Genomic DNA, 949,458 nt, shown 5'->3' with positions numbered 1-949,458 from the left:
GATGTTAACTAATTTTTTTACCACTTTTGAAAATTGTATATTTTAATAGCTATAACGATATCAGTAAACACTACTGCAGTTTTCTGTCATATTCTGCTTGATACCCAAATTGCTGCTTTTTTAAAAATTTAAAGCCAGCACTTACTGCTCATCCTATGTTGTTCTTCAAAAGGTCGTGATAAGCTGCTGTCCTGAACCACAACTGAAGATAATCCCACAGTGCTGTTGGGGAGAAAATTCCAAGATTTAGATCTAGCAATAATGAAAGAGTGACAATATATTTTCACATCACTTCTCTGCTTCAGAATCAGGTTTAATATCACTGACCACTGCCATATGTTGTGAAATTTGATGTTTTGCGGCAGCTGTACATTGCAATACATAATTTTAAAGACTATATAATAGCAAATATATATTTACAAGTAAAATAAATAATTTATTATTAAATGATTAAATAAATACAGCAAACAGTGAGAAAAAAAAGGTACAGGTAGTGTACATGGATTTATTATAAATTCAGATATCTGATGGCGGAGGAGAAAAAGCTCTTCCCAAAACATTGAGTGAGTGTCTTCAGGCTCTTGTACCACCTCCTTGCTCGTAAGAATGAGAAGAGGGCATGACCTGGATGATGGGAGTCCTTAATGATGGATGCCACCTTTTTGTGGCATCACCTTTTGATACCAGAGAGGCTAGTGCCCATGATGGAGCTGGCTGGGTTTGCAATTTTCTGCAGCCTTTTCCAAACCCATGCATTGGCCCCTCCATTCCATGTACTGCAAGTTCCATTCCAAAGGAGGCACAGCATCATCTCTACCTTCTTAAAAGTTTGAACAGATTCAGCATGTCTTCTAAACTTATGTAGTTGCACAGTGGCATGACTGGTTGTATCACCCAAAGCCCAAGAATGGAACAGCTTACTATAAGAACTAGATACAGCCCAGTCCATCAGAGGCAAAGCCTACCACGCCATAGAGCACATTTACAAAGTGCGCTACCCCAAGAAAGCAGTATCTATCGTCATGGACCCTCACCAACTAGGCCATGCTCTCTTCTCACTGCTGCCATCAGGAAGGTGGTGCAAGAGCCTTAGGTCCCACAGCACCAGTTTCAGGAACAATAATACTCTTTAGCAATTAGGCTCAAAGTTCAGAATAAATTTTATTATCAAAGTGCATATATGTCACCATATATAATCTTGAGATTCATTTTCTTGCAAGCATATGCTTTAAATCTGGAATAATAACTATAACAGTGAAAGTCTGCCCAACTAGGGTATTCAACCAGAATGCAAAAGTTAACAAATTGTGCAAATATAAAAAGAAGTAATATGATAATAAGTAAATGAGCAATAATTATTGAGACATGAGATGAATCCCTGAAATGAATCCATTGGCTGAAGGAACATTACAATGATGGGGCAAATGAAGTAATCCCCATTGGTCCAAGAGCCTAATGGTTGAGGGGTAGCAACTGTTTTTGTACCCAGTGGTGTAAGACCATAAGATACAGGAGCAGGAGTAGGCCATTCAGCCCATTGAGTCTGCTCCACCATTCAATCATGGACTGATCTAATTCTTTCAGTCATTCCCACTCCCCTGCCTTCTCCCCATACCCTTTGATACCCTGGCTAATCAAGAACCTATCTAACTCTGCCTTAAATGCATCCAATAACTTGGCCTCCAAAGTGGCTCATGGCAACAAATTCCACAGATTTACAACCCTCTGACTAAGGTAATTTCTCTGCATCTCTGTTCTAAATGGACGTCCTTCAATCCTGAAGTCATGCCCTCTTGTCTTGGACTCCCCTATCATGGGAAATAACTTATCCATATCTGATCTGTTCAGGTCTTTTAACATTCAGAATATTACTATGTGTGAGTCCTGAGGCTCCTATACCACCTTCCTGATGACGGCAGTGAGAAGAGAACATGTCGTAGCTGGTGGGGGTTCCTGATGATGGATGCTGCTTTCCTGCAACAATGTTTTGCATAGATATGCTTAATGGTTGGGAGGGCTTTACCTGTGATGGACTGGGCTGTATCCAATTCTTTTTGTAGGATTTTTCATTCAAAGGCTTTCGTGTTTCCACACCAGGCTGTGATGCAGCAAGTCAATATACTCCCCACTGCACATCAATAGAAGTTTGTCAAAGTTTGAGATATCATGTTGAATCTCCACAAACACTTAAGGAAGTTTTGAAGGGATGATGGTATTGAATACTGAGCTGTAGTTGATAAAGAGCATCCTGATGTATGCATCTTACTGTCCAGATGTTCCATAGTTGACAGAAGAGCCAATGAGCTTGCATCTGCGGTAGACCTGTTGGTCCACTATGCAATTTGTAACTTCTCAGGCAGGAGTTAATATATTTCATCACCAACCTCTCAAAAAACTTCATCACTGTGGGTGTAAGTGCTATTGAGTGGTAGCCATTGAGGAGGTCACCATGCTCTTCTAGTGCATCAGTATGAATGAAGCAGCTGGGTGCCACACACTGCTGAAGCAAGAAACTAAAAATCTCAGTGAACACTCCAGCTGGCTGATCAGTACAGGTTTTTAGTACTTTGCCACGTATCCCATCTGGACTGGATGTTTTTCATGGATTCATTCTCCTGATGGCTGCTCGCACATTGGCTTCAGAAACTGAAGGCATAAGATAATTGGGGGATATGGGAGTTTGTGATGGTACCTCCATGTTTTGATGGTCAGAGCAAATATAGAAGGTGTTGAGCTCATCTGGAAGCAAAGCCCTGCTGTCTTCTATGTCACTTGATTTAACATTATTAGAGGTGATAGTATTCAAGCCCTGCCACATCTGTGAACATCTTTCATTGATACAAGTTTGGTCATGTTATCAGTATTATTTACTTACTAGTTTTTTATTGATTCTATTGTATTTCTTGGATCTTCAGTGAATGCCTTCAAGAAAATAAATTTCAGGGTAGTATATGGTATACTTTGATAATAAATTTACTTTGAACTTTTAGCTTGAACTTTAAGTTTATCAGCCAAACTTTACTTTTTGTTCTATATTTGTTACTCATTTTTGGGCACAGCAACTAGATGATAGTTTATCCACATCATATTCTCCTGCAGTCTCCAAAGAAATTCAACAATGTGTTGCTAAATGTATCTTTTAAAAGTTCGATTACAACTTACTCAACAAAGCATAACATTTGCAATGACTCTGCTATCAGAATAATGTGCAACAATTTGTTCATGCAGATGTCCCAAACCTTTGATTGCAACATCACAAAGAACATAACTTCTTTGACAACAACTTCTGGAGTTCTGTATTAAACCATACATGTGGATACCAGAGATTATATAATTGCAGAGTAATGACATCAATTACTACTGGCTCTGTTGTCATTGCAACTAAATCTCTGGGGCAACATGCTAGAGAAGTGATCAGAAACTGCAAGCATTTTATACATCATTATAATAGTCAGTGGAGAGATCTCCACCTGAGAGAGGGGTCTGAGAGACATCAGTGAGTGTATTGATCTCCCCCTGAGAAAGAGGGATCGAGAGACACTGCTCAGTGTACAGATCTACCCCTGATGGGGGGGGGGGGTTGAGTGACACTCATTAGAGTACAGGTCTCCCCTTGTGAGGGAGGGACTGTGAGGTACTGGTCAGTTACAGATCTCACCTTGAGAGGGAGGGAATGAGAGACACTGGTCGGTGTACAGATCTCCCCTTAAGAGCAAGAGACTGAGAGAAACTGGTCAGTGTTCAGACAACTCCATGAGAGAAAGGGACAGTGAGACACTGGTCAGTGTGCAGTTCTCCCCCTGAGAGAGAGAGAGAGAGAGACACCAGTTAGTGTACAGATCTCCCCCTGAGAGAGAGCAACTGAGAGACACCAGTTAGTGTACATATCTCTTCCTGAGAGCAAGAGACTAAGAGACACCAGTCAGTGTACAGAACTCTCCCTGAGAGACAGGGACTATGAGACACCGGATCGTGTGTAGGTCTCCCCTGAGAGAGCGACTGAGAGTCACCCATTAGTGTAAATATCTCCCCGAGAGAGAGGGATTGAGAGACACCGGTCAGAGTACAGATCACCCCCTGAGAGAAGGGGTCTATGAGACACCAGACAGTGTACAGATCTCCACAGGAGTGGGAGGAACTGAGAGATACTGTTCAATGTACAGGTCTCCCCCACCCCCCAAGAGAGAGGGGATAGAAAGACACTCGTCAGTGAACAGATCACTCTCTGTAAAAGAAGAACTGAGAGACACTAGTCAGTGTCCAGATCTCCCCCTGAGAAAGAGGGATTGAGAGACACTGGTCTGTGTACAGATCTCCCCCTGAGAGAGAGGGACTGTGAGACTCCAGTCAGAGTACAGATCTCCCCCTGCAAGAGAGGGACTGGGAGACACTGGTCAGTGTACAGATCTCCCCCTGAGAGAGATGGATAGAGAGACTCCGGTCAGTGGACAGGTCTTTCCCTGAGAGAGGGGGAGTGAGAGACAATGGTTTGTATACATACCTCCAACTGAGAGAGAGGGTCTGAGGGACACCATTCAATGTGTAAGTAGGTACAGAGGGGATGTCGGGTAAGTTTTTTTAATGCAGTGTGGTGAGTGCGTGCAATGGGTTTCTGTGACGGTGGTCGAGGTGGAAACAATAAGGTCTATTAAGAGGCTTCTAGATAGGTACATGGAGCTTAGAAAAACAGAGGGCTATGGGTAACCCTAGGTAATTTCTAAAGTAAGTACATGTTCAGCACAGTATTGTGGGCCGAAGGGCCTGTATTATGCTGTAGGTTTTCTATGTTTCTATGTCATAAGAAGGGAAAAGATTAAATATGAGGACAAACTAACCAATAATATAAAGCAGATACTAAAAGTTCTTTCAGTTATATAAAGAGTAAAAGGGAGTTGAGAGTTAATATTGGACTACTGGAACTAGATGATGGTGAGATAGTAATAGGGGACAAAGAAATGGCAGATGAACTTAATAAGTACTTTGTATCAGTCTTCACTAGCAGTGTGCAGAGGTCAATGAGTGTCAGGGAGCAGGAGTGAGTGCTATTGCTTACAATGGAAAAAGTGCTAGGCAAACTGAAAGATCTTAAGTTGGATAAGCCAACTGGACTAGATGGACTACATCCCAGAGTTCTGAAAGAGGATGTTGAAGAAATAGCAGATGCATTGGTCATGATCTTTCAAGAATCACTTGATTCTGGTGTAGTCCAAGAGGATTGGAAGTTTGCAGTTGTCACTCCACTCTTTAAGAAGGGAGGAAGGAAAAAGAAAGGTAATTATAGGCCAGTTAGCTGAACCTGAGTGGTTGGGAAACTTGGACTCCATTATTAAGTTTGAGTTTTCGGGGTAATTGGAGACTAATGATAAAATAAGTCTAAGTCAGCATGGTTTCAGTAAAGGGAAATCTTGCTTGACATATCTGTTAGAGTTCTTCAAGGAAGTAACAAGTTTGGTAGACAAAAGAGAGGCAGTGGATGTCATCTTGAATTTTCAGAAAGCATTTGATAAGGTACCACACATGAGGCTGCATAACAAGATAAAATCCCATGGCATTACGGGAAAGATTGGCATGGATAGAGGAATGGTGGACAGTCAGGAGGCAGCAAGTGGGAATAAGGGTGGCCCTTACTGGTTGGCTGCCAATGACTAGTGGTGTTCCTCAGGGAGCACTGTTTTTCACATTGTTTTGTCAGTGATTTAGATAATGTAATTGATGACTTTGTGGCAAAGTTTGCAGATGATATGAAGATAGATGGAGGGGTAAAGCAATGCAATTGCAGAGGATTTAGACAAATTGGAAGAATGGGCAAAAAAGTGGCAGATGGAATACAGTGCTGGGAAATGTATGAAAATGCATTTTGGTGAAAGGAACAAATGTGCAGACTATTATCTAATTGGGAAGAAAATTCAAACATCAGAGGCACACAGGGACTTCAGAGTCATCATGCAAGACTCCCAGAAGGTTAATTTACAGGTTGAGTTTGTGGTTTAAAAAAAGGCAAATGCACTGTTGACATTCATTTCAAGGGGAATAGATTATAAAAACAAGGAGATAATGCTGAGGTCAGGTTGCATTTGGAGTATTGTCAACAGTTTTGGGCCCCATATCTCAGAAAGGATGTGTTGTCATTAGAGAGAGTCCAGAGGAGTTACACAAGGATGATTCTGGGAGTAAAGGGGTTAACATATGAGGAGCATTTGGCAGTTTTGGGCCTGTACTCACTGGAATTTAGAAGAATGTAGGGGAATCTCATTGAAGCCTACCGAATGTTGAAAGGACTTGATAAGGTGGATATGGAAAGGATGATTTCTATGGTGGGGTGTCCAGAACTAGAGGACATAGCCTTGAAATTGAGGGGTGAGCCTTTAGAACAGAGGTAAGGAGGCATTTTTTAGCCAGGGAGTAGTGAATTTGTGTAATGCTCTGCCACAGACAGCTTCAGAAGCCAAGAGCATGGGTATATTTAAAGCGAAAATTGATAGTTTCCTGATTGTTCAGGGCATCAAAGGTTATGACGAGAAAGCAGGTGTATGGGGTTGAAAGAGAGCCTGGATCAACCATGATGAAATAATGGAGCAGACTTAATGGGCTGAATGGCCTAATTCTGCTCTTATTTCCTATGGTTTTATGTCCATTGATCAATGGATCAAAATTGCATGGGTACACATTCACATAGCAGGAGACCAACACTTTCTAATATTATCTAATTCTGAACAAGAAAACTTTGTTAAGTAAGAGAAGTAGTTTATGCTTTATTCATTTGCAATAAAATTGCTACCATGCATTTGCAAGTTCTGAACTAAATTACTGTTCATTTCTGGTAAATATGGCTTTGTGCCACACTAAGCCTTAGAAAATCAGAAAGATATGGTTGTACTGGACATAGAGAATCATTTCTTTGCTAGGATGGCAAAATTTATATAAGTGCTTTGGCATTGCACAACCTTAAAAGGTGGAGTGACATACAGATTTAATTCATCTCAACTTGTAAAGGATTGGTGCAACAGTAGCCTAGTTTCAGTTAACTGCAACTGCTTGCAGCAATTATATAAATGCTAAAACGTGCCAGATTAACAGTGTAATAGAAAAATCTGAATCTGGAGTGCAGCTGAACCTCTTGGCATTCAAGTCGTTCTTTCAGCAATTGAATGGAACTTATAATCAGAGCACAGTAAAAGTATTGTTGAATCAGATGTTGGCTCCTCAAATGCATCTCATGATTACTCAAACCCATTCTGTATATGAAAGTCATAGTTGATTGCTTCAGTGAAGGAATTTGCTTGATTTCTTCAAGCAAACACATGTATGATTTCACTTATCATTCTCCTCATGCTGTATAATAAAATATTTTAATGTTTTGATCAGAGTAGTTTTAACTTGATACAGCTGTTTTTCTTCATACTGCAAAGTTAATCATGAACCACCAGAAAGAATGGGTTGTCTTTGGATCAAGGCCAGATAGGATGTCAAGAAAAATATTTTTTTCAAGAGGGTCGAGCATAAGAAACAAAAGTCGTTTTCAAAACAAAAATGGTTATGGTGGCCTAAGAAAGAAAATGTTGTGGTTGGATGTCTACAAATGGTGGCAAGGGAGTATCTGGTCAATCTTGGTATATAGAAAATATATCCCATGATACCTATCATGAAATTGTTTGTCATTTACTCCAACTTCATAATTTTTCTCCCTGTTTGTGATGTTTATCCCCCATCTTGTGTAAGAGTAGTTAATTGTGAATGATTTTTCCATAATATGTTCATTGAGGCTAGTAATTGCAATTGCTTGCAGCAACTATGGAAGCACTGCAATAGAATTCGTAGAATTTGTAAATCAGTGTTCAGTCTGACTGTTGTATATACTTTGTAACTTGAATTTTGACAGCATCACCTGAGCCTCTTCAGTTCCACCATTGTTTCAGCAGTTTTCCCTCCATAGCTTGCGTAGCCGATGCCAGCTGTAAATTTCGTTGCCATTTACTGTGTTCTCCAGAGTGCATAGTTATCTGATTCATATGTTCACTGAAATTATATATAGTATGGCTGACTGAACTGGATCCATGATTTGTATAAGCTGAGAGTCACTTCCTAACATTTCTGTTCTATGCCTTTGGCAATACAAGTCGACACTATTTGCTGCCTTTATTTGTTGGATAATACTAATCCCCAAAATACTTTGTCAAATGTAATAATATCATTTAGGGGATTATAAAGAGGTGCAGAGCAAAATAGGCCCAGAGTATAACTTACTGGATTTTCCATGGAATCTGCAATTGTTTTCTGGGGCATATTTATCCAATTTCCTTTTGAAGGCTTCAATTGTATTTCTCCCTTGAGTCCAGAAGGAGACATTCACCCTAGACATTTTCTTATTTTTAGGCAATCCTCTTTGCCTATTATCCATTTTATTCCATGGACTTCAATTTTACTAATAACGTGATATGGGGTAATTTATCAAATGTGTTTTGAAGGTCAATGTAAACTGTACTATCTTTATCCATGCAGTTTACTTCATAATATAAATAAGTAGGTTAGTCAAACACCACTTGCACATAACACATCCTGCAAGAATTTAAGAAGCTGCAGAGAGTAATGTGCTCTGCCCAATACATCATGGACATATCCTTCCCCACCATTAGTAGTATCTACATGAGGCGCTACCTCAAGAATGCAACATCCATTATCAATGATCCCAACTGTCCAGGCCATGCATCTTCTTGAAGCTACCATCAGGCAGGAGATATAGAAACCTGAAGCCCCACACCATCAGATTCAAGAACAGCTACTTCTCTTCAGTCATTTGGATCTTCAACCAACTTGCACAATCATAATCACTACCTCAGTATAGCAACACTATGACCACTTCAAACACTTTGCATCACAAATGGATCTTGGTTTTGTTTTTTGTTCTAATTGTGTTATTTTTGTAAAAATTGTGTGTAATTTATGTTTTCTTGTGAATGTTGAGTATCTGATGCAATGTAAGTAAATCTTCATTTCACCTTTGCATACATGTACTTATGCATATGACAATAACTTTGATTTTGACACCTATGCTTGCTCTCATTTATTGGAACAAGCTTGTTCAAGTGACTGATAATATTTTACAAATGTTGTTTTGAAAATCTTTGCATCACTAATCTTAAATTGACTCACTAGTAACAGCCAAGCTTACCCTTTCTTTTTTGAAAATTCAAATTTGTACATTATAAACACAACAGTCCCAAAGCCTTCTTTTCTGATCCATTTTCCTTTGCTTCATGCAGCTCAGCATATTTTAAATAAATTGCAAAAGCATTTCACCTGTATCAAAATTACAGATTTGGGAACTTTCCTGCTGTGTTGCACTGTATCAAATTGCCTTGGGAAAATCCAAATGATATTCTTTCCCTTTGTGGTGAACTACATATACCTGTCTGGACATGCCCCCCCCCCCCCTGCTGACTGCTCCTGTGGCCCCTCCCACGGACCCCGGTATAAAGGCGATTGGAGCCTGAGCCCTGGCCTCAGTCTCCAGGATGTAGTATGGTGGTCAATTGCTGCTTGTTCTTTCTTCCAGCCAATAAAAGCCTATATCTCGCCTCACGTCTCGGAGAGTTATTGATGGTGCATCACCCTTTCATCTGGCTATCTCCTGAAAGCTTCATATGGCATAATGTCCTTCCCTTTTATGTGCCTGGGAAGATTTGTATTCAGCTGCCCCCAAAACTTGGGCCACAAGTTTCAGCGGAGAAAAATTCTTCTTTAAATTCATACTGCACCTCTGTTGCTCATACGCTTTGGATGTTCTCAAACAAAGGACAATTATAAACATTACAATGCATTGAATGGTGTTCATTCAAAATTAGTGAGTATTTGCTCTTGGTCTTTTCAATTGTTTCTCTTCATTGTAATGAACAAAATTGTCTTCATTGGGGCAGAGAATTGCACACAGCACATATGTCTATGAGGAATCCAACATTGGAGCACATACAGTGAAACCCAGCGCAGAGCAGTCAACTAGCTCTAGCCCATTAGGCCAGGGTATAGGTAAATGCAATCAATAGCCAATACAATAATGCAAAGCATGCAACCAGCTATAAGTTAGGATAGGTCAAAATAATCATTGATTGTTTTAGTCCACTAATATGCTTGAATCAGCCAATTTGATAAGACTCCATTAAAGAAAAGTATGTTAAAAATAAGTTATGAGCTGTTATTCAAGCTAAACAATACCAAATTATAGACTTTCTAATTGAGCTGACCTCAAGACAAGGCTGGAAGTTACAGCAAGAAAAATAATTCATAATTCTGTTCATAAGGATCTGAAAATAGATCAGTTTTTTTAATGCTTTATTTAACTAGAAGCCTGGATAAAATTTCAAGCACAGAGATAATATGTTCTTTCATTGACACAGACAACCAGAGCATAGAGGTAAAGGTTTGGATGATAATTTCAACAGTGAAAAGTTCAATATTAGAAGGGTTGAAATAGGCAGGCTTAATAAAGGCAGAGGTATGAGATGTCAAATTCAACTTGAGGTCAAAATGTCATCTAGCTTGCTTCCATTCTATCAGAAAGTAAATGCTGGCATCATTACATAGATGAAGATCTTGCATATTTTTATTTCCAACAGGTTTTGTGTTAATCAATTCTCAAGTTTGAGAGAATAAGAATTAACATTACAGTCAAATTATTTTTTGTGTAACTAAAGTAGTCAACATTCTCAACAGCAGATCATCACAGAGATAAAACAGTGTAAGTAAAAACACATTAAATCAGAATGTAGTTATTAAGAGCACAAGAGATTCTGCAGGTGCTGGAAATCCAGAGCAACACATACAAAATGCTGGAGGAACTTAATAGATCAGGCAGCATCTATGCAAATGAGTAACCAGTTTACATTTTGGACTGAGACCCTTCATCGGGACTAGAAAGGCAGGGGATAGAAGCCAGAAAAGGGAGGGGAGGGAAGGGAATACAAACTAAAGATAATAGGTAAAACTAGCCCACTTGGCTTCATCTATTACCTCTTAGGTTATGCTTCTTGCCCTCCTCTTATTCTAGCATCTTCTCCCATCCTTTCAAGTCCTGAAGAAGGGGCTCGGCCAGAAACATTGACTGTTTATCTATTTCCGTAGATGCTGCCTAACCTGCTAACCAGTGTTTTGTATGTGTTACTCTGTAGTTATTAGAACATGACAAACTAAGATATCAGGGCTGTAAAAGAAAGCATTACTTATCATTTATTGGGTCCTTAGTTATGAGATAGAGGGAAATAACATGAGAAAAAATATGATTAAAGTTGATTCCTACACAAGCTACAGAGAATATATGAGTAAACAGTGCTTTTGGAACTTAGCGTGAACTGCAATGCAAATCTAAGAGTTAGCTTGATCAAGAAAAGGATTGACTAGGATTGCAAAAAGGGTGGAGAGAGATGCAGAGTTGCCAAGAAAACCATGAAAACTATTTGAATTCACATGAGGAAAACGCACTTGAGTAGCTGCTGAAACCCACTTGATATATGTTTTTTGTTTATTGCTGCCTTATTGACAGTCAGGCAAATCAGTTAGGAAGGGTTGAACAGTCACTAGGAAATTCATCAGTTTTGGACACAACATTGGATCTTCCCACTGTGATGGTGATCATTCTTGGGCTCTGAATTAGTTGGATCTTTACATTAGAACATAGGCTAATATGTCGATATCTATTTGGATGCCTCAGTTGTGGATCAGTTGGTACCTCTCTTAATTATAAGTCAGAAGGAGCCAGGTTTATATTCTACTCCAACATGAGGAAATCTGCAGATGCTGGAAGTTCAAGCAGCACACACAAAATGCTGGTGGAACGCAGCAGGCCAGGCAGCATCTATAGGAAGAAGTACAGTCGACATTTTGGGCCAAGGCCCTTTGTCAGGACTAACTAAGAAAAGATAGTAAGAGATTTGAAAGGGGGGGGGAATCCGAAATGATAGGAGAAAACAAGAGGGGGAGGGATAAAGCTAAGAGTTGGAAAGGTGATTGGCAAAAGGGATACACAGCTGGAGAAAGGAAAAGCTCATGGGACGGGAGGCTGAGGGAGAAAGAAAGGGGGAGGCGAGCACCAAAGGGAGATGGAGAACAGGCAAGGAGTGATCGTGAGAGGGGCAGAGAGAGAGAAAAAAGGGGGGGATAATAAATAAATAAGGGAAGAAAGGGAGTAAGAAGTAAGAAGGCGGCCTTCTATATATTGATGAGAATATACTGTGTCCGATGCAGCCTTCTATATATTGGTGAGACCCGACGCAGACTTGGAAGACCATTTCGCTGAACACCTACGCTCTGTCCACCAGAGAAAGCAGGATCTCCCAGTGGCCACACATTTTAATTCCACGTCCCATTCCCATTCTGATATGTCTATCCATGGCCTCCTCTACTGTCAAGATGAAGCCACACTCAGGATGGAGGAATAACACCTTATATTCCACCTGGGTAGCCTCCAACCTGATGGCATGAACATTGATTTCTCTAACTTCCGTTAATGCCCCTCCTCCCCTTCTTATCCCATCCCTTATTTGTTTATTTATTTGTTATTCTCTCCCCTCCCCCTTTCTTTCTCCCTCAGCCTCCCATCCCATGATCCTTTCCCTTCTCCAGGTGTGTATTCCTTTTGCCAATCAACTTTCCAGCTCATAGCTTTATCCCTCCCACTCCTGTCTTCTCCTATCATTTCGCATTTCCCCCTCCCACTTTCAAATCTCTTACTATCTTTTCGTAGTTAGTCCTTAGTTAGTCTCAGCCCAAAACGTCGACAGTGCTTCTTCCTATAGATGCTGCCTGGCCTACTGCGTTCCACCAACATTTTGTGTGTGTTGTTTATATTCTACTCCAGTTGCTTAGAGCACAAAAACTTAAACTGACACACTTGTGCAGTTCTGAAGGAGTACTGCTTTGTTGGATGTGTAGCCTTTTAGATGTTGTTAATTCAATATTTCCTATGTCCTCTGAGGATAGACATAAAAGATACTTCTGCACTAATTTGAAGAACAGAGGAGTTATCCTTGCTGTTCCAGGCAACTTAGTACCTTGAACGTCTTCACCAGATCAAATGAATATTATTGTGTTGTTTATTTGTGACCTTAAACACAAGAGATTTTTCAGATGCTGGAATTCCAGAGCAAAACACAAAATGATGGAGGCACTCGCAGGTCAAGTAGCACCTATAAAGTAAGAAGATAGGAGGCAATAAGTGGAAGAGGCTACCAGACCGGGCCATTTTGTCGAGCACATTTACTCCATCTGCCACCTATTTTAAATTATGCTTCCCTTTCCCATTCTGACATGTTGGTCTATGGTCTGCTCCACTGCCATGATTTGCCCACTCCAGCCTGGAGGAGCAACACCTTAGATTCACTCTGGGTGGCCTCCAACCTGACAGCATGAATATTGATTTCTCTAATTTCCAGTACTTTCTCCCCCTCCCCCTTCTCTCTTTTTTATTCCCCATCTGGCTTCCCTCTTAGAAAAGATGTGCTGACATTGGAGAAGATCCAGAGAGGTTCATGAGAATGATTCTGGGAATGGGTTAATGTATGAGGAGCATTTGATGGCTTTGAGCTGCACTTGCTGGAGATTAGAAAAATGAGGTGGGATCTTACAAATATTGAAAGGCCTTACGTTTTGTGGATGTGGAGAGGAAATTTCCTACAGTGGGTGAGTCTAGGACTGGAGGGCACAGCCTCAGAATAGAGGGATGTCCATTTTAAAGTAGACATGAGAATAAGAATTTCTTTATCCAGAGGTTAATACATTTGTGTAATTCGTTGCCACAGATGGCTGTGGAGGCTAAGTTATTGAGTATATTTAAAGTGGAGGTGGATAAGTTCTTAATTAGTCAGGGCATCAAAGGCTACAGAGATGAAGGCAGGAGAATGGGGTTGATAAGGATAATAAATCAGCTATGATTGAATAGAGCATACTTGAAGGAACGAATGGCCTAATTACTCTTATGTCTTATGGTCTTACCTTTTCTCTTCTCCTCACCTGTCCATCATGCTCTTCTGCTGCCTCCCTGCCATCCCTTTCTCCCATGGTGCACTCTCCTATCAGGTTCCTTCATCTTCAGCCCTTTATGTTTTCTACTTACCACCTCCCAGATTCTCAGTTCAACGCCTGCACCTGACTTCACCTATCACCCGCCAGCTTGTACTCCTACCCCTACCACCTTCTTATTCTGACTTCTTCTCCCTTTCTTTCCAGTCCTGAAGAAGCTTCTCAGCCAGATTTGTCGACTGTTCATTCCCCTCCATAGATGCTGGCTAATCTGCTGAGTTCCTCCAGCGATTTTTGTGTGCTATTTGAGACCTTGCTATATTTCTTATATTACAACAGTAATTAAAATTTACATGTAATTTCTTGCTTGTAAAACACTTCAGAGCACCATTCAAGTTTGCCATATGAATCCAAGTCTTTTTGTGAACCAGCAACAAGCAATTGTACCTAATTTTCAGTTCTGTTAAGTACAACCGTTCATAAAATGCAGCTGATTTACCTACTGAGTTTTACACTCAGCTGAAAATCTAACCCAACGTTTTCAAAAGTTTTATTTGGAGGAGTTTTTGATAGAGCTGGAGACCCCTAAAATGACTTTGGGTAGCCATATGTACATTTGGATAAAAGATGGCAATAAACAATGATTTGACTATAACTCCACACTACAAGTGGGTTGCAGCTGTTGCTTAAGTGCAAGAAAATAGTTGCTATTGTGCCAAGTGAAATATTGAGTTGTTAATCTGTGATAAATAAAATCTGGAATTAGAGAAGAATAAGGGGTTATATCAACTACATTATGGCTACATTATTAGGCACACCTGTACACCAGCTCGCTAATGCAAATATGTGATATACATATATGCAAATAAGCCAATCATGTGGCAACAACTCAATGCATAAAAACATACAGAGCGAATCAAGAAGTTTAGTTGTTGTTCAAACCAAACATCAGAATAGGAAAAACATGTGATATAAGTGACTTTGACCATGGAATGATCGTTGGTGCCAAACAGGATGATTTGAGTATCTCTAAAACTGTTGACATCCTGGGATTCCCACGCACAACAGTCTCTGGAGTTTACAAAGAATAGTGTGAAAAACAAAAAAACATCCAGTGAGTGGCAGTTCTGTGGGTGAAAATGCCTTGTTAATGAGAGAGGTCAAAAGAGAATGCCGAACTAGTTTAAATTGACAGAAAGGCAACAGTAACTCAAATAACTAAGTGTTACAACTGCGGAGTGCAGAAAAGCAACTCTGAATGCATAACACATCGAACCTTAAAGTGGATGGGCTACAACAGCAGAAGGCCACAAACATACACTCAGTTGCCACTTTATTAGGTACAGGACATACCTAATAAAGTGGCCGTTGAGAGTACATTAGTAAAATGAAGATACCAGGAGATATTTTTGTCAGTACTCTTGTTATTGCCGTTTCCTCAACATGCAAATACTTCTTGGCTTGATAACTGACAAGTCATATTTGTGCTCTGCAAACGTACATGACTCTTAAAAACCCTAGCAACTTTATATTCAACCTAACCAACAGTCTTCAGTCAAGTTACCTTGACTTTGACCAAAGCTTAATATTTCAACCACAAATTATATGGCCATTAGGACAAGTCAAAGACAGGTATTTTGTGTTAATTGTCTCATCTCCTAATTTCTGAAGACCATTTGCCATTTGTGAGTTATATCCGCAGTTTGACAGAATACTGACGTGGATCTGTATGCACACTTGTTCCCTTAATTTTCACTAAATCAATTTGTTTGTGTTTTCTGTCTCATGGCATTATGGATGCACCTTCAATATAGTATGTTGGCACATCAACAACAACACAGGCGGCCTTTTAGTCCATTGAGTTTATGCTGACATTTCGTGTGATCTCAGTCAATAAATGATGGGCAATTATACTGGCCCTATCAACAACACCATAACCTGAAAAGTTATTTGTACATGTAGATGCTCTACCTTTGTAATGAGTTTCAATTGTACTAAATAAACAGATTTTGGCCAACTTTCTCTAGCCTGGAGATAGTGATTTTTCATTTCCAAAAACTACATTTATGGTAGGTTGTACCTGTTGCCAATTAGTGAATTCATTCTCGTTGCCTAATGTGGTGTGCATGATGCCGATCTAAGACATGTCAAAAGGTGAACGTGTTCTTCAGCTTGTGCTCCAGTTCCTCCTTACCCTCAAGTCAACCATCAGCATTCACAAAGAGTCCAGAGATTCAGGGAATCTGCAGATCACCCCACAAACATCTTCATAGATGGCTGCAACATGGATCATGCTTTCTTGGTCACCTTCTCTCTCAACTGATTTTACTATATGATTGTTTTGGCCTAAATGATATTGATTGTTAATTTCACCAGCAGTATTCTGTGTAATTTATAAGATTTTAATGAGCTTTTTACCAAAAGAATAATTATAATTAGTGTACTATCTGATAATAATGGCATGTGATGATAATTAAAATAACACTGTTGCATAATACAAATCTATCCATTCATGGTGATTTGACAGTTTTGATTTTGTCATCAATAGAAAACATGGAAAGAACAGTTAAACGTGTGCACCAATTTGGCAATTGTGTGTGGCCAGATTTAAAGCAGTATACCTGATTAACTGTTCACTCTAGAAGTGTAGATGAAAAGGAAAATATATTATTACAATAAAGTTTGTGTACAAGGTTTAATAAGCAATTCTCAGTTTAGTCTGTCTGTATTGCAAGAAGGAAGATGATTAAAATATCAAAGTAAAGATTTAAGCATTTCCTTTTGAAGACTATATACATCAACAGTATTTAGAATCTTTAAAAAGATTGTTGCAGTTGGAAGGCTCAGTTACGTTTGGAAAACATAAAGAGAACAGTTAAATTCTATCAGTGCCAGATGTTCTTTAACAGCTGGAAGACTAGTGCACAAACACCAAAAGCACTGGATCTGTTTATAATTGCTGTAATATAATATACTGCAAGTAATGATCTCGACCCAAATATATTTTTGTGTAAATTTAAAATCAGTGGTTATGTGCCTTGTGATTTCTTTAGATCTGTAAACCTTTGATTGGGACTTTTATATTACTTTAAAGTCTAAACAGTGTGACTAATGAAGTCTTTCAAATATTGATGGTTTCAGTGCACACTTTCTGATTTAAAACCCTGTAAAGTACTGTTACAGATGCATTGGTTGTTATATTATGGGATGCATACAGATATAGTTTCCATTTTTGGTGCAGTTGGGAAATTGTGCCAAATTATACTAGTTAGGTTACAGCTCAAGTTTCCACAAAATTTTATTTGCATAATGACATACACAATATTTATATGAACCAGAGCAATTCAGGCAATATGACTGAATGTAATTATTTTTTCTACTCTGTTTAAAGGCATTGCTAGATGTTTTTAAAAGTCTTAAGCTAGACATTTATCAAAAAAAAAGTATTTTTCAATGAAAATGTCTTTCCAATAGAATGCCACAGTAGCATTATGGTTAGCATGTTGCTATTGCAGCTCAGGGGTTCCAAAGTTTGGAGTTCAATTCTGGCATCATCTGTAAGGAGTTTGTATATTCTCCTTGTGACAGCATGGGTTTCTTCCAGGTGCTCCAGTTTCCTCCCACAGTCCAGGTTAGTAGATTAATTGGTCATTGTAAATTATCCTGCAATTAGGCTTAGTGTTAAGAGGATTGCTAGGTGGCGCGGCTCATTGGGCCAGAAGTCCCTATTCCACTCTCTATCTCTAAATGATATATAATAATATTGTTAATAGTTAAATAATAGTGTTAAGTCTTCTATAATGAAAACAATTAATTTTAAACATACTGAAAACTGACTTTGGAAGCAAAACTAAACTCAGCATTTAATGCATTCATTGAAGTAATCTTATAAATTTTTAGTTATGTAATATTTGAATAATTATTTTAAAACGTATCTATTCTTGTCTTACACCTAATAAATTTTGGATTTAGAATAAGTTTGTTCAGATAAGCTTTACTTTAACATAACGTTTCTGAAATCTATTTTTAATAAACTGGTAATATTAATATTTTAAGTACAGTTTAAATTGGGTAATCAATATAATGCATTTTAATATCACATGACTTTAGGTCTTTATCTATATAATCCGGATTTCAGTCAATATCATTCAGACCAAACAATCATATAGTAAAATCAGTTGAGAGAGAAGGTGACCAAGAAAGCATAATCCATGTTGTAGCCATCTATGAAGATGTTTGTGGAGTGATCTGCAGATTCCCTGAATCCTTGGGCACTGTGTGAATGTTGATGGTTGACTTGAGGGTAAGGAGGAACTGGAGCACAAGTTGAAGAACATGTGCACCTTTTGACATGTCTTAGATCAGCATCATGCACACCACATTAGGCAACTAGAATGAATTCACTAATTGGCAACAGGTACGACCTACCACAAATGTAGTTTTTGGAAATGAAAAATCACTATCTTCGGGCTAGAAAAAGTTGGCCAAAGTTTGTTTATTTAATACAATCTAAAAGGAAAAACAAAGCGAAATTAGAAAAATATGTTCAAAGTAAAAATTTATCAAGCACAGTGCCCATGTATAAATTCCTCTGCTATTTCTAAACCATATATATTATTCTGGAAGCCATTTCACAATCTTGCTTCCTTCAGTTTCAATCAGTGTGCTGTACTGTCCTTAAAGTTTTGTGTTGTGATACTTGACAAGTGTTTGTTACAGATCTGTTGTTTCATTTAATGGAGTGAGATAACACAAAGCATAAATTGACAACAATCATCTTACTGATGAATGATATTACATGGAATAGCAAAACAATTAGAATGCAGGCTGAACAAGACATGGTGAGTAGAAAGCTATATAGTACATAGGAATGTATTAGAAACATTGCAGGCATAAACTCCTAAGGTGCATCTGGTTAATGTCATTGGTAATTTAGGATTCCAAGTTTGACAGGTTACAATGCTAAACAAGTGAAATTTCAAAACAAGTCTGCCCTTTATTTATCATTAGATCTTTTGATGCCAGGATAGATTTGTTACAATTTTTTTAAATGCTGATTTTTATAGAATTCCAATAGTGGTAAAGAGTTGGGTGCAGGATCATATATGTACTTCCCTGCATTTTGAATTTTACACTTTGCTATTGTGGATGAAAAGTGGGAAAAAACAGCTGGATTACTCCATGTGTTGAGAAAAGGAAATCTAAATAATTATAACCCAGAAACTAGGTCTTGTATTTCCGAAGCTGCATCAGCAGAAGCTGGGGGGAAATGTCTTCGGTCCGAGATTCTGCACTGAGAACAAAGAAGTTAGGATGAGAACTATTTGAGGTCTTCAAAATCATGAAGGATTTTGATGGAGTAAAAAAAAACATAGATGGTCAAAGACCTGAGGACACAGACATGGTAATTGACTAAAAAAAGACAGATGAGCCCCAAATAATCAGTTGTTAGACTGGAAATTTACTGCCTGAAGGAAGTTAAGTGCTAACTTTTTCAAAATATAATTAAGTAACTAATCAAACTGGGAAAAAATACTCTGTTTTGGCGAAAGAGCAAGGGGATGCATCAAGAGCAGAAATGGAACAGATAATTATCATTGAGATATAGAGTCATAGAGAAGTCCAGCACAGAAACAGGCCCTTTGGCCCATCTACTACATGCCAAACCATATGAACAGCCTACTCCCATTGACCAAATTTTGCAGAAACTTCAATAGTTACATAGGAATAGGATTCTACTTATTGCCTTTAGTCATTCTGTAATTAATATTTAGTCTGATAATGAGAGTTTGCCTATAAATAACACCTGTCTCAAAGCAACCAAAGTCAGAATGTTTGCAAAGAGAAGAACAATCAGATATGATACAGAAATGCATGTTGCACTGACCTAACTTGAGAACTTTGCATTTCCCCATTCCTCCTCTGAACATAATGACTACGCTTGAAGCACGTATATTCCCAAACTGATCTTAACTGTCTGTCTCTCCTGTACTGCACATCCTCCTCTATTGTGTTATTGCTTCCAGAACGACGGAGGTTATGTTTAGTTTGTTAATGTAGTCTATTGGATACTCAATGTTTCTCAATCAACTCAATTTTTTAAAAAAAATGGATAACTGCAAAGAACAAAGAATTGATAATTTTGATCTTTTTATTATTTATTCATTTTTTGAAAAGTGGACATCAGTGACATGGCCAGCATTTATTGCTCATCCCTCAATGTAGGATTTACGTTCAGTTGTTCAGATGTTACTCCATGCCACTGGGTCCAGGAACAACCACTGCACCACCATTGTATCAAATGAATGACAAAATGTACTGTTCTATGTTCTATAAAAGAAGGATATGGACATTGTGTAGGCAGAAGGGATTAGTTTAGCTTGCTAGTTGTTTTCTAATTTAATTGATACAGCACGACATTGTGGGCCAAAGAGCCTGTTGCTGTGCTGTACTGTTCTACATTCTAAAATTGAAGGACAATTAAAGAACTAATTTAGACAATAGACAATAGGTGCAGAAGTAGACCATTCGGCCCTTCAAGCCTGCACCGCCATTCTGAGATCATGGCTGATCATCTACTATCAATACACGGTTCCTGCCTTGTCCCCATATCCCTTGATTCCCCTATCCATAAGATACCTATCTAGCTCCTTCTTGAAAGCATCCAGAGAATTGGCCTCCACTGCCTTCTGAGGCAGTGCATTCCAGACCCCCACAACTCTCTGGGAGAAGAAGTTTTTCCTTAACTCTGTCCTAAATGACCTACCCCTTATTCTTAAACCATGCCCTCTGGTACTGGACTCTCCCAGCATCTGGAACATATTTCCTTCCTCTATCTTGTCCAATCCCTTAATAATCTTATATGTTGCAATCAGATCCCCTCTCAATCTCCTTAATTCCAGCGTGTACAAGCCCAGTCTCTCTACCCTCTCTGCGTAAGACAGTCCTGACATCCCAGGAATTAACTTTGTGAATCTACGCTGCACTTCCTCTACAGCCAGGATGTCCTTCCTTAACCCTGGAGACCAAAACTGTACACAATACTCCAGGTGTGGTCTCACCAGGGCCCTGTACAAATGCAAGAGGATTTCCTTGCTCTTGTACTCAATTCCCTTTGTAATAAAGGCCAACGTTCCATTAGCCTTCTTCACTGCCTGCTGCACTTGCTCATTCACCTTCAGTGACTGATGAACAAGGACTCCTAGATCTCTTTGTATTTCTCCCTTACCTAACTTTACACCGTTCAGATAATAATCTGCCTTCCTGTTCTTACTCCCAAAGTGGATAACCTCACACTTATTCACATTAGTCATCTGCCAAGTATTTGCCCACTCACCCAGCCTATCCAAGTCACTCTGAATTCTCCTAACATCCTCATCACATGTCACACTGCCACCCAGCTTAGTATCATTAGCAAACTTGCTGATGTTATTCTCAATGCCTTCATCTAAATCGTTGACGTAAATCGTAAACAGCTGTGGTCCCAATACCGAGCCCTGTGGCACCCCACTAGTCACCACCTGCCATTCCGAGAAACACCCATTCACCGCTACCCTTTGCTTTCTATCTGCCAACCAGTTTTCTATCCATGTCAATTTGTGATGAACAGAAAGTGCCTGAGAAATACAAGTTATAAAGAATCTTGAAAATTTCAAATCCTTGGACAAAATATTTACTGCTATTATTTATAATTTAAAAATATTCTCTGTATAAAGTAAAAGAGATGAGTGAGTCCTCTTTCAACTGATCTGCCAAATGAATCAATAGACATTCTAGGTCAAAATAAAATCTCATTTATACACTAAGATTCACTGATATGTGGCCTCAAAAGACCAATGTATGCATCTTAGATAGAGGAGAATCCAATTATCTGTACAGCACCTTTTAAAAGAGATAAGATTAAGTAATATCCAAGAATCATTGTTAAAGCTACAAGTTTCTAAATAGTATGCTGAATTGGACTTCAACATAGTTACTTCTCTTGCACAAAGCTAGTATGTTATCACTTAATTGAATGTAAACAAGAGTGAAGATTTTAAAGTTGAGGTGATGGTTAACCAAAATGTAATTTTAACCTTGTTTCACCAATGCTTAACCAAGTCAGAGAACGGGTAGATAGATGGTAGCAGATAGATAGATGGGACTTGGTGCTGGTTTGAACATTGCAACAGAGTTTTGAAAAATCTCAACTTGATAAAGATGAAATAATGGAAAGCTTGCCAAACCACTATATTAGAGCAGCTGAAGATGGGAAAAGTATTAGCAACAGTCACCTGAGGAAAAGCATACACTTTTTATTTTATCCTGAGAAAATGCATTGTATCAACTTTGTGCCAATTCTGGAACTTAATGTTTATTTCTATGAAGTTGCATCCAGTTAATCATGGGCTCTAAGGATTATGTTTATTTTCCCTATGAGTTACAACTACAGTACTTCATGAATGTCTAGTAGAAATTGTCACCAAGTATATTGTATCTTTTAGAAATAAGGAAAATGTTAATTTTTATATGATTGAATTGCTTTTCTTATTTGTTAAAAAGTTCTAATCAGTAGATGTGTGAATGAATAATCAAGCATGTGCTTGGTTCTATATGGTTTAATATAATTTAAACAAGTCTATTTTAATGTATTTCATACAATAATAACAATACCATAATTTCCTTTTATGTAGGTCTTTAAATAGTAAAATGTCCTAAAGTGTTTAACAAATGCGTTATCAAACAAACGTTTGCACAGATCTAAATACTAGGTACAGATGACCAATACAGTAGTTTGGTCGGAGAATGAGTTTTAATGTATGTCAAAGGATTTTTTTAAAGTTCAAAAAGTTTAGGGAAAGAATTCCAGAGTTTAGGACAATGCCCCTTGTGATGGAATAGATAAAAATAGAAATCAAGTGGATAGAATTATAGCACAAATAATCTTGATTTGTTGCATAGTGAAAGACATTGTAAAAATTGTGATGGTGGGGGCTTTGTAAATGAGGTTGAGAATTTTCAAGTTGAGTGTTGCTTAACTAGAAAATTATTTTGATATCAAAGCACGGGGCTGATTGGTGAACAGGATGGTGCAAATTAGGACAGCAACAGAGTTTGAGATGTTCTAAATTTGATGTGGGTTAATTAATAGGAAACTGGACTGTTACATGAGTGTGGCGGTGGACGAACCCAAGTGCAGAACACAGGCATGGAGACAAAGTCGGGAGGCATTATTGACGTAGCGAGCATGGAATCAGTATCCAGGAGCGATGCTAGACTTAGAACTGGCAGTCCTAAGAACCATGAAACGAGGTTACTCACACCGGAGTCGACCAACAAACTGGCAGTTCCTTGTTGTGATCACAGGATCTTTATCCTGCATTTTCTGATGGAAAGCAGGTGTGTGTAGTTAGTGGAACCTGGGAATTTTCCTGAGGTAAATAGCAAGGTGGGGGATTGCCAGAAGGGATCATGACAGTATCCCTCCCTCAACAGGAGCCTCCAGGTGATCCTCCAGGCCTGTCCAGATGGTCTCGATGAAAATCCTGGATGAGGGAAAGGTCTAGGATGAAGGAGCAGGGGACCCAGGAATGTTCTTCTGGACCGTACCCTTCCCAATCTACCAGGTATTGAAAACCCCTGCCATTGACTAAACTTCGAACGTTATCTTTTGCCTCTCTTTTGGCTAGACGCTTAATTCTTCTTAGGTGGAGAGATGTTGTCCCACCCACCCATGCTCAATGGCTTAATGATATTATGTTGTGTTTAGACCTTGAAAAAATTCACTACTCACTTCTCAACTCGGACATAAAGTTTCAAAAGGTGTAGGGACCTTTTCTTGAATACTTTCACAACTCCTCTTTAGATTAAGTTTATTTTCTTTAATCCTTTACTTTCAGCTTTTTTCTCTCTGTAAGTTCTGTGGTTTTCTTTTTGTTTGAAACTTCATGTTAATTTTGGTCATCGGCATTATTATTCTTTGTTTTTATTTATATTTACAGTTTTGGGGGTTTGAATGCTTCGTTTAATTTTTTTTACATCTTGTAATGGTCAGCCTGGAGTTTTTTTTTCAGTGGGAGGGAGGGGAGGATACTAACTTTATATGATTTTATTCTGGGTGCTATTTCCTTATTGTTTTGAACTATATAAAATATAGTTATAATTATTATAAAATTATAATTAAAAAACCCCTGCCACTACAACACACATCCAGTAGTCTTCAGATGGTGTATGCCAGATGGTTGTCGATGATATGGGCAGGTGGAGGAGTCTCAGCCAGGGGACACAAGGGGCTGACGGAAACTGGCTTCAACTGGGAAACATGAAAAGTCGGGTGGATGCACATTGATCTTGGCAGTTTTAGGCAGACCGCTGCGGGATTGATAACACTTTCAACCTTGAATGGTCCCAGGAAGCGAGGAGTGAGTATCCCATGTTCGTTCTTGAGCGGGATGTCCTTAGAGCAAAGCCACACCATCTGCCCCAGTTGGTACTCAGGTGTCGGAGTCCGGTGTCAGTCGGCCGTTTTCTTATTGCATTTTGCTGATCTGTGTAGGGCCATGCGTGTCTCCTCCCAAACCTTAAGGCACCAATCAATATGGTCCTGAACCGACAGTACCGCAATCCCCTCTTCTTGCGTGGGGAACAGCAGGGGTTGGTACCCCAGGGAGCACTCGAATGGAGACCTTCCAATGGCAGACCTCACCAGAGAGTTGTGGGCATTCTCAACCCACAGGAGGTGGTCGCTCCAAGGTTAACAGGTTGTTTGCCGTAACACAATGTAGCCTTGCCTCCAGGTCTTGGTTGACCCATTCTGTCTGCCCGTTCGTCTGGGGGTGGAAGCTGGATGACAGGCTGACCAACGCACCTAAGGCTTGACAGAAGGCCTTCCATACCTGTGAGATGAACTGAGGACCTCAATCAGAGATGATGTCTGCGGGGATTCCGTGGAGGTGGAAGACCTGGCAGATGAGAAGATCTGCGGTTTCTTGAGAAGAAGGGAGTTTAGGGATGGCTACGAAGTGCACCGCCTTGGAGAACTGGTCTACCACGGTGAGTACGGTGGTGTTCCCATGTGAAGGGGGTAGACCGGTGATGAATTCTAGGGCGGTGTGCGACCAGGGACAGGTAGAGGACGAAGTGAACCCACAGGTGACCGATGAGAGGCTTTTACATGGGCACAGATGGAGCATGCGGAGACATAGGAACAGGTATCCACCTCCATGGACGGCCACCAAAAGTGTTTTTTCAGGAGCGCTAGGGTCTGATAACTTCCGGGGTAGCAGGTGGACCAAGATGTGTAACCGAGACATGTGCCCCCATTGGAGAACCTGAGACCTGACGGAAACGGGAACATACAGGCGAGCGCTGGGTCCATTACTGGGGTTGGGTTCATCCCGTTGGGCTTCTGTTACTTTGGACTCGATCTGCCAAGTGAGGGTGGCAACCACGAAGGATGGTGGGAGAATAGTCCCTGGGCTGGCAGTGTCCTCCTTGGAGTCATATTAGCTTGAGAGCGTGTCCGGCTTCCCGTCCTTGGATCTTGGACGGTATGTGAGGGAAAACTTGAACCGTCCAAAAAATAACACCCAACTGATGGTTGTTCTGCTCCCTCCAGCCTGTGCCTCCATTCTTCCAATGCTAGTTTGACCACCAGGAGTTCCTGATTCCCCACGTTGTAATTCTGCTCGGTGGGGGACAGTCGGCGAGAATAGAAAGCACAGGGGTGAAGCTTTTTGTCCAAACTTGATCATTGGGACAAGACTGCTCCTATCCCAGAGTCAGAGGCGACCACCTCGACAATGAATTGACGGGCTGGGTCCGGATGGACCAGGATGGGAGCAGTTGTGAAATGCCTCTTCAGGTCGGTGAACGCCAAGTCAGCTTCAGAGTCCCAACAGAAGGGGGTAGTAGGTGAGGTAAGCCGGGTAAGAGACTGTAGTCTCTGATAAATCGGTGGTAGAAGTTTGCAAACCCCAAGAATCATTAAAGCTGTTTGCGGGTCGTGGACCTAGGCCATTCTTCCACTGCCTGGATCTTCTTGGGGTCTGCTCTCATCTGCCCACTCTTGATATAACCCAGGAAGCTGACCGAAGGAACATGGAACTCACATTTCTCCGCCTTCACTAATAATTGGTTTTCCCGCAGTCTCTGGAGGACTTGACGGACATGGTGAACGTGTTCTTGGGGGGTGCTAGAAAATATCAGGATATCATCGAGGTAAACGAATATGAACCGATTAATAAAGTCCCTCAGTACGTCATTAATGAGGGCTGGAAAAACGGTGGGAGCATTGGTGAGGCCAAACGGCATGACCAAATATTCAAAGTGGCCCAGAGGTGTATTAAAGGCCATCTTCCACTCATCCCCCTCCCTCACCCTGACTAGATGGTAGGCGTTACGAAGGTCCAGCTTTGAGAAAATGGTGGCTCCATGCAGTGGTTCAGAAGCCGAACTAATGAGGGGTAAAGGGTACTTATACTTAACCGTTATACTGTTTAGGCCTCTGTAATCAATACAAGGATGAAGCAACCCATCCTTCTTTTCTACAAAGAAGAAACCAGCGCCTATCGTGGAAGATGAAGGTCTGATAATGCCCGCCGCGAGGGACTCACTGATGTACTTCTCCATGGCCTCTCTTTCCGGTCGGGATAGGTTAAAAAGGCGACTGGTGGGTAGCGAGGCTCCGGGGATATGGTCGAAGGCACAATCATATGGGCGGTGCGGAGGCAGGGAAAGGGCCTGTTGTTTACTGAATACCGGTCCCAGTGTCATGGTATTCAGTGGGGACTCGGGACAAATCGTGGGGTTCCGGGACAGGTGGAGTCGTAGTAGCTTCCCTGGGAGATGGGGCTGACCGCAGACAGTTGGTGTGGCAAGGCTGGCTCCATTTGGCTATCCTCCCGGTAGACCAGTCGATGTGGGGATTGTGTTGGGTCAGCCATGGATACCCTAGAACTACCGGGGCTTGAGGTGAACGAATGAGACTCAATCGTACCTCCTCCCGATAGTTGCCAGATAGGATCAAGCCGGATAGGCAGCGTACAATGGGTCACCGGAGCCAGCAGTTTTCCGTCCAGGGCCTGGGCCTCCAGGGGGGTAGTTAGCAGCTCGTGAGTTTTTCCAGCCTGGGAGGTTATGTCTTCATCCAGCAGATTGCCTTCGGCACCGGAATCCACCAAAGTGATTGGGACAGAGACTGTCTGGTAATTCACGGTAGCCGGGAACTGCATCCGAGTTTCCGGGTGAAGGGAGTATCATTCGGCTCACCAGAGCTCCATTTCTCACTGGTGAGCCCTCCCTTTTTGGCTGCTGAGGGCAGGTATCCCTGACATGTCCTGGCTGGCCACAATAGAAACAATCCCCAGCTGTCCACCTCCGAAGTCGTTCGGCCGGGGAGAACCGGTTTCGTCCCAGCTGCATCAGTTCCTCCCCCAGGGTGGTGGGGATGGTTGGAGCAGGAGCTACACTTGGAGTGGCTGGGGAAGGCAGGCTGGCTGGGACTGATAAGGTGGACCGCAGGCTTCCCCGAGGAGCGGGGCGACTGGTTCTTTCTCTCAGCCGCTCTTGAAGTCGATTATCTAATCTAGAGGCTAGCGAGATCAGAGAGTCCATGTCGTCCCTCACTGCCAGTTCACCCTTTATCTTGTCCGAGAGGCCCTGTTGAAACACCTCCCGTAGGGCCTCGTCATTCCACCCTGAATCTGCAGCTAAGGTTCAGAACTCGATGGAATACCTTGCTATGCTTCGCGAACCCTGACAAAGAGTCAGCAAGTGTTTAGCCTCGTCCTTACCACGAATGGGTTGTTCGAAGACCTTCTTCATTTCAGCAACACAGGAGAGGAAGGAGGAACAAACCTCTGGTCATTTATCCCATATCACAGTTGCCCAAGCCAAGGCATCCCCTCGTAACAGCCCCATGATCTATGTAATCTTGGATTTATCTGAAGTGTAGGTACATGGCTGTAGCTCAAAGACCAGAGAGTATTGTAACAGGAAGGCCCAGTACCTCCCTAGGTCCCCAGCGTAGGGTTCGGGCTCGGGCAGTATGGCTCTCGAAGGGACTGTGTTGCTGATCCCAGGGGCAACGTCATCCCGAGCGGTGTGGTTCGGGTAGTCGGGATTCTTGGAGGGGACAGAGAAAGGGAAGCAGAAACTCGGTCCACCTGCTCACTGACCTTCCGTACATTCATGGAAAGTGCCCGAAGGTTTCCCATGACCTCCCTAAGTAGTTGGTGGGCCTGACTGGCGAGGGCCTGTTGGACGGGATCCGTGTCCACGGGGTTCATTATGGCCAGTTCGTTCTGTTACACGAGCATGGCAGTGGATGAACCCAAGAGCAGAACATGTATTGCATTGTACTGCTGCTGCTATTTTACCAAATTTCATAATATATGCTGGTGACATTAAACCTGATTCTGATTGCTAAAGAAACTATTATCAATCCCAGACCCAAAAGAAAACCTCAATAGCTGGTGATACTAGTTCTTCTCTCTAAATTTATTAGGATGTTCAGAATACTTTTCTACTTTATGTTAAAATCCAAGCATGGTATATCAATGGACCTTGTTGATTTCTGGTGTTCACCTGAAAGAACCTTCTTGATTCACTGATGGAATATAGGCAAGGCCAGCATTTATTACCCACTCTTAAGTGCTCTCAAGAAGATGCTGATGAGCCTCTTTTCTGAAGTCTGTTTGGTATTCCCACAATTGGTATTCCCTCTGTAAATTGGTAAATTGATTTTTTATTGTCACTTTGTTTTACATGCCATCTGTTGGAGCCATGTATTCTGTGTTGTGCATTTATTATATTTATTTATAACTAGTCATTTTAGTGGGGACATGATAAAAGCAAAGGGAATAATTTACATATTAATGCTTAATTTTTAGCATTTTGTAGTTCGGGGCCAGCGGAGGTGTTATCTTTGCTGACCACTGAGATAATGCTTAATTGTATGTTTGCTAATTGCCAATAAAGGATCAAAATAAGGAATTCGACTCTTTGGAACAATCATTTTATTGGAGCTATGGGTGTGTCACGCAAGTATAACAGCCCCCTGGCAGACGTAGGCAGACGGCAATTGTCTCACTGCGCTCCATCTGTTATTTCTTCGGCTCTTCAACTTTTTGACCACACGCTCACTCAGACTCGCTATTACAGCCATATATCTTTCCTAGGAGCATGTCTCCGCCGCCAACTGACTCCAGTTGGGTTATCCCTTTTGCCAATCAACTTTCCAGCTCTTAGCTTCAACCCTCCCCCTCCTGTCTTCTCCTATCATTTCGGATCTCCCCTCCCCCTCCTACTTTCAAATCTCTTACTGTCTCTTCTTTCAGTTAGTCTTGACGAAGGGTCTCGGCCCGAAACGTCGACTGTACTTCTTCCTATAGATGCTACCTGGCCTGCTGCATTCCACCAGCATTTTGTGTGTGTTGCTTGAATTCCCAGCATCTGCAGATTTCTTCGTATTTGAGCGATTGTTCTCTTTGATTTTGGATCAGTTTTGCTCCTACACCATCCATACAAATCATTTCATCACATGAAAACATCAGTAACTTGTTAGGTAGGAAATTGCAGTATATACACCCAGCAGTTCTGATGTACCTCCATGATATGAACATGTGTGGGTAAGAGGTGAATCTACAAGTGCTGTTATTACCATGTACCTACTGTCCTCTTTTAAGTGATTGTTATGACACAGGCAACCCATGATGTTAGTTGGAAGGACTATTCATGTTTTGATACAATGACAATGACAATGAAAAATGGGGAAAGATAACTAAACAGAGATGACATGCAAGTTGGAGGGGAATAGGAATTGATTGTGGTCTCATGGTAATGGAACAGTTGGTTTGTTGAAAACCTACACTTTTTTCATAAACCTGAGTCAATTTAGTTATTTTCAGTCACCTCAGTCATTGTGGGTTTATGAAGACACAAGAGAGTTTTCCAGATGCTGGAAATCTGGAACAATACACAAAGGAGCTGACGGAACTGAACAGGTCAGGCAGCACCAATGGATAGAAAATGGAAAGTCAATGTTTCAGGTCCAGACCCTGAGAGACTGTTCACTTACGTCTTATCTAATCAGCACAAATTGAGTAATTAGGTGCCTGTATCTGTCTCTAAGTGCTTTGGAGATTTGGTTTGCAATGAAGGCAAAATGCACCCAACATGTTATGACTGAACACCGAATTTCATTAGATCTTTTTTAGATTGGTTTGAACTGGACTTAATCATGCTGTTATAATTTTGGAAGCTTTCATAATTCATAGGTGTTACAACTTTCAAAATCTATGTAAAATGTCGATTGTGGACAGTTCCACAGCCAATGCAAAGAAATAAGCCAATTTGGTAAAATTTTGGTTCCCCTCACTGTGAACCAAAGCTAGGTTGACTTCATTTGGAAAGAAAGTGTGTCTGTGGATCACTCACTGGTTAAGGTGTCAGATCTGTTTCCCGCACATGCAGTAAAATAAAAACAGCATGTTCAAAAAGTCAAGCAGCACCTGTGGCAAGAGTAGCAAAGTTTATGTCGGTGATCTATTCACTTCTCGGCTTGGTAAATCCTGTCATTAACCAAGTTGGCAGTGAGCATATATTGCACTTATGGAGGCGAATGATAGGGGGAAGTGTTCAGTGTCATATGCTGCTTCCTTTGCTAGGTTTGTTCACGTGAACCTGGTGACATCGGAATTACCCTTGCGTGGGCATCCATGTGTTACCTCTCATCAATATTAGCTGGCCATTTCCCTCCCAAGAAACTGCATCACCTGCTGAGTTTCTCCTGCTCGTTTGAGTGATGCTCCAGATTTCCAGCAGCTGCAGTGTGTTATGTCTGGTGTTGTTATTGGTAATCAGATGCATTTATCAATATAGATACGTAAATCAATATATTTAAAAGTTAACCCAATGCAAATTGCTTGCCAGCATTTTCATTTAAAGTGAAATAGTCCAGAACGATTTTTTTAACACAAACATTTCACATTTACTGTGGCAGCTGACAGGCAAGCTCCAGAAATAATAACCCAGTCCATAGTATTTATTGATGTTACAATCATCCATGAAGTGTATTTTTCTTTCATTTTGTAGAACAGTTCTTTGATGGGCTTGCTTTTATTTAATTTCTGAACAGTGTCTATTTGACCTCCACTGATCTCTAATCTCCCAGGTATTTTCAAAGTGCACTGTTCATTGTTGTACAAAGAATTTCCCCAAGGCCATTCTCAATGCGCTCCTTGAAGGTTGCTTGGGAATTTTCACCTGTCAATGTTAGTGTTAAAATTTATCAGATGAAAACAATGGACAGTAACCAGCACATGTCTTTTTGAAAATTGGATGTAACCCATGAATTGTTCTTGGTTGTCATGATTTGAATATACAAGGTATACTACTTATTTACCTACTGAATATTGTAAGGCCTATATGGAGTGGATATGCAGAAGATGTTTCCAATAGTGGGAGAGTGGAGGTCCAGAGGGCACAGCTTCAGAATAGAAGTACGTTCCTTTGGAACAGAAATGAGGAGGAATTTCTTTGGCCAATGGTTACTGAATCTGTGGAATTTAATGGAGGCCGAGTCATTGAGTATATTTAAAGCAGAGGTTGATAGGTATTTAATTAGTAAGGGTATCAAAGGTTATGGGGATAAGGCGGGAGAATGGGTTTGAGAGGCACAATAAATCATCCATTCTTATGTCTTATGGTCTTAAATATACATGAAAATATCAATAGTTTGATAGTTAAATAGTTCCGTTTAATATCAGAGAATGCTTACAGTATACAACCTGAGATTCTTACTCTTTAGAGACAACCTTGATATTTACAAGTATATCTACAACCATAAGACATAGGAATGGATGATTTATTGTCCCCCTCAAACCCATTCTCCTGCCTTCTTCCCATAACTTTTGGTGCCCTAACTACCTATCAACTTCAGTTTTTAAAAAACCCTGAAGAATGATTAACAGAAAAATGTTAGAGCCCCAAAACTACCCTCACCCCTCCCAAGCACAAACAACAGCAAAGCATCAACCCTCCCCGCCCCCACTTGTTCCAGCAGGAAGCATCAGTGCCCATCACCCACCAAGCAAACAACAACAAAGCCCCCAAAGAGACCATGATCTGCAGTCCAACAAAAACCATTGCTTACTCAACAATTCAACATGCCAAGGGCTATCTCTCTTTCTCTGTCTCTCGCTCTCACTCTCTCACTAACAAGAGACAAAGAGGAGTCCTTCCACGTAAGAGGGGAGACCAACAAACAACTTGCTGTTTCGATGTTACAGTCTGCCACTTAGCTTTGTATTCCAAGTTTCTCTGACTTGAGAATCAACAGCAAACTCACCCTCAACATTGAGAGAGAATGGGTGATTGCTTGAGTGCAGGGGCCTCTGACAACTGCACCCACTGTCTTGATGTTTTGTTCTCCCACAAAGCCTCAGTTGCTGTCACCGGTGAGAAATTTGAGTCCATAGGGCCACATGCTAGGCAACATCCCAGGGCGCCCATCTTCTAAGCCAAATCTGGAGATCTGGAGATATCGAAAACAGTTATTTCTACTGTATTAAGATTCATAATATGAGACAGTTCTATTAAATCACATTTAACATTCTCTACTCTAAAATGACCAATACTAGTTGGACCAATACAATGATGTCCCTCCACATCATTGATTTCATATTAGGGTTCAAAAATGAAGATTGAATATATATCAGCAGAAGTGAGGCCCCACCTACAATGCACCAGCACAGTCTTTGGTCCATTGATAAGATAGTGTTTGAAGAACCAACCCGGCAGATCATGGTCTACTGGGAAGCAATGATCTCTGCTCTCCTGTGTGTTTCTGAGACTTGGACCACCAATAGCAGGTGTCTCAAGACACTGGGAAAACACCTTCCATGTTGCAATGCTCTGCATTCACTGGAAGGGTAAGTGAACTGATATCAGGCTCCTCTTCCAAACACACACCCACAGTATCAGAATCCCATTTATTATCACTGATCTATGTCATGAAATGGTTTGTTTTGTGCCAGCAGTACAATGCAAGACATAAAAATTACTATGTTACAAAATGTGCATAAAACCTAGTGCCAAAGAGGAATAGCAAGGTAGAGTTCATGCACCATTCAGAAATCAGATAATGGAAGGTTCATAGCTGTTGCTAAAATGTTGAGTGTGGATCTTCAGATTCCTGTACCTCTTGCCCCATAGTAGTAAAGAGAAGAGGGCATACCCAAATTGTGAAGGTCCTTAATGATAGATGCTCCCTTCTTGAGGCACCACCTTTGAAATATTCAGTGGACTAAGTTTGGCAAGCCCTGTTCTTCAAATGCTAAAAACACCAGTCTCCTGATACACCATTCTGAACTCTACCTTACAAAGAGAACCCCAGGAGAGCAGAAGAAACTATTCAAGAAGGTATGCAAAGCTTCCTTACTGGAATTCAACGTCTCCATTATCTCTCGGGAATCTCTGGTCCACAATCGCGCAATGGGCTGAAGGAGCATTGGGGGTTGGTTTGAAAACCTCACGGTCACACTGGGGGACAACACAAAGGCCCTATGTCATCAGCAGAAGAAGGGGACCACCTCCCAAACTCAGCCATCCAAGTTGGTCGTCCCCTGTCCCATTTGTGGAGAAGCCTATGGTTCTCACGTTGGCCTCTTTGTCTCAGAACTCACAGAAATGAGGATGAAAGCAAGTCATCCTCGATTGCAAGGGACTGCTGAAAACGGAAAGGAATGTGAACTTAATGCAGCAGCTGACAAAGGTGTTCAATATTTAAGATTTCGTTAAAAATTTCAACATTTAAGAAAAATGCTTTTCTTATTTATGTGGCTCACTCGCGTAGTGGCAGCCGGCCTAAATCTTGGTCCTTGCCCTTCCTTGTCCTCAAACTATTGTAGTTATTGTCTGTTGAAAGACTTAACCAAAGGGGAACTGATTCCTTCCTGACTACTTTAAATGGAGGAGGATTCGTTTTATTTTAACGGTTATATCATAAATAAGACTGCAGCTTCGATTTTATGTTTTAGTGAGGGCAAGTCATACACTGTCGTATATTTAACAATTCCCCCTCAAATGGCTGACGACTTGAGTTGGATGCATTATATCGCCTTGACTTTTCCTTTGCCCTGCACTGTTTCTTTTGCAGTCGACTAAGCTGCTTGTTTCACAAGCGATAATTTTTAAAGGCAGCGTTTTTTCCTTAATTAACTTTGGTAATATTCTCGCCTCCAGACAAGAGATTTGACGTGATCATTTACAACAATTACTCCCAGATTTAAAGCGGATATATTTCCCAATATATCTAAACACCATTTATTTATCATTGAACAAAGGGGGCGAAACTCAGTCACAATACGACCTCAGCTCTAATGAGCAACAGGCGTTGTTTTTGATCCCGGTGGCAAAATAAGCTGAAATGTAAAACGCTTCAGGAGTTACAACTCAGAAAGTGGTCAGTAAAAGACATGGCAAATGGTAACTTATTATTTCAAAGTGTATTAAACCTCAATAACATTTGCCTTAAACAATTCAAGGGTCACCATTCATTTCCATCAGATAGTCGGTTTATCGGTGATATACTCAAATATATGACGTTTACATCTAATATCGCGTATTTCCCATGCTGAAAAAGAATAACTTGCATTTATGTTTCGTCTTTCTCGTCCCGTGGCTTCTCAAAGCCTTTCCAAATGTGCAAAACTACTCTAAAGGTATAGACTGTTCATTGTTGGAATTACCACTGCCAATTGGGCTCAGCAAACAATTAGCAACATCAGATAATCTTTTTTCATATATGTGTGCAATATCTAATCTTGCTAAATATTTATACGTGCACAATAATATATTTATATATGGTAAATATAATATAGAATGTTATATATGCAATAATTAATCAATATTGATGTTCATTTATATATACAATTTTCATAATATTGATTGATGTCTAAATGTCTAAACTGAGACAGTATCCCTGTTCTTCGAACCAAGTTGTCCTGCAAAAGGAATTTCTTTTAAGGACGATATCTAAGGTTATTCGTCCTTGCAGGGATTCAGATTCAACCTGTGTTTTGTTTTCAGCTGCCTCGAGCAGATTAGCCTTCTCATTCAAATACGAGAGCTACTCCACTGTGATGTGCGCAAGAAATGCGACAGTTTCATATCGGGACGGCGAAACACTTTTGAAACAGGTTTACAGTTGTGAACATCGGATCCACGCAGGTTTTGTTGCCATGGGTTACGTTCAGGCGGTGATCATTATACATGGAACAAGTGTGCTTAATTCGGGTATCGAGCGAGCGTTTGGGAATCTGTGCAGATCTGTGAAATAGAGTTGCATAGCAGGGAAACATGCCCTTCAATCCAACTCGTTCATGTCAAACAAGTTGTCTTACTGAACCAGTCCTATTCGCCTGTGTTTACCCATAACCCAAATGTTCCTATCCGTATACCTGTATTTTAAGCGTTATAATTATACGTACTTCTACCACTTCCTCAGGAAGCTCGTTCCACATACTCATTACTATCTGTATGAAAAAGTTGTCCCATCGGATCCTCTTTAATCTTTCCTCTGTCACCTTAAAATATATTCTCTGGATTTAGATTCTCTGGACTGTGATCTTTTCTTGGTCCCTCATGATGTTATGTACCTCAAGAAGGTTATCTGTCTCTCAGGCTCCTGTGCTTCAGGCAAAGTCGTGCTTCCCTATAACAAAAGCCATCCTGTCCTGGTAACATCCTCGTGAATGATTTCTGCACCTTTTTCAACTTAATGACTCCTTCCAAAACTTAAGCGTCCAGAGCTGTACACAAGATTTAAAATGTGGTCCCTCTAGCGCCTTGTACGGTGCCTCATAATTTCTCAACTCAGTGCCCTGTCCAATAAAGTCAAGCATGCCAAAGGCCTTCTTCACCACCCTTTCTTATCTGTATCGCCATTGAACTCCATATTTGCTTGTACCCTACTCTGCTCTACAACTGTCACCGGGGCACTGCCAATTATTGTGTAAAATTCGCCCTGGTTTAACTTCTCAAACGTAATACTTGGCATTTGTCCTAATATTTCTAAAGTGTTTTCGAATGTTGCCTGATCACAATAATGTCAGTGCTCAAGGACCATAACTCAAAACAACTCCTCATCCCGCATCTCAGATTTGAGGACGAGCGGCAGCAGCGGTGCGAGCTAAAGGAAGCAGGCTCACTGGTGATTTGTGAGGAAGTCAGTGCCACCCAGTTTCCAGTTCAAGAAGCAGAGGTCACGTCCAGAGGTTGGGAAGCAAATTTAATTCTTGAAAAGTCGTTTGGATCAACTGCGATTCTGCAGCTGATGTTGATTGGTTAACTCTCGTACTTATTTCTAAACTTAAGATGGAAATAAACAAGAGTTAATGCCCCAGAAATTAAAATGATGTAGTAAAGTATTGGGACAAATGGGCTTGTCGCCGATAGTAATGGTGACGAGCAGTTTAACGTGCTGTTCACTTAAAATCCTTGCGGACAGGGATTAAGCAACCTCTCAAAATTACTTCACTCACAGCTATTAATATGAGTAAGATTCACTTCAGCTTTAACCGTCGCCAGCCTTCTTTACATAAGCTTTGCAGTCTCCCACAATCAAGTTACATACAACGCTACAGTCAGCGCCGAACGGGTTCTCCAATTTCTACATCCCTGGCCAAATGGGAGAGCGATCTTGTAAAACCCTCTTCAAAGGACGAATACTTTGAAAAGATGCGTCACCTTCTTTGACTTCAACCTTCGATTCCTACGAAATCTACTTTTGCGAACACCATATTCGAAGATGAATTAGTTAATAGGATGTGAGACTGATGTACTTTTGGCATTGGCTACTTTTGATCAGAGTCCAATACTCTAGGTTGCACAAACTCAACTTCAATACATTTAAAAGAACTGAACCGACATTTAAACATAAATATAAAGGCCCTGACTTCAAATTTTTCAGAAGGTAAAGCTACTTGCCTAGTCCATAATACTGTATATAGTCACTTCCTTTACCTATGGCACAGTTACACTATTTTAATAAAATTAACAAATCGAACATCAATACACTTATAAATGCCGGAATAGAATATGATCACAGCTAAGATTAATGCGACCAATTGATTAATTACAGAATAAATAAACTAAATTTGTTCCATCCCACAGACACTGTGTGATTGTTAAGGACATTTTGGAGGACTATACTTGAATCTAAATACAGCAATCAGCTCCGAGGTATTCGTCTTTTTCTTGAGTTTTCTCTTGCCTTTATTTCTATGTTTCCTTTTATATTAATTTATGTATTATGGCAATATTTTAGCAATAATACATTCAAAACGAACCCTGTTCTACGAAAGAAACGTGCGGTAAACTGGTTTGGCGAAAAAGGTCCGCAGTTTATTACCACATTTAGAAACATTGGAGGATTTCATGAAATACTAAAATGCACCATGCCAATAGCCTCAAATTACCTTCTAATTTAATCAGGCACATTCTGTATTAAAAATATCGACCAGAATCTCACCACCTCAAGAGAGTGATTAATTGCTTTAAACCGATTCATCACTAAAACTTTGCTTTTACCTCGGCCGCGTAAAGCAAATAACAATCAAAATCATAATAATGAAAGAGAGAAAGTGAGGACGAAATAATCATCAGCAGAAAACTCTGAATGCAAAAATGGCACTTTGGGTATGTAAACTTCGGATTTCTTTTTAAATACCCATTACATTTTCTGGCGGTGGAATTGATAATGAGAACAATCTACCAAAAATGACAAATACTGACGAATCGTAATTGGAAACTCAAAGGTGCAGTTAAAAAGTCCATCCGATTTAAGGTGTTGGGATTTATATAGCCAGTTCATTGCTTTTGTGGTCTTCACTTAGCTCGACTGATCTGAGTTCTCTAAAGTATTATAAAGTTTTAAAAAAACAAAGGGATAGGAACACCTCTCGTTTCTGTGTACCTACATCCAAATGTCCTGAACATTTATCCTCCTTCAGTGTGCTGAAGAAACCGTGGACTCCTCCCGGAGACTTGGTACACTTCGAATAGCAAAATATTACTCACACGTTTAGAATTGTCACTATGCGACTAGAGAAAAATAGCTAATAGTACACAGACTGTATTGTAATGTAGTTCCACGATATTTACAACCAAACATAATAATTTCCCATTAATAATGCAGTCGCGAGATACTGACCTTGACAACCATTAAAACTAGGGTGAAGTCTTCACTTATTTCACGGAGAAGTGTTGTGTAATATTTCCAATACACTAATAAACTCTTGTACAGTTTATGATATTAGCATAGACTTTGCAAGAAGCTAGAAAGATTTAAGCACACGAATTAGTTGTAAAGACACATTTTAATGCAATCGTCGGTAAAGATAACTGATCCTTACGATGGCTCTGCTATTTATTATAGGTTTCATTACACAGGGAGGTGTCATTATTGACATTCTGATCGTTCATTACCGTTGGTCTTCATGCATTTTTCTGGTCTCCTTCAAGGAAATTAAATATTATTTAATATTGAATGACATGTCATTATTATCATAAAGATATGCAACAAACTAAAGAGATCATTAAATAAGGATTTTTTTGTGATTTTGCGGAGAGAAATTAGAGTGTTCTTTACGAACAAATGTATGCTTTCGATACAGAAAGTGGCAACTGTATTCCTAAACAACATTGGGTGGGGGAAGGGCGGGAAAATCAAACCTATTTATATATTCAGGAATTACAGTGGAATAGAAGGTTTCCAATGGGATTATGCATGTTACATTACAGCAATTTTCTTCACTGGCTATGATTTCCGTGTGGTACCTTGTGTTTTTAAAAAGACTCATTAATTTGTATTCGGTAATGTCCCATTTCAAATTGAGCACACCAGTGACATTCTGTATGTGATATAACAGATTTAGTTCTGAGATTGAAATTAGGACTATCCGGATGGAATCTTTAGCCATGGCGTTCAAACTTACAATTGTACAGTTATTTGCCGTTAACCATCTGTTTGCCACGTTGTCTACTGATAAAGCAATTCCAATGAGTTGTCTTCAAATTACAGACGTCAGCTGAAGTATATATGTTTTCTCTGTACAGAACAATAAAGAGAAGGAAAATTAATCTACTGAAGGTTTGTGGTAGTTTTGAGATACGGCATTAAGTTGTTCGTGTGAGAACCTCGGTCTGTGGGTGAATCATCAGTAAAATGTTTGAATGATCCACCCACGTTTATGATATTTAGAGCACCGCTGCCTATTCCGTGGCATCAAAACTGTAAATATTTATGATCATTAACTTTACTTCCTTTAGACACAATGTCGGTGCCTTTTTGACAACTTTGCAACATTGTTATTTCAGCTTCAAAATATATTGAAGCGGTCCATTCACATAATGTATTGCCTGAGGTTGTAACTACCAGAACCTCTCTAAATCGAGGCAATGTCATAAATATTTCAGAAATATGAGCCAACTCTTTTTCCCCGGAATTCACTGCACGCTGTTTTAGGAACTTGTTTATATTTTTATAAAATAATCTTTTGGAAACTATTTACGCCTGTTACTTGCATAGAATTGATTGATTTACTATTGAACTATGTACTTTTCAAAATATTAAATACATGTAAAAATCGCGTTGTTCTACTTATATTAGGTTATGTATGTTGGGGAATATTGCTATTATTTGCATGTATGTTAATACTCTTTATAATGTATATTACTATCATATGAAGATATTAATTTACAATCTATCATCTGAAAATATGTGTCAAATATCTTTGGAATACCATGTGTAAAATTAATATTCTAGTTTGACTATCTTTATATATCACGATGATACATTGCAATCCAACCTTAGTGAATATTATATATTGATTGTACAACGTCTTCTGATTGATATGTTGTATAAAATCAAATGTAGAGAAATAATTACTTTATGCAATTCATTACAACTGTAGCATAATTTATTCTTTTTCTGTTTGACCTCTGGCCGGAGAAAGATTTAGGATGGTAATGATACGATTGAAAAAGTAGATTCTACTTTTCTCTGCCGTTTGAAGTAATGCCTCTGGAGAGGACGAGTGTTCCTGTCTCTTCATTCACAATTTAGAAAATCAAGTGGTGGTTGTAGTAATAATTCTATGGCACGAGAGCGACAAATCAATGCTAAGCGCCTACTTTTGCTTCTTACGTTTACAATGTATGACATGTAATTCTTAAATCTCAGCATACTTCTGAACGTGGCCTCTCTTTTTCACAGCCACGCTGCTTACATTGAAGAGATTTTGCTAATCTTTTTGTCTATGTTTCTATGTCAGTAGAGTTATGTTGTGCTTGTTATTATAGGAACAATACACATACATGTACATACACCCCTGCGGATATGTCTGACTTGCTTACGCTTGAAGGTTATGAGAAGCTTACTCACATTTGTAACACTGGAATGCAGTCAAAGCATGTATTGTAAGTCCTAACATCGCTTTCCACACCGACTACCCTTTCAGGTCCAACACGATTACAAAATGAGTTCAAAGAAATACTGAGACTATTCAGCATTCAGAATAATCGAATATCCCGATATTTCGCACAATGGTCTTGTTAAAAGCCTGCAGCATTGCCACTCCGAAGAAAAAATACTAAAGCTTATTTTTCATAAAAGTTTGCAATCACCCTTACTAAAACGCTAGATGTATAAACGCACAACTGGATTTAAAACGATCCTAACTTCAAAACGGCGTGGACTTGGGGGGTGGGGTGGGGGGGGGGGGGGGGGGGAGGACGCTGCTTTCATAGAAAAGGAACACAGGTGATCCAAGACAAAGACTGCAAGAGCCGTGCTGTTCACAACAAAACTCTCGGACTTAATCTGAGGACTAAAATAAAAATAAACTAGAAAAGAAATGTTGCTTGCCGGCCCAAATGTAGGTGTAGAATAGCCACTTTAAATTTTTTTTAAAAACTTTCAGTTCAAAAATAACCTTTCCGTTCTAGGATAGATATGAGAGAAACTGTTTTAGACAGGGAGGACATGAAAAAAATACTTTTCCTTCCGAAAATATTATCCATAAACCAAGCGTCCATTTGGTGAAAGCGTCTTTCCGAACAACACACAAGTAAGTTTCGGAACGAGGGTCAATGCCAACCATCACAGCCAGTTCAAAATCCTCCGAATCCACTGGAAGGATAAAAGAACCAACGGCAGTATCCTCACCCAAGGCCAACGTCCCCAGCGTCCGTAATCGCCGGTGTATGATAAAAAAATATATATCATTGTCTGAGAATGCATCTTCGCGTCACTCCAAAACTCCGCTTAGCCGCTGCGCAACACAGTCTTCCCAAAGCAACAGGTGTTCCCTAACCACCTGTAGACTTAAACTGACATAAGCTTAAACCTATTTCATATATCTCCCTCTGACTATTCGAATATATTGAATATTTTAACTGGAGAACGCGAGTCATCAAATAGTTAACGCAACGTTATAAAAGTATTGTATACTCTGTAATTTAAACAGCGAACACTACTGTTTTGATTGTACGATAGGAAGTGATTTATGGACAACTTGAACGCTCCAGTGTACAAAGAATCTTTTTGCTCTCCTCAGTTCAAACCAATTATGGTATCATGTCGCCAAAGCCGAATATATTTACATTACAACTTTTTGCAAGAGGTTGTCCCTTAGAGAAAGTTGGTGGTTTTCCATTCACTCCTTTCATGTGAAGCCATCTCAGCATAATTATTCCCAACAGTCCTGGTGCTTATATGAAGTATAGAAACCTAAGTTATTTGGTTGTCATTGCAAAGATCCGATGTATATGAGCACAGAAAGAAAAAGAGTAAAGAAGGGGAAGAGATGGCTCGTATGAATACTAAACAGAATGCAACAGTCGGGCCGATCAGCCTTCTCCTTGTGATGTAAAAGATATAAAAATTGAAGCTAAAATATTTTAGTTTTCTATATTTTAATTATGATCTATTTTAATTTTAATTTTAACCGACCATCTATTTAAATAAGTAATATTGGTAATATTAAACCAATCGATCCCTTAATCAAAATGCACATTATATCAAATTGGGCGCATGTAACTCAGACCACAAGCAGCCCGGGACGCGTTATACTTGAATAACAGTTTTAAACTTTGATTTGCAAACATTACAATCAAACGAGAGAGAGCTTGTACACCAGTTGAAAGTTAATCACAAAGCCACGAACTATCACAAAGCCTCGCAAACAGAGAATACTAATTTGGCATTGGAAGAGGAATATAATGGATATTGTTTATCTTGGAGATGGGACAATGAATTTGGGAGCTGTTTGTCCATGTGTTCACGTTTATGATTTTTTTTCAATGATCTTCGGCCTACAATAGCAAAACTAAGATTTTAAATAAAGGTTCTTTCATTAACCCCAGAATAAAGGTTGGACTGTAAGTGTAAATTGTAAGTGTAAACTCTCCCACGTTATTAAATAGGCCAGTGGAACATTTGTGAATAACGTAACAGGGCAGCTGAAATAAATTTGCATCGCTACAGTTTCCACTGCATTCAGTGTCTTGCCGAATAACCGAGTAGGCATTTAAACCTTGTGTTGTGAGCGGTTGTTAGAAAAGCCTACTGTCTCTCAGTCGCTGACAACTGGAATTAGCATGTACTCACGATGTTATACAGTATATGTTTGAGCCCAGTAGAAGATTTGTGAAAGAAATACATCACTTTCTTTAAAAAAAAGTGCGCAGGCTCAAATGCCCATTAAAGAAACACATCTTCAAGTGACCAGTAAAAGCGTTTTTTTTTACACAGTAACGCCGCCAAGACTGGAATCCGGAATAAGACATTTTTTTTAAATCACCATAATTACGTAGACAAATGCATCTCGGCCCAATAGAAAGTCTTGGGAAAGAGATGAAATGCGTTATTATTCCACAGTTCATTTGTAAACCTCCAAATTACCGTCCTCCTCTTGCTTTAAACCTTATTTAAGAACATTGCATGAATTTTAATTTGCATTTTAGGTAGGCGTTTTGTTTTATTTTTACAACATCCAACTGAAAGAAAAAAAAACAAAAATAAAAGATAAAGGGGGTTTATTTTTATTATTCACATGCTTCCATTTTTCTCACTTGCTGATTGGAAATATAACAGTAAAAAACATTTTATGTACACATTTTGAACGCTCTATTTCGAACAGTAATATGTATCAAACAATTGAATTACATGAGTGCGGTTATTGTCTGTACTTTTTTTTTGTTTTGGTTATTTGTTTATTAATTCATTTATTTTATACAAGTATTCACAGCAAATTCAAGTAACGCGGAGTGGCTTGGCTGACGATTCACTCAATATTCCGCCCGAGGGGTATGTGTTAGGCTGTGCCGCCGCAGGTCACAGTTACGCCGGAACACTTTGCCGCACTGCTCACAGTTGTAGGGCTTGATGTCTGTATGGGTAAGAAGGTGAGTTTTCAGGTTACTTCTTTGATTAAAGGTTCTTCCGCATGTGGGACATTTGTGAGGAGATTCCTGTTCAGATTTGAAGCAAGCAAATAATTAATTCCTCTCTCTTAAAAGAAAGAAAAGAAAACCATTGTGAATTCCTTCTATCTTACATTAGCGGTATAGAGCCACAGAATAATCGTGCATTGTATATTTTAGTTTACTTTTTAAAATTTTTAAGTAGGTAATAAAACTGTTAATTGGAAGATCGTAACGTAAAAAAATACTCCCGAATGGATGAGACATTAATGATAGATTTAATACATTTTCCAAAGCTGAATCGGCCCATTATAAATAACTGGTAGTCGTACGAAGCTTCCACACATCCCTAAAATTATCCGCAATACTTCCCAAAGGATTTGTCAAAGTTTTTTTCTTTAGACTTAAGTTGCTTAAATTGCACGGAAACTTGGTGTTGACCTTACCTGCATATGTAACGTTTTGTGAACTGCTAAGGTCCTTGACTGACAAAATCCTTTCCCACACTCCTGACACTTGAAAGGTTTTTCTTTGGAATGAATATATCTGCAAATCAAGGCAATGGTAATTCTGAGTAAAGCGTCCATAAATATACACACACATACACATGCGCGCGGGTGCGCGCGCACACACAGAGCCTGTGACACCGTGGCCTGTTCATTTACGTGTCTATCAAAATCGCTGTGTTTTGAATTTGCCGATGGCGATTAGTTAATGATTCTTTAGCTTCCTGCACTCCTTGCCCTGACCACCCTCAGGATAAGAGCGGGCTCTTCAAGCGCCGATCTAGCGCCCCCTTCAGCTGGAGAAACGCTACGCTGGTTTCCAACCCACTTGAGATCCGGACGAAGCCGGTGTGGTTTGTGGTGTTGGGGGTGGAGTAGAAGAGAGGCGTGGAGGGAGATGAGGTGGGAAAAATCTCAGAATTATTGCATTTCTGAGATACAGTAAAACTAGGGACTACACAAGTAAAACAAAAAAAAACATTCTCACATTTTATAGTTAAAATGTAGACGAATATTGCTAAATATTTAAATCAATTAAATAACAATTGTTTAAAAAATAAAGCAGGACACAAAAACTCCTCTTCTAAATAAAATCCCATTCACAGGAAACTCATCGGTTTTCCGCGATTCCGCTTGAAACCCCACATACAAAGTCTCGAATAAGCTTCCATTAATAGCTCTACATACCAAGCATGCTAACGCACCAGTTCCCCGCTTATGTCAATTGGACGTCAGTAAATGTATTTACAGATATTCGTTATTTGCCTTTGGAACGGGTGATGGATCTGAATGATGGACGAGCGCTTACCTGTGGTCCCGCAGGTGATCCTGTCTTCTGAATGCCTTGTGGCAGATGTCACAGGTGTAAGGTCTCTCGTCCGTATGGGTCCTCTCGTGTATGAGGAGGTTGTAGGATTTGGTAAAATGTCGACCGCAGAACTTGCAAATGAACTCCTTTTTGGTCTTGGACGGTAACCTTCCCCTAGAAGGCTTTCTGTCCAGGGTTAGTTTCCCCACTTCCCCGTGGGAGCTTCCTATCTCGGGACTCAGTTTGGGAAAGTCTCCAGGCTTTGGCGGATCTTCTTGGGTCGCCGCCAGTGCCAAGTTGGCAAAGTCAAAGCGGGGCCGGTCTTTCTGCAGGGAGGGGATGATATGGGCGACCGTACCTTGCTTCGGATGGAAGACATGTGTACTAAACGGCAGTGCCGGAAACGGAAACCGGCCGTCCATGAACCTCTGAGCTGCGGCCATCTCAGTGAAGGTAGACCTGGCGATTCCGTGGAGCTGAGGGTAACCCAAGGTCCATTGGTTCATATGCATGGTTTGAACTGTACTGAGCCCGTACAAACCCTGCAGGTGGTCCACCGCCGAGGGGAAAGTGTTCACAGCTTGCAAGAAGGAATAGTTGGTCAATTGCAGCGGGGGGTGAAGGGGTATCGGAGCGGGCAACGTTTTGCTTCCCATCTCGGCGGAATGGTAAACACTTGGGGAGTCCACTAGTTGGCCAATTCCTCCCGCCAGCGTCTAGAAAGAACAGAAAGGGAAATAATTTAGTCGTTGAACGAACTGAGCCGAGGGACCAGATTCAACAAGGGACCGTAAGCCACATAAAGTTCAATTCAAGTAGAAAACATTTTGAACTTTCGGTGTTCATATTTCGTGTATCTTTTTTCCCGCTGTGGTTCAAAGCGATCTTGGCCTGAGAACCTCAAGAATGACGGTAGTCCTTTTCGTTCTCTGTATATATAATGCAAATGAATGGGAAATAGTTTGAAATATTCACATGTCTGGAACTACTCACACTCCTCCCCGGGATACATTGCAATGTATTTTAGCAAGGTTGTGCTGCACAGAAGGCCTTGGATATGCGGGTTCCACTTTGGATTGATATTTTGGATTAAAGCGTAGTGTAACTCCCTGAGCATCTAATGGTTTCGCTTCACTTCATGACTAGCAAGTCTACATAAATAAATTACTTTGCAGATGGCAGTGTATTACAGTACATTCTCTGCGCAGTCCTCACGCGGTTTTTTTTTACAATAAGGATGAGATCTAATGCCAGTCACTTTAACTTTACGAGGTGACCGTAGCGGTCAATAACCACCCTACCAGCATAAATAAAATCGAACATTTCGAAACCCAGGAAGGTAAATCAAAGTCACCACCACCTTGGATGCCGATGAGGGGCAGATTCGCGGGGAATGTGAATACGCTCAGTTCTTCCCTGTTACAGTGACCCTTTGAAAACGCCAGCTATATGTCGAAGGGGTTACTTCTCACACTCCCGTCCCTTTCATGGCAGCTTTGATGTTGTGCGGGCTCTTGTTGTTTTCTGTAAGTGCACTTTTGTCACCCCTTCTACCCCACCACCACGGCTAGCGAGAGAATGTAAACGGTGCAAACACACAATGTCACTGCGGAGACAGGACCCCGGGCGGTGGGAGGCGGAGGAATCGAACTGTCGGGATTCGAACAGACTGTTTATTTTTCTTCCTTCAAGAACAACTCGTTCATCAAGATAATTGAAGGGGGGTGGGTGGGTGGGGAAAGCAACACTTTAGCAAATGCCTCGTGCACTAAACAAACCCACTTCTCAGCATTGGTTACCTGCAGAGTGAAACATGTTTGTTTTACTCGAAAGAGAATATCTAACCTTCCGGAACTTAATTTGAAAATGTTCATATACGTTTGATATTCATTAAAATCACTGAACATTAATTGGTTCTGATCCATTTTGTGATCTTCTGCATTATCAGGGCGAGAATTTAAATGATAAAGCATTTCAAACAGGAAGGATTTTCTGAAACAACCATCACTCTGCAGTAGAGGTTCGTGTTTTAGTGACGATATTCGTTCTGTTATTTTATTCAACGGAACAGGAAAGTTCTAAATCTGTTCCCATATGATAGTTCAGGGAAAGACTGAAGAGATTATATACGTGCTTAGTTAAAATGGAATTTCTGGTGCAAACGCAGTTAAACGTTGAAACTGCAAATCCACGCCGTCCCACTTAAGCTGTTTAAAAATATTAAGCAGTTATGACAATTCTCCCAGAGCAGATTCAAGTGTGTGCAAATGTGGGCACCTGTGCTCAAACAGTCGCATCAAAAATTTAAAAAACACACCGTTTTGACAAGTTTTATTACATGAAGCAGGATGCCTCAGGAGAAAAAAAGTGACTTGTTTTGTTATTTAAACTCGTATTTTGGCTGTGATATAAATCTACCCTTTTTGTGGACGCTGTGTGTTCAGTTTGAGCTCAGACCGAGTTCCTCTGCAGTGACCTGAAAGGACCAAGCCGATTATATTGAGCTGCCAACTTTCCCGTTACAGATTACCCTGAATCTTACATACTGCCGAATGGCGAGTGAGTAAGGGGTGAATTGTTTGCGGTCATCTCCTTCCCTTACTGCGCTTATCAACTGCAACACAACAAACACTTTATCAGCTGACCACTGATCGATTTTTCTTATGCAGATCAAATCAGGTTTTGGGAAGGCTAATCTCATTCTTTAATTCCGTTCTAATCAGGCAATTTAGAACTCTGGAAACATGTAAATAATAATTGGAGCAAAATTCATTTCGATATTGTGTATACCGTTTGTCATTTCAGGAGTTACCCTCTTGGCGCGTTTGTTTAACTTTGATAATCATTCCCTATATGGATCCCGACATATTGGCCAGTTTGCATTTATTAAAATAATCGCAATAGCCATCGCGGACACCTTTTTAAACGTTACAATGTTTATCTGAAATACGTCCCCATGGTTAACCCGCTGGCACGTCTATTTTCCTGGTGTTCTTTTTCAATAGTTTAGCCGCAATGTTATCTCCTGGAAGTGAAGGGTTGTGCAGTGTGATAGGGTGATTTAAGTCAATGGGCTCTCCCCATAGTGACATTTCTTGTCAGTCTCTCAGATAGTGAGGTCCACATGTGCGGGGATCTATGTTGGCGGCCTATATATGGCGGGAAGGAATCTGTGTATGTGTATGTTTGCATGTGCGTCTTTTAGTGACAGCGTATGTCGGCGTGTAAAGTGTTTGGTGTTTGTGTGTAGGTTTATGTATGTCTGTTTCGCTGGAGTGGTTTTTGTTGGTGTCTATCAGTCGACATGTGTATGTTGTGCAGATACGTGGTGTATATGTATGTTTGTGTCTATGTGCGTTAATCTGTGTTTTTGTGAGTGTGCGAATGAGAGGGACCTGTGGCGGTTTCACTTTACACAACGAAAAAAAACTATATTTAAAAAGCCTGTTTAAGGACTTCCCCTGGAAGATTCTCGCACAACCCCGGGCTTTCACACGCTTGCAGTTCACAGCTGTCATGGCACCTAGCAAGAAACATACACATCCCCGAAGACACATGCGTTTCGCTTATCCACCGACCTTCACCATAATTGCCTTAGAAGCTATCAATTTGCTTCAAATTCCACTAAACGCCAGTTTTTAACTTGTTCACAAAGCATGTCCATTAAACTCGTGTGTGGGAGAGTCTCTCATAATTAAAAAAATGGTTCCGGGCTTCTGTACGCGAAGGCCAGAGCGATCTAACTAACGTCAACATCCCGACAGTACATCGTGCAGAAACTAAAAATTAGAGTAAATCAGACTTTTGTCCAGTCTCTCACAACGTGTGTGCGTTTGCAGTTCTACCCTTGAAATTACTGTGCGGGATATTATAAACTATGCGGTGCCAGATTCGTATCTCGACAATATTGGCTCAGTCACTGACGAAAAACAACAGGCAGCGCTTATTTATTTTACTTTCTGTTTTATTAAAGTATTTCCATTTTAATGTGAACCGCGTGACTAGGTGCGCTATGCAATATCTGCTTACTACCGTTTTATATATGTATATAACATCAATAAGGATATATATATATTATATATACCTGTTTATAAAGCATTATGTGCGTGTGTGTGCTCGCGCGCGAGTGTGTGTGTGTGTGTGTGTACATGTGTGTGTTGGCAAAATAATGTATTCCAGCCGGGTTTGTTAATTATTGGATGAGCAAAAGAAGTGAAAGAAACAGAGAAGTAATACAGCGCCATTCTCCCGTTACTGGAGTAAATGTCTCATTTTTTCAAATCGCCCAGACGGAGAATACATTGCAGGCCGTACTCTCCAGAGTATGTTCTCTCAGGCAATGTTTTATGCTGTGGGAAATATTGTGTGTAACACAATCCCAAAAACAGCTGTAAAAGAGCGAGGCAGATTCACTGTAAAGTTACATTGAGATTTCGACCCCTGTAAGGTTGTCCTGGTTAATGTATTGAAATCCTGTATTTCACATTCCTGTTCCCTCTTTACAGGGCGTGGAGTTCCCTTTCATACTGAACAGAATTCCCAAAGGTAAGTACTTCTTGGGTGCTGTTCAGGCATTTTTTTAACCAGAACAAGGCCGATACACATTTTGTCAAATCTGTTATAATTAGAACTTTACAAGACATTTAACGGCACAAAATCACTTCGCGCGACATATTTTATTTCCCTTTTAACCATTCCCTTTCCTCCTATTTTACCACCCCATCTAGTTGTCTAACAGCCAGGACCAGTGACTGATCACATTGTTTACCTACCACTCCATAAGTGTTACTATATAAAGGTGCTAACTGGGAACTATACCTCACTATGATACATCGAGTCACGTAAAGCATAAGATATAGATCAACAGCATTTATATTTATTGTTGTAGCTAGTTTAGAAAATGACTAATATGGTTATTATTAATAATCTCTCAATTTTATAATAAATGCAGTGTATGTGGCACTATAATCAAATATCATATCTGACATTCTCCGCAATATTTGGAGTATTGAGCTGGCTACTTTGAAGTATGCGGACTATATTTTGTTTGGACTGGGGTTGTAATAATGCACCAGCATGTTTTCATAATTATGATCGTACAACTCTTAACTTCACGAACAAAACCTGTCACCGGAAAATGATTCTCCTCAACTTTTACGTGCAAAGTGCCATGACATGCTCTTGTTACTTGGTCATCCCCCTAGTGTCTATGAGTTCGACGAAAGCCCCTCTCCAATCTATTAAATAATATTATCCGAACTGAACACGTCAGGGGAGCGGCAAAAGTTCACCAGCGCGCGCGCCACTGACTTTGCCGCGGGAAGGTCTTGCTCTCTGCCACAAATTCAGTCGGATTCGTCTCGAGAGCAAAGTGCCTGGAAGATGGATTCAAGAGGCGAAGGTAACCTCACATAATGGGAGAAAACTGGGAATTTACAACATTCCAATTGTTTAAATAATGATAAGCGCGTTCGCAGTTTGTGGTAATCCAACAGGGACCAGTGGCTGGTACTGTAAAGTAGTTCACATAGATATGGGCATCTTTGCGGAAAGAACATAGGTGACAATTGGAATTCAGACAAGGGAGGAATTGCTAGTTTAATAGCTCTGAGGACTACCGCGATTGTGGAAACACTTTACAGGTGCGGCGTCACTTTTGATCAATGGTTTTCTCAAGCTAACGAAGAAGAAAGTAAGAAAGAACTACACGCTGAGTTTGGAGTACTCAGCGATGCCCAGAGATTGAACAGGATTGTCAGGACTGGTGTTTATACACACACACACACACACAAAGACCATTTTCTTTGGGAGAGCCTCAATTCAGCGTGATAGCAGCGAATGACCAATGAAAGGAACCGAGGCTTCCTCATTTCCTACAGTTCTTGGCTAACACTTGTCGATTGACAGAACCCCCCCCCCTCTCTCTCTCTCTCTCTCTCTCTCTCACACACACACACACACACACACACACACACACACACACACACACACACACACACACACACACACACACACACACACACACACACACACACACACACACACACACACACACACACACACTCCCCGCGCCCGCTACCATTGTGTTGCACAGCTCTATGCAGCTTTCAGGAGGATTGGCTACTTCAGAATGAATCGCCGTCGTACAATGTGGCTCGGTCCCAGTCCACTGCTAGCTTCGGCGCTGTTCAATGCTTGGCCTCAACGAGGAAAACGAAAGAGCAAAGCCTTCGTCTCAGATCTTTGCTTTGCTTTATATACACACACACACACACACACACACACACACACACACACACACACACACACACACACACACACACACACACACACACACACACACACACACACACACACACACACACACACACACACACACACACACACACACACACACACACAGCGTGCGCATAGCCCAACACCAGTTTGGAACTTTGCAACTTAAGTTTTCAACCTGGATAATACCTTGCGTAAAGCACCGTTAATACTTCGAGAAAATCCAACATATTGCACGGTATTCCATGTGACTACTTACACTTTTCATGATGGACTATTTCACACACGTATCAAAACCCTTACCGGTAACGGGGGATCCCAAACTATCCAACAATTCCAGCGATGAGCAAAAGTAACTTCTTAAATAAATACTGTTTAATCCAGAACGTCAAGAGTGAATCATCCAGGCGAATTAGGAAAAGCTTTTCAACTTGTCCCTGGTAGCTGACGGCATGCTCCGCCAGGGAAGGTCTGTTTTTACGGGGGCAGTGGGTGTTGGAAGGTTTCAAGAGCCGTGTTGCAGGCTGCGACCGAGACTGATGGTGAGTCTTTTCTCTCTTCCTCTCGATTTCTCTCTGAACTCAGTCTCCAGGCTCCATCACATTTCACTACAGCCCAGGGCGGGCAGCGCGCTTGCGCACAGCCGGGGGGATGATTAACTCCAGCAGTGACTATTGACATGGGTTCAATGTCTCAGTAATGTGTTTACTTCTGTTTGGGTAGCAACACGTCCTTAAAGGGACGGCAGTCTTTTTTAAAACACGATTTGTCTACGATGTCAAAACGTAGGGCGGGCGACGAGAGGTGTGTGTGTGGGGGGGGGGGGGGCGCTCATTTAATGTTAGTGAAACGAGGAGGGAGGGGGTAGGTAACACCGCGTGCCGAAAAAATCCTACCGAAGCAATAGAGGTGGTTAAAAATTTAACTAAAGAACTTCCATGGAGTAAATTGAAAGCAACAATAGTCTAGTTCGAGGAAACTTGCTAAATAAAAAGCGGGTTGGGACTTTTGTAAGTTCTTAATGTATAAAATTGCTAATATGACAGACTGAAAAGCGAATTCACACGGCAATTACTTCACAGATTATTTCAGAACAGGCAAAGCGCCTGCGGATCTCTATCCAGCAAACACAAACATTCCCTCTTTGTAACCACAATAATATAAATGATATTTTTGTATATATGAAAAGGGACGTCAGCTTGCCCGTAACAATCTGGGCAAAATTTCAATCTTCTTCACTCACCAACGGTACGCTCGGGTTTGGATGGACAATTAACTTTTATGTATCGTCTAATTTTACCTACTTTCCATATCACCGCGTTCATTTGTTGTGCTTCACATGCGTTGGCGTTTGTTTGGCTCTTCAGGAGGGGAGGGGTTGATTTCAATTATTGCATTATGACTGTAACTTAATTTAAAACAAAACTGCTGAGGTTTTTGTTAATATCCTTAAAGATAGGAACGCTGAAGATGCGTGTTCGGGGTTATTGGCTTCGTTAACGAACTTACATCCTTTCGCAAACAATGAATGCTATCAAATTAATCTTTAAAAATAATTATTTTCAATCTCTGTAATCATTTGGATTACACTCCATTGTATTATAAAATACTGAAATAATTTTTATATATTCCGATAATTCTATATATTCTTGAATAAATCCCTGGGTTATATAAAAAGTTATTTTTAGTATTTTATGGAAGTGGTCCATTTTAGCATTGCTTCTTGTAATTTTCACTCAAAATGTTTACCTGAAGACCCGGTAGCTCAGAGGGACACAACAAAAGCATCACCGTGGCTAGGAGTCCATAATTCCCCTCTCGTATTTAATAGAAACGGATTGTTTTATTTAAAGAAATTAAACCCAAATATTGCTCAGCGTCTGGAATTGGAAGAATAACAAGGTTTGAGTTATTTTTAAGGAAAGTAAAATATACTAATGACCTTAAAATAATCCGTTGTATATGCAGCTGTGCAGCTACTTCGGAAATAGACGTGCTTAACATGACACTGCTGAAACTGAGCCGTTCAGAATGAAATCCCAAAAATTCAAAAATGTCTTATTTCGCCTCCTAACCCCACCCCCACCTTCAGATGACCCCTCGTTTCCCAAAAGCGCTGTCAATTCAATTAAGGCCGTGGGTTAATCACTGGCATAATGTTTTCTGGTAGTCTTAACCTTTACCAACCACGGCTGCTGTAGTTGTACGTTAAAACACCGCTGTTTGCTTGAGATTTTGCGTTGTATTGGTATCGAAACTGAATCAAATCCGTCTCACTTTTAAACACAATCCTGTATGGTGACTCAGAATATATATTTTCCCCAAGGAATTTCGCGCCGCAAGGGAGAAATGTTAAGTCTATCGGACTGGACAAAACGAGTATAAGGAACTGGACATGTATTTGACAATTAGATGTTACCAAACCAAGTTTTTGGGAAGTTCCTAAGCAGCGCCAATACGCCAGCACTTGTGCTTTTTTTAAATCAGTAGTTGGGTTTTTGTAGTTATCCTGTCGGGGAAATTAGGAAGCTTGACATCAAGGAATAGGGGCTGTAAATCTGTCTGTTACAATGCGTATTTGTGTATTAGGAAGCGGAACTGCATTACGTGGGCACATATGTTCTTTAATACACTAGAAATACAGTCTCACAGCGAAGAAAACCCGCGTGTTATTTCTAGTTCAATTTCCTCCAAGATATCAGCGAATTTCCTGGTAGCTAGGTAGCAAAGAAATGACTGTCACTGTTTGCACCGTTTTCCTCTCAGTTACAGTCTTGGCGAATTAGACGCTTACGCCGGAAGAAGTGAAGATATTGCAAGTGACAATGCGCACAATTTTAGAGCGACTTTTTGGATCCAAAATCAAAATATCTCCGATGAAGAAGACATAAATATCTGTAGAATTCTACATAATTCAACAATAATTAGGATGCTAAATTGGGCTGATTTGAGCAAGTATTGCGCCAATTTTCCCAAATAAATCTTTCACTCAGCTCCAAACTTGATTTAATTTACTGGAAGAACACAATTGTAAATCAACATCTACAGCTCAAGCAGCATGTCAAATTAGCATCACTTTGCCGCTGGGTCACCCAGCCAGAGTTCTGTGTGGGAGAAGCTTCAGCACAACAACCATAGTTCTAGGATGGCACTTGCCACTTTCTCAGGGACACCTGGGGATCGGTGATCAACGCTAACCTCACTAGCGATCCCTAAAGCCCATAAATGTGTATCAGTAGTCAGCCTTTCACCAAGCAAGCAGCATGATTTTATTTGTTATAATGCTTTTTTTTTCATTTGACATTGTAGGGATTATATAAAAATATATGATTCTGTATATGTGGGAGAGAAACGGTCTTCGAACCATTCAGATTTTAAACAAAAAAATCGAATTTATTATCGCATATTTAAGTACATTAAAAATCAACAATATTCCAGAAGTTGGATATCGGTATAAACTGTTAAGTTATTTAACTGTCAATCTATCTATCTATCTATCTATCTATCTATCTATCTATCTATCTATCTATCTATCTATCTATCTATCTATCTATCCGTTTTCAATAGATGCCGTCTGTTTTGCTTCATGGCGAGTTTATAATCAACCAAATCAGCATCATTTGCCTTACATATTATATCCAATTTCTGATACCGGTTCAGAATACCCAAGTACAATTGCACTTGTCAGCAGGCCCTGTTGATCGGGAAACTGATTACCTTATGAAAAGCAATGTCAGTGATTGCTTATTAATCATTGCCGGAACGTGTGTATGACAAAGGCAATCTGAACAGACTGGAAATCTCCAGAGCCTTCCCTTTAAAATCTAAACGACTTAATTCTATGATTACAATCTGTTCTCTTCCTACCCACGAGGGGTTCATTTCTCCCATTCAGCTATGAGATATAATCTAGAAAATTATCGGCGAAATTTAGTACGAAACAAATTATAATCCATTGCACGTCCAACCCTCAATTTAAATCGCCCATAATTTGTGAATGGTTATCTAATGTGAGAAGTAGATAGAGTAGGTCGGAAGGGTGAGTATATTAAAGCTACACCTAATTAAGTTAATATTTCTAATTAGCCCGAAATTGAAAAGCATTTTCGGACTTTAAATTTAAAGGCGCTGAGATGTAACATACCATGATCTAACAAACTGCCAATAAAATCCGAATGTCCAGGCTAAGGAATCATCTTTATAACTAATACTGAAATGCAAAATCTGACCACCAGATGAATATCTAAACTGATTTGAATACCGATTATACTTTTCTTAAACATACTATATTATTTTGGGGACCACCTTAGAATATCAGCCTTAAATACAACAGCAAAGGATGACTATTAAATAAATTTAGTTTCTCACTAGTTCGCATTTAGTTTCAATTATTTCTCTTTCAAAAATATTTTTAAAGAAAATTCTTTATTCTGCATTTTATTGATAAAAATCAGATGTGATTTTTAAACAAGCCTACAGTGGATTAGCGACGGTTATAAATGGTTTAGGTACTAATGATCAAACTGCATAACAAAATGTAAAACATCAATATGCTAATATTAGTTATTCACAGGAGCAAGTGAAACGGTTAGTTTGTACATTGGATTCTGCAATACTTAGTAGTTATGAAATAATATTCAAAAGAATTCAATTTGCTATGCAATTTCATGACGTCGCAGCTTTTCAGAATGTTATTGATTTAAAAGCTGGATGCTTTGGAAACATTTGGTAAAATGTTTCGAGAACTTCGCAAACTCCCTGAAGTGGCAGCTTGAACAAGCATCTGGGAGCCGGTTACCGGCTTGGAGCGCCGCCCAGCGGCTGCCACGAAGAATGAAGACCAGAGTGAAGGAAACGATAAAGCAGTTCCCTCAAAGCGCACCTAACTTTAATATTTTCCACCCAGCTAATGCATACCAGATTAAGAAAATCAATGATGTAAAAAGAAAACTATGCGCGACAAATGTAAACCAGAGCGAACGTAACATGTGATTTTTTTTGAATGAACACTCAAATTTTGCTTCGGATGTTGGGTACGATGATGAACATTTGTTTCTTAAATGTTGTAACACCGTCAAAATGATGTTGCTTTAAATCGTTTACAGTTTAAAACCAAAAAAACATTGGAACAACAAAATATCTTCACTATATTATATTAGAGAGAATCAAACATGCAAATATATCGCGTAATCTCGCAGTTCCTTTTTTAAAGAATATACCATAGCTCTTACCTCTTGCATTAATAACTGGTTGTTTAACAACAAAAAGAACCAAAGGTTGCTTTACAGGTGAAGTAACCACATACCTTGTTTCATAATAACCATTAAGGAACGTTTTTATGAAGCGGAGTTTAACACAGATGTGAAGAATTTAATCTGCCCTATAAACTTGGTGTTAACGAAGTGTCAAAATGTGATTTGATCCCACACTAGGGAACCAGTTCTACCAAATTGCTGCTATCTGGTAGATTATCCGGATCATCGTTAAGTTACTGATTAGTGAATGGGGCTCAATGGGCACAATAGCGATTTCACAAATTAATTTTACGTACTTTTAAACTCCGATAAACGATAGGACAATCGAGTCTCGCTGACCAACTTTGCATTTAGCAATCACACCTTTGTCAGATATAAAAAAAACAATGAAATATTTGTAACCAAAAGGAAGCTTGTACTTTGCCTCTACATGGTTTTCATGTGAAAATGAAATACGATTTAGGACCATATATGCCTGCCCAACGTTTGGTTAAATAGCAGCAATAGCGTCAGATAGATGTGCAATGGTTTTATTTATGTGCAATGGTTTTAGTCTTTATACTTATCTTTCCCAATCTCTCCTTTTGTGGTTTGGTGTCAGATCTGTTTTATAACACTTCCCTGAACGGTCACAACGGTTAGTGGCGTGGGGCAAAACAGTGTTGTTTTTAATGGACGCAACTTTTCCTCTTTACACCTGTGTGCTCTTTGCCTTTGCGCCGGTCCGTTGTCCCTCTACCGGCATCCATTGAAATAAGGTCAGAACCGCACAAGGAAAACCAAGACCGCAGCAACTCCTGTTGACTAAATGACCCATCTCCAAACTCATTGCCAAAAAAAAGAAACAGATATTTCCACACGGAGTATTTAGTTGTCTTCCTTAAAACACAGAGGAATTGAAATATCTCACGTTCTCGCTTTAGATTTTCACGCCAAACCATGGACTGTCACGTCGCCATTATTTGCAGTTTTGTAAACCAAATAGCGATTTTTGTCAGGAATCAAACTCAAACTTTTTGTATTCCATTTTATCATTTAAAAAGTAACAAATATTTGGCTATTATCTGGCTTATATCACAGGTGACCAACCTGTATTTTAAAGATAATATTTGAGGAAACCGCCGACATCGATCCTCAAACGAGAACAGATTAATTGGCTTCATAATCAATAATGCTGCCTGGTAAATCAGTTATGTTGAAGAGTTATGACCAACACTTAAACCACCTACGAGGAGCCTTGGGTAAATTTTAAGAATTCCATGCATACGCATTTTTGTTATTGTTTTAAGATTAATGTGTATTTTTTCCGCAGATGTTGACTAAACTGCCTTTTCTTTTTAGATTTCAAACATCAGCAAATATTATTGTTTTAGTTCAATTTAGTTCGTTTTCAGAATACGTTTGAGAAGATGTGTGATTTCATATTTCGCCGCAGGTACCATATATCGAGAGCGACTTAATCACAGTCAACCCAAACCATCTTATGGATTTGGCCTCTCTTAGAATCCTTAATTTCAGAGCATTAGAAAAGGTGTTGGCATCATTCCATTCTTGTGCTCTATGCTGTTTAATTTTCATTGTGAGTGCTCACCACCAACGTTAATGAAACTCATTACTTTGAATAAATAAAGTTTTCCAGCTTTGGATATGTGCACGAAATCCTTGTAATACATCAGTTCAAACTATCCCCTTATGTGAAATACTCAATGGGACGTTTGTTTTGGCCAAATACCGTGTCGCAGAATTATATGAATGATGTAATTTCCCTAAGTGTAATATACTTCGCAAAACAATCTGCTTCGAAAGTATCATTCCGTCCCGCGCTTATCGTCAATACATTTAGCCCCTTGGAACAACTTTACCAGATTTTCTCTGAGCAGGGAAACTCGAAGAATTTAATATTCCCACGTGTCCATTACAAATAAAGTTTGAAATATCAAATCAATTCGTTATTAAGATGAGTATACACACCCAACCTTGAATCAAAAGCTGGGATTTACTTTGAGAACTTAGAAGAAATATGGAATTTTTAAAAACCCTCTATGTTAAGGGTTCCGTTTAGGTTCAATTAGAAACAGCTATCCGGAGCGAGACAATTGTATAGTTTGAACCGATTATTAAACTTTCAACCGTATCTATGAAGTGACCTAGGTTTCAAGATGTTTTTAGATTTAGGATCTATTGTGCACGTATTTAAAATGTTATCAGAGAGACACAGAGAATGTGTTCCATTTCCATTTTAGAACGAATAACATTGAGTTAAATTGGGCATCGCCTCTCGGTTCTGTCATTGTACATCCTCCGAGGGTTGTTTTACGGTCAAACAATTCAAACTAAACATCCTGAAAGCGTTGCACATTCAGCGTACATTACAACCAATTGGAAAAAGTAAGCAGTTGATATGTTTTGTTTTTTCCCAAATAAACTTCAAAGTTCATATTAAATTTCACTGGAAACTGTTACGCAGCAATGCCATGACAACATATGAACAAACCAATCAAAAGACAAGGTGGAATTCAGCCCTTCCCTGGTTCGTTGTAACAGCCACTTGCAATGACCTAAGGGGGTGTGCGGCAAAGGCAGACAATAACATACTGCGCAATGACAGAGCCACCAAATATTCATTGAAATGAAGAACTTAGGCGTTTAGTAAAAAGAAACACAAGTGACATGGAGGCAAAAAAGTACCCAAAATTAACAAGAAGTCAGAGACTTGGTTTGATTTGTTAGTTATTCAGAGGCATCGCAATCTCAGAATTGATGAGTAGAAAGGCTGTGCCTTTCAAAATGATAAAGCATTGAGACTCAGGTTAGTTGGAAGAAGCTTAGGAGACAAATGGGACAAATAGGCTGAGCACTATTGATAGTACTTTGGAAGAGCCTCAACCAACCAGTGAGGGACCAATGTACAATTCACCTTGAGTATCATGACCCATGTCAAAAAGTCGTAGCTTCGAATATGAGAATGTACCTATCAGCAGCTCATTTGGATGAAGACTAAAGACAATTTATATAATAGCAATTAATGCCATAGTCACAAGAAACTGGATTAACTGAAGGAGCTTCCATGAAAGTGAAGGAACAGGAGCAAGTTGATGACCTGTCTTATAATATTATGGACAAACTATGTGACATGCTGAACTTATGCCCATGAACTCCCTAATTCATCATTAAATCCCTATGGCCCCAAATTGCATTGAACCTTGGGGGAAGAGAGTGACTGAACAGTGCGATGTAAAATGAGTGATGGGATAATAAAGGCAGACACTCAGGGGAAGAGAGAACAGGTCCTCTATTGCTCAGTGGGGAGATGAAGATATACATGTATTACTGATGAGACTAGACAGTTGAATGATTATATCACCATTATTCACAGCAGATAATACAGACTAGCATGGTAAATGTCAGAGTATGCTGGAGAATCAGCCTTCTTTCTCATTCTTTGAAAACTGATTTTTTAAAATCAAAAACAGGTGCAAAAATGGCAAAAGCAATGTTCACTGGGATTTTTTGAAAACTTGTAAGATATGGTACAAAGAGCACAGCATCAAAATCAACAATGTGAAATTGATGGGCTACATGTGGATAATGAGTGAACTAAACTACAATACCATCCCTTCCAAGTGAAGTAAAGCAAACTTACTTCATGTTTGATTAAGTACAATGCAGCATACTCATGGGCTCATCACGTTTCATTAACCTAGCCGTGAAGAGAAAAACAAATGCCAAAATGAAAAATAGTTTGTAATAGTAACTTCACTGATACACTTCATCAATTCAGGGGGATGTTTTAATTCCTGGAAATTAAGCACTAATGTACACAGAAAATATTGTAGATAAATAAACAAAAATTATGTGCTTCATGTTGGTGAATTGCATTAAAACAAATCAAAGTAAAACAGTATTTATTAAACATTAATTTTGAAGATGTTTAAATATATTTAATTAAATGTCTAAGGTTTAAATAAATAGTTTTCAGAACAAAGTACATTATAGCATTTTGTAAACAGAGTAGGCTGCTTTCTCATTAAGTAAAAGGGCATCACATAGCAGATTTGATCGAGCAGTTTCTCATCAGGCTACCTTCCATCCAGTCAAAGCAGTCCTGAGGTCAGAATGTATCCAGCTAATAAATCATTACGTTAACAGATCATTCAATTAGTAGTCACCACAGCACTAGAACACAGCAGAGGGTTAATTGCATTCAGTTAATTAATCCTACATCATATTCAACAAGAGGAGTCATGGCAGAAGACCTGACTCCAATATTTCAATTCTCTGGTTACAGCAGTGATACTGGAGGTTTGGAGGATGGTTATTGCTGCTTTGAAAGGGAAGAAAGGATAAGCAGAGTCACTTACAAGCCATTAGTTAGACTTCATGGTGTGGGAATTACTGGAATCCATTGAAAGAGTTGAGAGGATAACAAATTTTAGAAAGATTATAGATAGACTGAGTTTATTCTCACTGAAATGTAGGAGTCTGAGTGATTTACATATCCAAAAGTATGTCAAATTATGAAGGCATAGGTAGGATAGATAGTCCTTTTGCAGGCAGTGGAGACAGGTTTATCACAAGGGGGTGATATTTAAATGTGATCTGAGGGGAGAATTTTTCACAGAGAGTGAGGTGGTTATCTGGAACATGCTGCCCTTGGAGGTGGTGGAAGCAAATGCAATTTCAATACTTAAGCATTAAGGGAAGAATTTTTCTCTCATGTTCACCTTAAACATTTCATCATTCACCCTTAACCCATGACGTCTAGTTGCAGTTTCACCCAGTCTCAGTGGAAAAAAGTCTGCTTGCATTTATCCTATCTGTACCACTCATAATTTTGTATACCTCTATCAAATCTCCCCTCAATAGTCTATGTTCTAGGGAATAAAGTTCTATGCTTTTCAATCTTTCCTTATAACTCTGGTTTTCTAGATCCAGCAACATCCTTGTAGGTTCTCTCTGTACTCTTTCAACCCTGTTTATATATTTTCAGTAGGGAGGTGACCAAAACTGCAATACTCCAATATACCAACATCTTATACAACTTCAGCATAACATCCCAGCTCCTGTACTCAGTACTTTGATCTATGAAGGCCAATGTAGCAAAAGCTTCCTTTCCAACCCTACTTGTGACACCACTTTCACTGAATTATTTTCCTGTATTCCCAGAGCCCTTGATTCTACCACACTCCTCAGTGCCCCACTGTGTAAGACCTACCCTGGTTAGTCCTCCCATACTGTAACACTTCACACTTGTCTGCATTAAACTCCATCTGCCATTTTCAGCCTATTTTTCCAGACGGTCCAGATCCTGCTGCAAGCCATGATAGTCCTCCTCGCTGTCCACTACACCCCCAATTTTGGTGTCATCTGCAAACTTGCTGATCCAGTTAACCACATTATCATCCAGGTAATCGATATACACGGCAAACAACAATGGATCCAGCACCGATCCCTGCAGCACTCCACTAGTCACAGGCCTCCAGTCAGAGAGGAACTGTCTACTATCACTCTCTGGCTGCTCCAACACAAAGCCAATATCTCATCTAATTTACTATCTCATCTTGACTGCTGAGCAACTGAACTTGTTTGACCAACCCCCCCCCCCCCCCCATGTAGGGCCGAGTCAAATGCCTTGCTAAAGTCCATGTACCGAGACAAAATCTACTACCTTGCCTTCATCACCTTTCTTGGTAACTTCTTCGCAAAAAAAACTATATGATTGGTTAGACACAACTTACCATGCACAAAGCCATGCTGCCTCTCTCTGATCAGATCCTGTCTATCCAAATACTCATATATCTGGTCCCTTGGAATACCTTCCAATAACTTTCCCACGACTGGTGTCAGGCTCACTGGCCTATAATCTCCTGATTTATATTTAGAGCCTTTCTTAAACAGTAGAACAACTTCAGTTCTCCTCCAACCCTCAAGTAAGTCACCTGTTGCTAAGGATGATTTAAATATCTCTGCTAGGGTCACTGCAATTTCTGCTCCTGCTTTACACAGGGTCCATTAGAATACCTTGTCAGGTCCTGGGGGTTTGTTCATCCTAATTTGTCTCGAGACAGGAAATCCCTCCTCCTCTGTAGAGGGTCCATGACCTCGCTGCTGCTTTGCCTCACTTCTACAGACTCTGGCTCCTGAGTAAACACAGACACAAAAATCTGTTCATAATCTCCCCCATTTTGTTTAGCTCCACACATAGATTACCATTCTGATCTTCCAGAGGATCAATTTTGTCCCTTGCAATTCTTTTGCTCTTAACCTATCTGTAGAAGCCCTTAGGATTCTCCATCACCTTGTCTGCTAGAGCAACCTCAAGCCTTCTTTTAGCCCTCCTAATTTCTTTCTTAAGTGTTCTCATTCAATTCTTATACCGAAGAACCTCATTTGTTCCTACCTGCTATGCACCTAATTTTTTTCATAACCAGGGCCTCAATATCTCTCAAAAACCAAGGTCACCCTCAACCATTTATCCTTACCATTTATTCTGACAGGAACATACAAACTCTGTACTCTCTAAATTTCACTTTTGAAGGCCTCCACTTACCAAGTACTGTATACCTTTGTCAGAAAACAGCCTGTCCAAATCCACACTTGCCAGATCCTTTCTGATACCATCAAAATTGGCTTTTCTCCAATTTGGAATCTCAATCTGAGGACCAGACCTGTCCTTTTTCATAATTACCTTAAAACTAATGGCATCATGATCACGTAGATTTATTAATAGAAAATTGTGTTTGAGTGATTTGATTGTATTGCTTGGGGGAGGGGGAGACAGTGCAGTTGACATTAATCTATTGTACATGAATTTTAGCAATGCTTTTGACTATGTCCCATGTAGCAAGGTTGTCCAAATTGAAAAACACCATGCCCGCCAGAGTGTCAAACCATTATTATGAATATTTTGACATGTAAGCTGTGTAAAATGTAAGTTAATTTAAATTTTTATTAACTCATTTTGTAATGTAATATGCTGCAGCAAAAGCTAATCTTAATGACATTCACACCCTGTGAATGTATTCTATGACAAAAATTTGAACTTGAACTTGAACCTGAATCCTAAACATCTCCGCGCTGATTGGCACTTTTGTTACTGGAGGTTGTTGCCTCTGGGGTTTTACAGGGTTTAGCCCTAAGTCCCATGCTTTTAATTATGTAAATTCTAATGATTCAGACAGAGATGTATGGGACATGATAACGAAACTGGCAGGTAATTTTAAAAACTGGTTAAATTGAAGAGGAGCAATATGGTTTGCAACATAAGCAAAATGCTGGAGGAACTCAGCAGGTTAAGCAGCATCTATTGTCCATTCTGCCCTCCTCTCCGATTCCTTCTTCTCCAGTCCTTTCCCTTGACACCCATCTGGTTTCACCAATCACCTTCTAGCTTGCTCTCCTTCCCCTCATCTCACTTCTTTATTCTGATGTCTTCCCTCTTGCTTTCCAGTCCTGATGAAGGGCCTCAGCCTGGAACGTGACCATTTATTCATTTGCACGGATGCTGCCTGAACTGCTGAGATCCTCCAGCATTTTGTGTGCATTGCTCTAGATTTTTAGCATCTGTGGAATCTCATGATTATAATATAGACTGCAGCCAGCTGGATAGAAAAATGGGAAATTTAATCTAATGCAGAGAACTGTGTGATAATATGTTTATTCAAATTTCAAAGCTCCAAGCAGATTTATTATCAAAGTATGTACGTATATGTTACCATACTTAACTCTGAGATTCATTTTCTTCAAAGTTCAAAGTTTAAAATTTCAAAGTAAATGTATTATCAAAGTACATATATGTCACCATATACAAACCGTGAGATTCGTTTTCTTGCTGGCATACTCAATAAACCCAAAATAGAATAATAACCAGAATAGAATCAGTGAAACACTGCATCAACTTGGGTGTTCAACCTGTGTGCAAAAGACAAAAACTTTACAAAAATCAAGAAGTAATAATAATAATAATAATAAACAATAAATATCGAGAACATGATGAAGAATCCTTGAAAGTGAATCTATTGGTTGTGGAAACATTTCAATGATGAAGTGAAGTTATCCCCTTTGGTTCAAGAGCCTGATGGTAGAGGGGCAATAACTGTTCCTGAACCTGGAGGTGAGTGTCCTGAAGCTTCTGAACCTTCTTCCTGATGGCAGCAGTGAGAAGAGAGGACGTCCTGGATGGTGGGAGTCCCTGATGCCGGATGCTGCTTTCCCGTGACAATGTTCTGTGTCAATATGCTTGATAGTGGGGAGGGCTTTACCCATGATGGACTGGCCTGTATCCACTACTTCTTGTAGGATTTTCCATTCAAGGGCATTGGCGTTTCCGTACCAGGCTGTGATGCAGCCAGTCAATATACTCTCCACTTACATTACATAATTCTTTCAAAATTTTAGATGTCATGCTCATCTTTGCAAGCTCCCAAGGAAGTAGAGGTGCTGCATTGTTTTCTTTGTAATGGCATTTATGTGTTGGGCCCAGGACAGGTCCTTTGAAATAATAACACCAAGGAATTTAAAGTTGCTGACCCTCTCCACCTCTGATCCTCCGATGAGGACTGCCTCTCTGGGTTCCTCCTCCTTCCATCTCCTTGGTCTTGCTGACTTTGAGTAAGAGATTGTTGTTATGGCACCATTCAGCTATTTTTTTTCAATTTCTCTCCTATATGATGATTTGTCACCACCTTTGATTTGGAGCTGTGTTTAGCCACACAGCCGTAAGTGTAAAGTGACTAGCGCAGGTGCGTATTGACAGTATTTCCAATGAGGAAGTCAAGGATCCAGTTGCTGAGGGAAGAATGGAGGTCAGGTTTTTGAAGCTTTCTGATTAGTAGTGAGGGGATGATGATATTGAAAGCTGAACTGATAAACAGCAACTTTATGTATGCATTGTTGCTGTCTAGGTGCTCCAAAAACGAGTAGGGAACCACTGAGATTGCATCTACTGTAGACCTGTTGCGGCAGTAGGCAAAGTGCAGCGAGTCCAGATCCTTGCTCAGGCTGAAGTTAACTCTGGCCATGACCAACCTCTCAAAGTACTTCATCATAGGAGGTATGAGTACTTCTGGGCAATTGTCATTGAGGCAGCTCATGACTGATGCCCTTTTGAAGCAGATGGGAACATCTGACTGCATCAGGGAAAGATTGAAGTTAACCTTGAACACTCCAGCCAGTTGGTCCACACAGATTTTCAGTGCCCTGCCAGGTACACCATTGAGGCCTAATGCCTTGAGAGGGTTCTCCCTCTTGAAGGATGCTCTGATATCAGTCTCTGAGACAAAGATCATAGGGGAATCAGATGCTACAGGGATTTGCAAAGGTGCAGATTTATTCTCCCTTTCAAAAAGGCAATCAGCTCATGGGGGGGGGGCGGGGTGGTGTGAAGCATCACTACCATTTATGCTGTTAGATTTTGGCTTACAGGAAGTAATGGTATGCAAACCCTGTCATATGGATTCTGAAAGTTATTCAGAACTGATTTCACTGAAGCTGGATTTTGGAAAGAGTTGACCCTACCGTTAGTTGCTAATTCACCCATTTTGAATTAGTATACCCTTTTGCATTGCCCTGGGGTATTTAACCCTCTTGTCTATTTTGTAAAGTGCTAAAATAATGTTTCTTTTTGGCAGATATCCACAGTCAGCTTTTGCAATGTCTTCTGCCACTTTGAGGGTTATGCTAGTTATTATTAGTGGTGTTTGCATAACTCAGTTCTTGCTTGTTTTGAATTACTCACAGATCTGTAATGTTATTTTTGCAGTAAATATTTTGAATTATTGCCAAAATCTCAATTAAGTAATATAAATAACACAATAATTGCACAAATTTGTGCTAAAATTTTGATGATTAGTGAGATTAGATAATGTAATTTTGGATTAAGGTGCAGGGATATCGTTGTTTTGGAGTCATGGACTCTGATCACTATGTCACATTAGAATTGTTTTTCTTCCAGTACATCAATTTAGGTCTTTGTACTGCACTGATACCATATAGAACACAACTTTCACATAGTCAAAATCTGATTCTGACATTCTCTGGTACTCAGGTTCGCAAATCGAGTACATAAGGCAACAACTTGTGGCAGGTTGGTGTTCTGAGCAGCGACCAATCGGAAATCCGAAGCATGAGAAGACGTATCTCACCCAGGTTCACAAACTGATTACATAAGCCATCGACTCACATCAGTTTGGTGTTTTGAACAGCAGCCAATCAGGGATCGGGATTGATTAGCAAGAACAAATTAAAGTAAGGCAGGGATAAGCAGAGTAGCCATTCTTGGAGTGGACAGTGTTAGAAGTGGGGATTTTGAGGTTTTAGCTCTTGGAGGCTTCAGTGAGGAGAGGCTTGAGTGAGAGAAAGAAAGAAGCTGTAGGTAGATTATTTTCCTCCCAGTTTATTTATTGTTTTCCCTACTTTATATTTGCTCAGTTGCAACAGTAGGGATGACAGGCAGGGATAGTTGAATGCTCCTCTTGCATAAAAGTGTTGGAAGGCAGGGAGACCTCCAGTGTCCCTGCCAACTACACTTGTGAGAAGTGCATCCAGCTGCAGCTTCTGACACTCCGTGTTAAGGAGTTGGAACAGGAACTGGATGAATTCTGAATCATTCGGGAGGCTGAGGGGGTGATAGATAGGAAATATAGAGAGATGGTTAACCCAAGGTGAAGGACTCTGGAAACTGGGTGACAGTCAAGAAGGGGAAAGGCATTAAACAGCCAGTATGGAGTACCCCTGTGGCAATCCCCCCTCAACACCAGGTATATCACTTTGGAAACTGTTAGGGGGGTGGGGATGACCTAGCAGAGGTAAGTCATAGTGGCTGGATCTTTGGCACCGAGTCTGGCCTCAGAAGGGAAGCAGTTAGGGGGTTCGTTAGTTAGGGGAACAGAAAAGAGGTTCTGTGGACAACAATAAGATTCTCGGACGGTATGTTGCCTCCTGGGTGCCAGGGTTCAGGACATCTCAGATTGAGTCCTCAGCATTCTTAAGTGGGAGGGTGAACAGCCAGAGGTCGTGGTCCACAAAGGTATTGATGACATGGGTAAAGAGAGTGATAGGGTTCTGTAAACTGAGTTCAGGGGGTTAGGTGCTAAGCTAAAGGGCAGAACCTCCAGGGTTGTGATCTCAGGATTTCCTCCCATGCCATGTGCTAGTGAGGCCAGAAGTAGGAAAATTATACAGTATAACACGTGGCTAAGGAGTTGGTGTAGGAGGGAGGGTGTTAGATTTTTGAATTGTTGTCTCTCTTCCAGGGAAAATGGAACCTGCACAGAAGAGAGGATTTGCAACTGAACTGGAGGGGGACTAATAACTTAGCAGGAAGGTTTTCTAGTGCTGCATGGGGATGGTGGGGGGGGGGGTGTGGGGGAAGAGGTTTAAACTCCCTGATGGCAGCAGCAAGAAAAGAGCATGGCCTGGATGGTGAGGATCTTTGATGATGGATGCTGCTTTTCTACAACAATGTTTCGTGTGGATGTGCTCGATGGTTGGAAGGGTTTTACCCATGATGTACTGGGCCAAATCACTACCTTTTGTAGGATTTTCCACTTAAAGACATTGGTGTGCCCATACCAGGCCATAATGCAGCCAGTCAGCACATTTTCCACCACACATCTACAGAAGCTTGCCAAGGTTTTTGATGACATGCCAAACCTCCACTAACTCTGAAGGAAGTAGAAGTTCTGTTGTGTTTTCTTTGCAATAATATATATATGATGGGTCCAGGATGGGTCCTCTGAGGTGGTGGGGTCCCTAAAGGCAGAAAACGTGTTGGTCACATCTGTGGACCACATGCAAGCATTAGAAAATGTTTTTGGCACAGCGGACAGAGTTTATGATGAGGATTAGGCACACATTCCAGCAGAAAGAAGATACGGTCCAAGTTGAGAAGACAAAACACCCTACCAAACCCCTACTAATGAGGGAATGGGATAAATGAGATATACAGGGTCACGTCTCCTCTAGACAGACCTCTGTGTTTCCAATTAGTTTTGCCTGAGAAGTACTGGAGGATTGTACTGAAGTCACTTATTGATGATTCAGGTCATTTGGGGTTTGACAGGACCTATGGATTAGTCATTGGATTGGTTCTATTGGCCCTGAATAAAACCTGAAGAATACTGTAAGTCATGCAGCTGATGAATTCAGAGGAGGACGCTGCCTATGGGAGTTGTTCCCTTATCTCGCTTACAGAGTACAGGACCACTTGATTTAATGTGTATGGATTTCCTCGCAATAGAGCTTGATTCAAGCAATGCTACAAATGTCTTGGTCATAAGGACATAAGAAAGAGGAGCAGGAGTAGGCTATCTGGCCCATCAAACCTGCTCTGCCATTCATTAAGATCATAGCTGATCTGGCCATAGACTCATCTCCACCTACCTGCCTTTTCCCCATTACCCTTAATTCCCCTACTATGCAAAAATCTACCCAACCTTGTCTTAAATATATTTACTGAGATAACCTCCACTGCTTCATTAGGCAGAGAATTCCACAGATTCACCACTCTCTGGGAAAAGCAGTTCCTCCTCATTTCCGTCCTAAATCTACTCCCCCAATTCTTGAGACTATGTCCTCTAGTTCTAGTCTCACCTATCAATGGAAACAACTTTCCTGCCTCTATCTTATCTATCCATTTCATAATTTTATATGTTTCTATAAGATCTCCTTATAGTGGTCATCACTGATCACTATACCAGATATGCTGAAGCTTTCCTCACAAAGGGTCGGAGAGCATCCACAGTTGCCCAGGTGCTATGGGAGAAGTATTTTGTTCATTATGACCTCCCAAGAAGGAAACATAGTGATCAGGGAAGGGATCTTGAGAGTCAGCTCATACATGAATTACTGGGCATGCTTGGAGTTGAGGTCAAGAACCACGCTGTATCACCCTCAGGGTGATCTTGCTAAGCAGCCTTGTGTGTGACACTTGTCAAAGGCCTTCTGAAAATCCAAGTACACCACATCTACTGCATCTCCTATATCTACCCTGCTTGTAATTTCTTCAAAAAATTACTGGTTTGTCAGGCAGAATTTTGCTTTCAGAAAACCATGCTGGCTTAAGCCTATCTTGTCATATGCCTCCAGGTACTCCATAATCTCATCCCTAACAACTGATTCCAATAACTTCCCAACCACTGATGTCAGGCTAACAGGTCTATAGTTTCCTTTTTGCTGTCTCCCACCCTTCTTACATAGCAGAGTAACATTTGCAATTTTCCAGTCATCTGGCACAACGCCAGAATCTATTGATTCTTGAAAGATCATTGTTAATGCCTCCGCAATCTCTCCAGCTATTTCCTTCAGAACCAGAGGGTGCATTCCATCAGGTCCAGGAGACTTATCCACCCCCAGACCATTAAGCTTCCTGAGCACCTTCTCAGTTGTAATTTTCACTGCACATACTTCACTTCCCTGATACTCTTGAATGCCCAGTATACTGCAGATGTCTTCCACTGTGAAGACTGATGCAAAATACGCATTCAGTTCCTCTGCCATCTCTGTGCCTCTCATTACAATATCTCCAGCATCATTTTCTATTGGTCCTATATCTACCCTCAATTCTCTTTTACCCTTTATATGCTTAAAAAAGCTTTTAGTATCTTCTTTGATATTAGTCGCCAGCTTCCTTCCATAATTCATCTTTTCCTTCCTAATGACCTTCTTAGTTCTTTTCTGCAAGTTTTTAAAAATGGTACTATTTTTAACAGGATTTATTAGTAAAAATACACAAAAATAATATCAATGCAAACATATAGATAATATACGTCGTCAATACTAAATCTAAAAGTGCGGGTATAATAATAATCAATAAGAAATAAGCTCTATCGTTGTCTAGGGGATAATGTATTGTCCGACGGAAATATAAAAGTCACTCAGTTCATTCAGGCTGCAGCCTTTGGTTGGAGTCAAGAGAGAGATTTTTAGAAACTTGCCAGCTTTTCCTTTTAATGATTTCGAACCTTCGAGAGTTCCGTTGGTGTGGCCTCTGTTTTAGCCAAAGCCGTTCTTCCGTGGCGAGCCCGCCAATTCCCAGGCAAGGGAAAAGGATGCACGCGAGCCCCACCGGCTGTCGCTATTAAACGCTGTCACGGGATTTCTAGTGTTTCTCCTGGTGCGTCTGAAGGGGTTGTTCCCCAGACCCTCTTTTATCCTTACTCACGGGGTCTCAGATGTCAATCAGGTTGGGATGATGCAATCCCTCAACCAGCCCACTCTGGTCATCCCCTGAGGGCTTCAATGAATAGTACAGTAGTCAATACACAATTCCGTCTCCAAGAGACAATACCCGTTATCAGTGGTTCCGTCTTGCTGAGGCCAGGACACATTCCAAACCCTTGTGGATTCTGCGTGTCTCTCTCTCATTTCCTGGGTCCCAGATCTGAATTAATAGCGATCTTGCGATTCTCAAAAAGGAGGGGGCTACTTTGTACCCTTCGGCCCCTCAGAGTTGTGGCACATTGGTAACACTTCACTTGTCAGCCAGTGTCTTTCTTACATTCAAAAATTTCTTTGTATTTGGAATATATCTGTCTTGAATTTTTCTCAGAATTTTTCGCAGAAACTCCAGCCATTGCTGCTTTGCTGTCCTTCCTGCTAGAGTCCTTTTCCAGTCAACTTTGGCCAATTTCCCTCTCATGCCATTGTAATTTCCTTTATTCCACTAAAATACAGATACATTGGAATTTAGCTTCTCCTTTTCAAGTTTCACAGTGAACTCGATCATATCGTGATCACTGTTCCCTAAGGGTTCTTTACCCTTAACCTCTCTTATCACCTCCGGATCATTGCACAATGCCCAATCTAGCACAACCGATCCCCCAGTGGGCTTAACAACAAGCTGTCCTAAAAAGCCATCCTTTAGATATTCTACAAATTCACTCTCTTGAGGTACAATACTGGCTTGGTTTTCCCAATCTACTTTCATGTTAAAATCCCCAACGATTATAATGGCATTGTCCTTCTGACACGCTTTTTCTATCTCCTGCTGTAATTTGTAATCCACATCCCAGCTGCTGTTTGGAGGCCTGTATACAACTGCCATTAGGGTCCTTTTACTCTTTCCATTTCTTAACATAACCCGTAGAGACCCTACACCTTCCAATCCTATGTTATCCCTTTCTAATAATTTAATATTATTTCTTATACACAGGGCCACAACACCCCCTCTGCCTACTAACCTATCTTTCCGATATACCATATATCCTTGGATGTTCAGTTCCCAATGGCAGCCATCCTTTAGCCAAATTTCAGAGATGGCCAATCTGTAGCTGAATTTCAAAATCATCCATTTTATTTCTTATGCTGTGTGCATTAAAATACAACACTTTCAGTCCAGAATTTGTTGCTTTCTGTACTTACGTAGGACAAACCAGGATAGTCTTACACAGTGAATGTAGGGCATTGAGGTGTGTTGTGGAACAAAAAGGTACCTGTGTATACAGGTCTATAATTTATTGAAAGTGGCATCATAGGTAGATAGGGTCGTAAAGGAAGCTTTGTCATATTGGCCTTCATAAATCAAAGTATTGAGTTCAGGCAATGGGATGTTAAATTGAAGTTGTATAAGATACAGTTAGGCTTGAGTCATTCAGTTGTTCAGTTGATGGTTAAATTTTTGTCCATTTTTTCCAGATGAAAAGTTAGACTTTTAACATAAACATGAGTTTCAACTTACTTAGTTGCAGGATGAAAAATAACCAGATGTCATAAACATGTTGACATTTGGTTCAGTCAATTATTGGAGGCAGATGGATTAAAATTCAGAGTGAACTGTGTGTCCCATTTTAACTATGGAATATTGGCTGTCTTCAGAAGCTGAACAGAATATTTTGTTAAACTGTGATACTATGGACATTTTTACACTTTAAGGTACTTAATGTTAGTGTAAATCCACACTATTCAGTGGAAGAGCATTCTTGTAAGATATGCTTCAGTAAATTTATGATGTATCCAAATAATTGATACATTTTTGCAAAGCTGTTCTATCCAAACCGCATGCTGCATTAATTTGTAAATGATGATAGCACATCCCACAATATAAAGAATGCCATGTTGAAGAGATGATTCCAGAAACCTTTAAATAATCACATATCTGGCTCCATAGCCAAGTTGGGGACTTGTGTTCCTACTTACAGTATATATGAAGTGTGAAGGAAAATTATCACAGTCAATATAAAAAGGCCCAGGACAAATGGAAAACGGATGATTTTTATTCCTCACTACATTGGACTATTTATTAAGACTGGGGACCCGTTCTTCTTACAGAAACATCTGTATGATGCTAAGCTAGAGAAAAGAATTAACCCAAATGTTCCAACATAATTCATAAATCAAACAAAAACTCCTCTGTTTGTAGAGGATATTACATTAAGCAAAATTTGTCAATGGAAATTGGCTACAATCTCTATACACAATTTATTAACTTACTGAATTAGATTCTAGAAGCCTGAACTAATGATCTAGGGACCAGAGGTTAAATCCCACCGTGTCAAAAGAGGAATTTTAATTTGGCTGATGACATAAATCAACTATTTGTATATATAATTGTGAATGTACCTGTAAGAACAAGGTGTATCAAGGGCATACTTTATGATACAAAGCTGTACCAGCCATCGCTGTTATTTTATTGTTAACTGTCTTCAGTAAAGAATGCATTATTGGTGGCATATCCTTCTTGCTTGTCCAATATCATAATAACAAGGGCTTATGGCCACTGTAGGATCTGTAATGGATCAAAACTATTTGACAGTCTTTCAGAAATTATTGGATTCACTAAAGTTCTTCAGGGAAAGAAACCTGCTGCTTTACCTTATTTTACTATGGTTGAAGTATTTAAAAATGTAATGCTCCCTGGCCAGTTAGTTACATTCACCAATAGATAAAATCAAAATCTTCAAATGAAGGGTAAACTTATTTTCTTCAAGCTTGATCAAAAACCTTCCAAAATGTCTTGGATCAAATGCTGGCAACACACATAAAATGCTGGAGGAACTGGGCAAGTCAGGATGTACACACGGAAAAGAGTAAACAGTCGATGTTTTGGGTCAAGACCCTTCTTCAGGACATTCTTTACTTCTAATAGGGAACATCTATTTATGCATTATGAGAAGTGGCATTCTCAGTCGTTCTTGGAACTTATTCATTCCATCATACACACACAGACCAACATAGTGCACAAAGTTGATGCATCCATGCTTTTGTCAGAGCTTTTAAGGAAATACTGTATACCACTGTGTCATGTGTAAAATGAATAAACATGTATCGCAGGCAGAATTCGAGGCACTATTTAAAGGAAGAAAGTTTGTATTTGACTTTAAAAGATTTGAATGAGGATATAAAATTATGACCAGTTTTGATAAGATAAGGGAGTTGGGGGGAGCTGATCCCAACATCACTGGCTCAAGTGACTATAGATACGGATTGCAAGTTGTGACTGGAGATAAAAGGAGACAATGATAGAAAATATTGCCAGTGGATAGTAAAGACATGAAATTCAGTGTTGTGGAGTTGTGGAAAGAGCATCAATCAGAGTGTTCAAAAGCATGTTTGATGGTCATGTGAGAGAAAGTAATTTAAAAGGCTGACCGGGTGATTGCACTGATGAGGGTGCCCTACTAGACACAGTGGGCTTATAGCACCACAACAATTCCTGGATTCTATACATCGATGATTCTCCTGATGTCTTTTAGGAGGTTATTTTATGGCATTGCCCTTAGTGGGAGTTTGCTTTGTTTAAATTTGCTGTTGCATTTTCTTCATTCCAACAATAAATATCTTTAAATGTGCTTCATATCTGCTGAACAAATTGATATGTCCTAGAGTGAGGGAAGCACTTTTTAAAAGTGTTTACCTTCTTACAACAATACCTGTCAGTATAAAAAATGGGGATGCAAGAGATTGCAAATGCTGGAATCTGGAGCAAAAAAAAAACAAGCAGCTGGAAGAACTCAGCAGGTTAACCTGTTTCTGTGGCAGGAAAATGGACAGTTGTCATCTTGGTTCGAGACCTGATCAGCTGAGTCCAAATGAAAGTTTCGACCTCAGATGTTGACAAAAACTTTCCCTCCACAGATGCTGCCTGACTGACTCAGTTCCTCCAGCAGTCCGTTGCAGTGTAGAAAATACCTGGTTGTTTGTGAATTTCATTCAATGGAACTTCAAAACTTGTGACAAAGACAAGTACAGCAGGTTTATAACTTCTCAATTTCCTAAAACTCAGTTGAGGAAAATCTGAAATAGAAATCACTTAAATAGATTTTACCACTTGCTTTTACCAAGTAGGCTTTTTCCCCCTCAGGTTGGGTAAGACTAGAACTAGAGGTCAAAGGATTAAGGTGAAAGGTGAAATATTCAAGGGGAATCTGAGGGAAAACTTCTTCATTCAGAGGGTGGTGTAAGTGTGGAATGAGCTGCCAGTGGATGTGGTAGATGTGGGTTCAAATTTAAGAGAAGTTTAGAAAGGTTAATGGAAGACAGGGTTTTGAAAGAATATGGTCTTGGTGAAGGTAGATGGGACTGGATGGGCTGTGATATACCATTTGTCGAAAAGATCAAAAATCCCCTCGGTTTTATGGTTCAACCAAGACAAAGGAAAGAAAAAAATAATGGGTGAAAAATATAGTATGAGGTTTCAGTGGTAAATTATGTTAATAGAAGTAAAGTGTAATACCCTGGTTCACATCTTTACTGTTATGCTGTAGGTATTTCATTTAGCAGTTCTGTAAGAGCAGTCGGTTCTGCTTTCAGCCCGTCTGGGTTTTGTTGAAGATAAGGAATGATGAGGAATGTGTGCCATCCAATTAGAATGACAGAACTGGGGGGAGGTTTTTTTTAAGTGAGGGACATTAAGGTTGGTCTTGGGTCTTTGGTTCGGTGGGAGATGAAAAGAGAAGACACTAGGGAGAACCAGTCGTAGGATACGACCCGGTGGGAGGCCCAGCTGTTCAAGGTGGATTGTGAGCGACGTTCGGAAGGTGATTTGTGCTTTCATGCTGACCGAGAGCCCAGTGCGTGAGTGACAGAGAAGTTCAAGGTGAGCTCCAACTTGTGCACATTTGACTGCTTAATTAAAATGGGCTCCTTTCTTTTTGTTTTTCTTTACTAACCCTCTAGTCAAGTTAAGATTCATGAATACAATTCTTTTAATTGACTGCAGTGTGCTGTCAGTTATTTTGTGGTACTGAATTGTAACAGGGTAGCAAATTACACAGCATCCACACAAACCGGGGTTTGGGGTGGGAGAGCCGTCTCAATCACACGGGGCTGGCGGGACTGGAGAGTGTCTTCCCTGGACTTTTGCAGCCAAGAAAACCAGGGGGTTTCACTAGGCAAATGAATCCGATTCGCTAACCAGCAATAAAGTAGGATGTTATTGGCACTGGAGTGCTTGCGTTATAAGGGGAGGCTTGATAGGCTGGGACAAACAAGGTTGAGGAGTGACCTGCAGAGGTTTATAAAGTCATGACAAGAGTAGCTAAGGCAGATTATCAGTCTTTCTCTCCCGGCAAGGAAGCCTAAAACTAAAGGGCATATTCTTTAGGTGAGAGGGGAAAATTTTCAAAAGTCTTGAGGATTTTTTTCACACAGAGGATGTGGTGGAGGCTGGTACAATTAAAATGCTAAAAAGAGATTTGGACAGGTATATGGATAAGAAAGGCCAAGAGGGACATGGGCCAAATGCATACCAATGGGACTATCTGAGATGAACATATTGGTTGGCATGAAAGAGTTAGGCCTCAGAGCTTGTTTCTGTGCCACCTAACTCTATGACTCATGATCTTGAACCTTCCTCAATGAGCCAGTGCTGAAGAAATCATATCAATTTAAGATAACAATAAAAAAATCATCGTTGGGTGGATATACTAAACAGGTGATATAGCTGTTGGGTGTGTGTGTTGCACTTTATAAGTGAATTCCACTGAAATCAAGAACTGATAGCTGACACCAGGTGACATGGTAAAAGTAGTACAGCTCTCACCACAGAGATTGTTGGCTTGTGTGGGAAGTGATAAACTCTGTTGCTTTACTGTTGATCTCAAACATTTGAAAAAGATAAAGATTAGCTTTTTTGTGACATGTACATCGAAACATTGAAACACATAGTGAAATGTGTTGTTTTCGTCAAATCAAATAAACGGGGATTGTGTCAAGCAAGTGTGGCACACTTCCGGCAGCAACATAACATGTCCACAACTCATTAATCTTAACTGTACATTTTTGGAATGTGGCCGGAAACCCACAAAGTCATAGTGATAATTTACAAACCCATTACAGACAGCGCCAGATTGAGCCCTGATCTGTAATCGCTGTAGAGTGATATACTGATTGCTACACTACTGTGCCATTGTCCATTGATTTTGTTCACAAAATTCTGGAGGAACCCAGCCGGTCAGGCAGCATCTATGGAAATGAATAAACAGTCAATCTTTTGGACCGAGACCCTTTATCAGTCCAGCATCTAGTGTGTATTGCACAGTCTATCTCTTTATGATCTTGCACTTCATTATTTGACTGCACAGCGCATTCTCTGTAGCTCTCACACTTAGTGATGCTCTGTGTAATGAATTGATCTGCCTATATGAAGAGTATGCAAGACATACTTTTCACTGTAGCTGTGACAATAATAAACCTATTCCAATTCCAGTGAGCCTGTGAGTCTAAAGAGAGCAAGGAATAAACAGCAGTTCAACTTCAAACCTGGCCACAATTCTGCACACTTTCCTGACCTTAAGCCTGGCTGAGCCGAACCCACAGCCCACAGTTCTAACCTCTGATTGGCTGTACTTTGGATCCAAGTTTGATCCACACATCTCATTTGCACTCTGAAACCCAGATCACATTCCAGACAAATGAGCAAGTCAGATGTCAAACCATCACGATTTCTGAACAAGTGAAGTTTATTGGATTACTGGAGTTTTACTACTATTGTTTATCTCTCATGAGCTGTTATTTCTCTCTCTCTTAATATATATATTTAAAATGAGAATTATCAGATGAAAGTAATTAGCTTCCAGGAATGGTAAACAATATCTGCCAAGCTATGTCTAGAATGCACTGCCAGTGTGGTGGTAGAGGCTGGTGCATAAGGTACATTTCAGAGACTCTTAGATGGAAACATGAATGTAAGAACAATAGAGAGTTATGGTCTGTGTGGAGGGGGGTTAGTTTGATCATGTGGTAGATTTATTCTGATTGGCATATCCTGGGCCTGAGGGCCTGGACTGTGCTGTGCTGTGCATGTTCTATGCCTTACTGGACATTAACTCAGAAATATTCTCTCCAGCTACTGTTGTGATGTTCTCCCTATTAGAGACACAGTTCTCCCATCTCTTTTACCCCCAGCTCTATAATGCCTGTAGCATCTGCTACTGCATCAGTCTAATTTTGCAATGTTATGAACCTCTGCACCTCTGCTCCTGAAGAATTGCAGCACGTTTGGAGATCTTCCACAGAGCTTTAGTAACATGCAATTTTAAAAGAGCTACAATGAGATGGCCTGCCATAACACAGCTCACAGACATCTTTCTTGATCCATATTATAGGCACTATAAATAGAGGGTTAGTTGCTGAATCTTCTCTGTACTTGAGGACTGTCCCAGAAATATGCTCATTTTGCCAATCAGTGACCTCCATCATTTAGGTTCCTAATGCAACTTGATGATTGCACTCAACTTTCAGTACATTTTTGCGGCTCACGTACCCCCTTATTCTGCATGCATTTTAATGACTGAATTGTAAGAATTATGAATTATCCCTACATACTTTGATGAAGAAATAAAAAGAGTATTATTTTAATTTTTCAAAGATATGGTTTTCTTTTGTATTTTGTGGGACAAAATAACACCTCTCACATTGAGGAAGGTGGAGACCATTTACAGGAATGTAAAAAAACGGAAAAGTAAACTTAAGTCATTACTAGAATATTAAATACTTTAGGAAAATAGGACCATAAAGTTTAGCTTCTGTTGCAAAGGTTGCCTTCATAGTGAAAAAATGAACAAATATATACATTGTATTTTACAATATATCAAGATAGTCTAGAAACTTCAGACAATTTGACCATAAAAGAGTACAGCATTCGTCCCCACAAGCTTGCTCTACCATTAGTAGAATCTCAGCTCATCCCACTTTGCTCAGCTCCATGTTCCTGTACTTCCCTTGTATTGTCCTTTTCATTATCTGTCTTATCCTTTAAATACAATCAAAGGTTCTTCCCCCACAGATTTCTGCAATAAGGATTTCCAAAGACTTAAAATCCCTCTGAGAGCCAAAATTCTTCCAACTCCCAGTCTTGAAAGGACACCTTCAGCCCAACTCAATCATGTAGATCAAGTTGCTTGTCTGAGCTAGTCCCATGTGCCTGCATTTGACCCATATCCTCTTAAATCTTTCCTATCCATTTATCTATTTGAAAGTCTTTAAAATGTTGTAATTATACCCACTTCTTTCCCTTCCTCTGGCAGCTCATTCCAAATATCAACTACACAAAGAAATTCCTCATTAAGTCTTTCACATCTCACTTTAAACCTTTGCCCTCTAGTTTTAGATTTACCTAACCTGTGAAAAAGACTGGCATTCACCTTATCTCTCCTTCCTATGGTTCTATAAATTGCTATAAGGTCACACCTCTTCCTACTTCACTCCAGAAAAAATGGCTCCAGTCTATCCAGCCTCTCTTCATAAATCCAGCCCTCCAGTTCCATCAACGTCCTTTTCAATTTATTCTGCACTCTCTCTAGCTTATCACACTGTTCCTACCATATGCCTACTAGAACTGTACACAATGTTCCAGGTGCAGTCTCACTATTGAGTGAAACAACTGCAACATGATGCCCTAACCCTTGTACTCAGTGTCCTGTTTGATGAAAGTAAGCAGGCCATATGCCTTCTTTGTATTTCACCACTTTGAGGGAAATACGTACTTGTACCACTCAGTCTCTCTGTTCTACAACACTGTCCAAGACTTTGCCATTCACTGTGTAAACCTGTCTTCATTTAATTTACCAGATTACAACACTTTCCACTTGTCTGAGTTGAATTCCATCTGTCATCGCTTGATCAGATGATCTCTTGTAAACATCCATTTCCTTGCTATTTTGCCCTCATAGTTTATTTCCTCTTGCTTTAATATCTTGGATTATGAATTTATCCTGGTCTTTAGGTCTACCATTTACTTTCACTTTTCTATGCCTTTTCTCTTTCAACTTAATACCCTCCTTAATTTCCATATTTAGCTATGGTTGGTTCATTCCTTCCTTTGAAAATTTTCCTCCATACTGAGGTATATTTTGTTGAGTGTTATATCTCCTTAAATGTTTGCTTTGCTTTTCTCCTGATTAGTTTTAGATTCATAATGTTAGAAAGTGTAGCAGCCCCATAAACAATAATAAATGCAAGATATCAGAATCAGAATTGGATTCATTATCACTATTTCATATGACACAAAATTTGTTGCTTTGTGTAGTACAAAGGTACAAAATTACTATAAATTACAAAATAAATAAATAATGCAAAAAAGGGATAATGAGGTAGTGTTCATGGACAATAACACATCCATTAGAAATCTGATGGTGGAGGGGAAGAAGCTGTTTATGAATCATTGAATGTGGGTCTTCAGCCTCCTGTACTTCCTCCCTGATGCTAGTAATAAGAAGAGAGCATGACATGGATGATGAGGGCCTTTATTGATGGATACTGCCTTCCTGAGGCATTGTCTCTTGAAGATGTCTTTGAAAGTTGTGTCTGTGATGGAGCTAGCTGAGTCTACAACCCTCTGTAGCCTCTTATGATCCTATGCATCGGAGCATCCATACCAGACTGAGATGCAAACAATCAGAATGCTCTACATCATACATCCATAGGAATTTGCAAGGATCTTTGATGCCATCTTAAATCTCCTCCAGCTCCTAATGAGACAGAGCCGCTAGTGTGCCTTCTTCATGATTCCTTTACTGTGCTGGGCCCAGGATAGATCTTTCTGAATGTTGACACCTAGGATATTGAAGTCGCTCAACCTTTCCACCGCTGAGCACTCACTGAGGACCGACGTGTTTTCGGGAATTCCCCTTCCTGAAATTCATGATCGTTTCCTTGGTTTTGCTGATGTTGAGTGCAAGGCTGTTGCTGTGACACTACTCAACTGCCCGATGTACTGTATGACCTGGACCTGACAGAGGAGTCATCAGTGAATTTATCGATAGCATTTGGCATACAGTCGTGAATGAGGAGAGTGGAGCAATGGGTTAAGCACCCAGTCTTGAGGTATGCCTGTGTTGATTGTCAGCGAGGAGGAGATGTTATTACTGATCTGCCTCCCAATGAGGAAGTCAAGGATCCTGATGCAAAGGCCTGTGTTTAGAAGCTTGGTGATTAATACTGAGGGGTGAAAGTATTGAACACTGAGCTGTAATTGATGAAGTAGCCTGATGTATATTTTTCTGTTGTCTGGTGCTGGTGCTTTTGCTGGTACTCCTAAGTGATAATGCATCCAGCTTAGACCTGATGTGACAGTAAGTGAATTGCAGTGGGTGCAGGTCCTTGCTAAGGCAGGAGTTCATTCTAGCCATAAACAACCTCTCAAAGCACTTCATTACGGTAGATGTGAGTGCTACCAAGTGATATTCATTGAGGCAGCTCATTCTGCTCTTCCTGGGAATTGGCATGATTGGCCTTTTGAAGCAGGTAGGAACTTCAGACTTTAGCACTGAGCAGATCAAGATTGGCTTGAACACTCCAGCCAGTTGGTTGGTACAGTTTTTCGGTACCTGGCCAGGTATACAATTGGAACCGCTGAAGTTCTGACATTGGACTCCAAGACAGAGATCACAGAATTGCCAGGTGCTGTAGGAATTTGTACGGGAGTAGTGTTACTCTCTCTTTCAAAGTGTGTACAAATGTCATGGAGCTCAATGGGAAGTGAAGCATCACTGCCAAATATGCTATTAGGTTTTGCCTTATAGGAATAATAGCATGCAAGCCCTGCCACAGCTTTCATGCATCTGATTATGTATCTAATTCCTGACAGAACTGCCTTTTTTGCTCTCATGAAACATAATTTTTTTTGTTTTAACAACACACACAAAATGCTGGTGGAACGCAGCAGGCCAGGCAGCATCTATAAGGAGAATCACTGTCGACGTTTCGGGCCGAGACCCTTCGTCAGGACTAACTGAAAGGAAAGATAGTAAGAGATTTGAAAGTAGTGGGGAGAGGGGGAAATGCAAAATGATAGGAGAAGACTGGAGGGGGTGGGATGCAGCTAAGAGCTGGAAAGGTGATTGGCGAAAGTGATACAGAGCTGGAGAAGGGAAAGGATCATGGGACGGGAGGCCTCGGGAGAAAGAAAGGGGGAGGGGGAAAGCACCAGAGGGAGATGGAGAACAGGCAAACAACTAAATATGTCAGGGATGGGGAAAGAAGGGGAGGAGGGGCATTAACAGAAGTTAGAGAAGTCAATGTTCGTGCCATCAGGTTGTAGGCTACCCAGCCGGTATATAAGGTGTTGTTCCTCCAACCTCAGTTTGGATTCATTTTGGCAGTAGAGGAGGCCATGGATAGACATATCAGAATGGGCATGGGACGTGGAAATAAAATGTGTGGCCACTGGTTGATCCTGCTTTCTCTGGTGGACCGAGCGTAGGTGTTCAGCGAAACGGTCTCCCAGTCTGCGTCGGGTCTCACCAATATATAAAAGGCCACACTGGGAGCACTGGACGCAGTATATCACACCAGCAGACTCACAGGTGAAGTTTCGCCTCACCTGGAAGGACTGTCTGGGGCCCTGAATGGTGGTGAGGGAGGAAGTGTAAGGGCAGGTGTAGCACTTGTTCCGCTTGCAAGGATAAGTGCCAGGAGGGAGATCGGTGGGAAGGGATGGGGGGGACAAGTGGACAAGGGAGTTGCGTAAGGAGTGATCGCTGCGGAAAGCAGAAAGAGGGGGGGAGGGAAAGGTGTGCTTGGTAGTGGTATCCTGTTGGAGGTGGCGGAAGTTACGGAGAATTATACGTTGGACCTGGAGGCTGGTGCGGTGGTAGATGAGGACAAGGGGAACCCTATCCTGAGTGGGGTGGCGGGCAGATGGGGTGAGGGCAGATGTGCGGGAAATGGGAGAGATCAGGTTTTTTTGTTTTAATTAGAGTAGAAGCTTAGTTCCATGTTTTAGTCATGGGCATTTCAAAGAGAAGCTGGGCCAATACCAAAGCAGAAACTAGGTCAACTCTTTATTTAACCATGTATTTGACTGTATGAATTTGTTTCTTTATAGTATGTTGGTTGAAGAATAAATGACAAGTAATCTTGGTAGTACAAGACAGTGCTGTCACATTGCAATGCAATGTGGAGTGATAAGACGTAGCTTCCTGACTATTGTTTTCAATTTTTTGAACCTCTAGTATTTGGATTGCTGCTATATGCTCTACTTAATATTCATTATTTGACAGAACTTGATTTCTTCACCTACAGCATTTGACTTTGCTCCACTGTCTTTCTCCATTACCATGCTGAATACACTTCCAAACTATCTTATCTTCCAATTCACATTTACACCCAATTTCCCCTCCCCTCCTGGTCAAGCATGTTACCATCCCCCAGAATCAATTTAAAATTCAATAATCTCAGAGGATGAGCATTTCCTGAATTTTCTGTGTATATTTCAAATTTTCAGAATCCACATCATTTGCCCTTGATATTTTCAAATAATGATTTAGCGTCAACCATTAATACATCCTCTATAAAATTATTTCTTTGTCACTTAATCCTTTTTGTAATTTAATTCTCTCTAGCCTTCAACCCTAACTTCATATTTTCCTTTTATTTCCACTTCTCAATCTAAAAACTGCTTTTCTAACACTGTTATAGGAGTCAAAATGTGCCAAGTTAAAAATGTTACCAACCTACTGCATATTTATGCTGTTTCAGATACCACATAAGTTCATTTTCCCTGCAATCACATCTTCTACATCTCTCCTACAGATGCAGACCCTTATGATGTTCCATTATTTCCTGCAGTTCCATGACCCTTACACTTGTTGGGCCCTTCCACACACTCCTAGTTTGCTTGAGACTTCTAAAAATAGAACTATCCTGGATGGTGTTGTGACCTGGGGAGAAAAGGGAAAGTAATGGTATTAAAAGAAAATTCTTGAAATGTTGTTTGAATAGTTATTGAAATATCATTCCCGGCAATAAAGGTTGACAAAATCATCCAACCGGGTAGAGATGATCCTATTTCCCTTTATATAATCACATCTTTCTTTTTAGTAATGCTTTAGTAAGACTTTGGTTAGAAAACACACAATTCATTCCTGGTGTTCCACCAGCATTTTGTGTGTGTTTGAATTTCCAGCATCTGCAGATTTCCTGGTGTTTGCAATTCATTCCTGCATTATTTCCTCCAAACCCCAAACAAACCAGGATGAATATGTCACCTAATCATCAGTCACCTTGACATTGCGTAATTGAGTTTCTTTTCTTATTAAGGCTGGAGACTTAGATTAACAAGACACACTCACAAAAGACATTCCTGCATCATTTTCTCCAAACCCCAAACCGTAAATAAACCATAAACATGTCATCTGATCCCAGAATCCTTCATTCCGGTCTGACAGTCCCAATCACGATGATCCTGCTGGGTTGAAATTGATTGACAGGCCACCGTAGCCAAAGAAGTGGCGCAAAGGCAGCTGGTGAGCCAATGGCGTAGAAGGTGGGCGGTCACCGCCGCAGCTGGCCGTGGTGACGTCCGGCAGGCCGGCCCGGGTAGTGACCGTGTGCCGGGAGGACGCGGGTTTGAACGGGGGCCGTAGTTACGGCCGAGTCCAACCGTTTGCCCGATTCAAATCGCTGCAATGGATCCGCCTGCGCCAAAAAGGTAGTGACCTTACCCCCTGGCTGGGGGGCGCGGGGAGAGGGTGCGATCCCTGGCATCTGACGGGTGCTTGTAGGAAGGAAAACTTGCCTAGAATTCCGGCAATCACGGACAAGTTGTGGTTTTGTTTTTGCTCTGCACTTTATTTCCGTCTGGCTTTTTTTTCCACGATTGTTATAGAGACCAGCCTCTGATTTGAATATTGCTTAAAACGCTCATCATTTAAAAGCAATATTCAAATATAAATGATCATTATTTTGAACAAAGCTGAGTTAGACAAAATCAATATTTGAAATATGTAGAAATAACCATTGTTAATGCTAAAATAGAAGCATTTAAAAATAGTCCTTAATTTAAGTAGAAGTGATGTTGTACAGCACAGGTTAGGAACAGACCATTTGGCTAACCACGTCTGTGCTGAACATGATGCCAAATTAAAAACACGAGATTCTGCAGATGCCACCTCCCCTTGGTACCCTCCTCCTTCTCTTTCTCCCATAGTCCACTCTTCTTTCCTATTAGATTTCTTCATCTCCAGCTCTTTACCTTTTCTACCTAATAGCTTCCAGCTCCTTACTGCACCCCTCTCCCTAACCCACCTGGATTCACCTATCATCTTTTAGCTTGTTCTCTACTCCCTCAGCCAACCTTCTTATTGGTATCTTCCCCCTTCCTTTCCAGTCCTGATGAAGTTTCTTAGCCTGAAGTGTCAGCTGTTTATTCATTTCCATAGATGCTACCTGATCTGCTCATTTACACCAAATTTTTGCTAAGTTAAGTCTTTTCTGTCTGCACATGATCCATATCACTCCATCCCTGCATATTTGTGTGTTTTAACAGTTTCTTAATGTCACTGTCACATCTGCTTCCACCACCATCTTGTTCTAGGCACCCGCATCTCCTTTAAACCTTTATTCCCCTCCATTGATACTGTACAACTTTGCTGAGTTCCTCTTGTATTCTGTATGTGTTGCTCCTTCCTGCCTCCTTCACCTTAAATGTACGTCTTCAAACATTTGATACTTCGACCCTGGGGAAAATATTCTGACTGTATACCTATCAATGCCTCTTGTAATTTTTATAAACTTCTAAAAGGTAAAGATAATAATATTCGGTGTTATTCTTAAGTTTTTTTTCTCCACCTCCTGTCTCAGAACAGTGGTGTCAGTAACAATGATAAAAGATACATTATGTTGGAGAAGAGTGGGCTCTTATTGAAGTACAGATGAAGGTAATAAATAGTATGATTCCTCTTTGGCCATTCTGAATGGTCTGACATTCAGTACTGGATAAGGAAACAGTGATCACAAACTCTGAGAGACCAGTCCTTTACACAGGTATTTGTCTCAAACTGAACCAGATTGATTGCAGACTTAGAAACAGAAAACACGGGCAGTACTGAAGGTGGCATTCATGAAGAGAGTCAATGACCTAAGTTAGTGATTGTTCATCAGTAATCTAATGGAAGGCCAGTGACCTGAAATGTTAAATGTTACTTTCTCCACTTATGCTTCAGGACTATGGTATTTTCTATCTTTATTTGAGTTCTAATTTCCATGATTTTTGCTTTTTGATGCCAGACTTGATGGACAGCTACATAGATAGGAAAAGTTGAAGGTATGGGCCAAAAGTGAGCAAATGTGATGAGCTTAATATGGCTGAGTTAGACCGACAGACCTGTTTCCTTGCTGTATTACTTTGTAACGTTTGACATTGTTGTACTTTTGATCTTGTAGCTATCAATCAATGAAACCATTTATTTCAAGCTCTATAGCAGTTGTCTGATTCAGCTCTGCTAGTGAAGCCCTCTGTTAACTCAAACACAAAACTGAAACTCAGTTGATTTCTCTCATTTTTTCTGGAATATAAACACATAATAGACGTAGAAGGCCGAATTGTCTTTCATCCTCATTCTATCAATATGATTATGATCTTAACTTGATAGCACTTCCCTGCAAAATAAACCTACCTCTGTTTTGAAATACTGATGGTTGTGCTGGAAAGCATATTTCCATAACATGAATATAAAGCAATCAATTAATTAGGGAACACTTTGTATTATGGGGACCAAATTGGTTGTAACTTATTTTTGTTTGGGAACGAGAGGGACACATAAGCTGAAATTGACAAGTGAAAGAGTGGGGGAAAGAAAGCAGGAAGAAAAAATAAGTCTGGGCATTGCGGATGAAAGGCTGTTTCCATGTAAACTGAAACCTCTCTGCAGTAATCAGATACCCTTGTCTTTTAAGGAAACAGGCTATTAGTTTCACCACAGGAGGCCAATGGAAATTGACACATAATTGTTTCTATTGATATTTGTGCAAGGAGATTTTATTATACAATGTAACATTTGTCCTTTAATATTTAACAAAACAAACACCTATTATAAACAATCAAAATGTCTCAGCAGGTCAGGCAGCTCTTAGGACCTGATGAAGGGTCTTGGCCTGCTAATTCCGCATCATAGTTGCTGCCTGACTACTGAGTTTTTCAGAATTTTGTGTTTGTTGCTCAGGATTTCCAGTTGCTCAGAATCTCTTGAGTTTATTTAAAAGCTGTGTGGATAATTAACTTTGTTACCGCAAATCTGAAACTCTAAACCTAAACCCCCTTTCTCCTTTAAAAAAAAGGATCTAGTGCTTTTCTGGCATGTACATTGAATAAATGTTTCTCGGGGTTCCAGCCAATGCATGTATCGATTGTAACCAATGTTTCAATGACAAATTCTGTGGTCTTCATCAGGGATGATGCCTGGACATGTCTAGTCCAGTGGTATATTACGTCCTTGCTGATTTGTTAGTCCTCATCCAATCAGGCTTCTGCTTTCCCACCTTGTTTAAAATCGAACTCCAGTTCTTACAGGGAACCGTACTCTCTCCGGTCCTGTTCACCCTGTACACATCAGACTTCCAATATAACTCGGAGTCCTGCCATGTGCAGAAGTTCGCTGATGACACGGCCATAGTGGGGTGTGTCAGGAATGGACAGGAGGAGGAGTATAGGAAACTGATACAGGACTTTGTGATATGGTGCAACTCAAACTACCTGCGTCTCAATATCACCAAGACCAAGGAGATGGTGGTGGACTTTAGGAGATCTAGGCCTCATATGGAGCCAGTGATCATTAATGGAGAATGTGTGGAGCAGGTTAAGACCTACAAGTATCTGGGAGTACAGTTAGACGAGAAGCTAGACTGGACTGCCAACACAGATGCCTTGTGCAGGAAGGCACAGAGTCGACTGTACTTCCTAAGAAGGTTGGCGTCATTCAATGTCTGTAGTGAGATGCTGAAGATGTTCTATAGGTCAGTTGTGGAGAGCGCCCTCTTCTTTGTGGTGGCGTGTTGGGGAGGAAGCATTAAGAAGAGGGACGCCTCACGTCTTAATAAGCTGGTAAGGAAGGCGGGCTCTGTCGTGGGCAAAGTACTGGAGAGTTTAACATCGGTAGCTGAGCGAAGGGCGCTGAGTAGGCTACGGTCAATTATGGATAACTCTGAACATCCTCTACATAGCACCATCCAGAGACAGAGAAGCAGTTTCAGCGACAGGTTACTATCGATACAATGCTCCTCAGACAGGATGAAGAGGTCAATACTCCCCAATGCCATTAGGCTTTACAATTCTACCGCCAGGACTTAAGAACTTTTTAAAAGCTATTATTAATGCTTTTTGAGATAGTGATTTAGATGCATATCATATTTTTTTACTGAGTTAAGTATTGTATGTAATTAGTTTTGCTACAACAAGTGTATGGGACATTGGAAAAAAAGTTGAATTTCCCCATGGGGATGAATAAAGTATCTATCTATCTATCTATCTATCTATCTATCTATCTACTTGGAGTGAGACCTTTGTTTTAAATTTTAACAGAGACAAAGGTCTCGCTCTAAGTAAGAACTGGAATTTGATTGTAAACAAGGTGGGAGAGCAGAAACCTGATTAGTTGAGGACTAACCATCAGAAGGGACTGACTACAGTGGGGGTATAAATACCACTGAACTAGACATGTCCAGGGATCATTCCTGATGAAGATTGCAGAGTTTGTAATTGAAATGCTGATTATAATTGATATCTGTACCCAGCTGGAAACTCAAGAAGGGATTATTCCACCTATGTACGACTGACACATTTGTCTTTATGTTGTGATTTTTTTTACAATGCAATGTTTCTGAGGAATAGAATTATCATAATACAGTAAAACTATCTGTACTTGGTCTCTGAGCCTCCACAGTCTTCTGGATGAAGGATTTCAGATTTCAGATTCAGTTTATTGTCATTTAGAAACCACAAATGCAATGCAGTTAAAAAATGAGACAACGTTCCCCCAGAATGATATCACAAAAGCATATGACAAAACAGACTACACTAGAAAATCCACATAACGTTTGGCAATCCCCAATCCAGAGTCCGGAGAGGCTGCTCCGTATTAATATTGCGCTACCGTCTAGCGCGTTCCCCGGAAAGGAGCTCCAAATCCACCAGACAAACAAGACCAAAAACTAAAGCTACAAGACCTGCACAAAACCACATAATTACAACATATAGTTACAACAGTGCAAACAATAGCATAATTGATAAAAAAACAGACTATGGGCACAGTAAAAATAGTCCAAGATGTTAAAGGACTGTAAGTTCAAAAGAAATCACCACAGTTTCCACAAGTCCACAGGGTCCCGACAGACTCGCCATCCCACGCCAGCGGCAGAAGGGAGTACCCCCACTATGGACTTCCAAGGCGCCGCTCGACTCAGCCTCACAGACACAGCACACAATGGAAGCTCCGTCGAAACCAGCCTCGCAGACGCAGCACACACCGAAAGCGACCTGAGTCTGTCGAACCTCCGAGCTGACGACCATCCCCTCCGGCACAGCTTCTCTGAGCTCCATCCTCTGCCGAGCGTATTAAGACGGCCCCGCCAACGGCCATCAGCAACGCGACCCAGAGGACTGGGGGCCTGTTCTTCCCAGCAGAGACCCGGAACTCACAGCAGCAGCAGCAGCAACGAAGAAGGTCTTCCTGGAATTTCTCGATGTTTCTCCGTGCTTCCACGTCCGTTTTCAATCGATTATGATTGCGCACGGCACCCCACTTCACAAATAACAGATAATCAATTCCACAATCATTTCTCCTAATAAATACAAACATATTCTTTGCTTTCCAAATTGTTTGCTGAAACTGCACATGAACTTTTAGGGATTCATACTCAAGGGCAATCAGACCTTTTGAGATGCCATTTCCTTTCGGTTTCTTTCCATTTATAAAATAATAAGCCTTTTCACTTTTTTGTAACAAAGAGATGATGAGTTATTTCTACCTTAACCATCTGTACTCTGGTGCAATGAAGGCCAAATCTGAGGTATTGATATCTCTGCTGCCAATTATTTAACTTATTCCAAAATCACATTTATAGGCTGCTCTTGTGTTACTGCTGGTCACAGTGGCTCTTGATTAAGCAATACTTTTAGGTTAGAAGTCTCATCCTTAATTGCCAATCTTTTGACCTTTGGTGACAATTGCGCTTCCTGAGTTTAAGTGGTCCACTCTCAATGATTTCCCATCCTACAGTTGCTAAATCTCCATGTTCTTGAACACTACCTCACTTTTTTTTTGCAGTGCTTACTCAGTTTTTTATGTTTCTCATTATATAGTATAGTTTATATTTTGCATTGTCCTGTGACATAACAAATTTCATGACATACGTCAGTGATAATAATTCTGATTCTGAATTCTATCCCTAAGCTCCTTACAACCTACCTCAGAGATTTTAGTTATCTGCCCTAATATCTTGGATGCTTTGTGTGATAATTTTTGCCACTAAATTTTTTTTATAGAAGTTGCAAGAGATATATTTAAAGTTTATGTTTAAAGTATTCTGTTAACAAAAATTATTACTGGTGCTGATGTGATACGGAAGGACTTGCTCACTTTCTGGTGGGTTCTGGGGAGGGGTGGTGGTGTTTGAAGTACAAATGTAATAAATTAACAGAGATATATTCAGGTTTTTCCTGATTTCTGGCAGCTTGATAGGCCAGCATTTGGTAAGCAAGGATAGGACATAAGAGTCTCTTTTTATTCCTTTCCACAGAGCTACCTGACTTTCTGAGTTCTTTGAGCAATCTGTATGTGTTACTTTGGATATAGGGGTTATATTTAAGTTTGATTTGTAACTAGCAGCAATTTGGAAAAGGACATTAAATATCTCAGAAAAAAGGAGAACTTTCTTTTATATTAGTTTTTATATTCAAGCATGTTATTAAATTGTTTACATTCAATAATGGTATCTTTAATGTGTATTCTCTATTCCAGTATCTGAATCTTGAATGAGGGGGCATAATTACAAATTAAGGGGCTAGATTTAGAATGGGGGTGCTGAGAAATTCATTTTTGGAAAAGGTGATGAATCTGGAATTCTTTTACCCAGCCGTTTATAGAGCCTAGATCCTGTGAAGTTTTTAAGATTAATCAGGTTTTGAAAGAATCAACATCTATGGGGAACTGGCAGAGAAAGGAAGTCAGGCCAGTGAGGATCAGCCACAATCATTTTGAATGGTGCAGCAGGCTTGTGGGGCTGGTAGTCAATTCCTGCTCCATTTATCTTTTGTGCATCTAATGAACGAACCTCACAACAAATTTATCTGAACTGAGGAAGCCGGCAATACTGGAGATCCTGTTGCCTGAACATGAAGTGAATCCAAGGTCCCGAATCCCATCTGAGGTTGAGGGGGCATTTCAAAGACTAAGAACATTTATCCTGGGGCAGTTATTTCTCTTTTATCGGTATTATTAAGATAGTTTACCTGGATATTGTTTTGCTTCAGGGACATTAGCTACTGCACAGCCTTTGCCCATCTCAAGTGTTCATGGTTAAAAACTCATACTCATCACTGTCCTTTGGGCAGTAATGACCCTGCCATCTTGTTCCTTTCCAAGACAAGGACCACTGTGGCACTGGCTAGATGGCAATGAGGAGTGCAATAGATTGGCTGGTTGAATGGTGTTGCAAATACAACCTCATACTCAATATCAGCAAGACCAAGGAGTTGATCATGGACTTCAGGAAAGGTCTGAGAAGTGGCAAATGGAGCTCAATTCAGAAAAATGTGAATTGCCACAGTTTGGAAGGTTGCACGATGGCAAAGTACAAAGTCAATAGCAGAATTTTTAGAAGTGTGGAGAAACAGAGGGATCTTGGGGATCATTTCCTTAGCTCCCTCAAAGATGGTGCATGTTAACAGGGTGGTTATGAAGGCATATGATGTAATGACATTCTTTAGTTGGGGGATTGAATTCATGATGTAATGTTGCAGCTTGAAAAATCCTGGTTAGACCACACATGGAGTACAGTGATCATTTCTGGTCACCTCACTATAGGAAGAATGTGGAAGCATTCGAGAGGGTGCAGAGAATAATTATCAGGACACTGCTTGGATTAGAGAATATATCTTATGAGGAAAGGTTGAGGGAGCTGTTTGCAAAGGAGGATGAGAGGCGACTTAATAGAGGTATAAAAGATGATAAGAGGCACAGATAAAGTGGAGATCCAGCTCGTTTTCCTAGGGCAGGTATGACTAATATCAGAGGACAACCTTTTAAGGTGATTGGAGGAAGATTTCGGGGAAATGCCAGAGGTAGATTTTTTTACACTCCAGGGACGGTGGATGAGGCTGATACATTAGGGACATTTAGGAGACTAATTTAAAAGGGACATGGATGAAAGAGAAATGGATGGTTATGAGCTCTGTTGGAGGGAAGGGTTAGATTGATATTGGAGTAGATTAAAAGGTTGGCACAATATTGTGGGTCGTAGTCCTGTAGAGTGCTGTACTGTTCTATACTAGATTGCTGCTTTATTAGGTACCTTCAAGGTTCGATGTGCTGTGCATTCAGAGATGCTCTTCTGCACATCACTGTTGTGGTGTATGGTTAGTTGAGTAACTGTCGCCTTCCTGTCAGCTTAAATCAATCTGATCATTCGCCTCTGACCTATTTTCTTAAAAGTGTGTTTTTGCCCACAGAACTGCTGCTCACTATATGTTCTTTGTTTTTTGCACCATTCTCTTTAAATTCTAGTGGCTGATGTGCATAAATCCCAGGGGATCAGTAGTTTCTAAGATACTTAAATCCCCTTGACTGGCACCGACAATCATTCCATGGTCAAAGTCACTTGGATCACGTTTTCCCCATTGTGATATGTGGTCTGATGGATTGCTCTGGGTGCCAAGCCGACTTAGGAAAAATCAAGAGTGGCTTTGGGCTGGACAGTAAAATCTGTGCCTGGGGCGAGTGCTGGGTGTTGTGGTCTAGGCCCAGAGCCTTTCGCTGCAGCGGTCCCCAGTCCTAGTGTGAGATACGATACGCTGTTTCGACAATTTAAACACCAGCCCCAATAGATTGGAAAGACAGGGTGTCAGGATCGGCAGCAAGAACTGATTTTGCTCACTCTGCCATGACGTTCACTCCTCCCTCCGTGGCGCTAAGGCTATGAAGACTGCCGCGGCTGCTGTGCTCTGTGCCGGCTAATATGATGAACCGAGGCTTTGGGCCTACTCTGGGCTGCTCTGGGTTTCGGATCTAAGACCTCATTTTGGTGTGGAATGTTGTTGCTTGCGTCTACTGCTTGCTTGATTACATGATTTGTGCTTTTTACCCCTTTCTCTCTGCATTGGGTGTTGGTCTTTTTTTTAAAGTTAGGTTCTGTTGGGTCTTTGTTTTGTGGTTGTCTGTAAGCAAACAAATCTCAAGGTTGTATAATTATACATTCTTTAATAATAAATGTACTTTGAAATTGAACCTCTTGATCTTGTCTGCATGCTTCTATGCATTGTTGCTGCTATATGATTACTTGATTAGATATTTGCAGAAACATGCATCTGTCCAAATGTATCTTAAATGTTGAAATCCATCACACTGCTGGCAGCTCGTTCCATACTCTCAGCACTTGCTGAGTGAAGAAATTCCTTCTCGTGTTCTTCCCCTTTAACATTTCACCTTTCACACTTAACCCATGACCTTTAGTTCTGATCTCACCCAACCACAGTGGAAAATCTTGCCTGCATTTACTCTATCTATATCCCTCATAATTTTGTATGCCTCCCCTCATTCTTCTACGTTCCAGGAAATAACTTCCTAACCTATTCAATCTTTCCCTACTACTCAGTCCTCAAGTCCTGACAAAATCCTTGTAAATGTTCTCTGTACTCTTTCAATCTTATTGATCTCTTTCCTGTAGGTAGGTGACAAAACTGCATATAATACTCAAAATTAGACTTCAATGCCGTGTACTTCAACACAGCATCCCAATACCTGTACTCAATACTTTGATTTATGAGGGCCAATGAGTCAAAAGCATCACAGGGAGATATGACCCTATCTCCCTGTGATGCTACTTTTAAGGAACTATGGACCTGTATTCCCAGATCCCTCTGTTTTGCCACACTAATCAGTGCCCATCTGCTCATTGTGTAAGACCTAATCTGGTTTGTCACGCAAAGTGCAACACTTCACACTTGTCTGCATTAAAGTTTAAAAAAAAGTTTATTATCAAACTACATATATGTCACCATATACAACCCTGATATTCATTTTCTTCCATTCAAAATCAATAAACCCAATAACCTTGATAGAATCAATGAAATAGTACACCAACAAGGCAGACAACCAGTGTGCAAAAGATAACAAATTGTGCAAATACTAACAGAAAGAAAAAAATAAATAAATGAGTAAGCAATAAGTATCGAGAACATGTAATGAAGAGTCCTTGAAAGTGAGTCCATATGTTGTGGGAACAGTTTAGTGATGGGGCAAGTGAAGGTGAGTTAAGTTATTCCCCCGGTTCAAGAGCTTGATGGTTGAGGGGTGACAACTATTACTAAGCAACACACAAAATGCTGGAGGAACTTAGCAGGCAGCATCTGTGGAAAAGAGTAAATAGTTGTCATTTTGTGCCAAGACACTTCATCAGGAACTGTGAGTCCTGAGGCTCCTCTACTTTCTTCCTGATAGCAGTAGTGAGAAGAGAGCATGACCAGGGTGGTTGTGTTGGTGGGGTGTCCTTGATGATGGATGCTACTTTTTTTGTGTCACAGCTCCACGTGGAACGAGCTTCCAGTAGAAGTGGTAGAGGCAGGTTCGGTATTGTCATTTAAAGTAAAATTGGATAGGTATATGGACAGGAAAGGATTGCACGGTTATGGGCTGAGTGCGGGCCAGTGGGATTAGGTGGGAGTAAGCGTTCGGCATGGACTAGAAGGGCCGAGATGGCCTGTTTCCATGCTGTAATTGTTATATTGTTATATGGATCTGCTCAGTGATTGGTGAGGACTTTACCTGTGATGGACTGGGCCATATCCACTACTTGTAGGATTTTCTGTTCAAGGGCATTGGTGTTTCCATACCAGGCTCGATGGTTGGCCATGTAGAAAACATCCATTGCCTTATCTTCATCAACTTCCCTTGTAACTTTTTGAAAAATTCTGTATGATCTGTTAGATGTGACCTACCATGCACAAAGCCATGTTGGCAATCCTATGTTGACTTGCTGCTTTAATTTTGGCAGTCTGTAGATCTCATACTGACCCCGGCCATTTGAGAACCCTGGCTGGAGCAGCAACATGGAGACATAAGACTAAATAGAACCCACAGAATGGGAGTCAAAGCCAATTCTCCTCAACCCCAAGAAATTGCCATATAACAAGCACACTTGAAAGTTGCTTTGTTGCCTGTAGTGCTCAAGGCTTCCTGTTAGTATGAAAGGTGCACTGGAAACTTTTAACTTGTATTAATGTTGTTGAGGTTTTTTTTTGAATAATGCAGTGGTATGTTTTGATTATATTTGGAGGTAGGCAAGTCATCATAATGTCTCATTTAGGATCTCCCTTCCACAACTACACTCTGTGTTCTATACTGCTCTATCAGCTTAGAATTTACCTCTCAAATCTCATTAGTTGGATGATCCAGAATAACACTAGAAAATCTAGAAATAGTCATCAAGCATGGCAAATTCTGAGATGGAAGCAAAATCTTTCGTGTTGATGAACTTCCATTAGTGGGAAAGCCTGTTCGCAGCATTTTATATCTGTCAAATGTGTTTAGGGAGCAATTTGAACTGGATCTCATTAAGGGACAAGATTTCACTGATACCTTGTATGTGCAGCAATACAGTTATAACTTTGAAGCAAGGTAAGGACTTGACTGGCAGTGAGGGTAAAGATGATTCCATGTCAGATGTTGCAGAAATATTTGCACCAGTTTGCAGGCTGTGTCCGCAGTTTTGTAGAGGGTTTTGGTGACGTGGTGTGCTCAAAGGGAGTCACTTTTATCACGTTCTCTTACCAGAGCCCAGTAAGTTGATTGCTAGGATTTCAGCCTTTTCTGTGAACAGAGTACTATTGCCTTTGGTCACATTACTTTTTGGTGCTGCTCGTCTTCTCCGCTCTGTACTGAAACCAAAAGTTATTCTGCTTCAGCGGAATATGCAGCAGGTATGTGAACCTTGGCAACAAATCATGTAAGCGAATGCCTGGTGTAAATGATGGCCTCCCTTTTTTCTGACATTTTACTGTGCCAGCTGCATTTGATCCACTGTTTGTTGCCAACACCAGCATAGTTGATGACAGACCTGATGATTACAGCATGCAACCTATACAGGTGTAAGTGAAAGCTACAGTGAAAGTTATCTTGCTGCAAAATCTGAGCTGAAACGACTTTTTCACTGCTTGGACTGATAGTGTGGAAATGATCTGCTACATATCAGATAATTTTGACATCAGTAAGGGACAACACTTAGTACTTGCTACATGTAGAATGGAGGATCCAAAGCAGATGATTGCATTAAGGCTGGACTGTCCTTGCATGGAACTACAATTTCAGTATTCCACTTGGTATGTAATCATTTATTTGTATGTAATCATTAAAAAAAAGTGGTATGCTGCTTTGAACTACTGCAAGCTGTTTGATGAAGGTTCTCCTACATACTCTCATCTTGTGTGTTGGAGATGTTAGAAAAACTTTAAGGATTCCTGAAGTGAAATTCTGTTGAATGAAGGCCTGTTCTACAGAACTTCCCTTTGTAGGGTTGAATTTTCATTCCAGTAATCAATTGAAACATTGTGGCCTCTTTAAGGGAGTTTAATCTTTTTTAGGCAGACAAAACTACATGTAATGTAATAGCACATTAAATCCTGAAGATGAACGGTTACGTGTGTAGACTTGGTGAATAACATAACACTGTAACAGATCCAAGGTGATACACACCAGCTGCCTGCGGGAATATATTGTTGGATAGTGACCAACGTGGAACCCAGATTTAAACCATTTTAAACCCTTTAGATTTTTTGTCCCTCTCTTGAGATTGTATGTTGCTTGGATTGGGTTGATGATCTTTTTCTCTGTTATATTTATGAGCCTTATCTTGCAGTACAGTACTCCCTTTGTACTTCTTTGTGCCAGTATAGATTATGCATTGATATTCTGCAGTGGGGTTTGAAGGCTGAATCTTTTAGTGTGGGAATTACATCTGGAAATTTCTAACAGAGCCTAGGAAGAGTATCATCACTGCAAAGGTAATTCACGCAAGTTTTGACCTTGTATTATTTTTTGCGAAGATTATGGGCCATTTGATTCCAATTATGTTTATAATTGAGTTGCCTTGTGTTTAAGTTCACATATTTTCTGAACATTTTTAAGACAAAGAGATGCAGAAAGCACTATATATGAAGTACAGGACAGAAATTTCTCAATCATTCCACTTAATGACTACTGTTTTTTGCTATATACCTCTTTCTGCTCGATGGAAATCTATCAGCATCTATCTATTATTTCTATCTATTAAAGAGCTCAGAGCACAAAATCTGCAAAGATATAGGGGCAGACTGATGAATGGGCAAAACACACCGTTCAGTGTAGAGAAGCATTAGGCTGTATACTTTAGTAAAAAGAATTTTAAAAAACTGTTAATTACATTCAGCATTAACTGTTGATGTTTAGGGAGATCTGTGTATATGAGACACAAATTTAGCAAACAGGAACAAATAATTACGAAGGCCTGCTGCAATAGGTCAGAATCCAAGTTTAGTATCACTGGCATATATCGTGAAGCTTATTATTTCATAGAACAGTACAGTGCAATATGTAATAAATAAAAACATTACAATAAGAAAGTATATATAAAGTTAACACGAGGAAATCTGCAGATGCTGGAAATTCAAACAACACACACAAAATGCTGGTGGAACGCAGCAGGCCAGGCAGCATCGATAGGGAGAAGCGCTGTCGACGTTTCGGGCCGAGACCCTTCGTCAGGACTAACCGAAAGGAAAGATAGTAAGAGATTTGAAAGTAGTGGGGGGAGGGGGAAATGCGAAATGATAGGAGAAGACCTGAGGGGGTGGGATGAAGCAAAGAGCTGGAAAGGTGATTGGCGAAAGTGATACAGAGCTGGAGAAGGGAAAGGATCATGGGACGGGAGGCCTCGGGAGAAAGAAAGGTGGGGGGAGCACCAGAGGGAGATGGAGAACAGGCAAACAACTAAATATGTCAGGGATGGGGTAAGAAGGGGAGGAGGGGCATTAACGGAAGTTAGAGAAGTCAATGTTGATGCCATCAGGTTGTAGGCTACCCAGCCGGTATATAAGGTGTTGTTCCTCCAACCTGAGTTTGGATTCATTTTGACAATAGAGGAGGCCATGGATAGACATATCAGAATGGGAATGGGATGTGGAATTAAAATGTGTGGCCACTGGGAGATCCTGCTTTTTCTGGCGGACCGAGCGTAGGTGTTCAGCGAAACGGTCTCCCAGTCTGCGTCGGGTCTCACCAATATATAAAAGGCCATACTGGGAGCACCGGACGCAGTATACCACACCAGCCGACTCACAGGTGAAGTGTTGCCTCACCTGGAAGGACTGTCTGGGGCCCTGAATGGTGGTGAGGGAGGAAGTGTAAGTGGCAGGTGTAGCACTTGTTCCGTTTACAAGGATAAGTGCCAGGAGGGAGATTGGTGGGAAGGGATGGGGGGGACGAGTGGACAAGGGAGTCGCAGGGATCCCTGCGAAAAGCAGAAAGGGGGAGGAGGGAAAAATGTGTTTGGTAGTGGGATCCCGTTGGAGGTGGCGGAAGTTATGGATAATTATACGTTGGACCTGGAGGCTGGTGGGGTGGTAGGTAAGGACAAGGGGAACCCTATCCCGAGTGGGGTGGCGGGTGGATGGGGTGAGGGCAGATGTGCAGGAAATGGGAGAGATGTGTTTGAGAGCAGAGTTGATGGTGGATGAAGGGAAGCCCCTTTGTTTAAAAAAAGGAAGACATCTCCTTCGTCCTGGAATGAAAAGCCTCATCCTGAGAGCAGATGCGACGGAGACGGAGGAATTGTGAGAAGGAGATAGCCTTTTTGCAAGGTCCCACCCTGTCTCTTGCAAAAAGGCTATCCCCTTCTCACAATTCCTCCAGCTCTTAGCTTCATCCCACCCCCTCCGGTCTTCCCCTATCATTTTGCATTTCCCCCTCCCCTCACTACTTTCAAATCTCTTACTATCTTTCCTTTCAGTTAGTCCTGATGAAGGGTCTCGGCCAGAAACGTCAACAGCGCTTCTCCCTATAGATGCTGCCTGACTTGCTGTGTTCCACCAGCATTTTGTGTGTGTATATATAAAGTTAAATAAGTAGTGCAGAAAGAGCAAAGAAGTGTGATGGTGTCCATTCAGAAATCGAATGGTGGCATGGAAGAAACTGTTATATACATAGATTGATTGTATGTACATGAAGTGATGCTAGGTGATGTGTATGAAGTGCTGGTGCAGTGGGTAAATGGATGGAGGTGATGATCAACCTGGTCTGGATGCTGAATAGCCTCTTCCCTGAATGGAACTTGATGTAATCACAAAGAAGGCATACCAACAGCTATATTTATTTTCAATTTTGAGAAGATTTGGTGTGTCATCCAAGAGTCTTACAAATTTCTATAGATGTATGGTGGAGAGCATTCTGACTGGATCCATTTCAGCCTGGTTTGGAAGCTCCAGTACACAGGAATACAAGAGGTTGCAGAGGGTTCCAGACTCATCCAGAGGCACAGCACTCCTCACCTTTGAGGATATCTTCAAGAAGCAGTGGCTCAAGAAGGTGGCATTCATTATTTAAGGACCCTCACCAACTGGGTTATGCCCTCTTCTCGTTACTACCCTCAGGGAAACAGTGCAGGAGCCTGAAGATCCACACTAATGATTCAGGAGCAGCTTCTTCCCTTCCATCATCAGATTTCTGAATTGAACATGAATTCATTAACTTTTTTTATTATTATTCCTTTTTTTTGCATTGTTTATTTTGCACTGCTTTACTGCATAGTAACAATTTTTCACAACATATAAGACAGCAATAAACCTGCTTCTGAGGTAGAGAAGTGTAATGGAAAATTAGAGAATGGAATTCTTGCTGAAACTCTTCCAAGTTTAAGACCACAAGTAGTTACAGTGTTAAATTTTGAATTATTTATTTAATGAAGGATATACTGGCTCTTGATATGGTGCAGGAATGCATATTTGGATTGATTCCTGGGAAGAAGGGATTGTCTTGTAAAGAAATATTGGACAGAAATATTGGATGTTGCCTGGATTGAGGAGCATGCTTTATGAGAATAGGTTGAGTGAACTCAACTTTTCTCCTTGGAGCGAAGGAGGATGAGAGGTGACCTAATAATACAGGTGTACAAGATGATGAGAGGCATTGATCATGTGGATAGTCAGAGGCTTTTTCCCAGGGCTGAAATGGCTGCCACAAGAGGGCACAGGTTTAAGGTGCTGAGGAGTAAGTACAGAGGAGACGTCAGGGGTAAGTTTTTTACTCAGAGAGTGGTGAGTGCGTGGAATGGACTGCCAGCGATGGTGGTGGAGGCGGATACTATAGGGTCTTTTAATAGACTTTTGGATAGGTACATGGAGCTTAGAAAAACAGAGAGCTATAGGTAAGCCTAGTTATTTCTAAGGTAGGGACATGTTCGGCACAACTTTATGGGCCGAAGGGCCTGTATTGTGCTGTAGGTTTTCTATGTTTCTATGTTTAGTATGCATCGGTAGCTGAGCGAAGGGCGCTGAGAAGGCTACGGTCAATTATGGATAACTCTGAACATCCTCTACATAGCACCATCCAGAGACGGAGAAGCAGTTTCAGTGACAGGTTACTATCGATGCAATGCTCCTCAGACAGGATGAAGAGGTCAATACTTCCCAATGCCATTAGGCTTTACAATTCTACCGCCAGGACTTAAGAACTTTTTAAAAGCTATTATTAATGCTTTTTGAGATGGTGATTTAGATGCATATCATATTTTTTTACTGAGTTAAGTATTGTATGTAATTAGTTTTGCTACAACAAGTGTATGGGACATTGGAAAAAAAGTTGAATTTCCCCATGGGGATGAATAAAGTATCTATCTATCTATCTATCTATCTATCTATCTATCTATCTATCTATCTATCTATCTATCTATCTATCTATCTATCTATCTATCTATCTATCTATCTATCTATCTATCTATCTATCTATCTATCTATCTATCTATCTATCTATCTATCTATCTATCTATCTATCTATCTATCTATCTATCGAACACAATATTCTGAATGTGTTTAACAGGATAGATGCTGTGAGGATATTTTCCCTGGGATAAAGGAACATAGTCTTAGGATAAATGGTTGAACACTTTTGACTAAGATGAGAAATTTCTTCAGGATCACAGGGCGAGAGATGTTGAACAGAAAGATTGGGTCTGTTAACAAGCTTAGTAAAAGCAAAGTAGGCTCTGAAGGCTGTAGACCAATTCCTACAATCTTCTGTACTTTTTTTTTAAGAGGATCCATGGAGAGGTGGTTCAAGATGTTAATATTGTAAAGTTACATTTCAAAATTATTATGGTATCAAGAACACTTCAGGCTGAAGAGATTTTGTCCAAAATTATCTGGAGGTGTTTTAAACAGTGTCCAGAGGATGCATTCAAGCCTGTCCCCTTTAGATTGGGGAAAAAATGTAAGTTGGGGCAATATCATGGTAGATAGGAAGGTCAGGTGGCAGTAAGTTTTATTATGGACAATGACATTCACAGTGGAATGTGGGAACAGTTGAATCAACACAGGTGTAAAAGTATTGTGATCAATAGAGGTTATAGGCTAAATTGATTGCATTTGCAAGTGATTTATTGGAAATAATTTCTTTAATCAGGGTGTGGACAGAAGAAAATAGAGTTAGAAAGAAGTTGTCTTGAGTGAAGAATATGAACTCTTGTGGATTGTGATGGAAAAGGCTGTACCATAATTGAATCAGTGTACCTTGTGGGTTATATGCTTTTCAAATTTCCAGGATACATTTTTGAAAAAGGTATAACTGAAGACATTATATCTTTTCCTCCTATTTTTTGGTATTTTGCTTCTATTTTTAATTTTGGTTTTAGCATCAGAGACTTAAATGTGGCAGAATTTGTTAGATGAATCTAGGATGGTTTCTTGAAACAGTAGTTCAACCAGGGAATGGGCCATATCACATCTTGGACCCTAGACAAGTGATCAGAGTTCCACTGGGAGAGCAATTTGTGGGCAGTGATTATAATTCTGTAAGCTTTAAGATATTATGGATTAGCATCAGACTGGACCTTGGTGGAATATGCTAAATAGGTGGAAAGCTGACTACAGCAGTATTAAGTAGGAAATGTAGGAGAGTATATTGGGAGCAGCTCTTATTATGCAAGTCCACTTCTGACATATGGAAATCACTCAAAGATATATTCCTGTGAAAGTGAAGGACAAGGATGGCAGGGTTTGGGAACATTGGATGGCATGTCATGTTGCAAATTTGGTCATAAAGAAAGCTTAAATTTGGGAAGCTCAAATTCAACCAGCCCCTGGAGGATTAAAAAGGAATCATGAAAGAACTTAAATAGGGAATCACAAGTGCTAAAAGGGCAAATGAACTGTCCTTGGCGAGTGAGATGAAAGAAAATCAGAAGGCCTTTTTGTACATGTGTTACAAATGAGGGTTACAAGGGAAGGGGTAGGACCACTTGAATACTAAGGAGGGAATATATGCTTGGAGTCAAGTTGCAAATTTGGGTGAGTTTTTAAATGAGTACTTTGTCAATGAAATGAACATGAAGGTAGTGAGATCAAGGAGGGATATACTGCTAATATAGGGCATATTAATTAAAAAAAAAATCATTTATGGGATGTGGACGTCTCCAGTTAAGCCAGCATTTATTGCCTATCCCTAGTTGCTCTTGAGAAGGTGGTGATGAGCTGCCTTCTTGAGGTGTAGGTACAATCACAGTACTGTTAGGGAGGGAATTCCATGATTTTGACCCAGTGACTATGAAGGAACAGTGATATGTTTCAAAGTCCGGATGGTGAGTTTCTTGAAGGGTGATTTCCAAATGGTGGTGTTTCCAGGTATCTGCTGTTCTTCTAGATGGTCGTGGGTCTGGAAGGTGCTGCCTTAGGAACTTTGGTGTGTTGTTGCAGTGCATCTTGTAGATAATACATACTGTTGCAACTGTTCATCGATGGTGGAGGGATTGAATGCTTCTGGAGGGGTACCAATCAAGTGGGCCTTGAACTGTTGTCACTCATCCAGGTGAGTGATGAGTATTCCATTACATTCCTGACTTGTAGATAGTGGACAGGATTTGGGGAGTCAGAAGGTGAGTTACACTGAGCAAGATTCCTAGCCTTTGACCTGCTTTGACATATTGTGTTTGTCTGGCTAGATCAGTTCAATTTCCTATTGATGATAACCCCCAGGATGTTGATAGTAGGGGATTCAGTGATGGTGATGCCACTGAATGTCAAGGGATGATGGTTAGAGCCACTCATGTTGGAGATGGCCATTGCCTGGCACTTGTATAGTTTGAATATTACTTGCCACTTGTCAGCCCAAGCCTGGATATTGTCCAGGTCCTGCTGCATTTGGGTATGAACTGCTTCACTATCTGAGGAGTCACGAATGGTGCAGAACATAGTGCAGTATTCTGCGAAAGTCCCCACTTCTGACCTTCTGAAGGAAGGTCACTGATGAAGCAGCTGAAGATGGTTGGTCTTAGGACACTTTCCTGAGGAACTCCTGCAGTGATGTTTTGAGGATGAGATGATTGACCTCCAACCACCACAACCATCTTCCTTTGTGTCAGCTGTGCTTCCAACCAGTGGAGGGTTCCCCCCTAAATCTCATTGATCCCATTTTAGCTAGGGCACCTTGATGCCATAGTCACAAAAATGCTGCCTCAGTGTTCAGGGCTATCACTCTCACCTCACCTCTGGTATTTACCTCTTCGGTCCATGTTTGGACCAAGGAGATGATGAGGTCAGGAGCTGAGTAGCCTTGATGGAACCCAAACTGGGCATCTGTATGCAGGTTGTTGCCGAGTAGGTGCTACATGATAGCAGTGTTGCTGACCCCTTCCATTACCTTGCTGTCAGGAAATGTCAATAATGTCAGGGAAAAAAGAGGTGTTGATTCTCTTTAAGAATATTAATGGAATACGGCCTCAGGGCCTGATTGGGTCTCTCCAAGGTTATTTATTGAGAGAGTCAAAAGAGAAGGCAGTTGGTACCTTGACAAAGATTTTTGTATCTTCTTTAACCAGAGGCCCCAGAGGACCAATAACCAATGAGAATTATCAATGTTTGGTTGTTTTGGAAGAGAAAGAAATAACATGACAATTTATATGCTTGTGAGCCTTCCATCAGTGATAGGGGAATTATTACTCACATTTAGGAAAACATGGGTTTATTATGGATGGCTTTGTGTAGAAAAGGTCCTGTTTTATGACCTTAATTGAATTCTGTGAGGAGGTGGCAAAGATGATTGATGATGTATTTTCTACATCAACTTTAGAAATCCATTTGAAAAGATCCCTCTTGGCAGGCTGATCCAGAAGATTAAGGCACATGGGATTAATGGTGACTTGGTAAATTAGATTCAAAGTTCATTTGACCATAGAAGACTGAGGATAGTAGTGGAGAACAGCTATTCTGACTAGGGGTGTTCCACAGGGAATCAGTACTGGGATATCTCTTTATGATGTGCTTAAATGATTTGGATAAAAATGTAGGTGGGCTAATCAGTAAGCCTGCAGATGATGCAAAAATTGGAGTTCTAGGCAATTGAGGGGGTTGTCAAGGTAGAGCAATGGGATATAGATCATTTGGAAAATTGGGCAGTGAAATAGAAGGTGCAGTTTAATCTGGACAATTATGAAGTATTGTGTTGACCCACTTTCTGCACAGGCAAACTGGCTCACAAATAGCCAGCGCGCGGGGGGGAGACTTTGGTAATGCACCTCTGACATCATTTCCGCCCAGAGAGGGCGTGCGCTAGGGATTAAATGCCAGCGCCGCAAAATTTGAATAAACTAGTCTCGAAACGACTTACCGACTGTGTGTCGTTACTTCAGCGCTGTGTGTAGCACATCGCTACATGGGTGACCCCGACGGTTCAAACGGGATTTGGACCAAAGATGACCGACTCTTCATCTGTTCATGCAGTTTCGCTAAAACTGCTGACTTTCTGGACGCTGTGACCACGCGTGTGGTTTAGCCAAGCAGAAGCCCAGTTCCAGATTTGGCAGAAATCTTCTGATTCCACGCGTTACTATCACGTGGTGAGCCCCCTTGACCAGGAGACGGCCGCCCAGGTTACGGGTTTCATACAGTCGCCCCTGGAAGAAGGTAAATATGAAGCATTCAAAGTGCTGCTCATTGAGACCTTTGGCCTCTCATGGCGTGAGTGGGGTGCCTGCCTGCTTCACCTGGACGGTTTGGGAGACAGACTGCCGTCAGCATTGATGAACGAGATGCTGGCCCTGGCTGACAGACACAAGCCCTGCCTCATGTTCGAGCAAGCGTTCCTAGAGCAACTACCCAAGGACATACATTTGCTGCTGGCCGACGCAGATTTCAGCGACCCCTGGAAGGTGGCAGCCCGGGCAGACATGCTGTGGAAAGCCAAGAGGGAGAGCGTGGCGTCCGTCGGTCAGATTACCAGGCCACGTGCCCAATAGCGGACCAGACCAGGCCCAGTAGGGGGGCGCACACAACACAGAGGCAGGAGTGAGGAGGCCAGTGAATAGTGGTGTTTCTACCACCAGCGGTGGGGCACAAAAGCCCGCCGTTGTTGCCCGCCCTGCAAGGGCCAGGGCCAGCTGCTGCTAATGACTATGGCGGCTGGCCACCAGGACAGCCCCTTGTACGTCTGGGACAAACAGTCGGGACGCCGCTTCTTGGTCAACACCGGAGCGGAAATCAGCGTCTTGCCCCTGACGGGGTACGACACCCGCAACAGGAAGCCAGGACCCACTCTGAGGGCCACAAACGGCAGCACGATACGGACCTACGGCACCCGCACAGTGCAGCTGCAGTTCGGCACCAGCCGGTTCACGTGGGACTTCACACTGGCCGCAGTGGCCCAACCACTCCTGGGGGCGGACTTCTTGCGAGCTCACAGCCTGCTGGTCGACTTGCAAGGGAAAAGACTGGTACATGCCGAGACTTTCCAGACATTTTCCCTGGGTGAAGCCAAGTTGCCGGCCCCACACCTGGACTCCATCACGCTGTCGGACAACAAATTCACCAGAATCCTGGTGGACTTTCCATCGATTCTGGCACCGCAGTTCATGGCAGCCATGCCCAGACACGGGGTTCAGCACCACATCCCGACCAAGGGACCACCCCTCCATGCCCGCGCACGAAGGCTCCCCCTGGAAAAGCTCCACCTGGTGAAGGAGGAGTTCAAGAGGATGGAGGAATTGGGGATCGTACAGAGCTCCAACAGCCCATGGGGCTCCCCCCTGCACATGGTGCCCAAAGCAGCTGGGGGTTGGAGACCATGCGGCGACTACCGCAGACTGAATGAGGCTACCACTCCAGACCGCTACCCCGTGCCGCACATACAGGACTTTGCAGCAAACCTGCATGGGGCAAGAATATTTTCCAAAGTAGACCTCATCCGGGGGTACCATCAAATCCCGGTGCACCCTGAAGACATCCCCAAAACGGCACTTATCACCCCGTTCAGCCTGTCGAGTTCCTCTGAATGCCGTTCGGCCTGAAGAATGCCGCACAGACGTTCCAGCGGCTAATGGATGCGGTGGGACGCGACCTGGACTTTGTGTTCATCTATTTGGACGACATCCTTATAGCCAGCAGTAGTCGCCAGGAGCATCTGTCCCATCTCCGCCAGCTCTACTCCCGCCTGAGTGATTTCGGCCTCATGATCAACCCAGCCAAATGCCAGTTCGGTCTCGACACCATCAACTTTCTGGACCACAGGATTACCAAAGATGGGGCAACACCTCTGCCCGCCAAGGTAGACGCGATCCACCACTTTGCCCGGCCCAACACGGTCAAAGGCCTGCAGGAGTTCGTTGGTATGGTGAACTTCTACCACCGTTTCCTCCCCTCAGCAGCCTGTATCATGCGCCCTTTGTACACCCTGATGTTGGGTAAAGGCAAGGACATTACTTGGGACGAGGAGGCCGCAGCCGCTTTCGTTAAAGCCAAGGAGGCCTTGGCAAATGCTGCAATGCTGGTGCACCCCAGAATGGACGTTCCGACCGCACTCACGGTGGACGCATCCGACACAGCAGTCGGTAGGGTGCTGGAGTAGCTCATTGAGGGGCGCTGGCAACCCTTGGCGTTCTTCAGCAAGCATCTACGACCACCCGAACTCAAGTACAGTGCTTTCGACCGGGAGCTGTTGGCACTGTATCTGGCAATCCGGCATTTCAGGTACTTCTTAAAAGGCAGGCCGTTCACTGCGTTCATGGACCACAAACCGTTGACCTTCGCGTTCACGAAGGTGTCCGATCCCTGGTCCGCTCGCCAGCAGCGACATCTGTCCTACATCTCGGAGTACACGACGGACATCCAGCACGTCTCGGGAAAGGACAACGTCGTGGCGGACGCACTCTCCAGACCAGCTGTCCAGGCCCTGTCCCTGGGGGTGGACTATGCAGCACTGGCAGAGGTGCAGCAGGCAGACGATGAGATGTCCAGCTACAGGACCGCAGTCTTGGGTTTGCAGCTGCAGGACTTTCTCGTAGGCCCAGGTGAGAGGACCCTCCTGTGCCACGTGGCTACTGGCCAACCTCGCCCCATCATCCTGGCAGCCTGGAGGCGGCGAGTTTTCAACTCCATACACGGTTTGGCGCACCCATCTATCAGGACAACTGTCTGGCTGGTCTCCAGCAAGTTCACGTGGCACGGACTTCGCAAGCAGGTCAGTGAATGGGCCAGAACGTGCGCGTAGTGCCAAACAGCCAAGGTGCAGCGGCACACTAAAGCCCCGCCACAGTAGTTCGAACCCACCCACCGGAGGTTCGACCACATTCATGTGGATATCGTGGGCCCCCTACCAGTATCCCGAGGAGCGCGGTACCTCCTAACTATGGTAGACCGGTTCACGAGGTGGCCAGAGGGGGTTCCGCTCACCGACACATCTGCCGATTCCTGCGCCCGAGCACTGATTGCAACCTGGGTAGCACGCTTCGGGGTACTGGCCCACATTACCTCCGACAGAGGCGCCCAGTTCACCTCCAGCCTGCGGTCGGCTGTGCCAGCCTGTTGGGTACGCAGCTACACCACACAAATGCCTACCACCCACAGTCGAATGGACCAGTGGAACGCTTCCACCGTCACTTGAAGTCGGCTCTCATGGCCCGCCTGAGAGGACCTAACTGGGTGGACGAGCTTCCCTGGGCCCTGCTTGGAATTCGCACAGCGCCCAAAGAGGATCTGCACGCCTTGTCGGCCGAGTTGGTGTATGGCGCACCCCTGGCTGTCCCAGGAGAGTTCATACCAGCCCCAAGGGGGCAAGAGGAAGAACCCACAGCAGTCCTGGACAGACTACGCGAGAGGCTCGGCAACCTGGCCCCCTTGCCGACTTCACAGCATGGACGGATCCTGACCCATGTACCCAAAGACCTGCAGAACTGTAAGTTTGTGTTTGTACGAAGGGGCGGACACCGGGCACCGCTACAGCGGCTGTTCAAGGTGATCAACAACAACGGGTCCACGTACGTTCTGGACATTGGGGGGAAAGAGGAGGTTTTCACGGTGGACCGACTCAAACCAGCCCATGTGGACTTGGCGCAGCCGGTCAAGGTTCAGGCACCGTGGCGCAGAGGCAGACCTCCCAAACAGAGGCTGATCCAGACTGTGGACATTGTGGGGTGTATCACTGGTTCTGGGGGGGGGTTATGTGGTGACCCACTTTTTGCGCAGGCGAACCGGCTCACACATAGCCAGTGCGCAGGGGGAGACTTTGGTAATGCACCTCTGATATCATTTCCGCCCGGAGAGAGCAGGCGCTAGGGGTTAAATGCCAGCGCCGCAAAGTTTGAATAAACTAGTCTCGAAACAACTTACCGACTGCGTGTCGTTATTTCAGTGCTGTGTGTAGCACATCGCTACAGTATTATAATTTAGGAAGTCAAATGTCATATCAAAGTATACAGGAAATCACAGGACTCATGGGACAACTGATTTATAGAGAATACTTAAGATGCTACCTGAAAGTGGCTTCACCAGTGGATTGGGTGGGAAAGGAAGCATAGTGCTTGGCCTTCGTCAGTTAATTCTTCGAGTATAAAAGTTGGGAAGCTAGCTTATAGCTGTGTAGAACGTTGGTTGGGCCATATTTGGAGTAGAGTCATAGAACACTACACAGAAACAGGCTCTTTGGCCCATCTAGTCCTTGTCACACCATTAATCTGCCTCGTCCTATCGACCTATACCCGGGCCATAGCCCTCTATACCCCTCCCTTTCCATGGACCTATTCAAATTTCTCTTGTGTTGAAATTGACCCCACATCCACCATTTGCACTGGCAGCTCATTCCACACTCTCACCACTCTCTGAATGAAAAAGTTTCCCCTTGTCTTCTCTTAAAAGTTTCATCTTTCATCCTTAACCCATGACCTTTATTTGTAGTCCCACCCAACATCAGTTGGAAATACATTTAGTCTATCTATACCCTTCCTAATTTTGTATACCTCTATCAAATATCCTATCAATCTTCCCACATCTTTCTTTTCTACTGTACTCCTCAGTGCCCTATTATTCACTGTGTAAGAGCTACCCTGGTTGGACCTCCTAAAGTGAAACACTTCACACTTGTCTGTATTAAGTTCCAACTGCCATTTTTCAGCTCATTTTCCAGCTGGTCCTTATCCTGCTGCAGACTTTGATAGTCTCCCTTGCTGTCTTAGTGTCATCTGCAAATTTGCTGATATAGTTTACCACATTATCATCCAGATCATTGATATAGCTGACAAACAACAATGGAACCAGCATCGATCCCTGCCACACACCACTACTCACAGGCCTTCAGTCAGAGAGGCAACCATCTATGACCACTCTTTGGCTTCTTCCATAAAGCCTATGTCCAATCCAGTTGATTACCTCATCTTGAATGCCAGGGGACTGAACCTTCTTGACTAAAGTTCCATGTGAGACCTTGTCAAACACCTTGCTAAGGTCATTTAAGCACCATCATTTAAGCCTTGCCTTGATCAACTTTCCTGGTTACTTCTTTGAAAAATCTGTAAGATAGGTTTTCATGACTTAATGCACACAAAGCCATGTTAACTATTGCTGATCAGTCCTTGTCTATCCAAATACTTGTACATGCGGTCCCTTAGAATACCTTCCAATAACTTTCCCACTACTGGGAAAGCTTTTAATTTCCTAGCTTATTCTTAGAGCCTTCTGTAAACAATGGAGCATCACTGGCTATCCTCCAATCTCTGGCACCTCACCTGTGGCTAAGGTTGTTTTAAATATTCTCTGCTAGGGCCGCTGCAATTTCTGGATTAGCCTCCCTTAGGGTCTGAGAGAACAGCTTGTTAGGGCCTGCTGAATTATCAACTCTATTTTACCTCGACAGCAAACACCTGGAAATAACTTGGAAAGTCATGGCGCAAGCAAACGTGAAATACGAGAGAATTCCTAGAAGCATGGTTTTCCACAAATGATTCTATAAACAGATATGTAGACCTCAATCTTACTTCTAAGCCAATACAGGGAAAACTGCAGACAACGCACAGAGTTCTTCATGTAATCTATCAGTGATGAGACCCCCTCTGTACATCACAATTGAGTTTCTGTAATGATGTCCAGTCATTGATAAGTACATAAAAGTCAAGCATTCGGAGGACACACCACAAGTGAACAGTGCACTGATGACATCTCCTCATATGGCGATGAAACATTTGCAAATGCATTGCCAAGATCGGAGAACAACTCAATCCAATGCAGCTAACACGTCCCCCTCTGTAATCTGTATAGGGTTCATGACCATGCTGCTGTATTGCCTCACATCGGGAGACAATGTCCGTTTCTTAAATAAGTACAGATGGAAGAGAAATCCATTTAGGATTTCCCCCATTTCTTTTGGCTCCACACATAGATGAACACACTCATCTTCCAGAGGACCAATTTTGTCCCTTGCTATCATTTTGCTCTTAAATTACATATCTGTAAAAGTCTTTGTGAATCTCCTTAACCTTGTCTGCTAGAGCAACCTTGGCATCTTTTAACCCTCCTGATTTCTTTCTTTGTGTTCTTTGCATTACTTGTACTCCTCAAGTACGGCATTTGTTCCCTGCCTGCCTATACCTGCTAGGCACCTCCTTTTTCTTAACCTGGGCCTCAATATCTCTTGAAAGTAAGGCTTCATAAAACCTGTTATTCTTGCTTTTTATTCTCACAGGAACAGACAAACTCTGTACTCTCAAAATTGCACTTTTGAAGGCTTCCCTTCGAAAGAAGTGGTCATGCCTTTCTTATTCCTCAGTTCTACTCATAAAGCCTCATTAGACAGGCTCTCCATTCTGTCCTGACTGAGCACTTATGTGAATTTTTCTCTGACTATGAATGCCACCCCTCCCCTTTTAATCCCTCCCACTCTAACATGTCTAATACAATGGAACCCTGAAACACTGAGCTGCCAATCCTACCCCTCCTGCAACCAAGTCTCGCTAATGGCTAAAATGCTGTAATTCCACGCGCTGATCCACGCTGTAAACTCATCTGCCTTTCCTACAGTACTACTTGCATTGAAATATGTGCAGCTCAAAACATTAGTCCCACATGTTTGACCTTTTGATTCCTAACTTTTTAGGATTAACAACATATTTCTCCACAACCACACCACTATCTGTTCTGGCTCTTTGGTTCCTATTCCCCTGCAACTTTAGTTTTAAAAAAACCCTTACCTGCAGCATAGCAAACCTTCCCACTTGGATATTAGCCCCCCTCAGGTTCAGGTGAAAACCGTCCCTTCTGTACAGGGCCCTGCTCACTTTAATTCTTTTTCTCCACTCAATGTGGTGTTGCCACAGGAATGTGGCACACAAAATGTATTTTGCATTATTATAAATCATGTATTATCGTATTGTACTCAATATTGCATTATTCAATATTATGTGCAATTCTTAGCACCCCATATGGTACAGATATAGAAACTTTTGAGAGAGAGAGTGCAGATGTGATTCACCAAGAATGAGCCTGGATTAGGAAGTATTAGGTATAAGAAGTCGGGAAAGCTAGAATTGTTTTCTCTGGAGATACTAAGGCTGAGGGGTGACCTGAAAGGAGTTTATAAAATTGAGAGGCATAGATAGGGTAGATAGATAGAGTTACTTTTCTCCAGGGTGGATATGTCAAACACTACAGGACATGGCTTCGAAGCAAGAAGGGAAAAGTTTAAAGGAGAATTTCAAGGCATGTTTTTACACAGAGCATGGTGCCTGGAATATGCTGCCTGGAGTTGTGATGGAAGCAGATATAAGTTAGTATTATAGCAACTTTAAGAGGTATTTAGATTAACACCTGAACAGATAGGAATGAAGGGATATGGACCATGTGCAGGCACATGTGATTAGTTTTACTTACTGTGAATGCAAGTTACTGCTAATGAGGAAAGGTTCAGCAAACTAGGGCTTTCCCCTTTGGAGCGAAGGAATTAGAGGTGATTTGATAGATGATATAGAAACATAGAAAACCTACAGCACAATATGGGCCCTTCAGCCATTTTTGTGACACCAGAGACACAGGCCCTTCAGCCCAGAAAGCTGTGCCGAACATGTCCCTACCTTAGAAATTACCTAGGGTTACCCATAACCCTCTATTTTTCTAAGCTCCATGTACCTATCCAAGAGTCTCTTAAAAGACCCTATCATATCTGCACCACCATTTCAGACAGCCCGTTCCACGCACTCACCACCCTCTGCGTAAAAAAAACAACAACAACAACTTACCCCTGACATCTCCTCCGTGCCTACTTCTAAGTTCCTTAAAACTATGCCTTCTTGTGCTAGCCATTTCAGCCTTGGGAAAAAGCCTCTGACTATCCACATGATCAATGCCTCTCATTATCTTGTACACCTCTATCGGGTCACTTCTCATCCTCTGTCGCTCCAAGGAGAGAAGGCCAGGTTCACTCAACCTATTCTCATAAGGTATGCTCCCCAATCCAGGCAACATCCTTGTAAATTTCCTCTGCACCCTTTCTATGGTTGCCACATTCTTCCGGTAGTGAGGCAACCAGAATTGAGCACAGTACTCCAACTGGGGTCTGACCAGGGTCCTATATAGTTGCAACATTACCTCTCGGCTCTTAAACTCAGTCCCACGGTTGATGAAGGTCAATAAACCATATGCCTTCTTAACCACAGAGTCAATCTGTGCAGTAGCTTTGAGTGTCCTATGGATTCGGACCCCAAGATCCCTCTGATCCTCCACACTGCCAAGAGTCTTACCATTAATGCTATATTCTGCCATCATATTTGATCTACCAAAATGAACCACCTCACTTAACTGGGTTGAACTCCATCTGCCACTTCTCAGCCCAGTTTTGCATCTGATCAAAGTCCTGCTGTAACCTCACACAGCCCTTCACGCTATCCACAACACCCCCAACCTTTGTGTCATTAGCAAATTTACTAATCCATCCCTCCACTTCCTCATCCAAGTCGTTTATAAAAATCACGAAGAGTAGCGGTCCCTGAGGCATACCACTGGTCACTGACCTCCATGCAGAATGTGACCCATCTACAACCACTCTTTGCCTTCTGTAGGCAAGTCAGTTCTGGATCCACAAAGCAATGTCCCCTTGGATCCCATGCCTCCGTATTTTCTCAATAAGCCTTGCATGGGGTGCCTTATCAAATGCCTTGCTGAAATCCATATATACTACATCTTCTGCTCTACCTTCATCAATGTGTTTAGTCACATCCTCAAAAAATTCAATCGGACTCGTAAAGCATGAGCTGGCTTTGACAAAGCCATGCTGATTATTCCTAATCATATTATGCCTCTCCAAATGTTCATTAATCCTGCCTCTCAGGATCTTCTCCATCAACTTACCAACCACTGACATAAGACTCACTGGTCTGTAATTTCCAGGGCTATCTCTACTCCTTTGCTTGAATAAGTGAACAACATCTGCAACCCTCCAATCCTCCAGAACCTGTCCCTTCCCCATTGATGATGCAAAGATCATTGCCAGAGGCTCAGCAATCTCCTCTCACCTCCTACAGTAGCCTGGGCTACATCTCATCTGGTCCTAGTAACTTATCGAACTTATTGCTTTCCAAAAGCTCCAGCACATCCTCTTTCTTAACGTCTCTATGATCAAGCTTTTCAGTCCGCTGTAAGTCATCCCTTCAGTTGCCAAGGTTCTTTTCCATAGTGAATACTGAATCAAAGAATTCATTAAGTACATACTTCATTGGTCCTATTCTGTCACATCTAATCCTCTTGCTCTTCACATACTTGTGGAATGCCTTGGGGTTTTTCTTAATCCTGTTTGCCAAGGTCTTCTCATGGCCCCTTCAGGCTCTAATTTCATTCTTAAGCTCCTTCCTGCTAGCCTTATAACTTTCTAGATCCCTATCATTGGAATGTACCTATGCAGAACCCCACACAAATATCCCCTGAACATTTGCAACATTTCTTCTGTACATCTCCCTGAGAATATCTGTTTACAATTTATGCTTCCAAGTTCCTGCCTGATAGCCTCATATTTCCCCTTACTCCAATTAAAGGTTTCCCTAACTTGTTTGTTCCTGTCCCTCTCCAATGCTATGGTAAAGGAGATAGAATTGTGATCACTATCTCCAAAATGCTCTCCCACTGAGAGACCTGACACCTGACCAGGTTCATTTCCCAATACCAGATCAAGTACAGCCTCTCCTCTTTGTAGGCTTATCTACGTATTCTGTCAAGAAGCCTTCCTGAACACACCTAACAAACTCCACCCCATCGAAACCCCTCACTCTAGGGAGATGCCAATCGATATTTGGGAAATTAAAATCTCCCTCTACAACAACCCTGTTATTATTACACCTTTCCAGAATCTGTCTCCCTATCTGCTCCTCGATGTCCCTGTTACTGTTGGGTGGTCTATGAGATGATAAGCATGGATAAAGTGGACAGCAAGCTCCTTTTCCCACGATGGCAGTAGCTAATACGAGAGGACAAATTTTTAATGGGATTGTAGGAAAATGTCATCGAGATGACAGATAGGATTTTTGCACAGAGAGAGGAAAGTGAATGGTGCACACTACCAAGGGTGGTGGTAGAGGCAGATACATTAAGGATATTTTAAAGATTCTTAGGTAGGCACATGGATAAAAGAGGAAGGACTAATGGAGAGTTATGTGGGAGGGCAGGACTAGATTGAACTTGATGTAGGTTGAAAGATTGGCCTAATGTTGTGGGCTGAAGGGGCCTGGACTGTGCTATAGCAGTCTGTGTTTTAATATTAAAGTGGTGATTATGTAGGTGTCGTAGGTATTTGGAAATCTTGAAATGAGCTAGCGTAATTTGCAGATATGTGCTACTTTTGTTGATTAGACCTTTTCAGTGGATAAAGAGGCAGATATTGTACTTTTTGACAGCTGTTGCATTTTTGAGGAATGTGCTTAATAACTTCAGTTCCAGGCCTCCATAATTGCTTTCATGTTGGTGTGTATATGGATGATGGTGAAAGGATAAGTTGTGTTGGTGTTGGTTTCATGTTGGTTTCACCTATGGTTAAATAAGAGCCAGCAGCAGAAGTTACTGGTTTACTGGCAAAAACCAAATCGTTTTGAATAGTTTTGGAGCATTCATTCACCTTTGGCATACAAATTAAAAGTGGCACTTTAAAGGTTAGCAAGAATTGTAGCAGAAATGGGAATAATCTAATTTTTGAAAGCCTGTTCACAATCAACTATTTATTACCCTTTCTGGCATCAGAATATATTTAAAACATATTTCAAAATTCAGTCAAATGCTTTGAGAGTGTGCAGAGGATATTTAATAGACAGGTACCTGATGTGATGTATTTGAATACTCACAAGAATGGAGATGGCTGTACTTAAAATAGTTGAGAATAAGTAATTTTATTTAAGTGGCTTTTGTTAAAGTAAGGAAAGCTGCTGCTGCCAGGAAGACAAAATCCATTAATATAACTGGCCAAAGTAGAAGGGATGAAATGAGATTTGATTTCTCACACACCATGTAATCTGGATGCATTTTCTGAAAAATTGTGGCTGTATTTTACTTATTGTTTCCAAAATGATATAGTATATATTCATAAAAATGATAAGATTTGGGTTAAATTGGAAAATTCTTTTAAACTTCTGATATTAGCTTGCCTCTTTCTAGGCTGTATGAAGCCTTTTATGTAGGTGGAAATTTTTGTATAAAACTCTCTTTGCTCTACCATGTTTGAATGAGTGTGTTTTTATATTTTGGTCAAGATAACGGATTTGCAAATGAAGTTGGTATTGTTTCATTTGAAATTTGCTCAGTGACCATATGTATTGTGAGAATTATTTAGATGAAATGAGCATTAATAATGAGATGATTATATACAAATGAGTTCTTTGCATTTGCAAAGATGAGATGTATAGAATCTTGAAATGAGCTAGTTTAATTTGCAGATATGTGATGCTTTTGTTGATTAGACCTTTTCAGTGGATAAAGAGACAGATATTGTACTTTTTGACAGCTGTTGCATTTTTAAGGAATGTGCTTAATAATTTCAGTTCCAGGCCTCCATATTTGCTTTCATGTTGGTGTGTATGTGGATGACGATAAAAGGAAAAGTTTTGTATCTACAAACATTATTTGATGGAAACTCTGACTGATTATTTGTAGGGGACAACTTTAATTGAAAGTCAAATGTGCTTGACAAGTCAAGAAGTGAATCTAGTTCTGAATGTGATTATTGTGATACAGATCTACAAGAGAAGCAGGGTCTTCAAGTTGATCACACATCTTGGATACAAAGTTAGTTCAGTCCTATTTATCATTAAAGCTTACAAATTTGTGTGTGTGTGTGTGTGTGTGTGTGTGTGTGTGTGTGTGTGTGTGTGTGTGTGTGTGTGTGTGTGTGTGTGTGTGTGTGTGTGTGTGTGTGTGTGTGTGTGTGTGTGTGTGTGTGTGTGTGTGTTAACCTGTATGGGATGTTGGTCTGCTGTCACAGCAGCAAGTCAAGCTGTCACCTGTCCCCCTTACAAGTTCTGAGCAATTATTGATATTTTTTTGAAATATAATTACTTTTTTAATGTATGGAATGTAGTCTATTTGTACATCAGCTGCTGTATTATAGTGATCAGGAAATCTGCTTTTCTGAATGGAATAGACTTCAGGTGAAGTTATTAACTAAAGTTCATGCTGACCTCTAGCAATAAGGCATTCACTCTGTTCTGCTCAGTAAAGCTGGACTTTATCTGGTGTTCACAATTCCATAGTGGAAATTGAAATAGTAGTGTTCTGATTCAAGGTGACAATGCTGTTTGTCAGAATATCACAGGAGCTTGCTTTCATGTAGTGTAGAAATCTGTATCACTTGTCCTTTAATTTGAAAGGTTCAAGCTGAGGGATGACATCTACAAGAGGTGATGTCTCAGGAAGGTGGAATCCATCATTAGAGATGCTCACCATCTTGGCCATACTTTCTTCTTGATACTGCCATTAGGCAGGAAATACTAGAGGCTGAAGAACTGCACCTTAAGGTTCAACAACACTAGTTTCCCCACTATCTGGTTCCCAACTGGGCCTCATCAGCCACCCAGAATCCATAGAACCAGTGCAAAAATTCATGATTGTCCCTGTGGGACTGCCTAAGAATGAAGAGATGAACGCAATCATGGTTGATGTTTGGAATCAAATTAATTGCTCTCTGTCCGAATTCACTGACTCCCTTGATACCACTTTACATTGCCTCAAGTATTTTTAGAGAAGAGTTGGTATCTGCACAAACAAATACTTTTCCAGTAACAATTTGCAGACCAGGATACCATATTTTTTAAGCTTATACTGTAATTCCCTGGTACAGTCGGCTACCCCCAGAGGCTTGAAGGCAGCCGCCATCATCTTAATGCCCAAGTGAATGATAGTAACTTGCCTCAATGACTATCATCCAGTGGCACTGACCTCAACAATAATTAAATGCTTTGAGCAGCTAGTTATGGATCACATTAAATCCCATTTTCTTGCTACATCAGACCCTTTCCAGTTCGTTATTGCTCAAATCAGTCTACTGATGAAGTCATTGCTTCTGCACTCTACTCTGTCCTGTCCCAACTGGAAAATGGTGCTTCGTACACCAAGATGCTGTTTATCAACCAGGTCTGGTGTGTAAACTGACTTTGTTGGGTCTCAATAGCTCTCTCTAACTGGATTTTGGACTTCTTGGCAGAAAAGCCATTGTCAGTTCCATCATGTTAAACACCAGCACCACCCAGGGTTGTGTACCTAGGGCACCTGACACATTGCTGTACTGGTCGATCCATTTCAAACTGAATCATCATGTTCGCTGATGACACACCTGTGGTTGGCCAGTGATGACAAGGAGTACAGAGAGGAGATAGAGTGGCTGGTAGAATGGTGCAACCTCAATAACTTGCGTATCAACGTGAACAAGACTGAATAGGTGATTGTGGACTTTAGGAATGTGCAGCCTGACTACTCCTCTCTGCACATAAATGGATGCCATGTGGAGAGAGTTAGGGGCACCAAGTTTCTGGGAGTGCACATAATGGATGAGCTCACCTGGTCCCTCAACATCACCTCTTTGGTCAAGAAGGTACAGCAGCATCTCTACTTGAGGAGATTGAGGCAAGCGAGGCTTCTACCATCCCACAGGAGCATCATTGAGTGTGTTCTGACCAGGTGCATTATTGTTTGGTGTGCGAATTGCAAGGCATCTAACCACATCCCTACAAAGGATTGCAAGGAACTCAGTAGGCCAGTCGGCATCCATGGAAAAGAGTACAGTCGACATTTTGGGTTGATACCCTTAATTAGGAATGGAGAAAAAAAGATGAGAAGACAGAATTAGAAGGTGAGAGGAGGGAAGGAAGAAACACAAGGTGATTGGTGAAACTGGGAGTGAGGGGGAGGGATAAAGTAGAGCTGGGAAGTTGATTGGTGGAAGAGATACAGAGATGGAGAAGGGGGATTCTGAAGGGAGAGCGCAGAAGAAATAAAAGGAGGAGGAGCACCAGAAGGAGGAGATAGGGTGAGAGAGGGAAAAGGGTATGTGGCCCTCCTGTATATCAGTGAGACCTGACGTAGATCGGGGGACCACTTCGCCGAGCATCTAGGCTCTGTTCACCAGAAAAAGCGGGATCTCCCATTGGCCATCCATTTTAATTCCATTTCCATTCCCTCTGTCGCGATGAGGCCACACTCAGGTTGGAAGAGCAACACCTTGTATTCTGCCTGGGTGTCCAACCTGATGGCATAAACATTGATTCCTCCAACTTCTGGTAAGGCCTCCCCCCTTCACCATTCCCTATTCCCTTTTCCCTCTCTCACTTTATCTCTTACCTGCCCACCACCTTCCTCTGGTGCCCCCCCCTTTCTTCATCCCCTATAAGATTTTCCCTTCTGCAGCTCTGTATCTCTTTCACCAATCAACTTCCCAGTTCTTTACTTCACCCCTCCCCGCTCTTTCACCTATCATCTTGTGTTTCTTCCTCCCTCCTCTCCACCTTCTAACTCTGACTCCTCATCTTTTTTCTCCACTCCTACTGAAGGGTCTGTGCCTGAAGCATCGACTATGCCATTTTCCATAGATGCTGCCTGGCTTGCTGAATTCCTCCAGCATTTTCTGTGTGTTGCTTGGATTTCCAGCATTTGTAGATTTTCAATTGCTTGTGAAAGGATTGCAAAGACTGCCGAGAGGATCATCGACATCTCTCTTCCTCCTATCAGAGATATCTATCCATAGCATTGTGTATGCAAGGCTGTTAACATTGTCACTGGTTTCTCCCATCCATCCAGCAATCTCTTAGACCTCCTACTATCAGGCAGAAGGTACTGTCGCATTAGTACAAGATCTGTTATGATAGGAAACAGCTTCTTTCCCCAGCCGTAAGGCTATTGAGCTCTCTGCCACCACCCCGGTCTCATCACGTATGAAACGCCATAAATGTTGTGCTATTTACTTTTTAAACTTGTCTCAGAAATGTACCTTAGTGTTTGTTAATTTATTTCTAGTAATATGACTTTTTGCTGTGTTCGTGAGTTATATGTACTGTTGTGCACCTTGGTTCAGAGGAACATTGTTTCATTTGGCAGTGCACATGTGTACAGTTGAATGACAATAAACTAAACTTGAAGTTAATAACTTCATCAAATGTTCGAAGGGACAAATAGATAAATGAATGTTTGTTAATTCAAACAATACAAAAATACAACAGATGCTGGGAGTCTGAAGTAAAATGAGAAAATGTTGAAAACACACATTAGTCAACAGCAGCAACTGTGGCAAATTGATGTTTCAGGTCAAAGACCCTTCATCATGTTTTGACAGAAGGTCTTTGACCTGTAGTGTTGGTTCTTTTTATCTCTATAGATGCTACTGGACAGACCGAGGATTTGCTATAATTTCTGAATATTTGAAAAACTATATATTTCTCTACTTATACAGTTTCTGTGCCGTGGAATTGTAAAGAATGTGAAATATTCTCAGACTTTTGAGAGAAAGTATGATTTCGCTTATTTGGAAATCAAATTGGTGGCAGGTACTAAATAAAATTGAAACATTCACCACAGTATCTGTATGTTGTTTTGTGTTATACAGTGACTACAATCGACATAAGTCCTTTTCATGCAGTTACAATTCAAATTGATATTGATGCTCCTGATTGGCAGAATGGAAGAGGCCACAGTAAAAGAAAATGGTGGCTTGCAGTTTTTAAATATTTGCCTCTGCGGAATAAAGGCCTTGTTGTATTGACATGATAGTGATGAAGGCTGAATTTTAAAAAATTAAACAACAATATGAGAGAATAAAATGAGACATGGGTGTTTTTCATAAAGAAAGCACAGGATATATCTTTGGATAGATGCCCAGATAATTATTTAGTAGATTAATATAATAGATGAAGGCTGCAGAACAGATGGGGTGACATAGTTGAAGTTATGGAAATTCAGAGTTTCCAGATGGATAGAATTTGTCCTCTTAATTTTTCAGGTGATGGCTAATGCAGATCGTTTTGACCTTCGTTTCAATTGCAGTGAGAAGAGAAGCCCAGATAGTTCCAGTAGGTTGCGGTTATTAGTTGGCTACGATTAAAAGAGTACAATTCAGAGGAAGAAACCAAAGAGACAGATGTTTGGTTTGAATTGTGTGGTTTCTGTAATTCCTGTTGTATTAAGTAAAAAGTTATGTGAGTTTGCAATCAAGATGATGATTGTGTTAAGTATCATGTTGCCGTGACCACTTGGTGACCGAAGGCCGGTGGCTCTGATGCAGAGCCGTTTTTTTACAACGACTGATTGTGAAAAAGAACTTACTTTTTTCCGATAGCTCTAGACATTTGAGGAATCAAGGTATTAAAACACCTATAGAAAAGAATTCTAGTACACTTCACATTCAGTGCTTCACATTCCCTGAAGCTGTAGAGGATGAAGCAACTTCTGGCTGATGCCAGGGATTGCTGCCAATCCAGATAGCTGGCAGATGTCAGTTGCTTTTTGTGAGCTAGTTATCATAATTTTATGGAGTTTGTGATAAATTTCTATCAATTGCCATGATCAGGAACGTTTATCTTCTTTCTCTGTGTTTTGTATAGGTACAGTATTGTGTAAGGAATTCTTAATATCTCAGTATGTGCACAGAACTCTTACTCTATGCCAAGGGTACATTGAATTATTTTGCTCAGCAATTGTGTAAATCTAAAACAGGGAGAAATCAGATACTGCCGATTTTTTTGCACAAACAGCTCTGCAAGGCTGTTAGATTTGGCTTGTATTTGTTTTTCATTTTAGAGATTTACTAGTTAGACTAAACTTATGCTCGCAAATTTCACCTGCTTAGCTTTCATAATGTATTAGTTACATGTAGTGGTTTGTGGCAATCCATCATCCCTATATTCATTTTCAGTGTTGCATCAAATTTTATTTGTGTTAAAATGTTTCCACTTAGCATTGTACTTATAGGAACATAGGGCATTTTATAAACATTGATGATTGGTCCAAAAAACCTGTCCCATTTTTAGTAGATCAGTTTTCTTGGCTGATTACCAAATCCCACAGTCTGTTCTTTCTTCAGAAATTTATCTAGTTGTCCCTTGAAACCATTTGTATTTGCTTCAACAACATTCACTGGTAATGTATTCCACATGTTTACTAGGCTTGGTGTGAAACTTCTCTTTGATTCCCTACTTACCCACTGAGTTAAAATTTTCTGCTATATATAGTACCCTTTTATGAATATAAATTGCCTGAGTCAACTCCATTAACTTTCCCCATTTTATTTTCAGAACTTCCCTTGTCACTTTGTCTCATTATAAAGATATTCAGTTTCTTCATGATGGTACCATTTTTGTTGTATTATGCTGCATTTTTCAAGACCAAGTACTGTTTAAATACTAGAACTGCACAACTCCAATATATGTCTTGCACAATAAAGCTGTACTTTGAGGTGAATTATTTTTGCAAGAATATTAAATGTCATGACTTCTTTAGTTTCAGCTATTTCTATGACAATGACTCAATTCCTTCTTTATGAGCACATTTATGTAAATGATATACTTAATCTATATTTATATTTTTGTTCTCTACTTTCTCTTTACATTTGTCTACTATGCACTTGATTGGTTCATTTTCTAAAGTAGAAGAACTTAGTCATAAAGTGTCTTTTAGATCTCTGTTGTTTTCCAAGGTGTTTTCCTACCCATGCATTGCTTAAGATATGTAGTCTCTGTTCTGTGGGTAACAGTAATCGGTCTTTGGGCACATCAAATTCTTCTAAGTAATTGGTTAATCTATTGGTTGAAAGTTAGGCTTGGGGCAATGTATCAATTTTTCTTTAATTACTACCAAGAAATATTTGTGTGTTCATCTGCATAGGGAGACATTGTACCTGGGTATGATCCTAAAGAATTGGTCTAGGCTTATCACTGAAACCCTTTGTTCTGATTTTAGTAAGCGTGTTACAACTGACTATAATTACCTTTTGTGCTTACGTTGATTTGAATTTGTTTTCATCTTTTCTCTGATATTTCTTGTGCCAATGGTTTGTAAACTTAGGAAATTTTGCTTCTAGAACTATCATTAAAGTAATTGCTTAATACATAAAAAGTTCATGGAATCCCCACATTATCTGCTGATAATTCCATTCCACCCATTTATGGTTATCCTGGTTTGCTGTTTTCAGTCAAGTTTTTGTGTACTCCTTTCCACATTGCTTCAAGTTATTAAGCTTTAGCCGAGAAGCTTGACAAAAGGCTTCTTTTTAAAACATAATAACTCAATTTTCATTAGATTTCCTTTACATATTATAACAGGTCTACTGGTTTCTAATTTTGACTTGATCTTTTTAACAATGCAATGGATTCCAGTTAATTGGAACATATTGGGACCAGTACATTTTGGCCCAATTAGCCAAAGTTTTATGGAAATAGTTAAACTATGAAAAAATGTTTAACTTGAGTGACAAATTATGTATTTAAATGAAATATAGACAAATTAGCACACTATCTAAACTACTACTTTATAAAACTGGATTGGTTCCTCATCGATGTTGGAATTCATTTAATTTACACTGTCATGTTTTTTTGATTGACTGTAAATAAACAAAATCAATGCAGATACCTAGTGTAGATAATTGACTGCCTTCATACAGTCCTTAAACGATTGCATCCTCCAAATCTTCATTTTCATTGTAACATTTAGATGACATCAAAGTATACACTTAGAGATTTGTTTGCTTATAGGCAGGCACAAATCAAGAAACGCACAGAACACAATTTTTTAGAAAAGTATCATAACCACTCTGCAGAGAACGAGGGGAAAACATACATCATTGCAAATAATAGATGCAAATAACAACATTTTGAACCAGATTAAATGTTTAGATCAGCTCCCTGGAGCAGCTGGAGTAGTAGGCCCAAGCCTCGATCTCAGTTCATCATATTAGTGGGGCAAAACTCACATGGATGACAGCCACCAGATTGAGGAATGAACATTGAGGCACGGCGAGCAAAATCAGCCTGACCCTCACTTCCACACTTGGGATTTCCAGTCAATCTGAGCCTGCATTTAAATTGTCTTAGCACAGCATTGCTTCAGAACATAGCAATGTGACACGCAAAGGTGTCTTGACTTTAGTGAATTGATTGAAGAGTAATGGCTAACGTGAGAGGGCACAGTTTTAAGGTGCTTGGAAATAAGTACAGAGGAGATGTCGGGGTGGTGAGTAAATGGAATGGGCTGCCGGCGATGGTGGTGGAGGCAGATACAATTGGGTCTTTTAAGAATAGGTACATGGAGCTTAGAAAAAATAGAAAAATAGAAAGCTATCTGTAACCTTAGGTAATTTCTAAAGTAAGTACATGTTTGGCACAGCATTGTTGGTTGAAAGGCCTGTATTGTGCTGTAGGTTTTCTGTGTTTAATAACTTTTGACTACGTCTTTAAAGGTAATTTGCATGCTCTTTTTTTTTTGAAGCAACACATTTCTTCTGGTAAATTTATTTCCACGGTGTTTGTGTAAGTAGTTTGAAGATATTAACTCAGTGAATGACAAAAGTATTTAAATTCCATTGATAACCTGAGACCTCTACCCTCATCAGAGGTTTGGTAAAGCTGATCAAGGGGATTAAAAAGATAATTCTCTGTTGGCTGAAATCCAACCTCGCAGAAAGGCAAATGGTGTAGCTGTTGAGCGGGAGCAGAGCACCAACCATTCATCATAGAAACATAGAAAACCTACAGCACAATACAGGCCCTTCGGTCCACAAAGCTGTGCTGAACCTATCCCTACCTTAGAAATTACTAGGCTTACCCGTAGCCCTGTATTTTTCTAAGCTCCATGTACCTATCCAAAAGTTTCTTAAAAGACCCTATCGTATCCGCCTCCACCACCGTTGCTGGCAGCCCATTCCACGCATTCACCACTCTCTGCGTAAAAAAAAAACAACTTACCCCTGAATTCTCCTCTGTACCTACTCCCCAGCACCTTAAACCTGTGCTCTCTTGTGGCAGCCATTTCAGCCCTGGGAAAAAGCCTCTGATTATCCACACGATCAATGCCTGTCATCATCTTATACACCTCTATCAGGTCATCCTGCGTCGCTCCAAGGAAAAAAGGCCAAGTTCACTCAACCTGTTTTCATAAGGCATGCTCCCCAATCCAGACAATATCCTTGTAAATCCCCTCTGCACCATTTCATTGGTTTCCACATCCTTCCTGTAGTGAGGCAACCAGAACTGAGCACAGTACTCCAAGTGGGGTCTGACCAGGGTTTCATCTGAGAATTTATAAATGGTGTTTGAGCTGTTCTTAGCCACACAGTCATGAATATAGCGAGAGTAGAGCAGTGGGTTTAGCATACATGCTAGAGGTGTGCCTTGTTAAGATCACACTTCAAGAATTGTGTACAGTTTTGGTCTCCTTGTGTAAGAAAGTATGTACTGTCAGAGCGGGAGTCCATGGAAGATTCACCAGACTGGTTCCAGGGATGGCAGGGAATAAGGAAACATTGAGTATGCTAGAATTATATTCTCTAAAGATTAGGAGAATGAGATATCTGCAAATTTCTGAAAAGGCTCGACAGTTATAGTGGGGATATGTGTGACTGAGGAGACCAGTGTCAGGAAATGTAGTTTGAGAACATGCAGCAGGCTGTTAAACTTTTTCCATTGAGAGTATGATGAATCTTTAGAATTTTCTGTCTTTGGAAGGTTGTGGAAACCTGGCCAACAAAATCATTCAAAGTGATAGATCAGTAGGATTTCTGCATATTCAGAATATTGTGATGATGGAAGAAAATGGCACTGAGGTAGAGCATAGAATTGTGCAACACAGGACAGGAACAGGTTCTTTGTCCCAAGATGTTGTTCCAAACTAATATAGATAATGTCTAATTAAACTTATTCCTTCTGCCTACACATTAGATTACAAGATTAGCCATGATTTTGTTAATAGCAAAGTGAGTTTGAAAGACTGGAGAGCCTTTTCTTCCTCCTATTTCTTATATTTATGTGATTAAAGATAGTAAATACTCAGAAGGTCAGGCAACATCTTTGAAGAATGAAATGGAGTCATCATCTTGAAATGTTGCTTCCATAATATTTTGTTGAGACAAGTGAGCTTTATTTGGAGCCTGTAGATTCTAGTTAAAATTGGCTTCAGTTATTAGTTTTGAGGTTGTTGTTTAAAATGCTTCATTTGTTAATTCAACATTGCAATCAACTCTTCCAATAAGTGCATAGCCCTGTTGTGAATTTTTTCTTGACAGTAAGAAAGTTTCATTGACCCAGTTTGGGTTACAAGTGGATAATAACCTCTGAATTTAGAAAGAAAGGATTCCTATTCATGTTTCATTTTTTAGAGGCTAAAAGAATAAAATAAATTATGAGCTATAAATTATCAACAACTCCTTTTTTTTTCTTGGCATTCATACATCGTGATTTTTTTAATTGACACTGTGTTAGTAAAGATAATTAATGTTGTACATGATGGAAAACATTTTGTTTAGTTGAGAATTGATAGTTATGAACTGTTGCAGGAATTTCTATTACATTGGACTTTGGTCCCATGCAAAATTGCCTCTGAATAGAATATTAATATTAACCATTGCCTTAATTACTGCAAATACAGTTTATCTATATATTTTACAGATGGTGCCTCCCACAATCTTCTGGAAAGCTTACGAAACTTCATTTCACTTCTTTTATGTCTTCTAAGTCTGCTTTTCATCTTGAATGTGTTTCTGGAACTGTTGGAGCTTGTGAGTTGCAGTTTGGAGATTGTTTGGGGGGGGTCATTGCTTTGCTAACTCTGAGCGGATTCTGGGAGGCAGAGGCAGCAAGCGCAAACCTCATGGTGAGAAGACTGCAGGACAGGTGCGAGCCAATTGAAGCTTCCATTGTCCGCTGATTAAAGCAACGAGGGAGATTGAAACATTGAGGCAAATGCCGAAATGGAACCGGCTGCCTGTCTTTTGACCGCTGGTGGGATTGCTCTGCTACCGGAGAGGGAGACTGCTTTCTGATCACTGGAGGATCGCTGTACTACCGGAGAGGGAGACTGCTTTCTGATCATCGGTGGGATCGCTGTACTACCGGAGAGGGAGACTGCTTTCTGATCACCGGTGGGATCGCTGTATTACCGGAGAGGGAGACTGCTTTCTGATCATCAGTGGGATCTCTGTATTACCGGAGAGGGAGACTGCTTTCTGATCACCGGTGGGATCGCTGTACTACCGGAGAGGGAGACTGCTTTCTGATCACCGGTGGGATCGCTGTACTACCGGAGAGGGAGACTGCTTTCTGATTGCCGGTGGGATTGCTCTGCTACCGGAGAGGGAGACTGCTTTCTGATCACCGGTGGGATTGCTGTACTACCGGAGAGGGAGACTGCTTTCTGATCACTGGTGGGATTGCTCTGCTACCGGAGAGGGAGACTGCTTTCTGATTGCCGGTGGGATCGCTGTACTACCGGAGAGGGAGACTGCTTTCTGATCACCGGTGGGATTGCTCTGCTACCGGAGAGGGAGACTGCTTTCTGATCACTGGTGGGATTGCTCTGCTACCGGAGAGGGAGACTGCTTTCTGGTCACTGGTGGGATTGCTGTACTACCGGAGAGGGAGACTGCTTTCTGATCACTGGTGGGATGGCTGTACTACCGGAGAGGGAGACTGCTTTCTGATCACCGGTGGGATTGCTGTACTACCGGAGAGGGAGACTGCTTTCTGATCACTGGTGGGATGGCTGTACTACCGGAGAGGGAGACTGCTTTCTGATCACTGGTGGGATGGCTGTACTACCGGAGAGGGAGACTGCTTTCTGATCACCGGTGGGATTGTTGTACTACCGGAGAGGGAGACTGCTTTCTGATCACCGGTGGGATCGCTGTACTACCGGAGAGGGAGACTGCTTTCTGATTGCCGGTGGGATTGCTCTGCTGCTAGAGAAGGAAGCCTGTGTGGCCTGTCACTGTGCCTGGAGAATGTTAGCCAGGTTTTTGTGTTTTGGATATGGACTAATGCGGACAATGAACTTTTAGCCCCCCCCCCCCCCACCCAAGTCTTACAGTTTTTTTTCTATTCTTTGTTTTTTGCCTGATCTTACTTGTTTTCTTTCATGCAGGGGAGGAGTGATTTGGTGGGTTGATGATCCTGTTTGCTTTTTATTCGGTTTTTGGGCAGGAGAGGGGGATTTTGTGGTTGATAATTGTGTTGTCATTCTTTTCTTGGTTTTGTGGCTACCTGGAGAAGAAGAATTTCAGAGTTGTGTACTTTGATATTAAATTAACCTTGGATTCAAAATGACTTGAGTGGGTGTTCATTTGAATATATATGTGTGCCATATGTCATTTGTCAAACTGGAGAAGCCAACGCTCTTGGGCCGCTGTTATACCACCATCAAGAATGCCTGTCGTGTCATCCCATGTCCACACTTTGGAAAATCTGATCACCTGGCTGTACTTCTACTCCCTGAGTATAGGCAGTGACCACTGCACCAGTAGAGTGAACCAAGAAGCTATGGACAAGGTGGAGGAACGCTTAAAGTACTGCTTTGAGTTACTGGACTGGACAGTATTCAGGGATTCATCTTTGAGTCTGAATGGATATACCACAGTTGTCAGTGACTTCATTAATATCTGTGTGGATGAGTATGTTCCTATGAGAGCATACTGTACATACCTGAAACAAAAGCTGTGGATAAACCAGGAGATTTGTAGTCTGCTGAGGGCTCAGTTATGGAGGTCTATCTGAAGAGCAAAAGGACAATTCCAATTGAGGTTAGAGGCGGAATCAGATACATATCAACTCTGGCAGGGTTTGCAGATTGTTACTTCCTACAAAGCGAAACCTAACATCATGAATAGCAGCGATGCATCACTCCCAGATGACCTCAATGCACGCTTTGAAAGGGAGAATAAAAATACAGCTATGAGGATCACTGCACCATCCAGTGACCACGTGATCTCTACCTCAGAAGTTGACGTCAGAATGTCTGTCAGGAGGGTGAACTGGCCCCAGTGGTGTACCTGGCTACACTCTGAAAATCTGTGCCAGCGAAGTGGCGGGTGTGTTCAAAGGCATTTTCAATCTCTCATTGCTACAGTCAGAAGTTCCCACCTGCTCCAAAAAGGCAACAATCATACCAGTGCCCAAGAAGAGCAAAGTGAGCTGGCTCAATGACCATTGCCCAGTTGCACTCACATCTACAGTGATGAAGTACTTTTAAAGTTCATCATGGCTGGAATCAACTCCTACCTAATCAAGGACCTGGAACAACTGCAATTTGCCTATTGCCACAACAGGTCTACATTGGATGGAATCTCATTGGCTCTTCACGTGGCTGTGGATCATCGTGTACAATACTAATACTTGTGTCAGGCTGCTGTTTATTGACTCCAGCTCATTGTTTAACACAATCATTACTACAGTTCAAAAAACTCTGAAACCTGGGCCTTTGTGCCGTACTCTGCAACTGGATCCTCAACTTACTCAATGGAAGACCACAGTCTGTGCAGATCGGAAATAACATCTTCACTTCTCTAATAACTAACAAAAACCTCAACTGCTGTACTCTCTCTACACCGTGACAGTGTGGCTAAGCACAGCTCAAGTGCTGTCTATAAATTTGCTGATGACATAACTATTGTTGGCAGAATTTCAGGTGGTGATGAGAAGATGTACAGGAGTGAGATAAATCAGCTGGTTGAGTGGTATCATAGCAACAACCTTACACTCAATGTCAGTGAGAATTGATTGTGGACTTCAGAAAGGGTAAGACAAGGGAGTGTATACCAGTCTTCAATGAGGCGTCAGAAGTGGAAAAGGTGAACAATTTCAAGTTGTCAAGAGTGTCAACATCTGTGAGGATCTATCCTCAACCTAATGTATCGATTCAGTTACAAAGAAGGCATGACAGCGGCTATATTTCATTAGGAATTTGACGAGATTTGGTAAGTCATCAGAAACACTCAAATTTCTATAGATGTGCCATGAAGAGTATTCTAATTGGCTGCATCACCGTCTAATGTGAGTGAGGGCACTGCACAGGATGGAAATAAGCTGCCGAAAGTTGTAAACTCGGTTAGCTCCATCAACGGCATGAGCCTCCCCAGCATCCAGGACATCTTGGAGGAGTGATGTCAAGAAGGTGGCACCCATCATTAAGGGCCCCCATCTCCCAGGACATGCCCTCTTCTTATTGCTACCATCAAGGAGGAGGTACAGGAGCCTGAAGGCACACATTCAATGATTCAGGAATAGCTGCTGCTTCTCTGCCATCAGTTTTCTGAATAGACATTTGAACCCATGAACACTACCTCACCACTTCTTTTCTCTTTTTGTATTACTAATTTAATTTAACTTTTTAAAAAATATATATAGACTGTAATTTACAGTTTTTTGTATTAAGTATTGCAAAGTACATGTGCTGCATAGAAACAGAAGACCTACAGCACAATACAGGCCCTTTGGCCCACAAATCTGTGCTGAACATGGCCTTACCTTAGAAATTACCCAGTGTTACCCATAGCCCTCTGTTTTTCTAAGCTCCATAACCTGTCCAGGAGTCTCTTAAAAGACCCTATCATACCTGCCTTTGACAAAGCCATGCTGACTATCCCTGATCATATTATGCCTTTCCGAATGTTCATAAATCCTGCCTCTCAGGATCTTCTCCATCAACTTACCAACAACTGAAGTAAGGCTCACTGGTCTATACTTTCCAAGGCTATCTCTCTTTCTTGAATAAGGAAACGCCATCCGCAAACTTCCAATCCTCCAGAACCTCTCCCGTCCCCCATTGATGATGCAAAGATCATTGCCAGAGGCTCAACAATCTCCTCCCTTGCCTCCCACAGTAGCCTGGGGTTTATCTCGTCCAGTTCCGGTGACTTATCCAACTTGATGCTTTCCAAAAGCTCTAGCACATCCTCTTTCTTAATATCTACATGCTCAAGTTTTTCAGTCCACTGTAAGTCATCCCTACAATTACCAAGATCCTTTTCCGTAGTGAATACCGAAGCAAAGTACTCATTAAGTATCTTTGCTATCTCCTCTGGTTCCATACACACTTTTCCACTGTCACACTTGATTGGTCCCATAACAACAAATTTCACGATATTGAATCTGATATTAAACCTGATTCTGATTCTTCTGTATGTATTTATGCTTAGTGAGGTTAGGGTCTTGTTGCTAATTGCTACTACAATCGTATAAGTTAGAATGTGTTCATAACTACAGTTAATCTTGATTAATAATTCCTGATGGGGCTTCAGTAATGTAAGTTCTCCAAGTCTTGAGTACTTGTATTTTTTTCCTCCACTTTGGTACCATAAATCATCTCCAGCTGAGGGGGGGTTAGGCAACTTGATATTTGAGATCTACCAATTACAGTCTGAAACAATCCCCAGGGAGATGTGTGAAAGTAACCTGTGAGAAATGCCTAATAGTGCATTTAGATTTTGTCATTTATTTAGCAAGTGACTGAAAATTGAGATTTAGAACTAAAGCAATGATGTGGATTGCATTCTGCTACTGAAGATTGTAGTGGTGGGAGAAACCTGAAACAGTTAAAGAATTCTATGTAAATAAAAGGATATTGGAGCATATTTTGAAGAGAAATTTCCTTTTTTAAATGAAATATGGCAAATAATATTAAAGGCATGCATTGATAAATACATAATAATTTCTGAAAACATAAAGTGCCTCTTGTATGTAATGGAATTTTCTGAAATAAAATAACTTGTTAAGCAAATAAATTATCAACTATTGATCACCACTTCATCTGTTATATTTGAAGAAAAATATTCAGCCAGAACATCAGGTATTCTTCCTCCCCTTTTCTCTTTGTATGCATCTGATCCCCTCTACAAGGCATGATTAAAACTCAGTGGAATAAATAAACTATGATAACATTATGGAATTATATTTATTACTTGAAAGTCAAAATAACTGCAAATCTAAAATAAAAAGCAAACATGTTGAAATGCTAAGTGGGTCATGCTGTATTTGTAGAAATAGAAGCAGCTAATATTTTGGGTATAAAACCGTTAATCAGGATCATTTTGAAAGGTCTCTCAGCTGAAACGCTAATTTTCTCTTCTCACAGATAGGTGTGAATATTTCCAGCATTTTCACTTTTTTTCTTCTTCAATTTTTCGCAGTGTGGGTAAAGCTGGCATTTATTGCATTCCTAATTCCTCTTGTAAAGTTTGCGCGAGCCATCTTGAAATGCTGTAGTCCTTCTGCCGAAGATATATCTGCACTGATATTTGGTAGGGTGGTGTGCAACCTGAGAGGAACCAACAGATGATGGTGCAGTCATGTGCCTGCTTCCATTGTTCCTCTTGATGGTAAAATTGGAATAGGTTAAGTTTTCTGCAGTGTATTTTGTGGCTAGTAGTACATGTTACAGTTACAGTGAACAGTCCGTAAAGGTAATGAATCTTTATGGTCATAGAGGGAATGCCATTTATGGGCTTGGCCTGTCTTTGATTAGAATCTCATTTCTTGAGTGTTGGACTCCATGGAGAGTGTCATAATCCTGCAATAAATCTTGTAGATGAAAGGAAGTGTGTCACTTTCCACAGGATACCTTCTATTGTAGTTTAAAGTTCAAAGTATGTATGTATACATTATAGAACCTTGAGATTCATCTCCTTACAGGCAGCCACAAAACAAGAAAGTCAAATGAATCCATTACAAAAGACCAACAACTATCCAATGCACAGAGAAATGAGAAAAAACACTTCGGATTGTTGTTTTTTTTTTATTAATGTGTCTATTCTATTTGAGTTTCTGGTCAGTGAATGACCTCCAAGATGTGAAGGACCTAAGAGTATTGACTGTTAGTGGTATGTGATTGGACTCTCATAGAGCTATAGAATACTACAGCACAGAAACTGTGCTTCAGCCCATCTAGTCTAGGTGGAACTATTATTCTGATTAGTCCCACTGACCTGCACCTGGGCCATGGCTCTCCATACTCCTCTCCTCTATGTACCTGTCAAAATTTCTCTTAAATGTTGATATTAAACCTGCATCCACTACTTGCACTGACAGCTCATTCCATATTCTCACCACCCTCTGAGTGAGGAAGTCACCCTTCATGTTCCCCTTAAACATTTCACCTTTCACCCTTAATCCATGACCTCTAGTTCTGGTCTTGCCCAATGTCAGAGGAATAACACTATTGGGGATGGTTGTTGACAGGCACTTCTGTGACATGAATCTGACTTTACACTTATCAACCTTGGCACAGTGTTGTCTTTGTGTTGCTGTGTGTACGATGAACTATTTCATTTTGTGAAGAGCTGTAATTATCAGCAAATGTCCTTTATGACAGAAAGAAGGTCATTGATACAGCAGCTGAAGATGGTTCGGCAGAGGACCCTGCTCTGAAGAATTAATACAGTACTATCACAAGGCTAGGAACTTTGTCTTTTCCTGTATGTAATCTGTTACCCTGACGTTGTAATGTGCCTTCAAGGGGTTGTGTATTCAGGTCTCTGAAGTGGATCTTAAACCCACAACAATAATGGCAGGAAATTCTGAAGATGATGGAAATCAAGAGCAACATACAAAATGCTTAGCAGGTCAAGCAGCAACCATGGAAAGGAATCAATAGTCAACATTTTGAGTTGAGACCATTAGGATTTAATGTTAAACCGTGAATGTTCTCATTCAGTAGTCCTTTTATTATATCAGCCACCAAATAGAAATTAATGATATAGTATGAAAAGGGTTTTTTTAAAATGGTGGTTTTAATTGTAATCAAGACAAATTTTAGTGAGGTTTTGGAAAATCAAAGTCAAATTTAGTAGCATGTGCACAAGTACACGTATACACAAGTTCAATGAAAAGCTTACCTGCAGCAGCTTCACGGGCATATGGCATCAGGTAAGCAGCATTCATAAGAAAAACAGAAATTAAGTATTATACACAAGTTTCAGAAGGAAAGAACACAATTAGTCAAAGAAATTCCATTCTGGTGCAAAGTGACTAAAGTGGTCATAGTGTTGCTAAATTGAAGTAGCTGCTATTCAAAGTTCAAAGTAAACTTATTACCCAGGTACATATATATCACCATATACAACCCTGAGTTTCTTCAGCCTGGTGGTATGGGATTTCAGGCTTCTCTCCCTCTTAGACAATAGACAGTAGGTGCAGGAGTAGGCCATTTGGCCCTTCGAGCCAGCACCACCATTCAATATGATCATGGTTGATCATCCACAATCAGTACCCCGTTCCTGCCTTCTCCCCATATCCCTTGACTCCACTATCTTTAAGAGCTCTATCTAACTCTTTCTTGAAAGCATCCAGAGAATTAGCCTCCACTACCTTCTGAGGCAGAGCATTCCATAGATCCACAACTCTCTGGGCGAAAAAGTTTTTCCTCAACTCTGTTCTAAATGGCCTACCCCTTATTCTTAAACTGTGGCCTCTGGTTCTGGACTCCCCCAACATCGGGAACATGTTTGCTGCCTCTAGCGTGTCCAATCCCTTAATAATCTTATATGTTTCAATCAGATCCCCTCTCATCCTCCTAACCCAGTTGCTCTAATCTTTCAACATATGACAGTCCCGCCATCCCGGGAATCAACCTCGTGAATCTATGCTGCACTCCCTCAATAGCAAGAATGTCCTTCCTCAAATTTGGAGACCAAAACTGAACACAATACACCAGGTGTGGTCTCACCAGGGCTGTGTACAACTGCAGAAGGACCTCTTTGCTCCTATGCTTAACTCCCCTTGTTATGAAAGCCAACATGCCATTAGCTTTCTTCACTGCCTGCTGTACCTGCATGCTTACTTTCAGTGACTGATGTACAAGAACACCTAGATCTCGTTGTACTTCCCCTTTTCCTAACTTGACACCATTCAGATAGTAATCTGCCTTCCTGTTCTTGCCCAATGATAACTGAAAAGATGGCCTGGTTTAGATAATGGGAATCTTTGATGATGGCTACAATGGTAGGAAGGTATACAGTATGTGATACATTGGAGAGGGTCTACAATTGTCTGCAGCTTCTGTTCCTGCACATTTGAATTGCTCCATCATACCATGATGTAACTTGTCATATGTGCAATAGCACTTACTATTTCAATATTCCTTTGATATTTAATTATTGAGACTGTTAATGTTTCCCCATCTGCACAGGACATTGACAGGTCACCTGTTGATATTTTGAATCAGTAAAATAATTTTCTACAGTAGAATTGTTGAGAACATTTTTTGCACAATGTAATTTTTGAAGAAGCTGGAAGGGTAATAAATACTGTTTGGAAGTAATGAGATACTTGTTCAGAATTCAACTTCTGGTGTATTCACTATTTGGAAATCCTGTTGGTGTTTTGTTTTAAATGATCCATCTTGCAGTGATTAGAGCAAATTTATTTTTGTTTGCACAAATTGATTGTATGACTGATTGATAGCTCTATTATTTACAATATAAATAGAGAATGTTAGAAATGCTTGAGTTAGGCAAAGTCTGTGAAGAGCGTTAGCACTTAAGGATTATGATCTTACAGATTTTCAGGTTTTTTGCTATTTAATTGGCTTTATCCAGCTTTAATCCAATTTCCATGCATATGAAAAATGCATTATTGTCCAGTTTGACAAATTTCTATTGATACAGCTTCCACTCAAGAGCAAGGATGGAGTTCCCTTAGTGTCTTTCCTTTATCCCCACCAGCCTCATTACTCAACAGGTTATTCACTACATTTTCCACTGTCTTCAGCATTTACACCACTAGACACATCTTCCCCTTTTCAACTTCAAGCATTTCAAGGGGCTATTCCCTTCACAAGTTCCTGGTCCACTCATCTGTTCTCAACAACCACCCTTTTTGGGTATTTTGCTTTGCAATTGCATAGAGGGACCCAAACAGTCTTATGAAGTGAAACAATGGTTTACTTACAATTTTTCCTATCTGGTGTACTGCACCTGGTATTCACAATGTGATTTTCTCTACAAAAGCAAAACTAAATGCAGATTGGGCGACCACTCTGCATTCAATCTGCAGTAATAACCCTGTGTTTCCTGATGTCTCCCATTTAACTATCAGAATCAGATTAATCGTGAAATTTGTTGTTTTAATGGCAGTACAGTGAAAGGACATAAAAATGATGATAAGTTACAAAAATAAAGCCAGAAGGGAAAGAAGCTGTTCCTAAATCACTGAGTGCGAGTCTTCAGGCTCCTGTATCACCTTCCTGATTGTTGCAATGAGTAAAGGGCATATCTCAGATGGTGAGGACCCTTTGTGATGGATACTACCTCCTTGAAATACTGCCTCGTGAAGATGTCCTCAGTGGTGGGGAGAGTTGTGCCTCACCCTGTGTAGCCTCCTGTACTGATGCAATGAGGCCTAGAGTACTGTTGAATCCAGCACTTTACCTTCCATTTAGGCACACAAAATGGATTTGATGTGACTTAGATTTGGGTCCAAGCCATGTTAAATCTCAGGTGATTTTAATTTGTGTCTTTTGCGAATATTCAGTTGATCCTATTTTCTTGATGCATCTATATTATTCACTTACAAATATAGCAATTCACAATGAAAGAAAAACTGACCTTTATTTTCATTATCACAGAAATATTGGGAAAGAATTATAATTGTTTTAGTCCATTAATATCTAAAGTTTTATGACTTATTTGTGATGGTGTACTCAAGAAAGTAGTATGACATAAGCATGTGACAAAATTTCAGTTTGCGTTTGACAGTCTCAGCAATGTCTGCATTGTTGGTTTCCTTATGTGGTAGATGAGAGAGTGGATGTTCAAGGGTTACAAACATACCTAGCTTGAAACACAAGTCTAATAAAGTGTAAAGAGCTGGGTCTATGTTCTACAGAGAAATACAGATGTGCATGATTTGCTTGATGTTTGTTAGATATCTGTTTTTGGGTGGAAGTTTTCTACTGCAGAAGTTGGGGAATGGCCTCTGTGTTACAGCAGAAGTAAATAAATTTTGTGTTCTTTGGACGAGGGATATGACAGTTTTTATGCCATGGACCCTTACTGAGGGGTCTGTGGACCCCAGGGTTGGAACCCCAATTTAAAGAGATAGTAAATAAATATTAAAAAAGCTCTGAAGAACAGGGGCACAATGGTATGATATCATGGACCTGGCACAGGCAAAGTAGGCCAAGTTGCTGGCTCAAAGTTGGAAATATCTTAGATGCTATAATTGAAAACTTTTCTCAACTGTGAGATCTGAATAAATGCAGTTTGCTTGAGCCAAAATGGAAATGTACTGTTGTGACTATTTTTTATACTGAATAGTATTTTTGTGAGGAAACATCAAATGCAGCAATATTGAGTGCACACAAATAAACAAGTGGTATCATTATTGTGATTTATTATTCAAATCTTAAAATGTGCTTTGCTTTGTAATTTCTCCTTTATCTAGTGGAATATTTACGGTAGTAGGAAGTAATTTGTCTACTGTAGAGTCTTTGAAGAGAATGAAGGCTAATCAATTAGTTGACCTTGTTGGAAAGCTATCTACCTACCCACCTACCAACCCATCCCCTGCCCCCCTCCCCTCCTACCTGGCCCTTAGAGCCCAGCAACTTCCAATTTACCTCTTGCCTAATCATAAGAAAATTTACAGGGATCAGTTAACCTACCAACCAGTATGTCTTTAGACAGAAGGATGAAACTAGAGCACCTGGAGGAAACCCATGCGGTTACGGGGAGAATGTACAAACTCCTTACAGGCAGTGGCGGGTATTGAACCAGGTCGCTGGTACTGTATGTGTTGTGTGTAACTACTATGCTACTGTGTTAGTGGAAATGTGATGAACACATTGACAGTTGAAGATTACAAAGATGTGCTGATAATCTCCATGTTTTGAGGTGTTGACAAACATTATTTTAAAATTTGTCTCTGTAAAGTAATTTTTTTGGGAGTATTTTGAGGCACATTTGTCAATAATAGGAACAAAAATGAAGCTGCAAACCATTTCTATCAGATTTGGCAGCATTAAAATCAGTTGGGAATTTAGGAAATTCCAGGAAAACTACATAGCATGTTCAGAATAGAAGACCTTTTGGTACAGAAACAGTTGGTGCAAATGAAGCCTGGTTTATTTTAAAAAAGGCATCACTAAACACAGGGAGAAAGGAATAGAAGGATATGCTGATGGCCTTAGATGAAAACAGGTCCTTTAGGTTTAGTGGGATATATTTAGCCCAATAAATCTAAACCAGTGTTTATCTTTTATAGTCTTACAATGTGGATAACCTGTGGTTTTAATTGCAGTTTAAAATCATATTTTAGGAACAAGCATGTTGTATTAATAGCAACACATAAAGCTTTGGAGGAAGTCAGTAGTTCGGGCAGTATCTATGGAGGGAAATAGACAGTTGAAGTTTTGGGTCAAAATCCTTCCTCTGGACTGGGAAAAAAAGGGAGTTAGCCAGGAGTAAAGAAAGGCTTGGACAAGAGCTGGCAGTTGATAGGTGGATGCAGGTGAGGTGGTGGTGATAGCAAATGAGGAAGGGGAGAGGGTAAGAATGATGTCAGAAGCTGGCAGCTTATAGGTGGATGCAGGTGAGGAGGTGGTGTTAGCAAATGAGGAAGGGGAGAGTGTAAGAATGATGTCAGAAGCTGGGAGATGATAGGTGGAAGTGACAAGGAGGTGAAGGTGAATCTGCTTTATTACTAATTTGATCTGTATGGCAATAATTGTATGTGGTATTTAGGAGTGGATACAAAAGTGCATATCTTAATCCATAGTGCATTGACTTTTTAAATTTTTTTTTAGCAAGTTGAAGAAACTGAGTGAAGACAGCCTCACAAAACAGCCTGAAGAAGTTTTTGATGTATTGGAAAAGCTTGGTGAAGGGTGAGTGGCATAATGTTTCAGATTTTGTTCAGAGACATGGTATTCTCTGGATCCTTTCCTGCTGTCACAGAAAACTGAAGTTGTTATTCTGCTTTAAAGTAACATGGTTTGAAAATAGTCTGGGTTCACACTGTAAAGTGTCAAGGTTTCTGATACAAATTTTAACCAACATTTAAGTTTCTTTGCCTCCCCTGCAATATGCAAACCAATTCACCAGTATTTTATTCTTGTACTTGAAATAGCTGTAGAATGGTGTTTTATCACTTATTTAATTGATCAAAATTATTGCTAAATGCTTATTTTTATGTAATTAAATATTGCTTTCATAGGTCAATCATATTAATCATTTAAACTGTTTTTCATTACTAATAGTTCTTAATAAGTGAGTGATGTTGTTAGTCAATATAGTTACCTGAGATATAATTGTTTTTAGAAAATTGGATTTGAAGCTTAACTGGTTTGGGAAGTAATTGAATAGAAGTCTTTGGAGTTACCTTGCAGAAACATTATAAAAATTACAGTTGTTTTAAATTGGACAAAGGTCAGAAACCTTCCGCTTTGCATCTGTAACTTATTCCCAAGCTAAATTTATTCTGTCAACTGTGCCGCTTTGGGGAGCTGGTGAACAAAAAGATAGAGAGAATAAAAGCATTGAGATTAATATAGGATTGGTAAAAATTAGCAGTTGGTGATTGGCGTGGGCTGAAGGTGTTCTTTAATCTTTAATATACCAACCTATGAAACTGCTTAAAATCTGTCAGTCCCCCACATCAGCTCTCTTTCTTTTGTCTTGATGTGTGATTTTCTAATGATCCTTTGGCCAATTTTCATTCAGGATACAAGAGAAATGTGGATTAGCTGAATAATTCAAATGAATTTCCTTGTTTTAATTTGCATTGCAATAGTTTAATAAATGTGACTGTGCAAAAGGAAATTGGTATTTGCCTTGTCTGTTATTTCAACAAATGGTAAATGGTTCATGATTGGCATGGGCTGATAGAAATGTTTGGCAATATTTTGAATTTAATTGTATTTACTTCAGCCATTACATGAATAACATTGCTATACTTAAATGCAAATATTTAAGTCCTATATTAACTATTAATTTATTTAGTACATATTAAAAAATCCTTTTCCTTTTCTTTGTCCCAGGTCTTATGGTAGTGTTTTTAAAGCAATACATAAAGAATCAGGACAAGTTGTTGCCATAAAGCAAGTGCCAGTGGAGTCTGATTTACAGGAAATTATTAAGGAAATTTCAATAATGCAACAATGTGACAGGTATGAGTAGTGGAATGTGGCTTTTTACAGATGTTCAACCTTAAGTGTTATAATTTAGTCAAAATGTAAAACCAAAATATTACAGAGATAAACATTTTTCACTATTTTTGGATCAAGACTTTGAGTTGCTGTGATATGGGTTTGTAACATCTGTCCTTGACCTTTTACTTACCTTTGTTCATTCTGTTTCATAGTTCCCATTGAACATGCTTTCAGCTATCATATTTTCATGAATTATTTGTGTTTAAATAAACTATTTTGGTACGGCAATTTAGAGTTTGCTATCATTATCCTGTCCGGTTGCTACTGGTCCAAGACCAACAACTGCAGAATCTTTTAGTAAAAGGCAGAGCCTTGTTTATACTGTTTGGCATCAAAGTGAATTCTTACAGCTCTCCACATGCTTCCATGTGTATACTGAGCTCCACCCATTGTTAAGTTTTATATGGTTTGAGAGTGTTGAAATATTTCAGCCAATTTTGTGCAAATTTCAGAAGTATTTGGAATGATTAGTATTGAATGTGTTTCCTGTGCTTTAATATTCAGCTTACATACAACAGATGTAAGGTAGGGGTGGGTAGGGCTTGTGGGTAGGGGTGGGCTTTTACTGCTGCCTCAAAGTATGTCGTGAATCTGGCAGTGTACATTTAGAAGTTTAACTTAAACCAGGGAGAAGACTTGTATCTCCAAAAGGTACTATAATTATAGTGATCTCTATTTCCTGAAACAGGAAAAAAAATCAGGAGTGAATTGCCACACCATTCAGGTGGTACACTGGGCACTGGTAGAATCCTTAAAGTGATAGGTATTGGATTCTCTCACGTTTATAGGATCTGCTCAACTGCATTGGCTGATTCTGTTCAAATTAAGAGTCATTCATGAAATTATATTTGAGATATAAAAAATAATGATTTTTATGAATATTTTAGAGTTCTTTAAATAGATTTTTAATGTTTTTATCAGAATAGGTAAGAAAAAAAGTTAGCATGGTGTATCTGGACTTATGAAGGCCTGTCAAAAGATTGGGTCACACATTATTGGTGTAATATTCTGGCATGGATTGAAGATTGGTTAACAGACAGAAAATGGAAGTGGTTAATTTAAGTGCTAGAAGGCTATGATTAGTGGAGTGCTGCAGGCTGTACTGCTTGGATGCCAGTTTTTCACAACCTACCTCAATAATTTGGAAGAGAAGATCCATGTTTGCTAATGAACAAGGTTGTGAAGTAGTGTGGCCCGTGAAGAGGATGCAGGGAAGCCTGAGGAAGATATGAGCAGGTTAAGTGAATGAGGAAGGACAAGGTAAATGAGGTGTGCTGTAGGAATATACAAGGCCATCTATTTATTTGGAAGGGAAGATTAATTTTTAATTGTGGGAGATTGAAAGGTATTGCTGTTCAGAGGAATCTCTATGTCTTTGCCCAGCTTTTGGAAAATCAGATCACTCTTAGATCTCCTTTTGCCGACATACAGGCAGAAGCTGAAACAAGAGGCGGCCATAGTTAAAACCATCCACTGTTGGTCCAACTAATCGGCCTCCATTCTGCAGGACTGCTTCGATGACATCGACTGGAATGTCTTGCATGATGAGGATGTCTGTGAGTTCACGTGCTTCATCCGGAAGTGCATCGACGATGTTGTCCACCAGCAGTTGATCCAGAAACCCTGGATCAGTAGTTCCGTGTGAGCAGCACTTACCACACGACACAGAGCTTATGCTGCCGGCAATCAGCAGAAGCTCAAGGAAAGCAGCTATAATCTGTGCAAAGCTATTAGGGCTACAAAACAACAATACAGGGACAAGATTGAGTCAAGATTCACAACGAATAGCACACGTGACTTGTGGCGAGGGTTGCGTACCATCGCAGACTTCAAAGCCAAATGTTGTGGTGCCGCCAACATCGCGGCCTCTCCCAGATGAGCTCAATCGCTTTTACCCTCGGTTTGATGTCGCTAACTCAGAACCTCCGAGGAAAGCCACCGCTACAACCTGCAACCTGGTCATCTGTGAGGCTGAGGGATGCAGATGTTTCCAACGAGTGGAAAGATGCAAAGCTGCGGGACTGGACGGTATCCCAGGGCGAGTACTCAGGATGTGCACAGCACAACTGGCAGGTGTGTTTACTGACATTTTTAATCTCTCCCTCTCCCAGAGTAGAATGCCCTTCTGCTTCAAATTATCCACCATTGTCCCTGTACCAAAGAAGACCAAGGTAACATGCCTGAATGACTGGTGTCCTGTCGCACTCATCTCAATGATAAGCAAATGCTTTGAGGGGCTAGTCAAGGACTAAATCTATACCCTGTTACCCCCCAAACTGGACCCTCTACAGTTCGCCTACCGACACAATCGATCGACAGACGACACAATAGCTGCTGCTCTACACACCATCCTTACACATCTGGAGAAGAAGGATGCTTATCTGAGAATGCTGTTCTTGGACTACAGTTCAGCATTCAACACCATAATTCCAGGCTCGACAGGAAGCTCAGAGACCTCAGCCTTGATCCTGCCTTGTGCATCTGGATCCTGGACTTCCTGTCAATTCGCTGGCAGGCGGTAAGAGTGGGCTTCCTCACCTCCACCCCTCTGACTCTCAACACAGGAGCCCCTCAGGGCTGTGTACTGTCCCCTCCTTTACTCCCTGTATACCCATGACTGTGTCGCCACCCATAACTCTAATCTGCTAATTAAATTTGCCGATGACACTGCATTGGTTGACCTAATCTCAAATAATAACGAAATGGCCTACAGGGAAGAGGTCATCTCTCTGACACAGTGGTGTCAAGAAAACAACCTCTTCCCTCAATGTCGCAAAAACAAAGCAGCTGGTTGTGGATTACAGGAGGAATGGAGACAGGCTAACCCCTATTGACATCAATGGATCTGGGGTTGAGAGGGTAAACAGCTTTAAATTCGTCAGCATAAACATCACCGTGGACCTCACGTAGTCTGTATGTACTGGCTGTGTGATTGAAAAAAGCACAACAGCGTGTCTTTCACCTCAAGACAGTTGAAGAAGTTTGGTATGGGCCCCCAAATCCTAAGAATTTATCTATCCTATGATAAGGTACCCCATGCAAGGCTTATTGAGAAAGTAAGGAGGCATGGGATCCAAGGAGACATTGCTTTGTGGATCCAGAACTGGCTTGCCCACAGAAGGCAAAGCGTGGTTGTAGACGGGTCATATTCTGCATGGACGTCGGTCACCAGTTGAGTGCCTCAGGGATCTGTTCTGGGACCCTTGCTCTTTGATATTTTTATAAATGACCTGGCTGAAATGGTTGCCACAAGAGGACACAGGTTTAAGGTGCTGGGGAGTAGGTACAGAGGAAATGTCAGGGTTAAGTTTTTTTACTTGGGCTGCCAGCAATGGTGGTGGAGGTGGATATCATAGGGTCTTTTAAGAGACTTTTGGATAGGTACATGAAGCTTAGAAAAATAGAGGGCTATAGGTAAGCCTAGTTGCAACCCCTAGACTGTGGAACAGCATTCCCCTCCCTATCAAATCTGCCCCCTCCATTGACTCTTTTAAGTCCAGACTCAAAACTTACCTTTATTCACTAGCATTTGAATCTTCCTGATGTGGCTGATTTTTGGCTTGTGCCTAGGCTTGTGTTGTTTATTTTGTGCCTATAAGCTGAGTGCCTTGTTGTTAATATCTGTGTTTCTTGTATTTGTGATTTTAGCTACCTGTTATGGTTTGTATCGCACTTTGGTCAACCTGGGTTGTTTTTAAGTGTGTTTTATAAATAAATTTGACTTGACTAGTAATTTCTAAGGTAGGGACATGTTTGGCAGAGATTTGTGGGCCGAAGGGCCTGTATTGCGCTGTCGGTTTTCTGTGTTTAACTTTCTACATGGGCACAATTGAGAGTATCCTGATTGGCTGTATCACTGCCTGGTATGGGAACTGTACCTTCCATAATTGCAGGATTCTCTGGAGAGTGGTGATTCAGGACATTTACAAAGACGGTTGTGAAAAAAGTGCCCGAAGGATCACTGTGGACCTGAGTCACCCCAACCATAAACTATTCCAGTTGCTAACATCTGAGAAATGGTACATAGAACATAGAATAGTACAGCACATTACAGGCCCTTCGGCCCACAATGTTGTGCTGACCCTCAAACCCTGCCTCACATATAACCCCCCCACCTTAAATTCCTCCATACACCTGTCTAGTAGTCTCTTAAACTTCACTAGTGTGTCTGCCTCCACCACTGACTCAGGCAATGCATTCCATGCACCAACCACTCGCTGAGTGAAAAACCTGCCTGTAATATCCCTCTTGAACTTCCCTCCCCTTAACTTAAAGCCATGTCCTCTTGTACTGAGCAGTGTTGCCCTGGGGAAGAGGCGCTGGCTGTCCATTCTGTCTATTCCTCTTAATATCTTGTACACCTCTATCATGTCTCCTCTCATCCTCCTTCTCTCCAAAGAGTAAAGCCCTAGCTCCCTTAATCTCTGATCATAATCCATACTCTCTAAACCAGGCAGCATCCTGGTAAATCTCCTCTGTACCCTTTCCAATGCTTCCACATCCTTTCTATAGTGAGGCGACCAGAACTGGACACAGTACTCCAAGTGTGGCCTAATTAGAGTTTTATAGAGCTGCATCATTACATCGCGTCTCTTAAACTCTATCCTTCGACTTATGAAAGCTAACACCCTATAAAATCCATGTAGATTTTAGTAAGAAAATGTAAATGAAGGGAATGCACAATAAATAGTAGAAAATGTTGAGAAACATACTGATATTTTAGTACTTTAGTAGTGCAGCATAACAGCTAGGACCAATAGGCTCCGGGATAGCTTCTTCCACCAGGCCATCAGACTGATGAACTTACGCTGATCTGAGTGTACTCTATATATTGAATGTTCTTTTAATTATAAATTACTATGATTGCACATCGCACATTTAGAGATGTAACGTAAAGATTTTTTACTCTTCATGTATGTGAAGGTTGTAAGAAATAAAGTCAATTTAATTCAATTCAGGACAAACTGGATAACTCATCTAGTGAAGCTTTTTAGGTAGAACTGAGGAATAAGTAAGTTATGACCAAGTTAATAGGATTATATTATAGATCTCCCACAGTGTGTGGGACTTTAGAGGAGCAAATTTGTAGAGAGATGGCAGAACTTTTCAGGAAACATAAGGTAGGTGATTTTAACTTTCCACATATTGATTGGGACTTCGATACTGAATGGGAAAGAGCTTGTCAAATGTGTTCAGGAAAGTTTCTTTAATCAGTATATAGAGTGTGATACCAGATCTCCTATTAAGGGAATGAGACAGGACAGGTGGCAGAAGTTTTGTGTAGGGTAACACTTTGCATCTAATAATCATAATGCCATTAATTTCAAGGTACAGTACTTAAATACCAGTATGTTTCTCAACATTTTCTACTATTTATTGTGCATTCCCTTCATTTACATTTTCTTCCCAAAATCTTTTGTCATATTTCTTTTGATTACTTTATAAATGCCACTTCTCTGTCTGCATGATGAGTCTGTTGATACCTTCCCGAGGTCTGTAGTTAGTTTCTTCCTTACAACCCCTCAGGCCATTTTTGCAATTTCAAGAAGGGCATTGGTTCTACATTTAAGTGTAATTTTTTTGGCATAAAGCACAGAAAATCAAGGGACTTCCCGTGAACCCTGTGAAAGTCCTCTGCAGCAATTTGGCAGTTCAAAATCTGGCACCTGCTAAAATAGACAGGGATTTGTTGTCATGAAATGTCCTAATTTTAGCTTCAAGGTCTAGTCAATTAAACATCTAAAACAATACAATCAGTACCCACAAGTCACTGATTTGGTAGTGCATTTTTAGAAAGAAAAAAATATTTTCTGATATCATAAACTCTCTTCCTCCTGGTGCTTATGTTGTCAGAACTATTTGCTTGAGCTCTTCTACTAAGTTCCACAGTATCAATGGAATGTCCTCCTGGGAAGTGCAAGGAGTGAGGGATCTTCGGTTCATTGAGGATTCATAAGGGAATTTGTGTTCACCTTGTTTATGTTGACATAAGTGTGTTTACAGATACACTTGATCCGCTGTTCTAACGTGTATCTCAGTACAGCAGTAACATATCTGGTGAATTGCAGCCTTAAGCTTGAATGGAGCCCTTCTATCACTCAGTTTTGCTGCTACGTTTTAGTCAATTATCACTTATGAAAATGTCGGATAAACTAACACATTTTTTTACTTAACCTGGACCCACAACACTTCCTCGCTCGTCAAGCAGACACAGCAGCGTCTACACTGTTTTGTGAGGAGGTTGAGAAGTGCAAAGCTCCCTGTCCCCATTCTATCAACCTTTAAGGAGCACCACTGAGAGTATCCTGTCTGGCTGCATCATTGTCTAGTATGGAAGCTGCAAGGCATCAGACTCTAATACCCTACAAAGGATAGTTAAAAGCACTGATATTTGTGACATTTACCGGGAATATTGCAGACAACGGGCCCAAACCATTGTTGAGGATTCCCAACACCCCATCTAATTATCTCTTTGACCCACTACCATTAGGAAGGAGGTACAAAAGCATCAGGACTAGGACTGCCAGACTGTGTAACAACTTACCTTGCACTGTGAGACTAATGTATATCCTGCTACCACCAAGGTTTCGTCACTAGGTCAGCATGCCGTTTACTATATACTCTACTGTTTACTTGTGCTGCATGCATTTTAAATTATATTTTATTCACTTACTTATGGTAATATTTTGGTTCATGCGCTATGTTATGTTTTGTGGGTGTATTGTGGTCCTGAGGAAAATTGTTTTGTTTGGTTGTATATGTACAATCAGATAATAATAAACTTGAACTTGAATTTAATCATTCATTTTTATCACTCTTTTGTATGTAATATGATAGTTGCTTTTTGGTTCAATGCTCCCAATTCCTTCAATCGTGAATGTGTACCTTATGCTTGCTCAAAGAATTTTATAAATGAATTGATCTAACCAATTGCTCACTTTTAACTATTCAAATCCAACTGGTTCTGTTTCTTATTCTTTAAAGTATTATTAACATCAGTAAAGGAACTTGGGCTTATGGATATTTGAAATGAGGAAGTTTAAAACCTTGATGAATGCCAAATGAAATTTTAAGAATTGCTATATATTAGATATTTTCTCAGGTACAGGAGTACATAAATTTACAAAGAATTGCATATTTTAAGTAACTACAGAAGAGAAGTTAGTTGAAAAAGTGTCATTAACCTCTGTATTTCTGTTAGTATAATTTCAGCTCTGCCTTTTCCAATATTATGCAACAAACCATGATAAGTTGGCATTCGTGTTCTGTTGAATTTGTTGGTGTCTTCATTTTTTCTTTCTTTCTGGAATGTAATACTTTGCACATTCAAATCCTTAGTAATATTATTCAGCCATCTGTCTTCATGGTTTATGCAAAGACATGGAATATAATCCACTTGATGCATGCTGCTTTCTTGTAAGTTTGATTATGTATGTATTATGTCATGAAATTTGGCCAATAGTTCCACTGGGATAATGTGGTAAAGGAATTTATGGGTTATCCTATTGTAAAAATGCTGTTTGCATTGTGGTTATTCCTCACATTAAAAAAAAATGCATATTGGTTCCTCTCATTAAAAAAGCAAACTAATTTAACTCTTGCCAGTCAAATGGATGCTTACCAAGTCTATACCCTTTAGGGCAGAGTTTTATTTTTTAAAAAGCTGGTTTTAATTCCTCAGTGGTAACAGGGCAGTAGCTTGTTTTTGTTAAGTGTTTTCAGTAACATCAGATCTGTATTGTGTGAGTTATGGGAATTAACAATTCTACTTAGTCAAGGTATGGGCCTATTTATGTCATGTTGCATGTGCCAATTGTCTTGCAGTACGTCTTCAAAGTGTTAACTAATCTGCTCCTGGGTTTCCTAAATTGTTAAGGAACTGTATGTCTCTAGAGGAGCAAATCATGTGAAAGGATGGGCATTTTTAAAATTAATGCAAAGGAATTACAACATTACAGCACAAGTTTAAATATTAATAATGAATTAACCAAATTGATGAAATGTTTTGAAATTAAATTAGGTTTTCATGTTTCTTTTCACGATAGTATCATTTGCTGGAAGTTTAAGAATCACATCAATAAAATCATTGGATTTCTTAGTGCAGAATAAATAACATCATATGAAATGCTTGAGTAGTTTTCATGTAATGCAGGAAGATAGTGTGTCTGCCTGGTGGGTCTTTAGTATTATGAACAAAGTTGTTGCACAGCTGGAAAGTGGCTTGGAACAGTGCTGGTTGGTTTATCTTTCTTTTGTTTACATTAGAGAAAATCAGACTCTTTTGAGGCTGATAATAGAAAAATTATGATTTTTAATGATTATTTTGTTTTATTTTCAGTGCATATGTAGTGAATTACTATGGCAGCTATTTTAAAAATACGGATCTCTGGATAGTTATGGAATATTGTGGGGCTGGTTCTGTGTCTGATATTATCCGACTACGAAACAAAACAGTAAGTATGTCAAGTTTGTCAACATATGTTTAAAGTAATGTGATTGCATTTTTTCCCTCCTTGCTGAATATTGAAATAAGTATAATGTAGGAATTAATGAGATGATCAATTCTTGTCGAAAGTACAGAAAAATAGTATCTGGTGTGAGTTGAATTGTGCTGTTTAGACAGATCTGGGTGCCTTCACACAAAAAACATAAAGTGAATCTAGAGATGGAATAACTAATTGGAGAAGCAAATTAAATATTGGCTTTTTTATTGCAACAGAAATATTCTCATAAATTGCCCTAGAAGTTGAAGCAGATTGCCCTAGAAGATTGTAATGTGGGCCTTGACAGGGTAGACGCTGGGAGGATGTTTCTGTTGATGGAAAATCTCAAACTGAGCAGGATAATTTCAGCATAAATGAAATTCCTTCCCTGGCAGTCATCATTCTTCGGCATTTTTGAACTCAAGCAACTATAGATGTTCAGTTTTTAAGCATACTGAAAACGGGTAGATTTTTGACTACAGGAACATTAAAGGCCATAGGAAACAGTAAAGTGGAATTGAGGCCAATGATCAGCCGTTAATGGTCACATGCTCTACCTTTGTTCCTATTTCTTAAGAAGAGTGACTTTCTTTAGAAATTTGAGGAAGTTTGCATGTCATTTGAAATGTGGGATTATATTAAATTTCCAAGTTATTGAAATAAAGTGAGCTTTTTGTGATTCATTGTTGAAAGAATTTGCTCACATCAAACAAATGTGCTGGATGATGAGATATTATTACTGGTCAGAATTTGCAGGCATTATGTGATAAAGATGGTTCTGAAAAATTCATTTTCATTGAAAGCTAAGGAAATGTTCAAGATTACACCACCCTCTTCTGATTTAAATTTGCTACTACAAGTTAGTTAAATGTTAGAGGAAAGATGTTTGCTCATAAATTGAAGTTTATTTTCATCAGTATACAGTTTTATAAAGATTTTTTTAGTTGTTACTGTTTGTTAAGTTATCATAAAGGATTTTTACCCTCCAGTGCCTTTGCAGGAAAACATCATTTTATAAATTCTGCTGAAAGTGGTATAGGGAATACTGACTTAATGTCATTCAGCATCCTTCAGTGCCTTGGCTTCAGCTATGTATTTTAATCACTGCCGCCTGCAGTTCATTTGATAGTTTGAATCAGAAGCCTATGGATTCAGATCCTACTCCAGAGAACACAAAAAGTAGTTGGGATGCTGTAAAGTCAGAATCCTCAATCTCTCTGAGGCTAATCTGCTTTCAGCTGGATATTAATGCTGTTGGAGAGTAAGGAAGTTATTCCTGTAATCTTGATCAATTAATTTCAGAAAAACTAATAATGTTATCAGTTTATTGTTGTTTTAGGAGACTTGCTGTATGCAAATTGATCACACAGGATATAATCGATCCTTTTCATAATGGTGTATTTCCTTGTCATTCCAATAAATCTTATCAGTATTCCCTTCTGTTCCTCTGAATTCTATTAAATGCAACTATTTTGGATAATCAGCCTTTCCAGTTCTGACAAAAGGTTAACCTTGTAATCTTAACTCAGTTTTTCTCTTTTAGGGTGTTTCTAGCAGCCATGTTTTTCAGTTTCAGCATAGTTGTTTTAACTTTAGTCCTGTAAGTTCCCTTTTGGATTTCTTTGTTTACGTTGATGGCTTTAGGTTATGCTCTTTTTCATGGAAATGTTTTCTCTGCTTTTATTATGTCATCTCTTAGCTACCTTTTCTCAAGAGCCTTTCCTGATATATTTACCCTTACATCTTTGTGAATCATATTCACAAGCTTTTCATTGTCTGCACTTCCTTTCCATGATAATCAACGTTCTCTCAAAGTGATTGAATCAAGATTTGTTAAGCATGTTAGCTTGGAGTTTTTTTTCCTCCATTTTTAAACAATGGTATACCCTTTAGATTAGAAAGAATGGCTCTAGATAAAGGATTGGAGGTCAGTAGAGATGAGGAAAGACACTTGAAGCAGAGCTTGAGAGAGATCTGTAAACACTTACGATATTTAAAAATGCCTAGATTTTTACCTGAGGAGCTGTGGTCCACAGAGTTATAGAGCAAATGCTGGAAGGTATAATTAGGTTGAATGTTTTTTTATTTTATTGTCATAGTCTTGCTTTGCTAAATGGCCTTTATTTATACTGAACATTATACAAGATTCCATCCCATATTTCAAAATCCAATTGCTCCTTATCCCAATCAGTCTCGCATCTTTCATGTAAAATGTGATCTGTTCTTCCTGCCAGAATATACTGTTGTGTTTACAAAAGTTGATTATTTCTTCTTTTGATCATTCTGCAACCTTTCAAATGTACTCTGGATACTTGTTACGGTCCTCATCCCTTATAATTTTTGATATGAAATTTTAAATTATTAATGGAGATCTGGAATAACAATTGGTCACAACACTGATCCACAATTTGCCTACTGCTGTGAATAGTAATTGTCTTCCACTTCTGTCTGTTTTCTGTCTTGAAACCAGCTCACAATCCATTTTGTGTACCTTGACTCTGCCTTTTCTGATATCATTCACCTTTCATGGAGTCCCTGCAAAAATTTAAATACATATTAAATATATTGCCATTCTTTGATCACTCTTGCCTTTTCAACAGGAGAGGTATTGAGTTAGCCTTTCATTTTGAAATATGTGCTGATTATATTTTGTTTTTAGAGGTTATTATCAGAATCAGGTTTATTATCACTGATATATGCCATAAAATTTATTGTTTTGTGGCAGTAGTACAGTGCAAGGCATAAAATATTACTAAGATACAATAAAAATTAATAAATAGTCCAAAAGAGGAATAGCCTTTAATTTTCTACGTTTGATGGTAAGCTGGCTGGTTCTTAATTTGCTGGAACTGTTCTAACATCCTTCATCAATGTAGTTATTATGTTAGCCATCCACCAGATCTGTGGACTGTTCCATTCTCTAAAAACATTATTAAATATATTTGGGTGTAGTCCTGAGATTATTTTAAAGTGAGTAGATTCAATCCTTTTGGACTGGGGCTTGCATTCTCTTTGAACTTGATTAATTGATTGAACAAAATTTGCATTTTAAATGCATTTTTCTATTACAACTCCTCATTCATTTTCATGTCCTCTTGTTCCATCTCCCTGATAAATATTGAAGTAAAGTACCCATGTTAATATTTCTAGTTATTGATTTTGTCTTGTTTGCCCTTGAATGTACTGTTCCCATTTCAACCTTAAACAAGAGAAAATCTGCAGATCTAGGAAAAGAATACAGTCAACGTTTCGAAACAAGATTTTCTCTTGTTTATGAAAATCTGCAGATGCTGGAAATCCAAGCAACACACACAAAATGCTGGAGGAGTTCAGCAGGCCAGGCAGCATCTTTAGGGAAAAAAAAGTACAGTTGACGACCCTTCAGCAGATCCTGCTGCATCCCTATGGAAACTGCACTGTGACAGACAGGAAGACTCTACGACAGGTAGTCAAAAGTGCCCAATGCATCACCAGCACTAGCCTACTTGCCATTAAGGACATTTATGCAGAAAGCTGCTGGAAATGGGCTAGTAACATCATGAAGGATACCACCCATCCTGCTCATATACATTTTATCCCACTCCATTCATATGTAGTATATACATCAGGACCACCGGACTCAAAAACAGTTCCTTTCCCAAGCATTAAGGCTGATCCACCCACTAATCCACCTCTTCACATCCCCCACAACCATTACATTATTATTTTCTGTGAGAGTCACCCTATGTACAGACATTCCTGTGCCTAGCATTGCTTTATGGACATACAATCAATCAATGTACTAAAGTTGTCTATTGTATTTATATTTATAGCGCTTTTTAAAATTATTGTGTTCTTTATCTTATTGTCTTTTGTTTGTTTTTTTTTGGTGCTGTATTGGATCCAGAGTAACAATTATTATGTTCTCATTTACAATTTTGTACCGGAAATGACATTAAACCATCCTGAATCTTGAATTTTCTTTGTTTTAGTTACTGTTACTCAGATGTTTTCCTACTTTTATGACTACAATCAAGTCTAATTTCTTTTCTCCATTATTAAATTTCTTAAGAAATCTTCTCTTGTTGGACTTTTTATTTATTGGGTTGGAAAGGAAATCTGTCTATGTTGTCAGAACTCCATTCCTGTGTGGAGTGGGAAATTGTGGAGTGAGTTGGAGACAGTTCCTTGTGGACTTTACGTGCCAATTTTAAAAAGCAAGTAGGGCCTGTTGGGACTTGTCTGTTGAATGGGAGATCGCAAATTGAGTTGGAAACAGTCCCTTGCAGAATAATGTGCCTGTTTTAAAAAGCAAATGGGGCCTGTTGGAACTTGTCTGTGGAGTGGGAGATTGCAGAGTGATTAGAGAGTTCCTTGTGGACTTTAAGTGCCAGTTTTACAAACTGAGTGGGGCCTATTGGGCTTATCTGTAGAGCTGGAGATTGCTTGGGAGTAACTTAACAATGGCCAATAAGAAGAAGCAAAGTTTAAACAGGGTGACCGTTGTGCAAGCTGCCAAATGTTGGAGCGAGCCAAGGTTAGAGAAGGGAGGCTTTGGCTCAACAGGCTTTGGCAAGAACAGGTGGAGGCTGAGGGTGCTGAGTTGTTTGGGATCATTTAAAAGTTAGAGCCAAATGTTGAACAAGTGTAGGCAGGAAGGTTGTTAAGGCAGTGGAATCCTCCTCCATTGTAAAATGTGGGATTAGGAACATAGAAACATAGAAAACCTACAGCGCAATAGAGGCCCTTCGACCCTCAATGCTGTGCCAAACATGTACTTTAGAAATTATCTAGGTTTATCCATAGCTCTCTATTTTTCTAAGCTCCATGTACCTATCCAAGAGTCTCTTAAAAAACCTTATTGTAGAATGCCTTGGGGTTTTCCTTAATCCTGCTCACCATGGCCCCTTCTGGCTCTCCTAATTTCATTCTTAAGCTCCTTCCTGTTAGCCTTATAATTATCTACATCTCTATCATTACCTAGTTTTTTGAACCTTTCATAAGCTCTTCTTCTTGACTAGATTTTCTACAGCCTTTGTACACTATGGTTCCTGTATCCTATCATCTTTTCCCTGCCTCATTGGAACGTACCTATGCAGAACGTCATGCAAATATCCCCCTGAACATTTGCTACATTTCTTCCGTACATTTTCCTGAGAACATCTGCTCTCAATTTATACTTCCAAGTTCCTGCCTGATAGCTTCTTATTTCCCCTTACTCCAATTAAACGTTTCCCTAACTTGTCTGTTCCTATCCCTCTCCAATGCTATGGTAAAGAAAATAGAATTGTGATCACTATCTCCAAAATGCTCTCCCACTGAGAAACCTGACACCTGATCAGGTTCATTTCCCAATATAGCCTCTCCTCTTGTCAGCTTATCTACATATTGTCAGAAAGCCTGCCCAAAGCACTGATTGTAACACCGTGGAGAAAACACTTTTTGAGGCCTTGGAAGGACTAACATCCTACAACGAAGAAAACCATCTCCACGCAAACCCATCAAAGACACAAGTTTGTGCATTCCACCTCAGGAACCGTGAAGCCAAATGACAGCTTAAAGTAACCTGGTGTGGAGCAACACTGATGCATTGTGAGCAATATATCTACTTAGGAGTCACCCTTGACAGATGCCTCACTTTCAAGAACCACATCAATAAGACAAAGGCAAAATGAGTGCATGAAACAACATCCTGAATAAGCTCACTAACACAAAATAGGGAGCAAGCTCGAAAACATTGTGAGCCAGTGCACTTGCTCTTTGCTATTCTTCTGCCGAATATGCCTGCCCTGCATGGGAAAGATCTACTCATGCTAAGAAGATGGATACTGGTTCTGAATGCAAGCTGCTGACTTATCACAGGTTGTTTAAACCAAACAAACACCAACAGCTTATATAGATAGATAGATAGATACTTTATTCATCCCCATGGGGAAATTCAACTTTTTTCCAATGTCCCATACATTTGTTGTAGCAAAACTAATTACATACAATACTTAACTCAGTAAAAAAAAATATGATATGCATCTAAATCACCATCTCAAAAAGCATTAATAATAGCTTTAAAAAGTTCTTAAGTCCTGGCGGTAGAATTGTAAAGCCTAATGGCATTGGGGAGTATTGACCTCTTCATCCTGTCTGAGGAGCATTGCATCGATAGTAACCTGTCGCTGAAACTGCTTCTCTGTCTCTGGATGGTGCTATGTAGAGGATGTTGAGAGTTATCCATAATTGACTGTAGCCTACTCAGCGCCCTTCGCTCAGCTACCGATGTTAAACTCTCCAGTACTTTGCCCACGACAGAGCCCGCCTTCCTTACCAGCTTATTAAGACGTGAGGCGTCCCTCTTCTTAATGCTTCCTCCCCAACATGCCACCACAAAGAAGAGGGCGCTCTCCACAACTGACCTATAGAACATCTTCAGCATCTCACTACAGACATTGAATGACGCCAACCTTCTTAGGAAGTACATTCGACTCTGTGCCTTCCTGCACAAGGCATCTGTGTTGGCAGTCCAGTCTAGCTTCTCGTCTAACTGTACTCCCAGATACTTGTAGGTCTTAACCTGCTCCACACATTCTCCATTAATGATCACTGGCTCCATATGAGGCCTAGATCTCCTAAAGTCCACCACCATCTCCTTGGTCTTGGTGATATTGAGACGCAGGTAGTTTGAGTTGCACCATATCACAAAGTCCTGTATCAGTTTCCTATACTCCTCCTCCTGTCCATTCCTGACACACCCCACTATGGCCGTGTCATCAGCGAACTTTCGCTCCCCCTGATATAAGAAGAACGGTAGCCAGCAAGAAAGAACGACTCTGTCAAACATCAGATGAGAGGCACCCTCTACGTGGTCACACACCTACACCCAGCTGCCTAAAGTCAAGGAAGAGCTTCATGAATAGTGTTGTTCCATTACAATCAACCCCATCTGAAGCCCATATTACCTTGTGGAAAGACCGGCTCGCCAGTCTCAAACAACCCCAAATGATGGAAATCCCACCGGATGAAAGCCTTCCCCCAGAAGCTAATTGCAACTGGGCAACCTGGAAGTGCCTTAACAGACTTAGGGCTGGTGGAGGTCGTTCAAAGGTGTCACTAAGCAAATGGGGATACGCAACCAGCCCGACAACTTGTGAATGTGGAACTGAGCCACAAACTATGCAACATCTCCTGCAATGCCCGTCGCTAGAGGAACCCTGTACTGTTGCAGATCTTGCCGAATTCAACAACAAGGCGCAAAAATGTGTCCAGTTCTGGCTGGGCCATGTATAGACTATCTATGGACATGGTAAGAAGAAGTTGGAAAGCCTTCCTGAACATACCTAACAAACTCCAACCCATTTAAACTGCTTGCTGTAGGGAGATGCCAGCAATATTGGGGAAATTAAAATCTCTCATCACGACCCTGTCATTATTGCATCTTTCCAGAATCTGTCCCCCTATCTGCTCCTTGATGACGCTACCACTGTTGGGTGGTCTGTTTCTAACTTCCACCCACAGAGACTCGGTAGACAATCTGTCCATGACTTCCTCCTTTTCTGCAGCCGTGATCAGCTGTGCCACCCCCCCTCCTCTTTTGCCTCCCTCCCTGTCCTTTCTGGAACATCTAAAGCCTGGCACTTGAAGTAACTATTCCTGCCCCTGAGCCATCCAAGTGTCTGTAGTGACCACAACATCATTGTTCCAAGTACTGATCCACGCTCTAAACTCATCTGCTTTGTTCATGATACTCCTTGCATTAAAATAGACACATCTCAAGCCATCAGTCTGAGCGTATCCCTTCTCTATCACCTGCTTATCCTCCCTCTCTCACATGCCTATAAGGTTTCTCTATTTGTGAGCCAATCACCCCTTCCTCCCACACGCCAGCAATTCTAGTTTAAACTCTCCCCAACAGCCTTAGCAAAACTTCCTACCAGGATATTGGTCCGCTTGGATTCAAGAGCAGCCCTTCCTTATTGTACAGGTCATGCCTTCCCCAAAAGAGGACCCAATGATCCAGAAATCTGAATCCCTGACCCCTGCTCCAATCCCTCAGCCATGCATTTATCCTCCACCTCACTCTATTCCTATACTCACTTTCGCGTGGCACAGGCAGCAATCCCAAGATTGCTACCTTCTCAACTTCCTTCCTAAACTCCCTGTAGTCTGTTTTCAGGACTTCCACCCCTTTCCTGCTTATGTCGTTGATACCAATATGTACCATGACCTCTGACTCTTCACCTTCCCACTTCAGGAAATTGTGGTCGCGATCAGAAACATCCTAAACCCTGGCACCTGGGAGGCAAACTACATCCGTGTTTCTTTCCTGCATCCACAGAATCACTTGTTTGACCCACTAACTATAGAGTCTCCTATCACTGCTGCCATCCTTTTCCTTTCCCTATCCTTCTGAGCCACAGGACCAGACTTGGTGCCAGAGGCGTGGCCACTGTTGGTTCCCTTATGTAGGTCGCCCCCCCCAACCATACTCAAACAGGAGTACTTATTGTTAAGGGAGACAGCTAATGGGGTACTCTCTAGTATCTGACTCTTACTCAGGGATTGCAGGGTACCTAATGGGTTCCCTGATGATTACATCTGCAAGAAGTGCACACAACTTCAGCTCCTGACTGACAAGCTTGGTACCAACTGGGAGGCAGAAAACCTCGTAGATGAGTCTTTACTGAGGTGGTTGCACCCAAAGTGCAGACTTCAGATAATAGATGGGTGACCTTCAGGGGAAGTAAGAGGAGTAAGTAGTTAGTGCAGGGTTCCATGTGGCCATTCCCTTCAGCAACAAAAATACCACTTTGGATACTGCTGGTGGGTTTGACTTACCTGGGCACTGCAGCAGCAGCCAGGTCAGTGACACTGTGGCCAGCTGTCAGGCTCAGTAGGGAAGGGTAAAGTCAAAACGTTCGAAATGGGGTACTCGGATAGTTAAGGGGACGATTAGAAGATTCTGTGGCTGTGAAAGAGATGCCAGATTGTTGTGTTGCCTCCCATGTGCAAGGGTCAAGGATGCCTCAGAGCAGCTGCAGAATATTCTCAAAAGGAAGGGTGAGCAGTCAGAGGTCGTGATGCACATGAGCACTAATGGCATAGGTCGGAAGGGTGAAGAGGCCCTGCACAGTGAACATAGGGAATTGGGAAAGAGACTGAAGAGCAGGACCTCCAAAGTAGTAATCTTTGGATTACTCCCAGTGTCATGTGCTAGTCAGGGCAGGGATAGGCTGGTAGTACAGATGAATGTGTGGCTGAGGTTTCTGGGTGAATGGGGCAGAGTTTCAGGTTCTTGGATAATTTGAACCTTTTCTGAGGCAGGGGTGACATCTACAAGAGGGATGTGTTGCAACTCAACTGGAGGGGAACCAATGTCCTGGCCAGAATATTTAGTAGTGCCACTTGGGAGAGTTTAAACTAGTTTTGCGGGGGATGGAAACCAGAACACCAAGTCAGAAAGTGGAGGAGTGGAGGGGTGGAGAGGAGGATGGAGAGGAAGATGGATGTTAGGCAGGAGCAAAGTGATAGATACAATGGGACAGATAGTTTGAAGTGTATGTACTTTAACATTAGGTGTATTAGGATAAAGGTGATGAACTAAGAGCATAGATCAGTACATGGAACTTTGATGTTGTGGCCATCATAGCAATGATTGAGAGAGAGACAGGAATGGGTGTTTACTTTGGGTTTGGATGTTTTAGAAAAGATAGAGAGGGAGGTATAAGAGATGGGGGAGTTACACAGCTAATCGGACAATATCACAGCTGCACTCAGAGGGGAAATAATGGAGGGTTCGTCCACTGAGTCTATATGGGTAGAATTCAAAAATAGGAAGAGTGCAATCACTTTGGGATTCTACCACAGGCCCCCGTCCCCAATAACCACTAGAACATTGAGGAGCAGATATGCAGGCAGATTAGGGAAAGGTGTAAAAACATTAGGGGTGTTGTCACGGGGGCTTCAACTTCCGTAATATAAACTGGGATCTTTTGAGTGTAAGAGGTTTAGTTGGGCCAGAAGTAGTTAGGCGCATGCAGAAGAGCTTGTTAAATTGATATGTAGATAGTCCTACAGGGGGGGGGGCTGCACTGGACCTGGTTTTGGGTACTGAGCCTGTCTAGGTGGCTGACTATTTAGTGAACAGTTAGGGAACAGTGACCACAAATGCTTAAATTTTAAAATAGCTGTCAGTTAGGATAAGTATGGACCTTGTGGGAGAGTATTAAATTGGAGCAGGGCAAGTTACAAGAACATTAAGCAGGAATTAATTTGAATTAATTAGCAACATCTGTTTTTGGGCAAGTTCACATCTGACATGTGGAGGGTATTTAAAGACCAACTGCACAGAGTACAGGACAGGTATGTTCCTGTCAGAAGGACCAAGATGGAAAGGTAAGAGGATCTTGGACATCAAGAGAGCTGGTGAATTTAGTCAAGAAGAAAAAGTAAAATTATGTAAAGCTTAGAAAGCTAAAATTGAACAGAGCTCTTGAGGAATATAAAAAAGCTAGAAGAGAACATGAAGGGTATTAGAAAGCCAGGAGGGGCCATGAAGAGTCATTGGCAAGTAGGATTAAAGAGAATCCCAGGGCATTCTATGCATACATCAAGAGCAAGAGAATGACTAGGGAGAGGGTGGGACCATTCAAGAATAAAGAGAGGAACACTTGCTTGTATGAGAGTAAAGTGCTTAAGTACTTTACACCATTATTTACCAAGGAGAAGGACATGAAAGATAGGGAGATCATTGCTGAGCATATTGATATACTAGGGCATTTTGAAATATGGAGGAGATAGTGTTGGATCTCTTAAAGAACATTAAGGTGACTAAATCCCCAGATCCTGATGGGATGTACCCCAGGTTACTGAGAGAGGGCCTTGACCAACCTCTTCATGTCCTCTCTAGCCACAGGAGAGGCCCTGGAGGACTAGCAGGTAACTAATATTGTTACATTATTCAAGAAGGGAACAAGGGATAATCCTGGAAACTATAAACTGGGGTTTCTCACCAGCAGTATGAAAGTTACTGGAGAAAATTCTTTGGGATAGGATTTATGAGCATTTGGAAAACCGTGGCCTAATTAGTATGAGTCGGTACAGCTTTGTTCAGGGCAAGTCATGTTTTACTAACATGATTGAGTTTTTTGATGAAATGACAAGGGTGATTGAAAAAGGTAGAGTTGAGATGTTGTCTGCTTGGATTTTAGAAAGATATTTGACAAGATCCCTCTTGGAGGCTCATGCTGAAGATTAAGATGCATGGGGTCCATGGTGCATTGGCTGTTTGGATTCAAATCTAGCCTGTTCTTTATCTCCCTCTACTTTTTTTCCAATTAATATTAGGGTAGTTATGATTATTATCACACAAAAAGATAGGAGCAGCTCAACTGGACATCCAGAGTTACCGTGGACCATCACAATCTATAATGGGAATTGGTTTATTATTGTAATGTAATACCTAGATACAGAGAAAATATTAGTTCTGCAAACATCCATACAGATAATTTGAAACTACAAGTACATTGAGGTAGTACAAGGGAAAAGCAAAACAGAATGCAGAAAGCACAGTGCAGGTTAGACAATTAGGTGAAAGAGCCATGGTGAGGTAAGTTGTGTGGTCAAGAGTTCATGTCCAATGTAAGAAGAGTCTGTATGGTTCAACATATCCTTCACTCTATCAATAAAATCAAGCCAGGGAATTGTTTGATGTCAAGGGCACATTTAATGTCAGAGAAATGTATACAATATACATCCTGAAATATATTTATTTGCAACCATCCACGAAAACAGAGGAGTGCCCCAAAGAATGAATGACAGTTAAATGTTACAACTCCAAAGCCTCCCCCAGCTTACCCCTCCCATGCGTGAGCAGCAGCAAAGCAACGGATCCCCTCCCCCACCAGCAAAAAAAAACATTGGCGCCCCCCACCAAGCGCTCAAGTGTGCAGCAAAGCATCAATAAAGACACAGACTTGCAGTACTCCAAAGACTACTTGTTCACCCGGTAATTCCACATACCACAGGCTCTCTCTCTCTCCTTAATAAGGGAAAAAAGATGTCTCTGTTTCACAGTGAGGGGGGCAATATAACAAATAACTCGCTAATTTAGGGTGTTAAAAATCCGTGGCATCGCTTTTTCTGAGCTCTGTGCCCAAAGACCTTATGTCTCTGGGCACACAACCAGCAGCCAGCTTGCTGCTTTCAATCTTCTGTCTCCCATGACACACTGATTTCCTACAGAGGCGCTGAAATCCCGAAACTCCGAAGGTGAGGTAATTAGGCCGCGTCTTGGCATATCAAATAACAGCCAGTCATGGGACCCTGAGAGCGGGTCCCATTCCTGCAAAGAACCAAAGTCAGTGTTTAACTCCAGGAAAATGAAAATAGAGACAGAAATAGAGTTGTTTCCAAATATGTAAGCAAAGGAGTTGCTGTTAGGTGCCATTGTCTCTCTTAAGCTGCTCCTTCTCTTATGAAGTTTGATAAAGCTTTCAAACGTACATGCCAGAAGCGGCATCAGTCATATCTTAAAATGAGGAACTAGCTTAGTGAAACTGTAACATGTATTAAGCAGCAAAAACATGGAATGGACAGAATCCTGTCATTTAATAATCAACAGATCAGCATGAATCTCTGCAGCCCTATTTCAATTAGCTGTAAATGATGGTGGGCAATTATATAACTAACAGCACAAGGAGTATCCAAAGATAATCACTTCCTCAAAATGATGATAAGGCCTTGCATGTGAAACTTCAAGGCAGAGCTACAGCTTGTGCAATCATATTAAATCAGGGTTTCTTCTGAGGTCCCTGCTATCACAGAAGTGAATCTTCAGTCGATTTGTTTTATGTGATGACATGAAATTATTTAAACACCCAAAGACACCCTTGTCCTTTCCCTTTTTTGTTGACTTCCACCACTTTTCCTAGATTCAGTAACTGTTCTAGCACTTTCAAGGATCTTAATCACCAGGCTCTTGAAAATAAAGGCTGCCAAAAAATGTTACAGCATTCTAATTTGTGGGTAAATTTGGAATGTGAACCCAATAGCCTTTAGATCTTCTCATTAGTGAGTTCCTAGCCTGAATTTCATTACCTCTTCTTCATTTGATTTCTGGAGAGTTATTCATTCTCCAGTTAGTCAATTGAGGCTAGTTCCTCAGGGATGATGCCAGGACTAGAGTGCTATAGTTGTAATGGGTAACTGAATAGACTGGGGCTGTTTTTTCTGGAGCATACAAGACTGCAGTTAAAAGGGGCATAGAAAATCATGAACTGCATACATAAGCTTGATTTTTCAGGAGTAGGGGACTATAAACTAGAGGGCACAGGTTAAAACTGAGAGGGAAAGATTTACAGGGGACCTGAGGGACAAGTTATCACAAAGAGAGTGGTGGGTGTATTGAATGAACTGCCAGAGAAGTGATAGAGGAAAGTTATGTTCCCACGTCATTTAAACAGGTACATGAATAGGAAAGGCTTAAAGGGATATGGGCCAAATGCGAGAAAATGGAATCAGGTATCTAGGTAGAAGGTGAACCGAAGGACTTGTATCCATGCTATAAAACTCAATGATATTACGATTCCAGACAAAAGAAGGGCTTTTAAAAAAATCATATCTTAGGTGTGCCTTCTGGAAGCAATTCATATTTTTTTCCACACAATGGTAACATCTTTAAAATTGTTAATTCTCCCAGGGTGCTTCATTGAAGCATTATCAGGCTCACTTTGACATCAGGAACTCTAGAGTTTGGGGCCCAGGCACCACTGTCAATGATGGAGTGATGAAAAGTGAAAATGAGCAGAAGGCCAATTCTTTCAGAACAGTTGTATTTTGGAGCATTGAATGAAGCTGGCGAAAATTGCAAAAATAAGGAGGATCATTGGAAGGAATTTGTGTAGTAACTGTGCGTTTTGAGAATGTGACAAAGTTTAGTGCAGGACACTCAAAATGCTGGAGGAATTCAGCAGGTGAGGCACCATCTATGGAGAGGAATAAACAATTGCCGTTTTAGGCCAAGACATTTCATTAGGACAGGAAAGGAGTGGGCAAGAATCCAAAAAATAAAGGTGGAGGTGGGTAGGAAAGGAATACAAGCTAGAATGTGATAAGTGAACCCAGGTGAGGGGGGAAGGTGGGTGGGTGGGGGCGAGGAGAATGAAGTGAAAAACTGGGAGATGACAGGTGAAAGAGGTAAGGGACTGTAGAAGGAGTCTAATAGGAGAGGAGAATGGTCCCTGGAGAATGGGAAGTAGGAGGGGCACCAGAGTAAGGCCATGGGCAGGTGAGGAGCCAAAATGGGGAATGGAAAAAGAGGGAGGAGGGAAGGGAGGAAAAAGTACTAGCTGTTAGAGAAATTGATGTCCATGCTATCAAGTTGGAGGCTAATCAGATGGAATATAAGGTGCTGTTCTTCTAACCTGGAGTGACCTGATCGTGGCAACAGAGGAGGACATGCACCTGCATATCAAAATGGAAATGGAAAATGGGAAGTAGAATTAAAATGAGTGGTACTGGGAAAGCCTGCCTTTTGTGATGGACGGAGCAAAAGTGCTTGACAAAGCAGTCTCCCAATCTATATTGGGTCTGACCGATGTAGAGGAGGCTGCAGCAGGAGCACCAAGTACAGTAGACACCCCTGACAAACTTTCAGGTGAAGCGTCACCTTACTTGGAAGAATTGTTTGGGTCCTGAATGTGCTGAGGGAGATTGCATAGAGGCAGCTGTAGCTCTTGTCCTGCTTGCAGGTGTAAATGCCAGGTGGAAGATCAGTGAAGAGGGACAATGAGGTTAGTATTATTTAAGTACCCTGTGTTGATTTAAAAAAAACACTTCTCTTTATGATTAAGCTTTTAGAGTATCAAGTACAAGCTGTAGATCATCATGTATTATCCAGGAAACTATATCATCAATGAACGTTAAGAGATTAATGCATTTCAGGATGTTGCTTTTTGAGAATATGAAGCCAAACCATATAATAATCCATAAGGAAAGAATGTCAACAGCCCAGCATTGGCAGCCATAATTTCTTTCAGCTTCAACAATGCAAAAAACTTCTTTTTTGTTAAACATTGTGAACAAAATCATATGAAATGTCTTTTGATCATGGAAATTGGCATCATGCCTCCATGCATACTGTAAACCATTCACTAACAGTGAGCACGGAATCAATTTGTAAATTTTTGCTAAATCCTGCTGATTGAGTGAATAGATAATTCAATAGATAGGACACTGAAGGTATTTTTCTGCCAAATCATTTCAGTATGTTTAAGATTGTGTGTAATTTATAATCAGTGAAGGAATTGCATGATCCACACTTGGTGGAAACTGAGAAATGTGTGGAATGTCAGATCCTATGTTATTCTGTTTGATTGTTGAAACCACTAGAATTATTCAGTGAAGATATACCTGAGGCTGAATTCATCAACCTGACATGCAAAATCCATAAGTTAAAATATTCATTTGTCATTCATCTATTTTCTGAAGTGTGCAGTGGTGTGTCATAGAGATTGTTGCTGGGTTTACTGTCACTTGACATCTGCATTAATGATTTGAATGACAGTGTATTAGCATGGTTAGTAAGTTTGTGGCTGATGCCAGAATTGATGGTATAATCGATGGTGAAGATAACGGAATCCAGATGAACTGAGGAAGTGATCCAATGGCTGGCAGATATAATTTAACTCTGACAAGTGCAAGATTTTGCATTTTGGTCAGTTAAACCAGTGCAGGACTTGAACAGTAAATGGTGGGGTCTTGGGAAAATGTTATGGGACAGAGAGACCAAGTGATACAGGAACTTATTTCTCTGAAAGTTGTAATACAAGTAAACAGAGTATTGAGTAAAATGGTTGGGACATTATGTTACAACAGTGTAAACTACTGGTGAGATCCTACTGGGATATCCTGTGCAGTTCTGGTCACAAATCTGTAGGAAAAGATACAGATGCTGCTGTGATTGGAGTGCTTGAGTTATCATTGCAACATAGGAAGTTGTGGGTGACCTTAGAGGTATATATAAGAGAAGTTTAAGTGGGTGGTCATAGTCTTTTCCCTTGGTTTGGGCATAGATTTAAGATGAGGAGAAAAGATGTAAAAGGAACACGAGGAGCAAATTTTTTCACAGGTCCTATGGATTGAGCTGCAAGAGGAGCATAGAAAAGAAAACAGGCTGGAACATTAAGTAGGACATGTATATGGATAAAACATATATATGGACAATTGTAGGACATGTATATGGATAAAACAGGTAGTGGGGTGGAACTGTGTGTCTACCAAAGGAGGTGTAAGTTACTCCTTCCCTCCACTAGCCTGCAGGTCACCCTTGGGCAAAGTATAGCACCTGCTTAGCCCCTCAGTCAGGGTCACATGAAGTCTTGGGAGCAGGTGGTGGATTATCGTATGAGCTGCTGGTATGTACTATGTCCTGGTTATGTGACCACTGACGTCAGGCAGGTAGTCTCTGAAGAGTATTGATGTTGGCTGGGGTCACCAGTCTTGTAAGGAAGAAAGAAGACAATGACAAACCAATTCTGTAGAAAAATTTGCCAGGAACAATCATGGTCAAAAGACCATGATCACCCACATCATAGGGCACGGCACATAATGATGATGATGATATGGATTACAAAAAGTTGAGAGTGATATGGGTCAAATGCAGGTAAAGGGACTAGCTCAAATGGACATTTAAGCTCATGGAATAGCTGGGTGAAGGACCACTTTTTGTGCTGTGCAACTCTGAATTTATAATGCTATGAGTCAGGGAATCTCAGCAAGTGTGATAGAAGAATGAGTTTTTGTTTCGGAACTTCATTATTTATTGTGAACTTCAAAATAACGTTTTGTATTTTTCACTATGGTACTCTTAAAAGTTTATTAATATATTCTAAACATGAATTTTTTACTGTGGAGACAATACATGAATATTGTTTCAACCATATATCTTCCAAGTGGCCTCAATTTTGGGGTTGTGGAAAATGTTTCACATGTTTTTGACTATAATGCTTTATATTACAATATTAGGGAATGGATTGATGGAAGTCTTGTTAACAAATAGTCTTAACACCCTCCCTACTTAATATAGATTTCTGCAATAATAGTAACTCTATTGCTTGACTTTGGCTCCTGGTTCTCATTTTACATTTTAGTCTCTTTTGCTGAGCAGTTATGGTTATACAAGGAAGGTGTGGCTAATATGTTTCCCTACCATGGTATCTAACAGGAGAAAAGCTCAGAAATCTTCACTTTATTTATGTATTCTGCACTCTTCAAAGTTCAGTGAGAAAGGGAAAATAACTGGTTTCAAGTGGCCATTTCACATTAATCTGCAAGGCCACAGAAAATTCGGTTATCTGCAATGAGGAATGCTGACAAACATCTTGCCTCCTTTAATTTGTAGTATATGGGAGTTCATGCACAATCTGGGATGTAGGGAAAAAAAGATTAGAATGGTAGCAACTTTATTTTTGTACCGGAAATGAAGATTTTCAATTTTGCAGACAAATGTGCATCTTTTTATTTGTGGTTTAACTCAGAAATAGCATTTGTCTTTGCTCTAGTACACAGATACAGCAATTAATTTTAGTATTCTAGATTGTTGAAATATTTGCATTACAATTGCAGCCTATTTTATTTTCTTCTGCATTACTCAAAACGCTTTCCATTTCTGTTAATCACTTTGTACTGCTTTTCATCAAGAGGTTATTACAGTCGCCTAAGAGCTAACAGAAATTACTTTTGTTTAGGGTAAGGAAAACATAAAATGTGCCTTATTTTGGTCATATCGCAGGCTGGTTAATCTTTCGCCAAGTATGCATCTGTGGAAAAAGTTAAGAATTGGAAAAAAAACTTATCATCGTGATTTCAAGATCAAACTTTTGCTGACTGCTTTTCTTGCATAATTCTGGGGACTTTTTAAGTGTTTAATAAATTAAAAAAAAATTGAGGCTGATGCACACTATATTTTTAATGTACCCTTCTATTGATTTTCTTTTGTAGCCATTTCCTAATTTCCAAAAAGACAAGTCTGAAGATCTTGGAGCTCTAGTCTGATGCATGTTGGATCTTTGTTGTGCATAGTCTCTTTTCTCATGCTTTTATATTTCTTAAAACATATAGAATATATGATGTGCTGTAGACCATCATTTAGGTGCTGCCTATTTGGTAAAATGGACCAATGTGGTTTGTTACAGAAACACTAAAAAAATTTAGATCTGTACTTTTATTCAAGTCCAGGTAGACTCTAGGTGCAGTTTAATAACAAATGTAATTGGTTTGGGCAGTTCTCTTTCAATGACCCACAGGGACCAAAAAATGCAGGGAAAAACACCCTTATGTTTTATATGAAACTGACTGTATGTGGGTTGAGTTAGTGCTGTGCAAAAATCACATCAGATGCGGGTGAAACAGGGAGTTAGTGTAGGAGGGTAGTTTTTGGAAAAGGGGTGGTGAAGAAAAATATTAGAAAAAATAGTTTTGGATTTGGTTAAATATCAGAATATAATCATGGGAAATGGTTTAGTTATTTGACACCAAGTTGGCAAAGTTTTATCTAATAACTCAAGTCATTTTTATTGGATATTTTTCAAGTCTTGTTTATCATGTTTTAAATAAAATTTTTCTTTAAAGATACAGCGTGGAGTAGGCCCTTTTGGTTCTTAGAGCTATGCCACCCTAGCAACCCCAACAAACCCGATTAACCATAACCTAATCATGGGACAATTTACAATGACCAATCAACCTACCCGGTGCAACTTTGGACTTTGGGAGGAAACTGGAGCACCCGGAGAAAACCCATGTCCAGAGACATCTTACAAAACTGTGCTGGAATTGAACTCCGAACTCCAGATCACCCCGAGCTGTAATAGTGTTGTGCTAACTGCTTTACAACTGTGGTGCCCAATCTAGGGTCAAGGTTGGTTATTGGAAAATGTATGTCTTTTTGAAATATGTATTTCTAATATTTATTCTCAAAAAATGGTAATCTTGGCAAACAAACATCAGCATCAGTAGATATAAATAATATGTTAAATGGTTAGAATTCTGCAAAATTCATATTTATGGTGATGCATTTTGAAGTGATTAACAGGTAACCAATGATTAAAGCCATGTATGTTAAAACTTAATAGTTTTTAGTAATTTTGATATTTGCAACTAAATTATTTTTCCTATTTTTCCTTCTCAAATTGAAAAAAGGTACATCTCCACAATGTTGTAATATTGTTAGAATATTAAGAATTTTAAAGTAACTTTCCTTTTCTTCTATAGAGTAAGGGTTTCAATTGAAATCCAAATCGATTATTGTAAATACTTAGGAATATGTTTTGAATTTTTTTCTGAGGATTTGTAATCATGTTTCATAAATTCTCAATATAGCTGAATGTGGCATGAGTTCCTTTCTAAAGCTACCTGTAGCAAAATGCATAATAACTGACCAACACTACCATTTACTATATGCTACCTTGAGATTCATTTACTTGCAGGCATTTGCAAGAAAATAAAGAAGTACAATAGAATGTATAAAAAAACTATACGCAAAGACCAAGAAAAAACTGATGTGCAAAAGAAGACAAATAGTGCAAAAAATAATACTGAGAACATGAGTTGTAAAGTCCTTGAAAGTGATTCTTTAGGTTGCAGAAACAGTTTAAAAACTACTAGGTACACATCTTCTACTACATCTCAAGATACTTGTGTGATTATTTGGAGATTATCTTATTGGAGTTTAAAACTGTTGCTTTTGTTTAATGACAGAGATCTGTTGGTGATCAGATGGTTCACGTAAAAGCTCATTTAAAAAAGTCCTTTAAAATGGAGCTTGAAACTCCATATTTTTTTCTGATCAATAAGCAGCCAAATGGGAAATCACTGTTTTCTATAAATGTATTTTATATGTTTGAGAGTTTTTGAAATCCCCTAGCTGCATTATTCCTGGAGTAAATTTGAGATAGTGTACATTTTAAACAACTGATTAGGTACAGAATATTTAATATAAATCTGATTTTCAAAAGCTTTGGAAAAATCTATATCTTGAGTTTGATGTATTTTTCTGGAATATGCAATTGACATCTGACTTGATAATTAGAATGTGTGAATGAATAACATTTTTGAAATATCCTATGGGATTAGAATTTGACTGTTGTGGCAGATTTTCAGTAAACAGCTATAACTATGACCTTCTGCAGTGTAGGCATACTGCAATTAATAAATGGTCTCTACAATGTTTGTTTTTAGAGTGTTATGACAATAAATTATCAAAGAATGGATACAGTTCACACGAACCTCACTGCATGGTATTGTTTATTTCTTCATGTTTCCATTACTCTGTGTGATCATTATGTTCTATAGACTACATTGATGCTGTGTACACAAACATTGGCTCATTTCAAGTAAATTCAAGGCTATCTTTTAAATGTCAGAAACACCTAAATAGCCTCAAAGCACATGTGTTGCATGTTTAAATTCAAAATTGCCTTTTGAAGTGGACTTTATTGATATAACTCATTAATTTAATTGTTTTGTTAAGGCAAACATAATTTTATGATGTTTACTGTGCCATTCAATATCTGATCTGATTGTAACCTCAAATCTTGCACTCTCATACTTATCATGTATTGATCATCTTCTGCCTTGAAGTATTTAAAGGATCTCTTTCCTTTGAGGTAGAGTTAAAAACACTCACATGTTGCTGAAATTTTTTTAAAAAATACTCAAATGTCCTAAATGGGTGACCTCTCAATTTTAAATGTTAGTCTATAGTTCTGGATTCTCTAATTAAAGGACACATTCTCTCAATGTCCACAATATCAGCATCCTTCAGAATTTCGTATGTTTTGAAATGGGTCACGTTTTGCTCTTCCAAACTCAGGCAGATTCAAACCTCACCCGTCCAACATCTCTGCTTCAGGTAACTCACCTTTTCCAGGTATTAGTCTAGTAAAACTTATCTGAAATGCTTCCAACTCATTATCATGCTTCTTTAAACAGGATGTCCTCCAGATGTCATTTTACCAATATTCTATGTTGCCAAAGCATAACCTCTCTTTTGTATTCCATTATCCTAGAATAAACAATAGTGTTGTTATTTCACAGTACTTGCATACCAGCCTTTTGTGAATCATGTTCTGTGAAACTTGTTTTCCTCTGTATCTCAGAATTCTGCAGTCTATAACCATTTATTAATAAATATTCTGCCAATCTTGACACTTTTAATTATTCCCTTTCAAATCCAATTTTCTGCTTTCTCCCAAACTGCTGACATTTTTCTAATTAAGAGTCTTTCAGCCTCCACTTTGAGTTTATCCAATGACTTGGCCAATTAATTCCACAGTTTAGCCATCTGGGTGAAGAAATTCCTCCTCATCTCAGTTCCTTCTCATCCCTTGTGGCTAAAGGGATCAGGGGGTATGGAGAGAAAGCAGGTACAGGGTTTTGAGTTGGATGATCAGCCATGATCATACTGAATGGCGGTGCAGGCTCGAAAGGCCGAATGGCCTACTCCTGCACCTATTTTCTATGTTTCTATGAAAGAACATCCTTTTATTCTGAGGCTGTGCCCTGTAGTCCTAGCCCAGCGCACCTCCCCTTTCCCCACACAACTGAAATGTCCTCTCCATGTCCACACTCTGGAGGCCTTCTAGTTGTGGAGGGTAGGTCATTATTTTATTAATTCAACTGATTGGAAGTGTAAAGTAATTCTACTGATAATTTAAGTGCACTCGAAAAGGGACAAACTTGCAAACTGAAGATACACATTTAGCACAAATATAGGATGATTAGATTAAATGTACAGTGACAGAAGATCAGGAATCATTTATATTCTTGTTATTTATCTAATTCAACAGGGTGAATTTTGAGGGGAAATGCCAGCATTTCCTTGCACAGGTGCCATTGTGTTCAGTATTTCTGTTTATGTGTGAAGTCCCATACTTACTGGCAGTTGTAAGCTGGCGATTGCTAGACTGTGCAGTTCCATTAAACTCCTTATTGAATCCAGCTGTGAGTTGAGTCATTTCCCCAGCACTAGGACTAGAGAATCTGCTTCAGATCAGATCTGATAAATGGAGTTCTCTCCCAGGATTTCAGTGGCAGAAGAATATTATAACGGATCAAGGTGTTTGCTTTTGGAGTTGAATTAAATCTTTTCAAGTATGTTTTGTTTATACCAGCAAGTATGGGACTTAAACATAAATAAAAATCCTGAACTCACTGGCACCTGCACAAGGAAATGCTTGCACTTCCCCTTAAAATCCCACCTTTCTTTTTTTCGGCCCAGAGCATCCATGCTGAGCTTATTGCCGATCTATAATAATTCTCACTTGGGTCTCTGCCTTGTCTATTCAAAAGCTCAACTTCAGAAACTCACACCACTCATACCCTTCTTTACATCAGTGGCACAGCAGTGGGAACTGTGAGCAGTTTCAGACTCCTACAAGTGCGCATCTTGCACAATCTCTCATGGTCCCAGGACACATCCTACACAATCAAAGATCACAACCGCCTCTACTGAAGGCTGAAGAGAGTTGTCTCTGCATATCAATACTCACGACCTTCTACAAATGTGCAGTAGAGAGCATTCTAACATGCTGCATCAATGAATGCATGGTATAGAAACTGCAGTGCAGTCGGTAGACAAAACTGCCCAGTGCATCAGTGTTACTGGCCTACACACCATCAGGTACCAGAAAACAGGTAATCAATATCATGAAGGACCCCATCTTCTCCCCCCCCCGCAGCCTGCTCATGGATTATTTGTCCCATGAGCATCAGGGAGGAGGCTACACAGCATTAATGCCACCAGGACTGCCAGACTTAAAAATAGTTACTTTCTCCAAGCAGTAAGGCTGATCAACATTTCCTTCCACTAACACACCCCACTACACCCCCCACAATCACTACATTATCATTTTCTGTCAGTCAACTGATATACAGACAGTCTTGCCCCTCGCATCACTTTAGGTGCATACAATCTATCTATGCATATAAACTATCTTATGTATTTATACTTATTGTGTTTTTTATATTATATTCTTTATCTTATTGTTTTTTTTGTGTTGCATCGGATCTGAAGTAACAATTATTTCATTCTCCACTTGTATACTGGAAATAAACAATACTGAATCTTGAACTCTGTTTTTAAAAGAGAACTTGCCCCTCTAATCCCTTTGAAATCTCCTTTCTCCCACATTAAACCTATGACTTGTTTTTGATATACCAACCATTAGGAGAAAGCATCTGACTATCTACACTATGCACATCTTTTTATAATTTTATATACCTCCACCAGGTAGCCCCTCTCATCCTACTTTCCTCCGGGGAAAAGAAACCCAGCCTACCTAATCTCTCCTCCATAACTAAGTCCTCTAGTCCAGATAGAATGTTGGTAAACAACCCCTGCGCTTTATCCAGTACAACCACATTCTCCCTGCAGTGTGGTGGTCAGAATTGCATTGTGTTGAAGCTTTGATGTAGCCTCCAAGCAGAAAATTGGGTTAGCATTTAATAAGCAAGCACCAGGAAATCTGCAGATGCTGGAAATTCAAGCAACACACACAAAATGCTGGTGGAACACAGCAGGCCAGGCAGCATCTATAGGGAGAAGCACTGTCGACGTTTTGGGCCGAGGCACAGCGACAACTCTCTGATACCTCCGGTTATTTAGAGTCCTGACGAAGGGTCTCGGCCTGAAACTTTCTGATGTTTGCTGATTTATTGCAAAGCATTTTCTGATGGGCAATAAAGGATTTTTTTTGTGGTTGTCCCTTTGGTATAGTTAATTTTCTTAGGAATATTTTCAATAATCATTCCTTAAACATCCAACTTATTGCCAGAGTTTTCAAAAACTCAACCTATTGAACACACTCTTTTATTCAGCAATTACAAAGGTTCAAAGATTCATTTATTATTAAACTACATATGCAGTATACAGTCCTGAGATTCTTCTCCTCCAGACAGCCAGGAAACAAAGACAAACTATGAAAGCCAGTTCAGAGAGAAACAGTAAACCCACCCTGCACAAAAAAGACTGGCAACGTGATCATCAAACCCCAAACCTCCTTCCTCCCATACAAAATGCAACAAGAACATTGACCCCCAAACCTACCCCCCCATGAAACACAACATCAACTTCTAAATCCCCCTCTCCCCACAACAAAAAAAGTCATTCAAAATAAACCTAAATGAATATAGAATGTACAAATGTACTTAAGTGTTCTGCCTAATGATTAACTACTATTAAATGCTGACAACACACACAAAATGCTGGTGGAACACAGCAGGCCAGGCAGCATCTATAGGGAGAAGCACTGTCGACGTTTCGGGCCAAGACCCTTCATCAGGACTCTAAATAAGCAGAGGTATCAGAGAGTTGTCGCTGTGCCTCGGCCCGAAAATTTAATGATGAAGAGGGATCTGACATATAATGGAACAAACTTAAATGCAGAAAGTAAAGGGAGGAAGGAAGATTAGATCAGGAATAAGAAAAATAAGATAGAAAAGGCAGGAAATATTTTAATGATCTCTAGTAATTGTTTATGTAACTGCAGCAGTGAGTGGACACATTTGAAATTGGGTCTTCGGGTATGGGTGATTCCTCAGGGCGATAAATCTCCTCACAGTCTCTGCATTATGAAATAACAGTCCAAGATAGAACTTAGTGCAAACTCAGCAAAAGTTTGACTGTCATGGAGATAGTGATGGGTTATCATGTTTATGCAAAACTGATTGAGTAGTACACATATTTCAGAACTTGTATTTCAATTAAAGGTATTTTACTCCCTGTTACTTTGTTCATAGAGCCAACCAAGTTGTCTATCTAAGCTAGTCATATTTGTCTCTGTTTGGCTAATATCTCTCTAAATGTTTCCTATCTATATACCTGTTCAAATATCTTCTAAATATTCTAATTGTGCCCACCTCTACAGCTTCCCTTGGGCTCATTTCAGTTACCCATCACCCTCTGTATGAAAAACTTGACCCTTAAGTCCTTTTCAAATCTTTTGCCTCTCCTTTAAACTGTTTCCCTCTAGCTTTAGACTCCCTTAATCTGGGGGAAAAAGCTGTCACTTTAACTCCATCCCTTATAATTTTATAGACCTATTTAAAGTCACCCCTCTGCCTCCTATGCGCCAAGGATAAAAATAGTCTCTCTTTATAATTCAGTCCCTTCAGTCACAGTAACATCCTCGTGAATCTTTCCTGCACCCTTTCCACTTTCTTCCTAAGGCTCCGCAACCAGAACTACACAAATATAGTCGAAATATGGTCTCACCAGTGACTTGTACAGTGTAACATGACATCCCAATCTTTGCATTCAGTTCCCGAAGTGATAAATTCAAAGTGTTCTAAATTATGAAGGCCAGTGTATCAAGTACCTTCTTCACTGCCCTGTCTTCCATGGTCTCCATTTTCAGGGAACCATGTCCCTGTTTCTCTATGTGTTATGTACTGTTTCTGTTCTAAAACACTAAATAAAATGGTATAATTACATTATTTAATTAATGTAAATAAAAATGGTATAAAGAGCAACACACACAAAATGCTGGTAGAACACAGCAGGCCAGGCAGCATCGATAGGGAGAAGCGCTGTTGACGTTTCGGGCTGAGACCCTTCGTCAGGATAGTATAGTCAGGACCCAGGATAGTATATGGGTTACAAATATGTACTTGATAATAAATGTACTTTGAATTTTGAACATAATGGTTTATGCCGACAGGTCTTATTTTTTAGCTGCATTTTAACTTTGTGTGTCTTGAACGTACCATTATGCTACAAATTGAAAAAAAATTCAAACATAACTAATGTTTTTGTATGTTTATATGTTAATATATTTTGCAACAAAACTGTTATTTCCATTAAAGATACACACTTGTGTAATTTAATAGATGTGATGACAGAACATATTGCAAATCTTGTCCTTTTGTATATTTGGCATGTGGTATAGAATGCTATTGGAGAGATTGGATAAATGGTGGTATATTTTGCCTCTCCAGTCTGCTTTTGCTCTAAAGCAGACTTTCAGGATTTCTCTACAGGGAGAAAACAACAGAAGCAGTTTCATTCTGAGTTGCTGTCCTGCTGAGAATTACCTTAGAAGCAGCAAATAGTTCTGGTAAAGGCAGATTTTAAAGCAGTTAGATAGATAGATACTTTATTCATCCCCATGGGGAAATTCAACTTTTTTCCAATGTCCCATACACTTATTGTAGCAAAACTAATTACATACAATACTTAACTCAGTAAAAAATATGATATGTTGGAATCAGCTAAGCTTTGATGAAGACACTATGAGCTGAAATGACAAGATTGTCTAAAAAGTTATTAGGTCCTGAGTAGATGCCTCAGCTTCATTGCCCTACACCTCCATCTTATTGTGCCTGGCATGGTGTTCAGCTGTTCTGCTTCTGTTGTGTTCTCTGTTTCATTGAGGCATGGCATACTCCCACACTCTGGGCACCATGCTTCAGTCCAAGGGGTTCTCAGTCCACCTAATGGCAGAATCAAGAAAGGGCAGAGATAGTGCATCTGCTTCATGATAAAGTCATCGTGATGCTTGGGTGTAGTGGTCTCTGACCAGATCATCTGATCGTTTTACTTCCCGAGAGAATTCTCTGCCGTGATCCTGACCACAGTTTACATACCACAGTTCACACACTGTCAAAGGACGATGTCACTCTAGTAGCACTCGATGCATTGAAGTGTCATGATTTATGAGCAATGCTGTTTGCCCTGATGCTATTCACATCCTTTCTGGGGATTTTAATCAGGCTTGCTTGAAGAAATCACTGCCCAATTACTATCAGCACATCACCTATGGTACCACAGAACCCAACACTCTCAGTCACTGCTAAGCTGCCATCAAGAACACATCTCTCAACCACATTTCAAGAAATCTGACCATTTGGCTGCCTTCCTTTAAGCCGCATGAAGGCAGAGGCTAAATAGCAAAACACTGGAGGTAAGGACTATGTCCCCATAAAATCATTCAGATTCTTCCCCAATCAGAAGCTCTGGATGAATCAAGAGATTCACAATCCACTGAGGGCTAGATCCAGTTAAATACAAGAGGTCCAGGTATCAATTTCTACTGATGGTAAGAGGAGGATAAATTCTAGTACAGTTGTGTAAGAAACAAATGCTGGTAAATTTATATTGAGATTTTTATTAATCACCTGAAGTAGCAGATAAAAACATAAGGGACTTTTGAGAGTAAAACATCCCCTCAATACTCTGTTTTATCATGCTAAATTAGTTCCAGTCCTGGAAGTGGGCTTGAGCCAAAATCTCCTTAATCAAGCTTATGAACATGTGGAAATGAAGTAAAGAAGGCAAAAAAAAAACAGCTGGACCATCATGCCTGCCTATTGTCATGGTATGACTTATATATATGATCAATCCCATCTGTTTGCCCCACCCACTAACTCTGCAATTATCTAGCGAAAGGGAAATGAAAAATAGCTGAGTTTTTGTAAAGTAAATTAGTGAGGGATCTCATCTCTGACCTCCTGAAAGTGATCAAATAAATCCTACGATGTAGTGCCTGTGAGACACATCCACCTACACTTTATTTGCCCATATGCAAGAAAATCCCTAGCTCACAATTAAAATACACTGTGAGTGTTTGGAAGAGGCTTTTTTTAGATCATTCGAATCTTCTGGAAGTTACCCAATTAAGGCTGTATGGCAATGATGCTATACCAGTATGTTGAACTAATAATTGGCTTCTGAACTGGCCCCTCAAGTTACTGTTGTTCAAATTGTGGACTAGTTACAAATTCTGTCCTTGAACCATATACCAAATTGTACCCAAGCAACTTTGATGGGAAAAAAAAACAGAATGATGTTTCCTAAGTTGAGAAAAAAAGCATTTCACTAGTACAACATGATTTAATTGATTGATGAATCTAACAACTTTGAGAACCTTACAACAATAGATATTCTGTAAAATGTAATGGGCCTTTTGATAGATTAAGTTGGCAGTTAAAGCATGCATACCAGAAGGATTATTATGTCAAAGCAAGGATATTTCAAATTTGGAGAAGCAATTAAGCCTACATAGCAGATTCAGAGGCCTTTGGGAAAAGTAAGTTGCTCTTGATGTTGTGAAGTTTAATAATAATCTGACGGTGGATGTGGTTGGGAGAAAAGGAATTTTTGGTGTTAATTAAACCAACTTATTTTCCACTTTCAGAAATAATGATGTGTTCTTTGTTTTTTCCAAATACAAATACCAATTTCTGTTTCTGCTTAGTGAATTTTATGGTAGTATTTCTCCTGTCTGATTATTAGGTATAAGACTATTCAGAGCTCATTTATAATAACACTTGTTTTACACTTCATAGTTGCTTTGATGGCTAGCCAGTAAAAAGCAAAGGATATTACTCTGACTCTGAGTACTGTATTAGGAAATAAAGTGAGCATATCTTTAAAACTGATAACTGATGCCTACAAGTTGGGGTTGACCTCTTTGCTGATGGGCTCTTTGATAAGGTTCATGCAAGACTCATTCAGAAAGTAAGGAGGCATGGGATCCAAGGAGACCTTGCTTTGTGGATCCAGAATTGGCTTGCCACAGAAGGCAAACGGTGGTTACAGAGGGCTCGTATTTTGCATGGAGGTTGGTGACCAGTGGTGTTCCACAGGCATCTGTTCTGGGACCCCCTACTCTTTGTGATTTTTATAAATGACCTGGATGAAGAAGTAGGAGCATAGGTTAGTAAGTTTGCTGATGACACAAAGGTTGTGGGTGTTTTGGATAGTCTGGAGGGTTGTCAGAGGTTACAGTGGGACATTGTTAGGATGCAGAACTGGGCTGAGTATTGGCAGATGGTGTTCAACCAAGATAAATGTAAAGTGGTTCAAATTTGAAGACAGAATATAGTATTAATGGTAAGAGTCTTGACAGTCTGGATGATCAGCAAGATATTCAAGTCTGTGTCCATGGGACACTCAAAGCTGCTGCACAAGTTGACATGTTGTTAAGAAGGTTTATCAGATTAAGTTCAAGAGCCATGAGGTAATGTTACAGCTATACAAGACCTTGGTCAGAACCCACTTGGAGTACTGTATTCATTTCTGGTCACCTCACTACAGGAAGGATGTGGATACTATAGAGAGAGTGCAGAGGAGATTTGCAAGGATGTTGCCTGGACTGGAGAGGGTGCCTAATGAGAATAGGTTGAGTGAACTTGACTTTCTCCTTGGAGTGACGGAGGTGACCTGATACAGGTGTATAAGATGAGGAGAGGCATCGATCGTGTCGAGAGCCAGAGGCTTTTTCCCAGGGCTGAAATGGCTAACACAAGGGGGCATAGTTTTAAGGTGCTTGGAAGTAGGTACAGAGGGGATGTCAGAGGTAAATTTTACACACAGAGAGTGGTGGGTGCATGGAATGCACTGCTGGCTATGGTAGTGGAGGCGGATACAATAGGGTCTTTTAAGAGACTCTTAGATAGGTACATGGAGCTTAGAAAAGTAGAGGGCTATGCAGTAGGATAATTCGAGGCAGTTTCAAGAGTAGGTTACCATGTGCTGTAAATTTCTATGTTCTCATGCACAAATGGGTGATTTGCAAAATAGAAAATGGCTTAAAAAAAGTCAATTCAAGAAATAAGATGATTTTTCATCCTCAATCATGTGTAATAATTTTATCTGCAAGTTTCCCAAACAGTAACTGTTTGTGTACTGCACAGCTGTCATGTCACTGCTGCATTGATAGATGGGAAGTAAGTCAGAAATGAACACACTACATCAACAGCCATAGTGCTGCAGTTACCACTGAGTGAGAGAAAACCCAGGGAAAAGAGTACATGATGACGTCCTATCTGTCTGAATATCAACCACAACCTCCACCCACCATTCCAACTTAAATATTTCTTGAAAAAACAGCTTGGCCAGAGCTATCATGCAGTGTAGCATCTTGCACTGAGGTTTATAATATCGAAGTTCAGCAATCTTTGTCAATGATGCCTGTGTTTAAAAACACAGTACCAAAAAAAGTCTGGCAGAGGATAAAGGTAAAACATTGGTGTGGTGGGAGGATTCTTCAATTTTCATTCCTTTGTTGACTTTTTCTTCTTGTCTTACTGTGAGGGAAAACACAGATCATATATCACACCTTCTACTGTCTACTTGTATTGGCAAGTGACCACTGTGCACTGGATGATGCCATTAAATATGTGTTTGACCATAGACAAATATCATAACAAGTGCTGAGGTGAATCATATCCAGAAGTATCTTTTTGAGGCGACACTTCACCTGTGAGTCGGCTGGTGTGGTATACTGCATCCGGTGCTCCCGGTGTGGCCTTTTATATATTGGTGGGACCTGACGCAGACTGGGAGACCGTTTCGCTGAACACCTATGCTTGGTCTGCCAGAAAAAGCAAGATCTCCCAGTGGCCACACATTTTAATTGTACATCCCATTGCCATTCTGATATGTCTATCCATGGCCTCCTCTATTGTCAAAATGAATCCAAACTCAGATTGGAGGAACAACACCTTATATACTGGCTGGGTAGCCTCCAACCTGAACATTGACTTCTCTAACTTCTGTTAATGCCCCTCCTCCCCTTCTTACCCCATCCCTGACATATTTAGTTGTATGCCTGTTCTTCATCTCCCTCTGGTGCTCCCCCCTCCCCCTTTCTTTCTCCTGAGGCCTCCCATCCCATGATCCTTTCCCTTCTCCAGCTCTGTATCACTTTCGCCAATCACCTTTCCAGCTCTTAGCTTCATCCCGCCCCCTCTGGTCTTCTCCTGTCATTTTGCATTTCCCCCTCCCCCCACTACTTTCAAATCTCTTACTATCTTTCCTTTCGGTTAGTCCTGACGAAGGGTCTCGGCTCGAAACGTCGACAGCGCTTCTCCCTATAGATGCTGCCTGGCCTGTTGTGTTCCACCAGCATTTTGTGTGTGTTGTTGTATCTTTTTGATTATCTAGTTTATTGCTAATAAACCTGGCAATTTTACAAATGTGATTTAACAGATATAAAACATAAAACATTACAGCACAGTACAGGCCGTTGAGCCCACGATGTTGTGTCAGCCTTATAACTTACTCCTAAACCTTCCCTTCCACAATAGCCCTCTGTTTTTCTGTCATGCATGTCTTTGTTTGTGAGCCTCTTAAATGTATCTGTCTCTGCCACCACCTGGCAACATGGCAATGTGTTCCATGTACCCACAACACTCTGACATCTGACGTCCCCTTATATTGTTCCTCCTGTCACATTAAAATTATGCTCCCTCGTATTAGCCATTTCTGTCCTGGTAAAAGTCTCCAGCTATCCATTCGATCTATGCCTCCTATCACCTTGTACTCCTTGATCAAGTTGCCTCTCATCCTCCTATGCTCCAAAGTGAAAAGCCCTAGCTCACTCAACCTGTTCTCAGAAGACATGCCCTCCAATCCTGACAGCGTTCTGGTAAGTTTCCCCTGTACCCTCTCTAAAGTTTCCACGTACCTTCCTCTATTGAGGTGACCAGATCTGGACACAATATTCCAGATGTCTGGTTTTTTATAGAGCTGCAACATTACCACATGGTTCTTGAACTTAATTCCCCATATAATGAAGGGCAATACACCACATGCCTCCTAAGCAACCTTATCAATTTGTGCAGCAACTTTGAGGGATCTATGGATGTGGACCCCAAAATCCCTCTATTCCTCTGCACTTTTAAGAATCCTGTCATTAAGTCTGTATTTTGCCTTCAAATTTGACCTTTTAAATGTATCACTTTGTACTTTTCTGGATTGGATCCCATCTCCCACTTCCTAGCATAGCTTTGCATCCTATTGATGTCCCATTGTAACCCAAAACAACCTTCTGCACTATCCACAGCACCATCATGTCATGTGCATCTATGGAGCCTTTATATGCAAATTTAAGTTTTAAGTGGGAACATATGACTGTTGCTTGATGGTGTTGTCCTCAGAGTCATGAAGTCATACGGCATGGAAACAGGCCCTTCAATCCTCTCATCCATGCTGACTGATTGTAAAACGAGCTCGTCGCACCTGCCACTGTTTGGCCCATAGCCATCTAAACCTTTCCGATTCATGTTCTTATGTAGCATATGTTCCCTCCTCAAACACAATTTCTGGCAGCTTATTCCAAATATGCACCAGCTTTTGCATATGATGTGCAAAGTAGACATATAGCAAGGTGCAGAAGTGAGGAGTACAAGTAATTTTGGCACATTTTTGAAACTGAGACCCAAAACATCTTGTACAAAGAGACAAAGGTAATGTTTTTGCTGTACTTTACAACATTTATCTACATGTGAAAAATCCTTTGATTTGGACTGTCAAATTTAATTCTAGCTTAACAGAGTTTTTTTTTTACTTCTGTTGGTCTTTCCTCTCCCTCCTGTGACTTATTTTTTCTTGTTTGCATAATGCTTACTGCGGCTCATGAAGAAACAGTACAGCAAAGAACAGGTCCTTTAGCCACCAGTGTCTGTGCCTGTCACAATATCAAATTGAACTAATCCCATCTGCCTAAATATGGTCTGTATCTCCCCATTCCCTGCCTGTAAGCCCAAATGCCTTTTAAGCATTTCTGTTGTATCTGTTTCCACCACCTTTCCTGGCAATGTTAAAAGGGCAATGTTATGATAGTCATGGGAGATCTGAGAATGCAAGTCAATTGGGAAAACCAGGTTGGATCCCAAGAGAGTGACTTTGTTGAATGCCTACATGATGGCTTCTTTGAGCAGTTTGTCTTTGAGCCTACTAGGGCATCAGCTGAACTGGATTGAGTGTTATGCAGTGAACCGGAGGTGATTAGGGAGCTTAGGATAAAAGAACCCTTAGGAGGCTGTGAGCACAATATGATTGAGTTCAACTTGGAATTTCATCGGTGAAATGTAAACTCTGACAGCTGTATTTCAGTGGCTTGAAGGAAATTACAGTGTTATGAGAGAGGAGTTGACCAAAGTAAATTGGAAGGAGATGCTGGCAGGGAATGCAGCAGTGGCATGTGTTTCTGGGGAAAAAGAGGAAGGTGCAGGATAGATATATTCCAAAAACAAAGTAACACCCACATGGCAAAATAATACAGCAGTGGCTGACAAGGAAAGTCAAAGCTAATGCAAATACAAAAGAGAGGGCATATGACAAAGCAGACTTGATGGGCTAACTGGACTAATTCTGCTCCTATGCCTTATGCCTTATGTTAATGTCAGTGTGTTCCAGCATCTACCACACTCAGTGTAACAAAAAATGTCCTGAACGTCTCCTATAAATTTTCCCTCTCTCACCTTAAAGTTGTGCCCTTTAGTATTTGACATTTCCATCCTGGGAAAATGAATCATTATATGTACCTATGTAAACCTGTCATCATTTTATATACTTCTGTTAGGTTTCCCTTTAGCTTCTGAAACTCCAGAGAAAACAGTCCAAGTCCTGACGAAGGGAATCGGCCCAAAATGTTAACTGTATTTCTTCCTATAGATGCTGCCTGGCCTGCGTTCCACCAGCATTTTGTGTGTGTTGCTTGAATTTCCAGCATCTGCAGATTTCCTCATGTTTGCAAGTTTGTTCAACTTCTCTTGATACTCTGTAACCCAGGCACCATTCTGGTGAACCTTTTATGTACCCTTTCTAAAACTTCCACATTCTTCCTGTAACGTAATAACCAGAACTGAATACAGTGTTACAGATGTGGCCTAACCGAAGTTCTATACAACTGCAATATAACTTCCCAACTTTTATACTCAGTGCTCTAGCTGACAAAGTTAATCATGCTGTACATCTTCTTTACCATTTTATACATGTGCGTTGTCACTTTCATGGAGCTTTGGACTTGCATTCTAAAATCTAAGCACAGGTGCATCCATGTGCTAAAAATTTCTGCTATTTATATATGCATGTATTTTCCTCTTACATTTGACCTCCCAGATTCCATAATCTTAAACTATCCTGGATTAATTGTCTATGGTAGTAATAATTTCCTGAAAATAGGTAGAAATTGCTTGGCATAGAACTAAGAGTGATGGGAAATTATATATCAGGTTAGCACATAATTACAGATGACAAGTGAAACAATAGAATAAAGTGCCACACACACATATAACTTATTATCTACTTTGTCTATATTCTGTGTTATAAATTGATTTTATAAGCAACCTGATCATGTTATCTTTGAATATTGACTTTCAGTGATTAAAATATACCTCCTACATTCTCATCTGTCATTAATATAAATTGCACTCAGGAAGAGTCCAGCACTAGTCCCTATAGTGCAGCACTTTTTACAAGTTTCCAGTCAGAAAAACACCTACATTATTTACCATAACCCTCTGCTTACTACCCAGCCGATTTTGTATCCAGTTTGCCAGCATACCTCTGATCCCCTATGTCCTAATTTTTTGGATTATCCTACCATGCAGTATCCAGTCAGAAGTCTTGCTGTAAACCATGTCTATGGTTGTGCCTTCATTAATTTTTTAAGTCACCTAATCAAAAACTCAGTTGAATTTCTGAGACATGATCTCTTGATCAAATCTAAGCTGACTTCTAATCATTGTGTGCCCTTCCAAGTGAGCATACATCTTGTCTGTCAGTATCTTCTTTGGCCAGTTCACCACCACTGAAGTAAAGTTCACCAGTCTTTAGTTTCCAGGCTTATTCCAACTGCCCTTTTTGAATAAGAGGCATTAGCTGCCCTCCAGACATCTGGTACCTTTCGTGTGGCTAACAAAGATGTTAAGAGACAGCAATCTCCTCCCTTGCTCCATTTGACATCTCGATGTGCTCTAATTTGTGTATCACTTCCTCCTTCCCAAGGAGCACTTCTTCCCAGATATGCTGCAGAAGATCAGCCTGTATTTCCTTTAACTTCACCAGGGAGAAAGAACATGGAGGCTGAAAAGTTAAGGAAGTACAGGCTGATCTTCTGCAGCATATCTTGGTAGAAGTGCTCCTTGGGAAGTATTTGTTTTGGATCTGACTCCTATTCCTTGGCTTACCTTTTAGGTCCCTGAGCCAAATAGATTACATTTTGGGTTTATGAGGCAATCTATCCATTGCTTAGTGATAGCATGCCCATAGTTCCTTGAAAATGGCAAAACAATGGGTAGGATAGTAAAAGAGGCATTTATTATGCTTGTCTTCATAGGCTGAAACATAAGAATTTGGATGTCATGTTATGGTTTTACAAAACAGTGGTTAGATTGCACTTGGAGTATTTTGTGAAATTCTGGTCATTGCACTTCAGCAAGGATGAGGTGCCAATAGGGATTATAGAAGAAATCTATAATCAGAATGGAGGGTGTGAGTTTATAAGGAGAGAGTGGATAGGATGGGTTTATCTTCATTGGGATGTAGCAGGATGATCTTAATGGAGATTTATAAAATAATGAGGATGGAATATTTTTCCCAGGGCAAGGAGGTTGGGTCTCAAATTAAAGGGCACATGTTTAAGGTGAGAAGGGAAAATTTAATGGAGATCACAGGGTTAGGTTTTTCCATATACTGCAGTTAGTGAAGCAAGCTGGCAGAGGAAGTGGAGGCAAACACAATTATGGTGTTTTAAAGGTGTTTAGATTAGAAGGTTGTTGAGGGAGGTAGATGTAATGCAGGGAAGTGGGATTAGTGCAGATGAGAATCATGGTCAGCATGGATAAGGTTGGCCAAAAAAGAACATTTTCTATCCTGTGTGTTTCTAAAATACTGCAGAATAGAGTAATCAGAGATGTAACAACATCAAACCCCTAATCACCTCTAATTTTCCCCACACACAAATGCACCATCTTACTCATGTGCAGGTGATGTGGACAGAGCAATAAATTAAATTTTCAAATTAATTGAATAAATGTAGGTTCAAAAGTCATAATACAAAATATTAAGCTACTTTACACCAAATGAACGAACAGAACATTTGAGGTCAAGTTCGCAGCTTGTTTGATACAATTTTTTCACATAGATTTATTGTATTTGTTACATGACTTCATATAATTTAATTAGTCATTACTTAATCAAAATTTTATTTCCCCTTGTCCTATATCTCGTAACCATTTCAAAAGCTCTTTGCTGTCTCCTGAACCCACAAATTATCTCCTCATACCTTGTTTCTGGTTTATGTTTGTTCATAGACAAGTTGTTTTGAAGACTTAATCAATAGATGTGAAATTGACAAGGCAGATTAGTTCAAAAGCTTGGAAATCTGAAATTAAAAAAAACATTAAATGCAAGAGATATTCAGCATGTCAGGCAGTACTTAGAGATGGAAGCGAAGTTTATATTCCAAGTTGATGGTCTTCCATTAAGATTCACAAGAACAATCTAATTAATGCTTAGCACATGAATAAGTGACCAAATTCAGATCATAGATCAGTTCAGAGGTGCAAGAGGCTGCAGATGTTGAAATATGGAACAAAAGATACATTTCTGGAGGAACTCAATGGGTCAATTAGCATCTGGAGGGAAATGGGTGATCTATGTTTCGGGTTGAGATCCTTCATCCAGTAAGATGAACGGTCTCAAACTGGAGTGTTGGCTGTTCACTTACCTCTGCAAATGCTTCCTGAGCAGTTGAGTTCCTCGTGCAGTTTGTATTTTTTTGATCGTATGTCAGCTGCCAGCTTCCTAAAATTCATGCAGTTTGCTTGTAACACAAAGTAATTTGTTTCACAAATGAGGAAATCATTTTACATAGCCAGAGGTTAGGGTCTGGAATGTCCTGACACAGATAGGAGTGGAAGAATATGAAATTGATTCATTTAGAAGAGAGCTGGATCAGCATTCCAAAGAAAATAATTTGCAGGGCAAGGGAGAGAACGTTGGCAAATGGGTCTAGCTGAATTTTTCGAGCGTGGAATTCTCTCTTTAAAGAGTCAAAAATTCCCTAAGTTAACTAGATCAGGCTAGTTCTGCTGCTATGATGTTCATATGACAAAAGCATGGAGAAAATGAGCCAGCAAAGAAAGAGTTTAGGAATTTTATGAAGCCGTATTCATATCCTTCCTTAAGCATTAAGTCTTAATTAGCAAATCTCTCAAACTAAGCCATGAAGTAAAGCACTTTTGATGTTTATTAGGTTAGACCTATACAGAGTTATAAATAAGACCATAGGTCATTCAGCCCATTGAGTCTGCTCTGCCATTCCATCATGGCTGATTCTGGATCCTTCTGCCATCTCGCCATATGCTTTGATGCCCTGACTGATCAAAAAACGATCAACTTCCTCCTTAAATAAACCCACAGACTTGGTCTCCACTGCATTTTGGGTCAGAGCATTCCACAGATTTACCACTCTCTGGCTACAAAAATTCCTATTTAATTTGTTCTGAAGTGTCACCCCTCAATTTTGAGGCTATGCTCTCTTGTTCTGGACATTTCCACTATAGGAAACATTCTCTTCACATCCAATCCATCTAATCCTTTCAACATTCGGTAGGTTTCAATGAGGTCCCCCTACATTCTTCTAAATTCCAGTGAGTACAGGCCCAAAGTGGCCAAATGTATCTCATATGTTAACCCCTTCCTTCCCAGAATCATACTTATGAACCTCCTCTGGACTCTCTACAATAACAATGTTTTATTTTGTATCTTGGGACAAATTTGCAAAACAAATGACATTGTTAATTATGAATATTAATCACCATATCAATGGTATTATTAACATACACACATTGTGAAAGCTAGCAAGAGCTTTCAGAGTATAACAAATGCACCCAATCAGTAATTCAGTATAATTACAATATGCATAGAGGAATAAACTCTTCTTGGGCTTCTAGTAGGGTACAGGTATCAATTATAACCAATGCTTCATTGACAAATTCTGTCATCTTCAGATGGCAGAGTTTGTCATCAAAACATTGGTTATAATCAATAAATACCTGTATTTGGCTGGAAGCTCAAGAAGAGTTTATTGGTCGTATACACCAGGAAAGCACTAGATCCTTATCCAATATACATTGAGTTTTTATTCTCATGTTTACCTCCAGTGTTTTTGAATTGGTATAGCCCATGGCAAATGATGGTAATGAAGAATCTGGATTTTTGTATTTTGTCAAAGCCATTTTATGTATCAATTATTACTTCAATTCTGCCTTGTATTACATGATACACTTATTGAGTTCACTATTTTGTCTCCTTTAAATATACCGCAACAAAAAAGAAGCAAACTACGCTATATTCTTAATTGGTGCAGAATAGATGACAATCCTCCTTTGTTTGTAACTTCTAGTGCTGGGTTATCTGAAGTGCCCGATATGAGTGAATCCTAACTTGGAAAACTTTGGGATGCTATATGGATCTAAAGTGAATCTTTTTAAATCTCTTAGTATCTTTCCCTTCAGTTAGTCCTGACGAAGGGTCTCGGCCCGAAACGTCGACAGTGCTTCTCCTTATAGATGCTGTCTGGCCTGCTGTGTTCCACCAGCATTTTGTGTGTGTTGTTTAAAGTAAATCACATGTTCTTTGGCTGAATTTGCATGGTAATTGGTTAAAAGTTCTTATCTTTAATGTTTTGTTATGGGTACAGTTTTGTTGTAATTATCTTGTTAAAATTCTTGACAGTTGAAATGCCCATTTTGCATTTTATAAAACTCAAATCATATTTGTGAGTCTTAACTGCCTTTCTTTTATGATCTATTTCAATTGCAAAAGTTTGTAAAGTTTTACCTGCTGTAAATAATTTATTTGATTAAAAGTTAGGCTTTGTTTTTGAGGCAGTTGATTTTCATTTCTTGGTTGAAGAATTTGAAGTAATATTTCCCATCAATAGTTTCCTCTGCTTTCATTTTAACTATGTGTGATTTAACATGCTTAATCAGGAATGCTGTCCAGATGTTTGTAATAAGCTTATCAGCCTTTGAATTTTTATGCTGTATTGCAGAAATTGATTTATTCTTGATTAGAGGAAGTTTCCTTTATTTTGTTAAGTCAATCCCTTTGCCAATTCTACATTAATGTAGTGTGGCATGGTTATTAATGCTTCTTGCTATGATAATTTCAGTAATCTGATCCTGTTGTTTGCAATGGGTTCCACTTCATACGGAGCAGAGTATTCTTAGTCGTCTATAATCTACTTAAGCACAAACACTAGTCTTACACTGTATTTTAATTGTTGAATGTGTTTACATTTAATTTTTCCTCATAGGTTTGTCATTAATTCTTCTAAATTATTTTTCTCAGCATTTGATTTGCATACTGTTTCAGCTAGGCAAAGAGCTGAATATAAAGAGCTAGGCATATAACATGTTCTTGCACAAAAAAATCTGTTTTTTCAGTTTTTACATTAAGCATTTTGTGCATTTTCCTTCTGAAAATTATAGTTCATTTTGTAAATATTTTAGGGTCTGTAACTGAACTATCACATCCTATTCATTTATATAAATACATGTAGTGTTGTACAAGATTCAACTGCATTACATTGGTAATATATGTCAGTAAGGAATGGGCGTGAAATTTCAAAATAGCTATACAAATTGTGATCTCCAGGCTTCAGAAAGTTAAATGCATTGCACGATTTAACTGGCAGCTTTTATTTTAGTGAAAATATTATCGAAGTATTGCTCCTTTTTTGCCAATCTAGTTCTTCATGCTTTGCAGATGATTAGGCTAGGATGCGTTCTTTATGATCCTAGCAAACTAGTTACATGTGGGCTTTGTTATTATTGCATCTTACTGTGAATCTGATCAATTTTTTCCTCTCCTGCAATTTTGGCTTCCAGTGGTGTTGTACATTCCATTACCACACAATTTGGTATTGTGTGATTACCACATCAAACAACAAATGGTAGCTGTGGTCCCTTGTGTTTAGTTGCCTTTTGGTTGAACTCGAGTGAGTGGGTGTTTTTTTTTTACTGTGCACTGAGAATGAGTAGAGCTGATGCAGGAATAAGTTTTTTTCTGAGTTGATAAGCATAGTTTTTGTGTAGGTTCTTAAGCTGTCGCGCAGTGGTGCATATACTACTAGATATAAGACCATAAGACTATAAGACATAGGAGCAGAATTAGGCCATTTGGCCCATCAAGTCTGCTTCTCTTTAACCACGACTGATTCTTTTTTTCCCCTCCTCAGCTCCATTTCTCCCTGTAACCTTTGGTGTCATGGTCAGTCAAGAACCTATCAATCTCTGTCTTAAAGGCAACCAATGACCTGGCCTCCATAGCTGCCTCTGGTAACAAATTCCACAAATTTACCACCCTCTGGCTAAATAAATTTCTCCACATCTCTGTATTAAATGATGCCCCTCTATCCTGAGGCTCTGTCCTCTTGTCCTAGGCTCTCCCACCATGAGAAACTTCCTTTCCACATCTACTCTGTCTAGGTCTTACAACATTTGAAACGTTTCAGTGTGATCCCTCCCCCCATTATCATCCTAAATAATGGAGATTAGTAAATCTAGAGAGTAGAAAATTTACCTGGCCCTTTCATTCTGATATTTGATGCAAAGACTCTTTTGGGTAGTCATTAAAGTTATTGGTGTTGCCATTCTGACAGATTTAAAAATAAGGCCCCCTACTTATTTCATTGAGCATTGTAGCATATGAGTATACCAAATGATTTAACCTAATGTGTTTGCTGGTCTCCATAGAACCATAGAACACTACAGCACAGTACAGGCACTTCAGCCCTCCATGTTGTGCTGACCCATATAATCCTTTAAAAAGTACTAAATCCACACTACCCCATAACCCTCTATTTTTCTTCATCCATGTGCCTGTCCAAGAGGCTCTTAAAGAGCCTCCACCACCGTCCCTGGCAAGTCATTCCAGGCACTCACAACCCTCTGTGTAAAAAAACTTACCCCTGATGTCTCCCCTAAACTTCTCTCCCTTAATTTCGTACATATGCCCTCTGGTGTTTGCTACTGGTGCCCTGGGAAACAGGTACTGACTATCCACCCTATCTATGCCTCTAATAATCTTGTAGACCTCTATCAATTCCCCTCTCATTCTTCTATGCTTCAAAGGGAAAAGTCCCAGCTCTGCTAACCTTGCTTCATATGACTTGTTCTCAAGTGAAGATTGAATGAAGATTTCTCTCAATGTAGATTGCTGTGCTGGTAGCTGAACCTGATTGTCTCAGTAAACTGCATATGAAGAAACTCATAGATGTTACATCGGCATTGAGTTGGCATTTGGCCTCAACATCTGAGGAAAGATTGCTGGCCCTGGATAGGGTCCAGAGGAGGTTTACAAGAATAATTCATAGGAATTAAAAGCTAAATGTTGTTATAAATAATTTAAAGAATGAACTCATAATTACATTTGAAATTGTGTAACTTCAGTGTGAACTGTATTATTTCATGAAAGTTTTGTAAGTTGCCTGAGACGGTCCTGAATCTCTGCATGTAAGTGCCATTATGAAGAAGGTATGGCAGTGCCTCTATTTTCTTAGAAGTTGGCGAAAATTCAGCATGCCATCTAAAACTTTGACAATCTTCTATAGATGTGCGGTGGAGAATATATTGACTAGTTGCATCAGAGCCTGGTATGAAAACACCAATACCCTTGTTTGGAAAAACCTACAAAAAGTAGTGGATATGGCCCAGTCTATCCCCAGCCAAGAAGCCAAGATGGCACTGGTGAACCATCTGAGGGCTATGTACAGTATTTCTGAGTTTCTTGAACATCTACACTCATCCCATCTTCCCACCTCCTTAACAGTAATAGAGTTCTTCTTGTCTTTACCTGCCACCCTATCAGCCTCCACATCCAACTCATCATACATCATAACTTACAACATCTCTAAAAGGATCTTGCCTCTAAACATTTTTAACACCACTCCGCATTGTGCAGGGATCACTCCCTATGCAATTCCCTTGTCTACTTTTCCATCCCCACTAATCTCCCTCCCAGCACTCATCTCTGCAAGCGACCTAAGTGTTACTCCTGCCAATTCACCTCCTCTCTAACTTCTGTTCAGGGCCCAAAGCAGTCCTTCAAAGTGAGACAACACCTCACCTGTTAATCTACTTGGGATTCTATAGTGTCCTTTGTTCCCAATGTGGTCTCCTCTACATTGGTGAGGTCTGCCATAAATTGGTGGGCCACTTTGTTGAGCACCTCCACTCCATCTGCCACAAGTAGAACTTCACACTGGGCAAACATTTTTATTCTGATACCATTCCATTTACGGCAGATCAGTCCATGACCTCCTTTTGTGCCAAGATGAGGCCACTCTCAGGGTGGAGGAGTATCACCTTGGTAGCCTCCAACCTAATGGCAACAATATCGATTTCACCTTCCAGTAACCAAATTCCCACTCCTCAAGCCAGCAGATATGGCATCTTTAAGTGGACAAAGGTTCGTTGTCATGGCTAGAAGTGAGTTGGAGGTGGGGGCAGAACTCCAAGCCAGGCTGAAACACAGAGGGATGAGGCCTCCTATACCCAGAATCGTGTTAGCAAATGTGCAGTCATTGGAGAACAAAATTGAGGACCTGACGCCAAGACTGCTGTATCAAATGGAAATGAGAAATTATTGTGTTCTGTTTTTCACTGAGATGTGGCTTACTCAGAGTACACCAGATATGACAATTAGCTGAAGGGTTCTTGATAAGTAGAATGGACTGAACTGCTGATTCGGAAAAGGCAAAAGGTGGAAGGGTGTGTATGGCGATACTCTCTTTGTGGTGCTCTGATATGGTGGTTTTATTATACTCTTTATTCTTATAACCATATAACAATTACAGCATGGAAACAGGCCATCTTGGCCCTTCTAGTCCGTCCCGAACGCTTACCCTCACCTAGTCCCACTGGCCCGCACTCAGCCCATAACCCTCCATTCCTTTCCTGTCCATATACCTATCCAATTTTATTTTAAATTACAATACCAAACCTGCCTCTACTACTTCTACTGGAATGTTCCACACAGCTACCACTCTCTGAGTAAAGAAATTCCCCCTCATGTTATCCTTAAACTTTTGCCCCCCTAACTCTCAACTCATGTCCTCTTGTTTGAATCTCCCCTACTGTCAGTGGAAAAAGCCTATCCACGTCAACTTGATCTATCCCCTTCATAATTTTAAATACCTCTATCAAGTCCCCCCTCAACCTTCTACGCTCCAAAGAATAAAGACCTAACTTGTTCAACCTTTCCCTGTTACTTAGGTGCTGAAGCCCAGGTAACATTCTAGTAAATCTTCCCCAGACTTGAACACCTAACAATCAAATACCAACAATTTGATTCACTAAGAGAGTTCTCCCTGATCCTGACCTTAGCTTAGATACCACCATCGGCTGACTGTGATCAGGTATTTGGGATATCACATGAGTACATGCTTTCTTTATGACCCTATCTACATATGACACCACTTTCAATGAATTATGTACCTGTATTCCCAGATCACTTTGTTCTACCACACTCCTCAATGCCCTACTGTTCACTGTGTAAGGTCTATCCTGGTTGGTCCTACCAAAGTGCAACACCTCACACTTGTCTTCATTAAATTGCAACTGTTTAGGATTCTCCCTTGTCTGCTTGGACAACTTCATGGCTTCTTTTAGTCCTCCTGATTTCTTTCTTAACTGTTCTCTTGCACTTCTTATACTCCATAAGTTCCTTATTTGTTCCTACCTGCCTATACCTGCTGTGCACCTCCTTTTTCTTCTTATCCTGGGCCTCAATATCTCTGAAAAACTAATTTCACTTTTGAAGGCCTTCACCTTATCCAAGTACAGCTTTGCCAGAAAGCAACGTATCTCCATCCACACTTGCCAGATTATTTTTAATACCATCAAAATTGGCTTTTCTCCAGTTTAGAATCTCAATCCACAGACCGGACCTATCTTTTTCCACAAACTAATGGCATCATGATCACTAGAAGCAGTGTTCCCCTGCACGAACTTCTGTCACCTGTACTGTCTCATTTCCCTAATAGCGGATCAAGCATCTCACGCTCTTTCATTGGGACTTCTATGTACTGATTAAGGAAACTTTCCTGAACACATTTGACAAAGCCTATCCCATCTAGTCCTTTTACAGTATGTGAGCCCCAGTCAATATGTGGAAAGTTAAAATCACTTGCTATTAACAAATTTGTGTCCTCTCTACAAATTTGTTCCTGTAAATCCCTCAGACTGTTGGATGGTTTGTAATATAGCCCCATTCATGTGAACATACCTCTCTTATTTTTCAGTTCCATCCAGAATGCCTCATTAGATGAGTTCTCTCTATCCTAATTCCCTGCTACTTTAACCCTTCCTGCTCTGTTGCATTGAACCCCAGAATATAGAGTTGCCATTCCTGCCTCTCCTGCAACCAAGTCTCGCTAATTGCTGCAACGTCATAATCCCAGATGTTGATCCATGCCCTGAGCTCATTTGCCTTTCTTACGATACTTTTTGCATTGAAGTATACGTGGCTTAGGACACCAGTTGCACCATACTCAACTTGTTGATTCCTGACTTTGTCCGAGGTCTTACCAACATCTGTCTCTACAACCTTTCCACTAACTGTTCTGGCACTCTGCTTCCCATACTCCTGCAACTCTATTTTTAACCCCACTGTGCAGAGCTAGCAAACCTTCCCACTCTGATATTAATCTCCTTCCAGTTTAGGTGTCTCTTCTGTACAGGCTCAGCTTTCCTGGAAGAGAGTCCAATGATCCAAAAACCTTTTGTTCTCTCTCCTACACCTGCTCCTTCGCCACATGTTAAACTGTATAATCTTCCTATTTCTGGCCTCGCGAGCACGTGGCATGAGTAACAATCCTGAGATCACTAGCCTGGAGGCCGTGCCCCTTAACTTAGCTCCTAACTTCCTGAATGCCCTTTGCAGAACCTCGTCATTCTTCATACATTTGTCATTGGTAACTACATGGACCACGAGATCTGGCTGTTCACCTTGTTAGAGTGATTTTTTTGGTTTAGGTCATTTACATTTAGCAAATGGCTTTAGCTACCAGTCTTCTGTTCCTTGACAATGTATTGTGGATTTAATTTGGAACAATGCATTTCCTCAAAGCTGTGGATCCCAGTCCACAGACGATGCTGGCATCTGTGGGATGGATGTGAACCAGAAGGTGTGAAGTTTGCATGTAGTTTCAAAGAAAACATTGTCTATACTTTGTAAATATGGAATTGTCCTTTATGTTTAGCACGTAAAATACCAAATAAATGTATTGTGAATTCAGTTTGGAACAAAGAATTCCTGAAAGCCCAGTCCATGCACTGCTGGCGCCTGTGGGATGGATGTGAAGCAGAAGGTGTGAAGTTTGCATGTAGTTTCAAAAGAAAGCATTGTCTATACTTTGTAAATATGGAATTGTCCTTTGTGTTTAGCAAATAAATATCGAGCCCCACGTTGGGCCAGCAGACCTTTCCACTGAAAGTGTCTCTCTATGATGCCTGCTGTACCTTGTTTTTGTTGAATAAAGAAGCGGCTTTGTATCTACCAGTAACTCTCTCCGGTGATTTCATTCATGCAACAACACACTTAAGAATGCTGAGGACTTGATCTGAGATGTCCTGGAATTTTGATTAGCTTCTATAGATCTGTAATGGAGTGTTTATTGACTGTCTGCATCACAGCCTGGTATGGAAACACCAAAGTTCTTGTACGTCAGTCCTCCAAAGTGTAGTGAATATGGCGTAGTCCAACATGGGTAAACCTTCCCACCAGTGAGCATATCTACATGGAGTGTTGTTGCACGAAAGCAGCATCCATCATCAGGGATCCCACCACCTAGGTTATGCTTTCTTTTCGCTGCTGCCATCAGAAAGAAGGTTCAGGTACCTAAGACTCCCACCACCAGGTTCAGGAACAGTTACTAGCCATCAACTATCAGGCTCCTGAACCAGAGGGGATGACTTCACTCAATTTCACTTGCCCCATCACTGATGTGTTCTCACAACCTATGGACTCACTTTCAAGGATGATTCATCTTATGTTCTGTATTTATTGCTTATTTATCTATCTATCTATTTATTTATTAATTCTTTCTTTCTTTATGCATTTGCACAGTTTGTTGTCTTTTGAACACTGGCTGAACCTTAGTTGGTGCAGTCATTCATTGATTCTATTATGGTTTTTATTCTATTATGGATTTATTGAGTATGCCCACAAGACATACTTGTTTTTTGATAGTAAATTTATTTTGAACTTCGACTCCAATGCATTTGATGCCAAATCATTGCCAGTGAGCCTAGAGCCACACTTCAGGTAGTACTGGGAACTGCCAAAAGAGTGATGTTTTCCTTCTTACTTATCCCATTACTTCTTTGGAAGATTTTGTCACATCTTAAGCTTTGAACTTTTTCAGATGAAGTGTGGCATTCCAACCTACTTGTATCTCTCTGCTTAGATGTTGGTCTGACCCAAGAGAAATGTCTATGAGTCCACATAACCACATTTGGGTTTTTAACTTTAGCTGCTGCTACCAGAAATGGGGAATATTTAATTATAAAGTAGAAACTAAATTTGTATGAATGTAAAGTATTACTTGCACTACGTGTGTGCAAATAACATTGATTCTTAATGCTGTTATGTGATCTGATTATAGCTAACTGAAGATGAAATAGCAACAATTCTGAAATCCACCTTGAAAGGTCTGGAGTATCTGCACTTCATGAGAAAAATCCACCGAGATATCAAAGCTGGAAATATTCTACTGAATACTGAGGGCCATGCAAAGCTGGCGGATTTTGGTGTTGCAGGTCAGCTGACAGTAAGTAATCAGGAAGAATAAATCTAAATAATTAATACTACTCAGACATTGCTTGAGTTGAAAGACCTTTTCAAGGGAACTAGCCTGGGGTTAAAACTGGCCTTTTCAGTGATAAATCCCAGAGAGAAAAACAAAGCAAAGCAACTCTTACTTTCTTTAGCCTCAGAAATGTAGCTCATTTCATCTTTGAGGTTTACTTTGTGCCCTTTCTCAGCAAATTTGCCAGTAAGAACATTTAGAGGCAGTCTTATGCATCACCCTTCTACTTGATAAGTACATCCAAAATGTCCTTCATTCAGTGAAGCTTTATTTCAACTGACTGGATTCAAGTCACAAACTTATAGCTGAAGCTTGTTGACATGTTAATTTTCTCTGACGTGTTACGAATGGGGATGGATGCTTAAGTCAGATAATGGAAATAAACAGCAGTATGCTCAACATTTTAACAAAAATCCATTAATGTGTAATATCAAAGTAAATGTGTGCACAGCCTCTGTATTATTACTGTAGTTCAGTCAATCTCCACTGAAAGTCTCATGTGCTGCTGAATTATCCTGATGTGTAGCTGTTACAAGATCTGATAGTGATATAGAATAGTGGTTAAATGATTTGACTTGCAGCCATCCATGTGCTCATCAAAGAGTCTCTTAAATGTCCCTATTGAATGGAGAGAAAATTCAAAAATCTGAGGTGCAAAGGGATTTGGGAGACCTTGTACAGGATTCCCTAAAAGGTTAATTTGCTGGTAGAGTCAGAGGTTAGGAAGACAAAAGTGTTGTTAACATTCTTTTCAAGAGGACTAGAATATAAAAGCAAGGATGTAATGTTGAGACTTTATAAAGCAATGGTGAGGCTTCACTTGGAGTATTGTGAGCAGTTTTGGGCCTTTTATCTTAGTAAGAATGTGCTGACATTGCAGAGGGTTCAAAGGAGGTTCATGAAGATGATTCCAGGATTGAACAGCTTGTCATATGAAGAGAGTTTGATGGCTCTGGGGCTGTATTTACTGGAATTCAGAAGAATGAGGGAAGATCTGGTGGAACCCTATCGAATGGTGTAAGACCAGAGGACACAGCCTCAAAAAAAAAATTCCCATTCCATGGCCTCCTTTACTGTTGGGATGAAGGCATACTCATGAGAGAGGAACAGCACCTTGTATTCTGTCTGGGTAGCTTCCAACCTGATGACATGAACATTGATTTCTTGAACTACTGGTAATGGCAGCCCCCCCCCCCCCCCCCCCCACGACCTCTCTTTCACCAGTTCCCATCCCCTTTTCCCTCTTTCACCTTATCTGCTCGCCTGTCCATCACCTTCCTCTGGTGTTCTTTCCCCTTTTCTTTCTTCCATGACATTCTGTCCTCACCTGTCAGACTCCCCCCTTCTCCAGTGCTGTATCTCTTTAACCAATCAACTTCCTAGTTATTTACTTTATCCCTCCCCTAGTTTCACCCATCATCTTATGTTTCTCTCTCCCCTCTCCCACCTTTTAATTCCATTCTTCATCTTTTATTCTCCAGTCCTGCCGAAGAGTCTCAGCCCAAAATGTCAATGGCTTTTTTTTCCATAGATGCTGCCTGACCTGCTGAGTTCCTTCAGCATTTTGTGTATTGCTTGGATTTCCATCATGTGCAGATTTTCACTTTTTTGTGGTCTTATGATATCATTCTCTTTGTCCATCCCAGGCAGAGGCAGAGTGTTCCATGCACCCATCACTCTCTTGGTGAAAACAAAACCTCTTCTGACATCTTTCTTATTATTTCCTCCACTCACTTTAAATAGATGTCCTCTGGTATTGGCCATTGCTGCTTTCGGGAAAACAAGGTGCTGGCTGTCCACTCTATCTATGGCTGTCATAATCTTATACACCCCTCTCGAGTTGCCTCTTAATCATGCTTTGCTCTGAAGAGAAAAGCCCTAGCTTACTCTGCCTTTCCTCAAAAGATAAGATTGGGGAGAGAAGAGTGCGAAGGTTCGAGACAACTGTTGGAGGGAGATAAGCAGGAACACAAAGGGCTACCCGGAATTTTAAATATCAATATGACAGCTGTCATAATGGAATCAATAAAATAGGTAATTTATAAATCTAGTGTTTTTGAAAAAAAGTCTGGAGAGAAAGCTTGCCACTCTTACCAAGATGATCTGGCCAAGATTATCTGAGATGTAGGTAACTTCTTCCTCAATTTCACCTTTCATGTTAGCAACTTACCTTCAGAACTGCGAGGAGAGTGGAGAGCTTACAGTTTGCAAAGCAGAGTTGGGGGTGGAGGTGGTAGCTGGAGTGAGGTGTGAGATAAAAGCCTATGTGAAAAAAGTTTAAAAATCGTATGAGGAGTAAGCAAGATATTTTAACGAAATGGAATGAGAAAAGGACATAAGCAAGATGATGGGAAACAATAAGAGAGCAACTGGTTAGAAAATAAACCAGTTGAGATGCAGAAATTGTTAAGACACAGGCGGCCACTCAGCTGATCGAATTAGTCTTGGCTAAACCATTTGGAGTCATGGTATTCTGTTTGTTTGACTAATTTTTAGAGTGTAAATTCTTGAAGATTTTTAGTCGCTAGTAATATATATTATTTTAATACTATAATAATGGTGTTATCTATTCAGATTTCAGTAGTACAGTAGGTAAATAGTAGTAAAATATGTGCAACTAGTGAGTTTCTGCATCTATTTGATACATATTGATGAATCTGATTTCGTGAATGAATTACAATTGGAAGCAGATGGTTTTGAGGGGATGTGATACAGGTAGGTGATGACAGGACTGTACTGAGCACAGTACATACCAGTAATAAAGAAACAGACGTTCCTTGATTTTGGAATGGAGTTCAAATATATTATATTTCCTTTGGGAGTGGCCAAATTTACATCTTTGTCAGACATATTTCCAAAATTGTTCTTTGCTCTCTCATAAATGACATGTTGAATTGTATCCCCCGAGCCTTTGGTTCATATATTTCTAAAGATTTCTTTTTTTTCCCTCGTACTTGCTTGATTCTACAGTAAACAAATAAAAAAAAAGAAAGAAAAGTGAAAGATACATTAAGGAAAATATGTAATTGGAATAAATTTACTGTGTTTTGTCTTCTGTTATCACATAATATTTTCACATGGACATCATTCATTCTATAAAGATTTTATAAAGCTGCATTATTGTAGGCAATGAATATAACATTTGTAGTACTGGTCATGTTTTTTATGTGTATTTTTGATAAACCCAATCTGAGTTTTGATAGAAGCATATTCAACTTTGTTAATTGACATGAGAAGCAGAACTGAGTTGTTACCAACGATATAGGTAAAAAATGGGATGAGGTCCTACAAGGTGAATTTAGGGAGTTAGGAGATAAACTAAAAAGTAGGACCACAAAGGTAATAATCTCTGGATTATTACCAGTGCCACGTGCTAGTCAGAATAGAAATAGGAGGATATTTCAGATGAATACGTGGCTTGAAAAATGGTGCAAGGGGGAGGGATTCAAATTTCTGGGGCATTGGATCCAGTTCGGGGGGAGGTGGGACTGGTATAAACAGGACGGTCTGCACCTGGGCTGGACTGGAACCAATGTCCTAGGGGGAGTGTTTGCTACTGCTGTTCAGGAAGCTTTAAACTAATGTGGCAGGGGGATGGAAACAAGTGCAGAGAGACAGAGGGGTGTAAAATGAGGGTAGAAGCAAAAAGTAGTCAGGTGAAAAGTAAAAGTGGCAGGCAGGCAAATCCAGGGCAAAAAGCAAAAAGGGCCACTTTTCAACATAATTGTATAAGGACTAAGAGTGTTGTAAAAACAAGCCTGAAGGCTTTGTGTGTCAATGTGAGTAGCATTCATAACAAGGTGGATGAATTGAATGTGCAGATAGTTATTAATGAATATGATATAGCTGGGATCACAGAGACATGGCTCCAGGGTGACCAAGGATGGGAGCTCAACATCCAGGAATATTCAGTATTCAGGAGGGATAGACAGGAAAGAAAAGGAGGTAGGGTAGCATTGCTGGTTAGAGAGGAGATTAACGCAATAGAAAGGAAGGACATTAGCCTGGAGGATGTGGAGTCGATATGGGTAGAGCTGCATAACACTAAAGGGCAGAAAACGCTGGTGGGAGTTGTGTATAGGCCACCTAACAGTAGTAGTGAGGTTGGGGATGCATTAAACAGGAAATTAGAAATGTGTGCAATAAAGGAACAGTAGTTATAATGGGTGACTTCAATCTACATATAGATTGGGTGAACCAAATTGGTAAGGGTGCTGAGGAAGAGGATTTCTTGGAATGTATGCGGGATGGTTTTCTGAACCAACATGTCGAGGAACCAACTAGAGAGCAGGCCATTCTAGATTGGGTATTGAGCAATGAGGAAGGGTTAGTTAGCAATCTTGTCGTGCGAGGCCCCTTGGATAAGAGTGACCATAATAAGGTGGAATTCTTCATTAAGATGGAGAGTGACATAGTTAATTCAGAAACAAAGGTTCTGAACTTAAAGAAGGGTAACTTTGAAGGTATGAGACGTGAATTAGCTAAGATAGACTGGCAAATGGTACTTAAAGGGTTGACGGTGGATATGCAATGGCAAGCATTTAAAGATCGTGTGGATGAACTACAACAATTGTTCATCCCAGTTTGGCAAAAGAATAAACCAGGGAAGGTAGTGCACCTGTGGCTGACAAGGGAAATTAGGGATAGTATCAAGTCCAAAGAAGAAACATATAAATTAGCAAAAAAAAAAGTGGCACACCTGAGGACTGGGAGATATTCAGAGACCAGCAGAGGAAGACAAAGGGCTTAATTAGGAAAGGGGAAAAAGATTATGAGAGAAAGCTGGCAGGGAACATAAAAACTGACTGTAAAAGCTTTTATAGATACGTGAAAAGAAAAAGATTGGTCAAGACAAATGTAGGTCCTTTACAGTCAGAAACAGGTGAATTGATCATAGGGAACAAAGACATGGCAGATCAATTGAATAACTACTTTGGTTCTGTCTTCACTAAAGAGGACATAAATAATCTTCCGGAAATAGTAAGGGGCCGAGGGTCTAGTGAGATGGAGGAACTGAGAGAAATACATGTTAGTAGGGAAGTGGTGTTAGGTAAATTGAAGGGATTAAAGGCAGATAAATCCCCAGGGCCAGATGGTCTGCATCCCAGAGTGCTTAAGGAAGTAGCCCAAGAAATAGTGGATGCATTAGTGATAATTTTTCAAAACTCCTTAGATTCTGGATTAGTTCCTGAGGATTGGAGGGTGGCTAATGTAACCTCACTTTTTAAAAAAGGAGGGAGAGAGAAACCGGGGAAATTATAGACCAGTTAGTCTGACATCAGTGGTGGGGAAAATGCTAGAGTCTGTTATGAAAGATGTGATAACAGCACATTTGGAGAGAGGTGAAATCATCGTACAAAGTCAGCATGGATTTGTGAAAGGAAAATCATGTCTGACGAATCTTATAGAATTTTTTGAAGATGTAACTAGTAGAGTGGATAGGGGAGAGCCAGTGGATGTGGTATATTTAGATTTTCAAAAGGCTTTTGACAAGGTCCCACACAGGAGATTAGTGTGCAAACTTAAAGCACACGGTATTGGGGGTATGGTATTGATGTGGATAGAGAATTGGTTGGCAGACAGGAAGCAAAGAGTGGGAGTAAACGGGACCTTTTCAGAATGGCAGGCAGTGACTAGTGGAGTACCGCAAGGCTCAGTGCTGGGACCCCAGTTGTTTACAATATATATTAATGATTTAGACGAGGGAATTAAATGCAGCATCTCAAAGTTTGCGGATGACACGAAGCTGGGCGGCGGTGTTAGCTGTAAGGAGGATGCTAAGAGGATGCAAGGTGACTTGGATAGGTTAGGTGAGTGGGCAAATTCATGGCAGATGCAAATTAACATGGATAAATGTGAGGTTATCCACTTTGGTTGCAAGAACAGGAAAACAGATTATTATCTGAACAGTGGCCGATTAGGAAAAGGGGAGGTGCAACGAGACCTGGGTGTCATTGTACACCAGTCATTGAAGGTGGGCATGCAGGTACAGCAGGCGGTGAAAAAGGCAAATGGTATGTTGGCATTCATAGCAAAAGGATTTGAGTACAGGAGCAGGGAGATTCTACTGCAGTTGTACAAGGCCTTGGTGAGACCGCACCTAGAGTATTGTGTGCAATTTTGGACCCCTAATCTGAGGAAAGACATTCTTGCCAGATTGATTCCTGGGATAGCAGGACTTTCATATGAAGAAAGACCGGATCGACTAGGCTTATACTCACTGGAATTTAGAAGATTGAGGGGGGATCTTATTGAAACGTATAAAATTCTAAAGGGATTGGACAGGCTAGATGCAGAAAGATTGTTTCCGATGTTGGGGAAGTCCAGAACGAAGGGTCACAGTTTAAGGATAAAGGGGAAGCCTTTTAGGACTGAGATGAGGAAAAACTTCTTCACACAGAGAGTGGTGAATCTGTGGAATTCTCTGCCACAGGAAACAGTTGAGGCCAGTTCTTTGGCTATATTTAAGAGTAAGTTAGATATGGCCCTTGTGGCTAAAGGGATCGGGGGTATGGAGAGAAAGCAGGTACAGGGTTTTGAGTTGGATGATCAGCCATGATCATACTGAATGGTGGTGCAGGCTCGAAGGGCTGAATGGCCTACTCCTGCACCTATTTTCTATGTTTCTATGGTTAGAGGAAGCAAAGACGTGCACTGTAATATCCAATAGTTTGCCACCTTATGACTATCAGAGGGGACTAGAAGGGAAACTATGAGGAGCTAATGTGGATAAGTTGACACTGGATGATGTTGAGCATGTTGTTCTCCCATGTAAAGAAGAATAATTTAGGTCTACCTGTCATGAAACAAAAACCTCTTTTATTTTAAAAAACAAAGTTGTGTTTTCTTAAAAGTTGCATTGCTACAAATCTGTAGAAGCTTGTGACCAAGTTGTTCTGAGGCAGAGCCACTGGAAAGTTCAAAGTAACTTTATTATCAAAATATCTATATGTGTTATATGTGGAAAAACCCATTAGTTTTCTATATTTCATGGTTATCTGGAGAAGACAAATATCAGAGTTGTATTGTACATGCATACTTTGCCAATAACTGGCCAGTGGTATAGTGTCATCACCACCAGATTTCAAAGTGAAAGTTCCTGAGTTTGAATCTGATTGGCTTCTTGCATGCTTTCCATCTGTGCTAGGTTGAGTGTCAAGCTAGCTTCGTAAAACAAAACTGATAAATTCTGCAGATTTGGCAAAAATCTCGCCCCATCTGCGTGAAACACCCTGGTTTCCTTGGTTGTGTAAGTCTAGGGAAGTCATTCTCAAATCCGCCAAAGTCATGAGATTGAGATGGCTTGATCCCACCCCAAACCTCGGTTTGTGCGGTTGCTGTGTAATTTGCTACCCTGTTACAAATTAGTGCCACAAAATAACAGACAGTACACTACATATGATTAAAGGAATTATATTTATGAATCTTAACTAAAGGGTTAGTGAAGAATAACAAAAAGAAAAGTGCCCATTCTAATTAAACATTCAAATGTGCACAAGTTGGAGCTATCTTGACCTTCTTTGTTACTCAAGTGCTGGGTCCTCAGTCAGTGTGAATGCCCACACCACCTTCCGAACGTCGCTTGCAATCCATCTCACTCACCGGATCGTAAGCTGTGACTGGTTCTCCTCAGCATCTTCTCTCTTCATCTCCCGCCAAACAAAAAAAACCCCGAGCCCAACCTTAGTGTCCCTCACCAGAGAAACCTCCCCTTAATTTGACCATCCTAATTGGATGGCGCACATTTCTCCTCATCTCTTATCTTCGACAAGTCAAGTCAAGTCAAGTCACTTTTATTGTCATTTTGACCATAACTGCTGGTACAGTATATAGTAAAAATGAGACAACGTTTTTCAGGACCATGGTGTTACATGACACAGTACAAAAACTAGACTGAACTACGTAAACAAAAACAACACAGAGAAAGCTACACTAGACTACAGACCTACACAGGACTGCATAAAGTGCACAAAAACAGTGCAGGCATTACAATAAATAATAAACAGGACAGTAGGGCCAGGTGTCAGTCCAGGCTTCGGGTATTGAGGAGTCTGATAGCTTGGGGGAAGAAGCTGTTACATAGTCTGGATGTGAGAGCCCGAATGCTTTGGAGCCTTTTCCCAGATGGCAGGAGGGAGAAGAGATTGTATGAGGGGTGCATGGGGTCTTCATAATGCTGTTTCCTTTGCGGATGCAGCGTGTAGTGTAAATGTCCGTAATGGCGGGAAGAGAGACCCCGATAGTCTTCTCAGCTGACCTCACTATCCGCTGCAGGGTCTTGCGATTCGAGTTGGTGCAATTTCCGAACCAGGCAGTGATGCAGCTGCTCAGGATGCTCTCAATACAACCCCTTTAGAATGTGATGAGAATGGGGGGTGGGAGATGGACTTTCCTCAACCTTCGCAGAAAGTAGAGACGCTGCTGGGCTTTCTTTGCTATGGAGCTGGTGTTGAGGGACCAGGTGAGACCTCCATCAGGTGAACACCAAGAAACTTAGTGCCCTTTACGATCTCTACAGAGGAGCCATCGTTGTTCAGCGGGGAGTGGTCGCTCTGTGCCCTCCTGAAGTCAACAACCATCTCTTTTGTTTTGTTCACATTAAGAGACAGGTTGTTGGCTCTGCACCAGTCCGTTAGCCGTTGCACCTCCTCTCTGTAAGCTGACTCATCGTTCTTGCTGATGAGACCCACCACTGTTGTATCATCGGCGAACTTGATGATGTGGTTCAAACTGTGTGTTGCAGTACAGTCGTGGGTCAGCAGAGTGAATAGCAGTGGACTGAGCACACAGCCCTGGGGAGCCCCCGTGCTCAGTGTGATGGTGTTGGAGATGCTGCTCCCGATCTGGACTGACTGAGGTCTCCCAGTCAGGAAGTCTAGGATCTAGTTGCAGAGGGAGGTGTTCAGGCCCAGTAGGCTCAGCTTTCCAATCAGTTTCTGAGGGATGATTGTGTTGAATGCTAAACTGAAATCTATGAACAGCAACCGAACATATGTGTCTTTTTTGTCCAGGTGGATTAGGGCCAGGTGGAGGGTGGTGGCAATGGCGTCATCTGTTGAGCGATTGGGACGGTACACAACCTGCAGGGGGTCCAGTGAGGGGGGCAGCAGGGTCTTGATATGCCTCATGACGAGCCTCTTGAAACACTTCATGATGATGGATAACCCAAACAAGCTGAAAACAAGCTGCTTTTACAGAACTGCCCAAAATGAAATACAAACAGCAGAACAGTAAAAAGTATGAAGCAGGCCATTACATGCAAAAAGGAACAACAATACTTTGACAATAAAATGAACCTTTGACTCTTTACTGAAATATCGTATATTATTTCTCAAATTTCCTGATTTTTATTCTAATTGCTTTCCATGTTAATTAGCTTGCTTTCTACATCTCTATCAAACTTCATAATGGGTCTTTCAAAAATTAACATGAGCAGGTTACTGGTACATCAGACAAAGTCCGATTCCTTACCATAAGAATGTAACCAAGGCAGTATACAAACAGCAGAATGAATGTGATACCACCTCCATAGCCAAAAAAGCCCAGAAACGTCTCTACTTTCTGCAAAGGCTGAGGAAAGTCCATTTCCCACTCCCCATCCTCACCACATTCTACAGAGAATGTATCGAGAGTATCCTGAGCATCTGCATTACTGCCTGGATCGGAAATTGCACCGTCTCAGATCGTAAGGCCCTGCAGCGGATAGTGAGGTCAGCTGAAGGGATCATCGGGGTCTCTCTTCCCGCCTTTACAGACATTTACACCACATGTTGCGCCCACAAAGCTAACAGTATTGTGCAGGATCCCGCGCACCCCTCACACAAACTCTTCTCCCTCCTGCCCTCTGGCAAAAGGTACCGAAGCATTCGGGCTGTCACGACCAGACTGTGCAACAGTTTCTTCCCCCAAGCCATCAGACTCCTCAATCCCCAGAGTCTAGTCTGACACCAACCTACACACACACACACACACAAACCATTTCGCTCCATTTTTGCTCATTTATTTCACAATTCCTGCTAAAACATTGTTTGTATTGTTTACACTTACATCATTTATTATTATATTGTAATTTGCCCTTCACGGTGCCTATTGTCTTCTTTATTAATTATTGTACTGTCTTGCACTGTTTTGTGCACTTTATGTAGTCCCGTGTAGGTCTGAAGTCTAATGTAGTTTTGAGTTGTCTCACATAGTCTAGTGTAGTTTTGTGTTGTTTCATGTAGCACCACGGTCCTGGAGGAACGTTGTTTCGTTTTTACTGTGTACTGTACCAGCAGTTATGGTCGAAATGACAATAACAGTGACTTGACTTGACTTGACCTATGTGGAGGTACCACAAGAATGCAGCTTTCAAAATTAGCATACAATCTTAACTTTAAAGCTAAAAAGGGATTGAAAATAATAGATTGAAGATTTACTTGCAATTAGTTTTCTTTACAGTGTTCACGGAATAGTCTTCAAAACATTAGTAAAATTCTGAAGCAACATTTAATGCAGAATATTTATTTGGTCCTTGTGCAACTTTGGCCCAGACATCCCTCCTTTCAATTTTATTACAATTACTTTTGTTTTAAAATAATTTTCTATTCAGCGCTGAATGAGAAAGTTATGCAAGCCCTGAGATGCTTGTGGTCTATTTTTAGAAAAAATCACGTTATTTGTTTTCACTCTAGATACACTGCAATTGGATCTCTGTTAGTTCTAACATGTGTTGGGTCATCTGAACAAGAACCATATGGAGTTGAAATTCCAGCCATTCCCTCCCCGTAATACGAATGGGATTCTGGTTGAAGTCCAAGGAAAACAGTTGAAATGATAATTTTCACCGTTTTCCAATGAGAGATGCAAGCATATCATCAGGGTTGTCAAATCATTGTTGGAACTCTTAGAATTTTCTCATTATGTAGTAACACAAAATATAATAACTTGTCCATACATTTAAAAGGAGCCAAATTTAATTTTGTTTGCAGAGTGTAAGTAGATGTTAAGCTGACAAACAAAGGCAGGAACCAAAAGTTTGAGCATGTTGGAACTAATGTTCTGCATTGCATCTATTTCAATGCAAGGATTATAGCAGGTAAGGCAGATGAGTTTAGTGTGGATCAGCAAATATAATTATGATATTGTAGCCATGACTGGGGCTTGGTTGTAGGAGGCTCAGGATTGGCAGCTCATTGTTCCAGCGTTCCCTTGTCTTAGGTATGATAGAGGGGGAGATATTAAAGGAGGAGAGGTGGCATACTAATCAGTAAAAATATCAGACAGGACAGACCGGAGGACTCATCTACTGAGGCTATATATGGCTGGATCTGAGGAATAAGAAAGGGATGACCACATTAATGGGATTTTATTAAATTTACAAATTTAAAGGAGCAAATTTGTAGAGAGAGAGATTTGTGATCGGAGGTGATTTCAAAATTCCACAAATTGACAGATTCCCACAGTATAAAATGATTGGATAGAATAGAGTTTATAAAATGTGTTCTTGAAAGTTCCCTTAATCAATTTATAGAGGCCCCAACTAGGGAGAGTGTGATACTGGATCTACTATTAGGGAAAAAGACAGCGCAAGAGACGGAAGTGTTTGTAGGGAAGTACTTTGGAACTAGTTACATTAGTTTCAAGATAACTATGCAGAAGGATAGGACTGGTCCTCAGGATGAGATTTTAAGTTCGAGAAAGGCCAATTTTAATGGCATCAGGAAGGATGTGGCAAGTGTGGATTGGTATAGGTTGTTTTCTGGCATAGGAATGCTTAGTAAGTGGGAAGTCTTCAAAAGTGAAATATTGATAATACAGACTTTGTATGTTAGAGTAAAAGGCAAGGCTTTAGGGTTTAGGGAACCTTGGTTTTCAAGAGGTATTGATGTCCTGGTTAAGAAGGAGTTACATAGCAGGTAAAGGCAGCAAGGAACAGATGAGCCTCTTGTGGAGTATGAGAAATCCAAGAGAACTCTTAAGAGGGATATCAGGAGTATTAAAAGTAAGCATGAGGTTGCTTAGCAGACAAAGTGAAGGAGAATCCCAAGGGCTTCTATAGGTATATTAAGAGCAAAAGCGTAGCAAGGGTCAAAATTAGGGAGAATAATTCTGCAGAACCTGTCAAGGTGTCCTCTCAGACCTTGAGGGAGGCTGGTACTGAAATTGCAGGAACCCTGGCAGAAGTATTTAAAATATCCTTAACCAAGAGCATGATGCCAAAGGACTGGAGAATAGCTAATGCTGTTCCGTTGTTCAGGAAAGGCTCTAAGAATATGCCAGAAAATGATAAGCCTGGTGTCAGTCATGGATAAGATACTGGAAGGTATTCCAAGGAACTGGATAGATACAGCCTGATTAGGGATAGTCAACATGGCTTTGTGTATGATAAGTTGTCTCTAACAAGTCTTAGAGTTTTTGAAGGAGATTACCAGTAAAGTTGATAAAGGAAGGGCATTGGATGTTGTCTACTTGGATTTCAGCAAGGCCCTTGACAAAGCCCTACATGGGAGTTGGTCCAGAAGGTTCAGTCACTTGGCATTCAGGATTTAACACTGGTGTAGTGGGAAAAGCTAGTGAGTGGTAGTAGATGATTGCCTCTCTGGCTGGAGGCTAATGACTAGTGATGTGCTGCAAGGTTAGGTCCACTGTTGTTGATGATTTGGGCGATAATATGGTAAACTGGCTCAGCAAATTTGCAAACAAAGACAAGATTAGGGGCATAGTGGACAGTGAGGAAGGCTATCCAAGCTTTCAGCAGGATCTGGATCGGCTGGTAAAGTGGGCTGAAAAATGACAAATGGAACTTAAAGCAGGTTTAAAGTGTTGCACTTTGGGAGTACAAACCAGGGTAGGATTTACTTAGTGGAATGTAGGGCACTGAAGAGTGCTGTAGAACAAAGGGATCCGGATATACAGATCCATAATTTCTTTTAAGTGGTGTCTCAGGAAGATAGGATTGTAGAGAGGGCTTTTGGCATGTTGGCCTTCATAAATCAGAGTATGAGTACATGAGTGGAGATGTTACCTTGAAGTCGTATAAGATGTTGATGAGGCCAAACTTGGAATATTCTGTGCAGTTCTGGTCATCTATTTACAGGAAAGATATCAATAAGCTTGAAAGAGTGCAGAGAAAATTTAGAAGGATGTTGCTGGTACTTCAGAGCCCAGGTTGTCAGGTAAGGTTGAATAGGTTAAGACTATTTTTTTTCCCCTGGAGTGTAGGAGAGTGAGAAGAGATTTGATAGAGACATACAAAATTATGAGGGGAATAGATATGGTTAATGCAAGCATGCTTTTTTACACTGAGGTTGGGTGAGACTAGAACTAGAGGTCACATGTTAAGAATGAAAGGTGAAATATTTAAGGGGAATCTGAGGGGCAACTTCTTCACTCAGAGGGTGGTGCAAGTGTAGAATGAGCTGCCAGCAGAAGTGGCAGATGTAGTTTTGATTGCAACATTTGAGTGAAGTTTGGATAAGTACATGGATGGAAGGGGTATCGAGGGCTGTGGTACTTCTGCGAGTCGATGGGACTGGGCAGAGTAACAGTTTAGCACAGGTTAGATGAGGGCCAAGGGACTGTTTTGGTGCTGTAGCTCTGTAAGTACTTTTGCACATTATTTCATTTTTTAATTTCCATATTTGTAGAATATTGATGCGGGTCATTCTGTTCATCAAGGATATTAGAAAAGGTCTGATGAATAGTAGTCCACATTTGCTTAGGAAAATGTGTTTATAAATTCAGTGAGACAGTTAATAATGTTAAATAAAATGTGCCTTACAGGACACAATGGCAAAACGCAACACTGTGATAGGAACACCATTTTGGATGGCACCAGAAGTGATCCAAGAAATCGGCTACAATTGTGTTGCAGACATTTGGTCTTTGGGGATCACCGCAATTGAAATGGCTGAAGGCAAGCCGCCCTATGCAGACATTCATCCAATGAGGGTAAGTGTGTAAGATTCATTTTGACAAAGTATTTTAAGTTTAAATTACTTCATCCTGAATGCCAGTTGTTCTAATCATGGGCAACATATGCCATTTTGTCAGGAGACTTTACAAAGATTGCTGTAAATATCAACTGCACATTCTCCCCAGGTTAGGGGCAGGGTTCAATTCCTTTAAACCTTTTCTAACTTGAACAGCTCTTGCGAGTCAGAAATGTGACCACAAACCAGACATCTAGGAGACAAAAATGCTTACAGTCCCACTGTGCAGCCAGCAAATCCATCCTACCTGTATCCCAAATGCTTATTTGGATGAATTCACTGTACATAGTGATGAGTATTTCTAACTTGGGATGGGCTGCTATATGTTTAAAAGTAAGACTATCCATGTATAGAGGTCTTTTCCTTGATTTTGTACTTCCTGAATGTTGAGCTGCTCTAGGTGAGGACCTCACAAAAAAAAAATGCTGATTGAGAGCTTTATTTTATTTGTACGTTGTTAGCTCCATTGAAAAATTCATAACTGCTGTGTGATAATTAAGTCTCAATTATAATCAGATGTAGTTGATTGGGAAGTAGGACTAATATTGCATTCTTTCTGAGTAACGTAGGAAATCTGTGAGGCTGAAGCTGATTTATAAGTTCAGTCACAGCAGCTCATAGCACAAATAAGCCAAGGTCAAAGACAAGAGGAAACTGAATCTGGGGAGATTGAAGGTAGCTTACTGAATGATAGTCTATTTAATGTGTAGATCATATAAACAAATTAACACTGCTGAAAAAAGCACAGGTATTATGTTGAACATGCAGTATTGATTGGAATCAATTAAAAAGGTAAGGAGATAAATGCTTACAAGGTAAAAGCCTTATTTTTGGACATTAATTCAGAACAAAGAAATTGAAAAAACGCTTGGTAGATTTGACAGTTAAAATGTTTGGAGTTAACTTCTGTATTTCAGGGCTTAGAAAACTGATGCAAACATAAAAATTAGATTTTGAAAGTGCAAGTGAAGCCCAATTATGGCTATTTGGGTGATGGAAATTCGTCCTTACAAAATTCACAAGTCACCATACAAAAAGTTAAGGTGTGGAATAAAATTCATTTTTATTGAATTTATGTGGAAAATAAATAAGGAAGCATGAAATGTATTTTTTTGAACCTGATGTATATGCAAATGATGTGGCTTTGTGTAATGGAAAATCATGGTATTGATTGTTTTCTAGGAACTCAACCTCTACCCCTTCCCATAACATTGGGATTGCTGTAATTCTAAATGAGGCATTAGACGTTAAACTTGTATCATTGCATATGAAATGTTTGTATGAAATATCTTGGGAGTAATATTTGTTGAAATGTATAAATGTTAACTAATCCTCTGGGTAAAAATTAAATTAAACAATTAAAGTTGCTGATTTTTTTCCTATTTTGTGTTTTCCATATGCTATTAGAAAATTTAATGTAAATTTTTTTTGCATTTTGCCATTATTAACAGTTATATTTGATGTGTGCCAGCTAGAAAGTCTGTACAAATTTTTGTGCTTTTCCTCAAGGTAGTTAAAGATATGTAGTCTTTAATGCTAGAATTTGTAACAATAGAATGCACATTCGAATTATCTTCTGTTCTAATTTTGCTCTAGACCTGTTGGCATATCACAAAGGAACTAAACTGTCAGTATACTGTCTTCTGAGTAAGGACGCTTATCCTTATGTGGAACCATTATCTCTAAAAGTTTCTCAAGACAGGAAATAGCACATACAGGATAAACAAGCTTAGCTTGTCATCGCTATTATGATAAGATTACCTTTATTTGTCACATGTACATCGAAACATACAGTGAAATGAGTTGTTTGTGTCACTGACCAACTGAGGATCTGCTGGGCTTGTGCCAGCTTGCAACCGTCGCCATGGTTCTGGTGCCCACATAGCATGTCCACAATTTACTAATGCTAATCTGTATGTCTTTGGAATGTGGGAGGAAACTGGAGCACCCGAAGGATACCCACACAGTCATGGGGAGAATGTACAAGCTCCATTTAGACAGCGGCAGAAATTGAATCCCTTACGCTGAGTAAGGGTGTTGTGGACAAGGATAAAGTGGTAACCTCATGATACAAAACCTGCATTCAACACTTTTGAGAACATATTGAAGTATAGAGGAATTAAAAAAAGCAATTTAGAAAGCAATTTTAAAATTGCTTTTTAATTTTAAAATTTGAAGGAAATTTTAAAGAAAGCAATTTTAAAATTTTACAAAGCATTTTGTAACCCCTGGTTACAAAATGATATCTTAAGAATAGAACCAGATGTATGGTGTAAGAATATAATGTGTTTAGCCTCATCAGAGGCTGTAGATATGTTGAGATGGACTTGATCTTTTATCTTGATATAAACCTGTGAGAATTGGCAGGGCAGTGGAATCCAAAGCAGACATGAGGCAGATGGGATGCTGAAAGTTGAGATAGAATTCAATGACAGTAAGGTCAACAGAGGCAGATGCATACCATGAAGCGAGGAAAGACTGCTGGATTAAATTGTGTTTATTTCAATGCAAGATGTCTTGACAGGTAAGACAGATGAACTCAAGGCATGAATAGCTACAGTACTTTGGAATGGGGCATTGTAGTCATTACAGAAACATGTTCCAGGTTACAGGTGGGTTAGAGGGGGTATGGAGTTGCTTTTCAATTTAAGGAGAACATGATGACAGTAGTCCAATATGATTTATCCTGTGAGACTCTTCAGGTGAAACTGAGAAGTAAGAAGGGGGTGATCACCTTGTTGGGATTGTACTGTACTGTGTGCCCCCTAATAGTCAACAAGAATTAGAGAAACAGATATGCAGGGAGATTGCTCAAAGTTGCAAGAATAATAGGAAATTTTAACTTTTCTAATATAGATTGAGACTGCCATAGTTTTAGGGGCTTGGATGAAGTTGAGGCTGTTAAGTATGTACAGGGAGGTTTCATCATGGAATATTATTGAAGGCCTTAGTAGGGAAAGGGCAGAGCTTCACCTGTGCTTTGGAAATGGGGTGGGACAGGTGACTGAAATGTCGGGGGGAGGGGGGGGAGAACTTTAAGACCAGTAATTATAGTTCTATTAGTTTTAAGTTAGTTTTGGAAAGGGACCAATCTGGTCCACAAGTTGAAGTTTTAAACTGGAGCAAAGGAAATTTCACTACTTTAGACAGAAACTTGCAGAACTTGATTGGATTAGGTGGTTTGCAGTGAAAGGGATATCTAGCAAGTGGAAGGCTTTTACAATTGAGATATTGAGAGTTCAAGATTTGCATTTCCTTTTAGAGTTAAAGAGAATGCTGACAGAAATATAGAACTCTTGATGATGAATGATATTGAGGTTTTGGTTAAGAGAAACAAGGAGAAAAAGGTCAGGTATAGTCAGCTGTGATCAAGTGAATCTGCGAGGACTATAAGGTTTGCAGGAGTATTCTCAAGAAGAAATTCTGAAGAATAATAAACTCAAGAAAGAAATCAGTAGGGCAAAAAGGGGGCATGTGATAACTTTGGTGGAGAAGATTAAGGAGATCTTGTAAGTATATTAAGTGAAAAAGAGTAACTAGAGAGACACAATGGCCCCTCGGTGACTAAAGGGAAAATATTTGTCTGCAACACAAAGAAAATGCTGGAGGAATTCAGCAAGTCAGGCTGCATCTATGGTTGGGAATAAACCATTGATGTTTTGAGCCGAGACCTTTCATCTAAGACTGAATGAAGGGTTTTGGCCTGAAATATTAGTTGTTTATTCTCCTGCAAAGATGCTGCCTGACTTGCTGAACTCCTCCAACAGTTACTGATTTATGTTGAATTCCTTAACTTTGCCCATAGAACACAGAGCATAGGAAAAGTCCACCATGTGTGTTCCAGCCATGATACCAGTCTAAATTAATCTCACTTACTTGCGCATAATCTCTCTCTTCCTTGCCTTTTCATGTGTTTGTTTAAATGCTTCTTAAATGATGCTGTTGAATGTGCTTCTAGCTCTTACCCTGGCAGCCCATTCTAAGCATCTACTATGCTTTGATTTTAAAAAATAGCATTAAAAATCTTTTAAACTCTCTTCCCCTCAATTTAAAGTTCAAGTTTAATTTCAACTGTCATTCAACCATACACAGGAATATAGCCAAATGAACAAGGTGCAAGACACAGAACCAACTGTCTAACCTCTTCTTGTAGATAATAATCTGTGATCCTGTCAACATTCTGATGAACCTCTTCTGTGCCCCCTCCATAGCCTCTAGATCCTTCCTGTAATGCAGCAACCTGAGCATGTCAGACATAATCTGAACCATCTTATCTACTTGTTATGCCAATTGTAGGAAACAGTGGAACTGCGCCCCAAAATCTCTCCATTTTCCTGTGCTCCTAAGGATCCTGCCATTTACTGTATACTTTCCTCTTGCATTTGATCTCCAAAATTAAGCTTCTCTCTTTTGTCTGGATTAAACTCCATCAGCCTTTTCTCTGCCTGAACCTCTAGCAGATCCTGCTGTATTCTTGGACAACTTTCCCCACTATTCCACAGTTCCACAAATTTTACGAAGTTTGCAAACTTAATAATTAGTGTGTCTACATATTTTGTTCAAATCATTAATATATACAATTAACAGATGCCCCAGCACTGATCCTTGCGGAACATGATTAACCTGATGCTACAACATTGATCTGGAACCATTACTGAGGACTCTCGGCCTACTTTTGCCTGACAGTGTGCCATTAGCAATGATGGATTTGTCTTGCTGGTGTAGCAGAAGGTACTGAGAGGTTGTCGGTGATGGAATGTGGTACATTATCTGTTAGGTATAAATCTATGAGTACAATTCTATGCGACTTTTGTTTGGACACCAGAAGCCAGATGTTTGTGAGAAGGACTTTGCTGGATCAGCAGGCTGGGTGTAACCTCAGTGCCGAAGTTGATGCCAAGTGGTCCATCCGGTTTTATTCCTCCTTTGTGAGCTTAAAAGTACAATTCTGTGGCTTGTTTGGCAACTACAGAAAGTATTTAAGACTTGTACACTGGGATAGGTCAGGAATACACAGTGTCAAACCGAAGTCTAGTTCAAGTAATGATGTCAGAATCAGAATCAGGTTTATTATCACTGACATGTGTCGTGAAATTTGTTAACTTCACAGCAGCGGTTCAATGCAATACATAATATAGAAGAAAAAAATAAAATAATGATAATAATAAATAAATAAGTTATTTACAGTATACAGTTGGCCTTCCTTATCCGTGGGCTCCACATGCATGGATTCAACCAACCGCACTTTGGGAAAATCCGAAGTTCTCTCTCCAACACTCGTTGTTTGAGCATGTACAGACTATTTTTCTTGTTATTATTCCCTGAACAATACAGTATAACAACTATTTACATAGCAATTATGTTGTATTAGATACTATAAGTAATCTAGAAATGATATTAAGTACAGGCAGTCTTTAAGTCGGATTTGTATGTAAGTTGGAACAGGTACATCCGGTATGTATTATTTAGCGTCAGTTAGTCAAACGTTTGTCTTAGTGTATAGTATATATTTTACCTTTCTATGCATATAAAACACTTAAGAAATGTATGTATTTCAATAATTAAACCACTGTGTTGCTTAGTAATAATTGTAGCTTTCATTGGGGCAGGGCCTTACACATGCTCCATTATTTTCACTTTATCCTTTAAAATTGTTCCAATCGTTGACTGACTGTACCTAACGCTTTTCCAATGATCGTTGGCGTTTCACCTCTTTCCGATCGCTTTATTATTACCACTTTATTTTCAATTGTGATCATTTTCTGTCAACGGAACAGAAACACTGCGGATTCAGCCAGCCACAGGCGGCGGGTCTGGAGCTGCCCTGGGTCCTAAAGTCCACCCGCACTAAGACAGGTTAAATAAAGGACTTGAGCATCCGTGTTTTTTGGCATCTGCAGGAGGCCCTGGAACCAATCCCCCACAGATAAGGAGGGCCAACTGTACCTATATTGAATAGATTAAAAATTGTGCAAAGAAACAGAAATGTTATATATTAAAAAAGTGAGGTAGTGTTCGAGGGTTCAATGTCCATTTAGGAATTGGATGGCAGAGGGGAAGAAGCTGCTCCTGTATTGCTGAGTGTGTGCCTTCAGGCTTCTGTACCGCCTACCTGTTGGTAACAGTGAGAAAAGAGCATGTTGTGGGTGCTGGAGGTCCTTAATAATGGATGCTGCCTTTCTGAGACACTGCTCCTTGAAGATGTCCTGGGTACTTTCAAAGATGGACTAAATTTACAACCCTCTGCAGCTTTTTTCAGTCCTGTGCAATAGCACCCCCCTAATCAGACAGTGATGCAGCCTGTCAGAATGCTCTCCACAATACATCTATAGAAGTTTTTGAGTGTATTTGTTGACATTCCAAATCTCTTCAAACTCCTAATGAAGTATAGTCACTGTCTTACCTTCTTTATAACTGCATCGATTTGTTGGAACCAGGTTAGATCCTCAGAGATCTTGACACCCAGGAACTTGAAACTGTTCACTCTCTCCACTTCTGATCCCTCTATGAGGATTGATATGTGTTCCTTCATCTTACCCTTCCTGAAGTCCACAATCAGCTCTTTCGTCATACTGACGTTGAGTGCCAGGTTGTTGCTGTGGCACCACTTTACTAGTTGGCATATCTTGCTCCTGTATGCCCTCACGTCACCATCTGAGATTCTACCAACAATATTTGTATCATCTGCAAATTTATAGATGGTATTTGAGCTATGCCTCGCCACACAGTCATGGGTATAGAGAGAGTAGAGCAGTGGGCTAAGCACATACCCCTGAGGTGCACCAGTGTTGATCGTCAGCGAGGAGGAGATGTTATCATCAATCCGCACAGATTGTAGTCTTCCGGTTAGGAAGTTGAGGATCCAATTGCAGTGGGAGGTACAGAGGCCCAGGTTCTGTAAGTTCTATGATGTTTGATGTTCCTAGGAGAGGAAGGAATTGTTGATAGCACTATGGAATTCTTGATGGCTTTGGTTCTTTTATGGCTCATACAAAATATCTTAAAATATGGATGCAGTGGAAGTTCAAGAAATGATGACTTAATATTTAGCTGCCTGGATATTTTTATAGATTATGTAACGTGGGGCGTGCATCCCTTAAAGAATTCTACTGTGACCGACTGCTCTCTATTTTTGTTACAGTGTGAGCATTTAACTAGCAGGGACTGGTTGCCTGTTTCAGAGCATACTTGCTGAATAAGAAGTACTCAGTCATCTCCAAGTTCTTCACTTGAATTTTGCAATTTGGTAGTTAATTCACTGGCTTTTCTCTAGAATCTTGGAGAGAAATACTAACACATGGGCTTGTTAATAAAGAAAATATTAAACTGTTGAAAATTTATAAGAAAACCACTGGAGAGGGAAGAATCAAAAATTAAAACCAAAATTGATGTGGAGACTGGAGGACCTGTTTTTTTAAAAATGTCAATCAGTCCTGATGTTCAGTGAAGCAATTATGTCAGGATTGTTAGTAGAGCTCTAAAAATTCAAGTCGGACAATCTGATGTATGAAAATTGTGCCATATTTATTTACATCATTGCACATAAGCATGTACTAATTTACTTAAATCTTTCTGTCATAGATGCTATGTATACTACAGTAAAATAAAGCACAATCATGACACATTATTTTAAGTGTTATCTTGACCTGCTATCTGGGAAATTGAACTGATATGCATGCAATTATCCAAATATCTGTTCCAGATCAGATAGATATGATTGTCATCCCATTGTACAAGTCCATTATAGTGTGAATTATAAGTGTCAGATTGTTAGACCTCTTAAAGGAGTCATTGGCGCCACTGAAGCTGAGATGACAGACTCAACTTCACCAGACTTTAATGTGCTAATAACAGTTCTCACATGACACTAATTATTGCAAGCTGCAGATGGTACAGTTTTATGTGGGTATTGTAGTCAAAATTTGTAACCAAACTTTGACGTGGCTGGCTGTCCTTCTGCCTGCAAACAGGCAGAGGCTAAAGAGCAAGGCTTCAGAGATTAGGACAGCAAAGAGGTGGTCATGGGAGGCAGAGGAGCAGCTACAGGGTTGCTTCAAGTCAGTGTATTAGGCAATGTTCAAGGACTCAGCTGTGGATCTGAGTGAATACACCATGATTGTCATTGACTTTATAAAAACAGTCATAGACGAGTGTGTCCTCACAAAATCATTTAGAGTCTTTTCCAACCAGACGCCCTGGATGAACCACGGGATCCGCAATCCTCTGAGGGCCAGATCAGAGGCATTCAAGTGTATTGATTGGCTGCATCAGAGCCTGGTATAGAAACACCGAAGCCCTTGAGTGGACAATCCTTCAAAATGTAGTGAATATGGTCCAGTCCACCATGGGTAAAGCTGTGACCACCTTTGAGCACCTCCATACAGAGTGCTGTTGCAGGAAAGCAGCATCCGTCATCAGGGACCCTCACCACTCAGTTCATGCACTGCCATCAGGAAGCAGGTACAGGAGATTCAGGACTCGCATCTCCAGTTATTACCTCTCAACCATCAGGCTCTTGAACCAGAGGGGATAACTTCACTCAACATCACTTGCCCCATCACTGAACTGTTGCCACAACCTAAGGACTCACTTTCAATGACTCTTTAACTCATATTCTCAATATTTATTGCTTATTAATTTTTGTGTTTGCACAGTTTTTGTCTTTTGCACACTGGTTGTCCAGCCTGTTGGTGTGGTATTTCATAGATTCTCTTTTGGTTGTTGGATTTATTCAGAATGCCCACAAGAAAATGAGTCTAATGGTGGTATATGGTGACATATTTTTACTTTGATAATAAATTTACTTTACTTTGAACTTTGAAAAGCATTCCAGGATGTGTGTTTTGCTTGCAGAAACAAATAGAGGAACAAGTTATTCATCCCCTCACTGTATTCTGCCATTTAATTGGTTCATGGCCTATCCGTACACTGCTTTTGACCCATGTTATTAGATGTCCAAAGAAAACCTTTCAATCTCACTCTAAAAATTTCAAGTGACCCAATATGCACAGCCTTTTGTGAAGGCAGAATTAAAGATCTTGTATAAAGTACTTCCTTTGATCATTCCTAACAGCATCTGCCCTACTTACCTTTTACTTGCTGAAGAAAGTATTTTCCATCTACCCGATTGAATCTTTTCATTCTTTTCAAGATTAATCAATTTTCTGAAATTAAAAAAAAACAGAAAACGTTGGAACTATTCAGCAGGTCAGGCCACATCTGTGGGAAGAGAAACTGAGTTGGAATTTTGGGTCAAAGACCCTTCATCAGATTTCCAGCATTTGCATTCTCTTTGATTTTCACTCTAAACACATAAAGCAGTGCAGAAAGTAGCAATGTTGCTCCCAGTTTCCTGCCAGAGTGGAGGTAATTGGGTATAAACCAAGAATTTCTGCAGATGCTGGAAATCCAGAGTAACACACTCAAGGAACTCAGCAAACCAGACATCATCAATGGAGAGGAATAAAGGGTTGATGTTTTGTGCTGAGACCCTTCATCAGTGAATCTAGTTGCAAGATGACCCAGACCCATAGACAATATTCTGGATTTGAACTTACCAGGTTCCTATATAATTGGAACTAGACATCTCTGCTGTTATACTCAAACTCTTGAAATGAAGATCAATGTTCATTTGCCTTTCTAATTGCTGCCTTGCATGTTAATTACGTGATTATTTCTTGTTTTCAAATGCCCTTGGGTCTCTCTTAGCCTTTAAGTCTCTGTCATTAAAAATATATTTCTCTTTATTTTTACCAACTAATTATTTTTGGAGGAAACTTTGTTTGCCACCCAAGAAACTGCTGTGATTCCAGGCACATGTCCCAATCTATCTTCAGTTCATTGGCTGGCAATGAACGCTCTGAATAAAAAGAAAATCTTTTGGCTTTGTCTTCAGCATTTCTAGTTTGAACCCTCTTTTAACCCCATAATATTCCATTTGCCATGTCTTTGCATATTCACTTAGCCTGTCTGTATTCCCTTGAAGTCTCCGCACATCATTTCCCTCCATCTCAGAGGAAATCCTCCCACTATCAATTTTGTCCGGACCCCTCATTACTTTATATACTTCTGTTGGATTTCTCCTCAGCTCTTCTTCTCAAAAGAAAACAGTCCCAGCCTCTTTAATCTGCCTTTGTACGTACAGTCCTTCATCAAAGGAAGCTTTCGTATAAATTTTTACTGGATTCTTTCCAATGTTCTCACATGTTTTCTATAATGTGGCAATCAGAATTCAGCCTGAACCAGTGTTTTATAAAGGTACAGCATAACTTCCTTGCTCTTATACACTATGTCTCTCTTAATAAAGCACAAAGTTATGTATGTGTTATTAGCCACATTCTCAACCAGCCCTCCCTTACTTCAAAGATTTGTGCACTCATGTCCAAGGTCTCACTACTCATGCATCCCTTTTAGAACATGATCCTTTATTTTATGTTGTACTTTCCCATTCTTCCTACCAAAATCATCAGCTTAGGTTTCTCTGCTTTAACTTCACCCGCTCATTCCACCATATTTCTGTATCTTGCTACAGTCTGTTACGGTCCTCCTTACTATTCACAATTCTACCAAATCTTATTTAATTGACAATTTTACATGACTAGGTCATTACTACAAAATTTTTAAAAAGAAAGCCAAGGTCCATGGGAGGTGTCTGACTTCACCTGCCTCTTGCCTGAGAAGCAGCCATTCACCATGATATTCTATCAGCAATTACTTAGAACACCTCTTATCCATAGTTGTGCTTCACATGTACTGGAAATGCAATTATTTGCTTTTTCAAAATCCACCTTAAAGTTCATGTACACCACATCATCTATAGTAACCTTGTTGATTCCCTGATATGTCATTCATATATTTTATCAAATTGGTTAAACATAGCTTGCCCAAACTGGGTTTTCTTATGTCATTTTCTTTTATTTGCCCTGTTTCACATCAATGTTTCTAAAAGCTTTCCCATCACCACAGTTGCATTAACTGGATTATACCTTCTGGGTTTATCCTTACTCCCTTTCTCGTACATACTGTGCTGATACTCTTTTGATGTTTAGGAATTTCCATATGAGGATATCTGAATTCTTTTAAGCTCTGAGTTCTTGTCCCTCATTATTGGAGGAAATCATTTTGTCCCTTCTCAAGTTCATAGATACCTTATATGCAAGGAGGTACAAGAGACTGCAGATGCACGAATATAGCGCAACAGGAGCTGGAGGAGCTCTACAGGTCAGACAGCATCTGTGGCAGGGAACAGAATAGTTAACATTTCAGGTCGAAACCCAAAATATTGACGGTTCCTTCCCCTTCCACAGATGCTACATGACCCACTGTGTTCTTCCAGTGGGTTGTTGGCTTACACACTCAGTGGCCACTTTAGTAGATACTTCCTGTACCAAATAAAGTGGCTACTAAGTTTACATTCATGGTCTTCTGCTGCTGTAGCCATCCACTGCAAGGTTTGACATGTTGTGTATTCAGAGGTGCTTTTTTGTGAACTACTATTGTAACGAGTGGTTATTTGAGTTGCTGTCCCCTTCCTGTCAGCTTGAATCAGTCTGGCTATTCTCCATGGACCTCTGTCATTAGCAAGGCATTTTTGTCCTCAGAATTGCCACTCACCAGATGTATTTTGGTTTGTGTACATTCTTTGTGCACTCAAGAGACTGTTATGTGTGAAAATCCCAGGAGATCAGCAGTTTCCAAGATACTCAAAACACCCTGTCTGGCACCAACAATAATTCTATGGTCAAAGTCAGTTAGATCACATTTCTTCTCCATTCTGATGTTTGGTCTGAGCAATAACTGAACCTCTTGACTACGCCTGTATACTTTATGCATTGAGTTGCTGCCACATGATTGGCTGATTAGATATTTGCATTAATGAGCAAGTGTATAGGTGTACCTAATAAAGTGGCACTGAATGTATGCATGTTGAATTTCATCTGCCATACTTTGTCTTGCAATCACACGTGGTGTATTGGTCATGTCCGTACAACTTGACAGGGCTTACTGTTTAGTTCATCCTCAAATCTATTTATTTATTTATCGAGTTACAGCATGGAATAGGCCCTTCCAATCCTTCAAACGGCACTGCTCAGCATTCCTCTGATTTAATCCTAGCCTAATCACAGGACAATGATCAGTTCATGGTCTTATCAATCTGTAGATTGGGGTCTATAACGACCTATTAATTTATCCAAGGTCATGGTACCAAATCCATCGAGCACTCTACTTGCAGCTTCCCACCCATCATATAAGGTTTCTCTTATCCTGTGTTCTACCTGCTGGCTAATTACTAACCCTTATCAGACATTCCATGCACTCTAACTAAATTATCTCTTATGCGGAAGAAATGTCTTCAGGATATTTCCTCAAGTGTTATTCAAAGATTCAAAGTGCATTTATTGTTAAAGAATGTATAACTTGTACAACCCTGAGATGTGTTTGCTTATAGGCGGTGTCAAAATAAGGAACCCAAAAGAACCCAGTTAAAAAAAATAAGACCAACCCCCAGGGCCAGTGAGAAAGAGAAAAAAACAAAAAATCATGCAAACAATAGAAGTAAGCACCAGCAACAGCTTTTCAAACCAAATCAAGTCCTAAGATCCAAATCCCCAGATAGCCTGGCGTAGGCCCAAAGCTTCAATATACAGTTCATCATATTAGTGGGGCAAATCGCTGCAAGGTTCACAGACATGAAGCACAGCAACCAGGGGCAGTCTCACAGCCTTAGCTTCACGGAGAGAGGAGCCCCCAGACTACCTGGGCTAGCGTTTAAATTGTACGAACCTCACACTGGGACCTGTCCCCGTTGTGGAGAATCACTCCAGGCCTAGACTTTGCTGCCGGAGAAGTCGATCCTCAACCTCATTATTTATGTATGTGTTAATGTGTATGTCAGCTAAATTGTAGAAATTCATGCTACTTAGTTTAAGGAAATAGCATCAAACCTAAATGAGCAATTTCAATGTGACTATTGGCATATTACTGTCAAATTTCCCAGAATTTACTGTTCCTTATCAAATGGATAAACTTACTTTGGATACCAAAGTAGAAACTTGCTGAGTCATGTTGGCATGATATTAAAACCCAAGGGGGATTAAGCATGCAGTTGATGGATTTATAAGAAAACTATGCAGAATTCAACAATAAACCAACTAATGCAAACCTTTTAGGATTCAGTTAAAATTTACCACTATTTTATGGATTAAAAGTGCTGATAGGTAGTGAGATGCACAATTATTAAAATAGACAACTCATTCTTAACAATGGGTCGTCCATTTTGTTCTGGCTGCGACTAGTTAGCTGATGCATTTCTGTGGATCATCATGACCTAGTTGATAGGAGAGAGAACTTTATAATTATAACATGTATATGTATAGTCAACTACCATCATCTGGTCTATGTTATTGAGAATAAACTGAATGTCCTGCATTGAATTAGATTAATTGTAATACAAATAGAACCCTGCATAGCTCCAGTCTTATACAGGAAAGGGAGACGATTGGACAGATTGTTCTGTTTGATAAACTGAAACTGAAGATGTAGGAGAATGGTTTCAGTGCATAAATTTTACTTCCTCTTATTTCATTCCTCAGTTTTTTTTTGCCATTTCATGAACATTGCTATGAACTATGTTCCAATGAATTTCTGTGTTCACCAATAAGATTTCTTTTGTTTTCTTTTAAATAAAAGAATCGAATTTTGCTTTTGGTTTGCAAAACCTAGTGCCTCTTGAAACTGATGGGCTTTGTTTGCTTGAAGTTTGGCTCACCTCACCATTTAAGCATGAGACACATTTTTAATGACACTTTAGATGCTATTTTGTTGAATTCAGATAGGCTATATTTATCACAGTTCTTAAAGGGAGGCACCTTCTGTGATCAAAGAGGACAGAGTGGTGCAGGGAACTTTAGCTTCAACTCAGTTATAAAATGAAGTGAGTGAGATGAGTTTGTTCTAGCAGCTCAAGTAAAATGCTTTCAGAAGCAATGTCTATTAGATTTGTTTTTACCTTAGCATGGTTAATACTTTACTGTACTTAATTTCTCAATATTTGTTTTTGTTTACGGGAAAGCTGAAAGTACCTAAATCAGTTGATAAATTTAAAGCTCTTTTGTGGTAGTTTATTGTAACATAATGCAGGATGAACCCAAATTATATGCAAGTATTTTCCTACTATTATTTAGTAGGCTAGCTGTTATTAATTCAGATTTTCCAGAAATGCTTATTATCCCAGGAGGCCTGAAAACAAAGTTATTTTCTGTTCAGGCACAGGGTGAAGCTGTCAGTGCTGGGCCAGTACATAATGCACCTCTTTACTTACTCCTGAGAAGGTAGTGGTAAGCGCTCATCTTGATCAACTGCAGTTCTTAGACTATGGATGTTCCCAAATTGATATTGGATAGGGAGTTGTAAGATTTTGATCAGTGATATATATTTCCTTGTATGTGACTTGGAAAGGATTGTGTGGATAGTAGTGTTCCTACACATAGGGAGTCATTGTCCTTTGATCAAGTTTACAGGTCTGGAAGATGCTTTCAAAATAGTTTTGCGAAGTTGCTGTAATGCGCTTTCTAAGTGTGGCTGCTGCTATGTGCCAGTGTTAGAAGAAGTGGCTATTTATGCTGTTCAAGTGGGCTGATTTGTCCTGTTTCAATAGTAAACATTAGACAATACTATCCCTTTTCTAGTTCTGACTACGTTATTGAGATGAAAACAAGTAGAACTTGTAATTACAGAATATAGTATGTAATGTTGAAATATATTCTATAGAATCATCTATGGCACTGAAAGGATGTTAGTTGCCAAATTGTGTTCTTGCCAAACAAAATTGAACTCATTAATTTTGTCCCTATTTTTACTCTGAGTCCATAGACTTAAAGATTATAGAAACCCTTTCTCATGTTTATATTGACCTTCATTGAAACTCTGTTAGAGAGCAAAGAGAGGGCAGAATATGATTTGAATGAAGAGTTAAATTGCTAGGCATAAGTGCAGGTTTTCTGCAAATTAATTGATTTCTTCAAGCAGGGACCACGTACGAATAACAAATACAGAACACTAAATTGAAAGAGGTTTTGGTGACTTAATCCTTTACTCAGAAGGTGTGTTTGGAGCCCTGGATAACAATTAAAAAGAGAAATAAAAGAACAAGCTTTGATTCTTCTGTTGCATGGGAAAATACAGGAAGAGGGGAGTGGATCTTGCTAAGAGAAGCATGAAGCAGGACATTATGAAGGGAACAGTATCTTCAGAAAATAGAGAAGGGACAGGTAGATGCGCCTGGTAGTTGCATTATACCAAGGGTGACCAATTGTATGTGAGGGCTTGTGAGTTGGAAGGTGAAGAAAAGGATAACTATAACTTGTATTTGCTGGGAGGAAAGTGAGTGAGAGCTGAAGTGCAAGAAATAAGCAGCCATGGCCGAGTGCCCTCTCAGCTATGCTGGAGTGGGACCCATTGCTAAGGATAAAGGAAAGATATGGGAAGCACTGGCACATAAGATGTCGATGTCAGAACAGATATAGTGCAGCCATGGTTACGATGAGAACAGACTGGAATTCTTTTAAGAAATTGCGTGGGATTAGGTGAAGTCACATTAGGTGCAGGAGTCAATACGATTGAATAGATATCTGACATTGTCTCATGAGATGGAGAAGAAAGTGAGGAAGGGATGGAAGGAGCCAGACACTGACATTTGAAAGTGAGAGCATGATGTACTGTAATCGGTAGGAAAGAAGTTGGGATTTTATGTTGCAGTTGTACAAAACGTTGGTGAGGCTGCATTTGGAATATTGTGTTCAGTTTTGATCATTCTGGTATCGGACAGATGCTATTAAGCTAGAAAGAGTGCAGAGGATATTTACAAGGATATTGCTGGTTCTTGAGAAACTGAGTTAAGTAGAGAGGTTGAATATATTGGGACTTTACTCATAGGAGAATGAGTGATGATAACATAGAGGCTTATATAATCACAAGGCTTAAAGAAAGAATGAATGTGCATAGGTTTTCCACCAGAGTTGAGAAACTAAGAACTAGAGGGCATTGGTTTATGTTGAGAGGGGAGAGATTTAATTGGAACCTGGGGGGCATCTTTTCCACCTTGAAGGTGATCGGTATATAGAATGAGCTGCTAGAGGAAGTGTAGTTAAGAAGACAATAAAGTGCAAGGGCATAACAAGATAGATTATAAGATCATTTTATTGCATGAGAAGTCCATTCAATAATCTTATAATACTGGGATAAGAATTCTCCTTAAGCCTGTGGTGTGTGATTTTTCAGCTTTTTAAAAAATCTTCAGTCTGGCAGGAGGGGGGAATATGGATTCTATTAACTGAACCCTTTTTTTCAGAGAAGGTGAATGAAGTTAAAGATTAAGTTGTTCAATATGAGAGTTTAGCTAGGAAATATGTTTGGTGGATGGGTGCTAAGTTGGTCCTCTGTTCAAGGAAGAAGCAGATGGTCCCTTCAGACCAAGTGTTGTAGGATGGAGGTAAAGGGACTAGACTTTAATCCTTTTGGCACAAATATCCATGAGAACTTAACAATAAACTCAACAGTTCCAGAACGTTAGCCTTTCCAGTCAGTAATTTCTAAAATGTATGCATACTAGCAAAACAACATATCCTAATTGCCTTTAGATAATGCCCACCTTCTTGAATTGGTGTACTACTTTCTTGTGGTGGTTGTCTCACAATGCTGATGGGGAAGGAGTTCAGGAGCTGGAACTAGTGATGAAGTAATTTGTGTTTCTCAGTCAAAATGATGTGCAACTTGGGTGGAATCTAGAAGCTGTGGTGTTCACATATGCCTACAGCCCTGATTTTTCTAAGTGGAAGATACTGTTTGCATGATCTAAGCAATTCATGCATTTTATAGTTGCATGACTCTCTCCTGATTTGTGCTTTGCAGCGGGAGAAAGGCTTTGTGATGTCAGGGCATAAATAGCAAGATATCCATCCTCTGAGCTGCTCTTATAGTCCTCATATTTAAGTATCTGGTTCAGGAACTTCTGGTTGCTGGTGACCACCAGAATGTCAATGAAGGAGGCTCAGTGCTGGTAATGCCATTGAATATGGAGAGTAGATGATTAGACACTTGTTTGAGATGGTAATTTTCTAATAATTTGGTGGCATGAAATCTACTCGTCTTTGGTTTTTGGAAGCCTATGTCTAAATGTTGTCTAGGTCCTGTTGGAGACATGCATTTTGTTTGGGCTCATCAAATATTAATGATTTTGATGAAGTAATGTCTCTAGTTATGCAATTGACACAAAGTTGAATGGAGTGATTGGTGTTCGCAGAGAGTCACCAGAGTGATTTGATCTACAAACGTAGTTGAATGACTTGGTTGATGCTATATAATATTAATAAAAAAATAACAGTCAAAGCAGAAAAGCAGATGATAATTTGACTGGAGAAATACTAAGATATGGGGGGGGGTGCAGTGAGACCTGGATGTTCTTGTGCATCTCTCTTTGAAAATAAGCATACAAATATAGTAGATATAATTTTCAGTTCACATAGACTGTGGACTTCTGGTGAGGAAGTTGAGGCAGAGGGAGGTATAGATGCCCAGGTTTTGGAGCTTTTCCAAAAGACCATAAGAATAGGAGCAGAATTAGGCCATTTGGCCCATTGAGTCTGCTCCATTATTTCATCATGGCTGATCCAATTTTGCTCTCAGTCCCAATCTCCTGCCTTCTCCTTGTATCCCTTCATGTCCTGACCAATCAAGAATCTATCAACCTTTGTCTTAAATATACATAAAGACTTGGCCTCCACAGCTACCTGTGACAAAGAATTCCACAGATTCACCACTCTCTGTCTAAAGAAATTCCTCCTCACTTCTGTCCTAAAAGGACATTCCTCTGTTCTGAGGTGATGTCCTCTGATCTTAGAGTCTCCCACCATAGGAAACATCCTCTCCAGATCCAAACTATCAAGGCCTTTTCACCATTCGATAGGTTTCAATGAAGTCATCCCTCATTCTTACGAATTCCAGTGAATTACAAGCCCAAAGCCATCAAACGTTCTTCATATGACAAGACATTCAATCCTGGAATCATTTTTGTGAACCTTCTTTGAACCCTCTCCAGTTACAGTACATCATATTTAAGATAAGGTGCCCAAAACAGCTCTCAATACTCCAAGAGAAGCCTCACCAGTGCTTTATAAAATCTCAATATTACATCCTTACTTTTATATTCTAGTCCTCTTGATATGAATGATAACATCGTATTTGCCTTCCACACCACAGACTCAACTGTAAACTAACCTTTAGGGAATCCTGCACAAAGACTCCCAAGTCCCTTTGTGTCTCAGTTTGTTGTATTTTCTCTCCATTTAGAAAATAGTCAACCCTTTTATTTCTTCTACCAAGTGCATGACTATACACTTCCCGACACTGTATGCAGTCTTTCATTTCTTTGCATATTCTCCTAATCTATTTTAGTCCTTCTGTAGCCTTAGAAATACTGGCCCCTTGACTTACCTTCATATCATCTGCAAACTTTGCAACAAAGCCATCAATTCCATCATCCAAATTTTTGATGTATTACGTAAAAAGAATTGGTCCCATCATAGACCCTTGTGGAACACCACTAGTCACTAGCAGCCAACCAGAAAAGGCTTCCTTAATTCCTGCTCTTTGCCTGCTGCCAATTAGCCACTGCTTTATCCACGCTAGAGTCTTTCGTGTAATACCACGGGCTCGTAGCTTGTTAAGCAGCCTCGTGTAGCACCTAGAGTGCCTATGAGATGGCTTTTTAGAGCAGCCCGTAGTTGAACCCACTAGGGGATCAGTTATTCCCGATTGGGTGTTGTGCAATGAACTGGAATTAATAAGAGAGCTTAAAGCAAAAGAACCCTTAGGGGAAAGTGATCATAATGTGATCGAATTCACCCTGAAATTTGAGAAGGAGAAGCTAATGTCAGATGTATCAGTATTACAGTGAAGTAAAGGGAATTATAGAGACATGAGAGGGGAGTTGCAGGAATTGCTTGGGAAAGAATACTGGCAGGGATGATAGAAGAACAGCAATGTCTGGAATTACTGGAAGCAATTTGGAAGGCACAGGATATATACATCCCAAAGAGAAAGAAGTATCCTAAAGACAAGATAACATAACTGTGGCTAACAAGAGAAGTCAAAGCCAACATAAAAGCCAAAGAGAGGGCATATGATAGAGCAAAAATTAGTGCGAAGTCAGAGAATTGGGGAGCTTTTAAAAACCACCAGAAGGCGACTGAAAAAGTCATTAAGAAGGTAAAGATGGAATACGAAAATAAGCTAGCCAATAATATTAAAGAGGATACCAAAAGTTTCTTCAGCTACATTAAGTGTAAAAGAGAGGCGAGAATAGTATCTGATTGCTGGAAAATGATGCTTTATTTTTATTCTTTATTTTTTATTCTTTGGAGTGTAGAAGGTTGAGGGGGGGACTTGATAAAGGTATTTAAAATTATGAGGGGGATAGATAGAGTTGACGTGGATAGGCTTTTTCCATTGAGAGTAGGGGAGATTCAAACAGGAGGACATTAGTTGAGAATTAGGGGACAAAAGTTTAGGGGTAACACGAGGGGGAACTTCTTTACTCAGAGCGGTAGCTGTGTGGAACGAGCTTCCAGTAGAAGTGGTAGAGGCAGGTTCGATATTGTCATTAAAAAAAAATTGGATAGGTATATGGACAGGAAAGGAATGGAGGGTTATGGGCTGAGTGCAGGTCGGTGGAATTAGGTGAGAGTAAGCATTCGGCACAGATTAGAAGGGCCGAGATGGCCTGTTTCCATGCTGTAATTGTTATATTGTTATATGCTGAAGAAATAGTAATGGGGACAAAGAAATGCTGGATAAAATGCATAAGTATTTTGTATCAGTCTTCAAGACAAATAGCAGTATGGTGGCAGTTCCAGGTGTCAGGGGCCTGAAGTGTGTGAAGTTACCATAAGTAAAGAGAAAATTCTTGGGAAACTGAAGGCCTAAAGTTAGATAAGTCACCTGGATCACCCCAGAGTTCTGAAAGAGGTGGCTGAAGAGATTGTGGAGGCATTAGTAATGATTTGTCAAGAATCACTAGATTCTGGAATAGACTCAAAACTGCAAATGTCACTCCACTCTTCAATGAGGAAGAGAGACAGAAGAACGGAAGCTATAGGCCTTTTAATCTTCCCAACCACAGTGGTTGGGAAGATGTTAGAGTCGATTATTAGGGATGAGGTCTCAAGGTACTTGGAGGCATATGATAAAATTGATTGTAGTCAGCATGGTTTCCTCAAGGAAAATCTTGCCCAACAAATCTGTTGGAATTTTTTGAAGAAATAACAACAGGATAGACAAAAGAGAATCAGTTAGCAGGGGATTTTGATCAGAACTGTAGTAATTATTGTGTTAACCGCTGAGCTGTTGTCAATAAAAAGCAGCTTTTCATGTTTTAGTATTGTCCAGGTGATCCAAGACTGTGCGAAGAGCCAATGAGATCGCATCCTCTGTAGACCTATTGTGGCAATTTATATTTCTATTTCTGAAGGTGGAAGCAAGTTATTTGAATTTGTGGGATTTGACACCAAAACTAGAATTCTGTGGCATACACAGACAGAATATATGTTGTTTCTTGTTCAAAAATAAAAGCTTGCTTTCTTTAAGATGATGAAGTGAGGTATTAAATAATCTAAACTTTAAATATATTTTCTAAGAGGTGTTTATTATTTGCATATTGTGCACTGTGTGCTGTCTGATATTAAGAAATTCTTTGCAACAAGATGATAAATTCTGTGCTGGGAGAACTGACTGTAGAAAGGGATAGATGAAATTCTCATTCACCACTGGTAGCCAGATAAAGTGCTGTGTGTTGTGGATTTGTGTGTGGAGTCTGATTTTATATTTTTGCATGATCACTTTGTTAAGAAGTCGATGAGGGTAAAATTAATTTTAAGTTGCAAAGCAGAGGGGGTAGGGTAGAAAGGACACTGAAGTATTGGGAATTCAAGAGTTAAAGAAGGAGAGGGAAGAAAGAAGACATTGTACATCAATCTTGGATTATAGCTGGATTTACAAGACTGAAACCAAATGACAGTGTTTCGACTCATCAGACAATGATGGAGGCTGGGATGGTCATCAAGGTCCACAGAGGAAGAATATAGAAACAAAAATTTAGAGATCATCCTTTAAACTGAGTCAGTCAGAGGGTTGTGAATCTGGAATTCATTGTCATTTTGTGTATATAACCATATAACAATTACAGCACGGAAACAGGCCATCTCGGCCCTTCTAGTCCGTGCCGAACGCTTACTCTCGCCTAGAGTAAGAGATTAATATGGGTCAGGGATTGATAGATTCTTTTTGTGAAGTGTTCAAAGTGGTCATGGTGTTGCTAAATTTTAGTGATTAGGGTTTTGCTGATTGGTTCAAGAACTGACTGGGAAACTAGCAGTTTCTGAACCTGGTGGTGCAGGACTGAAGGATTCTGTACCTTCTGCCTGATGATAGCTGCGAAAAGATGAACTGTAAATCACGCTGGACAAACTTGCTTGAATTCTTTGAGAATATGAAAGGGAGAATTTATAGAGAGAATCCTGTATAAGTAGTGTATTTTAGATTTCCAAAAAACATTAGGCAAGGTGCCATATAAGAGGCTAGTGCATCAATTAAGTGTGTTCATGTGGATTGAAAACTGGCTGTCTCATTAGAAAACTGTAAATGAGTCTTTTTCGGGTTGGAGAGATGTAACTAGTGGAGTACCACAGTGAGTAGTTTTTGACTCACATTTGTTTATTAGCTGCATTAATGACCTGGATGAAGAAATGAAATGTAGGTTTCAAGTCTGTCCGTGATATGGAAGTGATAGGGCATGTTGCCATGAGGAGATTGTGATCATGCAATGATATTTAGATAGGTTGAGTGTTTCGACAAAAACCCAATAAAATAATTTTGTGGGGAAGTGTGAGGTCATGCACTTTACCAAATGGAATCAAAAGGGAGATTATTAACTAAAGGGAAGTGACTGCAAATAGGTAAAATTCAGAAGGATCTGTGTTGTCTAGTACCCATACTTAACAAGAAGTTAGTAGGCAGATCCTGCTAAGAAGGTAAATGACATTTTGGACTTCACTGCAAAGGGATTAGAGCTAAAGGTTTTGTTGTAGCTGTACAGGGTGTTTGCGAGGCCTCAGCTGGACTACTGACAACAGTTTTGGTTCACTTAGCAAAAATAGGATGTAACATTGGAGACAATCCAAAGGAAATTCACCAGGCTAATTCCTGGGTGAGAGGGTTGTTCCATTAAGAAATACAATGGAGTTTGGGTCTGTATTTCTTGGTTTTGGAGGAAAGACTGTAATTTGATTTAGACATACAGGATGCAGATGGACTGACAAAGTATTCACCTCCCCCCTTGGAAATTTTCATGTTTTATTGGTTTACAACATTGAATCACAATGGATTTAATTTGGCCTTTTTGATACCAGTTAAGAGAAAAAGACTCTTTCATGTTAAAGCAAAATCAGATCTCTACAAAGTCATCTTAAATTAATTACAAATATAAAACACAAAATAAATGATCGCATAAATATTCATCCCCTACAAGTCAGTATTTAGTAAATGCAGTTTTGGTAGCAATTACAGCCTTGAATCTGTGTGGCTAGTCTCTATTCAATAATGCAGTTTGCAAAAAATTGCAAAATACTGCAAAAAAAACTGCAATTTTTCCCTGTTCTTCTTTACAAAACTGCTCAAGATCCGTCAGATTACATGGGGATCATGAGTGAACCTCCCTTTTCAAGTGCAGCCACAAATTCTAAATTGGATTGAGGTCTGGACTCTGACTTGGTCACTCCAGGACATTTGTTGTTTTTAAAACATTCCTGTGTAGCTTTGGTTTTATGCTTGGGGTCATTGTCTTGCTAGAAAACAAATCCTCTCTCAAGTCACAGTTGTCTTGCAGACTGCATCAGATTTTCCTCCAGGATTTCCCAGTATGTTGCTGCATTCATTTTACCCTCTACCTTCACAAGCCTTCCGGGGCCTGCTACAGTGAAGCATCCCCACAGCATGATGCAGTCACTGCCATGCTTCACAGTAGGGATGGTGTGTGCTGATGTGCAGTGTTCGGCTTATACCAAACATAGTGTTTAAGTCTGATGGACAAAAAGCTCAATTTTATTTTCATCAGACCATAGAACCTTCTAGCTGACTTCAGAGTCTCCCACATACCTTCTGACAAACTCTAGTTGAGATTTCATGTGAGATTTTTCAACCGTGGCTTTCTCTTTGCCACTCTCCCATAAAGCTGTGACTGGTGAAGCACCCGGGCAACAGTTGCTGTATGTGCAGTCTCTCCCATCTCAGCCACTGAAGCTTGTAACTTCTCCAGAGCTGTCATAGATCTCTTGGTGGCCTCCCCCACCAGTCCCCTTCTTATACAGTCACTCAGTTTTTGAGGATGGCCTGCTCTGGCCAAATTTACAGCTGTGCCATATTGTTTCCATTTCTTGATTGACTTAAATGTACTCCAAGGGACATCCAGTGACTTGAGAATGTTCTTGCATCCATCATTTGACTTGTGCTTTCCAATAACCTTTTGGTGGAGTTGCTTGGAGTATTATTTTGTCTTCATGGTTTAATTTTATACTGACTCATCAGCAATTGGACCTACCAGATACAGGTGTAGTTTTACTACCATCAATTGAAACATTTTGACTGCGCACAGGTGATCTCCATTTAACTGATTATGTGACTTTTAAAACCAATTGCCTACACCAGTGATGATTTGGTGTATCATATTAAAGGTGGTGAATACTTATGCATCAATTATTTTGTGTTTTATATTTGTAATTAATTTACATCGCTTTGTAAAGATCTGTTTTCACTTTCACATGAAATAGTCTTTTTATGTTGATCAGTGTCAAAAAAGCCAAATTAAATCCCCTATGGTTCAATTGCTACGAGAATCACCCCTTGTAATAATGATCAGTGAGGCACAGAGAATCTGTATTTACCAACAAGTAACTTTTATTGTTTCAACTAAAAGCACGTGGGTTCACAAACTGTCTCTGTGTGCACCCTACTAGAATCCCTGAACTTCCATGAACAGTCAATGAGGAGAAAAGGCATTACCCGGGAAAGGAGTCTACGCTGGCCAGGCGTTCCTCATGGTCCTGATCTCCACATGTCCATAGGGTCCTTCTTATCTTCAGTGGTTGGTCTCTGGCTGCTGGAGAGTTATGGCCCCTGTGTATTTGGAGCTCCTGAGTCTTGTACTGTTCCTCATCAATTGAACCATCGGATCTCCATCCTACTGGCACATGGTCACCTGACCTACCTGGGTCACCTTCTTACTAGTCATTGTACAGGTCGACAGTCAACACTGTTTCATGGTTCTGCCCACTCCAGCCTTGTGTCTCAGTGCCTTTACACTCTTACTGGTCCAAACCAGTTAAATGAGCCAACCCAGACAGAGTCTAACGAGATTACAGCTGACTTCTTTGGTAGGTCTGACATTTTGCATAACAAGTAGCTACTCCTCTGAGAATGATCTCTGAGGCTACGTTCACACTAGACTGGATAATTTTGAAAATGCCAGTTTTGCGTAAAAACGATCAGCGTCCACACCAAGCGTTTTTGAAAATACCTCCATCCACATTAAACGGGTATTTTGGCGAATCTCCTCCTACTGCACATGCGCAAGACACATCTACCGAAAACAAGTGACGTGTGTTGTGTCAAATCTCGCCATGAAAGACTTAGTGCGCATTTGTCCAGTTACAGACTAGAAAAACTTAATTGCCAAATGACGGACAGTTGACGGCTCTCATGCAGGAGGACTTAAAACTAAAAAAAAAAACAGATACTGGAGCGTATGGAGGCAACTGACAGGGTGTTCACGGACAGTATGACCCGGCTGTCAACGAACATTGAAAAACTGAATAACCCTGTTGCATTAATAAAGCACCTTGTTAAATGTATAAAACATGTCTGCATCAGTGTTATCTTGTATTTCCATACAATGTTACATTAGGCTGTTACACATCTATTGTCAGAGAACTACTTGCATAAATAGGTAAACCACTTTCGTACAAGCAAGGACAGAAAACAAGGCAAAGTGAGTGTACTTATTTTTTCGGTAAGTTATGGGTCAAAGTATTTGGTGAGTACATTTCTAACTCTTCTGGCGTCAGTCTCGTTGCTGTCTGTTCTGAAATTGTTAGGTTGCGTTCAAGAAAACAATGAAATGGCGCGCTGCCGTCACCATCTGTCCCGGCACATCATGACAACGTTTTTAGATTTCTCCGGTTTCCCTGTCCACACTGCTCTGTCTAATCTGGCGTTTTCAAATTTATACACTCTGGAGGGCATTTTAGTAAAGCTCCGTTTTCGGGGGAGGAAAACGCAGTTTCAGTGTGGACGGAGGGTCAAAACGAAGAGAAAAAGCTTCAGTTACGAATTTATCCGGTCTAGTCCAGTTAAACGGATAAATCCGTAACTGAAGCTTTTTTGCTTTGTTTTTACCCTTTATCCACACTAAAACGGCGTTTTCATCCCCCGAACCGGAGCTTTTCAGAAAAGCTCTCCAAAGTGTGTATTTTTGAAAACGCTGGATTGGCCGGATCAGTGTGGATGGGGTAACCGGAGACTTCTAAAGACGCTGTCAGATGGCAGCACACTATTTCATTGTTTTCTTGAACGCAACCTAACAATTTCAGAACAGACGGCAACAAGACTGAAGCCAGAAGAGTTAGAAATGTACTCACCAAATACTTGTACTCACCAAGTATACTCACTTAGCCCTGTTTTCTGTCCTTGCTCGTATGAAGGTGATTTACCTATTTATGCAAGTACTTCTCTGACAATAGATGTGTAACAGCCTAATGTAACATTGTGTGGAAATACAAGATAACACTGATGCAGACATGTTTTATACATTTAACAAGGTGCTTTATTAATGCAACAGAGTTAGTCAGTTTTTCAATGTTCGTCATCAGCCAGGTCAATCTGTCTGTGAACTCCCTCTTGGTTGCCTCCGTACACTCCAGTATTTGTTTTTTTTACTTTTAAGTTCTCCTGTGCGAAAGCCAATAGCTGTCCGTCGTTTTAAGTTTTTATAGTCTGTAACTACACAAACGCGCATTTTTACACCGAGATTCGACACCAAATATGTCGCTTGTTTCAGTAGATGTGTCCTGCGCATGCGCAGGAGGAGGAGATTCGCCGAAATCTCCGTTTCAATGTGGATAGAGATATTTTTAAAAATGCATAGTGTGGACGCCTATTGTTTTTATGCGAAACCGGCGTTTTCAAAATTACCCGGTCTAGTGTGGATGTAGCCTGAGAATTGCTCTGATTAGATTGTCCCAGAGTCAAGAATTAGTTCAGAGTCCACGACCTTTACATAACAAATGGCTACTTGTTTGAGAATGGTCTCAGGTTTAGCAGATCATTACCTGAAGCTTCCTGTGTCCACATTACAGTTGCTGAATCAGTTTAGAGTCCACAAAAAGGGGCTTGTCTAGGGTGCTTCCCCTGTTCTTGATTAGGCCGTAGTTACTTCTGGTCAACACAATATTTAAAATAATAAAACATGATGTCTTCCCATGGGGTGAATACTTCTTATAGGCACTGTAGATGTTTGGGTGTTTCAGAAGCAGGACAATCACAAACAGGAGGACATGGCTACAAAGTAAGGGCTCAGTCACTTATAATAGACTTGCTAGACATTTTTACTCTCAAAGAAAGGATAGTTAATCTCTGGAGTTCTCTGAAGGCCAAATCAGTAGATATCTTTAAGGTCGAAATAGATAAATATTTAAATGATTGAGTAATTGAGGTTTGATTGGAACTGGGACTGAAGAGTTGAGACCAGTATAAATCAATCATGATTATACTGAATGGCAAGAAAAGCTCGAACGGGCCAAGAGACCTACTCCTACTCTGATTTTCCTGTATTGAGAGTTTGCATTTCAAACCCATGAACTTTCATCAGAAATATCCTCTCTCCTCGAATGCTGCCAGAGTATTTCTAGCATTTTACATTTTATTTCAGATTCCTACCAGCATTTTGCTTTTCAGTTGTTGATAATATCAACAGCAATTACTTCAGTAAATATATAGTAATTACCTTGTAATCATAAAAAGGAAATCTGGAAATTCATCCAGTAGATATCAGTAGCAGGGTGCTGAAGTTGAAGGCCATAGAAAGTTATTATGGGATTCTTTTTTTGCCTCCTTCGGAACAACTATTTTATGATCTCTTAAAAAATACACATAATATAAATGTTACTTCAGTTCAGAAAAGCCAGGTACTGTTAATGATCTGAATAAGGAATTTAACCTCTTGTATTACTGTAATGCAATAAAGTTAACAATCCCACACTACTGTAATTTAAAACAGTGCAGTGTTACAGATTTATGAGACTCTATATTGTTTTATAGTTACTTTACAAGAACTTTACAACATGCATAAAATTACACATTAATGTTATTTATTTAAATATTATATAAAACTGCAACAGGAGTCGCTTACTTTAAAAATTGTTACAGTAATATACTTTATTTTGATCTTTAACTCACAGTAGACACTAATACTTTATTCCTAGTGCTAGGAACCTCTCAAAAGATAAGCAAATTCTATTGTTCACTCTAGAATCCGGCTTCATTAGCACCTCACTTGAGTCTTCCCTTCTCTTTGAATTGTTGACTGTTTTCATCATGTCATAGCACTAAATGAGCAAATATTTCCTCCAATTAAACAGTGCAGAAAGTGAATTTTTATTTTATGTTTCTTTAAGTTGAAGTAACCTTCTTTATCACTAGATCACTGTAATGAAGATAAAGGTTTGTTGAGTAAAAAAAAGAAAAGATTGCAATAAGAAGGTGAAATATTGTCCATGGATGTGTGTTTTACAAGAGGTTTTGAAAGAGTTCGAGAAGCTGAGGTGGATTTAGCAGTGTTGAAGTTTTAAAGAAGTTTGGAATGGTAAGTTGACTAGGGAAGTGTCAAAACCATGAATGAGGTGATGTGCTGGACCTGGTGAAGTTAATTGAGGTAATTGATATTTGTGGTTGAGATTCTTTGGAGTTAGAGACTCATTGAGAAGATGAATTGACACAGAAGTTGCAAACAAGCTGAGGTGGCCATCTGACATTCGAGTTGGGAGCAGGAGTGCAGTGTCGTGGAAAGTTTGATGTACATTTGAAGTTCCTTTTGCTCTTATTTCATTTTCACTTGAGGTCTCAATATTTATTGTATCAACTCGCACAATATTACTTCCTGAAATTTTCAGCTATTCGACAGTTCACTTGATGGCCCTTAACATTTGCTTCTTGATTTGTAATGTCCTTTTTTTGGTCTTGATGGTTTTCATAAAGGGATGTGACTATTCAAATCTGCTGAAGAATGCTGAATCTCTATTACAATAAAGAAATAATTGTTGAGGTGTACATTTACTAAGATTATGGTACTTTTACAGTTCTAGGTGCGTCAGGTGTTTTCAGTGATGTACAAAGGTTTGTTAGTCCAAAGATACCAGTTTACAGTAGTTAATACATAAGCAAAACCAGTAATTAAATCACTAGCAATTGCAATAGTTGTGAAGAGATTGCTACCAGTATTTAGACCACCCTGCTATCCTTGTTGTCAGTTAAAATTATTCTTTCATGGTTTTAGTAATTTCTCTTTTGGGTGGAAATTTGAAATACTGAGCACTTGTAATTGAGATATCATTTTTTGAGCCATTTGATTGGAAATGATCCTTAAAACACCCAATTGCATAGCCAAAAATACATTCTTTCTATAGAAAAAAAATTAGGTGACAAAGAAGATAAGCTTAGAATTATTTGTGCTGGAGAGGACAGAATATGGGAGTACTGGTTGCTAATTCTTTTCTATTTTGTAAATATTATTAACTTTTAAATAATTTGTATGGAAGCTAGTATAACATTTACACTGCTAAGATAAAAATCTCTGGCTGAGGACTTAAACATGCAATGTTATCTTGCATATCAGACAAGGTATCTCCTTTATGAGTGTGATGACTCTTGGTTTATGACTTGGCCAATAGAAATCTAGCACGTTAACTTTGATATTTAGAATGGATTGCCTTCCTAAATCTCAGTCTCTCCACCTCTCTCCTGCTATAAGCCCTACTTAAAATTTATATACTTGACTTTTAGTTACCTCATGAAATGTTTACTCTTGGTTCAGTTTCAAAGTATATGGAATTCAATTACCAAACTGTAGCAAACATGTTAGCACAGGCTAACATGATCTGGATATTTCTTAAATTATTTTGAGTTAAAATTGATACAAAACTTTCACATATACTTGATCAGAATCCGGTTGAATATCACAGGCATATGTTGTGAAATTTGTTCACTTTGTGGCAACAGTACAAAGCATTACATAAAAATAGAGAAAAAAACTGAATTATAGTGTGTTTTATATTATAGTGTGTATATATATATATATATATATAATTTATTTATAAAATAGTTAAATAAAGTAAGTAGTGCAAAAATAGAAATAAAAAAATCTGCATTAATAAACTCTCAATTAATCTGTCTTTTTTTGCTTGATAGCTTTTACCCACTTTTGTCTTTGACAACAGTAGCAGGTAGGCTGATGCACAAAGCTATGAAATATCTCCAAATTAATTAATTATTAGAAAGTGGAAAACATCAATGGAAAGCTTGTTTTTATTGTATGAGTGACAGATTAACTATTTGTGTGTGAGAAGGATTTATTTGGAACTCTGAATTTGTCTTAGTGTAGTTTTTCTCTAGGTTCGCTATTACATCTTGACTTTTCTGTTTTGTATCTTCTGACATAAAACCAAGCACTTAACAGTTTTTCATGATTTAATTTATTTTTAATTATTTAAGAACCTGAATTCCTAAATCACTTTGAGTATTTTACCATACTTTTTCCCTTTTTTGAAAAATTTCATATTTTAACCATTCTATCATCATTACTGACTTTTGCATGCTTTAATCCTCAGAATTATTCACTGTGCCTCATATTTTAACATGTCCAGCCAAGATGGTCACTATACCTATTAGCTTTGTGTCTAAATTACTGACTCAAAGTTCGAAGTATATTTATTATCAAAGTATTTATAGGAGATACAACCTTGTAATTTGTCTTATTGCAGACTACCACAAGGCAAAGAAACACAATAGAATTCATTTAAAAATCCCCACACAACAAAGACCATTAAACACTCAATGTGCGAAAACAGGAACAAATTGTGCAACAATAAAAAAGTAAGCAAATAACACACTGAACATTAAGCAAAGTTCAAAGTACTTTTATTATGCCGTATACAACCCTGAGATTTATCTTCCCACAGACAGCAACAAACAAAGAAACACCATGGAACCCATTCAAAAAAAACATCAAACATGCAACACGGAAAAGAAACAACAAATCCCTCAAATAGCAAAAAACGAGTGAAAAAACCATAAAAGTAAAACATCAAACCACAGTAAGTCATTGAAACAATCTAGGAATGTTCACTTCAGTTCAGTTCATTTCAAGTTAGTGCTGTGTCATTCGTTGACTGCAGGCCGCAGAGCCAATCCACTCCGATCAAAATCACACAAAAAGCAATAAAAAAAAGAGTAACCAGAAACCATAAAGTCCCTGAAAGTGAGACCACAGCCAAGGAGCCAGCTCAGCACTGAGGCGAGTGCTGATGGTTGCAGGTTGCAGCTGCAGAGTCAGTTCAGTGATGAAGCAGGTAAACCTTGCAGGTAGTGAACTGAGCACCTGTTTGTCCTTTGCTCTAAGCCTTGATCAAATTGCGCAAATAGTAAAAAGAAATAAACAAAAACACATGGACTGTGAACTGCAGAGTCTCTGAAAGTGAGTCCACAGCTGTGGAGCTGTTAAGCACTGAGGCTAGTGAAGCCCATGCAGCAGCCTGATGGCTGCAAGGCAGCAACTCCTCCTGCGCTTGCTGGTGTGGGACCCAAGTTCTGCACCTCCCACCTGACGTTAGTATTGAGAAGAGAGGGAGGCCAGTCAAACACAGGCAGATGGCACTGTTTGTTTTCCCCTCTTGTCCTCGACAATTTCAATCTTGTTGACACTCTATTCAGCATGGAGTATTGGGCCTTAGGCCTTGACGCAGTGTTGATTCCCAGCAATGGCTGCCTCTTCTGTACCTGCACTCTTGTGAGTCTAGTTTGCTGAATCTCCCAGGAGATCACAGAAGCACCAGATCGTTTAGTCAGTTCTAAAGAATATCCTTAAAACCAAAATTACAGGCTGCAGATTGCAGTGATTGCAGTTCAGAAGAAGAATTATATCTACTAGAGTATCTCAGAATCAGGTTTAATATCATTGGCGAATGCCGTGAAATTTGTTAATTTTAAAAATCACCATTAATTACACTATGTTTGTTCCCATTATAGAGATGACAAAATTTACAACTTTTTGCAGCTTATTTCAATCCCAAGCAGTCTCCCCCTCCCCCCATGCCAGACAGTGATGCTGCCAGTTAGAATGCTCTCCACAGTACATCTGTAGAAATTTGTGAGTGTCTTTGGTGACATACCAAATCTCCTCAAACTTCTAATGAAATTTAGCAGCTATCGTGCCTTCTTTGTAGCTGCATCCATGTTTTGGGTCCAGGATGATACTCAGATATTGACACCTGGGACCTTGAAATTGCTCATTCATTCCACTTCTGATTCCTCTGAGGACTGGTATGTGTTCCCTTGTCTTATCGTTTCTGAAGTCCACAATTGCTTCTTTGGTCTTACTCACATTGAGTTCAAGGTCGTTGCTGCGACGCCACTGAACTAGCTGATATATCTGGCTCCTGTAACTTGATTTTTCCCTTTCAGGGTTCTCCTGACCTGGAGTTACACACTGACTTTGGTTCTCTGTGGGAATGGGACCTGTTCTCAGGGTTTCAGGACTGGCTGATGTTCGGCACGCCAAGGGGTAGGCCGTAGTGTTTGGAAACCTAAGGTCTCGGGGCTCTGGAAACGGGCAGATTGACGGTCGGTGTCATGGCAGGAGACTCGTGTGTCGTCGGAAAGGCTGGAAAATCTTTCGCTGTAGGCCGGAAGACCTGAGATCTTTGGGCCCAGAGCTCGTAAAAAGCAACAAAACAGACTTTTTACCGTTGTAAACCAGTGGGTTGTTGTTATGTCTCCCACTAACTGTGAAAATGGAGGCGACCTCCCTCTCCCTTATTAGGGAGAGAGAGAACCTGTGGGTTGTTGAATGCCAGTTGAATTGTGATAGTCTTTGGGGTAACTGCAAGGTCTGTGTCTTTCTATCGTTTAGCTTACGCTTGTGCTCGGTAGCGGGAGCACTTTTTGTTTTGCCGGTGGGGGGAGGGGGATTGTTGCTTGCCGCCGCTTACGCACAGGAGGGGGGGGACTTTGGGGTTCTCATGTTTAACTGTCATTCATTCTCTGGGGCACTTCTCTGTTTTAGTGGGCGTTTTGCGAAGAAAAAGCATTTCAGGATGTATATTGTATACATTTCTCTGACATTAAATTGAATCTTTGAACCTTTGTATGCCTTACTGTCACCATCTGAAATTCTGCCAACAATAGTTGTATTGTCATTTCAGTAGTTGTATCGTCACGTCAGTTGTGTATGGAACCGGAGGAGATAGCAGAGATACTTAATGAGTACTTTGCTTCAGTATTCACTATGGAAAAGATCTTGTTGATTGTAGGGATGACTTACAGTGGACTGAAAGGCTTGAGCATATAGATATTAAGAAAGAGGATGTGCTAGAGCTTTTGGAAAGCATCAAGTTGGATAAGTCACCGGGACTGGATGAAAGATACCCCAGGCTATTGTGGGAGGTGAGGGAGGAGATTGCTGAGCCTCTGGTGATGATCTTTGCGTTATCAATGGGGACGGGAGAGGTTCCCGAGGATTGGAGGGTTGCGGATGTTATTCCATTATGTATTCAAGAAAGGGAGTAGAGATAGCCCAAGAAATTGTAGACTAGTGAATCTTACTTCAGTGGTTAGTAAGTTGATAGCAAAGTTCCTGAGAGGCAGGAACATTTGGAGAGGCATAATATGATTATGAATAGTCAGCATGGCTTTGTGAAAGGCAGGTCGTGCCTTACAAGCCTGATTGAATTTTTTGAGGATGTGACTAAGTATATTGATGAAGGAAGAGCAGTAGATGTAGTGTATATGGATTTCAGCAAGGCATTTGATAAGGTAAATGCAAGGCTTATTGAGAAAGTAAGGAGGCATGGGATCCAAGGGGAAATTGCTTTGTGGATCCAGAACTGGCATGCCCACAGAAGGCAAAGAGTGGTTGTAAACAGGTCATATTCTGCATGGATTTTGGTCACCAGTGGTGGGCCTCAGGGGTCTAATTGACCTGTCTCCTCTTCTTCTTTTCTTTGGCTGTCCATCGATTTCGATGTTGACTGAGGCCTGGGCAAAGTTGTATGGAAGACCGGCAGTTACCCATGCTGCAAGTCTCCCCTCTCCATGCCACCAATGTTGTCCAAGGGAAGGGCACTAGGCCAGTACAGCTTGGCACTGGTTTTGTCGCAGAGCAGTGTGTGGTTAAGTGCCCTGCTCAAGGACACAACACACTGCCTCAGTGTGCACACTGCACTCAGCCGAGGCTCGAACTAGCAACCTTTAGATCACTAGACCAATGCCTTAGCCACTTGGCCATGCACCAAATGACCTGTATCAATTCTTCTGTATGAAGGAGTGGAGAGATGGGTTAGTAAATTTGCTGATGACACAAAGGTTGGAGGTGTTGTGGATAGTGTGGGGGGGCTGTCAGAAGTTACAGCGAGACATCGATGGGATGCAAAACTGGGCTAAGAAGTGGCAGATGGAGTTCAACCCAGATAAGTGTGAGGTGGTTCATTTTGGTAGGTCAAATATGATGGCAGAATATAGTATTAATGGTGAGACTCTTGGCAGTGTGGATCTTGGGGTCAGAGTCTATAGGACACTCAAATCTGCTGCGCAGGTTGACTGTGGTTAAGAAAGCATATAGTGCATTGGCCTTCATCAATCGTGGGATTGAGTTAGGAGCCAAGAGGTAATGTTGCAGCTATATAGGACCCTGGTCAGACCCCACTTGGAGTACTGTGCTCAGTTCTGGTCCCCTCACTGTAGGAAGGATGTGGAAACCATAGATAGGATGCAGAAGATATTTACAAGGATGTTGCCTGGATTGGGGAGCATGCCTTATGAGAATAGGTTGAATGAACTTGGCCTTTTTTCTTTGGAGCGATGGAGGATGAGAGGTGACATGATTGAGGTGTATAAGATGATGAGAGGCATCGATCATGTGGATAGTCAGAGGCTTTTTTCCAGGGCTGGAATGGCTTGCACGAGAGGGCATAGTTTTAAGGTGGTTGGAAGTAGGTACAGAGGAGATATCAGGGGTAAGTGGTGAGTGCATGGAATGGGCTGCCGGCGACGGTGGTGGAGTCGGATACAATAGGGTCTTTTATGGAACTCAGAAAAATAGAGGACTGTGGGTAACCGTAGGTAATTTCTCAGGTAAGGACATGTTCGGCACAGCTTTGTGGGCTGAATGGCCTGTATTGTGCTGTAGGTTTTCTATGTTTCTTTGTTTCTATGTCAGCAAATTTATAGCTCTAGATACAATTTAAAATCTAGTAGTTCTGTGAGCTATCTGCAAAATGTTGCTGTTGGTCGCTGGTGCCATCTTGCCTAAACTTTCACTCGTTAAGTAGATCTGACAGAACACCACCACCCACTTCAAGAAATTATGCTTAATTTTTACATTATTCTTTCTAACTGACTTTTTTAGATTTTCTATTTGATTTTAATCCTCTCTTTCAAATTTAATTTAGCAGTATTTTCTATTTTTATTCTTGAATCTTTTCAGGAATGTTTAAAAGTTTATGACATGACAATAGACAATAGGTGCAGGAGTAGGCCATTCGGCCCTTCTAGCCAGCACCGCCATTCCCTGTGATCATGGCTGATCATACACAATTAGTACCCCGTTCCTGCCCTCTCCCCATATCCCTTGACCCCGCTATCTATAAGAGCTCTATCTAACTCTCTCTTGAATGCATCCAGAGACTTGGCTTCCACTGCCTTCTGGGGCAGAGCATTCCACATATCCACCACTCTGGGTGAAAAAGTTTTTCCGCATCTCTGTTCTAAATGGCCTATCCCTTATTCTTAAACTGTGGCCTCTAGTTCTAGACTCACCCATCAGCGGGAACATGCTTCCTGCCTCCAGTATGTCCAATCCCTTAATAATCTTATATGTTTCAATCAGATCCCCTCTCATCCTTCTAAATTCCAGTGTATACAAGCCCAGTCGCTCCAATCTTACAACATATGACAGTCCCGCCATCCCGGGAATTAACCTTGTGAACCTACGCTGCACTCCCTCAATAGCAAGAATGTCCTTCCTCAAATTTGGAGACCAAAACTGCACACAATACTCCAGGTGGGATCTCACCAGGGCCCTGTACAGCTGCAGAAGGACCTCTTTACTCCTATACTCAATTCCTCTTGTTATAAAGGCCAGCATGTTATAAAGGACATCTACAAATTCAACTACAATCTTGAATGCAAGTTTCTTTCCTGTTATCCTCAGTTAAATCACATTTCATTTTTACTAAAATTGGTCTTGTTGCCATCTAGTTTTCTTGTTGGGGTTTTAAAAATTATGTTTACTGCTCCAAGGTACTCATGCACTTTAAACTAATTTTCTAGTTTATTATGTTACTCAGGTACCAGTGTATAATTATTTCAATGAGCTAGAGCACAATTTTAGGGGAATTAAATTTTTTTTGAAAATAAACAGTTGCATTGGCTGTATATGTAAAGCACTAGTGCTTGGAGTTTGAGGCCAAGAGATGGTGAGGAAAAGTAATGGGAAAAATGTCATGCAGATCTGGAATGCGTATTGATATGGGCTGTGGAGCAGCTGGAAAAATGGGCTGAAAAATGACAGGTGGAAGTTAATACAGACTCCTTCCTTTCTCCTTTGGTCCTCTTGCCTTTCCTTTCAGATTCCTTCCTCTCTAGCCCTTTATCTTTCCTACTCACCTGACTTCACCTATCATCTGCCAGCTATCTTCCTTCCCCTCCCATCACCCTTTTTATTCTGGCATCTTTCCCCTTCCTTTCCTTCCTTTCTCTGCCCAAAACATTGACTGTTCATTTATTTCCATAGATGCTGCCTGACCTGCTGAGTTCCTCCAGCATTTTGTGTGTGTGTGTGTTACCTCATATAATAACCTTTTCAATCCCGGAAAAGTTCTTCCAATGCCAGCACATTTTTTAAAATATATATAAGAAGCCCACAGCTGCTCACAATACGCCAATTGTGGTCTGACCAATGCTTTATAAAGTCTGAGAGTTACATCCTTACTCTTATATTCTTGACCTTCTTGAAATGAGTGCTAACATTGCATTTGTCTTCCTTACAACTGACTCAGCCTTCAATTTAACCTTTAGGGAGTCCAGCATGAGGACCCTTTGCACCTCAGATTTTTGAACTTTCTCCCTGTTTAGATAATAGTCTGTCATTATTTTTTCTACCAAAGTGTATGACTGTATTCTGTTTGCCATTTCTTTGCCCATTCTCCCAATCTGTTTTAAGTCCTACTGCAGGCTCCCTACATCCTCAACACTACCTGTCCCTCCACCTATCTTCCTATCATCTGCAAAGTTGGCCATGAAGCTATCAATTCCATCATCCAAATCATTGACATATAACGTAAAAAGAAATTATCTCAACACCAAACCCTACGGAACACAACAAGTTACTGGCAGCAAACCTGAAAAGGCCCCAAGCCTCATGTGCAACAACTTGTCAAAGACCTCATGAAAATGTAAGTAAACAACATCCAGGAACTATCCTTTGTCTACCCTGCCTGTTATTTTCTCAAAGAATTCTAATGTTTCTATCAAGTAAGATTTCTTCTTAAGGAAACCATGTTGACTTTAGCCTATTCTATCACGTGCCTGCAAGTACCCCAATACCTCATCCTTAATAATTGACTCCAAACATCTTCCCAACCATTGAAGTCAGACTAACTGGCTTATAATTTCCTCTCCTTTGGCTCCCTTCCTTCTTAAAGAGTGGAGCGACATTTGCAATTTTCCAGTCCGATCATCCTGGTGCAGGGTCTTAATGCTGTCGAACCTGCTGAGTTCCTCCAGCACTTGGTTTATTGCTCCTGCTTTCAGCATCTGTAGTCTGTTGACACCTCAATATTATATTTATGTCTAGTTTTTGATGGATCGCTGTTTCCAATGTGTGGGGCAAGTGTTGGGATTATTCATTTTCCCCCATGCTTCCTACTGTGCATAAGTTCTCAGATAAACTCGTCATAGAAAAGGCAAGTAGGATTGTGGCCACATCCCCAATACTACAAATTTAATTATTCCCTTTTTTTTGGGCCATGTTTCATGGACCATCCTTCTGGAATTTACTTGAGAACTACTGCCAGTGATATATAAAATTATTCTGTCTGGTGTGCAAGCTCTCTGTGGAGGCCAAGAGGAACTGTTTATTTAACCTGAAGATGTTATTAAAGCCACCAGCTCAACAACAGGACCTCATTGGTCATCTTTTTTTGCTTACAATTATGTTAAATGTGGTGCAGGCAACTAATTTCTAGACGTACAAAAAGGCTGGATGAACTCAGCAGGTTGGGCAGCATTTGTTAAAAGGAGCAATCAACATTTCGGGCCAAGACCCTTTGTCAGGACTAACGAGGTCAGGGGCTCTATAAAGAAGGTGGGGGGAGGGTGGAATGTGCCAGGTGAAAAAACAATCTGAGGAAAGTTCAAGGGGTGGGGGAGGGGAAGCAGGGAGGGGAGAGGCAGGAGAGGTGAAGAAGGAATCTAAGGGGAAAGCACTATGGGTAGTAGAAGAAGGCCGAATCATGAGAGAGGTGAAGGTGGGATGGGGGAAGGGAGAGGGAGGGAATTACCTGAAGCTGGAGAATTCGATGTTCATACCAAGGGGCTGGAGACTACCCAGACGGTATATGATATGTTGTTCCTCCAACCGAAGTTTGGCCTCATCATGGCAGTAGAGGAGGCCATGTATGGACATATCCAAATGGGAATGTGAAGGAGAGTTGAAGTGAGTGCCAACTGGGAGATCCTGTCTGTTGTGGCGGCCAGAGTGTAGGTGCTCGACGAAGCGGTCCCCCAATCTGCGTTGAGTCTCGCCGATATAGAGGAGGCCGCACCGGGAGCACCAGATGCAATAGATTACCCCAACAGACTCACAAGTGAAGTGTTGCCTCACCTGGAAGGACTGTTTGGGGCATTGAACATCGAATTCTCCAACTTCCGGTAATTCCCTCTCTCTCCCTTCCCTCATCCCACCTTCACTTTGTCTCCTCTTCTAGCTGCCTATCACCTCTCTCATGATTCTGCCTTCTTCTACTACCCATAGTGCTTTCCCCTTACATTCCTTCTTCGCCTTTCTTGCCTATCCCCTCCCTGCTTCCCCTCCCCCACCCCTTGATCTTTCCTCTGATTGGTTTTTCACCTGGCACATTCCACCCTCCCCCACCTTCTTTATAGGGCCCCTGCCCCCTCCTTTAGTCCTGACGAAGGGTCTCGGCCCGAAACGTTGACTGCTTCTTTCAACGGATGCTGCCCGATCTGCTGAGTTCATCCAGCCTTTTTGTACGTCTTGATTTGACCACAGCATCTGCAGTGTACTTTGTGTTAACTAATTTCTACTTACCTCCTGGGGTTGGAGGCCTGCCTGCGTGTGAGTGGGTGGAAAAGGGGCTTGTTTTGTTGTTGTTTTGCTGAACATTATGGGCATGCTGTGTTGATGTAGGAAAGTGTGGCGATACTTGCAGGCTGCCCTCAGTACACCCTTGGGTATGTTAGTTATTAATGCAAATTAGACATTTCAGTGTATATTTTGATTTACATGTGATAAATGAATAAATCATAATTTTAATATATTTAGAGTAATTAAACATTTAAACTGAAAGTAGAAGCTTTCAGTATGACCAGATGTTTAGCTAGAATAAAATTAGATTAATTAACAAAAGAAAGTTCATTCTCATTTTTGAACTTCATATTAATATTACTTTTTGATCTAATGTAAGAAAATTGGTGGAATGCAATTACTATACTCCTTGGCTTTAAATACAGTGACCACTGATAAAATTATTCATAACTAGAACTGGACAACCCCCATTTTGATAAAAATAACCCAGTTTATTGGTACTTGAACTCTGTATAAAAAATATTGTGCCAGGATGTACTTTGAGCAAAAAGGTAGTTTTACACATGCCATATACCAGGGTAATCTTCACTACCTTTGGACTTTAATTGGCCAATGTTTGAAGCTCAAAGTTTGAGGCATGCTAATATAATTATTCTTTATTATCTGATGAGTCTCTATCATAGCTTGAATAGAGCAGAAAAACTACCGTATGAAGTTTACTGTGCTAAATGGCTTCATTGACAATGATTTGCATCATTTTATGAATGATCATATATAATTTGAATGTGACTTAAGTGAACTAGTTACAGTCTAGTGATTATACTCTGTCAAAATGCATGCATCTGAGTTTTATGTTGTCTTTGCACTTTCTTACATACAGTGTAATAAATCCCTCAAAAAACAAGCAGGACGTACATTTGACTAAATGTGCTGGAGCTTGGTATTATAGGTTGGTTCATCTTCCGGGTACGTTCTTGTTGCTCTGATGCTGACAGTTTGAACATGCATGCCTTGTGTTAGAAATGTCACTGGCTTGTATTATATCTTTGGCTAAAGTAGTTTAGATTCTGATGAAGGAGCAGTTTTTTCCTGAAACTTCTGGCAGCTCCAAACTTGCTTATACTTCATTGTTTCCGCTCATGGAAAAAAATCAGTTGTTTCTTAAAGTGCTTGCATGATGGTTGGAAAAGGTAGTAGAGCTTAAACTGCATTGAAGTGATATAATGAGCTTTGTTGACTTGGATGATCTTTGCTCAATAATTTTGTTTTGTGCCTAATTCTTGGAGAAGATTAGAATGTAGGGATAAGTCTATTCTATGATGTTGGAATTCCTGTTTGATAGGTTCAGTTGATTGTAGTTTGGAATTTGTGATAAATACATTGCATAATCAGTATGATAATTCTTAAGTGCTTATACAGCAATGCTTCTCAGTGACTGTTCAGCAATATAATAATGCTGTGGTGCAATACTATTAACAATCTGTCTTGCATTTTCCACAGTTGTTGATAGGAGAGGAAGCTTCTTTCTATAGAATGAGATCAGGGAAGAATTTTATTCAGGCTTCCACCACTGTCTCACTTGCTCAACTCTAAGGATTGGTGAGATCAGGGATTTTGCAATGATTGCATGGTTTCTACACTGGAATCTTTGGATTTATTGATACTTCTCAGTTTTATTTATTTTACTTGCTGAAATTCAAGTTTTGCACTTTATGTTCGTGTAACCTTACATTCTTAAAAAGTGCTTGAAAACTGCATTTAGTAAAAAATGAAAAGTTGATCTGAGCTAGTAACACAATAATTTAAGAACTGCTAAGTAAATTTATAGACAATGGCATTGAATGGCTAATTCCAACAAGGTAGGACAGTTCAAGAAAAGACTTAACTGCCTCTGTAAAAACAAATAAAGCTCCAGTAGGTATTGTATATCTTTTCTTGTATGTTTGTCAAGTTATTTTCAATAATGGTAAGTCCAACTTCATAAATTCTGTAAAGGGAGCTCGACAATGTGTTTCTTTAGTTATACTGATCAAGCTTCTGATTTTGGCATGCAGGCAAGAAAATCAAACAAGGATCTATGTTCTCGCAAACCTTAGCATTATGTCTGGTTTTGCCAGTTTTGAATTAAGTTGTTAATCTGTTGCTAGATGCACATCATCTCATTTATTTCTTGTATCACCAGTTGAAATGCTACTTCTCTGAAAGTCAACTTGTGCTGCCAGGAGTTTCAAAATCATTTATCTTGCCCATTGCACAGTGGATTGTAGACTGACTGGCCCTAGAGAAGGTGGAGATGAGGAAATAATTTGATTATTTTTTCTCTCCTTTCTATAACTGCAGTAAACTCTTGTCAGCCATCCTTCATTATCGCATACATGCCCCGCATGTGGTATTGGACTCAAATGCAGGACAAAAGGAGCTTGGGAGCTTGACAAGTATTTTAATTATTAAAATCTGTTGAAGTTTGAAGAGAGTGCATAGATAATTCAGATCTGCATTGTGCTTCGTGAGTAGTAAACAAGCTCAAAGTGTCCTTGGTACTTTATGGGCTGTTACCCTTCAACCTGTGGTGTCCTCCAATATTGCTTTGAGTGCTAGGAATTGTGTTACCACCTAACGTATTTGAGTACTTCAAAATAGTATTTAGTTTTAGATAGTCTGTTGCATTTCGACACACAGAATCATCTTTTCATGGACTTCGGAAAGGAATATGGCCCATTCTTCCCATTCCTTCCATGTATCCCATGAAGTATAGAAAATGCTAGAATGCCTGCATTGTGCTATTTTATCCAGGCAGAAAGATACTTTAAAATATTGCCATTTTGGTTTTCTTTTGAGGCAGATTTCATCGTAGTGGTCATTGTCAGAGTGGACAAAGTTACAGTGGTGATCTTGAGGCTTGGAGTGGACAGAATCAGAGTGGTGATCTTGAGGCTTTAGCTCTTCACAGCTTCAGTCAGAGAAGGCAAAAGAAAAGAAAAGCTCAAGATAAAGATTTCTTTCCCTTTCCTTCTTTATATCTGCTCAGGACAGTGGAGATGCCAAGCAAGATAGTTGAAATTCAAAGTTCAAAGTAAAATTTATTAGCAAGAGTACATGTGTACCACCACATACAACCCTGAGATTCTTTTTCTGCGGGCATACTTAGCAAATCTATAGAATCGGAGCTGTAAACTGTAAGCAAACTGTGGAAATGCAGATATAAATAAATAACAATACATAATGAGCATGAAATAACAAGATAAGAGAAGTCCTTTTGTTCAAGAGCCTGATGGTTGAGGGGTAGTAACTGTTCTTGAACCTGATGGTGTGAGTCCTGAGGCACTTGTACCTTCTACCTGATGTCAGCAGTGAGAAAAGAGCATGGCCTGGGTGGTGAGGATCTTTGATGATGGATACTGCTTTTCTATGGCAACATTTCATGTAGATGTGCTTTATGTACTGGGTCAAATCTACTTTTTGTAGGATTTTCTGCTCAAAGGCATTGGTGTTCCCATACCAGGCCCTAATGCAGCCAGTCAGCACACTTTCCTCTTGCAGGTTGTGCGAATGCAGGGAGACCTCCAGTGCCCCTGATGAATACAACTGCAAGAAGTGTATCCAGCGGCAGCTTCTGACAATCCACATTAATTTTATATATTCATATATTGAGATGCAGCACTGAATAGGCCCTTCTGGCTCTTCAAACCATGCAGCCCAGCAATCCTCCGATTTAAAATCACAGGACAATTTACAATGACCAATTAGCCTACCAACTGGTGCATCCTTGGACTGTGGGAGAAAACCGGAGCACTTAGAGGAAACCCACATGATCACAGGCAAAACGTGCAAACTCCTTACAGGCAGCAGCGGGAAATTAACCTGGGACACTGGTACTGTAAAGCGTTGTGCCAACCACTGTGCTACCATGTCACCCTAGGACATGGAGCTGGAACTGGATGAACTCCAGATCATTCGGGAGGTTGAAGGGGGTGATAGATAGGACATAGGTAGTTACACCTAAGGTGCAGGACAAAGGAAACTGGGTGACAGTCAGGAGGGGGAAAGAGATTTATCAGCCAGTGCAAGGTACCCCAGTGGCCATCCCCCTCAACAACAGGTTGACAACACTTTTGTGGGGGGGGGGGGGGAATGATCTGACAGAGGAAAGTCACAGTGATTGGATCTCTGGCACTGAGTCTGCTTCTCTGACTCAGAGGGGAGGGGAGGAAAAGAGGCACGCTGTTGTGATAGGGGATTCATTAGGGGAATACCATCTATAAATTTGCTGATGACACAACCATTGTTGGTAGAAGTTCAGGTGGTGACAAGAGGGCGTACAGGAGCCCTCTAGTGGAGTGGTGTTGCAGCAACAACCTGGCATTCATCGTCAGTAAGATGGAAGGGCTGTTTTTGGACTTCCAGAAGGGTAAGACAAAGGAACATATATCATTCCTCATAGAGGGATCAGAAGTGGAGAGAGTGAGCAGTTTCAAGTTCCTGGGTGTCAAGATCTCTGAGGATCTAACCTGGTTGCAACGTATCAATGTAGTTATAAAGAAGGCAAGACAGCGGTTATACTTCATTAGGAGTTTGAAGAGATTTGGCATGTCAACAAATATACTCAAAAATGTCTATAGATGTACTGTGGAGAGCATTCTGATAGGCTGCATTACTGTCTTGTATGGGGAGGGAGGCTACTGCACAGGACCGAAAGAAGCTGCAGAGGGTCGTAAATCTGGTCAGCTCCATCTTGGGCACTAGCCTACAAAGTACCCAGGACATCCTTAGGGAGCGGTATCTCAGAAAGGCAGCATCCATTATTAAGGACCTCCAGCACCCAGAACATGCCCTTTTCTCACTGTTACCATCAGGTAGGAGGTACAGAAGCCTGAAGGCACACACTCAGCGATTCAGGAACAGCTTCCTCCCCTCTGCCATCGACTCCCAAATGGACATTGAAGCTTTGGACACTACCTCACTTTTTTAAAAATATACAGTATTTCTGTTTTTGCATGTTTTTAATCTATTCAATATATGTGTACTGTAATTGATTTACTTATTATTTTTATTTTTTTTCTTCTATATTATGCATTGAATTGAACTGCTGCTGCTAAGTTAACAAATTTCACGTCGCATGCCAGTGATAATAAACCTGATTCTAATTCTGATTCTAAATGGACAAGATGTCCTGTGGGTGAGAACAAGATTCCCAGATGGTATGATGCCTCACAGGTGTCAGGGATTGGGACGTCTCGAATCAAGTCCTCAGCGTTCTTAATTGGGAGTGTGAACAGCCAGAGGTTGTGGTCCATGTAAGTACCAATGATGTGGGTAGGAAGAGTGATGAGGTTCAGCAAAGTGAGTTCAAGGAGTTAGGTGCGCAGTTAAAGGGCAGGACCTCCAGTCTACTGATCTCCGGATTGCTACACATGCCACATGCTAGTGAGGCCAGAACTAGGATGATTAAATAGTTTAGCACATGGCTGAGGAGTTGGTGTAGGAGGGAGGGCGTCAGATTTTTGGACCATTGGGCTCACTTCCAGGGAAGGTGGGACCTGTACAGAAGAGACAGTTTGCACCTGAACTGGAGGGGGACTAATATCTTAGTGGGAAGGTTTATTTATGCTATCTGGTGGGGTTTAAACTAGAGTTGCAGGAGGATGGGAACCAGAATTCCAGAATAGTGGAGAGGTTGTGGAGGCAGATGTTGGTAAGACCTCAGACAAAGTCAGGAATCAAAAGGCTGAGCATGGTGTGACTAATGTACTGAACTGCGTATGTTTCAATGGAAGCAGTATCGTAGAAAAAGCAGATGAGCTCAGGACATGGATCAACCACTGGAATCATGATGTTATAGCCACTAGAGAGACTTGGTTGCTGGAGGGGCTAGACTGGCAGCTCAGTACTTTGGGGTTTTATTGTTTTACGTGTGACAGAGTGGAAAGGATTAAAGGAGGAGGGTTGACGTTACCAATCAGGGAAAATGTCACGGCAGTACTCAATTCAGCGACTAGTGAGGCTTTATGAGTGAAACTGAGAAATAAGAAAGGTATAACCATGTTAATGGGGCTATAGTACTGACCACCAAAGAGTTCCAGGGTTTTTGGGGAACACATTTGTAAAGAGATTGCAGACTGTTGCAAGAAGCATAAGATTGTTATAGTAGGTGATTTTAACCTTTCACATATTAGACCATAAGACATTAGAGCAGAATTAAGCCATTCAGTCCATCGAGTGTGCTTCACCATTTCACTGTGGCTGGTCACAGATCCTATTCAGCCCCATGCATGTGCCCTCTCACCATAGCCCTTGATGTCTGCGACCATTCAGGAATCTGTCAACTTCTGCTTTGAATATACACACAAACTTGGTCCATCACAGTCTGTGGTAGCATTCCGCAGAATCACCAGTCTTTGGCTAAAAATATTCCTCCTTTCTTCTGTTCTTAAACGTCGCCTCTCAATTTTGTGCCCTCTACTTCTGGATACCCCCACCAGAGGAAACATCCTCTCCACATCCACCTTATCTAATCCACTCAACATTTGGTAGGTTTCAATGAAATCCCCCTGCATTCTTCTAAATTCCAGTGAGTACAGGCCCAAAGCTGCCAAACATACCTTATATGTTAACCCCTTCCTTCCTGGAATCATCCTCGTAAACCTCCTCTGGACTCTGTCCAATGACAATACATTGCTTTGTGAGATAAGGGGTCCAAGTGCGGCCTGACTAGTGTCTTATAAAGCTTCAACATTATTTCCTTGTTTTTATATTCTGTTCCCCTCAAAGTAAGTACCAACATTGTATTTGCCCCGTTACTTTAGAGCTGAGTCTCCTGCCATTGTCCAGCTGCAAACTTGCCTGCCCATTGGATTTTAATGGTATCAGAAATTATCTGGCAAGTGTGGATTGGGACAAACACGAGGAAATCTGCAGATGCTGGAAATTCAAGCAACACACACAAAATGCTGGTGGAACGCAGCAGGCCAGGCAGCATCTATAGGGAGAAGCACTGTCGACGTTTCGGGCCGAGATTGTCTCAGCCCGAAACGTCGACATTGCTTCCCCTATAGATGCTGCCTGGCCTGCTGCGTTCCACCAGCATTTTGTGTGTGTTGTGTGGATTGGGACAGGCTGTTTTCTGGCAAAGGTGTACTTGGTAAGTGGGAGGGCTTCAAAAATGAAATTTTGAGAGTACAAAGCTTGTATGTGCCTGTCAGAATAAAAGGTAAAGATAACAAGTGCAGGGAAACGTGGTTTTCAAGAGATATTGAGGCACTGGTTAAGAGAAAAGGGGTGTATAGCAGGTATAGGCAAGTAGGGACAAATGAGGTGCTTATGGTGTAAAAGAAATGTAAGTCAACATATAAGCAAGAAATCAGGAAGGCTAAAAGATGGCATGAAGTTGCTCTAGCAGACAAGTTGAAGGAGAATCCTCAGAGATTCTACAGATATGTTGAGAGCAAAAGGATTGCAAGGGACAAATTTGGTCCTCTGGAAGATCAGAATGGAAATCCATGTGTGGAGCCAAGCCAGATGGTATAGACCTTAAATGAATTCTTTGCATCTTTATTTATTCAGGAGACAGACACAGACTCTATAAAACTGAGGGAAATCAGGGTGGATAAATTTCCTGGGCCTGACAAGGTGTTCCCTCAGATCCTACGGGAGGCAAGTGCAGAAACTGCCAGGGCCCTAGCAGGGATATTTAAATCATCCTTAGTGACAGGAGAGGTACCACAGGATTGGTTGATAGCCAATGTTGTTCTGCTGTTTAAGAAAGACTTTTAACAAAAACCAGGAAATTATAGGCCAGTAAGTCTGACATCAATTGTGACTGGAAGGTATTCTAAGAGACTGACTAAGTAAGTATTTGGATAGACATGGACTGATAAAGTCAAGTCAAGTCACTTTTTATTGTCATTTCGACTATAACTGCTGGTACAGTACACAGTAAAAATGAGACAACGTTTTTCAGGACCATGGTGCTACATGAAACAATACAAAAACTACACGGAACTACGTAAAACAACACAAAAAAACTACACTAGACTACAGACCTACCCAGAACTGCATAAAGTGCATAAAACAGTGCAGGCATTACAATAAATAATAAACAAGACAATAGGCACAGTAGAGGGCAGTAAGTTGGTGTCAGTCCAGACTCTGGGTATTGAGGAGTCTGATGGCTTGGGGGAAGAAACTGTTGCACAGTCTAGTCGTGAGAGCCCAAATGCTTTGGAGCCTTTTCCCAGATGGCAGGAGGGAGAAGAGATTGTATGAGGGATGTGTGGGGTCCTTCATAATGCTGTTTGCTTTGTGGATGCAGCGTGTAGTGTAAATGTCTGTAATGGCGGGAAGAGAGACCCCAATGATCTTCTCAGCTGACCTCACTATCCGCTACAGGGTTTTGTGATCCGAGATGGTGCAATTTCCAAACCAGGCAGTGATGCAGCTGCTCAGGACACTCTCAATACAACCTCTGTAGAATGTGATGAGGATAGGGATGGGAAATGGACTTTCCTCAGCCTTCGCAGAAAGTAGAGACACTGCTGGGCTTTCTTTGCTATGGAGCTGGTGTTGAGGGACCAGGTGAGATTCTCCGCCATGTGAACACCAAGAAATTTGGTTCTCTTAATGATCTCTACCGAGGAGCCGTCAATGTTCAGCAGAGAGTGGTCACTCCGTGCCCTCCTGAAGTCAACAACCACCTCTTCTGTTCTGTTCACATTCAGAGACAGGTTGTTGGCTCTGCACCAGTCCATTAGCTGCTGCATCTCCTCTCTGTATGCTGACTCGTCGTTCTTGCTGATGAGACCCACCACAGTCATGTCATCGGTGAACTTGATGATATGGTTCGAGCTGTGTGTTGCAGCACAGTCGTGGGTCAGCAGAGTGAACAGCAGTGGACTGAGCACACAGCCCTGGGGGGCCCCCGTGCTCAGTGTGATGGCATTAGAGATGCTGCTTCCGATCCGGACTGACTGAGGTCTCCCAGTCAGGAAGTCTAGGATCCAGTTGCAGAGGGAGGTGTTCAGGTCCAGTAGGCTCAGCTTTCCAATCATTTTCTGAGGGATGATTGTGTTGAATGCTGAACTGAAGTCTATGAACAGCATTCAAACATACATGTCTTTTTTGTCCAGGTGGATTAGGCCAGATGGAGGGTGATGGTGATGGCGTGGTCTGTTGAACGGTTGGGACGGTATGCAAACTGCAGGGGGTCCAGTGAGGGGGGCAGCAGGGTCTTGATGTGCCTCATGACGAGCCTGTTGAAACACTTCATGATGATGTGAATGCAACGGGACGGTAGTCATTGAGGCAGGACACTGAAGACTTCTTCGGCACAGGGATGATAGTGGCGGCCTTGAAGCATGTTGGAACGATGGCGCTGCTCAGGTAGATGTTGAAGATGTCAGTGGGAACATCTGCTAGCTGGTCTGCACATCCTCTAAGCACTCTGCCAGGAATATTGTCTGGTCCAGCAGCCTTCTGTAGGTTGACCCTGCACAGGGTTCTCCTCACATCGGCCACGGTGAGACACAGCACCTGGTCATTTGGAGGAGGGGTGGACTTCCTCACCACCACATCATCTTCTGTCTCAAAATGAGCGTAGAAGTTGTTCAGCATATCTGGGAGGGAGGCATCACCTGCACAGTCAGGTGATGTTGTCCTGTAGTTGGTGATGTCCTGAATGCCCTTCCACATGTGCCGTGTGTCACTGCTGTCCTGGAAGTGGCTGTGGATCTGCTGGGTGTGTGCATGCTGTACCTCTCTGATGGCCCGGGACAGTTTGGCCCTCACTGTTGTTAGGGCTGCCTGAGGATAGTCAGCATGGCTTTGTGCGTGTTGGGTCATGTCTGACCAGTCTTGTAGAGTTTTATGAGGCAGTTCCCAGGAAAGTGGATAAAGGCAAGGCAGTGGACGTTACCGACTTGGACTTCAGTAAGGCATTTGACAAAGCCCACATGGGAGGTTGATTGAGAGGGTTCAGTTGCTCGGCATTCTGTATAAGATAGTAAATTGGATTAGATATTGGCTTTGTGGGAGAAGCCAGAGTGTGGTGGTAGATGGCTGCCTCTCTGCATGGAGGCTTGTGACTAGTGGTGTGCCACAGGGATCAGTGCTGTGTCCTTTGTTATTTGTCATCTATATCAGTGATCCTGATGATAACATGGTTAACTTGATCAGCAAATTTGCAGATGACACCAAGATTGGGGGTATAGTGGACAGTAAAGAAGGCTATCATGGCTTGCCGAGAGATCTGCCTTAGCTAGAAAAACAGGCTGAAAAATGGCAGATGGAATTTAATGCAGACAAGTGCAAAATTTTGCACCTCGGTAGGACCAACCAATGTAGATCTTGCACAGGGAACGGTAGGGCACTGAGGAGTGTAGTAGAACAAAGGAATCTGGGAATACAGATCTACAATTTGTTAACACTGGCGCCACAGGTAATGTCATAAAGAAAGGTTTTGTCGCATTGACCTTCATAAATCAATGTATTGAGTACAGGAGATGAGATGTTATGTTGAATTGTATAAGGCATTGGTGAGGCCTAATTTGGAGTATCATGTGCAATTCTGGTCACCTATCTACTTGGAAAGATGTAAGCAAGGTTGAAAGAGTACAGAGAAAATTTACAAGGATCTTGCTGGAATTGGAAGACTGAAGTTATAAGGAAAGATTGAATAGTTTAGGACTTTAATAATTAGAATATAGAAGATTGAGAGGAGATTTGATGGAGGTATACAAAATTATGAGGAATAGATAGAGTAAATGCAAGCAGTTTTTTCCACTGAGGTTGGGTGGGACTACAACCAGAGGTCACGGGTTAAGGGTGAAAGGTCAGAAGTTTAAAGGGTTCATGATGGGAAACCTCTTTACTCAGAGGGTTGTGTGAGTGTGGAATGAGCTGCCAGCTCAAGTGGTGCATGTGAGCTTGATTTCATCGTTTTAAGAGAGGTTTGGATTGGTACATGGATAGTAGGGGTATGGAGGGCTATAGTCCTGGTACAAGTTGATGAGAGTAGGCATTTGGCCTGGACTAGATGGGCTGAAGGACCTGTTCCTGTGCTGTACCTCTTATATGACTCTCTCACAAAGTTTACGTTTATTGTATACTGAGGACCAGAAATATTCTGTGATTTTATTAGTGCAGTTGACAGTCACAACATTTTTTTGCAAGAGTAAATGATTGAAAAATAAACAAGTATTTGCCTCCAGTGATATATATTCTAAATGTGTACACACAAAATGCCAAGCAATCTTAGTATGAACTTGGGTACTGTTTTTGACTGGTTGTAGATCTGGCTTGCACTTGATGATAGAGCATGTTGCAAAGAGTCCATGCAGCTTGCTTTGGGAATAGAGTTAGTGGGATTGATGGAGACGTAGAGGTTGTCATTTACAAACATGTGGCAGTGATGCATGTGAATGAGGAAAATCAAGAGACAAATGTTGAGGCAGTAAACTAGACTCTTTTTTGTACAATATTACCCTATTAAACTTTCAGAATTCAGAACAGTTTAGCCCTTTGGCCCACAATGTTGTGCTCTACCAATTAAATTAGTCATTAAGTGGTCAACTGAACTACCGTAGATGCCGGATTATAAGCCGCTACTTTTCCCCCACGCTTTGAACAGCTTTGAACACTGCGGCCTTTACTACGGTGCGGCTAATGCATGATTTTTTTTCATGTCGCCAAAAACATTTTGCCTCGTAACAGTAGACCAATAAAATTGATGAGTAGTTCACAGAGGTCCAATGAAATTGTACGATAAATCAAGCGCACTTTCACAATTAAATTATTGTAAATCAGTCATTTGTACTCACCCTCATCAACATGGAAAACCCTCGAAGAAAAGCATTGTGCTGCCTTTATGGCAGTTATTTAGTTTATAATATTTTCGCTTAGTAATTCATTTGTTAGTATTTTCTAGTTAAAGTTAGAAGTACTACATCCTGGGATACTATGACGTCACATCCGGTTTCGCCGCGTCTCGTGGGAAATACCGGTTTGCGATAAACGGGAAGGTGGGGGGAGCGGCATTAGACCCGATCGAAAACGCTGCTTTTAAGTTAAAGGCGATCAATAACTTTTCCTGGTAGGCTGCAGTATATATTTTTTTACCAGTCGTTAGGAGATATTGGAATGTTGTTCGTGCACTGTTCAGTAAAAAAGTATACGCAACGTAATTTGTGTGTTACCGATACGTATGTATATTTAAAAGTAGCCGTGTTAGAGGCACGGTTCGAAAAAAAGCATTTGCAATATGTATTTGTTTATGTTACCATATGGATTTAATTAAAAGTTAAAAAATCCTCACGTGTAATATCTTTCTGTGTAAATATCTCATATTACAACGTGGGACACCTGCGGCCTAAAATCCGGTGCGGCTTGTACAAGTACAAAATTGATTTTCTTTCTAAAATTAGAGCCAGCGGCTTTTAATCAGGTGCGCTCTGTAGTGCGAAATCTACGGTAATCCTTTCTGCCTACACTTGTCCATATTCTCTCATTTCCCTCACATTCATGTGCATATCTAAATGTCTCTAAAATCCCAAATATATTCTGCCTCTACCACCACTTAAGCAGTGCATTCCAGGCACCCGCTACCATCTGCATGAAAAATGTGCCCCTCACATCTCCTTTGAATTTACCACCACTCACCTTAAGTGTATGTCCTCAGGTATTAGGTATTTCAACCCTGGGGAAAAGAAGCTGGCTGTCCACTTTATCTATGCCACTCATAATCTGATACCTTTATCCAATCTCTCCCCTGCCTCTGCCACTCCAGAGAAATCAGTCCAAATTCGCCCAACCTCTCGTTATAACACGTGCACTCTAATCCAGGCAGGACCCTGGTAAACCTCTTTTGTACCCTTTCTAGAACCTCAGCATCCTTCCTATAATAGGGCAACCAGAACTGCAAGCAACAGCTCCAGATGTGGCTTAACTAGAGTTTTATAAATCTGAAACATTAACTTCCTGACTTTTGAACTCAGTACCTCGACTCAGGAAAGCAAACATGCCATATGCCTTCTTAACCAGTCTATTAACCTGTGTAGCCACCCCCAAGATCCCTCTGCTCATTAATGCTGTTAAGGTTCTTGCCCTTTATATTTGAGCTATCAAGGTGAAACACCTCACATTTGACCAGGTTAAACTTCATATGCCATTTCTCCACCCGTATTAGCAGCTGATCTATATCTCACTGTATTCTTTGCCACAACACCACCAATCTTTGTATCTTCTGCAAACTTACTAACCCACCCATCTACATTTTCATCCAGGTCATTTATGTACATCACAAGCAGCAGAGGTTCCAGTACAGAGCCCCACAGAACACCACTGTTACGAACCTCGTATCTGGGTCACTTACCAGCAAAGATAGAGAGGTCCGTTGAAGTCTGATGGTACTATTTTTAACAGTATTTATTGGTAAAAATACACAAAAATAATATCAATGCAAACATACAGATACTATACGTCGTCAATACTAGATCTAAAAGTGCGGGTATAATAATAATCAATAAGAAATAGCTCTATCGTTGTCTAGGGGATAATGTATTGTCCAATGGAAATATAAAAGTCATTCAGTTCATACAGGCTTCAGCCTTTGGGGACCGCTGGGTTTTCAATTGTTGGAGAGAGAGAGAGAGGTTTTGAGAATAGAAACTTGCCAGCTTTCCTTTATCTGCTCTCGATCCGTATTCGTCCTTTAGCGAGGCCGTTCCATGGAGGACGTCATCCGGGCAAGGATGGACACACACACAAGCCTCCAGCGGTCTCATACGTTTCTCCTGGTGTGTCTGAAGGGGTTGTTCCCCAGACCCTCTTTTATCCTTACTCACGGGGTCTCAGATGTCAATCAGGTTGGAATGATGCAATCCCTCAACCAGCCCACTCTGGTCACCCCCTGAGGGCTTCAATGAATAGTACAGTACTCAATACACAATTCCGTCTCCAAGAGACAATGGCCGTTATCCGTGGCTTTGTATCCCTGAGGCCAGGACACATTCCAAACCCTGTGTATTCTGGACGTCTCTCTCTCATTTCCTGGGTCCCAGACCCGAATTAATAGCGATCTTGCGATTCTCAAAAAGGAGGGGGCTACTTTGTACCCTTCGGCCCCTCAGAGTTGTGGCATGTTCGTAACACCACTAATCACAGACTTACAGCTAGAATAAGGTCCTTTGACCACCACCCTCTGTCTTCTATCGATAAGCCAGTTCTGAATCCAACTGGCCAATTCTGCTCGATGAGCCTCCCATGGGGGACGTTGTCAAATGCCTACTAAAATCAATGTAGACAACATCCACTGCTCTATATTCATCAATCACCTTCGTCAATGCATCAAAACATTCATTCACTTTAGTAAGGCATGACTTGCCTCGCATTAAGCCATGTTGTCTCTTTTTAATTAGGCCATAGTTTTCCAAATGCTCAAAAATCCTGTCCCAAGGAATTCTCTCCAGTAACCGCCCTACCACTGACAATAGACTCACCAGTCTATAGTTTCCAGTGTTATCCCTGGTTCACTTGTTGAACAATGGAGCAACATTATCTACTTGCCAGTTTTCCAGGACTTTGCCTGTGGCTAGAGAGGACATGAAGTTATTGGTCAAGGCCCCAGCAATCTCATCTCTTGCCTCTCTCAATGACAAGGATTATATCCCATCAGGTCCTGGGTCCTTATCCACCTTAATGCTCTTGAAGAGACCCCAAGCTGCTTCCTGCTTTCTCACAAAATGCCCCAACAATACTGATCTCCCTGTCTCCCTTCTCTTTGGTAAATATTGATGAAAATTACTCATTGAGGACCTCACCCACATCCTCTGCATCAAAGCAATTGTACCTTTCTTTTATTCTTGAGTGGTCCTGTTCTCTCTCTAGTTATCCTCTTGCTCTTGATGTATGTACAGAAAGCCTTGGGATTCTTTTAATACTTTGAATGCCAAAGACTTGTCATGGCCCCTCTTGTCTTTTCTAATTCACTTCTTGAGTTCTTTTCTGGCTTCTTTATTATTGTTGAGTGCTGTGTTTGATTCTAGATTTGTAAGCTTTACATACTTTTACTTTTTCTTCTTGACTAAATTCATCACCTCTCGTCATCCAAGGATCTTTTACCTTTTCTATCCTTGTTCTTCCTTGTTACTGGAAGATACCTGTTCTGTACTCTATGTAGCTGATATTTAAACACCCTCCACATGTTGGATGAGGATTTGCCCTAAAACAGTTTTTCTCAGTTAACTCTCCCTAGTTCCTGCCTAATGCTCTCGTAATTTGCTCTGCTCTAATTTAATACTCTCTCACAAGGTCCATACTTATTCTTATCTATAGCTATCTTAAAACTGATGGAGTAGTGGTCACTTTTCCCTACCTGTTCACCCACTGAAAAATTGGTCACCTGGCCAGGCTCATTATCCAGCACCTGGTCCACTACATCTCCTTCACTTGTTGGACTATCTACATATTAATTTAAGATACCCTCCTGGATGTATCTGACAATTATATCCTATCTAAACCTCTTCCACTAAGGTCCCAGTTTACATTAGGGAAGTTGACGTCCTCCATGATAACAACACTATTGTTTTTACACCTTAATCTGCCTGCATATCTGTTCCTCAGTGTCCTGTGGCTATTGGGGGCAGGGGCTATGGTACAATCCCATCAGAATGATTTCACCCTTCCTGTCTTTGAGTTCTACCCATATAGACTGAAAGGATGAGCCCTCCAGTATTTCCCCTTTGAGCGCAGCTGTGACATTGTTCCTGATTAGTAGTGCATCGCCCCTCCCACTTTTACCTCTTCCTCTATCTTTTCTAAAACATCGCAACCCTGGGATATTAACCCACCAATTTCTGTTGGTTTCTCAACCAAGTTTCTTTAACGGCCACCAACATCATAGCTCCTTTTACTGATCCACGCTTCAAGTTCATCACTTTTACTATAACGTTTCACGCATTAAAGTGCACACACTTCAAGCTATCCATACCATCATAGCTATTACTTTGCTCCTGTTTGCGCCTGTTTGTACTGGCTCAGACAAAAACCTCCTCTCCACCCTCCACTTTCTGACCTGGTGCTCTGGTTCCCATCCCTTGCCAAACTAGTTCTTTTTCCTGATATTTTTCCCTTCATTTCCAGTATCAATTCCCAAGGTTGTGTTAAAACAAAATTAGAGACCTTTCGTTCAAACTTCTTGATGACTGACTAATCCAGACATGAGCATTCATGTTATATTTGATATATGTCCTTCTGACAAAAATTGAGGCTATTTGGCCAATTGAATTTATGCTAGCCTTCAGAGCAATCACATTTTTCTTCATTTTCCTTCTAACTTACTCTGTCACACAAGCCAATGAATTCAGCCCGATTGTCTTGTCATGCCCAAAACAAAAGGGGAATTTTACAGTGGCCAATTGACATGTCAATTACCATGCATTGGGGACGTGGAGGGAAATAAGAGCATCCAGAGGAAATCTATATAGACATAGGCAGAAGGTGCAAATGCTGTGCTACCCACGATAAGGGTCAGGATCAAACCTGGGTTCCTGGAGTAGTGAGGCAGTAATGGTTAATCAATGAGAATGTATGCAATATACAACCTGAAATTCTCACTCTCCACAAGCATCCTCAAAACAGAAGAAAAACCCCCAAAGCACCCTACCCCCTGCCATGCACAAGCAGCATCAAACTTCTCCCTCCCGCTCTTATTCTAGCATAAAGCATCAGCATTCTCACCAACCATCATGCAAGCAAAGAGAGGTCATGATCTACAATACATCAAAAACTAACTGTTCACTCCAACATTTCAGCATCCAACAAGCTCTCTCTCTCATACCCAGAGAGAAAGCAATCGCTCCTTCCACAGCGAGAGATCACTTCTCCAGTTTCTCCCCGTCTATAAAAAGCTGCTTTGTGTTTATTTCTTTATAAGGAAGAATCACATATCCTTGTCCCTTTATTTTATTCACACTAAATTTGACTGTCTCAGTGTTCTTCCTAGTCCTAATGCCATATGATACTGTGAACCTCTCCTTTCATTCTGTCACTGCTCCTCTTCCATCACAAATTCATTAACTCTTTGAAACAGAACGAGGTTTTGCCTAGTAGTCTTTGAAGTGTAAGTTGCCTGTGGTTAATTGGGAAACAACATTACAAGTTATGATGGTAGTCAGGCAATCATCAGCATTTTAGGAAATAATTGCTGATTTGAAAAACATGTATTTTGTTAATGTAAAAATAACCCGTTGGAAAATTTTTAGTCCTTGGCTGGCAAAACAATCAAAGGAAGATACTGATAAAAATGCCAGAAATAACAATAGGCCTGAAGTCTGGGAATATTATACAACTCAGCAAAGGACGACCAAGAATTGATTTAGAAAGGACAGACGGAACAAGAGAGTAAACTGGTTTAAAAAAACAAAAAAAAACTGACTGTAAGAACTTTTAAAGGTATGTAAATTGAGAAATAATATTGTTACAAATGTTTGTAGCCTTACAGACAGAAATAGGAAAAATTATAATGCAGAATAGGAAATACAAGAAAAATTCATTGTGTTCTTAGTTGAGAATGCAACACAAACAATTGCCAGAAATACTAGAGAATTGTGTATCTAGCAAGAACAAGGAGTAAAGGTTGGAATTAGTAAAAAGAAAAATACAGGTAAGACTGGATGCTAAAAAATCCTAAAGGTGTGATGATCCAGATCCCAGACATTTGAGCACTATAGAATACAGTAGATGTATTGGTTTTCATTTTTCAAAATTAGATTCTGAATTGGTTTGTTCCTTTTTGGAGGTAACACATGTGACTCCACTATATACTGTTACGAAAACCCCGTAACCAGGTAACTTACCAGCAAAGATAGATGGATCAGCTGAGTCGGATGCTACTATTTTCAACCGTTTTATTCAACAAGGGCACAAACGTATGGTTAATACAAAACATTCAGATCATCAAAACTCAATCTAAAACACCGGTGTAATAATAATCATTCAAAACACAAGCTCGATCGTCGTCTAGGGGTAATGTAGATTTTATATCGTTCACTGGATATCTAAAAGTCTTTTAGATCACGGCAGTTTCACTTAGTTGCCGGCGGAAGTGTCGCGTTGGTGCACTTTTAGTTAGAAAGACAGAGAACATGAAGCATTTACCCGACAGGTTTTCCAACCTGTAGGAGGTAGTCGGAAGTCTCGTTGGGGGAATGGACTCTCATCTGTGGCTTCCCCTGTAGCTAGGCCGTCTTCCTTGGTGAAGTCGCCAATCCCAGGCAAGGGAAGGACGCACACGAACCCCACCACCGGCTGTAGCTATTAAAACGCTGTCGCAGGATTTCTAGCGTTTCTCCTTCGTGTGTTTCCTTGGTGCATCTGAGGGTCCTCCCCTCAGACCCGCCTTTATACTTCTTCACGGGATCGCAGGTGTCAATCAAGTTGCAGGTAATGCGATCTCTCTCTCAACCAGCCCACTTTGCCCGAGGGCTTTTCAGGTGGTCTCCATGAGACAATAGTCAAAGTCACTTTTATTCTGCTTCTTGGGAGAACGTGGTCTTTCGCACGTCTCTCTCTCTTGGGTCAGTTGACCCCCCTTAACTAGAGTTCTTGCGATTTTCACAAAGGAGGGGGCCAACGGCATAACAATACAAAGAACAGAGAATTCAGGTATTATTTTTTGGAGAAATACTCAAATCTAAAGTGTGAATTGCAGTAGTGGATGCGGTATACTTAGATCTTCAAAAGCCTTTGATCATATCCCATGGAAGGTGTTGGTCAGCAAGCTTAAGGCATGTGAATTTGGAGGGTAGGAACTAATTAGCCCTTTTCAGATTAGCAGGCTGTAACTACTGAATTACCACAAAGATCATTGCATGGCCCCCACCATCTAGATGAAAATATTGGTTAAGGGACCCAAATGCCATACTTGTAAGTTCACTGCTGCTACAAATCTAGATGAAATTTTGAGTAGGAAGGAGGATGAGAAAAGGTTTAATTTGTAAGTAGACAAGCTGAGTAAATGGGCAACAAGTTGGAAATATTGTAGAAAAAATGTGAGGTGATCCATTTTGGTGCACAAAAGTAGGACATCATGTTACGGCTATAAGAGTTGTTGGTGAGACCACCCTTGGTGTTCGTTTCTAGTCATCCACCTATAGGAGGGATGTTATGAAATTGGAAAAGGTACAGAAAATTTTCAGTAAGATTTTAACAGGACTGGAGAGCTTAAGTTACAAAGAGGGGCTGGATAGGTTGGAGCTTTTTTTTCCTTCGAGTGTAGAAGGGTGAGGTGTGGCCTTTTAGAGGTATGTAAAATCATGAGGGGCATAGATAAAGTGAATGGTATGGGCTTTTTCCCCATGGTAGTAGAGTCTGAATATTAACTGAATCAAGGGATAAGATGGTTTGCGCAGAAACATAGCACTGAGCTATATCAACTGTAATTTTGATAAGTAGCGGGGTATAAGTTTGAAGGATCTAAGTGACCAGCTTCTACTCTTGATTCCTATGTTCTTACATGCTGAATTTGTTTGGAATGATTTTTCCTTAATTGCTCAGTTGAATGCTTCATTGACATCCATTATAGTACAATTTCTCTGTCAAACAAGAATCAATTCTTCTTTGCAATCCACGTGTATCTTTAGCCCAGAAGTACAACAGAAATTGGATTGGGCAGCATCTGTGGAGAGAGAAATTGTTAACATTGCAGGTTAGTGTCCTCAATTGAAACTGGGCAAGTGAGAAAATAAGCATGTTTTAAGTTGCAGAGAAGATGGAGCAATTAAATATATTTAAGTTGGAAAATGGTAGACAACTAAACTATTAAGTAGTGAAAGGGTATGGGGGAAAGTGGTGATGAGGTCAAGATGGGATCATCCAAGTTCTTTTAAATAGCAGAGTAGGTTTGAGGGGCCAATTATGACATTGTGTAAAGGGAGTGTTGTGATAAATTGGAGACTGGATTGTCTAGGTGAGATACAACTGGTATTGGTGCCACCTTAGAGAGGGAATTAAATGTTTGTTAGTCATAATTGATCTGCCTGGGGGAGTATGAATGAAAGAAAATGGATAGAGGCAGTAGAGATAAAAAGAAATATCCTTGAGATGCTGGAAATCTGAAATAAAAGATATTCCTAGAACTGGAATGGGTAGCGACTGTGGAAAGATAAAACATAGCTGCTTGTATTAATTCAGTTCTTATGCAGTTCTGGAGACTCTTTGCCACCGCACATTGACCTTAAGGTGGCTGTGCTGGGAATTAAGTTTATCTCAAATTGCTGAGCACTGAGAGTTCCTGTGGTGTTGGGATGTTCATGGGCATTCACACGGTGACAACCATTCTATAAGGATATTATCAACTAAGTGGAAGATGCTTATTGGTCTGCCTGAAACCTACTGGTTTTTGTATCCAAGAAGCTCTCCCCAACCAAATGTTACAGAATGGCACTGTCCAAGGCCCAGTTCTTGGTTGTAAAATGGATATTTCAAGAAATGTACATGAAGGTAAAATAGTGATGATAATGTAATATAAATCTTACAGTATATGGCCTATCACAAAAATGCTGATATAGAAATGTACTGTGTCATATATTTAAGAGTACAGTCGACATATTGGGTCTTGACGAAGGGTCTTGGCCTGAAATGTCAACTGTACTCTTTTTCATAGATGCTGCCTGGCCTGCTGAGTTCCTCCAGCATTTTGTGTATGTTACTTAAATTTTCAGCATCTGCAGATTTTTTCTTGTTTGTGTCATATATTTGCAAGTTTTAATGAGTAAAGTATTATGGTAAATCATATTTCACATTCATATATTTATGTACAAACATATTTATTGTACAATAGAATATTTAAATTGTAGTCCTCTATTTTATTGATGTTAAATAAGTGAAAGACATTGATGAGAAAAGAGTTAAGCTGTCATATTAATTTTCCCTTTGAATCTGTAACATCATCATTGTTGATCATATCTGATTAAACACAAAGTAAAAAAGCATCAGAAAGGGAACCTTTTATATTTTTAGGAAACTTCTTCACTGATAACCTGATATAATTTTGTGAAAAGAATCATGTTTGTGGTGAAACTACTTAACCAAAATTTAAACACTTACAGTGAACTTACAGTGATTTTTTTTACAAATGCTAAATAGAAATTCATATTTTGTACAATCAATCTGTTTTAGAAGTGCAGAAGTACATAATTGTGATATGTATAAATTGATAGAAAGGATGTACTTGGTCTTTTTATTAATTTTGTTAATATGCAAACAGAAACATGATTTTAGTAGGGTTTTAAATTCTTTTGAAAATTAAAATTGTTGTTCATCAAGGGCATGGTCCTCCTTTGTTCGGCATTCTCCATAAATACAACCTGTCTATATTTGAATATTGCAAGCTTACCCATGATTTTTGCTGATGTAGTAATACGCAACTAATAATTTAATATAGGGAACCACAAAATGACCTCACAATCAACAATTCATTAACCAATCCATGTGCTTGTTAATTTAATCTTCCTGTTCTCCTAATATCTTATATTACTAAATCCTCGTTCTCCTGTTCAAATCTTTTCTGTAGTCATAACACTTTTTTATTGCTGAAACCTTGACCAGGCTCACAATTTGCCAAGCACCATAAATTCCCATGATCCTTTGCACCCTCCGACTCTCTTTAGTCCATCAGCATTGGCATTGCCTTCATCTTTAAATCTCTACCTCTCCTCTCATCATCTCTGCCATGAAACCTGCTGCCCTCTTCGAAGAATAAGTCACACTTCCAAAACTCACTTTTTCTAGATTATCTCAATTTTATACAATATTCAGAAAGCTTTAATTGCTAAAAGTGTTAGTTATTATATTGTAGCAGTGAACTAACTATAACTTTGACTTCAGTTTTCTTTCTATTATGTTGTCCTGAGAATTAATTCATGATCACATAGATTAATTATTAAAATGGCTAGAGCTGTTGATATAGGATGACACTGAAGACAATTTTCCAGCCAAAAGTGTACTGGCAGCTTCGTTGCAAATCTTTTTCTCATAGCTTTGATTGGCGGTAATCTCTGAGAAATATGATTTCATGTTTGAAATCTTACTAGATGAGTAAAGTTCATCTCAAATATAGCAAGGAGAGGACAGTGTTCAAAAGAAAATCAGACAAATGTTTTTAATAGTTAAATCTGTAATTTATTGTGTGATACTAAAAAATGTTGGTTGATTTACATGAGGCTGCCATAACTTTGGCAAATTTACAGCAATTTGGACCTCTATTTTTCTTTTGCTCTACAAATCAGTGTTGATTTATGTCACCGAATGTTACCTTCACCACACAACAAAACTGTGTTGATTTATGATAATCATTGTTACCTTCACCCCAAAGATCAAAGTATAGCAGGCAACAACATAGGCTAGATTTTTGTGCATTACATGAACGTGTAATATTGTACTGCCACTGATATAAATCTAGTGACACATTTACATCAGAACACCAAATACACATGGCAACTTTAGAGTTCTGGACTCAAATTAGGAATCTAATATTTATTGGTGTCACACAAGCTGAAGGTTTAGAACTGATGGTTTGTAATGCTTCAGAGACAGCTTGTGTAGTGCTGCAACAGCATTTTCTTGCTGGTAAGAGTTCAATGCTGTTTAATTTTTGCTAACGCATTAAAATTATGATAAATGACTAGGCCACCTTCAGATAGTCACTGTTTTTGAACAGCTCAGTAATAGGATGAATGAATTGGTTCTGTGATGTCAAGAATGACATCACAAGTGGTTTACCACGTCTTAGAAGTCATCTCAAATGAGGGTGTAAAAGTTAATCATTCAAAAATAACTATTTTGACATGGTGTTGAGATGTATCTCTGATAGAAATGCAGATTAAAGCAGGTTTATTTTTTAACTTTATGGCTTATGTACTTTAGCCATGAAGCTTTCTATATGATCTGGTACAAATCCAAATCTAGTTTCTACATTAGATCGGAGCTTACTGGATGACTGACAATATCATGAAACAATTACAAAGAAAAGTTTAGATCAAGAGCAATTCTATCAAGTGATCTTATCTGAAGGCTTTGTTTATTTAGACAACCCAAGCTTTGTGTTTTTACACTCTGCCTTGTAAGTCAGCATAACAGTCCAATTAATAAAGCTCTTTGCACTTCATGTAAAACTGCCCCATTGTTAACTTTCATCAAATAGTTTGCTAACACATTGCAATCTACTGACAGCTTATGATTGACTATAAGTAAGGATTTATCTTGGACAACATTAAAATTCTTTCACCTCAGTCATTTTGCAGATAAGAGTTATTCTTTGAGGTGGAACTTAGGTCATAATGAATCCTCTGCCCTGACTGAGGCACCTATTCTGTTTGAAGAAAGAAGTGCTGACAGTAAAAGTAAATATTGATATCTACCGCGAGGCTCGTGATGGGTTCAGTTTAACAGATAAAATTGCAATGTCTTTTTTCACAGCTGTAACCAATTGTCTTGCATAACCCTGCAGGCAATAAAATGCTGGTATAAAGATTTTATTGAATTTTTAGACTCCTTGTGCAATACAGAAACTAATGGCCAGTGAAAGTTCAAGCATAATTTTTGGAGAAAAATTGCATGTTGCATCAATAATTGAAGGAGGGTTGCTCCACTTATAGTTAAGATCGAATAATAGAGAGCAACAAAGTTTTAAGAAGATGCCAATTTTTTTTCATGCAGCCTTCTTAGTTGAGTAACCTTCTATTTCAAACAAATCAATTGTTTTTCAGGGTCATTCTCCTAAACAAGGTTCCACAAGGCTATCATAAAGACACCTGTGTGACTGTTAGATAGTAAAGAATTGTTCCCCATTCTCCCACTTGCAAGTCAGATCTGAGTTATACTGAAGGACATTGTTTTCTCTGGCAAGGTGAAATGAAAACTAGAGGGAATGAGTTTAAGATGAGAGGTGAAAGATTTCAAAGTGACCCAAGGGGCAATTTCTTCATGCAGAAGATAATCTGCCAGAAGAGGCAATGGTTGAGCTGGGTGCAATAATAACATATTTGGACTTTTGGATAAGTACATGAATAGGAAGGATTTGGAGCGATGTGGCTCAGACATGGACAAATGGGACTAACTTGGTGGACATTGTGATCAGAATGAACATACTGGACTGAAGGGTCTGTTGCTCTTTGAAAGTGATTTATGACTCTATGCTATTGCTTTAAGAGCAGTATTTCTCAATCCTCCTAATTTTTAAGCAATGGAGTACTTTGCAGCATGAGAGACTGTTGTTTCTTAAGAAGCTTCTGAAGCAGCTGTGGGTAGAAGAAACATTGTTGTAACTTGGGTGATTCAGCCACGTTAGAATGCCAGGGAAACCACAAATCCTTTGTGGTTGTATTGTGTTGGGCAAATGGATCATAACATATTCTTATGCTTTTATTATTTCAACCTTGCACATTTTTTATTGAAAGTTAAGGTCCTACTTAAACTACCAGAGTTGAACTTCAAAGAGTTGCAGCTGTAGTTTAGTCAGTTCAGCTCAAAGTAACATTGGCAAGTTGCCTACTCTCTTCTCCCTTTTCTCTCCTTCTGATTTATCCAATTATTCCTGCACCCACTCCAACACCCTCCTCCACTCACACTGTCTTGGTTTCCTCCTATCCCATTGCTCCCATTTGTCTTCCCTACCACCCTTATCTGGTTTCATGCTCTACTTTTCTTTTCTATCAGATTCCATGATCAGCAGCCCTTTAATACTCCTGTCATCTCCAAGCCTCTGTCGCTATTTCCACACTTCCTTCTTCCATCTACCTATAACCTTTCCTCATCTGGATCCATCTATCATCTGCCAGCTTTTGCACCACTTCTCCCCATTGATTTATATGAGCTATCTTCCCTCTAACTCTCACTCTGGAGGTCTTAACCCATAACACTGACTGTCCATTTCGCTCCACAGGTGCTGCTTGACCAACTGATTTCCTCCAGTAGTTTGTTGTTCGGGGTATAAATTAGAATGGAGCCGTGTGGGATATTAACATCATTGTAAGCATTATTCCAATGGTAATTGAAAGGCCTGGAATAATGATTGCAAGGCATGTTCATATGCATCACAGCAGGGAATTTAAATTCAATTAATTAAATAAATCTTGAGTAAAAGTTGTACCATTCATTTTTCCCAAGAAATTCTATAATATTGTAGCGGTGTGCTACACGCAGCGCTAAAATAACGACACGGAGTCGGTAAACTGCAGTCAAAGTTAAAGTTTATTCGAACTTCACAGCTTTGCTTTAATGCCTCCCTCCATCCGCCCTCCCCCGCGCGGATGCTTCGAGAGGCACGTACTGACACCTCCTCAGGCTTTCTCCCTTTGTTGCGGACCTAGCCTTTGTGCCTGCACGCTGGCTAATTGTGAGCCGGTTCGAGTGTGCTAGTAAGTGGGTCGCCACAATATCATACATTTTATTTTATGAAAAAATAGTCCACTTATTTCTAGCACCAAGAGACAAGTCAGTTGTTTCAAAACTTGTAAAAAAGATTACCAAAGTGATTCAAAGTAATTAATCTCCCTCACCTTCACAAGAGCATTTCCGGATGGCAATGTCAACAATGATTCTGTTAATGAACACAAAAATAAAGCAGAGTGCATATACCGATGGATATCCTATGTTGAAAGAATATACAAATATCCTTTGACAATAAAGTGATTATTGGTCACAGACCTGCCATATGTGAAAAATTGTGGTATTGAATGTACATATTTTTATTGTGGTTGGTATTTGTTGAATGCACAGCAAGCTTAATAGCCAAAATCTGTCTGGATCAGGTGGGGAAGTTGCTTTGTTACTTTGACAAGTCAATCTTCCTTTTTCCCACAAATTCACTATGAAGTTAAAGGTGGCAGTATTAGCATGGAGTTTTATTTAATCATTCTCATTGTTTTTGCCAGACACACCAATTAGTTAGTTACATGTGCTTGTCAGAGACTAATGTCTATGGTTCCTTTTGTCACATGTGCTCCCTGGAAAATTGCCAGCTTATTCTGGGTCAGGCTACATATGGCACTGCTTACTGTTTAAGTGGAATCCTATATGTGTTGGTTTATTATTGTCACATTTACCAGTGCACAGTGAAAAGTTTGTCTTGCATACCATTCATACTATCAGTTATTGCAACAGTGCAATATAAATCTACTGTGGCCCTTGGCCCAGGGTGTTGTTTGACATCTTACTTGAATGAACTGGGTAGAGTCATAGAATTGTACAGCATGGAAACAGGCCATTTGGCCCAACTTGTCCACGCTGACCAGTGGACACCCTTGGGTGTTAATCCAATATACAGCACTTGGTCCATAGCCTTCTATTGCTGAAGCAATTTGTAGCGATTACTTGAAAACAAACCAAAACCGCTGAGAGACTAAATCAGGGCTAATCAGCACTGTATAACAAGCTTCCAAATAACAATTTTTCAAATTGAAAAAGTTATGTTCGACCCTTAATTACGAAACCAGCAAAGATGAGCAATCTTGTAGCGTTAACAATATAGTGATTTTAGTGTTCAAATTAGCGTGTTTCAATCAGTGATCGAATAGCGAAGTTAGAGATGTTATTTGCGGAGCTAGTGATCAAATAGCCATATAGCGGTTTAACTTGCCGTCCAATATATCAGCACTCGAATAGCATAACTAAGCATTCTAGTAATGTTCCAGTTAGCGGTTTAGTTGGTGAAATAATGACGTTAGTATAACTAATTAGCATATTTAAGCCGTCTTCCAGCACAAATTTGTTTTTCAATAATCATGGGCATGCAATTAATGCAGTTAAATCAACCTTTGTTTTAATGCATGCAGAGGAAACAGTAGATACAGAATAGTTTCTTCCTGCAGCAGAGCTTCAAATGCTGACATTAGACACACTGTCATTCGATTTAATGACATCCTCTGGGTCGCCTGCTCTATGTGTAGTCAAAACATGCCTTAGAATTGGAGAAAAGTTGTCCGATGGAAGGTGAGACACATATTCACTTGTTTTAACAAATTAACCTTCAATGTAACATGTTTGGTTCACGTTGTTTCACATCCCCTATGAATGCACTTCTATAGCCATCAATGCTCGTCTTTCCTGTTCGACCTTGGGAAGTGATGAGATTAGCATCTGATGTTGCTTAGCAGCAGCTTCACAGAGATTAGTCAAATTCTCGTGATGAGGTTGCAATTGTAAGGCATTTTCTTTAATTTTCATGATCATTAATTGATTTTGTTCACGTGTTTCATGCCCCCTTTGAAGACTCTTGATTGGATTAGCCTCCGTTTTAGGTTTGAATTCTCCCCAACTGCAGGATCGTTGGCACCAATTCCATGCTTTGATACACTCATGTTACTTTCTCTAGTTGCGCGATTCACAATTAACTCTTTGTTTGCCCACAGCTCCAGTAATATTCGATTTAATAAATGTTGTCAACAAACGGTCTGCGCATCCACAGCACAACCAGACAGAACAGACAGCCTTCAGTTCAAATGCCCACACCCAGAATATTTCAGCGTTTCAGTTAAAAAAAAGCGACAAACCCTTGAACATACACCACACGATCGAGCAATGGTCTCCAGTGGACGGGTAGCACAGTGCATTCAAAACTGTGTTCAAACCACAAACACACGGCATGAATCGACAGAAGGTCACAGATAATCCTATCGCAAGTTGTTCCTGTTTCCGATGTGTTATTTTCAGTGTTGTGATTCCAATTTCGCCAATGGCTCCGAGGCAGTCCTTTGCCGCAGACTGGTGTTTGTTTGTTGTAACTTTTTGTTGACAAATGTTACAATTACTTGAAAACAAACCAAAACTGCCGAGAGACTGGATACTATATGACACGCTTCCAAATAACAAATTTCCAAATTGAAAAAGGTCCATTTGATTCTTTGTTACGAAACGAGCAAAGAAGACTGATCTTGTAGCAATTTGTTTAAATTAGTGTAACCAAGCGTTCCAGTTAGCAATGGAATAGTGATGTAACAGTATAACTTGCCATCTAATAGCGATATTTGCATTAGAATAGCATAACTAAGCATTCTAATAACGTTCCAATTAGGGATCTAGTTGGTGAAATAATGAAGATAGCGTAACTAATTGGCGTATTTAAGCGGTCAACAAAAAATATCATTCCCCGTGGCTCAACCTCTCTCCACTAGACTAAATTAAACAACTAAGACAAAGCGTGAGTACATAACTATACTAATTTGCTTCTACAACTCCCCAATCCACATGACAGATTGGCATGATAAATGGAAACCCTCTTCATCAAGATTCTGAACCTTCATGGTGGAATTGAGGTAGCACAGACCTGATCAATTTCCCCCATGTTCCTCCATGATGTGAACCGGCTGGTGGGGTTTAAAAATCCATTTAATTCTTTCTTGAAGAAGGATATCACTGATCCATGAATGATCCCACTTCTTGATGGTTTCTCACAGCTCACACTCAGCTCCAACTAAGTTTGTTGCATTATCAGAGCACAGTTCACCAACCTGTCTTGTCTTGCTATAAAGCATCCAAGTGCATTAACAAAGGAATCTGTGTCTAAAGAAGATGCCACTTCAATGTGAACAGCTTGTTTAGCTAGACAGGTAAATATGAGCCCATATGACCTCATACCTCTTCACAGTACTCCTGCTCTTCACCTCAAAAGGTCAAAGTAGTCCACTCCTACACGTGTAAACAGAGTCAAAGCATGAATACGTATCTATACTCATTTGCTTCTACCATGCCCCAACTGCTTTCTGGATGAAGAAACTTCCCCCCCCCCCCCCCCACACTCATATTTCCTCTAAATCTCTCCCCCATTGTCCTATATCTATGCCCTGTAGTTTTATTTTCCTTTGATATGGGGAAATGTTTCCTGCCGTCTACCTTAACAATATCCCTATAATTTAATTGGTTTAACCATGTCCCAATTTGACCCTCTCTGCTCCAGGGAAAATATGTAGCTTCTTCAATCATTTCTCATAATTGGACTGCTCCATTCCAGGCAACATCTTGGGAATCTCCTCTGCGTCCTGTCCCAACACATTTTTTTATTAGTATAATGACCAGAAATGCATGTTTTACTTCAGCTAAGGTCTGATTAAGGTTTTGTAAAAGTTTGAGCATAACTGCCATACTTATGTATTTATTGCCTCAACTAATGAAGGCCAGTGTTTCATATGAGTTCCTTACCATGTTATCTACCCCAGTTGTCACTTTGAAGGATCTATTGCCTTGTTTTCCACATGTGGTTACAAAAAAAATTACTGGTAACTTTGAAGAATGATGTTTAAACATAGTGATGTAGGTCTGTTATTTATCTTATTCTCCTGCATTTGATGGAGAAATTCATTTTCTTCATTAGTTCTCAGTGCAGTGGATCCATCTCAGTTAGTGAATGTAGATGGATATCACCATGTAATGGGGTGCTGCATTGATTGCAGATGCTGCCTTTCTCAGGTACAGTACTCTTAAACTAAGGCTTCATCTGCTTTCACAGATAGATACAAAATTCTGTCACATAAGACCTTGTAGCACTATTTGGAAAGTAAGCAAAGAAGGTTGCCATTTTTCTGACTTTTTTTAACCCCTTGAAAGGATTTAGACATTCTTGAATAATTGCTTTGAGAACTTTTTAATTTGCTCATGGCATGCAGACATTCTGAGTAATTGCTGACCATCCCCATTTCCCCCTACTAGGTGGAGTGCTGTGATTTTCAAAGAAATGGCTGTAGAAATGGTGCACAGTATGTATTGAGGGTGAACTTGCAGTGACCGCGGGGGCACAAGTTAAAGTCCTAAACTGGGGCAAGACTAATTTTGGTGGCATTTGCAAAGACAGAAACTTGCAAAGGTTGTTTGAGAAAGGCTGTTAGTAGGTTAAAGAGCAGGTGGGAAACTTTTAAAAGGGAGAAAGGACTGCGTTCAGGGACAACTTGTTCCTGTGAGAATGAAGGACAAGTCTGGGGCTGTTTATCCTGGAGCGAAGGAAGCTGAGGGTTGATCAGAGGAAAGAGTGGCCAATCGGAGAGTTCGGAAGGCTGAGAAGACATAGTTCACTCAGGTTCGCTGATCGAGTAGAAAAGGCAGCAACTTGTGGCAGTTTTGAAGCTTTGTGTAGTGGCCAATCAGCGTTTGAGATTGATTAGCAAGAACAAATTAAATTAAGGTAGGGGCAAGTGGAGTGGCCATTGTTGCCATCGTTGGAATGGACAGTTAGAGTGGAGATTTTGAGATTTCACTCTTCAAGGCTTCAGTGAGGAGAGGCTGGAGTGAGAGAAGGAAAAAAACAGCTGTAGGTAGTGTTTTTTCCCCTCCTTTACATTTGCTCAATTAGAACAGTATAGATGGCAAATAGGACAGTGGAATGTTCCTCTTGCAGTATATGGAAAGGCAGGGAGACCTGTAGTGTTCCTGACAACTACACATGCAAGAAGTGTATCCAGCTGAAGCTTCTAACATTCTGCATTTCGGAGTTGGAGCTGGAACTGGGTGAACTCTGGATCATACGAGAGGCTGAAAGTGTGATACATTGTACGTAGAGAGAGGTAGTTACAGCCAAGGTGCAGGACACAGAAAGCTGGGTGACAGTAAGAGGAAAGGGGATAAACAGCTATTACAGAGTATCCCTGTGGCCATTCCCCTCAACAATACTTTGGATACTGTTGGTGGTGGTGGGGGGGAGGGGGAGGTGTGGAACGACCTAGCAGAGGAAAGTCACAATGGTCAGGTGTCTGGCTCTGAGTCCAACTCTGCGATTCAGAAGGGAAGTGGGGAGACGAAACAAGCTCTGGTGCCTGGGGATTTGTTAGTTAGGAGACTAACTAACTTCTGGTCACCTCACTACAGGAAGGATGTGGAAACCATAGAAAGGGTGCAGAGGAGATTTACAAGGATGTTGTCTGGATTAGGGAGCATGCCTTATGAAAACAGGTTGAGTGAACTTGGCCTTTTCTCCTTGGAGTGATGGAGGATGAGAGGCGACCTGCTAGAAGTGTATAAGATGATGACAGGCATTGATCGTGTGGATAGACAGAGGCTTTTTCCCAGGGCTGAAATGGCTGCCACAAGAGGGCACAGGTTTAAGGTGCTTGGGAGTAGGTACAGAGAGATGTCAGGGGTAAGTTTTTTACGCAGAGAGTGGTGAATGTGTGGAATGGGCTGCCAGCACCGGTGGTGGAGGTGGATATGATAGAGTCTTTTAAGAGGCTTTTAGATAGGTACATGGAGCTCAGTAAAATAGAGGGCTATAGCTAAGCCCAGTAATTTCTAAGGTAGGGACATGCTCGGAACAACTTTGTGGGCTGAAGGGCCTGTATTGTGGTGTAGGTTTTCTATGTTTCTGTGTTTTTCTATGAAACACAAAAGGAGGTTCTGTGTATGACAATGAGATTTCTAGATGGTATGTGTCTCCAGGGTGCCGGGGTTCAAGTTATCTTGGATCGTGTCTTCAGCGTTCTTAAGTGGGAACATGAGCAGCCAGAGGTTGTGGTCCATGTAGGTACCAACGACATGAGTAGGAAAAGTGACGAGATACTGCAGAGGGAGTTTGATGCTAAGTTAAAGTCTAGGGTTGTGATCTCAGGATTGCTATCTGTTCCACATGCTATTGAGGCTATAACTAGGAAAATTATACAGTTTAACACATGACTAAGGAATTGTTTTAGGAGGGAGGGCATAAGATTTTTGGATCATTGGGCTCTCTTCCAGGGAAGGTGAGACCTGTACAAAAGAGATGGTTTGCACCTGAACTGGAGGGAGACTAATATTGTAGCAGGAAGGTTTCTTAATGCTGCACAGTGGGGTTTACACTAGAGTTGCAGGGGGATGGGAACTGGAGTGCCAGAACAGTTAGTGGAGAGGTTGTGGAGACAGATGCTGGTAAGACCTCAGACAAAGTCAGGAATCAAAAGGTTGAGTATGGTGCAACTGGTGTCCTGAGCTGCATATATTTCAATGCAAAAAGTATCGTAAGAAAGCGAAATAAGCTCAGGGCATGGATCAACATCTGGGATTATGACATTGCAGCCATTAGCAAGACTTGGTTGCAGGAGAGGCAGGAATGGCAGCTCTATATTCTGGGGTTCAATGCAACAGAGCAGGAAGGGTTAAAGTAGCAGGGGTGGCATTACTAGTCATGAAAACTGTCATGACTATGCTCAGTTAGGATAGAGAGAACTCATCTAATGAGGCATTCTGGATGGAACTGAAAAATAAGAGAGGTATGTTCACGTGAATGGGGCTATATTACAAACCATCCAACAGTCTGAGGGATTTACAGGAACAAATTTGTAGAGAGGACACAAGTTTGTTAATAGCAAGTGATTTTAACTTTCCACATATTGACTGGGGCTCACATACTGTAAAAGGACTAGATGGGATAGGCTTTGTCAAATGTGTTCAGGAAAGTTTCCTTAATCAGTACATAGAAGTCCCAATGAAAGAGTGTGGGATGCTTGATCCGCTATTAGGGAAATGAGACAGTACAGGTGACAGAAGTTCGTGCAGGGCAACACTGCATCTCGTGATCATGATGCCATTTGTGGAAAAAGATAGGTCTGGTCTGTTGGTTGAGATTCTAAACTGGAGAAAAGCCAATTTTGATGGTATTAAAAATAATCTGGCAAGTGTGGATGGAAATAGGTTGCTTTCTGGCAAAGCTGTACTTGGATAAGTTGAAGGCCTTCAAAAGTGAAATTTGTTTTTCAGAGATATTGAGGCCCAGGTTAAGAAGAAAAAGGAGGTGCACAGCAGGTATAGGCAGGTAGGAACAAATAAGGAGCTCATGGAGTATAAGAAGTGCAAGAGAACAGTTAAGAAAGAAATCAGGAGGGCTAAAAGAAGCCATGAAGTTGCCCAAGCAGACAAAGATTGCAAAGTCAGGAATCAAAAGGTTGAGAATAGTGCGACTGGTGTCCTGATCTGCGTATATTTCAAAGCATGAAGTATCATATGAAAGGCGGATGAGCTTGGGGCACGGATCAACACTTGGATTTATGATATTGTAGCCATTAGTGAGAGCTGGTTGCTGGAAGGGTCAGGGCTGAAAGCTCAACATTCCGGGTTTCTATTGTTTTGGATGCAACAGAGCAGGAGGGATTAAAGGTGGAGAGGTGGCACTACTAGTCAGGGAAAATGTCACAGTAGTACTCAGGATAGACTGGAGAACTCATCTATTAAGGTGCTATGGGTGGAACTGAGAAAAAAGAAAGGTATGACCACATTAATGGGGCTATATTACAGACCACCCAACAGTCTGAGGGATTTAGAGGAACAAATTTGTAGAGAAATTGCAGACTGTAGCAAGAAACATAAGATTGTTATAGTAAGTGATTTTTAACTTTTCACATATTGACTGGGAATCCTATACAGTAAAAGGAGTGGATGGGTTAGAGTTTGTCAAATGTGTTCAGGAAGGTTTCATTCATCCGTACAGTCGGCCCTCCATATCCACAGGTTCTGCATCCGCGGATTCAACCAACTGCGGATCGAAAATTTTCGAAAAAAATATTCCTGGAAGTTCCAAAAAGCAAAACTTGAATTTGCCGTGTGCCAAGCACTATGCTGAACCAATGCGAATGAAGTGATGTGTAGGCATACCCTGCTGTAACCTCCGACCATTTCACAGACCCTCAGTCTTTCTCCAGCACTTGTTGTTTGAGCATTGTTCGCCTCGCATCTCGTTCATTTGCTACTTGTGTTGTGAGCGAGAGGAAGGAGTTTAAGGCTGGCTACGTAAAGTGCAACAGCCTCAAGAACTTAAAGCTCAAGTGAGAATCGGGATTGGCTGATGCCGAGGCAGCATCAGCGTCCCCAGAAGAGTTACGATGGTTGTGTCTGTACTGAACATGTACAGACATTTTTTCTTGTCATTATTCCCTATACAATACAGTATAACAATTATTTACATAGTATTTACATTGTATTAGGTATTATAAGTAATCTAGAGATGATTTAAAGTTTATGGAGGATGTGCGTAGGTTATATGCAAATACTATGCCATTTTATATAAGGAACTTGAGCATCCACGGAGTTTGGTATCCACGGGGGATCCTGGAACCAATCCCCCGCGGATACTGACAGACGACTGTACATAGAAGTCCCAACAAGAAACTGCAGAATACTTGATCTGCTATTAGGGAATGAAGCGGTGTAGGTAACAGAAGAGTGTGTAGGGGAACACTTTGCCTTTGGTGATCATAGTGTCATTAATGTCAAAGTAAATATGCAAAAAGATAGGTCTGGTCTGTAGATTGAGATTTTAAATTGGAGAAAGGCCAATTTTAATGGTATCAGAAATGATCTGGCAAGTGTGGATTGGGACACGCTGTTTTCTGGCAAAGGTGTATTTGGTAAGTGGGAAGCCTTCAAAAGTGAAATTTTGAGAATACAAGACCTGTATGTGCCTATCAGAATAAAAAGATAAAAATAACAAGTGTAGGGAATCTTGGTTTTCAAGAGATATGGAGGCACTGGTTAAGAGAAAAAAGGAGGTGCATGGCAGTTTTAGGCAGGTAGGAACAAATGAGGTGCTTGTGGAGTGTAAGAAATGCAAGAGAACACAAAAGAAAGCAATCAGGAGGACTAAAAGAAGACATGAGCTTTCCCTAGTAGACAAGGTGAAGAAGAAACCTCAGGATTCTACAGACCTGTTAAGAGCAAAATGATTGAAAGGGACAATATGGGTCCTCTGGATGATCAGAAAGGTACTCTGTGAGTGGAGCCAAAAGTGATGGGGACAATCTCAAATCTTTGTTTTGCATCTGTATTTACTCAGGAGATGGTCACTGAGTCTATAGAAGTGAGACAAAGCGGCATTAAATTCATGGACTCGAAACAGATTACAGAGAAGAGAAATTCTGCAGATGCTGGAAATCCAAGCAACACGCAAAATGTTGGAGGAACTCAGCAGTCCAGGCAGCATCTGTGTAAAAAAGAACAGTTGACGTTTTAGGCCAAGACCCTTCAGAAGGACTGAAGGAAAAAAGATGAGTAGATTTAAAAGATGGGGGGAGGGGAGAGAGAAATCCAAGGTGATAGGTGAAACTGGGAGGGGGAGGAATGAAGTAAAGAGCTGGGAATTTGATTGGTGAAAGAGATACAGGGCTGGAGAAGGAGGAATCTGATAGGAGAGGACATAAGGCCATGGAAGAAAGAAAAGGGAGAGGAGCACCAGAAGGAGGCAATAGGCAGGCAAGGAGATAAGATGAGAGAGGGAAAAGGGAATGGAGAATGGTGAAGGAGGGGTGTAGGGGCATTACTGGAAGTTCAAGAAATCAATATTCATGCCATCAAGTTGGAGGCTACCCGGATGGAATATAAGGTGTTGTTCCTCTAACCTGAATGTGGTTTCGTTGTGACAGTAAAGGAGGTCATAGATTGACGTATTTGAATGGGATGTGGAATTAAAATGGGTGGCCACTGGGAGATCCCACTTCTTCTGGTGGACAGAGTATAGGTGCTTGATGAAGCGGTCTCCCAATCTATGTTGGGTCTCACTGATATACAGAAGGCCACACTGGGTCACCAGACATAGTATGTGACCCCAACAGACTTGGGGCCCTGGATGGTAGTGAGAGAGGAGGTATAAGGGCAGGTGTAGCACTTGTTCCACTTGCTAGGATAAGTGCCAGGAGGGAGATCACTGGGGAGGGATAATGGACAAGGGAGTCGTATAGGGAATAATCCCTGCGGAAAGCAGAAAGTGGGGGAAGGGAAAGATGTGTTTGGTGGTAGGGTCCCATTGGAGATGGTGGAAGTTCTGGAGCATTATGTGCTGGACGCAGAAGCTGGTGGGGTGTTAGGTGAGGTTGGGTAAGAGCAGATGTGCGTGAAATGGACGAGATGCAGTTGAGGGCAACATTAATGGTGAAGGAAGAGAAGCCCTTTTCTTTGAAATAGGAGGTCATCTCCTTCATTGTAGAATGAAAAGCCTCATAGGAACATAAGAAATAGAAGCAGGAGTAGGCCATCTGGCCCATCAAACCTGCCCCACCATTCAATAAGATCATGGCTGATCTGTCCGAAAGCTCAGCTCCATCTACCTGCTTTTTCCCCGTAACTCTTAATTTCCCTACTATGTAAATATTTATCTAACTATATCTTAAATATATTTAGTGAAGAAGCCTCAACTGCTTCTCTGGGCAGAGAATTCCACAGATTCACCACTCTCTGGGAAAAACAGTTTCTCCTCATTTCTGTCCTAAATCTTCTCCCCTGAATCTTGAGGCAATGTCCCCTAAATCTAGTCTCACCTACTAATGGAAACAACTTTCCTACTTCTAACTTACCTATCCCTTTCAAAATTTTGTATGTTTCTATAAGGTCCCCTCTCATTCTTCTGAATTCCAAAGAGTATAGTCCCAGGCGACTCAATCTCTCCTCATAGGTTAACCCCTTCATCTCTGGAATCAACCTGGTGAACCTCCTCTGCACTACCTCCAAAGACAGTATATCTTTCCTCAAGTATGGAGACCAGAACTGCACACAGTACTTCAGGTGTGGCCTCACCAGTACCCTGTGTAGTTTCAGCATGAACTCCCTGCTCTTGAATTCAATCCCTCTAGCAATGAAAGCCAACATTCTGTTTGCCTTCTTTATAACCTGTTGTACCTGCAATCCAACTTTTTGCGATGTGTGAACAAGCACTCCCAAGTCCCTCTGCACAACAGCATGCTGCAAGCTTTCACCATTTAAATAATAATCTGCTCTTCTATTACTCCTTCCAAAGTGGATGATCTCGCAGTTACCAATGTTGTATTCCATCTTCCAGACCTTGGCCCACTCACTTAACCTATCTATATTGCTCTTCAGACTCTCCACATCCTCTGTACAATTTACTTTTCCACTCAGTTTAGTGTCATCAGCAAATTTTGCTACGCTGCACTCAGTCCCCTCTTCCAAATCATCAATGTAAATGGTAAACAGCTGCGGGCCCAGCACCGACCCCTGCGGCACCCCACTCACCACTGACTGCCAACCGGAGAAACACCCATTTATACCAACTCTCTGCCTTCTATTGGTCAACCAATGCCAGTACACTTCCTCTGATTCCATGCATCCATAACTTATTTATAAGTCTCTTGTGTGGCACCTTATCGAACGCCTACTGGAAATCCAAGTATATGACATTCACCTGTTCCCCTCTATCCACTGCACTCATTATTTCCTCAGAGAACTCCAAAAAGTTTGTCAAACAGGACTTGCCCTTTCTGAAACCATGCTGCGTCTGTCTAATTGAACCACTCCTTTCTAAATGTTTCACTATTTCTTCCTTAATGACAGCTCAAGGATTTTTCCGACTATAGATGTTAAGCTAACTGGCCTATAGTTGCAAACACGAGGAAATCTGCAGATGCTGGAAATTCAAACAACACACACAAAATGCTGGTGGAACACAGCAGGCCAGGCAGCATCTATAGGGAGAAGCGCTGTCCTGACGAAGGGTCTCGGCCCGAAACGTCGACAGCGCTTCTCCCTATAGATGCTGCCTGACCTGCTGTGTTCCACCAGCATTTTGTGTGTGTTGTTGTTTGGCCTATAGTTGCCCGTCTTTTGCCTACATCCTTTTTAAAAAAGTGGCGTGACATTTGCTATCTTCCAATCTGCTGGGACCTGCCCAGAGTCTACAGAGTTTTGGTAAATGATTTCCAATGCGTCTACTATAACCTCTGCCAATTCCCTCAGCACCCTGGGATGCATCCCATTTGAACTAGGGGACTTACCTACCTTCAGATCCTCTAGTTTGCTCATCACTATTTTAGTTCTCATCTCCCATTTCATCCATAACATCAATCCTTGGTATATGATCCTGAGAGCAGAGGAACTATGGGAAGGGGATGGCATTTTTAGAAGTAACAGAGTGGGAAGAGGTATAGTCCAGGTAACTGTGAGAATCTGTGGGTTTATAATAGACATCAATAGATAAGCTGTCTCCAGAGATAGAGACAATGTGATCGAGAAAGGCCACTCATTTTAATTCCACTTCCCATTCCCATTCTGATACGTTAATCCATGGCCACCTCTACGATGAGGCCACAGGTTGGAGGAACAATACCTTATGTTCCATCTGGGTAGCCTCCAACCTGATGGCATGAAGATCGATTTCTTGAACATCTGGTCATGCCACCCCCCCACCCCCCCCCCCACCATTCCGCATCCCCTGTTCCCTCTTTCACCTTAACTGCTTGCTTGCCCATCGCTTTCCTCTGGTGCTCCGCCCCCCTTTTCTTTCTTCCAAGGTCTTCTATCTTCTCCGATAAGATTCCTCCTTCTCCAGCCCTGTATCCCTTTCACCAATCAACTTCCCAGCTCTTTGCTTCATCCCTCTCCTTCCTGATTTCACCTATCACCCTGTGTTTCTCTCAGCCCCTCCCCCCTAAATATACTCATCTTTTTTTCTCCGTCCTGCCGCAGGGTCTCGATGGAAACATCAACTGTACTTTTTTCCATAGATGCAGCCTGGTCTGCTGAGTTCCTCCAGCAGCTTTTATGTGTTGCACAGATTACAGAGGAGGAGGTGTTGGCCATCCTGAGGTAAATCAGGGCAGATATATCCCCAGGGCCTGACAAGATGTTCCCTTGGACCCTGTAGAAGGCCAATGCAGAAATTGCAGCGGCCTGAGCAGAGATATTTAAATCATCCTTAGCAACATCAGAGGTACCAGAGGATTGAAGGATAGCCAATGTTGTTCTACTGTTTAAGAAAGGCTTTTTAACATAAACCAGGAAATTATAGGCTGGTGAGTCTGAGATTACTAGTGGGAAAGTTATTGGAAAATATTCTAAGGGACTGGATAGACATGAACTGATTAAGGTGGCTTCCTGCATGGCAGGTCAAGTCTAACCAATCTTACAGAGTTTTTCGAGTAAGTTATAAGGAAAGTGGATGAAGGCAAGGCAGTGGATGTTGTCTACATGGACTTTAGTATGGCATTTGACAAGGTCCCGCATGGGAGGCTGGTGAAAAACCTTTAGTTGCTCACCATTCAGCATGAGGTAGTAAATTGGATAAAACATTGGATTTGTGGGAAGAGCCAGAGAGTAGTAGCAGAGGGTGGCCTCTACTGAAGGCCTGTGTCTAGTGGAGTAATGCAGGGATCGGTGCTGAGTGCATTGTTGTTTGTCATCTGTATTAATAATCTGCATAACTGGATCAGCAAATTTGCAGATCACACCAAGTTTGGTGGTATAGAGGACAGCAAAGAAGGCTATCATGGCTTGCAGAGGGACCTGAATCAGCTTGAAAAGTGGGTTGAAAAATGGCAAATGGAATTTAATGCAGACAAATATGAGGTGTTGCACCAACCAGGGTAGGTCTTACACAGTGAACAGTAGGGCACTGAGGAGTGTGGTAGAACTAAGGGATCTGGGAATACTGATTCATAATTCTTTGGAAGTCTCATTACAGATAGATGGGGCTGTGACATAAGTTTTTGGCATATTGGCCTTCATAGATTAAAATATTGAGTTCAGGAAATGGGATGTTATGTTGAAGTTGTTCAAGATGTTAGTGAGGCCTAATTTGGAGTATTGTGTGCACTTTTGGTCACCTACCTACAGGAAAGATGTAAATAAGGTTGAAAGAATACAGAAGAAATTTACAAGAATGTTGCTGGTTCTGAGTTATAAGGAAAGATTGAATAGTTTAGGACTTTATTACTTGAAATGTCAAAGATTGATGGGAGGTTTGATAGAAGTGCACAAAATTATCAGGGGTACAGATGGGTTAAATGCAAACATTTTTTTCCCACCGAGTTTGGGTGGGACTACAACCAGAGGTCATGGCTAAGGGTGAAAGGTGAAAAGTTTAAGGGTAACATGAGGCAAAACTTCTTCAGAGGGTCATGAGCGTGTGGAACGAGTTGCCAGTGAAGGTGGTGCATTTCAATTTATAAGAGAAATTTGAACAGATACGTGGATGGTCCTGGTGCAGGTTGATGGGAGAAGGCAGTTGAAATGTTTTTGGCATGGACTAGATGGGCTGAATGGCCTGTTCCTGTGCTGTACTTTTCTATGGCTCTGACTTTATAGGGATTTGTAAAAATCATGAGAGGCATAGATAAGTGAATGGTTGCAGTCTTTTTCCCAGGGTGCAGAAGACTTAAACTCGAGGAATACAAAGTGCTGGAGGAGCTCAGCAAGCCATGCAGCATCTATGGAAAAAAAAGTATAGTAGAGGTTTTGACTTCGAAACTTGATATAGAAACTTCGACTGTACTTTTTTTCCATAGATGCTGCCTGGCCTGTTGAATTCCTCCAGTATTTTGTGTGTGTTGCTTGTATTTCCAATATATGCAAATTTTCTTTTGTTTCTTAAATTAGAGAGCATGGATTTAATGGGAAAGATTTAAAGGGGACTTGAGATCCAAGCTTTTCATACAAGAGGATGGTAGCTATATGAAGCAAACAGCCAGAAAAACTGGTAGAAGTGGGTCCAATTACAAAAAAAAACATTTATACAGGTACAAGGATAAAAATGGTTAAGAGGGATCTCAGCCAAATGCAGGGAAATGGGAATATCTTCACAAGGCACTTTGGATTGCTTATATGAGTTGGGCAGAGACTTGAAACTGCTCACTTTTTCCATTGTTGATCCCTCGATGAGGTCTGGCATGTGTCCCTTTGACTTCCCCTTCCGGAAGTCCACAGTCATTTCCTTGGTCTTACTGACACTGAGTGCAAGGTTGTTGTTGTGACACCACTCAACCAGCTGATCTGTCTCACTCTTGTATACCTCCTTGTCACCATCTTATTTTCACCCAACAATAAGTGTGACATTGGCAAATTTATAAATGTCATTTGAGCTGTGCCTAACCACACAGGCATAGGTGTAGAGAGAGTAAACCTGTGGGTTAAGCACACATCCTTGAGGTGTACCAGTGTTGATTATTAATGAGGAGATCTGACAGAGGTATGCTATTGCTCTCATGGGCTGAAAGGCCTGTTTAGTGGTTTACTGTTCTATTTTCCATGTTAATTAAAGATGCAAACGTTGCAGGTTGGTAACAGAAAATTCTGATGTGCCAATGCAAAGGGATTAAGAAAAAACTCGAAAAGACGTTTCGAAAGACAAAGAGGAAGTACAAAATTAAATGATCAAAGAACGTAAAAGGAACATAAAACATAAAATATTGTTGTCAATAACAAAAGGGTTAAAGAACAGGGTTTTTAAGAGAGAGGATATTGTCTCAAAGTTCAAAGTAAAACATCTACTCCACAGTCTCCATCAGCACAGGAGTACCACGGCGATGTGCGCTGAGCCAGCTGCTCTGTTCACTTTACCCGTATGACTGATAGGCAAAGTACAGCTCCAACACCATATACAAGTTTCCTGATGACACCACTGTTGTGGGCGTATCAAACATGGTGATGAATCAGCATACAGGCGGGAGTCTGAAAATTTGGCTGAGTGGTGTAATAACCACAACCTCTCAATGAATGGCAATAAGACCAAGGAACTGATTGTAGACTTCTGGAGATGGAAACCAGAAGTTCATGAGCCAATACTCATTGGAGGATCAGAAATGGAGAGAGTCAAAAACTTTAAAATTCTTGTTTGTCACTATCTCAGATGACCTGTCCAGGACCTATCATATACAGTGCCTATAAAACGTATTTGTTCTCTTGGAAGTTTTCATGTTTTATTATTTTACAACATTGAATCACAGTGGAAGTTACTTGGTATTTTTGACATTGATCAACAGAAAAAGACTCTTTCGTGTCAAAGTGAAAACAAATCTTTACAAAGTGATCTAAATTAATTACAAATATAAAACACAAAATTTTCATTTTTAAAATCTTTATTGATACATAATTTTCTACGGCTATAAAATGATACAAAACTTCAACAAATTAATATATATGCAATTAATAAAGCTGAAGAAAATAAAGACTGATCGTAATATATATAAATGAAAAAAAATTTATATGTAAGGAAAAGAAGGAAAAAAAAACCCCACTGACTACAAAAAAAGGGGGAAAAAACCCATTGGGAATCAACCCCTGGAGCAATACGTCTTACCATCATCTATATATATATAAAGAAAAAGAATCATCAACTGCCAATTCATGTTTATATAGAATAAGATTGGAAGGAAACCATATCAAATTATTCAAATTAAATGATAATATTTGGCAAAAGAGCCCCATCTTCTCTCAAAATCGAATCGGGGATCAAAAGTTCTACTTCTAATTTTTTACAAACTGAGACATAACATTACTTGAGAAAACCATTCAATTAATGTAGGGACAGAGGTATCTTTCCATTTTAATAAAATAGCCCTTCTTGCCAATAATGTAACAAATGCAATTACATGTTGATCTGAAGATGAAATACCCTGAATATGATGCAGAACTATTCCAAATAGAACAGTAAATCTGTTAGGTTGTAAATTAATTTTCAGAGCTTTAGAAATTGTAGAAAATAAAGATCTCCAAAATGGTTTTAATAAAGAACATGACCAGAACATATGTGACAAAGTAACTACTTCAGTTTTACACCTATTGCTGTAATTGTCTATACTAGGAAATATTTTAGATATTCTCTCCTTTGTTAAATAATAACGATGAACAATTTTAAACTGAATTAAACAGTGATTGGCACATATAGACGAAGAATTTACGTTTTTCAAAACTCGCAACCAATCTTCAATAACAAAGGTCATATTAAGTTCTCTTTCCCAATCTTGTTTAATCTTTAGTGAGAGGTTCTCTTTTTGTAACAAAAATAAATTATAAATTCTGCTAATGGAACCTCTCACTAAAGGATTCAACTTCAAAATGGTTTCCAACAAATCAGATTCTTGCAAATATGGAAACTTTGATAAATATTGTTGTAAAAAATGTCTAACCTGAAGATATTGCAGAAAATGTGTATGAGCGAGAGAATATTTGTTAATTAACTCTTCAAAAGTCATAAATCGACCATCACAAAATAAATCTGTAAAAGAATGGATCCCTTTATTTCTCCATAGGAGAAAAATGGGATCGGTTATTGAAGGTTTAAATAAAAAATTTCAATATAAAAAACTAGACAACTTAAGTTGTTTAAAAGTTTTAAAAATTGCGGAACTGAAACCAAATCCGTAAGGACTGTTTAATAACAGGGTAAAGATTTTAATTTGGAATTTTAGAGAGTTGTAAAGGTAATGGAGCTCCTAATATTGAAGTTAAATGAAATTGTTTAACAGTTTAAACACAAAATAATTGATTGCATAATTACTCACCCCTTAAGTCAGTATTTAGTAGATGCACCTTTGGCAGCAATTACAGCCTTGACTCTGTGTGGGTAGGTCTCTAACAGCTTTGCACATCTGGACACTGCAATTTTTCCCCATTATTCTTTACAAGACTGCTTAGGCTTTGTCAGATTGCATGAGGGTCGTGAGTGAACAATCCTTTCCAAGTCCAGCCACAAATTCTCAATTGGAATGAGGTCTGGACTCTGACTTGGTCACTCCAGGACATTAACTTTGTTGTTTTTAAGCCATTCCTATGTAGCATTTGCTTTAATGCTTGGGGTCATTGTCTAGCTCGAAAACTAATCTTCTCACAAGTCACAGTTCTCTTGCAGACTGCATCAGGTTTTTCTCCAGGATTTCCCTGTATTTTGCTGCATTTATTTTACCCTCTATCTTCACAAGCCTTCCAGGGCCTGCAGCAGTGAAGCATCCCCCAGCATGATGCACCCACCACTGTGCTTCACGGTAGGGATGGTGTGTTTTTGATGATATGCAATGTTTGCCTTATGCTAAACATAGCATTTAGTCTGATGGCCAAGAAGTTCAATTTTGGTTTCATCAGACCATAGAAACTTCTTCCAGCTGACTTCCAGAGTCTCCCACATGCCATCTGGCAAACACTAGCTGAGATTTCACATGAGTGTTTTTCAACCATGGCTTTCTCTTTGTGACTCTGCCATAAAGCTACTGGTGTAACACCCAGGCAATAGTTATTGTATGCGTAGTCTCGCCCATCTCTGCCGCTGAAGCTCTTAACTCCTCCAGAGTTATCATTGGTCTCTTGGTGGCCTCCCTCACTAGTCCCCTTCTTGTGCAGTCACTCAGTTTTTGAAGACAGCTTGCTCTAGGGCAGAAAATCCTTACAAAAGGTAGTAGGTATGGCCCAGTACATCACAGGTCAAACCCTCTCAACCATTGATCACATCTACGTGAAACGTTGTTGTAGAAGAGCATCATCGAAGATCGTCACCACCCAGGCCTTGCTCTTTTCTTGCTGCTGCCATCAGGTAGAAGGTACAAGTGCTTCAGGACTCACACCACCAGGTTCAAGAACAGTTACTACGTCTCAACCATCAGGCTAATGAACAAAAGAGGATAACTACACTTATTTTATTTCTGGTGTTCCCACAACTGATGGTTTCACTTTAACGACTCTATCTTGTTTCATACTTTAATTATTTATTGCTATTTATTTATATTTTCAATTGCACAGTTTGTTTGTGGATCATGTTACAGCTACTGTTCTATAGTTTTGCTAAGTATGCCCTCAGGAAAAAAAATCTCAGGGTTGTTTGTGGTGACGTGTATGTACTCTGATAAGAAAATTTACTTTGAACTTTGAAACCAGAGCATCTGGAGGAAATCACGTGCTCATGGGGAGAATGTACAAACTCTTTACAAAGGTTAGCAAGGATTGAACCCGGTTGCTGACACTGCAAAAGCATTAATCTAACTGTTATGCTACTGTGCCAGTCCAATTAATGTGCATTTAAAATAGAAAAGTGAATATGTAGTGGACATAGTGGCAGAGCCAGCAGATCCATTTGGATATAGATTCAATTCTGATTGTGTGAAATATGTATATTTTCCCTGAAGCTTGATTGCTCTGGTTTCCTGTCTCATCACAATGACATGCAGGTAGGTGGGTTATTTGTCCCCTGTGTGTAGGTAAGTGCTTGAAATTAACAGGAGTTGATGTGAACATAGGGAGAATAGGATTGCAGGAAAGTTAGTGGGAGAATGGGATTGCTTTGTTAGCTGACACAGATTGGGTGGGGTGATGTGGCCTTCTCATATGTTAAAGGAATATGGAAGTATTTTAAAATATTTCAAAACATATAAAACCTATGTTTGTGCCCATTTAAAAGAATATAGAGAAGACCTGTAATAGGCATTACTACACACATTGAGTAATTTGTTCAAAAACATGTAGCCTCAGAAGTGGTAGACAATTAAAAATGGGGATAGAATATGTTCAGTACACTGTAGACTAATCAGCTTAGCATCAATGGTAGAAACAATAATTGAATCCCTTTTACCATTCAAGGCCATGGTAGAACTTTGGGCCCAATTAATTTTATTGTATTCTCATAAAAAATTTCTAACCTCATATCATTGTATATATAGCTGCACAGGAAATGATTTGAATTACTTGTACATCTCCATTTGTTACAGGCAACAATAGTTGAACTTTAGCAGAGATCACAGGGCTCACTTCAGAGGAGCCAATGTATCTTTTCTGTTTAGACATGCCTATTATCACATGTATGTTTTGGTTTAGCAGTCTCTTTGCAATGATGTTGGTTGGGAGTTTTAGTATTTATCTTTCATTGTTTCTAGCCATCTAGAAAAAGACTGCAACCATCTGTCTTACCTATGTTCCTTATGATCGTATACATCTTGTTACGTACCCCGTAACTGGGTCACTTACCAGCAAAGATAGAGAGGTCCGTTGAAGTCTGATGGTACTATTTTTTAAAGTCTTTATTTATAAAGGGGCACAAAAATAAGATTAATACAAACATTCAGATAATATACGTTGTCAATACGCAATCTAAAAGCGCGGGTATAATCATAATCATCAATAAGAAATAGCTCTATTGTTTGTCTAGGGGATACTGTATTGTCCGATGGAAAAATAAAAGTCAATTGTCATTCAAGATGCAGCTTTTTGGGTTGTAGAGAGAGACAGTCTTAAACTTGCCCGTGTCCTTTATGAGGCCAATCCTTTGATTTGGGGGAGTTGGTTCCCCGTTGTTAGTTCAAAAATCGTTTTCCGTGGTACCAGCCACCGGCTCCCAGGCAAGGGAACCGAACGCACGTGGCTTCCTTCAAATGGCTTCCCACTATTACGGGATCGCTAGCGTTTCTTCTGGTGCGTCTGAGGGGGCTGTTCCTACAGCCCCTCTTTTATCCTGACTTGCAGTGTTGTAGATGTCAATCAGGTTGGGGGGATGATGCAATCTCTCCCCTTCACCCAGCCCACTTTGCCCGAGGGCTGTCACGTAGCATAGCATCGCAATCCACAAACGTGTCTCCAAGAGACAATGGCCAATGTCTCGTGACTTTACATCGCCGGGGAACGAGGCAATTTGCACGTCTCTCCCTCATTTCCTGGGTCCCCTGACCCAACCCAAGAGTGCTCTTGCAATTCTCACAAAGGAGGGGGCTGCGGGCATAACAATATGTACAGATTCAGATTTATTTATCACATGTACTTTGAATCATACTGTGAAATATGTCATTTGTGTTAACAATCAGCAGACCCAAGGATGTACGATGCCAACATAGCATGCCCAAAGTGTTTAGCAGATCAATGCAAGCAGCAGCAACAACAGAACAAGAGAACAACAACAACAGCAGAAGCTCCTTTCTCTCTCAAACACCCACCCACCCACATACACCGACAAGCCTCCAACCAGGACAGACCACCTCTGCACCTCCACTCCTTGGCCCTGGACTGTTATATTCTCAGACACCAAGCCTTCAGCTCTGGACTTGCCAGCTTCGGTCTTCGACCTTCAGGCTTTCAATGTCTGGATTTGCTGAGCTCTGGACTATGACCTGCTGTAAACTAATGATGTACATTTATTTAATGTGCATCATTAGTTTACAATAGTCTTTTAACTTGTTGCCATACGCTTTATTTTTTGTGCAACAGATTGCTGCACCAAATGATGAAAATTAGTTTCTAAAGTTCTGTGGTCAAAATGCCACTGTTGATAAGGGTAAAAATTGGAACTTTTTAAACTTTTTGTGGCTAGTCAATTTTTTACAAACATACCTTTGATCCCCAGTGCTTTAGTTGTAATTACTTTTTGAACTGGGGCAAAATAGAGGCTTACTGCAATGGAATATGATGGTAATTTGGGCTATGTCAGTTCAGGGGTAGTGAGCTCTTGGTTATATACTCAGGAACCTCAATGAAAAGCCAGGCACTATTGTGGAAGTTCACTGTCAATCATAGCATACCATGAAATGAAGTTGGATAAATTTATTGTTGAACTTAAAAAAAGCTAACATGAAGGAAGAATGCCAATTTTAAGAAAGAATGTGCACCTGTCATTATGAATTGGATCTATGAACACTTAGTTGCCATAGAAGGTCTTGATTCTCTTTGGCTTTTAATGTTGGTTCTTTAGCCTAGTTCTTTATCCTTTCAAGTATTCTACCTTGGCATAACTTATATTGAGCTTTGTGATTAAAATAGTGCTGAATAAATACTAACTTTTTTGAGTGTTTTGCATCAATTTTTATTCTTCCTGGCACTATCCAGATCTCAATACATATTCAAAGAATCAAAGTACATTCATTCAAAGTACATTTATTATCAAAGTATGTGCACAGAATACAGCTTTGAGATTTGTCCTTCTGCAGGCAGCCACAAAACAAAGAAACACCGTGGAACCCATTCAAGAAAACATTAAACACCCAATGTGTGAAAAAAGAATGGTAAATAGCAAGTGACCAACACATAGAATATCAAACATCAAGAGTCCAGTACTACTGCAGGCTGCAGGCAGAGCTATTCTTCGCTGAAGCACCCCAGTCCTCATCCATTGCCCTGATCAAACTGCTCAAAAACAACAAAGAAAAGAGTAACCAGACTCAAGAAATATATGCACCATGAACTTCAAAGTCTCCCAAAATGAGTTCACAGTCTTGCCAATCAGTCCTTGCAGCATGGAAACCAAGACAATTTCCTCCAACAGCAGCTAGTGAGAGGGAGAGGAAGACCAGCTAAAAGCAGGGAGACAGCGCCAAACACCGGCCTTTCCTCTGCTGTCCTCCTCGTTCACTTCAACCTTGCTTTACACCTCATTTGTAGAGAAGCAATAGAGTGGATCATGGGCTAGCACACCATCTCCAGGCTTCTAGGCCTCCAGGCTGCACATTCTACGCCAAACCTCATTGAACTCCCTCAGAGACAGCAAAGCATTAGATTGCTCAATCAGCCCCAAAACACAGCATCAAAATGTAAATCACAGGTTCTAATTGCACGCAGCTGAGTAGTAGAATCATATTTGAACGAAGTAGTAAAAGAAGTAATTTTGGGAACTGCCCGCAGGACATCGCTGTTGGTGCATATGAAGTAAATTTATTATCAAAGTACAAACAGTATATGTCAGCATATACAACTCTTGAGATTCATTTTCTTGTGGGCATTCACAACAAATGAAGGGTCGAGGCGAGGTAGGTTACCTGTGTAGAATAGAAACAGGAAGTATGTCTGTGAGGCCAGTATTCTGTACTGGGTGTCAAATGAGGGATGTCTGGGCGACTCCTAGTCTCCCAGACGGCCACATCTACGCCAGGTGCGTCGAGTTGCAGCTCCTTAGGGACCGGATTAGAGAACTGGAGATGCAACTCAATGACCTTCGTCTGGTCAGGGAGAGTGAGGAGGTGATAACAATAAGTATTCCCGTTTGAGTACTGTTGGGGGAGATGGCCTACCTGTGGGAAGCAACAGTGGCTGTACCTCTGGCACAGAGTCTGGCCCTGTGGCTCAGAAGGGTAGGGAAAAGAAGAAGGCAGCAGTAACAGGGGACCCTATAGTTAGGGGGTCAGACAGGCGATTCTGTGGACACAGGAAAGAAACACGGATGGTAGTTTGCCTGCCAGCTGCCAGGGTCTGGGATGTTTCTGACCACGTCCATGATATCCTAAAGTGGGAAGGTGAACAGCCAAAGGTCGTGTTACATATTGGTACCAACGATGTAAGTAGGAAAAAGGAGGAGATCCTGAAAACAGACTACAGGGAGTTAGGAAGGAAGTTGAGAAGCATGACCTCAAAGGTAATAATCTTGGGATTATTGCCTGTGCCACATGACAGCGAGTGTAGGAATAGAATGAGGTGGAAGATAAATGCGTGGCTGAGGGATTGGAGCAGGGCGCAGGGATTCAGATTTCTGGATCATTGGGACCTCTTCTGGGACAGGCGAGACCTGTACAAAAAGAACAGGTTGTACTTGAATCCAAGGGGGACCAATATCCTGGCAAGGAGGCTTGCTAAGGCTATTGGGGAGAGTTTAAGTGAGAATTGCTGGGGGGTGGGAACCAAACTGAAGAGACAAAGGAAGGGGTGGTTGGCTAACAAATTGAGAAAGCTTGGAGACAGAGAGAGATGATAGGCAGGTGATAGAGAAGGAATGCTCTCAGATCAATGGTTTGAGATTTGTCTATTTTAATGCAAGAAGCATCATGAACAAAGTGGATGAGCTTAGAGTGTGTATCAATACACACTGTGATGTTGTGGCCATTACAGAGACTTGGATGGCTCAGGGACAGGAATGGTTACTTTGAGTGCCAGGCTTTAGATATTTCAGAAAGGACAGGGAGGAAGACAAAAGAAGTGGAGGCGTGACACTGCTGATTAGAGTTAGTGTCACGGCTGCAGAAAAGGAGGAAGCCATGGGGAGATTGTCTACTGAGTCTTTGTGGGTGGAAGTTAGAAACAGGAAGAGGTCAATAACTCTATTGGGTGTTTTTATAGACCACCCAATAGTAACAGGGACATCAAGGAGCAGATAGGGAGACAGATTCTGGAAAGGTGTAATAATAACAGGGTTGTCATGGTAGGAGATTTTAATTTCCCAAATATCAATTGGCATCTCCCTAGAGCAAGGGGTTTAGATGGGGTGAAGTTTGTTAGGTGTGTTCAGGAAGGTTTCAGGAAGGACACAATATGTAGATAAAGCCTACAAGAGGAGAGTCTGTACTTGATCTGGTGTTAGGAAATAAACCTTGTCAGGTGTCAGGTCTCTCAGTGGGAGAGCATTTAGATAGATAGATAGATAGATACTTTATTCATCCCCATGGGGAAATTCAACTTTTTTCCAATGTCCCATACACTTGTTGTAGCAAAACTAATTACATACAATACTTAACTCAGTAAAAAATATGATATGCATCTAAATCACTATCTCAAGAAGCATTAATAATAGCTTTTAAAAAGTTCTTAAGTCCTGGCGGTTGAATTGTAAAGCCTAATGGCATTGGGGAGTATTGACCTCTTCATCCTGTCTGAGGAGCATTGCATCGATAGTAACCTGTCGCTGAAACTGCTTCTCTGTCTCTGGATGGTGCTATGTAGAGGATGTTCAGAGTTTTCCATAATTGACCGTAGCCTACTCAGTGCCCTTCGCTCAGCTACCGATGTTAAACTCTCCAGTACTTTGCCCACGACAGAGCCCGCCTTCCTTACCAGCTTATTAAGACGTGAGGCGTCCCTCTTCTTAATGCTGCCTCCCCAACACGCCACCACAAAGAAGAGGGCGCTCTCCACAACTGACCTATAGAACATCTTCAGCATCTCACTACAGACATTGAATGACGCCAACCTTCTAAGGAAGTACAGTCGACTCTGTGCCTTCCTGCACAAGGCATCTGTGTTGGCAGTCCAGTCTAGCTTCTCGTCTAACTGTACTCCCAGATACTTGTAGGTCTTAACCTGCTCCACACATTCTCCATTAATGATCACTGGCTCCATATGAGGCCTAAATCTCCTAAAGTCCACCACCATCTCCTTGGTCTTGGTGATATTGAGACGCAGGTAGTTTGAGTTGCACCATATCACAAAGTCCTGTATCAGTTTCCTATACTCCTCCTCCTGTCCATTCCTGACACACCCCACTATGGCCGTGTCATCAGCGAACTTCTGCACATGGCAGGACTCCGAGTTATATTGGAAGTCTGATGTGTACAGGGTGAACAGGACCGGAGAGAGTACGGTTCCCTGCGGCGCTCCTGTGCTGCTGACCACCGTGTCAGACCTACAGTCTCCCAACCGCACATATTGAGGTCTATCTGTCAAGTAGTCCACTATCCAATCCACCATGTGAGAGTCTACTCCCATCTCCGTTTTGGAGATAGTGATCATAATTCTATCTCCCTTACCATAGCATTGGAGAGGGAAAGGAACAGACAAGTTAGGAAAGCGTTTAATTGGAGTAAGGGGAAATATGAAGCTATCAGGCAGGAACTTGGAAGCATAAATTGGGAACAGATGATCGCAAGGAAATGTATGGCAGAAATGTGGCATATGTTCAGGGGATATTTGTGTGGAGTTCTGCATAGATACGTTCCAATGAGACAAGGAAAGGATGGTCAGGCACGGGAACCGTGGTGTACAAAGGCTGTAGAAAATCTAGTCAAGAAGAAAAGAAAAGGTTACGAAAGGTTCGAAAAACTAGGCAATGATAGAGATCTAGAAAATTATAAGGCCAGCAGGAAGGAGCTTAAGAATGATATTAGGAGAGCCAGAAGGGGCCATGAGAAGGCCCTGGTGAGCAGGATTAAGGAAAACCCCAAGGCATTCTACAATTATGTGAAGAGCAAGAGAAGATGTGAGAGAATATGACCAATCAAGTGTGACAGTGGAAAAGTGTGTATGGAACTGGAGGAGATAGCAGAGGGGCTTAATGAATACTTTGCTTCATAATTCACTATGGAAAAGGATCTTGGCGATTGTAGGGACAACTTACAGTGGATTAAAAAGCTTGAGCATTTAGACATTAAGAAAGAGAATATGCCGAAGCTTTTGAACAGCATCAAGTTGGGTAAGTCTCTGGAACCAGCTGGGATGTACCCCAGGCTACTGTGGGAGGCATGGGAGGAGATTGCTGAGCCTCTGGCAATGATCTTTGTATCATCAATGGGAATGGGAGAGGTTTGGAGGATTGGAGGGTTGCGGATGTTGCTCTATTATTCAAGAAAGGGAGTACAGATACCCCTGAAATTATAGACCAGTGAGTCTTACTTCAGTGGTTGGTAAGTTGATGGCAAATATCCTGAGAGGCAGGATTTATGAACACTTGGAGAAACATAATATGATTAGAAATAGCCATATGATATATGTACAATATATGTACAATGTCTGAAATACATTTTCTAGAAATATTTGATGATGAACTTCAATAAAAAAAATTACAGAAAAGAAATAGTCAGCCTGGTTTTGTCAAAAGGAGGTCATACCTTATGAGTCTGACTGAATTTTTTGATGAAGGTAGAGCAGTAGATGTAGTGTATATGGATTTCAGCAGGGCATTTGATAAGGTATCTCATGCAAGGCTTATTGAGAAAGTAAGGAGGTATGGAATCCAAGGGGACATTGCTTTGTTAATTCAGAACTGGCTTGCCCACAGAAGGCAAAGTGTGGTTCGAGACGGGTCATATTCTGCATGGAGGTCGCTGACTAGTGGTAATGCCTCAGGGATCTGTTCTAGGACCTTTTTTTAAAATTAGTTTTTCAAAACATTTTACAAATTAAAAACCCCGAATCCCAATGAGGAACATTAATACAGTGCAAAATTAAGCATACAATGACAATATGCTACAAAGGAAGAGAATTTAACAAAAAAAGCACCTAAATTAAAGACAAGTAAACTTAGTATCCTCCCCAAGCCCCACAACACAAGAAAAAACAACAACAACTCCAGACCAACCACAACACAATATAGAGAGTATAAATCAGGACAGTCAAACTCCCAGACTGTGAATACACTTAGCAACAGAGGATAATAATGCCTACTACCAGAAAAAAAAAGGGAACTGAAAGCAAGGGGCCGAAAAGAAAGGAAAAAAAAACCCTAGTCAGGAGGAAGGTGATGAAAGTACTCGATAAAAGGTCCCCAGACCTTATGGAACTTTAGATCCGAATTAAGAACTGAATAATGAATTTTTTCGAGGTCCAAGCAGGCCATAATGTCGTTAAGCCATTGCGCATGAGTGGGCGGGGCAACATCTGTCCATCTAAGGAGGATCAGGCATCTAGCCAGGAGAGAGGCAAAGGATAATATTTGGCATTTGGTCGGACCCAGACATAAATCTGCCTCGCCCCAAAAACCGAACAGAGCAATTAAGGGGTTTGGTTCTAGGTGCTGATTCAGAATACATGGTAACGTAGTGAAGACATCTTTCCAGAATTTCTCCAAGCTAGGACAGAACCAGTACATATGGATGAGAGAGGCCACGCCCCTCTTGCATTTATCACAGAGCGGACTAATGCTAGGGTAGAATCGAGATAGTTTAGATTTAGACATATGGGTTCTATGAACAATCTTAAACTGTAAAAGGCAATGGCGAGCACAAAGAGAGGTTGAGTTAACCGATTTGAGAACTGAGTCCCAGCTCTCATCGGATAAGGAGATATTTAAATCCTGCTCCCAGGCCATTTTAATTTTATCCACAGGGGCCCGTCGTAAGGCTGCTAGTTTATCTCGGATAATTGATATTAAACCTTTACCTAGTGGATTAATGGAAAGAAATAGGTCCATAGCATTTTTCGCAGGCATTTCAGGAAAGTTAGGAATTAAAGGAGCAATAAAGTGTCTGATTTGGAGGTATCTGAAAAAATGAGCGTTGGGCAGATTGAACTTAACAGAGAGCTGCTGAAAAGAAGCGAAGTGATTATCAATGAAAAGATCTTCAAAATGTCTAATGCCCTTCCTATACCAAACATGGAATGCTGAATCGTACGTAGTAGGTAAAAAAAGGTGATTATGTGCGACAGGGCTGGAAACGGAAAACCCCTGGAAACCATAGCATTTCCTGAACTGAGCCGATATACGCAAAGTGTGTCTAACAAGAGGATTAGCTATTGATCTGGGCAGACTACTAGGGAGTGCAGAGCCAAGAAGTGCAGAGATAGATAATTCTTTAGTGGAGCTCAACTCCATTGCCACCCAATTAGGGCACTTGGGTTGGCTGTGGAAGAAAGACCAAAAGGTAGCACAGCGTATATTAGCTGCCCAATAATATAAACGAAAGTTAGGTAAAGCCATGCCACCCTCTTTTTTAGATTTTTGGAGATGTATTTTTATTAATTCTAGAACGCTTATTCTGCCACAAATATGACAAAATAATAGAGTCTAAGGAATCAAAAAATGATTTAGGAATAAAAATTGGGATAGATTGAAATAAGTATAAAAATTTGAGGAGAACATACATTTTAACAACATTAATACGACCTACCAAAGACATAGATAGAGGTGACCATTGTACCAGACTCTGTTTTATAGTATATGAAAGATTGGCAAAGTTTTCACGAAAGAGATCTTTAAACTTCCTTGTGACTGTAATTCCAAGATAAGTAAATTGATTATGGACTACTTTAAAAGGGAGATCACGAAATGTTAGTTCTTGTGCTTCTTTATTAATTGGGAAAAGTTCACTCTTATGTAAATTAAGTTTATAGCCAGAGACCTGGCTAAACTGATCAAGAAGTGAAAACATTAGAGGTAAGGATGTAGACGGATTTGAGAGAAAGAGTAATAAGTCATCAGCATAAAGAGAAACTTTATGCTCAACACTCCCTCTCCAAATCCCGGTTAATTCAGGACAGTTTCGAAATGCTATCGCCAGAGGTTCTATAGCCAAATCAAAGAGAAAGGGACTTAAGGGGCATCCCTGACGGTTGCCACGTTTGAGATTAAATACTTGGGATTTCTGAAAATTAGTTAAAACAGAAGCAGTAGGACACAGGTACAGCAATTGGATCCAAGAGATGAAACTTTGACCGAGGTCAAATTTTTCAAAGACTGCAAAAAGGTAGTTCCACTCTATACGATCAACTGCTTTCTCCGCATCGAGGGAAGTAACACATTCAGGAATCCCAGTTGGAGGTGAGTATAAGATATTAAATAAACGCCGAATGTTAAAAAAAGGGAGACGGTTTTTAATAAAGCCTGTTTGGTCATCAGAGATAATGGAGGGAATAACGGTTTCTAATCTATGAGCCAAAACTTTAGCTAAGATCTTTACATCAACATTGAGCAAAGAAATCGGCCTATACGAGGAACACTCTGTTGGGTCTTTGCCCTTTTTTAATAGAAGAATAATAGATGCCTCATTGAAAGAGGGTGGCAATTTGCCGTAATTAAGCAAGTCAGATAATACTGAAAGTAACTGAGGAGAAAGAAGTGAAGAGAATGATTTATAAAATTCTACAGGGAACCCATCAGGTCCAGGAGATTTCCCTGAGGACAGTGCAGAAATTGCAAAAGATATTTCTTCTGATGATATAGGCGCATTGAGTTTGGCTTTAAAATCAGATGAAAGTGAAGGGATATTCAGATTCTGTAAAAATTGATCAACAGAGATATTGTCATTCAAAGATTCAGAGGAATAAAGCCGAGAATAAAATTTTTTAAATGCGTCATTAATTTCTAAATGATCCGATGTAAAGTCTCCGTTCTCCTTCCGGATCTTTGTAATATGTTGTTTGGCTTTGGAACGCCTCAGCTGATTGGCTAGGAATTTACCAGACTTATCCCCATGAATGTAAAAGCGACTCTTGCTTTCGAGAAGTTGGCGTTCGACAGGTTGAGTAGACAGAAGGTTAAATTTAGTTTGGAGTTCAATGCGCTTCTTGTATAATTCAGGGTTCTTAGTTTGAGCATATATTTGATCCAATTCTTTAATCTGGTTAATGAGGTCTAATCGATCTGCACAGGATCTTCTGTTGAGATTTGCTGTGTAAGAGATTATTTGACCCCTCAGATATGCTTTCATGGCATCCCAGACAATCTGGGATGGCACTTCAGGTGATGTATTAGTATTAAAATAAAAGGTTATCTGATCCTTAATAAATTTTTAAAAATCATCATCCGATAATAAAGTTGAATCAAACCGCCAGTGTTTATTCCTCTGAGGGAAACCAGGAAAGTTCAGAGAGAGAGTAATTGGGGCATGGTCAGAAATCAGTATACTCTGATAGTCACAAGAGTGGGCAGATGGAATAAGTTGGTTATCGAGTAAGAAATAGTTAATTCTAGTGAAGGTATGGTGAACATGTGAGAAAAAAGAATAATCTCTCTCAGTAGGATGAAGGAAACGCCATATATCAGAGATACCAAAATTAGAGAGAAACGATTGGATAGCTAAGGCAGATTTAGTATGTGATCTGGTAACAGAGGACGATCGATCCAGATTAGGATCCAACCAACAGTTGAAGTCACCACCCAGTATAAGAGAGTATGAGTTTAAGTCTGGTAGTGAGGAAAAAAACCGTTCAAAAAAGTTAACATCATCAAAGTTGGGGGCATACAGGTTTGCTAGTGCAACTTTAGTGTTATATAGTTTACCAGAAACAATAATAAAACGGCCATTTGTATCAGATATTTTATTATGGAGTTCAAAAGGAATATGTGAGTTAATAAGAATGGAGACTCCCCTAGCTTTAGTGGCAAAGGATGAATGAAAATGCTGACCCGCCCACTTTGACAGAAGCCAGGAGTTATCAAAACAACGAATATGAGTTTCTTGAAGGAAAGCAATGTCAGCTTTGAGTTGTTTGATATGTGAGAATACCTTCCTCCTTTTAACAGGGTGATTCAATCCCTTTACATTCCAGCTCACGAATTTAAGTGCACTAGCCATTATCAATTACTAATGCATAAAAGGCAGCAGGCATATAAAAAGTCAAGCAGTACAATAGCAATCTGGGATCAGAGATGTAAACATAGATTCGTAAGGTCAAAACATATACATGTCCTGAGCAATAAAGAAAAATAATAAATACAGTGAGTGATGTTGGATCTGGAAAATTCACCCCACCCACACAACCCAAAACTAGACGGCTACCGAAAGAAGTAGCTAGCTCTACCAAAAAAATTAACCCAAATACAACTTCCAGATCTGTGTCATTAACAGCAGTTCCGTATAAATACTATAGCAAATAGTAACTAGTTTATGCACTAGAAAACATAACTACAGATTAGAACATCTTCTGCAGAAATATAAACCTTAATACAGAGAAAATCGGAAGAAAACCAAAACTAACCTATCCGCGAAAAATTATAGAAGAATAAAGTAAGAGAAAGGGAAAAAAAAAGAAAAAAAACGGGGAGGAAGGGGAAAATTATAAATTCAAGAAGAGTATTTATCAACCATTTACAGAGAGGAGAGAAAAAAATTCAGAGATTAGAAAAAAGGGTGAAGAAAAGAAAAAAATATATAAAAGAAAGGAAAAATAAATCAGCAATTAAACTGTGAACCAACAAACAGGGAGGCCTTCACTAAAGACTTCAAACCTCCAAAACAAGTTAGAGTCAGTTGTAGAACTCTGTAGATAAAGTTATACAAGAATAAAATAGATTACACAAGTAGTATTTAAACGTCCATAGGGAAACATTAAGCACAGAATGTCTATTTAAAAAAGACACACCAAATCCAGGGAGAGATTGTCAACAGCCCTTAGAGTTTCAATGAATAATGTCTGAGTGATTCAAGTAAAGTCTGAGTCCAGAAAAAGTAATTTTACTATGAGAAGTACTTATCCACCATTTTAGGAGGTCCGATCGGGTTCCGAAGATGACTGGATAGCCGGAAGACTTGCCACAAATGCTTCAGCTTCCTTCACTGACTTAAACCACTTGTATTTTCCAGTATTAAGCTTGATTCGTAGATCGGCAGGAGTGCAAAGAGAGGGTTTAAAACCACGATCAAAAAGCACTTTCATTGCGCCTTTAAACTCAACGCGCATCTGTAAGGTCTGGGGTGCAAAATCTTCCACAAAGCGAATGGTTGTATCCTGGAAAGTAAAAGAACCTCTGCGACGTGCCTCCATAATCAGACTGTGTTTTACCTGGTATTGATGGAAGCACAAGATTACTGGTCGCGGGCAGGAGCCCAGAATTCCGGGGGGAACGTAGACCCTGTGTGCCCGTTTGAGCTCAGGCGTGTTCGGAAGCAAATCTTTCCCGAATATCTCACAGAGAAACTCGGTGAAAAACTTCACGGTTGATCCCTGTTCGGTGGCCTCTGGTAATCCAAGAATTTGGAGATTGCAGCGTCTGCTGCGATTTTCGAGATCCACCATTTTGGAAAGGAGTTTGTTACATTTTTCCTCTAAGCTGGAACAGAGAGTCTCCAAGTATCGAACACGACTTTCTAAATCTTCAGAAGTCAAATCGATGCGAGATGTGTTCAGTATGTTTGTCCACTCTATTGTTGATCCGATCCAGTTTGGCTTCCAACTGTTTGAAAGCGGTTTTGAATTCCTTTAAAATTTCGTCCCGGAGTTGTTCGAGCGCAGCCAGGGTCTCAGTCGAGAGAGCCGTAGCTTCCTTTCTCCCGGATTTAGAACTCTTGCTAGACATTGTAAGTTAGATGTGTTCACAGGCAAGTAAGAGATACCGAAAAAGTTCCTAACTAAGGTTTAAAAAATGGAGACATTTAGTGCAAAGATAGCGACAATAACGGACCAAAAGTTCGGAGCAGCTAAGCAATCGCCATCTTACCGGACGTCCTCTAGGACCTCTTTGCTTTGTCATTTTTATAAATAACCTGGATGAGGAAGTGGAGGGATGAGTTAGTAAATTTGCTGATGACACAAATGTTGGGGGTGTTGTGGATGGTGTGGAGAGCTGTCAGAGCTTACAGCGGGACTTTGATAGGATGCAAAACTGGGCTGAGAAGTGGCAGGTAGAGTTCAACCCAGATAAGTGTGAGGTGGTTCATTTTGGTAGGTCAAATATGATGGCAGAATATAGTATTAATGGTAAGACTCTTGGCAGTGTGGAGGATCAGAGGGATCTTGGGGTGCAAGTCCGTAAGATACTCAAAGCTGCTACGCAGGTTGACTCTGGTTAAGAAAGCATACGGTGCATTGGCCTTCATCAATCGTGGGATTGAGTTTAGGAGCTGAGAGGTAATGTTGCAGCTATATAGGACCCTGGAAAGACCCCACCTGGAGTACTGTGCTCAGTTCTGGTCACCTCACTATAGGAAGGATGTGGAAACCATAGAAAGGGTGCAGAGGAGATTTACAAGGATGTTGCCTGGATTGGGGAGCATGCCTTATGAGAATAGGTTGAGTGAACTCAGCCTTTTCTCCTTGGAGCAGCAGAGGATGAGAAGTGAAAGAGGTGTATAAGATGATGAGAGGCATTGATTGTGTGGATAGTCAGAGGCTTTTTCCCAGGACTCAAAAGGCTAGCACGAGAGGGTACAGTTTTAAGGTGCTTGGAAGTAGGTAAAGAGGAGATGTCAGGGATAAGTTTTTTACGCAGAGAGTGGTGAGTGCGTGGAATAGGCTGCTGGCGATGGTGGTGGAGGCGGATATGATAGGGTCTTTTAAGGGACTTCTGGATATGTACATGGTGCTTAGAAAAATAGAGGGCTATGGGTAACCACAGGTAATTTCTAAAGTAAGTAAATGTTTAGCACAGCTTTTTGCACCGAAAGGCCTGTATTGTACTGTAACTTTTCTATGTTTCTAATTTCAAAGAAACAACAAAACTAATAAATAAATAAGCAATAAATGTATGAGGAACATGAGATGAAGTGTCCTTGAAAGTGAGTCCGTAGGTTGTGGGAACAGTTCAGTGTTAGGGTGAGTGAAGTTATCCTCTCCAATTCAAGAACCTGATGGTTGAAGGTTAATAACTGTTCGTGAACCAGGTGGTATGGGTCCTGAGGCTCCTGTACCTCCTTGATGTCAGCAGTGAGAACAGAGCATGGCCTGGAAGGTTGGGGTCTCTATTGCTGGATGCTGCTTTCCTGCGATTGCGCCCCACGTAGATATGCTCAGCGGTGGGGAGGGCTTTAGACTGGGTTTTGTAAGCATTCCCCTTCAAGTGTATTGGTGTTTCCATACCAAGCCATGGTGCAGCTAGTCAATATAATCTCCACTGTTGTGGAGGAAATATCAGCGGTGTTTGGGTTTTCGAAAAGACCCCAATGTATGTTATAAACCTCATCAATATATTATGCTAAGTTTTGGTACTGTATGCAATTCAGAGAACTCTATTACAGAAGCTCATTAATACCATATTGAGCATACAGCATTGTACTAGTGTAATTTACATCATACTTTGAAGATGTTTTATAGAGGAATTTAAAACTGTGTAAATTTGACCTCTCAAGCATTTCTAAATTGTCAGACAATTCTTTGAATATTCAATAATAGATGAGCAAAAATTTCCTTTCATATTAAAGGCATTGTTTTCATTCTCTCCTGCAAACTCTTTCCCTCCTATGGTTAGTTCCTGAGGCTAAATGGGCTATTTGTGCTGGATACGTTTGCTATCATGGTATTGTTAAACCTTCTATTTTCTCCAGCTGACTTTGTCCATACTTAGCTCATCTGCTACTGAAATCCTCTCCATTGTAACTCTTAACATGTGATTATTCTAAGGCATTTGGAGGCCTTCATCTTCCAAAGGTCTCCATACTACTCTCAAGACACATTTACCTCTGTAGTTGCCCTTACTATTTTCTGACTAAACAATGTTATAATTTGAAGTCCTCAAACTATTTTACAATGTCTCTGGATATATCTCTATCTATCTTTGCAATTATGACATATTGAGAATTTATCAATTCCAACTTCTTCATCATCCTCAAATTTGCTTACTCCACCACTTGAGGCCACCAAGCATCTAAGCTTTAGAATTACTTCTCCGGATTTCTGCCTCTTGAAACCATTTCACCTTTGAATATGGTTAAAGATGAATGATAGGGAAGGTAAGGACATGTTCGGCACAACTTTGTTGGCCGAAGGGCCTGTATTGTGCTGCAGGTTTTCTATGTTTCTAACAGTTATGATACTGGACTCTCACCTAGAGGCCTGGGCAGAAAACTAAGAGATTTAATTTTCTGGAAGTTAAATTCAATTAATAATCCCAAGTAAAAAAAAGCGGTTGGCGTAATGCTTTTCAGCACCAGCAATCACGAAATAGGGTTCAATTCCCAGCATTGTCTGTAATGAGTTTATATATTCTCCCCGTGACTGCTCGCTTTTCCTTCCACAATCGAAAGATGCACAGGTTAGAACCATAGAACATTACAGCTCAGAAACAGGCCTTTTGGCCCTTCTTGGCTGTGCTGAACCATTTTTCTGCCTAGTCCCAATGACCTGCAGCTGAGCCATATCCCTCCAAACCCCTCTCATCCATGTACCTGTCCAAGTTTTTCTTAAATGTCAAAAGTGAGCCCGCATTCACCACTTCATCTGGCAGCTCATTCCACACTCTCACCACTCTCTGCATGAAGAAGCCCCCCTAATGTTCCCTTTAAACTTTTCCCCCTTCACCCTTAACCCATGGCCTCTGTTTTTTTTCTCCCCTGGCCTCAGTGGAAAAAGCCTGCTTGCATTCACTCTATCTATACCCATCATAATTTTATACACCTCTGTCAAATCACCCCTCATTCTCCTATGCTCCAGGGAATAAAGTCCTAACCTATTCAACCTTTCTCTGTAACTCAGTTTCTCAAGTCCCGGCAACATCCTTGTAAACCTTCTCTGCACTCTTTCAACCTTATTAATATCCTTCCCGTAATTAGGTGACCAAAACTGCACACAATACTCCAAATTCGGTCTCACCAATGTCTTATACAACCTCACCACTACATTCGAACTCTTTTACTCAATACTTTGATTTATAAAGGCAAATGTACCAACAGCTCTCTTTACGACCCTATCTACTTGTGACGCCACTTTTAGGGAATTATGTATCTGTACTCCCAGATCCCTCTGTTCTACTGCACTCCTCAGTGTCCTACCATTTACCTTGTATGTTCTACCTTGGTTTGACCTTCCGAAGTGCAATACCTCACACTTGTCCACATTAAACTCCATCTGCCATTTTTCAGCCCATTCCTCCAACTGGTCCAAATCCCTCTGCAAGCTTTGAAAACCTTCCTCACTGTCCACTACGCCTCCAATCTTTGTATCATCAGCAAATTTGCTGATCCAATTTGCCACATTATCATCCAGATCATTGATATAGATGACAAATAACAATAGACCCAGCACTCATCCCTGTGGCACACCACTAGTCACAGGCCTCCACTCAGAGTAGCAATCCTCTACTACCATTCTCTGACTTCTTCCATTGAGCCAATGTCTAATCCAATTACTACCTCTCCATGTATACCTAGCGATTGAATCTTCCTAACTAACCTCCCATGCGGGACCTTGTCAAAGGCCTTACTGAAGTCCATGTATACAACATCCACTGCCTTCCCTTCATCCACTTTCCTGGTAACTTCCTCGAAAAACTCTAATAGATTGGTTAAACATGACCTACCACGCACAAAGTCATACTGACTGTTTCTAATAAGTCCCTGTCTATCCAAATACTTGTAGATCCTATCTCTTAGTATTCCTTCCAATAATTTACCTACTACCGATATCAAGCTTACCGGCCTATAATTTCCCAGTTTACTTTTTGAGCCTTTTTTAAACAATGGAACTACATGAGCTATCCTCCAATCCTCCGGCACCTGACCCGTGGATATCGACATTTTAAATATTTCTATCAGGGCCCCTGCAATTTCAACACTAGTCTCCCTCAAGGTCCGAGGGAATACCCTGTCAGATCATGGGGATTTATCTATTCTGATTTGCCTCAAGACAGCAAGCACCTCCTCCTCTTTAATCTGTATAAGTTCCATGACCTCCCTACTTGTTTGCCTTTTTTCCATAGACTCCATTCCAGTTTCCTTAGTAAATACAGATGCAAAAAACCCATTTGATATCTCTCCCATTTCTTTTGGTTCCATACATAGCCGACCACTCTGATCTTCAAGAGGACCAATTTTATCCCTTACTATCCTTTTGTTCTTAACATACCTGTAGAAGGTCTTAGGATTATCCTTCACCCTGACTGCCAAAGCAACCTCATGTCTTCTTATAGCCCTCCTGATTTCATTCTTAAGTATTTTCTTACTCTTTTTATACTCCTCAAGCATCTTATTTCCTCCCTGTTGCCTATACATGTTATACATCTTCTTTATCAGAGTTCCAATATCCCTCAAGAACCAAGGTTCCTTATTCGTATTCGTTTTGCCTTTAACCCTGACAGGAACATACAAACTCTGCACTCTCAAAATTTCTCCTTTGAAGGCCTCCCACTTACCAATCACATCCTTGCCAGAGAACATCCTGTCCCAATCTACGCTTTTTAGATCCTTTCTCATTTCTTCAAATTTGGCCTTTTTCCAGTTTAGAACTTCAACCCGAGGACCAGATCTATCTTTATCCATGATCAAGTTGAAACTAATGATGTTATGATCGCTGGAACTAAAGTGTTCCCCTAAACAAATTTCCGTCTCCTGCCCTTACTCATTTCCTAATAGGAGATCTAATATTGCATCCTCCCTAGTTGGTACATCTATATATTGATTTAGAAAACTTTCCTGAACACATTTCACAAACTCTAATCAATCTGGACCTTTAACAGTATGGGAGTCCCAATCAGTGTGTGGAAAATTAAAATCCCCTACAATCACAACTTTCTGTCTCCTGCAGTTGTTTGTTATCTCTCTGCAGATTTGCTCCTCCAATTCTCGCTGACTATTTGGTGGTCTATAATACAGCACTATTAATGTGGTCATACCTTTCCTGTTTCTCAGCTTCACCCATATGGCCTCCTTAGACAAGCCCTCTAATCTTTCCTGCCGAAGCACTGCTGTAATATTTTCCCTGACTAGCAAAGCCCCTCACCCCCACCCTTCATCCCTCTGCCTCTATCATGCCTGAAACATCGGAACCCTGGAACATTGAGCTGCCAGTCCTGCCCCTCCTGTAGTCAAGTTTCAGTAATGGCTATGATGTCATAATTCCATGTGTCAATTCAGGCCCTCAGCTCATCTGCCTTTCCCACAATACTCCTTGTTAGGTTGAGTAATTTGTGGGCATGCTATGTTGGTGCTGGAAGCATGGTGACACTTGCTGGCTTGCCCCCTAGCACATCCTCAGACTGTGTTGGATGTTGACACAAATGACACATTTCACTGTGTTTCAATGTACATGTGACAAATAAAGTTAATTTTATCTTAATCATTGATAGCTCTTCCATTTGTTCAACTCCCATTTCTTAAAATAAATCCAGAACTGTCAATTGTCAATTCTGGATTCCCCAATTCCCTGCCACTCTTGCTAGGAATGCTACACTGAGTAGAAGAGTTCTGCTGAATGTAATGCAGAAATTCAGTGCCCTCTATATATATCTGACACAGGTTGTTTCCCAGTTTATAGTTGGTCAAATGAAATATCCCTTTTACTGTTTCACTGCATTTCCCTTGTTGGAAATTTGCATACAGTTTTACTGTTCTGTCTCTCTGCTTCAGTGCCGGTAGTACATTCGGAAGATCTTTTATCAGAACTATGAAAGAAACAAGAGAAGCTTGTTAAACTACAAAAAGGGGTGGGGGTGAATGTCACTGATAGGGTGACTGAGAGGAAACACTGTAAACAAGGTTATTTGGTCAATGATTGAATTAGAGGACTTCGAGACTGTGAACGTAAACAAAAGAACATAGCCGTTGCAAAATATAGTAGGAAGACATGACTAGCGCTTTAGATTGAACGTGTCCACAATTACCAGAGAGGAGAAAATGATAACATGAAAGTAAGAGGGGAAAAAGAATAGCGAACAACTGAGTTACTGTCATGCCACAGATGTTTCACTGATAAGGACAGAACTCAGGTAACTTGAATATGTAGAATTTCATTTGATTCCAGAAGGTTGCAGTGTACCCAGGTGGAAGATGAGGTGCTGTTCCTCAAGTTTGCATTGGAGATTATTGTAACATAACAGGAGGCCATAGACTGAAGTTTGAGTAGGATGGAGAATAAAAATGGTAGAAAATGGGATACTCAGGGTCACCCCTGTGGACTGAACTTGGGTGTTTTGTTGCAAAGTGATCCCATGATCTGCATTTGGTTTCTCCAATGTAAAGGAGACTATGATTGAGTGTAGTCCACTAGACTGGAAGAAGTAAAGTGAGTTATTAAAAAATACAAAATGCTGACAGAACTCAGCAGGCCAGACAGCATCTATGGGAGGAGGTAGTGACGACGTTTCGGGCCGAAACCCTTCATCAGGAGTTCATCAGTGACCCTTCATCAGTGAATTATTACTTCACCTGGAAAGGTTGTTTGGTCCCTGGCTGGTGGTAAGAGAACAGGTAAAAGTACAAGAGTTGCATTACTGCCAATGACAAGAAAAATATTGTAAGTAGGGGGTTGTTAGTGGGAATGGAATAATAAACCAGGGACTAGTCCCTGCAAAAAGCTGAAAAGTAAAGAGAAGATGATGTATCAGGCGGTGCAATCTTTCTGATGGTGGTGGGAATTATGGATAATGATCTATTAAATGTATACTTTGGTGGGGTGGAAGGAAATACTCAGGGGAACTCTGTCCTTGTTCTGACCTGGAGGAGAGGTGGTGAGAGTAAAGGCCTGGGAAATAGATGACCTGTGGTCAAGGCCTTTATTAACAAAGGTAGAGAGGAAGCCATGGTTCAAGAATAAGGAAGACATATCAGAGGAATACGTATGGAAAATCAAAGCAAATACAATGGAGGTGGTGGACATAGGAAGCAGTGTGGGGAGAAGTGAGTTTGAGATAACTGAAGGAGTCAGTAAGCATGTAATGGATGTTAGTTGCTAGTCCAGCTCCTGAGAAAGAGACCAAGAGATCCAGAAAAGAGATTGATTAAGTAAGGGTAAGGACGACGGAAATTGGCAGCAAAAGTAATCAAACTATTGAGTTCTGCATGAGTACAGGAAGAAAGCAGTACCAACGCAGTAATCAGTTCCACCAGAAGGAGAATTGAAAGAGTGGACCAGCAAGGGGTTGAAACAAAGACTGTTCCACATATCCAATGATAAAGACAGGTCTTGTTGTCCCAACCTGGTATATCTAATGATTAAGCACCAACTGTTCTACTTACTGAGGGAGTTCTTTGCTGTGATCCTGGCTCAGTTTATATACCGCTAAAGACAGAAGTTAAGCAAACACTCGATGAATTGAGTGTCATGATTAGGAAACAAGGAACAGCCTACCCCAAGCATTTTCAAATCCTTGGTGGGGAGTTCATTTAGGCTAGCTTCAAGAAATCTCTGTCCAATTGTCATCAGCATATCACCTGCCTCATACAGGCAGAGGCTTAAGAGTTAGGCATTAGATGTAGGGACAACTAAGAGGTGGTTGTGGGAGGCAATGGAGTGGCTACGGGATTGCTTCGAGTCAGTGGACTAGGCCATGTTCAAGGACTCATCAGAGGGTTTGAGTGAGTATGCCTAGATTGTCATGGTCTGTAAAGGCACTTGGGGATGAGTGTGTCTCCACAAAATCATTCAGGTCTACCTTATCAGAAGCTCTGGATGAACCAAGAGATCTGCAATCTGTTGAAGGTGAGATCAGTTGTATTCAGTTGTAGAAAGCAATCTCACATGCAAAGTGACAATTTGGACCAAACTTGAATCACAGAAGGATGCTTAACAGCTGTGGCAGGGCTTGAATGCTATCATGTCCTACAAAGTAAAGCCAAGTGACATATATGACAACAAGGGTTTGCTCCCAGATGAGCCCAATGTTTTTTATATTCACTTTGACTGTCAGAACTTGAAGGTAACTTAAGAAACTCCTGGAGCCCCCGAGAACCCTGTGATTTCAGTTCTGAGGTTGATGAGAGAGCATCTTTTGGAGGGTGAACCCACAGAAAGCATCTGGCCCAGGCAGTGTACCTGGCCAAGTACTGAAGACCTGTGCTACTCCACTGGCTGGAGCGTTTACTGCCATCTTTAACCTCTTGGTTCAGCAGTCTCAGGTACCCACCTTCAGTCATACCAGTGCCCAAGAAGAATGTGGTAACCTGTCTCAATGATCAGGAGCATTTGAATCCACTGAGATGAAGTGCTTTGAGAGGTTGGTCATCAAACATATTAACTCCTGCCTAAGGAGTGACTTAGATCCACTTAAATTTGCTTAGTGTTACAACAGATCAACAGCAGATGCCATTTCATTGGTTCGTCATTCACCCTTGGAACATCTGGACACAATCATCCCCTCAAAACTATTCAATAAGCTCCAAGACCTAGACTTTGATACCTCCTTGTGCGACTGGATCCTCAGTTTCCTCACTTGCAGATTCCAATTAATTCAAATTGACACTGACATCTCCTCCACAATCACTATCACACAAAGCAACATGCTTAGCCCCCTGCTCTACTTGCTTTGTATTTATGACTGTGAAGCTAAGTACAGCTCCAGTGCCATATTCAAGTTTGCTGATGACGGCACTGTTGTTGGCCAAATCAGAGTTGATGACGAATTGACATATTGGAGGGAGATTGAAATCTGGTTAAATAGAACCACAGCACCAGCCTCTCACTTGACATTACAAAAACCAAAGAGCTGGCTGTTGACTCTAAGAGGAGGAAACTGGAGGTCTGTGAGCCAGTCGTTATCAAGGGATTGGAGGTGGAGAGGATAAGTAACATTAAACTGTTTGTCATTATCATTGCAGAGATTCGGTCCTGGGACCAGCACAGTAGTGCCATTACAGAGAAGGCATAGCAGCACCTTGATTTTTTATATATATATATAAGTTTGCGGAGATTAAACATGTCATCTAAAACTTCGACAAACCTCTATAGATGTACAGTGGTGAGCATCCTGACTGGTTGCTTCACGGCCTGGTATGGAAACACTAACACCCATGAACAGAAAAGCCTCCAAAACGTAGTGGATACTGCCCTGTTCATCTCAGCAAAAGCCCACCCCACCATTAAGAGTAAGTACAAGGAGTGCTACCACAAGAAAGTAGCATCCATTATTAAGGACCTCCACCATCCAGGCCATGCCCTGTTCTTGCTGTTGCCTTCAGAAAGAAGGTACAGGAGCCTTACCACCAGGTTCAGGAATACCTACGACCTTTCAGCCATCAGAGTACTGAACCGGTGTGATTAACTTCACTTCCTTCAACAATGAACTGATTCCATAACATATGGACTCACTTTCAAGGACTCTACAACTCATATTGGCAAAAAGACTTAATATTTATTTATTTATTTGCTTTCATTTGTAGAATTTGTCTTCTTTTGTGGATCAGTTATTTGTTTTGTTTGTGTATAGTTTTTCATTGATTCCATTGGATCTCTTTGTATCTATTGTGAATGCCTGCAAGAAAATAAATTTCAAGGTAGTATATGGTGACATATAGCTACTTTGATAATAAATTGACTGAACTGTAGCTACATCTATGATCAGGACATTACACCACATCTACTTCCTCTTCCCTTTTCAGCATTTCTCAGACTATTCCTTTTAGAGTTTCCTGGTCAATCCTCCCTTTTCCGGCACTCATTCCTCCTCTTATGGCACTTACCTTTGCATCTACAGGTGATGCATACGTCTCCCTTCACTTCTTTGTTGCCCATTATCCAGGGATCTGAACAGTATTTCCAGGTGAACCCATGATTAATTTGAACTTCTTCCAAACCAGCATACTGCATTCACATTGTGGGCTTGTCTATACTGGAAGCAAACACAAGCAGAGTTTTGCAAAATGCCTGTGAGCTTTGCACTATACCTGTGGTGAATACACAGGCTGAACCTCAGCTTTCTATTGCCAGCTTCTTTAGTTCTCTATCCCACTACCACTCTGACGTGTCAGCCTGTTCTATTACATTAAGGCACATTACAAACTTGAGAAGCTGCACTTCATCTTCTGTTTGGGCATGTTGTAGCCTTCTGGACACAATGTTGAACTTGAGAGTTTCAGGTTACTTGATTGTCATCCATTTGTGATATTGGGTCATTTCTATTGTTGTTCCTTTCTTTCTTTCTACGAGTGGGAGATATATTCAACCTGATCTGTCTTAAAGCACTGTGTTCTCAACTCCCACATTCTTTTATCTATTTTTTTGTCTTCAATCTCACTTTCTAACTGCTTTGATTCACTCATTGATCAGTTAACTTTGTCTACAGCCTATCCAATAGCACCCCAGTTTTACCCTGTCAGAGACATATTCCCTTCCCCCAACCCTCTCTTCAGCTTTGCAACCTTCTTTTGTGTCCCTCCCAATCTGATGGAGTCTTTGACCTGAAACATTAGCTCCATTTCTCTTCCCACTGATATGGCCTGGCCTGATGAGTATTTCCAGCAGTTTTGCTTTTTATTTCAGATTTCCAGCATCTGAAGTGGAATCACTTGTTTATCCCCAATGATTACAGATTTGAGTTAAAATTTTATTTTAAAGAATGCTAATTTCTGCATCTAAGGGATGGACTTTTGCTTTGGTCTTACTGAAGGTAGTGTCCAAATCTTCATATTACACTATAAAATGTATTAGCTTTTAAGGTTGTGCAATTGCACTATTTTTTGTTGGGCATGAAAAGCTGCCAGTAAGTCTTCATATTTTGGCAGCCTCTTGTGGTTCTAATTGGTAATGCTGTGCTATTTTCAACTTCTTTGTACTTTTAGAAAACTGTTAAGATGTGGCATTTTACAAAACCACATAATCCTTCAGTGTGCCCAATTTGGGCTTATTGGGAAATCAATTATGAAATTAAACTTTGATAGTTTTGTAACTTATTCAAGAAGTTTAACACCATAGTCATTATATTGGAAGATCAATGGAGAAACTAAAACTGTTATAGTTTCACACAAACTTTAATGGCAAATGTAAAGCAACCAAGGATTCAAGACTTTTTTCAATAACTATGGAGGAAAATAAATAAAATGAAAGTTTAGACAGATTCTCAGTTCATTTATGGTATTTGTTTACAATTTTCATGGTAAACTCACAGTAATCTGTGATCTCCATAGAATATATTAAGCAAAAGATGAGGATTGATATGGTTTGTAGGAAGAGTCAATTATGATTGAGCTTTGCTGGAGGAGAAAGAAGATAGAAGCAAACCCGAAAGGGAAGCCATAGATCACTGGGAGAGAAACTCAACATAAAGCCCTATTTAATAGCTGATGTGGAGGAAATGCTGCTTGAGGGTCTTTCATAAATGTGAAACTTGATCTATCCATGTCCTTTACTCACTCTCCATATTGGAGTTCACCTTTAAGGCATTGGACTCAAATTACAGGTTAATCAGCAAACAAGGCAGTTTTTATCAATCTTCAGATGTGGATAAGGGCACAGAGGACCTTTAGCTTGGTTTGACCATCTTCACATCCCCTTATTAACCTTGTCCCAAGCTCTTAGTATGGTGAGGTAACTATAGTGAGAATATTTAATATATTGAGTTCACTTTTATGCATCTCAAAATTGTCATCCTGCAGAGGTAAAAATAAATTACAACAATTTGGAGTCAGAATCAAATTTATTATTACTGATAAATTTCACGAAATTTGATATTTTGTGGCGCATTACAGTTCCATACATTAAAAAACTACAAGTTACAATAAGATTCAAAGTACATTTATTATTAAAGTATGTATACAGAATACAGCTCTGAGATTCATCCTCCCACAGGCAGCCACAAAACAAAGAAACAAACACCATGGAACCCATTCCAGAAAACACCAAGCACCCAATGCACGAAAAAAGATCAGATAGTACAAACAGCAAAAAACGAGTGAACAACACATAGGATATCAAACGCCAAACCATGAGTCCAGTAGTATTGTGTTTAGGTCAGTTCAATGCTGTATCACTAACCGACCGCAATGTGCCCAGGTCCACATTCATCAAACTGTTTAAAAACTGCAAAAAAATGAGTAACGAGAATCCAGAAACACATGCAACATGAACCTCAAAGTGCTCCAAAACGAGTCCCCAGCCTCACCGATCAATCCTTGCAATATGGATCCCAAGCCTCCTGCCCTTTCCTTCGAAAGCAGCTAGTGAGAGGGAGAGGACAACTGGTCAAGCGCAGGCAGACAGCGCTGAACACCCCCCCCCCCCCCCCCCCCATCCTCCGCTCTTGTCCTCATTGGCTTCAATCTTGCTTGACGACTAAGTCAGAGAGAAGAAATTGGGTTGATCCTGGGCTCGCACCCTGTCTCCAGGCCACACACTCTCAGAATCAGAATCAGGTTTATTATCACCAGCACGTTTCGTGAAATTTGTTAACTTAACAGCAGCAGTTCAATGCAGTAGATATTATAGAAAAGAGAAAAAGAATAAATAAATCAATTTGCTGTATACATATATTGAATTGATTAAAATTGTGCAAAAAACAAATAATATATATTAAAAAAGTAATGTAATATTCAAGGGAAGCTGTTCCTGAATCACTGAGTGTGTACCTTCAGGCTTCTGTACCTCCTACCTGATGGTAACAATGAGAAAAGGGTATGCCCTGGGTGCTGGAAGTCCTTAATAATGGACGCTGCCTTTCTGAGACACCGTTCCTTGAAGATGTTCTGGATACTTTGTAGGCTAGTGCCCAAGATGGAGCCGATTAAATTTACAACTCCCTGCAGCTTCTTTCAGTTGTGTGCACCCCCCAACCAGACAGTAATGCAGCCTGTCGGAATGCTCTCCACGCTACAGACGTTTTTGGTGTTTTTGTTGACATACCAAATCTCTTACAACTCCTCATGAGTATATTCACTGTCTTGCCTTCTTTGTAGCTGCATCGATATGTTGGAACCAGGTGAGGTCCTCGGAGATCTTGACACCCAGGAACTTGAAACTGCTCACTCGCTCCACTTCTGATCCCTCTGCTCACTCTCTCCATTTCTGATCTCTCTATGAGGATTGGTATGTGTTCTGTCGTCTTACCCTTCCTGAGGTCCACAATCAGCTCTTTGGTCTTACTGATGTTGAGTGCCTGGTTGTTGCTGTAACACCCTCCACTAGTTTGAATATCTTGCTCCTGTACACCCTCACGTTACCATCTGAGATTCTACCAACAATGGTGTATTATCAGCAAATTTAGAGATGGTGTTTTAGCTATGCCTAGCCACACAGTCATGTGTATACAGAGAGTAGAGCAGTGGGCAAAGCACACACCCATGAGGTGCACCAGTGTTGATCGTCAGCAAGGAGGAAATGTTATCACCAATATGCACAGATTGTGTCCTCAGTGTCAAGATCTCTGAGGATCTAACCTAGTTCTGACATATCAATGTAGTCATAAACAATGCAAGACAGCAGCTATACTTTATTAGGAGTTTGAAGAGATTTGGCATGTTAATAAATACACTCAAAACTACTATAGATGTACCGAGGAGAGCATTCTGACAAGCTGCATCATTGTCTGGTATGGAGGGGCTACTGCACAGGACTGAAAGAAGTTGCAGAAGGTTGTAAATCTAGTCAGCTCCATCTTGGCACTAGCCTACAAAGTACCCAGGATGTCTTTAGGGAGCGATGTCTCAGAAAGGCAGCATCTATTATTAAGGACCTCCAGCACCCAGGGCATGCCCTTTTCTCACTGTTATCATCAGGTAGGAGATACAGAAGCCTGAAGGCACAAACTCAGCGATTCAGGAACAGCATCTTCCCCTCTGCCATCCGATTCCTAAATGGACGTTGAAGCTTTGGACACTACCTCACTTTTTTTTTAATGTAGTGTTTCTGTTCTTGCATATTAAAAAAAAAATCTATTCAATATATGTAATTGGTTTACTTGTTTGTTTATTATTATGTTTTATTTCTTTTATTATTTTTTTCTGTCTCTGCTAGAATATGTATTGTATTGAACTGCTGCTGCTAAGTTAACAAATTTCACGTCACATGCCGGTGATAATAAACCTGATTCTGATTCTGATCCAATTGCAGAGGGAGGTATAGAGGCCCAGGTTCTGTAACTTCTCAATCAGGATTATGGGAATGATGGTATTAAATGCTGAACAGTAGTCAATGAACAAAATCCTGACATAGCTGTTTGTGTTGTCCAGGTGGTCTAATGCCGTGTGAAGAGCCATTGATGTTGCATCTGCCGTTGACCTATTGTGGTGATCGGCAAATTGCAGTGGGTCCAGGTCCTTGCTGAGGCAGGAGTTCAGTCTCGTCGTGACCAACCTCTCAAAGCATTTCATCACTGTAGATATGAGTGCTACTGGGCGATAGTCATTAAGGCATCTTACATTATTCTTCTTAGGCACTGGTATAGTTGTTGCCTTTATGAAGCAAGTGGGAATTTCTGCCCGCAGCAACGAGAGGTTGAACCAACAATAAGAAATATCTTAAAAAGAGTGAAAAAGTGAGCAGCGTAGTGACGAAGTGTTTTTGGGTTCATGGACGAGTCAGAAATCTGATAGCGGAGGGGAAGAAACTTTTTAGAATGCTGAGTGTCTGTCTTCACGTACCTGTACCTCCTACCTGATGGTAGTAATGAGAAGAAGGCATGTCTCTGATTGTGTGAGTCCTTAAAGATGAATGCTGCCTTCTTCAGGGACTGCCTTTTGAAGCAACACACACAAAATGCTGGTGGAACGCAGCAGGTCAGGCAGCATCTATAGGGAGAAGCGCTATCGACGTTTCGGGCCGAGACCCTTCATCAGCACCCTTCATCCTGACGAAGGGTCTCGGCCCGAAACGTTGACAGCGCTTCTCCCTATAGATGCTGCCTGACCTGCTGCGTTCCACCAGCATTTTGTGTGTGTTATGTGTGTTGCTTGAATTTCCAGCATCTGCAGATTTCCTCAAGACTGCCTTTTGAAGATGCCTTTGATGGTGGGGAAGGGTTGTGCCCATGATGGAGCTGCTTGAGTCTGCAACCCTTTGCAGCTTCTCTCCTCAAACACCTAATGAAGTATAGCCATTGGCATGCCTTAATCATGTTTCCATCAATATGTTGGGCCCAGGATAGATCCTTAGATACTGATGCCCAGGAACTTGAAGCTGTTCATCTTTTCCACTGCTGACCCCTCAGTGAAGACTGATGTGTATTCTCCCAACTTACCCTTTCTGAAGTCACAATTAATTCATTGGTTGTACTGATGCTGAAAGCAAGATTGTTGTTGAAATCAAAATGGATTATGAATATGTAAGTTCATTGTACTAATGTGTTATTTCCCATAACTTCAATTAAACTCAAATAGTGTGACTTTAAAACGGTTAGCACAAATGAACATGGTTGCAGATATACAGACTAATAGTATGATGATCAGTGAGTGGCCTATTAATATGAGGAAAATTGATCAGAGGTGGCATGGTAACATAGCAGTTACTGTAATCCTATTACAGCACCAGCAACCTGAGTTCATTTCCACCACTGACTGTAAGGAATTTCTATATTCTTCCCGTGACTGTGTGAGTTTCTTCCAGGTGCTCTCGTTTCTTCCCATATTCCAAAGATGTATGAATTAGTACGTAGGTCAATTGGTCACAGGGATGTAATTGAATGGCCAGGAGCACCTTTTACTGTGCTGTATCTCTAAAATAAAAATAAATAAAATAAATTATCCTTCTTTAGGAAATTGAATGGTATATTACAGAAATTATATTACAGAAACTGTGAAAAGCATAACAAACAATAATAAAGCTTATAAGTCAGTTTGTAATTTATTTGGAAGTAGAGATTTGGTTAATTCAACAACTGTATTCTCAAAAAATAAGAATCAATGGGAGTAATTATTAAGGTGGGAAATGACCCTGGCACGAAACAGCACTTTGTTAGTTTTTATCTGTTCAGGAAGGCTCTTTAGTTCTACTAAGCAGGTTAAAAATGGAAAGTTTCTCTGGAGACTGATAAACAATAATAGATAAAAATAAAGCATGAAGTGGTCAATGAAGCTCAGTTTGCACAGAGGAAATTTAATGGGAAATAGTTACATTGGTTGCAGATGGACTTGTTTCCTGAACCTCATTCCTGATAGAAATTCTAGAGCTGTAAAAGGTTTGTACATCAGATTTACTGTAAGATAGAGAAGGTGAATTAAAGGATTTGTTTGTTTGACTGCACTAAAACTCAGATGATGCTGATTTCCGTGTCCAACTGATTTTCCCTTTCCTTTTCTCTTTTAAAATAGGCTATTTTTATGATTCCCACCAACCCACCACCAACATTCCGGAAGCCAGAACTTTGGTCAGATGAGTTCACGGATTTTGTAAAGAAGTGTCTAGTGAAGAATCCAGAGCAAAGAACAACTGCCACACAACTATTACAGGTTTGGTAAAATGTTTCTCAGTAAATCCTTAGTTTTATGTGATGTAATAAATTTCCAGGTCTGAATTATGTACAGTTTAAACAAACATTTCAGCTTTCATCTGAAAGAAGCCTGGCCAATGGATATGGATTGTACATTTGAGCACCTAGATTTTAACATGTTCATTTATAGTATTCTGGATTTTGAGATGGCTGTTCTTGACATTTTACAAAATTGTTCTGGTTGCAAATGAAAGCTCATTAACATTATGGTACATTGTTAAGTTCAGATATATCCCTTAAATTTAGAGAAAAAAAAATCAAAGCACAGAGTCGTCTTTATGAGTAATAATGTTCATTATTTTACTAACATTTCACTGGCTTCCTGATGCATAATCATGATCATTGCTGTGATCTATAAGCCCCTAAAGTGACAAACTACTCAACAACTGAGAGCACCAAAGAACATTAGGTATTAGATCTCAAATTTTTCAATCCATTACAATTTCTGGGCAAGATGAGGAATAGGATTCTATGAATGAGAGACTCTAGATTGTGGATGTGTATATACATACATTTGGATATCCTGGATGCAATCTATTTCATACTTTCACTTAATTACTAACTCAATGATTGAGCTCTACGCCATCTTGCAGTCTTGTCTGCAATCGTTCTTGAGGACTAGGATAGCTTTTCCTTTTGCTGTTATGTCACTTTGGTGTTGAATTATTCAATTCAAAAAGCTGGTTGAATGCCTATATTAATTAGGTATCTGGTGGATTGTTTGCTGTCAGAAATACATTTATAACTTTCCCATTGGGAACTATATAATTAACTGGTGAATAGGTTTCATTCTTTGAGTATCCAGGTTAAAAAATATGGAATACATCTTATCTAGAATGCAGAAATAGATCATTGGTCTATTGGGCCAGGGCCAGTGCTTCCGTTCCAATTTTACTTGTTTTTTTTATCTCCTCCTATTCTTTATCCTTCATGTACTTAGCTACCTTTGCTAAAATAATTATAAGCTCTTTTCTACATGCTGACAGGTAGTGAAAATGCAGCTGAATTTCCTATTGGATTCTTTCTTTCTTTTGTCCTTCAGCAACCCATTGTGATCAAGAATGACTTGCACTCACTCAAGTTTACTGGGTTATGACGTGGCTGGTTAAGCCAGTGTATGAGCCACAGGAATATGGGCTGAATGAACACAGGAAATCATGATTAGCTGGGTGGGCTCTATGGTCAGCATGGACAGGTTGGGCCAAAGGGCCTGTGTCTATGCTATATTGTTCTATGAACTCTTACATAGATAGAGAAGTGATAGCTATTGGGACAAACAGGTGGGTAGGTAATTAGTGAGCTGATACATCCTTTGTGTTGTATGATCTTTTCATTTGGCCTCAAGGTTCTGAATACTGAATGTTTCTTCTCCACTTTGAATGGTTGTAGGCCAGACTCTTGGGAATCTTTTCCCCTGTCCATCTCTTAAACTTCCTCCTATGACAGAGCTTGGAACGATGTTAAAGTTAACACTATTAAAGTTTGGAATTGGGGCTGCAAAAGCAATAGAACTACTTTCCTATTTTAATAATACAGAAGTAAGGACTAAATATTCAGAGAGACAGAACCTCAAGTTTATGTTGCCAAATTGGTTAGTTTATTGCTTATTTGATAAATCCTTCATTTGTTTGCAGACAGATTATAGGCAGATCAGTATAATCATGATAATCTATCTTCACATCCTGATTTGACAACTAAGTAATTCTTAAATATTAACTAAGTTAACTTAAATATTTCTGATTCTAGTCTCCGTGTCTGGAATAAGATATGCAAACTTTGCTAACATGAAGTACAAGGTCTGTGTTTTATAAACTCTCAAGTCCCTTTCAAATGTAGACACAAATTTGGATTTATAGCAACTACCAGCTAAAATAATCCAAGACACGCATTATAGGACTCGACATCAGAATAAGCACTTCCATACTTTTGCACTGAGGCAGACATGGACTAGTTTTTTAAAAATTCTGTAACCATTTGATGTGGCTCTTAAATTCAGTGAAGGTGAATTGCCATTGGCTTAGAATTTGAGGTCAATAGCAAGCTGCCTGCACTAAATTATGTCTTTCAAATGAAGATTAAACTTACCTGGAGTTAACCATACAACAACTTGTGGTAGAGAACTATCAGGATGCTTTGGAACAAAACTTTCTATGATGTGCTGAATTTATGTTGGAGGGAGAATGCCAGGACAAATTTTATTTCTAAAAACAAAATGAAAACATTTTGGCATCTGACTAAACCTTAAATAGTAGTCAAGAAATTGCAAAGGCTTTTTTAAATTTCCAGTGTTCAAAATATTTCTTAAATAAGCTATTGCAACTTATACAATAAAACAAAACATCCAAGGCACTTAAAACATTTTAAAATGTCCATTTAAAGAATGTCTAAGTGAACATACTTGACCCTCCTCTGCAATGTCAGGGAGACGGTATTTGCATTAGCCATTAGTGTAGATTCTCTTGTTAAGCAGTGAGACCACACAACAGAGCACATTCAGCTGAACTGTGGCGAAGTGCTGACTGAAATTCGGGACTTCCATGTTCAAGTGCAAATCCCAGAGTTGCTCAGTTACTAACAAATAATCTCAGTAAGAATGCAGATATTTCCCCACATTGTGGGAATCTTGTGATCACCATGTAAATTGACCTTTGGACAACCTCAGTGTAAATACAATTGAGCTGTATTCCATTTGCTTAATACAGACCTCCTGAATAAGATTACAAGATTACATGGAGTTGACAAGGTAACGGAGCTATGAACTCTTTGGAGAGCAGTGTTGAATGACACAACAATGAAATAATGTTACTCTGTTGCATCACACACAAAATGCTGAAGGAACTCAGCAGGTCAGGCAGCGTCTATGGAGGAAAATGAATAATCAACATTTCAGACTGAGACTCTGATGTTGTCTGATTTGCAGAGTTCCTCCAGCATTTTGTGTGTATTGCTGGGCATGAATCTTGACACCATCCCTTCCATCTTCCTCCACACCTTTTTTGCGAACCCACAGTGTGCAAAGAGGTGAGTCACTGACTCCGCCTCATTGCAGTCCTCCCGTGGGCAGCGGGGTGCAGAGATGACATTCCGGGCATACAGGAAGGATCTGATTGGGAGGGCCCCTCTCACTGCCAGCCAGGCGAGGTCTTGGTGCCTGTTTTATGAGGTCTGGCGATGAGGCAATTTGTCAGATGTACTGGACAGTCTGCTCAGGGAACCACCCCACTGAATCCATCTTGTCCTTCTCCTGCAGCGCCTGCAGGACATTACATGCTGACCACTGTACAATAGCCTTGTGGTCAAAGGCATTGACCTGGAAGGACTTTTCTATGAAGGACAGGTATGGCGGCAATGACCAGCTGACTGGGGCATTGCGTGGGAGTGGGGCCAGACCCATCCTTTGCAGCCAGGGTGACAGGTAGAACCTGGGCACATAGTGGTACTTTGTGCCCACGTATCTGGGATCCACACATAAACTAATGCAGCCACACATGAAGGGACTTGTGCATGATGGCCCGTCTGACTCGCTCCATCCTCGATTTCCAGACGAATTTGAAGATGGCTCTGGTGATTTCCAAGCTGCAGGAGCGGGGAATGGGCCATATCTGCGCCAAGTACAACAGCCCTGAGAGCACCTCACACCTGATGACCAGATTCTTGCCCGTTATCGAAAGGGAGCGCCCTCCCCACAGTCCCAGTTTCTGTTTCACCTTGGCAGTCCGCTCCCGCCAGTTCTTCCTGCACGCCTTGGTCCCTCTGAACCAGATCCCCAACACCATCACGTGGTCGGGCCTGATGGTGAAGGGGACGATGGATCGTTTGGGCCAGTTGCCGAAGACAAGACGCATGCCCAGCAGCTGCGTTACTGAGGACTCCCTGATTTACGAGCTGTTCCCGGGGATGCACATGGAGGCAAACATCCGGTGCTGCTGGCAGATCATCAACTCGGTGAAGGACGCTCTTTGGTCAGCCCGAAACCTGGTGGTCTACCAGCACATGGAGTTATCCGTGGCTGAGTGCTGCCGGCTGGCCCATTCTCACCTGCAGGAATATGTGCTGAGGGATGCACTCAGGCTGGGTGCAGCCACCACGAAGACCCGTTGGGGAAGGACCACAGTTTAAGGTTCATCACCCGTGTGAGTGGGAGGGGTCAGGTGGGAAGAAGATTACCCCTCATCAGCGGTGTGGGTAGATGAGTCAACACGGTGCCCCAGGAGTGGCTGGAAATGTATAGACCATAAAGGAACTTTGGTAAACGAATGAGAATCAACGCCTGGATGTTTATTGTTAATAATTTTTATTTTATTGTAAATAAGTCTTTAATCCTTGCCTAAAGTTTGAGAGTCAATGAATGGTTTATTGTAAACATCTTTATTTTGAATAGGAACAGAGAGCCAACGCATAATTTATTGTAAATAACTTTATTTATTGTATAAGAACTCTGATTTAACGAATGTTTTTTTCTATGTAAATAACTTTATTTTGTAATATTCCTGAATAAAGTATTCTTGGAAAACATTTTTGTGTTTATTGCTCCAGTTTTGCTATATCTGCAGTCTCTTGTGTTTCCTGTTTACTGTCTTGCACACTTTGTCATAAAACAATGCCATGGATTTAGGCCCTTCAGCCCAACAAGTCCACATCAACTATGGTGTCTATCTAGCTAGTCCCAGTTTGCTGCACTCAGCCCATATCCCTCAAAGAAAAGCCCCTCCATGTACCTATCCAAATGCTTCTTAAATGATACTATTGTACCTGTCTCAACTATTTCCTTTGGCAGCTCGTTCCGTATTCTCACCACCCTCTGCACGGGAAAAAGGTGCTTTTTGAATCCTTTTTTGAATCTTTCTCTGTCACCCTTAACCTATGCCCCCTAGCTTTGGATTCCTCTATACTGGGAGAAGCTTGTTACTGTCTTCTGAGGAAAAAAGACCTAGATTGACCAATCTTTCCCTATAACTCAGGCCCTCTGGTTCTCGCAATATCCTTGTAAATACTTTCTGCACACTTTCCATCTTTCCGGTAACAGGATGCCAAATCTCTACTTCCAAGTTGCATCTTCATCAATGACTTATATAAAACTGCAACATAATGTCCCAACTCCAATAGTCAAATGTCCTGACTAAATTGTTTATGAGATCAGTCTGGTCAGTCATTTTAGGCTCTAAGTCAGAATACAAATTTGCTTCATTGTCATTGCGATCACAGTATTAATGTCATTGTAAACTTGGGCAATAATTATAATGAATTTTACTTCATATGGCATGTTCTCATTTCTTAGAAGTATTGTGGATGGCTTACTACATTTCAGAGTACAGTATGCCCTAATGTGACATGAATATTAATTGCCATTATCAGCCCACGGCTGAATGTTGTACATGCAGGGGTGGGCTGCTTTATTTGTTGAGTAGTGATTGGAATTGAAATTGTACATGGGGGAGTTGAGAACAAGAGAGCACAGCCTCAGGATAGAGGGGCATCTATTTAAAACAGAGACTTGGAGCAATTTCTTTAGCTAGGGGATGGTGTATTGGTGGAATTTGTTACCTCAGGCAGCTGTGGAGGCCGGGTCATTGGGTGCATTTAAGTTTGAGATAGATAGGTTCTTGATTGGCACGGCATCAAAGGTTATGGGGAGAAAGCCGAGGAGTGTGGCTGAGGAGGGGAAAAATGATCAGGCATCATTGAATGGTGGAGCAGACTTGATGGGCCTATGTCTTCTGGTCTTGTAATCTCTATTTCCAATCTAATGAAGAAGAGAAGGCTGTTGATGAAGCAACTAAAGATTATTGGGCCCAGAACACACCACAGTCTTGAGGTTGCTATCAAAGGGTCTAGATAATTGGTTCTAACAACTTTGTGTAAGGCATAATTCCAACTACATATTTTTACTTTGATGTCAAAGTGCCTTTGAGCTACACTTGCTCAATGTTCTCTTGATGTTAGAGGCAGTCGTTCTTACTTTTATGACTCTGACTCTGTTCTTTGGTCTACGTATATAGGAGAAGGGATGTTATGTTGAAGTTCTATAAGATATTGGTGAGGCCTAATTTGAAGTATTATGTGCAGCTTTGGTTACCTACCTATTGGAAAGATGTAAATAAGGTTGGAAAGAGTACAGAGAAAACTTACAAGGATGTTGCCAGTCTGGAGTATGTGAGTTATAAGGAAAGATTGAATAGGTTAGGATTTTGTTCCTTGGAACATAGAAAATTGTGAGATTTCATAGTGATATACAAAATTATGAGGGGTATAGATTGGGTAAATGCAAACAGGCTATTTCCACTGAGGTTGGGTTGGACTACAAAGAGAGGTCATGTGAGAAAAGGTGAAAAATTTAAAGGGAACATGAGTGAAACTTCATCTCTCAGAGGGTTCTGAAATTGTGGAATGAACTGCCAGCACAAGTGGTGCACACAAGCTCGATTTCAGTGTTTCAGAGAAGTTTGGATAGGTACATGGACGGTAGGTGTTTAGAAGGCTATTGTCCCATGTAGATTGATGGGAGTAGGCAGTTTAAATTGTTCAGCATGGACTTGATGGGCCGAAGGGCCTGCTTCTGTGCTGTACTTTTCTATGACTCTAAAACTGTATGTAGTAAGGCTGTGATGGTGTCCAGAACTGGGTGGAACTAGGGAAATCCAAACTGGGCATCAGTGAGTAAGTGTCACTTAACAACACTGATGTCACATTCAATCATTTTGCTAATGAATCAAGATAGACTGATGAGGCACTAATTAGTCTAATTTGTATTTGGTGACTAGGATATATGTGGGCTGCTTTTCTCTCTGCTGGATAGATGCCAGTGTTGTAATTGTAAGTGTTGTATATTTATAGTAATTTTATAAATATATTGTTTGATTAAGCATTCTTTGTTGTTTAAATATTTCATTGTGGTTATGTGTACATAGAAACATAGAAAATAGGTGCAGGAGTAGGCCATTCGGCCCTTCGAGCCTGCACCGCCATTCAGTATGATCATGGCTGATCATCCAATGCAGAACCCTGTACCTGCTTTCTCTCCATACCCCCTGATCCCTTTAGCCACAAGGGCCATATCTAACTTCCTCTTAAATATAGCCAATGAACCGGCGTCAACTGTTTCCTGTGGCAGTGAATTCCACAGATTCACCACTCTCTGTGTGAAGAAGTTTTTCCTCATCTCGGTCCTAAAAGGCTTCCCCTTTATCCTTAAACTGTGACCCCTCGTTCTGGACTTCCCCAACATCGGAAACAATCTTCCTGCATCTAGCCTGTCCAATCCCTTTAGAATTTTATACGTTTCAATAAGCTCCCCCCTCAATCTTCTAAATTCCAGTGAGTATAAGCCTAGTCGATCCAGTCTTTCTTCATATGAAAGTCCTGCCATCCCAGGAATCAATCTGGTGAACCTTCTCTGTACTCCCTCTATGGCAAGAATGTCTTTCCTCAGATTAGGGGACCAAAACTGCACACAATATTCTAGGTGAAAGTACAAAGTACATGAATGGCTTATGTCATTGTGTCACCACGTCATACGTGCGTTCCTCGCTAAAAGTGGAAAAACAAATTTAGACTTGAATTCCTGGCTCCCTTGTTTTCCTTTTAATCAGTTTTATGTTTTGGAGTTACAAAACTTGACAGTAGAGATGATGGAGTTATAAACGAGCCTGAGATGACTGAGCTTGAGCCTGAGATGTTGAGGTGCAGCGAGACTTTTGAGATAAGAAAAAGCACAGCAAAAAGCAGTCAGGTAAAAAATAAAGCAGCACAGCGTGTTTCTTTTTCCTTCACCAGAGGAGAAAGTTGATTGAGTTTAAAAAAAGGCAGAAAACAAACTGATTCATGGTTTCATAAACAGTGAGTACCGAGTGATAATAATCATAAATTTAAAAAAAGCAGAAGTGACTGATTATATAGGAAATATAGATGTGTTTGATTGTTCAATGGGTAACCAGTTCATGTATACAGAGCTAATTGAGCAGTATTTAAAAAGCAAATGGAATAGCCAATGGAAACAAGTGCAAATTTTGCTGAGTTCATTGGATTTAAAAGCATACCATTTGATTAGAAGTTTGCTCCAACCAAATCAAGCAAAACTAGCTTTGTTAATATTGTGAGAATAATGCAGGAACATTTAGAAACAAAAGGCTTGTTGATTACAGAGGATTTAGGTTTCATGAACAGAATCAAAAGGAGGGAGAGTCCATTTCAGCATATGTGGCTGAATTGAAGAAATTGTCCAAGCATTGTCAGTTCAGTAATGGGCTTAATGATGCACTGAGAAATCATTTTGTTTGTGAAAGCTTACAAGAAAGCATTCAAAAATAGCTCCTGACTGAAGCACAATTCACATTTAAAAGTGTAAATTGCTGTATCAATGGATCCAGCAGATAGGGATGCAATTGAGTTGCATTCCATAAGACTTCAAGACACAGGAGCAGAATTAGGCCATTCAGTCCATTGAGTCCACTCTACCATTCCATCATGGCTGAACCCAGAACCCACTCAACCTCATACACCTGTCTTCTTGCCATATCCTTTGATGCCTTGACCAATCAGGAAATTATCAACTTCTGCCTTAAATATGTTTCTGGTCTTGGCCTGCAGCACAGTCCGTGGCAGAGCATTCCACAGATTCACTCCTCTCTGGCTAAAAGAAATTCCTCCTTACCTCTGTTCTAAAGCATTGCCCCTCAGTTTTGATGCTGTGCCCTCTAGTTCTGGATACCCCCACCATAGGAAAGATCGTCAACACATCCATCATTTCTTGCCCTTTCAACATTCAGTGGGTTTCAGTGAGATCCCCCCAACATTCTTCTAAATTCCAGTGAATACAGGCCCAAAGCTGCCAAACACTCCATATATGTTAACCCCTTCATTCCCGGAATCATCCTCGTGAATCTCCTCCGGATTCTTTCCAATGACAAGACATCCTTTCCAAGACAACTTTGTGGGCTGAAGGGCCTGTATTGTGCTGTAGGTTTTCTATGTTTCTATCTTTCTATATGGGGCCCCGAAGTGTTAACAACACTCGAAGTGTGGCCTGACTAGTGTCTTATAAAGGCTCAGCATTGTCTCCTTGCTTTTATATTCTGTTCCCCTTGAAGTAAATGTCAACATTACATTTGGCTTCTTTACCACAGACTCAACATATAAATTAACCTTCTGGGAGTCTTGTGCAAGGATTCCTAAAGTCCCTCTGCTTCTCTGATGTTTGGACCTTCTCCGTATTTGGACAATAATCCGCACTATCATTCCTTTTACCAAAATTCATTATCATACATTTCCCAACACTGTATTCCATCTGACACTTTTTTTGCCCATTTTTTCAATTTGTCCAAGTCCTGCTGCAATCGCATTGCTTCCTCAGCGCTACCTCCCCCTCCACCTATCTTCATTTCATCCTCAAACTTTGCCTCAAAGTCATCAATTCCATTATCCAAATTATTAACAAACAATGTGAAAAGTAAACACGAAGTGCACTGCAGATGCTGTGGTCAAATCAAGACGTACAAACAAGCTGGATGAACTCAGCAGGTCGGGCAGCATCTGTTGAAAGAAGCAGTCAACGGATGCTGCCCGATCTCCTGAGTTCATCCAGCTTGTTTGTATGTCTTAATGTGAAAAGTAGCAGTCCCAATACTGACCACAGAGAAAGGCCCCTTTTATTCCCACTTGCTGCCTCTTGCATGTCAGCCATTCCTCTATCCATGCCATCCTAATTTATCTTGTTAAGCAGCCTCATGTGTGACACCTTATCAAATGCCTTCTGATAATCCAAGTAAATGACATTCACTGCCTCTCCTTTGTCCAGCCTGCTTGACAAATTCCTCGAGGAATGCTAACAGATTTGTCAGGCAAGATTTTCCTTCACAGAAGCCAGGCTGACTTTGACTTATTTTATCATTTGTCTCCAAATAAATCTAAATAACAGATTCCAACACTTCCCCAACCACTGAGGTTAGGCTAACAGGTCTATAATTTCCTTCCTTCTTGCCTTCCACTCTTCTTAAAGAGTGGAGTGTCATTTGCAAACTTTCAGTCCTCCAGGACCATGCCAGAATCAAGTGATACTTGAAAGACAATGACAAATGCACCTGTTATCTCTTCAGCAACCTCTCTCAGGACTCTGGGATGTAGTCCAGGTGACTTAGCCACCTTAAGAACTTTGATGTGCACTTTTTCCTTTGTAATAGCAATGGCACTCACTCATTCTCCCTGACACTCACAGAGCTTTGGCACACTGTTAATGTCTTCCACAGTGAAGACATTCGACCTACCCATTAAGTTCATCTAGCATTTATTTGTCCCCCATTACTACCTCAGCAACATCATTTTCTAGTGATCCAGTATCAACTGTCACCTCCCGTTTGCTCTTTATATAACTGAAAAAGATTTTGGTATCCTGTTTTATATTATTGAGTACTCTGTCCTCATATTTCATCTTTTTTCCCTTATAATGTTGCCTTTTGTTGGATTTTTAAAACTTCCCAATCATACAGCTTTCCACTCACTTTTGCAACCTTATATACCCTTTCCTTGGCTTTTATTTGTCCTTTCAACATTTCTTAACTGTCCTTAACTTTCTTTGTCAGCCACAGTTGCCTACCCCTGCCATTTGTTAACTTTCTCCTCTGTGCGACATATCTACCTTGCTCCTTGTGAATCATTCCCAGAAACTTTAGTCATCTCTGTTCTGCAGTCATTCCCACCAGTATCCTCCTCCAATCCACCTGGACAGGCTTCTCTCTCACGCCTCTCTAATGCTCTTTATTCCCTTGCGATATTGATTATGTGACTTATGCTTCTCCCTGTCAAATTGCAGTATGAATTCAATCATGTAATGATCACTGCCTTTTAAGGGTTCCTTTACATTAAGCTCCCTAATAAGACCTGGGTTATTATATAATACCCAATCTAAAATAGCCTTTCCCGGAGTAAGTTCAAGCACAAGGTGCTCTAAAAAGCCATCTCATAGCATTCAACAAATTCTCTCTGTTGCGATCTGACACCAACTTGATTTTCCCAATCCCCTTGCATATTGAAGTACCCCCATTACAATTGTGTCATTACCCTTATTACATGCCTTTTCCAGCTCCCTTTGCAATCTCAACCGCACATCTTGGCTACTATTTGGAGGCCTATATATGATTCTCATAATGGTTTTTTAACCCTTGCAGTTTCTTAAATCCATCCACAAAGATTCACTGTTCTCTGACCCAAGGTCTCCTCGTTCTAAAGATGTAATTCCATCACTTACCAACAGAGCCACACCACTGCCAAAGTCTTCCTGCCTGTCCTTTCGATACAAAATATATACTTTGATGTTAAGTCAGGAATGAAAGTGAGTGTGAACAAAATTGCAATGTCTAAACAGAAACTGGCCAGGCCTATCAAATTGTGTTACCGTTGTGGCAGGGGCTTACGTACACCAAACCCATGCAGGTTTAAAGGTGAAACTTGCAGAAAATGCAACAATGTAGGATACATATAAAGAGTATGTTGGGCAGACAAAAATAATTGTATTTATTTATTGAGATACAGCGCGGAGTAGGCCCTTCTGACCCTTCGAGCCATGCTGCTCAGCAACCCTCAATTTAGCCATGGCCAAAGCAGAGGACAATTTACAATGACCAATTAACCTACCAACCAATATGTCTTTTGGACTGCGGGTGGAAACCAGAGCACCTGAAGGAAACTGACATGATCATGGGGAGAACCACGTACCCCTCACAGGCAGCAGCAGGAATTGAACCTGGTTCATTGGCACTGTGCAGCGTTGTGTTAATCACTACACGGTCGTGCCACAAATGGACTGCACAGGGAATAGCTGCAGTTTCAAAAACAGCATTAATCTGCATGCTGTTGATGAAAAATCTGATAGTGATGAGAGTGGCACAGGTCTGGGTAGCCTTGAGAGTTACACGGTGAAAAATAACCAGAGGCAAGCAATATGGCTTACACCAGAAGTGAACAGCAAATTGATTAAAATGCAATTGGATACTGTCTCGGCCGTTTCAGTCATTCAACAAAATGAGTTTTAATGATACTTCAAAAATACTGAACTGAATCCTGCAGATACCCAATTAAGAACCAGCACTGGAGAAAAGATAACTCCTGTGAGGATGACATTTGTATCAGTGACAGTGAAACACAGCAACCAACAAGCTACATTGGGTTTGTATGAGTAAAATCAGGATGGCCAGCGTTGTTGGGATGTGAGTGGCTGAGACAACTACAACTTGATTGGATGCCATATGCACCATTTGCATGCCATATCCTCTGTAACAGAGTCGATTGAAAGTGAATAAAGAAAAGTACTGGATGAATCCACACTCTCTCCAAGCTGCACACCATGAACCATTACCGAACAGAGGACAAACAGGTGTTGGTGCCAGCCTCTGTGCCTCTAGTTGTAAAGCAAGGAAGGAACCTGCTGCTTGGAAGAATCATGTTAAATGACACATGCAGTGGTCTGAATACAGGTTGGAGGTGTTGTGGATAGTGTGGAGGGCTGTCAGAGGTTACAGCGGGACATTGATAGGATGCAAAACTGGACTGAGAAGTGGCAGATGAAGTTCAACCCAGATAAATGTGTGGTGGTTCATTTTGGTAGGTCAAATATGATGGCAGAATGTAGTATTAATGGTAAGACTGTTGGCAGTGTGGAGGATCAGAGGGATCTTGGGGTCCGAGTCCATAGGACGCTCAAAGCAGCTGCGCAGGTTGACTCTGTGGTTAGGAAGGCATACAGTTTATTGGCCTTCATCAATCATGGAATTGAGTTTAGCAGCCGAGAGGTAATGTTGTAACTATATAGGACCCTAATCTGACCCCACCTGGAGTACTGTGCTCAGTTCTGGTTGCCTCACTACAGGAAGAATGTGGAAGCCATAGAAAGGGTGCAGAGGAGATTTACAAGGATGTTGCTTGGATTGGGGAGCATGCCTTATGAAAACCGGTTGAATGAACTCAGCCTTTTCTCCATGGAGCGACTGAGGATGAGAGGTGACCTGATAGAGGTGTATAAGATGATGAGAGGCATTGATTGTGTGGATAGTCAGAGGCTTTCTCCCAGGGCTGAAATGGTTGGCACAAGAGGACACAGGTTTAAGGTGCTGGGGAGTAGGTACAGAGGAGATGTCAAGGTTAATTTTTTTTACGCAGAGAGTGGTGAGTGTGTGGAATGGGCTGCCGGCAATGGTGGTGAAGGCGGATACGATAGGGTCTTTTAAGAGACTTTTGGATAGGTACATGGAGCTTATAAAAATAGAGCACTATGGGTAAACCTAGTAATTTCTAAGGTAGGGACATGTTTGGTACAACTTTGTGGGCCAAAGGGCCTGTATTGTGCTGTAAGTTTTCTATGTTTCTACAACAGTTGTTTTTGTAGGCAACGTATCTGACAAAGTTTCTGATTTGTTATTCAGACAATTTCTTGAGAAATGTGGCTTGGTTTTAAGCTGAAAGAGAATTTAAGGAGCTTCAGGAAAGTTGCAAGCATTTTGTTTTTGTGAATATAAAGAACCAGAATATACTCCACATATATTAAGGTTATTGCATGAACTTCAAGTGGGAGTCAAAAGGCTGCTTGTAAAAGTAGATGCAAAGACCAAATCCCTTCTGAATGAATAGTAGGCCGAAAAGAAAAGAGTCAATGGAGATACAAATACAAAAATGTTTCCAGATGATGTTGTGGATGAGGAAACCAAGAGGAGAGATCAGACCATAAAGGAAGCAATAGAGGGATTGATAAGAGAATATTCCAGAGAACTGCATACATCTTCCCAAGATCAAGATGTACATCTGAGAAAGAGGAAAAAAGGAAAGAAAGAAGGGGAAGACAAAAGTGCTTTCAAAATGGAAGAGGATGAATGAGGCCTAATTCCTTGAGAAATTGGCAAATTTAGAGATACAAGAAACTAGAAGAAGAAAACAGAAGGTGAGAAAAAGAAGGGCTGGAAGTTGAAAAGGAGAGAAGATACAGAGAGAAAAAATGTGAGCAAGAAAGAGAAAGGCGTGAAAGAGAGAAGGAGTGTGAGAAAGAAAAAGAGTGGGATAAAGAGAGAGAAAGAAGCTGGGACTACAAAAGAAGCAAGGATCAAAGTAGATCAGCTGGTTATGCAACCACTGGCACCTGACAGACAATCTCTAAAGAGTGTCTTGTAAAGACACTGCCCAGAAAAAGGCAATAGCAAACTACTTCAGAAATAAACAGGTTGCCAAGAATAGTCAAGTTCATGGAAAGGCATGGCACATAGCGAACCAATAATACAAGTTGTGATGCATTTTATATTCAGTGGGAGTTCATAGCTAAGTAGGGAGGAGTGTTGTGTATTTCATATATCAGCAACATTTGAGTAATATTGTGAATATACTGTTTGATTAAGCATTGTTTAATTAATTATAGTTCTATGTCTGTAAATGGGATGTTGTAGCGGTGTGCTACACGCAGCACTGAAATAACGACACGTAGTCGATGAGCTGCGGTTGCAAAAGAGATTTATTCGAACTTCGCGGCCTCGCTTTAAAGCCTTCCTGATCCCGCCCTCCCCGGGCGGGAATGCTGTAGGGGGCGCATATTCACAGTCCCGTCCCGCGCGCGGGCTTTTCCCCTTGCTGGTGAAGCAGACTTGGCGCCCTGTTTGGGACTGGCCTCAATGCCGGCGCGCGCCGATTTGTGAGCCGGTTCGAGTGCGCTGGGAAGTGGGTCACCACAATGTCATACATTCATGCCTCACTTAAAGTAAATAACAAAGTTAGACTTGTATTGCCAGTTATCTTGTTTTCCTTTCAATTAGTTTTGTGTTTTAGAGTTACAGACCTTAACAGTAAGGAACAGTTTGGCCAGCGATGCCACTGGTTCTGTGAGAAGGTTTTCACTGATGCACCTGAATGTTGTCTCACCTTATGGTCTTTGCTGCATCCAGAACCCTCATGTCTTCACATAGGGTGAATCAAGTTGATTGGCAGCTGGGGCTTATTAGAAGAGAGAAAATGAATCATCCATTTGCCAGTTCTTGCTCAACACACTATGTTGACCATTTTGTGAGGAATGAAAACTCAGACTAAACCCGAGTGGCAGTGCCTTTGGCAAGTCACCTTGACAAACAGTGGAGAGTAATATTAACTTCAAGTTAAACAAGTGAAAGATCCTTCAAGAAAATGAAAAATGAAGAAGTGGAGAATACAGTCTGTGTATCATGTCCAAATTTAAAACCAGCTTTCGAGGAAAAGTCAGTAGTTTAGCCCACTTTAAACAGAGACTGAACAGATCAGTACAGTGTCCTTTCACACTCACTACTGGTTTTGATGAAAAATCTTTTTCTCTCCTATTGTGAATTAATGCCTTCTGCAGACAGAATGCACTTCTGTTATTAAGGGCTTTATTACAGTTTTGTCACTGAAGGCAATCTTTTAACTGGAGTCACAAGGGGCTGCAAATTAACTCTTTTGATCCAGATGAAGGGCTCAACTGTATGCCAACTTTCCATTTATCTCTACAGATTTTTAAAAATCAAAATATACTTTATTCAAAAATAAAATTATGTACAATAAACCATTCAATGACTCTCAGTCCTTTACAGATGTTTCCATTATGGTCTTTACATTCCCACACTTTTGCCACCCACGTGGCACTCTGTTATTCCATGTTTACATACACTTGTTCAGGGGTATACACCCCGCCCCCCTACCCCTCAGCTCTCGCGGGGGAAGACCCTAGACTGTGGTCCTTCCCCACCGGGCTCTTGCGGTGGCTGCACCAAGTTTGAATGCGTCCCTCAGCACATACTCCTGCAGCCGAGAACCTTTATCTCTATAGATGCTGCGAGACGCATTGAGTTCCTCCAGCAGTTTGTTTTTTGCTCTTGTCTGAAGTGCTGACTATAACCTGGAAGCTGATACACCCTATCCTCGTTATATGCGGGGGATATGTTACTCGCAGTCGATACATAATGTAAAATTGCATAATGTGAATAATTATTTAAATGGAGAAAATAGGGATGCGTTGCAGAGGGCGTCTTAAATATGTTTTATCTGTAATTTATTTACATTTTCATACTAAAATGACACAAAAGCAGTACTCACAAAAGACTCACAGAACCGCAGCAGGAGATAACACCAGTTTGAAGTGGTGAGGGTTGTTTGCTTGGCAGCATTTTGTTTTTCAGCATAAATTTGCTTGTAGGGAAGAAGGGCTGATGGCAGGGAATGACTGAAATGCTGACTCCATTCTAAACTTGGGTCCATGTCCATCGCCATTTGTGCCAACTTCTCCGACTTCCACCAATCCCTCACCGTTGGTAAACTCCAGGGATTTTCAAAATCGTCTGTTGCTTGCAGCATCTGAGATAGTTTGCTGTAAAAAAATACGCCTTGAATGTGGATCACACCTTGGTCGAGTGGTTAAATCAGCGATGTCGTGTTAGGCTGATGGCCCAGGACATGACATTGGATGCTTAGGAGGCACAGTTAAATATTTCAAGCACAAAATCACTATACCATAGGTAAAACCAACAGAAGTTTAAGGGCGCAAGATCGCACATCCAAACCTTGTCAAAACCAATGTGAGACTGGTGGGAGTGAGACCGTGATGCGCGCACACCTGACTTGTATTGGCGGGAAAGCAGTGCTGCTCGCATACCTGTGAATTTTGGATGGATATAAGGAGATATTGGTAGAAATAGGTTCATTGCATAACTCTGAATCCACATAGTCTGAAGACGCTTATAACGAGGATAGGGTGTACTTGGTACTTAAAATGGACAGTTATGTTATGGGAGCAGTAAGTGGGCAAAATCAGGTAACTCAACATTAAAATATTAAGAGAAATTCTAGCAGATCGGGAGATGGGGTGCACTAGTGCGAGGGACACTACATTATATTTACATCTGAAATAGGCACATGTTTAGAATTTCTCAGTGTTGAGTAGTATGGTACAGAGGATTGCAAGCCTAATAACTCACATGAAAGGCATCTTGGTCAGCATGGAAGAGTTGGGCCAAAGGACCTGTTCCATATTAAATGGCTCTATGAAAAGAAACATTTTAGTTGTTGTTTTAAACCAGAGTTATTTAAAAATGATGTGAGAAAATATGAGTCCAGTCCTGCCGAATGGTCTCAGGCTGAAATGTTGATTGTACTTTTGTCCATGGATGCTGCCTGGCATCCATGGACAAAAGTACAATCAACATTAGTTCCTCCAGCATTTTGCGTGAGTTGCTTGGATTTCCAGATTTTGCAGATTTTCTCTTGTTTGTTATTGGAATAGTACACATTGTATCTCTTTCATAGGAATACAGGAAAATATCACAAGTTAAGAAAAAGATTAGGCTCTTTTATAAGTTGAGTTTATTCCAGCATTCAATGAGTTTATATCTGATCTGTGATCTACTACTACTGCCTTTTCTCTACATTACTATCTTTGGTTAAAAAAAAGTCCATCAGTCTTGTAGAATCAGAATCAGGCTATCATCACTAACATTAGTTGTTTTGCAGCAGCAGTACAGTGCAGTAAATTAAAAATGAACTCAAATACGAAATATATAAAAATTAAATAGTGCATAAAGAGAGCAAAATAGTGAAGTAGTGTTCATGGGTTCATGGACTGTTGAGGAATCTGATGGTAGAGGGGAAATTAATAAACAACCTTTACCTGCCTTTTGTATTTGAGAATTCCAGATATAGGAAATGGTTGTGGAAGTGTTCCTTAACTTTGCTCCTGAAAAGTCTGGCATGAGTTTTGAATCTGCCCCATCCCAGATTCTCCAGCCCATAGGATTAGTTTCTATCCACCCTATTGATTCTCCTCAATAGTTTGAAAGCTTCAGATACATCATCTGCAACCATCTTAGTTCAGGAATGCTCATTAAACACAACACGTAGAATCAAATAAAAATGGAAAAGCAGGTCAGGAATCATTAACAGGAAAGAAAACCAGTTAATGTTTCAGGTGAATTGAAGGATTTTGATCTGAAATGATAATCCCATTTCTTTTCAATATATATTGCCTGACCTGCTGAATGCTCCTAGGATTTTTTGCCTTTATTTCAAATTGCCAACGTCTGCAGTCTTGTGATTTTCATCAACAGGTAGGATGAAGGGGATGAAAGTGAGAGAAATTCTTCAAGATAGATGGATTGGTGCAAATGCCTGCAAGGATAGGAGATTGATCTAGTTGTTGTTCATGAGAGGAGTAGATTGCCCATGGTCCATCCTGGTGAAAGATGGAAATTACAGTACCTTGTTTCAGTGGCTAGAAAGATGATTCAGATTCTGGGATATGAAATTGCAAAAGTAGAAGAGGAAAAAAATTAAGTAGGTAGTTATTGGAAAAGGAGAAAAACTTATGGATAGGTACTGAATTATAGACACAAGAAAGTCTGCAGATGCTGTAAATCCAAAGCACATGCATAAAATGCTGGAGGGACTCAGCAAGTCAGGCAGCATGTATGGAAATGAACAGATAGTCAATGTTTCACACTGAAACCTTTCTTCAGGACTGAGAAGGAAGGGGGAAGATGCCAAAATAACCAGGTGGGGGGGAGGGGAAAGAGACTAGCTGGAAAGTGATAGGTAAAGCCAGGTGGTTGGAAAGGTAATGGGCTGGAAAAGAAGGAATCTGATAGGAGAGGAGAATGGAGCATCGGAGGAAGTGAAGGAGGAGGGGATGTAATAGGTAGGTGAGAAGAAGTAAAAAGCCGGAGTGGGATGATAGGGTGGGAACAGTTACAGTTGAGATAACTTTGGGAATAAGTAGGTTTATAAAAGATGTTGGTTGACAGTTTGGCTCTAGAGATGGAGACAGAGATATTGGGAAAGAGGAGGGAAATAGCAGGGATAGACTCAATCCAGTATGTCCCTAATCCTGGCACTCTTGTGGCAATAAACTATCCAGGAATCCTGCTCTCGTCCATAGAGCCTCCTTTCTGTTCCCCTAACCAATGAATCCCACCATCAGTCAGGACATGCCCTGTTCTCCCTACTACCAACGAGGAGGAGTTGCAGGAGCCTGAAGACAGGTATGCACCATTTCACAAACAGCTTCTTCCCCTCTGTCATCAAGTTTCTGAATGGACAATGCGCTCACGAAAACTATCTCACATCTTTTGCTCTCTTTCTGCACTACATAATTTAACTTTTAGATAAATTTCTTATAGTAATTTATAGTTTTAAAAAATTATTATGTGTTGCAATGTATTGCTGTCGGATCAGGAACAAATTTCATGACATATATTAGTGATATTAAACCTGATTCTTACTCTGAATTCTTGTATTCTATCTTGGTAGTCTACAGCAACACACACAAAATACTGGAGGAACTAAAGTGATCAGGCAGCGTCCATGGAAATGAATAGGTAGTTGACATTTGAGGCCAAGACCCTTCTTCAATACTGAGAAGGAAGAGGAAGTTGCCAGAATAAAAAGTCGAGAGGAGGAAAAGGAGACTCGCTATAAAAGGTGATAGGTGAATCAGGTGGGTGGGAAAGGTCAAGGGCTGAAGAAGAAGGAATTGATAGTCTGAAACCTGGTGACATGAACATCAAATTTTCTTGCTTCTGGAAACCACTCTCCTTCTGTCCATTTTCCCCTTTACTCTAGACCGTCTCCTGATTCAACTGGCTCCATTCACTGTATCTCTTTTACCTCTCACCCTCTCCATCTGCACATCATCCACTCACTCCTCCTATCTAAATGTATGTATAAGCCTTTCAGAAATGAAAGTAGGAAGCCCTTTTCGATGTGATAGATTTTTAGAGATCTTTTCTATTACAAGAGTTAGAGACAGATTAATTGCTGAGTATTACAAATAATTTTGGAATATTTGTACTGGTTTATTATTGTCAGAAAAAATAGTTCTACATTCAATTAAGGAAGATGAATCAAAGAATATAAAGGCCTACTGCAGATTATGGTAATTTACCTAAATGGTGGAAAAGTCTTGAGGTGAATAATAGCTTATTTGTAAAAATGCCACTCTGGACCTATTTGATTCAAAACATTTGCATAACATATTGTTAAAGGTGTTCTTTGTACACCTTCATGGGTTCATTGCTGTAATAGACAATTATGGTCTTGATAAGTAGTCGTCACATGATAAAAAAGTAGGTTAGCATTATTCTGCAAATTGTGCTCCATATTGACAAGGATTTATCTGTATTTGCTCTGATAACACAGAATTTCTTCAGCATTGTGTTGAAGTGCCACTCAAAGTTTTGGGTGGAACTCAAACTAACAATAGTGTGTAGCAGAAAAATCAAATACCAAAATAAAACAATTGCTGCTAGCCTGTGACTGCTACATAGTGGGTATACTTACATGATGTGCCCATAGCTCCAAAAGTCAAGTCTTTTATTCGATCCTTTTATTCAATCAGCAAACATGCAGTCTTGAAGTGATGAAACTTGGGTGTACAAGTGTACCCAAATGTAAGCTAAGCGCTATTCAGCAGTCAGCAAACGATGTGACCTCCGCTGGTCCCAACCTATGACTCTTCTGTGAAGTAAGCAAGAATATGTAAATTATTCCCTTTGCTTTTACTGCAACCTCACTCATGTGACTAGTTAACATATAAACCCCGCAACACAGAATATAAAGCAGAGAACAGATATGTATGTGGCTCCTACATTGTATGATACTGAATAAAGCTGTTGGAGAAGTACACTGTGCTTTATAGCTTGTTGTTTTCAACCATTAATCCCATGAGAGTTCAATTTTTTGGTGTACTATAAAATAAATAGAAATTTCGAAATGTTACAGATTTCTTTGCTTAAGTCATGTTTTGTTCCTTGCCAACCAAGTACCCTTTAGTATCTGGAGACATGATTTTTGTACATTTCTCTCAAGAGACAGTGAGAATTCTTGACACCTAATCAAGTCAACCTGAAATTTGCACCTCCACTGTTGATGGATGGAATTTGAAAGCTAATTGCTTAAACCATTACCTCTCATAATATTTGCACAGTTTTTTTCATCTTTATTTGGTTGAAGCTGAGTCTGTCTTTCCCAAAGTACTGTGCGTCCTGTAATTTCGTACAGTCTGTCTCAGCTCTCAGCAACATTTGATACAGTTCCACAGCAGTGCCCTCACTTGATTCAGCTTCAAGCTATCCATGCTTTGCATTCTGAGTTGATAAAGGATTTAATTTGTTTATTCCTGTGATGTGAGTAGCAATGATAATTCCATTGTTTATTCTCCATCCCAAATTATTCCTGAACTAACGAGGCAGTTGAGAATCAGTCATGTGACCAAAAGAAGTAAGGATGGAAGAAGCATTCCAGCTCTGAAGAGCATTAGTGAAGCAGGCAGGTTTTTAACAATTTGTTTCACAATTAACAATACTACCACTGGATTTATTTTACAGCCATCAAAATGCTAAGCAGTGGATTGAAATCTCATTTGCTATTATATTGTAAGCAACTGAAAATTAATTTTTTCGCAAGTTCATGTAGACGAGATGGCGTAAAGGCAATGTTGTTGAGTCTTTGTGAGAATTATTTGAATGACTTGAAATTGTGCTTCTGAATCACCTGAAAAGTCCTGTTTTATAAAATCAGCAACTTTGCTGTAGACTTAGAACTTGAATCAGAACCAGATTTATTATCACTATCTTTAATGACGTGTTGTTTCGCAGCAGCAGAACAGATTTTAAATTGAATTTAAAATGAAAGGACAAAGGAAAAATTACACTATTAAAATTGGTACTTCAAAATACAGTACTTTAGTGGGGGAAAAAGCAGCTATTTTCAAGTACAACATGAATCAGAAAATGAAAACTTTTGAAAATAGTGGAACTCGCTGAATTTTTGCACTGGCTAAGTAACAAAATCAAATGACAATACAATAGGGAAATGTGAAATACATTCTCAATGGGGAAGAGATGGCGGCAGGTGAGTAAGGAAAACCACCAAGGATTCCAACAGAGCAAACCATAAAAATAAACACTTAACTAGAAACAGAAGTAAATAAATAATATTACTGCTCTGTCAGGTTGTGACTAATTTAATGAACCTATGAAATATATAAATATTCAAGTCTCTGATCTTTGATCACTGAAGTGTTTTGTCACCTATGAAGTGTTGATGATTGTCTGTACTGCAGTTATTACTGAAAATATATGGGTGATTAAATCGTGAGTCTTGTCACCATTCATAAAACTCACTATACAGTTAAAAGAAATTAAGTGTTTGGAGAAAGTGGGAAAGTAAAATAAAATTTAATTGGAATTCTCTTCATTAATTGTCACCAGGCACTACATTCCACTGAATGATGGGTCTTTGTCCTAAAAAGTTGACCTTATTTCTCATTCTACGGATGCTACCTCACTTGCTGAGTGTTTCCAGCATTTTTAGTTTTTATGCCAGATTTTCAGTAGCTGACCGTAAGACATAGGAGCAGAATTAGATGATTCAGCCCATCAAGTCAACTCTACTATTCCATCATAGCTGATCCCTGATCCCACTCAACCTCATACACCTGCTTTCTCGCCATATCCTTTGATGCCCTGACCAATCAGAAAACTATCAACTTCTGTTTTAAGTATACCCACAGTCTTGGCCTCCACTGCAGTCTGTGCCAGAGCATTCCACAGATTCATTACTCTCTCTGCTAAAAAAATTCTTCTTGCCTCTGTTCTAAAGGGTCGCTCCTCTATTCTGAGGCTGTACTCTTTAGTTCTGAAAACCCCCATCATAGGAAACATCCTCTCCACATCCTCCCTACTTAATCTTTCAGCTTTCAGTAAGTTTCAATGAGATCCCCCCGCATTCTTCTAAATTCCAGTGAGTACAGGCCCAAAGCTGCCAAGCACATCTCCCAAGTTAACCCTTTCATTCCCAGAATAATCTTTGTGAACTTCCTCTGGACTCTCTCCAATGACAAAATGTCCTTTCTGAAATATGTGCCCAAAAGCATTGATAATGCAGCCTGACTAGTGTCTTATAAAGCCTCAGCATCATCTTTTTTTAAATATTCTTTCCCCCTTGAAATGAATGAAAACATTGCATTTACCTTCTTCACCACAGACTCAAGCTGTAAATTAACCTTTTGGGAGTCTTGCACAAGGACTCCTAAGTCGCTTTGCACCACAGATGTTTGAATTTTCTCTGTATTTAAATCATAATCTGCACTATTGTTCTTTTTTCCAAAATGCATTTATCATATATTTCCCAACATTGTAATCCACCTGCCATTTTTTGCTCAGTCTTCCAATTTGTCTAATTTCTGCTGTAATCACATTTCCTCCTCAGCATTACCTACCCATCCACATATCTTTTTATCATCTGCAAACCTTGCCACAAAGCCATCAATTCCATTATCTACCGTAGATTCTGGATTTTAAGCCGCTACTTTTTTCCCACATTTTGAACAGCTTTGAACTTTGCGGCCTTTAATACGGAGCGGCTAATACATGATTTTTTTCATGCCGCCTCGTAAACATTTTGCCTCATAACAGTAGACCAATAAAATTGATGAGTAGTTCACAGAGGTCCAATGAAATTGTACGATAAATCAAGCGCACTTTCACAATTAAATTATTGTAAATCTGTCATTTGTACTCACCCTCATCAACATGGAAAACACTCGAAGCATTGTGCTGCCTTATGGCAGTTATTTAGTTTATAATATTTTCGCTTAGTAATTCATTTTCTAGTTAAAGTTAGAAGAGTTTTAACTATATTTGTTTTCTGTACTACATCGCGGGATGCTATGACATCACACCCGGTTTCGCGGTGTCTTGTGGGAAAAATGCCGTTTGCGATAAACGGAAAGGAGGGGGTCGAGCGGCGGAGCGGCATTAGACCCGAGCGAAATGCTGCTTTTAAGTTAAAGGCGATCAATAACTTTTCCTGGTAGGCTGCAGTATATATATTTTTTACCAGTCGTTAGGAGATATTGGAATGTTGTTCAGTAAAGAAGTATACGCAACGTATATTTAAAAGTAGCCGCGTTACGGGCATGGTTCGAAAAAAAGCATTTGCAATATGTATTTGTTTTTGTTACCATATGGATTTAATTAAAAGTTAAAAAATCCTCACGTGTAATATCTTTCTGTGTAAATATCTCATATTACAATGTGGGACACCTGCGGCCAAAAATCCGGTGCGGCCTAAAATCCGGTGCGGCCTTTACAATTAAAAAATTGATTTTATTTCTAAAATTAGAGCCAGCGGCTTTTAATCAGGTGCGCTCTGTAGTCCGGAATCTACGGTAAATCACTGACAAACAATGTGAAAAGTAGCAGTCCCAATACTGATCCCTGAGGAACACCACTGCTCACTGGCAGCCAACCAGAAAAGGCCCTCTTTACCCCACTCGCTGCCTCCTGCCTGTCAGCCATTCCTCTATCCATGCCAGTATCTTTCCTGGAAATACCATGGGGTTTTGTTAAGCAGCCTTAGGTGGCACCTTATCAAATGCATTTGAAAACCCAAGTAAATTACATTCACTGCCTTTCCTTTGTTACTTCCTCAAAGAGCTCTAACAGATTTGTCAGGCAAGATTTCCCTTTACATGCTAATGTTTTATTATTTTCGACTCCTCCTTTAACCCATCCTTAAAATCCACTTCTTTGAATAAGTTGTTCCATATTTCTCATCTTATCTCGACTAGTTAGTCAGTATTTTGAAATTAGATTCAACAATATTCTTTTCTGATAAAAGTTTTTCCCATGGAATATGTGGGATGCAGTATCCAGAGACAAGAAACAAGAATAACCCACCAAGTAATGTATATCTACTTAATGCAGGGGTGTCAAACTCATTTTAGGTCACGGGCCAGATTGAGCAAAATGCAGCTTCATGCGGGCTGGATCAGTCGGACGCGTGCGAACGCAGCTTTCGTTGCCTCCGTTTTTTCAGCCTGCTTTCATGTGTCTCAGTCTCTGCTATAACTACAAAGTGTTTCACTTTACAAATTCCGTTTCTTATGAAGAAGACTGCCGAGCAAGACTGCTGAATAAACACTAAAAACCCTGAAAACCTGGTACCTGAATAAACTCAGCATTAGCCATATCATACGCCATAGGTGCTTCGATTACTGGGGCCAGCTTTAATAGTAATTAGATATTATCTCGCGGGCCAAAGATAATACCACCGCGGGCCGGATTTGGCCCGCGGGCCTTGAGTTTGACATATATGATTTAATGTATAGCGTGTGCATTTCTGGATATACTGTAGTAAGAACTGTGTTGCACTGGAGAGTATGTGGAGGATGTTACCAGGGATGGAGCAGTGACTCTAAAGTCTGGGTGGTTTTCCTCAGAATTGAGGTGGTAGCAAAGTTTGCCCCCATATCAGAGGTGTTTAAAACTAGAGGGTATGGGTTTATGTTACAGTGTAATAGTATTTGAAGAGGCAAGTTTTCAATGGGACAGTGGTTAGAATCTGCAAAGCACCCTTTAAAAATGGGTGTTAGAGGTAGATATTCTCACAATATTTCACAAGTATCTGGATGACCACTTGAATTGTCAAAGCATAAAAGGCTAGAAACTAAATGTTGGAAAATGTCATTAATAGAGACAGGCGCTTGATGATTGGCATGGACAGGGTGGACCAAAGGGGCTGATTCTGTGCAGAACTTTCAATATATCTGTACGTTGTAAAGGTATATACTATAATTCTATCTCAAATATTATTTGTGTTGTTCTGTCACATTTTTATGTTCAATTCTTTTGCATGTTAACTTTGCATATCTAATTTATAATGAGAAATAAAGACAAAATTGTGAAAACAGGTCAGGAAGAAGAAGCAGAGTTAATCTTTCAGGTTGTTAACTATGTTGATGTCACCCCAAGTTAACTAGAGCAGTTTGCAAGTTGTAAGTGCAACTGCAAACTACGAGAGAAGCTACCTGCAACCCTGCTGCTGCAGGCAGATTCATCCCACTTACCTGCAAATGCTCATTTGTATGCATGGGCAGACCATAAAGATATGTGTCTTTTTCTAATCTTGCTGAGTGCTTACAGAACTTTATGTTTTTATTTCTGGTTTATTGCATCTAGAGTTATTTTATGATTTTAATTTTACTAAGTTTCTCTCTGCCACACGTGCTGCTTGACCTGCTGAGTCATTTCTGACTTTCAGCTTTACAATTTTGCAGTTTTTCTTCTTTTTAGCTAACCTTACTTTTCCATTGGTTTCCTTTGCCAGAACATACTTGTGCATATTATCTACACGTAAGTGAGTGTCTGTGTTCTTGAAAGGCCTATTTTGTGATGCCCGAGTCAGATCTTAAAATGAGTACCAGAGTTATATGAGTGTATTCTGTTAACTTAATCTAAATAAACTGACCACCTGTGCACCATACTCACCTGAGATAAAAAAAAACAACATTTAGGATTGGTTGTTGTTATTCCTGCTTCTTCTTATGAAGGAGAATTTCAATCTTTTGTAATTCCATTCTTAAATAAGTATTGAAAAGGATATGGTTTCTAGTTGATCAAAAATTGTACCATGTCTAGAAATGAACTGATTGGCTCAGTGCAGGGAGCAGGGATAGGGGGGATGATGTGGTCATCATGATGTGCACCAGTTTTGTGTGAGACTTTGTGTACACAAAGGCCTTGCATTCAGTAGGTCATTTGCTATGGAACTGGTGGAAGAAGTTCATTCAGGCAGTGTTTTATGTAATGGCGAGAGAGACGGAGAGGGAGAGAGAGGGAGGGAGGGAGAGAGAGAGTGTGAGAGAGAGTGTGTGTGTGTATGTGTGTGTGTGTGTGTGTGTGTGTGTGTGTGTGTGTGTGTGTGTGTGTGTGTGTGTGTGTGTGTGTGTGTGAGAGAGAGAGTGAATGAGTGATGGGAAAATGGCTGCAATATAGAGGGAGATTGTGGAGGGCTGGATATTGTCCAGGTACGTAGGTTGTCAATGACAAAGAGATGAGAGACGAGAGAGAGAGGGGTGCGTGGAGAGATTATCCTGTTTAGTCCTTCCACTTCCTTGCTGGTTATGGAGTTGCTTTAAATGTTCAGTTTTCAATCCATGTTCATACAGTAGAAAATTTGAGTTAGGAAATTCATTTTTATTGTAATCGCTTGCAAATTTACTATCAAGCTCCAAATACTTAAGCAAATTTAGTTTATTTGAATATATACTGAAATATAACGCTGGTCTCCTCTGATCCCCATTGTATTCTTTTCTATGTTTCTATATTTGGATACATTTTAGTATGACACAGAAAAATATTGTGATACACAAATTTGTGTAAAATATTATGGAAGCCAACTGGATCAGGACTGTATTGAAGCTGATCCTGCCCTTTTTTGTAATGGTTGCTTGTAGATGCATTGGAGGATGTAAAGCTTAATTATTTGTGGCAAGTTAAGTGCATTGTGGTTAAACTTGGAAAATAAAATAACCATGTATATATTGCTTATCTGCAATTTATGTTGGCATTTGTTAGAATCTTGTGTAATACAACAAAATCAGTTTGCTTTCTTCTTATGATAAAAATCACTGGTCTTGCACATCAGTTATTTATTAAGCTCTTTCATATTATTACCAAATGAATGAATTAAATTTAAGTCTTTTGGTTTCCCTTTTGTACTTTCAATAGGTACACTTAATGTCAGAGAAGTGTATGCAATATACATACTGGGATTCTTTTCTTTGCAGATATCCATGAAAACTGAGAAGTCCCCCAAAGAATGAATGACAGTTAAAGCATTAGAACCCCAAAGCCCCCCCTCGCCAATTCCCTCTCACAAGCAGCAGCAAGGCGATGACCCTGCCCCCCACCAGCAAAAAAGCATCAGCACCTTCCACCAAGCATTCAAGTGTGCAGTGAAGCATCAATAAAGACACAGATTTGCAATACCCAAAAAAACTAATCGTTCACCTGGTAATTCAACATACCACAGGTGTGCGCGTGCGCTCTCTCCCTCTCTCTCTCTCTCTCTCCCCCCCTCTCCCTCTCTCTCCCCCTCCCCCTCTCCCTCTCTCCCCCTCTCACTCTCTCCCCCTCTCCCTCTCTCTCTCCCCCTCCCTCTCACTCTCTCTCTCTCTCTCTCTCCTCCCTCTGCCTCCCCCTCCCCCTCTCCCTCTCTCCCCCTCACTCTATCCCCCTCTCCCTCTCTCTCCCCCTCCCTCTCTCTCTCTCGCTCTCCCTCTCTCCCTCCCTCTCTCCCCCTCTCCCTCCCCCTCTCTCCCCCTCTCTCCCCCTCTCTCCCCCTCTCTCCCCCTCTCTCCCCCTCTCCCTCTCTAATAAGGGAAAAAGAGGTGTCTCTGTTTCAAAGTGAGAGGGAGACGTAACAACCAACTTGCTGATTTATGATGTTAAAAGTCTGTTGCGTCGCTTTTTCCAAGCTCTGTGCCCCGAGAGTCAGCACCAAAAAGGTCCAGCTCTCCGAACACACAACCCCTGGCAGCTGCCCCGCTGCCCCTGATATTCCGTGTTCCACTGTGATGCTTCATTCAGGGACACCAGCCTAGAATCAGAAGGTCCCTAGAGACACAAAAATCTGGAACCCTGAAGGTGCACTTGTCTTCCAGGCTGCGTCCTTGGGATATCAAAAAGCGGCTGGTCATGAGGCCCTGAGAGCGGGTCCCATTCCCATAAAGAACCGAAGTTAGAGCATATCTCCAGGTCAGGGTCTTCAAAAGAACACCCTATAACCAAAAAGGAAAAAATAGAGATATCAAAGATAGAAATAGAGCTGTTCCTGATTATATCTTAACTCAGGATGTTGTTCCCCATTATCTTCCCACCCTAGAAAACTTTCTCCCCTTCTAAAGATGGTGGGATATATGATTAATGCCATTGGCTCTGATAGCATTTCTACTTCACAAAGGAATCATTATCCATGCATACAGCCAACTAGCAACGTTATGTCTATTTCAGTGTCACAGCAAAGGCATTCATGTCCTTTTCAAGCCTTGGTTCAGATACACTTTGAGGAAGAACAAGCAGTGTTTGCTATTTGCACATCTCTGTAGTTGGTGGACGTTAAATCAATTGGAGAATCTAAACTCACACACCAAAAAAGAAGGACCTGTCTCTCTTCAATATGCACACAGAAGGTGGTTGAAAAAGCAACACAAATTGCTTTTTACTCTTCATCTTCCTTTTCTGGAAAATTAAGAATTATAGTTTAGCAAGTTTGATGAATTCCTTTGACTGTTTCCAAGTATTGAGATTGAATTTATTGGTTTCTTTTGTTTCCTTTTCTTGATGCAGCACCCTTTCATTAAAAATGCCAAATCTGTGTCAATTCTGAGAGATTTAATCAGTGAAGCCATGGAAATCAAAGCTAAAAGACATCAAGAGCAGCAAAGGGAACTTGAAGATGATGATGAAAATTCAGTAAGTCTTCTAACCAAAGGATTATTTAATTTTGTTGTAATATATATATATATATTTTCATTAAAGCTCTGATATAAACAAAAATAATAATGTTTTTAAAATTGTTACTATTTCCCAAATGCCAAATTTTTCTTTGTTTTGAATGCCATCCACGGCCAAGAACATCGACAATCACATCATAATTCTACATTAATTCTGTTGATTGATTTCTCAGTATCTTGCTTTGATGTTGTATCAGTCTGATTTGTGTGCATTTTGTATTCAGGTGTAACCAAGTTTTGCATTTTAGTTTGTATGAACTTTTGAAACATTTGACGGTTAAAAATACAGGAACCAGATACTGCATCTGAATTTACAGCTGGTGACCTAAAATGCTCACACTTTGCAAATTGAGCTATGAAATGCCAGCCTAAGTTAAAATTAGAATCAGGTTTTATTATCATTGACTTGTTCGTCATGAAATGTGTTATTTTGTGGCAGCAGATCGGTGCAAAGACATAAAATTACTATGGAAGTAAATAGCTCAAAGAAAGGAAGAAAGTAGTGTTCATTGACCATTGGATGGCAGAGGGGAAGAAGCTGTCCCTAAGGTTTTGAGTGTGAGTCCTCAGGCATCTTTACCTCTTACAATGATGGTAGTAACGTGACAAGGGCATGTCCTTGATGGTGAGAGTCTTTCGTGATGGATGTTGTCTTTTTGGAACACTGCCTCTTGAAGATGCTCTTGATTGTAGGAGGGTTGTGTCCATGAAGGAGCTGGCTGTGTCTACAGTTCTCTGCACCCTCTCGTATTCCTGTGCATTGAAGAGTCCATACCAGGCTGTGATGCAACCAGTCTTCACTGTACATCAATAGCAATTTGTAAGAGGCTTTGGTGACGTACCAAATCTTAGACTCCTAATGAAGTAAAACCACTGACATGCGTTCTTCATGGTTGCATCAGTATATCGGAGCCAGGGTTGACCCTCTAAGATGTTAAAGGAATTTGAAGTTGCTCATCTTTTCCAATGCTGACTCCTCAGAGGGCTGGTATGTGTTTTCCTGACTTCCACTTTCTGTAGCCCACAGTCAGTTTCTTGGTCTTGTTGACATTGAATGTGAAGTTGTTGTTGTGATACCACTCTAGTAAAGGTAAATGCTGAGAGGTTTGTAGATTCTAAAGGATTCTTAATACATAGATAGGTGTAGACCATACTGCTTAGGTAATGTGTCACTAAGTTTAAACAATAAAGTTACACCTTCAAGGATATCCATTGTTTCAGAAAGACAGACAGAGGGGCAGAAAGGGTGGTGTGGCTCTGTCGGTAAAAAATTGAAATCAAATCCTTCGAAAACAGTAACAGTAGAGATGTAGAATCCTTGTGGGTAGAGTTAGAAAACTGCAAGGGTAAAAAGACCCTGATGGGCATAATTTACAGACCTCTGAACAGTAGCCAGGACTCCTAGGTTACGAATTATAACAGGAGCTAGAAAAGGCATGTCAAAAGGGCAATGTTACAATAGTCATGGAGTTTTTCAATATGCAGGTCGATTGGGAAAATCAGGTTGGTGCTGGATCCCAAAAGAGAGAATTTATAGAATGCCAACAACTTGGCTGTTTAGAGCAGCTTGTGGTTGATCAGTTATTCTGGATTGGGTGTTGTTGTAATGAACCCGGTTTGATTAGAGAACTTAAGATAAAGGAACCTTTAGGAGGTAATGATCAGAATATGAAAGAATTCACCCTGCAATTTAAGAGTGAGCAGCTAAAATTAGATGTATCCGATTTACACTGGAGTAAAGGGAATTACAGAGGCTTGAGAGAGGAGTTGGCCAAAGCTGATTGGAAGGGGACACAAGCGGGGAGGGTGACAGATCAGCAATGGCTGGATTTTCTGGAAAAAATTCAGAAGGCGCAGGATAGCTGCATCCCAAGGAAGTAATATTCTAAAGGCAAGATGATGCCTGACAAGGGAAGTCAAAGCCAACTGTTACGTATCCCGTAACTGGATCACTTACCAGCAAAGATAGAGAGGTCCGCTGAAGTCTGATGGTACCATTTTTAAACGTTTTTATTTATAAAGGGGCACAAAAGTAAGGTTAATACAAACATTCAGATAACATACGTCGTCAATACTCAATCTAAAGCGCAGGTATAGTAATAATCAATAAGAAATAAGCTCTATCGTTGTCTAGGGGTAATATATATATTGTCCGCTGTATATCTAAAAGTCTCTTGCGTTCACTGCAGTTCCACCAGCTGCCGTCTTTTGGGGGGGTCACGGTGGTGCACTTTTGTTAGAGAGAGAGAGATAGAGCTTGAATGAAACAGTTACCCGGTGGGTTTTTTCCAACCTTTAGGAGTTCGATCCGTCGGAGTCTCGTTGGGGGGTGGCCGTTCGCACGTGGCCTCTCCTGTAGCTAAAGCCGTTATTTCATGGTGAGGTCGCCAATCCCAGGCAAGGAAAAGACGCACACGAACCTCCTCACCGGCTGTCGCTATTAAACGCTGTCACAGGATTTCTAGCGTGTCTTCTTGTGCGTCTGGGGGGCCGTCTTTACAACCCCTCTTTTATCTGCGCTCACGGGGTCTCAGATGTCAATCAGGTTGGGATGATGCAATCTCTCTCCATCTCTCCACCCACGTTGCCCCGAGGGTATACACGTAGTACAGTTCCCAATTCACAAAGGTGTCTCCATGAGACAATGACCACAGTCGCCAGCTTTTGCCTCGCCGTGAAACGAGGGACACTGCACGTATCTCTCTCTTCTCTTGGGTCATTGACCCCCCCCCCCCCTTCATTAGGGCTCTTGCGATTCTCACAAAGGAGGGGGCTGGGATCACAACACAACATAAAAGCAAAAGTGTGGGGCCATATAATAGACCAAAATTATGGAAAGTTAGAAGATTGGGATTTTTTTTTAAAGATCAACAGAAGACATCAATAAAGCCATAAGAAGGATAAAGATGAAATATGAAGGTATGCTAGCCAACAATGTCAAAGAGGATACCAAAAGTTTTTTTTCAGATATATGGAGTAAAACAGAAGTTAGAGTAGGTATTGGACCACTGGAATATGATGCTGGAGAGGTAGTAATGGGGGACAAGGAAATAGTGGATGAAATGAGTAAGTATTTTGCATCAGACTTCTTTGTGGAAGATAGTAGCAATATGCTGGAAGATTGGGAGTGTCGAGGGCAGAAGTGAGTGTAGTTGCAATGACTGAGGAGAAGATGCTTGAGAAACTGAAGACATCAGCCTGACACAGTGGTACAAAGAAAAAAAACCTCTCAATGTCACAAAGTAGCTGGTTGTGGGCTACTGGAGGAATGGAGGCAGGCTAGCCCCTATTGACATCAGTGGATCTGGGGTTGAGAGGGTGAACAGCTTTAAGTTCCATGGAATAATCATCATTGAGAATCTCATGTGCTCTGTACATAGTGGTTTTATGGTGAAAATGGCACAACAATGCCTCTTTCACCTCAGATGGTTGAAGAAGTTTGGTGTGGGCCCCCCAAATCCTAAGAAATTTCTACAGGAGCACAACTGAGAGCATCCTGACTGACTGCATCACTGCCTGGTATGGGAACTGTACTTCCCTCAATTGCAGGACTCTGCAGAGAGTGGTGCGGACAGCCCAGCACATCTGTAGATGTGAACTTCCCACTCTTCAGGATATTTACAAAGACAGGTGTGTAAACAGGGCCCGAAGGATCACTGGGGACCCAAGTCAGCCCAACCACAAACTGTTCCAGCTGCTATCATCCAGGAAATGGCATCGCAGTATAAAAGCATGGACCAACAGGCTCTGGGACAGCTTCTTCCACCAGGCCATCAGACTGATTAATTAATGTTGACGCAACTGTATTTCTGTTATATTGACTGTCCTATTGTACATCATATTTATTATAAATTGCACATTGCACATTTAAACGGAGGCATAACACAAAGATTTTAACTCCTCGTATATATGAAGGATGTAAGTAATAAAATCAATTCAAAAGTCTGAAGGTAGATAAGTCACCTAGACCAGATGGACTATAGCTCAGGGTTCAGAAAGAGGTACAGTAGCTTAAGAGAGTAGTTGAATGATCTTTCAAGAACCACTAGATTCTGCAATGGTTCCAGAGGACAGGAAAATTGCATATGGTACTCCAGTCTTCAAGAAAGGAGAGAGGCAAAAGAGAGGAAATTATAAATCAGTTAGCCTGACCTCAGTGGTTGAGAAGATTGTGTTGATCATTAAATATGAGGTGTCAGGGTGCTTGCTGGCACATCTAGATAGGTCCTAGTCAGCACGGTTTCCTTCAAGGAAAGTCTTGCCTGACAAATGTGTTGGAATTCTTTGAGGAAATAACAGGCAGGATAGACAAAGGAGAATTGGTGGATGTTGTGTACTTGGATTTTCAGAAGGCCTTTGACAAAATTCCACACATGATGCTGTTTAACAAGATAGGAGCCCATGGTATTATAGGAAAGATAATAGCATGGATAGAGCATTGGCTAATTGGCAGGAGGCAAACAGTGGGATTAAAGGGAGCCTTTTCTAATTGGCTGCCCGTGACTAGAGCTGTTCTGCAGGGGTTGGTATTGGGACTGCTTTTTTATGTTATATGTCAGTGATTTCGATGATGGAATTGATGGCTTTGTGGCCAAGTGTATGGACTGTATGAAGGTAAGTGGAATTGAAGTAACAGGGAGGCTGCGGAAGGACTTGGAGAAATTAGGAGAATGGGCAAAGAACTCCTGACAAATGGAATAAGTGTCAGGAAGGGTATGGTCATGCATTTTGGGAGAAGGAGTAACTGGAGAAAAGATTCAATCTTCCATACGACCATAAGACATAGGGCCAGAATTAAGCTATCTGGCCCATCGAGTCTGCTCTGCCATTCAATCATGGCTGATCCTTTTTTAAAAAATCTCCTCCTCAACCCCAGTTCCCGGCCTTCTCCCCGTAACCTTTGATGCCATGTCCAATCAAGAACTTATCAATCTCTGCCTTAAATACACCCAACGACCTGGCCTCCATAGCTGCCTGTGGCAATAAGTTCCACAAATTCACCACTCTTTGGCTAAAGAAATTTATCCGCATCTCTGAATCCCCCCTCATCCTTCTGTATTCCAACGAGTACAGGCCCAGAGCCATCAAATGTCCCTTGCATGATAACCCTTTCATTCCTGGAATCATCCTTGTGAACCTCCTCTGGACCCACTCCAATGCCAGTACATCTTTTCTAAGATGAGGGGCCCAAAACTGTTTACAATACTCAAGGTGAGGCCTCACCAGTGGCCTTATCAAGCCTCAGCATCACATCTTTGCTCTTCTATTCTAGTCCTCTTGAAATGAATACTACCATGGCATTTTCCTTCCTCAACACTGACTCAATCTGCAAGTTAACTTTTAGGGTGTTCTGCACAAGGAATTCCAAGGTGTAACTGGACTTGGGATTCCTCATGCAGGATTCCCTAAAGGTTAATTTGCAAGTTGAGTCAGTGGTGAGGAAGGAAAATGCAAAGCGAGCATTCATTTCAACAGGACTGGAATGTAAAAGCAAGGATGTAATGCCAAGGCTTTATAAGGCACTGCTGAAGCCTCACTTGGAGCATTGTGAGCATTTTTTGGACCCTTATTTAAAAAAGGATGTGCTGACGTTGGAGAGGGTTCAGAGGAGGTTCGTGAAAATGATTCCAGGAATGAAAGGCTTTTTATTTAACAAACAAGAGAAAATCTGCAGATGTTGAAAATCCAAGCAATACCCACAAAGTGCTGGAGGAACTCAGCAGGCCAGACTGCATCTATGGAAAAAAGTATGGTCAACATTTCAGGCCGAAACCCTTCAGCAGGGCTAGGCTTTTCATTTGAGGAGTGTTTGATGGCTCTGGGCCTTTACTCATTGGAATTTAGAAGAATGAGGGGGGAATGTCATAGAAACCTACTGTATCTAATGTTGAAAGGCCTAGATAGAGAGGGATGTGGAAATGATGTTTGCTGTGGTGGGGAAGGACACAGCCTCAGAATAGAGGGACGTCCACAGAATGGAGATGAGGAATTTCTTTAGCCAAAGAGTGGGGAATTGGTGGAATTTGTTGGCACAGGAGGCCGTGGAGACTAGGTGATTAGGGTGTAATTAAGGTGGAGGTTGATACGTTTTTTTAAATAGTCAGGGTATGAAAGGGTATGGGGAGAAGGAAGGAGAATGGGGTTGAGAGGCAAATGGATCAGCCATGATGGAATAGTGGAGCAGACTCGATGGGCTGAAAAACTCAAAGAGCTTTGTTTCCCTAATATTGATTTTTTGCTTTCAAATACACCAGGTTTGAGATTACTACAAAATGAGCACAAATGTTTTCTTGCATGTTTTTAGCAAGCTGTTTTTCACACAGGAGGGAGATTCTTACATAATGAAAAATAACTTTCATTTAATCACACTGTGGCATCTGCCCAAAAGTGGATTCCATTGAAAGACATCCTCACTGTCTAATTGGGAAGAAATGAATAGATGTATCCTGAAATTATTGTTGCACACATGATGAGTAACTAAGAAGATGAGAGTGTATTCTGACAAAATGGCATGTTTTGATAGCTGCACTCTGCTGCTGTGGTAATTGTACAGGTTGTTTTAATTAAGAAAATTACAAGCAGAGGACTCTACAGAAGGTTAATTCCAATATCAAAGTTTAAATGTTAGTTTAAGCATTACTACACGTGGTTGCTTTTTTTCCCCCAATGTGTTTTTTTTGATGTATGATGTGAATCTAATATTCAGCATGAGCAGCTGCTAAGGAGTGATCCGTTGTTGCCTGGCAGCTTGTAGGAAACATCTCCAAATATTTATATCGTACCCTCAAAAGGGGAGGCTGGTAATTTTTGCTTTATGTGCAAGCAATGTAGTTTCCATGGTTTTACTTTGAATTAGTGCATTGGCTACCATTTACAGTCAGAGTTGCTAAAACAAGCCATGTTCAAATATGGACAATAAGAATTAGTGATCTTTTTTGAAAAATCATACAAATGATAAAAAACAGTCAAGCTTCCTACCTTTAAGCTTCTGCAAGTCAACAGGATTTTATCAGAATGCAATTAAACAAAGATCAAGAGATGCTTTTCAAGCACTGAAGGTCTTGCTGACAGTCTCCGACTGGTATGGAGATTTTCTGTGATTGAAAACAACTGCTGAAGTTATCTGCAATTTTCAATCATTTGATGTTAAAATGTCGTTCAGAAAGCTATTTGAGTTTATTCTAAAAGTAAAGGACATTCAGAAATGTTGTTGAGCACCATTTGTGTTGTTGTCCTCTATCTGTGTAATATCCCAAATAGTTCTCACAACTCTCCACGGGTAAATCAACAGCTTGTATGAGGGTATCACAAAGATCATTGTTTTCCTTTGTAAGTTCTACAGCCTAATTGGGGTTTTTTACTGTTGTAAAGGAGGTTGTTACTACCTTTAGTAGCTAAAACTTATAAAAGCAAAACATTGTGGAAGAAAAATACTGAAAATATTCACACACAAAATGCTGGTGGAACACAGCAGGCCAGGCAGCATCTATAGGGAGAAGTGCTGTCGACGTTTCGGGCCGAGACCCTTCGTCAGGACTAACCGAAAGGAAAGATAGTAAGAGATTTGAAAGTAGTGGAGGGAGGGGGAAATGCGAAATGATAGGAGAAGACCGGAGGGGGTGGGATGAAGCAAAGAGCTGGAAAGGTGATTGGCGAAAGTGATACAGAGCTGGAGAAGGGAAAGGATCATGGGACGGGAGGCCTAGGGAGAAAGAAAGTGGGGGGAGCACCAGTGGGAGATGGAGAAGAGGCAAACAACTAAATATGTCAGGGATGGGGTAAGAAGGGGAGGAGGGGCATTAACGGATGTTAGAGAAGTCAATGTTCATGCCATCAGGTTGTAGGCTACCCAGCCGGTATATAAGGTGGTGTTCCTCCAACCTGAGTTTGGATTCATTTTGACAGTAGAGGAAGCCATGGATAGACATATCAGAATGGGAATGGGACGTGGAATTAAAATGTGTGGCCACTGGGAGATCCTGCTTTCTCTGGCGGACCAAGCGTAGGTGCTCAGCGAAACGGTCTCCCAGTCTGCGTCGGGTCTCGCCAATATATAAAAGGCCACACCGGGAGCACCGGACGCAGTATACCACACCAGCCGACTCACAGGTGAAGTGTCGCCTCACCTGGAAGGACTGTCTGGGGCCCTGAATGGTGGTGAGGGAGGAAGTGTAAGGGCAGGTGTAGCACTTGTTCCGTTTACAAGGATAAGTGCCAGGAGATCGGTGGGAAGGGATGGGGGGACGAGTGGACAAGGGAGTTGTGTAGGGAGCGATCCCTGAGAAAAGCAGAAAGGGGGAGGAGGGAAAAATGTGTTTGGTAGTGGGATCCCGTTGGAGGTGGCGGAAGTTACGGAGAATTATACGTTGGACCTGGAGGCTGGTGGGGTGGTAGGTAAGGACAAGGGGAACCCTATCCCGAGTGGGGTGGCGGGTGGATGGGGTGAGGGCAGATGTGTGGGAAATGGGAGAGATGACGTTTGAGAGCAGAGTTGATGGTGGACGAAGGGAAGCCCCTTTGTTTAAAAAAGGAAGACATCGCCTTCGTCCTGGAATGAAAAGCCTCATCCTGAGACCAGATGCGGCAGAGACGGAGGAATTGTGAGAAGGGGATAGCCTTTTTGCAAGAGATAGGGTGGGAAGAGGAACCTCCCGTCCCATGATCCTTTCCCTTCTCCAGCTCTGTATCACTTTCGCCAATCACCTTTCCAGTTCTTTGCTTCATCCCACCCCCTCCGGTCTTCTCCTATCATTTCGCATTTCCCCCTCCCCCCACTACTTTCAAATCTCTTACTATCTTCCTTTCGGTTAGTCCTGATGAAGGGTCTCGGCCCGAAACGTCGACAGTGCTTCTCCCTATAGATGCTGCCTGGCCTGCTGTGTTCCACCAGCATTTTGTGTATGTTGTTGTTTGAATTTCCAGCATCTGCAGATTTCCTAGTGTTGCTCTGAAAATATTCAGTAGGTCAGATGCTCTCTGTGGAGAAGAATCCAGAGCTGACTTTTGCAACTTATAATCTTTTAATAAAGGTTTTTCTTTCCTCATAATGAAAGCAAGAACCAGGCTACCTAACCCAAGTTGAATGATGCCTTGAATAAGCCTTGGTGGGAGCACATTTGGGAATGTCATGTGTAGTTTTGGTCACCTTGCTGAAGTAAGGATATAATCGCAGTAATGGGACTGTACCAAAGCTTCACTAGACTGATTCCTGAGATTCCTGCTGTGTGTGAAGTATTCACTAGAGTTCAGAAGAAAGAAGGAGAAAGGATCCAGTTGAATCATACAGAATTCTGCCTGGGCTAGACACACTAGATGTTACCCTTGGCTGGAGTGTTTAGAATGGTAAGTCACAATTTGCAGGTCCGAAGATTTATGACTTGTGAGGAGAAGTTTCAGTGATGAATCCATTACCTTGAGGCTAAGTTGTTGAATATATTCAAGAAGAAGGTAGATAAATTTCTAGATGTAAAAGTCATCAAGGTATATGAGGAGAGAGAGTGGGAATATGTAATAAGATTGCTGGTCATCATAGTCACATTGAATATGCAGCTCTATAAAACTCTGGCTGGACCAGCATTTTTTTCAGTACTCATTGTCTCAATATAGGAAGGGTGAAGTTCAGAGAGGACGCAGAGGAGATTTGCCAGGATGCTGCATAGATTAGAGAGCATGTCTTATGAGGAAAGGCTGAACAAGCTAGGACTTTTCTGTATGGAATGAAGGGGGATGAGAGAAGGCTTGATAGAGTTGTAAAAAATAATGAAGCATTATAGAGTGGACTGTCATCACCTTTTTCTCAGTGTGGTAAAAGAGGGCATACTTTTAAGGTGATTGGAGCAAAGTATCAGGGGGAATGTCAAAGGTGAGTTTTTTTTTACACAGTGCATGGAGCACACTGCCGGGGTTGGTGGTACAGGCAGATACATTAGGGACATTTAAGGGACTCTTACATAAGCACGTGGATGAAAGAAAATCGGAGGGCTATGTGGGAGTGAAGGATTAGATTGATCTTGGAGTAGGTTAGAATTTGGTACAGCATTATGGGTTGAAGGGCCTGTATTGTACTGTTCTGTGTACTATGAAGGGCAGAGCAGGCTCAAGGGGCAAATGGTCTATTCGCCATATCATAATCTATGTTCCTCTGAAACTTGATAGTACGTCATTGGCTTGGGTTGGGCTTGTTTTGGCTAAATTCAGTACTTTTATCAGTACTTTGTAAGAGTGATTTGTTTTATACAATATATTTGTATACGTCTGCTGTCCTGATAAATATTAGGAGTTTCATCCTCAAAACAGATTAAGAATGCTATAACTATGACTTTAGTTGAATCGGTATGGAAAAAAGTTTATAGGGTTTGAATTAACAAGGTTTTAATTTTATACCACTACAGACTTTTAGTGCAGACACTCAATTTGTGTATTTTTTCTGGTGAAATTATTCATATTTACATAATTTTAAAAATTATTGCCTTTTTGTTGAAGTTCTAATGCTGGGCGATCTTTAGAATTTATATATATTACACTTTATGAGGGGGGAGAAATGAAATGAATGAGCTATTAATTCAAGCAATAAAGTCCTGTTTTCCCATCCAGAAGAATTTGAATCACATCCTTGACTGGTATATGCAAGTCTTGCCAGTTTTTAACTTTGCTGTTGAATAAGACACTGCAGGGCAGTTTGCTGCTCCATTGGGGTAAAGCTTGCCAAGAATGTCTCATGTGATTTCTAGCAGCTAATGTCATATTGAATCTACCTTACTGAGTTTTTCTCTACAGGTAAAATATAGCTGTGCTCTCCATATTGCATCAGAAAGGTTCCTGATTCTAGATTGATGAATGGGTATTGGTAAACCTGACTGCTGCAACACTGTGAATGTTGTGTTCAGTTCTTTCTACCACAGGAGATATCTATACAAAAAATAAATATATGTCCAGCTGGGAGTATCACTGTATTGAAGATTATTTTTTCACTGTTTAATTTCCTGTAGGTACTTCTGGTGGGTGAATTACCTCATCAGGAAGGAACATAATTGGAAAAATTACCCACTGATGTTGTTCAGTCGCACTCATATCAACTTGTACTATTAACTGCTGGCTTTAGTGTCACACTTGTGCTTTTATGACATCATCAGGTAACAGCTTTAGTGATGGCATTTGTGAATAGCAGATTCTGAATAGCCGGGGAATCCAGCAAAAAAATACTTTTGAAGATGTAGTGGTGTAATTGGAAGCTGGTATTAATTTTGCAACCTTTTTACTTTGACATTTAGTATCATGGAATATTTGAGTAATGCTTTTGAGCTTAAATGAAGTTATAAAGAGTGTATGTGAAGTTGAGTAGCATGGTGATTTGGACTAAGAAGCAAGATGTGCAAATGTCACCGTAGTTTCACTGATAATTTATTGACAAGATGGTTGATTGAAAATTCCAAAAGGAACTTGACAATACAGGTGCCCCCCCCTTTGCAAAGGTAGAGCATTCCTATGAAACCTTTCTTAAGCTGAAATGGTGTAAAGCGAAGAACCATTAATTTATATGGGAAAAATTTTCGTAAAGCGAAAATCCTCTTTGTAGTGTGAAAACAGGTTACTAATGTAGGTCTTTTGTAAAAGCGAAGTGGCATAAAGTGAACATTCATAAAGTGAGGGACACCTGTACTTGGGGATTTATTAATGATGCTTTTACACTATATTAACTGAAAATTTGAACTGAATTGGTTTTCCAATTTGAGTACTAGGGTCTTTCAAGATACAGAACAATTAGTTGCTGACTTCATAACTTTTTGTAATATGATTGCAGCAGCAGAGCATCATTACAGTTGTCAAAAGAACTTTTGAATCCTACAATTGAAACACTGCGAGAATGTCACCTTCAATTCGAAATGACCTTAACTGACCCGTACCCCTTTTCAATATCAGCACTGTCCCATTTTCTAAAGTGCCGTAAAGGAACATACCATAAACCATTAGACATAGGAGCAGAATTAGGCCATTTGGCCCATCGTGTCCACTCCACCACTCCATCAAGGCTGATTTATTATCCCACTCAACCCCATTCTCTTGCCTTCTTCCCTTCACCTTTGACAGCCTGACCAACTAAGAACCTGTCAACCTCTGCTTTATAAAGCTTTATAAGACCGTTGCCTTATAAAGCCTCAGCATCACATCCTTGCTCTTATATTCTAGTCCTCTCGAAGTGAGTCCTGACATTGCATTTGCCTTCCTTACCACAGACTCAACTTGCAGGTTAACCTTTAGAGAGTCCTGCACAAGAACTCCCAAATCCCCTTGCACCTTTGATTGTTGAATTTTCTCCCCATTTAGATAATATTCTACACCTTTAATTCATAATGTATGTCCATACATGTCCATAACCATATTGCATGACCATATACTTCCTTACACTATATATCTGCTACTTCTCTGCCCATTCTCCCAATCTGCCCAAATGATGATCCAGGTGATAAATTTAAACAGTGGATCCTAAAGATAAATTTCTTTGCAAAGTAGGAGCTGTAATGGTGATTGATACAGGAGGCGTTTAGTAGAAGTGAAGCTGCATAGATTTTTGCTTTTAATTGTATAATTTTAAATTGGTAAAATCACAGAAAATATCTTTTTAGGTTTTATCAAAATATTTCAATATCCTATATATGTTAACTGTCAGTATTTCCTTGGCGTGACTTAAATTAGTTTGATATAGGAAAGTTATAGAAGAGTTAATCTGGATGGGGAAGAATTAGCAGTTTGTTTGCGTAATGCACTTTGGTTGCTTTTGAAGTTTTTCCTCCTTCTCTGCTGCCCTCTAGTGCTTAACAAAATTAATGGCCATGGAAATGAAAGGATCTCTATTGGGAGTTACACTTACATGAAAACTAGGCAATGATTAATTACCTTTACATTATTCATTATTGGTTCTAAATCCTTGAACAAAGCTTTGGATCGGATTTGAAAATCGGTATGAGCAGTAACTAAGTAACTACTTTGGGGAACAAATCCCTCCTGAAATACAGTATTTCTAACACAACTACTGCCAGCTTTGTAATGTTTTATTGGTTTGCCAAATTTAGAATGTTCTGTGTTGAGGCATTTATTATTTGTGTGAAACTTCTTAAGTTTATGATATATGAAACTGAAATTCTGTTGTAAAGGTGCGTACAGAAGTGGTAGATGGACATCTTAGTGGTAGATCATCAGCTAAAAAAGTATTAAAAGATTATTAAAAATGAATCTTATTTAAGATATGAGCTCAAAGTAATTGAAGTGTTCGTGGGTTCATAGTTAAATCTTATTTTCTGAAAAGGCTTCAACTGAATATTTGTAATTTGCTTTTGGATGCCCCCAAATGTTGTTGTCTGTCGAACACATGACTTCACTTCCCGAGAAGTATGAAGTATAAAAGTACAGCCATGATATTCATTCTATTTTTATGCTTAATTAGGGTGAATCTCATGAATTCTGTGCAAAGTTCCCAGATGGAACGTTTTACAGACGAATAACATTGTCTTGCTTGTTTTGCTTGATTTGGATCTGATAACTAATCTTGAGAAAATATTGAACTTCAGAACTTGCTGTGTCCTATTATTCAAGAGAGAGTCAGGAAACATTACAGTAATCATGTTTTCAGAAGAAAATAATGAGGAAAAAGTTCAATTAACCATTAACATATGGTTAATATGTTATACTGGGAAATGTGATTGAAACATGAAAGCATCAGTTCAGTTCTTCAATCTATCTTTATTTCACTTACAGATCTAAATTTATAGTAATACACACAAAATGCTCGAGGAACTCACCAAGCCAGGTTTGCACCTATGAAAGAGAATAAACAGTTGATGTTTTGGGCTGAGACCCTTCATCAGGACCTGTTTATTGTCTGTTTTGGTTTTTCAGTTTTAACAAAAGTTCAACAAATGTATATATGTTATGGAATTCTTTCAGGTTAATTTAAGTTCATTCTTTTTACTATTGCTCCATCATAGTTTAATTCACTACTTTTAGCATGTCAGCCTTGAATTTGCCTGTGCCTTATTCAAATGTTTGGGTTCCCCAAATATGTTGCATTGCCTTAAACTGCATTTGAAATGTAACTTCCATTTTGTCAAAAAATATATTATAGTTAAGTAGGGTTGGGTTAAGATTCACACTTAATAAACACCAGGTAGTCCTGGAATCTCCCAACAATGTTTAATACAATTTGAATTAATGTGAATGTTTTACCTTATATATGAAAATGTATCTACTATAGTGATTTCTACAAGATAGATTACACAGGCAGGATTACCAAGTGGTTACCAAAGCAGCTCTAATCAACTGTACAGGAACCAACATAAAAATAACTGCATCAAAAGAAGAGGCTTTGCACAGGACCATTGCATAATTCTGAAAATGACTCAATACCATCCCAGTTGTTGAATCTCTGCCCTAAACATCCCTGAACATCAACTCTGGAGGATGTTAGTTAGTAATGAGTCTGCATGCTAGCATAATAAGCCTTTTAAAAAAAATACTAACTAAAGAAGCAAATTGATTTCAAAGTTCAAAATACATATATGTCACCATATACAAACTTGAGATTCATTTTCTTGTGGGCATACACAGTAAAATCCAAGAAGCAGAATTGAATGAATGACATACTGTACCCAACAGGATGGACAAACAACCAATGTGATTTTTCCCTATTGAAGTATTTGTGAAAGAACCTCCTTATGTAAAATTAAATTGAAATGTAAATTATCCTGTGTTCAAATGGCAACTGTAGAAAACAGAGGTCGCATTTCACTTTTTTGAACATTTGTCAGCATTGAAAATCTTAATGATGTAATGAGCTTCAGAAAAGTACAGAGGTAGGGAATAGGAGAATGTTGATTGGTAGGTGGAGGAAAACAAGAGGACCTCTCCTAATTTAAAGGCAGTAAGAGGATGTTGTTGGAGGATGCTGAGCAAATTGAGGTGATAACTGGATAGAAAAACACAAGATTGATATAGAGGCAGAACCAAAAAATACTGGAATTACTTAGCAGGTCAGGAAATTTCTGTGAGGATCAAATTACTATCTCAGGTCATTCCTCATCAGACAATAAGTTCTCCCTTATTTCCATTGCCTCTATTTTGCATACAATTTTAGGATTCTTTTCCCTACTGTAAAAACCTTCCACAATCCCATCCCACCTCCACAGCCTTAAGCAACCAAAGGTGTCTTCTCACTCTCTTCAGTGATTTGTCAATCTCTTTCTGAAACATTTACATATGACTTTCCATCTGTGACAATGGCTAGTTTTTCAAGCTCTTCCCTTTGCTTCATCCTGTCTTTAATCACTTTACAGAATATCAAAATTTAAGAACATTTCCAACAAACTTAAGTATTTTAGAATTAGAATCACTTTTGCATTATATGAAGTCTGACTTAATACCTCAAGGTCGCCTCTGCTATGCCATACACCCCTTCATATTAAACAGGAAAGCCGTTTTAGAATTTTATCCAAATGTTTTTGTGAACCGTGAACCCATAGCAGTCACCTTCAGAGCCAAGAATGCTACCAGCTGAGCGGTGCTTGAATCTTAAAGACATAAGATACATAGAGCATAATATCAAAAATACGAGCATATGTGGTAAGAGAAACAGCATTAATATTTCAGGGCAATGAATTTTCATATCTAAAATTGATGACCAACATCCTTAGTGTAATTGGAAATTGATTTGTTATTATCACATGCACTGAAATACAGTGAAATTGTTTTGTTTACATACCTTACAGACAGATCATCAATGTAATACAACAGGCAAGAAACAGAATGCAGAATATGATTCAAATGCAGGAAAAGTGCAGTGCAGGTAGACATATAAATCACAAGGGCTATGACAAGGTAGTCTGAGAGATGAAAAGTTCATATTTAGCATTTAAGAAGTCCATTCAGCCAGTTATGACAGCGGGATAGAAGCCCTCCTTGGTGCTACATTCTGGGGAGAAAGGAAAATGACTGAGGTGAGAGGGGTCCCTGAATATATTCAAACTAGAATAATAGAAAATAATAATCACTGGCTTAATAGTAATCATCCCAGAAAATAATGCTGTGCTTATCTACCGACATGTGAATGTATAATGAATGTTCTGTTTGAGATCAACCACCTGCAAACATGAGTTTGTTATATAAGTGATCCAAGTGACTGAAATTCTGAGATGAAACATAAAACCAAGGATATAGAACTTAGTGGTTCAAGTCTCTGTGGATTGTTTGTCAGAACTGTACTCATTTTAATAGCTTCTGATTATGTTTTGGATTTGCCCCTTATTAGGAAACTCGATGGCAACTACATAATAATCTGGTAACACAGAAAAACATCTCTCTGTTATTTATGTGGAGTCTGAATATGAGATATTTGCCTCAGTGTTGCTACTAGTTATGAGAAGAAATGAACTGATAGCAATTCAGAGGGTCATTTTGTAATATCCCCTTATATTCTTTTACATGGGAAAGAAACAGGCTTGCCGATCTGCTGTCAGCTTGTTTAGCTTGCTTGACCTGAATCCTTCTCCTTCACGAAAACTTGGCTGAGTCACGATTGTAATTTCCATTGGTGCATGGCAGACTAATTGACCAGTGGGTCAAAATAGCAGTTGAGGATCAGTAGGGACTTAAGCACCAATTAGAGCATCATGGTGGTTTAGCAGATGTTTGAGTTATTTTCATTTCTGATTTGCAGAGACAGCTCAGTTGGCTATTCTAAGTGACAAGGTTGACATGTCTGAGTTTAAGAGTGTGTGTGAGAGTGGCTCTGCTTTGCTCTTATTTAAGGAGATAACTTTCAATTTAGTTTAAGTTCAGATATTAAACCTGGAGCAGTTTTTCCCCAAAAGAAATTTCCAAGATTGTAGACACATGATTATAATCAACTTGGAGGGAAACTGTATGAAAAATAGTTCTGTTCAGAACTTTTTTTGATGAAAAGAATATATAGAGAATAATATTTCTGTTGTACTACATTTTAATTTAAATATACACATGAATTTTTTGATACTTTTGTTACTTTTTTCTGAATGAAAGAAATTTATAATAGGGCTCCTCATTGTTAATATTAAAATATAGCTATCAACAGCGAGCAAAGCAAAATAGTGACACAAAGCTTCATATATACTGTTTATTATGTAACGTTTCTGAGTAATGAGCTGCTCAGGGCTTTTTACATTTTGGTAACAGGTAAGGACTGAGAGAGCCAGCCATTCCTTTGAAGAATCTCCCACTAATCCCAGTAAAGCCCAGAGATAATTTTGGTAATTTGGAGAGCTTCTATCCCAGTGCTATCAGGCTCTCGCACGGACCTATTGTATGCTAATGATGAATTCTTGATCTCCCAACCTACTTTGTCATGGCCCTTGCACTTTATCCTTTTTTACCTGTGCTGCACTTTCTCAGTAACTGCTACTCTATATTCTGTGCAACGCACACAAAATGCTGGAGGAACTCAGCAAGTTAGGCAGCATCTGTGGAAAGGAATAAACAGGCAAAGTTTCAGGCCAAGTCCCTGCATTAGGACTGGAAAGGAAGGGGGTAGAAGCCTGAATAAGAATGTGGGGGGAAGAGGAGGAGTACAAGCAAGAAGTTCGATGGGGGGGTGTGGTCCGAGGGAAAGCAGTACAAGCTGGCAGGTGATAGGTAAGTCCAGGTTAGTGGGGGTGGAAAGCGGGATGAAGTCAGAAGCTAGGAAGGGATAGATGGAAGAGATAAAGGGCTGAAAAGGAATCTAATGGTATATCCTGTTTTCTTTTTGCTACCTCAGTATACTTATGTATAGCATGATCTGCCCAGACGGCCTGCATACATACGCTAGTCTAGGTGCATGTGACAATAATCAACCAGTAATATTACATGCACCTCTCTGACATCACACTGATCGTGAGTTCAAAATAGTGATCTGTAAGTAAATTTACCAATTATATCACAACTGGAGATTACTTCAAGGGTTTGTTGAATAATCTAGTCAATAATCCATTTGTCATTAGATATCAGGTTAAGTGACTTTAAATTTGAATAAATCTATAATGGAATTAAAGTCAGGTATCTGGAGTATTATCCTTTGAATTTCTATTCCATTAACTGCTATATCATCATTTACTTGGTAAAATTGCCTTTCCTCCTGCTTAATCATCCACAATCCAGAAACTCAGAAATTTGTAATGATGAAAGACCAATAGTTTATTTTCAAGACAGAGTAATGTGTGACGTGGGAGATGATAGGTCTGGGAGAGGCTGTCAGTGAAGCCCGTGTTAGTTGCTGTTGTTCATTTGTAAATGGTTTATCTTGTAGCCATGATACATTGACAGTAGAGGGAGTTATCCTGGTTGGTTTGGAGCTACATCTGGCTAGGCAAGTGGATGGTATATCATTCCATTGCTGGCTTATGTGGTTCATCTATTTCAACTCACAGGCATGACAGAAATGGACTGTTCCTTCACTTTATCCCCATTGGTCTTTTTGTCCATATACACTAATCCCATCTGCTTACATGAGGACCACATTCTTCCATACCTTACCTATTTAAGTGTCTGTCTATATTCTTAAACATTGTAATTGCATTTTATTTCACCACCAACTTTGGAAGTGTATTCCAGATATCAAACACTCTGTGAAAATAAAAACTTGCCCTTAATATCCTCTTTAAACCTCCCACCTCTCACTTTAAACTTGTATCCTCTTGTTTTTGATACCTAGTCATTTCTTTGCTAGTTATAAATAAACCCCTCAGAATATTGAAGGTGGGGAATTCAGCTATCAAAAGGCATAGAATAGGGAAGATTTGACTCCTTCTTGTTGGAGATGGTCATTGCCAGGCAAATTGAGTTTATTATCACATGCATAAATATGTACAGTTACAGTACATTGATAAACTTGTTTGCAGTTGCATCATAGGCATGTAGGTACAGACAACACACAGAATATTAATTATACATACTTATACTATATAGTGAAAAAAGATTTAAAAAAAAGAACAGTGCAAAAACTAAACAAACACACAGTCAGAGACAAGTCAATGGTAGCACAAGAGGTGGTCTGTAGCATTCCATAGCTGAGGTAGGGTTATGGTTGTGCAGGTCAGTTCAATAACTTATTGATTGTAGGAAGTTAACAGTTCGTAAATCCAGTGGTGTGGGACTTCAGGCTTTTGTACCTCTGTTGCCTGACGACCGCAGTGAAAAGACTGCATGGCCCGGATGGTGGGGATCTTTGATGATAGGTGCCACCATCCTGAGGTAGTGCTTCCTGTAGATGCTCTCAGTGATGGGGAGGATTGTGCGCCTGACGGACTGGACTGCGTCCAAACTTTCTGCAGTCTCTTGCGTTCCTGTGCATTGGAATTGCCATACCAGACTGTGATGCAACCAGTCGGGATAGTTTCAACAGTGCTTCTGAAGAAGTTTGTTAGTGTATTTGGTGACATGACAAACTTTCTTAAGCTTCTAAGAATGCCTGGTTTATGTGGCATAAGTTTCACTTGTTACTCATCAGCCCATGCCTGATTATTGTTTAGGTTTGTCTTACACAGATATCATTAAAGAAATTCAAAAGAAAACATTGTGCAGTCATGAGCCAAGATTCCCTTTTCTGAAGCTGCCAGAGAAATTTAGGCCCAGGGCACCAGCCTGAGGAACTTAAACTGACAATTGGATGCACATTGGAAATGGCGACAGGAACTGCCAGTAGCATATCCCTCTCCTGTCAATAATCATACCTATATTAAAGTCATACTGCCTGCTATGTGCATGTGCATATGGTCTGTGTCATTTTAACATGGCCTTTCAAATATGGAGATTTTTAAACTCCTTCATTTGCCCCTGCATGTAGCAGAATCCTTGACCTGAGGTGATTGGCCTCCAGCCATTGCAATTATCTAGATATGACTTAAGCCTGGAAAGTGATTCCCTTGATTCCCACTGATATGAGTTTAATCAGTAATACTTGGCCTAATACAGCTCTTTTGTTGTATGACTACACAGAAGTTTTAAATCATAACATGCAGAAAAATGCAAATATAATTTTAGCACAAGTTTGTCTCCTTATAATAATCTGCTGTGGTACATTCTCTTCACCTTCAGTAAACAGTCTATCAAATGAAAGCTAAGCCTTAAAATAACAAATAATTAACTGATGTAAATTTTTTTCCCTCATGTGGTCAACACCTGTTTCCAAGAAAATAAAGTTTGTAACTTGCGTGTTTAATTATCATTGTTAGCTTTTGGATTTGTTTATTGTCTGTATTTCTTGTCAAACAAAGCGTAACAACTTCACTTGACTTAGCCTTGATCCTGAAATGTTCTGTAACTTAAATGTGAATTTCAAACCTATTTAAAATCCACTACAGAGAATGTGTCAGGAAATAATTGCTGAAAAGGCTGAAAGTTATTGATGAATTTGAAAACTGAGTAAGTTCAGCCAAACCCTTGCCTAAAGATCATAAATACTTCAAAGTGAGACATCATCACAGAAATGAAACTATTTAGAATTGGTTACTTCAATAGAGTCATGCAATCTTTGTCGATCTTTCTAAAGGAGAAGTGAGATACTACACAAGCATTTGGAAAAGCATTTTTAGTAGGTGCCATTTACTGAATCATGCAGTTGATATATTGCAGATTAATTAGAATGTGGTTGTTTCCAACAACTTTCAAATATTTTTGGGATTTGAGTGAAAGATCTAATTTGAAGATTTCTGTCCCAGCCCAAACATTCTATGAAATGTTTTTGTGGGTGGTATTCCTGAGTTTGAATGGCTGATTATTGGAAATGTGCAATTAAAGTAACTATACTATTGTACAAAGAGTAAGTATTTTTGTATAATATTGTACAAAAAGTAGGTAAATAACGATTTGAAAAAAAATTGTACGAATTGTAACAGCTCACAGAATATCTACATTGACTTTTTAACCCTCGCTGAAAAATAAATATTGACACGTTTCAGGTATGGAAGAGCATAAAATAAGACCATAAGATTATAGGGGTAGAATTAGGCCATTCAGCCCATCATCTTCTCCAATATTCAATCATGGCTGTTTTCTCAAACCTATTCTCACCTTTTTCCTTAATTCCTTTACCAAAGAAGAACTGTCCATCTCTACCCGATTGCAGCCATTTACTTGGTTTTTGCAAACCATTGCAGCATGAAATTTCACAGATTCATCACCCCCCCCCCCCCCCCCGTGAAGAAATTCCTCCTAATCTCAATTCTAAAGGGATATCACTTTATTCTGAAGCTGTGCCCTCAATTCCTGGACTCTCCTGCTAATGGAAACATTCACTCCATGTGTACTCTATTCAGCATCTGTTAGGTTTCAGTGAGATCTCCCCAACAGCAACCCCCCCCCCCCCCATTCTTCTGAACTCCTTTGAGTACAGACGCTAAGGTATCAAGTGATCCTCAAATATCTTTCCTTTGTTATGGGGTCCAAAAGTGCTCATTATATTCCAAATGCTGTCTGAATAATGCTTTACAAAGCCTCAACAGTACATCTTTATATTCTAGTCCTGTTGAAATGAATGTTAACATTACATTTGCCTTTCTTACTACTGAATCAAGCCAATCCTGAGATAGCACTCTGTACTCCCTTTGCATTCCTGATTTCTGATTTCCCATTTTGAAAATGTTCACACCTTTATTCTACCTATCAAATTACATAACACCACGCTGTATTGAACATGAACATGGACCATGTTGACACCACTGCCAAGACAGCTGCTCAGGAAGCTAAAGAAATTTGCCAGATCCCTCTGACCCTCACTAATTTTTATTGATGCACCATAGAAAGCATCCTATCTGGATGCACCACAGCTTGGTATGACAACTGCCTGTACATGACTACAAGACACTGCTGAAAGTTGTGGACACAGCTCAACACATCAGACATCTCTTAAGATTGCTCATCATGGACTATCTGCATGTCTTGCTGTTTCAGTCAAACAGCCAGTATAATCAAAGATCACTCCATCCCAGACTTTCTCTCTTCTCCCACCCCCGCCATTGGGCAGAAGATACAAAATCCTGTGATATTGTGTCCAGGCTCAATAATGACTTCTATCCTGCTATTATAAGATCTCTGAATGTTTCCCGAGTACAATAAGTTGGACTTGACCTCACAATCTACCTCATTTTGACCTTGCACCTTATTGTCTACCTGCAATGCACTTTTCAGTACCTGTAAAACTTTATTGTTACTGTTTTCTCTTGTTCTGCCTCAGTGCACCGTGTAATGATTTGATCTGTATAAACAATATTCAAGACAAACTTTTCAATGTATCTGGGCACATGTGACAATAATAAACCAATTCAATTCCAATATTCCATCTGCCACTTTTTTGCCCACTCTCCTAACCTGCGCTGTCCCTTCAGCAGAGTTGCTTCCCCAGGACACTACCTGCCCTCCGAACTATCTTTGTGTCATCTGTAAACTTGGCTACCCTTCATCTAGATCATTAACACATCAGATTAATAGTTGTGGTCCCATTGACCCCTGCAGAACTCCACAAGTCACTGACAGCCATTCTGAAAAGGACTCTCTTCTCACCACACTCTGCTTTCTGTCAGTTAGCCAGTCTTCTATCCATGCTAATATCTTGACTTCATGGGCTCTTAAATTTTTAGCAGCCTCATATGCAGCACCTTGTCAAAGACCTTCTAAATGGAACATATATTGATTCTTCTTTGTCTAATCTACTTGTTACCTCCTCAAGCAAAATCTTCCCTTAATGAAAGCATGCTGACTTTGTCCTATTTTGGCATGAGTAAAGGTAGATCGTACATGAAAGAAAAACAATTCCTGAAGTGCCTGAACAAGCAAATTCAACATGGAATATTGGACCAGGAGTATCCCACATGGACCGTTTTAGCATTTTCTTCTATTCAGGAAGTATTACTATAACTGTGTGGAGTTAGGTGAACCCACACCTGGAAAATTGGATAGGTTTTTTTTTATTTTAGAAAGGATATGTTTGCCAGAGAGGCTGTGCATTGGAGGTTAATTATACTGCTACTGTAGTTAGCAATTGGAGTCCATTTGAATGAGATGGCTAATGGAATTAGCACCAAAAAGGGTCATTATAGGCTCATATATAGTGTTCCTATCATCCCACCACTGTGCCATAAAGGTGGATGATAGGAGTCCTGGCAAAAGCCTTACATTCTTGTTGCTGAGTGCTGCCATGCAGGAAATCTCATTAATCTAGTCGTGTATTGCCCCTAGAACTTGAGCAAGTTTCCTCCAAGTTTTTTTACTGCTGCGAGGACCAACCATTTCTTTGAGCAGGAAATTTTTACGTAATGTGACAACCGCATGGCATTTTGGATATTTTTTATTATTTGGTAAATTTATGGATTACGTTCATTAATACACAATTAATTATAGGGCATTTCACAATTATATTAACATAGATTTCAATATTATATTAACATTATATAAAAGAAAATTCTAATTGCGCGCAACAAAGAGTATGTCCATGGGAGCATTTCAGTCACGGAGTGGCCACACGCCTGTGTAGTTCAGAGGAAACAATGAGCTTGGGTGTAGAGAAGCTGCCTGTAAGGGCTGATGTTGGGCAGCATTGGGATGTGAGCTCAGCACAGTGGCTGGCATTGTGAGTATCAGCAATTTTTGGGGACTGGTAGCAGTGACTCTGTGACAACTGTTATGTTTTGTAAGTCCAAAGCATAAAACTAATCGAAAGAACAACTCAGGCTGGGGATAACTCATGTATGTTCTTCATTTTACTTTAGTAAGGCACTCACAGATGACATATAACATAGAACATGGAAATATACAGGCCCTTTGGCCCATAGTGTTGTGCTGACCATGTAACTTACCCTAGAAACTGCCTAGAATTCCCTACCGTTTAGCCCTCTATTTTCCTAAGCTCCATGTACCTCTCTAAGAGTCTCTTAAAACACTCTATTGTATCCACCTCTACTACCATTGTCAGCAGTGCATTCCATGCACCTACCACTCTCTGTGTGAAAATGTTATCTCTGGCATCTCCCTTGTACCTACTTCCAAGCACCTTAAAACTAAGCCCCTTCATGTTAGCCACTTCAGCCCTGGAAAAAACCCTTTGGCTATCCACACAATCAATGCCTCTCATCATTTTATACACCTCTATCAGGTCACCTCTCATCCTCCGTCACTCCAAGGAGAAAATGCCAAGTTCACTCAACCTGTTTTCATAAAGCACGCTTACCAATCCAGGCAACATCCTCTTCCCACCCTATCTCTTGCAAAAATGCTATCCCCTTCTCACAATTCCTCTGTCTCCGCCGCATCTGCTCTCAGGATAAGGCTTTTCATTCCAGGACGAAGGAGATGTCTTTCTTTTTTAAACAAAGGGGCTTCCCTTCTTCCACCATCAAATCTGCTCTCAAACGCATCTCTCTCATTTCCCGCACACCTGCCCTCACCCCATCCGCCCACCACCCCACTCGGGATAGGATTCCCCTTGTCCTCACCTACCACCCCACCAACCTCCGGATCCAATGTATAACTTCCGTCACCTCCAACGGGATCCCACTACCAATCACATCTTTCCCTCACCCCCCTCTTTCTGCTTTCCACAGGGATCGCTCCCTATGCGACTCTCTTGTCCATTCATCCCCCCATCCCTTCCCACCGATCTCCCTCCTGGCACTTACCCTTGCAAGCGGTACAAGTGCTACACCTGCCCTTACACTTCCTTCCTCACCACCATTCAGGGCCCCAGACAGTCCTTCCAGGTGAGGCGACACTTCACCTGTGAGTTGGCTGGTGTGGTATACTGCGTTCGGTGCTCCCGGTGTGGCCTTTTATATATTGGTGAGACCCGACGCAGACTGGGAGACCGTTTCGCTGAACACCTACGCTCTGTCCGCCAGAAAAAGCAGGATCTCCCAGTGGCCACACATTTTAATTCCACGTCCCATTCCCATTCTGATACATCTATCCATGGCCTTCTCTACTATTAAGATGAAGCCACACTCAGGTTGGAGGAACAACACTTTATATACCGGCTGGGTAGCCTCCAACCTAATGGCATGAACATTGACTTCTCTAACTTCCGTTAATGCCCCTCCTCTTCTTACCCCATCCCTGATATATTTAGTTTTTTTTTCTCTCTCTCTGCTCATCACTCTGCCTGTTCTCCATCTCCCTCTGGTGCTCCCCTCCCCCTTTCTTTCTCCCTAGGCCTCCCGTCCCATGACCCCTTTCCTTCTCTAGCTCTGTATCCCTTTTGCCAATCACCTGTCTCTTAGCTTCATCCCACCCCCTCCGGTCTTCTCCTATCATTTTGCATTTTTCCCTCCCCCTCCTACTTTCAAATCTCTTACTATCTTTCAGTTAGTCCTGACAAAGGGTCTCGGCCCGAAATGTCGACAGCACTTCTCCCTATAGATGCTGCCTGGCCTGCTGCGTTCCACCAGCATTTTGTGTGTGTTGCTTGAACATCCTTGTAAATGTGCTCTGCACTCACTCTATAGTATCCACATCCTTCCTGTGGTGAGGTGATCAGAACTGAACACAGTACTCCAAGTGGGGTCTGACCAACATCTTGTATAGCTGTAACATTACCTCAGGGCTCTTGAATTCAATCCCACAGTTGATGAAGGCAAACACATCATACTCCTTCTTAACGACACTGTCAACCTGAGCAGCAGCTTTGAGTGTGCTATGGATTCGGACCCCAAGATCTCGCTGATCCTCCACATATCCAAGAGTCTTACCATTAATATTATATTCTGTCTTCAAATTTAACCTACCGAAATAAACTATATCACACTTATCTGGGTTGAACTCCATCTGCCACTTCTCAGCCCAGTTTTGCATTCTATCAATGTCCCACTGTAACCTCTGACAACACTTCCAACCTTTGTGTCATCAGCACACTAACCCATCCCTCCACTTCCTCATCCAGGTCATTTATAAAAATCACAAAGAGGAAAGGGCCTAGACTAGATCCCTGCGGAACACTACTGGTCACCGTCCTCCATGCAGAATACGAACCTTCTACAACCACCCTTTGCCTTCAGTGGGCAAGCCATTTCTGGATTCACAAAGCAAGCTCTCCTTGGATTCCATGCCTCATTACTTTCTGAATGAGCCTCACATGGGGAACCTTGTCAAATGCCTTACTGAAATTCATATACACTACAGTCACTGCTCTGCCTTCATCAATGTGTCTTGTTACATCCTCAAAGAATTCAATCAGGTTCATAAGGTGTGACCTGCCATTGACAAAGCCATGCTGACTATCCCTAATCAGATAATGTCTCTTCAAATGCTCATAAATCCTGCCTCTCAGGATCTTCTCCAACAACTTGCCCATCACTGAAGTATGACATATGGTGGTGTAATGACATATGCCAATTCTGTACTTTTACATATAACCCATAATGAATTATGTAAACAACAAAGAATGTTTAAACAATACATTTACACACACACACACACACACACACACACACACACACACACACACACACACACACACACACACACACACACACACACACACACACACACACACACACACACACACACACACACACACACACACACACACACACTATAGACAACCACAACATGGTAAATTTTAAATTGTCCCATTCGGGCCTAAGGATTTAAGATTTAACTACTGTGTAGGAAGTGGTTTTGACTGCTCTAGATGCCTTTCTTTGCTAACAATTGAGTGTGCTCTTCTCAACTAATAGGTTTGTCATCTCCAGATGACATCAAATGGAATCTCCACTGTGTAGGAAAAAGGTCTATTTCTGTCCTTAATCTTAATCTTTCCAAGTACCCACTTTTGGTCACCTCTGTCATCCCTTGCCAGGACTACTTCTCTGGGAATGAAACATCAAATCTCCTTATTTGGGGAGCCTTCAATTTGTCTCAGCTGCTTGTCCTGCGTACTCCTTCTGAGTTTGCTTTTGAGAAGATCCAAGTGAGAGTGCAAGGGTTGACCCATGAACAGCATAGATGGTCAGTTGTTTGTTGTGGAATGTGCTGGATTGCAATATGCAGGAAGGAAATTGCTGAGCTTCTGATTCAGTGTTACTGTGGTGTGATCTGCTGACATTGCTTGTAGTGCATTCTTTGGACTTTGCACAAACGTTTCTGCCAAACCATTTGTAGCTAGGTGGTGTGGTGCGGATGTAATATAGTGACTATCAAAAGTATTCACCACCCCCCCCCCCCCCCCCCCCGGAAGTGTTCATATCTTATTATTTTACAACATTGAATCATAGTAGATTTAATTTAGCCTTTTTGACACCAATCAAAAGAAAAAAAAACATAAAATACAAAATAATTGACTCCGTAAGTATTCATTCCTTTTAATACGACACACCATGCCATCATTTGTGCAGCCAATTGGTTTTAGAAGTCACATAATTAGTTAAATAGAGATATGTTTTTGGAGACCTATGTGCAGTTGAGGTGTTTCAAATGATTGTAGTAAAAATACACCTGTATCCACATAGACTCAAGGCTGTAATTGCTGCCAAAGGTGCATCTACTAAATACTGATTTGAAGGGGTGAGTAATTATGCAATCAGTTATTTTTCATTTAATAATTGTAATAAATTTAGACCGATTTGTAGAAATCTGTTTTCACTTTGACAAAACAATAAAACATGAAAATTTCCAATGAGGGTAAATATTTTTTTATAGGCACTGTACTTGTAAAATAAACCCAGGAAGGGTATGGATTTCTTCTAATGCAGTGAGTTGCAGTAAAAGCTTTACCATCTGGCTGCTGACTAACTACAGAATTCCATTAACTGGCATATTTTTCCAGAAGCCAATTCAAATTCATCCTTCTCTTTCTGGGAAAATTTCTGATTCTCTGCAGCAAACATCCCTTTCCACTTCTATCTGGCATGCATCACACATCCATTATCAGGGCTAGACCATTAGCACATGGACAGAAACAGCAAGAAAGAAATGCGGACAAAAATAACAGTGACTGGAGAAGGATAAAAGTAAAAATAAATTATTGAAGGCATTTGAACCTGGCTCATCGACAATCTGTGATATAAAAGCTTAAAAAGCTCACTTACTGAATTTCTTGGCTTTATTGGAGATGAGCACAGCTATCGAAACATATCATACTCTTCAAAATGCGAAACTAGCCCAGCTGGATGAGGTTTTGCTCATGTGGTTTGATTTGAAACACTCTGATGGTGTACCGATTTCTGGACCAAAGTCTAAGAACGTTTATAAGAAGATCAAGATTACAGATTTCCAAATTTTCAGATGCTTTGTTGCTGAGCTTCAGACTTCTACGTGGCATTTGAAGATTTAATATTTCAGAGCAGAAAAAAAAACTAGCTGGTCAAGAGAGGGCTGAAAAATATTAGATATTCTTTCTAAAATCCGTAGATAAATGTGGTTTGATTTACAGTAATGATAAGACTGGTGTTTGATATTGTTGCTTTCCAGAATCGATATTAGTGGTGATAAGCCAAGAATATAGCATCTGGCTTTGAGCAAAATAGAGGCTATTTTCCTGTATTTACCCCTGCCAATGCAATAGGACTACACACAAAATTGATTTTTAGAAAATTCTGAAGCCAGGAGTTTTCAAGGGAAGCTTGCATCTCGCAGTGGAATATATATAAAGCACAATCTTGTACCTGGATTTACAGGGAAATCTTCTCTCATGGTTTCCAACTTGGGACAAGAAAAATCGATTTCCAAAAGACATTTGATTAGATGCCACATAAGAAGCTGATGTGTGTAAATTAATAGCCAAAGGTATTGGGGCAGTATGTTACCATGGATTCCAAAATTATCATCAAATAGAAAATACAGAGTTGAAACAATTGGATCCTTTTTACACTGGGAAGATGTGACTAGTATAACTAGGGATCAATTGTTGGCTCTCAATTGTTTACTATTTAAATTACTAGCCAGGAAGAGGATCCAAAATGTAAGGTTCCATGTTTGCCAATGATACGAAAATAGGTAGTGATGAGGACATTGTGATTTTTCAATGGGAGACACATGGAGTGATGGAGTGAAACCTGGCAAATGGAGTTTAATGTGGGGAATTGTGGGGTCATGCACTTTGGTAAGAGCAATCAAAAGACTTATTTGCAGCTTCTCTCCATTTGTAACAATGAGTGAAGTTTAGAGGGATCTAGTTGTTTTAGTGTATGATTCACAAAGCGTTCACAGCCACTTACACCAAGCAAGTAAGAAGACAAATGGATTGTTGGCCTATATAACAAAATAGTTGGAGTTTAACGAATAGGGGCTTTTTTTGCAGTTGTATAGATGTTGATAAGGTCACATTTGGAGTTTTAGTCCCTAACTTAAAAAGAAGATGTATTAGCATTTGAGGCTGTTCAAAGGAGGATTAGTAGAATAATTACTGTGACGAGAGAGTTGGACAGTTTGAATCTGAGCTCCTCCAGCATTTTCTTTGTGCTGCTTGGATTTCCAGCATCTGCAGATTTTCTCTTGTTTGTGTATAAAGAAATGTCTTCTCTCAGAGGATGGCAAATCTCTGGAATTCTCTGCTCTGAGGGTTGTTGAGTGCCTGCAGATTTTTTTAATCGTCTTATTTTTATAGTCTTTTTCTCGCTCTTTTCACTCTGTTGTATAATATATATATGATTTATAAATATTATTTTGTCTGTTGTCTATATCTACATTCTGCTACAAGAAAGATTTTCATTGTAAATGTACCTCACTGTGCCAGTGCACATAACAATAAACTTGACTAGAAATACATAAGGTGGAAATACATGTATATTTAAAAGCTTGAGATTGATGGGGAGCAAACACGAGGAAATCTGCAGATGCTGGAAATTCAGACAACACACACAAAATGCTGGTGGAACACAGCAGGCCAGGCAGCATCTATAGGAAGAAGCACAGTCGACGTTTCGGGCCGAGACCCTTCGTCAGGACTCGTCGACAGCGCTTCTTCCGATAGATGCTGCCTGGCCTGCTGTGTTCCACCAGCATTTTGTGTGTGTAGATTGATGGGGAAGCTGGTATAGAAGAATTGAGACCAACATAGATCAGCATTGATCATATTGAACTATGTGGCAAGCTTGAGGGGTCTTGTGTTCGACTCCTGCTCCTATTTTCCTATGTTTTAGTGTAAGGGAATACTTAAAACAAGCAGGAAAGCTGGAAAGCACCACGGTGATTTTTCCTCTTGACAATTTCAGATTCTGAGTTAGAATTTTCACAGTTTTTGTGCCTGCCGACGTGACAGCTGTTAGGCAGCTGATGGATCAAACATTTTTGTTTTGATTTCTTACAAATTATTTGATGATCACAATCACACATCTTCCAGGCCTACTCTGTGTTGAAATTTAAACATATGTTTGAAGTGGATAGACTTGTTAGACTATTTAAAAAGAGCCAGGATTAATATGTTGGCTTAGCATTAATGATTCAGGCAATATGGGTTGTTCGTGTTTTTTTTATACGTCATTGACACACATTCAATGATTATAATTCCCTTTGGTAGGCTTTGTAAATGTACAAATCATTTCAAAATGTATGCTGTAATGTCTAGTTTCAGTAATTTTTTAAGATTTATGAGCAATATTTTTGAAGAAATTATTACAAAAATGTAACTTTTGCTGAATTTATTGACTTAACTGTGTGGCAATACTTTAGTTACATTCAGTCCGACAATGCTAAAAACAGAAATATTTGACAATATCTACAAGCAAAATAATAATAATATAAAACAAGAGCTATTTTAATGGTCCATCCAATTTTAAATGTTGTAAAATGAAAGCACATGTTAGTCTTGTATGAAGATAAGTAAAATAGAATGTAAGGGCTTAAGATTTTATTGGGACAGTAATTCTCCCTACCCCAAGCAAAACTCAAAGTTGATTTGGTAGATCAAATAACATTTTGAATTTCAAGCTCTGTACATTGTCTGATTAAATGCTAATTCGTATGACAGATGTATATTCTAAAATTATACAGCCTGAATCATTGATTGCATATTTAGGACTGCATATTTGCTGTTGCATTTCTTCTTCAGTTCAAGTTCAGTTTATTGTCATTCACCCATACATATGTATACTGCCGAACGAAACAGCGCACCTCTGAACCAAAGTGCACAACACGGTACATATAATTCACACGTGTAACGTATAAACTGATATTGCCACAAATAATAAGGTGCATATGTGATACAAGTTAAAAATTAAACATTATAACACTACTTACACTTCATATGTAAATGAGACCCGGATGGTGGTAGGGAGTTCAGTGGTCTTGTGGCCTGGGGAACAAAGCTGTTTCATTAACAATTCTTGTCTTAATTCTCCAGTACTTCTTGCCTGATGGTAGGGGGTCAAAGAGATTGTTAGATGGATGGGAGGGGTCATTGACAATGCTAAGGCCCTGCGTATGGAGTGTTCCTGATAAATATCTCGAAAGGGTGGAGGAAGGACCCTAATAATCCTCTCAGCAGTCCTTGCACTCCTTTGTGGGGACCTGCAGTCAGGTGCCTATCAATTCCCATACCAGATGGTGATACAGTGAAACAGCTGGTCAGAACATTCTCGACGGCGCTCCTGTAAAAATTGGTTAGAATGCGGGGGGATGAAGGAGCCTTGCTCTCCTCAATCTCCTCAGGAAGTGGAGATACTGCCGTGCTTTCTTGACCAAAGAGGTGGCATTGAGGATCAAGGTAAGATGGTCCTTTATATACTGTACGCTCCCAGAAATTTAGAGCTTCTAACTCTCTCCACAGTGGAGCCATTTACGTGGAGTGAGGAGTCATTAGGCTGCACATTCCTAAAATCCACAATCATCTGTTTGGTCTTGTCCATGTTGAGACTCAAGTTGTTGTGCTCACACCATTCTACCGCCGTCTCATTGTTGTTGATGAGGCCAACCACTGTTTTGTCATCAGTGAACTTGATGAATCCATTTGAACTGAATCTAGCAGTATGGTCATGTGTCAGCAGCATGAACAGCAGCGGGCTGAGCACGCAACCCCGGGGAGCACCGGTGCTCAGGGTGATGGAGCTGGAGATGCTTCTGCCAACACAGACTGACTGTGGCCTTTCTGTCAAGAAGTCTAGGATCTAGTTACAGAGCGAGACCCAACAAAGACAGTTTACCCACCAGCTTCTGAGGAATGATATTATTAAACACTGAGCTGAATTCCATAAATAATGTCCTGACCTATGAGACACCACTTTCCAGGTAGGACAGGAAGGAGTGGAGCTCAGAGGCTATGGCATCATCAGTAGACTGATTTGAGCGATAATCGAACTGGAAAGGGTCCAGTGTAGCAGGAAAATGAGATTTACTAGCTGCTCAGAGCATTTCATTATTATTGAGGTCAGTGCCACTGGATGATAGCTGCTGAGGCAGGTTACTGTCACCCTCATGGGCACTGGGATAATAGTGGCCGCCTTGAAGCCTGAGGGGACAGTGGACTGTTCCAGAGAGATGTTGAAAATCTGTGTTAGAACCTCTGTTTACTGGGTTGCATAGCCCCTCAGCACCCGACCAAGTACATTATCAGGCCTTGCTGCTTTATGTGGGAATGGTCTTCATCACATCAGCTACATCCAGATAGAGTGTCTGCTCCTCAAGGGGATGGTGGAGCCTTTCTTGCCAGCGTGTTGTTCCGTTTATCAAACATTCAATAAAACATTTGGCCTATCAGGAAGAAAAGTGTTACTGACATTGACATGCAGAGTGGACTTGTAGTCCTTAATGGTCTGAATACCCTGCCACATGCAGCTCATGGGGTGGAGGGTGCAGCTTTGTATGCACCAGGGATGTTGGTTTAAACCAGTTCTGAATGTTCTCACTTCTGGTAGCAAAGTCAAAATGCTGATAGAATTTTGGTTGAATTTGCCAGCAAGACTAAAGAAACCACAGGGTTGTGTGGTTTACAAGTCACTGATGGTGTCGTAGAGCTTATGCAGTGTTTCCCAGTGGGGGATGTATACAGCCACAATCACAATAGCAGGTAAATAGAAGGGCCTGCACTTCGCCATTGAGAACTTTACCATAGGCACACAGTGGGTCATTGCTACTAAAGCGTGCACACACCAGTTTTTATTAATGAAGATACATACATCTCCACTGCGGGTTTTGCCAGAGACAGCGGAAATTCTGTCGACCTGAAAAGAGATGAAACCCTCTAGCTCAGGTTCCTAACATGGGATCCATGGACTCTTTGGTTAATGGTATAGGTCAGTGGCATAAAAAAGGTTTGGAAACTCCTGCTCTATCCTGAAGCCACGTTTCAGTCAGAATGAGCACGCAGCTGTCCTTCACTTTATCGCACTCTGATTCATTCTCAGTCACAGGTAATCTAGTTTCTGGAGATCAAACATTTGAAAGCAGAATCGGCAGGAGGATGGTGTGAAGTGTTTTGCCTTCAGTGTCACACGATTACCAGCACACCTTTCTCACTTTGGTATCCTTCTGCACCACCTCTGTAAGACCATAGGATAAAGGAGAAGAATTAAGCCATTTGGCCCGTTGAGTCTGCTCTGCTATTCAATCATCCTTTCTCCCCCTCCACCCCACTCCCCAGCCTTCTCCCCGTAACCTTTGATGCTGTGTCCAAACAAGAAGCTAGCAAGCTCTGCCTTAAATACACCCAACAACCTGGTCTTCATGACATTGGGACAAGTTCAGAGGAGATGCACTATAATGATTCAAAGTCGAAAGGCTTGTCATATGAGGAGCATCTGATGGCTGTGGGCCTCTGGGCTCTGGCCACTTAAGAAGAATGAGGGGTTATCATTGAAACTTGTCATAAGATTGGATGTGGAGAGGATGTTTCCTATGGTGGGACAGTCTAAGACCAGCCTCAGAATAGAGGGATGCCCATTTAGAATGGAGATGAGGGGGGATTTCTTTAGCTAGAGGGTGGTAAATCTGTGGAATTCATTGCCACAGGTAGCTGTGGAAGCCAAGTCATTGGGTATATTTAAGGCAGAGGTTGATAGATTATTCATTAGTCAGGGCATGAAGGGATACAGGGAGAAGGCAGGCGATTGGGGCTGGCTGAGAGGGAAATAGATCAGCCATGATGAAACGGCGAAGAAGGATCGATTTCAATGAGAACGTACAAGGCTGAGTAAGTTTACAAATGACACTACATAGATGGTGTCATTGCCAGTGAAGTTGGTTATCAGAATTTACAGAGGGATCTTGATCAGGTAGGTGCATGAGCAGAAGATTGGCAAATGGCATTGATAGCTGTGAGATGTTACACTTTGGCGAGACAAATGAGGGTACAACTTTCACAGTGAATGGTAGTGCCTTGGAGAGTGGTGTAGAACAGAGGGATCTTGGAGTATAATTACATGGCTCCCTAAAGTGACATAACAGGTAGACAGGGTGGTGAAAAAAGGCTTTTGGTAGGTTGGCCTTTATCAGTCAGGACATTGAGTATAGAAGTTAGGAGGTCATGTTGCAGTTTTACAAGAAGTTGGTGAGACTGTAATTGGACTGTTTTGGGCAGTTTTGGTAACCCTGCTAAAGGAAAGATGTCATTATGCTGAAAAGAGTGGAGAGGAGATTTACAAGGATATTGTCAGGACTTGAAGGACTTAGTTATGGAGAGAGTTTGAGCAGATTGGGACTTTTTTTCATTGTAGTGTGGGACAAGGAGGGGTGATCCAATAGAGGTGTATAAAATAACGGAAAGGCATAAATAGGGTCAATGTGCATAGTCTTTTTCTCAGGATAGGGGAGTCAAGAACTAGAGGGCATATGTTTAAGGTGAGAGGGAAGAGATTTAATAGGAATCTGAGAATTCTTTTTCAGCCAGTTGGTATATGGAACAAGCTGCCCGAAAAAGGGGTTGAGGCAGGTATTTTAACAACATTTAAAAGGTGCTTGAGCAGATGTGGACAGGAACGGTTTAGAGATATATGGACCAAATGCGGGCAGGTAGGACTAGTTTAGATGGGAATCTTGGTCAGCTGGACCAGTTAGGCTGAAAGGGTCTATTTCTGTGCTGTTTGACTCCATAACTCTGTGATTCTTTAACTGTCAAAAAATTGGTGCACTTATCACTCCTACCATTGAGCAAATTGGTGCTCTTACTGATGTATAGGACAGTAGGAGGGCAGCAATTGAAACAACTGTTGAGCTGTACTCATATACAGAATGCAAATAGTGTCAATGAGGACTCCACTTTGGCAACATAAAGCAAAATATGCCGATGTTGAAAATTTGAAAGTGAAACATAAAGTGCTGGACGCACAGTATGTCAGCTACTGGCCATTTCAGATCAGTGAAGTGAAAATGATGCTATGAACAGCTGTCAGTATTCAGAGGCGAAGGTAATCAACTAAATGGGCCTGTGATTTATGAAGAGTAGGAGTAACTCAGTGATTTGAGTGCTGCCAAGTGAAAAGTGATAAGGAGATAAATAAAATCTGGATTCAGAGGTGTTGTGAATTGTTACAGTGGAATAGAAGAGGATGAGAGAACTGGAGAATCTAGCATTCTTGGAAATGTGGCATGTAAAAAAGGCTGTTAAACTCTTGGAATGAAACACAGCAATAATAAATTTCTGCTCTAAGTAGCAGGTACTGTATATTTCCAATACCCATGGTTGTTTGGTCTATTATTAACACGTACTTTCTGAGAAAAAATGTTAGTTGTGATTAAGAATTAAGCATTGCAAAGGGCAAACATGATCATTTTATCAGATCATTCTTTGTTGTGCAAACGAATGTCCAAAAATATCTCCAGTGATTATTAGCAGTTCTCAATTCTCTAATTGGATTGCAAATTTCTGCAAATTCTGCTTGTGGCTTGATGATATACAGCTGAGAGCTGTTGATTTTCATCACTAAATTTAAGGTAGTCCAACTAGGACAGGTCTTTCTGTTCCCATTCAATAACAAGAATAGATCCCATATTACATGTTTGATTAGTCTACTTCTGAATGAATTTTATGATTGTACATTTGACCATTGTCACCCTAGCTTCATTTTTTGCTCTTGTTTCATTGGCCGTAATACCTGTTAGGTTTCGTACAATTTGTTTCTCTAATGTGGTTATTTCCTTTATCCCTGACGATGCTACCCTTTGGCCTTTCAGATGGATTAATATTGAATGCATTCCTGTGGTCCTTCTGATTCCTTTCTTTGTTTGATTTTAATACTTTTTCTATTTCTCTAGTCCATAATATATCATTAGCCTTCTCATTGTACATTTTTTCTCGTGAGGAATTTGGGGTTTTACACAATCTTTTTCTCATGGTCCTAGTTTGCTTATCTTCTTGGTTCTTTCTCATTGCTGTTTTATCAGCCTGATGTCCCATCCAATTATCCTAGTCAATATCTTCTTACGGTAGCTCTTATTGTAAATGTTTGAGTTGTCTGTAATGATCAGTTATAACACTTGTCAAAGACTTTGAGCAAGAAATTTTAAATTTCAAATTATGTTTTATTTTATTGCCTGAGTGCTGTTTAACATTCCTAAGGCAATCTGAAACATCTATTGAGGTATTACCCATAATGTTCAAGAATTCGAATTTTTCTAGCTGTAACATTTTTCTGATACTGCTCCTGATACTATTGCTGTAATATTGCTTTAACTGTGATTTCATTTAATTAGTTATTTAGCAATTAAAAGTAATATTTGAATTTTCATGGTAACTGATATGTCAAAATACCTCCAAATAATTGTTTAAGTAGCAAGTGCACTGTACAAAATGGTTGATATGACATTAATAGAATAGTTTTACTATAACTTCTTGTGAAATCCTTAGAGAACAAAGCTAGCCTCTTCCATATTGTTTTTATCAGATTCAGGGTAGCTTATGGATCCAATATTTGAGGTGCAAACCCATGGACTCATTGATCAAAGGAAGACTTGGCTAAGTTTTTAAAAATTCTTTTTTCACCTTTTCTTTCGTTTTCCTTTTTGCCTGACTCATGTGATTGTCGCACTAGCCAAACTGAAGTGGTTTTGACATTGTTCTACATCGTGACTGAGTCAAAAGCCTTAAAAAGATTAGCAAAATGCAGTTCTTGGAGTTGCTCTAGATGTTTTTTTTATAAGATTTGCCTGATCTCAAAGATCACATTAGCAGTTTATCATTGTGTAACGGTTTCATAAAGGGGGAAGAAGTCAGTACAAAATAATTTTGGCAAGGAATTATTTTGGATTGGTGGATTGGAATAAATGTCACAGCATAGTCAGATTTATTCCCCATCTTGAAGATATTGCTAATCAATAAGAGCTTTCTCTTTCCAGATCTTGTCTATTAGGAGATAGCACCTTGTTCAATTTGGAATAATTCTGCAAGAATACTACTTGGGTTGAGCACCTTGTTTTTCATCAGTTTGATTGCATGATAAAGCTTGTCAAGAGATGAGGCAGTGAGAATGGAGGGCAGGAGAGGAAGAGAGATGCAAGGGTGGAGGGAATGTGGTTGCATCAATTATTTTTGTTTGGTGCAATGCAATGGATTCATTGGTGCTATGAGTTTACATTGGTTCATTGCTTAGAATCATGCATCTTTGACAAGAGACACTGCCCTTGAGGATTTTGTATTGTTTTGCGAGAATAAGGTAATTTGACCATACTTGAAAAAAGGATTGGGTGGTAAGCAAACTTAGTAGAATTGAATCTCCTCATATGATGCCTGGGAAAATCCTGACGGATTTCCCTCATTTTTTATTCCACCTCTTCTTAATTTCTTGAATTTTATTTTGTATATATTTGTTTGTTTTTAGTTTAGTTGGACGCATTGGTGTGTGACAACTAGCGTTATGTTCGTGCTACTCTTACAACGTGTAGATAAAAACATAAAGAAATTAATTCAGATAATTAGTATATCAGTAGTGTTTCCTCCTCTTACTGAATAATTTGTTTTCTCAATATAATTGTTATTAGATGTTCTTAACTATTTAACAAATGTAACTGGTAGCTCCAATTCTGATTATAATGTACAGAAAAATGATATTTTGGCAAAATGGCCAAATTCAATACCATAAAACAGTTTTTAAAAATCTGCCATTTTCAGCATCTTTCCAAATTCTACATTTTGGCTTTGAAAATGTTCAGTCTCTGGTGAATTCTGAAGATAAGTTAATGGATATAATTTCAGTAACAGCAGTTCTGCACTGTTGATAAATTTGCCTTTTGTCCTCATCTGTTTTTGGCTGAAATTCTTGGTGAATAATTTTATAGAATTGTGTTTTTTTGCCTCTTCTATGAATGAAACAACTGTATACTAATGTTCTGTTTCTGTGATACAAAGTGATTAAACATTTTTTAAAATTTATAAAGTAGTTATTCATTTTAAATGTTTTTCGCGGGAAAGGAATGCTGTAACTTTATTCTAGGTAGAGTTTATCCAAAGATTCCTGAATTATAGCTAAAATTTCATTATATTTTAGCAGACCAATGCTATTTTCTAAACAATGGCATAAATCTTAAAATGGACTCATCGTGTGTGGAGCACCAGTTCATAAATTTTTAACTTGTATATGCACCTTATAATTTATTAATTTATTTGGTATAATATTACAAACCCCATTTCCAGAAAAGTTAGGATATTTTCCAAAATGCAATAAAAACAAAAATCTGTGATATGTTAATTCACGTGAACCTTTATTTAATTGACAAAAGTACAAAGAAAAGATTTTCAATAGTTTTACTGACCAACTTAATTGTATTTTGTAAATATACACAAATTTAGAATTTGATGGCTGCAACACATCAAAAGTTGGGACAGAGTTAAAATAAGATTGAAAAGTAACACAGAATATTCAAGTAACACCGGTTTGGAAGACTCCACATTAAGCAGGCTAATTGGTAGCAGGTGAGGTATCATGACTGGGTATAAAAGTAGCATCCGTCGAAGGCTCAGTCTTTGCAAGCAAGGATGGGTCGTGGCTCACTCCTTTGTGCCAAAATTCGTGAGAGAATTGTTAGTCAGTTCAAAAGGAGCATTTCCCAACGCAAGATTGCAGAGAATTTAGGTCTTTCAACATCTACAGTACATAATATTGTGAAAAGATTCAGAGAATTCAGAGACATCTCAGTGCATAAAGGGCAAGGTCAGAAACCACTGTTGAATGCGCGTGATCTTCAAGCCCTCAGGTGGCACTGCCTAAGAAACAGTCATGCTACTGTGACAATTAAAGCCACCTGGGCTAAGGAGTACTTCGGAAAACCATTGTCACTTAACACAGTCCGTCGCTGCATCCAGAAATGCAACTTGAAACTGTATTACGCAAGGAGGAAGCCATGCATCAACTCTATGCAGAAACTCTGGCGAGTTCTCTGGGCCTGAGCTCATCTCAGATGGACCGAAAGACTGTGGAACTGTGTGCTGTGGTCAGATGAGTCCACATTTCAGCTAGTTTTCAGAAAAAACAGGCGTCGAGTTCTCCGTGCCAAAGATGAAAACGACCATCCTGATTGTTATCAGCGAAAGGTGCAAAAGCCAGCATCTGTGATGGTATGGGGGTGCATCAGTGCCCACGGCACGGGTGAGTTGCATGTATGTGAAGGTACCATTGACTCTGAGGCGTATATTAGGATTTTAGAGAGACATATGTTGCCATCAAGGCGACATCTCTTCCCGGGACGTCCATGCTTATATCAGCGGGACAATGCCAGACCACATTCTGCACGGGCTACAACAGTGTGGCTTTGTAGACACAGAGTGCGTGTGCTTGGCTGGCCTGCTGCCAGTCCAGATCTATCTCCTATTGAAAATGTATGGCGCATCATGAAGAGGAGAATCAGACAACGGAGACCACGGACTGTTGAGCAGCTGAAGTCTTATATCAAGCAAGAATGGACAAAATTTCCAATTGCAAATCTGCTACAATTAGTATCCTCAGTTCCAAAATGATTAAAAAGTGTTATTAAAAGGAAAGGTGATGTAACACAATGGTAAACATGCCTCTGTCCCAACTTTTGTTGAGTGTGTTTCAGCCATCAAATTCTAAATTTGTGTATATTTACAAAATACAATTAAGTTGGTCAGTAAAACTATTGAAAATCTTTTCTTTGTACTTTTGTCAGTTAAATAAAGGTTCACGTGAATTAACATATCACAGATTTTTGTTTTTATTGCACTTTGGAAAATATCCCAACTTTTTTGGAAGTGGGGTTTGTATTTTATGTGTTGTGTGTGAGTTCTATGTACTGTGTTGTGCACCTTTGTCTGGAGGAACGTTGCTTTGTTTGGTCGTATGCCTGTGTACAGTTAAATGACAATAAACTGAACTTGAATTCCCCATGTTTTATACATTTGCCAGGATGAAGATGAAGTTGATAACTACACCATGGTGAAAACTAGCCATGCAACCACAAATACAATGAGGGCAACCAGTACCATGAGTGAAGGTGCACAAACAATGATCGAGCACAACAGTACCATGTTGGAATCAGATTTGGGGACCATGGTAATTAACAGTGATGATGAGGATGGAACCATGAAAAGTAAGTAAAATACTATGGTGACCCACTTTCTGCGCAGGCGAACCAGCTCACAAATAGCTTGTGCGCGGGGGGAGACTTTGGTAATGCACCTCTGGCGTCATTTCCGCCTGGAGAGGGCGGGCGCTAGGAATTAAATGCCAGCGCTGCGAAGTTTGAATAAACTAGTCTCGAAACGACTTACCGACTGTGTGTCGTTATTTCAGCGCTGTGTGTAGCACATCGCTACATTGGTGACCCCGACGGTCCAAACGGGATTTGGGCCAAAGATGACTGACTCTTCATCTGTTCACGCAGTTTCGCTCAAACTGCCGACTTTCTGGACGCTGCGACCACGCGTGTGGTTTAGCCAAGCAGAAGCCCAGTTCCAGATTCGGCAGATATCCTCTGATTCCACGCGTTACTACCACGTGGTGAGCGCCCTTGACCAGGAGACGGCCGCCCAGGTTGCGGATTTCATACAGTCGCCCCCGGAAGAACTCAAATATGAAGCATTCAAAGTGCTGCTCATTGGGACCTTTGGCCTCTCACAGTGTGAGCGGGGTGCCTGCCTGCTTCACCTGGACGGTTTGGGAGACAGACTGCCGTCAGCATTGATGAACGAGATGCTGTCCCTGGCTGACAGACACAAGCCCTGCCTCATGTTCGAGCAAGTGTTCCTAGAGCGACTGCCCGAGGACATACATCTGTTGCTGGCCGACACAGATTTCAGCGACCCCCGGAAGGTGGCGGCCCGGGCAGACGTGCTGTGGAAAGCCAAGAGGGAGATTGTGGCGTCCGTCGGTCAGATTACCAGGCCACGCGCCCAATAGCGGACCAGACCAGGCCCGGTAGGGGGGCGCACACAACACAGAGGCAGGAGTGAGGAGGACAGTGAACAGTGGTGTTTCTACCACCAGCGGTGGGGCACAGAAGCCCGCCGTTGTCGCCCGCCCTGCAAGGGCCAGGGCTAGCTGCCACTAATGACTATGGCGGCTGGCCACCAGGACAGCCTCTTGTACGTCTGGGACAAACAGTCGGGACATCACTTCTTGGTCGACACCGGAGCGGAGATCAGTGTCTTGCCCCTGATGGGGTACAACACCCGCAACAGGAAGCCAGGACCCACCCTGAGGGCCACAAACGGCAGCACGATACGGACCTACGGCACCCGCACAGTGCAGCTGCAGTTTGGCGCCAGCCGGTTCACGTGGGACTTCACACTGGCCGCGGTGGCCCAACCACTCCTGGGGGCGGACTTCTTGCGAGCTCACAGCCTGCTGGTCGACTTGCAAGGGAAAAGACTGGTACATGCTGAGACTTTCCAGACGTTCTCCCTGGGTGAAGCCAAGTTGCCGGCCCCACACCTGGACTCCATCACGCTGTCGGACAACGAATTCACCAGAATCCTGGTGGACTTTCCATCGATTCTGGCACCGCAGTTCACGGCAGCCATGCCCAGACACGGGGTACAGCACCACATTCCGACCCAGGGACCACCCTTCCACGCCCGCGCACGAAGGCTCCCTCTGGAAAAGCTCCACCTGGCGAAGGAGGAGTTCAAGAGGATGGAGGAATTGGGGATCGTACGGAGGTCCGACAGCCCATGGGCCTCCTCCCTGCACATGGTGCCCAAAGCAGCTGGGAGTTGGAGACCATGCGGCAACTACCGCAGACTGAACGAGGCTACAACTCCAGACCGCTACCCCGTGCTGCACATACAGGACTTTGCAGCAAACCTGCATGGGGCAAGAATCTTTTCCAAAGTAGACCTCGTCCGGGGATACCATCAAATCCCGGTGCACCCTGAAGACATCCCCAGAACAGCACTTATCACCCCGTTCGGCCTGTTCGAGTTCCTCCGAATGCTGTTCGGCCTGAAGAATGCCACACAGACGTTCCAGCAGCAAATAGATGCGGTGGGATGCGACCTGGACTTTGCGTTCATCTATTTGGACGACATCCTTATAGCCAGCAGTTGTCATCCGGAGCATCTGTCCCACCTCCGCCAGCTCTACTCCCGCCTGAGTGATTTCGGCCTCATGATCAACCCGGCCAAATGCCAGTTCGGTCTCGATACCATCGACTTCCTGGGCCACAGGATTACCAAAGACGGGGCAACGCCTCTGCCCGCCAAGGTAGACACGGTCCACCAGATTGCCCGGCCCAACACGATCAAAGGCCTGCAGGAGTTCGTTGGTATGGTGAACTTCTACCACCGTTTCCTCCCCTCAGCAGCCCGTATCATGCGCCCTTTGTACACCCTGATGTCGGGTAAAGGCAAGGACATTATTTGGGACGAGGAGGCCGTGGCCGTTTTCGTTAAAGCCAAGGAAGTCTTGGCAGATGCCGCGATGCTGGTGCACCCCAGAACGGACGTTCCGACCGCCCTCACGGTGGACACATCCGACACAGCAGTCGGTGGGGTGTTGGAGCAACTCATCGAGGGACGCTGGCAACACCTGGTGTTCTTCATCAAGCACCTACGACCACCCGAACTCAAGTATAGTGCTTTGGACTGGGAGTTGTTGGCACTGTATCTGGCAATCTGGCATCTCAGGTACTTCTTAGCAGGCAGGCCGTTCACCATGTTCACGGACCACAAACCGTTGACCTTCGCATTCACGAAGGTGTCCGATCCCTGGTTGGCTCGCCAGCAGCGACATCTGTCCCACATCTCCGAGTACACGACGGACATCCAGCATGTCTCGGGAAAGGACAACGTCGTGGCGGATGCACACTCCAGACCAGCTGTCTAGGCCCTGTCCCTGGGGGTGGACTATGCAGCACTGGCAGAGGCGCAGCAGGCAGACGACGAGATGCCCAGTTACAGGACCGCAGTCTCGGGTTTGCAGCTGCAGGACTTTCTCGTAGGCCCAGGTGATAGGACCCTCCTGTGCCACGTGGCTACTGGCCAACCTCGCCGCATCGTCCCGGCAGCCTGGAGGCGGCGAGTTTTCAACTCCATACATGGTTTGGCGCACCCATCTATCAGGACAACCGTCCGGCTAGTCTCCAGCAAGTTCGCGTGGCACAGACTTCACAAGCAGGTCAGTGAATGGGCCAGAATGTGCGTGCAGTGCCAAACAGCCAAGGTGCAGCGGCACACTAAAGCCCCACTGCAGCAGTTCAAACCCACCTGCCGGAGGTTCGACCACATTCATGTGGATATCGTGGGCCCCCTACCAGTGTCCCGAGGAGCGCGGTACCTCCTAACTATGGTAGACCAGTTCACGAGATGGCCAGAGGCGGTCCCGCTCGCCGACACATCTGCCGATTCCTGTGCCTGAGCACTGATTGCAACCTGGGTAGCACGCTTCGGGGTACCGGCCCACATTACCTCCGACAGAGGCGCTCAGTTCACCTCCAGCCTGTGGTCGGCTGTTGGGATCACAGCTACACCACACAACTGCCTACCACCCACAGTCGAACGGACTGGTGGAACGCTTCCACCGTCACTTGAAGTCGGCTCTCATGGCCCGCCTGAGAGGACCTAACTGGGTGGATGAGCTTCCCTGAGTCCTGCTTGGAATTCGTACAGTGCCCAAAGAGGATCTGCACGCCTCGTCGGCTGAGTTGGTGTACGGCGCACCCCTGGCCGTCCCGGGAGAGTTCATGCTAGCCCCAAGGGGGCAAGAGGAAGAACCCGCAGCAGTCCTGGACAGGCTACGCGAAAGGCTCGGCAACCTGGCCCCCGTACCAACTTCACAACACGGACGGACCCCGACCCATGTACCCAAAGACCTGCAGAACTGTAAATTTATGTTTGTACAAAGGGGCGGACACTGGGCACCGCTACAGCGGCCGTACGAGGGGCCATTCAAGGTGATCAACAACAATGGGTCCACGTACGTTCTAGACATTGGGGGGAGAGAGGAGGTTTTCACGGTGGACCGACTCAAACCAGCCCATGTGGACTTGGCGCAGCCGGTCGAGGTTCAGGCACCGCGGCGCAGAGGCAGACCTCCCAAACAGAGGCTGATCCAGACTGTGGACATTGGGGGGTGTATCACCGGTTCTTGGGGGGGGGGGGGGGGTTATGTGGCGACCCACTTTCTGCGCAGGCGAACCGGCTCACAAATAGCCAGCGCGCGGGGGGAGACATTGGTAATGCACCTCTGATGTCATTTCCGCCCGGAGAGGGCGGGCGCTAGGGATTAAATGCCAGCGCCGCGAAGTTTGAATAAACTAGTCTCAAAACGACTTACCGACTGCGTGTCGTTATTTCAGTGCTGTGTGTAGCACATCGCTACAATACATTACATTTTAACTTTTTAACACTTCTAAGTGTTGAATACTATGGATTATCATTTTTTGCAATAATGCACGTTTATAATAGTACTTTTACCAATATTACTACGAATTCTAAGCCCTGAATCAAAATGAATGCCAAGTAAAATAAGGGGAACAATTTAGTGAGAAGGGTATAGTGGATGACACAGATGCCATGAATATCCTTTGAACCTTATAGTAGCAAGGGTCTTGATCCGAAACATTAATAATACTCTTTTCCACTGCCTGGCCTGCTGAGTTCCTCCAGTATTTTGTGTGTGTTTCTTGGATTTCCAGCATCTGCAGATTTTCTCTTGTTTGTAGCAAGCATCCTTTGATAGAATTAACATCTATGAGAAAATAATCCTGAAGTTTGCTTATTTCTGAAGTCATCATTGTTATTCATGAAAAGGCAAATGTGTGAGGTAGTGTACAGGATGCAGAGTTCATATGCCAGTGGGATTGGTGGGGGTGGGATCATCTTTGGCAGGCACAGCAGTACAAACTTGTATATTCAAATTGGTCCTGGGTAAGGTTCCAAAAGGCATATGTGACTGGTTTCTTATGGTTCCTTTAGGAATACAGTGGATTCTGGTTAATTGGGCCATTTGTTAATGGGACAGCCAGTTAATTGGGACAACTCTTAAAGAACAAAAACAAATCCAGAACATCCAGATACTATGCCGCTTAATTGGGACAGGAGACTATAGCCGAAAAGTTTCTAACTAGCGTCAGTCCTGTGGCTGTTATGCACTACACCATGCTTAGAATGAAGAGTTTTTAAATAGCATCAGTTGCATGTTTGTGTTAAAAAAAAACAGTGATTTTGTCACTGATAGTTGGTAAAAAAAATAAGCAATAAGACAATTCAGAACTGTGTTGCTTACTGCATTTTCAAGCATTCAGGCTTGGTGATGCTAGAAACAGCCAGGAGTGTAAATGAAGCAATTTCATGACTTCAGGAAGTTAAAAACTATGAAGGATTTGAAGGCATTGACCAGCATCTTGAAGGTTACAATGAAAAATAAGATTTGGAAGATGCAAATGTCGAAAGCATTGAATGGAGGCAGTCCATCATCTACATGGGTGATGGGTTGATTTTGATCATTTACTGTCAAAATCAAAAGAACACTGGATGAATTCCTTCATCAATAACTATCAGGACCTAATGCACAGTTTTATAGTACTGTAGTAGTATTGATAGTGTTCTAATTTGTTCTGTATTTCATTTAAGAACATAATTTGTTATTCAGGTAAATGTAGTTTGTCTTTTTTTTTATACCTTTTTAACTATTTCTGCGAAACTTTGGCTAATTGGGGCAGTGCCAAAATATACTGTTCCTGATGTGTGCCAATGAACTGGAATTCACTGTATTTGTTTAGTTACCTTAAATTATGATATTGTAAATACAGGCAGTCCCCGGGTTACGTACGAGTTCCGTTCCTGAGTCCATCTTTAAGTCGTATTTGTACGTACGTTGGAACAAATACATCCAGTATTATTTAGTGTCAGTCAAATGTTTGTCTTAGTATATAGTATATATTTTACCTTTCTATGCATAAAGAACACTTAAGAAATGTATGTATTCCAATAATTAAACCACTACGTTGCTTAGTAATAATTGTAGCTTTCATCGGGGCAGGGCCTTTCAGATGCTCCATTGTTCTCACTTTATCCTTTCAAATTGTTCTGATCATTGACCGACTGTAGCCTAACGCTTTTCCAATGACTGATGGCGTTTCACCACTTTCCAAATGCTTTATTATTTCCACTATATTTTCAATCGCGATTGCTTCTCGTCAATGGAACAGAAATACTGCGGGCGGCAGATCCCAAATTGCGTTGACTCCCGAGGTCCGCTGGGTCTTAAGAACCACTGCACACTGTCAACAGAACAGAAACACTGCAGGCGGCGGGTCCCAAGCTCCGCCGGCTCCCAAGGTCAGCTGGGTCCTAAGGACTACCGCACTGAGACAGGCCAAATGGGACAAGTGGGGGCTGTGCTGGGTTTGGGTATTTGATCCTCCACAATATTCCGCGTGGGAATTTAAACTGGGGGTGGCTGTGTTTTTTTTAAGCGGTCGAGTTGCGAGCTCGAAATCAACCCGGCACGGATGGTATGGTAGTCACTGGATTGACAACAACCCAGCACGGGAGCGGTCTGTCAATGGATCGAACTCGCAAACCTCCGTTCTCCTGCCTGGCGCTGATCTCACTGCGCCACCAGCCGACTGGAAGGGGGGTGCGGGGTCAGGATCACTCTTACTAAGAACAATTTAAGCCAAATACAAAGTTAAACACTCAACACAGTGTCAACGACAACAACTTAAAATGGCGGACAGCGTCATGATCCGACTTAAAATGGCGGACGGTGTTCTCCTTCCTCGGTTCATAAGTACGAGTTGTCTGTAAGTCGGATGTTTGTAACTTGGGGACTGCCTGTAATACTTACAGACTGTAAATGTCTGTAGCTTCATCAATCAAAGTTGCAATGTCATCCTCTCTGAGCCCTGGGATTGTGTTTGTTACTTTGAAATGAGGCTTTGGTTATTGAAAATCAGAAAGAAATACACATGTTGGAAATCTGGAATAAAAACAGAAAATGTAAGAAATATTTGGCAGATCAAGCAGCTGCTTGAAGGAGAACTATTTTAAGTGGACCTTGCGAAAGATTTTTGACCTGAAATGTTACTATGTTGCTCCTTCCTCAAATGCTGCCCAGCTTGCTGAGAGTTTCCAGTTTTTTCTGTTTCAATTTCAGATTTCCAGAAAAAGTAAAAACATATCATGCTAGATTTGCCTTTTATTGACTCATTTTTTTAATTGTTTGCTTTTTTTGTTACTGATAATTGGTAATGAGGTAGTGACTTTTGCTGGGTTTATTCTGTTCCGTGGCGATACCTCTCAATTTCTGAAAGGCCTGAAGTTTTTGTGTGTTCCTTTCACAACATTGTTCAGTACTTTCTGTGTAGGAAGTTATTTTAATGATCTTGCACTGCCTTGGTTGTAAGCTTTTCCCAAGAAAACCTCACAGGAGGCAGCAGGTGATTAAGGCCTGTCAGCTAATGTTGGTTAGTCAGGCTCTGTACTAGTGTAACAAGTTTGAAGTGAACAAATTCAACTTGAATTTAGTTAAATTGTGATATTCTTGCCAGAACAGTGAAGATCTATAGATATCATGCATCTTCCGTACCATTTGCAGTACACTGCACAAGAGATTGGATTGAATCTGGCTGGATTTTCATCATCACACTTGCATCTTGCTGCTGTTGTGATTCTTTCCTCAAATTGCCTACTGAGTCTACGCTGACCTTATTTACACATGTCAATGCTCTTTGGCTTCCAAGTTGTCAGTTAGGTGGAGTAAGTGATAACACTTAGCAGCTGCTAGGATCAACTGATCCTGTGAAAGTTCCTGACTCTATTCAACAGAGATTTTCAAGACAGAGTTTAAGCACAGAAACAATCTTGTAAGCCACATTATGGTATGCTGAATAATCTAGGTTTTATGTTAAACTCTTGCAGATGTATTCTCTACCTTGCATATTTTCTTTGCAGTGCTTTTCAGGTCTAACAAAAAGGAGCCAGTGTATGTAAGGTTGACCGACAGATATTGAACCAAACCTTTATTTCTGATTAAAGAGTAAGTTTTTATTATGTTGTCCACAAGATCATAATGTTAAAGAGTCTTTCCAAATGTGGGGCTTAATTATCAACAGCTCTCTATCACACCTACCTAATAAGTTCTCCCAGAATTTCTAAAAAAAAGAAACAAGATGTTTTATTTAGCTCTTTTACTATCTTTTTTGTCAGAATCAGAATCAGGTTTAATGTCACTGGCATTTGTCGTCAATTTTGTTGTTTTCAAAGTTCATGGTAAATTTATTATCAAAGTACACATCTGTCACCAGAAACAGCCCCAAGGTTAGTTTTCTTGCGGACATACAAAGTAAATCCAAGAAACATAATAGAATCAATGAAAGGCCACATCCAACAGGACAGACAAACAATCAACGTGCAAAAGACAGCAAGAAAAAAAAAGCAATAAATATTGCGAACGTGAGATGAAAAGTTCTTGAAAGTGAGTCCATAGGTTGTAGGGACAGTTTAGTCTTTAGGCAAGTGAAGTTAAATGAAGTTATGCTCTCTGATTCATGAGCCTGATGGTTGAGAGGGTAGTAACTGTTCCTGAACCTGGTAGTGTAGTTCTGAGGCTCACGGACTTTCCTGATGGTTTGGATGGTGGGGGTCCTTGATGATGGATGCTGCTTTCCTGTGGCAGCACTCCGTATAGACGTGCTCAGTAGTGGGGAGGGCTTTATCTGTGATGGATTGGACCATATCCACTACTTTTTGTAGGATTTTCTATTCAGGGGCATTGGTGTTTCCATATCAGGCCGTGATGCAACCAGTCAATATACTCTCCACTATACATCTATACAAGTTGTCAAAGTTCTAGTTGTCATCCTGAATCTTTGCAAACTTGTAAGGAAGTAGAGGCACTGCCATACTTTCTTCATAATTGCAGTTACATTCTAGGCCCAGGACAGATGCTCTGAAAGGGTAACACCACTGAATTTAAAGTTGCTGATCTTCTCCAACTCTGATCTCCTGATGAGGACTTGCTCATTGACCTCTGGTTTTCTCCTCCTAATAATAATCAATCAATAATCAGCTGCTTGGTTTTGCTGACATTGAGTGAGAAGTTGTTGTAGCACACTCAGCCAGATTTTCAATCTCTCTTCTATATGCTGATTCGTCACCACATTTGATTTGACCAATGACAGTGGTGTTGTCAGCAAGTGTAAATGAGGCATTAGAGCTGTACTTAACCTTACAGACATAAGTATAAAGCAAGTAAAGCAGGGGGCCCAAGTAAACAGCTATCTGGTGCACATGTGCTGATAGAGATTGGTGGAGATGTTGCCAATCTGGACTGACTAGGGTCTGCACATAAAGGAATCGAGGATCCAGTTGAGGCCAAATTCTTGAAGCTTATTGATTAGTTTTGAGGGGATGATAGTATTAAATGTCAAGCTGTAGTTGATAAAGAGCATCCTATTGTATGTATCTTTGTTGTGCAGCTATTGAGTGAAGAACCTATGAAATGGTATCTGCTGTGGACCTGTTGCTTCAGTAGGTGAACTGGAGCTGATCCAAGCCACTTCTCAGGCAGGAGTTGATGTATTTCATCACCAACCTCTCAAAGCACTTTATCACAGTGGATGTAAGTCAGGGGTTCCCAACCTTTTTTATGCCATGGTGCAATACCGGTAAGTCAGGGGTCCATGGACCCCATTCGGAACCCCTGAATTGTAAGTGCAGCTAGAAGATAGTCAATGAAGCAGGTTACCACCTTCTTCTCAGGCACCAGTATAGTTGAACCCTGACTGAAGCAGGTGGAACATCAGGCTGCCAAAGTGAGAGGTTTAAAATATCTGTAAACAGTCCAGCCTGTTAGTTATATGGCTGATTATAGCCGCAGTTCTATAATTATTGCCATATATTATATGCCTATAGTATCCTTTATTCAGCTTGCCTCCCTTCTTGAAGGGTGGAGTGACTTTTGCAATTTTCCAGTCCTATGAACCCATGCCAGAATCTAATGATTCTTGAAAGATCATTACTAATGCCTCCATAATCTGTTCAGTTACCTCTTTCAGAACACTGCAGTGCAGTCCATCTAGTCCAGGTGATTTATCTATCAAGGGTTTCGACCTGAAACATTGACTTCTTCTTTCAGCGGATGCTGCCCGACCTGCTGAGTTCATCCAGCTTTTTTGTACGTCTTGATTATCTTCTGACTTTTTAGCTTTGTAAGCACCTTCTCCCAAGTAATAGCAATTACACTTACTTCTGCTCTCTGGCAGGATTGAACTTCTGGCACAGTGCTAGAGTCTTCCACAGTGAAGACGGATGCAAACTACTTATTTAGCTTGTTCACCAATTCCGTGTCCCCCCATTACTACTTCTCCAGCAATATCTCTTCTTGCCTCTCTTTTACTCTTTATATAGTATATCTGAGAAAAATATTTGTTATCTTAGAGTCATAGAAAACTACTGCATAGAAACACGTCCTTCAGCCCATCTAGTCCATGTCAAACCTTTTAAACTACTGTTGGGCTTTAAATTCTGCCCTGTGTTCGTTTAGGAAGAGAGACAACCAACACCGGAATATTACAAAACTTGGCTTTAATGCAGAAGCGTAACTGGCACAGCGAGGTGACAAGACCCCGCTGGGAAGGCGCGTTCTCCCCTCCCCTTACATTCTTTTCTTATTTATACCCTTTTTCCCTTAGCCCAACCCCCGCTACACATATCTGATAATGCTGAACTTTGTTATACATATTTGGTAATATTGGACACTTTTGCCCTTCTAATTGGTCTGATATCAATTTTTTCACGAATTCCCAGTTTTACTGAATCACGTGACACTTGCAGTTTAGAGACAAAGGATCCCTTGTTTCGCTCCCTCCCTTGTATCTCTGTCTGCTAATATCACGCTGACCTGAACTGGCAGTCGCAAATTAACCCTAACACTACCTAGTCCCATCAACCAGCACCTGGAGCATAGACATCCCTACTTCTCCCATCCATGTATCTATCTAAATTTCCCTTCAATGTTGAAATCAAAATCACACCCATCACTTACGTTGACAGCTCATTCCACACTCTGACCATCTTCTGAGTGAAGAAGTTTCCCCTCATGTTCAGCTTTAAACATTTCACCTTTCACCCTTAACACAAACCTCTAATTGTAGTCTCACCCAACCTCAGTGGAAAAAGCCTGCTTGCATTTACCTTATCTATACCCTTCATAGCTTTGTATACCTCTATGAAATCTCCCTTCAACCTTCTAATTCTAGGGAATAAAATTCTAACCTATTCAATTTCTCCTTATAACTCAGGTCCTCTGGTCCCAGCAACATCCTTGTAAATCTCCTCTGTACTCTTTAAATCTTCCTCACATCTTACCTGTAGGTAGGTGACCAAAACTGCACACAACACTCCAATTAGACCTCACCAACATCTTATAAAACTTCAACATGACATCCCAACTCTTGTACCCAATACTTTGATCTATAAAGGCCAATGTGCCAAAAGCATTCTTTATGACCCTATCTACCTGTGACGCTACTTCCATTGAATTATCAACCTATATTCCTAAATCCTTTTGTTCTACCGCACTCTTCAGTGCCGTACGCTCACTGTGTAAGACCTAACCTGGTTGGTCTTCCCAAAATGTAACACCTCACAGATATCTGCATTAAATTCTATCTTCCATTTCTTAGCCCATTTTTTCCAGCTGATGTAGATCCCACTGCAATCTTTGATGGTCTTCCTTGCAGCCCATTACACCCCTAGTTGGTGGATATGGAGAGGATGCTTCCTGGGGTGGGGGTGTATTGGGGAGTCCCTGAATATTATCCAGTCCACTGACTCAAAGCAGCCCTGTAAGTGCTCCTCTGCCTCCCTTGACCTTGTCTTCAGGGTCCTCACTATTGGTGCTGCAGTCTTTGGTTTCTGTTTATATGCTGGGGAGTAGAAATATAGTCAGGTGATTGGACTTTTCAAAGTATGGGCTTGGGATGGCACGGTGAAGTATATTTGATGGTGGTATAACAGTGGTCAAGTGTATTGGCTGCTCTGGTTCCACAGGTGATGTGTTGGTGGTAGTTGTTCAGAGACTTCTTTAAGTTTGTCCGGTTGAAATTGCCTGCAGTGATCAGGAAGGCATCGGGGTGCATTGTTTTGTGCCTGCTGATTATGGTGCTCAGCTCCTCCAACGCCTGCCTGACATTGGTCTGAGGAGGAATGTATACTGCTGCCAGGATAATAGCGGAAAGCTCACTCGGCAAACAAAATGGATGACATTTTCCTACTAGCTGTTGGGTCTTCTGCGTTTTGAGTCTTTGTGAGCACTGAGGTAGAATTATGGAATCTTGAAGAGGGTATGTGGTCCATCTGTGGAGATAAACCAATGACGTGGCTTCTTCGACTTCCATCTCTCCTTTTAGAATCACCATTACCTGACGTTTTTGACAGTGTGCTGGGAACCTGTTGCAGTACCTTAATATCATACCCTGTTCCTTCAAATGTGGTGTCCTGGCTGTTAATTCTAAACATTGAATACAACTTGAGTTATTGGGCCATATTTGTTTTACAATTACGGCCCATCTCTCAAAACTAATTTATTTGTCCAAACATTGTATAAACCATAAGGAGTCAACATGTCAGGTTGTGGTTATACTTCCCTCTCACCTCCAAATCCATCCTTTTAGGGGATGGAGCATGTGAGTGTGTCTAAAATCAGTTTCCTACTTCCATTCCCCTCTTTCATTCCTCTCACTAAAAATGTTGATCTGGTTATGTGGAAGTGTAATTTATTTTTAAATTTATCCTTGGTTGTGATGGAAAAATTCGCACTGGCACATCAGCATGTTATATCCTGCTTCCAAAATTCGCTCCCATTGGGGCAGAATCCAAAGCACTGATGTTAAAATATATATTGTTTAGTGCAACTGACTGGAGATGGATTTCTAAACATCTGTGTTCTCGTAAGTGTTGTTATTCTCTTTACTTTTTGCTTGAGAAGTGTAAACTGTAAGCTAAGTGCTTGAGTAAATCACATTTCACCACAAACAACTTTCACTTGGGGAGGGTGAGTAGCCAGCTGTCGTGGTGCATGTAGGTACTAATGACATAGGAAGAAAGTGGGATGAGGTCCTTCAAGCTGAATTTAGGGAGCTAGAAGATAAATTAAGGAGTAGGACCTCAAAGGTAATAATCTCAGGATTACGTGCTAGCCAGAGTTGGAATAGCAGGATAACTAGAATGAATATGTGGCTTGAGTGGTGGTGCAGGAGGGAGGATTTCAGATTGTTGGGGCATTGGAACTGCTTTTGGGGGAGATGGGACCAGTACCATCTGGACGGTCTACTATATCTGGGCAGGGCTGGGATCAATGTCCTAGGGAGATTGTTTGCTGGTGCTATTGGGGGAGGTTTTAAACTAATATAGCATGGGGATGGGAACCCACACAGAATAGAAGAGGGAATTGATGCAGAGACCAAAGCCAGAGTTAGTGAAGAAAAAAGTAAGAGTAGAGTGCATAATAGTAAAAAGCAAAAATCGCATAGGTCACTAGATTCTAGAAGGACAATATGCACTTTATCTAAATGCTCGTAGTATTAGAAACAAGTTTAGTGAACTTGTGGCACAGATCAGTACCAAGGGATATGATTTAGTGGCCATTACAGAAACCTGGTTGCAAGGTGGAGATGACTGGGAATTACAAACGTAAATATCCAAGGGTATCAGGTAATACAGAAAGATAGGCAGGAAGGCAAAGGAGGTGGGATGGCGCTCTTAATTAAGGATGAGATCAGGGCGACTATGAGAGACAATCTAAAATCTACGGAGCAGAATGTTGGGTCCATCTTGGTAGAGATTAAGAATAGTAAAGGGAAAAAATCACTGGTGGGTGTTGTCTATAGGCCACATAATAAAAAATATTGCAGTGGCAGAGGCGATTAACCAAGAAATAACTGAGGCTTATAAGAACAGAATGGCAGTTGTCATGGGGGATTTTAACTTCCACATAGATTGGGTGAATCAAGTTGGTCAAGGGAGTCTTGAGGAGGCAGATACAAGTTCGGTGGGGAGGCAGATACAAGTCTTGAGGAGGGCTTCATGGAATGCATCTGTGATGGCTTTCTTGAGCAGCGTGTTAGTGAACCTACAAGGGAAAATACTATCTTAGATCAAGTCCTGTGCAATGAGACAGGTAAGATTAACGATCTTGTAGTCAGGGATCCTCTTGGAAAGAGTGATCACTGTATGATTGAATTTCGCATACAGATGGAGGATGAAATTGTTAGATCTAAAACTAGTGTATTATGCTTGAACAAAGGAGACTACAACAGGATGAAGGAGGAGTTGGCTAATGTGGATTGGGAGCACAGGCTATTTGGCAGGACAGTTGAGGAACAGTGGAATACTTTCAAAAAAGGTTTTTCACAGTGCTCAACAGAAGTATATCCCAGTCAAAAGTAATAACAGTAAGTGTGGGGAGAGCCACACTTACGAAAGAAAGAAATAAAATATATCATGTGTACAAAGTCACAAAAAGTAGTGAGAGACTGGAGGATGGGGAAAACTTTAAAAAGCAACAAAGAACAATGGAACAAGAAATAAGGAAAGGGAAGATAGAGTGTGAAAGTAAATTAGCAAAAAATATAAAAATAGATTGCAAAAGTTTTTATGAATATATAAAGCGAAAGAGGGTGGCTAAAGTCAATGTAGGTCCCTTGGAAGACGAGAAGGGGAAATTGATATTCGGTGATAAGGAAATGGCTGAGGTATTGAACGGTGGTGGAGCCGGATATGTTAGGGTCTTTTAAGAGACTTTTGGATAGGTACATGGAGCTTAGAAAAATAGAGGGCTATGGGTAAGCCTAGTAATTTCTAAGGTAGAGACTTGTTCGGCACAACTTTGTGGGCCGAAGGGCCTGTATTGTGCTGTAGGTTTTCTAAGTTTCTATGACTATTTTGTGTCGGTCTTCAAGGTGGAGGACACGTCTAATATGCCAAAGAATGATGTTATGGACGAAATGGGAGGTGAGGACCTCGATAAAATCACTGTCACTAAAGAGATAGTGATGAACAAACTAAAGGACCTAAAGGTAGATAAGTCCCCTGGTCCTGATGAGATGCATCCCAGGCTGCTGAAGGAATTGGCGGAAGTTATAGTAGATGTGTTGGTAATCATTTACCAAACTTCTCTAGACTCTGGGCAGGTCTCAGCAGATTCGAAGACAGCAAATGTCACGCCACTTTTTAAAAAAGGACGTAGGCAAAAGACGGGCAACTATAGGCCAGTTAGCTTAACATCGGTAGTCGGGAAAATGCTTGAAGCTGTCATTAAGGAAGAAATAGCGAAACATTCAGAAAGAATGGTTCCATTAGACAGATACAGCATGGATTCAGAAAGGGCAAGTTGTGTTTGACAAACTTACTGGAGTTCTTTAAGGACATAATGAGAGCAGTGGATAGAGGGGAACAGTTGGATGTCATATACTTGGATTTCCAGAAGGCGTTCGATAAGGTGCTGCACAAGAGACTTACAAATAAGATATGGATGCATGGAGTCGGAGGAAGTGTATTGGCATAGATAGTGGATTGGTTGACCAATAGAAGGCAGAGAGTTGGTATAAATGGGTGTTTCTCCGGTTGGCAGTCAGTGGTGAGTGGGGTGCTGGGCCCACAGCTGTTTACCATTTACGTTGATGATTTGGAACAGGGGACTGAGTGTAGCGTAGCAAAATTTGCTGTTGACACTAAACTGAGTGGAAAAGCAAATTGTACAGAGGATGCGGAGAGTCTGCAGAGGGATATATATAGGTTAAGTGAATGAGCCAAGGCCTGGAAGATGGAATACAACATTGGTAACTGCGAGATCATCCACTTTGGAAGGAGTAATAGAAGAGCAGATTATTATTTAAATGGTGAAAGATTGCAGCATGCTGTTGTGCAAAGGGACTTGGGAGTGCTTGTGCATGAATCGCAAAAAGTTGGCTTGCAGGTACAACAGGTTATTAAGAAGGCAAATGGAATGTTGGCCTTCATTGCTAGAGGGATTGAATTCAGGCACAGGGAGGTCATGCTGCAACTATACAGGGTACCTGTGAGGCCGCACCTGGAATACTGTGTGCAGTTCTGGTCTCCATACTTGAGGAAAGATATACTGGCTTTGGAGGCAGTGCAGAGGAGGTTCACCAGGTTGATTCCAGAGATGAAGGGGTTGTCCTATGAGGAGAGATTGAGTCATCTGGGACTATACTCTCTGGAATTCAGAAGAATGAGAGGGGATCTTATAGAAACATACAAAATTTTGAAAGGGATAGATAAGATAGAAGTAGGAAAGTTGTTTCCATTGGTAGGTGAGACTAGAACTAGGGGACATTGCCTCAAGATTCAGGGGAGAAAATTTAGGACAGAGATGAGGAGAAACAGTTTTTCTCAGAGAGTGGTGAATATGTGGAATTCTCTGCCCAGGAAAGCAGTTGAGGCTTCTTCATGAAATATAATTAAGATACAGTTAGATAGATTTTTACATAGTAGGGGAATTAAGGGTTATGGAGAAAAGGCAGGTAGATAGAGCTGAGCTTACGGACAGATCAGCCATGAGTGGCGGAGCAGGCTTGATGGGCTGGATGCCTACTCCTGCTCCTATTTCTTATGTTCTTATCTTCAGTCATGCAGTTCTGGTCCTTCGAGCAGCGCCGCCCCAGCAACTTCCAACAACCCCGATTTAACCCCAACCTAATCATGGGATAATTTACAGTGACAGGTTAACCTATCTGGTACGTCTTTGGACTGTGGAAGGAAACTGGAGTACCTGGGGAAACCTACGCATTCCATGGGGAGGACATACAGACTCCTTATAGAGGAAGTTGGAATTGAAGTCCTAACTCCAATATGCTGAGCTGTAAAACATCATGCTAACGGCTACATTTTCCTGCCAGTGAATTAGTGACATTGATAACAGGCACAAGGTGTTCCACAGATGGCAGACTTTAATATAAGGTTGGGAACTTTAACAGGCACATGAAATGTGTACATTTTATGGGTTTCATGATTTGGCTCTGCTTGCCAATGCTGAAGAAGTGTAAAAGTACTGAGCATTGTTTCTTCTTCCTTCTCAACCTTTGTGTTCCTGTGTAGTGAGTTGCAAAGACTTTTGCAGCTATTTTGCACTAGAATCTAGATTAGGTTTATTATTACCGACATATGTCATGAAATTTGTTGTTCTGTGGCAGAAATGCAGTGGATAACAGAAAAATTACTTTAAGTTATAAAATAAATAAAGAGTACAAAAGACAATTAGTGAAGTAGTGTTCATGGACTGTGCAGAAGTCTGATGGTGCAGAGGAAGACACTGTTCTTAAAATTTTGAGTATGATTCTTCAGACTCCTGTACCTCCTCATCAGTGGTAGTAATGAGAAGAGAGTATGTCCAGATGGTGAGGGTCTTTAATGATGGATGCCAGTTTTGTGAGGCACTGCCTCTTGAAGATGTCCTCAGTAGTGAGTTAAGTTGTGTCTGTGATGGAAATGGCTGATTCTACAACCCTCTGCAGACTAATTTCTGTCCCTAGTCTTTTATTTTTTTCTGAGCTCAGATCTGCATTTCCTCCAGTTTTGGCTCTTGAGTATATGGTAAAAACTAAAAGTATGGTATACTCTTATTTAGTTTTAAAGTAGTGTATACACAGTGGTCTAGAAAGTTTTTTGAACCCTGTAGAATTTTCTCTATTTCTGCATAAGTATGACCTAAAATGTGATCAGATCTTAACGCAAGTCCTAAAACTAGATAAAGAGAATTCAATTGAATAAGTAACACAAAAACATTGTACTTGTTCATTTATCGTTGAGAAAAAGATCTAATATTACATGTATTTGTTGGAAAAGCATGTGAACCTTTGCTTTCAGCAACTAGTGTGACTACCCTGTACAGCAATAACTTCGACCAAACATTTCTGTTGATCAGTCCTGCACATTAGTTTGGAGAAACTTTAGGTCATTACTCCTTACAAAACTGCTTCAACTCTAGGATGCAGAGTGAGCTTCCTTGTATGAACTACTTGCTTCAGATCCTTCCACAACATTTCTGTAGGATTAAAATCAGGATTTTGACTCAGCCATTCCAAAACACAAGTTTCCTTCTTTTTAAACCATTCTGTTGTTGATTTACTCTTGCCTTTCGGATAATTGTCTTGTTGCGTTATCCAACTTCTATTAAGCTTTGCTACCATAACATTCTCCTGTAAAATGTCATGATACAAGTTTGAATTCACTGTTCCCTCAATGATTGCAAGCTGTCCAGGCCCTCAGGCAGCAAAGCAGCTCCAAACCATGATGCTCCTCCCACCATGTTTCACAGTTGGGATGAGGTTTTGGTGTTGATATGCAGTGCCCTTTTTTCTTCCAAGTATAGCAATTTGCATTTCTGCCAAAAGATTCAAATTCTGTCTCATCTGTTCACAAAACATTGTTCCAGAAGCGTTGTAGAACATTCAAGTGGCTTTTGCAAATTTGAGATGTGCAACAATTTTTTTTGGGAGAGCAGTGGTTTCTTCTGTGGTGTCCTTCCACAAACACAATTCTTGTTCAGTGTTTTTTCTTATAGTGGATGCATGAACAAAGACTTTAGCAAGTTTAAGAGATTTCTGCAGGTCTTTTGCTGTTACCCTTGGGTTCTTTTCCACCTCCTTCAGCATCACATGCTGTGCTCTTGGTGTGTTCTTTGTAGGATGCCCACTCCTAGGGAGAGTAGCAACTGTACTGAGTTTCTTCCATTTGTAGACAATTTCTCTTAATGTGGACTGAAGACCACTCAGGTCTTTAGAAATGCTTTTGTAGCCTTTTTCAGCTTGAGTCATCTCTACAATCCTTCTTCTAAGGTCCACTGAAAGTTATTCTGATTGAGGCATGGTGCTCATAAACAGATTTTTCTTGAGAAGAGCAGGCTCTGTCAGTAACCTGACTTTGTGTGTATTTTTTATAAAGCACGGCTCCTCTACAACCCACACTTCCAATCTCATCTCATTGATTGGAATACCTGACTCCAAATAGCTTTTGTAGAAGGCATTACCCCAGAGGTTTACATACTTTATCCAACAAATACATGTAATATTGAATCATTTTCCTCAATAAAGAAAAGAACAAGTAGAACATTTCTTGTGTGATTCATTTAATTGGGTTCTCTTTATCTAGTTTTAGGGCTTACATGTAGGTCATACTTTGCAGAAGTAGTAAAAAATTCTACATGTTTCACAAACTTTCTAGTCTAACTGTAATGTCACAATTTAGTCGCCTCATTAATGTATGAGTAGAAATTACTTGAATCACTTTTAAAGTGCAGGCCGTGATTGCTTTAAGCTAATTATGTGGAGGGTAGAGGGATTTGACAAATTTTGCATCTTTGCTAACTATCTAGTGCACACTGCTTGAAAGTAATCTTGTAGTATTCAGATACCAAATGGACTTTATGTCCTATTCCTCTGTGATTGAAGCAGTCTGCCAATATCACATGAATAATGAACATTGACTCATGGAAACAAGAGCTCCCCATCATCCACATGTTCAGAGAAAATGTGTGAAGGAAAGAAACAACCTTATATTTTCCAAGTTATATTTACCCATAGAGGGCTATGGGTAACCCTAGTAATTTCTAAGGTAGGGACATGTTTGGCACAACTTTGTGGGCTGAAGGGCCTGTATTGTGCAGTAGGTTTTCTATGTTTCTTTGTTTCTAAGTGTGTTGAATTGCATTTTGATGTAGAGTCTGTTGTAAAACCTGTCAGCACCTATTTATATATAATAAGCTTTGAAACTGGCTTGTATCTTTCCATGCATACAATGTGCCTGTGCCTGAAACTCCTTGAACCTTAATGGACTGTGTGTTTGTTGTAAAGAAACTGATTATATTTTTGTAGAGTATTGAGTTCTCCTGTTTCATTTCTGCCACTACAATCTTAGGCTTGTTGTCAGAGAAATGGAGAGCCATCGCCCATGACCACTTCAGCTCCGTTTTTCACTTTTTTCCCACGCAGTTGCACAACTCCCGCAGGCAGTTCTATTTGAAGACTTGCTGGCTTAAGTACTTCAACCCATGAGGTCCTACAGTGATTTACGGAACATGTGTGTCAGAATATCTATCACCAAGACAAAATAGTGGAGCTGTTCAGCACAGCAATGTTTTAGTGCCTTTACTAATGTCTGCATGAATTTCTAAGCCCTTAACCTACAATTGAGAATACATGTTACGGTGAGGTGAGGTGAGGGCCTCTGTCAGTCAGAGTTGACCATGGATATTGCGTCCTAGCTGTTTAGCTGTGCAAGCCTGATATGGAGAGGAAGCATTTGCTCACTTAGCAAGCTCCTTCTCTCCATGTATCAGATGAACCCAAAGGAATGGCAGAGACCGATACAGTTTGGTACCAACAGTGCCACGGGTGTTAGCATTGAACTCAATGTAGGACTGCCTTAGGGACTCCAGCTCTGGATTTTTCTCTCTGGGTTTGTTCCCGATGCCTTCCCCATGAGTGGGTTTAGCCACAAGGCAGCGGAGGTTTGAGATCCGAGTTTTCCTTCTCCTAGATGAGCTGCCAACCATGGCTGATAAGCCCCATCTGCCTAAAGCAACTGGTTTTTAAGGTGCTAGTAACCCACCTTTGCCCCTTCTCCTGTCAGTAGAAACTGTTTTGCTGGGCTTAGTAACTAAGCCACACAAATTTTATAGTAATAACTAATTTAAAGACCATAAGACATAGGAGCAGAATTAGGCCATTTGACCCATCGAGTCTGCTCACCATTTAATTATGGCTGATCCTTTTTTTTTCTCCTCCTCAACACCATTTCCCAGCTTTCTCCCCATAACCTTTGATGTCATGTCCAATCAAGAACCTATCAATCTCTGCCTTAATTACACCCAACGACCTGGCCTCCATAGCTGCACGTGGCAACAAGTTCCACAAATACACCATCCTCTGGCTGAAGAAATTTCTCTGCATCTCTGTTTTGAATGGATGTCCCTCTATCCTGAGGCTGTGCCCTCTTGTCCTAGACTCTCCCACCATGGGAACCATTCTTTCCACATCTACTCTGTCTAGGCCTTCAATATTCGAAAAGTTTCAATGAGATCCCCCCTCATCCTTCTAAATTCCAGCAAGTACAGACCCAGAGCCATCAAACATTCCTCATATGATAACCTTTAATTCTTGGAATCATCCTTGTGACCTCCTCTGGACCCTCTCCAATGCCAGTACATCTCTTCTCAGATGAGGAGCCTAAAACTGTACACAGTACTCAAGGTGAGACCTCACCAGTGCCTTATAAAGCCTTAGCATCACATCCCTGCTCTTGTATTCTAGACCTCTTGTAATGAATGCGAACATTGCATTTGCCTTCATCACCACCAACTCAACCTTTAGTGTGTTCTGCACAAGGACTCCCAAGTCCCTTTGCCTCTCAGATTTTTGGATTTTCTCCCCATTTAGAAAATAAGCTGCACAATTATTTCTTCAACCAAAGTGCATGTCCATGCATTTTCCAGTATTATAATTCATTTGCCACTTTCTTGTCCATTCTCCTAATCTGACTAAGTCCTTCTGCATTTTACCTGTTTCCTCAACCCTACCTGCCCTTCCACCAATCTTCGTATCATCTGCAAACTTGGCAACAAAGCCATCAATTTCATCACCTAAATCATTTATATACAGCATAAAAAGAAGTGGTCCCAACACTGACCCCTGTGAAACACCACTAGTCACTGGCAACCAACCAGACAAGGACCCTTTTATTCCCACTCGCTGCCTTCTTCCAATCAGCCAATGTTCTAACCATGTTAGTATCTCTTCTGTAATACCATGGGCTCTTAACTTGGTAAGCAGCCTCATGTGTGGTACCTTGGTAAAAGCCTTCTGAGTCCAAATATACAACATCCACTGCATCCCCTTTACCTATCGTACTTGTAATCTCTTCAAACAATTCCAACAGGTTCATCAGGCAGGATTTTCCCTTAAGGAAACCATGCTGACTTTGTCCTATCTTGTCCTGTGTCACCAAGTACTCCATCACCTCGTCCTTAACAATTGACTCCAATGTCTTCCCAACCACTGAGGTCAGGCTAACTGGTCTATAATTTCCTTTCTTCTGCCTTCCTCCTTTCTTAAAGAGTGGAGTGACATTTTTAATTTTTCAGTCCAATGATTTTTGAAAGATCATTGCTAATGCCGCCACAATCTCTACTGCTACCTCTTTCAGAACCCTAGGGTGCAGTTCATCTGGTTTGGGTGACTTGATGTACTTTTAGATCTTTCAGCTTTTGAGCATCTTCTCCCTTGTAATAGTAACTGCACCCACTTCTTTTCCTTCACATGCTACATCTGGCACACTGCTAGTGTCTTCCACAGTTAAGACTGATGCAGAATACTCATTTAATTTATCTGCCATCTTCTTGTCCCCAGTTATTATTTCTCCTGCCTCTTCTTCTAGCAGTCCTATATCCACTCTCATCTCTCTTTTACTTTTTACATACTTGAAAAAACTTTTACTATCCACTTTGATATTATTTGCTAGCTTGCCTTCATATTTCATCTTTTCGCTTATGTGTTATGTGTTGTTGGAAAGTACGCAATGCAGAAGAAACTGCTTCTCTGTTCTCTGGCTTTCTTCTGTTGCTTTACTCCATTAATCTTCAAAAAAAAGGCACATTATTGTTATTTTATAAATAGAAACATAGAACATAGAATAGTACAGCACAATGCAGGCCCTTTGGCCCACAATGTTGTGCCGAACCTTAAACCCTGCCTCCCATATGTCCCCCCCCCCACCTTAAATTCCTCCATATACCTGTCTAGTAGTCTCTTAAATTTCACTAGTGTATCTGCCTCCACCACTGACTCAGGCAAAAAACACTATGAACTTATTTTAACATCTTGTACCTCTATCATGTCTTCTCTCATCCTCCTTCTCTCCAGAGAGTAAAGCCCTAGCTCCCTTAATCTCTGATCATAATGCATACTCTATAAACCAGGCAGCTTCCTGGTAAATCTCCTCTGTACCCTTTCCAGTGCTTCCACATGTCGTGGATAACTTTCTCGGCATGGACATGGCATTAACTCAGTGACACAGCTTGTCTGCAGACTTTTTTACTATAGTCTTCTCAACACAGATCACAAAGAGGTGAAGTGGGAAAGTGACACACAAATACAAGCTTTTGTTATTGCTTGCCTTTTTGCTGTTTTTATGTGGCTGCTCAAAATACTGTAAGCAACTATGACAAAACAAATTGATGAATGTCGAGCAGTTGATATGGTGTATATGGATTTTTTAAGGTATTTGACAAGGTTTTCCTTGGTAGTCTCATTTAGAAAGTCAGGAGCCATAAGGGCCAAGGAAACATTAATGTGTGGGTTCAGATTTGGCCTGCCTGTAGTAGGCAGAGGGTTTAACATCGGTAGCTGAGCGAAGGGCGCTGAGTAGGCTACGGTCAATTATGGAAAACTCTGAACATCCTCTACATAGCACCATCCAGAGACAGAGAAGCAGTTTCAGCGACAGGTTACTATCGATGCAGTGCTCCTCAGACAGGATGAAGAGGTCAATACTCCCCAATGCCATTAGGCTTTACAATTCAACCGCCAGGACTTAAGAACTTTTTAAAAGCTATTATTAATGCTTTTTGAGATAGTGATTTAGATGCATATCATATTTTTTACTGAGTTAAGTATTGTATGTAATTAGTTTTGATACAACAAGTGTATGGGACATTGGAAAAAAAAGTTGAATTTCCCCATGGGGATGAATAAAGTATCTATCTATCTATCTAATAGATGGAACATTTTCTGCCTGGTGGTCAGTGACCAGTGGTGTTCTGCAGAGATCTGTTCTAGGACACCTGCTGTTTGTGATTTTATAGATAACTTGGATGAAAAAGTGGAAGGGTGGGCTGATATGTTTGAAGATGACATGAAGGTTGGTGATGTGGATAGTGTAAAAGGTTGTTGTAGGTTACAACACGATATTGGTAGAATGCAGAGCTAGGCTAAGATGTGGCGATGGAGTTCAATCCGCAGAAATGTGACACTTTGGAAGGTCAAACTTGATGGCAGAACACAGGGTTAATGGCAGGATTCTTAGCAGTGTGGAGGAACAGAGGGATCTTGTGGTCCATGTCTATAGATCCCTCAAAGTTGTTGCGCAAGTTGATGGGGTAGTAATGTTGCAACTCTGTAAAAGTCTAGTTCAATCACACTTGAAGTATTGTGTTCAGTTCTGATTGCCTCATTTTAGGAAGGATGTGGAAGCTTAAAGAAGGTATAGAGGAGACTTACTGGGTTTTTGTCTGAATTAGAGAGCATTTCTTATGAGGAAAGGTAGAATGGGCTTTTTATCTTTGGAGTGAAGGAGGATAAGAGATGACTTGATAGAGGTGTACAAGATGAAAAGAGGCATAGTAGAATGGATAGCCAGAGACATTTTCCCCAGGGTGGAAATGGCTAATACGAGGAGGCATAATTTTAAGGTGATTGGAGGAAAATAAAGGGGTGATATCAGAGGTATGTTTCTTACATGGATAGTGGTAGAGGCAGATACATGAATGGCATTTCAGAGACTCTTAGGTAGAGGTGGATGAAAGAAAAATGGCAGGCAATGTGAGAGGAAAGAGTTAGATTGTTCTTAAAGTAGATTAAAAGGTTGGCCTAGGGCTAGCATTTGTGGGCCATAGGGTTTGTACTGTGCTGTACTGTTCTATGTTCTAAATATAGAAAATAATAGAAATGGGTCAACCACCACTTCTGGCCAATAAGATATGAGTCTAGGCCCTTGATCAGAATTTTGAAATTGTGTCTATACCTTAAACACACCAAGCTTCTGTACCTTCAGACCTGGCTATGCATGTTTTGTAGCAGATGACCATTGGCTTTGGTTATGTTGGAGAAATAAATGGTTGGAAGAATTTTTCCATGTAATTTTAACAGATGTGATTTGACCACTATTCTGATATCATGGCTTCTGGTTTAATAAGGTGCTACCAAACCCGTGCGACAGGTTACTAGTTCGCTTTTGTTTGAAATCAAAGGAGTTTGATTTGGTAAACTATCACCACAATCAATGAAGAGGCAAGTGAAGGCAAAGTAAATTCATGAGATATGGCCTGCTAGTGTACTGCAAAATCGACACATTTGGAGTTGGAGCTGTGCTGGTTGGAGTGGACAATTCAGAGGGGAGAAGACAGGACAGAAGAGTTCTGATGCCTATTCAGTTGGCCCAGGGGCAGGGTTGGATCGCTCTGAGTGCCAAACCAATTTGGAGAGGTCGAGAACAGCTTCTTTGGCAGCAAAATCCAAGTTCAAAGTGAATCGCTGAGCGGCGTCTTCTAGGTCCAGAGCGATTTGATGCACTGAGGCCTGGGTCCTAATTCAAAGTGCAATCCGCTGTTTGGACAATCTAAACTGGAAGAGCAGGGTGTCGAGAGCTTGGATCGCTCTGGGTGCCGAGCCAATGTGAAGAGGTTGAGAACAGCTTCTTTGGCACAAAATGCAGGCGCAGAGTGATTTGCTGCGGTGGGGCCCAGGTCCTCGTGTGAGGTGTGATCCACTTTTCGGACAACTTAAACGTTGGCCAGATAGTCTGGGGGCTCCTGTGTCTGTGATACTGAGGCTGTGAGACTGCCCCCAACTGCTGTGCGCCGTGTCTGCAAACTTTGTAGTGATTGGCCGTGTTAACATGATGAACTGAATACTGAGGCTTTGAGCCTTCTCTGGGCTGCTCCAAGGATTTGGATCAGAGGTCTCAATTTCGTTCCGAATGCTGTTGTCGATGTTCACTCCTATTGTCTGCATGATTTGTTTTTTTTCCTCTTTCTCTGTGCGCATTGGGGTTTTTTTTTAATTGGGTTCTTTTGGGCTCCCTGCTTTGTAACTGCCTGTAAAGTAAACAATTTCAAGGTTGTATAATTTATAATTTCTTTGATAATAAATGTACTTTGAATGAAGATTGAAAGTAATAATGAATAACCATTTGGACCAGGCTAACATGTGCAATATCTGTGATGGATTTGTTTCATTGTAATAATGCTTCTGTTGTCGGCTTAAATTTACATCTTGGATATGCTCCTGATATATAACTGATAACTGGAAAGATGCATTCATCCAAAATTGGCAATTCTGGTATTCCCCATTCTAACATTTCAGTATAACACATCAGATGTTGAATTTTTGAAGCTTTCTTGCATATAGGAAATGTTTTTTAAATCTTGCAACTGAGTTTGATTCCAGTCTTGGTTATTGTAAGTTTAAATGAATGAAAAGTCATTGGCTAGAAAAGCAACAATTTTATGCACTGTGCAGAAAAGTTTGCATTTTCCTAAATTTGTTCCAGATAAACACTTGTATTTGGAGTCTGCTAGATTGTGCACTGAGTTGTGAAGTGACAAGCGAAACATGTTTTGAAACCTCTCACACAAAACTCATTAGTGCATACAAGATGTATGAATGGTACAGATTGCTTATACAGAAATGGACTGTAATTCAGACAGTTAATATTGAATATAGAACACAGAAGAGTATGGAACAGCCACGAGGTCTGTGCTTACCATGATACTAGTTTAAGTTGCACATGGTTTATATTCTACCATTCCCTGTCCAATTACATGCCAGTCTATGTGCCTCTTAAAACTTGTATCAGATCTGCTACCACCACCTTCCCTATTTCAGGCCTCTACCACTGTCAATGTATAAAGAACTTGCCTCATAAATCTGCTTTAAACTTCCCCCTCTCAGCTTAACAAGTTTGACAATTTGACAATTCTATCCTCAGAAAATGACTCTGTATAATATATACTGCATTACTAACAAGGTAACAGCAACCTTAGTTGGTCCCTGGATGTGCTGTCCGAGACATCAGTCTTTAGTCAGCAAGGTTCTCCTTTGCCTTCTTTGAGCATAGCATGTTATTGTACCCTTCTCATCTTTTGTTTAACATGCTTCTTCAGTCCAGGTGCCATGAAATTTTCTTATCCAGGTTTTCATAACTTTTCTCTGTCTCTGGACTAAGTGATTTCTCATCCCAAGAGATTTCACCTCCATCCCTATTTATTATGCTCACTCATTTCCCATTGCCCTCAATCAACCTGCCCTCTCCATGTGAAGTCCCCTTAAAATATTCATGGATTGGCTCCTGGTGTTGCCAGTTCTTGCAACCTTCAGACCAACTTATCTATGCCAACTAAGATGCTTAGCTGAGCTAGTCCTATTTGCCTGCATTTGGCCTATATCTCTCTAAACCTTTCCTACTTACTTACCTGTCCAAATGTCTTTCCAACATTATAACTATACCTGCCTCTACCACTTCCTTTAGGAGTTGGTTTCACATACCCCTTGTCCTCTGTGTGGAAAAACTTGCCTGCCAGGTCTCCTTTAAATCTTTTAGAATTGCGATTTGTTTATTATTGTCACATTAACCAAGATGCAGTGAACTTGTGTGTTGTTCATGCACCTAAAATTGTTAGACAGTGTATAGAACTAGAACAAGGTAAAACAGAAAAAGAATGCAGAATAAAGGATAATTTAGATCTGAAAGAGCAGAACGATTATAATAGAAGTCATGAGTGTTTCAATCTAGCTCCACCTTGTCCTCCCCTCACTTTAAACCTATGCCCTCTCTCCTGGAAAACTGATGTAACCATCCATGTTATCTATTTCATAGACACCTGTAAGTTCATCCCTCAGCCTTCTATGTTCTAGGGAAAACAGACCCAATCTTGACTCACCATGTAGCTCAAACCCCGTAACATTCTTGTGAATCTTTTTTTGCATCCTTTCCAGTTCAATGACATCTTTCCTCCTGCTAGGCAATCAGAAAATGCCACCTTCATCATGCTGTATACCTGTGTCACCACTTTCAGGTAACCGTGTACTTATACCCTCAGGCTTCTCTTTTCTATAACCCAGGGCCATGCCATTTACTGTATAGGTCCTGTCCTATTTTAACTGAGTAAAATGAAACACCTCATACTGTTCAGAGTTAAATTCTAGATAACTCCTTTCACTGTCACTATACAACCAATTTTGGTGTCATCGACAACTTACCATACCACTTACCATCCATGTCCTTATTGTAGCTGACAAACAACGGGGGATCGAACACTGATGCCTATAGCACACCGCTGGCACGCAGGCCTCCAATCTCAAGACAATTGTCTATTCACCTCCGACTTCTTCCACCAAGCCAATTTTGTATCAATTTGGAAAGATCACTCTGGATCGCATGTGATCTAACCTTCTGGGCCAGCCTACCACATAAGACCTTGTCAAAAGCCATGTTAAAGTTCATGTAGATAATATCTATTATGCTGCCTTCATCAATCCTCTTCACCTCTTAAAAAAGTCTGCAACAGATTTGAGAAATGTGCTTACCCATTCACAAAGTTACATTGACTATCCCTATTCAGTTTTAGTCTTTTCAAATGAACATAGAACCTTTCTCTCAGAACCAGAATGATGTTTATTGTCATTAACCTCTGTTGTGAAATTTTTTTGTGTTGTGGCAGCAGTACAGTGCAAGATATAAAAACTTTTACAAGTTACAAAAATAAATATCACAAAAGACGTGTTAGATAATGTACATGGGTTTATGGACTGTTCAGAAATCCCCTCCAGTAACTTTCCTACCAGTGATACTTGGCTCACTGGCTATAGCTTGTCCTTGGAGCCCTTCTTAAATGAAGGTACAACATAAGCTACCCTTCAGTCTTCTGGTACCTCACCAATAGCTAAATAAGATATCTGTCAAGGCCCTGGCTATTTCTTCCCTTGTATTTCTGTTTTTTTTTTCAGAATCAGAATCAGGTTTATTATCACCGGCATGTGACGTGAAATTTGTTAACTTAGCAGCAGCAGTTCAATGCAATACATAATCTAGCAAAGAGAGAAAAAAACAATAATAATAAATAAAATAAAACATAATAATAAATAAACAAATCAATTATGTATATTGAATAGATTTTAAAAATGTGCAAAAACAGAAATACTGTATATTTTTAAAAAGTGAGGTAGTGTCCAAAGCTTCAAAGTCCATTCAGGAATTGGATGGCAGAGGGGAAGAAGCTGTTCCTGAATTGCTGACTGTGTGCCTTCAGGCTTCTGTATCTCCTACCTGACGGTAACAGTGAGAAAAGGGCATGCCCTGGGTGCTGGAGTTCTTTAATAATGGACGCTGCCTTTCTCAGACACTGTTTCCTGGGTGCTGTGTAGGCTAGTGCCCAACGTGGAGCTAACTAGATTTACAACCTTCTGCAGCTTCTTTTGGTCTTGTGCAGTAGCCCCTCCATACCAGACAGTGATGCAGCCTGTCAGAATGCTGTCCGCGGTACAACTATAGAAGTTTTTGAGTGTATTTGTTGACATGCCAAATCACTTCAAACTCCTAATAAAGTATAGCAGCTGTCCTGCCTTCTTTATGACTACATCAATGTGTGGAGACCAGGTTAGATCCTCAGAGATCTTGACACCCAGGAACTTGAAGCTGCTCACTCTCTCCACTTTTGATCCATCTATGATGATTGGTATGTGTTCCTTTGTCTTACCCTTCCTGAAGTCCACAATCAGCTCTTTCATCTTACTGACATTGAGTGCCAGGTTGTTGCTGCGGCACCATTCCACTAGTTGGCATATCTCACTCCTGTACACCCTTTCTTCACCACCTGAGATTCTACTGACAATAGTTGTATCGTCAGCAAATTTATAGATGGCATTTGAGCTATGCCTAGCCAGACAGTCATGTGTATATAGAGAGTAGAGCAGTGGGCTAAGCACACACCCCTGTGCACATTTTTAAAAATCTATTCAATACATGTAATTGATTTAATTGTTTATTATGTTTTATTTTATTTATTATTATTATTATTATTATTTCTCTCTCTACTATATTATATATTGCATTGAACTGCTGCTGCTAAATTAACAAATGTCACGTCACATGCCGGTGATAATAAACCTGATTTATTCTGATATACTGATTTGTCACCACCTTTAATTCAGCCAACAACAGTGCTGTCATCAGCAGACTTGAATATGGCATTTTAGCTGTACGTAGCCTCACAGTCATAAATAAGTAGAGCAGGGATGTAAGCACACAGCCTTGTGGTGCATCTGTGCTGATGGTGATTGTTAGTGTTGAACAGGTTAGAACTTGTCTGGGAATTTTTCTGTTTAGTAAAGCATTTTATTAGTTTAACTTTCTGTTACTGATACTGATAAATGGCACCTGAAGTACATATGTACGGTAGGTAAGTACCGGAAGGGCATATGTACAAAATTAAGGGAGGGAAGTTTAGGGGAGACATCAGGAGTAAGTTTTTTTACACAGAGGGTTGTGAGTGCCTGGAATGACTTGCCAGGGATGGTGGTGGAGGCTAAAACATTAGGGGTATTTAAGAGCCTCTTGGACAGGCACATGGATGAAGAAAAATCGAGGGTTATGGGGTAGTGTGGGTTTAGTACTTTTTTTTTAGGATTATATTGGTCGGCACAACATGGAGGGCTGAAGGGCCTGTACTGTGCTGTAGTGTTCTATGGTTCTAAGTACTGATTAATCAAACTGTGAAATTTCGACTTCATGTCTAAAAATTAAGGTAAATTGTGGGCAAAGGCTAAGATGCAGTGAGTTGTGTGATTCAAGTGAAATTCTACATCATGGAATAAAGTATAGTCATTAGAACCTTCTGATTTTCATATAAGTTCTCTAGAGGGGTAATAGTGTTGTGTAAACTTTGCACTTTATATTGAGCTGCCTATAACAGGTAAACCAGAACAGATGAAAATAATTATACTACCTCAAAGGAGACCTTAGAGAATGCACCAGATACTTCAGAAGCACATTTCAACCCACCAAGAAATGAAACATCTGAACATTACCAATTGTTTTTTCCCAGTCAGGAGGAGCAAAAATCCTCTTGACATTTTCTTAATGGAGCTAAGGCAATTAACAGGTAATTTCAGTTTTACAGGACTCCCTTGTCAGAGATTGGATTGTTCATGGAATCTGGCAGTCTCGTCTGGGGGACTGACCAAAGTTAACTCTGGAAAAGTGCCTAGTAATTTGCACAGCTGCAGAGCTATCCAAAGCCAGACTAGAACCATTGGACAGTCAACCAAAGGTAATAGGTGCAATGTAAAAGGAAGAACAAATAAAGCACATCCAAGGTGACATAGGAGGTTCAGGTACTGTGGATGGCAACACCAGCAAGGTAAAAAGAAATATCTTGTGTGTATGTGCATTAAAGATCGTGAAGTCGTTTCTTGGTGGTCATGGTTGTGTAGCAGTTAGTATTGGAGTTTGGAGTTCAATTCCAACGTCATCTGTATGGAATTTATAGGTCCTCCCCTCGAATATGTGCGTTTCCTCCAGGTATTCTGGTTTAATCCCGCAGACCAAAGATGTATCTGTTGGTAGGTTAATTGGTCATTGTAAGTTATCCAGTGATTAAACTAGGGTTAAATCAGAGGGTGATTCTGGTCAGAAGGGCCTATTCTGCACAATATCCCTAAATAGATAAATTGAAAGCCAATGGAGAGGTCATCACATATTTTTGTATGATGAGATGAATCATGCAGGGACTGTGTCAAATTCACAGAGTTATTGAGCTCAAGTTCAATTCTATGTTGATACAACAGGAAACAGTGACATCTCAGTTTGATTCAAGATAAGGCTAACAACCTTAAGCAGTGAAGTTAAAATGAATGGGTTTTGATGAAACCCATTCAGTTTAAATTCGTTCAGCCACACAAATCATAGGTGAAAATGTAGATACTTCTCACAGAACAAGTTTAGAAGGTTCCTCAATGAAATTCTGAAGGGAAGTCATTACACTTTAGTAATGTTTTGGCAGATTTGATTAGAACTGGCAGAGTGGGGATAACAGAGAATGTACTACTAACCCTGAAACACAAGGTCCAAATTACTGTAAACTTGTGGGATCAGATCTAGAAGGAAGTTGCATTGATGTTGACCCAAGTGGTATATTTTATAACTCTAATAACTTAAAAGTAATTGAAAGAAAAATGTGGAACTGAGAAATGCTGTGCTTAGTTTTGTTTTACTTTTGGTGAGGCAGGTACTTACTACATGGTGGTGTAATGATGTTTGCCATTCACGTATTTTCACATATAACCAGTAATGAACTATGTAAATACCAAAGTTTGCTTAATCAAGCAATACAGTATATTTACAATATTACTTAAATATTAAGTACACAACACTCCTCCCTGCTTAGCTATAAACTCCAACTCAATATAGAATGCATCTCAGCTTGTATACATCCAGTGCCTATAAAAGTATTCACTGCCACCCCTCCCAGAAGTTTTCTTGTTTTACAAATTGAAGCACTGTGAATTTTTGTTTTTTTAACACTGATCAACAGAAAAAACTCTTTCATGTCAAAGTGAAAACTGAGCTCTACAAAGTGATCTAAATTAATTACAAATATAAAACACAAAATAATTGATTGCATAAGTATTCATCCCCTTCAAGTCAGTATTTAGTAGATGCAGCTTTGGCAGAAATCACGGCCTTGAGTCTGTGTGGATAGGTCTCTATCAGCTTTGCACATCTGGACACTGGAATTTCCCCTCAAATTCTTAATTGGATTGAGGTCTTGATGCACCATCAATAACTCTCTCTGAGACGTGAAGGTGAGATATCAGCTTTTATTGACTGGAAGAAAGAACAAGCAGTGGTTGACCACCATACTACATCCTGGAGACAGAGAGGCCGGGCTCAGACCTCAATCGCCTTTATACCGGGGTCTGTGGGAGGAGCCACAGGAGCAGTCAGCAGGGGGCGTGTCCAGACAGGTATATGTAGTTCACCATAGGTCTGGACACTGACGTGCTCACTCCAGGATATTAACTTTGTTGTTGTTCAGCCTGTGTAGCTTTGGTTTTATGCTTGGGGTCATTGTCTTACTGGAAAAGAAATCTTCTCCCAAGTTGCAGTTCTCTTGCAGACTGCATCAGGTTTTCCTCCAGGATTTCCCTGTATTTTGCTACATTCATTTTAGCTTCTATATTCTTTAGCCTTCCAGGGCCTGCTGCAGTGAGGTATCCCCACAGCATGATGCAGCCACCACCATGGAGATGGTGTGTTTTTGATGATATGTAGTGTTTGGCTTACACCAAACATAGTGTTTAGTCTGATAGCCAAAAAGTTTTGGGTTCATGAGACCATAGAACCTTCTTTCAGCTGACTTCAGAATCTCCCTTATGCCTTCTGGTAAACTCTAGCTGAGATTTTGTGTGAGTTTTTTACAACAGTGGCTTTCTTTTTACCACTGTCCTATAAAGCTGCGACTGGTGAAGCACCCGGCTATCAGTTGTATGCGCAATCTCAGCCACTGAAGCTTGCAACTCTTCCAGAGTTGTCATAGGTCTCTTTGCTGGCCTCCTCACTAGTTCCCTTCTTGCATAGTCATTCAGTTTTTGAGGATGGCCTGCTCTGGGCAGATTTACAGCTGTGGCATTTTCTTTCCATTTCTTGATGATTGACTTAAGTGTACTCCAAGGGATATTCAGTGACTTGGAAATTTTCTTGTATCCATCTCCAGCTTTTTGGTGGAGTTGCTTGAAGTATTCTTTTGTCTTCATGGTGTGGTTTTGGCCAGGATACTGACTCACCAGCAGTTGAACCTTCCAGATACAGATGTATTTTTACTACATTCAATTGAAGCACCGCGACTGCACACAGGTGACATCTAAAACCAATTGGCTGCACCAGTGATGATTTGGTGTGGCATTTTAAAGGGGGGTGAATACTTAAGTAATCAATTATTTTGTGTTTTATATTTGTAATGAATTTAGATAATTTTGTTGAGATCTGTTTTTATTTTGATACGAAAGAGTTTCTTTCTGTTGGTAAGTGCCGTGAAAGCCAAATTAAATCCACTGTGATTCAGTTTTGTAAAACAATAACACATGAAAACTTATAAGGGAGTAAATACTTTTTATGGGGGGGGGTGTGTGTGGGTGTGTGTATATATATACATACACACAAATGTATATATACTATATATCTTATTGTTGTGGGATAATATCTTTCCATGCTTGGCAGATGGGACTTGGACTTGTGGCTGTGAAACAATGTCAGGTTCTGGGGATCCTCTGTGGTGGTTGTAGGAGTTCATTCCTGGACTGCAGGAAGTCATTCTGATAGCTCTGGGTGCCTTTCTTGTGGATGTGTTGGCACCCCAATCATGCATGGCGAGCTGCTTGACCTGCTGATCTATCCCAGGCCACAAGTCAAAACTTTGAGCAAATGCTTTACTTTTGACCACACCTAGGTGACTGGCATGTAGCTCCTCCAACACTTTATGTCTCAGCTTGGATGGTATATAACTTTCAATGCCCACATAAATCAACCTCTGTCAAGGACAAGTTCAGATCAATGCTGGTAAAAATTGAGGAACTGGAATTTATGCTTTACATTCTAGCTACTTTGACTGGGCATGTAAACTTGAGACATTGTGGGATCTTTACTACTTTCCCTTTGGATCATCTGTGCTGTAATACAGAGGCCTCCGATGTACCTTAGGAAGTATACATCAAGAGGAATGTTCTCTTATGTAAATTTTTCAGGAATTTCCTTTTCTGAGAGTAAACAGGACAATCCATCAGCATTTTTATGATTACTTGTTTCCCTGAATACGATCTTGTAGTTGTCCAAGAAGCTGTTGAAGAAACAGAACCCATTCCTCATTCATGCTGCTGCTGTTAGCGGAACACCATTGTTCTGCTAAATCACAGTGGATTTAATTTGGCTTTCACGGCACTTACCAACAAAAAAAAACTCTTTCGTGTCAAAATAAAAACAGATCTCAACAAAATTATCTAAATTCATTACAAATATAAAACACAAAATAATTGATAGCTTAAGTATTCACCCCCCTTTAAAAATAGACTCTAGTGGTTGATCAGTAATGACGGTAAAATCTCCCCCATACAAGTACTGGTAGAAACGTTTTATACCCCAAACCAGAATCAAGGCCTCTCTGTCAATCTGTGCATAACTTTTTCTCTGCAGTGGTAAGGTTATGTTATGCAAAGGCTATGAGGTAAGCTTCAATGGATATTATAGGTTATAATATGCGAGTACAATGTCTGACATCACCATTTCCTTTGCCTTTTGGAAAGTCACCTCTCGCTGCTTTATCCATTCCCATTGCTGTAGTAATGAGTTCAAGGGTTGGAGAACAGTAGACAGGTTTGGGAGGAAGCTCTTACAGTAATTGAGAAATCCTAAAAGAGACCACATCTGTGACATGTCCTTTACCCTTGGGGCATCCACCACTGCTTGAAATTTTCAGCACACTTGTGCAAACATTGTGGAAGTGATGTATGGTTTGAAGAATTCACACTTATTACATTGTATCTGAGTCCATAATCTTCCAATCTTTTTAGCATTGCCTTCAGATCTTGGATATGTTCCTTGTCATCCTTACCGATAACAATGATGTCATCTAAGTAACAATGAGTGCCTGAGGAGCATTGCAGCACCTGGCCCATAGCTTTCTGCCAGAGTGCAGATACAGATGCTACTCATATAGCGTTAAAGCCCTTTGTGAGTGTTTATGATGAGAAGGACTTTGGATTCTTCATCCGTCTTCATCTGTAAGTAGGCTTCAGCAATGTCCACTTTGCTGAAGCGTTTCCTCCAGAAAGGTTTGCAAAGATAGCCTCTATCCTGAACAAAGGGTATTGATCTGGACAATAATACCATAAGATACAGGAGCAGAATTAGGCACTTGGCCCATCGAGTCTGCTCTGCCACTTCATCATTGCTGATCCATTTTCCTTCTCAGCCCCAGTCTCCTGCTTTCCCCCATATCAATGACTTGGGCTCCACAAGATTCATTAGTCTCTGGCGAAAGAAATTCCTCCCATTTCCATTCTAAAAGGCTGCCCCTCTATTCTGAGGCTGTGTCCTAAATCTTAGACTTCCTCAGCATAGGAAATATCCTCCCCACATCCACTCTATCAATGCCTTTCAACATTTGATAGGTTCAAATAAACTCACCCCGTCAAGACGAAGGGTCTCGGCCCGAAACGTCGACAGGGCTTCTCCTTATAGATGCTGCCTGGCTTGCTGTGTTCCACCAGCATTTTGTGTGTGTTGTTTGAATTTCCAACATCTGCAGATTTCCTTGTGTTCACCCTTCATTCTTCTGAATTCCAGTGAGTAGAGCCCAGAGCCATCAAATGCTCCCAATATGACAAGCCTTTCAATCTCAGAATCATTTTTGTGAACCTCCTTTGAATCCTCTCCAATGTCAGCTCATCCCTTCTTAGATTAGGGACCCAAAACTGCTCACAATACTCCAAGTGAGGCCTCACCAGTGCTTTATAAAGTCTCAATATCACACCCTTACTTTTATATTCTAGTCCTCTCAGAATGAATGCCAAGATTGTAGTTGCCTTCCTGAACACCATACTCAACCTGCAAATTAATCTCCAGGAATCCTGCACGAGGACTCCCAAGTCCCTTTGCAACTCAGATTTTTGAATTTTCTTTCCCATTAGAAAATAATCTACACTTTTATTTCTTCTACCAAAGTTCATGTCCATGCACTTCCCCACACTGTATTCCATCTGCCAGTTCTTTACCCACTCTCCTAATCTGTCAAAGTTCCTCTGTAGCCTCTCCATTTCCTCTCCTTACTTGAGGAAGGATATACTGGGTTTGGAGGCAGTGCAGAGGAGGTTCACCAGTTGATTCCAGAGCTGAAGAGAGATTAAGTCACCTGGAACTGTACTTGCTGGAATTCAGGAGAATGAGAGGAGATCTTGTAGAAAAATATAACATTATGAAAGGGATAGATAACATAGAGGCAGGAAAGTTGTTTCCACTGGTAGGTGAGACTAGAACTTTAGGACAGAAATGAGGAGGAACTGGTTTCCCCAGAGGGTGGTGAATCTGTGGAATTCTCTGCCCAATGAAGCAGTGGAGGCTGCCTCAGTAAGTATATTGAAGACAGGGTTGGATAGATTTCTGCATAGTAGGGAAGAAGGTGGAGATCAAGTCAAGTCACTTTTTATTGTCATTTCGACTATAACTGCTGGTACGGTACACAGCGAAAATGAGACAATGTTTTTCAGGACCATGGTGCTACATGAAACAATACAAAAACTACACTGAACTACGTAAAACAACACAGAAACTATACTAGACTACAGACCTACCCAGGACTGCATAACGTGCACAAAACAGTGCAGGCATTACAAGAAATAATAAACAAGACAATAGGCACAGTAGAGGGCAGTAAGTTGGTGTCAGTCCAGATACTGGGTATTGAGGAGTCTGATGACTTGGGGAAAGAAACTGTTACATAGTCTGGTCGTGAGAGCCCGAATACTTTGGTGCCTTTTTCCCAGATGGCAGGAGAGAGAAGAATTTGTATGAGGGATGCATGGGGTCCTTCATAATGCTGTTTGCTTTGCGGATACAGTGTGTGGTGTAAATGACTGTAATGGCAGGAAGAGAAACCCCGATGATCTTCTCAGCTGACCTCACTATCCACTGCGGGGTTTTGTGATCTGAGATGGAGCAATTTCCAAACCAGGCAGTGATGCAGCTGTTCAGGATGCTCTCAATACAACCTCTGTAGAATATGGTGAGGATGGGGGGTGGGAGATGGACTTTCCTCAGCCTTCGCAGAAAGTAGAGACACTGCTGGGCTTTCTTTGCTATGGAGCTGGTGTTGAGGGACCAGGTGAGATTCTCTGCCAGGTGAACACCAAGAAATATGGTGCTCTTAACGATTTCTACCAAGGAGCCGATGATGTTCAGTGGAGAGTGGTCGCTCCATGCCCTCCTGAAGTCAACAACCGTCTCTTTTGTTTTGCTCACATTCAGAGACAGGTTGTTGGCTCTGCACCAGTCTGTTAGCCGCTGCACCCCTCTCTGTAAGCTGACTCGTCGTTCTTGCTGATGAGACCCACCACGGTTGTGTCATCGGTGAACTTGATGATGTGATTGGAGCTGTGTGTTGCAGCACAGTCATGGGTCAGCAGAGTGAACAGCAGTGGACTGAGCACACAGCCCTGGGGGGCCCCCGTGCTCAGTGTGATGGTGTTGGAGATGATGCCTCCAATCCGGACTGACTGAGGTCTCCCAGTCAGGAAGTCTAGGATCCAGTTACAGAGGGGGGTGTTCAGGCCCCGTGGGCTCAGTTTTCCAATCAGTTTCTGAGGAATGATTGTGTTGAATGCTTGTGTTGAGATGAGTCTATGGTCAGATCAGCCATGATGTTATTGAATGGCAGAGCGGTCTTGATGGGCCAGATGGCCTTATCCAGCTCCTATTTTTTATGTTCTTATGTTCTTACAACTACCTGCCCCTCTATCTGTCTTTGTAGCATCTGGAAATTTGGCCAAAGTGCTATGAATTCTGTCATCTAAATCATTGACACATAACAAGTGACGCTAACACAGATGTGTATGTGCCAAATGTCTTTGAGTTGCAGCTCCATTCCTTAATACCTTCTCTGAGGAGCTGCTGCTTGGTGCTCCTGGTGCAGATGTGGCTGGAGGTCTCCCTGAATTCCCACATGACACACAGAAAAAAACACTGCCCCTGGAGCTATTTTCACTGCACTAACTGCACTTCTGAAAAATAAAGAAGAGAAAAAAAACTTGTCAGATACTTACCTCACCCAAGCCTGATCTCGCCTGAGCACAATGAGGCAAAGCCACTCCAAGAGTGGCTGCTCTGCTTGGGCCTGCCTTAATTTTTATTCACCCTCTCTAATGAATCCCACTCAGTGATTGGTTGCAGTTTAACTCCCAAAAACTGCCACAAAGCATGGCCTTTTTTTCTCGAGTGAGAACCTAAGTGAAAATGTAGCTCTCTTGTGCTCCCACTCAGTGATCGGTCACAGTCCAAATCTGAAAAGCTGCTGCAAAGCACTGCCGTTTTAATCTTGAGTGTGAATCTAAGTGAAAGATAGCTCTCTTCTTGTGCTCCCACTCAGTGATTGGTCGCAAAACTGAAACTCCAAAAAACTGCTGCAAAGCCATCCTTGAACTGCATCATCCAGTACCTTTCTTAATTTGCCCCTATTTAACTCTATTGCAGGGGATGCGGCATGCAAATTGTGGAGGGATCGCCCATCAAGTTGTAGCTATCTCAGCTCATCATGTCTCCACAATGCTTGCCCTCCTGTTTTTACCACAGACAAGCCCAATTTGTTTATTTGGCTGTTGTAGTTCGCTGTTACAAATGTCATTCCCACAGGTGTGAAATTTTCCCCAGTTTAAGTTCTCAGTTGGACACCTGCAGTCTTCAATACAGTATCTTTAAAATGTCATTCAAACTGATTTTGTGGAATGACTGAAACAGCTGAGCCAGTACCCAATTCCATTTTAATTAATTTGTCATTAATTTCTGGTGCAAGCCATATTGCTTGTCCCGTGTTAGTTTTCACATTTTAAACCTCAAGGCTACGCAGTCATTTGTCACTCTTATCATATATTTTATCATATGTTTATCATATATTATCATATATTTCATCAACAGCATGCAGATTAGTGCTCTTTATGAAACTGCATTTTGGGTTTTTTTTAGCTCTTTCTCTTCTCTGTGCAATCCATTTACTTTTGTCTGCCTGACATGCTCTTGTTATCTGTCCTGCTTTGATACATTTTTGCAAGTTTCGCCTTTAAATATGCATTGGTTTGGTGTATGCGAGCCCATGCCACAACAGTAACACAATTTGTTCGGCCAGGCTGGTTTCTGATTAGTTGCTGCAATTTTGTTCAGGCTCACTGTAATTCCTGACTGCAACTCAGTTGAGTCTTCTGTTTCCACCGATACGGCAATTTCAACTGCTTTTTTAAATGTGATTTGTGGTTCAGTTCAGAGCCATTTTTGAATGCTTTCTTGTAAGATTTCACAAACTAAATGATCTCTCAGTACATCATCAAGCCTATCATTGAACTGACAATGCTCAGACACTCTCTTTCATTCAGTCACATATGATGAAATGGTCTCCCCTTCCTTTTGATTCTGTTTGTGAAATCTAAAGCATTCTGCAATCAGCAATGGTTTTGGATCTAAGTTTTCCTGCATTACTTTCACAATATCAGCAAAGCTTATTTTGGTTGGCTTGATTGGAACAGTCAAACTTCCAAACAAACTGTATGTTCTTCCACCTATTAAACTCAGCAAAACTAGCTCTTGCTTTGTGTTGGCTATTTCATTTGCTTCTAAATACTGCTCAATTCGTTCAGTACATGGATTCCAGTTATCTCTTATGCAATCAAATGTACCCATCTTTCTGATGTAGCCAGCCGTGTCTGCTTTCTTAAAATTTATGATTATTATTACCCAGCACTCAGTGTTTATGAATCTGTGAATTTTGTCATTTTTCTTTTCTTTAAACTCGAATACCTGTCGGCACTTTTAGGGCTTGTCTCAAGACTACCTGTCACTAGTGTTATGTTTTGTAACTCCAAAGCATGAAACTAATTGAAAAGAAAACAGTGGAGTCAGGAGTTATGTGTTGACTTCCTTTTTAACTTTAGTGATGCATGTACATATGACGTGGTGGCATAATGATGTTTGCCATTCACATACTTTTGCATTCAATCCCTATGAATTATCAACAAAGAAAGCTTAAACAATATATCTCCAAAATTATTCAAATATTGCTGAAATATTTAATACACAACACTAAGAATTTGCCAAAGTACAAATATTTTGTATGATTTTCCTTTTCGTTTCTTAAGAAGGTAACATGTATGGCACAAATTATATTCTTTTATGTGATCAACTACTCTGTATGTATGATTATTACATTATTAGTATCAAACTGTTTGGGACTAAGAAGCACATACTGTAGAGAAAGAAATGCTTTGTCCATTGCTACAAGTTTATTTTTTACTTAATGAAACATTTTGTTATTTTAGTTTACTAGCGGTCCTCCAGCATAAGCTAAATATAATTACTTTTATGAAATGTACCAAGGTTGATCTTTACAAGTATTGGTGTTCAGAGCTATTAGTCGATGCCTATGGAATGTTACCACTGGAAATTTCAGATAACACAATGTAAGCATTGTCAACCTCAAAATGTTCCTTTCTTCTTCAATGCTCAGTGTGGGATTTTTCATCTAAAAGTTCAGAACTTGTATTTTTCAGTTGGACTGTCCAATAACAGCACATTACATATGCATGCAAGAAATAGTGGCAGAAACAAAATGCCCTGTGGTCAACATCAGAGCAAATTTCACTTAACAGAAAATGTGTTGCCTTATAAGAGCTCTCTATGCAGGATACGTGTATATTCAGCAATTCATATAACATTCTGCATTGAAATAAAGAAAACCCTTTTGTTGTTGTCAGTTTAGATGCTTTAATTTCAGTTCATATGTGTTTATTTTGCAAATGTTTCTTGATAATAGTGTAGACATTGAGATATTCTGTAATAGGTTCATCTTTTATCCAGTGATTAATTTCTTTTTAAACCTTTGAATGATTTTATTTCAGAAACGCTTTTTCATGTGCAGCTTGCCTTTGCTTCCATTGCATATAACGTTCTAACTTGTTATTGAGACTGAGAAATAATGCAGATACAACGATGAAAACTGACCACTATATCCTTGGAGTAACTATACCACATAAATTGCAGAAATTCAAGGTGGCATCTCACTGGAAGATCATTGGAGTCTCTCTTCCCGTCATCACGGACATTTACACTACACGCTGCATCCGCAAAGGAAACAGCATTATGAAAGACCCCATGCACCCCTCATACAATCTCTTCTCCCTCCTGCCGAAAGGCTCTGAAGCATTCCGGCTCTTACGACCAGACTATATAACAGTTTCTTCCCCCAAGCTATCAGACTCCTCAATACCCGAAGCCTGGACTGACACCTTGCCCTACTGTCCTGTTTATTATTTATTCTAATGCCTGCACTGTTTTGTGCACTTTATGCAGTCCTGGGTAGGTCTGTAGTCTAATGTAGTTGGTGTGTGTTATTTTTTTTTCTCTCTGTGTTGTTTTTTACGTAGTTCAGTCTAGTTTTTGTATTGTGTCATGTAACACCATGGTCCTGAAAAACGTTGTCTCATTTTTACTTTGTACTGTACCAGCAGTTATGGTCAAAATTACAATAGACTTGACTTGACTGGACTTGAACTGACCTTTGCCTCCTCAAAGGGAACTGTGCAAATGAATGCTGGTCTTTATAAAAATGCCTACAACCTATGAGTTAACAGGAAAAGATGTATAGATTTTTACAGATATTTTAATGAACTTCTCACTGTTTAGTATGATGGAAATGCAGAATCATGTGAACCAACGTAAAGACATACTGCACAGAAGCTCCTTTGGCTCAGGATATTCTTGCCAACCATCAAGTACCTGCCTATACCAAGCCCCCATTTCCAGCATTGGCTCTGTAGCTTACTATGCCTTGGTTGGATGATGCATGGAAATTTGGTAATGGCATATAAATAAGTACTGAAACAGATGAAGTAACAAAATTACTCTGTTTAGAGTGTATAGACTTTGGGATGGATTTTGTTGAGTGGTCCAGCCCCATCCCCCCCCCCCCCCCACACACACACACACACACACACACACACAGAGAAAATGCTATAAAGCTATTTAAACATGATTATGAGAATTTTAAGATGTGAATATTGGGTGTCTAGCTACTAATGTGGGACTACAAACCTATGGTACGTTGATTAAATGTGATGGACAACAGGTTTGGGTGCAAGTGGAAAAAGTTGGTGAACTCCAGTTTGCAGAGCAATGTGGTTGTCCAGAATTGCAAACTTATGTCTGCCTGTGATAACTGGATAAATTGTTTCAACAGCATATGAGAGTGAGTTAGGAGTAGTTTGAATTTGGAGCCATGGTTTTAGTTGATATATTCATGGGATTTACAGCTCAGGAAAAAAGGTATTAAATGGGATGCTAAGGTTTGGAATGATCTAGCTGAAGTTGACTCTATCACCTGTCACTTTCAACCGTGTTCTTGAGACAGAAAGGATTACTTCAGTCTTTACAATTTTTGATAAGAGGAAATTGCAGCTCATCTATGACTGGATATCAGACAACTAGTCTGATAGCACAGACAATGAGCAAATTGAAAATGAGTGGAGAGTTGGATGCTGTCAGAATACTTGTCATGTCTATGCCTGCTTGATATCTTAATAAAAAAAAACCCATAAAACAGGCAAAACACCTATAGTCAGATGTTCTAGATTTAATAAAATAAACATCTAGTTGTGTCATGTGTGTGCAATGTCTTGGTACTGCCGTTCAGTGGCCAATAAAAACAAGTTGGCCAGCTTCATATCATGTGGGACACTTATAACTGGCACTGGCTGCAGAACTAGCGTTAAAATATGCCTTGGAGCAAACAGTCATCTGTTTGCCTTTTAAGTTAAGAAAACTAAATGGAAGTAGGAAACCCAGGAATGTAAAGATGAAATAAAATTTAAAGAGGGCAAATAGTTTTAGCTGTTATACTTCTTGGAATTCAAATTAAATTCAAGTATAGAAAAGCTATCATAAAATAAAAATGCAGTGATTGAAAAGTGTTCATAGCATTCACATTTGGTTTGCATTTGATGTTCAGATGTTTAGTAAGCCACTGGTTTGAGTTAGAACATCAGAGTGTACTTGGCTCATTTAAAAAAAATTGATCATCTATTTTTGCAGTTCAGTTCATGAATCGGAAAGCCATTGATGGTATATGTGAGCCTTGTGATTTTCCAGTGAAGTCTTCATAATATTATTTAATTTATGATCTAGTCCAATAATTAAATAGAATTTAATACAATCATAAAATTTAATAATTGATGTCTTATGGGCTAATAAAGATTGATCTAACCAGATTCTACTTACAGCCCTTAGCATACAGTCCTGAAGATTGTGTCATTTTGAGTGCAGAGCCAATTACTTTTAAATGTACTGAAAGTTTGCCTCCCTACTACCCTTGTAAATGTTCCCATAACTCTAATTCTTAAACCAATGTTTATCTTTTCTTCCATGATTTATCCTCCCCATCCACTCCATGAAAGCAACTCAGTTACATCTCCTCTTCACCTCCCCTCTTCCCAAGAAAGGACTCCCGGTTTTGGAAATAGGAATAGCGTTAATATTTCAGGTTGAAGGGCCTTTTGTCACCCAAGGGTCTTCAACCTGAACTGTTAATTGTTTCTCTTTTCACAGATACTATGTGTTCTGCTGGGCATTGTCTGATTTTATTTCAGATTTATACCATCTGTGCTTTTTAATTTATTTTAATTTCTCATAGCTAAATTTCAGTAATGCCAATATACAATGCTGTATCCATTGCAATTATGTCTTGCTTTCAATGCCTAACGACATCTAAGCCTAACTGTGGAAAAATGTTCATGCTACTGTATTTACGGCATCAGCTGTACTCTACTATCTGACCATTTAATTTTTATTCTTGTGACTTCATGCTCTCCCCAAATGCATAACTTCACACTTCTCTGCATGAAATTTTCTCTGCCCATTTTTTACCCACTTTTCTCTGCCCATATTTTACCCACCTGACAGGTCCAGTATAGTCTGCAGCTTTCTTCATATTATCAACCAGACAGCTACATATTTTTTATTATCAAAAGCATGTGTAATTCTGCTCCCTAAATGTCAGTAGAAAGGAGCCGTCACAGAAGTTGATGGAACTCTAACTGAAATTGTCTTCTGTCTCTGCAGTTTTGTATCTCGTTACTGTCCCACTTGCCTCTTCCCCTTGGATCCCATTGTTCTTACATCATTTACCAGGATACCATGAAACTAACCATACAGAGTCTCTCTATAACAAATCCTTACTAGTGTTTTGGTATGTCACCGAAGACTTAAGAAGGTTTCCACGCGCAAAGAGCATCCTGACTGCTCGTGTCAGTGCCTGGTATGGAGGCTCCAATGCACAGGGTGGAGAAAAGCTGCCCAAGTTTGTAGACTCAGCCAGCTCCATCATGGGTACTAGCTGCCCCACCATCAAGGACATCCTCAAAAGACAATGCCTCAAGAGTATAGCACCATCATTCAGGATCCTCACACTGAGAACCTTTTATCAGACCAATGATAAAATAAGTCAAAGTCAGCATGTTTCTGTAAAGAAAAGTCTTGCCTGACAAATCTGTTTGAATTCTTCGAGGAAGTAACAAGCAAAGGAGAGAACAGTGATTGTCATTTACTTGGATTTTCAGAAGGAATTTGATAAGGTGCCACACATGAGGCTGCTTAACAAGATAAAATCCCATGGTGTTACAGGAAAGATACTGGCATGAATAGAGGAATGGCTGACAGGCAGGAGGCAGTGAGTGGGAATAAAAGGGGCCGTTTCTGGTTGGCTACCAGTGACCAGTGGTGTTCCTCAGGGGTCAATATTGGGATCACTACCTTTCACATTGTTTGTCAGTGATTTGGAAAATGGAATTGATGGCTTTGTGGTGAAGTTTGTGGATAATATGAAGATAGGTGGAGGGGTGGGTAGTGTTGAGGAAGCAATGCGATTGCAGCAGGACTTAGACAAATTGGAAGAATGGGCAAAAAGCGGCAGATGGAATATATTATTGGGAAATGTATGATAATGCATTTTGGAAAAAGGAATAATAGTGCGGACTATTATCTAAATGGGGAGAAGGTTCAAACATAAGATGTGCAGAGGGACTTAGGAGGCCTCGTGCAAGACTCCCAGAAGTTTAATCTACATGTTGAGTCTGTGTTAAAGGCAAATGCAATGTTGGCTTTTATTTCAAGGGGAGTAGAATATAAAAGCCAAGAGATAATGCTGAAGCTTTAATAGACATCAGTCAGGCCGCACATGGTGTATTGTCAACAGTTTTGGGCCCCATATCTCAGAAAGGATGTACTGTCATTGGAGAGGCAAGAGGAGGTTCACGAGGATGATTCCAGGAATGAAAGGGTTAACATTGGAGGAGCATTTGGCAGCTTTGGGCCTGTACTCACTGGAATTTAGAAGATTCTGGGGGTATCTCATTGTATCCTACCCAATGTTGAAAGGACTAGATAAAGTGGATGTGGAGAGGACGTTTTCTATGGTGGGGGTATCCAGAACTAGAGGGCACAGACTCAAAATTGAGGAGTGACCTTTTTAAAACTGAGGTAAGGAGGAATTATTTTACCCACAGAGCAGTGAATCTGTGGAATGCTCTGCCACAGACTGTGGTGGAGGCAAAGTCCATGAGTATATTTAATGCTGAAGTTGATCGTTTCCTGATCGGTCAGGGCATCGAAGGGCAGGTGTATGATGAGTGGGAATGGAATCAGCCATGATGGACTGATGGAGCAGACTCGATGGGCTGAATGGCCTAATTCTGCTCCTATGTACTATTATCTTATGGATGTGTCCTCTTTTCATTACTATTATCAGGGAGGAGGTAAAGATAGATAGATAGATAGATAGATAGATAGATAGATACTTTATTCATCCCCATGGGGAAATTCAACTTTTTTCCAATGTCCCATACACTTGTTGTAGCAAAACTAATAACATACAATACTTAACTCAGTAAAAAATATGATATGCATCTAAATCACTATCTCAAAAAGCATTAATAATAGCTTTTATAAAGTTCTTAAGTCCTGGCGGTTGAATTGTAAAGCCTAATGGCATTGGGGAGTATTGACCTCTTCATCCTGTCTGAGGAGCATTGCATCGATAGTAACCTGTCGCTGAAACTGCTTCTCTGTCTCTGGATGGTGCTATGTAGAGGATGTTCAGAGTTTTCCATAATTGACCGTAGCCTACTCAGCGCCCTTCGCTCAGCTACCGATGTTAAACTCTCCAGTACTTTGCCCACGACAGAGCCCGCCTTCCTTACCAGCTTATTAAGACGTGAGGCGTCCCTCTTCTTAATGCTTCCTCCCCAACACGCCACCACAAAGAAGAGGGCGCTCTCCACAACTGACCTATAGAACTTCTTCAGCATCTCACTACAGACATTGAATGACGCCAACCTTCTAAGGAAGTACAGTCGACTCTGTGCCTTCCTGCACAAGGCATCTGTGTTGGCAGTCCAGTCTAGCTTCTCGTCTAACTGTACTCCCAGATACTTGTAGGTCTTAACCTGCTCCACACATTCTCCATTAATGATCACTGGCTCCATATGAGGCCTAGATCTCCTGAAGTCCGCCACCATCTCCTTGGTCTTGGTGATATTGAGACGCAGGTAGTTTGAGTTGCACCATATCACAAACCTAAAGGTCCACACTCAACATCTTACAAGCAGCTTTTGCCCCTCTGCCATCAGATTTCTGAATGGTCCCTAATCATTACTTCACTATTTTGCTCTCTTTTTGCACTACTTTTATTTTTTTATATATTTCTTATTGTAGTTTATCATAATTTTTGTAACTTTTGGCAGTACACTGCTGCTGCAAAGCAACAAATTTCATGACCTATATCAGTAATAATAAACCTAATTCTGATCCATGCTGCCTTCAATTAATCTGGTGCTTTTCAAATGATGTCTAATATTGCAACCCAGTATTTTTTGATTTATTTATCTAGCACTGACATCGTGCCAAATGACCTGTAATTACTTGGACTATTCTGTTCTCCCTTTTTAAACAGTGGTGCTGAGTTAGTAGTCCTCCAGTAATACACCAGCAATGGAGTATTGAAAAAGGATCTTCAGACTCTGGAGTATGTTTGCCTTGATTCTCTTAACAATCTAGGATATATTTCTGGACAGACAGTTTAATCTACTTACAAATTTGCTAAATAACTTAATATTTCTTCCATCATTTTTATCCTCTTAAAATTTTACCCAGGTCTTTCTTAGGTAAATTATTTAAATGATTCTACTTTTCTAAAGATGTGTGAAGCCATACACAAGTCTTCAGTCTCTATACACGTGATTCTTTTGGTATCAAAAAGGCCCAACTCTTTCCACTGTGATCTGCTTGCTCTTCAGGTACTTATAAAGTATCTTGCTTTTAATTCTTTAATACCTGCTCTATATTTTCAGTTGTGGGCTTCCTATAACATTGAAGTCCAGATATCTTATATATCCTTAGAACAATACAGGCTCTTCGGCCCACAAAGTTGTGCCGAACATGTCCCTACCTCAGAAATTACTAGGCTTACCTACAGCCCTCTTTTACTAAGCTCCATGTACCTATCCAAAAGTCTCGTAAAAGACCCTATCGTATCCACCTCCACCGTCATTGCCAGCAGCCCATTCCACGCACTCACCACTCTCTGAGTAAAAAACTTACCTCTGACATCTCCTCTGTACCTACTCCCCAGCATCTTAAACCTGTGTCTTCTTATGGCAGCCATTTCAGCCCCGGGGAAAAAAGCCTCTGTCTATCCACATGATCAGTGCCTCTCATCATCTTATACACCTCTATCAGGTCATCCAAGGAGAAAAGGCTGAGTTCACTCAACCTATTCTCATAAGGCATGCACCCCAATCCAGGCAACATCCTTGTAAATCTCCTCTGCACCCTTTCTATGGCTTCCACATCCTTCCTGTAGTGAGGTGAGCAGAACCACCTTTTACCTTTGTTCTGCTCCATTCCAGACATTCATAGAATTTAAGATTTAGGGTCTCAACAGATTTGTAATAACATGTTTGCTCTGAATCACTCTTCTGTAGAACCTGAATGTCCATCACAACCCTGACATTGCTTTCTTTCCAACCAGTTCCAGTTTACTTTTCCTAAATCATACGCGACAAAAACTGACATGTACCTAACTGTGATATTTTTTTAAACTCCTGGTTAACATTTCTTTATATTGACTTATTTGTTAGGTTTACAACATGCAGCACCAAATTAGGAAATGAGCTTTGAAGCAAAGTGAATCTTTTCCTTTGTTTCTGACCCTTAAGAATATTAATTCTCATGGGGGTGAATTTCCAGATTTCTGTTTATACAGCACTTTTCTGACCACATGTTATTCTGTTCTGTGTCATTACCGTGACTCAGTATTATTTATTTAGTGATACAGTGCGGAACAGGCCTTTCTGAACCAAAGAGCCACACCTCTGAGCAAGTAGCTCTCCTGCCTCCTAGCTAATGGATTAAATCAAAATACATAAAGGCTGGCACTGTAGTACTGCAGTGAGTACTGCACTGACATCTGCCATTTAAAGTTGATAAGATGAGATGATAATTTGTTTCCCTGGATGGACAATATTTTGAAAAGAGCAGGATAGTTGTTTCTGTTGCTTCACCTGTAATTATTTCTCTCTCTCAACATAACTACAAGAGGTAGGAGGTGGAATAAAGTATATAGCAGCCCCATAGAGCTCTGCCATTTTATAAGATCATGGTTGATAGAACTTTCTTCATCTTCTTTCCCATCCTATACCCATAATGCTTGATTTCCTTACTGATTATAGATCTCCCAGTTTTGAGTATACTCAGTTATTCAGCCTACATTTATTATCCTAAATACTTCCACAACCATGCACTGAAGCATCCTCATAGCAGTTATCCCATCAAGCCACTGAAACCCACATCAACCTGTATTGTTCAATAAGTTTGCCTCTCATTTTTGTGGATTCCAGTCAATACAGATCTTCAGCATAAGACAATCCATTTTTATTCAGGTCCATCCTAGTGAATCTCCTCTGAAATATCTCCTGAGACAACGTTGGTGGTATCTGTCCAGTACTCTGCTGTGCTTTCTGTGAGACTAGCACTCAGAAGTAGATAGGAGGCCAAGGAGCACTGCTGCCTAGATGATCCTAAGTTTTGTTTCAAGTCTGAGGTTCTGATCTTAAAAGATCCTTTTCCTTAATCACCAACAATTATGCCTGAACATTGAGAACAACTATGAAATTAATATTAATGTTGGTCTTCGACAAGAGGTTGCAACCAGGGTACTGGAAGTAGTTTGTGTTTTTTGGGATCTTGCTGTGAACCGTTATTGCCAGAGAGGAATAGAGACTATTACATTCCAGCATAGATAAGTTCAGCAGAAGTTATTGATTGTAGAGCACTTTGATGTATTAAAAAAATGCTTAATAAAGATATTTATCGTTCTTCAGTTTTTAAAATAATAGTTTGCAGGATACAAGCCACTTATCTTTGAAAACTTTGAGGTGTTATGATTTTGCATCATAAATATCTGCAATAGTATTTAAGAAATTGCATATTTTGTGGCTCTTCTGTAACATTTGTTAAATATAGTAAAGGAAGTTTTCATAAACTGATTTATGATTTTGCTCATGTATCAAGTATTACATCACAATGCTATTTTCCTTATAACTCAATACCATCTTCCTGTGCATCTGAAGTGTAAATACATAAGTGTACATTAAAAGCATTTTTAAACATCGGACAAAGTGACAATGTTGACTATCAGTGTAATGATAATTCATGTTTCTCAGCCTCCAATATAGTTCAAGGGCTCTGGGATATCAGAACTACCTTCCAATCTCTGACAACTCCACTACAGTCCCATGCAATAAGACTGAATTATCATCTGTGCAAACTACAAACACCATAATCATTTTCCATAAATATAACTCATGGGGATGCATCATTACCGAATGACAAAGGGAGGTAAAGATTGCTCAGTGTGGTTGGTGACTCCAATAATTGCCTGCCACTGGTGTCTGATAAAAGCATGTCACAGAAATGGCTGTGAATTTTTTTATTGAGATTAATGTGAGCATCGTGCCTGCCACAGACCACAAAATCTGGGCCATTATTTCCATGGTAATTTTATTAATTCAGTTATCAAGATGTACTTATCGCATCTAGCCACAGGTTGGCTCTATACGGACAACTGAATTCTCTCATCAAAAGATGTTGAACAGTGACCAACATTTAGCAAATACCAACATTTTGGGTAACAAGGACAATTTATCAAAGTTATAAAGAGCAGCAACAACCAAAAATTGCTATCAAAATGAAATTGTTACTGGACTTCTAAAGAAGGTGATAAACCATTCCAGCTTTTATCTCTCTAACGTAAGGTGTAACACTCAATTTTTATTGATTCGTATGCTCTCTTGTAATTATGGTTGAAATATCTGTTGCTGTATTTGCCTTAAAGTTATAAAATTTGACCTTGGGGGTTACAGAAGGATGAGATAAAATGGCTGTAAGACCATATTCATCTATATTGTCAATAAACAGAAAAAGATACGTTAGGCAGACTTGAAAATGAAAGAATTAAGTGCAGTGCTTAGTATTTGTTTTAGATTCAGCAGTTTGATGCAAGGATATATCTATCTATTTATCTATCTCTGGGCTTTTGCTATGGGTGAATGGCAACATATTATAAGTTGCCATAGTGATTAAATGTGTACACTGCACAGATATTATTGGCTTTAAAAAAAAGATGCTGCCTTACTGGATGATAAGTCTGAGCTACTAAATTATTAGGAGCTTACTGACGGCCATTTAGTAGAGTTCTGTTTGACTACTGACTGCACACTTCAATCTAAGGTCATCAGTATGTCTAGCTCTGGACAAGCAAAATAAGAACACTGTTCTGAGCTTTACTATGGCAAGATATTTCTAGGAGGACAGAGAAAATTATGCTGCATCCTCACTGACTCACAGGAATTCTTACCCTATGATTGCTCAAAATAGTGAAGGTACTCCCAGGAAGGCATTGAACACCTCCCAGGAGCATACAAAGACTATACACTTAAGTTTCTTTTTTTTTCAATATTTGAAACAAGCACATTATTTTGGTAGCTTTCCATCTGCCTTGCCTGTGCTAAAAATTTGAATGGATGGGTGGGATCATTGATAATGCTAAGGGCCCTGTGCGTGGAACGCTCCTGATGGATAGAAGAAAGACCCCAATGATCCTCTCGGCAGTCCTCAAAATCAGATGCCTTGCAATTCCCATACCAGACAATACTGCAGCTTAGTGGTGCAATAGGGCATACTTAGTGGTGCTCCTGTAACAATTGGTTAGTGTGGGTGGCAGGGGATCTTGCTCACTTCAGTCTTCTCATGAAGTGGAGACACTGCTTTGCTTTCTTGACTAAAGAGGTGGTGTTCAGGGACCAGGTGAGATCATGCATTAGCTGCACTCCCAGAAATTTCGTGCTCCTGATTGCCTCCATAGAGAAGTCACTCCAGCAGTGACGAGAGGACTGTGTTCCTTTCCTTTTTCCTAATCTACAGTTTAAAATCCATTCTTTTAGACGTCTTCTGTTTCCAAGCAAGCAGCATTCCTCTGGGTCCAATTCCGAACACTTTGCTTGAGTAGGCACTGAAAATGTTCACAATCCTTCTCCTGCTTTGTGATTTTGTCAGGCAAACTGATGTAAAAGCTGAGAGAAATTAAGATTGTTGCGTCTCTTCTGACATCTCTGTTAAAGGGAGATACAAGCTGTACTTGGCCAATCTTCTGAAGAATTTTGTAACACTCAGTAAAGATGGTGACTCAACTGATTGTAGATTTCTCCTATGTGTGTTCGTATTAGTAAACATTTATTGCTGGTTAATTACATAATGTTTTTTTAAGTTTTTAGTAAATATTATTTGCTTTGCACTAAAATATAATTTTGTTTGTCATTTTCAAGCATTAATCAGAAACTTAAGCTGACTGTGGGTTCCTGGCTGTGCACTGTGTGTTCTGGCTCATGCCTTTGGCATAATTCACAATTTCAAATGGTAGTTTCATTTAGAGAAGAGTTCAAGTGTTTCCTCTTGAGATTTATGATTTTACAAGATAACTATTGTGAAGCTATGCCTATGATTCAACTTACTTTGCATTCTGTGGCAGAAATTTCACACATTCACCGTTGATGAGGTTTAATGCAGAATTTGAAGATTACGTAAAAATTTGGAACAAACAGATCCTTCTGTTCATCAACATTCCTTATTTCCCTACCACTTACTATATATGCCTGTTTGACTTCCCAAAATCTATTATCTAGCACTTTTGCGTCACGTGTCTCCACTTATCTTGTGCTTGTCAGGATTAAATTCTCTCTGTCAGTACTTTTCTCAACTTTCCATGTGATTTATATCCCACTATAGCCTAAGGTATCTTTTCTTGCTGCTGGCAATATCACCAGTACAGCCCGCATATGGACAACTAGGATTTGTGTAGACAGGCATCGTAGTGGGCATTGACACGTTGTGTTGAAGGGCTTGTTGTTGTACTATGCAAATCTGACTCAATCCAAGTTGTTAGCAAACAACAAGGGTCCATCACTGATCTTTGGATTGCACTGTTAGTCATAGATTTCCACTCAGAAAAGAAACCACTACCTTCTGCCTCCCACATGAAGCCAGTTTTGATTCCAGCTCACTACAGATGCTTGGGGCTCAGTTTTCCCAACCAGCATTGAGTCAGCTACTTTACTGAAGTCCTTATAGACCAGGGATCCCCCATCTGGGCTCCATGGTCCCCTTGCTTAATGGTATTGCTCCATGGCATAGAAGAGGTTGGGAATCCCTAGTTTAGACAATGTTTACCGCCCTACCTTCATCGGTCCTCTTGTCAACCCTCTCAAAAACTCATTCAAATTAGAATTTTCACCACACAGAGCCATGCTGACTACCTTTAATCAGCCCCTGCCAGCCCAAATGTACAAAATTTGTATCCCTTAGGCTTTTCTCCAGTAATTTCCCTACCACTGATGGAAGGCTCACTGTCCTATAGTAATAACAAAAATTAGTTCTGTAGTATAATAATAATGAATTTAAAAAGAATGTTGCCATTAATGTTTTAGTTAAAATTATAATAAACCTACAGCAGTAACAATATCAATTTGAAAAAGAATGTTTTAATGGCTTTACTGAATTAGTTATGATGCCCTGCAAAATAACAGTAAGGTTCTCTTTTAGTGTGTCACATTATTTGTGATTAAAAATGAATTTCAGGGTATAACTTGAAATTCAACTATTTGTGCGAAGGTTTATTTCAACGAAATCTTCACGTGAAGTAGGTGCAATAAGAATTAACTATTTCTGCTTAGTTTTCCATGAAAGCAGAAATGGACGGAAAGGGTGAAAGTAATTGCATTAGAGATGCATTTTCAGATTATAGGATTTCCAAAATGATTTAATTTCATTATTTATCTAGTAATGTAATCAAAGCTGTTTGAATGATATTGGGGAGTTGTAATCAGACTTTCGATACTTCTGCTTCTCTGCTTTATTTGTTTTGCTTTATGCAGTATAGAATGAGCTTTAAAAATAGTATAAAATTGTTTTAAAATTGCAGACATTTAAAAACTGAAATAAAAGCAGAAACATTAATGCTGTTCTGCTTTCTGTGGATGGTGTCTAACCAGCTGAATGCCTGCAACAAATTCTGTTATAATTGTAACCTAGAATGATTCTTTAGACACTTGAAAATAATATATTTTTGTCCTTGTAGGGAATGATGCTTCAGAACAACTGCAAAGACCAGCATTTATGGATTATTTTGACAAGCAGGAGAAAAGTACTAAGCGTTTTGGGAATTGTGACCAAAATCTGCAAGAGCCTTTCCATAAGTCAAGAAATCCTTTCCCTGATAACTGGAAGGTTCCACAAGATGGGGACTTTGATTTTGTAAGTAGAGATTTTTAAATTAGTAATATACATTGTCTCTTTCGCTGACAGGCAACATTTGATGTTGGTGTCTAATGAGTTTGATCATAAAATATTCTGCTAATATGATGAAAATAAATGAGGCCAAAAATAGCAAATGGATTCATATCATTCAAGCCAGGATGTTGTTAATACTATGTGTGGTTTGGCAATTATAGCAGTAAAAAGATGTTGTCTTTAGAATTTTAGTTTTCAAACTAACTTTCTACTGCTTCATTCACGTTTGAATCTCTTTTAACTTAATTTATAGAGTTTGAGTGCCATGATTAGAGAATTAAATCATGCATGTCTCAGGCAACTACTGTATCACTAGAAGGCCAACTAAGTGGGTCTTAATATCTTTAGCTGCAAATTTCTACATTGCTTTCCAATTATATCAGAACTGGCCTTAAAGTTTCATCCAGGAACTGTTCTTTTTGATTAGGAAAGGTGAGAAAGGGAAACCGGGGAATTGTCAAGAGTTAGCCGAACTTCAGTAATTTTATTCTAAATTACAGATTCTAGTAGTTTTTGTAAAACTACCAGAATCTGTAATTAGGGATAGAGTTCTTTGAAATTGTTGTTCAAATTGCCAGAATACTTTTCAAGGGGGATGTCATGCCTGACAAGCCTGACTATAATTTTTAAAAGGTGGTAGAAAGAAGGTGTTCTCTTTATTCGTTCATATGATCTGGGCATTACTGGCAAGGCTGGTATTTAATATCCATTTCTGAGCTTCCTTGAACCAGTGCGTTGGTTTTAGTGAAGAAACCCTTGGCACTGTTGGACAAAGTTCCAGGAATGTGACTGCGCAGTGAAGGATCAGCAACATATTTTTAATTTGGATGATGTAACTCAGAGAGAAACCTGCACCAGCTGTTGCTGTCCTTCTAACTGAGGGGTTCATAAAGTCATAGAGAAGTACAGCACAGAAACAGGCCCTTCAGCTTGTCTAGTCTTTGCCAAAAAATTTAAACAGCCTCCTCCCGTCTACCTGCACCATATCCCTCCATACCCATACTATCCATGTACCTATCCAAACTTCATTTTAAGCATTGAAATCAAGCTTGCATGCATTACTTGCACTGGCAGCACATTCCACACTCTCATGACTGAATGAAGAAGTTTCCCCTTGTGTTCCCCTTAAATTTTTCACCTTTCATGAGGTTAACCCATGACCTCTAGTTGTAGTCCCACCTAACTTCAATGGAAAAAGCATGCTTGCATTGGCCTATCTATACCTCTGTCAAATCTTCCACCATTCTTCTATATTCCAAAGAATAAAGTCCTAACCTATTCAAGCTTTTCTTATAGCTCCGGTCCTGTCAACACTCATGCAAATATTCTCTGTACTCTTTCAACCTTATTTTCATCTTTCCTGTAGATAGGTGACCAAATCTGCACATAATAATTCAGATTAGGCCTCACCAACATCTACAACTTCAACATAACATCTCACCTCCTGTACTCAGTAGTTTGATTTATGAAGGCCATTTTGCCAAAAGCTTTGTTTACAACCCTACCTACCTGTGGTGCCACTTTCAATTAATTATGAATCTGTCTTCCAAGATCCCTTTGATCTACCACACTCCTCAATGTCCTACTGTTCACTGTTTAAGACCTACCCTGACTGGTCCTACTGAAGTGCAACATCTCGTACTTGTCTGTATTTAATTCCATCTGCCATTTTTCATCCAGCTGGTCCCGATCCCATTGAAAACTCTGATAGTCTTCCTTGTTGTCCGCTACACTCCCAATCTTGGTGTCATCCGCAAATTTGTTGATCCAATTAACCACATTATCATCGAGATCATAGATATTGATGACAAACACTGCTCCATGTGACACTCCACTAGTCACAGTTCTCCAGCCAGAGAGGCAACCACCTGTGACTCTTGCTTCTTACACAAACCGATGTCTAATCCAATTTACTACCTCTCCTTGAATGTGGAGTGACTGAAGCTTCTTGACCAACCTCCCATGTGGGACCGTGTCAAATGCCTTGTTGACGTCCATGTAGACAACGTTCACTGCCTTGCCTTCATCTACTTTGCTGGTAACCTTCTCGAAAAGCTCCATAAGATTGGTTAGGTTCGACCTACCACACACAAAACCATGCTGACTATCCCTAATCAGTCCCTGTATATCCAAATACTCATTTATCCAGGTCCCCAGAATATCTTTCAATAACTTTCTCCTTACTGTTAAACAGGCTAACCGGCCTATAATTTCCAGGTTTAATTTTTTTCTTTCTCAAACAGTGGAACATTAGCTATCCTTCAATCCTCCGGTACTTCACTTATTGCAATGGATGAATTAAATATCTCTTCTTGGGTCCCTGCAATTTCTGCACTTGCCTCCCCACAAAGTCTGAGGGAACACCTTATCAGGTCCTGGGGATTTGTTCACCCTAATTTGCCTCAAGACAGCAAACACCTCCTCCTCTCTAATCTGTACTGGGTCCATAAGGTCACTGCTGCTTTGCCTCCCTTCTATAGATTTTGCGTCCATCTGCTGAGTAAAAACAGATACAAGAAATCCACTGAAGATCTCCCCATCTCTTTTGACTCCACACATAGATTACTATTCTGATCTTCCAGAACAGCGATGTTGTCCCTTACAATCCCTTTGCTCTTAACATACCTGTAGAATCCCTTAGGGTTCTCCTTTACCCTGTCTGCTAAGGCAACCACATGCCTTCTTTTAGCCCTTCTGATTTTTCTTAAGTGTTCTCTTTCATTTCTTGTACTCCATAAGTACCTCATTTGTTATGAAGTACTATATCTGCTAGGCACCTCTTTTTATTTCTTAACCAGGGCCTCAATATCCCTTAAAAACCAAGGTTCCCTAAATCAGTAATCTTATAAACAGCCTGTCCCCTCTGCACTTGCCAAATCCTTTCTGATACCTTCAAAATTGGCCTTTCTCCAATTTAGAATTTCAACCTGGGGACCAGACCTATCTTTTTCCATATTTACTTTGAAACTAATTGTACGGTGATCACTAGAGGTAAAGTGTTCCCCTACACAAACAAATGTCACCTGGCCTGTCTCATTCTGTAATAGCCAATCGAGTATTGCACACCTCTGTCATTGGGACTTCTACATACTGATGTGTTCCAGAACACATTTGACAAACTCTATCCCATCTACAACCAAGAGAAAATCTGCAGAAGCTAAAAATCCAAGCAATACACTCAAAATGCTGGAGGAACTCAGCAGCCCAGGCAGCATCTATGGAAAAGAGTACAGTCAACGTTTTGGACTGAGACCCTTCGGCAGGGCTGGAGGAAGAAAGCAGGATCTCCCAGTGGCCACCCATTTTAATTCCACTTCCTAAACCCATTCTGATATGTCTATCCATGGCTTCCTCCACTGTTGTAGTGTGACCACACTTTGGATGAAGGAACAAGACCTTATATTCTGTCTAGTTAGCCTCCAACCTGGTATGAACATTGATCTCTTGAACTTCCTGTAATTCCCCCCCCCCCCCACCCCGCCTCACCATACTCCATCCCCTTGTCACTCTCTCACCTTTTACCCACCAATCGCCTCCCTCTGGTGCTCCTCCCCCCTTTTCTTTCTTCTATGACCTCAGTCCTCTTCTGTCAGACTCCTCCTTCTCCAGCTCTGTATCTCTTTCACCAATTTCCCAGCTCATTAGTTCATCCCAACCCCTTCAGCTTTCACCTATTACCTTGTGTTTCTCTCTCCCCTCCCACAACCATTTAAATCTACTCCTCAGCTTATTTTTTCCATTCCTGCTGATGTGTTTCGGCCCAAAATGTCAACTGTACTCTTTTCCAGAGATGCTGCTTGGCCTGCTGAGTTCCTCCAGCATTTTGTGTGTGTTGTGTGGATTTGCCGCATCTGCAGATTTTCTCTTGTTTGTGATTGGATTACTAGGCTGTCACATCTCTTCCAGGAATGTCTACGCTGAAGAAGTTTAAATCTTCCCTTCGACAGGAATTCAATGAAACCCTCACTCACTGCTCCCCCTCTGTGATCTCTGCTGCCCTCCAACTCTTCGACCACATGCTCACCCAGTCCCGCTACTACAGACAATTATCATTTCTGGGAGCATGTCTTCGCTGCCAGCTTGTACCACATGGTTTCCAGATTCAATTTCAAGCTTCTCGATTTGGACCCTCTGAGGACCCTGGGTACTCACATTCAATTGACTGCTTCCCCCACCACGTTCCACATGCCATGCTTTTCGCCACGAGGTGGTACCCGGTGCTCCTATCCCAGTCACTTCCACAACTTCAGGATTCTCTCTCCGCCGCAGGTAATGGAGCTGTATGCTATTTTATCCTCTGTCGGATCCACGCTTTCAGTCACTGGTTCTTTGACTTTCTAATGTCCTGCAAGGATTGGAAGATCACCCGTCTACAGACCACAGAACCTGCTGTCTCCAACACCAGCAGCCCTGATCTTCTCCAGACGCAATCCTTGCTGCTGACCTCGACAGCTCTAATGACCCAGAGCAGGTTCAAAACCCAGACTCCACTGCCATCAATGCACGTTCCAATGACTTCGCACACCTCCAAAGAGCCAATTTCGCAACCTCCAACCCATCACCCCTTCCCCCACCACCACTCTGTAATCCCACCTCTCTCAGGTCGCACCGCCAGCTCTTGGGAACTCGGAGACCTCACCATCCCTGAACACCTAAACCTCCTTTCCACTTAGACACTACCAACCCCCTACTCCCTCCAACCCCAGCACTCATCCATGCCAGCTCTTCACCATCCCCTCTTTGAGGCAGAACTATCTGTCCTCAGTAAGGGCCTCACCTTTGATCCCCTGCGCCCACACTTCTGTGAGTTCCACGCCTGCCATGATTCTCAGCTCTTCTTCTGTAGCCTCCGTCTCCAAGCCTGTTTCTTTGGCAAGGACTTTCCATCCTGCACCATTGACCCCTTTTCCAGTCTTCAACCCTCCTGATCTTCCTGGACACCCTGCCCTGGTATTCAGCCTGCTCTGGACCTTTTCATTGCCAACTGCTGACAGGATATTAATGGTGGAGACTTCAACACTCCTCTCTCCTATTCCAGTCACACTCCTTCTGAACGCTTGGCTCTCTACTCCCTCTGCACTAACTTCACCATAAAACCCACAGATAAGGGAGGTGCTGTAGTAGTCTGGTGAACTAACCTCTACCTTGCTGAAGCCCAGCGCCAACACTCAGACACCTCCTCACCTCTTCTTACTTACCCCTTGAACAGGACCCCCCCCAAGGAACACCAGCCCATTGTCTCCCATACCATCACCAACCTTATTGACTCTGGGGATCTCCTATCCACGGCCACCAACCAAATAGTTCCTGCACCCTGCACCTCCCATTTCTACTTCCTACCCAAAATCCACATACCTGCTTGTCCAGGTGGACCGATAGCTTCAGCTTGTTCCCACCCCACTCAACTCATATCTGCATTCCTCGACTTTGTTTAATCTTCCTAGTTCAGTCCCTTCCTACCACATCCATGACACTTCACACACTTTGGATCTTTTCAATGATTTCAGGTTCCCTGGCCCCCATCATCTTATTTTTACTATGGATGTCCAGTCCCTATACACCTCCATCCCCCACCAAGAAGACCTTAAAGCTCTCCGTTTCTTCCTCGACACCTGACCCAAACAGTACCTCATTCTAAATAATTTTTCCTTTGGCTTGTCCCACTTCCTTCAAACAAAAGGTGTGACCATGGGCACTCACATGGGTCCCGGCTATGCCTGCCTGTTTGCCGGCTACATGGAACAGTATATGTTCCAAGCCTACGTTGGTGACCATCCCTCACTTTTCCTACGCTACATCAACAACTGCATTGTGCTGCTTCCTGCACCCATGCTGAACTTGTCAACTTCATCCACTTTTCCTCCACCTTCCACCCTGCCCTCAAATTTACCTGGTCTGACACCTCCCTCCCCTTTCTCAATCTCTCTGTTTCTATCTCTGGAGACAGCTTATTGACTGATGTCTATTACAAACCCATCCAAGAATGAGTGTAGTTATCCCCTTTTGTTCTTGAACCTGGTGGTGCAGGTCCTGAGGCACAGTGAGAAAAGAGCATGGCCTGGGTGGTAAGGATTTCTAATGATGCGTGCTGCTTTTCTATGGCAACATTTCATGTAGATGTGCTCAGTGGTTGGGAGGGCTTTACCCGTGATGAACTGGGCCGAATCCATTAAGTTTTGTAGGATTTTCTACTCAAAGGCATTGGTGTTCCCACCCCAGGCTGTAATGCAGTCAGTCTAACAATGGTCACTAGACGAGTTCTCTAGTTTCTCCTGACTGAGCACTTCCATGACGTTTTCCCTGACTAGTAACCACCCCTCCCCCAATTAAGCAAGTGGTCTGTGAACCCCAGATTGGGAACCCCTGTTCTGAGCAGTGTGGGTTCTGGTTTTGAGGGACTAAGAGCTGCCAGTCATCAGATTGTTTTGTCTGGAATGGTGTTGTACTTGAGTGGAGTTTGAGCTGGCACTCACCCAGGCGCATAAAATGTATTTAATCGCACTGCTAGCCTCTGCACAATGGAAAGGCTTTTGGGGATGAATGACTTCTGAGCAGTTGGTTTAAGCAAAGTATTTCCAAGTCTGTTTTAATTCCGGTGACTGGAGATTCCCAGGTAACTGGTATTTGTTCAGACTGAGAAGGCTTTTGTTAAATTCTTTCCATAGTTCCTTTGGCATGATAAAATGGTCATTCCATTTCACACCATTAAGCCCATGCTGGGTCACCAAAGCATTCCCATGCTCTAACTGATTTGCTTGTAAGCTATTCTTCCCCACCCCCATTTCCAACACCACCCTCCATTTTCTACCACTCACCTACATATCTTACAACTTGCCCAATTAACTTACAGCTTACATTGCCCAAGTAACCAACCAGCTTGCACGTCTGTGGAACATGGGAGGAAACCAAAGTATCCAGGAAAATCCCACATGGTCACACTGAGAACATGCAGATTCCCAACAGAAAGCATCTGGGGTCACTGGAAACTGTGAGGAAGCTACTCTGCTACCTGTATTATTTCAGTCTCTCTGCCAACTGTGTCAGGTTATTAGCAAAAGTTGAAGTGTGTAGAAATGAAGAAAAATTACTGACTTGAAGGAAATAGGTTGAACAGAAAAAGAAGGCTCAATGAATTAAGGAATATTGATAGCTATTTATAATAGCACAATGTGACTAATGATGTTTTTAAAACGATTTCAACTATTCAGAATACAATGTAGAGGATGGTTAAGCAAGATTGTCAATAGTTCAAAATTGAAACTAAATTTAATTATCTAAGTACTTATATGTTACTCTATACTACTTTGAGATTGATTTTCTTGCAAGCATTTTACAGGGAAGAAAGAAATACAATAGAATTTTATATTGGTCGTACAGCAATAACTGTAATAGTAATATTAATTGCAATATAGCCATTGAACAGTGAAACCCCCACTTTTATCAGACAATGCACCATTGATTTTTACTCTCTCTTTCTCTACAAAATCAATGATGGATTAATATAAATTATAATATTCTTGAGCAAGATTGTAACTGCAACTGAACATTCACAATATCTTATTTCTGTAAACATAATTACATTATTTTAAATATAAAGAAATTAAATTCTCTTTCATTTATATCTGTTGGAATTACTTTGCTTCATTTATTATCAGCCAACTGTTTGTGAAGAAACAGTTGTCACTTTCCTTCTTCAGATCTGTTTCCTGCTTCCTTCCCAAAGCTGTTAAACTTTGTTCCAGTTTAGTGTTTGCTTTTTTATGAGTGAATCTTTCAGTATTTAGTCTCTATCCAGCTAACTCTGTATCTCTTCCAGTTATTAACACACGTGAACTCATTGCTTAATGTGTTTTCACAATTCAGGCCCATTTCCTTAAAGTCTTAAATCCATACGTTTCTTTGTGAGCACACATAGGGTATAAATGCCATGATGATTAACTGTTTGCAGCAGCAGCATGGTACATTACAATCATGGCAAACAAGCTAACTTAAATTAATTTACCACAAATTTAAATGAATATAAATTATGCATAATTTGCATGACAAAATAAAGATAATAATATTATTTCAAGTTCAAAGAGAGAAAAAGAAATATAGTTTGAGATGGTGTTAGGGTCAGTTTAAGAATCTGATGGCAATGGAGAAAAGCTGGAGTTGAGCATTGAGGTGTAAGTCTTCAAGCTCCTGTACCTGATTGATGTCATATTCTTGCAGCTTCACCTCCTGAATCCAGCTTGCCCCTTTTCTTCATCCTCACTGCAATTGTCCTGTTTGCCTTACAGCAGAAATCAACCATTTCCTGCTTCGTTTTGAATCAAAAATCACTTGTCATTTTTCAGCTACTGGAAATTTAAATTTCCTTTGAGAAAGAGCCGGTATTAAAACTGAGAAATGTTCAAGATGGATATCATCAAATACCTCATTTTAGCTCAAGCACATTTCCACCATTTTATTCAATATTTTTAAAAATTATTCACGAGTGTCGAGTGCATCCAAAAATACCAACAGAGATTGGGATCAGAGTACGAGGGGTGATTGATAAGCTCGTGGCCTAAGGTAGAAGGAGTCAATTTTAGAAAACCTAGCACATTTATTTTTCAACATAGTCCCCTCCTACATTTACACACTTAGTCCAGCGGTCTTGGAGCATACTGTAAAAGCTTTTATAGATACGTGAAAAGAAAAAGATTGGTCAAGACAAATGTCGGTCCTTTACAGTCAGAAACAGGTGAATTGATCATAGGGAGCAAAGACATGGCAGACCAATTGAATAACTACTTTGGTTCTGTCTTCACTAAGGAGGACATAAATAATCTTTTGGAAATAGTAAGGGACCGAGGGTCTAGTGAGATGGAGGAACTGAGGGAAATACATGTTAGTAGGGAAGTGGTGTTAGGTAAATTGAAGGGATTAAAGGCAGATAAATCCCCAGGGCCAGATGGTCTGCATCCCAGAGTGCTTAAGGAAGTAGCCCAAGAAATAGTGGATGCATTAGTGATAATTTTTCAAAACTCCTTAGATTCTGGATTAGTTCCTGAGGATTGGAGGGTGGCTAATGTAACCCCACTTTTTTTTTATATAAAAAGGAGGGAGAGAGAAACCGGGGAATAATAGACCGGTTAGTCTGACATTGGTGGTGGGGAAAATGCTAGAGTCGGTTGTCAAAGATGTGATGACAGCACATTTGGAAAGAGGTGAAATCATCGAACGAAGTCAGCATGGATTTGTGAAAGGAAAATCATGTCTGATGAATCTTATAGAATTTTTTGAAGATGTAACTAGTAGAGTGGATAGGGGAGAGCCAGTGGATGTGGTATATTTAGATTTTCAAAAGGCTTTTGACAAGGTCCCAAGGAGATTAGTGTGCAAACTTAAAGCACATGGTATTGGGGGTATGGTATTGATGTGGTTAGAGAATTGGTTGGCAGACAGGAAGCAAAGAGTGGGAGTAAATGGGACTTTTTCAGAATGGCAGGCAGTGACTAGTGGGGTACCGTGAGGCTCAGTGCTGGGACCCCAGTTGTTTACAATATATATTAATGATTTAGACGAGGGAATTAAATGCAGCATCTCCAAGTTTGCGGATGACATGAAGCTGGGCGGCGGTGTTAGCTATGAGGAGGATGCTAAGAGGATGCAGGGTGACTTGGATAGGTTAGGTGAGTGGGCAAATTCATGGCAGATGCAATTTAATGTGGATAAATGTGAGGTTATCCACTTTGGTTGCAAGAACAGGAAAATAGATTATTATCTGAACGGTGGCTGATTAAGAAAAAGGGAGATGCAACGAGACCTGGTTGTCATTGTACACCAGTCATTGAAGGTGGGCATGCAGGTACAGCAGGCGGTGAAAAAGGCAAATGGTATGTTGGCATTCATAGCAAAAGGATTTGAGTACAGGAGCAGGGAGGTTCTACTGCAGTTGTACAAGGCCTTGATGAGACCGCACGTAGAATATTGTGTGCAGTTTTGGTCCCCTAATCTGAGGAAAGACATTCTTGCCATAGAGGGAGTACAGAGAAGGTTCACCAGATTGATTCCTGGGATGGCAGGACTTTCATATGGAAGACTGGATCGACTAGGCTTATACTCACTGGAATTTAGAAGATTGAGGGGGTATCTTATTGAAACGTATAAAATTCTAAAGGGATTGGACAGGCTAGATGCAGGAAGATTGTTTCCGATGTTGGGGAAGTCCAGAACGAGGGGTCACAGTTTAAGGATAAAGGGGAAGCCTTTTAGGACCGAGATGAGGAAAAACTTCTTCACACAGAGAGTGGTGAATCTGTGGAATTCTCTGCCACAGGAAACAGTTGAGGCCGGTTCATTGGCTATATTTAAGAGGAAGTTAGATATGGCCCTTGTGGCTAAAGGGATCAGGGTGTATGGAGAGAAAGCAGGTACAGGGTTCTGAGTTGGATGATCAGCCATGATCAAACTGAATGGCAGTGCAGGCTCGAAGGGCCGAATGGCCTACTCCTGCACCTATTTTCTATGTATCTAAATGGATTTTGGATCTCCAGAAAGTTTCCACAGCATGGGGTGATTGATAAGTTCATGCCCTAAGGTAGAAGGAGATGAGTTATACAGCTCTCGTTACATGCACATGCAGTTAAACTCTGAGTGATTATGCAGAAAGTTTGAAGTTAATAACTCATTGGGGTAATTGATAAGTTCGTGGCCTAAGGTAGAAGGAGATGAGTTATTAACTTCAAACTTTCTGCATAAACACCCAAAGAGTTGATTTGCATGTGCGTGTGACGAAAGCTGTATAACTCATCTCCTTCTACCTTAGGCCATGAACTTAGCAATCACCCCTTGTAGTCTTCTGGCCCATTATTTGGTTGAAGTAGTTTTATGCTAAGTTTGACTGCATTTGACTATACTTTAAAAAACACTACTAAAGAATGTATCCCACAATACATTTTATAAAACTCTTCCTAGGTTGTTTCTAACAGTACTTTTTTTATGTAAAACATGCCATTTGGACTGAAGGGGTAATGAGTCATGCATGCAAAAGTGTTTGTAAGGCAAAAAGCCCAGAAAATGATGAGTAGTTATTTATCAACCTCGAGGAATGTAACGTGGTTTCGTCTTGGTATTAGTATTAAGACTATTTCAATATAGACCAGAGGATAAGTATTCATCATTGGTCACTAGCTCTAAATGTGTACATAGCGCGCATTGTTTTCAACTTCCAAAATTCTGTGTCAAATTCCAAAAGCAGAGTATAATATGCAGCCACTTTGATATGTGTATGTTTAGTACAAGTGACAAATTTTACACCAAGCTCTCTTTTGCATTAAGCTGAATGATCAGAAAGGTTTGAAAAATTTGTTTTATTTCAATATGCATTTCCTTATCTAATGATTTATTATCCAGATTCACAATATTATCAGCATCATGCGTGAGTTTTGGTAGTTTTGGTTTATTGACATTGAGCTAATATTCTTTATTACTGCATTGATCAAACAAATCATCTGCTAGTTCTCATCAGCACAAACCAGCCAATTTACATCCAAAGCCTCAGAGGTTTATGCTTTTTGCAACCTTTTCCTCCAATTGAGTTTCAGTTCTTTCGATAAGACTCCATAGTCAAATGTTGACATTGAGAGATACTGTCAATTACACTGGTCCAAGAAGATTTTTTATATGTATATAAACGAATAGATATGTTTTAAAAGTGCTTTTATTTCAGGAACTATATTTTTTCTTTCTCAATGAAAGTAATGAATGGTGCCTCCCAGCTCTTTAAAAGCTTTTTACAGATGGAAGATTAGAAAATTCTAGCAAAGAAAACATACTTCTGGCAGTAGTACCAATCTTAGTTGTAGTAACAAAACTGGAGGCAACTCCTCTTTGATTTAACATGTTGATGGAAGGAAGTGATATGATTATGCTTTATTGAGCCAGTTTACCGTATATTCTGGAGTATAAGCCGACCCCCCATTTTCAAGGTTAAAAAAGTGACTTTTTCATGTTACCTTTGTATAAGCCGACCGCTTTTGTAGGGGTTTTTGATTTAACCAGAAAAGATCACAAGATCTCATATACCAGTACTCAGTTTTGCCGGATTCGGAACCGGGAAATTTTGTGAACCTGTACCTGCTAAGAAAACGCATTGTAGAGCGTTATAGGCGAATTCTTAATAAATAGATCAGGGAGGGAAATTTTGGATTAGGTCTCCAATGGTAAAGAAGCCTCTGAAATGTAACCCATGTGAAACCATTTAGCACCCATCGTAATCTCGTTAAAACATAACGTGGGGTGGCGGGATCAGTACGTCTACTCAATATTGAGTTTGCGACCGCAATGTACAAAAGGTTAAAACAAATGTGATATGATGCTGTCTTCAAGCTGAAAGTTGTTGATTTTGCTAAAGGAACGAATAATTCTGGAGCTGCTAAGAAGTTTAGTGTAAATGAGAAACAAGTGAGAGAGTGGAGAAAGGCAGAGGACACGCTAAGGGAAATGCCAAAGCCAAAATGTGCAAACTGCGGGAAAACATGCCAGTGGACAGAACTGGAAGAAAAAGTTTCAGAGTGGGTGAATCACCAGCGATCATCCAGATACATTGTTACCAGAGAAATGATTCGAGTTCAAGCGTTGAAATGGGCCGAAAAACACTGTGAGGTCAGCGAAAATTTCAAAGCTATGTGAAGTTGGTGCACCCGATTTATGAATAGACGTGACCTTGTGTTGAGACAAAAAACAAAGATTGCTCAGAAAATTCCCGCAGGGTGTTGTTGTTTACATTCAAGAATGCTACTGGATGGACAAAGTGGGTTGCTTGAAGTGGGTTAAAGAGGTGTAGCGCCAACATCCCGAAGGTTTCGAGAAAGAAAAGTCGCTACTTGTCTGGGACGTCTTCAAAGCGCACTTGTCAGGTGAGACAAAAGCAGCATTGAAAGCTAAAAATACGGACATTGCAGTCATTCCCGGTGGTTTGATCTCCGTGCTCCAGCCACTGGATGTGAGTTGAAACAAATCATTCAAGAAATTCAAGTGACGACAGTGGAACGAATTTGACTCAAAAACAGCCAATAAATACGACCTGTCTTCCGTGTATTCGTTTTCCCAAAGTTGGCACCCTGTGTATAAGCCGACCCCCTAATTTTAGGACCAAAATTTAGGGCCAAATTCTCAGCTTATACACCAGAATTTACGGTACTGAATCTTGTTTTTGTAATTATGCAAATACATTTTAGTTCAAATCTGCTCAAATATACAATATCCCCTTGTAAAATTGAGATCTGGGTGTTTCAGATATGTAAATTAAAATAACAGTGAATGCTGTTTGAACTGTTTATACTGTTTGAACTTCATGGAAAAGTTAATACAAATATTGGTCCTCTATTTGATCTAAGCTAGTGTTGTATGTCTATTTATGGGATGTTATGAGCACTGACAAGGTCAAAGTTTATTAGTTAAATGTGCTTGCAGTATATACTTTAAGTTTTGAAATTTATCATTTAGAATTGGAATTGGTTTCTTATCACGTGTACTGAGATATAGTGAAAAGATTGTCTTGCATACTTTTGCATACAGATCATTACACAGTGCATTGAGGTAGTACAAGATAAAGTAATAACAATGCAGAATAAAGTAACAGCTACAGAGAAATGCAATGCAGGTAAACAATAAGGTGCAAGATGATAACAAGGTAGGTTGTGAGGTTATCTTACCTGGAAATTATTTAATAGTCTTATAACAGCAGAGTAGAAGCTGTCCTTAAGCTTGCTTTTGTTTTGACTTTTTGCTTCAGAGTTGAACTAATAGTCGATCTATTCTGATAGAAATTCTTTTTTATGTTTTTGGAAAGCATGCATGAGTACTTTGGTTACTGTTCAAGTTGGAGATACTTCTTGATTGCCTATAGGCAAAATATATATTGTATTCCCTCAGATAGAATTCACAGGTTCCAGTCACATTGGTGGGTCCACTTGTTCTACAAAACTAAGATGTATTTACACAACTGTCTTACGATAGCTAAAAGTCTCAAGGCAGTTCACTGGAGTGTTATTGGCACAAGGCGAAAGAACAGGTGACGAAATGCAGGACTGAGCCATTGTGAAGTACTGCCAGTGCAATAGAAATGGTAGTGAGTGAAAAACAGAAAGGCAGCGGTCTGCAGGAGAATGATCAGCTCAGGCATGGAAAAGGAAGGCTGGTCACTACAGGAAGGAAAATAATTGCTGAGCATGATATTCCAGCTTATATAAATTGCACAGTTTTAAAGGGTTTGAAGGAACAGAATGATCTGCATGTATCACTGCAAGTAATCATTGAGAGTGACAGGGCATTCTGAGGGATTTGTACCAAGGCATATAGAATCATGAGATTCATAATTGGAGTGATAGAATATAAAGTATGGAGTTTTTGTTGAACCTTTGCAAAATAACAATTAAGTTATGGTCCAATGATTGTGTCCAATGCCAAGCATCATTTTTAGGAAGGTATTTCAAGTCCAAGCTAAGAAACAGAGAAGATTAACTGGAATAGTTGCAGATAAGAGATTTCAGTTGCAAGTTCAGACTGAAGAATCTACATTGCAGTCTTCAGAACAAAGAAAGTTGTGAACAGATTTGATTCAGTGTACATGATCAAGAAGAATCTGTCAGGGTTTTTTGTAAGAGCATTGTATAGACATTTGAGAAAGGACTTAGACGGCTGTGAGGAAAGGGCAGAGGGAATAAGAGTAATGGGATTGCTCTTTTAAGAGCTGGCAGAGACTGATAGGGTGATAGGTTCATCAGTCCCATAACAATTCTGATCTATGTTTATCTGTAAATGATGGGATCTCTGATGGAATGAAAGTAACTGTGTCTGAACATGGACATATACTTTACATTTTAAAGTAAGGTTAAAAACTAAATGGAATACAGACTATGTTCAGAAGGTTTATTTTGGAATTATCTTTTCAACTAACGGAATCTTTAAATAGTGAAGTACTCTTTCAAAATAGAGTTGTGCACAACTATTTGTTTGTCTGTCTTTTTGGTGGTTCATTATCGCTTCTTGCTCTCAAGCTGTTGATCTCCCCTCTCACTGTGGCAGGAGCGCATGTGGCAAGCCAAATTGTTGGGTGAACTGTGGTTTTTGATGGACTGCAGATCATGGTCCATTTGGAGGCTTTGCTATTGCTTGCCTGATGGGTAATTGGGAGGCTGATGCTTTTTGCTGGAATAAGTGAGGTAGAGGGAGGGTTGATGCTTTGCTATTGCTTGTGCATGGGAAGGGAGGGGGGCTTGGGGTTCTAATCTTTTCCCGTCATTCATTCTTTGGGGTTTTTCTTCTGTAGATATCTACAGAGTAAGAATTTCAGGTACTACTGTATAGTGTATACACTCTCTGATATTAAATAGAACCATTGAACCAACTTTTGTGAGATTTGTATGGTATTTTGCTTCGACTTGGCAGAAACAGCCCTTAAGATTAATGGGTAAGATGTACAAGAGGCTAGTTAAGTCAAGTCATTTTTATTGTCATTTCGACCATAACTGCTGGTACAGTACATAGTAAAAATGAGAGGTGTCAGTCCAGGCTTCGGGTATTGTGGAGTCTGATAGCTTGGGGGAAGAAACCGTTACATAGTCTGGTCGTGAGAGCCTGAATGCTTTGGAACCTTTTCCCAAACGCAGGAGGGAGAAGAGATTGTATGAGGGGTGCATGGGGTCCTTCATAATGCTGTTATACACGTTGCGGATGCAGCGTGTAGTGTAAATGTCTGTGATGGCAGGAAGAGTGACCCCGATGATCTTTTCAGCTGACCTCACTATCCTCTACAGGGTCTTGCGATCCGAGATGGTGCAATTTCCGAACCAGGCAGTGATGCAGCTGCTCAGGATGCTCTCAATACAACCCCTGTAGAATGTGATGAGGATGGGGGGAGGGAAATGGACTTTCCTCAGCCTTTGCAGAAAGTAGAGACGCTGCTGGGCTTTCTTTCTATGGAGCTGGAGGCTCAAAGTATATTCCATTTTATTTTTTTGGTTGTTGAGTCTGATATTTTCAAGGCATCTGCCCTTGCAGCTATACGAGAATAAAACATAATTGCATGGTAATTACAAAGATCCTGACACTGAGCAACATATTTTGCTTTTGCAATAATGCTCTAACCCACCACTTCCCCAAAATTTGTCTTTTAAGGCTGCTCAACTTTTCATTTTAAGTCTTTTATATGGGGTTAAGCTTCATGGAATTCAGGTGGTATGTCCAGACAAAGGGACTTCAACCTGAAACTTTAGATCTGTTTCTTTCCCTACAGATACAGTATGACTGACCTATTGAGCATTTCCGTTTTTTTCCTTTATTTTATATATCCAGTTATTAATTTCCTTTCAAGGTGCATTTTCAGTAACTTGAGTAAATGTGAATGCTGTTTTGGTTATAATTTGACAGTTTTACAACAGGCAGCTAATACGGATGTTCATCAGTTATCTGTCAACACTATACTGTTCTACAAGGTTGGTAAGTGCTTAACACTGCATTTTCTAAAGCATGGTGATCTTCACATTACAGCAAGTCATTTCACAGTTCTAAATTTTTTGACTGCAGTTGGACTTAGAATATTGCTCTTTAAATTTATTTGTTTTTAAAAATTATGCAATATTTATCAGTATACAGTATATTAGCATGTGTCCATTTTGGAATTCATGAAGGGATTGTTTTCTGGAAAATACTCTGTTAAGCAAAATGTTGTAAATCAAAAGTACTGGGCCAAATATATTGCCAGCACTGTATTTATTTTATATTCCCATGGACAGAAAATGGGGCACTCTTTGAAAATATGTGCCCGAAAGAGTAAAAAATAATAAATCAAACTCACATATTACAGTAAGTATCTGTAGTTCGGTCCATGCAAGCTTATGATTGCTTGTCATTTATCTTTTTCTAGTGGTCTATATGAGAAAACCTGTTTAGAGTAAGAATAGCAGGAAATCTCTCCGAGACATCTGCCACATATGGTTTATCTGCTGTTGAAATTTCAATCCCTTAACTTAAAACTTTAAATTATTTAGTTACATGTTTGCTATCTATACTCTTTGTGGATTTGAATATTAGTGTCATATTTAATATTTTGTTCCTTGACACAATGTTCAATTATATAAATTTCTGCAGAAGTTGTAAGTACTGGCTTTCCTTTCAGTCTCTTTGCATCAGTAAGTCTGTTGGAACAGGGTGACAGAGGAGGATGTCAGATGGAATATCATCTTGTTTACCATTAATGTAGCATGAGCGTTGCCATTTCTGTTATCATGATCTCACAACTAATCACTGAATTTGCATCCCATTGAAGATAACTGAGGTAAAAAACTAAAAAAAAACAACAAATAATACAATACAAAGAAAAACATATAAAATGTAAAAACTATCAGAGATGTAAGCACGGAGCATGACAGAAACAGAAAGGTCGCTAGAAGATAAGAGTTGCGGTCACCAAGATGACATAGGTTGCTATGTTTAGAAACATCAGTAGAATTAAAGTGTAATCAACCTTAGCAGTGAGTGAGTCAGAGATGGTACTATTCTCCTTACTGTTCCATCAGCCATCTCTCTCATGAGCAAACAGATGAAAATATTTACAAATAGTCTGTAATTTCTTTGAGGTATTTCTTCCAGACAGTCTAAAACAATTCAATTAAAATTGTGCTTTATGTGTAGGATATCTCCTCATAGTACATGTGCAATGGTGATCAGAATCCTTACAAGATATGAAACTCCCATGAATATTATACTGTATAATTGAAATAAGTGTTTTGATTTTGGGTGTTGTATCTTGTGTTTTCACTAGTATTTTTATTGTTGTTGCCGTTTGCCTGATTTTTTTTTGCACATGGGGAAGGGATGTTTTTAAACAGGTTGGTTCCATAGTTGTTTTGTGGCTGTCTGTGTGGAAGATGAATTTCAGGGTTGTATGCTGCATACATACTTTGAAAATAAATGTACTTTGAATCTTCGAATCATGAAAATAAAATAGTACATTGAACATTTCAAATATTTACTGACCATTAGACTAATTTAGTGTGGAGAGTGAATTAGCTGCTTTGGATATAATACCTAAACCTCAGGGACTGCGGCAGTTCAAGAAGGCAGCTCATCACCACCCTCTCAAGGGCAACTAGGGATGGGCAATAAATGCTGGCTTAGCTGGCGACACCTACATCCTGTAAATGAATAAATAAAAGAAATAAAATATGTGTGGATTTCCCAATGCTTCAGTGTTGACCTCAGTCATGTGGATCCTAGGTTAGACTTTTCTTTCAGTGTACTGCACACTGCTGTTTTATTATCAGCAGTGAAGAAGGATATCAGCGAAACAAGAGATTTTGCAGATGCACACAAAATGCTGGAGGAGCTTTGCAGGTCAGGCAACATCTATGGAAGGGGAAAAAATACAATTTATGTTTCAGGCCGAGACCCTTCATCTGGACTCAAAGTACTTCTATGTCCAAGGTGAAATTCAGCTTTTGATGTGAGAGTAAAAGCTATCATGAGATCCTGAAATGGCATATGAACTTGTAGTTACTATTAGAAAAAGAAACTACTGTTAGAGGCCTCAGCAGAACGACAGACCACATTTACAGTAATTTAACAATACAATTTTGCAAGAAAAATATCGCTATATACTTTTCTCAGATGCAGTGGATTCCTGCTAATTGGGCCATTGGTTAATCAGGGAACTATCAATTTGCCAACAACTCTCAAAGCACAAAAACTAACCGAAAACATTACAGAGATTCCCTTTGTTTAATTGGGACACTATGCCACTTAATTATCAAACAGGTTCTAAAAAGTGTCAGCCACGTGCCCTTGTGTGGTCATTAGATGCTACACCGTGCTTAGAGTGAACTATTTTAAAATAATGTTAGTTGCGTGTGCTTGTGTTCAAAAAGCAATGATTTTTGTCACTGATAATTGGCAAGAAATAAGCAGTAAGGCAGTTCAGAAACTGTTTTTGCTCAGTGCGGTTTCAAGCATTCAGGCTTGGAGATGCCTGAAATGGTTGGAAGTAGAAATGAAATGATTTCACTACTTCAGCAAGTCTTTGAAGGTATTGACAATCATCTTGAATGGTGCAATGAAAATGAGGATTTAGAGAATGCAATTGTGAGAGTATTGCATGAAGGCAGTCCATCATCTGCACTAAGTCTCTTGTGCTGATTTTGTTTATTGCATTAACTGGATGAATTCCTCCATTGATAACTATTAGGAACTGATACATAGTTTTATAGTACAGTACTATTGGCAGTGTTCTGATTTGTTTTATATTTCACTTAAATTCATAATTTGTTACTCAGTTTGTGTTTTTATGCCTTTTTAACTATTTCCATGAAGCCAGCTAATTGGGGCAGCCGCTTAATTGGGCCAAAATGTAACTGATCCTGATGTGTCCCAATTAACTGGAATCCACTGCATTCAGATTGCTAGCTACCATGTTATTCAGCTTAACAATTCATCTGTTGATACGTTAGAACTTAGTACCAATGAAAAGAAGTTTGAATTAAAAGTAATTCATGTAAATGTCATGAATTACAATTTTATATAAAATAGTAGGAAAAGGATATTATACCTCACTGACTGGTAATTGTGATATCGATACACCATTCCGCTGTGGTTCAGTTGGTAGCATTCTCAACTCTGATCAGAAAGTTGTAGGTTCACTACTTAAAAATCTAAAGTAAAAAGCTGATACCAGTTGTATAACATCAGACTTAAGAACAGCTTCTTCCCCACTGCTATAAGACTTCTGAGCAAATCATCAGTTTCACATCTTTTTCCTGGTGACACTGTCACATTCTCAGGCTTTTGACTCTACTTCTCTAGGCTGTTCTGCCATTGTCACTTTTTTTTGTACTACCTCAGATTAGACCACAAACTTTTCGAAGATTCAGAAGTTCATTTTATTGTCAAAGTGTGCATGTACCATACAACTCTGATATTTGTCTACCCCAGATAACCATTGAATACAGAAAGACCAAGGGTGTTAATGAAAGAAAAGGTATTATCTCCCTTCCCACATGAAAAAGTAGCAACAATAACAGTCCCTGACCCCGTCATTCACAGAAAAGAACAGCGACAGTAGCACCATTTACACTATTTTACTGTTTTATGTTCATCATTGTATTTTATTGTTCATGTATAATGTTAATTCTGTGAGCTTCTATGAACAAGGAACCCTAGGGTATTTGACAAACTAATTTAATCTAATCACTGAGTATTGATGAAGGGCGTCGGCCCGATACAGCAACTGTTTACTCTTTTCTATAGATGCTGCCTGGCATGCTGAGTTCCTCCAGAATTTTGTGTGTGTTGCTAATCTAAACACTCTCAGTGAACCAGTGCAAATAAATGGAATTAGTTATTTGCACGTTTCCATGCATATTTTTTTGAAAATTGAATAGTGACCGAAATAACTACAGTAATTAAATGAACAATGCTTTTCCTGTCCAAAGTCAATTACAGTCGGCCCTCCTTATCTGTGGGGGATTGGTTTCAGGACCTCCCCACGGATACCAAATTTCGCAGATGCTCAAGTCCCTTTTCTAACATGTATCAGTACGGTGATCTTTAGGACCCAGTGGAACCCTGGACTTTATTTAACATGTCTCCGTGTGGTGGACATTAGGACCTGGCAGCGCAGCACTGAATGAGCAGTGTTTCTGTTCACAAAATAATCACGATCGCGATTGAAAATAAGGTGGAAGTAATAAAGCGATCGGAAAGAGGTGAAACGCCATCGGTCATTTGAAAAGCGTTAGGCTACAGTCGGTCAACAATCGGAACAATTTTAATGGAGAATGTGAAAGGTCCTGCCCCGATGAAAGCTACAATTATTACGAAGCAATGCTGTGGTTTAATTATTGAAATACGTATGTTTCTTAAGCATCCTCTTTGACTTTCTACCATCAGGCAGGAAACTCCAATGCATAAAAATAAGAACAGTTTCTTCTGTTAGGCCATTTAGCTTCTGAACTCCCTGCCACATCCCATTCGAAGTGACACTGGTTGATCTGATCTGTACCTTACAATATTTAATTTATGCACTCTATGCATAATTCATCTGTAGATTTTATCCTTTTAAAAGTTATTGTCTGTTATGTATACAACTGTGCTTTACACTCTGGTTCAGAGAAATGTCTCATTTGGTGGTGTACATGTACAGTATACAGTCGGCCCTCCTTATCTGCGAATTCCGCATCTGTGAATTCAACCAACCGCGAATCACGAAAACCCGGAAGTGCTCTTCCAGCACTTGTTGTTCAAACATGTGCAGACTTTTTTTCTTGTCATTATGCCCTAAACAATGCAGTATAACAACTACTTTACATAGCATTTACTGTACATTGTAATAGGTATTATAAGTAATTTAGAGATGATTTAAAGTATATGGGAGGATGTGCGTGGGTTATCGTGGATCGGGATAAAAAAATCGGAAGTTCTCTTACTAAGTAGGTTGGAACAGGTACATCCAGTATTATTTAACGTCAGTCAAACGTCTGCAATCGTATATAGTATATATTTTACCTTTCTATGCATATAAAACACTTAAGAACGCATATTTCAGCATTGGGCTTGGGAAGTTCCTGAGTTCGATCTAGTGACAGATCACTATCGAGTGCGCTCTCCACTGTGCCAGGTTGATGTGGAGGATCAAAAACCCAAACCCACCAAACCCAATAATTAAACCACTGCGTTGCTTAGTAATAATTGTAGCTTTCATCGGGGCACAGCCTTTTTCACTTTATCCTTTAAAATTGTTCCGATTGTTGACCAACGAAGCCTAACGCTTTTACAATAACTGATGGTGTTTCACCTCTTTCTGATCACTTTATTATTTCCACTTTATTTTCAATCGTTATCGTGATTATTTTCGTGAACAGAAGCACTGTGGATTCAGATCTCTACCGCTGGGTCCTAATGTCCACCGCACTGAGACAGGTTAAATAAGGTCTTGGGTTCCGCTGGGTCCTAAGATCCACTGCATTAGACAGGTTGAATATGGGACTTGAGCATCCGCAAATTTTTTTATCCGCGAGGGGTCCCGGAACCAATCCCTCGTGGATAAGGAGGGCCGACTGTATAGTTAAATGATAATAAACTTGAATTGAATGCAGGTGTGTGTAAATGAGCTTAACATGCAACAACATGAATTGTTGAATTTTAAATTGGATGAACTGAACTGAAAAACTGAACTTACACAATCTAAAGGAAACTTTAGAGTTGATTTCATTAAATGAGTTAAAATAATGTTCTGAAGCCTATTATCAACATTTAAAGTCAGTTCGTGGAAGTGTACTTGAATTTTATCAATAATACTTTGAATCTGATCTAAAGAGAACTTAAGTATCATTGTACAAGAGTCACAGAAAGTAAACATGAAGGTCTAAAGTTTTTGGGGTATGAAATTAAGAGCTGTGATAGCATCATGCTTTGATTGAGGTATAGATATTTGGTCTTTTTATCTAAGGAAGGATATGTTTGAATTGGAGAGGGTGCAAACAATACAGTTACTAGAGACTGCTAATACTGCAATCTGTAGCAATAAACAAGTTGCTGGAGGGACTCAGCGGGTCAAGCAGCATCTGTGGAGGAGAATGGACAGTCAACATTAGTCATTCTGACTTAAAGATCAAGGGGAGATAGCCAGCAAAAAAGACAATGGGAAAGAGTGAAGCAAGAGCTGGCAAGCAATAGGTTGTTCCAGGTGAGGAGGGAGTGGAAATAACGACGGAGGCCAGAAAGTGATAGGTGGAGAAGAGAAAGGGCTGCAAATGCTGGAATCTGATAGGAAAGGAAGCTGGAGCATGGAAGCATGACATACCCCAGGATGCTGTGCTTAGTGGAGCAGTATATTCAAGATCCTGATCAACAGATTTTAGAGGATTAAAAATTTCAAGGTTATGGGGCTACCTCAGGGTAATTGAGTTGGTGCAACGGTTTAGCCATGGCAATGAACTATGAAGCACATAGGACAAGTAGAATGAACCACTCCTCATAATATTTCCATATTCCCATGTGATATACATTACCCCACTAAGTCCATCATATCTTTGGAAGCTTGCATAACAATCCCATTTCCCATCATTAATTTATGCTGTAACTAATCTCCTAATATTCCTAATTTCCCCAGATTTGCCTCCACCCACTCCAAGTTCTTTCCAGTGTAGAAGTGATGACAACTAGCAAGAAATGCAGTTCAAATCCAGATTTAGATTAGTTAATTGTTAAATACACTGCAGTGCAATGTAATTTAATGCTCATGTGAAGCTCATTGAGTACAGCATACTGTACATGATACTAAATTGGGATTAGCTTGGTGAGCACCATGGTTGGCATGGACAGGTTAGAATAAAGGGACTGTATCCATGCATGTGACAGCTATAGATACAGCAACAGTTAAGTGCAAAACAGCAGGAAGGTGAAAAAATTGTACTGCTAACTGAAGTTGAGTAGAAAGAAATACTAAACTACAATAACAGAATTAAAAGCAGAGGTAGAATTAACAGTCTGAGAACCACTGGGAAGATGATGTGAAGGAGGTGATTAGTTCAGAAGTCTGATAGCAGTGGGGAAGAAGCTGATCTTAAGTCTAGTCATCTGAGCTTTCAAGTTTCTGTATCTTCTTCCAGAATGTAGAAGAGAGAAAAGGGAATGGTCAGGGTAGCAGGCACCATTGACATTAACCTTCCTGAACTAAAGCACCAGGGAGATGGACTGGATGGAAGTGATGAACCTGTGATGAACTGGGCAAATGAAATTGATAGAACTACTCAGCTCTTCTGGCAGCGTCTGTGGAGAGGAAAACAAAGCTTATGTTATAAGAACATAGAACTACAGCACAATCCAGGCCCTTCAACTCATGGTGTTGTGCCAACCTTTGAACCTACTCCAAGATCAATCTTAACCATCCCTACCACATAGTCCTCCATTTCTCTTTCATCCATGTGTCCTCTTAAAGTTCAAAGTAAATTTATTATCAAAGTACTTAGTGTCATCATATACTACACTGAGATTCATTTTCTTCTGGGCATTCACAGTAGATACAAAGAAATATAATAGAATCAATGACGAACTGCATACAAAGACAAACAGCCAATGTGCAAATGAAGACAAAATGGGCAAATAGAAAAAAATAATAAAAAGCAAACAAACAAACAGATAGATAATATTGAGAACATAAGTTGAAGGGTCCTTGAAAGTGAGTGCATAGGTTGTGGCATCAGATCAGTGTTGAGGTGAGCGAATTTATCCACGTTGGTTTAAGAGCCTGATAGATGAAGGGTAATAACAGGTACTGAAGCTGGTGCTAATGCTCCTGCACCTCTTTTCCAGTGCCAGTGTTGAAAAGTGAGCATGGTAGTGGAGGTCCTGTATGATGCATGCTGGTCTCTTGTGGCAGCGTTCCTTGTACATGCGTTCAATGGTGGAGAGGGCTTATCCTGTGATGGATAGACTCTTTGGAAGCACTTACATTCATGGGCATTGATGTTTCTGCACCAGGCCGTGATGCAACTAGTCAGGATACTTTCCACTAAGCGTCTATAGAAATTTGTCAGTGTTTTAGATGACATGCTGAATATGCGCACACTTCTAGAAAGTAGAGGCACTGCTGTGCCTTCTTTGTAATAGCACCTATGTGCTGGTCCCAGGACAAATTTTCTGAAATGATAACGCCAAGGAATTTAAAGTTATTTGATAATTGTAAAATAATCCTATATAGATCAACAACTTTTCATTATCAGCTTTGTTTCTCTTTATCCTGTATGATCTGCTAGGAGCTTTCAGCATGTTGTTTTATTTCAAATCTCTTAGATTTGCACATTCCTCTATACATTTATCTTTGCTTCCTTTAGACCCATCATTGGCAGCTATGTTAATGTCTAGGTCTTAACTTTGAATTTCCCTTCCTAAATTTTCCTGTCTCTCTACCTCTGTCTCCTCCTCAAAGCCCATCACATTCACCTCATGACCAATATTTTATTTGGCTCTTTTAATAATGCCTTTGGCTGAGTGTCAGCATTATCTGATTGCACTCCTGTGAATTGTCTCGAGGAGTTTTTTTTTTGAGGTCCCAAGTTATTTTTCTGGTTTATACATATAAGATGACACTTGATTTTGATTATGTTTGAAATATAATGCCCACTGTAGTTACTTCATAGTATCATCATAAGCTATTCACAAAGCATAATCAAACACTTAGTAGCAAGGAAAATGCTGGATATTGAAATTCCTTGCAAAGGAGAGCAATGTAACAGATCCATGGTATCATTTTGGATCTTTGGGTTAATATTAACCCCTCAATAAACACGGTTAAAACCTGATATTTTTGTGATTTGTTCCTACTTGTGGAATTATTCTGCTTGCAGATTAGCCACCAGTTCCCCTTCATTACTACAAATACCTTGAATTGTTTATTATAATTATAATGAGATCTTGTCAGTATCTCTAGTTTACAGGTTGAAATCCTTCAGTGCTAATCACAGTGAAAAATTGCTGCATTGTTATTGCAAAACCAGCTTACTTACAATAGGCAAGAATAGATTAAAGGCTCTCTTTCTGCTGTATATTAGCTCATCTTAACCTGTATTTGACATCAAAATGGCTCTGTTATCCTCTTCTGACTTTTAGTCATGTTATGATTGCTTTTAGAATTGAGTATGGTTCTTAAGAGTTGCATATTATGTCCTAAAACTAAAAAAAAAAGGCCGAAGCACCTTGGCTTATTTGCCAGTTAATTTCAAGATAATTAATTGTAAATAAAATAAGAATGATATAATGTTCTAAGTATAATCATATATCCGATTCCAGAAATCTAACAAAAGCGAAATGAGAAATGGCATCATGTCCAAAAAACTGCTGACGCATGTACACTGTCACTTGAAAATAAGTAGCTTGTTTCATGGCCGTTTCAAATTAAGTGAAAAATATTTTAGATGCAGTCTTTGAGTTGCATTGGAGGGTAAAGCAGCATTAAGTAGATGAGAGCTGGAGCAAGTCCTTTTGTTTTGCTCCAGATTCCAGCATCTGCAACCTCTTGTGCCCCATTAAATAGCTAAAAGCTGGAGGGATATAACCAAGGGATTAAATGTTAAAAAAGACTTAGATGTTCCAGAAAATATCTGGATATTATCCCCAGAAAAGGACTTTTTATAATTTGTGATATATTCTCAATCAAAATGAAAGCACAATTTGAATTTTCTCCCAAATCACTTCCCCGTTCAAGTCAAGTTCAAACTTACTGTCTTTCAGCTGTGTACATGTATACTGCCAAATGAAACAATGTTCCTCCAGACCAAGGTGTATGTATAACACAGTACATGTAAGGTACACAAGACACATGAAGTAATATTACCACAAATAGATTCATAAATAATTAATATATTGCAGAAGGTTGACATTTAGTATAAAGTGAATTTACAACACACATGAAGACGTATATAGTATAATGGTACTGGCACTTCATACGTGATAAGACCTGGGTGTGGCAGGGAGTTCAGTAGTCTCACGGCCTGGGAGAAGAACCTGTTTCCTATCCTGTGGGTGGGTGGGGGGGCTTGTCAGAGAGCTCATAGGACGAATGGGAGGGATTCTTGTCAATGCTAAGGGCCCAAGGGCCCTGCATTTGCAGTACTCCTGATAACTATTTTGGATGAAAATCTGATCGGTAAAAGATTCCCAAATGGTACTCAAACACGAGGAAATCTGCAGATGCTGGAAATTCAAGCAACACACACAAAATGCTGGTGGAACACAGCAGGCCAGGCAGCTGTGTTCAGGACGAAGGGTCTCGGCCCAAAATGTCGACAGCGCTTCTCCCTATAGATGCTGCCTGGCCTGCTGTGTTCCACCAGCATTTTGTGTGTGTTGTCCATATGATACTCTCAGCAGTCTGCGCAATCCTTTGTAAGGCCTTGCAGACAGATGCCTGCAGTTCATGGACCAGACAGTGATGCAGCTCATCAGGACACTCTCAATGGTTCTCCTATGAATATTGGTTAGAATGGGGGGGGGGGGGGGGGCTCGCTCACTTTATTCTCTTCAGGAAGTGGAGGCACTGCTTTGCCTTCTTGACTGAAGAGGTGGTGTTGGGGGACCGTGTGGAATTGTCTGTAACGTGCACTCCCAGAAACTTGGTGTGCCTAACTCTCTCCACAGAGGAGCCATTGATATGGAGTAAGGAGTGGTCACCCTGCACCTTACTAAAGTCCACAATTATCCCTTTTTCTTGTTCACATTGAGACTCAAGTTGTTGTTCTGCGCCATTCTACAAACCGCTGTACAGATTCTCTGTATGCTGTCTTGTCATCACTGTTGTGTCATCAGCAAACTTGATGACTTGATTTAAACTGGATCTAGCAATACAGTCATGCGTCAGCAGCATGAACAGCAACGGCTGAGCACGTAGCCCTAGGGAGATGCTGGTGCTCAGGATGATGGAGCTAGAGATGTTGCTGCCAATATGGACTTACTGTGGTTTTTCTGTCAAAAAAAACAAGATTTAGTTGAAGAGGGAGGTGTTGACATATAATTCCATGTCAGGAATTCATTTTTCTTTTCCCCTTTTCCCTGCAGACGACTACCTGAATTACAACTAAACAGTTCAATGCTTAGGGCTGTCTAGCTTGCTCCAAGTGAATTGATCACAGTTGCTCCCCATTAAATGGAAGTATGTCAAGATTCAGTGCCATTGATTTCACAACCCAAGGGAAAAGCACCCTTTCTCATTTCTTTCTAAATAATTGCTTTTTGAATAATTCAAAAGTTCACAAACTGACCAATTCTTTCAAAGCACTGGCATAGAAATAGTAGACTATATGGTTGTTTCCTCCACTATAGGATATTAATAAATGACAAAACAAAGTAACCATGTTTATCAGAAAGGTTGCTTGTTGACCCATCATAGTCAAAGATATTCATTCAGCTCGTTATTGAGCTAGTAACTTGCATAAGGGGTCATCACTGTAATATGGCCAATACAGTTTGTTTCTTTCCTGTTTTGCACTGAAACACTCATTAAAGACAGTATAATGTTTTCAGCTACTTTACAGACTCATTATTTCACTGTGTGCTGCTGGGTTATTGTGCTGTCCAACCATTATACACTTCACACTTTAAAGCAACACTTGCTGTGTATGGTGAAATGAATTATGCTAAATATGCTATCGTTTATTAGGATTTGTGATCATTTTTTTCCAGATAAATAGTTCTGTTAATTTAGTTCAGCAAGATGGACTTTCTGGGATGACATGAGCCAGAGGATATGTTTAACTATGTGCTCTAGCCAAGTAAATGTGTCTTGTCAGCCAGAGTTTGAGTTAAGTATACTTTCAGCTGACTTAGCAGTTTATCAAATACTTTATCATTTACCAAACTATGACATCTGCAGGAACATGATAAACTACAATAATTGAAAAACACATCTTTGCCAATTGTAATTTTATAAGTAAACTTTAAGAAGTGATTTCATATGTTGATGATGTGGCAAGGTGTAGTGGGATATGTAGGAAAATAGAGGTTGAGATTTTTTTCACACTGTTATTTTTCTCTTCCTAATAAATTAGAACTTGCACAGAAATTTTAACCCCCTCCCCACTTGGTAGGGCTAAGCACACTGAATAAATGTATGTATGTGAACTATATGGCCAAAATTCACTTCCATTAACTTCACTGGTATAAAATTTTAGAAGGGAAGTACACAATATAATATGTTTAATATTTCTAAGAGGATGAATTTCTAAACAAAAATGTTCGGGAGTTCTCTCAGTCTGACAAGTATTACAATGGGATAATAGAACATGCAACACTTGGTTTGACTTCACAAAGCTTATAGCTTCCTGTGGTTCTGGATCATTATTTTAGGTCATTAATGCAGTCACGAAACTTCTGAACTGTTTGACATCTAACTCTTGCCTCATTTATCATGTCCAAAAACTTAGAATTATTTTAATGAAATTAATTGCTGCCGTTTCAGTGGGAGGAATTTAATTGGTGTCACTGTTCTATCGCATGCCTCTACTACTTAACCTTTTTTTCCCAACTGTCAGTTTGATCATCTTCTGGTTCCAACAACAAGTTCATTTAGCTGTGTGAACGTTGTCTCTATCAATAAGGGACATTTGGAGATACAGACAACGTTTACACTGGTAAATACCTTTTCCTTGCAGTGTTTAGGTCTTAAGTAGAAGTCAAAGGAACTAACAAGTTAGTGGCTTCATTTTGATTAATTATAGTAATCACCTTCTGTTAATTAGTATGTAATAAGAGTCTAACATGATGATTAAGCCTGTACAAGGTTGTAGAATGATTTGGGAATTCTTGTTCAAAATTGTTACATGTTTCCAAACTTTAAGTCATGTCTCAAGTTGCTTACCTTCAGTATTACATGTTCCTTTTTACCCAATTGTACTTGAATGAATCAACACTATGTTTTTCCCCAATATCTTAGAGAACTGATCAATAATTGTGTTTTTCCAGAAATAATGGACTGTATTTTCATCTGATGCTCAGTTGTGGGATGGTGGAGAGGTGGCTGTTATGAGATCAAGAGCCCATAATATTGAGTTTCCTAAGTGTCCTGTAGTATTGGCTTCATTCCTCCTCTCAATAATGTACTGCCAAGTTTTTTTTCAGTGGTTGTGTAATTGACAAGTGGAAGACCCAGGAGTTAGTTTGGTGGTGGATGTAAAGACCTGCTTTACAATGCTGAAATCCTGAGATTAAGAGTAAGAAGTACAGTAGTATAGCATGGGGCCAGGAATGCAGTCCAGTTCTGGAATGTGAGTTGAGTTTGGCATCTGGCACCAATGAGGGCAAACAAAGATGGCTATCTGATTTGGGGTATGGGTTTGGGGTTGGAAGGGATAATAGGAGAGGGTGTCATCTGCAGTTTGCTCAAACTGGAGTGAAAATCTCTGCACTTCTTGGCCACAGGCTGTGTGATAAAGGCACTTCCATTATGGATCCGGCTATTCTGGCTTCTCTTCAGCTTCTGGGTTTTCACTCCAATATGAGTTGAGGATTGGATGATTGTTTAAGTGCAGGTGGACAGCCTTATAATATTTAACCTGCTTCCCATTATCAAATTTTTCTATACTTTCTCTATTAAAACATGTATTGGTTGGGTGTAAAGAAGGTTGAACTTCTGTTTCAGCAACTTTAAGAGTTAAGATTTAGTTTAATGTTTGTTGAACTGGACAAAATGGAACAGCTTGTCATGGCCAAATTAACTACAAATCTAACAAAGAGTGGCACAGTAGCATTGTGGTTAGCACACTTTTACAGGCGACAGTACAGCCGCTTACCTCCTGTAAGGAGTTGGACATTCTCCCTGTAACCGCATGGGTTTCCTTTGGGTGCTTCCTTTTTCTGGAAAAGGGAAAGGGCACTCAATTTATATGATGTTTTACTAATAATTACTGAGAGCGAACTCTGGACATTAATAATTTTGTTATGTTTTAAGTATTATAATAGTGATAGCTCAGGTAATGATGCAATTAAGTTGTGTTTATTCCTGTACTTATTAAAACTATAACATTTTAAAAGCACTATTTGAGTACCAGTAATAATTCTCAATGGTTAACACTATTGTAACATTTGATAATATGCACTCAGAATTACGCTGTAATTCTTATGTGAGTATCTTAATAACTACATTGAACAGTACATTGTAGAATCAGGGAACTTCGCGTGCATATTTTAAACATTTTTGAATGTAGACAATTTAATAGAGATGACCCGAATATATCTGTCTTTTTTTTTCTGATACCTTTGAACTTGCCTAATAAAATTTCAGAAAGTATTTACCTCACTGGTTGTGCTTTAATATGCATTATTTTATCCTTACAGTCGATGAGTAGAAAAAAGAATAATTGTTCATAACATGTAATTGAACATATTTTCTGTTTATGCATTGCAATCCAATATTTTTAATCAGATTACCACTAATCTATTTTGATTAGTGGTAAATTTATTGAACCAGTAAACTAGAAAGTTAATTGTTTCAACATGTAGATTGTGAGGTGAGGTTCATTGTTAATGACCTGTACTTGAAAGCTTTCGTTAAATTTGCTGTCCCTGGGTATGTGTGCAGTCCTGTTTCTTTTTTACCTTCGAAGGATTATTATATTGCTGCCATGGTTGTTTGTTGTGAGCAAATTGGCTGTTGTATTTCTGAAAAATTGTGAATTATGAGTAGAACATCTTCACTGTCAAGCCCAAATAAATCGTCAGCATGTAATGTGGATGTCACTATCAAGGCTAGCATTTATTTATTTTATTTAGTTATTTAACACTATAGCACCGAATGGCCCTTCCAGCCCTGTAAGCAGCGCTGCCCCAGCTGCCCCCAACAGTACCAATTTAACCCTAACCTAACCGCAGGACAGTTTGTAATGAGCAATTAACATAACCGACACCTCTTTGGACTGTGGGAGGAAACATGAGCACCTGAGGAAAGCATGCATTCCAAGGGGAGGACGTACAAACGCTTTACAGAGGATGCCAGGATTGAACACTGAACTCCAACTGTCCCAACCTGTGATAGTGTTGTGCTGACCGCTACACTATCATGACACTTTGTTCTTTATTGCTCGTTCCTGAGGTGAGCGGCTTACTTAGGTACTTCACACTCGGCTGCAGGAGTACGTGCTGAGGGACGCACTCAAACTTGGTGCAGCCACCGCAAGGGCCCGGTGGGAAAGGACCACTGTCCCCCGGGAGTTGAGGGGTAGGGGGATGGGGTGTATACCCCTAAACAAGTGTATGTAAATATGGAATAACAGAGTGCCACGTGGGTGGCAAAAAGTGTGAAAATGTAAAGACAGCAATGGAAACAGTTGTAAGGGATTGAAAGTCATTGAATGGTTTATTGTATATAATTAATTTTTGAATAAAGTATATTTTGTTTTAAAAAAATTACTTATTTTGCCTGCTCCTATGTGCTGATAAACTGCTGGAGAAATCGGAAGTAAAATTTCTTCACAGAATCCTTCTTTATTTTATGTTTCCACCACTCCTTGTGGTAACAAGGATTGTATTCTAAATATTCATTTGATTTTACATGTTACGTTCACTAATGAAGCTCAGAACTATTAATGTAAGTGCTAATCTCTCCTCCCTCCAATTTCTTATTCTGGCTTCTCCCCCTGTCTTTCCCAATCCCGATGAAGGTTCTCGGTCTGAAGCATTGTCTGTTTATTCCTCTCTGTAGGTACTGCTTGACCTGCTGAGTTCTTTCAGCACTTTGTGTGTGTGTTGCTTTGGATTTCCAGCATCTGCAGAATCTCTAGTGCTTAGGTTAGCCATTATTAAAACTCTGATAAAAATATGAACCAATAGCACTAGAAGCTATTAGAAATACAGAAAGGCCATGTCTGAGATACAACGTACAGTATTTTTTCTGAATGTGTCTATAATAAGCATTATAGTTACGAAATGGAGGTAAGTCTCAGACTATTAAACATTCGAGTGTTTTAACTTTGACTGATCTCCCTCTTGACAGAATTTTCAAAGTTTATCATTTGTCTTATTTCCTTTGGAGAATTTGTTATAAAATTCAAGACCATACAATTCTTCTGTTGCAAATCTGAAGACAGAGATGCAAAAAAAATTTCTGAGTGTAACATGTAAAATGAGAGGTGCCTTGCAAATAATGGTTCAGAACTGAGAATTTCTGTTCTGGATGTTCCTTCATTTGGAGTCTGCAAACTGTCAGTCCTGAAAGCATTTATGAGCAAAGATGATGTTCACTTAGCAGCTCTCTCATCTCTAGAACACATTATTTCAAATAAAATTTTAAAATGTTATTCCATTTAATATTTTCCTAAATTATCTGAAGTGCCCCTAGATACCAGGCAATTTTGATGTCTTCATCTTTGATGTGCGAGTTGATGCAGTCAGTGCCAGCAGCCAATTATTATTAACCTCTAATACCTAATCCCAGTTCCATTGTTACTTACACGCAGTTGAATGAATAAATAGCAACAGTTGATATTTCGGGCCGAAACCCTTTATCAGGACCCTGAGTCATGCTGAAGGGTCTCGGCCCAAAATATCGACTATATTCTTTTCCACAGATGCTGCCTGGTCTGCTGAGTTCCTCCAGCATTTTGTGCATGTTACTTGGATTTCCAACATCTGCAAATTTTCTCTTGTTTGAATGAATAAATAGGTAACTTTCATTAAATTCTTAGTTCGTTTTTACTGTCTTCTCAGCTTCAAGTTTCACAGACAATTTCATTGCTTCTGATTCCACCTGGCAGAAATCAGTTAATTCAACACAGACTGATGTTTGACCTCAAGGCTTTCCCATCCTCTTCGTTTCAGCAACACATAACACAACCTGCTTAGTAACAAAGCCATCAACTTATGTGTATGTTAAATGTCTGCAGGGACAGGGTAAATTGAATTTGTCTGTCAGAGTCTTGTGGCCAAGCAGTTCACCAACTAGTGTTGTCTAGTGGGATATTTATGTATTTTTGCTCAGCATTTGTTTTTCATCTACTGCACAGACTTGTGTTTGGCAAACTGTGATCATTTTTGTCTTTGCAAATGCATCTAAAAGCAGTCTGGCTACACATATGAGGCAACATGAGATTTTCCAGATTGACATTTAGTTGGAATTCCAAAGGAACCAGGCATTTTTAGGTCCCATCAAAGGCACCAGATCCTGGAAGTCTGAAATAAAAGCAGAGAATGCTGGAAATACTTAGCATCTTTGGCGAGAGAAACTAAGTTATTGTTTCAGGTTGATGAGATTTCATCAGAACAGAGAATATTTAGAAAATAAGCATGAGAAATGGAGTGGGAGTGTAGAGAGAATAAAAGGAACTCTGTAAAAATTCAAGTATTACTGGAGAGAATGGTGAAGACTTGCTAATCACAGCTGATTTGTCCGGAGGGGATGTTTGTAAAACAACAAAAGACAATAACAAGTAGAAGAAATTATAGGCCATTTAGCCACTCAAGCCTTCTCTGTTGTTCAACAAGATCATGGAAAGACTTCAACTCAACACCATTGATCAATCGTTACACAATTTATGTCTCCATGTAAGACATTGGTGAGGCTCCACTTGAAGTATTGTGTACCATTTTGGTCACCCTTTTATAAGGAAGATGTTATTAAGCTGGAAAGGGTGCAGAAAAAACTACCAGGATATTGCCTGGACTTGGGAGCCTGAGATACAAGGAGAGGTATTGTAGACTAGGGCATTATTCCCTGGAATTTAAGAGATTGAGAGAGTGAACCTGACAGAGGTATATAATATCTTGAGTGGCAAAAAAGGGCAAATAGGGATGGGCAATAAGTGCTGGTTTAGCTGACGGTGCCCACATCCCATAAATGAAAAAAAAGGACATTGTCTCATTCCCAGGGGAGGCACTTAAAAACAAGAGGGTTAAGGTCAAAGGTGAGAGATTTAAAAAGGACCTTGAGGCAGCTTCTTAATGCAATACGTGGTTGTGTTCAGAATGACCTACTAGAAATATTGGTTGAGGCATGTACATATACACAGAGATGTTTAGAGGGCTATTTGTGAAATGTGACCAGATGGGACCAGCTTCCTGGGCAACACAGTTGACGTGGACAAGTTGGACTGTATGACTCTATAACTCATGATCATTGTCTAGACACTGTATATTCTTAGTCTTCTCCAGCATGACCATCAGCATGTGGAGCTGTTTTTGCTCCATTCAGGTATCAGCAAGGAGCAGCTCTGAGCCGCTGACCTCATTGCTGAGTATCCAGCCTGTGTGTCACCAGGCAGCACAGTGGCATTGCCAGTGGGGTTGCTGTCTCATGCTCCAGTGTTCTGGGTCTGTACTATATTGCTGCTGCAAAACAGCAGATTTCCAGTCATATAAATCTGTGATAATAAACTGGATTCTGATTCCATTTCTGAGCTTATATGCTGTCTTTGTGGAGTTTGCTTGTTCTCCCTGTGAGCTTACTTCATATGTTCTTATAGCCCCACCAATGACATGGTCATTAGTAGTTTAGATGGCCACTGCAAATTGCACCTTGTGTAAGTGGAATAGAAATGCGGAGACACTAAGTTAAATCAGCAAGGCAATCAGATTTTTCTCTGAGCAGGTAGTCTCACTGGGCCATATGACAGTCTTCCTTGTTGTGTAGAATATTGGAAAATATGGACTCAAAGCTGGATTCCAGTGTACAGCCATCCAATATTTGTGGGCAATAGGGTGCTGACTAAAGTCATAGAGCACTTCAGCACAGAAACAGGCCCTTCAGTCCATCTAGTACATGCCGAACTGTTATTCTGCCTAGTCCAATGGACCTACATCTGGACCATAGCCCTCTATACCTCTCCCATCCCATATACTTATCCAAACTTTTCTTAAATGTTGCTGTCTAATCCACATCCATCACTTCCGCAGTAAATTAATTTCACACTCACACCACCCTCTAAGTGAAAACATCAAGCAGATTAATGCTTTGAATGAGGATATCCCTTAGAAAATGATTGTATATCACACTCTAGTATTTCATGCATAATCTTTGAAATAAATGGAGCGCCACAGTAATGTAACAGTTGGCACAACATTAGGGGTGTTGGAGTTAGGAATTCAATTCTAACTGTAATGAATTTGGTCTGTAATGAATTTGTATGTTCTCGTGAGCACGTGAGTTTTCTCCGGGTGTTCCAGTTCCTCTCACAGTCCACTGACATAGCGGTTAGTAGGTAAATTAGTCATTGTAAATTGTCCTGTGATTAAGGTAGGGTTAAATAAGTGAGTTGTGGGTGGCTCGGCTCAGTGGGCTAGAAGAGCTTGTTCTGTGTTGATTCTCCAAATAATAAAAACTGCTGAACTATTTATTTTATCACAAAAACACTTCAAGCTTTTCACTTTGTGATTTATGAATTATTTCCTTCTCAATGCACCGTAATAGATCTAAGTTACCACATTGATTAACATACAGATCTAGAGATCCATTTTGTATATACTCCAAATGTAAATGAGAACAGAGGAAATGAGATAAAAATGCGGGAACAATGGGATATAAAACAGTAGAATTAAAAACACTAGATGCTAGAATTCTGAACCAAATTAAAATGTTGAAAGTACACAACAGGACAGACAGTATCTATGAGAAAGAAAATACTGGGGATATCACTGGAAGTTAATAAGCTTTCATCATAACCAGCTTGAGATGCAAACTGGAAATACCAGCAAATATTCTGGAGTTCTGAAATAGTGTTACATTCCTGAATGTGTAGCCTGCTGTACATATTCTTTTTCATTGAGTCAAAAATAATGACTAATGGAGGAAAAGCAAATAATTTCAGATGCTGAAATCCCTGAATGAAACAGAAAATAGTGGAAATACACAGCAGATCTATCAGCATCTGTTTAAAGAGGAACTGATTTAAAGTTTCAGATTAATTATCTTTGATCAAAAATGTTCTAATGAAAGGTCATTGACCTGAAATATGAGCTGCTTTCCCTGAACAGATGCTGTCTGGCCTGCTGTGGATTGCAAACTCTTTCTGCTCAATTTCAGTAGTGAGGATATATGCCAGCCAAATTATGCGTCAAACCCGAATAGCAATTTGAATATGGCCAAAATTTTTTCCTTTCTTAATTTGTTTTATCTGAGGAATAGATGTTTGACCAGGTCTCCTTGGAAAGAGAAACTTTGTAGGGCTTGGCAGAAAGAGCAGGAGAGTGATAGTAATTAAATGGATCTTTCAGATCAGCCGTGGCGTGTGTTTTGTTTTTGCCTCCTTCTGTGAAGTATGAGTTGAATTTTTATGAGTAGTTTTCATCATTTTTACACAATTTTACCTAATTGATTTGATTTGATTATTCATTTTTAGGTGATTTTTATTATCACAATGAAGATTTACCTGAAAGTTTCCTGAAGCTCCTATTTATTTTAAATAATATTATGTACCTTGCTAAAGTTAACTTTATTTTCCGTATTATTGAAATTCAGTGTTGTACAGTCTATAGTTAGTGTCAACCTGGCACTAAAGCTTTCTTGAAAAGTATTATTATCTCCTATTGTTATAATGGGAATGGAGCTGGTTTACAAAAATACGTAAGTTAAGTATTAATTTGATAATTAATACAAGCAAACACAGGGTTGCAAAACACAGGGTTGTTTTGCAAAGCATGAACATATAAAATCCAGATATGTTTCCACATGTTTAATGAACCAGAGGCTTTGTGTAACTTTGTAACTTGATGTAACCAGGAGTGTAATGCAAAGGTATTACCATATCCTTCCATATGTAACTGAGAGAAGAAACAGAATATGATTAAGTATTTGTGAATTTGATGTAACAAAATACAATTGATATCTGAGTAATTCAAGTTGAATAAAAACATGAAATACATTTTGACATTGATAAATTAGAACATACACAGTTTGCATGTTTGAGAGAAAAAACATCTTATACTGAAGCAGAAAATAAGTGTACTTTCAACATCTGTGGCGTAGAATTCCACTTTCACCTTTCCATCTACCTGATGTTTATTATGAAAATGAAAGTTGCTGTAAAATACTATGAGTATAATAGGCTTCATAAACAAGGAAGGTTGTTTGGCAACTCAACCCATCATTTTTGAATGACTTTAAGTCTATCAACTCAACTCAACATAACATATGCATTTGCAGATTGGAGGAACAAATCATCACTTCTGGTGCCTACTTATTATTTGAAAATTGATCATTGGCTTATTATAGCATCCATTTTTCATATGTTGAGTGATTATTAATATCTTTCTCCTTGGGAAACTCTGAGGAAGTTATTGATCCAGTTCTTCTGATTTTTGGCCTTGCGTTGGTTCAATATGTGTGTGGCATCTCTCATTATTATAAAATTGCATTGCATTTCCCAAGTTAGAAATGTCAGAGAGGGTATTTCAAGATGCCAGAGAGAATATCTTGTTCCAATTTTTATTGAGGTATGCAAAGACACACATAGCTCCTCCACCATGTATGGATGCCTGAATTTGGTGGCAAATGTGGACCTGGGAAACTGTTGACATTTTTTTCTGATTTTCCAAGGCAAAATCCACTGAACCTGCACCTGTTAATAAGACCACAAGACATAGGAGCAGAATTATGTCATTCAGCCCATCAAATCTCCTTCTTCGTGGCTGATTTATTTTCCCTTCGAAACACATTCGCCTGGTCTAAGACAGGGACTTCAGAGTGCTTTGACATTGCTCTATATAGTTCAAACGTAATTCTTCTAATATGCCTGGCTGAAGTCCATGTAAGCAACATCCACTGCCTTACCTTCATCAAATTTCCTGGTAACTTCCTCAAAAAACTCTATAAGATTGGTTAAACAGAACCTACCACGCATGAAGCCATGCTGACCATCCTAATCAGACCATATCTATCCAAATATTCATATATCCGGTCCCTTTGAATACTCTCCACTAACTTTCCCACTGCCGATATCAGGCTCACCAGTCTATAATTTCCTAGTTTATTCTTAGAGCCTTTCTTAAACAGTGGAACAATATTAGCTATCCTCCAATCCTCTGGTACCTCAGCTGTCACAAAGAATGATTTAAATATCTCTGCTGAGGCCCCTGCAATTTCTGCACTTGCCTCCTACGGGGTTGAGGGAACACCTTGTCGGGCCCTGGGAATTTATCCACCCTAATTTGCCTCAAGTCAGCAAACACATCCTCCACTGTAATCTGTAAAGGGTCAATGAAGTCAGTGTTGCTTTGCCCACTTCTATAGACTCTGTGTCCATCTCCTGAGTAAATACAGATGCAAAAATAAATTTATTTAAGATCTCCCCCATCCCCTTTGCCTCCACACACAGATTACGGTGATGATCTTCCAGAGAATCAATTTTGTCCTTTGCAATCCTTTTGCTCTTAGCATGTCTGTCAGATTCCTTGGGATTCTCCTTCACCTTGTCTGCTAAGGCAACCTCATGCCTTCTTTTAGCCCTCCTGATTTCTTTCTTAAGTGTCCTCTTACATTTCTTATAATCCACAAGTACCTCATTTGTTCCTGCCTGCCTGTACTGCTATGCACCTCCTTTTTTCTTAACCAGCACCTCAATATCTCTGGAAAACAAAGGTTCCCTAAACCTGTTTTCTTTATCTTTTATTCTGACAGGCACATGCAAGCTTTGTACTCTCAGAATTTCACTTTTGAAGGCCTCCCACTTACCAAGTACCCCTTTGTCAGAAAACAGCCTGTCCCGATCCATATTTGCCAGATCCTTTCAGATACCATCAAAATTGGCCTTTCTCCAATTTGGAATCTCAATTCGTGGAACAGGCCAATCTTTTCCATATTTACTATGAAACTGATGGCATTATGATCACTAGATGCAAAGTGTATCTAACAAACTTTGTGTACCTACACAAACTTCTGTCACCTGTCCTGACTCATTAATAGCAGATCAAGTATTGCACTTCTACGTACTAGTTAAGAAAACTTTCCTGGACATATTTGACAAACTCAATTCCACCTAGTCCTTTTACAGTATGGGACTCCCAGCCAATATGCAGAAAGTTAAACTCACCTCCGATAACAACCTTATGTTCCTTGCAGCAGTCTGTGATCTCTGTACAAATTTGTTCCATGAAATCCTGCGGACTGTTGGATGGGCTGTAATGTATCCCCATTAATGTGGTCATACTTTTCTTATTCCACCTTTCCACTCATAATAGGAATGTGAGATTTAGGAGCAGAATTAGATCATTTGGCCCATCGAACCTGCTCTGCCAGTTCATCATTGCTGATCCATTTCACTCTCAGCCTCAGTCTCTTGCCTTCTCCTTGTATTCCTTCATGCCCTGACTAATCAAGAATATAGCAACCTTTGCCTTAAGTACAGCCAATGGCTTGGCCTCCATAGCTGCCAGTGGCAAAGAATTCTGCAGATTCACCACTCTTCGGCTAAAGAAATTCCTCCTCATCTCAATTCTAAAAGCACGTCCATCTACTCTGATGCTGTATCCTCTGATCTTAGACTCTCCCACATATGAAACATCCTCTCCACATCCACTCTGTCAAAATCCGTCACTATTTGATAGGTTTCAATGAGATCACCTCTCATTCTTCTGAATTCTGGTGAGTTACAGGCCCAGAGCCATCAGACGGCCCTCATATGACAAGCCTTTTAATCCCAGAATCATTATTGTGAACCTCCTGTGAGCATGTCAGCAATCCTTTCTTACATAAGGAGCCCAAAACTGCTCACAGTGCTCCAAATGAGGCCTCACTAGTGCTTTGTAAAGCCTTAAAATTATATCTTTTATAATTCTAGCCCTTTCAAAATGAATGCTAACATTTCAGTTGTCTTCCTTGTAACTGCAAATTAACCTTCGGAGAATTCTGCACGGGGACTCCCAGGACCCTTTGCACCTCAGAATTTTTAAATTTTCTGCACTTAGAAAATAGTCTGTGCTCTTATTTCTTCTACTAAAGTGCATGACCGTATACTTCCCAACACTCTATTCCATCTGTCACTTCTTTGCCCATTCTCCTAATCTGTCCATCCTTCTGTAGCCACTCTACTTCCTCAAAACTACTTGCTCCCCTCCCTATCTTTGTATTGTCCACAAACTTGGCCACAAAGCCATCAATTCTGTCATCCAAATCATTGACGTATAAAGAAGCGGCCCTAACACAAAACCCCTGTAGAACACCACTAGTCACTGGCAGCCAACCAAAAAGACTCCCTTCACTCCCCTCTCTGCCTCCTATCAATCAGGCAATGCTCCATCTATGCTAGTATCGTTTCTGTAATACCATTGACTCTTAACTTGTTAAGCAGTTTTGTGTGTTTTAAACCTTGTCAAAAGCCTTCTGAAAATCCACTGATTCTCCTTTGTTTAACCTGCTTGTATTTTCTTCAAAGAATTCCAACAGATTTGCCAGGCAGGATGTTCCCTTTAGGAAACCATGCTAGCTATGACCTATATTATCACATGCCACCAAGTTCCCCGAAACCACATCCTTAACAATCAACTCCAATGTCTTCCCAGTCACTGAGGTCAGACTAACTGGTCTATATTTCCTTTTCCTCTGCCTCTCTCCCTTCTTGAAGAGTGGAGTGACACTTGCAATTTTCCAGTCCTCTAAAACAATGCAAGAATCAAGTGATCATTACTGCTGCCTTCACAACCTCTTCAGCCACCTCTTTCAGAATCCTGGAGTGTAGACCATCTGCTCCAGCTGACTTATCTCCCTTCAAAACTTTCAGTTTCCCAGGAAACTTCTTCCTAGTAATGGCAACGTCATACACTTCTGGCCCCTGACACCCTCGATCTTTTGGCATATTGCTAGTGTCTTCCAAAGTGAAGAATAATGCAAAATACTTATTCAGTTCATCCTCCATTTCCTTGTCCGCCATTACTACCTCTCCAGCATCATTTTCCAGTGGTCCGATATCTACTCTCATCTCTCTTTTACACTTAATACATCTGAAGAAATCTCTTGTATCCTCTTTAATATTCCTGCATCCCTTTAATCATCCCTGCAAGCGCAAATGCTACACCTGTCCCCACACCTCCCTCCTTACCACCATTCCGGGCCCCAGATAGTCCTTCCAGGTGAGGCAACACTTCACCTGCGAGTCTGCTGGAGTCATCTATTGCATCCGGTGCTCCCGGTGCGGCTTCCTCTACATCTGTGAGACCCGACGCAGATTGGGGGACCGCTTCGTCGAGCACCTATGCTCCGTCCATCACAATAGACAGGACGTCCCGGTTGCCACCCACTTCAACTCTGCCTCTCATTCCCATCTAGATATGTCCATACATGGCCTTCTCTACTGCCATGATGAGGCCAAACTCAGGTTGGAGGAGCAACACCTCATCTACCGTCTGGGTAGCCTCCAGCCTGGTGGTATGAACATTGAATTCTCCAATTTCCGGTAATTCCCTCTTCCTCCCTCTTCCCCTATCCCAGCTCCCTCTCTGCCTCTCTCCCCATCAACTTTCTGCTTCTTTATCTCTACAGTTCTTTCATGCTTATCCCTTACCCCCTTTATTTTTCCTCTGATTGGTTTTCCACCTGGCACCTCTAGGCCATATCCCCTTCCCTATATCTATTTCTGGGCTTCGGCCCTCTCTTCCCCCCCAATTCCTGATGAAGGGTCTCGGTCCGAAACATTGGCTACTCTTTTCTCACAGATGCTGCCTGACCTGCTGAGTTCTTCCAGCGTTGTGTACGTACTCTTTAATATTATTGGCTAGCTTACCTTCATATTCCATCTTTTCCTTCTTTATGACTTTTTTAGTTGCCTTCTGTTGGTTTTTAAAAGCTTTCCAATCCTCAAACTCCCTGCTAGTTTTTGCTGTATTAGGTGCCGCCTTTTTGGCTTTTATGTTGGCTTTGGCTTCTCTTGTCAGCCACAATTGTGTCATCTTGCTTTAGAATACTACTTCTTCTTTGGGATATATGTATCCTGCACCTTCCGAATTGCTCCCAGAAATTACTGTTCTGCCATCATCCCTGCTGGTGTTCCTTTCCAATCAATTTTGGCCAACTCCTTTCTGATGCCACTCTAATTTCCTTTATTCCACTGTAATGCTGATACATCTGAGTTCAGCTGTTCCTTCTCAAATTTCTGGGTGAATTTTATCATATTATGATCATGTACCCCTAAGGATTCCTTTATCTCAAGCTTTCTAATCAATTCTGGTTCATTGCACAGCACCAATCCAGAACAGCTGATCCCCTAGTGGGCTTATCCATAAGCTGGTCTAAAAAGCCTTCTTGTGGGCATTCTAGGAATTCTTCCTCTTGGGATCCAGCACCACCCAGATTTTCCCAATTTATCTGCATATTGAAATCCCCCATGACCATCATAGCATTGCCTTTTTGACATGCAGTTTCTATCTCCCATTGTAACAGGTAGATCACATCTCCACTACCGTTTGGGAGGGGGTGTCTGTATATATCTCCCGTCAGGGTCTTACTCTTGCAGTTCCTTAGGTCTATCCACAGCGATTCTATACCTTCTGATTCTGTGTCACCTCTTTCTAATGATTTGATTTCACTTTTATCAACAGAGCAATGCCACCCCCTCTGCCTTCCTGCCTGTCCTTTTGATACAATGTGTATCCTTTGATGTTAAGCTCCCAGCTATAATCTTCTTTCAGTTGCAATTCAGTGATGCTCGCAACATTGTACATGCTAATTTGTAACTGTGCTACATTTATTTACCCTATTCTGTATACTGTACTGCGCTCATTCAAATATAACACCTTCAGTCCTGTATTCGGCCTTTTCAATTTTTTCTACTTTTTACATTGCAACTCATCTTGTTAACTGTTGTTTTGCCCTATCATCAAGCTCTCCTTGGTAGCAGTCTCACTGCACATTGCCACTGCTTGTAAACCAACTACCCCATCCTCAGCACTATCACTCCAGTCCCCATCCCCTGCCAAATTAGTTTAGACCTTCCAAACAGTTCTAACAAACCTGCTTGCAAGGATATTGATCCTGCTTGGGTTCAGGTGTAACCCGTCCCCTTTGTACAGGTCATACCTTCCCCAGAAGAGATCCCAATGATCCACAAACCCTACCACCTGCACTAGTTCCTCAGCCATGCATTCACCTGCCAAATTATCCTATTCTTACCCTCTCTGGCATGTGGCACAGGCAGCAATCCAGAAATTACGATCTTGGAGGTCCTGTTTTTCAGCTTTTTACTTAGCTCCCTAAAATCTCTCTTCAGGACCTCCTCACCTTGTCTACCTATGTCATTGATGCCAATATGTACCAGGACTTCTAGCAACGACTCCTCCCCTTTTAGAATGCTGTGGACCCAATCTGAGACATCTCTGACCATAGCACCTAGGAGGCAACGTACCATCCGGATGTCTGTATCATGCCCACAGAATCTGTTCTGTATTCCTCTGACTATGGAATCTCATATCAGCAATGCAGTCCTCGTCACCTCTGTTCTCTTCTGAACCATAACACTAGAGTCAGTGCCAGAGACCCGTTCACTGTAGCTCCCCCTCAACAGTATCCAAAGTACTATACTTATTATTGAGGGGTACGGACTCAGGGATATTCTGCACTGGCTGCCCAATTCCTTTCCCTCTCCTGACTGTCACCCAGTTACCTGTCTCCTGCAACCTAGGGGTGACTACCTCCCCGTAGCTCCTGTCTGTCACTTCCTCAGTCTCCTGTATGAGGCAAAGGTCATTGAGCTGCAGCTTCAGTCCCTTAATGCATTCTCAGAGGAGCTGCAACTCTTTGCACCTGGTACAGATGTGGTTATCTGGGAGGCTGGAGGTCTCGCAGAGTTCCCACATCTCACACACACATACGCAACAAAACTCAGCCCCTGGAGCCGTTCTCACTGCACTAACTGTACCTTAACAGACAAGGAATGAAAAAAAGAAGAAGAAAAGGAAACTTACCGGATATTTACCTCACCCAAGACTGATCTCGCCAAAGCCTGATGAGCCAAGGCTACTCTAACACTGGACCACTCACACAATGGCTGCTCCACTCGTGCCTGCCTTATTTTAATCGCCCTTTCTAATGAATCCTGCTCAGTGTTTGGCTGCAGTCCAACTCTGAAAACTGTCTCAAAGCGCTGCCTTTTTTCAACTTTACTGGAAGAATGCATGACCATGTCATGCTATAGGCACCAGATATGTCTCACTAGTTGAGTTTTCCATTCTGTCCTGGCTGAGCACTGTCATGACATTTTTCCTGAGTAGAAACACCACTCCCCCTCCTTTAATCCCTCCCACTCTGTTGCATCTAAGAGAACAGCATCCCAGAATATTGAACTGCCAGTCCTGTCCCTCCTGCAACCAAGTCACACTAATGGCTACAACATCATAATTCCGTATGTTGATCCATGTCCTAAACTCACCTACCTTTCCTACAACACTGCTTGCATTGAAATATCAATAGCTCAGGACATTAGTTGCACCATGCTCAACTTTTTGAATCCTGACTTTGTCTGTGGCCCTAACAACATCTGTCTTCACAATCCTTCCACTGTCTGTTCTGGCAGTCTGGTTCCCATTCCCATTAAACTCTTGTTTAAACCCTCCCAATGCAGCACTAGCAAACTTTCTTGCTAGGATATTAGTCCCCATCCAGTTCGGTGCAAACTGTCTCTTCTATACAGGTCCCATCTTCCATGGAAGAGAGCTCAATGACCCAAAAATCTGTGTCCTCCCTCCTACACCAACTCCTTAGTCACATGTTAAACTGTATAATCTTCCTATTTCTGACCTCACCAGCAGGTGGCATGGGTAACCGTACTGAAACCACAACCCTGGAGATTCTGCCCTTTAATTTCACACCTAACTCACTTTGCAGAGAGCCTTGTCACTCTCTTGTCACTCTTCCTCCACAGTCATTGGTAACTGCACAGACCACAACCTCTGGCTGTTCACCCTTCCACTTAAGTATGCTGAGGACTTGAATGTGTCATGTCCTAGACCCTGGCACCTGAGAAGCAATATATCATCCGGGAATCTTGTTCTTGTCCACAGAGTTTCCTTTCTGTTCTCCGAACTAAGGAATCCCCTATCACTACAGCGCGCCTCTTTTTGCCTCTTCCCGTCTGAGTCACAGAGCTAGAATCAGTGCTAGAGACCTGACCGCTGTTACTTTCCTCTGCTAGGTCATCTCCCCTAATAGAATCCAAAGTACTATACCTGTTGCTGAGGGCAATGGCCATGGAGTGCTCTGTACAGCCTGTTTAATCTCTCTCCCTTTCTTGACTGTCACCCAGTTTCCTGTGTCCTGCACCTTGGGTGTAACTACCTCTCTATTTGTCACTCCCTTGGCATCCCGAATAATCCGGAGTTCATTGAGTTCCAGCTCCAACTCCTTAATGCAGAGTGTTAGAAGCTGCAACTGGCTGCACTTCTCACAGGTGTAGTCATCAGGGATGCTGAAGGTCTTCCCTGCCTTCCCACATCACACAAGAGCAACATTCAGCTATCCTGCCTGGCATCCCTACTTTATACTGAGCAAATATAAAGAAGGAAAAATAATGAATAAATTGTGGGAAAATAAAGAGAGCTTTTTGCTTTCTCACTCACTTAAGCCTCTCCTCACTCAAGCCTCGAAGAGCTAAGGCCTCAAAATCCCCACTCTAGCACTGTCCACTACAACAATGTCTGCTCCACTTGCCCCTGCGTCATTTTAATTTGATCTTGCCAATCAATCCCGATTGCTAATTGGCTGCTGCTCAAAGCACCAAACTGCCCCGAGTCGATGGCGTATGTACTCAGTTGGCAAACTTGAGTGAGCTATGTCATTTCGTGCTTCAGGTTGCCGATCGGCCACTGTTCAAAGCACCTAACTGCTGCAAGTTGATGCCTTGCATACGTGTTCTTGTGCTTGATCTCTCATTGGTCACTTTTCAAAATTTCTGAAGAGTTTTTTATTTATAAAACACATACAGTTGGCATACAGGTACAGAAAATAATGAAGACAGCAAATTACTTTTTGGCACTTTACCAGGCAGTTAGAATTTGAAAATGCTGTAGTGAAGTATTGCTATGATTGTACAGGGGTTTGTTGATAATGTACCAGATGTCACAGTGAGTAACATAATAAGGCTTTCCCTTATTAATATAAAGCACTAATTCATTGGGGTTTTGTCAAGAAAGTATTTTGGATGAGGACATGAAGAAAAGCCTTCAACAACGCACTTTTCCTTCTCATTAATCTTAATCATAACTGCTCAGAATATAATTGACTGAATACTGTACAATACGCTGTTCCATCTAATGCTGTGTAATGATTTCATCAGTCATTATATTCATTTTTTAAAAATGATCACTACAATAAGAAACAAAATGTGAATGTGTAACAGATATGCTAACTCTTCCTTAAAATGAACAAAATGTTTTCTCAACAGGTGGCTCACAATATGATTGAGTTCAACTTGAAATTTGATGGGAAGAAAGTAAAGTCTGACGTAGCAGTATTTCAGTGGAATAAAAGAAATTACATTGGTATGAAAGAGGAGAGGCCAGAGCGGAAAAGGTTTGAGTTTCTGGGGAAATGAGGAAGGTAGAAACATAGAAAACCTACAGCAATACAGGCCCTTCGGTCCACAAACCTGTGCCAAACATGTCCCTACCTTAAAAATTACCTAAGGTTACCCAATAACCCTCTATTTTTCTGAGCTCTATGTACCTGTCCAAGAGTCTCTTAAAAGACCCTATCGTATCTGCCTCCACCACCATTGCTGGCAGCCCATTCCACACACTCACCACTCTCTGCGCTGCGTAAAAAAACTTACCCCTGACATCTCCTCTGTATCTACTTCCAAGCACCTTAAAACTGTGCCCTCTCATGCAAGCCATTCCAGCCCTGGGAAAAAGCCTCTGACCATCCACAAGATCAATGCTTCTCATCATCTTAAACACATCTGTCAGGTCACCTTTCATCCTCCATTGCTCCAAGGAGAAAAGGCTGAGTTCATGCAACCTATTCTCATAAGGCATGCTCCCCAATCCAGGCAACATCCTTGTAAATCTTCTCTGCACCCTTTCTATGGTTTCCACATCCTTCCTATAGTGAGGCGACCAGAACTGAGCACAATACTCCAAGTGGGGTCTGACCAGGGTCGTATCTAGCTGCAACATTACCTCTTGGCTCCTAAATTCAATTCCACGACTGATGAAGGCCAATACACCATACGCCTTCTTAACTACTGAGTCAATCTGAGCAGCTGCTTTGAGCGTCCTATGGACTTGGACCCCAAGATCCCTCTGCTCCTCCACACTGCCAAGAGTCTTACCATTAATACTATACTCTGCCATCATTTTTGACCTACCGAAATGAACCACTTCACACTTATCTGGGTTGAACTCCATCTGCACTTCTCAGCCCAGTTCTGCAGCCTATCAATGTCCCGCTGTAACCTCTGACAGCCCTCCACACTACCCACAACACCCTCAACCTTTGTGTCATCAGCAAATTTATTAACAAATCCCTCCACTTCTTCATCCAGGTCATTTATAAAAATCACAAAGAGCAAGGGTCCCAGAACAGATCCCTGAGGCACACCACTAGTCACCGACCTCCATGCAGAATATGACCCGTCTACAACCACTTTTTGCCTTCTGTGGGCAAGCCCATTCTGGATCCACAAAGCAATGTCCCCTTGGATCCCATGCCTCCTTACTTTCTCAAAAAGCCTTGCATGGGGTACCTTATCAAATGCCTTGCTGAAATCCATATACACTACATCTACTGTTCTACCTTCATCAATGTGTTTAGTCACATCCTTAAAAAATTCAATCAGGCTCGTAAGGTACAACCTGCCTTTGACAAAGCATTGCTGACTACTCTTAATCATATTATACCTCTCCAAATGTTTATGAATCCTGCCTCTCAGGATCTTCTCCTTCAAATTACCAACTACTGAAGTAAGACTCACTGGTCTATAATTTCTTGGGCTATCTCTACTCTCTTTCTTGAATAATGGAACAACATCCACAACCCTCCAATCCTCTGGAACCTCTCCTGTCACCATTGCTGATGCAAAGATCATTGCCAGAGGCTAAGCAATCTCCTCCCTTGCCTCCAACAGTAGCCTGGTGTACATCTCGTCTGGTCACGGTGACTTATCCAACTTGATGCTTTCCAAAAGCTCTAGCACATCCTCTTTCTTAATATCTACGTGCTCAAGCTTTTCAGTCCACTGTAAGTCATCACTACAATCACCAAGATCCTTTTCAATAGTGAATACTGAAGCAAAGTACTCATTAAGTACCTCTGCCATCTCCTCCGGTTTCATACACACTTTTCCACTGTCACACTTGATTGGTTCTATTCTCTCATGTCTTATCCTCTTGCTCTTCACATTCTTGTAGAATGCCTTGGGGTTTTCCTTAATCCTACCCACCAAAGCCTTCTCATGGCTCCTTCTGGCTCTCCTAATTTCATTCTTAAGCTCCTTCCTGCTGGCCTTATAATCTTCTGGATCTCTATCATTACCTAGTCTTTTGAACCTTTTGTTAGCTCTTCTTCTTGACTAGATTTGCTACAGCCTTTGTACACCACAGTTCCTGTACCCTACCATCTTTTCCCTGTCTCATTGGAGCGTACCTGTGCAGAACTCCACACAAATATCCCCTGAACATTTGCCACATTTCTTCCGTACATTTTCCTGAGAACATCTGTTCACATTTATGCTTCCAAGTTCCTGCCTGTTAGCCTCATATTTCCCCTTACTCCAATTAAACACTTTCCTAACTTGTCTGTTCTTATCCCTCTCCAATGCTGTGGTAAAGGAGATAGAATTGTGATTACTATCTCCAAAATGCTCTCCCATTGAGAGATCTGACACGTGATCAGATTCATTTCCCAATACCAGATCAAGTACAGCCTCTACTCTTGTAGGCTTATCTGCATATTGTGTCGAGAAACCTTCTTGAACACACTTAAAAAACTCCACCCCATCTAAACCCCTCGCTCTAGGGACATGCCAATTGATATTTGGGTAATTAAAATCTCCCACCACGACAACCCTGTTATTATTACACCTTTCCAGAATCTATCTCCCTATTTGCTCCTCAATGTCCCTGTTACTATTGCATGATCTATAAAAAACACCCAGTAGAGTTATTGACCCCCTTCCTGTTCCTATTTTCCACCCACAGAGACTCCGTAGACAATCCCTCCATGTCTTTCAACTTTTCTGCAGCCGTGACACTAACTCTGATCAACAGTGCCATGATCCCACCTCTTTTGCCTCCCTCCCTGTCCTTTCTGAAACATCTAAAGCCGGGCACTCGAAGTAGCCATTCCTGCCCCTGACCCATACAAGTCTGTAATGTCCACAACATCAAAGCTCCAAGTACTGATCCATGCTCTAAGCTCATCCGCTTTGTTCATAATACTCATTGAATTAAAATAGACACATCTCAAACCATCGGTCTGAGTGCCTTTCTTCTCTATCACCTACCTATTCTCCCTCTTGCACTGCCTCCAAGCTTTCTCTATTTATGCGCCAAATATTGTCTATTTGTGAGGTACAGGATAATGTATTCCAAAAACCAAGAAATACTCAATGGCAAATTGGTACAACTGTACTACTGGCAAGGGAACTCAAAGCTAACGTAAAAGCAAAGGAAAGGTCATACAACAAAGCTAAAATTAGCGGGAAGTTAGAGGATTGGGAAGCTTTTAAAAACCTACAGAGAGCAACAGAATCATTAAAAAGGAAAAGATGAAATATGAAAGCAAACTAGCAAACAATATCAAAGTGGGTAGTAAAGGCTTTTTCAAGTATATAAAAAATGAAAGAGAGATGAGAGTGGATATAGGACCTCTAGAAAATAAGACAGGAGAAATAATAACAGGGAACAAGGAGATGACAGATGAACTAAATTAATATTTTGCATTAGTTCTCACTGTGGAAGACACTAGCAGTGTGCCAGATTTTGAAGAGTGTGAGGGAAGATAAGTGAGTGCAGTTACTAATACAAGGGAGATGGTGCTCAAAGTTCTATAGGTGCATAAGTCACCCAGACCAGAAGAACTGCACCCTAGGGTTCTGAAAGATGTAGCGGTAGAGATTGTGGAGGCATTAGAAAAGATCTTTCATAAAACATTGGACTCTGGCATGGCACTAGAGGACTGGAAAATTGCAAATGTCACTCCACTCTTTAAGAAAGGAGGAGGGCAGCAGAAAGGAAAATATAGACCAGTTAGCCTGACCTCAGTGGTTGGGAAGATGTTGGAGTCAATTGTTAAGGAAAAGCTTATGGAGTACTTGGTGACACAGGACAAGATAGGGCAAAGTTTGCATTGTTTCCTTACAATAAAATCTTGCCTGACAAATCTTTTGGAATTCTATGAGGAGATTAAGTACAATAGATAAAGGGATGTAGTGGATGTTATATATTTGGACTTCAGAAGCCCTTTGACAAGGTGCCATACATGAGACTGCTCACCAAGTTAAGAGCCCATGGGATTATAGGAAAGTTACTGGCACCTTTAGAGCATTGGCTGATTAGTAGGTGGCAGCGTGTGGGAATAAAAAATTCCTTTTCTGGTTGACTGCCAGATATTATTGATGTTCTGCAGGGCTCAGTGTTGGGACTGCTTCTTTTTATGCTGTATATCAATGATTTAGAGGATGGAATAGATTACTTTGTTGCCAAGTTTGCAGATGATATGAAGATTGGTGGAGGGGTATGTAGTGTTGAAGAAACAGGAAGGCTGCAGAAGGATTTAAACAGATTAGGAGAATGGGCAAGAGAGTAGCAAATTAAATACAGTGTTGGAAAATGCATGGTCATGTACTTTAGTAGTAGAAATAAATGTGCAGACTATTCTCTAAATGGAGAGAAAATCCAAAAATCTGGGATGCAAAGGAACTTGGCCAAACACCCTAAAGGTTAACTTGCAGGTGGAGTCGGTGGTGAGGAAGGCAAATGCAATGTTAGCATTCATTTCAAGAAGTCTAGAATACAAAAGCAGGGATGTAAATCTGAGGCTTTATAAGGCACTGCTGGGGCATCATCTTTGGTGTTGTGAACAGTTTTGGGCTTAGAGAAGATGTACTGGCATTGGAGAGGGTTCAGTGGAGGTTCACAAGGAATGAAAGGGTTATCATATGATGAACGTTTGATGGCTCTAGGTCTGTACTCGCTGGAATTTAGAAGGGTGAGGGGAGAATCTCATTGAAACCTTTTGAATGTTGAAAGGCTTAGACAGAGTAGATGTGGAAAGGATGTTTCCCATGGTGGGGAAGTCTTGGACAAGAGGGCACAGCCTCAAGATAGACGAGCGTCCATTTAATACAGAGCTGTGGAGAAATTTCTTTAGCCAGAAGGTAGTCATTTTGTGGAATTTGTTGCCACAGGCAAATGTGGAGGCCAGTTAATTGGGTGTATTTGATCATATGTATTGATTGGTTCTGGATTGGACACAGCATCAAAGATTACGGGGAGAAGGCCGGATAGTGGAACTGAGGAGGGAAAAAATGATCAGGCATGATTGAATGGTGGAGCAGACTTAATGGGCCAAATGGCCTAACTCTCCTCTTGTGTCTTTTGGTCCAATGGTCTTAATATGATCAGTTTAGTCCATTTTTAGTGAAAACAGATCCTTAACATGAAATTGATAGCACCTCAGGCAGGTTCTCTTTTTATTTGAGGTTTTCAACAAATCTTTTTTTTTGCTTTTAAGATCCACTTTAGGCTAAAGAATGGTGAACAAAAATTATAATTATATCTGAAATATATCTGTTTAAAAATGTCAAACATATAGAGTAGCATTGTTTAGTAATATTTTTATCAATGGTTACACTTTGCATTTTTATTTTGTGCTTTATTATTTAATTGATCTTTCTTGCAAGAGTTAATCTGGTATTTAATAAGAGACTGTCTCAACATGTAATAATTTATTATAAAGGTTCATTATTCAGCTAAATACAGCAAGAAGCAATGACAACCTGAAATACAGTAAATACTGCTAATGGTCAGCATAATGGTAGCATCTGTGAAAAGATAAACATTCAGTATTTCAAATCTGTGACTTTAGTGTTTTTTAGTTTTCTCTCAGGAGGTGTAGATGTAGCTGGCAAGACATTGGGCTGTTGTCTTAAACCATTAATGTATGTGCTAACTGTATTCGCACTGTAAGGAGTTCCAGAATTTTAACCTTTGATGATGAAAATAAGGCTGACAAAGGGTTATCGACTTGTGTGTCTCTGCAAATGCTGCTTGGCCTCCTGACTGTTTCAAGCATTTTCTTTTTAATGATGCTTTTGAATTCCCTGTATGTCTATTAAAAATAGATCTTTAGCTTTCCCATTTCTGACCTCTTTCAAACAGAACCCATTTGAAATACAGGACGTATGATGTATAGCAGCAGTCTTTTCAATAATTCATTGTTCAACTAACTTTGTCCCATTTTGACTATATTTATTAACCTGCTGTTGTGGGAAATTAAGTTTATGGGTTCAGTGAGTGGTGACAGAAGAGACTCACAACCAGTCAGTAGGTTAACTATTTATTTACAAGACAAAACAGATACTAAACATTCAGTAAACCCTTCAAGCTAAACTTGGTTACAAATGCTTATCTAAACTGAGTGCCCAAAATAGCAAGACAAGACAGACACTAAACATATTATACACACGGTGGCAAATACTTACCTAAAGTGTGTGCGCTACAGCACACCCCCACTGTCTGCCATTTCCATGGCACCCTCGTTCATCTACCTGGTCCGTGATGACCCAAGAGGAAAAGAGATTACCTGGTTACCATGAGCTAGATTTAAACCCCACCGTGACATGATGTCATCAGTTAAATGGAAGCTAGTGGGAAGGACTGCCAGTCCCTGCCTCCTGCAGGGATGTAGTTTTCGATAAGCAAGTAAGTTAAGGAACTTCCTGCAACATTCCGCTCCTTGAAAGCCATGATACTGTGACACTTGGCCTGCAGGCTAGTATAACCCCCACGGACGCTCCATTATACTACAATACATAATACAATAATATCTCCCCGGCTTTGTCAACCCACCAGTTACTACCCAGTGTATTACAGTAGCCCACCAGCCTCTCAGTGACCTTAAAGACCACCAACTCCACCCCCCCCCCCCCAGTATAGTAGTTATGGAGCTGGCTCCCTACTTTCCTGATCTTATTTGCTGACTGCTGTATATGATCAGACCAGGTGAATAATGTTCCCAGACTCTTCAGGGATATAGATGCAGCATTCCTGCCATCAGGAAGAAGGTACAGGAGCTTCAGTACTCACACCATTCACTTCAGGAACAGCTATTACCCTTCAACTATCAGACCCTTGAACCAGTGGGGATAACTTCACTCCTGACCAATCACAGCACAAGTGCCACCTTTCTCCACATGTCATTAGTATCTGTTCCCAGAACAGCCTGGCTGTATCATACAGGGGAAAGGCTGTCATCCAGAAAATTTTTACTCTGTAATACGCCTCTTGTGTCGACCCTCGTGTGCAGGGTGCACATCCAGGCTATGAATGCAGTGTATATATGGTACCATGTACCCCAGACAGCAGCAACTGTACCATCTTGCAAGATGTCATGGGTAGGCCCGGGTGCTGCATGTCCAGTAAGCAATGTTTAGCATACATGGACTGCCCATCTTCTTGGAACCATTTGGTGTTGACACAGTCGTCCCAGGATAGTCCTTACGCACACATTCGCTTGTGCCCCACTGACTGGCTGGACCTGTGCCCATCGTACCACTAGCACCAGCACTTCTTCCCCTTCTATGTTTCCCTGTTGGCAGAAGGATTACTCTCTGAGTCAGGACCTTGGGATTCGACAAATTGTGCACTGGGAAGTAAAACACTTACTCCATCGGGCATCACTGATATTTTTGTTGGAAACTGATTGTAACAAACGTATTTCCATATTATTCTGTGTTGTAACTAAATGCAGCTACCTCACTTCTGTTGTCGAACACCTCCAAATAAATTCAGCCAAATGCTTTACTGCTAACTAAAGCCAGTCTTTTGGGGGTAAAACTCTGGACAATTCTTTTTAATATGTGAACGTTTTGAAAGAAATGTCGAATATCAAACTGGCTTTCTTGGTGTCTGGTTCAGAGGTACAAATGAGTAACCAAAAGAACGCCTACTCTGCATGTACAAGTGGTGCCATCCTGGTCAATGCATTAGCATGCATGCAGCTGACGTCTGTTGGAAGTATGCAGAACAGGCAGATTATGATGTCAATCAGCTTGCAGTGCAGAAATGAAGCCATTCTGGAGCTGAATCCATTAGCCAACTCCTTTCCTTAACTTCACATATGAGATCTAAATTCAAATGCTCCTGATAACCATCTGAACTCTTTTTTCTTAATATATAACTGATAAAGCTATTTGTACGAAGAGGAATTTCATGTTTATTAATTGATCATTCTGAAGTTTTATTTTAGCTTCTGCCGTTTAATAATGACCTGAATGATCTACAGAAACTGATGTACAAGTTGTCAGCTGGCTGTGGTACAGAAGCAATGTGGTACAGAAGCTTATTTCTACATTTACAAGTTCGTGATATTACCATCTCTTTTCCTCAAATATAAATTTGAACTGCATTTTCAAGGATTGTAATTAATCACTGCATTCAGTTCAAATAATGAACAAAGGAATTCACTCATCTTGTGGATTTCATCTCTGGAATTTAGTGGCACTAAAAATACTCTGTTGCATTCTGAAGAAGGGCCCAACACATTGATGCAATCATGAAGAGCACACGCTACCAGCTATACTTCATTAGAAATTTGAGGAGATTTGGTATGTTACCAGGGGCTGGCAAGTTTGTACAGATGTGCAATGTAGAGCATTCTGACTGGTTGTATCACAGCCTGGTAGGATGTGCGGGATCGAAAGAGGCTGCAGAGGGTTGTAGACACAGCCAGCTCCATCGTGAGCACCATCAGAAGGTAGTGATTCAAGAAGGCATCACTGAGAACCCTCATCATCCGGGACATGCACTATATTCATTGCTGCTTTGGAGAAGAGTACAGGAGTCCAAAGATACACACTAAACATTTCAGGAGGTTCCTTTCCTTCCACCATTAGATTTCTGAATAGTCCATGGACCTATAAACACTACCTCACTATTCCTTTTTTGCACCATTTATTTATTTACTATGATTTATTGTAACTTTTATGTCTTGCACTGTAGTACTAGCATAGCCATCAAATTTCATGACCTGTGTTGGTGATTCTGATTCTATGTGAACACTAATAACAAAACAGAATCTTTATTCCAAAAAAAATGGCACATTTCATTAAGATTTAACTGCAGCAGAAATCAAAGGAAGAGGAAGCTGTTCTTTAGTCTGTGTTGCACCCGGCTTACTGTTCAATGTCATGGTCCTTTAAGTACTTTGGTGTGATTGGAACAATTGTATGGTCTGTATCTTTTGAAATAGCTACAAGGGAGGCAGATCAGGGAATAAAATGTTCTCCAGCTGTGTTCATTAAAATTTCTTCAAATCATTCCAGTGACACCATTTCAATGAAATGTGCAGTTGGCTTTGAAATATTGATCACTGCCTGGTACAAGCTTTTTTTAAAAATTCATTGTATCAAAAGCAGACACATTGTGTGCAGATGCGAGAAGAACATTGACATTTCATAGAAGGTAGAACAATACAATACAGTACAGGTCTTTCAGTTCATGATGTTGTGCCAGCTTTTTAACCTACTTGAAGGTCAATCTAATGCTTCCTTCCCACATAGACCTACATTTTTCTTTCACCCATATATCTATTTCTTACATATCCCTTCACCTATCACCTTATAGCTTGTTCTCCTTCCCCTCCCCCACCATTTTATTCTGGAGTCTTCTTTCCTTTCCCGTCCTCAAGACAAGTCTCAGCCTAAGATGTTGACTGTTTATTCACTTTCATAGATGCTGCATAACCTGCTGAGTTCCTCAACATTTTGTGTGTATGTGCCTAATGTATCTGACTCGACCACCATCCCTGGCAGTGCGCTCCATACACTTACCATTCTCTGTGTAAAAAAAAAAACTACCTCTGACATCTCCTCTATACTTTAAACACCTTAAAATTATGTCCACAAGAGTTAAAATGGGATGGGAGCCAGGGTGCCAGAACAGATAGTGGAGATATTGTTGAGTCAGACCTCAGACAAAGTCAGGAATTAAAAGGTTGAGCATGGTGCGACTAATCTGCTGAGCTGTGTATATTTCAATAAAGAAGTATTGTAGGAAAGGCAGATGAGTTTGAGCTCAGAGCACCAATCAACACATGGAATTCTGATATTGTAGCCATTAGTAAGTCTTGGTTGTAAGAGGGGCAGGACTGGCAGCTCAGTGTTCCGAGGTTCCATTGTTTTAAATAAGACAAATCATGAGGGATTGAAGGTAGAGGTGTGGTGTTCCTAGTCAGGGAAAATGTAATGACAGTGCTCATTTGGGCCAGACTGGAGAAATTGTCTAGTGAGGCTTTATTGGTGGAACTGAGGAATAAGAAAGATATGACCACGTTAATGGGGCTATATTATAGACTTTACAACAATCCGCAGAATTTGGAGGCACAAGTTTGTAGAGCAATCACAGACTGTTGCAAGAAACATAAGGCTGTCATAGTAGGTGATTTTAACTTTGACTGGGAATCCCATACTGTAAAAAGGCTAGATAGGATTGAGTTTGTCAAGTGTGTTCAGGAAAGTTTCCTTAATCAGTACATAGAAGTCCCATCAAGAAAGTGTGCAATACTTGATTTATTAGGGAATGAGACAGAGCAGGTGACAGGAGCTTGTGTAGGGGAACACTTTCCATCTAGTGATCATAATGCCATTAGTTTCAAAGTAAATATGGCAAAAGATAGGTCTGGTCTGCAGGTTGAGATTCTAGATTGGAGAAAGGCCACTATTGATGGTATCCGAAAAGAACTGGCAAATGTGGATTGGGACAGCCTGTTTTCTGATAAAAGTGCACTTGATAAATGGAAGGCCTTCAAAAGTGAAATTTTGAGAGTACAAAGTCTGTCTGTGACTGTCAGAATAAAAGGGAAAGATAACAAGTTTAGGGACCCTTGGTTTTCAAGAGCTATTGAGGCCCTGGTTAAGAATAAACAGGTGGTGTATATCGGAGATAGGGTCAAATGAGGTACTTATTGAGTATAAGAAATGGAAGAGAACACTTAAGGAAGAAATCATGTGGGCTGAAAGGAAACATGAAGTTGCCCTAACAGACAAAGTGAAGGCAAATCCTAAGGGATTGTACAAAGGATCGCAAAGGACAAAATTGCTGTTCTGGAAGATCAGAATGGTAATCTATGCGTGGAGCCAAAAGAGATGGGGAGATCTTAAATGATTCTTGTTTTTGCATCTGTATTTACTCAGGAGATGGCTACAGAGTCTATAGAAGTGAGACAAAGCAGCAGCGAGGTCATGGACCCTATTTAGATTACAAAGGAGAAGGTGTTTGCTAGCTTGAGGCAGGTTAGGGTGGATAAATCCTCAGGACCTGACAAGGTGTTCCCTTGGACCCTGTGGGAAACTAGTGCAGAAATTGCAGGGCTTTAGCAGAGTACTTAAATCATCCTTTAGTAATAGGTGAGGTATTGGAGGATTGGTGGATAGCTATTGTTGTTTCACTGTTCAAGAGAGGCACTAAAAATAAACCAGGAAATTATAGGGTGGTGAGCCTGACATCAGTAGTGGGAAAGTTATTGAAAGGTGAGAAAGGATCCAGTGCTTCGCATCGTCCGTGAAGAAAATAACGGAGTTTGTCATCAAAACGTTGGTTATAATCGATACCTGTACCTGACTGGAAGCCCAAAAAGTGTTTATTCATTATTAGAAGGTATTCTAAGGGACCAGATATATGAATATTTAGATAGGTAGGAACTGATTAGGGATAGTCAGCATGACTTTGTGTGAGGTAGGTTGCGTCTAACCAGTCTTATAGAGTTACCAGGAAAGTTGATTTAGACAAGGCAGTGGATGTTATCTATATGGACTGTAGCAAGGCATTTGACAAGGTTCCGCACGGGAGGTTGTTGAAGAAGGTTCAATTGCTTGGCATTCAAATGAGGCAATAGATTGGATTAGACATTGGCTTTGTGGGAGAAGTCAGAGTGTGGTAATAGATGGTCGCCTCTTTGACTGGAGACCTGGGAGTACCGGAGTGCTGCAGGGATCAGTGCTGTTTGTCATCTATATCAATGATCTGGATGATACATGGTTAAGTGGATCAGCAAATTTGTGGATGACACCAAGATTGGGGGTGTAGTAAACAGTGAGGAAGAGTTTCTGAGCTTCCAACAGGATCTGGATCAGCTGGAAAAATGGGCTGAAAGATGTCAGATGGAATTTAATGCAGACAAGTGAGTGTTGTTGCACTTCGGTAGGACCAAACTAGGTAGGCCTTACACAGAGGATGGTAGGGCAGTGAGGAGTGCAGTAAAACAAAGGGATCTTGGAATAGAGGTCCATAATGCATTGAAACTGGCATCACAGGTAAATAGGGTTGTGAAGAAAGCTTATTGGCCTTCATAAATTGAGTACAGGAGATGGGATGTTATGTCAAAGTTGTATAAGACTTTGGTGAGGCCTAATTTGGATATTGTGTGCAGTTTTGGTCACCCACCTACAGGAAAGATGTAAATAAGGTTGAAAAAGTACAGAGAAAATTTACAAGGATGTTGCTGGGACTGGAGGACCTGAGTTATAAGGAAAGATTGAATAGGTTAGAACTTTATTCGCTGCAACATAGAGGATTAAGGGGAGATTTGAATGAAGTGTGCAAAACTATGAGGGGTATAGATAGGGTAAATGCAAGCAGACTTTTTCCAGTGAGATTGGGTCATAGGTTAAGGGTGAAAGGTGAAATGTTTAAGGGGGAACATGAAGGGAAGCTTCTTCACTGAGAGAGTTGTGAAAGTTTCGAACGAGCTGCCAGTCCAAGTTGTGCATTGAAGCTCAATTCCAACATTTAAGAGAAGTTTCGATAGGGAGTTAAATGTGAGGGGTATGGAGGGCTATGGTCCACATGTACATCTATGGGACTAGACCACTTAAATAGTTTGGCACAGACTAGATGGGCTGAAGGGCCTGTATCTGTGCTGTACTTTTCTGTGACTCCATGACTCTAAGGAGATTTCTGTCAGTACGCAGATGAATCTGCTATAGAGGTGATGATGTTTGGGTGCTGATGCAGACTAACCATCTGCTTCCACAGAAGCTGGCGCCTATCTAAGAATCTCTTAAATGTCCCTCTACCACCACCATCACTGGCAGTGTGCTCCATGCACTTAGCACGCTCTATGTAAAAAAAATCTCGTTCTCCTGGGAATCCAGAAACTGCAGACAACTGAGCAAGAAACATCAGCAAATACTCAAGTAACTGATGAAATTTGGGTTGTGATTCAGACAAGCCCTCTGCTTCCCCAGATGTTGCCTCACCCACTGCATTTCTTCAGCAACTTGTTTGTTTTTATTTCATATCTCAGCGTCTGCATGTGTCTTGTATCTCAACTGTCCAAAGGCATACTGGTTGGTAGGTTAATTGGTCATTGTAAATTGTCCTGTGATCAGGCCAAGATTAAGTTGGGGGATTGTTGGGCTCCGTGGCTCGAAGGGCCAAAAGGTGTCATGGTAAGAGAGGAACATGAGTGAATGTGATATGGTGATTCTGAACTTTATTTATATTTTTGCTGCATTGTATCTTGCCTTACCTGTCTCTGGATTGATGATTCCTACTGACAGACACACCAACAGTCAGTCCCAGCATAACTTGATTATGTATCTGCTCTTTGTATGTCTGTCTAGAAAGTGTTTGACATAGGCCATTTGACTATGGATACCTTCACTGAAGAACTGCATTTAGTTCATCATACACTTCCCAGTAGAAATAATCACTAGACAGGCAACTCTCAACAGAAAAATTGACCTATTGTATAGCACGCAGGTCAGCAAACAGTATTGCAGTGTTGTAGTGTTTGTTGCACAGTCATGTCATGCTCTTTGGTCTAGCAGACTATCATCAGAAATTGTCCACTCAAATCTCTTTCAATTCTTCTTCATCTCTTCTCAACAATATATTTATTTTATCCTTTGTTTCCTGTAAGTGCTACTCATTCCAATCTTTTCATGCGAGACCTTTTATTGGATTTATTATTGACTATATATTTATAGCTTCTAGTTTAGCCACAATCATTTGAGTTGAGATCATCTTGCTGAGCACACCTACAATGTGATCTGCTTTTCATCTGTAGTTACTTGATAATGCACTACACCTGGGAATGTAGCCAGTCCTTTCTCAGTTTAAGTTGGACACAGAATCTAGCTGCAGTATTGCTGTCATCATCCATCTGAGACTGGCCGCCTCAATAAAAAGCAAGCACTGCAGTAAGAATTTCTCTAATTCATGTACCCCACCACTTTGTGTATAAAGTTACTAGATTATGGATGAGATTCTAAAAACTGACTTTCTGATTGAGATTTCATATGAGACATGGTTTTAAAATAGTAGGACAAAAATAACATGGTTTCTGTAGCGAAAGCACAGCAAAGCAGTTCTCTCATGGGTTCTGTTTCACCAAAGTGGACACTCATCAGTTTTCATGGGAGGGAGTGATTTGCGGAGTTATTGTGGATAAGCTGAATCTTTCCTACACCTATGCCAGCAGTTCACGGAACAGTTGTAGGAATGATCATGTGAGGTTCTTCACATGCTCAAAACTGTACTTTGATCTTGGTGACAGCGGACTCAATGACTTCATCCCCAGCTCATGTAAATGAAATTGATCTGGGTTATGTCCTGAACTGAACCCTCAGAGGGGATTTGTCTGCACTGTGTACTCACAGGAATATTAAGGACTTTGTATTTTAAGAATTTTAGAAGTCAGCAGCCAGAATAAATGTAAAAATTTTAGCATCTAATTTGAAGAATTGTTGCTTCCATTTTTTGAAGGAGGGAGTTAGTGAAGAAATAAACATCATTTAGTGTTTTCTCTTCCTTCTCTATGCTTATGTAATAAAATTAAATATCTATATATGTCACCCCCATGTCCTCCATTAAACTGCAGTTCAAAGAAAAGCTCATCTTGTATTCATGTTTTAAGATGTCAGTACGTTTGTGCCTGTGATTAATTAGGTTATAAATCCACAGAATGCTTTGGTTAAATACTATTCTCTTGGTTAAATACTATATGAGCCCTCTGTACCAGACATTTAAGATTTAAAACAACTTATTTTATGTTTTTTTTTCAGTTACATTTTAAAAATAATGACTTTATTAACCATTTAATATTGATAACCTAGTAAAGAACTATAAAGGTAAAGAATAGAACTACAAAGTAATTTGAAAGATAACTGGGAAATAGCTAAAAGTTTAAGATACTGGGTGAGTGATTGAAATTCAGTATTTTGCATAAGCAGAATTAATTAGCAGCTCCTGAATATGACCTACATATTTTAAGGCTAATTTGAATCAGTGCCTTTTTGATCCTTAATTTGTAAAATCTTAGATAATTACATGATGGCAAAAAGTTGCCTTTTGAACTGAATAGTTGTATTGCTTCAGTACTTAATCTGTGAAATTAATGCATTTGCATTTACTATAAAAAGCGGCTTTTAAATAATAGTGATTTAAAACAACGGGTATGGCATTGTCGGCAATGCTTCTGAGGAAAATGTTGATGTGTACCATGTCATTGTTTAGTTGTGTGCATATTTCTATATTTTGATTTTTTTTTATGTCTAACGTATTCTCATAAAGAACCTGTTTTTTTAACAATAAAATACTTAGGACTGTCTTGATTTAAAAATAAGTCTAAAGTAATCTTTCTGTGTGGATGTTATGCCCTGGTGAGTCATGACAAAATGTAGCTTTCTACAGTAGTGGTGTAAGATAACTAGGTCTCTGAGACATAAGTCAACCATTTTAATCACTTTATATTATAAATATATAATATAAATAGTGAGGTTTTAAAATTGTAATATAGCGCACAAGAAAGAAAGCAATGATTCAGCTACATAAATATTGATTTTTGCCATACTTTTAGCACAGTAGAAAAATATGAAGGCAGAGCCATAGATTCACCAAAATTAGACAGAAGACCACAGAGTTTCCCTGAGATGATGCCAAAGATGGAAAATTATGAAGTGACTTGAGATATTGACACCTTCCAATTGATCAGAATCAGAATCAGGTTTATTATCACCAGCACGTGATGTGAAATTTGTTATCTCAGCAGCAGCAGTTCAATGCAATACATAATCTAGCAGAGAGAGAAGAAAAAAGAAATAATAATAATAATAATAAAATAAAACATAATAATAAACAAGTAAATCAATTAGGAATCGGATGGCAGAGAGGAAGAAGCTGTTCCTGAATCACTGAGTGTGTGCCTTCAAGCTTCTGAACCTCCCACCTGATGGTAACAGTGAGAAAAGGGCATGCCCTGGGTGCTGGAGGTCCTTAATAATTCTACCAACCATGGTTGTATCATCAGCAAATTTATAGATGGTATTCAGGGAAGATTGAAGATATTTAATGGAGTTTTTGATACTATAAGGGGATGTGTTGGAGTAAAAGAAAAGTAGCTAATGGCATTAGGAAGTCAGTGATAAGAAATCAATTTCTAAAAAATTGAAATACAGTAGACTCTGGTTAATTGGACCATTGGTTAATCGGGGTAGCTGCTTATTTGAGACAACTCTTAAAGAATGAAAACTAATGGAGAAAATAGAAAAGATTCCCTTCGTTTATTTGGGACACTATGCCACTTAAGTGGGCCAGGAGACTTACCAAACAGTTTCTAACTAGCATCTGAAGTGTGCAATTGTGTAGCCATTAGACACTATACCATGCATAGAGCAAACATTTTTTAAATAGTGTTGGTTACGTACACTTGTGTTTAAAAAACAGTGATATTTGTCAGTGATAGTTGGTGAGAAATAAGCAGTAAGACAATTCAGAACTGTTTTGCTCACTGCAGTTTCAAGCATTGAGGCTTGCGGATGCCCGAAACAGCCGGGAGTGAAAATGAAACTATTTCACTACTTCAACAAGTTAGGAACTATGAAGAATTTGAAGGTATCAACAATCATCTTGAATGTTGCAATGAAAATGAAGATTTGGAGGATGTAATCATCAATAACATTGTATGAAGGGACTCCAGTATCTTTACTAGGTCTCTGTGCAGATTTTGTTCATTTACAGTCAAGCTAAAGAATGCATACACTGGATGAATTCCTCCACTGATAACTATTAGGAACTAATACAAATTTTTATAGTATTGTAATAGTGTTGATAATGCTCTAATATATTCTGTATTTCACTTAAATAGATAATTTGTTACTTAGTTAAGTGGTTTTTTTTATACCTTTTAACTATTTCCATTTAATTGGGTCAAAATAATTATAATAACATTATTTATAGAGCACTTTTGATACAAATGGTGTGGTTCAAATTCCTTTACAATGAAAATAAAATAATAAATATAAATATAAAAATAAACATCAAAATAGGTACATGGAGCTTAGTAAAACAGAGGGCTATGGGTAAGCCTAGTAATTTCTTAGGTAGGGACATATTTGGCACAACTTTGTGGGCCAAAGGGCCTGTATTGTGTTGTAGGTTTTCTATGTTTCTATAAAAGATAAAAAGTTGTTAATTAAAAACAAGGTTAATAAATAGGTTTGGAGCTGGCATTTAAAAATTTCAGCAGAGTCTACATCCCTTGTAGTTTTAGGTACAGTGTTGAATTCTACAGTTTAGGGGCATGATTCAAAAAACATGACCTGCCAATTATGTTTTGAAGGAGATTGTTTAAACTTAAGAGACCAGAAGAAGAAGACCTTAGAGCTCGAACAGGTTGATAAAACGAAAATGATTCTGTGGTGTAGTCTGGTCCCAGACCTTTTAAGAGCTTTAAAGGCAAGTAAGAGAACTTTAAAATTGATTCTAGAAGATACAGGAAGCCAATGTGGAGTAGCTAGTACGGGAGTGATATGCTCCCTCATCCTGGTTTTAGTTAAAAGTCTAGCAGCAGTGTTCTGAATGAGCTGAAGTTTGGGAATAGATTGCTTTGGAAGACTGGTAAAAAGAGTATTGCACTATTCTAGTCTATTTGATTTAAAGGCATGAATTAATTTTTTCAGCATCAATACATTGCAGAAACAGACGTACCTTTGGAATATTCCTTAAGTGTGAAAATGCTGCTCTTATCACTTTCTGTATATGGGTTTAAGATTCAAATCTAAATCAAGGACACTCAGACCTGTTACTTCTGATTTTACAAGGAGAGCCAAGTTCCTAAGTTTATCAAGTTCATCTCTTTTGGTATTGGAAACAACCAACATTATTTCAGTTTGATCTTCATCTATAGTTTAGGAAATAATTCCTCATCGACTTGTTTATTTGCAGCCATATTAGAAGTCAGAGAAGGTGGGATGTTATCATCAGGCTCAATTTAGATATACAATTGTGTGTCATCTACATAACTGTGGAAATCAAGTTTATGTTTTCTAATGATATTTCATAAGGGGAGCATATATAGGGAGACGAGTGGGGGACCAAGGCAGCTTTCCTGAGCAATGCCAAAAGGGAACATTGTATCTCTTAGAAAATTTAGTCTCCAACAGACAAAATATTTTCTCTCTAAGATATATGAACAGAACCAATTAAGGACACTACCAGAGAGGCCAACCCAATTCTCAAGGTGATCGAGGAGAATGTTGTGTTTAATTGTGTCAAAGGCAGCTCTTAGATCTAGAAGCATTAGAACTGCGACTCTTTTGGCATCAGTACTGAGTCGAACGTCACTAGCAGTTTTGTGCTGTGGTTTCCTCTAAAACCTGACTGAAACTTTTCTAGAAAGTGGTTGAGTTGTTTGAAAAGGACAGTCTCAAGAACTTCGCACAGGATGGAAACATTTGATTTGATAATCGGCCTGTACTTAGTTAGTACCTCACTATCAAGGCTTGGCTTTTTAAGCAGGAGTTTGACAGTCGCAATTTTAAAGGCATCTGGAAAAACTCCAGTTTCAAGGGTTGTGTTAATAATTTTCCTAACAGAATTGAAAACATCATTTAAGGAGTCTTTAAAATGTACTGGCCCTGATTAACCAGAATGCACTGTAATCACAGACTGAGCAAGGACAAAAGTTAGGGTAAGTTTATTTGCTGGGGCATAAGACAGTTTTGCTACTGTGAGTAACTAAAGTGATGAACATTGTATCTTTTAAAAACAATAAAAGTGTTAGATGAAGCAAATATAGTCAATGGGGAGAGACCAGAACAATGGGATTACCGAAGCATAGAACTTAAGAAAATGATGGTGTAGCTTTGTGCTTATGAATGAACAATTCTAAATACCATTTTAAGTGTTCAGGGCGGGTAGCAGAGTGAGAGGGCTTTGGCTCAAATGGGGCTTCGGCGAAGGAGGATCAAGGCGAAGAATTGATTCGCAGAGACTTACAGATAACAGTCTTCGACTTCCCCAGCGGGCTCTTCCCGTTCTCCCGTAGTCCTCTTCCACTACCATCCGTTGCTCTGTCATGGCAGGTGAGTGCAGACCTGTGCCATGCTCCTCCTGTGACATGTGGGAACTCAGGGAGGCTGACAGTGTCCCTTGTTACGTACCCCGTAACTGGGTCACTTACCAGCAAAGATAGAGCAGTCCGTTGAAGTCTGATGGTACTATTTTTAACAGTATTTATTGATAAAAATACACAAAAATAATATCGATGCAAACATACAGATAATATACGTCGTCAATACTAAATCTAAAAGTGCGGGTATAGTAATAATCAATAAGAAATAGCTCTGTCGTTGTCTAGGGGATAATGTATTGTCCGATAGAAATATAAAAGTCACTCAAGTTCATTCAAGCTGCAGGCTGCAGCCTTTGGTTGGAGTCAAGAGAGAGAGTTTAAAACTTGCCCATTCCTTTTATGATGTCAATCCTTCGAGAGTCATTGGGGCTGATTTCTCCTTTGTGTTAGCTAAAGCCATTCTTCTGTGGTAAGGCCCACCAATTCCGAGGCAAATGGAAAAGGACGCACGTGGGCTTTCCACCGGCTTTCGCTATTACGCTGTTACAGGATTTCTAGCGTTTCTTCTGGTGCGTCTCAAAGGGGTTGTTCCCCAGACCCTCTTTTATCCTTACTCACGGGGTCTCAGATGTCAATCAGGTTGGGGAGGATGCCATCCCCCCAACCAGCCCACGTTGCTCCTTCCTTGAGGATGTCAACGAATAGCGCAGTGCTCAATACACAATTCCGTCTCCAAGAGACAATGGCCGGTTCCCGTGGCTTTGAAATCGCTGAGATCCAGGACATTCCAAACATCTCTCTCTCATTTCCTGGGTCTCCTGACATGAATTAATAGCGATCTTGCGATTCTCAAAAAGGAGGGGGCACAGGCGTAACACTCCCTTTCTTCAACGCGTTTTTACCATCGGTAAAAACGAAGTAATACAGAGTCTTACAGGATTTTAGAATCTAACACAATACAAAAGCTTTTTTTCGCTACAGAGTAATACAGTTATACATTCAATTCAGCATCTAAACAGGTAACGATTACATTGTCACTTCCTTTAATATCTTAACACCTTGTACCTTACTAAAGTCTTGTAGCATCAGACTCCAATTTAATAACCACCTATTTTTTTTCTTTCCTTCAGCAAACAAAAACTAAAGAGTTGTGATCTTAGCTTACGTGTATACTACAAAAGTTCATGCAAAATACTAATCTTTCTGTTACTTTCAAACTTAACAGTCAAGCTTCCATGGGGTTGTCTTTATTATTCACATGCTTTGTCAAAATCCCGTAATACCGGCTTCTGCTATTTAAAAATGGCGTCCCATTAACCCTCGCCTCTTTTCCGGTTAATTCCCACGTGGGGAGCTTGTGCACCCTGGCGAAATAGGCTTTCGCCCGCTCCTTTCATAGGAGTTATTTTATCAACAATGTGTTCCAAACTTAGACCATTTTCCGAATTTCCACACAATTCTTTAATTTTATGCAAGGTGCTAGTTTTCTCTTCCAAGAATTTTTAGGCTATTAGGTCTCAATGCCAGCGATCCCTCTTTGTTCAAACAGCATTTCGAATTCTGCGGTTTCACACCACACTCTGGAATAACAATAGCGTGTGGGGCCCCTTTACCTTCCAACTCAACCTGTAATTGATTCACAGGCTTTGTGGTACCACGCCATTGTCTCTGTAGCCTGGTTGCTGCTTCTGATATCAGTCCAGGCTTTAAATTTTCGTCATTCAATTTGGGAACTACACATTTTCCCTTTCCTTCAATAATAATATTCACCTCACCACCTTTGATCTCCTCACTAACTTTTAACACACCTTCGAGCACAAACACCTGGGAACTCTCACTTCCCACTATTGCCAAGGTTAACCCTTTCTTCACTGAACCAAGTCCATCTGACCCACAAGGACTGCATTCCTTTTCAACTGAATCAAATACCTCAGACTTTTTCTGAGCTCCATTACTAGGTTCAGTACCACATGCATCCACATCTTGGACACACTCAAACAGGACATTTGCCTCTTCCAGGCTTTCAATACCCATACCCGGTCCAAATTCTAAATTCCCCTGATCCTCCCAGCTACTCTCTGGGCAACTCCCTTCCGGAGTAAACTCAACCCTGCGGGCTGAAACAACCTCATCTGCCAACCCAGCAGACTTCTTCAAGGTAAGGGCACCCTTTTCATCTAGGACTGCCCTCATTTCATTATCGGGAACACCTTTAGAATTGTCCACTTCTTCAAACAGTTCTGCCAAACCAGACAGATCATCCATGTCCAACCCTGGACCTTTTAACAGCTTTATCTGTTTCTCATCTTTATTTCGTGCCTCTAGAACCTTTCTCCTCGCTAAGGGCAGGTCTACCTCCTCTCCCTTACTCTCTTTCACTTTACTACTCTTAGTTTTACCACCCTCTAAACTCTCGTGGTACAGGGTCGGTAAAAACGTCTCGGCCAACTCGATACTGGCCGGATTTAAACTGCCCTCGTTCTCAGCTGCCTTTCTCGACATGCTGCGAGTGATCGCGCATGCGAGATAGATCTTGGACTCTAAGGGCGGGGCCTCCACCGGCTGTCTCGTCAGCTTCATTGCTGACCAAACCTTACCACCGGCTAAATCATTACCCAGAAGGACGTCCGCGTCAGTTCTCGGGAATTCTGATCGCACCCCCATTTCAACTGGTCCAGAGACTAGCTCACAATTCATAATGATCCTATGCAAGGGCACCATTTCCGTCCCTTTGCCTATTCCTTTCACAGCTACCATTCCCGTCTTGCGACCAAAATCTAGTACCTTACTGCTGATCAATGATAGTTCAGCCCCCGTGTCTCTCCAGATTCGCACGGGAACTGGTGGGTATCCCTCTCTTACAGACACGTTCCGTTTGACATACAAGTCTCAGACCCTTCTCGTACCCTGTCTACCCAGGGCTCTCTTGTCGATTTACTGATTACCATGGCACATCCAATAGGGACTGCTGCTTTCACTTTTCCTGTCTCCTTCCTCGGGGCAAAGCACCTAGATGCAATATGCCCCCCCTTTCCACAATTAAAACAGGTCAAGCCCGGAAATCTCTGGCCGTCTTGCCTCTCCTCCACAATCTTACCACTAGCTCCCGGCGGGACCTCTGCCTCAGCCGGCGGGCTTTCTCTATTGTTCCCACGGTCTCTCTAGGAACTTTTATTCGAGGAAAACTTTGTCTTGTGGGTTAGGGCATATTCATCTGCGAACCTAGCAAATTCGGAGATGGACTTATTTGGCTTCTCATTCAAATACATCCGGATATCCTCCGAAACACCACCTTTAAATTCCTCAATCAGAATTAACTCCCTGAGACACCAGTAATCCTCTTCCACTATCTCTGCTGTGCACCAACGGTCCAAGAGCACACCCTTCTCATAGGCAAACTCGGTATACGTCTGATTCCACCCTTTCTTTAAATTTCTGAACTTTTGTCTATACGCTTCAGGTACCAATTCATAAGTCCGGAGAATGGCCGCTTTTACTTTGTCATAACTCTCCGCCTCTTCCTCCTCCATGGACAACGACGTATATGCCCGTTGTGCCTTCCCTTTTAACACACTTTGTAACAACGCCACCCACTGCTCTTTGGGCCACTTCTGATTCACTGCCACCTTTTCAAAAAGCAGGAAATAACTATCAACATCCATCTCCTCGAACGGAGGTACTAACCTCAACTCCCGACTAACATTAAACCGCTCCTCTTGGTCTGACCCTTGATCTCTTCGCTCTTGCCTTAACTTCTCCATCTCCAAGTCATGTTTCCTCTGTTTCTCTGCCTCCCTCTCCTTTTCAGCTGCTTCCAGCTGTTTTAACTGAATTTCATGCTCCCTTTGTTTCTCAGCCCTGTCCTGCTCCCTTTTCACCTCTAACTCCTTTAGCTGGAGCTCGTGCTCCCTTTTCACCGCTAACTCTTTTAGCTGGAGCTCATGCTCCCTTTATCTCTCGGCCCTTTCTTTCTCTTTCTTTCTCTCGGCTCTTTCTTTCTCTTTCTCTCTCTCTCTCGGCTCTTTCTTTCTCCTTCTCAGCTGCTTCCAGCTGCTTTAACTTAATTGCATGTTCCAACCTTAATTTCTCCAACGCTAACTGAGCCGTCCCACTAGCTGGTACCTTTTCAGGGATATTTTCCAATACCTCAGCTGCAAACACATTCTTCCCAACATAATACTGAGTTATTGCCCTTCGCACCTCCCGCTTTTTCATTGACAACCTCACCTCTGCGAGGTTTAGTCCCTTTGCCATATTTATCAAGTCTGATTTGGTGGCCGCCTCTAGCACCTCCAGAGTCGGGTTTTCTATAAATTCATCTACATCCATCTTTGCTGGTTTCCCGTTTGGCTACCCGCGTAACCAGATCCAAGTTTGGACTTACAAGCCCAATTCACTGGCCTCCCAATTTGGTGTCAAATCTCGAGACGAGAACCCCAATTGTTACATACCCCGTAACTGAGTCACTTACCAGCAAAGATAGAGAGGTCCGTTGAAGTCTGATGGTACTATTTTTAACAGTATTTATTGATAAAAATACACAAAAATAATATCGATGCAAACATACAGATAATATATGTCGTCAATACTAAATCTTAAAGCGCGGGTATAGTAATAATCAATAAGAAATTGCTCTATCATTGTCTAGGGGATAATGTATTGTCCGATGGAAATATAAAAGTCACTCAAGTTCATTCAAGCTGCAGGCTGCAGCCTTTGGTTGGAGCCAAGAGAGAGAGTTTAAAACTTGCCCATTCCTTTTATGATGTCAATCCTTCGAGAGTCATTGGGGCTGATTTCTCCTTTGTGTTAGCTAAAGCCGTTCTTCCGTGGTAAGGCCCACCAATTCCGAGGCAAATGGAAAAGGACGCACGTGGGCTTTCCACCGGCTTTCGCTATTACGCTGTTACAGGATTTCTAGCGTTTCTTCTGGTGCGTCTCAAAGGGGTTGTTCCCCAGACCCTCTTTTATCCTTACTCACGGGGTCTCAGATGTCATTCAGGTTGGGGAGGATGCCATCCCCCCAACCAGCCCACGTTGCTCCTTCCTTGAGGACGTCAATGAATAGTGCAGTGCTCAATACACAATTCCGTCTCCAAGAGATAATGGCCGGTTCCCGTGGCTTTGAAATTGCTAAGAGCCAGGACATTCCAAACGTCTCTCTCTCATTTCCTGGGTCTCCTGACATGAATTAATAGCGATCTTGCGATTCTCAAAAAGGAGGGGGCACAGGCGTAACACCCTGAAGACTACGTGTGCAAGAAGTGTGTCCAGCTGCAGCTCCTGATAGACCGCATGGCGGCACTGGAGCTGCGCGTGGACTCCCTTTGGAACATCTGAGACACTGAGAATGTTGTGGATAGCACATTTAGTGAGTTGGTCACAGTGCAGCTTAAGGATCTAAGGAAAGATGGGGAATGGGTGACCAACAGGAAGAGTAGTAGCAGGAAGGTAGTACAGGAGTCTCCTGCGGTCATCTCCCTCCAAAACAGATGTACCACTTTGGAGTCTGTTGGGGGAGATGGCTCATCAGGTGAAGGCAACAGTAGCCAGGATCATGGCACCGTGGGTGGCTCTGCTGTGCATGAGGGCAAGAAAAAGAGTGGCAGAGCTGTGGTGGTAGAGGATTCCATGGTAAGGGGAATAGAGAGGTGCTTCTGTGGCCGCAAACGGGACTCCCATATGGTGTGATGCCTCCTGGGTGCAAGGGTCAGAGATGTCTCGGAGAGGCTGCAGGGCATTCTGAAAGGGGGGGTGAGCAGCCAGCTGTCGTGGTGCATGTAGGTACTAACGACGTAGGAAGAAAGTGGGATGAGGCCCTACAAGCTGAAATTAGGGTGCTAGGAGATTAAAGAGTAGGACTTCAAAGGTAATCATTTCAGAATTATTACCAGTACCACATGCTAGCCAGAGTTGGAATAGCAGGATAGCTAGAATGAATATGTGGCTTGAGCATTGGTGCAGGAGGGAGGGTTTCAGATTTTTGGGGCATGGGAACCGCTTCTGGGGGAGGTGGGACCAGTACCGTCCGGACGGTCTACATCTGGGCAGGGCCGGGATCAATGTCCCAGGGAGATTATTTGCTAGTGCTGTTGGGGGAGGCTTTAAACTAATATGGCAGGGGGATAGGAACCCACACAAAAAAGAAGAGGGAATTGATGCAGAGACCAAAGCTAGAGTTAGTGAAGAAAAAAGTAAGAGTAGAGTGCATAAAAGTAAAAAGCAAAAATCGCATAGGTCACTAGATTCTAGAAGGACAATATGCACTTTATCTAAATGCCCATAGTATTAGAAACAAGGTTAGTGAACTTGTGGCACAGATCAGTACCGAGGCATATGATTTAGTGGCCATTACAGAAACCTGGTTGCAAGGTGGAGATGACTGGGAATTAAATATCCAAGGGTATCAGGTAATACGGAAAGATAGGCAGGAAGGCAGAGGAGGTGGGATGGTGCTCTTGATTAGGGATGAGATCAGGGCGATTATGAGAGACGATATAAAATCTATGCAGCAGAATGTTGAGTCCATCTGGATAAAGATAAAGAATAGTAAAGGGAAAAAAATCACTGGTGGGTGTTGTCTATAATAAAATAAAATATTGCGTGGCAGAGGCGATTAACCAAGAAATAACTGAGACTTGTAAGAACAGAACAGCAGTTGTCATGGGAGATTTTAACTTCCACATAGATTGGGTGAATCAAGTTGGTCAAGGGAGTCTTGAGGAGGCAGATACAAGTTTGGTGGGGAGGCAGATACAAGTCTTGAGGAGGACTTCATGGAATGCATCTGTGATGGCTTTCTTGAGCAGCATGTTAGTGAACCTACAAGGGAAAATACTATCTTAGATCAAGTCCTGTGCAATGAGACAGGTAAGATTAACGATCTTGTAGTCAGGGATCCTCTTGGAAAGAGTGATCACTGTATGATTGAATTTCGCATACAGCTGGAGGATGAAATAATTAGATCTAAAACTAGTGTATTATGCTTGAACAAGGGAGACAACAACGGGATGAAGGAGGAGTTGGCTAATGTGGATTGGGAGCACAGGCTATTTGGTAGGACAGTTGAGGAACAGTGGAATACTTTCAAAGAGATTTTTCACAGTGCTCAACAAAAGTATATTCCAGTCAAAAGTAAGAACAGTAAGTGTGGGGAGAACCAGCCTTCGATAACTAAGGAAATAAAAGATAGTATCAAATTAAAAGCTCGTGTACAAAGTTGCAAAGAGTAGTGGGAGACTGGAGGATTGGGAAAATTTTAAAAAGCAACAGAAAACAACTAAACAAGAAATAAGGAGGGGGAAGATAGAGTAAGAAAGTAAACTAGCACAAATATAAAAACGGATAGCAAAAGTTTTTATAAATAAATAAAGTGGAATAGGGTGGCTAAAGTCAATATAGGTCCCTTGGAAGAAGAGAAGGGGAAATTGATATTGGGTGATAAGTAAATGGCTGAGGCATTGAACAGCTATTTTGTGTCGGTCTTCACGGTGGAGGACACATTTAATATGCCAAAAGAGGATCTTATGGATGTAATGGGAGGTGAAGACCTCGATAAAATCATTGTCACTAAAGGGATAGTGATGAGCAAACTAGAGGGGCTGCAGGTAGATAAGTCCCCTGGTCCTGATGGGATGCATCCCAGGGTGCTGAAGGAATTGGCGGAGGTTATAGTAGATGTGTTGGTAATCATTTACCAAAATTCTCTAGACTCTGGGCAGGTCCCGGTGGATTGGAAGACAGCAAATGTCACGCCACTTTTTAAAAAAGGATGTAGGCAAAAGACGGGCAACTATAGGCCAGTTAGCTTAACATCGGTAGTCGGGAAAATGCTTGAAGCTGTCATTAAGGAAGAAATAGCGAAACATTCAGAAAGAATGGTTCCATTAGACAGATACAGCATGGATTCAGAAAGGGCAAGTTGTGTTTGACAAACTTACTGGAGTTCTTTAAGGACATAATGAGTGCAGTGGATAGAAGGGAACAGGTGGATGTCATATACTTGGATTTCCAGAAGGCGTTCGATAAGGTGCCGCACAAGAGACTTACAAATAAGATATGGATGCATAGAGTCGGAGGAAGTGTATTGGCATAGATAGTGGATTGGTTGACCAATAGAAGGCAGAGAGTTGGTATAAATGGGTGTTTCTCCGGTTGGCAGTCAGTGGTGAGTGGGGTGCCACAGAGGTCAGTGCTGGGCCCACAGCTGTTTACCATTTACATTGATGATTTGGAAGGGGGGACTGAGTGTAGCGTAGCAAAATTTGCTGATGACACTAAACTGAGTGGAAAAGCAAATTGTACAGAGGATGCGGAGAGTCTGCAGAGGGATATATATAGGTTAAGTGAGTGGGCCAAAGTCTGGAAGATGGAATACAACATTGGTAACTGCGAGATCATCCACTTTGGAAGGAGTAATAGAAGAGCAGATTATTATTTAAATGGTGAAAGATTGCAGCATGCTGTTGTGCAAAGGGACTTGGGAGTGCTTGTGCATGAATCACAAAAAGTTGGCTTGCAGGTACAACAGGTTATTAAGAAGGCAAATGGAATGTTGGCCTTCATTGCTAGAGGGATTGAATTCAGGCACAGGGAGGTCATGCTGCAACTATACAGGGTACCTGTGAGGCCGCACCTGGAATACTGTGTGCAGTTCTGGTCTCCATACTTGAGGAAGGATACAGTATACTGGCTTTGGAGGCAGTGCAGAGGAGGTTCACCAGATTAATTCCAGAGATGAAGGGATTAACCTGAGTAGAGTTTGAATTGCCTGGGACTATACTCTCTGGAGTTCAGAAGAATGAGAGGGAATCTTATAGAAATATACAAAATTTCAAAAGGGATAGTTTAAGATAGAAGTAGGAAAGTTGTTTCCATTGGTAGGTGAGACTAGAACTAGGGGACATTGCCTCAAGATTCAGGGGGAAAGATTTAGAATGGAGATGAGGAGAAACTGTTTTTCCCAGAGATTGGTGAATCCATGGTATTCTCTGCCCAGGGAAGCAATTAAAGCTTCCTGACTAAATATATTTAAGAAACAGTTAAATCGGTTTTTACATAGTAAGGGAATTAAGGGTTATGGGGAAAGGCAGGTAGATGGAGCTGAGTTTACGATCAGATCAGCCATGATCTTATTGAATGTCAGGGCTGACTCGATGGGCCGGTTGGCCTACTCCTGCTCCTATTTCTTATGTTCTTATGTAAGCTTAAAATGTCAAATGGTAGACCACGTAAACATTATTTATTATTTACTATGTAGTTAGCTGATCTATAGAACTAAAGAAAGCACAAATATTGTAAGAAAATATGCAATCAGAGTATGTCATTTGGTCACTTGCATTGGGTTCTTAGAATTGAACAACAATTCTGTGTGGTGTATGACGTTGATCTCACAGTGTGGTGCATATCACTGAAAATGAGTAGATGATCAACACTTTTCCAGCTGGCTGCTGTGAACTATAGAAACATAAGCTTTCATCATTCTTACCAGTCTGACTGCAGTTTCTAAAATGCAGTTATACATTATTTACTGGACAGTCGTCAATCATTTCTTTACCTCCTCAGAAGTTTTATTCAAACTTGGATTTATGATTAAGAAGGAATTGTCACAATTTATACCAATGTGATTTTCTGATAAAGCTGGAGTACTCTAATGTTAGATATGAAGTAATGCATTGTGGCCTTTTGGATAATATCTTGAAATACTATTGCATAATAACAGTATTCATTGCTGCTTCATAATCAGCTGTCAAATAATAGGATGCAGAAATTCTTATTGAGATATGGGAAACTAACACTTCTTACTTTGACCCAATTTCTAATTCTGATTTATGTTAAATATTATAGTTTTCTTGAATTAAAAATGTGATTCATTTAGAATATAAAACCTCATTTCAGTGTGTAAGTAACTTTAAAATAGGTTAGAGTTTAAAATAGTTGTTCATTACCAAAAGGCTACTCTGTGAATGCATAATCTTATTTTTAAATCTCATAATCTTACATTTATGTTTGTTAAAGTCAAGTTTTTATGTGGTTCATAATTGCTTGAAGTGCAAAAGTAAATAGGCCTTTTCGTGGCATACTAAAAGAAATTGGGACTCCTTCAAGTGCAGTGCCAGGGAGTATGGTTTTTAAGCCCCCTTAGTTTTACATTATCAATAGCACTGGAATGAAGAACTGTGTGCAACTAAGGAAATTTGGACTACAGCTTTAATTTTGAGGTTAGTAAATTATTCAAGTCACTTCAATGTCTCGAAGCAATAAAACAATGCCAGCTTTGCCTTTAGTGCATGAATAATCAAGGATCTATATTTTAAACAAGTAACAAATACATGTTTTACTGAAAAGACAGTGTCCCAGTTATTACTCTGAGGATGTTAGGGTTATTTTAATAAATCTTCTGGGACTTAACCTGCAAGTATCTGCTTCTGTGGATTAATATAGAGCATAAATTTCAATGTAAACATATAATTAGATATGAGAATAAGAAGGAACACAGTGGAACCAGCTTAGCCATTCAAACTTTGCTTCACAGGTGCGGACTCAGTAATTTCATGTGTTGATACTGCAGAGATAATTTCACATCATTTTCATTAAAAGTAATTTTCAAAAGAATTTGCATATATTTATAGAAATATACTGACCCTCTCTACCTCTGATCTCTGATGATTACTGGATCATGGGCGTCTGGTTGTAGTCCTGAAGACTACAATCAGTTTCATCTCTCCTGATGAAGGGTTTCGGCCCGAAACGTCGTCACTACCTCCTCCCATAGATGCTGTCGTGCCTGCTGAGTTCTGCCAGCATTTTGTGTTTTTATTTATTTCCAGCATCTGCAGATTCGCTCATGTTGATTACAATCAGTTCTTTGGTTTTATTGACATTACACAGAGGTTGTTGTTATTACACCATTCAGCCAAGTTTTCAATCTTGTTTGATAATGTTGAATAGATTGCCCTGATTTAAGATGTGGAAGAGGAGATCATTGGCGTGGGGTGGGGGAAGGGGGAAGTTGGACCAGGGAAGGGAGTTGTAACACCTGAGGTATTGTCCACAGATTTCAGGATCCCAATATATATACTTATGCATAATAGAAAAAATCTGATTTTGTTACTTAAGATTTGTTTGGGTTCTATACTCAGTATGTGTGCTTAGTTCCCTGCTGTACGTGCTTTACAATTATAACTGTGAGGCTAGGCATAGCTTCAGTGCTATATTTAAGTATGCTGATGACACCACTATTGTTGGCCAAATCAAAGGTGGTGACAAATCAGTATCAGAGGGAAATCTGGCTGAGCAGTGCCACAAAAACAACCTCTCACTCAATGTCAGGAGGACTAAAGTGCTGATTATTGACTACAGGGGAAGGAAACTGCAGGTCCATGAGCCAGTCCTCATTGGAGGATCAGAGGTGGAGAGGGTCAGCAACTTTAAATTCTTCAGTGTTATCATGTGTGAGGATCAGCCCAGGGCCCAGCACACAAGTGCCATTACAAAGAAAGCACGGCACCGCCTTTACTTAGAAGGTTGTGAAGATTCGGCATGTCATCTAGAACTTTGACAAACTTCTTTAGGTGTGTGCTGGAGAGTATATGACTGGTTTCGTCACAGCCTGATACAGAAACACCAATGCCCTTGAATGGAAAATCCTACAAATTGTAATTGATGTAGCCCATTCCATCATAGGTAAAGCCTTTCCCACTATTGAATACATCTACATGGAGCGCTGTTGCAGTAAAGCAACATCCATATCAGGACCCCACCATCCAGGTTGTGTTCTCTTCTCACTGCTGCCATCAGGAAGAAGGTACAGGTTCCACACCACCAGGTTCAGGAGCAGTTATTAGATAGATAGATAGATACTTTATTCATCCCCATGGGGAAATTCAACATTTTTTTCCAATGTCCCATACACTTGTTGTAGCAAAAACTCATTACATACAATACTTAACTCAGTAATAATATGATATGCATCTAAATCACTAACTCAAAAAGCATTAATAATAGCTTTAAAAAAAAAAGTTCTTAAGTCCTGGCAGTTGAATTGTAAAGCCTAATGGCATTGGGGAGTATTGACCTCTTCATCCTGTCTGAGGAGCATTGCATCGACAGTAACCTGTCGCTGAAACTGCTTCTCTGTCTCTGGATGGTGCTATGTAGAGGATGTTCAGGGTTTTCCATAATTGACCGTAGCCTACTCAGCGCCCTTCGCTCAGCTACCGATGTTAAACTCTCCAGTACTTTGCCCACGACAGAGCCCGCCTTCCTTACCAGCTTATTAAGACGTGAGGCGTCCTTCTTCTTAATGCTTCCTCCCCAACACGCCACCACAAAGACCCCATCTACTCTCAACCATCAGTTTCTTGAACCAGAGGGAATAACTTCCCTCAACTTCACTCACCCCAACAATGAACTGTTCTCACAATCTATGGACTCACTTTCAAGGACTCTTCATCTTATGTTCTCAATATTTATTGCTTATTTATTTCTTGTTTTTTTATTTCACTTTTGCACCATTGGTTGTCTTTTGCATAGTGGCTGTTTGTCTTGTGTGTGGTTTTTCATTGATTCTATTAAGTTTCTTTGTATTTACTGTGAATGCCTGCAAGAAAATGAATCTCAGGGTTGTATATAGTGACATGTATGCACTTTGATAATAAATTTACTTGGAACTTTGACAGGATGACTTACAAACAGTATTTGGAGCAGGGAAGGCCTTTCTCATTTAGCTGTAAGTATCACAGCTAAAGGTATTCTAACATTTACACATTGATAATTAGTGTCAAATCTGAATCTGCTATTCAAACAATTTAGCAAAATGTTGAGAAGGTTGCTTCTACAAGTCACCAAGCTATGTGGTCAAGAAACACATACATGAGAAGGGAAGCAATTTTTGAAAGAACATGAGTTAAGAAATGTCATGAACAAAAATATTAAAGCAAATTGCAAGTGTGTTTCTAATTCCCTTAAGGAATAAGATGCTGCTAGTAAGATCACTTGCACAGAACATAGAATCATACGGAACAGGAACAATCCATGTCAGGGCTGTGTAACAAGAGCTACCTTTTAATCAGGAGGGTGATTGAGATTTTAAAGGCAGAGTTTCGCGGCAGTCTCTCTTGAGTTGAGGAGTGATCGATCAGTAAGAGGGATTCATTAGAAAGGGCCAATAAAAATAATTCAAGTGTAAGTGGAGCAGCCATTCTTTTGCAGTGTGTCAGTGTCCAGAGTGGTTTTGGCTCATCGGGCTTTGATGAGATCAGGTTTGAGTGAGGTACATTGTCTTGCAAGTTACTCTCTCTCCGTCCTTATTTGTTCATTCCTCATCTGTTAGGAGTTAATAGATTAGTGAGAATGGCTCCAGTGACAGTGTTTTGTATTCTCATGTGGGATGTGGGAAGTCTGGGAGTCCTCCAGTCTCTCAGATAAACACATCTGTACCAGGTGCACCGAGTTGCAGCTCCTGAGAGAACGTATTAAGGTAATGGAGCAACAGCTTGATGACCTTCAACTCGTGGGAGAATGAGGAAGTGATAGACAAGAACTACAGGGAGGTAGTCACCCCTAAGTTACAGAAGACAGGTAACTGGGTAAGCATAAGGAGAAGGAGGGTAAATGCACAGCCAGTGCAGAGTACACTTGAGGCTGTTCCCTTCAATAATAAGTATACTACTTTAGATACTATTGAGGGGCATGACCTACCGGGGGGAGCCACAGTGACTGGTTCTCTGTCACTGAGTTTTGTGCTGTGGCTCAGAGAGCAGAGAGGGGAAGACGACTGCAGTGTTGATAGGAGATTCCTAAGTCAGAGAAGCATAGATGAGGTTCTGTGGGCACGATAGAGACACCTGGAAGGTATGTTGCTTCCCTAATGCCAGGATCAGGGATGTCTCGATAGTGTCCATGGCATTCTCAAGGGCAAGGGTGAGCAGCCAGAATTCTCGGTGTATATTGGAACCAGTGACATAGGTAGATAAGATGAGGAGGTCCTGAAGAGAGATTTTACAAAGTTAGGTCGAGAGTTGAGAAACAGGGTAGTAATCTCTGGATAGCTGCCTGTGCCATGTGCCAATGAGGGTAAAAATAGAATGATTTAGCATGTGAATGTGTGGCTGAGGAGGTTGTGCAGGGGGTAGAGGTTTAGATTTATGGATCATTGGGATCTCTTTTAGGAAAGATATGACCTTTACAAAAGGGATGGGTTACAACTGAACTGGAGGGGTCCAATATCCTTGTGGGCAGATTGGCTAGAGTTGTTCAAGTGGGTTTAAACTAATTTGGCAGGGGAATGGGAACGGGAGTGACAGTGCGAAAGATGAGGTAATTTGTTTACAAACAGATACAATGTGTAGTGGGACACTTAGCAAGGAGAGGCTTATGACTGGGCAAAATTGCAGGCAACAGGATGAGTTGCAACATTAAGGTGGACAAAATTGAAAAGCATGAATACAGGGCTGAAGATGTTATATTTAATTGCCTGCTGTATATGGAGTAAAGTGGATGAACTTGTAGCACACAGTTACAGATTGTTGAAAGGAGAGGTGGGAAGGCAGAGGGGGCAATGTTGCATGTAGGTAAAAGATGAAATCAAATCATGAGAAGGAAGTGACTTAGAGTCAGAAGGTGTTGAATCAATGTGTATAGAGTTAAGGAACTAGAAGGGTAAAAAGACCCTGATGGGACCTCCACACAGTACTAAGGATGTGGTCTACAAATTACAATGGGAGATAGAAAAGCATGCCAAAAGGGCAATGATACAATAGTCATGGGGGACTCAATATTCAGGTAGATTGTGAAAATCAGGTTGGTGCTGGATTCCAACTGGGGGAACTTTGAAAACGCATACAAGATAGCTTTTTAGAGCAGCTCATGGTTGATCCCACTAGGGAATCAGCTATTCCAGATTGGATGTTGTTACAATGAACCGGAATTGATTAGAGAGCTTCAGGTAAAAGAACCCTTAAGGGAAAATGATCATAATATGATCAAATTCACCCTGAATTTTGAGAAGGACAAGCTAAAGTCAGATGTATCAGTATTACATTTGAGTGAAGGGAATTACATTGGCATGAGAGAGGAGTTGGCCAGAATTAATTGGAAAAGAACACTGGCAGGGATGATGGTAGAGCAGCAATGGCTGGAATTTCGGGAAGCAATTTGGAAGGCCCAGGATATATACATCTCAAAGAGGAAGAAGTATCCTAAAGGGAAGAACCATGGTTGACAAGAGAAGTCAAAACCAACATAAAAGCCAGAGAGGGCATATAATAGAGCAAAAATTAGTGGAAAGTTCATAGTGTAAAATAGAGGTAAGAGTGGATATCGGACCACTGGAAAATGATGCTGGAGAGGTAGTAATGGGGGACAAGGAAATGGCGGATGAACTGACTAAGTATTTTACATTGGTCTTCACTGTGGAAGACACTTGCAGTATGGTGGAAGTTCCAGGTGTCAGGGGGCATGAAGTGTGTGAAGTTACCGTAAGTAGAGAGAAGTTTCTTGGGGAACTGAAAGGTCTGAAGGTAGATAAGTCACCTGGGCTGAAGAGATTGTGGAGGCTTTATTAATGATGTTTCAAGAATTGAAAATGTCACTCCACTCTTCAAGAAGGGAGAGAGGCAGAAGAAAGGAAATTATAGGCTATAGTGGGAGAGTCTAAGACTAGAGGACACAGCCTCAGAATAGAGGGGTGTCCTTTTAGAATGAAGATGAGGAGGAATTTCTTTAGCTAGAGTGGTGAATTTGTGGAATTTGTCTTACGGAACAGGCCCTTTGGCCCATGATGTCTGTGCCAAACATGATACCAAATTAAACTAATCCCTTCTGTATGTACATGGTCCTTATCCCTCCTTTCCCTGAACATTCATGTGCTTACCTAAAAGCCTCTTGAACACCACTATCATATCTCTTTCAACCAGCATCCCGGCAGCGTGCTTAGGTACCCACCATTCTGCAAATAAAAAAAACTTACCTCACACATTCCATTTAAACTTTCCCCCTCTCACCTTAAACCTATGCTCTCCAGTAATCAAAACTTAATATTTCTACTCCATTTGCTAGGATGCCTACAATTTCTACACTAGCTTCCCATATAGTCCAAGGGAACACCTTAGCAGGCCCTGGGATTTATCCATCCTAATTTGCCTCAAAACAGCAAACACCTCCTCCTCTGTAATCTGTATATAGCGCATGATTTTACAGCTTATTTTGCCTCACTTCTATAGATTTTCTTTCTAACTTCCAAGTAAATTGAGATGCAAAAAACCCATATATGATTTCCCTCATCTCTTTTGGCTCCATGCTGATCTTTAGGTGGTATTTAAAATGTCCTTAGCTACAGGTGAGGTGTCAGAGTTCGAGGACAAGCTAATGTTGTTCCTCTGTTTGGTCTAAGAATAAGCTGGGAAATTATTAGCTAGTAAGCCTGATATCAGTAGCAGGTAAGTTATTGGCAGGTATTCCAAGGGACCGCATATATATGTGTAAAGGGGGGGTTTCTTCTTTTTCTTTGTTACTGCGTATGTTAATCGAAATGGCTTCTTTGTTTTGTTAAAAGTAGGAATGCTTCTTTGTTGCAAGAGAGTGCTGGAAGCTTGTTTGGGTTAAAATTTATTGATAACGGGAGTTGTATTCCTTTGTAGACCAATTGGGATTAATGTTGTTCTTTCTACTGGGTCTGTAAGCTGTTGTTGGCGGGCTTTTGTTGTTGCTGATCGGCGCAAGGGGGGTGAGAGAGAGAGGACGTGATGCTGTAAACTGGGTGAGGAACCCAAAACTGGGCCAGGAGGTACCCCGAGGAGAGGAGACGAAGATAGATCTGCTTGGTTGACCACTTCGGGTGGTCCTGAGCTGCGAGTTGAGGAGTTCGGAGGGGATCGAATGGTGGCCAGAAGACTTCAGTAATTGAGCTCCAACGGTTGTGCACGAAGTGGTTTGGGCTTTGATAAGTTTGGCGCCTTTTCTTTATTTTCTTTTCCTTCATATATACTGTATGGTTATTAATCAGTTATAGTAATCTTTATAAATTGTAATCATTTAATCGCATATGGTGTCCTGTTGGTTCTTTGGCGAGGCGGGGACATCACACAGCATCCACACAAGCTGATTACCCAGTTTGGCGGGGCCGATGGTTGCTCCCCCTAGACGAGAACGAGCTGAGCGAGCCTGAGGCGACCCAGGGGGTTATATTGTGGGGGCTCGTCCTGGATCAATGTAATCCCCTGGGTCGCCTCAGGCTCGCTCAGCTGAACTGAAAAATGGCAGATGGAACTTAAAGCAGATAAGTATGAGGTTTCACACTTTGAGAGGACAAACTATGGTAGGACTTATACAGTGAATGGTAGGGCATTGAGGAGTGCAGTAGATCAGAGGGATCTGGGAATACAAATCCATAATTCTTTGAAAGTGGCATCACAGGTAGATAGGTTTGTAAAGAGAGTGTTTGCCACATTTGCCTTTATAAATTAAGGTACTGAGTATTGGAATTGGGATATTATATTGAAGTTGTATAAGATGTTGGTGAGGCCTGATTTGGAGTATTGTGTGCAGTTCTGGTCACCTACCTACAGGAAGTTATCAATAAGACTGAAGAAGTGCAGAGAAAATTTACAAGAATATTACCAGGAATTGAGGACCTGAGTTTTAGGGAAAGTCAATAGACTGTAAGACACAGAACCAGAATTAGGCTGTTTGGCCCATTGAGTCTGCTCTGCCATTCTATCATGACTGATTTATTATTCCGCTCAACCCCATTTCCCTGCCTTCTCCCTGTAATTTTTGATGTCCTTACTAATCAAAAACCTATAAAACTCCTCTTTAAATATACCCAATGACTTGGCCTCCGCAGCTGTCTGTGTTAATTAGCTCCACAGATTCACCACCCTTTGCCTAAAAAAATTCCACCTCATCTCTTTAGTAAAAGAATGTTGAGGTCATGCCCTCTGGTAATAAACTCCCTCACTATAGGAAACATCCTCTCCATGTTCTTTCTATCTAGGCCTTTCAATATTCCATAGGTTTCAATCAGATCTCTCCTCATTCTTCTAAACTCAATCAAGCCATCAAGAACTCCTCATACATTTGCTTTTCTAGTCCTGATATTCTCCTGAACCTTCTCTGGACCCTTTCCCATGCCAGCACATGCTTTCTCAGATAATGAGCCCCAAATTTTTTATAATACTCCAATAACGGTCGGACTAATGCCTTTTTAAGCTTTAGCATTACATCCTTGCTGTTGTATTCCAGTTCTCTTTGAAATTAATGCTAATATTATATTTGCCTTCCTTACCACCGACTCAAACTGCAAGTTAACCTTTAGGGAATCCTGCTTGTGGACTCCTGAGTCCCTTTGCACTCCTCATTTCTGAATTTTCTCTCCATTTAGAAAATAGTGTACACCTTCATTCCTTCTACCAAAGAACATGACTGTTAACTTCCCTGCACTGTATTCCATCTGCCACTTCTTCACCCATTCTCCTAATCTGTCAAAAGTCCTTCTGCAGGATTCCTGCTTTTTCAACACTACCTGCCCCTCCACCTATCTTCACGTCATCTGCAAACCTGGCCATAAAGCCTTCCAAATTATTGACCTATTACAGGAAAAGAAGTGGTCCCAGCATTGACCTCTGCGGAACACGACAAATCACCAGTAGCCAACCAGAGGAGGCATTCAGAGGTGTCCTCCTTCTTGCACCCTTTCTCCACCATTGATGCTGCGCTCACCCGCATCTCCTCTATTTCCTGGACTCCCAACCACCTTGACAGGGATAGAGTTCCTCTTGTCCTCACCTACCACTTACCTTCAGCATCCAACACATCATTCTCTCCAGCTTCTGACTTCTTTAACGAGATCCTACTACCAAACACATATTTATCACCCCCTCGTTTCTCTGCTTTCCACGGGGATTCCTCTGTCTGTGATTCCTTTGTCTATTGGTTCTTCCTCACTAATCTCCCTCCTGGTGCATATCCCTGCAAGCGACAGAAATGCTACATCTGCCCATTCACCTCCTCCCTCACCTCCATTCAGAGCCACAAACAGTCCGTCCAGGTGAGGTAACACTTCACCTGTGAAGCTGCTGGGACCTTCTATAATATCCAGTGCTTCCGATGCAAACTCCTCTACATTAGTGAGACCAAAGTAAATTGTGGGACCACTTTGTTGAGCACCCGTACTCCAGATGCTATAAGTGGAATTTCCCAGTAGCAAACTTTTAAAATTCCTATCCTATTTCTGTTCCAACTTGTCAGTCCATGTCCTTCACTTTTGTCACAATGAGTTGTACACAGGCTGGAGAAGCAACATCTCATATTCCGTATAGGTAGTCTCCAGCCTGATGGCATGAACATTGATTTCTCCTTCTGGTAATTTTTTTTCCCTCCCCCATCCTCCTCCTTCTGTTCCCCACTATGACCTCTTACTACCTCTCCTCACCTGCGTATCACCTCCCCCTGGTGTCCCTGCTTCCCTTTTCCTCTCCTATCAGAATCCTCCTTCTCCAACCCTCTACCTTTTCCACCCACCTGGCTTCACCTTTCACCTTCTAGTTAGTCCTCCTTCCCCTCCCCCCACCTTTTTATTCTGGCACCTTTCTCCTTCCTTTCCTGTCCTGAAGAAAGGTCTTGTCCTGAATCGTCAACTGTTTATTCATTTCCATAGATGCTGCATGACCTGTTGTGTTCCTCCAGCATTTTGTGTGTGTTGAACCTGAAAAGGCAACCTTTATTCTTACTCTTTGCCTCATGCCAGTCAGACAATCTTCTATCCTTCATCCTTTGGTTGCATAGGTTTGAACTTTACTCCCTGGAACATAGGAGAATGAAGGTTGATTTGATGGAGATATACAAAATTATGAGGTGTATAGATAGGGTAAATGCAAGCATGTTTTCTCTATTGAGGTTGTTTGAGAATAGAGCTAGAAGTCATGGATCATGGGTTAAAGGTGGAAAGTTTAAGGGGAACATGACGGGAGACATCTTCACTCAGTGGCAATTGAATGTGTGAAATGAGCTCTCAGTGGAAATGGTGGATGGGGGTTTGATTTCAACATTTAAGGGAAGTTTGGATAAGTATATAGAGGGGTATGGAGAGCTAATGTCCAAGTGCAGGTTAATGATATAGGCAGAATAATAGTTTAGCATGGACTAGATGGGGTGAAAGACCTGTTTTTGTGCTGTAGTGCTCTATGACTATGTGGCTTTGAGGGAAATTTTCAAAGAAGCCTTGATGTGTAATTGCAAAACATTTTGTAAGTAGTATACAGAGCCAGTATTAAGTGTTATATGCACACTCTATTATGTCTTGAATATTGGAGTGCCCACATTCAGTACAATTCCAAAAGGAGTCACTGCAAATGCATAGAAAACCATCAATAAATAGGAAGCTTTGTTAGCACATGAGCAAGTCCAAGAAGTAACATATTATTGTATCCTTGTATTATTTCATTCTTACTATATGGACATCAATGTCAATGCTGGCATTTGTTGTCCATCTGTAATTGCCCCCGAACTGAACAACAAATTAAGAGTTAATCATATCAATGAGTCGGGAGTCACATATACAGTAAGGACCATTGATTCTGTTCTGTGGTCTATGTGTCTTATGGTTGCTGTTGCTTAGTGAGCATTTTTTTAAATCCAGATTTATTTAATTACTTGTATTTTAAGTCCTTGTGTCACTCAAGTGGGATTTAAATTCATATCTCTAGATCAATAGGCTGGAACTCCAGGTGCTTACGAGAGTAATTTAGAAACCTTCATATCACCATTAGCAACTTTTTAAAATTCATAGCTTCTTGAAAAGTTATTCATATCAAATAGTGTATGCATATTCTATTCAAAGATTTTTCAAAGTTCAGTGTAAATTTATTATTGAAGTACATATATGTCACCATATAGTACATTCAGAAAATGAGATTCATTTTCTTACAGGCATATTCAATAAATCCATAATAGTTTAGTAACTATATTAGAATCATTGAAAGACCACACTAACTTAGGCATTTAACCAGTGTGCAAAAGATACAAAATGCAAATACAAAAGGAAAGAAATAATGATAATAAATAAGGAATAAATATAGAAAACACATGATGAAGAGTCCTTGAAAGCGAGTCCATAGGTTGTGGGAACATTTCAATGATGAGGCTAAATAAGTTGAGTGAAGTTAACCTCTTTGGTTCAAGAGCCTGGTGGATAATGGGGTAATAATTATTCCTGAACCTGGTCGCATGAGGGCTCCTGTCCTTCTTCCTGATGGCAGCAGCGAGAAGAGAACGTGTTCTGCATGGTAGGGGTCCCTGATGATAGATGTTGCCTTCCTGAGACATTTTATGTAGATTCACTCAATAGTGGGGAGAGCTTTACCTTTGATGGACTAGGCCACATCCACTATTTTTGTAGGATTTTCTATTCAGCAGCATTGGTGTTTCCATATCAGGTTGTGATGGCATCAGTCAATATACTCTACACTACACATCTATAGAAGTTTGTCGCAGTTTTCCATGTCATGGCAAATGTATGGGCACTGCCATTATTCCTAAATAAGAGAGACCAAAAGCAAAATATTGTAGATGCTGGAAACTTGAAATAAAACAGAAGATGCTGGAAATGCACATCAAGCTTGACAGCATCTGAAGAGATAATATTTCAGGCTGGTGATATCTTGTCAAAACTGGACATTCCTGATGCAGGATTCTGACCTGAAACATTGACAGTTCCCTTCCTTTCAAAGATGCTACTTGACCTGCTAAATTCCTTCTGTGGATTGTTTGTTGCTCCAGATTCCAGCATCTGCAATCTCTCGTGGCTCCACACTTAATAGGAATTATTGTGTAAAATTGCATTCTTTTAAAAATAGTTTTTCCACCATGGCTCTTTTTATTTTGCAGCTGAAAAATCTGAGCTTTGAAGAACTACAGATGCGATTGAGTGCACTGGATCCAATGATGGAGCGAGAAATTGAGGAACTGCGTCAAAGATATCAGGCTAAACGACAGCCCATTCTAGATGCCATGGATGCAAAGAAACGGAGACAGCAGAACTTCTAGTTGAACTTCTTATCCAGCTAAACCTACCCACACTATCCAGGGTAGTATGTCTTTATCTATAAAATGTAGTGTCAGAACAGTAACAGCAAAAGTAATTAAACACTGGTTGAATAACATTAATTATAATCTGCAATCTTTCCTACAGGCAATGAAGCAAACAGTTTTAACAGCAATGTATTGTTCATTTCTTGGCAACTTTTGTTTCATCACAGCTTCATACCATGTAATGAAACTATAATTCAGTTTGAGACATGCTGTGTTGAGTGAGGCAACATTAACAATCTGGAGTGTCCTTAATGTGGTGAAACATCCAAGCAGCTTTGCAGAAATGTTACCCCACTAAATTTAATTCTGAAAAAGAACTTCAGGAGATCCTAGGGCAGAGGACCAAAACCTTGGGGAAGAGGTTGGTTTTAAGGAATGTCTGAAGAGCAGCCATTGAGCAGCCAGGCTTAAGGAAGGAATTCCAGAGCTCAAGACTTTAGCAGTTGAAGGCACAGCCATGGTTAGTGGTGTGAGTAAACTTTGAAATGCTCATTAGTCCAGATTAGAGAAACATGCAGCATCCTGTCCAGAAAATATATCACCATTCTTTCATTGTAACTGGGTCTAAGTTATGACACACATTGGCCGATAGCACAGCAAATGAATGCTTCACAGGGAGGCTTGCAGTGTATCAATAGGCACCTTACCAACTCCACCTCCAGCTGGAGAGCCAGTACGATGGGGAATAAATGATAACAGTGACCACATGTTGTAAGCTCATTTAAAAATAGTTTGGCTCCTCAAATCAAACTATACCCAATGTCTGTCAGGATTTACACTATAATTATTCTTGACAAGGAAATACTGGCCAGTTCTTTTTATACTTCCCCGATGCACAATAAGCTGAAGCAACTGCCACCTTGTTAGTTGCCTTCAAGACTGCCAATGGCAACTCTGAAGTGTCCAAATGTAGAAGTATACTTGTGGCAGTGGACAAGAACTGCAAAGCAACTTTAAAACTTCTGCCTCTAGACATCTGGAAGACTTTCATGGGAAATACCTCACAGCAAAGGCAGACGTCATTAATTGAATTCACCACTGCCTTCAGTGCACAGCAAAGGAAAAGGGCATTTAAAGATCCAGATCACAAACTTTGCCACAAAACCCATGGTCTCCCAGGCAGAAATGATCCTGATATAAGAACCACAAGTCCCTTTTGCATGAGCTATATTCTGGACCCATGCAGGTAAAAATACAATGTGTTGGTATGCATCTTCAGATACAGATGGTATCTGTATGCCTAATGAAGTGATGCTTTTCCTTCAGTGGCCCAGAGGCAAATCATCCTTTAGAAATGGTCCTGAAGATAACTTGTGCCAGTTGATTGTATAAGTACAGAGATTTAGGTCTGCTACTGGCATTTGTATGGTGATAAAATAAACACATTGTTCCTGCTGTAGCTTGGTAGCCCTGTTCTATGGTATAATGATGCACTGGAAAACTTATTTGTGGAATTTGTTTTTGACCACAAATTCTTCAGCACTAATTAATGTACAGAAATTGATTTCATCAAGAACTACCACTGATTTTATACAGGATGAACGTGAATGCTTCATTGCCTGTGAAGGTGTTCATCAGCCAGAATGCCAGAGTGCACATAACCGTGATAAAGATTGTAGTTAATTTATTTCAATGTAAATACTGATTTTATTGATGCATACAAGGATTTAATGGTATCAGCAGGCATCGGTTTTATATTTGCTTCTGTTCTACCATGATGCCAACAGAAAGTGTCTATTTTCTAAATGATTACTTCCATGCTCAACTAAGTGACTATTGTACAGATGCTGCAGGCTGCATGTACTGTAGGTTCATGAAAGAAGCTTCCAGTGTTGCAAATGCCCCAAAGAAACACATTATTTATTGTATTCCAACAAAACTCTCCTGATTTTTCTTGCTAAGTATTTTCATAGATGTTGATGCCCTCATGGTTGGTGGTGACATTTGAAAATGATGTTCTGCAAGGCTTTCTTTTTACCCCAAACTGCCTTACATGAACAAAACATGACTGCATCCCCTACTCACTTAAAATTCTGACTCCCACTTGAGAACTGGACCTTGTTCAGTTAAGCTCATTTATAACTGCTGTAAATTAAAGAGCTCAGAAGTTATTGTGCATCTGTGTTTAATTTGTTATACACGTTATTCATCCAGTCCCAACACAAAGCATCATTTGCTGGGGGTGGGGGGGAGGGCATTGGATATGTAATACCGTAACTCAATTCAGTGTGACTTAATGGACTTTTCATGATATTGAAAATGAAACAATGACTCCTGAGGTACAATACTCTGCTAGGCAGCTACTGTTTATATTGTTCTGTATATGAACCCAAAGCATGATCTTGCTAAAGGAGAAACTTAAGTGACTCTGGTAGATAACAGGGGTGACATTCATTTGTCAGTTGTCAACTTAGATTAATGCTGGAATGTCTTTAAAAATAGCTAAGTTGCCCTCTATACTGTGTTGACATTAGAATCTGTAGTATTTAAAATGTTTTGTACTTACAAGTGAACTTCTGTATGGTAATTTGTTCAATCAAGACACTGATGATAAGCAATTAATTGGAAGGCTCTATGCAAGATGTCTAAACTGACCCAATTACCCCACTCTTATTTCTCTTTTAAAATGGGGAAGTCTTTTGCTAATTGGGTTCATCCTTCCTCCCTACAGAGTAATCACAACGGTCAAAGTCTTCCTTTTCATATTTACCTGTAGCCCTGCAACTTGTTCTCTCTCATGAATCATTTACAGTAGGGGTAGTTTATGCCAGTTAACTTAGCCTTGGGATGCAGCAGGTGATAAGAGAACTAGGGTGGGAAAGTTGGGACCATTCATTCATGGGGAGACCATGCAGACAACACCCACGATCAGGTCAGAAGGAGCTGTGAGGCAGTATGCCAACTGCTGCATTATTGTGTATGGTGAGACAGTTTCACTGAGCAACTGCACCATGCCATACCATACACTTTGATCACTCCTTCACGACTGATTCTTCTTCCACCACATTTAGGGTCTGACAGTGTATTCAAACACTTTTAGCTAAATCTGGAGTAAAAACCTCTCATGTAAGTAGGAGTGTTGTGCCTTGACAGAAAAGGGCTACACAAGTTTCCTGGGATTGGTGTGGACAGTACTGAATGAATTACCAGAAATGGTTGCTTCTATTTGTGCTCAAGGAAAAGTGGAATGTGTATATACTGTCTTATAAGTAATTTATTACTCTAGTAATTAAAAGCAGATTATGGTTTAAATCTTTAAATCTCTATCCATCTAAAAACTTAAATAATGACTGGATTCCAAAAATCACTGCAAGTTGCCAAATTGGAATAGTTTCAGTGCCTTTTAAATATATTCTCTTGATTAATGTGAACATTTCAAGTTAGAATGAGTTGATAAAGTGAGATGCTGCTCAAATTCTTTCTCTTGTAACAGGACATGCACTGAACAAATACGAGTTTATCCTCTATTTCCTTAAGTGAACCTTTGTGTGCATACTCAACAGGAAAAGCCACACTGGAAGAAGTAATGATTCACTGTAATCAGCCCACAGTGGATTATATGGAGATTAAGGCTTAGTTTGCATAAAGCCCTGTCTGCTTTATTTAGCTATGTCTCACAAGGCAATATTAGCAATAACAGGTGACAGTCTTATCCTACAATAATAGTGTTCCAGTGTAGTGGTCTCAATATGTGTTAAACTTGGAGATTTGAAAGATTTTACTCCACATAAACTTTTGAAGACCATTATTAAGCTCTGTTTGCATTCAAAGTAATATTTTCTTCAAGACTGAAGTTTTGCCCATGTGACTGTACTATGGTTTTCTGGCGTTTTTTTTGGAAATGTGCTGCTTTCTTATGAACACCAATAATAAATGAAGATCAGGTGGATGTGTAATCCTTTTAACTATAGTATCATGGTGGGACTTTTAGAGGTAGTGAGGAAGTAACCATGAGCAGTTGACATTGTGTATTGCAGCGTTTAACTGTTGATGTATGCTGAGATTCTTTGCTTAAAGGAGAGTTGACTTAACATGTGCCAAACAAGAATGGTGGGAAAGGAAAACGAAGTAAGGTGTGAAGAGGTTGTGTAGAACGTAACTGCCACTCTGTGCTCTAAATTTAATGTAATTACTTTCATTTCTATAAAACTGATAACCATCTCAATGAAGAATTACGGTAATTGTATCAGTTGTACATTGATGCTAGTCTAAAACTGCCTGATTCTTGGTAAATCCTTGAGAAAATATTAAATTATTAATCAGTAATTCAAACAGCATTTATAGAGCATTATCATCTCAGTAAAACGTCCCAAAAGAGCTTCACAGAAGCATAACCAAAAAGAGTTGTGTTGGCAAGAAACAGAAGCTATGCTGGCAATAAAGCAGCTCTTGTGTTGGCAGCAGCATAACTCCTGTCCACACACACTCTACTTCAGGGCTATCTGTTCCTCAGACTTACAACAGCTGGAGTGTAAACTATAATGGAAGGTAACTTGCATTCCAAATACAGCACCTCAAATGAATGCAGATATTTAGAGGTCCAAATGGGGAGAATATTACTTGTTCCAACATCTGCAGATTTAGAGTTAATTTCTCCCAGTGCTGGTGTGTTTCTCTCAGTGCATGAGAATTTTATAACTCAACTTGCTTTAAACAAATTATGGCTTATTGTCACCACTTTTCAGCAACTCCTACTGACTTGAATTGGTAAGTGTATTTATCAGTGATGTTGTTAATCTTACTTTGACTTGTAGGATTATTTCAAATTTTAATCTTTGGGTATAGCTGGTTGTTGTTAACAAGAAAATCTATATATTTTGAATTTCATATGTTCATTTTCTTAACATGAAACACTAACTTATTTTATGATGTGCCTTTTGCTATATCCCACAATAAAGAAAGTTACTATCTATAGCATTTGGGGTGTTTAGTGATTAATGTTTATGTTTTAAGTGTTTTCCAAATAGCAGCATATGCTTTACAAGTTTGCAATTCTGTGGCTGTGATTCACATCAGTGCCAAGAAACATATCAATTTCCACAAGCCCAGTTTCCATAAATCCAGATGTCTGCAAACATGCATGGGAATAAAACTGAGCTTCAAGTTCCAGGTTAGTATATAATTTGGGAATTTGCTGGTCACTGCCTTTGTGGTGTACAAGATACAGATGGAACCAGAATTTTAATTATTTTGCTTCTCATCTAATTTTACTCAATGTATCCGCCTTTTTCTTCTGCTTGCTACAGTTATTTTAGGTGGTTCAACTATATGCTGTAGTGCTCAATCAGTGCTCAATCAATTACTTCCGGATACTTTTTTTTTAGTTCTCTTGTAATAAGAATTCCAAGGCCAGAGACTGATTAGAGAGAAACTTAGAAAAAAGTGTAGCTGAAAATCATTTATCTGACCATTTAGTAATGGTCAGAATTTAGTAATTCATATCTGGAAACTGATGAACCAAGGTTTTAATTATAAACAGGGTTCTGATCCCAATGTAGCTGAGGTGTACTTCCCCTGCTGTCCTGGGAATGCAATCTCAAAAGGTGCCTTTGGCAGTGTTGAGTGGGTCTTTAGGCTGCTGTACCTCACCAAAACAAGAAGAGGGCATGTGCTGCATGGTGAGGGTCCTTAGTGATGGATGTGCCTTCCTGAGGTGCAACGCCTCTTGAAGATACCCTTTATGTTTGGATGGGTTGTGCCTATGATGGAATTGGCTAAGTCTACAACCCTCTGTAGTCTCCTGCGATCCTATGCATCCTCCATACCAGGCTACAATGCAGCCAGTCAGGGTGCTCTCATGTTCCATCTATAGAAAATTGCAAAATTTTGGTTACATACCAGATCTCCTCAGACTCCTAATGAATATCCTAACAACATGTTTTCCCACTTAACCACAAGAAATTCTGCAGCTGTTTGAAATCTTGAGCAACACACTCAGAATGCTAGAGGAACTCAACAAGTCAGGCAACATCTATGGAGGAGAATTGAATTGAATTGACTTTATTATTTACATCCTTCGTATACAAGAGGAGTAAAAAATTTTACGTTACGTCTCCCTCTAGATGTGCAATGTGCAATTATAGTAATTTATAATAAATATTATGTACAACAGGATAGTCAATATAGCATAGAAATACAGCTGCGTCAGCATGAATTAAGCAGTCTGATAGCTATGTGGAAGAAGCTGTCCAGGATGATAGCAGCTAGAACAGTTATAGTTGGGGTGACTTGGGTCTCCAATGATCCTTCGGGCCCTTTTTACATACCTGTCTTTGTAATTGTCCTGAATAGTGGTAAGTGCACATCTACAGATGCGCTGGGCTGTCCGCACCACACAGAATCCTGCGATTGAGGGAGGTACAGTTCCCATACCAGGCAGTGATGTAGCCAGTCAGGATGCTCTCAATTGTGCCCCTATAGAAAGTTATTAGAATTTGGGGGGCCCATACCAAACATAGAAACATAGAAAATAGGTGCAGGAATAGGCCATTCGGCCCTTTGAGCCTGCACCACCATTTAGTATGATCATGGCTGATCATCCAACTCAAAACCCTGTATGCTTTCTCTCCATACCCCCGATCCCTTAGCCACAAGGGCCATATCTAACTTCCTCTTAAATATAGCCAATGAACCGACCTCAACTGTTCCCTGTGGCAGAGAATTCCACAGATTCACCACTCTCTGTGTGAAGAAGTTTTTCCTCATCTCGGTCCTAAAAGGCTTCCCCTTTATCCTTAAACTGTGACCCCTCGTTCTGGACTTCCCCAACATCAGAAACAATCATCCTGCATCTAGCCTGTCCAATCCCTTTAGAATTTTATACGTTCAAACTTCTTCAGCCATCTGAGATGAAAGAGGCACTGTTGTGCTTTTTTCATCACACAGCCGGTATGTACAGACCACGTGAGATCCTCGGTGATGTTTATCCCAAAGAACTTAAAGCTGTTCACCCTCTCAACCCCAGATCCATTGATGTCAATAGTGGTTAGCCTGCCTCCATTCCTCCTGTAGCCCACAACCAACTCCTTTGTTTTAGCGCCATTGAGGGAGAAGTTGTTTCCTTGCCACCTGATGGCATGAATATCGATTCTTCCAACTTCCAATAGTTTCTCCCCCCTCCTCTCGTTATCTACTACACATTCTGGCTGTCTTCTCACTCTTTCTCCACACCTGTTCATCACTTCTCTCTGGTTTCTTTCCTCCTTCCTTTTCTTCCATGCTCCATTGTCTTCAGTCCTTTACCTCTTCTACCTACCTTCTCACTTCATCCCCCATCCCCAACACACCCATCTACCTCCTCAACTGGTCTCATATATCACCTAATAGCTCGTAAACCTCTCCTTTTCCTCACCGTATTTGGTTTCTATCACCTTTCTTTCCAATCCTCATGAAGGGTCTTGGCCCATGACGTTGACTGTTTATTTCCTCTATAGATGCTGCCTGACTTGCTGAGATCCTCCAGCATTTTGTGTGTGTTGCTCATGTTTTCTCACTTAATTTTGTATCATCAAAAACTTTGTTACAATCCACAGGGATTGTAATGGCTAAGCCATTAATATAGATCCCTGTGGTACACCACTAGTTAACATTTGCCAGCCTGAAAACAAAGCCATCTATCCTGACTATAGTTAGCCAGTCCTCTTTCCATGAAAATTTGATACTCCAATACCCTGAGCTCTTACCATTTGCATGGGGCATCTTATGAAATGATTACAATAAATTCAAATACGTTACATCTCTTGGTTCCCCTTCATCCACACTGTTTATTATAACATTAAAGCATGTTGAGGATCTCAAGTATGATCTTTTTCATAAACCATGGTAAGTCTTCTTGATTCCATTGTTTTTCTAAATGAATTTATTGAATAGCAATTAGACTAAATGGCTTACAATTTCCTGCATTCTGCTTCCCTCCTTTCTTGATAGAGATATAATATTCATGTTTTTCCAATCTGCTGCCAGAGAGACTTTGGAAGAACACAACTAATGCACCAACGATCTCTGCAGTCACTTATAAAATGGAGAATTCCCTTTCAACAAGGGATTTTAAGCCAAAGTATTTTGAACTGAGAAGGTATCACAGGTTTGCCACAGTCATTATAAATGTCTTATGAGTTACTATTGAATTCACTGAACAGCAGAATTCATTGAAATCATTAATAGATACTGACCAACTACAAAGCAAATAAAACTCCCAAAACAATACATGTCAGAAATCTGAAAATTGCTCCCACATTTTCTCTAACGAGAAAATCTGCAGATGCTGAAAATCCAAGCAACACACACAAAAATGCTGGAGGAACTCAGCAGGTCAGGCAGAACCTATGGAAAAGAGTACAGTTGAAATGTCGACTGTCAAACAACACACACAAAATGCTGGTGGAATGCAGCAGGCCAGGCAACATCTATAGGGAGAAGCACTGTCGACGTTTTGGGCCGAGATGTCGACAGTGCTTCTTCCTATAGTTGCTGCCTTTCCTGCTGCGTTCCACCAGCATTTTGTGTGTGTTGCTTGAATTTTCAGCATCTGCAGGTTTCCTCATGTTTGCGAAATGTCAACTGTACTCTTTTCCATATTCCTTAGACGCTGCCTGGCCTCGAGCATTTTGTGTGTGTTGCCTGTATTTTCTCTTTTTGTTCTCATAACAAAGTAGGGTCTTCCTTTCTGTTTTATTTCCCATCGCACAAGATTTCTTTAAATATTTTGTCAAAGTTGCATCCGAGGATTGGAGCAGGTGTGGTGATCTGTTACCTCACACAGTCTTGTTTTGGAATTTACATTCACAAGTGGAACATGAGCATCACCACAGGGGAATCTTTCTCACCTTTTTTTAACATGATGAAAGATGTCTTAGTAGAACCAAGCTTGGACTACAGTTACGTCCTCTGTAACAGCCGAGAAGCTTGACTCTAATGTGAGGATGTGAAAACCGTGAGGAACTGAACTCTCTCATGGGTTTAGGTTGTGGACGTCAGCCATCACTGAATGTGGGCCAGGTTAGATGTAGCGCAGTTTCAATGGCTGCATCCATTCTGATGGAGACAAAATGTAGAGAAGGAGAGAAATTAAGTTTAAGGTAAGTTGCGTTTATTTGATTTAATTGAATTAAATGAATGGAATTGCAATTTTGACATTAAATTTTTAAATGATTTTAGAATTTTAATAGTATGATTAATTTTTAGTAGCTATAGAACATTTGAATGTCAGAGCTACTCACAAACATTTAGATTATTTGATGCCAGGACTCGAGGGACTAAGGAAAGGTCAAACGGGCAAGGACTTCCTTCCTAGGAACACAGGAGATTGAGAGGTGATCCTTGGTGCATAAAATCATGAGTGGCACAGATAGGGAGAGTACACTAAGTCTTTTTCCAGGGAATCAACCACTAGAGGAAGCGGTTGAATTAGGTATAATAACAACCTTTAAAATACAGTTGGATAGGTACTGGGATATAAAAGGTTTAGAAGGTTATGAGGCAAATGCTGACAAATGGGATTACCTTGGATGACGTGGGGAGGCTGTGGATAGACATAGACAGGTTAGAGGAACAACACCTTATATACCGGCTGGGTAGCCTCCAACCTGATGGCATGAACATTGACTTATCTAATTTCCGTTAATGCCCCTCCTCCCCTTCTTACCCCATCCCTGACATATTTAGTTGTTTGTTTTTTTTCTCTCTCTCTGCCCATCACTCTGCCCGTTCTCCATCTCCCTCTGGTGCTTCCCCCCACCACTTCTTTCTCCCGAAGCCTCCCGTCCCATGATCCTTTCCCTTCTCCAGCTCTGTATCACTTACATCAATCACCTTTCCAGCTGTTAGCTTTATCCCACCCCCTCCGGTCTTCTATCATTTCGCATTTCCCCCTCCCCTCACTACTTTCAAATCTCTTACTATCTTTCCTTTCAGTTAGTCCTGACGAAGGGTCTCGGCCTGAAACGTCGACAGTGATTCTCCTTATAGATGCTGCCTGGCCTGCTGTGTTCCACCAGCATTTTGTGTGTGTTGTTTTACCTTGGATGGGGCATCTTTGTGTCAACATGGGTCAGATGGATCGAACGTCCTATTTCCATGCTGTCTGACTCTGTAACTCTGCTATGCCATTAAGCTGCAAAGAGTGCAGAGGACATTCACAAAGATGTTGCCAGGACAGAATTTAACACATTTGACAGCTGGTTAAACCAGGGTGGACATTGGCTGCAGGTCTCAGCTGAGCATCAAAGCTGTTCTGTGAGCAAGACTTCTTTGGGCCCTGTAACATGATGATGATAAGACCATGGTGATCGAAGTATTGTATAAATTCATGGTTGAGTTTGAGAACAGGCTGGAGGTGGCTCCTATAGGAACTGCTCAATCAATACCTCTCACAAAGTTTTTGTAAAGGACTCCATTAGGCTTTAAAAGAGAAAAATATTTCTCAGCAAATTCCGAAATGCCATTCAAGTTTTAAAAAAATGTATTTGAAGTTTAGTCCTTGAGGTAGTGCAGCAATCAATTGACAGTCCTTGCATTCCCAAGGCCAGCAATGAGTATGGACAGATTATCTTTAACAGTGATAATTTGGTGATAAACTTGATTAATATTCTTCCCACTTTCCATTTCTCCCAATCCTACCAACAATTTTAAGATGCCCCAAATTGCCTTATGTAACATGTAACATTCTCAATAAAGAATTTTTGTTTCTATTATACCTATTGAAGTGGGTTGTAATGCTAGTAACATTTTTTACAGGACTTTGGAGCAGTAACAAAAGAACTAAACTTGTATTTATGTTACACTGGAAAACTTAACGCACTTAGACCAGCTTTTTAATCAAAGCTGAAGGAGATGTCAAAAGTTGGCCTAAGAACTGGATGTGTGATTTGAGTACAGATTAAAGTATCTCATTAGTTTTATCTTTTAAGATCTGGGTTTTAAAATTTAAATTTTGTTTACTTTCTTTTACCCTTTATTTTAATCTCCTTAAATTTTGTCAGTATTTTACTCTTTGGCAGGTAAAGTCAATGAATTGGATTATAGAATTGATGGCTTTGTGGCAAGGTTGTAGACGATACGGATATTCTGTAGGTGAAGGAGCAGGTAGTGTTGAGGAAGCAGAGAGTCTGCAGAAGGACTTAGACAGATTAGATGAATGGCCAAAGAAGTGGCCAATGGAATATATGGTAAGGAAGTGCATGGACATGCACTTTGGTGGAAGGAATAAAAGCATAGACTATTTTCTAAATGGGGAGAAAATTCAGAAGTGAGAGTTGCAAAGGGTCTTGGGAGTCCTCTTGCAGGATTCCCTGAAGGTTAACTTATAGGTTGAGTTAATGGAGAGGAAGACAAAGGCAATGTTGACAATCATTTTGAGAGGGCTAGAATATAAAAACAAAGATGTAATGCAGAAGCATTATAAGGCATTGGTCAGACCATACTTGGAGTATTGTTGAGCAATTTGGGGCCTATTATCTAAGAAAGAATGTGTTGGAGAGGGTCTTGAGAATGATCCCAGGAATTAAAATGAGCAGAACGTTTGTGGCTCTGTATTCACTGGAGTTTAGAAGAATGAGGGGATTTCACTGAAACCTAACAAATATTGAAAGAGTCTAGGAGCAGAGGGCACAGCCTCAGAATAGAAGGATGCCCCTTTAGAACAGTCTCACAATATAAAAATGTCCCTTTAGAACAGAGGTGAGTAGCAACACACACTAAATGCTGGAGGAACTCAGCAGGCCAAGCAGCATCTATGGAAAAAAGTAATCAGTTGATGTTTTGGGCCAAGATCCTTCATCAGGACTGGGAAAAGAGTTGAAAAGTTAGAGTAAGAAGGTAGGGGAGGGGAGGAGAGGAAGAAGTTCAAAATGGCGAAACCAGGAGACAGGGAGGGGGAGAAGTAGGGCTGAGAAGTTGTTTGATGAAAGAGATAAAGGGCTGGAGGAGGGAGAATTTGATAGAAGAGGACGGAAGGCCATGGAAGAAAGGGAAGGAGAGGTGATGGGCAGGTAGGGAGATAAGGTGAGGGAGGGAAATGGGAATGGGGAATGGTGAGGAGAGGGCAGTTACCAGCTGTTTGAGATGTTCATGCCATCAGGTTGGAGTCTTCCCAGACGGAAAATAAGATGTTGCTCCTCCAACCTGAGTGTGGCCTTATCACAGCAGTAGAGGAGGCCATGGACTGACATGTCGGAAGGGGAATGGGAAGTAGAATTGAAATGGGTGGCTTCCGGGAGATCCCGCATTTTCTAGTGGACAGAGCCTAGGTGCTCATCGAAGCATTCTCCCAATCCAGGTCAGGTCTCACCGACATACAGGAGGCCACACCAGGAGCACGGGATACAGTAGATGACCACAACAGACTCACAGGTGAAGTGTCACCTTACCTGGAAGGACTGTTTGGGCCCTGAATGGTAGTGAGGGAGGAACTGTAGGGGCAGATGTGGCACCTGTTCTGCTTGCAAGTGTAAGTACCCAGAAGGAGATCAGTGAGGAGGGACAAGTGGACAAGGGAGTCACATAGGGAGCGATTCCTGCAGAAAGCAGCAAAGAGGGAAGAATGTGCTTGGTGGAGAGACCCCGTTGGAGATGGCAGAAGTTACTAAGAATTATGTGCTGGATGTGGAGGTTAGAGGGGTGGTAAATGTGGATAAGAGGAACCCTACCCTGGTGTGGCAGCGGGAGGATGGAGTGAGTCCTGACGTGTGTAAAATGGAAGAGATGCAAGTGTGGTAGCATTGAAGGAAAACCCCTTATTTTGAATTTTGCATTATTTTGTGTTTTTGATTTGGATTTCCAGCACCCACGGATTTTGTCGTGTTAGAGATGAGGAGGGATTTCTTTAGCTAGAAGGTGGTGAATCTGTGGAATTCATTGCCAGACAACCGTGGCCAGGTTACTGGATATATTTAAAATGGAGGGTGATAAGTTCTTGGTTAGTAAAGGTGTCAAAGGTTACAGGGAGAAGGCAGAAGAATGGGGTTGAGAGGGATAATAAATTAGCCGTGATGGAATGGTGGAGCAGGCTTGAAGGGTTGAATGGCCAAATTCTGCTCCTAGGTTTCATGGTATTTTTTTATTGGCAATTCATACATTATTTCAACCAGATATATTGTAAATGAAGGAGAAATGATTGGCCAAATTGCCTGGCTGTAGTTGTTATCTCTGAAGGGGAACCACAGGCATGCAACCACTTAAATGGGAGAAACTCCCAGACTGACCTGTGCATAAATCTGTCACAATGTTCCATCCTGCACTCACCATTGAGTCCAATGAAGTTATTTGACCTTGCTAAGTCTTCCCAGATTTATTCTAGAGCGAACTCCAAAACCCGCGTATTTAAATGAGGATAAGTTTTGCAGATTCGTAGGCTTTTCTGAAACAATATTGCCTTATTTTAGAAGTTCAAAGTTCAAAATTCAAAGTAAAATTTTTTATCGGAGTACATACATGTCACCACGTACAACCCTGAGATTCTTTTTCTGCAGGCATACTTAACAAGTCTATAGAACAGTAACTAAACAGGATCAATGGACAACAAACTGTGCAAATTTAAATATAAATAAATAGCAATAAATAATGAGCGTGAAGTAACAAGATAAGAGTCCTTGAATGAGTTTAGTTATCCTATTTTGTTCAAGAGCCTGCTGATTGAGGGGTAGTAATTGCTCTTGAAACTGGTGGTGTATGTCCTGAGTCTCCTGTACCTTCTACCTATGGCATCATTTTATGTAGATATGCACAATGGATGGGAGGGTTAAACCCATAATATACTGGGCCGAATCCTTTAACTTTTGTAGGATTTTCCACTCAAAGGCATTGGTGTTCTCCTACCAAACCATAATGCAGCCAGTCAGCACACTTTCCACCACACATCTATAGAAGTTTGCTAAGGTTTTTGATGACGTGCTGAATCTCTGCAGACTCCTGAGAAAATAGAGGCACTGTCATGCTTTCTTTGTAAAAATATTTATATGATGGGTCCAGGACAGATCCTCTGAGATAGTGACATCCAGGAATTTAAAGTTACTGACCTATTCCACCTCTGATGGTTCCTGGCTCATGGACCGCTGGTTTTCCTCTCCAAAATTCTACTGTCAGTTCCTTGGCCTTATTGACATTGAGTGAGAGGTTGTTGTTATTACACCACTCAGACAGGTTTTCAATCTCCCTCCTGTATGCTGATTCATCACCACCTTTGATACAACCCATAACAGTGGTGTCATCAGCAAACTTCTATATGGTTAATGAAAATGTTTCTTTTTATTGTTTATATATTTTAATTGACTTGTTTTATATACAATTTCATAATTTAATTATGTATTTCAATTGTAATAGTTTTTATTTGCCTGTACATGTCAACTGTTTAGAGTCTACAACTCTGATCACTTGAACAAAAGGGAATAACTACACTCATTCTTTTTCTGATGTTTCCACAACCAATGGTCTCACTTTATCTTGTTATTTCATGCTTGTTATTTATAAATATTTGCATTTGCACAGTTTGTTGTTCATTGATCCTGTTTACAGTTACTGTTCTGTAGATTTGTTAAGTATGCCCACAGGAAAAAGAATCTCAGGGTTGTTGTATGTACTCTGATATAAATTTTACTTAGAACTTAGAACTTTTTTTTACCTTGAATTTCCTTCATTATCTCCTTGTATTGTTCCAAAAATTATTTACCTTTAAGTCCCTGGAGTAAAGAAGGTTAAGAGGTGACCCGATAGACATATATTAGATTATGATAGGCATAGATAGGGTAGATAGTCCTGAAGAAGGGTCAAGTGCTTGTTCATTTCCATAGATGCTGCCTTACCTACTGAGTTCCTCTAGCATTTTGTGTGTGTGTTGCTTTGGATTTCCAGCATCTGCAGAATGTCTCATGTCTTTCTTTTCCCAATGGTATATTAAAGGAGTAACACACACAAAATGCTGGAGGAGCTCTTCAGATCAGGCTGAAGGCATAAACAGTTGAGCCAAGAAAAGAGCCAAAAAAAAGACTTAAGATGAGAGGAAGGAATTTTAAAAGGGCTCTGAAGGGAACAATTGTTAGGCAGACAGAGACTGATTGATATCTGGAACTTGCTGCCTGAAGAGGTGGTTGAGTCAAATACAATTCCTACATTTAAGAGGTATCTAGATGGACAGAGGTAGGCAAGACATGGAAAAAATTGGTTCTAATGCAGGCAAATGTATGAGTGTAGATTTAACAAGGTGGGCATGGATATGGTGGGTAGAAAAGCCTGTTTCTGAGCTGTACAACTCTACAACTCGAGTATCTCCAGTCTAGATTTTCCACAACCACTCTTCCATCTAGTAAATGGGCCTTACCCCCATTTTAGAGCCTTGGTCCATTTATTTTTGTCATTTTCCATATTTATCCTAAATCTGTGAATTCTAATCACCACCACAAAGTACTTTCTCTGCGCCACTGTTTGCACTGCCTAGCTTCATTCCCTGAAACTAAACCCAGAATTTCCCCCACCTCTCTTGTTGGTCTTGTTACACAAAAATAATCAGAATCAGATTTATTATCACTGGAATGTGTTGTTCAGTGTAGCTGTACAGTGCCAGACATAAAAATGACTATAAGTTACAATAAATAGGTAAATAAATATTGCAAAAAGGACTAGCAAGGTAGTGTTCGTGGATTGTTCAGGAATCCGCATACAGTTTAGGATTTAAGTGCGCACTGAGAGAATCTGGACTGTGCTTTGGGGAGGAGGTTTTTGCTCACAGGGTTGAGGAGGACCATGGTAATGACTTTCCCTGTGGCAGATAGCAGGGAGACTCCACTCTTGTTATCACAGTCAGACCGGTCTCTGAGGATGGTCACAATTACAGTACCCTACCCACCCCAGACATTCTTTCATTTCCCTCCTTCCATCAAGCAGAAGATACAAAAGCCTGAAAGCATGTACCACCAGACTGAAGGACAGCTTCTACTTTACTGTTATAAGATTATTAAATAGTTTCCTCGCATGATAAGTTGGACTCTTGACCAAACAATCTACCTTGTTATGACTGTCCATCTTGCTGTCTACCTGCTCTGCACTTTCTCTTAGCTGTTACACATTTTTCTGCATGGTTATTGTTCTACCTTTCTCTAGCTCAATGATTCAATTTGTATGAACAGAATGCAAGCAAGCTTCTTACTGTATCTCGGTACATGTGACAATTATAAACCAATACCGAGTGGCTTTCTAGTACCTCCTCTTTTTCAAATGTTAGTCTTTTCAGATTCCCAATTACACCATAATTTGCTAAGACTCCCACAGCATCTTACTCCTGCGTGAAGACTAATGTAAGGCACTGGTTTAATATTGTGCCCTCTGCCTCCAAGACTTACTCCTATTGGTCTTTGAATGACTCCACCTTACCAAAGGTACTGGAACTTTTTTGCACTCTCATCATCCAGGACATGGTCTCTTCTCATTGCTACCATCAGGAAGGAGGTACAGGAGTCTTAAGACCCACACCCAATGGTTCAGAAACAACTTCTTCACCTCTACCATTTGATTTCTGAACAGTCCATGAACACTACACGATTTATTTAATCTTGTAATTTATGGTAATTTTATGTATTTGAACTGCACTGCTGCTACAAAACTAGAAATTTCATGTAATCTAAATCGGCGATAATACATCCAATTCTGATATAAAAATGATTACGAGCCAACAAGTTGATGTGATGTATTTGGACTTTCAGAAGGCCTCTGATAAGGTGCCACACAAGGGATTATTAAACAAAATTAATGTGTGGGTGTATGGGTCTATCTGTGAATTTCTGCATGTCTGTTAGATATGTACATCTACCAGACCACTTACAGTGATTTTGTTCTATTGCTCTTTGAAGATTTCCTATGCCTAATAACCCTTCAGTTCAAGAATGGTGTTAAACCTGATTTCTGATTCTCCAATCCCATCTGCAATAGCCTCTGGAATTTTTTGCAGATATTCCATTCAGCAGTTCCTAGGAATCATATTCCACTTGCTTTTTAATAAAGGATGTACTGTGAAATAAATGAAAAACTACAAGGCTTTGCGTGTCATCGCATATCACCACTGCCAATGCTGTATATTTGAAGGCCTGTCATGTATCGCTTAAGATTAAGATAGGAAGCCATTTGTTTATCAGAACTGGTGGAGTTTTCTTCCCAGAGGTGTGAGGATGCTCAGTCACGGTACTGGTTTAAGACTGAAGCCTGGGAAAGTGAAGGTGGTAGAGGATCTGGGATGAACCTGTGCAATGTCAGGCAGACGATTCATTTGTTCCCTTCAGTTTCTTGTTAAGTGAGCTAGGAAAATAAATGGATGAGAGGTGTATGGAGGGATATGGTCCAGGTGCAGGTTAGTGGGATGAGGCAGAAAAATGGTTCAGAACAGCCAAGAAGGGCCAAAAGGCCTGTTTCTGTGCTGTAATGTTTTATGGTTCTATGGTTCTAAACAATCATTGAACAATAATGTGAAATAAGCTTAGCCAATTCAACAGAACTAAGTATATATCGGAATATGCCAACTGAAATAGCTGGATTTATGGATAATTCTTTGTCTTCCTTTGACTCTTGACATTTCTCCCTGCCTCAATAAAGCAGCAATTACTTAAAGTCCCCACCCACCCTGTTCATTCTCCCTTCTCCCGTTAGGCAGAGAATATAGAACCCTGAAAACACATACCACCAGGTTCAAGGACAGCTTCTACCCCATTGTTATAAGATTACTGAATGCACCTCTCGCATGATATGATGGACATTTGACCTCACAATCTATCTCATTCTGGCCTTGAACCTTATTGCCTGCCCGCATTGCACTTCCTCTGTAAGCATAACGCTTTATTCAGCATTGTTAGTGATTAAATGGTCTGTGTGGAGGATATGCAGAACATTATTCTCTGTACCTTAGTACATGCGACAATGATAAATGAATTTACCAAACTGTTAATATGCAAGTTTCTTCTAGTTATCTCACTACATTGGTGTGTTCTATGAATGTAAAATACTTCAACTTTTTTTCATTTGTACAGTTTAAATTTTCCATAGTATATATCTGAAATGTACTTCTCATTCTTATTAAAATCATGAATAAATATAAACTTTCTGCTAGGAAGGCTTAATCCAAATCACACAGCAGGAAAAATAAGCCACACACTAAGATTTCAGTAATTTGTATCCTTTATTCTCATTTGCGTTGTAGAGCAGTTTTTCTCTGCCTTGTGGTGAAGACATGGCCAACTGTTCCAAAAAGAGACTCATCCAAACAGTCCTGGCTTAACATTCAGAGCACAGATGTGTGGAATTTCCAGAAGCAATTCATGCAATTGAAGGGTCAGACTTTGACATGCAGAGGTCCATTTATTTGTTCACTCACCAATATATCAAACAACAAAACAAAAGCTACACTGAATACTCCTCAGGAATTGCTCTGCCTCATTGCGCAGGCTTTACCCATTCCCTGCTTCACATAAAATCTGCATGTATTTGTTTAATAGTACACATTATTTCCATTACATTCGAATACAGTTGTGCACAGAGATAAGTGTTGGCATGGAAGCCATTTTACAGGGCACGTAGAACACTGTACTGTACGTTGATACAGATGGTTCAGAACAGTATTCCAAAGTTCTGTACCAATTTTTTCCTGGGAAGAGTGTAGTAGTGGATTGAGGAAAATGGTCGAGGATGTGCCTGAAGTCTCCTTGAAGAATTGCAGCATCCCTACTGCTAGCTGGGAACCCCTGATCCATGACCAAAGTGGAGAAGGAGCAAGAGTGAGCCACTGAGAACCTTGAAGCCAGGCATCAGGGAAATAGAGAAGCACTGGGTAAGTGGTGGAAGGAGCAGACCTCTCACAAATCACACTGGTTGTTTGTCAGTGCTTAAATGTGGCTTTTCATAAATTCTATTGTATTACTTTATTTTCTGTTAATGCCAGCAAGAAAGTGAATCTCAAGGTGGTGTGACACATACATACTTTCATGATATATTGACTTTGACTAACTACCCACCATCAGACACCAGCTGCCCCCACACCTTCTGTGTGAAAGGGCCTGGCCTCCTCAATCACCAAAGAATTCAGAGAACCAGAGAGGAAACAAGTCATCCTTCATTCGGGGTGTTGACTAAGAAGGAGGAGGAGGAGAAGAAGAAGAAAATTCAAGTCCTGGGAAGTTACATTTTAGGGAAGGGGACGTGTAAAATGACACCACCTCCCTGGTCCTACACACACGTCTGCAGCATCTGAATAACAAAGGCTCCTAGGTCAAACTCCTATTTATTGAGTACAGCCCATACGCAACTCACACCAAAGCAATCTCGAAATTCCTAGACTTGGGACTCAGCACATCCCTTGATGGATTCTTGACTCCCTGACCAACATGCTGCAGTAGGAAGGATAGGCAGCAACATCTCTGCCAAGATTATCCTCAACACTGGTGCTCCACATGGCTGCGCCCTCAGCCCTTTACACCCTATACTCTTATGACTGTGCGACTAGATTTTGCTCTAACTCGATCTAGAAGTCCAGATATAGGAGCAGAAGTAGACTACTCGGCCCTTTGAGTCTGTTCCACCATCCAATCATGGACTGATCCAATTCTTCCAGTCATCCTCACTCCCTTGCTTTTACCCCAAATCCTTCGATGCTCTGGCTAATCAAGAACCTATCTATCTCTGCCTTAAATGAACCCAATGACCTGACCTCCACAGAAGCTCGTGGCAACAAATACCACAGATTTACCACCCTCTGACTAAAGTAATTTCTCCGCATCTCAATTCTAAAAGGACGTCCTTCAATCCTGAAGTTGTGTCCTCTTGTCCTAGAATCCCATACCATGGGAAATAACTTTGCCATATCTAAACTGTTCAGGCCTTTTAACACTCAGAATGTTTCTATGAGATCCCTCCTCATTCTCCTGGACTCCAGGGAATACAGCCCAAGAGCTGCCAGACATTCCTCATCCAGTAACCCTTTCATTCCTGGAATCATTCTCATGGATCTTCTCTGAACCCTTTCCAATGTCAGTATATCCTTTCTAAAATAAGGAGCCCAAAACTGCACTCAATACTCCCAAGTGTGGTTTCACGAGTGCCTTATAGAGCCTCAACAGATGATACCACTATAGCGGGCCAAATTTCAGGCAGTGACGGGATGGAGTACAGGAAGGAGATAACCTAATGACATGATGTCAAAAAACTATTTCAGTTAAAACCAGAAAGCAATAGAGCTGGTCATTAACTAGTGGACCTGTCATCACAAACCGGTCCGGCCATTTAAAGGTAGCAGTTGCTTTCTTGATGGTTATTGATAAGTTTTAACAATTATCTGTTGATTTACTAGTTACCATACTGAGATGTGTTGACAGGGTGGATGTAGATGTTTCTTCCTGGGGGAGAATCTAACAATGAGAAATCCCATCTGCAATTAGCAGTCACCTACTCAGAGATGAGGCAAAATGGTTTCTCTCGGAAGCTTGTGGCTCTCTAGAAGTCTCTTCCCTCAAAGGCTGTGATGGAAGCAGAGTCTTTGAGTATTTTTAAGCAGAGGGATTGGAGATAAGCCAGGGGTGAACAGTTACTTTGGGTAGTTGGGACTGAAGTTTCAGTCATTATTGTGTCAACTGACAGAACAGGCTTGAAGGAGCAAGTAGCCTACTCTTTCTCCTTTATACATTTGTATGTATGTATGTCTTTTCAATAAATCATTTAAATTTAAATTCCCCATTTATCTTGATAGGATTTAATCTAATGTCTCCAGATTTATGTTCTAGCCCTCAGGAAATTAGTCCAGTAATTTAACCACTCTGTTCTCAAGTCCAGGGTAGAAATGACAAATACTAGCTTTATAGTGAGAGAGGGAAAGTGTAAAGGAGATGTGTGAAGCATGTTTGTTTACAGGGAGAGTGATAGGCTGCCAGGAGAAGTGATGGGAGCAGATATGATAGTAATGTTTAAGAGGCATTTGGACAGACATGTGAACTAGAGTTCATAGGTTTAGGGTGAAAAGTGAAATATCTAAAGGGAGACTGAGGGGGGGTCTTCTTCACTCAGAGGGTGGTAAAAGTGCGGAATGAGCTGCCAGCGGAACTAGTGGCTATGCATTCAATGGTAACATTTAGGAGAATTTTGGATAGGTATATGGATGAGAGGGGTATGGAGTGCTATAGTCCAAATGCAGGTAGATGAGACTAAGCAGAAGATCAGGTCAGCACAGACTAGGTGGACTGAAGGGTTTGTTTCTGTGTTGTAGGGTTCCAATAAGCAGGGAATGGAGGGATATGGATTATGTGCAGCAGATCGGTTTAGTTTAATTTGCCATCATGGTAAGAACAGACATTGTTGGGCTGATGGTCCTGTTCTATATCCTATGTTGTATTTCAGATTCTCAGCATTAAAAATATGATATGATGATGAACAATGGGGACTGGAGCACAGATTTAAAGTATAATTGAGGCCATGTGTGCTGGGTATTTAATATTTCAGTTATATCTGAGTAATTTTCATTAGCCCAGTTTTCCCATTCTTACCTGCTGATTCAGAATGTACTTGCCCTTGTCGAGGGAGTTGCCTTATGTGGGGAATAAGAGTTATTGTGCCATCCAAGCTGAGAGCTAAAGTGTTGGAGGTGCTACATACCGATCATCTAGGCACAGTCAAAGTTAAAGTGTCAGCTCGAATCTTTTCCTGGTTGCTTGGGATAGATCCGCAGATATAATTTGAGATGCATTCTATATTAAGTTGGAGTATATAGCTAAGCAGGGAGGAGTGTTGTGTATTTAATATTTCAGTAATACTTGAGTAATATTGTAAATATATTGTTTGATTAAGTATTCTTTGTTTAAATAATTTATTACTGGTTATATGTAAAAGTATGTAAATATGTGCGTGCCTTGCTAAAGTAAAAATGAAACTAAGAGTACACATGCTCCTGGTATCACTGTGTTTTTCTTTCAATTAGTTCTGTTTTGCAGTTACAACACACAGCAACTTGGCCCATCCAGTCTTTAGTGACCCTGTAAAGAGCATTGCAATAGTCCCACACACACTGGCCTTTCATCGTGGCTCTGCAACTTTACCACTTTTGTGATAGGTAAGGGAAATGTCTTTAAAAAAAGGAGGTAAACATGGAGAAAAATCAATGTACCTATGTATGTAACACATGAAGAAAATAAGGTGTCCCTCAGCCACGAAGAACAGCCTGCTGATGCAATGTGACTTACTCCAGAGGGAAAGTGAATCAGGCTCATGACTAACAGCAGAATAAGGAGGGAATATGAGGAGTGAGAGCCAGGATGAATAAAGCTGGTGGCAAAGGGTTGTGTGTGCAAACTCCCCGAGTTGTTTCAGCCAATCGTACTCATGGTGCTCACCACTGAACAGGGCTGTTAGCCTCAGTGCCAGGAACCTGATCTTGCCAATTCTCTTCTAGTGAAGAGAAGCAAATAGAATGAGCTGTTGCCATTCAAAAATGTGTATTTATATCTGAGCCAGACGGTGTAGGAAGGTGAATGGTGAAAGAATCAAAGAGGAGACAACAAAAGGTTAGGGTCTGGAATACAGTGTCTGAGTCATAGAAACAATCCCTCTGGCCCATTACTTCTGTGCCAACCTTTCAGCTCATCTACACCCATCCCACATTAGGACAATACCCTACTATGCCATGCCTACTTAATTAGTTTCATTCACGTATCTTAGAGAGAATTTTTTTGTCTGTCTTGGAGACCAATTTACCAAGAGATACAATGCTGTTGCTGTTGCTCGGGGAAGATGTCTTAGTCCCCTACCCATTGTACATGCTTTTCAGAGCATGAACTTGATTTCCACAGTTATGTAGATGACACACAATTGTACATCTCAGTTGAGCCTGATAACACCCTATCTTCTCTGACATCTGGTATAGCTGCAATAAACAAATGCAATAATTTCTTAAAAGTAAATGAAGATAAAACTACTATACTTTTGGTTGGTCTCAAAGCCAAAAGAGGTAAACTTCTTGATAAACTTAGGAACTTGGCTCTCCTTGTAAAATCAGAAGTAACAGGCCTGGGTGTTATCCTTGATTCAGATTTGAATTTTAAATCCTACATAAAGAAAATGACCAGAGCAGCATTTCTACACCCAAGAAATATTGCAAAGGTATGTCCGTTTCTGTCACGCAATGATGCTGAAAATTAATTTATGCCTTTAAATTGAATAGACTAGGTTACTCCAATATACTGTTTATTTGCTTCCTGGATAAATCCATTGACAAGCTTCAATTCATTCAGAACATCGCTGCTAAACTTTTAGCTAAAGCCAGGATGAGGGAGCATATCACTCCCATCCTGGCTACTCTATATTAGCTTCCTGTATCTTTTAGAATTGATTTTAAATGTCTCATATTTACTTATAAAGCTCTTAATGGTCTGAGACCAGACTACATCACAGAATCATTTTCGTTTTATAATCCTGCTTGAGCTCTCAGATCTTCTTCTGCTGGTCTCTTAAATTTAAATTTAAACAATCTCCCTGAAAAGACAATTGGAAGGTGTGCTTTTATTTTGAACCATTTTCCTAAAGTGTGGAACTTAATCCTTAAAACTATAAGGGATACAGACTCAGCCAACACTATTAAACACCAGCTCAAAACCTTGCCTTTAATTAACATCTTCTTGTCTTTTATTTTTATTTTTTTCATGGCTGTACTTTTATCCCATTGTAAAGCACTTTGAACTGCATCATCTGCTTGAAAAATGCTCTATAAATAGAATATTTTGTGAGTATTACTTTAGTGCCTATCTAACTGCTTCTTCACTGACTCTATCTAACTTCATCTCCTCTAACAACATATTCCAAAGACCAGTACTCTGTGTCAAACTGATCTCATTGCAATCTCACCATGCACCTACGCCCATTTGTTCTTAGTACCCCTGCCATGTGCAGAAGATTCTATCTACCCTTTTTATGCCACTCATCAGGTCGCTCCTTAGCCTTGCTTGCTCCAGGGAAAACAAGCCAGCCTCTACAATTTCTCCCTATATCTAAAGTCTTCTATGGCAGTGAACATCCTGGTGTATCTCCTCCACCCTCTCCCCAGTGCAGTAATGTGCAGGTAGATTTAATTGTGGTGTTAAAAGGGGAATTGTATGGAAAGGATTTACAGGGGTAATGAGGAGAAGTGTAGTGAAGTGGGATTGATTAGATTACTCTTGCATCAAGCTGGCATGAATTAAACAAGTTGGATGTTCTTCCATGCTGTAACCTCTGTAATGTTTATAGCTTTGCCCTTCTCTCTGCACATTAAATTTATTCTTCTACTTCTCAGAATATCATATACCAATTAAATGAGGTCCCCTTTCAGTGTTGTGGCTTCAGTGGTAGGAAAATCTGCGTGACTTATACTTGGGTTTTTTCCACTTTAGGGAGGGTGTTTGCCAAACTTTTAACATGGATAAGCCATGTAGAAACTTGGAACTTGCACGATTCTAACTATGGAATTTATAGACTGGACAGTTCTAATTATTACCACTTTAGTGCACATAAAACATTTTATTATATTTTACAATGAATTATATTTTAGTATGGTCCTAATTATACATTCTATTAGTCTCTGGGTAACAGTTTCTCCAGCCTAAAGTGGTTTGATCGCCTGTAAAAATAAATAGTCTAGTAATTAATAGTTCCTGTGCAAATTAGTGTCAGTTTAAGAACAAGGTTGAACCATTGGATGGTATTCTAAAAAAAAGCCAGTATTTAAAAAGCTCTCCTCTGTGTTCAAAGCATCTATTGTCTCATTGGGATGTAACTTCCTCTTATTCTCCGAGGCTCATCCTTAAATTTGTTGTGATCACCACTGGCAGCAAAGCTTCAGCAGCCTGACCCTGAAGCTCTGGAATTCTCTTCCCAAACTCACCATTTATTTCTTTTCTCTCTCTCTCTCTCCCCCTCCCCCTCCTTTAAAATGTTTCTAAAAATGATTCTTCTTCCATTCTTGTACTGCTCAGGCTCAATTTGCATCAGAATCATGTCGGGAACGTCTTGCAATATTGGAGGTTCATGTGTGGTGAACAAAGTAATGGCTCTTCACTGTGTACATTAACTGGGTTTGAAACACTGGTTGGTGGATAGTTGTTTCCACATGCTTTAGATCCACAATATCTAACAGTTTGGGTTGTGATTATGAGCTATATCATGATGACTACGTTCAGGCTGGATTCAGTGCACTGAATTGTTCATACTGTGCTCGGTGGAGGACCCTCTGCTCATGTTGTTGAGGCTGACCATCAGCGACTTCATCCTGTCTGCATAATAGTCGCGAAGGTTAAGCAGAGGTAATTCAGCCAGACCCTCATCGAACTCGCAGCTCCTCATGGCATTTTCCAGGTTCTTTTGACGCCGGTAGAAGTGGGAGAACTTATTGAAGATGAGTGTGATCGGGAGCACCACCACCAGGATCCCAGCCAGAATGCAGGCAGAGGCCGTTAATTTACCCCCGATGCTGATGGGGACTACATCTCCGTATCCCACCGTGGTCATACTGACAGTGGCCCACCACCAGCAGGAGGGGATGGTGGTCAGCCCGGAGTTCTCCTCCTTCTCGATGGTGTAGGCCACCACGGAGAAAACAGACACCCCGACTGACAGGTAGAGAAGGAGAAGCCCCACCTCCCTGTAGCTGTGTTTCAAGGTGGCCCCCAGCGACCTCAGGCCCGTGGAATGGCGGGCAAGCTTCAGGATGCGGAAGATCCTCATCAGCCTGAGGACCTGCAGCATCCGGCCGAAATTAGGCAGGGTGGGGCTGCTGTCGACGGCTAGGTTCACCAGCAGCGTCAGGTAAAAGGGTAAGATGGACATCAGGTCAATGACATTCAGTGGGAGCCTGAAGAATTGCAGCAGGCTTGGTGAAGCAAACATCCTGGCCAGAAGCTCAAGGGTAAACCAGCCTATGCAGAAATGCTCGACAATCTCAAACCGGGGATCATCTCTGTTGTTTCCCTGTTGATCCACCAGCTGGAACTCAGCCATGCTGTTCAGACACATGGTGGCTATGGATCCCAAAACCATCATTATTGACAGCACACTGTAAATCCTGCTAATGATGTTGTAACCGGGGTTTTCCAGCATTAACCACAGCCGCCGCCGGCAGTTCCCAAAGACCTGGCTGTCATACTTTGATGCATCCTTGAAGAAGGTTAGGACCTCGTCGAGGGATGAGGTGGTGCTGCCTCGATCACTGGCCGTTTCCTCCCCTTCGTCCAGATCAGTTGCCATGCTGTGGCCCTGGTGATCAGGGCTGCAGCAGGGTGGATCAATGAAGAACTCCTCAATGCCCCAGTACTCAATTTCCTGCATGAAGATGCATGCTTTGCCCGTGGTCCTGAGTCTCCCCGTGTGGTAGAAGTTCAGCACTAGAGGGAAGAGGGCAGGGTTTCTGTCAAAGTAAAATTCCTTCTCCTCCTCGTCGTAGTCATCGCACAACTCGAGGACAGATTCTGTGGAGCAGCAGCGTAGAAGTTGGCCCAGCCTGGTCTCCGGGAACCTTGCTAAGGTTCGGTAGCTTAGTTTCTTCTTCAAACCCCCAACATTGATGCTGATCTCCCCATCATACTCAGCCACAAGGGCATTCCCAAGTGGAGCAGCCATTGGTGGAGGGGGGGGTGTGAGAGGGCCTGAAACAAAGCAGGAATGGCATGTTATAGTCTGACAGTCCATAAAACCATAAGGTATAGGAGGAACATTAAACAGTACAGTACAGCCCTTTCAATGCAAACAACTCAGTCAAAATAAACCAATGGAATTTGGTGAATCATCACTTTTGTATCCGGCCAAATAATACTCCAAGGTGTTTATTAAGGCCATCATTTCAGCCAGTGCAGTGTCATAGCAGTTAAACTGCTTGATTGATTCACAGAAGTCTGAGCTGTTGATCTGGCGATTAGTTCATATTCCACCATGACAAGTCGGGAATCAGAATTCTATTTTTTTTAAGTAAATTCTGGAATCAGTAAAGAAGGATCTCAAAGCAAACTCAATGGGCTGAAGGTGCAACTTTGGGAAGGATATGGAATATGGAACATAGAATATTAACAGCACAGTACAGACCCTTTAACCTAATCCAAGATCAATCCAACACTTCCCTCCCACATAGCCCTCCATTATCTTTTCATCCATGTGCCTATCGAAGAGGGTCTTACATGTCCCAAATCTATCTGCCTCTACCACAACCCCTGGCATAATGTTCCATGCAATTACTGCTCTCTGTGTAAAAAATATACCACTGGTGTTCCCCCCCCCCCCCCCCATACTTCCCTCCAATCACCTTAAAGGTATGTCTTCTAGTATAAGCCACTGCCACCCTGGGGAGAAAGGTGCTGGCCGTACACTCTGTCTATGCCTCTTATCATCTTATACATCTCTAGCAAATCTCCTCTCATTCTCCTTTTCTCTAAAGAAAAGCCTTAGATTACTCAACCTTTCCCCATAAAATATTCTCTAATCTAGGATGCCTCTTGGTGAATCTCCTCTGCACAATTCCACATGTTTCCTATAATGAAGTGACCAGAACTAAAAGCAAGAAGAATTAGGCCATTTGGCCCATCATGACTGCTTCACCATTCAATCATGGCTGAAACTCTTTCATCTCTATTCTCCTCATAACCCTTAACCAAATGAAAATCTAACAATCTTTTTCTTAATACACCCACTGACTTGGCCTCCACAGCCTTCTGTGGTAACGAATTCCACAGATTCACACCCTCTGGATGAAGAAGCCTCTTCTTATCTCAGTTCTAAAGGGACATCCCTTGGGTCCTCAACTCTCCTATTGATGGAGACATTCTCTCCATGTCCACTCTATCCATGCTCCTCAGTATTTGGTAGGTTTCACTAAAATCCCCTCTCCTTCTTCTGAACTCCATAGAGTACAGGTCAAGAGGCATCAAATGCTCCTCATATGTTCATCCTTTCATTCTTGTGATCAATTCAGTTCAAGGCTTGGAGATGGTGAGGAGGGGGGAGACTGTGGAAGGAGAAGTAGGGGTTGGTTAACTGGGGACTGGATGGGGCTAGGTTGCAGGTGGGACAGGGTGGTGATGGTAGCTGTGGGAGGGTAGGACAGCAATTTGCAGAAAGTGGGGTTTTATAAAAAAAATTTCAATCAATATCTAACAAACAACTCCAAAAAGCTGGAGGAAATCGCTGGGTCATCTACAGAGGGAAATACCAATGGAACAGTTTTTTTTTTAAATCACCTTCAATTATTAAAATCAAGAAATGGAAGGATTCAAGGAATAAGGGAAAAGAAGTAACTTGCTTTCATGCCCCAGTGAGCTTTCTCTAAGGTGTCAATCCCGGATAGTTCTGTGAAAACACACACACCATCTCTCTCTCTCACTCACTCACTCTCACACACACACACCTACCTGTTAAAATCAACCCAAAATCCACCACTTGTGCTGGTAGCTCATTTCATACTCTCACCACCCTCTGAGTGAAGATGTATCCCTTAAACATTTCACCTTTCACTTTTAACCCATGACCTCCAGTTCTAATCTCACCCTACCTCAGTGGAAAAAGCCTGCTTGGATTTACCAAAACTATACCCCTCATAATTTTGTATACTTCTATCAAGTCACCCCTCAATCTTCTACACTCTAAAACAATGGAACCCAGAACATTGAACTGCCAGTCCTGCCCCTCCTGCAACCAAGTCTCATTAATGCCTACAATGTCATAATTCCTTGTGCTCATCCATGCCCTAAGCTCATCCATCTTTCCTACAATAGTTCTTGCATTGAAGTATACTACTGTACACAGCTCAGCACATTAATCCCACCATGTTGAACCTTTCGATTCCTGACTTCATACGTAGGCTTAACAACATCTTTCTCCACAACCACTCCACTGTCTGTTTTGGCTTTCTGGTTCCCATCCCCCTGCAACTCAAGTTGAAACCCCCTACCCCCATGTAGTACTAGAAAACTTTCAGGTTAGGATATTAGTTCTGCTCCCACCCACCCACCCACCCCCCCCCCCCCCCCGCCACCCCAGTTCAGGAGCAAACCCATCCCTTCTGTACAGGTCCCACCTTCCCTGTAAGAGAGCCCAAAGATTCAAACATCTGAAGCCTTCCCTTGTGCAACAACTCCTTACCCATGTGTTAAACTTTATGACCTTCCCTTTTCTGGTCTCCCACTGGTAGCAATCCTGAGATCACAACCCTGGAGGTTCTGCCCTTTAACTTAGCACCTAACCCCTTAAGCTCACTTTGTAATGTTATTCTTATTAACCATCCTTGGTGTAGTAGTTCTAATAACTTTCCCTTGGTTCTCTGGAGTCTTTAACTGTTCACTAAATTCTCAGTTAAGTTTACTCCAGCCCAATTATCCTTCAAGGACACTGCCTTCCTCCAGTTCTGTCCTTCAACACATCTTGACTTTCTCTGTCACCTTACTGGTAGGTGGATCTTCATGTCCACAGATCCCGCCTTGTTTTCTTCATTCTATTTCAGATTGTACTAAACCAAGTTTTCTTTTTCTGTTTTGATCTGTAATAACTCTTTGTAGCCAATTCCCTAGTTGCTGAGAGGTATTTTCTAAGGTTGATACATCTACAACTTAAAGCAGGATCCAGGACAAGAGTTCTTGCCTTTAGGACTGTGATGAGAAGTGCAGAAAGTTGTAAGTCCTCAGAATTCTCTCTTCCAGCTGTTCAGTCATTAGGCATGCTCAAGCTGAAATCAACAATTTTACTAAATAAAGAAGGGGAATAGAGGAAACAGGTCGAAAATGAGGTAAAGACATAGAATTGGTCAGGATGTTGAGTCTTTTTAAGGGCCAAAGGACTTATGTTCTGCTGCTCCTTAATTCCAGTACAAAGATTCACCTGGTACCATTCATGTCACATATCTAGCACCTTTCCTTTGCTGTTTCCTTCTTCATAGTCATAGAGAGATACAGTACTGAAACAGGTCCTTCAACCAACCAAGTCTGTGCCAACCATTAACTACACACTTACTCTCATCTGAAATTAATCAAATACCATTTTATTCTTCCCACATCCTCATCAACTGCCTCCAGAGCCTACCATCCATCCACACACTGGGAACAATTTGCAGTGGTCAATTGGACTAGATAGAGTCGTTGTGCAGAGGATGTTTCCTATAGTGGGTGAGTCTAGGACCAAAGGGCACAGGCTCAGAATAGAGGGATGTCCATTTAGAATAGAGGTGAGGAAGAATTTCTTTAGCTAGAGGATGATGAATCTGTGGAATTCATTGCCACAGATAGCTGTGGAGACCAGGTCATTAGATATATTTAAAATGGAAGTTGAAAGGTTCTTGATTAATCAGGGCATCAAAGGTTAAGGGGAGAAGCAGGAGAATGGGGTGGGATAATCAATCAGCATTGATGAACTGGGGGAGCAGACTCGATAGGCTGAGCACCCTTATTCTGCTATTATATCCTATGGTCTTATTGCCTTAACCTACCAACGTGCACGGCTGTGGAATGTTGGGAGGAAATTGGAGCAGCTGGGGGTAAGCCACAGAGTCCCAGGGAGAATGTGCAAATTTCACACAGACAACACTGGAGGGCAGGATTGAACAGGGATCTCTGGCACTGTGAGATGGCAGGTATACCAGATGCAGTACTGTGCCTGTTTTGGATAGAAGTGGTGAGGGAAAGACCATCACAGATCCTTCCCACACAAGCAGACTGTCAGTGTTGGATACTGGTCTGTGTACACAGGAATTATAACTGACAGGGAAGGGTGGAAAGTAAAATCCCACAGAATAATTCCATTCTAGTGTCTGTATTCTGGAATTGTAAGTGTACTCTGTACTCTTGAATCATTATGGATAGACAGATATTGACCATGGGACATTAAGACATAGAATAAGGCCATTGAGTCTGCTCCACCATTCCATCATGGCTGATTTTTTTTTTATCCCTCTCAACCCTATTTTTTCACCTTTTTCCTTTAACCTTTCAAGTAACCTTTGACACCCTTAATAATTAAGAACCTATCAACCTCTGCTTGAAATATACCCAATTGCCTCCGCAGCTGTCTGAGGCATTGAATTCCACAGGCTCACCACCCTCTGACTAAAGAAATTCCTCCTCATCTCTGTTCTAAAGGGACATCCTTCTATTCTAAGACTGATCCCTCTGGTGCTAGACTCTCCCACATCCACTCTATCTAGACCTTTCAACATTCAGCAGTTTTCAATGAGATCTCCTCTCGTTCTTCTGAACTCCAAGGAGTACCCTTTCATCCCCGGGCCAATTCTCATGAAATTCTTCTGGACCTTCTCCAATGCCAGCACATTTTTTCCATAGATATGGGGCCCAAAACTGCTCACAACTGCAGTCTGACCAATGCCTTATAAAAATTTAGCATTACAACCTTGCTTTTATATTGTAGTCTTCTCAAAATAAATGCTAACACTGCATTTGTCTTCCTTACCATTGACTCAAACTTCAAGTTAACCTTTAGGGAATCCTGCATGAGGACTCCCAAGTCCCTTTGCACTTCTGATTTCTGAATTTTCTCCCCACTTAAAAATAATCTGTACCCTTATTCATTCTATCAAAGTACATGACTATTTCCCTGCATTATATTCCATCTGTTACTTCTTTGTCCATTTTCCTAATCTGTTTAAGTCCCTCTACAGACTCCCTGTTTCCTCAACACTACCTGCCCCTCCACCTATCTTCATATCATCCACAAACTTGGCCACAAAGCCACCAATTCTATCATTCAAATCATTGACATATAATGTGAAAAGAAGCTGTCCCAATACCAACCCCTGCAAAGACTACTAGTCACTGGCAACTAACCAGAATAGACCCTCTTTATTTCCACTCTTTGCCTCCTGCCAGTTATCCAATCTTCTATCCACGCTAGCATCTTTCCTGTAATATCATGGGCTCTTAGCTCATTTTGCAGCCTCATATGAGGTACCTTGTCAAAGTCCTTCTGAAAATCCAAGTAAACTACATCCACATTGTCTATCATGTCTGTTATTTCTGCAACGAATTCTAACAGATTTGTCAGGCAAATTTTCCCCTCAAGGAGAAAATGCTGACTTTGGCGTATTTTACCATGCACCTCCAAGTACTCTGTAACATCATCCATAATGATGGATTCCAACATCATACGAACCACTGAAATCAGGCTAACTGGCCTATAATTTCCTGTCTTTTGCCTCCCTCCCTTTTTAAAAAGTGGAGTGATATTTGCAATTTTCTAGTCCTCTCGAACCATTCCAGAGATTCTTGAAAGATCATTACTAATGCCTTCACAATCTCTTCAGTTATTTCTTTCAAATGCTGGGCTGTAGTCCATCTGGTCCAGGTGACTTATCTACCATCAGGTCTTTCAGTTTCCCAAGAATTTTCTCCTTAATATAGCAACTACACTCAGTTCTGCCCCCAATTCCCTGAATCCCTTGAACTTCTGGCATACTGCAGGCATCTTCCACAGCAAAGACATGACGCAGAATATTTATTGAGTTTGTTTGCTATTTCTTTGTTCCTATTACTACCTATCCAGCATCATTTTCCAGTGGTCCAATATGAACTCATGCCTCTCTTTTACTCTTCATACATCTGAAAAAAAACATTTAGTATCCTCTTTTATATTCTGGCTCACTTACCTTAATATTTCATGGTTTCTCTCCTCTTGTTTTTAAAAGTTTCCAATCCTCTTGTTTCTGACTAATTTTATACTGTATTGCTTTTATGCTCTCTTTGACTTCCCTTGTCAGCCAGGATGTCTAATCCTCCCTTTAGAATACTTATTCTTCAGGATGTATCCATCCTAAACCTTCCAAATTGCTCCTAAAAACTCCATTTGTTGTGCTGTCATCTCTGCGAGTGCCTCCTTCCAAACAACTTTGGTCAGCTCCCCTCTCATGCCTCTGTAGTTGCCTTTATTCCACTGTGGGAGTAAACAAGACTGCAGATACTGGAATCTGGAGCAAAACCCAAACTGCTGGTGGAACAGTAGTCAGAATCGAATCTTAGTTTCTGACACTGTGCAGTAAGAGCCTGACACATTCTGAAGCTGTGCTGCTCATTTCCTTTCATAACTAGCCATCCTGCTAGATCACTTTCAATATTGTCCACCCAGGTAAAGCCACAAAATTGACACTCCACAGGACATCTCTCAATTGCTTGATAATTACTGCCAATGATCAGTGGACGCTTCAAAGAGCGATGTAGCTGGCCATTTTTATCATCTGAACCATTTCTCTTGGACTTACACCTGCTTGGCAGGGAATACTTTGGGTTTCTACCAAAGCTTTGTAATTTTGTTCTATAGTTTGAAGCTTTCAAGAAATTATGAAAAACAGCATTCACAAAGAAATAGACCATTCAGCTGAACCAATCCACAAAGCTTCCTTTTCTTACCCTCCCCTCCCCCCCGAGGTAGACCCTAAGACCATGATATAAGAGCAGAATTAGGCCATATGACCCATCAAGTTTGCTCTGCCATTTCATCATGGCTGATCCAATTTTCCTCTCAGCCCCAATCTCCTGCCTTCTCCCTGTATCCCTTCATGCCCTGAACAATCAAGAATCTAAACACGAGGAAATCTACAGATGCTGGAAATTCAAGCAACACACACAAAATGCTGGTGGAACACAACAGGCCAGGCAGCATTTATAGGGAGAAGTGCTGTCGACGTTTCAGGCCGAGACCCTTTGTCAGGACTAACTGAAAGGAAAGATAGTAAGAGATTTGAAAGTAGGTGAGGGAAAGGAAAATGCAACATGATAGGAGAAGACTGGAGGGGGTGGGGTGAAGCTGAGAGCCAGACAGGTGATTGGCAAAAGGGATACAGAGCTAGAGAAGGAAAAGGATCATGGGACGGGAGGCCTAGGGAGAAAGAAAGGGGGAGGTGAGCACCAGAGGGAGATGGAGAACAGGCAGAGTGATGGGTAGAGAGAGAAAAAAAACTAAATATATCAGGGATGGGGAAAGAAGGGGAGGAGGGGCATTAACAGAAGTTAGAGAAGTCAATGTTCATGCCATCAGGTTGGAGGCTACCCAGCAGGTTCCTCCAACCCGAGTGTGGCTTCATCTTGACAGTAGAGGAGGCCATGGATAGACATATCAGAATGGGAATGGAATGTGGAATTAAAATGTGTGGCCACTGGGAGATCCTGCTTTCTCTGGCGGACCGAGCGTAGGTGTTCAGCGAAACGGTCTCCCAGTCTGCATCGGGTCTCACCAATATATAAAAGGCCACACTGGGAGCACCGGACGCAGTATACCACACCAGCCGACTCACAGGTGAAGTGTCGCCTCACCTGGAAGGACTGTCTGGGGCCCTGAATGGTGGTGAGGGAGGAAGTGTAAGGGCAGGTGTAGCACTTGGTCCGCTTACAAGGATAAGTGCCTGGAGGGAGATCGGTGGGAAGGGATGGGGGGGATGAATGGACAAGGGAATCGCGTAGGGAGCGATCCCTGTGGAAAGCAGAAAGGGGGGGTAGGGAAAGATGTGCTTGGTAGTGGGATCCCGTTGGAGGTGGCGGAAGTTACGGAGAATTATACGTTGGATCCGGAGGCTGGTGGGGTGGTAGTTGAGGACAAGGGGAACCCTATCCCGAGTGGGGTGGTGGGCGGATGGGGTGAGGGCAGATGTGTGGAAAATGGGAGAGATGTGTTTGAGAGCAGAGTTGATGGTGGAAGAAGGGAAGCCCCTTTGTTTAAAAAAGGAAGACATCTCCTTCGTCCTGGAATGAAAAGCCTCATCCTGAGAGCAGATGCGGCGGAGAAGGAGGAATTGTGAGAAGGGGATAGCATTTTTGCAAGAGACAGGGTGGGAAGAGGAATAGTCCAGGTAGCTGTGAGAGTCTGTAGGCTTATAATAGATATCAGTAGATAGGCCGTCTCCAGAGATGGAGACAGAAAGATCAAGAAAGGGGAGGGAGGTGTCAGAAATAGACCAGGTAAATTTGAGGGCAGGGTGAAAGTTGGAGGCAAAGTTAATGAAGTCAACGAGCTCAGCATACGTGCAGGAGGCAGCACCAATGCAGTCGTTGATGTAGCGAAGGAAAAGGGGGGGGGATGGATACCCGTATAGGCTTGGAATATGGACTGTTCCACAAAGCCAACAAAAAGGCAGGCATAACTGGGACCCATGCGAGTGCCCATGGCTACATCTTTGGTTTGGAGGAAGTGGGAGGAGCCAAAGGAGAAATTATTGAGAATAAGAACTAATTCGGCTAGACGGAGGAGAGTGGTAGTAGAGGGGGAACTGGTTAGGTCCGAAATCCAAAAAGAAGCGGAGAGCTTTGAGACCTTCCTGGTGGGGGATGGAGGTATATAGGGACTGGACGTCCATGGTGAAAATAAGGTGGTGGGGGCCAGGGAACTTAAAATCATTGAAAAAATTCAAAGCGTGAGAAGTGTCACGAACATAGGTGGGAAGGGATTGAACAAGGGGGAATAAAACTGTGTCAAGGTATGCAGAAATGAGTTCGATGGGGCAGGAGCAAGCTGAGACAATAGGTCTACCTGGACAGGCAGGTTTGTGGATCTTGGGTAGGAGGTAGAAACGTGAATTGTGGGGTGTGGGAACTATGAGGTTGGTGGCAGTGGATGGGAGATCCTCAGAGCTGATAAGGTTGGTGATGGTATAGGAGACAGTGGCCTGGTGCTCCTTAGTGGGATTATGATCAAGGGGTAAATAAGAGGAGGTATCAGAGAGTTGTTGCTGTGCCTTGGCCAGGTAGAGGTCAGTATGCCAGACTACAACAGCTGCCCCCTTATCAGCGGGTTTTATAGTAAGGTTGGGATTGGAACACGGTGTAGTGAAGTCAAGATGGTTGATGTCCCTTTGGCAATTAGCAATAAAGAGATCCAGAGCGGGGTGTCCATGAAGAGGAGAAGGGTTGAAGACGGGAGATGGGGTCATCGGTGGGGGTAGGAGAGTCCTTGCCAAAGAAGTAAACTCGGAGACGGAGCCGGTGGAAAAAGAGTTCGGCATCATGGCGTACGCGAAACTCGCTGAGGTGTGGGTGAAGGGGGAGAAAGGTGAGGCCCTTTCTGAGGACAGAGCGCTCTGCCTCAGAGAGTTGAAGGTCGGAGGGAATGGTAAAGACCCGGCACGGATGAGAGATGGGATCAGAGGGGGAGGGAGGCTGATGGTGTCGGTGGAGAGGGGAGGGTTGGGGTGAGAGGAAGATGGAGCCTCAAGAATCTATCAACCTCTGCTTTAAATATACATAAAGACTTGGCCTCCACAGCTGCTTGTGGCAAAGAATTCCACAGATTCACCACTCTCTGGCTAAAAAAGAGATTTCTTCTCATCTCCTTTCTAAAAGGACGCCCCCTCTATTCTGAGGCTGTGTTCTCTGGTCTTAGATCTCTCCAAATCCTTTTCACATCTACTCTATCAAAGGCCTTTCACCATTCAATAGGTTTCAATGATGTCACCTCTCATTCTTCTGAATTTCAACGAATTCAGGCTCAGAGCCATCAAATGCTCTTCATATGACAAGCCATTCAACTTGGAATCATTTTCATATACCTCCTTTGAACCCTCTCCAGTTTCAGTACATGCTTTCTATGATAACTTATCACAATACTCCAAGTGAGGCCTCACCAGTGCTTTATAAAGTCTTAACATTATATCATTGCTTTCATATTTTAGTCCTCTTGAAATGAATGCTAACACTGCATTTGCCTTCCTCACCACAGCCTCAATCTGCAAATTAACTTTAAGGGAATTCTGCACAAGGACTCTCAAGTAGTTATGCACCTCAGTTTTTTGTATTTTCTCCCATTTAGAAAATACTCAACCCTTTCATTTCCTGACACTTTGTGTTCCATCTGCCATTTCTTTGCCAATTCTCCTAATTTGTCTGAGTCCTTCTGTAGCCTCTCTACTTCCTCAAAACTACCAGCCACTCCACCTATCTTCATATTGTCTGCAAAATTTCCAACAAAGCTATCAATTCCATCATCCAAATCATTGACATATAATGTAAAAAGAATCAGTCCCAACACTGACTGCTGTGGAACACCACTTGTCACTGGGAGCCAGCCAGGAAAGGCTCCCTTTATTCCCATTGTTTGCCTCCTGCCAATCAACCACAGCTTTATCCATGCTAGAATCTTACCTGTAATAAAATGGGCTCGCAGCTTGTTGAGCAGCCTCATGTGTGGCACCTTGTCAAAGCCCTTCTGAAAATCCAAGTATACAACATCAACCAATTCTCCATTGTCTATCATGTTTGTTATTTCTTCAAAGGATTCCAACAGATTTGTCGGGCAAGGTTTCCTCCAGAGACAATTTTCTCTGGAGGAAACTTTGCTGACTGCAGCCTGTTTTATCATGTGTCTCCAAGTACCCTGAGACCTCATGCTTAATAATCAACTCCAACATCTTATCAACCACTGAGGTCAGTCTCACTGGCCTATAGTTTCCTCTCTTCTTCCTCTCTCACTTCTTGAAGAGTGGAGTGGCATTTGTAATTTTCCAGTTTTCCAGAAACGTTCCAGAATCTAATGATTCTTGAATGATCATTACTAATGCCTCCACATCTCTTCAGCCACCTCTTTCAGTACTCTGGGGTGTACACTGTCTGGTTTAGGTGAGTTATCTACCTTCAGACCTATCAGTTTCCCAAGAACCTTCTCTCTAGTTATGGTAACTTCATACATTTCATGTACCTGGCAGCTGGAACTTCTACCATACTGCTAGTGTCTTCCACCATGAAGACTGATACAAGATACTTATTCAGTTCACTTGCCATTTCATTGTCCATTACTACCTCTCCAGCATCGTTTTCCAACAGTCTGATATCCAGTCTTGCATCTCTTTTACAATTTTGTATCTGAAAAAAATTTTGGTATTCTCTTTAATATTACTAGCTAGCTTACTTTCATTTTCCACCTTTACATTTTTAATGACTTGTTTAGTTGCCTTATGTTGGTTTTTAAAACCTTCCCAATCCTCTAACTTCCCATTAATTATTGCTCTATTACATCCCCTCTCTTTATGTGGGCTTCGACTTTTTTTGTTAGCCATGTATCTCCCATCTTTCCTTTAGATTCTTCCTCTTTGGGATATATATATATATCCTGTGCCTTCTGAATTGCTTCCAGAAATTCCAGCCATTGCTGCTCTACCACCATCCCTGCCAGTGTTCTTTCCCCATCACTTCTGGCCAATTCCTCTCTCACGGCTCTGTAATTCTCTTTACTCCATTCTAAAACTGATACATCTGACTTTAGCTTCTCCTTCTCAAATTTCAGGGTGAATTCAATCATAATATCATCACTTGCCACAAAGGTCTTTAATCAATTCTGGTTCATTGCACAACACCCAATCCAGAATAGTTGATCCCCTACTATTCTCCCCAACAGAATAGTTGGGCTCAACTGCAAGCTACTCTAAAAAGCCATCTCTTAGGTATTCTAAAAATTCTCTCTCCTGGAGTCCAGAACCAACCTGATTTTCCCAACCTTTCTGGATATTGAAGCCCTTCCATGCCTTTTTGGCATGCATTTTCTATCTCCCACTGTAGTTTGTAGGGCACATCCTTACGACTGGTTTGGGGTCTGTATATAATCCCATTAGGGTCTTTGTACCCTTGCAGTTCCTTAGCTCTATCCACAATAATTCCATACCTCTCTGTCACCTCTTTCTAATGATTTGATTTGATTTCATTTTTGTCCAACAGAGCAATGCTACTCCCTCTGCCTTCCTGCCTGTCCTTTTGATACTACATGCATAGTTGGACATTAAATCTATCAACATTACATTTTGTTCCCTTCTCCCACTTTGAGCTCCACCGATCACTCTGGGAGCTTCTGCCGCATATGAAATTCTCGACTGGACTTCTTGGTAAGAGGGAAACTTATTCTACTTGTTCGCGAGTCAAGGGGGAAAGAATCAGGAACGTCAACTCAAAGTTGAAAACAGACTTTTCAGAAAACCTCTCCAAGCAGCTGGCAATGGAAATTTACAACACTCCTCCACAAACAGGACAGATAGGAATGCTCGAAGAACCAGTCTAGACTCGATGGGCCAAATCTTTTCCTTCTATGTTAAGATACGGAGTATGAAGTTTAAAAATTACAATTAATTCTCGGTCAAGTGTTTATTTTAAATCCAAGAATCACATTTCATTAACCCATGGTATTAAAAGATATGAAGGAAAATTAACATGAGGTTGGGGCACGGAATAGCCATTAAGGTCCTATGTTCCCTAATAGGTTGGATCACTTCAGCTCCTTGAGTGGAAACAAGATACATTGACAGGAACTCCTGAGGGGTAATTGTAGGGTTATGTAATGGAATATGTACACAATGCTGGAAGAACTCAGCAGGTCAGGCATCAGGATGAAGGGTCTCGGCCCGAAACGTTGGCTACTCTTTTCTCACGGATGCTGCCTGACCTGCTGAGTTCTTCCAGAGTTGTGTACGTATTCTTTGATCCACAGCATCTGCAGTTGTATTTTTTGTGTTATGTAATGGAACCTCCCTGTTTAGAGAAGAACAAAAGTAAATAGGAGCAGGAGTAGGCCTTTGCCCCTCAGTCCTGCCTCCTTCATTCAATATATTCAAGGCAGGTCTATCCCAGGCTTCATCTCCTCTTTGTGCTTTCTGTATCCCTCAATTCACCCAATGATCTGGCCTCCACAACAATCTTGTGGAAAGAATTCCAGAGATCCACCACCATCTGTGAGAGGAAGTCCCTATAAACCTCAGCTTCAAGTGACTATCCTCTGAAGTTGTACTATTATTTGATTTCTTTCTAACATTTTCACTATGGTATTGCAATTAAAATAAAGATAATTTTATAAACACTTACAGTAAGTCTTGAAGAAAAATTGTGTTACAGTTCTTGCCGTTGAATGAAGCTAACCCAGTGTGCAGCTGTAACGGGTGCCAATGTTTTTTCCTTGATCAGGGCAGTGACAGGTGACACAAGATCACCACTGCAGTCATCTGCAGATGGGCATCAAGTGCATCCTTGATGGGACAGCACATACCTTGAGGAAGAACATTTCAAAAGGAAGCTTTTACACCTTTGTACAATAAATGCATTTTCATGTTATACCTGTCATGATGCAGCCTCTGAATTCAACTATTTCAGTTATCAGAACTGGCCAACCTTGCTGTTAAGGTCATCCACCTACTTTATTAATTCAGTTGTTCCCTCTTCACACACTTTGCTTGACATGTGAGGCTTTTCCAACATTCTTCCTAAGATTTCAGCTTCTCCTCGCTGACAACCAACACAGATGCACCTTTAGACATTGCTACCATTAGGGAGGAGGTACAGGATCCTAAAGACACATACTCAACGTTTTATGAACAGCTTCTTCCTCTCTGCCATCATCACAATTCTTGTCCTAACAGAGACGATCCCTTCATATTATTCCTCTTCCCTCACCCTATCAGAGACATTCCCTTAGCCCTATCCCACTTTTCTCACCCTAACAGAGACATTCCCTTAGTCCAATCCCACTTTTCTCACCCTATCAGTGACATTCCCTTAGCCCTATCCCACTTTTCTCACCCTAACAGAGACATTCCCTTAGTCCAATCCCACTTCCCTCACCCTATCAGAGACATTCCCTTAGCCCTATCCCACTTTTCTCACCCTAACAGTGACATTCCCTTAGTCCAATCCCACTTCCCTCACCCTATCAGAGACATTCCCTTAGCCCTATCCCACTTTTCTCACCCTATCAGTGACATTCCCTTAACCCTATCCCTTTCCTCTCACCCTATCAGAGACATTCCCTTAGTTTAATTTCACTCACCCTCTCTGCAAATTTAAACTAACTAGGTTTTTTACCACTTTCTTCATTCTGAACAATGGTCTGTGACCTGGAACGTCAACTCTGATTTTCTCCCCACAGAAGTTATCTGGGCTGTTGTGTCTTCCCAGTATTTTCTGTTTTTATTTTGGATTTCCAGTATCTACAGTTCTTTGATTTTCAACTACAACTATTGACAGTCATTGTTATTGTGATGCAAGGAAATTCACCTGAAAAATAGCATTTCTCTCACTGCAGATGCTGTGTTTCTCAGCATTATGACATTTAACGGTCATTTGGACAGGTACGTGTAGGGGACACTGTGCCTGTACCTCTTACCCAATGGAAATAATGGTGAAGAAATCTGATGGCAGAGGGGAAGAAGCTGTTGCTAAAATTCATTGTGTATATGGACCAAACCATTATGAGTAACACCCTCCCTACCACTGAGGACATCTATACGAAGCACTGTTGCAAGAAAGCAGCACCCATCATCAGGGACCCCCTCCATCCAGGGCAGGCTCTCTTTTCACTGCTGCCATCAGGAAGAAGATACAAGAGGCTCTGGACCCACACCACCAACTTCAGAAACAGCTATTACCTCTCATTCATCAGGCTTTTGAACTAAAGTTCATAGTACATTTATTATCAAAGTAGATATACAGTATACAATCTTGAGATGTGTCTCCTAACAGGCAGCCAGTAAACAAACCCAAAAGAACCCATAAAAAAGACTGTCAAACACCCAATGTGCAGAGAGAAAAAACAAATCATGCAAACAATAAACTCAGGCAAATAGTGTTCTGAACTGAAGTCTGCAGAGAGTTCGTCCACAAACCCTTAGTTCAGTGCAGGGCTGAGTAAATATTACGGAGCAGCGAGCTGAACCAGCCCATCCCTCTCCTCGGGCCCCGACACCCCAACCTTTTCAATCTGGTCTGGCACCTAAATACCACCCAAACACTGGGTTCGGTCGCTTGAATACATTCTCATTTCGGCCTGCCGCCTCATTTTGGCCTGTACCTGACTTTTCTGATTCATCGTCCAAACATCGTGTTCAGACCAGAGAAAATAACTTCACTCTCCTCCAGAACTGAACTGTTCCCACGAGCTACAGACTCACCTTCAAGGACTCTCCATCTTATGATCTCAATATTTATTGTTTGTTTGTTTATTTATTTATTATATTTTTCTTCTCTCTTTGTATTTGCACAGTTTGTTGCATGTTTTTGCACATTGTTAACCAACCTGTTGAGACAGGTCTTTCACTGATTCTGTTTATTTTCTTGCATTTACAGTGATTGCCCGTAGGAAAATGAATCTCAGGATTGTAAATATTTAAACTTTGATAATAAATTTACTTTGAACTTCAAACTCTCCACTGTATGCTTTCTCCTCGTTTTCCCCTCTTACACTATTTATTTTTGTAACTTTTAATAACTTTTGTTTTGCACTGTAACTACTGCCACCAAAGGACAAGAATCATGACATACAGTATGCCAGTGATGATAAACCTGACTCTGCTACTCACTCGAATGTCAGCTGAGGTGGGCAGTAAAGAAAGAAGCATGTCAACGTAAAGATGCAGTAAATCAAAGGGAAATTGCACTTGTTTTGATAAGCTGGAACTTACAAGTGGTTCATCCATTGTTGCCGGAAGGAAGACTACAGGAGCTCAAGAGAATAGTTTCTTCCATGTTAAACAGCTTGTTTGTTTCCTTTTCATTAACCTGATCAAAAAGACTAAAATGTTACTGATTTTCACCCAACTGCATTTGGAAGATATGTTGCCCACTTTATTGCACCAAGCAAAACCTTCGTACAGCAACAATTGTAATTAATTTAAACTCTTTGTTACAGCAAACAAAAATCAAATGATTTTGCTAACAGGGAGATCTTAAAAAAATCTAGACTAAAAAGTCAATTATGTTAATGGAGGCCACAGAACTACTGGGAGATAAAAATCCTCTGGTCCTGTTGGGAAGAAAGTTTGTTCTTATTCTGTCTGGTCTACAAATAACAGTGTGGTTGACTGTTGCCTGCCCCTTGGAAAGGGTTAACAATCTAATTAAAAGTAGATAATAAATGCTAACAATGTCCAAATCCTGTGAATGAATGTAAAAAAAGCACACCAACAATCAGAAGTTATTTTAATATATCACTCTTTCAGCAGCTGAATGACACCTGAAATGCTAACACTACTTGCCTCAACACCAATTGTCTTTGAACACTTCAGTAATGCCCACAGTTTTGGTACCCTGTTGCAGGAAAGACATTATGCTGCTGGAAAGAGTGCAAAGAAGTTTATGTGAATATTGCCAGGACTTGAGAGCCTGAGTTATTGAGAATGGTTGGACAGGCTAGGAATTTATTCCCTGCAGCATTGGAGATTTGGAGTAATCTCTAGAGGTGTTGAAAATCATGATTGCCATGGATAAGGGGAATGTACATTGATTTTTTCCTAATGAATGAGAGAGAGAGTGTGAGAGTATTCCTGTGTGAGAGAGTGAGATAGATAAGTAGATATAGATATCTGCAGATGCTGGAAATCCAAAGCAACACACATAAAATGCTGGAGGAACTCAGCAAGCCAAGCAGCATTTATGGAAAAGAGTAAATGGTCAATGTTTTGGCTGAGACCCTTCATCAGGACTTCACCAGTGATAGACTGAATATGTGGTGATCAAGAGACTGGCTATTGATGTGTAAAAGGGGCACAGCACTGGAAGAGTTCACAGAGAGCTGAACGGGCGAATCTGTGCAACAATAAGTAAACCAGAAATTGTTGGCAAACTCCGCATTTCAGTCAGCATCTTTGGAATGCGAAAGAGTTAGCATTTCAAACCCGGAACCCCCCAGGTGTTTGTAGAGTACAGCAATGGTGGTCCAAAGGGAATTTCTGTGACAGTGTAAAATCATCCAACTCTTCAATGGGCAGTTTGCTTTGTAATGTGTGTAAATGTTCTACAGACTGGTTAACTGGGACACTCCCAATAAGCTTGACAATACAAACAAAAAGGAAATGGTGGCAAAAATGATGGTTCTGGTACAGTTAAGACTTAAAATGAAGACTCTGCTTAACCAGAATCCAGAGAAAGGTCAACTATCCAAATCATTAACTTTGCTTTTTTTTGTCTCCTCAGATGCTGCTTGGTCCTACTGAGTTTCAGTTTTTATTTCACTCTTCCTGCATCTGCAGTCTCGACAGTCCTTTGAAAGAGAAATCCATTTAGTCTGCGTGCTCTCCTCTTCTTAAAGCATCCCCTTCCAAGTGCAGATCCTACCACTGCATCTGCCTTTCTGGCAAAGCATGTCAGTTCATAAACATTGTTGCTCACAATATTCTCTTTAATTACGCTAGTCTCTTTAGCAAATCGCCTTCTATAACTTGAGGTCCATTCTGGCAATTTTCCTTTACATCATAAAGATGCAGAAGCGGTTCACCAGGATGTTGCCTAGATTGAAGAGCATTACCTACAAGGAAAGCTTGGATTGCTTTCTCTGGAGCATCAGAGGCTTGATAGAGGTTTATAAAATTATGAGCAGCATAGACATGGTACTTAGAGCCTATTTCCCCGGATGGAAATATCGGATGTGAAAGGGCAAAGGAGAAGGATAAAAGGAGAATTACAAGGCAAGCTTTTATACAACAATAAGTGTGGTAGGTGCCTGGAACTTACTGTCATGGAAACTGAGGGAAGCAGATATGAAAGCAATATTTCAGGGGCTCTAGACAGCCACGTGAACAGGTAGGGAACGAAGGAATGTAGACCATGTGCAGGCAGGTATGCAGTTTAAATTGTCATTATTGTTAGTACAGACATGATGGGCCAAAGGGCCTGCTTCTGTTTATACTGTTCTATGTCCTCTTTTTTAAAAGACACTTCATATCGTTAAACACCTCTGAATTTTCTCTCTTTAAGAACAACTTCAGTTTCTCCAGACGTTTTGTGTAACTGATGCTTCATCCCTAGGACCATTCTTGTGAGTCTGCTTTGTACCACGTGTGAACACTCCAGCTAAGACCTGAACTAATGCATCTCTAGCAGAGTGTGTGCTGAAATTCATCCCGAAGACTAGAGCCTTCTGTACACAAAGACGGCAGAGACTTCGCTGAATGTTAATGGAAATTGAGCGGCACAGATAGTAGAGCCACTGCCCCTCAACATCAGAAACCCAGGTTCAATTATGACTTCAGATGCTGTCTGTGTGGAGTTTGCATGTTCACTTTGTGACCGCATGAGTTCCCCCAGGTGCTCCACTTTTTTCCCACATATTAAAGGCAAATGGTCATTGGGTTAATTGGCTGCTGTAAGATGCTCTGGTGTGTAGCTGAGTGGCAGAACCTGAAGGAGTTGAGAATAAAAGATGGGATTGGTGCAGGATTAGTGTAAATGGGTGGTTGATCATTCTCATGAACTCATTGGAGTGAAGGGCCTAATTTAGTGCTGTATTCCTCCCGGACTCTGAAAAATCATGTCTCAAAAATCACCACCAAATTCCTGCAAGCTGTCCATTGCCATGTTTTTGGAAAGATTTTTTCGATCATTTGACATGCAGGGAGAGATATTGGTCTGTGGTCACCAGCTGTAAACATCTGGAGGTGTTTCGCTGCTGGGTGTATCACCTCCTAACATCTGGCTCTGATAACTTCAGTGGGATGGAATGTCAAGTCCAACATATGACTGGTGACAGACTCCTTGTTTAGCCCTGGTAAACAAAAAATAGTTTTGCCCTGATAACTTTTTAAAATAGGGAAACATCTGCATAGGAAACACAAGGTCACTGAGGCAGCTCCACCAGCAAGGTCAAACTGAAAACAGCTGCAGTGGGAAATGCAACCAATCTGGAATGTCTTCGGGTTGGGGCAAGTTTGAGTTCCAAATTCCAGAGAAAGCTGAATCCCGGAAAATGAGGATAATAATCTGTGGACTAATTAGAATGCTGCACAGAGACCAAACAACTACATGCACAAGTTGCTCAGAAGTTTTCCTTCTGATGTATGCAAGAATTGGAGCAACCATTTAACAATGCAGAACGTATAAGTTACACCTTAATGCAATGTTAATTTCAACGTACATTTCCAATACCTTCTTGATGGGTGATGTTTATTTAATTTTATGTCAAATATTTTCACTCCCTCACTAACTAAAAAATTCCTTTGGAGTTGAGTAAAGCCTGGCATCCATTGTAATCATTTCATTGTAATCATTTATCAGCCAGCTATCTTACACTTAATGGAACTGTAAACATTACAAAGTATAAACACATTGCATAGACAAGGCCTCATCACACACAGCAGAAACATATGTGTCCTTCTGTGTTGTGTTACCAAGAAAATCATGCCCCAAACAAACCCCCAACATAACTGATGAGTTTGCTGATAAAGGAATGAATTTTCACACGTTGTCTCAACAAGTCATGACAGCAGAAATTTTAAGCAGTATCCTATCAAACTAGAGAGATGAGGAGTCATTTTAACTTAATCCACATCTCCAGAAAAGACCTAAAGTTCCATAAGGATGGGAAGATGTTTCAATAATTGTCATGTTAGTGACTGGTATTGATCTAATACACAGAATATTTTGGGATGCAACTCCCTCCAGTGTAAAAATGGTTGTTGAGGTGCATCTAGTGTGGTAGCGTAGTGGGTAGCGCTTGTCATTCTCACTTTCAACTTCCACCGCTGGCTGGCAGTCTTGTGAAAAGGAGAGCTGAATATGTAAGTTTCTCTCTGCCCATACATAGCCTCTCCAACAGCAAGCCTTGTGTAGTGCCTCCTCACTGGCAACACACAGAAACTGAACTCCTTTCAGACTCAGGCTGAACTACCGAGGAAGGGGAGGAGGTCTGGCCCCTCCATATGTAACACGCAGGCCCATCAGCATGTGGACATGCCCTGGTGCTCATGAATCAGATCCCCAGCCATGGGTTAATAGCCCCACTACCTTCGGGAGAGACAAAGGCTCCAGGAGTAAACCCAGACACCAAATCCAGAGTGGAGCCTCTAAAGCAGCTGGGTGTCATTGAACATACTTCTGACGGTTCATGCAGCCAAACGTATTGCCTCATAAGCTTTCAGTTGGACTACACTGGTGAGGTCGAGAGGGGGATCTTGATGACTGGGCTTCTCAGGATCTCCATACCTTCCATCCAGGCTTGTGCTGATGGTGATGATCACCCAATGTCCTTTGGGACAGATGAATGTCAACCACAACAGAACTCAACCACCACTCACTGAATCTTTGTGGTTGGGGGCAATTCCATCATCAGGGCTACGCCATCTTCTCACAGCTATCATTGGGAAGCAAGTACAGAATCCTAAGGTCTCATACCATCAGTTTCAAGGATGTGAAGACTGTGTAGGTCTACCAGGGTGCTACCTGGATTATAGCGCATGATCTATTAGGAAATACTGAATACATCTGGCCTGTTTTCAAACATTTTTAGAGGCTGAAGGTGACCCGGTAGAAGTGTATAAAGTTATGAGTACTATAGATAAACATCTAAAATCTTTTTCCACGGGTAGAACTGTCAAGTTCTAAGGACGTGTATTTAAGGTGAGGTGAGAGGGAAGTTTAAAGGAGATGTGTGGGACAAGTTTGCTTTACATAGAGTGATGGGTGCCTGGTACAGGCTGCCTGGTGTAGTGATGGAGGCAAATATGTTAGTTGTATTTAAAAGTTTGTTAGATACATGAATATGCAGGGAATGGAAGGATATGGATCACCTACAGGCAGAAGAGATTTAATTTAATTCGGCATCATGTTCAGCACAGACATCATGGGCCAAAATGCCTGTTTCTGTGCTGAACTGTTCTATGTTCTGAATCTTTCTCAAGAAATTGTCCTTTTTAAAAAAATCAACGACATTGCATGAGTTTAGTTTGTTGAACTTTATAGAGACTTCTGTTAAATAGATTCTGTAAACTGTTTACTGCTGTGCCCCGTTTAAATAAGTGTTTGTTTAGAAAGTCAATGAATGTCATTATGAAACAGAATGCTGTAAATCCTTGTGTTTGTTTTGTTGAATTTGGACATGGACTTCTCTGGCAAAAGTGGCTAAAAGTCACTGCATCATGGGGATGAGTCACATATAAGCTAACCCGGAGTTAACGCACACAAAATGCTGGAGGAACTCAGCAGGTCAGGCAGCATCTATGGACAGGAATGAACGGTCTTGGCCAAGACCCTTCGGCAGTGCCCTGGGGAAAATAAAATGGGGTAGGGAAGGATTAGTTATTGGTTCAGAGTCAGTGTGTTGAAGAATCCATTTCCGTGCTGTACTCTTTTTGCCATCACCTTTCAACACTTATCTAAGATTCATTCATATTCTTGTCTTGGAGCTGGCAGGGACTTCAGTCAGAGACCAGCACATTCGTGTACATTTCACAGATGAGAGAGCATTTAGGTTGGGATCTCTGGAGGACTGTCCATTCCTGATTTAGCATCTATGCCTCCAGCTCAGCCTACTTCCCTGTATGCAACACTGAGTCAATACCAAAGCATGTATATAATATCGTTACATAGCACCAATTCTCCAAGGTCAGTCCCACTCATGACAGACTTGCATGCAGCAGTACAGATCATTTCATTACATCAGAACACTGAGGCAGTGCAAGGGAAAATGATAACAGAATGCAAAATAAAGTATTACAGCTATAGAAAGGGTGTAGTGCAGGTAGACAATAAGGTGCAAGACCATAATGAGGTAGATTGTCAGGTCAAGTGTCTATCTTATCAAAGCAGAAGACTTCAATAATTTGGTAACAGTGGGGTAGAATCTGTCCTTTAGCCTGGTGTCATGTGCTTTTAGGCTTTTGCATGATGGAAGGGAGAGAAGAGACAATGGCCATGGTGGAGGGGCTCTTTGATTATGTTGGTTGCTTTACAGAGGCAGTGAGAAATATAGAGAGAGTTCATGGAGGGGAGGCTGGTTTCAGTGATGTACAGAGCTGTGTCCTCAATTGGCAGTTTCTTGTGGCCACAGGCAGGGCAGTAGCGTTACTAATTCATGATCTTGGTTGGGTTTGGAGATTCTGACTGGAAAACTTCTGAACATCCATCATGGACTGCAGAACACAGAAATCCAAGGCTTACTAAGTGAGAGAATGAGCTATAATTGTCACAGTGACTCCCCACTGCTATCAGCTGCCACAGACACTTCACTCTACCTAGCTCTGGAGAGAACACATTGCTACTGGCACCAAAAGAAGCTGATATTGAGACCCATGCAAGTTTCCTAGCATAAGTCTAAACCACCAGTGAGATTTTCAAACCATTTCCCGTCAATTGTGGCTGAATCCCCACACCACAAGGGGAAAAAAAGTGAACGTTCAGAGATTTTCAAATTCCCAGAGAAAATCTGTATTGAAATTTCAATGTTTTTAATTGATTTTTGCATGTATTTGTTTCAGTGTTGGATAATAAAAAACATTAAAGATAAAAGGAAACATTTTTAAACAGATATTACTGAGGATACTGGTAATGGGGGCATTTCGGGTGCTTATTGCTTACTGTTTAGTGACTGCAGCTTGCTGCCTACACTGACTCAGGCCCCACTAAAGGTGCTGGGAGCCCTTATCCCAGTGGTAGAGCCCAGCAGGGGTCCAGGCAGGAACAAACAATGCAGCCCAGGAGCCATTTCAGAGCAGTGGCACATTTGGATCAGTCATCAAAAGTACAGCAAATCTTTGGGAAGGCTAACATGGTATCTGTCTTCATTGCAACGGGAACTGTATACAGTAATAGCAATGATATATAGGGCCCATCAGGAGCACTGAATACAGCATTGTTCAGATGGGAGGGGGGAGAAGAGTCACAAAAGGCACTGATAAGTGGCAACTCCTTGGGTACAGCTATGTTGGGAATCATCAACTATTCCTGTTTAGGACTACTACATCTGAAATTCATAGTCATAGCCGTGAGAACTTCAGTAAGCAACATCATTTTTAGGCATTAAAGAAAAATCTGTCAATGCTCAAAATCGGCAGAACCCTGGATGGCAGATTTAGGGCACACGTGTAGTTCCTATTAAAGAAAATGGAAGTGGTAAAGGCACAGAGATCTACAGGTACAATTGAAACACACAAGCCTTAGAACTCTTCACCTCAACACCCATTTCCCGCCCACCCCACCACCACCACTCCCTGACTAACGTACAGTCGCTGGAAAATAAAACTGAAGACCTCAGAGCAAGATTGCAGCACTAGAGGGACATCAGTGACTGCTGTATACTTTATTTCATTGAAACATGGCTCACCTACACCACCTTGGGCGTAGCACTGCAGCCTGATGACGTTACCATACTTCAGAAAGACAGGTCAGTTGAGTCTTTTAAAAGTAGAAGAGGGAGAGTATGCTTTATGATAAACTCATCATTGTGCACAGACAAACATGAAAGTTTTGTCTTGGTCCTGCTTACTTAATTTGGAACACCTAGCAGCCAAGAGTCATCCATTTTATCTACCGAGGGAGTTTTCCGCCATCATCCTGGTAAGCAGTGTACATTCCACTCCAGGCCAGTGTCATGCAGCACTGGAGGAGCTGAGTAACATGATCAGCAGTCACGGAAGTGTTTGAGCAGACTTGGTATGTCACCAAAGATTCTCACAAATTTTTACATATGTACTGTGGAAAACATTCTAACAGGTTGCAAGGAGGAGTCATTTCAACCTGAAGAAAGTTATAAACTCAGCCAGCACTAGCCTCCCTGGAATCAAGAACATCTTCAAAAAGCGATGCCTGAGAATGGTGACATCCATCATTAAAGGCCCACATCACCCAGGACATATCCACTTCTGTGTGCTACCATTGAGGAGGTGCAGAAGCCTGAAGATGCACACTCAGCATTTTAGGAACAGCTTCTTCCCCACCACTGTCAGATTTCTGAATGGACAATGAAGTTATGAACACCACCTCACTATTTTTTTCTTTTTTTGTTCTTTTTGCATGTCAAACTTAATTTAATTTTAAATATCTATTTCTTATTATAATTTATAGTTTTTAATGCATTTCAATGTGCTGCTGCAGCAAAACAGCATACTCCATGACAAATGCCAGAGACATTAAACTTCATTCTGATTCTGACGAGATAATGTCTGGGGTGGGTGGGGTCTTTGATTATGGGGATTGCTTTTCTGAGGCAGTATGAGGTACAGACAAAATCCATAGAAAGGAAGCTGATTTTTGTGATGTCACTGGCAATACCACTGGTTAACTGCTTTTGAACAACCGCAATGGCTGGTCTGGAGTCCTCTCAACGCCTGACAGTTTTAAGGACAGTGGAACTCCCTCCATAAAGCGCATTTGTGTACAGGTGCACTCTTACAACAATCCAGTAAGTTTGAGGTCACCGTGACTAAGAAAGATTTAATTTGAGATTTAGTTATTTAATTGAATTTGAAAAGTTCTTGTCTCTGGATCAATGGGCCAATCTTTGGCTGCAGGTCCAGTCATTTACCCACTACAAAGACACCAGATGCAGAGATCTGGAGTAACAAGCAAACTGCTGGAGGAGCTCAATGGGTTAAGCAGCATCTAAGGGAGGAAAGGAATTCATGAGGCAGGGTTTCAGATCAAATCATCAACAAACCTTTCCTCCAGCAGTTTGTTACACTGGACCACTACAGTTCCTTAAGCCATTTTGCACACAGTTCAAAATGTAGACTGAAGAGCAACATTAGTCTCCAAACTAATCTTCTCCATGTAAGAATGTTAGGAAGAGGCCATTCACTCCCTCAAATCTACTCCATCATTCAAAAGATCATGACTAACCTTCTAGCTGACCCTGATCACTTAGAACACAGTATAGCACAACTTTGGACAGGCTATTTGGCCCAAAATGCCATGCCAATGTTGACGCCAATTTACACAAAATGTCCTCTGCTTGTGTATCCATATCCCTCCAATCTTTCATATTCATGTCAATCAAAAAGCCTCTTAAACTCTACCAAACTGTTTGTTTCCACAACTATCCTGATAAATCATTTCAGGTACCTATCCCACCCTGAATAAAAAAACGTCCCCCATGTGGTCTTAAATATCCCCCTCTAACCTTAAAAGCTTTCCTTTGGAATGTGACATTTCTATCCTGGGCTAAAGGCTCTGACTGTATACCCTATCTATGTCTCCCCTCAGCCTCTGACACTCTAGGGAGAGCAATCCAGGTTTGACCAACCTTTCCTTAGAGCTGATATCCTCTAAACCAGGCAGCATCATGGTGAAACTCTTCTTTACGTATTCCTTGGTTCCCCATGCCCACCATCCCAACATCACTCAATTGTCAATATATATTTGTCAGGTATATTGTGATGAGAATATTCCTGCTGTCTGGATATTTAATGATGGGAAGTCTTGGCAAAGAAACTTTTTCAACTCTAAAAACACCCTTCCTCATCACTCCTTGTAACTTCTCCTCCAAGCAAGAAGCTGCAGAGAGTTTTGGACACAGCTTGGAAACTAGCCTATCTTCCATGGACTAGGTCTATATTTCTCAATGCCTCAGTAAAAAAGCCAGAATATTCAAAGACCTCACCCATGCTGGTCATATTCTCTTATCCCCTCTTATATTAGGCAGAATATACAAAAACCTGGAAGCACATACCACCAGGCTCAAGGAAAGCTTCTACTTCACTGTTGTAAGACTATTAAATGGTTCCCGGGTATGATACAATGAATTCTTGATCTCAGAATCTACTTCATTATGATATTTCATCATATTGTTTACCTGCACTGCACGTTCTCGGTAGCCGTTACACTTTATTCTGCATTCTGTTACTGTTTTACCTTGTTCTACTTTGATGCACTGTAACTATTTGATCAATATGCAAGACAAGCTTTTCACTGTTTCTTGGTAATTGTAACTACAGTTTGCAAAATAAACCAATTCAAATCCCAGATGATACAAAAGCTTGAAAGTACACACCACCAAGCTCAAGGACAACTTCTACACCACTGTTATAAAACCACTGAACAGAACCCTGGTACAATAAGAAAAACTCTTAACCTCACTATCTGTCATGTGTGGCCTTGTACCTTATGGTCTATCTGCACTGCACCTTTCTTGTAGCGGTTGCACTTTATTCTGCATTCTGTTATTGTTTTACCTTGTGCTATGTTATTACACTGCTATAATGAAATGATCTGTCTCAAAAGTACGTAAGAGAAGTTTTTCACTGTACTTCAGTGTATGTAATGATCATAATAAACCAATTACCTTGTCCGCTTCCCAATTGTGGACCAGTTTTGGGCTTTGTACAAGCACCCTATCTCTACCTTTATAGAACATAGAATTCAGTACAGGCCCTTCGGCCCACAATGTTGTGCTGACCCTTAAACACTGCCTCCCATCTAACCCCCCACCTTAAATTTCTCCATATACCTGTCTAGTAGTCTCTTAAATTTCACTAGTGTATCTGTCTCCACCACTGACTCAAGCAGTGCATTCCATGCACCAACCACTCTGAGTAAAAAACCTTCCTCTAATATCCCCCTTTAACTTCCCACCCCTTACCTTAAAGCCATGTCCTCATATATTGAGCAGTGGTGCCCTGGGGAAGAGACGCTGGCTGTCCACTCTATCTATTCTTCTTAATATCTTGTATACCTCTATCATGTCTCCTCTCATCCTCCTTCTCTCCAGAGAGTAAAGCCCTAGCTCCCTTAATCTCTGATCATAATGCATACTCTCTAAATCAGGCAGCATCCTGGTAAATCTCCTCTGTTCCCTTTCCAGTGCTTCCACATCCTTCCTATAGTGAGGCGACCAGAACTGGACACAGTACTCCAAGTGTGGCTTAACCAGAGTTTTATAGAGCTGCATCATTACCTCGCGACTCTTAAACTCTATTCCTCGACTTATGAAAGCTAACACCCTATAAGCTTTCTTAACTACCCTATCTACCAGTGAGACAATTTCCAGGGATCTGTGGACATGTACCCCCAGATCCCTCTACTCCTCCACACTTCCAAGTATCCTGCCATTTACTTTGTACTCTGCATTGGAGTTTGTCCTTCCAAAGTGTACAACCTCACAGTTCTCCGGGTTGAACTCCATCTGCCACTTCTCAGTCCACTCCTGCATCCTATCAATGTCTCTCTGCAATCTTAGACAATCCTCTATACTATCCACAACACCACCAACCTTTGTGTCATCTGCAAACTTGCCAACCCACCTTTCTACCCCCACATCCAGGTCGTTAATAAAAATCACATAAAGTAGGGGTCACAGAACCGATCCTTGTGGGACACCACTAGTAACAACCCTCCAATCCAAATATACTCCCTCCACCACATCCCTCTGCTTTCTACAGGCAAGCCAATTCTGAATTTACCTGGCCAAACTTCCCTGGATCCCATGCCTTCTGACTTTCTGAATAAGCCTACTCTTCTCCCACAACCAGAAGGAAAGAATATGAACCCTGTTGCATTTTAGATGGCACAAATGTAAGGAGAATGACAAAGGGCTGGATGTGAAATGTAGAATGTAATAATGTTGTTGTGACCTTGATTGGTGCTGCAAAAGGACAAATTAATTTTCCAATGGCAAACTGGATAAATAAGAAAAAATGTGCAACAAGTATGTCAATGAAGAAAGAGCTTTGATTAGAGTGGTTCCTTTAAGAAATTTGCACATGGAAATGAAGAGACTAGGTTGTTCTCCTTATAGCTAAAGTAGCTGTGAAGTGATCCTTAAAGATCAAGAGGTGAGCAGAAAGGATAAATTAGGGGGAGTTGTGGACACAGCTCAGCACATGTAGAGCATCAGTCTACCCTCCACGGATTCAGTCTGCGCTTCTCACTGCCTTGGAGAAGCAGCCAACCTCCCACCTTGGACATTTTCTCTTCTCCCCTTTCACATCATGCAGAATATCCAAGAACCAGGCTCAAGGACAACTTTTATTTTGCTGCTCTGAGACTACTAAACAGATCTCTTGTATGATAAAATGGACTCCCGACCTGACAATCTACTTTCTCACGGCCTTGCACCTTATTTGTCTACCTGCACTGCACTTTCTCTACAACTGTAACATTATATTCTGCATTTATTATTGATTTACCCTGCACGATCTTGAAGTACTATATAGTGAAATGAACAAAAAACAATGTTTTTCACTGTAGCTCAGTACATGTGACAGTTATCAGCCAATTACCGAAGGGCTGATTACAACAAATTTAAGGAGAATGGAAGGAGTTTGAACAAACAGCTACTCAGCAAGCAGTGTTCAGGGTAGGTGTCTACTGCCTGAAGGGTGGTGAAAATTGATTCACAGCAGTGTTCAAAGGAGCTATCAGGAAAACCACTGACCATTGGGAACGAGCAGAACTGCCAACCTAACTAAACTGCTCTTTCAAAGGGTGATTGCAGAGAGGATGGGCCAAATGGCCTTATTTTGCTGGACCATTCTATGATTTTGTGATAGTTGCAGATGGGTGAAGTTCCTTACTCAACTCTCATTTACACTCTCAGAAATTACTTATTAATGTTGAATCACGGATCAGCATCTGATCTCTCATCTTTTTATTTGGGGTCCTGTGCCAGAGTTGTTTAATCAATTGTAATTTTCAAAGGCAATAACAAGGCTAATTATGGTCATGAGAGGAATAAGTAACCTTATTCAGCTGTGGGCAATAACAAACTCCCAGCTGAGAAAATTCCACGTCCGACCTCCATAAATAACATTATTGCACCAGGGAGGGAGTTTGATTTGCCTCGTATTTGGCACTCAACCCCCAAAGGAGCAAAGAAGCATCTCTTCTTCAGCAAGCATCCAAACCGCATGAAATTTGGCTTCATGTAACTTGGAAAAAAAATATCAAAAGAAGTTGGATCATTGTTGCCTTAACCTCATAATCCTGCCAAGTGTTCCCATGTGGATATGGAGGGCAGGGATGTGGGAGGAGGGGTGGGGTTGGGGTAAAACAGTGGAATAATATGCCCAAAATTTACAAGGGATGGAATGATTAAGCTTTTGGAGGAGACATTCATCCTGTTTTTTGTCTTTCGGAAAGCCTGTTGCATTAAGTGTGTGGCCATCTGCTGTATAACAGTGCTCTCCCTGACATGAAGTTGGACTGATTTCTGTACAAGTGGACATAATCAAACAACGCTCTAGGATCATTTTAACAATAAATATTTCTTCTTCAGCCTGCAGTTTTATAAGTTTCCTCTTTCTGGGAATATACCGAATACTGAAATTCAAAATGACTCCAAACTCCAAGGCAGAGCTTGGAAATGGAAATAGACAGCTCGGAAAAGTCATCTTGCACAATTTCAGGAGGTCCCAAAGAAAGTATTAAAGCCAATTATTTTGTTGAGACGGTAGCGTGGTGGTTAAGTTACTGGACCAGCAGCCAGAGTTCTGGACCATTGACTTGGAGGCATGAGTTCAAATCCTACCAAGATAGCTGGGGAATTAAAATTCTGGTAATTAAATAAGTCTGGAATAGAATAACATAGAAACATAGAAAACCTACAGCACAATACAGGCCCTTTGGCCCACAATGCTGTGCCGAACATGTACTTCCCTCAGAAATTACCCAGGGTTACCTGTAGCCCTCTATTTTTCTAAGCTCCATGTACCTATCCAGGAGTCTCTTAAAAGACCCTACCATATCCACCACCGCTGCCGGCAGCCCATTTCATGCACTCACCACTCTCTGAGTAAAAAACCTACCCCTGACATCTCCTCTGTTCTACTTCCAAGCACCTTAAAACCCTGTCCTCTTGTGTTAGCCATTCAGCCCTGGGAAAAAGCCTCTGTCTATCCACACGATCAATGCCTCTCATCATCTTATAAACCTCTCACCTCAGGTCACCTCTCCTCCTCCGCCACTCCAAGGAGAAAAGGCCAAGTTCGCTCAACCTATTCTCATTAGGCATGCTCCCCAATCCAGGCAACATCATTGTAAATCTCCTCTACACCCTTTCTATAGTTTCCACATCCTTCCTGTAGTGAGGTGACCAGAACTGAGCACAGTACTCCAAGTGAGGTCTGACCAGGGCTGTAACATTACCTCTCGGCTCTTAAACTCAATCCCATGGTTGATGCAGGCCAATGCACCATATACCTTTTTAACCACAGAGTCAACTTGCGCAGCAGCTTTGAGTGTCCTATGGACTTGGACCCCAAGATCTCTTTGATCCTCCACACTGCCAAGAGTCTTACCATTAATACTATATTCTGCCATCATATTTGACCTACCAAAATGACCCACCTCACACTTATCTGGGTTGAACTCCATCTGCCACTTCTCAGCCCAGTTTTGCATCCTATCGATGTCCCGCTATAAACTTTGACAGCCCTCCACACTATCCACAACACCCCCAACCTTTGTGTCATTAGCAAATTTACTCACCCATCCCTCCATTTTCTCAGCAAGGTCATTTATAAAAATCACAAAGAGTAGGGGTCCCAGATCAGATCCCTGAGGCTCACCACTGGTCACCGACCTCCATGCAGAATATGACCCATCTACAACCACTCTTTGCCTTCTGTAAGCAAGCCAATTCTGGATCCACAAAGCAAGGTCCCCTTGGATCCCATGCCTCCTTACTTTCTCAATAAGCCTTGCATGGGGTACCTTATCAAATGCCTTGATGAAATCCATATACACTACATCTACTGCTCTACCTTCATCAATGTGTTTAGTCACATCCTCAAAAACTTCAATCAGGCTCCTAAGGCACGACCTGCCTTTGACAAAGCCATGCTGACTATTCCTAATCATATTATGCCTTCCCAAATGTTCATAAATCCTGCCTCTCAGGATCTTTTCCATCAACTTACCAACCACAGAAGTAAGACTCACCGGTCTATAATTTTCTGGGCTATCTCTACTCCCTTTTTTGAATAATAATGATAAAGAAAATTTTGAACTGGTAACCATATAACTTTCTGACTGGTGATGAAACTACTACTGTTCAGGGAAAGTAATATGCTGTCTTTATTACTCTGGATGACATGTGAATCCACCAATGTTAATTGGAGTCATTGAGTTATAGAGCACAGAAACAGTTCTTTGACACACTGGCTACCAAATACCGATCTATACTAATCCCATTCACCAGCACATGGTCGGTGGGCTTGATGATTCAAGTGCTTGTCTATGGTTGACTCTTTACTGTCTCCTTAGGGGCTGCTAGGGATGGATAGTAAATCCCAGTGTTTGCACTACATCTAAAGTTCAAAGTAAGTTTATTATCAAAGTACACACATGTCACCATATACAACCCTGAGATTAATTTTCTTGCAGGCATTCACGTTAAGTACAAAGAAACACAATATAATTGACGAAAGACCAGACACAAGATGGATGGACAAATAATGTGAAAAATACAACAAACTCTGCAAATACAAAAAGATAATGATCTTCAGTTCATTTTTGTTCAATTTGCTTTCTAGTAAAAAACTGTGATAATTTACTCTCAAGTTTTGTTTTTTGAGAATGTTGTCTATGTGCTTGTGTTGCTGCTGTAAGTAAACTTTCCATTGCACCTGCACATGCATGTACTCGTGCAAATGATAATGAACTCAACCTTGACTAATAATGATTTAATCGAATTCTCTATCACCCATGTGCAATTTTCCTCTTCTTCTATCAATGTGCCCATCACATAAGTTTTAATTGGATTATTTTTAGTCATCTTCAACTGCTTGCGACATTAATGGATTATCTTTATTTTTCCTCTTGTTCCATTACTTCCACCATATGCACAGTCTGGTATGAGCACTCTTGGGAATTTCAGCAACCAAAATGGCAGATACTAACTTGTCCATGTTTAACTGCTATGTGATATACACGCAAAGGTTCTGTTGCCACTCACAATGTCTCAGCCCCAAATGTCGACAGTGCTTCCCCTTATAGATGCTGCCTGGCCTGCTGTGTTCCACCAGCATTTTGTGTGTTCTGTTGCCACTGTTGCCTTCCAAACAGCGGGTTTTCTTTTAAATTATTCCAACCAAAACACAGCAAGTCTCAGTTGGGTCAAGCTCAGACAACTCATTTTCTTTTTAACTTGTCTAGGAGGACTCAAGGTACAGGAGCAGAACTAGGCCATTTGGCCCAATGAATATGCTCTACCATTTAATCATGGCTGATATTTTAAAATAAACATTCTCTTGCCATAATCCCACAGAAACACTGCACAGAAACAGGCCCTTCAGCTGAATGACTCCATCAACTACCATATTCACAGATGCTGCATTTTCCCATTTTTACTTTTCCCACATCCTCATCAACTTCCCAGAACCCAAATTCAACAATATACCCACACACTAGGGACAACTTACAGTGGCCAATTAACCTGCATGTCTTTGGATTGTGAGAGGAAACAGGATCACTCATGGGGAAACCACACAGTCACAGGGAAAAACGTGCAAACTCCACATAGACAGCTCTGGAATTCAGGATAGAACACTGTCAGACAGTGGTTTCACCAGCTTATCGCAGCACTGTGTCGGTATTGGCAGAGAAGGTGAGAGAGGGACTGTCCACAGCTTAAAGCTTACCCACACTAACACGTTGTCAGTGTTGGATATCGGGCTGTGTACACAGGTATTATAATGGACAGAGCGGATTGGAAAAGTAAAATCCCACAGGATACTTCCATCCCAGTGTATGTAATGGGAGATGGTCTCTGTTTTATAATAGGTATACAGACATAGGAGTCAAGACTAGATGCTGGAATGCAGAGTAATAAGTAGTGTGCTGGAGGAACTCAATGGATCAGGTGGCATCAGTATAGGAAAATGGACAGGTGAGATTTCTGATCAAAGCCTTTTATCTGCACCTAATAAGGATTTTGACCTGGAGTAGCAACTGCCCATTTGTCTCCACAGATGGTGCCTGGGCTGTAGAGTTCCTCCAGCACTTTCTTTTTGTTGCAGACAGCACATAGGGCCCTGGATTCTAAAGGAACAACGAATGCAAGTAGTGAAGCCACTATATTTGTGGATCATCAAGTGGCCAGCTCGGATAGGTCAGGGGTGAAACTAATGGAGAGAAATCTAGCAATAGGAAGAAGAAACCTTTTATTCTCAGTAGTATATGACATCCTCTCTGCATCTCTCTTCCATCTGGGATAATATATAAAAGCCAGAAAGCACATACTACAATGCTCCAGTACAGCTTCCATCCCACAAATCCAGACTCTCGATTGCACCTGTTGTACTATAAAATGGACTCTTGACCTCACAATCCACTTTATTTTCATCTCGTACCTTATTGCTTATCTGCACTACACCTTCTCTGTAGATTTACATTTTATTCTGCATTGTTATTGTTTTACCTTGTTCTACTTCAATACACTATGTAATGAATTAGACCGTAAGACCATAAGACATAGGAGCAGAATTAGGCCATCTGGCCCATCGAGTCTGCTCTGCCATTCAATCATAGCTGATCTTTTTTTCTATCTCTTCCTCAACCCCAGTTCCTGGCCTTCTCCTCGTAACCTTTGATGCCATATCCAAACAAGAACCTATCAATCTCTGCCTTAAATATGCCCAGTGACCTGGCCTCTACAGTTGCATGTGGCAACAAATTCCACAGATTCACTACCCTTTGGCTAAAGAAATTTCTCCCATCTCTGCTTTGAAAGGGCGCCCCTCTATCCTGAGGCTGTGCCCTCTTCTCCTCGACTCTCCCACCATGGGAAACATCCTTTCCACATCTACTCTATCTAGGCCTTTCAACATTTGAAAGGTTTCAGTAAGATCCCCCCTCATCCTTCTGAAGTCCAGTGAGTACAGACCCAGAGCCATTAAATGTTCCTCATATGATAATCCTTTCATTCCTGGAATCATCCTTGTGAACCTCCTCTGGACCCTCTTCAATGCCAGCACATCTTTTCTAAGATGAGAGGCCCAAAACTGTTCACAATACTCAAGGTTATGCCTCAGCAGTGCTTATAAAGCATCACATACTTGCTCTATATTCTAAACCATTTGAAATGAATACTAACATGTCATTTGCCTTCCTCACCACTGACTCAACCTACAAGTTAACCTTTAGGGTGGTCTGCACAAGGACTCCCAAGTCCCTCTGTATCTCAGATTCCTGGATTTTCTCCCCGTTTAGAAAATAGTCTGCACATTTATTTCTACTACCAAAGTGCATGACCATGCATTCTCCAACATTGTATTTCATTTGCCACTTTCTTGTCCATTCTCCTAATCTGTCTAAGTCCTTCTGCATTTCAACCATTTCCTCAACACTACCTGCCCCTCCACCAATCTTCGTATCATCTGAAAACTTAGCAACAAAGCCATTTATTCCATCATCTAAATCATTTATATACAGCATAAAAAAAGTAGTTCCAACCCCGACCCCGCAGAACACCACTAGTCACTGGCAGCCAACCAGAAAAGGACCCTTTTATTCCCACTCGCTGCCTCCTACCAATCAGCCAATGCTTTAACCATGTTAGTAACTCTCCTGTAATACCATGGGCTCTTAACTTGGTAAGCAGCCTCATATATGGCACCTTGTCAAAGGCCTTCTGAAAGTCCAAATATACACCATCTACTACACCCCCTTTATCTATCCTACTTGTAATCTCCTCAAAGAATTCCAACAGGTTTGTCAGGCAGGATTTTCCCTGAAAGAAACCATGCTGACTTTGTACTATCTTGTCCTGTGTCACTAAATACTCCATCACCTCATCCTTAACAATTAACTCTACCTTTAATCTTCCCAACCACTGAGGTCAGGCTAAATGGCCTATAATTTCCTTTCTGCTACCTTTCTCCTTTCTTAAAGAGTGAGTGATTTTGCATTCCCCTGGCACCATGCCAGAGTACAATGATTTTTGAAAGATCATTTCTAATGCAATCACAATCTCTGCCACTACCTCTTTCAGAACCCTAGGGTGCAGTTCCTCTGATCCAGGTGACTTATCTACCTTTAGGTCTTTCTGCTTTTTGAGCACCTTCTCTCTTTTAACAGTAACTGCACCCACTTTTTTTCCTACATACACTACAACATCAGGCATACTGCTAGTGTCTTCCACAGTGAAGACTGACGCAAAATACTCATTTAGTTCATCAGCCATCGCCTTGTTCCCTGTTATTATTTCTCCAGCCTCATTTTCTAGCCGTCCTATATCCACTCTCATTTCTCTTTTATTTTTAAACATACTTTTACTATCCAATTTGACATTATTTATTAGCATGCTTTCATATTTCATCCTTTCCCTTCTAATGATTTTTTTAGTTGCTCTCTGTAGGTTTTTTTTAAACTTCCCAGTCCTCTTATCTTCCCACTAATTTTTGCTTTGTTGTATGCCCTCTCTTTTGCTTTTACAATAGCTTTGACTTCCCCTGATCTGAATGAAGTATGTATTTTGGTTCATGTGACAAAATGAATACCAATACAATGAGCTGTCTCACGCTCCTGCATCCTGTCACTCAACTTTTCTGAGATACCCAGTGCAAACTTATCTTTTTCAAAAGCTGGGCAGTATACCAGAAAGACAATTGACTTCAGCTGCCCTTTAAAGAAGTCAAATAGTTTCACGAGATTGGACTTCAATTTCCTGGAAGCTATGCAGAGAATCCACAATAAGCAGCCCTTCCTCAAAGCTAGCATAAATCAGATCCCAAATAATGCTTTCCAAAGAATTCCCTATAGTACTATAAAACTCACTAGTCTGTAGCTCCCATGGTCCAATACATTCTCCTTCATTAGTATGGAAAATAATATTATAGCTCTTCTAATTCTTTGGAAGCAGCCCAGAGGTCAATGAATTATTGAATCTGTGAATGTTATTTCACAATAACATCCTATATCTCCTTCAGCATATTGTGGTAAACAGCAACACGTTTCAGTGCGGTAACTCTCCCAATTCTTGCTGATAGCTACAATTATTCCCAGCCAAGATTCTTCAGCCACATATCATTTCAGTACATGGCACCATCTCCTTCAGAAGTGAAGGCAACCCCAAATATAGATGAGTCCCAGGTTCACACAGGATCAAAACGTATCTCTTGCTGATTTAGGTTAAATGCACACCACATTTGCTTGTTGGGTTCTGCTTTCAAACTTTGGTTCAATTGAAGTTGTGACAATTAAACTTGGAGTGTAGTTGTTTCTGTACAGTAATTTAAGTTCGGTAGAGTGACTAGCAAAGCTGCTATCTCCAGCGTCCCAGTTTCGATCCTGACTACCAGTGCTCTCTGCATAGATTTTGGATGTGACCGGATGCATTCCCCTGGCAAGCTCCAATTTCCTCTCATGGTCTAAAATATGGGCAGTTGTTGGGTTAATTGGCCACTATGCAATGCTCCAAGTACATAGGGTAGAATTTGGGTCAAACTGATGGGAATGTACGAGGGTAGGGTAGAATTAGTGTTAAAATGGGTGTTAGATGATTTACACAGACTTGGTGGGACAAATGGCCTGTTCCTATGCTATATCTGTGACTCTAAGTACAAGGTAACAAGAGTGATTTTGGATTCTTATGGCATAAACCAAGTCCACTCTGCCCATTGTCTCTGTGCTAGCTCCTGGAAACCCAGTTTAGTTTGTGGTTGGAACCCTTTCCTTGCGGACCTGCTTCCAGCTCCCAGCAGATTCATGATCATAGCTCCCTGAGTAAATAAAATTCTCTTCCCTTGATTTTCGTTTGTCAATTACCTTAAGTGAGTATCCCCAGTCACTGACTCTGCTGCAGGAAAATACCGTATACGCTACCGTTATGTGTGTTTCATTATTGCTTCCTGAATTCTAACGATGCATAGCATTGCAACATCGCCTCTCGAGGGTTTCTACCATCCCTTTATCTAAATGGCTTCAGTTATTTTTTATTTTTATGCTCTCCCCTTTTCTGCACACTTACCAAAGTGCATCATCTATGCATGATGGAATCTTAGATTAATTTATTGCTAAAGCAATGATTTGCCTCATTGACTGGAATTTGATGATACAAATGATAGTCTTCTGAACTGGGAGGCTCATTATCAGATGCTTTAATGGACAGATTGTTCAAATCTCCATGGTAACTGCAGCACATTGCAGCTGTTGAATGTTTTACTCATATGACCAACTTCCATAATCAAAATCCTTTGGACACCTTTGTGCTCTCTAATATCCCCCTCACTAACAGTGACAAATAAGATAGATAGATAGATAATTTATTGATCCCAAAGGAAATTATAGCGTCACAGTAGCATTACATATGCCCAGAAATACAAATACTAGAAGAGACATAAGAAAGAATAAAAGAATTAGTTACCTTGAACAATCTAACAGAAAAGGGTCATCACTTCCACAGCTATAGGTTGACTCATTATAGAATCTAATGGCTGAGGGTAAGAATGACCTCATATAGCACTCTTTGGATCAGCACAGTTGTCTTAGTCTATCACTAAAAGTGCTCTTCCGTTCAGCGAAGGTGGCATGCAAAGGGTGAGAAACATTGTCCAAATTTGCCAGGATTTCCCGGAGGGTCCTTTGTTCTACCACAGTGTGTCCTATTTGACTCCTATAACAGAGAGAGCCTTTCTAATCAGCCTATTGGCATCACCCATGTTGATACCATTGACCTAGCACACTACCACCTAGAAGATTGTACTGCCAACAACAGACTGGTAGAACATGTGAAGGAGAGGCCTACATACTTCAAAAAACCTCAGTGTCCTCAGGAAGTAGATGTGACTCCAGCCCTTCTTGTACACAGCCTCTGTGTTGGTGCTCCACTCAAGTCTGTCATCCAGGTGCACCCCCAGGTACTTGTAGGTCCTCACCACATCCACATCCTCACCTTCAATAGGAACAGGAAGCAATGCAGGCTTATTCTTCCTAAAGTCCATCATCATCTCCTTTGTCTTACTGATGTTGAGCTGCAGATGATACAGCTTGACAAAGTCCTCCACCAGGACCCTATATTTACCCTCCCATCCTCCCTTTACACACCCAACTATTGCTGAGTCAATACAGAATTTCTGCAGATGACATGACTCAGTGTTGTATCTAAAGTCCGAGTTATACGGTGTAAACAGGAAGGGAGCCAATCCATGGTAGCCTAAACCAAATAATGCTGAGCAGAGAGACTGTCAGAATACCCTAGGGTGGATAGGGGAGATAGAATCTTTTTCCCCAAAAGCAAGAAGGCAATGGGTTTAAGAGAGAGGAAAGAGTTTTAAAGGGGATATGTAAAGTGAGTTTTTTTTATATATAGAGAGGGCTCGGATATGTTGGCAGAATCAGATGCCATCACTACACTTCAGGAACTTTTAGACAGATTCTTGAATAGACAAGGCATTGAATACAGACCTAATGAAGGGGAAATGGGCAAAAAGGTCAGCATTGATGTGGCCTGTTGCTGTGCTGTATGACTCTATGACTCTCTACTATTTGGTCTCTTGAGCCTGTCAGTTTCCTTAGTGGCTGAAAATTCAGCATTCCCTTTGATGAGTGTGTGGATTGGAGGGGTTTAGGGGGATGTGGGCTGATCACAGGCAAATGGTTCCAATACAATTGTCAGCAGGAATAAGTTGCGCTGAAGTGCATGTTTCCATTCTATATTAGTCTATGACGCTGATCTGAATTCATAACAAAAGATCTCCAGTTCAAAACCCCAGGGACTGTGTAGCTTTCAAAGTACAGATGTACTTGGATTGTAGATATGGACTTTTGCCAGCCTGTAACAGTGACATTTATGTGTATGTATTGTAATTTTAAAATATTATTTGTATGTAATCACTGAGCTTTTGTGTAAAGACATTGGCATCTTTTCTGGTATGTACAATACATAATCCAACAGCACATAAAAACTGAGTTCATGAACTATTCTGGGAATCAGAAATGTCTAAGCAATTGGGCTTTGGGTGTATTCAGAGAGTTGATATTGAGATTGGATAATTACAATGTTCAAAAGATATCTAGTCAGGCACGTGGATGGAAAAGGTTTAGAGGGATAAAGTTGGCAAATTGCTTTATTATTGTCACATGTACCAAGGCACAGTGAAAAACTGTGTTGCATACAGATCACACATATCATTGCAACACTGCAATGAGGTGTTGCTGCCTGGGGTCAGCTCTGGTGGAAGTCAGGTCAGAGACAGAATAGTTTAGGGGGTTGAGTGGGTTGAAGAGAAGTGCTGGAAAGGGAGAGTGTGGAAGAGCCATTTGCTTTATTTGTTTCAAGTACATCAAAACATACAGTGAAAAGTGTCTACTGTGTCAATGACCAACAAAGCGTGAGGATGTGCTGAGGGCAGCCCACAAGTGCTGTCATTGCACGCCCACAACTTGCTAATCCATACATCTGTGAAATGTGGGAGAAACATAGCGCCTGCAGAACACACATACAGTCACGGGGAGAACGTACAAACTTCTTACAGAGAACGGTGTGAAATGAATCCAAGTTGCTGGTGCTTCACCAACAGCTCTGCTACCATGCTGCACGATGGATACAGTAGGCCACTGTGACAATGAGGATTTGTGGTGAAGTGACAGGATGCATCCTAATCAAACCTTCACCAAACAAAACATGCAATAAAGAGATTGAAAACAAACAAATTGCTTCAGCTGTCCTGCACTACAACATGATCTCATCTTATCCTTCCAGCTGGACCCATGCTTTTGATCCCTTGCTCATTTTGCTCTACGGTTAGTCATGGCAAGTCTGAGTCTAGGAGTGGCTAACAGCTGGACAATGCAAGTGTAAACCCTCTGGACCACATGCTTCGAAACCTGTGCTACTCTAAAATCCTGCAATCATGGAAAAATTTGGTGTTGCTCTAGTTTTAGCCTCTTGTGCATCTGCACTTTCTATTGCTTCAGCCAGCAATGATATCAAACTGGTAGATGACCAAGAAGTAGGGACAAGGATTTGGACTTTAGCCCATAGATGGCAGTGGAGATATGGCAACACCTTGGGGTATTTTTTATACTGATGCAGTGATATACAAGGATTTCTTTTCTTTTTCATGGGGCACAGTTGGTGGCAAGCCCAACATTTATTGCCTGTCCCTTTCCCTGAAGGCTTGCTGAGCCATTCTAGAGAACAAATGAAAATATGAGCAGAGTAGGTCACTTGGTCCCTCAATCCTGCCCCGCCATTCCATACAATAGTGGCTGATACTGGCTTCAACTCCTCTTATATGCCAGTTTCCTGTAACCCTCTATTCCTCAATATTTCCACCTTAACTACTTTTGATATTCCAGCTTCCACAACCCTTTGAAATATACAATTCTAGATATTCATCACACTCTGTGAAAAGCATCCATCTGCATTTTAAGTGGCTGCACCCTTATCTTGTAACTATGTCTTCTATGAAACTCTTACACTCGTGAAAACATCTCAATGTTTACCTCAGAATCTTGTATGTCTTAATGAGGCAATTCCTCATTGCTTATGATCTCAAAGGGAACTAACTCACAAGACTATGGCACTGGAGCCAGATACATCATGGGCACATCACTCCTCACTATCAATGGGGCACTGGCTCAACAGGTTAACATCTATCACCAAAGATTCTCAGCAGGAGAGACAAAAGCCAGAAGTCCCACAACTCCAGGTTCAAGAAAGTTATTTCCTTTCAATCATTCAGTTCTTGAACCAACCTGCACAATCCTAATCACTACCTCAGAATAGCAACGCTATGGCCATTTTGCACTAAACTGGACTTTCTATTTTTGTTCTAATTGTGTTCGTTCTTGTAGAATTTTTGTATAATTTAATTTTAATTTATGTTTTTCTTGTGAATGTTATGCATCTGTTGCCTGCGCATACATATATTCGCACTTATGGCAATACACTCAATTTTGAACTCTGACTTACAAGCCAGACTTCCTGCTAAGCAGGACATTAATTAGCCTTTAGTTTAATAGTCATCAGTACTAATATTCATTCTTTCCAGACCACTAGCCCAGGCCTTTAAATTATCAGTATTCTGCAGTAACATCTCCCGACTGAGTAAGCAAAAGGATTAAACCTATTGATTGATAACCTAGACACCAATTAGGAACCAGACAGCAGAACAAGGGAAAAAATAGAAACCTCAAATATTTATCATTGAACTGTTAGGAATCAATGCACTGAATTTGTTATGAGACAACTTACCAAGCAAAGATCTATGGGGAGCATGTAAAGTCAGATTTACAAAAGACAAGACATATAGCTTCCCCTCCCACTGCATAATGAGGACACCAGAAATGGTTCATTGCCTGCAAATGTTCGGGGACATTCTAAAGGTCATAGTATCCAGACAAATCTGCCTTTTCTCTGTGAGGGGGACTACATAGCAGACATATCTTTGATCTAGGATATCTATTGTGTTTATCAAAATGTTGTTAGGACTGTATTTGTTTATTTTCATGCTCTCAATACTAACATTTTCAAAATTTAATGAAAATGGGAGGATTTCATGAGTTATAGAATTATGTGGAAACAGACCCAACTTATTCAGGCCAAGTGAGCTGCATGTCTAAGCTAGCCCCGTTAACCTGTGTTTGGCTCATACACCTCTAAACCTTTCCCAACCAAGTCTGAATGCCCTTTAAATGTTATTGTACTGGCCTCAACCACTTCCTTTTAAGTCCCAGAGAATAAAGTGGGTGAAGTGTTTGAAAGGTGAGCTCCTGCTGGGAGCTATCGTGGAAGGCTTCTCCAAACAAAACCACTCCTACTTGCCTCTCCAATTGAAGAGTGGAGAGTATCCTAACTGACTGCATCACAGCCTGGTATGGAAATACCAATGCCCAGGTATGGAAAGATCTACAGAAAGAGGTGGCCACAGCTCAGTTCATCAAGGCACCATTGAGCACATTTCCATGGAACGCTGCCACAAAATAGCAACATCCATCATCAATGACTCCCACCATCCAGGCCATGCTCTCTTCTCACTATTACTATTGGGCAGGAGGTACGGAAGCCTGAGGTCCCACACCACCACGTTCAGGGGTATCTTGGTATAAGTGAAAATAATAAATCAAAACAAATCTGTGCCATCAAAAAAATGCATCAGTCTATCTAATTCCACTTTCTAGCACAACTCTGTAATACTTATAGGTCATAGTTCTGTAGCCACATATCCAAGTACAATTTAAACGAGATGAGGGTTTCCACCTCTGCCCTCCTTTCTGAGAGTGAGCTTGAGACCCTACACCATCTGGGTGAAAATACTTTCCTCATCTCTCCTATAATTCTAGCAGTAATTTTAAATCTGTCCCTCCCTGGGTTCTTGACCCTTGTGCTAAGGGAAATAGCTCTTTCCTATTCACTATATAATTGGATATGCTATTCTTATACACTGTACTTAGTAAACCAACTCTCATTTCTGATATTTTTAGAAATTTTCAAATAGAGTATTCAAAGCAAATGAATTGCTGATGCTTAGATATTTTCAGATTTTATAAGACACATTGAACAGGGAATGTGGGGATGGTCCACACCAGTTATATGCTCTGCCATCCTACGCTAGTGCTTTATCACAGGCAAGGCCCCAAATCCCATGTGTAACAGAATCAGCCTAATTCATAGTTATGAAGTTCTACGCACAGAAACAGCCCTTCAGCCCAACTCATCCTTGCTGACCAAGATGACTTTCTAAGCTAACTGTATTTGCCTGTGATTGACCCATATTCCTGTGAACATTTCCTATCCACGTACATGTCCACCCACCTCTATCGCTTCCTTTGGCAGCTCATTCCACGTACACACAATCCTCTGTGTGAATAACTCTTCTCACAGTTACTCTGCAGGCTTTTATTTGTTAACTAATACCCCTGATGACTTTTATTTTGAAATTCAGTTGGACCACAACAAGAAGGCAGCCATTTTTGTTATTAGTAGAGTTTTTCAGTCAGACTGAAGCATATGTACACAATCCTTTCTTTTGTTTGTGCCATCAAGATTATCAACTGTAAGTGTTGTTTTAGTGCATTAAGTAGAACACTATCTGAGCAACTTTTTGCATTAGTATTATGTAAGAGTTTATTCCTGATGATCAGTACAGTATTTGACTAGTCTTTTTAATTTAAATAAATGCTTACATGATATTAATCTTGTGTACATAAAAACTTTGTTTACACGTGAGGTGTATAATTTTTTGACAATTTACATACAAGTCTAGCTTCATATATTCCTAATTTCTTATGAATGCGTGTGACTTAATTGTCATAAGTTTGCTGCATTAAGTACTTATGGTACAAACGTACTTTTCAGTTTCTTTACTCTTGTTCATTTGTACATATGCGAGTTCTGCCCAAGAAAGTACATAGAGCTTGAGTGCTGTATTGGTAGATAAATACTTTATTGATCCCAAAGGAAATTACAGAGTCACTGTAGCATTACATGTGCACAGATATATAAATATTAGAAGAGAAGTATGAAAGAATAAAAAAAGTTACATAAAACAGTTTATCAGGAGGAGGTCATCACCTCCCTGGCTACAAGTTGACTCATTATAGAGCCTAATGTCTGAGTGCATCCTGACTCCTGTGTTCAATTGAGTGGAGTTTGGCTTACTGCTGAATTCTGTACTTCTGACCATGTGCGGATGAACAACTGCACTACCAGATCCAGTCCAAACCAAATCATCGTTTGCTGATGACAGGACAGTGGCTGGCTTCATTAACAATGATGGTGAGGTGCACAGAGAGCAGATAGAGCAGCTGGTAGAATGGTGCGACCACAACAACTTAAGTCTCAACATGGACAAGACCAAAGTGATGATCGTGGACTTTAGGAGGTGTAGGCTGACCCCTCCTCACTGCACATACATGGCTCCTGCATGGAGAGGATTAGGAGCACCAGGTATCTGGGAGTGCACATAGTGGATGATCTCACCTGGCCCATCAACACCATCTCTTCGGTCAAGAAATCACAGCAGTGTCTCCACTTCCCGAGGAGATTGAGGATGAGCGAGGCTCCCTCATCTCCCCCATTCTAATCAGTTTTTACAGGAACGTCATCAAGAGTGTCCTGACAAGCCATTTCACCATCTGGTACGGGAATTACTAGGCAACTGACTGCAGGTCCCTGCAAAACACTGTGAGGACTGCAGAGAGGATCATCAGGGTCTCTCGCACCCATCAGAGATACTTATCGGACTGTCGAGGACAGCTTTGCTTTGTCAATGATCCCTCTCATCCATCCAACAATCTCTTCGAACCCCCACCATCATGAAAAAGGCACTATAGCATTAGGACAAGATTTATAAGGACAGGAAACAGCTTCCTCTCCCAGGCTGTAAGACTACTTAACTCCTTGCCACTACCCAGGTCTTATCACACATGAAACACTAGCAGCGTTACACTGTCTACTTTTTAACTTGTGTTGTAAACATACCTTATTATCTGTTAATTTACCAAAGGTAATATTAGGCTGTGTGTAACAGGGTCTTGTGAAAGTATTCAGCCCTCAACCCCTTGTTCACATAAATGAGTATTACAACCAGGAATTTTTGATCAATTTAACTGAGAAATTTTAAGTCATGAATCACATGCTCCTTTTTCCATAGTAGAGCCCCCTCCCCAAACAAAAGGAAAATTTGTAAAGCATGAAAAACTAAAAATTCAAAAAAACTGAAATGGCAGTTGTTCAAAAGTATTCACCCCCATTGCTCAGAACTATTTTGAATAAGTCTCAGTTAGCTTTGCACAATGTCATGGAGCAGAATTTGCCCATTGTTCCTTGCAAAATTGCTCAAGCTATGCCAGGTTAGTTGGGGAGTGGTGGTAGACAGCAGGGTTAAGGTCTGGACTTCCACTGGCCCACTCAAGGACATCAATTTTCTTCATTTGAAGCCTCTCCATGGTTGTTCTGGCAGTGTGCTTTGGGTCATTCTCCTGCTGAAAGATGAACCTCTTCCCCAGTTGAAGCTTTCTGGCAGAGGCTAGCAGGATTTTGTCCCAGATCTCTCTGTATTTATCAGCATTCATCTTCCTGTCAATCCAAACCAGGTTTCTAGTCCCTGCTGCTCAAAAGTATCCCCATTGCATGATGCTACCTCTACCATAATTTACAGTAAAATTGGTGTTATAAACCTGATGTGCAGTGTTAGAGTTACGCCACACATAATGCTCAGTGTTGAGGTCAAAATATTCCACTTTAGTCTCATCCAATCACAAGACCTTCTTCCATATCTTTGTGGTATCTACTAATTGACATTTATACAGTATGTGCTATACAGTGCCTTATAAAAGCACTCATTAGTTCAACCTTTTGGTCACATGAATGAGTATTACAACCAGGGATTTTAATCAATTTAACCGAGAGTTTTTATTTTACATGCTCATTTTTTCACAGTAGAGCCCAAAAACAGGGAATATTGTAAAGCATGAAAAACCAAAAATTCAAAAACTGAAATGTCAACAGTTCAAAAGTATTCACCCCCTTTGCTCAGTATTTAGTTGAACCACCTCTCACAGCTATTACAGCCAATAGTCTTTTTGGATAACTCTCTATTAGCTTTGCACAACACGATGAAGCAAGATCTTCCCATTCCCCCTTGCGAATTGGCTCAAGCTGTGCCAGGTTAGTTGGGGAGCAGCAGAGGACAACAACCTTGCAGTCATGACAGAGATGTTCGATCGGGATAAGGTCAGGACTCTGACTGAACCACTCTAGGACATCAATTTGCTTCATTTGAAGGCACTCCATGATTGCTCTGGCATTGATCTTTGTGTTGTTGTCTGTTGAAAATTGGACTTACTCCCCATTTGAAGCTTTCTAGCAGAGGCTAGCAGGTTTTTAATCCCACATCACTCTGTATTTATCAGCATTTGTCTTCCCATCAATCCCGACCAGATTTCCGGTCCCTGCTGCTGAAAAGTTTCCCTGTAATATGATGCTACCTTCACCATACTTTACAGTAGGAATGATGTTACCAGGCTGACGCACAGTATAAGATTTATGCTTCACGTACAGCTTAATGCTAAGGCTAAAAATTTCCACTTTAGTCTTATCCAACCACAAAACCGTAAGACATAGGAGCAGAAATAGGCCAATTGGCCCATCGAGTCTGCTCCAGCATTTCATCCCGGCTGATCCAATTTTCCTCTCAGCCCAAATCTTCTGCCTTCTCCCTGTATCTCTTCATGCTCTGACCAATCAAGATTTTGTCAACCTCTTCCTTAAATATACAAAGAGACTTGGTTTCCACAGCTGCCTGTGGCAAAGAATTCCAAAGATTCACCACCCTCTGGTTAAAGAAATTCCTCCTCATCTCCGTTCTAAAAGGACACCCATCTATTCTGAGGAAACATCCTCTCCACATCCACTCTATCAGGGCCCTTTCACCATTCGATAGGTTTCAATGAGGTCACTCCTCATTCTTCTGAAATCCAGTGATGCCCAAAGACATCAGATACTCTTCATATCACAATCCATTCAATCCTGGAATCATTTCTGTGAACCTCCTTTGAATCTTCTCCAGTTTCAGCCCATCCTTTCTAAAATAAGGGACCCAAAACTGGTCACAACACTACAAGTGAGGCCTCACCAAGGCCTGATAAAGTCTCAGCATTACATCCTTGCTTTTATATTCTAGTTCTCTTAGAATGAATGCTAACATTACATTTGCCTTCCTCACCTGCAAAGGACTCCCAAGTCCCTTTCCAACTCAGCTTTTTGTATTATCTCTCCGAGAATAGTCAACCCTTTCATTTCTACTATCATAGTGCATGACCATACACTTCCCAACACTGTATTCCATCTGCCATTTCTTTGCCAAATCTCCAAATCTATCTAGGTCCTTCCGTAGCATCTCTACTTCCTCAAAACTATCTGCCCTTCCACCTGTCTTCATATCGTCTGCAAATTTTCCAACATAGCTATCAATTCCCTCATCCAGATCATTAACATATAATGTAAAAAAGAATCCATCCCAAATCAGAGCCCTGTGGAACACCACTAGTCCTGGCAGTCAGTCAGAAAAGGCTCCCTTTATTCCCACTCTTTGCCTCCTGCCAAATAGCCACTGCTTTGTCCAATCTAGAATCTTGTTAAGCAGCCTAATGTGTGGCACCTTGTCAAAGGCCTTCTGAAAATCCAAGTAGACAACATCAACTGATTCTCCTTTACCTATCCTGATTGTTACATCTTCAAAGAAATCCAACAGGTTTATCAGGCAAGAATTTCCCTTGAGGAAACCATGCTGACTACAACCTATTTTATCATGTGCCTCAAAGTACCCTGAGACCTCATCTCTAATAATCGACTCCAACATCTTCCCAATAACCGAGATCAGACCAACTGGCCTATAGTTTCCTTCCTTCTGCCTCTCTCCCTTCTTGAACAGTGGAGTAACATTTGCAATTTTCTAATCTTCCGGAACCATTCCAGAATCTAGTCATTCTTAAAAGATCATTACTAATGCCTCTGCAATCTCTTCAGCCACCTCTTTCAGTACTCAGGGGTGTACACCATTTGGTCCAGGTGACTTATCTACCTTTAGATCTTTCAATGTCCCAAGAACCTTCTCTTTATTTATGGTAACTTCACACACTTCATGACCCCGACACCTGGAACTTCCACCATACTGCTAGTGTTTTCCACCATGAAGACTGATGCAAAATACTTATTCAGTCCACCTGTCATTTTGTTGCCCATGACCACCTCTCTAACATCATTTTCCAGTGGTCCAATATCCACTCTTGCTTCTCTTTGACACTTCGTGTATCTGAAGAAAGTTTTGGTATCTCCTTATTATTAATGGCTAGTTTACTTTCGTATTTTCTTTACCTTCTTAATGACTTATTTAGTTGCCCTCTGTTGGTTTTTAAAAGCTTTCCAATCCTTTAACTTCCCACTATCTTTGCTCTATTATATGCCCTCTCTATGACTTTTATATTGGCTTTGATTTCTCTAATTAGCCATGGTTGTGACATCTTTTCTTTAGAATACTTTTTCCTCTTTCAGATTTTTTTTATTCTGTGTCTTCCAAATTGCTTCCAGAAATTCCAGCCATTGCTGCTCTACCACCATCCCTGCCAGTGTTCTTTTCCAATCAATTCCAGGAACTCCTCTCTCATGCCTTTGTAATTCCCTTTACTCCACTGTAATACTGAGACATCTAATTTCAGCTTCTCCTTCTCAAATTTCAGAGTGAATGTAATCATATCATGATCACTTTACCCCAAGGATTCTTTTTCCTTAAGCTCTTTAATCAATTCTGGTTCATTGCACAAAATCCAATCTAGAATAGCTGATCCTGTAGTGGGCTTAACCAGGTGCTGCTCTAAAAAGCCATTTTGTAAGCACTCTAGAAACTCCCCATCCTGGAATCCAGCACCAACCTGATTTTCCCCAATTCATCTGCATATTGAAATCCCCTATAACTGTTGTAACATTGCCTTTTTGGCATGCATTTTCTAGCTCACGTTGTAATTTGTAGGCCACATCCTTACTACTGTTTGGGGGGGGGGGGGGTGTCTGGATACAACTCCCATCGAGGTCTTTTTACCTTTGCAGTTCCTTACCTCTATCCACAATGATTTAACACCTACCGAGCCTATGTCACCTGTTTCTAATGACTTGATTTCATTTTTTTTTCAAGCAGGGCAATGCCTGCCCCTCTCACTTCTTGTCTATTTTTTTCGATACAATGTGCATCCTTAGACATTAAACTCCCAGATATAATCTTTCAGCCATGATTCCGTGATGCCTACAACATCATACCCTGCCAATCTGCAACTGTTCATCTACCTTATTCCATATACTGCGTGCATTCAAATACAACACCTTCAGTCCTGCATTCACCCTTTTCGATTTTTTCGCAGAACTTTTTGGTTCTTAACTTTGTGTGAGGGCTTACCAACATATGTCTCCACAACCTCTCCACTCACTGTTTTGGCACTCTGGTTCCCATACCCCAGCTACTCTAGTTTAAACCCCACTGTGCAGCATTAACAAACATTCCCATTAGGATATTAGCCCCCCCCCCCTCCAGTTCAGGTGCAAACCAGCCCTTCTATTCAAGTCCCACCTTTCCTGGAAGAGACCCAATGATCCAAAAATCTTATGCCCTCCCTCCGACACCAACTTATTAGCCTCATATTAAACTGTGTAATCTTCCTAGTTCTAGCCTCATTGGGATGTGGCATGGGTAGCAATTCTGAGTTCGTAACGCTGGATGTCCTGCCCTTTAACTTACATCTAACTCCCTGAATTCCCTGTGCAAAAACCTCGTCACTCATCCTCCTCATGGTACCAACCTGCACCATGACTTCTGGCTGTTCACTCTCCCACTTAAGAATGCTGAGGACTCAATCTGAGATATCTTGGACCCTGGCACCCAGGAGGCAACATATCATCTGGAATCTTGCTCTTGCCCACAGTATCTTCTGTCCAATCCCCTAACTAATGAATTCCCTACCACCACAGCATACCTCTTCTTCCCCCTTCCCTTCTGAGTCACAGAGGCAGACTCAGTGCCAGAGACCCGGCTACGGTGACTTTCTTCTGTTAGGTCATCCTCTCTGACGGAGACCAAAATGATATACCTGTGGAAGACCTTCTTCCACATCTTTACAGTATCATCTAAGTGATGCTTGGCAAAGTCTTTAGGGGCAAGAATATGCATTTCTTTCTAGCCAGATTTCCTTTCTTGCCACTCTTCCATCAATACCCTTTCTGTGCAAGGCCTTCGAGATTGTGGAGCCATGAACTTCATCTCCAGTTGCAGCCACCAACTTCTCCAGCTCACTGAAACTGACTGTTGGCATCACAGTAGCCACTCTTACAAGTGCCTTTCTGCGGTGAATAAGTTTCGAGGGTGGTGTGACTGTGGTTTCATATTTTTTCCACGGTGGACTGCACTAAGCTCCAAGATATGCTCAGTGCCTTTGAGATGATCTTGTACCCTTTCCCAGATTTGTGCTTCTCTATTATCATTTCCCTGACTTGTTTTAAATACTCTTTTGTCTTCATTTTGTGTTGGTCTGTTGAAAATCTACCATACTGTTGGACCCAACAGAGAGAAGGGGTATTTATTCAGGTGATCCTCCAATTTTCTACATCAACAAATTGGGTGAGTTGGTAAGGTAATATACAGTATTGCACCTGAGGAAAGTTAGCGAAGTAATTATTAAGGGGATGAATACTTTTTCAGCCTCATAATTTTGATTTTTAAATTTTACATAAACTCTTGACAGATTTTGGAATTTTTCTTTTGATTTGGCATGATGCACAATATTTTGTAAATTAATAAACTCTTCACGGGTTTCTAGCTGGGTACAGGTATCAATTATAACCAATGTTTTGATGACAAAGTCAGCCATCTTCATCAGGAATGATACCTGGGCATGTCTAGACCGGTGGTATTCATACCCTGCAGTCCATCCCTCCTCAACCAATCAGGTTTCTGGTATCCTACCTTGTTTACAATCAAATTCCAGTTCTTACTCCGAGTGGGACCCTTGGCTTTGTTAAAAGTACTTTCCTAGTTTTATTTCAGTGGCTTCCTTCACCAGGCGGTCCCAGAAGCCATTGGTGTGACACAATAGTTTTGTGCCATCGAAGTCAATCCTGTGGCCATTGTGAATGCAGTGTTCTGCTACTGCCGATTTCTCTAGGCAACCCAAATGGATACACCTCCTGTGCCCCTTAATACGGGTTTCTGCTGTGCATCCCAATCTGGTCGATATAAACTGCTCCACATTCACAGGGAATCCTGTAAACGCCAGCCGATCTGAGTCCCAGGTCATCTTTGACCCACATAAGCTGTGATTTGAGCTTCCTTATGGGTTTGTGGATGGTATTGATCCAGTGTTTCTTCAGGATCCTGGCAATCCTTCCAGAAACCGTGGAAATACCCTTCCAAAAACCTGTGAACGTGGATCAGTGTATATCGGCCAGATGGGACATAGTTGGAAAGCTACATCAAGGTGCACAGGAGGTGTAAACATTTGGGTTACCCTGAGAAATCGATGATTCACAATGGCCATAGGAATGACTTCAATAACACAACACTACTGTGCCATGCCAATGGCTTTTGGCACCCCCTGGTGAAGGAAGCCATTGAAATAAAACTAGAGCAAAAGAATTTTAACAAAGACAAAGGTCTCGTTCTAAGTAAGAACTGGAATTTGATTGAAACCTGATTGATTGAGGACTAACCAATCTGGAGGAATGGACTGCGGGGTATAACACCACCAGACTAGACATGTCCAGGCATCATCCCTGATGAAGATGGCAGAGTCTATCATCAAAACATCACTTATCATCAATACCTGTAGCTGGCTGGAAGCCCAAGAGTTTATTCATCACATATGCTGGGAAAGCACTAGATCCTTTTTTTTGTAGATTAGTTCAAAAGTCTTACTTCAATATATATTAAATTTAGAAAATGAAACAGTAAAATGTGAAAATAGTTATGGGGGCTAAATAGTTTTTCAAGGCACTGTACGTGTGTGAGTTAAAGGTACTGTGTTTTGCACCTTTGTCCGGCGGAAAGCTGTTTTGTTTGGCAGTATATACATATACAGTCAAACGACAATAAAATAAACTTGAACTTCCTACTTCACACGCAAGGAGAGCAGTACAGTAAAACGACAAGAACGCAGCTGGCCATACAGCCACATGAACAGTCAACGGCATCATGGGTGAGAGGTAGTCAAAACAGACACCACCAGAGGAAAGACAAAGCTCGTGAGACACAGTGTCTGCCAACAGTTCTCATCTCAGTTCACTGCGATCATCCCAATCATCAGTGGGTTCTGCAGCAGTGCCAGCCAGAGCAAAGTCTACGTGAGCACGTGTTACATTTGCAGGGAGGGAGATTGCATTGAAATAGACAAAGCTCAGCTGGAGGCTAATTTGGAAGGTCTGCATCTTGAAAAAGAGGCTGCAGCTGCTATTGCCCAGGCTGAGATATTGGAGGGAGCAGCGGAGCAAGAAGGTGAGGAGCTTTACAGTAAAAAAAATGTACCCAGCAATAGTATAGGACACTCACGAGTGGGTGACCGATTATATCAAGGACCAAGCCTAACTTCTAAGCCAACAGTCTCATTCTGTTTGCAGCACAACACAGAATGAGAAGTCACAACACTCCATTCAATTTACCTCTCACATTTTGCATAATCCTCATAAACGACAGCAATCAAAACTCTGTAGCCAATGGTCGCCCTGCAGTAGGTTGCTTACAGCAAAGCTCAGAAACACTTAATCCTTCAAACATGTTACATAACTCTTACTTACCTGTCCAGCACCAAATAAGGAATCCCCTACAGTTGAAGTAAAGGAGATAATGCCAAAATTTGACAGCAATGATCCACATTAACAGCCAAGGTTTAACAAGCCTCAGTACACAGGTAGATTACCAGTAGGCTACCCAGAGTCTTCAGTTATACGGATATGGCAAAGTATGTGGCACGCAAAGAGCTTGTGAGCACTGGCCTATCACATTTTAATGACTGTCCGGAAAGTTATAGAGGATGGAAGTTACCTTTTATTAATACAATCAAAGACCTGGATCTTACTGCTGGTGAGGAGTTGGACTTGCTGTCAAAATGGCTTGGTGAGGAATCCTCAGACTATGTTAGGCACTTTAGAGCAGCTCATAAAAGCAACCCAGCTGCAGCTTTAAGAATGACCTAGGGTAGGCTTGATGGATGTTACAGTGTGCCGGAGGTAATAGAAAGTGCACTTTTGAAGAAGCCGGACAGCTTTCCAAAGATTGCAAATAAGGATAATTATAAGTTAAGAGAACTTGAGGATATGTTATTGGAGCTGCCTTCAGCAGAGGAAGATGGTTATCTGACTGGTTTAGCTTATTTAGACACTGCCCGTGGCATTAGTCCTATTGTTGAAAACCTGCCACATTCTTTGCAAGAGAAATGGATTTCTCGAGGTTCAAAGTTTAAAGAGGAGAATGGAGTCACATCTCCCCCCTTTTTCCTTCTTCAATTATTTCGTCTGCCGTCAAGCTAAAACAGGAAATAACCCCAGCTTCATTGTTTCCAGCCACAGCTCATCTCGGAGTGAGAAGGCTCGTCTAAAGCACACAAACATTAGGACTCCAGTGTCAGCCAATGTCTCCCGACCTACAGCTCAGAATGGAAGGTGACGCAGCAAAAGATTGCCCCATCCATAATACACCTCACCCAATGTGAATGCGTCGTGGCTTTTGGTTAAAAACCATTGAGGAACAAAAGGGATTTCCTCAGATGCTGTTCTTCATCATTACGTCCCAAGAACTGCAAGGCCACATTAAACTGTAATGACAACAGTCCTACATCCTGGTCCTCCTCCATGGGCATCAAATGTTTTAGATTGCACTTCAGAAAACGGCAGGGAGGAAGAGGAAGAAACTTTGCCATCTATGAACTCTTTATGCACAGACATTTGTAACAGCAATCTAGTTACTGAGTACTGTTCCAAGATATGCTTAGTTAAAGTGTACCCTAAAGGGCAATGAGAACACGTTTTCAAGAGGTACGCCATTTTGATACCAGTGCAACAGATCCCTAGCCCAGTTGGACTTCTTTGATCTGCTTGGCATCCATGGTGATAAATCATCCCACATCTCAAAGACCATAAGAAAATAAAGACACAAGCAGAATTAAGTCATTTGGCCCACCTGCTCCACCATTCCATCATGGCTGGTTATTTTATCCCTATCAATCACATTCTCCCACCTTCTAATAATGTTTGATGCCCTGATTAACCAAGAACCTATCAAACTCAGCTGTAAATATACTTAAAGTCTCAGCCACCACAGCCATCTGCAGCAATGAAGTCCACAGATTCAACCACAAGTGACAAGCTGTGCCATTTACCCCAGGAAGGTTTGAAAAATTCTCTACCTGGAATTCCTTGCAAAGAGCACTTGCAACTCTGATTCACATTGAGCGTGCTTTTCAAGTTTACCGCACAGTTTCCTACCAAATGCCAAGGTTGGCATACATGTTTTGAGACCCCACACCGCCAGCGTACTGTCCAAGGCAATGAGCACAATAATCCACTCTGTGCAGGTGGCCACCTTCTCTGATGAATTAGACATTCTTTTTAAGGGAGGAAACCCCTACAGGAACAAGACAGTCACTAAATCCGGGTTTCTCAACCAGGCTTCCTCAGAACCCTAGGGTTCTGTGAGAAGTCGCTTGGGGTTCCGCATGAGGTCATGATTAAAAAATAAACATCATTTTTTTGAACTTCGTGCAACACACAATGCTAGCACTCGCAGTGTTTACTTGGTTGAGACCATTCGCAGTTTTTGACATGAGACGGGGAGGCCGTTGATAATTGCTGAGCGCTATACTGTACAGAGGGGAGGATGGTAGGCTGATGGGGAGCGTGAAGTGTGTTTTCTGAGTTTTGAATGGACTTGGCCAACTTGAGCTGTGGTGTCTGCCTCTCCCCCCCAAATTATCTCCCCCAACTTCCCCATAAATGCTGCTGATGGACTTATAGGAATGAACAAACTCTACTGGTATAGTAGAAAATTGGAGGGAAATTTTTATTCTAAAGAAGGAATTCATATGCACCACGACTCAGCTGCTGGTCTGCCTGCAAAAGGAAATCTTGAATTGTTTCCACTGCTGCTTGGGCTTGAGAGTGAGGAAGGATATCAGAAAGTCCAGAGTCTTATTGAAAACCACCTTGAAGATCTGCAGGACAAAATTGAACAGTATATTTTCTCTCCTTTCAACACAAGTTAATGACTGGGTGAGGGACCCTTTCTCTGAAACTTCTGCTCAGCCTGAGAACCTGACTTTGAAAGAAGAGGAAGAACTTTGTGAGCTGCACTCTGATCATGCACTCAAGATGAGGTTTACTGACCTGCCCCTGGACAAGTTCTGATTTATGTGGGGGGGAAAAAAAGTACCCTGCCATTCATAGGAAAGAAATGAACATTTTGCTGCAGTTTTCAACTTCTTACATGTGTGAGCAAGCTTTTTCTTGTTTAACAAGCATCAAGAGCAAGGATAGAAATAGTCTCATTTCAGTTGAAGGTGGAATCTGTGGTGTCTAGAATTGACCCAGAATTAAGTATTTGTGCTGTAAAAAACAAGCACAAACAAACCTATTTTTCCCCCAAGAAAGGTTGGCTTTATTCATTCTCTACTCAAAAGACCATTGACAATTATTTTTGGATTATTTTACTGTATCTACAATTTACTAATCACATTAATGTACCATAAGCTGTAGATACAATATTTTTTTTAAATACAGGGGTTCCCTGAGACCTGAAAATTATTTCAAGGGTTCCTCAAGGGCAAAAAGGTTGAGAAAGGCTGCACTAAATTGAATCCAACCATGGGCAAATCAGCCTGCTCAGAGTTGGAGAAGATTAAAGCATCCAGATTTGAGCAGCTCAGAGAGGAGCCCCATTATTTTGCCTGACAAGCATCCACATTGCTCACATGCCCCTATCATGATCAGCCGGAGTTTCAGGGACACACATTCATGGAAGGAACCATTAGAGCTGCTGGTATATGACAGATTGGTGGTAAGAAATTCACGAGTAGCATTTTACATGACTGTGTCACTTTGTGCAAGCTGCAGGGTAAAATGGAAAAGCAAGTGATGTCAGAATTGCCAGACATGCTACTAAACACCTCGTCACCCATCACATACACTGGTCTGGATGCTTTTGGTCCTTAGACTACAGTTAGTAGATAAAGGGAGGTCTAACTTAGTGTAAGCAATGGGCGATGATCTTTACATGCCTGAGTACTCAAGTTGTTCACATAGGAGTGACTGAGTTCATGGATACATCTAACTGCACTAATGCACTGAGAAGGTTCTTTGTCTGTGGTCCCTTTAAAAGGCTGTACTCTGACTGTGGTATGAATCTTGTTGGTACTTGCCATTAACCTGAGATCCAGAAAGTGTCATGGAGAATAGATTTTCCAACTTGGGTCCTGGGTCTGTACACTCTCATGGCAGAAGTAATGGCATTTATCAACCTGGGGCCATTGGTTCCAGTCTCTGCAGATGCAGACTCACCTTTGATTCTCACTCCTGCAATGCCTCTCATACAGAAACACAGTGCACCCCCACCCCAAATGGAAACTTTAAAGAAAAGGACCTCCATAAACAATAATGGCGTTGAATGCAGAATTTAGCCGATCAAATCTGGAGGCGATAGAAACAAGAACATCCATAGACACTGCGTGTTCACCACAAACGGCAAGAGTCGTGATCTAATATTGAAGGTGATGTCATGCTTTTGAAAGACAGCAGTGGAACTCAAAATGACTGGCCCATGGCATTAGTAACATGCACCTTTCCAAGTGAAGATGGAAGTGTTTGCAAAGAGGACAAGGCAAAGGTCAAGCAAGAAGCTCTTCAGGCCTGTGTCAGAGATTGTTCTTCCTCTGAAAAAGTAGGACTCAACTTTGTAACTTGTTACATTAACTGTTTGTAATATTTTTCTAGATGTCAGGTGGGGAGTGGTCAAGCTCTTATTTGTTAACTGATAATCCTGCGGATTTTATTTTGAAATTCCATGGACCACAACAGGAAGGTAGCCATTTCTGATTTTAGTAGTGTTTTTCAGTCGACTGAAGGACATGTACACAAACTGGTGCTGCCTTTCTTTTGTTTGTACCATCAAAATCATCATCGGTAAGTGTTGCTTTAGTTCATAAATGAGAACACCATCTGAGCAGTATTTTGTATTAACATTACATAAAAGTTTATTCCTGATTATTAGTATAGTATTTGACCAGCTTTAGTAATTTAAAGAAATGTTTGCATATTAATCCTCTTGCATACTTTAAAACTTTCTTCACTCACATTGCGTATAGTTCTTGGATATTTTACATTAGTTTAGCTTCATATATTCCTAATTTCTTAGGAATGTGTGACTTAATTGTCATAAGTTTGCTGCATTAAATACCTATTGTACTTTTCTGTTTCTCTCTCTGTTTTACTCTTATTCAATTGTATATGTGAGTACTGCCCAATAAAGCACATGGAGCCTGGAGCAATATCCTGACTCCTGTATTCAACTGAGTGGAGTGTGGCTTGCTGCTGAATTATGTACTTCCTACTTCACACACAAGGAGAGCAGTACAGTTCCACTTTAAATCTTTCCCCTCTCAACTTAAATCAATGCTCTCTAGTTTTAGACTCCCCTACTTTGGGGGGGAAAAAGTGTCCACTATCCCATCTATGCTGCTCATTATTTTTTAAAAGTTTATAAGGTCAGCTCTCTGTCCTAATGAAGGATCTCGGCCTGAAACGTTGACTGTTTATTCCCTTCCATAGATGCTGCCTTACCTGTTGATTTCCCACACCATTTTGTGTGTGTGCTCTGGATTTCCAGCATTTGCAGAATCTCTTTGTGTTTCTAATCGATTGCATTCTATTATTGCTTTCTCCTCTTGTATTACCTCAATATACTTATGTATGGAATGATGTATCTGGATAGTGCTCAAAAAGAGAACTTTTCACTGTATCTTGGTGCTTGTGACAATATCATCATGATCTGAGTTTACAATAAATCATGGTTGATCTGATTCTAACCTCAACTCCATGTTTTCATTTATGCTGTAACCTTAGAAAATCTAAACCTTACTGATCTTAAGGATCTCAACTGGTCACTTTTTAACATGAACAATAAAAATTACACACCACTACTTCAAATTACAGCACAAACATCGGCTGTTTGGTGGGACTAATGATCTACTGCGGCCTTGAACTATCCTTCCCCAGCTAACTCTCCTGGCAAACTTGCTCTTCTCTTTGCTCTCATACATGCTCCATTTTCTTCCTAAATACTTCTATGCTTCTCTTTCCAATCTACTGTTGTGAGATCTTAACTCCAGTGGTAGATTTGGAAAGCTGTTCTGCTTGGAGTAAAGGGGTCAAAAATGGTCAGTGGAAATGGACAAGATGATGATGAGTTTAGACAGGGTTGAGGAAGCCATTCTTATTACAGTCATAGTTATAGTCATAGAGCACCACAGAATCAGGCCCTTCTGCCCATCTAGTCTGCACCAACCTGGTTTTCTGCCAAGTCCCATCTACCTGCACCCACACCATAGCCCTTCATACCTCTCCCATCCATGTACTTATCCAAATGTCTCTTAGATGTTGCAATCAAACTCATATCCATCACTTCCACTGGCAGCTTGTTCCACACTTGCACCATCCTCTAAGTGAAGAAGTCTTCCCTTAGATTCTATTTAAATATTTCACTTTCATCCCGAACCTATTAAGTCTAGTTCATACAGCTCAAAAGAAGAGGCTGTGTGTATTTATGCATCTATATACCCCTCATAATATTGTATTCTTCTGTAAGATCTCCCCATGTTCTCCTGTGCTCCAGGGAAGCAAGTCCCAACCTATTCAACCATTTCCTATAACTCAAGTCCTCAATTCCTGGCAAAATCCTTATAAATCTTCTCTATACTCTGTTGAGTTTGGTGAATGGATTATGGACCAGGACATAGATTTAACCATTTGGACAAAAGAAAGAAGAGGAATGTGAGGAAAAAAAGAACTTCTGTTTTAGACTTCATCATCCTGAACTTTCCAAATCACTGCTTGTGATGGAAACCAGATCCACCTGGGCTTTTGAAAGGAAATCCAACATGCACTTGATGTATAAAAAATTGAAGGGGAAGGGCAGGGATTGGCAGGGAAAGATTTTGATGGGCCAAATTGTTTCTAATGTACTTTAACAACTTATGATACAAATTTTGATATTCCCTCAAATGGAGATGGTCAGAGACAGAAGTTGGTGCTTGGTTGAAAAGGCAGTTATCTGTACTCCCCAACATATTGGAGTCCTTTTGGATTAGAATGTGTGGGGTAAGTTAGTCCACAACAAATACCTGAGCACAAGTTTAGCACCAAGGACTGCCAGAAAATCAAAACATTTTCTACACTCAGTACTAACAGTACCTCAACAGTAGAAGCTGCAAGAGGTCACATGACTACTCAAGTGATCCAGGGAAATGGCTCATCAAAAAGAATGGGAACAAGTTACACAATGAAAGCTTGGATATTGAAATTTACTTAACTAGACTTGGGGCTATTGTTGATTTTTAAGTTCATTCACGGGATGTGAATAAATCTAACAAGATATTTATTGTCCATTTCTCACTGCTTTTGTGGGCCCATTTCTGTGTCAACCATATGGTAGGTCTAGAGTCACATAAAAGCCAAAGCTTTCCTGATAGATATGGTTTTATAACTTATTAATTTAACAAAAAACAATATTTAACTAATTACACGAATATTTACCTCCATCTATCCTGGTTGGGTTTGAACTCTCATCCCTGAGCGAGCATGCAAGCATGAAGATATGTCAAGTAACTGAACTATTCAGGTAATATATTCTGACAAAGTGTGTGAAATGTTAACAATATTTCTCTTTCCAGAGATGCTAACTGACTTGATGAGTTTTTCCATTATTTTCCTGTTTATCTAACATGAAAACTTATTGGATTTACCAGCTGAAACAAAAGCTGCCACCCTTACCCAATCTGGTCCATATGTGACAACATACAGCAATGTGCCTGAGACTCAAGAGCAGTTAGAATTGTGCAGTTAATGGTGATTTTGCCATATCTGTGGAGGAATAAAAAAATCTACTTGAGAAGATGGTGAGTCAGTTTGTCTTTTAATTATAAAACTTTTCAAACTAATTTCTACCAGGACCACATTGCAAATTAATTTTCTGTGGATCTTCTTCAGTAAAGCTAGTGCCTTGTACAGTAATATAATTTAAGAATGGGTCAATTAGTTTAATGTTCCACTGTTGAAGTATTATTCAATACTGGGTCTAATTAAACCATTCATAAGGATAAAGAATGAGATTGCCTTATAGTTCAGTCTGAGGGGGAGAGATTCCTCAGGGATGCCCACAATTAAACCCACAATATAAATTAAAATAAATTACTATGATTGCACATTTAGATGGACATGTAACATAAAGATTTTTACTCCTTGTGTATATGAAGAATGTAAGAAATAAAGTCAGTTCAATTCGATTCAATCCAATCAACTTACTGAACAATTTATGATGGCCTTAATCTTTCTTCATTCACTTGGTTTCTCTGGAGAGGAATAACCAAGTAAACTTTAGTGCAAAAGAAGGTTTACAAGGATGTTCAAGCAACACACACAAAATGCTGGTGGAACGCAGCAGGCCAGGCAGCATCTATAGGGAGAAGCACTGTCGACGTTTTGGCCTGAGACCCTTCGTCCGTCCTGACAAAGGGTCTCGGCCCGAAACGTCGACAGTGCTTCTCTCTGTAGATGCTGCCTGGCCTGCTGCGCTCCACCAGCATTTTGTGTGTGTTGCTTGAATTTCCAGCATCTTTAGATTTCCTTGTGTTTGTTTTACAAGGATGTTGCCAGGCTTTGAGCAACTGGGTTAAAGAGAAGGGTTTGGACAGGCTAGAACCTTATCTCTTGGAGCATAGGGGAATGAGACGTGATCTTTGAGAGGTGTATAAAATCATGAGGGGCATAGGTAAGGTGAATGCACACAGTTTGTCCCCCAGGGTTGGGAAAATTAAGAACTACATGGCATAGGTTTAAGGTGAAAGGGGAGAGATTTAATAAGAAGAAGAGGAGAAATCCCATCTGAGGGGGAGGGATAGATATTAGATAGATAAAGTGATATACTTGTTCAACACAATCAAAATGCTCGAGGACCTTGGCAGGTCAGGCAGCATCTATGGATTATGGATTAAAGTTAAAAGATTACTTCTGTTTGTTACATGTACTGTACATCAAAATATTGAAAGGTGTGTCAACAACCAACACATTCTGAGGAGATGCTGGTTGCAGCCACAAGTGTTACCATGTACCCTGCACCAAAATGACATGTCCATAACTTTCTAACCCTCACCCATATGTCCTTGGAACATGGGAGGAAACTAAAGCACTCAGAGGAAATCCACAGGTTCACGGGGAGAACCCGCAAATTCCTGACAGACAGCGGCAGAAATTGAACCCTGGTCGCTGCCTCTGAAAAGCATTATGCTAACTGCTACGCTTTTGTGCCATTCAGGGGAATAAAGATTTGATGCTTTGAGCCGAGACCCTTCACCGGGACCGGAAAGGAAGGAGGCAGAACAAGGAGGTGGGGGGAGGGGGAAGGGAAGGGGGAGGAATACAAGCTGGCAGGTGATAGGTTAGAATAAGTGAGAGGGAAGGTAGGTGGGTGGGGGAGGGGGATGGTGTGAGAAGTTGTGAGGTGATAGGCTGAGGAAGAAGGAATCTGATAGGAGAGCACAGTGGAGAAAAGGGAAGGAAATGGGGAACCGGAGGGAGGTAAAAGGCAGCACGCGCAAAATGCTGGAGAAACTCAGCAAGGCAGGCAGTATCAATGGAGGGGAATAAGTAGTCAACATTTTGGCCTGAGACCCATCATCAGAAGCCACAGCTACAGAACCTCTTGCATTTATGTAGGTGATAGGCAGGTCATGGGATGGAGGAGAAGAGTAAGGGTGAAAGGGTCATAAGCAGGAAAAACACAAAAAGGGTGGGGAGAAAGAAGGGTGATATCCTGTACTGACTGCCTATTTCCTTTACCTATCTGATGGGCATTAAGCTACCTGTATCCTGCTACTTATGTTTGACCACTTCCCTGTAACACCTGTAATTGTACTCTAATCTATGCTGCTTTCTCCTCCAAGAGGACCACAGCCCTGTCGAGGTTTGGAGGCTTGTGTAACTCAGTGACGCAGAGAGCTCTGCTGGGCTGGAGTCAGGGCTTTATGCTTTGGCTCTTGATAGGGTCATCATTGCCAAACAGGTCAAAGGGTAGAGGACAGACTAAGAATGGTCCACTGGTCCTCCAGGTTCGGGGTTATGGAAACAGCAATGAAGAATCCTTCTATATCTGAGTTTGATGGTATTCCTGCGTCTCCACCCAGGACTTGCATGATTGACAGTAGTGAAAACCGAGGGGAAACCTACTGATATGATGAAGGAAGCCATGAACGCTGCCAGAGATGGAGCATCCTCATTGCTGCCCTAAACTCCAGTGCCGTAAGAGGCATTACTTACTGACTATACTGTTTTCTACTTTGATGTAACAGCACTCCGTAAAAGCATTTCTTCACCAGTTGGCACTCTGTTACTGATTCGTTCGCTAATGCGACCAATATGTCAGTACTCTTAACTAAGAAAACTCCCATTGTCTTTACATATGTACATCTGTCTGGATAAATATGGAGAAACCAAATGTTTTGTTTCAACAATAAACAACATGCTTTCTTTATTATCAGAGAAGTAAAAACTAAATTTCGCTCTTTAACGTGAAGTTTCCAACACAAAAGGGTTATATCATGGATATGGAGGCACTGTGTTGAGACATACATCTCAGCAATTTCAAAATAACAAACACAAGAATTTTGATGGGAATTTTGCAGTTTGATGGAAATCGTGAGCAACACATACAAAATGCTGGGGGAAGTCAGCTTATCAGGTAGCATCTATGGAGAGAAATAAACAGTCATAGTTTTGGGCCAAGACTCTTCATCAGGACTGGAAAGGAAGGGGGCAGAAGCCAGAATATGAAGTTGGGGATAGTGGGAGGAGTACAAGCTGGCAGGTGATAGGTGAAACCAGACGAAGGGGGAGAAGTGTATGGGTGGGGATGGGGATGAAGTAAGAAGCTGGGAGGTGATAGGTGGAAGTCCAAAGAGTTGATGAAGGAGGAATCTGTTAGGACAGTACAGTGGATTGTTGAGCCGGGACCTTAGGCCGCAGGAGAATCCAGATTGGGTTCAGAAGAGCTTACCTGGGCACAGTCCGTGCTGCTGCCCATTTCCTGGAGGCATGAAAGTGGCGTGAAGCCGTCTTGGATGTTCCTTTTGCGATCGCAAGACCCTGTTGGACACTGATTCCTGCACACCCGTTTCCCTTGCTTGGTGCAAAGGCAAGCGGCAAGGCAGCAGTGTTGCTTCAGTTGTAGATAGGACTAGGCCTCAGTCCTCGGGCTTGCACTGCAGCATGGGATCAAGGATCAAGGATTGGTGGTGGGTGCCTCTCCCATCGATGCTGCTCTCCAGTAGTGGATCGGTAGAATTACAGGCTCTTCTGCGGGGAACCATCACTTTGCAAGACTTGTTGCTCAGGAACTTCGTCTAAAAATTTGTTTTCTTACGTGACTATGTTCTTCTTTTCCTTTCTCGCTGTTTTGAATGCGTGTGTATGTTTTTGCACCTTGGCCCAGAGGAACGCTGCCTCACTCAGCTGTATCCATGTATGGTTTGAATGGCAATTAAACTTCACTTGATTTGATTTGAAATGGTAGGAGATGAGGCACCAGCAGGAAGGAGGACAGGCAAGTGAGAAGAAGAGAAGGGGTGAGCGGGAACCAGAATAGGGAATGAAAACAAGACAGAAGAGGGGAGGTGACATAAATTACTGCAAGTTACTGTAGAGAAATTAAAGTTCATGTCATCAGGTTGTAGACTACCTAATACGAGGTAGTGTTCCACCAACCTGAGAGTGGTCTCATCGTTTCAGTAGAGGAGGTTATAAACCAAAATGTTGGAATGGGAAGTTGAATTGAGATGGGTGGCCACCAGAAAATCCCACCTTTTGTGGTGAACAGAGCAAATATAATCGATAAGCACTCCCCTAATCCACGTCTGGTCTCACCAATATAGAGGCTGAACCAGATACAATAGATGACTCCGATAGACTCAAGGTAAAGTGTCACCTTACCTGAAAGGACTGTTTAGGGCCCTGAATAGTGGTGAGGGAGGAGTATCTTGGGACAAGTGGTAGCATTTGTCAGGCCTGCAGGGATGTCTCAGGAGGGAGATAAGTGGGGAGGAACAAATGGACTAGGGAGTCACGTAGAGAGCAATCCCTACAGAAGGCAGCGAGTGAGGGGTGGGTGGGAAAATGTGCTTACTGGTCAGATCCCATTGTAAATGGCTGAAGTTATGGAGAATGATGTGTTGGATATGAAGGCTTTTAGGGTGGTAAGTAAGGACAAGGGGAACCTTGTCTCTGTTCTGGTGATGGGAGGGTGGGGTGAAGGCAGATTTATTGGAAATGGAGGAGATGCAGGTTAGGGCGGCTTCAATGGTGGTAAAAGGCAAAATCCCATCTTTGAAAAAGGCCATCTCAGATGATCTAGAATGGAGAGCCTTATCCTGAGAACAGATGCAACAGAGACTTGAGGAACTGAGAAATCAGAAATAGTATTTTTACAAGTGACAGAGTGGGACGAGGTATAATCAAGAAAATCCTGAGAGCTAGTAGGTTTGTAAAAGATACCAGTAGACAGCTCAAGTTCAAGTTTGGGTTTAATTGTCATTCAACCATACATGAATAACGGTGAATTCAACCAAACAAGACAGCGTTACTCCGGGGCCAAGGTGCAAAACACAGAACCAACAGTGACACACAGCACAAGCTGTATACAGTGCCTTGAAAAATGATTCAGCCCCCACAGCTATTTCCACATTTTACTGTATCATTTTCTAAATTTTAAATATATTGAAGTAGGATGTCTTTTCAGGTAATTTACAAAACATTGTGCATCATGTCAAATCTAAAGAAAATTTCCAAAGCATGTCAACAATTTAATAAAAATTAAAAACCAAAATTATGAGGCTGAAAAAGTATTCATCCCCTTTGTAATTAGTATGCTAACATTCCTCTGGTGCAATACTGTATATTACCTTACCAACTCACCTAATCTGAGGTAGAAAATTGGAGGATTACCTGAATAAATACCCCCACTTGCTGTAAAGTCCAACAGTATGGTAGATTTTCAACGGACCAAACCAAACTGAAGACCAAAGAGCATTCAAGACAGGTCAGGGAAATGATCAGAGAAAAGCACAAATCTGGGGAGTGGTACAAGATCATCTCAAAGGCAATGAACATACCGCAGAGCTCCATGCAGCCCACTGTGAAAAAATGGAAAAATGTGAAACCACATGGTCAGGCCCTCTAAAATTAGTCACCGGAGAAGAATGGCACTTGTAAGAGTGGCTACTGTGATGCCAACAGTCAGTTTCAGTGAGCTGCAGAAGTCAGTGGCTGCAACTGGAGATGAAGTACATGGCTCCACAATCTCTAAGGTCTTGCACAATAAGGGTGTTTATAGAAGAGTAGGAAGGAAGAAACCCTGACTAAAAAAGAAAGCATATCCTTGCCTGTAGAAACTTTGCCAGTCACTTAGTAGATACCACAAAGATGTGGAAGAAGGTCTTGTGGTTGGATGAGACTAAAGTGGAACTTTTTGGCCACAGCACTAAGCATAGTGGTGTAAATCTAACACTGCGCATCAGCTAGATAACACCATTCCTACTATAAAATATGGTCGAGGTAGCATCATACAACGAGGATAATTTTCAGCAGCAGGGACTGGAAATCTGGTCTGGATTGATGGGAAGATGAATGTTGAAAAATACAGAAGGATCCTGGATAAAAACCTACTTTTTATCGTCCTTTAACATCTGCCGGATGATGCTGACAATGTTCTACGAGTCTGTGGTGGCCAGTGCTATCATGTTTGCTGTTGTGTGCTGGGGCAGCAGGCTGAGGGTAGCAGACACCAACAGAATCAACAAACTCATTCGTAAGGCCAGTGATGTTGTGGGGGTGGAACTGGACTCTCTGACGGTGGTGTCTGAAAAAAGGATGCTGTCCAAGTTGCATGCCATCTTGGACAATCACTCCCATCCACTCCATAATGTACTGGTTAGGCACAGGAGTACATTCAGCCAGAGACTCATTCCACTGAGCGTCATAGGAAGTCATTCCTGCCTGTGGCCATCAAACTTTACAACTCCTCCCTCGGAGTGTCAGACACCCTGAGCCAATAGGCTGGTCCTGGACTTATTTCCACTTGGCATGATTAACTTATTATTATTTAATTATTTATGGTTTTATATTGCTATATTTCTTCACTATTCTTGTTTAGTGCAGCTTTAACAAAATCCAATTTCCCTCGGGATCAATAAAGTATGTCTGTCTGTACTAGCCTCTGCCAGAAAGCTGCAACTGGGAAGAAAGTTCGTCTTTCAGCAGGACAATGACCCAAAGCACACTACCAGAACAACCATGGAGTGGCTTCAAATGAAGAAAATTGATACCCCTGAGTGTCACAAAGTCCTGACCGAAAGTCTCTAGCAAGACCTCAAGATTGCTGTCCACCACCACTCCCCAACTAACCTGGCACAGCTTGTGCAATTTTGCAAGAGGAATGGGTAAATTTTGCTCCATGACATTGTGCAAAGCTAATAGAGACATCCAAAAAGACTACTGTCTGTAATAGCTGCGAGAGATAGTTCAACTAATTGCTGAACAGTGGGGGTGAATACTTCTCAACTGCTGACATTTCAGTTTTTGAATTTTTGGTTTTTGATGCTTTACAATATTCCCTGTGTAAAAAAAAGAGCAAGTAAAATAAAAACTCTCGGTTAAATTGATCAAAATCCTGGTTGTAATATGCATTTATGTGACCAAAAGGTTGAGTTAATGAGTGCTTTTACAAGGCACTGTATAGCACATACTGTATTAAGAGAGCAAGCACATATAAGATAGCAGCAAAATACAGTCAGACAATAAAAATCCAAATCCCCGAGTCCATGAATGTTGCAGCAGTCTGCAGTTGAAACAATACAGCATCTCTTCTGAGCAAACACTGTTGGGCAGCACTGACTCCAACATGGATTCCGTGCCACACTACCTCTGGCACTCTGGTGCAGTGCCTCTCTCTTAGGAAGCTGTAAACAGGCAACACCCTGGCTTGAAGTCTAGTCCTCGATACAACCGAGGACACGCAGCTCCCGAGCCAGCCACTAATAAACCAGTGAATCAGACTTGCTGCATTCTACATTAATAATATCCAACAAGGCCACTCACTGTTTGACTGCACACCGCCCTCGCGCTCCAACCCCTCCATTGCAGGCAGCAGCTTGATCCACACCAAGCCCTGCTCCTTCAGTCTCTCCGCCAATGAGCTGATGGGGTAGACCTGCAGTACTTTAAATTCTTAAACATCTAGCAGGGTCTTGCGATTGTAGAAAATATGTTTAAATAGGAGAATAACACCGTTGGTTGGCTCCGTAGAGGCCACTGCATCCGAACGCATCACCATCTTACCAGAACTAGACAGTCAGTCTCCAGAGATGGAGGCAGGGAGATTGAGAAAGAAGAGAGAAGTGTCAGAGATGAACCAAGTAAATTTGAAGACAGGGTGGAAGTAGCAGGCAAAGTTGATGAAACTGATGAGCCTGTTTCCACCCATAATGCATTTTGTACACCCTGCCACACTAATTAGTCTTTGTGAAGGCCGTAGTGTTCTGTTTGTTAAGATTTATCACAATTATACCAGGTCCGGGCACCCTTCACATTTGCTCCAAATAGCTTTCTTAGGATTGTAATTCCTCCAAGAAATCATGGTAAATGTTAAGTGTTAGTACCAAGATGAACAAAATTAATAGAAGCAAAGATTTGTTGGTGGACATCAGCAAATTGTCAAATCCTGCAGATTCAGGGCTGCAAATGAACCTTAACAAAATCGAAAAAATAAATATTAGAGCCCAAAATCTTAATCCAGAATATTATTCCTTGTGATAAAGGATAGAGAGGTTATAATGATGAGAAATGAGAAAATTTACAGAGTGTGGGCAGAAAATCAGAATCAGTTGCACATAAACTCGAAAGTTTAATGAGTTTGAAAGGAATACTCAAAAGCCTCTCTCACATTGGTACACTAATCTAACATCGCTGACTGGATCACTACACTGCTTTTCCCAGATTACATCGAGCTCACTTCTTGCAGGATACAGTGTGCGGAATAAACTGCATAATACAACCTTGTTCGTTATTGATGGTCTTCCTGACAACAAATGGGTAGCAACGTTTTACCCTAACACCACTTCAACATTACAACCCATGCAACCAGGCTATGACCAGAACATTTAAAGCTGACTGGCTACAGGTGGAATGAGACACTTCATTTCAAAATCAAGCAATAAAAAACTCACCAGACAGATGGCTAAGATTATCATGATAACTATAGGTTACATCAGTCCTGAAGTAACCTAACCCATGCAACAACGAGTAGTATTTGAAGAGCATGACCAACGTTTGTGCACGACTCCCTTGAGTTTACACACCTGAAAGGATGTTGTCAAGTTGTCAGATGAAGCTCAGTTTGTGAAATAGTGGAAGGGTTAATGGAATTTCATGACCGATAGCTGACAAATGCCAATCACTTACAGCTACAAAGAAACACCTTGCCACGCTGAACAACCATTACCCATCTTCAAAGACAATGATTTTAGACCACAAGACCATACGGTAAGACACAGGAGCAGAATTAGGCCATTTGGCCCATTAAGTCTGTGCTGCCTTTCAATCATGGCTGACTTATTTTCCCTCTCAACCACATTCTTCTACCTTCTTCATGTAACATTTGACACCTTTACTTGTTAAGTACAGTATTTATCAACATCCACTTTAAATGTACCCAATGATTTGGTCTCCACAGGCATCTGTAGCAATGAATTCCATAGATTCACTACCCTCTGGCTGAAGAAATTCCTCCTCATTTCTGTACTAAAGGGCTGTCCTATTCTGAGGTTGTGCCCTCTGATCCGAGGCTCTCCCACTTTATTTAAATAAAGAATGCAGCATTAAATGTGAACACAGGATTTTTATTGATGCACCATAGAAAGAATTCTATCTGGGTGCATTATAACTTGGCATGGCAACTACTCTGCATGTGATCGCACGTAACTGCAGAGTGGTGGACATCAAGAAAACTAGCCTCCGCTGCTTGGACTCTGTCTATACTTCTCACTGCCTCAGTAAAGCAGCCAGCATAATCAGATACCCCATCCTCCCCAGACATTCTCTCTTTTCCCTTCTTCCACCTGGCATACAAAAACCTGAAAGCAGGCCGATTTGGATTTGGGTGCAGGCTGAAACGTGGTGGCTAGGCCCAGGCCCAGAGTGAATCAAAGCGAGAGGGCCCAGGTCCTAGAGCAAGGAACAGCCCGATGTTTGAACGATTTAAACGCCAGACGATTGAAAAGGCAGGGTGTTGGGAACAGAGGTGAGGGTTAAGCTGGTTCTCCTAGTTGTTCCGTGATGTTTACTCAGCTCTGGACTGAACTGAGGCTGAAGTTGTGGCCGGCTCGAGGCTTTCTGTCTCTGGACACGTTTTTGCTTTGAATGCTATTTGCTTACTTTTTATTGCTTGCACGATTTGATTTTTTTCTCTGAACATTGGATGTTTTACAGTCTTTTTTTTTAAATGGGTACTTTTCGGTTTCTTTGTTCTGTGACTGCCTGTAAGGGTATGAATCTCAAGGTTGTATAATGTATATATACTTTGATATAAACGGATTTGAAATTGTCTTTGATCCTAGTGGCACATGCTTTCAGGATTTTGTATCTTCTGCCCAGTGGGAGAGCGGAGAAGATTACAGATAGGCATGGTTGAGCTTTAAGACTATTATAGTCTTACACTCTGATAGGACTATTTAATAGTATGCTAATACAGACTCTACCTCATTATGATCTTGACCCTGGAAAACATGGGTTCTTTCCCAAAACATGGATCTTTTCAGAGCCACCTCTGAGCAAAAGCTTTTATAGAGTTTCACAGCATGGAAGCATGCCCTTCAGCCCATCTCATCCATGCTAACCTGTATCTTCTCCCCTCTCCCATTGGGCCGAAAATATAAAAGCTTGAAAGCCTTCTTATAAGACTATTAAATGGTTCAGTAATATAATAAAATTGACTCTTGACCTTGCAGTCTACATTGTTACAATGTTGCACATTATTGTCTACTTGCATTGCAATTTCACTGCATTCTGTTATTGTTTTACCTTGTTTTAGCTCAATGCACTGTGTACTGATTTGCCGTGTATGAACAGTATGCAAGACAAAGCTTTTCCTCCCTTAACCTAATTATGCATGGCGTGATTTGTTTGGATGACATGCAAAACAGTAGCTTTTCACTGTACTTTAGGAATAATACCAAGGTACAGTGAAAAACATTTACTTCTGATGATAATAATAAACCAATACTGATGTTTTTTCTCAGTATTTACATCTTTTCAAAATAAATTCATAAGCTTTTACATTGAAGTACCACTTAAGAATTCTCATTGAAATCAACATTTTCTGAGAACGCAGCCCTTTAATAAATGGAGAAATGACTGAATAGAGTCAGTGATTTATACAGTTGTGGAAATGGTTTCTTTTTGTGCAGTGAATTCCTTGTAACACTGATGACAATTTGGAGCAGTAGAGCTATGCTTACCTGTTTCATGGGTACTGACGAGCCCAAGCTCAAATGCTCCCGTGCTGGTGGATGCAAAGCAACATGAGTAACGGAATCAAACCTGTCTGTTCCACAAGACAAGGAACAAAGCAGAATGAGTCGGACCTCCTGCTTCCCAAAGCCATAGTGCACATCAATTTATCAGTGCATTTCCAGGTCCCTTTGGATTGTAAATTAGAGAACCAAACCTTCTCCTGTGAATAGTCTTATTTCACTGGAGGTGTTGTTTATTGATTCCTAGAATAATTGAATAAGAAAGCACAGGAGGTAATTCATGATGGAACTCTTTTATACTCTCCGTTTTCCTTGTAATTCCTCTTTCCCCTTGAAAAATGTAATGCTTCACTGCACCTGCTTCACTTGAGACTCTTTTGCCAATTACCATAAATTTACCACTTTGCTTCTGGAAGCATTTCTTGATTAATTATACCATTAAAACTCCTGTGCAACTTTCAATTAAATTCCTTTAGTTTCTTTTTTGTCAACTTTTTCAATCTCCCTATGCAGAGCAAGGTTTGTCATCCAGTCCACATCCTCCCCAAGACCTTTAGTTATTCCTAAAGGGCCCAAAGATGAACTCAATCCTCAAACTGGGGTACAGTCAACGTTTGATGAAGATTTGGGCTAGTTATAAAATCCATTCCTGTTACATGACTAGGATATTCCAACTAAACATGTGATACTTCAACCACCTAGAATAAGCAACTGAGAAACACCAGACTCCTGACCTGGAAAACCTTTAAAAAAAAAGGTTTTCACAGGGTCCAAATCTTTAAACTTCTTATTTGGCAGTGCCCTTGCGTGAACCATAATCTGAAGAATTGTGGCATATCAGGTATTTAGTTTATCACTGCCTTCTCAAAGGTGATTAACTCTCCATTCGAAGTTAAGCACAGTCATGGAGAGATAAAGTTCTGTAACAGATTCTTTCTCTCTCTAAATCACTGCCAACTATTTACTGTCCATTTTTACATTAATCCTATCCTTCACATCTACTCCCCACCGCCCAACCCTCAGATTCTACCATTCACCTACAAACGTTTGTACATAAGGGGCAAGCTACAGTGGCCAATTATCCCACTAATCCACAGGCCTTTGGGATGTCGATGGAAACCAGAAACCTGAAGGAAATCCTCAGTCACAGGAGAACATGCAAACTCCACTCAGACAGCACTGATAGAACTGGAGTGCCTGGAGACTAGGGCAATAGCTCCAACTTTTGGCACCATCCCGTTATACTAAGCCCAGTCACAGGAGAGTGAACAGCTCTTCCATCCTGGCAGACTGATCAAATACACAAACAGCTGGGAGTATACAGCTTAGCCCCTCCTAGCAACATCTCTGAACAGCCTTGGCCTCTCCAATCCAGCCTTGCAGCCCAAATCCTTCATCTTTGGAACCAGTCTTGGAAATTTTATTATACTCTCATTCGTCCTAAGGTGGGGTGACACAATATCCCAAGGTTCCTTATGTTTTACAAAATCCTTTACTACGTTCACTCCCTTTTGTCCAAGTATGTTTGCTTTAAGATGCAAGAATTGGAACCAGCACCAACTATCATGGGAGATGTAGACACAGAGACTTTCTCATTCCTGGTCCTAACACCAACGTGTACAGCTTGACCTACCAACTTTGGAGAGTTGTATGCAGTTCAGGTCACCAAATGAAGACCTGGAGGAACAGGAGAGGGTGCAGTGAAAGTTTACAAGGATTAACACCAGAATTGCAAAGGCAGATACATCAAGGAAAGTAAATTGACTGGGTGGCCTATCTACATTCTGAATAAAACGAAAGGGAGGGATGACCAAAGAAGTCTTTAATACTTTGGATACTGTTGCGGGGGGGAAGGGGGGTGCGAAATGACCTAGCAGAGGATAGTCAGGTCTCTGGCACTGAGTCTGCCTCTGTGACTCAGAAGGTAAGAGGGAGAAGAGACAAGCTGTGATGATAGGGGATTCATTAATTAGGGGAACAGAAAGGAGGTTCTGTGGACAACAATACGATTCCTGGATAGTATGTTGCCTCCCGGGTCCCAAGGTCCAGAACATCTCGGATTGAGTACTCAGCATTCTTAAGTGGGAGGGTGAGCAGCCAGAAGTTGAGGTCCAAGTAGGTACCAATGACAAGGGTGGGAAGAGGGATGAGGTTCTGCAAAGTGAGTTCAGGGTGTTAGGTCCAATCACAGGTGAAAATCTGCAGATACTGGAAATCTGAAATACTGGAGCAACCGGACAGCATCTATGAAAAAGAGGACAGTCAACGTCTCGGCCTGAAACATTGATGGTACTCTTTCCCATAGATACTAGCTGGCCTGCTGAGTTCCTCCAGCATTTTGTCTGTGTTGTCAAGTGTTGGGTGTTAAGGACAGAACCTCCAGGGTTGTGATCTCAAGACTGTGATAACAGGTGATTTTAACTTTACACATATTGACTGGGACTCCCACACTGTAAAAGGATAAGATGGGATAGAGTTTGTCAAATGTGCTCAGGGAAGTTTCCTTGCTCAATATGTAGAAGTCCCAATGAGAGCCTGTGCGATACTTCAACTGCTTATAGGGAATGAGACAGGGCAAGTGCCACAAGTTTGTGTAGGTGGACGCTTTGCATGAAGCGATCATAATGCCATTAGCTTCAATGTAAATATGGAAATGGATAGGTCTGGTCTACAGGTTGAGATGATCAATTTGAGAAAGATCAATTTTGATGGTGTCAGAAAGGAATTGGAAAATGTGGATTTGGACAGGCTGTTTAATGGCAAAGATGTACTTGGCAAATGGGGAGTCTCCAAAGGTGAAATTTTGCGAGTACAAATCTTGTATGTCCCTGCCAGAATAAAAGGTAAAGATAACAGGTTTAGGGAACCTTGGTTTTCGAAAGATATTAAGGCCCTGGTTAAGCAAAAAAATAGGTGGTGTATAAGAATATAATAGGGTCCTTTAAGAGCCTGTTAGATAGGTACATGGAACTTAGAAAAATAGAGGGCTATGAACTAGGGAAGTTCTAGGCAGTCTCTAGAGTAGGTTACATGGTCAGCACAACATTGTGGGCCGAAGGGCCTGTAATGTGCTGTAAATTTCTATGTTCGACGTTCTAAAAGGTGGAGGAGAATCCCAAGGGATTCTACAGATGTATTAAAAGCAAAAGGATTGTAAAGGACATAATTAGTCCTCTGGAAGACCAGAATGGTCATCTATATTTGCAGCCAAAAGAGATGGGGAAGATCTGAAATGGATTTTTTGCAGCTCTATTTATGTATTTGGGAGACAGACACAGAGTCTTTAGACATGAGGCAAAGCAGCAGTGAGGTTATGGACCCTATACAGATTATAGAGTAGGAGGTGTTAGGCGCCTTGAGGAAAATCAGTGTGGGTAAATCCCAAGGGCCGATTAAAGTGTTCCCTCGGGCCCTGTGGCAGGAAAAGGCAGAAATTGCAGAGATAGTTAAATCATCCTTAGCGACAATTGAAGTTACCAGAGGCTTGGATTATAGCCAATGTTGTTCTGTTGTTTAAGATAGGCTCTAAAAATAAGCCAGGAAATTATGGGCCCAAAAAGCCTGACATCAGTAGTGGGAAAGTTATTGGAAGGTATTTTAACTGACTGGATATATGAGTATTTGGATATACATGGACTGATTAGGGATAGTCAGCATGACTTCATGCATGGTAGGTCATATCTAATCAATTTTGTAGATTTCTTAAGACCATAAGATATAGGAGCAGAAGTAGGCCATTCGGCCCATCAAATTTGCTCTGCCATTCAATCATGGGCTGATCCAATTCTTCTAGTCATCCCCACTCTCCTGCCTTCTCCCCATACCCTTTGATACCCTGGCTAATCAAGAACCTATCCATCTCTGTCTTAAATGCACCCAATGACTTGGCCTCCATAGCCACTCATGGCAACAAATTCCACAGATTTACCGCCCTCTGACTAAAGTAATTTCTCTGCATCTCTGTTCTAAATGGATGTTCTTCAATTCTCAGTCGTGTCCTCTTGTCCTAGACTCCTCTACCATGGGAAATAACTTTGCCAAATCTAATCTGTTCAGGCCTTTCTAAAATAAGGAGCCCGAAACTGCACACAATACTCCAAGTGTGATCTCACGAGTGTCTTATAGAGCCTCAATATCACATCCCTGCTCTTGTATAGATACCCTTAGAAATGAATGGCAACACTGCATTTGCTTTCTTCACCACCGATTCAACCTGGAGGTTAACTTTTAGGGTATCTTGAACAAGGACTACCAAGTCCTTTTGCATCTCTCCATTTTGAATTCTCTCCCCATCTAAATAATAGTCTGCCTGTTATTTCTTCCACCAAAGTGCATGACCATACACTTTCCAACGCCTCACGTCTTAATAAGCTGGTAAGGAAGGCGGGCTCTGTCGTGGGCAAAGTACTGGAGAGTTTAACATCGGTAGCTGAGCGAAGGGCGCTGAGTAGGCTACGGTCAATTATGGATAACTCTGAACATCCTCTACATAGCACCATCCAGAGACAGAGAAGCAGTTTCAGCGACAGGTTACTATCGATGCAATGCTCCTCAGACAGGATGAAGAGGTCAATACTCCCCAATGCCATTAGGCTTTACAATTCTACCGCCAGGACTTAAGAGCTTTTTAAAAGCTATTATTAATGCTTTTTGAGAGAGTGATTTAGATGCATATCATATTTTTACTGAGTTAAGTATTGTATGTAATTAGTTTTGCTACAACAAGTGTATGGGACATTGGAAAAAAAGTTGAATTTCCCCATGGGGATGAATAAAGTATCTATCTATCTATCTATTATATTTCATTTGCCACTTCTTTGCCCATTCCCCTCAACTATCTAAGTCTCTCTGTTTCCTCAACAATACCCACACCTGCACCTATCTTTGTATCATCAGCAAATTTAGCCACAAATCCAATTCATTGACTTACATTATAAAAAAAAACAGCAGTCACAACATTGACACCTGTGGAACTCCACTGGTAACCAGCAGCCAGTCAGAATAGGATCCCTTTATTCCCACTTTCTGTTTTCTGCTGATCAGTCAATGCTCCACCCATGATAGTAACTCTCCTGTAATACCATGGGCTCTTATCTTGCTAAGCAGCCTCATGTGCGGCACCTTGTCAAAGGCCTTTTGAAAATTCAAGTACACCACATCTACTGCATCTCCTTTGACTACCCTGCTTGTAATTTCCTCAAAGAATTGCAGTAGGTTAGTCAGGCAGGAATTTCCTTTGAGGGAACCACATTGGCTTTGGCCTATTTTGTTATGTGCCTCCAGGTACTCTGTAATCTCATTGCTAACAATCGATTCCAACAACTTCCCAAGCACTGATGTCAGGCTAACAGGTCTATTGTTTCCTTTCTGCTGCCTCCGACCCTTCTTAAATAGCGGAGTAACATTTGCAATTTTTCAGTCATCCAGTACAATGCCAGAATCTATCAATTCTTGAAAGATCATTGTTAATGCCTCTGCAATCTCTCCAGCTACTTTCTTCAGAACCCGAGGGTGCATTCCATCAGGTCCAGGAGATTTATCCACCCTCAGACCATTAAACTTCCTGAGCACCTTCTCAGTTGTAATTTTCATTGCACATACTTCACTTCCTGAAACTCTTGAATGCCCAGTATACTGCAGCTGTCTTCCACTGTGAAGACTGATGCAAAATACGCGTTCAGTTCCTCTGCCATCTCTGTGCCTCTCATTACAATACCTCCAGCATAATTTTCTATTTGTCCTATATCTACCCTCAAATCTCTTTTACCCTTTATGTACTTAAAAAAGCTTTTAGTAACTTTGATATTAGTCACCAGCTTCCTTTCATAATTCATCTTTTCATTCCTAATGACCTTCTTAGTTTCCTTCTGCAAGTTTTTAAAAGCTCCCCAATCCTCTATCTTCCCACTAGCTATGGCTTCCTTGTATGTCCTCTCTTTTGCTTTTACTTTGGCTCTGATTTTACTTGTCAGCAAAATAAAAGCAAAAGAGAGGGCATACAAAGAAGGAGCCAAGAAAGCTGATGAAGGCAAGGCAGTGGATGTTGTCTACATGGGCTTTAGCAAGGCATCTGACAAGATCCCACATGGGAGGTTGGTCAGGAAAGTGCAGTTGCTCAGTATTCAGGATGAGGTAGTGAATTGGATTAGGCATTGGCTTTGCAGGAGAGCCCAGAGTGTGGTAGTAAAGGGTTGCCTCCCCAGCAGGAGGCCTGTGACTTGTTGAATGCTACCGGGATTGGTTTTGGGTCCATTGTTGTTTGTCATCTATATCAACAATTTGAATGATAAATGGTTAACTGGATCAGAAAATTTGTGGATGACATGACGATTGGGGTTGTAGTGATCATCGAGGAAGACTATCCGAGGTGGGCAGATAGAATTTAATACAGACAAGTGCGAATTATTACACTTCAGTAGGACCAACTAGGGTAGGTCTTATACAGTGAACAGTAGGGCTCTGAGGAATGTGGTAGAACAAAGGGATCTGGGAATACAGGTCCATAATTCATTGAAAGTGGTGTCACAGGTAGAAAGGGTTGGAAAGAAATCTTTTGGCACATTAGCTTTCATAAATCAAAGTATTGAGTACTTTGATTTGATATACTGATGTATTGATGGGATGTTGAGGTTCATTGTCATTGTGATCACAGTATGATTGTCATTGTAAACTCTGGGCAATAATTACAATGGCATTTTACTTCAAATGGCATGTTCTCATTTCTTAGAAGCACTGTGGATGCCTTACTACATTTCAGGTCTTGACCTAATGTGGCATGAATGTTATCAGCCCATGGCCGAATGTTGTCTAGGTCTAGTACATGCAAGGGTGGGCTGCTTTATTTGTTAGTAGTGATTGGAACTGAAATTACACAAGATCTCTGCTTAAAATCTAATAAAGAAAAGGCGGCCATCGATGAAGCAACTGAAGATTAATGGGTCTAGAATACAGTCCTCAGAAGTTGCTATTAAAGGGTTGGGATAATTGATCTATAACAATCTTATGCAAGGCATAATCCCAACTGTATGTTTTTACTCAGATGTCAAAGTGCCTTTATGCCTCACTTGCTCAATGTTGTCTTGATGTTAGAGGCAGTCACTTCCATTTTTTACTCCAGTTCTCTGTTCTTTGGTCTACATGTGTAGGAGATGGAATGTTATGTAGAAGTTGTGTGAACCATTGGTGAGGCCTAATTTGGAGTACTGTGTGCAGTGTTGGCTACCTACCTGCAGGAAAGATGTAAATAAGGTTGAAAGAAATTTACAAGGACGTTGCCAGGACTGGAGGACCCTGAGATAAGGAAAGACTGCATATGTTAGAACTTTATTCCTTGGAACGTAGAAAATTGAGGGGAGATTTGATAGGTGTTATGAGGGGTGTAGATAGGGTAAATGCAAGCAGGCTTTTTCCACTGTTGTTGGGTAGGACTACAAATAGAGATTAAAGGTGAAAGGTGAAAAGTTTAAGGGGAACATGAGGGGAACCTTCTTCACTCAGAGGATTGTGGACTGTGGAACAAGCTGCCAGCGCAAGGGGTAATGTGAGCTTGATGCCAATTTTTAAGAGAAGTTTGGATAGTAGGGATATGGATGGCTATGGTCTGCGCAGATCGATGGAACTAGGTAGTTTAAATGACTCGGCACAGACCAGATGGGCTGAAAGGCCTGTCTCCGTGCTGTGCTTTTCTATGGTTCTTTGACTCTACAACACAATAGCAAAATTTTTCAAAAAGAGGATATGGAGAGAAGTTTTCTTCCTGCCGGGAAAAGAAACAGCAGCCTACAATATAAGGGACTCACCAAGAAATCCTGTTGGTGTTCAGAATAAACTTTTTTTTTAAATTTAAAGACCCAAAATGTGCCAAAGCAAATGTGGAATGAGCACTCACATGGGTGTATTCAAGGGAGATTGGACAAGAACAAGGGGAAAGAAGAGAGTAGAGGGTTGTGCTGATAGATTTAAATGACAAAGAAATGGAAGCAAACAAAATTGGGTATGAGTGCCAGCATGCAGAGTTCAGACCAAATGGTCTACTTCTGTTCTGTATGTTCCACTTACAAACGTCCTTTGAACCAGAGATTGCTCCACAAAATGAATGCCTATTGAATGTGGAGTAACCCAGGGACTGAGCTCCATCCCACATCTCACACAACAGTATTCTTTATGGATTGTTGGCAACAGATTCCTCCCTCTGAGCTCAGACCACGGATGGAGCTTGTTACGATAAAGAAAAAATGTACTTATGCATGTTGCTGCTTGCAACGTTCACAATTAATTCGTGCCCACTGACAATGTTGGTATGTAAAATCAAATTAAAATATGTAAAATACCATCATCAGGAAGACTTTGTTCAATATTCAAATTCCCTGATATAAAAGCACATATTTACTCAAACAAACCTACTGACATACGCGGCCGCACCTAGAAATTCAACAGCTGGCAAGTTTTCAAGTTTACAGGCCTTTACATTTACTTCTTTATGTCAGAGAAACACTTGGACTCAGAGACTGACAGATATTGCAAACATAAAAACACAAGTGAACCAGTTAAAGACATCAAAATAGGTCAGCACTGAGTTACACTGGCCAATACCTTCTACTTCTTGATGGACTTAATTTTGGGATAGTAAACCAGACTTCAAATCCCAGCTGGGAATTTTAAATTCAGTTTATTAGGTAAGTCAGATAGTTTTAAAAAGATAGTTCTGACAATGGTGACCACAAAACCACAGGATAATCATTCTGCCTGGTAAGGAGGTTCCATTGCACAGGATCGCAGGGCTCCCCACCATTGACGACATCTTCAAGAGGTGGTGCCTCAAGAACACGGCATCTGTCACTAAGGACCTCACTATCTGGGACATGTCTTTTCCTCATTGATTCTGCTGTCCTTTACCAGTCTGGCTTTTATGTTCAATATGTGCCCAAACCCATCCCCCGAAATGGCCCAGCAAACTGGGTACATCTGCAAATAAGCAGCAGAACCACCACAGCAGTTGAAGGAACTTCCTACTGCCTTCACGAGGGCAATTAGGGATGGGTACATCCTCACCCCTGTGGGAGTTAGAAATGTAAATGGCCTACATCACATGGGATGGATGGGCATTGCTGGTGTGATCACGTTCCAAGAGAATTTGCAGAGTAGTATAGAATGGAAACAAGTGATTCAGTCCAACTGGTCCATACTGACTAATGTTCTCATCTAAACTAGACCCATTTATCTGTGGTTGTCCTACATCCTGGTGGGAAGGTTTGCTAATGCTGCACAGTGGGGGTTAAACTAGAGTTGCAAGGAGATGGTTACTAGAGTACCAGACAGGTAGTGAAGTGATTATGAAGAATGATGGCATTAAGCCTACATACAAGGTCAGGAATCAAAAGATAGAGCATGCTGAGACCAATCTTCAGACCTGTGCATATTTCAACGCAAGAAGAATTGCAGGTAAATCAGATGAGCTTAGGGCATGGATCAGCAAGTGGAATTATGACATCATAGCCATTAGTGAGACTTGTTGCAGGAGGGCAGGACTGGCTGTTCAGTATTCTGTGGTTCTGTTGTTTTAGTTACGACAGAACGGGAGGGATTAAAGGAGGAGGGTGGCGTTATTAGTCATGGAAAATGTCATGGTAGTGTTCAGTCAGGACAGACTGCACAGCTTGGCTAGTGAGGCTTTATAGGTAGAACTGAGGAATAAGAATAACAATCTGTGATTTAGAGGAGCAGATTTGTAGAGAGATCGCAAACTGTTACAAGAAACGTAAGGTTGTGATAGTAGGTGATTTTAACTTTCCACATATTGACTGGAACTCCCATACTGTAAAACGCCTAGATGGGAGTTTGTCAGGAATGTTTCCTTAATCAGTAAATAGAAGTGCCAACGAGTGAGAATGTGATACTAGATGTGCTATTCCAGAATGAGAAAGACCAGGAGATGGAAGTTTGTGTAGGTGAACACTTTGCATCAGCTGATTATAATGATATTAATTTCAAAGTAATTATGGAAAAGGATAGATCTGTTGCTTGGGTTGAGATTCTAAGATTGGAGAGAAGCCAATTTTGATGGTATCAGAAAGGATCTGGCAAGTGTGGAATGGGACAGTTTGCTTTCTGGCAAAGGTGTTTTTGGTAAATGGGAGGCCTTCAAAAGTGAAGTTTTGAGAATAAAGTGTTTGTATGTCTCTGTCAGAATAAAAGGCAAGGATAACAAGGAAAACCTTGGTTTTCGAGAGATATTGAGGCTGGGGTTAAGAAAAAGGAGATACATAGCAGGTAGAGGCAAGCAGGAACAAATGGGGTACCTGAGGAGTACAAGAAATGTGAAAACACTTATGGAAATCAAGTGGGCTCAAAGAAGACACGGTTGTTCTAGTGGACAAGGTGAAGGAGAATCCCAAGGGATTATACAGATATATTAAAAGCAAAAGGACAGCAAGAGACAAAATTGGTCCTCTGGATGATCACAGTGGTAATCCATGCATGGAGCCAAAAGAGATGGGGAGATGTTAAACTGATTTTTTGCATCTGTGTTTACTCAGGAGATGGACAGAGTCCGTAGATGTGAGGCAAGGAAGCAGCCAGTTCATGGACCCTCCACAGAGGAGGAGATGTTGCTGTCTTGAAGCAAAATAGGGTGGATAAATCTCAGGGCCTGATGAGGTGTTCCCTCGGACCCTGTGGGAGGCTAGTGCAGAAATTACAGGGGCCCTAGCAGAGATATTTAAAACCTCCTTAGCCACGGGTGAGGTGCCGGAGGATTGGAGCATAGCTAATATCATTCTGTTGTTTAAGAACAGCTCTTAAGAATAAGCCAGGAAATTATAGACCAGTGTGGCTGACATCAGTTGTGGGAAAGAGCTATTGGAAGGTATTCAAAGGGACCAGATATACAAGTATTTGGGTAGACACGGACTGATTAGGGATAGTCAACATGGCTTTGTGCATGGTATTTCATGCCTAACTAATCTTGCAGAGTTTTTGGAGGAAGTTAGCAGGAAAGCTGACAAAGGCAAGGCAATGAATGTTGTCTACATGGACTTTAGCAAGGCCTTTGTCAATGTCCCACATGGGAAACTGGTCAAGAAGGTTCAGTCACTTGGCATTCAAGATGAGGCTGTGACTAGTGGTGTGCCAGAAGGATCATTGCTCAGTGCTGAGTTCATTATTGTTTGTCATCTATATCAATGATCTGGATGATAATGTACTAAACTGGGTCAGCAAATTTGCAGTTGGCATCAAGATTGGGGCTGTAGTGGATAATGAGGAAGACCATCAAAGCTTACAGTGGGATTGGAACTAGCTGGAAAAGTGGGCTGGAAAAATGGCAGACAGATTTTAATACAGAAATGTGAGGTGTTGCACTTTGCAAAGTCCAGCCAGGGTAGATCTTACACAGTGAGTGGTAGGGCACTGAAAAGTGCAGTAAAACAGAGGGATCAGAGAATACAGGTTCATAATTCCTTGAAAGCAACATCACAGGTAGATAGTGTCAGAAAGAAAGCTTTTGGCACTTTGGCCTTTATAAATTAATCTATTAGGGACATGAGTTGCAATGTTATGTTGAAATTGTACCTATTTTTGTGAAGCTGAAATTAGAGTATTGTGTGCAATTCTGGTCACCTACTTAGAGGAAAGATGTAAATAAGATTGAAAGAGTGCAGAGAAAATTTACAAGGATGTTGCCCGGACTTTAGGACCTGAGTTATGGGGAAAGGTTGAATAAGTTAGGACTTTGCTCCCTAGAATATAGAAAATTGAAGGGAGATTTAATAGAGGTATACACAATTATGAGGGGTATAAATAGGGTAAATGCAAGCAGGCTTTTTTCCACTGAGGTTGTGTGAAACTACAATTAGACATCATGTTTTAAGGGAAGGGTGTAAGTTGAAAAGTTTAATAGGAAGATGAGGGGGAATTTCTTTACTCAGAAGGTGGTGAGAGTGTTGAACGAGCTGCCAGCACAAGTGGTGGATGCAGGGTCGATTTCAATATTTAAGAGAAATTTGGGTAGGTACATGGATGGGAGGGGTATGGAGGACTATGGTCCGGGTGCAGGTCAACGGGACTAGTCAGATTAATGGTTCAGCACAGACTAAAGGGGCTGAATGACCTACTTCAGTGCTGTAGTGTTTGATGATTTGATGCTTCTATCTGTCTGAACCTTTCCTATCCTTGTACCCATCTGTGTACTGTATGTTTTAACATCGTCAGTGTATCTGCTTCAATCACTTCCTCTGGCTGATTATTCCATAAACAGATCACTCCATATAGATTCTATATGGACCACCTCTGGATGAAAAGCTTGCCTCTGAGGTTCCTATTAAATCTCTCCTCTTTTTGACTAAACCTATGCCCTCTAGTTCTTGATTTCCCACCCCTGGACAAAAGATTTTGCACATTCTACGCCCCTCGTAATTTTGGGCATGTGTTCGACAGGAATCTGCAAAAAGCATCAAGACTGATGAACATTGGGAATTACCTGCAGTCAGTCACATGGTGGAGTGACCGCTCGGTTCAGGGTCACAAGCAGCAAGATTGTCACCCACTTCTTTCCGGTGTTTTCCTGTGATGTAGGTGTGTTTGATGTATAATAAACCTCCCACTCACCCCCTCCCAAGGGGAACCTCTGAAGCTTATCCACCACTTGTTCTGAAACACCAGGGTCACCAAAATGCATGAAAGTGGGGGAGGGGGGATGATTACAGATGAAGAGCTCACCACTTTAGCGTCAGTGGAAAAATTAGACACTACTGTAGTAAGTAAAAACAGACCACGCCAACACACTGCAGGTCGGGCAGCATCTGTGAAGAGGGAAACAGCTAACATTTAAGGTCGATGACCACCAACCACCCCTTCCCCTCCCCTCATCAGCATCAGGGACTTGAGATGCTATTTCCCTGGGTGTGACACAGCTGGTGTCTGCCTCCGTGTTTTCTCAGTTCACTGTGCTGAGCGATTATTAAAATGAAAAATATCTACACCACACAGTTCCACACGAGACTCCTAAATTTGCTACAAATTAACAAATATTGTTGTTTGCAAGGAAACCATTCGCAACGCCTGTTACCATGTGAGGTGCTGCAAAGCTTTGCAGACAGAGCAGCGCAATATTTAATTGAAAAACACATCCTACTCACCGGCACCGAGCAGAGGTGTTGGGGTTTAGCGGAGGGCAGCGGTCTTTCCCCCGTGGTCAGCGATGATTTGTCTGGAGATGCCCGACAGCCGCACCTCATCCATCCCCCGGCTGAGGCGTGCGGGAAGTATTAGGAAGTTTCAGCGGCAGCGGGGCGGTGCGGCGCGGCGCGTTGCTGCCTCGGTCTGTGCGGGAAGTGGAGGTTGAACGGGTATCAGCCCTGCCCACGTTAAATAGAGAGAGAGAGAGCGGATGGCGAGTGCCAGCTCCGGGATCACGCACCGGCCGTTTAGCAATGCCACCCAGCTACAGCTCGCCAAAAGCACCGTGCCTCCTACCTGGAGTGGCTTACACCTTTACCAGGTGAGAGGGCTCCCTCTTTTGCGCGGGTTTTCAACGGGGGAGGACGGGGACGTGTCCCTCTCAGTAGTGGGGCTGCTACAGTTTGGTTGTGATTCTGAATGGGAAGCGTGGGTGGCAAAGACTTGGATGTCAAGCCCACCACCACCCCCCTCGTTTTCTCTGTTTCATCATTGGGGTGTGTTTTAAAATCAGTCTTTAGTTTGGGAGGAGAGGTGGGGCCTCAGATGTTTCCAGGATAACGAGGTACCCCAACCACCATGGGGTCTGTCCCCGAAGAGGTCACCACCCTGATAGGTAGTGGGGTCTAACGTGTTAAAGTGCCCCCCACCCTTCCACAGAGCGGTAGGGCGTTGCCTCTCTGCTGGTGATGTATCAGCTGGTGCCCGGAGTAAACAAAATGTCTGGCTAGGGCTGATTATGTCCCGCTTTGGGAACCTGGGTTGTTTTCCTCTGTGTCTCAAATCTTTTGTGGGTTGAGACTTACTTTGAAAGTGAATTCCTGCCTGATTTTTTTTTCCAGAGATTTTGCTTCTGGTGGTAAAGGTAAAGGTGGTCGGGGGAAAGAGTGGGCTATTCTGTCAGAATCCGGGACCTGCGTCGTGACAGAAACGTTCTGGGATTCTCAGAAGTTACTTGATGCTGTTGAACTCTTGGAGGAGGGTTGGTGAGGGAGAATATTGGATGAAAATCTTTAACAAGGGTGTCCCATGTGGCAGGTGGATTGAGATAAAGCTCTAGGCATCCAAGGAATTAAAATCTGGCTCAGTGTTAAAAAGCAGTGGTTAATGGGGATGGCTATATTGGTGACAGGAGGGCTGTGTGTGGTGGGGTTTTTGCAGGGTCAGTACTTGGCCACTTGCTTTCCGTGGCTTAACTGAATGATTTGGACTTAAATACAATAGTCAAGGAGTTAAACTGCATAGAACTAGGCCCTTCAGCCCATCTCATCCATGCTGGCCAACTTGGCTACCTGAGCCAATATAATTTGCCTGCTTCGGGTCTATATCACTCTCAACCATTCCAGTCCATGTTCTTGTCAAAACATCTTTTAAGTGTTATAATTGTATCCATCTCTAGCACTTCCTCTATCAGCTCGATCCATATACCAACCACTCTCTTTGTGGAAAATGTTGTCCCATAGGTCCCCTTTTAATCGATTGCTCCTCACCTCAAATAGAACATAGCACAGCAACAGGTCCTTCAGCTGACAATGTCTGTGCTGAATATGACACCAAATTAAAATAGTTCTCTTCTGCCTGTACAGTATCCCTAGCCCTCCATTCCCTCCATATCTGTGTGTCTGCCTAACAGCCTCTTAAACACTGCTATTGTATTTGTTTCCAACACCACTGCTGACAGCGTGCTCTGGGTACCCAGGACTCTGTGTGAATAAACATTTACCCTGTACTTCTCTGAGCTTTCCCTCTTTCAACTTGAATGCAGCTCCTCTCGGCTTTGACTTTTCTACCTTGGGAAAAAGATTCTGTTTACCCTGTTTATGTCTGTCATAATTTTATAAACTTCTCTCAGGTCTCTCATCAGCCGCTGAAGATCTGTGACACAGTCCTGTCTTGCGGTGTTACTTCCTGATCAGTTACTTTGCAGCGGTGCCAGTTTAGAGTTGTCCAGGAGGCTCATTTCTCCTCTGGCTCCCAGTCCACCTCATCAGGAAGATGCTTGTCACTCTGATGGTCTCCCTGCCCCTTGGCCAAGGTCTGTCAGGCGTAGGCTATCAGCTCTTGCAGGACTTGCAAATCTCCAGCTGCTTGTTTTGAAGATGGTCAGAGACAGTCAGGAGACTCACTCCCAGTGGCAGAGACGAAAGTTCAGTCCTGACCTCTGACGGGGTTTGCACACTCCCCCTGTGACTGTGTGGGTTTCCTCCCACGTCCCAAAGTCATGCAGAGCAGGAGGTTAGTTGGCTGCTGTAAATTGTCACTAGTGTGTGGGTGAGTGTTAGGATCCGGGGGCGTTGTTGGGAATATGGGGAAAATCAAAAATGGATTTGGTGTAAATAAGTAGTTGAGCGGGGAGGAGATACAGGAGCCTGAAAATGCGCACTCAGCATTTTAAGAACAGCATTTTCCCCTCTGCCATCAGATTTCTGAATGGTCTATGATACTACCTCATTATTAGTCTTTTGCACTATTTATTTATTTTTGTAATTTAAAAATAAATTTTAATTTTTTTTTGTAGAAAATGTTTATAATACAGAACACCACTCCTGCTGGTTTATTATTATTGTCAGGAGTACTGAGATAAAATGCACCCAGACTGAGCATTCCATACAGACATACACTGAGGTAGTAAAAAGCAAACAGAATGCAGAATAGAGTGTTGCAGCCACAGAGAAAGTGAAATGCAGGTAGACAAGTAAATTGCAAGGGCCACAACAGAGTACATTGAGAGATTGAAGGTGGTCTTTATCGTGTGAGAGGTCCATACAAAAGTCTTTTATCAGCGGGATAAAAGCTATCCTTGAGCCTGGGTGTATGAGTTCTCAAAATTGTGTATCTTCTGTGTATGGGAGTGGGGAGAACTGAGAAAGGCCAGGGTTGGAGGGGTTCATGATTATCTTGGCTGTCTTCCTGAGGCAGTGGGAAGTGTAGATTCAGTGGCGTACAGGCTGATTTCTGTGATGGACTGGAACCCATTTGGCCCATTGTGTCAGTGCTAGTCAAAGTAGAATTAGCCCTCCCATCTTCCACACCCAAGTCTATTCCCTTAAAGGGACTGGTTTCTCAGGCACACATCCAAGCGCTGTTTAAATAAGTTCATTTATTGCCTCTCACACATCTCTCCTATGTTCTTTCACACAAGTCAACATCCTGCCATTTATTATGGAGCTTACTGCCTTGTTAAACCTTTCTGGATGTGTGATCATATGACATTTACCAACTAAAAGTGATTTGAGATGTTTCAGGTGGAAGTACATCTTGTGTTGGCTTTTCTCTATCTGATCTCCTCGCCATTCATTAACTCGGTGATCCTCTCCTTACAGCAGGCTTTCACTCTGTTACTTTGACAGCCATCTTGCTTTAGTGCCTTCACAGTGCAGTAACTCCCTTAGCTTTCCCCGATCTCTCTCCCTCTCAAAAACATAAACTTATCTCACCCTTCTCACACCAGAGCTCATTTTTAAAACCTTACAACCATCGGCCCCACAACCTACCAGTGTAAATTCCCTTCAAAAGCTTTTATATCATGGAAATTATGGAAAAATGAATGACTGCTGTAACAAGTTGCAGTCTATCACTCAGCATGAATTCCAACACCTTGACGTATTACACTTAACATCCTGACCTTATGATTCCTGCACCTTGGAATATGACAGGAGTCGAAATAGAGAGATCTTGGGATGGAGGCCAATAGCTCCCTGAAAGTGGTGCACAAGTCATAGTTTGGTTTTTAAAAAAAGCATATTTACCTTTATTAGTTGAGGCACTGAGTTCAAGAGTCAATAAGTTATGTTGTAGCTGTATACAACTCTAGTTAGGCCACATCTGGCCTGGAAGGATGTGAAGGCTTTGAAGAGTGTGTGTAGCAGGTTCACCAGGATTAGAGGGCATTTGCTGTAAGGTGAAGTTAGACAAACCTGGCTATTGTTTGCTCTAGAGAAGCAGAGGCTGAGGGGAGACCTGTCAGAGGTTTATAAAACTATGAGAAGCATTGACAGAACAGGCAGCCTGTATCTTTTTCCCAGTGTTGAAATGTCTGATACGAGAGGACATCAGTTTAAGATGAGGGGGAATACGTTCAAGGGAAATGTGTGTGGCAAGTTTTTGACACAGGGTGGTGGGTACCTGGGACGTGTTGCTGGGAATGCTTGGTGGAGGCAGATACAATCAACTCGCTTAAGAAGCTCTTTAATAAACAAATGAATATGCAGGGATAAGAGGTGTAATACTGTTTCCATCGGCTTAGCAAATCTAGGCAAGACACCCTGCAGCCCTGCCAAATGTGGGAGATTGTAATGCAAGCCCCCCAAATCTCCCTGTGAATGTGGATGCTGTGTGATTCATTGCCCTGTTACAAATAAGTATCACAAAATAACAGACAGTACATCGCATACAAATAAAAGATTTAGCTTTATAATTCTTAATTTGACTAAAGTGTCAGTAAAGAAAAAGCAAAAAGGAGAAAAGGGCCCATTTTAAATGAAACAGTCTGATATGCACAAGTTGGAGCTCACGGTTTCCCCTTTGCCAATCCTTTGATCTACCCAGACTTCATCGAACCCCAGCCCCACTCCGGGTCGACTCCTCTGACCTCTTCTGTCTGGCGTCTCCTCTCTTTTCCTCTCTCAAATGCCTCAATCCCAACCTTAGTGTCGCTCGCCAGAGAAACCTCCCCTGAATCCGTTTATCTCTATCGGATAGCAGACATTTCTCCTCTCTCTTATCTTCAGCAGAAACCCAAGCAAGCAGCTTACACAGAGAGAACAGAACAGCATAACAGAGGAAGAAGTATGAACCATGTGACCCAGGGCATTACAGAGGCATAAGGATCTGTGCTGGCAGAAGAAATCAGATTTAATTAGGGGAGACACTATAGGCCAAAGGACCTGTTCCTGTGTTCTACTATTCTATATATTCTATTCAACATCCACTCTGTCTCTATACCTGTATCTTGAAATATTCCAGTCAACATCAGGACTAGTGAGTTTCCGACTGGCCAAGTGCATCTTTCACTAAGTTGATAACCTTCCAGCGGTATTTGATATCTGTGTGAGTCCCGGGAACATCCCAAGAACACATAGTCCCGTGTTACACAACTAATCAGAGTGAATCTTAACTAAAGCTACTACCCCTCTTTCAGGATCTCCCTTCTCCAAAGTATATTCATGGACCTTCTTGTTGTTGTGTCCCCAGCAAGACCACCCCGAAGGACATCTGATGAGAGAGCCCCTCCATTATTACCCAAGCAAAGTCTTGGTCCTTGCTTGTAAATTCTAGTAAAGAGGGTTTCTGCCAATTGATTTTGTCTGCCTGACACGGACCACCAACTCCCTCAATCATAGTGTGTGCTTAATATTTCAGTAATATTTGAGTAATGCTGTAAATATATTGTTTGATCTTTGTTCATTTAAATAATTTATTACTGGTTATATGTAAAAGTATGTGAGTGGCATGCATCATCATGCTACCATGTCATATGTGCACACCTTGCTTAAAGTAAAAAAACAAAACTAAGACGTGCATTCCTGACATTGTGTTTCCTATCAATTAGTTTTATATTTTGGTGTTACAAAACATAATAGTGCTGATAAGGAAGTTTTAAATTAACCTGAGATGACTATTTACCTGTTGAAGCACAGTGAGATGTTTTGAGTTGTTTTTAAAAAAAGCACAGTGAGAAACAGTCGAGTAAAAAAAAACAGTGCAGCACATGATTTATTTGGAAAAGGAGACGGTGAAGTGAGAAGGGCAGAAAATGGACTAAATTCAGGGATTCATAAACAGTAAGTATCAGGTGATAAGCATAAATAAAAAGATAAAGCTGAAAAGGCTGGCTTCATCGTAAAGATGGGCATGATGGATTGCACAAGAGATAACAGGAAAATCGATACTGAATGAATTGAACAATATTTTGAAGCAAATGAAATAGTCAATGAGAAGCGAGTGCTAGCTTTGTTGAAAGTATTGCATGGAAGAGCATACAGTTTACTTAAGTTTAACTGCTCTAACCAAACCAGCCAAAATGAGCTTTGCTGATGTCACAAAAGTAATACAGGAATATTTTGAACCAAAACCATTGTTGACTGCAGAATGCTTTAGGTTTTATAAGCAGAATCAAAAGGAAGGGGAGTCCATTTCAGCATACGTGGCTGAACTGAAGAAATTGTCTGAGTGTTGTCAGTTCTTTGATGAGCTTAGTGATCTTTTACTTTGTGGAATCTTACATGAAAGTATTCAAAAACGGCTCCTAACTGAAGCACAGTTTACATTAAAAGAGCAGTTGAAATTGCTGTAGCAATGGAAATAGCAGACAAAGATGCAATTGAGTTGCAGTTAGGAATGAAAGTGAGCACAAACAAAATTGTAACATCTAAGCAGGAACTGGAAGGGCAGAGCAAATTGTGTTACCGTTGTGGCAGCGGCTCACGTACAGCAGGCCAATGCAGGTTTAAAGGTGAAATTTGCAGAAAATGCAACAAAATAGTATACATAAGTAAATGGATTGCACAGGGAAGAAAAAAAGATAAAAAATCAAGTTCCAGTTTTAGAAAGAACTCTAATCTGTATGCTGTTGATTAAAAACTTTGATAGTGATGAGAGTGACACAAGACTTGGTACTCTTGAGCTTTATAATGTGAAAACTAACATTAGATAAGCAATATAGCTTACAGCAAAAATAAGTGGCATACTAATTTAACTGGAATTGGACACTGGCTCGGCTCTCTCAGTCATTCCACAAAGAGAGTTCGAACGGCATCTCAAAGATACTGAAGCATGTAGATATCCAACTAAGAACTTATACTGGCAAAAAAGATAACTCCTGTGGAAATGACATTCGTAATAGTGAAATACGACAACCAACAAGTCACAACAGGAGTGCCAGCTTTGTGGGGGCGCAATTGGTTGAGAAATCTACAACTTGAGTGGTGATCCATCCACCATTTTCATGATACATCCTCTGCAATAGAGTCAACAAAACGAATCAAGAAACGTTCTGGATAATGCCACAGCACTGGAAAACTCAAAACATATCAAGGGTAAAATAGTGTAAAATGAAACTGCCACACCCAAATTTTATAAAGCCTGTCGGTCCCTTATACCATCGATGATAAAGTAGCTAATGAGCCAGATAGCATGGAGGCTGAAGGAATTCTTTCCAAGGTTGAGTGGAGCACAAGGGCAATGTCTGTGGTCCCAGTACCAAAGAAGAATGAGTCTGTCAGGATCTGTGGTGATTTTAAAGTCACCATCAACCCAATACTGAAAGTAGATCAATACTCTCTGCCCAGGACAGAGGACATCTTTGCAAACTGTTCTGTATGGAAACACTTCAGCAAAGTGGACATTGCAGAGGCTTACCTACAGATGGAGATGGACGAAGAATCCAAAGTGGTTCTCACCATAAACACCCACAAATAGCTTTATGACCATCTTGGACTTATTTTTTGTATAGCATCTGCACCTGTACTCTGGCAGAAAGTGACAGATCAGGTGTTGCAAGGTACTCACTGTTACCTGGATGACATCATTATTACTAGTAAGAATGACAAGGAACATCTCCAAAATCTCGAGAGTATTAAAAGGATTAGAAGATTATGGGTTCAGAGTATGATGCAACAAGTGCAAATTCTTTACTGTGAATTCTTCACTGACTGTGATCGCACCATCAACGCACAAGGGTTACGCCACTGCTGAGAAGATTCAAGTAGTGGTCGATTCCCCAAGGGCAAAGGACATTTCACAATTGTTGTTCTTTTTAGCATTTGTCAATTACTGTAATAAATTCCTGCCAAACCTGGCTACTGTGCTCCACCCCTTGAACTCATTACTACAGACCAGGGAGAAATGGCACTGCACAAAGCAGTGTGAGGTTGCCTTCCAAAAGACAAAGGGAATGCTGACATCAGACACTGTATTCACACATTATGATCCACTGGTAAAACTAGTGAACCTTGCTTGTAAAATCCTGCCTTATGGTTTAGGTGCAGTCATGTCACAGGTTATGAGTGATGGAAGTATTCGTGTTCCCTTGCCTCAGAGTAAAGTTATGCACAGATTGAAAGGGAGGTCTTGAGTCTGGTTTGGCGTGTAAAACATTTCAACCAGTACTTGTGTGGGAGAGAAATTACCCTCATTACTGATCATCAACCACTAGTGTCCATTTTCAATCCACAGAAGTGTGTTCCACTAACAGCAGCAGCACGAGTACAGAGATGGGCTCTGTTTCTTGGAGGATACAATTACTAGATCAAAGTCAAGAGGATAACTGATTGTGGAAATGTTGATGGATTGTCCCATTTACCTTTGGAAAAGGAAATAACTGAAAATTTACAAAAGAGGACATTCCTCTTGGCATATCCTCTCTAATGCAAATCAAAGATCTTTCTTTTATGGCAGAGATGATCTAAAGGGAAACCAGAAAAGAATCTCACTATCTCAGCTCTTCATGCCATCTCAAAATGGCTGGAATGTGCAGCAGGAACTCTCGCTCCACCCTCCCCATTTTTTTAACCAATGCAGGGATGAACTTGCCTTTGAAAGAAGTTACCTTATGTGGGGATTGAGAGTTGTTGTACCATCGGAACTGAGAGCTATCGTGTTGGAGGAGCTAGATGCTGGTCATTTAGGCATGGTCCAAGTGAAAGTGTTGGCTCAAAGCTTTGTCTGGAGGCCTGGAATAGATCAGCAGATCGAGCAGCTTGTCATGTATTGTTCGAGATGCTAAGACATCTAGAAGAAAGGTGCCCAGAGCTCTCAGAACCACTTCCTGCAGTTGCAGAGTCAACTCCGACAACCACCACAGAGGAGGCCCTAGAACCTGAGATTGTTTCACAGCCACAAGTCTCTCCTGCCAAAAAGAGTAACCCTCCTTGTCAGAAAAGATATTATCCCACAAAAGTAAGACATCCTCTACAGTGATTAAATCTATAGGTCTGAATGGAACAATCTAAAATTTACTCTGTTATGGATGTCTATATACGTAGTAGTTGTATTATATAGTATACTGTGTGTTGTGTTGGCATGTGGCCAAGTGGTTAAGGCATTCATCTAATGATCTGAAGGTCGCTAGTTTGAGCCTTGGCTGAGGCTGCGTGTTGTGTCCTTGAGCAAGGCACTTAACCGCACATTGCTCTGCGACGACAATGGTGCCAAGCTGTATGGATCCTAGTGCCCTTCCCTTGGACAACATCGGGCAACTGCTGGTATTCCATTTCCATTGGAAACTTTCCAAGGCACAAATCCATGCTCTATCGAGACTAACATAGACCTGGGTGTGCGTATAAAATAGTTAAGATGCATTCTATATTGAGGGAGTTCATAGCTAAGCAGGGAAGAGTGTTGTGTATTTAATAATTCAGTAATATTTGAGTAATATTGTAAATGTATTGTTTGGCTATGCATTCTTTAAGGGTTATATGTAAATATACGTGAATGACATACATCATCATGCCACCATGTAATCTGTGCATGTCTCGATTAAAGTAAAAACAAAACTAAGATGAGCATTCCTGGCTCTGTGTTTCCTTTCAGATACTTTTATCTTTCAGAGTTACAAATCATAACACATAGGGTCTCACTGAGCACTCACGTAGGCAACCCTCACCTTTTGATTTCTGGTTGCCCCATTACGGAAGGACATGGACGCTTTGGAGAGTGTGCAGATTCAGGCTATCTGGATTGCACTGTATTATCTATAAAAAGTATGGTATCTGGCCTTTATAAATCAGAGAATTGAGTATAGGAGTTGGGATGGAATGTTAAAATTGTACAAGGCATTGGTAAGGCCAAATCTGAAGTATTGTGTACCGTTCTGGTCACCGAATTATAGGAAAGATGTCAACAAAATAGAGAGATTACAGAGGAGATTTACTAGAATATTTCCTGGGTTTCAGCACCTAAGTTACAGAGAAAGATTGAACAAGTTAGGTCTTTATTCTTTGGAGCCTAGAAGGTTGAGGGTGGACTTGATAGAGGTATTTAAAATTATGAGGGGGATAGATAGAGTTGGCATGGATAGGCTTTTTCTATTGAGAGTAGGGGAGATTCAAACAAGAGAACATGAGTTGAGAGGGGGCAAAAGTTTAGGGGTAACACGAGGGGGAACTTCTTTACTCAGAGAGTGGTAGCTGTGTGGAACGAGCTTCCAGTAGAAGTGGTAGAGGCAGGTTCGATATTGTCATTTAAAAAAAAAATTGGATAGGTATATGGACAGGAAAGGAATGGAGGGTTTTGGGCTGAGTGCAGGTCGGTGGGACTAGGTGAGAGTAAGCGTTTGGCACGGACTAGAAGGGTTGCGATGGCCTGTTTCCATGCTGTAATTGTTATACGGGTAAAAGAGAATGGGCAAACCCTCTGGAGCATCAGAGGCTGAAAGGTGACCTGATAGAATGATATAAAATTGTGAGAATCTTTTTAATTCCCGGGATATAAATGTCAAGCACTAATGATGTGCAGTTAAGGTGAAGGAGGGCAAGTTTTTTTTATTCCTCAGAGAGTGGAGGGTGCCTACAATAGGCTACCAGGAGTAGTAATGAAAGCAAATGACAGTGGCACTTAAGAATCTGGCAGACACATGAATGTGCAGGGAATGGAGGGATATGGATCATGTATCAGCAGAAGTGCTTTAGTTTAATTCAGCATTGTGGCTGCACAACATCAAGGGCTGAATGGCCTGATCTTGTGCTGTACTGTTCTGTATACTATGTATTATGAGACTGATCCTGAAAATGCAAAGGTTGACATATCAGGAGCATTTGGTGGCTTTTGGCCTTTACTTGCTGGAGTTTAGAAGAATGAGGGAAATCCCATTGAAACCTACCGAATGTTGAAAGGCCTAGATAGACTAGACGTGGAGAGAATGTTTCCAATAGTGGGGGAGGTTAGGACCAGAGGGCTCAGCCTCAGAATAGAAGGATAACTCTTTAGGAGAGAGATGAGAAGGAATTTCTTTAGCCAGAGGGTGATGGATCTGTAAAATTTATTGATACAGATAGCTGTGGAGGCCAAGTCATTTGGTATATTTGCAGTGGAAGTTGATGGGTACTTAATTAGTATGGTTGTGAAAGATTATAAATAGAAGGCAAGAGGATGGGGTTGAAGGGGATAATAAATCAGCCATGATTGAATGGTGGATTAGACTTGATGAGCGAACAGCCAAATTCTGCTCCTATGTTTGTCCTATGGTCTTTAACAACTGTTAATATTTCCACCTCACACCAATCAAATCCTGTCATTATGGAGTTCTGTGCTTTGTTGAACCTCCTTAGATGTGTGATCATGTGACATTTGCTAAGTAAACCTGGTTCAGATGTTTGTGGTTGAAGCACAGCTTGCGCAAGTTTTCATGTTGCTGTTTCTGGAAGTGTGTCTCAGTTGCTGTTGTTCCTCAGATATTTCAAAATAGCTCACTGAGAGCAAAGAATCAGCAAGCTGGAGGAACTCAGCTGGCCAGGCACCATCTATGGAGAGAAGTGGACAATGGATTGACCCCCTTACCTACATTGAAAGGTAAAGGGGAGGTAGCCAGCATAAAGAGTTGAGGGAGGAGTTATGGAACAAGAGATGACAGCTGATGGGTGGATCCAGGTAGGAAGGGGTGATAGGCAGATGGAGAAAAGGAGAAGAAGAATAGTGACGGAGGCTGGGAGGTGACAATGCTGCAGATGGTGGAATCTGATAGGAGAGATGGGAAGGGCAGATGGGAATGGTGGGGGAGGGGACACTGCATGATGGGCAGATGGAGTGGAGAAAGAAGGGCAAAAAGTCAGTGATAAGAGGCTGGGGATGGGTTGGTGCAAAAGAGAAAGAGAAAAGAGTCGGGGGAAAAGGTCACCTCAATTTGAGAAATTGAATGTTTATGCAGTTGGGTTATAGCCTGTCCAGGTGGAATACAAAGTGCTGCTCCTCAAGTTTGTGTCTGACTTCACCCTGGCAGTGGAGGAGGCCAAAAACAGATAGGTTGGTGTGGGAACAGAGAGGGAAATTACAATGGCTGGCAACAGGAGTTTTATTCAGCTGCAGTGGATGGAACAGAGGTAGTCAACAACTCACTGAGCAGCAGGTGAAAATGTTCCTCACAGGTGCCGTGGGTGTTGCATGGGTCACATACACTCAGTGGCCACTTTATTAAGTTCAGGAATGGAACCCAGTGTGATTTTGTAACACGTGATTATTTGAGTTACTGTCACCATCTTGTCAGCTTGCACCAGTCTGGTTATTATCCTCTGACTTACTCATTAAAAAGACCTTTTCACCCACAGAACTGGATGTATTTTTTTTTACACTATTCCCTTAAACCCTAGAGACTGTTATGCATGCAAATCCCAGGAGATCAGCAGTTTCTGAGATATTGAAATCACCCAATTAGGCACCAGTAATCATTCCATGGTCAAAGTCAATTAGATCACATTTCTTCCCCATTCTGATGTTTGGTCTGAACACAAAACAGCAGTTGTTGCTACATGATTGGCTGATTAGATACTTGCATCAACAAGCAGGTGTACCTAATAAAGTGGGTACTGAGTGTATAGGTCTTTCAATGTGTAAAGTTTGAATCAGATTCCAGATCATTTCTGGAGTATACATTCTCCATGTGCTTTGTGTAAATCATTATAACATTGGCAATTACTGGGAAGAGAATAGAAATTGAAAATGCCCTTTTCCATATCATTGGTGGGACACCCGTATCCCTGACACGACCAGACAATTAATACCTGTCTTCAGTTTCCCTTGAACTGAACAGCTCATTAGAAGTCAGTTTGGTGTCAGTCACACTTTTTTAGGTCTGAGTTGTGGGTGTAGAGTCACATATAGTCCAAACTGGGTAATGGTGGCAGATTCTTGTGACAAAATGTGTTTGTTAAACAGGTTTTATCTTTGAGGTAACCCCTCATCGTTTACTGGTCCACCATTAATGACACTGCTGTTCCTCATGTGTTTTAATTAATCAAATTTAAATTCCTTAGCTACCTTGTTGGCAGCTTGTCGAACTTGTAACTCTGTGTCTTTAGTCCAGTGTTTTGGATTGGTGGTCTACTGATTTAATATTGGTTAATTTAATCTGAATTAAAAGATCTGCCTCCCTTCAAACCATTCCAGGTCAGGTAATTGGTAACTGGGTTATTGTTGTATGTATTAAGGTACTGTGGAAGACTTTATTTTTCATGCTATCCATATAGATCAGATAGAAGCTCTTTTCCCATTACTATTGTTAAAGAATGGGTACAGGAGCCTGAAGAGAGACACTCAATGTTTTAGGAACAGTTTCCTCCACTCTGCTATCAGATTTCTGAACTTGTCTAGTTTGCTGTTCCTCTGTAACTATTAGCAATTTTTATGTCTTGTGCTGTATTGCTGCCACAAAACAAATTTCAGAACATATGTCAGGGATAATAAACTTAATTCTGATTCATTTCATGGTGTAGTCTACAAATTAAAAATAATAAAAGAATGCAAATGAAGTTTTACAGTTATATAGGAATTGCAGTGCAACCAGACAATAAGGATGAGGTAGATGGTGAAGGCAGAAGTTTAACTTTATTGTACAAGAGGACTATTTAATAAAACAGTGAGTAGAATGTGTCGTTGAGCTAGTCAGTGCATGATTTCAAGCTTTTAACTTTTTCCCCCATCAGTCAGATAGTACAAAAGTAAATTTATTATCAAAGTACATAATGTCACCATGTACAACCCTGATGGTATGCTCAATGAATTTATAGAATAGTAACTATAACAGGATCAGTGAAAGACTTCCCAACTAGGGCACTCAACCAGAGTACAGAGGACAACAAGCTGTGCAAATGGAAATATAAATAAAAAGCAATAAATTACTCAAACATGAGGTGAAGAGTCCATGACTGTGAGCCCTTTGGTTGTGGGAACATTTCAATGATAGAGAAGTGAAGTTAGCCCCTTTTGTTCAAGAGCCTGATGGTTGAGGGGTATAAATGTTTTTAGTAGTGCAAGCCCTGAGGCTCTTGTACCTTCTACCTGAAGGAAGCAGCGAGAAGAGAGCATGACCTGGGTGGTGAGGATCTTTGATGATGGATGCTGCTTTCCTACAATATCATTTCATGTAGATGTGCTTAGTAATTGGGAGGGCTTTACCCATGACGTACTGGGCCAGATCCAATACTTTTGGTAGAATTTTCCATTCGGGGCATTGGTATTTCCATACCCGGCTGTAATGCAGCCAGTCAGTATACACTCCACCACACATCTACAAAAGATTGTCAAAGTTTCAAATGTCATACCAAATCACCACAAACACCTAAGGAAGTAGGTCAAATATAATGGCAGAATATAGTATTAATGGTAAGACTCTTGGCAGTGTGGAGGATCAGAGGGATCTTGGGGTCCGAGTCCATAGGACACTCAAAGCAGCTGCGCAGGTTGACTCTGTGGTTAAGAAGGCCTTCATCAATCATGGGATTCAATTTAGGAGCTGAGAGATAATGTTGCAGCTATATAGGACCCTGGTCAGACCCCATTTGGAGTACTGTACTCAGTTCTGGTTGCCTCACTACAGGAAGGATGTGGAAGCCATAGAGAGGATGCAGAGGAGATTTACAAGGATGTTGCCTGGATTGGGGAGCATGTCTTATGAGAATAGGTTGAGTGAACTAGGCCTTTTCTCCTTGGAGCGAAGGAGGATGAGAGGTGACCTGATAAGAGGTGTATATGATGAGAGGCATTGATTGTGTGGATAGTCAGAGGCTTTTTCCCAGGGCTGAAATGGTTGCCACAAGAGGACACAGGTTTAACGTGCTGGGGAATAGGTACAGAGGAGATGTCAGGGGTAAGTTTTTTACTCAGAGAACGGTGAGTGCGTGGAATGGGCTGCCGGCAACAGTGGTGGAGGCGGATACAATAGGGTCTTTTAAGAGGGTTTTAGGTAGGTACATGGAGCTTAGTAAAATAGAGGGCTATAGGTAAGCCTAGTAATTTCTGAGGTAGGGACATGTTCAGCACAACTTTGTGGGCCGAAGGGCCTGTATTGTGCTGTAGGTTTTCAATGTTTCTATGAAGTTGAGGCATTGCCATGCTTCCTTTCCAGTTGCACTTACAGGTCCTCTCAAATAGTAACACCGTGGAATGTAAAGTCACTGACCCTCTCCACCTAATCCTCTAATGAGGACTGGCTCATGGACCTCCAGTTTCTCTCTCTTGGTCTATAATCAGCTCCTTGGTCTTGCTGACATTGAGCAAGAGGTTGTTGTGACACCACTCAGTCAGATTTTCAATTTTCCTCCTACATGCTGATTCATCATCATCCTTGACTTGGCCAACGACAGTGGTGTCATCAGCAAACTTGAATATGGCATTGGAGCTGTGCTTAGCCATACAGTCATCAGTGTAAGGCAGAAATGGGAAGGGGAGAAGTGAGAATGACTGGGGTGCACGGATCCTTGATTATCTTGGATGGTTTCCTGACGCAGCAGGATGTACAGACAGAGTAAAAGGGAGGGGAGGCTGGTTTCGCTAATGGATTGAGCTGTGTCCACAATTTATAATTTCTTGTGGACAGAGTAGTTCCTGTAGCAAGCTGAAATGCATCTGGATAGATGCTTTCTATGGTGCACTTGTAAAACTTGGTGAGGGTTAATGGTGACATAGTGAATTTCCTGGTGTACGGCTCTGCCTTCAATCAGGAGAAAATGTTGCCCCTCTGTTCCCTTGGCATCTGTGGAGAGATAAATGAACTTAGAGCATGTAAGCTACAAGGATGATATGTGGTTTGAGAAGAAAATGAGGAACTGATATTGAGGACAACATTGGATAATCCATAATCCAGTTGAATGGTGGAGGAGGTTGGAGCAATCCGCTATTGTTCATTTATCTTGTATAACTTGGGAAAATGAGTATGCTTTAAACTGCAGAGAATGGGGAGTGGTGTAGGGCTTGTGATGAGGTGGCAACCACGAGAGACTGAATGATATGATTAATGGTGATGCTGGCTGAGTGAGTGGAGAGTCTTGTTCATTTCAGATGAGTTACAATTGTAATATAATTTAAAAGCTATTTGAAGGGGTACATGGTTAGCAATGGTTTGGAGAGAGATGGGCAAAATGCAGGCAAATGGGACTAGCTTGGATTAACATCTTGGTCACAGGGAGAAGTTGGGCTGAAGGTTCTGTTTTTGTGCTGTTATCCTCTGTGACTTGATGATCTGACAGGAGGAGATGTAAATAGAAGAGATAATTGAGGATAGGAGAGAGATTTGAACACAAAACATGCTGGAACTGACATACGAAATGGAGTAGTTGTTGGGGATAAAAGCCTGCTGGAAAAGTAAGAGTTAAAGGACCAGGTGATGCATCTCCTGTTGTTGAACTTAAGGCTTTGTGCTGAGGACTGTGGTTTGCACAGATGGAAGTTTCAATGCTGTTCCTCAAGCTTACATTGGACCAATGTATGGTAGGTGGGCAAAGACAGAGTGAAGTGGAGAATTAAAGTAGCAGGCAACTGGAAGTGCAGGGTCTGTCTTATAAACTGAGCTGGTAATTGGTCCTGGTTTATTATGAATGCCATTCGGAGACATCACAGCTGCACCAAGGCAGTACAAAAGGAGAACAAAAGTCAATGCAGAATATAGAGTTAGAGTGACAGACAAAGTGCAGTGCAGATGGACAATAAGGAGCAAGGGCCTCAATGAGGTGGACTGAGAGATCAAGAGATAATTTTAAGAGATACATTCAAGTGTCTTATAACAGTGAGATAGAAGCCACCCTTAAGCTGATTGGTGTGTGTTTTCAAGGTTTTGTATCATCTGTCCAGTAGAAGGTGGAAGGAAAGAGAATGACCTGGGTGGGAGAGGTCTATGATTATGTTGACTAATGTCCTGAGGCAGCAGGAAGTGTACAGAGTCCATGGAGGGAAGGCAGGTTTCCGTAATGTACTGAGCTGTGTCCACAACTCTCTGCAATTTCTTGCCATCTTTGGCAGAGAAATTGTCATATCAAACTGTAATGCATCTAGGTAGGTTGCTTTCTATGGTACATCTAGATATTCGGAGAGGCCAGCAGGGGCATACTAGCTTTCATTGGCTTTCTGAGGAAGTAGAGGTTAGTGTCTGTACTGGCACACTGACCATGGGAGCAGTCCCCGCAATGCCTTCTACTTTATTGTTTACCTGCACCACATTTTCAATGTAAATGTAACACTATATTCTGCAACACACACAAAATGCTGGTGGAACACAGCAGGCCAGGTGGCATCTAACACTTATTCATGCAAGTCCACCAATTACCTACTGATTCCATCTCACCTCTCCCCTTCTTCCCTTTATACCACCATCTCCCCTCTCCACCCTCGAGCCCGATGCAGGGTTTTGACCTGAAACATTGAAAGTTCCTTTCCTCCATTACAGGTGTTGCCTAACAGACGAAGATCCCCCAGCAGATTCTTTGTTGCTTAGCTAGTCACACTGTTTCGATTTAATCTTCCCCACATTTCCATCAACTCCCCCAGATTCCACCACTCACCCACACAATTTATTGTGGCTGATTAACGCTTCTGTGTGACATGGAAGGAAACTGGAGCATCTGGGGAGAAAGCCACACAGTCACAGAAAGGACATGCAGCTTGCACACAGGCAATAAAGAGGTCAGGATAGAACTTGGGTCCGCAGAACTGTGGGCGTCTCCGCCTTGGGGTTCCCACTGAGCCTCTTCACCTGAGACCTCTTCCTCCCAACTCATGCAGTGGTCTTGTTTACCATTTATCCCTGGCATATGTTGCATAAAATGATTGTCAGCAATTTAAGCAGTGACTTCCTCGCATACTGAGTAAAGCAATCTGCAATTTCTAAGCTGCAGTCTCTTAAAGCACAGAGAAAATATAACAAATACAGATAAGATCCTTTTTAAACAGTCTTCTGCATGACTCACAATGCACACCTTCTTCACATTGACAAGTGCAAACACTTCCATTGCCAAAACTTAACACTATCAATGATTTAATTAAACTAGAACAGCTGGAACTCAGACTTTCATTCACTGTTTTAAACCAGAGGAATTTTCAACAGCCCCAAAGCACCCACTTAAAAGAGAATTAATCAAGTATTTAAGCACAAATAATATTTTATTAAAAATTAGTAAGAACCAGAGGAAAGATGAGATTCTATGTTGTTCATCGTAATCATTGCTGTGATTTGGGATCTGCTGCCAGGAAGGATAAAGGATGTAAATTCAACAGGAACTTTCAAAGACATGATTGGGAAAGTGTTTTAAAAAAAATGAGATGCTACATTGCCATGGAGACACAACAGACTGCAGATGCTGGAATCTGGAGCAACAAACAAAATGTTAGAGGAACTCGGCAGGTCAGGTATCACCTGTGGGGGGAATATGGAAAGTTAACATTTCTGGTCAAGACCTTCCTTGAGAGTCTGCTCTGAAGAGGTTTCCCTCCACTGCAAACTCAGTGAGATTCATGAGACCCTCTCTCACTGCAGTCCCTCTCCAATTCCCTCTCACCTTCGAACACTTTGGTTTACATGGAAAAATAGGCCACAGGGCATATTTTGCAATCTGTATGACTGTTTTTTAAAAAAAAAACAAGGAGTGATCAGAAACTAGTGAAACAGAGGTTTAAAGTGATTGGAGGATAGATTAGAGAGGGGAAATAAGTAAATTATTTTCACCACAGGGTAGTGGGGATCTGGAAACCTCTGCTTGCAGGAATGGAAGGTGCAGAAGCCCTCACCACAATTGCCAAGTGTCTGGAGGACTGTGGTGAAAGTAGCTGACATTAAGCAGGGTAGGCACAAAGAACTGAATAGTCTCTAACATCTCAGTTTCTATGATCTTATAAGAGGGCGTAGATAATGATCTTTTGTGCCCTGTCATCTTAAAACCACAGAGGTGGTGTAATGGCATCAGCACTAGACTTTGAAGTGAGTGGTCATGGGTTTGAATCCTGTTCCTTTCACTTTTACAGCATTATGTGTGTGTTGAGATGATGGAAGATGGTGATTGCGAGTCGGATATACAGTGAGTCAGACAGCATATTAACAAGCCCTTCGGCCCAACTGTTCCATGCCCACCAATATGCCCCATCCAAACCATTTGCCTGCATTTGGCCCATATCCTTCTGAACCATTCCTAACCATGTATATGACAAGTGCCTTTTAAATGCTTTTTAATGTATCTCCTTCAGATACTTCCTCTGGCAGCTCATTCCATATACAGACTGCACTCTGGGTGAAAAAGTTGTCCCTCAATTCTATTCCTATTCAATTTCTCCCCTAACCTCAAACCTAAGCCCCCAAGTTCTTCATTCCCCAATCCTGGAAACAAGGCTGAGTGTATTCACCTCATTGACACCCCTCATGATTCTACTGTCAGCAGTAATTATTTTTCACAGAAGGGCTTTGAATATTAATAACCAACATTATACTTTGTAAAGCTGTCAAGGTGTTAAAGTAGATTGCTCCAACGTGTAAAGGTGTGGAATTTCATTAATTGCAGATTCTGACAAGCATTTTATATTAAACACTGAAATAAAATCCTTCTGAAAATGTTACATTACAATTCAGAATAAAATATTGCAGGGCATTACTGACCTCCTGGAATTGTTGATAAAAGTGCTGACAGGTTTGGGAACTTCTGGGAGATATGATTCCCCCATCTCTCACCACTCTGACCAATTACACAGCCTCTTATTCTTCAATATTTTAAACTGAGAAATGTAAGCGTTCAAGGAACAATTTCATTTTAATTATTCTTTTTCTCCCAGGAATTCAATGAGGTTAATCTTGCCTCCAAGCCTGTTCAGGGGGAGTCAGTATCCCCACTCCCTCGCTGGTCTCTAATGCTCCAAGAAATGTAGAATCCAGTGAGGTTGTTTGGCGTATTACATCATTTTTAATGATATTGAAAGGAAAAGAAGTTCAAAGTAAATTTATTATCAATATACATATATGGTATATCCCCATATACAACCCTGAGATTTATTTTCTTGTGGGCATTCAGAGTAAATACAAAGAAACACAATAGAATTAAGGAAAAACCACACATAAAAAGACGGACATCAGTGACCACTCCAGCCTGTTGATCAGCACAGGTCTTCTGCACTTGACCAGGTACCCCATCTGGGCCAGATGCTTTCCGTGGCTTCATCCTCCTGAAGGATGCTCTCACGTCAGCCTCAGAGAGTTAAATCACAAGGTCGCTGGGGGAGTTCACGAATGTTCTTCCATGTTTTGCTCCATCACTGAAATTTAAACCAAAACTGGGTTTTATTTTAATTCATCAACAAAGGCAGACAGGTAACATTTCAGGTTCTAAAAAGTTAATCCATTTTTGAATAGCAAAGTGAAATTGAGGACTGTGTTAACTGTGGCAGGGAGCTACTTCAATAGTTCCACTATACCTGGTGTTTACTGTTATTGTAGATCAGAACCAGAAGAGAACTAAAAGATAATGTGTTTCCTCCCTTCCTCCGTTTATCTGAGAATTTGAAAGATTCACTACCTTCTGAAAAAAGACATTTCTTCACATATGGTTTTAAATGACTAACCTCTAATTTTGGACTTTGACTCTTATTTCTAGACTCCAAAGCCAAAGTAAACATTATCTCTGTCATGCACAGTAAAAAATTTGTTCCCTTCAATGAGATCATCTCCCTTTCCAAAGCAAATGGACCCACCCTACTGACTTTCTCTAAGTAAGTTCTTCCTGTGGTAGGGAGATCAGATATGTGCACAATGTTCTGGTGTGTTAGCAGCATGCAGTATAATTGCTCTGAGATCAAGTTCAAGTTTATTGTCATTCAACCATTGAGAATCAGAATCAGGTTTATTATCACCAGCATATGTTGTGAAATTTGTTAACTTTGCGGCAGCAGTACAATGCAATACATGGTAAATATAGAAAAAGAATAAGTCAATCAATTACAGTGCGTATGTATTTTATATATATACAGACATAAAAAAAATAGTTAAAGTAGTGCAAAAACAAATAATAAAAGCAAGGTGGTGGTCATGGGTACAATGTCCATTTAGGAATTGGATGGCAGAAGCTGTTCCTGAATCATTGAGTGTGTGCCTTCAGGCTTCTGTATCTCCTACCTGATGGTAACAATGAGAAGAGGGCATGTCCTGTATATAGTTAAAATAATTTTCCTCGGGACCAAGGTCCAAAACACAATACATATCACGTACAGTGTGTCAAATAATACTAACAATAATATTAACAGATTTTTTTAAAAAAAGCATTCTGTAGATGTACAAGTGAGGTTAAGTGCATATATGACATATAGATAAGTATACAAATGATATATAGCAGTTGTCTTGTACTCAGATCTTGTACTTGACTATGAGATATCGGAGCAGAATTAGCCTGTTCAGTCCATTGAATCTGCTCCACCATCTCAACATTTGTTATCCCTCTCAACCCCAATCTCCTTTTAAACTTTAAATTACCAAATGACTTTTCCTGCATAGACATCTGCAGAAGTGAATTCCAACTCATTCTAACGCATCTCTGTTCTAAGTGGATGTCCCTTTATTCTGAGGCTGTGCTCTCTGGCCCTAGACTCCCTCACTGTAGGAAATATCCTCTCCACATCCACTCTATCTGGGCCTTTTAATATTCGATAAGCTTCAATGAGACCCCTCCTCATTCTTCTAAATTCCTGCAAGTACAGGCACAAAGCCATCGAACAATTCTCATTTGTTAACCCTTTCATTCCCAGAGTCATTCATGTGAACCTCTTCTGGACCTTCTCCAATGCCAACACATCCTTTCCCAGATAAAGAGCCCAAAACTGTTCACAATACTCCTACTGTGATCTGACCATTGCCATATAAAGCCTCAGCATTACATTCTTGCTTTAATGTTTTAGTCCTCTCAAAATAAAAGTTCACTTTGCATTTGCCTTCCTCACCACTGACTCAATATATAAGCTAACCTTTCTGGAATCCTGCATGAGGACTCCTAAGTCCCTTTGTATTTTTCTTCCTGTGTAGAAAATAGTCTACACATTTATTGACATATAACATGAAAAGAATCAGTTCCAACAACATACCCTGCGGAACACCAACATCTTTCCAGCAACCGAAGTCAGTCTAACTGGCCTTTTAATTTCCTTTCTTCTGCCTTCCTCCCTTAAAGAGTAGACTGGCATTTGCAATTTTCCAGTCCTCCAGAACCCATTTCAGAATATAGTGATTCTTGAAAAATAATTACTAATGCAATTGCACTTGAACCCGAGGGGGACCAATGTTCTTGCGGGCAGGTTTGCTAGAGCTCTTTGGGGGTGGGGGGAGCAGGGTTAAACCGATAACCTGCACCTCAAACAAGAGAAAACCTGCAGACGTTGGAAATCCAAGCAACACACACACAATGCTGGAGGAACTCAGCAGGCCAGGCAACATCTATGGAAAAGGGTACAGTCGATGTTTCGGACTGAGACCTTTCGGCAGGACTGGAGGAAAACAAAGGTGAGGAGTCAGAGTTAGAAGGTGTGGGGAAGGGAGGAAGAAGCACAAGGTGGCAGGTGAAACTGGGAGAGGCAGAGAAGGTGAATCAAAGAGTTGGGAAGTTGATTAATGAAAGAGGTACAGGGCTGGAGAAATGGGGAGTATGAAAGAAGAGGACACAAGGGGAAGAAAGAAAAGGGGGAAGAGTACTAGAAGGATGTGATGAGCAGGTAAGGAAATAGGTGAGAGAGGGAATGGGGAATGGTGAGGGAGTTGTGGGGGGGACTTTACTGGAAGTTCAAGAAATCAATGCTCATGCCATCAGATTGGAGGCTACCCAGATGGAGTATAAGCTGTCACTCCTCCAACCTGAGTGTGGCCTCACTCGGATCCACCTGTTACTTGTAAAAACACTGTCCCCTTCTCTCACTTTCTCCATCTCCACTGCATCTGTTCTCAGGATGAGGTTTTTCATTCCAGAATGAAGGGATGTCCTCCTCCTTTAAAGAAAGGGGCTTTTCTTCCTCCACCATCAACGCAGCCCTTAACTCCATCAGTTCACGCATGTCTACCCTCACCCCACCATAGAGCCTCTGCATCCAGCACATAATTCTCCATAAATTCTGCTATCTCCAATGGGATTCCACCACCAAGCACATCTCCCCCCACCCCACCAAACATTCTGCTCACCACTGGGGTCAGTCCCTACGAGACTCCCTTGTCCATTTGTCCCTCCCAACTGGTCCCTCTGGCACCAATCCTTGTTAGTGGAACAAGTGCTGCACCTCCTCCCTCACTACCATTCAGGGCCCCAAACAATCCTTTCAGGTGAAGCAACACTTCATCTGTGAGTCTATTGGGTTCATCTACTGTATCCGGTGCTCCCAGTGTGGCCTCCTGTATATTCGTGAGATCTAATGTAGATTGGGAGACCGTTACGCCAAGCACCTAAGCTCCATCCACCATAAAAAGCTGTATCTCCCAGTAGCCACCCATTTTAAATAGACTTCCCATTTCCCTTTCAACATGTCAGTCCTTGGCCTCTTCTACTGTTGTGATGAGGCCACACTCAGGTTGGAGAAGCAATACCTTATATTGTCTGGTTAGCCTCCAACCTGACAGCATGACCATCGATTTCTCAAACTTCCAGTAATGCCCCCCTCCTCTCTCCTTCACCAGCCCCCATCCCCTTTTCCCTCTCTCACCTTTTCTCCTTACCTGCCCATCACCTCCCTCAGGTGCTCCTCCCCCTTTTCTTCCATGGCTTTCTGTCCTCTCCTGTCATATTCCCCCTTCTCCAGCCCTGTATCTCTTTCACCAATCAACTTCCCAGCTCTACTTCACTCCTCCCCCTCCAGTTTCACCTATCATCTTGTGTTTCTCTCTCCCCTCACCCCCACCTTTTAACTCTGACTCCTCATCATTTTTCTACCGGCCTGATGAAGGGTCTCAACCTGAAACATCAACTATACTCTTTTCCATAGTTGCTGCCTGGCCTGCTGAGTCCCTCCAGCATTTTTTGTGTGTTGCTCTTCTGTCTGATCTCTCCATTACACTAGAACAGGTCTTTTGGCAAGGGGATGGGAACTGGAGTCATACGGCTAAGGATAGGGCGATGGTGTTGAAACTTTGAGGAAGGATAGGCGATGATGGGGCAAAATTGCAGTCAATGGGATGAGTTAAAGTGTAACATGAGAGCAAGATCAAAAAGGATGATGAATACAGGACTGAAGGTGTTGTATTGGAATGCACAATTATCAGAATGAGGTAGATGATCTTTTGGTGCAGTTAGAGATTGGCAGGTATCACTGAGTTGTGGCTGAAAAAAGATCATATTTGGGAGATTAACATCATTGTATTGAAAGGTAAGCAGAGTGATTGGAGTGCTTCTGTTGGCAAAACATCAAATCAAATTCTTAGAAAGAGGTGATGTTAGATTAGAAGATGCCAAATCATCGTGAGTAGAGCTAAGAAACTACAAGGGTAGAAAGACCCTGATGGAAGTTATAAGCAGGGCCCTGAATGGTAGCCAGGATATTGAATATAAACCTCAACAGGAAATAGAAAAGGAATGTGATAAAGGCAATTTTAGAATAGTCATAGGGTTTCAAATAAACAGGTAGATTGGGAATATCTGGTTGGTGCTGGATCTGAAAAGAGGGAATTTGTAGAATGCCTAGGAGATGGCTTTTTAGAGCAGCTTGTGGTTGAGCCCACTAGAGGAAAGGCCAATATGGACTTGATATTGCGTAACAAACCACTTTTGATTAGGGAGCTTAAGGCAAAGGAATCCTTGGGAGGCAGTGTTCATAATGTGATAGAATTCACACTACGGTTTGAGAGGGGGAAGATGAAGTCTGATGTATCAGTATAACAGCAAAGCAAAAGGAATTGTAGGGGCAGGAGCTGGCCAAAGTTGATTAGAAAAGGACACTAACAGGGTTGATAGTAGAACAGGAATGGCTGTAGTTTCTGGGGACAATTCAGAAGGCACAGGATAGGTACATCCCAAAGATGAAAAAGTATTTTAGAGGGAGGAAGAGGCAACCATGGCTGACAAGAGAAGTCAAAGAGAGCATAAAAGCAAAAGTGATGGCATATGATATGGCAAAAATTAGTGGGAAATTAGAGGATTGGGATGCTTTTTAAGGAGAGAAAAAGATGAAATATGAGGGTAAACTAGACAATAATATCAGAGGATACCAAATATTTTTTCAGGTACAGTACTGTGCAGAAGACTTGGGCATCCTGGATATTGGGCTCCAGAAAATGATGCTGGGGAGACCATTAGATATAGGAGCCATACTTGGTCACTTGGCCCATCGAGTCTGCTCCACCATTTCAACATGGCTGATCCATTTCCCTTTCTGCACTGATCTCCTGCCTTCTCCCTATAATCCTTCATGCCTTGAGTAATCAAGAATCTATAAACCTCCGTCTTACATATACCCCATGACTTGACCTCTGTAGCAGCCTGTGGCAATGAATTTCACAAATTCACCACACTCTAGCTAAAGAAATTCCTCCTCATTGCTGTTTTAAATGGACATCCCTCTATTATGAGGCTGCATCCTCTGGTCTTAGACTCCCCCACCACAGTAAACATCCTCTTCACATCCACTCTATTGCAGCCTTTCAACATTCAATTGGTTTCAATGAGAACCCCACTCTCCCATTCTTCTGAATTCCAGAGAGTACAGGCCCAGAGTCACCAAACACTCCTCATATGATTAGCATTTCAATCCTAGAATAATTTTCGTGAACCTTCTTTGAACCCTCTCTAATGTCAGCACATCCTTTTTTCAACAATGAGCCCAAAACTGCTCGCACTACTCCAAGTGAGACCTCAGCAGTACCTTACAAAGCCTCAACATTACATCCTTGCTTTTATATTTTAGTACTGTTGAAATGAGTGCTAATATTGCATTTGCCTTCCTCAAATTAATCTTTAGAGAATTCTGCACGAGGACTCCCAAGTCCCTTTTCACCTCAGATTTTTGAATTTTCGCTCCAATTAGAAAATAGTCTACGTCTTTACTTCTTCAATCAAAATGCCTGCCCATACACTTAAAGACACTATATTCCATCTGCCACTTTTTTGCCCAGTCTACTAATCTGTCTAAATTCTTCTGCAGCCTCTCTACTTCCTCAACACAGCCTGGCCCTCCACCTATATTTGTATCGTACACAGAATTGGCCAGAAAGCCATCAATTCCGTCATCCAAATCATGGACATACAAAGAGGTGGTCCCCACACAGGCAACTTCACTCACTTCTGCTGCCCGACAGTCTCAAACTTCTGATACACCGCAAGTGTCTTCCATGGTGAGGACTGATGCAAAATACTTATTCAGTTTGTCTGCCATTTCCTTGTTCCCATTATTACCTCTCCAGCATCATTTTCCAGTGGTCTAATATCTATTCTCAGCTCTCTCTTACTCTTTATATATTTGAAGAAACTTTTGGTATCCTCTTTAATATTATTGTTTGCTTATCTTTGTATTCGATCTTTTCCTTCTGATGACTTTTTAGTTGCCTTCTGGTGGCTTTTAAAACTTCCCACTAATGTTTTCCCATTATATGCCCTCACTTTGATGTCCCTTCTCAGCCATGATTGTGTCATCCTGACTTTAGAATATTTCTTCTTCTTTGGGATATACAGTATATATAAGCTCTAGCCATTGCTGCTCTACCGTCATCCCTTCTAGTGTGCTCTTCCAATCAACTTTGGCCAGATCCTCTCTTGTCCCTCTGTAATTCCCTTTACTGCTCTGTAATACTGATACATCTGACTTTAGCTTCTCCCTCTAAAACTGCAAGGTGAATTCTATTATATTATGATCACTGCTTCCTCAGAGTTCCTTTACCTTAAGCTCCCTAATCAAATCTGTTTCATTACACAACACCTAGTCCAAAATTGCTTTTTGTCTATTGAGTTAACCACAAGCTGCACTAAAAAGTCATTTTGTAGGCATTCTACAAATTCTGTCTCTTGGAACCCTGCACCAACCTGATTTTCCCAATCTACCTGCATATTGAAATCCCGCATGACTATCGTAACATTGCCCTTTTTTGCATGTCTTTTCTATCTCCTGTTGTAATTTGTACCCCACATCCTGTCTACTGTCGGGGTCCTTCCATCAGGGTCTTTTTACTGTTGTATATTCTTAATTCTACCCACAATGATTTGGCATCTTCTGATCCAATGTCACCTCTTTCTAAGGACTTGATTTGATATTTTTCCAACAGAACCACTCCAATCCCTCTGCTTACCTGCCTGCCCTTTCAATACATTGTGTTTCCTTGGATGTTAAGCTCCCAAATATGATCTTCTTTCAGCCATGACTCAGTGATGCCCACAACATTCTACCTGCCAATTTCTAACTGTGCTACAAGATTGTCTACCTTATTCCATATACTTCTTGCACCTTCATCGCCCTTTTCAATTTTGCTCCCTTGTTACTCCTCCTGCAGACTGCAATTTTGTTCAGTAATTAACCTGTCCTTCCACACAGTCTTAACTGCTCACTATGTCTACTTGTACACTAACTGCCCCAACCTCCATACTATCACTCTGTTTCCCATCTCCCACCAAATTAGTTAATACCCTCCCAACAGCTCTAGCAAACCTGCCTACAAGGATATTGGTCTCCCTCGGTTTCAGGTGTAACTCATCCTTTTTTTACATGTCATACCTTCCCCCGAAGAGATCCCAATGATTCAGAAATATGAAAACCTGCTCCCTGTACCTGTTCCTTAGCCACATATTTATCTGCCAGATCCTCCTATTTTTACCCTCACTGGCATATGGAACAGGCAGCAATCCAGAGATTACTACCCTGGAGTTCCTGCCTTTCACTTTCTACCTAACCCTCTATATTCTCCCATCAGGAAATTCTCCCTTTTCCTGCCTGTGTCATTGATACCAATAGGTACTACAACTTCCATCTGCTCACTCTCCCTCTTTGGAATTCTGTGGGTCCAATCTGAGACATCCCTGACCCTGATACTGGGAGATAACATAGCATCCGGGAGTATCTTTCCCATCCACAAAATCTCCTCTCTGCTCCTTTAACCGTGGAATCCCCTATCACTACTGCACTACCCCCTCCACAACGGTGTTCAAAGTGATATACCTGTCATTGAGGGGAACAGCCACAGGGGTACTCTGCACTGGCTGCTTATTCCTTTTTCCCCCTCTTGACAGTCACCCAGTTATCTGTGTCCTGCACCTTAGGGGCAACTACCTCCCTATATGTCCTGTTAACCAACCCCATAGCCTCCCGAATGATCCAGAGTTCATCCAGTTCCACCTCCAATTCCTTAATGTGGTCTGAAAGAAGCTGCAGATGAATGCACTTGCAGGTATAGTCATCAGGCACACTGGAAGTCTCCCTGCCTTCCCACATCCCGAAAGAAGAGCATTCCTCTATCCTATCTGACAAACTCTAACTAAGAAAGAAAAAAATAAACAAAACATCTAACTACACCTCTCCTAAGCTACAGTGAGCCAAAACCTGAACTCTCCACTATAACACTGGCCCAGTCACATAATGAGTGCTCCTACAATGGTCACTTAAACCAAATCTTTTTTTTTAAATTGGCCCTTGCCAATTGCCTAAACGTGCGCAATCCAAATTCTCCTTGGGAACTCTGGTGTGCAGAATGTCCTAGCTTGCCCCAGTCACTTCTTTTGAACTCTCACTTCCACTATGCAATCCAGCATCTCCTCTAGAACCGTGGCATACATTGAGGACTAATGGAATGGTATGCTGGTCAAGCTGGGGCTGGCTTTATAGGCTGCTGAAGGGAGATTTGATAGAAATTTATAAAATTATGCAAGGCTTCAATAAAATAGACAGCCAGTATCTTTTACCCAGGACTAAAATGTTTGGTTGTAGGGGGTTTGTAAGTAAAATGAGAGGGGGAAGTACAAAGGACATGTGTGAGTCTAGTGTTTTACACAGACAGTGGTGTCGCAATGCCAGGGTTGGTGGTGGAAGCAGGTGGAATAGAAAAATTCAAGAATCTCCTGTACCAGCACATTTGTGCATCAAAAGGGGAGGGATGTAGTCAATGCGCGGGGAAGAGGGGTTAGATTAATTGGGAGTCATTGGTTTAATTAGTTTGGTGCAATGCCATGGATGGCAGGGCCTGCTCTGTGCTATAATGTTCTATGTTTGTGTGTGTTTTGCCTTCCAAGTTACGGCTGTACCTGCCTGTTAACTTTCAATTATTTTCCTAGAAGCACATTCAGGTCCTTCTGAGCACTAACAGCTTTCAGTTTCCTACCATTTAAAAGATATTTCACTTTTCTATTTTTCCTACAGAAGTGCATGACATCACACTTCTCCACATTATTTTCTGTTGGCCTGTCCATGCCCATTCACTTAACCAATCTATATCCCCCTACAGCTCCTCTACCTCTTCCATGCAGCTCACACTGCCAGCTTTGTATTATCATTCAACCTGAGTGTATGACCCTTGGTTCTCTTCATCCTACTGATGGGCAAAGGATGGAAGCAATCCTTACCTCACAGCGTCCCCGCTCAAAAATAAGCTGATTATTCGCACTCTCAGATTCCTGACCATTAACCAATCCTTCGTCTGTGTCAGCACATACAAAATGCTGGAGGAACTTAGCTGAACAGGCAACATCTGGGGAGGGGAATTCACAATCAAGGTTTAGGGCCAAAACCCTTCATCGGGATTGGAAAGGAAGAGAACAGAAGCCAGAATAGAAAGGTGGGGGGGAGAGGAGTATAAGCTGACAGGTGATAGACGAGACCAGGTGGGGTGGGGGAAGGGGATAAATGGGAATGAGGTGAAATGCTGGGAGTTGGGTGGTGGATAAGAAGAGTCAAAGAGGCTAAAGAAGATAATTGTGATTGGAGAGGACAGTGGATCATGGACAAAAGGGAAAGAGGGGAACCAGGAGGCGATGAGCAGACTGTGCGCATGGGTAGTGGAAAGGGAGAGGGATCCGGGCACAGGAATGGAGGGAAACAAAGGGGTAGGGGAATAGAAAACAGTGTTGCTGTTTGTTTATAGTACTAGATTAGTTGTCTGCAGTATATGAATTCACTGCACTGGGATTCAAACTTCATCAGCTTACAAAGAGGTCAGTCACTCGAGGGTATGGATCTAAGTGGATGAATTAGAGGGGACCTGAGTGGGAGAGGTCTGGAGCTCTCAGCCTGGGAGGCTGGTTGAGGGAGAAACCCTCACTATATTTAAAAAGTGACTGGAGGTGTCCTTAATGTGCTGTGACTTGCAGTGTCCAGTGCCAAGAACTGGGAAATGAGAATATTCTAGAACACTTTGGATACCAAGGACTCCAACTATGCATGAATTTCTATGATTATCTGTTTAGTATATGCGGAATGACCCACAAATTATTTATTATGCCGGATTACTTAATTACTAATTAAACAAGTCCCTTCTGCCATATCTCTCCATTCTCTGCAACTGCATGTGCCTACCTAAGAGCTCTTAAATGCTTTGTAGTTGCCTTCACCACCACCTCTGGGAGTGTATTTCAGGCACCAACCGCTCTGTGTGTAAAAGAAAAACTTGCCCTGTATGACTCCTTCAAACTTTCCCTCTCACCTTAAACGCATATCCTCTGGTATTCGACAATTAGACTCAGGAAAACAGATATCCACTGTTTATTCTAACTATGTCTCATAATTTTATAAATTTCTGTCAGGTATCCCCTCAGCTTCCACCTCTCCATCATATTTTTGGCACCTAATTTAAGAAATCCCTACTGCCGGCACCTATGCTGCTGTCGCAACACAACAGATTTCCAGTCTTGTGTCAATGATAATAAATCAGCTTATGATATCCAGATCTCTCTGTTCTCCATGACCTGAACAGGAGTTCCATCACCTACCTCTTCTAATTGCTATGTGTGTAACTGTAAATTGAACGTAAAAGCTGATTGTCTGTGGCTCCTACCATTTTACTGGTGTTGCATTCATCAGGAATATGATTGAGTCATCCTCAATTTACTCAAATCACTCTCGGCTTACTCCAGATACTCTCCATTTACTGCTCCCTGGATTGTGTGAGAGATGACACATAATCAGTGCCAGTCAGTAGAAAGTGGAGCCTGCTAATAATGCTGAAGGCAGAAACTGTGCTAACAGAGTTGCAGGAGTCTGCAGCGAGGAAAACTATTAGGCAGGCATTCCAGGTAGTTCCAGCTCAGGTTTCACTGCTGGGATTTGCAGGAACATGCAATAACTGTCCTGAGCAATTCAACCCTGTTCAACCTGCTCCCACTTCAACTACCAGATCTCGGGTCACTGTGTTTTAAAAAAAAATCTCTTCTCACCCCTCCCACTGGTTTTTCCAACCGTTGTTGTAAATCTGTGCTCTCTGAGAGTTACTGACCTTCCTGGAAGAGCTTGCAAAAAGATGAGAGCAGGAGTACTGAAAAGTCAAGTTTATTGTTGGATGTGCAAGTGCAATGTAAAACGTACCGCAGCAGCCTCAGAATCAGATTTACTTCCACTGACTTAGATGATATTTGTTGTTCTGTGCGGCTGCACAGTGCAAAGACATAAAATTACTACAAATTACAAAAATTACATAGTGCCAAATAAAGGAATAACACGGAGCCATCACAGGCACGTAGATATAGAGGCACAACATTCACATGAAAAACAATTTAAAGATATACAAAATTATACAAGATACTGGCACAATTTTGTGGGCTGAATTGCCTGTACTGAAGAATGCGATTAGAAAGATAAATAAAGTCCATTTTATTGCAGTTGCGGTACTGAGGCAGTGATTAGTGCTGTGCTGGTTGGTTCAAGGATCAAATAGTTGAAGGGAAGTAGCTGTTCCTGAACCTGGGCAGGTGGGATTTCAGGTTTCTGTTCCTCCTGCCCGATGGTGCTTACATCTTTGGAGTAAGTTAAATGAACAACTACCCATCAACGTTGCTCTTCAGCAACAGATAAGCATTTTTGTCATTGGGTGTAAGGTTTTAGAAGGTGCCAAAATAAGATCCAAAAAGAAAATTGTCAGATATTGGGAGGGTAAATATGGGCTTGGCATTGAAAGGGGTGTAGGACATATTGGAGAGTTCTCCCACAGTGCTAGCATTGCCACGTGGGCAGATTGGCCTCCTCTTGTACTACATCTCTTCATAGCTGGCAGTTGGAAATGGGAGGGTGTATAATCAGTATACAGTTAACATCACAGATATACAAAAGGGGGATCTTGATGTCCAAGTCCATGAGTAGAACAAAGCAAGTAAACAGATGGTAAAGAAGGTGTAGTTCATGCTTGCATTCATCACTAGGGACATATAATAAAGGAGGCATGTTGCAGTTTTATAAATCTTTGGTTAGACTGCACTTGAAGTATTATGTGCAGTTCTGGTCACCACATTACAGAAACGATGTAGAGGCTTTGAAGAGATTGCAGAAGAGGTTTACCAGATGCTGCCTGGATTAGAAGTTACCAGCTATAAGGAATGGTTGGACAAACTTTGGTTGTTTTCTTTGGAGTTTTGGAGGCTGGGGGAGATCTAATAAATTAAAATAAGAATATATAAAAATGAATAGTGCAAAAAGAGAGCAAAAATAGTGTTTCTGGTTTCATTGACTATTCTGAAATCTGATGGCAGAGGGGAAGGAGCTGTTCCTAAAATACTGAGTGTGCATCTTCAGGCACTTGTACCTTCTCCTTGATGGTAATAATGAGAAGAGAGCATGTCCTAGATGGTGGCTTCATGAGTTCAAAATAAAGTTATTATCTCAGTACGTAATGTCACTGTATACAACCTTGAGATTTGTTTTCTTGTGGGCATACTCAGTAAATCTAGGGACCATAATAGAATCAGTGAAAGACCACACCTAGCAGGGACAAACAACCAATGTGCAAAAGACAACAAACTGCAAATACAAAAGAGAAAAAAATGGAAACAATAAATATCGAGAACATGAGATGAAGACTGCTTGAAACTGAGTCCATAGGTTGTGGAAAGAGTTCAGTGATGGGGTAAGTGAAGCTGAATGAAGTTATCTCCACTGGTTCAAGAGTCTTGTGACTGAGGGGTAATAACTTCCTGAACCTGGTAGTGAGAGTCCTGAGGCTCCTGTACCTCTTCCTGATGGCAGCAGTGAGAAGAGAGCATGACCTGGCTGGTGGGGAACCCTGGTGGTTTTCCTCCGACAGAGCTCTGTGTAGATGTGCTCAATGGTGGGGAGAGCTTTACCCGTGATAGACTGGACTGTATCCATTACTTTTTGTGAAATTTTCTGTTCAAGTACATTTGGTGTTTCCGTACCAGATTGTGATGTAGGCAGTCAATATATTCTTCACCACACATCAATAGAAGTTTGTCAAAGTTATAGATGTCATGCCGAATCTTCGCAAACGTCTGAGGAAGTAGAGGTTCTGATGTGCTTTCTTCATAATTGCACTTGCATGCTGGACCCAGGACAGGATCTCTGAAATGATAATACCGAGAAATTTGAAGTTGCTGGCTCTCTCCGTCTCTGATCCCCTGATGAGGACTGGCAGGGGCGAAGTACACAGCTTTGTGGTGCACCTGTGCTGATGGAGATTGTGGAGGAGATGTTGTCGCCAATCCGATCTGCTTGGGGTCTGCAAGTGAGGAAATCCAGGATCTAATTGCACAAGGAGGTATTGAGGCCAAAGTCTTGAACTTTTTGATTAGTTTTGAAGGGGTGTTATGAATGCTGTATTGAATGCTGATCTGTAGTTTATAAAGAGCATCCTGATTTATGCATTTTTGCTGTCTAGATGTTCCAGGATTGAGTGAAGAGCCAGTGAAATGGCATCTGCTCTGGACCTGTTGTGCCGGTAGGCAAATTGGAGCAGATCCAAGTCACTTCTCAGGCAGGGAGTAATATGTTTCAACACCAGCCTCTCAAAACACTTCATCGCGTGGATTAAGTGCTACTAGATGACAGTCATTGAGGCATCACCAATTGTCGATGCCTTTGCTAGTGGGGCAGCTACTGCCCATGATGGAGTAGGCTGTGTTTACAACCCTCTGAAATTTTGCTTCTGATCCTGTGCGTTGGAACTGCCATACCAGGTGGTGATGCAAGCACTCAGAATGTTCTCCGTGGTACTGTGGTCATTAAGTATGAAGAAGCTGCCATCATCTTCCTCTTCTTCGCTCAACACCACTAAAGCACTTACTGTGTTGTTTTTGTCATTCTTTTCAACATAAAACAGTACAGCACAAAATCAGGCCCTTCAGTCCACAATGTCTGAACTGAATACAATGCCGAATTGAACTACATCTCTTCTGTCTGCACATGGTCCATATCCCTTTGTTCCCTGCATATTCACGTGCCTGTCCAAGAGCCTTTAAGTACCTCTATTATAACTACCTCCACCACCACCCTGGCAGTGTGTTCCCGGCACCCCCCATTCTCAATTTCAGAAAAGGAAACTTGTTCCGTATATTTCTTTTAAACTTTTCCCCCTCGCACCTTAAATGCATTCTCTCTAGTATTTGATATTTCTACCCTGTGAAAAAGAGACTGACTGTCCACCCTACCTATGCTGATTATAATCACATAAACATCAATCAGGTCTTCCCCTGTTTGTTTTTCTTTCTGAGCAGTGTATTCACCCTTGAAATTGCTTTAGGGAGAGTTTGGACGAACATTGTTTTCTCTGGAGCTGAGGGGAAACCTGACAGAAGTTCATAAAATTATCAGAGGCTTAGACAGGTCTAAAGGCCTATGGCTTTTCCCTGGGATTGAAATGTCTAATACTCGAGGGCATGCATTTAGGGTGAGAGGGGCAAAGTTCAAAGGAGTTGTTCTGGACAGGTTTTTGTCATAGAGCAGTGGATGCCTAGAATGCATTGTCAGGGACGGTGATAGAGGCAGCTGTAATAAAGGAATTTAAGAGGGTGTTAGATAAACCCATAAATGTGCAGAGAATAAAGGAATATGGATATTGTCTAGGTAGAAGGAGTAATTTGGATGTGTTTAATTAATTTGGCACAACACCATGGGCTGAACTGTGCAGTAATGTGCTACGTTCCATATATTCTATGTGATCTCCTTGAAATGTCCTTGGTTTTTTTTTGGGATATGATTAAAAATGATGATGAAAGTTATACGATGTCACTCTTGACATTGAATACAACCAGTGCTTCAGAAACTATCATTCACTACTGGTATGAATTTCCAGTTCTGTTTCGAAGGAATGTTGAAACCTGTTGGGACCTGTATGAAATAATACAGCACAGCATGTCCATGTCAACCTCTTTTCTCATCTACACTAATCCTTTTTATCTGCATTGGAATGGTATTCTTCTATGCCTTGGCATTATAAGGAACTGCATCTCACTCCACCACCTCCCCTGGCTGCTGACCCTCCTGCCTCTGGAAGCAGCCAAGAATAGCGGTTGATGCAGGCACACTGGCAATATTTAGCATCCATCTAGATACCTACATATAAGACGGTTAGAGGATTATGAGCCACATGTGGACAGATGGGACTTGCTTGCAGGGCAATACTGTCAGCATTGACAAACTGGTCTGAAAAGTCTCCATGCTACGTGACTTTATGACTCTGACAGTTCTGCATTCCTTCAGTACTGCAATGAAGTCGGAGCCAAGGCTTTTGTGCCTGAATTGGGACTTGAGCCCAGCACCTCTGACTCAGAGAGAAGGCACTATCCTGTTTAGCTTGAATTAGTGTACAATAGACAGGCTGGCTGGAGGACAGAAGGAGCCGATTAAAGTAAGGGCAGCAGTCTCCGAAACAAATAACGCAACTCTGCCCGAGATGATAAAATTAAAGGGGAGTGAGGACAAGGAGCTGAGCAGGAGGCATTGTGGCCTGTGCCAGTTTGGGACAGCTGGTCTCTCACTCATCCTGGCATCAAACTTGCTGTTAGCCACTGCACAAAGGATCTGTTGTAGTCTGATGAACAATGGGCGTCAGTGCAGAGAGCAGTTAATTCCTTGTGTGAACCATCACCAGTTTGCAGACAGAGGGAGGTTGTGTGAGACCTTCAGCACGTGACCTAGGAGCAGGAACCTCATTCAAGTGTAAGATTCTGCAACAAGAGCTGTCTTCTTCCGCCACTGAATGATGCTTCGACAGTGGATCCTGCCTATCTAAACCAACCCGACAGGACCATGGTGTCAGTGTAGGAATAGGTGTCTTGTTGGATAAAGCAGCGGGTCAGGCTATGCAGTATCAACCCCAATCTTAGTACTATTTTTGGGTCAGGGTGATATACTAGATATAATCGCACCTGTTCTCCGTCCTTGATAGAGTCAGACAGTACAGAAACAGATTGGTCAGCCTAACTGATCCAGGCCAGCTGAGATACCCATCTAAGCCAGTCTCATTTGCCCTGTATGGCCTATATCCCTTTAAACCTTTCTTATTTATGTACCTGTCCAAGTACCTTTTTAAATGTTGTTTATGTACCTAACTTAATCACTGCCTAAGGCAGCTCATTCCATATACTGACCATTATCCAAGTGAAAAGTTGCCCCTCAGGTTCTGGTTAAATCTCTCCCCTCTCACTTTAAACCTATGCTGTTTAGTTCTTGATTCCCCGAACTGGCAAAAGGACTGTGCATTCACCCTGTCTCTGCCCCTCATGATTTTATACACCTGTATAAACTTGCCTCTCATTCTCCTACGCACCATTGAAAAGTGTCCCAACCTGCTCAATCGCAGACCAAGCAACATCTTAGTAAAGGATGATTGTGACATACATGCAATGGCCTGAATCCTCTGTTTACCTTTCATGCAAACACCTCTGTATGGTGTTGCGTCAGGAAAATATCATAATCCTTCTGGTTTAAACTAGAGTTGCAGGGGGTTGGGAACCAGAGTGCCAGAACAGTTAGTGGAGAGATTGTGGAGACAGATGCTGATAAGACCTCAGACAAAGTCAGGAATCAAAAGATTGTGCATGGTACAACAAAAGGAAAAGGGTGAATACAGTGTTGTACTTGAATGTGCACAGTATACAGAATAAGATAGATGAACTTACACAGATTAGCAGGTGTGGTGTTGTAGGCATCATGGACTCATGGGTGAAAGATTATAGCTGGGAGCTTAATGTCCTAGAATACACATTGTATTGAAATGACAGGCAGAAAGGTAGATGGGGCGGTGTTGTGTGTTGGTAAAAAATGAAGTCATATCATTAGAAAGAGGTGATAGAAGGTCGGAGGATGTTAAATCATTGTGGATAGAGGTAAGGAACTGCAAGGGTTAAAAGACCCTGATGGGAGTTGTATACAGACCTCCAAACAGTAGTAAGGATGTGGCCTACAAATTACAATGAGAGATAGAAACTGCATGCCAAAAGGGCAATGTTACAATGGTCATGGGGGATTTCAATATGCAGGTAGATTGGGAAGATCAAGTTGGTGCTGGATTATGGGGGGGGGGGGGGGGTCATGAATTCTCGAATGCCTATAAGATGGCTTTTTAGAGCAGCATGTGGTTGAGCCACTAGGGGATCAGCAGCTATGGATTGGATGTTGTGCAATGAACCAGAAATGATTATAGAGCTTAAGGTAAAAGAACCCTTAGGGCAAGTGATCATAATAGGTTCGAGTTCACCCTGAACTTTGAGGAGAAGTTAAAGTCAGATGCCTCAGTATTACAATGGAGTAAAAGAAATTAGAGGCATGAGAGAGGAGTTGGCCAGAATTGATTGGAGAAGAACACTGGCAGGGATGATGGCAGATGCAGCGATTCAAGAAGGCAGCTCATCACCACCTTCTCAAAGGCAACTAGGAAAGAGCAATAAATGCTGGCTTAGCTGGCGATGCTCACATCCCGTAAGTAAATACATTTTAAAAAAGAGAGCCACAAATGTCTGGAATTTCTGGAAGCAATTCAAAAGACACAAGATATATATATCTCAAAGAGGAAGAAATACAGTATACTGAAGGAAAGTTAATACAACCATGTAGAAGTCAAAGCCAACATAAAAGCCGTAGAGATGCAATACAATACAGCAAAAAATGAGTGGGAAATTAGAGGATTGTGAAGCTTTTAAAAACCAAGTGAAGGCAACTAAAAAAGTAATTAAGAAGGTAAAGATGAAATACGAAAGTAAGTAAGCCAATAATATTAAAGAGGATTCCAAAGGTTTCTTCAGATACATGAAATATAAAAGAGAGGTAAGAGTGGATATGAGACTGCTGGAAAACTATGCTGGCGACATATCAATGGGGGACAACGAAATAGCAGACAAACTGAATAAATATTTTCAAGTCAAGTCACTTTTTATTGTCATTAACATTTTTCAGGACCATGGTGATACATGAAACAGTACAAAAACTACACTGAACTATGTAAAAACAACTCAGAAAAAAACTACACTAGATCAAGGACTGCATAAAGTGCACTAAACAGTGCAGGCATTACAATAACTAATAAACAAGACAATAGGCACAGTAGAGGGCAGTAAGTTGGTGTCAGTCCAGGCTCTGGGTATTGAGGAGTCTGATGGCTTGGGGGAAGAAACTGTTACATAGTCTGGTCGTGAGAGCCTGAATGCTTCAGTACCTTTTCCTAGATTGCAGGAAGAAGAGTTGTATGAGGGGTGCGTGGGGTCCTTCATAACGCTGTCTGATTTGCGGATGCAACGTGTAGTGTAAATGTCTGTAATGGTGGGAAGAGAGACCCCGATGATCTTCTCAGCTGACCTCACTATCCACTGCAGGGTCTTGCGATCCGAGATGGTGCAATTTCCAAACCAGACAGTGATGCAGCTGCTCAGGATACTCTCAATACAACCTCCGTAGAATGTGATGAGGATGGGGGGTGAGAGATGGACTTTGCTCAGCCTTCGCAGGAAGCAGAGAAGCTGTTGTGCTTTCTTTGCTGTGGAGCTGGTGTTGAGGGACCAGGTGAGATTTTCTGCCAGGTGAACACCAAGAAATTTGGTGCTCTTAACGATCTCTACCAAGGAGCCATTGATGTTCAATGGAGAGCATCACTCTTCACTGTGGAAGACACTAGCAGTAAAGTGGAAGTTCCAGACATCATGGGGCATGAAATGTGTGAAGTTACCATAACTAGAGAGAAGGTTCTTAGTAAAACTGTAAGTTCTGAAGGTAGATAAGTCAGCTAGATCAGTTGGTGAACACCCCAACTGAAAGTGGTGGCTGAAGAGACCGCGGAGGCATTAGTAATGATCTTTCAAGAATCATTAGATTCTGGAGTCGTTTCAGAAGACTGGAAAATTGCAAATGTCACTCCACTCTTCAAGGGAGAGAGGCAGAAGAAAGGACACTATAGACCAGTTAGCCTGACCTCAGTGGTTGGAAAGTTATTAGAGTTGATTATTAAGGATGAGGTCTCAGGATACTTGGAGGGGCATGATAAAATAGGCCATAGTCAGTGTGGTTTGCTCAAGTGAAAATCTTGCTTGACAAATCTGTTGAAATTCTTTGAAGAAGTGACAAGCAGGATAGACAAAGGAGAATTGGTTGATGTGTACTTGGATTTTCAAAAGGCCTTTGACAAGGTGCCATACTTGAGGCTGCTTAACAAGCTATGAGCCCATGGTTTTACAGGAAAGATTCTAGAATAGATTAACCAGTAGCAGATTGGCAGGAGGCAAAGAGTGGGAATAAAGGGAGCCTTTTCTTGTTAGATGCCGGTTGTTAGTGTTGTTCCACAGGAGTCTTAGTTGGGTCTGATTCTTTTTACGTTATACGTGAGTGATTTGGATGATGGAATTGATGGCTTTGTTGCAAACTCTACAGACGATATGAAGATAGGTGGTGGTGAAGGTAGTTCTGAAGAAGTGGAGAGGCTACAGAAGGAATTAAACAGATTAGGAGAATGGCATATGGAATAAGTGTCAGGAAATGTATGGTCATGCATAGAAGGGTTGACTATTTTCTAAATGGAGAGAAAATACAAAAAAAACTGAGGTGCAAAGGGTTTGGGAGAACTTGTGCAGGATTTCCTAAAGGTTAATTTCCATGTTGAGACTCTGGTAAGGAAGGCAAATGCAATGTTCGCATTCATTTCAAGAGGTCTAGAATATGAAAGCAAGGATGTAAATTTGAAGCTTTATAAAGCACTGGTAAGGCCTCACTTGGAGTATTGTAAGCAGTTTTGGGTCCCTTATCTTAGAAAGGATGTGCTGAAACTGGAGAGGGTTCAAAGGATGTTCATGAAAATGATTCCATGATTGAATGGCTTCTCATGTGAGGACCATCTGATGACTCTGGGCCTGTATTCACTAGAATTCAGAAGGATGAGGGGTGACCTCATTGAAACCTATCAAATGGTGAAAAGCCTTTATACAGTGGATGTGGAGAGGATGTTTCCTATGGTAGGAGAGTCTAAGACCAGAGGACACAACCTCAGAATGGAAGGGCGTCCTTGCAGAATGGAGATAAGGAGGAATTTCTTTAGTCAGAGAGTGGCAAATCTGTGGAATTCTTTGCCACAGGCAGCTGTGGAGGCCATGTCTTAATGTATATTTAAGGCAGGGGCTGATAGATTCTTAATAGGTCAGGGAATGAAGGGATATGGGGAGAAGGCAGGAGATTGGAGCTGAGAGGAAAATTGGATCAGCCATGATGAAATGCCAGAGCAGGATCGATGGGCAACATGGCTGAATTCTGCTCCTATATCTTTTGGTCTTATGATAGGAATGCTAAATACATTTGTAAATGGTAATTGGCTTATTATTGTCACGTACCAAGATACAGTGAAAAACTTTTTTATGTGGCATCCATACAGATTATTCCATACATAAGTACATTGAAGTTGTACAAAAGAAAAAAAGATTGCAGAATCAGTTACAGTTATGCAAAGTGCCTACAAGCAAATAAAATGCAAGGCCATGACTAGGTAGATTGGGATGTCAAGAGTTTGTCTTTATTGGGTAAAAAGTTGAAACAATAGCCTTATATAACAGTGGGATAAAGCTGTCCTTGAGCCTGGTGATACGTGTTCTCAATATTTTGTATTTTCTGCCTGATGGGAGGGTGAGAAGAGAGAATCACCAGGGTGGGTGGTGCCTTGATTAGTTTGGTTATTTTGCCATGGCAGCAGGAATTGGTAAATTGGTTTATTATTGTCACATTTATTTTATTAATATTTTTAGAGGCCTAGCAGAGTTATAGGCACTTACAGCACAAAAAGCCCCTGCTGCCCAATTATATCCATGTGACCAATTGACCTAATAACCCGTATGTCTTTGAAATGTGGGAGGAAAATATGAGAGTCAAGCTCCTTACAGACAGTGGCGGAATTGAACCCGGATCATTGGTGCTGTAATATACTGCACCACTGTGCTGCCCCATGTAAACGTACCAAGATACAGTGGAAAACATCGTTTTGTGTGCCATCCATACAGGTAGTAAAAGGGGAAATGGTAACAGAATGCAGAATATAGAGTTACAGTTACAGAGATGGTACAGGCAGACGGACAATAAGAGTGCAAGGTAATTACGAGGTAAGTTGGTGCTTAGTGGTCAGGGTGTTCTAGATGGGTTGAAGGGCCTCTTTCTGTACTGTATATGACATTAGTCTTTTGTCACTCACTTACACTATGGGAGACTGACAGCCCCCAATTAACCTACTAGCACATCTGTGGGTGCCTGCAATATGAGGTATCAGTACTAATCTGTTAAGTGATATAAAATTTTTTCAGACGTCATAGAGCCATAGAACACTACTGCTCTGAAACAGGCCCTTCGGCCCATCTAGTCTGTGCCAAACCATTGATCTGCTGAATTCCATAGACCTGCACCCAGATTACAGCCCTAGATACCTCTCTCATCATGATATACCTAACCAAATCTCTCTTAAATGTTCTGGCAGCTTGTTCCACACTCTCACCACCCTCTGAGTGAAAGGGTTTCCCTCCATGTTCCCCTTAAACATTTCACCTTTAGCCCATGACCTCGAGTTACAGTCACCCCAACTTGCTTGCATTTACCCTGTCTATACCCTTCATAATTTGTGTGCCTCTATGAACTCTCCCCTCAATCTTCTATGTTCCAGGGAATAAAGAAATAACGTATTTATCCTTTATTACTCGGGTCCTCAAGTCTCGGCAATATCCTTGGGAATTTTCTCTGTACTCTATCAATCTTATTTACATCTTTCCTGCAGGTTCTGTCGATGACCGAAACTCAACACAATGCTCCAAATGAGGCCCCTTCAACGTATTATACCCTCTCAGTGTAACATACCAACTCCTGGACTCAATACATTGATTTATGAAGGCTTTGATAGCCTTCCTCGTTATCCAGTACACCCCAATTTTGGTGTCATTTGCAAATTTGCTGATCCAGTTTATCACATTAACATCCAGATCATTAATATGGATGACAACCAACAATGGAACCAACTCTGATCACTGCAGCACTCCCCGAGTCACAAGCCTCCAATCAGAGAGGCCACTTCTGCGAAGCCAATGTCTAATCCAATTTACTACCTTATCTTGAGTGCCAAGCGACTGAACCTTGACCAATATCCCAAGCAGGACCTTGTCAACAGCCTTTCTAAAGTCCATGTAAACAACATTAGCTCCCTTATCTTCATCAATTTCCCTGGTAACTTCCTCAAAAAATTCTATAAAATTGGTTAGACATGATTTACCATGCACAAAACCACATTGACAATCCCTCATCTGTCCTTGTCTATCTAAATACTCATAGATTCAGTCCCTTAGAAAACCTTCCAATAACTTTCCCAGTACTAACATCAGTCTCACCGGCCTATAATTTCCTGGTTTATGCACCTTCAAGTTCTGAAGGAAGTAGCTGGAGAGATTGCAGAGGCATTAACAATGATCTTTCAAGAATCAGTAGATTCTGGCATTGTACCGGATGACTGGAAAATTGCAAATGTTACTCTGCTATTTAAGAAGGGTCAGAGGCAGCAGAAAGGAAACTATAGACCTGTTACCCTGATATCAGTGGTTGGGAATTGTTGGAATCAATTGTTAGGGATGAGATTACAGAGTACCTGGAGGCACATGACAAGATAGGCCAAAGCCAGCATGGTTTCCTGAAAGGAAAATCCTGCCCGACTAACCTACTGAAATTTTTTGAGAAAATTACAAGCAGGGTAGACAAAGGAGATGCAGTAGATGTGGTGTACTTGGATTTTCAGAAGGCCTTTGACAAGGTGCCTCACTTGAGGCTGCTTAGCAAGATAAGAGCCCATGGAATTACAGGGGAGTTACTAGCATGGTTGGAGCATTGGCTGATCGGCAGAAAACCGAGAGTGAGCATAAAGGGATCCTATTATGATTTGGACTATGGGATTAATGGATTTGTGGCTAAATTTGCCAAAGATAGGTGGAGGAGTGGGTAGTGTTGAGGAAACAGAGAGCCTGCAGAGAGATTTAGATAGTTTAGAGGAATGGGCAAAGAAGTGGCAATGGAATACAATGTTGGAAAGTATATGGTCATGCACTTCGGTGGAAGAAATAAATGAGCAGACTATTATTTAGGTGGGGAGAGAATTCAAAATGCAGAGATGCAAAGGGTCTTGGGAGTCCTTGTGCAGGATACCCTAAAGATTAACTTCCAAGTTGAGTCAGTGGTGAAGAAGACAAATGCAATGTTGGCATTCATTTCTAGAGGTATAGAATACAAGAGCAGGAATGTGATACTGAGACTCAATAAGGCACTGGTGAGACCACAATTGGAGTATTGTGTGCATTGTTGGGCACCTTATTTTGGAAAGGATATACTGACATTGGAGAGGGTTCAGAGAAGATTCATGAGAATGATTCCAGGAATGGAAAGAGTTACCGTATGAGGAACATCTGACAGCTGTATTCCCTGGAGTTCAGGAGAATGAGGGGGGGGGGGGGATCTCTTAGAAACATTCCAAATGTTAAAAGGCCTGAACAAATTAGATATGGCAAAGTTATTTCCCATGGTAGGAGAGCCTAGGACAAGAGGGTACGACTTCAGGATTGAAGGATGCCCATTTAGAAAGAGCTGTGGAGAAATTACTTTAGTCAGAGAGTGGTAAATCTGTGGAATTTGTTGCCATGACTGGCTGTGGAGGCCAAGTCATTGGGTGCATTTAAGGCAGAGATAGATAGGTTCTTGATTAGCCAGGGCATCAAAGGATATGGGGAGAAGGCAGGGGAGTGGAATGACTGGAAGAATTGGATCAGCCATGATTGAATGGCAGAGCAGACTCAGTGGGCTGAATGGCCTACTTCTGCTCCTGTAATCTACATTAGTTATCCTCCAATCCTCCAGCACCTCATCTGTGGCTAAGGATGATTTAAATATCTTTGTTAGGGCCCCTGCAATTTCTGCATCAGCCTCCCACAGTGTCCAAGGGAACACCTTGTCAGGTCCTGGCAATTTTTCCACCCTAATTTGTCTCAGACAGCAAACACCTGCTCTTCAGTAATCTGCATAGGGAACTCGTTGCTGCTTGCTTTACATCTTTAGACTCTGTGTCATTCTCCTGAGTAAATGTAGGTGCAGAAAGTCTATTTAAGATCTCCCCCCCATCTTTTTTTTAGCTTCACACATATCTTACCACTTTGATCTTCCTGAGGACCGATTTTGTCCTTTGCTATCCTTTAGCTCTTAATACATCTGTAGAAGTAATAGGATTCTCCTTCACCTTGTCTGCTAGAGCAACCTCATGTCTTCTTTTAACCCTCCTGATTTCTTTCGTATGTGTTCTCTTGTATTTCTTATACTCCTCAAGTACCTCATTTCTTTCTGAATGCCTATGCACCTCCTTCTGTTTCTTAATCAGGGCCTCAATATTTCTCAAAAACAAGGTTGCATAAACCTGTTATCCTTGCCTTTTATTCTGACAGGAAAATATGAACTCTGTATTCTCAAAATTTCACTTTTGGAGGCCTCCCACTTAGCAAGTACAGAAAACAGCCTGTCCCAATCCACACTTGGCCGGATCCTTTCTGATACCATCAGAATTTGCTTTTCTCTAATTTAGAATCTGAAACCAAGGACCAGACCTATCCTTTTCTGTAATTACTGTGAAAATAATGGCATTATGATCACTAGATGCAAAGTGTTCCCCTACACAAACTTCAATCATCTGCCCTGTCTCATTCCCTCGCAAGAGATCTAGTATCACACTTTCTCTTGTTGGGACATCTAGGTACCGATGAAGGAAACTTTCCTGAACACATTTGACAGATACTTTCCCATCCAGCCCTTTTGCGCTAAAGGAGTCCCTGTCAATATGTGAAAAGTTAAAATCACCTACTATTACAACCTCATGTTTCTGGTAACAGTCTGTGATCTCTCTACAAATTTGCTACTCTATATCCCATAGACTTGGTGGTCAATAATTTTATCATTAACATGGTCATACCTTTCCTATTCCTCAGTTCTACCTATAAAGTCTCACTAGACAAGCTCTCTAGTCTGACCTGACTGAACCCTGGAACACTGTGCTGCCAGTCCTGCCCCTCTAGCAACCAAGTCTCGCTAATGATGCAATGTCATAATTCCTTGTGCTGATCCATACCCTAATCTCATCTGCCCTTCCTATGATACTCCTTGCATTGAATATGTGTAGTTCAGAACAATAGTCCCACGATGCTCACCCTTTTGATTTGTGACTTTGTTTGTAGATATTACATCGTTCTCCTCAACCACTTCACTAACGGTTCTGGTGTTTTGGTTCCCATCCCCCTGCAACTCTAGTTTACGACCAAACCTTTCCGCTGGGATATTAGTCCCCCTCTGGTTCAGGTGGAAATCATCTCTTCTGTACAGGCCCTTCCTTCCCTGGAAGAGAGCCCAATAATTCAATAATCTGAAGCCTTCACTCCTGCACCAACTCCTTAGCCATATGTTACACTGTATAATCTTCCTATTTCTGGCCTCAGTCATGTAACAAGGGTAGTATCCTGAGATATCCTCCCTGGGCGTCTTGATGTTTAACTTAGTACCTAACTCCCTGTACTCTCTTTGCAGGACCTTGTCACTCATCCTATCCATGTTGTTAGTACCAACGTGGACCATGACCTCTGGCTGTTCACCCTCCTGCTTAAGAATGCTGTGGACCCAATCAAAATGTCCTAGACCCTGGCACCCGAACAGAAATCTAGTTCTTGTCCACAGAACCTCCATTCTGTTTCCCGAACCATCAAATCCCCTGTAACCGTAGCTCAGCTCTTCTCCCCCCTTCTGAGCAACTGAGCCATACGCAGTACCGGAGACCTGCTCACTGTGGCTTCTCCCTGGTAGGTCATTCCCCCCCTCAACAGTTTCCAAAGTGGTATACTTCTTATCAAGGGGAATGACCACAGGAGCTGTTCCTTTTGCAAAGTTAGGAGAAATTTTTCAATGAACCAGACTCTCTGTGTCTCAACATCAGGATGACAGCGATTGTACATTTTTTCAGCTTTCTGTTACCTAATCTTACATTCAGTTCACTAATGCCTTTTTCTTTTACCTTTCTCCAGACAACCATCCTGGGAACAATCTTAGCGATAACTGGAAATATCCTTATCAGCATATCCTTAAATATTCAGGTACTGTAACATTCACTGTCTCAGAATTGCTTTTATTTTCCTGAAATCTGGAAGTCAAATTGGTAAATCTTGTTTATTATTGTCACCTGTACTGAGGTACAGTAAGAAACTTTGTTTTGCATGCCATCCATAAGATCATTGGATCCAAATGAGGTCAAACCAGGGAAGAGCAATAACAGATTGCAGACTAAAATGCTGAAGTTGCAGAGAGATGATAATGTGTAAAACTATGAGGTAGATTGCAAAGTCAAGAGTTCATTTTATTGTAATAGGGCATTGGTTCTCAATGTGGGCAATATGGCTTTTATAGGGGTCACAAGTGAAGAACGAGAAACTGGGGGCCACAGGAGCTTCTGAATGGGCCATGAAAAGTTTACTGTTTGAATGAAATATTACCAAAATATGCAAATATAAAAGAAATGAATATTTCTCTGGAAGAAAGCAGAGTTGTTTTTAATTGGATTTCCCACTTCTTATCTGATTGAATGTGGTTTTAGTCTTGCCCTTCACCTGCTATCAAAAGCTCTTTACCATCTTGATGTTGTTAATAGAAGTTATCTCTGATTATCTTTAACCAAGTTTCAACCAGCTATTCAAAATCCCACTTGTTTGCATCAGTCACACAGATCTCATAGAACACCCAAAGTAACAATATTATGCACTTCTTCTTTGATGGCTGGAAGAATATTATATATATTATATACATTATCAGAGTAGATAAATCCCCAGGACCTGCCAGGGTATTCCCTCGGACCTTGAGATAACTAGTGTTGGAATTGCAGGGGCCCTGGCAGAAATACTTAAAATGTCGATATCCATGGGTCAGGTGCCGGAGAATTGGAGGACAGCTCATGTAGTTCTGTTGTTTAAAAAAAGTTCAAACAGTAAGCTGGGAAATTATAGGCTGATAAGTTTGACATCGGTAGTAGGTAAATTATTGGAAGGAATAGTAAGAGATAGGATCTACAAGTATTTGGATAGACAGGGACTTATTAGAAACAGTCAGCATGGCTTTGTGCATGGTAGGTCATGTTTAACCAATCTATTAGAGTTTTTCGAGGAAGTTACCAGGAAAGTGGATGTAGGGAAGGCAGTGGATGTTGTATACATGGACTTCAGTAAGGCCTTTTGACAAGGTCCCACATGGGAGGTTAGTTAGGAAGATTCAGTCACTAGGTATACATGGAGAGGTAGTAAATTGGATTAGACATTGGCTCAATGGAAGAAGCCAGAGAGTGGTAGTGGAGGATTGCTACTCTGAGTGGAGGCCTGTGATTAGTGGTGTGCCACACGGATCAGCGCTGGGTCCATTGTTATTTGTCATCTATATCAATGATCTGGATGGTAATGTGGCCAATTGGATCAGCAAATTTGCTGATGATACAAAGATTGGAGGTGTGGTGGACAGTGAGGAAGGTTTTCAAAGCTTGCAGAGGGATTTGGACCAGTTGGAGGAATGGGCTGAGAAATGGCAGATGGAGCTTAATGCGGACAAGTATGAAGTATTGCACTTTGGAAGGTCAAACCAAGATAGAACATACAAGGTAAATGATAGGACACTGAGGAGTGCAGTAGAACAGAGGGATCTGGGAGTACAGATATATAATGCCCTAAAATTGGCGTCACAAGTAGATAGGGTTGTAAAGAGAGCTTTTGGTACATTGGCCTTTATAAATCAAAGTATTGAGTATAAGAGTTGGAATGTAATGGTGAGGTTGTATAAGACATTGGTGGGACCGAATTTGGAGTATTGTGTGCAGTTTTGGTCACCTAATTACAGGAAGGATATTAATAAGGTTGAAAGAGTGCAGAGAAGGTTTACAAGGATGTTGCCGGGACTTGAGAAACTGAGTTACAGAGAAAGGTTGAATAGGGTAGGACTTTATTCCCTGGAGCATAGGAGAATGAGAGGTGATTTGATAGAGGTGTATAAAATTATGATGGGTATAGATAGAGTGAATGCAAGCAGGCTTTTTTCCACTGAGGCTAGGGGAGAAAAAAACCAAAGGTCATGGGTTAAGGGTGAAGGGGGAAAAGTTTAAAGGGAACATTGGGGGGGGGCTTCTTCACACAGAGAGTGGTGGGAGTGTGGAATGAGCTGCCAGATGAAGTGGTGAATGCGGGCTCACTTTTGACATTTAAGAAAAACTTTGACAGGTATATGGATGAGAGGGGTTTGGAGGGATATGGCCCAGGTGCAGGTCAGTGGGACTAGGCAGAAAAATGATTTGGCACAGCCAAGAAGGGCCAAAAGGCCTGTTTCTGTGCTGTAATGTTCTATGGCTCTGTAAATAACTTAACCTATTCAGAGCTTTGAAATAGTGTTATCATTCATTTACACCTGTAACATCACATTTAACATATAATACCTATAACCGGTTTAAGCATAATTATTGACTTTATTAGAATAATTAGTACAGTTGACCAATAAAATCTGTAGCAAGTAACTTAGACTATGGAGGGTAGGGACAAAAGAGGTACATGAAAGTCACAAGTGTGCCACAGGCAAAAAATGTTTGAGAACCACGTTACTAGGAATTGTTGGCCGGGAAAAAAACTATGGTCTATTAATCAGTAAATTCAAATGAATCAAGGACAGTGGAAGTATACAGACTCATTGTCTTTGTTCTTGCCTTGAAGTTGAAGGACTGGAGACTGACATTTTATGAAGTTGCTCTGCAATCTCTATTTTGTGAACTGTTTGAGAACGGATTCTTGCTCTGGGATAATCTAATCAGAGCAATTGAATGTGGACCAAGGAGTTTGAGCTGCTAAACCTGAGATCATTCTCAGATAAACTGTGTAATGTGTACCATTGCAGGTCTACAGAAGTAATCTAGTTATAAGACCATAAGACATAGGAGCAGAATTCAGCCATTTGGCCCATCAAGTATCCTCTGCCATTCAATCATGGCTGATCCTTTTATTTCTGCTCCTCAACCTCATTTCTTGGCCTTCTCCTCATAACCTTTTATGCCATGTCCAATCAAGAACCTATCAATCTCTGCCTTAAATACACCCAACGACCTGGCCTCCACAGCTGCACATGTCAACAAATTCCTCAAATTCACCACCCTCTGGCTAGAGAAATTTCTCCGCATCTCTGTTTTGAAAGGGCAGCCCTCTATCCTGAGGCCGTGCCCTCTTATCCTAGACTCTCCCACCATGGGAAACATCCTTTCCACATCTCAGAATCAGGTTTGTTATCATCAGATTTGTTGACTTTGAGGCAGCAGTACAATGCAATACACAATAATAGAGAGAAAAACTAAATTACAGTAAATATACATACAGTATATTAAATAGTTAAATAGAGGCGGATACAATAGGGTCTTTTAAGAGACTCTTAGATAGGTACATGGACCTTAGAAAAATAGAGGGCTATGTGGTAGGGTAATTCTAGACAGTTTCTAGAGTGGGTTACATGGTCAGCACAACATTGTGGGCCGAAGGGCCTGTAATGTGCTGTAAATTTCTATGCTCTATACTCTTTCTAGGCCTTTCAACATTCAAAAGGTTTCATTGAGATCCCACCTCATCTTTCTGTATTCCAGTGAGTACAAACCCAGAGCCGTCAAACATTCCTCATGTGATAACCTTTTCATTTCTGGAATCAACCTTGTGAACATCCTCTGAACCCTCTCCAATGCCAGCACATCTCTTCTAAGATGAGGAGCCCAAAACTGTACAGAATACTCAAGGTGAGGCTTCACCAGTGCCTTATAAACCCTCAGCATCACATCCCTGCTGTTGTATTCTAGACCTCTTGAAGTGACTACTAACATGGCATTTGCCTTCCTCACCATTGACTCTACCTGCAAGTTAACCTTTCGGGTGTACTGCACAAGGTCTCCCAAGTCCCTTTGCATCGCAGATTTTTGGATTTTTCTCCCATTCAGAAAATAGTCCGCACATTTATTTCTGCTACCAAAGTGCATGACCATGCAATTTCCAGCATTATATTCCATTCTCCTAATCTGTCTAAGTCCTTCTGCATCCTGCCTGTTTCCTTAACTCTACCTGCCCCTCTATCAATCTTTGTGTCATCTGCAAAATTGGCAACAAAGCCATCTATTCCATCATCAAAATCATTTATATACAGCATAAAAAGAAGTGGACCCTGCACCGACCCTGCGGAACACCACTAGTCACTGGCAGCCAACTAGACAAGGATCCTTATATTCACACTTGCTACCTTCTTCCAATCAGCCAATGCTGTAACCATGTTAGTAACTTTCCTGTAATATTGTGGGCTCTTAACTTGGTAAGCAGCCTGATGTGTTATGTTGGACTAATGTCTGAGTGGCCTGGTTTAAATGGTTTAAACCAGACTCCTATAGAACAAATGAAGTCAGCTAAAGCATGAAGTTGTATAGCCCTTGGACCAGAGCCAATAAGAAGGTGCCGTAGGTCAGTCAGGTGACTTAGAGCCAATAACACTGAAATGCAACATTTGAACTGGTAAGGAATGAATATAATAGCAAAGGTTTTAAATACAAGGTAACAACAAATTTGAAGCTTAACCATCACAGATACAAGTGGGAGTGACCCTATGTGGAATATGTTGAGGGTGGATCAGGACTATGAGGAACGCTTGGTAATCGTAGATTCTTTTGCTCGAGTGTTCCTTTTTCTATTCTTTGACTAATCAGGAGAGCCAGGGAAAGCTAATGAGTGTGCACACAGGTACTTAGTAGTTTAGACAATAAAGATACTTGTCGGTAATCATAGATTCTTTCTGTGCTTCTCTGATCATTATTACTAAGGGTGATCCTTGTAACGGCGATTCAGTAGAAGGTATCCTTAGGCCTAATGCTGTGCACTTTAAGGCTTTTTTTTTAAAAACACCTGCTCAATAGAAGGGGAAAGAAGAGAGAATACCCAGGGCGGAAGGGAGTCTTTGATTATGTTTGACTATGTCTTCTCTCTTCTGAGCACCCCCCCCCCCCGCCCCCAATCCAACAGGCATAGACGAGAGGCAATTCCTAGCAGAAATATAAACAAGGTTGAAAAATCTGTCTTCACACTCCTTTCGTTGGTTCAATTCCCAGCCAATTGGAAAGAGCACAGATAGTTCTCTGGCCAATTGAATTAAGCTTCAAGAACAATCAAGCAGCTGTTCGCTCTTGAACCTGTTGCCAATATTTTGATACTCAACAAATAAGTGTTCACAGAAATTGAAAGACAATAATGATTTTATTGCCTATTGATTTTTCTCCAGGATTTACTGTGTTTTGGAGTTAATGTTCTATCAGACAAATCCAGAACAGAGCTGAGGAATTTGGCAACTTTACTGATTTGAGGGGACATGTCCTTTTTCATAGAAATCACTGAGTGTCTCAGTCAGACAGAAGAGAAGCAGGCCTCTCACCCTAATTTCATCTATGTCAGCCACACTGTCTATCGGAGCTAGTTGTGTTTGTCCTGTATCTGTCCAGGACTTGTCTCCCCATGCGTCTTTTAAATGTAATTGACTCCACCTCTACAGCTGCTTCCAGCAACTCATTCCATATACCAATCACCAACACTGGATGAAAAGGTTGTCCCCTAGGTCCCTTTTAAATCATCCCCCTCTCATCTTAAACCTATGCTTTCTAGCTTTAGACTCCTGTAAACTGGGGAGAAAAAAACCTATGACCCATATAAAACTCCATAAGGTAAATTAGTTTATTATTGTCACATGTACTGAGATAGAGTGAAAACTTTGTTTTACCCTCCATGCAAGCAGATCATTTAATTATAACAGTGCATTGAGGTAGTACAAGGGAAAACAATAACAGATTGCAGAATGAAGTGTAACAGTTACAGAGAAAATGCTGTGTAAGTAAACAATAAGCTGTGAGATCATAATGAGGCTGAGTCCTTAATTATCAAATTAAGGGGCTATTCACTAGTCTTTTTAATGTGGGATAGAAGCTGTCCTTGAGCCTGGAGGTTGGTTTCTGTGATTTGCTGAGCTGTGTCCACAGCTCTGCAGTTTCTTGTGGTCTTGAGTTACCATACCATACCAAGCCATGGTGCATACAGATGGGATGGTTTCTATGGTGGAGCAAGTAGAGGTGCTGGTGAACTTTGTTGGCTGTGGCAGTTATGGCTGTACAGGACAGGCTAAACGAGCCTCCAATTCTCCAGCTTACCCAGTCCGTTCTTATAGCTCAAGTTCTCCAGTCCTAGGAGCATCTTTGTGACTGTTTCCTGCACCCTTTCCAGCTTAATGTCATCCTTCCTATAGCTGGAGCGCACAGGGAGCATTTGCCATCATGGCCTGGGTTAATATTGCTTTCCCTGGGCTCTGATGTTCAAAGTTTAAATCCTAAGAAAATTTATTACCAAAGTACATACATTTCAGCATATACAATCCTGAGATTTGTTTTCCTGTGGGCATACACAGTATTCAGATGACATCAGGCAGTTTGATCATTTAATTAGAATTCGGATACACAGTAGTGAGAAGCAGGAGCAGATCATTTAACCCCACAAGCTTGTGCTAGAAATCCATACGGTTGCTGATCCTATACATCATCCTGCATGAATCCCCTGGTGTCCAGGAATCCTTTGCTTTGGGTAATGAGCCACCCACAGTGTGGCCTCAGGCAGTGACTGCTATGTTAGTATCCGACAAGGGTGAGGTCCCAGCCCCTGGAACATGCTAATGCTTTTGTTAGGTGTACCTGCAATCATGGATTTATAAAACTGCACAACCCAGGAGGGAAGCATTATTAAGGCACTCAGTAGCAATGGTCTCATTACAGGAGGCCTATATAGAGATATTTCTATATATCTCTATATATAGAAATTCCACACCATCCACCAGGGATCTTCAGCTAATTAAATAACTCCAGAATAAAGAGTGGACCCTGTAACATTTAGAAAAGTCCCTGAGATACCATCTATATCCATAAGAAGGAAATATGTATAGGCACAGTTTTTCTCCCCAAGGTTGGGGCATCAAGAAATAAAGGGTACAGCTTTAAGGTGAGAGGAAAATGATGTAATAGGAACCTGAGGGGCAACCTTCCACCCAGAAGGTGGTTAGTATGTAGAATGAGCTGCCAGAGGGAGTGGTTGAGGCAGGTACACTAACAGCATTTTAAAGTCACTTGGACACATACAGGGGTGGGATAGGGATACAGGCCAAATGTAAGCAAGGGAGACTAATTTTGATGGGCATCTTGGTCATCATGCACCAGTTGGGTTAAAAGGCCTGATGCTATGCAGTGTGACTCCAGGCCCACAGCATGTAGACCCATAACCGAAGTGACTGAGCTGGTCACTCCTTAACTCCCAGCTGTACATAGCTCTGGCAGTTCCAGAGGATAGCTCACCATCACAGACTTGGTTTTGTCAGTGACACACACCTCCCACATTATACCTCAATTACTTAATCCATCAGTTATAATCAGCTTTCCTCTCTCTATCACAGTATGCAGTTGATTTGTTATCTCTGTGTGGTACTTTGGGAATGAGTGTTCCCCGTGATAAAGATTCACTTTGAACTTTGAAACCGTTGTATGTTATTGAATAAACAGCTGAGTGATTTTTCCTGAAGTGATGCAAGATACGTACGATCATTACCAAATATCACTGAAAAATTTGAAACCAGTTTGAGTCCAGACCAATCACTTAATATTAATCGATTTTAAGTTGGAGTGTATTGGTTACAACCTTTCCCACCCTACAGAAACTCCAAGCACTATATCTATCAGTCATCTATTTGTTGGCCACATTTAGAATTTTAGAATTCTTAATCACATTTACAAATCCTACCATGACCTTAGCTTACAGACACCCTCCCCTTCTTGTTCTGATCAAGTTCACTGTGAAAGGTGCTTTTGTGCTTTCCAGCTAATTATATTCAAGTGTGCTCACAATTGCAGTGTAGCAGCTTCCCACCAAGACTGACCTTTTGGGTACACCTGACAGAACAGACAGTTTAACATCTCTTTCAGTACCTCACAGTTCTCTCAACTGCAATGCCAGTTTAGTTATTTTCTACTTGTGTTCTGAAGTGGGTTTTGATCCAACAACCTACTGACTCACAGCAGGCCAGACAGCATCGGTGGAGGCAAATTGACGGTTGATATTCAACATGATAATCTGGAGTTACACTTGCTCTCTAGCAAAAATTGGAATGCTGAGAGAACTGAAATTAAAATGAGGACGTCTGTTTCTGCTCCTAAAAGTGAAGAGGCCCAAAGCCTGCTCAAATCCCTTGCTCTTCTCTATCACACCCCCGTATGTGAAACAACTGATAGTAAGCAAAATACATAACAAGGAGAGCAGCAATTGGTAAACTGGTTTATTATTGTACCGAGGTACAATGAAAAACTTTGTCACGGCATCCACACATATTTCATCACATCTGTACATTGAGGTAGTACAAGGGAAAAACAGTAACAGGATTGACAAATTCATGATAGTTTCAGAGAAAGCGCAGAGCAGGAAGACAACAAGCTACAAGGCAACAACAAAGTGGATTTTGAGTTCAAGTGTCCATTTAATCAGATGAGAGATCCGGCCTTTGAATATGTTGGCTGCTTTCCTGAGGCAGAGATAAGTGTGTAGACAGGGTCCATGGAGGAAAGATTAGTCAGATTGGCTGTGACCCAGGTAATGGTCTCTAATTACTTATCCAACGATGACTCTTTCACCCTGAAATTTGAGAAAGAGAAGCTAAAGTCAGATGTATCACTAATACAGCAGAGTAAAGAGATTTACAGAGGCGTGGGAAAGGAGTTGGCCAGAAATGATTGGAAAAGAACACTGGCAGGGATGATGGCAGAGCACCAATGTCTGAAATTTCTGGAAGTAATTTGGAAGGCACAGAATAGATACATCCCAAAGAGGAAGTATTCTAAAGGAAAGGTGACACAACTGTGGCTAACAAGAGAAGTCAAAGCCAACATAAAGGCCAGAGAGATGGCATGTAATTGAGCAAAAATTAGTGGGAAGTTAAATGATTGGGAAGCTTTTAAAAACCAACAGAAGGCAATTAAAAATGTCATTAAAAAGGTAAAGATGGAATATGAGAGTAAGCTAGCCAATAATATTAAAGATACCAAAAGATTCTTCAGATACATAAGGTGTAAAAGAGAGGCAAAATTTGATATCGGACTGCTGGAAAATAATGCTGGAGAGATAGTAATGGGGAACAATGGAATGGAAGATGAAATGAATAAGAGTTTTGCATCCGTCTTCACAGTTAAAGACGCTAGCAGTATGGTGGAAGTTCCAGCTGTCGGGGGCAAGAGTTGTGTGAAGTTACCATAACTAGAGAGAAGGTTCTTGGGAAACTGAAAGGTCTGAGGGTAGATAAGTCACTGGGCCAGATGGTGTACACCCCAGGGTTCTGAAAGAGGTGGCAGAAAACATTGTGCATGTATTAGTAATGATCCTTCAAGAATCACAAGATTCTGGAGTGGTTTCTGAAGACTGGAAAATTGCAAATGTCACTCAACTCTTCAAGAAGGGAGAGAGGCAGAAGAAAGGAAACAATAGGCCAGTTAGCCTGACCTCAGAGGTTGGGAAAATGTTAGAGTCAATTATTAAGGATGAAGTCTCAGGATATTTGGAGGAACATGATAAAATAGACCGTAGTCAGCATGGTTTCCTCAAGGGAAAACCTTGCCTGACAAATCTGTTATAATTCTTTGAAGAAATAACAAGCAGTATAGATAATGGAGAATCGGTTGATGTTGTATACTTGTATTTTAAGAAAGCCTTTGACAATGTACCACACATGAGGCTGCTTGTCATATGAAGAGCATTCGATGGCACTAGAATTCAGAAGAATGAGGAGTGACTTCATTTTAACCTATCACATGGTGAAAGGCCTTGATAGAGTGGATGTGGAGAGGATGTTTCCTATAGTGGGAGAGTCTAAGACCAGAGGACATGGCCTCAGAATACAGGGGCGTCCTTTTAGAACAGAGATGAGGAAGAATTCATTTAGCTAGAGAGTGGTGAATCTGTAGTATTCTTTGCCTCAGGCAGCTGTGGAGGCCCAGTCTTCATGTATATTTAAGGCAGTGGTTGATAGATTTTTGGTTGGTCAGGGTATGAAGGGATATCGGTGAAGGCAGGAGAGGCAGGTGTGATGATAACCTTTTCCCCTAGAAATAGAATTAGATTTTGTCTATTGTCACATGTACCAAAACACTTGTCTTGCATACTGTTCATACAGATTAAATCATTATGCAGTGTTTTAAAGTGGAACAAGGTAAAATAATAACTGGGTGGAATTCAGTCACCGCTGCCACTTCTGTCAAATCACCACCAACCATCGCCATGACTGAAGGACAACTAGATTGTGCTTGGATTTGATGAGACGTTTTCCTCAGTACCTCAAGTACTGGGCCAGAGCCTGATCTTTATCCAGCCTGATAATTAAATGCCCAGTTCTGTGCTGTCACTTGCAGACAGATCAAGCCAGGAAGCTCTGATAACTAATTTGGCAGAAGCTTTGAAGAAAAGATGGCAGTAACCTTCTTGATTCTCAGCTAAGTGACAAAAGCAAAGTGCTGTCAGTTTCAATTACATTTGTTTTATTTTGATCTTTAATTTCTCTCTTTTTCCTGAACTGTTCATTTAAAAGCCACTCTAACCCTGTTTGAATTGTATAAAATGTTCTGTTTTAGCTTGTAAAACCTACTTCAAACTATAAAAAAAGCTTACTTCACAATCCAGCATGAGGGACGTTTACTAAAAGCTTTCTTTACTTACTGTGATTCTTTGACACTCGTTGGGCACTATATTAGGTACACCTGTTCACTTTGCTTCCTGATTAATTCATTGTGATGCACTGACATGACGATTCTGTCTCAGTCACCTGAAACATCTAGCTGTCAAGTGTCGTCCATTTTATCTGCCCAGAGAGTTTTCCACCAGCATCCTGGTAGCGGTGTACATTCCACCTCAGGTCAATGTCGGACAGGCACTGGAGGAGCTGGTCACCGTGATCAGCAGTCAGAAAACAGTGCTCCCTGATGCCTTCCCTATCATTGCAGGGATTTCAACCAGACCAGCCTGAAGAAATCTCTGAATAACTACCACCAAAGTATCACCTGTAGACAAAGAGGACCCAACACACTTGGCCACTGTTAGACCACCACCAAGAGCACTTACCATGCTATCCCACACCCCAATTTGGAAAGTTTGATCACTTCTATTCCTGGCGTACAGGCAGAGACTAAAGATCGCAGCACCAGTTCTGAGGACCAAGAAGATATAGTCAAGGGAGGTGGAAGGGTGCTTACAGGATTGCTTTGAGTTAGTGGACTGGACAATACACAGGAGTTCATCGTTGAATCTGAATGAATATGCCACAGTTTTCATCGACTTCACCAAGACGAGTGTGTGCCTTCGAAAACATACCAGATAAAATCAAACTAAAAGCCATGGATGAATCAAGAGGTTCATAGTCTGCTGAGGGGTAGATTTGTGGCATTCAAGATGTGTGATCCAGGAAGTCCAAGTGTGACCTACAGAAGGATCTTTTAAGAGAAGGAGAAAAAGCCATTGAGATTGAAGTTAAAGACAGAATCGGATGCACGTCAGCTCTGGCAGAGTTTCAAGATCATTGCTTCCTACACGGTGAAACCTTACATCATGAATGGATGTGATGCTTCCCTCCCAGCTGAGCTCAATGCCTTCGAAAACTGCATCTGTGCGAATCCCTGTAGAATCCGGTCAACGTGCAACCTCTGTCTCGGAGGTCAATGTCAGAACATCTTTCATGATGGTGAAAGCTGCCAGGTGTCTAGTGGTGTACCTGGTAGGCACTGAAAACCTGTGCCAACCAACTGGTGGGGGACATCTTCAATTTCCCACTGCTGCAGTCAGAGGTTTTCACCTGCTTCAAAATGGCAGCAATCATATCAGTGCCCAAGAAGAGCAGGGTGAGCTGCCTCGACGATTGTCTCCCAGCTGCAGATGAGGTACTTTTAAAGGTTGGTCATGGCTAGAATCCTCTCCCACCTCAGCAAGGATCTGGATTTGCTGCAATTTGCCTACTGTCACAACAGATCTCACAATACAGTGGATACAATTTCACTGGCTCTCCATTTGGCCTTGGATCACCTGGACAATAGCAATACGTACGTCAGCTGCTGTTTATTGATTACAGCTCAACGTTCAACACAATCATACCCTCAGTACGAATCAACAAGAAACAAAACCTGGGCCCTTGCATCTTCCTCTCCTTGATGCCTCTTTGGGAGACTACAGTTAGTGCAGATCGAAAGTAACATCTCCTCCTTGTTGACAATCAACACTGCTGCACCTCAGGGATGTGAACTTAGCCCACTGCTCTACTCTCTCTACACCCATGACTGTGTGTCTAGGCACAGCTGAAATGCCAACTATAAATTTGCTGATGCCATAACTATTGTTGACAGAATTTCAGATGGTGGCGAGGAGATAGATCAGCTGGTTGAGTGGTGTTGAAGGAACCTTGCACTCAGTGTCAGTAAGACCAAGGAATTGATTGCAAACAGTCGAGTGAACACACACCAGTAATTATCGAGAGATCAGCAATAGAAAGGGTGAGCAGTTTCAAATTCCTGAGTGTCTACATCTCTATCCTGTGCACAACATATTGATACAATTACAAAGAAGACATGGCAGTGGCTATTTTTCATTCAAAGTTTGAGGCGCCTTGGTATGTCACCAAGGACTCTTGAAGACTTTTATAGGACCACAGAGAGCATTGTAACTGGTTGCATCAGGTGTGGAGGGGCCACTTCACAGAAAAAAGCTTCAGGACTTTGCAAACTCAGTCAGTTCCATCATGGGCACTAGCCTCCAAAGCATCAAGAACATTTTCAAAAGGTGATGCCTCAAAAAGGTGGCATTGATCATTAAGGACCCCCATCACCCAGGACATGCACTCTTCTCATTGCTTCCATTAAGGAGGAGGAGGCCTGAAGATACACCAGCAACATTTAGGAACAACTTCTTCTCCACCACTATCAGATTTCTGAATGGACAAAGAAACCTCATGCACTACCTCACTATTTTTTTCTTTTTGCACACTTCTTTAATTTAATGATACTGTATATGTTTCCTATTGTAATTTATAGTTGTTTATTATGTATTGCAACGTACTAGTGCCACAAAATAACATATTTCATGACATATGCTGGTGAATTTTAACCTGATGCTGATTCTTCCAAAAATCGTTCAGTCCTTTAGTCACTTCATAAAAAAAATCTAAGGAATTCCAGATGGTTGTAACGTAATGGAAGCTGTGTAGCAGGGCAAGTGCTTTGCTGAGAAATAATTGCCACAGAACAGAAATAACTGGGTTTGTTCGAGGAAATTGGTTTGAACCTGTGAGTGGGTGTGTCCATATTTAACCAGTCTGTTCAATTAAAGTGAATGAGCAGGCAGAATAAGTTATATCTGACTCCACCCTTTCACCTGGACTCGCCTAACATTAGAAAATAGTTTCCTTTGAGCATAAGGTAATCTAAACCTGCTGTTGTTTTTCCGATTAGTGTAAGATTCCACCTTCCTTGATCTCCTATTTAAGTATGCAATCACCAAAAGGTTTAAGGTGCCAACCAATCACGATTATGTTGCCATGGGATACCTCCTCATTACATTCAGGTTCAGCAAACAGTTGGAAAGTACTTTGTTGCAAGAGGATTTAAATATGGTAGAGATTCCTTGTTTCTATTATAATGTGAAACTGGAATATTGTGTGCAAATCTGCATTCTATACTGAAGAAAAGATCTACTTAGCATAGAAGGGATGTGGGGAAGGTTCATTAGATTAAGTGCTGGGACATTAGTTTGTTGCTTGAGCTTGAGTGGCATTATGAATGTAAAGAGAGCCATATTTTGTTTTGCACTTGCCTGTATTTCTTATGAATTAAGTTTATAGTTTTGCGGCCTTGATGGGGGAGTGAGAATCTGGGATCTGAACCTTGCAGTGAAGGTCTTCTGTCTGGGGGTGGTTGAGAATAAGTATCTTCATCTAGAGACGATGAATCTTTGGAGTGCCATATTCCGGGAGGTGTACAGGCATAGTTTCTGAGTAGATTACCGAAGGAATCTAGTTAAAGTCATGTTTATTGTCATAGGCATATGCATGTGTAAATTGATTTATTATTGTCATATGTACTGAAGTATTGTGAAAAATGTTGTCTTGCATGCCATCCATACAGACCATTTTGTTACATTAGCACTTTGAAGTAGTGTCAGGCAAAACAATAACAGAACATAGAATGAAGTGTTGCAGTTATTGAGAAGGTGCAGATGGATAATAATATGCAAGAATGTAATTGGCAACACACACAAAATGCTGGAGGAACTCAGCAGACCAGGCAGCACCTGTGGGGGGGAAAAAGTACAGTTGACAGTTCGAGCCGAGACCCTTCGTCAGGACACTGGGGGAAATAAAGATGAGAAGTTAGAGCAAGAAGCTGGGGGGAGGGGAGGAAGGAGTACAAGGTTGTAGGTGAAACCGGGAGAGGGATGAAGTAAAGAGCTGGGAAGCTGATGGGTGAAAGAGATAAAGGGCTGGAGAAGGGGAAATCTGTTAGGAGATGGTAGAAGACCATGGAAGAAAGGGCATAGGAAGGAGCAACAGTGGGGGGTGATGAGCAGGTAATGAGGTGAGAGAGGAGAATGGGAATGGTGAAGGTGGGGGAGAGGGCAGGCAATTACCGGAAGTTCAAGAAATCAATGTTCATGCCATCAGTTTGGGGGCTACCCAAATGGAATACAAGGTGTTTTTCCTCCAAGCTGAGTGTGGCCTCACTGCAGCAGTAGAGGAGGCCATGGACTGACATGTCGGAATGGGAATGGGAAGTGGAATTAAAATGGGTGACCACTGGGAGATCCCGCTTTTTCTGGTGGATGGAGAGTAAGTGCTTGGTGAAGCATCCCCCCAGGTTTCACTGATATACAGGAGGCCACACTGGGAGCACCAGATACAGTAGGTGACCCCAACAGACTCACAGGTGAAATGTCGCCTCACCTGGAAGGGCTGTTTGGGGTCCTGAATAGGAGTGAGGGAGAAAATGTGAGGGCAGGTATAGCACTTGTTCCACTTGCGAGGATAATTACCAGAAGGGAGATCAGTGGGTAGAGATGAATGGAGAAGGGCGTCACCACTAACTCTCTCCTGGTACTTATCCTTATAAGCAGAACTCTTTTAACAGCAGGATAGTTGCTGTCCTTGAGCCTGATGAAACATCTTTTCGGGCTTTTGTATCTTCTGCCTGATGGGAGTGTGGAGCAGTGCAAATGTCTCAGGTGGGAGGAGTGCTTGATTTTACTGGCTGACTTCCCAAAACAGCAAGAAGTCCTGACAGAATGAAAAGCTTATTTGCAGTAGCATCACACTGTTAGAGACATAGTATTCACAAGAAGAGCATAAGTTAATTGTAAATTGTGCCAGAAGTATGTGTTTACTTTCTGACAGTGATGCTACAACAGAGTATCAGCATTGACTTTGTAGAATGGCAGAACAGACTTAAGGGGCAAATGGCCTACTCCTGCTATTAAGTTCTGAAGGGAGAATAAGGCTCTGTTATTGCATTTAGTTGAGGAACAATAGTAAGAGGCAGATTGGAGTCAAAACAAAAGTAAGGACTGGTTGGGCCAAATGGCCCATTTCTACAATGCGTATCTATCACTTTCCAAAGGATTCACTGAATTCACCATCCAGAAAACTAAAATACATGATGACAACTAAAAAGACTAAAAGGCATTTGACAAGGTTCCACACGGTAGGCTTATTCAGAAAGTCAGAAGGCATGGGGTCCAGGGAAGTTTGACCAAGTGGATTCAGAATTGGCTTGCCTGCAGAAAGCAGAAGGTCATGGTGGAGGGAGTACATTCAGACTGGAGGGTTGTGACTAGTGGTGTCCCACAGGGATCTGTTCTGGGACCTCTACTTTTCATGATTTTTATTAACAACCTGGATGTGGAGGTAGAAGGGTGGGTTGGCAAGTTTGCAGATGACACAAAGGTTGGCAGTGTTGTAGATAGTGTAGAAGATTGTCGAAGATTGCAGAGAGACATTGATAGGATGCAGAAGTGGGCTGAGAAGTGGCAGATGGAGTTCAACCCAGAGAAGTGTGAGGTGGTACACTTTGGAAGGACAAACTCCAAGGCAGAGTACAAAGTAAATGGCAGGATATTTGGTAGTGTGGAGGAGCAGAGGGATCTGGGAGTACATGTCCACAGATCCCTGAAAGTTGCCTCACAGGTAGATAGAGTAGTTAAGAAAGCTTATGGGGTGTTAGCTTTCATAAGTCGAGGGATAGAGTTTAAGAGTCGCAATGTAATGATGCAGCTGTATAAAACTCTGGTTAGGCCACACTTGGAGTACTGTGTCCAGTTCTGGTCGCCTCAGTATAGGAAGGATGTGGAAGCATTGGAAAGGGTACAGAGGAGATTCACCAGGATTCTGCCTGGTTTATGTTCAGAGATTAAGGGAGCTAGGGCTTTACTCTCTGGAGAGAAGGAGGATGAGAGGAGACATGATAGAGGTATACAAGATATTAAGAGGAATAGATAGAGTGGACAGCCAGTGCCTCTTTCCCAGGGCACCACTGCTCAATACAGAGGATATGGCTTTAAGGTAAGGGGAGGGAAGTTCAAGGGGGATATTAGAGGAAGGTTTTTTACTCAGAGAGTGGTTGTGTGTGGAATGCACTGCCTGAGTCAGTGGTAGAGGCAGGTACACTAGTGAAATTTAAGAGACTACTAGACAGATATATGGAGGAATTTAAGGTGGGGGGTTATATGGGAGGCAGGGTTTAAGGGTCGACACAACATTGTGGGCCGAAGGGCCTGTACTGTACTATTCTAAGTTCTATATGAAGAGAATGATAGCGTGAATGTTGAGAATTTTCTATCAAGACCATAAGACTATAAAACTTGGGACCAGAATTAGGCCATCAGCCCATAAAGACTTCTCTGAAGTTCGATCATGACTGATTTATTTTTCCTCTCAATCCCATTCTCCTGCCTTCTCCCTGTAACTTATGACTACTAAATTCCACTTTGGCCTCCACCTGTGGCAATGAATTCTACAGATTTACCATCCTCTGGCTAGAGGAATTCCTCCATTTCCGTTCCAAAGGTACATTCTTCTATTCTGAGGCTGTACCTCTGTTCTTAGACTTTTCCACTCCATTATCCTCTCCATCAGGTGGGTGTATCTCAAACAAAGGGAAATAGTTACCGTGGAGATACAAGAGACTCTAGATGCTGGAGTTTAGAGCAATACACATGATGTTGGAGGAACTCAATGGGCAAGACAATACCTATCCAGATGAAGAATCTTGACCTGAAATATTGACCCATTTCAGATGCTACTGGACATAGTTACAAAGTTCGGAGGGTGGTTATTTAAAACTGAGAAGTATTGAAGCTGGTAAATCTCTGGAATTCTCTGCCCTGGGATGTTGTGGAGGCTAGAGCATAGGGAGAATCTGGATCAATGTTGGAAGAAAGAGGGAATTAAGGATGATGAGGAACAGGTACAGAGGTGGAGGTGAGGCCTAGTGAAGGTCAGCTTTGTCATTATTGAATGACAGGACAGGGTTGGAGGAGCTATCCCTGCTGCTATGTCATAGAGTCATGGATCTCTACAGCACAGAAGTAGGCCCTTCAGCCCATCTAACCTGATCTGTCTAGGACCTGGACCTTACCCTCCATGTTTCAGTCTATACCACCCTGGTCTTCTGCCTAGTTCCATATAACTGCACCTAGACCATAGCCCTCCCGTTAATGTACCTATCCGGACTTCTCTTAAATATTACAATTAAACCCACATCTACCACTTCCGCTGGCAACTCATTCCACACTCTCACCATCTTCAGTGAAGAAGCCGCTCTTCAGGTTCCCTGTGAATATTTCACCTTTCACCCTAAACTTATGATCTCTCCCTGACTGAAGGAAAGCGACTGTATCTATTTACCCTATCTATACCCCTCAAAACTTTGTCTACCTCTATAAGATCTTCCCTCATTCTTCTGTGCTCCAGGGATTGAAGTCCTAACCTATTTAGTCTTTCCCTATAACTTGGGTCCTCAAGTCCTGGTAACATCCTTGTAAATATTCTTTGTCCTATTAATACCTTTCCTGTAGGTAGGTGACTGGAAATGTGCACATCCATCAAATTCAGCCTCAAGATCGTTGTGTACACCTTCTGTACTCAATGACGGCCAGTGTGTCTAAAAGCTCTCTTTACAACTTGTAAACTTGTAATTTCTACTTGTGATAACACTTTCAAGGAGTTGTCGATCTGTATTCCCAGGTCCCTTTGTTACAATTGTTTACTTCTGCCTTTATGCATACATGAGTATTCCAAAGTTCTGCATGAGCCTTCAAATTCAAAGTTGAAAAGTTCAAAGTACATTTATTATCACAGTACACATATATCACCATATACAACCCTGAGATTCATTTTCTTGCAGGCATTCTCAATAAATCCAATACTTCGTAACAGAATCAATGAAAGACAGCACCAACTGGGCCTACAACCAGTGTGCAAAAGACTATAAACTGTGTAACTACAAAAATAAAGAAATAGTAATAAATAAGCAATAAATAATAAAAACAGGAGATGAAGAGTTCTTGAAAGTGAGTCCATAGGTTGTGGGAACATTTCAGTGATGGGGCAAGTGAAATTGAGTGAAGTCATCCCCTCTGGTTCAGGAACCTGATGGTTGAGGAGTAATAACTGTTCCAGAACCTGGTGGTGAGTCCTGAGGCTCCTGTATCACCTTCCTGATGGCAGCAGCAAGAAGTGAGCACGGCCTGGGCAGTGAAGGCTCCTGATTTCCTGCAACAATACTCTGTGTGGATGTGCTCAGTGGTGGGGAGGGCTTTACCTGTGATGGACTGGGCTGTATCCAGTACTTTTTGTAGGATTTTCCATTCAAGGGCATTGATGTTTGCATATCAGCCTGTGATGCAGCCAGTCAGGATGCCCTCCACCACACACCTGTTCAGACACTGTAGCACACCTGGTATCACACTGTAACACAACTGCTTCACATCTCCAGAAACTCAGGATTAACCTTGTTCTCCAGTGCTGCCTGTATGGAGTTTTCACATTCTCCCTGTGACATACATGGGCTCCCTGCACGTGCTCCAGTTTCCTTAAACTGTGCAGGTTGGTGAGTTAATTGTCTTTCGCAAGTTGCCCCTCGTGTGCAGGTAAAAAGTATAATCTGGGGATGAGGGAGGAATTGAGAGAAAGGTAGGGAAGTGGATTTCAAGGAAAAAAATTGCGAGGAACAGGAGTAGCATGGACTCACTGGCTGAATTTCTACTTCTTAATCATAGTAAATAGTTTTGTCTGAGGTGAGCCTTGCATGAGGTCCACATCCTGGAGTGCCTAACTCATGCAGGGAAGTCAGGTTATTAGTCAAAGACGCAAGCAATTCTGTAGATACTGGAAATCTTGAGCAACACCTACAAGATGCTGGAGGAACTCAGCAAGTCAGGCAGCATCTATGGAGGGGAATAAACAGTCAATGTTTAAGCCAGAGACCCTGACTTGAAATAACAACTGTTTATCTCTCTCCATAGATGCTGCCTGATCTGCTTGAGTTATTCCATAATTTTGTGCATGTAACACTGTGTCTGGGATTTCACTGAAAGGAAGAAACACATGCATTTCTATAGCGCCTTTCACGTTATTACAAAATGCTTTACAGCTGTTGGATTATGGTGCTTTTAATCCAGGGTTTGCTTAGAAGTCAGGAAAGAGTCACAAAACTTGTTGCTTCATGATCGTTTATTAAGCCTTAATAGAACAAAGAAAATTGAAAAATGGGTAATGATACAGGTCTGTTAAGTGAGGGGAGAGAGAAGCTGAATGATGTCGGAACCTCATGGTTAACTCTTTTCATACTCCATAGCTAAGAAATATTCAATTCAAATTTGAAGATAACAACAAATATCCAATCAGATTCAAATAATACAACACCAGAGAAGCTTCCAGAGCTTTCCAAAATACAAAGAACTGTAACCATTAGGGGACACACTGAACAATGGCAGATACATATTGTGACCACTAGGAAACATACTAAACAATTACGTGTATATACAAACAGACAATTAATTGTTAACCTGCAAAGAAAATAACAAGTAAGCAGTCTAATCCAACAATTCCCCATTGATTCTAAATCACACATTTAGAATCACTACGTCTGAAAATTCAGAGGCAGTAAAACTTGTGGTATCCTCAATAGGTATAAAATAATCAAAAGCTTCTTAAGTTAATATCACAGCCTATATATTCTTCACAGTATTCATGGGGTTATGTAATGGTTAGGCTGATTAGTGGACACAGTTACATGAGTTTGAAGTATTCTACAGTATTAATGATCTCTCATACATGTAAAAAAGTGTAAACTGTGATAAAGCATATTAGTATAAATATTAGTACTCATTTTAAATGGGCAAAAATTGGCAAAAAATAACAACTAATAGTAGAATAAACATAATGTCCAATCGTTGTTCAAAGTCTTCTGGCTGTGTAGGCACTGTGTGAGAGGTTGCTAGCACATTAACCACAGCACTTATTGTCCTGATCTGGTTCCACTTCAGCTCACTTGCAGTGGCTGATGTGCAGCCACTTATTTTTGCTTTCTACTTTCACTGCCAAGTTATTTAAGGGGTAAGGTCCTTCCCATCGAGCTCCCATTGGTTCCTTATACAGTTCTTAATCACCACTCACCAGGAATCAGGTGTGTCCTCCTTCTGTTGGATCATGCCAAGTAGCAGAACCTGTTGAGAAGCATACTGGACAGCTTGAGTTAACTTCACACAATAGTTAACTAAACTATTTGCCATAATGTATATATCAGCCTCTCTGAGATTCATCTCGAATAGATTTAGTTTAGTTTTCTTGTTTAGGGTTGCTGCATGAGACCTTGGGAAGAGCCGTAGGCTATGGTAAACCTTCCTCATAATACTTCGTCGTTGCTTGATGTTACATTCATTCGTTCAACTTATCCTGATGACTCTGGGTGATGTGGACAATGAAATGACCATTCAATGTTCATCAGTCAACTTAATTCCTGACAAACGCTCCCAGTGAAATGTATACCTTGGTCAGAGTTGATATGACACAGCCAGTTGAAGACTTTTGAAGCATTACTCTTGGTGCAAGGAACTCAGTAGTCAATTTCCCCACAGTTATCTCTTTCAGCATTGTGACGTGGCAGAGAATTCGTTTCATTGAGACACAGGGAACAGATGCGGGAGCCTGGAGAAACAAACAGTCTGCTGGAGGAACTCAAGTGGGTCGAGCAGCATCTGCAGAGGGGAAGGGAACTGTCAATTGGTTTAACTAATTAAAGGATCAACCAAGACACAAGAGGGAGCTCCTAGTCAGAAAATTGGGATTGTTTGTACTCACCTGAGATGTCAGAAAAAATCAGCACACCTGAGTATACAGCAGTCCTACAGTCTCGCACTGGACTGTCAGCTTGTACTCAAACCTCAGAATGGGACTTGAACCCACAGCCATCTAACTTAGATGCCAACATGGTACCAACTGAGCAACAGATGAGATGTGGGCAGAGTACACAGTTACTACTTTATGAGCCTAGTTATTCATATCAAAATAAGATGAACAAAATGCTGCATTAACTTGTTAACTACATTCTCAATTCTCATTTGGAAGTTCTTTCTTTACTTAGGAGGTTATGTGAATCACAGTGTGCTGTAACTGGGACACATGCATTCTATCACAAACATACTTAATCTTAGAACCTAGAATGAACAGTACAGCACAGAAACAGTCTCTTGGGCCCACAATATATGTGCTGACCATGACACCCAATTAAATCTCTTCTGCCTGGCCATGTCCTTCCATTCCTTGCCTGTTTGTGTGTTGTCTAAGTGCCTCTTAATCACCACTATCTTATCTGCTTCCACCACCACACCTTGCATCTCATTCCAGGAACTCACCCCTCTGTGTAATGAAAACTTGCCCCCCACACCTCCTTTAACCTTCTCCTGTCCCCTTAAATGCATGTCCTCTGGCATTTGACATTTTTACCCTGGGGAAAAGATACCTTATCTATGCCTCTCAGAATTTTATAAACCTCACTCAGGTCTTCCTTCAATCCCAGAGAAAACAACCTAAGTTTGTCTAAACCCTCTTTTTTAGTTAGTATTCCCTAATCCTGACAGCATCCTAGTGAACCCTTTAGCACCTTCTCCAGAGCCCCCACATCCTTCCTGCAATGGGGTGACCAGAAAAGTGCATGATACTCCAGAGAGCAGATGAAAGCAGTGGTTACGTTCAGGGAATGGAGTGATGTGGAGGGCAGGGACATTGGGAAGGGGAGGGAGATGTGGTTGGGAAGCTGTATTGTGTTTAGTACTCCTGTATCCCATGTGTATTGCTGTTAGAAAAAATCCATAAATTGTGATTACATTTTAAAACACTTTTCTAAAATTTAACGCATAAAGACATAGTTATTGGATGTTTTCACCTGACAGAGTTTTTAATTTGCTGACAGATTTTTGATAGTGTCATTGTGTTTTCTTGCTAGTAACCCCACAATTTTTGTTTCCTCTGCCACAGAAATATACACACGTCCGATTATTATGTCAAGAAAGTCTAACACCTTATTACAAGAGCAAGCTATGGTGGTGTGGAATCTTCCTGATGGGATTGGGTGAACTGGGGAACTTTGCTGCCTATGGTTTTGCGCCGGCTACTCTGGTTGCTCCTTTGGGATGCGTGTCCGTTATCGGTAAGGATGACCTGCTGTCTGAGGAATGACCAGGACAGGGGAATCAGGAACTAGAGTGTAGGAACTGAAGGGCATCCTTGTAAAACCATGAGAGGCATAGGCAGGTAAATACACACAGTTAAAGAAAATATAGAACATTACAGCACAGTACAGGCCATGATGTTATGCCGACCTTCTAACCTACTCTAAAATCAAGCTAACCTTTCCCGCCCATGAAGCCCTCGGTTTTCTATCTAAGAATGTCTTCGATGTCTCTAATGTATATGCCTGTACCCCACCCCTAGCAGTGTATTCCACGCACCCATCCTGCACCGTGTTTAAAAAAAAAATCATACCTTTAGCATTGTGCTTATACTTTACTCCAATCTCCTTAAAGTTATGTCCCTTTGTGTTAGACTTTACAACCCTGGGAAAAAGGTGCTGGCTATCCACTCACTGTATCTCTTCTCATTTTATACACCTCCGTCAAGTCAGCTCTCATCTTCCTTCACTCCTAACGGAAAAGTCCATTTCCCCAGGGTTGGGGAAACAAGAACTATAGGGTGTATTGTAGGTTTAAGGTGAGAGGGGCAGCTTCTCCACACGGGTGGCGGTGGGTATATGGAACAATGGTTGAGGCAGGTACCATATCAGCATTTAAAAGACATTTGGATAAATACAGGAATAGAAAATGTTTACAGGGATTTGGCTCAAATGCAGACGAATGTGACTAGCTTAGACGGGCACCTTGGTTGGTGTGGATGAATTGGGCTGAAGGGCCAGTTTCTGTGTTCTGTGACTTGGTGAATCACCTCAGCTCACTGTTGTACCCTTTTGGAATCAAAGTGTACCCAACCAACTAAGAGCTGGGTTGAGTAGATAGAGGAAAGCTCTTCTCAATAGGTTTTAGAATCAGCGCGTGTTGATTTAAGATTTGAGGACAAAAGTGCAAGGAGAAGGTGAGGAGAAGCTTTATTTTTTTTTGCTCCTTGTTGGAGGGGTGGGCAAAGAGAGAATCATGGTCTCTTCAATAGTGAATTTTGTAGGCAACTGAGAGATTAGTTTGAGGAAAGAGTAGGGGAATGGGCCAGACACGTAGCTCTGCTGTGAGTTGGTATAAGTTCAAAGGAACAAATAGCTTCATAGAATTGTTACAGTGTGGATGGAGGCCATTGAGTCTGCACTAGCCCTGTGTAAGAGCAATTCAGTAATCCCAGAGATCTGTGAATGATGGATTGTCGTTGTGTATCAGAATCGGGTTTATTATCACTGACATAGTCATGAAGTTTGTTGCTTTGTGATGGCATAAAAATGATTAAGTTACAAAAACAGGAGGTGTAAAAAGCAAATAATGTAGTAGTGTTCAAGGGCTCATGGACTGTTCAGAGATCTGATGTCAGAGAGGAAGAAGAGATTCTTGAATATTTGAGTGTGAGTCTTCAGGCTCCTGTAGCCCTCCCCTTTGGTAGCAATTAGGAGAAGTCATGTCCCTGAGGCGAGGGTCCTAACTAATGGATGCTGCCTTCTTGAGGCAGCAACTCCTAAAGATGTCCTCAATGGTGAGGAGGAGGAGGTATAAGCCTGTGATCGTCTGAGATCCTTGAACTGTGGAAGGAGTCCCCACCGTCTGAGTGAAGAAATTTCCTTACTCCTTCTTCTGAAGTTGTGGCCCATCATATTAGCTAGAGAATATTCTCATTAATTATTTAATTTAAAACACACTGGATTTGGAAAGCTGGCCTCAGGAAAAAAAATGACTGAATAGTCATCCGGAATAGCTCTGGTTCACTAAGACCCTGATATTTCCAGTGAGAAGTAGGGCATGGTGGTACAGTTAGTAGAGCCTCTTCCTCAGTTCAAGTGACTTAGGTTCGATTCCAGCCTCTGGTGCTGTCAGTGTGGAGTTTGCATGTTCTCCCTGTGAGAGTGTGGGTTTCCTCGGGGTGCTCTGCTTTCCTCCCAGGTTCCAATCACATAAAGGTTGGTTAGTTATTTGGCTACTGTACCTTATCACTTGAGTGAAGGTGAGTGGTAGAATCAGGGGAGAGTTGATGGGAGTGAGGGGAGAATAAAATGGGATGAATGACTGATTAGTGTAAATGAGTGGTTGATGGTCAGCACGGACTCAGCGGGTTGAAGGGCCTGTTTTTACGCTGTACGACCATAGCAATGAATATACCTGGTGTTCAAAGAGCGCAGGTGCTGATGAGACCGAAACAGACGGACTGGGAGTCATGCCATACAGATGGATTTTAATTGCCCCCAACAACCTTCTACAAGGCAACAACTGCCCCAAAGTCCTTTCTCTCCCCAGTGTGGTAGGTCAGATTAAAAGTAAAAGCTTGTATTTAATGCATGGAAAATGTCCCAACCTTGGAATATTTGTAATCCTCATTTGACTTTGCCAGTTAAAGATGCCTGAAACTGGGACCTAGTGAGTGAAAAAGACCCCACTGTGATATTTCACAAGAGTGTTCCTCCCTGTATCCTGGCAGTACTTTTTCTGTTGGACACTGAATAGCTAGTGGTGGCATTTTGGAGATTGTCAAAGGCACGGAACTGAATTCCCCCCCCCCCCCACTTCCCTCACACGGATAGGCCCCTCCTGGCTATTTACAAACTGTGATTGAAACATGCCACAGCTCTGGTGAAGGTAACTTTCCCCCCTACCCCAGGTCCCCAAGCATTCAAGCCATGGTTTTAATCAGTCCATTGCTTAAAAGACTGTTCCTAACCACTTGCCAAAATTAAATTGAAAAGCAGTTTCCTTTGGTAAGTTGCTATGGTGATGAAGAATTTAGGAGATGAAGCCTACATTTACACAGCAATGCCACATCATTGGCTCCCTAATCTACATTAAATTTTTAATATTTATGTTATTTTTAGGTTTAGGTTATCACAGCAAGTTGGGAATGAGGACTGGGGATGTTTTAGAGATTGTTACTAGTTTCGGTGATATGGGAGAGTCTTCACAGAGAGGGAAGACACTTGGAAAGGAAGACGCCTTTGCATTGTGCTGTACATTTCATGGTCTAAGGATGCTTCAAGATGATTTGGCTGGTAAAGTTGTTTCAAAACAATGAGGAAGTAGACTCTCTTGGTCCCTATCCTGTCATAGACTGTCCTCTTTACCATCCCTCTTCTCCACAAGTTTGACTAGATGAAGGGACTCAGTCTGAAAGATTGACTGTTTATTCCCCTTCATAGATGCTGCCTGGCTTGCTGAGTTCCTCCAGTATTTTGTGTGTGTTGCTCATGATTTGTGGCTACTGCATAATCTTGTGTTTTTATGTTTGATTTCCTTTTGAAAAAACTATTTACCTGAAGTATTTTTTTTTAAAAATTTTAAATTAGTTTTTCAAAACATTTTACAAATTAAAAACCCCAAATCCCAATGAGGAACATTAATACAGTGCAAAATTAAGCATACAATAACAATATGCTACAAAGGAAGAGAATTTGACAAAAAAAAGCACCTAAATTAAAGACAGGTAAGCTTAGTATCCTCCCCAAGCCCCACAACACAAGAAAAAACAACAACAACTCCAGACCAACCACACCACAATATAGAGAGTATAAGTCAGGACAATCATACTCCCAGACTGTGAATACACTTAGCACAGAGGATAATAATGCCTACTACCAGAAAAAAAAGGGAGCTGAAAGCAAAGGACCGAAAAGAAGAAAAAAAAACCCTAGTCAAAAGGAAGGTTATGAAAGTACTCAATAAAAGGTCCCCAGAACTTATGGAACTTTAGATCCGAATTAAGAACTGAATAATGAATTTTTTCGAGGTCCAAGCAAGCCATAATGTCGTTAAGCCATTGCGCATGAGTGGGCGGGGCAACATCTCTCCATCTAAGGAGGATCAAGCGTCTAGCCAGGAGAGAGGCAAAGGATAATATTCGGCATTTGGTCGGACCCAGACATAAATCTGTCTCGCCCCAAAAACCGAACAGAGCAATTAAGGGGTTTGGTTCTAGGTGCTGATTCAGAATACACGATAACGTAGTGAAGACATCTTTCCAGAATTTCTCCAAGCTAGGACAGAACCAGTACATATGGATGAGAGAGGCCAAGCCCCTCTTGCATTTATCACAGAGCGGACTAATGCCAGGGTTACCTGAAGTATTAATACTGTTTCTCTCTGCACACATGCTGCCTGGCCAGCTTTTTCTGTTTAGTTGAGGTTGTTTGTAAGTATTTCACAATGTGCAATGTTGGGTGTAGGAACAGGGATTGGCCATTTAGATCCTGGTTCCAGCTAGGCCTTTCAATAAGGTGGGAGTGGTTCAAGCTAATATAGGAATGGTTTAAACTAATATGGCAGGGGAATAGTTCACAAGAGGCAGGGTAAGTATGTCCCACAGAATAAGTAGTTTTCAAATGGCAGGAGTGGCATCCATGGCTGACAAGGGAAGTTAAGGATTGCATGAAAGACAAAGAGAGGGCACGTAAGGTAGCAAAAGTGAGTGGGAAGATTAGGGATCTTTTAAAATCTAAGAAAGGGCAACTTAAAAGAAGAGAAAAGATGAAATATGAAGCAGACTAGCCAATAATATAAAGCAGGATACCAGAAGTTTTTTTTCATTTATATAAAGAGTAAATGGGAGGTGAGAGTTGATACTGGAAAATGATGCTGGTGCAGTACTAATGGGGGACAAAGAAATGGCAGGTGAACTTAATAGGTAATTTGCATCAGTCTTCACTGTGGAAGACACTAGCAGTGTGCCAGAGATCTGTGAATGTCAGGGAGCAGGAGTGAGGCTGCTTAACAAAATAAAATCCTCTGGTGTTTCAGAAAAGATGCTGTCATGGGTAGAGGAATGGCTGACAGGCAAGAGCAGTGAGTGGAAATAAAGGAGGCCTTTTCTATTTGATTCCCATTGACTTGTGGTGTTCCTCAGGCGTCAGTATTGAGACCACTACTTTTCACATTGTTTGTCAGTGATTTGGATAATAGAATTGATGGCTTTGTGGCAATACAGATGATATGTATAAGATGATGAGAGGCATTGATCGTGTGGATAGTCGGAGGCTTTTTCCCAGGGCTGAAATGGTTGCCACAAAAGGACACAGGTTTAAGGTGCTGGGGAGCAGGTTCAGAGGAGATGTCAGGGGTAAGTTTTTTACTCAGAGAGTGGTTAGTGTGTGGAATGGGCTGCCAGCAACGCTGGTGGAGGCAGATACGATAGGGTCTTTTAAGAGACTTTTGGATGGGTACATGGAGCTTAGAAAATTTAGAGGGCTGTGGGTAAGCCTAGTAATTTCTAAGGTAGGGATGTGTTTGGCATAACATTGTGGACCGAAGCGCCTGTATTGTGCTGTAGGTTTTCTATGTTTCTCTGATACAAAGGTGGAGGGGTAAGTAGTGCTGAGGAAGCAATGCAATTTCAGCAGGATTTGGACAAGTCGTAAGAATGGGTAAAAAAGTGGCAGGTGGAATACAGTGATGGAAAATGCACGATAATGCATTTTGGTAAAAGGAATGATAGTATGGATTATTGTCTAAATGGGGAGAAGATTCAGACATCAGAGGTGCAAAGGATTTTAGGAAACCTCGTGCAAGACTCTGAGAAGGTTAATTTACAGGTTGAATCTGTGGTAAAGAAGGCAAATGCGATGTTAACATTTATTTCAAGGGGAATAGAATATAAAAGCAAGGAGATAATGCTGAGTCTTAATAAGCGCTTGGAGTATTGTCAACAGTTTTGAGCCCCTCATCTCAGAAAGGATGTGTTGTCATTGGAAAGAGCCCAAAGGAGGTTCACAAGGATGATTCTGGGAATGAAGGGGTTAACATATGAGGAGCATTTGGCGGCTTTGTGCCTGTACTCGCTGGAATTGAGAAGAATATGGGATGGGGTGGTGATGTCATTGAACCCTACCAAATGTTGAAAAGATTAGATAATATGGATGTGGAGAGGTGGCTTCCCATGGTGAGAGTATCTAGAACTAGGGAGCATAGCCTCAAAATTGAGGGGCAACCTTTTAGAGCAGAACCATTTTTTAGCCAGAGAGTGGTGAACATGTGGAATGCTCTGCCACAGACTGCGGTGGGAGCCAAATGTGTGAATATATTTAAGGCAAAAGCTGATAGTTTCTTGATTGGTCAGGGCCTCAAAGGATGTGGCAAGAAGGCAGGTGTATGGAGTTGAGTGGGATCTGATGGAATTGTGGAGCAGACTCAATGGGCTGAATGGCCTAATTCTGCTCCTGTGTCTTATGGTCTTAAGATCCAGGCTGATTCTGTGCCTGAGGTCCATGTTCCTGTCCAATGCCTTTATTCTTTCAGTGTCCAGTTACTGAGCAACGCACAAATGCTGGAGGAACTCAACAGGTCAGACAGCATCTCTGGAGGGAAATGAACAGTCGATATTTTGGGCCGAAGGCCTTCACCAGGGCTCAAAAGGAAGAGAACAGACACCATTATGGGAAGGTGGAGGGAGGGGAAGGAGGTCAAGCTGGCAGTTAATAGGTGAGACCAGGTGAGGGGATAGGTGGGGCAGAGGGGTTGATGTGGAAAGCTGGGAGGTGCAAGGTGACAGAGGGCTGAATCTCCCTCTGGTTCCCTACCTCCTTCCCTTTATTCAATGGATAACTGTCCTCTATTAAATCCCATCAACTTCAGCCGTTTGACCTCCTGTGCAGTTCTGTTGCCCCATTAGAAGAAGGTTGTGGAGGCTTTGGAAAGGGTACAGAAAAGCTTTACCAGGATGAAGTCTGAATTAGAGGTCATGAGCTATAAGGAGAGATGGAATAAAGTTGTTTTATTTTTTTCTGTAGTGTCAAGAGACTAAAGGGAGACCTGATAGTAAAATTATGAGAAATATAGGTAGACAGTCAGAATATTTCTCCCAGGGCAGAAGTGGCAAGTATCAGAGGTCATTCATTAAGGAGAGAGGAGGAAGCTTCAAACGAGATGTGCGTGGAAAGTTTTTACAGAGAACATGCTTGGTGCCTAGAATGGGTTGCCAGTGGATGGGTAGAAAGAAGCAGATACAATAGTGGTATTTAACGGGCTGTTAGATAGACACGTGAACACACAGAGAATTGAAGGATATGGATCATGTATGGGCTGAAGAGATTTAGTTTAATTGGGCGTTGTGGTTGGCACACACAGTTTGGGCCAAAGGGCCAGTTCTGTGCTGTACTGTATCATAATGGGACCTTCTGTTTCATCTAGCAAAAAAATCTGTCACTGCAGCATTCCCTCAGTATTGCGCCTGAACATCAGTGTAGTTATTTTGTGCTGGCTTACACTGACTGTTTCATTAGCAATCAAGTTGATCCAACATGATCACAGTGTGAATCTTCAAACAACTCCCTTGTTTCTATGGTTATCTGTGATTAAAAACCATTACTGCTGTGCTGGGCTGGGTTGCTGAATAAATTGCTGATCTGTTCCTGAATAAGTATGAAGGTTCTCACTACTCGGAGTGTGAAACTGGATTCCAAGCTACGCCAAGAGAGACCAGACCAGGTGACCAGTCAAAGAGGGAGGTTGAAAGAAGAGGGAGATTAGGAGAGAACTCAGAGCTTGGCACAGCCATGAACGGTGGATTGATTAAACAAGATGGGGTGCCTTCTATTTGGAATGTCACTCCTTCGTCCTGACTTGGTGCTGCCTGTGGGTGGGAGAGCACTAGGCCTATGAAGGCTGGGAGTTAAACTTTAGGCTGTAGAGGTCTGGCAGTTTTCCACAAAAAGCATCAAAGAACAGCAAGTTACTCCCATGTGTTCAGCGTTCCCATCGCTGCCTGTAAGGAGTTTGTACGTTCTCCCCGTGACCACGTGGGTTTCCTCCAGGTGCTCTGGTTTCTCCCACAGTCGAAAGGCAAACCGGTTAATAGGTAAACTGGTCGTTATAAATAGGCTACGACTAAATCAGGGGTTTGCTGAGCAACGAGGCTTGAAGGACCCAAAGAGCCTACTCTACACTGTATCTCAGTAAATAGATGTAAAATAGATAAATAAAGTACAGGCAACCTCGGAAAATCCCGAGTTTAACTGCTCTGTGGTCCAAAAAGGGAAACAACAGCCCATAATATGGTGACACAGCTGCTGGAACATGAACAATAAACAATCTGCTGGAGGAACTCAGCATGGAGTATTATAACAGAGAAACAACCTTGGCCCAACTCATCCATGTTGACTAAGCTGTCAACCGTGCAGACACTGTGGACTGAAGAGCCTATTCCTGTGCTGTATAATTCCATTTTCTATGTTCTAAGATGGGTAGAGCCTGTCTCATGCAATAGATAGTGGGATAAAATTAGTCCTCGGCCATCTGACATGGGACGTTGAACAGTGCAGCACAAAACAGGCCCTGCGGCTCACTGTGTTCTCATCGACGTGACACCAAATTAAAATAAATCTCTTCCCCTGTTCCTCCATTTATGGTAAATGCTCAATATACCACCAGCTGTGTGCTGTATTCTAAGATTTGGCTTTCTCAAGCCAGTTGAGCTGGATTTCAGCAGTGTACAACACACAGCTAACAAAATATCATCCATTTACTGCGTGACTCTAGTGTACTTTGGCCTCGGTACCTTTAACCATCTGCTTGTGTTTCTGGAGTGAGATTTGAACCCACAGCCCAGGAGGTGGGAAGACTATCACTCCTGATTGTATACTTTCAGGAGAGCCTAACAAGACCTTTACTGCATCTGTTAAATTTCCTTCAGTGGGAGATGGTGATCCTAAATCAGTGAATTGTTGTTCCTTTTGATGTGATAGTGTGGGTACCCTGTACTAATACCAAAAAATATTGTTTTTCATTCAGCTAGTGCAGCAATGTCGGTGGTGTTCCTGAAGGAAAAGCTGTGGTCTTCAGATATCCTGGGTAATTCATATTTTCTATATGAGTCTGTTGTTTAGATGATTACTGAAGACTACCAAAAATATTTCTCATAATGCTTTTACAACATAACAAACCCTCTGGCTCATCAAATCCATGCCTGGTATCAAAGTGGCCCCATCAGTCCCACTTACTTCCCTGTAACCCACATGCCTATCTCCTCCTCCCCTCTCACAGATTTGACTCCAGAAACCAGAAAATTAGGCTACCAGACTTCTCCAGTCTGACCCTGGCTGATCTCTGGAGGGAAATGGACAGTTGATGTTTCAGATTGTGATCCCAGGGCTCTTTGTGTTGCTCTGCATTCTAGCATTGCAGCTTTTTGGTTGATCTATACTGGTACAGAAAACAAGTGAGACAAGTTGTGTCCCATCACCCTTAATTCCTTAATCATTCTGGTGTTTATCTATCCTCTTCTTTAATATATCTAATGATCTAAACCTGGGGCAGAGAATTCCAGCGGTTCCCTACCACGTGGAAGATAATATGTTCTATGCATCTCAGTTTTAAATGACTAGTTTACTATTTTGTAGCTAGAATTGGTAAATTGGTTTATTATTGTCACATGCACCAGGATATGGTGAAAATTTTGTTTTACATGTCAACAAGACAGATCATTTCACTACAGAACAATATTGAGGCAAACAAGAACAGAATGCAGGATAGTGTTACAATTACAGAGAAAGTAGCGGTTAGCACATCGTTTTACAGTTCCAGTGACCCAGGTTGAATTCCTGTCATTGTCTGTAAGGATTTTTTATGTTCCCCTGTTTCCTCCGGCAGTCCAAAGACGCACCCATTAGTCATTGTAAATTGTCCTGTGATTAGGCTAGTGTTAAATAGATGGGTTGGATTAGGCTCATCATGGCATTAGGCTATGGTGTAGTCATACAGCGTGGAAGTAGGCCCTTTGACCCAACTGGCACATCCCATCTAAGATTTCCATTTAAGCTAGTCCCATTTGCTGGCACTTATATCCCTCTCTATTTTTCCTATCCATTTATCTGTCCGAGTGCCTTTTAAATGTTAACAATCCTGCCTCAACCACTTCTTCTGGCTCATTCCATAATGGACCACCCTCTGGGTGAATAGTTACCCCTCAGGTTCCTATTAAATCTCCCCTCCCACCCTAAACCTATGTCCTTTAGTTCTTGATTCCTCAACTGTGAGTGCATTCACCTTTCTAAGCCCCTCTTGATTTTATTCACCTCGATGCGATCACCATTCAACTTCCTGCACTTCAATGAATTCTCAGCTTGCTCAACATCTCCCTTTAACAGTCCAGTGAGATCCTGGAAAATCCTCCACTGTTGTGATGGATGTAGAGGCTCTTTCACTGCCATGCCCTTCCTGCACACTTTGGGGGCATGTTTTCAAAGTTGGGGCATTGCTGATCAGGAGCTGAATGGACCAGTAAGCACAAGCCCAGTTGGACCTCAGGCTCTGTCTGGTTTGACAGATGGGAAAGGTCTGTGCCTTGAAATGTTGGGAGGATTGGAAATGGGCTACCACTTTGAGTTTGAGTCAGCAGTCAGGAGTGGGGTGTGTTCTGACTTAAGGACGGGAAAGGGACGGCAGCAGAGGATTGGAGTTCGGGCTGATGAGCAGCAATGGTAATGAGCAAGGTCTCCGAGAAGGGCTGATGAAACTCAAGGTCAAGTGCAAATGAATGAGTCTCTGTCTTGACTGATCTGGGAATCCAGCCTCAGATTCAGAGAATTGGAGGGACTTAGCAGTGTGGAATTCAGAATTCAAAATAGGTCACAATATACAACTCTGAGATTAATTTTCTTGTGGGCAGACACAGTAAATAAAGAAGTGCAATAGAATCAATGAAAGACCACACACAACAGGACTGACAACCTATGTGCAAAGAACAACAAACTGTGTAAATACAAATACAAAGAAAAATAAATAAATAAACATTAAATATTGAGAGCGTAAGATGAAGAGTTCGTAGGTTGTGGGTACAGTTCAATGAAGGAGTGAGTGAAGTTGAGTGGTTATCATCTTTGGTTCAAGAGCCTGATGGTTGAGGGTAATAACTGTTCCTGAACCTGGTGGTGTGAGTCCTGAGGCTGCTGTACCTCCTTCCTGATTATTTATTTAGGGATACAGCTCGGAACAGGCCCTTAAGGCCCAACAAGCTGCACCACCCAGCAACCACCTATTTAACCCTAGCCTAATCACCGGACAGTTTGCAACGACAGGTTAACCTACTAACTGGTACATCTTTGGACTGTGGATGGCAGCAGTGAGAAGGGAGCGGAACCTGGATGATGGGGGTCTTTGATGTTGAATGCTGCTTTTCTGCATCAGTGCTCCTTGTAGATGTGTTCAATGCTGGAGAGGGCTTTACCTGTGATAGACTTGGTCATATCCACTACTTTTCGTAGGATTTTCCATTCAAGGGCATTGGGGTCATGCAACCAGTCAATATACTCTCCGCTACACGTCCAGAGAAGTTTGTCGAAGTTTTAGATGATATGCCAAATCTTCACAAACTCTAAGAAAGTAGAGGCACTGTGTGCTTTCTTTGTAATGGCACTTACATGCTGGACCCAGGACAGATCTTCTGGAATAACACAGAGGAATTTAAAGTTGTTGATGCTCTGCACCTCTGATCCCCCAATGAGGACTGGCTCATGGACATCTGGTTTCCCCTTCCTGATATCAGCAATCATCTCCTTGGTCTTGCTGACATTGAGTGAGAGGTTGTTGAGGCACCACTCAGCCAGATTTTCAATCACCCTCCTACGTGTTGATTCATCACCACCTTTGATTTGGCCTCTGACAGTGTTGTCATCAGCAAACTTAAATATAGCATTGGAACTGTGCTTGGCCTCATAGTAACAAGTGTAAGGTGTGTAGAGCAGGGGGCTAAGCACACAGCCTTGTGCATCTGTGCTGATGGAAACTGCGAAGGAGATTTTGTTGTCAATCCAAACTCACTGGTGTCTGCAAGTGAGGAAATCCAGGATCCAATTGCACAAGGAGGAACTGAGGCCTAGGACTTGAAGCTTATTGATTAGTTTTGAGAGGATGGTATTATTGAATGCCACGTCAATGAAGAGCTTCCTGATGTATGGATCTTCACTGTCCAGATTTCCAGGGTTGAGTGAAGAGCCAATGAAATAGCTTCTACTGTTGGCCTGTTGTTAAACTGAAGCAGATCCAAGTTGCTTCTCAGGCAGGGGGTGATAGGTTTCATCACCAACCTTGTAAAGTGCTTCATCACAGTGGATGTAAGTGCTACTGGAAAATAGTGATTCGGGCAGGTAACCACATTCCTGGTATAATTCAGCACAATTAAGCCTGCTTCAAGAGCTGTAGGAGTTGATGAAGGTGTTTCTTGTCTTGATGGTTAAAGCAAGCATTAAAGGCAATCAGCTCATCTGGGAGTGAAGCTTTGTTGTTACTTATGTCACTTGGCTTCATTTTCAAACGTTTTGAAGGTACATTTAATGTCAGAAATGTATACGATAAACATCCTGAAATGCATTTTCTTCACAACCATCCATGAGAAACAGAGGAATGCCCCCAAAGAATGAATGACAGTTAAATGTTAGAACCCCAAAGTCCCCCCTGCTCCTCTCCCTCCCGCATGTAAGCGGCAGCAAGCAATGATCCCCCCTCCCCGACTGGCAAAAAAAACATCGGCACCCGCCACCGAGCACTCAAGTGTGAGCAAGGCAGCAGTAAAGACGCAGACTTGCAGAACTCCAAAGACAACTCGTTCACCCAGCATTCGACATACGACAGGTTCTCTCTCTCCCTATTAAGGGAGAAAGCGGTGTCTCCGTTTCACGGCAAGAGGGGAGACATAACAAACAACTTGCAGGTTTACGATATTAGAAGTCCATTGCATCGCTTTTTCCGAGCTCTGTGCCCAAAGGTCTCGGGTCTCTGGGCACACAGCCAGAGATCTTCCATCCCCCCCCCGACACACCGATATCCTGCCTGGACCCCGACCTTTGACCCGCCCATCTCCAGAGCCATGAGATCTTGGCCATCCGAAGGCGAGATGAGCTCTTAGGCCGCACCCTTTGGAATGCCGAATAACGGCCAGTCGTCAAACCCCGAGAGTGGTCCCATTCCCGCACAGGACCGTAGACAGCGTGTAAGAGGTGATAGCATTCAACCCCTGTTGTCGAGCATCCTTCAGTGATTCAAGTTTGGTCCTGAATTGCCACTTAATACTTAGACCTCTTGTATTTAACTTGGTAGCCAGACTTTCTAATCAGTTTATTAAGCCTGTTGGCATCACCCGTGTTGATACCATTGCCCAGCACACCGTCACATAAAAGATTGTACAACAGACTGGTCGAACATGTGAAGGAGAGGCCTGCATACTCCAAAGAACCTCAGTCTCCTCTGGAAGTAGAGGTGACTCCGGCCCTTCTTGTACACAGCCTGTGTTGGTGCTCCACTCAAGTCTGTCATCCAGGTGCACCCCCAGGTACTTGTAGGTCCTCACCCCATCCACATCCTCATCATCAATAGTGACAGGGAGCAATGCAGGCTTAAAATCCATCACCATCTCCTTTGTCTTACTGATGTTGAGCTGCAGATGATACAGCTTGCACCTTTTGACAAAGTTCTCCACCAGGGCCCTGTATTCATACACCCATTTATTGCTGAATGATCAGAGAATTTCTGTAGGTGACATGACCAGGCATGGAACAGTAGGCCCTCCTAATCATTGTGTAACAGTGGTTGAGTGTGTTGGGACCCCTGGCACTGCAGATGATATATTGATAATTGGGAAGAGATTTCTTCAAACAAGCCTGATTGAAGTCCCCAACAATGATTTGAAAGGCATTGGGATAGGCTGTTTCTTGTGTGCTGATCACGGCAATCAGTACCTTGAGTGTCTGCTTAATGATGGCCTTTGATGATATATAAACTGTGATCAGGATCACAGAGGTGAACTCTCTTGGTAAGTAGGGTGGTCTGCACTTAATCATTAGATGTTCCAAGTTGAGGAGCAAGGGTGTGCCAAGACCACTGCATCAGAGCACTGCTAAAAGTTTATCATTGAAACCTTTGCCTTCTCCGAATCAGCAGTCTGGTCCATCCAGTGTATCGAGAAGCCCTCAGGTCTTACCAACATATTCAGCATGTACAGAGTGAGCCATGTCTCCATGAAATAAAAAACGCAGCTATTACTCATTTCTGTCCAAAACAGCAATCTTGCCTTTAGGTCCTCAATCTTGTTCTCCAGCAGTCCATTTGCAGGCCAGATGCTGGATAGAGGGTATTTCAGTCTGGCTAGGAGCCCTCCCCTTCTCCCTCTCTTTTGGCCCTGGCGATATGCCTTCGTTTGCCTAAAGCTGCCATGCCTGCATGCTTTAGAGACAGCTCTGCCGTAGCATTCAGGAGAACGTGAAATCGCTAGTTCATTAAGACAGTTCAAAAGTATGTTACTTAAAAGGAAATTGCAGGCTGCAGATTGGAGTGAGAGTAGTTCAGAAGATTCTTTGGAAGGTTTGTAAGAGAAAGCGGGGTATGGAGAGGATGATTGTGAGGGTAATTGAGTCTTTGGGTGTAGCACAGATGGGTAACCCACAAAGGACCTAAAATGAGTAACAGTCTGGGAAGACGTGGAAGTGTCCGGCAAAATGTTCTTTTCAGGAAAACTTAGTCCAACCTCACACAGAGTGTTGTGAAAGCACCAATGCACAGGGAATTCCAAAGCACACAGACTGCTCGAGGAACTCAGCAAGTCTGCCAGCATCTATGGAGAGACTGAAATAAGTCAATGTTTCAGGCTGAAACCTTTCATCAGGACTGGAAAGGAAGGGGGCAGAAGCCAGAATAAGAAGGTGGGAGGGGGAGGAGTACAAACTGGCAGCTGATAGGTGAGACCAGTTGAGGGGGAAGGTGGGTGGGTGGTGGAGTAGAGGGGGTGAAAGGGAATGATCTGAGAAACTGGGAGGTGATGGGTGGAAAAAGTAAAGGGATGAAGAAGGAGGAATATGATGGGAGAGGATAATGGACCATGGAATAACGGGAATGTATTGGAGAACCGGAAGGATGTGATGGGCGAGTCAAGAGAGTAGGAGAAAGGAAGAGAAAGGGAGAAAGGAAGAGAAAGGGAGAGAGGACCACAAGAAAGAGGGAAACCAAAGGTGGAGGGGAGCAGAGAAGGAGTTCGAGAAATCGATGTTCATGCCATCATGTGGAATGATATCATCCCATGAGAGACTTTCATAGATATGAGGGATGCAAGGGACTGAAAGTGACTGGATGAATTTACAGATTGATCCAATCTCACCTACAATTATACTTGCTGAACTTTACTCTGGGGTAGGTAAACAATTCCCCATTATGTGTTTAACATTGAGCGACGATGTAATACTGATCGGACTTGGTCTATTAAATGTGTTAATGGTGGGTTGTGTTTGTTTTCTCTGCAGGGGGATCACTGGCTGTTCTGGGAACCTACCTTCTTGTGACCTTTGCCATTAATGGACAACAAGAGATCACAGCCATTAAGATCCATAACTATATCGTCAGCTGGGAGTTCTTGCTTTACTTGGTAAGAGACCATGTCATCTACAGTTGCTTCATCTTGTTAAAGCTTGTAATCCAATGACAATTGGATACCATCCCTGAAAAATGAAGTGATTGGACAAAGAGTATGACCTTTGATTGTCTCGTGCTTGAGAGCTCAGAAAGATCCCAAATTCCAGAGGGGAATTGGCTCCTGGTTCCAATGACCTGGGAGGTCAAAGCTGAGTTTGCACAAGTGCAATGAAAAACTCACTTGCATCAGCATCACAGGCACATAGCAGCATTCAGAAGAAAAGCAAATATCAAACATAAATTACACACAATTTTTACAAGAGTGGTCTCTTTCCATGATGCAAGAAGTTGGAAGAGAATACTGATATAAGTGTTGGCTTATTATTGTCATATGTACCAAGCTAAAGTGAAAAGCTTGTATTGCATACTGTTCATTCAGATCAAGACATTACACAGTGCAGTGAGCTAGAACAAGGTAAAACAATAACAATGCAGAATGAAGCATAAAGCCTACTGAAAAAGTGCAGTGGATGTAAATGATAAAGTGCAAGATCATAATGAGGTAGATTGTGAGGCCAAGAATCCATCTTATCATACACGAGGTCTGTTCAAGAGTTTTATAACGGGGTAGAAGCTGCTTTGAGCCCGAGTGATGTGCTTTCAGGATACAAATATATGAGGATGAGAACTAATCTTATTGATGGGGGACTAACTGAACAGATGTTGTCAAGTCATTTCCCCTTGTGGGGTATCCAGAAACCCCTCAAGTTAGTTATGTTTTCAAAAGGCTGAGATGTGTGTATTAATTCCATATGTAGATATCAAAACTCCTAACCCAGAGCATTAAGGATGTGATTGCACTGAAGAGAATGCAGAGGAGATTGGCCAAGAGGCCACACAAATCAACTCGTCATGGACTTGCACCTTACTGTCTACCTGCACTTCACTTCCTCTGTGACTGTGACACTTTCTTCGGGAATCCTGTTGCTGCCTCAGTGCTTTAAAGCACCACCCAAATGGCTACGCTACCACGCCATCTGCCTGTGCCACCATGATACTCTACAACGTTGTGAGCTGGAGGGCCTGTCCTTGTTGTGCTGTTCTTGTTCAATGTTCTCGTAGCGTAACACGAGAACAGGCCCTTCAGCCCACAGTGTCTGCGCTGGCCATTAAACTAATCCCATCTGCCTGCTCATGATCCATCTCCCTCCAAGCCCTGCGTATTCACGTGCCTCTTGAACAGCACTACCATTTCTGCATTCGCCACCTCCCCTGGCAACTCATTGCTGGCACCTACCACGCTGTGTGTGAAACAGAACTTGCCACACACATCTCTTTTAAACCCCTTCCCCACTTGGTACGACTTGCCAATGTCCTTCATTGCCTTTCAGTCCACCAATCATTTGGGCTCTTTCCTCACCACTCCTCCTCTCCTCTTTATACCAGCCACCTCCTCTCTTTGCTCTCAGTCCTGAGGCAGGCTTTTGATCTGACGATGCTGCTCAGCCTGCCGAGTTCCTCCTGCAGATTGTGTGTTGATCCACATTTCAGCATCTCCATCTTGTGTCTCTGTCTAATGACTTCTTTAGGCCTGCCCCTATGCTTCCAATGCTTTCATCTTTTAATCACACACCTGCTAGGCTGAACCATGGATCCAAAGCTCCAGCCAAGCCCTAGGTTTGACGGGCATTTATTTCAGCATGCCACTTAATGCCAGTCAGTCTTGTTTATCTTGGCATAAAGGTGAGTAAACTCTGACTACATGTGTGGAGAGCAAAAAACCATATCCTGTGGGCAGATTTCCAGAGCTCAGAATGAGATTGTAAAAGCAAGATCTCAAAGATGACAATCTAGTATCAGGCGCCAGTGAGTGCATGCAAAGAATCTGTCCCAGGTCAGAGGACCTAATTGTGAACTTAATGGGCAGCAATTGATACCTGTCCTCATCCCAGGACCTGATTTATCTATGGTAGACATCTCAGTGCTCTGTAAAGACACTATCCAATATTGTCTCTGCAAAATTTTCCAAATGTACCAGAACCAACAGAATCAGTGACCTCTCCCAGACCAACACTCCCAGCACAAATGTTAATCTGATACATTATCAGGGATACTCTTTTATCAAGTAGTAATTAGAGAGACATTTAAATGAAAAAATGAAAGGTGAAAAGTTTGTCCTGGGTTTAGCGAGTTTTTGGGCCATTCTTTGAATTGGAATTGGTTTATTACTGTCAAACATACCAGAGAACAGTGAAAAGTTTGTTTTGTGTGCCATCCATACAGAATATTTCATTGAAACAGTACATTGAGGTGCTGTTTCCAAACAATAACAGTATGTGGAATAAAGTGTTACAGTTACAGAGGGAGTGCAGTGCAGATAGACAATAAGGTGCAAAGTCGTAACAAGGTAGATTGTGAGTCCATCTTGTCACACTAGGGGACCATTCAATAGTCTTATCACAGTCGGATAAAAGTTGTCCTTGAGCCTGGTGCTACATGCTTTCAGACTTTTGTATCTAAGACCAAAAGACATAGGAGCAGAATTAGGCCATTTGGCCCATCGAGTCTATTCCGCCGTTCCTTCATGGCCGATTTATTATCCCTCTCAACCCCATCCTCCTGCCTTCTCTCCGGAATCGTTGTCACTCTAAGTAATCAAAACTTACCAACATCCGCTTTAAATATTCCACATGACTTGGCCTCCACAGCCATCTGTGGCAATGAGTTCCACAGATTCACTGCCCTCTGCATAAAGGAACTCCTCCTCATCTCTGTTCTAAATGACCATAGGGCATAGCCTCCAATCTGAGGCAATGCCCTGTGGTCTTAGACTCCTTCACTAGGAGTCAAAAGATAATTAAAGACCTCACCCTCCCTGGACATCCTCACTTCTCCCCTTTTTGCCCGACAGGAGAGGGAGAAGAGAGGATATCCCGGGAATGTAGGGTCTTTGATAATGCTGGCTGCTTTATTAAGACAGTGAGAAGTATCAACAGAGTCTGCGGACGGGAGAATGATTTCCGTGATGTTCTGAGCGTGTTTCTTGTGATCAAGTGCAGGGCAATTGCTATATTGTTGATCAACTCCCGAGCTGAATGCAACGGCGCCTCTCAAAACCCCTACTTTTGCCCCTAAGAAGCACGAGCAGCAGATGCATGAGTGCACCCGCACCTGCAGGTCCGCCTGCCAGTTCCACTTTATTCTGAATTGAATATAATCACAGTTCCTTCATGGTCGCTGGGTCTGAATCCTCGAACTCTGACCCCAGCAGCACTGTGGGAGCTGCACTCGACGTGCTGGAGATGCTCAGCAGGTCAGGTGCCAACTATGGAGGGAACTAGGCTGTTGAGGTTTGGGTTGAGACTCTTTTTAAAAATAAAAGACTGGAAAGGAGATAACCTGCATAAAACAATGGAGGGAAGGGGTGGAGCAAGAACTGGAAAGTGATAGGTAGCTTGAGGTGATGGGGGGGGGGGGGGTGGTGATGGGCAGATGAGGGAGGGGAAGAGTGTGAACAATTCACAGATATCTTCACCAGGAAGGCTGCAATGGATCAAGAAGGATCTTGCCACCAGCTTCTCGATAGCAGTTATTAATAAAAAATAAATTACATAGAGGAGAGTAGCAACAGTGCAGACTCTTCAGCCCATGATTTTGGTGCTAACCCTAAACCATTTACTTCCAAGATCAATTTGCTTCCTTCCTACGAAGCCCACCATATTTCTTTCATCCATGTGCTTTTCTGAGAGCCTCTTGGATGTCCTTACTGTATCTGCCTCTACCACCAACCCCTGGCAGCACCTTTCAGGCACGCACCACTCTTTGTGTTTAAAAAAAATCTACGTCTGACACCCCCTATACTATCCTCCAATCACCTTAAAATTATGCCCTCTTGTACAGCGTTAGCCACTTCTGACCTGGAAGAAAGGTGCTGGCTGTCCAATTGATCTATGCCTCTTATCATCTTGTACACTTCCATCAAATTCCCTCACATCTTCCTTCACTCCAAAGAGAAAAGCCCTCAAGCTTTCTTCATAAACCAAGCTCTCTAATTCAGGCAGCATCCAGTGCTCTAACCAGAGTTTTATAGAGTGTGATTTTACCTCACAGGTCTTGAGCTTAATCCCCCAACTAATGAAGGCCGATACACATACACCACCTTCACCCTATCAACTTGCATGGCAACTTTGAAGGATCCAAGTCCAGAGATCCCACGATTCTACTGTTCCTCTACACTGCTGAGAATCCTGCTATTAACCCTGTACTCTGCCTTCAAGTTTGAACTTCCAAAGTGTGTCTTCACACTTTTCTGGATTGAACTCCATCTGCCTCCTCTCAGCCCAGCTCTATATGCTATCAATATTCCACTGTTAGCTACAGCAACCTTCCACACTATCCACATCACCACCAACCTTCATGGCCAAATTCTGGCCTCAATGTCCACATATCACAAGTGAATGAAAACAAAGAATCACTAATTGTAATGCTAATGTACACTCAGTGACGTGTTCTATTGGCCTCCCAGCTCTCTTCTAATAGATAGATAGATAGATACTTTATTCATCCCCATGGGGAAATTCAACTTTTTTTCCAATGTCCCATACACTTGTTGTAGCAAAACTAATTACATACAATACTTAACTCAGTAAAAAATATGATATGCATCTAAAGCACTATCTCAAAAAGCATTAATAATAGCTTTTAAAAAGTTCTTAAGTCCTGGCGGTAGAATTGTAAAGCCTAATGGCATTGGGGAGTATTGACCTCTTCATCCTGTCTGAGGAGCATTGCATCGATAGTAACCTGTCGCTGAAACTGCTTCTCTGTCTCTGGATGGTGCTATGTAATGCTTAATGATGATCAAATCAGATTTATTATCGCTGATTTAAGCTATGTGAAATTTATTCTTTTGAGACAGCAGTACATGTAAAGAGATTTAAAAAATTGGAAATTACAAAAATAGTGCAGAAAGAAGGAAAAAGGAATAATGATATAGTTTTCAAAGTAAATTTATTATCAAAGCACATGTATATTACCAAATACAATCCTGAGATCATTTTCTTGCGGGTAGTTACAGTAAGTACAAGAAATACAATAGAACCAATTGAAGACTGTATCCAACAAGGTGGATAAACAACTCGCATGCATAGGACAACAAGCTGCAGATGTAAAAAGAAAAAAAGAAATAGTGCTTGTAGTCGTAATAATAATAATAAATTAGCAATGGATATCTATCATGAGATGAAGAGCCCTTGAAAGTAAATCCATAGGTTGATAGTTACCCCTCTGGTTGTAGCGCCTGAAGGTTGAGGGGTAGTAACTGTTCCTGAACCAGCTGATGTTGGCCCTGATTGCAGCAGCGAGAAGAGAGCGTGGCCTGCGTGGTGGAGGTCCTTGATGATGGATGATGCTTCCCTGCAATGTTAAATATGCTCAATGGAGGGGAGGACTTTATCTATGATGGACTGGGCTGTATCCACTGCTTTTTGTAGGACTTTCTGCTCAAGGGCATTGGTCTTTCCATAGCAGGCTGTGATGCAACCTGTTAACTCTTCACCACACATCTATAGAAGTTTGTCAAAGTTTTAGGTGACATGCAGAATCTTCACAAACTTCTAAGAAAGTGGAGGAGCTGCTGACCCTCTCCATCTCTGATCCCCCAGTGGACTATCTCATAGACCTCCGGTTTCATCCTCGTGAAGTCACTAATCTGCTCTCAGCTCCTTAATCTTGCTGTCATCGAGTTACAGGTTGTTGTTGTGCCGCCACTGAGCTAGATTTTCAGTCTCCCTCCTATTTGCTGATTCACCTTTGATTTGGCCTATGACAGTGGTGTCATCAAACATAAATATGCATTGGAGCTCTACAGTCGTAAGTGTAGTGTGAGTAGAGCAGGGGGCTAAGCACACAGCCTTGTGGTGTACCCGTGCTGATGGAGATCGTGGAGGAGATGTTGTTGCCAATCCGAACTGACTGGGGTCTGCAAGAGAGGATTCAGTTGCACAAGGAGGTGTTGATGTCAAATTCCTTGAAGCTTATTGATTAGTTTTGAGGGGATGATGGTATTGAATGCTGAGCTGTAGTCAATGAAGAGGTTCATATAATGGTCTTTAACCTGATATGTTAACTGTATTCTTCCAGGATTTCTGGTTTTGCTGCTGAAATGGTTACTTATTTTATAAACAGCTTCACACACTTAATGTCAAAGTCACATCAAATTGCTTCTGGAGTATTACAGTAATTTCTGGTCATCCAGTTATAGGAGGGATATGGAGGCTTTGGAGAGGGTGCAGAAGAAGTTTACCAGGATGCCTGGATTAGAGGACAGATGCTATGAGGAGAAGTTGGACAAACTTGGGTTGTTTTCTCTGGAGCAGTGGAGAATGGGGAACTTTAATAAACCTGATAAAAGTTTATAAGAATGTGGGTGACATTGATAGAGAGCCAATAATTTTTTCCCCATCATTGAAATACCTAATGCTAGAGTGACGGGGTAAGTTTAAAGGAGATGGTTGGGGCAGCGTTTTTTTAAAAAACACAGAGAGTGGTAGGTCTCTGGTGTGATGGTGGTAAAAGTGGGAGTAGAGGTGAATATGATAGAAACATTTAAGAGGCTCTTGGACAGGCACGTGGCCATGAAAAAAATGGAGGGATATGGACTTTATGTAGATGGAATGAATTAGTGTAGATGAGCATTGTTAGTTTAATTATTTTGTCACAATGTTTTGGGCTGAAGAGCCTATTCATGTGCTATACTCTTCCATGTCCTGTGTTTCTATGCAGTCTCAGTGATAGTTTCAAACCCTGAACCATGTTTCTGGATGATCTTTTTTAATAATGGCGACTCCTTTACAGCTCTATAACCACACAGTTTCCTTTCTGCTTTCCTTGCAGACATTGGAGTTTGTATTGTTCTGTGTTTTGCTGTATCTTAATAAGAGAAGAGGCCTGAACCACATTGTAATCCTACTGCTGCTGTCCTCAATACTTGGTAAGTATTCACAACTCCTCATTAATGAGCTCTCCATGCCTTCTGCATTTCCTGATCCCCAGCCACACTCCAGCCACGATAGGGGAAGTGACACAGGGAGAACATGTAAACTCCACACAGACAGTACTAGAGATCATGATTGTATGCAGTTTCCTGGATTCTACCTTGGACTATACGTATTTCTTTCAACTGCACAAATGCCGTTATGTTTATTTTTATTTATTTTGACATGCAAATCATGTATTTATATGTATAATTTATGTTAATTTAAGTTTGTGGTAACTTACATTTGTCATGACTGTGCCACTGCGGCTGCAAACATCTCATTTTCATGGCATTTATAACCTGGGAATGCATGGCCATAGCAATAAAATTGGATCTCAAAACGAAATAAAACAACAAAAGTATATAAACCTGATATAACAGAGAACTATACCTAAACAGACCAACACTGCCAAAACACCAGTGTGCAAAAGAAGTCAAACTGTACAAATAAAAAAATACCGAGAGCACACATCAAAGTTTCTTGAAGGTGGGTCTTTCGGTCATAGAATCAGTTGTGAGTTGTGGTGAATGATGTCATCCACCCTAGTCTATCCCATGACTTTGTGTGGTTTAGTTTTGCTGCTTCTCATCCAATACCCTTCTGGTTGTGTGTTCCAGCCTCGCTGACAGTGATCTCTGTGAAGGCAGTGGCAGGAATGGTGACCACGTCAATCGAAGGCCAGCTTCAGCTCCAGTACCCCATCTTCTACATAATGATTGTCATTATGATCACGTCTTGCATTTTCCAAGTACAGTAAGTCTGGTCGGAAACATGCCGGGGGCGGGGGGGCTAATCTGAGTCTTTCAATCCAGCCTGTCTCTGTTGCCCTGTCAGTTTGTGGCTTGTGCTCCACAATTAGATAAATGGTGAAATATCGCCATGCCGTGTTGTCCTTGCCGATTACCTGCCCTCTGAAAACTCACACTCATTCCTCAATCATACTTTGTTTTACTTGTGCTCAAGGAGAACAGTATGGCCCCTGTCACCCACACTGTTCTGAAGTCAGAACAGAAAAATTCTACTTTTATACAGAATTGTCTAGCAGTTACAGATGTTGATCATTTGGCAAACTGTGTATGTTTGAATCTTTGACTTGGAAGATGAATCACCATTCACAATACAGGTGTTAAAAGTCAATAGAAACTACAAGCTAACAAACGATGATACTTTGAAATTAGTAAAACAATTGTCCCTCAGTTGATGTGTGTAGTTTGCATCCTTTCGTTACATTCTTATCTCATCTCACATCTACAGTGATGAAATGCTTTGAGAGGTTGCTTATGGCTAGAATCAACTCCTGCCTCAGCAAGGACCTGGACCCACTGCAATTTGCTTATCTCAGTGGCTCTTCATGTCGCCTTAGATCTCCTGGACAAAACAAACACCCATGTCAGGATGCTGTTCTTTGACTATAGTTCAGTGTTTAGCACCATCATTCCCACAATCCTGATTGATAAGCTGCAGATCCTGGGTCCCTGTACCTCCCTCTGCAATTGGATCCTTGACTTGGTAACTGGAAGACCACAGTCTGTGCGGATTGGTGATAATATCTCCTCCTTGCTGACGATCAACACTGGTGTAGCTCAAGGGTGTGTGCTTAGCCCACTGCTCTGCTCTCTCAATACCTGTGACTGTGTGGCTAGGCATAGCTCAAATACCATTGATAAATTTGCTGATGATACAACCATTGTTGGTAGAATGTCAGATGGAGATGAAAGTACATACAGAGCAAGATATACCAGCTAGTAGAGTGATGTCACAGCAATAAACCTGCACTCAATGTCAGTAAGATGAAAGACCTGATTGTAGACTTCAGGAAGAGCAAGCCATGGGAACACAAACCAATCTTCAGAGGGATCAGAAGTGGAGAGAGTAAGCAATTTCAAGTTCCTGGGGTGGGGGGGGGGGGCGGGGAGGTCAAGATCTCTGAGGATCTAACCTAGTCCCAGCATATCGATGTAGCTATAACGAAGACAAGACAGGAGCCACAGTGCCAATAAAAAGTATTCACCCCTCTCCAATTAGAAGTTTTTATGTTTTATTGTTGATACGACATTGATTAACAGTGGATTTACTTTAGCTTTTACAATGCTGATCAACAAAAAAACTCTATGCGCCAAAGTAAAATCAAATTTCTACAAATTGGTTTAAATTTATTACAATTATTGAAAATAATTGATTAGTAGATGTACTGTCAGCAATTACAGCCTCGAGTCTGTGTGGATAGGTCTCTATCAGCTTTGCACATCTGGACTGCAATTTTCCCCCATTCTTCATTACAAAACTGCTCAAGCTTTGTCAGATTGCATGGGGATAGTGAGTGAACAGCGCTTTTCAAGTCTAGCTACAAATTCTCAATTGGATTGAGGTCTGGACTCAGATTTGGCCTCCCCTGGACATAAACTTTGTTGTTTTTAAGCCATTCCTGTGTAGCTTTGGCTTTATACTTGGGGTCATTGTCTTTCTGGAAAACGAATCTTCTCTCAAGTCGCAGATCTCTTGCAGACCGCAACAGGTTTTCCTCAAGGATTTCCCTGTATTTTGGCGTTCATTTTACCCTCTGTCTTCACAAACCGTCCAGGTCCTGCTGCAGTGAAGAATCCCCACATCATGATGTAACCATCACCATCATTCACAGTTGGGATGGTGTGTTTTTGATGATGTGTGGCGTTAAACATAGCATGGAGTCTGATGGCCAAGAAGCTCGATTTTAGTTCCTTCAGAACATAGAACTATCTTCCAGCTGACTTCAGAGTCTCTCATGTGCCTTCTGGCCAACTCTAGCTGAGATTTCATGTGAGTTTTTTTCAATGGTGGCTTTCTCTTTGCCACTCTCCTGTAAAGCTGCAACTGGGGAAACACCTGGGGGGTGCCACTTTTTATAGGCACTGTATATTTCATTAGGAGTTTGAGGAGATTTGGTTTGTCACCTAAAACACTTGAAAAATTCTACAGATGCACTGTGGAGAGTATTCTGACAGGTGGCATCACTGTCTGGTATGGGGGGGGGGGGGGGGGTAATACTGCACGGGGTTGAAAGAAGCTACAGAAAGTTGTTAAATCAGCCAGCTCCATCTTGGATACTCGACTCTGTAGTATCCAAGACATCTTCAAGGAACGGTGCCTCAGAAAAGTGGCTTCCATTATTAAGGACTCCCAACACTCAGGGCATGCCTTCTTCTCACTGTTACCATCAGGAAGGAGGTACAGAAGCCTGATGATAAAAATTAAAAGCAGGAGCAGGCTGAATGATCCTTGATCAACTTTCTGAATGAATTGGAGGTTGGTGTGGCACTTGTTTAACTTCGGTTCCTTCAGAAAGTTGACCTAGTGCCACACTTTCTGATTCGCTGAGTCAAAAAAAATCCACCATTCTTTGATTGTGGTCCTATTCCTGTGCTGTACTCTCCAATGTTTTCTGCTCTAGATATGTTGTGACTGGTCCCTCCTTGATCACTTCAAGGAGCAGGGGAATAGCCAATGGAATTTAATCCTGATAAGTGTGAAGTGATGCATTTTCAGTGTAAGACATGGTAGGACCCCAGAAAGTATGAAGGAACAGAGGGCCCTCGGTGTGTACATCCAAGGATCTCAAAAGGCAGCAGAATGGGTTGAAAATATGATGAAAAAAGCACACGGGATATTAACCTTCAGAAGCTGGGGCACAGAATAGAGCAGAGTGGTTAACATGCAACTTTATTAAAAAAATTTGGTTAGGCCACAGTGGAAAACCGTATGCATTTCTGGTCCTCAACCTATAGGAAGGTTGTAATTACACTAGAGGAGATTTTCCAGGATGTTGCGTGGGATGGAGCAGCTCAGTTTTAAGGGGAGACAGGACAGGCCAGGTGTGAGTGGAGGAGCCTGACAGAGGTGTACAAAATCATGAGGGGCAAAGACAAATAAGGGTTGTAAGAAATTCTCCTTCATGTCAGAGGTATCAAAACCGGAGGATTAAGGATTAGGGTGGATCTGAGCAAGAACTTCCGCCACCCTGAAGATGGTGGAATCTGGAATGCACTGAGCGAGATGGTGGTGGGGGCAGAGACTCTCGCTACCTTTGGCAAGTATCTAAGCAAGAAGTTGAATGACCAGGGTACCGAATTCTATGGATCCAGAGCTGGTGAATGAATTTAGTGCTGATGGGTAATTGATGATTGGCATGAACATAATGGGCTGCAGTCTGTTTCTGTGGGGGTTGACTCCAGGAGATCCTTCTTCAACTCTGTCCTACACCACTGACCCTATTACCATGAAACAATGACCCTTAGTGTGAGATGTTCCAGCCAGAGGAAGCAGCCCCTTGGCAGGAATCCTCCCAGCCATTGTTGTTGTGAATAAGATCAGCTCTCCCTTTTTAAATTGCCTCGGTTACAGGCCCATCCTTATCTATGCCAGGCTTGTGGAGTGAATAAAGCTCTGTACTGATATTCTCCAGGCCACCAAATCTGTGAGCAAAGTGTGGATCTCTCTGCTTAACTAAGACAATGATATTTCCTTGCAGGTTCTTGAACCAAGCCATGCGCCTGTATAATGCAACAGAAGTGGTACCAATCAATTTTGTTTTCTTTACAACCAGTGCTATAATTGCAGGTAGGGTTCTGTCTGTATTTATTTATCTTCCTGCTTAAGAATTGCCTACTATTTAGAAGAGGGTTGTAGCAGATCTATCATCCTATGTGGTCTGCACTTGTCAATTGAAAGTCAGGTTGCTATTTATTTGAGTATATGCAAGGAAGTTGCCCAGATTATAAAATCCAGGGGTGGGTGGGGATTTAGCAATCTCTGATAAGTATTTTCTTAACCCATGTTTAACAGTAAGCTATTATTCTTTGACCAATCTGAGAGTAGACCTCTTACCCTGGTCAGTATCCGATCATAACAAATTGTCTTTCAAACTATCAATGCTGCAGAGAGCACTTGTACATTAAGAGCTATATTTCCTCCACTGCATATTTGTGTCCACAAGCCCATCATCTCTCCCTGAACTCCTAGATTCCCCAGACAATTACTGTTTTAGGAACAGCCTGTGAACCTTCTAATGTCTTTTGCATTCTCTGAACTATTCCACATCCTGCCATGTCTGTAATGGTTGTGGAGTATGAATTTACATTTTGCTGAAATTACTAGAAAGATTTGTTTTGTAAATTTACATCAGTTTTTCATCCACTGTGCATGGCATCCCAGTAGAGTTCAGACTCGTCCAGTTTTGAATTATGAATATTTCTGATGAGAGGATCCTGGTTAGATGACAGAATAATCGGGAGATAATTAGTTTGGTTAATAATTGCCTAAAAAGGATGGCAGATGTTTGGTCGGACATTATGACAGAGGAATTCAAGTCCAAGTTTATTGTTGTCATATGTAGGGTGCATACCGGAAGGAGTGTAGAAACCTGCTGTCACCTGGTGGAACGTACCCAGAATTAAATCATCATACAGCATAAAAATAGGCCCTTCAGCCCATCACGTCCATGTCAACCTCCTTACCTACTACACTACTCCCATTTGCCTGTATTAGGACTGTATCCTTCAATTCCTTGCCTATATAAGCATCTGTCTAACTGCCTCTTAAATGTATCTCCCTCCTCTAGCAGTTGAAACTCCTGCCTGTGGAGATGCTTTATTTCTTATTACCCTCGATATCTCTCTCAGAGCATCCCAAAAGAACCAATGAAGTCCATTGGAGTGGGAAATAAAGGCCAATATGAAGAGCAAATTAAAGTTCATTGTCATAGGCAAATATGTCCTGCGTACAAATGCCATGAAAATTAGCTTTTTACAGCCACAGCAACACTGTGCATTACAAGATGAGGACAAGGATAACTTAAATTTAAATTAACATAAATTATGCATAAATTACACATGTGCAAATTAATAACAACACTGGTGCAGGAATTTCTGTTTGCTAGTGTGGTACTGTGGCACCACCGAAAGCACTGCTGTATCACCGCTCGGGCTTTGATTCTGGTCTCGGCTGCTGTCTGTGGAGAGTTTCTATGTTATCCCTGTGAGCCTGTGGGCTTCTCCAGGTGCTGCAAATACTTCCCACATCCCCAAGGTATGCTGGAAAGTTAATTAACTGCTGTCAGTTGTCCCTGGTGTAGGCAAAGGGCAAGGAGAATCAAAAGGGGAGTTAATGAGCATGTCAGATAAAATAATGTGCAGGGGAGGAAGAGGAATATTGAGAACTCAGGGCTGAATGGTCTCCTTTTTGTAATAGTCAGTAAGCAAACTGGTCCCTATAAGTTAGTGCATCCTGGATTATCAGCAGCTGTCTGTACTGATCTTATCCCAATGGGGTCTGTACCACTGTGCTAAACACAGGCAAATGGGATCTGCATAGGTAGGCACCATGGACAAATTGGACCGAAGGGCCTGTTTACATATTGTATAACGCTATGGCTGAATCAATGGACTGGAATCGAAGCCTCTAGGCTAACAATCAAAAGGTGAAATCCTGCCACAGCTTCAGTAAATTTGGATTTAAATACTTCATCTCAGTAGTAGTGACGATGTAGTAGTAACTAGATTGTCTTGTCATAAAGCCCATAGGCATTTTCCACAGCTCCAAGTCCAGCTTCGTTCAATTGGTCTGGTCTACATCTGACTCCAGGGCATTTGATTCTTAACTGTCTCAGCCTGAAGTTTGACTCAGCTAAAGTGAAATTAGGGGTGCTAACAGGGCCAGAGGAGTCTGTATGTACAGATTTTTTTAAAGGAGGGTGAAGGAATGTAGTCAGCTCAAACGTGCTTTTACTGCTGGTGCTCAGAGGCAAGTTTCAGTGAGGACAGTTTCAGTGGTTGAAAAGGGAAGCCTCGACCATGGCAAAATCTGCCTTTAGCTGTAAGTGAATAAACACTTACTGCAGAATAGACAAGTTAACAGATACATTAATCAAGGTGCTAGTTTTGATAACGTTTGGAGCAACTATTAATGAATGTAGTGGAAAGGGATATTCTCGATGAACCATGGGTCTGCTGGAACTGGTGGATTACTCTCCAAGAAGTTATAACTCGTAACTGGCAATTAGTTTATTATTGCCACATGTACAAGGTACAATGAAGATTTTCAGCCTAATTTCTAACAGCCTGAAGTGCAAATATACTATTTGCTGTGTTAATTACTTTATTGCATCTGTACATTCACATTAATTGGTTTATTAAAGTCACATATGTTGAGATACAGTGAAAAGCTTTGTTTGCATGCTATCAGACAGGTTAGTAGTACAAAAGGAAAAGCAATAACAGAATGCAGAACATAGAGATCAAGAGTTCATCATTATCCTTCAAAACGCCAAGTCAAGAGTCAAATAACAGCAGGAATGAAACTGTTCTTGATGTGTAAAAATATATTTAGAGATTTTTAAAAATCTGTTTAATTGTAGGAGTGATATTTTATCAGGAGTTCTACGGTGCTGCTTTACTCAATATCTTCATGTTCCTGTTTGGGTAAGTGATGAGGCCAACCATGTGCCTCACTTCTTCATTGTGAATTGGGATTTGTGCTGGGGCATAGTTTATGGGTGACTTAACCCCCACCCTGGCATCATGGAGGGGTTGTGTTCCCATTGAACACAAATAGAGTAAGGTTGGGATTGCTAGGATATTTTCCTTGGAGTGTAGGGAACTGAGGAATGACCTTATAGAGGTGTATAAAATTATGAGGGGCATAAGACAGAGGGAATGCACTCAAGGGTTGGAGAATCAAGAACTAGACTGCACAGGATTAAAGTGAGGGGGAGAGGTGTCATAGGAAGTGGAGGGGCAACTTTATTTGCACAGAGGGCCATGCGTGCATGGAATAAGCTGCCAGAGGAAGTGTTTGAGGCCAGTACAATAGCAATATTTAAAAGACAAGTGCGTGGGTGGGAAAAGTTTAGAGGGATATAGGCCAAAAGTGGACAAATTAGCCTAGCTTACATGGGTATTTTCAGCCACTTGGGTTGAAGAGCCTGTTTCTGTGCTATATAATCTTTGTAACAAATCCACATCATCTGTGCATGAATCAAGAAATGAGGGCTGAACATAATTTTTAAAAAATCCATCACAGTAAATTGTTCTGCTGTGTCTCAGATAATTAGTGAACTCCATAAAGCAAATTTCCGTTCCCCGAGCTTCTGTAAAACTGGGGTTGCCTTATATCAGATCGTGGGTTTTGTGAAGTTGCTTTCTGTTGAGTAAATTCTCAGAGTGTGACTGCATCTGTGAACAACCTTTGCAAGCTAGAACCATTGGAGAATTGTGTGAGAAGTCAGAATCCAGATGGAGTGCATGTTTTGTCTTCACTAGTACTGTAATATCTTGTTTGAATATTTCTAGGTGTATGCTGTCATTCCTTGGTGTTTTCCTGATCGCCAAGAACAGGGAGAAGCGGACAGCTGACATTCGATATATTGATTTGGGCACCATTCCAAGTATGAATCTTTTACTATGTTCATCAATTCTGGTTATTTTATAAAATATTGTTGAAGAAGTAAAACAAAATCTAGCAGCAATTAGGTCAGCAGCCTTATAGGACTTAGAAACATGGCAAAGTGTCAAATAAAACTAGACTTTGGTGGCCTTTATTTAGCTTGGGGAGTTGGCAAAAATGGCAGGGATAAAGTTGACAGAGTGCAACTCTTTCTGGACTGTGACGAAGCAGAGTACCTATTCTGCAGTAAGATCTTGCAAAGGTGGGGATGCAAAGAATGAATTACTGGACAACAAATTTTTTCAAAAGTGTTGCTTCTTCAGAATTTTTTTTGTTTATGATAGACTGCTTGAAGATGAACACAAATATAATTTCAGAATACTTGTATCACGTAGGAATTTGGAGAAACAACAAATTAACTTTCATTGAATATAATGTGTTTAATTGTGTAATGGTGCTGATGCTTTGCAATAGTTCAATTAAGTTAAAAATATTTTGCTAATGATTTTCATTTGTACTCGGTGTCTGAGGCTTCTCACTTAAGTGTCCAACAATAATTCGCCAGTATTGATGGATTCCAGTTGCCCTGGTATCTTTTGTCAATGACCACAATGTCCTGGTGAAACCTTTCACCGTGCTCGTCACTAACAGCACCAGGATTTGCAGGGAAGAAGTCTAAATAGGAATGCAGAAAATGAATTTTTAGTGTGGCGTGTTGCATTTCATAGTTTTATATGCTTGAAGCATGCTTTCAACCAGTTGCATGTAGTTTGGCGCTCTGTAGATGCCAAGAAAACTTTCAACAACTTCCTTGAATGTGATTTTCTCCGGTCCCACTAGAACTTCTTCTAATTGCCTGTCATTGATGACCTGTTTGATTTGTGGATCAACAAAAATGCTTTCCTTAATCTTGGCATCAGTTATTCTGGGAAACATCTGTCTCAAATAAAAAAATCCTTCATAAAATTTTTTGTGCCTAGTGATAGCAAATTACATCCTTACAGTCCTGAACCCAATAATTATTACTAAAACCTGTCCTGCCATGCAGCAGCTGTGCTGCCTAAGCATGCCTGGACAAGATAGGAAACTTTCCGGCTTACATTGATGGCAACATTTTAATTGACTTGAATTATGAATTGAAATAATACATGTAACTTTATTTTTAAAAATGGTGCGCGATAGAAAGAATATGCAATAACTGGAGAAAGTTCAAATGAGGTTCAGGAAAAATGATACAAGGATTGAATAGCTTGTCATATGAAGAGCATGTGATGGCTTGGGGCCTGTATACACTAGAATTCAGAAGAATGAGAGGTGGCCTTATTGAAACCTATCAAATGGAGAAAGGCCTTGATAGAGTGGATGAGGGTGTTTCCTATGGTGGGAGAGTCTAAGACCAGGGGGCACAGCCTCAAAATAGAGGGGTGTCCTTTTAGAATGGCAATGAGGAGGTATTTCTTTAGACAAAGAGTGGTGAATCTGTGGAATTATTTGCCACAGGCAGCTGTGGAGGCCAAGTCTTTATGTATATTTAACCTAAAGGTTGATGGATCTTTGATTGGTCTGGCATGAAGGGATACAGGGAGAAGGCAGGAGATTGGGGCTGAGAGGGACATTGGATCAACTATAATGAAATGGCAGAGCAGACTCAATGGGCCAAATGGCCTAACTCTGCTCCTATTCTTATGGCCTTATATCAGACTGCTGGAAAATTATGCTGGAGAGGTAGCAATTGGGGACAAGGCAGACAAACTGAATAAGTATTTTAGACCATAGGAGCAGAATTAGGCCATTTGGCCCATCGAGTCTGCTTTGTCATTCAATCATGGCTGATCCTTTTTTCCCCTCCTCAGGCCCACTCTCTGGCCCTCTCCCCATAATCTTTGATGTCGTGGGCAATCAAAAACCTATAAATACACCCAATGACATGGCCTCCACAGCTGCCTGTGGTAACAAATTCCACAAATTCAGCACCCAATTTGTGGAAATTCCACATATTTGACCACCAAAAAATTGCCCTGCGTGTTTTAAATGGCCGCCTCCTATCCTGAGGCTGTACTCCCTTGTGTTCTAGACTCCTATATCATGGGAAACATCCTTTCCACATGCACTCTATCACATCAGTAGGCCACAACATCATACCAGACAATCTGTAATAGTGCAACAAGATCATCATTGTTTTTATACTCCATGCATTGAGATACAACACTTTGAGTACAGTATTTGCTACCCTTTTTGATTCTGCATCCCTAATGCACTGATACTTACCCTGCTGGCTGCAATTTTGTCCTATCATCTGCCTACCCTTCCTGACAGTCTGACGGCACGCTATCTTTGCTTTTTTTAACCATCATCCTATCCTGAGTTCCTTCACTCTGGTTCACATCCTCCTGCTAAACTTGTTTAAACCCTCCCTAACAGCTCCAATAAACCTGCCTGCGAGAATTTTGGTTCCGCCTTAGGTTCGGGTGCAACACACCATACGTCCACCAGAAGAGATCCCAACCAGAAGCACCTGCCCCTGCACCAGTTCCTCAGCCACGCATTAATCTGCCAAATCATCCTGTTTCTACCCTTCTGGAAAGGAAAGGCTCATCCTGAGTACAGATGTGGCGGAGACAGAGGAACTGAGAAACAGAATGGCATTTTTTTTCAAGTGACCAGTAGGAAGTAGGAAGGAAGAGTCATTGGGCTTGATTTGTTTTACACTGGCGTGTTAGAGAACTGTTACTGAATTGAAATGTAAGCTTGTGGCTGGATTGGTTTATTTGGCCTTGATCCTGCTTGGAGGTTCTTGAACCTGAAATTGGATGATGCCTGTTTTACTTTTCAAGATACAGCACAGTAACCAAGTCTACCAACTCAATGAGCCTGCATTGCACAATTACACCCATTTAACCAATTAACCTAATAACCCGTACCTCTTTGGAAAATGGGACAAAATCCATGCTGTCACAGGGAGAATGCCTTACAGCAGTGGAATTGAATCTGGTTTGCTGGTGTCGTTATAATGTAATGCTAACTGCTACTCTACCAGGGGCATTTGTTGGCTCCCTACGAAAATTTACTTGCAGAAATGCCCAGGAAAGTTATTTTAGAATGAAGCTGAGTGATTCTGTGCTTGGATGTAAAAAAAATAGCTTTCCCTTCTTTCACTGAATGGTGTCATTTGCAAAGAAAGGAGCAAATTAAGATCTGAAGTCTCAGAACAGTACAGCATAGAACAGGCTCTTCAACACAACATGCCTATTTACATTGTGCTTATGTATACTAATCCCATATAACCACATGAGGTCTGTAGTCTTTTGTGATGAACAATATAAGTACTTGTCTAGATGTTTCTTTAATACTCATTGTGTTTGCTTCCACCACCTCTACAGCAATATATTCTAAACTCCAGTCACCCTCTTGTGGAGAAATATTCATCTTCATTTACCCTCATGTGGTAACCCTTTCATTCATCTACCCTTTTTGATTTTACATCTCTCTTACACTGATAGTCACCCTGCTGGCTGCAATTTTGTCCTATCATCTGCCTGCCCTTCCTGACAGTTTGATTGTACGCAATCTTTGCTATTTTTTTGGTTTTGCCTCAGTCTTTACTGTGGTAGGCACTAGCAATATGCCTGAAGTTCGAGAATATCAGTGGGCAGAAGTGAGTAAGGTTGCCATTACCAGGGAGAAAGTGCTGGGAAACTGAAAGGTCTGAAAGTAGATAAATCACCTGGATCAAGTGGTGTACACTACAGGGTTCTGAAAGAGGTGGCTGAAGAGATCGTGGAGGCATTAGTAATGGTCTTTCAAGAATCAATAGATTCTGGCATGGTTGCAGAGGACTGAAAAATTGCAACTGTCAATTTACTCGTCAAGAAAGGAGAGAGGCAGAAGAAAGAAAATTATAGGTTAATTAGTTTGACCTCAGTGGTTGGGAAATTTTTGGAGTTGATTGTTAAGGATGTGGTATGGGGTACTTGGAGATACAGGATAAAATAGGCTGAAGTCAGCATGGTTTCCTTCAGGGAAAATTTTGCCTGACAAATCTGTTGGAATTCTTTGAAGAAATAACAAACAGGATTCGCAAAGGAGAACCAATGTTGTGTACTTGGATTTTCAGAAGGCCTTTGACAAGGTGCAGCACACGAGGCTGCTTAACAGGTTAAGAGCCGATGATATTATAGGAAAGATACTAGCATGGATAGAGTGTTGGCTGGTGGGCAGGAGGCAAGGAGTGGGAATAAATGGACTCTTTTCTGGTTGGCTGCCAGTGACTAGTGGTGTTCTGTAGGGGTCTGTGTTTGGACTGCTCCTTTTTAAGTGACATGTCAATGACTTGGATGACAAAGTTGATGGCTTTGTGGCCAAGTTTGCAGACTATACAAAGATAGGTGGAGTGGCAGATGGTGTTGAAGAAGCAGGGAGGCTGCAGAAAGACTTAAACAGATTAGGAAGAATGGTCAAAGAAGTGACAGATGGAAGGAATACAGTGTTCGGTCATGCACTTTGGTAAAAGAAATAAAAGTGTAAACTATTTTCTAAATAGGGAGAAAATTCAAAAATCTGAGTCATCATGCAGGATTCCTAAAGGTCAACTTGCATGTTGAGTCAGTGGTGATCATGACAAATACAATGTAAGCATTTATTTCAAAAAGATTAGAATATAAAAGCAAAGGTGTAATGCTCAGGCACTGGTAAGGCCTCACTTGGAGTATTGTGAGCAGTTCTGGGCCATCTAAGAAAGGATGTGATGACTTTGGAGAGGGTTCAGAGGAGGTTCAAGGGAATGATTCTGGGAATGAAAGAGTTACCATATGAGGTCTCATTGATGGCTCTGGACCTGAACACTCACTGGAATTAAGAAGAATGAGGAGAGACCTCATTGAGACCTATCGAATGTTAAAATGCCTCGATAGAGTGGATGTGGAGAGGATGTTTCCTGTGGTGGGAGAGTCTAAGACCCGAGGACACAGCCTCAGAATAGGAGTCGTCCATTTAAAATGGCGATGAGGAGGAATTTCTTTAGCCAGGGAGTGGAGAATCTGTGGAATTCATTGCCACAGACCAAGTGGAGGCCAAGTCATTGGGTATATTTAAGGCAGAGGTTGATAGGTCAGGGTATGTAGGGTTACAGGGAAAAGACGAGATTGGGGCTGAGAGGGAAATGGATCGGACTCAATGGGCCAAATGACCTAATTCTGCTCCTGTACCTTATGGTCTCATAATCTTATGCATTTAGGGTCAGAGGAAAAAAGGTTTAAGGAGATGTGTGGTAAAAGGTTTTTTTCACAAACTGTGCTGGGTGCTTGGAACATGCCATTAGGGGTGGTGCTGGAAGCAGATTTGATAGTGACACTTAAAAGGCTTTTCGGCAAGCATATGGATAAACAGGGAATGGAGGCATGCGGATCTGGTCAAGGCAGAAGAGAATTAGTTTAATTTAGCATCACGTTCAGCGCAGCCATTGTGGCAAGAGTGGCCTGCATCTGTATTGGTACTGTTCTATGTTCTAGAAGGTACTGGAATCTCTCAGCAGATAAACAGCATCTGTGGAGAGAGAAACAGGGTTAACATTTCAGGGTGCTGATCTTTCATCAAGAAGGTTGCTGTTTTTATCTCAGTCACTGTTTGGTATGGTATCATTATGCTGGCTGCTTTACTGTGGCAGTGAGATGTGTATATATAGAGTCTACAGATGGAATGTGATGTGCTGAGCTGTGTCCACAACTCTGCAGTTTCTTGTGGTCTTGTGCAGAGCAGTTGTCATACCAAGCAATGGTACATACAGACAGATCTACGGGGCTTTGATAAAAATTGGTGAGAGGATTGGGACATGCCAAATTTCTGTGGCCTTCTGAGGAAGTAGAGGTGTTGGTGAGTTTTTTTAACTGTGACTTCCAACAGGTGACTCAATGTTTCAATTTAGCTTCTAACATATTTGGGTCAAAATAATTTTTGTATCATAAAGAAAGCTTTGTTTATAACATTATGGAAATTATTAGTGATTAATGTGGTGTTACCATACCATTCTCTGTTTCAAGGGTGTCTCGGTCTTGTTAATGGATGACTGTGCTAATAATGTCACTGTCCAAAGAAGGTAGAGCAAAGCCTGTCTCCATTTACTGCTGATCCCGAGAATCGGAGACATCTCCCTCCCCAAACCTCCCTGCACTTTCCTTTGTCTCTCTCCCAGTTCTAAATCTGAAACATTGGCTCCATTTCCCCTCCCACAGATGGGTATTTGGTCATGTGAATTGCCCCTATTGTCGGAAGGTGGTGATATGAAATGGTAATGTGAAAGAGAATAGGTTAACTATAGCTGGGAATCAAAATAATAACGTAACAGATGAGATAAAAAATGAGAGAGCTTATGTTTAAGGTGAGAGGGGCAAGATTTAAAGGGGACCTGAGAGGCAAACTTTTTACACAGAAATTGGTGGTTAGGTGCAAAAAGCTGTCAGAGGAAGTGATAGAAGAAAATACATCGACGACATTTAAAAGACACGTGGGCAGGTACACAGATAGGAAAAGCTTAGATGGATATGGGCCAAAAGTGGGCAAACAGGACAACTGGGCCTTCATGCATGCCTTAATAAAAAAACAAAAGATGAGCCGGAAAGCTCTGGAATGGAACATTGAACAGTTCAGTTCAGTACAGTACAGTCTCTTTGGTTCACAATGTTGTGACAACCTCCCTCCTACACAGTCCACAACCCTCCATATTTCCTAATCCATTTGCCTATCTAAAAGCCTCTTAATGTCCCTTTTGTGCTCGTCACTTCCACCATCCCCAGCAGTGTGTTCCAGGCACATGCCACTCCCTATACCTCTGACATCTGCCCCAAGCTTTCCTCAACTCACCTTAAAAGGAAGGCCACTGGTACTGGCCATTGCCATCCTGGGAAAAGGGCAATTACTGTCCAATATCATTCTATCCAAAAGGAAGAAAACAAACTTCCTTGCAGAATAGAAAACCACTCCACGTACTTAACTGGGCATTAATGAGTTCATTTCCTGTCCATTTCTACACTAAACATAATTAATGTCTTGTTGTTCAGCGGAGTCCAGTCTTGTACATATGTTGCAGTGTGAAGGGAAATTGGCACTGAGTGAGTAATTAATCAAACTGGTGCTTTTGCAGGAGTACTTGGAGAGATAGATTGCTCCATATATATGTCCCTCATCCTCCTTACTCCCTTCACCACCAGCGCTCAAAGTTCAAAGTAAGTTTATTGTTAAAATCCATATATGTCACCATATACAGCCCTGAGATTCATTTTCTTGCAGGCATTCATAGTTAATACAAGAAACAATAGAATCAACGGAAGTTCACATCATCAGGGCAGACAACAACCAATGTGCAAACTAAACAACAAACAATGCAAATACAAAAAGAAAGATAAAAATAAGAAATACTACTAAAAATAAATAAATAATAACTATCGAGAATGAAAGATGAAGAATTCTTGAAACTGTCCAGTTCAGTGATGGGGCAAGTGAAGTTACCTCCTCTGGTTCAAGAGATTGATCGTCGAGGGGTAATAACATTTCCTGAAATGAGTAGTGCAGGTTCTGAGGCTCCTGTACCACCTTCCTGGTGGCAGCAGCGAGAAGAGAGCCTGGCCTGGAAGGTGGGGGTTGTTGATGATGGATCCTGTTTTCCTGTGCCAGGGCTCCATGCAGATACACTCAATGGTGGGGAGGGCTTTAACCGTGATGGACTGGGCTGTATCCACTACTTTTTGTAGAACTTTTCATGCAAGGGCATTGGTATTTCCATTCCAGACCATAATGCAACCAGTGAATATACTCCCCACTACACCTCTATCCTGCTTGGTGGCGCAATAATATCAGTGCCGGACTCCGGAGCAAAGGTTCCCGAGTTCAAATCCAAGTCGGGTCGAGTGTCGAACTAGCAACTCGGCCTTGTGAAACAAGAATAGCTTGCTACGGAAACACACCACCAGGTTGTGGGACAATTATTACCCTAAAACCATCGGGCTCCTAAACCAGCATGGATAATTTCAATCACCACTACTCTGAACTGAGTCTACATACTACAGACTAACTTTAATGAACTCTTTATAAATCATGTTTTTAGTATCTTTTTAGTTTGCGCAGCTTGTCTTCTTTTGCATGTTGGTGGTTTTCAGTCTTTGTTTATAACCATATAACAATTACAGCATGGAAACAGGCCATCTCGGCCCTTCGAGTCTGTGCTGAACGCCTATTCTCACTTTATCTATTATATATAGTTTTTTTGTAATTCCTATTGAATTACTTTTTCCTATAAATGCGTGTAAGAAAATGAATCTCAAGGTAGTACATGGTAACATATTACATATTTTTACTTTGAACTTGGTCTATTATTGTCATATGTAAGTACTGAGGTAAGTGATAACTTCGTTTTGCATTCCATCCATACAGATCATTTAATTACAACAGTGCATAGAAGCAGTACAAAGGAAAACAATAACAGAATGCAGAATAAAATGTCAGAGAAAATGTACTATTGTATCATACTAGGGGACCATTCAATAGATTTATAACAATAGGATAGAATTTTAAAGTAAGTACATGTTCTGCACAGCATTGTGGGCCAAAGAGCCTGTATTGTGTTGTAAATTTTCTATGTTTCTAAGCAGTTCTTTGGCTTGGGGGCTTTTCATTTCAGGCTTTTGTAACCGCTGCTCAAAGGGAGGGGGGAGAAGAGAGAGTGTCTGGGGTAGGATGTGTCTGATTTTGTTGGCTGCTTTACTGGGGCAATGAGAAGTGTAGATAGAGTCAGTGGAAAGGCGATTGGTTTCTGTGATGTTCTAAGCTGTATCCACAATTCTCTACAGTTTCTTGAGGTCTTGGGCAGAGCAAGCCATGATATATTTGTTAAGGTCAGTGATATTAATGCCATATTAAGCAAATAAAAGAAAATACATTAACCATATTTTTCTGTTTATTTTACAGAGCAGAAAAAGTCAGGAAAAATCCAACCGGAACTCAACAGTATCAGTTCTTACGGAACTGTACAGGATGGAGAACAGAACAATGATTCTGTGGGTGAAAACGCAAAGTAACTATCAAACAGCAGATTGAAATGGATTTAATACTTGAACTAAGTATTAACTCAACCTTAACACCTCATCACGTTAGATGTTCTCAGTTTGGATTCTGGATTCATCCCACATTGTACTGTTGACGGGCTGTGGTCTAATCACACTTCATTGTTTACAATGGAAAATATCACTTCATCAGTCATGTGACTTTTAAAAAGTAAATTTATAAAGGGGCATCGTTTTGATTTTGGACTTTGAAATCCACTTGACAAACATATTTATTCCAAGATTTAAGCAGAAAAGCAGGATAATTCTTTCTATAATTTATTTATAGCTTGCATTGTTGGAGGATGCTAACATTGAAGGGTAGAGGGAAAAGTACTAAGTGAGGCAACAGTTCCAGGTTAATGGCAGATTGCCTGAAAAAAAACAAAGAATTTGTATTTATGTAAATTATGTAAATTTGTATTTATGTAAATATAAATTCACATGAATTTGTATTCAAGAGCTCAGGGCTTCCCTACGTGCCTTACTGCAGAAGATACCACTTCTGAACATGGTAATGTTGTAGTATAGAAATTGTGGAATATCTCACAGGACATAAACATTGATTTCTCTAACTACCAGTAGTTTCTCCCCACATCTTCCCTCCTCTCCTTTTCCTTTCCCTGTTCTGGTTCCCCTCATACCCAATTTCTTATCCTCATCTGCCCATTGTCCTTTTCTGGTTTCTCTCTTCCATGGCCAGTCTCCTCTCCTGTCAGATCCCCTCACAGCTTCTTACTCCAACCCTCCTCCCCTACCATCCTTTGTCCACTTGTACCCCTCCCACCTTCTTATTCTGACTTTTGCCCTCATTCCTTTCCAGTCCTGATGAAAGGCCACAACCCAAAATGTCAATTGTTCATTTCCCTGCAAGGATACTACCTGACCTGCTGAGTTCCTCCAGCATTTTGCATGCGTAGACCTCACTGCCGATACGTTTTAGTGATGTTTGTTGTAGGATTTATATTGGCCAGGGGAGGTGAGATATCTGCCTGTCAACAAAGTAATGCGTTAAGGTATTTTACATTCACTGGTGAAAAAGGACTGGACCTTCATCTATCATCTGACCCATGGCACTTCCAACAATGCAGCACTCCTTCAGTAAGGCACTGGAGTGCCAGTGTGGACCGAATGCCTGTGTCTCTGATGTTGAACCCTATAAACCTTAAGTACTGTAATTACAAAGTTTAGCCATTTATATTAATCAGCACAGTAGCATATTTAATTTTAGTTACTTTCCAGTATTTACTTAATATTTGATATTTTCAGGTTAAGTTCTTTTATTATTATGACTAAAATAGTTTCTTGTTTAAAATGTTCAATTAACTTGTGAACAAATGGAATAAAATGTTGTTTCCTGTAACATTTCACATGAATGTTCTCTTGTTTGCTCCTGCTTCTCTCCATAACACTTTCAGAGTCAGAGAGTCATATAGCATGGAAACAGGCCCCTTGTCTGAGACTGGCCCGTGCTGACCAAGATGCTCGTTTCAGCTAGACCCGTTTGCCCACATTTAGCTCACATCTCTAAGCCTTTCCTATCTATGTACCTTTCCAAGTGCCTTTTAAAGGTCTGTGGCTACCTCTTCCTCTGGCAGTTCATTCCTTGTTTAGACCACCCGCTGCTGGGAGAAAATCCCCTCAGGTTCCTATTAAACGACTCCTCTCTCACCTTAAACCTATGCCTTCTAGTTCTTGATTTCCCAATCCTAGGGGAAAAAGGGGCTGTGTATATTAACTATATCTATAATCCTCATGGGGGATGTCAGAGGTAAGATTACTAGGCAGAGTGGTGGGTGTATGGGACAAACTGCCATGGGTGGTCGTAGAAGCTGATACAATAGGGACATTTCAGAGGCTCTTAGATAGGCATATGAATGTAAGAAAAATAGAGGATTATAGGCAGTATAGGAGGGAAGGGTTAGATTGAATGTGAAGTATGTTCATATTGGTCATAACATAGAGGGCTGAAGGGCTTGTACTGTTCTATGTACTTGTTTTCATTCTCCTAATCTCCAATGAATGAAGTTCCAGGTTAATTAGCTTCTCTCCAATACTCAGTCCTTTGAGTCCTCGGACAAATCCTTCAAAATTTCTTTAACTCCATCGTCTTTATCCTTCTGATTCTTTAGTTGCAAGGGGGATGGGAATGGAATAGATTTGGCCGTGGGATGGGGATGGAATGGTTTTGACTGTGGGATGGGGGTGGAATGGTTTTGACCGTGGGATGGGGGTGGAATGGTTTTGACCGTGGGATGGGGATGGAATGGTTTTGACCTTGGGATGGGGATGGAATGGATTTGGTCGTGGGATGGGGAAGAATGGTTTTGGTCGTGGGATGGGGAAGAAAGGTTTTGGTCGTGGAATGGGGAAGAATGGTTTTGATTATGGGATGGGGGTGGAATGGTTTTGATTGTGGGATGGGGAAGAATGGTTTTGACTGTGGGATGGGGAAGAATGGTTTTGACTGTGGGATGGCGAAGAATGGTTTTGACCGTGGGATGGGGAAGAATGGTTTTGATTGTGGGATGGAGGTGGAATGGTTTTGACCGTGGGATGGGGGTGGAATGGTTTTGATTGTGGGATGGGGGTGGAATGGTTTTGATTGTGGGATGGGGGTGGAATGGATTTGATCGTGGGATTGGGGTGGAATGGTTTTGATCGTGGGATGGGGAAGAATGGTTTTGACCGTGGGATGGGGAAGAATGGTTTTGACCGTGGGATGGGGATGGAATGGTTTTGATTATGGGATGGGGATGGAATGGTTTTGATTGTGAGATGGGGATGGAATGGTTTTGATTGTGGGTTGGGGGTGGAATGGTTTTGATCGTGGGATGGGGGTGGAATGGTTTTGATCGTGGGATGGGGGTGGAATGGTTTTGATTATGGGATGGGGATGGAATGGTTTTGATTGTGAGATGGGGATGGAATGGTTTTGACCGTGGGATGGGGGTGGAATGGATTTGATCGCGGGATGGGGAAGAATGGTTTTGACCATGGGATGGGGATGGAATGGTTTTGATCGTGGGATGGGGGTGGAATGGTTTTGATCGTGGGATTGGGCTGGAATGGTTTTGATCGTGGGATGGGGAAGAATGGTTTTGACCGTGGGATGGGAAAGAATGGTTTTGACCGTGGGATGGGGATGGAATGGTTTTGATTATGGGATGGGGATGGAATGGTTTTGATTATGGGATGGGGATGGAATGGTTTTGACCGTGGGATGGGGATGGAATGGATTTGGCCGTGGGATGGGAATGGAATGGTTTTGACCATGGGATGGGGATGGAATGGTTTTGATTATGGGATGGGGGTGGAATGGTTTTGATCGTGGGATGGGGGTGGAATGGTTTTGATCGTGGGATTGGGCTGGAATGGTTTTGATCGTGGGATGGGGAAGAATGGTTTTGACCGTGGGATGGGGAAGAATGGTTTTGACCGTGGGATGGGGATGGAATGGTTTTGATTATGGGATGGGGATGGAATGGTTTTGATTATGGGATGGGGATGGAATGGTTTTGACCGTGGGATGGGGATGGAATGGATTTGGCCGTGGGATGGGAATGGAATAGTTTTGATTGTGGGATGGGGATGGAATGGTTTTGACCGTGGGATGGGGAAGAATGGTTTTGACCGTGGGATGGGGGTGGAATGGTTTTGACCGTGGGATGGGGATGGAATGGTTTTGACCGTGGGATGGGGATGGAATGGTTTTGATTGTGGGATGGGGGTGGAATGGTTTTGACTGTGGGATGGGATAAAATGGTTTTGACTGTGGGATGGGGATGGAATGGTTTTGACAGTGGGATGGGGATGGAATGGTTTGGATTGTGGGATGGGGGTGGAATGGTTTGGATTGTGGGATGGGGGTGGAATGGTTTGGATTGTGGGATGGGGGTGGAATGGTTTGGATTGTGGGATGGGGGTGGAATGGTTTGGATTGTGGGATGGGGATGGAATGGTTTTGACCGTGGGATGGGATAAAATGGTTTTGATTGTGGGATGGGGATGGAATGGTTTTGACCGTGGAATGGGGATGGAATGATTTTGATTGTGGGATGGGGATGGAATGATTTTGACCATGGGATGGGGATGGAATCGGTTTGGGCTGTGGGATGGAGAACAGAATTACTACCACTTTAGGCTTCATTTTTGTTTCAGTCACTGTCTCACAGATGCATCGATTGTGAACTAGGGTGCATACAATGCCCACCAGTGGTTACATTGTTCATCAGCTCGTTTGAGTGGCTGGTACATTTTTGCCCCATGGAACCTTGCACTATGTGGATTCAAGGCCAAAACAAGCAGATTTTTAAGGGAATAAAAGATATCAATGATCAGGTTATTTTCAATATGCTTTTACATGGATTAGGATTTTGCTGTGGTGTGTTGCACAACATGCAACAAAAAAATTCAACAATTATAAAGAATTATGTAAAATAAAGTTAGAAGTATGGATATGGAATAAAATGTACATGAATACATAAATACCAGCATGCATTTGCAATATATACAGCATTATAAGTAGTGGCTTAAAGTGTTTCCGTGCAGTGCAGTGACAAATGTAATAGATAGAAGTGATGTGGGAGTAGTGTGGGATTGTGCTCTTAAGGTGGAGGGACAGCCTTGCTTTTAAATGGCTTTGCAGATTATAAGGGCCTACTATGGTTCCTGGCAGCAAAATAAAATGCTAGCTCATGCACAGTGGGCCAAATGGCTTCAGCTACACCAATTTGAGGTAAGAGAAAGGAAATCAGGAGGCTCAGGGCCACCAGACATATCCACCCTGACCTGTGTAAGGTGAAATGAATCTGCTAGAGTCCAGGAGGTATAATGGAGACCAGAACCAGGTAGGCCATCTGATTTTCTTCTGTATTTTTCAGTTTTTATTAGTATTCAGCAAAATCTGGTCATTTTATTTGCTAAATTAAACCATAAAATAAATCATAGTGTGCAGTGCAATTGAGATGATCATATATACACTTGTATTAATAGTCATATTACTCATTAAAATGTGGCTAGATACACACAAGTGAACTGCACATCCCTTATGCAGACTGCATGGACATTTTGAAAATCACATCCAAATTTCTGAAAGCAAAATGAATGTTTGGCATAGTCAATATTTATTTGCAGTGTAGAGTTTTACAGATGAAATAAAACTTCAAAGCCTTGGGGAGTTGCTTTTTATTGATTAAAACCAGAAATTTCTAGCTCTAGGGTGAAACAGCTCAACAATAATTCAAACTGGAGTATTTCTAAGTATACTTGTGGTATTGTGTTGCCTGTAGGAAATGAATTAAAAGACAATTAAGCAGGGCAAAGATTTAGTTGTGGAACTTTTATCCAAACCACCGATGTGTGTTTACTTAAATTCCAGAGAGTAAGTTAGCCTTCAGAAACCTGAACCCAGTGAACCTCACTCCACTGGAGGCAGAAGCCATGAGGAGTGCCCATACAATGAAAAGTGATTTACAAATAAGCATCTTAATTTGATGCAGGGCAAAACATAATTATAATTGTGTTAATATACATGGGTTCAAATCTTGTCTCTCAGCTCATTAAAGAACTTGAAAGTGATGTAGGAGCTCAGGCTGATAAAATGTAGGAGCTCTACATTTTAAGATTGTTAAGAACAATCTTAAATCTGGGCTGAAAGGTTCCTTGTTGAACTTCAACTTGATTCAGTAGTTGATAAGTAAGCAGACATTTATATAGCACTTGAATCAGAGAAGAGCAATAATAACCAGTGAAGACACAAGAGACACTACAAATGCTGGAAACTGGGGCAACATAAAAAGCACTGGAGAAACTCAATAGATCAGGTAGCATTTCTGGAGGGAAAAGGATAGTTTAACTTTTGGTTCTAGACCCTTCATCTCAGGTGAGCAGTCTCGACCTGAAATGTTGACAGTCATTTCCCTCCAGAGATGCTGCCCGCCCGCTAAGTTCCTCCAGTGTCTTTTGTGTTGCAAATGTAAGGGGGTTCTCCATAATGCTAACTATGCTAACTGCTCAGGCTGATAAAATGGCTTCTCTGTAATGTTAACTGTTGAAGTAATGGGTTTTTCTGTAGCTGCGATGTTTGGGTTATAACTACAGGTAACGGGGAGCTAACCAATGGGGTTATTCTATCTTGTATGTCTGGGAACTGAGCTGGTCCACGGTCTTTCATTGAGGAGAGGAGAAGAGGAAGGACGCGCAAGGAGTGCTCTGGTAGACCACCGGGAGTGGTCCCAGCCGAGGGTCGATGGAGTTCAGAGGAGATCGTTTGGTGGAAAGGAGACCTGGTTCCGTGAGCTCCGACAAATTTACTTGTGCCACAGACTGTTTAAAACCATGGTGTGGGAGGTCAGGGACACTGATGGTGCCCCCGGCTGCTACAGCTGTGGAAAATGTGTCCAGATTCAGCTTCTGAAGGAACATGTTGCAGCACTGAAGAAAGAACTAGATGACCTCAGGTTCATCTGCGAAAACGAGAGTTTTCTGGACAGGACCTACAGTGAGGTTGTTACACCGAGGATACCGGAAGAGAGAAAGGGGGCGACGATGAGGATGGAAAGGATGCTTGAAATGCAGGAGACCCCAGGGGATGTACCTCTCGTAAGCAGGTTCACCCTCTTGGAAGCTGTCAGGACAGAAGATACTGCCAGTCTGAGAGGCGGACAGGTCTGCGAGCCGAAAATTGGTGCAGAAGCAGAGCCGAGGAGTCAGACATCAGGAAGAGCAGTGGTGGTAGGGGACTCCATAGTAAGAGGTACGGAAAGGGGTTTCTGCGGCAACAGGCAAGATTTAAGGATGGTGTGTTGCCTCCCTGGTGCTAGGATCCAGGACGTCACGGACTGATTGCAGGGAATCCTCAAGGGTGAAGGTGAACAGCCGGAAGTGGTAGTGCATGTCGGCACAAATGACATCGGGAAGAAGAGGAAGGACATTCTGCAGCGGGACTTCAGAGAACTCGGAAGAAGGCTGAAAAGCAGGACTTCCAGGGTGGTTATCTCTGGTTTGCTTCCAGTTCCTCGTGCTGGAGAGGGCAGGAACAGGGAGATAATGGATCTGAATGTGTGGCTGAGGAACTGGTGCAAGAAGCAAGGATTTACATTCTTGGACCACTGGGATCTGTTTTGGGGTAGGGATGAATTGTACAAAAGGGACGGGTTGCACCTTAATAGGCGGGGGACCAGCATTCTGGCAGACAGGTTTGTCACTGCAATACGGATGTGTTTAAACTAAGTAGTGGGGGGGAGGGGATGAACTGGAAATATAAGGATGGAGTTAAAGGGAAAGTGAAAAAAGAAAAGTTAAAAAGGACAACAGAATCAATGGAGTAGAAAGCTCAAGAAGAGATCATACAGTATGGCCAAGTAAAATAGGAATTGATATGAAAGGAGAGGGGAGTAACAAATTAAAAGTATTATATATGAATGCACGAAGTATAAGGAATAAAGTAGATGAGCTTGAGGCTCAGTTGGAAATTGGCAAGTATGATGTTGTCGGAATATCTGAGACATGGTTTCAAGCGGATAGGGCCTGGGAAATGAATATTCAAAGATATACATCTTATCGAAAGGACAGACTGACGGGCAGAGGAGGTGGGGTGGCTCTGTTGGTAAGGAATGATATTCAGTCCCTTGCAAGGGGGGACATAGAATCAGGGGATGTAGAGTCAGTATGGATAGAACTGAGAAATTCTAAGGGTAGAAAGACCCTAATGGGAGTTATCTACGGGCCCCCAAACAGCAGTCTGGATGTAGGGTGTAAGTTGAATGAAGAGTTAAAATTGGCATGTCGCAAAGGTAATGATACAGTTGTCATGGGGGATTTCAACATGCAGGTAGACTGGGAGAATCAGAATGGTACTGGACCCCAAGAAAGGGAGTTTGTGGAGTGCCTCCGAGATGGATTCTTAGAACAGCTTGTACTGGAGCCTACCAGGGAGAAGGCAATTCTAGATTTAGTGTTGTGCAATGAGCCGGATTTGATCAGGGACCTCGAGGTAAAGGAACCATTAGGAGGTAGTGACCATAATATGATATGTTTTAACTTACAATTTGAGAAGGAGAAGGGAAAATCGGATGAGTCAGTATTACAGTTGAACAAAGGGAACTATGGATCTATGAGGGAGGAGCTGGCCAAAGTTCAATGGAACAATACCCTAGCAGGGAAGACAGTGGAACAACAATGGCAGGTATTTCTGGGAATAATGCAGAAAGTGCAGGATCGGTTCATTCCAAAGAGGAAGAAAGATCCTAAGGGGAGTAAAGGGCGGCTGTGGCTGACGAGGGAAGTAAAGGGCAGTATAAAAATAAAAGAGAAGAAGTATAACATAGCAAAGATGAGCGGGAAACCAGAGGACTGGGAAGCTTTTAAAGAGCGACAGAAGATAACAAAAAAGGCAATATACCAAGAAAAAATGAGGTACGAAGGTAAACTAGCCAAGAATATAAAGGAGGATAGTAAAATCTTCTTTAGGTATGTGAATAGCAAAAAAATAGTTAAGACCAAAATTGGGCCATTGATGACAGAAATGGGTGAATTTATTATGGGGAACAAGGAAATGGCAGATGAGTTGAACAAGTACTTTGGGTCTGTCTTCACTAGGGAAGACACAAACAATCTCCCAGATGTAATAGTGGTCAAAGGTACTAGGGTAAAGGATGAACTGAAGGAAATTTATATTAGGCAAGAAACGGTGTTGGATAGACTGTTGAGTCTGAAGGCTGATAAGTCCCCGGGACCTGATGGTCTGCATCCCAGGGTACTTAAAGAGGTGGCTCTAGAAATCGTGGAAGCATTGGTAATCATTTTCCAATGTTCTATAGATTCAGGAACAGTTCCTGCTGACTGGAGGGTGGCTAATGTTGTCCCACTTTTCAAGAAAGGAGGGAGAGAGAAAACAGGGAATTATAGACCGGTTAGCCTGACGTCAGTGGTGGGAAAGATGCTGGAGTCAATTATAAAAGAGGAAATTACGACACATTTGGATAGCAGTAGAAGGATCAGTCCGAGTCAGCATGGATTTATGAAGGGAAAATCATGCTTGACTAATCCTCTGGAGTTTTTTGAGGATGTAACTATGAAAATGGACAAGGGAGAGCCAGTGGATGTAGTGTACCTGGACTTCCAGAAAGCTTTTGATAAAGTCCCACATAGGAGATTAGTGGGCAAAATTAGGGCACATGGTATTGGGGGCAGAGTACTGACATGGATTGAAAATTGGCTGGCTGACAGGAAACAAAGAGTAGCGTTTAACGGGTCCCTTTCGGAATGGCAGGCTGTGACCAGTGGGGTACCGCAAGGTTCGGTGCTGGGACCGCAGCTGTTTACAATATACATTAATGATTTAGATGAAGAGATTAAAAGTAACATTAGCAAATTTGCTGATGACACAAAGCTAGGTGGCAGTGTGAAATGTCAGGAAGATGTTATGAGAATGCAGGGTGACTTGGACAGGTTGGGTGAGTGGGCAAATGTATGGCAGATGCAGTTTAATGTGGATAAATGTGAGATTATCCACTTTGGTGGCAAGAATAGGAAGGCAGATTACTATCTAAATGGAGTCAAGTTAGGAAAAGGGGAAGCACAACGAGATCTAGGTGTTCTTGTACATCAGTCAATGAAAGCAAGCATGCAGGTACAGCAGGCAGTGAAGAAAGCTAATGGCATGCTGGCCTTTATAACAAGAGGAATTGAGTATAGGAGTAAAGAGGTCCTTCTGCAGCTGTACAGGGCCCTGGTGAGACCCCACCTGGAGTATTGTGTGCAGCTTTGGTCTCCAAATTTGAGGAAGGACATTCTTGCTATTGAGGGAGTGCAGCGTAGGTTCACAAGGTTAATTCCTGGAATGGCGGGACTGTCATATGTTGAAAGATTGGAGCTACTGGGCTTGTATACACTGGAATTTAGAAGGATGAGAGGGGATCTGATTGAGACATATAAGATTATTAAGGGATTGGACAAGCTGGAGGCAGGAAGCATGTTCCCGCTGATGGGAGAGTCCAGAACTAGAGGCCCAGTTTAAGAATAAAGGGGTAGGCCATTTAGAACTGAGATGCGGAAAAACTTTTTCACGCAGAGAGTGGTGGGTATGTGGAATGCTCTGCCCCAGAAGGCAGTGGAGGCCAAGTCTCTGGATGCATTCAAGAGAGAGTTAGATAGAGCTCTTATAGATAGTGGGGTCAAGGGATATGGGGAGAGGGCAGGAACAGTGTACTGATTGTGTATGATCAGCCATGATCACAGTGAATGGCAGTGCTGGCTAGAAGGGCCAAATGGCCTACTCCTGCAGCTATTGTCTATTGTCTAAATAAAGCGGCACTTTTTTCTTTTATATCTTGTTTCTCTACTAACCACATAGTCACAGTAAGATTTATGAAGTGTAATCATTTAATCGCTTATTGTGTACTGTCTGATTTTGCATTGTGGGTTTGTACGGGGGTACATTACACAGCATCCACACAAACTTGATTACTCAGTTTGGCAGGGCTGAAGGCCGCTTCCCCTAGACGAACACGAGCTGAGCGAGCCTGGGGCTTACACTAACAACTAACAAAGTTCCTTCTCAAGAGCAGTTGCTCCTCTAGAAAAGCAAAATTTCAGTGAATTGAAGGATAAATATTGGCCTGGACTTAAAACTGGGCTCATCTGCACACTTTGGTGTATCTAAGAGTGTGGATGGTTTAACTTCTGATAATGCAGTTCCCTTTCCCCGCACTAGATGTTTGAACGATGGTCTCAGTAAGCCTCAGTTAACTTCTGAAATCCTCATTAACTGGAGACTATCATTTGTCAGGATGCTCAACATAAATTCAAAACTGGAAGCAAGAATCCCATTCATCGTCTCCCAAAGCCCTGCATGATCACATAGCTACAGAAGGGAAAGCCATGACAGAGGCCTAAAAAGCCAAAATAAATAAAAGCACAATGAAATTTGAGAACATCTGTGAATGGTCTATGACAAAATCTTACAATCTGTATAAACATGTTCTTCAATGTGTTACCAATTATTTCATTACATCGAGATCACTATCTTTATAGTTGTCATCATTTGCCAAGTCAAAAAGCTACATGTAGCCAAGATAAGTTGGAACATCGTTCATGTTCTGATGGTTCCATTGTTGCCGATGGCGTTTTAAAAACCTTTAATCGCTGATTCTACAGAAATAGATGGAAAACTCTCCACTGTGTCATGCCTCTTGACTCCCCAAATCTCTCTGGAATGCCCTGCACGTGTGTGGACGGGGTAGTTGGGGTCATTTATCAGAATGGAGGCCTGAGTCTAGCAGTGTGATATGGGATTTGGTGCTAGAGCACTTGTTGCTGTAACTTGTATAAACGACTTGGATGTGAATGTACATACAAGTTATGGTTAGTAAGTTTGTGGAGTCCGTCTTCACATGCTTGGTTAGACGACTCCCTATCTCACCAAGGGTTTGAGACCTGTTGGCTACCCCCACCTGGTTTAGCCGGCCTGTCGAAGCTGTTGCCCGGGGTGTGGCCACTGTGGCATGCAAATAGCTACAGGAAGCCACAGGTGAGAGCTGAGTGCCAGGTGGGGACCAAAGGTGGACAAACCGCCTGAAAAGGATGCGACATGTTCCCCCACCGAGTTGTTCCAGTCTTTTTGGAAGCAAGGATCCAGTCCTCAGGAACTTAAAGATGCATCCATTGTACACCTCTACATGAGGAAGGGCAATCGACAAGTATGCGACAACTACTGAGGAATCTCGCTGCTCTCCATCGCAGGAAAAACCTTTTTTATAAGAGTCCTGCTAAATCGTCTGGTCACTCATCTAGAGCTGGGCCTGCTGCCAGAGTCACAGTGTGGCTTTCACAAAGGGCTCGGGACTATTGACATGATTTTTGCCGCGCTCCAACTTCAGGAGAAGTGGCAGGAGTAGAATCGCGAGCTCTGCACAACTTCTGTTGACCTCACGAAAGCCTTCGACACTGTTTGCCAACAAGGCCTGTGGAGGATCATGTCAAAGTTCCGCTGCCTCACCAACTTCATTCAAATGGTACACCAGTTTCTTGATAGCACGTTGGCCAGAGTGCTGGACGGTGGAGAACCTTCTAAGGCATTCCCAGTCACCAGTGGCGTCAAACAGGGCTGTGTGCTCGCACCCACACTGTTCAGCATGGTGTTTACTGCCATGCTGAATGATGCCTTCCAGGAGAGTGATGCTGGAATCAGCCTCAAGTACAGAGTGGATGGGAAGCTCTTCAACCTGAGGAGACTTCAAGCTATTACCAAAGTGAAGCAGACTGCTCTGAGAGACTTCCTCTTTGCCGATGACTGCACCCTGTATGCTGGCCAGAGATGCAAGTCAATATGGACAAACTCTCCACGGCTTTGGATAACTTCGGACTCACCATCAACATCAAAAAGACCGAAGTCATGCACTAGCCTGCTCCTCATGCATCGTACACAGAACCAAAAATCATAATCACAGGACAGAAACTACAGGCAGTGGACCAATTTACTTACCTTGGCAACACCCTCTCCCGAGCAGTGACTACTGATACAGAAGTTAACTGCAGAACAGCAAAGGCAAGTTCTGCTTTCGGTAGACTGCGCTCCACTGTATGGGAATATCTAGGAATCAGCCCAGCAAAAAACTGAAGGTCTACAGACCTGTGGTACTCACTGCCCTCCTGTATGCCTGTGAAACGTGGACTGTGTATCAAAGGCATGCAAGACAACGTATCAAACACTGACGTTCTCTCTAGAGCAGGTCCACATGCTGCTGATGAGAGCACAGACCCAGTGGGCAGGTTATGTCATCTGTATGCCGGACGAGCGCATACCCAAGCACCTCTTTTTGGGGAACTCTCTGCTGGGAGATGCTCGCATGGAGGGCAGAAGAAATGTTACAAAGACACACTAAAGGCCTCCCTGAAGTCGCTTGACAAAGACACGACCTCCTGGGAAACGCTGGCACAAAATCGCCCTACCTGGCGCAGCCTCATCCATGAGGGCTGTCAAGCTTACGAAGCAAGGCGCGCTGCTGAAGCACAACATAAGCGCGAGCTGCTCAATTCCGGAGCCACCAGCGCAACAACTGCAGTGCCTACACATGTCTGCCCAACATGTGCCAGGACATTTTGTGCCCGCATTGGCCTGACCAGTCATCTTCAGACACACCACATCCAGTCTCAAGGTGACTAATGGTGTCCAGGTCTCCATCGATAAAGATGGATGAACATCGTTATGTTTGTAGATGATGCTAAAATAGGTGTTGTTGCAGACACAATGCTCAAGGAGTTCAACATCACTCAAGGACAAAGCAAGCTAGCTGATTGGCATCCTATCTATTTCCTCCACCACCACTCAAACAAAACCTCCCATTCATTCCTTCCTCTGCCAAGAAGAAGGGAAATATGTGGCAGGAACACCACTACCCATAGGCCTTTCTCCTGTACCTGACAAAGTAGCAAATGAGTGTATGTTCATGGTCTTCTGTAGCTGTGGCTCATTCACTTCAAGATTCGATGTGTTGTACAATTAGAAATGCACACCACTGTTGTAACGCACGGTTATTTGAGTTACAGTCACCTTTCTGTCAGACTGGCCATTCTCCTCTGATCTCTGTCATTGACAAGTCATTTTCACTCCCAGGACTGTTGCTCACAAGATTTTTTGTTATTCGCATCATTCTCTGTAAACTCTTGAGACTGTTGTGCATGAAAATCCCAGGAGTTTCTGAGATACTCAAACCACCCTGTCTGCCACCAACAACCATTCCATGGTCAAAGTCACTTAGAACACATTTCTTCTCTGTTCTGACCTGATAGAGGTGTATAAGATGATGAGGGGCATTGATCATGTGGATAGTCAGAGGCTTTTTCCCAGGACTGAACTGGCTAGTACGAGACGGTACAGGTTTAAGATGTTTGGAAGTAGGTACAGAGGAGATGTCAGGGGTAAGTTTTTTATGCAGAGAGTGGTGAGTGCGTGGAATGGGCTGCCAGTGGCGGTGGTGGAGGCGGAAGCAGTAGGGTCTTTTAAAACACTCCTGGATAGGTACATGGAGCTTAAAAAAAATAGAGGGCTATGGGTAAGCCTAGGTAGTTCTAAGAAAAGGACATGTTCGGCACAGGTTTGTGGGCTGAAGGGCCGTATTGTGCTGTAGGTTTTCTGTATTTTCTAACTTTTTTTTTAATGTATTGCATTGTACTGCAGCCACAAAACAACAAAATTCATGACAGATCAGTGATAATAAATCTGATTTTGATTCTGATTCTGAAATGGAACTAGCTTAGCTGGTTATCTTGGACGAGTGGGCCAAAGGGCCTGGTTCAAACAAATCAGTAACTTGTAGTACAGCTTTTAAATTCTTCCCATTTCTTGACCACTGATTTTCTTTTTGTTTTGTCCAAAGGATATTCTGAAAGTGGCTGTGCCTAACACCATTGCCATAACTATCCATTGTCATGAGGGGTATGGATAAGGTGAATGGTCATAGTCTTTGCCCTAGAGTTAGGGAGTCCAAATCTAGAGGGCACAAAACTGAGAGAGTCCGAAACTAGAGTGGAGAGATTTTGAAAGATACCCGAGAGGTAATTACTTTACCAAATGGTAGAGAGTACCTGGTGTGAGCTGCCAGAGGTAGTGGTGAAGGTGGGTATAAATACAATATTTAAGGGGTATTTTGACAGGGACTTGGAGTGGGGGGGCGGGGGGTTCCTGGAGAGTTATGGGTCGAATGCAAGCAACTGAGACTAGCAGGGAGAAAGGTTGGCATGGAAGGCTGAAAGACCTATTTCCAACCTGTATTTATCTCTGACCATACACTCGCCTCATGATGAGTAATTACCAGTGAGGCTCAGACAGGACGGTGAGCACAGAGGTAACTGAAACATCTGGTTCATTACCAACCCTATACAATCAAACCTTCATAAGTGCCTGAACAATCTATTAAAAAATAATTCTTGTGACTTTACTATCATTATGCTTAAATGCAATATCCAAAAATAGCCATTACATCAAACATAAGGTTATGACAGCACAGTTTTATTTTTTTTCTCTTCTAGTCACTTCACAGTCAGCCGTGATTCAGTAGTACAATCCTGACTCACTGTAGCCAGAAGGATGGGATTCAGTCCTTAGCTAACATTATGCCAGGTTGATAATCAAATCAGACTAATGTCATGTGCACTGAGGTGCAGGTGCAATAAAACTTTTGCTTGCAGCAACAGCACAGACAGATGGAATCAGACAAACCAGATGAGACAGTGAAGAAAAATACTTTGCAAAACAAGACATTAGAGTGGAAACACTATCAGTGACAAATCCGTGCAAGTGCAAGAGGTGGTCCATAGTATTCCATTGCTGAGGTTTCTGCTGGTTGTAGGAAAGTCGTTGACGTCGTGGCTATCCCTCGAGGTCGAGGATGATGGTCTTTGTTCCGTTGATCTATTTATGGGCTCTCAAGTGGCTCTGAAAGTACTTTGGCATTCAGGACAGGTAGTTCCAGATGGCAGATCGGACTTTGGTTGTTGCTGCCTTACTTTACGTTTTCTTCTCTTTTCTTCTAATTCTGCACATCTGTTGGCTTTGAAAGTTCTTGTACCTCCTCGGATGATGGCTTGCCAGAGTTTCCTTTCCTTGGCATTGGTTTCCCAATTGTTGATGTCGATGTTACATTTCTTCACGTTGGCTTTTAAGATGTCTTTGAATCTCTTCTGTAGTCAGCCTCTTTTATGTTTGCCTTCTTTAAGCTGGGAGTAGAAGATTTGTTTTGGCAGACGTTCATCTCTCATCAGAACATGACCGCTCCATCTTAGTTGGTTCTTGATGACGTAGGCTTCAATGCTCGTTGTTTTTGCTTCATTTAACACGCTGACGTTGGTTCTTTTATTTTCCCAGCTGATATTTAAGATGTTTTGAAGAGAGTGTTGATGGAACTTTTCAAGTGCCTGCCTTCAGATGTTGTCGATATGTTGTCAGCGTTTCTGTTGCACACAGGAGTGTTGGGATTACCACTGCTTTGTACACTAACATTTTGGTGTCTGTTCGGATGTCATGATCATGTAAGACTCTTGTTCGGGGATGTCTAAACAGCTGTTCCAGCGCATTTAAGACGATGTTGGATCTCGTCATTAAGGTCAACATTGGAGGAGAGGTGACTTCCAAGGTACAGAAAGTGGTCCACGTTTTCCAGGGTTATTTCGCCAAGTTAAATTGATGGTTCTATCCGATTTGTCTCAGTTGGTGATGGTTGGTAGATGATCTGAGTCTTCTTGGAATTGATGGTAAGTCCAAGTTTTGTGTATGCACGGTTGAAGGCAGTCAGAACCTGTTGTAGGTGGTTTTCTGAAAGAGCTGCAACACTGTTGTCATCTGTGTATTGGAACTCGATCAGGGAACTCGTGGATGTCTTGTTTTTGGACTTGAGATGGGCAAGATTGAAAAGTCTGCCATCTGTTCTGTAGACAATTTCGATTCCTGGGGGTAGGTCGGCCTTGATGATATGGATGATTGTCACAATGAAGATGGTAAACAAAGTTGGGACAATCACACATTCCTGTTTTATTCCTGATCTGACTTGAAAAGGCTCACAGTTACTGTAGCTGACCATGACTGTGGCAAGCATGCCATCGTGGAGGAGTCTCAGTATTCAAATGTACACTTCAGGGCATCCATATGTGTATAGGACATCCCATAGAAGTTCCCTTGATAGCGAGTGAAGTCGATGAATGCCATGTACAAAGGTTGAAATTGTTCACGACATTTTTCTTGTAGTTGTCGTATTGTGAAGATCATGTTGATTGTTCCACATGATGGTCTAAAACGGGGCTTGTGTCTCCAGAAAGATCTTCTTGGCTAAAGACTTGTGCCGGTTGTTCATGATGCAGGTGAGGATCTTTCCTGCTGTTGTTAATAGGGAAATTCCATGATAGTTTCCACATTCGGATCGATCACCTTTCCTTTTGTAGATGGTAACGATTGCTGAGTCTCTAAAGTCTGCTGGTACGTCTTCATTTATCCAGATCTTGATGAGAAGTTGATGCAGTTGGTAATGAAGCAGGTTACCGTGGCCTTGTTTTTCAAGGTTTTGATGGCTTCCTTGAATTCAAGTGTTGGTAGGAAAGTAGTTATTCCTGAATCTGGTGTTGTGGCTTTTGTACTTTCTGCTGAATTGTAACAGTGCAAAGAGAACATGATCCGAACGGTGGGGTTCATCGATGAAAGATGCCATCTTCTTGATGTAGTCCCTCATGTACAAGCTGTGCCCATGATGGAACAGGCTGTGTCCACTACTCTTTGCATTGGTACTGAGAAAACGTGGCATTGCCTTCCCCTGTTGGTCCTTCAGTAAAAGATAACTATCATAGGTGAGTGAATCTGGAGCAACACACACAATGCTGAAGGAACTCAGCAGGGCAGTCTGTATCTTTGGAGGGAAATGTACAGTCGACATTTTGAGCCAGAACACTTAATCAGGACTGGAAAGGAAAGGAGCAGAAGTCAGAATAATAGGGTGGGTTAGGAGGAGCAAGAACTGGCAGGTGATGGGATGTTTCTGATCGTGTCCACGATATCCTGAAATGGGAATGAGAACAGCCAGAGGTCATGGTATATATTGGTACCAACAACATAGGCAGGAAAAGGGAGGAGGTCCTGAAAGCAGACTACAGGGAGTTAGGAAAGAAGTTGAGAGGCAGGACCTTAAAGGTAGTCATCTCAAGATTACTGCCTGTGCTACGCGATAGTGAGTATAGGAATAGAGTGAGGTGGAGGATAAATGCGTGGTTGAGGGATTGGAGCAAGGGGCAAAGATTCAGATTTCTGGATCATTGGGACCTCTTTTGGGGCAGGAACGACCTGTACAAAAAGGACGGGTTGCACTTGAATCCCAGGGGGACCAATATCCTGGTGGGGAGCTTTGCTAAGGCTATTGGGGAGAGTTTAAACTAGGATTCCTGTGGGTGGGAACCCAACTGAAGAGACAGAGGAAGGAGTGGTTGGCTCACAAATTGAGAAAGCTTGGAGACAGTGTGAGAGGGAGGATAGGCAGGTGATCGAGAAGGGACAAACTCAAACCGATGGTTTGAGATGTGTCTATTTTAATGCAAGGAGTATTACGAACAAAGCGGATGAGCTTAGAGTATGGATCAATACTTGGAGTTATGATGTTGTGGCCATTACAAAGACTTGGATGGCTCAGGGGCAGGAATGGTTACTTCGAGTGCCAGGCTTTAGATGTTTCAAAAAGGACAGGGAGGGAGGCATGGCACTGTTGATCAGAGATAGTGTCACAGCCGTAGAAGGAGGAAGACATGGAGGGATTGTCTACGGAGTCTCTGTGGGTGGAAGTTAGGAACAGGAAGGGGTCAGTAACTCTGCTGGGTGTTTTTTATAGACCACCCAATAGTAACAGGGTCATCAAGGAGGTAGGGAGACAGATTCTGGAAAGGTGTAATAATAACAGGGTTGTCGTGTTGGGAGATATTAATTTCCCAAATATTGATGGGTGTGTTCCTAGAGCGAGGGGTTTAGATGGTGCGGGATTTGATAGGTGCGCTCAGGAAGGTTTCTTGACACAATATGTAGATAAGCCTACAAGAGGAGAGGCTGTACTTGATTTGGTATTGGGAAATGAATCTGGTCAGGTGTCAGATCTCTCAGTGGGAGTGCATTTTGGAGGTGGTGATCATTATTCTACTTTCCCATAGCATTGGAGAGGGATAGGAACAGACAAGTTAGGAAAGTGTTTAATTGGAGTAAGGGGAAATAGGAGGCTATCAGGCAGGAACTTGGAAGCATAACTTGGAAACAGATGTTCTCAGGGAAATGTATGGAAAAAATGTTTAGAGGATATTTGAGTGGAGTTCTGCATAGGTATGTTCCAATGAGATAGGGAAAGGATGGTAGGGTACAGGAACCGTGGTGTACAAAAGCTGTTTTAAATCTAGTCAAGAAGGGCTTACGAAAGGTTCAAAAAGCTAGGTAATGACAGAGAGCTAGAAGATTATAAGGCTAGCAGGAAAGATTAAGGAAAACCCCAAGGCATTCTACAAATATGTTAAGAGCAAGAGGATAAGACGTGAGAGAATAGGACCAATCAAGTGTGCCAGTGGAAAAGTGTGTATGGAACCAGAGGAGATAGCAGAGCTTCTTAATGAGTACTTTGCTTCAGTATTCACTACGGAAAAGGATGACTTAGGGATGACGTAGGGATGACTTACAGCAGACTGAAAAGCTTGAGCATATTGATATTAAGAAAGAGGATGTGCTGGAGCTTTTGGAAAGCATCAAATTAGCTAAGTCACCGGTACCGGATGAGATGTACTCCAGGCTACTGAGGGAGGCAAGGGAGGAGATTGTTGAGCCTCTGCCAATGATCTCTGCATCATCAATGGGGACGGGAGAGGTTCCGGAGGATTGGAGGGTTGCGGATGTTGCTCTATTATTCAAGAAAGGGAGTAGAGATAGCCCAGGAAATTATAGACCAGTGAGTCTTACTTCAGTGGTTAGTAAGTTGATGGAGAAGATCCTGAGAGGCAGGATTTATGAACATCTGGAGAAGCATATGATTAGGGGTAGTCAGCATGGCTTTGTGAAAGGCAGGTTATGCCTTATGAGCCTGATTGAATTTTTTGAGGATGTGACTAAACACATTGATGAAGGAAGAGCAGTAGATGTAGTGTATATGGATTTCAGCAAGGCATTTGACAAGGTATCCCATGCAAGACTTATTAAGAAAGTAAGGAGGCACGGCATCCAAGAGGGAATTGCTTTGTGGATCCAGAACTGGCTTGCCCACAGAAGGCAAAGAGTGGTTGTAGATGGGCCATGTTCTGCATCGAGGCCGGTGACCAGTGGTATGGCACAGTGATCAGTCTGGGACTCCCACTCTTCGTGATTTTTATAAATGACCTGGATGAGAAAGTGGAGGGATGGGTTAGTAAATTTGATGATGACACAAAGTTGGTGTAGATAGTGTGGAGGGCTGTCAGAGGTTACAGTGGGACATTGATAGGATGCAAAAATGGGCTGAGAAGTGGCAGATGGAGTTCAAACCAGCTAAGTGTGAGGTAGTTCATTTTGGTAGGTCAAATATGTTGACAGAATGTAGTATTAATGGTAAGACTCTTGGCAGTGTGGAGGATCAGAGGGATCTTGGGGTCCGAGTTCATAGGACACTCAAGGCTGCTGTGCAGGTTGACTCTGTGGTTAAGAAAGCATACAGTGCATTGGCCTTCATCAATTGTGGGATTGAGATTAGGAACCGAGGTAATGTTGCAGCTATATAGGACCCTGGTCAGATCCCACTTGGAGTATTGTGCTCAGTTCTGGTTGCCTCACTATAGGTAGGATGTGGAAACCGTAGAAAGGGTGGAGAGATTTACAAGGATGTTGCCTGAATTGGGAAGTATACCTTATGAGAATAGGTTGAGTGAACTTGCCCTTTTCTCCTTGGAGCAAAGGAAGATGAAAGATGACCTGATAGAGGTGTATAAGATGATGAGAGGCATTGATCATGTGGATAGTGAGAGGCTTTTTCCCAGGGCTTAAATGGCTAGCACAACAGGGCACAATTTTACAGTGCTTGGAAGTACGTACAAAGGAGATTATCAGGGTTAAGTTGTTTTACGCAGAGAGTGGTTAGTGTGTGGAATGGGCTGCCGACAATGGTGGTGGAGGTGGATACGATAGGGTCTTTTAAGAGACTCCTGGACAGGTATATTGAGCTCAGAAAAATAGTGGGCTATGGGTAAACCTAGTTAATTTTTCAGGTAATGACATGTTAGGCACAGCTTTGTGGGCCGAAGGACTTGTATTGTGCTGTAGGTTCTCTATGTTTCTAATGCAGGTAAGAGGATGTAGGTAGGAAGGGGAGAGAGGGGTCGTGGTAGGTCGAAGAGACAGAGTTGAACCAAATGGAATCTGGCAGAAAAGAACCTATAAGACCAACAGAAAAAGACATCTGAGAATCTCACTCCCACCATACTTGCTTTGCACATAAAGAGTAAGAATGGATACTTTAGATGCTATCTTCATAAATAAGGTTCCTCTATGTGAGACTACACGATTTCCTATGTCTGTAAGACTGTGCAAGCAAATGTTTTTCTATTTTAAGTATTCCAAAGAAAATATTTCATTAAAAAGAATTTGCAGTTTGTCATGACTGTTTTGCATATTAAGTTCTAATTTGAAGGAATTCAGCCTCATCATTGCAAAATAAATTAAGTATATTATCCTCAGAGTCTTGGCCAAAATGTACGGCTAAGAGCAACAGATTATCTGCTATCACATTGCAGTTTTTGGGAGATTCTCTTGTGCAAAAAATGGCTACTTTGCTTGTGATGTAACTTAACAGATCACACTTCAAAATTACCTCATTGTCACAAAGTGCATTTCAGCTACTAGCCAAGAAATACATTCAGATACAAAGGTTTGTGGTTTCTGTACCATTACCTCAGAATGGAAAAGATGTGACTTTTAAAGCGATGTTGGAATAAATGACGGGGCAATTTTAAAAAACCTAAGAGCAGATCTCTTTCTAGTCCAGTATGTGTTTCCAAAATGAGGTCATGAAGAAACACCTTTAGATATTTCAAACTGGTGAGTGAAAGTGTATTAGGAGAGTCAACATTTCAACCTGGGACCCGATGAAGAATTTCAGCCTGAAATGTTGACTGTTTATTCCTCTTTATAGATGCTGCCTGACCTGCTGAGATCCTCCAGCATCTGTAGAATTTCTTTAAGATTGCAGAGTAGAGACATAATCTGGCTTTAAAATATCTAATTCTATGAAGTGACATGGTTTGATTGAACATTAAATTAATTTTGTTTTAATTGTTATTTTCAACTTTTGTTCCAATATTCAAATGCCAAGATTTGCCAAAAACAAGCTGCTGAGGAACTCTTTGGGCTGAACATTAATGGAGGTAAGGGACACTGCATCAGAACTTTTTAAATTTCTGCCATTCCACCCCCACCCACCCCCCGCCACCAAGCGTGTCCGCGTGCGCACACAAACCGTAACTGCTTGATCCGAGTTCCTCCTGTAGTTTAATTTTTGCTCCGGATTCTTATATCTGCAGTCTTTTAAGTTATTGGTAGCTATTGACTGTAAATGTTTCCCTGAAGTAACTATTGCTTTGCATATGAAGTGGTAACTTCAAGCAATTCCTCCTCACCATCACAAAGAAAGACAACTGACTTTTCCTCAGCACTTTGGCCAAAATTTGTCCTGTGGCTGTGAAAGGCACACAGTAAGTCTTTTAATTTATCCCGGGAACTGTGGCAAATAGGTAGAGGAAAGTGTTTTCTGAAGCTTTAGTGCCCTCTAAAGGGCTATATTAATAAACCAGCTCAAAATATTTAGAACTTAGTGTATTCAAAAATTTCTATCAACGTCCAGAAACAAATGCAGTGGTACATTCAGAATCACTGACTTACGTAATATGAAATTTGTTATGTTGTACCAGGACAGTGTAAAGACACAGAATCACTATAAATTACAAAAATAAGTAATGCAGTAAATAGAAATAGAGGTTGTGTTCACAGACTGTTAGAAAATCTGATGGCAAAGGGGAAAAAGCTGTTCCTGAATCATTGAGGGTTGGTCGTCAGGCATGTGTACCTCCTTCTTAATGGCGGGGAGGGTTATGCCTGTGGTGGAGCTGGGTGAGTCTACAGTCCTCTGCAAGTTCTTTTGATCCTGCACGTAGGAGACTCCATATTAGGAGGCAATGCAACTAGTCATAATGCCCTCCAACTTGCAACTGTATATCAGAGCAGGACTGGTAGCATTTTGTGTTCCTTCAGCAGTTGTCTCCAATCTTCACACTCCCTCCCCCCCATCTTGCATTGCTCTGATGCACTCTCCCATCTTCTTACGGCACCTTCCCTTGTAACTGAAGAAGCTACACCTGTTCTACCTCTTCCATTCCGCATCCTAAACACATTCCAGCTGAAGCAATGATTTACTTGTACTTCTGTGTTAATAATGTGGGCTCATCACTGAGGATACTTAACGGAGAATAGATCTGTCAGTCACATGTATTATCCAAGACTCCCAATACCTGAAATTTTATTTCAGATTTTTGGTGCTTGTGTATTTTTATTTTTTTCATGTACATAAACTTTAAATTTCCAAAACAAAGTTAACACAGGCATAAAACAAATAACATTTATCCCAGCTGTCTTATACAGTGATATAGTTTTCATAGTGATAAACTCAACTGCACTGATTTACTGTTTAATTTATTCTATATGGGTTTAATCTCTCATAAGTCCTCTGGATTCAAACGCTGATTACAATTAAAACAAACAAGAGTTCAGTTTAATGTCAGTAAAATATATTGCAGTCATAATGAATTTCAACTACATGCAGATCAATGCAAGGCAATCTTGTTAGCACTGCATGGCTGGAAATAGCAAATAAGAAACAAATCTGTTCAGAGAGTTATCTTTGATGAGTCAATTAGCATCAGAATTCAAACTCAGCTTAACGGGATGTACCATTTTAATTGAAGATGAGCTCTGGCCATTGGAGAGAGAATGTAAACAGTGAACTTCAGACAAGCTTTGAGATACCACCTGAAATTTGCACAAGTATCTAGTAGCATCTTTTTAAACTTCAATATTTAATTTTGCGAGGCGATACTGCAGGGAAGCAGAGTTCCTCACAAGTACCAAGCCACGCTTCTCTGCTGGTTGATTTGACAGCATATGCAAGAGTCCTAATAAGCTAACAAATGCCAAGGCTTCCCCACAGCCTACATTCAGTGAAAAATCCCCTTGGCTTACATATCCAATTGCAAGTCTGGAGCAGTGGGACATCACATCCTGTGGCGGATCAGGCCACAAGCCTAGAACTAAATCCTTTTGATAATTTGAAACTGATTTGAAGTCCTGTCCTCCAGAACCACTTTCTTGATCTTTTGACAAAGCCCCTTTCTTTTTCTCCTTCAAGATTTTAATTTGCCGTTTGTAGGGGTCTCTGTGCTTTGGTTCTTGAGGAGCACATCTCTGGGGCCCAGAGGCTACAAACTGGAGGTCTTCCTCAGACGGAATACAAATTGTTGCATTAGCAATGGGACATCCCTTTGTCAATGGCGAGAGTCTGGCCCAGACAAGGAACTGGGGATAGGAGCACACGATGGAATTCACCACATCTGCTGCCATCTGCACTTGCAGAGACCCACTCGAGAGTTTAGCTTGCTGACCACGGCTTGATGTGGGGCGACACCATGCAGACAATTGCTTCAATAATTTTCTGCTCCTAGAGCACAACAGAAACAAAGGTGACTACAATACCCTGCTAACTTCTAGAATCACTTGAGTACAAACATGTTTTAAGTAACACACACAAGGAATGCAGCAGGGCAGGCAGGATCTATAGGAAGAAGTACAGTTGACATTTTGGGCCGAGACCCTTTGTCAGGACTAACTGAAAGAAGAGATAGTAAGAGATTTGACAGGGGGAGGGGGAGATCCGAGATGATAGGAGAAGACAGGAGGGGGAGGGATGAAGCTAAGAGCTGGAAAGTTGATTGGCAAAACGGGATACACAGCTGGAGAAGGGAGAGGATCATAGGACGCATGATATGCAGACCAAGTGATATACAGACCTTAGTACAGAAACATGATCACTTTCTGCTGGAATGTCTTTAGTACTTGAAGTTGTTGGCCCAAGAACAGGATTTTCAGAATCCTCTTCCATTTCGTCCTCAGGCTCAGGAGTTTTCTTGTTACTTGATGACTGCTTAGGCATTTTTCCTTCATCTATACAAACTGGATTCTCCTTGGAGTTCTGCACTTCAGAAGTTAGCTCTGTTTCTTTGCCACAGAGAGTAGGTTTGACACTGTTAGCTTTGCACTTCCCTTCCCATTCCTCTACAAGTTGCTGCCAAGGACAACGAAATGGAGTCATGGTGCCATAGTGGATATAGTTGGGTCTCTTGGCAGGTGGATATCTAAAGAGAAATATGGTTAGACTGCAGAACAAATGGGTAAAACATCAATTTAATGTTATCAAGAGAATAATATACCAGCCTTCTAATACAACTACAATAAACTACGATGAAGCCCAGGCTGGAATCTGGAGCGAAGAACTGCTGGAGGAACTCAGCAGGTCAAACAGGATCTGTGTGGGGAAGGTGGGGGGGGGGTGAAAGAATTGTCAATGCTCCTGATTGCGATTATATATCAGAACTCAAATGTTTTGACTCTTACATTGTGTTCTGATCCTGACGTAGTATCGTAACAAAATATGTCAACGGTCCCTTTCCCTTCACAAAAGACAAAGCCCATGCTCATTTTTCAAAAATCTGCCAGTTTGCAATAAATGACATTAGTTCAGGTAGATTTTTAAATGGCATAAAAACACTCAGTAGCCACTTTATTAGGTACTTCCTAGTACAGGAGATATTTACTAAAGTGGACACTGAGTATATTTCTGTATGTTTGTGGTCTTTTGCTGCTGTGGCCCATCCACATCAAGGTTCAACATGTGTGTTCAGAGATGCTCTTCTGCACACCACTGTTGTAACATTGGACTTACTGTCGCCTTCCTGTCATCTGAACCAGTCTGGCCATTCTCCTCTGACTCCTCTCAATTAACAAACTGTTTTGCTCACAGAACTGACGCTCACCGGATGGTTTTTGTTTTTTGCACCATTCTCTGTACATTCTAGGGACAGTTGCGCATGAAAATCCCAGGAGATCAGCAAGTTCTGAGATTGTCAAACCACCCCATCTGGCACCAACCATCCTTCCATAGTCAGTCACTTAAATCACATTTCTTCCCCATTTTGATGTTTGGTTTAAACAACTAAACCTCTTGACCATGCCTGCCCCTGTTTTTATACACTGAGTTGCTGCCACATGATTGACAGATGAGATATTTGCATTACAGATGTACCTAATAAAGTGGCCACTCAGTATATATGTTGACATATCTCGTTCAGATGCTACATCAGGATCAGAACAAAACGTAAGAGTCAAAACGTTTGAGTCATCCTTTTATTAGGTGATGTTTAGTGAAATTGATTCATTAATGTTTAAAATTAAAAACTTCAAATCTGAATGTTTAAGCTTTAGCTACAAGTGAACCAATAATGTAGTGGCTCAACTCCACAATTAGCAGACAAAAATAAATAATTTCCAATAAGAAGGCAAAGCAGTATAGGGTTAAATTACTATCCAAGTGCCTAGACAAATAACCTGTTAGAAGAGTGTCACATTGGGTAGCACAGTGCTGCAATTACCCTGAACACAGAAAACTGGTGGAATCAAACCAGTTAGACATGGAACCATAATGAGTGCAGCTGTAAAGAAATGCATGATGTAATCTGCATAAAGCTTCTGAAGTCTTAATTAATTCAAATGGAAACAGAATTGTAAATGTAGGAAGTCAAATAAAAACAGTGAAGGCAGATTTGTATGCTGAATGTGTTGGAGAGTTGACAAATACTAAAAATCTCAAGCGGGAATACCTGATAAAGGATTCCATTCATATTTCCACCCAATTACATTAACCCCAATATTGAAGAGTACTTCCAAAGTTATTTTGGCATCAAAAGGTCTCTGATAAAGGATGCAAAAAAATTTTCCCAAAATGTTGACCCAAGTTTAAATGTTGTGATATGATTTAAATGCTATGTACTTGTATTTTTATTGTGTTGTTAAATTCTTAACTCTACTTGTAATAGGATTGCTGTTTACCTCTTGTATTTGTCCATTAGCTCTTTCTCAGTCTCTTCACTGTGCCGCATGCCAGCTGGACAGTCTGGAAAATCATCAGGGAAACGTGGGATTCCCTGATACTGAGAATGCTTAACTCCTTCTTGCAAACCTCCTGCTCGTACACCCCTATAGATCTGACATAATAGTCACAAAATTTCATACATGATTAAAACCTCAAAACATGGACATTTTACTTACTAGAAAGAAGGGAGGAATTCAAACAGAGCAGACAGCATCTTTAACTATTGGGTTAACTGAGGGAGGACGCAAGAGTGGTACAGGTTAAGCAGCTCTGGATAGGAGACTGGAGGTGCCAAAGGAACAGATAGCAGATAAAGTAACAAGTCAGCTTCCCATTACAGCTAAAACAAGCTGCTGGAGGAACTCTGAGTCAGGCAGCATCTGTACAAGGAAATGGACAGTTGTTTTCAGGTCGAGACCCTTCATTTATACCAAAAGAGTACAGCGAAGATAGCTAGTGTAAAAGCTGGCAAAAAATACTAAACATTAGAGGTGGGTAAGATTCCAAAAATGAAAATTAAATGTTCCTCACTTGAAAATATAATTAAAGGCAGTCAGTATAGATTTATACAAGTCATGTCTCGTCTTATGAATTAGAGTTCTTTGAGAAAGTATTTCAGTACATTGAAAAGAGAAAAGCAATCGATAAGATGCTGCCTTGTGCATTAATGGCAAGTTCATAATATGCAGTATTAAAAGTATCAGCACTACAACAAGTAGTTGAAGGTTTTTGGATGACCAAAAACAATACTGACTAATTGACTTTTAATGACTTGAACAATGCTTGCCCCACTGTAAAACACACGGGTGCCGATCTCAAAAGATAACTAAATAATCGGGCCTTGGTTTACAGGATACAATAGAAATATATACAGACAAAGCAAAAAGGCAAGCATGGTTAGCTGCGAGGAAGTCTGCAGACAAGTTAAGAGATTAAGTAGAATTAGAAGAGGTCAAGCAACACACACAAAATGCTAAAAGAACTCAGCAGGCCAGGCAGCATCTGTGGAAAAGAGTACAATTGACGTTTCAGGCCAAGACCCCTTCATAAGGATTGGTTTTTAGAAGCGGTCAAGGCCACTTGGCCCAAGTAATCAGTGTCAGTGTTTGTGATGCAGTGGAGACTCCTCCAATCTTCCATTTAAACACTTCGAAATAATTCCTTCTAGTTTTCACTACGATAATGAATTCTATATCCTGAGCACTCTCAAGGGAAAAGGGCTTACTCGGAATCCACTTCTCATTTCCTTCAAAATAGCTCAAATTGAAAGCATATTTCCCATTACATGAGACACTTCCCTCGTTTCTACTCCACTGAAAGCCTCCATAACTTTGAAAATAATCTGGAGCCACTTTCAAGACACTGGGAAGATGACAAATGAAATTTAATGCTGGGAAATTATAGAGGTTTTGGAACAAGGAACAAGAACATAAATTCAGTAAATGAAAAATCTTTAAAAGCAAGAAAAGCAGACAGATTGAAGGAATCCAGATAAGTCTTTACCAGTGACAAGTTGACAAGGCTGTCTGATAAAGGAAAATAGAACCTAAGTTTTCAAACTGGATTCCAAATAAGGATAGTGCTGAAGTTAATCACTACATTACTGGCTCATGCAAGATTACGAATGCCTGACTTATGTACAACCCTGTACATAATGACAAACATTTGGGAGACCAGGGAGATAATTTGTCAGCTGCTATGGGGCTGCAGGTACTATATCCTCTGCCATATGAGAACTCAGTTTGCACCACTATCATTGCAATTTGCAGAGAAATACAAATGGTCAAGTTCAATACCCTGGCTTAATTACACAACACACAAGGTGCTGGAGGAACTCGGCAGATCAGGCAGCATCTTTGGAGGACAATGAACAGTTGATAGTTTGGGTTGAGGCCCTTCATCTGAACTGATATATTACTCTTGATTGATATAGGTTTGAGTTTAAATACGCATATTGCTGGATAGCCACATTTCAAACTTGTGAATGCACGAAAGCAACAAGAACACCTTTGGCTCCCGAGAAGCTGTCACCTTCCCCACTTTGTTTTCTGTGCTGTGACACAATTCTCAATATGCTCGCCTGTTCCCTACTCCTCAGTGTACTCCAATCTTGTTGACCAACTCCTGTATGGAACCATACAAGAAGTGTCCAGTTAGGATGGCAAACTTGGCAATTGGGGTTTCCTTTACCAGGGCATGGGTCAGACAACCTGACAGAGATGGTCTCTCTGACAAGGATTGTAAACTGGGTAAAGGTGGGACAAATAAAGGCAGGAGGTGAAAAGTCAAAGGAAAAAAGGAGTAGGTACCAGGAATCTGCTGTCAGGGGAGATGGTGGAGGCTGATACAAAACACACATTTAAGCAGCTCTTAGATAGGTGCATGAATATGCAGAGAATGTTGGGATATGGACCATGGGCAGGCAGAAGGGACAATTAGGTGTCATGAGCTTAATTAGTTCAGTACAATAACATGGGCTGAAGGATTGTCCCCGTGTTGGACTGTTCTATGTTCTTGAATGATTTTTGTTGATTGGTGAACTTAACCAGAGCAAATAATAATAATGAATTTATCAATCAAATGAATGAGGTGGAAGAACATACTAAATATAGTAATAGAAAAATACAGCACAGAAACAGGCCTTTCGGCCCATCTAGTCCATGCCAAAACCATTTAAACTGCCTACTCCCATCGACCTGCATGGGACCATTGCCCTTCATACCCCTACTATCCGTGTACCTATCCAAAATTCACTTAAACATTGAAATTGAGCTCATATGCACCACTTGTGCTGGCAGCTCATTCCACACTCTTACGACCCTCTGAGTGAAGTTTCCCCTTATGTTCCCCTTAAAACTTTTCACCTTTCACCCTTAATCCATGATCTCTGCTTGCAGTCCCACCCAACTTCAGTGGAAAAATCCTCCTTGCATTTACCCTATCTATACCCCTCATACTTTTGTATACCTCTATCAAATCTCCTCTCCATCTTCTACGTTCTAAAGAATAAAGTCCTAACCAATCTTTTCCTTATAACTCAGGTCCTCCAAACTCGGCAACATCCTGGTACATTTTCTCTGTACTCTTTTTGCATTTTTCCTGTAGGTATGTGACCAAAACTGCACACAATACTCCATATTAGGCCTCCAACGCCTTACACAACTTCAACATAACATCCCATCTCCTGTACTCATACTTTGATTTATGAAAGCCAATGTGCCAAAGGCTTTCTTTACGACCCTACCAACCTGTGATGTCACTTTCAATGAATTATGGAGCTGTATTTGAGGATCCCTTTGTTCTACCACACTCCTCGGTGCCCTACCGTTCACTGTGCTACCAGAGTACAACATCTTGCATTTATTAGCATTAAATTCCATCTGCCATTTTTCAGCCTATTTCCCAGCTGATCCAGATCCCTTTGCAAACCATGATAGCCTTCCTCAATGTCCACTGCAACCCCAATCTTGGTGTCATCCACAAATTTGCTGATCCAGGTAATCATATTATCATCCAGATCATTGATATAGATGACAAACAACAACCAACTCAACACCGATCCCTGTGGCACACCACTAATCACAGGCCTCCAGTTACAGAGGCGAACATCTACTACCACACTCTGGGTTCCCCCACAAAGCCAATGTCTAATCCAATTTACTACCTCATCTTGAATACCGAGCAACTGAACCTTCCTGATCAACCTCCCCTGCGGGACCTTGTCAAATGCCTTGCAAAAGTCCATGTAGACAACATCAATTGGCTTGCCTTCATCCACTTTCCTGGAACTTCCTTGAGAAAATCTATAAGATTGGTTAGACATGACCAACAACGCACAATTCCATGCTGACTATCCTTTATCAGTCCATGCCTATCCAAATACTTATATATTCGGTCCCTTAGAATATCTTCTAATAATTTTCCCACAACTGATGTCAGCTCACCAGCCTATATCCAATCTTCCACTACCTCACCTACTGCTAAGGATGATATAAATATCTCTGCTAAGGCTCCTGTGATTTCTGTACACCTCCCACAGGGTCAGAGGGAACACCTTGTCAAACCCTGGGAATGTATCCACCCTAATTTGCCTCCAAGACAACAAAGACCTCCTCCTCTGTAATCTACATAGGGTCCACAAATCACTGCAATTGACCCCATGTCCATTTCCTGAGTAAATACAAATGCAAAACATTTATTTAAGGTCGCCCCAGTTTATTTTCGTTCCTCACACAGATTACCATTCTGATCTTCCAGAGGAGGAGAGGACCAATTTTGTCCTTTGCGATCATTTTGCTCTTAACGAATCTGTAGATACCCTTAGGATTCTCCTTTACCTGGTCTGCTAGGGCACGTTCATGCCTTCTTTTAGCCCTCCTGTGTTCTCTTGCATTTCTTATACTCCATAAGCACCTCATTTTTTTCTCTTAACCAGGGCCTCAATATCTCTTGTGAAGTTCCTTACACTTGTTATCTTTACTGTTTATGCTGACAGGCACACACAAACTGTGTACTCTCAAAATTTCATTTCTGAACGCCTCCGTCTTACCAAGCACACCTTTGCCAGAAAACAGCCTGTTCCAATCCACATGCTAGATCATTTCTGATACCATCAAAATTGGCCTTGCTCCAACTTAGAATCTCAACCCATGGACCAGACCTATGTATTTGCATATTTATTTTGAAACTAATGGCATTGTGATTACAGATGTAAAATACTCCCCTAAACAAATTCTGTTACCCGCCCTGTCTCATTCCCTAAAAGCAGATGACACATTCTCTCGTTGGACTTCTGAAACCGACATTATTATTTACATCCTTCACATACACGAGGAGTAAAAATATTTACGTTACATCTCTAATTGTGCAACGTGCAATTTATAGTAATTTGTAATAAATAGTATATACAACTGGACAGTTAATATAACATAGAAATACAATTGTATCAGCACAAATTAATCAGTCTGATGGCCTGGTGGAAGAAGCTGTCCCGGAGCCTATTGGTCCTGGCTTTTATTCTGCGGTACTGTTTCCCAGATGGTATCAGCTGGAGCAGTTTGTCGTTGGGGTGAGTCAGGTCCCCAATGATCCTTCAGGCCTTTTTTTATATAAACACACCTGTCTTTGGTAAGTATCCTGAATAGTGGGAAGTTTATATCTACAGATGCGCTAGGCTGTCCACACCACTCTCTGCAGGGTCCTACGATTGAGGGAATTACAGTTCCCATACCAGGCAGTGACACAGCCAGCCAGGAGCTCTCAACTGTGCCCCTGTAGAAAGTTCTTAGTATTTGGGGGCCCACACCAAACGTCCGCCACCGTCTGAGGTGTAAGAGGTGCTGTTGTGCTTTTTTCCACTGCACAGCCGGTATGTACTGATTAAGGAAATTTTCCTGAACACATTTGACAAATTCTATCCCATTTAATTCTTTTACAGTATGAGAGGCCCAGTCAATATGTGAAAAGTTGAAATCACCTACTATAACAAAATTATGTTTCTTGCAACAGTCTGCCATCTCTCTATAAACTTGTTCCTCTAAATCCCTTGGGCTTTTTGGTGGTCTGTAATATAGTCCCATTAATGTGGTCATACATTTATTATCTCAGTTCCACCCATAACGCCTCACTAGATGAGCTTGCGAATCTATCCTGACCGAGCACTGTTGTGACATTTTCCCTGACTAGTACCATCACCCTTCCTCCTTTAAACCCTCTCACTCTGTCACATCTAAAACAACTACTGAGCTGCCAGTCCTGTCCCTCCTGCAACCGTCTCATTAATAGCTTCAATATCATAATTCCAGGTGTTGATCCATGCCCTGAGCTCATCTGCCTATACATATTTTAAATATCCATATATTACAGATATTTGCTGTGTTCTGGCCATCATCTGTACTTTTGAGAAAACAAAATGGATCTCTATGTAAAAAGCAAAGAATCAAGGAACAAACGATCCAACAGAACCTTTGCAGACAATCATCACAGTGAAGTTGGGCGCCATGATAGTGTAGTGGCTAGTGTGACGCTATTACAGCTTGGGCTGTTGGAGCCTGCAGTTCAATTTGACATCCTTTGTAAGGAGTCTGTCTGTCCTGCCTGTGGAATGCATCAGCTTCCCCGGGTGCGCCCATTTCCTCCTACAGTTCAAAGACATACCAGGTCGGTGAATTATTCATTGGAAAATGTCCTGCGGGTCAAACTGGGGTTGTTAAGAGTTTGCTGCTGAAAGGGCCAGAAGGCCTACTCCGCACTGTACCGTTTAGTAATAAATAACCTCCTGTGTGGCACAGTCCTGCAACTAGCACCATTGGGAAAGGAAAACTCAACCTAAGTTTTGAACTACAACCGAGAACAATACACAATACATGCAGACAGATCTTAAGTTCAATAATACTTTGCACAACATTACCAGAGGAATCCAGAATGCCATTCCCCATCCTTTTGGGAATAGGATATCCCAGCCACTCCCCCAACCGATGTGCTCTTTTCCAGCCACTTTTCCCGGTTGCTGCACCAACAGGATAGGAATCTTAGATTCCTGTTGCCCCAGATTCAGCTGAGATCCAGGGACCAAGAGCTTGCTTTTCATCTGATTTAGCTCCTGGAACACAAGAAAAATAACAGCTTCTTTAACTTCATAACAAGACACGAGTTGAATACCACTTCAGTTTATTCTGGAATAACTATTAAAACATTAAAAACTTTGCTGTAAATACATTTTACTGTAAAAAATTTACAGCAGTTAGAACCTATTTTCTATGTAATTTCATTTTCAGTGTCTTGCTAGAGTAATCCAAGACTAATACCTTAGTCCCACTTTCTGTATTGCCCCTCCCTTTCAATGTTTTCCTGCTGCAAACATTTATTTGCTCTTCTGTTGAGAGATGCAACAGTTTCTGCCTTAGCTGCTCCCTACTAAACACTTCAAACATCGAGAACAGATAAAGGTATTGATCACATTTCCATAGTTCCATACTGCACAGAACTGCTGTATTACAGTACAGGTACGAGATCATTTCTAGTGAGAGACGAGAAGACATTGCTCCTGGTAAATGGGCAGTGAGGAAATGAGGAATACAGAAATCAACGTATAACAGAGATGCAAAGTGTACCAGGTAACAGAAAACAGGCAACTCTTTCCAATAAGACTGTGAGAGACTAGAACTGAAGGTCATAGGTTAAGGATGAAAGATGAAATACTAAGGGGAAACTTCACTCAGAGGGTGGTGTGAGTGTGGAATGAGCTGCTACTGAAGTGGTGGATCCGGGTTTAATTTTAACATTTAAGAGAAGTTTGAATAGGTACATGAATGGGAGGGGTATGGAGGACTATAGCACAGGTATGGGTTGAATGGACTAGGCAGAATAACAGTTCAGCATGGGCTAGATGGGCTGAAGGGCCTGTTTTTGTGCTGTAGTGCTATGACTTTTTAACAGTCGTGGGAGACAATAGAAGACTGATTGGTACCCAGGGATTGGGAATGATTGACCAGTGGTTGAAGCATATCCGGAGGCTGAGTGCCCGAAGGTCAAAACACTTGGGTTGGTATGTCCAGAGGTCGGAGGACTGAGTCCGGGCCAGGGACTGGAGGTTGAAAGCCCAATATCTGTATCTGAGAGCCCAAGGCCAAGGACTGGTGGTTGAAGGCCTGCAAGCAGCCTTTCCTGGGTACGCAGGGCTACCTGTGTGTGAGAGTGGGGAAAAAGAGTTTGTTTGCTGTTGTATCGTTATCCATGTGGGTGAGTGGGAGGGAGGAAAGGGGCTTGTTTTGTTGCTTATTGTGTTCTGTGTTGTTCTGCTGAACATTGTGGGAATACGTGGCGATACTTGTGGACTACCCCCAGCACATCCTTAGGTTGCACTGGTTACTAACGCAAGCACCACAGTATGTTTCGATGTATATGTGATAAATAAATCAATCTGATTTGGTATCACTAGAGCCACTAAATATTTTTGAGTTCAAGGTAAACAGCCACGGGATCTTTTTCAAAGGTAAGAGGGCAGAAAGAACCATATCCAAGACATCTCATCCCCAGCAGCGCAGCGCTTACTCGGCTTTGGAGAGTCAGCCTAGATTCCTGGCTCATCACTCCGCAGTAGGAACTAAACACACAAACCTTCTGATTCAGAGGTAAGTGTGATACCAAAGACAAGCTGAAAGAAGCAGCAAATCCATAAAGCAGGACCAACCAATCATCCAAGAGTTGGAGCAAAGGGAGAACAAAGAGTAAATCAACTCTGTATGATGTTTTCTCTATTGCAAATATTTTGTCCTTTCACTATAGTCAAATTACCTGTTCGGAAATTTTAGTTTCTGTAACAAAACTGCGAATGTTCCGATCCCAGATCTGACTCTGAGCACATTCTGCGGGAAGTCCTTTAAGAGATAACTCCTTTTCTTTTTCCAGATCTACAATGCAAGGGGAAGATCATTACAGTAAACATGTGTTAGTCACATAATCAGAATGCACACAGATCCCACACCTTGTAGATTTACATTATTTTCTAGAATCAAGTAACAAAGCCATGGGGATACAAAACTGAAAGCTGGGGAAAGGAAGAGTGGGAAGCAAAAAAAAGAGTAGCAAGATGATTTGTAGTTGCTTTGTTTCCTAATTAAAGCAGTATAGAGAATGTTGTAACAGGATTATCTAAAATTGTGCTTATCTTGCACTTTGTTTTCTTCCTGGAAACAAAGACGATTTTTAATTTCTTATGAACAACCACAAATACACTTCATCTGCAGCAGAATGAGGGAATTCCTACAGCAGTCATAAAAGAGAACAAAAAAAACAAATCAAAGTTAACAATCTAGGAAGAAATCACAACTCAAAACCACCTAATGTAACAGTTAAACAGGTCCTACAGAAACAATTAGAGTCAGTAAACACACGATTACAGAGGAATCCATAAAGCACTGAGGTCACCTCTGAAAGGAATTCAGAATAGGTGGTTGGAGGCATCTTCATAAATTCAACAGGTACCTGTGTTGTCCACTGAATTCAACCCTTGCTCAGTGCCCCATCTGATAAGTTTTTTTAAATATAGGAAGGATTCTAAAGCAAAGGCTCAAACCCAAAGACCCACAATCTCCTATTCAAGTTTAAGACAAGTGCTTGCTGCTCTGGCAAATGTTTACATCATAATGGTTTAGTTAACATATGGGTACATTTGAAGAGGGTGTTGCCTAATTTTTTTTACTCCCAGGCTTAATGAAGTCAGATAAACCAAACAGAAAGATATCAAATATTGAAAGTATGATTGCTCAGGATTTTGGAGTCAAATGCTAATTATAAATCAAATTGACGTAATTAAACTAGATTTGTTTAATTAAATTAATTAAACTAGTAACTGATTTGTTTACCACAGGCATAACCTGACCTACTCACTGTTTCCAGCATTTTCATTTTTTATATCAAAACCAGTAAATGTGGCATGTTTGACCTTACCTTTTCATAGGTCCTGCACACATCAATGTGAAACAAAATGATAAGAATGAAAACGAGATAGAATTGCACAGCACTAATAAAGCAGAAAATATGTCCAAAACATTTCCTCCAATGACATAGCTGGATAAAATTTGATGACAAACAAAATTCTGATATTAGAAGGGGTGATAAAAAGACTGGTCAAAGATGCATGTTTTAAAGATAACATGAGGAGAGAAGCATAAATCTAGGTTTTCCTTAATATGTTCAAAAGTACTGCATTATCTTCCATGATTATAATGAACATTTCAAAAGCACTCCATCTGAGATAACGGCTGAGGTTATTAGTACAGTGTGTGTGTGTGTGTGTGTGCTGCGCACACAGATGTGCAAAGAAAATGTGAAAAATTCTTTGTGGGTTTCTGCTGCAAAGCTGCCAGAAAAGCTGTGTGTAATGAAAAACACTTTGCAAATATCTACATTTTGCTTTGGTGAAATTTTCCTGTGTTGCTATGGCAGAACCAAAATATCATTCGGTGTATTTAAATTAAGTACTCATTAAGTGATTATTTTAAAGGAAGAGTTGCAAAATATGGAACCAAATAAAAGGTGGAAAAATCAGGGTGAGGATATAAAGGAACATCATGGCAATGACAGCACAACTTCAACAATTAAAATTACTCATGTGTTAAGCAGCTCATCTAGCAAAAAGCAACCAATCAATTGTGGAACACATACACCAAAACTCTGATGTGCAGGGAAGTTCAACATAACATGTCATCTGGATACTCTGATGCCAGTTTAGATCTACGCAACATGTCAATTGCTGCAAATTTCTTGTTGCAAATACTGTTCAGCACCAAGATGGCCTTGCCAGGATTCAAACCTGGAACATCTGTATGAAGAACAGAGGCTCTCGCTGAGCACAAGACCAGTGAAATGTGCCTAAATATTTGCTGTTACTGAGATCATAATAATCTAAGACTCAAGGGCAGAATCAGAAATCAGGTTTATTATCACCAGCATGTAACGTGAAATTTGTTAACTTAGCAGCAGCAGTTCAATGTAATCCATAGTTTAGCAGAGAGACAAAAAAAAGTAAATCAATTACGTATGTTGAATAGATTTTAAAAAGTCCAAAAACATAAATACTGTATATTTAAAAAAAAGGTGAGGTAGTATCCAAAGATTCAATGTCCATTTAGGAATCGCATGGTAGAGGGGAAAAAGCTATTCCTGAATCACTGAGTGTGTGCCTTCAAGTTTCTGTACCTCCTACCTGATGGTAACAGTGAGTAAAGGGTCTGCCCTGGGTGCTGGAGGTCCTTAATAATAGACGCTGCCTTTCTGAGACACCGCTCCTTAAAGATGTCCTGGGTAATTTGTAGGCTAGTGCCCAAGATGGAGCTGACTAGATTTACAAACTTATGCAGCTTCTTTTGGTCCTGTGCAGTAGCCCCTCCATACCAGACAGTGATGCAGCCTGTCAGAATGCTCTCCATGGTACAACTATAGAAGTTTTTGAGTGTATTTGTTGACATGCCAAATCTCTTCAAACTCCTAATAAAGTATTGCTGCTGTCTTGCCTTCTTTATAACTACATTGGTATGTTGGGACCAGGTTAGATCCTCAGAGATCTTGACACCCAGGAGCTTGAAACTGCTCACTCTCCACTTCTGATCCCTCTATATGGATTGGTATGTGTTCCTTCGTCTTACCCTTTCTGAGGTCCACAATCCGCTCTTTTGTCTTACTGACGTTGAGTGTCAGGTTGTTGCTGCAACACCACTCCACTAGTTGGCATATCTCATTCCTGTACACCCTCCCATCACCACCTGAGATTCTACCATCATCAGCAAATTTATAGATGGTATTTGAGCTATGCCTAGCTACACAATCATAAGTATAGAGAGTCGAGCAGTGGGCTAAGCACACACCCCTGAGGTGCACCAGTGTTGATAGTCAGCGAGGAGGATATGTTATTACCAATATGCACAGATTGTGGTCTTCCAGTTAGGAAGTCGAGGATCCAATTGCAGAGGGAGATAGAGGCCCAGGTTCTGCAACTTCTCAATCAGGATTGTGGGAATGATGGAGTTAAATGCTGAGCTACAGTCAATGAACAACATCCTGATATAGGTGTATGTGTTGTCCAGGTGGTCTAAAGCCATGTGGAGAGCCACTGAAATTGCATCTGCCATTGATCTATTGCGGCGATAGGCAAATTGCAATGGGTCCAGGTCCTTGTTGAGGCAGGAGTTCAGTTTAGTCATGAACAACCTCTCAAAGCATTTCATCACTGTAGGTGTGAGTGATACTGGGCGATCATCATTAAGGCAGCCCACATTATCTTTCTTGGACATTGGTATAATTGTTGCCTTTTTGAAGCAAATGGAAACTTCAGCCCATAGCAGTGAGAGGTTGAAAATGTCCTTGAATACTCCTGCTAGTTGGTTGGCACAAGTTTCAGAGCCTTACCAGGTGCTCTATCGAGACTTTCTGCCTTGCAAGGGTTCACTATCTTAAAGACAGCCTAACATCGGCCTCGGAGATGGAGATCACAGGATCATCAGGTGCAGCAGGGATCTTCACAGCTGTAGTTGTGTTCTCCCTTTCAAAGTGGGCATAGAAGGTGTTGAGTTCATCTGGTAGTGAAACATCGCTGCCATTCATGCTATTGGGTTTCACTTTGTAGGAAGTAATGTCTTGCACACCCTGCCAAAGTTGCCATGCATCTGATGTCGCCTCCAAACTCGTTCAAAATTATCTCTTCACCCTTGAAATAGCCCTCCCCCAAATCATACCTGGTTTCCTGGCACAGGCCTGGGTCGCCAGACTTGAATGCCACAGATCTAGCCTTCAGCAGATAATGTATCTCCTGGTTCATCCACGGATTTTGGTTTGGGAATGTACAGCAAGTCTTTGTGGGCACACACTCATCCACACAGGTTTTAGTGAAGTCAGGAACAACTGCAGCAAACGCATCCAGGATTGAAATGAATCCCTGAATATGGTCCAGTACATGATTCAAAGCAGTCCTGTAGGCACTCCTGTGCTTCCCTTGTTGATGGTAGTTGCTTCATGATTTTTCCAGACTGGCCTGGTTAAAATCTACCAAAACGATGGTGATGGTGTTAGGGGTGCGTTGTTTCGTGCATGTTAATCCCATTACACAGGTCATCTAAAGCCTGCTTGACATTGGCCTGAGGCGAAATGTAAACTGCTATCAAAATAACCCCAGAGAACTCCCATGGTGATATTCCAGGTCTGGTGAGCAGAACTGGGACAGCACTGATAGATTTGTGCACCAAGAAGAGTTCATCATGAGGCATACTCCTCCACCTCTGCTTTTGAGAGACTCTATAGATCTATCCTGACACTGTATAGTAAACCCGTTGATCTGGATTGCTGCATGAAGTCCAGAAGGGGTTAACCAGGATTCTATAAAACAAACGACACACATGGTCCTAATGCCCCTCTGATTTAGCCCCCTAGCTCTGAGATCATCAATTTTATTCACCAGAGACTGCACATTCGCCAGCAAGATAGTCGGTATAGGGAGTTAAAAACCCTGTTTCCTTAAACACACTTGTAACCCCAATCTACCTCTGAGGCGCTTCCTCCGTGGTGTCCTCTGTGGGCGCTTCCAACCACAATCGGTGTTGTTTCCGTCAGTTTTAAGCAGTGATAGTTCGTTTAAATGCATTAAGACATCTTTGTTAACTGTACTGACCTTGGAAGCAGACGTGCTTTTTAGCTGTATCAGGCTGAAATGGGAATATTGAATCGTATCCATTGAGAGTACTGCTGCTACTCGAGTGGTGCCTAGGCACCCCGGAAGTAAAAACGTAAGTAACAACACATTTACATAATACTTTTAGGCATTTATCCAAGCAGCAACTTCCCAAACTAATTCCCTACTCTACATACAAGCATATGAACATCACTGGCAGCAACTGACTAGTCCATCCAACCCATCTCAAACAAACCTGGATACCTACCCCTGTACAATGTGAGTTCCACTGTAGCCAGAAACTTCACATTCCCTCTTTAAGGAATATCGTAAAGTATCACTTGTTGCCTGAGCCGGCAGGCAACAGTCTCTGTGAAGTCTGGCTTGGCATCTAACCAAGCTCAGCATTTGTAAAGCATCTAAGCTTGATTCCTGATATTCCTTCAAATATTTTGTTTAAATAGCTGATCTGCAGAAATGTAACCTAATTTCCATTTGTTATAAATCTTGAGCATGTTGCTCCAAGTCTAAGCTCCTCTAAACTTAAAAGAACCTAACTTGCTGACCCTGAGAGGAAATGGTCGTGGATACAATTACAACATTTGAGAGACATTAGTATAGACACATGGAGGTGAGGGGCTTGAAGGATTAAGCACCGAATGCTGACAATTGGGACTAGCAGGGAGGATACTGTAATCGGCATGGATCAGTTCAGCCAGTTCCATTAAGGCTGATTTATACTTGTGCGTAAGGGCCACGCCATAGTGAGCATGTGTTGGTGTGCGCCAAAACGCTAGTTGGCGGTGGGGTTTCTATGCCACTGTGTTGAGTTTCTTTGTGAGAGACATAGACGAGGAAATGCTTTTCAAACATTTTTGCATGTTGGCAGGTAGATTTGATAATTTGGTTCATCTATTTTGCTTCGATATGCAGACATGGCAGAGAAGAAGCAACTGGAAATGCGTCAAAGGAAATGTGATGCTACCAAGTGGACCAATCACAGTTGTTGCAGTCTGCATTGCTGCACCGCGTGAGTTACTTTTTTGGGGAGGTGCAAGTCACCCTATAGCATAGGGTACGCGGTACCTACGGTGTAGATGTGATGCACAAGTATAAATCGGCCATTACTCTTTAATTCCTCCTGGGTCACTAAACAGGGAATTAATCTCATGCCCTGCCATTCACAGAATCATTGACATATTCAGCTTGGAAACAGGTCATTCAACCACACTAACCAGTGGGCAGCCATTGAAAGCTGGAAGTGATCCTATCTTCCAGCATCTAGCTCATACACTTCCATGCACAAATGATAATAAACGTTCGTCTTGTGGCGGCCCGCACATGCCGGACTCGAACCGCCATCGGGAGCCGCGGGCAGGCACGCGGTAGCGCATTTGGAACTACCCACTCGGGGTGGACCTTCTGGGGACAGTCTGACATCACGTCCGCACCGTGGGTCACGGGCCCATGTGAGGGGAGATTTAAGCGCGCGATTTTGAATCAGTAAAGGCATTCTGAGTTCAGCTCTCTCTGCCTCTGTGTGTTCCTTTAGTAGCGCGTTGCGCGCGACTACATTGGTGACCCCGACGTTCCCCGGCAACTCAGCAACCAGCCATGAGTTCGAGCAACTCGCACAGCGCAGTCTCTCTGAAGCTCCTGACTTTCTGGGCCACTCAGCCCCACGTTTGGTTCGAGCAGGCTGAGGCCCAGTTGAATATCAGAGACATTACAACTGACGCCACGTGGGACTACTACGTGGTCAGCATGCTTGACCAGGAGACGGCAGGCCGGATCATCGACTTCCTACGCCAGCCACTAATGGAGGACAGGTAGACTAAGCTTAAGGCGCTCCTGATCCGTACCTTCGGACTCTCCCACCGCGAACGGGCCATGCGGCTCCTCCACATGGACGGCCTGGGCGACCACACGCCATCCGAGCTCATGAACGGCCATAAGCCGTGCCTTTTATTTGAACAATTGTTCCTCAAGCATATACCAGAAGACATTCGCCTCCTCCTTGTGAGTGAGGATTTCAGTGACCCACGCAGGGTCGCGGCTAAAGCAGACATCCTTTGGCAGAGCAAGCAACATGGAGCAGCCTCCATTGGCCTAGCCACGATTACACGCCCCAAAGCCCAGGCCCCGCAACTGAAGCCATTGAGACCCATGGGGAAAAAAGACAAAAGTTCGGAACAATGGTGTTTCCATCACCAAAGATGGGGCTCAGGTGCGCACCGCTGCTGTCCACCATGTGCTTTTCTGGGTAACGCCGGGGCCAGCCATCGCTAATGGCTACGACGGCTGGTCACCGAGACAGCCTCCTGTACCTCTGGGACCGACACTCCGGACGGTGCTTCCTGGTAGACACCAGGGCCAAAGTCAGCATACTCCTCCACTTGATCGTGGACACTCGTAACGTGGTCCCAGGCCCTGAACTCACTGCTGCAAATGGTACCAGTATTCAGACATACGGCCCGCGAACTATCTCACTGCATTTCGGGTCCAGCTGTTTCACTTGGACTTCCACATTGGCAGCGATGTCAGACACTACTAGGGGCAGATTTCCTACGAGCCAACTGCCTCCTGGTCGACCTAAAAGGCCGGCATTTGGTCCACGCCAAGACGTTCCAGACTTTACAGCTTGGAGAAGCCAAGCTACCGGCCCTCCACCTGGATTCCGTGACCCTCTTGGTGTTGGCAGAATCCCCCTCCACGGCCAACCCCAAGCATGGCGTGCAGCACCACATCCCCACGCAAGGACTGCCACTGCACGCCCGAGCTCACAGGCTCCCTTGGGTCCTATTGGGCATCCATACAGCCCCCAAGGAGGACCTGGACACCTCCTACAGTGCCCCCCCCGACGGTCCCAGGCGAGTTCATACCAGAGGCCCGAGGTTCGGAAGAAACTCCAGCAGCGGTGCTAAAGAGGCTGTGGGGCAAGGTAGGGACCCTGGCACCGGTCCCAACCTCCAGGCATGGTCCCACACCATCGTTCACCCCTAAAGACCTCCGAGACTGTGAGTATGTTTTTATTCGCAGGGGCATGCACAGGTCACCTCTACAGCAGCCGTACGAGGGACCCTTCAAGGTGATCCAGCACAACAGATCCACGTGTGTCGTGGAGGTGGGTGGCTGGGAAGAGACTTTTAGTGGACCGCCTCAAACCGGCGCACTTGGACATTGAGCAACCAGTGAGGGTACCCGCACCTCGCCGGTGAGGCCAGCCACCCAGACTGGGGGCTCTACTCCCCCGATGGACGTTTCTGGGGGGGGGGGGGGGGGGGGGGTGGCCTGCACACGTGGGACTCGAACCGCCATCGGGAGCCGCTGACAGACACGTGGTAGCGCGTTTGGAACTACCCACCTGGGGCGGACCTTCCAGGGACACTCTGACATCACGACACGCGATTTTGAATCAGTAAAGGCATTCTGAGTTCAGCTCTCTCTGCCTCCGTGTTTCTTTAGTAGCGCGTTGCACGCGACTACAGTCTAGAGATTTCTTAAATGTTGTCAGTGACCCAACCTTAACCACTCTCTCAGATGATGCATTCCAGGTATTCACACCTCTCTGTGTGTAAAGGGCCCTGTGTAGATTCCATCTAAATCTTTTAACCCTTCCATAAATCCATGTCTTCTAGTTTCATTTCACTTTGATATGGAACATTAAACAATACAGCACAGGATCAGACCCTTGTGCCCACAAATGTTATTCCGAACCAGCTAAAAAGCCAAATAAAAACACCCAAACTCTAATCCCTCCTACCTAAACAATATCCAAAATCCCTCCACCTTCCTCACATTCATGTGCCTATCTGAATATCTCTTAAAAGCTTCTAATGTATTTGCCAGCATTACTCCGAGTAAAAAAAACTTGTCCCTCACATCCCCTTTGAACCTACCCTCTCTCACCTTTAATGCATGCCCTCTGGTATTAGATATTTCCATCCTGGGAAACAGATACCCCGTCTTCCCTATCTATGCCTCTCATAATCTTATAAATCTCTATCCGCTCGCCTCCTCCACTCCAGAGAAATAACCCAAGTTTATCCAGCCTCTCTAAACAGGCAGGATCCTGGTAAACCTCTTCTGCACCCTCTCCACAAAGCCTCAACATCCTTTCTATAATAGGGCAACCAGAACTGTATGCATTACTCCACATATGGCATAACCGGAGTTTTATAAAGTTGCACATAACTCGACTTCTGAACTCAATGCCACGACTAACAAAAGCAAGCATTCCATAAGCCTTCTTAACCACCTTAATGACCTGTGTAGCCACTTTCAAGAAGCTATGAATTTGGATTCCAAGATCTCTCTGCTCAGCAACACTTAAGTCTTGCCCTCAGTGTACTGTCTCCTTGCATTTGCCCTACCAAGGTGCAACACCTCACATTTATTTGGTTTAAGCTCCATCTGCCATTTCTCTCCCTATATCTGCAACAGATCTACATCGTGCTAATTTCTTTGCCAGTCTCTTCCATTATCCACAACTCCACCAAACTTGATATAATCCGCAAAATTACTAACCCATACATCTACATTTTCATCCAGGTAATTTACATACATCACAAATGGGAGAGGTCCCAGCACAGATCCCTGTGGAACACCACTAATTACAGACCTCCAGTATGAACAAGTCCCTTCAACCATTACTCTGTCTTCTGTGTTCAAGCTAGTTCTGAATCCAAACAACCAATCTGCCATGGACCTCAAGCATCTTAATCGTCTGGATTAGTGTCCCATGAGGGACTTCGTCAAATGTCTTAATAAAATCCATGTAAACAACATCCACTGCTCTACCCTCATCAATCTCTCTCATCACGACGTCAAAAAACTCAATCGAGTAGGTAAGACATGACCTGCTCCACACAAAGCCATGCTGGTTCTCCCTAATAAGGCCATGGGTTTTCAAATACTTGTATATCCTATCCCTAAGAATTTTCTCCAGCAATTTCCCTACAACTGACATGAGACTCACTGGTCTATAGTTCCGAGGATTTTCCCTAGTACCCATCTTAAACAGATGCACAAAGTTAGCCACTCACTAGTCCCCGGGTCTTCGCCTGTGCCTAGCGAGAACACAATGATACTAGTCAGGAGCCCAAGAATCTCATCGTTTGCCTCCTTCATTAACGTGGGGTAAATTGCATTAGGCCCTGGAGACTTAACACCTTAATACTCATTAGGAGAGTGAACACTTCCTCCTCCTTGACCTCTGAACACCCTAACTTATTTATACACTCAGCACCGATCTCCTGGTCTTCCATATCCTTTTCCTTGGTAAATACTGATGCAAGTACTCATTAAGTACCTCACACACATTCTCTGCATCCAAGCAAATGTTCCTCACTTTATCTTTCAGTGGTCCTACCCTCTCCCTAGTTATCCTCTTCCTTTTGACGTATGTATAGAATGCCTTGGGATTCACCTTGATCCTAGTTGCCGAGACTTTTTCCTGGCCTCTCCTGGCTTTCCTAACTCCCTTCTTTAGTTCTTTTTTGGGTTCTTTATAGTTCTCATGTGCTTTGTTTGATCCTTACATACTTATCCTTTTCCTTCTTGACTAAATTAATCACCTCTCTGGACATCCAAGGTTCTCTTATCTTTCCATCTCTGAAATTCCTTCTAATAGCAACATACCTTTCCTGCACTCTGTGCAATTGGCTTTTAAATACCCTCCACATAACTGATGTGGACTTGCAAGGAAAAAGGTGTTCCCAATTAACTCCTTAGTTCCTGCCTAATTCCCTCATCATCTGCCCTACTCCAATTTAAAACTATACCTATCCTGAAAGTTAAGGAATTGTGGCCACTGTTCCCTAACTGCTCACCCACTGAAAGATCAGTCACCTGGCCAGGGTCATTACCCAACATTAAGTCCAGTACAGCTCCTCCTCTTATTGGACTGTCCATATATATTGACTTAAGAATCCACACCCCCGGATACAATTAACAGATTTTGCCCCATCTAAACCCATCGCACTAATAAGGCCCCAGTTTATATTAGGGAAGTTGAAATCCGCATGACAATAACCATATTATTTTTACACATTTCCTTCATCTAGAAACATAGAAAATCTACAGCACAATACAGGCCCTTCGGCCCACAATGCTGTGCCGAACACGTACTTTAGAAATTACCTAGGGTTACCCATAGCCCTCTAGTTTTCTAAGCTCCATGTACCTATCCAGGAGTCTCTTAAAAGACCCTATCGTATCCACCTCCACCACCGTTGTTGGCAGCCCATTCCACGCACTCACCTCTCTCTGCATAAAAATCTTACCCTTGACATCTCCTCTTTACCTACTTCCAAACACCTTAAAACTGTGCCCTCTTGTGTTAGCCATACCTGATTGCATATCTGTTCCTCAATGTCCCAGTGGCTATTAGAGGATCTGCAGTACAATCCCACCACTCTTCCTATTCCTGAGTTCCGCCCAAGTGGACTTGGTGTCTGAACCTTCCATTATGTCTCCACTGAGTGCAGTTGTGATATTGTCCCTGATTAGTAGTGCAACTCTCCCCCTCCCTTCCTTTTACCTCCTCCTCTATCTTTTCTAATGCTTCAAAAACCTGGTACATTAATCACCATTCCTGTCCCTCGCTCAGCGTTTCAGTGATAGCCACAAAATCAGAGTTCCACGTACTGATCGAAGATCTGTGCTCTAAGTCCATCACCTTTACCCATAATACTGCTAGCATTAAAATATACACACTTCAAACTATCTGACCCATTATACCTGTTATTTTGATTTTGCCTTTCCAGGCTTGCCTGGCATCTACCTTGCAGTCTGATCCTTCACTTACTGACCTGGTGCTCCAGTTCCCACCCCCTGCAAAACTAGTTTAAACTCTCCTGAGCAGCATTAGCAAAACCTCCTGGCCAGGATATTGGCTCCCCTCCAGTTCAGGTTCAACCCTTGTACAGGGATTCCCCTTCCGGAGAAAAGGTTCTAATGGTCCAAGAACGTGAAACCCTGCCCCTGCACCATCTCCTCAGCCACTTATTCATCTGTGTTATCACCCCTTTCCTACCTGCACTAGCCCATGGTAATGCGAGTAACACGGAGATCACTACCTTGGAAGTCCCTCTCTTCAATCTCTTTCCTAAGTCTATGTACTCACTGCGTAGGAACTCTTCCCCTTTTCTGTCTATGTCATTGATGCCAATATTCACCACGACCTCTGGTCGTTTACCCTCCTCCTTGAGAATATCCTGCAGCAGCTCCAATACATCCTGGACCCTAGCACCCAGGAGGCAACACACCATCCCGGTGTCTCTTTTGTGGCCATAGAATTTCTTTTCTGTCTCCCTAACTATCAAGTCCCCTGTAAGTACTATGGGGAAGTTTCCTGCAGTGTACCCTATCTAACCCTCAGAAATTTTATATACATCAATCGTGTCCCTCTTAACAATCTCCACCCCACACCCCCCTGCCCCAGGAGAACAGAACCAGCATCTCCAGTCTCTCCTTCTAGGTGAGCTGCTCCATCTAAGGAGACATTCTGATGAATTCCTATGTACCGTAGATTCCGGACTACAAAGCGCACCTGATTAAAAGCCGCTGGCTCTAATTTTAGAAATAAAATCTATTTTATAAATGTACAGGCCGCACCGGATTTTAGGCCGCACCGAATTTCTGGCGGAACGGATTTTCGGCGCACTGGATTTCCGGCGGACCGGATTTTCGGCGCACCGGATTTTCGGCGCACCGGATTTTCGGCCGCTTGTAATATGAGATATTTACACAGAAAGATATTACACGTGTTGGGCTTCAAATTCTGCCCTGTGTTCGTTTTGGAAGAGAGACAACCAACACCGGATTACAGTGCAGCGTGGCTTTATTGCAGAACGCGTTTTGCCTTCCCCTTACATTCTGCTCTTATTTATACTCCTTTTTCCCCCAAACCAAACCCTCGCTACACATATTTGGTAAGGCTAAACTTTGTTATACCTACCGGTATTTGGTAACATCGGACACTTGTGTCCTTATTGGCCCGATACCATTCACATACGAGTTTTACTGTTTTTTTGTTTACTGAATCGCTAGCAGTTTCGGTGCAGCGGAATCCTCAGTTTCGCTCCCTCCCTCCCTTGTACTGCTGTCTAATATCACGTGAGCCATTCCTGACCTGAAGCGGCAGTCCCAAATTAAATCTCCACCGTCTCACCATCGATTCATGTATGCCAAGATTACGCGCAGCAGCTCGATTTCCTTGTTCAACCGCCAGATTGATTGCCTTTAACTTAAAAGCTGCATCATACGCTTTTCTTCGAGTGTTTTCCATGTTGATGAGGGTGAGTACAAATGGCTGATTTACAATAATTTGTGAAGTGCGCTTGATTTATCGTACAATTTCATTGGACCTCTGTGAACTACTCATCAATTTTATTGGTCTACTGTTACGAGGCAAAATGTTTTGGCGGCATGGGAAAAAAACTTATATTAGCCGCACCTTATTATAAGCCGCTATGTTCAATGCTGTTCAAAGCATGGGAAAAAAGTAGCGGCTTATAATCCGACATCTACGGTACTCTCTCTAGCACTTTCACATCCTCCACTCCCTGCTCTGAAACCATCCCAAAGCCTCAGAATAATTTTTGCTGAATCTGCCAATATCCATCTATTAAAGATCACTCCTTAAAATAATCTTGTAGAATTATTTTTATTCATTTGTTTGTGATGCTTTTCCATGTTTATAAGATTATGAAAGGCATAGAAAGACAGCTGGTATCTTTCCTTCAGAGTCAAAATGTCTGAGACTAGAGGACATGCATTTAAGGTGTGTTTCAATTAAGTCTCCTCTCACTCCTCTGAAATAGTAGAAATAAGGCTAGCCTGAACAACCTTTCCTCAATAAGTCTAGTAAAACTTTGTTTGTGCTCATATTTACTTGCTGCACATTCATATTAGCCTTCTCACCATTGAGATATTATTATTCTTTATTTCTTCTGCCAAACTGGATAATTTCACATCTTCCTGCATTATATTTAGTTGCTAAATCTTCACCCACTTATTAATATGCTTCCACTCCACCATCAAATTTCTAACAATCCATGAATACTAACTTGTTATTCCTTCTTTATGCGTTATTTATTTTTATAAGTTATGGTAATTTTATGTCTTTGCATTACTGCTGCTATAAATTAACACATTTTACATCATTCACTGTTTGCAGTGATAATAAATCGGATTATCTGTATTCCTTTGTAGCCTCCTACCTTTGTGAAATCAGCTAATTCAACAACTAGAACTGGCAACCCAATTACTTCCATTCTAAACAAAACTAGAGTAGTTGTTGTTGTCATCACTAAACAGCCATGACTTTGTGCAATGAACCGTTGACTTTTCCAAACAAAACTAATATGTGCTTTAGCTAAGGGTGAAAGGGAAGAATTGGATTTTAAAAATTCTGTTAAAAGCATTGATTTATGTCGTGCCAATCAATGGATAAAGCACCTCACAAAACCATTCTTGCAATGGTCTGCATTTCCTTGAAAGAATGAATAGAGAAATTCCATGAAACACACCTCTAAATTAATACAGCAAATATATACTGTATGCAAAATGAGCATGCTCACCACTGATCCTATCACTATAACCATCTATTCCTATCTCTCTAGTATTTACCCAGCTTCCCTCAGATGGATCCATGTAAAAGTCTGATCTATTCCTTGTGGAAATGAATTCCACAGTTGTTATAATGACCGAAAACTGAAAAATATTCTGAATGACTGAGATTTGCTCTGCAGTGTTACCATGGGTGCTACCTTTAAACTTTGATGGGTCAGCCAGTGCTGTGGTTCTTTTCTCGGGTATGTTTAGTCGAGGATCCCTCACAGTAAGTCCAAGTACAGACCCTGTTGAAATTTCTGCTGGTGAAGCAATACCTTAAAAACATAAAAAAAAGCACAAAATGGTGGAAGTACTGGTTACTGACAAGAATCACTTTACAGAATAGTGGCAGGAAAGAAGTTGATGTCCTCAGACGACAAATTTTCAAGGTGACAATCAGATATCCTAAAAGATTTCATGTTCAATTATTCCGACAGATACAAGTCCAAAAAGAGTTAAATCTAAAGATGCCAACAGCTAGGTTCGGTGCCTGTGAGAAGTAGTCACCCCCCCCCCACCCCAGAAGTTTTCAGGTTTTATTGTTTTATAACATTGAGTCACAGTGGATTTAATTTGGCTTTTTTGGCACCAGTCAATAGAAAAATATTCTTTCGTGTCAACGTGAAAACAGATCTCTACAAAGTGATCTAAATCAATCACAAATATAAAACACAAAATAATTGATTGTGTAAGTATTCACTCCCTTTTATTATGATACTAAATCATCACATGAGCAGATAATTGGTTTTAGAATTAGTTAACTTGAGATCTGTTCTTGGAGATCTGTGTGCAGTCAAGATGTTTCAATTGACTGCTGTAAAAATACACCTATATCTGGAAGGTCCAACAGCTGCTAAGTCAGTATCTGGCAAAAACTGCACCATGAAGACAAAAGAACACACCAAGCAACTCTGCAAAAAGGTTATTGAAAAGCACAAGTCAGGAGATGGATACAAGAAAAATTTCAAGTCACTGAATATCCCTTGGAGTAGTTAATTCAATCATCAAGGAAAGGAGATGGCATAACTGTATATCTGTCTAGAACAGTCCATTCTCAAAAATTGGGTGACTGTGCAAGAAGGGGACCAGTGAGGATGGCCTCAAAGAGACCTATGACAACCTCGATGACTTCAGTGGCTGAGATGGGAGAGACTGCACATACAACAACTGTTGCCTGGCTGCTTCACCAGTCACAGCCTTATGGGAGAGTGGCAAAGAGGAAGCCACTGTTGAAAACAACTCACATAAAATCTTGGCCAAACTTTACCAGAAGGCACGTGGGAGACTCTGAACTCAGCTGGAAGAAGGTTCTACAGTCTGACAAAACCAAAATTGTGCTTTTTGGCCATCAGACTAAATGCTACGTTTGGCATAAGCCAAACACCACGCATCATCGAAGCGTAGTGGTGGCTGCATCATGCTGTGGAATGTTTCACTGCAGCAGACCCTGGAATGCCTGTGAAGGTAGAGGGAAAAATGAATGCAGCAAAGTACAGGGAAATCATGAAGGTAAACCTGGCAGTCTGCAAGAGAACTGCAACTTGGGAGAAGATTTGTTTTCCAGCAGGACAATGACCCCAAGTATAAAGCCAAAGCTACACAGGATGGGCTTAAAAACAACAAAGTTAATGTCCTGGAATAGCCAAGTCAGAGTTCAGACCTCAATCCAATAGAGAATTTGTAGCTGTACTTGAAAAGGGCTGTTCATTCATGATTCCCAAGCAATCTAACAGAGCTTGAGCAGTTTTGTAAAGAAGAATGGGGAAAAATTGCAGTGTCCAGATGTGCAAAGCTGATAGAGATGTTCCACACAGACTCAAGGCTGTAAATGCCACCAAAGGTGCATCTACTAAATACTGACGTGAAGGGGGTGAATACTGATGCAATCAATGATCTTGTGTTTTATATTTGTAATTAATTTAGATCACTTTGTAGAGATCTGTTTTTACTTTGACACGAAAGACTTTTTCCATTGATCAGTATCAAAAAAAAAGCCAAATTAAATCCAATGTGATTCAATGCTGTAAAACAATAAAGCATGAAAACTTCCAAAGGGCAGTGAATATTTTTTAGAGGCACTGCATGTAACTATAAATATAATTATTTGCTTCAGTGATGTTATTACCTTGCCTTTTGTTATAAACTAGCCTAACAATTTTTTGATGCAAAGCCTCGAATCATATTCTAATTTTAATGTTAAGTTAGCAAGAAGATGTTCACTAGCAACAAAGACAAACTCAAATCTAAAATTATCATTGCCTAATTCACACAAATGTCATTGGCTTGATGCTAAGTCACCCACCAGAAAGTAACTGAAGGAAATCCCCTTGACGATTATGAAGGGCCACGTCCTCAGATTTCCTGCAATATTGTGACCACCAGCAGGGCAAAGCTCTTGTTTCTGTCGCTTCTGTCACTTCAGAATTCTAAGGACAGTTTCAAGACAAGATCATTTTAGTAAATAGGAACAAAACAGTAACACGAGTATAGCAAACAATGCCAGAAGAACAAACTATTAGAAATACTCCCAAGATAAAATTTCACAATGACAACCATCATGCCCACTTCAAGAAAAATAACATATCTTTTATTGCATTAGCTGCTCTCATTAAATGTTGTAAGGTACCTCTTAAGAACATTACAAAAACAATATTTGACAAGTAACCACAAAATAGTTATTAGAATATGTGCAAAGCAATGTCTTAAAGCAGGGAAAAAAAGGGGGTATGAAAAGGAATTCTGGGGTTGTGTTGCAGTAATTAAATTCATGAACACAAGTAGAAAAAGTGATGAGATCTTGTAAGTTAATTTTTAGTTAAAAAGAGATTAAATAGCACTTTAACAGATAGTGGTGAAAAGGGGATTGAAAAAAGGGTAAATCTTTAAAAATTAAGTTGTTGTTTAACTAGGGAAAGTGCAAGCTAGCAAGTACAAAGGGACAACAGGCAAGAGAGAAGCAAGGACAACAGAATTTTTCCAGCTATCTTCCCTCCAGTATTAATTCTAATGCAAGGGTTTGACTAAAAGCACAAGGGTTTGACCACCACACAAATACTATACAAATGCTGTTCCATCTGCAATTTCTTGTATTTACATACAAATGGAAATTGTCAATGCTCTCACACAATGCAGTGAGGATAGCATTTAATATTAAAGAAAAAGATTATCAAATCTCACAGATAGTGAGAAAACCAAAAGGTTCATGAGGAAATCAGTTTTATACAGCAAGTGCTTAGGATCTGAAATGCTCCTCTCTGATGACACTGGAGCCAGATTCAATTGTACTACTCTAAAGGAAAGTAGGTGAGTAAAAACTAGGCAAGACCACTGGAGAAGGCACCAAGCTGGTGCTGAGTGGAAATGGAAACCAGAGGTCTATGAGCTGGTCCTCACCAGGGGATCAGAGGTGGAGAAAGTCAGCAACTTTAAAATCAGAATCAGGTTTATTATCACTGGCATGTGACGTGAAATTTGTTAACTTAGCACCAGCGGCAGTTCAATGCAATACATAATCTAGCAGAGAAAAAATAATAATAAAATAAAAGCATAATAATAAATAAACAAGTGAATCAATTATGTATATTGAATAGATTTTTAAAAGTGCAAAAACATAAAAAGTGAGCTAGTGTTCAAAGCTTCAATTTCCATTTAGGAATCAGATGGCAGAGGGGAAGAAGCTGTTCCTGAATCGCTGAGTTTGTGCCTTCAGGCTTCTGTACCTCTTACCTGATGGTAACAGTGAGAAAAGGGCATGCCCTGGGTGCTGGAAGTCCTTAATAATGGGCGTTGCCTTTCTAAGACTTTGCAGTACCTGGGTACTTTATAGGCTAATGACCAAGATGGAGCTGACTAGATTTACAACCTTCTGCAGCTTCTTTTGGTCCTGTGCAGTAGTCCCTCCATACCAGAGTGATTCAGGCTGTTAGAATGCTCTCCACAGTACAAATATAAAAGATTCTGAATGTATTTGTTGACATGCCAAATCTCTTCAAACTCCTAATGAAGTATAGCCGCTGTCTTGCCTTCTTTACAACTACATCAATATGTTGGGACCAGGTCAGATCCTCAGAGATCTTGACACCCAGGAACTTGAAGCTGCTCACTCTCTCCACTTCTGATCTCTCCATGAGGATTGATATGTGTTCCTTTGTCTTACCCTTCCTGAGGTCCACAATCAGCTCTTTCGTCTTACTGACGTTGAGTGCCAGGTTGTTGCTGCGGCACCGCTCCACTAGTTGGCATATCTCACTCCTGTACGCCCTCTCTTCACCACCTGAGATTCTACCAACAATGGTTGTATTGTCAGCAAATGTATAGATGGTGTTTGAGCTATGCCTAACCACACAGTCATGTGTACATAGCGAGTACAGCAGTGGGCTAAGTACACCCCCAGGAGGTGCACCAGTGTTGGATCGTCAATGAGGAGGATATGTTATCACCAATCTGCACAGATTGTGGTCTTCTGGTTAGGAAGTTGAGGATCCAATTGCAGAGGGAGGGACAGAGGCCCAGGTTCTGCATCTTCTCAATCAGGATTGTGGGAATGATGGTATTAAATGCTGAGCTATGGTCAATGAACAGCATCCTGACATAGGTGTTTGTGTTATCCAGGTAGTGTAAAGCCACGTGGACAGTCACTGAGATTGCGCCTACCATTGATCTATTGTGGCGTTAGAAAATTGCAATGGGTCCAGGTCCTTGCTGAGGCAGGAGTTCAGTCTCATCATGACCAACCTCTCAAAGTATTTCATCACTGTCCATGTGAGTGCTATCGGACGATAGTCATTAAGGCATTAAATTACTCAGTGTTAGCATTTCAGAGGACCTCTCCTGGGCCCAGTGCATAAGTACAATTACGAAGAGAGGATTCAACATGACGTTTAAAACATTGACAAACTTCTACAGATGATTGGTAGAGAGTATATTAACTGGTTGCATCACTGCCTGATATGGAAACACCATTGCCCTTGAATGGGAAATCCTACAAAAAGTTGTGGATATAGTTAAGTCCATCATGGGAAAAGTCCTCCTCACCATTGAGCATATCTACATGGGAGTGTTGCTGCAGGAAAGCAGAATCCATTATCAGGGACCCTCACCACCCAGATCATGCTCTATTCTCAGTGCTGCCATCAGGAAGGTGTACAGGACCCTCAGGACTCACAGCACCATATTCAGGAAAGGTTAGTAGCCCTCAATCATCAGGCTCCTGAACCAGAGGGGATAAGCGAAGATAACTTCATTTACCTGTAAAGGGTTTCTTATGTTACTGCGTATGTTAATCAAAATGGCTTGTTTGTTTGTTAAAAGTAAGAATGTTTCTTTGTTATGCTAACTGGAGAGAGAGTGCTTTCTCTTGCAGCTTGTTTGGGTTATGATAACTGATAATGGGAATTGTATTCATTTGTTAACCAATTGGGATAGATGTTATTCTCTCCTGTGGGTCTGTGAGCTGTGGTTTCGCGGATTTTTGGGGAGTTGGAGAGGAGATCGCAGGGAAGGTGGATGGTGCTGGAGGCGCTGCTGGTCGATCACAGAGAGTGGTCCCAGGCGCGCGGGTCGTGGAGGTTGGAGAAGATCGAATAGTGGACCGAAAACTTCGATGGTTGAGCTCCAACGATTTGTGCACTAATTGACTGAACCCTGATAAGTTCTGGCACCTTTTCTTTCTCTTCTTTTCCTTCATATATATTGTATCGCTATTAATCACTTAGTTCTAGTAAGATTTATAAAGTGTATTCTGTAAACGTACATGGTGTGCGGTTTGATATTGTGTGCATTTCACAGCATCCACGTATACAGGAGGCGCGGTCTGGCGGGTGGACAAGAATTTCTCCTAGACATACACCAGCCAATTGTGTGAGCATTACATACCCCATCAATGATTTGTTCCCATGACCCATGGACTCACTTTCAAGGATTGTTGGTCATGGTCTCGACATTTATTGCTAATTTATTTATTATTTCTTCTCTCTCTCTCTCTCTCCCCCCCTTCTTTTTGTATTTGCACATCGTTGTCTTTCACTGATTATTGGATTTATTGAGTATGCCCACAAGAAAATGTACTGTATATGGCGATATACATGTACTTTGATAATAAATTTACTTTGAACTTTGAGTGGACTTTGACATGGACCCTCAAAGGACCCTATAACCACCTTCTGAGATGTAACTACTTTGATTCTTAGGACTTGAAATCCTTAAGGTTAATGGTTAAATAATTATGCTAAAATTTGAATGGGCAGAAGTGGGGCTTAATTACAGTATGGCCAGATTAAAAGTCACGGCTAAGGCACAGTGAATTTATTTTTTAGGACAGAATTTTTTGATAATAGTTTGACAGAAATGCCACTGTGTAGCTGTTGGCAATGTTTAGTAAAAAGGTCAGTGCACATTTTTACCAGAGGTTACACCACTGGAAACGATGACTAGAATTCATTACATAATTTTTACTGGTTATGATGTAAATCATCAATGCTAGAAATATAATAAACGCAGAGAATGCTGCTCAGAAAGTCAGGTCAGGTCTGTGAGAAGACCTATAACATTAACTCTTTCTCTTCTCACAATTGCTAGAAGATCAGCTATTGAAACTTGGTTCGAAAAAAGAGGGATGTCTACAATAGATATAGGCAGCATGGAGTAAAGGAATTGCTCGAGGAATATAAAGAATGTAAAAGGAAACTTAAGAAAGAGATTAGAAAAGCTAAAAGAAGTTACGAGTTTGGTTTGGCAAATAAGGTGGAAGTAAATCCGAAAGGCTTCTACAGTTATATTAAAAGCAAGAGGATAGTGAGGGATAAAATTGGTCCCTTAGAGAATCAGGGTGGTCAGCTATGTGTGGAGCCGAGGGAGATGGGAGAGATTTTGAACGATTTCTTCTCTTCGGTATTCACTAAGGAGAAGGATATTGAATGGTGTAAGGTGTGGGAAACAAGTAAGGAAGTTATGGAACCTATGACAATTAAAGAGGTGGAAGTACTGGCGCTTTTAAGAAATTTAAAAGTGGATAAATCTCCGGGTCCTGACCGGATATTCCCCAGGACCTTGAGGGAAGTTTGTGTAGAGATAGCAGGAGCTCTGACGGAGATCTTTCAGATGTCATTAGAAACGGGGATTGTGCCGGAGGATTGGCGTATTGCTCATGTGGTTCCATTGTTTAAAAAGGGTTCTAGAAGTAAGCCTGGCAATTATAGACCTGTCAGTTTGACATGTGGTGGGTAAATTAATGGAAAGTATTCTTAGAGATAGTATTTATAATTATCTGGATAGACAGGATCTGATTAGGAGTAGCCAGCATGGATTTGTGCGTGGAAGGTCATGTTTGACAAACCTTATTGAATTTTTTGAAGTAGTTACGAGGAATGTTGACGAGGGTAAGGCAGTGGATGTAGTCTATATGGACTTCAGCAAGGCCTTTGACAAAGTTCCACATGGAAGGTTAGTTAAGAAGGTTCAGTCGTTAGGTATTAATGCTGGAGTAATAAAATGGATTCAACAGTGGCTAGATGGGAGATGCCAGAGAGTAGTGGTGGATAATTGTTTATCGGGATGGAGGCCGGTGACTAGCGGGGTGCCTCAGGGATCTGTTTTGGGCCCAATGTTGTTTGTAATATACATAAATGATCTGGATGATGGGGTGGTAAATTGGATTAGTAAGTATGCTGATGATACTAAGGTAGGAGGTGTTGTGGATAATGAGGTGGGTTTTCAAAGCTTGCAGGGAGATTTATGCCGGTTAGAAGAATGGGCTGAACGTTGGCAGATGGAGTTTAATGCTGAGAAGTGTGAGGTTCTACATTTTGGCAGGAATAATCCAAATAGAACATACAGGGTAAATGGTAGGGCATTGAGGAATGCAGTGGAACAGAGAGATCTAGGAATAACAGTGCATAGTTCCCTGAAGGTGGAGTCTCATGTAGATAGGGTGGTGAAGAAGGCTTTTGGAACGCTGGCCTTTATAAATCAGAGCATTGAGTACAGAAGTTGGGATGTAATGTTAACATTGTACAAGGCATTGGTAAAGCCAAATTTGGAATATTGTGTACAGTTCTGGTCACCGAATTATAGGAAAGATATCAATAAATTAGAGAGAGTGCAGAGACGATTTACTAGGATGTTACCTGGGTTTCAGCACTTAAGTTACAGAGAAAGGTTGAACAAGTTAGGTCTCTATTCATTGGAGCGTAGAAGGTTGAGGGGGGATTTGATCGAGGTATTTAAAATGTTGAGAGGGATAGATAGAGTTGACGTGAATAGGCTGTTTCCATTGAGAGTAGGGGAGATTCAAACGAGAGGACATGATTTGAGAGTTAGGGGGCAAAAGTTTAAGGGAAACACGAGGGGGTATTTCTTTACTCAGAGAGTGATAGCTGTGTGGAATGAGCTTCCTGTAGAAGTAGTAGAGGCCAGTTCAGTTGTGTCATTTAAGGTAAAATTGGATAGGTATATGGATAGGAAAGGAGTGGAGGGTTATGGGCTGAGTGCGGGTAGGTGGGACTAGGTGAGATTAAGAGTTCGGCACGGACTAGGAGGGCCGGAATGGCCTGTTTCCGTGCTGTGATTGTTATATGGTTATATGGTTAAGTATTTCCAATAATCTTATACTTATGTGAATAATGTTTTGACTTCTTTGGTCAGTGAGTTTCTTTCTTGTGAACACTATTATTACCGAGAGGATGAAAATTAGTCTTTCAAACGCATTGCACAGGAATCGGGCCCTCAGGACAGGACCATCCTCATGGAATACTTCCAAATATTATCTATAAAATAGGGCTACCTTATATTCTACAATTCATAGTATTTAAAATATTCATGAAAATACTTTAAGTAGACATCTCCATTCCACATTTGAGGGACAAGTAAACAGGTGGCTAAAGCTGCAAGGGTGCATTTGCTAATCCCACAGCTATTGCCTATTTTCTAATTACATAGGTGGCTATTCGACCCACTAAACCATATATGTCAAACTCAAGGCCCGCGGTGGAATTATCTTTGGCCCGCGAGATAATATCTAATTACTATTAAAGCTGGCCCCAGTAATCGAAGCGCCTATGGCGTATGATATGGCTAATGCTGAGTTTATTCAGGTACCAGGTTTTCAGGGTTTTTAGTGTTTATTCGGCAGTCTTCTTCATAAGAAACGGAATTTGTAAAGTGAAACACTTTGTAGTTATAGCAGAGACTGAGACACATGTGTTAGGGTTAATGTTAGGGTTAATTCGAGACTGCCACTACAGGTCAGGAGTGGCTCACGTGATATTAGGAGACAGGAATACAAGGGAGAGAGGAAGCGAAACTGGGGATTCCGCTACACCGAAACTGCTAGTGTCACGCGATTCAATAAACAAAAGAAACAGGTAACTCGTGAGTGAATGGCATCGGGCCAATAAGGAGGACACAAGTGCCCGATATTACCTAATATGTACAACAAAGTTCGGCCTTACCAAATATGTGTAGCGAGGGGTTGGAATGGGGAAAAGGGGTATAAATAAGAGTAGAATGTAAGGGGAAGGCAGAACGTGCCTTCTCCAGCGACGCCGTGTACTCGCTGTGCCAGTTACGTTTCTGCAATAAAGCCACGTTTCACTATAATCAGGTGTTGGTTGTCTCTCTTCCAAACGAACACAGGGCAGAATTTGAAGCCCAACACATGAGAGCAGGCTGAAAAAACGGAGGCAACAAATGCTGCGTTCACATGCGTCCGACTGATCCGGCCCGCATGAAGCTGCATTTTGCTCAATCCGGCCCGTGACCTAAAATGAGTTTGACACCCCTGCACTAAACATACACCACCTTTCAAAGCAATCTCATCAACTCACTCACCATCTATTTCCTTGTAATTCTCTCTTACATGTTAATCAACTACCCACTGACTACCCCATCACTCACCTATATTAGGGATAACTTAGAGTAATCAATTAACCTACCAACGAGCAGGTCTTTGGATATGGGAGGAATATGGGGCACCAATGGGGTCAAAGACCATAAGACATAGGAACAGAATCAGGCCATCTGGCCCATCGAGTCTGCTCTGCCATTCGATCGTGGCTGATCGTTTTTTTCTGTCTCCTCCTCAACCCCAGTTCCTGGCCTTCTCCCTATAATCTTTGACGACATGTCCAATCAAGAACCTATCAATCTCTGCCTTAAATACACCCAATGACCTGGCCTTCACAGCTGCATGTGGCAACGAATTCCACAAATTCACCACCCTTTGGCTAAAAAAAATTTTCTGCATCTCTGTTTTGAAAGGGAGACTCTCTATCCTGAGGCTGTACCCTCTTGGCCTAGACTTTCCCACCGTGGGAAACATTCTTTCCACATCTACTCTGATGCAGACAGCACTCGAGGTTAAAGAGGAGGAGGTGCTTGCCGTTTTGAGGCAAACCAGAGTAGATAAATCCCCAGGACCTGACAGGGTATTCCCTCGGACTGTGAAGGAGACTAGTGTTGAAATTGCAGGGGCCCTGGCAGAAATATTTAAAATGTCGATATTCATGGGTCAGGTGCCGGAGGATTGGAGGATAGCTCATGTAGTTCTGTTGTTTAAAAAAGGCTCAAAAAGTAAGCCGGGAAATTATAGGTCGGTAAGTATGACATTGGTAGTAGGTAAATTATTGGAAGGAATAATAAGAGATAGGATCTACAAGTATTTGGATAGACAGGGACTTATTAGAAACAGTCAGCATGGCTTTGTGCGTGGTAGGTCATATTTAACCAATCTATTAGAGTTTTTCGAGGAAGTTACCAGGAAAGTGGATGAAGGGAAGGCAGTGGATGTTGTATACATGGACTTCAGTAAGGCCTTTTGACAAGGTCCCGCATGGGAGGTAAGTTAGGAAGATTCAGTTGCTAGGTATACATGGAGAGGTAGTAATTGGATTAGACATTGGCTCAATGGAAGAAGCCAGAGAATGGTAGTAGAGGATTGCTACTCTGAGTGGAGGCCTGTGACTAGAGGTGTGCCACAGGGATGAGTGCTGGGTTCATTGTTATTTGTCATCTATATCAATTATCTGGATGATAATGTGGCAAATTGGATCAGCAAATTTGCTGATGATACAAAGATTGGAGGTGTAGTGGACAGTGAGGAAGGTTTTCAAAGCTTGCAGAGGGATTTGGACCAGTTGGAGGAATGGGCTGAAAAATGGCAGGTGGAGTTTAATGCGGACAAGTGTGAGGTATTGCACTTCGGAAGGTCAAACCAAGGTAGAACATACAAGGTAAATGGTAGGACACTGAGGAGTGCAGTAGAACAGAGGGATCTGAGAGTACAGATACATAATTCCCTAAAAGTGGCGTCACAAATAGATAGGGTTGTAAAGAGAGCTTTTGGTACATTGGCCTTTATAAATTAAAGTATTAAGTATAAGAATTGGAATGTAATGGTGAGGTTCTATAAGACATTGGTGAGACGGAATTTGGAGTATTGTGTGCAGTTTTGGTCACCTAATTACAGGAAGGATATTAATAAAGGTTGAAAGAGTGCAGAGAAGGTTTACAAGGATGTTGCTGGGACTTGAGAAACTGAGTTACAGAGAAAGGTTGAATAGGTTAGGACTTTATTCCCTGGAGCGTAGGAGAATAAGGGGTGATTTGATAGAGGTATATAAAATTATGATGGGTATAGATAGAGTGAATGCGAACAGGCTTTTGCCACAGAGGCTAGGGGAGAAAAAAACCAAAGGTCATGGGTTAAGGGTGAAGGGGGAAAGTTTAGAGGGAACATTAGGGGGGGGGACTTCTTCATGCAGAGAGTGGTGGGAGTGTGGAATGAGCTGCCAGATGAAATGGTGAATGTGGGCTCACTTTTGACATTTAAGAAAAACTTGGACAGCTATAAGGATGGGAGGGGTTTGGAGGAATATGGCCCAGGTGCAGGTCAGTGGGACTAAGCAGAAAAATGGTTCGGCACAGCCAAGAAGGGCCAAAAGGCCTGTTTCTGTGCTGTAATGTTCTATGGTTCTATGGAGGTCAGCATCGAACACAGGTCACATAACTGTGAGATATCACTCTAACTTGCTGCATTGCTGTGCCACACCCTGGAGCAAGAGGTAGCAATACAAACTGGTTTCTGGGATGAACATCATGAAATGAAAATTAATCTCACAAAATTTAGGTAGTTAATACTTTAAATAATTAATCAACTAAACAAACTACATTTGAGATGATTCGGGACAAGTTATTACCACCCTTAATTTAAATGCACAGATCAGGATACCGGATGCATCTCTTAAAAAAAAATGACAGAGGTAACATAGGAATAAGGTAAGGGGTGGGAAGTTCAGGGGGGATATTAGAGGAAGGTTTCTTTACTCAGAGTGGTTGGTGCATGGAATGCACTGCCTGAGTCACTGGTGGAGGCAGATACACTAGTGAAATTTAAGAGACTACTAGACAGGTATATGGAGGAATTTAAGGTGGGGGTTATATGGGAGGCAGGGTTTAAGGGTTGGCACAACATTGTAGGCCGAAGGGCCTGTGCTGTACTATTCTATGTTCTATGATATCCAAGCCACAAATGAATGGCAATATTCATAGTGAATGATTAATCAGGGAAACGAAGCTACAAATTAAACATGCAAGTATGATGCTCTGCCTTCTTCATATCCTAATGTATCTTTAATGATAAGATAACAAAATGACTCGAAGACTTACTTCCATGACAACAGCAGGTTGCAAAACTTCAGCTATCACAGAATGAGATAGGGGTCCAATCAGTCGATACCTCAGAATTTCCATTGTCAGATCTCTGAAAAATAATCCCGCAGATTCTCCATTAAATTGGACAAATCAGACCAGAATCTTATTTACTCAATTGATATTGATGTTGTAAAGCTCACTTTCCACAATAAAACTCCCATTAATGAGAGAGAAGCAAAGGATAGATAGCTGAGGAAGTCAAGCATCCATATGCCTTTTCACTACCCTCTCTACCCATACAACTGCTTTGAGGGATCTGTGGACTTATATATTCCAAGGACTATTTGGCCATCAACACTCTCAAGGGTCCTGCCCTTATTTGTTCTTCCAAAGTGCAGGAGTAAAAACAAAAACCTTTATGCAGTACTACCTTACTTTTGTTAAAATATTAGAGCCGTTGACAGCATCAAAAGATTCAACTTCCAATTATCAACAGCTCAACAGACTTCTGGCACTAATGACAAACTTTGGGGAACCAAATGGCAAAGTGGATCGATATACTATACAATCAACAAATATTTCTGGATTTCAATATACCTAGGCTGGTTCACTACACTGTCACACATTTGCATTTCTTTAAGTAATCATATTAGGACATTTTTACTCGATGAAACACTAAGCAGGTTTTCATCACTGCATATTGTTTTCATACAACTTTCAACCAATTAAAATGGCAGCCATATAACGATGGACTCATTCAAGAAATAATGGTTTGATCCGACAGAAAAATGCAGTACCAATTTTCAGAGCCTAGCTTTTATTAAAACCACACTAGCACTCCCATGGAAAGTTAATTATCTCATAAGATTTTGAAGTTATCTTATTCTGTTCATTTAAGTTAAGTGAATTAACTGGTTTGGAGTTTCCAGCCTGCTAAACTCAGCAGTGTTATTTTGCTTTTATAAGTATGGCTTGAATTTCTCAGTTTTGATGAACAACCCCACCAAAAAAAATCCCTGAATGCCTCCACAGAAAAGTTTTTTTCTGTGCTGGCAATAAATATCCAGTCATTCAGAATTAACATTTTTTAATAAGCACAATGCCTGCAGTTTTCAAAATTATTGTAGTGACTACTAGATAATTAATTTGTGAAGTGAAAAGCAAAATACTGTAGCTGCTAGAAATCCAAAATTAAAGCACAGTGCTGGAAATACTTATCAGGTTAGGTCTTAAATGAGAAAAGTAAACAAAGAGTAGCTTAAACTGCAGAGAAAAAATGGAAGGGGCAGAATGTACTTTGATTGTATGGAGTCTTTGATGCCCAGGATCACAAGAGGCTGTAGAGGGTGACACAACCCTCCAGCCACAGAGGATGTCTGCCAGAGGTGGTGCCTCAAGAAGATGACATCCATCACTAAGGACTCTCAATATCTAGGACATGCCCTCTTCTCATTTTAACCATCAGGAAAAAAGTACAGGAACTGAAGACTTACACTCAGCTATTCTTAAAGTTTCTTCTGCCACCACCATAATTATTCTGAATAGTTCATTAACTTATGAACACTACCTTGTTACCCTTTTTTGCACTATTTTTGTAATTTATAGTTATTTGTAATTGTTCTATGAGGCTGTGGTGGCCAGTGCTATCATGTTTGCTGTTGTGTGCTGGGGCAGCAGGCTGAGGGTAGGAGACACCAACAGAATCAACAAACTCATTCATAAGGCCAGTGATGTTGTGGGGGTGGAACTGGACTCTCTGACGGTGGTGTGTGAAAAGAGGATGCTGTCCAAGTTGCATGCCATTTTGGACAATGTCTCCCATCCACTCCATAATGTACTGGTTAGGCACAGGAGTACATTCAGCCAGAGACTCATTCCACCGAGATGTAACACTGAGCGTCATAGGAAGTCATTCCTGCCTGTGGCCATCAAACTTTACAACTCCTCCCTTGGAGTGTCAGACACCCTGAGCCAATAGGCTGGTCCTGGACTTATTTCCACTTGGCATAATTTACTTATTATTATTTAAGGTTTTATACTGCTATATTTCTACACTATTCTTGGTTGGTGCGACTGTAACAAAACCCAATTTCCCTCGGGATCAATAAAGTATGTCTGTCTTATAGTAATTTTGTATTTTCAATATACTGCTGCTGAAACACAACAAATTTCACATAATAAACCAGTGAAAATAAATTCATAATCAGAGTTATTAATGCTGAAAATACCCAACTTTGAAATAATTTACTAAAACAAAGGAAAACCCTTCTGAATAACAAAATGATGAATTATAAAAACTACATTCCAACCCTAATTTTAATCACTCCTCAAAAAGTAGGTAAGTAGAAAAAAACAAAGTCACAGTAATTCGAATTAGGGAAGCAGAAAAATAGTACACCTGGCAATAAGTAGTCAGCAGTGGCCAGTTCCGGTAATATCCACGATGCTACCCTTTCACATTTAAGTTAACATAAAGGTTTCTGCACATACTCACTCTATTATAATGCCAGTAGTTAATGATGTCCAAGAAACTGGTGTCAATGGATCTCTGGTACTATTGCCTATTACTTTTTTCTTAGGTATGACCTCCTCTCCAACTTTATCCTGCAGTTTTCTTTTCAAACCAGCTCCTTGCGATGTTGATGTGCTGCTTTCACTAGGACCTGGTTCAGGTAAAGAACCATCTGAACATTGGCAGGCCAACTGAAGCTCAGTTAATATATCCTATTAAAAAAATACAAAATACGTTAAGAAATGCATATCATGGATTCAACAATTATGTTCACATGTAGAATGAGATTTGAGATTCACAAGGATCATTCCTGGTTACAAGGAGAATCAGACAAATCTTTCAGTAGAAAATCAAAACAAAAATGCTGGAAAGCTACTGAATCTGAGAGTCCCCTACCTGAAATGTTGTCTCTGTTTCTCTCCCCACAGACACAGCCTGAACTACTGAATATTTTCAGCACCTTTTTGCTTTAGATTTTCTATCAAGGTCCACACAAGTGAAATACAACAGTCATGCCAGATTGACAACTATTATATCTAATCAACTGCACCGGGGAAATCCTTAAACCACAAGTTTCATCCCTTGCCCCAAGCCCCCGCTCAACTCGCTTTACACCTATGACTGCGTGGCTCAGTACAGCTCCAACATCATATATGAGTTTGCTGATGACACCACTGTTATGGGCTGTATCAAAAGTGGTGATGAACCAGCATATAGGAGGGAGATGGAAAATTTGCCTGACTGGTGTAATAACAACCACCTCTGACTCAATGTCAATGACCAAGGAACTGATAGTAAGACTCCAGAAGGAAGCAAGAGGTTCATAAGCCAGTAAGCATTGGAGGATCATAGGTGGAGAGGATCAGTAACTTTGAATTCCTGCATGTCACTATCTCAAAGAAAGCACAACAGCGCCTCAACTTCCTCAGGAGTCTGTGGAGATTCAGCATGTCACTAAAATCCTTGGCAAACTTCTATAGATGTGTGGTGGAAAGTGCATTACGTCTGGTATAGGAACACCAATGCCTTTGAGTAGAAAATCTTACTAAAGGTAGTGGATTCGGCCTGGTACATCATGGGTTAAACCTTCCCAACTATTGAGTATATTTACATGAAACTTTGTTGTAGAAATGCAGCATCTATCATTAAAGCAAACACGAGGAAATCTGCAGATGCTGGAAATTCAAGCAACACACACAAAATGCTGGTGGAACACAGCAGGCCAGGCAGCATCTATAGGGAGAAGCACTGTCGATGTTTCGAGTCATTCTGCCCTGACTAAGGGTCTCGGCCCGAAACGTTGACAGTGCTTCTCCCTATAGATGCTGCCTGGCCTGCTGCGTTCCACCAGCATTTTGTGCGTGTTGCATCTATCATCAAAGATCCTCACTATCCAGGTCATGTTCTTTTCTCGCTGCTGCCATCAGGTAGAAGGTACAAGTGCCTCAGGTCTCACACCACCAGGTTCAAGAACAGTTGCTACCCCTCAACCATCAGGATCTTGAACAAGGAGATAACTACACTAAGCTAAGGACTCTTATCTTGTTATTTCAGGCTCATTATTTATTGTTATTTATTTATTATCTGCATTTGCACAGTTTGTTTACAGTTCCTGATGTTTACAGATACTGTTTGCAGTTATTGTTCTATAGATTTGCTAAGTATGCCCGTAGAAAAGAATCTCAGGGTATATGTGGTGACATGTATGTACTCTGATAATAAATTTTACTTCAAACTTTAACACTTGGTTCTTTCTACCTGCGTAAATGTTTTTTCCCGTCTTGGCTGATTTGCTCTTGAAAAGACAATGCACCACAGTGATTAACACAGCTCTATTTCATTGATGTAGTGGTTTCCATTATAGAGAATGACTTGAACTTGTGACTTTCCAACTGCATCTACTGAGTCAAGGTGGTATTACACGGCCATTCACAACTTGTACCAGAAATAGTTACAAGTGCTAGTATAAGACAATAAATAACAAGTATTGCCCATTTCGTTCCTCACAATAGCTCCAACATTCATTAAAATCTCAGTTAACCTTTTATCTTAAATGTTATCTTCCTGCATGAATCCCTCATCTTGCATTCTATTAAAATCAATCTCTATTTGTACATATTGAGAATTTAAAACAAAAATCACCAGCTAACAAGGCAAAATTTCTTCTCACATCTGCTCCAAATGTCCAATCCTTTACTTTGAAGGCCATGACATACGTTTGCAGACACTCCAGCATCTGGCCTACTCAATATAGAAGTAGTCAATGGTCTGCACGTTTGACAGGAGTTTGTTTTCAGATGTTTTTGTTGAGCTGACCCCTTGCATACCTACACCTCTTAACTATTTTGCACATCCTTCCATCACATTTTCCTTTAGGTGCTTATCGAGATTCTCCTTAAACACGTGTCTGCAATTTATCTCAACCATACCTTATGTGAAACTAGCTTCACACTGAGGGTTTACATCTCTCTAAGTTTATTGCAAGTCCACATGGATCACTTCCCGGAGATGTGACTTGCTTCCAATGGACAAACATGAGGACGAAAAGAAAGGACTCTTGAACAAAAATTAACTTTAAAAAAGAACTTTAGAACAATGCAGAGGGAATTTTAGTGAGAAACGGCAAGGAGGTGGAAAAGCAGAAAAGGGATTCTCAACTAGTTAAAATTGGTCAAACCCCTGTCAAAAGTGAGCACAAGATCACACACAATCAACAGATTTAAAGCTATGATCTATTCTTACCATTTCCTCTCCTCTTATACAGAATGGCCTGGAGTACATAATGCTCTTCTAAATTATAGCAATTAAGTAAAGTCATGGCTGGTTACAAATTCATTTTAAAACTAATTTTGTTAGAGTCACATGTTGCAAATCTCTACAGTTACCATTTTAAGTACTGGATGTGCCCAAATCCATAGCTGCCTGTTTTCAGAGCGGTTTTCAGGTTCTGCTTTGGGCCGCCATAAGAACGTAATAGGACCCAGTGGCTTCTTGGGGTATTGCTCAGCCTTGTAGAGAACCAATGACCCTTGCCGTTTTCCTGACAAACAGTCCACAGAGGCAAATGTTGTACCTACAGCACCACAAGAATTATCTGGATTAATGTTCATAAGCCCTTTACAGGCATGCATAAATGTGCCGAAGCATTATGTACAATAGAGAAGCAACACAAAAATAAACAAACTTATTTTTTTCATTATCATATGCAATTGTCAAATAACCCTGATCATGTGATATTCTAAATGGCAAATCATAAAAGCACAGTTATTTGGGTAAAACAGGAAATGAGGCACCATTAAGGACCCTCACATTTAGGACGTAGCCCATTCACGTTACTCACATCAGGGAGAAGGTACAAGAACTTGAAGAACCTGAAGACCCATACTCCACAATTAAGGAACAGCTCCTTCCCCTCCCATCAGGTTTCTGAATGTTTCATGAACATTACCTCATTATTCCTTTATCTAGCATTATTTACTTTCTAATTCATAACAATTTTATGTCTTTACACTGTCCTACTGCCACAAGACAAAATTCACATCATATAAAAACAGTGAAATGAGATTCAGCAAACTTGATTCTGATTAATGGAGAGGAGTGGAACTGAAGTCACACAGATGCAGCAAGTTACATGGCCAGGTATAAAACTGAGGTCACAAAGGCATTCAGTACAAGTAAACCCATTAATTTAAGGGCATTACACTTTTTACTTTAAGGCAAATGCTTCTGACCAGGGAGACAGAGCAGTTGAAATGTCGCTCCAAATTTCAGTAAATGATGGTACACACCATTTAACCGCCTCAAGTGTACAAGTGAGGGAGAGACAGAAAATCAAGAAATCAGGCATTGTGACTAGAGGTGCAGCAATTCAAACTATTAATTTCCTTGTAGAGACTTTTTTTCCCCTCATGACGAGACTAGGTCAAAGGCTTCGGGTGAAAGCTGAAATATTTAAGAGTACAGCACAGAACAGGCCCTTTGGCCCACAATGTTGTAATGAACCAACTAAACCATTAATCAAATGGCTAACTAATCTCTTCTGACTACCCAATATCCATATCTTTCCATATTCCTCACATTCATGTGTCTATCTGAATGTCTCTTCTAGTCTCTATTGCTTTTGCCTCTACCACCACCACAGGCAGTGCACTCTATGCCCCTAACACCCTCTTTGAAATTACCTTCCCCCCCCCCCCCCCACCTTAAATTGCATGTCCTCTGGTACTAGACATTTCAACCTTTGGAAACAGACATTACCTGTCTACTCTATCTTTGCATCTCAATCTTATAAACCTCTATCAGATCTCTCTTTAGCCTCCGCTGCTTCAGAGAAAACAACCAAAGATTGTTGAACCTCTTGTTATATCACATGCCCTCTAATCCATTCTGGTAAACCCCTTCTGTATCCTCTCCAAAGCCTTGACATTCTTCCTATAATGGGGTGACCAGAACTGTATGCAACTATAAGGCTACAACATAACTTCCTCACTTTTGAACTCAGTGCCTCAACTAATAAAGGCAAGCATGTCATATGCCTTCTTAACCACATTATCAATCTGTGTGGCCAATTTCAGAGAGCTATGAACTTGGACCCCAAGATCCCTGTGCTCATCACACTGTTAAGGGTCTTAGCCTTAACAGTGTACATTCTCTTTGCATTTGACCTTCCAAGGTGCAACACTTAACATTTGGCCGAGTTAAACTCCAACTGCCATTTCTGCACCCACATCTGCAACCGGTCTATATCTCATTGTATTATTTGCCAGTCTTTCACACTATTCACGAGCCAACCAATCTGCATATTGTCTGCAAACTTACTAATCCATCCATCTACATTTTCATCCAGGTCATTTACATATATCACGTAGAAGACATCCCAGTACAGATCTCTGCGAAGCACTACTACTGACAAACCTCCAGCCAGAAGAAGTCCCTTTCACCACTACCCTCTGTCTTCTATGGACAAACCAGTTCTGAATCCAAATGGCCAATTCACCATGGATCCCATACATCTTAATCTGCTGGATGAGCCTCCCATGAGGGGTCTTGTCAAATGCCTTACTAAACTCAATGCACACATCCACTACTTTACCTTCATCAATCACCCTTTTCAACTTGTCAAAAACTCAATCACATTAGTAAGACATTTCTCACTCGCACAAAGTCATGCTGTCTCCCACTAATTAGGCCATGGTTGTCCAAATGTTCATAAACTACTGATGTGATCTATAGTTTCCAGGATTATCCCTGGTTCCCTTTTTGAATAATGGAACAACATTAACTATTTGCTAGTCCTCCATGACTTTGTTTGTGGCAAGAGAGGACATGAAGATACTGGTCAAAGTCCCAGAAATCTTTTCTATTACCTCTCTCAATAACATGGTGTATATCCCATCAGGGCTTGAGGACTTATCCACCTTAATGCTCTTTAAGAGATCCAACAGTACCTCCTTCTTTACTTCAAAATGCCCCAGCATATCAATGCCCTCAGCACTGACCATCCTTCTCCTTGGGAAATGCTGATGTAAAGAACTTATTAAGGACCTCACACACATCCTCTGCATCCAAGGAAATGTTTCCTTTATCTTTGAGCAGTCCCACCCTCCCCCTAGTTTTCCACTTGCACTACATTATGTATAGAATGTCTTGGGATTCTCTTTAATCCTACTTGCCAAGGACTTTGCACGGTCCTTCCTGGCTTTCCTAGTTATTTTCTGGCTTTTTTATAATCCTCAAGACTTCTAAACTTAGCATAGTTTTCCTTTTTCTTCTTGAATGAATTCATCACTTCTGTAAACATCCAATGTTCTCTTACCTTGTCATCATTGTCCTTTCCTCTGACCGGAAGATACCCTCCTGTACACTGTGCAGTCGGACTTTAAAAACCCTCTACATGTCAGATGTGGCCTTTCCCAAAAGCAGCTAATCCCAATTAACACTCCTTATGCTCTAATAACTTGCCCTGGTCCAATTTAATACTCTCCCACAAAGTCCATAGTGACCCTTATCTATAGCTTTCTTAAAACTTAAGCAGTTGGGCTTACTGTTTCCTAAAGGCTGATTTATACTTGTGTGTACGGGCAACGCCGCAGCCTGCGCCGTAACCCTGATTTTCACTTCTGCGTCGCTGTACGCCATAGTGAGCATGTGCTGGTGTGCACCAAAATACTAGTTGGCAGTGGGGTTTCTATGCTACCGTGTTGAGTTTCTTCGTGAGAGACATGGATGAGGAAATGCATTTTAAACATTTTCACATTTCGGCAGGTAGATTTGACGATTTGGTTCATATATTTCGCATCGGTGTACGCACAGCCTACAGACATGGCGGGGAAGGAGCAACCGGCAATGCGTAGGAAGAAATGCAATGCAACCAAGCGGACCAATCACAGTTGTTCAGGTCCGCATCACCGCGACGTGTGAAGAACTTTTCTGGAGAGGTGCATGTCACCCTACGGAGTAGGACACGGCGTAGAGTACGTGTTACCTACGGCATCGATGCGACGCACAAGTATAAATCAGCTTTAACTGTTCACCCACAGAAAGGATGGTCACCTGGCCAGACTCATTACCCAAACCCAGGTCCAGTACAGCCCCTCCTTGTGTTGGACTATCTACATATTGATTTAAGAAATCCTTCTGGATTCACTGAACAAACTCTGCCCCATCTAAACCACTTGTACAAAGAAGGTCCCAGTTTATATTCAGGAAGTTGAAATTCCCCGTGACAACAAAGCTATTGTTTTAACACTTTTTCCTAATCTGCCTGCATATCTGTTCCTCGATGTCCTGGTGACTAGTGAGTGTTCTGTAATACAATCCCATCAGTGATTGCGCCCTTCCTATTTTTGAGTTCTAACCTTATATTTAAGCCCTCCATTATGTATCATCTGAGTGCAGCTGTGATATTGCCCCTGATTAGTAATGCAGCTCTCCCCCTCACCCTTTTACCCCTCTACCTTTTCTAAAACACCCATCCCTATCCCTCTATCAAGTCTCTGTAATGACAACGTCATAGTTGCATGTACTGATCCATGCTCTAAAAGGTTTAAAGTTTCATTTATTATCAAAGCATGTATCCCTATACAACTCTGAACTCCGTCTTCTCCAGATAGCCACGAAACAAAGAAAGAACATGAAAGTCATTCAGAGAGAAACGTACCCCCCCATACACACACAAACAAAAGACCAAACCCCCGAAATCCCTCCTTTCACACAAAACAGAACAGGAACATCAAACCCTCCCTGCAAAAGAAACCCATATAACATCAACACCCAAATACCCTCTCCTCGCACAACAAAACGGAAAAGGAACGGGTGATAAAAAGCACAACACAAAAACCACAAGCCCGAAAAAGCCCATAATCTAAGTTCATCATCTTAAACCAGAATACTCTCAGCATTAAAGTACACACACTTCAAACTATCTGTCTCTTCCCTGCAGAGTCTCAGGCCTGGCCACAGTGTCATTGGCCTGGCTGCTGCTACTGTGCCTTTATAGGTCATGTCCCCCTAGCTTTATCTAAAAGGGTATAGTTGATGCTGAAGGAAGTGGCCACAGGGGAACCCTGGACTTACTACTTTCTCGCATTACTTCTCCTTCTGTTCACTCACCTACTATCTGAAGCCTGGACTCTGGGTGTGACCACCTCAGTAAATGTCTTGTTTGAGACGTTTTCAGTCTCCTGGTTGGTCCTGAATACATTCAGCTCCAATTCACTGACCTTGTCAGTCAGGAGCCAAAGTTGGATGCACTTCCCAACCTGCGGGAAAACTTCTTTACTCAAAGGTGATACAAATCTTTGGATTTGGTAATTTGGTAGATGATGGATTAGCTGCAACAGTTAGAAGTTTGGATAGGTACAGTACCGGATGGGATAAGTTTAGAAGGATATGGTTAGGGTGCAAGTAAATGGAACTAGGCAGAGAATCAGGTCAGCAAGGACTAAATGTTCTAAAGGTCCTGTTTCTGTGTTGTAATGTTCCATGACTCTATAAGCACCTTAAGCTCACTTTGCTCTGGCATGTGGCAAAAGACACCATTTATTTAAACTGACATTCAATTGTGGCAAAAACAGTATTAACAAGTACAAAAAAAGAAATAATAATAAATTTGTATTATTAATCAAAAACTATGTGGATTCAGTTATGATTGATAGAACTCCTTCACCGTTAACGAGGCACCCAAAGCTACCAGCTGCTACCAATAAACTATGGAGCCTGCCATACATATACCGCAAAGTATATCTACTAACAACTGTGTCAAAAAAAAAAAATCTGAAGGACTGGAGGCATGATGCAAAGCCATCATCACTCAAGAAACTACAGAATGAAAGAAAAAGAATGTCTGAAATTTTAATTTGGATTTAAGAATAATGATAAAAATACCTGCATCTCTGCTGCTCAAAGGTGCCAAAGCCTTCAAGAGATTGTCCTGTGTTCCATTCAATTCCAAACAGCAATAGTAAGACAAATCCTGTAAGACAAATATACAAAATATATGAATATGTTTAAAAAAAAGCAGAATATGCTGATAACACTTAGATCAGAAAACTTCTGTAGAAATAGAACTGAACATTTCAGAACTGGGAGAGAAATTAGTTTTAGATAGTAGAGAGTGGAGCCAAGAAATTTACTCTGATATGTTGAGAAAGAACATAAGAAATAGGAGCAGTGGACCATCTGGCCCATTGAACCTGCTCTGCCATTCAATAAGATCATTGCTGATCTGGCCATGGACTCATCTCCATCTACCTGCCTTTTTCCCATAACCCTTAATTCACCTACTATACAAAAATCTATCCAACCTTGTCTTAAATATATTTACTGAGGTAGCCTCCACAGCTTCATTGGGCAGAAAATTCCACAGATTAACCACTCTCTGGGGAAAAACAGTTCCTCCTCATCTCTGTCCCAAATCTACTCCCCTGAATCTTGAGGCTATGTCCCCTAGTTCTAGTATCACCTTCCAGTGGAAACAACTTTCCTGCCTCCATCTTATCTATCCCTTTCATAATTTTATATGTTTCTATAAGATCTCCTCTCATTCTTCTGAATTCCAGCGAGTACAGTCCCAGGCAACTCAATCTCTCCTCATAGTCTAACACCCTCAACTCTGGGTGTGCTGCCTCCAAAGCCATTATTTCCTTCTTCAAGTAAGCCTGAGACCAGAATTGCACGCAGTACTCCAGGTGCGGCCTCACCAGTACCCTGCCCAGTTGCAGCATAACCTCCCTGCTCTTAAATTCAATCCCTCTAGCAACAAAGGTCAATATTCCATTTGCCTTCTTGACAGCCTGCTGCACCTGTAAACCAACCTTCAGTGATTCATGCTGCAATTTTATACCATTTAAATAATAATCTGCTCTTTCATTTTTGCTTCCAAAGTGGATGGCCTCACATTTACCAACATTGTACTCCATCTGCCAGACCCTTGCCCACTCACTTAACCTATCTATATCTCTCTGCAGACTCCCTGTATCTTCAGCACAATTGCTTTTCCACTCAATTTAGTATCATCAGCAAACTTAGATACACTACACTCATCTCCTCGTCCAGATCGTTAATGTATATCATGAACAGTTGTGGGCCCAGCATTGACCCCTGCAGCACACCACTCACCACTGATTGCCAACCAGAGTTACACCCCATGTATCCCAACTCACTGCTTTCTATTAGTTAACCAATCCTCTATCCATGCTAACACATCACCTCCAACTCTATGCATCCTCATCTTATGGATAAGTCTTTTAGCAGCATCTTATCGAATGCCTTCTGGAAATCCCAGTAAATAACGTCCATCTGTTCCCCTCTATCCACTGCATCTGATTCAAAGGATGACTAATATGGGGATTAAGGGGCAGTTAAGATCAAATTAATCTTCTTTGTGCTCGGTTAATGTTAAGGTTTGGAACATGCACAAGTCAGGCAATACCAAAGGAAAATAATGGACAGGCTGAACCAAATTAATGATAGGCAAAAATGAATAATTCTCATAAAAAGTTATCTAAAGTTGGAGAATTTGATATTGAGTCCTGTAGTCATGTCATGTCTAAGACTTGCATAATACTGTATTTGTCAATGTGGAGCAGAGAGCCAGTTTGTAAATCTGGCAGGAGCAAAGGATGTTTGGAATGGTGAGGATGGAGCACTGCAGGAGGGGTGTGGGACAAGTGGGAGAGAAGGAGTGCCGGGGTGTGAGTGCAGCCACACTCAACCGTGAAACACCAGGCAAGGTAGCTTGATTCCAAACAATTGATTTATTGATCATTACAGAATGTCTCTCAGGTGCTTCCCGCTCCCTCTCCTCTCCCTTTTCCCAACCATGATTCCCTTCTCCCTGCCCCCTTCCAACTCTAATTCTACAATAGAGGCCCATATGAGAATTAGACTAAGACTTTTGCATAGTACTGTTCTTCTGAAGTTAGAAAGAGAATTCCAAGCAATTTAATTAGTGACAAAAACTCCTTCTTAATTGAATCATAGTACAAAATCATAAATCAGCCACATCATCTAAATGGCAACAGCATGATTAAAAAAGAAAATTTACTCTGGTCTCAGACAGTGCATCTTTTTTGGACAAAATAGCAATGAATAATCTCCAAATGCAGTCTCCAATAGAATTAATCAACCATTTTGGAGCAGAATTGAACATGGTTCACAAACCTATCAAAATAGAATAAATGAATTATAACACATTATGTTGTGAGCTATTACTAAATTCATTCATCGCGTGCACTCAGCTTTCTACATTCTAAACGGAATAGCCTTCAAGGCCATTGCTGGATTATACAAGTTATGGAAAAATCACAATGATTAAGAGATTAGGGTCAGTTGAGAAGCAGGAAGAAATAAATTATGACATTGTCCAGACTTTCCAATTACGACATTGAACAGTCAACCATGCAATGCTGGCACTCATTCAAGATTCAGTAAGAATTCTCCAACTCATACATCACTGAGGAGACTTTCCTTTGATTTAAAATGTTCATAGGTGGAAGAAGCTGATGAATAAGCAGGATATTAGAACAGTTAAATAGTATTCATAGTGGAAGTCAAATTTTAAATTATTCATTAAAAAGGACTTTGAAACACATTTGTTGTATACAGTGTAATTCATAACAAAATAATTGAAAGGTACCTGAAGTAGGCACTGGTGTGTCATAGCACGATAGCAGGCTCTATAACTTTTAATAGTTGGTTTATTGGCCAAACAGTATCCCCACTTTTTGACCATATGGAATCTTTTTGCATGCCATATGTGAGTTTCCAGCCAAATGTTTTTTCTTTGTCTTCGGTTAAATTCCAGTAACAAATTCCCATGTCGTCGACGGGCTTTGCGAGACTTGCTCTTTGGTTGTTCTTTTTTCAAGTGGGCAATCTTTTCCATCTGTAGAAAATCACTGGTTAGTAAGTTATTTGATTAGGGTTTTCAGAAAGCATTTTCAAGTTGTCTTAAAAAGTATCTGTATCATCAACATTTGAACAGTTTATTTTAGAGTAATGGTCTCACTGTGGCTTCAAATCAATTACAACCAGTAATACAATGGTGATATAGCACAAAGAGTAATACAGCACAGAAATGGGCCCTTATCCCACCATATCCACAATGACCCTCAAATACCCATCTATATTAATCTCATTTACTCATACTTGGTCGTTTGTCTTTGTCTTGGCAATTAAGTGCTCACCCAGTTACTCCTTTAATATTGTGATAACACCTGCTGTAGCATTTTCCCATATTATGCATTCCAAACTGCAACTATCTTTGAAATATCTCTAACCTTCTTAATTTTCACATTAAACCCATGTTCCCTAGTTTTAGATATTCCCATAATGAGAAGAATTTCTCATTTTCTACCCCATCTACTCCTTTTATAATTTTATATGCCTCTGTCAGTTACCTCCTTACTACTTACTATGCAGCCTCTCCTCATAACTAAAAAGCTCTGTCCCAGGTAACATGCTAAAAATTCTCCTGCCTCAAGCTTTACCCTTGCTCTCATACAATGACCAGAAATACACACAATACTCCGGCGATACCCAAGTGAAGTTTCATGGATTTGAGCTATGACTTTCATGCTCTTATACTCCATACCAGGCTAACAAAGGCCACCACCCCATGCCTTCTTCACAACCTTATCTATTTGGAGTCTATGAATTTGCACAAGGTCCATCTTCTGATCCCTAATACTCCCCGAAGTCCCATGGTGTATCTTCTACCATTAGTAAGAACCTTGGTGGACAAGGGATGTCAAAGTTCATGTAAAAGCAAAAGAGAGGGCATACGACAGAGCAAAAACTAGTGGGAAGACAGAAGACTGGGAAGATCTTAAAACCCTACAGAAAGCAACTAAAAGAATCATTAGGAGGAAAAAGATGAAATATAAAAGCTAGCAAACAATATCAAAGTGGATAGTAAAAGATTTTTCAAATACGCAAAAAATAAAAGAGAGATGTGGATATAGGACCGCTAGAAAATGAGGCCTGAGAAGTAATAACGGGGGACAAGAAGATGGTAGATGAATTAAATGGGTATTTTACATCAGTTTTCACTGTGGAAGACTGTAGCAGTTTGCCAGTTGTTGAAGGGTGCGAGGAAAGAGAAGTGAATGCAGTTACTATTACAAGGGAAAAGGTGCTCAAAATGCTCTAAGACCTAAGGGTACGTAAGTCACCGGACAAGATAAACTGCTGCACCCTATATGGTTCTGAAAGAGGTAGGGATTGTGGAGACATTAGTAATGATTTTTCAAAAATTATTGGACTCTGGCATTGTACAAGAGGACTGGAAAATTGCAAATGTCACTCCATTCTTTAAGGAGGAAGGCAGCAGAAAAAAAATTATAGACCAGTTAGCCTGACCTCAGTGGTTGAGAAGATATTGGAGTCAATTTTAAGGATGAGGTTAGGGAGTACTTGGTAACACAGGAGAAGATAGGACAAAGTCAGCATAGTATACTGACTTATTTCTTCTTAAGGGAAAATCTTGCCTGACAAACCTGTTGGAATTCTTTGAGATTATAAGTATGATAGATAAAAGGGATACCATGGATGCTGTATATTTGGACTTTCAGAAGGCTTTTGACAAGGTGCTACATATGAGGATGCTTACCAAGTTAAGAGCCCATAGCATTGCAGGAAAGTTACTAGCATGGTTAGCGCATTGGCTGATTGGTAGGAGGCAGCGAGTGGGAATAAAAGAATCCTTTTCCGGTTGGCTGCCAGTGACTAGTGGTGCTCCACAGGGGTTGGTACTGGGACTATTTATTTTATGTTGTATATCAATGACTTAGATGATGGAATAGATGGCTTTGTTGTCAAGTTTGCAGATGATATGAGATTGGTGGAGGGGCAGGTAGCGTTGAGGAAACAGGAAGGCTGAAGAAGGACTTAGACAGATTAAGAGAATGGACAAGAGAGTGGCAAATGAAATACAATGCTGGAAAATGCATGGTCATGCACTTTGGAAGTAGAAATAAATGTGCAGACTATTTTCTAAATGGGGAGAAAATCCAAAAATCTGAGTTTCAAAGGGATTTGAGAGTCCTTGAGCCAAACACCCTAAAGGTTAACTTGCAGATAGAGCCGGTGGTGAGGAAGGCAAATACAATGTTAGCATTCATTTCAAGAAGTCTAAAATACAAGAGCAGGGATGTGATGCTGAGACTGTATAAAGCACTGTGGAGGTCTCACCTTGAGAATTGTGAACAGTTTTGGGCTCCTCGTTTAAGAGAAGATGTGCTGGCATTGGAGAGTGTTCACAAGGGTGATCCCATGAATGAAAGGGTTATCATACGAGGAACGTTTGATGGCTCTGGGTCTGTACTCGCTGGAATTTAGAAGGATGGGGGTGGGGGGGGGATCCCATTGAAACCTTTTGAATGTTGAAAGGCCTAGGCTGAGTAGATGTGGAAAGGATGTTTCTCATGGTGGGGGAGTCTTGGACAACAGGGCACAGCCTCAGGATAGAATAACTTCCATTTAAAACAGATGCAGAGAAATTTCTTTAGCCAGAGGTGGTGAATTTGTGTGATTTATTACCACAGGCAGCTGCAGATACCAGGTCATTGTGTGTATTTAATGCAGAGCTTGATAGGTTCCTGATTGAACACGGCATCAAAGGCTACGGGAGAGGGCCAGGCAATGGGGCTGAGGAGGGGAGGAAAGAACCAGCCATGATTGAATGGCAGAGCAGACTCAATGGGCCAAATGGCCTAATTTTTTGTGTCTTATGGCTTTATTATTTGAACTCTAAAGATGTACTACCATGAAGCGATGTGCTACACACAGCGCTGAAATAACGACACGCAGTCGGTAAGTCGTTTTTAGACTAGTTTATTTAAACTTCGCGGTGCTGGTATTTCAATCCCTAGTGCCCGCCCTCTCCGGGCAGAAATGACGTCAGAGGTGCATTACCAAAGTCTCTCCCCGCGCGCTGGCTATTTGTGAGCCGGTTCGCCTGCGTAGAAAGTGGGTTGCCACATAACCCCTCCCCAGAACCGGCGATACACCCCCCAATGTCCTCAGTCTGGGTCGGACTCTGTTTGGGAGGTCTGCCTCTGCGCCGCAGTGCCTGAACCGCGACCGGCTGCGTCAAGTCCACATGGGCTGGTTTGAGTTGGTCCACCGTGAAAACCTCCTCTCTCCCCCCAATGTCCAGAACGTACGTGGACCCGTTGTTGTTGATCACCCTAAACGGCCCCTCGTATGGCCGCTGTAGCGATGCCCGGTGTCCACCCCTTCGTACAAACACAAACTTACAGTTCTGCAGGTCTTTGGGTACATGGGTCGGGGTCCGTCTGTGCTGTGAAGCTGGTATGAACTCTCCCGGTTCGGCTAGGGGTGCGCCGTATACCAACTCGGCCGACGAGGCGTGCAGATCCTCTTTGGGTGCTGTACGAATTCCAAGCAGGACTCAGGGAAGCTTGTCCACCCAGTTAGGTCCTCTCAGGCGGGCCATGAGAGCCGACTTCAAGTGACGGTGGAAGCGCTCCACCAGTCCGTTCGACTGTGGGTGGTAGGTAGTTGTGTGGTGCAGCTGCGTTCCCAATAGGCTGGCCACAGCCGACCACAGGCTGGAGGTGAACTGAGCGCCTCTGTCGGAGGTAATGTGGGCCGGTACCCTGAAGCGTGCTACCCAGGTTGCGATCAGTGCTCGGGCGCAGGAATCGGCAGATGTGTCGGTGAGCAGGACCGCCTCTGGCCACCTCGTGAACTGGTCTACCACCGTTAGGAGGTACTGCGCTCCTCGGGACACTGGTAGGGGGCCCACAATATCCACGTGAATGTGGTCGAACCTCCGGTGGGTGGGTTCAAACTGCTGTGGCGGGTCTTTAGTGTGCCGCTGTACCTTGGCTGTTTGGCACTGCGTGCATGTTCTGGCCCATTCACTGACCTGCTTGCGAAGTCCGTGCCACGCGAACTTGCTGGAGACCAGCCGGACGGTTGTCCTGATAGATGGGTGTGCCAAACCGTGTATGGAGTCGAAAACCCGCCGCCTCCAGGCTGCCGGGATGATGGGGCGGGATTGGCCGGTAGCCACGTCGCACAGGAGGGTCCTATCACCTGGGCCTACGAGAAAGTCCTGCAGCTGCAAACCCGAGACTGCGGTCCTGTAGCTGGGCATCTCGTCGTCTGCCTGCTGCGCCTCCGCCAGTGCTGCATAGTCCACCCCCAGGGACAGGGCCTGGACAGCTGGTCTGGAGAGTGCGTCTGCCACGACGTTGTCCTTTCCCGGGACGTGCTGGATGTCCATCGTGTACTCGGAGATGTGGGACAGATGTCGCTGCTGGCGAGCGGACCAGGGATCAGACACCTTCGTGAAGGCGAAGGTCAACAGTTTGTGTTCCGTGACCGCAGTGAACAGCCTGCCTTCTAAGAAGTACCTGAAATGCCGGATTGCCAGGTATAGCACCAACAGCTCCCGGTCGAAAGCACTGTATTTGAGCTCAGGTGGTCGCAGGTGTTTGCTGAAAAACGCCAGGAGTTGCCAGCGACCCTCGATGAGTTGTTCCAGCACCCCACCGACTGCCGTGTTAGATGCGTCCACTGTGAGGGCGGTAGGGATGTCCATTCTGGGGTGCACTAGCATCGCGGCGTTTGCCAAGGCTTCTTTCGTTTTAATGAAAGCGGCGGCGGACTCCTCGTCCCAGGTAATGTCCTTGCCCTTACCCGACAACAGGGCGAACAGGGGGCGCATGATTCGGGCAGCTGAAGGGAGGAAATGGTGGTAGAAATTTACCATACCCACGAATTCCTGAAGGCCTTTGAGTGTGTTGGGTCAGGGGAAATGGCGGACTGCGTCTACCTTAGCGGGCAGAGGGGTTGCCCTGTCTTTAGTAATCCTGTGGTCCAGGAAGTCTATGGTGTCGAGCCCGAACTGGCATTTGGCCGGGTTGATTGTCAGGCCGTATTCACTCAGTCAGGTGTAGAGTTGATGGAGGTGGGACAGATGCTCCTGACGACTGCTGCTGGCTATGAGGATGTCGTCCAAATAGATGAAAGCGAAGTCCAGGTCGCGTCCCACCGTGTCTATTAACCGCTGAAACTTCTGTGCTGCATTCTTTAGGCCGAACGGCATGCGGAGGAACTCCAAAAGGCCGAAAGGGGTGATGAGTGCCGTTTTGGGGACGTCGTCCGGATGCATCGGGATTTGATGGTATCCCCGGACGAGGTCCACCTTGGAGAAAATCCGTGCGCTGTGCAGGTTTGCTGCAAAATCCTGAATGTGTGGCACTGGGTAGCGGTCCGGTGTCGTAGCCTCGTTCAGCCTGCGGTAGTCGCCGCATGGTCTCCAGCCCCCTGTTGCTTTGGGCACCATGTGCAGGGGGGAGGCCCATGGGCTGTCGGACCGCCGTATGATCCCCAATTTCTCCATCCGCTTGAATTCCTCCTTCGCCAGGCGGAGCTTTTCCGGGGGGAGCCTTCATGCGCGGGCGTGGAGGGATGTGGTCCCTGGGTCAGAATGTGGTGCTGTACCCCGTGTCTGGGCATGGCTGCCGTGAACTGCGGTGTCAGAATCGACGGGAAGCCCGCCAGGAGTCTGGTGAATTCGTTATCCGACAGCGTGATGGAGTCCAGGTATGGGGCCAGCAACTTGGCTTCACCCAGGGAGAACGTCTGGAAAGTCTCGGCATGTACCAGACTTTTCCTTTGCAAGTCGACCAGCAGGCTGTGAGCCTGCAAGAAGTCCGCCCCCAGGAGTGGTTGGGCCACTGCAGCCAGTGTGAAGTCCCACATGAACCGGCTGGCGCCGAACTGCAGCTGCACTGTGCGGGTGCCGTAGGTCCATATCGTGCTGCTGTTTGTGGCCCTCAGGGTGGGTCCTGGCTTCCTGTTGCGGGTGTTGTACCCCGTCGGGGGCAAGACGCTGATCTCCGCTCCAGTGTTGACCAAGAAGCGGCGTCCCGACTGTTTGTCCCAGACGTACAAGAGGCTGTCCTGGTGGCCAGCCGCCATTGTCATTAGTGGCAGCTGGCCCTGGCCCTGGCAGGGCGGATGACAATGGCGGTCTTTTGTGCCCCACCACTGGTGGTAGAAACACCACTGTTCACTGGCCTCCTCACTCCTGTCTCTGTGTTGTGCGCGCCCCCCTGCCGGGCCCGGTCTGGTCCACTGTTGGGCGCGTGGCCTGGTAATCTGACCGACAGACGCCACGCTCTCCCTCTTGGCTTTCCACAGCACGTCTGCCCGGGCCGCCACCTTCCGGGGGTCGCTGAAATCTGCGTCGGCCAGCAGCAGATGTATGTCCTTGGGCAGTTGCTCCAGGAACGCTTGCTCGAAAATGAGGCAGGGCTTGTGTCCGTCAGCCAGGGACAGCATCTTGTTCATCAATGTTGACGGCAATCTGTCTCCCAAACCGTCCAGGTGAAGCAGGCGGGCACCCCGCTCATGCCGTGAGAGGCCAAAGGTCCCAATGAGCAGCACTTTGAATGCTTCATATTTGCGTTCTTCCGGGGGCGACTGTATGAAATCCGCAACCTGGGCGGCCGTCTCCTGGTCAAGGGCGCTCACCACATGGTAGTAACGTGTGGAATCAGAGGATATCTGCCGAATCTGGAACTGGGCTTCTGCTTGGCTAAACCACACGCGTGGTCGGAGCGTCCAGAAAGTCGGCAGTTGTAGCGAAACTGCGTGAACAGATGAAGAGTCGGTCATCTTTGGTCCAAATCCCGTTTGGACCGTCGGGGTCACCAATGTAGCGATGTGCTACACACAGCGCTGAAATAACGACACGCAGTCGGTAAGTCGTTTCGAGACTAGTTTATTCAAACTTCGCGGTGCTGGTATTTCAATCCCTAGTGCCCGCCCTCTCCGGGCGGAAATGACGTCAGAGGTGCATTACCAAAGTCTCTCCCCACGCGCTGGCTATTTGTGAGCCGGTTCGCCTGCGCAGAAAGTGGGTCGCCACAACCTCACATTTATGGACATTAAAATTCCATCTGCAAATGCTCTGCCAAATTTACCAGCTGATCAAAATCACTCTAAAGCCCAGACCAATCTTTTCACTGCCAGCACAGACAATTATAATTTTTTTTAAAAATCAGATTAAAGTAATAATGAATGATAAATTACCAATCTGTGTAGCATGCAAAATATGAAACGTGGTAGCATGGGATCAGTTGCAGAGGTAATGCTAAGAGCTGTTCGGCTCTCAATCGCATCAAGTAAATGGGAATTATATACATGAGGAGCTACAAAAGTCTAATGCAGTGTTGCTATCAAATGTTAAATTTACTGATACAGTAAGATTTTGCAGGCTTGTCAGTGTATTAATTATATAAACAGAATTTATTTTACAGTTGCACTCAACCAAAGTCCTACCATACACATTAAAACAAAAACCACATCTTAGCAAATAACTAACAAAGTAACTTCAGAGGTTTTGTCTTTACTCCAAACTAAAGACCATTTAAGACTATCACAAGATTACTAAACATTACCCTAGTATAAGGTAGCCTCCTGACCTCGTGATCTACTTTGTTATGGCCTTGCACCTTATTATCTGCCTGCACTACACTTTCTCTTTAACCCTAACACCTTATTCTGCATTATTGTTCTCCCTTGTACCACTTTAATGCATTGTGTAATGAAATGATCTGTATGGATGACATGCCAGACAGTTTTTCAGTCTACTTTTATACATCTGATAATAATGAACCAATTTTCCGATTTATAATTTTAAATAGTCATAATTTTGATTCATTTGAAATAAACTTACCTCCTTCTTTGCAATTTCTCTGAGCCTTCGAGGAAGACGTTTAACATTATCACTCATCGCTCTTCTGCGCAAATGTGGTGGTAGGGACTGCAGAAACTGGGAGTTTGATTTGTGTGCTACTGCTTTTAACATGGCACTGATTTCTGCAGCACGGTACTGAGCAAAGTCTTTTGCTGCAAAATAAAAAATAAATGTTAAAGACATAATTTTCCTTTTACCAACTTTATGCTTCCTCCTTGGATATTTACTCGAAGTTGGCAAATGTTGATGTTGATCATTCACATTGACCACCTGCATCAACATTTGAACACAGATTATTTTAATTCTTAACATTGCCCTATGCAATAACTCAAAGACACATTTGTCTGTGGCATTTCCATAATCACTGTATTAAGTCATTACTGCAAATGCATAACATAAAATGGCCCAGCTACCATTGCTTAAGTTGCATGTCCATTATCTCACATAGACTGGAGAATATAAATCACTTTGAAACGCTGTAGGACATCTCTGGATTGCTTCATTTGAATATGGAATTTAAGTAGCTACCCTCTGTACCTCTGTACCTAATCTTCTTGGGAAAGAATAAACTACAGTATCATAGTATGTGAACAGACTACATAGAAAGGATACAAGCAGAGAACATACTGTACATCCTCTGGATAGCTAATTTCCCCAAATGAATAAATAGAAAGTTTAAATAGATATATAAATAGGAAATGCAGTTCAGTAGTTCAGTTCACCCTCATTCATCAGTTGTCTTTAATTTAAAAACCTTTTCTGCTTAAATTAGGAATAACGTTCCATCCGTGGATGAGATTTTTAATTCACAGAAAGTATAATGAATGCAATTTCTGAAAGGTGTTCTGTATATCATCAAGATGGCTTCTGGGTGCTCTAGCTCAATAGATGAAGACGTAAGGCTGAAAAAATTGTTCTGTGGTGATATCTATTGGTTAGTTTATGGAAGATCTAAATGAGGATCAATTGTATTACTTTTCTGTTTCTACCAGTGTTCTATTTATAAATTCTTCATTTTCAACCTACGAATCTCTGTCAGGGATTTGAGGGAGGCTGCGATGGTAGAGTAACCCAAACTTCAATGGACTTCTGTGTATTAAAAGAAATCATGTTATAAACTTTACTCCAATATTGTTATCAATCTGTCAGGAAGTCATGGAGATGATCAGTGTATAATGCAACAGCTATTACACAGAAAAAAAAATTATGAAGCATGAGCATATGAATTAAAATCCTGCTATTCCCTACCTCCAACTTCTTTGAACACTTCTACACTGCAATATTTTAATCCCTTCTTAACTCAATGCTCATTATCTATCCTGATGGCTTCACTATTGTCAGCTGTGCTCAGAGCACAAAGTCTGGAACTCTTTCCTTAAACCTTTCTTTCTCTATTTTAAGAGCACTTTAAAACCTACATTCTGTGCCTTAATATCTCAAGTTGTGATTGATATTGCTCTTGTAACAATACAATAAGCTACTACATTTAGATTTCCATAAAAACAGAGCCTTTTGCTGTCCAGTGCAGATGACTTACTTACCAAATAAGAATTTGGGAACATTTTGAAGATGTTTACGATCAGTTCCTTGGCTTCTGTGGCAATATCCTCCATGTGAACCTCTCTGCTGTTCTCTATAATTGATATCTGAATTGCAAAGTGAAAACCACAAGAGATTGATAAAAAAATAGTTCTTTACAATACGAGGAGCTAATAATTCAAGAATATATCTTTCTGATATAAAGTGCTCTGACACAACATCCCTATATTCTAATTCTCTTTAAGCACACTGTTAAAAACTTACTTACTTTATATACTCAATTGGTGTATCAGAGTCGTACAGTATAAAATCAAGAACTTCAGCCAGCCAAGTCCAAACTCATTCCATTTTATTCTCTGCACATTCCCATCAACTCCCCTCAGATTCTACCACTCAGCTACAAACAGAGGACAAACCAGGGTCTACTTATGCTTTTGAGATGTGAGAGAAAACAAGCATCCAATGGAAACCCATGCAGTCACAGATAGAATGCGCAAACACCACACATATAGCACCAGAGGTTGAAACTGAACCGGGATGCTAAAGCTCCAAGCCACACTTCTGCTAGTTGCTCCATAAGGTATCTTCTCCTATCCCACCCTGACAGGACCCTCGACGCCCTTTGATATTCTGGTGCCTTTCTAGATCTCTGTTATCCTTTAGCTGAAGAGGCAGATAAAACAGAGAATGCTTTTCCTCAACACTTGTTCAGCCAGAACCCTAAGAATTACAAATCCTTCTGATATAAACCAAATAGGAAATTTCCAGCTTATAATTACAGATACTGATCTTGCCACACTAACGACTGCTCTACAGACCTGCAGCACAGCTCTGAGCACTGCATCACAACAGTTAATATCCAATACAAAATAATGAGGCTACTGCAAGTACCAACCAGGAGCAGCTTACCAACGAGTGACCACAACCTCGAATAATATACAGGCAGCAGCATTTTAGATTAGCTCACGTTTGGGGAGACTGGAAAATTAAGGGGGTGGGGTGAATAGCCATGAGACTTTTCCATTTTCAGCAGTAATAACTAATATTCTTAAACCAGGCTCAAGGACAGCTTCTATCCCATTGTTGTACAATAAACTCTTAATCTCACAACTAATCTCCTTGTGGCCCTTGCACTTTATCAGCCTACCTACACTGCACTTTTCCTGTAACTATAACACTATATTCTGCACTCTTATTGTTTTTCCTTCTTTACTACCTCAACATACTTGTGTTTGGAATTGTTACGTATTCCGTAACTGGGTGTCTGACCAGCAGAGAAAGAAGACTCGTCACTCTGGCATGAGTGGACACACACACAAGTCCCCACCGGCCCTGCTGTAACACTGTGAGCTTTACTGACCGATCTCCTGGTTCGGTCTCTGAAGCCCCCACCTTTCTGTGGGTTCCCAATACTCGGTCAGTGTCCACTGGTGTGTCTGAAGGGTGTCTCTCCAGACCTGTCCTTTTATCCCCACTCACGGGGTCTCAGTTATCCATCAACTCTGAATGACTGTGTCCATAAAATCAGGCCACTCCTGCTGTCCCCTGAGGAATGTTAACGAGCAAAGTACAGTCCTTGTAGTAGAAGGAAAATAATCCTTGTAGAAGTCATAATACAGTAAATCAACAGTCTCTCTCCCCCTCTTATCTGTAGCAAATGTTCTTGCCTGGGCTTTATCTTGCTCTCATGAGCAGCATAACGACAGCAATAGTTTGTAGTTCTCAGAAGGGGGGTTGGGAATGGTTAACTCTGCACCCCATTGTCCATCAGGTCTGTTCATCACTCATAACAGAATGAGCTGTCTGGACTGCATGCAAAACAAAGCTTTTCACTGTGTCTCAGGATGCAACAATAAATAACCAATGAACACTGACTGAAAATCAGGCAGCTTAAGTTCAGGCACAACACCTCGACAAGAACAGCAAAGTGAACAGAGCCTTGAACAAGGTATGCTTTACAGAAGTGGAGCAAAGTTTTTACTTTGCACTCTTAGTACAAATATTATCAAACCTCAGATTATTCAAACACTGTAAACCTCCTCAAAGCTCTGTAAAGAAGTTATTGTTTTTAATTACCTGACTGAGATTCAACTGACTCTATTCCAGATCTACCAGCCCCTGGATCATATGAAGAAAAGGTGACATTGCTAGGTTGGTTTCTCATCTTCTTAGCATATTTCTTTTCTTTGCGATTGATTCCAGACATGACTGTTGGAGGAAAAGAATCTCAAAGTCAGTCAAATTTATTGTCGTATGAAACACTTACTTGCAGTAACAGCACAAGCACATATTATCAGATGAGCAATACTCAGGTATTAAATTATACACAAATATAAACAAATTATACACTTTTCCTACAAGAACACAATTAGAACAAAAAAAAATGTTTTGCTGCAAAGTGATCAAAGTAGCCATACTATTTCTATACTATACTGATTATGGTTATGCTCGGTGATTCAAAAACCTTACGAGTGAAATTAATTAGCACGTTCGTGAACCTGGCTGGTGTGAGACTTCAGAATTTTATACCTCCTGCCCAATGGTAGCTGAAGATGACGTGGCCTGGATAGTGAAAATCTTTGATGATGTTATTTAATGAAGCAGCACCTCACGCAGATATTATCAATGAAAGGGAGGAATGTGTCAATGATGTATTTTGCTGAGTCCACCTCCTTCTGCAGCTTCTTACATTCTTGCACATTTGAACTATTGTACCGGGCCATAATGCAACCTCTAGGATATTTTCTACAGTGCATCTGCAGAAGTTTGTTAGAGCATTCAATGATATACTGAACCTCCTAAGAAAGACACACTGGCACACCATCTGTGACTGACTGCATCTATGTGCTGAGCCCAGGTCAGGACACTTAGAATTTACAACAACAAATCAAGTAAAAACTTCAACTGCTGCAAGAGAATACAATAAATAATAAAATCCATCAAACCTGCTCTGCTATTTAATGAACCATAACTACTCTCATCATGGCTTCGACTTCACTTTCTTGATTGGTGTCCATAAACATTAAACTCAGTCAACCTTTAATATAGTTAAGGACTCAGCATCTGCAAGTCTCTGGGGTACTTAATTCCAAAGAGTCATAACACTCAAGACATAAATTCCTTCACTTAAACAGGTGACCTTTTATCCTTAGCTTGACAATCCCCAACCAGCAAAAATATTCTCATACCATCTATCCTTACAAACTGCCTCCACAGATCTGCCTGACACAAGGAATTCCTCCAGCAAAGTGTTTTAGCTCCAGATTCCAGTAACTGCAGTCTTTTGTATATCCATCTATGCTGTAACATCTCTTAGGATCCTACATTATCTCCCATTCTTCAATCCAGAATGTCCTTCCCAAATCTAATCAATTGTTCCTCATGTTGTTCCCCTTTAACTTCAAAATCAATCTCGTGGACCTTTTCCCCACACTGCACCCTAGACAAGTACATTTGTTCAAATGATGGAAAAAAGTACATGATATCGCACGGGCAGAATCGGCAAAGTCCCATACAGTAGTAGCGTGATTTCCCTACTTCTGAACGCTATACTCCTTCATCTGTGATCAATGACCACAATTAAATCACATATGCAGCTATAAGGGGAAAAAAGAATCAGAATCCAATTATTATCACAGTCTTGTGTTATGATATTTGTTGTTTTATGGCAGTAGTACAGTTTGCTATCCATTGCAGTAAAAAAAACTTAAGAGTAAACTTTTTAAGGCACCTCTTGTACCTAATAAAGTGGCCACTGAGTGTATGTTTATCGTCTATTGCCGCTGTGACCCAACCACTTCTTGCTTCAACATGCTGTGCGCTCAGAGATGTGTGGTTATTTGAGTTACCGTCGCCTTCCTATTAGCTTGAACCAGTCTGGCCATTCTCCTCTGATCTCTTTCATTAACAAAGCATTCACTGGAATTTTTTTTGTTTTTTTACACCATCCTCTAAATTCGAGAGACTGTTGTGCATGAAATTTCCAGGAGATCAACAGTTTGAGATACTAAAACCACCCCATCTGGCACTAACCATATAACAAACATTCCTCAGTCAAAGTCACTTAGATTTCATTTCTTCCCCATTCTGATGCTTGGTCTGAACAACTGAACTTCTTGACCACATTGGCATTAGTTGCCTGGCTGATAAAGAATGTGCATTCACCAACAGCTGTACCTATTAAAGTACAGCTGAGTGTAAATTAAAGTGAGTGTAAATAATTAGTGCAAAAGGTAAATAGTGAGGTACTGTTCATGGAGCATTCAGAAGCTAATGGTGGAGGGGAGAAAACATTTGAGTGTGCATCTTGAGGCTCCTGTACCACCTTCCTGTGATAGTAATGAGAAGAGGATATGTTCCAGATGGTGAGGGTCCTTAACGACGGATGCTGTCTTATTGAAACACCCTTATATATAGATGCCTTTGACAACCTAACTTCAGAAGCTTATTATATCTACCAATAGGTATTACTTGAGGTTGGATTAAACCTACCATACTTACCTAGACTTAATTATGTGCCTCCAGGTTCTATACCGAAATCAAAGTTAAAAACGTTGAACATCCAAGAGCCAGAGAGACAAACTGTGACTGTGGAGAGAGAATAAGTTAATATTTCAGGTTGTTCAGCTATCATTATAACCCATCACCAGCTTGTACAGAACCAATAAATGCCTGCTTTGTAAGCAAGACCCACAAACCAAAAAAAGAAAAACAAATCTTGATTCGAAGGCATTTTGGTTCATTAACAAAAAAATTAAACAAATCAAGGATGCTACACAGGATATTAGCAAATCTAATATAGGCTTTTTTCTGAGGATATTCAAGATTCAGGTTTCAAGATTGTTTAATGTAATTTCCAGTACACAATTGTAAAGGGGAATGAAATAATTACTACTCCAGATTCAATGAAGCACAAAATAAAGCACAAGATAAAGAACACAATAATAAAAAACCACAAAAAATAAAAATACAGAAGATAATTTATATATGTAGATGAATTAAATACGCAATACTCCCGGGAGGGCAGGATGAGCAATTCAATAGGACAGACACAACAGCAACGAGAAGGCTCAAGCAAACAATACTGACCAGGGAGCATTCGCTGCAAAATCTGCAAAAAGGTCTCAAGATACACCCACAGAGCTGAAGATCTCTCTGCACCTGAGCCACCCCAGTGCCAAAGGAGTGACCAAGTGAGTGCCCCCTCTGACACCTTAATCCATTAATCAAGAAAGAGGATCAGATGGCCTAGATCATCAGCTAATGTATCTTGGAAGCACTTTGATGATGACCTGGATTGCATCTTGGAAGCTACATTGGCAGGACCTGTCTACAAAGAAATCGACTCCCTCAGTCTTTGTGTTCACCTTAGCTAAAGAATGATTTGGCCCAATTGAGAAGACAGCAACCACACAGGAGAGAAAAGGAAATTTGCCACCTGACAAGTGTTACGAATGTGCCACAACTCTGAGGGGCCGAAGGGTACAAAGTCGCCCCCTCCTTTTTGAGAATCGCAAGATCGCTATTAATTCGGGTCTGGGACCCAGGAAATGAGAGAGAGACACACAGAATCCACAAGGTTTTGGAATGTGTCCTGGCCTCAGCGAGACAAGCCACGGATAACGGCCATTGTCTCTTGGAGACGGAATTGTGTATTGAGTACTGTACTATTCATTGAAGCCCCTCAGGGGATGATCAGAGTGGGCTGGTTGAGGGATTGCATCATCCCAACCTGATTGACATCTGAGACCCCGTGAGTAAGGATAAAAGAGGGTCTGGGGAACAACCCCTTTAGACGCACCAGGAGAAACGCTAGAAATCCCGTGACAGCGTTTAATAGCGACAGCCAGTGGGGCTCGCGTGCGTCCTTTCCCTTTGCCTGGGATTGGCGGCCTTACCACGGAAGAACGGCTTAGCTAAAGAAGAGGCCACCAGTGAACGCCCACACTAATGAAATTCTGACGGATCAAAATCATAAAAAGGAAAGCCGGCAAGTTTCTAAAAATCTCTCTCTCTCTCTCCAACAAAAGGCTGCAGCCTGAATGAACTGAGTGACTTTTATATTTCCATCGGACAATACATTATCCCCTTGACAACGATAGAGCTATTTCTTATTGGTTATTATTATACCCGCACTTTTAGATTTAGTATTGACGACGTATATTATCTGTATGTTTGCATTGATATTATTTTTGTGTATTTTTACTAATAAATACTGTTAAAAATAGTACCATCAGACTTCAACGGACCTCTCTATCTTTGCTGGTAAGTGACCCAGTTATGGGGTTTATAACACAAGCAAGATAAAGACCCTGAACAAACAATTCAAAAACAGTTCATTGGATGGAAAGGGTGTCAAAGGTCTAAAGAGCAAACTGCAGGAGCAGCTGCGCAAGCTTATGGGGATGGAGCAGCTGTGAAAGCGAAGAAGGGAGAAAGAGAGAAGGAGAGCACAGTTTGTTAAAAACCCATTCAAGTTCACCAGGGCTCTTTGCAGACAGAAAAAAATCTGGGATCCTAACTAGATTAAAGCAAGAGGTGGAATCACACAGCGATCCCTGTAAGAATCAGAGACTAGAATTCAATCCAAAAGTCCCCAACCAAGAACCCTAGCAACTGAGCTGAATGTGGCAGAGCCCAGTTGGAAGGAGGTCTAGGATATCATCAAGAGAGCAAAGTCATCTGCTGCCCCAGCACTATGCGGAATGCCCTGCAACGTGTATAAGGAATGCCAAAAATTCCTCCAGAGGTTGTGGAAGATAATAAGGAAGATTTGAAACAAAGGCTCTATCCCCCAAGCTGGAAAAATGCTGAAGGATGCTTTGTTCCCAACGAAGATGATTCCTCCACCATCACCCAGTTTAAGACAATCTCCCTCCTTAGCATAGAGTGCAAGATAGTCTTCTTGGTGATTGTGAGAAGGCTGACCTCTTTACTTAATGGAGAGCCACTTTATCAACTCATCCATCCAGAAAGGTGGCATCCTAGATTTTTCAGGGTGCTTTGAACATACATCAATAATCAGCCAATTGAATTGCAAGGCCAGGCAGAAGCAAAGTGACCTAATAGTTGTCTGGTTAGACACAGCCAACGCCTACAGATCAATTCCATAAGTCCTCATCCAGGTTGGCCTGCATCACTACTATACCCCGCCAATAATGCAAGACATGATCACCAACTATCTAGGAGGATTGAAGCTACGCTTCAAAAGACCTTTGTCAGAAGTTTCATATAAATGGAGTTAGTGTGCAAAATATTTGACTCGGAACAAGAAGGCTGGGGAGAGCACCTAAGGATTTCCAGTGGGAAGACATTTTGAGTTCTCGGGGGAAGAGAGAGGCCAGACTGCGCAGGCGTGTGACATCAGCCAGTTGAGCGCGAACAGTTTAAAAAGAAGGCAGCCATATCCAGCGGGCAGCGTTGGGAGCAGGCAGCAGATTGAAAGGGCTTTGGCGGTAATGGGACAAGGTGAGGCAGTTGTTGATTGTAAAAGAAGGTAGTATATGTGTGAGGCCAGTTTTCTGTGGTTAGTGTCAGATGTGGGAAGTCCTGGAGTCTCCCAGCATCCCGGACGGCCATATCTGCACCCGGTGCATCGAGCTGCAACTCCTAAGGGACCATGTTAGGAAACTGGAGCTGCAGCTCGATGACCTTTGGCTGGTCAGGGAGAGTGAGGAGGTGATAGAGAGGAGTTACAGACAGGTGGTCACTCCGGGGCCACGGGGGACAGAGAAATGGGTCACAGTCAGGAGAGGGAAGGGGAAGAGTCAGGTACTAGAGAGTACCCCTGTGGCTGTACCCCTTGACAATACGTACTCCTGTTTGAGTACTGTTGGGGGGGGGGGGGGGGGAACAGCCTACCCGGGGGAAGCGACAATGGCTGTGCCTCTGGCATAGAGTCTGGCCCTGTGGCTCAGAAGGGTAGGGAAAGGAAGAGGATGGCAGTAGTGATAGGGAACTCTGTAGTCAGGGGTTCAGACAGGCGATTCTGTGGTTGCAGGAAACTCGGATGGTAGTTTTCCTCCCAGGTGCCAGGGTCCGGGATGTTTCTGATCGCATTCAATATATCCTGCGGTGGGAGGGAGAACAGCCGGAGGTCGTGGTACATATTGGTACCAATGACATAGGTAGGAAAAGGGATGAGGTCCTGAAAGAAGACTACAGGGAGTTCGGAAGGAAGTTGAAAAGCAGGACCTCAAAGGTAGTAATCTCTGGATTACTGTCTGTGCCACGCAACAGTGAGAATAGGAATAGAATGAGGTGGAGGATAAATGCGTGGCTGAGGGATTGGAGCAGTGGGCAGGGATTCAGATTTCTGGATCATTGGGACCTCTTTTGGGGCGGGTATGACCTGTACAAAAAGGACGGGTTGCATTTGAATCCCAGGGGGACCAATATCCTGGCGGACAGGTTTGATAGAGCTGTTGAGGAGGGTTTAAACTAGTTTGGCAGGGGGTGGGAATCAGAATGTGAGTGCAGGGATTAAGGTAGAAGGAGAAGGGCATGATGCTAAGAGTTCTGAGTTGATGAGGAAGGACAGAATATAATTGTAGCCAGTTAAAGGGGTTGAAATGTGTCTATTTCAATGCTAGGAGTATTAGGAACAAGGAGGATGAACTTAGAGCATGGATTAGTATGTGGAACTACGAAGTTGTGGCCGTTACTGAAACTTGGTTGGAGGAAGGGCAGGATTGGATGATGCAGGTCCCGGGGTTCAGGTGTTTTAAAAGGAATAGGATGGGAGGTAGAAAGGGGGGGGGGGGGGGGGGGGAGTGGCATTGCTGGTCAGGGATAGTATCACGGCTATAGAAAGGGAGGACGCTGCAGAAGGAGGGTCCACGGAGACAGTCTGGGTGGAAGTCAGAAATAGGAAGGGATCAATCACTGTGCTGGGAGTAGTCTATAGGCCCCTAAATAGCCCTCAGGACACTGAGGAGCAGATAAGCAGGCAGATCTTAGAATGGTGCAGGAAATACAGGGTAGTAGTTATGGGTGATTTCAACTTCCCTCATATTGACTGGCACCTCCTGACTGCAAGGGGGATAGATGGGGCTGAATTTGTCAGGTGTGTTCAAGAAGGATTCCTGACACAGTATGTGGACCAGCCGACGAGAGGAGAGGCTATACTGGATCTAGTTCTGGGTAATGAACCTGGTCAGGTGACAGACCTCTTGGTGGGGGAGCATTTTGGTGAGAGTGACCACAACTCCCTTAGCTTCAGCATAGCCATGGAAAGGGATAAAATCAGAAGAAATGGTAAAGTGCTTAAATGGGGAAGGGCTAACTTTGAATGGATGAGGCAGGAACTAGCGAGAGTAAATTGAAAACAGATGTTCAAAGGGGAAAGCACAGAAGTAATGTGGGAGAAGTTTAGGGACCACTTGCACTGGGTTCAGGATAGGTTTGTCCCACTGAGGAAAGGAAAAAATGGTAGGAAAAGGGAACCGTGGCTGACGAAACATGTGAGGCAACTCGTCAAGAGGAAGGTGGAACCGCTAAAGGATAAAGAGGGCAACATGTGCCTGGAAGCGGAGGAGGTCGGGGAGGTCCTAAATGAATACTTTGCTTCAGTATTCACAAGTGAAAAGGATCTTGATCAGGATGAGGTCGAAGTAGAGCGGGCTTGTGTGCTGGACAATGTGGAGATTAAGGAAGAAGTGCTGGATTTTCTTAAAAACATTAAGATTGATAAATCCCCACGGTCGGATATGTTACACCCCAGGTTGTTGTGAGAATTGAGAGAAGAGATCGTAGAAACATTAGCTATGATCTTGGAATCCTCTTTGGCTGCAGGGGAAGTGTCGGAGGACTGGAGTGTTCCCTTGTTTAAAAAAGGAAACAGGGAGAAACCTGGGAACTATAGACCGGTGAGTCTTATGTTGGTGGTATGCAAACTACTGGAAAGGATTCTTAAGGATAGGATCTACGAGCATTTGTGAATTGAGCATACATGGCTTTGTGAAGGGAAAATCGTGCCTCACGAGCCTAATTGAGTTTTTTGAAGAAGTAACAAAAGAAACTGATGAGAATAGGGCAGTGGATGTGGTTTACATGGACTTTAGCAAGGCATTTGACAAAGTCCCTCATGAGAGACTCATCCAGAAAGTCATGAGGCATGGGATAAGTGGAACCTTGGCTGTTTGGATAAAAAATTGGCTTAAAGGAAGAAAGCAGAGGGCAGTTGTGGAAGGAAAGTATTCTGCCTGGAGGTCGGTGACTAGTGGAGTGCCGCAGGGATCTGTCCTGGGACCCCTGCTATTTGTGATTTTTATAAATTACCTGGATATAGAGGCAGAAGGATGGGTGAGTAAGTTTGCGGATGACACGAAGATTGGAGGAGTTGTGGATGGAGCTGTAGGTTGTTGAAGGTTACAAGAGGATATAGACAGGCTGCAAGAGTTGGGCAGAAAAATGGCAGATGGAGTTCAATCCGGACAAGTGTGAGGTGATGCATTTTGGAAGGACAAACCAGAAGACTGAGTACAGGATTAATGGTCAGTTACTTAAGAGTGTGGATGAACAAAGGGACCTTGGGGTTAAAATCCATACATCCCTCAAGATTGCTGCACAGGTTGATAGGGTAGTTAAGAAGGCCTATGGCATGCTAGGCTTCATTAACAAGGGGATTGAGTTCAAGAGTAGAGAGGTCATGTTGCAACACTACAAATCTCTGGTGAGACCGCACTTAAGAGCATTGTGTCCAATTCTGGTCACCTCATTATAGGAAGGATGTGGAAGTTATGGAGAGGGTGCAGAGGAGATTTACAAGGATGTTGCCTAGTTTGGAGAACAAGTCACATGAAGAAAGGTTAGCAGAGCTGGGACTTTTCTCTTTGGAGTGTAGAAGAATGAGAGGGGACTTGATAGAGGTCTACAAGATTATGAGAGGCATAGATAGGGTGGATAGTCAGTATCTGTTTCCCAGGGCACCAATAGCAAACACCAGAGGGCATATGTACAAAATTAAGGGAGGGAAGTTTAGAGGAGACATCAGGGGTAAGTTTTTTTTTGTTTTTTTTTTTAAACACACAAAGGGTTGTGAGTGCCTGGAATGACTTGCCAAGGATGGAGGGAGGCTAAAACATTAGGGGTATTTAAGAGCCTCTTGGACAGGCACATGGATGAAAGAAAAATGGAGGGTTATGGGGTAGTGTGGGTTTAGTACTTTTTTTAAAAAAAGGATTATATGGGTCGGCACAACATGGAGGGCTGAAGGGCCTGAACTGTGCTGTAGTGTTCTATGGTTCTAAAGCACGAGATTGAGGGCAATATGCTGGCATGGTTCAAAAACTGATTGAAAAAATAAACAATAGGAATATACATGGTGGCAAGCTGTGACTACAGTCGGCCCTCCTTATCCACGAGTTCTGCATGTGCGAATTCAACCAACTGCGAATCGAGAAAACTTAGAAGTGCTCTTCCAGCACTCATTGTTCGTCTTGCATCTTGTTTGTTCGCTACTTTGTTCCTGTGAAAAATGGCTCCTAAAAGCAATTCCTCAAAGGTTAAAGTGCTATCTCTCGCCAAGAAAGTAGAAATATTAGATCTTTTGAAAAGTGGCATGTCGCTTTCCGAAGTGGGTTGTAAGGTCGGTAAGAACGAATCACGCATTCGCACAATAAAGCAGAAAGAAGCTGAAATTCCTGTAAGTGTTAGTGCTGCCCCTACAACGGCAAAAATGGTCTGTCTGGTTCATGATAAAGTGCTTGCAAAGACTGAGGAAGCATTAAGTGTGTGGCTAGAGGACATGTCACAGAAGCATATCTCTGTCGATGGCCAAATTATATGTGAAAAAGCTCTTAGTCTCTATGAGCACTACTGTGATGGGGTTGATGAGAGAGAGAGAGAGAGAGAGAGAAAAGAGCTTAAGGCTAGTAAGGGATGGCTGGCTATGTAAAGTGCTACAACCTCAAGAACGTAAAGATCATGGGAGAATTGGCATCTCATTCGTTCGCTGCTTGTAACATGAGGGAGAGGAACACGTACAGTTTTTTTTTCGTCAATATTCCCTAAACAAGACAGTGTAACAACTATTTACATAGCATTTCCATTGTATTGGGTGTTATAAGCTCTGTAATCTACAGATGATTAACAGTTTTACTCGTTGCTTGATCATTGTTCGCCTTGCGTCTCACTTGTTCACTGCCTGTGAGCAGGAGGAACATGTACAGTTTTTTTTGTCAATGTTCCCTAAACATTACAATATAACAATTATTTACATTATATTAGGTATTATAAGTAATCTAGTGATGATTTAAAGTATACAGGAGGATGTGCGTAGGTTATATGCAAATACTATGCCATTTTATATAAGGGAGTTGAGCCTCCGTGTTTTTTGGTATCCGCGGGGGGTCCCGGATCTGCGGATAAGGAGGGCCGACTATATAAGGGAACTGCAGGGATCAGCACTTCAGCACCAGATATCCATCAATGATTTGGATGAAGGAACGAAATGCAATATCTCCAAGTTTGCTGAGAGTACAAAGCTGGGGAAGATTGAGAGTTGTGACAGCAATGCAGAGGATTAAAGGCTATTCATACATTCATGCATTGGAAATATTGAATCCCAAGATCTGTACCCGCCTGGTAGGAAAATGAGATGCTGTTCCTGAAGCTTAATTTAAAAAAGGGCAAGGATCAGAGTGGGGAGTAGGTGAAAGGTCAAAGCTTAGGACCCCACACTTACTCCAACTCTATCATTTTTGAATGAAGCTTGAAGAACAACATCTCACCTTCCAGCTACTGTCAACTGGAACGGAAGCATTTAGCGAAGCGGTAACCTAATTCACGTCTGGTATGTCAAATGTGAGATTAGATGCAATACACTAACCTGTAAGTGGTACAAGCAAAGCTTTGCTACACCTGGGAGGGATGTTTGGGTTGCTGCTGGGTAAGATGGGAAGAGATAAAAAGGCAAGTGTTGCACCTCTTGTAGTTGCGTGGAAAGGTGCCATGAGGAGAAATCTTTAGATGGAATAGTAAACCAATGAATCATGAAGAGAATGGATTTTTTGGAAAACAAAGAGGTAAGCAAAGGGGGAGATATGCCTCATGTTAGTCTCATATTGAAACATACCGCTCTCCCTCACACCTATTTCTATTTATATGAGCAGATCTGCTGAACTGCAGAAATGTGTAAGCTTCTCAACAATCTGCTGGATATTGTCACTTCAACACTGGAATTTTTGAAAAATCGAGCATGAAAGAATGGCAATTTTGTATCAAGAAATTTATGTCTGTTTAGGAGTTCCAAGTTTCCTTATTTTGGGTAGTATCAGCAGGTCCAACCTGAACCATGAACATTTCAACTAATGAAAATCAATACTGCAGATGCCGGTATTCTGATCTGTAGAATTAAAAGCACAGTTGGCATTTCAGGTTGAAGGCACTTCATCACAACTGATTCCATATAGATGTTGCCCACCTGCCACGCTAAATGTTCTTCTCTCCACAGATGGTGCCAGACCCTGAGTTTTTTTCTGCATTGCCTGGTTTTAATTCTATCAGCCAATATTTAATGGAGACATTTTAAAGTTTAGATCAGCTTATCTTACACCTACTTCAACACATTACGTGGAACTGGATGTGCATCAAGGAGCCTCAAAGCCTTCCCCAAAGTATCTACCACTTACACTGTCACTGACCATTTACCAGATTCACATTGGCCAATGGAACAAAACTGTCATTAGTAAATCTTACCATTAGTATGGGGGAAAACGTCAGCCAACAGTAACTCAGTTAGCCGTCCTGTCCGCAACAGCAAGTGTGCACCCTCCGCAACGGCACAACTACGCATGAGGACCTGCCGGGCTAGGACAACTGCGCATGTGCAACAACTGGATCGGCTCAACTGCGCACGCGTGAGTCGGCTGCCTGCCCCCTTGCTGCGTTCATGGTGTCCTCGTCAATTTACCCTGTGAGGATAATTTACCCCTTCCCAACAAAAGACGCGGTGTTCTGCGTTTTCTTTATAAAATCTAAATAAAACGACTCAGTCAGGGATGCGAACTTACCGATCCTCAGGCGAGGCAGGGCTGCACTCCGAAGTAACGAACCGACCAATTAAATTTGGCTACTTATGGGAGGGTGGAACCACCGCTGCATCCTGGGAGTTGAGATGCCATGAGGGCCAGAAGACTACAACTCCCGGTGTACATCACGAAGGACGGGTTCATGCGCATGTGCACTGTGGAAGTGAGTTGAGTTGATCTTTGCCCGAATGGCTGCATTCATGAGACGAATCATTAGCACCGGCAAGGCACCGGGAGCAATCGGTCCCTACAGGTAAAGTTAGCTTGCTTTGGTGGGAGCGACATTGATTGGAAATAGATCGACGTTATTTAATTCATAATTAAATAGTAACATACTAAGATGTGCCATATCTAGTATCCTACCTGGATGCATCACAACTTGGTATGGTAACTGCTGTCCACATTGCAACACTGACTATGCTTTAAAACTACTTGTCGCCCGTAATAAAACATTAGAGTACCCCGACAACGCAAATGTCTACTTGCACTGTAGCAGGTACACGTTATTCTACATTCTGTTGTTGTGCTAACTTGTACTACCTGTAATGTATTGATCTGTGTGTACAGTATATTAGACATGCTTTTCATTCTATCTCAATACATGTGACAATGATAAACCAATTCCAAAGCATGTTTCTAATACAAGCTATTGGATCCTGAGGAACTGAGGATATAAAAAAATAATTTTGAAGCTATGTAACATCTGGCTAAAAAAGAACACTCTCTCCGCACCAATCCCAACCTTACCATAAAACCCACTGATAGGGGGCGCGTTGTAGTCTGGCGTTCTGACCTCTACCTTGCTGAGGCACAGCGACAACTCGCTGATACCTCCTCTTATTTACCCCTCGATCGTGACCCCACTAAGGAGCACCAGGCCACCGACCTTATCAGCTCTGGAGAATCTCCCATCCACTGCCACCAACCTCACAGTTCCCACACCCCGCACTTCCTGTTTCTACCTCCTACTCAAGATCCACAAACCTGCCTGTCCAGGTAGACCCATGGTCTCAGCTTGCTCCAAACTCATTTCTGCATGCCTTGACACTATTTTATCCCCCCTTGTTCAATCCCTTCCCACCTATGTTCATGACACTTCACACGTTTTGCATTTTTTTCAATGATTTTAAGTTCCCTGGCCCCTACCGCCTTATTTCACCACGGATGTCCAGTCCCTATACACCTTCATCCCCCACCAGGAAGGTCTCAAAGCTCCCGCTTCTTTTTGGATTCCAGACCTAACCAGTTCCCCTCTACCACCACTCTTCCGTCTAGCGGAATTAGCCCTTAAGTCAAGTCAAGTCAAGTCACTTTTATTGTCATTTCGACCATAACTGCTGGTACAGTACATAGTAAAAAATGAGACGTTTTTCAGGAGAATTTCAATAATTTCTCTTTAGGCTCCTCCCACTTCCTCCAAACCAAAGGTGTAGCCATGGGCACTCGCATGGGTCCCAGCTATGCCTGCCTTTTTGTTGGCTTTGTGGAACAGTCCATGTTCCAAGCCTATATGGGTATTTATGGGTATCCATCCCCCACTTTTCCTTCGCTACATCAATGACTGCATTGGTGCTGCCTCCTGCACGCATGCTGAGCTCGTTGACCATTAACTTTGCCTTCAACTTTCACCCTGCCCTCAAATTTACCTGGTCCATTTCTGATACCTCCCTCCCCTTTCTTGATCTTTCTGTCTCCATCTCTGGAGACAGCTTATCTACTGATATCTACTATAAGACTATGGACTCTCACAGCTACCTGGACTATTCCTCTTCCCACCCTGTCTCTTGCAAAAATGCCACCCCCTTCTCACAATTCCTCCGTCTCTGCCGCATCTGCTCTCAGGATGAGGCTTTTTATTCTAGGACAGAGGAGAAGTCTTCCTTTTTTAAAGAAAGGGGCTTCCCTTCCTCCACCATCAACTCTGCTCTCAAACGCATCTCTCCCATTTCACGCACATCTGCTCGCACCCCATCCTCCTGCCACCCCACTTGGGATAGGGTCCCCCTTGTCCTCACCTACCACCCCACCACTCTCTGGGTCCAACATATAATTCTCTGTAACTTCCACCACCTCCAATGGGATCCCACCACCAAGCACATCTTTCCATCTCCCACCTTTCTGCTTTCCACAAGGATCGCTCCCTACGCGACTCCCTTGTCCACTCGTTCCCCATTGCTTCCCACCGATCTCCCTCCTGGAACTTATCCTTGTAGGCCGAACAAGTGCTACACCTGCCCTTACACTTCCTCCCTCACCACCATTCAGGGCCCCAGACAGTCCTTCCAGGTGAGGTGACACCTCACCTGTGAGTCGGCTGGTGTGGTATACTGCTTCCGGTGCTCCTGGTGTGGCCTTTTATATATTGGTGAGACCTGATGCAGACTGGGAGACCATTTCGCTGAACACCTACGCTCGGTCCACCAGAGAAAGCAGGATGTCCCAGTGGCCACACATTTTAGTTCCATGTCCCATTCCCATTCTGATATGTCTATCCATGTCTTCCTCTACTGTCAAGATGAAGCCACACTCAGGTTGGAGGAACAACAGCTTATATTCAGTCTGGGTAGCCTCCAACCTGATGGCATGAACATTGATTTCTCTAATTTCCATTAATGCCCCTCCTTCCCTTCTTACCCTATCCCTTATTTATTTATTATCCCCCCCTTTCTCTCCTTTTTCTCCCCTTTTTTTTCCTCTCTCTGCCCCTCTCACAATCACTCCTTGCCTGTTCTCCATCTCCCTCTGGTGCTCCCCTCCCCCTTTCTTTCTCCCTAGGCCTCCCATCCCATGATCCTTTCCCTTCTCCAGCTGTGTATCCCTTTGCCAATCACCTTTCCAGCTATTAGCTTTATCCCTCCCCCTCCTGTCTTCTCCTATCATTTTGGATTTCTCCCTTCCCCTCCTACTTTCAAATCTCTTACTATCTTTTCTTTCAGTTAGTCCTGATGAAGGGTCTCGACCCGAAACATCAACTGCTTCCTTTAGATGCTGCCTGGCCTGCTGCGTTCCACCAGCATTTTATGTGTGTTGCTCAAAGAATAATTGGGACTGAATATGAGTTTTTGAACTGAAGTAAACTCTGTCTTCAGCAGTTAGCTAAAACTGGCTTATACTATTTCTCCCTTGGTTTGCAGAGAGACATTGAGAGTTTGATAACATCGTACATTGTACCCTCATTTGAATGGGGAAAGGAGGACTCACCGATAAGGACAGGGATGAACATCTGTAATTAAGTCAGGGCCTAGCAAAGGGAATAACTGTTAAGGACTGGACAGCACATCCATCTGTAATTACGCCTTGATTTAGCAGACTCTTATCTGTAACTAAGTTTTGCACCAACAGACGTGGTGGGCGTACCAGTTCAAATGACATTTTGCAACAGTAATGTATGGGGCTTACTATGTGTAAATATATGGCTGTAACCAGAGAGAGTGGGCCCACTTGTCAGCCGGTGGCAGTACTTACATGCCTTCCCGTCGACAACTGGGTCTGAAACTCCTGCAGGAGGGTGCACAATAAGCTGTTGTAATTATAAGAAGCTGTTCTCCCGAGTTTTATTCAGATTCGACTTTAACATCCAATCAACTTCATGCATAGCATTGATAATTGATTTTTTCATTGTTATATACAAAGAAAAATTTTATTTTGCATGCCAGCTGTATAGACCTGTCAGTGCATAAGTACATCGAGGTAATACAAACGAAAAGCATGTAACAGAATGTAGTGTTCAGAATCAGGTTTATTATCATTGATGCATGAAATTTGTTTTATTGAAGTAGTACAGTGCAAGACTTAAATTACTATAAATTCCAGAATAAAATAATGTAAATATAGGAATAGTGAAATGGTATTAATGGGTTCATGGACCATTCAGAAATTTGATGGTGGAGGGGAAGAAACTTATTTTTAAAAGTTGTTCTGTATGGGTCTTCAGACTCCTTAATGGTAGTAATGAGGAGAGAGCATGTTGCAGATGCTGAGGGTCCTCAGTGATGGACGCCATCTTCAGGTGCTGCCTGCTGAAGGTGTCATTGATGGTGGGGAAGGAGCCTGTGATGGAGCCGGCTGTGTCCACAGCCTTCTGCAACCTCCTTTCATCCTGGTCCATAACAGGTTGGGATACAACCAGTCAGATGTACAAAATCTCATCAAACTCCTAACAATGCTTTTTTTGTGAGTGCAATTTTTCTTTGTGAAGGTGCAGTGCAAGTAGGCAAATGAAGTGTAAGGAGCAAGCAAACTGAGAGATCCAAAGTTGATCTTTACCATATAAGTGGTCTGTTCAAGAGTCTATCCTTAAACATACTGCTGTGTGTTTTCAAGCCTTTGTATTTTCTGCCTGATTGAAGAGTATGAAGAGAGAATGACTGAAGTGGTAGGGGCCTTCGATTATGTTGGCTGCTTCACTGAGTCAGCAGGAAGTGTGGGCAGTCAATGGCTGGTGAAAGAAGAGGGAGTTGGGTTTTCGTGATAGATTGGGCTTTGTCCATAACTCTCCTGCACTGTTTGCCGGAAAAATTGTGATACCAAACTGTGATGCATCTGGATAGGATTTTTTTCTATGGTGTCCCTTTAAAAAATTGGCTTTTTACTATTTGCATTCTATATTAATGACTTGGATAATAGAATTGGGTGTGCTGTAAAAGACTGCTGATAATTCAGTTTGTAACTGTGATGAGGGCACAATAGCATGTAAAAAATATTAAATGAGTGAGTAAGAAATTGGTATGTGGAAAGTTTTGAGGTTATCCACTTTGACAGGAGGAATGGGAAAGCAATTTATTTTGTTTAAATGGAGTGCATCTGCAAAGTGTTGTGGTATTCAGTGTTCTGGAGTCCCAGTCCCTGGAACACAAAGGGCTGGCAGTTGATGCAGCAAGTAATTAGGATGGTTGATGGAATTGCAAAGGACTTTAAGTATAGAGGAGGGGAATATGAATGTAAACTAGTGAAGCAGTTGTGAAACTACACATGGATGACTGCATACAGTTTTGCTTACCTTATTTAAGGAGGGAGATAGAAAAGTTTGACAGATGGACATAAAGAGAATCTTATTGACACAAGGGATCCTACAAAAACTGGACATCAGAAAATGCTGGATGAACTCTAAGCCAGGCAGCATCTACAGAGGGGAATAAATAGTCACCATTTTGGGCCAAATTGCCTGACTTGCTGAGTTCCTCCAGCATTTTGAGAGAGTTTTGTTGAAATGCGTAGGATTCTTTGGGGAATGCAAGATGAATGCTGGAGGTTTTTGGGGGGGGGGTGTGGGGAAGCTTCTCCTACTGGGGATACCTGAAACAATCTGCAGATGCTAGAAATCTCCTTCATCAACCAAGGAAGTGTGATGGCCTGGACAGGGTTGTATGGGAGACCAGCAGTTGCCCAAGCTGCAGGCCTCCCCCTCTCTACGCCACCGATGTTGTCCAAGGGAAGGGCACTAGGACCCATGCAGCTTGGCACCGGTGACATCGCAGAGCAATGTGTTGTTAAGTGCCTTGCTCAAGGACACAAACACACTGCCTCAGCTGAGGCTCGAACCAGTGACCTTCAGGTTACTAGTCTGATGCCTTGCTCACTAGGCCACACGCCAACACAAGGAAGTGTATGCAAGAGTTAACCTTATACAGGCATTACAGTTTATCAGTGATAACAGCAAGACAATTTGGAGCAACATGCACAAGACACTTTTGGAACTCAGCAGGTCAGGTAGCATTAATGAAAAAGAGTAAATCAGAATCAGAATCAGACTTTAATCGCCAAGTACCTGTGCACATACAAGGAATTTACTTCCGGCAGATGTTGTCTCTCTGCTCATAACAATAATAATGATAAATATAAATGAAAATATAGATTATACATACAGGTAGTGCAATCCAAGTAATAGTTAGCCGACAGTTAACTGGCAGTTAACTGTTCAGCAAAGTGACCGCAGTAGGGAAAAAACTTCTCCAGTGCCTATTAGTCTTAGTCTGGAGGGATCTGAAGCGCCTACCAGACGGAAGCAGATCAAACAGTCCGTGCGCAGGATGGAAGGAGTCCTTTATGATGTTCCCCGCATTTTGGGCCGACCCTTCTTCAGGATTAAGAAGGAAGGGGCGAAATGCCTGAATTAAAAGGTGGGGGGAAGGAGGGAAAAAGCTAGCTGGAAGATGAAAGGTGAAGCCAGGTGGGTGGGAAAGGTCAAGGGCTGTGGAAGAAAGAATCTGAGAGGAGAGTGGGCAATAGCAGAAAAGGAAGGGGAGGGGACCCCCGCGGGGGAAGTAATAGGTAAGTGATAATAAGTGAAAGCTCTGAGTTGGAAATAGAGGGGGTACGGTTTGTTCACTGGAAGGACAAGTTGATATTCATGCCATCAGGTTGGAGGGAAACCAGGCGGTGGCCTCATCTTGGCACATGGAGGCCATAGATTGACATGTTAGAAAGGGAAAGGGAATGGTAATTAAACTATTTGGCCACCAGGAAGTCCCACTTGTGATCAGAATTAAATGATATCTAGGAGGATATATCCTCAAATATATGTCGCGATTGTCTAGAACTAGGTTCAGAATGAAGAGTCCACTATTTAAGACAGATAGGGAGGCTGTGCCTCTGGAATTCGCTACTCAGAAAAAAAGCATTGAGACAGAATAAGTCATTATATTCAAAGTGGTGATTGACAGGTCTTTAAACATTAACAAAGAAGAGTTCAGGAAAGTATACTGAAGTCAAGTTTGATTCAGTCATGATTATATCGAATGGTACAGCAAGCTATCTTTCCTACTCCTCTAAGTTTTTATAACAGCTGAATCAATCCACATTGATTCCACATGTGTGGAATTGGAGATATAAAGCAAGGACTGGTTTCAGCAAGAGTTTGACATTGCTCCTCAGGAGCACTTCAGATGTTAAAGGTGAATTGCTATTATTGCTGTAAGAAGCAGGGGATAAATAAAATGATTTGGAAACTTTAAAAAAAAATTTCTTTAGGATTACCTTACTGCTGCAGAATTGTTTTATCACCATCATTGTACGTTAGTAACTGTTGCCAATGTTCTTTCAACAAGTATGTTCCAAAGGTCGCACTATTACTTCATGATTAATCAGTCCGAAGAACTGTAGGCAGACGCAAAATCAGCCATGGCTATGACACGAGCTCTCGTTTATTCTCCCAAAGCCCCCATTAGACTTGGAATTTACAGGTATTAAAACCATGAGCTTCTCTAGTGTGCTGGCCATGTTGAGTTATTGGTATATTGGCTGTAACGTTATTAAAAGGGAGGGAGCAGTTTGCACTATTGTTAAAACTTGGTAATTTTGTCTCCTGCTCTGATTTAAACATTGTGGGTTCAGTAACCTATGAAACTAAAGTGCTCTTCAGTTGATAATTGATTGCTACAAAGTTATCTTCAACTTCTGAAAAGTCAAAGTTTTGCAGAACTTTCTGTCATTCTGTAATGTTAGAATAATGTCTGCCTTGAATGAAAGTTTCCTTGCATTGCAGGATTAAGCATTGAAGTATTGAAAAGCTTGGACATGGAGCTGATATTTCCAATAGTGGGGAAATCTAGGACCGGGGCACAGCCTTAAGATAAAAGGATATCTCTTTAGAGCAGAGATAAGGAGGAAATTCTTTAGCCAGAGTGTGGTGAATCTGTGGAATTCATTGCTGCAGACAGTTATGGGGACTGAGCCATTGGGTATATTTAAAGTAGAAGTACATAGGCCCTTGATTATTAAGGACATCAAAGGTTATATGGGGAGAAGGCAGGAGAATGGGGTTGAGATGGGAAATAAATCTGCAATGATTGAATGCTGGAGACTCACTGGTGTGAATAGCCTAATTCTGCTCCTATGTCTTATGGACCTGAGTTTCTTAGAAGAATTGAAGCCTGTGGAGTAAAGGAGTCAGTGTGGATAAAATGTATTTGAGAAGAAATGGAAAGCAAAAAGTGAAACAGGGCAAAATCTACCACTCTTGAAGTTTGTTACATTTGGTGGATTCAGCAAGTGAAATTCACTGTGGAGAAGTCTGAAGTGATGCATTTTGGAAATAGTAAGACAACACACCATAATTGGAAAAATGACATTAAGGGAGAGTGCTGTGGGTATTTCAACTGAAAACCATGGAAGCTAGCAAGAGAAGACAATGTAACAATTAATTAAAAAAATATTGTTATGTTGATTATAAAAGAATGGGGGGGAGATCTCTTTGAAACCTGTTGAATATTAAAAGGCTTAAAGTGGATGTGGAGAGGATGTTCCTATGGGGGGGAGGTGAATCTCGAACCAAAAGGTATAGTCCCAGAACAGAGGGACATCCATTTTGAACAGAGATGAGAAGGAATTTCCTTAACCAGGGGTGATGAATCTGTGGAATTCATTGCCATGGATGGCTGTGGATGCCAAATCATAGAGTGTATTTAAAGCAGAGTTTGATGGGTTTTTGGAAAGTCAGAACATCAAAGGTTGCAGGGAACAAGGCAGGAGAATAGAGTTGAGAGGAATAATAAGTCAGGCATGATGGAATGGCGGAGAAGACTCGAAGAACTGAGTGGCCTAAATCTGCTGCTATGTCTTATATTTATTTATGTAATTTATAGAGTCTGTCATGTGCACTTGTTTGACCTTTAGACATTGCACCATGCTTAGAGTAAACAGTTGTGTATGCTTGTGTTATTTTATCCATTTGGGCTGAAAGACTCTGATTCATGAAAATAATAATTTTTGATAATTTTATTTTTTTATTTTTACTATAAATAAAAATTGAGACCCTTGCCAAGATGCCTCAAAAAGATTTGGCACTACCCGAAAAAATTACCCTACTGGATCAAATTAAAAGCCATCCGCCTAACATCACCGATTGTCAGCTGGCAGAGCCCGAAACGTCAACTGTACTGTTTTCCATATATGTTGCCTGGCCTGCTGAGTTCCTCCAGCATTTTGTGTGTGTTGCAGAGATAACTGGAGTGCTGAAATCTATAATTACACACTTGATACATCTGCAAGAAGAATGGGCATTACACAAGGGACAGTGGGAAACATCCTATAAATGAGAGGATCCAGATGTTGAAGAGACCAAGTGAATGGTTTTCCATTGTAATGGGATGATGTGTGCGTGTCAGTGAACCAATGTTTCAAAAAAAGGTCAGAGGAGCTAGCTAAGAAGCTGTGTCTTGAAAATTTTAAAGCAACAGATGGTTGGTTGTCTTGATGGAAATGTAGGCACCACATTAAATTCAAGAACATACCCGTTGAGAAAAGTAGAGCTGATGCTGTAAGTGCAGAAACATGGAAATCTACTAAACTCCCCAACTTGCTTTTAAAAACTTTATGCAGATGATAACTACAATGCCAATGAAATAATCCTTTTTTATTGTGCCATGCCGGATGGTTCCCTTTGTTACAAACACACAACACAATTAGATTCAAAGAAAGCAATGGATCTCATAACTGCTGTTCAAATTTGTCAGGAACTGATAAAAATAAATAATTGGTTCTTGGGGAAAAACATTAAACCTTAATGCTTTAAGAGGCTAAGAATGAATAGTTTACCAATCAAGTGCCATGCTAATAAAAATGCGTGGATGTCTTTCAAAATTTTAGGGAAATGGCTGATGAGTTGGGATAAACAAAGTTCTTCTGCTTGTTGACAATTGTGCAGCATACCCTGATGTAGAATGTTTGTGAAGCATTCAGATAGAATTTCTGCCTGCCAAAACAACATCCTTGGTGGCACCAGTGGATATGGGAATCATAAAATGTTTAAGGAGAGTTTATTATGGGAAGTTGGTGAACCACATTCTGAAAACAGTTGAAAGCATCTTCTTCATCAGCCAAGGAAGTATACAGTTTGTCAGTGATAGCAGCAAGACAATTCAGAGCAACACACAAAATACTAAAGGAACTCAGTGGGCCAGGTAGCATCTACAATTAACATTTCAGGCTGAAACCCTTTTTCAGAACTGGAAAGGAAGGGGGAAGATGCCAGAATAAAGAGGCAGGGGAGGTGAAGGAGGATATATTGAATGTGATAGATGAAGCCAGGTGGGTGGGAAAGGTAAAGGGCTGGAGAGGAAGGAATCTGATGGGAGAGGAGAATGGACCATGTGAGAATGGTAGGAAGGAGGGGCACCGGGGGGAGGTGATAAATCAGTTGTGGAGAAGATGCAAGAGATCAAACTGGGGAATAGAAGAAGACGGAAGGAAGTGGGGAAAAAAGTTACTGGAAGGAGAAATTGTTCATGCCGTCAGGTTGGAGACTACTTAGACAGAATATGAGATGTTGCTCCTCCACCCTGAGAGGAAGTCATTGACCAACATGTTAGAACAAGAATTGGAATTAAAATGGTTGGTCACCAGGAAATTCTGCATTTCGCGGATAGAGCAGAGGTGCTCGACAAAGCAGTCCCCCAATTTATGTTGGGTCTCACTAATGTAGACGAGCACCAGATACAATAGTTAATAGATTGGTACATGGAGTTTAGAAAAATAGAGGGCTATGGGTAACCCAAGGTAATTTCTGAAGTAAGTACATGCTCAGCACAGCATTGTGGGCTGAAGGGCCCGTATTGTGCTGTAGGTTTTCTATGTCTATGTTTCTATAGCTCTGACAGGTTTGCAGGTGAAGTGGCACCTGGAAGGACTGCTTGTGGCATTATGAATGGAGGTGAAGGACGAGTTGAATATGCAGGCGTAACTTTTCTGACACTGGCAGGGATATGTGCCAGGTGGGAGATTAGTGGGGAGCTACAGATATACAAGTGAATCACGAAGGGAGTGATCCCTGTGGAAAGTGGAGAGTTGGAGTGAGGTAAAGATGGGTTTAGTGGTAGTATCCCATTGAAGTTGGAGGAACAGTGGCAGAGAATGATATGTTAGATGCGGAGGCTCATGGGGTGGTAGGTGAGGACAAGAGGGCCTCTATCCCTGTTAAGGTGGTGAGAAGATGGGGTGAGCGTGGATATCTGGGAGATGGAGGAGATGTGGGTGAGGGCAGCGTCAATGATAGAGAAAAGAAAATCTTTGAAGCGGGAGGACATCTCTCATCTGGAAAGGAAAGCCTCATGCCAGGAATAGATGCAGCACTAATGAACTGAGAAAAGGGAATAGGATTTTTTATAGGAGACATGGTGCGAAGAGGTATAGTCAATATAGCCATGGGTATCGGTAGGCTTATAAAAGATGTCGGTAGACAGTTTGTTTCCAGAGATGGAGACAGAGATCAAGAAACGAGAGAGGAGTCAGAAATGGGCCAAGTGAATTTGGAGAAAGTGGGAGGAACCAAAGGAGAAATTGTTGAGGATGAGGACCAGTTCTGCTAGACAGAGGAGGGTAGTGTTGGAGGGGAACTGGTTGGGTCTTTTTGGAAATGTTTTGCTCACCGTAGTTTCAAACGTTCAGGCTTGGAGATGCTAGAAATGGCTGGAGTGAAAATTAATCGATTTCATTACTTCAATAAATTAGTAACTTTGAAAAATATGAAGAAATGAAGATTTGGAGGAAGGAATCATTGAAAGCATTATATCAAAAACCGGGGGGAGGGGGGAGGATATGATGATGGGGAAAGCAATAGGATCAAAGTACATTTATTATTAAAGAATGTATAATTTATACAACCTTGAGATTTGCAGCTGCAAAGGAAGAAACTCAAAAGAACCCATTTTTTAAAAATAAAGACCGGCACCCAATGTGTAGAGACAGAGGGGAAAAAAAACATATATCATACAAACAATAAAAGTGAACAATAGCTTCCCAAACCAAATTGAGTCATTAGATCCAAATCCCCAGAGTAGGTCTAAAGCCTTGGTCTCAGTTCTGAGTGCAGTGTATTTAATATTTCAGTAACATTATGAGTAATATTGTAAATATATTGTTTGATTAATCATTCTTTGTTTACAAAATTCATTATGGGTTAAACGTAAAAGTAAGTAAATGGCATATATCATTACACCACCATGTCATAAGTGTGCACTGCAGCAAAGTAAAACACATTTTCCTGCGATTTCTGGAGTTACAAAACAGCATTGAGGATAACTCAACTGAACCTGAACTAGTTTCTACACAGGGTGCCAGGAACTTTATTGTTGGATTGCGATACTTCATGCAGGAAGTCAATGAAGGTAGTCCATTATCTGCACTAGGTGCCTGAACAGATTTTGTTTGTTTACAGTCGATCAAATAAATACAATAGCATGCACTTGATGATTTCCTCTGTCGATAACCATTATGAACTAATGCACAGTTTTATAGTACTGTAGTAAAATTGGTAGTGTTCTAGTTTATTCTCTAATTTAAATACATAATTCTTTCACTTAATTTTTGTTTTTGTTATATCTTTTAAAATATTTTCTTGAAACTTCAGCCAATTCGGACAGCTGCTTAATTGGACCAAAAAATACTGATCTCAATGTGTCCCAATTAACCGGAATCCGGTGTATTTCTTGGCTTGTCTTTGCATTTGTTCATTAATTATTAAGTTTAATGAACCTACTGATTTACCACAGAATTGTTAGTAGAGGCCAAAAGTACAAATTTCAAATGTCACTTATACTTAACCATTTACCTTAGTGTGCTCTGTCCAATACATCACAAGCACACCCCACCCCACCCTCCCTCTACCGGTAGAACCACGGGAGGAGCTGCCTTAAGAAGGCAACATCTATCAGCAAAGATCTGCACCATCTGAGCTATGCCACCTTCTTGCATTACCATTGGGAAGGAAGTATATAAACCCAAAGTCCCACACTACCAGGTTAAAGAACAGCTATTTCCCTTCAGCCATTAAGTTCTTGAACCACTGCCACAATCCTGATCACTGCAACAGCATCACCACTTTGATCATCTTGCTGTAAAATAGACTTTGTTTTTATTTTATTTGTTTCAATTTGTGTTTAATTTTATTTTTTGTTGCTTATGGGACAATGGGCCTGTGATGTTGCTGTAAGTACTGTGTCTATGAAAAGTATTCATTCCCTTGGAAGTTTTCATGTTTTATTGTTTTACAACATTGAATCACAGTGGATTTAATTTGGCTTTTTTTTACACTGAACAACAGAAAATAACTCTTTCATGTGAAAGTGAAAACAGATCTCTACAAAGATATCTAAGTTACCTGTTGTGACGAGATCCTAAGGTTTATTCAATATGGACTGTGCCTTTAAAAAGAGAGTGTGTGTACACTGATTCAGAGAGAGAGAGAGAGAGAGAGAGAGAGCACCGAACAGCTCATGAGTCGTCATAGTTACGGAAGAGCAGAGCTATAATATGGACAGCTGGAGTTCAGCATGTTTGAGATATATACAAGGTCAGCTGGCTTTTCAGACCCACGGAAGACACACGAGATATACAGAAGAAGTGGACACTGGATGAGCTTTGAGTGCGCGTGAAAGGGTGGATTTTGCTCGCAGTGTGGAAAAAGGGTTACTGGTGGAAAGCTATTGGTGTGTTTAACCCTTGCCTGGGTTGATAGCTTTACCGCATGAAGACGATACCCTTTTGTGCGGTCACAGTCGGTGAATTTAACAGGACTTCAGAGGACAACGTGGGAAGAATTGATGACATTGGCTTACTTGGAAAACAAATCACTTCTCTCTCTCCTCAATTCTACTCAACTTAATATCACAAACTGAACTGATTTCATTCCTATACCATTGTAAGACTGTCTCATTTTCCACTTAAGCTTGAAGAAGTTTGGGGTTTTATATTTACACACTTATATATGCATAAACTCTGCTGACCTGTTTGATTTATCTGGTTTTATTACTGATTTACATAGATACTAATAAATAGTGTTTTGTTTATAGCAAAACCAGACTCCAGGTGTGTTCCATTTCTGCTGGTTCTTTTAACCCATTACGGGGTACGTAACAAAATTGGCTCCCCGTCGAGGAATTGAACCCCGGTCTCCCACGTGAGAGGTGGGGATACTAACCACTATACTAACTATTTAACTAACTATGACTTCTAATGAGTGATGATTTGGTGTATCATATTAAAGGTGGAGATGGGTACTTATGCTATCCATTATTTTGTGTTTTATATTTGTAATTAATTTAGATCATTTTGTGGAGATCAGTTTTCACTTTCAAATAAAAGAGTCTTTTTGTGTTGTTCAGTGTAAAGAAAAGTCAAATTAAATCCACTGTGATTCAATGTTGTAAAACAATAAAACATGAAAGCTTCCAAGGGAGGTGCGTACTTTTTATAGGCACCTTTTCATTGCACCTGTACGTACATGAACTTGTGCATAAAGACAGTAAACTCAACTTTGACCTACATTCCACTTTTTTTGATGTAATTTTACTCGGTTTTTTTCCCACCCCTGACTTGAGGTTATGAGGTCTTCCATTTATTCTGAGATAAATTTCAGGGTCACATTAGGAAAATGTCTCTTCTCATCTTTTGGCTCAGATTTTGCAGATGGCAGTGAAGGAAATGAATTTGTCATTCATTTTGTTGATGGCTGTCCACAATTTGTTTTCGGGTTCAGAGCAGAAATTCATCTGACACAGTATTTGATTTAGCACAGTCCCTGATACAGGGGAATCATCTGTGCAGCTTCCGACTGGGACAATAAACAATGACACTCTTCAACCAACCAGATTGAAGAGTAATGTTCTAGAGAAGATGTAGTGAAGATTCACCAGAATGTTCTGATAAGAATTTTCAGATCAAAACCTTGCAGTTCCTGAATTCTTTGAGCAGATTAGTTGCCAAACATGGAGCATTACAGTATTAAGGAAAGAATGGATAGGCAGAGTTTGTTTTCCATGCAACAGAGGAGGCTGAGGTGACTTGATAGTTATATAAAATTATGAGATTATAATAAAATTATAGGTATATAGTTGAAGTATTTTTTTCCCATGGTGGGGTGTCAGTGAAAAGGTAAACATGGGTTTAAGTGAGAAGAAAAGATTTAGAGTAAGAATATTTTTCACACAGAGGTTGGTTTCAGAGTGGAATGTGCTGCTTTAAGAGGCAATGGATACAGGTATTCACAACATTTAAGAAACATCCAGACAAGTACTTGAATGACCAAGGCATAGAAACCAACAGACCTAACGTGTAAATGGAGGTAGTATAGGTAGGTACAAGAGGTGGCATGGATGTGATGGGCCGAATGACCTCTTTCTGTACTGTATGACTCTGACTCCAAATCAGGAGTTTTAATGAAATCGCTAACTCTAACTTCCAAAGTAAAGGGTATCCACATTCATTAATTTTTTTTTGAGGGCCAAACAAATCCTGCTATTTCATATTGCAGCATCCCTGCATGCTTGTTAAGAGCCTGATAGACGAGGTTTCTCTAACCTACTTTTACTCTTTCATGCCGGGACTTCATTTCAGTATAACATCTTGTGGCCTTCACAGGATTTTAAGTGGGCAAAATTTTGCCTACTTGGGTCTTAAAGTCTCATAGCATGAAAACAGGCCCTTCGGACCAATTCATCCATGTCGACTGTGTTGCCCAATGAGATAGTCCCAGTCAAAAACTTGGCCAAATATTCAAGTTTTAAGGACCACTTTAAGAGATGAGAGATGTGGAAGGAATTCCGGAGTTGGGGTTGCTGCTGTTTCATCGTGTCCTATTGGCCTATGACACATGTATGCTTTGTAACTGTATTTTGTAGCCAAGCTGTAGTGGTGGACCGAACTATGTACATTTCTGGGCAATTGGGACTAGACCCTGCAACTGGGCAACTTGTACCTGGAGGAACATCACAGGAAGCCAAGCAGGTAATACGTTCATAAAACAAGTGCATTTGATTCTTAGAATGTTAACACTTCTCTCTTCTCACATTCTTTCAACAAATAATGTGACTTTAATTGTTCTTCACTTCTTGATGTTAACCTTGTCTTTCCTCTTGCTTTAACACATCTACATGGTGCCTTTCTCTGTGCTCATAATCTGTGAAGTCTGAGTATTTTACTATTTGAAGTGTAGGGGAATGTAGTCAATACACAGTAATGAATGCAGGCCTTGAATCCTCGCACTCTTTAGCCTTGCCCTCCCTTTCATTCTGTAATCCAAAATTGGCCAAGCTAATTTTGAATGCGATCTGCCAAGTCTCTATTGTTCCCATGTGTCATAATCTTCTAGATCAGTTTACCATGAGGGATCTTGGTGAAAGCTCCAAGTATACACCTACTAGCCTGTCCTCATCAATCATCTTTGTCACCACCTCAAAAATATGACTTCTGCACAAAACCATGTTGACTATCCCTAATAACACCATGCTCTTCCAGATCCAAGTAGTTCCTATCCTTAAGAATCTTCTCCAATCATTTCCCTACCGCTGATGTAAAGTTTAATAGGTGGTAGTATCGTAGTTTGTCCCTTTTGCCCTTCTGAAGCAGAGAGGAATGACGCCGGCTGTTGCCTAGACCTCTATATCTTGGTTATGTATTGTTTTCCCATTGGGGAAGGAGGATCAGTGGAGGCAGTGGGAAGGGTGTGTGAAGTGATTAAGTGTCACATTTGTTTTAATTTACAATGCATGAACTAATTTTTGTAATTATTTTGACAGGCTCTAATCAACATGGGAGAAATCCTCAAAGCTGCAAACTGTGACTATGATAATGGTAAGAGGATTAACTATAGCTTTGTCTTTTCAGTGCACCTACAGTCAATAACAGGGAGGCCTGACGAAGGGTCTCGACCCGAAACGTTGACTGCTCATTTCAAAAGATGCTGCCCGACCTGCTGAGTTCATCCAGCTTGTTTGTACGTCAATAACAGGAGAGCTTTTACTCATGAATTAAGGCAAATGAGAGGAAAAACCCAAAGAAGAATAAAGAAGTTTAATAATCCTTTTAAGGGGAATACTGTCAAAATTTACTTTGGTTAGAATTTGTGAGTTTAAAACAAGAGCAAAATACATTGGATGATGACAATTGGAGATAAGAAATGAAAAACCCAAGGGATAGTTGGATTTATTTTTGGAGAAAATGTAACTTGATGGTTTACCTTGCCAATCTTTTGTTTCTGAATGAGAATGTGTCTGACCTGAAACACAGCAAAAGCCATATATAGGTTAGGTGACCACTTTGTGGACACCTATGATCAGTTTGCAGGGTGACTCTAAATTTTTTATTGTCAACACTTTTATTCACTGTCCTGCTCTCGCGCTGACCTCTCCATCACTGCACTGTTACAACTTGCCCAATATAAGTTTGAGGAACGACACCTTGTCTTCTGCCTGGACACGTTTCAGCCTTTCAAGTTTGACATTGAATTCTCCAACTTTAGCTAACTTTTTTTTTCTTCTGTTTGAATTGGAACTGGCCATTTCTGCCAATGATCATTTGGGTTCAGTTTTTCTTATTCTATTTATATAGTCTAGCCTACTGGAAATGTTCCATAGCCTGTTATACAGACAAAATGCATAATATGCTTTTAACTGTATCAGAGCTATTTCTTTTGTTCTACCCAGACCTGTCTTGGCATATCTTCTACTAAAAACTAACTATGGTTTGCTCTCCTCTATCCGATTCCTTCTGGTCCAGCCCTTTGTCTTTTCTACCCACCTGGCTTCACCATCACCTTTTAGCTATCCTTCTCCTCCCCCTCCCCCCTCACCTTTTTATTTTGATGTCTTCCCCCACCCCCCTTTCCAGTCTTAAAGAAGGGTCCCGACCCAAAACATTGACTGTTAGTTAATTTTCATGTCCTGTCTGACCTGATTAAACCGCCAGAATTTTGTGTGTGTTGCTGAAAACTAACTTGTTTTTCTCTTTACCAGTCTGACGAAGGTTCTTGGACCTGAAAAGTTCACTGATCTTTCCGCAGATGTTGATGATCTGCAAAATGTTTCCAATATTTTCTGTTCTTATCACTGAAGCATGAACTGTTTTCAGATGCTCCTTCACCTTCTGGTATTTAATGTCAGTTTAGTTTTAAAGATAAATTAGTGTATAGAAGGGCTAGCTTTACTTCACAGCATCATGGAGACTTACTTCATGGAACTTAGGATAGATATTTAAAACAAACAACAGAAGATACTTTATTTTTAAATTATTAATGCACTAACCCTTAATAATGCCAGTAGTTTGGAGTTTTCTGTAGTTAATGAGAAATGTATAAATTTATCTTCTAGTTGTAAAAACAACAGTTCTGTTGGCAGACATCAATGACTTCAACTGTGTTAATGAAGTTTACAAGCAATGTAAGTAGAGCTATTATGTTTCTTTTTCTGGCGGGGAATCTGGTGAATAACACGGAATTAAATAGGCATTCACAGTGAATTGTAATATTTCGTGGTTCCCTTTAGCTTCATTAGATTAGCTTTATTTGTCACTTGTACATTGAAACATTCAGTGGAATGCATCGTTGTGTCAATGACCAACACATTCCAAGAATAGTGATGGGGGGGTGGGCGCAGTCTGCCAGTGCTTCTGGCGCCAACATAGCAAGCTTGCAATTTTATTTGGATTATTTCCATTTGTGAATCTTGCCCACAAATGTCAAATGGGATTGGTGGAATTTAGCCTGTCAAATAAAAGCAAGTCTGGGTCTAGAGTACATGCATTGACAAATGCAGAAGTGCTTAACTGACTGAATGATGTGTTTGGCCTTGCAAAGGATCTTTAACCCCAATGGTTTCAGCAAGGTTTGCAGAGCTTTGGAAATAAAGTAACACGGAGGTCAAATGTGCTGGATTATTTCTGCTTGGTTCAATCTTTTACATTTTTGCTTATTACTTTTAAATGTAATCTTTTATCATTTTTAATAGCTTCTCACTTTAAATCGCTAGAGCAATTTGCATTATTGAAAGTCCTCCACATCTTTAACAGCTGGTTAAGCTGGGAGCAGTGTTTTCAAACATAATGAATCTTTATATAATGATTCTGTCCCAAGGCTGAACTTGTGTCCTATTTGAGTGCCAAAAGAGATGTGAAGGCTTCAGAGAGGCAGCAGAGGAGATTTATTTAAATGGCAAATGATAGTTCTATGTGTAGACCAGAGAAGCTATCCTCTCTTTTGAGCAGTGGAGGTTTTAAGATCTGAAATATTTAAAATCATGAAGTGAAATTAGGAGGGAAAGATGAAAAATACTCCACAAGCTGAATGACCTTGCTCCATGCTGTGTTTCTAAAAGGTTATTCCTTTTTCCTGCATTGTACTGCTTCCACAAAGTTAACAAATTTCATGACATGCCGGTGTTATTAAGCATGATTCTGATTCCCATTGGGAAAGGTTGTGTATTGAAGCCTCTTTCCTCCAAAATTCAAACCTAATTGAGGCCTTCAACAAATGAAAGAATTTATTACAGAAGTAGACAAGACATTTATGGGAGAGTTGCCAAATAGAACCTTTAAATACAGTACTGTGCAAAAGTTGTAGGCACCCTAGCTATATGTACACTGTATCTGCCTAAGACTTTTGCACAGATCTGTGGAGGATGGTCATTAATGGATATCATTGGGAATCTGAGTTGAATCCTGTGGATGATTCCAAGGTAAGCAAAGTGAGATACAAGAAGAAGAAAGAAAAAGCAGGATGGTCTTACAGATAAATAGGATGGTTGAAGACCTGGGATTAGCATCAGATTAGGTAGAGACATAAATACTTCTTCTTGTTTTCTCTATTTGATTTAAATTTGTGTTTTCTTCTCAGATTTCAGAAGCAACTTCCCAGCCAGAGCAGCCTATCAGGTTGCAGCATTGCCACGGGTGAGTTGTGTGTGCGCGTGTGTCCCAAGATTTGGACTTCCGTATGCCAAAGGATGCATGTTTCACTGTATGGTTATCCTTCATTGCCCTTAAATGTGGTCCTGAGCCACTGTCTTGAACTGGTGAAGGTATTCCAAGAGTGTAGCTGAGGAGCAGTTTCAAGATTCGGAACAGTGATAGATGGTGTGTAAGTTATAGAGAAGTCTGATGGTGGTGGTGTCCTGTGTTCAGGGAAGAGATCACTGGTAAGGAAGTTGCTGTCAGAGTAACTTGGGCAAGTAATTGCAAAGCATGATTATCAAGGAGACTACTTTGGCTGCTGATCAATTAGTTGTGGCACAGCTCCAGTTTACGCTCTTGTGCTTGGGTGTTTGTGAAAATGTTACAAGATTAACAGACAATGATGTTCCCCCATCTGAATCTGGTGCTTAGTTCGATGCTAGCTAGCCTGGCAGGTTTCAGTGTACTTGTTTTGACGCAATTAGGTAATGTTGGAGTTACTTGTTTGAATTAAGAGTCCAGTGTAGGCCAGGCTGGATAAGAACCATATGTGTTATTCAAGTCCAAGCAGAACGGTTATTCTTTTGGAGTGTGCCATTCTTTAGCGGCTTTGGTGAGGAAGATTTTCTTATAAGTTACTCTCTGTCTCTGTTCCTATTTGTTCATTCCTTTCTTATTAGTGAGAATGTGTGTGGGATGTGGGAAGTCTAGGAGACCTCCAGTCTGCCAGATAGATACATCTGCACTAGGTGCACCGAGCTACAGTTCCTTGGAGAACATATTAAGGAAGTGGAGCTGCAGCTCGATGATCTTTGATTTGTATGGGGAAATGAGGAGGTGATAGACAGAAGCTACAGGGAGGTAGTTATCCTTAGCTTGTAGGAGACAGGTAACTGGGTGACTGTCAGGAGAAACGGGAAATGCACAGCCAGTGCAGAGTACACCTTTGGCCATTCCCATCAATGATAATTATGTAACTTTAGATACTATTGAGGGGGCAGCCTACCAGGGAGCACAGTGACCAGGTCCCTGGCACTGTGTCTGCTGTGGCTTAGAAAAGCAGAGAGGTGAAGAAAACTGTAATGCTGATAGGAGATTCTTTAGTCAGAGGAATAGAGATGAGGTTCCGTGGGTGCGACAGAGACAACTGGATGGTATGTTGCCTCCTTGGTGCCAGGATCAGGGATGTCTCGGATCACGTCCATGGCATTGTTGAGGGGGAGCGTGAGTAGCCAGAAGTCTTGGTAGATATTGGTACCAATGACATAGGTTGACAAGGTGAGGAGGTCCTGAAGAGAGATTTTTGGGAGCTAGGTAGAAAACTGAGAAGCAGGACCTCCAGGGTAGTAATCTCTGGATTGCTGCCTTTGCCACACGCCAGTAAGAGTAAGAATAGGATGATTTGGCAGATGAATGTGTGGCTGAGGAGCTGGTACAGGGGGCAGGGGTGCCGATTTATGGATCTCTTCTGGGGAAGGGGTGGGTTACACCTGAACCTTGTGGGCAGGTTGGCTGGAGATGTTCGGATGGGTTTAATCTAATTTGGCAGGGGATGGGAACTGGAGTGACAGTGCAGAAGATGAGGTAGTTGATTTACAAACAGAGGCAATGTGTACTGGGACTCCTAGCAAGAAGAGGCTGATGATAGGGTGAAATTGCAGTCAACAATATTAGTTGCAGTGTAGAAGATGGACAAAATCAAAAAAGGTGAATACAGGACTAGAGGTCTTATAATTGAATGCACGCAGTTTAAGTCGCTTGGACGAGATGGTTTACACACCCTAGGGTTCTGAAAGAGGTGGCCGAAGAGATTGAAAATTATTTTTCAGGAATCACTAGATTCTGGAATGGTTCCAGAAAACTGGAAAATTGCAAATGTCACTCCACTCCAAGAAGGGAGAGAGACAGAAGAGAGGAAATTGTAGGCCAGTTGGTCTGACCTCAGTTATTGGGGAAATGTTGGAGCCAATTGCAGTTATTGGGAAAATGTCGGAGTCAGTTATTAAGGATGTGGTTTCAGGGTACTTGGATGCACATGATAAAATAGGCCGTAGTCAGCATGGTTTCCTCAAGGGAAAATCTTGGCTGACAAATCTGTTGGAATATTTTGAAGAAATAACAAACAGAGAATCTGTTGATGGTGTGTACTTAGATGTTCAGAAGGCCTTTGACAAGGTGCCATTCAGGCTGTTTAACAAGCTATGAGCCCATGATATTGCAGGAATGATTCTAGCATGGATAAAGCAGTGCCTGATTGGCAGGAGGGAAAGAGTGGGAATAAAGGGAGCCTTTTCTGGTTGTCTGCTGGTGACTAGTGGTGTTCCACAGGGGTCTGTTTTGGGACTGATTCTTTTTACGTTTTGTGTCAATGATCTGGATAATGGAATTGATGGCTTTGTTGCAAAGTTTGCTGACAATACGAAGATAAGTGGAGGGGCAGGTAGTTTTGAGAAAATAGGGAGGCTACAGGAAGACTTGGACAGTTTAGGAGAATTGGCAAAGAAGTGGCAAATGGAATACAGTGTTGGGAAATGAATGTTTATGTACTTTGGTAGGAGAAATGAAAGGATTGACTATGATCTAAATGGAGTAAAAATATAAAAATCTGAGGCGCAAGGGGATTTACGTATTCTTGTGCACAATTTCCCTAAAGGTTAATTTGCAGGTTGAATCGGTGAAGGCAAATGCGATGTTGGCATTCATTTCAAGAGTATAAAAGCAAGGATGTAATGTTGAGACTTTATTAAGCACTGGTGAGGGCTCACTTGGAGTCTTGTGTGGAGTTTTGGGCCCTTTACCTTAGAGGGGATGTGCTGAAACTGGAGAGGGTTCAAAGGAGGTTCATGAAAATGATTCCAGGATTAAATGCCTTGTTATATGAAGAACATTTAGTGGCTCTGGACTTGTATTCACTGGAATTGAGAAGGATGAGATGGGGCCTAATTGACACCTATCAAATGTTGAAAGGCTTTGATGGAGTGGATGTGGAGAGGATGTTTCCTATGGTGGGAAAGTCTCAGACTAGAGGACACAGTCTCAGAATAGAGAGGCTTTCTTTTAGAACAGAGATGAGAAGGATTTTCTTTAGCTAGAGAGTGGTGAATCTGTGGAATTCTTTGCCTCAGGCAGCTGTGGAGGGTAAGCCTGTATGTATATTTAAGGCAGAGATTGATAGATTCTTGATTGGTCATGGCATGATCGGATACGGACCGGAGTGGAAAAACGGATCAGCCTTGATGAAGTGGCGGAACAGACTCAGTAGGCCAAATGGCTTGATTCTGTTCCTCTATCTTATGATCTTGTATCCCTCCCTAAAGGACATCAGTGAATGGGATGGATTTTCATGACCAGTTATCAATGAGTAGGAGCAGTCTTTGTCCTGAAACATCTCACTATAGCTACTGCGTGACTTGCAAAGTATCCCTACCTTCAATTTTTGTTGTTGATTTCCCCCTCTGGGTTTGATAGAGTAGGCAGTATTGTGGAATCCACATAACTAATCACATCTGTTGACCAGACATGTACTTCAGTTGTGTGACTAGGTTTTATCTTCTTTGCAGGGAGGTCGAGTTGAGATTGAAGCCGTGGCTGTTTTGGGACCTATTGTGAATGGGCCCTTGGACCAGAAATTATAAACCAGGATCAATTCTTTGGGGATATAATACACACAACAAAGGAAGACACAGCTTCTTGATTTTATTGTTGCCTTGTAAACACTGTATGGATCAATGGTATAATAAAAAAACAAGAATTCAAATCACTACAATCTTTTTCAGCATCGATGCCATTTTACACATTGTCTTATTTTTCAGAGGCTAATGATTCTTCTAACCTGTGGTTGAAGTGAAATGAGGCAGCTTGGTTGTAGTGTCCTCATCCACAATGCTGTGTCAGCTCATTTTTGAGGGAGCTGTGGGACTCTTGAATGGAACCATAATCCATGTCCCACCTGGGGAGAGCTGAGGGTTTCTCTGAACAGCATCTGAAAACTTGCTCGAGGTGTTCCAACATTCCTTGCCTAGCTACTCAGAGCTAACATATTTCATGTCTGGGTTCAAGTGACTTTGAGTGTGTTCTTGACCATGTAATTCAGCATGGCTCCTTTGACCCTCACCTATTTTATCAATGCACCATAACTGCTCTGCCTGAGACCACGAGAAAACTGAAAAGAGTTGTGAACACAGCACATCATGGAAAAAAGCCTCCTCTCTGTGTCTACACTTCCCACTGCCTTGGTAAAGACCCCATCCACCCTGGATGTTCTCTCTTCTCCTCCTTCCCATTGGGTAGAAAATACCACAGCCTGAAAAATACACAAGACCAACCTCAAGGACAGTTTCTATCCTACTGTTACAAGACTGCCTAACAGTCTCCTTGTACAATAAGGATGGACTCCTGACTTCACAATCTATCTTCTGACCTTGTGCTTTATTGCCTGCCTGCAATGTACTTTCTTTGTAACTGTATTCTGCATTCTTATTGTTTTCCTTTGTACTGCCTCAATGCACTGATGTAATGAAACAGTTTGTGTGGAAGGCATGCAAAACCAAGTTTTCCACTGTACTTTGGTACATGTGACAATATCAATTTACCAATTTATTGAAACTAAAATAAATATAAAGCACTGAAAAGGTCATGCAGAATTTGTAGAAAGAGAAACAGTTAATATTTGAGGTCCCAGGCACCTTGTCAGAACCAAAGCCTTTGTTCAGGTCCAGGACCTAAAGCATCTTTCTATAGATGCTGCCTGACCTACTTGGTGTTCAGAGTATTTTCTGTTTTAATTTCAGATTTCCTGCATTGGTAGTTTTTAATTTCTTTGACTTGGTTGTGGTTGGGTGAACTACTCGGTATCAGATTGTATTTGGTTTTGCCACAAACTGGTGAAGAATGTTTAACCCAGAAAACTGAACTGAACACAATTTCCAGCCCTCACTATCCACCAGAAAGCAGGGTTAAAGCATAGATAAATAAATTTGCAGATGCTGGAATCTAGAGCAAAAGATAATTGGTTTTAAAGATTCACAAAACAAAATCAGAAAGACAATGGGAAGCAAAGGTAACCTGGAGGGGAAAAATATAAATAAAATGTATTCCCCTTTGGAAGTTTTCATGTTTTATTGTTTTACAACTTCCATGAGTACAAACAGTCTTTGTCCCGAAATGTCTCATTACAGCTACTGCCTGACTTGCTAAGTATCCCTGCCTTCTGTTTTTGTTTCTGGGCCAGTTAGACTTTTCAATTTCCCCCTCTGGGTTTGATAGGGTGGGCAGTTTTGTTGGCCGGGTATGTACTTCAGTTGTGTGACCAGGATTAATGGTAACACAGAACTCCTTTATCTGGAGTCTGTTAATATTTCCACCAACTCTGCAATGACTTGCTCAGTCCTAGTGGTGATGAATGCATTTGGTAGCCAAGCTCTCAGCATGTCTGTATACTGGGACTCTTCAAGGTGTTGCACTTCAAGGTACTTGCAATAGTAGGTGAAAGGGAGACAGTTGACTTGTGTAGGCATAGAAGGTACTGCATAGTTAAATGCTGTAGACCCCATGTCAATACTTGAATTTTCTTTCATTTTACTTTCATTTTGCCGATACAGTGCGGGGGTAGGCCCTTCCAGCCTCAGTAGTCCCCAACAAACCCGATTAACCCTAACCTAATCACAGCACAATTTACAAAGACCGATTAACTTTGGACTGTCAGAGGAAACTGGAGCACCCATGCATTCCACAGGGTTGGTATACAGAGACTCCTCACAGATGGTGCCAGAATTGAACTCCAAAACGCCCTGAGCTGTAGAGTGTTGCGCTTATTGTTACACAACTTCATGACAGCAGTTTAAGATGGTGCTGGTGAAACTCAGCGACTACTTGCTGGTGGCAAAGAAAACAACTGAATACTTTATTAAACACATTTTTCCTGGTAAGTGATCACTGCAGGGACTGTAACTTCCCTGTTGGAGTTGATCTTTTAAACTGCCTGTACCACCTGCCATCTTTGTGGTGTGAACTGAAGTCTCAAACGTGCAGCATGGTTGCAGTGAAGTGCCTACAGGCCAAATGGAGACAGCACGGTCTGGGCTGGAGTGGACTTGGAGGCAATTTGATACAGCATATGTGAGGCGAGGCAGAGTCAAGGTGGATCCTGGTACTGAGAACAAGGAAAGACCCGCGGTTTGATCGATCTAAGCACCGAACTGAATTGGAAAGGTCAGATATGGGCCGAATCGGGGTGGCGGGGCTTAGGCCCGAGAATGTATCGAGGTGGCAGGGCCCAGGTTAGAGCAACTTAAGCACCGGACCAGATTGAAAGGATCAGGGTGTCGGGGCCGGAGGTGAAGATGGGCAGTTTCAATTCACTGCTCTGTGAGTTTTACTCGTCTCTGCACTGAACTAAGGTTGTGGCCTGCAAATAATGGGCTTCTGAATCGGCTACAGTGATGGCTCACTTTCATGAACTTTAGTTCTGAATGCTATTTGCTTACTCTTTATTTGCACAATTAGATTGTTTTTCTCTCTGCACAGCGGATGTTCGGTCTTTTGTTTCAATGAGTTCTAATGCCTTTCTCCTCTCATTATGCAGCACAGAAACCAGCTCTTCAGCTCAGCTTGACTGTGCCAACCACAGTGCTTCCCTGAGCTAGTGTAATTTGCTCAAGTTTTGCCCATGTTCCTCTAAACTTCTCTATGTAACTGTCCAAATGCCTTTTAAACATTGTAATTGTCCTCTACCACTTTCTCTGGCAGCTTGTTCTACATACCCACCACCATCTGTCTGGGAAAAGTTACCCTTACAGGTCCTATGAAATATTTCCCCTCTCACCTTAAACTTATGCCCTCTAGGTTTTGACTGCCCAACCCTGGGGAATAAACTGACCATATACCAGATCCCTAAGACATAGGAGTACAATTAGACCATTCAGCCCATCAAGTCTGCTCCACCATTCCATCATGGCTGATCCCAGATCCCACTCAACCCCATACACCTGCCTTCTTGCCATTTACTTTGATGCCCTGACCAATCAGGAAACAATCAACTTTTGCCTTAAATATACCCACAGACTTGGCATCCATCTTATTCTGTGGCAGGGCATGCCACAAATTTACTACTCTTTGGCTAAAAAAATTCCTCTTTACCTCTTCTAAAGAGTTGCTCCTCAATTTTGAGGCTGTGCCCTCTAGTTCTGGATACCCCGACCATGGAAACATCCTCTCCACATCCACCCTGTCTAGTTCTTTCAACATTCAGTAGATTTCAATGAGATAGCCAGCATGCTTCTAAATTCCAGTGAGCGCAGGCCCAAAGCTGCCAAACGCTCCAATTATGTTAACCCCTTCATTCCCAGAATCACCCTCGTGTACCTCCTCTGAACTCTCTCCAAAGACAACACATCCTTTCTGAGATATGGGGCCCCAAACTGATGATAATACTCCAAGTGCAGCCTGACTAGTGTCTTACAAAGGCTCAGCATTATCTCCTTGTTTTTATATTCTATTCTCCTTGAAATAAATGCCAACATTGCTTTTGCCTTCTTTACCACAGACTCAACCTGTAAATTAACCTTCTGGGAGTCTTGCACGATGACTCCTAAGTCCCTCTGTACTGTTGATGTTTTGAACTTGCTCCCCATTTAAATAATATTCTGCTCTATTGTTTCTTTTACCAAAATGCATTATTGTACATTTCCCAACACTGCATTTCATCTAACACTTTTTTGCCCATTCTTCCAATTTGTCTAAGTCCTGCTGCATTGCTTCCTCAGCACTACCTACCCCTCCACCTATCTTCATATCATTTGCAAGCTTGGCCACAAAGCCATCAATTCCATTATCTAAATCATTGACAAACAATATGAAAAGCAGCGGTCCCAATACTAGCCCCTGAGGAACACCATTAGTCACCAGCAGCCAACCAGAAAAGGCCCTCTTTAGTCCCACTTGCTGCCTCCTGCCTGTCAACCATCCTGCTATCAATGCCAGTATCTTTCCTGTAATACCATAGGATTTTATCTTGTTAAGCAGCCTCACATGTGGCACCTTATCAAACACCTGAAAATCCAATTAAATGACATCCAAATCCTCAAAGATTTATCAGGGAAGATTTCCCTTTACAGAAACTATACTGACTTTGACCTATTATATCAATTGTCTCCAAGTACCTCTAAGCCCCATCCTTAATAATACACTCCAACACTTTTCCAACCACTGAGGTTAGGCTAACTAGCCTATAATTTCCTTTCTTTTGCCTTCCTCCCTTAAAGAGTGGAGTTACATTTGCAATCTTTCAGTCCTCCAAAACCATGCCAGAATCAAGTGATTCTTGAAAGATCATGAACATTGCATCCGTTATCTCTTCAGCAACCTCTGTCAGGACTCTGGGATGTAGTCCATCTGGCCCAGGTGACTTAACCACCTTAAGACCTTTGAGTTTGCCTAGCACTTTTTCCTTTGTAATAGCAATGGCACTCACTCCTGTTCCCTGACACTCACGGACCTCTGGCACAATGCATGATTTTGTAAATCCCTCAGCTTCCTGTACTGCAGGGGGGAAAAAGCCCCAGCTTATCCAGTCCCTCCTCAAACACGTCATCCTGTCTCAGCAACATGGTGGGATCAAATCAAGTGACGTGGTTTCAGAATATGAGATTACTTATGGAGCTGAGGAAGAATTTCCAAGAGTTGTGATCTGTTTGGTTTTTTTTTGGAAATTTCTACTTGAAGACTGAGGAAGCCCTCCCTAATTGTTTGAACGTATTCAGTGATGTGACAGTGTTTTAATCCAACAGGCATGTTAAGGGTCACAGGGTGCAGGCAGGTCCAGAGCAGGCTTGAGAGGCCGTAAAGCTTGCAGTTCCCATTGATCACATTCTTGGCTTTGTGCAGAGAGATATTTCTGTTGAAAGCTTCAGTTTCGTTAGAACACCTTGCATTCTTCATTAAACAACCTTAGTAATTTCTGGTAAGTTGGCAGCAAAGCACAGCTGGTCACAGCAACCTCTATGGGACCAACTAGACGTGTTATTGCCTTTATAAACATATTTTTTATAATCGCTAGACCCTGCTGGACTTAAGTATTGCAGGTCTACCCCGTCAGTGAGTTGTTCATTGGTGGAGAACCTGAAGGAGCTCGACTTGGTGCAAATCGTGTTGCTGCCTTTGTCAGAGAGGCATTGGAGGAGTTGGTGCACAGTGATGGTGTGCAGTCTAACAGCAAGTGATTGGCTTAGTCACTTGTGATGGCAAGACCCTATTGGACATTGTTAATATGGAATACTGCAAGTCTGATTCACTGATCTATTGGTGAGTGGTGTGGGAGCTGCACAGCCTTTGTCGTAGCAAGGACAAGGCCTCCAGCCGCCCAGCCTCCCAGGAGAGACGCAATGGAGTCGGTGCGCTCCACTGGAGTGCTGGGGACAGTATGGTACAGTGTCCAAGCTGGAGATGGTGCTGCCCCCCCAGTGTTTGCCCGGCAAAAGACAAGCCATATTGTATTTGACTGCAGACTGCTGCAACATTCATGAACTCAGGGTCTTGGACTAAATTTTTTTTGTGTGCTTAACTTGACTAAAACTTGAATCAATGAAGGATGCTCGACAGCTGTGGCAGGGCTTGAATATTATTACTTCTTGTAAAGTAAAATCAGGTGACATAGGCAACAACATGGCTTTCCTTTCAGATGAGTTCAATGCCTTCTATGCATGATTTGACTATCAAACCATAGAGGAACTCCTGCAGCCCCTGATGATCCTGTGATTTCAGTCCCAGGCTGATGTACGAGCAGTCTTCAGGAGGGTGAACCCACGAAAAGCATCCGGCCCTTATGGGGTGCCTGGCCACATACTAAAGACTTGTGATGATCCACTGGCTAAAAATGGTCACTGAGATCTTTAATCTCTCACTTCAGCAGTCTGGGATATCCACCAGCTTCAAGCAGACTTCACTTTTACCGGTGTCTGAGAAGAATGTAGTGAACTGCCTCAATAACTATTGTCCAGTAGCACTTACATCCACAGTGATGAAGTATTTTAAGAGGTTGGTGAGGAAACATATCAATTCCTGCCTGTGAAATGACTTGGATCCATTCTAGTTTGCCTACTGGAGCACAGCAGATGCCATCTCATTGGCTGTACGCTCAACCCGGAAACTTCTGAACAGCAACGATGCATACATCAGGATGCTCTTTATTGACCACAACTTGGCATTCATTGCCATCAATCCCTCAAAACTAATCAATAATCTTCAAGAGCTTGGCCTCAATACATCCCTGTGCAATTGGATCCTCAATTTCCTCACATACAGTCACTTTGGATTGGCAACAACATTTCCACAATCTCCATCAGCACAGAAGCACCACAAGGCTGTGTGCTTAGTATCCTGCTCTACTTCCTTTATACTTCTGACTGTGTTGCTAAGCACAGCTCCAATGCCAGCTTCAAGTTTGCCGATGACACCACTGTGGTTGAATCTGGTGACAAATCTGTCCGAGTGGTGTCATAACAGCCTCTCACTCAATGTCAACAAGACCAAGGAGTTGATTACTGATTTCAGGAGGAGGAAACCAGAGGTTCATGAGCCAGTCCTCATTGGAGGATCAGAGGTAGAGAGGGTCAGCAACTTTAAATTCTTTGGTGTTGTCATTTCGGAGGACCTGTCTGAGCCCAGGACATAAATGCAATTACAAAGAATGCATGGCAGTGCCTCTACTACTTTAGGACTTTGTGTAGATTTGACATGACATCTAAAACTTTGAGAAACTTCTATAGATGTGTAGTGGACTGTATATTGACTGAGTGCATCACAGCCTGGTTATAGAAATACCAATGCTCTTAAATGAAAAATCCTACAAACAGTAGGATAAGACACAAGAGCCTCAGGACCTACGCCACCAGGTTCAGGAGCAGTTATTACCTCTCAACCATAAAGCTCTTGAACCAAAGGGGATAACTTCACTCCAGTTGTCCCATTGAAATGTTCTCACAATCTATGGACTTGCTTTCAGTGACTTTTCAGCTCATGTTATTGATATTTATTGCTTATTTATTATTATTGATTCTTTTTGTACTTGCACAGTTGGTACAATCTTTCATTGATTCTATTAAGGTTATTATTCTATTGTGGATTTATTGAGTAACTTTGCCATCTTATATGTTCATTATGCTGTGTGTTATTGTTGGTACTGTGTTGTGCATCTTGGCCTCAGAGTAATGCTGTTGCGTATGATTGCGTTCATGGGTATTCATGTATGGTTGAATGTCAATTAAACTTGGTTCCATTTTTTTTAAAAAACACAAGCTGCAGGTGCTGTAATCTGTAGCAACGCACAATCTGCTGAAGGAACTGAGTGGGTAGTGCAGTTTTGGGGGGAGAATGTCCTGATGAAAATATTGGTGGTGCAGGGTTTTGGCAAGAAATGTCAACAGTTTCTTTCCTCCCACTGATGCTGCTCAACCCCCTGAGTTCCTCCAGCAGACTGTGTGTTGCTTGGTTTACTTAATCCTGGATCAAGCGAGAAATTGAAAAATAAAACTAGGTCGAGGTCTTAAACCAGAGATTGGGCCAGAATTAGAACTAGAGATCTCGACCTGATGTGGTCATTAAGTTTTGCCTTGCTCTGCACAGTAACTGCAATTGCTATTTCTTTGGGAAACCATGTGAAGTGTGATCATAATGGAAATGCAAGTTAAGAATAAGCCACATGAAGACTTGTGGTATTTTTGAAAGCTGTTATATATTTCACATCCTTCAACTTAGACACCTAAGCAAATCAAAATACAGGTCATTTTCAGGAAGTATATAGCTCTTGTGATGCATCATCTCCCTTCTCAACATAACAATATGCAGAGATCAGGAAGCATTTCCAGGCTGCTACTTGTTTCAGCTGGTTCTGGGCTCTTCTGCTTCTTAAAAATCCATCTACCTAGCCTAGTCCGTACACCAAATTCATAGTATCTTTGCAAAACAAAAATATCTTATTAAAAATTATATTTGATCTGTTAGAACAAATTTCATACAAACATTTTACATATGTGACCAATCATGAAATGATTTATATTTTTTATCTACATAATGCAGCATTGAACATTAAAATAACCATTTTGGTGGAAAACCTAATCAAGCCATCTTAGCCAAGCCACAGTACCCAGTACTGCAAGCAACCTGGTGGAGCTCTCAAAGTCCATTCTCCAGCAGAATAATTCATACTATGAAGCCTTCTGTAATATTAGTGTTACAAAACAAGGAATGCCTTTATAAAATGATGATTTACTTTCTGTACTGCAGCAGTTGAGGTTACACAATATGACCAGATTGTTACAATCACCTCTTTTTAATTACAAGTTGACTATTCAATGCCGTTTTGTCTCAATTTTTTTCTTTTGTTTAGTTTGCTGGTTTTCTTCTGAATAAATTTAAGAGCAATTTTGTTTTTAAGTTGTGATATTCCAGTCGCATATTAGAAAGATCGGCACGTGTGGAGATTTTGTTGACTTCATGGTGATTGTAGAGTGAAAAGTACCAGCTGCAGAGGAAAAAACTGTCCCTGCCTCTCACCTGTACAGTGATGTGACTGTATTGTCTAAGCAGATCAATAACACACCGAGTTATCCAGCTGAATGTATTGGTTGGCTATAGCTTGGCAAATATGTGTAGAAACACCAGATCAAAAGTTGAGTAAAAAAGCAGCTTCCTCTTTCTTCGGCAGGATGGCTGATACTGACTCTTAAAATCTCTCAAGGAGAGTGATTGCAAGATTTGAAGTTCCAGGTGAGAGGAGAATATTAATGGGAGAGCTTCTCAAAATTGTAGCAAGCAAAGGTTTAATCTTCTTTATTTTTTGTTACTAAAAGAAAGAAAATATTGAAAGTAGGTATTACTTTGGATATCTACACAACATAGACAATAGCAAAATAAAAACAAATTGATTAATTTAAGACGATAGATATAGGAGCTGAATTAGGCCAATTGCTCTGCCATTCAATTACAGTGGATTTCTTTTTCTCAATCCCATTCCCACTGTTTCCCTGTGGCCCTTAACCCAATTATTAGTCTACAACCTGACAAACTCTGCTTTAAATATACCTAATATCTTGGCCTCCATATCCAGCCTTGGCAACAAATTCCACAGATTCTGGCTGAATCGTAACTGGAATTTCTTCAGCCAGCATTCTATGGCCAAAGAAATTCCTCCTCATCTCAGTTCTAAATAGGTATCCATTTATCTGAGGCTGAGCTCTCTTTTTAGATTCTCCTAGTAAGGGAAACACCCTCTCCACAACCATAAACTGTAATATTAGAAGTATTCTATCACATTTTATTTATTAGTAGTTAGATCACATAGCACTGTTTATTTCAGTATTTTGCACTTGGATATTTGTTTACTATTTTTGTTTTACTATTTTACTATTCCTCTGCCACAGGAAACAGTTGAGGCCGGTTCATTGGCTATATTTAAGAGGAAGTTAGATATGGCCCTTGTGGCTAAAGGGATCAGGGGGTATGGAGAGAAAGCAGGTACAGGGTTCTGAGTTGGATGATCAGCCATGATCATACTGAATGGTGGTGCAGGCTCGAAGGGCCAAATGGCCTACTCCTGCACCTATTTTCTATGTTTCTGTGTTTCTATTAGAGTGAAGCTTGGTATCAGCCATTTCTGGTTTACTTCACATTGTACAAGAATTCAACTAGAAACCTTCTGATATGAGGCATGTTTGCACATCACCTGTGAACTCTATCAAATGGCATTGGATAATGCTGAGATTTACTTGGAAGTCAGCATGGAAGCAGATATCTGAGGAGTAAAGCTGTTTGAAAATACTAATACTTGAATAGCCTTGTATGGATTTTTACCAAAATTGATTCTCGAAATTTAATTTACTTATTTCTGAACATAGGACAGAGAGCAGCTCAGGAACAGACTTTTTGGAGCACCATATCTGTGCCAAACATGATGCCAAATTAAACTGAATTTCTTCTGCCAGCACACAATCCATATCCCTCCAACATCTAAAAACTTCTTTAATGCCACTATCGTATTTGCTTCCTCCACTACCCCTGGAGGCAAATTCCAAGCACCTAACGCTCTCTGTGTAAAATAAACAAATAAAATCTTTTTAAAATTGTCCCACATATCTCCTTTAAACTTTCCCCTTTGCAGGTTGTGCATGTCCTCTAGTATTTCAGAAACCTAGAGATTCAGTAGATGCTGAAAATCTGGAGTAATACACACAAAATACTGGAGGAATTCAGCAGGTCAAGTACCATCTATGGAGAGGAATAAATAGTCAATGTTTTCCTTTAGAATTTCCCATTTTGATCCTGAGAAAAAGATTCTGATTGCCTATACTCTCTGTCTCTCATTATTTTATAAACTTCTATCAAGTGTTATGATCCCAGCCCCCTCCTTTGTGAGAATCGCAAGAGCCCTAGTGAAGGGGGGGGGTCAATGACCCAAGAGAAGAGAGAGACGTGCTGAATAGACACAGGAAATGGGAAAGAGAGAGACGTGCTGAATACCGCGTTCCACCGGGATGCAGAATAAGGCGACATTGACTATTGTCTCATGAAGACCACGTGTAAAGCCCTCGGGCAAAGTGGGCTGGTTGAGAGAGAGATTGACACCTGCAACCTGATTGACACCTGCGATCCCGTGAGGAAGTATAAAGGAGGGTCTGGGGGGGACGACCCCTTAAGACGCACCAAGGAGACACGATAGCGATCCCGTCGTAGCGGGAAGCCATTCTGAAGGAAGCCACGTGCGTTAGATTCCGAATCTGGAGTCTGTGGCTGGAATCACGGAAAACCGCTTTTAACTAACAACAGGGAAGCCTGCTCCCCTGATTCCACGGCTTTGCTTCGTAAAGACCCGGGCAAGTGTTCCTTTTCTCAACAATCTCTCTCTCTCTCCAACACAGGAAACCCAGTGGTTCCCAAAAGGCTGAAGCCTGCAGACTTCTGAATGACTTTTATATTTCCAATGGACAATATATTATCCCCTAGACAACGATAGAGCTTATTTCTTATTGATTAGTACTATCCCTGCACTTTAGATTGAGTATTGACGACATATGTTATCTGAATGTTTGTATTAACCTTACTTTTGTGCCCCTTTATAAATAAAAACGTTTAAAAATGGTACCATCAGACTTCAGCGGACCTCTCTATCTTTGCTGGTAAGTGATCCAGTTACGGGATACGTAACACAAGATTCTCCTCAGCCTCCAATGTTCCAGAGAAAACAGCCCAAGTTTGTCCAGTTTACGATATGATGGACTCCTAGCCTCACAATCTACCCTGTTATGATCTTGCACTTTTCAATTGCTTTTCTACATCAATTTTGTTTTACTAGTTTAATGCACTGTGTAATTATTTGATCTGTATAAACAGTATGCAAGACAAGCTGTTCACTGTATCTTTGTACAGTACATGTGTCAAAAATAAACCAATACCATTATCAATACCAGCCTCTCCTTATTAGCACATGCTCTCTAGCTCAACTCAGGTTCTGAAAATTTACTTTACTTGTTAATGGGTAACAAAGACTTGTTATTTAATCCAGTCTCACAGTGGAAAGCATGTTTACAGTGCTGGAAACTACCAAGGGAGTTTAGTGGATATATCTTGGGCCATGGTTATCTAGTTACCAGCTTGCATCTGTGATTCTGTAATCTTGTAGGAGTGTTAGGTTGGAGATGCTGCAAATAGCAGCTATGGGCACAGTTGGATGAAGGTTTTGGTTCAGGGGCCTCAAGACTATAAGAAATTCAAGATGGGCAATAAGATGGTTTCTCCTTGTTAACCTATTGCTCAGCCTGTTTAGTCTGGTGAGGGATTTGCACATTTAATAAACAACTTTATTCCTAACATACTTGGTTCTATCGGCTCAGGAGGCAATAGGTCTTCTGAGGTCTCCAGTTCATTTTCCTTTTCATCATTGGCTTTGATGGCTGTCTTGCACTCCATTTTCTCTCCCGTCTCACCTGGACATGGAAACCATGAAATCTGAGTCAAGTTACCTACCCGGATGAGAACAACATAAGTGAGTAAATCTGAAAATGAGTTACTGGAAGTTGTATGATTTGATACTGAGTCTTCCTCCTGCATTATTTCAGTGCAATCCAATGTACGCTTGAGGAATAATGCCTCTTCTGTCTGGGCACGTTGCAGACTCAATATCAACTTCAACAACTTTAGGTAATTCACATTCTTTGGCTGCAGCAGAACTGTCTGGTTCTTAAGCCAACCATCTGTGATATTGACTCAATTTAGCTCCTTCCACTGGCACATCCTGATACCACTATTGTCACTTACACCACTATGTCACTTAGGGGTTGAGTTCTGCATTATTTCAGATTGCACTGCAATCTTCGTACCATTTCTGTTGTTCGGCGCTTGTATTTATTATTACCATGTATACCGTTTACTCTATGGACTTCATTTCAATTTCATTCCACCATGAAGTATATGACAAATAATCTAATCTAATTCTACTGCTACAATGAGGCCACTCTCAGGTTGGAAGAGCAAAACCTCTTATCCGTCTGGGTAGTCTTCAACCTCACAGTATGAACTTTGATTTCTCTAACTTATCCCCCTGCCCTCTTCTCTCTTTTTTCATCCCATTCTGGCTCCCCTCTATTCCCTTCTCTTCTCCTCACCTGCCCATCATCTTCCCCTGGTACCCCTCCTCCTTTCCTTTCTCCCATAATCTACTGTCCTGTCAGATTCCCCCCTCTTCGGCCCTTAACCTCTTCCACCAATCACCTCCCAGCTTCTCATTTCATCCCCCCTCCTCTACCCACCAACCTTCCCCTTCACCTGGTCTCACCTATCACCTGACAGCTTGTACTCCAACCCCCTTCCCCCCATATTCTTATTCTGACTTCTTTGCCCCTTCCAGTCCAGTCCCGATGAAGGGTCTCAGCCTGAAACATTAACTGTTTATTCCTTTCATAGATACTGCCTGATCTGCTTAGTTACTCCAGCATTTTGTGAGTGCTGCTCTAATCTAGTCCAATTCTTTGATCTATAACTATCTGTTGACTTTAACCCCATCAATCTCTACATATTCCCACAGCCAATCCCAACCTCATCCTAATACACATATACTCTTTTTGTCCTGCCCATCCAACCCCAACCCAATTCTGCTACTAAATAAACTAATTTATGTTTTATCTCTTTCCACATACACTGCCTGACCTGCTTGAACCTTTACAACATTTTCTGCTTTTATGGCAATCTTGGGGATGGTAGTTGAGTAGTGTAGGTGAATAACCAATGCATTTTGCACATGGCATTCACTGCAGTCACTGTGCTGGTGGTGGAGGGGATGAATGTCTTGAGTGATAGATGAGGTGTCAATCAAACAGGCTGCTTTGTTCTGTATAGTGTCAAGTGTTTTGAATATTGTTGGATCTAGATTCATCCAGGTGGGGTGGAGTACAAGGTATTCCAGTCTTAGAATTAATGCTAGACAGGAATCAGTGTTGGAATTCGGGGAAGTCTATGTCACAGAGACAGACCTTTAGCTCATTTGGGAAAATGAAGAGGCAATAGATAGGAGCTACAGGGAGGTAGTCACTCTTAAGTTGCAAGAGGCAGGTAACCAGGTGACTGTCAGGAGAGGGAAAGGAAATGGGCAGCCAGTGCAAGAGTACCCTGTGGTCATTCCTGTTCCTGTATATCACTTTTGATATTGTTGAGGGGGAATGACCACCGGGTGGAACTGCAGCAACTGTGTTGCTGCCATTGAGCCTGGCATTGTGGCTCAAAAGGGAAGGTGTGGGAGCGAAGAGGACTGCAGCGGTGATAGGGGATTCCATAATTAGAGGAGTGGACTCGAGATTCTGTTTACTTGCAAGTGACACCCAGATGTTGCGTTGCCTCGCAGCTGCCAGGGTCAGAGATGTCTCTGATTGGGTCCGTGGCATTCTAAAGGGGGGAGGCGAGCAGACAGAAGTCTTGGTATATATTGGCACCAATGACATGGGTAGGAAAAGGGAGGAAGTCCTGAAGAGAGAATTTAAAGAGTTGGTAGAAAGCTGAAAAACAGGACCTCCGGGGTAGTAATCTCTGGGTTGCTGTCTGTACCACATATTAGTGAGGGTAAGATGGAATCATTTGGCAGATGAATGCATGCCTGAGGAACTGGTGCAGGGGCTGGGATTCAGTATTCTAGATCATTGGGATCTCTTCTGGGGAAGGTATGACTTGTACAATAAAAACAGATTACACCTGAACCCAAGCAGGACCAATATCCTGTGGGCAGGTTTTCTAGAGCTGTTGGGAATGGTTTAAAATAATTTGGCAGGGGAATGGGAACTGGAGCGATGGGTTATTTGCTATACAAGTAGATGCAGTGTGTAGTGAGACTATTGGGAAGGACAGCATATGATAGAGGAAAATTGCAGTCAGTGGGGTGAGTTTAAGTGTAACATGGGGACAAGATCAAAAAAGGTATTGAATGAAGGTGTTATATCTGAATGCACACAATATGTGGAATAAGGTAGATGATCTTATAGCACAGTTAGAGATTGGTGAGTATGACATTGTGGGCATCACTGAGTCGTGACTGAAAGAAGATTATAGTTGGGAGCTAAACATCCAAGGATACACGTTGTATGGAAAGGTCAGGCAGGTAGGCAGAGGGGTTAGCATGGCTCTGTTGGTAAAAATAAAAGAAATCAAATCCTGAGAAAGAGGTGATATAGGATCAGAAGATTTAGAATCCTTGAGGGTAGAAATAAGAAATTACAAGGTAAAAAGACCCTGATGGGAGTTATATACAATCCTCTGAACAGTAGCCAGAATGTGGGCTACAAATTACAACGAGATTTAGAAAAGGCACATAATAAGGGCAATGTTATGATTTCAATATGCAGGAAGATAGGGAAAATCAGTTTGTTGCTGGATCCCAAGAGAGAATTTGTAGAATGCCCATGAAATGGCTTTTTAGAGCAGCTTGTCGTTGAGCCTACTAGCGGAAATGCTATTCTAGATTGGGTGTTGTGTGATGAACCGGATTTGCTTAGGGAGCTTAAAGTATAGGAACCCTTGGGAGGCAGTAATCATAATTTGATAGAATTCACCCTGCAGTTTGAGAGGGAGAAGCTAAAGTAAAATGTATACTATTACAGTGAAGCAAGGAGTATTACAGAGGCATGAGAGAAGAGCTGGCCAAAGTTGATTGGCAGGGAATTCTAACAGGGATGATGGCAGAACAGTAATGGCTGGAGTTTCTGGGACAATTCAGAAGGTGCAGTTTAGATACATCACAATGAAGTAATAGTCTAAAGGCAGGATGGCACAACTGTGGCTGATGAGGGAAGTCAAAGACAACATAAAAGCCAAAGAGAAGTCATATAATATAGCAAAATTTAGTGGGAAGTTAGAGGATTGGGATGTTTTTAAAAACCAACAGAAGGCAACTAAAAAAATCATAAAGATGGAAAAGATGGAATACAAAGGTAAGCTAGCCAATAATATTAAATGGAATACCAAAAGTTTCTTCAGGTATATAAAGTATAAAAGAGAGGCGAGGGTAGATATTGGACAGCTGGAAAATGATGCTGTAGTAATGGTGGACAAGGAAATGGCGGACAAACTGAATTAGTGTTTTGCATCAGTCTTCACTGTGGAAGATATTAGCGGTATGACAGAAGTTCAAGAGAGTCAGGGGGTAGAAGTGAGTACAGTTACTATTACTAGGGAGAAGCCGCTTGGTAAACTGAAAGTCGATAAGTCACCTGGGCCCAGATGAACTACACACTAACGTTCTGAGAGAGACAGCTGAAGAGATCGTGGAGGCACTTCTTTCAAGAATCACTAGATTCTGACATGATTCCGGAGGACTGGAAAATTGCCAAAGTCACTCCACTCTTCAAGAAGGGAGGGCAGTAGAAGAAAGGAAATTATAGGCTGGTTAGTCTATAGTCAGTGGTTGGGAAGATGTTTGAGTTGATTGTTAACAACCAGGATGGACAAAGGAGAATTGATAGATGTTGTGTACTTGGATTTTCAGAAGGCCTTTGACAAGGTGTTGTACCTGAGGCTGCTGAACAGGATTAAGAGCCAATGATATTACAGGAAAGATATTAGCATAGATAGAGGATTTGCTGATTCGCAGGAGGCTATAACTGGGAATAAAGAGAGCATTTTCTGGTTGGCTGCTCGTGACTAGAGGTATTCTGCAGGGGTCAATTTTAGGACCACTTATTTTTACATTATATGTCAAAGCTTTATTTGACAGAATTGATGGCTTTGTGGCCAAGTTTGCAGATAATATGAAGATAGGTGGAAAGGCAGGTAGTGTTGAGGAAACAGGGAGGCTGCAGAAGGACTGAGGAGAATGAGCAAAGAACTGGCAGATGGAATCTAGTGTCAGGAAGTGTATGGTCATGCATTTTGTTAGAAGGTAGACACATTGGTAGACACTATTTTCTAAATGAGGAGAAAATTCAAAAATCCAAGGTGCAGAAGGGCTTGGGAATCCTCATGCAAATTTCTCTAAAGGTTAACTTGCAGGTTGAGTTGGTGGTGAGGAAGGCAAATGCAATGTTAGCATTTATTTTGAAAGGACAAGAATATAAAAGCAAGAATGTAATGCTGAGACTTTATAAGGCACTGCTTAGGCCTCGCTTGGAGTATTGTGAGCAGTGTTCAGAGGAAGTTCACAAAAATGATTACAAGCATGAAAGGGTTATCGTACTCACTGGAATTTAGAATAATGGAGGGGGTGATCTCATTGGAACCAATAGAATGTTGAAAAGCCTAGATGGAGTGGATGCGGAGAGGATGTTTCCTATAAGGGAGAGTCGAGAACCAGAGGGCATAGCCTCTGAATTAGAATGGAGATACGTCTATTTAGAATGGAGATGAGGAAGAATTTTCTAAGCTAAAAAGTGGTGAATCTGTGGAATTCATTGCTACAGATAGCTATGGAGGCCAGCTCATCGGGTGTATTTAAAGCCGAGGTAGATGGGTTCTTGAGTAGTCAGGGCATGAAAAGTTACAGGGAGAAGGCAGGGGAGTGGGGTTAAGAGGAAAAATGGTTCAGCCATGATGAAATGGTGGAGCAGTCTCAATGGGCTGAATGGCCTAATTCTGTTCATATGTCTTATGTGAAACATTTGTGGGCACTTTTACAAGGACAATTACAAAATTACAAGTGTTGTCACTGACTGCAGAATATGGGTCAGTGTTTCAGATCACAACTGATATGTTACCTTCAATCCGGTCCTCCGAAGGAAGAACTTTTTCAATATCATCAGCATCAGAGAGTGCAGTCTCTTCCACTGGAGCTGCTGACGCCGCTCGTTCTTCAGCAGTCACCTCTGCACGAGCTGAGCTGTCTTCGGTATCTGTGGTTAAACGCACCCCATCTTCTGAAGGGCTTGGCTCATTGGTGACAACCTCATCAGGACCAGGGTCGGCTGCCCTGGGTTCCAATAGTTGGGCCTGATCTGAAACTGTTTCCCCTTCATTAGTTATAGGGCCATTTACATCTGGAGCTGCGTTTATTCCACCAGTGAGGATCCCATCAAAAGAGAGGCAAAATGTTTTTGATCAGTAAATCTATTTCCATTAATCATATGCTCTCAACATTAACACAACAATACAGCACACTTAACATGACAAACACCTCCTTAAATCTGTATTTGGTGCTCTCAATGTGGCTTCCTCTACATCATTGAGACCAAGCACAGACTGGATGACTTTTGCAGTGAACCTACTCTCAGTCCATAGTGGCCATCCCAAGCTCCCAGCTGCAAACCATTTCAGCTCCTCTTCCCGCCCCAGAGTGTCTGTTCTTAGCCTTCACCGCTACTAGGATGAGGCCCAACACAAAATACAGGAACAACACCTTGTATTCCGCCTTGGTAGTCTACAATGCCAAGGTATTAACATTGTTTTTCAATTATAGTTTCTTCCTCCTTTGCCTCCCCTCCCATTCTCTCCCCTGCCTCTCTTCTTCCATTTCTGTCCCCCTTTCTCTCAACCACACCCACCCCCAATCACCCATCATCCATCTTTGATCCCTCCCTCTCCTGGTTCCATTCACTCACTAAACACACAGTTCACCCAAGGTTCCCCCCTCCACGATCAGGTTCTGGTTCCATCTACCATTCACCTCTTCCTTAATAGTTCCCATTCTCACCTCCTTTATGTATCAGAGTTCAACGCTGGTGGTTCTTTGTATTCCTGCTTATCTCCCATCAGTCTCTGTCTCCAAGATTCACATTCTCCTCCACCCCCTAACTCACCTCATCACCCTCTCCTCTTTATTTTCCTTCGCTCTATCTAACTCCATCAATGATTCAGCTGCTACAGTCTCCCAACTTCCCTCCCCTCCTCTTCCTGGCACAAACTGTCATCATCTTACACCCCTCCTGTCCACCAATCTCCTCAGATTCCTGTCTTCCCTCCTCCTGTTTATATCAGCCATCTCCCCTCTATAGTCCTGAAGCAGGGTTTCAAACCCAAACAATTATTTTCTTCCCCCAGATGCTGATCAACCCAATGATTTCCTCCAGCATTGCACTATTAATGTGTCAACGACAATCTGAATTATCAGAACAGGTTCTGGAGTTGGTGTCAGAGTTTGCAAATGTTCTCATAAATAGCTGCCCACGATCGTCTCCAACTCGCCAAATGACTGCTCTGCAACACCTGTCCCAGAAGATGCTCCCTCCCTCCTCTGCCTGGATGAGTGCAGCTCCAACAACGCTGATGCCTATGGAGAAAACAAAGCAGTCAGGGCCAGAGAATTGGAAGTTGTTGATGAAGTGGTGGAGGTAGAAAAGGGCTAGACCAGAGGTGACAAGATGGAGTCGATATGAAAAGGTGAGTTGGGTTGGGCGAGAGCAGGCAGAAACCATCCCCCACCAGGGCAGTTTTGTTTGTGAATCTTTGGTAGGAGGTGAAATTGGACAGTGTGGTGTTGGGGAACTATCAGTGAAGAAAGTGGCAGGGGCCAAAGCAGAAGTTGTTGTGGATAAGGACAGGTTCTGTCAGATGGAGGAGCGTGGTGGTGGAAAGGTTGGGTCTGTTTTCTAGAAAGCTCTGAACCCTTCCTGATGGGTGGATAAAGTGGGAGGAATCAAAAGAGAAGTGGTGAAGGTGCAAAAATCAGAGTTGGGGCCTGCTTCTTATTTAAAACGATCATGGAAGATCATCTGCTTGGGTACCCTGTTCCTACTTTCTACCCGTAATTCCTTGATCCCTTTAATGTTAAGAAACATATTTACCTCCTGGAATATATTTAATGGCCTCTTCCACTTCTTCACATGGTAGAGAACTCCATGGGTTCACCAGCATTTGGGTGAACACAGTTTTTCTGACCTTGGTCCTAAATGGACTACCCTCCTGTCCTATGACCTGGGACTGTACTCTCCAGCCAACAGAAGCACCCTCCGTGTGCGGCGTCCAGGTAGAATTTGAGAGGTTTTTTGTAAGATCCTCTTTCATTCTGCTGTTCTCCAATCTGTCTTCATTTAGTAAACCTACCATCCTGGGAAGGAATCTAGTAAACCTCCAGCATTCTGTCCATAGCAAGAACATCCTTGCATAAGGAGACCAAAGCTGCACACAAAACTCCTGACTCTTGTCTGACTGAGACTCTGTAGAAGTGCAGAAAACCACCCTTGTTCCCTTTCTCAGATTATCTTCCTTCCAGTTCCTTGCTGTGCCTGAACACTTCACTCAGTGACTGGTCTACAAGGGCCTGCTGTACCTGCACTTTCCCCACGCTAACACCATCTAAATCAGGGATGGCCAACCTATGGCGTTTGTGCCAAAAGTGGTGCATTGGCTGATTAGAAGTGGGGCATTGCCCCCAGTGATAATAATAAAAAAGTAAGCCTACTCATGCAAAAAGTATTAACCAAAAACCGATTTGTAGAAAAAATACCTATAACAGGAATTCAAGTAGCTTAGAGCTGGAGATGGGTTTTACTGAGAATAAATCTAAAACTTAGCGATTATTTTTAGCGATTTTATTATTTCGTGCACATCTTTTGGCAAATGTTATCTTCTTTCAGATTAATCTGTTTTCAATTTTTAAAAATGTTCAATGAGTCAAACTAGGAAAGAAGGACTTTTGTTCTGCAGTCGTTCCATAACTGTTCAATACATGTTGTTTGAGCCTGGGGCGCCAGGCATCTGCACCAGTGATGCGTTGCAGATTTTTGACAGTCATTTTACAATTGACACTCGTACGCTACGGAGTTGTGCTTTGTTCGTCCTTTGTGAACATTTGCAGTTTTGTACTTTTTGGAAAATTAAGCCTTGTTTTTACATTCAGTTACCCATCACAGTGCAAAAGTAAAGCAGAAAGTGATAGTAAGCGTGAATTCAATGAAAAGTGGGAAAATGAGTTCTTATTTATAGCGGGTCTGTCAGGAAAACCGTTGTGCATTGTTTGTGAAAACACTTTCTCAGATAATAGAAGACATGATCTTAATAGACACTATAAAACACAGCATCAGACTGAAATAGAAGGAAAACTGAAGCTAGTGCTTGGGTCCAAGTTACAGAAAGAATGTGATTAAGAAAAAGGAAGAAATCAAAAGAAGACAAAATATATTTGTTAAAAGAGGTTGTGAAAGTTTGGTGATGACAGAAGCGTCCTACAAAATTGCTTTATTTAGCATTGGCCAAAAAAACAGAAGTCTTTCTCTGATGGAGAAGAAATTGTGAAGCCTTGTCTCCAAATATTTGCAAGATGTCTTGGTGATAAAAATATCGAAAGGAGAGTAGACGAAATTGCTTTGTTAAAGCAAACAGTTATGAGACGCACCAAAGAACTCTCTCGTGATGTATCTGAACAACTGAAAGACCTTGTCCATGTTTCTACTTTCTTTTCTTTGGCTTTGGACGAATCTGCTGACATATGTGCTGTAGCCCAGTTAAGCATTTTTAAAAGAGGAATTGATGATAATTTTAGCGTCTTTGAAGAACTTACCAGTCTTGAGTCGCTTCATGAAAAACAAGAGGAACAGACATATTTGACAAAGTAAAATTATGCCTAGAAAATCTACAGCTAGATTCTAGTGAACTCATCGGTGTTTGTACTGACAGAGCGCCGTCAATGATGGGTAAAGCCGCTGGGACTACAACTTTGCTTGAAAACTTTTTAGGTTGTCCTCTACTAAAATATCACTGAATATGTCCTCTACTAAAATATGCACTGCATCACCAAGAATCACTGTGTGGAAAAACTTTAAATTTGCAGCATGTTATGTTACTGGTTGTGAAATGTGTGAATAAAATTAGAGCAAGAGGATTAAACAGAGGAGAATTCAGAGAATATTGTGAAATGTTAGATTTGGGATATGGTGATATCGTCCTTCACTGTGAGGTGTGCTGGATTTCCAGAGGACAGGTTCTGAGTGGAAACTGAAAAATACTGTTCATAATTTTTTAGAAGAGAAAAACGAGCTGCCTGAGGAAGGAGCCCTTCTATGTGATAACTATAACTAAATGCTCTTTGATTTAGCACTTTTAGTTTTTAGTTTATGTTACGTACTCTCTCTGGTCCTGTTCACCCTGTACACATCAGACTTCCAATATAACTCGGAGTCCTGCCATGTGCAGAAGTTCGCTGATGACACGGCCATAGTGGGGTGTGTCAGGAATGGACAGGAGGAGGAGTATAGGAAACTGATACAGGACTTTGTGATATGGTGCAACTCAAACTACCTGTGTCTCAATATCACCAAGACCAAGGAGATGGTGGTGGACTTTAGGAGATCTAGGCCTCATATGGAGCCAGTGATCATTAATGGAGAATGTGTGGAGCAGGTTAAGACCTACAAGTATCTGGGAGTACAGTTAGACGAGAAGCTAGACTGGACTGCCAACACAGATGCCTTGTGCAGGAAGGCACAGAATCGACTGTTCTTCCTTAGAAGGTTGGCGTCATTCAATGTCTGTAGTGAGATGCTGAAGATGTTCTATAGGTCAGTTGTGGAGAGCGCCCTCTTCTTTGTGGTGGCGTGTTGGGGAGGAAGCATTAAGAAGAGGGATGCCTCACATCTTAATAAGCTGGTAAGGAAGGCGGGCTCTGTCGTGGGCAAAGTACTGGAGAGTTTAACATCGGTAGCTGAGCGAAGGGCGCTGAGTAGGCTACGGTCAATTATGGAAAACTCTGAACATCCTCTACATAGCACCATCCAGAGACAGAGAAGCAGTTTCAGCGACAGGTTACTATCGATGCAATGCTCCTCAGACAGGATGAAGAGGTCAATACTCCCCAATGCCATTAGGCTTTACAATTCAACCGCCAGGACTTAAGAACTTTTTAAAAGCTATTATTAATGCTTTTTGAGATAGTGATTTAGATGCATATCATATTTTTTACTGAGTTAAGTATTGTATGTTATTAGTTTTGCTACAACAAGCGTATGGGACATTGGAAAAAAAGTTGAATTTCCTCATGGGGATGAATAAAGTATCTATCTATCTATCTATCTATCTCAATTATGTAAATTTGAAACTCCAGGGCAAGAACAAATTGCTTCCTAGTTTAGTAAATGGTATCAATGCATTCAAGATTAAGTTAAAACTGTTCACCTCTCAGTTAGAAAATGAGGATTTGAGCCAGTTTCCGCACTTAAAAGAGCAGAGTGATGTGCTGAAGATAATGGCAATTTTACAAAATATATTGAAAAAAAATCAGGTTATTGCAAGAGTCATTTGGAAGTCATTTTCGTGATTTTGCTAAAGAGGAAGACTGCATACTTGCATTTATAAACCCATTTTCACTTAGTGAACAAAAGATCATGAAGATGCCTACCAACATACAAATGGAACTTATTGACTTGAAAACAAATTCATTATTGAACATGAAATTTGATGAACTTCCCACAGTCCCAAATGTTTCTGATATGATTAATTTCTGGCGATCATTACCCTGTGAACATCTTCCAGAACTAAGAAAATTTGCCCAGAGTTATATCTGTCATTTCGGAACAATGTACAGATGTGAACAAGCATTTTCAGCCATGAAATTGATTAAAAACAAAACGAGGTCGCGATTGAATGATTCAAATTTGAAGAATACTCTGCTGCTCTCAGTAACTAATTTAACTCCAAACGTTAAAAGCTTGGCGAAATCAAAACAGACTCAAAAGTCTCATTAAGGTAATTAATGTTTATCTCAGTTTTATATTAAATCAATATATCATGTAAAAATGCTAAATACATCTATATTAATATATTTTTACAAGAATTGAATGGGGGTACAAGAGTTGTATGGTGCATCTGAACTTGTGTATGAAAAAATTGACGCATGGAATGTAAAAGGTTGGCCACCCCTGATCTAGATAATTATCTGATACTGGAATCAGATTTTTAATTATTTTGCTAAGGTATTAGTTGAGTTAATGCAAGACTAAAATTGTAGTTTCCCAACACACAATATGTATTTTTAAAGCGTATATTTTCACAATATGTGGTGTTTGTCTCCACCTGCTGGCAGAAAAGCAGTGTAGCAGTTACATAACAGTTAGTCACATCTTCATTTTTCATTGGCTATGTATTAGCACATGACTCGTGCTGTGACTGTGAATCTTTTGACTGGTCCTTCCTTAGCCAAGGAATTTGTCTTATCTGAGTATAAAAGTGTCAGGCTCTTCAAAAATCATCATCTTTGCTCTTTATTCTTGTCTTTGGCTCCAGTTCACATGCTCTTTATCTGTTCCTTTGCTTAAACTTTAAAACAAAAGACTGTGAAGCAACAAGTTTTCACTCATTTTTGGGCTCATAGAAGAACCTGAGAATTGGAAATTCACTAAATTCCCACACTGCCTTGTTGGTTTTAGAAAAAAATTGGATAGCCTCATATTTATCCAAATTAAATTGAGCAGAAAAGTGACATGTGGACTCCAATACTGGGAAACGGGACTAATGCTATCAGATATCAGACTCTTGAATGGACCTCTTGTATGATAAAATAGTTTCCTGGCCTCACAGTCTACCTTGTTATGATATTCCACTTTATCTTTTACGTCCACTGTACTCTTTCAGTAGCTTTTACACTTTATTCTGCATTGCTCTTGTTTCATCTTTTCTAGCTCAATGCATTGTGTAATGATTTGATATTTATAAACAATGTGAAAGACAAGCTCTTCACTGTATTTTGGTACATATGACAATAATAAAATAACAAAACTAATACTGATATATTTGAGCCACACACATAAAATGCTGGAAGAACTCAATACGCCAGGCAGTATCTATGGAAAAGAGTAAAACAATCAACATTTTGGGCCAAGGCCCTTCATTGGGACTGGAAAAAAGATGAGAAGTCTGAGCAAGAAGGTGATGGGAGGAGTGGAAGAAGAACAAGGGAAATCAGAATGGGAAATGGTGAAGGAGAGGGGAAGGGCCATTGATGGAAGTTTAAGAAATCAATGTTCTTGCCATCAGGTTGGAGTATGAGATGCTGCTCCTCCAACCTGAGTGTGGCCTCACCGTGGCAGTAGAGGAGGCATGGACTGAGATGCTAGAATGAGAAGGGGAAGTAGAAGTAAAATGGGTGACCACTGGGAGATCCCACTTTTTCTCATGGACTGAGCATTGGTGCTTGGCAAGAAGGTCTCCCAATCTACTTCAGGTCCCACCAATGTACAAGAGGCCACACTGGGAACACCAGATACAGTAGATGACCCAACAAACTTACAGGTGAAGTGTTGCCTCCCCTGGAAGGACTGTTTGGGGCCCTGAATGGTAGTGAGGGAGGAGGTGTAGGGGTAGGTGTATCACTTGTTCCACTTGCAAGGATAAATACTAGGAGGGAGATCAATGGGGAGGGACAATTAGACAAGGAATTTGCATAGGGAGCGATAGCAGAAAGTTGGGGGTTGTGGTGAAGATGTGCTTGGTGGTGGGATCCTGTTGGGGATAGCGGAATGAAAGCATGACACATAGAAATTGATGGGAGAAGTAGTCAATTGAAACTGAGTATCCATGTTCCTCAGAGGGTCTGAATCGAGAAGCTTGAAAGCGGATCTGGAAGCCATGTGGCACGAGATGGCAGCAAAGGCAGCGAAGTTCCCAGGAAGGATACATGGCTGAGCCCACCTTCTCCTCCTCCACTACTAAACATGGGGCAGAGCGCCATACCCTCACTACCGACCCACCCATTTATGCCAGGTGCCTCAACCCCAGCCGGCTGGTCATTTCCAGGGCTGAGTTTGATGCCATGGAGCACCTGAGCATTGTCAGGTGGACCAGCAGTCCGTGAGCTTCCCCTCTCCACATCGTATGAAAACTGGGGGGTGAGTGGCATCCATGTGGTGATTACCACCACCTCAGACGCCACGACCCCTGACTGATACCCGATCCCACGCGTCCAGGATTTCACTGCCAACCTGGCAGGAAAAATTATTTTCTCGAAGTTGGACATCATTCATGGTTATCACCAGGTCCCTGTCCACCTGAGTGATGTTCCTGAAACCACTGTTATTATACCGTTTGGTTTGCTTGAGTTCCTTCGAATGCCATTTGGGCTGAAAAAGCAGCCCAGACCTTTCAGTGCCTCATGGACAGTGTTCTCAGCGATTTTCCAGTCCTGTTTGTTAGCCTAGATGACATTTTGGTAGTCAGCTCTTCTAGGGGTGAACATCTCTTACACTTGAGAACTCTTTTCCAACGGCTTAGGCAGCAGGGTCTTATCGTCAACCCAGTGAAGTGCCAGTTTAGACTGCCCATGGTCGATTTCCTCAGACACTATACAAGGTCTCTACAAGGTCTCACTGTAGGGCCTCTACAAGGCCCTTAAGAACAACATGACCAAGCATGTTGTGGGCTGGACAGAGGAAAGGTTCAAGGCATTCTCAGACACTAAGCAGGCATTGTCTAATGCAATGCTGCTGGTGCATTCCCTCCTAGACACACTGATCGCTGTCACCACGGATGTGTCAGATAGTGCGGTCGGCGCGCTGTATAAGCAGTTGGTTAACGGCATTTGGCAGCGTCTCACCTTTTATAGGCATCAGCTTCATCCACACAAGTGCAAGTACAGCACGTTCAACCGTGAGCTTCTTGGCTTGTACTTGGCAGTGCGGCATATTTGTTTTCTCCTAGAGAGCTGTTCATTAATGGCTTTTGTGGATCATAAGCCCCTAACATTCACCATGGCTAAGGTCTCTGAACCTTGGTCTGCTCGACAGGAGCAACATCTTTCTTTTATTTCAGAGTTCACCATGGACATCCAGCATGTCGCGGGGAAGTACAACCTTGTGGATGACTGCCTTTCCAGGTCCTTCAGAGGTGCTGTCCTTTTGGGCATGGATTATGCTCAAATGGCGGCAGACCACCTTTCAGAGCTGAGCACATAGGCGCTGCGTTCAGCAGACAGAGGGTTGAAATTGTTGGACGTTGCTTTCGGTGACAGTGGCGTTTCACGACTGCAGATGATACTAAGATAGGTGGCGTTGTGGATAATGAAGTAGGTTTTCAAAGCTTGCAGAAAGATTTAGGCCAGTTAGAAGAGTGGGCTGAAAGATGGCAGATGGAGTTTAATGCTGATAAGTGTGAGGTGCTACATTTTGGTAGGACTAATCAAAATAGGACATACATGGTAAATGGTAGGGCATTGAAGAGCGCAGTAGAACAGAGTGATCTAGGAATAATGGTGCATAGTTCCCTGAAAGTAAAATCTCATGTGGATGGGGTGGTGAAGAAAGCTTTTGGTATGCTGGCCTTTATAAATCAGAGCATTGAGTATAGGAGTTGGGATGTAATGTTAAAATTGTACAAGGCATTGGTGAGGCCAAATTTGGAGTATTGTGTACAGTTCTGGTCACCGAATTATAGGAAAGATGTCAACAAAATAGAGAGAGTACAGAGGAGATTTACTAGAATGTTACCTGGGTTTCAGCATCTCAGTTACAGAGAAAGGTTGAACAAGTTAGGTCTTTATTCTTTGGAGCATAGAAGGTTGAGGGGGGACTTGATAGAGGTATTTAAAATAATGAGGGGGATAGATAGAGTTGACGTGGATAGGCTTTTCCATTGAGGGTAGGGGAGATTCAAACAAGAGGACATCAGTTGAGAGTTAGGGGACAAAAGTTTAGGGGTAACATGAGGGAGAACTTCTTTACTCAGAGAGTGGTAGCTGTGTGGAATGAGCTTCCAGTAGAAGTGGTAGAGGCAGGTTTGATATTGTCATTGAAAAAAAAATTGGATAGGTATATGGACAGGAAAGGAATGGAGGGTTATGGGCTGAGTGCAAGTCAGTGGGACTAGGTGAGAGTAAGCGCTCGGCACGGATTAGAAGGGCCGAGATGGCCTGTTTCTGTGCTGTAATTGTTATATGGTTATATGTGTCAATGTGGCATCCCAGGCTGGTTGTGATGGGTACCTTGGTCAACATGGACACATTGGGCTGAAGGGTCTTTTCTCATTCTAACACTATGATTCTATAATTCATATTGCCTTAGCTACAAAAGGTACCTAATAAAGTGGCCACTGAGTGTATTTCTATATGTTTGTGGTTTTCTGCTGCTGTAGCCTATCTACTTCAAGGTCCGACATGTTGTCTGTTCAGAGGTGCTCTTCTGCACATCACAGTTGTAACATGGTTATTTGATTTACTCTCGCCTTCCCGTCAGCTTGAACCAGTCTGGCCATTCTGTCCTGACCTCTGTTATTGACAAGGCGTTTTTAGCCACAGAACTGAATGTTCTTGTTTTTCACACCATTCTCTGTCCCAGAAGATCAGCAGACTCTGAGACACTCAAACCACCCAATCTGGCACCAACAATCATTCCATGGTCAAAGTCACATTTTCCCCCATTCTAATGTTTGGTCTTTACAACACTGAACCTACTGACCATGTCTGTATACTTTTATGCATTGAGTTGCTGCCACATGATTGGCTGAATAGGTATTTGCTTTAATGAGCAGGTGTTCCTAATAAAATGGCCACAGTGTACAAAATAATTGTTACTGAGAACATTAGGGGGAAGCACAATGGTTAGGGCAAGGGTAGTGGTTTTAAGGAATAAATAAGTTTAGGAAGGTATTTTCAGACTTTTCCCCTAAAATGCTAAAGGATGATCAACAATGGTGTAATGATTGGGAATATGCCAGAAAGCAGAATTGGAGGACACAGGGACCTCAAAGTTGTAACCATTCTTCAGTATTTAGTCTAGATTATGCAGGTGAATGTGGCAGGATCTGAAACAGAAAGTGCATATTATGTTACATTAAGATAAAGGCTGAGGCGGGGGAAGAGTAGGACAGTAGCGTTTGTGCAAAGACTCCACTGCAAACAGATTCTGCAGAGGCGTCATTATGAAGATCGTATGATCTCTGATCCCTTTGGTTAGGGCAATGGAAGACAAAAATGTCTGATTTTTGTTCATAGGGAATCAGAATTTTCAAATTAAATTACAGCAGTTCTTTGAGAGGGAGAGCGAGAGACTGAATAATTCATTGTGTAATGTGATCTAATGGAAGACCTCCTTTCTGGAATCAGATCCTCTTTATTATAGTTGTAACAAACCAGTAAAGGTCACACATTTGTCAAGAAGCAATGCTCAAAGGTCCATTTTAAAGTGCTTGATTTCACAAAATAAATTAAGAACCCTCACTGAAATTAGGAAACTACCAGATCATCCAATTAATTCTGCTGCCAGATGCAATAGATCGAATTAAAGTGTACTGGTGATTTTTTTAAGATCTTGAAATATACACCAGGTTATTAGAAAGAGACCGGCTAATATTACATGTGTGACTTTCCATCAGGACTCAAACCATAAATTCTTGGCTGTTAAGTTTTGCCCCTCAGTCCAAACAAGAAACGTGTGTGTTTCTGCTGTCTTTTTATACTAAGCCAGGTCCTCCTTCTCTCTTATAAAATCCAAATTAAGACATAAATGTTGAAATACAAATAGGAAATTCACAACAGATTAGGTTGCAGCCTTGCTAAAAGTAGTAATATATCTCAAGGGCATTATTTTGAAGCAGAATAGGGGTAATTCTCTGGAGCCTAGCCAATATTAAACTCTCTATCTATGCAAGCAAAAAGCTTTGACAGTATTATGAAATTTGAGATATATCATTTTTTTGTAGAAAAGTACCTATTTTCAATTAAATGTATTTCATAGTTCTTCGAACAAAAGATGTTACATGATGGGTAAAAAGTGGTATTGGTCTATTATTGGTAATGTCACATGTATTGGTATTGTCACATGCACCAAGATACAGTGAAAAGTTTGTCTTGCATATTGATTATACAGATCAAATTTTTACACAGTGCATTGCGCTAGATTAAGGTAAAACAATAACAAGGCAGAATAAAGTGTAACATCTACTGAAAGAGTGCATCTTTGGTAAACAATAAAGAGCAAGATCATAACTAGATAGATTATGAGGCCCAGAGTCCATTTTATCAGACAAGAGGTCTGTCCAAGAGTCTTGATAACAGTGGGATAGAAACTGTCCTTAAGCCTGGTGCTATGTGCTTTCAGGCTTTTGTATCTTCTTTGATGGAAGAGAGAATGTCCTGTGTGAGTGGGGTCTTCAATTATGCTGGCTGTTTTACTGAAGCAGCAAGAAGTATAGACAGAGTCCATGGAAGAGAGGCTGGTTTCCATTAGGTACTGAGCTGTGTAAATAACTTTCTGCAGTATCTTATGTGCAAAGCAGTTGCCATTATGCACCCAGACAATTTTTTTTACGGTGCATCAATAAAAATTGTTAAGAGTCGATTGGGGCATGTTGAGGTTTTAAGCCTTCTGAGGAAGTAGAGGCGTTGGTAAGCTCTCTTGGCTCTGACATCGATGTAATTCAACTCAGACAGGCTGTTAGTAATGTTCACACCTACATAAGAACTTGAAGCTCTCAACTTTGACACTGCTGATGCAGACAGGAGCATGTGCAACACCCTTTCTGAAGTCAATGGTTTGTTCTTTTGTTGACATTCAGGAAAAGGATGTAGTCATGATAATGTCACTAAGCTCCCAGTATTCTGTCTTCGTCAGTGGTGTAGGCAATGCAGTGAGGCTGCACGTGGACTACTGTGTTTAGTTTTTGTCACTCTGCTGCCATTAAGTTGGAAAGAGTAAAGAAAAAAATTACAAGGTTGTTGCTGGAACTTGAGGGATTGATTTATAGAGAAGGAAAATAAGGAGTGATCTTATAAAGGTGTGTAATTTTGTGAGAGGCAGAAAGGGTGCATGCACTCAGTCTTTTTCCCAGGGTCAGGAAATCAAGATCTTTAGGGAATAGGTTTACGGTCAGAGGGGAGAGACTTAATGGAAACCTGAAGGGCAACTTCATCATGTAGATGGTGCTCAGAATATGGGATCAGCTGCCAGAGGAAGTGGTTGACCAGGTACATTGACATCATTTAAAAGATACATGGACAGGTACGTGAATAGGAAAGGTTTAGAGGGATATGGGCCTAATGCCAGCAAATGGAACCAGCTTAGATTGGCATCTTGGTTGGCATGGACCATTTGAGCTGAATGGCCCATTTCCATACTATATGGCACCCTGACATCAGTAACCAGATATTTGAATCTAAGTCCTAATACACATTAGTCAGTGTGTTAGTATAACTGATTAATCACTGCACATTTCCAAACTGGTAAATATGTCTCCTACTACTGCTTTCCAAGGTTGGCTTCAGATAGCCGGTTGCCCATGGACCTGAACTGCATTGTGATGGTGGTGGAGAAATTGAGGGAGTAATCAGACTAGCACTTTGAATGCTAGATAAATCAGCAATGTTTGGCTGGTGCTGAGTGAGAATGTCAAGGAATTGGATGTGGTTATCACAGTTTTGGGAACTGGAACTTGAGGTGATTGTGGGGTTTAGGATCAGGATCTCATAGGCAAGGCCAGCATTTCTTACACATCACTTAATTGCCCATGCTTTGAGAAAGTGGTGGTGAGACACCTTCTTGAACTGCTTAAGTCTCTGTAGTGAAGATAGCCTTCTGGTGCTGCTAAGAAGAAAGTTCCAGGGTTTCAACCCAGCTATGATGAACGATCAATGATATATTTCCATATCAGGACAATGTGTGACTTGGTGGAACCTATGAGTGATGGTATTCCCATGTCCTGCTTTACAGTAAAAACACACGTTTGGACTATGCTTTTGGAGTCGGGTGGGTGAGTACCTGCAGTATATTTTGTAGTTGGTACATACTGCAGCCATTGTGTGCTGGTGGTAAAGGTTATACAAATGTTTGTATATACTTAAGGTTGGTTACTAGGGTTCTAAATGAGAGGGCCGCTTTGTCCTGGTGTTGAGCTTGTCAAATGTCATTGGAGGAACACTCAACCAGGCCAGTGGATAATATTCCATCATGCTCCTAACTTGTGCCTTGTAGTTGAGGAAATGCTTAGGGCTATCAAGCACTGAGTCACTCACTGCAGAATACCCAGCTTCTGATAGGTCTTGTCACCACAGTATATTTATATGGCTAGTCCAGTTGAGTCTTTGGTCAATGGTTAACTCCACCCCCCACCCCCCCAGGTTGTTGATGGTGGGACAAACAGTGGTGATATTGCTACTTAATGTTAAGTGTTAAGAGTTAAGAATCTCCTTTATGGGAGAAAGCCATTGTTGCTGGTAATCTTATGACTCCAATATTAGTCATAAACTCAAAGTCACACAACACTACAGCACTGAAACAGGTCCTTTGGCCCAACTAGTTCATACCAAATTGTTATTCTGCTTAGTCCCACTGACCTGTACTTGGACCATACCTTTCCCATCCATGCACTTATCCAAATTTCTCCTAATTCGTGCAATTGAACCAGCATCCAGCTCTTCTACTGGCATCTCATTCCACACTTGCACCTCCCTTTGAGTAAAGAAGTTCTCCCTCAGGTTTCCCTTAAACATTTCACATTTCACCTTTAACCTATGATGTCCAATTGTAGTCTCACCAAACCTCAGTGCAAAAAGCCTGCTTGCATTTATCCTATTTATACCCCTCATAATTTTGCATACCTCTATCAAATCTCCCCTCATCCTCCTATGCTCCGTGGGAAAAAGAAGTCCTAACCTATTCAACCTTTCCCTATAACTCAGGTCCTCAAGACCTGACAACATCCTTGTAAATTTTCTTTGTATTCTATCAATCTTATTAAATCTTTCTTGTAGGTAAGTGACTAGAGCTACAAAAAGGCTCCAAATTTGGTGTCACCAACATCTTATACAACTTAAACATAACTTCCCAACTCCTGTACTCAGTACTCTGATTTATGAATGCCAATATGCCAAAGGCTCTCTTTACGACACTCTTCTACCAGTGATGCCTCTTTCAAGGAAGCATGGATTTGTATTCCCAGAACCCATATGTTCTATTGCACTCCTCAGTCCCCAAGCTTAACCATGTATATCCTATCCTGGTTTGTCCTCCCAAAGTACAACATCTCACACTTGTCTGCATTCATTTCCATCTGACATTTTTCTAGCTGGTCCAGATTAAGTTGAAAGCTTTGAGAGCCTTCCTTGCTGTCTACTGTGGACCCAATCTTGTTGCATCAGCAAATTTGCTGATCCAGTTTACCACATTATTATCTAAATCATTGATGTAGATGACAAGCAATAATGGACACAGCACTGACCCCTGTGGCACACTAGTCACATGCCTTCAGTCAGAGAGGCAACAATCTACTACCAGTCTTAGGCTGTTCCCACTAAGCCAACATTGAATCCAACTCACTACTTCATCCTGAAAGTCATGAGATTGAACCTTCCATGCAGGACTTTGTGAAAATCCATGTACATAACATCCTCTGCCTTTCTTTCATCAGCTTTCCTGGTAGCCTCCACGAAAAGTTCTATAAGATTGGTTAACCACTACCTAGCATGCACAAAGGCATGTTGACTATCTTTAATCCTGTCTATGTACTGTATTAGAATCAGGTTTATTATCACCGGCATGTGATGTGAAATTTGTTAACTTAGCAGCAGCAGTTCAATGCAATACGCAATCAAGAAGAGAAAAAAATATAGTGATAAATAAAATAAGAATGATAATAAATAAACAAGTAAATCAATTATGTATATTGAATAGATTTTTAAAAATGTGCCAAAATAGAAATACTGTATTTTTTTTTAAAGTCAGAAAGTGTCCAAAGCTTCAATGTCCATTTAGGAATCGGATGGCAGAGGGGAAGAAGCTGTTCCTGAATCACTGAGTGTGTGCCTTCAGGCTTCTGTATCTCCTACCTGATGGTAACAGTGAGTAAAGGACATGCCCTGGGTGCTGGAGGTCCTTAGTAATGGACACTGCCTTTCTGAAACACCGCTCCTGAAAGATGTCCTGGATACTTTGTAGGCTAGTACCAAAGATGGAGCTGACTAGATTTACAAACTTCTGCAGCTTCTTTTGGTCCTGTGCAGTAGCCCCTCCATACCAGACAGTGATCCAGCCTGTCAGAATGCTCTCCATGGTACAACCATAGAAGTTTTTGAGTGCATTTGTTGACATGCAAATGATGTTGAGTGCCAGGTTGTTGCTGCAGCACCGCTCCACTAGTTAGTATATCTCACTCCTGTATGCCCTCTCATCACCACCTGAGATTCTACCAACAATAGTTGTATTGTCAGCAAACTTATAGATGATATTTGAGCTATGCCTATACACAAATACTTATGTATCTTGTTCCTTAGAATGCTTTCCAATAATTTACCCACTACAGACATCAGGCTCACTGGCCTATAATTTCCCGGCTTATTCTTAGAGCCTTTCTTGAACAACGGACCAACATTTACTATCCTCCAGACCTCTGGAAATTTACCTGTGGTTAAGGACATTTTAATACTTCTGTCAGGGCCCCTGCATTTTCTGCACGAGCCTCTCACAGGGTCTGAGGGGACACCTTATTAGGCCTTGGGGATTTATTTGACTCAAGGCAGCAAGCACCTCCTCTTCTGTGATCTCAGCATGGTCCATGACCTCGGTACCATTTTGCCTCAGTTTTATAGACTCTTTGTCCAGCTCTTAAATAAATACAGATGCAAAAAATCTGTTTACAATCTCCCCCATCTCTTTCAGCTCCATGATTAGATGACTAGGCTGATCTTCCAGTGGTCTAATTTTGTCCCTTACTATCCTTTTGCACTTCATATATTTGTAGAATCCTTTGGGGTTCTCCTTCACCTGTTCACCTACTTGCTACTGACTAACCCATGTACAGGTTGAAATTGGAATTGATTTATTGTCACAAGTACTGAGGTACAGGGAAAACTTTGTTTTGCAAGCCGTTGATACAGATCATTTTAAAACATAAGTACATTGAGATAGTACAAGGGAAGAACAGTAATAGAATGCAGAATATAGTGTTATAATTACGTACCGAGAAAGGGTAGTGCAGATAGACATTGTAGGTGTACCATGATGAGACAGATATATTAGGGACATTTAAAGAACCCTTAGATAGACACATGAATGAGGTGGAGGGGGCTACGTGGAAGGGAAGGTTTAAATTGATCTTGTAGGCTAAAAGGTCAACACAACATTGTGAACATATTCTGTGTTCTACGTTCCAGTAACCCTAAACTGTATCTGAAAATACCAGAGTGCTGTAACATCTAAAACTAGACCTTTGAACAATAGAAGTATGTTGCTAAACATTAATGCCCTGGTACACCGCCTCCATCACAGATGTATATAGTGACATCAGGCAATGTTTTCACTTCCCAATGCTACAAATCTAAGGTCATGGTTCATGTTCAGGAGACATTCACTTAATAAATTCCAAAGATGAGATGTTTGCCTTTATTACGACTGGTTAAAAAAATTAAACCTGCATTCTTTGCAGTTTAGAAGAATAAAGGTGATCTTATTGAAACATAAGATATCCTGAGTAAGCATGACAAGGTCAATGTTGAGACATCTCTACTCACGAAAGAATCTGAACAAGTGGGCATAACTATAGACAAAGGGGCTGGTTATTTAAAACATAGTGTATGGAAATTTTGTTTCACCAACTGTGGGGTATCTCTATAATTCTCTCCCCCTAATGTTTGTGGAGGCTGGATGGGGGTATTTACTGCCAGAAGCAGATAAGATCAGAGAATCAAAGGTTTGGGGGAACTGAAATTGAGGAGCCCCGGGTAGATCAGCAATGATCACATTGAATGGTTGCATGTTTGAGGGAACAGGGAGCCTCCTCACAGAGTTACCCAACATGGAAACGGTCCCTCCAGCTCAACTCAACCATGCTGGTGCTCCCGCTCCTATTTCTTTTTGAAGAGGTCTGAAAGCCAGGCAGTGAATATCAACAGGAGGAAAACAGGCAGAATTTTCTCTGGAAATACTGTCAGTGTGATTTACCTTCATTATTCTTCAGGGCTTAGACAGCTGAAGGCATGGCTGCCAATAATGGAGCAATAAAAAAACTATTACTAAAATATATGCTTCAAGTTTCAGTATATATTAGAGCTGATAAAACTGACTCCCTCTTAATATACAGTTTAAGTGAAGTCATGCTTGAAACTAATTTATAATAGAAATGGATTGTACATTGCATGAGGAAAATATATTTATGGGGATGACTGTTTGCCGTCCACAATTTGTTCTAGAGATGCAAAATTAGAGCAAAAATACAATCTTCTGGATGAACTCAGTGGGTCAAGCAGTATCTGTGGGGTGGGGAGGAAATGTTGATGTTTTGGGTCAAAACCGTGTAGCAGGACTGAAAGGGGAGAGGAAATGGCAAGACAGGACCAGAAACGATTGGTGGACTGGGCAGGGGTCTAAGATGATAGGCAGGTTGTGCCAGTGAAGGGAGGGGGATAGGTAGAGTTGGGAGACAGAAGCATGTGGGTGATAGATGGAGGCAGCCAATTTATTTTTATTTATTTATTGAAATACAATGCGGAACAAGCCCTTCCTTCTTCCAGCTGTGCTACCCAGCAACCCCCCCCCCCCCCCCCCCCCGCCCACCCCTAGATTTACTCCATGCGTAATCACAGGACAATTTACAATGAACAATTAACCTGTTAACTGGTTTGTCTTTGGATTGTGGAAAGAAACCAGAGCATCTGGAGGAAACCCACACAGTCACAGCGAGAACATAAAACTCCTTACAGGTGGCAGCTGGAATCCTTTCCTTCCTCAGATGCTGCTTGACCCACTTAGTCCCTCCAGCAGATGTTTGTTGCTCCTGATTAATTTTAGTTTAGTATTCCTCAATTTCCCTCACCACATCTTCATATCTTATTTCACGTTGAGTGAACTGTTGCTGTTCCTCCATTCCTTCCTCTCTCACCTATCCCTATTTCCTTACATAGAGAATTTATTCTGTGATCTGCTTCCACAATGAATAATGGGGATATTTTCCAAAATCTGTTTACACCTTGTTTAATGTCATCTTCTCTGTAGTCAGTGATCTTTATCTCACCATTCAGATTCTCTTCAGGATTATCATGTCCGAGTCAGTATCTGTGACTCAGTGGGTTCCAGTCCATTGGCCCCAGTCAGGAAGTTGTGGATTCAAATTTCCATTCCAGAGACTCCAGCAAAAATCATGAAAAATCTTGTTGAATTAGAAAAGGATTCTGCAGTGTGGGAAGGATTTTCTTTTAAGTGTGACATTAAACCAACTGACTTATCAAATGGAAATATAAAATAAAATGACATTGTTTTGAAGAGCAGGAGAGCCATTATTTATGTCTGAACCAGTATCACTAAAAATATAAAGAAAAGTAATGTTAATTATGTACTAAACATTGGGATTGGGATCTAAGCTCGTGATTATCTTGTGCTATTTGTGATACTTTTCTGTGGAAAGGTAGGTACATAGAAGGCTATGGGCCAAACATGGGCAGATGAGACAGCTTGCAGGCAATGCAGTTGGCATGGACAGGTTGTGCTGAAGAGCCGATCTCCAGAGACTCTATGAAATTTAGCTGTAGCATTTCCTATGTTACAATACTGACTATTGTTAAAAAAGTTCTCTTAAATATTTGTTCACCTGGTGCGAAAAGCATTTGGAAAGCTGGAAGTTATTGTCCACCCTGATTGTTCCAGAACTGGGTGACTTGCTTGATCAACTCCAAGAGTCATTAAGATATTGGTGGGTCTGGCTCTAAGGTCAACAAGAGCCATGCTCTCCTATGCCACCAGGAAGGCAAACCATGAGTACTCACAGAAAATTCAGTCACTTTTGTGACACCAGGGACACACAGCGCATGTGGCAAGGTATACAAATCATAACAGGTTACAAGTCCACCCAGCGCGTCAACAACAGTGACACCTCCCTGACAGGCTGAATACCTTCTATGCATGATTTGATGCAATGAATTATGTGACATCAGGAAACCCTCTCTCCCCGTGAGGAACAGGCACTCTGCCTGGGTGCAGCCGAGGCGAGGAGGATCCTAGCCAGGGTAAACCTGCACAAAGCTGTGGAGCCAGGCAACATACCCATTTCTGGTCAGGTGCTGAGTGGCTCAGCTAAAAGAGGTCTTAATGGACCTCTTTAACACCTTTTTGCAACAGTCCACTGTTTCTTCAGGTTTAAGGCAGCACCATTAGTCTGGTACCAAAGAGAGCGATGGTAACTTACCGCCCAGTGTCCCTGACCTTAATAATCATGAAGTGCTTTGACCAGCTGGTATGGATCCTACCTTATAGCTACATTGGACCCTTTCCAGTTAGGCTACCGCTCAAACCAGTCCATTCATGAAGCCATAGCCTCAGCCCTCCACTTCAGCCTGTCCCTGCTGGAAAATTATGCCTCATACGCCAGAATATTGTTTGTCAACTTCAGCTCAGCGTTTAATACAATCATCCCTCAGAGGCTGATGGGTAAGCTATTGTCATTGGGACTCAACGCCCCCCCACCCCCGTAACTGGATCTTGGACTTTTTGACCAAAAGACTCCAGACAGTATGAATTGGCAGCAATATTTCAAGCTCATCACACTGATCATTGGTGCCCCGCAGGGCTGTGGGCTCAGCCCACTGCTGTTCACGCTGCTGACTCATGGCTGCACTGCCAGATCCAGCTCAAACCGCATCATCAAGTTTGCTGATGATTCAACAGTGGTTGGCCTCATCGGCATCAATGATAAGCTGGTATACAGAGCAGAGAGACTTGTCAAATAGTGTGAGAGCAACAACGTGGACATGACAGAAGAGATGATTGTGGACCTCAGGAAGATGCAGATCAACCGCTCTCCATTGCATATCTGTCAGGGTCTGGTCCGGTCCGGAATCCGCGTACTGGGTCTTGATCCGGTCCGAGGGCTCCGGACTCCGGGTCCTGCAGTTGTCCCTCCCGTCACCCGTGAACTAGTTAGGACCCTCCTGGCTCAAGGAGGCACACCTGTGACTCATTGTGCTGCAGGTGCTTATAAGGGGCCTTGGGACTGGGACCAGACGGGTGGTCGTTTTGTTCTGTTTCCTGTTCTCCGCTGGCTCTGAGCTCTTCTCTGCATTCTGTTATCCTGCCCGGGCTCAGATCTACTCTTCATCGTGCTTCTCTGCCCCGTACCAGTACTGCCAGGTTAGTCCTCTCCCCCACCTTTCTTCCCATGCGCTGGTCCTGCTACTCCGCTCGTTTGTGTTGTTCGCGCGCTCGCGTTGTCTGCCGGCCTTTCCCGATTTTCCTGTTATAATGACTATTGTGTTGGTCACCCTGAACCTATGCCCATTCCTATCCCATGCCTCTGTCGGGCAGGCCCAGCCGGTCTGCCGCTGCCCGGGTGGGGGTTCTTCCCATTCCTATCCCTTGCCTCCGTCGGGCAGGCCCAGCCGGTCTGCCGCTGCCCGGGCAGGGGTTCTGCCCGTTCCTATCCCTTGCCTCCGTCGGGCAGGCCCAGCCGGTCTGCCGCTGCCCGGGCGGGGGTTCTGCCCGTTCCTATCCCTTGCCTCCGTCGGGCAGGCCCAGCCGGTCTGCCGCTGCCCGGGCGGGGGTTCTGCCCGTTCCTATCCCTTGCCTCCGTCGGGCAGGCCCAGCCAGTCTGCCGCTGCCCGGGCGGGGGTTCTGCCCGTTCCTATCCCTTGCCTCCGTCGGGCAGGCCCAGCCAGTCTGCCGCTGCCCGGGCGGGGGTTCTTCCCATTCCTATCCCATGCCTCCGTCAGGCAGGCCCAGCCGGTCTGCCGCTGCCCGGGCGGGGGTTCTGCCCGTTCCTATCCCTTGCCTCCGTCGGGCAGGCCCAGCCAGTCTGCCGCTGCCCGGGCGGGGGTTCTGCCCGTTCCTATCCCTTGCCTCCGTCGGGCAGGCCCAGCCAGTCTGCCGCTGCCCGGGCGGGGGTTCTTCCCATTCCTATCCCATGCCTCCGTCAGGCAGGCCCAGCCGGTCTGCCGCTGCCCGGGCGGGGGTTCTGCCCGTTCCTATCCCATGCCTCCGTCGGGCAGGCCCAGCCGGTCTGCCGCTGCCCGGGCGGGGGTTCTGCCCGTTCCTATCCCATGCCTCCGTCGGGCAGGCCCAGCCAGTCTGCCGCTGCCCGGGCGGGGGTTCTGCCCCATCCTCCTCTTCCACCCAAACCCTGGGATTGTGCCCCGCACCCGCCTAGGGGTCCGCATCATGCCCAGGCCTCCGGTGTTTCCACCTGGGAGGCAGCCCTACCCGGGACATATGCGGCCCGCCCAGGGAAGGCTCTCCGCCAGCCTATCTAGCCACCTAGACCTGTCTGCCTGCCTGCCTGAACCCCGGGAGCCTGTCTGTCTGCCTGCCTGCCTGAACCCCGGGGACCTGTCCGCCTGCCCGCCTGAACCCCGGGAGCCTGTCTACCTGAACTCGAACTCAGGGAGCCTGCTCCGCTCCACCTGCCAGAACCCCGGGGACCTGCCCACCTGAACCCCGGGGACCTGTCTGCCTGCCCGCCTGAACTCCGGAAGCCTGTCTACCTGAACTCGAACTCAGGGAGCCTGCTCCGCTCCGCCCGCTTGAACCCCAGGGTCCTGCCCGCCTGAACCCTGGGGACCTGTCTGCCTGCCTGCCTTAACCCCGGGGACCTGCCTGGCTGAACCCTGGGGAGCCTGTCTACCTGAACTCGAACTCAGGGAGCCTGCTCCGCTCCGCCTGCCAGAACCCTGGGGACCTGCCCGCCTGAACCCCGGGAACCTGTCTGCCTGCCCGCCTGAACCCCGGGAGCCTGTCTACCTGAACTCGAACTCAGGGAGCCTGCTCCGCTCCACCTGCCAGAACCCCGGGGACCTGCCCGCCTGAACCCCGGGAGCCTGTCTGCCTGCCTGCCTTAACCCCGGGAGCCTGCCTGCCTGCCTGCCTTAACCCCGGGAGCCTGTCTACCTGAACTCGAACTCAGGGAGCCCGCTCCGCTCCGCCCGCCTGAACCCCGGGGACCCGCCCACCTGAACCCCAGGAGCCCGTCTGCCTGAACCCCGGGGACCTGTCTGCCTGAACTCGAACTCCGGGAGCCTGCTCTGCTCTGCCTGCCCGAACTCCGGGAGCCCGCTCCGCTCTGCCTGCCTGACACTCTATCGACCTGAACCCCAGCTCTTAAACACCAAGGCATCCCCATCCTGTCCTCCCCCTAGTACTTGTCTGCGTCCTGCGTTTGGGTCCATCCGGCCGTGTTCCTGACAATATCAATAGCTCTGCCGTGGAGAGAATGAAGAGCATAAACCTTAATCAATTACATCATCCAAATCATTAAGATATAATGTGAAACGTACGTGGACCCAACACCAACCCCGGCAGAATATCAGTAATCACTGGTTGCTAATTAGAAAAGACCCTTTTTTCTCCCCTACTCTTTGCCTGATGCCAGTCAGCAAATCTTTTACCCATGTTAGTATCTCTCCTATAATACCATGTGTTCTTGTTTAGCAGCCTCACGTGCGGCACCTTGTCAAAGGCCTTCCAAAAATCAAAGTAAACAAGTTTGTTAATTCTCCTTTGTCTATACTGCCTGTTGCTTCCTCTATGAATTTCAACATTTATCCTGAAGGAAATAAGGCTGACTTTTGTGTATTTTATTGTGTGCCTCCTAGTAACCCAAAACTTCATCCTTAATAATGTACTCTGACATCTTGCCAACCACTGAGGTCAAGTGGTTCTTTTTTAATTGCGCTAATGCCTTGTTTTTGCATACCTTTTTTCTCTCTCATCACTGTGTTGTGTAATATTGACTGTACCTACAAGTCTGCTAAACTGTTTTTGCCCCATTTTAAGATGGACCTGGTGAGACACAGCGGTGACACGGCAGTAAACAAATCTACTAACTACTCCAGTAATCACCCTTTTTCTAGACAATGATCACTGCAGTAAATAGCTTATAACTTCCCTTTTAGAGTTGTACTTTCGAACTGCCTGTATGACCTGGCATTTTTCAGTGTTCTGTGAGATTTGACGAACTGGAATCTTGTGGGTGCAGCACAGTCGCAGCAACATGGCAGATACAGGCTGAATCGAAGCAGCGGGGCCTGGACCCGAGAGCAAGAAATGAGCTGATGTTTGGCCATTACTGGAGCGGACTTGAAGCCAAATTGAAGTGCCAGGGCCCCGGCCTGAGACCAAGGAATAAGCTAATATTTGACCTATTTAAGCACAGGGCCAGATTTGAAAGGTCAGGCGTCAGGGCCAGAGGCATGGGATGGGCCAGTGTTCTGCTCGCTACAAGATGAGGTTTACTATCTCCGCGCTAAACTTGACCTGTGGCCTGCAACTAACGGACTCCTGGACTAGCTGCAATGATGAACTGGCTTTGTGGCTGTGAAGTTCACAGTTTCATGAACTTTAGTTCTAAGTGTTATCTGTTTACTTTTTATTGTTTGCACAATTTGTTCTTTTTTTTTGCTCACATGGCTGTTTGATGGTCTTTTTTAATAGGTTCTATTGGGCTACTTTGTTTTGGTCGCTGCTTGTAAGAAGATGAATTTCAAGCTTATATATACCTACTTTGATAATTAATGTACTTTGAACTTTTCATTGTACCATTCCTCAACATACAAAAAAATGAAAAAAAAATTTGATTTCACTCAAAAAATAACTGTCCTCATTTCTTTTCTAATCCTAACAAATCTGTGCTGCTTTGTTTTTGACCTTTCTATTCACCCCTCCAGGCCCTTCCATAATTTTATACACCTAAATCTCCTCTCAGCCTCCTCTGTTCTGAAGCAAAGAATCTGAGTTTATTCAATCTCTACTCATAACTAAGACATTCCAGTCTTGTTAACATCCTGTAGCTCTCCTCTGCATCCTCTTCCCAGCTCATCCTACGTGAGGCCAGGACCTCTGTTAATCGTGGTCAGCCATGGATATTGTGTGTCAGCTATCTATGTGATCTGCAAACCCATACGCAAGTCAAGGCAGTATGATATGGAAAGCAAGCTGTTGCCCATGTAGCAGGCTCCCCCTCTCCATGGCAGCTAATGGATCCAAGGAACAGAACAGACCAATACAGTTTGGCACCAGCAGCGTCATAGGAGTTGCCAGTCGGCACTGAACTCAATGTAGTACTGCCTTAGGGACTCTAGCTCTGAATTTTTCCTTGGGGTTTGCTCCTGAAGCCTTCCCAATGAGTGGGTATAGCCACAAGTCATAGGTTTGAGATCAGTTTTCCTTCCGCTAGATGAGCTGCCAAACATGGCTGTCGAGCCCCATCTGCTCAAAGTGACTTAGTTCAAGGTGCCAGTAACCTGCCTTTGCCACTTCTGTAAGTAGAAATAGCTCTGCTGGGCTTAGTAGCCACATATGAAGACCAGGAGCTGGACTTAGTTAACAGAGACAAACACCATCAGGAGCATTTAATAGGTAGAGGGAGCTTATCCCCATTACCAACCCCACCTATAACAACATTAAGGAACCTAATAATCTATTAATTGCAGTTGGTTAATAACAAAACTTGACAGGACAAAACATTTTTAAGAGAATCTTTTTGAAAGATTACTACAACGGTGACTTTTAACAACAGTCCAAAACTGTATAAACAACACATATCAAAAAATGTATGGCAAGCACAAAATGCTGGTGTGTTTTATCACTGGCCTCTGTGAGCTCCAGTAAATCTGTCTACAGAGAAGTACTTACCACGTTTGCTGGCTCCATTCTTCTCCTGTTTGGAGCTTGGTCTGTTACAGTCCTGCAGTTGGGTCTGTGTACTACTTGAACAACCCATTGAATCTGCTCCAAGAACAGACTGCCACAGCAAATAGGCAGGTTTGCCAGCCAGAGAAAAAGAATCGGCCCAAAGAATTTGACTTGGCAAATAAAAATATTCAATAAAACCTCATAAAAGTGGTGATGCCTTGCTCTGTCGTTACTATACCTGGGGGAAGAAGCAGCAAATGGGAATTGTCCAGCTGCTTGGAGCAAGTTGTTCAAACAGACAAGCTGTTTTCTCAACACCCGTACAACTTTATCCCCCATTAACCTCGTCTCCGCTTCAGCAGAGACACAATGATGTGCAGTGTTGTGATCGGTTGCCATATGAGCAGGATATAATCTGCCTGACTAAAGATGGATTGACTTACATTGTCCTGACTGATAATGAACTGTTAGCATGAAGTGCACACTAGGAATGGCAGCCCAGTACACTATCAATATTTTACCAAAAGTGTTCCTTGTTCCCTTTTAGTTTTAACCTTCATCCAGTGCTCGGCTGAAAAGAAATATTATGATAGTGAGGCCAGTACTGTTGGCCATTACAGCAGAGGATTTTGTTGATGATTTTTTCTGAAACAATAATAGATCCTGAGTGAATTGCTGTACTGAGGGAACATTGCTCAGTCAGACGAGCAATATTAAAAGAGCGCTGCATTGTTGGAGTTGTATCTACAGAGTGCTCCAGTGACAGAGGGTCATTCTGTTGGTGCACTGTATTGTTGGAGTTGTTCAATCCAGAAAAGTGTGGGAAGGTTCTTAGCAGTGGGGAGGAACAGAGGGATCTTGATGTCCACGACAGTAGATCCCTCGAAGTTGCCATGCAGGTTGATAGGATGGTTAAGAAGGCATATGGTGTGTTGGCCTTATTTGTCATGGGATTGAATTCAAGAGAAGTGAGATAATGTTAGATCATACTTGGAGTACCGTGTTCAGTTTTGGTCGCCTCATTATAGGAAGGATGGGGAAGCTTTAGAAAGGGTGCAGAGAAAATGTACCAGGATGCTGCCAGGATTGGAGATCATGTCTTATGAGGATAGTTTGAGTGAGCTAGAGCTTTTCTCTTTGGGGCTAAGGAGGATGAGAGATGACTTGATAGAAGTGTATAAGATGATAAAAGGCCTGTACTATTCTATGTTCTATGTACCCACGGAGTATTCCAATGACAGTCATACTGACAGAGTATTGTACTGTCAGAGATGTACCCAGGGAATGTTGCAGTGAGAGCAAATTCTGATTGAGTATTGTACTGATCTCTAATCCAAGGAGAAGGAGCATTCAGGATCATATTACGAATTTGGAGGTCATCAACCCGAAACACAATGGTGTCTGGCAGATGTGTCATAGACCACCTAACAAACCACCCATCTACCCCTGTCACCACCTGTTCAGAAACCTGATTACAGAGGGAAAGAAGCTATTTCTGAATCATTGAGTGTGGGACCTCAGGCTCCTGTACCTCCTCACCAATGATAGTTACAAGAAGTGGGCATGTCCCAGATGGTGAGACACATTGATGATTCCTTGAAAAGTTCAATAAAATATTTTACACCCACTAAAGAAGCAAATCAGGATTATCCAAATGATGTGGGAAGTAAGAAGTATGTGAGATTTTTCTGCACTGAACATATTCTGAAACAACTATTTTGTCATTAATCTCATAGCTTTTTTTCTGACAGGATACATTATTTAAGCACATTAACTTCTGAATATTTTCACTGCCTACCAACAAAGGTTGTCACTTCTAATATCCCAGACGAGAAACATTGAATGTAGCAAACACTCTGCTTTTCACATTAAGTTGTCAGACCAATCAACTGAGCTCTGAAATTACACATGATGATTGAAATGCTATGACATTAGAGGTTCATAACCATTATCAACGAGTTAACATGGATGGATAATTAATGACAAAGCCAATTGCTTCTACTGTACTTTGTTAACAGGGGTATTTAGTCTCTGACTTGTAGAAATGCTTAACAAACTCAATGCTTGCAGCTATATACTATCGTTCAAGATTTTTAGACACCCTGAGACATCCATACAATACTTTTGCCAAGACCCTTCATTAGGTCTTGATGAAGGATCTTGGCCTGAAATGTCGACTGTTTGTTCCCCTCCATAGATGCTGCCTGACTTACTGAGTTTCTCCAGCATTTTATGTGTGTTGCTCCAGATTTCCAGCATCCGCAGAATGTCTAATGTCCAAAACATCTATTATCTTGTAATAAGTGCAGAAAACTTTATTTAGCAGGAAACCTAATAAACTCCCACAAAGTGATAATGACAAGATTGTAAACACAAAAGAAATTCTGCAGATGCTGGAAATCCAGAGTAACAGCAAAAAATGCAGCAGATAAGACAGCATCTATGGAAAGGAAGCCGACATTTTGGGCTGAGAGCCTTCATCAGGCCAGAAGGGAAGTAGGAAGAAGTCAGAATAAGGAGAAGTGCAAACTAGAAGGTGATAGGTGAAGCCAGGTGGGTGAGCGAGGGGGGATGAAGTGAGAAGCTGGGAAGTGATCAGTGGAAAAGGCTGAAGAAGAAGGCATCTGATAACAGAGGAGAAAAAAAATCACTGGTAGTTAGAGAAATCAATGTTCATGCCATCAGGTTGGCCACTTTATCTATCTGTGCTGCCACCTTCAGGGATCCTTGGTTTTGTACACCATGAGTCAGTCCTCTGTTCATGAAAATTCCCCAGGGCTCTGCCATTCATTATCTTTGTTCTTGAGACTCAAGAAACAACAGACACTGGAATCTGGAGCAACACACAAACTACTGGAGGAACCCAACAGGTCAAGCAGCATCTGTGGAGAGAAATGGACAGTTGAAATTTCGGGTTGAAACCTTTCATCAAGAATATAAAAAATAAAGTAGTGAAATAAGAGAGCAAAATAGTGAGATGCTGTTCATGGGTTTAGTCTGTTCAGAAATAGTAGAGGGGAAGAAGCTGTTTCTAAAGTGTTGAATGGTGTTTCTTCAGGCTCCTATACCTCTTTCCTGATGTTAGTAATGAAAAGGGGGCATGTCCTGGATGGTGAGGGCCCTTAGTGATAGATACCAGCTTCTTAAGGCATTGCCTTTTGAAGAATTCCTCAAAGGTGAAGAGGCTAGTGCCCATGACCGAGCTAGATGAGTCTATAATCCTCTGCAGCTTTTCCCAATCCTGTACATTGATGCCTCCATACAAGATAGTGGTGCAATCAGTCAGAAAGCACTCCACGGTACACACAGAAATTTGCTAGAATCTTTGGTGACATAGCAAAATACCATTTTTGGTGTCATCTACTCATATGTCATTACTACTCATATCTTCTTCGCTTCTATCCACATTGGTAACATATACCATGCATAATATAATAAACAGCAAGGATCTCAGCAAAGATCCCTGTGATATACTAGTGATCACAAGTCTCAAAGCACAAAAAAAATCCTCCATAAAACCTATCATGTATTCTAATCTCCTCTCATCTTCCTTTCTGGAAAAAGAACAACCCCAAACCACCAGTCTGACAAAATAAAATATTCCTCTCTAGAACCATATAAAACCTTATATTTTCACCATAGTAATGTCATTAGATAAACATGAAATTTTACCGCTGTGTACTTTGCTGAGCACTAATTATGGCTTGCAATGCCATTAAAAACTCGAGTTATGCTACGAGATTTTTGGAGTGTTTTATAGTGAGACCAGTTTAGAAATACTCCAGATTCATGTCAGTTGAAGATTACAGTGCAGATCCAGTGACAGGGACTTCAGTATTTCTGTATGAAGCTGTGGTGTTGTCCGTTGTATCCAACAATGACAGAAAACCTGTGTAGGAGTGTTTTTAAAGTGGAAAAGCCATTTGTACAGAGGCAGTTCCACTCTCTCGATTCAGAAGTCTAGGTCCAGAGGTACAAACAATCATCACAAACAGGGGTCTTCTTTGGCTGCAGGGGATGACCATGACGTTTTCGCTGCCTTGTCATGCCCTTCACTCTCAACGGAGCAACAACCTGGCATTCAACATCAGTAAGATGAAAGAGCTGATTGTGGATTTCAGGAAGGGTAAGACGAAGGAACACATACCAATCCTCTTAGAGGGATCAGAAGTGGAGAGAGTAAGCTGCTTCAAGTTCTTGGGTGTCAAGATCTGATTCGTGTTGAGGATGAATCCTTCTTTATATTTACAAATAAAAGATCCAGGCGAGCTAATACAGATCTGCTCATATCCGTGGCTAATCACCCCACAAAAGTTGGTATCTGTAACCAATAAAAATGTTGACAAACAATAATTAATAAATAACCTGCAGAGGGTTGTAAATCTGGTCAGCTCCATTTTGGGCACTAGCCTACAAAATACCCAGGACATCTTTAAGGAGTGGTATCTCAGAAAGGCAGCATCCATTATCAAGGGCCTCCAGCACCAAGGCATGCCCTTTTCTCACTGTTACCATCAATTAGGAGATACAGAATCCTGAAGACACACACTCAGTGATTCAGGAACAACCTCTTCCCCTCTGCCATCTGATTTCTAAGTGAATATTGAAACCTTGGACACTACCTCACTTTTTAAAATACATATTTCTGTTTTTGCATGATTTTTAGTCTATTCAATGTACATATGCTGTAATTTATCTATTTATTTATTATTTTATCTTTTCTTCTTCTATATTCTGTATTGCATTGAACTGCTGCTGCTAAGTTAACAAACTTCACAACACATGCTGGTGGTAATAAACCCGATTCTAATTTTCTAAATGGAAAGAAAATACAAAAACCTGAGGTGCAAAGGGACTTGGGAGTCATGCAGGATTCCCTAAAGGTTAATTTGCAGGTTGAATCTGTGGTGAGGAAGGCAAATGCAATGTTAGCATTCAGTTCAAAAGGACTAGAATATAAAAGCAAGGGCATGATGGTGAGACTTTATAGAGCATTGGTGAGGCCTCGCTTGGAGTATTGTGAGCAGTTTTGGGCCCCATATTTTAGAAAGGATGTGCTGAAACTGGAGAGGGTTCAATGGAAGCTCACAAAAATGATTCCAGGATTGAATGGCTTGTCATATGAAGAACTTTGATGGCTATAGGCCTACATTCACTAGAATTCAGAAGAATGAAGGGTAACCTCATTGAAACCTATCAAATGGTGAAAGGCCTTGCTAGAGTGGATTCTTACGATGTTTCCTAAGGTGGAAGAGTCTAAGACCAGAGTCTCAGAATAGAAGGGTGTCCTTTTAGAATGGAGCTGAAGAAACATTTCTTTAGCCAGAACTTGGTGAATCTGTGGAATTCTTTGTCACAGGCATCTGTGGAGGCATCTGTCTTTGTGTATATTTAAGGCAGAGGTTGATTGATTCTTGATTGGTTCGGGCATGAAGGGATATGAGGTGAAGGCAGGAGATTGGGGCTGTGAGGAAAATCGGATTAGCCATGATGAAATGGTGGAGCAGACTCAATGGGCTGAATGGCCTAATTCTGTCCCTATATCTTTTGGTCTTACAGTAGTCTGAAACCTACTGAATATTGAAGGGTCCGGGTAGGGTGGACATGCAGAGGATGTTTACAATAGTGGAAAAGTTTAGGATCAAAGGGCATCAGAATACAAGTAAGTTCTTTTAGAATAGAGAAGATTTGCATTAGCCATAGGGTGGTGAATTTGTGGAATATTTAAAGTGGAGTTTGATAGGTTCTTAATTAGTAAGGGCATCAAAGGTTTTGGGGAGAATGAGACTGAGAGTTAAAGTAAATCAGGCATGATCGAATGGTGGGGTGACTTGATAGGAAGAATGGTCTAATTCTGCTATGATTTAATAACAATGGGATAGAAGTTGTCCTTGAGCCTGTGGTAAGATGGAATCCATGGAGGGGAGGCTTGTTTTTGTGATGGACTGGCCTGTGTCCACAACTCTGCAGCAAGTTCACAATTCTTGGTTTGCAGTACCATCTGGATATCTGGATTGGACTAGGAAAGCATACTATTGTATAATATATATTTATCTTGTGAATGCTGCTTATGTGATGCGATGTACCTGTGATTCTGCTGCAGATAAGTTTTACATTGTACCTGTGCATACGTGTACTAATTTGCACTTTGAAGTGTCCTGGCTGTCCTCATATGCAGATCTACTTTAGCAGACCTGATGAAGGGTATCGGCCCAAAACGTTGACTGTTTACTTTTTTGCATAGATAATACCTCCAGCTTTTTGTGTATGTTGCTTTGCGCCCTATTATTGATGCAGTCAACGCATTTTACTTTTATAATAGTAAAATCAAATGTGGGCGAGTAGCATTAGTGTCATTTATTAAAAAAAATAAACTTTAAAACCAAGGAACGTCAAACTATGAAGAGGAAATATAAATAAAACATTTTAAAGTGCGTTAAGGTTAAAATTTGGGCCTTGACTTGCGGTTACCACGGAGCGCGGCGGCACATATGAGACTTCACCCCCATTCGCCCATGCGCAAATCTCTTGCCAAGTCTCGCGATGGCCGCCGGCTGAAAGGCAGGGGATTGTGGGAGGCCCTTCCTTTCTCTCTCCAGCCATATTGGGGTTAGCTCGCCGTTCGGCTTTCTCCGCCTTGCGGGTCGCTCCCTAGCTTCCCTCCGCGCCTCCTCGACTCACATTCGCACTTTACGTTGACCCAATCACCGGAGAGTTCAGGCGGGAACCGCAGCGGATACAATGGTGGCGGCAAAGAAGACGGTGAGTCCCTCCCCAACCGTGGGTTCATTGGCCTCGGGCCTGGTTCACGTGGAGAGGCGGCGGCGCGCTCCAGGGCCCGGGAATCGGGTCTCCTCAGCCTGCCGCCCAGCACTCCCTACATAGGCAGTTGGCTGTGTATTTGGGCTTGGAGAATCCTGCGAAGGTGGGGCTGTGAAGGGACAGCGAGTCCGATCAGTACTGGATCCATAAAAGATGATTTTTTTTTCTGGCTGTCACCGTATCCATCATTTATTTAGCGTTTAAAAATATTTCAGAACGTGAAACATTTTAGCATTGGTGTGGGTTCTTCTGCTTACAACGTCTGCACCGAACATGATGCTAAGAAAAATGAAATGTTTTGGGCCTGTACATCATCCATATCCTGCCATAATCTATATATTTACAAGGTCTTTAACGTCACTAGCAAATCTCCCTTCTTTTGATAGTCTGTCACTATCAGTCTCTGTTTAAAAACTTGCACGTCTTAACTTTAACCCTCACAACTTACATGCATTTCCTTTAGTATTTGATATTGGTTGGCATTACGGAGTTGGGCCAAAAGGCCTGTTTCTATGCTGTATAACTCTGGCATTAATACTTGAGGTCCAGGATAGGAGCCCCACTGCCGTAGTCGTCGCGATCCTTTGCTTATCACTAGCCAAAGACTCTGCTGAATTGTGTCCAAGGCCTTTTCTGGTGCAGAATATATTTATTGAGGTAGTCTCAAGCATGTAAACATTAATTTATGCATTGAGGTTTTTTTTGTGTTAAAGATTAGCAGTAGATTTAACAATATTATATGGTTTAAATTGGGTGATTTTTATTATTACTTTGTTTGGTCATTGATCTTCAGACTGAATTTAACCAGGGGTCCTGGGAAACATACTGATTTTCCCTGTTAGGCCTTTATGAAAAGTGCTAACCTTGTTTGAGGCTTCTCTTCTGAATCCCAAATAGAGGTTGTTTCTTACCTACATCAAAATGTGCACTGTTCCTCCCAAGGCTTCCCTGAATCTTGTCTAAAAGGCTGATCTTCATCTGTTGGTAGGAATGCAGGAAAAGGCCCAAGGTAATATGTCTTTACACTGTACTACTGCCACAAAACACATTTTGTGCCATATACAACAGTGATAATGTGACAATGCAAGTTGAGAGTGACAAGTACTTAGCTTCACCTTGCAGCCACATGATTCGGTGAGGTCATCAGCCCTGTATTGGAGAAATTAGTGATGAATCTGCTGTTTACGTCCACCACATTCCCAAATCACAATCTTTCATCATTTAGATATCAGGCTCATTTTATTTTTTGGTGCCTTCAAATCATTTATATGAAATATAAAAATTTGATTCACTTGAACTGATCCCAGCAGCACCTCTCCACAACCAATAAACAATTCGTCTATTTCCTGTTAACCCAGCAACCTTTTCTATCCATGTCCTAAAATCATAGTGATCTGTTTTTGAGAGCAAAGCCATGCAGGTGCTTGAAATTTGGAATTAAGCCTGTTGACCAAAAGCATCATCTGTTCACTAAGGTTGCATAGCTGGAGTATTTTCAACTTTTTGATTTTATTGTTTTATACCCATTTAATTACTCCTTTGGAATATTCTGAATTGTTTAACTTCTCTGTTATTGAAATGCACTTTATTGTCTGCATGCTTCTTAATTGTGACACCCTGCATTTGGCCAAATAATTGATACATTACAAAATTTGAGGAACCTGGCACAACTCTGCAATCCACAACACTCAGTCGTCAAAATGCTTGTTGACCATCTTCCTTTGCATATTATTCCTGAGTCAGCTTTAATCCAGTTTGTTACATCTAGGTTCTGTGGACTTCTTGAAATGAAGGGTGTGATCTTTAAAATAAGCTGTTGCTAGTAAGGTAGGTCAACAAAGAGAATAGATGGATGAATAAGAAAATGCAAGTTCGAATAAGGTGTTAGTCTAGCCAGAACTACTAAATAGGTATTTCTAAGTAGGATAGGCTCCATGAACATAAGTAGGTGGTTCTCCATGAGGTATTGGTGTAAAATAATTAATCTTTGGCTCATACGGTAAGGTTATTGTAAATTTGGTTGTACAGAAGCTGAGGGAGCAGATGTCATTGAAACTTAATCACAATCAGTTTTATTGTCACCAGCATGTGTCAAGAAGTTTAACTAATGCGGCAGCAGTACAATGCAATACACGATAACATAAGGAAAAAGGTAAATCAATTACAATAAGTATATGTGTATTAAATAATTAGATGAAAAATAGTGCAAAACAAATATTTTAAAGTGAGTTAGTGTTCATGGGTTCACTGACCATTTAGGAATCTGATGGCAGAGGGGAAGAAGCTGTTCCTGAATTGTTGAGTTTGTGCTTTCAGGCTTCTGTACCTCCTCCTTGACAGTAACAATGAGAAGGGGGCATGTCCTGGGTGATGGGGTCCTTGATTGACGTTGCCTTTCTGAGGCACCATTCCTTGAAGATGTCTTAGATGTTGACTGATTTTGCAACTTTTTGTAGCTTCCTTTGCTCTTGTGCAGTAGCCCCTCCCCATACCAGATGGTGTTGCAGCCTGTCAGAGTAAGTACCTGGTACCTCAATAGAAGTTTGTGTTTTAGTTGACAAGCTAAATCTCTTCAAACTCCTAATGAAATATAGCCGCTGACATGACTTCTTTATTGCTGCATTGATATGTTGGGACCAGGTTAGATTCTCAGAGGTCTTGACACCCAGGAACCTGAAATTACCACTTAACAGTAAAGTTAGTGGAAGGGTCATGAAAGGAATTGAAGCTATTATTGTCTATCTGAAACCACATATTTGGTAAGCACAAGTGAAAAATGAAGGCCAAGATAAATCTTTACAGGTCACCTGTAGTAATGACACCAATAAGTAATTGCAGGCTACTTTGTAGCCCTGATTGGGGAGACATTCAGAGGGAAGAATGAGTATGGCAGATTACTGTTCTCTTAATCGCATGGTATGCTAATAGTAACATTAAGAGTTAATTTGGTACTTTGTATGGGAATTCTGAACAGAGGCCTAAACGTGGTAATCGGGGTAAGTTGGAAATGAGAGGGCTCTTTGAAAGTGAGGGTGATGCTTGTGATGGTTACTAGTGAAGAAAGCAGGATTTTCTTTAAAGACTAGAATGATCATGGACATTTAGGTTGAAAGGAAAAGGTCTTTTGATGTAGCCAAGGCTGGTGGTGAATGGCCAATCCTAGCTGTGTTGCCTCATCTGTTGTGAATTAATTTGGGCTACCTGTAAAGCTAGTGTAAGAGTGGGCAATGACAGACAGCAGGAGTAGCCAAGTCTTTCAAGCCACTTCTCATTCACATCCTTGAAAACACTTCACCATGCTCTTCCCAGGCACCTTCACTTTGTAGTTCAAATCTATTAAACTGTTCCTTCCTCCTCAGTTTTATGGTACAGAGAATTCCAAAGCTTCATTAATCTTCAAAAAACTAAATTCCTGCTCATCTGTATTAAACAGGCAGTGCTTACTCTGAAATAGTGCTACCAAATTCTGAAGCCTCTGCTGGGGAGACAGCTTCTCACAATTCATGCTATTAACTGCCCTTGAGCTCTTGTTTCAATGATCTGCCTTTCTTGCAAATTACAGTGGATGTAGGTCCAGCTGACATTCCTTCACATGTTACCCCCTTTGTTGCAGAAATCAGATACAGTCGGCCCTCCTTATCCGCGGGGGATTGGTGGATACCAAAATTCGCGGATGCTCAAGTCCCTTATTCAACCTGTCAATCCAGTGGACCTTGGGACCCAGCAGAACCCCATACCTTATTTAACCTGTCTCAGAGCGATGAACATTAGGACCCGGTGCCAGAGCTCTGAATGCGCAGTGTTTCTGTTCACGAAAATAATCACAATCACGATTGAAAATAAAGTGGAAATAATAAAAGCGATCGGAAAGAGGTGAAACGCCATCGGTCATTGGAAAAGCGTTAGGCTAGGTCGGTCAACAATCAGAACAATTTTAAAGGATAAAGTGAGAAAGGCTCTGCCCTGATGAAAGCTACAATTATTACTAAGCAACACAGTGGTTTAATTATTGGGTTTTGGGTTTTTGATCCTCCACATCAACCCAGCATGGTGGAGAGCGCACTAGGAGCAATCTGTCCCGAGTCCTGAGAACTTCCATTTCCAAGGTTCTTAAGTGTTTTATATGCATAGAAGGGTAAAATATATACTAAGACAAACGTTTGACTGACGCTTAATAATACTGGATGTACCTGTTCCGACTTACTTAGTAAGAGAACTTCTGATTTTTTTCCAATTCCGATGCACCATAACCCACATACATCCTCCCGTATATTTTAAATCATCTCTAGATTACTTATAATACCTAATACAATGTAAATGCTACGTAGATAGTTGTTATACTGCATTGTTTACAGAATAATGACAAGAAAAAAAGACTACATGCTCAAACAACAAGTGCTGGAAGAGCACTTCCGGGTTTTCACGATTTGTGGTTGGTTGAATTCACGCATGCGGAATTCGCGGATAAGGAGGGCTGACTGTACGTGAATCTTTCTAGCCCAGTGCATTAATAGGGTTAGGACATCCAAAGTAGAAACAAAAGTGGTGATTGATAACTGCAGAAATGACCTGTATGTTTAGGGTATGAGGGGGCTGGGTCAGTGGTTTCCCTATCGATTTCTTATCAGGCACGGTGTGTCCAATGATGTAAGGAGTCTTTTTTTAGTGTATTAGACATACTGACTAGGATGTTAACGAGCCATGGTTACTGTTCATAGTCTTGGCACATCTGGCAAAAGGTCCATCTCTGGTTGGTTGTAACCTTGCCCAGCAGTAAGATCCTTGTGGAGTGATATCAAGGCCCTGCTGCAGGCACTTTTGGATGTATATCTGAGGCCAGTAACTTACTAGATTTCATGCCTACATTTTGACTGATACTGGCCATCAAACCATTGAAGTAATAATGGTGCCTTGGAGTTGGTTGAGCATTCTGGTTTGCATTTTTGATTGCATTGGTATTTAAAATGAATTTTTTTTAATGCAGAAAAAGTCTTTGGAATCCATCAATTCCAGGCTTCAGCTGGTAATGAAGAGTGGTAAATATGTGCTCGGTTACAAACAGACATTGAAAATGATTCGTCAAGGCAAAGCCAAGCTGGTTATTCTTGCTAACAACTGTGCAGCCTTGAGGTGAGTTACAGCTATTTTGAGATGGATAATACAGTATAGCATATGTTAGTTATTTTTGTCTCATTTTTGACATTATTGTAATTTAGAAACAAAAACAAAATTCTCAGCATTTGGAGTGAGAAATACTTCATGTTGATTGCCCACTGAACTTTCAAAAGTCACACATTATTTAAAATTGTGAAGAAGGAGGTGAAGTAGATGTCTGTGATAGGATGAAGATCTGGAAAAATTGATTAGTGCACTGGTGGTAGTGGTCAGTCAAATGGTGTTATGGGGAAGGGAATAATAAAAGGCCATACTGCAAGAACAGTACATGGAAGGGTACAAGTTCTCATGTTACTAGAAAAGGGGAAAATGGTAGAGGTACAAGAGGGAAAGACCTATGAGTTACTGAAATTAAAAAAAGTGCCTACCTAGCAGCATCTGAGGGGATCAGCAGGAACATTTCAAAGATAAAAGATATTCTTTTAAAGATCAGGATCTCTCTGTATTTAGCAGTATTCATCTTCCCATCAACCCTGACCAGATATCCAGTCCCTGCTGCTGAAAAGGATCCCCACAGCATGATGCTACCTCCACCATACTTTACAGTAGGGATGGTGTTACCTGGCTGATTAGATTTGTGCCACACATACTGACTTGAGTTGAGACTATACGGTTCCACTTCGGTCTCATCTGACCATAAGATCTTTTTCCGCATCTTTATAGTATCTTCTAAGAGATGCTTTGCAAAATCTTTATGGGTAAGTATGTGCTTTTTTTAAGCCAGGGCTTCTTCCTTGCCACTGTTCCGTTTTTGTGCAAGGCTTTAGAGATGTGGAGCCATGAACTTCATCTCCCGTTGCAGCTCACTCAGACTGTTGACATCACAGTAGCCTCTATTATAAATGCCATTCTTCTCTGAAGACTTAAGTTCGAAGGAGTGCCCTGACCTAGGTAGTAGTGTGGTCGTGGTTTCATATATTTTCAGTTTTTTTCATGATGCACTACACTGAGCTGCGAGGTATGTTCAGTGCCTTTAAGGTGGTCTTGTACCCTTCCCAGATTTCTGCTTCTCTATTATCATTTCCTTGACTTGTCTTGAATGCTTTGTCTTTTTGGTTTGGTCTGTTGAAAATCTACTATCTTGGGGTGGGGGGGGGTATTTAGTCTTATGAATTCATTGAAAACAGGTGATCCTCCAATTTTCTACATCAAGTTGAGTTGGTAAGGTAATACTGTATATTGCACCTGAGGAAAGTTGGCATAATTACAGAAAGGATTACAAAAGGACTTCGATGGTTTTTAATTTTTTAGTAAATTGTTGACAGACTTTGAATTTTTTTCTTTTGAGTTAACATGATGCACAATGTCTTGTCAATTAGCTCAAACAAGTCCTACTTACATAAATTATAAATTTAGAAAATGAGACAGTAAATTGAAAATAGTTGGGGCTTAATACTTTCTCAAGGCTCTGTAGGTTCAAGTATATTCTTTGATATAGAGAATATCCCAGTGCAGTCTTGCCTGCATTCTGTAAAGTAGCACTAAGACTTCCTTATTTTTATACTCCATGCTGTGTAGTAAAGGCCAACATTACTCAGCCTTCACAATTACTTGTCACCAGCAAATATGACTGCAGTGCACTCAGTTTCTTGTGCACTCGAGTCTTTAATATCGATTGTAAATGGTTCATTAATAAAGTTCAGTTTAGAATTCAGAAATTGGTAGTATGGAAAGGCCTCCACTGATTTGGCTGTTGTGGTGGGGATTTGACTTTAAATTTCTATTCTTTTGTGTTGCATTTTGGTGTTATTTTTAGTTTTCATGGTATAAGTACATTATCATAACTGGGTGGTAAGCAACTCCACCTGCGTATGTTGGTTAGTATGTCATTTATACCAACAAGGCAGATTGATGTCTTTGCTTCTATTACGTAGCATCATTTTGAAATATTTCAAATGAAGAAATTCACTTCAGATATAAAGCCTGGTTAATTTGTCATTCACGTGTAGTTGGTGCATTTTGCTTCTGGCTTTGCATTTGGCTAATTGGCAGCCTTGTATTGGTAGAAGGTTGTATTTGTTACTGTTTTGATGGTGTATTATATTTGTTGCAGGAAATCAGAAATTGAGTACTATGCCATGTTAGCTAAGACTGGTGTACATCATTATAGTGGCAACAATATTGAGCTGGGTACCGCTTGTGGTAAATACTACAGGGTGTGCACACTGGCCATCATTGATCCAGGTAATTATACAATACTAAGACTACATTCAGATGCATGTGACTGGATCTGAATTCTCTAATCCAGTGTGTTAAAACTGCACGTGGTTATTGGTTACTTGTGTTATTGCGAATATTCTCGCTGGCTTGATTTTAATTGCTAGTCAAGTCAGGCTAGTCATTCGCTAGATTAATGCTGTGCGAACTGTTCATCAAGTTCTGTTGTAATATTTGCCAGCGACAACTTGGGTTTATTGCATTATGCCATGAAACTGTCAGATCTATGGGGCAAAAGCTTTAGTTGCAAAAGGAATCAAACAAATGTAAATGGGTTTGAGTTGTTCGTGCTATGCTTTTCTTCGGTTTAATTACTTGCTTAGCTGATAGAGAATGGTGAAATGAATTTGACATTTAATGGTTCTTTTTTTTCAGGTGATTCTGACATCATCAGAAGTATGCCGGAACAGATCAGTGAAAAATAAATTGCCTATGACACTGAAATATTTTACAAATAAAGATGTTCAGTAAAAAGACGAAACTGTTTCAAGTTTTTAATAGCATGCTCCACATTTACACTTGTGACTTATACAGGAAAGTCATCAGATTTATTGAAGGTGCATTCCCTTGAGATTCACTTAATCCAGGAATTTGATGACTCCTTGTGGTGTCCTGGCATAGAGTTGTGCTAAGTGAAAGTTTCAGTGTAATGTATTGACTTTACAGCACCTGTTCTTGAATAGAAAAGGGGGAGATGGAAACACCATTAACCCAATTAGAAAACAACTCAGTCAAGCTATATGGTGCAAACATGAGGAAATCTGCAGATGCGGAAAATTCAAAGAACAACACACACAGAATGCTGGTGGAACACAGCAGGCCAGGCAGCATCTATAGGGAGAAGCGCTGTTGATGTTTCGGGCAGAGACCCAGGGTCTCGGCCCGAAACGTCGACAGCGCTTCTCCCTATAGATGTTGCCTGGCCTGCTGTGTTCCACCAGCATTTTGTGTGTGTTGTTGCAAGCTATATAGTCCCCATTTACAGTGGGGGAAAATAAATCAGCAATAATGGAATGGCAGAGTACTTGATGGACTAAATGGCCTGATTTGGGCCCTAAATTTTATTGTCTAAATGGCAGTGGATTGATAATTAGTGTAACATTCGAGTAGTCAAGTAAACCTCCATTTACTTGCAAAGCTTCTCAAAAGTTCTTCTATTTTGAGGAACTGAGCTCCAAGAAGAGAGACTATTACATATTTGTTTTTGCAGATAAGTAGAATCTGTTGAAACTAAACTTTATTGCCAAGCTATAAAGGTATGAAACTTGTAATGGGGGTATAGAGGTCCTGAGGTATCAAGCTTTTGACAAGAATTAGCTGTGTGCTGCTGGGGTGAGAAAAGTGGAGTCAACTTGAACAAGTGCCTCATGAACTATTTATTTAATGCTCTGTTGTATTTCTAACTCTGCATTTATGACTGCTTCTTGTACCAAGGCAACAAATGTTCCCTGGTAAAGGTGGGAGCTGGACCACTACCTCTTCATGGTGACTTGCAGTTCAGTATTTCACAAATAGAGATGCTCAACTGCCCAAGCTAAGAGTTTATCTAGACACTTCAATGCTATTAGCCTCTGTTTCAACCACACGGGCAGTGCACTCATGTACTTGCTACCCCATGCCTTTTAAAATCTCTTCTCTCCCCCAAACCCACCCCCACCCTTTACCCTGAATCAATTTTTTAAAAAATGCTGGTCAACTACATTTATTCACTTACAGTTCGCTGGGTTGCTAAAGCTTTTCTCCCTTATCATAACCCTATGTTTCCCAGCTCTATCTACCTCCAAGACCTGTTTGATTTATTTGTACTGCACTTGTTTTCATCACCACGACAATGACTTCTCAGTAATATTCATCCCCATGCCTCACTGTCATAACTACTATAATATCAGAAGACGTGCATAATAAATGTGGTTGATGATGCTTGACGGTGAAACACAATCTCAATTTTGCACAATAAAGGATATATTTGTTGGTTAATCTTTGTATTTCTATATGAGCTTGAATCTGAAAAGCCAAAACTGCTTAGCATTTACTCTAATCCCTAGTCCTGTAAACAGTTCAAAAACATTAATTGCAGACAGTCCCTGGATTACAGCAATGTTCTGAGAACTGTTCATAAGTGTGTGTGGAAGAGTCACAAAGAAAGTGGTGATGAGAAACTGAGCAGGTGTGGAAGAGTGGCTGCCAGCCAGCCTCACAGACTGAGCTAGTGAGTGAGTCTGCTCAATGTTTTTTGTTCAAATTGGGTGGGAGAGAAAATAACTGCCCCACTCCCACCTGGCAGAAACTGCCAGTTGCTAGCAAATCTATCCCACACAAAATGCTGGAGGAACTCTGCAGCCAGGCAGCATCTGTGGAAAAGAGTAGTCAATGTTTCGGGTTGAGACCCTTCATCAGGACAGGAGAAAAAAAGATGGAAGGTCAGAGTAAGAAGGTGGGGGAGGGGAGAAAGAAATACAAAGCACTGTAGTGGGTGATTTGTGAAACTGGGAGAGGTGAAGTAAAGAGCTGGGAAGTAGTTGAAAAAGGGCTGGGGGGCCGTGGTTTTACCAGAAGTTTGAAAAATCATGTCCTCCAAAGAAAGGGGCTTCCCTTCCTCCACCATCAACACTGCCCTCACCCCATCAGCTTATATCTGTGGCTGATCACCCCACAAAGGGTGGTATCTGTAGCTAATAAAAAAGTTAAAGTCCTTACTTGCTCAATCTTTCCTCTTTAATCTAGGCGGCTTCATATGACAATAAACCAATTACCCTTAAGCCCATCATTTCTGTGCTGACTATAATGCCAGTCTAAACTAATCCCACCTGCCTGTACATGCTCTATATCCCTCCGTTCCCTTCCGTTTATGTGTCTATTTAAATTCCTCTGAAATCCCACTATCGTACCTGCTTCTACCATCTCCCCTGGCAGCCCGTTCCAGGCACTCGCCAATCTCTAAAGAAAACTTGCTGCACAATCTCAATAACTCTACCCCTCTCAAATCCTACATTTGCTAGTATTTGACATTTACACCCTGTGGAAAAGGCCTCCAATTATCTAGCCTATCAGTGTCATCTGCTCCACCTTCATATCTACCCTAGTTGTTCAGGAAGGAGCACCTTCTCAAGGGCAATTTGTGCAGGTATTGACAGTGAGACTCAAGATTATAGATTGGAGTCATTGAGTAGAAGAGGCCATTCAGCTCATTGATCCAATCATCTCCAAGAATATAAAGCAATCCTATCTGTCTCATTTTCTTGCAACCCCCTGCAACATTCTTTATTCATTCTGGCTTCTTCACCCTTTCCATTCCTGGTGAAGGGTCGGCCTGAAATATTGACTATTCCCTCTGTAGAAGGTGCCTGATCTGTTGAGTTCTTGCAGTATTTTGCATAAGCTTGTCTCTTACATGGCCATTGCCTCTTCTGATTCTTTCACCACTTACCCATATTAATTTACAATATTGATTATCTTACTAGCCTTGGGATGTGGGAGGAAATGAGCACCCACATGAAACCCATGTGGTCACAGGAGAATGTGCAGATTTCACACTGAGAACACAAGATCTCTGGAGCTGCGAGTCAGTGACTCTACCCTTGCTGTGTGATACAAGGAGGAGTTAGCTCACGGACTCCCTCTGGTGCATCAGTGTAGCCGTGAGAATGACTTGGCCTCAAGCTGCAGGGAAAGACAGATGCATACATAACCTTTGGACTAACAGGAGGGTTTGGCAAACCCCTGAGAAAGCACTGGTGTCGCTGTGAGCTCTCAGCTGTGACTTTGAGAGGCTGAGCCCTGTCACAGGACCCCTTTGCCAGCTGAGGTCTGCTAATTTGGCACTGAGCTTGCTTGACCTCACACTTCTCTGTGCCAGCAGTGATGTTGTCATCAGGCAGAAGTATAGTGTGTGATCCCATTACTATCTGAGGTGGAAGTCTGCTGCTGGACTTCCCTGGGACTCCTCAACCCCCAACTCACTCAACCCACTCCACTGTTTTCATTTCCTCCCTCCCTCCCCCCACACACATGATGCTGGACCAGCTGTGCCTTCTCCCCTCTCCCCTCAGCTTACACCCTGTAACATCTTTCCATTCCTCCCTTCTCTTATGGAGACTGTTCTAGCTGTGGGAATTACATATACAGCACATTACAGGCCCTTCGGCCCTTTTGTGCCAACCTTTTAAGCTGCTCTGATCAATCTAAAGCTTCCCTCCCACGTGACCTATTTTTCTATCAGCCATGTGCCTATCTAAGACTCTTAAATGTCCCTAATGAGTCTGCCGCTACCTCCACCCCAGCAACACATTCTACCCATCCACCACTCTCTGTGTAAACAACTTGCCTCTGACATCCTCCCAATACTTTCCTCCAATCACCTTAAAAGTATGCTTCCTTTTATTAGCTATTTCCACCCTGGGAAAGAGACTCTCTGGCTGTCTACTAGATCTATGCATCTTACCAGAATCAGAATTAGGTTTAATATCACTGGCATTATGTCAGGAAGTTTGTTGTACCATTTTGTACACCTCTATCAAGTTGCCTCTCGTCCTCTCACTCCAAAAAGAAAAGCCCTAGCTCACTCAGCCTATCCTTAGCCTCCTGCTCTATTTGCTTTGTACTAAGTGGCTAAATACCGCTCCAATGTGATATTTAAGGTTGCTGATAACACCGCTGTTGTTGGCTGAATCAAAGGTGGAGATAAATCTGCATGCACAGTAGGAGGGAGATTGAAAATCTGGTGAAAAGGTGCCACAACAACAACCTCTTGCTCAATGATGGCAAAACCAAAGAGCTGGTTGACTACAGGAGGAAGATGCCAGTCCTCATTAGTGGATAGGAGGTGGAGGGGATCAGTGACTTTAAATTCCTTGATGTTACCATACCAGGATGTACAATCCAGAGAATCATTTACTTGTGGGCATTCTCAATTAATGCAAGAAATGCAATAGAATCAGTGAAAGGCCACACCAAACAAGACGGACAGACATCCAATGTGCAAAAGAGGAAAGAACTGTGCAAATACAAAAATAAAGATAAATAATAAATAAACAAACAATAAATATGGAGAACATGAATTGAAGAGTCCTTGAAAATGAGTCCATTGATTGTGGGAACTGTTCAGTGATAGGGTGAATGAAGTTGAGTGAAGTTATCCTCTTTGGTTCAAGAGCCTGATGATTGAGGAGTAGTAACTGTTCCTGAACCTGTTGGTGTGGGTCCTGAGGCTCCTGTACCTCCTTCCTGATGGCAGCAGTGAGAAGAGAGTATGGCCTGGGTGGTAGGGGTCACTGATGATGGATGCTGCTTTCCTGCGACAGTGCCCTGTGTAGATGTGGTGAAAGGTAGGGAGGACTTTACCCATGATGGCCTGGCCTGTATCCACTACTTTTCATTGGCTTTTCCATTCAAGGGCATAGGTGTTTCCATTCCAAGCCGTGGTGCAACCAGTCAATATACTCTCCACAAAAGTGTATCAAAGTTTTTAGATGGTATGCCAAATCTTCGCCAGCTTCTAAGAAAGTAGAGGCACTGCTGTGCTTTCTTTGTAATGGCACTTGTGTGTGGGAACCAAGGACAGATAATCTGAAATGATAGCACCAAGGAATTTAAAGTTGCTGACCCTCTCCAACTCGGATTTCCCAATGAGGACTGGCTTATAGACCTTCGGTTTCCTCCGAGAGGTTTTCTACAAATAGTAGAGGAACAATTTGGAAGCAACTACACTATTTCTCTTTATTGTAAGGGGGGGGGGGGGGAGACCAAGGAGGTCTTGCAGAGATTATAAAGGGCTTTAATGGATCTTATTTGAGGATTTGTGCACTGTTTTAAGGGGAAATGTCTTGTTCTTCACAGAGTCATAAAGCACAGAAACAGGCCCTTTGGCTGAAATGGTCCATGCTGATCAAGATGCTTATCTGTGTTTGTTTCATTTGCCTTCATCCTCTAAACCTTTCCTATCATGTATCTATCTCTACCACTTCCTCTGGCAGCTTGTTCTATACAACTACCAACCTCTGTGTGAAAAAGTTCAGAATTAAAATCAGAATTACTGTTTTATATGACGTGAAATCTGTTGTTCTGCAGCAGCAGTACAGTGTCAGACATAAAAGTCACACGAATAAGTAAATTGTGTTAAACGGAATAACAAAGTAGTGTTCATGGTGTTCATTTTATATCTTTCTCCTCTCAACTTAAATCCACGCTCTCTGGATCTCAACTCACCTACCCTGGAAAAAAAGACCATCACCATTCATCTTTCATGATCTTTCAGGATTTTATAATTTTCTTTTGTCTTTAGAACTCACTGACTCAGAGGGCTTGAAGAGCTGAGAGTGAGATGGAAATATGGAATTTTCTGCCCCAAACTGCAAATGAAGTTGAGTCAAATGTTGACAATGCATCTGACACTGACAGACAAGGTTAGGAAGGTGGATCATGGACCACCACTGATCATTTGAATGGTGGAAGAGAACCAAATATGTGATTGGAACCTTGATCCTGTATTCTTTGCTACTATCAATTAAAGCCATAGCTAACGCCATCTCAGTCAACAACACCTTTGCTGAGTGAGTTGGATTGCACACACTTCCTGTCTCTGCTGTGAAAATTATAACTCAGTAGTTATTGAACAAAAAGTTAGCAAAAGGAACTTTGACAATTTAATTTGTTGAAGCATCAATCAATTTTTCAGAATATTCCTTGCCCTTTGCAATTTGGAGGAAAGAACGGTATTTACCAAATATTTCATTCCCATCTTATAATTCTGACTTTGAAAAATTGTTTCACTTGGCAAAGCTCGCTGGGTCTGCGAATGCACAGTGAAGGTATTGAGTGGAGAATAGGTACTGTCGCTAGCTTGCTGGAAGCTATCCCCTAGAGTCATAGGATCATGCAATAGTAACACAGGGTGGAAACAGGACGTTCAAGCCAACTGGTCCACGCTGACCAAAGTGCCCATCAAGCTTGTCCTATTTGCCTGCATTTAGCTCATATCCTGCTAAATATTTTCTATGTATGTACTTATCCAAATGTCTTTTGAATGTTGCTATTGTACCTGCCTCAACCACTTCCTCTGGCATCTCATTCCATATATTTCAATATATGCACCATCATCTTCATGAAAAAGTTAATACTCAGGACCCTTTTAAAGTTTTCCCTGCTCACTTTAAATCTATGCCTCTAGTTTGTGAGTCCCTTTCACTGGGAAAACATCTGTATGCGCTCACGATTTTTACACACCGTCAGTCTCCTTCATTCCTTAAGTCCTAGTCTGTCCAAACTCTCTAAAATTCTGTCCCTCAAGCACGGCAGCATCCTTGTAAACCTTCTCTGCATTCTTTCCAGTTTAGTAATGTGTTTTATAACAAAGCTACTAAAACTGCACACAAGTGTATCATAAATGAAGTGATACCCTTTGGAAGTTCAAACGTGAAGGAAGAGTACAAGATTAATGGTAGGATTCTTAACAGTGTAGAGGAACAGAGGGATCTTGGGGTCCACGTCCATAGATCCCCCAAAGTTGCCATGCAAGTTGAAAGGATGGTTAAGAAGGTATATTGTGTGTTGGCTTTCATTAGTCAAGGGAGACTTCAAGAGCCACAAGCTCTATAAAAACTTTGGTTAGACCACATTTGGAGTTCGGTTCTGGTCACCTCATTATAGGAAGAATATAGAACCTTTAGGGAGGGTGCAGAGGATATTTACCAGGAAACTGCCTGGATTCTAGAGCATATGTTATGAGGAAAGGTTGAGCAACCTAGGGCTTTTCTTTCTGGAGCGAAGGAGGATGAGAGGTGACTTGATAGAGGTGTAAATGATAGAGTGGACAGCCAGAGATATTTTCCCAGGGCAGAAATGGTGAATATGAACGGACATAATTTTAGGGTGTTTGGAGGAATGTCAGTGGGAAGTTTTAAAGACTCAAGAGATTAGCTTTATATGTCACATCTACATTGAAACATACAATGAAATGTGTCATTGTATGCTGTGAAAATTACAACTCAGTAGTTATTGAGCAAAAAGTTAGCAAAAGTCACTTTGACCATTTAATTTGTTGAAGCATCAATCAATTTTTCAGAAGTTAAAGAAGACAGGAAAATCATTAGATAATCCAATTTCCATTAGTTCTCTAGAGATGGACAGACGACGTGGAGCCAATATTCCTTGCCCTTTGCAATTTGGAGGAAAGAACGGTATTTATAATTCTGACTTTGAAAAATTGTTTCACTTGGCAAAGCTCACTGGGTCTGCAAATGCACAGTGAAGGTATTGAGTGGAGAATAGGTACTGTCGCTAGCTTGCTGGAAAGCAGTTATCATAATGCCTTACAGTGCCAGTGATTAGGCTTCAATTCCTGCTGCTGCTTGTAAGGAGTTTATACACTCCCCCCCCCCCCCACCCCATGAACACATGGGTTTCCACCACACGCCCCAGCCTCCGCCCACATTCCAAAGGTCTACGTGTTAGTAAACTGTGGGCATGCTATTTTGGTGCCAGAAGCAATGCACTCTGAGGATGAGCTGGGGGCAGCTTGCAAGAGTTGCCGTGCTTCTGGCACCAAAATAGCATGCCCACAGTTTACTAACACGTAGACCTTTGGAATGTGGGCAGAGGCTGGGGCGTGTGGTGGAAACCCATGTGGTCATGGGGTGGGGGAGTGTATAAGCTCCTTACAAACAGCAGCGGGAATTGAAGCCTAATCACGGGCACTGTAAGGCATTTTGATAACTGCTATGCTACCCAGAGTGTAGTGGGTGCATGGAATGTGCTGACGTGGTCATGGTAGAGGGATATTTAAGAGACTCTTAGATAGACACAAGAATGAAAGAAAAGTGGAGGGCTATGCAGGAAGAAAGTGTTGGATAGATCTTGGAGAAGGTTAAATGGTTGTCACAACATCATGGGCCAAAGGATCTGTGTTGTTACTGGGTATCTGCTCACTAATCCCATTGAGTGGCAACTCTAGGACTCAACATTGACCAGAGACTTAACTAGACCAGCCACATAAAACCTGTGGACACAGGAACTGTGGTGAGTGGTTCACTTCCTGATACCTCAAAGATTTTCCACACTGCACAAGGCATGAGTCAGGAGTATGATGGAACGCTGTCCACTTGGTAAACAGGTCCAGAATCAGAATCAGGTTTATTGTCAGTGTTTTATACGACATGAAGATTGTAATTTTGTAGCAGTAGTATAGTGCAAAGACATAAAATTACTATAAATTACAAAAAAAAGCAAATAGTGGAAAAGAGAGGAATAATGAAGTATTGTTCATGGGTTCATGATTCTTTTCGAAATCTGATGACAGAAGAGAATAAGCTGTTCCTGAATCATTGATTCAAAGATTCAAGATTCAAAAATTTTATTGTCATTCTAACCATACATCAGCTCTGCAGGGCAGAATGAGACGGCGTTTCCCAGGGGCAAGTGCAATCATAACATAACAAACGCAACACTAAATAATAAACATAACAATAAATAGTAAAACACAACTGCCACGTCAGTTAAAAACAAGTTATAAGTGTCCAGTGCAAGTTAAAAGTGTCCAAAGCAAAGGCAGGTAGAGCAGCTATTTAGCAGTCTGACTGCCTGTGGGAGGAAGCTGTTTAGTAGCCTTGTGGTTTTAGTTTTGATGCTCCTGTAACATTTACCTGATGGCAGAAGAACAAATATTTCATGGAGAGGGTGTGAGAGGTCTTTAATGATGTATCATGTCTTCTGGAGGCATCGACTCTGAAAGAGGTCTTGATCGGAAGGTAGGGAGACCCCAATAACCTTCTCTGCTCCCCTAACCACCCTCTGCAAGGCTTTTTTGTCAGCAGCACTGCAGCTGGAGTACCAGGTTGTGATGCAAAAGGTCAGCACACTCTCAACCACACCTCTGTAGAATGTAGTTCAGATGTTGGTGGGGAGTGATGCTTGTTTAAGCTTCCTCAAAAAGTGCAATCTCTGCTGGGCTTATTTCACAATCCCAGTGGTGTCCCTGGACCAGGTGAGATTGTCGGAGATCTGCACCCCAAGGAACTTGATGTTTTCCACTCTCTCCACTGTGGAGCCGCTGATGCTGAGGAGTGTGTGCTCAGGCTGAGTATATTGAGTATAGGACTTCAGGCTCTGAACCTCTTCCCTGATGGTAGTAATGGGAAGAGGGCATGTCCTGGATAGTGAGGGTCCTTAGTAATAGATTCTGCTTTCTTGGGGAACAAACAACAGAGTCAGAGGAAGTCTCTTCTTCAGAAACAATGTTTTCTTTGATGCAAGATATTAACACCAAGAACCTATCAATCTCCCCTTTAAATATAACCAATGACTTGGCCTCCACAACTGTCTGTGTTAATGAATTTGATAGATTTACCACCCTTTGGCTAAAGAAATTCTTCCTTATATCTGTTCTAAACAGTAGAACAGTACAACACAATACCGTCCCTTCAGTTTACGATGTTTTGCCGACCTTTTAACCTAATCTAAGGTCAATCTAACCTCTCTCTCCCACCTAGCCCTCTACTTTTCTTTCATCCATGAGTCTCTTAAATATCCGTAATGTATCTGTCGTTCCCACCACCTATGGAAGCGCATTCCATGCATCACCATTATCTGTGTAAAAAACTTACCTCTGACCTACTCTATACTTTCATTGAATCACCTTAAAATTATGCCCTCATGTATTAGCCATTTCTGCCCAGAGAAAAGGCACTGGCTGTCCATTCTATTTATGCCTCTTATCAACTTATACACATTTATCAAGTCACTCTTAACCTCCTTCGATCTAAGGAGAAAAGCCCTAGCTTGCTGAACCTTTCCTCAAAAGACATCCTCTCTAATCTGGGCAGCATCCTGGTGTATCTCCCCTGCATAAGAAATAGGAGCAGGAGTAGGCCATCTGGCCTGTCGAGCCTGCTCCGCCATTCAATAAGATCATGGCTGATCTGGCCATGGACTCATCTCCACCTACCTGCATTTCCCCATTGTCTTAAGTATACTTACTGTGGTAGCCTCCACTGCTTCATTGGGAAGTTCCTCCTCATCTCTGTCCCAAATCTACTCTCCCGAATCTTGAGGCTATGTCCCCTAGTTCTACCAGTGGAAATAACTTCCCTGACTCTATCTTATCTATGCCTTTCATAATTTTATATATTTTATGTATTTTTAATATTTATTTTATTATTTAGATCTCCTCTCATTCTTCTGAATTACAAACGTACAATTTAAATCCTCTTTAGAACTCCACATCCTTCTTATAATGGGACAACCAGAACGGAACATAACACTCCAATATTCCTTGTTGTTAGGTGAGATTCCAAGAGCTAATATAGAACATTGAGCACAAGAGCTGCCCTTCGGTCCACAGTGTCTGTGCCGACCATGATTGGAATGTAATTTACATATCTACTCATGGCTCACATCCTTTCATTGGCTTCCTGTTCAGATGCCTGTCTACCTCCCTTGGTAGTCTGTTCCAAGTACCTATCACTCTCTGTATAAAAAAACTTGCTATATAAATCTACTTCAAACTTGCTTCCTTTCAACTTAAGACTGTGTACCCCGCCCCCTTCTTCTCCGGCTTTGTACGTCTAGGATATATTCAACTTGGTCCCACCAAATCCGCGAGGTTGGGCTATCTTGCCCACCCAAACCCCGGAGTGTGTGAATGTTGTAGAACAGGAGTCATACAGCATGGAATTAGGCCATTCAGACCAACAAACAAAAAAATATTAACAACAACTTGACCAAAGCTTAAAGAATGGTCATGAAAATGATTTTCTTTAAAATTAACCATTCTGTCTACATATTCTTCATGAGTTCATTAGTTTGAGATGTTAGAATATGCAAGGTGAAATTTGTTCAGACACTTCGGAACTCCTTCAAATTATTCCCACAAGATGGAAACATTAATTGTTTGTTCTCATAATATGAAGAATTATTATTTGTATGAGCTGTGACCAGAATTACTGAAGTTACATTGAAGTGCAGCTGACTACCTACACCAATAGAATTTGAACAAAGAGTCAAACTGTAGGATTGAGTCCAAGAGCTGAGAGGTAATGTTACAGCTATATAAGACCCTGGTCAGACCCCACTTGGAGTACTGTGTTCAGTTCTGGTCACCTCACTATGGGAAATTGCAGAGGAAATTTACAAGGCTGTTGCCTGGATTGTTGAGCATGCCTTATGAGAATAGTTTGAGTGAACTCGGCCTTTTCTTCTTGGAGCGACGGAGGATGAGAGGTGACCTGATGGAGGTGTATAAAATGATGAGAGGCATTGATCATGTGGATAGCCAGAAGCTTTTTCCCAGGGCTGAAATAGCTAACACCAGGGGGCATAGTTTTAATGTGCTTGGAAATAGGTACTGAGGGGATGTTAGGAGTAAGTTTTTCACACAGAGTGGTGGGTGTGTGGAATGCACTGCCGACAGCAGTCATGGAAGCAGAAACAATAGGGTCTTTTAAGAGCCTCTTAGGTACACGGAGCTTAGAAAAATAGAGGTTTTTGCGCTAGGGAAATTCTAGGAAGTCTCTTGAGTAGGTTACATGGTTGGCACAAAATTGTGGGCTGAAAGGCCTGTAATGGGCTGTAGATTTCTATGTTCTATATTCTATGTTATGTTCAAACTTGTGCTGGCCCACTTATTTACATTAACCCTACACATCCCATTTTATTCTCCCACATTTTCAGCAACTCCCCCTACATTCTTCCCCTCACTTACACACTATGGGCAATTTACAGCATCCAATTAACCTGCTAGCTGCATATTTTTGTAATAGAGCACCCAGGTAAACCCACATGGGTTGCAGGGAGAACGTACAAACTCCACACAGACAGTAGGTCCTTACTGGAGATATGAGACAGAGTCTCTACTAACTGCACCACTGTATCCCTCCAGTTGTTTCACAGGAACATTTAAATTTAATAGAGTCCCTGCAAGAAGTTTGTACAGTGTCCAAAGGTTTAGTCAAAGAGAAAAGGCCAGAGGTAAGGTAGAATGCACAGATTTTGATGCTTGGATAATTAAATTCAGCAATTCCCCAGATGCTGATACAAATGTTATATTTTAAATGGTGAATGCTTTCCTTTTTTATTAACTCATCAGTTAATAACGCATTGGGGTGATTGATAAGTTCGTGGCCTAAGGTAGAAGGAGATGAGTTATTAACTTCAAACTTTCTGCATAATCACTCAAAGAGTTGAACTGCATGTGCATGTAACGAGAGCTGTATAACTCATCTCCTTCTACCTTAGACCACAAACTTATCAATCACCCATTTGTGGACACTTTCTGGAGATCCAAGATCCGTATGCGCCAAGACTGCTGGACTAAGTGTGTAAATGTAGGAGGGGATAATGTTGAAAAATAAATGTGCTCAGTCTTCTAAAATTGATTCCTTCTACCTTAGGCCATGAACTTATCAATCACCCCTCGTATTTATTCAAGAGATTTTGTCTTGAACCCAAGTGCTCTGTATTCTTCATTCTAACGAAGCCACAAGAGAATCAGGAGTTGCTGGAAGTCCTGGGCAAGACACACAAAACTCTGGAGGACCTTAGCAAGTCAGGCAGGACCTATGGAAGGAAATGAAAAGCCAATGCTTCTGGCTGAGACTTCATCAGGACCAGTACTGATTGCAGCATAAACTCAGCTGATGAATTCACTGGTCAGCTCCATGGAACACGATGGACAATCCTCTACCTTCACCCATGTTGACATTGTGGATACAAGGCAGGACACTGGTGGCAGAGGGAAGCCTGATTTCTACAGGAGGACTGTCTCTATTGCACAGACTTAGAATTGGTTGCTCTCTAGCCAGTAGTTCACAGGTACTGGGTGAGTAACCAGAGGTCATGAATTGAAAAGGAATCAGGGCGAGATGACAAACCTTATCTAGATTGAAAGAGAAGGGGAATAAATCCAACATATTTGAAACACTGGAGTACTGTGTGCAGTACTTGTCACTACATTGCAGGAAAGAATGGTGCTTCACGGTTCTGATTAAAGGTCTCAGCCCAAAATGTCGACTGTCCATTTCTCTCCATAGATACTGTTTGACCAGTTGAGTTCCTCCAGCATTTTGTGTGTGTTGCTCTTTATTCTGTTTTGTTACAAAGCATTAAACAGGGAGGTATGGGAATGGAAGTACTGAAGTGTGGGAATTGGGAATAATTTTATTGTTATCACATGTACTGAGATACAGTGAAAAGTTTTTGTCTGGGTGCCATCCGGACAGATCATTCCAAACGAGTACATCAATGTACTACAAAGGGAAAGTTAGACAGAATGCAGGATATATTGTTGGAGTGCATAGTGTAGAGTTAGCTATAAAAGCCTGAAAGCTTTGATGGATGTGCTTGTCCTGAAGATTTATGGACTATTGACAGTATGGATTTTTATGAGAAGTTTGAAACAAATAGCAGCCATTTCACTGCCTCTCTCTTGTATTTTGAATCAATGTTAAACCCTGACAGATATAATACACAGATGGAATTATTGTGGTATCAGACAATGAGTTCTTGCATGGGTTGTATCTGGGTGAATTTCTTCTTTCATAGATGTGTTGAATCAAAGCAAAATTTGGCAGAGTAAGGCCATTTGGCTCACTTATGTTGGTTTTCCAATTAATCCCACACCCCTTCCCTTTTCTCTTGGCTCTGCAATTCTCTTTCTTTTACAAGTATTTATCTAATTTACTTTTGATAGTTCCCTTTGAATCACCTTCCAACTCAGGCAATGTGTTCCAGATCACAGCATCCTTTTGAGTATAGTTCTGTATCCGGATGTGGTATTTGGTTGACAGTATCTTGGAAAAAGACACTGGTAGTTTTCCTGTTAGCCTGTTCCATTTGATAGTAGAGACCATGGATTTAAGAGGTGTCATTGGATTAAGCTGGCAAGTAAGTGAACATTTTGCAAGTGATACACACTGTAACCACGGTGCACTGGTGGTGGAGGGAATGAAAGCCTGAGGAAT

General features: G+C 41.3%; 8 protein-coding genes and 1 non-coding gene across 18 annotated transcripts; 5 read left to right on the top strand and 4 right to left on the bottom strand.

The window, feature by feature from the left end:
- Positions 1–43,069: 43,069 nt before the first annotated feature.
- osr2 (odd-skipped related transciption factor 2) lies at positions 43,070–51,729 on the bottom strand. 2 transcript variants are annotated; one of them, XM_073046290.1, is made up of 4 exons: positions 51,367–51,729; positions 44,788–45,503; positions 43,920–44,019; positions 43,070–43,439 (listed from the first exon to the last, which is right to left on the bottom strand). In XM_073046290.1, exons 2-4 carry the CDS (start codon positions 45,441–45,443, stop codon positions 43,365–43,367), a joined length of 831 nt encoding a protein of 276 aa, XP_072902391.1. In that variant the 5' UTR covers positions 45,444–45,503; positions 51,367–51,729; the 3' UTR covers positions 43,070–43,364. The 2 variants fall into 2 exon arrangements, with proteins under 2 accessions (XP_072902391.1, XP_072902383.1); XM_073046282.1 differs by having other exon boundaries at positions 43,070–43,521; positions 51,367–51,720.
- Positions 51,730–84,053: 32,324 nt separating this feature from the next.
- On the top strand, positions 84,054–537,118 carry stk3 (serine/threonine kinase 3 (STE20 homolog, yeast)). The gene is made up of 11 exons (XM_073046198.1): positions 84,054–84,186; positions 138,469–138,549; positions 139,702–139,830; positions 148,211–148,325; positions 194,786–194,950; positions 208,754–208,921; positions 322,567–322,704; positions 351,899–352,024; positions 392,334–392,517; positions 446,712–446,887; positions 534,804–537,118. Exons 1-11 carry the CDS (start codon positions 84,164–84,166, stop codon positions 534,960–534,962), a joined length of 1,464 nt encoding a protein of 487 aa, XP_072902299.1. The 5' UTR covers positions 84,054–84,163; the 3' UTR covers positions 534,963–537,118.
- A 16,027-nt stretch (positions 537,119–553,145) lies between these two features.
- LOC140728064 (delayed-rectifier potassium channel regulatory subunit KCNS2-like) lies at positions 553,146–645,430 on the bottom strand. Of its 5 annotated transcripts, none has more exons than XM_073046211.1 (4): positions 645,070–645,430; positions 577,381–577,477; positions 574,793–574,973; positions 553,146–561,628 (listed from the first exon to the last, which is right to left on the bottom strand). In XM_073046211.1, the coding sequence occupies exon 4, from the start codon at positions 561,600–561,602 to the stop codon at positions 560,175–560,177; it is 1,428 nt and encodes a 475-aa protein (XP_072902312.1). In that variant the 5' UTR covers positions 561,603–561,628; positions 574,793–574,973; positions 577,381–577,477; positions 645,070–645,430; the 3' UTR covers positions 553,146–560,174. The 5 variants fall into 5 exon arrangements, with proteins under 5 accessions (XP_072902312.1, XP_072902323.1, XP_072902342.1 ...); XM_073046222.1 differs by lacking the exon at positions 645,070–645,430 and adding an exon at positions 599,368–599,405; XM_073046241.1 differs by lacking the exon at positions 577,381–577,477.
- LOC140728079 (NIPA-like protein 2) lies at positions 645,181–755,574 on the top strand. Of its 2 annotated transcripts, XM_073046263.1 has the most exons (11): positions 645,181–645,431; positions 691,480–691,548; positions 714,119–714,290; positions 723,055–723,114; positions 729,549–729,670; positions 736,552–736,648; positions 737,312–737,447; positions 741,199–741,287; positions 744,082–744,145; positions 745,016–745,110; positions 754,065–755,574. In XM_073046263.1, exons 1-11 carry the CDS (start codon positions 645,321–645,323, stop codon positions 754,172–754,174), a joined length of 1,125 nt encoding a protein of 374 aa, XP_072902364.1. In that variant the 5' UTR covers positions 645,181–645,320; the 3' UTR covers positions 754,175–755,574. The 2 variants fall into 2 exon arrangements, with proteins under 2 accessions (XP_072902364.1, XP_072902372.1); XM_073046271.1 differs by lacking the exon at positions 723,055–723,114.
- Positions 755,575–777,213: 21,639 nt separating this feature from the next.
- On the bottom strand, positions 777,214–853,711 carry pop1 (POP1 homolog, ribonuclease P/MRP subunit). 2 transcript variants are annotated; one of them, XM_073046150.1, is made up of 17 exons: positions 853,653–853,711; positions 844,141–844,227; positions 841,717–841,848; positions 839,643–839,747; positions 838,081–838,253; positions 829,999–830,247; positions 827,247–827,334; positions 821,747–821,934; positions 818,844–819,073; positions 816,365–816,458; positions 806,007–806,130; positions 803,860–803,979; positions 789,220–789,335; positions 787,334–787,525; positions 780,882–781,036; positions 778,787–779,131; positions 777,214–778,437 (listed from the first exon to the last, which is right to left on the bottom strand). In XM_073046150.1, exons 3-17 carry the CDS (start codon positions 841,844–841,846, stop codon positions 777,786–777,788), a joined length of 2,961 nt encoding a protein of 986 aa, XP_072902251.1. In that variant the 5' UTR covers positions 841,847–841,848; positions 844,141–844,227; positions 853,653–853,711; the 3' UTR covers positions 777,214–777,785. The 2 variants fall into 2 exon arrangements, with proteins under 2 accessions (XP_072902251.1, XP_072902241.1); XM_073046140.1 differs by lacking the exon at positions 853,653–853,711 and adding an exon at positions 853,339–853,453.
- A 58-nt stretch (positions 853,712–853,769) lies between these two features.
- Positions 853,770–877,083, top strand: rida (reactive intermediate imine deaminase A). 2 transcript variants are annotated; one of them, XM_073046163.1, is made up of 6 exons: positions 853,770–853,923; positions 869,282–869,387; positions 870,179–870,233; positions 871,748–871,816; positions 873,268–873,323; positions 876,884–877,083. In XM_073046163.1, the coding sequence occupies exons 1-6, from the start codon at positions 853,859–853,861 to the stop codon at positions 876,956–876,958; spliced, it is 426 nt and encodes a 141-aa protein (XP_072902264.1). In that variant the 5' UTR covers positions 853,770–853,858; the 3' UTR covers positions 876,959–877,083. The 2 variants fall into 2 exon arrangements, with proteins under 2 accessions (XP_072902264.1, XP_072902274.1); XM_073046173.1 differs by lacking the exon at positions 853,770–853,923 and adding an exon at positions 860,722–860,851.
- Positions 877,084–885,032: 7,949 nt separating this feature from the next.
- On the bottom strand, positions 885,033–922,612 carry LOC140728012 (uncharacterized). 2 transcript variants are annotated; one of them, XM_073046106.1, is made up of 4 exons: positions 920,297–922,612; positions 894,542–894,826; positions 889,187–889,333; positions 885,033–886,161 (listed from the first exon to the last, which is right to left on the bottom strand). In XM_073046106.1, the coding sequence occupies exons 1-4, from the start codon at positions 920,382–920,384 to the stop codon at positions 886,139–886,141; spliced, it is 543 nt and encodes a 180-aa protein (XP_072902207.1). In that variant the 5' UTR covers positions 920,385–922,612; the 3' UTR covers positions 885,033–886,138. The 2 variants fall into 2 exon arrangements, with proteins under 2 accessions (XP_072902207.1, XP_072902216.1); XM_073046115.1 differs by having other exon boundaries at positions 889,187–889,297; positions 920,297–922,611.
- A 4,260-nt stretch (positions 922,613–926,872) lies between these two features.
- Positions 926,873–934,991, top strand: rpl30 (ribosomal protein L30). Its single transcript, XM_073046128.1, has 4 exons — positions 926,873–927,058; positions 932,103–932,248; positions 934,347–934,477; positions 934,886–934,991. Exons 1-4 carry the CDS (start codon positions 927,038–927,040, stop codon positions 934,933–934,935), a joined length of 348 nt encoding a protein of 115 aa, XP_072902229.1. The 5' UTR covers positions 926,873–927,037; the 3' UTR covers positions 934,936–934,991.
- Positions 934,581–934,699, top strand: LOC140736393 (small nucleolar RNA SNORA72). The gene has a single exon (XR_012100932.1). It is a non-coding gene; the product is annotated as a small nucleolar RNA SNORA72 (small nucleolar RNA).
- Positions 934,992–949,458: the final 14,467 nt, after the last annotated feature.

The sequence above is a fragment of the Hemitrygon akajei genome, chromosome 1, assembly GCF_048418815.1.
Source record: "Hemitrygon akajei chromosome 1, sHemAka1.3, whole genome shotgun sequence".
In the NCBI taxonomy this organism is placed as follows: domain Eukaryota; kingdom Metazoa; phylum Chordata; class Chondrichthyes; order Myliobatiformes; family Dasyatidae; genus Hemitrygon; species Hemitrygon akajei.
This window is presented reverse-complemented; position numbering and strand designations above follow the sequence as displayed.

Bases quoted from the DNA above. Each gene is read 5' to 3' on its own strand.
- rpl30 (XM_073046128.1), top strand. From the start codon at position 927,038: ATGGTGGCGGCAAAGAAGACG. The intron at 932,249-934,346 runs GTGAGTTACAGC...TATTTGTTGCAG, and splicing joins AACAACTGTGCAGCCTTGAG to GAAATCAGAAATTGAGTACT. The intron at 934,478-934,885 runs GTAATTATACAA...CTTTTTTTTCAG, and splicing joins ACTGGCCATCATTGATCCAG to GTGATTCTGACATCATCAGA.
- osr2 (XM_073046282.1), bottom strand. From the start codon at position 45,443: ATGGGAAGCAAAACGTTGCCCGCTCCGATACCCCTTCACCCCCCGCTG. The intron at 44,020-44,787 runs GTAAGCGCTCGT...CTTGATTTGCAG, and splicing joins GATCACCTGCGGGACCACAG to ATATATTCATTCCAAAGAAA. The intron at 43,522-43,919 runs GTAAGGTCAACA...AAATCTGAACAG, and splicing joins ACAAAACGTTACATATGCAG to GAATCTCCTCACAAATGTCC.
- stk3 (XM_073046198.1), top strand. From the start codon at position 84,164: ATGGATCCGCCTGCGCCAAAAAG. The intron at 138,550-139,701 runs GTGAGTGGCATA...TCTTTGTCCCAG, and splicing joins TTGGAAAAGCTTGGTGAAGG to GTCTTATGGTAGTGTTTTTA. The intron at 139,831-148,210 runs GTATGAGTAGTG...TTTTATTTTCAG, and splicing joins ATAATGCAACAATGTGACAG to TGCATATGTAGTGAATTACT.
- rida (XM_073046163.1), top strand. From the start codon at position 853,859: ATGGCTGCATTCATGAGACGAATCATTAGCACCGGCAAGGCACCGGGA. The intron at 853,924-869,281 runs GTAAAGTTAGCT...TGTATTTTGTAG, and splicing joins GGAGCAATCGGTCCCTACAG to CCAAGCTGTAGTGGTGGACC. The intron at 870,234-871,747 runs GTAAGAGGATTA...TTTATCTTCTAG, and splicing joins AAACTGTGACTATGATAATG to TTGTAAAAACAACAGTTCTG.
- LOC140728012 (XM_073046106.1), bottom strand. From the start codon at position 920,384: ATGGGTTGTTCAAGTAGTACACAGACCCAACTGCAGGACTGTAACAGA. The intron at 889,334-894,541 runs GTAACATATCAG...TCATCCGGGTAG, and splicing joins TTCGGAGGACCGGATTGAAG to GTAACTTGACTCAGATTTCA. The intron at 886,162-889,186 runs GTATGTTAGGAA...TCTTTCTTTTAG, and splicing joins TCCTGAGCCGATAGAACCAA to TAACAAAAAATAAAGAAGAT.
- LOC140728064 (XM_073046211.1), bottom strand. From the start codon at position 561,602: ATGGCTGCTCCACTTGGGAATGCCCTTGTGGCTGAGTATGATGGGGAG.
- LOC140728079 (XM_073046263.1), top strand. From the start codon at position 645,321: ATGGCGAGTGCCAGCTCCGGGATCACGCACCGGCCGTTTAGCAATGCC. The intron at 737,448-741,198 runs GTAAGTCTGGTC...ATTTCCTTGCAG, and splicing joins TCTTGCATTTTCCAAGTACA to GTTCTTGAACCAAGCCATGC. The intron at 744,146-745,015 runs GTAAGTGATGAG...GAATATTTCTAG, and splicing joins ATCTTCATGTTCCTGTTTGG to GTGTATGCTGTCATTCCTTG.
- pop1 (XM_073046150.1), bottom strand. From the start codon at position 841,846: ATGTCTGGAATCAATCGCAAAGAAAAGAAATATGCTAAGAAGATGAGA. The intron at 839,748-841,716 runs GTAATTAAAAAC...TTTGCAATTCAG, and splicing joins GTCAGTTGAATCTCAGTCAG to ATATCAATTATAGAGAACAG. The intron at 779,132-780,881 runs GTAAACAGCAAT...ATTTCTCTTTAG, and splicing joins CTAATGGACAAATACAAGAG to ATATCCACCTGCCAAGAGAC.